The sequence below is a fragment of the Lathamus discolor genome, chromosome 2 (genome assembly GCF_037157495.1).
Source record: "Lathamus discolor isolate bLatDis1 chromosome 2, bLatDis1.hap1, whole genome shotgun sequence".
NCBI lineage: Eukaryota > Metazoa > Chordata > Aves > Psittaciformes > Psittacidae > Lathamus > Lathamus discolor.
The window spans coordinates 51867081-53020513 of NC_088885.1; the positions used below are offsets into that span (position 1 = coordinate 51867081).

The 1153433-nt window shown below is 41.1% G+C and overlaps 5 protein-coding genes and 3 long non-coding RNA genes across 24 annotated transcripts; 2 read left to right on the forward strand and 6 right to left on the reverse strand.

Moving 5' to 3' along the window:
• Positions 1–24026: 24026 nt before the first annotated feature.
• On the reverse strand, positions 24027–26032 carry HTR5A (5-hydroxytryptamine receptor 5A). Its single transcript, XM_065669260.1, has 2 exons — positions 25295–26032; positions 24027–24359 (listed from the first exon to the last, which is right to left on the reverse strand). Exons 1-2 carry the CDS (start codon positions 26030–26032, stop codon positions 24027–24029), a joined length of 1071 nt encoding a protein of 356 aa, XP_065525332.1.
• A 17621-nt stretch (positions 26033–43653) lies between these two features.
• On the reverse strand, positions 43654–46189 carry LOC136008064 (uncharacterized). Of its 2 annotated transcripts, XR_010609966.1 has the most exons (3): positions 45894–45914; positions 45729–45795; positions 43654–43778 (listed from the first exon to the last, which is right to left on the reverse strand). It is a non-coding gene; the product is annotated as an uncharacterized LOC136008064 (long non-coding RNA). The 2 variants fall into 2 exon arrangements; XR_010609965.1 differs by having other exon boundaries at positions 45729–46189.
• A 1327-nt stretch (positions 46190–47516) lies between these two features.
• PAXIP1 (PAX interacting protein 1) lies at positions 47517–84595 on the forward strand. The gene is given in 22 exon segments (XM_065666813.1): positions 47517–47877; positions 47880–48002; positions 53282–53416; positions 55412–55455; positions 62019–62082; positions 63029–63142; positions 66754–67398; positions 70253–70985; positions 71785–71879; positions 72828–72923; positions 73141–73278; positions 74618–74739; positions 75286–75470; positions 75607–75650; positions 78250–78317; positions 78700–78802; positions 79674–79842; positions 81299–81399; positions 82410–82544; positions 82628–82703; positions 83270–83329; positions 83805–84595. Coding segments are annotated over 22 exon segments (3393 nt in total). The 5' UTR covers positions 47517–47751; the 3' UTR covers positions 83822–84595.
• A 35283-nt stretch (positions 84596–119878) lies between these two features.
• On the reverse strand, positions 119879–630469 carry DPP6 (dipeptidyl peptidase like 6). Of its 10 annotated transcripts, none has more exons than XM_065666817.1 (26): positions 629920–630469; positions 300742–300856; positions 292721–292819; positions 267646–267740; positions 264956–265030; positions 242041–242093; positions 225543–225624; positions 206868–206988; positions 179813–179967; positions 179105–179202; positions 173976–174099; positions 173082–173120; positions 163735–163842; positions 163071–163162; positions 161463–161510; positions 159200–159318; positions 137018–137065; positions 133065–133163; positions 130696–130765; positions 128523–128717; positions 127482–127536; positions 126473–126578; positions 125551–125609; positions 123773–123845; positions 123600–123673; positions 119879–122100 (listed from the first exon to the last, which is right to left on the reverse strand). In XM_065666817.1, the coding sequence occupies exons 1-26, from the start codon at positions 629968–629970 to the stop codon at positions 121954–121956; spliced, it is 2400 nt and encodes a 799-aa protein (XP_065522889.1). In that variant the 5' UTR covers positions 629971–630469; the 3' UTR covers positions 119879–121953. The 10 variants fall into 10 exon arrangements, with proteins under 10 accessions (XP_065522889.1, XP_065522887.1, XP_065522888.1 ...); XM_065666815.1 differs by lacking the exon at positions 629920–630469 and adding an exon at positions 540049–540496; XM_065666816.1 differs by lacking the exon at positions 629920–630469 and adding an exon at positions 381426–381870.
• A 327046-nt stretch (positions 630470–957515) lies between these two features.
• LOC136008067 (uncharacterized) lies at positions 957516–959902 on the reverse strand. The gene is made up of 2 exons (XR_010609969.1): positions 959845–959902; positions 957516–958204 (listed from the first exon to the last, which is right to left on the reverse strand). It is a non-coding gene; the product is annotated as an uncharacterized LOC136008067 (long non-coding RNA).
• A 35577-nt stretch (positions 959903–995479) lies between these two features.
• LOC136008066 (uncharacterized) lies at positions 995480–998598 on the reverse strand. 2 transcript variants are annotated; one of them, XR_010609968.1, is made up of 3 exons: positions 998522–998598; positions 995978–996175; positions 995480–995877 (listed from the first exon to the last, which is right to left on the reverse strand). It is a non-coding gene; the product is annotated as an uncharacterized LOC136008066 (long non-coding RNA). The 2 variants fall into 2 exon arrangements; XR_010609967.1 differs by lacking the exon at positions 998522–998598 and adding an exon at positions 997802–997905.
• A 54838-nt stretch (positions 998599–1053436) lies between these two features.
• Positions 1053437–1079122, reverse strand: ACTR3B (actin related protein 3B). Of its 4 annotated transcripts, none has more exons than XM_065666826.1 (12): positions 1078943–1079122; positions 1070875–1070930; positions 1068990–1069114; positions 1067636–1067746; positions 1067158–1067253; positions 1066899–1067006; positions 1065474–1065617; positions 1064709–1064882; positions 1062166–1062258; positions 1055499–1055624; positions 1054976–1055059; positions 1053437–1054382 (listed from the first exon to the last, which is right to left on the reverse strand). In XM_065666826.1, the coding sequence occupies exons 1-12, from the start codon at positions 1078984–1078986 to the stop codon at positions 1054200–1054202; spliced, it is 1344 nt and encodes a 447-aa protein (XP_065522898.1). In that variant the 5' UTR covers positions 1078987–1079122; the 3' UTR covers positions 1053437–1054199. The 4 variants fall into 4 exon arrangements, with proteins under 4 accessions (XP_065522898.1, XP_065522901.1, XP_065522900.1 ...); XM_065666829.1 differs by lacking the exon at positions 1078943–1079122 and adding an exon at positions 1078287–1078307; XM_065666828.1 differs by lacking the exon at positions 1078943–1079122 and adding an exon at positions 1071032–1071168.
• A 22946-nt stretch (positions 1079123–1102068) lies between these two features.
• XRCC2 (X-ray repair cross complementing 2) lies at positions 1102069–1113487 on the forward strand. Of its 3 annotated transcripts, XM_065666837.1 has the most exons (4): positions 1102069–1102202; positions 1106706–1106787; positions 1112499–1112728; positions 1112823–1112910. In XM_065666837.1, exons 1-4 carry the CDS (start codon positions 1102164–1102166, stop codon positions 1112847–1112849), a joined length of 378 nt encoding a protein of 125 aa, XP_065522909.1. In that variant the 5' UTR covers positions 1102069–1102163; the 3' UTR covers positions 1112850–1112910. The 3 variants fall into 3 exon arrangements, with proteins under 3 accessions (XP_065522909.1, XP_065522907.1, XP_065522908.1); XM_065666835.1 differs by having other exon boundaries at positions 1112499–1113487; XM_065666836.1 differs by lacking the exon at positions 1102069–1102202 and adding an exon at positions 1103079–1103250 and having other exon boundaries at positions 1112499–1113487.
• Positions 1113488–1153433: the final 39946 nt, after the last annotated feature.

The following is a 1153433-nucleotide window of genomic DNA, read 5'->3' on the forward strand; positions in this document are numbered from 1 at the left end:
TCAGAGGCAAAAATTTTCCTCCTCTATGAGCCAGAGTCTTGGCAATGCAGCTGGGCCAGTTGGTGCAATCGATGGAGATGTGACATTTGCAGCAGTTCTGTGTAGCTGGAGAAGACTTCGTGTCAGAAATGACCTACGGCAATCTGAAGTCAGGTCAGGCTTCCTACAGCTACTCCGTTCCTATTCAGACAACCTGGATCTCACAGAGTTTAGAGGAAATACAGAAAAAGGAGCTTCTTTCCATTTTCTTATTCTGACTTCTGTTAGAAAGCAAATGGTTAGTAGAGCTTGAGCTCCCTGTACAGCTGCGTTATTATGCGTGAGGAAATAAGTGATCCTCAGCTGGCCCATGACATTACTGGATGCTTAGAAAAAGTCATAAATCCAGGCTGAATTACCAGGGAAAATTATGGAAAAAATAAGGGAAGCAGTTCAGTTAACTGCAGACACAGTGGAAAAAAATGGCAACAAAAAAGGCTACCGCAAACATAACATTACCCAGGATAAATTAGTTGAAAATTGTAATTACCCCTCCATGCTATGAAACAGGGACACTAAACTGAAGAAGCTAATGTTAGAAGTAGAAGTATCACTTCTCTATGTTTGGTTTTCATCTCAGCGTGTTAACAACAACAGTAACAACAGGAATTGGCTTTTTCCATAATCATATGTGTGATGGGAATAGTGTGCTGGATCCCAGGTGAGCCATCTCTGAGATGAGATGAGTTGTCAGTGAACGAGATGGGATGTGGAGGTTAGTGAATGGATCCAGTAGTGTCCACAGCTGAGGTGAAGTGAGACCAGCACCCCAAAATAGATGTAGATGGTGCTGGGGGAGCCCAAGTGAGGAGCCTGGCTCTGCTGAATGGCTGAGCAAGTCTTTGGGGAGGACTTAATTCAGACAGATATGGGGAGACCTGAGAGATGCCTGCCTGTTTGTGCATTTGCATTTTGAGGTATGGCCTCACTGGCTTGCAGGGAAGAAGTTTCCTGCAGAAGAAGCTGCACCAGCCTGAAGCTGCACTCTGTGGAAGGGAAGATGTGTTTGAATCGGTCCATACACAAGGCAGGTCAGAGCTTTCTGCACTGGCTGAATGCCCATGGCAAACAGCAGCTGGAAGAGCAGAGACTGTGAGCCCTGAACCTTGGCATGCAGATGAAATCAAGCTGTTGGGAGAAGAAATGGGATGAGAAAGAAGCTGAGCTCCCAATGTTACCATGAAGTGCCATCCAGAACTTGTTAAAAATCCTCAGTAGATGGTCCAAGAAGCGTTTTGATGGGGAACTGGAAGATGCTCTGCTACTCTACTGCAGATACAATTTTTTTCAATACATGTTGTACCACGCTGGTTCAAGCCAAAAAACGATACTGGGGAGAAACAGATGGCAGCAAACAAAATTAAGTCACTTTTAAGATTCTTATCCATTAGCACAGGCATATGGCTCCCTGGAGACTTCATCAGGTTCAGGTTTGTTCTTTCTGTATTAGATTTTAAATATTGCAAATACAAGCGAATCCATCAGATGGGGGGAAATCTGCCTTCCGAGCAGAACAATACATGCAGCACCTTGAAATGATGGCTTTCAGCCTGTGCATTGTTCCTGGCACATTTAGGAAGCTCATGGAGAAAGCATTACACAGCATGCCTATTGAATTTCAAGCAAATATAAAGCACCTAAATCCCTCTCAATTTATTCACTGAAAATACCTCCTACCTTTTCTGCATACTGAACCCACTACAAAATCTAGTTACACAAATGCTAGTCAGAAGTAACTGGATTTGCCTGTTGGATGCTTTGATGTGCAGGATTTGAATGCTTTGGAGGGTACTGAATAAGTGTCTCAACATGCAAAAGAAGCATAGATACACCTCACAGAATAAATTGAGAGGCAATGCAAATAGAAATTCTGGTAGAGAGATAACAGTGACACCAGGAGAGTCACAGATACAACGGGCAAAATCCAAATGTGTTCCCAGAAGTGGAGATCTGAGCTTAAGGGGCTGCTATTTTCTAAATTAGCACTGTCTGCTTAGTTTAATAAATGAGACTCTTATTCCCTTGGTTGATTTCAGCTCCAGTGAGCATTTTTCCAACCTTCTCCATTCATACATTGTGTCCGTAATTCTTGAAAGGCTGTGTCGTCTTTGAGTGGGCTTGATTCTTGCTGCTGGAGGCATGCAAAAGTTCACAGTTGATAGCATCCTCCACCTCTTCGTTGGCTACGAGCTTTAAATTTGGCTTTCTGAAATGAAATTTTGCTTCTTTTCAATCCTTCTCTTGTCTGAAAACAGTTGAATTTGGAATCCCAAGGTTCAGACAAACATCCATCCGCACATCACCATACGCATGCATGCATATGGCTGTTTCATATTATTTACAGATATCAATAATATGGGAGTGCTTTCTAGACAGCATGGTGTTCTTGCCATGAACAGCTCGTACACCAGTTGGGCAACGTTGTGTGGAAGCAGTAATGGGCATTACCATATATCTTGTTCTGAGGCTTATGTACTTTGCACGGCTTTCAAGACAGCCCTCCTCTTAAAACAGGATTCGGGGAATGAATATATATTAAAGGAGCCATTCAGAAGAGCCAAGTTAAATGCTGCGATGGGTTTTCACACCGGTGGGATTATTCTGAGGCAGCACATATGACAGGTTTAAAAAGCATTATTTAAAATGTACTTAGTTAAAATTATGGATATTCAGTGCTATGTAACAACCTCCAGCAAATTTGATCCAAGTTTGGTTTTTTTCTAAAAGCTTTTCATTTAATAGGCAGAGCTTGTCTCAGTGTCTTCAATAGCATTTTAAAGTGCCTCCACAGTGTGAAAAAAGTGGATACAGGATACGAAAACCCACACATTCCTTACTACAGAGGATTTCAGCCCTTTTCTGTTGTAAGACAGCTGCTACTATGAGCAGTTCTGGGCAAGAAATTCCAGCCCTGAAGCCAGCAGGGGGATATGAGGACAAGTTGAATGAAATGCGTAGAGTGATCTCACTTTGTGGTATTTATCCAACCTCTCCAAAATGTTTCATGAGGAAAAACAGAACTTCTTAAAGGGGTTGCCACAGATGTACTGTGGGCTATGTCATGTGCCTGGGAGAGATCACAGAGCCATAGATGGGTTGGAAAGGACTTTACAATCATCTAGTTCCAACCCCCAGCAGAACAGGTTGCTCAAGGATCTGTCCAGCCTGGCCTTGAACATTGCCAGGGATGGAGCATTCACCGCTTCTCTGGGCAGCCCATTCCAGTGCCTTACTACTCTCACAGTAAAGAACTTCTTTGTTATATCTAGCCTGAACTTTCCCTGTTTAAGTTTAAACTCATTACTACTTGTGCTATCGCTACAGTCACTAATGAAGGGATGGTCTCAGGCAGCCTCCTCCTGCAATGATACAACTCTCTCATTCACCAAGCAGGTTAGAAGAGTGTAAGCAATATGTACCTTTCTATGTTGTAAATTTGTAAACATGAAAAGAGCTGAGACACCAAGAAACAAAGCACGACAGAAAACTGATAGTGCCACTTAAGTATCTGCACGCTTCACCAGCCTCGGGCTTGTGTACAAACGACTGCACATGGACTGAAAATATATGTGCAAGCCAGTATGAAAGCTCAGAACTGCAGGTGTGTGCAGATTTCATAGCTATTAGAGCCAGGCAATAAGCACATAGGTCCACAATCTTGGTCTGAAAAGCTAAACTGGCCACTCTTTTGTCTTCTTCCTGCTGGCGTAGTAAGAGCTGTTCTATTCTCTGGTTTCCACTAGAGAAACACCCTGCAGAGCAGGAGGCAAGGCTGTCTCGCACATCTTCTGCAGACGTGGGAACTGAACCCCACTGGCCTTGGTCGTGTTTGTGACAGACAAGCACATGTCGTGCAGCCTCGTGTGAAATCAGCCCTTTCACACAGCCAGCGCAGGAGCTAGCTTCCCTTCTGGGAGGGAAGTGAGGGGAACACGCTGCTGCCTTGAGCTGGGAAAGGAGCTCAGCCAATGTGCTATAAATTGCTTCGTGCTGTTCATACTCTGCACATTTCTCATGGTGAAAGGAGACATAATAAACCTGTTTAAAAAAAGATGAGTGTTTAGGAGAATAGGAAGTGGGAATTGCTTCTCTCCCTTCTCAGACGACAAATTTGATTGTTGATGTGAGAAAGTCTGTTTTGTAAAAGCAGAGTGCAGCTGAGGAGCATTAAACAACTTGAAAGGCAACAGATTTCTCTGGAGGGCCTTTTCTACCTGTGCTGGCATTGAGATTTGGACTGACAACCCCAGCACTCTGCTCTGGTTTGGCCTGCTTGGTCATGTTTGTATTAAAAATTATTTGTTTACCCATTTTTTATTTTTTTTTTAATATTTTTTACATGAACCTGATAAAATCACAGTTCATTTTATGGCCCCAGAATTGCTGGTGTGTGATGTTGGGAACTGTTATGAAAATCTCAGGCACAGCTACAGGTTGGGCACAGAAGAGATTCAGAGCAGCCCTGCAGAGAAGGACTTGGGGGTGCTGGTCAATGAGAAAATGAACATGGGCCGGCAGTGTGTGCTCGCAGCCCAGAAAGCCAACTGTATCCTGGGCTGCATCAAAAGAAGCGTGACCAGCAGGTCGAAGGAGGTGATCCTGCCCCTCTACTCTGCTCTTGTGAGACCTCACCTGGAGTATTGTGTGCAGTTCTGGTGTCCTCAACATAAAAAGGACATGGAACTGTTGGAACAAGTCCAGAGGAGGGCCACGAGGATGATCAGGGGACTGGAGCACCTCCCGTATGAAGACAGGCTGAGGAAGTTGGGGCTGTTCAGCCTGGAGAAGAGAAGGCTGCGTGGGGACCTCATAGCAGCCTTCCAGTATCTGAAGGGGGCCTATAGGAATGCTGGGGATGGACTCTTCATCAGGGACTGTAGTGACAGGACAAGGGGTAACGGGTTAAAACTTAAACAGGGGAAGTTTAGATTGGATATAAGGAGGAAGTTCTTTCCTGTGAGGGTGGTGAAGCACTGGAATAGGTTGCCCAAGGAAGCTGTGAATGCTCCATCTGTGGAGGTGTTCAAGGCCAGGTTGGACAGAGCCTTGGGTGACATGGTTTAGTGTGAGGTGTCCGTGCCCGTGGCAGGACGGTTGGAGTTAGATGATCTTAAGATCCTTTCCAACCCTGACTGTTCTATGATTTTATGATTCTAAAAGGCAAAGCAGTAAGGTGGGAGCAGCCGGGTGCTGATCTCAGTATGTTTTTCAAGGAGAAGGGAGTCCCATTCCCAGGAGGACTTGTAAGGCAGCAGGCTGGTGAAAACAGAACATGTGCACTGTTTTGCCAGTGCGTCAGTGCTAAAGACAGCACCAAGGACATGAGGCTCACTGCCTTGGGCTACACCTCTATGGACAAGCTCCGCCCAGCCCTGGGCGCAGTCTGAAGCAGCAGAGGAAACCAGTCCATGTCCTGGCTTGGGTTGAAAAGCCAAGACACATGTCCAAGAGAGGAGCTGTCTCACCCAGCAGGGCCAATCTGTAGACATGTTTGATAAAGAGAATGTTAGTGCATCAAGTCCTTCAGAAGTGAAGAGAAAAGGGAAGTGGAACAGAAAAGGGAAGAGGAAGAATAACTCCAGTTTGAATAGACTTGCAATGATCATCCAGCCTGACCATTTCAGGGCTGACCAATTGCTGGAGCATTTTCCAAATGCCTCCTAAACACTGACAGGCTTGGGGCATCAACCACCTTTCTAGGAAGACAGTTCCAGGGTTTGACCATCTTGGTTAAGTAATGCTTCCTAATGTCCAGTCTACTGTTCCTCTCAGTATCCACAGCAAAAGGTCATACATTTCACACAAGCATAAGTTAAAAACTGATGACCCATCATTGGCACTCTGCCACTTTGTCTTCTGCAGACCTTTTATTCTGGAGACAACCAGCCCTAATTAATGAACTTGCATAACTGCAAGGATGCTGGTTTCTTCACAAGGACCTGAAGGTAGCCTTGCCATTTAACTAAAACATTTCAGTTGTGGTCAGAAAGGTCAGGTGAAAAAAGTCAAAAATGGAGCTTTTGAAATGTTCCTTGCCTCTAATATTGTTACCAAATGCTACTAGTTCCCTAGATGAGAATGCTGGGGTGCTGGTCTCTACCTCAGAGCCAGTCTGCACATGACCCCAGCTGTCTTTCGGTAGTCCAGACTGACTTTCTGTCTAAGGGGACTTGCTTGAGCATTTCATTAAATGAGTTGGTGTTTTAATTTCAGTCTGATCAGCAACATTCTATACCTCAAATTGTTGCTTATTGCTGTTACTTTTAAACGATGATATTTGAGAAAGAAGAAACTTTTATCACTCTGACTTCAAGGAAGAGTCAACTGAAATATACTCCAAAATATCTTTTTGGCATGTGTTATGGTTTAAACTCATTCAGCCATAAATCAGCCAAGCAGTCTCTCGCTCACTCCCCACCTTTTCTTACCCCCACTCCCGGAGGGATGGGAAGGAGAATCGAAAGAATGTAACTCCCATGGGCTGAGATGAGGACAGCCCAGTAACTAAGGTATAACACAAATCACTGCTGCTACTACCAATAATAATAATGATAAGGGAAATAACAAGGGAAGAGAATACAATACCACCCGCCGAACGATAATACCCTGCCCAACTGAGCACCGACCGATACCTATTCCAACCCCGCAGTGATCTAGCCCTTCCGGGTAACTGCCCTTAGTTCTACATCCTGAGCATGACGTGCTGTGGTATGGAATACCTCTTTGGTCAGTTTGGGTCAGGTGTCCTGTCTCTGCTTCCTCCCGGCTTCCGCTCCTCCCTGGCAGAGCATGAGACTCACAAAGTCCTTGGTCAGAGTAAACATTACTGAGCAGTAACTAAAAACATCGGTGTTATCAGTGCTGTTCCCAGGCTGAAAGTCAAAACCACAGCACTGCACCAGCTACTAAGAAGGAGAAAAAATGACTGCTACTGCTGAACTCAGGACACCATGTAATTATTCTGAAATACATTTTGGAATCAGAGTGCATAGCAAAATGCAGATGCATTCACTTGGAGGCAAAAATAATTGTAAGCATATTCAGAATGATAGTGTAGACAGGCTTGATGGATCTCCTAAAGGGAAAAAGCTCTTCTTGCTGAACAGGAAAGTGGATATGGAAACACAGATTAAAGCAACTCCTTGCTTAGCTGAAGAAAGCCATTCTTTTGCAGAGATAATGTACAAATAAGAGACTTCTCAATATTTGACATCTCTGTATTCATTGCTGTTTCTTAGGCATCAGCTGAGAGCCACAGTAATCACTTTATGTCTGCAGTATAGGGAAAAAATGCAATTGAAAATGCCAAGAAATTATGTTCTAGATGCTTTATTATTTTTAAAGGTAATTAGAAGTCTGTACCTGAACCTGTTTATGTGTGATAATGACCTTAGTGAATGCTGCTGAGCATTTCCAGACAGACCTATAAATCTGTAAAGTTCATGCTTCTTCAGGGAAGGTTTGGGAACACGGCGCACATTCATCTTGACTTTATTTCTCATTTAAACAAAAATACCTATTTCAGATCAAGATAATCTCTTGCTCTCACATAAAGATCTGAACACAACTTCTGGTTCCTTTTACAGTGTATGTAACGTTATAGAATGGAAGAACTTATCTAAAATGCTGATGAATAAGAGGTATTTATAATTTTATCTGTTTTCTAACTGGGTAACACCCTCTGACAGTCTAAACCAGCTGCCTAGACTCCCCATGTAGATAAAATGATGGACACCAGCCGGGTCTGCAGGCATGTACCCAGTGACCAGGCAGGTCCAGCACCACACCAGTAATGTGAGGGTCAGTGGTGGAAGATAATCATGGTTGGAGATGAAGCTGCAAATCCCATGACCCTGATGTGGCCACTGGCCAGGGAAAACCTGGACAGTGTCCATGTGCAAAGACTCGCCTCATGGATGGGTCTGCCCACACAAACTCATGTGTTCTGGTGCTTTCCAGATCTGTATCTACTGCTAAGGCCACTTCTGCTGCTCCATCAGGACATCAGCTGTTCCAAAGAATAGTGGAAGAAACTGTTCCTTTCTTCAACATTTTTTTTCCCCTCTCTCTTATTAGTTTTATCTTTAGTGCGCCTCTGAATGTATTTTATTCCTTCATAGACAGAGAAGACCCCACAACAGTGGAGCTCCAGGAGCATCTCAGATACATCTCCTTGATCGTGGATTCATTCCAGGTATCAGAAAGTCATTAAGGGGAAAAAGGTGGTTCTGTTACCTCCGTGGATAGTTTCTCTATTTGTGTTTTTTGTAAATCACCTATTAGCAGTGAGCTAGCACTTCAGTTTTCATCTGTATCCCAGGCTGTAGCTGACTCTTTCACAGCACTTCGGCTTAACACAACCCGACAGGCGTCCTTTCGGGTGATTTGTGGGAACTGCAGCCAAGGCTTAGTGATTAATTGTTCTAAACAGAGAGTGAGCTATAAACAAGTTTTCTTGGCTCCTGCTCGGCAATGAGCATTCCTGAATTTTTGAGTTAGGTATTTTCATTTTTTTTTTTTTTTTTTTTTGTAATTTTCTTAACCACAGCTAAATTTTGGCATCAATCTGAATTCTGATGTTTGGATTTAGATTGGTATCACCTCTGTAGCTTTCATACAAAGATGCTACAGTTTGTGCACCACTGAGGGTTTGCTCTGGGCCTTGAAGCTATGTTTTGGGAGCAGGCAAGATCCTGGCAGTCTTCAGGTCTTCAATATTCCCTCTCTCTGTAACAACCCCAGGCACTGCCCAAATCTAAACATCGGTGTAATGCAGGTTTCTCCTCCTACCATTGACATGTCCCAGGGCACTGGTTCACCCTGGGATGTCTCACTGCAGTTATCTCAGGCATATCATCGACCGTTTGGATCAAGCGAGTGGTTTATTGTGGGGTTTTTGGATTAGCAGGAGTCCAAGGCTGCATTAATTTTAATGTGAGCATCTCTCAGATGCAGTCTTCAGGGCAGTCATTTTTAAACATGAGGAAGAGTGAATATCAAAGCCACTAGTACCTGGAGGAACTAAAGTCAGAACTCAAGCAGAAGCTGGAGAAATAATCCAGCTCTCTGAGTGACTGTTTGGATCATCCCACAAGATCCCCTCTTCTAATTTCTATAGGTTTCCACCCTGTGTTTCCTTCCCCAGCCTCAGCCCTTCTGCCTCTCTTGGTCTAAATTTCTTTGCAAAAGCAGTTATTTCTTCCAAGTAAGGGTAAACTGCTTGGTTAGCTATTCCCACAGTTAACTACCTGGAAAAATCTGGTTTCTTCATATGTGCTTGAGTTTCACTTCAATCCCTGTTGAGGAGGATCCCTATTATCAGAGTCTCTGTGTCAGAGAGGAAACAGGAGGATGTAAAGGAGGCAGTGGTAGAAACTCTGACCTGTGGTTTGCTACAGGAAAGTGATGGCAAGAGCCCCATGAAGCTCCACAGTGGTCTTCAGGGACATTGTAATGAGAGAAAGCAACAGTTTTTTTTCCTCTACCAACCTCGTATCTTGACATGTAAAACAGCTTCCAAATCACAGGACAGCAGTGAACTGGATGTTCAAACCCAGATCTTCTGGCTTGCATGCAATGATGGGTGACACAAAATGGAGAGCAATACAGCTATTTGAGAAGACAGGGAGTGTGTTGCTCCATGGTACTACACTTAACCATTACTTGCTGGGATGAAAATGAGAGTTAAGTGATTCCATTTAGTATAATTCTAGGAGACATAAATGGCAAAACGCACAACAACAGAACACGTACTGCAGCGTCTCCATACCAAGCTCGTTTCCCACTGAAACCAAGCATCAGGCTAGGACAGCAACATGGATAAATTCAGCACTGAACACTGAGCTCAGATCCTTAACTAAAACCACTGCAAACTCTCTTAACCTCTCAAAATCTTCTAAGAAAATCTCTTCTTGTGAGCCCACTAAGCTACGGTGATTTGCTTTTCGGTTCAGCCTGAAGGTTATGTAGAGCAGGTCCTTGCACGAGAAATGCCCATAGCTGCTTTACTTGCTACATGCTGCCCTGGTCTGACCAGCCACACAGGGCTGTTTTCTTATCCCAGCACTTTTTCAGTTGGACTTAGAGAATGGCAGGAGAGGCTAAAACACAGCGAGTACCAGGAGAGGAGTTCCCACCTTGCCCTTTGTGGAAACCTGAACTGCAAATGCAAAGAGTGCTTTGCTCTCCACTGCTACCAGTCCAGCACCACTCACTGAAAACTGCACTGAAAACTCCTCCTTTGAGCCTTTTTTCAGCTTGTACCTCCCATAAACCCTTCTGGCATCTGCAGAAGGGAAGCAGCAAGAAGCCCTAGCTGGGATGACAGCCCTTTTGAGGGAAGGATTTTACAGCAGGCAGTAAAAGAGTAAAGGAGATGGTGCATGTGCGTAGATCAAAGGAAAGATCCTTTGCCATTGCCTACTGCATACTTTTGGCTTCTAACTGCAATACTTCGGATTTTCAAAAACCAGGAAAGAACCACATATGGTGTATTTAATCTAGTCAATAGCAGTCATATTTTGAAGCACCATTCCTACCCATGAGCAGGATGCATCCATGTCTCAATTCTTGAGCAGATAGATACTCAAAAATCGAGCTGGTAAATCCAACATTCATTTCCACTAACTATTGAAGGTCAAAAAAGCATAAGCTCTGGCATCTTCAGCATAAGTGCTTTTGACATGAAACTGTGGGTTGGAAGGTCAGCCTGCTGGTTTGTTTCCAGGTTAAAAATACATGTAACATTTGCAGTTACCAGTCGTAAGGCTTTTTGTATTTACTGTAATACTCAACTGCAAAAGAGTGATTTTCAGTTGAGACCACAGGAGCTATCATTTGAAACAGCATCAATATTTTTGCCTTTGGACATTCACAGCCAGTAGCCAAAGAACTGGTGTATCACCTTTTAAAAAACATATATTTCCCCATTGCCTGGTGATGTAGCTGTAATAAATCTCTTCTTCTCTATGGATTTTATAACTGACTCCAAAGAGGTATTTGACTCGCAGGGTCTTGCTCTAAAGAAGAAAGTCCTGTTGTACTCCCTCCCATCCCACCAACATAATTAATGCCTGAGCTATTCTCAAAATGACATTTTATATCATCTAAGTCTCATCTTGGATGAAGAGATGCTTCTATTTCCCAGATCCTGTTAACAGATCTGCAAAGTGCTTTCTCATGCCTGAGATGTGCTGGGTTATCACCAAGTGACACCCCCTGTTCATACACCTGAGCTCCACCTTATCGCAAAGTCCATTCTAAGTGTCTCAAGCAGAAGCAACAAGAACAGCAAAGGGCTGCCAACGACTCTTCCTGACTGATTGGATTAATCTTCATTTCCAAGAGCCAGTACTGAAGTGCCACAAGATCCAAGCAAATGCTGGCAAAGATGCCACACAGCTGCCAGGCACATGGGGCTGTTTCTTGGCAGTGCACAGGGGTGGCTGCCTGTTTCTGAGCTCCACAAAGCATGCAGAGGAAGAAGAGTCTGCATTCAGAGCAACCCGAAGGCAAAGTGGCAGCTTGTCATCTTCCAGAAAGATGAGCCTTAAGGCAGAAATTGCAGGGATGCATGGCAACATCAGACCCAGCCGAATGTTACTGTTTGTCACCTCCACCTTTCTGGCTTTTTAGTCCTCAAACCACTGGCTTTTCCCACAAATGCCAGTCAAATGAATGATTGGTTCAAGCTGTGGGCAAAATCCCTCACTCTTCGTTAGATTCCCCATGGTGAGTTTGACATACACATAATACACCCACACACCACCAAAGACTTTCATGCGACTCACACTATGTTTTCCCTGACTGAAGAAAAGGAGGATAAAAAAGGGATGTTTTCTACTTTAAATACTTGTGAGACATGTAGCTACAAGAATTCTCCAGATGATCCCCACAGGCAGTAACAAAAAGGAGACAATATTTTTTTTCTCTATTAAAAAAAATAGCTTTCATTAATTCCTAGCATACCGTAAGCCAGAGCATAGGCTATATCCCTGCTTCCCACATGCAATCAGACTTTGGAATAATACACTGGTTTTAATTGCAATTCAGGATCTGAAGAGATAAAGCTAACATATTGCAGTCTAAATGGCTGCAAGTTTTTCTGTCCTATTAGTTTCAAGCTAAAGACCTTGCAAAATAACCGCAAACCTCACTCAGGTCATTTTAATAGGTTTAGACTAACAGTCAGTTCTAGCTCTGAATTCTTGAGCCACCAAAAGTAAGGAGTGAATTACACAGGGGATGGAGAAACCAGCTTTGCAAATGCAGCATTTTTTCTAAAACCAGTTTCTAAGCCCAGAATAGAATTTGAAACATCCATAGTCCAAGATGGGTCTGGTTTCAGCCAGCGGCTGAAACAGGGGTATGATGAATACTTGGACCTGCTCAAGGTCAAGTACTCATCTGTAACTGGAGAGCCTAAGACTCAAAACACCAGTCAAAATATTTTCCTAGAATGCAACCATGCACAGAAGCAAAAAGGATTAAATGACAGAGGTTTATAAGGGTGAAGGATAGCTGCGGGTAGCACAAGCTTCAGTAGTGGCTGCTGTTTTATTTAGTAGTATTTATCACTGGTTTATTTTAGAAGTATTTATTACTACTATGGTGCTTCCATGGCACTGCAGTAGTAATGTATATTGCCACCTGCGACGACTTGGAAACATGGCAAAAAGTGAAGACAAGTTTCTTTAGGCTGGCTGGAGTCTTGGGGGCCTCAGAGAAAGCAAAGAAGCTTGGCAAACAGACAGCACAACAGCAAGCATGATGCAGCAGTAAAAATTGGTTTTCACAGCCCAGATGCCCTAGGCCCAAAGGACCAAAACTGGCCCTCCATGTAACTCCTTTTTTTATGTGTGAGAGGATACACAAAAGAGGGAAAAGGGGAAAAAAATCTCTGCCAGGCTTTTATATCTATCCAGTCATCAGAAAGGAAAAAAGTAAACTGTTTTTCTGTACTTCTCCTGGCTTTAAATTAATTTGTACCTAAAGAAAGATTAATCTCACCTAGCTAGAAAAACCTTCAAGTTTAATGTTTGAATGTGAGCTAGTCTCTGTAGGCTTTTTTTATACTCAGTGGAAAAATGTGTAATTTTAAATATACCTCACTTTTTCCGAATGGGAGTTAGGCATCAAGATGCTCCATAAAATACCACTCGGTGATGAAAATGTTCACCAACTCTAACTGGACTTCAAGTAAGGCCTTTACCACTGTCTCCCATATAATCCTCATTGAGAAGCTGTTGATGCACAGGCTGGATGAGCAGACAAAAGGCGGATTGAAAACTGGCTGAATAGCTGGATGCAGAGAGTGGTGATCAGTGGTGCGAAGTCTAATTAGAGGTCACTGACCAGTGTTGTACCCAGGAGTCAACACTTGGTCCAGACCTGTTTAATGTCTTCATTGAGGATCTGGATGATGGGGCAGGGTGTAGACTCAGCAAGTCTGCAGATGACACCACACAGAGGGGTGGCTGACACACCAGCAGGTTGCACTGCCATCCAGAGGGACCTCAAGAGGCTGAAGAAATGGGTCAACAGGAACCTCATGAAGTCCTACAAGAAGTGCAAAGACCTACACCTGGGAAGGAACAACCCTGTCCTGGCGGACAATGAACACCACAATGAACATGAGCCAGCAATGCACCCTTGCAGCAATGAGGGGGAATGCTCTCGTGGGCTGTTTTAGACAAAGCATTGACAGCAGGCTGAGGGAGGTGATCCTTCCCCTCTGCTGAGCACTGGTGAGGCAAGGGTAGGTAACTGGAACGGTGCAAAGAGGAAGGAGCCAGACTCTTTCCATGGGTGCCCAGGAAACACTTTTTTACTGTAAGGGTGCCTGAGCACTGGGACAGTTTGCCCAAGCAGGTTGTGGAGTCTCCATCCCTGGAGATACCCAAAAGCCACCTGGACACAGTGCCGGGCAACTGGCCCTGGGTGGCCCTGTTTGAGCAGGGGTTGGACCAGAAGACCTCCAGAGGTCCTTGCCAACTTCCTGTGAACTCCTGGTCTTATTTCTAAGCTCTGTCTGTAACAGCCTCTGTCTACAGCATCAACCCTTCCTGCATAACGATTAATAAAATCGCATTCAATCTTCAGCAATCAGAGCGATTTCCAAAACATTTTGCTAATCTCCTCCAGAAAGAGTTCTGGAAATGTTTTTTTCTCATCAAACCACATATAATTGATGCAATAAAAAAATTCAACAAGCTAACAGAATTTTGCTTGCTGAAAATCCGTTTACCTTTAATTTGCCTTTCCTTTCATCCTGGATCAGAGAGAGGCTTTAGTAATTAAGGTTTTGTTGAGAGAGCTTTTCATCCTTCATACATTCGCACAGTCTTTCTAGTCAAGAGAAAAACAACCAAACTCCAGCTAAAATGGTTGATGCAGTGTGAAAAAGAAGCATGCTTGTGTTCGTATGTGTGTGTGTATGTTTTGAAGGAAAATTATGCATCTGTGTTGACATTTTCCAGTTGCATGTGGGCTGATCATTCTGCCCAAGGAGAACATATTTTCCTGGGTATATTTAGGTACTTGGTGCCATTTGCTTGGCGGGAGCACTCAGAGCAATGGATCTGCGTAACTGATGTGTGTGTATGTTCACACATCTCCTATGCTGCTCTGCTCAGAAGGCAAAAAGAGGATTCCGTACTTGCTGTCTCTTTAATGCCTTCTAAGGACATTTGTGCATAAAAAAGTTGTATCCTGGCCCCATATAATAAATCAGCTGTTCTTCAGAAACAATATCACTCTACAATCTGTGTAATTCTGGTTTTCTTGTCTACTCAGTGCTGCGGGATGTTCATATAACACCTGGGGCAGCAAGGCTTGAGTCAGTTCAGAGCTGCCCCTTCCCTGATGCTGTGCAGACATCCCAAAGCCCATGGCTCCAAGCAACGTGCGTCATTTGGGACTCCAGTCAGCAAGAGCCAGTCAGGGCTTCTTTGCTTTTGCATGGAAGTCTTACAGGGTGTAAAGCTGGATAGAGCCTGGAAGGAGCTGGATAAAGGAAACATACAGTGCTAATCCTACTCTGAGGCATCTCAAAATTCAGAGCGCTTGAAGGGGAAGAGGAAGGATGGTGGATTTGATCTGGTTCAGAGGGCTATTATAACAGCTGTAGAGGGTAAGCGAGAAAGATGTTTTCCACTTACAAAGGGCTATACAAAGCTGAGCATCCAAGTGCTAAACAACATGTACACGCTGCTTATTTTGCACAATATTGAGACATCTTGTAAAGCTAGACTATACTCGCTCAGCAGCAGAGAGTGCACTTTTCCTTTCCTTCCACTGTCTGCACTAAGCTTTGGGTTAGCTGGGTTATTTAGGTGCTTCATTACTGTTCAAATGAAAAATAAAAATCTAAGCATCTCACCATCTTGGAGGACCACATCTGGGAACAGTAACAGGGATATTGCTCCTTTCGCCCCTGCACAGCAGCCGGCAGAAGGAAATGAAAAATAAGCAGTCTCTTTCTGGCCTGTACTGCCATGCTCGAGCGGATAAGCTCACACTCAGCCCTTGACCTCACGTCTTGCCAAACAGACTCTTACCCTGCCACAGAGGAGCAGAAAGGTGAGCAGGCCAGATGGTGCTTTTGACCTCATCTCCTTCCCTGCAAGCCAGCAGAGTCATCGTGCTGTCTGCCTGCTGCCAAAACCCGCAGTGGTGGAGCCGGGCAGAGCGTGCTGTCTATCGCCTGCAGCTCCTGCTGCCCCGCTCCTGCAGGGCTGAGCTGAGCTGCGGAGCACGCAGGGAGCCAGCCGCTCTCTCCTCTCCCTTCTGCCATGCCCCCAGAACCACTTCTTTGTTTTGCAGTAAGCTCCAGGCTGCGTGCTGGTCCACATCATCATGTACAAGCTGGGGTAAAAGCACAATGCTCTTCATCTTATCACAGAATAGTTAGGGTTGGAAAGGACCTCAAGATCATCAAGTTCCAACCCCCCTGCCATGGGCAGGGACACCTCACACTGAACCATCTCACCCAAGGCTCTGTCCAACCCGGCCTTGAACACCTCCATGGATGGAGCAATCACAGCCTCCTGGGCAACCCATTCCAGTGCCTCACCACCCTCACAGTAAAGAACTCCTCCCTTATATCCAATCTAAACTTCCCCTGTTTAAGTTTTAACCCGTTACCCCTTGTCCTGTCACTGCAGTCCCTAATGAACAGTCCCTCCCCAGCATCCCTATAGGCCCCCTTCAGATACTGGAAGGCTGCTATGAGGTCTCCACGCAGTCTTCTCTTCTCCACACTGAACAGCCCCAACTTGCTCAGCCTGTCTTCACACGGGAGGTGCTCCAGTCCCCTGATCATCCTCGTGGCCCTCCTCTGGACTTGTTCCAACAGTTCCATGTCCTTTTTATGTTGAGGACACCAGAACTGTACACAGTACTCGAAGTGAGGTCTCACAAGAGCAGAGTAGAGGGGCAGGATCACCTCCTTCAACGTGTTATTAGTGGCACTGATGCTGGGTGTCTGTGATGGATGGGGTCCTGCTGTGTGTCAAGCTCCTCTGTAAGAAATCGTGTCCTAAAGGAGACTAATGCATCTCCAATTTATAGCACTGGAGAGGGTGAAACAATTCCCTCTTTCCCGAAAAAAAATCCCCCTCTGTGAGGATCATGCCCACTTTATGGTTTTGAAGTGTTTAGAGCCTATTACGAACACGCATTTCATAGGGAAACTGGTGCAACCCACCAGCTTTTATTACCCCATTTGATCTAAGCCATGGCTCATTTGGTTTATGGAGTTATTATCTTCACTACGAGCCCTTGAGTGGAGGAGCAGCCTTGACTCATGGATCACCACTACGGCAGCATGTAGGGAAACAGTCTCCACCAAGCCATAGGAGATCCCTTCTTGGGCATTTCCAGAAGCAAGAAGGGATGCAGGAGAAGCGGTGTGGTGTGACAGCTGATTCTCTGAGGGATGAGGAACACCAGGGTGAAAGCCAGCCCAGCTTCTCCGCACCCAGATGAATTATGCAGTCTACCCCACCTGTGGACAGGAGCCTGTGTGGCTGGAGGTGTTGCTTTGCATCAAAGCTGGGGAAACCAAGGCATATCCCCTGGCAGGACAGTCACATACCGATAATTCTGGAATCAACCGGGAAGATGCTGTGGTGTGCACACAGTGGACGAGTACATGCTGTCTTGTGTACATGTGTGAGTAAAAGTGGTGGAGAAGCTGATCAGAGGAGCAACAGCAGATTTGCTGTCAAACAGATTTCCTTTAGAACTTATTTGATGCGTTCTGTACGCAAATATTGCCCGCTTCTGGGGTTTCAGAAAGAATTTAAAGGTTCTATGCTACTTACAGTCTTCTCCAGGTGGCTTAAATGCTCATTTTAATAAGAAACAGCCCTGATACTCATTTTGGTTGGCAACTATTAACAGCTTATAAAGTAGCCCTAGGGTTTTAGTCGGGGTAATGGGCTCTGAAATCCCAGGTAAAGCTGAGATCTGTGCTACAAAACTGCGGGGAGCAGAGGAGCGTAGCTGAGTGTTGCATTACCTTGCCTTGGCACCTACCTGCCTCCTTTTAAGAAGCCTTGGAAAGCTTAATTACTTAATTCCACAGGTTTGCAGCTTCTTTTCCCATTCAGATTCCAGATAGTGAGTAGCCCCTTGTGCCATCAAGTGTACTTGCACTTTGCATCTGCTGCGCTCCTCCTGTCTGTTTAATATTCACCCCGGCACCATGGCGTGTGGGTGGAAGGTCCAAGACGCGCTCGGGAGCATCCTCCATTAATGCACCTGGAAACGCTGGCACCAGGTCAGCAGCTGAGCAGAGAAAAGGCATCACAGACCTGCAGCTCCCAGGCAATTGTGCGAGAGGCTCCATATGCTCCGGTGCCCACTGAAAGAGCTGGGTTTGGCATTCCATCAAAGTTATTTCCACCCCCTCCTTGAAAGCAGATCTCCATTTAAACTGCGCAACTATGTGACCCTGTAAAGTCTGCTGACAGGAGCACAGGTAGCCTGTGGGGTGGTATATCAGGCTGTTAGCAGATCTAGACCTAGAGGGCTGCAAGGTGATCACAGTAATTTTCACCATGGTCTATGTGCCACAGGCTTTTTTGGCTTGAAAACAGCCGTGTTTGGTCCAGCTGTGCCAGGCCAGGGAGGTGTTGCACAGGCAGCAGCCTGACCGTCGTGTGAATGGCTTTCTAATATCCAGAGCTCCAACATGGCACCCCTGGAGAGTGGTAGAAAGGAGGGATATGTGATGGATAGTAGCAAATTGAGCCAGACCAGGCATGGTTTAAGCTTTGGGGCTTCCCAGCCAGGTGTCTTGTGAAGAGCCAGGTAATTCAAACATTAAACCACGGTAGCTCAGGGAAGAGAAAGCAGCTACTGGGATTTTGTGGCACCTCAATGGTTGGTTTGGCAGCTTGACCCCAGAAACAAGGGCTTTTTGTCCAACAAGTGAAGGTGTCAGTTTTGAAAGGTTGCCCTCCTTTGTACCATCAGACAAAGGTGGTGGGACCTGTGTGTAACCTGTGCATCACCATGACTCAGTGAAAGGCACAAGGAAGAAACACTGACCTCAGCTTGCAGCCCTGAACTGACGAAAAAGGCAACATTTCAAGCTAATGCTTGAACAAACTCAGGCACCTGGCCAGAAGTAGGTAGTTTTGAATGATGCAGAGATTTCCACCCTCTGCAGCTAGCAGCGGGAAGGGCACTGAACTGGGCAGGGTGCATACCTAAGCCATGCAGGAAATGCATCCTCTCCCATAGGGGCGGTGAGGGCTGGGACTTTTTCCCTGTGATTAGGGATGCAGTGGGTTAGGGAAATATTTTCCCCTCCCTTTTGCATTTCTGCAGAGATGACCAGACCCACGGCAGGGGCAGCCTGGTCAGGTTTGGTCTCAGCAGAAGCAGGGAGGGCAGCTAGGGAGCAGGATTAGGGACTGATTTGTCAGGAGCAGCTCCAGCAAAAGTCTGAGGCAAGCACATATTCTCCTGTTTTCTCTTTCCCCATCCTAGTCACTGCCAGACAGCAGTGATTAGGCAGTGCCTGCTCCATCAACCAACCCCTAGGGCTGCATCCAGCCCTGCTTGGTCCCATCCACTGAACTGGCAGCAGAGGTTTGGCATTGCAGAAGCTGTTGTTCCCACCACTAAAACTGTTCGTTATACAGAGGAACAACAGCAATGCACTGGGGAACCCAGAGAAAGAGCCCATCTGTCTTCCTTTTTAGGATGATTAGGGAAAGTATTTGACTTGGCCAGCATGGGAAATTACATGGCTGAGAGAATTGCAATGCTGGGGCTGACTGCCTGGCAGTGGTGGGGAGCGGGGAACAGTGAAAAGGCAACAAACTGAAATCGCAGCTTCTCCTCCAGTGACCAGAATAAAATCCATAGCTGGACACAGCCTGTGCACAGGTAAGAAATAAGTCTGTTTGTCCCCAGAATGCTGAACAGTCCCTTGTGTTTGGCTCCTGAGGCACCCTGACACAGCCATGCCTCCCCGCCTGCAACAAGGGTCCCATCTCACTGCCCTTAGGTGCATGCCTTTCCCTCACACTGGGATAAAATACCCCTAGCCAGTTTGCGTCCTTTTTTCTCTGTACAAGAGACTGCGTTTGCTGTATTTACACCTCTTCCAGCCCATGAGTCATTAGCAAATATTGGACAGTTTGAACCTCATATTGGTTTTTTCCTCACTTTTTCATGGAACTGTTGAGTGTTGTCAAGTCAGATTCATTAGCGAGGAGTGAATACTTTATATCACCATCAGCAATGAACCATGTGCTGCAATCAAAGAAAGACATCAACGTGATTTATTTTACTTATATTTATTTCCTGTAATTTTTTGTTCATTGAGTCCTTTATCAGCTGTTCCACATTTTTGCCAAGGATCAATTTCAAGCTGTAAATCAGTAGCAGTATTAGCCTTATGAGTACTTGGCTCTCCAAATTCGCCCTTTTAAAATACTGGCACAACTTCAGCTCTCTTCCAGTTTTCTGCTACTTCCTCAGTACTTCAGTGTTACTGAAAATAATGGTGATTTAAAGATCTCTTTGGCCACCTCTTCAATTTGATGAGTACGCTGGCAGCTTTGTGATGTTCAGCCAGCATGTATCGCAGTGGGGATGCAGATTTTGCCACGCATGTTTTACCCCACTGTTCCCACATGGAGCATTAATGACGCCTGTGTCCCAGTTTGCTGCTGAACCGATGCAGGTAAAAGGAGGGCTCCAGGAGTGAAATGGTGACAAGCCCCTCGCAAACAAATCAGCTCAAATTACTACATTGCAAAACTCACTTTGACACTTTGTCAGTCGTAGCTCACTGCAGCAACCGCTGGAACTAACAGTCATTAATTACCTTTGTCAGGTGAAATGTCTCTAACTGCCTGCAACTTTACTTGCAGGAAACTCCCACTTCCTGCTGCCGCTGCCAGGTTAAAGCCAACTGCACTGATTTTGAGGAAATATCCAGGAATATCAACAGCAGGGGATGGCCCTGTCTGTGCAGGATCGGTACTTGTCCTGAAGTCCTGCTTTGAGAAGAAAGGTCAACAGGATGTGGAGGGAAGAGGAAGGTGGTCTGCCAACCTGTCATCTAATCCAAGGGCATTCTTTTGTGACCTTTTCTTCTCCCTAAAAGATAAAGGAAACACAGGAGCAGACTGCCTGGAGAGCTGGTGCTCCTTGAACCTTGACGATATGCTTTCAGCACTGCAAGGAGACATTCAGCAGACAGCATTCAGAATGTGCCGTCATTGCCCTAGCTATCGAGCTCCCATACAGATGTTCATTGAACTGTCAGGGCATTGAGAGTAAAATAAATTAATTGTAAGTGGAAGAAGGTTAGTTGAGTCTTTTCTGGAAGTATTACATAGCCATTAAATTGCATAGGAAACTCAATAATAATGGGCAATAATGTTCTTCTGAGGAATTAAATCGAAGTCCAATTTATAATGCTGCTTGGCATTCAAACCAGAGTGTTCCACCTTCCTGGTACATGATAAACATTTACTAATTAATCCTCACAAAGCCTTGGTGAGGCAGATCTCTTCACACCACTGATTCTGTTTTATAAATGGGAACAAGAAGGTACAAGATACATCCTTTGAAGCTGGGGCTGTGTACATCTTCAAAGATGATTTGGGTCTCTGGGAGCCCACTTAGCATCTGTGTTTGAATACTGAAAGGTTTGTAATAAGGCTTGGAGCCAGGATCAGAAGTCAAGGTTTCTTTGTGCCCCTTCACTGTGCTCGGACCATCACGGCATATTTCAGTACCACTCTTTCGCACAATGTCCAGAACACTAATACTTTCCCTGCATGGTCATATTACATTGCAGGAATGGTGCTTAGAAGAAAAGCCAATGGTCTTGAGCCTCAAGTAAGAGCTGTAGGAATTGGCCCATATAATAGCTGCTGATTATGTCAAAATTGAAAAACAAACAAACCAACCCAAAATTTACGACCAACTGGAAGCTGTTATTTGCAGAAGATGAATATGGATTGTATGGGGTGTGGACTGTCAGATAAACGTGGATGTAATTTACACCAGGATGATGGACTATCCATGACAATAGACACGTTAGAATTTCCCAGTGTTATTTGAAAATTGTCTCTTGTCTCCCTTTCACTGTTTAAGGCATAGCATGAAGAAACACAGCGTGTAACGAAAGAGAGCTTCATCCCAGCACTGAGCCGCTGCGAAAGTGGGGATCTTTCCCATCAATTCCCATTTAATTTTTGTCTCCTTACACAGGACACCGATTTGAGTTTGCAGCTGATTCCACAGCCTGTGTGAGGATCCCACACAACACAGACAGAAAATCTGCAGTACTCACAAAGAGCAAATGAAAACGGGGATGGACACAGCTGAGACTGACACAGGGTTGTATAGCCATGATGTTATGAGTGAAAATGGTGAGCTAAAGTCCAGCTTCACAGTTAATACATGCTTTAGTATTAGTGTTGCTGTGATGGCGTAACAAGTAGTGTCTTACTTTCAGACACCACCAAGCTTAGCTCAGGGTCTGGCTTGGACAAGGAAGCATTTTTCTCAACTCTTTTTTTGACACAAGACAAGTGGTAAGTTCCTGAAAAGAACAACTCTGTATTGGCAATGGACTGTTCACAGAAAGCAAACCTTTATATCCCCAGTAAAAAAAAAGAAGCCGCTCTAGAGTTTATTACAATTTTTGGTACGTCAGAGATGTCACTAATAAGGCTTTAAAATATGTAACAAAGAAATCTCTACCAATTGGTCCATGGTTAGCGCAGGTCAGAGACTCTTTCAGGGGAGTTAGAAGATTGCTCCCATCCCACCCTTCTTCTCCTTGAATTAACATTAAAACTATACTTTGACAAGACAAGACAAGCTAGATAAAATTCTGACTTATTTGAAATCACTGAGAATTTGTCCATTGCTTTCATTGAGGGCAGGATTTTACCCAATATTTCAAACAGCCTTTTATCAAATAGTGTTGAAAAAGATCTCAGGGGCCACCCTATTTCTCCTCTTGCCACAAGGCAGGATCAGAATCTACGTCAGTCCTGATGAGTGCTCCTGAAAGAGGCTCAACACTTGATAGCACCTTGAGATCTGCTTCCATTTTCACCTGTCCTGAGATATGAAAAGAAAAAGGGCTTTCATTACCAACTCTACCAGGACTTTTGACTGGTTTAAAGGACTGCTGACAATTTTAACATCTGATGTCTCGCAATCTGCTAAGGATAGGAACTAATCCTACCCTCCCCAGGGAGTTTTTCCCATTATTTATTGACATTTTTCTCTTTTATCTCTTCTTCTTAAGATATCTGACACAAAATCATGTCATTCCGATTCCCGTCTCATGTTTTTCTCCACCATTTCAATTCTGGTCTGATTTCAGTGGCTTCCCCATAGAACTGACAGCTAAAACTAATGCTTTTTGTTATCTGAAGGCCTGTCAGTCTTCCAGCAGTGCAGCATAGAGTGCATAATTCTAATTCTAAGAGTGAAACTGCAACTACTATAATTATGTTGGCAACATGGAAAGGCAGGGAGGCAACAGAGCAATAGCGACCACTCAGAACTGGAGCTTTTGGTTTCAAGAAGACCTGTATCGCACTCAGAAATAGTAAAACAGAGCTCCTCATTGACAGGCAATTGGAAATATACTCCCCGCATCCTCTGCAATTACAGGAAACCTGCCCCACTCAAAATACGTTTATGGTTTAAAATGGGATGCAACAGACACAAAGATTAACATTTACGGCTGGTATTTCTGAACGTAAAGGTCTGAGGCAGATGCTTACATGTAGCAGTCAGAGAACGAGAGGTGGATTTCCCATGCATTCTCTCTCGTTCCAGGGTACACCATGCATTAAGCATCCACAATAAATAATTTAAAAGACCCCAACTTGCTACACAGAATCCAGTAGCAAAATGCACAATTCGCTGTTGATAGAGCATGTGGGAAAAGCCTTTGTACTTAGAGTCTGCTCTTAACCATTACTGAGGGTTTTATTCCCCCCCCCAAACACTTAACAATCTCTAAAAGACAGTCTTTTCATCCAACCCATAAAATATCTAGTTTTATAGATAATCACAAAATCTCCTGACATTAAAGGGTCCCAGCTTTGCACATGGGACAAAGTAGTTAATGCTGTGAGGGACCGGCAGCAGCCAAATCAGAGTTTCAAATACTACTCCTTGCCAGCAAACTCCTCTGCACGGTTACTGTCACCAAACAGAACGTCATTAGGAAAGGGCACTGGAGGCAGAATGCCATGCTGCTGGCCAGAGAAACTCTACATGCTGTTTGCAGTTAAAATAGCAGCTCACTTAGAGGGGGGGATGGAGAGTCTGTGTAGGAACCAGGACTGTTGCTGGGATGTATGACCCATGGGGATGCATCTATAGCATCACCTCAGTATCTGTGGCTTTGATCTTCCTCAAGAATTTGATAGGATTCATTGAGAGTTGAAATGATCTTCCTGGGACAGCAGGAAAGCTTTTTCTGCTCAGTGCTGCCTAAAGAATAGGTTCCTGAAGGCATTGTTGTAGTTTTTGTTGAAAGCAGTATAGATGAGTGGATTAAAAAAGGAATTTGAATAGCCTAGCCATAGAAAAATACTCTTCCAAATGGGTGGGATGTCACAAGAGCAGAGGGGGTTGATGAGCTCCGTGATGAAGAAGGGGATCCAGCAGAGCACAAAGACCCCAATAAGGATGCCCACCATGAGGGCAGCTTTCTTTTCCTTCTGCTCTCTCCACGTGTCTCCATCCGTCTGGAACGTCACGGTGGCATGACGGACAGTGAAGACCATCTGCGGCTGCTGGGTAGCTTCTTTTACCTGCCAAACACAAACACAAGTTACACCATATGTGCTCCAGTCAGCTGATCCCCCACAGCAGGTACACAACCAAGCGGCGCAGGTGATGGCCAGAGCTCGCTGGGAAACACAGGCCATCTACGTCATGCTCTAATTGAGGGGAAAGTGGCTTGTATGACCCTCTTCTGGGTAATGGAGGCTATTTTTAGGTGAGGCTAGAAGCTGAAGAGCCTAGTGATGTATGGGCACATAGAATTGCTTACATGGCATTGCAATAAGATTATTTCCCCATTTACAATCTGATCGGTAGAACAGGCACACACCCACACGCCATGCACAAGTCTCCTTGCTTTCTCTGAACCCATTAAGAGTCCTTGGGAGGAAAGGCAAGAAAATGAGCACACATTTCCTCCTTCTCCCCAAGAAGTCTTTGCAGTGCGCAGTCACCGTGCTTGGGATGAACTGACACGATGCAGCCACGATTAGGAAGGATGTACAAGGACATTCTGCACATGTGTCTTCTGCACGGGTAAATTCAGAGCCTCCCCACAGCCACAGCTGCTTGCCAGGGGATCATCCCCCGTGGAGACAGGATCCCAGGACACCCCCACACAGTTCCCCATGGGAGGAAGGCTGACCCCTCACTCCCGCTCCTGAGCACTGATTCAGCATTCCACACGGGGACGGCTGTGAGTCACTGCACACCCACGTGGAGCTCAGGCTCGCAATATGGCCCAAAGTTGCTTTAGCTACACCTTGCTGGGGACTTGGAAGGAGTCAGAAAACTGGGCTTGCAAGCTTTGCAGTCAACTTTCCCTTGAAAGCCTCCAGGATTCACAGGGCTTTGGTGGGATGCTGTTCACTTGCACACTTTAGCACCAAGTTTCCCCCTCCACTGCAAGGGCTTGTCTGATACCAGTACTTGACTAGAGCAAAAAGCAATCAAGCTGACTTACCTCCAGGCCTTCTCGTGTAATGGGGGTGATGGAGTTGTTCTTCCGAGACCCAATTCGAAACTTGGCGGCCTTGTAGATCTTCCAGTACACAAAAAGCACTACACAGAGGGGCAGGTAGAAGGCGCCAAAGGTGGAGAAGATGGTGTAGGAAGGCTCCTGGCTGACCTGGCACTCCTCATTGTTCTCCGAGTAAGTCTCTCCCCAGCCAAAGAGCAGTGGGGCCAAGGAGATGAAGGCAGAAAGTGCCCAGGTGAGGGCAATCATGATATTGGAGATGCGGCGCCGGGTGCGGAGTGTGTACTCCAGATGGCGGGTGATGGACCAGTAGCGGTCAAGGGCGATGGCCGTGACATTCCAGATGCTGGCGGTGCAGCACAGCACGTCGAAGGAAATCCACACCTGGCAGAGCAACCGGCCCAGCCGCCACCGCCGCCCCGACAACTCATGCACCAAGCTGAGGGGCATGACCAAGGCTGCCACCATCACGTCGGAGATGGCCATGGAGGCCACCAGGTTGTGGGGCACCCGGTGGAAAGTGCGCACCCGGAGAATGGTGGCCAGGACCAGCCCGTTCCAGAGGAACGTGGCCACCACCAGCATGGCCAACAGGGTGAGGACCAACACGCTGAAGACAGAGAGATGCGCCCGGTCCCCGGCCGGACCGGCGGAGTTCCCGCTCCGGTTGCCGGTGTCCGGCGTCGTATCGGCAAAGCAGCTGAGGTTGAGAGGGCGCTCCATGCTGGGGCTCCGGGGCGCGCAAGGGAAGGGAAGGGAAAGGGGAGGGTCACCCTACCGCGGGCGCGGAGGGTCCCCGTGCGCCCCGAGCGGCGCCGGGCGCGGCGGCTGGTGGCTGCCCGCCGCCGGGGTCTTCATCCCTGGGAGGGAGCGCCCTGCGTCAGCCGCCGGCTGACAGCACCCCCGGCCCGCCCCGGCGCGCCGGCCCCGGCGGCGGGAGGCGGTGGCTCCGCGGGCGCGGCTCGGTGCGCGGCTCCGGGGCGGCGCGGGGCGGCGCTGGCGGCGGCCGCGGCGGCGGAGCCCGCGCGGAGGAGCGGCTGCCCCTGCGGAGGAGTCGGCTGCGCCGGGGCGGGCAGGTGAGTCCCCCCGCCGTGCGCGGGTGCTGAGCGAGCAGCCTCTCGGTGCGGGTCGTGCTTAGTCATGTCAGTGCGCGGGGCGTCCCTTAGGAGCCAGCGCGGGGCGAAGCAGAACCGGCAGCCACTGCCCGCACCGTGCGGGGCGCAGCCCCGGCTTTGTCTGCGCCGCTGCTCCCCCGGGTGGCTTCCCTCCATGGGGAGTATTCCGCGTCAAGGCGCAGAAAGTTAGAATCCCTGCTCTTCGGGAGATGTGCTGGGGAGGTGACACGGGAATTGTGCATCTCCCATGTCGGCTGGAGCCTGTGCCCAGCAAAGCCGTCAGTAATCGCGGTTATTATGTGCAGGGGGGATGTGGCAAGGGATCATTTCTTTGAGAACTTCTGCTCCGGCATTTCCTGACTTGTTAGCAATTGGCGGGTCTTCTATTAGAAATAATCTATCTCTTGGCTGTTGTTACTAATTGTTAAATTAACGACATTAACAGCTAATGAAACGTTGGAGCAGTTCACTTGGGTTTTACCACTATGCTTGTGATGAGAAGTGCAATTCTCGGCCTCTTAGCAGAAGGCAGGATTTAAACCCACAGAGCAGGTTTCCCTGGGCACCAGCTCCATACAGCCAGGGCTAGCCTGCGAGCCTCTGACGGTGTGCAGGCAGAGCTGTGCCGGTGCTGGCACACTGCTTCTCCGGGTGATGCCGGGATAATGGGTCCCGAGAGCTTTTGGGTCGAAGCTGACCCATGATGTGAGAAGCCGATAGGCACTAACACGAGTCTCACAGTCTGCATCTTCGGGGGGGGGAGAAGGAAAGAAAGGCATCAGTGTTAGGAATCAGTGACTATGACGCTGGTGAACTGCACTTTGAGAGAGTTGGGGGAGTAGACTCAAATGAAGGAGATGTTTGGGGAGTACCTGATGCACACTGCGCTCGTGGTATACAGAGGGTAAAACCACTTGATGTCTCTTCTGAATCTCTCTGGGCTTTTTAATGAAAAACAGTGTAATAACAATAACAAGGGCTAAAGAAACAAGATGTTTTCTAGTGCGGCTACTTGTTTCTCCCTGCTATTAAGTGAAACACAAGGCAGTAGATCCAGGACAGCTCCAGGACCTTGTTTTGGTGGGGTGGGAATTTCCCTGTATGGACTCATGCTGTGCTGTGCTATTCATCCTGAGAGATAGAGAACAGGACCTGGCCTATTGTAGTTACCAGAACAGATGTAGCCTTAGAGACAGTAATATAATTCTGGAAAGATACTGCCATATTTTGGGGGGAGAGATGTTTATTTTATCTTTTATGAACATGAATACCGACAATTTTGGAATGGTTTGGGTTTTTCACTTACAACTCAAAGACAAAAATGGGGTTTGTAGGCTTTCATAAAGCCTTCTGATTTACAATTCCTGGTTTGCAAGGTGCCAAACACCCTTGACTGTCATTCAGTTGATCAAAACACTTAGCAACTGCTAGAACTGAGAGCTTTTTGTTGCGTGGGCCCTTCCCAGAAAAGCCTATGGAGGCCAGAATTAACAGAATCAGCCACAAATTATGGAATATGTGCTCCTGAAAAGAGATGATTATTTTGTGCTTCAGGAACAAATAGACAAAAATTAGATTTAAAGGGAAATTGAGATAAAATGCATTAAACCTGAAGAAGTAAAACTAGTTTATGTTCTAATGAAAACTTATTGATAATTTCATTATTTTACTTACTGGACTTTAAAAAAATATATATTTTTTAACAGATTCTGGAGTTGAATGGGTTGGTTGAGTATTAATTTGAAATTGAAAATGTAGGCCAATGCATATATATATATATGGCATATATGGAAATGCAATGGTCTGCACCTGGGACAGAAGAACCCTATATACAGTACAGGCTGGTGACTGACTGGAATGACAGCATTTTTCAGAAGAGGACCTGGGTGGCTTCTTGGACAAGAATTTGCAGTTTGCAATGTGCCATTGCACATTCTAGAGCATCCTGGCCTATATAAGCAGGACTGCAGCCCTCAGGCTGAGGGATGTAACTATTTCCTTCTATTCAACAAGCCTTGGAATTTTGTGTCCAGTTTGGGGTTTCTCGGTAGGAGACACTGACACACTGGGGGAATTCCAGTGGAAGGTCATCAAGATGATGAGTGAACTGGTGTATGATGTATAAAAAGGAGAACTAAGTTTATCAATTTTAGAAAAAGAAGGTTAAGGGGAAAATCTCACTGCTCTCCCCAGCTACCTCAGGGGAGGGTGTAGAGAGTGTGGAGGCAAACTTTTCTTAAAGGTGTACAGCGACAGGACAGGGTGTAACAGCTTTAAACTGAAAGAAGGCACATTTAGATCAGATATTAGAAAGAAGTTCTTTCCTGTGAGGGTGGTGAGGCACTGGCACAGGTTGCCTAGAGAGGCTGTGGCTGCCCCATCCCTGGCAGTGTTCAAGGCCAGGTTGGACAGGGCTTTGAGCAACCTGGTCTAGTGGAAGGTGTCCCTACCCACGGCAGGAGGGCTGGAACTGGACGATTTTAAGGACCTTTCCCACCCAAACCATTCTATGTTTCTATGACAAGATGCAATGAACAAAAAACACAACATCAGATATCCCAATTAGAAATTAGGAAATAAATATTCACCTGGAGAGTGGTCGAACACTGAAATGGGTGTAAAGGCAACATGAAATCTCCATCCTTGGTGATGTTCAAATTCAACTGGACAGAACTGTGAGTGACCTAACTTTGTGATCTAACTTTGGAGTTGGCCCTTCTTTAACAGGGGTTGGACTAGGTGATCTCCAGAGGTCCGTTCTGGTCTAGATCACTCCTATATTCTGGCCTAGATTCTGATTCTGCAGTCTTCAAGCACATTGGCTGAATGCACCAGGTTCTGGAGGTGACTGAATGTTGTTATTTTTAAGGACAAAATGCTGTTTATTTTGCACAGATTTGTAAACCCATTGATTTCCCCAGAACTTTGGATATTTATAAAATGAGTGGAAAGCTGGGATCTGTAGCAAGTGGATAATGGTTGTGGAATGATCACATCTATGAAAATCTCTGAAGAAAGGATCTGCACTACAAAGTCAGGGTTATCTCACATCCTCACTGTTCCTACATCAGCGAGGATGTGACAGGACCTCCCAGATTTAGCAGGGTTCTCTCCAGTAGAGACTGCTTGCTACAAAATCTCATTTACTGGAGGTACTTTCCAATTCAAAATATGTAGCTGGTGGTTGGAGGTCAGGAGGGAATTCCTAACATTATCAGTGCCACTGCCTACATGCACATCCAAGCAGTATCTGCTCTTGCGGACAGGGTGAATGGACTTATATTGTGTGTTTGCATGCAGATATTTTGAACCTCTGTACTTAGAACTGGAAGAAAAGGCAGAGGAGATGGCTCAGGAGGTGCTTTTGCTGGGCATAATGAATGAATGAATGAGAGAGAATTTCAGTCTCAGGGTAGGTGGAGCTGCTAGGCTAAACAAGGATTAAGGGAACTCATATATTCACTGTATATATACACCAAGGCTGGAAGCTCTGCTCAGTTGCCAGCCAGACTGCTCAGTAAATGTGCATCCAATGTGTCAAAGCAATTTCTAAAACTCAGGTAATCATCGCTTAGATTTCATTTAACATTCATCAGCTCCAGCTCACACTTACTACATCCAGGCATGCTTTATGAACACATTTGCAGACAGCCTTCTCCTCTCCTGTAACAACAAAACAATCAAACACAGTCAAAATGCACAGACCATGAGGTTGTTCTCACACCCTCAGAGCCTATCCACACTTCTGATCTCACTCTAGTCTCCCAAGCCCAAGACCTTCAGAGATGGCCAGTATCAGCACTGTGATGGACTCTCATGATAGCCTGTCTCTGGCTCAAGTGTCCTGTGGTGTTAGGACTGTAGTTTTGGGAGCAGAGAGGGGGAATGCTGAACCAGAGCTCTTCATGGACAGAAACAGCTTATATGGAACTCATCTCTGCCTAATTCATCCCACAAAAGCTGTCTCAGGTGCAGGGTAGCAGCTCTAGTTGCGAGGAAGACTGAGTGATTCCCTCCCTCTCCAGCGGTCTGGGAGAGCATGCATTTGGGACATCAAGGTTCAAAGCATCACAGCTCAGCTACAGGCTTGAATCGTGATGCCTTGTATCTCACATAAGCATTTTAACAGTGAAGCAGCTGGCTATTCTGGGTAGCTATCTCTCAGGCCTCTTATGCTGAAGCTGGTTAATAATCATGTATTTACTGGAGCATGGACTTACCTGAGGTTTTCTAATATCCCACTGCATCTGAAGGATGGAGACAGCCTTTCTCTCCCAGTAACATGTAATTACTTACTGCAAAGTGGAGCAATTCCTAGCGACCAAGAGGCAGAGATTAATCCTGCCCTGTGTTAGTAGGACACTCAGCAGGATTGTGGGAGTACATCAGAGTGGGAGCAAAGAGGACCTGAGTGTCCCACATCCCCAGAGTGCCCCAGTGACTGACCTGTTTGCCAAACTGGGTTCTCTTGCTGCAGGTGCTTATGAGGAGCTTGGAAAAGTCTTCCTGTCTTGGGGCAGAAATTAAAACAATGACTCAAAATGCTGCTGGCTTTTTATTTGTAAGGCAGGAAAACTATTCCTCACCCAGCCTCTAACAGCAGGTCCCATTCGGTTTAGGCCATGCAAGCTTTCCTTTAGGAATTGTCACCAGTTGTATGACTTCAGTGACATAACTGAAGTGTTAATTCTGCAATAGGAACAAAGCAGAGCAAGGACAAAAGCTGTTCAACATGTTCAAGCCTTTCTGAATATCCACTTTCCTAGAGCACAGTCCTCTCTTACGTAAACTCCGTGATGTCTCAGTTCTCGTATCACAACCTATTACGCAGCCAGCCTAAAGGGAGGATGGACTCTGGTACCTTGCATTAATGGTGTATGTCTCATTGAATGGACTGCCAGGAGTGTTTATCTGTCTTCTGCCCAACATGAGCTAATTCCTGCTGGAATTAAACCTTTCATTCTTGCACAGCCAAAACCATGTCCATGGTCAAAGAACCAGAGGGCACGTAACTTAATAAAGCCTTAGGGCAACTCCCACATCATTCACTGCTGCAGTTAAAGCTGCACTCTGTGTACATAAAAAATGTAAATAATTTTATTGCATCTTTTGTACCTTAAGGGACAACATAAATCATCTGTGTAATTTCAGGAGAGCCAGCAGAGCTATGCTAAGGTGTCATATTGGCTTTTAGTCAAAGGTGCTTTACAGTGAGTAGTTATGGCAGTAAGGCAATAACTAGGAGCCTGCCTCAGGGGTGCTGCCCTCATAAGGCATCCACAGTTTTCATTTATTACTCTGGTGATAGAAAATACTTAACACATATATACACCAGCACCTGTGATCTTTGCTGTGGTCAGTCCCTGAGAAGTAAGCCTTTCTCTGAACTCTGATGGGCTTGGTCTCTGCAGGTTGCTTACAAACCACAATAGAAAATCATCCATATTTCTGAAGGAAAAAAGCTTAAAGATACCAAAATACATTATGCTTCTGGGAGTACGTGGTATTGTGCAGTTCTGTGAATCATCTAGAATAGCAGGCCTATAGAAAAATAAGAAGAAATTGTGTGTGGGAAGATGAGGTAGCTAACTTAATACATGAGCTTTGGCAATCAAAGCTGCCAATGCAAACTATCAAGACTCTGCCAAGGAGACAGATGGCACAATGACAGCAAATGGATGGGTCTCTAAAACTCAATTACCATTTCAGTTCAGACCCTTTTTCCGTATGCCAAGTTGTGGAAGAGATTTGTTTATCTTGAGCTTTATGCATTTTGGCAGATGATTTGCATAGGTGTGAAGCTATAGCGAAGGCTGTGATCATGTTAGGCTGAACATGGGTTTTTCTGTTGTGTGGTGTTTTCCAGGTTACCTTTCTGCTTCCTTGCAGATTGTAGGTTTCTCAACTTTTATTTACATAAAATCACCCATAGTATGGAAATGTTATTTCAGGACTCCAGAGGCAAAACATTTGAAGATCCATTTACCATAACAAGAACAGAAATCACTCTGAACAGTTTTCTGGGCCAGCAGTTCTTTAACCGTCTTTCTTGCACCTCCTTCCATCTTCGCTCTGTTCCCTTCGGCTCCTTGGCAGTGTGTTCCCATTTCCATTCCTCCCTTGGTTGGAGCATCTTATTCCCAAACCTTCATTGACATTCAAGACCAGTTTTGTTATTGCAACTGACTGGCAATATGTGCAAAGCTGAGGCCACCAATGTCCGTTATACAGGGATGTCCTTCCTTTTATTCCACTCCAGCAATCTGATTTCTTCATAGGCCTTTGGTTGCTGCCTTCCTCCCTGAAGATTTCTGAACAGCCACAGCCACATCCTTGCCTGCCACAGGAAGCACTGGCACAGCTGTACAGCTTTCTCAGCTTGGGTATTGCTGATGAGTGTCTCAGATTCATATTCACATGCTGTTTCCTTCCAGCGGTGGAGCATTTTCCTCCCCCTGCTTATCTGGTGTATGTGTATGTTTCCATGCTCCTGCCTGCCCAGTTCACGCAGATCAGCAGAACTGCTGTTAAATTGAGGAAAAATTGCCAGTATTTTCAAGCCGTGCAACATGGCAGGTCATTAGTGAAAATGGGAAAGCTGTGGAATTTTACTTATTTATATTTCATACTCTGTTGCTGTTTAAGAGGGTGAGAGGCTCATTCGAATGCAAGGAATTATTTACAAGTCTAAGAAATTACAAGAAAAAGTCAAATGGTAGGACATGACCACACATTTTCTTTCTGCAACTGAGTCTGCTCCCATGCCTGCACAAGAAAAGTGTTTGCAGACGTCTCCTGCAGCTGACAAAAAGCTTGCCTCTTGATCACCGTCAAGACGGCAAATTTCTCCAGCTATTTGAACAGAGACAGCTGTTTTTAAAGCATCCCAAACATCATTTCTCTCCTAGAACCTGGCAGTATGATGTTACGAGTATTTTAGTTTGGTTTCTTCTACCGCAGCAGGCACCCGATCAAGCAGTGTCTTCTTGCTACTGCTATAAAATTCTCTGAGCCCATGGGATGAAAGCGGTTGTATAAATGTGTCTAAATGTCTCTCTGTTTTTCACAAGGATTTTTATTAGTAGCATCATTAGTTTTGACAGCCAGTATTCACTACTTTGACAGCAAAATGCTGCCAGACCTTTGTTAATTATCTAGCTATGCATTTTATTATAAAATAGCTGATTTTTTTGTCTGTCTGCTGGTCTGTGAGTCAGGGTTGGTAGGCTGCAACTCAGAGGTGGTGGCCCAATGGTCTGTGACCTGCAGCAGCTCAGCTCCCACACTGGGGAAATCATGTGTGACAGTGGGAATATGCTTGTGCAGGAGCTAGTGGTGGGAAACTTATCCAGCAAGAGCAGCTGAGGCCAGGATCTCTGAATTACTGCAGGGTACAGCTGTGTGCCCACCCTGCTTTGTCCTGCAGTGAAGGCACCAGGCTTAGAGGGAGCTGGTAGAATCTGCCACTAGTGAGTTTCTACCTTCTTTTTGGAGCCTTCCCTTCCACCTTCCTAAATGTGCCTCCAGGTAGATGCAGTGTATCATGTAGTTCTTGTCCCTGTGGAGATTTTAGTATGTGCCCTGAAAGGCAAGGGACCTGCCTGGTGTTGTTAAGCTGGTGGCCCCTGCAGGTTCCTTGTCACAGAATCATGGCATGGTTTGGGTTGGAATGGACCGTAAAGCTCATCCAGTTACAACCCCGCTGCCACAGGCAGGGACACCTTCCTCTAGACTAGATTGCTCCAAGCCCCATCCAACCTGGCCTTGAACACTGCCAGAGATGAGGCAGCCACAGCTTCTCTGGGTAACCTGTGCTAGTGCTTCACCACCATCACAGTAAGGAATTTCTTTCTAATATCTGATCTAAATCTCCGCTCTGTCAGTTTAAAGCCATTTCCCCTTGTCCTATCACTACTTGCTCTTATAAAAAGACCCTTTTTGTTTGCATTTTTCTTTTTGTGGTTCCTTTTTCTATCTTCTCTGTGGAGACCTTCTACTTTCAAGTTTCTACTGTATGACAGTGGCCTTGAACTCAGCTGCTAAAGGAACCAAAAACGTGACTTCCCTATCAGAAGTTCAGCATAGATTTAATAAAATTCTTTCATTCTGATACCACTGAATTATTCAGGATCTCATATGAACATACTTCATGGGATGTCTTTATTAAAGAAAGTCGACCACCTGTACATCAGATGGTTCATGTATTACTGTAAAAGCTGAGTCTCATTTTGGAAAGAAAAGGAATCACAACCTTTTCTAAAAGGACTCCGCATCTGACCTGATACATCTTCAGAGCTTTCTGGACAGACTGTCAGTGTACTTCCTCCTCCACACATTTCAACCATCTTCACTGCTTGCAAATGCCTCTCCTTTCTTCTCTGCTTTATTGATCACTAGTATAGTTAACTTGGTCAGCTTTTAAAGCATCACCACTAGCAACTGACTTGGCAGTTGGATTATAAATAAAATTTTGTAAATGCAACCAATAATTCAACAGAAAAATATAAAAAAATCCCACATTTAACATCTTCATGTTTTAAAGCCTTTCATCCAGCATTCACACAACATCTCCTGCCTGTTTGCTTTGACTCCTAGCACTATTCTCAGTCTTGCAGAGCTGCCCCCAAACACATCTACTCCCCATCCCTTCTGTTTTGGTTACACTCCAGCCAGTCTGGCTTCTGGTGCTTTGTCCTCCTGCCATCATCCATTCTGCAGCGCAGCCACACCTCAATGGAGTCTGTAAGTGGAGTCCAGGCTTGATATGTTGTGAGGAAGATGCACAGTGACAAATGGTCTCTGCCACAGTGCATGTTCTCCATTAAAAGGAGATTTTCTTGCAGCTTTTCTATTTTGATGGCAGCTGTGACTGCAAGGAATCATAAATTCTGATGTCCTTGCCCCACATAATCCCTCCTGCCCAGTGAGAAGCATGCCCCATTAAACACTGCCTTACAGCCTCAGATTAATGGCAAGTGTTACAAAAGAGCACCATGGGTCATGGAGAACCACAGGAGGTTCATTAGGGTGCATCTTGCAAACAATTACTGCTAAAGACCCAGCTAGATTATTTTACACAGGTGAGGTTTAGCGCAAGGGCTTGGGTTGTAAGGAGTTAGCCATCGATATGCCTAGCATTTCTTATAAAAATGTATCGGAGCTCCTTTCTGTAAGCATCAGTGAAATAGGTGAAGAAATAGATTTTCTTAAGCAATCTATGGTTCTGGGAGCATCTCTTCTATTCATTTCAAGGAGGATTATTATTTTAAAATGTAGTCTTTTTTTTTAATATAAAACTGAAATGTCTAAACCACAGATATCTAAACCCTCTGGACTGCTCAGTAAATCTCAGAAAGACATCCCTCTCTGAATCAAGCTTTCCTTCCTTTATATGAATAATAAGACTCCTATAGTAGCTTTTTACCCTCTATCCTTCAGAGTGAAGAGAGACATGGGTGAGCTTTTGCTGTACAAAAACAAGACAAACCAGTCTCTAAGGTATGTTCAGTAAGCAATCAAGTCAGCCTATTATGAGAAATTACCCTCTGCAAATTGAGATATAGTAAATGATGACATATATGCTTCTGTTCTTGTCAGCTTAATGTAAAGAGGGTTAGGTTAGATTCATCTCCCTGCATAGGTCTCTTCCTTCCCTTGCCCGGAGCCAGAACAGGAGCATGCACACAAAACCATTGAGGGTACGTAACCTTTTGATATTTGCCAACTGGATTATTTATGAGTGTGTGAGTTGACTCCCAGCATGTAGGAGAGCCATGTGGCAGCCAGGCTCTTCTGGGGAGTGTGGATCTTCACGTATCCCAAGACGGACCTAAATATTTGCATTGGTTAGATCCCAGTTTGATGCTTTTATCATTTAATCATTACGAGCACTGTATGAATCATAAATTATGATCATGTACATGTAAAGCATAAAATGTGTAGAGCACTACAATTCAATAGTGTATGTGTTAGCCATGGGAATGTGCCCAGTAGGTCATTTTTCACACGGATTTATTTCAGGAACACATCCTCATTCACAGCTGTGTTTAATTACAAGTATGTGCTTTAGTCCTATCAAAATGGGTAGGGTTTGAGGATATGCTTAAAGCTGAGAATGTGATTTTGGAGCATCCCCAACTCAGAGAAAAAGCTTCGGGAAATTGTCACAAAACATAGGAGGCAAAAAGCTCAGACTGTAAAGAAATGTAACTATGGAAATGTCCCTTCCCTTTTCAGAAAAAAGAATAGAAATGTAGCCAGTTCTCTAAGTATGACTGCAAGCAACACTAAAGAAATACATTTAGAATGAGTTAAATCAATTGATGGCTATCCAGCCACAGAGAAAAATAATGTAATTGTGACTGTGAACAGCAAAATGGTTCTGCCTAATAGTTAAACATCAGTAAGCGCCACTGTGTCTAATAAAATGCAGATCTCATTATCTGTTTGTTATGTGCATCACGAGATAACTGTTCAAGTTGAAAAGTATAAAAATTTGATTTAATTCACTGACATTTTGGGTACAAGAGGGTCAGATTGGTCTTGTAACAAACAACAGCTTGGGGCATTTGGAAAGGAGTGTAATTGAAGATAAGGCTTTAGCTAGATGAGTGCAAAATGTAATAGAGTTCAAGGATACATTAAACAAATGTATCCCAGCCTTCACACTGTAATCACCTACGTGTGCCATAAGGCAAACAGCAAATGTAATTGACTCCCTGAAGGAAGATCATTACAGCTTTGGTGTTTGCTGCCTCGTGCCATGATTCCTTCTATTTGCAACTCTGAGAATTCAGACTTGGCAAGTCCTGGGTCCCTGAGGCTGCTCTAATTTATATAGGGAACTCAGCAAGGTCTGAATAAACCCAGAGAAGTTTTCAGTGGCTTCTCAGAAGGTTAAACCTGTATCTGTGACACCACAGTGTCATAGATCAAAAATGACGAACACTGACATGAATATGGCAGAAGCCTCAGTGGTGAAGGAGTAGGACAGTCCTTTAGGGAGGAGGATGGTCCTTTAAGCATGTAGGAGAGTTACCAAGTTCAGGCTGTAGTATGCCAAAATAAAAAGAAACAGCTTCTTCATAGCATGCTCTATTGGAGAGGTTCAATGTGATCACATTCTCTTGTGTGTGGTATGGCAGTTGTCCCTTATCCCCAATCCCCGTGCAGTTTCAACCACACCTGACCAGGCTGTAGAGGTGTCAGGGATATGGTAGGGGTAAAAGAGCTTACTAGACACTGAAGGAGCCATACTGTGAACTTAAACTTTATCTGGCCTCAGCCAGTTCACAGAGGAGTTACACCTTGACACATAAATTGATCATAAGCTTTCCTGATTCAGAGAACTATTTGTTCATTTCTGAAGAGATTCAGCATATCACAGAGCCTATCTTTCAAGTAACCAAAACATTTAGGGATTTACAGAGCCTTTACTTCCCCAAAAGCCTCCTGGAAGCAAAAAAACAGAGAGTCAGAGCCACAACTGGCCTGAGAGTATAAGCTGTATGCCTGCGTTCATTGTGAGCTTAGCTCTACTGAGAGAAGTCTTGACAGTAAGACCTATTTCTTTGAATCCCAGATTTTGGTCAGTACTGAGTAGTTGAGATCATTAAAACAGACTTACTTTACATACAAAATCAATAGTTCTACCTTTTGTCTTTTTTGCATTGAAGGTTTGCAGACAATTAGGGACTGAACTAACAAATGTGTTACTTCATAATGTTTTCTGCTTGGCATACTAAAGAGGCAGAGAGTTCTAGATATCAATCTCTAATTAATTAAGCTGGCTCCAAGGCCATGTTAAAATTATTGATCAACTAAGTACAGCAGTGGATTCTTCATCCCTCAGTGTCTTCAGATCAAGATTCAATATATTTCAGGAAGTTTCACTTTGATTAATCAGTCAGTCAAGATACTCCGCTCAGAGCAAAAGTATTTTGGATGAAGCTTAAGGACAAACTATAAGAAAGGCTGGCCAGAAGATGGTTTATTCTGTCCTCAAGGCTGTTACCAGAATGCCGTCAGGACATATTTTCAAGAATGTTGGTGTATATTGTTTCATTCGAAAATATATGAGAAATAGATACCAGGCTCCTGCCACAGAATAAGAGTAGTAGTCCAACCCAGCAACAAGAACTACTTGTCTGTATAGTACAGTAATATACACATGGAAGTACTGGGAGCCTCCCAAAGCTGCAAACACAATGTGTGACAAATGCAATTAGCTCCTCTATTTGTACCATATCATAGGCAGGTAAGTATGTTTACCTTTGTGTCTACATGTAAGGACGTGCAGGTCCATGTCTTTCTGCTACCCTGAAAATGCTGCTCTAAACTTCAGCATTTGGGAAGGTCATAAAGCGGAAATGTGCTCCCAGGCTGGGGCTGTTTTATAGAGAAGAACAATGGAGTGATCAATTCCGCTCCCTGCGCTCCATGTGGAAGGTTCATCTAACTGACCTCGGGCCTTGCACTCTGCAAGTTGGAGGAACTGCTTCAAAGATGATGGACTTGCTGTGAATTTATATCAGCTAGGGAAAGTTTCCCAGCAGAAATATTTGCACTGGTCTTAGCATTAAGATCCCTTGGCTACTTATGAACTTCTCTGGCGGCACAGGCAGCCAGACAGGCTTGCATAGCTGCTGCTCTCCATCTCCCACTCCATAAACCCTGAGTCACTGCCCACACTGAGCCAGCACCAGGTTAACTGAGTCAGGAAAATGACCTGTGGAAAATGCAACCATTTTTAATAGGCTGCTCTCAGAAAGATCAACATGGGTCGCTCCCCAGACACCAAGACTTTTGTGTGAGCGTAATGCTGAAAAAAAGTGTAGAGGCAGAAATGAGTGACCAGAACCAGGGGAGGTTTTAAGTGGTTTAAGTCAACTCAAGTGAGATTGCAGGCTAGAGGATCTAAGCTAGCAGTGGACAACTGTTCCCATTTCAGCAGCATGGAGCTCTACTTTATGCTGCTTCAGGCCTTGCATAAATCTAGGTTCAAGGAACTAGACCAGATAATTAGCTTTCAGTAAGTTTGGCTCCATGTTAGTCAGATAAGAGTCACAGCCTGTTTGAGAGGAGCCACAGAAGTATGGCAAACCCCACCAACCACCCAACCAACCAGGCTGCTATAGAAAGGAGGGAGGAAACGTGCTCCTGTTAGCAGCAGTGAGCCAGCAGAATAGTACAGCTGTGATGTGATTCAGCATCTTCAGGCAAGTGTCTTCTGCCTGTTCCTCCTTCTGGATAAGTAAAACAAACATTTAACTTTCTGGACCACATATAGAAAGAAAGTGATGTAATGTAAAGGTTTTACCACCTCAAATTTAGCCATAAGCGAACAATGAAGATCTTCTCAGACAAGTACCCAGTCTCACTCTTCATACTCTTCCATAACATGCTCTGGAATGCCACCAGTTTCAGTTTCCTTTTTCTGCATTTATGCATTAATAATATACAAATAAATACAAAGGTTAGTGTCCTTTGAATCACATACTAAAGAATTGACACAAATAAAGCCACCTGAACATGTTCCTGTGTAACCTGCTCTGGGTGGCCCTGACCTGGCAGAGGGGCTGGACTAGGTGATCTCCAGAGGTCCCTTCCAACCCTAACAATTCTGTGATTCTCTGGAGTTTGTTCCTTTCTAGGAAAGCTCATTTGAGTAACTCCAAGTTTCACGAACTTTTTTTTCCAGGCCTGCATAAATGAAAAGCCAGGTTTAAAGGAAAAATTTCATTCTCCACTGTTTAGCTGATACTAATTTACCCAAATGGAAAGCCTGTCAATGAAATAAATCTTGACAAGCTACAAAGAAGGGCTATAAGGGTAATTACCCAACCATGTTTTGCAAGCATTTTTTCTTAACCTTGGAAAATATTCAGAAACTGTCAGGTACATTAGTAGGAGGAGAAGCAAAGACTTCTCCTGAGATGCAAAGAATGGATCCTATACATTACAGTATCACATTTTGTTTATGGCAAATTATTTTGTTTTGCCTATAGCACTTGTGAGGTGCAATGCAATCAGGTCCAGAACTGATAAAGAAAGTATGTTATATAATGTTATATATAAATATTGATATATATATGAAATATGTATGTATCTAGAAAATTTTATATAGAGAGCATTATTGGTAGTATGGGGGAAAACTAAAGAAAGAATCAGCTTCATTTACAGCGCAGAAGATTTAGATCAGATATTAGGGAAGCCTTTCTAACCATAAGGAATTTTTAAAACCCCAGAACAAGGTATCAGGAGGTTGTGTAGATGTTATCACTGGAAGTTTTAAAGGAGTGGGATTAACTAGAGGTTCCTCCTGCTCTCCCCCATCCATGCTGGCACCTCCTTTCAGTTGCATGGGTGGAGACTCTGCAGTTTTGACAAGTCTGCATAATTAATTCCTTTATTAGCTAAAAACTACTGTGCAGCCCTCCCAGTAGGCTTACTTCAAGCAAGCTCTGTAATGACGTGGTGCTATCCTACACTTGATGGAGAAGATCTTGGAGCAGGAGTGGCTTTAGACAAGTGTAACTAGTACAGTTAACACTGTACCATCCTGCTAGCTATATTTTGATAAAGGAATATCCAGCTGCAGCTTAGGGATCTTTTTTTATCCTTGCAATGTGGCACACAGCATTTCATTCACCTTTCCCTGTGGACTAATATACCAAATGCATTCTTCAGCAGGTAATAGAAAGGGCTGTATCTCCTCCTTTAATGCTATGATAAAAAATGCCCTTATATTAGATGTGCTAATGAGAGCATTCTCCTCCCCTGCTGATTTCTGCACAGTTATAGTAAAGGTACACCTTGTTACTTGGCATTTGCTAAACATTTCGTAACTGCTATCTTAAAAAAGAAAAATGTCAAGCAAATGAGAATGCATTCTCTGTGCAGTTCTGGAACTGGAAGAGAATCGAAAATGAAACTGTCAGTTCCAAGAGAACTTTTAGGATTCAGTGTTACAGTACAGATAAAAAGAAAGCTTTTAATTATAAATCATATTTACCATTGCAAGTAGTCCCACTGAAAGAGTAGGAATGTGTAGACAGTTCAAGCCAAAGCAGAGCCCTTTATGTACCTATCTTGCATATTTTGGTTCACATTATAAAGCCAGATTCTTACTCATGTTGAGAAATCTGTACAGTGACAATGCAGGAAGCATGCCTTCTGGGACTGCTCAACAACTTTCCAGACATATTGAAACTAACATTGGCTTTCTGTACAAAACTGCATACTTTGTGAAGATATATTTATTGGAATAGTAACATCTAGAGAGCCAGCTGCTACCAAACGAGCATGTATTATTAACAAAGGACTCGGAAAGCCTTCTGCTCACTGGAGTAAAACAAATACACAATTTAATCTAAGCTCTGAATTTAATTAACTGCAAGAAAAAAAACAAACTGTTGTTTTTTCACAAGCAATTATGCCTAAATATGATATTGGAGGTGCATATGAATTTTTCATATAATCACTTGTGCACACAAATAAGGCATTTATGTAAGCAAAGACTAATTGCACAAATCTTGTCAACTCAGTGGGCTTTCACTATGTGCAAGCAATGCCTGCTGCAAAACAGAAATCACTTTACAGCTTTCCTGTAACATAGTCATAAACTATGTACAGAGCTCTCATAGTTAAGACAGATACTGTGCTTGGTGTGTTTAGAGTACAGATAATGTGCTGTTCAGATCACTATGGATTTGGTGATGTGCACAACTTCTGTTCACTCTATTCACTAGAAGTAAGCCCAGAAATAAACTTGTATTAAGGTGTAACTGATCTCGAGAGTGGTTGCTCCTGTGCAATTATACTGTTGGGGCTGTATCAGCGCAGAAACTGTATTAAGAGTCCAATCTTGGGTAGATTAAGATTCTGCCATGGCTTAGCTTCTACAGGAGTGAAGTTCCTTTGAACCACTCTCATCCCTGTGGGATCAGACCTACCAACAGCCTCCTGGCTCTCCCTGTGGCTGGACAGCATGTAAGTCCACTAGTGAGAATATATGTACATATATATATATGTATATTTATATGTGTGTGTATATATTTATATGCATATATATATATATAGTAGCTTCTCTCAGACACTCAGTCTGCCCAGTAGCTGGCCTCTCGATCCCAGACTCCCCAGCTGTTGGCATCTGGACATACAATCTGCAAAGCTACAGCCCTATTCCAGTTGGTTGTACAGAGTGTCAGACATGTGCAAATAGCCATGACTTCTCAGGTCCCCCCTGTGCTCTTGCCCCTTGAGATACACACCCAGAGCACTTCACCTATTCACAGCCAGGTCCAGCTTGACCTGGGGCTGCTGACTCTGCTGGGACAGACCTGGGAGGGGCCCGGACAAGGTGGTGGTACCTTAGTTTGGATTCCCACCTGCCAGTATGCCCCTTTGCTTCTCTGGCTTGTGCAGGTGCGCTTTCGATGGGCCAGTGGTCCCTAGGATGGGCATGGGAGCAGCCTGGCAGGGTACTTTATTTGGGCTCCCCCTCCTGCCATTGTCCCTCTGAGCTTGTGCAGATGAGCTTTACCAGGAAAGATGGAGAGGACATGTAATGATAGGACAAGAGGCAATGGCTTTAAACTAAGAGAGGGTACATTCAGATTAGGTATTAGGAAGAAGTTCTTCACTGTAAGGGTGAGGAAGCACTGGCACAGACTGCCTAGAGAGGCTGTGGCTGCCCCATCCCTGGCAGTGTTCAAGGCCAGGTTGGACTGGACTTGGAGCAACCCGGTCTAGTGGAAGACATCCTTGTCAGGGCGATGACATCCATGGCAGGGGGGTTGGAACTAGATGACCTTAAGGGTGCCTGCCAACTCAAACCATTCTATGACAGATACAGGTGAGCACTGCACGTTGTTCTCCACCTTGCTATGTCTAAGCAGTGGAGCCAGCCCACTGATTTGATTCCTAGGTCTTTGTGCCAACCTGTGAGCAGAGCCCAGAATTTATTCCTGGGATATTTTTCTTCTCCAATAAGATACTTTTTCAATCCATTTTTCTGTTCTTATGTGTGAGCAGAGCCCAGAATTTATTCCTGGGATATTTTTCTTCTTCAGTAAGATACTTTTTCAATCTATTTTTCTGTTCTTATGTTTTGTAAACTAGATCATGTACACAATACAAAAATTGGAGCTATTCATTTTTGTTAGAAATAGTCTAATTACTAGAATTTAAATAACTTCCTGACAGGTGACTCATGAAATACATAAGGAAGGACTTGAAAAATATGTTCATTAATTTAATTCAACTGCTTATTTAGAAGATAATTAACTGGAATAATTTGCGATTCATGTGAGTAGTCTTTCCTCCTGGGAGTGGTCATCTTGAAGGCAACAAAACTGCAGATAAAAGAAAGAAGCTTCTGCATGAGAAGATTTACTATCACTGCTCGTAATACAACAGCCACTCTATGTGACCAAAAATCCAATACTGAGACTTACAAAATTACTTCGTAGGAACACTAAAAGTGTTGGGTGTTCAAGATTCTACCAGGCAAGTTTTCTGTAAACTTGTTGCTGTGCATCGTTTCATGGCACATACAGAAACACTTTTGCTTGGGTTGTGCCTAACAGCTGGTTACCTACCTGACAGCTACTCAAGCTCAGGCAAGCTTTCCAAGTACTCCTTTCACCAAGCACAGCTACGGGGTTCTGTCCAGGAGCTGCTTTCAGGGTTCACTCCCTTGGTGGAAGGATGTAATGGCCTTATTCTTCCCATTTTTATCAAAAGCTCTGTGGTTAAATAACACAGAGGATGTAGGCATCCAGCAGCCTTGTGCCTCAGTGAAGTTGCTTTCACTCCATTCAGGATGAGAAGGACAGACCCAAATGTCCATATCCCACATCCCAGGTCAGGGCTCCAACAACTTTATCATTGCTTTCCAGGACTGAATTTATAAAACCAGTTTCTTTCGGTAAAGCTATTTTAGTTAATTTTTAGCCTCTCTTATTTTCCCCATTGTACTCCACTTCCATACTGTGAATAAACTTCAGTCTTGGATTTTTGTCATAATCCGTCAAAAAGAACAATTTTGGTTAAGGCTAACACCTTATTAATGGGTAGATTTTCTGTGGAAACTGCTTTTGCAATAGATTTCAGTGATTTAATGCAGTAATCTGCCCTTGTGCTGCTAATATATTGCAGAGAATGTTCAAATTCTTGGGATTTAAAATACCAAATTTATCTCATATTGTTCTGTTTTGACTAGATGAAGAAAAGATCAAAAGAGACCCCACCTGATACTGCAACAGCACAATTTCAGATGAAGGCTTGGGAAGGGGCATTATTATTAAAAATCCCATGCAGAGTGTGCTGGTCCTTTGTTAGTATTAGCATAGCACCTCATTTCACATACTTGTAATCTTGGAGTCATACAAAGAACTAAAAATACTGTGGCTATGGTAAATCCAAAGGATAGGAAGGCCAGGGGAACTCATTAGAGTAACAAAGAAAATAGGCTGAGGAGGGAAATCGAGAGGACAAATCACTTTGGTTTTCTTTGTGTGGAGTGGGAATATACAATAGCATATGAGATTAGATATAAGGAAAGTAGTCGTATAAGAAGGGGCAATTTAGCAATCACACCGAGAACGAAGATGAAATCGAGTAATGAATGACATCATGAAAAGAATTCAGAGAAAAATGTGGAACAGAAACTGAGAGACAGCGACATTTATGAAAGAAGAGAGATGAGAATTACCAGTGCTGAAAGATGCAGATGATTATAGGGGTGCTGAAGTCCAAAAGGAAAGGAAGCTTACGAAGCAATGGTGTTAATGATATCTGATAGATCGAGAAGAATAAGAAGAAATATCTCTCTGCAGGTGAATGAAAATTTTGGTCAAAGCAGTTCTAATTCAGTGGGAGGAAGTAAAAATGGATCAAAAATGGAGGTGGAAAGAGTGAAAATTATCGAACAAAGAAAGCAAGGGCAGGACCTGGGGGGCTGGACAGTGGCTATAAATGAAGGCAAGGCTCAGAGAAGTGTTTTTCAATGACAGTCCAGGATATACCTGGGACAGAAGAAAGTCACCATAAACAGAGTTATTAGAAAAGACTGAGGTGAGAATATGAATTGTTAGACGAAATGTATAAAGAGATTGAAAAGCAGATGGCTATTTCTACTTTTTTCCCCTGTAGTATGAAAGAAGTTGTAGGACTTATTACCTGGGTTTTCACCTAGAAAGTAAATTGTAACTGGAGGAGCAATACAATACAACCTGCAATCAAAGTGTAAGATCTCTTTCTGGAGTAGGAAAAGAATGGGTGATAGGTTGCGTATTTCTTACCTAGCTGGAAGTAAAAGGGGTTGATGCCCTGTGGAGATCCAGACCAGAAGAAAGACAGGTGAAGCTCCTTCCATGAAAAAGGACAAGAAGGAAATTAGGAATTTGTATAAATTTCACTTCAACTCCCCCCCAAATACTAGATAAATAATAGCATTAAATACTTACTAGGCAGATTAATAGTTTCAGTAATAATTAAAAAGAAAGAAGTCTAATTTTCCATTGGAAAAGTGTGAGCTGCCTTGTAGGTAGGAGGCAAATAGTTAAGTGTTCTGTATTTTTATTTCAGTAAGCCTTTTGGTTCCATTTTGTACCATCACTCTTAAGTATGGGAGAACACTGTCCATGTAGAAGTATTAGGAGGGGTCCAAAACTCATTTGGAAAGCATATCAAGGGGGGAAGATTTATCTGGCCATGTTGATGTTTGAAATACACCAGATGAATCAGGCTCTGACAGTGCTTATTTCTCTGTGTTGACTGTAAAGGTAATTTATGTGAAGTGGTGATTTATGGTTTCTGATCACTTGTCTAAAGTTAGATGAGATACATCCCCCTCTAGGTTTTAACCGTTTACTATCACCATAGAACGATGCTTTAAGTAGACTTTTGAGTGAAAATGTCTAATTTCTTTAGTAGTCAGTATGTTCATTAATGGGTTAGATGCTGGAATACCTATTATGTCTATTGGATTGCACACACTCTCAGCTGGAATGGATAATATGGGTTGGTTTGTTTGCCTTTTTTTTTTTCCCCTTTTTTTTGCGGGGGGGGAAGGATTGAATTTCGGGATGTTCTTAATGAATTGAAAAATGGTTTGAAACTGGGAAGTGCAGAATGTTGTAACATGCGTACAGCATATACAGTCTGGTGAGTTACAGAATGACAGAACGGTTTGGGCTGGAATGGACCTTAAAACTCGTCCAGTTTGAATCCCCTGCCATGGGCAGGGACATCTTCCACTAGACCATAGAATCATAGAACAGTTAGGGTTGGAAAGGACCTCAAGATCATCTAGTTCCAACCCCCGTGCCATGGACAGGGACACCTCACACTAAACCATCCCACACAAGGCTTCATCCAACCTGGCCTTGAACACTGCCAGGGATGGAGCACTCACAACCTCCCTGGGCAACCCATTCCAGTGCCTCACCACCCTAACAGGAAAGAATTTCCTCCTTATATCCAATCTAAACTTCCCCTGTTTAAGTTTGAACCCGTTACCCCTTGTCCTGTCACTACAGTCCCTGACGAAGAGTCCCTCCCCAGCATCCCTATAGACCAGGCTGTGCAAAGCCCATCCAACCTGGCTGTTTCTCTACTTCCAAAAAACAGAGATGAAAGCCTGGAATACTGGAGAAAATGGGGTACCACAGCCCTTTACTCCTCCCCACGTTTATAGTACGAGGCGCGTGGCTCCAGCCTAACGCGGGCCCTCCGACCCACACAAGGCCCGGCTCAGGACCAGGGCTCAGGGCGGACACTGGACCCTGCCACCTGAGAGGGCCGCTGGCGGTCGCTCATTGCTCCCCCCGGCGCCGTGCGGGCCCCTCGGCCCTCCGGGGTGCCCGCCAGCGCGGCGCGGGCGGAGGCGAGGCGGAGCCAGGCCTGGAGCAGCCGCTGCCGAGCGAACCCACCACGGCCGCCGCCGTTCCCCTCCGGGCGGGAACGGCGGGTGGAGCCTACGGGCAGGGGAGGGGCCGGGGCGGCCCTGAGGGGCGGGGATGGCGGGCGGCTCACTCCCTTCCCCCCTTCCCTCGCCTGCTTGCCAATGGGCGGGTCCGGGCATCCCCGCTGCCCGCCTCTGTCGTTTGGGGCGAGTCCATTGCGTTCCGCGCGGGGGGAGTTTCGGACCCGGATGCTGGTTCCCGGTCCGGTTCGGAGAGAGGAGGACGAGCAGGGATAGGCCCGTGGATTAGGAGCGGGCGCTGTCCTGCGGCAGTGCGGGTGTCTGATCGGGCGGGGGGAGCCGCTTTGTCCGGGCGGCTCTCCCCTCCCCCTTACATCCCCTCTGCGTCCCGGCGGGGGATGGTGTGTCCCGCAGCGCGCGCCTTGCTCGCGCGGTTCGGCGGCTCGGTGGCAGGGGGAGGGGACGGGAGACCCGGGCCCCGCCGGTTTCCCACTGTGAGCGCGGGGCTCTCGGGAACGGGGCGCGGGGGGGGGGGGGACCCGCGGTGCTGGCGGCCGGCACCATGTTGGCGGACGAGGAGGAGCTGAAAGTCCCGGAGGATATGTTCAAAGATGTCAAGTTCTTCGTGGTGGGAGACATCGACCCCAAGGTACGGGCTCACCCTGCCCCTCACCCCTTCTTGCTTTTCCTTCCTTGCTCCCCCTCCCGGGGGGGGGGGGCACTGTGGAATCGCCCAGCTCCTCTACACCCCCACCACCCCCAGCTCCCCCCCCCCCTCCCCCCCCGCCTTGGATAGGTCCCCGCGCGGGATCGAGGCTCACGCGCCGTTTCGTAGCGCGCTGCCGGGGCAGGGCCGGGGCATGGGGGTGTGTGCGTCAGGCGGGCGGGCGCCCGGAGGGGTGCTGGGGGGTCAGGGTAGCGGCCGCTGACGGCCCTGCCCGCGGCCAGCGCACCGCCACCCGCCATGCGAGCCAGCGGCCCCGGCGCGCAGGCCCCGCAGCCGCCTCAGCGCAGGAGGGGCGGGCCAAGGGACTTCCTGTTACAGCCCGGCCCGGGCGGCCGCGCGGGACAGCGGCTGTGCCCCGGCGCTCCGCCGCCCCGAGAGCGGGCCGCTCCTCAGGGCCGCGCTCGGCCCCCGCCCTGCAGCCCTCAGCGTCCCGCCCCGCCCCGCCGCTGTCTCCGGATTCAGGACCGGGATGGTGACAGGCCGCCCTCGGCGCGGGGAGGCGTCGCAAGCTTGCTCTGCCCGCCCCACACGCGCGAGCCCGGCCGCGCGGTCCCCCCTCCGCCGCTGTGTGGGCCCCGAAAGCACAGCCCAGGACCCCCTCAGTGCTGTGGTGCCCGCCCCTGGACCTTGCAGAGCCCTTGGGGTGCGCAGAGGTTCTGATGTGGTTACGGTGTCGTGTCCGTGTTTTCCCCGCCCGGATCGGGAGGAGGCAAGGGGCAGAAGGTGCTGACAAATAGCCGTCCTTTCCGCAGTACCCTGGATGTCAAGGCGGGCTTGCTGTGGCCCGGGGCAGCACCCTGGATGATGAAGTTGGCCTTGTAGTTAATAACACCCAGTCACGTTGGGTGAAGGTGGTTAAATAAAAGTTTCTGTGGCATGTCCAATTAGACAAGTGTTTGAAGTGTACTGTAACTAGCTTTAGGACAGCACCTTCATGAAAACAGATTGCGACATACTTCACACTGAAAGTCTTTTCTGCTTTGGTAGCTGCTGAAGTTAAATCTTAGTTCAGCTTCATGTTCCTTTAATCTCATTTCCTGGCATTCACTGAGTCTTGTAGGCCTTTAAGTGAACTTCAGATGTAGGCACTGACCTGTTGAGATGTTTTTTATTCATAGGATTACGTGCTAAAAGAAATGCAGTCTAGGAATATAGTTAAAAAACAGGAAAGAAAAACAGCAGGTTTTAGGCATAACTTTTTTGAGACTGTATTAGGGCTTGGATAACAATAACCGTATTTTAAACCCCCTTTATAATAACAATACTATTATGTGTGTGAAGATAGTGCAAAAAACCAATGGGACTCTTGCATACCATTTATCATATGGCGTCGCAAAAGGCACCTAGTTCTGTGTTGACATTGTAAAACAGTAAGTAGTATTCCCCCATAGAGTGAATAAACAAGCATTCTCTTAAGCTGGTTTCCTTTCTTATATTAAGTTTTAGTCTTCTTAGCAGTTAGTGTCATTATCTTAAGGCCTTGATTTGCTGTTAATGAGGTACACTAAATTATCCTTTATTTGTGGGTGGCTTCTCTGAGTTGCAGGAAGACACCAAGGGTGATTCGAGCGCAGTTGGTAAGGTCAGCCTCTGCGTTGCGCAGAATGGGCTGCACTGCTTCCAAGATCAGGTCATGCTTGAAGTCGTTTGGCCACTTTCTCATCATGAGTGATGCCTGAATTGAGAACTCGTGAGGCTCTGAAGTGCTTCTGTGGCTGGCTTGCCTGATTAAACACTGTGCCCTCCAGTGCGCTGGTTTCTGAGGCGGCTTGCTGGTGTGGCACAGTGTTGCATGGAGGCCAGGACTAGCTCCTGTCTGTGCTGGGTAAGCCCTTGGGAGCAGGAGGCAGTGGATAGGACAGAGCTGAGCCAGAGCAAGAAGGTGCACGGTGCTGAGCTTGGGGGCAGCTCTTGGTGAATGCTGTTGCCCCCCATTCTGTAGGTGCCTTCTGAGGTACCCTGGGAACAACCTAAAAAGAGGAGTGCTTTGTTTTTTGAGGCAGAAAGCAGAAATTCTAAATTGAGCTCTGCAAATAATAGCTTTTAAAACCAGTTCTTATAGTGAGATGTTGTTCCATTACTAATATGAAAAATTGCATATGTATTTGGTGCTTGTTACTTCTTCTTGTATGAATGGTTGCTAGCTTGATTCTGAGAAGTTTCCTCCTTTGCCTTTTGGGGAGGAGCACACTTTGATCAGATTAAATTTCCAAATGGCTTCTTGGAAAAACCAGTTATCTTAATAAATATTAAAGCATTCTTAGCACAAGTGAGCACTGTAATCAAAACAAATCCAAGGGTAAGGAGAAAAAAGAAAAGTAATTTATTCAGGTGAATAACTGTGTACTCACTACCTATTGAAACATATGCAGTATAAACTAGAAGGGAAACAAAAGCCTGGAAGTGTGCCTAGATGTTCCTTGGCAAATGAAGGAGAATTGGGATGCTGGCTCCTAACTTCAAATCCATTCCACTGGGATGTGCACTTCGCTACTCACACCTTACAGGGTGTGATGAGTACATGTCAGCTATTACTTTTTCTTTTTTTAATAAATGCTTTTCCTGCTTTCCCAGAAATTGTAAACCCAAACCATCATGTTCAGGTAGCACCAGTTAAAATCAGTATTTTATACTTAAAAAGTAATGGAATGCAGCATAAAGACTTTGGGCAGGATATCTGGTTAGCTCTTGGTTTATTATTAGTTTTTTCATGCCCATTGTTGTACTTCTTAGCTTTGAACTATTCCTGTCTTTTCTTCCAACACAAATTTTACTGAGAAAGAATAAAGATAAACTTTATATGCACCAAAAAATGAAATTTCATTAAGGGATATAAGCTAATACCAAAAGTGTGGAATTTTTTTACAATGACCATTTTGGGGCTTTTTAGCATTTTATTTTCTAGTTACAGGTATATGGTTGATACTGGTGTAGGTGAAGTTCTTTAATTGGGCCAGTACAACTTTTCAGTCCAGGCACTGCTTAAACTGAAGGAGTCGTGTTCTGAGAGGAGTTTTGAAGTTGACAGGGGCTAGACTGGGAGAAGTCTTTTTCATATCACTTTAAATAATAATATGACATTATTATCTACCATATTTATAGTACTTACCACCTAAATCCAGTGTAACTTTTTGCATAAGCAGACTCTTTGCTTAAACTAATGCAGAATTGTTTTGATGTAAGACACACACACACAAAAAAATCATAATTCTAACTAGCTGTAACTTCTTTCTCACGCTGTGTGATGGATATGGGTGCTCAGTTTTCATTGCATTCACTCCTGTTTTTAGCCTTCTGTTAAATAAACAGTTGAATGGGGCTTGTAACTTGGGCAAAGCTGTGCAAGACAAAGAGCTTCTGTCATGGGGCTGTTCTTAAATATCGACTATTTTCAAAAGTGCTTTATTTTGATTCTGCTTTTCCCATTGGAATTACAGCATCTTGTGTTACCTTATGGTTACCTGGATTTTGTGCAGGAAGGTATCCTGTAGTTTAGGAGGTCGGTGTGTAAAATGGAAACATTCTCTCCTATTCTTGACTGCGTGGTAGCAAGAACAGCAAGCTTGCGATCAATCTTCTTGGTTATTTTGGAGTAGTTCTTTTGTAGTTTGATGTAACACATATTCATCCACTGCAGAAAAAAAAAAGCAGATTCAAAAAAAAAAAAAAAAAAAGAGTTTTAAAGGTAAGTACTTAAGTTAGGAAATGCCAAAATGGTCTCCTCGCTGAGTGGTGAAGTTTTCATCCTTGTTTTTCTGCTTAGCACAGATGCTTTATAATAGCCTGATGCAACTTTTTGAGAGTCTTCTAATTCCTGTTCAGTGTACAGGGTAGGTAGTAATTGCATAAGGACCAACTGCTTAATATTCTGTTTGATGAATGCAGCACCGTGCTCTCTGCTGTTCAGTGTTGCATCCTGTAGCAAAGGGAATGTACCAAGCAGGTTTTGAGGGATAGACATCTATCCCTGGCAGGTTTTGGAGGACAGATGTCATGCCAGTTTGGTCCTCAAGATCATTATGAAGTGAAAATCTCTTTATGAATATTAAAAGAGAAAAGATAATATTAATTGGCATTTTTAACATTTGATTTAAACCGTTTTTCTCTTCCCTCTACCCTCCACCACCTTCTCTGTTACTTTTATTCAAATAAAGATGAGTCCCATTTTGTGGAGTCAGGACTGGATTCATCACACAGATCTCTATAGTTGAGCTGAGAGAAAACTGAGCTCTTAAACCAGCATCTTCTATATGGGCCTAGCAAAACTAGGAGTAAGATGTGCTTTATGAGATGTGAGGTGTTTTGCATTTTCTGAGGACAGAGCAAAGGAGGGAGACATTTCAGTTCCAGCTCTTTAAGTTAGTAGCTTAGGGGGCGCATGTCCTTCTACTTTTTTTTTGTTTTGTACTTTTCTAAATCAGTTAGTCCTCTGTCACTTCTTTCCCAGTATGTCTTTGTTAGAATGTTTTCCTCTCTCAAGGCAGTGCTTATAACTTTTTTGCTTGCAGACCCTTCTCTTACCGTGGGGGTGTTAGACATGATCTTTCCTTGGTTCATCTATCTGGCTGCACTGTTGCAGAGCATCTGGATGGCTTCTTCAAACTTACTCATGTGCTCTGGAATGGTATATTGATTTGATCTAGAAATATTGGAACCAGTGTGTTTGGTAAAGGTGGAATTCTTCACTTAGCTGTTAGATTAATCCCTATGGAAACTGACTGCAGTGTACAGTTAGGATGTCCCCTTTTCTAAGGTGACCATTTGGTTACCTGTTTTAAACTTCAAGCTCTTCTTTTAAAGTAGATTGAAACACTTGCTACAATATGAAAAAAACAAACACTGAGAAGGAAGGTTTTCTTCTCAGTGAGACAAAATTGTTTTGAGGTGTTTTTTGAGAAGTACATGTTTTGAAAAAATTTTGGCATTTTCCATATTTCTGCCCTAGCCTGAATTATTTTTGGAAAGTAAATCTTCAACTTGAATGATTGAATTATGGCAGAGGTTTAAAACACTGTCAGTCAGGTTTTAAATGGGATGCATTTGGCAACTTCAGAAGGAGTGCTAGCCACTTACAGGAGGACAACCAAGAGAGGAGGTCATATTCATTCCTCTCACGTGTTAATGTGTTCTTGCATTAATGTTTTTCTGAAATAAAAGGTGCGAAAAATTGTTGACTTCTCCCTTTTCTCTTTTGGGTTTAGGTTATTCAACTTCTGAAAGCTGGGAAAGCAAAGGAAGTTTCTTACAATGCACTGGCTTCACATATTATTTCAGAAGATGGGGACAATCCAGAAGTTGGAGAATCTCGTGAAGTTTTTGATCTCCCTGTGGTAAAGGTGAATGACTCATCAATGGTACTGTTGAAGTACTGACACGGATATTTCATTGTTACAACAGAAAATGCTCATGTTTGGATGATGACCAAATGAAACGTATCTTTAAAGATTTATTTATTTTTTTTGTTGTTGTTACACGAACATTTCTATCCTGACTGGTAGACTTCTGTTACAATTCTGTTCCCTCCTTTCTCCTGTTGCTCTGTATCAGTGGTTGGGGCTTTTTTTTTGTCTTTTTTTTTTTTTTTTTTCATATTCTTCCTTCAGTGATCTGTGAGATGGTTTCCTATTAGCTGTACTTTGGAAATATTTCTAATAGGAAGGTTCTTACAAGATTCTGGCAATCGAAACCCTCTATTTAGAGTAAGTAGTAGACTGCTGAAGGTTTTTTTTAAACGTATGATTGCAGGGCGCAAAATGATTTTGTTGATTCTGCATATGTGTACTGTGGTATTTTTAAAGACCGGGAATTTGTAGAAAAATAGATTGTTTTTCTCTCAATTTTTCAAGTTTTTTTTTTGTTTGTTTGTTTGTTTTTCCCTGCTTGTACTGGAATTACTGGTATTTTTTTACTGTCTTGGGTTATTTTTCTAGTGGAAGATTCTGGCCTTCATGTTTGAAAATGTGAACTTGTCACTCTGCAAGTAATAAGAAATTACTTGCAGAAAAACCCCCTAGTATTTCACTGCCAGTACCTTTGGGTACATGATTTTGGGTTATTTCTTCCATATGGTTGCAGGTGGCAGTAGAGAGTTTTGGTAGCTCATGTTGTGCAAGTTCACCTGTCAGTGTAAAAATATGAATTAATGCCAAAAAAATAGAAGTAGTTTAGCTAGAGACCTTATGGCTCTAGTGGGTGTGCTGATTAATTTTTTGTTCCTTTTTCTGAAGTGTCATATGGCATAATTGTAATCTTATAAACAAGAAGGCTGCTGTGATTATCAAGTGGAGGAAGGGCATCAGCGTCCTAACAATGCTTTCTGCTTTCTAATGCCATTTACTTTAATAATTTCATTTGATTTATAACTGCTACTAGCTGAACTTTTTAATTTGCCAAACGAGAGCAAGTCTTTCAGTAATGGCACTTAGCTTGACCTGAAAACAATCACAGCATGATTTGTAATCAAGAAGATTAGACTAAGTATTAAGTCAGAGGCAGAGGTAGGTTGTTAGAGAGAATAAGGAAGAGAAAACCTTGAAGGAGTAAAATGGAAAATCTCTTTTTTTTTTTTTTTTTTTCCCCGGAGGATTGAGGAGTTATGAATGAAATGGTTTTAGTCAGTTTTTTTTCTGTATGCCTTCTTCGGAGAGAAAGAGAATAGCAAGAATTCAGACACCATAAACATAGTTACCACAATGTATTTTGGTTTTGTTTATTTTTTGGAGAAAAGTAATCTCATATTGAATGTGATGGCATTTTTTCCTCTTTTTCCCTTATATAATGAATTGGGACCACTGTCCTACATCTCCTCCATTCTGCACCACCTCGCTCTCTCCCTTTGAGCCCTTCTGTCCTAGAATACTGTCAGTTAGGGGCGTGTGTGCTTAGCAGCCGGCATTGCTGTGTGTTCAGAAACTTCTTCCTATGTAAGGTTCTTGACTCCATGTGATGAGTGTAAGATAGGGGGTGTTGTGTGGGTTGTTAGTGGTTGGTTCTTTGTTTTTTGGGTTTTTTTGGGGTTTTTTTGGCCATTATTGTGGGGTTTTTGAGCAGGGAGAACTGAAAAAAGAGGATGAATAAATACTATAAATGGCACAATAGAAGTACAAGACACAAGGGCTCTTGCTCCCATATTGCTGCGTGACCTGTAAGCAATCTTAGAAGTAAATCAGAACAGTTTTTTTTTTTGTAAAGGCCTAAGTACAATGTCTCAAAGACTTTCAAAGCTGGGAGATATTATACTGGAACTAGCTATAGGATGAACTTGGGAGGTAATTCATATTTCATACATGCAGATCAAGGTTTTTAATTATGTCGTGGTTTTTATTTTTCAGCCTTCCTGGGTGATCTTGTCTGTTCGCTGTGGCGCTCTTCTACCGTATCCTTTAAGTCCAAATTTGAATCAACTCTGTAAGGAAACATCCTCCCACCAACTGAAATAGCAAGGGTTGTTATTAGAGAAAGATTGAGTTGCTTTGAGAGATGTGTGCAAAACTGTATGTACATTGGAGAATCTATGCATTTCAGCTGCACTTCTCTGAGTGGTACAGAGCAGTGTCTGGACATTTCAGTTTATCTGCTTGAGCTAATCTGTGACTTTATTGTATAAACAGAGCATGTGCTGTACGTCCAGTTCAAATGAAAATGAACTACTAGGTTTAGTTCATTTTGGGAGTCTTTATCGATGCTGATGCTGTCTCTGTAATGCCAAGCTATGATGACTTGCTATTCCAGTTCTGTTTCTTAAGTGGATGTATTTTATGTGTAACTAGTGACTTGCTGCTAGTGGATGGTAAATGTAACCACTGACTAGTTTTATTGTCTGCTTAAAGCTGCCGTGAACCTCTGCCAGATTCTTAAGACACATTTTTGCTGCAGTTTCCAACTTGCGGTTGGGTGACATTCAAGATTTGTAAGGAATTAACGGTTGGACTTGATGATCTTAAAGGTCTTTTCCAATCTAAGCTATTCTATAAATCTATGAATCTATGTTAAAATAGGGGAGTAAAGACTGTTTCAAGTATGTACAGCTTATGTTTTTGAAATTATGAGATGTGTTTGCCTGCCACGATTGCAGTGTGCTTGAACCTTCTTGTCTTACTTCATTTTCCTGTGCCTCTTGCTATTTTGGATGTTTACTAGGCATTTGCAAGAAAACTGTCATCAAATGCACTCAAAGCATTTTAGCTGGAAGTTGATAATTAACTGTGAGAGAATCCAGGAAAAATGCTAGAGTGCAGCAAGGGGGGACAGATGATAGCTCAGAGCAGAATGGCCTATTCTGCCTTTTGTGGAAGCAGACTTTTAAGTAAGGGATAAATATTCCATAACTCATATCAACAATTCATTGTAAATAACATTTTATAAACTCTGTCAGTATTCCCATTTTTGAGATAGTCTGTCCCAGCCTTTGGTAAACCCTTGTTGTTTGTATTTGGCTTGATCTAGTTCTTAACTTGTTTCTTGTTTGGAGCATTTATTCTTTCATAGGGATGACATACTTTTTCCTCTTCTTGTGGCATACTGCCATTTCTTCTTCCCCTCAATTTTTATATTGGATCATAGGCATGGTGAGAATCATAGAATAGAATGGCTAGAAAAAAATTCATGCATTTTTTTTCTCACTCCATTTGTGATTTTGTATATCAAAAAGCTGAAGAACAGCAGCGTGTTTCAGTACAGGTACGGATGCTGGCTAGGGACTCTTCATTAGGGACGGCAGTGATAGGACAAGGGGTAATGGGTTCAAACTTAAACAGGAAAGTTTAGATTGGATATAAGGAGGAAGTTCTTTACTGTAAGGGTGGTGAGGCCCTGGAATGGGTTGCCCAAGGGAGTTGTGGATGCTTCATGCCTGGCAGTGTTCAAGGCCAGGTTGGACAGAGCCTTGGGTGACATAATTTAGTGGGAGGTGTCCCTGCCTATGGCAGGGGGGGTTGGAACTAGATGATCTTAAGGTCCTTTCCAACCCTAACTAATCTATGATTCTGTATGAGTGGATGATTACAGCAAACAATTTCAGGACTAGGGAGCTATGCTGTCAGGCATGAGATCTCATTTTTGGAATGAGATTAGCAAGTGGTTTTGTCTATAATGGAAAACAAGAGGTGGTAGAGACAAAGACCCAGGTGTTTGTGTTAGGAATTCAGGTATTAATGTGTGTCAGTAATACAGAATTCATGTTTTATGCCCAGTATTTCAAGGTATGTACCTTTGCATCTTGCTGTGTCTCCACTGTTTTAGAAATAGCCTCTATTTTCTCTACTTCCCCAAGAGAATTCAGCTCAGGAAGTGTACTCTAGGAAGAGAAAGCGTCAAATTCGTCAGATAAAATGATAGAGTGAGGTCTTCGCAGCTATTTTGATCATGACAATCAACATGTCAGATAGGAATCGGCAGTGTGAAACACTTGCCCTAGTCATAAATAGCTTTCTGACTGAAGCAGAAGAAAGTTTTCCGTGAATGACCTGGCTTCCAAATGGAAAAAAAATGCACCAAACATTACATGGCAACATCCAAATTAGCAGGGCTACTCTTACGTTAAAAATAATTTGATTATTGTGATGTAATCTGGACTAGTGATTTTTGTCTTTTGCATCTGGAAATGTCCTTTCATCATAAGGGTGGGAATCTACAGTTGCTTATGTCACATGTCTGTAAGCCTTTTCCCTGTTCCTGAGGGCTGGTTTTAGAAATAATAAAATAACTTGGAATTACCTACTTTTTCAGGCTTCAGTCATCTGACATTGCGTTATTAGTGGTGTTCTTTCTTAGGGAGAAGTTGTGTTAGTAGAAAATTGGTTTTCCATCTGAAACCAGGGATTTTTCAAAGGGTGCTCTACAAGCTGATGTAATTACATACCCAGAAGAGAAATCCACAGATAAAACCAATGAGTGATTCAGTCCATAACTAAATTGTAACAATAAGTGTGTGAATGTAGTTCTCAATGGCTATTGCTCAGGAAGTCGTTATTGTGGGTATATAGGAGTGGCCAAGTAAAAAGACGAGGTCTCAATAGTATCATATTCTTGAGTTGCATGGAAGTAGGAAGATTGTACACCTGTCGGCCATAAATATGTCCTTGGACCTTTGCCTTTATTCTTTCTAGCACTTAATGTCCTTAGAACCTGGTGATTTTAGATTTGATTTTGAGCCTTACAGTGCTCACTAAAATAGATTGTAAAGTCTTAACTTTGTTCTGTTTTGCTCTCTTTACGACTTCTAGACCTGTGGCATCCGGCTTTTCAGTGGGGTTTTAGGTACAACTACCATAATGAAAAAAGCTACAGTAGTTGGTAGGAATAGCTATCTGTTTGGGAAGAGGTTTGAGATTCTGCATTTTTGTCTTTATGTTTTAATTTGGAGATGTAATGCTTAGTGTGGTCATTGAATTTCTGAAGAAGCAAGTCCTAGAAACATCTTCTATCAGTTAAATGTGTGGATCTAATAGAAGCCTTAAAGATTTTATTTTGGCTTGCTCATTCCAGTACTTACTTGATGGGCATTTTCCTGTTGGTTGTTAAAGGTGAAGTTTAATGTAGAAAGACTTAACACAATATAAAAGCATAATATTTTTGCCAGTTTATTGTAAAAACATTTTAACATCCCACTGTAAAAATTGTCTTCACCAGGGGAACTTCAGAAGGCAGAGTGATCTCTTCCCTGCCTGCTGATGATCGCAAAATCTGACCTGTACTTGGAGGGAACTAACAGAAAAATTAATAAGGAAGCAGCCTTTGTGAAGAAGGAAAGGCAGTTTCATGTGTGAAAACCTCAGTTATGATGCCATAAAGAGGGCTGGTGATTTTTTTTTTTTTAATTCTTTTGATAGCAGCAAAAGCAAAGACTGAGGAAGGTTTATTTTTTCACAGTCTTTAAGAAGGTCACAGCCCTCCTGAATTTTTTGTTGCTGGGAGGAAAAAGAATGAGTTTTGTTTCATTCCCTCTTATTTATTTTCCAGACTCACGTGGAAGATTATTGTTGCACTGCTCGTAACTATTTTAAGAGGATTTCACTGCTATACTTTGGAGAGTGAAAGCTGTAGTCAGACTGATGTACACCTTAAATACCAAGCTATTGCTCGTTACGTGCTAGGAGCAGATGTTAAGGCAGGGAGTAGACAACTGTACACATTTGAAAGTTCCGTTACTGAATCTCTAGCTTAGGTAAGATACTGAGCAACACAGTGAAATTTAGGATGTTCATCTGACTTGAACTTTTTGATAATGGCAGTAATCTATTCTTATATTTTAAGGTGTTTTGGGTTTTGTCCGCTTGCTGTGTGTTGTCTCTTCTGGGTCTAAAGATATAAATATTGCTGGTGCATCTATCAATAGCACAGGGAAAATAATTTTGTTCTGAAAATCTCAGTGTGTACTGGTAACACAGTGCACATCTAGTTCTGTAGCTGTTTTTTCCAACAAGATGTGCATGTATCATAAACACAAATCGTATGAAAGTGTAGAAAAAGTAGAAGAGACTTCTTACAGAAGTCAGGTGGTCTGTCTGTCTTTCCCAGGTCACTTCTGTCAAACCATTCTCTCTCCTGTGTTACAAGGCCCCTCCCATAGTGGAGATTTCATAGTCTTGCCGGTCAACTTGCAGTGCTTCGCTATTGTGCTAGGGTTTAGCCCCATTACCATGCTACAGTCTAACCCTGTTTTGATTTATCTGAGCCACTTTGAACAGGTAGAACAATCATAGAATAGAATCCTAGAGTTAAGGTTTGAAAAGACCTTTAAGATCTTTGAGTCCAACCATTAACCTAGCACTGACAAGTACACCATTAAGCCATGCCCCTGGGTGTGACATCTACTCATCTTGTAAATATATCTCCAGGGGTGGTGATTCCACCACTTTCCTGGGCAGCCTTTTCCAATGCTTGACAACCCTTTTGATTAAGAAATTTTTCATGATGTCCGATCTAAACCTTCCCTTGGGGAACTTGAGGATGTTTCGTCTTGGCCTATTGCTTGGTACCTGGGAGAAGAGACTGACCCCCACCTCACTGCAGCCTCCTTTCAGGTAGTTGTCGAGAGCTATAAGGTCCCCCCTAAGCCTCCTTTTCTCCAGGCTAAACAACCCCAGTTCCCTCAGCTGCTTCTCTTAAGACTCGTTCTCCAGACCCTTCAACAGCTTCATTGCTCTTTTTGGACACACTCCAGCACCTCAGTGTCTTTCTTGCGGTGAGGGGCCCAGAACTGAACACAGTATTCAAGGTGCAGCCTCACCAGTGCCAAGTACAGGGGGGATGATTGCTGCCCTGTCCCTGCTGGCTACACTGGTGCTGATACAGGCCAGGATGCTGTTGGCCGCCTTGGCTGCCTAGGCGCAAGCTGGCTTATGTTCAGTGGCCGTCAATCAGTACCTCCAGGTCCTTTTCCATAGAGCAGCTTTCTAGCTGCTCTTCTCTGAGTCTGTGGTGTTTCATCGGGTTGTTGTGGCCCAGGTGCAGGATCTGGCAGTCTGCCTTGTTGAACCTCATACTGTTGGCCACAACCCATTGATCCAGACTGTCCAGATCCATCTGTAGAACCTTCCTACCCTTAAGGAGATCAACACTCTTACCCAACGAACCCACTGGGGGTGCGCTCAACACAGATATTGGTAAAGAGATTATTAGAACTCAATTTAATCCTCAATGATTAAATTTGGTGTAAATATTGTCAAACAGCTGTAACCATGGTTGTACATAATCTTGCACGCTAATAATCTAAGCAAGGGCTTCAGTCCCATTTTTTTGAACCACAAGGTTTCTTTTCCTGAAGTATTTCTACAGTCAAGATAGTAACTATTGTCAATGCAGATAAACCCCACAAAATATGTAAATCTCTTAATACTTCTGCTAAGATACTATTTTCTCAGCTGGAACCATTATTTCAGCAGAGCAGTTAATGAGCTAAGCTAGTACGTACTGTTTGTGGTATCATTCCAGTTTGCAAGAAGATACATATTGTAAAGAGGAACTCCAGTGAAAGTGCCAGAAACCAAGACTGAGCAGTTCAGTGCTTAAATCTAAAAATGAAATAAACATCATACCCATTTGTGAGTCCCTTTTTGATAACAGCTTCTCCAAGGAATTTATGGCTGTGTCCTTCCTTCCACTCAGACAGTTTGTTATTTTCTTAATGCATGAGCTTGTCCCTTGCTATGTTACTTGTTCAGTGACTTCTGTCTACTTAATAGTCATCTGTATGCTAGGAAACTGTTTTTACTTTTCCAGTCTTTGAGATAATGCAAAAAGCAGGTTAAAGTCCAAATGATATCTTCAACCAAAACCTATACCATTTGGTTACCAAACTTTGCCATTCCTGAAACCTCTGGCTTCTGCATTGCTTTCTAACCCATTTTCTTCTTTTATTGTCTTTAAGTCTGTGCTTTTATATCTTGTCATCCATCTGATGCTATCTTTTTCATAAGTGTGCAAAAAAGGCACCTGTACTTTCTCACAGGTGTCTGCTATTAGCTTTTGTTTTAGAAAACCACACTTTTCTTGGTCTGTCTTAGTTTATCGAATTTCTTGTGCAGCATTTTACTTGTATGTTGTCTGTTGCTGACAAGCAAAAATTTCTTCGATTCTCCCCTACTTTTAAGCAGGGAAGATAAGCACCTGATAATGAAAGGAAGCTCTTGATAATGACTTGGTTCCAAAAGCTGAGCATTCTGAGATGGGCTGAGGGAGATGTTCTGGGAAAGAGGCAAGTTTATCATGTAACCAAAATCGATCATAATATTAGAGGTATCCTGATCGAGTTTGCACCTCCTTTTTTTTTTTCTTGATGCATAAAACTTGGAAAGAGACAATACACTTTTTAAAGAAAAGTTTTTTGAATGGCCGGATACTTGATATGAGAAGTACCATGCACTCTACTTAACTTCCTTCTAATGTCCCTCAGGAAACTCATTTAAGTTATCTGCATCCTTGACATCTGCTTTCCAGTGTAAGTGGCTTCTCTCCAGAATCGTGTCAGATCTTTTTTGGAGTCACTGCGTGTCTTTCTCAGGTAAGAAGTGAACCATACTTCAGTCTACTCCAGTGTACAGTGTGTGTGAGATGCGGCTCTTTTGAGGAGAGATACCAATTTTTCTGTTGCACTGACTTTTTTCTGTATGTTTGGTGAGTTATCACCTAAGACAGTTTTTCGCTGAAAATGAGGGCATGAACATTTCAAACTGTGAGCATTCAATCAGTATTTATCTTTATTCAGCTGTGTGGTGATTCTAAAACGCAGAGTACACTAGACTATAAACTCTTTGCTCCTATTCTTCTATTTTTGCATTAACAAAATACTTAGTCAACATGTTTTATCTACTTACGCGCTGAAACCTTAACAAGGGTGCCAGTAAATAAAGGGAGAAGGTGAAGCTTCAGTGGCTTTTGTGTATTTGCAGCCAGCTCTACAGATTTGACTGGTGTGTGTGCAGATGGACAGAATCAGTGCCTAAGTTGTGATGGAATATTAGCAAATTATTCCTGTAAGACTAAGTGAATGGTAATGGATTAAAAGCATGTGGCTTTCTTGGCAGGTGAGGGGGACATTGCTGTGACATAAATTGTTCGAATTAAACACTTCATGTGTTTATACAGGGTATTAATTTGGTCTACTTGTTAAAACTCTGTTTAATGGATTTAAACAGGTTGTTTAAGATAAATACTTCTTGTTTGCTTGATCGCTACTTTTTTCTCTTGTGGAAGGTGATATATTAGTTTCTTTACAGGAGTAAAGTATGTTTTTCTCTATGCAGGTTAAAAATGATTGTTTAGTGTGTTCTTGTTTTGTGGTGTTTTCTTGTTTTTTCTCCGTAACTGTCATGCTAATTTGGTGTTTAAAAGTGACAGGTAATACATTAGCCAGACTTGTAAATGGTATGTCATGGATTGTACTAAAATTCTTCAAGCAAAGGCAGCTGGGTGCGCAGAACTAAAAGGCTTATTTACCTTCCTTTTAGGTTTCATCTGAAGATCGAAGTACGCTGTGGGCTTTGATTACTTTTTATGGAGGGAATTGCCAGCTGAGCCTCAATAATAAATGTACTCATTTGATTGTGCCTGAGCCAAAAGGGGTAAGAGTTTATTACATGTGTGATTCTTGCTGTAGCTCTCATTTGCCTTTGAATAATCAAAAATTTTCCATCTGCCTAAAATTAGGTTTCTTAAGACTGTTTGTTAGTTTTGAACAGTTAAATTCAACACAATTATGCATTGCAGATATTCAGTTCATATTTATTTTCTGCATGGCTTTAAGCCTGATTAAATAAAAAGATGGCCAATTTCACATTGGTATTTGTATTTCTGGTTGAACAGAGAATTTTATTCTTTGTCCTGTTTTTCTTAACCTAATTTTGATGTGTTGTAGTTATTAGTAATTATGATTTGTAAATCTGTAGATACAGAATCAGTGAAGAAAAATGAAGGACAGAATCGAAACATCGTATAAAATGCCCTTGCATGTTATGAATAAAGAGAGCAGAAGGAGGAACAGGTGTTTTTGTTGGTGGTTGGTTTGTGTGTTTGGGTTTTTTTCTTGGAGAACTCGAAATCCCTCAATTCACTTCTGAAAGAGATGGTAGAATAAACAGTACACAGCATTTGTGTCCAACTGCTGATAAAGCAGTCATGCTTCAGATCACTTCCATCATAGCATCTATTTCACGTTTGAAGGGACCCTTAGAATTGAGTCCAACTCCTTGTTCCTTGAACTAAACCGTATCACTTAAGAGCATCGTCCAGATGTTCCTTGAGCTCTGACATGCTTGGTGCCATGACCACTTCCCCAGTGAGCCTGTTCCAGTGACCAACCTTTACCTTTTGTCCAACCTGAACTTCCCGTGGTGCAGCCTCATTCCATTTCCTTGCTTCCTGTCACTGGTCACCAGAAAGAGGAGATCAGCGCTCCCTGCTCTGTTGCACCCCTTGAGGAAGGTGTAGACTTCTGTGAAGGCACCACTTAGCCTTCTCTTCCTCAAGCTGAACAAACCAAGTGACCTCAGCTGCTCTTGAGACCTTTCACCATTTTGGTTGTCCTCCTCTGGACGTGCTCTAACAGTTTGATGCCCTTATTAGGTAAATTGAGGCACCCCAAACCACACAGTACTTGAGGTGAGGCTGTCCCAGTGCAGTGCAGAGTGGGACAGTCACCTCCTTCGAGTGGCTAGCTATGCTCTACTTGGTGCACCTTAGGATTTGGTTGTCCTTTTGGCTGTCAGGGCATGCTGTTGATTCATATTCAACTTAACCATCAACCTAGACCTCCAGATCTCTTTCTGCAGGGCTGCTGCTATGCTGCCTCTCCTCCCACTGTTTGTAAAGCCAGAATTACCTGGTCCTAAGTGCAGAATCTGGCACTTGCTCTTGTTAAATTAAATATGGTTGGTGATTGCCCAGTTCTCTATCCAGATCCCTTTAAGACCTCTCTGTCCTCGAGGGGGTCCACAGCTTCTCCTAATTTAGTACCATCATTTGACTTCCTGTTCCCATGCAGGAAGCGAAGTGTTACTGCCTTTATGCAAATGGAGAAACTGGCTAAAGACAGTGTTGAGACTATCAGGATAGCCTCTACCATAATGCTAGTAATGCTTTGGTTATTACAGTTCACCGAAACTTCATGAAGTGTTCAGGTATTTCTCTTCCTGAAGAAGAAATACATTTGTAATTGATTTGGAATGTTTGTTCAGAGACCGAAAGTACTTAAAACAAATGGATGTTCATTTAAAAATGATTCTTTGGATGCTTTTAGTTATTGAGTATATTATTGTCCCTTTTCATATTTTGTAATTAATGTAAACTACCTAATACTAAGATAGAGAAAAATACATGCATGAAAATAAACTTATAAGTGCAAGATGTAGAAAAGTGCTTCAGAATGAAACATGGGCTGGCACTGACTGGGAGAGAAGAAAGTGTGGATACGGGAAATGCTTTTTCTTCCCTGTTTCATTTGATACTGAAAGAACTTTTGCAGTTTTTTGTTTGGGATTTTTTTGTGAGGGGAAGAGGGGGAAGGTTGGTTTTCGGGTTTTAAGTGCATGATCTTTCTTCTGTGGAAGATTTAGAAAGGTGCACTGAACACCAACCTGGTAGTCTCCTGCATCACAACAAAATGTAATGCCTGGACAAAAGATCTTTGCTACAATACAATGTTACACATTTAAGAAGCGTTGCCTTAAACCATAAGCTTTTTAGAGCAGAGGATGTTGTCTTGAGCTTGCCATTCAAGAAACTGAAATAAACACAGTAGCATTTTATATCTGTAGGATAAAATAAGTATCTTGTTTAATTTACGTAATCACTGAATGGGAATGATTTTATAGGATGATTACTTAAAATGCTTGTAAGTCCTGCTACTCCTCCCTGTACTACTACAAGGGAATTTGCAGTAGCTTGTAGTGAGAGCTGTTTGACACTAAGAAAACTTAAATGGTTGCTTAAGCTAGACACAAGGTAATAAAACAACGTTCTCAGTAATTCTCACCACAAAGAATGAAAGGAATGAAAACTTGTATGTGCAGATAAACTTGGTTTCATCAGTAATCTTTTTATTGTGTATGAATGACAGTTTACTTATAGAAATAACTCTAGACAAACAATTTTCTCTGAATGTGCTTGTTGTTAATTTGTATTGTTTGACATGCAAAGAAAATCCCAATTCAATCACTTATTACTCACTTATTAATCAATATTAGATCCTGGAATTAGTTTCAAATCTTCTACAGAAAGTTTTCTTTTTTTTTTCTCCCCCCCCGCCCCGCTCCTCCTATTGATATGTGTGAGAGGTTTCCATCAAAGAGGATGTTTGGATAAATAGAGCACTGGTTCTGTGTCTGTTTCTAAGGAAAGGAAACACAGAAGCTTTACTATTTCTGTGATTCTGTGATTCTGTGATTCTATGTATCTTCAAATGATGAAATGATAAGGAAGGAAGAAGGGATAAAGTTTTCTAATTTGTCAGCATTGTAACCAGGAATGATTTAGCTAGTGTTTGGACAGAAGTGTAACTTCCAAGTTGAGGGAAACATTACAGTTTGCAGCTTCTGAGAAGGTGCATGGGAACTGTCTGACTGGTTTCTGTCTTTTATTCATGCTGAAATGCATTTTTATCAGTTATCACCTTGTAATATTTGTCTGTACTTTATTGTGAAATTCTGATTTTTCCCTAAATGCTTTTTCATGGTGGTGTGTTGGGTTCTTGTGTTTGTTGTTTTGTTGTTTTGTTTTTTCTTACTTTAAGGACTTTTTAGTGGAGAAAACGTAAGTGTAAACTGTATTTAGACTCACCTTAATGTCCATCTAAAATTCAGCTGCATCTTAGTGTTGACTATGATGTTCTTAGCTGCTGAGTTCTGACGGTGTTTTCAGAACTAAATTAAACGAGTTTTGAATCCTTTGGTGATTGGGTTCAAGAACAATTTGAGTAGTGTTTTTTTTTTTTGCAAGTGAAGACTTAACCTGCAGTTGTGTTTTCTGAGTCCTTTATATTGTAAATGAGGAAGGTTTTGTTTTAATCTCTTGTGTCTGCATGCTTATGCCCAGCAGTGTAGTTTTGTCTTGCTGGTTCTCAGATAACTTTCTGTTGTTGGGCAGCCTCTTACGATCTACCTCTCCAGGCTCTAGCCCTACCCTCAAAAAAGTTATTTGGTAATTTTTGTCTTTAAATAATTTTTTTTTTTTCTGCCAGGAAAAATATGAATGCGCTTATAAACGGGAAAGCATAAAAATTGTGACACCAGACTGGGTACTGGATTCTGTAGCTGATAAGACTAAAAAAGAGGAGACTCCTTATCATCCTCGTTTAGTTATATACGAGGAAGAAGAGGAGGAGGAGGAGGAAGAGGAGGAAGAAGCAGAAAATGAAGAACAAGATTCTCAAAATGAAGCTAGTACTGATGAAAAATTATCAAGCCCAGCGTCTTCTCGAGAAGCATCACCGTTGGGTGATCAAGTTTTTTCACCAAAATCTACTACTGCTGATAAGGCAAAAGGGGAATTGATGTTTGATGATTCTTCAGATTCCTCTCCAGAAAAGCAGGAAAGGAATTTGAATTGGACACCAGCTGAAGTCCCTCAGGCATCTGCAGCAAAGCGTAGGTTGCCTCAAGGGAAAGACTCTGGGTTAATTAATTTATGTGCCAATGTCCCGCCAGTGCCAGGTAATATTTTGCCTCCGGATATGAGAGGCAATCTAATGGCTTCGGTACAAGGTGCCCAAAGTTCTGATCGACAGGATATGATGGCAACGTGGAGTCCAGCCGTGCGGACATTAAGGAATATTACTAATAGTGCTGATATTCAGCAGATTAATAGACCATCAAATGTAGCACATGTAAGTGTTGGATTTTTAATTTATAAGATATTGGACTTTTTCTTAGGAACTATCGTATCAAAGAACTTCAGTTTCCTTTTATTGTTCTTTAAGTGTACAAAGGATTAAAAGTTCCTCCTATTACTTAGAAGTTACTGCCAAATCCCTAACCTCCCCGTAACAAGTAACTTAGTTCCTAACAGGTCCACACAAGTAAGAGCACATTTGGAAAAAATGTTGGGAAGAGTAAAGGTGTGTTTAACTGTAGTGTGGTTCAGAGTTTCAGTATTGATTTCCTGGTAAGAGTAAAAAAAATACTCATTAATTTAGAATTATTTGGCTAGTTCAGGAAACTGGATTTCATGCCCTTCAAGCCTTTCATTCAGTGAAAGAAATTATTTGTGCTATAAACACACAAGACTGTAAAATTGTTTTCACAGTAAGTTCAGTTCTATACTGTGTTGTTCTGTTGGGCGTCATTAAGTTGTTATATAGTATAGTCAGGATTATGATGCAGAAGTCCTAATTTACAAGTTCGTATGCCACTCGTACAGTTGAAATAATTGCAGCTTTTGTGTTGAATTTAATTTTAGAAGAAAACAAAAAACAAGTGAGCATGCACTGAAATAACTTGCATCACTGAAATTCTGAGATGTTCATGGGAAGGGAACATAAGAAAAGTAGGTGCTGGTAAATGTCAGACATATCTTTTGCTTAAATAATTGCACTGATGCATTTATTTGGATGTTCATCTGATGGTAAAACTTTCAAAGGTGCCTGAGTATTATAGAAGCTTACAGTGAGTACTTAAATACAAAAAGTGTAGCCACTCAGTAAAGTTGGTTCTTTGTTGCCTGTATGACTTCTGCATATGCAATGGAAATACAGGCTTGATTTTAAAACTGAGTCTTGGATTCCTCTTCTCAGTGCCTTGAATTGCTTAAGGACTGAGACTTCTGGGTGAGGACTGCAGTAAGAACTGCCAATATCCTAGTCAGTTGGCAGTGCTGCTAAGTTGGCTGAACGCCACATCTTCTACAGCCCGGTCACTGTACTCTTTAGTAATGTTCCTGTGGAAGTATTTTTTTGTAAGTAGCATTTATAGATCTATAGGGCAGTTGATAGTATCGTGCTTTGGCTAGACTTTGTTCTCCAAAAGTCTGTTAGACTAGGGACTTGACTATGTTGTTTCAAGGACTCTACTCAAGTAGTGTATCAGGCTGCTGTGTAGGTTGCTGTCTCAGCTCCAGCATGTGGAGAAAAGCTTTGCATCTTAGAATTGTGAATCTGCTTCCTAAAGGGAGGAATGCCAGTTCTATATTTTTCCTTATAACTTCCCTCTGGCTAGGTTAAATTGTACTTTGTATCCTACTTGAGGACCATTCTTGAGTGTATTCTGTGTCTTGGTGCATAATCTTGGAAAGTTAATGTTTAATTTGAACCTCGGATTTTTGCTGAATGGCAAGATCTATAGTAATAAGGCATTTTGCACATACAAAGTTACTTTCTGAATATAACCCCAGGATACTTTTGAAAGTTTTATCCCTTTATCTTGTAATATGTGTCCTGAAGCTTTTGTAATTTTGACTTTTGGGACTCTTTGTGGAGAGCAGTATGATCTTTCCTCATACTCAGCCATGGAAACATTCGATTTGTATATGTTATTTTTAGTTATTGAATGTTTATACTGTGGTGTTGTCAGACATTAGCGGTGGGTTATGCATTGATAATCATGGTTATAAATGTATGCTATACCAACAACATCGAAATTACTTAGATGAAACCTGAGATGTTCGAAGTGTATTATAAATAACACTTGAGCCACCTCTCATGAAGAGCTGATGGGCATCTCAGTGAAAGGATACAGTTAACCGGCTTTGTCTTTTAGTGATGTGCTTTCATTCTTCTCTTTCTCACACACACATCACTGAGATTTACACTGTATGTGATGAAATCGTGTGGATGGAGGAAACAAGCTTTGCAGGATTCACCAAGGCTGATTTCATGTTTAAAAGACTATCAGTGGCAAGTTTAGAGTTCCCTATTGCTCCTTCTAATTTTTAATAGGTAGTTTATATTAAAATACTTTAATGAATATGTAAAACTCATCCTAATCTGTTAGGAGTTTGCCTAGTTTTCCCTTCTCTGATACTTTAAAAACTCACCTGGTAACTTCTGTGTGCTTAGTAGGAAATGATTTTTCTCTTAACAGTGAGTTATCTACAAGTAAAATTAAACTCCAGATTACTTTAGCACTCTTTATAAACTGAAATCTATTATTCTGAAGTATGAGTTGGTTAGTTGTTTTTTGTTTGTTTGGGTATTTTTTTTTTTCTGCAAGAAACTATTAGTGCTCAGCAGATAAATGATTGTATTTTGGATTCAGTTTAAAAATGTAGAGCTAAATACTCCCGAGTTGGTTCAAAAGAAAGGAAGGTTGTATTAAGTTCCTGTGTTTCAAACAGCACTAATTAGTACAGGCATCATTGGCAATTTTTGAGTTAGAGACTATGGAACTAAACCTTAAACTTAGCAGGCTAACAGGGCCCTAAAATGGGTATTACAGTTGACAGGTGATCAATGTAATTATTAATATAGTAATGATACTTATAATGTTGTTGGAGATAAAAATAATACAGGGATGGGTTTTATCTTAAATTTTGCTAAAATGTACATTGTCTTATATTAGGAGCCACATGCAGCTTCAAGCTTTTTTATGTGTTAAGTCCTGTCTTTTCATTTTGCTATTAACAGTTAAAGGTTTTTTTTTTCTTCTAGCTCACAATGTATTTAAGTGTAGGTTTTCTTTTGATAGTTGTATTTTCCCAGTATGAATGACAACAAAAAGGTCACAAAATTAATCTTTGTTTTCTAGATATTACAATCACTTTCAGCACCTACAAAAAGTTTAGAACAGCAAGTAAATCATAGCCAACAGGGACATCCAAATGTGGTGCTGTTTAGTCAAGTGAAACTAACACCAGAGACACATTTATTACAGCAGTCACATCAAGCACAGCAGCAGCAGCAGCAGCAGCAGCACCATCCTCTTTTACACCTTCAACCTCAACAACTTATGCAGCTACAACAGCAGCAGCAGCAACCCCAGATTTCCCAGCAGTCCTTCCAACAGCAACAGCCTCATCAGTTTTCACAGCAGCAACAGCAAGTTCATCAGCAGCACCAGTTCGCTCAGCAGCAGCTTCAGTTTCCACAGCAGCAGTTACACGCGCAACAGCAGCTACACCGTCCTCAGCAGCAGCTCCAATTCCAACAGCAGCATGCTTTGCAACAGCAGCTTCATCAGTTGCAGCAGCAGCAGCTACAGCAGCAACAACTGCAGCAGCTACAGCAACAGAATCTGCAACAACAACAGCTACAACATCATCATCAGCAAATACAGCAGCAGCAGTTGCAGCAGCAGCACTTGCAGCGATTACACCAACAGCATCAGCAACAGCAAATGCAGAACCAGGCAACACAACACTTAACTCAGACATCTCAAGCACTACAGCATCAAGTTGCAGCCCAGCAGCCGCAACACCACCAGCAGCAACAGCAGCAACTGCAACAGCAGCCTCTTTTTGGACACGATCCAGCAGCAGAGAGTTAGTAATCATTGCCATCTGAACCTGGAAAGAAGTGGCTAATGACATGACATAATGTGGGTTAGAATTATCAGGAAATAGCGCTGGGTTGTATGGGGTTGTAAGACTTAGAAGTGCCATTCATGGCTCGGGAGCTGTTCTACTGATTTTTAGGCAGACAGATTTCAATTCTAATTAAGGATAATCCAGTAACCTGAAAAAGCAGGAGAGCATTCTCTTTTCAGATGTTTACTTTATGCCATTAGCATATAAATTACACTAGGAGAACAGTGTTAGACTATGCATACCTATACTGTAAATTCTTAATTTATTTTTTCCGTTTTGGAAGAGGGCAAGGGGGAAGTCTTCCTAACAGCATAACAACTGCAAAGACAGCTTAAATTTTGGAAATACTGGTAAATTAATGAGGATTCAATATCAGAGGTAAAGTAGTCATACCTTTGAATTCTGTCCATCCTAGTAGAACTGAAAGCTTTTTCATTGCTTGACTATTCATAGCTAATCAATATAAAAGTGTAAGTTATGTTTTCCTTTTGGTGCCCCTTCAGCCTCCCTTTCTTCAGGAGAAAGAAACAACCAAGAACAAGAAACAAAGCCAGGGCTGAACTGTGACTTTAGATGTGGCTGTCAGCTTTGAAATTTTGGATCGTGCTTTTTACAAGAAAGATTTAGTTCACAATTAAATGAATGTTATATCCTGGTAATAGGAAAGATTAGTGTAGCAAGTGTGTTTTGAGATTAACTTTTCAGACTTGAAAAGACTTAATTTTTTGTTCTTTCATGTGCCAAACTATTCTAGTTCCAGAAGAGTATTTCCTGCTGGGCTGTGTCTTTGCCATTGCTGATTACCCAGAACAGATGTCTGACAAACAGCTGTTAGCGACCTGGAAACGGGTAAGATTCTGTTGTGTTTTGAAAAAACTATGATAACATAATGTCACAGTAACGAAATTCTAAAATTAATTATTGGAAATATTTCAGCACTACTCTTTAGTCATCCTTTTGTGTAATGCTTGTGTTAGAACCTAAAAGCCATTATTCAACTGCAGCTGACCAGGAAAAGTAGTAAAAGTGCTGTAGATGTGCAGCCTGGTTGCATTAGGTCTTTAGTCAGAACATTAGCTAAAATAGTTACGGTTTTAACTATTTCCCAACTATATGTGTTTTAGTCAGACAGCTGTAGTACAGCAAATGTAATATAGCATTGCTATCTGAAACTTGATTGTATAAAAAGACTCTTTTCTTGCATATAAGCTTGGCATTTAGTAGCCTGTGAGGTATCCACCTGAGTGCATAAGATGGAAGAATAGAGTGTTTCTATTTTTTGCCAACTTCTATTTTTCAGAAAAATCTGATTGTATCCTTTCCTAAATGAGAGGACTTTGATGTTCTTCAGAAACTTCTGATGGATTTTATAGTTGAATTTTCCCTACAATTTTGCATAATCAAGTAAGCTGTTGACATTTTTAACAGCACTTGTATTTATTGCTGAGATAGAATTAAATAGAAAAACTGTTTAATAGTTATACTGCAAAAATAAAAGTGAGAAGGGTTTTTTTTTTATTTGTCTTTTTGTTAATTCTAAAAAAAGTAAACTTTTTGTATCTCAGTGGAAAGGTGCATATTTAATTTTGTTTTCTCCATTTTATTTTATTTTTTATTGTTTTTCAAAAATGTTCTTAAGCTAGATAAGAAACCTTTTTTTGGGGGGTAACTTTTCAGTGGAATACTACTAATGGTGGCAGTGTCCTAAAGAGTAGGCTTTCATTTCAGGCTGTTTGTTTCGTAGGGTAATTTAAAAATTGTTATGTATTAGGTCTTCTGGGCTTGTTCTCTTACCAGATCATTCAAGCACATGGTGGAACAGTGGACCCTACCCTTACGAGTAGATGTACGCATCTTCTTTGTGAAAGCCAAGTCAGTAACATGTATGCTCAGGTAAGCAAACTAGTGATGTGTATTCACGCATGCTTTCATTCTATTACTGTAAACGTAGGGCTTTTCAGTATGCACTTCATGCTTAGGTTGCAAGTACAGAATGAAAGTTTTCTGTGATGTGCTTTTCATGATTTGTTGTTTATTACTGTATAGAAGTTTTAAAGAAAATTTAAGATGTATTTTGGATTTCAAAAGCTGCTTATGTGTATATTCATAGGCTTTAAGAGAAAGGAAGAGATGTATTACAGCACACTGGCTGAACTCAATCTTGAAGAAGAAGAAAATGGTACCACCTCATCGAGCCCTTCATTTTCCAGTGGCATTTCCACCAGGAGGAAAGCCATGCTCTCAACATGTAAGAAGAAGCAGCTTACTTCTAAGGAATGTTCGTTTCATGACATGAGCAGCGTAAAAGTACAGCTAACAAGCACTTACTCAAAACAAAATGTACATTTCTTTTGTCTCAGGAAAAAAGCTTTTGTTAATCTTAAAGTCATGTGTTGATGTGGTACTTACTACTGGGTGGTTCAGAGTGCTTTACAAGGCTTGCTGCGCTCTGAGCGGTGGGAGTAGTAACACCTGTTAATGAGTTTGTGTGTGAAGTACTGTTTTAGAAACTAGGGTGCAAAGATTACAGAAGTTAAACATAGGAAGATGGCAGGAATCCAAGCTGTGTAGCTTTTTATTAACTGTATGTCTAGCAATGTATGCTTCCTTTACCAAAACCCAGTTATTTTGAGGGGATTTTTTGAGGGTTTTTCTGTTTCTGGGTCAGTATCTAGCAAATGTCAAAAAAGGAAGCCCATGCTGTTAATCAGAGAGTAGAGATCACAGGTCAGTAGCTTGTGGAATGAGGAGCACTGAGGAAGCTGAATTTTGTGGGGCTGAAAGATAAAATTGCAGTTGAATCAGGTACCTCTTGAAATACACTGCAGTATAAAACAAGATACCGAAGTATGTCAGTGTGCTAGATGCATACGTACAGGATGACAGACTGGCTACTAGCCTGTTCTAAAAGACATGACAAGAAATACAGGTTTGGTAAAATTAAATCATAACATATGTGAACACAATGGTTAGTAGTAAATGTGATTTGTAAGGTAATAAATGTAGTTTACTATCAATAACAAAATTGCTGTTGCCATTTCCTAAATAAAAGGAACAAATGGCCAAAATGAAAACTTGGCAAGACTAAGGGTAGGAACACAAGAAGTGGAATTACAGTTTGCCACCTATGATCAGCTGGCACAGTTTATTTGGCTTCATGGCAGAGTAAAGCAGAGCAATCAGGAGATATTAAAAGTAGAGTAGGTCAAGTAAGTATAAACATTTCTCTGTCTCCCTGAATATAAAGAGCAGCTGAAAAGAGGCGAGATGTGAGAAGAAAACTAGCTGTGAGTTCTTTTCATAGTAAAAATGTAGTCTTTAAAAATGAGAAAAAGGTGACCAGCAGAATTAAAATGAGTCAGAGCTAGTGCTAGAAACCTGACATTTTTATGTATGAACAAATCCATTTTAATTGTACTTTATGTATCCTACAAGCCATGTTTTAATGAAGTGCCTGTATGTCCTAGTTATGATACCATATATTTCAATTGTAATATAGAAAAATAACAGAAAAATATTTTCAGTAGGAGTGGTTTTTAAATACCATCTATGTTCAGTTACTTGTCACTGTCTCTTTCTGTTTGTAGATAATTTCTGTGACAGGTTTTGTTGACAGCGACAGAGATGACCTCAAACTAATGGCCTATCTAGCAGGTGCCAAATACACCGGCTACCTGTGTCGCAGCAATACAGTTCTCATCTGTAAAGAGTAAGTGGTTTGTCTCCACAGTATTCACGTTCCCAGTAGCCTATTACCAGTTAGTGCTTTTCTTAATGAGAAGTGCTAGTTACATCTCATTATAAGAATGTTAATTTTAATCAATTCTGTGGCTTAATAGCAGAAAAGTTAGTGATGTTGTTTCTTAAACTAGATTACTGCACACTGCTACATGACAAATTTGGTCTTCTGAAGACAGGCAAAAGAAAAGTAATTTCTGATTTCACTATTTTGCAATATTACATCTGTTGCATCATCTACAAATAAAGGGTTTTTTTTTAATAATTCTTTTAAAACATTGGTAAAAATAAGTAAGTTAAATCCATGTCTAACTTCATTCCATTTGGGGCAGAAATTTTCCCTTAATTGAATTGTTTTGGTATGTAGAACAAAGGTATTTTCTCAGAGTATCTACTCTGTGACAGTTAGAACAGATAATAGGCCAACACAGAAATACTGGTATTTTAGGCTTACTATCAGAAATTGCTGTTTTATCTATTTAATTGAATTTTTTTTTCTTCGTCTCTCAACAACAAGGCCCAGTGGCTTGAAGTATGAGAAGGCTAAAGAGTGGAGAATACCATGCGTAAATGCGCAGTGGCTCTGTGACATCCTGCTAGGAAATTTTGAAGCTTTACGGCAGATTCAGCACAGTCGGTATACAGTATTCAGTCTCCAAGATCCGCTTTCTCCTAGTCAACATCTAGTTCTAAACCTTCTGGGTAAGAATTTTGGTCCCGAAATATGTGTTCTGCAGCATTTATGTATGCACCTGTTAAGTCAATAGAAGCATGCGCTATAAATATTTACAAATAACTTTGTAATGGTTTCATTTTTGTTTTGTTCTTTGTTTCCTAGATGCTTGGAGAGTCCCATTAAAGGTATCACCAGAACTTCTAATGGTATGTTGAACTATTGTATGTATTCGGCTGTTCTTACAAGATCACTCTTAAGTGTTTTTAATGTGGGAGCACGTGTATATATGATGTGAGCAGCATGCTAGAGGGACTTGCACAAAATCATACTGAACTTCCTGGCTGTACTTCCTGCTACTCTATGAATGTTTTCTCTGTTTAATTTTGAGAAATCTTTCGCAGGAACTGTGCCATGATATACAAAATCAAGTTACTTTTGAGGCATCTTGGTCTAGTGCTTTGCTCTTCAGTTTTTACATCAGACCTTTAGAAAGGGCATAGTATTTTTTGAGTCACTACCCAGCACTATCTGAAAATCAGGCCACTAAGGGTTTTTAAGTCAGAATACCTAAAATGAGTTAAGAATTTTATTGGAATATTCACCGAATTTTAAATAGGATAGATAATGAAAGTTAAGGGTGGAACCTAATATATCTTTTAATCTTTAAATAGGATATCTTTATATCATCTCTTAGAAATAGTATAAGAACTAAAATCATGGGCATATATACCATATATTTTATGCTTTAAAAATATATTATGCTTTAAAAAGTGTAGTTGGTAACCCTGAAAGTAACAGCAATGTAAATGAACAATGAAGAATGTACCTTAAAAAGATATAAAACATTGAATTCTTGACGTGTAGTGTATTCTATGAAACATGCAAAACATTAGACCAGGTGTAAGAACTGAGGTGGAAACTGCAGCTTATCTCCTGAACTGTTTCCATGTTTTGAATATGTAGAAAACTGTTTCAGTTTTTGTATTTTAAATTCACTTCCCACTTCAGATTTATACTTGATAACCGTTTTCACAGTATCTATCTTGATGAAGGTAAACCCCAGTTTGAGCTAGCAAGCTTTCAGTTCATTTGTACAACAGGTGACTATCAGATAATGTTTTATATTGCACAGAAACATTTTGCCATACCTCTTGTTTTCTGGATCATTTAGTCATTTTGTATACTCTTCAGAAAAGAGGAGCTTAGTAACTGTTGTAACTTAATTTGTACTAATACTTTAAATGGTGTCAGGGCACTATTTGTTGTTTTCATACCTTTCAGCTTTAGAAATAGCCACTACTGTATCCCTAGCGATAAGTTTGAAACATTCTTCTTCTTCTAGACCCCTGTGGAGTTGTTTTCTGGGCCCTTAGGAAATTAATTTTTAGGAAATCAGTCTTTTAAAAATGTATATATTTTCTTAAGAATGATGCATTCTACTAGTGGCAAAAGACATCCTCAAGGAGGTCCAGTATGCACTGTTGATCTTTAAAACAGCTTTAACTAACTTAGTTTTGGGTTTGTTACCACCACGCTTTGCTTCCACACTGCAGTTGATCACATCTTAAAATTGGTCTTTTGCCTTCTGTGTGTGACTCAGACCAAGTAGTGATGCGTATTTTGTCTTACGTAGCAAATAGAATTTAGGGGTCAGAAGCCGTTTCTGTATTTACTGTATGGAGACCCTTCTTGCCCATGTGAAGTGAGAATCTTGTAATTTAGATTGAAAGAGATTTCTGGAGGTAATCTCATAATCTCGTCCACCTCCCCTCAGGATGCTCATGCATGAAGAATATGATTTGTTAATAGAAAATGCTGGGCATGTGGAAGTGTCAGATATTCTGCCTTTGCAGTAGGCATTTCTGTTTGTCTTGGGATTTAAAGTATGGGTTCCTCTTCTGATGACAGATGTCTTTCAAACACAGTTGATGCTTCTACCTTTTGCATTTTCATAGTCAAAATGTCTATCAAAAAGTGAGCATGTGTGCTTTTCTTACTAGTGATTTTCTGGCATAAAAATGCACATCCTGAGAGTAGGGAACAAACCTCTGTGGCCTGTTCCTCCCAAAGGACTGTCCTCACAGCAAGGCTAGAATAATGCTGCCTGTCTTCCTGGTCATGTGCCTTCAGCATTCCTCATTAAATTTCAGGTGTAAATTTGAAGGTTAAAAAGGAGTAGAAGTCACACACTGCTGCAGCCGACAGCTGTGATTACAAGTTACTCAGGCCAAGGACAGCCTAAAAGTTACATTTCTCTATTCCTGAGCAAATGCTGTAGTGGCTCACCTAGTACTGGAGAGGTGTGAATGTCTGTCCATGAGTGCCTGAGCATCCTCTGGAGCTTCCCTTTATGTGACTAGGGAACTTCAGTGTGTAAAATGCATGTGTCACTATTCTCTGTTGATTCTTAAGCACCAGGAAGAATATTGTAGTCTTAATGTGTTTAACAAATGGGCAGTTTTTTTCAATCTTTTTCTCATTTATTTATTTAGATTTTCTTTTGATGAATATCAGCTTTATTTAAAGGAAAAAAAGGTCCTACAGTATTTCATTTTGTATAAACTTAAGTGGTTACATGACTGTGGAGAAGCTCTGGTTAATGCTCAGCTTTGCTCTTGAGTCAGTTGTATAAGCAATAGGTGTACCTGTTGCTTACAGTATGCGTTCAGTAGTATGTGTCTTTCATTTGTTTTTAAGTTTCTTTAATAAAGTCTCAGAATATCAGTGTATAGTTTTCCTCTTTCAGAGCAGAAGTTGTTTTCCCTGCTGAATTCAAATACAAATGTGTAGATGGTCTAATTTCAGGGTGTGAGGTTGCCTTTGAAACCAAAGCAAAATGAATCCAGTCTTCAGCCATCTTCCAAAAGAGCAAGGTAAGAATAGCAAGCCATTGATGCCAGTAGTCTTTGATTGACTTTTCCACAGAAGTGTCAGCTGGCCACCAGTCTGCTCCCATCCTGTGTCCTGCTAATTGAAATAACCATTAATGGTTGTTTGCACATTGCTGGCTACTCAACTGGTAGTAATAAAACAATACTGAGTTAAGTAGTAAGAGAATTGGAAGAGAACGAAAGCAGGAGAATGTTTTGTTCTCAGCGTAGTAAGTTTTTCTTCAGAAGAAGATTGATCCTGCCTAATTCTTACTCATCGGAGCATTTCCACTGGTAAAAGTTGCAGGGGTGTGCTTGTGTAGTTTTAAAGTAATACAGTTTTGGGCTCAGACTTCACATTTTGCTGTATTTATGTATTTTGTAGGATTGAAGACTTGCCACCACCTACTAAAAAACTCACCCCAGAACTGACACCAATGGTGCTTTTCACAGGATTTGAACCTATGCAAGTTCAACAGTACATTAAGGTGACTTTCATGATTATGTCTTGCGAAATACATTGAAACATTTGAAACATCTGATAACTTTTTTTCTTGATGTTCAGTTGTCTTGATTAAGTAGCATATACTTGATTAGTGTGTAGCTAGTGGATAAAACCCCATACTTACAGGGGCTGAAGTTAGAGTGTAGATTTATGTGAAGTGAATTTTGTTTGGTAACTGTTCTGCTTTAGTTAACGACTTTACACTTCTACACTAGTTGTTTTTTCTTCCCATTTAATTGTTTTAAAGCAAGAAAGCCCCTTCCCCATTTGTTTTTGAATCAGCAAGCTTCATAAGCAAATTTAGGTGAGAACAGTAGTGATGGTTGTACTGCATAAACCCCAAGATTCTTCTAGTTGTAGTTGTTATCTAATTCTAAATACTTCACAGAAAGCTGATGACAAGACTTAACGGCAGATGTGAGATAATAGGCTCCCATGGAGGTTTTGTTCTGTTCCCTAATAAAGCTGTCTCAAAACTCTTAAGTAATTTGTAACATCCTTTTAACACTATAAAAATCTAATAATTTCTTGAACCTTAATAATTACTAAATATTCTTTCCAAAAGAACATTTAATTTATGTATTTTTTCACATCTTGGCTGAGGTTAGCTGTTTTTTTACTTTCACTCTTGCCAGGTAAAATTTATGTCTGGAAATACTGGTTTTTCAGTGCTATAAACTCTGCCAAAATTAATCACCTTTTAGTAAAAAAATTACTGTAATACAGAAATATCCTCTATTTACTGTTTTGTTAGGAGCTTAGTTTTATTTGATGGCATGATTCTTCTTTTTTTTTTTTACCCTGCAATTTTAAGGGACTGTTCCATTCTGATTTGTTTCTTGTACAACTTTTAGAAGCTGTATATCCTTGGAGGTGAAGTAGCAGAATCTGCCCAGAAATGTACCCATCTAATTGCAAGTAAAGTGACCCGAACTGTCAAATTCCTGACAGCAATTTCTGTAGTCAAGCACATAGTAACTCCAGAGTGGTTAGAAGAGTGTTTCAAATGCCAGAAGTTTGTTGGTAAGTTAAACCAGTAATAATTCTTATACTAAACTTAAGATTCACTGGCAAGCGTATTTAAATATACTTCGTTATTTTGACTTCTGATTTCAGTGTTTCTTGCCAGTTCTCTTAAAATGTTTAGTTTTTGAAAGTAAAGACTGTAATTCTATAGCAAGTCTGACTATCATAATTCACAACTTTGGAAGAGCTATGTATGGTTTTGTAAAAAAATTTTTAGTAAAGTTCTCTTTCAGTGAGCATTTTGTTTCATTCAGTTTTAATTTGATTTAGTACAGGCTTTTTTTCCCTTAAATGAAGTAGAAACATCCTTTATAAGTTTGTTTTAGAGGGATTAAGTAGTTGGGTGTTGTTAAGCATTGTATTTCTTCCTTGTATAGCCATTTGTGGATTTTACCCGTGGTTGCATTAGTTTTAAGACTTCTTAAAAGCCAATGATTTGGTTTATGATTGTTTTATGCTTTTTACTTGTTTTCTTGCAAAATGTTATATATATAACATGCTGCCTAACCATCATCATGAAGGCTTAAATCTATGGATGATTAACCAATAAACCAGCAAACATTTTTTTTAAATCTCGAGAAGGCAACTTACTTGGTTCAGCATTAGTGAACTGAGAAATCAATCCATTTGGAAGCTATTAGAAGATAAAGAAAGTCTGGAGGTTTAAAAGGACGACTGTTTTGGTGTATTATTTGAAGTTCTGTACTTGCTGACTACTGAAGTTTAGTCTATTTTTAGCTAATGGGCTGCCTTCACTTCTGTACTTAGTACAATGATGGAATACATGGCAGTTGTTTATGAAAAATGTCCTACTGGTTTTCTTTGTCTTAAGGTATTAACACATCTCTTGTAGGTTGTAAGAATTATCCTTGGGAAGACCAAATTGTTCTCCATATAAATTTTTTGTGTTCTTTAAACTTAGATGTTTTGAATTAAATCTGATTCAGAAATACATTTGACTTAGCTTTTTGTGGAAAGGTAAAGTTAAGACTGAAACTCCATCCTTAATGAAAAGTGAAAAATCAGCTGGGTATCAGGACAAGAGAAACATAAAATTTTCTCTGTTACTGCTGTGTGAAGAGTTTAAGGCACCTTCTGGGCTCCCATAGTTTGTCACAATGATTTGAACTTAAATGTAATTGTTTTGCTCCTTTGCTTGTAGAGAGTCAACCAATAAAATTTAGCAAGCTACTCCAGTAAGTTAGAAAAAGAACAGTGGTTATTGCTAGGTTTACAAGTGTAAAATGCGCACACAGTTTTTTTCTCCCAGGTAATTGTGGGTCACAGTTGTAAGAAACCTAATAAAATGAGATACTATAATCATGTTAAAATCAATAGGTGTTTACCATTTGGAGTCCTACTGCCACCAGCATTTTCTGATCAGATGATGTCCTGGGTTACGCGGATGTTTTTGTCTTTTGTGTGTTTTACATCATCAGTCTTTCTTTTTCAGATGAGCAGAACTTTGTGCTCAGAGATGCTGAAGCTGAGGTGCTTTTCTGCTTTAGTTTAGAGGAGTCTCTAAAGAGAGCACAAGTAGCTCCACTGTTCAAGGTATGCAGTTTAAAAAGGCATTTAGGTAGTTGGAGCTTTTCAACGTAATTTTTTCAGCATGGGGGCCGCAGGTTTTGTAGCTGAGGACAGTAAAACGGACTATCATATAACATAAAGCATTGATTATAAATTCCATTTTTGACTTTAAGCCTCTTTCCTGCCTGAGCATTGTTGGGATGGATCTAAGCTTCAAGTGACTGGATCTTGTAAAAAAACAAGCTCAGCATATGCTCAATGCGCATTATTTGTTCCCTTACAAAATTGAGAGCATTGCTCTGTTACTTGTAAAAAGCCACTTATGGAGGGGACTTATTTGGGGATTTTTGTTTCTTTTTTAGGTTACGCTAACCCATAAAAATATGAATCTTAGAGTGATTTGCACTTCAGGTTCAGGGAGGTCTAGTCTCATTTGCCTTGAAGACTTCACTTTCCACCAGGCTGTTTGCTAGAAAGCTGCAAGATGGCTTTCATGTCTCAATTACACTGCAGTGCAGAGAGGTGTCTGAAGATCCAAGCTGCTAGAGATTCTTCAGCCTAACTGAATTTGAGACTGTTTATGGAGGCAAACCACCTAAAAAGGGGCATTTAAATCTAAATACTACATTTCACTCAGTTTTGCAGTTCACATAGCAGAGGGTTTTTTTTATTCCCAGCTGGTAAACAGAGATAATCTACTTTGTGATATGATCACCTGTATCAGTCTAGTAGTAGCATAATTTTTGTCAGGAAGTAACAAATTGGCTGGAAGTTCTTGAAACATCAGTTACTTTACAAGTGTTGAAAGAGGCACATCTAAGCTGTTCAAACTGTGGGGTTTCCCCTCCAGGAAAAACATCAGTGGTAGTAAGGACAACTCATCAGCTGATGAATTTGTTACCATAAGCTGTGATACCTAACATCAGCTTACAAAGTCGGCTCCATGATTGTGTAAGAGAAAAGTCACATGATAATAAAACAATGTGTTGCAGATATCAGTTAACAAGATTCTTATTCTTTCTTTTCTTTTTTAGGGAAAATATTTTTATATTACACCTGGAATTTGTCCCAGCCTTTCCACCATGAAAGCTATTGTGGAATGCGCAGGAGGAAAAGTGTTATCTAAACAACCTTCTTTTCGAAAACTCATGGAGCATAAGCAGAATAAAGTGTGTATAGTGTTGCTTTCTAAAATTTACTGTTAAGATTTTACTGTGTTATTCTGAGCTTACAATTAGTTTATTTTGTTTAGAGTTTGCCAGAGATAATCTTGATTTCCTGTGAAAATGACCTTCATTTATGTCGAGAATATTTCGCGAGAGCCATAGGTATGTATATGCTCATAGGTATGTATAAGGATTTGATATATATAATCTCAAATTCAGTGTAATTTGAACAGTGTTGCTGTTATTTTGTTTTTATTATTATTACTACTTCACAAGTACAGACAACTTTTGAAGCTTTCAGATAGTAGTAGAATACGTGGTCTATCCTGCAAAACATGGAGAAACCTGAGCCAGCTGTCTGCTAGGTATTTCTAATCAAGGTGTTTTACAGCCAAGTCACCATAAATCTCTGGAAGGGTAGGCTTGAACTTGAGGCTTCAGTCCTGGGTGAGACAAGATTACTGGGTAATCGAGTTAGTTAAAGATCTAAGGTTTTTCCACTTTAGTTATTTTAGCCTGTGTATAGAACCCCAGGACATGGTGTGCACTGGGAAGTCTAATATTCATGGCATGCAGTGTGTGATGGCCCTGGTACTGGCAGGCAGTACTATCTTATGCATTTGTCTGAGGGGGGGAAAGGTACAGAGTGGCCTCCCTGACACGTGTGCAGAATGAGGAAAAATGTCTTTGTAGGTTGTAAACTGTGTGCATGTTTTCCATATTTCCAGATGTCCACAATGCAGAGTTTGTCCTTACTGGAGTACTTACTCAAACACTGGATTATGAATCATATCCTTTTTCTGTAAAGTCTGTCTTCTGCTTAGGGAAGTCTGGTAGTTAAGTTTTTCTTAAGTAGGAACTAATGATTTACAGATTTTCAGCATGTGTAATGTTTCCTTGATAGGAGGGTAGATTAACATGCAGAAACCTAGCTTAAATTCAAAATGGAATTACTTTTTGATAGGAAATGCTTCAGTGGAGGTGGGAGGCAGGCTTCTCAGAAAATATAGTAGTAGAATTGTAAGCAACAGGAAAAAAAATTGACATTAAGGAAAGCATTTGTCACAAGTTCCATGCAGATGAGGAAAACAGGTTTTTACTGAAGATTATAAACCCTGTTTGATAACTGTAGTGGAGGGACCAGTGTCTTTATGCATGCTTTTAACACGTCTGTTCCATGTCTTTATGCATGCTTTTTTTTTTTTTCCATATAAGTTCTATTTTGCAGTCATTTCTTAAAGTTGTTCTTTCTTAACAAACCTACATATAAATTTACTTGATGGATAGTGAAATGCCTTACTGCTTCGGAATGCTTGGAGCATTAGATCTAGCTGTTCAGCCATTGTACAAAGCAACTAAAACTTCCTGTGGATGCTGTTTTCCAGCTGTTTTCCTAGGGATGATGAGCAGTTTAAAGCAGGAAAGCAAAAATAAACTGCATCTTTTTTAGGATGTGTAATTTTATTATGCTGAAACATAATTTACTATGTTTTGTATTATACTGCCATTTTAAGAAAGCCCACTTTAGGTATCATGAGCCCGTTTTTAAACATTTTAAGGTAAATGATGGTACTTCAGCCAAGAGTGTAATTTGGATGTACAAATAAAAGGGCTTGCTATCTATTAAATTATGGTTGTTGAAGATGAAAATGTTTTGTACTTTATTTTTATTTCTTATACTCTATTTTCTTTTATATTGATATTTTGCCCACATTTTAAATAAATGTACTTTTAAATGTTTTACTCTCTATTTTAGTGGTGGTTCATTTTTTTGAATACTGTGCAACAATGGCACTCTGGTAAGAGTAAATTACTCAAATCTTTTTCCAAGCAATGTAAAATTATTTTAAGCTTATTTTACCAGGTATGTTTTAATATATGAAATCCCAGTGCTTTAAAGGGGAATCATTGTAAATGTATACATGTGTTTTTACTGAAACAAAGAAACAGCTTGAAGGAAGGAAAAACTATAACCCTGCATATTATGCTGTTGTGATAACTTTTGTTTGTGTAGTGAGTTTTCCTAAATAAATACTAAAAACCAGTCTCCTGAATCCATGTACAGTTGTATTTCCTAATACACATGCAGTTCTAATAATCTGACTTTACCATTTCTATCAGTTTAGGTTCTAGCAGGTGAAAAAGTTATCCTGAAAGTATTTATTCTATCAACAAGCTGTTGAACTCTTGTGGGATGCAGATATTCACTTGTCTGTATGGCATCAAGCATATTATAGCAGCTTGTGAACCATTCACAGAACTATTCAAAATGCAAGATAAAAAATACTTTAAACAATAGCTTATTTTTTTCCAGGCATTTTGTATTTTATGCAGAACCATTTTACAGGAAAGCTTTTACAAATACAGTAGCATTAAACCAAGGTAAGCTTTTATTTTTAGCTTATATAAAGGTTTCTACCAAGAGATTAGTGATTTCAAATCTCTGTTTTGTGCTATGGGTTAAAATGTCAATCCACCAGATATTTGACCACTATTTCTGTTGCCATTCTTCCCATGCCTCAGTTCAGTGAAGTGCTTAAACGAATGACAAACTAATTCGAGCTGTGAGAACACAGTGGTAGTAAATTTCGAAGACGAGTGAAGTCCCATGGAGGTCAGTTCAGTGACTGTTGCCTGTTACTGCTGCCTCTGGGTTCTTCAGCTATCCCAAGTTACTCCCATATTTTGCACTGTAAGCAATAAGGGACTATGTGATGCTAAACAGAATGGTAAAATACCTGTCAGTGTTAACTGTTGGCAAGGTGACAAAATGTAGTAAATGAGAATATTATGCTTTGGGTCAAGATGGTTTTAAGTGAATTGGAGGTTAAAAAGGTATGGTACAGGGTGGGAGAAAATGCTAATTTTCCCCAAATGCCATTTACTTGTAATGAGTTGTTACATGCTTTTTCTTAGTGCAATGTTCAGCTCTCCATAAGAACAGCTTCCTGTTCGTTATGAGATAGATTAAGAAAAAGTCTAACACGGAGACCTGAGATTGGAGGTCAATGACATGATTTAATACTTTAACTTTTAAAATTAGTAAAACTAAAAAAATGAGCAGTTGCAGTGGGAGTTAATTGTGGTCTGAGCAAATTACTTAAATTGTTTAGAAGTACAGACCTGGCAAGTCTGGTCTCCCTTTACTGTCAGTGGAGGGAGAGAGTATCTGTAAAACCTGACTTAGTTAAAGACCCCTGCAGAGAGTGGATCTCTCAACAGTTTAGCAAACTAGTTTAGTTATCTCTGTCTTCTAGTACACAGAAAATGAGATGAATCCCACCCTAAAGAACTTCAGTAATACATTCCATAAATACTATTTGTTTAATGGAGCAAAGTACACTTTTCCCCCCACACCTTCAAATACACTTCAGAACGTGTAATACTGAAATTACCTAATTCCATGTTAATTTCTGTATGGCTTGAGATTTTCTTCATTATACTAGTTACCAGGTTGCAAGACATTTTTGGATGACTTTTCCTTTAAAACAAATACCAGCTGTTGTGGCTTTTGGACTTCTGAAATGTTGTAGTATACAAAACTTCTTAACTTGAATAAATACTTTCTACCTGTCATGCATTCATCACATCTGAATGCCTTACAAACGGTGAATTGCCATATCGCATGTAAATCCTGGTTTCAGAAAGAGATTCACACATGTAGTCAGCACTGTGTAACAGTGCATGAAACCCGAACACAAGGCATGTGAATTTGCAGGGCTGGGTTCTAGATGCTAACAAGACCTGCTGAAACAGCTTTCTGCAAAATGAAGCTTGGCATTGAGGCTGGAGAGGCAAGGAGGAACTGGGTTTGAATGTCTCAGTGTTTTCTACCTCAGCAGCATACATAGTAAGACTCAATAATGCATTTATGCCTCAGTAAGTGTTCTCAATGTTTTTTAGGATTAACTTCTTACATGTTTTCAACAGTGAAGCAGTGCTGAGGATATATAATACCTTTGCCAGAACTACCAGAGTTGAGAGATGTGTGAATGCACTAGCATGTGAAAGGTGGATCTCCTAATGAAAACTCTCCAAAATGCTGTCAGATACTGCATAGAGAAGCTCGAAGAAAACTGAATGCAATCATGAAACAAATGAACCCTGTGGGAAACATGAATGGTAATGCATCTGTTTCATCATCAGTGGAGACAGTGTGTTTATTTAGCCAACATACAAGTATGACTGATTTGATTAACCTTTCAATTAGAGTAAAAAACAGAACCTGCCAAGAAATAGTCTTTCAAGAACCACAGGAGCTGTCCAGAGCCAACTGGCTTGCACAGATGTTACTGTGTGTATGATTAGTGATAGAGAAAGGGTTTGATGAAGTGTTCTGATACTAGGTTGCTGAACATGCTTTTTCTTTAGTAGAAGATTATAATACTGCAGTGTCAATTTGATCCTGTCCTCAGGAAAAAATAGGTACCTTTCATGTTGTTGTTTACTTGTTTGTGGAAGTATTAGATAAATACTATAAGCTTGTGTACTTTGTAAAAGATCTGTCCTGATGTAGCAGTTAAATACAGAACATTCCACCACGTAGGGATCTGCTGGATGTCAGGAAAACATAGTCTCTACTCATTACCCTGCAGCTTTCTTTGCCATGAGTTACAAAGTAGAATTGTAGAAAGGAATTGTGGAAGTATGGCTGGAAAAGAATTCTGGAGTTCAGTCAAGTTTTCAGCATCTTTAAGGATGGATGTACCACAGTCTCTGTGGGCATCCTCTCTCTTGTGTTTTGCTACTCTCAAAGTAATAAAGCATCCTCATATCTGATCAGAATGTCCATTGTTCCACAAGTGGCTGTTGACACTCATTCCATCCCCATGCAGCTCCAAGCCAAGTCTGGCTCTTACTTTCTTTATACTCTCCTAGTAAGCCTTCTGTTCTAAAGGCTGAGCACATGCAGTTCTTAGCCTCTCTTGTGCATTGCACACTTACAACCCATAATCCCCTTGATGGTCTTCTGCTGGCCATCGTCTTACTGTGTGCGGGAGCCCAAAACTGGAAAGAGAAAAAGGTACTTGCTGCCTTGGCCTTTTCCACGTCTTTCATCGCAAGGTCCCTTGCCACATTCAGCAGCAAACTTTCCTTTCTCTTTTCCTTTCCTTTTTGATGCTGTTGTGTTTATGGAAGCTTTTTATGCTGCCTTTCACATTTCTTGCTAGGTATCAACTCAGGCTGAACTACTGAATGAAAAAATCAACTGCACAGTTCAGGATGTGTAAAACATCTGAGTGGAGCAGATAAACGGTGAAAAAGATGTGTTTAGGAAGGCTGTGCAACTTGAATCTTTATGCAGCTCTACTATTAAAAATTCATCACACGTTCTCTAAGCATGGTTTAGTTTGTCCTCCCTCAAGGCAAAAGGGTAGTTGAGAAGACAGCTCTGTTGATGTTCATGTGTATTATGATTAAATATTGTGATGCCTTGCAGGGTGCTACGAAGGTACGTAGACTGATTTTTGTTAAGTTAGCATTACACTTTTTATGGATGGAAATAAATATGGGTATAAACTTGTACTGGGAGTGGTGAAGTAGGGAGTAAAACCCAGGTTTGCTAAATTTAAAGTTCGCATTTCAACAGCTTGTCAAAGCTCATTCACTTCTGCCTGTCCTATGCTGCTTGCAAGAGCAAAGAAGTACCAAAGCAGTGGAGCCAAGGAAGGGCAACAGGAGCAAGAATGCACACAAATGAGACAAGGAAAGAGAGGCTGACCCTCAGTGAATGACCTTTCACAAATGACTCCAGGGTTTAATAGGGGTAAGTTTTACTAGAATTTCTATGTAGTAGCAGTAATAAAAATGTTAATAAGGAAGCTGCAGATGTGTTTCACTTTACCTTCAGGGCTGTGAGATGAAGAGAGACTATCTCCAAAATGATCTTGTTTGCTAAAATTCATTCTGCAGGAAGCCCTGTAGGCTACAGGCGATTCCTTGTTGCTTGCTTTGTCTCCAGAATGTCTGCTAGTGTTTAAGTAAAAACACTTTCTAGGTTTATTTCTCCTAATTGTGTGAGTCTGGTTACTGCTGTGGCATGTATGGAACGTGACCAGCAGTTCTGACATGAGCAGTATCTACCAATCCCATTTCATTCTGATACTAATGATGTCATTATCATGAGCTTGCTGCGCATCCAAGTTGTTTGGAAGAGGAAGTGTGATCGGCGTAACAGTCGTTTAATGTGGAGCAAGTTCTGCGAGCACCGGGCAAGTAGCTTAGGAAAGTGATGCCATTTTCCTTGAAAAGCAACCCAGTGTCTTTGAAACACAACAGGCCCCTCTCAAGGGAAAGGCATGCTTGAGAAGCTTCATCACTGGGATACAGGAGTTTTCCCTGGAGGAAACCAAGCAGCAAGTGCCTGCCTGAGCCCTTGGGGGATGCTCAGAGCTCTGCTAAGGGAATTTTAACCTGCAGAGTACATACACAGACAATTAGGAAGAGTGAGTGATTGGAAAAATACTGCCAACCTTACCAATAGGGTACATTTCTCTGATCCTCAAGCAGTGTTTTGTCAGAGGAAGACCAGGCTGTGGCTGCCAAGGACAAAACATGGTAGTCAGGGGCACCCTAGATCAGACATAGCTTTGAATGGGTCTGCCTAGGACATTTCCTCATAACATGCTACACAAAAAAAAAAAAAAAAACCACAAAACCAAACATATTCTAAGCTCAAGAGTCCAAATTTTATTAGCATGTGAACTAAAAGACTTTAAAATGCAGCAGCTACACCAAAGAGAAAGGAGATGAAACAGATTTTCTCCCTGCTCTCTGTGGCTTCATAGATCTGATCTTCAATTTCAGATCAGGCTGTTGGGGTTGTGGGAAATTGTATGCACTGTCCTTTCTGGTGGGCAGGAGGTTTCTGTGTCCAGATACTGTAAATACCTTACTAAGCAATGATTCCTCCTATTTTCATGGCGAAGTTAGTTTGTCTTCCTAAGAGGAGCCCTCTGATGAAAAATATGTATTTCAAACCTGCTCAGAATTTTGCGTGTTCTGTTAAAGCAATAAAATATTTTCAAAGGATAAAAGCAGGGGAGAGAAGAGTGCAATTTTTTTCAGGTGGCAGTGGTGGGTTCCAGCCTAGCATGGAGAGAGGCAGACTGGAGCCCTTGGGCCAGCTTGAAGAAAGATCTGAACTGCAGATGAGGCCAGAGGGGTCAAAAAGTTGGGAGCCCTGGCTGGGCTGTGCACTTCAGTGCCATGACAGATGTGCGGTAAACCAGCTTTCATTCTGTCTGCAGTGAAGTCTTCCTCTCTCACTTGGGTAAAGGGCATTTATAGAGCCCTTCTGTGGTAACTCACTCGAGTGTCCAAACTTGAATCTTGCTGTAAGCACAGAGGTACTGCAGGTGAGTGCATTTTTGTGCTCTTAAGCCCAGCTGGAGGGGAGCCTGTAGGAGAGACCCTGCAGACATAACTGAGGTGTCCTAGGAGAAGAGAGGAATCAAAACACAGACATACTCTCTTTTAACATCCCTTAGGTGAGAGGCTTTGTGGTTACAGCTCATATCACCTAAGGGAAGAAGAACTCAAGAGGAGCTGTGGTCCAAAGCTCTTTGACAGAATTTCAAACACAGCAAACCCATCTTTCCTATTTCTAATTGTACCTGGACTGAGTCAGAACAAGACTCCCATCTGCCTGGCAATACCAGCATCTTTCCTTCTCATTCAGTGTGTTGGTCAGTCCAGTGATTCTTCTTGTTTCATGCTGCTTTTTCCCCCAGCTCTTACTTTCCCCCTTCTGTCCAGAGAAGGCTGCAATGGCCATGTATTTAACTTTCCAGACTCCCTAGCCCTTGTTGGGCTGAAGGCTACTTTACCTGGCTTCCCAAATCCCACCATCTTTCTGACAGAGCACCCAATACAGTATGTAAATTATTCAGGATATTAAAAATGCTATTGAGGGCACTAAAGGTAATCTGTTTTGTGTCCTCAGTCTCTAAACTGAGCAGGGTGCTGTCTGTAGCATGAGCAGCAGCTCTCATTTCCGCCTGTGCTCTCCAAACTGTCTGTTCCTCACATGGCATGGCTCCCGTGAGGAAACCAAGCAGTTTGCTCACTAGCAAGCTCCCCCAAGTTTCTTTGCAATGAACGTCCCAACATGTCTATATTTATAGAACCTTTCTCTCTCGATCAGTGGTGACTGATACGGCTTCATTTCCTCTCTTACCATCCCAAGATGTTTTTTATTGCAAACTGCATTTCTACTTCCTGTCTGTGGAGCAGACAATATAATAAAGTCTAGTTATTAAAAGAAGTATCTTTCTTGATCTTGGAGACAGAAATTAAGTATCAGAAAACGGAGTTTGTAAACTGCTCTGATTTGCTTTGCTGTAAGGTAGCAAAATACCCAAAATGCAAATTGATCAAATGCCAGTTCCATAAAATATCCATTCGTTTACATTTGTGGTGAAATGCCAATATTAACAAAGCCTTTTAAGTGCTGTTACAGCTGTGAGAACCCAGAAATAATAGAATAAGCTTTACAAGGAGACCAAATATCTCTTTCTAGAAGATCTGATAGGGATGATCAAAGTGTGCACCTGAAGGAAGGCTTTTGTGATTGAAAACTGCTCTGTTCTATCTGGTGATATCTGATTAAGTGAAAGACATCATTCCTCCCAAAACACTCCCCTACTTCAGCGAGCTGGATCCCTGGGAGCATCAGTCATTCGTGAGCAATATGATGACAAGAGAAGCAAACCTGTCAATGGCCTGGAGCTGTGGTGCTGGTGCTTTTCTCTGCAGATCATTTCAAATGATAAATATTTACATAACCATTAAAAAACCTATTTTCACGTGGAGGTGAGACTCAGGGACTTTCTAAGAACCAAGAAAGGTATAAGAGCTACGTGAAATATCGAGCTTGATAGCTGGGTCCGCAATACCAGGCAAGAGTGGAAACCACGTTTGTGCCTCTGAGCAATGCAGGAAAATGTACCCCAGCTCCAAAATGGTGTGTGCAGGGGATTTTGTGAGGGTAGGAGCTTCTGGGAGCTGACAAATTAGTAAACTATTCCATATAAATTGAAGTATATTGCAAGCGACTGTCAACTTTGATGAAAGTAACTTGAGACTTTCTGACTAGGTAGCAGAGTGAATCGCTAAAGTATCAAATAATAAAGTAATTGGAAAGAAACAAAACAAAGCAGAAACAAAACATTTTATACCACTGAAATCAAATGTGCTCAATGTGGGGAAACCGAAATGGGAATTCACGTTCCCAGTTTTGCAGCAGCATCACTTCCTAGCTGCTGAAACGCTGCAGAAGTCTTACGGTTTATCCAAACTCCGAACAAGTAAGGAGAGAAACTTCTCAAATACCACACTAGGCATAACTGCTTAATTTACCAGCTACTTCTTGTAACACCTCTTGCAAAACTGTTAGCACATCGTGCAGCACCTCAGGGGAGTTCAGTCATTTATTCAGGTGATATAACTGGTGTTGGTAATTGTTTAACTTTCAGTTACAGAGACCTCTAGAAATGCATCACCTACCCTCTACATACAAGCTGCAAAGAGCCATGCTAGATCTTACTGAGTGAAGGTAAAAGTTCTGTCTTAAGCATCCTTTGCATTACTGGGCTAAGGAAAAAGGAGGGGCAGAATTATAAGAGGACGTGTGTCTTTCAGAGGACTGTCAGGGAAATTACAGCTTTGATCACACCATCCATCACAGTGTGAGAAATACAAAGGCAGAAACTGAGCTCTTTTTCTGTCTACAAAGAATTTAATTCTGCTGCTTTCCCTCTGAAAAACACCCACAGGAAAACCCAACTTGGACTGGGTTATATGTCACAGTGGAAAAGACATGACTCCTGAGATTCTGTCCTTATCAATCTCAGAAATGACAAAGGAGGTTGAAGGAGCTGTTGCATTCAGTGCTGGTTTGCTTTGCTTCTTCCTGCAGAAAGTCTGGCTTGCTTTGCTGTGGTGAATGTGGCTCTCTGGGATTTTAGCAAAGCAATATCCCCTTTTGTGTCGTTGAAAGACAATTGAACGTGTTTGCCAAAACTGAATTGCTCTCCCTGGGTTTTGTCCTTTAGCTGCTGAATCCACAAGTAAATTCAGTCCCCAGAGGGTGAAAACACGTGGTTAACATGAAGCATGGAAGCAGCTGTACTGACTTCTCTTGCTGTTATCACCAAACTTAAACCTACACAGAAAGCACTGAAGCTGGGGTTAACCAAGTACCAGATGGACAGCCCACTGATGAGCCACAATTGTCCCACCCTTCTGCACTAACACAACTCACTCGTCCCCATTCATCCATTGTGGCAATTTTCTTCCAAAATGTGTGTTTTGTGGCTGCAAACACACAGAAACACACCTTTGGTTTCACTGCTGATTTCCTCTCGCAATTCCATGTCGGCTGGTTTGCAGTGAATCCCAATTTTAACATGATGGAAACTCAGTAACTCAGCAGCATTACAGAAGAATAATCTCTGCCTCACTTCTTCCACCTATAAAATGCACAGAACATGCAACTTGTTTTAATACAACAGTGAATCTGTGTGACAGTGCTAGTTATTACGTCTACATAGAAGAAAATACCGATAGTCTTAAGTGTGGCCTGTTGCCATCTACTGTTCATTAACTCCTTATTGAGTGTTTGTCATGTGTCCTCTTCTAGACTGTAGGTCAAGACACATTCCTGGTGTCTGAAAAGTTCTGTCCTGTCACCCATCACACACCAATTAGGCATCTTTGAGTGATAAATTACAAGTTAACACGTGTGGCAGAGGCTTCTGTCATAAATATTACTTGCAGCTCCTCAACATACTGTTCTTCCCACACAAGCGGGTACTGCCCAGCCCTTTTAAAAGCAGGCGACAATAGACGGGTGACACAGAGTGTCACTGAGTTCAGGTTACAGGCACACCAGCATGCTGCTTTCTCAGCAAAACTGACTGCAGTTTCAGGGTCCTGTGATTTCTAAAAGGAAAAAGAGGATTACTTGTGCTCTGTAGTCATGGCAAGGGCAAGGATGCTCCCTTCTGGAAGGAGGAAGGGGATGCGGCACGTCTGTCTGCCGTCTGCCACCAGCGTCCCACCTCTCATCTTCATCTCTGACTTGCTGCTCCTCATGCGGAAGAATGGCCAAACACCCAGCGTCAGAGGAAGCAATGAACACAAGGGTTTGTCTTTAGGACAGCATGGAAAAATTGGTTGGAAGAACCGGATTGTGCAACAGAGTCTTGCTGTGGCGCAGCGGCAATGAGCCTGCCAATGCTGATTTATTTTGTTTGTTCATCTTGGGCTCTGCAGCCTGGCAGAACACTATGTTCCTGATGTTTGCCTCTTGCTTCTCGTTTAGAGTAAATCAAAAGCTGGCGAGAAGCAAGCCCTTACAGACAGCTTTATTAATGGAGATTTATTGTTTATATATCCACCATCAAAACAACTTTAAGTGTGTGATGTTTTCTGGACACAAGTGTTCCTCTTGTAAGAATGTATTTATTTACATCTAATGCTAATGAGAATAAGACATTTATCTAACATTTTCTACTGTATACTTAACGGGCTGGTGAGACATTTGTATGCTGAGTCTCCCAAACACACATCTCTCATGTTTGAGTCACCCACCTTATAGTTCTTGAGCACAAAGCCATGACCTTAGTGATAGACAGTCACTCTAAAGTTCCTCTAGACACTCCTGTCCTCTCTGTTGATCTGCAGCACCATGCAGAAGAGGTTCTCTGTTCAAGTACCATCTGAAATCACGTGGTTCACTTGAGTGATGTGAACACCGGCACTCACCCCAGAGGGCTGAGGACAGAGGTTGATCTGAGATTTATGAGATTTAAAACATATTTGCCACCTAATTTTGAGGAGTTTAAACTTTAAGCAAAGAGTTGTGGTCAATGGCTCAATGTCCGGCTGGAGACCAGTAATGAGTGGTGTCCCTCAGGGGCCGGTGTTGGGACTGGTCTTGTTCAGTATTTTTGTCGCTGACATGGGCAGTGGGATTGAGTGTGCCCTCAGCAAGTTTGCCGATGATACCAAGCTGTGTGGTCCGGTTGATACGCTGGAGGGAAGGGATGCCATCCAGAGGGACCTTGACACGCTTGTGAGGTGGGCTGATGCCAGCCTTATGAAGTTCAACCACGACAAGTGCAAGGTCCTACACCTGGGTCGGAGCAATCCCAGGCACAGCTACAGGTGGGGCACAGAAGAGATTCAGAGCAGCCCTGCAGAGAAGGACTTGGGGGTGCTGGTAGATGAGAAAATGAACATGAGCCGGCTTCGGTGTGCGCTCGCAGCCCAGAAAGCAACCGTATCCTGGGCTGCATCAAAAGGAGCGTGACCAGCAGGTCGAAGGAGGTGATCCTGCCCCTCTACTCTGCTCTTGTGAGACCTCACCTGCAGTATTGTGTGCAGTTCTGGTGTCCTCAACATAAAAAGGACATGGAACTGTTGGAACAAGTCCAGAGGAGGGCCACGAGGATGATCAGGGGACTGGAGCACCTCCTGTATGAAGACAGGCTGAGGAAGTTGGGGCTGTTCAGCGTGGAGAAGAGAAGGCTGCGTGGGGACCTCATAGCAGCCTTCCAGTATCTGAAGGGGGCCTATAGGGATGCTGGGGAGGGACTCTTTGTCAGGGACTGTAGTGACAGGACAAGGGGTAACGGGTTAAAACTTAAACAGAGGAAGTTTAGATTGGATATAAGTGGGAAGTTCTTTACTGTGAGGGTGGTGATGCACTGGAATCGGTTGCCCAGGGAAGCTGTGAATGCTCCATCCCTGGCAGTGTTCACGGTCAGGTTGGACAGAGCCTTGGGTGGGATGGTTTAGTGTGAGGTGTCCCTGCCCATGGCAGGCGGGTTGGAACTAGATGATCTTGAGGTCCTTTCCTACCCTAATTATTCTATGGTTCTGTACTTCTATATTTTCAATCTTTTCCCATTAGCCACAGGGTTAGAAATGTGCTTTTAAGTAGGGAATTGGAGAACAACTCTGCAGGGTGACTCTCAATCCATTCATCCCCCAGCCTGTATTGATAGTGGGGATTTCCCCTATCCAGGAGCAGGGCCTTGCACTTGGTGACTCCAAGAGCTGGACCTGTAGTTGACAGCAGAAGTGCCACCCAATGAACAGTGATGCCAGCTCTTGCAGTCTTAGTATCTACTTGGTGTGCCAGTCCAAAAGGAAAGCTTAGAAGACCTGTCCGACTGTGCTGAGCTGTCACTGCTGGGTGGTGTGCTCTTCATAACACAGAGAAAACAAGACTCATGATCATAATCAAGTTCTTCAAAAACCCTGTTGTATCCTGTGTATGAAATGCCTAATCAAATAGTGTTTACTGCTTGGTGCTAGACTGCTAATTTGCTTTGATTTAGAATTTAAAAGGATAATTGTAGATGTGTGCGTCTGCATAGGTTGCTGTGAAAAGGCTTTCCTCTCCCTTTAATAAGCATCCCATTAATATGGACTGTGTTAATTTGACTTTTCTTTTTCAATACAATTAATTTTAGTCTCTCTGTTAGAGGGAGAGATTGAGACCGGGAGCACCGTGTGCTCACACTGGAGGCACAATGTGAGAGATGGGGCTGCTCCTCAGCTCCTCTCACAAGATCGGTGGGATCCCCTTGGCCTAGGAAACCCCCCCTGAGAAAAGCAGGGACAGATACTCGCGCTGTACAGCTCTGCTCTTAATATTCTTAGCAGCAGTTTAACAAAGCCACGTAAACATATTTAGCCCTATTTTAACATTAATAAAAGCGGAATGAGCTGAAAGATGCAGGTAAACCTGGTATCAAACATAACACAGAAAATGTTCCTGTTTACCATAACACTTTTCTTTGGCCTTAATTCATACTGTCATACAATCCCAGGGGTGAATCCCTGCTTCCATCTGCTTGTGCCCTGATGCTGCTTGTTGTTGACCCTTCGCAGCCCAATGCTGCCCAATGCCTGGAGAAGAGCTCATCTGCTGTGTTTTACTGTTTGTTTTACTTGAGCATGACTCCACAGATGACCTTGCTTCGACCTGCACCCAGCCAAGGCACTAGCATCTACCCAGTAGATACCTACCTGGTTCTGAGTCCAATTAATCAGATCAGGTTTTAAAGGTGAGGAAGTCAAGATAATATGAGATCATGTGTCTGATGTGGGGAGACTTCACTCAAGGCTGGCTGGCCTGACCCCTTAGTAGCCATGCTTGTAAGAAAACAATAACTATAGATATGAAAGTGCAACAAAGATGATAACTCGATGGCTGCTCTTGGCAGCTCCTTATTCACCACTCATAAATTAACACCAAAGGTCATGTCAGATGGGCTTGTGCAGCAGTGCTGGGGTGGGATTGCACCAGCCACGTGTTGTTGCAGTAACTCAGAGTGGAGCTCAGCTGATGCTGCTTCTGTGTGCATTTAGAGCAAGGGGGCTGTTGTAAAGGACAACCCTGGATTTTGCTGTAACCTTTCTCTGTCCTCTCCTTCCCCTGCCAGTGTGGATCCTCAGTTGCCCACACAGGCAGCAGCACTGCTGTCATCTTCTCGCATGGGCTTAATCACATGCAGAAGCATGCATTAAAATTCAGAGATGTTCTTCCTTCTGATCTTCTTGCAAAGAGACAAGAATCAGTTTTTCTTGTCTCCAGGGGTGGAAGCTTTCTCTAGAGATAGTTCTTGTCTTTTGTTTTCCACTCATGGAAACAGTGGTGATTAACTCTCCTGAAGTGGCTCAAAATGACTACCTGTTCTCAAATACTGCTTTTTAAAAACGACCTACCAAACAAAAACACACAACCTCCCCCAAGCCCTAGGGCATTCCAGAGAAATCTCATCATCCCAACATGGTATCTCAAGTCTAGTGATCATGGGCATAAACCAGGATGGTGAATTCCAGCTCCTCTGCTGGAACACCAGAAAGAGAGTCCTTCAGGCTGTTTGCTGTGACACCAGGCTCCTTCTGATCCTTGCTTCACATCTTTCCTCTGTGGGTTTAGTTTTAGACATGGATTTAACAATCTGAATTGTGGGGTGAAAGGCTTTTAGAGGTCAGACTGCGATGCAACTGCTCCATTTTTAGCTATTGCCTCTCTCTGTAAATGACATTTTATCCAAGCTGGTCTTGTAGTTTCATTTGATACAAAAGTGGTGTTGCCTGAGGAGATGGGTGCCTTGTGCCTGGTGGTTGTGCTGCCCTTGTCCCATGAGCTGCAGAGAGCAGCCTGGGCACCGGGAGGCAACCTGGGGCTTTCACATGGGCAGGCTGCGGTTGCCAAACCTGGGGACAAGGACACAGGGAGCGGTGTCCCGGGTAGGTTCAGTGGGTGGGAAGGCAGCTGTAGGTGGCTGGGTAGATTTTGGGGTGCGACGTTTTTCTTTCATCTGCTTTTCTGTTCAGCTGGGAACATCGAAAAACACCAAAAGCACTATTTACAGCATCTCCCCTCTTCAGGCGATGGCTCTGAGCTCAGCCCCTATTAGGCAGATGTATTGTTTGACACCAGTGAAATACGTGCGGATACAACTAAGTTCTCTGAGCCTGGAAAAGAAACACTGGAAAACTCATCTCTCCATTTACAGGGACCACACATTCAAAGAGACAAAGGGACAAAGCACAGTGGCTTTGCCCTGAAGCACTCACCTGCTACACCATATCCATCATGCGGGCAGAGCTGATGTTGCCAGGAAGAGCTCACCTTTCCACGCATTGCCCTTTACCACAGCCTGATGCCAATGCAGAGGTAAGATCATGTGCGGCCAGCAAGGGATGTCCCAGGTCACCAAGCAGCAGAACTTGTTCACCATCAATATGGATTAAGGCAGGAGCTGAGAGACTCTTCTGCAATGTGTTCAATCCCCGAGTTACAGCAATATTTCCCCCTTGAAACTCTCTTTCTCATGTTCACAGGAAAAGCAATATTTCCTAAGCACTTACAACAGAGAGTTGTTTCCCTCTGTGTGTACATTTTGCACAGGAGGTACAGCATGTGAACCACATTTCCCTTATGAAAAGAGGACATTTCACATACATTACTTCAGAAACCTATTGCTGCACCTCTGGGAATCTGGAATACTACATCTAATAATACACCTTAATTAAAAGAAATAGTGCTCCTGATTATGCCTTGTCACACAGTTCGTACCCTACAATTTGCTAGTGCGATGCAGCTATGATAAAAACAATAAAACCATAGTCATATGTAATTATACCCATGCAAATGTACTGCTGCAGTGCTTAAGAGGTTGCTCTTAGTGTTTTATGAAGATGCTGCAGGTCACATTAAGGTTTCCTGAAACTATGTTTTCCTAACTCTGAACAGTTCTGCTTCAAGAAACAGTTTTGTAACTGCAGGGATGTTGGGAGCCACAAGGACAGAGTCTCCTAACAAAGCATAACCATGAAACGAATACGGGAGAGGAGAGAAGAAAATGAATGTAAAGGGAGTTGTGATTTATAGCCTATGTCATAAATAAGGCTTACTCTGACAAGATCAACTTTCACAAGAATGAGCATCTTTGAAGTGACAAGGAGGGTATCTTTCCAGGGGCACTGGAAATGGGCGGCACTTGAATCTTCAGAAACTTGTAGATTCATCCTGTTTATGCGCGTCTCTGCAGAGCACCACTTCGCATCTGGAGTCCCGAAGTGAGCCCCCTACCTGTACCCCTGAGGCACAGCAACATCCGAATCACTGCAATCGTTCACTTTTATTTGCTTTTTAGAGACAGATTTGGTTCCTTAAAACTGTCTGAATCCAGGCCCACCGGCCTTATTTCTATGCAACTTCATTGAAAAGCTCATTGTACTCATTCAAACTTGTGGAACGACAGGGGAAATTAGAGACCACCCTTCTCCCCGCTCCCAATCCTCAAAGTTGTGTTATAATATTTAGTAAATTTTGGGGTAAAACTCAGCTGCTACTTCTAGGATGGAATGTGGTTAACATGCACGGAATCTACACTGCAATAGTTCCCCAGGCAACCCTGTGACCTTGGCATATGCTAAGAGAAACTTAACCAAGAGTGGAGAGGAGTGAAGACACCATGGCCAGCCTCTGTTATACTCCCTGCAGGAGCAGGACTGTGGAGATACCATGTACTGATAAACCACCAAGCAGCTGACCAACAAGGACTGTAAAGTGAGAGAATTTCACACCAAAATAAGTATGACTAGAGCCAGTCACGCTCCATGGGTGTTTAGCTAAAGCTCCATAGGCATATAGTTGAGCTTCATAATCACATATAGTTAAAATTCCGTAAGTATTCAGTTAAGAAATTGAATCCTGTATTACTATGAAAGAGCCTGAACAGACGTGAGAGCCTCTTGCATCACCCTCTCCAATGAACCAGATCCCTAAGCCGCTGTGCGTGGCTGGTGCCAGAAATAACGACTGGGTTTAGAAAAAGGGGTAAAGCCCCAAACTCCGTCTGTTTGCCGGCCCTGGACCTGCTGCGGGTGATGGGGACTTCGCAGCCGGGACCGCGGCCGCAGCCGCTCAGCGCGGGCTCTGCCGCCACCTGCCGTCCGCAGCGCGCAGGTACAGCTCGGGGCACGGCGCTCCTGTGAAAGCGGCACCGTTATCGCTCCCTCCCGGCAGATGTGCCACAGCTGCCGGAGGTTCATTTCCAAGGGAGAGCTGAGGGGTGGCAACCTGGGTGCGGGACTGCCCACCATTGCCCATCTACCCTGAAAGAAAGGGCGCCTCGTCCTAGCTTTGCTCACCCAAAGGAACGTAGACAGTGTGACGTGTTTCTCCATCAGGAAACACAAAAGCCCAGGCCACTTTTCAGGCTGCAAACAAAAGAGTCCTGCTGGCACCTCCACCAGCTGGTGCTGTTTTCAGTTACAACTTTGATCGGGTGGCATTCCGAGAAGTAGCTGTGTTTTGGGTGAGTTCAGTCCCTGCTGAACTGCTGAGCCTTCAACGCAGACAGCTGAGCTGCCTTCTGAGAGCTGCTGGCACAGCTGCTGTCTTTGATGCGAGTGTGGAGCTGGAGCCAGGGGACCCAATCCTATCCCTATCACTGCTGCACAGCCCCTGCTCAACCCTCAGCTGAGACTTCTCACCTGCCTGTGTCTCTCTGCAGGTTTTCCCTGCGGTTACACAGGGCTCCCAGCGCTTCCTGCAGAGGGCTGGTGTGAGACTCACTTCATTAATGGGCACGCAGCTCCTTGAGGAAAGTGCGATATATTGTAATTACAAAGTGCAGACAGTGTTGACAGGCTGAGTCACTTCTGCTGTCCTCACATAGCTCCCCTCCAGCAGCTCTGCAGCATCCCGAGGTTAGAAACCTTTTTCAAATGCTGACACCAACCTTCATGCCAGGATGCTGAGTACCACATGAGCTGTGATGGTGAATTTGAACCTTTTATGCTAAGCCTGAGCTTTACCTAGCTCTGCTGACCAAGAGATAGCAGCCCTTCCGGCTCTACAAGGCCCCAGATGTTGGAAAAGGGAGTTTATGAACCAAACCAGCAATATCAGTCCTACACTAACGTGAAATTGTGTCCATGACTTTTATTTACTTGTGTGACTCTTCCCTTCCGATGTAAAACTAGAGTTGTGGTACTTAGCCAGGTAAAAGCTGACCTCATCTCTCTGCTCACTCCACAAGAAAGAAATGGTTTCTAGAGCAGCAGAGCAAACACCACCTGCTTTCCAGGGACTTTCTCGTGTGCAACTTCACAGATATGCAGTAAATGTCACTGTCTCAGTGAGGACACTCAAGGCTATCATTCCATGCAAGTGCCTGTCTTCACACAGCTCGTAGACTGATATCTCCTGTAACACTGAGCAGTGGGTTAAGGAGTTGTCAGGGGAGGACAGACAATAACCTCAGTACATGTGCCTGCAAAGAACCATCGCGTAAGCCTTAGCTAAAAATGTGAGTAACCCTGCATCCCAGTGTCCCTGTTTTCCTCATGTGGTATCTTCCAGTTCTTCTTTTTCACCCTTCATTGAATAGGCAAATTTTCTGACTCTGTGGCTGAGCTGCTCCTTAACCTGTTTGTCTGACTGTTGGCCAGGTGGAGGCAGTTATAGGGCAGCCAGTGAGTTGTAAATAAAAACCTCTGTGCTTAAAGCCTTTCTTTCCAATCTAATGATATGCTTCTCAGGCATTTGTAACATAAATCAAAGGAAATCTGAAAATTAAGGATTACTCTTGGTATGGAGGCTCATCCCCAGAATGGGAGGGGAGGAGGGACACTGGCTGTCTCACCGGACCATGCTTGTGGAAGGTGAAGAGCTTCCTGCTGTAATCCTTGCCTCAGCTCAAGCACTCCAGCCTAGTTTGCAGTTTGCCCGCATCGAGATGTCACACACCTCGAGGTCAGTGGCTTTGTGGAGACATTCAGGGCTACGCCACTGGTAAGATCTTCATTCTCACTCTGCTTTTTCCAGCTCTCGTGAGCATCCTCCCCGCCTGCCCTGTGGATGCTGCAGCAGAAACGAAGGTCGGAGCTCGGCTGCCCGCGTCCTTTGGGCACAGCCGAAGGTGAAGTCTGGGGGACGGCTGACCCGGGGGCCTTCTCTGTGTCGTGTTTCCCAGCTCTGGTGTCGCAGGAGTCCTGGCGCTCCCGGAGGTGTCCCTTTGCAGCAGACTTCCACTAGATGGGGCGATGTCTGAGCCGCAGAGAGCCCGGGTGAAGGCGTCGTGTGGTTTTAAACCAACTGCAGGGAAACAGCCTCGGAACGCGATAGATTTCATCTGTCCCTAAGACTTCGATACAAAAGGTACGTTTCCCAGCCGGGATACTTGAGGAAGCCCCTATTTCCCTGTGGGGAAACGCAGCTTTCCTCCTACAACCTGGAATGAAGTGACCCTCTGACAGCCCCCACTGTGGGAGCATCAGGCAGTGGCACTGGTGACCCTGTGTCACAAAACAGTGACATCCTCGTATCAAGTCCCTGGATCTGCTCACTCTCCTCAGACACTCCTCTCTGGGGTTGCCCCTTCTCTACCCCTTCTGGTCCCCCATCCTGGTGCACCACTCTTGTGACCACCTTCACAGCAACACAGTGCCTCCCCGAGTCCAGCTGGGCTTTTGGCAGCTAGATGTTGGTGAGAGCTTCTTGCCACCAGCTGGAAGCTTTCTCTTCAGCTTGAGGGTCTGAGTTCACCCAAGTTGCATCATGCGCTAATTTCACCTGGTTGTACCTGGCCCACACACAGAGCAGGGTTCAGACAGGAAAGCCTGGACATCAGGTGTCCAAGTGCTGCTTCTGCTTGATACCATACCAGTTCTGGAGAGGGTGATTGCACCCACATCTCCCTCCTGCATGGCACCTGGCCACATTCAAGGCATTTACCTGGATGTGAGAGAACAGACATACTCCCCAGGCTGCTGCTTGGGGACCAGGCACATTCTCCCTTCCCTGGCTTTACTTCCACCAAATGCACACATCGCCAGAGTGCAATGCCCACATGCAGCTCTGGTCTGCATGCCCCCATGCTGCACATCAGGGTGCCAGGCTGGGTCTGTGCTAGGGTCCATCTCCCTCAGCAGCCCTTCTGGGGTGGCCAATGCCACCAGAGCTCTGGAGGAGAATGCCCTGTGCTGGAGGCAATCTGAGAGAGCCTGCACCCATGTCTCCTCACTCTGCTTTTGGCTGCATATTGGCTTGTGCTCTGAAACCCTGACACGTCCATGCGCAGAGGCATCCTGCCATGGGTGCCTATGTTTCGAGAGCTGCAGTGTCGGGTGCTCATGCAAGGCAGTGTGCATCTCAGAAGAGGTCAGTTGCAGAGATGCAGACACAGGGCTGCAGAATCCCAGGCCATCAGGAGGACACGTGGCTTGAATGGTGATGCTTTGATTTGACAGCAACCCTTCGCTTCTTAGAGGTGTATTGTGAAAGAAGATAGGGAGGGAGTGACAAATGGGTGACCAAAGATGGAACAAATGGATTAGAGATGCAGACCAGCAGTGTGTCCGAGCTGGCTTTACTGCCAGGTTTCACTGGCAACACTCCCCCTGTCTCTTTGAGGCACTGCAATTCTGAATAACGGCGTGTTTTGTAAGGCTGAAGGCTGTATGTGTCTGATGTTGCAGACAACTCTCTCCTCTTTGTAAACAGCAGCGGTCAAAGATAAATCCATCTGTGCAGCAAAGAGGGTGAAAGCTGCAGGTAGCCTTAGCCCACATACTGAATAAGGAATAGGAAGAGTCTGGGCAGCCTCAGGCAACGTATTTCAGAGCTGACAAGCTGGAAGACTTGGCTTCCTTCAAACATACCTGGTCTCCCCAGTGAGTAATGATAATAGGATCCAAGCAGGGAATCAGACATCAAGACAGGCTGAAGGTTACGGCATGCTATTCAGATGAGCCGGGCCCTGGAGAGGCGGCCGCTTGCTAAAGCCGCACAACTTTCGTCAAGTGCGTTTTGAAAACTTTAACTGACCTTGAAGGGCTGGGATTAAAGGAACATTGATCTGTGGGAAATGGAGACCATTCCTCTCGCTCGGCTGTGCTTCAGCTAATCACTGGAGCAGTGCTTTGATTCATGGACCTTTCAGTCTGTTGGCCTTTCGGCTCCTGTTCCAAAGACCTCTTATGGTTTTTATGGGTGGGAGTTGTTTCACCCACCAGGAAAACAGTAGATTCAGGGTGATTATTCAGCAACTATTAGATAATACAGAACTGGTCATTTTGGCATTAGACAAGCACTGTTTTTAGACAGTGGATACAGACAGATGTACAAACATGCCGGGGAAACTGGGATGACCCTTCCTGTGGTTCATTGTGGGGTCTATTTCGGTGTCTGTTTTGGAGGTACGCCCTCTGAACCCTGATGTGATGATCCCTTCCTACAAGATGTCTACCTTTTTCGGCGGAGGTGTGTGGTGGGATCAGCATTTCCAGAGTGCCTGAGCTTTTCTATTGGGTTGCAGATGCAGCTGAACTTTGCTGAATGTTTTACCTTGAATCCTAAATATAGAGAGATGAAAGCCATTGGCAAGTAGTATTCTAATACAGCTTTACTGTCCTTATCAACACTCCTAACTAATGAATCTCCAGCCACGAAACAGTCCTGCTTGGTTACCCGTGAGCCAGCAGAGATTTGATTTGACTTCTGTGCTCCAGTTCACATGAGATGGGGCTGTCAGATGAGAAAAGCATTTTTCTCAGTTCACAAAAAGAACATGCCTGTTCTGCAGCCACTGAAAAGCCACAAATGTGAGCCCCCCCCCCCCCCCCCCCCAGCATGTCATGGGTAGAGAGTGGCCTTTTATCTGGGGGCTGCACATGATGGTGCTTGTGCCGCATAGGGATCATTCAGAGCTGAGCCTCAGCCGCACGTGCATCAGACCCCTTGGGTATATTCTGCTTTGTTGTGGTGGGCATAGTGCAAAATAAAACTGTCTTGCTCTACCCCTGTGGCGTTTTTCTCAGTGCTGGTGGGAAGGGTTTTGGGTAATGTGAGCACAGTGAAATACCCGTTGCAGCTCAGTTAATGTATGCTAAGTAAGAAATTTAATTAGCTGGTAGTCAGTCTGCAGGCTAATTTCATTAGTTCGATGTGCACCATTACCTCTCCTTTCATTTATGTGAGAATTATAAATTTCACTTGGATGTGTGTTTTTTCTTCCTTTTCTATTTACAGATTGTCCTCCCTGCTTCCTTTCACTGCCATCCATCCCCCGCTTGCTAATGATACCTTAAAATGAGCCTCGAGTTGTCCTATATCATAGTATAGGTAGGTTAGGATAGGATAGGATAGGATAGGATAGGATAGGATAGGATAGGATAGGATAGGATGGAGTGGAATGGAATAGGAATGTGGTAGCCCAGCCTCATTAAAACCTGTCTTCTTCGTGTGCATTGTACTTTGCACTTTTCAGGGGCAAGTGGGTGCAGACAATGTCTATGCTCCTTGACAGGGGCTGAAGAAGTCCTGCCTTCTTCTTCTTCCCATTGCTGCTGGCTGAAACTTCCCTGGGCAGAGGATGCTTGTGGTTGTCATGTGGCTGCTCTCTCTGTACAATGACATTTCTCACTAACTATATTCATAGACCACTTCCATGCATCCATCCATCCATCCATCCACCCATCCACCCATCCCATTTCTTCCTCCCTCCTCTCTGCTCCTTAAAACTCTGCCATCTTCTTACTCATTCCAGCTACTATGAGTCCCTTTTTTATTTTGCCAATCAGGTGCTGCTGCTGAGGCTCATTTCTGGCCTATATGCTGCCTCACCTGAAGTGGAGTAGGCTGAGACCTCTCATTCAAAGAGCAGAGTCAAATTGATAGGTGATGGTTCACCTCTCTCTAAAACTCAGGGTCTGCTCTTCGAAGGCTTTTTCAAAAGCCATTCATGTGCTGTTAGTTTGAGATTGTATTTGCAATAATTTCTTTCGGAAGCTTCTCTGTTGTGCTGTCTGTGCTGGAAATTAATTATTGAGGCAGCTTATTTACAAACAGTGCTTACTTTTCATCTAGCACCTCCAATGAGATGTGAATAGCAATATTTTTTGTTGCTGTCACAGAGAGGTAGATATATCCGTGTTAGGCGCCTGGGTTTTGGGCCCCCAAGTCCATACTGTTCTCTACTCTTCTTCACTGTTTGCACACAAGTACAGTGGAAATTCTATCAGTAACTGTTATGTGCCTTTTGCACTTCTTTTCCTACCCAGCCTCAGAAGATACCGAGCAGCTGAAAACTTCTGAAAGATTCGATGACCTTCAGTAGGTTTTGGGTTGAGCCCTGAAGCCCATTATGGACTGCAACACCGCAGCCTGTTTTAAATGAGGTCCTGCTAATGCATGGTGGGTAACTCTTTTTACCCCGAGTCCTCCCAGCTCACCTCAAGTAGTGCAACTGATAGTGCTGGCTTTCAACGTAGAGCAGAGGGCTTTGCCCTTGCCATGCTCTGTTTGCCTGCCTGTGACACAGAGGCAATGGGAGCCCCAAGCCTCCTAGGGAGCCCTTCAAAGCACTGCAGTGCTCCCCATGTCCTCTCAGCCAAAGCCAGGCTGCTCACAGAGGTGGACGAGGACCATCTGGGAAAGAAGCCCTCACCATATGAAGTCCTTCAGGTCCATCTCTGCTGCAGATATGTGTTTGGCTTCTGGGGCTTGCTTTGAAATCTGCTCCAGTGACATATGCCCACAGGGAGGAGCCAGTTCACCTGTGGGATGGGGCTTGCCTTCGTTCATGTGTGACATCAGGGTTTAGTGTCTGCGAAGCGGCAGGGGTTTCAAACCCACACTGGCAATGTTTAAATAGACAAACAATGGGATTGGTGCTTCCCTGTCTTAGTAGATCTGGAAAAGGCCCCATCCAGTGCCTGCTGAAACTGCCACGTTTCCTCAGTGACCTGGGCTGTGGTCCAGGCTGCAAGTGAGTGTGCTGGGGTTATCCAGCAGCTACAGCGATCTGCAGAGCCATAGCATGAGGGAGGTGCTGACATGTTAGCCTAACTGATTAGCACCATCCATCAATGCCTGATTAAGATGAGCAGAAATGTTTTTTCTTCCTCTGCAGCAGAAGAGCTCTCTTCTGCAGAAAGTACTTCTCTTAATTATCACTCTGTAAACCCTCAGTGAGACAGAGCATCAGTATCATAGCTTAATTCCTCTCTGCTGTAGCAACCTTCTCATTTCATAAGTGCATAAGGCAGGATAATTCATGTGGGTTTAGGTGCTTTGTTGTTTTTTTCCCCATTTCATTTGTGTCAGAAGTGTCCTTTATTCAATAGTGGAATTACAGAAGATGTAGACAATAAGATGCCTATTCTTACAGCAATTAGAGGCAGTGCCATACTGTAATCTTTGTGGGGTGGGATAGCTCAGGCAGAGACTGCAGATCCAGTGTTCACAGCTGGCTTGTTTCTATTATGAGCTCATCTGAGCTCCCTCACTCAAAGTCTGGGTAAAACCCTCACTTGACTGATGTCAGTAACAAAACTTTCATTTGCTTCAATAAGGTTGAAATTTCATCCGTTTCTTCTTTTTTATTGTCATCACATGTTTAATTTGAATGGATAAAGTTAGTTTCTGAAGTGTTTCCAGCACTGGTATCTCAACTGCTTAAAGCAGTGTATCAGTGAGCATACAAGAAAGTGTAACTTCATTGCAAACTTGATTATGGCAAGGAATCCCGTAGGAAACTTAGACAAGGCTGACACTCATATATAGCAAGAACAGTAAAAGGGCATACAGTGAATAGCAGGGAGTGTCTGATGTTGTATGGTGACAGCTCACTGAGTGCATTTCCATTCACCTCTTAGTCCAGATCAGGAACATGCTTTGGAAATGATAATCTTTCCTGCTTCCCCTTACCACATTGGTCCTCCTGGGAGGGGTCTTGGGACACGTGTGAAATGTTCCATTTGCAAATATAACATTAAATCCTTGTGGCGTTGCAAAGACCCAGCTTATGTAGCCAACTACTGTCCCAGTGTGGCAGACTGAGGTTTGTTCCAAGCGAGGGTTCACCTTGAAGCTCTTGTGTGGATGAGCAAATTAACAACCTGGAAAAAGCAAAGGCCACAAAGGCCTCTGTGACCAGTTCTATTCAATCCTAGTAAGAACGCAGTTTGGTCAGCCATGTATGAGGCATGAGAGACTCAAAAACTGCAGGCAGACAAAGCACATTTTATCCCCCAAAAGAAGAACAGGCTGTTGCAGCCTGATAGCAAACACAGCTCCCCAGGGAGATGCCCAGAGTCAGGGCTGTGCTCTCAACAGTGGTTCTGGCTTACCACAATATCAAAATGTTAAGGTTGCAAAAAGCCGTTTAATGGCCCCAAAGCCCAAATAATGTGTAATTGGTATCCTCCGTAGGTTTTTGATTGATGATTTGGATGAGCAAATTCAACCACCCAGGAAATCCTTCCTTATATTCACAGGGGCAACTATTCATTCTTGTATGCCTTGCCCAAGACAACTTATAGCCCACACAGCTCAGAGTCTCATCTGTCTACTTCCTTCTCTTCTCTCCATCTTCATGCTCCTGCATCATTGCTATCTGAAAAATGCCCAAAGGAAAAACCTAGGAGAATTTTCCTGTCCTCTCTTCTTCTTCGCCCTCATTTCTAGACATGGTAACTTTTTAACACTTAATTGTTCTGATTGCTTAATTATCTGTCTCACAAAATCATGATTCAGAGCTGTAAAATGCACTTTAGCTGTTGGATGAACATTGCATTCATTGCTCTCATAGAAACCAAGATGAAGTTATTTTGCTTGGAGAAGAGATGGCCCAAAGTCAGAGCACCAGCTCCTGCTTCAAATAAGGCTGGGTTTGCTGTGGTTTCTGTCCCTATGGAGATGTCCCCAAGACTTCATGGGCCATATCACTGTGTTCCACCTCTGCAGGCTAGTGAGCAAGTGGTCAAGTCCTGGGGAAACATGTGGCGGGTGGGTTTGTTTTACTGTGTTTTCCATGTCTCTTTCAAGAAGATCATTACTTATAGGTTAAATAAGTTACAGCACGAATACACCAACACTCTGCTGCATGGCTTCTATTTGTGGAAACCATTCGTAAATAAACCTTGCAGCTGGGAGTGCTCAGCATGACCAACGTGACTGATGACTGCACTTGGAAAAAGGGCAACAGCCAAATGTACAAAATGTGAGAAAATGCAAAGCTGGCCCCTGAGTGACAGAGGATTTGAAATTCCAGGAGGGATTTCCCAGGCAGTGTCTATGCCTTAAAGCAGGCCAGTGTCCCATGTAAATGGAATGCTGGAGTGCTGACCTGCCTATTCATCAGGGCGTGCGCAAGAAACTTTTTGCTTTAACAGCAGCACTTTCTTGTTGTGTAGGCACGTGCTGGATTATCTCTTGCACACCCTAAATGCCTTCCCCTTCTTGAGGAGAACCAGGCATATTCGCATCCAGGAACACGAGAGATCTGCTCTTGATGCTGATACTGCTCCTCCCTTTCTGTATCAGCCCCATGCAATGAGCTCACTTGATATGCACACAGCCAAAGCTGGATTAGGAGCTGGACCTCTTGCTGCCACATCTGAAGTGCCTGATTATGAAAATGAGATCCTCAGATGGTCCTAAATGTGAGTCGGCTTCAGAAAATTTAATTTTTATTGCTTTTTTAATTTTATTCATGAGAAAGAAGGAAGAAGGCAGAGCTGGAGGGAAAGCCAGACAGCGTAACTGGGGAGCTGTGCCTCTTGGGGACCACTGACATGGATCAGAGTGGATGTGACAGTCCATCTTTCAACCATGCACTCTGAGGTAGAAAGCATGGCACACTGTGCTCATCCAGTTTCAAGGAGGAAGGGAAGGGCCTGCAGTACTGTTGCTAGAGGCTTTGGGGTCATGTGGGGCTGATCTGCATTGCTCCCTGGGTATTGCAAACATGGAGCACACAGCTCCACGGTATTAGATTCTTCAGAGACGTACCAAGGGGCCCTTTTCAGAGCCACTTTGTTTCTGATGCTGTACAAAACACTTCCCCTAGATGCACATGCCATGCTAGGAGAAAATGCCACTTCCCAAAAGACTTGGGGAACACTTATACCAGGAAAAAAACCTTCAAACCAACAAAATATTAAATGGCTCCACTGCATTGTAAATGATTTGTTAGCATAGTAAGGGTGACAAAATCTTTCTGAAGTTGGTGTCTGAGCAGCACTTATATTTCAATTATCCCCATGTTGCATTGCTGTGCATGAGATTATGAGCTAACGCGTTTTTCATGTCTTCTTCAGCACAGGTTTAAGAGCAACATTCATCTCTGTTTGCGTCAATTCTTTGGTCAACTGAGCGGCAAAGGTGATGCTTGCTGCCCTCGTGCCGGAGACTCCACTAACAAGGCTGAGTGATTTATTCATTAAGGGCAGGGAAATCAGGAGCGTTATTCAAGAGGCCCTGGTGGGAAATTTGCATGAAAATCTCATGCTGTTCACTTGCAGGAGCCCTTCCTGGCAGCGGGTGCCCTTCCCTGCGGTGCTGTCCTAGCGCTTACTGCAGGAAATGGCTCTGCTCTGCTTCCACAAACACTTTAGTAGAAATACAGCATGCAAATAACATGCGGAAGGATTTATTTCCCAAAAGCCATGGGACCAGGAAGCTCTTGTCTATTTAAAAACCAAAAAGCTGGACTTTGGAGACTTGGGAAGTGTCTTGACAGCTCTGGCCAGGTTGAAACACCAGGAGCTTGCTCTGGCCCCATTAAAGATCAAAATCCCACATTCGTATAAACTTTGGAGATGCAGGAAAGCAGCTTCCTAGCTCTGAAGCAAAAGAGTGGACCAAGCTGGGCTAGCGGGTCTCTAGTGTCTGAACATAAAAATGAATTTGAGTTTAAAGTGTAAAGTTTGGCTTTAGATTCTCAAATGGGATTTGCTGAAGGTCTGGTCATGCTTGAGTTTTATCTGCCTTTGTCTTGCCTGCTCGACTAAATGTATTACAGACATTGGCCAGGCTAAATCCCTTTCCTGGGGTACACTAGCACCTATACCAGGTAGTATTCTTTGCTTTGTTTAATGAATTTGCCGATGACACCAAGCTGTGTGGTTCAGTTGATACGCTGGAGGGAAGGGATGCCATCCAGAGGGACCTTGACACGCTTGTGAGGTGGGCTGATGCCAACCTCATGAAGTTTAACCATGCCAAGTGCACGGTCCTACACCTGGGTCGGAGCAATGCAAGGCACAGCTACAGGTTGGGCACAGAAGAGATTCAGAGCAGCCCTGCGGAGAAAGACTTGGGGGTGCTGGTCTATGAGAAAATGAACATGAGCTGGCTTTGGTGTGCGCTCGCAGCCCAGAAAGCCAACCGTATCCTGGGCTGCATCAAAAGGAGCGTGACCAACAGGTCGAAGGAGGTGATCCTGCCCCTCTACTCTGCTATTGTGAGACCTCACTTGGAGTATTGTGTGCAGTTCTGGTGTCCTCAACATAAAAAGGACATGGAACTGCTGGAACAAGTCCAGGGGAGGGCCACGAGGATTCTTTCCTGTGAGGGTGGTGAGGCACTGGGATTTGTTGCCCAGGGAGGTTGTGAGTGCTCCATCCCTGGCGGTGTTCAAGGTCAGGTTGGACAGAACCTTGGGTGAGATGGTTTAGTGTGAGGTGTCCCTGCCCATGGCAGGGGGGTTGGAACTAGATGATCTTAAGGTCCTTTCCAACCCTAACTATACTGTGATTCTATGATTCTAATGATATTTGGACCTCAGACCCATGCATGCATCCAGTCTTTATGCTGCTCTGTGCTGAACTGAGACTATGATGGTTACTGATGTCTTGGACTTTCCTTTCCCCCCCCACTCATCCCATTTCCAAAGGTCCCTTTCCATATCTCAGACACTGTGCTCAGGGTGCTCCATGCTTTCTTCTGTCCTTTCTTTCATGGGGGCAGAGCCAGGTCTGGCTGTCCCTTACCTGAGGTTCACACACTGCATCTTGTACTAAAGAAAAGTCCCCACAGCGTCCAGTGGGCAAGACCTGTTTTCCTTTTCCTTATGTTTTTCCCATCAAGCTTTCCATATGACTTCTCTGCTGTCTCATATAGTTCAGCTTAGTATTTTCTCTCTAAAGAGAATCTCAACATCACCTCCTTCTGGATGCCTGTTCTCCTGAAGCTTGCAAGTACCTAAGTATCCTGGAGATTCTCCTTTTCCTGTAGCAAATGACCATTGGGTATATACCTTTTTATGGGGGAGCACTGGCAGATGCCATCTGCTCCTTCAAGCATCTTATTTCCCTGTTCCCAGCTCTTTGCAGGAGAATGGCACAGGAGAAATGTTAGAACTAAACTGAGGCTTTGGGTTTTTTTCCAATGGACAAAATGTACTGACCCATAATACACAACTAGCAAATGAGCACAAGGACATTGTCATTGAATCAGTTCAACCTGGCTTTTATGAGAGGGGATGCGATGTATGAGCCCCAGTGGAAAGGGGAGCTGCAGCATGAACATGGACATGGATGATGTGCATAGGACCTGATGACTGTACATTAGCCACTGTGCCATCTGGTAATTGCAACCCTGACCTCAATGCACCAAGCAGCCGATCACAGTCTCTAGGCTTGTCTTTGGCACTCAAATGTCTTTGGGAGAGGGAGGGGTCTTCAGGAGGAAAAGCCCAGGATGGCTTCAGATGGCGATTCCTTGCTGGAGATGTGACTTGAACTGCTGGGATTCATCCTTTAAGCAAGTCTGACTTGTGTCCTACACAGAGGGTGAATTTAGGAGTGCAGGCTTTAGGGATTGTTAATTTAATGATCATTTCAGCAGTCCCTCGGAGTGAGATGCTAGAGCAAAGACCCCTCCAAGGGCTGTAGGATATCGTACATAACCTCTCAGTTCCGCCACTGAGCTGCCTGCATCCCTCCCTGTGTGGGGCTCAAGGCTTTGGGCTGTTTTTGAGGGCAAGGCAATTTTTCCTCTTGTTCTTGTGACTCCCAGTGCTCCCTGTGCCAGCTGCCCTGGGGGCCCGGTTGGGAACTGAAACTCCTGAGTAATTGATACCTTCTATAATTGCACCTTCGAAGCAGTTGACTGGCTCCTGCGACAAGCTCCTGAATAATTGAAGCAATATTTGCAGGTTTTGCACTGAAGTACTAACAGCTGTGGTATGTTTTGATATTTATGAAGCCCAATAAATAATGGATTAGTCAGTGCAGTGAGCCCAGCATGATGCTTATTACTGCTGGAGTGCCGGAGCTGATGGTGTGCTATTCATCCTCTTTTACTTCCATTGTGTGGCTGAGTATGACTGGTGTCTATTACTGGACTTAATAGAGCTTGCTCACAGGTTTAAGTTGCAGTCCTCGAGAGCCAACAGTGTGTTTTAATTTGTTCTTCACTCCACAGATTATAGAAAGACATGCTGGGACTATATTTCAGGGTCACGGTGCATTGTATTGGCTCACAGATGTGGGGATGATTGTTTCTGTGGTAATGGAGATGGGTACTAGCAGAAGTATCAGCAAGTCGGCATTAAACTGGAAGTTATACAAGATTCAATCTTCTTTGCAAGCTGGTCTGTGGGTGAATATTGTATGTCTTCTTTAGGATGCCTCATTCACCGCACAAACTTGTCTACATAACCGAGGCAGTGTTTGTAAGATTAAACTCTTCACCCTGCTTTCTATAATCTGGGCAAATTGTGTTTTGTGGATGAAAATATTTTCACTTTGCAGATAATCCAAACGTATTCCAGATTTCTCCCCATCGGCACAAGCTGCCCGCTGGGAAGGGATAAAACAGGAGGAAATAACTGTTCAGATCAGCAGATGGCATCCTACCACTCAAAAGCTTCCCTGGTGCTGTAAAAGTGTAGTAAATATATATTAGCAAGTGGCTGTGCTCTGCTTATAGCTGCAGTAAACACTTTGGTGGAAAGCCGAGGGGTTTGTTCATTTCTTAAAAGTCATTTCTTTACAAATCTAATACTTGCTTTGTCTGATTTCTCTCTTTCCTTGGGTGAAAAGAGGTGTTTATAGCTCATCTGCTCACCCAGATCCACTTGGTCTACACAGTTTATGCAGCGTGTGCCATCCCAAAATGAGCATCTGGAGCTGGCTGGATAAATTGTGCCCTAAAGTGCCTATTAGTCTTCTGCAAAAAAAAGTTACAAAGAAAGCCTGGATTGCATGTCTCAGCTGTGGAGATGCTCAATATAAACATCAAATTTCACTCCATGAAACCAGCTGACGCTTGTCCAATAAAAATGTAGCACTGTAACTTGGAAGCAACTCGATGCAAAAGTTCCCAGAACAGGCAACCCAAAGGCTCTGCAGGCAAAGGGAGCCTTTCCATCCAATGAAATGCTTTGGATAGGGATTTATTCCTCTTCTATACTTCCTTTTCTGAAGGTGCTGAGTGAATGAAGGATATTTTGTCTTTAAAATCCTGATGTAGGAAAAGGCAGTGCTTTTCCAGCTATTATTTGTTGGGCCATAAGATCTTTACTGAGAAAGTTTGGGCTGAGTTTCTGGCTGCCGTTGCCACGTTGCATGATAAATTGTTTACAGCCTGCCACTAGAGCAAATGAGAGAAGTTTCTCCCATCCCAATTTCCTTGTAAATTATATAATTATTAGAGTCATCTCTAATAAAATAACAGCAAAACCAGGAGTCTTCTGGATCACAAGGAAATCCTATGCAGTTAATGAGGTTTCAATTTCATGTTTCCAAGGCTTCTACCTACAAAAATGCCTCTTCAAGAAGAACTGCTGCCCACCGTGAGGAGTCGATAAGGATGAAAAGTGTTGATGTAGCACAGGCTCTGGTTTCCACTCGGAGTTGGGATGTTGTTTGCTCCTTCCCCTGCAGAACCACCACCACCACCAGCAGCTGACAAACACCTTGCTGCCAGCTTTGGTATTGGCAGCCCAGGAGTGGTGATTCCGTTCATGCTATTGCGCTAGTCTCTCTGGCTTTCAGCACAATTCTTTGCACTGCTGACGTGCTTACTGTTCCTATTGCCACTGCTGATTTCCTCAGTGATCACTTACTTTCATGAACACAAGATGCAGGATAAAATTGCAGGCATGGCTGGCAGCTTTTGGGTGAGAATGTGTCCCTTTCTGTCCCCTCCCAGCACTCAGCATCATCATGGGTTCAGTGCTTCTTGCCCATGGCAGCTCCGAGGGTGAAGGCCTTGATGAGCAGCTCAGAGCCGCTGCCTCGGGGGAACAACCAAGAGCCAGACCTTAGCCATTTTCAACTCGCTTTGCCTTCTAGACTCTGAAGATTTCCCACTGAGGCCTGCAAGCTAGTTGATTTAAGCTTACTGGTGTTAGGCATGCTTTTCTCATCTGCTGTTCGTGGACCTATCTTAGTGCACAAGTTGAAAACATCTGGGGTGGAGGGTCTCTGTGTTTTTCATGGGCAGAAGCCTAACCATTTCAGGGGATGGACTGCTTCTCAGGATGGGCTCTCCCATCTCTGAGCTCTCCTTTGTCTTTCCCCCTTCCTCTGGAGCACATTTTAATACATGGTAAACTTTTCGGTGCATTCCAGACTCACGTGATGGCTACATTGCTTTGATGAAGAAACAGCCAAGTACAGGTAAACCAGCATCCTGAATGTCTTCCCGCCTGTGCATCCAAATGTGAATTTACCCGGAACAAGAGTCAGACAGAAACTGTGGCGCAGGACCGGGTTCCTGAGCCTGCTCGTTCTTTTCCCTTGGTGTTGCAGAGCAGAACATGGAGCAAAGGACCTGCCTCATTCAGGTTTTGCTCTGGGCTTGGTTTTCCAGCTGAAGTATTTACCCTACTTTGAGGTGCTCCCAGATGAGGTGGTGGGGAGCAGGTACTCAGGAGCATGTGCAGGCTGGCTACCAATACTCACTACAAAACACACGTCAGTTTGAGTTACTGGAAATGCTCAGCACAAACTACGTTCAGAACATTGGCAACAGCTGGTGCAAAGACAGTGTAAGGCCTGGATACCTTTTCCAACAAGGATGAGAGCATTCACAACAGCTCAAAGAGTTGTTTGTTGCTTTAAAATGACCCAAAAGCTACATTTATAATGAAGGAAGGAAAAAAAAAAACCCCAAACCAGCCTTGAGGGAACCTTGCTATACCACAGGAATACGGGAGCATGATTTCCTTTTGCCCTTTCCTGAGGCCTCATTCCTCATTTGCTTTTTATTCTTTTTCTCTCTCTATCATGGCAATGGACATTTTGATTAAAGCCGCTGTCCCAGTGAGGAGGCAGAATGTAGCTTCATGTAATATGAGGCTTTTAATGAGCGTCTTGAAGTGAAAAAAACATCCTTTTTATAAAATCCATTTCTGAATCTTCCCCTTCACAGCTGCCGGCAACACAACTGTTGTAGCAGAAATTGCTGCTTACAAAGAACATTGCTGATTGTGGCCAAATAATTGCGGCACTGGGAGGGTGGTCTTGCATTTGGCCATGGGATGGGGAGAAGCCAGATCCCCCATCCTGGGCCAGATGAGGTACAGAAGACCTGTTCCCAGCTGCCTTGCACCAGTGTAAGAGTTGCTGCAGGGGTAGTTTCTCCTCTCCCATGGGTCCCTGTTCCTTGAGGTGTCCCTGCTTTCCTTATGTCCGCTTTGGAGATGATCAGCCAGGGTGACCCCAGCTGAGGGTACTCAGAAAAGGGGTGTCCTTCGCCTGTCATTTCTTGAGCTGCAGTGGAAATGTGAGATGGTGTTTTCAGGTTTTCAATCACAAAACACGCTGCAGACAGCATTTGGCTTTCGGGGCTTGTTTTGGAAATGAAATCTCTATTTCTGATATAAACACCTGAGTCACACATGAGGAGGCTTTAATAAAAGACACAGGGTCACACCACTGTCATGACATTGAGACAGTTAAAGATGTACCTCTGTTAACACTTAGCAGAGATGATGGTAGCTGGTCCCAGAGAGAAGGATCATTGTTTACCGAATTCTCCTGCCATGGAGACTAAATGTGTCTTCCTTTCCTCTTGGCTCTGGAGTAGAGTTAGGAGGAGGATGCCAAAGAGGAGAGAACCCTTGTTTCCATATACATACTTCCATGGCAAGGGGAGTGGAATTAGATGATCTTAAGGTCCTTTCCAACCCTAACTATACTGTGATTCTATGATTCTATGCTTGCTCAGTGGTGAGCTCCTGGCACTAGCTGCAGGCAATGGGTGATTTCCTGCTCAGGGCTGTATCAATCTGATGGATTCTTCCTACGGCAGAGGCATGAGCCCCCCAGGGTTTTAGTGTTCCGTCTGTCTGCAGCAGCTGCAGTGGGCAGCAGGAGGGAACTGTGAGACCCTTCACAACTGTGTGTCCCTTCACAATGGCACAAGCTAGTTGGCTACAGGCTTTTTTATGCTCCTCTTGTCATTTGTTAAAACCTGACTATTACAACACAGTCTCTTATCCTTCCCAAACACTTCTCCTTCTCCTATCCCCCCTTCACTTTGTGAGCTGCCTGGTTCTGCACCCACCACAGGTCTGGAAAGGCTGAGGTTGAAAGCTGGATGGAGGTCTGGCTGGCCAGTGGGAGTCAGTAGAACCAGACTAATATGTCTTCATAGCAGGTGGCCTGGTGCAATAGGGGGGACAAATAATTAATCTTTGGGGATCTTATCTTCCTTATTCCCTCACAGCAAAAGAATAAGCACCAAGCAAAGGGTTCAGATCAAGCATGAATTAGTTATTGAAATAGTTTATTTTGCTTATGGCTTATTGGGAGCACTCAGCAAGATGCTTTTATACATCTCTTCCTGGTTTCCAAGGGGTGGCTGGGTTTGCTTTCAGACTGTAACCATGCTGAATGGGGAGAAGACAGAAAGATGAAGTGGGAAGAGGAAACAGATCTTGGGAAGTGCTCTTTGCTCTGAGCCTCCAGCCTCGAGCTGAAGTTGGGAGAGCAAAATAGAAATAAGCAAAGAGCTGGCAATGATTAAGGAACTGGTAACTGGAGCTTTTTCTGTCACCTGTTCCTTTTTTTCCTTTTCATTTGCAAATGAAAAGCAGGTAGGAAGTCCAGGGAAAAATGAGCACCGAAGGGATCCTCACCCCAGCCCTCTCCAAGATATGTCTGGCAGCTTCACTGCAGCCCCAGGAAGTACTGCAGGGCAGATATGTCCTACCACCTGACATGCAAAGTTAAAGCATCCACTGCCTTACCACTTCCACCCTGAGTGAGCAATGAAGTGACAACATGAGCATGATTAGCAAAAACAAAAGCATCTCTCCAGGTACCAGCACCAGCCTAATTCCTTTGGTCTTCCTCACGAAACACCCATTTCTCCCCATTTCTAACATCACTATCTACTGGTTTTCCCATGGGAAAGGTGTCATTGACATCCCATATATCCTTTCTACGTCACTCATTTGTTTTCCTCCCTACGCTTCAGGGATGCAGCATTTGTTTGGCCTGAGCTTGTCGGCAGAGCTTGGATTGGTTTATATGCTCCATGTCCAAACCCATAGACAGTTACAAACATGGCTGGCTGCCTGGCTTTGTTAATTAGCTGCCTCTGTGGTTTCCTTCTGAATTAGTAGGCCACTGTTCATTAGTTCTCTTCTGCTTTGGGATGCCACGGTTGAACATTATGGCATCCAGAAACGCCAGTGAGTTGAGAGTATAAGCTTGATTTGTTTGGAGAATAAAAAAAATATTAGTTACATTTAGGTGATTAAGCAAAATAACAGCAAAGCTATTTAGTACTAGTGCAATCTGCCTGCCCTGTAGCAGTGCTCAAGCCTCTGTGTTTCCTGATTCGCTGGCAACAAAGATCAGAGTAAGTGTCTACAATAGTTTCTTGGTTTTGCTGTGAAACATTATATTCTCTTTCTATGAATCTGGTTCAAATTGGTGTCAGCTATGGGGACATCACCGTGGCCACTGACAAGGTGCAGGAGGTCAGCACGTGTCACTGGAAATCATCCTTGTCACACTTGTACCTCCAAGTACAAGGAATCACAGCCTTGATGCGTGACTTCTTAGTCTTTTAGGGTTAAAAGGCCTTTCATGTCTATTAGGCCCAGAGACATGGATGTTTGTGCAGCCTTAAACCTTTCCTGATGATACTACTTGAGATGAAGAGGACAGTGTATTGTAGGGTATAGTCATAGCCAGGATTTCTAATTTGAGCAAAAATCTCAATTTTCCCAGGAAATCTATTAAATTAAAGGATTTCCTTTCCAAGTGTAATGAAGGTGTAGGAACATCCAGCTGATCTTGCAGACCACAAGGTGCCATTGCAGGGAACAGATGGGGATGGCCCTAACTTGTGCCCCAGCTGTTTCAGTCTGGGATAGTCACTCCTGTCCCCACAGCCAGTGGAGCGGAATGGCCATGTGGTAAAGGTGCTGCTCGTTTGAGGAAGGTCTCTGAGTTTGGCCCTGGCAGATGTATGTCTCTCCTCTTGCCTTGAAGAGGAAAAAAATATCCAGATTCAGGTGGGATGACTCCCTCCTCTTGCTTGCCTTTTTCCTGATGGAGATTCATCTGCAGAAAAATCTGCTATTGTAGATTCAGGGTGTTTTAGTGCTTGCTTCCCACTTCATAACCCACAAACAGCTTTGGGGAAAAGGGACAATGGATGAAATGGCAAAAATCCCCTTGGTCAAACTAGCTGATGCCCGCAGGAAGCCTGTGTGCCAAATCAGCAAGCAGAAAGGGAGAAAAGGTGCAATTTTACCAAAGAGTAGGGGGTGATAGCGGTCTTCTCCTGAACTGCTACTTTGGGATTGAACCCACTTCATGATACTCCATGTTTTCCCCAGAAGCGGTCACCATTTACCATGGTGACACCATTTACCAAGGTTACAGGCAGACTAAATGGCGATGTACATTTATTTAAGAAGACCTGTTTCCACTTTTCTGAACTGCACCCTGGAGTTTGGGCTCAGTTCAACAGGAACAGCGCTTCCAGCAACTTGATGCTTATTTAAGCACTTAGCACTAAATAACAGCAGTAGCAACCAGGGTGGTAAAATAATGTTTTATTCCATGAATGAACAAACACTACCATGCCACATCCTAAAGTTCTTTCTACAAAAGATTTTGGACAGAGCAGATTTTTACATTTCTCAGGTCAAGTTCATTTCAGGCTTTTAAGCCTGTTCAGTGTAGCAAAATCTGGACACGCAGCATTCTTATTGTCTATTTGGCATTTTGCCAGATAAAGCAAATTTATACCGTAGTTCTTGTTCACACGATGTCGATGCACTGTAAAGTAAAGAAGATAATCAAACCCAAACTAGGTCATTTCTGTGGCTTATCAATATATTTTTCATGATGGTCAAAGTACAACCAACATTCAAAGCTTAAAATAAAGATAATAAAAAAGACACACTAAAGAACACAATGGAAACATCATCATTGCTGTCAGGATGGGAGTTTACCCACAGTACTATGTAAAAAGTAGAAACCGGCATTGATATCAAGCTGTCAAAACAAGAAAAGGAATTACATGAATTGTTATATTTCCAAGCTAGTACTTCTAAAGAGTCCTGATCAGCAAAGAAGTGTTACCGCATGCAGGCTGAAACAAGACTAATATTGGATTTGGGACCTGACAAAGAACTGACTTACATTCCTTTATATACAACAAAATGAAATATACAGTATTAATACTGGCTGTACATTTGGTCAGAATATTTTACAAGGAGCAACACTAGTCGAAATTGTTGTGATGCAGCATGTGGAAGTGAATGAAGGTTGAATGTTTTCACAAGCAGTTTTAAAATTTGCTTTGCACTGCTATAATGGAGTGTTAGATATTTTAAAGGAAAATGCTTTTTTTTCTTATTATTTTTATTTTTATGCTTGACAAAACTAGTGTGAATGGAAGCGATAATTAAACATGTTCGGAATATGCTAAACATTGACCTGGAATAAAACAAAGCCATTGACAGTATATGCAATAAATCTCTGCACACTGGTTCTGTTTAAACAGCTTTTATGAGATGATCTGTGAAGTATCTGGTATAAATTCCTGCTACTATAGCCTCATCTAGCTGTTCCCCAACAGGTTGCCAACCAATTGTTCCAACACTAATAGAAGAAAAAGAGTAATCATGACCATTGCCTATTTTTCTATAGTACAATAAAAATATCTCACTGGTAAGCTGATCTAGCTTATTTATGTGCATATTTTCCAAGGCTGCCAAAGAAAATACTCAATCTTGCAGGCAAAGGCTATGCTGAGAATGAAAGCGAGATTTCCTTTGCTTTATTCTAATAGAGTTTTTAATGTCTGGGTATCTCCACCCCCTATTGCCTCCTTAGACCCCTCAGGTCTAAAGTTACTTGGTTAATTCAGTGTAAGTTTTTTTCCCCATATAGAACAAGCTGAGAAACTAATAGGGTAAGCATGACACTGAACGACAACAGAACTAAAGCAATATGAAATTCAGAAATGATTACAGGAAGGTAAAGATGAGTGTAACTGTAATGATATTTCATACAATTGAATTTGTATGTCCTGTAGCAATGACAAACCCTCTGAATAAGTTAAAGAGCAGGCGAGTATGAATCAGTATCTTTTAAAATAATTGTGCTATAATCTTTTCCATGTATCATGTTAGATTTGTTTTCTGACACAATGTGATACTAATTGTAGTAACCTTAATGTGGATGATCGATTTCACTGCTACTGCTTGATTCCTTGAATGCAAAGAGACATTAAGTCTTCCAGTCCTCAAAGCGGTTTCTTGGGGTGTTCCTTCAAGTTCAGTGTCTTACCACTTACACACTAGAACTCACCTTGTGGCAAACATCAAAAAAAGAGAAAAAAAAAATAAAGAAAAACAAAAAAACCCCAAATAAATAAAAAGGTGATGTTGGTTGTGATGGTTTAATTTCAGACAGCAGTTTCTGCTGAGTTCACCATGCTTAATGTTCTTCCATTTAGGAAGGAGTTGCTGTCAAGTAAAGCAGATGAGCTGCTTTCAGTTTTTTTAAATACATGCTAACAACGTAACATCTCTTTCTTCAGGAAAATGATCCAATTGCATATTGTTAAAGAGATCTGCCTTGTGCTTAGCACGGACAAGTAGGGTTAATCGTCATCCTCCTCCTCTTTCAGTGGGGCTAGTGGGAGTTTGTCCTGAACTTGGAAACATGCCACAAAGAAGTTGACAATGGAGTTGTACAAATGCTGCTCCAATGCTGCATTGCTAAAGTAATGGCTTTCATCAGGGTAAATCTGCAAAGAAACAGGCAAATACACACCATTAGGAGCTTAGACTCTCAGGACTGACCACCCATCTCTGCAGCTTGAGCTGTCCTGCAGACACACTGCCTCTCCTCAGCACCATGTTTTCCTGGAGATGCACATGAGGTCCAGAGTAATTCAGGCACCATGGAGCTCTGGGCGTAGACTTGAATCTTCTTTCAAAAGCAAATTTTGGGGGGGAGTATTTTCCACTTAATTCCCCTCTGAACAAGTTCAGGCTAAGCAGAACCAGACCATACTTGCAACTAACAGTGCTTGGTCCTTGTGAAAACTGAAAAAAACCCAGTGCAAATCTTCGGAGAGAAATGGTGTTTGGTTTTACTGACTAAAATGAGGGCTTTAAAGAAAAAAATGTCATTAAGTAAAAAACTGAAATAAACTTGCCGAAGAAGTAATTAAATAGAAAAAATGTGGGAAGCTGAAATAGTTTAAACACAACTTTCTACATAAATGGAACAGGTAACTTCTGCACATAAGGAAAGAATGTGAGAGAATCATAATGGGTTGTCTAGATTACTGAACATTGAAAAAATTAGTTTCTAGGGCTGGATGCTTGTAAGCAGGACTGAGGTGTCTCACTGCTGCTCTAAGTACCTAAATCCCAGATGTAGATCCCTCAGCTCTTCATTCAATCTTCAACTATCCTTTGATGTCTGTCAAGCCCATCAGTGCCTTCAAGCTCCAATGCACTGATGCTTCTTCACTGGGAAATGTGCAGAAGCATCTCAGCCATTGTAGCACTGACCAAATTTGTGCTGGGTTCATTGCATAGTTCTCGTGTCTGTGCTCCATCCTATCTGCCCTTGTAGCATGATGGAATGAGCATATCCATCACATGAAGCTCTCCAGAAATGCAGCCAGAGGGAGCTGGTATTCAGTAAATCAAGCGTTAGTAGGACCTGGGCACTGCAACACAACCATCTGTACTGTGAAACTGTAGCATGGTCCCTGCCATGGATTGAGCCTGGGCTAACTGCAATGTCCTGGCTGTAGCTTGGGAGGTAGCAGAGGGTAGGGACCATATCCCCATGCCTGGTGGATGGGCTCATTCTGGAAGCTTTAATGGCTTGGACATGGGCCATTCAGCAAAACAGAGATGTAATTTGGTGGAAGGAGAGGCTTTCTAGACCAGAGTATGGCATTTGCAGCGGGATGTCAGATTTAAGTGACATTTCTGTGCTGAACTTTTCTGGTTAATTTAATTTAAATTCTTGTTTTCCTGCAATTCATACTCAATTTGGCCTGTTGTTCCCAAAGAAAGTCAACAGACATCAATTCCTTAGAGATATGTCTCTCAAAACCAAATCAAATAAGCATGTGAGTGTATCAGAACACATTATACGCTGGCCCTACTTCTACTGCCAGGCTGAGTTCGCAAGTGGCTTTTCAAAGCTTGCTTTCTAACAGCAGTTCAAGTTCAAACTAGGAAATAACTGTTCAAATATGAAAAAAAGAAACACATACTGTACCTGCAAGCTGTAATTAGCCTTTGCCGTAATAAGGTGTGTGATAAGGTCCGCAGTATGCTGAAAATGGATTTTTTCTGTAAAAACAGATTAAAATCATTAAAGGGGAAAATTTAATTAAGAAAAATCAAAGCTATCCTAAGCACGTAATGAGCTCAAATGACAGGCTAACTTACCATCAGCAGTGGCATGAATGATCAAAAATGTCTGCTCCTTCAGTAATGAGACTCTGTGTGCCAATTTGTTGATCTGCAAAGGTAAAGGTTGCGATAAGATTAAAAGTCTTGCTAGAAATTATCAATTTATACGAAGAAAATAGAAGTACTTAATTCCGCTTGATACTTCATCACAAGGATAACAAGCAGAGAGCAGCACAGCACATTCTCTTGGCTACTTGAGTCAATTTAGAGGTAAAATAACCCCCCACCCTGTCTTTCCAGTCTCAGTCTCAGAAGCAGAAAGAGGTCAGAGACCCTCATCTGTTCTGATAATAGTCCTTCACTAAAAGCCTGAACTGCAGAACACATGGAAAAAGTCAAAGTGAATTTCCAGCGAATACAAAACACTGCTGAAAAGCATGCTCAGGTGTCTGTGCCTAAGAGCTCTTCAGAGAGCTGGAGTAACTTTGGTATGGTTTGAAAGCCAACCACAATGAGCTTTGAGGGGCTGGGGGAAGACATGATGCTAAATTCAAGTGTCCATTGCTGTAGGGGTTAATTAATGAGTTCTCTCATCCTCAGATTGCTGGCTGCAACGCTTAAGCCTTTTGATGGTGCATAAATGTGTCTTGCACTCTGTTCTCCCTCTGTATGGCTCCTTCCTTTCTGCTGCCTCTGATGTAACCTACCATAATACAGATTTTTTCGGAGTCTACATCAGGTCTTGAATTATATGACCTCCATAATGTCTGGTCCACAGGTTAGGAGTGGTTCTTCTCCTGAGTAATTCATGGTTCAACTATGGCGTGTAGGAGAGGTGTATCAGTTACAGACTTGCCTGGAACAGTGTTATGCTCTCTGGAGAGCTCAGGTGCTGTTCCTAGCAGTTTATCCCAAATCAACCAAGAGTACCACTGTTTGCTTAGGCCAATTTTTCAATGCACAAAGAGCATGTGACAATTCAAGGCTCTAATTTCTGGGATATTTTCCTTTGCTTTCACCTCTATTGACCTGTCTTCAAATTTCTAGAAGGACAAAAAGAGTTTGCAATGATCATGAGTGCAACATTTGAGAGACAATTAACTCAGTGTTTAGAGAACCAGGATAAAGCTTTCACTGCAGGGCCACAGGGTGCTACCTGCCTTCTCTGTAAGAAAACAGTTTCAAACCTTTGTTGACTTCATGTCTTCTAGCTGAAGACAAAGCTTTGTATATAACAAATTTTGTTTGTGTGACTATTCTTTATTAGGTTTTTCCCCCAAGTAACTGAAGCACATGAACCAACTGATCCCATCACACATACCAAACAATATCTTTTTGATTGGTACACTGTCTCCTTTTCCATGCCCTGATCAATTCTGGCACAGAGTTCTGCCTACCTGAAATATCTCATCTATTCTTACTTTGAAAAGGCCAAGAGAAACAGAGCTTCACTTGACTTCGGGTCAAAAATTATGTCTTGAGGAGAATCAAAGTGTCAAGACTATTGGGATGAACTTTAAAGGAGGTTGTGACGTTGCGTCTACTTGGGCATACCTGGGTCACTCAGCCGCAATCTGTAAAACTGGAATAATCGTATTTACCCAATTTAGAAAGGCAGGCATGAAGACCAATCAATTAGCCCCATATACATTTGTTACTATAAAGACAAAAAAAAAGGCTGGAGGACACCCTCAGGATTTGACTAGCAAGCACCTCTTTCATATCCTTGCTCCTTCCCCAAAAGTGAACATATGGAGGAGGAGTTAGAACCCAATTCACATTTTATGTCGCAAATGCAGTGTCCATGCAGTTACCTCATATGCTCTGTTATCAATCCCATGCAAGCCCAAGTATCTTTCAGAGAAGGCTGAAGCTTGAAAAGAAAAAATGAAAATGTCTCTTTCAGTCATAAGTGAGTACACTGGCGTTTCCGAGTCAAATACTGCAAATGCTAAAATAGACCTTATTTTCTAGCCTTGACTTAATTACAGAGGACGTATTTCTAAAAGTTCTTGAAAATCTGCTAAGGATATGTATGATACCACAGTCTTTCATTGTCACCACTGTATTTATGGTTTCTAATAACTCACAGAAGAACTTTCTTTTCCTTTCCTTAATGCAACTGAGATACAAGAGAAAAAGCACTATCATGTTGCATCCCTTTCTCCTTTCACATGGGGCCATCGCCATCAACAGCTGACTGCATGTTCCTGCTGGTCTCAGGGATAACTGTACAGGACCTGAAGGCCAGCTTAACACCATTGACTTTCATGGCAGTCCCCTCATTTTCACTGGCGCTAAGTACAAACAGAACTGGTGTCCCTGAGAGAAAGGACCACCATGTGCAGTAGAGTATTGTCGCTGGAGAGAGGATGGTGCAGGCAGAAGGGACCACAGGTTGCATGGCTGTATGGCTCAGGCAAGAATGAAGCACGTTCAAGGCAGCCATGGAGGTTGGTGGCAGAGGCTGGAGGGGTTTAAAGCCAATTCTCCTCTGTTTAAAAGGACTGAGTAATAAAAGCAATTGGATTACTCTGACTACCATGTCTGGTCCCACTGGTGCCAGCAAAATTGTTCTTGAGGGAGAAAAAGGGGTTTATGGCTAGTCCTAAGAAGACACACAATACAAAACAGGTGGGATCTTTGGGAAGCAAGAGAAGATAACTGGGAAAACGTAGGGCATAAACATCATGTGTGGTCACCACGAGGGTCTGTGCACTCTGAGATGTGGATTACCATATAGTTTGAAGTCTGTCAGCGGGGAGAGGGCAGCTCCACAGGCAAACACCTGGTTCTCTTCACCAGCTGGAAGCATGTAAGTGCTCAGGTAGCCACCGTAATCCTGGAACAGAAAGGGGACAGTGGCATCAGTGGTCCTGTTTGGGTACAGAAACCCAGCAGCTGAGACTTTGCTCTCAAAAACACAAAACAAGGGACATCTCCCTGGCTTTAGCAGATGTGGCTGAAGATAAGCTCTGTATCCATTCTACTCTCCAGAAGGCAGGAGGGTTGTGTGCCCAAGAGCTTACCTCTTTTCATCCCACTTTATGTCTGTAGGTCTAATCAGATATGACACCTTTCCAAAATATTACCCCAGTCTTTATTTAAAATGGACATCACAATTTCAGTGTCTGCTGTCAGCCTGTTAACAATTCCCTGCAGAGATGCTGCGTATGCGTATGTATATGCTGTATGCATACACCTCTGCTGTACAGAGGTGCTGTAGGTATGTAGAGGTACTTGCTCTAAGCCTGTATCTCCCACAATAAACAATTACTACTCACAATTCCATTCTCATTTCAAACCACGGGTACTTTGAAATTGCTGTTTCTCAGCCAAGCACACACTGTAGTGCAAATCAGCCTCGGAAATCAATATTGTTGTTGTACATTTGTTCAACACAAGCTAGATCTACCCACATTGCCACAGGCCTTAAGGGACAAGATGAAAATGAAATTAAAGTGTGCAAGGGGAAAAAATAATTTATCTGACAGCATTTTTCTGACAAATAGTCACTGTCTGCATTTGGAAATTAATTAAAAAGAAGTAATTGACTAATACATTGGTAAAATGAAAGCTTTCATCTTTAACATCTCTATCATGACTGATAGAAGCAGTCCAACTCAAAAATAAGTAATAATAAAAAAACCCACCAACAACATATTCAATAAATCAGGATTTAGCTCAGCTGCTTATCCAGATCAGCCAACTAAAAAAGCACAGAGGAACAAAGGGAAAACATTACCTTCCCAAACACACCGACTCTCAATTTATCAATGTAATGCTCCTTCAGCATTGTCCTAGAATATGAGAGAGGAAAACAATAGATAAAATGTATTTTCCACTTAGATACAACAAACACAGTGTGATTTTTATCAGCTGGAATTGGGGGTGGCAGCAGAAAAATCAGAATCACTGAATGGTTTGTGTTGGAAGAGACCTTAAAGCTCATCCACTTCCAACCCCCTGCCATGGGCAGGGACACCTTCCCCTAGACCAGGTTGCTCCAAGCCCCATCCAACCTGGCCTTGAACACTGCCAGGGATGGGGCAGTCACAGCTTTTCTGGGCAACCTGTGCCAGGGCCTCACCTTCTCCGGGCGACCTGTGCCAGTGCATCACCGCCCTCACAGTAAAGAACTTCTTACTTATGCCTATTCTAAATCTCCCCTCTCTCAGTTGTGGATCAAGCCATTACCCCTTGATCCAGACTAAATTCACACTGCTTTCATGTGAGCCTCTTATTTAATCTTGCAACCTGTTGCAACCAAGCAATGGCAACAAATAACCTGCACTGCCTCATAAAGTCATAATAAAGCCGATGCTATTGAACTACTCTAATACGTTTCTTAGTGTGATTATGTGGAGAATAAATCTAACAATATTACAGGATTTGATGTTTAGGGTTATGCATTTTTTTTTCTGCTTTAGAAAGTTTAAGAGTTTAAAGATGGATTTTTTCCAACTACCAGGACAGCAAAAAATTAATGTAGGAGCTGAAATCCAAGCTTGCTTGTTTGTAGCTGCATGACTGTACAGAGCTAAAAATAAATAGGTTTTGAACACATGATACAGATAAGTCTGCTGTAGTTTAGCCCTGTTTAAGGCTTATTTCTCTCCCTCTGCACTGGCTAGCATGGGCTCTATCTCACGTGCCGTCACTTGGTCACAGCTGTATGACCACACTGTCCTTCCCTCCCACACACCATTAAGGCAACGAGGACTAATGACAATCTTGTGTTAATTATCATTAATGAATTAATTTCTTCAATAACAGTGTCATTCACCGGACAGCTTCCAACTGATCCTTCTCTTCCAAAAAGCCCAGCCTCCTCTTAACCTCATGCAATAGCTTAGTGCCTTGGAAGCCACTCCCGCGGCCGTCAAACTTCAGCACGATGGCGTTGTGAGAGCTGACCATGACACTTTCCCACGTCACCTCAAATCTCTCTGTTACGATCTGGCTGCCTGGTGTCCCATCCCTGAAACAGAAATAGGCATCAAGCAAAGGCAACAGCAACAAGCATGGGACAAACACCCTCCCAGGGCCGTGGGCTTGCCATGGTAATGGGACCGGCAGCTCCTGCATGCATCATAAGGCAGGGCATGTTTCAGAAAGTGAACACCAGTCTCTGCAGTGATGCTGTGCAGAAGGCTGGTTGTGTGGCTTGGGCTTTGAGTCTGGGATGGAAGCTACCGGTTGGTTTCTGCCTCCCTCTTGCCACAGCAATTATCACTGCGCTAAGCTGGGCTTTGAGGAAAGCACAGCAAGCACATCACTGACTGGGCAAGATTCTCCTGTGAATCCTGAGGCAGCAACAAGAGGTCAGTTGAGTTTTCCCTTTCTACAGCTGCTCTAATCTGTACTTATTTTCTACATTCCCCAAAGATGGCACTTTTCTGGTGGAGGGATTTCTTGAGAGGAGCCTGGCTTTGGGGTGCACTGGCACTGCCAAAATATGTTGGATAAAGCTTGCAGGCATCAGTCATCCTTTACTTTACTGGCACGCGCTGGGGTTCCATTCACTGCCCCTATCAACTCGTTTAGACCTTCCCATTGGGTTCTCAAGAGCAGCCATAGATGGAGCTGTCAATCACTTCTGTCACCACTGCTTCACTAGTATACAGAGGGAAAGAGCACTTTGAAAGTGATAAAACTGACAACTTAAAAATGCCAACATTGGCCCCCAAATTTGTGGGTGAAAGGAAGGAGCAGGCAAGACTCCCTCTTCACCCTTTTGTTTGGAGTCAAATACTGCACAGGGGAACTGTCTTGAGAAACATTGACCCCACTTCAGCCAGACAGCTGGGAAAAGTCAAGATATGATAATGATGATTAATATTTAGGGCTGGTATTAGTGTAGAGCATCCCACTGGTGCTTCCATTTACTTCTTGTCCTTTCTGGGGTTCTTGGAGACATCAGGCAACTCACTGCAGGATTTTAATGTGCATGTGGCTTCAGTCATTTGCATTTATTCAAGTGAGACTGAGGCACATCCAGCTTCAGAGGCAGCCTAATCAAGTGTTGTTAGCTTGATGAGTACCAATCTTCCTCAAGCACTTGTATAATGAAGTATATTTTCTCTGCAGTAATTTTGTGATGTAAAGACATGCTTATTGCAGTGTTTTTGTCCTTCATGGAAGGATGTGCAGGATGGCGTTCAGGCCTTCATCAGGCATTCATCACTCCTGCATGAGGCTTCTCTCTTGTGGGGTGTTCCCTAGCAAGAAGCAAGCAACGCAGTGCGATGCGCAAGGGCTAAACAGGCTCTTTAAGGTCAGTGACTTCCCTCCCCCAGTTTCTTTGCAAATTGCCAGAAAAACTCAGTAATGTGTATTATTACTCCTAAGTGTTGCATAAAGTAATACCCATCTGCTATGTCTGCTAGGAGAAAATACTACCTACTGAATATAAATGCTAACATGGAGATCTTCAAAGGTTTCTAGCTCTCTCTTTACTGTCACTTCAGAGTACACTAGCATTTACATGGGAATGATTGCTGTGCAAAGGCGTCTAAACTTGAAGCTGCAGTAAGGCTGACTGCATCCCACTGTAGGACTACCTGTTGAACGCTGGGTGAGTGCCCTAAGCACTGGGATAGAAAGTCAACATCTGACTTTTATTCCTTCCCCTCTTGTTTCTGCCCCGCAGAATTACTGAACTGCAAGTTGAATGCATGGAACAATTTTACAGAATCCTACAAGGCACTCAGAGGATTTCACTAGGGCACTCTCCTGGGACCCAAAACCTTTGGCTCAAACACAGGAGAGAAAGGACCTACATCTAGCCTCTCCCAGCTTTGAGGTGAGATGGGGATAGGGACCAATATGTTAGACTTGGTGCTAAAGCCGAGTGGCACTCCTTGTACAAAACATATTCTAAAAGGTTTTAATCATGGCCAAGGTTTCCATGCTACCCTCATATTAAAAACAGAAAGAAAGAACAAGTGAGAACTTACACAACCAAAAGCAAGGGGTAGTGCGCGGTGTCCGAAAAGGTGGCGGGCTTTAAAATCTGCATTGGCAATTCTAGGGAAAAAACCCACAACCCACAATTAACAACATGCTTCAGTGTGGGAGCACTGACATAACTAATAGATTTTTTCTGGTGGTTTTGCCACTTATGAGCAGGAACAAAACAGCATTTCATCAGAGGCACTGGTAAATAACACCTTAGAAACACATATGTTGTCAAAGAAAAGACTCATATTATGATAGTTGAGGTGACAAGAAATGTAAATCGGGAGTACAGCATGAGCTGTTCAGTCATGCATCACTTTTGCAGCATTCAATTAACATCTGGCAATAGCTATAATTTTCCTTTTTGGCAGCTGGAAGAGTGACACAGTCAGAAATCAATATTTCAGGGCAGAAGAGGAGGGGGAAAATCGGTGACGAAGATGATAATTTAAAAGCCAATTAAGTATGGTGGCTGGGGGAGAGAATGCGATTATTTTGCTATAATAGTATGAAGACAGATGGAGAAACATGTATTTTAATCCTAACTTCCAAAGGGCTTCCTTTTGCTGTGAAACAGGAGGTAACTGTTCTGAAGCCCACGTTGTTATACTGGTACTGAACCAGTGTGAGAGATGTGCTCACCAAAGCTGCATTTAACTGTTTCCTATGGCTTCATATCCATAGCCAAAAATGCTGCCATACAAATGCTTTATGTATTAATGCAATCACGTTTATTTTTAAAATGTTAACTACAATCCAGATCAGCAAAGGCCCAGCAATTAAATCGGTATTAGGAGCATTTTCAGTAGATTAATACACAGATTAACTGCTTGGTTTAAGTGCTTTGCTTTGCAATTATTGTCTGACACTCTGCCTAATTAGTTATTCCATCTGAATGCTAATAGCTGCAAATTGGATCAATGGCCCAGGGACAGCCAAAAAGGCCATCGCTTGACTTTAAATACAACTATGCACTATGTGTGGTGTTCCCAAGGCTGTTAAGCCCAAAGCTTTCAAAACACAGAGAGGGCACAGAAGAACAGCTACATGGCCAGCTTGTATTTGCTACACACACATATAAATTTTTGGTTAAATGAGCAAAATGGCATTTAAGTGACACCTGCTATTAAGAAATTTAGCATCAAGATGAGTTATTCCTAATAAGCTGCTATTGTCACTATGAGTTGACTCACAGGGGGATAGATGTGACCTTTATGACAGGCTCTTTCCCTGTCTTTTCCTGCCCATAAGGCCTGGAAGCACAGGTCTGTTCTTGTTATTTTATGTACTGGGTTATGTTCCTAATGCCCATGTGGCAAGCGGAACATTTTAAGGCCATTATTATCCTTTTCAAATGGCAAGTGTCTCTCAGCCTTTGCTTTACACTTTATAACACCTGGTAATGGTTGAAATTAGTAACCTGCCATCCATCACACCTCACTGCTCCCGCTTCACTACATCCAATCTTAGATGTACCCTCATTTCTGTCATGGGAAATATTATGGGTCATACTTCAACGCAGAGTCTCTGGGTTTTTTTGACAGTTGCACCATACATGCAAACTGAATTTTTGGGGAGCACAACTCTGAGTATGTGGATTTTCCACATATAGGTAAGACATCTACATACAGCTAGAGGAGACGCTTTTTAGTTTGCTTCAGGTACAACTGGAGAGACAGTCAGAAAATGCTTTGGCTATTTGCTTCTAGGCTTTTCTCTCTCTCTTTGACATATAGGTAAGTGGGGAATGATTATACAAGTGGCACAAATAATGCGACAGCTGCAGATATAAACTGCTCCAAGATTTCTGCCTTCTCTACTCCAGGTGAAATCTCTTTTAGCTTTTCTCCTAATGCTGTGTTGTGTTTTTTCAACCCCCCAATGATATAGCTTTGTTAGAGAATCCTGAATGACTCTGATGGGCAGCTGTTGGCGAGTCACATTCATTCACTGCCGTTCAATATCGTATACTGAAAGGCAGTCACAGCTGTAGCCAGCCACCTACAGTATCCCTCTTCAAACCAATAATAATATGCCAGCCCAGGTAGGGAAAATACCCTGAACAAAGGGGGAACTTCACAGTGTCATCTCCCAGAGTGGCTTTTTGTACAAAGAAAATTCTAAAAGGAAATAAAAACACCAGCCCAACCCTAGCATTTTGCTTTTCTTCAGATGCATTCACATTAAATCCTGTCTCTGTAATAACCCCCTTATGTAGCACTTCCTAAGAGAGTGCTTTGCAAACTGAGTGAGTTTATTGAAAGCCAAAGTAATTTTTCTTCCTGCCAGTCTAGCCAAGATGACTGTATCATTTCACAGCAATAGCAGTGAAAAAGAAGAAGAAAGAGAGAGGAAAACGGTTACTTACTGTAGTCGTCTATCTTGATTTCCATGTACTCTACCTTAGGCATCTGCCTGTCATTTACAGCCAGCTGCACATTTTCATTTACCTCCAGCTCAAAAATTTCTGAAAGAAGGATAAGATCACAAAAACTATTGGCATTGTTTGTGAAAAGGCATTTTAACATTTTATAGTCACCTTAATATTTGTCACACAGCTTTCCTTTTGAAAGAATTTCCTTCTAGTCCTCACAGATGTCTAATTCAGTCTTTGGAGTCTTTGGAGCCCCTTTTAGGTTCTGCATTGGCAGAAAGCTATATCCCTGAAATCTGACATTCAGCTGATTTACAGCAGATGGGAATGTGACCTTCTTTGTTGAGACAGTACTATGGGTCCCACTTGGACATTTAACTGCCATGCAAAGCTAGATATCCTCAAGTCTGTGCCCGAGTTTTGCACACAACAACTGGGAAAAGGGAGGAAACTATGGAGGGCTTCAGGACAAGGCCGCGTTGCTACACAAGAGAAAATCCACACGAAGGAACACCACGGAGAGAGAAGAGTGGACAAAGGCCATACATACAAACCTGCAATATCAGACTTTGGAGCAATCAGGCTGGGTTTGAAGGAGGCCATTATCTCTGCCATTTGAACCCAAGGAAGGTTTGAGGTTTTGTACTAAATTCTGTGTTTCATTGTCTGTAACATTTTGAGACATACTGATAAAAAGATGGGTAACCCAGGCTCCTCAGATCATACTTACGGTACCTGATTATCATGCGCTCGTTGCCCATCTCTGCTGAATAGGCAGGCACAGCACAAAAACATGCCCTTTCCAGTTAATACATTTCACAGACCTTTCAGCAATACGGTATTGGTTCAATGACTATTCACTCTGCTTCTGAAAAGCCAGGCTCATCTCTATTGAAACCACAACCCCCACAAAAGTGCCAAATCAACAGCCTATTAAATTTAGTTAAATATTAAGATTCTCATTTAATTACGGCACACACAAGTAGCTTTATCAGCAGAAAGGGGCTTGCCACGTAGGGGAATTTAGTCAAGCCATTTTATTTGTTCATATAATTGCATTCACAGAAAGCCAGGAAGACTGTGGAGAAAATAAAAAAGATTGGCATATCTCCTAAAGGACTTTCTTTTCTGCGTTAGGACCACAGGGAGCTTGAGTCTGTGGTGTACAAATGGTCATTGCTTAATTAAATGTAAGCACGCTATAATATTCCCAGCAACTCACTATTATCAGATTATTACAGCATACAGAGGCAAACTCCCTTTGTAGAGCAATGGGCTCATATTAAATGAGCAAATTCAGTAACATGCAACTGTCAGTTGCCCTTTATTCAAAAGCGAAAGAATGAAAGGGGGGAAAAAAGGAAGCACAGGAAATGCTAATTGTATGCCAAAAATCATGAATTTCAGTAGGGGATGTGTTCTGTGCATGACTAGATTGAGTTCTCTATGTAATAAATGCTATGCATGTATATCTATCAAAATAGAACTGGTCTTGGTGTGGTTTATGTTCCTTTTTCAAGCTCTTCATTTGCTGTTTCTGTCTTACAGTAACTCTCATTTTATTCACCTAAAAGTATTCTACAAAACTATACAGGAGGCTATAAAACGGCCCATGAGGGCTCTATGCTGTACATGCTGTTATAGCCAACCAGCCGTCTCCATGTCTATGGTAAAATTAAGGTATTGTGTTTAAGGGGGAAAAAAAGAAAGTGACTTTGGAGCTGCAGGTCAGAGCTAAGAAACTCTCTTGGTCCTGTGGGAGTGGATCCCACAGGATCCCTCTGTGGGATGAAGAGCCTTGTGGGCATCACCAGGGCTGCTCTGGAGGTGTGCTTGGTGAGGGCACCGCCAAGGCCAGGTCTCTGCTGGGAGGACGAGCAGGTCATACACCACTGTGCAGAGACTGAATGGTCAGTGATTCAGAACAACTGAAAACCCTGCGCTTTGCTGTCAGTATTACTTAAAGAAGTGATTCTCGTATTCTTTTTTAGATCAGAATAGCTACAATGCCAACTTTTGCATATTTATAGCAGAAGTAGTTTCATGAGGGACCAGACCAGCACATGTGTCCTGGGTTGAGCAGCAGCAGTGGTTTGTGGTTGGGTTTAAACCACGACAACATGGAGCTATACACCAATCTCACTACTGCCAGCAAAAGTAACCTTGGCTCTGCAGCAAGAGCCTTCCTCTGGACAGCAAAATCACTCAGCTCCATCATGGAACTTTTATTTGGAAATTTTAGACCTGTGAGGAAACACAGTTGTGAAGAAATTAAATATTTATTTCATGGCCACCATCATAAGCAAGATGATCACAGATGGCCTAAGCCATGGGTCAGGTCACGTTGTGCTGCTTTGCTTGGCAGCAAAGATGTCAAAGGACAGTCGTGTAGGAGTATAATGCTGTAACCTAACTTGTCCCAGGTTGCTGCTAAATTTTATGCATGTCTCCCTCCACAAAGGAACATTTTAATTGGAAAGAAGTATAGAAAAGATGGAAAGATAAATTAGACACAATACACAATGCACAATACAACTCTAACAATATTGGATACTGTTGATGCTAGATGAACACTCCTGAGCATTTGTATTCTAATGGCAAAGGATACAAAATGACACAAATCTAATTTTAAATTTGATTAAAAAAAAACCTAACCCATAATCAGAATTTGGGCTTTAATTCTGCATATCCTGCTTACAAGCAAACTTTTCTAGGCTGGGTAAGGGCTTGAAATGCAAGTTGCCAACAGAAACTGAGAAAACAGGGTACACCCAGGAACTGTATGATGTGAGAGGGAGTTGTGCTTTTTTCTTATGTGTTCTGGTGCTGCAGGAGTCTTTCCTTTGACGTTTCCCACCTTTAGTGGGAAATGAAGCAGCTCAGCATTTCACAGAAATCCTTTATTTTAAGAGCCAAATTCCATGCTTTGCTCTGCTCCTTTGCAGAGGCAACAGCAGCAAGTTGTTGTAAATCCAGTTAAGTGAAACTGATACCTGCCATAAACTGATACCAATGTACAAAGCAGCTAGAACAAAAGTGTTGCTTATCATTTGAATCACAGCAGTGCCTGGAGTCCCTAACGGCAGGTTAGGGCTGGGCTAAACTCTGCATTAAAATGAAAGATAAGGGCTTCCCACTAAAATGATGGGAGCACATGAATCTTGATATCACGTGAGACTCAGTGCCACACTCTAATATGAAGTCTCCAGAGACTCATGAAAATCTTGGTTTAAGACCCCTGTATAGAAGGGACGGAGAATGGCTGTCTATCTGAGGCTCCCTGCCATGCTGACTTGGGATAAAAAATTGATCTTTTTGGATAGCCTGTACTGCTATAGGTGTGAAGAAGGAACCCCGGAAACTTCATGGCTCTCTAGACTCTAAAGGGAGTCTGGTAATGGCTACAGCCAGTGTCAAAGATTTTGAGGGATGAAACCTGTATGTTTGGAATAATTCCAGCTTCACACTGATGTAGATGTGAATCATCAGCATCAAAAAGCCTTACCAAACAGTAAGTGCTACAATCCCCATGAACAGATCAGGAAACCAGAAAGAGGTACAACTTGTGGGACTCACTCCTCTGTGTTACCTCTCTCAACCTGGCAATCCATACCAAAGTGATTTTATTAAAACCATAGACTAAACTCAGTATTTCCTATTTTTGACTGGGACGTAAGCCACAATTTGTGGAAGACTAACAAGAAGTGCTTATTCTTTTGAGAAAGCTGATAACAAACATTATCAAACCACTGGGTTTGTACCCCAAAGAGCAAGCTGTTGCGATGTCAGGACAACAGATCTGCAACTGCCTTTGATATTCAGAAGCCTTTCATTTAGGCATAGTCTGGGCTCCCTGCTAGTGTAAGTTTACCAAAGAGCAGCTATATCTCACTGAACCGCCTGGCTACTTTTCCCTGAGGAATGGCAAAGCTGAAGCCCATCCTTACTCTGTGCATCGGCTGTGCTGTGAACAGTCACCATCGGTACACGGGGACCTTGAAAAGAAGAAGAAAAGAACTCGGTTAAATTTCTGTTGAGGCACACACAGATACACGTGAACCTGGTTTTGACTTTCATAGAGCTGAAGACTCTTGAGACTTGTTTTCCATGCAAGAGTAATCTAAAAAGCAAATCACCCTGGTATTATAAAAAGTCTATGAATAAATGACAGTACTGTAGACTTGAAGACATATGAGATTTCAAAGCCCTTTCCCAACAGACCACTAAATGCATCTTTCCCTAATTTGTAAACATTATAATTAGCACAAACACAATTAAATCACTTGCTTTAAAAATTATTCTAATGACACTCTAACATCACAGCAAAGCCTTTGCATTTTGTATGCTTTGGATAGCTGTTGGTGTTTTGCAAATGTTTTGGGTTTTGTGTAAGGTTTTGTTGTTTGGTTTTGTCTTTTTTTTAATTAATTAACATCAGTTTGTCTCTAAAATGCTGTCTTAAAATGCAGCATTTGGGTATTGAAATCAGTCTGCATTATACAAAGAGGATTATCATTATTATGCAATGTGCATGAGTGAACCACAGAACGCGTTGCCATAAGATACTAAGGTGTTTAGGATGCTACGGTCTTTACCACAGGATGCTATAGTCTTCAGCACAGCATGCTGTAGGATGATATAGCCCTTAGCGCAGTGGTGTGGATTCAACTTCTTATTCAGAAAGTCACCAAGTGACTGATTGATAGAAACACAGGATGGTACACGAGATTAGGTTCATTTTGTAGTTATCAGCTTCTTTCTTTCTGTTTTTCAATTATAATTTTCCGATTTGGAGACAGGACGCTGGGCCAAGATGAGCTTCAGTCTGATCCATTACAGCCACTCGCATGTTATTACCATACCTGTTTGTAGTTTTTCCAATGAATTTGACAATACTGCTCAGGAAGGTGGAAGAAGGACTGAAGTGATGAAATGGTTAATTCTTAGCCTCAAAGATAGTGGTATCTTACTTTTCTTCCCTTTCCCCATAATCCAATGTGGTGCAACAGCAGCAAGCATGAGCAGCTGAGGAAAGATCATCTGCATGACCAACTAAGCTTCTAACAGCAGGGCCAGAGCCCTCCCATGCTGTGTGTGGGTAAAGACCATAGAGCATAGAATCATAGACTTACAGAATTGTTTAGGTTGAAAAAGACCCTCAAGATCACCCATAAACTTAACACTGCCTAGTCCACCACTAAACCGTGTCCCTAAGAGCCACATCTGCACATCTTTTAGATACCTCCAGGGATCGTGACCCAACCACTTCCCTGGGCAGCCTGTTCCAATGCTTGACAACCCTTTTGGTGAAGAAATTTTTCCTAATACCTAATCTAGATCTCCTTTTGTGCAACTTGAGGCCATTTGCTCTCATTCTATTGCTTGTTACTTGGGAAAAGAGACTGACACCCACCTCCTTACAACCTCCTTTCAGGCAGCTCTAGAGAGCAATAAGGTCTTCTCTGAGCCTCCTTTTCTGCAGGTTAAACAAACTCAGTTCCCTCAGCCACTCCTCACAGGACTTGTGCTTCAGACCCTTCACCAGCTTCACTGCCTTTCCCTGGACCTGCTCCCGCACCTCAGTGTCTTTCCTGTAGTGAGTGACCCAAACCTGAACACAGTATTTGAGGTGCAGCCTCACCAGTCTTCATGGCAGGACATCTCTTGTATATACTGTATTTCCAGTTCAAACTTACCATGTTATGCGAGTGTGCAGCTGGTGTGGATAGCAAAGTTTGGAACTGTCTGTACAGAAGACCCATGGAGGGAAAGTTATTAGAAACCATGATTCCTACTTTCTTGGGCTCTAACAATCTGCTGTCATGCTGCTAGCAATTGTAATTGACAGTGGGCACACAAATGGCCACAAAAACGGGTTGCTGTGAGCTATCCATACTGGTTCAGTAACAGAAGTAAGTTCTTGAGAGCAAGAAATCTTTAGGGTCATATGATTGTGTCAGTGGTTTCCCTGAGCTGCCATCCTATCACATACAATGCAGAGTGTTTAATGTAGACCCTACCTATACAGGGAAGAGGAAGAAGAAGGTTTTATTTATAATTAAGCCTGACTTTTGTTTCCTAGTAATTGAGAATTTGTTTCACTAACAATCTGATTCCTTTGTTTGCACCATTTTCTTAGAATGCAGCTAAGTGGATATATGATGCACAGAGGAAAACCACGTTTTACTCACCAGGATTTGACTGAATTTACCTTTCCACTACCAATATACATTGATATGCAGACTGTATTTATTTATAAATCTTCCCTGTTTTTTCCCTTTAGTTCCAGAAGCCAGTCTGCTGGAAATCCAACAAACCTAATAAACACGAGCATGATAAAATCATCACTGAAAATAAAAGGAATCCTCCCAAATGACTTCAATCAGAGCCAGAGAAGTCCTATAATTAAACAAAAATGTCTAAAAAAAAAAGAAAGGGATGCAATGCATATAATCCTTTCATTTTCTAATTTATTTTGCCTTTCTGTGTTGGCACTGGAAAACCTGTGAGAAACTACTAAATAAAGAAAAAAGCAAGTATATAGTTCAGAAAATTCCACGTATTATACATTGTGTTTCTTTAGTCTCTTACCACCTCACTGTCACCTCGCCAAATCAGCATTTTAAAGTGAAGTCCCATACAAAAATATTCAGTTTGAGGTTATGTCAAATAAAAATATGTAAAAATGTGTATCAGCATCCTTAAAAAGGTACAGTTTTGTGTTGCTCAGGTTTTATTTTCAACAAATGAAGAAAAATAGTAAAGACAGAAATCTACAGAACAGAATCATCAGGTTTGTGAGAAAGATTACTCTTTATATTAAATATTCTCAATGATGACACCCAGTTAAACAATGCATTTCACTTGTGAGCAGGCTGAAAGTCTGCATTAAGAAGAAAAGTCACTTTTTTAGGAACAACATAAATTGCTTATTTCAATACCATTTTTTAAAGTAAAACAACCTGGTTACATGCCAGACTATGGCTTTTAATACACACACATCAAAAGTCCTTCAACACTCAGAAGTTCAGTGTCTAACGCCTGACAGGGATAGAAAGAAAGTCTTGAAATTAGGAAGTGTATATTCATTAGCTGCCTTCCATACTTTATTTTTAAGCCTGTAACGGTGTGACAGTCCCATTACACATGCCATCTGGTAAATGCCATCCACTGTCATTTGCGGATCTGAGAGTGAAACCTAATTTGTTCAATGAACTGCTGGGAGCTGACAGAAGCAGAGTGAGGACATCCTCTGCTCTGTGTCTCCTCCCTCCAGAGCCCTTCCAAACAGGCTTTGATTGGGACTCCTGAGCCCTGGAACATTCTGCTGCTTCTGTTCTTTAATCAGTGCTGATGAGGGCCTGTGACTATCCATCCCCCTTGGAAACTTTGCAGATACCCTGCCTCTTGCTTACAGAGGTCCTGAGTACATATGAGCATCAGGTCAGGCTGGATGTAAGCATTTGCTTGTGGTCCTTGCACAATAAAACAACAAAAGGCTCCACTTTAAGAAAGTAAAGTAGATACCGAGCTGCTTTGTCCCTGATCAGAGAATCACAGAATCACAGAATAGTTAGGCTTGGAAAGGACCTCAAGATCATCTAGTTCCAACCCCCCTGCCATGGGCAGGGACACCTCACACTAAACCATCTCACCCAAGGCTCTGTCCAACCTGGCCTTGAACACTGCCAGGGATGGAGTATTCACAACTTCCTTGGGCAACCCATTCCAGTGCCTCACCACCTTCACAGGAAATAATTTCTTCCTTATATCCAATCTAAACTTCCCCTGTTTAAGTTTGAACCCATTACCCCATGTCCTGTCGCTACAGTCCCTAATGAAGAGTCCCTCCCCAGCATCCCTATAGGCCCCCTTCAGATACTGGAAGGCTGCTATGAGGTCCCCACGCAGCCTTCTCTTCTCCAGGCTGAACAGCCCCAACTTCCTCAGCCTATCTTCACACGGGAGGTGCTCCAGTCCCCTGATCATCCTTGTGGCCCTCCTCTGGACTTGTTCCAACAGTTCCATGTCCTTTTTATGTTGAGGACACCAGAACTGCACACAATACTCCAGGTGAGGTCTCACAAGAGCAGAGTAGAGGGGCAGGATCACCTCCTTCACCCTGCTGGTCACGCTCCTTTTGATGCAGCCCAGGATACGGTTGGCTTTCTGGGCTGCGAGCGCACACTGAAGCCAGCTCATGTTCATTTTCTCATCGACCAGCACCCCCAAGTCCTTCTCTGCAGGGCCGCTCTGAATCTCTTCTGTGCCCCACCTGTAGCTGTGCCTGGGATTGCACCGACCCAGGTGTAGGACCTTGCACTTGGCATGGTTGAACTTCATCAGGTTGGCATCAGCCCACCTCACAAGCGTGTCAAGGTCCCTCTGGATGGCATCCCTTCCCTCCAGCGTATCAACCAGACCACACAGCTTGGTGTCATCAGCAAACTTGCTGAGGGCGCACTCAACCCCACTGTCCGTGTCAGTGACAAAGATGTTGAACAAGACCTGTCTCAACACCAGTCCCTGAGGGACACCACTTGTTACTGGTCTCCAGCTGGAGAGTGAGCCACTGACCACAACTCTGATGTGAAAAGGTAAGAGACCCAGCACATACCCTGCTAGCCTGGGTGACTGTTCACAAAATCAGGCAGGCCACAGTCCCGCGCGATGAAGGGATGCTGCTGCTGTTGGATTTCTTCCCTCTACCCCAGCTGCAGAGGGGTAGTTGCATGCAGCACTGTGACACACCCTTAGCTGTGGGACCTGGCACTGCCGCTCCTTGCCACCTTCCCAAAACTATTTTGGATGCTGGTTGGCACCATATGGGCTCTGTAAGCCCTTTATCCCTCTCTGCATCCCTCTGGTAGGAGCAGGACAGGATGCGCTGAAGTGCTATCAGTTGGAACTGCTTCACTTGCCTTGCAGGCTCCACTTCCCTCTCCTTAGGTGCAGCATGGAACCAACTCACTCCAGTAACTTCACAGCAGTTTTAATGGTGCTGCTTTACTTCCAGCTTAAGAGAAAGGAGCAAAACTACTGACAGGAGAACTTCCTTGTGTATAGACATACTCCACACTTTCCTAGATACAAGCATCTTTAATAATGCTGCCTAAATCTCTAGTTACAGGAATGAGATTTTCAACTAAAAAATATAGCTAAAAGTACGGCTTTATCATAAGGACTCTGACTTTAAAAACATCACTGTCATTATGCACGCTAGAAGTAAATTAAGCCATATCACTATAATGAAATGGGCAAATTTGTCATGGAGAAGTACTACCCACTGTGATATGAAAGTGCACAGAAACTCAGTGCCATAGTATTTTGACAAGAAAAAGCATTGGCCATGGCTTGTCTTTAATTTTTTAAGCAGCTTTCATTATTATTTCCAAGAGGATTCTGCTTAAACACTACCAGAAAGAAGCAACTCCAGATATTTTGGTGGTAAGGTGTAGCTTTCCAGAATAAAAACGGAAAATCACACAAGTTTGAATAAAATATTTACCAGACATTTCTTTGCAATACTTTTAAGAGAATATTCTTCAATATTCCTGATGTCTGCATGATCTAAACAGCATAGAGAATTATATCAGTTGCAACTTTAAACTGAAAATAATGTTTCTAAAATGAATTCAAAGTAAAATTTTGAAAAAGGTCATAAGTATTGAAAAAAATAAAGAAAAAAAGAGGAATTGTCTTATTTTTCTCATCCATATTCTCAAAGGCTTCAATGTGGCAGATAATTTCAGACCAGAAGCTAAATTCACAGTGTGTAAACAATGAAAATTCAAATACTCTCCGCCAGTGCCACCAGCATATCTCTTCAGCACTGATGAATGATTTAAAAGAGCAGCTGCAAGCAATGGGAGCTGAGAGGGTCTGGCTCTGCCCAAGTGAGATAATTGGCAACAGCCATCTCTGTGTACAGATTTCAGATCTCTTTATTTGCTAATCCATGAATTATTTATACGTGCTGCATAAAGTTCATGTGTTGGGGTGATATTATCAGCCTAATAAATAAAGACATGGGGAGTTCTGTGAACCACCTCTTACGATTAAAATATTTTCCCATTTATAGTGTTTCCCAGTCTATGCTACAGACAGATGTTCGTGCCATTTGCTTCGGCAACCTTGTTGACACAAACATCAAACAGATTTGTGCTGCTATTCACCCTCCCCAAGGCATTTAATTTTTTAATCTAATCTTTACTTCCTCAAATGTAACTTGTCTTGCAAAATCACAGAATCACAGAATGGTTTGGCTAGGAAAGGACCTTAATTAAGATCATCTAGTTCCAACTCCCCTGCCATGGGCAGAGACGCCTCACACTAGACCATTCTCTCTCTTTGCTTTCACTCAGGGTTAAAAAACCACTTTTGTTGAGATGTTTTAAACTAGAGGTCTTTAACCGTGCCACTGGCAAGTCTTTGCCTACCTTAGCATATAAGAATCATTCACCATTTTGCCATCATTGGCCTTTTAGGTAAACTAGCAATAAGTCTAACTCTCAGGAAAGGGGAAAAAACATTTAACAGTTAAACCACTACACTGGAATACAGAGCCCTCAGGAATGGTAGGAAATAAAAGGGAAAATAAACAATACTGTCCTGTTCTCAGGCAATACGTAGCAGTGCACACACCACACCGATGGTACTGCTTGTTTCTGCCTTGTCTGATACTAGTAATAAATTTCATGCTTACTTTATGGACAGCATAAATAAATCTAGTTGTTCTGAGGCAGCTTCAGATAGCAGAGTCTAGAGGGCAAATGAGCAAGAGATTTGTCCTTAATTATGCTACACAAAATAGGTCTGATGCATTTTTCAAAAGGTTGCTTGAGTGAATTAGCATGATCAGGACTTCAGTCCATTGTATGGGATTTTAAGAGGCACCTACAGCAAAGAGTGGTGCTGGAAGCTGGGCTGACACTGACAGGCTATCCTATGGTCACTGAACCACAGAAGGACATGGGACCTCCAGGTCTGACAAGACCATCTCTTGCTTCTTCAGGTAGTTGTGTATCATAACAGTATTGACAAACACCCTGTAAGTATAACTCTGTTTTTGCTAATTCCTACTCGTGTCTTGCTTTTCTGTTAGGAGCTGCCTTGAAGCTACACTGGCTGTCGCTCAATTTGCACCTTTTAGGCTTTGTTTCAACAAGCTGCTTTCTGTTAATCATGAGTATTCCCATTATAGCTAGAGCAGTCATGTGTCCCCAAAGCTCTCATCTAGTAGGATGAACTAGACTATTTTAGCTCTTTTTTTGTAAGATAAGATTCCTTTTCATCTTATTCTTTAATATACGGCCGTTTTACATTTAGTTCCTCCTTCCTAAACAGAAACGAGCAGGACTCTACCCATGCTTCAGGAGGTGTCTTAACTGGTTCTTATGCAATGAAACTGCTGCTTGTCCAGTTCCATCCTAAAAGTGTGCCTTTTCCATGACCACAGCTGGCAGGCATTTTTCAGACATCCAGGGATCAGCACTGCATGGCCAGGCACCCATCTGGTCTTCTGAGGCATTTGTAACTCTTGAGCTTCAAGCAAACAAGACAAATTCTTGCCCTGAGTCACCACGTGACTAATTTTGGTCTTTGTACTATTAACCTCTCCCACTCCAGTCCTGCAAGATGGCTTGCTTCTCCAGTATTTCTCTCTGCCTTATGATGATGCTTATCAGCTCTGTGGCCTTAACAAATTCCATTAGCCGCATCCAGCTTTGGGTTCCCAGGCTGCTGGGGAGCAATCTAAGTAAGGTCCTTCCCAAGGCCAGCTCTTAATGACCCCTGCTGCTGATCTCCAATTAGCCTTATATTTCTCTTTATCATAATCTACTGCCTTCTTTCATTTAGCTGCTACTTAACCTTCCCTTACAATTCTTTCACTAATCCCCATCCTCTCCCTCTTAATTAATATCCTCCAATGTGGTATCACATCAAGTGGGCTGAGTGAAAGCATTTCCTTCTTTTCATGAGGTTTTGGCTAAGGTTTTCAAAAGCCATAATGCAGTAATGCATGTGGATGGTTCCAAAGAGGAACACAGAAAACCTACAACCTTCAAGAAATGTTCGTAGTGCACATTCACCCACTAGAGTGACAAGATCAGCAGTGAAAAGGAGGTAGGTTAAGAGAATTTGCTTGCAGAGTTCCCAAACCTGATCATGCACCATGACTGTGTACTTGGAGACACAAGTCCCAGAGGTAGGAGGGGACCACTCCACCTTATGTGGGGATAACTGACTTACCAAAAGGCTGATGTATTTTGTTCTAGCATGCTGCTTCAGATGTATGGTTGGAAGAACAAATCTGAACAGAGAACTCACCATACCCAATTCTCTTTCTTTCTCCAATTTCTGTTCTATTTTCTGATATTTCTAATTGAAGCCCCCCTTATTTTAATCGCTTTTAACCCAATTTCAATCCAGACTGTCTGCAAACTTTGAAAAGAGATGAAAGCAAAAGCTTAACATTTGTCCCCATCTTTTAAATATAAGTTTCTTATTGGATGAATATATGCTAATCCTAAGGAAATACCATATATGGAGGAACACACATGACATTTTCCGTATTCTTTCGCTATTTTGGAAAGTGTTTGGGTAACTTCAGATGACCAAGGAAGCTGTGCAGACTCCATCCTTGGAAGCTTCAAAGATGACTAGTCCTGAGCAACCTTGTCTGACTTCTTCTCTGACACTCCTTAGAGCAGGAGGTTGCACTACAGACATCCTAAGGCTCCTTCCAACCTGAATTCTCCTATGATTCTCTGATTTTATGATTAAAAAGTATCATAAATGACAGTGATGTCATGATGGGGAGACTATGTAGCCAAGTTCTGGTAGAGCTTTGGAAGGGGAGGAAAAGCGTTGCAGTCCCTGTTACTCCTTCCAGCTTCTCCAGTAAACATACTGCCGGTATATTCAAGGGAAAATGATATTTCTTTGTAATCACAACATGAAAGAAAATGCACTCTTCTCAGTGCCATTCACAACTCATTAACACTGACAGAATAAAACCCCACTGCATATTGTGAGTTTATTCCATTAAAAGCGCATTATAGAATCATAGAATAGTTACGGTTGGAAAGGACCTTAAGATCATCTAGTTCCAACCCCCCTGCCATGGGCAGGGACACCTCACACTAAACCATCCCACCCAAGGCTTCATCCAACCTGGCCCTGAACACTGCCAGGGATGGAGCATTCACAGCTTCCCTGAGCAACCGATTCCAGTGCCTCAGCACCCTTCCAGTAAAGAACTTCCTCCTTATATCCAATCTAAACTTCGCCTGTTTAAGTTTTAACCCGTTACCCCTTGTCCTGTCACTACAGTCCCTAATGAATGGTCCACCCCCCGCACACCTATAGCCCCCCTTCAGGTACTGGAAGCCTGTTATGAGGTCTCCATGCAGCCTTTTCTTCTCCAGGCTGAACAGCCCCAAATAATTCTTTTATAACAAACGAATGATATCATAGCTAGTTAAGTGATAACTGGTGACGGATATTAACTTAAAACCAGAAACAAACAAACAACAAAAAACCCAGAACAACTACCAAATGTAAATTACATTGCTTCACATTGTCTAGTCATTAAGCTGTTTTCCTCTCATGAGTTCTCAGGTTTTAATATATCCTTAATGTACTGACTGCATTAATAAGGGACTAAACAAGTATCATGCAAAGAGAAAACAAAGGCCACCAATAAACCTTACAGCTGGTCCAGCTGGCAAACAAGGTGAAAGAAGCAGTTTTCCTTAGAGGAAGCTCTAAATCTTGCAGGATGGTAACATCTGTACTGTCCACAGCAGAATAATGAGTTCAACCAAGGTCACTCATATAGCTGGAAATAACACACATGCACCCTAGTCTCAACATGCAGGAGGCCACTGCCTGATTTGTGAAGCTTCATTATCTGAAGCATCGGAGGAAGCCTGTTGTCATGGTCATTTGTCTGCTACGAGTGGAGCTCAGATAAAATTTTATATGTACAGAATGACCAAATGACAAGAACTCTGGCTGCAAGCAGATGATATATCATTTTCCTCTGGGCAATGTCAGACAGCTCATATTTAGAAGCAAGAGTCAAAATGAAAATGGGATCAAAACATGTAAAAAGAAGGAATGTAGTGCTTTACAGAATGAAGTCATTTTCAAGGGGATAGCAGTTTCACTTTCATTCCACAATCTTTTTTTTTTTTTTTCATGCACTGGAAATTACAGGTGTTTACTATTAATTTTATTATTAAATATTTATGCATATTTTTCCCCATTTATACATGTCAGTATTTACGGGTACTTTACACTGCATTAAAGCTGTATAACAATACAGTAAAATTTTTTATAACACGAATGGCCTACTAAAAGGAAGATAAAATGTGGCTGGAACATCCACAAAAGCCACCATTTTAATTAATTTCAGACTACTTTAATAACTATCTTGTTAACAGCTGATACTAAAGAAGTTATCTTTCAAATTCCAAACTACTAATAGCATCCTCTTTCTTCCTGGAGAAAAAGGTTTTGTCATACATTCTCGTTGTGCAAAAGGGATTTTTCATCCCAGCCTGCTATTTTGAAGTGAGAGAGTGAGAATGAGAGAATGATGAGCACTCCCCATCCTGCCTTTGCCCGTGGGATTTCTGACCCATGAACTGCGCACAAAGGAGTTGAAATGCAAGAGCCAACCTCGGCTGTTAAGTAAGAAAGGGAGTCAAGTGAATACAAATGTGAATTATATAGTAATTATAATATAAATAGGACCCAGAGATTAAGTCTGTGCATGCTTTCAAACAGCAGAAACTAATTTAAGCTTCATAAGCCTCAGGAAAAGTTCCAAAAGGTCACAATTTGCCTGGAAGCACTAATTACAGCCTCCCCCTACTGGGTATACAAAAACCCAAGCGTTGCCATAATCATCCTTGTATAGGAAACCATTCTGGTCACAACAGATAACAGCCACCCAGTGACCTAATATGTGAGCAACCACTGGGAATGCCTTCCAGGCATAAGCAGAGCTGCTGTGCTCATTTAGCATGCATTTAGCATGCGGCTGGGTAGGAGCCTGCACACTGTTGGGTCACGCCTGGTTCTTGGAGGCTGTTACCACGTTGCAAGACATTTAGCTGCACTTCATTATCTCCATGTTTCCTACACATCTTGGATTTTGTTACCCAGATATTTCGGCTAGGATGTGTAGCTTATCCAGTAGCACAAGGATAGCACATTCTTGTGGACTGCCTGTCCTCCTCTACCCAGAAATACAACATTATGTTCAGACCCCCACAGCACGGTGTCAAACGCTTGCTTTCCACCCCTTGATGTAGACCCCAGATTCAGGCCAAGGATAGCTCAGATGGTTCAGAGAATCTGAACCCCCATGAGCTGCACATAAGGCAATAAATATCAAACCTTTCTGCTGAAGCATATTATAAACACTTGCTGTGATAAAAAATTACATAAATCTAGGCCACCAGATGAAAACTGTAATTTATTTTTTGATAATAGAGAATATAGATACCACTCTACTCCAGGCTGCAGTCATCAGATGGCCCATAACATCCTCCCAAATCATCACTCTGTGGTTCTCTAAAAACTTTAAGCTAGTACTGTCCACTTCCATCTCCACCTTGGCCACTTGGTCCCACCCCAGCATTTCCCACTCTCTTGCATGACCAGGAATGTTTGTATAACCATCCAGCAAAACACCAGAACAGCTTCTAGAACTGATCACAGCAGAAGAAGGAAGTTATAGTTAATTTTCTTTCAGTTCAGTTCCTGTACCCAGCTCAGGGTAAGCCTATTCACAGCACAGGTAGCAGACTGCTGAAAGAGCCCTCAAGCTGGACAGAGGATGGACACTCCTTCAACGGCAGCACTGACTTTGTTTTCTAGTCCTTGTAGACATACAGTGCTGTGCTCCTCCAAGGTGTGCCGATGAAAAATCCAGTAAGGTGCTTTATAGGGAGTTACTGCATTTCACAGCAAGGTAAGGCAAGGTAAGGCAAGGTAAGGACAGCAGGTAGAAAACACCTTTCCCTGAGCCTCCTTCTTCTGCTCAGTCTCCTGGGAGCTACTGCTTATAGTGCCTGCAGTAAGAAAAGTATTTAAAGTTGGTCCTCAGCCTTGGCTGAGGTCTTCAGAGATACTGATATGGCTGCACTGAGGTGTGGAAGTAGCTGGTGCATATCCCATTAGTAAAATCCAGGAAGTAACCACACACATTTGTGTAAACCAGGGCATGCCTATTGTGCTTCTCTATCCATAGGCTTGGTTAATAGAACTTGGCTAATGGAACTCCTTTTCAGTGCTAGTAGTTGTTTCAGCATTTAATGGAGCCTCTTCAGGCTACTTCAATGACATCATTTATTATGAACCTTGCCAAAGGCTAACTGAATTGCTCAGTTCTGTCCCTTTCAGCGGGAGCAACTGCACTTAGGCAGCATTTACCTGAATTTCAGTAAGAACTGCATCACTAAGATGCTTTGCCATTACCAGGATTAACAGATGATTAAGGGAGTGGAACATCTCCCTTATGAGGAGAGGCTGAGGGAGCTGGGTCTCTTTAGCTTGGAGAAGAGGAGACTGAGGGGTGACCTCATCAATGTTTACAAATATGTGAAGGGTAGGTGTCAGGATGATGGAGCTAGGCTTTTTTCAGTGATATCCAGTGATAGGACAAGGGGCAATGGGTGTAAACTGGAACATAGGAAGTTCCACGTTAACATCAGGAAGAACTTCTTTACTGTAAGAGTGACAGAGCACTGGAACAGGCTGCCCAGGGGGGTTGTGGAGTCTCCTACACTGGAGATATTCAAGGCCCGCCTGGACAAGTTCCTGTGTGATGTACTGTAGGTTACCCTGCTCTTGCAGGGGGGTTGGACTAGATGATCTTTTTAGGTCCCTTCCAACCCTTGGGATTCTGTGATTCTGTGATTTATGATTTTATTAGTTGACAAGTTGACACTAAACTCACATGCTTCAGATGTATTGCCAGGCAGCAGGCATTCTACATAACTAAGTTTAAGTAAGGATTAAATGTAGGTATTTCCCCTCTGTGCATTTAAGGTTTGTTTCAGGCCCTGGAGTAAGATACTTTTACCCACACCAGCAAGCTTTCCCCAGATGTCTGCCAGAGATGCCCCAAACCATGTGGAGGGGTCACCTGGAGAAGTAAAATAGGAATTTCAGCTTCTTGTCTCTCAAAGGCAAGAAAACAACTTTCTACCGTTTTAACCTGGGTGTTATTGGCAGAAAACACTCCTAATGAAACACTGTAGTGCTTGCCAAGCACTTTTTTCCCTGTTTAAATCCTTCTTAGATGATCAATACTTCCATATCACTCACAGGGAGCAAATTTCTCACACACATACACATCGAAGGACCCTCCAAAGCAAAAAAGCTGTGGGATGACCTTCCCCCTCGCAGCTGCATTGTGTCTCCTGACACACAGTGCTGTAAAACCATGTAATACATAATGATGTGCTTCTAGCCAAAATGGGTTATTATGTTTTTCATAACTGTTTTAGTGCTTCTATAACTGAAAATTCAATCCCTCATTCAAGAGATTGTTGCCTATCTCTAAAGGCACTGCAGTGGCACGGGAGGCTGGTCTTGCTGGAGTCCCATCCTGCAACATGCCAAGGGGCTCTTCTGCTGCTCTGGGTTCCTCCAGCTCCCGCTGCGGCTGGTGGGAGTTAAGAGCATTCAGCACCTGGGAGGACTGGCCCTGTGCTTATTAAGGCCTGTGATGTAATTACAGACTAGTTATTGAATTGCTATTGAGACGAAACATCACGCGGTGCTGTGAGCTAACAGCAAACGTGTACAGCCATGGCTTGTTAACTCTTCACTCCGGAGTAATTTAATCATTTCACATGCTGCTTTTGTTACAGGAGTGCTCTCTTGCATACTAATAGTTGGGTTTCTGCTAGGAAGGTTTCTCTGCAGTGAACAGATTGAAGATTCACTGAATCTTTCAAAACCACTCTGGTAATTTACCCATCTATGCCCCTTATTGTCACTGTATATCTGAGCATTGCAGTCAGTAATGGACTTATTTTCGTAACACCTCTAGAAAGCTGGAATTACAAGATACGCTTGAGCCCTCTAAAAGAGCTTGAGGCAGAGAAAAGAATCAAACCCATGTGTCTTAAGTTGCATTTTGCAGCTAGTTAGGATTTCTTGGACCACTGTTACTAAATGTGTCTTTGAATTCTCCATGTCTAGATACAGGCCAACAAATTAAAACAAGTATTATAAACCCCACCTATTTGTAAAGTATATGTATGATAGGTGTCCACATTCAACTCAGGATTTAGAGAATCTAACAATATTATATAAGTAACACGATTATTTTGTTACAGAAATAGAAAAAGGAAAGAAATTCACCTACTTCTTGCCAATATATTTGCCTAAATACTGAGTTGTTTTATAGTCCGTAAGTATCCAGTGAAGAGCTAAGATGTATACTTTCATTACTGCTTGTACTGATGTTTACCTGAGCATAACAGCTACTAAGAACAATCTGGTGCCAGGAATGCTAGTGAGGAGACTGTGATATGCAAGATGTCTATGTAATATGTAAGGTAATACATAAGCAATGTATTCAGGTTTTGTGGACAAAACGTTGCTTTATGAACTTGTACTTGCTGAAGGGCAGACACCCTAAAATTGACTTATGGCTCATGGCATTTGCTTCTCCATAGTTAATATTAAACCCCCGTCTCCAGATTTCCGATTGCTTTCCAGGGACGGTAGGTCTGGCTCAAATGGCACAGGTTAAAAGGTCTGATTAAATGAAGGAACAGAGAAAGATGTATAAAGAGGTTCATTATTCTCCTGCCTGAAGGCAAGAACCGACCTCTTATTGCAGGAGCTGAGCAGACATGTCCCTGATGGGTACATTATTGCAAAAATCCTGAAGAGGGTAATTAAGCACCATCCACCGATGGAGACAGGTTACAGAGCTAGACACATTTCTGTCCTATTCCAGTAGCCAATGGTGCTTTTCCTTGGAGGGCTGTCTTGCAATATGAGGAGAAAAATGGGGGTCTTGGTACTTGACTCAAGATGTGGCCACAGGCGAACCACTAATTCTCACTCTACTACTGCTCCCCACTTGCTGAGAGCATGAGAATGACCATCTGGGGAAAGGTTGCAAAGGGCTTTACGCATCTTTCCATAACTCAAATGAAACACTGCAGTATTTATTTTGCCAGCAATAAAATTGCTACTTCCTCTTCCCTGTATCCTGCTAAATCTCATAAAGAATTATCCTGAGATATTAAAAAACATTAAGCTCTTCCTGTTCAAAGAGACACAGATATACAAATTGCTGCCAATAATGGCTTTGTGATGATCCCACGGCCACCTCATATTAATGGAGAAACTGAAGCAAAATGTGATTTGACCCTCGTGGTGAAAGACAAATGTCATGATCTTCTTTACTGAGGCAGAAAGGATTCAGACACTTTTATTCAGAACATAAGCTCATAGAAGCCCCTGTTTCTTTTGTGGTGAATATTACAGACAAAAATTTCTCATAAGTGATATGCTAGAACTAGTACGTTTTTGTGAAGATAAGTGTTGATTAAAGCTCATTCCTCTGGGACTTTATGGGATTTTCAGGGAAAAAAGTTCCCCAAACTCAGCATTAAAGAAAGTGCAGATTAAACTTCAGTAAGAAGACAGGCAAAATAAAATGTTACTTTGTTACAGTGAAATTCATCCAAAAATCCAAGCACTTTACTGGTTTTAATTTAGCTTGTCTTTGGAGACCATTCAAGCCTACCCAAATCAGCTGGTAATCCCATGAGAGAATAATACTAGGAGATTTTCTCAAAAAAGACAGAGTCTTTATGCAATAATAGCACCTAAATATAGCCACAGTGCTAGAAATAATGCCAAGAATTTTAAGTTTAATCATATTTTTAAAGAAAAATCCATGGGTTTTATGTCCCTGAGCTCATCTATACCAATGGTGATGGTGCTGGATGCTGCCCTTTCAAAGGATGTTCCCACCCACCCAGCTCTTGGCTGAGCTTATCCCAAACTGTGCAGCACTATGCAGCATACAAGGCAGCATTAATGACCCAGTTTTCCCATTTTTCCAACCACCTCCAGCTTCCTTTAAATGTTCTTTTGCACAGGAGTGCTGGCTAGTGGTTTTTAGCAAAAAGACCTTGCCACATTATTAGAAGAAAGCAGGAGAGGTGCTAGTTAGGAATCACTGACTGGGTTTAGAAAGACTGCAGTGACAAAGGACATGAGCTCTGTTTTGAATCCTGGTTCCAACAAACATAAATGATGAGCTGATGCATTCTCCTAAAGCAGCCCTCATTATAAATTAGTGATTTCACACAACATCTTTTGTAGCTTAGACTCATGCACACTAAGAATTTCTGTATATGGGGCGTTTTTCAGAAGTGTAACCATACACTTCAGACTTGTATCATCTGTGCGGGCAGGAGCTTGTGCTGTGACCACATCAGAGGACATAAAAATCTAGATAGGTAAAAGGATTGCAAACCGTGGGTTTAGACCTCTCCATACTACAAGGCTGAACCTTGTTAAATCATGTTCTGGACTCTATGGTGTTAAAATGCGATTAAAAGTGAGGTAAAGACAACCTGCCACAAAAAAGAGGCAGATGATTTGATAAAATTTGGTAGTGACAGTCTTTTCTGAGTCCAGCAAAAATCTGGAAAGTAAAAGAAATGTACTTTACAATGCTCAGATTAAACACAATAAGTGGAAGCAGCAAGTAATGCTTCTCAGTGTTCCGGCGTCCAGATGGTGTTTCCATATTCCACCAAGAGGGAGGAAAGAAGATACTTAAATTCTCAAGAAACACTTTGAGGAGCTGATAAGTTTCAAGCTAAATGCTGCCTCTATAAAGAATAAACTTGCAGCACTTGTCTTTAAAACCCATAAATACACAGACAGAATGTGTTGCATGCACAATGGTATGAGGAACTTGACTCAGATTATCAGTAATTTGGTTCTGTTTCTTCTTCAGTAGCATCAATCACTTTCAAAGGACATCTTTAAATCGCAAAGTTTTCCTACTGTGTCCTTTTGCACCACTTGTTCTCTGTTTACGGGACTGACCAGGACTTTATCTGGCAGCACCTAACGCTATAAATCCTGTTTTTAAAGATTTCCCAGGCATCATTCAGTGCTGAAGGGCCAGTAGCATAGCTACAGAGCTGTTGTTATTGCAGCTGGCTCAGAGGACATACCTGGGGAAAAGCAGATGTATACCCAGATAAATCCCTTTCCTGTTGGTTCCTTAGGTATTTTATCAAACACAGCTCAGTTACAACTTATTATTTTGCTCTATATCTACAAAATTGCCATCTAGGAAAGGCAGAAATGACTTCATTCCTGTTACCTGTGATTACTGATCTACAGAATCTAGGCAAGGCTACTAATAACCACAGTGCTAAGAGAGGACATCCAAATCAGGTGATAATACTGCCTCATTTTTATTAGAAGAGTCTGTTTTGATTTCTCTAAAGAAAGAGACATCTTTAAAGTCATTTGACCTGCTCAATACTGACAGTAAAGACTATTGGTCAGCTACAAACACAGGTTCCAGCAGAGATAATCTTCAAAGAGCTAGGATAAACTGTAGCAATCTTATGGTATTTTGATCAAAACAATCTTACTGTTTCTGGAGAAGAAGGAAGGACTTGAGACCTACAGAAAAAGATAGTGTTCCCAGTTCTGTTACACTGGTGTCTCTTCTCAAATTGAAAGCTGATTTTTCTCAAATTGGTCAATGAATGGATAATATACAGTCCAGAGGCAAAGGCACTTCTCTATCACCAGTCACCATGCAAGCATGAAGCAATAGTTTTCTCTTAGTCCTCATTACAGTCTTCTCTCATCTGTGTAACTACCAATTTTCTTTGTGCCATACCTAAAAAATGATTAGTCCCTTCCTGATAATGCATGATTATGGGGAACTTTAATTAGCAGGCTGGTAGGAATTCCATGAACAACACTCCCCCTTATAATTTTCATCATGTATTAAATGGCATTAATTGCATTAATGTATGCAGGTGCCAGAGGTCTTCCTTTCTATTCCTCTTGTCTGAGCTAGAAAGCATTAACCCTTTGTGAGGAACCATATACCTCTGCAAGTCAAGGTCATTTTACAGCTGAGGTCAGTTGATGGAGGCTGAACAACTAATGTAAAGGATGCTATGATGCCACTGTCTGTAATAGCAAGGACTTGAACTGTGGGATCCAGAAAATCTTTGCCAGTTCTGAACAACTTCACTGAGTTTTTATGAGAGTGAAGGCTTTATGTTCAAACCTGCCACGTGGAGTGTCAGAGTACACATTAGCCTGCAACAGAAATGGTTGCATATCCTCTCTTCTCCCACGAACAACCTCATTAGGACTCAAGTTTTGATAGCGCTGGCAGGTTACACTTGGGATTGAGGGAAGGAGTCACTGAAGACAATGAGCATCTGTTTAAAATGGAAATACTAAAGCACTACACAGCTCACCATAGTGGTAGTTGTTGATTAGGCTTCATCCTTCTGAGGAGAAGGAGCCATCACCTAAAAATGGTCCTCAGTGCTTTACTGGCTTGGTGTCACTAAGCCTTGCACTGTGCATGTCTGAGCCCCACTAAAGAATCAGGAATAAATTGCTTTCCACAGCCAAAACTTGTATTTTCTTACCCTGTTCTCCATACAATTGATTTTTACATCCTATTTGAGATGAGAAAATCCCAACCTAAATTAAATTTATTTACAAAGTAGCAAAACCTTTCCATCCAGATCTTCTTTCTGTTTTTCTTACAGAGAATCACTGGCAGTTTCTGTGCTGGTTTATGAGAAGAGGCAGAAGTGTAAGCCCATATTTTATGATGAAAATGACAATAGGAGTGACCTTGCTCTAGCACATATTGCTTTTTCAACAGTGTCTAGAGGAGATAATCTAACAGTAGTCTGCAAGGCATCATGTTTCCTTAGATCCTGCAACAATAATTCAATCATGAGCATATAAAATTAGATGAAAAATAAGGTAACTAGCCTTCTGGGACTGAGTGGTTGCAATAAATATTGCCTCCTGACATAAGAATTACATTGTCCTCTTGAAAGAGAGGTTACCTTTTATTATATCATAGTTCTCCTATTTCAGTCTGTGCCAGGTAGCGCTGCTGTTAAGCATAGTCTGCAGGACAGCGAAAAATCCTGTAAGATAATTACATGCTGCCCCTAAGGTATCAAAGCAGTGAGTAGAAAACTTCCAAATTTAAACCTTTGTGATTTATTTTCTTTAACTAAAGATATATTTTTTCCCTTTTCATTGCCTTTCATTAAAGTATCACAGAGTACTTTATAAGCATCAGTTGCTTAATCAAATCTTACTAACCTTGCCATCCATTGCTGAGCCACAGTTGTGTCTGTGTTTCTAAACTCAGTGAAGTTTGCAACTGAAGGTCACAAGCTAGTTAGCAAAGAGGGATAGAGTGAAATTGAGGTGTGGTGAAAATTACTGTCTAAGTGTCATGGTCTGACACAAAGTCGTATGGAAGTCATGCTACAAACACACTTCTGTAGGCAGTCACAGAGTACACAGCAAGACCTGGTGCTTTTATACAATGCAGATAGAGAAGAAAGTACCAAACACCAGCAGGTAGTCTGCCACTCTCTGGTCATTAACATCTACTCCAACTATGATTTGGTGGGGGAAGCAGATGTTGGAACTCTTGGCATCAGCCCTTGGGTAACAGATGTTTGTAAGTAAATACTTGTCTGCTCTGGTGGGCTGCTGCTGCTCTACCTGCTTGATCAGCTGCAGGGCAAGGAGGACTCCTTGGTGTGCCCTCATTCAAGTAACTTTTCCATCTATTTGTTATATGTGTATATGAATAAATAGGATTTCCTGCTTATCAAAAAGATGCTAGAGTATGACTGCTTATAAGCAATAAAATAATACCCTGGGAAAGGGAGGCAAGGCCAAGCTCTAGCTAAGCACCTGTGGAGCTGTGGAAAAAGAAGTCTCCTATTAGTGGAACCAAGTGATTCTCCATCAAACCACAACAGCTGTACTCTGGCTGTATGCCCAGAGTCTGACAGGACGGGTACTTTTATCCAGAGGTCTGCACTTCAGCCAGAACAGATGTTTCCACTGACCTCAACCTCATCAGGTACACCAGGAACCAAAGAGAGCTGCCTCTGCTGTAAATGTACCAAAGCAGATACCTGAAGCTAGACACATTCTACTCAAAAAATGCTAAAAAGAAATACTCCTGTAAACTGCCTGCAAGCAAAAATGTTGAAAATCTCATTTTCAGTTATGTAAATAAGGAATAACTCCACCAAATGTAATGGACTGGTATTTTTATAAAATCATTGAAAATGGAAATCCTAGCAAGATCTCTCTATTTGCTCATGGATATGTATTTTGCAAAGGTATCAATGGAGGCACTGACATAAGCTCCATAGTTGAAGCTGGACTGTATTTGTGCTACACTGAGATTACAGCTTGAGAATTTAGTCCTGTATAATGAAAATTCAGACAGAGATACATTCAGCAAAACCAGATCTGTAAACAGATCTAACTTTAATGACCTTATAATGGAGGTCTTGTTTACAACAGCTAAAAATCTGGCCCACAGCTTGTTATGCAAAATCATTATCTAGTGTACTTGTATTAATGTACACACTAACAAAAACTCACTAATCTCTTCAGGTATCACTGCAGGTTTTTGTGACTAAGATACAATGCAATCCAAATACATCACTCCTAACTGCTGATAAGACTGTAGAAATTTTAATCTTGTTATTCACAATGCTTCTAATCACCTTGGTGCAAAGAAAAGGATACTGTCTCTAGTAGCTACTAACACCTTTTCTTCATATGAAAACAAGAAGAAAAATATACAGGGTTTTTCTTTCAAAGAGAAAAAAACTTCATAAGCATAATAACATTTACAACAAAACAATGTTTATTGGGAAATGACACTTCTCTGCATATGTCTGCCATAACTATAGATTCAGAGATACATAGGTAGTCCATTAAGTTAATTAGTCCATTTTACAGTTAACGCTACCTCTCTGTATTGTATTGCCAGATATTTTTTAGAATATCTATAAATGCACCCCAGATACCATTCATCTTCTTGGGACAGAACATGTCTTTACAAATTTCCATGTCCAGATGTTTTGCTTAGTATTGTGTTAATCATTCTCCTTTTCCAAACTACTTTGATTATCCTAGTTATATCATATTTTACCATTTCAAATACTTCCTTATCCTTCTGTTCATCACAAAAAGTTACTGGCACCAATGAATACTTGCCAGTCAGAGAAGAGGCAGTCCAGACATTCCAAACAGACCACTGATGTTCAGTGAGACACTACTTAGTTGCTTAATGACAGTGTACACTCTTTGTCACACACATTTGTTTTCTACTGAGCTGTTGAAAATAAGGCAATTTGTGCTTGCTTGATGCTTTGCAATACTTGTTTTAGCGGGCAGGCAGGCATTTGGGCAGCTTCAATCGCAGTGAACAACTGATGTTTACGTACTGTGTGTGCAATTTAGGATAATTAAATGGAACTAAATTACATAGGATTAAATGCTACGGAGTTCTTAATTTAGTTTTAATAGCTGGAGAAAGCTGATTTTTGTGACTTTTTTGAATGTTCTCTATTCTTAAGCTTTTGGATACTATAAGGCATTTCAACACAGAAAACCTCTGTTGGATCTGTAGATTACACCATGTTAAGGCAAATTTATGATGGAAGAGCAGTGAAAAACTAGATATTCTGCACTTGCATTGTACATTAGTTAGCTTTCTGCAAAATGGCATGATCTTGGCAAACTTTTTGTTATAACTTTGTATGCCCCTACTCACAGTACTGGTACGAATTGATGCATTGGGACCTCAGTCCCAGCCACACACAGTTAATCCCTGCTTTCTGTCTTCTCTCTCACAAACTTTCTGATGTTTTATGTTGTCTAGATTTTACTGGTACTTTAAATTAAGGATGCGTGGCCAGTCTTTCAAAGCTGCCCACAGGTACACAGGATATCTGAGATATCAATGCTGACTCTAAATTCTGCCCTTAGACACAATGCAATAACAAAACCCAACATACCTTCACATGTCAGTAGGAAGTATTCCAGGTTGCGACTGAAGGATGCACTGAAATAAGTACAGTTTTCAATCAGGTCACAAGACAGACACCGCCTGTTGAAGTTCCCATTTGTGCTTGCACTGAAAAAGTTAATACAAGTCCATGAAGGGCACTGAGCAAATGTTATCTGGAAGTAACATTACTTAAACCTCCCTGTCATTAGAATAAGAACATAAATACAATGCATCCAGCATTAGCAAGAGACTAAGCATTTCCATTTGGTTGAGTTTAAATCGCAGTAATGGCTCTTTTTTTAAATTTTGCCTGAATGGAGAATATATAACAGGATACTGATGTCTTTTTTTTTTTTTTTTTTTTGGCAAGGTCAGGTGGCTATGAAGGAAGTTATAGTTTTTAAAAGAAAATAGTGGTTGAAATTCTACAGGAGGAAGTCACAGTTTGGTGAACGAAGGCATGAAACAATGCAGCAGTATTTCTACACCTACTTACATTATAACAGACAACAAAGAGCTGCAATTGCTTTCTTTAAGTTTCTTACTGGTTGTCACACTGGTCTGATTTACCAGCAGCTGCCTCAGAGGCCAGAGCCCTTTTTTTGGATCTAATTAGTTGCCCTTATAATGTCAGGTGGAAAGGAAAGATTACACTTTAGGACTCATTTTTTAAGAAGGTAATGTGGCGTGTCCATATGCTCAGAAGTGTTTTATAAGAATCTACTATGTATCGAAGAATGAATTACAGATTATTAGTGAATATTACTAAATAGCATTTCACATTGTCATAGCATTTTGAAACTTCAAAATGCTTCAAAAGTATCAACTAATGGATCTTTTCAGCATGACTGTAAAGCAGATGAGTGTTTTTTTGCTAACATTTCAAGGTAGAAGGAGATGAGGCTGAGCACATTGTTTAGGGCCACAAAGACTGACCTGAGTAGTTCTTGGATTCTTGTTTAAGCTCAGATCATGATTTAAATACAATTTGAAGCTACTAAATGAGACACAAAAAGGGGAAAAAAACCGCAAACAGATCTTCATCTGATATAAGCTGTCAGAGCTCCAGTGGTGCTCTGTCAATGTCCATATGCCGAGGTTGCTGCTGAGCTGACACCCTTGGGCTGGGATAAGAGACAGTTGAACTACCCAGCACAGGAAATCAAATACCTGAAGTGAGGCCAAGATCACTGTGTAATCAAAGTAAGGTCAAGGACACTGACATTTTGGGCATCCCTTTCCCTGTTGCCTATGTGGGGAGGTGACGTTAATGAGCACCAGGGTGATCTGCATGCCAAGATGGGCGAGGGGTTGGAAGCACTTTGACTCATGGAAGCAGCTCTTGAGCGACTGTGTCTGGACATAGCTTTGAAAATGGGATTTTCTTATTTGAATAGAAACGAATGGTCAATATAATTTATTTTTTTTCTTAAGAAAATAAGCACCAAGCTGAGCTACTCTCAAAAAAACATGGAATCAAACAGACACAGAGGTCTCAAAAGGAAAAATTATTCAACTACAGGTGATTTAGTTCATTCTAGTTTCCTTCCCACTGAGGAAAAAAGGGATGACATCATGTTAGAGAAGGAAAACGTACTGACTGTCCCTTAACAACTGAGGCTATCACCAACTCTGCCCTTTGATGAAGATGCTGCCATAACAGCAGGGTGATTGAGAAGAAAAACAGGACAATTGGAATAATGATTCCAAAATGAACATTTAAAAGTTTGGGCTTCCTCCTTTTGTAATCTGCTCCCACAATACTTCCCTATAGCTACACTACCAACAGCTTACTATAAACCTATGTTTTAACCATCATACAGTTAGTGAGGATGCTAAAGGGATTGTGAAAAACATTTGCAAACATAACGTTATTATTTCTTTTCAAGATCATGAAGATGCGAAGTGCGATCAAATTTCTGTGAAAACTGCTATCCGAAAGTATAGAACCAGTTTCTACCATTAGTTTATGTAATTCTGAATTCTTTCAAGTGTTAAGCAGTTCTGTTGGAAAGTTTTGTGACAGTTTATCAATCTTGGTACCAATTTAAAATTTGCATTAAAATGAAAAATTGCTAAAAGTAAAACTTTTCCAAATGTCAAGCATTTTGTTCACTATTGTTATGCCATTCTGCCTCTTCCAGTGACACATTGCAAGATCTTGCAATGCCACTAAAGACAAATATGTAAGAATCTGTTTCTATTGGAATTGCTTATGTAAAATTGAAAACCATGGGACATTCTGTATGTGAAGTTAGTAAAGCCCATACCTGTATAAGTGTCGCCTCCTCGGCAAATCTTCTGTGCTGTGGAAATAACTGGGGAGAAAAAAAATCCAAAAGGCAAGTGCATAATTAAAAAGGTATTTTACAAGTATCTTATACAACATGTTCCTTTAAATCACCATTTTCCTCATCTTGTAAAGGCAAAGAAAGTTTAAGCTGAATTAGAAAAAACACAGACGGGGACACAGAGGCTCAAGCAAGGACGTCGTAGGCTGCACTGCAGTTAAAACAAGCATGGGAATTTTGGGGTCATAGGCAGCAGATCAAAAAGGATCAAGTGATTAAGTGAAAGGCCTTCACATTATTACCTCAAGATTTCTGGCTAAGAATTTCCTTTAAATACCTTTCCTTTTTTTTCTCTAGAACCAGTATTTACTTCTCTGACCACTTTTTACTCTTTGTCCAGAGAGACAGCTAACTGTAGTCTGATGCAAAAACCATGGAAAGGTCTTCTTTGAAAAAGGGAGTTGGACTTTCAGGTAAGACAGAGTACGAAGTTGAAGAATTATTTACTGCCCTTGGTTTGTGCTGAGACTGTGGTGAACTGCTTTTCTGGCTAAACAGCAAATGCCCTATTGTGTGGTGAGAGCTTCTCAAAGTAATGGAGAGGTGCTTCTGGAGGTGGCCAACTCAGGTTGGTGTGGAGGATCCAGACTGATCCCCAGATGCATTTCATGTGAGTGATGACAGACCACAGGAGCAAATGTAGCATCCATGGGTAGAATAAAATGTCAGTACATTTAGCCTGGCTGATGAGTTGCGCTTGTTTAGATGTACATCTTGATTCCACAAACTGTATGTGGCATTTCCTGCTCGACTGGCCAGTTAAAATGCAAATAAGACTTTGGTGCTTGTTTGCCATATAGCTCTGCCATGCGCTAAAGACCCTTATATTGTACTGAAGTTATTGGCAATTGAGGGCGTTCAAAAACCCTGAAGAAACATTGTGCTTTTAGTGATAATTTAAAGTTTATAATATTCCAGAGACTTTTTACTCAGCTGCTCAGTGACGTCAAGAAACCGAGAGGTGGGAGCCTTGTATCCACCTGAAACTTTGCCTGGAAAGGAATTTGCATGGTATTAGATTCCAGAAAGCCTTTCAAATATTTTCTTATGTAAGTTCTTGAAATGTATTTTTAAAAGAAAACATTTACAGAAGGTATTTTACAAGCATAAAGGGCAACTGTGAAGAAGGGTTGGGTTTTTTTGTATTCTACATAAATACTTCTTTCCTAATCCATTGATATTTTTGCAGGTCAATAAAAGATTCTTTCTAAAACTATCTAGGTGGTCAATGAAAACAGACTTCTTTCCTTCAGAGGCTGACACCAGAAGTTTCAGCAGGAGAAATCATTCATCTACACAAATGTATTTAAGTCACAGAACGAGAGGTTTGAACTATACAGAGACAATCAAAATAAGACAAAATATATGTAATGGTACAAGAGGTTAAGACAATGTGGGGACAGCTTCTCATGCTCTCTTACCGCCATCTCCTTATGCTCATACATTTCAGATGCATGCACAGCACCATTGTAACAAACCAGGGCTAAACAATGGAAGACTTGATTTGTCAGGCCAAAGTTTACTTACATTTTATGCCTCTTTTCATCATATGCCAGTATCTTTGTCACATCCCAATCGCCAGATGTAATAGCCTGTAAGTTGTCGCTGCTACTATTTGGCTGCCAGAAAGAGAAGAGAATTAGATTTCTTTGTTCTTGAAAGAAGATATCTGAGTAAAGCTTCTCTTCTGGAGAAGGATGCTCTTTTGACTCCATTGCCTATTAAGCATAAACCATGCATCTGCAATTTCCACCCCTCCCGCTGCTATTTCTGTGTATCTGCAGAAGTAATAGAGTCAGAATCATCTTAACTACAACTCCACTGAAAATAATGGGATGAATTTAGCACAGAACAGCTTCAGACCCCTTCCTGAAATTCAGTGTGCCAAAAGCCTTCTGATTAATCAATTATGGCAGTGCAGGAATTTACTTATTTATGTACAAGTGAAGAGGCATTATAAAAACAAAACAAAGCATTTATATTGTTTGGAAAGAGACAGTTGATTGACCTTTTTCATCTACCTAGCTCATTTGGAAATTCTTGTTATCATATGCCCAAAAAAGCATCACTGAAGGTTCTCTTTTATGCCCCAAACCCGCATTCTACATTTCCACCAGTACAAGCACAACTACTACTTTTTACTGCTTTTTGCTTTTGGTGAGACCCAAAGCAGTGACAGCACGTGAGTCACCTGTGATGATGACATGGCGATGTGGTAGAACTTCCCTCGTCCTCCCTGGGGAATGGCTCGGACAAAGAAAAACTTCCGACCATCCTTGGAAAAAATCGGCTCTTCATTCTGTAAACAGCAAATTAAGCGATGTATCACTATTAATTTATTCTATTTAGAATTGCTCAGCACTGCCAAACCCTGTGAAATTCATTCACAGTGAAATAGAGAGTGTTCTTTAACAGCAACCTGAGGCAAGCAAAAAGCCCAGTGGAAACTGGAGAAAGTTCTGAAGATTATTGCTTCTTGCTCTTGGGAAAGCAGACACTTTTCAGCTGTGGGAAGACAGGGAGACAGACAGCACGGATTGTTCCTTGGCTATAAAGTCAGCTCCCATTTGCAAAGCAAAAACTACACATATACAGCTGACTGCTCAGAGTAGTTTGAGTAAAGCCTTTAGAAATGGTATGAACCTTGCTGGCACAAGTGTGACAAACCCTGTTTACTTGTCTGGAAGAACCGATCTCTTCCTGATCCTGAGGAAACACAGCTAACAGCATCTAACCGCTGTGTTTCTCTATTCTGTTATTTATTTCACGAAATTATTTACAAAGTGGAGGACATCTTGCAAGACTGCCTTTGACACAGAGCTCCCAGCTGAACTGATGATTGACTTTTATTGGGTGCCTAGAACTTTCAACCAGAGAGAGAAGAGATTTAGCAGAAGGAAAGCAAACATCACATATGGCATGCAAACATTTCCTGGAAAGGTCTTTGTCTTCTTTTTGCACAGAAACCCTGAGGCACATGGGAAGTCTTTACTATAAGAGATGGTTGAACATTAGATTACAAAGGAAAGCAGACGGATGGTCCATATGGTGTGACACAGTAGCACTGTACCAAGGGAACTCCTCTACTCTGAATTTTGAATAGCTGTTTGAGCTCAACCTCTGCTGAAACTGTTGTGTGATATCAGCCTTTTCTGGGGACTGGCTGAGCCCTGACATCTCTGGTCCAGCTTTGTGGATCCGTCTTCTTCAAGGGCAGTCAACAAGGAAACTGTTGTTCAGCCTTTTCCGGCTCTTCCTTTGGTTCAGTGTTAGTCAAACACCCTGCTTTCTGGTTGGCACGCATCAAGATACCACAATGAACCAGCAAGAACTTGATTGTATGGGGAGACTTATGGCTAATGCAAACTTCTGCAGCAAAGAAATAAACATTTTTATTTGTTATAAGCTAATGTATCACTCTAACTCTATGTTCCTGTGTTCCCAGTTCTTCCTGATTGTTTTCCACTATTTATCAGATTTATCCACACTGCGGTAGAATCCTAGAATCACAAAATGTTTTGGGTTGGAAGGAACCTTGAAGATCATCTAGTTCCAACCCCACTGCCATGGACAGGGACACGTTCAACTAGACCAGATCGCTCAAAGCCCCACCTAACACAGATGTGAATACTTCCAGGGAGGGGGCATCCACAACTTCTCTGGGCACCCTGCGTGTGTCTCACCACCCTCACAGTAAAGAACATCTTCCTAATATCTAATCTAGATAGACCCTATGTAAGGTTAAAGCCATTCCCCCTTGCCATTTCCCTACATGCGCTTGTAAAAAGTCCCTCTCCGGATTTCTTGCAGGCCCCCTTTAAGCACTGGAAGCTGCTCTAAGGTCTCCCTGGAGCCTTTTCTTCAGGCTGACCAAGCCCACCTCTCTCAGTCTGTCTTATAGGAGAGGTGCTCCAGCCCTCGAAGCATCTTTGTGGTCTCATTTGAACCTTCTTCAATTGATCCATCTCCTTCTGTTGGGAGCCTCAGAGCTGAATGCAGTGCATCAGGTCGAGTCTCATGAGAGTAGAGAGAATCCCCTCCCTCAGCCTGCTGGCCATGCTCTTTTGATGCAGCCCAACATATGGTTGTCTTTCTGGGCAGCAAGCATGCACTGCCAGCTCATGTTGAGTGTATCATCAATCAACACATCCTTATCCTCAGGGCTGTTCTCAATCCATTTGTCACCCAACCTGTAGCTGTGCTTGGGATTGCCCCAACCCAGGTGCAGGACCTTGCACTTGGCTTCGGCCTTGTTGAATTTCAACAAGTTTACATGGTCCCACCTCTCAAGCATGTCAAGGTCCCTCTGTATGGCATCCCTTTCCTTTAGCTTGTCAGCCATACCACGCAGCTTGATGTCATTGGCAAACTTGCTGAAGGTACACTCAACCAGTGTTGCTGACATAGATGTTAAACCAGTGTTCAAATTGTTTTCCCTCTTACTTTCCTGGCTTTGGTTTCAAGTATATTTAAATCCATTCATGGCTTGTTGCAGCTGCATGAAATGATGGTTTCATTTCGTTCTGACATTGTTCTGGAACCTGAAACATGAAACTCTATATTGTTTCCAAATATCTTTCATTACAGGAGAAACCCCATTGAAAAACAACTGTGATAACTTGGGAGAACCTTCTGTTCGACAGGTTTTCCTTTACTGAGGTAAATAGCAATGAGTTCAGTTGACATTTCTATATCTGTGCCTACTGCATTATATATTCCAGCAATACATCTCTGCCAGCAAGAGCAGGCATTATGCAGATTAGTTTGAGCTTCATTCGGAGTTACAGGGGAAGGAGGTACATGGCATGGATGACAGATGTGAAGCTTTAGCACTCGGTTGATGTTATGAGACAGCCTGTTTGCATATTCCTGTTGCTGGAAAGACAATTCACTAATAAGCCCAGAACTTGGTTTAGGATCTTGACAGAGATGGTGACTTATCCTGTATGGCAAACGGTGGGGACGCTAGGCTTTTGGAACAGGATTTTATACCATAGGGAGTTACACTGGGCATGTAATTAAAATATTCTGCATGTGTTATAAACAGTTTGAGCCTTTGGTTAGCTATTGACTGAATCCTACAACACCGGAACAGAAGAGCTCTCCTTGAAAATAACAGATCACTTTAATGCTGGTACAAGAAAATACTTTTCCTGTGCAGCAGGTAGGGAATTTTTGGAAGCTTTTGCCACAGGAGGCATATGGAAGCAGCTGTATCAGAAAGTACAAAAAGAGGTTGAACAAACTCATGATTCATTAACAGATGCTAAAGGGAATAGACATGGATATAGTCTCAAATGTCTGTAATAATTTTATTGTAGATGGAGGTGAAATATGAGAGGACTGGACTATGGAAAGCAGCCAGCTCACACACTGTCCCTAAATACCATCGGCTGCTGTGTCTGCTAAAGATAGGGATGGAGCAGAGGAAGCAGAGGGGAGACTCGTTGGGGCACATCTGAAGTCTTTATGGCTCTTCTTGTCTTCTTGCTCAGCTAGATCTCTCTATTCAGACAAATGAATTCTACACAGACATTCAAGACCAGTTACCAGAAATCCTTTGCTTTGTGCAGATGAAGGACAAAGCTGTTCTCATGTCAGCTGCATGCAGCAATAACTCAGTGCTCTTTGACTCAAGTATAAGGAAGAAAAAAAAGTAAGGTAGCTCTTGTATGATTGATTCCACAGCAGCTTAAATTGAGCTTAAATCTGACTAAGTAAGTGTGACTAAGTGTCCCATTTGCCTTTCTGAGTCCTGTGTGAACAGACCGTGGCTGAGTTCAGAAAGCAGATCTATCCAGAGCTGCTCACTTGTGATAGGCTATTGTCCCCAAGGTGGAGGAGGAAGGATGTTTGGAGCTGAGGACTACCCAGTTGTCCTCAGAGCTGAAAGAATAATCACTGTACAAAGGATGAGACTGTAGCTGGAGAAGAAATTGGTGGAACTAACCAACCTGCATCACTATCAGTAAAAGAAAGAGGGAGTAACTCCATCTTCAGGAGCCTGTTTATCACTGTGTATCAAAATGATGCCACCAAAAACTTCAGCTTTGGTGAAAGAGAAAAGGGATGGAAGGCTGCTAGAGGGCACTGTGACTCTTGGAGGGACTGGCGCTGGAGTTGAGAGCTGTGCCACGCAGGTCAGCGCAAATGGTCAGGAGAAGAAGAAACCAACGAGGGCCTCAGAAGCTTATCCCAAATTTGGCAGAATAAGTATGAATGAGAGGACAATCCTAAATGCAGTCTGAACTTCTGTAGATCTTAAAGAGGGTCATGAAGTCCTGGAGTAAGGAATAACTATTTTTTTTTAAAAGGTGGAGTGTATTCAGTTGTGTTTGGAGAGGGATCACTGAGCCTCACCACATCTGCAGCCACCTGAGGAAGATTCCTCTGGTGGAAGAAGGAATGATAAGGTGCATGCAGGATGGTGGGCAGTACACAAGTGTCTCTGACTTCGAGAATGTGCATGATCAAACGTGCAGTGGCACAAACATTAGAAAGAGAAATTACCTACTTTACGGTCAGTGGGAGTGTGTAAAAGCCATGTCGACCCATAAGTACAGCACCTCCTAAACCACCCACGTTAACATGGGTAAACACTCATCCTATTACAGCACTGTGGGTTGCAGCTTCAGACTGGTCTGTCTGTGCTGTCATGGTTTAACATGCTGTCTGCCTCCTTCTCCTCTAGATTACACTGCTTCACACCCTTTTGGCTGGACTCCATGTATTTCCTCACAGAAATCAGTGGGAAAGCAGATTCTTTGAAATTTTGTTTTACTATTGACTAACAATTATAATTCCACGAGAATTACAGTCTTCTGGTTCATCCTCAAGTTTTAAAAAGAGAATGAATTAACTTGAATAACCCAATCCTAAAGATCCCAGAACCAATAATTTTGTTCTGTAGGTATTTTATTCTTTCAGGGAAGTGTCCCAGTACTTGAAGTGTCACAGTGCCATAGCTCTGAAGAACAGGTAGGTGGGACATGAATGCTTTTAACTCTGCATTTTGGTAAACACTTTTGTTGAAATCCAAGAAAGTGTTAAAAATACGTATTGGCTTTACTGTGACGATGAAGTCATCTCCTCTTCTAGGCACAGGGGAAAGATCTCCTTACATTCCCTACCACCCTCAGCCCCTGGGGCAACGCTGAGCATTCCTGTCCTGATGCTCATCTGTGGCTGGGTGCACCACGCCAATGGCCATCTCTGAATCCAGGGCACCTGCACCAAAATACACGGTCATCATCTGGAGAGAAGCCCATGTCTCTGGATTTCATTCTCCTCCACTGGATCAAATCAGAACTCTTCATTTATGCACCAAAGCTTCTTTAGCCAGAAGCTGCTTTATTAGCTCTGGCAAATTAATTTGGATATTTGAATTATGGGGCTGTGGGTCCAATTTCCATTGCATCCTTTGTCTTTTGGGCAACATTAGGTCAGTTATGGGGTTGTTATATGACCAAAGGGCTTTACAGGATGAAAATGTCAGTCTTGTTTGTAAGGTTCTCTAAACTCTGTTTTTATCTTAAAAGTCTCATTACATACCATCTATTATCTACATGTAAGAATCATTACTGAGTCATCGTGCTGTCAGGATTAAGGCAAGGGAGTTGAGTTGTAAAAGAAAAATGGTGTGAGGTTTTCAACATCTCAACCTTCTGACAGAGCAGAAGTCTTTAGTTTCAGACTGACATGATCCGAAACACTAGGGAAATAGGAGAAAAAAACTGAAAGAAAAATACAACCCAAAGGAATTGTTATCAGAGTTGGCCAGCCAGCCCATGCAGACAGTTTTGGAGGTTATATGTCTCTAAACAATTTCATGGTAATGTCCTCATCCTGCCAATGTCAATGTCAAAGCCTACAGCTTTTGCTGGAGTTAGAATTACATCCTGCTTTATAATTAACTTTGTTCAGGCCACATTCACAATTAAATAATAAACCAACTAAATGCCAGTAAAGTTTATCTTCAGCAGGTGCTCAGAAATTGTCTTTTTTCTCCCTCGCTGACTCACTGTCTGTATGTGGCCATCACTGGCACTCTTGGAAAATGGCTTCTTCATAAAAAAATGGAACAAAATTGTTTACAGCTACAATTACTGTTTCCAAGAATTTATTTATATATTTAAGCAAAAGTACGAGTGAAGTTCAGTCTGCCTCTTGTGCTCGGAAGCGCAGAAGAAAGTACATAAATAAAAGCAGTAAAATCTTTCAAAATCCCCAGGCAGTTTTGGTGAACATGTGCCTGTTCTTTCTTGAGCAAAATCTTTGGAAACGCTGGCCCTATCATCTGACAAGGACTGACAGATACTTTCTAGCAAAACCTGCATACATACTATATATTTCTCATTGCATTTTGAGTCATTTATCCTATTTTTCAGCTACGCAGACAGTGACAGCAGTATTTCTATTTGCCTGTGTTGGAGAGAGGCTCTCAGAAGATTTTGGACTTGAACAAAATTCATTCGCTAACTTAAGCCCAGAAGGGAACATGAGATCATTTTCTATGACCTTCCATACACAGACTATTAAATGTCACTGAGTTACCAAACTACAACAACAACATTCAAATTCATGGGTCATAGGCCCTATCTTAGAACTCCCAGTATTTCAGACAGCTGTAAAAAGTCAATCTTGTCATTCTTGGAGACTACTTTATAACCCTGGTGAGTAACTATTGATACTGATGTTTTTCTCTCCTCACCTCCTGTTCCCCGCCTACTGTGAAGTTTGCCCCTATTCCAGGAAGGCCAGATGCACATCAATTCCCAAGAAAAAAAGCAAAACTCCTGTATACTTTTCAAACCAGTTGTATGGGGTACTTTGAAGAAATACTTTAAAGAATGAGGCAAGCAGTTAGATTCCTTGGTCCTACTGATTTGAAATCGGGGTACTTCTCAAAAGGAAGTCTGGTCAATGAGGCATACAGAATAAGCTGGTTAAACAAGCAGTTACCCATCATACTAGCTGTCTACAGGGCATCTGGCTCATATGCGAATGCCTATACTAAAATGTCTTAACCAAGGAGTCTTCATCCTGGTCTGAGTCACACTCCTGAGCTCTTTCAGTAGCTGCCTAATGTGTAATTCATCTTCTCCTTAAAGAGGTTAGGGGACTCACACTAGCATTGAACATTTTCACATCATTCTCATAATCAGATGCATGCACATGCCCAGGAAAATAACTTTCCAGTTTTCTAGACTAATGTGACATAGAGTTAAAGGTAACTGCAGAAAATACAATTATCTTAGCAATCACATATTCAGTCAAAACTAGAATTTAAAGTAATTTTGTTGTCAGAAATACAGGTGAAAGAGCTCTACAATTAGAATCATAGAATCATAGAATAGTTAAGGTTGGAAAGGACCTCAAGATCATCTAGTTCCAACCCTCCTACCATAGGCAGGGACACCTCACACTAAACCATATCACCCAAGGCTTCATACAACCTGGCCTTGAACACTGCCAGGGATGGAGCACTCACAACCTCCCTGGGCAACCCATTCCAGTGCCTCACCACCCTAACAGGAAAGAATTTCCTCCTTATATCCAATCTAAACTTCCCCTGTTTAAGTTTTAACCCATTACCCCTTGTCCTGCCACTACAGTCCCTGACGAAGAGTTCCTTCCCAGCATCCCTATAGGCCCCCTTCAGGTATTCTTACAAAAGCTTTTGAAGAGTACCATCAAATGTCTCCAAAGTCCATAGCAAATGTTATCTTAGTTTAGTACTGAGATGTCTGACTCATTTGGCTGTAACGAACATCCTTCTCTAAACTCAAACTCGGTACATGCTGTTGGGAGACGCAGGAAAACAAACCGTATTTCCCTGGAGCAGGCCTGTTAAGGACTGGCAGATCATTTACTACAGTTATTCAGGACAAAGCACCACCTTTCAGTGACTGTCCATGTATTAGGCAAATGACCAAAGAATCACAGCAGTGTAGAAACACAGGTTCCAGTATACTGCAGTAATGGAGGCCTCAGTAAATAGTGGTGAAAAGATTGAAACTATCCTTGAGTTTATAAAATAAATGAAGCCTGTGAAGTTTGGTTGTTTGGGTTTTTTTTTAAGATACAAAATATGGGCATTTTTTCTTGACTTCACTTGTCTTTTAAGCTTTTGTTTTCTATGCAAGCCAACACTATCCTGCAGCACTTTTACTCTATTCCTCAGTATAACAATAAAAGAGTATTTGAAATTCTTGGAGCACAAAATCTATTTCCTCTGTAAAATCAATTTTTATCTGGATCAGACACAGCCCACTGCTGCAGGACAGCCACTGGAGCAGAGGGGATCATTGTTCTTGTTGTGAACTGATGTACCGCAATTTCTACCGGTTCTTGGATCTTCTGAACAAGCTGTGACAAAAATGCGAAATGCTTTAAATCTGGACTTGGAAAAATATAGTACAAGATCTTTATCTGACAAGCTGCTCCCTGTCTGGCATTCACATATCCCATGAAAAACAGTCCAGAGTCCAGTGTTGCGGCTGGATTGGTAGCAGCAGCTTCTCTCTCAAGAACAGCTCAATCAAATCTGAGGTCCCTTCACAGATTGACTTCTGGGGAAGAGTTATAAATGATCTTCCAGAGATTTACATGCTTGAGAACTATGTGGTTTATATAGGCATATGTTGGAAAAAAAATCCAAACCGACATACAAACAATAAAATGAACCTTTTTCACACACACACACACAAAAGATAAATCCCATAAATCAAAACTTCTTGCGGTTTTAAATTTTCTATATATATATATTTTTTTTTAGCATCTATTTTCATCTTTGTTTTATTTCATTTGGGGAATGGCAGCACATAGACATACAAAGTAATAGCATTATGTACTAAGTTACAGTGTCAGAAGAATTGCATGGCACAGTTGTCTGGTAAAACAGGATATTAAACTCCATCAGGCTTTTTCTCCCCATTCCATGCTCAACATCAGCTTTGCTGTTTTATCTGCTCCACTGACAATTTAATTTCATTTTTTACCTTTTTACATCTGCAAATAGCTGCAGAGTAACACAGAGAAAAATGTCAAATTTCGCTTAAGTGATTTGAAAGTCCTATCTGCATGATTTTGGCTGTGAATGGACATATGCTGTCTTAATAAAATGACCTTTAATTTTCTGTTTTCAATAGTGGACTGCTTTCCTGCCTAGAAGATCAGAGAAGAAACACCAAGAAACACTGTTAAAATCATTAATATCAAAGCAGGGTATGAAGGACTAACTCTGAGGTTGATGAGTCTTACAGAGATACTGTCAGTGGGTGAGTTTGCACCAGTGTCAGCTTTTTCATCTCTTTTAAATCCAAGTAAATTGCAGGCTAAGTACCATGGGCTCTATCAGGGCAGATGGCATCTTTAACAAGAACTTGTTAATTATTGAGAAATTCTTTTCTATAACACAGATCGTGCCACCTCTGAAGTATCTTTCTCAGGTCTGGAAACCAGATTTTATCTTTGGGGAAAAAACAATGAAACAGAAAACTACCAAAACCTTGAACACAAAGAGAAGATCATTATTACCTGTCTGTGCAGCCAGCCTTCACTTTCATCTTCATGTTTCTAAAACAGAAAAAGATCATTAATACCATACTTCTCATGTATTACATTTTGCTTGTCAGTGCAGGAAGCAGTTGGATTGAGTCTGAAAAGTTGTTTAGAAATACAAAGAAACTGTTTAAGTATGTGCTTCAGGAGTGTAATCCAATGGCTGCTCTCTTTGTCTCTCCTCCCTCATGAATAAGCATTTTCATTCAAGAAAGCATTTTACTCAGACAGACAAAACACATAAATCCACAAGGTAAATTATACCCCAAAGAAATAAAGAAATAAAGAAAGGTTGAAAAGAAAGTTGTTAAGAAAAGACACTGCATGATGCTCTATGCACAGTATTGCATCCTTTTTTCAATGGATGGATATATAAGGACAATTTTCTTCTGTGGAAACACCTATGCCAGTTTAAAAGATGGTATCTGGTAATACTTACACAGGTTATAGGAATATACCATTTACATTAGTGTGTTTATAGAAGGGATTATTTAACTATAATTAAAATGCAGGTAGATAAGCATGAGCCATTTTTAATGCCATTAGATATATATAATCCTATTAAACTTGAATGATGCAAAGATATTCAGGATACAAACTGTTGATGTGTGTGTGTGCTCGTGCATGCATACAGTTATTTCATGACAAGTAATCACTCTTACACATATACACGCTGTTCCTGGCTATGTAGAAGATGCAAGAAGAACACCACCACAAAAGTAAACATTGCAGACACTGTTTATATTCTGTGTCTGCCTAAATAGATCTATGACAGGTGACTTGTTGCCAGGTAAAATAACTGAAAGTACTTTCATCTTGCACAGGTTATGATAACCGACGGCAAGTGACCATTTGGCTCATCTCTCCTACCTTCGTGCAGACTCCCGTGGTGGCATCGCATAGCGTAAGGATAGACACGTTCTGGGCCCTGTTTAGCCAGTTTACTGCCACCTTTGTGCTGGTTGCCCATTTCACCATGGTTATGTAGTAGTCCCTGCAAACACAGGCATACATAAATCACGGTAGTGACATCCTAATGAATTGAAACATGGCAGAGCAGACAGAGGCTGCTGCAGGCAAATGGTCCAGGAGCAATCACTAATTATTAAGAATGCTGCATCTTGATGTCTCTAGGCTGCCTTACGTATGGATTTCAAGCCTTAAAAATGACATTTTTAGGGCTGTGCAGGTGTTTTATCTGCCACTTCAGAAAGTCATTTTCAAAGAAGAGACAAATGCAGAGATAAAGAACCTTTCAAGCTATTCCGTCTTCCAAGAAGGATTGAAATGCCTGGAGCTACAAATTTATGCACAGGTGGAAAAGAAATTGCAAACAATTTCCATTCTGAGCACACTAACTGACTGACTCAGACCCATCACTGCCAGGGTTGGATTCTTTATGCTTATGAAGAGTTAATGGCCTCTAAATATGCCTACTACACACCAAAATATCCATGAGTGTTACATTGAAAAGAAAATAGCAAGAAGGATATAGTTTAGAGAAACACAGGGTTTCTGTAAAGCAGCTACGTCTGTTGCCATAAAGACGTCAGCAGAGATATGACAGTTTGCATCGGCAAACCCAATATCCCACACCCCCTGTACCATCCTCTACTGCTGGACATATTCAGGTTGTGATAATACTTAGAATAAATCACCAGTGTGGGCTGCACAGTCCTGTAATCAATATCTTTAGGAAAAGTCCTATACTTTAGTATATATTTATTTACATTGCTCACTGTGCTGTAGTGAGCAATGGAACCACTTAGGCTGAGCTGCAAAATACAGAATCACAAGTAAGCACGTGGATGGTCACCTCTTTAGAGACAGTATGTAGAGGTACTTGCAGATGTCCACCTCTGCAGCAATTCAGGGCTTCACCAATTTATCTGTAAGGTAAAACTCTGGCTGAGCTGACAAAGCTGCTGATGTTATAAGATACTGCTGGGCTATGTGGGCCAAAGACATCCTTAAATTATAATATGACTTTTCACAGCATACAGTCTATAAAAAATTTATTAGTTCATTTGTTTGCTATAAAATATGCATAAGGAATTGTTGCTCTCATTGGAATTAATGTGGTGTGTCACTGGAGAGTACTTTATGTTCTGGCAAGCACTCCTACATATACTGAAGAGAAAGGGCAAAAGAAACAAAGACCCATTTGTCTAGCAAAATAATAAGTTGGAAATTGATTTTGTAGTTTTCAGTAGTATTTAGTGCCTGAGTTTGGCTGGGGAAAAATAACAAAGGACCTCAATGATTGCATCCACTGCACTGGAAGGAAGGATACTTCCAGGTGAGACAACAGCAATCTGAATTTTTCATCCTGAAATAAAACTATAATTTTACTCTTTATCAGTAACAACATAGGCCCTAAGAGGAAAAAAAGCAACAAAGCAAAATTAAACTGCATAACCGTCTCTTCTTTCTCTCCAAAATTAACTGAGCAGATTCAGACACCCCAGAAAAGGAGTGCGAACTTAGTACATATTGTGGCTTGGAGCACTTTTTCTGTAAATCCAATTTAAAGTTTGAAGGACATAGATTCAGTTTTTACATCCCTCTCGCTGTTTGAGCACAGGAGCCACAGTTCTTTCTCAGGAACTTTTAATTATTATTTTAGGTCAAACATGAAGTTCCCTACCACCCCAGAGATGGGCATGAAGTCTCAATTTCTCTCTGAAGACTCTCCCAGCCATCAATCCCATGGATACCCTAGCCAGCAGACACCTGCAGATACTTTCATAGTTATTATTCTAGTCTCACACTAGTGTGGAATCTTCAATTCACTTTATACCTCTTCTGTAGGACAAACAGGTTTTATGTTTCCTATTTTGCAGAATAGAATAAGACAATAAGGTGTGATTGATCTCAGTTAATTTTAAACAGCTCTGCCAGCTGCACTGGTTGAGCAGCCAGTGGTGAGAAATGGGGAACCAGTGCATTTCCCAAGCCCTCTTCACCTGTCCTGTCCTAGATTTGATATGGAGCTGATGTAAGGAGAACCAATTTCTTCCCATAGAGCAAAATCTAGACCTGCAGGCACCTGACCACATAGACATCCATATCAAAGCGGATTACACCCTCCGAAAGGAAAGGCATAACTCGTCTGAGATCCTTCAGGAAGGGTGCAGTTATGTTGAGCTGTGCAATCTACTTCCTCATTCCAGTAAAGACGTTGCAGGTTATTTTTCAGCACCATTATTTAAACCCTAATTTCACTTGGCTGCTTCCTGGAGGTATGAACCTAAATTATGAGGCATGAATTTGCAATATGGATACTTGAAGTATGACAACAGTAATAAAGCCATAAACACCACAAAGAACAGACTGATATATTACATGGCAAAGTGACAGGCAGCAGTCCAGCCTGCGGTCCCTGGGATACTGCTGGCTTCTGCTTGTGGTCCAGACTCATGTTGTCTGAGTTCCTCCATTATTAATCTGTTCATGACCTATGCAAGGACCAATGCTGATATCTGCATTCAGGGGAGATAACCTTTTCTTTTAATTTTCCACGTGGGATGCAAATATGATGTGAGATGTAAGTTGGATCATGGTCCAATTCTGAGAACCTGCTGATATAACTTTTGGAGTGCAATGGTTTGCACAGAAATAAAAAATGCCTGACAGGCATTAAATGTTCTAACACATCTCCTCCCCTTTCCCTCCCCCTCCAGAAATGTCAACCTCTTCCCTTCGCTTTCTTTTCCTCACAATAAAGCATGGCATTAAGAAAATGTGGCAAAAATGATGAGAAACAAAGATTTTTAAAAGGAAAAAATCACAATTGTACATTTTGCTCCAAAATATGTTTTCTCATTATCAACTTTGCTTTTTTTATTTTTTATTTTTTACTGAAAAATATTCCAACCCTGTGGAAAATTTCTGACTTCCTTTAATTCTTACAAAAGAAAAAAAAAAAAAGACAAGACCCTGGCGTATCTCCACTTTATTCTCAGCTTTATTAACTGTACTGAACCACTTTGCTCTAGATGAAAAGAACACCAAGGAGTACGGCTCTGTCCATGTATCATCTGCGTGAATAGATTGAGCACACTGAAGTGTTTCAGACAGGACTACTCTGCTTGAAGATCCTTATCACCAGCTTCCCTTGCTTCTTTGAAACTCCCTTCTGTAACTAACTGTACAGTATATCCCTCTTGTCTATTTTAATGAAATGTTATCACACTAATCCTCTCATTTCAGAAAACATATGCATAATGAAAATGCACCCCTATTGCTCTAGCAGCACTACTTCTATCATGCCCTAGGGATGGCAATTGCCATGGTTTTGATGAAATATACGGAGACTAATTAATGATGATATATTTCACATAATTTTACAATATTGATTGCAACTAAATAAATTACAGCCACCCATAACCATATAGAACAAATTTATTAACAACACTTGGATCCTACAGTCTGAAGTTATTACTGTAATTAAAATGTTTCTGAGTCTCTCTGTTTACAGAGTAAGCTAGCAACAGAAAAATGATATTGTCCAGGAGCTGCAGTTCCAATACTGTGATTGGGATGCTGTGATGATGAATTGCTGCCTGCTGTATACAGATCTGATGTTGAATTTTTGAAAGGCAAGTGCATTCATGCCCATTTGGTTTGGTCACAGGTCATATATCTTTTGTTGCATAAATGGATTTGGCATATTTTAGAGTTACTCAGTGAAAATATGTTCTGAGGCTGACACTAGCTTTCCCAGCAAAGAAAGGCAGCTCCCACCATAATGATCCCACCAGTCCAGTACCCTCTCATCAGATGGCTAAATAGCCTGTCCACACACCTTCTATATTTATCATGCGTAATGAAGATCACCCCTGCACCCTCCCCTGCCCTGTGTCATTAGCTCTGTGCTGCACCTCTATCTTTATTGGCAGGGAAATTACAGATCCTGCAATCCAATTTAGTATTTAGTAAAAAAAGGTTAGCACGCATGTTGGTTGGACACTCCTACATGAACAAGTGATGCGCTTGGGAATGATTATCTTTCATTGTTCATTAAACAGGAGAAGTTCAGATTAGAGATAAGGAAGAAGTTCTTTACTGTGAGGGTGGTGAGGCACTGGAACAGGTGTCCCAGAGAAGTGGTAAATGCTCCATTCCTGGCAGTGTTCAAGGCCAGGCTGGACAGAGCCTTGGGTGACATGGTCTAATGTGAAGCATCCCTGCTTATGGCAGGGGTGTTGGAACTAGATGATCTTAATTCCTTTTCCAACCCAAACCTTTCTATGATTCTACGATCTAAAGTTGCTTCTATCCTGAACAAGGTAAATGTAGCTTAACATAAACATAAATGCAAGCCACAATATAACATAAACACACACAATGTAAACACCAGCGTAGCTCAAGCTTTCACCACATGCTGAAGTCCAAGCCAAACTTTTAATCTCTTGCTGAATGCAGACTTAAGCACTTACGTAATTAGAAATGGCTAAGTAGTTGGCTGAATTGCAGACCAACTTCTAACATATACTTGCTCTAAACCCAGCAAAAATCTTTCCTTTTTATTTTCAATGAAGGCTGGGCTATGTATTTGTAGAATGTTCACCTGGTTTCATTCCCATGTGAAGCAGTGAGATCACATTGCTGTGTTGCAGGGCTGCCCTGTTTCTGCCTCTACGGTCTTTCATACAGGCTGAAAACAATATCCCTACTACAATGCATGTGATTACACATGAAATTAATGTGGTTTTATGGATTCAGAGACATTCTCTAAATTCTCTAAGTTCTCTAAAAATAACCCTATTCTGAAGTCAGTCTGGGTCACGGCGATTTCAACTAAAAAACTAATAATGTTCTAAAAACACATGCAAAAAGGAAAATAATTTGAAAAATTTGAAACAGATGTACACAAAATAAAATTCTTTCATAGTGGCAGGTAAAAGTACTGTAAAGTGATCTCGAAAAGAGTCAGAGTCTGATTTAAAACCACAAGAGAACTGAGGTCCGGCATCCTGGGGTGAGAAAACACCTACCTCATTCTCTGATCATCTGGGGGAGTCATTTCCAGGTCATGGGTAGGTCCGTTCAGACCAATCACATGCAAAGAAATAGTCGGATTTTCCATTCCAACCTGGGGATTTTAAAATAAGAATAAATTATCACATCTTGCATGACACTGAATGGTTTTGATTTATTATACCTCCATGGATTACAAAACGATTCCATTGTATGGAGTTACACACTGGATGGCTGTAGCTGTTCACAGGGAAACTGCAACTGCAGTGATGTAGTGGCATGGAGGTGAGGAAAGGCTGGCAGGCACAACCAAGGGGTAATTTTACTCAGGACACCTTTAGTCCTTTACCTTGGTAAAAAATACCACGGTGACTGGAAATACCTCTATTTTAATGTATCTTTTCATAAAAGGTTGTTTAACAGGGTGATGGTAAATACAATAAAATACTGATTCATTTTGTGTTGCAGGAAAGGGCACCCCTTAGTGAATAATTTGTTACTTTTCACAAAACCTGCATGTACATAGATACCTCTCCTATTAAATTATGGTTCAATTTGGAGCAACATGTGAGGTCCTGGGTAACCATTACATAAAGCAAGACACCCAGAAGAAATGATTGCAGCACAGCACTCTCCTATACTGTCTTATAATAAAGAATTACAACAGTAACAGCAGTAGTGTGTCAATACTGGGAGAGAGAACTATTTGTTTTATTTTCCCTTACCTTTGGATAATGATACGTTTTAACAGTAGGGTAAAGGTTGCCAGTGTATACCGGGATCTCCATAGTGGGGACTCTGGAGGCATTAATTGTTGCATATGCTAACCTAGTGCCATCGGGAGACCACCAGTGAGCAATGTGAGTCTTTAAGATCTCCTCTAATTAAGAAAAAAAAAGAAAGGAAAGAACAGGAAAAAAGGCTATTAGATGTAAATTACTAATTAGTAATAAATGAAACTGTAGATATGGAAATCCCAGTCTCATCACAGCACGGGGAGGATGCCACAGGAATATCAATTAAAAACATTCATTAAATTACTCCACGTACACAAATGAACACAATTGATAACAATTATTCTGAATATATAGGTTATTAAGCATAATTACCTTATTCAAGAAACATCATATTATTCATATTAGTGCACACGTTCATGACAGCATAAAAGGCCCTGCTACTCTTACAGTGCATCCTGTACATAGGAATATGTATCATATCACACAGAACATATATCTATGCATGTGCCGGCAGTGCTTGGGTTCCTACTTGTCTGATGGCAACATAACCAAGGCTCCCCCGGTGCCAATGGAGAGCTGTAATGACTGAGGTTTAGTTTGCCTTCATAAGGAGTTCACAAAGTCATACTAGGAACACACCAACAGTTTATAGTCAGATAAAAATGCTTCCGCTACAATTTAAATCTTCCTAAGCTCTGTTGCCAGTTGGGAATAAACAAAAATAGCAATTTTCTGTAACTTATGTAATGCTGGAACTTGGAAACAATTTACAAGATATTAGGCTTTAGAGTCTGTGGCTTGCATATCATCTTGACTTCTATCCCTATTTCATTTTTAAAATCCCTTTCGCAAACAAATTTTCCACAAATAGCCAGCATCAGAGACTTGATTCTTTTTGCCACTTAATTTTGGGATAACAGATATTTTTGTGATTGGAATAATGCAGTTGTTATTGAAAAGGTACTCAGACAGATATGAATACAAACATGTCAGAGTTGAAGGATGTAAGGAGAAAACAAGATTGCCATCATAAGAAATCACTCTGTAGACTATGAGAACCTAATTCTCATCAAACACAAATTCAAAGGACTTCTAATTTCTAAAACTATTTCCGTATCATTTAATATCCTTCCTTGTGAAGATGACTTCAGCTTATAGATACCCAGAAAAGCTCTAACGTTCACTCTTTGTCCCAAGTGTCTCCAGTTACTGACATTTGGAAGACACTAACGTGGCTTTTTAAACCTCCCATTTTTCAAAAGGCAATAATGTAATGCATTTTCATTAAGAGGCTTAATATCACATGAGTCATTCCTATTTAAACCATAGCAGAAGGGCTTGCACATACTGTACAGACTGATGGGCAGGAAGTCAGGTCCCATTACTTTAATGTGAGAATAAGAATTAAAGAGGCTGCAGAGTGTTTCTAAGCCTTTGCCATGAAACCTTGCTACACAAGTCCAAGGAGCTCCAATATCTGCTATTATTACTGGTCATTGGAAAAATGAGGATTTTCAGACTTCAGACCCCCCATGTTTAGACATCACCTTAGGGTGACCCCTCAATCAAACCAGGACATTGCTCTGGCCTGAAGAGTAGAAACTCACCAAAGACTGTTTTATTTCTTAAAAAAAATCTTGGATGAGCAATCCTTGGAAAACAGGCAATTATATCCATCACAGAGAAAATGAACAACTTGGTTAATCCAGGCTTGAATATGGTTTGAGATAAAACTTAAGGTACCATTAGAAAGGGTACAAGGGAAAATCATCCTAAATAGCTATGCTTTCTACAAATAAAAAATTAATGAATCAATACTGAATGGCAACATGTAAGTAAGGTTTTGGAAGACATCTAGGAAGTTGCAATTATTACACGGGAAAGCATGTCTGGCAAATTCGCCTTGCTGTGTTTTTGGACCTGCTGTACGTACATCTGAAAGATGCTGCTTTTGACTTGTAGATCGGTTGCTCATTGAAGAGATAATTAAAAGCATAAAGGAAAAGGAGTAAAAATGGATGGCAGATGAATCCTTGACATTTTAACTTTAATTAGGAACGACTTTATTCAGCAAACATTTTCTCCAGGATCTCAGATTAATGAAGCAGTTCTGTTGAAGGTCACATGCCAAGAAAGGTTTTAGAGCAGGTTTTGTAGTCCTCTGTTAATGAGATTTAATTGTGTGAACCTTTGCCTTGAAACAAAGCCAGGACCTTACCACTATTAGAGAAATGAGTTAGCTTTAGCAAACCAGAGAGCATTCTTATGAAGTACAAAATGCATTAGTACCAGAAAGTTTCAGCTGAAATTACAACATTATTTGCAGACAAACTGTTCTTGGGGACACTTTAGTCCTTGCACTTTCATTCACCACATACTCAGAAAATCAGTTGTACTCAATAATCCTCTGTCTTTCTGAAGTTAGTTCAGATCCTACCTCTCGTATATGAGAAACCAGGTTCTCCTTAAAGACCAGCCCCCCAGTCCACATACACCTCATGACCACCTCGCTAAGAGTGTAAAGCAATAATTGATGACAACTTTAGCTCTTTTCCTCAAAGCTTGCAGTTGCTGGGTGTTACATGATGTAGGGATGCTGTGGCTGAGCTGCAGAGATTCTTCTCAGTTAGTTGCTGGTGAATTTGTGCTCCTTTCTCCACACATTTGCTTGCCAGCCACCACACTGGGGCACACAAATCCTAGAAATAGTGAGGATGAAGTGTGCAGTTCTTTAACTAAAAAAGGACTTCTTAGACTTGGTGGCTGCATTAAAGCAGTGTCTGAAGCAAATCAGTGCTTATTCCACATTACTCTTGCAGGGGGGTTGGACTAGATGATCTTTTGAGGTCCCTTCCAACCCTTGGGATTCTGTGATTCTGTGATTCTGTGATTACCACATATAATATCAACCCTCTGAAATAGCTGGATGACCTTGTTTATAAGCAGTGTCTCTTTGGTGGAGACATGGTGGCCAGATGGCAATCCAGTGAAATTCTCATATTCAAGGAGTGTTACAGGATGTACATTTTAATCCCCCTTCTAGCTGAATATGATGTAATTAACTGATCATTTCAAAGCTGTGTGGAACAAAGAATTGTCTAAGCTGACAGACCCTCAGGAGGAATATTTGAAGTCCTAGGTCAGAGTATATTCAGTGACATGAAGCAGAAAAGAAGTCCCTTGCTGCAGTTCTCAGCTTCCAAGTAACAAGATGTGATGAGTTTGAGTTTGGATGTAGCATTTGGCCCTGATACCGTAAGGGCAATACCTGAATGGACACAGTGGATGGACATTTTTATTGTGCGTTTATCCAAAAGTAGCCCAGTACATGTATAAAAAGAAAGGAATCATTTGCTTGTTGCAAGCTTTGAGTTAACGCCAGCAGTACTTGCAAGAGCAATGCAATAGTAGACTTGTATCTTACATTAGGTAAGACACTTCCTAAGGAATCACCCAAAATAGGGCTGCAAGGGATTTCAAAAATTATCTGGCTTCTTCCTCCATGGGCAATATCCACTCCAATCCTGTAAAGAATCTTCACAAGTGGATTTTGCTATTCCTTTTGATACTGGTATAGCACCTTTGGCAGAGGTTTGGCCACAGAACTCAAACAGTTTCTATTTTCTACCTGAGTACTGAACAGTCCCACTGAAGTGCATCTAGACCTCTGCCTTCTTTTACAGAATCAATGCAGGGAAAAGCATCAGGGCTTCATCTTTTGCAACCTCAGTGGCAACCAGCAGATTCCTGTCATAAGGACCATGTTTGGAAATCTAAACACATGGCTTTAATGTTATGACCCATAATCTGCCATTGTGGTTTTTCTCCAGACATTTCCACAACAAATCCACTGCCCACGCTTGCACAGAGTTCTAGATTGGCAGAGCTCCTCTTTGTTAATGGGCGCATCTAAATGCAATAGCCACAGGTGTTTCTTCATACATTTCTAAAAGTCTAACTAGCTCTGCAGCCTTTGTCCATCCTCAGATATATCTGTGAATTATGACATTCTGCTGAAGGTGGCAAAGTTCTGTCTTAGGGAAAGGATGAAGCCTTCACCAATGACTGGATGGGAAATCCATCGGGAGCTTAAAGGTTTATTACAATTTTGGTATCTTAGAGTTTTCTTCCAGTTTTTGAAGCTGCCACAAATAACTTCTAATTTTCAAGTGTGAATTAACAGAAACAGAGGCTTGCACAAGAAGACAAACATGCTCGGACAGTCCTCTGACAGGTACCATTGCAACCCCTTTCTTGTTTTTCTGTCATCACAATCACCAGAGGCATATAGCTGTATTAGTGTATAATCTGCTTGCTGAGGCTGTGCATACTACAAGCATCAATATCCCAGTTCCCATGTACAATGAAAACAGCTGAAGAAACCACCCTGATCAGCCACTTTCCTTTGGCTGCCCACATACTTCTGCTCTGCACAAGACAGGATCCTGTCACTCCACAGCCATCTTCCAGATGTGCCTGTGCCCATGTGTCCACATTGCTACCCCTCATTATGAGCACAGTGGAAGCCATACCAACACAGCTCTGCTGGTCATGGCACATAAAGCCCTCCTATAGGAGTGAGCAAGTCAGTGAAAGGCTGTTCCTAAGAGCTTTTCAATCTTTAACTGCTAACATGTTCCAATAAGAAGGCCCAGGAAATATATTACAATGAATGCAAAGAAACTGACCTTTTCTCTTCCCCAAAAAAATTACTCACTTTGTACTGCAGTCAAACAAGAGATCTTCTGGAAAGCTGAATGGTGTGTTTACCCTTGGTGAAGCCTGTTGTGTTATACTGATGCATGGCAGTTAACAACTGCAATGTTATTGACTTCAAAAAAGTAACTTACATTTATAACAGTGGAGGAGATTGGAGACTGAGCAGGAAGTGTTTTTTAACTGCATCTAGAAAAGTAGAGGCTTTCTGCATCTTAAAAGGTCAAAATAAGGGTGCAATGGGTAGAGGTACCTAACAGGCTACAGCTATTAAATCAATCAATTTCTTTTATACAATAAAAATTCTTTTCTTGTTCAGGACATTTCATTTTCTTCTTCAGTTGGAAATCAAAAGGGTATTATGAGTATTGTGCTCACAGAGGACAAAGACAGATAATAAACGGTTCGATTCTCCCTTGAGTAGATACAGAGATGCGCACACACACACAAACATATCTAGTTTTCTGTCAACAGACCCATTGATTTCTGAGTATTTCAATTTTTACACAAAGTATTATGCAAGACTTTGTCTGTCAGAGGGAACTTCCCCATCTATGTTAATTATTGCAGATGTGGTAAAGTGCAGCAATTCCAGGAAGCATAATCAATGGTTTTGTTTGTGCAATGTAGTGTTGCTGGTGTCATCATTAAGGATTTGGTGTGCTGAAGACATTTTGCTGCTTTATTAAAACTGTTAATAAAAAGGAATTTTAAACAAAATGAAATTAAAGCCTAACATAAAGGCCATGGCTTACACTAGGAAAGAAAGCTCAAAAGAATTTGTCAGTAGAAAGCATCAAAAGAACATGAGAGGAAGAGAGATCAGAGAACAGAAAGGGGGTCTAGGAAAGGAGAAAACAAAGACTTCTGAGACAGCAAAACCCCCAGGGTTCTCATAAAAACATCAAATAAATACAAATGCTTATTTGACAGCTGCCATCTGTTTTAAAATCAATTACTAGATCATCTCAAAGCACCAACCACACGTCCAAATTGATTACTATTGTATAGTTTGAAAGCAAGTATTTTTACCCAGTTATGGAAAATTCACTGCTCATATTGGCCTTCACTGACGTGTGTTTCAGGGAAGGCTTTAGAAGGCCACTGTGCCATCTTTCATACACACGCAAGCAAATTCTTAAAAAGTTGCTGTAGTGTAGTTCTATACCAACTTCCATTAAGTTATTGTAATAGGTATAAAATGGGTGTAAAAGTAGCTATGCGTATGCAAATAGTATAAAACTGCTTTATATTACTATACCCAATCTATATTTTCCTGTGTTGACATTATTTTATGCTGATGTCAGCAACAGCCCTGAAGCATTATTGATTTCAGTGCAATTATTCCTCTTTCACAGTTGTTTAATTGAGGCAGGTGGAAAACCCCATAATTTTGCAGGGGCACTGAACAGTTCAACAACCTTCTGTAGAAAAAGAAATTGTCTCACAGTCCCTGTATGCAGTCAACAAACATTCTCAAGGTGCTTGGGCCATGGTCCAAGAGATCCTCAAGAAAACCTGAGCTGCAATGCTCACCCCACTGACCCTTTATTCCTACTCAAAATACAGTCTCATCCAGCACTGACAGGCAACAAGCTCATGAAGGATAAAATATTACTCGCCTTCATGGTGGTTTTGAGGACTTGCTTTAGAAAGCACGCTTTAAACATCAAACCCTTGATCCAAGAAACTCACCGCCTGATGGCAGCAGCATTATGCAGGCATGGAGCTGAACAGACACAAGCAAGGGGCTCCCATGTGTTTGGCAGTTGGAGGAATGCAGCAGCCCCTCATCTCAGGGAAAGGAGCCCAGCCAGCTCCCTGAGGAGATGATCTGTGTCTTCTCAAGCACAGGGAAGGTGTAGGCTGCAAGTGCCATTAATTTCCCCTTAGTCATGTGATTTAATTGCTCGAGCACGTTTTCCACTCACTCAGTCTTGCAACCCCTTGTTCCTGCAGAACACTGTATTGAGACAGTGAGTGAGGGTCTGGCAAGAGCTTTCTGCCCTGCTGTGCCCAGATGCCGAGGACCTGGAGAGAAGCTCGTTTCAGTAGGGTGGTTCATGCTGGATGCTGAGGACAACCCTATGGGACTCTTCATGTGTTCTGCATGGTCAACAAGGTGTGTCTTGCCTCCACATCTCTTATGTGGGCCCCACAGCTGCTGCATGGCCTGAGCCAAGCCCAAGCTTGGCAAACAGGCAAAGCCCACAAAATCTGAAGGCAAATGGGCCATGGTCCACCTTTACTTCTGAGAGATGAAGGTGGTTCTGTGTAACACCACCACGAGCTGCTGCGCTCCAACACAAGATAGTCACTTCTGTATGCTCTCTAATACCTGGCAAGGGAACTTAAGGGAATGACACAGCAATGAAGAGCAAACAGCACCCAGCAGAGCCAGAGTGTGAACATTGGAGGCAGCTCTGCCTGATACCATGGCCAAATCCTGATCACTCCAGCCTGGGGTCCTTATCCACAATCCTAACTACTTACTAATGCTAGTGGGGTAGGGTTTTTGGTTGTTTTTCCTTTTGGTTGGTTTGTTTGTTTTCTTTTTCCCTAGTTGGTCGGTTGTTTTCTTTTTCCCTGGTCCATTGATTCTCCTGATTTGTTGTGTTCTGAACACTAAAGGATCATGTAGTTATATGAGTCAGGGCATTGGGGTGTTGATTACAAGGTTATTGACAAGTAGCTGCCAGACCTTCTTTGCTGTCTGAGTGCTTGGGGGCTTCAAAATACTGGTTGTATTGATTACAGGCCTGATTCCCTCCTCAGGTATATCTCTGCAGCTCCTACCAGAATACATGCAGGAGGCCAGGCTCAGTAATAACTAAGAAATCACTATTGTTTAAATTCTTCCTTATTAATACGAACAGATTTGTTGAAAAAACAAAAACCAAACAACCAAACCTAACAAAACGGATGTGCATAAGTGTGTGTTGTCAACTGAGAAGTACAGGTGGATTCTCACAATTAAGAATTCAGCTATTTGGAAATAGCCAGAGATGCTGCAGGCTCCTCCAGGCCGTCTTCACATCTCACCACACCCAGCACACTCAGCTGTACAAACCTCATCTGGGATGCAAAAAACCATGGAGAGGAGCTGTCCCTTGGATCTCTCCTGTGTCTCCCATGGGCTTTCCAGCTCCCCAGGAGGTCTGTGACTCCCTCCAGAGCAGCCATGGCAGGTAGGCAGGGTTACCAGATGCCAGACAAAATGCCAAACTATCCTGAGGTCACATCAGTATTTCAGGGTCTTGTTTGCAATAAACACTGTTCTCTTTGGGCAAACATGGCAGAACACCTCCATACCCCCCTTCTGTTCTCTTCAGAAGTTTCCTTTTCTGTGCTTCTGGCTTTTTCTGCCCTGTGAACCACCCTTAGCAGTCCTTAGATTTTTGCTTTCAGAAGCATTAATGATTAACACTCAGAACAGCTCCTAACAATTGGCAGGTTTCTTCTTTTGGTGGTGTGAGTCTGTCTCAGCAATAATAAAAAACTCTTGGACCATTCTGGCGAGACGAGCATGTAGACATTTCATCAGCACAGGCAAGTCTGTGATCTGTCAGGATGTCCAGATATAATAATGAAAATAGGACTGAATTATGAAAGTAGAAATATTACTTAGAGATCAGATCATCACATATTCCTGTTTCTCACTCACTCCAAAGAGCAAACATATCTAGAAAACCCATCCACAGCAGCACACTGCTGTATGCCATGAAGGCATAAATAAGAATATATTTTTCGATCACCTGGCATAAACATAAACCCACAGCCTGTCGTCAGCTCTCCATGAAAGCCTGTTAGTTAGAGGCACTAAATCTGTAGAAGCTTTGCCTGGCAAAAGTCTTCTGAGTCATTTGCACTGCAGCTCATTGCTGTGGGTAAATGTTCATTGCAAGGTCTTATCATACCCTTTCAGTTGATAAGGACCTAGACAAGGCAAAATTCATGTTGCCCAACTGACTGGATGCAGTAGGGTTTCCTATAGGCAAATCCTAATTATTTTTTTTTTAATCTCTTTTTTTTGTTTGTTTCCTTTCTCTTTTTCTTCCACCCCCACCCCCGCTGCTTAACAGGTTGCTATGGCTGGAAATACAATTTGCTTATCTGTGCAATGCAGTGAGACAAATCAAGGCTTTCATTATGTGCTGCATATTACTCTATTCAAACCTGTTCAAGTAGCTTCCACTTCACCTTTCCCTTAAATTAAAAGTTACAGGTTCTTCCCAACTCATCTATGGGGTTTATGATAGGAGGAAGATGGACAGCTAAGGTTGACACTGGGGATCCATTTCAATAGCTACAGACATATCAAGAAAGTTAGTGATCACAAACCCCTCTGAATTTGACTATCAAAAATTCATTAGACGATTGCAATAGTTCAAGAACATAAGTGCCCAAAAGCAATCTCTTTTAATGTTTCATAAAGAAATATGAGAGATAAGAAGACTGAACAGCCTGACATCGCTATTAAAGAACTTGATTCTTCAACCCAATGGACTTTTATCAGCACTTGCACAAGCTGTCATTTATGTGAATCACTTGCATGATTTATTCACCCTGAGCAGACCTACTAGTCACCTAGCAGGAGTGCTAATAAATGTCAGTTAATATTGCAAAATACAGTCCTGCTCTATAAAATGGGAACCGTAGCACATTGGCTGAATTAAGTTTAGTTCTAAATTTCTTACCCAGTTTAAACTGCTACAGTCATTGAACAGCTATTAAAAACCCACTCAGAGTTTATATTGCCCTACTATGACAATATTCACACAGGTTTCAACCTGCACAGTGATTCAGGATCTGGGTAACAAAGAGATTTAGCTCAGTAATGACTCAGAGAATGAATTTGATTTTACAGTACTGAATAATCAGAGATCAATAGAGTTATCCAGGAATAATAAAAAAAGAGAGCAGGATAAAACCAGGATTCAAATTAGCTTATAGTAATGTTTCAGAAAAAAACACTCTTATTAAATAACAAAACCATTTATTATTAATGAAGCTAATGACATGTAATGAGGTTATACCACTGATGGATTAAGTGTGGTTTGACTGTGTTTATCAGAATGGTGGCACTTGCATGTTGAACAGAAATTATGTTTTTCCTAGGTGCAAGTCTCAGGTAAGTACAGAAAGGCAAACATACCTGCAGTACAGTTCACCTATCAAAATATCTTTCAACTCTACCCCCAGGAAATTCTTATTTTCAATATTTTTGAGCTGTGAACTATTACTGCATAGTAATTCTAAATCTACTGGCAAAATCTCACATAGTCACCCTCTTTGGACCTTTTGGAATTACCAGGGAGCTGCAGACCTTGGTCTAAACCCCACTAATGCCCTGAAGATTCTCAGAGATGCTCTGGGTACAGGTGATGTCTTTAGCTGCAATATGACAAAAGGGAAAGCCACGTAGTACCCTGCACCTAGGGCAAGGGCACCAAATCTGTGTAATTCTCATTGACATACACAGCCCAGAAACTCCCGTAAGTAAGTGAGATGATAGTAAATAAAATACCATGTTTTACATATGCAGAATGCCCAGCAGAGAAATGCTGGCAAAGTATAAATTGATTTGCAGCAAACAACATTTCTGACACTAATACTTAGAAGCCCTTTATACTAATGGAATAAACACATGCCCAGACAAATACAGAAAATTACAAAACACCTTTAGGGGGTAGAAACACAGCTACTGCGAGTGTTTCTATTCACATTTGTATGAAGACTTCCAAGGGCACTTCTGGAGTGAGCAAGGTGGTGTCGCCCATCTCTTGCTTCCAAGATGGTATCTGCTACTCAGTGCGTTGCCCAGTGAAGATCTGGTCCATGACACACTTCTCATGACAGGCATTACCCCCACGTATGTCTATATTAGCTATTTCTATTTTTCAATTTATGACTATTCTAATTTCCTTGGAGAGTCCAAAGTTTGTATGTCTAACAACTACTGGCTTTACTTTAAAGCGACAAGAATTAGACTCTTCTAATGAGAGTCTTAATTGCATAGTGAATTAGATACCAGATGAGGGTAACTATTCATACTAGCAGTAGAATTCCAGAGATTTAGATTCTTTTTTTTTTTATTTTGTTGCATTGATTGGGGTTTTCTATTCCCTGCTGCATCTTGTTTTTCATAGTTGTACATTGATCCCATTATTTTCAACATTTTAATTTCAGCTGACAAAATCCCCATCCATAAACCACCACATAAAAATTGCAGAAAAAAAATACCAAAATGCATAGAAATGTACACATAAACACACACACACACAGAGCCATGTAATAACAGCAAAAAGAAATTGTCTGTATAATTGGATCTAAAACTGGTAGGAATAAACTTATTAAAAATGAATATCATAGGCAATTAAGAATTTTAAGGAAAAAACCCACCCTGATTAATTAACTGCAAATTATAAGAATTACTTTGAATTGCATTGTACAGAACAGTATCAAATTACTAATTATCCTTGCCCACTTTGTTCAAAGATCATGAATGTGCATTTTAATTTACACTGAAGTAAGCTAAATATACTGAGAACCAGCATGCAGAATTCTGCAGAAATCACTGGGGATGAGGGGAAACTCCCCCATTACCATATAAATGACATGCACAGGGTTATAAATGACACACACTAGATCCAGCTCGTATTGTTCCTTCAGATGTAGCAGGCAAATACCGGAAATTAAAATAAAGCTTATAACCTACCAGATAATAAACGTAACCAATACCCCACAAATCCCCATCTACCAAAGATAATTTTGTCTCCTGTTTTCTGCTGATTAAGGGTGACTTTGAAAAAAAATACCCTTCCCTTTCCCCTCTTCATCTGTCGCATTTATTGGCAGGATGGAGATGGCTCCATTTTTATCTACCTAACAGCTTACAATATCTAGCATAGACTAATTTTCATTTCCAAGGCCCTCACAGCCTGCTCTACCCTTAAACACTTCCTATTTAGTAAAAAGGACAATTCCTACATAAAGAAAGACTCATTATTGCAGCTCCTTTTTCCACCAGTATATTTTCTCCATGACGTCCATGATGTTAGGAGCACTGCTGTGCTGAGATCAAGGCTGACCAGCAGCTCATTATTCCCTGAAGCAGTCTGGGGGCTGGGTCCGGTTCTGGGGGTGTTTGTGTAGCACTAGGAACAGCCAGGCCAGCAACTTTCTAAATCATGTTATTCCTGAAGTATTTGGCATGGGATACACTCAGAGATGACAATTTTAACACATATTGCCCTTTATTTCTAAGGCTTCCTTGGATGCCCTTTGTCTTTCCATGGTAACTTTCCTCCTGGAAAACACAGCAGCTCGGGGCTGGCTAAACATCCCTTCACACCGATGATGCATGGATGAGGCAGTCCCTGATGTGGGTACTGTGCCCTGCTCCTGTGTGTGGGAACATTCATCTGAGAGGGTGGATGTGATTTACTCTTCAGGCTTCTTCAGAGTGTTATTTCATTGTCATTCACTCCAGCCCCTGAAGATTGTGTGCTACAGTCTGCAGCTATAAATCCCAATTACATTGTTGGCACGTTAGGTGTGAGGTTTCCTCTCCATCAGGCTTAGCGGATTCCACCAGTACGTGAAAATGCTCAAACCATGGTTACATCAGGATTACACAGATTTTTATTAGCTTTCAGTGTGAACAGCATTTCTTTAAGGAGTGTTAACAGGATATCTGGTTTCTGTTTCACAGATCCATGCTCACAAACTAAAAAAGCAACCGGTGATATACTGCTATAAACATCAGCACCTAGTTGACTAATAGTCTGTAAATTATCTTTCTGTGCCTTGTGTACTCAGAGTGCTGGCTTACTGCAGGTTTAAGTCCAAAACTATAACTGGTATAAATTATATATCCAGTGACACATACCAAACAAGTATCCAGTTTTTGTTTTTCAATGTAATATAAAGAAATGTAACAGTGTTATGCCTGGCCACTTTTGTGTTTGAAAGAGCCAAATCCACTTCTTTCATACCGGTGAATGCACTACATGATTCATTATTTTCTACTTAAAACAAAAAGTAGACATCTATTCTGCAAAAACTGCAACTATTTTATGCTTTCTTTCCTTTTTTCAAGTGGTCAGCAGAGTGCACAGTGTTTCCGCTAATCTAAACTACAAACTTAAAATGAAGTCAAGTCAGCCAGGAGAAGTGACTCTTCATCTTCAAGTGATTTTAGCTGCTGCATTGAAGACAAAGGGTTAGTTTCACCTCTAAATCATATTTCAGCTGTGCTTTCAAATGCATACTGTCTCCTAGAAGAGAACTGGACAAACATGGGGCAGTGCTGGTCAGGGACAGCCTCTAGATGTCCTAGGAATGCTATTTTGCCAAAGACAAATGCTTTGTGATGTGCCATTTACCACTAAGCATTTGGTGGACTTGCATTTGTAGTTTCTACACAGGCCAAGCAAATAATTCATGCAGGTGAACATCAGTTCTGGGAGGGGAACAGAAAGGTTGGCTGCTTTAATTGTAATATGCTTAGTCAGGGACAGTGCTTGGCCTTGGAGCAACATGGCTCCATCCATCAGGTTGCCACTTTCCTCCTCTCCTAGAGAAAGGAGCTGGCCCTTTTGAAGACATGATGGAATGAAGGAAAACATACCTCTTGGCTTCTCCACTCATTTTGCAACTTCCCTTCAGGGTGAGGTGCCGTTCAGCAGTGCTGTGCTGTGTAATCTGCTCATTAAAGATAACCTTGGGCCTCAGTAATGAGTAGATCATGTACCGTAACACTTCCAAATGGCAGCTCGCACTAGAAAAGAATTGCTGTTACGTCTGCATTTCTGTCTTACTACTCCCACCTCCCATCTGGCACTGCATGCTCTCTGCTAATGGAGCCAAACCAACCCCAACATAGTTACCATTTCTCCTTTTTGGGGTTATTATTCTCTCTTGCATCATTTTAAATCTCACAAAAGCACTGAAACATTTCTAATGCATGCCAGGCTTTCCTGGTTGCGTATTTGCCAGGTCAGCATCCAGTTCAAATTCTTCTCACTAGCAAGGTCAAAACCATGCCCAAAATTCATAGGTAGGTTTTTAAACAAGAGCTGCCCCATCACAGCCTTGTGGTATTCTTACTCAAACAACATAGTATTTTGACACAATTCAGCATTCCCAAGAAAGGGGTTCTTAGAAGAATCCCGAGTTCCTGAGTGGGCAGAGCTGGACTTTTTGTGTCAATCTGTTGTCACAAGCCGTACAAGCAGGCAGATGCCAACTTCTTCCACTGTTGCTCTGGGTCTGGTGTTTACCAGTGGTGCCCATGAGCCAGAGCAGCAGCTCCACTCTCAAACCTGGCTAAAACAGGGAAATTCCCAGATCTACTCCTGTTCCACAGTGCCAGGCAATAACCACATTAACTCCCTGAATCTTCTCCTAACACTCCAATCCCACCATTTTTTTTTTATCCTCAAGAGCTGATGAGACCACCATAGTTATATCAGATGCCAAATATTAAAGAAAAGAGATGAGAAGTAGGAAAGGCTTCTACAATACCTATGTTTGGCTGGAAAATGATTTCTACAGTGTATCATGGCACATTATACAATCTGGGCATGACGGGCTAAATCACAGGGCTTTTAGACCATTATCAAGAGCCTCCAACATACAGACCTTCGGGCAACACACAGGGTCTTGAGGGGAGAACGGCAGAGAGGAGGGAGAGAGAAAAAACAAGATGACTTTAAAGCCCCGCAGTTCATCCTTTCCCCTCTCATGTACTGCAACTTTGTGCTGTGCCTCGGAGGGGCAGCACAGCCTCAGTTATCGCACGTCAAATGGCTAAGCTACTGGGGAAACAGCTCTTGCCTCCTATCCGGTTCTCACTGTTTCGAGCCTGCTGGTGATACTCCAGGATAACACATAACAGTCTCTGGGTTAGTATGGGTCAGTTCAATAATCAAGCGAAGTTTAATTTTTAAAATGAGATATTGAATCTTTTAAATCATCTCTGTGCCTATAGTCTGAGGCAGGGACTGGAAAATCAAAACAAATACAATAGATACAATGATCTCCAGATAATTCCCATCAAGGAAGATTTATTTTGATGTCTGTTTTCAGACTGTTGCCTTCAATTTTAAAAGCACAATAGCATGAAAACATAATGTTTTGCTTTTAGGAGCTGTTTTTCTTTGGTTCTATTTCTTGCCAGTTTCTCAAACCTTTAATCTAGCTGTCTTGAAAGCCTCCTTTAAAGAATTGCTTTTGATCTAGTCTTATGCAGTAGCAACCAATGCTGATTTTTTTTTTGCTGCTATTGTTGTTAAATCAAATACAAGACAATGACTCAACTCTGAGGAAAAGCAAAACTAATGTAGGAGGCAAATGCTTGTGAGTCATATGTGTAAAAAGGGAAGGACTGAAGAGATTTGCTCCTATTTTCTAAGATTTGCAAATCAGGTAAGAGTCCATCAGCCCCTTCACCATGCAGAACAGAAGTAATAGCGTGGCACAGCTGGGGCAGCATTAACAGCAGACGTTTGCCTTCTGCTTGTAAGGTACCTCAGGGATTGGAAAGGCTTCCGCTCTTGTTGAAATCCCTTGGGACCCGTGCAGCCTTCCTGCACAGTGACTCACATAGATGTATCTCTCCAGTTGTGCATTCATCGTGCCCTGTGACCAAACCTGAAGGGGGTGTAATATCATAATAATATCAAAATAACTCTGCCAAGGGTCTGTGCTGGTGGTGACCCCAGGAACATTTTGAGAACAGCCAGATCTAGGTTTTTGTGTGGTGCTCTGTACCTAGGGGCCAAGGTGAGATTCTCACCTTAGTTTTGTGTCCTAATTTCTCTCATCTAAAACCAGGTCAGTAATTGTGTCTCAGTTTGTCTGTTTCTAAAAAGATGGTAATAATTCCTGTTCTACTAGGACATGATGTGAAGGTTTATTAACTGATGGTTGCAAAAGGCATTAAGATCAAAGCAGAATAATTGCCTTGGTGAAGGTCATAATTAGACGTGTATCAAGAGATACAGCTGACTGTCATCTGTGATGCTTATTTAATCTCATTCTTGCATTTTAGCTACAAGTGTGTGGGTGCTAAGGAGGAGAGCTGTTCTTACAAAGGCGACCACTGTATTTAGCATGGAGTTTAAACACTTTGCTACACTGGCACCCAAACAACCCCGTGAAAATAATGTTATACACATTAGAGACAAAAGAAAGGCTCACACTACAGTCAAGACAAGAAGCAGACTTTGCAGTGGAGCAGGATGGACCTCTCCAATAGGGAAAGCAAGGGAAGACATCAGCAATCCATGGTCTTGGAGGAGAGGCTCACCTGGCTCTCCTTGTCTGCGGGTCAGCTCAGGGGCGAGCCTTAATCTGATCAAAAAGGGGATTATGAAAAGCTCATCTGACTCAGGCTGTGAAATCATGCTCTTGAATCCTAATAATTTCTACACCAACCAGTTGTCATGTCATGAGGAATTATGATCTAAAGGCAGGGTGGGGAAAGAACAAGCTGACACACTTTCGTGAATCCCAAATCCTGCTGTAGGCAGAACTGGAAGACTTCTCGCTTGAAAAATAATTATGTTTCCACATAGTATGCTCTAAAAAGTCCTTTGGGGAACACTAAGACTCATATTTCTAAACGTAATAGAACTGGAAAGTATCCCATGATTATCAGAAGAATTTGAGAAAATCAAAATTAACACTGAAACTTCGGAGATGATATCAAGAAGACAAGCATCAGAATGATGGATTTTTGTACTCATAAAAGCTTATAAATGACCTCATTTTAAAAAGAGAACTTAAAAAAAAAAAAAATCTTTTCTCCACTCCACTCACTTTTCTACTGCATATTTTATGTATCAGGGTTTTGAATTAAAATTCAAGTAACACCCTCCCCCCAAACACACCACCAAAGAACCAGCCGTACACACTAATCAAAAGGAAAATTGGATTTCATCTCTCGCTGCTTATTCCTCATCAGGATGCTATTTGCATACTATATTTTTTCCAGCAAATCATGCAGATTTCTTACTGTTTGCAGCAATCCCATCGAATCCTGACAGTGAGTAGCTGCTCCTAGTCCTCCATAGTCTTACCACATGGGGGCAATGTAACTTCCACCTTCCAGCTAAGGAGGTGAGTTGCCTCTGATTTCCTCCTTCATTACTTCTTACTCTAATTATTATGTTTGCAGGTGGCAATTACAGTCTTCTGAGTTTCTGCTTTCCATTTCCTCTATAAATTTAATAGAGTATTGTTGGGTTTATTTTTCAAATAAACTCTGCAACATTTCCAAGGATATTAAACCCTGTTCTATAGTAGTTTTTCTTTCGGCTAATGCAATATTGCATGTTTCTCTGATCTCTAATGAAGTTTTAAGGTCCACTCTGGAATTATTCCTTTTTGCCAACAAGCATTCTTATGCCCTTCAGTATTAACTCTTTCCCTCCAAGTACTTCTCTCCTTTAGACTATGTTGCTTTTGTTGCCTCCCTGGAATTGCAGGGGGGAAAGGAAGTGGAATCTTGAATGATTTAAAACCATCTTAAAAAGAATACACAAAACACACAGGATTATGCACATAACAACAACAACAGTGAAAAATAGTAAAAGATTCAGCCTTGAAAGGAATTACAGGTTCATAAGAAAAAGTGACTCTTGAGAGAGCTCAGGCCTTTGTAAACCACACTAAGGAGTACACTCAGCTGCAAAACCATCTAGGAGACCTAGCTACATCACAGGAAATTCTATAAATAAAAGCACAGGGCACTTGACAGTTTGTTTCGGTACGATGCTTCCTCTCTCATTAATATCTGAAAAATCCTTTAAAAGTGAAAAGAGATTCCTTCAAAATCCACAACTAAGGGATTTGACAATAAGAAGCATTTTAAATAATTACAAACAAATTACAGTATTTAGGCCTTAGCAGCGTTTTGTGTTGCCATACTCTTTGACGTGACTAAAACCAATTGACCAATTTTCCACTGCAGAGTGACACGCAAGAACTTTTATGGTCTTAAATGGTCTTCTTATGACTGGAGAACAGGACACAAAATATTTTCAGTCATTATTCCAAAAAAAACCAAAAAAAGCAAAACCCCCAAAGTAGTCTAATCATAATTTTCTGGTATGAAAATAACAGCTTGTCAAGCTGGTAGCACAAGCTGGCTGAAAGTGTGATCATTCAGGACCAAGATGATACAGGTAAACACAGAAAGGGCTAACTACCCTTTAGAAGAAAAGAACTGGGAAGAACTGCAGCAAATCCAGCTCTACATGACCCAGCTGTGCCATAGAAATATTTTTCCAAGCAGGAAATTCAGTTTGCAATGGAAAGAGGGGAAAGCAGATAAAGAGGCTGGGGAAAACAAGCAGCTGGCGCTGTTCTTGCCGGAGGCTGCAGACCTGAGCAGACATAGAAACATTGGTTTATTCCTCAGTCTTATCTCCGGTGCAGAAGTTATGGTCTGGCTCTGCCTTGGTGGGCAATGAAATGTAGCTTGTGATGCATCACTCCACTCCATATTTGCCATGGAATTGAAGAAAACATATACTGGTTACAGCATTGTTCAGTCCTTGCAGTTCTCAGCCCGCATCCCAGGAGACCAAAATGTGATTAACAGTTTCTGCCATCCACCTGGATGTGGTTCCTTCTGTCTGTCCCATCCTGGCTGCACCACAGGTTTCAACTTCTGCAACCTGTCTTGCTGCCAACACATTGCATTTGCAAGCACCTGGTGTCCCCAGCAGCACACACCACAGCCAATGCATTCCTGGCTACTTGTATATTACTACTTACCCCTCTGAAAGTTTTAAGATCATCTTTAGAATATGCCATTTTCTTACACTTTTCTACTTACTGCTAACTCTGTGGCATAGTTTCCCCTGTAGACCTGTACCCATTGAAGACTGGAAAACAGCTGGTGCAGAAGCTGCACCATATGGTAGTTACTTATAGGGAAGATAAACTAATTGAGTGTTAAGGGTGATACAATCCCTGGATGCTTTATCTTTTAGAAACTGACAGCATGTCAATGTGATCACTTTAAAGATCTGTTCTAATTCTTCAGTTCTCCTGATGCAGAGCAAAATCCAGGTAGAGTCACCTCCATGTCCTGGTTGGTATCAACACCATAGTCACCACTGGGCTTCTATGACCCAGTCTGAAAAAGAGCTTGTACTGTAACATGCATGGCTTTCATGTATCAAAGGTCTGAGGTCCAGTGGAGAGCAGGTAACTCGAATCACTGGTATGAAAAACTCATTTTGTTTTCCCAGTACCAGGATCTGAGCACACTGTTTCTCATGCCTCATGCAATGTCAAGCACATGCAGCACAGTTCGGAATATTGAAGGTTGTTTTTTCATGTACAAAGGTTTAACCTCCTGCCTGTTCTCCTGGAGGAAACAGTGGACTCCAGCTCTTCAGGGGCATCCCTCATCCCCAGCCAGCCCTTGGCAGCAATTCACCCTTTGTGTTTCACAGGTCATTACCTCCTCTGCTCCTCCAGCCAAAGACCCTCTCTGACCTCTGACTGTTTCCAGCTGGTATTAGATTTGGAGCTGTAGTATTTGACTATTTTTTGTTTAGGTATTTTTTTTCCCCATTAGGAGAGCTGACATTCATGAATGAGCTGACTTCTGTCATGATTTCTGATATTCTTTTGATTTCCCTACTACTATACAATGGATAGCCTAACTCTCTAGTGAGAATCACGTATCTCAGCAGAATTTGCACCCCTTTCATGTAGCTTTCACTCGTTCTAATTCAGACACAGTACATTCATTGTCGCTTTTTTATTTCTTACGGCAGATACTCTTTATTCAGGCCAAGGAGCAGTGAGACAAAGAGGCTAGCTACAGCCTGGAAGACTTTTACGTGTGTCACAGACCCCAAGCTCAATTCCACTGACACAGAAAGGATGGATTTTTGTTTTATCTGCAGTGAAACTGATCACCTAAATGTATTCTCTGTGTTTTAGAATATCAAACCACAGGTTTGATTTCATGGAGGAAAAACAGCTCTCAAATTGGAGTGCATTTGCAAATGCTTTTTAATATTGACACTCTTTTTTTCTCGGAATAACATCAGTTTAAGATATTTCCTTCGCAGCCCTGATAGTGGGCATAAAGCAAGACCCTCGCATTCAGCACCATGGTGCAGATCCAGAGCACCACTATTAGCTTCCATGGAGTTATTTCAGACTTCAGCTAAACATGGCATAGGTCAAAATCTATGCAATATTTAAAGTGCTAATATACTAATTAGTTATTAAAAATACCAGCATAATCAGAAAATGGGGACACAGATTTCTGACAGAATATTTTACCCAAGGCTACTGTAATGAATTTGGTGCAGAGAAATAGAACTCATGTACAAGCAGAAAACCATAATAGCTCTGTTATGCAACTTCAAATATGCCACTTTTTTAAATACTTCATTTAGTGATACGATATCTATTTTCAGATACCTACCATGGCTTCAGGGCAAACACAAACAAGTTCACTTTCTGGATACCTCTTGACTTAAGAGTACTGGCAGCTGCTGGCTGACCAGTGAGATCAGGATGGACACTGGCTTCCTTCCACGGCCCCAAGGAGACCACTGACCACAGTAAATAGTATCATGTTTTCCTTCCAAATGCCTGAATGATGGTGATCCAAAAATTAGAGGATGACAGGTGTTGGGTTTGGCTTGCAGCCCCCTTCCAAACAACCTTCTCCAGAAAGAGAAGGTTAAAGACTGGGCTAGAGCTGGCAAGGTTTATCACGGTGCGGTGCCGCATTTTGAAGCCAGTCCAGATAACAGTGCATTTTAAAGTTCTCAGGAGCTTGCTGATTTCTAGGCAGGCATTCATAATGTACATTGTAAATGGTTCAATTTTCCCTGACCTTAGCCAACTGAGAAGGGCCAGCAGCCTGTTTCTGGTGATGCAATCCATAATGCAGGCTGCCTTATGACAGAGGAACCCTGACCAAAGCAAGGTGAGGGAACTTCTACCAAGTCTTTTATGACATGATCTGGTGAAATTTAAGGCTCTTGTCTTCTGCTTTCACATAAATAAGGCAAAACAATGTTGCATCTAGTTCACCATCCTTGCAACAAAATTATGTACAGTGGAAATTATGTACAGTGGAAATTATGTACAGTGGAAGTTCCCACTTCAAAGCATGGCTGAGGCCAAGAGCTGCTCTTCATTCTTACTTTGGCTGCAACTGAAATGGCCAGATTTTATGCACATTTGATATAAATGAGGAGGCAAATAAAGATGCATCAAAAAATAGTCACCTGTATTTTCAACAAGCAGCTAAATAATGGCTAAATGGAAATTGTATGGCCCCGAGTGCTGCACAATAGCTGCATGTACTGAATGGGCAATATTGAATGATGTCCAATATGGGAAACAAAGGAAAACTTTCTATTTTTATATGGTGACAATGTCACTGAAGCACCACATGGGCTTTGCTACCTCACCTAAACCAGAGGAGAAATAAGGGAACAAATTCTACACTGCTTCCACAACATCCCTGAATAACATCAGCACGTACTTGAGGACAAACTAGTGATTTTTAGTCTTGGGGTGCATCTGATGTTGTTTCCCAGTTCCAAGTGTTTCCCTTGGCTCCATTTACCCCATAGCAGATGTGTAGAACTGCACATTCACCTGTGTCCATGAAATATCTTCTTTGTGTCTAAAAATACTGAAGTTCTTAAAAACAAATTAAAATCTGTATTCACTGTCCCAGTGACTCTTCACATATCTTGTCAAAAAGGCTTCATTTGTAGTCCCATCAGGGCTGTCCCCTTTTAAAGTCTCAGCCCTGGCTTTAGCATTCTTTTGGCAAGAGATTCATTTATCTGGAGTATCTTAAAAAATTTCATGATGTCTCAGTCTAATCCCTCATATAATCCTCCCCTACCAGGTCTTGGAGCTACTAATTACTGGGAAAGGCTAGCCTTACACTGTGAAATATTAGGATATCTCATCTCCTTCTCTGGTAACAGAACAGGAATTTTAGGATTTACTTGTTTTCAGCCTCGTTATGAATGTCTCTTTTCAAATTTGGGTATAATGCAATCACCAAAGTTCCTGTTTCTAAGAATTAAGTTCAGCATTCTCATATTATACCATGATAAATGATGCATACAGACAAATTAGGCAAGGCACTACTCCGGCAGACTTATCTAGCATTTTCCCAGTATTAATACCACTTCCAGAGTCCCAGGATTAATACTTCTAAACTTAAGAAATATACCTACTTCGCTTGCTTCAAATACTATAAGCATCAAAGATACTGCTCAAAATAATTGCTACTTGATTTGGCAGCTGCTACCAGGCACAGTACTTCTGAGACCAGCCATACGCACTCTAAATATACCCTCTGATTTTTGTGAGATGCTGATTAAATTATGGAAAAGATTTTTCTTTATTACTGTGTTCTCCTTCCTCTCTTTATAAAGCCTAGAAAAGGAACAGGAACACTATTAGCATGAATCAGCCCTTAGCTTTGGACGTGTAGTTCCCATAAGCTCAGAATGAGAGTTTCGGGAAAACGTATGTGAGGGGGAATCTGGAGCCTTTACTAGATCTTGCAGCAAAAAATTCTGCAGTTTCATTGTCTTAATGATGATGACATCGTGGCCTCTCCCACCAGGTGTCACTGCGAAGTCACATAAGAGGATCTATTAGTGATAACATAAGGCACAGGCAGAATGAAGATGCGTAAGGCATACGAATCATCACTGAAAAAAGTCTTTTCTCACTGCTCCTCTTGCTCCCTAGCCAAAAATAAAGCACAGCAACACCGCTGTACATAAAGTTCAACAGAGCAGAATATCAATTTTAAATGATGGATGCATACAGCTCATATTGCATTAGAGTTTTCAAAGTGCGCCATGTGAGCTAGGGCTGGTGCTTAGCTGCCAATGTGATTCTCTCTGACATGAGCATGAGAAGATGTCCAGATGAGACATTACAACCACAGTGCCAGGACTAAGTCTGGAATGGGAATGCTCACTTTGAGATGATCTTTAAAGACTTACAGGAGAAGCCCTTCTCACTGCTCCGGTAGTGACATGAGATGAAGAAGCAACTCACATACAACTCTTCCTTTTGCAACCGAAGTCCCTAAAACCGCAAAATATGTCCTGCAGACCAAGCTGCAAAATAGCTTCTAAGAGACTATTACATCTGAGGACACATGTGGAAAACCACAAGGAAAACCCTCAGCTTCCCACTCTATGGATGGGATAGGCCTATCTATAGGTGAAAATCCTTCCTTCCCCTCCCACCCATGACAGGAGCACACACCAAAGTGCCCTATGCCACATCCACATGGTTTCCAAGTGTGCAATTAGCAGCAGAAAATAACTCCAGAAGCTGTTCACCTTTATCTGTGAACACAGACTTGCCCAAAGGAGGTCACGCTGGGACTTTATAAGAGTGCAGCCCAGAAAAGGTCCCTGTCCTGTTCAGCAAAGCCAAGTAAAGGGACCCAGAATTACCCTTCTGGGGTGTCCCTGGTGTAGCAGCAGCATGCCAGCACAGAGGGATATCCTCCTGCCCCATTCCCCAGGATTCAGCATCACACAGTCCCAAACTCAGTGGGCTTCCAAACTGCAACACGGGGACACCATAACCTTATCTTTGTTACTAAGCAGGATCACACAGTTGACCTCTGGCAGGGCACCTTGTCACCCTTTCTCACAACACCTGAGCACTCTCCAAGTGGCTGGTAGCACATGAAGATATTTTAACTACACCATGACAGAAAAACATTTCTTTTGAAGAGTGCTCTAACAAATTGTTCAAATGAAATGAATTTTATCTGCACTTTACTTTTAAAAACGTACATTACTTTTGTTAAAGTCCTATATATGTAATGTACATATGCATGCTCTTATCCTAGTGCTTTGGAAGCATAAAGTACTTTGTGCTATAACACCACTTGTTTTAAAATTATCTTTAAGACTCATTGCTATAACGTATTCTCAAACCAATAGCAATCACATAGCAAACTGAAATATAAAACATTCTTTGCTAGTGCTATGCATTTAAATGCTTAGCTGGTTTCAGCTGCAAAACTTTAAACTCTCTTTTATAGGATATCACTCCATTTTAGTATAAGCATCTATCAGGCACAGCTCCGAAAATGTTAAGTCAGACTATGAAAACATTGTCAGTACTTATTTTAGTAATAAACCCCATGTTTAATCTATGCTTCCATGTTACAGTAATCTATGTATCAACCTATAACCTTCCAGCTAAAGGCACTAAGTAGATTAAGCTCTGATTGATTTGCAATGTTTTTCACTATATTATCAAAAGTCTACAGATCAGCATAAATACCTTGAAGAATTTTTTCCCCTTTGGCAGATTTACAAAAGCAGAGCTTAACTTGAATTGAAATGAGCTTCTGCATTTTTCCAGGGCAAAAAGCCTGTCAAATCTCCTCTAGATCTGCTCTACTTCCGGACTTAGTAAAAACCTGTGATTAATAGTACAGTACATCTATTCTGTCGTGACAAAAAGCACGACAGAAGAAAAGTGATTCCCTCCGGGTCCACCATTCATACGAAGTGTCAGGAGTTACCCCAAACAGTGGCACTGCTGGGACTGCCATCTGCATAATGTGCTGTGGAAACAGCTCTCAGAAAAGGCTGGGGGGGGGATTTTGGTGGATGTGCTCTTGCTGGTTATGGTAAAAGACCTTAAAAAATTGCTTCCTCAATTCAAAACACCAAATTGTTTTCTGTGGGGTTTTATGTGGCGCGTTTAAGTGAAGCAAGAAGCAGGTTGTGAGCTGTCACAGTAACCCAGCAGGCGCTGTGGGGAGGGCTCAGCTGCCACTGCTGGAGGTGGTGAACTTCAGCAACAAAAAGAGCATGTGAGGGAAGAGGAGTGCACTGAACTCTCTGTGATCCTGTCTCAGTGTTTCTCACAGCTCTTTTGCAGACTATCTGCTGGAGATGGCTGCACAGATGGAACGAGATTTCTACATATGCTCAGTATCCATCCCGGTAGCTCGCTAACGTGGCAACAGTGCAAACAAACATCGGTCTGGGCATCCCACCCAGCTCCATTAGGGAGATGGGAAAAACACATCTACAAATGCCTGTGGTAATGGGGGAAGAGGGAAAATAGCCCTGAGGTAGTAAATTTCAATCTTTGCCCAGATTTCAAGCAACTCTGGTCTGGTAAATTTGGATTTAAAATGTTCCGTTTATCCCACTGAAGAGGAGGCATCCATGAAAAGGAGAAAATTTGGAAAAAGAAAGGTGCCAGTAACTGTGTTGGCAGAGCACCCCAGCTACTGCTATGGTAAAACTTCAGCCTCATTGACAATGATGCCTGAACTCCCATGGCCTCTGCTAGGGAGGTGTCATCCATCTCCCAGTGGTGGGAGAAATTCCAGTTTCTTCTGGGATCCTGCTCTATCCATCCACGCATGCAGAGACCTGACATTTGAACATTGCAGATCCATCTGATCCCATGGTGCCACAGCTTGTTCAAGCATCTGCCATGAGTCTTCAGTCCTGACTCTGGTCCTAGGTTTACCTCCATCAGAACTGCACAAGTTGACATGGTGCAAGAGAAGCAGCTTGGATCACACAGTCTAGCTCTATTTGATCATACATTCATTCCTTTTCCCAGTACATTAACATAAAGTTATCAAGAAAGTTCATTATAGAGGACAAACCTGAAAGTCAATGTCAGCCAAGAAATTGCCTGAGCAATCCCGTAATTGAATAAAAGTATGTGTCAGCAAAACAAGTGTCATCACAGGCTTGCTGGCATGCTTGGATTTCACTGGCTTGACAAACGCCTCTCAGCATGGAGCCGTGTGCAAGGCTCTACAAGAAGACCTCCTGTACTGAATGATGTTTATCAGCAAAATACAGATACTAATATGCACATTTGACCTACAGAGTCAAACAGCCCTGCCCACAACTTTAGCAATGCAATCGATAAATAATGAAAAGTAAAAGAAAACAAGCATCTTGTAACTTCTTAGCCACTCCTCTGGTTACTTCTGTGCTTCACAGAGGACATTTACCTGCAAATATTCTGTGGTACAGTGTAAACACATTTAAATATCAAAAGTAATCTAAGCCACTATCAGATTTTTCTGCTGCTGTGTTTGGTGAGTTTGTACAATGATTTATGGGACCAGCTTATCTTGGAGTGGCAAGAAAAACAATTTCATTTCATTCTTTCATTTTTGAGTCCAACAGCCCCAGCTTAGCTGTGATACAGAGTAACTTAAGCAGTGATTAATATTTCTACACCAACTAATGGTGAACAGCATTTTGCAAACTATTCTGTTCCATTAAGCCTCGAGGAAACTGGGAGCAGCCCATAGGACACAGTTAATGGATGTATCTGGACACTTCTTTCTACAGAGATCAGAAAAGTTTTGGACAGTTCTGGCACCTGCAGGAGAAAGTGTGACTTTAGAGAGAAACTGTGACAGGAAAGAGACAGTGACAGGTCCCAAAACCAGGATCCTTGTGAAAAGGAGCTGCTGGCAGCATTAGCCAGCAACAGAGAGAGGCATGCCTGTTGTGCGCATGTTATGTAATTATATAAACATATTTATATATACATATATATAAACTTTAATTCTGATAAAATAATAGCTTAAAAGCCTGTAACATCCCCAAAAGAACTGGGGATTGAAGAACTGGGGATTGACAAGATCCTTTCCTAAAATAGTGAGCAGGTGAGATTGTTTTGCAAGCAACTGCTCACAGACACCTAAATGGCCATTTGCCAGCTGAAAGGACCAAAGTAAAGCAGTGCTCCAGTGGTGACCCTCTACTCCAACAGGCCAATTTTCAATAGAAAGAAGCCAATTACTGTGAGGACCTGTCTGCTTTTAGAAAATTTTTAGGTAGCAAGATCTGGGCAGCTTCCAGAGCTCACCTGGTGCTCTGGAAAACAACTGATCGTGTAAAATTGTTTCCCCTCTCTTCCTTTAAAATAAAACCCCTTTCCCTGCCCAGTTCTGTCCTTTTCTGTGATTTGAAATCATGGCACGTCTATGAGTGATTGCAGGTGCCATTAAATAATGAAGCAGCTCTGTTCATTAAAGCCTGGTGATTTATTACCTTTGGACTAAAGGAAAGAAAAAACAGCCTGAAAACAGAATTCTTACATCATTTCACATTATTTCCAGTCCAGCACTTCAGACAACTGTTAGAATAGCAGATTTTCAGCTCTGTGGTCCACCGGTCACCAGAAATGTAATTCCGAAGGTCTAATTCCAGCCAGTTCTGTAAATCTAGAGTGTGACTTAAACTCATAACTAGCTGCTGCCCTAAATGTCATGTCCTACCTTCGTACAGCCAGTCGCTGAGCCCATTGAAAATAACACCTTCCTTTCCTGTGGAGACCACTCGGATGGCTTGTTTCCCCACATGGGCACAGTAATAGATGTTATTCTCAAAGATAAATATCTGATTTGAAGGGAAAAAGAAAAAAAGAACAACATTAAGCAGCGGCCCCATTATAAAACCTTGCATTTCGCTTTTACAATAATTGGCAGTACAAAATCACATATCACAGTTTTATAGCATCTTTTGTCAAAAAAGGATTTCTACAGCTTGCTTCCAATGCCTAATCTATCTATTAGCTAATAGAAAAATGCTAATTCACAACCAACTGAAGCCCTGGTCCTTTGATACAAGCCTTACTTTTCTCACTCCTGTCTTCATTTCAGAAACTGAGCAGTTCAGTTAGAGGGCATGAAATGAAGAATGCCGTGGCTTGAGATTTTGAAAAAGTGGTCTGGGACACAGTAGCAGTTTTCAGAACTGATGTTGATGCTATGCCATGACTGATTTGGCTACTGGAAATGGCTCCTTGCTTGTTTCCAGCTCCTTCTGCTTCCTTAAAACACGGCTGTGTGGATTCCAGTTTTTAATGCAGATCCAACAGGACAACATGTGCATTGAATAGGGGGCAGCCTACGTGGCTGTTGCATGCTAGCCAACAAAGCACGAGGTTGATGTTTTGGCTGGGGAGCAAGTGCACATGCTACAAGGACCCAAAGGGGTGTGCTAGACCTCCCGTGCTGCCCCAGTCCCCAGGTTACCCTCCTATGGGAACCAGGGTGAATGGAACAAAGTCACCCATGCGGTCTCACCTCCCTGCCAGCATGGATGCAGCTGCCATAACCTCCAGCCTGTCTTTGGAGATCTCTCTCCTTCTGTTGCAAAAATCTAGTGGATTCAGGTTGATGAAAGATTGCATGATCAAAATGTCATGGGACCTTGCAGCTCCTCAGGAGGACAAGGCAGACCCACACAGAGGATCACCATCAGATACCTAAGTCTGCCTCTGCAAACGTGCTCACACACCTGGTGCTGTCTGTGGAAAAGCAATTCCGTCTTTGAGAAGAATTTATAAACATAAAATTCTTATCAATCATAAAAAAATCAGTTCAAGTTTGCCAGGAAAGGTGCCTAAGATAAGACTCCCAAATAAGCCTCCTTTTTAAAAAAACTTACGTGAGTCATTAGATCCCCCTGTGACCGGCTACCAGCTGGATCTAACTCCATTCACTACTACTCTTTGGGCTTGGCTACCCAGACAGAATTTTTACCCAACAAAGTGTACGTTTGTCTAAGCTGTGAGTAGCCAGTTTCCCAGGGAGAATGCTGTGGGAAATGGTGTCACAGGCTTTACTAAAGTGTAGGTAAACAACATCCACAGCTTTTCCCGCATCCATTAAGCAGGTCACTTTGTCATAGAAGGAGATCAGGTTTGTCAACCAGGACTCGCCTTTCATAAGCCCATGCTGACTGGGCCTGATCACCTGGTTTTCCAGTACATGCTGCGTGATGGCACTCAAGATGATCTGATCCATAACCACCCCCAGCTCTGAGGTCAGACTAGTGCCCTGGGTCCTCCTGGCCCTTCTTGTAGATAGGCATCACATTTGCTAACTTCCAGTTAACTGTGACCTCTCCAGCAAGCCAGGACTGCTGATAAACAATTGAAAGTGGCTCAGTGAATGCTTCCGTCAGCTCCCTCCGTAACCTTGGGTGGCTCACATCCAGGAACAAGACTTGTGTATGACTGCTATGGGGGCTTCATTCTGCTCCCTATCCCTGCCTTTAAAATATTTTTAAACTTCATTCAGATTGCAGACATGTACTGAACAGGGTATAAGAAAGCCATTTAGACTGAAAGACAAACTGTTAATGTAATTTAGAAGACATTTACAGATGGGTTTTTATACACCTGACGATACTGGAATAATTGTTAGGTATCTTAACCACAATAGTAGAATGCAATTTCTCATGTTATACTCATGAAAAGACAGAATTGGGAACAATATTTGCTTTCAGCTTTTGTTCTATGTGTTTCACCTAAAGATGAGCTGGAAAGATTCCAGAAGAAAGTATAGATCCTAATTTAATTTCAGCAGCAGTTACAGCGAGTTTGCCTAAAGGTAAAAAGTATGAGTGAAACTGTAGCTTGCTTTTATTCCTTTTAAACTGAGAAAAGCTGCATCCAATTAGTACTTTTTGAAAGTAAAAAAATGTTGTGGAAAATACTACATTCCCTTTTCTACCTTGATTTTTAATAAGCAGAAGAGCCAGATGAGGGATGCTAAGTAATGAATTTTATGTGTTAGCTAGTCTGCATACAGGAGGGTTGCTTAAATGTACATAAATACCAGGAAGACTAATCAGAATAAGGTACTTTGCAAATAAATCCAAATCTCTGTGCCCAAGAGCTATGTGAGTTGGGGGCACTTGGGTGGGGGCTCTTCTACAACAGGCACGCAGTCGAATTATTCAAGCGATACAGCCCTTCCCTTGCCCAGATTCTCCCAGCAAATGAAGGTTTTACAATATTTTGCACTATATTAAATCTTAACTGAATTTACAAGAAAAATAAAGAAGGTGTATTGAGAACCTGTTCCTGCCCTTTGCTCTGTAAAGCATTGTAATGTTTTCTGTCATCACTGTTTTGTCTTTCAAAGCTTCGTGGCACTAATCAGGCTGCATGAGGTATCCAGTAGCTGCAATGGAAAAATAATATAGTGCTCTGACTTCAAACTGTCTCCGATATCATTCAGAGCCAAGCTGCAGCACCTCACAGAGAATATAAAATTATCCTCCTAACTACAGTGCCTTGTACCCTAAAAATGTCAACCATAATCAAGATAAAAGATAACTGAAGCAGCCCAAGGAAGATTTCTGTGTAATGTATCTTATAAATTAGAAAAAAGCTTTTGAACTTCCGTTATTCATCAAAACGAAATGTCTTTGGATTACCTCATATTCTGGGTTAGAAATTTATTAGACAGTATTACAAAATACCTATATAATACTTTTTTACTCTTTTGGTTCTGTGATATCAAAGCAGTGCTTTGTATCAAATGATCATAACCCTCTCTGCTAATAAGAGGATAAGAAATGTTAGTAAAGAAAAACAAACAAAAAAATGTATGGATATCACTTACACATTATTTTATACTTGCTTTACGTAACACTTTTAAAGTAATCTAGAATGGCAACAGAATGGGTCAAGCTCAGTTTTATGCCTCTCTGTACAGGAGACAAAGACCAGACCCAAATTTTCTGGTGTCTGCCTATTTGAGCAAGAATTTGCCCCCAACATTCTTGCAATATATATGACTTATCGTGGACAGCACATGAAGTCCAACACTGCGCACAACTAATGGTATGGACAGTAAACCTGTGCTGTGTCAGGAAGATATCCCCATGTTGAATACTATGTTTATCTGCATCATGACAGCCCAGAGGAAAGAGAAGATATTCTGAAAGAATAAGAATGGAAACATCCATACTTTGACTGAGGAAACTGAAATCACTAACTGCATAGAATAAACAAGGAAGACAAAATAATGGAAAGGATGTGGAAAAAAGGAAAAGAAGGCTTTCTATTTCTCCAAAACAACAGGGAAAGCAATGAAACCTAGAAGAAAGTGATTTACAAGTGGATAAAAACAGTTTTCCAGATGAAATTGGAAGTAATGCATGGAACTGCTGCCTACTGCATGTAACAGAAGACAAGAACTTGATTCTCTTCCTGCTGGGTATTAGAATAGAAGCTCAAAAGATGAAGTACTTAACAAAGACAACTGGAACATCCAGGAGGGTTAAGATACAGGTGGTCCGGAGGTTTTGTTTTGGATTTGTTTGTTTTAATGCATTCGCTTAAGCCCAGAGTAATAAAAATCATTGGGAATTTGGTGTTCACTTTATGTAGCTCAGGATGTCACCTAAACCTTTCAGCATAAGGTATAACCTCATTAGCCTCTGGTATCAATACACCGCGAACCCATGTAAGCTGGGAAGAAATCTCTGCCTATTTGCCACTTGTATTACTACTGACTACGTCAAACTATTTGACATCCTTGTGTGACACAACTAATATTAGAAGAAAAATACTAGACTGATTGGGCCACAAACCTGAGACAGTAGGAGATCAAAGATTAAGTATTCATCCAGTAAGATAAATTTACACAGTAAGGTAAATGTTCAAACTAATGACAAAATAAAATTTAATCCACTTAAACCATAGAAGAGCCTTAAGAACACTGACTGACTTAAGGAGGAGTCATTTAAAATGTTTTTTGTAACTGCTTAAGGGCTTCTGAAGTAATGTTCTCTACCAAAGTGAACCACAGTGGTATTAAGTAATTATGCTGCAGTAATTAAAATACTGGTACTTTTCAAATGGATTAATTTATGCATCTTTTCAGGAATCTAATGAAAATAATCTCTTTAAGACCACTGCAAAAGTCACAGTGACCAACTATTCTGGGCAGATTAATACTACACCTCCCTCCTTTAATGGTTGTTCAACCCAACTTCCTTCCAGCCAAAGAGGTGAGTGAAGATCCTGTTTCTTCACAGACCAAGAGAAAATAAAATCATATGAATTAATCTGCATTTTTACTGCTTCTATTTATTTTCCAACTGTAGAGTGGCAGTCTAAGTTTATGTTCTCTTTACCCCATCATCTCTAACATGTATAGCTTGTCAACTGAACGAGCGACATCACTCAAATTTATCATCTCCAAGCATAAAGTTGATGCCTGGATGCTTATTACTTTAAATTATTAGCATGTTGTAGAAGTGTGAATGTTTCCCTCACATTAGAAGGCAGCTCTCCACCCTGCGAGGCCAGCCCACAGGATTTAACTGTGAGAGAGTAGTCAATATGGAAAGGTTGGCCACTTAATGTGGACAGATTGGTCAAGAAGAACTGGCCTTCATGTATAGACAAGCACGAAGTCTTGCCTTGATGCTGTTTTAAATTCCAAATCAGTCCAAACTTCCTTCAAGACTGAAAAAAACAGCCACAAAATGGAAAGGCTCGGTGAGCACAAGGATATAAATACAAATCAACATGCTACTCTCTCCTCATCCAACATAATGTAATTCATTGTTTTCTGTTTAAAAATATTAAAGCCTTCTTTTATTTTTTTCTCCCCATGTAGAAATCTGCTCTTTTACTGGCAAACCAGTTTACCTGAGGGCATATTCTGCAGAATAAATAACAGATTCATTTTATAATTCCATGCATCTCCCAAAAATGCTTGTACTTATTTTGCAGAATCAGTAAAAAATATCTGTGTAAAGGTAATTATCCATGGACTTTACTGCTGTAAAGTAAACGCACAGAAAAGGCACTTCCTACCCCAACAGCATATCATTTTAATAGAGAAGTACTTTTGTTCATATTCTACATGTGAAAAAATAAGAGACAGGGACACCAAAGATGACTTAGTTGCCCAAATGTAGGCATTTAGAGCCACTTTAAGCCCCTTCATGCATCTAAAATACCTAGCAGATATGACAGAGGACATATGGGAAACCTCTGCTCTCACAGAGTAGCATCTAGAGACCACATACTTTTAACACTATTTAGCTGAGGTACTCTAGGAACCTATGTTTAAACAGGCAAATCCTACTTTTTTTAAATGTTGCACAGGAAGACTGGCAAAACCACGAGTCCAGCTTGGGTAGCTTGAGCTCTATTCCAATCCATCAACCATAAAATCACTCTTACTGTAATTATTTTACATCAGGTAGACTATTATAAGCTTGTGAAGACTGTGAGAGAAGAGATCCAAAATGTGCATTGTCCTGCCATGAAGTGCGTGTCGGTAACTGTCTGTTTATTGGGAAAGTGATGGTCAGCTTCAACATGATACACTTGAACTCATACTTTCTTTTTCAGAGAAAGACCTATGGCTACTACAAAATGCCTTTTACTGAGTAATAAAAGTTCTTGTATGTATCTTGCTCTGTACATCTGCCGTTGTACATTGCCAACATTGGTGGGATTCAATACTGTGCAGGACTTCATGACCTTTTGTAGATGGCATGATCCAGGTCTGCCTTATACAGATGCCAAGTAGAGCCACCAGAGAGATGCTGGTACCAATGAAGACATAAAGGAGAATAAAATCTGCCTCACTTCAGGGATTATTCTCCAGCAGCTTTTATGGTGTGCTGGGTGCTCCCAAGTCCAAACAAAGTCAATCAATGCAATTTTTATAAGTTAGATATCTACCACTTCGACTGAGTACAAACGGCCAACATCAGATGCCATCATCCACTCAAGCTGTGGACCATTAGCTCTGAGAGTAATGACAGCACAAACATGAATTTAAATTAGACTATCAGTAGATTAATATGGGAATAAAAAACAACAACAAAAAAACAAACAAAAAAACCCCCCAAAACCCAAAAGCACAGTAAAAAGATGAAATCAGTCAGGGAGAAGAGACCATCCTCCCTCCCAGTACTACTGATAAGCCAGACTCTGTCTTCCTTGTACACATGCTTTAAAGTCTCTGAAAGCCCTCTCCTGCTGCTGCAGGGTGGCACAGACTCAAAGAAGGGCTGTAGCATATGTTTAATGACTATTGCCTCAATGTTGTTGCTCATAGTCCTAACCACATGCAGGTCCTTGGGCTCTTCTACCTAAACCCCAATCACATCAAATCTCTTAATCAACAGCCACCCATTTCACCACATAAGTCTTAGCAATACATGGGAGCAAATTCAGTAATAATTTTAGGTAAATCCAGCCATCTCTAAAGTTAGGCAGTCCTTGAACAGTATGAACAGCATAGAACCACATCATTTTGTTATATAATTGGGGAATCAACTGCCTGAAATAAATCTATGTGCAATTTAAGGTTCCTACCTACTGTCAATTACCCATTCAATCAAGAGTGCGTGTGAACTTTTGTGTTGAGTTACATGGCAACTTTTTGGTAGCAGCAAGCAAAAGAGGAATGAAAGAGTGGCTTCTGTGAGAAAACACCAGGAACTGACCCCATCTCAGACACAGTCAGCTCTAGACAGCTCCAAGACAGATTCACTGCTGGTCAATGCTGAGCCCATCAGTGACTTTGGCAGTGCCTCTGTGACAATATATTTATAAAAGGGTAAAAACACTTTGCAGCATATGTGAGAGAGGAGTGAGAAAATGTGAGAGGAACAGCTCTACAGACACCAAGGTAAATATGGAAGGAAGGGAGGAGGTGTTCTAGGCACAGGAGCAGAGATTCCCCTGCAGCCCTTGGTGCAGACCATGGTGAGGCAGGCTGTGCCCCGGAGTCCATAGGGGTCCATGGTGGAGCAGATACCCACTTGCACCAAGGGGATGCCCAAAGGAGGCTGTGACCCCATAATAAGCCCGCGCTGGAGCAGGCTTCTGGCAGGACGGGTAGTCCCATGGAGAGAGAAGCCTGCGCTGGAGCAGGTTTGGTGGCAGGAGCTGTGAGCCCTAAGGGGACCACTCTGGAGCAGCCTGTTCCTGAAGGACTGCACCCCGTGGAAGGGACCCATGCTGGAGCAGTTTATGAAGGATTGTCTCTCATGGGAGGGACCCCGTGCTGGAGCAGGGCAAGTGTGAAATGGAAGTAGCAGCAGAGATGAAGCATTATAAGCTGACTGCAGTCTCCACTCCCAGTTCCACAGTGCCACTTGCAGAGAAGAGGCAGAGAAATGGAGGGTGAAGTTGAGCCTGAGAAGAAGGGAACGTAAGAGAAATGAAAGGCGTTTTCAGTTTTATTTCCCATTATCTCAAACTGTTGCAATTTATTGGCAATAAATGAAATTAATCTCCCCAAGCTGAGCCTGTTTGGCCCATGAAGGTCATTCCTAAAAGGTCCTGCATAGTATTTTCTCACTCAATCCCACTGAGGAAGCAGTGTGACAGAGTAACTTGGTGGGCATCTGGTACCAATCAAGGTCAACCCACCACGACAGTCCCACAGTTTAACTAAGCACGTAGCATGTTTTTCAAACTTTTTAGTATAAGATACTTCCTTAAAATCTCTTAACTTCTGTGCTTTTTTTGGGGGGAAGGGGGCGGGGGGGGGGGTGGGGGGAGATGTCAGTGGTAGGAATGGTTTGTGCTGAACTGTGCATTAACTAGCTACATATTTATATGATTTTACATATCACATTGGCCTGAAAGCCTCAGTAAAATACACAGATTTAACTTCCCAATATGTCCAGGAAGTGAAAAAGCATTACATCTTTATTTACATGCAAAGTAACAGGTTGAGGTCTGTAACAGAGTCACAGCACATAACTGGGGGTTGAAAATGTCAAATCACAAACGCAGATAGTTTTGAGCTTGATCAAGCTCTCCCTGGAAATGCACTCACAGAAAGACCTGTCCGTTCTTCCCTCCATTTCTAGTGCTCTCCAATTCCATCCAAGTATTTTGGAGCTAGCCCTGCTCAAGCCAGGTTTGTTTTATCACTGACATATGAAACCTGGAAGCTGGGGACCATGAAAATGAAAAACTGCAAAGAAAGGAAGATATCCTGCTGTTCTACCCAAGTTAAAACTTGCCTGTATTACACAGAATCGGCATGCCCATCCTTGCCCATGCAGCATTTCAAAACAGAATGATAATTGTGTTTTCATTTTGGGATATGAAGGAAATCTGATGAGCACAGTACTGGAAAAGGTTTTGTCATTTTCCAGTTATCATACATCAACTGTGGCAGAAAAATGTGTGATGTATTCAAAATCAGTTCTAAAGCTTGTTGATGATTGGCTATGCATTATTTTATGAATATTCTGCCGATTTCTTCTTTAAACCTCGTAAAATACAAACGTTGATGTTCAAATAGCTTCCATTAATGCATTGTCATGAGTGTAGATCTTAATGCATATGACATGATTACACCAGCTCTTATCAATTCTTCAAAAGGGTGATAAAACCATAAACTGATCAACAGTGAGTTTACATAATGAGAGCTATTATTTTAATTAGGCATTTTCTTGCCATTTAAATATAGCTTGATAGCAGGAGAGAAACAAGGCATAGGACAAAAAGCAAAAAAAATATTTTCATTCTCTCCATCAGAGAGTGTTTGCAATTTAGGAAGGTGACAGATAAGAGATATGATGGAGAAGTGAGATAAAGAATTTTTGAATCAACTTCTTTTTCTTTACAAAACCAAAATGTCATTATTAAACGCAGTGATGAACCAATTAAATTCCTCCACACAGTCAACACATTGGAGAGAATCACATCTTGATAAATTATTGTCAGAAAAGGCTACAGATTCAGGTTTTTATACCAGGATTTATCTTTGCTTTAATTCAAAGTAAGAAGCTAACTCCTGACCAAGCCAAGGATTTAGAAGACACGGCAAATAGATAAAGCTTACTTTAACTCAGCTTTCCCCTCCCCACAGATGGGCAATGGTGACATTTAGACCAAAGTGAGGCCTATACCAGTTTTAAAATGATTCTGTGGGAAGGCTTTCAGGACAGAGAAGCTGAAAACACACCAGGGGGCCACTAAAACTGGTAGTACAGATTAATGCACATAAGAAGAGTGCTGATCCATAAACACATCAAAACCAGTATTTATGTCTTCTCTTTGGAGAGTGAAGGCTTGTTTGCATCTGATATCAGTAGTGTAAGACATTAACTGCATGGAAATCAATGCTATGAAAGGAAATGTAATTGATTCTGCAAAGGAAAACTGTCAGAGTTACTGTAAAAAAAATGAAAAATCTGCTGCCTTCATTGGCTTCAATTACATATCCAGGAAGGGTTTTGCAGAAGAGTCACCATGTGTAAGTTGTGTAAATATCCTGATTTGAGCACTGTATCTTGGAAATTGCTAATATCCTATGTAAAATACATATTTAAGAGCTTAATTTTTCTTTCATTGCACATGATCAACTAAGAGACTAAGTCAGAGAGAATGGAAAGGCATTCTCCATGTCTTCAAATAAAGAAGTACTTGCCATTTCTATGAACAGTGTCTAAGCCCCATTTAAGAGCTCCTGAGAGAGGATGTGGCTCTCCAGCTCTGGGGTGGGATTCTCTCTGGGGCTGGGGGACATGATCACCTTGTCTGTAGGGGGTGGAGTAAGTGAAGGAACAGTGGGAGAAAGTCAGAAGACTGCAACATCAGAGGTGTCAAAAAGGATGCTGGAGGATCTGAGAGACCCCACAAGAAAGAAGGAGCAGGCAGAACCTGAGTTGATACGGCTAGCAAATGGAGACTCCTGTGAAGGCTAGAAGCTGGTGACTTCAATCACCATGAGGAAGAGTCCCCAGCTCAGGAGAAGCTGAACACACCAGTCCATGGGGTAAAGCTTTCATACTTTTCCAGGGAAACTGTCATAGCTTGGTGAAAAATACACATCTTCTGCAATTGGTATTATTCAGTTACTAAGCATTTTCTAGAAAGCCTATATATTGCAATACCCTGTTAGTAACAGTAAAGTTTTTTCTAAGATCATCATTCTTACTAAATCACATTCGTGGTGTATCTACAGTATTCAGTAAAGTCTGGAGACCTTTTCTTCTAGGAATATTAGAGCTCCTTTTTGAAAGCAGAAGATTTTGTACGATCCTGTGGTTTTTAAGGTCTTTAGAGACAATCCAAAAGTGGCAAAATCAATATTCTAAAGTATCATATAATGGGCTATAGGAGTAAGGACTGAATTCTATGATCTGGAGATACATTCCCAAACTTTTTTCCTTTTGAATTCATCACAGAAGAGGTTTGTGGGTTTTTTTGTATTCTCCCAGCTAAGGTCCTTAAGAGCATTAATATTCTTCTCAGGTTTCTACAAGCTTCTTTACATTTTTGACATTGCATCATTACAAACACTGTACATTTCCATTTGTATTCTGTGAGCAGGCTAGTCCACAACATGTACGCATTCTAATCACACCTAGAATCTGCCAGAGTGCAGCCAAATAAGCAATTATTATGATTCTGGAGATTTAAAAATACATGTTTCAAGAAAAACAGATTGTCCTATTTTCTGCTTTTCGGGGAAGAAAAAAGGTTTATTTCACCTCAACAAAGAGAGCCATGTCTGCTTGGATTTCCTTGCCCTGGATTCTAATGGGGTTATTTTAATTTATAACTGCCTTGTTATATTAAAGAATGTATCAGTAAATGTACCATTTAGTATGAACTCTGATTCTGCTTTTAAGTTCCGCTTGATGGATTATCTTGTATTCTGTAACCTAATATTGCTGATGGTTATGTAGGGCATCACTATAAATTAGATTATTTAACGTGAGATGATACAGCATTTCATTTTAAATATTTTATCATGTTATAGAATGAATATCTGGCTAAGGAAAGCATAGATATTACTTGTCAGCATAAAGAAACTGGGATTCAGGGTTCCTTCAGGTACACATCTGACCTTGGAAAGTGAGCTAGAGAATGTAATATTCCTCTTTAATACAGTGCTTAGTAATAGAAATGATAAACATCTCTTCCAGCAGCTGAAGAGTAGACCTAACAGAACTGTTCCTGAAGCTTTCTCCTGGCTCTGATGAATGGCAGTTTTTGGGGAAGGAGAGACCACCACAACACAGGTGAGCTACTCCACAGTCCCTTAGATTGCGCTGCTTAGTCTTGATTGTGGCACCCTAACATTTTTCGCTTGATTTTACTCTCACCAATGAATGTTGCTATATAAAGTAAAATGCAACTATTTCCAGGGCGCAAAACAGCAGTTTTCTGAGAACAACACTTTTCAGAAGTATTTATTTCAATGGACATCATCTACCAACCATGGTTTTGTAAAATGACAGAAACCCTTATGCACAGACCTAAAGTAGATATCTAGCTGTTAGAACTCTGAAATGAAAAATGCCTTTAACAAAAGAGACATGTTCAATATCCACAAAGCACAATTGAAATTAAAGATACATAAACACTTTAGATCTCTGTAACTTAAGACAATTTTCAGTGGAACTGACTCTATGCTAGAGTTGCACTGTTAGGAATTTTGCACTACTATTACACAGAGGAAGCTATGGCAGTGTCTCACCTCCAGGGGTGATGCCGTAAACACTATATAGTCCTATGTCTCGTATTTGGATGTAAGAGCTGTAACTTCTTTTCTGATTTATTGGTAAAACTTCCCTGGCAAAGAACCAATTTCATTTTTTTTCCACTGAAACCTTTCATGCCCACAAAAAGAGCAACATCTTATTTACAATAAAATCACTTGTATCTTCTTTCAGTAACATTTATTGTAGCATCTTCTATTGCCCTAAATATCTTGCTCTTTTGCCACTGATGAAAATGCAGTACCAAGAATGCTGAGATGGGAAGGGACACAACCATTCTCAGCAGAGCACATAACACCGACTGTGCCAAAGCTTCCCTTTGGTATATGAGGAATGAATACATCAAGCCCACTGATGTCAAAGGAAATTACAATGATGTGCAAAAATAAAAATAGGACACTATTGCCACTGTAATCAGAGATCAAAGAGCAGAGTGCTCAAAGGAAAATAGGAAAATAAACACTTTTGCAATGGAATTTTTTTTATAAAGGGTGGGGGGTGTGTGTGAGGTTACGGGGAGTGAGAGGAAGGAGAACCCCCAACCAGAGTAACTTGTCTAAGTATTCAGTATATGTGTAATGCATTTTACTGGGATTTCACTAAAAACCCAACAAAACCCAAACAAAAAGCCCAAACCAATCCAAACCATATTCTGACACCAGATAAGGGGAAGAAGAAGGGGAGACAGCACATCATTATTCTGAAACTTGTTTTTCCAGAATGCAGGGACCATATAAAAAGATATCAGAATATCCCTCGCCATGCTTAAATAGGGCTTATGTAAACATTAGGAAGTGGAGGGAGGGAATGGGGGAGGGCTTTTCTTCCTTGCAACTAGCAAGATAACCAAGCCAGAATAATTACACACAGCTAAGTATTGATACAGGTGTCACTGCAAAAAGAGATGGTGAGAGAACAGCAGCTTGAAAATAATGATGCAAAAATCTATGAAATAATGGTGCACAAATAGACATACAGCAATTATACACACGGCAGTTCAAAAGCCCTGCTGGAATAGGAACAACAGCGGATGGTTTCATACCTCCTGTGGAAATGGTTCTCCTCACTTGGTATCTGCAGCCCTTCTACTTGGAACTAAGCTGGCATGACAGACACAAATTCAGGCAAGGAAAAACATGCTAATTAGAGGAGTTACTCCAGTTTAGTTCCAGGTGTCATCCCTTCACCAGCTTTTTTGCATCTAGGTATCCTATTTGGAAAGACACTGTGCTACAGTATTAAAACAAATTGATAACAGCAAATGAGATGGATAGGTTCAGGCCTGGTGCAGCAGGATCTATCACTCAAATGTTTTAATATTTCTCTTACTTGTATTACACTTTTAAAATGGCAATACATATGACAATAAGTGTTTACCAGTATTAGCATTCACTGTCTGAGGACATCTGCAAACCCCCAACATGGCAGGGGCTGAAAAACTTGCTCCTCCTTTTTTTTCCCTGGCATTTGCATTTCACTGAAATAGAGATTTCTTAATGCAACTTCTGCACCTGCTGTGAAACATATCTCCTATTACTTTAGAACCAATTATGCACTCAATTGCTGCACAATCTACAAGAATAAAAGTTCCTGCTCCAAAAAAGTTCACACTGGAAAAGGTTTATTGACTGTGAATGCTGGAGAAACCAATTTTAACCATTCTGTGGGGTTGCAGTAAGTTCAAGGGCATACAAAACTTCCAGCAACTGTAATCCCCTTCCTGTATTTTTTTGATACTTTAAAGAAACAGTGAAAACAGTAAAGAACTGACTGGCCAGGAGAACCTAAAAAAAAAAAAACCCTTTCTTTTTGTTGAAGAATAAATACTATGATCTATGAGAGAGGTTTCCTTGAATTATAACTGCTGCCGCCAAAGTTGCGCAGAACTGCTTCCCCCAGCATCTGATGTGTCACCGTTATCATTAGTATCTGTCAGGGCTGCTATAGATTCTGATTTAAGAAAATGAAAAGGAAAATAGCAGCACGGCATTAGTTCTCCTGCTTTTGAAATTGGAGTTTAACAGCTCCTGTGAAATGTACTTCAGTGCTGTCAACACAGGCGAATATTGACTGCACATTATTACAGCGGGCCTACTGCTTGCTCCTTCCTTTGGACAATAGGTCCCTATTGTCACATGCGTGTACCTACCTGGCTTGTATTTCCTTAAAGCAAATATTTTGAACCTGAATGTGCTTATTTTGGGATGACTTAGATTATAGCCTTCTGAAATCTTAAGGTTCTTTGTATTCCTTTAGCATCTTAACCACAAATATCCACTAGATGGTCTCTTGCTCCTGAAGCAGTCCTTGACTTTAGCCATGCTGCCAAGCAAATCAGCAAAGAGCCGTCTTCACATCATCATGCTGTATTTTTTCTTGTTTTTGTTTTTGTGGGGTTTTTGTTTGCGTTCAATAAATAAATTGAGGGATCCAAGCCTGTCAGTCACACGGGTTTCATGAAAACTGAGTTCATGGTCAGTGACTACTGAGCCTTGCATAGATATTACTGGGGGAAATGCACCACAGAAACCTTGAGCCCTCTGCATGTGGGCAGAACCTCCCTCTAAAAGATGTAACATGATGAAACTGATAAAATATTCCAGTAAGATCAATTAGCAGAAGCTTTTTATTTGTAGCAGAATGGAAATTTTGAAAGTGGGTAGCTGTTGAGTCATAGATCCGAAAAAGAGAAGAAATCTAAGGAGTGAAGATTTTAACAAGGGATAAACACAGAGAGAACATGGCAAAGGTACAGCCTATGACTTTTTTGCAGTCCTACGATGTCATCCACATCCCCATATTTCTAGAAAGCATCACACAAACTGAAGATAATACAGCCTATTCACTGAAAACCATCAAGGCCAGTGGGCTGATATTAAGGGGGACTTGGGCTGCTGGGTGCACTATGAATATGGTAGACTGTGTTTATAGACATTTTGCATAGTCATTTGCTCCCACAAATAGTGAATATATCACACTGCTATTCCAATTTAACAATATTTTTCATTTGTTCTACAAAGGCATAAATGACGGCTTATGTAGGGCAAGTGAGAGGAGTGACCCCTTTAATAATAGCCACATTTGGGAATTCTGTTTCCTCTTGCACTGAAGTTAGTGGCTTTCTTTCTATTGACTCAGGAGCTTATATTGTGAAAGGCCCAATTCTTCTAACAGCTTTGGAAGCCTTAATTGGTTAAGACTTTGGCTGAGCTCTGAGAAAGGCTGAAACATTTTTCCAAGGTGCCAGAAGCAACGGTTTTTTTGCATTCTGATCTTCTGACACAGATTTTCTCAGATCCAATATCTGCCATTATTTATACAGTCTTTTGGCATGTGTGGCATTCTACAGGCTACTAAGAAGTCAAGAACCATGCTCTGAGGAGTTCATCATCTAAAAATTGGCATATAATTTAATGAGTAAGGACAAAAGAAAACAAGATAAATAGAAAATTGCTCCTGGGAAAGTTCCAGTGTTTATTTTTAATCGCAAAGAATGCAGATCATTCGGGCTGTTTCTGTTTCAGCTTTGTTTCTTCTTTTTTGAATGATTAGACTTGCAAGAGAGAAAGGGGTCATACACAGCCACCAAAAGTTCCCCTAGGAAGGATGAAATAGAAGCTACAAAGGGAATAATAAATTTCAGAACCAAACCCTCTTACTCTCCTGCCCTACCTCTCCTTTGTGTTGCCAAGGAACAAACCAGGAGATTTTAAGGGGAAAGCTTTTTATTCCCTGAAAATTGGGGTATCTTCAAGGTGATGCAAAACCCAGTCACCCACCCTTTGCTCCCACCTTTCCTGAGAGATGCAGCATGAAGCCAGGTTGCAGACTGTGCACAGAAGGGTGCTGCTCTGAGCAGCACTGGGGCTGGAACACACTCAGGTATCTTAGCACAGTTGTAGGACCACCCTCAAATACTCTACCATGTGTTTGGTCCTGTAACTACCCAGAACCAGGGGAGCTGACAGGTACTTCTCAGTTACTACTTTTCATCTCACTTCACATTTTTTCTCTCCTTCTCCTTCAACACAGCCCAGCCTACATTTAGCAAATACATTCACATGATCAAGTTTAAATAGACTGATTTTTCTCTGCCTTTGCGCTTGATGTTGTCCCCACAGAAGGAGACACGACTTTCAATGGCAATTCTATTCTGAGTAACTCAGTCCTGAAATACAGAACAGTGAGCATTGTATGTGTTCTCTATCAATCACATTTATAACACTTGTAGATGTTTTAAAAAAACCCAACATTTTCCGTTACCCCGGCAATTCTCTGCTGATCATTAGCTATAAATAGATTATATTGATGCATATAAAAGCCTGCTTATTTTATAAATAACTGCTATAATTTTATTTCAAGGTAAATGACTGGCAAGGAAAATAGCAAAGAGGAACATTTGTTAGAGATATGCAAGATAATGCTTAAACTACCAGTGACGCTCTCCTCACCCACCCTGATTCCAGATGCAAGAGCAGGGAACATAGCTGAATTAAAGGCCAACAGATTTACATATTTGGAAGCCAACCCACCCCTTATTTCTCATCACCCCCCACCCCCACCCCACCCCCCCATCCCAGAAACAAAAGAACAACATCCACTGTTGCAAGATAATTCCAAGATTTACATGAAATTCAGTAGTAACAGGAATATTTGAAGGTACTTAAAAAAAATCTGCCATGTGACCCAAAGAAGGGACATGTGCTAAACTTGAGGCCTTAGGGAATTCTTAGGGAATTAAGCTTTCAATGTATGTTTCTTAATAAAAATTAGTGGCTAATGATATAAATTATTTCAGCATTAAAGGATAAAGCTGGGAGTACAGAAGACTTTTATTCTGGGCTGTATATACTGCCCTGTTGTATGTATAATTTATCCATTTTGAAATGAATATTTTTCCTTTCTGTATAGTTATGTTACTTTGGTAGAGAAGGCAATGGACAAAGTAAACTGGTCATCTTGACTTTGGTAGGAAAACAAAGTTAAACCTTATTTCCAAAGTGGAAGTTAAGAACACCCATTCAGCTTGGTAAAACTAACATGAATGTGGATCGATAACATTCTGTGAAGGCACGCAAGTTCACAGCAAAACTACACCGAAGACAGGAAGATTCACTTGTGAAACAGAGGAAATCACTGATTCAACTCAATATTAGCTTTCAGTTAGTAGATGTAGCTTTTGCTGTATAGTGTGAAGCTCATTTCATTAGACTTAAAATAGAACGAGCTAGTGAACACTAAATAAAAAATTGCTGGTCTGCTTTTGATTTCTTTGCCAGGTCCTAGAGGTATTCTCCAGTTTTAATCATAATGGGTTATCAATTGATTGTACATTGTCATCAGTTGGCAAGAAGCCTGATGATGAGGTCCCATTGGTCTTCACCAATAAATATAAGAGTTTGGTCATGATTAGACCCTAATCTCTGTGAATAGGAGCAAACTCTCAGCAGTAATGTGCTGGGCAGCAGACTAAGGAATTTGAAATGGCACATGATAGAGGATGAAAGTGGGGCATGTTTATGTGTGCAATGAAAAAAATGAGCTTCTCAGAAGTCATTTTGCATAGACGTAAAGGCTGCTGCATCTTGATTCCTATCAGGTTTGAGGCCAATGACTCTGTCAAACTTGATTTTCCCGATGGAGCAGAGGAGACACTTTCCTGTTCCTGTATCTGTTATGTTTCTCCCCCGCCTGATTTGCAGACTGGCAATTACAATGTCTCCTATTGCTGTTTTCTAAACCACAAAATTTGAAAACAATCTAGTTAAGGACACAGACAAAAAATCCCCAAGAGAGGACTGGGGACAGGAGACATATGCCAGATTTTCTCAGATAATGAGCTTTTATAGCTCATTTCTTGGTATAAAAATTCCATACCAAAAACGAAGTTGTCACTTTTTCTTTTCTTGTTACAGTAAAAAGAGAGTGTTTGGAATATTTGATTTGCACCAGGAAATGAAGCCAGGGGATCTGGCCAGGAAATATGTGCTTTAAAACCTGGCCACATCCATGATGGCAGTGGCTGAGGGACAAAACACTGGGGATTTCAGGATTTTTGCAGTATGCAAGGCCCCATAAAACACAATGAACTTCTGACAAGTGGTTGTATTATTAAAAAAAAAAAACCAAAAAAACCCAAAAAAAACAAAACCCCCCAAAAAACAACCAGAAAACTCTGAAAATTTTCAGAATACACGTCTGTCTATTTTGCAAACAACTACAGGGCAAATTCAGGGCAAATCCATTCTACACAGATACATGCTCCAAACAGGGAAGCTAATATTAACATATCCCTAGTGCCAAGTTTGCAAGTCTGAAAACACCCTTGTGAAGCAATGATATGCTAACTAAATCACACTGCCTATTATGTCTATAATCTGTCCTGTGTCCAACACTGGGAGAAGCAGGTGCATCCTCTCAAAGAGCTTTCATAAAGTGCTCTTTCTGTGCATTTTTAGACACAATTACTTTTCAGTAAATGTATATATTTGGGAATTTTATAAATAAATCACATGATAAAACAATCCCCATAGCAAAACTAACCACACAGGTTTCAAAAAAACTAGTCAATAAGGAATTATTCTTTCTGTACTTCCAAACAACAGCAGCATGGTCTCTAAATTCATTTGCACACTTATTCTTTCTCTTACCAGCTGTTGCCCTTTTGGACCCCAACCAGCATACTGAAGCTTTGCATTGCTGACCTCAGGGGGATACAAATTCTGGGGATCCCTGCAAAAAGAGAAAAGTAAGATTTCAGCTTCAGAAATGTCCTTAGTTCAGCTGGTGCAACCCTGTTTTGGAAATCCACCATGACCTCGTGAGGTGTCTTTCAGCTGAAATAATTTAATATTTAGTGCCAGATTTCAGTAGACTTTTTTTACCGTAAGGTAAGCACTATACCGCTTGCAAGCATTGGTAAGATCAAGTACTGAAATGACAATTTCTGTTTCTTTTATGAAGTTTAACATATTAGTTCCACTGCTGACTTGCCTAAGCCTCAAGAATTAGTCAAGGGATGGCAAACAAAGTATTTGTATTTATCAACACTTATGATGTCCATAAAGGATAAACAATAATTATATTTTTGAATCATATTGCTACAAGAAAAATAAATTTCATCTTCTTCACCCCATAGCTTTTCTGCCTAATAATTTTCCTTTGAACATGATAGCAGAAAAGTTTAGCAACGTTATAACAACTGATACGTAGCCTGGCTTCGAAGGGAAAAGCTCCCATTAGTACCAAATACCTAATTATTTTTTAGAAAATAAAATCTAAATGCTTTTCTTGTTCTTTCATCCATTACCTTCATTTTGTAGCAGAACATCAATGAGACATAGCAAATGCAATATAGAAAAAGGAGGGTTTTTTTGGTAAATGTCAAAGCAGCATAATACCATTTTATCACAGCATAGACAGCGTTGCCTTGACTGTATTTATACTCAGCACAAATAACAGCATTATATATTCTGAAGTCACATTGCTGCCACTCTGTATATAGTAATATTCTACAAACAAGAACGGCAATAAAGCCTGGATACAGTATTCCTCATTAGCAGATCTCAAACTGCTTTAAAAAGGGTATTACTATCAGTGGTCTACAGATAGGAATAACAAGTCAATTTTAGGCCATCACCACCTAAAAACAGCAAAAAGAAATAAAGCCTTTCTTGCCTTTAAGAAAAAGTCCTTATCTTCTTGTACACAGTTTATTTCTTCATTAAAGGCAATGTTTTCCAGACCATATTTTCAAAACAGAACAAAACTGAATGTAATGATTAGACACTAAGTGAATTCTCTTTATTGCCTCTTTTGTGAGCTGGTGCTGTACCACTGTTACACTCCAGCTCTGCCCTTTCAGGCAAGAACTCCCTTGGCTGCACATTCCCACTGCATTGCTGTAGTTTCCCTCTTCCATAACTCCTGCAGCTAGTATAGCAACTTCTGCTCTCCTGCTGGAAGATGTGTATCAGTGGTTATAAATGATAGTCCACAATGTCTGCAAGGCCCCTGGGAAGAGGTCCACAGAGCCGATTCAATTGCTCAAGATGACAAGTTTGATATAGATGGGATCCACTAGGAATGTGGAGGAGGAAGAGTGGTTTGTTGACACACTGACCCTTCAAGTCTCAGTGTAATGCAGGGTGCCCACATAGCCTTTGGCTCTATAGCTGAAGTCTCATCCACAACTGTTGCTGGCAGAATAAAATTTTATCCTTTCTTCTCATGGTTTTCAACCAGAAGGTGTCATTGTAAGGTATGGATGAGAGAACACATAATTCTCATACTGAACTCCCGCTAACAGCAGCTACAAAATTCCCATTCCAGGAAGAAGAATAAACATACATACGACTTCTTCTGGATCTTTTCATACTTGTATGCATTATCTACTTAAGTTTCAAGTCGGCTATTTCAGTTAAGACTCATTCTCTTTGGTTAGCTATCTTGATTATCTTAACAGAGAGTAACTGCTGAGTATAGAGGAAGAGAAAAAATAAGGAATCAAATAAAAACTTCTTATGGAAGAAAAAAAAAAAATTCTTCACTATTTGCCAGACAATCTAGCTCTTGTGTTTATTTTTTTTTTTTTCACCCACGGTGAGGAGAGGAGCAAGTTATTACAGATAAAGGGGGAAATATCATTCCTAAATAGATTATACAAACTGTAAGAAGTCAAACCTGTAACACTTCAGCTGAAGTTAAGGGACAGATATACCAATTACAGCCAATAACTCAGACAAGAGCCCAGAAAAGTCCTGTCAGTTCTGCTCATTGCATCACCTTTTAGAAGAGGAAAACTCTAACACTGTGAGAAACGATGCATAAACCAGCTTTGGAAGCTGATAAGGCAGAAGCAAAAGCACTCCATGCGACCTACCCGCAAAGAGCTCTGCTACAGACAGAAAGGCAAATCCCATCTTCTCTTTTTTTTTGGTATCATTGACCAAAACCAGAACTGCATCTCTTGAGTTCCCTTGTAAGTTCTTCAGAATGGCTGGAAAACTTCCTTCCGTAGCAAAATCTTGTTTGCTTGCCTTAACGCCTTTTGATATATACGTGGATAAAAGGGCTGAATGATGGAATTGCATGTTGCCTGGAGGTGCCTGATTTACAAACCTAGTTACTGTAAACCACCTCTACATTCAGCACATAACAGCATGCATGTCCAAGTTGCGATGTAGGGCACTGAAGATGGGTGCTAGCCAGGCATCCATCCTAATGCTAAGAGTTATTCTTTTCTACCACAGTCTGTGAAAGCAGTCTAAGATTGTAGTTTCCCCCCACAAACATTCCTAAGAGATGGACATTTTCCTCTTGGTAGATTTTGGCTTGTTCCTCATCTCTTCTGAAGAGAATGGTCTTCCCCAGTGTTGCAGCATCCACTCCCTCACCTGCAGTAAACATCATCATCATTTGCAAGGGGATTAAGACATCCCTCCTTGCCAAGCCTGATCTAGCAGGCTTCAGAGAAACTGCAGGAATGATCTGGAAATGGGCTGTGCTAGCAGTGCCAAGGGAGACTAGTTTACCTCTGAACCTCACCATGAAAGACCAGATACCCACACACTTACTTGGGTCACATTAGGTGCATAGACTGCAGTGGAATACACATGGAATCCCTCCCAGGCATTCCCCAAAGTGAAAATCACTTAAGAGATTCAGACCAAATGACTACCTACATGGCAGGAGCACTTGCCCATTTTCCAGCCACTGCATAAACGGGTTCTCATGCAGGTCAGCTCCTTCTGTGAGGCATGTTATTGTTGATAAGCTACAGTCTTCCTTAGCTATATCCTTGTTTTCCCTCTAAACAGCCTGCTTAAAATTTCCCTGCATTTTTGTCTTGAATCAATCAATATTATGGGTCATCTCAGCCTCTCCAAAGAGCCAGTGCTCCTCACAGACCCTCATAATTAGGGCTTGTTCGGATCTGAACCTTCCCCTTGTGAGCTCATTTGTGTAGGATGCTGGCTTGGAAATGGGCTATTCTGAAAGTAGTCTGTATATCTCCTGTTAGTGGTTTGGATAAAGAATAAGGTTTATTGCACCCTCACACTGTTTTCATAATTTCCTTATGAAAAAGAACCTTAATCTTCATTTCCCACCAAAGAAATGGCAAAGCCTTATTATTTTCTTTTTCATCTCTTAGAATGAGTGATTCTAAAGCTCGGGAAAGAAGCGAATAATAATAATGTTATTTTAGGCCAGACAGAAGATGAAGCAAGTGCTGTATAAACTCCTCCTTGTTCAGACGACATTGTCTGCACCATAGACTATTAAACTGCTCCAGACATGGGCATGATTTCAGCACAATGTTCAAAAAACATCACTAACGTAGCAAATTGTAGTAAATTTGCTCATTTAGACAAAACTTTCTGCCAAAAATTCACCCTTCAAAAATTCAGAATAAGGAAAACTCCTGAGTGTAATTAGTGTGCTGTCTGCCAAATAATTTTTGCTTGTAATTAAGCTTAGAACATATATATAGAATAAAAGAAACTAATCAATCATATCAGGTTGCCTGGTTTTGACCTTAAAGAATACTACGATTAATGAGGAACTAATTTTAAAGAGATTGTATTGCTTTTGGTGAAATTTTTACATCCATGTGCTCCATTTTCTGACAGTTTCTCCTACTCTAAAGAAGACCAATTCCCCTCAGAGACCTCATGGCACAGTCTCCCGATGAGCACAAACAAGACAAACTGTTCTATATAAAGTTCTTCAAAACCATCTTAAAAACAATAGACATTTTCCACTGTAATTGAGAGAGAGGCTCCTTTTACTTCAAGAAAAAATGTTTTACAATGACTGAAAAAGTCTGAAACTGAAAAAAGCAGTTAAAGTCAGGAGTATGTTGTAGGCTGTTCTTCTAGGGTCTGATTTAATAACTTATTTTAACTTTAAATACAGAACAGTAGAATTTGTACAGAAATTCTTTGCACATGCTGCCAATGTGAGTAAAAATGCAACAGTTTGCACCAAAGGCTGTTCTATGCATGTCCATCCTCTAAATAAATAACTAAAACTATGTACATGAGCTGGTGTGAGTTCTCAAGAACAACTTTGGAACTCCTTGCTTAACTGTGCCATCATTTTGGAAAATATAGGAAATACATTAAGATTTCAATACAATATGTAAATAAGTTAAAGAAATACAATTTAAAAAAGGTGTGGGGAAGGCAGAAATATCCCCTCTTGTTATTTGCATCAAGCCAGTACTGAATATTTTGAAAGACAGCAGCCCTAAGTACATCAGCTTACAGTACTTTAAGGATTTTTCATGGTTAACTGTAAAAATCTATCTATCTATCTATCTATCTATCTATCTATCTATCTATCTATCTATCTATCTATCTCTATCTATCTATCTGTCTATCTATCTATCTATCTAGTCTGTTTTAGTACCAGAACATCTACTTCTAATAGCATAAAATCAGACAGCAGCTTAGACAGATTTCTTCTTCCTTAGAAAGAAGGAAAGAAAAATGAGATATAAACCACAATTAGAGAGGAAACCTAGAAAGGTTATAAAAACCTGGAAACTTCATAATATTTAAGAGGCTGGATGCATTATGAAAAAAAAGTGCACTTTTAGAGATAAAAAGAAATAAATAAAGAAAAAAAAAGCATGCAAAACATGTGTTCATAAAGGTATGAAGAACCATAGATAAGGACTCAGAGAAAGAGGGAAAGATTTCCAAGAAATAAGAATGCCATCTTTTGGGAAGCAAAAAGGCATTGTTAAACAATTAAATGACTTGTTTACCTCAGTATTCACCAAGGAGAAGAGCAGACAGGTGCCATTAAGAAAATTGCTTCCCAGGAGATACTCAGCCCTGCAGAGACTTGCAGTGAGATAGAATAAAATATAATACAAATGGGAATCAAAGACTTGGCAGAACAGAAAATCGAGAAAGCAGACTGTCAGAAGATGCAACTAAAAGAATCCTCCTGGAATTGTAATAAAAGTACTTAAATAGATGGGGAAGGCTCTCCCATTCATCTAGGCTCATCTGCTATTCACTGTTTAATGCACATCTGCACGCATACACATATTCTCCTTACAGCACTTTTCACAGAACAAAAGTAGAAGGAGGTAATGAAAGCAATTTGAATTTATTAATTAGAACTACAGATACACATCAGATCATTCAGCTGTTCTTAAAAACTGCTGAGCTCACCAACCATCTTGTCCAAGATGAATTAATTCTATGAATGTAGAACATAAAAGATAAAAAGCAAGAGAATCTAAAACATTTCTTTGTAATTTGGCAATCCAGTCAGATTCAAGCCAACAATGTGAGCTCAGAGGTCTTTTTGATTCTAGTCTACCTGTGCCTGTAAAGCATCCATCAACATAATATTTGGTACTGGGCTTGCAAAATCGTGCACAATACTAATGCTACTTTAAAATTAATCACTTGCCAGAAAAGAAGCTACCAAATTCTGTTAGGGATTATGTGAAAAGATGGCACAGGCTTGCCTTTCCAGAGAAGATTTACAAAAAAGTGATTTTTAGAATGCATCAGAGACTGGTGTATAGCTAGGTGTCATGGTAATGCAGGCTGGAGGACTGAGGGCCATTGATCCAAATCTCTAGGTTTCCCTGAGTAAGCAAACAGTGGAAATGGTCCTTAGAAACTAGTAGCATTACTTTAAAAATGATGACATTATCATGTTTCTCATGTGACCCCTCTAAATCATAGATGACAGAGTGAATTTTTATTACATTTTTTAAAAGAACTTTTGTTCCTGGAGTCATATTTTGTCCCCTAAAGAGACAATGAGAGGTGATAGCATTCAGGTGATAAACACACTGCTTAAAAGTAATTTTCTTTCACTCATGTAATTTTCTCTTACTCTATAGAAAGTTTCTCAGCCAGCTCTGATCTCAGAGCTGCACAAGGCATAAAGAAAGGCACTGGATTTTATCAGGATTTCAACTCTATTTATCTATAACAAAGGCATGGAAAAATGAAAATCTAAATATTTTAATGCTGTCAAGGCTACTCAGAATTACAGCTAGCCAAAGATTCAAAACATTGGTAAAAAAAAAAAAAAAACGACAGGTTGAGGACAAGCAAGCCAGTAAGCACTGAGATGTTTAAGGACAAACTCAAAGATCTCAACAATGATGAGCACAGAATGAATGTGCACGGTCCTTCAGAACAACTCTATGAGTCTCCAGGAAAGGATGTTTGTGATGAAACCTTAGCATTTCCTATCCATCTGACCTTGTCTGACTTCCAAACCATGATAAAAATATAGCACCACGATGTGATGCCTGCACTGAGCAATATGGGTTTATTAGCACATAAAATGAGATACAGCTGTGATCTACTACTACTGGAGCCAGCGGAAGTGCCTTGTTACAATATGACTTCACTGGATGCTGGGTAACACTTTGAATTAGGCCAAGAGATTGATTCTTGGGTTTGTGCTCTAGACTCATCTAACAGTTTGTGTTACTGGGTTTCAGACAAAACCAGAACGACTCAGTATTCTCCACATCTTTTAAGAGTCTTTGAGCAAATCTTTTTTCTTCTCATATCAACAGGATAAGGAGATCTTGGAGTTTTGTGCATAGGTTCTCAGGAATATTGAAACACACTATTCTTCTAAACAGCCTCTCCCCATACAGCCCAGGTCGTCATCAGTTAAACTAAACAAGTCATATACTTAATAGAGCCATTATTTCAGTTTTTTATCAGCAGTGATATGATCACTTTCAAGCAATACCAGAACTAGCCTGATTTCAGATAAATTTCAAAAGTGGACTGTAAAATACTCTCCTCATTTAAGGGGCCAAAATACCACTCTAGCCCTACAGTTCTGCCTCATAAGGGGGCCTATAAGGATGCTAGGGAGGGACTCTTAATCTGGAACTGTAATGATAGGACAAGGGGTAACGGGTTCGAACTTAAAGAGGAAGTTTAGATTGGATATAAGGAAGAAGTTCTTTACTGTAAGGGTGGTGAGGCACTGGAATGGGTTGCCCAGGGAAGTTGTGAATGCTCCATCCCTGGCGGTGTTCAAGGCCAGGCTGAACAGAGCCTTGTGTGGGATGGTTTAGTGTGAGGTGTCCCTGCCCATGGCAGGGGGGTTGGAACTAGATGATCTTAAGGCCCTTTCCAACCCTAACTATTCTATGATTCTATGATAACAGACATGTATAAACCTTATACGTACAAGAGAAATGCTCCCGTTTGAAGTGGGGTGTAACTTTTGCCTTCACAACTCTACATACGAAAGGTCCTTTCATTCCTCTATCTCCTTCGCATGTGTGACATGGAAAACAAGCTTCTCTATTCCTGTCTTTTCTCCTTAAATTCATAATGGAGCATTCAATAAATGGAGGGTTAGGGTAACGCGTGAAGAGACATCAGGGCTGGTGTGACACAGTCTGGGTGATCAGACTGGGATTTTATCACCTTTGCCATAAAGAGACTTTCTCAGTGGTTATGGTATCAAGGAAAACCCTGGATGTATCATCCTTTCTTCATCCAATGGTCTTTTCTTGCATTTCCTGAATTTCACCATTTCCCCGTATGTTCTGAACTCCCTTACGGGGCAGGATGCCTATTTTAAACCCCATGGCACTGAGGAAATGTCCATAATCTTGCAGGTTTTGGTCTTCAAAACTGGCTTTTTCCCAGGTTCCCACATGCAGTAACACGCAGCGCACATTCTTTGTGCTGTGTAATCAAACAATACCGCACTGAGAGTTTAAGTAGGCTGAAAGAGTTTAACACCCAACCATGGCAACAAATAATCAAGGCCCACACTGCAGGGTGTTTCCACAGCCCGACAGCAGCAGAGCAAAAGCAGCCCCCCTGGGGAAATGCATGTTTCTTGTTCCTAATTTAGTGGACCCCCTCCGAGAACCTTGAACATTAGGACAAAAACACAAACAAAGAAGTCCCAGTCCCCACTATGAAAATCCACACACAGAACAATTTTATTTCTGGCAAGGTGATGCATAGAAACAGCAATTGCAGGGGCTGTGGTTAGTTGCCTGTTCAGTGGTCTGCACCATCAATTTACACATTCTCTTTCATCCACCTTTTTTCCCTTTCCTGGCAAGACTCTATGTACTAGTTCAACATTGCTGAGTATAAATACAAAAGAAAATCCACACCAACATGCCATATTTTGGTGGCAGTTAGCTCTGGGATGTGTATGTACCCTGAGGTATGCTTTGGAGGCTGACCACAGCCTGGGAACTGGAGGAGATTCATTTGCACTGAGACGCACAAACATTTCCAAATCCAGGTAAGCTGCTCACCAATGAAGTACGTTTTATTCGATAATATAATTTAATAGGAGCCCTGCCTCCATTTCAGGTTGCCCCCTCAGACTAACACTAAGGAAGAGTTTGCTTCAAACCCTTTTTTTTCTTCCTGATGAGCCGTATGCTCTTGACCTTTTCTGTAACATAAAGAGGTTGGTTGCTGGTCTTTTCCCTGAGAAAATGCTAACATCTGCATCTAACTATTAATTACCAAGATCTTTTTTGGTTCTTTTAGTCTCAGCAGTCATTGCTCTAATCCTTAATATCAAGTCCTCCCATCAGGGGACTATTCGTTGTTATTATCGCTATACATGGTTTCTAAGGTGTCCACCCACATCACAACTGATTCTGGAAGAGAGAAGCGTGTGGTAAGAATTGCTTTGCCTACACAGGAAAGGAACATTTACATGAAAACTGCTATACAGTGACCAACATGGGCAAGCAAATGGCAAATCCCCTGGGGAAATGGTATGTTGTTGAGCTGCTAAAGTGGATTTCCTCCCACCAGCACAGCCAAGAGTCCTGCCTGAACTGCCTTCTGAGGCTGAGCTGCTTTCAACCTGCCGCTGCTTGGAAGTGAGTGATGCTCAAATAACAGCTTTGCTTAATAAAATGCTGGCTCACTCTTTTTAAAGAGGTACAAAATGTATTCCTAAGCAATAAGCTGGTATGTGATTTAATCACTGTTCCAGTGATTTAAAGAGTGTTTAATTCAGATGATTATAAAAAGCAAAAAGTCCAACAGCTCCATCAGGGCTTGAGCCAAATGCCAGTAAACTCAACTGAAAGATCCCTATCCATTTCTGAGGATTTAAGGTCAGGCTCCACCATCAAGCTGTCAAGTTTAACTATTTTGATGGTCATATTTTTGTTGTCAAAATACAACTGAAACAGCATGTTACATTATCAGGATGGTGTTATTTCTAGTCTGCCATAAAAGCCACGACACTGCAAATCAGAGGTGTCTTAATTAACTATATTAAGCTATCTCAAAAAGACAATAAAAACTATGGAATGATAATGGCTAGAGGGAGGAGAGAAAAGTAGCAGCAACAGATTCTTTACAAACTGTAGAATGAATATTTCTACTTTAAAAAAATTCACATTGTTATTTGGTTTTACATATCTTTTTTATAAGGGTTTATTTCAATCTCCTTAAAGCATTGTGGAAGGAAAATATTCAGCTCCTTTAAGTAAAATTTAATTAGCTGAAAACAGACTATTAAATACAGTACTTTTTCCTCTTAAGATAAAATGTGGGCTCTAATACAAGTTTATAAACGTTAAAAAGTTTAACTGTACAGCACTCTCTGCAATAATTATCACACATCACTTCTGTCAGGTAAGCAATGTTTCTCTCCTTGCTTTGCAGATGGGGACACTGAGGCACAAGAAATTTCTTTAATGCTATAGAAAAGGTGCATAACAGGCCAGAACAAAATACAGTAGAACAGCCTTGGTCAAATGGACAGATGTCTGCAGCCAAGCCAGTTCCCTGAAGTTTAACCATGATTTTAAACAATGAAACATTTTCCTATCACTATGAACACGGAAATTTGAGCATTTGGAAGGAAAACCTTGTCTTTCAAAATACTTTATGATAGGGTATGCACAAATCTGATTAAGATTTATTTAATTAACTTTACCTCTTTCCTGACAGTAGCTTGTACAGGAACATCAGTGAGAGCTCTGGAGAGAGATCTACAGACATCACTTTGAAAATCTACCCACAGTGAAGCACAGGTTCAGTTCCTCCTCCTGTTATCACTTCTGTGGCTCTCCAATGCATATTTTGCACTCACTCTACTCATGGGACTTCTCCTGAAGTCACTGGGAGTTCAGTGTGGGGGATGTGTGCAGTATTTTACAGATCCTCAGCAGTGTAGGCAGGAAGAGCTGACCTCAGCTCTGCAATTGGTTCTGCGATCTACTCACCATGTTCCTCTGATTACATTTGGTAAGAAATATGGATTCTGCTTAGGCATAAGTGTGTACAATTCCCTCACTCCCATACACAAAATCAGTGACGAATGGGAATAACCTTTTCACTGATCCCTATATTTAGAACCTCCCATTGACATGCCCCAGCTGGATGTGCTAACACCATGCTGAGAGCTTATACATGGGGGTTTGCACTAATCCCTGCCACCTAGCTCTGCTTAGAGGGATACAGTTAATGCAGGACTGGATGAGTACTAGGAGGCCTGAGGAAATATGTGTTCTATGCTGGGCTTTAATTTGAGGAATCCATACACGACACAGAACTGTGAAAAAGTGTAAAATTTCTTCTGGCCACAGCAAAAAGTTAAGGGCTCCTTAGCTACTCATCCAAAAGTAGCTCTTGCTTAGGACCTGCAGTGCCACATCAAACTAGTGGTCCAGAAGCACACACTGGTGTGAAATGACTTTAATACTGCTGAGGATTAGGGGAACGCTATGGTCAGCCATGGCCTGAGCATAAAGCCCCTGAACTATTCAGTGAAGGTTGCGAATGACCAAGATGATCCATATTAGACTCAGTAGCAGCAACATTATTAAAACCCATAAAAGAATAAAATGATTTTTGGTGGCTGGATTTCATAAGTAGGTCGTTGCCTATATTGTATTGCTAAATTTTTATTTTCCAAAGCTAAGAAAAATAATATTAGGAAATAACTGTATATGTTATTTGTGTTCCACCTTTTCCCAGCCTCTTGCATAAGAGCTCCCTGTTTCACACCCAGACCTGCAGATGCTACCGTAGCACCTATAAATTACAACTAGCTGGCAATTACCATGTGGCAAGTGCAACTGTGGGGTTATGAGAGGAGGACTGCAAAAATATTTATAATGCAGACAGCTGTAAGCAGTTACCGGCAGATATATCTGAGCACCGTTCAGAGGAAAGCAGATGGGGCAGTATCAAGGATACCAGGGAACATGAGCAGCAAGCACAGAGACTTGTTCCACTAGATGGCAGCCGGCGCCAGCGTCTCAGTTTTGGGTGAACAGCAGAATAAAAATGGGTGTCGGGCAGGAAAGCTGAACTGAACATAACCTCCCTACACACCTCAGCCCAGGAAAATGAGAACTGCGGATTCTAGCTGGCTCCCCTGTGAAAACTGAAAACCACAGGTCATTGAAAACAGAAGGTAAATGCGGCAAAACCAGTAGGGGTTTCTACCCTGAGTTTCCAAGATGCTGTGAGGAGGCTGGAGTAACAAAAAAAGATATATTAAACCTGCGGAGTAAATATCTCTGCAGGGATATTTACTCTTTCTTCTACCTCGGGTTTATCTTTATTTTTAAATAAGAGCCTTTGAGTCTATGTCATTGGTTTATATTAGTTGTCCTATAGAGAGCCAAATTGTGCTGCTGCTTTTTATTGGGGAATTAACTTCCGTAACAGCTTTCATGGAAAAAATGTTGCAGTCCCGCACTCCGCATGAAATTCCATTTCTGAACTTACACGCTAAGGATGTGCCCAAATTGACTTGTCAAACTTATGGGAAGCTTAGAATAAAATCTGGAAAACGTTGGTATTAGCCCCTTTTGACTTCAGACACAGCCTGAATCTGGAGAGTCTGCAGAACACAGCAAAAATAATTAGAAATTTCTCTTTAAAAAGCAATTTATGCTGGCAAATTAATGTCACTTTATTTAAAAGTGATGCCACAGATTAGATTAATTGGCTTCCTTATTAGTTAGCCTCAGCAGGGGTGTAGCAAGGGCATGAGTGGGTATGAAGTGTAAACTGTCTGCCCTTCCTGATGAGGCAGATTGCAGCTGAAGATGGGGAACAGCATAGACAGAGCATAGGGAAAGCCGCGCTGTCACAGCCTGGTTCCAGGAGCGTCTAATGAGCAGGAGGGATATTGTGGAGGGTACCAAGTATGTTCAGCAGCAGTCACTACCTCAGCTGTTCATTCAGAGATATGCTAACATGCCACTGGCGCACACCAACAGGGCATAAAGCTGGCGCCTACTTGCAGAAGAGGACTAACACATGAAAAGATTTTGTAGAAATGGTAAAGGGGTTGCTGTGCCAAAAGCTTTTGCCACTCATGTTACAATCAGGTAGAGGTCAAGGGTGCTGCCTAAAGGTTGCAAATTTTGTTGTGATGTTTGACGTCAAACTGAACTGAACCTTGTGCTGTGTTGGTGCACCTGGTCCTGTTCTCAACAATCTTCATCCACACAAATCCATCAGAGCAATATTCCTGTGTTAAACACGAAATACGTGCTGAAGAGATTACCGGTTCATCCAACAGAGGCTCTACTTTCAGTTGATGTATTTCATCACCTGTTATGTTCACCTACCCATGTTCCAGGGAAATGGCAATGTGCCACCCCTTCCACTACTTACACACACAATGATCACCTGAAAGATCAATGCAATTATTGCTCTGCAATATGGTTTTCAATGCCTGTAAAAGCACTTACAGCCTGTACCATACCTGTACCAACACTGAAAGTGCAATCCTTCCAACTCTCCTCCAGCCTGTGGTTGCCTGAGCCATCACTACATCAAGCTGTAGGGACACTGATGCCTGAAACACCTGTGCAACTTCTGGCACCCTCTCTTTCCAAATCTTCCTCTTATACTGGATATTTCTTCTCTGACACATCCAACCCTCCAACTGCCTGCACCACTACTCGACCAACATGGAGACCAAGCTGAAACACAGCTGAGTGTGCAATGTAGTTGAAGGAGAGGGGACAAGCTGGTTGTTAGGGATAAAGAAAGATCATGCCGTAGTAGCATACTGCCTGGACCACTGTATTGTTAATTTTTAGCAGTTTTAATACTACTATGCATGATACTTCTATTTTTTCCACCTTTATTTTGTCTAGAATAGAACTGTGTTGTCAGTCAAATGCTTTTGTTCTTAGCCAGGTTTATTGCAGATACAAAGCTTATGTGCTCATGCTGTGAGTTCATCCTGTTGCTCAACACCATTTCAGCCCACAGGCTAATTTCAGATATATTGCCAGAAAGACGGAGTTTTCAAAACCTAAATAAATCCAGTCAGTTCCTGGAGGAAAAAAAAAAAAAAAAAAAAGAAAAAAAAGAAAAAAACCAAAGACCCCATTGAGGCAGGGAAGGAAAGAGACTGAAGCAGTCTGGGGCGTGTCACACTGGGACACCAGATTTGACATGGACGATGGTGAGAATCCTCCTAATTCCCATATTTCAACTGTACATGGAAACAACTTAACCTTGAACTCATGATTTTTTGTGGTGAGTCAAACAAGACACAAGCTGTAGGGAAGCAAGCTTCACAAGCTCCTGGGCTGATAGATTTTAAAACATATATGTCTCTCTATTACAGTTTTTTTTTAGACGAAGTACTGTTTCTCTGTTGTTAGATAGAAGCCAAAGAGAGTTATTTCAGCTTTGCTGTTTGGTTTTTGGGTTCTTTTTTTTTCTTTTTTTTTTTTATTCCCTCTGGGTTTTTTTTTTTTTTTTTTGGTTGTCTGGTTTTGGATTTGGTTATTTTTTTGGTGTGTGTGGGTGTGTGGCACAAATCGTAGAATCATAGAATCATAGAATAGTTAGGGTTGGAAAGGACCTCAAGATCATCTAGTTCCAACCCCCCTGCCATGGGCAGGGAAACCTCAAACTAAACCATCCCACACAAACTAAACCATCCCACACCAGGCTTCATCCAACCTGGCCTTGAACACTCCCAGGGATGGAGCACTCACAACCTCCCTGGGCAACCAATTCCAGTGCCTCACCACCCTAGCAGGAAAGAATTTCCTCCTTATATCCAATCTAAACCTCCCCTGTTTAAGTTTGAACCCGTTACCCCTTGTCCTGTCACTACAGTCCCTGACGAAGAGTCCCTCCCCAGCATCCCTATAGGCCCCCTTCAGGTACTGGAAGGCTGCTATAAGGTCTCCACACAGCCTTCTCTTCTCCAGGCTGAACAGCCCCAACTTCCTCAGCCTGTCTTCATATGGGAGGTGCTCCAATCCCCTGATCATCCTTGTGGCCCTCCTCTGGACTTGTTCCAGCAGTTCCATGTCCTTTTTATGTTGAGGACACCAGAACTGCACACAATACTGCAGGTGAGGTCTCACAAGAGCAGAGTAGAGGGGCAGGATCAGCTCCTTCGACCTGCTGGTCACGCCCCTTTTGATGCGGCCCAGGATACGGTTGGCTTTCTGGGCTGCGAGCGCACACTGAAGCCGGCTCATGTTCATTTTCTCATCTACCAGCACCCCCAAGTCATTCTCCACAGGGCCGCTCTGAATCTCTTCTCTGCCCAATCTGTAGCTGTGAGGAACACCTGAATGTAACTAGTATATTCATGGTGAAAAAGTACTGAGAGATGTTTTTGTGTCTTGCTATTGAATCTGTACTTCTCTATTGTTAAACCAACTAATTACCATGCCAAGGAAACTGGATTGGATGTAGGTGTTGCAACGTCTGACTAACATCATTCTAGGGTCAAACAGTGAGGTCCCCTGAGGATCACCCAGTGGAAGGCTGCTGATCCACTGTACACACGTATAGTGGGAGCTGCCTGCAAAAAGCAGTGGGAAACAGCATACAGGCATGGCCAAGCTCCTGCCTTCTCTCAGGGGTAGGCACCAGGCCTATGGATGCAGAAATTAACAGGACTTTAGGACCTGCTCTACTGCTTTCCTAAATCAGAGACACAATAGTTTAATATAGTAGTGAGTGGGAGAGAGTGGATGTAAACTGAGAGGGAAGGTTCAGAAAGGATATAAGGAGATATTTTCTCCCCATGAGGACAGTCAGGCAGTGGGACTGGTTGCCCAGCAGTGCAGTCCCCATCAAAATCAAGCTGGATAAAGCTTTGAATAATCTGCTTTGAGCAGGAGGTTGGAACTTGGAAGAGCTTTTCCAGCCTGAGTTACTTGGTGATCCTATGATCACCCTGTGTATAAACCAAGCAGATGTTGCTTTTAATTTTGCAGGTTTTGTCAGTTACTGCAAGAATCCAAAACATCTACTACCTGTTTAGCCGTAAGGTATAGAAATGAGCTGCAGGGTGATAGAGTTGGAGCCACAGGTAACCTGAAGCGCCACAAAGCTGAGAAAGGGGAACTTAAAAAACTGCAATTAATCAAAGCTAAAGGAGGATCCCCTCAAGCTAACTGATGCCTGTGTTAAACACTGAGCCCACCTCAGGACCTCCAGTGAATGGGGCCTAAATGAAAACGCATTGCATGATGCAAGTTTATTACTTGTAATGATACATAACCTTCTACAGTACATGCTTTAGGTAAAGTGATATGTTTTCATTAAGTTTAGAAATGCTGTGCAAAGCCTGCGTGCCATTCCGATTTGTCTGCACTTACCTCACACTCTCTGAAAAGGTAAACTACAAACCTGAAGGCTCGTAGCTTCAGTAAAATTGTGAGTGCATGTATCTAAGCAGCATCGGGAACCTGGGAACAGACTACTGGTCTATCTGCCTTCAGATGGGATGCAAGAGAACTTGTATCAAGGGAATATGCCAAGAGACACAAATGAAGGGCAATGCCTCAATTCTGACCAAGTATAAGTGACTAAACAACCCTGGATAGGTTCTCAGACAGTGCTCTGGTGAGGGGCCAACTGCAGCGCTCAGCCAGATGTCAACACACCTATATTCTAGCCGAAAACTTGAAAACTGGAATATGAAATTTGTATGGTCTGATCCTCTGGGGAAGCGGAGTACTTCTGTTTCCAGACTATGTCATCTTTTGTACGACACACAGCTGAGTGGATGCTGCAGCTGAATGCCAGACCATTGCAAACGGCTGTCACAGAAAACCATTTGTCACAATACACATTATTTTGCAGAATTTTTACTGGATGAGTTTTAAAATGTAGACATTGAAAAATCACTTACCCATGAGGTATTTTGCTGAGGACATAATATGCCGTATATGAATGTTGATACACCTGCAAAATGAAATTAAAAAAACAAAACATGAGATTAGTAATTGTCACCTGTGTTAATAAGGCTCTTTTTCTGCAAAAACAGTCTAGCATTTGGCTAGGGAGCTCTTATAAACACTTCAAATTCAGTAGTAGAAAGGAACAATACATTAATTCACCTAGTGCTGTTGTGTGTTCTTTTAATCTTGTACTGTATTACAGTGTTTGGCAAATCGTATACATCCAGATGCTCTGTGTAGTTACCATGACTACCAGGTCTTTGATTAAACTGGGGGCACATGGTCTCTGCAAGGGCTAAATATAGAACAATCATTAATGAGGACACCTTGGCCAGCTGGAGACATTCTCCATCATTATAACAAGACACAACAGGAGTAGAATATATATATATTTTTTGTTGTTGTTGTTGTTGCTTTATACCCACACAAAGAAAACAGGGAATGATGCTGGGTGATCTCAGAGAGGGTTGTAGGACTCTTGTCAGTCAGCAAACAAAACCTCATTGACTTAGGGGGTAAAGCTGATCTCACATTTCTTTGATTGACATTCTAAGATGCATCTTCATACCAATTTACACTCTAGGCCTTGGGGAAGAGCTTGGCAGCAGTTCATTTCAGAACGGAGAGTTTATTACTTATTTTCTAAGTAGAACATAATAATACCAGAGTTAAGGTCAAGAGTTGGTGACTTTCTGTTCATGACACACAATTGCTAACAGCGATCTGTTGTTGCCCAAGTTGAGCAGCACTGAGCAACACAAGTGAGAGCACTAGTGTGAAAGGTCAAATATGAATGACTTTATACACATTTGTAGAGTCACTCACTTTTGCAATTCTGTCTTCTTACTGTATGCTACTAAATAAAAAGTGTCATAACAATCATTTCATTTGACTTCCACTTAACTCTTTCAGCCACTTGCTCTGCAATAGCTCTCATAATGCATCCTGTCCCAGAGGAAGAAGGAGGAGCTTCTTGAACACTTGCTTCACCAATCAAGCTTGTATGATCAAAATTATTTTTCCTGGGTACCTCTGGTTTTGCACAATTATTTTCTTTTAACTTATAAGAAATTATGAGATGTCCTGGACAGTGCTGCTACCTCAGCAGTGGCCATCCCAAGCATGTTGTTAGCATCACAGACAAGTAAGCGTGACTTACTACCTGTCTCTCTTAAGGGTAAGCCTGCATAGTGGTGTCTGTAGCAGGCTTACGTATTTTGAGCACTCTGTAGAGAGACAGGAAAACACAAGGCACATCATTGTAGATGTAGATATTAAACCAAACTTCTCTGTTATAATTTGAATCTGAACATTAAATCCTTAAACTGCTACATAAACCCCATGAAAAAAAAAAAGGCTATCACCAGAGCAGAGAGGTCAAAGCATTGGATTTCTGCCTATGAAATACAGAGATTGATGCTAGATTGATGTGACTTCCTTCTTCCTCTGTGCAATTCACTCCCTTCATTACAAGGACATCATCAGGTTATAACCTGAAATCTTATCTCCTTTTAGGCATTCAGATACTTAAAGATCCCTCCAGTAGTGTATTGGTATCAGGGAAGGTCTAGGAACACAAATGAACTCACTGCACACTAGTGTTTATCATAGTACAGGTGTCCTTTTTAGATGCACCTTTTTCAGATAATGTCAAATTACCATTGTCTCATCTATATCCAATCAGACCAAAGAGCTCTTTAATCTTGTAATGCTGATATAGGAGACTTGGCTGATGTATCTTGCTTAGATTCTATTCCAGCTTTGGTGAAGTTCTAAACCTGCTAAAATTCCTTACAGAAAATGCACCGGAAGACTAAATTTGTCTATAGAGCTGAAAAACCTACTTATACATTGCCATTAAATATTGAGCAACTTTTGTCTTCAAATACCCTGGCAGTAGAATGTAGAAAATGATGTGACATACAAATTGTGATCAGAGGCAAGGACTGCGGTTCAAGGTAATAAGCCATGCTCTGTTATCAACTATCAGAGGCAGAAGCCAGCCCCCAGAATGAGTACGAGCAGATGCCTTCAGGGGAAAAAAAGAGAAGTGTGGCAGGCTGGACGGAGAAGAAACAGCCACGGAAGGTTTGAGCAGGACATCTGTGACGTCCCTGCTTGAAAGTACAGAGTCCCATATGGACTAGCCATGCTAGACTTTAGAGCTGTCTTAAAGCCATTAATGGAGACTGAGGTAAAACATTGTCTTTGCCAAGACAGTTCAGCAGTGGGGAAAACAAAAGTTACAGTGCTTTCGAAGAACTTCTTTATTTTCTGAACACCATTTTTCATCCTCTTGGGTCTTTGGCCAGACTCTAAAATATCTCACATCAGCTGTGCCTGTAGCATATAGCCTTCAAACGCTTGCAGCTGGCAGAGTTCGTTCACAGCAGCAATCCTTTCTCAAATGAATCTTTAAAGTCAGTAGGTTTGCTTGTGTAAACAACTACATGTATGATCAAAGATTTCAGGATCAGACATTTATTATTATTATAGTTCTTAAGGGCAAGAGCACATGCAGCTCAAAAGTCCTTCTAATCCCTATTTTAAACCTGTTTGGAAAACACACCGTGATCAACCCTCCCAAGCAGACAGGAATCCAAGAGAAATATCACTTAATGTCTTTTTGGGAAATTAGATGGCTGCTTTCCTCTCACATATGCAACAAAAATGAAGTTATTTTAACTTTTTGAGATGATGATGATGCTGATGCTGTCTGCTTTATATCTCAACTAAAATTTCTGCTGGGGTCTAACTTAATTAGGCCATTCACTTATGAGGAAAACCCCACACCAGGGAAAAGTGAAGGAATGATATGAGCACTCATTTGAAACTTATAGCTAAGCTTCAGACACTGGACAGTGCTTAAAAGTCAGTATTCATTTCATCTAACCTCCAATGTTTCTGATGCTTAGTTAACAAAAATAACTGTATTAATTCTCCATGTTCTCCTCTATCCAAGGGGTGTGGCAAAAGCCATTGCACTGATTTGATGCACTTAGCCCTGATTTTTGGCTGGATCCCAGAAGCACACAGCTCCTGTCAGCAGAGAAGCATATCTGAAAGTAGCAGATATTTTGGCAGCTCTTGTGCTCTGTAGACCCTGTATGCCAAGACATACAACAAAAGTTAGTACACACTTGGGACTGCTCTGAAGGGTTCTAGGTATTACCAGAATTGGGTCATAAAAGCTCCCATGCCAGCTGTGACCAATGAATGCTGTAAAAGTCATTATACTAAATCCACCATGTCAGAAACAGTCTCCCACTGTGCTTCTCATGCCAGGTTACAGCACAGATCTTGCTTACTTTCAATCTACATTATCTTCTGCAACATGTGTGTGTTTACACTGGAATCGTAAAGGGTTTAAGAGACAGATGTATCTGTTTCCACTGAAGTCTTTGAAAGACAATTATCTTTCCAAAATTCAGAAAAATACAGGACTGATTATATATGACAACACTGTTCTGAAGCCACTGACTTCTTTTTATGTAATCAACAAAAGAAACCTGGACCTGACCAGATGACAGCGGAAATGCAAACACTGCAGCATGTATAGCAGAAGAAAAGAGCATCTGCCTTTCCCTGCCTCTAGATTCCAAAATAAAAAGTAAACTCTGGTTCCTGCAATTTACAGAAACAAAACAAAGAGGCAATGTTTGTGCCACATTGCTGCAGAGCAAAGTACGGTGTGGACAGCAGAGCAGCATCTCCTTGAAAGCGCTTGCTTCATCTCCAAGGATACAGGTCCTAGTTCAGCAGGGCTTACTTAAATAGAAAATATATGTTATTTAAGAATAAAATGGATTTGGACTAATTTATTCATTGTGACTATTCAAATACTTTAATTTTGAATGCATTGCTCTTGTTTTTGCCCCAAAGCAGCCGCGTAAATACTTAGAATCATTGAATAGTTAGGGTTGAAAAGGACCTTAAGATCATCAAGTTCCAACCCCTCTGCCATGGACAGGGATACCTCACACTAAACCATGTCACCCAAGGCTCTGTCCAGCCTGGCCTTGAACACCCCCAGGGATGAAGCATTCACAGCTTCCTTGGGCAACCCGTTCCAGTGCCTCACCACCCTAACAGGAAAGAATTTCTTCCTTATATCGAATCTAAATTTCGCGTGTTTAACCCATTACCCCCTGTCCTATCACTACAGTCCCTAATGAAGAGTCCCTCCCCAGCATCCTTATAGGCCCCCTACTTGACACAAGTCCAAAAAGACAAATGGAACCCTGGTTACCTCCCTACATTTCACCTGATTTGTCACACAGACACAAGCTGAATGTGCGAAGCTTTCACCCTCATTAACTTAATGTTAAAAGTTTGAAACTGTCACCGCTATTTTCCATTTGGCACTGCCTGTGCAACTCAAGGGATTAGGAAACGGGTTTAGATGTAAATGAAGGACTTTTTAGAAGGAGATTGTGAAATGTGTTTTCAGCATATTTTGGCTGGTATGAAAGACTGCACTACCCACTGAGGATTTTTCACTAGCAACAGGAAAAAAGGAAGAGTTTAGTTTACACTTCCATCTTCTGTGCTGGTCTCTGTCACATGTGGGCTGATACCATGCTAGGACCAGCAGTAACCAGCATTTAATTGAAAGACTTTCTTTTATGTTTGTATGACATGGTGCTGAATCAATACAAACAAGAGGCACATCCAGACTTTCTTTTAAGAAGGTTTACAAGCAAAGAAGAGTGAAAAGACCCTTAGAAGAAAACTCCCCAAATCAGCCAAATCCTCTCATCTTCTAACAGGCTGTTCTATTAAAACAGATCATTTAGGGTCCTACCATTCAGCATATTAAACAGTTCATGAACTTAGAGTTAAACCCAGGTGGACTGGCTGCCATGATATCATGATTATTATTTACTTGATAAACACAGGAATAAACCATCCATTTTCTAAATGACTCCACCTAATCCTTCACGCAGTAGTGTTATTTACATTAAAAAATTGTCTAGAAAATTCCAAAAAAATCCCATAAAATTTAGAGTTTGGAAGAGAAGAGGTACAGGGCAGAGTAAGCACAGGCACAAGCTGTGTTATAAAGCAGTTTGCAAGGCTTAATACAAAATCTGTACTATTTAGCGTCTTCTTTTTCAGGAATCACACGTTTCATCCTAAAAGTCATACCAGTACCCCCAAATTAAAATGAACCCTCTAAATAGTTATCAGAAATAAAACTACAATGGTTGGCTAAGTCTGAAAATAGCACAAATATATTTAAATGTAATTAATCATAAAGTACTCAGTAGTTACCTGGGTGAAAGGAATCACTTTTTATTTTGGAACAATAAAGTATAACTCCAAATAATACATCCCCTCAGGATTCTTAGCAGACCCAAACTGTCTTTACTGTCTTACTGCATGTTCTAAAAAATACATGTAAAAATACAGCACAAGCGGCTGGTGGAACATGAACTGCCAGATCCATTAAAAGGGTTTCCCACAGAGAATTTCTAAAAAGACATTTGCTGGAAGTAAATTAGTATCCTGTTTTCCTGCTTGTGCTATGAGCAGACAAATCCCCAGATGCACATATGAATGTCAAACCGGTTGAATAATCCCAAATATTTGAAATAATTACATATTCCACCTTTCAAAATGGTCCTAGCACCCTTAAACAGTAACTCATGCTGTGATACAAACTATGCAGGTAAAAGATGATTTTCCATTTGGCCTTTAATAGCCGTGATATTTAACCAAACTCTGAAGTTGACAAATTAAGAGGGAAAAGAGAACAAAGTAGAATGCAGGAAGGCTGCTGCTCTGCATTGGCAAACAGCTCATGTATTTGGTACCCTGCTATCTAATGATGACATGAAAGAGAGTGAAAATCAGGTTCAGAGTGAAAATCATAAAAGCAAACTCTTCCTTCTCCCATGCACAGCAAAGGATGACCCAAGTCACTATCACAATGTCATATTGATTCTTCTATTGGTCAGTCACCAGCAAGCAAATATAGTGTTATCTTCACAGGGTAACTATGTCATTTGTACAAATCTTTCAGTAGGTAAAAAAAAATAAATAAAAAAATAATTGTCTGACCAAAAGTATCATAGAACCATAAAATAGCATGGGTTGGAAGAGACCTTCAAAGGTCATCTAGTCCAACCCACATATCTCACTGCCATACTTCTGTATGGTATTCTGTGGAGAATTAAAGCATTTCACTGTACCTGTTTGCAGAACTTTCTGTATTTTTTATGAAAGTCAACTAAAGTAGTTTAGTAGACTAAATTTTTACTTAATGAGACAACATCATTTGCCTTGATCAAAATTCTTTATAATAGCATCGGTTTCATTGGGGCCATACAGCCTGGAAACTGAACTAAGGGTCCATAACTTGAACCCTTCTGTTCTGTTGAGAAGAAATCCTTCTTTTCCCATTGTGTGTTACACTGGCACTCTGAAGGGATGGAAAATCCATTCCTGTAACTGACCACCAAGTTCTTGGCAATATTTTGTTCAATTTCTCATCCTTCATTCTCCCATGTATTTGTGATTTGGAGCACAATGGGTTATCTCTGGCTGAGGTATGGTTTGTGGGCAGTTAGGTAGTGGCCTTTTCATTGTTTTCTGTCATTGGAGACAGACTGGTCAGTGGTATTCTCCCCAGCCCAACTATTTTATCAAAGTATTACCACCATTTTATTGCTAATGGGGACTCCATATAACCAGCCTGGAATTAGGTTTTCTCAAAAAACATATGCTATCTATTCCTTTTGTATCAGTGTAATAAAATAACAAATAAAAAAGCAAACAAACCAAAACCCCACACCAAAATCCATATTGGCATTTTGTACCCTACATTCAGTGAAGCTCAATTGCTTGCAAGAAGTAAATGAATCAATAAAGCCATACAATTTGAGGTGTTTTCAACACTCTCACCTTTCAAATTCATTGTGATACTGACCTAGTTTGTTTTCTTCTGAGACAGTAAATTCTTCTTTGTCTCTATGTTGAATTATCCCTTTATACTTTATCACTTCCCAAGTAATACAGTCTCATGCTGTGTGCCAGCCTTTTTCTATAGCCCTCCAAGGAATACTGCCTATTTCTCTTTGTCCCTCTAATAGATCAGGAAAACCATAATAAATTCTACCAATGAGCATTTCCTGTGCATTGGTTCAGCTGGCAGCCAAATAACCCACAGCTGTTACAGAATACCTGATTTGGGATGCTCTCACCCACTGCACTGTATTCAGCTCATCAGGCACATGTGTAATGTGGTCACAGCCACAGAAGGTGCACACTGAGAGTGCTGTGCCACTTCAGAACAGTCAGGAAAAGACAGAGATGGGGGGGAAAAGGACCTTGAGCAGGAAAAGAGGTAAGAAGAAGGGGTCTCTGTATCAATCGACATGCAGAGCATTTGGCAACTTGTTGCCTTTGCTGTAATTGTCTCTGTATTTCAGAGGAACTAACCTAAATTAATATTTTGGCAAAAGGAACAACCTATATACACAGGGAAGGCATGTATTAGAGTTGACTTATGGGAGGAAACCATTTTTCTTGGAAAGAGGAGGGGACAATCCCCTCCTGTGAAATGGGTGAAATGACACAGCCAACACTAAGCGGTCAGTGTCTCAGAGAGACCCAATGGGTCAGCACCTCAGCTCAGCCACACAGGTGTGAATAAGGAGCTGCCCCACTGCTACCCAATGTCATAGGAAATCAAGGATCAGTGGTTAGGTAGCTCCAGAACCAGGAACAAATTTTAGCAATCAATTTGGAAGAACAGAATAAAATGCTATGTACAAGGGATGAAATGTAGAAGAATGCAAAAGGCAGTATCAGGAAAAGTCTTTGCATGGTTCTGTTTTCCAAATCTTTAAACAAATCAAGCTCTAGGACTGAAAATTAAATCATTGCAATAGGAACCTGAAGGAGCCTTCCTCTATAAGCTTGTCCTTGGTACATAGAGGACAATCAGAACAGCTCTTCCCTCACGTGGCGCTGTGAATGTCCTGTGACCCACACTGGAGAGGCTTCTTCGGGCCAGCAACAACCTCACATCAAGATGACATCAGGAAGGGACAGCACATTCATGCCTTGGGGACTTGCATTTAGAAGCATTTGTAACTCAGGCTCAAGCTGATTGTAATAGGGTCATGGCTGCAGGCAACACACACAGTTAATATGTAAATCTCTCCCACAAACATACAGTGGGAGTGCTGGATTAGAAGCTGATTTTCCAGCCACCAAACCAAAGGTCTCTGAACCAGCAAAGCCAAGGGGTTACTCCTTTGCAAACAGCAAGAAGGCAGAGGTGCTGAATGCCTTCTTTGCCTCTGTCTTTACTCCTGCAGACTCTCCCCGAGGGCCCCGGATCTCTATAGCCCCAGAAGGAGTCAGGACAAAGGAGGAGTTTGCTTTGGTAGATGAGGATTGGGTTAGGGATCAGCTATGCAAACTGGACATCTGTAAATCGATGGGTCCGGATGGAATGCACCCATGGGTGCTGAGGGAGCTGGCGGAGGTCATTGCTAGGCCACTTTCCATCATCTTTGGTAAGTCGTGGGAAATGGGCGAGGTGCCTGAGGATTGGCGGATGGCAAAGGTCACACCAATCTATAAGAAGGGCAAGAAGGAGGACCCGGGTAATTATAGACCGGTCAGCCTTACCTCCATCCCTGGAAAGATGATGGAACAACTTATTCTTGACTCCATCACTAGGCATATCAAGGATGAGGGGGTCATTAAGAACAGCCAACATGGTTTTATGAGGGGGAAGTCATGTATGACCAACCTTATAGCCTTCTATGAGGAAGTGACTAGGTGGAGGGATGATGGTAGAGCGGTAGATGTAGTTTTTCTTGATTTCAGTAAGGCATTTGATACTGTCTCCCACAGCATCCTCATAGATAAGTTAAGGAAGTGTGGGCTTGATGATCAAGTAGTGAGGTGGATCGAGAACTGGCTGAAAGGAAGAAGACAGAGAGTTGTGGTCAATGGCGCAGAATCTAGCTGGAGGTCTGTGACTAGTGGAGTTCCTCAGGGGTCGGTGCTGGGACCGGTGCTGTTTAATATTTTCATCAATGACCTGGATGAGGGAACTGAGTGCACCCTCAGCAAGTTTGCTGATGACACAAAACTGGGAGGAGTGGCTGACACACCAGAGGACTGTGCTGCCATTCAGCGAGACCTGGACAGGCTGGAGAGTTGGGCGGGGAGAAACTTGATGAAATTTAACAAGGGCAAGTGTAGAGTCTTGCATCTGGGGAAGAACAACCCCATGTACCAGTACAGGTTGGGGGGTGACCTGCTGGAAAGTAGTGAAGGGGAAAGGGACCTGGGGGTCCTGGTGGATAGGAGGATGACCATGAGCCAGCAATGTGCTCTTGTGGCCAAGAAGGCAAATGGCATCTTAGGGTGCATTAGAAAGGGAGTGGTTAGTAGGTCAAGAGAGGTTCTCCTCCCCCTCTACTCAGCCTTGGTGAGGCCGCATCTGGAATATTGCGTCCAGTTCTGGGCCCCTCTGTTCAAGAAGGACAGGGAATTGCTTGAAGGAGTCCAGCGCAGAGCCACAAAGATGATTAAGGGAGTGGAACATCTCCCTTATGAGGAGAGGCTGAGGGAGCTGGGTCTCTTTAGCTTGGAGAAGAGGAGACTGAGGGGTGACCTCATCAATGTTTACAAATATGTGAAGGGTAGGTGTCAGGATGATGGAGCTAGGCTTTTTTCAGTGATATCCAGTGATAGGACAAGGGGCAATGGGTGTAAACTGGAACATAGGAAGTTCCACGTTAACATCAGGAAGAACTTCTTTACTGTAAGAGTGACAGAGCACTGGAACAGGTTGCCCAGGGGGGTTGTGGAGTCTCCTACACTGGAGATATTCAAGGCCCGCCTGGACAAGTTCCTGTGTGATGTACTGTAGGTTACCCTGCTCTTGCAGGGGGGTTGGACTAGATGATCTTTTTAGGTCCCTTCCAACCCTTGGGATTCTGTGATTCTGTGATTCTGTGATTGTCTCTAGTTTACAAGATAACCATAAATAAAGGGTGACAGCAACATTCACAACAGTAATGGTGGGACTGAAGTTTTGTAAGATAATGCTGTAACTTCGTGTTCCACAAACTGATTATCTACCTCAGTTGTTTCATGATAATAATTCTTTATTAAAAGATTTGTTTCCAAATTACACGTTTGAGAGCCTTACACTGCTGACGATGCTGAAAGGGAATTTAAAGGCCAGCTTTAGGATTTATGACTTTGTGACATGGTGGAGGCAAAGTGGATGCTCTTATTATTACAAATGTAGCTCCAGAAGCAACTTAGGGCTACAGGTATTAACACACAGCTCATGTGCCAGATCTCACCCCTAGGAGACCGTTAATCCAATCTGCCAACTGCTGCTGCACCCTCATACAGCTCTGCCCTGCCAAGCAATTACAAAAGCCTCTTTTTGTTCCCGAGCCACCTGTCCCACACAGCGCTCCACTGGCACCATTAAGTGCTTGCAGTCACTGGCTTAAAGGATGACTGCTACATTTTTAATTGGGAAATAAAATGGCAGCTACAAAGCACTCACTAGGATTTTTGCAGCAGCCTTTGTGGACTTGCTGTTGCTCAGGTTATTGGGAAGCATTTATAATCAAGTTACTAAGAATTACAAGTCAGTGTCATTAATAATGAGCTCATTTTGTTGTTGATCTTGTTTTAAAACTTTTATCGGTATTCACATCACAAGATGTAAACCCCCAGGTTCCTGACCCACTCTGCAGCAGGCATAGTGCAAGACGGGATGGAAATTCTCCAAGTGCTGCACTTGCCTGTTTTATAGTCCTGTTCAGAAACTGGGGAATGAGAATTAAATTATCTAGTACACAGTTAATGTTGTGATTCTAACATACCAAACAATATATCAAAGGAAAAGAAGTAAAAGATAAACATTATTACCTAATAAGAGTACAAAAGTAGCGTAGGGCCAAATAATATTTTTAGGCGACAACAATTAGCCCAAACCCAGGAAACACAGAAAACCTTCAAGTCCATTCACATGCATACATACACCCCCACCGCGCCCCCCCAACTATGGTTCTCTCATAATATCTGTGGTCATAATAATATCTGTATTATGTCAGACCAAAAGTCCACTTATTCTCTATCCTGGTTCAGACAGTATTGTAGAATCACAGAATGGTTAGAGTTGGAAGGGACCTTAAAGATCATCCAATTCCAACCTCCCACCATGGGCAGGGACACCTTCCACTAGACCAGGTTGCTCAAAGACCCATCCAACCTCACCTTGAATACTCCAAGGCAGCCACAGCTTCTCTGAACTGTCTGTTCCACTGCCTCGCCACCCTCGTGGTAAATAATTTCTTCCTAATATCTAATCTAAATCTCCCCTCTTTAAGTTTAAACCCCCCTGTCATATCCCGACATGCCCTTGTATGAAGTCCTCCTCCAGATTTCTTGTAGGCCCCTTTACATACTGGAAGACTGTTATAAGGTCTCCCCTGAGCCTCCTTTTTTGGGAACAATCCCAACTCTCTCAGCCATAACCCAAAGCTGCTTCAGAAAAAAGACTAGAGTTAGCTTATTTATAGTCATCCTTCCCCAGAATACTTTTGCAGGTTCTCACAGCTTGGAGCCACTCACTTTGTAGCTGTTTATTTTGAGGGATGTCCCTGCCATTGACCTCCCCAGTCGTTCTTTACTGGCATTTACCCTGTTTTGCACCTACAACCTCATGTAGCCACACCCTCTTGACCCACTATGGCACCAAAAGCCTGTTTGGGGTATGATTCTTCTGAACAGTCTTTGGTGTCTATTTTGGCCTTAGATTTACACCCTGGAGTACACTGCTTATAAAGGCAGCCCTGGGTAGCTGATGGAGATAGGGAGTTTACATTGTTCACATCTACATTGACTTGACTCACCTTCACTGGAGTTACAAGCCTGAGTACTGAAGGACGGCATGAGAAATCAATGCTTAATTATGCTTTGAATGAAGCATTAGATAATGACTTCTTTAAATGAAAAAAAAAATTAAAAAAAATCTTGAGCTGAACAGACTGAACGTGGAAAGATTCTAAAAACTTCCTTTTTATGAAGTTTACAATGCAAATAGTGCAGCTTTGTAGCAATTATGTGAGAACCTAGCCATGAAAATGGGCTGAATGCTTAGTACATCTAATTAATTTATTCACTTTTAAATAATTCACTTTAGCGGCAGAAATTAGCAACTACAGAACCACAGCATGTGTTCTTTCTATTAAAATTCACTCTTAGCATATAAAAATTGCTTTTTTTACTATAGCAGTTGAAAAGGTGAATGCTACAAAGAAGGTAGTCCTGTCATTGAAATATTTTACGATGGTCATAAGATCAGGGCACTCTTTGAAGACTCGGAGAAAGGAATACAAGACAAGAAAGATGGGACCTTCAAAAAGCATTAGAGAGCAGCAGTTTAAGAGCACTGAAGTGGATATGAAAGGAGAATGAAAGTATTCAGATACATGCCAGCAACTTAGTAAAAAATGCTCTCTCTGTTCAGTGAAAGATTTATTTTCCAGTTCCATATGAGATCAGAAGATTCTGAGCTGTATCTCAATGTACACGTAGATCTAATTCACTGGAAGTAGCATTTCTATTTTCTGCCATAAGGAAAAATAAATGGAAATGATATAAGAGACAGTGGGACATTTTGTGTGTCATCTTTGTGATGTTGTGGACACCTTCCAAGGGGGAAGTGGACTGTGGTGATGATGGACATATCTTCAGAAAGTGGGAAGAGAGCAAACAGACAGGAAGAAGCACATAACAGGTTCTTTGCCCGCTCAACAACCTTTTACAGCACCAAAATCAACAGCATCACTGTACAGGTACGCTTCCACGTAGGACTCATGCTTTTAAAGACCTGACTAAAGCCCCATGATTCTTTTCTCTTTTCAAGAAAAAGCTTTTTATGGGCAAAGAATAGAAGAGAATAGAAAATTCCATTTTCAAATCTGGGTCATTAGCTGCCCAAGAAGGAACATTAATTGTTGGTTTTAATATAGCCCTGATAAAAACAGAGTTCTGCAGGCAGTTAAGAAGATAAAAGGCATTTGTTCAGGATAAACAGAGCCACATACTCCTTGGATTTAGGCACATAACTCAGCTAAAGAGAATATTTGCATCAGATCATTTGCATTTCTGAGCATAGGAATTTCACTGGGGTGCTCTGAATAGTAACATAGTAACATCTCATTTTGGAGAAGATGGCACTAAATATATCTATTTTTTTTTCCTATTTCAGTGATTAAAAATAAATAAATGAGACTGAAAACCAGAAGAATTAGATTATAAACTCCTGGAGTCTGGGACTGCTTCCTATGTTCCTGCATAGACACCAGAATTAAATTCTTTCTGATCTTACTTTCTAATGCCTATTAAATAACAGTTCTTTTCCCATTTGGCATCCTAGTCTTATGGTATTTCTTTCCTTAACATTCTAAAACAACTATCTGTACTTATCACAATACACATTTTGGATAAAAAACCAAAATGGGATTTTTTTTTTTTTTTTTTTTTAAATTTAAATATTAAAAATTTAAGAAGCAAAATTATGCTAAAGACAGGAATTCACCTTTAATGTAATTCTGAAGCCTCTGTATGTTCCAAGGGCACTAGTTCTTTATTAAGTTTTGGGGTTTCTTTCCCCGATAGTTACATTTATTTCATTCCTCTTAATGCAAAGAAAGTTCCCCTGTTTCACTATATGGATTCCCATATGAGTGCAAAGAAGAAAACTGCAGTGATTTTACTGTGGACTCTCTGATTTTGACTATCCAGGAGACCTTTGCAATGATATTACCTATGCTTTATTAAAAAATAAATTGCAGGTTATTTTTAAGATATTTTGTGAATTTTGTTAGAACATTCATCTCTACCAGTCTGTCAGTTCAAGTTAGCTCATCTGTACACTCAGAAAAGGAAGTAGAATGAAAAACCTAATCTTATCTGTGCAAAGATAAATTGGTTATTTTTGTATCACAGTGTTTTGCCTTCAGTCTTTTTATTTTCCCTTCTCTGTTTGATGAAAATCTCATTTGCTAAAGAAAACATTTACAGAGGAAGACTGCTGATAGCTGATGCCGATACATAATACACCTATGTACTCTTGCATGACAGGTTAATTATTTCTGACTTTTGATATTACTCTGGTCTTCCCTGGAACTGGATTTGCTTTTCAGTTTACTGATGTATATCTGTGCCTGTGAATAAATGTAGGATACAATTTGTTGACCTCTGCTACATGAGAAAGACTGTCCAACTTAGCTTGAAATATTATTTTGCACTCAGTCATGTCTGTGCAGTTTGAGTTGAAGTCTCCCAGCTCAAATCAGGATGCTTAAAGTTTAGTCCTAACTCAATTTATCTACATTATTAGAAGAACAGAAAGAGTTTAATCCTTTGTTTTTAAGAGAAAATAGTTAAAGCTCAGGGGTGGCACAGCAGCTGAAGTCAGCATACTCATTTTTTACTGCTCTCCGTTTCATGCGGTTTTGTTGCAAGAATCACACTAAACAACACTCCCTGGAATGGAGACTCAGTAAGAAATTGAGATTTGGTGTAGTTTTATTAAAACCATTGCTAACGCATGAGGGAGCATGCACTAGCAAAACTGGAATGTGGGGATGCAGCAAGACCAGTTGGGTGGAGCTTCACTTTCCAGTTCAGTCAAAGACATCATATCGTGTTTTATGAATGCATCCAGATCATCATTTCAGAAGCACAAACTTCCTGCTGAATACATCCCCCAGTAACAGGGAGCAACAGAGCTTAAAAATTGGGATCCCAAAGTGGTTTTATTTTACGTTTCCACCAGGAAAGAACTGCAGGCCACAAGTAACCATAGTGACTCCATCAGTTCCTTCAGAGTTGAGATGATCCCACTCCTAGTGTACCTGCTAAGGACATGATCCTGGGGTGAGCACGCTTGCCTTGCCTTTTGTGGTTTAAGCCCAGAGCCATGAAGCCATTCACTCACTCTCCCCCCCACCTTCCTCCCCCTGCTCCTGGAGGGATGCGGAGGAGAATCGAAAGAATGTAACTCCCACGGGATGAGATAAGAACAGTCCAGTAACTAAGGTGTAACACAAACCACTGCTGCTAACACCAATGATAATAATGATAAGGGAAAGAACAAGGGAAGAGAATACAACCACCGCCAACCGATACCCAGCCCGACCTGAGCAGTGATCTCTCCCTTCTGGGTAACTGCCCCCAGTTTATATACTGGGCATGACGTGCTGTGGTATGGAATACCTCTTTGGTCAGTTTGGGTCAGGTGTCCTGTCTCTGCTTCCTCCCGGCTTCCCCTCCTCCCTGGCAGAGCATGAGACTCACAAAGTCCTTGGTCAGAGTAAACATTACTGAGCAGCAACTAAAACCATCGGTGTTATCAGTGCTGTTCCCAGGCTGAAAGTCAAAACCACAGCACTGCACCAGCTACTGAGAAGGAGAAAAACTACTGCTACTGCTGAACCCAGGACACTTGCCTCTAAAGGGTGCAAACATATTTTCCATGGGTAATAGGCACAAGAAGGCTCCACCTTCCCATTCCTCTTTGCTGAGATTCAGTGCCTATTATTTCCCCTTATTAAGACTGGAAAATAAAGGAAAAGTATGCAGACTTGGGATATGTCATTTCACTTGACTTTCTTTCTTTATTTTTTATTTTTTTTTTTACTATGACAGACACTTTATTTGAACCAGAAACCCCCTGCCTCATGGCCCAAGGAATTTAGCTACCAAAATGTCATTGCAATTCATGCATTTGAGTGCTTAAACCCACTCTAACGCCTTGTTTAAGCTGGAAATTTTTCTGTAATTAAACTGAGCTGTGCCAAAGCAGAAGAATGCTGCTAAGAGCAAAGAGCCATTCAGGCTACATAAAAGAACACATTTTCTGCTAGAAGTTTATAGAAATTTGAAATGAACCATGAGGGTTCTCCAAAACAAATAAAATAAAGAATAGGTTTAACCTCATTTCTTTCCCTGTGTTAGTCCAAAATCAGTCCTGAAAGTTACCAATACGAAATTAGTTTCCATAGTTCCTCCTTCAAAAGACAGCTCTGGGATTAAACTTGTCACTAACTATTGCTCCACCATCCTGTGCCTGTGTCCAGAAACTTCTATTCTAAACAGACAATGTGACAGAAATTGGACAGAGTGATGACTGCTGAGCAGTCAGAACAAACATTCCCACCACCTGCTAACAGGTTTACTCGATTAAAATGGGTATCCCCAATCCCATAGCAAGAATTTTTAATTTTGTAAGCATGCGCAGCAGAAAAGCTTTGGCACTGACAGGGCTCTGCTACCAAAGGCACAACTGAGGACACCTGAGAAAATAGTGTTTGCACAACGCTGTAATAGAGTTTTGAAAACCCATAAGTCCCTCAAGAGTTGTGTGGCAAACTTTCCTCTCTCTCTGTGCCGTTGCAGATATCAAATATTAATTGGGCTGAACCAATTCCTGATACCAACACGTCAGAAAACCTCAGCATATTGGTATGTCTGACAAGGATATTGTTACTTCTGCCTGAAATGAGATTAATCAGTAGGAAAATGTCCCAGTTGCTCAGACTGCATTTATTAGCACCTCTGGATTATTTAATGCAAGGTGACCACAAAGTGCTGATGTCCTGGGTGAGATGCCCACCGCCAGGTCTGACAGAAGAGCAAAGGGAAATGTAGAAATGGTTTTGGATCAACCTACTCTGATGCCTTTGAAAATCCTCCTTTGTCTGTCTTGCTGTTCAGCCTGCACTGAAAACAGCAGATTAGGGAATTTAGTCACCATGGTTTTGAGATTAGAAAATATAGGCAGTCTTTCGCAAAGGGTATTTTAAGTAGACCAGATTCATAATTAAAAAGCCCTGCAACACTCTCCTTTTAAAATAAATGATTGTCTCTAAATTTTGTGAAATTATAGCTGCTGCTTCACCTTCAAATCCAAAGCAAACTATCACTCACAAATTAACCCCCCACTATGTTCTCAGTACTTTCTTGTTAATACAATACGACTGGACACACAAGTCTTAGCTTTTGTTATGTAAATGTAGCTGGAGCACTTCTGTTCTCCTTATCACTACAAATAGGATAAGAAGCACATTATTAAACAAGATATTTACTCTACTGATCCTGGCTGTTGAAATAATATGACTGAAAACAGAGACAAGAATACGTAAGAAGAAGGAGAAAGAAGGAAGCCCCCACTTTCATTCCTGGAGCTCCAAAGTAACCTCACTAAAACCCCACACAGACACTCATAAAAAAGGCTGCCATTTTCAGAAGTTGTAAGCATTTCACTGAAATAATAAAAATCAGCTGAACTATATTAGTAATACTTATTGTATGGAAAGCAACTGAAGATGTAGTTTTCATAAAAAAGACTCCAAATTTAGCAAATCATTAGATTTGACGAGTGACCGGTCTATGTGGTTCTACTATTGCATTAGCAATTTGACTTCTGCTCATAACAGAAGCACTGAACAACTCCTCCAACGAACAGACAAAAGATAAGATAGTTTGCTTGAAGACTGCCTATCTTTTCTATATACATAGGGATGTAATAACAGAAAAGTATTTTTAACTCCATATATAAATACTATGGAGTTAAAATATAAACTCCAGTATAAACTCCACATATAAATACTATGGAGTTAAAATATAAACTCCAGTATAAACTCCACAGTATTGGGACTGAGTTTTTTTTCTTCTTTTTATGTAGGAAGTGAAACTATGGTTATTTGCCCTAATAACAGGTAACTAATTCTCATAAGTAAACAAATTTACAGTGGTTTAGGCTTGAAAATGATGGGAAAATAGTTTTAGCCACTAGCCTTTGATAATAGTCAACTATGCTCGTATTGCGCAGCTTTACAATAGAGGAGTCCTGGTTTATGAACAGCAAAGATTCAAAACTGCATTCATATGATAAAAAGGATCTGAAAGTTATAAACATAAGCTTTTTCCTTCAAGCGCTCCACTCAGAAATTCTACTGATTTACAACAAACACCAAAAAGTAAACAAATCACTACACCAGCTAGCATTATCTTATGCTCTAACTGTGTTCACTTTACAGAGTGTAATCACTACACATTTTTATTGTTCCTGAACAACGCTGGCTAGGAACGAAAAAAAAGTAAATTTGAAATATATTTATTGCCACAGTAAGAAAACAAGTTTATGCAAACCCATATCTACCACTGGCAAATCCATTTCAATTAAGTAATAAATATCATAGCTACAAGATATTACTGATGATAGCTATGACAGTGTCTAATTTCCAGAGGCATATTTATCATAATAGTTCTCAACTCAAAAGGATGCTATGAGGGTTCATTAATATTTATAGCCATTAGTGTTTTGGAAAATAATGAGCATTATAGTATTTTAATTTTTATGCAACTAATTAAAGCAGGATGAGATTGTAATTGGAGTCATAAGCACAAACCCTGTTAATTCCACATATCAAATGGACTTGGACAAATAGTAAAAAAAAGTAACAGCAACAATAATAATATGCTGCTTTCTATAAATAATGCTTTTTCACTTCTTTCATCTTCTAAATACAAAGTCCAGTGTTTGGGCTATGTCTCTCCAAAGTCTCTTTGGTCCCAGCACTCCCATGAGATCTACAGCAACATGCAGGGAGAAAAGAAATACAGAACTCACCACACAAACTAATCCAAGTGAAAAAACCAACCCAAACTTAGCCTATTCTAATTATAATGATGATTAATTCTTTGCAGCTTTCAGCATTATAAAAGTGCATTCTTTTAGCTGCTAAAAAAGGTAATAGCATCTTTTGTATCAGCTATAAAAGTATCCAAGCCCTAATTGTTGTTCAGAAGACTTAGCAGTTTGGTCTGCATTAATCAGCCAGAATTTCCTGTGTGTAATTGCTCTTAACTAGCTCAAACATAGTAATGGACTGGTAAATTGGAAATGAAGAACAAATAGCTTTAAGAAAATTCTTAGCCACTTTATTTCCTCTCTTGCATTACTACAGTTATTCATAATAAAGGCAATTAAATATTCTCTATTTAATGTCTCACCACATCACTCGAGAAAATAACTTTTCTTCTCATTTACATTCCTCTATTTCTTTTATCACCATTACACAAACTCCACTGGTTAACTCTGACTATGACAGAGAGCTATGCAAGCTGACAAGGCTGGTTACTCATCATTACTCTTACACCATCATTCTCCCAGTCACAGCAATGCTACTGACTTCAAGAGGTGGTTTGTCACTTGGCTGTTTAGGAGTTCCTTTCTGGAACTATAGAGACCCATAAAAGGGATTCCAGCCCAAACACCATAGAGATTTCTGTGTCCCCCCAGGGACATGGAGCTGCCCCAACAATTTGAGTGGAGCCATGTCCTGGGCAAAAGTGGCTTTGACCTGACACCAGCAGAGAGACTTGACCCTCTGCAACCTGTCTGCTGAGATGCCGCAGATAAATTTCCATGTGCCTGTGTGTTTTGGGGTTATTGAACTCTATAGCCAGAGCCCCACTTGTTTTGTTCACTTGTTTTGTGAAGGATGATTTGAAATCAAAGTTTTTCTATGGTTGTATTTATTCCCCAATGCTTTTCCAAAACTTCACCTTGTGGTTTCAGCCCCAGGTTGGACGTTTCTTTAATGTAAAGAAATAAAACCCAAACAAACAACAAAAAAATTGCAAGAGTATTTTAAAGACAAAGAAGCCTGTCGCCTTCCCTATGACCTTTCCAGAAAAAGAACAAATCTCTGTGTTCGAGGTTAGAAAAGCTCCCTATTAGCACAAGGCTTACCTAGAATATTGCTGCCTGAAAGATTAAACTTCTGTAAATACAAGCACTGCAAAAAAGCATTTGCAATGAAATCTGACAGCCCAACTACCCACAATGTACCCATGCCAGTCTCACAACAGCCTGCCAAGCTTGCTGGAAGAAATATGTTTTAAGGAACATGCTTTAATTCAGCATCCTCTAAGATGATGAAGTGATACAACAGGAAAACACACATCAGTTGCCTCAATATCTTTGCGAAAGAGGTGCCTGCCAGTTCAGGGCCATGCTATTCCAATGTGGATGTCAGTGCCATTACCCAGACGAACGCTGAGCAGAGTTGTTTCTGTGCAAATAAAGAAAAATAGACTTGGATGGAACCATTACTGGCAGGAAAAGATTTTGTGACATTAAGAAACAAAATGGTATTTCACTTCATTGGAGTGACACATTATACTTTTCTATTTTGATGTTTATTTCTAGCTGGTATTAAAAATAGGGGCTGAATCTATTAATAGTAGAATTCACATAAATGATTAATTCATATTATGTATATTAAGATACTGTACACATATATAAATGCAGCACAATGGTATTGTGTAAAAAAATTGATGAAAACATCTATAGTCACAATTAAAAGGCAGCACATCACACTTTCAAAAGGAAAAAAATAAAGCAACACTTTCTGACACTTGTAAGTACACAGTAATTTCAAGAAGTCTCCTTTCTGGAAGTATTTGTAGACTTAAACTTTAAACAAATGTCTTTTGCCAATACATGACCTGAAATTTCCTTTTGACTTTGCAACAAGGGCAAATTGCCCAAGGCTTTGCTAATCAATTTCTTGTGTTGCAGAAAACAGCAGAATCTGAATTTTGTCCAAGAATACAGTTTGAAATGCAGAAAATGTGGAAAGCTAACGAACATGCAATTATTTGTAGCCACAGTCTGCATACCAAGTGAGAAGAAACCTGAATTAGTAATTTAACAGTTATCGCAACTTTAATACACAGAGCCACCCATCATGGCTTAAGGATGCAATATTCAGGAAGGAATTTTTACTACCCCTCTATTAGTATGTTTCCCATTAAAAAATATCTTTGTATTCTTCATAAGCATGGATCTTAAAGGAAAAAGGAGGGCGGGTTGTTCTGTGTTTTGTTCTGTTTTGTTTCAGAAGACTACTTCAGAAACTCATGCTATCATAAACTCATATACGAATACTTGCACAATTTGCAGTGGTCTCTTATACTGAATATATTTCACACCCTGAAATCTTCCCAAAGGTCATGTTTTCAGCTTGCCACCCTGATTTTCCTTACTGGAAGAGGATGTGGGGTGAGGAAGCAAGCACCTGGCTGTGTGCTGCTCTCTCTTCTTCAGCCAGGCACTTAAAGCACCACAAATCAGAGTTTTGCTCATACCTCAAATCCAGAGACCTGGAAACGCTGAAATACAGAGAGGAGGATGCAGACAGAACATGTCCAGCCTAACCTTTCTATCCCCATCCGCCTTCCTCCTCCTTTACTGCCTATATCAAACAGTCCTCTGCAGGCTGAACACAGAGTCTGGGCTACAAAAGCCTGCGTAACTTTGCATCTTGCAGATCTTCCGAGTATGCAGTCCTTTCAGTAGATAAAGGTTGAGAATAAAGAGTGAATTTCTTAGTAATGCTTTTAAGGAATGACTTTTTTTCCCCTCTTATTATATTTTTTGTCATTATGGACATTTTTATCTCATTCTTAGAGGAACTGAGGAACCCTTTCCGCTCAGGGCTCTTCCAGCTTGCACAATGCATCTGAGCAGAGTTAGCAAAGGGCATTCACAGCCAAAGGCCAATCTCCACTAAAAGAACTAAATTTTACAAAACACCTCTGGCACACAAGGCAGGGGGGCTTTCAGGCAAAGATTTTGCTTGCTTAAGGGCCATTAGGCTGTCAACCCCGTGTTTAGATTTAATGTAATGCTTCCACATCCATCTCCGTTCAGAGCTCTGCTAAGCTTCGGGTAAGTGAAGTCACACCAGCAATGTTTTCCCAGGAAGAAGTTATTATGAGTTATCCCTAAAGTTTCTGAAACAGTTTTATTTGAACTTTTTCCAACACCAGGCATGGTTCTCCTGACTTTTATAGCACTGTGAGTGAGGAATAACTCCAAAGATGACAGCAGAGAAATCAGATGAGCAACAGAGCCACAACCTCTACAGCCTAAAAGACCAACAAATTTCCTTTGTTAGCAGCTGAAACTTGATTTATTTTATGGAAGAAAAATTACTGTTACTAGTGAATGAATTATTTTCTTTTTGAGGAAGTGGTGCAATTCTAGATTATGGAACCAATATATATAGGGCTTATAGTTTATCCAAGTAGTACAACATAGCTATCATTCAAACATTTCAGGTTTTATACCGGCAGAATTTAAAAAGAAAATAAAAATTCTTCATGCCAAAGAACTGCTTCCCATGTATTTGATTCTTTAGTCATCATTCAAAAATGTGTCATTACATTTTTCTCTTTTGAACTTTGGTAGAAAATTAGCCCTAATTTAAAACTTAGTCGTAACCCAATGGTGATTTCTTACAAATGATTTATACTTACACCTCTGAAGAAATGGATTTATAATGAAAGTGATAGCTCAACCCTAACTGCAGCACTGGGCATGGTGACACTATAATTAATGTATTGTTTCAGTTCTGGGAATGGTGACAGTTGCTTTTTGTTCTGGGGAAGAAATTTATAGTGTGACTAAAAAGGCACCATGGAAAAAAATATCACAGAAGAGAAACAGAACTCCTTCTAGCAAAGACATGCATTTACAATCCCCCTCCCAGACTGGCAATGACAGTGTTTCCTCTGCGGTGTAATTTATACCATTCTCCTCTACTAGATGGCAGTATGACATGCTCTCAGAATATCTAAGTGAGGGTTTTTTGTTACTTTGTTACGCAGGAAACAATTAATTTAAAATATCATCTTACTAGCACAGAAATGGAAGGAAGAAAAATAAAAAACCAACCACCAAAAACTTGTCCGTGGATGTGTATATTGAAATCAAATCTATTTACTTACTGGTTCAACATTAAAAGCAAAAAGTGCATACTCCCGGTCAGGCGATACTTCATATCGAATAGCCTTTAAAGAGACCTAGAAAATAAATCAAACATTGAAACAAGTATTCTTTTCAATGACATTTAGAACTAATTGTTATGACATCTTTCTAACAATGAAGAATACTGCAGGACCAGGAAAAATTACGCATCCTATCTCTTTTCAAACCTAGAAATGTAGTGTGGACACTTACATGCTTCCCTAACAGAAAGAATAACTGCACTGCTGTGACTCTGAGCAAGCAGCTATCACCAAAAAAAAAACCCCAGAATTTTCCTTACAAACTTAGTGCACCATGGCTGCTGAGGTAGCTGTGGGCAGCAGGTAGTATTAATTCCCTCTCATCACCTGCAGCCACTGACTAAAGTGAAGGAGATAACAGTAAACACCTGCTGGAGCAAATCAATATAAAGAAACACCACTACCTCTCCTGGTTAACACAATAGTAGGAAAATTATCCTATTTTCCCCAGTTAAAAAATTCTTTGGGATGCTGTGGTGATAGAGCTTTCCAGGTGCACCCTGACTTGGGCTCTGCCAAAAGCTGAGCTTCAAGGCTTGCTGACAAGAAAAGATGCCAAAATATCTCAGACTTGTCAGGACTTGCCTTTTCTCTGTTCCACTTATCATTTTATAGTGCAGGCATTTCTCCTTTCTGGTGTGTTTCAGCATAATACATTACTGGCATACATGACATCAAGGTCAGAGAGAGATACCACTAACATGCCCCTCATACACTGTTCTTTAAATCTCACCTTCTCACCTAACACATTAGATGCAAATCCTTGGGAGATTCCCATTGAGCAAAATGGAAGGGGGAATTTGGGCTGCAGCATCCCGCTGGGAGAGAGCTCCCCAAGGCCAGTGGGGGTGAAGGCAGTGCATGAAGAACCCATGAGACAGCCAGAGGCAGAGAGGGCTGATTATAGAATTACAGAATGCTTTGGGTTGGAAGGGACCTTTAAAGGTCACCTAGTCCAACCCCTCAGCAATGAGCAAGTACATCTTCCAACTAGATCAGGTTGCTCAGAGCCCTGTCCAGCCTGACCTTGAATGTTTCCAGGTATAGGGCATCTATCTTTTGGGCAACCTAATGGGCAGATGGGCCAGCATGGATCAGAAGGAGGAGTACCAGGGGAGAGCCAGCAGTGTCATCATGAAGACAGATTTTATTTATTGTTATAATACAGCAAAAGTAAAACATGCCAAGGCAGCAAAAGTTTTTCTGACCCAGTGCTGGGAAGAAAGAGGACAAAGACAATGTGCCTGGATGAGATGTAACAGCAGCTCTTGTATCAGAACTTTGTGTATAAACGTGGAGGTGATATTTTGCAGATTTATTTACTGAGAAGGCAGAGGAGCAAGGGTAGAATAGGCAGTAGAGTGGCCATGCCATGAAAAATAGGATTATCTTGTAACACTGCACTTTTCTTACAAAAATTAAAACCCAGGGAAATAAACAGAGGACAAATGGAAGCAGTTTTACTTCAACAGACTTTGACATTAAAGGAAGCTAGCCCATTCCTTGACCCTTTGCAGAAAGAAAGGGGTTACATTCTAGTAAAAGAGGATTGCTTATATGGCGTAGGTTGAAGGTTAAATGGCAATATGTGAAGTTTAAAGTTGGGTCCAGCAGTAATAATCCAGTGATAAATTCTTTGTCTCATTAAAAAGAATTAATACTGTTCTTGAGATTTGTATGAGTCATATACAGAAAAATAAAATCAACCTGGAATGTAGTTTTATAGTTTTCTTGTGGATCTACTTTTAGTTTTTAAAGCTGTTTTCTGCAAATCTTGGGTTATTAAGATAAATCTCTGTTAGCCATCCTCTACCTTTGTAGTTTTACAAAGATACAGTACAACAAAACCATCCCAAGTTAATCAAACCCTTAGAGAGGTGCTGCAGAAGTGACATTTTTTACCACAATGACATGATTCATGTCTCATTGTCAAAACACACATAATTTACTTTGGAAGTTAACTTCTTGGTGGAAATATTAAAAACACTCTGACATTTGATGTACTAACTTCTGCCAAAATGCTGGCTTCATCTACTACAAAAAACAATGCTAAAAAACACTTTCATCATTATAAATAATTCTCTGTATCAGCTGTGAATTCATTTTATTTTCATTCATTTTAATAGCCAACTACTAACTTCTTTTCCCAGTAATTTCTTAGGGTTGCTGTCACATGCAACTCCAGTTCCATTCATCAAGCCTACTCATTAACAACACTGAAATTACATTTCAACTATTAGGCAAGAAAAATCAGCAAACGCACAAATTAAAAAATAAGCATTTGCATGAAGGAATGTGGAGAATGCTACCAACACACAGTATATTATACCAATTGTCTTTTCTATTAAGCATGCAAAGATGAGAATTATGCATCTTTCAATTATATATTGTATGCAAGACTAACTTCAAATATCTATATGATACTTTCCTGTAGTATGAAAGAAACTGAGTTTGCAGAATAATAACAAAAGCTGGAGTTCAATTTCACATTATCATTGTGTAGCCCATAGCATTACCAGTGTATTGCTTCTTGACAATACATGAAGTTGAACCCCAAGTCATTTTCTGCTTTACTGATCCAACTGCAAAAGAACTGTGAAATTCTGCTACTTATTATGGAGAATACTTACAATTTTTTTGTTTTCTATTAATATTGTTGAATTGTTAGTTTCGACATTCCTCAGAATCACTGTGCCATTCTGGTTTCTATAAATGAATTCATTATCTACAAGGAAGAAAAGAGAAGAACATTAAGGAAATTTGGAATTGTCTGTTTGTGTAGAAGCCAACTATGGACTTGAACCAAAAGTACTGCAGAGAACTTCCCTCTAAAGAACACATTTTTTTAACACAGCCATTGGTGTGATGTCAAAATGGCTTCCAGGCTAGTCACTAAATAACATGGTTAGTGTTTGTCAAATGTTTATTCTGCCTCACTTTCCCAGAGCTGAATGCAAGAGTGTGACTTTTTCTGAAAGTACATACACAGCTTGCTATATTATTAGTGTAGAAAAAAAGAAGGTTGAAAAACATTCCTAATGCTTAAAGGTTTTCAAGATCCTCAGTCTCTGCAGGAGTTTAATAATCCAGATGCCTGGAAAGTCCCTGAAAGGTAAAGGCAAATCCCCGTCTAACAAAGCAGATTCTGGAACCTTATATTGTGCAGATCTTCCAACTCCGCCATTTGTCCTACAAACTTATACCAGAAGGAGATGCATGTAAGAAATTGCCACTTCCACATGGAACAAGACAAAGAAGCTTGTTCCTATTGCACTTTGGGACTACTACAGCACTCAGGACATCTGGACAAGGACAAGAATTCCTTCCAGTGCCTGCTGCACAGGCAGGAGACAGTCTCCAGCTCTCAAAGTTCAAAGCTTACTTGACAGAAAGGCTGGTGTAGACATATGAAAGAAACTCCAAATGAGGGTTGGATAGCAGGTCAAAGGTTCAGGATGAAAAAAACATGACAATAATAAAGGACTGTCATCTTGTCAGATGTCATAAACTGAAGTTCAAGTCTGATCAGTACTTACACGTGCTGCCCCACAGATAAAACATAAGACGTAAATCCCGAGCATGCTACAAGAGTAGGGTTGCTAGTTTTTTGCAACCTGGCTAAAAGAAGATTGAGAACTGATGAATCCCACCGAACTTCTGCCTCCAGTTTTAGTTAAGGAAACAATTCCTCATTGCCTGCCCTCACTGGGTTTACCCCAGGGGTGGCTATCACAGTGCATCCCACAAGTGCTAGGGACACACGAATGGTTAAACATTATCCATGGGTTGTGATGGGATAAGTCAAAGGTGAGTTTAAATCCCGCAGGATACAAGCACAGACCCAACTTATTGTAACCACATATGTGTGCACTGCCCAGCTCGGAGTAACCTGCTGAAGACATGACCAGGTCCAGAGTCCCAGTCTTTCAAAACTTTGGTGTACAGACCTAGCATACTCCTTCCTTATCTGTGTTTCAGACTTATTTCTAAGCTGGTGATGACAAATTCTCTTCACAGTCATTAACCACCTTTGAAAAGTGCTCTGAAAGTGCAGATGAAAAGCTTCAACACTCTACTTACTACTATCAATAAAAACAGTCATCTCCTACGTATCACAGTTTTACATGTAAGTGTAGGAAGAAAATATCTTTCCTGAGATTGGGATGAATCACATTCTGCGAGACCAAATGGTTCCTGCAACACAGATGATCCTCTCCAAACAGCATGATTTTAGAGACTTCAGATTCTCAGTGTCCAAATCACAGTAGCAGCCATTCAGGCTCATGGGCAAATTTCTGAAAGCATCTCTTTATTTCAATTATGGAATAAATTTTATTAATACCTTGGATCATCAGTAAAAACATAAATTAGATAATTTGACACCAGAATAATGAAGAGAGCTCCTGTTGCGATTTGACAGTATTAAAATTTTGTAATTAGCTCTGGAGTGTTGTCCAAGAGCATGGCAGTTTCATGCCTGATGATATTCTGGACCTTAAAATATTGCTTCATACAATTTATGGCTGAACAAGCTAAGATTCTTAAACCTGGGAAAGAACCAATTGAACAGAACTAGAGCAGAAATCAAAACAGTCATAGGCAGCATAAAGAAGACAAATAATGAACTCTTGTTCCTTGCCTTTTCCAAAACAAACATTGGAGGCATTAAATTACACCAGCCAGTGACAGATCCAACACAAATAAAAGGGATTATTTCTTCATGCATAAAGTAAACAGTCTGTGGAAGTCACAGTCACAGAGTAGAGACAGTGCCAGGTCCACCTATGGGTCCAAACAAGAATTAGAACAATGGAAGAAAAATCCATCGAAGACTATGGGTGTCGAGGCGAGACACTTTTCAGAAAGCCCCTGAACCTGTGATTCTGAGGGACTCAAAGTATATCCTGAATCATCATCTTGAGAAATTCACCTGCTTTTTAAATTCTTCTGTAAGCATTTGCTCTTGTCCTGACCCAGACACCAGAAGAGATGATGCAAATGATCTCTGAGGTCTGATCCAGCAGCAACTTATATACAACTTTTAACTTCCAGCTTCCAGATCCTTAAAAATGCCTCTATGCTAACAATTTAGGAAGTTGTCGTGGTTTAAGCCCAGCCGGTAATTCAGTACCATGCAGTCTCTCTCTCTCACTCCCCCCGCTTCCTCCCCCCCGGCTCCCAGAGGGATGGGGAGGAGAATCGAAAGAATGTAACTCCCACAGGTTGAGATAAGAACAGCCCAGTAACTAAGGTGTAACACAAACCACTACTGCTACCACCAATGATAATAATGAGAAGGGAAATAACAAGGGAAGAGAATACAACCGCTCACCACCCGACAACCGATACCCAGCCCGACTGAGCGGTGATCTCACCCTTCCAGGTAACTGCCCCCAGTTTATATACTGGGCATGACGTGCTGTGGTATGGAATACCTCTTTGGTCAGTTTGGGTCAGGTGCCCTGCCTCTGCTTCCTCCCGGCTTCCCCTCCTCCCTGGCAGAGCATGAGACTCACAAAGTCCTTGGTCAGAGTAAACATTACTGAGTAGCAACTAAAAACATCGGTGTTATCAGTGCTGTTCCCAGGCTGAAAGTCAAAACCACAGCACTGCACCAGCTACTAAGAAGGAGAAAAACTCCTGCTACTGCTGAACCCAGGACAGAAGTGATACAATAAGAGGCACTAATGCTTCCTGCACACCTTGCCTTTATATCCTTATACCATTAAGGATGAAGCATCATCCGTATGCCACTAAGGATGAAGTTATATGCGGAAAGTCTATAGTCCAAATTTTAATTCTGAGGTACTCCAGCAGTAACTGGAATAACTAAACTGAGACAAAGAGTGTCATGCAATTATGAGACATTTTGAAAAAGATTAATGCTTTAATTGTCACCCTATGTCGACAGCACAGAATGTTTTCTAACTGCATACTAAGTTCAGACAGAAAACTCATGTTTTAATATGGCCATCTAAGCATCTAGATAATTGTAAGCCTCTTAGGATATTTCATAATTGCAGAAAAAACTAGCAATGAAAAGTTCAGTACACAGGTAAGTACCCTATTAATCTAATGAGTCTGCGGGGCTGCTAATACTTGGTAGCTGTTTCTTGAGTATTGCATGAACTGATGGAAGTTACATTACTGCCCATAATGACATCGCTACTAAAATTTTATTGGTCCCTATGCTCTAAAAACCCTAACATTTTAACAAACTGTGAAACTTCAAGATGATTACATAAAAGTTGCTCCACACTTGGAAGTAGGAGATGAAAGAATTTCCATTATTTGTTAAAGTGTAACAAGTTTAAAATCAGGTGCAAATCTGCTGCATGTACTTCTGGTACAAATAAGGAAGAATAAATGAAGCAGTGCTGATTTGTTAGGGCTGTAAATCTTGCTATTATATTCAATACAAGCCATCAACACAGCATCTGAATTAATGAACAGAAAATTGGTCTGCTTAAGAGAAGAACAAATTGATCTGCATTATATTCCAAGCAAAACACTATGAGGTTTAGCTGGTCTGTATGTCATATTATCTTAGTCCTCAAAAGAATCGATGAATAATATTCCCGGATTTCTGTTTGAAACATGTGATTCGTTCCAGTGCAAGATCATTTATTTAAATGGGACAAACCTCAATCAAAGACAAAAAGCAATGCAGTAACCTCTGTCTGTAATGAATTCTATCCAGCGAGCTGATGAGAATTTGCAGCCTGATTTATAGTTGTCACCACAGCTGATAAAGGTCATCACTGCATCTCATTTTTTATACCTGCCTTTCTTTGGGGCTGGTTTTCAGTGTCAATGATGCTGAAAATTGTAACTTTCAGGCATAAAGCCATGTATTCCATTTCTTTAACAGCAGAGTTCACTTGACCAACTTCTTGCCACTCTTTCAACTTCCAGGAAATTGTGTGGTTGGTAGGATATATTATGTGTCTGTGAGTGTAGACACAGGTATGTAGTCAGGCTTACGGGTGTGACTGATTCAAGAAAGTACTGATTATTAGAAATAATGGTACAGAGTCAGCATAGAGGAATGGGGGAACTTTGGCAGAAAGTCTTAAAAGCCTGCTAAGTAGAACAGGTGAAATGAGAAAAGCTAAGACCAAAGATATATCTGCAGTGTCAGAGCTTCCCAGCTTCTCTGTACACATCTGTATCAAATTCAGTCAGGAATACACACGCAGAGCAAAAAGGTCTAGCGACAGGGAGCTCATGTTCCTTGCACTAGCTCTTGTCCCTTCCTCAACAGGAACAGCACACACGTGAGTTTGCTTAGCCTGGCAGCTCTGCTCACTGGCCTCTTGTTCAGGATGGAACAAGACAAAATGATGGGATTCTTTCTTAACAGAATAATGCTCTCAAAAATATTTTTAGTGAAACTGTAATTTGTTACCAGTTTAGCAAGTGACAAATGAAAAGCATTAAGAAAAAAAAAGTTACGAAATTCTGATGCAGCGAGTCAGCAGTAAGAGTCAGCAAAAGGCAGAAGGTAGTATCAGGACTGTTAGGACAGCTTCAGTTGCTTAGAGCCACAGACTTAGAGGAAAAGGCAACTTCTCAAGTCCTGCAGTTTCAGATGAACAGACATGAAAGATAATTGAATGAGTCTCAGTCTGATGAAAGTCAGCGTTAAGGGAATTATCATTCTCAATCCCTAAGATTAAGGAAGATTGGTGAATAAAAGGAAATTTAAGTCCTGAAGTTGTTCTGAACCATTTCAGATAAATGAGTCTCCAGATACCAGCAGGACTATCAAGTCTGGCAAAGAAATTATGCTGTGTCAAGAGAGCAGACGGCAGCACACCCGGCGGGAACAAGCCTGCATCGCTCCCTGGGGCCTGAGGTCACGTTGCACTGGTCCACATATGCTGCTGGGTTGGAGCTCTGTACTGGCACGGCGAATGTCACGGGGCCACCGAGGGACGACTGGCACTCTTTCTCATCCCTGCTCCTGTAGGAAGGTCTTTGCTAGACGTGACCTCTGGCACACCCCACAGCAGCTAGCAGGTACCTTGCATCTAATGGGCTTTACAGTGGTGTCAGAAATCCTGAAGGAGTCCTCTGAGCTTTGCAAGAAGTGAAAACACCACATCCTATTCAACCCAAGGAAGCCAATTATTGCAGCTGAAAACAAGCCAAGAGCCTGATGCTACTACCAGCTCTCTTCCAAAAACTGAAAAGCTGTTGTGAGCTTTTTAATGACCCAGAGCAGTCAGGTCTTCGGAATTTTACTTTACCTCTGAAGCACAAGCCTTCCACCAGCCCTGCAGCACTGCCCACCACGATGCACGGCAGCACTCAGCAGTCAGCTGGGCTGACCCCCGCTTTGCTGACGTGATGGCAATGCCTGAACCAGCCAAGGGTTTCTTGGAGTCCTCCCAGGCAGGTATCGATCAGACACAACTGGTTAGCACTTACCATCTAACAAGATAACAGGCAGGAAGGTTGCAACAGTAGGACAGATGTTTTTTTCAGACAGAATTGGTATTTTCAGACTGGCAACAGCATGCACTGCAGTTGTATTCATTTGGAAAAATACATGAGGAAGAGGCAGTGGAATTAGAATTAAAAAAATAATTTTCTTCTTGTTTAGCATACTAACAAGTTTTTTGAAGGGCCAGGTGAGCCCCAGCACAGCAGATGGAGACCAGAGGTGGGGAAAGGGCTGCGGTGGACTTGGACATGCCACAGCCCTCACTCCCAGCACACACACACCAGGGCGAAAGAGGAGAGTCCAGCTGGACAAAGCAAACTTAGACTACCCACAGCTGACCTGAAGCACATGGGGTGAAGCAGTCATACTGGCTAGTAGTGATTACCCACATTTGCAGGACTGGGGAAAGCTGCCAGTTTATGCTGAAATAGTCTGTCTTTATGGGAACGGCATCATGACCAAACCAGGTACCAGGGCAGGCTGTGGGCTGGGCAGTGGGGAGTGTTCGCTGCTTTGACTATCGGCATCCACACCCGCAAGCCAGTCCACGTGCAGCAGAGCTGAGGAGAGCAGACATCAGCACCAGGTACAGCACTGGATCAGTACAGTCATCCCCATAGCTCACAGGAGCATCCCACACAGAAAGTAGACTGGGGTGACTTAGGATTTCCTGCAAAAAAATATTGCTTTCTAAGGGACACAGGGAAGGGAATAGGACAAGCTGGGGTTAACAGGCTACAGTGTATGGGGCCAAGACCTTAAAAAACCTCTTAATCCTGCCAGATGCAGCAGAAGCATGGGTCGGTTATCTTCAGAGAATGATTCTGGAAGAAAAAAGCTGAGGTTTTGGGAAATAATGGAAGCAGAGAGGAAAATGACACAACAAGGTAAATTCACAGAGGAAATAAAAACTGCCAGAAAAAAAGCCAGAAAACATCAGCAAGAAGCACCAAACAAGAGGAAGAAGGCGAAGCCTGATATGAAGAGGGAAAAGGATGAATACAGATACTCTTAGGGAAATACTTATTTCACTTTGCTTTCATGTATTTAGTAGGCCTGCAGGATTATTGACCCACTCAGAACAATATCTGCTAAACAGGAGTCATGTAGGTGAGCGCCCCCCCCAGGATCTGCACTCCCTGGGGCAGGTGTGGTTTACTCCTCAGAATAGCACGGGGAATCGATGTTCGACAAACACTAGGATCATGCGTGCTCGCTCATTGCTGTAAAACTGAACCACATAGAACATAATGCAAAACAAAAGCACGATCAGTACCCGGTGGAAGCCTATTCATGTGTCCAGACAGATGCAATCCCAAATTCAGGTGGAAGACTGTTGTGATGATGCATTTAATGCTATGATCTGTTGTTCTTTCGAGACATACTGCAGTGCATCTATTTGATATTTATAGCACGTACCCATAAGCAACTGAATCTGAAATTCCCTCCCCAAAACAGAAGCCAAGCTTGTTTTGATACTAAGATGCTTTCCAGAGAGAAAATGCAGAGAAGGTTTCTCGTCCCCTGTCCCCTGGTGCTGCAGTTGGCTCTAGGGTAACAGAGAGAGAAGGAAGCAAGGATCACAAGTAGTGAACAGAATTTACAGACTCACAGGTTTACCTCACCCTCAGTGAGAGCTGGTCCCTGAGTAACTTGGCACTTGTAACTCTCCACAGCCCCCAGCTCCCACCCTGCCTTTTGTCTTCAATCCACCTGCCCCCACCAGCAACTCATTTTTCTTTAGCCTCGCTACTCTGCAGTGCAGAAGTAAGAGTCTGTTATACTTTGTGATGGTTATGCAAGGGAGCAACAGGGGACAGAGAACAGCTTGCCTTTAACAACTTCGCTACAGCCTTAAATTCCAGGAGACAACTGAAATCCCATTTTTATCTTTCTGGCATTATGGGTCATTATCCTTTTACTGTTTCCAGCTTTTCTTTTTTCTTTTTTTTTTTTCACATGAGAGGCTGAAAGGAGAACTGCTTTAGATAGGTGATTTACTGCAATTTAGCTAAATGCTGTATAACACATTGCATTGGTATTTAAAGTAAGAGCAACGTGATAGAATGTGCTTTATTATGCAAGAAGTGGTTTTAATTGCTCATCATCTCAATGCAGTTGCACTTGGTGCATCAATATACCGCTTTTACAATAGTAACAGTAATAGCTCAGGAAAATTCCCATATCAATATGCAGGTTTTTAAATTAACATGTCAGACGCTCGAAGGAGGCCAAGTTCTGGGAAAACTTAAAACTATAAAAATAAGTAATGCCAGTCTGCTTCTCTTTTTTGTTTAATCCCAAAACTTTCAAGATCCAAACTCAAAAAAACCCACCTTATTCAATCACATTGAGAGAAAACCTCGGCACCTGAAATCCAGGCAGAGCACACCTTTGAAATTTCAGTCCCAAATCTGAAACCAGGTACAATTCTGCTTCTGCTTCTCATTTGTAAGACTGAACTCCACTTCAAAGACCCCTAATCTGGGAACTCTATAGGCTCAGATCATGGCTTAGTGGCATAGGCATGAAAAGCTAAGGACCGCGTGAGAAAGAGGGAACTTGTTTCAACTTCAAACAGCTCCTCTTGACTGCTTCTACCTGCTTTTATAACACATGAGGAAGGAGGGTGAGGGGAAAGAGGGACACTACAATTAGGAAAAAAATGAATGAGAGATCCTCCGGAGTAAATCCATTTTGACTCTTTCCAGGGCAAATCATCCCAATCGCAAAATTGCTGTGAAATCCTAACAACAACAGTAAAAATATACACCTTGTCACTTGCTGCTCTCAGTTTATCTCCCTGTAATGAATGACAGCAACACGGGGACTTTCAGCACACTGAACTGACTTTGCTGCGTTTCAGAGTTGAGAAAACTTCCTCAAAAATTCTCTGCCATCCGTTTTCCCTGCTCAGTTGTGCTCATGCCATGTGCTCTTCAAACCCTAGACGTTACAGCAGGAAAACTGCAGAAAACCCCTAGGTTACCCAAGTCCAGACAGCTAGAGATACACTCATGCCTTGGATCCCCGGCCACAAACTTCCTACATTCAGCACAATTGCCAAAAGCAGTTAAACCACAAACAACTAATTTCCCAGGAAATGATCCCTTGATGCCTTTATCCACACCCCACATATTTTTCATGGTCTCATCATGTGTCAAAACAAAGTGTGGACAGCAGGTAGCATATATCAGCTAATCCCAGCTCCGCAATGTGGCTGGAGTGGGTGACGCAGCCCCAAACACACAGTGGCACAGATTTTACTGCGAGTACAAAAAAAAACCCCTCCAGGGCTTTTGCCATAGTTTTTGCAAGCTCATGTGAGAGCGTAAGCTACCATTCCTGCTTGGTTGTCCCCACCTTGCCTGCTCCATGCAGGTACTCTTGCTCCAAGCACTCCCTGCTTGCCACAGCCCAGTGCAGCATGGCTCTGCCTCATTTAGTCTGGCTTCATGCAGGTGAGGGCATAACCCAAGGTGTTACAGGCAAATGTAATAATCCATTTGACAATGAGAAAAAAAGGAATCCACGAATAAATTTTCATGAATGTGACCCCACAGCTTGCTTTCTTGATTCCTCTGTGCATTTCCTTGCCTACTTCTCTTTGCCACCAACCAAATTACACTTTTTAGCGGCCATGACAGGGAGAATGAACATATAAAAGGGCTTATTTTCTTTTTCATTATTATTATCGTGGGTGGAGTAGTGAAATGTCAGCAGGGACTGAATGAGATCTTTGTATATTAACAAGAAAATTTGCTGTGCATACAGCTCTGGATAAAATTTCAATTATCTTGGTGTGATTTATTGCATGAGCCCTTTTATGCTACCCTATCATTTCAGACAGGGTAGATCTGTCTGGTGAAGTATGACTGTGTTGAAGTTTAGCTGTAAAAGAAGTCTGGCAGAGCCATGCCCATCACCCTGACTTCAGGTATGTGAAAATTAAGGCAGGTCAGACATGAAATCCAACATTCTGCACGTTTTGGTTACTAGTCCATGTTTACTTGGTTTGGACTGGACACAAGAGGGCACCATATTACACAGCCGATGGAAACACTTTCAACACCACCAATAAATAATTGGACACAATGATAAGCAATGGACCAGGCAAGGCATGGCGCCTGAAGGAGAATGGAGGCTTCCCGCACCCAACCACAAGGAAACTGCTGTTGGAAGAACAGTTCGCAACTATACATACAATCCCATTGCTTTTAAACTAAGTGATAAGGGAATGAAAAACTTTGTGTCAACTAAGTAAATAGCTTTCCCTTAACATCTGAAATCAGTTTGAACAGAGTGACTGGGCCAGCTCCTGCAGGGACCCCTATGCTAAACCCAAGAAATTGTTCCTGAATTTCTTATATCACTTATTTGTGTCCCTATTCCTGTCTCCACTAAGGAACCAACACCATTTACAGCCTTGTTTGATGTCAGTCTTGAGTCAGTTGCGGTTTGCTGGTAAAAGGTCAAACATGCTTATGCAGGTGCTGAAGTGAAGAAGCCAAGAAGAACAGCTGGCTTAAGCACAATGGATAAAAATTGGTTATGCCAAAAGAATGCCTGGTCCTTTCCTGAATCCTGGTCAACATTTTGTCCAAAAATATCTTCTTAATGGGTTCTCTATGGGTTAAAAGCTTTCAGCAGGTGGCATTAAAATCAAAGAACTAAAAATCAAATTCAGTGAACATGACTTCTTCATAATTTTCTTTATTTTCTATCCTTACATAATTTCTTTGTTACTCAGGGCAACTCTTCTTTTTATTATGCATTTCCATGCTTCTGTCATGGTCTTTGTCCTCTTCTGCACCATGTGTATTCCCATTAGAATCTGTTTTGGATAGAGCAACCCAAACTCACTGTAGCGATCAAGGTGATAATGTCCCTCAAAGTGGATAAACCCATGCTACTCTCAGTATTGTTCTCCTCTGAATGTAGTCCAATATTGTTTCCCCTAGAAAATGTTGATTGCAACAGAAAATTGATTAAATATTCTCAGTTTCGTGCCCTGGAGAAGGAAAGCAAACATAAAATATGCAATTCTAATAAACTCTTTCATGTTTTTCATACTCATACTATTCTGGCTTGATAATTTAGCCATATTAGCCATTCCGTGCCCATTAGGAAAAAAATAAGGCGTATTACAACCATTGGCATATAATTCTACTTATAAAAATATCTTTGTTTGTGAGGCATTAAAAATAGAGAAGAAATAAAGAATAAACGTTAAAGGTTAATTTGTTTTAAGGCCATATCTTATTCATGCTACCAAGATAGCTGTCAGCTAAATGCTTCAAGGTAAAAGGTGACAGTAAATTCTCACAAATGCTGCCCTTGAGATTAAACCTGGAATTAAACCCTGGAAGAAGTAAAGCAGAGAACACACAGAACAAATATATATATATATATATGTATACTTATATAAATGTGCAAATCATGCTATTTTTAAAAAAGGCTTTATGACATTTTTTTATGTCACAATTCACAGAACACACTCCCACTGGGAAGGTGAATAAGGAAGTAAAAGATACCTCTAAATTATTAATAAGGGTCCTGGCTTATGCATATGTCTTCCAAGAAGCATGTCTTGTAAAATGAGTCAGTTCATCAACCAACACAATAATAAACAGCAGTAAAAACAGCTTAACACGGCACAGAGTATGTGCATTAACCCCATTATGGGGCAGATGGGCCAGCTCTAGACCTTGTTGGCTCTGCTCTCTGTTGATGCTGCCAGACGGCTGAGAAAGCAGAGCCAGCTGCAGGAGCAGGTTTGGGGCATGGGCTCTTGTCTACTAGGAAACAGGAAAACTGACTGCTGAGCAGAGAACAAGTGTTTATTAGGGCGACAGTAAATTACACTATTGGAAAACTTGCTGGACACTCGATCCAAGCAGAATTGATGGATGATGAATGTTTGCCCCGTTTTGCTGGTTCTTCTCAGCCTGTCTGAAGGTACCACAGTATTCAGATATTACTACACTGCATGTATGGCAAGGACAAAGCTTTCAAGGAGCACCTGGACTGTCTTATTCTGCATAAACAACCACATTGAACGTAACTGCAATGAGCCCAGAGTCTCTTTGAACTGCTACATTTACCACCCCTGCAATGTACAGCTGATTTTTACAAGGTCCAATGCATGCCAACATAACCATCATTTATCCAGTAGATCCAAAATTTTGCCCTTTATGGAGAAATTGTTTCTGAGCTGAAACATTTTTTTCCCTCTTCTTGGCTTGAGCATTGAAATTTCCAACTGCCTTTTTACTAGACTTTATTATGTTTTCTCCATCCATGCCATTGTAATCTGCTTTCCTTGGAAAGTGAAAATTCTTTGAAGCCAGTTATCCAGACTGAATGATAACAAATCTTAAGAATTAACAAATCAGGTATAAGACTTCAAAAGAATCTGATATCTTTAAAATGCATTTTCTAATGAAATTAGACATTGGATTCTTTTCGTTAACCTTTCAAATATGTTTACACTTTGAATGCCTATGTAGATATAATTTTAATAATGTTTTTGAGTACTAAAAGTTTTAAGATTCATTTTCTTTCTGAATCAAAGTAAACATTTTTGTAAGTCATTTGTCCCTAGAAGCTGGGACTTTAAGTCAAGTAGCAAAATGAAAATTTGGCATTATACCCAGCTGTCAGCATTGTGAAGGCAAACACCATGCCTAGGTGTACACATACCTGGTGGTTACATGTTCAGATCTCTCTCTCCAATCAAATGTTCTAGTGAGTTGTTTCTCACTCTCCTTTTCCTTGTGTTTTGTTTTCCTTCTTTCATCTCTTCATACTTGTGTTCTTACCTTCCTAAGCATGAGACTAGAAGTGGATTCTAAGAGGTGTTACACTCTGATAATAAGGGATTATTTCTCAGCATTTCTGTCTCAGGATCACTTACAGGACCACCTTACTTTCTGTCAGGGATTATTTCTCGTTACTTGCAATGGAGAGAGATGTCCACAAAGTAATCAGATTTAAAACACAGGAGTATGTATATAGACCCAGCCCTGGTTTCACACAAAGCTGGGCAAGTCCTGCTGGGGACATCTATCCCATGATTTTATGGCATCGTGATCACCCAATATGGTATAATATGGTACCAGGACATACAGATTTTAACTCTAACAGAATGACTTTTGGGGTGAGGGCCAAACAAATTATATTACATGCATGCATTTGCCTTACAGTGCATGGAACTCAAATAAGTTGAACACACTTGAAACGCCAACCCCAATACTTCTATGTAATCCTTGTACGTAGCTCTCATCCTCTCTAAAATTATATATTAGAAATGACAAGGATGGTTCTAGGTTCTGATCCAAGGCCCATCAAGCAAATAAGAGCAAGATTCCAAGTAAACAAAAAGAAGTTTCTTACGTGACTGATCTTAGGCCAGTGAAACTAGTTGACAAAGGACGTGGGGGATGCAAGAGGGTCTGGAGAACATCTGGCAAATGACTTGGAGGAGAAAAACATTTTGGGTTATGAAACAGAACAACTACAACAGGATTTGGTAATTCGCTGACCTAAAAAGTGTGTGATGTTTGCTGCCCTCTCACTCATCCTTGTGCACACATATTGACTGTCATGGAAACAGAATTTTGGGTGGGGCAAACCTTTGGTCTCTTCTGTTCTTAACTGAATTTTCAATGACATAAGATTTGTATATCTACATTTTAAAATATAATTATATTTCCTTGATCACTGATAATTATCTCATTCTAAATTTCTTTTAATGAATTATATAAGTCTGGTACTATTTCGTGTAAGAAAACAAAAAATAATACTGCTTCTTATATGTTTAGCAGCTTAATACAGTCAGAAGATCCACCCTCATGAGGGACTTCCTTTCTTAGATACGTAAATCTTTGCCTGAAAAATCTTCAGCTATAAATAGCTGAGATAAAGTTTAATTACCAGAAATACAGTATTTCCTGTCTCCATATGATGGCATTTTCATATCTCAGCATATATATATTTAATGTTCATTAAAAGGAACAAGTGAAAGAATACATACCAATCTAATTAATCCTTGCTAAGCACTCCATGTTCAACAAGTGTCCAAGAGCAGTGGAGCAAGGTCAGGGAAAGCTACTGACTTAGGAAAATGTGCTCTGCACTAAGTAGAAATCTCCAAGAAGGAAGCAAAGTTGTACAGGGCAGTGTGAAAAATGGAAAATTGCCTTGGTTAAAAAAAAAAGAAGGAAAGTTGCCTTCTACAGAACAGAGGGCACCTAAAGGTAGACTGTATAGAAAGACATAAACCTTGCTGGAAACCACTATTGAAGGTACCAGCAGGACATAGTAATCAGGATCAGCTGCTTAACAAGAGGCCCAAACACTCTGAGGAGCTCTCCCCTCTCCATTATCCCTTTACAATCCTGCCTTGAATGTGCTTCTTGCCCAGCATATCCTGCAATTATGCACTTCATTTCTCCCTTTGTTTTTCCCTAGGTGCCCATCTCCTAGGTGATCCTTTCCCAAAATGTTTCCACCCTTATACCTGCCCAAATGTCAGGCAAACCTTCAGAAAATTCATGCAAACCCTCATTCATGATCTCCCTTACCTACAGTTTGAAACTTGAGTTCCCCACCTATCTACCCAGATTCTCTTAGCAGTGCTGGACCTAAATGAAATATACTCCTTACTCTTTCCCAAAGCAACCCTTCTCATGATGAGACACTGCCAGCCTCCTAGGCAAGAGAGAGGACCGTCATGTTCTGCAGTCAGCTTGCTCCATCACCTAGAAGTACAGACTTCCTTATTTATCTCCCTCCTCTTTCCTGTGTTGCCTTCTTTTGAAGAGGCAAAAGAAACAAAACAAAATAAAACAAACCCACCACTAATTTATTTTAATAGAAATTCAACCATCCAGCCTGCAAGTATGACCATTCTTTAAAAAGTTTATTGAAGACAATTTTTGACACAGCAGTCCTCCTTCCCCCCGGGGCTGGGGACAACTGGGAGCTCACCATTACCCGCTTGGCAGGTGTCAATTTAGAATCATATCTATCAATGTCACACTGTACATCTTGTTCATTTGGATATTTAACTAACACCCGCTGAGACAACACATAATCCCTTTCCCAGTTAAACCCCTGTGAAACCAGTGCCTTTCTTTTGGCTCTGAGAACAGCAAGTTTTGACTTCAAACCACTCTGAACCACATGAAAAAAACTGAACCTTTTTTAACTGGATTCAAACTGTTAAGCACGTAGGCAGAACTGCCGTGTGCGTTTCTCTTCCTCCAGAAGCAGAAACACTGCTGATGTGAGCCGCATCTTCAAAAGTCCCCCACGGATGCAGCCACTCCCTGTAGCAGCGTGTCGTTTCCTTCCTATTTCCATTCCTGCTGTTCTCCTGGTTTTTTTAATCAAAAAGTTCCCCTCTGTGAACTGGGTGCAGCCACAGTAGTCTGCCTGGCTGGCAGTGTAAAAGGACCCAGCACTGAATTTAGCAGCTTTGCCTTAACCACCAGCAACACACAGCACAGAAACGCTGTTTTTTGCACCAGGTGTGACATAAAAGCGTGAAGATGGGAAGGAGAGAAAAGAGGGCAGCTTCAATCTAATTCCCATGGATTTTTACGTCCAATCTGCAAACAAATATTACACACAAAGGAGCCCAAGTGGTCCTAGTTTTCAAACACCTGTTCAAATTATTCCCCAAAGCTGCTCCTCACTAGCAGACATGGTCACGGCAGGAGACACCGCCTCGCTTCTCAGTTAATTGAGAGAAAAGCACTAATTTTAGTGGAGCTGGGCTTGAAAGGGAAATGGGGAATCTGTTTCAGCTAATGGCTGCAAAAAGAATAGGAAATTAGCTTGCTGGTCCAACATGTGAGAGTGTGACCATCATGTTGCCTGCTGGGGAGATGCCTATTTTTTCTGCTTCGTTTAAAAAAAATCAGTGGGAACAGAATTAGGTGGTTATGGGGAGCAGGTGTTAATAGAATCCAGACAAGAAGGAAAAGTGAATACAAGGACATCTCCCTCCTCTTCAAGCCATCTTCTGTTTGCCAATTGCTCCCTTTGATACTACCCTTCCAACTGAATGTATTTTCCAGCTCTTCATCTTGGGCCATAAAGCCATTTCTCAAGCAACATGACTGTACTGACTTCCAAGCTCACTTTCACCCTTTGCACAACTCCAGCTCCTGCTTCTCCCTGTACACCCCCAGGATCTTCCCTGCTTGCCTGGGCTCCTCCCCTGAGTGACTGTGCAGCCTATCCTCCCTGTCCAGCATCACTCTGCCAAGGCCTTCCTCTTCACTCATTCCCTTTCATCTCACTCATCCCAGGTGATCTTCATGCCAATGGCCCTGTCCCTGGGCCACACTCTTTGCTCAACCTGGCAAGATGCAGAGACATAGAGCAAATATAAAGCTAGCACATTGAACATTTGAGGTGAATTTTTACTGCCTGTGAGTATTTAGATGTTCAGTACCTAAAGCCCAATTCTGGTACCTCAAGAGGACATTGACTTGGAGGCTCAACAGCAGTCAGTGACACACTAGGGAATGGTTAGAATTTGGTAGGCTTTAGAAAAATTAGGTTAGCTATGGAGGCTACCAAATATAAGGATAAGCACATATGAGAACCTTGATCTCTTCATTAAACTACTCAAGAAACCCACAAACAACCCTCCCCCATTTGACCATTACAGCATTACTTCTACTTTTCTAGGGTGCATGATTTTTCACAAACAGGTCTTTCTCCAGTACATTTCTCCCTCTAAATTCAGAAGACACTGTACATGCCAAAAGATGATTTTTCCCATGTAACATCAGTGCATGTGCCCCCAGCAGCACCCCAGCACTGCAGAGAAGCTGGGCACTGAGGCACTGGTGAAGCCACGGTATAGAGCTTCTCCTCAGCTTGCTCTGCAGACTATTAATTTTTAAAAGAGCCAAATTGATTTCTCATTTCATTCTCTCAAGCTGTAATGAACAAAATAGCTATATGGCAGAAGTAGTCTCTTCCACAGCCTATTACAGTATCTTAAAAAGCCATTAATTCCTGGGTTTCCTGTCTTTAGTGAATAGGTTACTGTCACCACTAAACTTAGGCAATTGCCCAGCAGCTGAAAGGCAGAAGTAGGGCAACTTTTTTGCAGTGCTCTCAGAGCACAGATCCACCGAAATCCCTAAATAAGATGATCCCGGATAGGGTCCAAAATGAAAATTATGGTTCAAATGGAATAATATATGCCTTTCTTCTTTTTCACTGTAGCAGTTGCGACAGAGCATTTCTTACCTCTTCTGCTTTGGCGACATAGGACGTCACTTTATGAAGGCATTTAAATTAAAAAGAGTAATCAAACATCTCTAAAGTACATGGACACTTCCACTGATACCAACACTACCTAAAAGCTCAGTGTGTGACCACTTTACTAACATTGATATCCTCATGAATCACAACAGAGAGCTCAGCAAACAATTGGTTTGTGCTGAGCTTCAGGTAATTTGCTGTGTGTCTCAGAAAATATTTCCAGAACATTTGAAAGGCCAGGGCACTCACAGAAAAATTGCTGCCATGAGGTAGGATATGAAGTCTAGCACACCAGAACTGAGAATGGGACACATTTTCTTTAAGCCATTAAGACCAGTAAGTGCATTCATTTAAAACTTTTTAACACATATATAAACCACATTAAAATTAGTTAACTAGTATCACTGTTTAACTAGGTGGGCAACAAAGCAAATATCCCAACAGAGTAACACAATTTTCTTTATGCCTTCACCAGAGTTAGACTTACAAAACGTGTGAGCAGTTTCTAGCTTACATCCATTTAACATAAGGCAGGTGCTGGGGCAAGTGTGTAGGCCTCATCTGGCAGCACCTGGGTTCAAGGGTACCAGCAAGGAGGTGTAGATCCTTCCTAAACACAGACCCCAAACATGCATGAGACTGCAACTATGCTGCCCAAGGGAGACCTTACAACAGCCATCCAATACCTAAAGGGAGTTTGCAAGAAATCTGGAGAGGGGCTTTTACAAGGGCATGTAGAGATAGGACAAGGGGGAATGGCTTTAAATTGACAGAAGGTAGATCTAGATTAGACATTATGAAGCAATCTTTACTATGAGAGTGGTGAGACAGGTTGCCCAGAGAAGTTGTGGCCGCCCCATCCCTGGCAGTGTTCATGCCAGGTTGGATGGGCAACCTGGTCTCCTTTGAGCAACCTGGTCTCATGGAAAGTGTCCCTGCCCATGGCAGGGGGGGTGGAATCAGATGATCTCTAAGGTCCCTTCCAACTCTAACCATTCTATGATTCTATGAAGACAGCTTTGTTCTGCCACTGACAAGCAGAAAGATGAGTCTTTCTTCCAAAGTTGGCAAATGAAGTTGCTAAGCCACTGTCCATCATATTTGAAAAATCATGGCAGTCAGGCGAAGTGCCCGATGACTGGAAAAAGGGAAATATAACCCCCATTTTCAAGAAGGGGAAAATGGAAGACCTGGGGAATTACAGACCAGTCAGTCTCACCTCTGTGCCTGGCAAAATCTTGGAGCACATTCTCCTAGAAGGCATGCTAAGGCACATGAAGAACAACAAGGTGCTTGGTGCTTGGTGACAGCCAGCATGGCTTCACTAAGGGAAAATCCTCTGCCCGACCAACTTGGTGGCCTTCTATGACGGGGCTACGGAACTGACGGGCAGGGGTAGAGCAGTTGATGTCATCTACCTGGACTTGTGCAAAGCATTCAACACTGTCCCACACGACATCCTTGTCTCTAAATTGGAGAGATATCAATTTGATGGATGGACCACTCGGTGGATAAAGAACTGGCTGGGTGGCCGCACACAAAGAGTTGTGGTCAATGGCTCAATGTCCGGCTGGAGACCAGTAACAAGTGGTGTCCTTCAGGGATCGGTGTTGGGACCGGTCTTGTTCAACATCTTCGTCGCTGACATGGACAGTGGGATTGAGTGCGCCCTCAGCAAGTTTGCCAATGACACCAAGCTGTGTGGTCCGGTTGATACGCTGGAGGGAAGGGATGCCATCCAGAGGGACCTTGACACGCTTGTGAGGTGGGCTGATGCCAACCTTATGAAGTTCAACCATGCCAAGTGCAAGGTCCTACACCTGGGTCGGAGCAATCCCAGGCACAGCTACAGGTGGGGCAGAGAAGAGATTCAGAGCAGCCCTGCAGAGAAGGACTTGGGGGTGCTGGTCGATGAGAAAATGAACATGAACCAGCTTCAGTGTGCGCTCGCAGCCCAGAAAGCCAACTGTATCCTGGGCTGCATCAAAAGGAGTGTGACCAGCAGGTCGAAGGAGGTGATCCTGCCCCTCTACTCTGCTCTTGGGAGACCTCACCTGCAGTATTGTGTGCAGTTCTGGTGTCCTCAACATAAAAAGGACATGGAACTGTTGGAACAAGTCCAGAGGAGGACCACAAGGATGATCAGGGGACTGGAGCACCTCCATATAAAGATTGGCTGAGAAAGTTGGGGCTGTTCAGCCTGGAGAAGGCTGCGTGGGGACCTCATAGCAGCCTTCCAGTACCTGAAGGGGGCCTATTGGAATGCTGGGGAGGGACTCTTCATTAGAGACTGCAGTGACAGGACAAGAGGTAACGGGTTCAAACTTAAACAGGGGAAGTATAGATTGACTATAAGGAAGAAATTCTTTACTGTAAGGGTGGTGAGGCACTGGAATCGGTTGCCCGGGGAAGGTGTGATTGCTCCATCCCTGGGGGTGCTCACAGCCAGGTTGGACAGAGCCTTGGGTGGGATGGTTTAGTGTGAGGTGTCCCTGCCCATGGCAGGGGGGTTGGAATTAGATGATCTTAAGGTCCTTTCCAACCCTGACTATTTTATGATTCTATGATTCCATGCCGACAACCCAGCCTTGCCAAGGGAAAGGCTCTGCTGCCTTACAATTTGGGTGATCGCTAAGAAGCAGTCAATCTTTTGGCCTGTGGATGAGTAGCCCAGAGAAGACTGCATTCCAGCTAACTTGTGTTTTAGCTCTTTAGCAGGGCAATTTCAGTCTGAAGGGATGCCAAAGCAGTACCTTAATGCAAATCTTTTTCACAATATAAAATATTAGCACTTACAAAGTTCTTAATATGTATGCAAAGCAAAATATAAATAATTCATTTATTCCACACACATCTGCATCATTTGAAATGCATCAATGGTTTTATCAATACAGTGGAATGGATTTACAGTGCACAGAATAGACTTGGGGACATTTGGGCTATCCAAGTATTGTTGATCTGAGCATTATTACTATAGGTAAACTGAAATAAATTCCTTCAGTTATTACCTGATTATTTTTTTCAGCATGGTAAATAAAACTTATTAGTTCTAGGTCATTAAATTTAATATTAGACTTTTAAAGAGCCTAGAGATTCTATGATGTTATTAGTACAACATGCAACAAAACATATGTGCTTCAGTAATAAAGATAAAAGAATTACTCTATTATATTTAGCTATTAGTTACTAGTGCATTTTTCAGAACGAGTTTTGAGATAAAAGCTGAGCTGCCATTCTCAGATGTGAGGTAGGCACATGGTGGTTCTGGCTCTCACTGAATGACAGGATTCCAAGTAACTGAGCCATTTCTAAACATGCCATTCAGGGCCTTTTGCTAATTTACCCACTGTTCCTTTTCAAATAAGAATAAATACAATTTTGCCAGTGTTTCAGGTGAAGCGAGTGTGCAGAGACCTCAGAGAAAAGGGCTTGATTTTCACATTTTTTTAAGTCAACTTCCTAAGACCCTGAATGTGTCCTTTGGTGTCCTGCACCTCAGTGCTCCTCACTGCTTGAATACATTGTGCTCTTTATTTCAACCTTTATTATTCTCATGTGGCTACAACCTCTCTGCAAGGACTGTCTCGCTGTGACTGGGCAGTGTCTAGCACAAAGATTCACTCCTGGTTGGAGCTTCCAGTCACTAACATACAGCCAGAAATCCTGGCAACAGCCACTGCTATATACACTCTGTCATGCAAGATGCTAACAGCAAGGCTGGAAACACATCCTTCAGGAAGTAAGTAATGACGGCACGTTGCATCCAATCAATTGCAATAACCACAGGCAGTATATTAAAGGCTGCTATTATGTTTTTCTAATAACAATGGCAGCCAAGTACTTTTGATGTGGGAAAAATGTATTTGCCATTAAGTACAAAGACAGAAGATAAGCGTAAGTCTCTGAAAGTGATATGATTCACTCCCTACTGCTTTCTTTGAGACTGGCCTCAATGCTGCCTCCCCGAGAAAAAGGAGGAGTATCAAATTCACAGCTGATAGGAATCACTGCAGCTCCATAGAGCCACAAATACAGCATTCATAACCTGGCCAGCTTCTCAGGCCAGATCCGCGATTACATGACTACAATGACTACAAATTACTGTCTTCAGGAGAAGTCAGGTGACTGAGCTGCTCTTCAGCAGGAAATGCTGGCACCTTTCCTTATCCCATTTTTTACCCACCATTACAGGAACACTTTCTTCATCCCATGGAGCTTTTCAGAAACACAAGATAAAATCCTGTGTGGGATGAATTACAGGAAAAGTCTGGTAATTGTGAAGCCTAATTACAAAGTAATGTGGAGCTTGAGAGCAGAACTGCTAAGTAGTTAAGAGACTGAACTAATGAGTGGGCCATCTGTCATCCACGAGAAGGCTAACGAAAGGCCAGCACAAGACAATCCTGACACTGTATGAAGGCAGAAATACAAATGAAGAAATGTCCAAATAACACATTCAAGATGCACAGTATGAAATAAGCTGCTAATGGGAGCTCGTATGCATGCTTAGCATATGGACAACATAATTATACCTGTACAGCAAAGGCAAGTTCACAATAGAGGATGGTAATAGAATGGTGCGGGGTTCAATGCATCAAGGGATGAGCAGAAGAGCAAAGAAGAAGGTAGGGGATGGATGGGGCTGGAACAGAGACATGGCTCAGATTCTTTGCACTTGGATTACAGAACACGGAAATGCCATTTGATCGCTAGCACAATCTCAAACTTCCTGTGTTTTACTGCTTTCTACCTACTATACCTTATATACTATACTATTATACTATGTTGTCCTGAAAAGTGAAACATTCACGAGAAATCCAGTGTTTACTTACACTATGGAACAAATCTTAGTGATAACAGTTCCTGGCAGTGGAATTAGAAATAAACTCTTGACAAGTCTGTTCTGGTCTATGAATGCATTGCTCCCCTCCAAAGTGTTCTTAACTGAGTCAATAACAACAATTGGACAGTAGAAGACAACAGCTAATTAAACAAAAAATTCTTTTGTCTCATTAAACCTCTAGAAAAAAGTTAAAATTGGAATTTGAAAATTGACATCACAGAAATTGTAAGAGGTTCAAAGTTCCATCTTTCACATATCTCTCACTTTGTGCAAATAAATTTAATTGGCATTCCAATAGAAAAGATGCGAACATATCCGAAAACCAGCCACAAACTGTGATTGAAGGCTTAAAGCCTGTAATATTTGCACTGAAATTGTAGTTACTTCAGTTTTGAGACAGGTTTTAGCTTTTCTTATTTTTTTCTTTTTTTTTTTCTTTTCTCCCTAGCTCTTGTAAAGTCAATGGAATGACAAAATCACATGAAATTTATCAGAAATACGTTATTTTTTTCACTTGCCCACTAAGAATCAAGAAAACACTTAAACACCAGGTCATCCTATCAATTTCAACGAGATTTCAGCATATATTTAAGTGCCACCCAGAATAGTAAATTTAATTTTTGATTATTTTTTTTTTAAATTTCAACACTTCATTCAAGTCAAAGGAAAGACCTTGCTCCTTCAGAAGGTTTGAATCAGCCCCTTGCTAACTGGGAAGAAAATGGGTATTATACTGACTGAACTATTTTGGGAGCAAATGCCTCAGGTGATTCTAATATTCCTAAACGTGTAGCATGCCTCATCTTTGCTGAGGCCACCAAACTTCCATTTTCTGCAATAATGAAGAGGAAGAGGAAGGAAACAAAGCTTTGAAGAGCCCGGATGACTGAATTTTGCAAATCTCTGAATGACCATGATATTTTACTATTTATTTAGCAGCAGCAGAAGGGGAAGAAGGATACAAAACAGCTACCTACAATTTAACAATTATGCAGATTCTCCACAAAACATCAACTTTCTCCACAAAACATCTCTTTGTGAGCTGACATGAAATTTTAAACATGCCATTTTTGAATATGTAATTTTTCTGCTAAGGCATTCTAGCACTCTTGTTATACCAAGTTTTATTAGTTTGGCTTTGGCATTCCTAAAATTGAGAATAAGAGACCAATAGCAATGTGCACTTGAGAATCAGGCTACTGGTCTTTTGTCTTGCTTATCAGGATTATCAGGACCTTAATCAGGATTTCACCACTTAGACAGCTAGAGAAAGCTGTGGAAAGCAACTATAATGCAGAAAAGTAATTGATGCTATAAAATGGCTTTGAGTCCTTGGATGAATGACATTGCAGATTAGTGTCTTGCCCTTACATGTGAAGTCACCCTTGGGTAAATGTAAGAATATCTATTGACTTCATAAAATTTCTCTTGACATATTAAAATCATGATCAGTGGTATTAGTAGCACAGCAACAGAACAAGTCCTTCTAAAATATCTGTGCATGTTTGCACAATACTGCTTAGTGATTTTGTCCTTTACAGGAACAATAATTTAGTCATTTTAGATCAAGCAAGACTTACATTAAATGCTAGGATCAGTAAGAGTACATGGGAGGATGGAGATGGATATTAAAACATTCAAGACTGGAGTCTTGGTTTATATGGCACCAGTATGTAACCATAATTGGAAAACCAATGGAAATACTGTTTTTTCAAAAACTGCAGTTTTGTGGAAAATGTGCCTTACATCCATGTAAAACTATACTCATCAGAGAGTGATATTATACCTAGCTCTATGGCAATACTTCATTCTCTGTTCCTGCAAAAGTTTAATTCATTATCACTCCCTTGTACTTAAGCAAAGAAAGAAAATAGCACTAAAAGTCTTAATAAAACACTTCTTCCTTCATAAGGGACATTAGAGATATCAGTGCTAAAAAAAAAGGGATGCTAGACAAATAATTCTGAATTGCAATGCAGGTAACATATTTCCATTATCCTCAGACCCAGATGCTGGTTATGGGGATCACCATTCCTCCAGAGAATGCAGCCTGAAAAAGAGCTCCCACCCATTGGCAGATGTGTTTGTGAAGGTGCATGCCATCTGCAATTGCTTTCCCCTGAAGTTTACTTGGTGGGAGAAGTTGGAGACAGCTGTACTGAGGGCAGCTGGGGAATGTATTAATTCAGCACTACCCTTTAACACTCTTTTCATTACACATATTAAAATTGTTCCCAATGGGCATAACAGACAAGGAAAACCAAACACAAAGATTGATTTTACCCAGTTCCCCATGAAATTCAGAAGAAAAACTAATCACTTCAGCGATAATAGGAGTTGGACTGGAACCTACATGAACAGCATACCACAAATCATTTTTTTCTTGCCAAAGCTTGTTCTGACTGCAACTATTTCCAGCAAGAGCTGGAATCTACATCCCTCAAAACAGCTCTACTCCGGCAAATACTACATGCATTAATTCAAGCATTATTTGGTTTTCCCCTGACTAGAAAATGCAAGGCAGTGGAGGATAAAAAGCACCCATGGCTTGTGTACAAGCACCAGCCCAGCTGCTGCTACACCACTATTTGCCTGTTGCTTAGCAATGCTTCACCTCTCTGCCAGAAAAAAAAATGCTTTGATGAAGGAATATAAGCCTGAAGCTTATGGTTTATGGTAAAATAATGACTGCTAGTGCTCCAACCACTTCTTCCAATCACGTGCTTCCAATCACCTACTGAATGCTGGATGCTTTTGGGACAAAAGGTGTAGTTTTCAGTGCCGAGCTATGAGCCCACTAGGAGAGCCTTAAATAAAAAATTAAAATAACAGTGCAGAGGTGTTTGCACATTTATCAGCAGGAAAGCTGGAATAGAAATTTGAGGATTGAATTTTGGGGCATGGTTCTGGGCAACTCTAGCTGCTCTTGCTTAAGCATGGAGCTGGACAAGATAATCTCCTGAGGTCCCTTCCGATGCCAACCATTCTTTGAGTCTGTAATTTCGGAAGCAAAATAAAGAACAGTAAGAATAAATAAGGAAATAAAAAAAAAAAAAAAAAAAGAGGTTCCCAGAGAGCGAGGAAGCAAAGCAAAGACACTGTGACATGTTCATTCCTCACTCACCAGTTACCCATTTAGCCTCCGGGTCATGAATTTTGAAATCATCACTGAAGAGATCTTCCACTGTTATCTTCTTCTTCTGAGACAAGCTATTATCTTCAACTGTAAAACATTCAAAACCAAACTGCCATTACTTCAAATTTGAAATGTATCTGAAAGTACAACAACTGTGAATAGAGCCATGTCATATCTCATTTAAAAACGGTCCACATTAAGCTTTCTGTCACGCATAAGCCACTTCCAATTGTCAGTTTTGTAAAAGGACCATCTAGTGGTTCACAACAGAAACATCCTGGTTATTTATGCCTTGACTCAGCAACTACAAAACCACCAAGATATGGTCCAAATCACATATTTTCAGGCATAATCTGATAAAAATAATTTAAAAGTCATGAAAACACACCTGCAAATGTCATAGTGCTATATAACATTGACTATACTTCGGAATTAAAACTACTTCACACTAAGACTATACTGAAATCATTAGCTAAATTTTTAAAAACTAATTAAAAGTTACTAAATTTTTATAGCTTATATTTTTATTTCCTTGAAAACTGTCATGCAGAACCACAGTTGGAAAGCTATTTAGCCTTATAAGGGCTCATACAGATTACTTCAGGAATTCACAGATTTTCCATGGGAATCAGACACTTAGCTGCAGAAATATCTTTGAAAAATCTATGAGGCAGAACCCTAAATCCTTAGGTGCTGCATAGCTGGCCTATGCTAATTTCCATTTCTAGTGAAAGGATATACAGTTTCCTTTGCAAACAGGGGAATCTGGACAGCTTTTACATTAAACAGCCAGATTGCCAGTTTAAGATGCTGTATGATCAACTTGTAATAAGTGTCCTTCATTCAGTTCATTCTCCCTAACTCTTCACTTTCCCCACAAAGAAATATTCCCTGTACGTCTTCCTCCACTGTCCTTCGTACAGTCCTCTCCACCTTTCTCATGATGTAGTCAGAGGTTGCCAACAAATTTATGATGCAAAGCACAATCTGAAGAAAACATGCAACTGATTTCTTTCTGCATATCTATTATTGTTACAAGGAAATCTGTCCCATCTAGGATGTCACCAAGACTAAATATGCATGAATCAGGCTGAATGACACCAAGGCACAACTTTAGCCACTTGAAGTTTGTCACAGCTAGCATCTTCTAATTTCTATCAGCACCTCTCCACTATGTAAGTTTTCATAAACACAACGCAGAGGCTCTTGGAACTGTGACTGAAGTGTTTACGTTGAATCAATGGATTCTTGGGCCTTAGAGATGAAGAGTAAACGTATTACATCACAGAACTCTATAGAGGGTAATTAGTTAATATAAAAAAATGGATTTTAGTTTTCTCAAAGCTGCAATTTTTAGAGAAAAATTAAACCCCAAAGTTTTCATTAACATATTCCTTCTTCTCTTTTTTCCACCAACAGTAATTTTTTCCTTTTTGTTACGACAAGCAGTCACCTTTTATGAATGATTTCCATTCAACGTTCAAACTTTTGGTAAAAAAATATTTTCATTGAAAGCTTTCAGTCAGCATTAAACAAATTGCTCTTTAAAGGAACACGTAAGGCTATATTCTGAGTATTTCACAGCAGGGATGTGTGCTTCAGCATCTCTCCTCACTACAGCATCCTCATGCCTGAAGTTTGTTAGTATCATGCAGCCTTAGCTATCTTTAAAATTGTTTAGTACAAAACTCCTTGCACTGAACACGCTTGCGATTAGAAACTGTGGAATCAGATTCTCTGAAGTCATTTATTACACAAAAAAAAGTCTTCTTTAAACCACTAAATTGAAGCCCCTGAGCTCACTGAAAATTACCTCTGAACAGTGTTCTGTTCCACTAAAAGGTGTTTCAATACATTATCATTTTTACTATATTAAATTATATTCTTCAATTCTATATCTTTTTCCAAGCCTGGATGAGGTTTCAATCACACTTCTCAACGTGGCTTCCAAATACCAAGACACATTAATACAAGTCCTCACCCAAATCCCTCTGTGTGACAGCATTATGCCAAGTTCTTCTGCATAATTTTGTTTATTAAAATGGAAAATATAGTGCAGAGGAACTCCAGAAAACTGTTCCAGGTAGCTCCCACCATGGCTCAAGGCTCCAGCACTGGATACCTGGGGAGATCAGGCAGTGCGGAGCATGAGGTTGGAGTCCACATACAGCCTCTGAGCTGGAGATCTGCAAAGGGGCAGGATGGGAAGCCCTTCTCATTCCTCCTTTTTGTGCTGGACGGAGAGAGCCAGTCTGGGAGCTGCATCACCTCTATACCCTCAAAGCACTTAAAATGCTTTGCAAGAGAAAGCAGGAAGAGGTAGAGGCAGCAACTGAAGCATGCACACCCAGGACACTCGCTAAGGCATGTTGTTGAGACCCCCTCTTTGTCTCCTTCAGTGGGCTGTAGTTGTTGCTATAGGTCCTATAATGAACCATGGAAAGCATTAATCAGCCACAGATCTGGGGAGAAAACAAACAACTAAATAGACAGTTGAACAATGATTTCTTAGTAAAGCATTCAGATTTACTGACCTCTCATCTAACTCACAGGTAAGTCAGAGCACTCATTATGAATGCCCACTCTATTCCCTTGGTCCCAATGGAGACATGTGGAGGAAGAAGTGCAATCTTAGGATCTCAGATAATCCAGTCTGAGCAGCAGCCTCTGAGCGTGCCTTAGAGGATCTCAGCCAGCTGGTGGACACAGGCTGTGTCCACACTCAACTGCAGAGACCTTGGGAACCTCCTTGGATTTATGGAAGGAGAGGATCAAGCATGTGCCACCAACTTTTTGTGGTCGTTTCCTGCCCCTAGAAGACTGATGGCAGTTGCCACCCAGGGCCTGACAGTACAGCAGCATGGCAGCAGTGCATGTGTCTCAAGGACTTGTGATTTGAGTGCCAAGTCAGAAACCCACCATTCAATCAGCAAAGTTACATGCTGAGAAAACCAAATGAAAATCGTGTCTCTTTTATATTTGACTCAAAGTTAAAGGCATGATGAGAACCCTGTGTTGGTTAGACCTTGTAGGTTCATCTGTCTGCATCTCATCCATGAAGTCAGTGCCCCCAAAAGGATATGGGCTGGACTGATAAAACCTTGTTCACCAGAACATAAACAGAACAAAGATCCTCCAGAAATCCAGAAAACTCAGTCAGAAAAGGGCTATGAGCTGACCTCCCTGCCTGTTTTGCCTGCGTAGTACCAATCCTTTTTTTCGAGCTTCCTCTCAACTCTAGCAATGCTCAAAGGCTGCTTGGTGGGTCAGAAGGTTTCTGTTACCTTTGGGTTGCCATCCCTCTTTCCATCACCCTTGGGGCTCAACTATAGGTCAGTGTCAGATGCTTTTCTCAGATATGTCTCAGATTATTGTGCATTGTAAGCATGTGGGTGAATATGTGTCCATGTATGTCCACCTCTGAGTGGCCAGCACGTCAAGAGCTCCCTTCTTATGTCAGCATACCTGCTTTTCTCCCTGGCAGACCTAAATCCTCTTTTCCTCCCCGATGACCTCTCTGTACCCGAAAGACAGTGGGCAGGCTTTCTCCGTTCTGTAAAATCCCAGCTATTTCAAATGGCATATAATAGACATTCATGTATAACACATGTGAACAAACAAACTACACTCCTGCACAGCTGGTCATAGAATATTTTCTTGCTCTTCCTGACTAGCAAAAGTCAGATTTGAAAAGAAAAAACTTGATGCATATCTCCAAAAAGCTTTAAATATCAGGAACTGACGTGCAAAAGGTCCTTGCTTGCCTCCATTTCCAAACAGAGGGGACTAGAAAGCAGCCTCTTCCTAAGCAAAATGTCTAATGGAATTTGGGGAAGGCGTGTTTTATCAAAATTTCTGTAGGACTGGGTCCTCTCTTCAGCTTTGATATGTGTGTGTGTGCGTGCAAGTGCACACATGCATCTCTATGAGGTTTTGCATGTCTTTATATAAATAAACAACACTGCTAGGATGGGACCCATACAGGTGCCATATGCTGCAACAAGTGAGCAAATGCCAGCTTGGAGCGGCTCAGTCCCACGCTTTCATTGTTTGTATAAATAGCTCTATATTTCCAAAGGTGGGTGGAATGGCAGGACTCACACAAAATGGGAGAACCTCAGAATAAGCAATTGTGTGCACACAGTGTACTACAGTGTAATTAAATGCAAACTTGCACCAGTTAGTGCTTCTTTTGAGAGTTTTGTTCTAGAATACCAAAGGATATACAAATCATAGAAATGCTGAAATTTTATTAGGATTTTTATAAGACCTAAGCATTAGCTAGCAATAAGGCACTGCTACCGTAATTACACTGTCTGCTGAATGCAAAGAGCACTGTTCCCAGTTTCTAAGCTAATCTTAAAGCAGGGTGAGTGACCTGCCTCTGAGAAACCCAGACCAGCAGAGATTTCAGCCTTTCTGCAGCTGAATCGAGAATTAAAACTTTCTTTAAAGGTTTGGGCTGATTTGCAAAAGACTCTTGAAGAGATATATAAATCCCCTTTTCCTCAATGATTAAATACCTTAATCATTATCTGCTCTTTCAAGTAAACCTTCCCCATTCCGCACCTTACCACTTGCTCTTGGCTTTGCAGAAAACTAACCAGGAGACTACCCTCAGTTTTCACAGTAATGGGAAATACCACCATCATGACGCAAGTTATGGGTCCACTTTTCTTTGTCCAAACAGGGACTACAAGACTGCATGCTGCACCCTATCCCATGTGTGTCCCAGATTACTCTCTGCAGACATTGTATGATGTTCAGCACCGGGTTTAGAGAACCTCTGCATTGCATACCTTGATACTGCGCTGCAAAAGAGGCTTTCAAGCCAACAGCAAAATACTTGGAGAAGCATAGTTTCCTGGCCAGGAAGAGCACCAAAATAGGCAGGAACAAGTAAGGAATGCAGAGGTAACATGCAGAAGGTTGCTTTTACCAGTATGACTGTGTCAGGCTGGACTCCATTATTATCATCAGAGGGAAGACTTAAAAACATTTGAAGTATTCTCAAGCATTGTGCTCTGCCCATGCCAGGCTGAATCACTCCACCTGAAACATTTCACAGGGTCTCAAATGTGAAAGTGGGCTTTTTTCTTTTGTTTTGTTTTTCTGATGTCACTCTACACTTGGCAGCAGCTCCCCATGAAGCAGCTCCCCATGCACAAAACTGCTTTGCTTCCTTCCTTTGCTGTCCTCCTGTCCCTTCCTTGCCTCTTGTTCAAATATCCATCACTTATTTTTCAGTTTGGCTAACAAAGCACATACATTTCTTCTTCCAGTGAACTATTTTATGGCAGGGAAATGCAGACTCTGCTTCTCCTTCTGGATAGGCTTCTTCATCCTCCCCAATCCTACCTTGTTAGAATGTGCTGTCCCCAGTCAAGATTAGCAGTGTAATATTTTTTACATTTGTCAAACCAGCTTCTATGTCTCACTTAGCACTGGCCAGTGGGAAATGCCTGTGAATGAGCCTCCTGTCACCCTCTGCCATAGTCTGTCCTTGTAACAAGTTCCACGGCCAGTGGCCCAAAGAAGACTGAACTCAGCTGCTGCCAAACCACAGCAGTAACCTAAGATATCTATTTTATCCTTGGCAGAGTCTCACAATGAAGCAGTCTGGACCTATAATAAAAACAGAAGCAGTACTGAGTTCAGAGTTTTTATATTTGCATGTGGTGGACAGTTCTGAAGCACCAGCAGGGGAAAAAACAACCCAAATCTGGTTGACCAGCAAATTGGGTAATTAGAAATCTCAAAAAATATGAATGGAAATTTTACCATAGGAAATGACTGCATATTCCTAACTTTTAAGCACAGAGACTCTCTCAACGGTGCTATCTGGAGTTGTTGCAAAGTACATAGTAGTAACTATGTTATTTATGTATATACACGTGTGTGCATACATATCACAAACAGATAACATCCTTGTGTATGCATATATAAACACACAAATACACTTGTGACTTATTTATAATTGAACGTAGGCATTTCACATTCCTACTTCATATAATGTTAAATACAAGGTTACTATAATAACCCATATTTACTCATGTTTTCCTAAATTACAGAACATTAGCTACAGGTCTCAATGCTGGGCACACCTTTTCTGTTTAGGTGCTTACCAGGACAACAGAACTGTAGTGTCTGTAGTCATAATAGTCATTACTGGATTTTATATGTGATTTTCTTTATGGAGAATTGCGACTAGGGTGCATGAGAAGTCCTAAATGACTGTATGATATAGTTGAACCCAGAATTGAAACAAGAAGTGTTAAATCCTCACCAGATATCATTCTGACCATCACTATAAACAGATTTCAGCTGTATTTAGTACTATACAGGTATGTTTATGCTTCTCCCCATGTATCTATCTATACGGAATCCTGCTCTTTGATGGAGACTGCACAGTCTCATCTATGAAGTCTGAGCCAGTGACAGCTTCTTGAAGCTCACAGGTTTAGAAATCTAAGCTTTGGTGTGAAGTTTTGAAAAGTCTGGGGCTACACTTCAGTAAAACAGAAAGCAACATTTCCATAACTAATGGATAAGGGATGATATTTCTCACTGCAAGTAAGTGGCGCCTGATGTGAGTAAAGCCCATGGACCATACTCCAAAACATCTCAGAGACAGATGAAGTGCACTGTCCAAATGTGTTAAATCTGAAGCCTAGCAAAAGCAATTTCAAAAATGACCCTTAATTAAGTTTAACCTTAATTAATTTCATTGTGTAATTATTCTGGCATGACCATGTGCTACTTACATTTACACTAAAAACTTCAGGATAGTATGATATAAACTGAACATGGCATTACAACATGTAATCAAAGAATAATGTAGCAATTATTCCACTCATTTTCAAATTAACTCAGTGCAGTCCTGTATTTCTTGATTTATCATTATCTCCAGTATTAGCAGTATGTGGGGTAAGAACTGTGTCAGGGAAGATGGCCCAGATCTGCTGAACTGCATGTCAGTTTATAAAGTATGAGCTAGAAATTTCTGCACACAGCTTCCATCTCATTTTTCCGCTTCACCATCCTGTGCTCTTCCATTTCCTAAGGTTTCACGTCTCCCTTTTTTCCATCCTCCTCCTCAGCAGTGTGCTCTCTGTCCTGCTGTCCCCTAATTGCATGCACTCATCCGAGAAGTAGCCCCTTTTCTTCTCTAAGTCCCTCTGCAGGCATCCTTCTGCCTTCTCCTGTGTTTTGTAGCTCCTCACCATTTCTGATACTGAATACTCTTTTCTGTCTTGTCTCTCCACTGTTTGTCTTTTTGTATTCTGTTCACAGTCTTCTTAGAGCCATGAAAGAGCATTATTTCTACTCTGTAAGTAGTCATGGAAATTTACAGGGCTGTATAAATACATAATAATCAATAATCACAATAATACCACATTAGAATTCAAGCCTACAACCTCAGCAGCTACTGTAAGAGAAGTAATTTACAGAGGTTATGTGCAAAGAACTATGTTGAAACTTGGTAAAGGGATAAATTTAAAGAATCCCTTATTGGGAAGTTACTAATTATTTACTGTGATTAAGGGCTATCTGCCACATAGTTTTCTGGAATTGTTTTGTAAACCTGAAACATGATGGTCTGATCTAAGAATCGCTCCAGCTGAACAGGATGGGATTTAGGTGCCTAAGCATAGGAGATGCCACCCAGCTGGCGGCTGTTGCTCCATGTGGGCATGAACTTCAGGAAGTCCTATGTCCTAACTGATTGCCCTATGTAGATGTCTTTCATACCCTGCACATCTAAAATGACACTGCCCATCTACATTTAGGCAGCCAAGTTTCACACTTGTACCTTCAGCTCCTCAGCCTTCACCTTTGAATTGAAATGCAAAACTCAAAACCAATCTACCTTAGAATAGCCTGGAACTCAGCATCACATCAAGATAAAGCACAGGAAGGATGATTCCTTTGATGTCGACTTTGCAGTCAGTTTGCAAACACTTTACAGAGGAAAAGCAGAATGGAAGTGAGTTAAAGGTTATAAATACCTGGTGTCAGGAGAATAACAGAGGTGACAATCAGGGAGCAGATAACGAGAATAACAAGTAAGGCAATTGCAATTCCTTTCCAGTTTCTTTGAGGAGGATTACTCCCCACCAGCTCCTAGAAACATCAAAGGAAAGTGAACATTTAGAAAAGGCACTTAGACAAGGAAACAAACAGCAGAATCCAAACAGCAACCTATGTCTGCAGAAGAACACCATGCGCCATGGGTGAAACCCGTAAGCCAAATACAATTCATGTTATTATAACACATTTTGGAATTAATTGAATCCATCCCAAGTGATTTTATGCCGTGAATAAATGCAATGCACTCATAGGATGCTTGGTAGTGAACCCCATTGCCTCCTTGCATATGGGCACCAGCTGCTCACACCAGCACTCATCCAAAGTCATTTATCAAAAGCCCATTTCCTAGCAACCCTCATTAGATCTGGGAATAAAGAGTTTTACAGTAACTTTCAAGAGACTGGTATAATAAGATGCCAGAGAAGAATATAGGAAGATAAATAATTCACAGGGTCATGTATGGACATAAAAATCAATAAGAATATCCCCATGGTGAACTTTTCTGCTTTCCCAGAAAACATCGCATCTCCTCAGGTCACTTTACGTGCATTTCTAGGCTGGTAGATCTAAGCACATGAAGACAGGCTTCACGTCTAGCATATACATTAAATTTAATCACATCCTTAAAACTTTAGAATAAAAGCTCCATCACTAGTCACTTATTAGCTTTGATTGCACTGTGGTTATACCATATGCTCTGTCTACGATGCATATAGCACTCTTGCTCTCAAGACTGAGGCTTTTTTGAAGTGCTGTTTGCATTCACAAGATCTTAAAAAAATTATTGCACTTTATCCTTTTCATGCGTTTTTGCTGGATTCCCTTTAGCACTGCACATTAGAGTGTGATTTCATGCACACATTGAAGCATCCCCAGGAACTGTATGAAATACTAGTGCACTCCACTTCCTTGGAAGGCTGAATTCACTCAAAGGATCTGGCCTCACAGCCAGAACAACTCCGGATGCTCCTCCTCCTCGTTGACCTCATCAATTTAGAATTTTTGCCTCACCTCCTTTACTATGAGCAATGGTGGGTCTAAGTCAGACATGCTGACATTCTTCTTCTTTCTTTTTCTCATGAAAATTAAAAGCTTTATAATAGCCTAAGATCTGTAACTCAGAGAGTTTGTTTCACCTACTGTAACTTTCTTTTTTATACAGAGTAATATGACTTTTCCATTACAAATGCTACAAACTTGCAACAGAAAGCCAGGTTTGAGGCATTAAACATCTGAGGTAGCATCTGTATTTCATTATTTATTCTAGTTCTGGAAAAGACACAGTGGTTCTCTTCCTTCTGGCAAAGAGAGTCAGCATCACCTCCCCTCTTTGCCTTCCCATCATTTGTACTTGGTTTTCTGTTTAAAATGAAAACCAATTAGAAGGAATAAATTTATAGTTTATTATTCTTACGGGAGAAAAATATGAAAAGTAGGTCAGGTGCCTTGAGAAATGCAATTTTACCAATAAGCAAACAGAAAGAATATAAATATTTGCATTTTTATAACATCTTTACCCTAAGCATGAATACAAATCTTAACTTAGTCTTCTAACACCTTTTTTAGGAAACTGCTACAGTCTCCACTTTTCAGGTGATGCAAATAGGCTCAAAAGAGAGCCTGCGACATTCCCAGGGTCACACACAAACTGTGAAATAAAGTCAGGAAAAAAAATCGAAGGCTTCTTAGTAAGTGGCAGAAATATTCTTCCTTTCACAGCAGGGTGCAGTGGGACCTAGTGGGGTGACAGGAAAACTGAGGAGAAACCACAGTGCCAACCACTCAGCCATGCTCTAAGTGTGTCTAAGGACAGAGGTAAGACACAGACAGCCTTACAGGACTGATGGCAACAGTGATATTCCTGAAAATAACCTAACAAACCTCTCTCTTCCGAACGGTCAGAAGTTAAAAAAAAATAAAGAAAGAAAATAGTTCACAGACTTGAATTTGATCTATAAACCCAGATGTAGTTCAAAAGCTTAATAAAACCTTGCATTAAGTGAGGTTTCCCCATCTATGAGTCCCAGTGTGATGGAAATCCACACATACGCTTAAGCTTTCAGGATATCAATACTTCTACTGAATCCATTATCACATCATAATCCCATTAATTCTTCAAGCATCCAATCAATATTTGAGCAAAATCACAACAAAAGAAGGCTGGGAATTTCTAGTGTATCATAAACCAAATGCTGGGGTTTAATACACTGCAAGGAAGCAGAAAGGAATGTTTTCAATTGAATTTTAAAACTCCATAAGGAAATTTTTCCTGATAAGAAGCAAGAAGAGATAAATGACATCTCTAAGGAAGGTAAACAGCTTTATTCAGCACAGGTTTGGAGAGCAGCTTTTTTGTTCTTCTCAGTCATTTGAAGTTTCTTTTGATGGAATAATTTACAGTAAAACTGCTGCACACACATCATACCATATGCATGATAGCACCACTGCCTTAGATCTTTCCTGTCTGGATTTCTGTTAATTCCAGAGAGACATTGCTGTGTCACTGTGACATGTTTTTACTTCCAGTAGACTACAGCCTCACCACCAGTCCAGGATACCCTGTGCCCTTGGCAGCAAACTCCAACCAACCAACATGAGTTCCCACAAACAGACATCAGCTTCCTAGCCCAATTGCTCAGGAAGGCCTCTGTGCTTGTGACTGAAGCCAGGAAGGTGTTTAATTAAGCCCTAGAGAGGTAGCGATTCAAGCACATAAATAATGTTCTTGAAGTGGCACCTCAAAAGGTTTGTTTCCAATGCACAGAACAGCACTATAATTTGACCATTCCCAAAAGATCCCAGCTTGCAGATATAAACACAGAGATCGAAACCAACCAGCAAGCAGATACCCTTCATGAACTATGGCTGCTTTGGTTGGAAATAAACCAAGCATGCACAACTTCTGCTCTGATGAAATGATTCTGCCAAAAACAACATAAAAGGAAACATTAAACCAAAGTCACTCATCAGTAGGAGTCACCTACTCTCTGCTTCTCACAAAGAACAAACACAAGCCTGAATGACCTCTGCAAGCAGGCTAAAGCCTTGTTTTTTCAGCTTGGTTTTTCTCCTTTTTTCCTTTGCTGTTTGTTTTCCATGCCCTTATTTCTCTTACATAAAACCTTATTTGGTTTTGGATTAGGAAAGTAAAACAGATGTTACTATAGGTTTTAACATAAGCACACTTCATTGATGCTGCATACTAAAAACTGTGAATGATATCAGTTTCATCTTAATATATGACTGAAAAATAACACTATCCTCCTGTGAAGTTGGCTTTAAAGCCACAAATCCAGACATCTACAGTATTTTAAGACTCTAAAATACAGATCTGTGATGACATATTTTCCTGCCTGTGAAAGAATCACTGTACTGACATGTTATGGATGAAGGCTGGATGTTCTCCAATCCAAGATGCTGTCAACAAAATTATTTCTGGCATGTTTATTTGAAACCTGCCAAAAATCTGCCAGCATAGTGGCCGTATTACAGTAACATAATAGCTTCTTAAACCAAAAACTCATCAAGCACAACTTCTGTTTGGTTTTTTGTTTGTAGTTGTTTGGGCTTTTTTTAATAGCCATGTCTATATTGCCAAATGAGAGCATACAGACATCACTGGTTGAGTATTGGTATTATTTATTGGTATTTACTTCTGGAGAAGAGAAGGCTGTGTGGAGACCTCATAGCAACCTTCCAGTACCTGAAGGGGGCCTATAGGGATGCTGGGGAGGGACTCTTCGTAAGGGACTGTAGCGACAGGACAAGGGGTAACGGGTTCAAACTTAAACAGGGGAGGTTTAGATTGGATATAAGGAGGAAATTCTTTCCTGTTAGGGTGGTGAGGCACTGGAATGGGTTGCCCAGGGAGGTTGTGAGTGCTCCATCCCTGGGAGTGTTCAAGGCCAGGTTGGATGAAGCCTTGGGTGGGATGGTTTAGTGTGAGGTGTCCCTGCCCATGGCAGGGGGATTGGAACTAGATGATCTTGAGGTCCCTTCCAACACTTTCTATTCTATTCTATTCTATTCCATTCTATTCTATTCTATTCTAGCTATGCATCTTGGACCAAAATCTCTGAAGATTAGTGGACAACGTGGTGGGTGTCTTAGTCTTTTTCAACTTGAAGTTGCCACTTCTGTGCAACACCAACAAAACCTAAGCGTGTTACAGAGGAATATATACAATCCAGATACATGTGCTGTATGTGAGCACCTTGCTGAAACAGGTGACACTGGGCCGTGGCTGCAGACAGGAGACTGAGCTCTGGTCTCAGCTATACCAGTGTAAATCAGAAAGAAGAGGAAAAGAAAACAAAAAAACAGAAAAAGAAATTAATGGCATGAAACAAAAGCAGGTGAAAGATATTTTATTAGCTTCACAGGTGGCAGGATGGGGTTTGTAGGAATGGGTTTGTGTGGTCTCTGTACTTGTCATTCTTGCAAACTCTGCTTCTTGGAGGTTTTTTATTTGTTTCTAAATTTTAACTAAATAACCTGAAATGCCACACTAACAAACAAATAAATGAAAAATCTTCTAGCAAACTTGTCAACACACAATTGATAAAATTTGTATTCTACTGTCAAATCCTAGTACCTTGTTCTGAATTAACACTTCTGTTTGATGGCGTAACAGGGAGTGCAACGCCAGCTCACCCAATTTCAGAACATGGCACAGAATAGTAACTTTCCCGAGGACTTAAGGTGCAGGAATACTGCTGCCACTGGCAAAACCTCCTGTGAAATTCAGTGGACAAATAATCTTGCTGTTAAGTAATTCTCCATAATAAAAAATGTCTGCAGATTATAACTGCTAAACAGTACAACAAATGAGATAAAGAGCAGCTAACCCATATGGCTAGATTATTAATCTTGTGCTGCAAAAAAAGAAATGTTAATTGCAATGATAATGGCAGTAAACTAGATGCATTGCAGTGGTTCCAGCAGGAGGTTCACTGAGACCTCTGATTATACAGCTGATCAATAGTATCTTACTGTCATTGCACTCTGCCTGTCTGGATCTTCTGATGCTCTCCTGCCTTAAATTTAGGATGGAGGTTCTTCGTGGGTGGGAATCATTTTTGGTATCCTGCTTGGCACAGTGGAAACCTCAATCACTAAGAACTTATGCCATATCATAATATGGACACACAATAATAAGCACATAACTGCATCTTTCTCATCTCTGAATTCAAGCTGAGTTACTTTTGTTTGGGGCCTTTTTATGCATTTTCCTTCCTTTTGTTCTCCTCCCCACTTGCCTCCCTCCCCCCCTTGCTGCTGCAGACACCCTGAGCTGTGCTCCAGCTGAAACGTGATGCTGAATAGCAATCAGTTTGCAGACAGACTCAGAGATGGAGCCTACAGCAAACTCAGTTGCTCAGATGCTAAAGGTGACACTTTAGAGTGAGAGGAATAAAAACTTGTTTTGTTTTTACAAATGAGGTATGGTGTGTGTATGTGGCTTTCCTGCCAAACCCCAACAGAAAGACTCAGAGGGATAAAATCATCTTCCCTGTTGCAGTGATGAAAGACAACTACATTATGTTTTTCTTCATCTTCTGTTGATAATAAATGCTTTTACTAATAAGGAGCAATGACTTAGTAACAGTTAACATCTTTGTTTTCTAATCCTCAGCACCATGAGAAAAATCTTTTACCCTACATGCAGCACAACGCACTACCCTGCCCTGCTCTTTCATGAATGCCCTAAAGCCACTGCTTTTCAGCCCTGTAGCTCCATCTCCTCTCACAGTTTTCTGCAAAGTGCACATATGAAAGTGCTTTGAGGTTCGGCATTAATGGAGTGTTTGAAAGTGAGTGAGAAAAAGGCTGTATCAGTAACACTCATCTCTCTGTAAAAATAAACCTTGCATGTTTTATGCTTTGACATAAGAGCTTTCAGTCTTACATGTTTCCATTGTAAAGCCAATAGGAGAAAGTGAATGCCATCTGCATCTTACACCTAAGTGTTAGCTTTAACAGATGATGGGTCTTCCACAGTTTTAGAGCAGAAGGCACCAGATCCCCAGCTAGCATTGACTGACACAGATCATTTGCTGCACTGGAGCAAAGCCAGTCAGTGTCATCTACAAACGAAATGCAGTGCTACTTCTACATTAAAAAAAAAAAAATCTGTAAAAAGATCTAAATACAGTAGTATCTGGAATTCCTAGCTGTCATGTATTGCAGAAATGGGTATTTAATAGCTTCCCATCATTTTTACGAGCATTATGATGAAACAGTTTTGGATTACCTCCAGACCTAGTAGCACTAAAAGATTAATTTAGCATCTCTATATTTTGAACTGGCATTTCAAGTGACTTTTGCACCCAAGTATAGTAGCCACACTGCAACATCCTTCTACCCTCTTAAAGCGCATAAATAAACAGTGTTGCCTTTTGAAGCATTCCCAAATTATTCCTAGGGCTTAGGGAGAGAGTGACTACATGGAATTTCCAAAATAAATTAGAAGTTGGGAATGTGGACTCTGAAACCCTACCAGGAGCCTGTTCTCTAGGTCTCAGAAATTCAAGCTGTGAACACCAGCTGGACCTGTTGCATGAAGAATGGCTCCAGCCAAGAGCATGGCCATCTTCTGACTCATGGCCACGAGAATGGAGATGGCAATATTGTATGTGTGTATTACACACAACACATGTGATTAGAGCTACTTTTAGCCAAGAACTATGATGGTCTGGATTTAATGCCATCTTATTAAGTTTCTTCAGTTTCCCACCGTCAGTTTGGTTCAATCATCTGCTGTAACCTAGATGTTTTTTACAGCACCTGGTGCGTGGGACTGTGAATCCTCACAGGGGCCCTTAGCTTCTACTGTAATTCAAGTTATAATTAAAGATCCATTCCCAATAGTGACAGAGCCCATAAAATCAACAGCATATCTTTGATTTTATTTCAGTGTTTGATATAAGTGCACACATTTATCCACTAAAACAGTAGCAAATCATCTCCTAGGATGAAATATCTGCCACAGCACCGGTAAAATTTGGTTTGACGCTTAGGATTTTATTCCATAAGAGTCTCGATGTTCACCAAATCTGTGAAAAGCCTTGGCAAGCCCAAATGCCACAGCTCATATCACTGACCCCAGGACCCATTTACGTTGCAGCACTGCTTAGCTCCAGTTTTCCCACTGTAATGCTCTGACAGCCTGGCTCCCCCCAAACTGAGCCACAATGCATACATAAGCCTTGAAATGGTTCATACCCTTGACAAAAACAGCTGCAAAAGGTGATATTGCCAAGGCACGCCAGGATGAGACCTCTCTACTCTATTTCTTGATGAATTATGATCTCATGAAATGGCAAAAGAAGCTTCTCCGCAAGATTTGAGAAGTTGGCAAAACCACCTCCCGGTTTTGTTGTCTCCCCTAATTCCAGCGAAATGCCATTCTGCTTATGTTTGCAAAAAGGCAATTACAATTTTCAGTGGAACTGTATTTCAGACAAAAAAAAAAAAAAAAAAGAAAATTTCTTTCAATTTATGACTCAGAACACCAAGAAATAATTTATGATTAGGGAAGTAGTGAGGTATTTAATCTCCCTGGGTAGAAAGACAGCATTAGAAGTTCTGTAAAATATGATATTTTACGAACTCCCAGGCTTTTTTTTTTTTTTTTCTGTAATCTAGTTTGTAAATAATTTGTTTATAAATGGTACAGGAAGGAAAACACGAGGTGAAAAGAATTTAATTCCTGAATAATTTGTTTCAGAACAACGTGAGAAAGAGCTGTGAAGACAGCTGAGTTTTGAGGTCACCACGCTGCAGAGACAGTGAGAAGAGGAATACAAAAATCATGTGTACAGCAGGGGGGAAGAAAACAGGTTTATCAGTTTCATTTTGTGCTCTCCTGAGGTGTCTTTCAAACTCAGGATGCAGAAATTGCACTGCGTGCTAAGAAAGTAAAAACTACCTTGTCAGGTTACTTGCAAAGACATCTGTGGTACAGTAATTATTATATAAACTCATGTGTGAATTAAAGCAGCTGTGGGCTAGAGGAGGGTTGCTCCCCTGTCGGTCGACGTATGTAATTCTCATTAACATGGGGCAAAGTTTCATGTATATACGGGGAAATAGAAAACCAGAAAAAAAGAGAATAGAACCCTCAGTACAACCTACCATGCCAACCACCATCTATCATTACTATCTGAAATACATCGGCTGCTTTTTGTTCAAAATATGTCTCTCTCAACATCCCTTCTTATAGGATGATGGTGGATTGGGGTTTTCAGGTGAGGTTCTTGGCTGGTGTTAGGGCTGCAAGGCAACAGCTCCTGAAGGTCCTATGGCCATGGAAGCAGTACGGCAAATCAGGTCAGAGACAGGATGGATCCCAAAGTCCTGGAGTCACACAGGGAGGTGAGGGACATGGACAGACCAAGGGGAAAGAGGACAGATAGAATAGGATGACACTGCAGGGAGGATGAGGCTGCAGTGACAATTCAGAGCTTTTGGGGGGAGAAAAAATTTGATCAGAGCCTGTAATAATGGGATTTCAAAAGTTACCTGAACCTCCATGCTGAGACATGACATAAAACGCTTTTATATACTGAACAAACTAAAACGCCCAAATTAACAAGCATGTGATGATGAAATCTATTTTGTATGCTAACTAAAACACTCCCTGAATTTAGGAAAGAACTGGTAAAAAATCACATATTTCTGTCCTCCGTGGGACTCGAGTGATGTGTGTTTTACATAAAAGCTCAGTTCAGAAGGAAAAAAAAGAAAGCTAAATGAGTCAATAGGGTCTCACAAGAGAGAAAAGTTCCTCTGTTTCATGACAGAATCTGCTCGTATTAAGCGCAATAACAACATTTTCAGTAGCATGCCTGATTCCTTTAATTTTTTCCATATATCATAATTAATCAGATTATGGTGCTGCTCTTCTCAAGCATGTGAGTATCCTATTAAAGTCAAAGTATTGTGTAGGAGGTATGCAAAAACCAAGCTCCAGAGTTATTCTTGAAGTTAAAATTCACAGATTATTTTTATGCATCTTTTACACAACTTTTATTTCAAACACCAGTCATTTACTGTTTAAAAAAAACCAAACAAAACACAAATTTGATGTATGGATGTTTCAAAGACAGCACAATTGCATTATTCATCACTGTAGAAATACTTATATTAAGATGCTACTTATAAGTTTACTTTTAAGAGAATCTTAATTTTCTGTTGTTTCTAGGATCAAGTCATATTTGATGTGTGAGTCTCTAATGCCGTTTCCATCTGCAGTATGCAGTCAAGATTTTAGTGAAAACTATAGAAGGAATATTCTTCTCTGATACAAAGTTTAAGAATGTTAAGAAATGTTAAAACAGTGATTTTAAATTAAGACATTAGCAGTTCTTGGAATAGGATACAGTATGAAAACTCTCTCCCAGCTAAGTCCCCTTCTCCCCAGGCTCTACAGCCCAGATCTTTTTGCTTTGTATCATCTCCCCTTCTTTCCATCTCCTAAACCTTTAATTCCCGGTTTCATAAGGATATACAAACCAGTAAGTAAAGCAAAGCAAAGGGCAATTGTCCCAAGGGCAATTAGCAGAGCACACCTCTCAACCACCACAGCCAAACCCTCACACACCAAAACAGTCCCTGGCCCACTCTCAACCCCAGACTTTGCTGCATCCTGCTAGTAATGGGCCAAAACCATGCCTGGGAGCATGCTAACAAACCACACCAGTGATCATCTATGCTTGGTCTCCTGCACCACTCCAGGTTACTTCACTCTATAAATGGAGCTGTAAACTCCTTCTGAATCGCAAGTCCTAAACCTAAGCTACAGACACAACTCACCCCTCCCATACAGAAATTCTTACTCTTAAGGAACATAATTTGCTTGAGCTTGTACTGTTACTCACGCAGAAGTAAGGAGCAAGAGACACAACAGCGAAAGGATGGCTGTCTTTTCCTTTTTTATGTTAACTATTTCTTTCTGGCTAGCAGCAACGTGTGAGCATTGCTTGGATGATGAGGCAGCGCGCAGAGTCCACAGGCTGTGAGATGGTCCTCAAAATAGCTGGGAGATATTTCAGTTTTCCTAGCAGGATTTGCTCAGGCTTTTCCCAGATATTCTTGACCCAGAAACCACTTCATGGATACCCTAATTTGATGTTCATGAAGTTGTTTGGGTTTTTTTAAAGTCTAATTCCCCCAGGCCATTGTCCAGCTTTAGCTTAAGAAAACTGCAGTTAGAAGAATTACAGCTCTTCGAAGGGTACTCAGGCTCTTTGATGACATGCCAGTGGGCTGGCTCAGCCCAGAGTGCTGCTGTCAGGCAAAGTGACTCCAAAGTCTCCAAAGGTTTACGAGTCTTATGCTTGGTCTGTTTTAATTGATTTCTACTTTTACTAGGGTTCTCACAGCACATTACAAAGTCATTTATTTTCATTTTCAGAATTTTCTGGGTGCCAGTAACCACAACCAACAAACAGCAAGTCACTTTTCCTCAGGAAAGCAAGATGCCAACTTTCTTTCCCATACTGAGCTGTGTTAACTGTAGCGCAGCTCTGCAGGAACATGACTCCTTGTATCGAAAGAACACTTCTCTTAGTTATTTTTTTGTTTGAAAGAAATACCCTTAATTCAATGCAATCCTGGGACTTAGCCAGTGAATTATAGAATGGATCTGAGGCATCCATGTTCCAACTAAAAATGAAAAATTGGGGTTTTTTTCTCCTAAAAGATCTATTTCACAAGGGTCACAGACACCCAGCAGCAAAGCCACTGCATTATCATGATCATTCTTAATCTCCCTGCATAATTCATGTTAGCATCTTAACATCACTGACAAGAGCACCTCTCCTCCTGAATCATGCTGCTGGTTTATCTGTCTGGATTCAAGATGTAAAGTTTCCACCCTAATCAAAAGTATTCCTTTAATTTTGTGATTCTCTCACTTCTGGCATCAAAAGTAAGTGTGGGTTAGAAAGGTCTCCTTTGTATTTGAAACTGAAATTGAATGTAGCAATATCATATTGATTTCAACATGCTGTAGGATTTGAAAAGAGACAAATCACCCAAGCAGACAGAGTGATTTGTGTGTGGCAGTTTCATTCCATCCCGTGAAAAAATGCTCCTGAGATGAGAAGTAGAGAGGCAAGTGCCCAAGAAAGGACTTTTTTCTCCACACTCACCAGCCTATTATTCTCTCAAGAGGCAGGGTTTGGCTTCTGAAATTAAGGGACAGAGAGCCATGTCCACATTTCCCTACAGTGCTCAACAGAGCTTCAGATCAACTCCTGATCTAAACACACCTAAAAAGGCTATCTGTCATCACCTCTCTATCCATATCACTAACTTTGCAAGACTCAAAGCCATCCTATATTCATGTGATGCTGCAACAAACATCCCAGTACAGACATCCCTACCAAGTACCCCAGATAGCTTTGTCATGCAATGCTGCAAATACCGTGCACAGGTCAGTGTCCTCGGACACACTCAGATCCTTGATTCCCTGTGGCTTCAGGGAACTCAGCTGACCAGCAGTCAAGGCATAGGAACACTCCTGAGGACAGGGGCCTTGGTGACTCCCTTTTCCATATCTAAATTCAAAGATAAAACTCTTCCATTACTAATAAAAGAGTTCAGAAGTGATCAGACATATAGCAGTGAGAGAAGGCAAATGATGGTTAGGATACTGGTATTTTTAAAGAGAGAGACGAGCATTAGCACAGCCACGATTTAATTTGTCATGTGAAAAATCTGTCCAGAGCAGAACGGGAATTCTACCAATTAATATACTCTACAGATGTGTCTTTCCAAGAAGCTGCGTTACAGGGATCATTTTTCTTTGACACACATCATAAGGGAATGAAAAGGTTAATGTAGCGCATGTGAGTGCATTTTTAAAAATCAATTTAAGGAAATTTTCTCTGCTGTAAATTAGGCTTTGGCACCAGGGAAAACCATCAAACTCAAGTTAACAAAAGGAACAAAAGAGTTTAATTTAAAACTACATTATGATTGCATTGCTTATTGGTGCACACAAAAATCAGCAACATACATTTCATTTTTACCTTCTTTGATTACAAAAAGGCTATCATGAGCGAAAGACGATGTTGAATCATAATTTGAAGCAGGACCCTCACTCCTACCAGCCTGCAAAGTTTAACATTTTCCATAATGCAATAGAAAGTCATTTTGGTTAGAAATCCCATTTGTCAGCTCTCCTCATGTTCACCAGATAGCAACCCCTCTATCTCAAATCACACATGCTTCTGTATACTGTGTACTTCTGTCTTCTGCAGTGTTTGGCTTCTGAGCTGCATATGTCTCACTCAACCAGACCTTACATTGGCTTAACTGCAGCTGAAGGCACAAAGAAATCTAAGGTCAAAACGATGAAGCTGTTTGACTCATGATATCTGTATAAAAGATCCGAACCAGTTTTCAGATTTTCATTAATTTTAACTGGCAGAAGAGTGAACCTCAGCTGAAATCCTGATTTTTCAAGAGCTCTAAAATGGTTCCCTTAACTTCACGGCATTGCTACAGGCTCTTTACTTCCCATTATCTGACTTGCACACTGTTGACTCCTCTCCCCTTCACAGAGACTCTATATAGGCTTTCTTCTTTACCTGGAGAGAAGAGGACACCCAGCACTACAGTGACATTCACACTCAAAGCCACAATAAGCACTTGTCCTCGGGGTGACAGAGCTCTACACAGTGTTTCCCAAAATTATCACCAGCCATAGCCCTTGTGCTTTTCTCAAGTGACATTTGCTGTCACCAAACTCAAGAATTGAAAGGTGGTGTCAAGGACAGCAAGATTTTATGACATGTTCTGTGTCAACGAAGTGAAGAAAGAACACGACACAACTGATCTGTGCTCATACATCGGCCGATGCGCTGCCAAAAGATACCAGCAGCACAATGAAGAGATAGACAAGTTGTATGAGCTACTCCAGATAAATCAGCTGTGTTATTTTCCTTCCACTTAATCAACATAAATATCTGCATTATTCCCCTCTTGTATTCAGCAGGTTTTCATCTGATCCATCACTGAAACCTCCCTCTATGGACAGAAGATAATTTTCAACGTAAAGAATCTCTTATTTAATGATGACAGATGAATCCTCAACCACTGTGAAATTCTGCATTGAGGAACAGAAGGCCAAGGCTGTTCTGCTCTTGGCATTTTTTGCTCCTGCAGTGTCCCACACACTGCTGACTAGGCCACACATTGCCCTGCCTGTCCCTCCACAGTATGGTGCAGTTTTGTACCTCTTTCCAGAAATTCTTCATCTGTTAGTAAATAATGTCAAGCCTATATGATTATATATAACTATACTAATTAATGTCTGACAAGGCTGCTATAGACCATGCATTCCTTCCACTTACAGGGAGCTTGAGCTATTAATGAAGAGAATGTCAAGTGTTAGTCTGGCTTGCCAGGATAAAATATAGTGTCGAAGCCACCTGAGCATTGAAAACAAACCGACAAGCCACGTTACTCAAGTATTTGCAGTAATTTTTTTCACATTTGTTTGGACAAGGGAAATGAGGGGAGCAGGATTAAAAAAAAAAAAAAAAAACAAAAACCAACAACCATAAAAACAACCAAAAAACAATTAGACAGATTCATTTACTGCATTATATTGCTACAGCAGAGATGTATAGATGCATAAATACACACACACACACATGCACACACCTTTATTCTTTCAGCTTCTTGGCATGGGAAAGCAGTAACTCGCTTTCTACACATGCACCTACTTGGCTCTGTCTGAGAAGGCAGTACTTTTTTACCCATTAGTTTTCATCTCCTTTGAAACGTGGAACAAGCTGTCCTTTTGTAAGTTGAGCAGAGCTGGACCTTGGCTCCTCTTAAGAAACAGTTCACAAGTTAATAGCTGCAGCCCCTTTCCTGGTGGGTAGGACTAAGTGACAGTGGTGAACTGCAGCAGAGGTTCATTGTTTCAGCTAATCCCCTGCCCATATGGTGAGGGACTATGACTGTAGTGAATAATTAATGAAAAATGTGTCTGATCAAGAGTTCAAAAGAATCAGAGGAACTGCAGAATTAAAAAGATAGTGGGTTTCTTTTTTTATTATTATTTATTATCTTTTTTTTTCTTTTCTTTTTTTCCTATGGGCTTCTTCGGGCCCACAGGGAAAAGGAGACCCTTAAATCTGAAAGCACACCCCATTGCCATGTGGGCTCCTGAGAGCATAGTGGTTGCTGGTGTGATGTATCTGCCCCATGTGTCCAGTAGCTCACTAGGGCACCTTGAGCTGTGCCATATCTGTGCTGTACCAGTGCTACAATACCTGCCTGAGAAGCTGGGATAAATGCTGGGGGAGTCAGCCTGGGCTAAACTTCAGGCTTTTGCAGACACATGCTCTTGGGACTGCAGTGTGCTAATTTAAAGCTAGGACTTGTGACAGTGACTGCAAAGCAGACATGCTCTCATTTACTTTTCAGTAGGAAGAGGATGGAGGAGGAAAAAAAAAAAAATGTTTTATGACCTCTCCTTGTTAACAAGAAATATGTTAAGGCTGTGCTTTAGTGTCCAACACTTTTTTGCAGTCTTGAAATAGAAAAGAAAAAGCATTGCTTTTCTTGCACATAGCATTTTGCCTTCACAAAATATCACTATTGTAGCCTTATAATGTAAAATGAAAAAGTTACAGTATTTTCAGGAAATCTCACAGCAAACTAATGGGGCTTTACAAACCTTGGATTGTTCTATTTTCATTTTCTTGGTATGAATTTAACAAAGAAAATCGGAATCTAGTTCATTCTCTTACATAACCCTCTGTGACAGTATCTCATTCCTACTTTTCCCTTAATTTCCATTTTGTTTAATAGTTTCATCACTATTTATTTGTGATTTTGATATTTTTCCCCTTCCTGAGAGGAAAACTCTCCTGGGTAATAGGACAAAGAGCTGGAATCTGTCTGGTTCTGTTGCGCTTTTGTGAAAAATACAGTAACCAACAAACTCCCTTGCAGGGAGTAAGTTCAGTTTTTCTTTTTTTCCCAGGGGTCTGGTAACACAATTTGAGTGATGCCAAGAGTCCAAATGCAAGCTCCACGTGAGGAGGTACTCTCAGTGCGAGTTATGCAGTTGCACAGCACATCCCCTTTGCAGGCTGGAGACATGAAGTGCAAAATAATCAATCTTCCAAGGTCCTCACAAGCCCCTCTATGGCAGGCTGTACCATGAAGTCAGTTTCTAGAACAACAAAAAATGTCTGGCACAGATAGAAAAGACAGCTAGAAGTTTGCATCAAATTTCTTTGTGAAATTACAGGAGGTACTTAACCTTTGTCCTATAACTTTTCATGGGAAATGAGAACATTTGCCATCCAGGCAGGAAATCATTATCCCAACGGGAATGAAAGATGTTTTGATATAATCCTGATCCTTTGACAAAAAGAATTCTGAAGCCAAATGCCCTCGAAACACAAGCCTATGAAAAGTCCATGCTTGGATTCATGCTGAGCCAAGAGCCTCCTATATTCTATACCATCCACACTTTATATACCTCTTAATTACAACTCAACTAATCTTTCACTTACATTAAGCCCTATATAAAACATTTAAATTCATAAACCAGCAAATGAATCTGTTGCAGAAAAAATAGATGGAAAAGCCCAAATGAGAGAAATGGCTGAAAAAAGGTTAATTTGTATAGACTTTTTTCATGCTTTTACTAGTTCAATTTTCTGATACTGAACTATTCTTTTTCCACAGCACTCAGTCACTTTATGGTAGAAATGTCAAATCATGCATGGTGGGAGTCCACAGTACAGATTCAGTTTTTGATCCAGTAATTTGTTAACCTCACTTTGTAGTGATGCCAAAGTTATAAATACCTCACTGAGTAGTGATGGAAACCCCTAATCTGCATCCTCCTACCCCCTCACTGGTTTGTAGCTTTTGTTGCCACTGTCTTCCCTATAAGTTTTCTTTTTCATAGTGTGAGGAGATGGGAAACCCCAACTTTAAGAACACACTTTTGTGGGGAAAATTGAGACTTTACTAGGTCATCTATTCAAGTTATTTGGGTAATTACATCAAAAGCAGGGCTAGGTTGGTAAAAACCATTTAGATTCCTGACTTCACTCAGTTTCACTGTAGGCAAGGCTCCCAAACATCTATAGAATTCAATGCCCCAGTCAGTAAGAACCTCCCTATTTGAGACAGCACCCTTTAAGAGCCAAATTCCTATTGGTTTCCCGCTCACATGCAGTAAAAGAGAATCACCTGCAAGAGTTTTGAGCCAGGGGAGTAGCTCTTGAAGGCTAGCCTAATATACAAGAGGGTTGCTGGCCAGGGCATGGAGCAAGGGTGTGGGTTGCTTGTTCCCAGAAGCCAGAACTCCCTGTGGCACACAAGCCTTCCTGCTCTGCTCCTTCATGCCAGTGATACCTCCTCTGAAGCTGTGGCCAATTAACAAAACACATACTCCTGCGCTGCAGCTGGTCTTGCGTCCATGCTCACAGGCAGCACATCTGCGGTATGAACAACAAGGTAGGGAGGTAAGGACATCATTTCAAGAAAGAGGAGCAGGCAGTTACAGCTAATCAACTGTCTTCATTGCCTTGTCAGGATGGGAGCATTTAAACTCGGCTTGAAGAATACCATCAGGAGTGCTACTTGTTTTCTGCTTTTCTGCACAGGTAGATGTAATCTCCGTATATTTTATTAGCTCCTGTTACGCTGAAGGAATGGACACAACATACAGCTCTGGCTTACCACTTTTATTATCAATTATTAAAACATTTGTTGCAGAGGGAGCAACAATACTGTTTCACTGTGCTGCTGCTGGGAGGATTGGAGCACTCACAGCAAACTGCCTGCACACTGTTCACAGTCTGATTCGGCAAAGACCACTGCAATAGGTGGAAAAGGGTTCAGCAAGAGGTGGGGATGCTTGGCCTGAATGATAATGGGGTTGCACTTGGAATCAGCCTCCAGAAATATGCTTCCCATGTCCAACAGGGATGACATTCACCTTAGCCTAGGTAGAATTTGTCATCCTCTGGGTACCACTGAAGCTCGGAGTTCGGATGGATGGTGTGTGGTGTTTGGGAATGAGGTGCACAGTTCTGAACAGCGAGTGCTGTTTGCATGTAGGCCACCTTTTTTATTGATTTATTTGTTTTAAGGAAAATGTGGCAATTGGGCAAAGGAAAAGAAACTAGGTAATTTAAAAAGAACAAAATCCAAAGCATGACTCTATTTTAGTTTTGCTTGTCTATCAATGCCTTATTAAGTAACTGCAGTGTGCCTTGGAGTATTGTTGATTTCTTCATCTAAATATAATTCAACACTGTATATCTGTATATTTCGGACAGCTCCTAAAATCAGTAACTGCATATAAGACTTCACTAAATATTTTTTGAGACAAGTTAAGAAATGCTGCTCTTGTTTAATACATTATACTGCACTATGGCTTTTCTGCTTCCTTTCTCATAAGGTGCTTCCTCCATCCACAGGAAAAATAGTGTAAGGAAAGTGCAAAGGTTTCCTTCGGTTCACATGCCCATAGGCTCAGCTGTAGACGAACTGAGGAAAGCATTTAATGGGATGCCTTTCTGTAGTAGGGAAACCACATAAACTTGTGCTCAAGACCCATGGACTTCAGATGGATGCAGATATGAGTGCTTAGGCTCTTCCTACATCTTTTGGTAAATATCATAAACACTTGCTCTGCAGAGAAAGACCCAAGATACAATCTAGGTGGCTGTAACAGGCATACCTTTCCCTGGCAGGATGATGCCTTCTTTGTGCACAAACCCTTGCATCACCTTCCTGCAGCACCCATCCCCCTGTGAACAGTGTGGAGGGCTGCGCCCAGCTCGTGGGTGTCTGTCTCTTAAGTGGATCTGGCCCTTAATCAGGAAGGAGAATTATATATGGTTTTTCACATTCTAATGGCTCAAGAATATAGATTATATTTGACACAACATATTAAAAACCTCATAAAACTTCATCAACATGGCAGTATATATCCTGTGTTTTCCTGCTTTTTAATCATTTTAATAAATCTCATAAAAATGATGCTGCAATGTAGCCATTACAAGAGAAAATTATCAGGAGTGTAAAAATAAGGGAAGCAGCCTGCTACAACACACCTCAGAAGACAAAACATGACAAGGTGTTTACGAGGTTGGGACAGAAAACAGAAACTCCTATTAAGTTTTGGTATGATTGATACTGTAGATTTAACCACTCCATCACAAAAGGCAAACCAACAAAACAGTGGTATGTTTCCTTGTCTTTCTTTAGCTTGTATCTCAAGAGTGCTTATAAATACTTAAACAGCTATATCAGAATTCATCAGTTTTCAGAGAAAAATTAAACCTCAACATTGATATCTATGATATAATGACCTACAAATCAGTGCATAATTAATCTTGATACTAACTGCATACCCTTGTGGTTTATGATTTATTATGGGTTATTCATCTAACTTCTATGGGTATTACTTCATGTGCGTACAATCTAATAACCACTGATGCAAGTAGCAGGTCCTACTTTATAATTAAGACATTAACATTTTTTGAAAAAAATACTTTTATATCAATTGATGATACTCTATTTTGACTTCTCTAATGGACTTATCAAAATTAAAAATTATACCTGAAATATAGGTTATATACATATATAGTATTTACACTTCCGTCTTCATCCTGATTGCCTTTTTCATAACGTTTCATACTGTATTTTTGTTATTTCAAAACAATCATAGAATCATATAAGGGTTAGGGTTGGAAAGGACCTTAAGATCATCTAGTTCCAGCCCCCTGCCAACTGTGCAGCTGTGTCTGGGATTGCCCTGACCCAAGCATAGGGCCTTGTACTTCGTTATATTGAACTTCACTGGCCCACCTCTCAATCATGTCAAGATCCCTTTGGATCCCATCCCTTCCTTGAAGTGTATCAACCATCCCACACAGCTTAGTGCTATCGGCAAACTTCCTGAGGGTGCACTCAATCCCACTGTCCATGTTGTTGACAAAGATATTATACAGCTATAGTTTCACATACCTACAGCTTTCTTATATGTATGCTTATTCAGTGAGGATAACATCCTCTTTTGTTTCTTCTGTTTAGACTGGGAGGGGTTTAAGCATTTCAAGAGGAAGCTAATTCAATTTAACTAACAAAGTTCTTGTGGACGATGTAACATGTAGGATACAACAATTAGTTTTATTTTGGTTTGTAGCTCTAAATTGTCTTTCTTCCTACATGAACTCCAGCTACTGCAAGACAAGTGGTTACATACTCATCAAAGCAGCTATCAGAGATACAGACCCTGTGATTGCCAGACGGGTCCTTACTTGTCTTTGAGGAATATGTCCAGATAGAGATAAAAGGGAAAGCCAGCACACATCAAATAACCATTCCTTCAGCAGCCAAGAAACATAAAGAGGAACAGAAAGTAATGACCAGAATTGACCACAATAGAAACATAACCATTCAAAAAGAAAATTTCCTATACTAACACCACTTCTTTACTCCTCTTTCAGATAATATTCCTCCTCAGTCTAATAATTCATAGACTCTAAATTCAGCCAGCCTCTCAGTGAGGTAATGGGATGATTACATAAATTGGCAATTACCAGAAAAAATGCTGCAGCTTCTAAAGATGACAGCTATGTTTAGGTTGGCACTGCAGGGGGAGGGTGATATGCAGGCAATAGACATACTCATATACCCACAATAAATATAAGATAATTTACCAGCAGTGATTATCATTCTAATAACCAGATTTTCAAATTCTCAGCAGTCTTGACAATGGACACTAAAAGTTCCATCAAAACTATGACCTCCCTGTGTAAGAAATTGTCCTAACACTATGTGTAAAGAGCTTAATTAAAAGAGGCAGTGTTGACTCTAAAGCTTCTGTTAAGCAAATCACTGTTGACAACCTGAAATGTTTTAATGTCATCAGCATACCTCTGAGGCAAGCCAGCAGCTGAAAGCCATGACGTTCTCTGAAATTCTTAAAGTGTTTCTCCCAACCTTGTTCATAAGAAAGTGCTTTCAGAATCTCCCTCTTCCTCTACATATTGACACAATGTCAGAAAGTTGTTGATCTGAATCAAATTCACATGAACAAATATATATTTCAAGAGCTCTGTCTTCTGCTGCTGAATCCTATACCAAGACAATGCCTTTCAGCAGATTCACACCTAAAATTGCAGTATTCTGGACACAGTAAAAAGCAACTATGTTCACCATATGTTTGCTGGTTAAAATAAGATTCTTGCATAGATGTGACGGCTATCTCCTTTGAAATAGGCAACGAGCTACCATATGGATGCAGAAGTTACCAGCAGTCAGTACACCACTAACGTCCAAGCAGGTGGTACTCCCTGCCTTAGCAAGAGACACACCCTGCTCCCCAACTCAGCAGCATGGGTTTACACAGAGAAATCAGGCTCTGTGCCCCAAAGTTACTCTTTCAGGTGAAAGCCTACTAGCTTTCCAAATTGCTGTAAAGTCATAAGCCAGATCCATGCTAAGATAACAGCTGTTCGCATATGACGCCCTTAGAAAGCAGCTTGCTATGCTGTCACAGCGAGTAACAGCAAACTGCTTTAGTTTGGTCTTCCATAAGTATTCTCAGCTATGGAAAGATCTAATCCTGTTTGTAAAATTCAATTAGGCTCTGAAAAAAAAAATAATTAGTCATTAAAGTTTTATATAAACAGATCTAAGCCAAGAACAAAGCTGCACCACTACTCCAGTAAATTTCAGGACTAAAGAAAATCAATATCCTGTGTCATATTGCTGTAAAATATTATCTGCAGTATAGCTTGTTTTCTCATTTCGCATGAAATTAAAATTTAAGTACAGTTTTCAGTGACTGCTATTATGACATAAACATTAAATAAAAAAAGAGTAAGAAATATTCACCTTCCACACAAGCATGTTTCTTTTTAAATAGGTGGCCAACTAATGCCCTGAGTTTTTGGAGTGGCTCAGGAGGCAGAAGCCTGGGTTTGAATAGCCACCCAAAGGAGAGGCAGCGTGGGCAGCACCTGCTTTTTATTAGACATCTAACACAGCAGTGCAATGACAATTTTCCTTTGCAGTAAACCAAAAATTAGTCATGCTATTTTTTCACTTGCTATCTTTGCTTTCACTGGTTTTTTTCACTTTCAGGGATACCTAAGGGGTGGGGTGGGGCAGGGAGGAAGTTTTGGGACAAAGAGACAGCATTAGAATTTGCAAATGTTTCTCTGACTGGTGGTATCTTACAAACCTCAAGTGTAGAAATGGCACAACTGTGTTTCCTCTCTCTTCTAAAGCAGATTCTTGTAAGCCTGAACATTAATAAATGGTATTTTTATCCCACTGTGTCTACAAGGTGATTTTTCAAATTCCTGTTGGTTTAATAAAGAACTTAGGTGTTCAGCACTTGAAAAAACACTGCTGTGTAGATAGACACCTTCAGACAGATTTAGGCGTTTAACCTGAAGAGTCAACATTTGCAGTTCTCCAGCAGCATTACTTAGGCTTTCAGGGCAAACTTCTATACTGTTAAACGTGCTGCATGTTGTGCTAACCTGCATCCTTGCCTTGCCCCTAAGTATGTGCATACACTAAGTAGTTAAACATGGCCTGGCTCAGGCAGTGGAACTCAGTTGTCCACATGATAGCAACTCCTTGGCGTGGCTTTGACCACACCATTTGTTTGGTTGTTTTTTTGTAAAAACAAGTAAATCCCAGAGGAATGTTTTGAGTTCAGCCCAGGAGCATCACGTGGCCAACTCAATCTGCAAGAGCGCTTAACAGTGTGGAGGTGTCAGACCGTATCCTTCCTCACCAAACAGGCTATTACAACATTTAGTTTATTGGTATAGATGTGAAGTTTCTGCAAACTCAGGAACAAATCCTTAATGAGCCAGGAAGAAAGGCAGAGGCTCTTTTATATTTGTATTCTGTTGAATGCTTGCTGTCCTCTCTTACATTTCTGGGATGCATGCTTTTCCAGAATCAATGTGAACTTTATTCCAAGAACAATCTGATAAATTCCTAAAGAACTGACAAGAAAATCTTGGAGGAAAGAAGAAAAGCAAGCCTTTCTCTTCTCAAATATTTAATAGGTGGAACCTGTAAAGAATTGTTGAAGATCTGCCAACATTTCCAATGATTTTCAAAGTCACACCATTTTCACTTGCTCTGGAACTGCCGATATTAGCAAGCATGCCCTTCTAAATAATTCATTGGCATTTCTACATAAATTAGATACTTAAAGGTGAAGATGCCATGAACCTCGTGGAGGCTGAGTGCTCACTACATGGACTACAATCCAGACAGATTTCCAAACTGCCTTAACCCCCAGCAGGCTCACTGCTTGGAAATAGTTCAAGGACTCCAGAGACTGCATTATGCTATTGAAATGTCACTTGTAGTAAAAACACATTCTACACAAAAATAAATCACCATCAGATAAGGTATAAACCTCAGATAGTACAAATTGATCATTTAAGTCACATCTTAGTTACTGCTCACAAAAATAAGCAATATAAAAATATGTTTATTTCAGCTAAGGACAATGTATTATAAAAGACAGGGAAGCTTACAAGGCAGGGCCATCAGCTAAAATACAGGTCTATGTAAAGTTTGAATTCTTCAGTAACACATTTTAGTCCTGCCTATCAGTTTTAAAGTCATTATGCTCTTGTTTTTTTCCTACAACCTATATAATAGTAGATGACTGATTTGCAGAATTTGGCCACTGAAAAATGTTATGTTCTTTTTTTACCCTGTATCTACTATACTTAAAAAAACTCCTTGACAGCTAAGAAGAAAACAATCTGAAGAAGATAAAAGATATTTTGAGAAGAAAGTTGAGGAGAAAACTGTGAACAAAACTCACTGCAGTAGCAAGGAGCAGATCAAAATCTTAAATCTGAAAATTTTGTTTTGAGATGAAAGAGAAAAAAAACCCCAACAACCAAAACTCAAACGCAGCTCCCATTCTGCCTAGAGAATCACCGTAGCCAAGGCTGTGTGGCTATTGTTTGGATGGATCTATTGTTTGGATGGTTCCCTGAGATACATTGGTATAAGGGGTTGAGAAAAGCCAGTGATGAATTGTAAAGGGGAGAGAAAGATTATAAAAGCACAATTTTTACCAGAAACCATGAGAGTAGATGTGGTAAAGTTGCTACCTGAGACAGAAGAAAACAAGATGGAACATAAACAAAAATGGAAATAAGCAGGACAACCAGCACCCATATCTCAAGGGATTAATTAACAAAGAGTAAAACAAAATATCAGGAGCACAAAAGACTGATGAAATCAACACTAATGGCCTAAAATTTATGCAAAGGCTGAGTTACTGCAGCTGAAGGGGGAAGACATCAGAGATAACAAGTGACTGTCAGTAAAGATTGTATTATCTCCCAGGTCTCTGGGTGACTAACCACAGCTCACCAAGAGATGGGAAAGGAGTGCTCAGCCCTCTGCGCATGAACGCGGTTGCAAGTGCAAGAATTCCTGTTTGAATATAAATTGTGATTTGTATTTATTCAATGGGCTGATGTTCTCATAATGGGGAGTTTATGGGAAAGAACACAAAGGAAGGTGCCAGCATAGTTAACTTTTCAGCTATTAGACAAAAAACTATTTGCAAGTGTTTCTTTGATCTAATTCACAGCACGAACTCAGACTATGTGGGGGGCCCAAACAAAATGAAGAAACTAAATGGATGATGACCAATTAAACTAGGGAAATTTCAAGCATAAACAGAATTAGTCTTGAGAATGGATTAAAAATGTTTCATTGAATCTTAGGCAGTTACTAACAAAAAAAGGGAGATTAGACATTTGTGTACTTGCTGTAAACTATGAGTTTAGCCTGGCTCTGTGTGCTTTTCAGGATTTGTTTTTGACAAATCAGCTCTTAGGAGATCCAGATAATGGTTTTCAAGCCAAACAGAAAATAAGTTATAGAATCATCTTCCTTGTGAGAAAAGATGCGGCAAATTAGTTAATGAGAATTCAGTCACCATACTGATTTAAAACATGCCTGACTTCCTACCTTGAACATTGCTACCTGTTCAAGATGAGACACCCAGAGGAAATAGAATTCTGCTCTCACATTTACACAACACCATTACTTTATTTTAATGACTAACACGCCCTGTTTAATAAAGCCCTGGCATCAACTTTATTACATCCTGTACTGCTAATGATTTGGTAGTCACCTAATGCATTAATCTTGATTCATGGCTCATTTGAAATATTTATCTAGTACAAAATGCTTAAGTGAAGGTCAGTTGCATGTAAATCTTCAAAGATAAATTGCAAGTTTTGTCTTGCCGCTGGCTCTAACTACCCACAACCAGCTACAGACCAAGACCCACTGAGTGCTGGAAATCCTTACTCTGCATCCACCCCCCACACATTAGAAATGTCTGAGGCCCTGATCTCAAGCCACTAAAATTCCCTGGAGGAAGAGCATCATTTGTGGATGACCAGGAATGAACCTCAAAAGGCCTTTCCATCTTTCAGTGGATGAAGCAGAAGCCCCTCTATTACTAGGATATTAACAAATATAAAGTGAGAAATAAGGAGTTGATATAGGTAAGTTTAGAACTGCTGATTCAGAACCACATCAAAAGATATATGGAACCAGCTGAAAAGCACAGAATGACACTTACAATATCCATAGGTACCAGTGACCCTGGCAGACAGGTAGGAGACCAGCTTATGAGATGGTCCAGCAACTGTGGGGCAGCAAAATGAGCCATATGGCAACAAACATAAGATTTTATTGCTGAAGGAAGAACTTTATTTTCAATGCATTTTATATTTATAAAGGAACATATACAAATGTTTTCATCTGGTTTCATCATAACTCCTCCGACAGTGAAAGTACGTACTGGTCCTAGGAAATGCAAGTCATAGGACATAATGGGATCTAGAGTATAGGCATAGGAACGAAATCACTAAAAAAGCTAGATATGCCTTTCTCTAAGTGTAAGAGGAGTACATTGAATCCCAGCCACAACTGATTCTGCAAGGTTATTCCCAAGCCACACAAAGCAAGGTAAAAAATACAATGCCACAGGCTGTGAAGCCCATAATCAGCTTTTTTGCCACTTTTCCTTTTTGTACCTCAAAGCACCTAGGAAATGTCAGTATTGTTTCCAACAGCACTCACTTCATGTGCTACTTCTGCATGTGGCATGGGATTTTCTACTGGAGCACTTCAGCATGGGTTGTTGGCTGCAAGATGTTGTTGAGGCTGAAAGTTAGCTGTAAAAGCTGTGGTTGGTAAGGACGAAAAATACACAGATATCTTCTTCTCTACACTTTGTTCACTTTGCAGCTGTTTTTGCTCCCTGTGCACTGTCTGGTGACATGAATCACGGAACAGAAGGAACAGTTTAATCAGTAAAGTGTTTAATTGCTAAAAATTATTCCACAACTGTAAACTCACAGCCAAGAGACAACACTGTCACTGAAGATGCATTATGAGGGAGAAAGAAAGAGGTTTGAGTGTCATTAGCAAAACAATAATAAAATAACCCATAAAAATTGAAAATATGATCCAGTGAGAGCATATAAACATAAAACAGTGTGGTCCCCAAGATGGAATCATTTATCATTACAGATAATTCCATATAATGTGGTTTAAAATAGCAGGCTATATTTGTATTTTAAGGTGTGCAGACATATTTATTACATGCAGCCAGTTTACTCAGATTGCTTCACGAATTCAACGAAAAATGCAGTTTCCATCAAAATGAATTGCATTAAGCGGTTGCTGAACATTGAAAAGATCAGAGACTATCGCTCTAAAGCAAAAGAACTATATGGAAACACATGTGAGACCATGAATTTCTAAATATTAGAGAGTGTGTCATATAGCAATGATTAAAATTAATCTGTTGCAGTTCTGATCCTTTATATGCAATGCTTCCTTCAATACTTACTCACTTTGCTATGAAGATGTATGTAAAGAGCCCAGCAAAATAGTCTGCCTCAGCACTTCTGTTACAATTAAATGCAGTCACATGCTGGCACAAGTAATGACCACCATCTGCTCAAATCCATGGCTAGTCTGTCCTTCACCACAAATCACAAATCTCCACATGTCCAGCAAAATACCCACTGCCAGCTGATTCTCCAAAGCACCGTATGAATAATCTGAATATGCAACATGTTTGTTACAGATGAGTGCTAATGTATACAGCCTCAAAAAATGCTGGCCCCATTTTGGATGCTTTGATACTAATAACATTAAATGCGCAAAAGAAAATACACTAAATGACCTGGGTTGCAAAGTCAGGTCTCAGGAATTAGAAAAAGCCAAGACTTATGTTGTCTCTTCAGGCTGCAAGCATTTGGATGCAACATCATACTCTTGTTATAGAGTATTCTTGCCTAACTGTATCACCTAATTTATTTCACAAAGTTTATTTCACACTGTGGGTATGCTCAATTGCAACTATTTCACTGTTTTCACTCCATTTGTACATCTCACTTTTTTACTACTCACCACGCAAGTATCATTACATTGAAGATTTAACTCCTTTGAAAGTTCCCCATTAGCGTGTCTCCACCCTTAGACAAGGACTGAGCACTTGCGAAGGCTGAACCGCTCACGTGGTGGATCTGCAAGCTCATGTTCTGCCTACAGAACAAAGCTCAGCACTTCAGCATTGCTTCAAGCTCTCATTCCTGCCTGGATGGACTGGGCATGGCTGTGTCAGACAGTGTCACATCCCAGCCCGCTAATAAAAATCTGGACACCACCTTTTCTGAGACTTGCACCATGGAGATCTTCATTGTTCCAAATGAAAAGGAAATAAATGGAGCACATTCTTGATTCACTTCATTTTGAAGATAAAGTTTGTACAGTCATACCTGTATATGATCAGGTATTATGCATGATCCCTTCTAGGTCTCCCAATGACTAACTAAGCATCACACAATGTATATTCCCTGTGAGATGACACATTGTCACATCTGTGGCAATGACATCATCATTACTGAAAATATTAGGAGCTATGTTCTGCCTGACATAAGTAAATTCAAGCTAATGAAATAAATACCTAGTTCCAAATGATAGTATCATCCATCTAGACTTTCTGATAGTCCTGAAAGACAGATGGTCTAGCAAATGGCTGTATTCATCATATGGATACATATTAACTCCTAAGACATGTTAAAGCAGCAATATTTGCAGCAATGTCAACCTGCAGGTGTGAAAGGGGCCTTCTGTAAAATAAATCCGTAAAATTTCAGAGGATCCTTCTTTCAGAGATTCTTCACTATCAAGAACTAGTTTAACAATAGATCGAAACTACTAACTGATTTCCCACTAGTAGTAATGAGTATGTCAAGCGCAGGCTCCATGATTCTTACTTTGAAAGAACTCTTTTAGACAGTCGGAGATTTGCCTTGTTCCCCAAACTGTGCGTCTGGTGTTCCTGGGAGAGCACTGACTGTCTTGAGACAAAAAAATTGCAGAGGGGCAGCTAATGGGAGCAGTAAGGCCAGTTCCCAGGCCTCTCTCCAGCCCTACTATCAACTCATAAATGTATGCACGTGCTGCAATGTGTACGTATACGAATATGTTTGGGAGACACATCGTATTGCCTTACAGTGCAATGATAGACTTCACTGGTGCATAGTCTTACAAATAGCAAGGTTTTGTGTATTGTATACAAGTACAAAACATGATTCTTGACATTCTCAAAGTGTTATCTGAATTTATCACCTAACAACTCTTACAACAAATAATCCCAATTAGTTCTCAAAATAGGAACTCTGTACCATACTCATTTTAAAGGAAAGCAGTTTCTGAAAGCACATACTGTCTCTGAAAGAAATAAAAAACCAACAAAGTTAATCCTTACATGATTTATTATCCCTTTCATCTCGCGCAACAATTCAATCGCTCTTTGTGTTATCGTCTGATCCTGTAGACCTTTCTCTTCTAAGCTGCCCTGTTTTTAGTGAAGGGAGGAAGGGATGCAGGATTAGGTCCTGACTTCCAACCAATATTGTCTTCAAAGCAAAATACTGCATTCTGGCTGCTCCAAATTGCCATAATAGTAGGTGGCATAGAGAAAAGGAATATTTCTTTTGTAAATAAGGTTAAGGTATGGTGCTTCAGTTTTTCATTTGAAGAGAGCAGAGAACTTCCTTCTCCCAGTCCTACTGGATTCAGAAAGTCACCCAACAGAGCATGCAAAGATGGGATACAGAGTATCTGTGGAAAGATCCATACGGTACATGCAGATGGGATTAATCTACTCATTCCCTAGATGCAACTGCAGTTTCACAGAAATGCTCCTAAAACCACATTTATTTGGCAGTAAATAAGATGACTAATTGCAAAGGATAGCTGCACATAAATCCTAGGCTGAATTTTTTTGCATACTTCTAGTTGTCATATAAAAGAAAATGACATACTCTCTCAACTCATTTTTCCTAATTAAACACAAAATATGACATTATTCCTACTACTCTTATTGGAGGAAATTTAAGTTATTTCAGTTTAACTATCAAATGCAGCATATGGTTCCCTGATTACTGGTATAGTGCACAGCAGAAGTCCTGGGCAGATGATTTCAGAAGAGGATATGACCGTGCCTCCTACTGAGACCCAGTCAATCCAGACTTGCAAACTGTTCTGTATAGGGTTCTGTGAAGGTGATGTGGCCCTAAAACAATGACTACAGGATGTAACATCAAAAAAACCCATAACCCTACAACAGCAGTACAGTGCAAGACATGTTCTGGATCTACACTGGGAATTTATTGTTGTTGCCTTTACCTACCTAAGAGCTCTGTCATTCTGCCCACATAATGGGAAGCAAAATATGTGGGTTTATTAATTGCTTAACATCTACCAAACATTACAACATTTCCCAAGTGGAAAAACACATGCTAAGAGGAAAAAAGAACAGGCCCTTTCATCCCCCTCTCCCCACCCCCTCCCCCCAGAACCCTATCATTTAAAGTGCAACATTTCTCAGCACTGGACATAAAAGATACCCAGTAAGAACTGAACACCGTCACTTGCCCTGACTGTGAGCCTTTCTTTATGCATAAGAATTTTGAAGTCTAATGAGTATGCACAGAGCATTCCCACTGATTCACCACCACAGAGAAGAGATTTGGCTGGGATTTCATCCAGAAAACAGCTAAGAAAATATCAAAATACAGGTATGGGAGAAGCTTTGCTGTGCTCCAGGATTTTACCTCCCCTTTGTAACAGAGTGATCTCATGTGACTGCAGCTATTTTTCTTGCCTTGCTGCATGTAAACCATCTTTTAAACTGCACTTTTCATTAGGAAGCCCTCCCAGACCCAAGGAAAATATACCTCAAGCCGGGGCTCCTCCTTGCAAACCTCATACACTGAACTCCTCTGCTCTGCACAGGAGACTGGAACATTTGGATACCATGGCCAAAAAGACAGAGGAGCACCATTCTCCACTTTCTTTTTGAGCATTGCCAACCCTTCAGTAATCAAAGATCATGAGTCAGACTCATGCATACAGCAAATTATGAAATTACTTTAATATTTTCAAACACAAAACCTAAAATGTATAATTAGCTTTCTGCATTTGATTGTTCCAACACATTCATTTCAAGAGCTTTTTTGTTCTCTTGTTTAATTGCTTTAAGCTGAGGTCTGCATGTAGCCACTTGCCTCCTGGAGTAGGGACATCAAGTCAAATGTCAAATATTGTGAGAACTGTGATAAAAACCACGGCTTACAACCCAGATAAACTTCCCTGTCCACTTCTAATTTACCAAAGGAAGCCAAGTAAGCCCAGATCTGCTGCTCTTCAAATCTCACTTGAAACTTGTGAAGATGTCTATATAATGCCCTTGACAGTGGGAGAGAAGGCTGCAGTATTTGTAGCAACTGTGTGTGGTTGGGATTTTAATTAGATGGGTCAGGAACACAAGCAACAGGGAACAGACCACAGAATGCTGAGAATACAATCTTTTGCTGTTTTTCCATCTTCATGAATACATCTCAGCCTAGCAATGCACTGGGCCATTGACTCATCAATGCCAAAGACAAAATTTAGGATCATAAGATCTACATACTGAGCACAGTTACATTGACAGTCCTGAGATGCTGGCTATCCTTGGAAATCTTAAAGCCAAAACCAGTCTCTTCACCTCAGAGATACCAATCTCCTTTCATTTGCTGCTGCTTAAGGAGTGTCAGCAATGATAGGACTGCAGGACACAAACCTTAGATGTTATTTAAATACATCAATTTAGAGGGAAACATCAGCAAGATGCAGCAACAATATGAGCAGTTCTATCAGCCGGAAACATTTTATATCTCAACCTTGAACTTTCTAGAGAAATATTCAGACTCCAACAAACAGCAAACTGCTGTATATCTTCATAATCTTGATGTGTGAATTTTATCACTGACATACTACCGTACTCCTGGCTTTTATTGTAGTCTGATTCCCGTTAAAGGTGTCCAGTTGGCCTTGTTGAGGTATAATGCAATAAAATCACCTTTTTCTGTTTATTTCTTTTGCAGTGAGTGAGGGACCCAAAAGCATTCTCCTGGTGGGAAGCTAAAAGCTAGACCTTACACTTGTTTCAGCACTGTAAATCTATTGCAATACCACTGATTTCAGTGACATATTATGTGATTACATCTAGAGAAAGCTATAGTTGGTGGTGCAAACCCTTCTTCACATACAGCTGGAAACTAGGAAAGTGTTTTGAGAAAATACAGCTGTACATTTGCCCCTTGTTATACTCTTGTGCAGCTATCTGCTACTGACCATTGTCTGAGACAAGGCACTAGACTAGATGGATCCTCTGTCTGCCCTCCTAACATCTTTTTATGTGTTTTTTTTGTAAAGCATTATCTCCAAAAGTGCACCTAGCCTACTCGTTTAGCCTATAGAGTCATGCTTCAGAATCCATTTCTTTAATTACATACAATATTTGGATCCTCTTGTTTAAGGGGAGATTGTAAATAATTCATTGTTTAATACATCTCAAAAATCACCTGGTATTGAACAAACCGTTTAAACTAACTTGGTTAATTTGGAATCGATAATATAATTAATTGTCAACTTCATCTGTCTTTTGAAGCAGTGGAACAAAATAGCTTGTATCAGTTCAGCACCGTAAGTCTGTATGAAACACTGGAGTTGTATTCCTGCTTCCCCCTGCTAAGTAAGATTAATCAGCAGATGGGTTCCTTGGTTTTAGGAATGCTTTCTAAAAGCAACTAATGACAAAAGAAAAAAAAAGTTTCGCAACTTCACAATCTGATCTAGTGTCTGATTTGATTTTTAAATTGTTAGGCTGAGCTGTACTACTTCATGTAAGTCATAAGGACTTGTCCTCCCTGTGTGACTGTGACATTCAGAAGTACTCTTGGGCTCACTTTGCTTGAAAGAGGCTCAAGGTACAGAGACTAACAGGAAAAAAATCACAGTCCCATTGGCTCCAATGAAGGAAGAGTTCAACTTGCCAGACTCCTCCAGTGCCAGCCGGTACAGTACCCAGGTATCCACAACCACCAGACATAGCCTCCCTCACCCTTATGGAGGAAAAAATAACCCTCTTGAATTTATAATACAGTGCATATTTCACACACCAGCAAAGGCAGCAAGCCTACCAAAAAAGCAGGTCATCACCAACATTATCACTCTCTTGACTGCTAATGACCCAAAAGCGAAGGATCATCAGAAATTATGCTCACACTTAGTTTTCCTAATCACTGGTCAACCAGACACAGGACCAGAGGGAATAGCCATGGATGAGAGTTCCCAAACAGCCCACACTGCAAAAAGATGAACTGCTACAGAAGTTACTTCCTTCTCCTGCAGTGGAGAGCTACTCTTCAGACTTTCAATTTCCTGTAATGTCCAGTCCAAACATGCTACAGTTCATTATTATTTAAAACCATTTCTAAAAATGCATTTCTTTTATCTATCTTTCTCTTAGCAGCATGGCTTTCCTATCCCACAGGACCTGTGCTGTAGAATGGAAATCAGGACAGTCTGGAAAATTTTGTTTTCTACTTCTACCCTGAGAGCAGTTTTGGGGGGTCCAGTGCTCAGCCAGGAACACTGGTGCCTTGGTTTGGTGTGATGCCAGGCAACACTGTAAATGAAGATCAGTGGGAAGTAAAGGGGCCAGAAAGCCATAAATAAAATAGTTAGAAAATGTATGCCTCCATGGAGATATCAGAATGATTTAATGATTTAAAACTTCCTTTGCAGAGTCTTCCGATTCCCATGACTCTTATTTAGTTTAATAAAAGCTGCAAGCATGCAGATTTATTCACTAGTATTGGCAGACTCCTGATATTTCCTTAATGCTTCTTTTTAGGAAAAAAAAAAAAAAAAAAAAAAGAAGGCATTTATGGCGCAGGGAAAGTTTGTTAACATGATTTGAATGACCCCTTAGAGATTCAGAAAACTGAAAGGTAATACAAGACAACATAACAGTTTAGATTTCCTGATTTCTAAGACAATCATTAACTCCTTGAGAACTTAAATCATGATTTATATACCCCTGAGGCCAAAACCTCTGGGACAATTAAAAGCCCTTTGCAGTTTTAGCTGACCAGCACAGTAAACAAGTATTGGTATCGCAAGGCAACTACTAGTGAAGACTGCTCTGGTAGTTGGGATTTCTTTGATGGGGAAAAAAAAATATAAAAAAGAAACCTTGCATGCAACAGGATCGGTTTCCAGTAGTATTACTGCAATCTACTGGTGGGCTGAATGTGGCCCAAGGGTTGATGTTCAACCCATCTCTCTTTATGAGGCATTTCTCTGATCCCTGCTCTGGTAACTGATCCAGCAGCTGGACTTCTCATGAACCCTCTGGAAATTGCAATGCACTGTACATAAGCACAAGTAGGACTAGTGAAAACCAAGTGTGCATCTCAATGACTTGCAGATTTTGGAGGCTTCGTCCTTACCACTGTGCTGTTGGCAAAGTCACACTCCCCTAATGCAAAAGACCAGCAGCAGAAGTGACAACATCAGAACAGATCCCTGATTAATACAGTTTGCCTCGTTGCCCTTTACTGTATCTCTAGTGACAGCAGCCAAATGCAGGGCTGGCTTTGTGAGCAGCTCTGAACCCAGACTGCATGAAAAAACAGATCCCCCTTCCCCTGAAATTTCTACTTGTATGACTCAAACACTCTGTGATCATTTCCATCCTCCCATAGCAGATGCCCCTATAACACATTTGTTCTTTCAGGTTTACTGATTAAAATAGCTCAAAGAAGGGTCTATGTGACTTGGCTTCTAATAATTTATTTTAAAAAGACAGAAAAACAAACCCCTCCATACTTTGTTGACTTGCCTCATTGGATAACCCAGCTGAATTTAACACCACGCTAATTTGTCGCAATACTGAAAAACACAGAGCACACTTGTTGTAACAGTGTTAAAAAAGAAGACGACAAGAACCCAAGCTCTTCTCTGATAATCGCTAGGAATCTTGTGACCTTTTTACAACTGAGATCTCCAGAGAAATTCCCTCACCCAGTTTAAAATTTTAAGATGAGCTGCAGCAGGCAGCAAAAGTAGTCCTCAAATGCTGTTCTTCCCATGCCAGCCCTGCTAACTTCAAAGAAGATGCACAGGAAATGGAGAACAATTAAGCCCGGTTTTCAAAACACGCCATCTCAATACAGAGCATCACTGCTAAACTTTGTCCAGTAGCTAACCTGTAATCCCAGTTATAGAAAATTTGAGAGAATTATGAGAAACACCATGGGGACAGAACGGCATCCCAAATATCGCATTTGATTATTAACCTTTCTGAGGACAAAAGGGACCTAGTTCAAAGCTGAAAACAGCTAAAAGATTAGCTAAGAGTCCTCTCTAAGCAATATTTTTAATTAAGTTTGTACTCCAGTGGGAATGCCAAGTACAGGTAAGCCTGAATATATGTAAGAAGTTATGCTATAATAGTCATTTGGTATCTGAAAAATGTGTATGCTCAAAGTGCAAAAAACAGAACTTTGTTCCTTTCTAATGTATAACCATGCAAACCTCCCTGGGGTCATTTTTGGACATCAGGTCCTTCTTTGCTTTTTGACTCAGGTATGACATTTTCATCATGCCAGATTCCTCTCTTTGGCCTTTTTGTGTGTTGGTAAAATACAAGGGCTTGTTAGCTCTTCTGATGCAACTAACTCAGCATTTGGATCCCCAAGAGCAACTATAATATAACTGGGCAGAGAAGCAGCATATGCCATGTCTTGTGCAACAAAAGCATCCAGCAACTTGTATAAGGTAACATAACATTTATCCTCCCAGTTAAAAGGGCAGAGTACATTAACAGTCATGTATTTATATGCTTCAGGTTCCCAGGTTCGTCTGGCGGGGGAAAAAATTGCGGCAGTAAGTCCATTTGAAGAAATATTTCTAACTTTGGAGCTAGTCAAAAGTTTTGAAACAAGAGTGTTGAGCCTGATACGATCTAGTCACTGAAAGCAACACTTCTGCTGGGAATGTGCCAATTTTGATGAAATCTGTGGAAAAGTTGTCTTACGCTTACATTGGTCTGAACATAAGAGAGACCATAGCAATAACAATAGAGATAAAATACAACTGAGGGATCAAGAGCAACAACTCAGAAGTAGGTCAGAAAAATTTACCAGTTTCAGAGCTGAGAGCTGAATTTGGCCACTCATGTCCCAGGTGAGTGTGGTTTTTCTCCACACGGCCAATCTGTTTTTCTAGTCCAATTAATATTTTATTGTTTATGCAGCTGCAACAAGAAAGACTGAGAGAAATCCAGCCCACAACAGCTAACTGCTAATGGTTAGTACATTCCTTGGGGAGGAGGGAGAATGGCAAATTCCCTCATTTCTCTGCAGTTCTTAACCAAGAACTTACTCAGTTCTTGGGGTTTCACCCACAAAAAAAAAAAAAAACCAAACACCCCAAACCCCCCACCCCAACCAACCAAACAAAACAGGAAAAAAGAGCATATCTTAAGAAACAAAACCCACAGAACCACAAACAAACAAGTCCCTCAAACAAACCACAAACCTGAGCATTTTCTTAGACAGAAATATTTCTCCCACAAATAACCACAAATAAAAAGGGTAGTGCAGCTTTAGCCCCACTATGGACTCTTCAAGTCAGTGAGACTTTTGTAGGAAAAGCTACAGTTTTTCCCTCCCTTCGAAGACATCTCACAGCAGGCTTTGCACCAGCAGCACACCCAGACCTCTGGTGAGTTTGGCAAGACACACCTTTCTCTCCAAAGACTGCAACCCAAGGTTAGCAGAAGTGATCAGATTGGTCAAAGACTATACAATCTTAACAAAAGAAATAAACATAAAGGCTGAATAAACAAAAAAGTTTGATACAGAGTAAAAATCCTGTGATGAGGTCTAGTTTACTTGAGCCTTTTATGTAGGTCACTCCTACCCTATCCCCTTCGAGATGGGGCAGCTCTTTTCACCTCATCTTACCTGCCCTTCTGATATCCCCCACAAGGTCACTGGTATTGCCTGCGTCTTCTCAGCCTGGCTGAACCTCTTCTGAAGAGTGTCAGAGGTGCGCATCAAAGCAGATGGCTCTGTGTTGTCTGATATCCGTCAAAACATCAATCAGGATGTGTGATACCACCAGCTAACACAGTCCTGCTTCTCTCCCTCCCGTCCTCCTTCCCATTCTTGGTTATTTTTTATTAGCAAATTAAAAACTCAGTATGTGCCCTGATGAAATCACTACAGTAGCTAGCCAACACATGCATGCATTACTTATCACAAATGTTTCTCCTGCCATTCTCATCCACAAGTGAACCATAAGCCAAAACAGCCCAACTGTGGATAATATATGTTTTTCAGAAGCTGTTCAATACACTGAAGTTACCAAGGGATCTGTGGGGGTTGGATGATTCCCACAGCTACCACAGTGCTAAATACCAGCTGCCCATTGCTAAGACAGCCGTTTCAGCAATGGGACACCTTCAAATGAAGTAGCCAGTGATATTTCTGCAAGAAACATGAGCTATGTGGGGAGAATTGACACTGCAGAAACTAGATACTGATCATTGCAGAGTCTACATCTGCACCATGTAATGAAAAAATGGTTTATCTTCTGGCACTGCAATAGTCAGTGTACAACACCAGCATTTATTGACCTATCCATTGTGACACAATTAATGGCAATTTGGTTCCAGCAAAAAGGCATGTGATTGACCCTACTTCATTAGTCTGGAGATTATTTTACAAACTGAGAGCAAAGCAGTATGATTTAACAGATGAACTACAACAGCCAATTCATTTAATCTTATTTCAACTCTGACAAACCCAGTTACTTTTCAGAGACAATATATTAATGAAACAGCCTCTATACAAGTATTGGTACAAGATTAAAGAAAGTAAGTGTCTTTTCTCTGGATTTGTATTTCAAAGATCTCCACGTGCTTAACTTGATTGATTCAAGCACTAGGTATATGACACCACACATTCATAACACAAGACAAAAGAATTCAGACAGCAGATAGCTGACTCTGCAATAAATTCTTTTTCTAAACTAGAACATAAGCTTATGAAGCTGTAGCTGCAACAATATGGAGGTCTGCAGGAAACCATTGCTAATGACAGGCAGCCTAAATACCTTTCAATTATAGGCTGTGGTGGAAAAACAAATAAGCCAATTTTTCCTAGTCTCCTGCACTTTTGTGTGGTGCAGGCACAGATAAACCCTTGTGTGACCTCAGCGAAACACTGAGACTACAGAGCAGCCTTGACATTGATTTGAATGGGCCAGAGCTCCAGTTTAAAGGGCAGGAGCAAACCAGACCTACAGCCAGCCAAAACTTGAGAGGCAGAACATTATATTCATAGAATCATAGAATAGTTAGGGTTGGAAGGGACCTCAAGATCATCTAGTTCCAACCCCCCTGCCATAGGCAGGGACACCTCACACTAAACCATCCCACCCAAGGCTTCATCCAACCTGGCCTTGAACACCGCCAGGGATGGAGCACTCACAACCTCCCTGGGCAACCCATTCCAGTGCCTCACCACCCTAACAGGAAAGAATTTCCTCCTTATATCCAATCTAAACTTCGCCTGTTTAAGTTTTAAGCCGTTACCCCTTGTCCTGTCACTACAGTCCCTGACAAAGAGACCCTCCCCAGCATCCCTGTAGGCCCCCTTCAATAGCAGTAACAGCAGAAAAGGTTTCTGACAGAACACTTGCTTAATAGAAAGTTGATTTTTTTAACTTGTGATGTTTCCAAAATGAGTCTGCTCTTGCCTGTTTTCAAAGGTATACTAGACACAAACCAAGACAGACAATAAATTTTTATTTGGTTCAGAGCTATTTTTTTCCCAGCCCCTGGGGAAGAACCATTTTTTGGTTTTGCTTTAGAACTGCTGTAGAAAGAAAAAAAAAAAGAGATCATTTGCACAAGACTGTGGTGGTCTTCCCATATCCTCCAGATGCACCAGGACAGCATGGGGAAAGAAAAGAGCATGCAGCCCACAGTGGAAGAAAAAAGCACTAATTACGTTTGGTATTTTCAAAACACCAAAAGGACATTAGGCAACTAACGAAGTTGCCTAATTCCCTTAGGCAAAGTGATAATCCTAGCTAGACCAGAAGAGTGAGACAGTACACCAAAAAACCTGCAGTCCCTTCCTGGTCTGGCTCTGAGCTGAGATAGCTCAGCATCTCCACAGAAAGGCAGAGCTGTTTTGCACCCATTGAGAATATGGCCCAATATTATTAACATCAGTTAAAAATGTTCCACTTTTAACATTATCCGTGTATTCTAACGGAAAAGAAAATCTAACTCACACAACGTCGTTTATATACAGTACCCTGGTGATACAAAATCCACTATCGGACATGATCTGCATTAGGAAAACTATAATTCACCCCGACTTGTCATTGATCACACTTCCCTTAGAGACTTAAAACAGCTGAGAGGAACAGTTTATGCTGAATAGACTTTCAGAAACCTCCAGCATTGAAAACCAGCATCAGTCCTTTCAGGGCTCTAGCTCCTGCGGGGAGTGGGAGGAGGAAGAGAACTGGTTGGCACAGACTGAAGCATGCTGTTGCTGCAAGGGCCACTTGCTTTCACCTATCCTCCCTTTAGCATTTGTGAAGATGCATGTATTTCTGCCTTCAGCATTCATTCAACAGATCTTGCTGGGTTGTCTTGCTATGCCGTTTATTTTCTAACGGATGGCTCAAGCACATGACTTACCTCAGGTTATTTGAGTCAAACTAGCAGGCAAATTAGAAGTCTAGAGAAATTAGGAGCAAAAAGACACTTGGAAAGGAGCACTGAAAGCTACGCAAACTTGTCTCAGACCCTCCTCACACCTCCTTCTTCTGTTGCAAAAGCCAGGGGGAGATTGTTCTACTCTTTTCTTACAAAGCTGAGGGATTTAATCTTACCTGGCTTCATGCCTCAAAAGTATATAAAGCTTGCTCAGGGCCTGTTGTTTTCTGTAGCTTCCATTTTACACTCCTGTCATACATCTTTCTTACCCACTTGCTCCAGGTGTTTTGTTGGGGAAGGGGTAGGGGTGTTGTGTTGTCTTTTTTTTTTTTTTTTATTTTATTTTACAAATTATTTTGATTCTTTTTCTTTTGAAGATAATTTGTTTGCTGGAGAGAAGTTTAGCCTGTGTCCATCAATTCAGCAGTTAAGCCTTCTTTTGTTTTCTTCTTGTGAATTTTAAAGATGTAGATTGGATAGTCTTGAATCAATGATGTTATCAGTATTGGTTTTTATTCTAATGCAAGCAGTAGCCCATTGCTGATTTCCAGCACAGAATCTCCAGTCATTTCGATACAGTTCGGCTTTAATAGACTGAATCATTGGCTGCTTTTGTCTCTTACATAAAAGAAGAATCAGCCTCAGTAATCAGAGCTAAATCTCAATACTAGGAGGAAAAAAATCCCACTCTACTTCCCAGTGCCAAAACCCCCACATGCCGACTGCATAAAGAGAGCACTGTTAAAATCCCTTTAGCCAATGCCTAATTACCAAAGATCTTTTAATCTGGTGAGATATTTTACCAGCACTTTGATAATTATAATCAGAAGAAAGACATACTTCACCCTATTAGATTTCCATGGAATTGTCCATAAATTATCCATAGTGAAATACACCTGGCAGTTTCAGTTATTTCTCATTTTGTACCTTCTACCATATGAAAATATTCAGGTACAGATTCTCCTATGAGACAACAGACATTTTTTCATTTCATCCTACTAAACTCCCTTTTCTGATTATTTTAAGATGTTAAAAACCAGCAGGTTTTTCTTCCTGTAAAATCTACCCTTCCCATATTCACTTTTTACCCATAAATGACAGTTTTGCTGCATTTCAATTACATTGGCATTACAAGACACACTGATATGACAGACAAATGAGCCTGCTTGTGTGTATCACGCTGGTGAAAAATATTCTGTAGCAGAGAAAGATTCATGACCTTATCTCTCAAATACTTTTCCAGGTATCATTCTACTGCATGACACGCAAGTTCAGCAACAGGGCATGCTGCAACAGCGCAGCACTGGAAAGAAAGTACCATCTGTTCATTGGGATGGCTGGTTTTTAATGAAGGCTTGTGTTCTCTGAAACTTGGGATACTCACTTCTGAAATCATTGCTACATACAGCACTCAGGGAAAGAAGAGAAAGGAAAGCCTCCTGTTTCAAAAATAATTGTTACAGTTCCCCATGTAAGTCAAAGGGACAATGTTAGGACTTCCTACTAGAAGTGAAAAGGACTTCCTACTAGAAGTGAAAAGGACTTCCTACAAGAAGTGACTTGCAGTCATTCCTGCAAGTCAAGTTATTGCTATTCATGAATCATAGAATGGTTTTCGGAAGGGAGCCTGAATATCACCTAATTCCACCCACCCTGCCACAGGCAGGGACACCTTCCACTAGACCAGGTTGCGTAAAACCCCGTCCAACCTGGCCTCGAAATGAAGATGCTCTAAGTTCTGCTCTCATCCTGGGTCATTTTTAAGTGTTAACACATTCAGTTGTCGTAACAGGAGACTTAGTTGAAATTCAGGCTACAAAGAAGCAAGGCCAGGCATGAATGACTGCAACAAGGCAGTGGTCTAGCTCAGGACGGTGGCACAATGGACAGGCAGTTTGCCTCCATCTTTCCTCGACTCAGGTCTGCCAGAATTAGCTCTTCTGAGAAAATCAGTATTTATTACTTCAGGACATAACAGTTGCTTGCCACATGAACTCACCTGGAAGACTGGAGGGTTTGAAGACAAAAAGATTAAAAGCTCTTGCAACACCAAGCAAGAAAAAGGTGTTATGCAAGTAATGGATTTTTTATGCTTTGTCATGGTTTCAGGTTTCTAAATAATTCTGGCTGAAAGAAGTTTGGACCTGCTACACAAATTTCACTGTATTTACAAGAGTAATCAGTGACAAACAATTCCTAGTAGTTGAAACTTGCCAAAGTAGTAAGATACTATTGTATGACTCCAGTCCTATTTATAGGGAATCTAGCTTGTACTAGCAGTACTGGGACAAGCATGGGAGCATTGATTCACATATTTGTCTTTATGGATTTCTAGAAACTGAGTTGCTCTGCAGGCATGAAATATAAGCACACTCCCTGCCCTTTAAATAGGCAAAACCACCTGTAAACTTTTCTGTTGAGCTGAACTGCCGAAGGAAGCATCAGTATTTCAGCCCCTCAGAATTATGCCAAATATTATCTATATAGCAGATAAAGCAGAGATGCAATTCTACAACTTTCTGTAAGGAAGCGTTAGGGAAGAGTAGACAAAAAAGTTTCTTTGGTACCTAATGACCAAAACCATTTGGGCTTCCATCTGCTGAATATGAGCAACTGACCCAACAGTTCCTGAACAATACAACCAAATGGGTGAATTTTAAAAGTGATCAAAAGAAAATGTTGCAGAGAAATACAGCTGGGAAAAAAATCATCCTTTAAAGAATGCTGAGTTAACTTCCTGTTCCCCACAATAAAATGAATGAGAGATGCCTTCTCATCCCAAAATGAGAACAAATACTGTGGCCTGAAATTCTGCCACAAAGGATACGTTACAACACCCTTGCAATGTTTTGTACATGCCAGACAGGTTCCCAGTGCATCATTATTTCTATTGCAAAAGGCTCTAGTCAAAACTGCTTTCACAGTTTCAGACATTGCAACTGATGCATGACCCCAGCTTAAAGACAAGTAGAGCTTTATTTGAACTGCATGAAAAGACTGAATATGGAAAAGAAATGAAAAAAAATAACAACGGTAACAGGAATAGAATAACAAAGTCCCACAGATGCACAGCCTGACCATCTTCAAATTCAGTTTCAATTTTATTACAGAATCCAGTAGTCAAGTAATTTGTTTGTAAGCTAGTATCCATTCTTTTTGGCTAAGTTAACATTAATGGACAAAAAATCTTAAGGCATTAGCTATGTACATGCTCAGACACCTAGTTAGGATTAAGCCCTGAACATGGAAATGTCCTCTCATGTCGAGACTGACTGGGCAGCTCAGCCTTCATAGTCATGATCTCTGGCACCTCTGGTGAAACGTTCCCCAGTGTGATAAACAGCATAGTTGATTCAGACACATGAAGTTTTCTTGAGGATATTGGTCTAGTTAAGAACTAGACAAACCACTGAATAGTCATCAGGTGAACCTCTGGTCACTGTGGATTGACCAGTTAAATTTACAACAGTGGAATATAGATTAGTACAGGCCACAGAAATTACCAAACTATTTTTGTTGTGCTTTTCTGGTATATACTGCCTATTTGTATATTTCTGAGTGAATTTTGCTCTCTATAACAAATGATTAGACCTTAAAAATTATTAGATAGCATGGAAATAATAAAGGCCATCATCAAGCTTAAAATACATAAATGTTTTATGAATTTCTCTGTACAGGAACAAATTCTGTTCCACTTTGATTTATGAGGCACACGTTTTCAAAGAGTCATACACAGACAGTGCAATAGCTTGTGTCATGAGATCATTTAGTAATTGACCATTAATACTATAATCTTTGGGCACATTAGGACAGTGTTAAGGGCCTAATTCGGAACTGCATTTATTTGGATATCTTGATGCAAACTTTTACAGTTTTCTTATTTAACTTTGTATAAGCAGATCATGATGGTACATATCTTCTAGGAGAACATCCATTCACCCTTATTCCAACAATACATAGAGACAAGGGAACACATCCAGGGAGTTGCTTTGATATCCTTCCAGTACCTATTTGAATGACAAAACCCACCTCGATCTTTGTTCCCTTGTTCTCAGGGGAGAGCAATTTCAAGAGAGAGCTGCCAGTAGCCTTGTTGTAAACATTTAAATATCATGTTTTATCCATGAAAAACTGGCAAGATTTGAAGATCTGAATATCTTTTATAGAGCAACTGATAGTTCTGACTGAAATAGAGGCAGTAAACTTCAATATTAGTACAAAGTAGGACACACTGTTCTGAGCTTCATTTAGTTATGTTAATTAGCTAAACGACTTGAGAGAAGAGTGTCAGGAAGGGTAACCAAGGGAAGAGGTGATAAGGCTCATTTCCTTATCAGTTGGACAGAAAGCGTAACAGAAAGAGCTTATCAGGAAGGAAGGCTTAGAAAAAAGATAGCAATTCAAAATAAAAAAGAATCTGTTTTGTCTGTATTTCTAATATCCCACAAAGTTATGTATTTTATCACAAATCAACATCCTCAAAGATATTTTGTACATCTCCCTTGAGAACCAGGCCCAGCAAGTCAGTGATAAAGTAGTTGTTCACAAGAAATATTCTTCTATGAGTACTGGCTTTTCTGTCTTTTTGCAATTATCAGTGCAGAAGTATTTTGGTGCAAAGTCACTGTTTCACTCAAAGAACTCCAGGAGGATATTGGGTACATCAGAGAAAGTACATCACACTCTAAGGTTTTCAGTGTAGAGCTCACTGGTGATTTGGTTGTCAAGAACACTTTTTTGTGGTGGCTTTGGAGATATTTTGGCAGCTTTTGTATTTATTGTTACACATAACCTGATTCTACAAAGCTTCTGATAATCAGTTGGGTGAGGTTTGGGAGAGCTGTTAAAAAAGGGATAGAAAGAAGAGGATAAGCATATGTTACTTTTTCAATGCAGGAAGTAATCATGGAGTGATTTTCTGTATCCTGTATGGGGTAGTAGCATAAAACCCCTAGACATTTTCTAGCAGTGTGCTCAAGTGTGCTGTTCAGGTGGTTTCTTCAAAGAGGTAATTATTTCCATAGGAAAGTATCTTGCTGCACGAAAAGTTGTACTGAGATGGCTGAGATGGGCTATGTGCACTTTCCTCTCAGTGCAGATGCAGCAAAGTCTAAGTACATTATGAGCATGGGGTGTGTTTTGAATAATAGCCTGTTGTGTAGCAGTAAGAGTGTAGGCTTGATGAGTTTTCTATGAAGAATACTTTATAGATTGTTCTTTTTTCTGTTGAACATGACACCTACAAAGTTTTCCTGATATAGGAATATTCTTAGGGAAATTTGATGGAAGACAAGGTAGTTAAAGAATTTGTGCTGAAAAGACAGAGAAAAGACTTACTACCTGTCATACTGGAGAATTACATGTCCTGCTCTTTTCAATCACATCAGTAAGTGGGTATATACTTGTCTGCTATCCGTACTGAAAATTCACTCTGGATGTCCAGCTGTGATTTTATGTTGCTTTACAAAACCCTAGCAGCTATTAAAGTATATTTGCTCTGGGGATTTCATTATGTGAATATTTCAAAATCCATTTGTCAATGAATAGCAGAATCGCCAGTCGTTTCTTGGAGGTCAATTCACACTGAATGTTTGTTGCCTTCCTACTGACAGCTGAATGACAAACCAGTGCAAGCAGAACCATTTGAAGTAATAGGAAACGAACCTATTTCTATGCTAATATGTTTGAAACACTGTGTTTCTCTGACAGTATCACAATGTTGGAGTTTATAAAATGTCTACACAATATTTATTTGCTTGCTGTGCTAATAAACAAAGATTCATTATTCTAATTTTGTCCTTCATTCTGTGTAACCTTTGCGGAAAGAAATAAGAGCTCATAAATAACAGTAGTGATAAATTAGCACAGAGAACTAGACATATTTACATGGACACAGACTTCATATTGAAACACTAATTACTGCAGGCAAATTTAGTTTTCCCTTTAATCAGATTTTACAGGTAATTAGCAGTCAACTATGATTAATTACAATTCATTTTGTGTTACTGTCATCTTTTGGTCACAGAAAGTTTACACAGTATTTTATTTGCCAGATGCAAAAGCTAACACTTACATAGACATATCAAGGTTACACTAACATGTTTTCAGTTCACCACACACCTCTTACTTGTCTTAGAAATAGGCTTTTGCATGAGATACCTGTTGGGGCTCCAAAGAGGCATACCAGATATCCAGCAAGCCATTTAAAACTCCCATAAAGCTGCAAGATGTTCCACCCAACCAGACTTCTGCTTTTCCTGCTGTAGTCAAAAGGGTTATCAGACCTGTTCAGTACATTCAGTGCGAGACTGCACTTCTGTATCCCACCCCATGCTTCCAGGCAGTCAGATTTATGCAGTTCTGCAGCCTCTCTGACACTCCTTCCTCCCGCTGCTAATAAGTCCTTCACCTGTTGACAAGCCATACTGCACTGTGAGGACAGGATCTGCCAAATGTTCAGAGAAGCTCAGATAGCTGGAGTTCTCTCCAGTTGTATCTTGGTAATACAGTGCTTCCAGTCAAGCAACCCCATGCACGCAAAATATCTCACACCATGGAGATAAAGGATGTGCCCCAGGCAGCCCTGGGGATATTGCCTGGGAACTGCCTTCATGAGGCTGGGGATCTTATAGAGACATCAGAATAACAAACAAGCCTGTAGATTTATGGCAAAATTTGGATCTCGGAAAGATTATGGAAAACTCAAAGTATAACTGCTTAGCAAAAATGTAAGGTAATACCTTGACAAGGCTACAACTTCTGACATGGAACCAGGATACACCATGCTAAGATGCACTTGCCTTGTTTCATACTTAGAGAAGTCTATAATTTTGGTCTGCTTTCCTCTCTCCTATCACAATCCATCTGCTGTCACTACTCAGAAGTCTCATACAGGAGCCTCCCTGCCTGAAGGGCTAGTGCTCCCTGGCTGAATCAACCTGATTCACCAAGGCTCACTGTCAAGTTAATAGAGCTACCAGTTTCCATCTCCTCCCAGGCCACTTTGCAGAGATGTATGAAGTCCCTGTCTTTCTTCATGCCCTACCACATCAAATAATCGAGTTCACATTACGGATGTTATTCTATACAGAACCAAAGCACCTCCTGACCTGTCACCATTCAGGAATGAGAAAATGGAGAGCAAAGGAAATGAGATTTTAGGCCTCATCACGTACAGTCAGCAATCAGAGCTGCTACTGAAACCAGAAAGTACAGAAAATCACATCTTCTGAAAACCTGTTCAGAAAGTGAGCTGTAAAGGTCAGATACAAAGCTCATAGGAGGCTCATGGGCTCCAGCATCTCAGAAGGCATCAGGGCTTAACTCTAAATATCCTACTTCCTGGGAGCAGGAGGTTTGAAAACAGTATTTGGGGTATACTTCACCTGAGGTGTAGAACCGAGATAAAAGTCTATCAAATAAAAGACAGAAGCTGAAAGACAGAAATCATCAATAAACAGTTCCCAGGAGAGCCATGCTGCCTCTGTGCAAATGCAAAGGGTAGCTCTGAGCAAAACTCACTGGTAAGACAATTCTGTGAGGGGGCTGATCCCTCTGTGGAGCACCAGTGGCCCAGTTTCTCACAGGCTATATCACATGCAGATCCCAGCACATAGTGTTTCTTTTTTGGTTTCCCTTAAGACTTTGTAGGCATGGTAAACTCTAACATGTGGGTGACACCAAGACTTTGTGAATCTGGGGACACAGACGTCATAGTCAGATGGACAAGGTAGGGGCAGAGAAATGTGGAACTGATCTCTACTGTCACATGCAACTTGTGCTGATGTTAGGTGAGAAAACACTCTTGGATGGGTTTCAATATTCCTCTCCAAACCAAAAAAGGCTTAAATGTCATAGCCTGATCTCAAACAAAAACGAACAGAAAATGTTGTGGGAAGTCACACAGACATTTTCCTTTTTGGTTTTCCTATTGTCTTCTTCTCATCCACTTCAACAAAACAAAAAGAAGAAACAACCAGAAATACATGAACAAAAATGAAGTGGATATAAATTTTACCATGATTGTTCAATGTGTCTCACTGTGGAGCACACTGAAACTGCTTAGCCTGAATGAGGAAATAAATCTGATTGAGAGGTGAACAACTGGGAGTATTTCATCAAACTCACTTGAGGCAGGAAAGCAGAAACACGCATAAGGAGTGCTCAGGAAAGCAGAAACACACATAAGGTGTGCCTCTGCGAAGCTTCCAGCTGCAGTTACAAAAATCACAAAGTGCATTGTATATGTGTAAGAACAGTTTGAAGAATTGCAGGGTTTCCCTTACAACAGCATGGAGAACTGTTTTACGTAATATCAACTCCCCTCTGATCAAGTGAAAATTCTATTGTGAACATCTGCCCCAGATACAAACCACTCATATGCCTGTAGACCGTCAGAGCAGCAGGATGCTTATTAAGTCTATGAAGCCTTTCTTATGGCAGGGCGATACGGCCTTTGAGTTGACCATGCAACTGTGATAATGCAATTCTAGAGTCATGACACAACTGAAAAACAAAACCCGCTGGCACCCTGTTTTTGACTTCTCAGGATGAATCATTCGGCAGTGAAATAATTTAACAATGCCCTGCACTCATAAAACCTGTTTTCATCCAGTAATTTCAAAACACTTTACAATACTTGGCAAAGCTTAACCTACATTACCCCTGTGAACTAAAAGCTACTCTACAGAGATTCTTTTAGAGGAAAAAGTGAAAGAAGGTCCAGTGTGAATAAATGACATTACCAAGGCTACTCTAGAAATCAGTGATAAAATTGGAAACATGAGCACTGACAGTCCAATTTCCATCCACTAATCTTGGCAGAGTACTTCTTTTTCTGCAGCTGTGCTGTAGAGGTGATCACAATGACTGACTGTAGCAGTCATATCTCCTAGTAGAAACAATTGTATTAAAATTAATAAAATTTATAAAAATAATTTAATTAATGAAAATTAATTCTGCCTGCACATCAATTCCATCTTTGCTTTTTCTTAATCAGAGCCTGCAAGCTCTTTTGCTTACAGATCATACATCTAGAGAACTAGAGACAGAATATCAGCATCACTTTCTGGCACCAGAGCAGCTGTCCAGTTCCACACTGGCCTCTGCAAAAACCATCTGACTGTGAGGTCTGCAATTGTCCCAGCACTATTCTACCACGTGAGGTGGTGTGGTCCCAAAAGGCTATATCAGGCATGCTCAGCTGCTGTGAGCTCTATGTCCACTGCTGTCTAAAACTGGTCTTCTTTCAGTAAAATAGTAAAGGAATCCTTTCCAGCACTTCTGTGCTCCACACTACTATTAAATTGGAGAATGATAGCTTTAGCAAGTTCTTAATATCTGCTTAATATTAGGAGGATATTTTTCCTGTCCCCTTCATCATACTTCATGGTGATCCATGCAGTCATACAGAAGTGAACCAGATGACGCAGAAAAGCTAAACCTACCACCCCTACTCAAGAAAGCTGACCTGTGGAGGCAAATACAGAAGGAACTGTTGCCCTTGTTCCTGCACAGTTCTCTCTTGAGGACATGGACGGACCTGACATAATGCTTTTAATGCTCCCAGTTATTCAGTTCCTTGGATCCTACTCTGCAGGGTTCAAGGGACTGCCCTTGTTGCTGTAGAGCAGTAATTACACTACCACAATGTGGTTTCAAAGAAATAAGTTTTTAGCTGATGTCGCTGCATGTGTGAAACTGAAGCAATGACTTTGGCAAAATGAAAACGGGGCTTATGATCATATCTGTGTGTTTGCACAGCATCTTGCACCAGTTCTGCCCAGGGCCTTTGGGCACCACTGCAGCATTAATATCAATGCTCCCTACAGACAGAAAGTTCATTAAACTCAGTCAGGAAGCGAAGTGAATTCAATAGACAATGGAAAGACCAAAAGACCAATTAAGTGAGGCCTTATACATCATTCATGGAGGCTTCCACCAGATTTCAGTATAGAAGTCCTGCTTCAACAAGCTAAGCAAATAATTTATCAAAAGGAAAGGAAAAGTGAGAAAACTTTCCGTACTTATATATGCTGAAGTATTTAAAAGTATTGCTGCAGTTTATGCAATACTTCAAATGCTAAGTAAAGATCCAGAACCTAATTTACATCAAACAAGTTCTTAATACATACTATATAAACTAAAATCAGCATGAATTTATATCAAATGAGTTATAGCTGTCTCCACAAAGAAATCTTTAATTCTTTTCCCTTTCAATATTCCTCCATAAGTACTGCTCTCTAAATTATTTTTTCGCTAAAATCTCTGAGGCTGTGGTTTAGATTTCTCTGAACAGCATGTTGGAGCATGCCAGCACTAGCATGTATCTGTTCTACCGGGCTTCTTATCTTCCATCCAATCCACAGTATCAATACTCTCCATTGCCGCACCCCGTTTTCTTCCTCTGACTTAACTTGTATTCTTCTGATGCAATATTCTCATCCTTTCCCAGTATCTCCTTATGGCAGAAATGCCTTCAGCAGTAAAAATACATCAGACACTTCTCCCTAATTCTGAATCACTATGAAATACCACATTAAGCTCTATATTTAGAATATGTTGCAAATATAATGGGATTTGAAATATATTTCAACAACCAACTCATGTCATAAATCAATATGAGCAATGAGTCAGGAGTCTGCAAATACATAACTAGAAGCAAAATCCAGATCCTTCATGTAAACTCCTACATAGTAGGAGAGCAAGTTAGCTATCTGAAGTAACTTCAGACATCTAATTTTGAACTATACTTTCAGATTTTGAGGGGTAGGATCCTCTGACTTTACAGGAACAAGCATTTAATAAGATATGACTCATTAGATAATACCTTAGCTCACGGTCTCCCAAACTATGGCACCTGGCAGAGTGTCCTCAATTAATAGGTTTTGGGCCAGTTTCACAACACACCAGTGGGCGGTTCACAAAACAGCCCCCCAGAAGGTAACATGGATTCCCACATGGGCAAACAAGAACACAAATAAACCAGAAAAGTATCAACAACAAATGAAAATTCAAAGTTTACCCTAAACTTTATTTTCTTATGCAATTATGTACAAGAAGATTTGGGATTCTTTTTTTTTTTAGAGTAAATAGTCTTTGAACAGGAAAGGGGGAAGACGCTGACCCATGGAAATACACACAGCATTCATAGAAGCAGATGCTGTCATGATGCTGGTGTATCTTGGTTGTTCTTTGTTAGCCTGCATTTTAAAAAAAACCCAACATAATTTAAGAGAACCCATCAAGAGCTTGATTCCCTATAATGTTGCAAGTTTCCAACATATTAAGAGATAGTTAGAAATCCTACAGTGCTTTCTTAAGGATACTATTCTCTGCAAGTAACTGCTTTAGATGCTGCTTTCATGTAGTATAATCTTTCATGGAGACAGAACATGACCATGGTACAACTTTTCTCCTACAATGTAGTTCACATTATGAGAAGTCTTCATATAACCCCTCTTGGTTCAATGTCTGTAAGTAGTACCAGTACAACTTTCAGCAATCATGAATGAAAATATCAGGCTGAAATTTCTTCAGCAACAATACACAGCAGGAAACTATGCAGCATGACTGAAAGTGATTAATAAGATTTCCTTGAAATAGGGCAATGACAACACTCTCCTAGCACTTTCAAACCCTAGTCAAGTAAAATCAAACTGAACTAAACAACAAAGTGAACGTTAGATACTATACTGAGGACCAGAATGATGCTCTAGCTGAATGGGTATCCTATTTCCAAGCATTACTAAAACTTTTAACCTTGGAAAGATGCATATGTGCTTCACAGATAACTATGAAAAACCCAAAACAAGTGAACTCTTTGATAAAAGCACATTTCAGTACAGAGAGCTATGCCTTAGAGAGCAAACAGGGTCAGATAAGCAGAAATCATGGCCCTGTATGGGCTAGTTTAAAACTCCCAAATTACATGAATACTTCAAATAATTTAGTAGCATTATTTACTTCAATAAAAAGTAGGTACTGCAGGCTCACCAAAGGAATATTTCAGTATATTTAGTTTCTTAGGCCATTTCCTTCATTTCAGTTCTGATTTTATGATGAGAGGTAAGAACTAATCTCAGGTCAGAGATGTGTGCTTATTAATCTGCTTTCTGGGAAGGGAGGTTATGTCTATTTATCTTTGTGTATTAAGGTTAACTGTACTGTCATTTAAGGTTATGAGGTGTCCCCTCGTTTGCTCTTGGTAAACTGAGATAAAATGTCATCCTTCATAATGCTGATTTGCCTGATCAAGAAATAATTCAGCAACTGATAATGACACCAAGAAAGATTTACTAAGAGATGACACAGGACAAGACAGTCATAGCTATTCTTCAGAAGGGAAGACAAAAACGCTAGCAGTTCAAACAGAGAGCATCACCACTGAGAAAAAAGTCTTATCTAAAATGTGTGGGGGGGAAAGAAATAATCAACTAAATTCTGCAAATTATCATTCTGACATATACCTAATCACAACCCTAATCAACTACTGCCAGCTCAGTGAATGCCCTGAGCACAGCACCTGCTGCCTCAGAGAAAGAAACCCATGCCACCATAGCAAGAACTTCCCTCTTGAATCAAAATATAAAATTCCCTTGTAAAGGGGCCTTACACCTGGTCAAACCTATTAAACAACTGGTAAATAAATAGCAGAGTATTTAAAATGGATGTCCCTAGCATACAGCAAAATACTGAGAACAAGTTTAAATAATAATCTACATTAATAAAAACCTATGCAGGAAAAAATCTGGTGCATAATACATAGGAAATTAGAACTGATATTTCTATAACGCTGCCTGTAAAACGTATACATAAATTTATATACATGTACAAACATACATAGACACATACATGATCCTGAACCTTTCACACACCAAGACATTTTAATTTTACTTCCCCCCCAAAAAACCTCAAAATGGTTGCTTCCTATTCCGTTATACTTTCTCATCCTCTACTTGACAAAAGTTCTTCTGTTGCATGGTGGCTGTGATAAATAGGCAGCCTATGAAAGCAGTATGCTTTATACAGCTACATGAATTACAATGTCTTTCTATGACTACCTTCAATTTTCAGTAAAGGAAGATTCTGGTATAGAACAAATATCCTGGACCCCCTTTCAATAAAATAAGAAACAGAACAATTGACTTTCTGTAGTTCTTCAAAACAAGAAATCAAGAATTCCAGATGTTTCAAACAGTTTTTAAAAATGCAGACAATACAAGTCTAGGTGTATTTATGCATAAAATAAATGGCCTTTTATTCTAATTTTACATGACCATTTAAAATAAGGTCTGTTTTTCTGCAGTAGATTGTTTTGCTTGGGCTGCAGACAGCAAACTTGAAACTTTGTACCCAAGAACTCAGGCCATGATATCCCAATAGTGATGCAGGATTTAAAGCCCCACTACTGAGTACTTTATGGTTCTTTCTTCATCATTTCAAACAGGGAGTACAGTAAAAGAAAACAAAATGTGTTTTCATGGATACTTCTAAAATTGGGTGAATATTGACAGACAAATTCTCAGCTGAATGTCATTGTTTGCTTTGTCAGTATTATATGATTTTTTTTAATTAAAAGATACCTCCTGTACACTTAATGGATCTGCTTTTATGAGTCAGGTGTGCAAGATTTGCCCATAAATGTGACACAACTGGTAATATAAAGGCTTGAGAAAGAAGTAACTGCAATAACAACTTATACTTTATTCATTACAAATACATAATTAATATGTTTATGCAACCAGAAATGGAAAGAAGTGCAAAAGATATGGGTGAAAAGGGGGGCACAGGGCAGCTTAGTATTTAAGAAATGCATTGGCCTCAAACTTAAATCATGTATATGTGTAACACATCTTAAAAAATTAAGCTTTGTGGTGACACATTTATCTGGTCCTAAAGCAGCTGGAAGTTCTTTGTCTCAACTGCATTTGGAAGAAATCAGAAGCACTGCCATGCATACAGAATCATAACATGCATCCTTACTCCACCACACTTGTTTTCTTGGCGATACCAGCTCGTCAAGAGAACATATTTGTTATGGAAAAAATTCTGTCTTTAACTGGAATTATTCTACACCTGATATTAGTCTTTTTTTGTGCTTGCATTTAGCTCCTTGTAGTTACCGGCTTTCTTTTTCCCCTCAGTCCCTCCTACTTCTGCTTATCTCTTCAGTATGAGTTGTATTCCAGAAAACAGCCCTTTGAGGGCCATGACTGTTGCTTACTGGGTTTTTTTTATTCATGCCTAGCCCAATACAGCTTAAATTATTCCTGGCCTTCAGGTGGTATTTCAGTAATGCATGTTAATATACAATAATAAAACATCTGTGTGGTATGGGAGTATCCTGGATGCTTTACAGAAAGGAACAGAAATACAGATCCTCCCTGAACTGCACGTGACTTCAAATTCCAGTTTTGCAGCCTCATCTCCATGAGTACATCCTGAGGGTATACATAAATCATAGAGGAGAATTAGTGCCATTTATAATAGTTTTTGCTCAGAGGTATATTTTCCTGCCTGCAGAATCCCAGTGAAGACTACATGGTGCTGTGTGGGCACAAACATCCAGTCTGAGAGCAGCCAGCTACAGGAAAAAGGTACTGGGGCCATGAACTCTCCTCATGAGTGATTATCGACTTGCTGGCTCTGGGCATCAAGGAAGTCCTGAATTTTCAGGGGCAGAGGGAATGACACACAGACTTCTGCACACTCATTGGAAGGCTAATGTTAGTCTACCTCATTTTGGCCAGAAACCTTGGACACAGGTTGCAACTTGATTGTGTGGGTGATACAAACAATGCTGGCATTAAACCAAAACTGTATGTATTAAGAGGAAAAAAACAACAACAACAAAAAAACACAACTAAAGGAGGAGAGGAGGGGAGGGGAGGGGAGGGGAGGGGAGGGGAGGGGAGAGGAGAGGAGAGGAGCTGAATCACAGAGTGTTGAAAAGCTCAAGATGGGGAAAAAAAATACCCAATGAAAACCAACAACAACAGCAAAAAACCACACATGCACACACAAAATAACCCCCCAAAATACCCAACACTCCCCTCCCCCCAGCTCAGGAAGTCCAGTGTACCTCTGTTACAAGAATGTAGGAAGATGAGCAGGTAGACGGAGAATAAACAATGAAAAATACGGAAATTCAGGAAAGGTAAATATTACAGCTATAAATCTCAAGTGGCTATATTCTGTGTGCGGATTCTTGATTTGTCAAGCCCTAAAATTGGTTCCCTATTCAGACCTTCACAGTAAAGAAAGCCTTACTTATGCTAATGTAACATTATCCAACATACAGAAAATGCACATACATGTAACTCCAGCTGGAAGGCATTAATCTGTCTGGAGATCTTCAAGCAAATTACAGTCTTTCAGGTGGAGATTTACAAAGCTGTTGAGTCTGTACTACATGAGTTTTCTCTCTGATGTATCTGAGACAGAAAAACTATCAGCTTCACACTTCATTTGTGGTGACATATATTATCCTTTTGGGAATTACCACAGCCACCCAGGATTTAGAGACTACTTCCCAAGCTGCAATACTCCTGTCACTTAGCACTATGAAATCTGAATTTCTTTGCTTGATGAAAACTTGTGGGACAAGTGCTAAAACATAAAGGAATCCTGAGAACTGCAGCCAAACCTAACAACTTCAAATACTTTTTTGCTCAGAACCTCAAAAGTCACCTCCTAGACACTCCCAAAATTAACTTAAAATTTGCCCATGTACAGTTTATGAATTCTGGTTATCTTGTTTCCCTGAAACTTAGTGTTGCTGAAAAAAGAGTATCAAATCTCTTCTAATCCACACAAAAAGGGCTATAGAATTTTATATCTGTGATATGCACAGAGTTACAGCGCAAGTCAGAAAACTGGCTATGGAAAAGGAAACTACTCCATGTACTGATCACCCAGCCAGCAGGTCAGCTAGACCATGCAACTGCAGAGTTCATCCTCCATCCTTTTGCCCACGTGGAGGTATTAATTCAAGTTTCTTTATTCCTATGCAGCCACTAATTTTCATATTGGACTTAACACTTTTGAGATCACCGCCTGCTCTGCCACATTTGGCTGAAACCAATTGCTGGATTCCACAGTTATTGACAGAGATGGACAGTAAGGTGAAGGCACAGACAAAAAGCATGGCTGCATGTATATTCCCAACTCAATCTTAGGAGTGTTTTTTCAAATAAGAGGTTTTGGTGTCAATATGCAAAGACTTTGTCGTACCACTATGTATAGTTTTAGGTATGAACTAACCTCACAAATAACTTTATTCCATTTTTTTGTCACATTCCAAGCTCCCTATATGATGAGTGTTTTACTTTTTCTCATTTCTCCGCAGCCACTACCACTTTCTGTATCTCCTGCTGAATTCCTGAATAAAAAGTAGTTCCTGAATTTGGGGTTTTGAAATTACAATAGATTTACTGTTATGATCCCCTCTGGTTGAATACTGCCTTATTCTAGTTTCAATGTAAGCAAATAAAACATTTCTTCTATATGAATTACAGCTAGTAGTTACATAATCTTCTAGCAATTATTGTTGTTCTTTGCTGAGATATACAAAACAATTTATCCTATCAATCTTGCAAATGTAAAAAGGCTGCTTTCCAGAGGACTGCATAAATAGCACATACTTTTAACTTAGTTTATAATAATTTAGTCTATTCTGCCTACAGCTTCTTAAACCAATAGCTCTCAGGTTCTGTGTTTATTAATGAGCAATGTTTAGCTCATGATAAATACAGAAGATAAAATCCCTTCTGCATGCTAGAAACTTGAATACAGAAGGTAATACTAGTTGTAATTCTCTCAGGAAGACAAGAAGTGTTCTGTAAATGCTAAGAAGCCTTCTTTCATTTCAATTGAAGTTGAAATAATGTCTGTATATATTTTGTAAAACCATTTCTTTTTAAGTCATTCTTAAATATATGTATCATTATTATCTGAGATGAGGTATACTGAACTTGATATGAAACTATAGTTATGGGACATAAAAAACACTACAGGAAAGACAACTCATGTAAGATATTTTTTAAAAGTATTAGTTGAAACAGTCTCCTAAGAAACTAAATGCTGCTGAATTACTGTGGATCTGCATGGAAGGCAAATAATGTCAGCTGTTGGAGAGCACTGCAGGAAACCAGAAACAAGTGAAAGATCACTTAAAAATGAATAGAACTGAAATGCTAACAGTAGGATTTTGTTCCTTAATTACAAATGTCATGTACTATTTTAGATGTCATGGGGCATCCTGTTTGGTTTCTCTCTGCCCCTCCAGAAAGGTGCTGGTCTGAAGTTCTCTGTATATATCAGATGTCAAGGCTATGCAAGAGTCTTGGACAACTAAGGGCATGAAAATGGCATAAGGCAGTTACACTTCAGAAAATTAAAACCCATTCCTAATGCTAAGAAAAAACCTATCACCATATCTGAAATCATTTGCAGACACAATGAATAACTGTGATGTAATGGCTGCTTATGTGCAATATCATTTTGGCCTAACCTCAAGCTCTGCCTTACGGTCAAATCATAAACATGTCTGACGTAAATACTATCTTACACCAGGACCATGTTCCAGCTCTTAGAAATAATAAAGGCTTTAGTAATTACCACAGAATTTTGTCTTCAGTCTAGTTCCTACTAGAACAGTCTCACATAAATTTCTATTGATGTGTGTTTGTAGGCTCATTCCAATAACTCTCTGTGTAGAAAAGAATTGATTTTCAGGCAATCTAAATATACTGCAGGTCTATTAAACAGATCATATGATTTAATAATTACTCTGATGACTAATGATATCACCACTTATAGTCAGCAATTTCTCAGCATTATTGTTGCCTTGGTACAGTAGGGATGTTTAGAGGAATGCAAGTTTAACGCTTGAGGATGTTTTCAGTTCCATTGGCCAAAGGGGTTGAAGTGAGTAATGACTGTTTTATATAATGTCAAATAGAATACCTTTATCAGAAACAGAGCATTTCTTCCAACACAGCACTTCAAAGAACATGCTCAAGTCACTGCAAGATTGTTCCTAAAGGAACTTCAAACACACTATTGTTAATTCAAGCAAATTCATGCTGCATGTAACAATACCTTCTATGCGATAGTGTTGAGCTTAAAATATCTATCAGGGTTCATTCAGTGCTGAGCAATCATTTTTCTGTTTACAGGTCTCAAATAAATACATTAAATACCACACCTTTTCTAATAGTAGTAATAAAACTGGACAGAAATAGCTCATTGAAATGCAGCGAACTATTCGTAACACAAAAAGTTGCAAAATATCATTATAATAAAAGGCAGCCATAAAGCATAGCTAAAAGTCTCTTATCAAGAGACATCAATAATGTCTTTGATGTATGTAAGCTAAAAGTGGGACTCTTTAAGAAGTATTTTCTTAGAACTGCACAGGGAAAGGCTCTTAATATGCACACAAGAGAAAATGCTTCCAAGGCACTCATTCCAGCACATTTGCCAATAGAGAAAAATATACAGTAACTGCAGACATGCAAATTGCAGACACCAACAGTTTAGTTCCTTTTTCTCAGGGGTAGATATTGCCCTAGTGGGCAGAAAGAGGATGTCTCATCCAAATTCACTATCAAAGAGCTGTTTGAGGAAACCACATGAAGGCAATGCAGTTACCAACAGACCTGACAGAAATAGATGCAGTAGTAGTAAATGTGGAATTTAAGATTTATTGAATAGCTCCTATATTTCAGGCATACTCCAAGCACAACTGAGTCCAGAATTCTTTGCTAGAATACATTTGTAAGCAGATTGCAGACATTTTCCCACATAAATAGGACTATCATCCTGAGGTCAAGAGAGGAGCACAGAGGGATGAATGCATGGGATAATATTAAATCAGATCTGTGCTGAAAGAAGGTTCAGAGAGATAGTAAAAAACACCTGATTTCGACTAGCTCTGCACTGACAAATTCCAGAATCCTTCCCTTTTATTGCTTACAGTATTTCTCAGATGACATGTCTTTGAATAATTTGGATATCAGATGAAAAACAATCTAGCCTGTGGCTAGATTCTGGAAAAAATATGTCATCTAGAGCAGATTGCTAAGAAATAGAATTTTGCTGAAATATCATAGATCTGCAAGAGTTCATGGAAGATAAATAACATGAGCTTTTAGCAAGCATTGTAAGTTCCTGGGAAAGAAACCAAGAGTCACAAAAGAAATCAATATAACTGAAAGGATAACGGTGTTTCAAGTAGGAGGGCTTAGTGCCTCCAAATATCAGTTGCCTTATAGGTACTTTTTAAATAATACTAGCATTTCAGGAAGCCTGATGTGCAGTGACTGGTTACCCTACATTCTCTTCCTATTTATAAATAGTAATCTTAGTTCCCAGAATTAAAAATTGGTTTTGGTTTTTAAATGGTTTAGTTAGAAATGTTTTCTGTCATGATCTGGAGAATGGCACAACTGGAATGTTTAAACCAATTGCTATAGATATGGCAGACCATATCTTGCTCACTTTAACAAAATAATCTCAGTGATGGACCCATTGCAATGGCTCAGGCAGATGAACAGGTACTCTGTAAGGAGTGGGATGGTCTAGGTCCTTCAATGGGCCAATCTGGAGAAATGGAACAGCTCAAGAGCTCCATAAACTTTCTACCACCTGATGAAATTTACTTCCCATAAGCTTCTCCCAAGAGTCATCCTGCCACAGTAATGAAGAATGCTGTTCCTATTCAGCTGAGGAATAGCTTCTCCATCCAGACCTAGAAAAACAACTGAAGTTTTGGAGGAAATGGAATATGAAAACACATTAGTCATTAACTTCACTATTAAATGGAGCTTTATAGGGCACACCATAATTCACTTTCCGGTGAAATCTCATTTTCATATTTTTACTTTATCTTCTAGAAATTTACTGGGATCAAAGTTTTTACTCTCTTTCTTGCTAAATTAGCTACCTTGGAACAAGGAACTATTTTTTTTCCTTCAGAGGAACATACAGCAATCTCACAGATGCCCACAAAAAATATAGATATGCACTAGGACATGGAGTTTGGTCTCAGTCTTTCAGCAATATAATCTTGCTCCTCCTAAGAATAAATCTTGAAGTGTAGTAGATAGATGAGTGAGATTCCAAGCTACAAAATAACAGAGACTTCTAGAGTTTACTCATGTCTTACAGATGGGCTTACATGAGTGCACACCATGTGAAAACCCCACTGTCCTTAAGAACATATTTAACACATAATATTAGAGATTTAGTAATATATTCCTGTTGTGTAAAAGAATGAAACCTTGTTATTCTTAAGACTAATTTATATCTAACATTTAAAATCTCATCATCATACAGACTGCTACTATCTCATTAGGGCTGTTGTTAAGAGGTTTTTTTGTTCAGTAATAATAAACACAATAAAAAATGAAACAATAAAGAAATGTGATTTAAAACAAATTTAACATTACACTTCAGCACTCATAAAACAGAAAGAAATGAGATACTAGGAGAGAAGGAATAATGAAACCACTTTGTTTGAATTCCCCTCTGAATTGTGTCGCCAGAACCACTGCAGGCAACAAGCAATATAGTTTCTCTTCTGTGCCACCATCCAGCTGGGCTTGTAAACTGCAGGTTGAACTTCCCTCGTGAATATAACAATGAGAGAAGGGGTTCCAGTTGCAAGTGCACTTTTGCTCATTTTCAGTGTCCCACTGGAGAAAACACTGATTTTTAAAAAGTTACACACTTTTGGGATGAACACGTTATTCGTGTCTATTCATTGATCCTAAGCATTCTAATGTGCTCAATGTATAACCCTGTACTTTAGGATCCTGGTCAAATCCTAGGAAGAAAGTGCCCTTTCTATTGTCTTCCTATGCTTTTCTGTTTCACTATTTGTGCTCATTATCAACATGATCTCGTACTTTACACTTAGATTTTAATTTCTTTGGAAATAGAGACCATCATAATGGCCAGAACTATTAGGTATTATTACAATATGAATAACTACTTGATGATCTAAAAGCTAGGAGTTAAACTTGGTGGCTAAGAGAGAATAAAGGGCATTGAAAAGTCAACTGAATTAGAAAAATTAGACAAAAAATTAGAAAATGGTTTCCCAGAAAAGCTAGTATCTTCATCTAGTCTAGCCACCCCTACATGCGGTCATTTCCAAAACTGAATTCAGAATGATAAACCCTGTTTAGCACAGTAAAGAAACAGTCCTCCACGGTGTGCATCTCAGTTTGTACCTGGCTATTTCTGTGCTACTGACAGTTTATTATTGCTATTTCATATCACAACTCACCATGGTAGGTGGAACCCATTAAACAATGGAGAAAAGATAGTGTGCTAGAACAGTGGGCTTCCACAGGGGAGAGAGCTGACAGAGGTTTTCCAAAGCACTCCTTTAGTCTGTGAAAGTGGCCAGCTTCCTGGAGTTAAGATAGGTATTTCAATTCAATTGCTAGCTCTCTTGAATTCTAACTATGACGAATACTTGTATTTACTTCTGCAACTTCTAAGGAAATAATGTTTTCCCTGTGAGGTCTCATAAATTGTAGCAGTTAAAATGTTTCTTCTTTACCACTAAGAAAATGTGCAGGATCAGGGAGTCTATGCCAAAGGTATGGTAGAAAATTATGCTGGGAGTGGGAGGAATGTACTGTAGCATTGACTTCAGTACACTCTTCTTTCCAAAGTCAAATAAAGACATGGTAGGTGCACAGAGTAAAGCTGTGATGAAAAAAATTCTCTTTTGAAGGTGAAAACAATTGCTGCTAACAGAAGATACTGTATGTATATAAGGGATCAAAAAAGTCTTAAAAGGGTGCAGAAAAAAGAAAAGGCAAAATCTCAGACTGTATCTGCATGGGAGAAGAGAAATAAATTAACACTGCTAAAATTACAATTCTGACCCAACAGCTCTGGATGATTTTGCTAGTGACTCTGCTGAAGATTTTGAGCCTGAATTGAAGGAAGTCTCTCCTCTTCTTCAGTGAGAGTAAAACAAGTTCTGCTCCCTGAAGACCAGATTCTGCCTCCTCTGTGTGTAAAGCAGGAAAAAGAAAAAAATCCATTTGTCAATTTATACTGCCAAATCTTCACAGCAGTGTTTGATAAGAACCTGACACAATAGGAGTTTAATCTCTGATGCTTGCTGTAATATAAATAAATGCTAAAACTTGACTCTGAGTCATTTAAATATGCCTCCGTATGTCAGATAAAAACCTCTATAGGTTACCTCAAGGTTTCTGATATTCAGAATCACGTCAATGAAATTCTGAATTCAAGGTTAATAAGACCAATCGTGCATACTCATGCTATACACTAGCAAACAACAACAAACACTGCCAATACCTAATTTTAACATCTCACATACAAGGTTGCTCTAAATAAAGCAAGCTAACAGCCCTTAGGAAATACAAGAACTTCACTGGGTTCAAGCATTAAGTAATGCATTTTTTTCCCAGTGTATTTTTCAGACAATTTGCAACATAAATCACAGTTTGTGACTTGCAAGTACTCACCACTGGCCTAACTCTGCTCCCACTAAAGTCATCCATAAATTCTTTTTATCTTTTTCAGCAACAGAGACAGGACAGAGCCAACTGCTTTTGAAAATCTCACCTCTATTCAACAATAACAGACAAAATCTGCCTTAAGGTTAAGGTTCACAGGTTCACACACTGGCAGTAAATTGGGAAATGTCAGATTTAAGCCTCAAGGTCCACAAGCTCTAATTCAGCCCCTTGCGCATATGTATTGTCCTACAGTCTGATTGCATATGCTCCACACTTCCAACTGCCTCAGACATTCCACCAAGTGGCTGGTGCTCACACATAATGAGGCCTCTTCAATATTTCATTTGATCCTCACCGTTGTGTGTGCAGCCTTATTTGCAGCACACAATCCTAACCTGCTTTAAAGGCAGATTTATCAATTTTCTCATAGCAGTTTCTATGGAGCTCATCACTACAATATGTGAGTGCTTCAAATATTCACCACTTTCTTTCCACAGCACCTCTACATGGCAAAGAGAATATATTATCCCATTGCTCAGACAGGGAGCTGAGTCAGAGAATGATTAAGGTCAAACATTTTGCTAATTTAGGGTGTTCAGTTTCAGACACCTGAGATCAGTTTTTTTTCTGAGTAATTATCATAACTTTATATAGTTAAGCATAGCTCCTATCTAGTTCAATTGTAGCCAGAAATGTCTAGCACTTCTGAAAGTCAGAAAAAACCAAACCCCAAACCTGATTTAGAATCCAGAGTCTTACTGAGCAACTAAATCCAGCTGAGCACTGGGAAAGAAACAGGACAAATGGGAACTATGAAACCTGTGAAAAATTTGGCTAAGGGGATCATTCAGGTTCACATAGAAACTACAGCACAAGGGTGTGAGAGGGCTCAGTAGCATTTAACCTCCTCAGCCACTAGACCATCTTTCTCAGTGCCTACACCCTGTCTGGTACCTTCAACAACTAAACCCAAAATCCTAGATAGTAAAGTCATCGGTATTATACTCCAAAAATCACCTTTACTATCAAAGACTGCTTTTCTGAAAGCCCTTAAATTAGACATTTGCATCTTTTTTCAAGCTTCCTAACATTTGGCTCAAATCTTATTTGATTGTTTCTTTGGATAGGAGAAGTTGGTTTCGGTTGGGTAGGTATGTCCATTTATGTGTGCATGTTTGTACGTATTTCTTGCTAATACATGGATGTAATGAAAATACAACAAATATTTTGGGTGGTTTTCCATATTATGAAACTTTAAAAAGAAGTCAAAGTTAGTCAAACAATCAAAAGCATATGGATTAGATACGGTTAAAATCTAACTATTAAGTCAAGAAATAGAGGCAAAGGTTTACCTTACTTAATTGGAAAATATTTCTTGAAAACAGCATTTACTGCAGTCAAGCAAGCACTAGAATCTTTTTCTTTTGCAAAATGAGGGACTGTGAGGCCAGTTCCATGCCATTTATTCTGCTAGAGCCACAAGGATGGGGAAAGCCCACTTGGAGTATTTCAGGACAGACACAGTCTATAGTTTCAGATGCAGAACTGCCAGAAAGAAACAGTGTGATGATGATTTATTCTACTACTGATTTTCCTTCTTCCCCACACATATATTTTTAACACACTACTACATCTGTTTTCAAGGGAAGGCTCCTTTTCCTCCAGCCTCCACACTTTCTCTTGTCCCTCCTTGTCCTCGTTAGTTGTAGCTTACTGAAAATGCAGTTGCTTTACCATCCTATGAAAGCCAGAAAGAGAAATTGCAAGGGTTTTCCTGAAAACCTCATCATATTTCTTTCTCTCAGGCCAGTGACCCGTGGCCACAGAACTATCTGTCTAGTAGGACAGCTAAAAGCAGCACTGTTCACACGTCGCTCATGTCGTTCCTATTTGCCCCCTAAGGAATGACATACATTCTGCCCCTCAAGGGAAGCAAACACATTTGCAGGTTATAAAATACGCCTGTCACTGCTGGGTGAGGACAGAAGATACTGAATTTTCTAGGAGAAAAGCAAGTTTGGTGGTGGAAGCATTGAAGGCTTGGGAGGCAAGGGTTAAGTGCTGGGTCTAAGACAGCTGGATCATCTCTTTGTGCCTCTATCCTCTCTCTCTAAAAGGAAAAGCGCAAATTAAAGGTAAGTGTGCAGCCTGTAATAGTTAGGAAGACTAACCAAAAAATGCTCTGTTCAAGCTTCATAAGCTGTGCTAGCATCCCTATCACTGAGGTTAAATTCATTAGCAGTTGTGAGGCACTCAGATACAAGAGGAGGTTTCATCAGTGCATCCGATAGGCAGTTCTGGGGCTCATTTTCTCCTGTCTGCAAAGCAGTCACCCACAGCACCTGGATTTTTTTACACAAACCAGCAGATATAATGAAATTCTTTTTCCTTCAGGAACAAATAACAAACCACTTCAAATTTAAAAACATCTGCAGGGGAAGGGCACTATTCTTTACCCTAGAAATGAGACATTTTTTCAGAAGGGGTCAGCTTTTTCTTTCCCAAGTCAGTTATTACTTTGGCCAGCAGAAATCAGTGGAAACTGGAAAGCACTGCCTCTCAAAGGGGTGAGATACTGCTCAACATCTTTCTGGAAACATCTTGGCCTTAAGACAGTGTTTTCTTGCTCTCAGGTTCAGAGCTAATGGGTGCTGGCAGGCATAAGGATTCATTTGCTGATTTTCATGGTGGGGTTGCATGTCTATGTATCTGTGTGTGTATGCATGAACATATATAATCATAGTGTGCACAAGTACTCCTGATGGAGTATTAATATCCACCCTTACTTGTTAGAGTCCAGGAGGATTTTGTTTAAAAGGCTGTCAAATCCCTAGAAGTGTCCATAAAAAGCCAAAGACCCAAGGGTGTCTGATGTTATTTAAAAGAACTGAAACCTGAGTAATTGAATGAATGAATAAATGAATGAATAAATCATTGTTAACTTGTCAAAATGCTTAAGCAATGTAGGACGTTTGCATCTTGCAACAAACAGCCTGAAGCCAATGCTGACCCGAAGTGATAGTCCTCACAGCAGCAAACAACATTACACATCACCGGCTCACAGGCTGAAACACAGGAGCAATTTAGCCCTGGGCAAGTCACTTCATTCTCGCATTAAGCTTCCCTTTCTGCCAAGTGTGGGTAATACAGTTTACCTACATCACTGAGATGTCAGAATGAATACTTTTAAAAGCAGTTTGTAGACATAAAGCACCAAGAATGTGTTAGGTATTATCACTACATGTGGAAAGCACCATTTTAGCAGTACACACCTTTCTGTAAGTAGGCCATATTTAAACAACATAATCCCATAATTACATTTCATTATCATTAATAGTATAAATAGTTATTTTAGAGCATCTCCTGTCCTGAGGTCTCTCAGAGTCTGTTATATTTCAATTAGAAAAGAAAACAAACTATATTCTATCATTAAAATGCCAATTCAGTTCCATTGCTACCTCTTGGATGAAAAGATAAAACTCAAGAGGCTTATCTAACGCCTTAAAATCTGAAAAAATGCTACCTTTTCCTTCTTAATACTCACCAACAGATCACCCTCAACTTTGCAGAATTAAACACCATAATTTGACTACACAGAGGTTCAAATGTGTTTGCTTCAAGTGTGCTACCATTTTAGTTGTTTTCAAAAGAAAAGAGAGGAGAAAATATATGGCTTCTAGCAGTAGAAAGCTTTAAAAACCCATCCTTTTTAATGTGCAAGAAAAGTGAGCCTTCAAAGCCTGTGCATAAGCACCCACATAATTGGCTGGATTTTCAAGAGCATTGAGCTTTCAGTGGTCCCCAGTGAGACCAACAATAGCTTTCGGATGCTTAACAATTTATCACGACTCAACAGTTTCTCCCCCGGGCATTATATACCAACTATGTGGAATACAGAAGGAAAAAAACATTTGAGACTGTCATTTTGGGTTGGACTTGGACACCTAACTCTATTAGGCTCCCCTAAAACACCGCCAAGTATCTTCACATGTTTTATTCCTGGATCTTAAAGCAAAAAAATCCCCACAGACTTAATTTAAATAAACACTGCACGCTAGGTAACAAATGTAAAAGCTGTATCATGCTGGTAAGGGTTACATAAAGTAATGATTAATTACTCCTTTTCCCCATTCAGGCTTTACTTGCCTGTCAATAAAAGACAGTAGATGAGTGCCTGGCCAAAATATGCATTATTTCCAGCTCTCTAATGTCACTGAAAAGCAGGCAGCAGTTCAATTTGCCAGCAATAATTCACTGTGCAGAATCAAAATTCTGCAAGCAACCTCTCCTCATCTGTTACTTTCAACATCTCCCACAACTATTTGATTTTCTTCCTGGCTTTTCATGTTAACTGGTCATCTCCTGCCGAATCCAAGCACTCTAAATAAGACTGTGCAGCTTGTTCAGTCATTATAGCAGTGTTTCATGCATGCAGAGTGCGTCTCACAACAAACAGGATCGCGTCTTTCAGTGGCATCAGTAAAACTCAGGAGGATATTTGTCTCAAATGCTCTCCCCCAAAAATCAGGAACTAGCCCAGCTTTTTAAAAGTTGAATATGTGGCCAAAGTTTGAAGCATTACCCAAGTGAGACTAAATGGTTAAGCAGGCTTTGGAATCTGCTGCTGAAAACGGATGGGAGCCTTCAGTGCCACCCTCAGCCATCTGCCTCTGCTGCGGTGTCAGAGAACACTGCAACTGAGGCACCGGGAGGATGAATGCCTCAGCCAGGCAGCAGGAAGCGACTGCCTCCCATCTCCCAACCCCTTTACAAACCACCTCCTAGGCGGGAAGGCCTGAATCAAAGAGACTAGCAACAGCAGCAGCTAATTCTGCAAAAATATTTCTTCCCTTAAATCCATAATTCCCGCAGGCACAAGTGGATTTTTCCTTGTCTTCTCTCGCTCACTGGAATTTCACAAAGCAGACAGCAAAGATTTCATTGGTCTGTTTGCTTAAGCTAATAGCCTGGCTTAATACAAGTGGGTTTTTTTGTATCTTCTTCTCCCTCCCAGGACATGAAAGCAAAAGGAACACGTATTGATAGTTAACATTTGCAAAGACAATCAGCACACATGAACAATTGAATGCCACTGCTTTTTTTCAGATTCAGGTCTTCATTTTTGCACTCTGCCAACACAGTCAGTCTTGAAGAATCCCTTAACTGGAGCTGATCTGTTCTTGAGTTAATTGTATTATGCACATTGACAAAGAATATAAAATATCCTGTTCAACAGTTTTTTGGCTTTGGGCCATGGACTGATTTTCATTTGGTAATTGAAGGCTTATATGATGGAAAGAAACTCTGTGGAAACTGTCAAGACAATGAAAAGCAATGAAGTATAAACATCCGAGTGTCACCTAAACTCAGTCTCCTTAGAGCAACTGTCATCTCTTGTTTTATCAGCAGTTTCAGCAATAAAAATAAATAAAAGTTATGCATTACACCTGACAAGCAGCCAACCACACGTAAAAGTACAAACAGTATTTGGTGAATAGCTTTGCAACAAGTTAATACCTTTTTCCTCACAAAAACAGTTTCTCTTTGACTGACACCAAACATTTACTCGAGAAATGGGCCAAAGAAAGACAAAACATAGGTTCAGTGGATACTGAAAGCTGTGTTTCTTGTAATCCATATGCATTCGTGACCAAAGATACAAGATTCTGGATAGAACAGAAGGAAACATAATCAGGAACAAGGTTTAAAAAATGTATAGCACTGTCTCCCTACATAGTCACTCCCCAGAGAAAGAGCACGCTCATGGAGCTTTGTTACAATCTCTCAATAACTGCTTTCCCAAACCTCTGCCACATCTATTCCTGTTCTCCGCAGGATTACGCACAGCCTTGTGTGTTACAGTAGACTGTGCTGCAGCAACTTAGCTGAAGAAAGAATTGATTCTTGCCTAAACTTTTTCATAGAGGTCAAGGAAAATGACAAAGAAGCTATTTGGGAAACAAAAGCAAAGAGAAATAAGCTCTAGCTTCAGTAAGAGGACTGGAAGTAGCATGAGCACTGAGCATCCCACTAGGATTCATTTAGGCTTATATTTTTAGCCTCAAGTACATGCATTATTTCTCATGTGTATTTTACATGGCCTGTTGAGCTCAATTACTCCATATCTTTGTGTACATAAAACAGTATTTCCAAAACGTTTTATTACAGAAGTAGCAACCAGCCTAGCCCTCTTTTCTTTCCTAGAGCAAGATGGGGAAGAGCTTTCTGACATAAATGGGGTGGTGGTGGTACGATTAAGTCCAGTATTATCACAAATTCAGGCAAAAAGTTTCAGTTTTCAGGTATTTTAAACCCTCAAGAATAAAACCAGAAGCTTATTGTACATTTTGGCAGCAGAAACAATTTTTAGAACAACGAGAATTTTTTTGTTTGGTAATTCTCCATCCCATCAAGTCTCTATTTCAATATTTTTTTGTTGTTGTTTTCCATTTTAATGTAATTGCACATAAATTTTTAGGTTAAACTAGGTTTATGGTCCAAAACTGTTCAACATGGAATCACAGAATCATAGAATGGTTTGGTTGGAAAGGACCTTAAAGCTCATTCAGTTCCAACCCCCCTGCAATGAGCAGGGACACCTTCTGCTAGATCAGATTGCTTAAAGCCCCCTCACACCTGGCTGTGAACACTTCGGGGCAACCTGCTCCAGTGTCTAACCACCCTCACAGTAAAGGATCCTTATACCTAATCTAAATCCACCCACCTGCAGTTTAAAGCCATTTGCCCCTTGCTGTGTTATTAAATGCCCCTGTAAAAAGCCCCTCTTCAGATTCCTTGTCAGCCCTTTTAGGTACTGTAAGGCTGCTCTAAGGGCTCCCTGGAACCTTCTCTTCTCCAGGCCGAAGTCTCTCAGCCTGTCTTCAATAGGCCAAAGTCTGCCCTCCTTAAATCCAAAGTATTGAGCTTTGCTGAGCGTCCTCCTTGCTGCCCTAAGGATCCACCATGTCATGGTCATTGCAGCCAAGGCAGCCCTTGAACTTCACATTCCATGCCAGCCCTTCCTTGTTGGTGAAACAAGGTCCAGCATAGCACCTCTTCACATTGGCTCCTCAATCCCTTGGAGAAGGAAGTTATTATCAATCCATTTCACAAACCTCCTGAATTGCTTATCCCCTGCTGTGATGTCCCTCCAACAGATACTGGGGTGGTTGAAGTCTCCCATGAGGACTAGGCCTTGTGAATGTGAGGCTGCTCCTATCTCTCTGTAGAGGGTCTCATCCACTCAATCTTCCTAGTCAGGTAGCCCGTAGTAGACCCTCACTATAAGGTTGCCTATCCCCGCCCTCCCTTTAATCCTGACCCATAAACTCTTGGTTGGTTCCTTATCTATTCCCAGATGGAGCTCCATGGAGATGTGGAAGATCTTCTCAAAATATTTTGAGTTAGATGATTTAGTGGTAATACGCTCACATGAATGAACTGCATTTTACAGGAAAAAAAACCAGCCAAACAAACCAAAAAACCAAACAACCCAGTGCATCATAGCTTTAAACAGTCTCTAATTTACAGCAGGGTGAACACTGAAGACTTAAAATCTGGGCTTAGCCTGTGACAGTGGCTGTGTGCTCTTGATCACTGTAGTCTTTCTGGAATTCACACCAGGATACTGAAGAGCAAAAAAAATTGCTCTCTTTTCACATGACACAGAAAATGACTATTTATTTACTGACCCATCCAGATGCTAAGAGCATTATAACTGACTGGAGCAGTTCTAAAATTTATAGAAACTTACAGGCATTTACAGGAACCTACAGGAATTTAAAGGAAGAACAATATCTAGCATGAAGATTTGGCAGTGGACCTACTTGGACCTTCCACCTCAAGGTCAGATGGAGACCAGCATGAACAGTATTTCCTCACCAGAAAGAAGATGGGAGCCAAGAGGTGCTAAAATAAATCTTTTGAAACAAATGACGAGGGAACCAGGCCTGCAACCTTATTCCAGCATGTAAACATGGCCTGATTTATATTGTGGTCCTAATCCTGAAGTTCATTCTCAGAGTTCCACCAAAGTTCACACATCAAGGACCTAAGAGAAATCTTACTTGCAAAAGAAGCATTGCTTGCCATTATGACAGAATAGTACAAGACAGAGATCGACTTGTAGTATTAGCCTTTTCCATCATAAAAGCTGTATGAATACAGAATGGCCAGCTGAAATAACACTGTAAATTACATGTTTGTTGCATATTTGTTACAAGTTTGTTACAGATTTAAAGCCTTGGTTTTCTACATAAGGGTTTTCAGGTTAGTGAGAGATACTATAGGGGCCAGCTCAAGGCTTGACGAAGTCAACAGATTTATTCTTAATTTGGCCACTCGCTCCAAATATCTCTTCATCGTATTTCAGACATATGCACTTTCTAGATTTCCTTAAAGTTCTCTGTTTTATACAGGGATACTCTGTCAACATTCAGCCCAGTATCAATGTTGAATTTGCTAACACACTTGAGTACAAGATGCCTAGTAGATAACAGCAGAGTCTCCTAATCTCCCTGAAGGGTAGTGGAAAGCCCAGTTTTTAAACAAGGAACAAAACAAAATGAAGACGTCACCTATTTACTTACCTTACCTTTACTTACTTTACTAACCTTAAAAATGTTATGGGCATGAAGGTAACATTTCTTAAGTAGATGAGTAGTAACTGAAGTCAGCTACTTTTTTGAACAAGGGAGCAAAGAAAGTCAAAACATTTCCTCGAATATATACATTTTATTAATGGACAAACATTATTTGCCAAGTACTTTCCAGGGCTATTTCAATCAGTTTCTCTTCATATTTTTCTGTCCCATACATTCACAACTGCTTTTTGTTTTGTCTGGCTGTTTTAGCTTGGGTTGTTGGAATAAAACTTCTAATTATAGAATGACTTTCAACAGCAAAGTCAAGCATCAATATAATCCATTTAAAACTATGTATTATACCTTATGGGAAAAAGACCATGGAAAAGAATTTTATTTAATGCAACTGAAGCCTCTAATGATTAAGCTTACAAAGATTAATTTCAAATACTCATTAGATTCAATGCATCATCATTCTCAGCAACATTTGTAAATTAACTTTTACATCAAAGATATTGGGACATGAACATTATAAAAACTAAGGCTGCTATTATTATTAGATTCTACCAAATTGTGAAGTGCCAGGGCTTCTTAAGCATAAGAAACAAAGTTTAGCTACAAATTTCCTGCTACAAAGACTAGTCATGCTTATTATACTCAGTGCAATGGCATCTACAGAGTATGAAATAACAATAAAAAAGAAAAAGTTCCTTTATCTTTCCTCACCTTCAGCAATTCCTCCTTTTTATCTAGTACCATAGTATCTCAGAAAAATAAAAACCCTGAAGTTTTTGTTTACTCCATCCTTCAAGGTATGTATCATCTGCTTTGCTGTAGACTGTTTCGTACAATTAAACCCCCATGACTTCATGGCTCTCTCTCATTTTCATACAGGTTAAGTTGCAATATGTTTTCCCTGTCCATCCTTGAGTTTCTCTCTACCAGTAGCCACAAAATGCTGCCTATGTATTTGAAAATAACCTGTTTGCTCCTGGCCATGGAAACAGAAAGATAAAAATGCAAGGCTGCAATATACTTAAGGATGGTTACAATTTAATGTACCATTCATTAATTCCTACAACCACATTACCACTAAGTATCAGGCCCTTTAAACCCTACACAAAAAGAGTTGAAAGGTTGGTCACAGTGGGTGATTAAGCTAAATTAAAGACCCAAAATGCATTTCACGTAATATGCTACTGCATACATTCACCCCTAGTCAATTACATGTTTATTATGGTATCTCTGACAAGCAAAATTAACAATAAATTAATATCTAAGTTGTGATTTCACTTTTGTCAGTAATATACTACAACTAAACTTTAAATATCTGCATGGAACTATTCAGCTACACACATAAGTGAAGGTAATGGAGTCAAAAACTGCAGACTAATTGCTTTAGATGAAGGCTTATTATCTCTCCAATTTCAAGCTCAGCAACAGTTAAGCAGTAATACAAACTACTTTAGTCAAAACTTTGTGAATCCCTATATAAAATTTACTTTAATTTTTATCTCTTTTAGTTTTTACAATTAAACAATAATAGCAACAGACATTTGTTTTAAGGCTGACAAAGGTAAGGATGCAAGCTGGTTAAAAAACCCCCAACCAACCAACACTTCAGCCTTCAGGTTTGCTTGGTTTTACTATTTCAGTGAAACTCTTCTTCCCCTTTCTAATGTGCTTTTGCATGATAATTTCATATGTAAGCTCAGTTTAACTCTTCTTAAGTGCATCAGCCTGTTTCATCCTCATTCACCATGAAACATACTCAGGGCTTAATTCCTCACTCAGCTTAGACTTGTATGTTCACATCTGCAAAAGCGGGTGCAGCAAGGGCTCAAGGCTTCCCCACACAGGGATGGTAGCAGTATGTGTATGCCCACCAAAGAGCTGTAAGGGACACAGCAAGTCTGAGGCAGCAGTAGAGAGACAATGCCTAGATATTCCTGCCACTTTGGTGATTCATCAGGATCCCACCAGCTAACTCTCTCTGTCCCAGCACATTCTAACTAACCTCGCCTATCCTCTGCCCATGATCATCTGCAATTTGACTTTTTTTTTTTTTTAAGGCAGTCATGGAGACAGGGAAATGCCTTCTAAGAGCATTCCTCACTCTCAGTGATGCAGGGAGATTCCCTTACCTTTTTGCCAGCCTCTCCCACCAAGGCTGCCGAGCCCATATGCACAGCCACGATGCCAGTGCTAGAGGGCTACTTAACCAGACAAGATCCTGAAAGAAGTCCCTGTTATGCCCCAGCATAACAGTTATGTTGTCCAGAACACTGGGACGAACCCCACTCTGAGAAATTATGATCTAGCTGCACTTTTCACCTGCAGTTTCTGTGACAAAATACTATCTCATAATAATAATAGCCATACATCGCTTGCCAGTTACCAAACATCACGTGCATCATGCGTACATCACACAGGTTGTCTCCCCAAAAAAAGCTTTATTTCAGCAGCAGAATGGCACAGGCAATCAGGGCACACTCAGGGATGGGTAATGCAAGGGAGAACAAGAGAAGCAGAGCCCTTTCCCTGGGCAAGAAAAGGACCTTAACCCTTTTCTTCCTATTGTTCTTCTGGGAATCTTCTCCTCTGGCAAAGACAGCTGCTGCTTTTTCCCCAGTGCAACCCCCACCCCCACCCCCCCCATGACAGAACAGAAGGCAATGTCTTTGCTAATGCATTATTTAAGTACTTATTTTGAAGGCGGGGTATTTCTGAAGAGACACAGGGTATCTGAGTGCTGGCAAAAATACAGCTATCTTCTCTGCTTTACCCAAAGCAGGCAATAAACAGTAGCGTGTTACAGGATGGAGATACTCAGACAAATCACTGCCCAAGCCCACAACATGAATGCCCAGCAAAGGCAAGAGAAAAGCCAGTGCTCTGAACTCCCTCTGCCACACAAGGCTTGCAGCTAGTCCTCACCTTGCACCTTATTACTGTGTTGGTGACACCACATCACCCACAAACTGCATGGGGAACAGCTGCTGTCCCGCACTGTGAGCCCTCAGGAAGGCTGCAAGGCCTGCTGAGATCTTTCACTGAATGCCTTCCTGGTAATGACAAGCATCATTGCTCTCTCTGTACAAGTTGACTGTGGTAAAGGGGACCATTACCCTAACCACAACCCTGTTCAACATGGCCACAGCTGATTTCCCTTCTTCCCCTGCCTTGTTGCTCCTGTTGCCACCTCTGTCTGAGACAAGAGTGTTGCCATGTGCTCCCTTCTTTCTTATTAACCAGCTGCCTACTTGGCAGCCTCTTCCCCTACAAGCATTTTCCACCACCAAATCTGATCTTGCCTCTGCTGCAACTCCCATAATTCCTCCAGATACCTAACAGTAACTCTCTAGCCCACTCATCTTCTCTCTCATTCTCCTTGATCTGTGGAGGTTTTTCACCAATAGCAGTGGGAAGTAGCTATGTCCTCTCCACTTCCATCACGCTTCTCCACAACTTTTGGCAATGCTTTCTTTCTACAAGTACCAGGCTCTATGCTTCAGCCTTGGCTCATAGCCCCATCTTGACTTTCAGGAAGATGATCTCCATCAACCTCCTGGGCTTCAAACTTCAGCATCTGGCTTCCACTTCTGAAAGGTTTTGTTTTTACCCTTGACCACACATTTCACTGGCTCATCATCTCCCTATTTACTTCTCCATTTCATCTCTGTGGCTACTAATTACACCACAGTATTCCTGCTGAAATAAATAAATAAATAAGTACTTCTTGGAAAAGGTCTCTTTGCCTTATGCAGCCGAGAGATGAAAGAACAATCTCTCTTTTACCTCAAACTATAAAATTGCTTCAAGTTCCCAAAATCTTAGAATAAGATACAATCCCAAAATTCTCTGCATTATCTCTCTCTCACTTGCAAGTTTGCTTATAACTATCTGAAGTCCTGCCAGGATTTACCTCTATCTTGATCTTTTCCTGCTGAAATTCGTATTCATCTCTAAGTCTTCAGAAAGTTTTAACTTTCAGTTTTTCTCCTATGCCTCTTTACCTACATTCTCTAAACATCAAGGAGCACATCTCTCTGATATCTCAGGCACTCGTGCAGCCTGAGTTACTACACTATCTTTGAACTTCATATTTCATTTACTTATCCTCAGGAGACCCCCACGTCTGGGTTGGGTTTTTTTTCCAACTTAAGGCAACAATGGACTATCTTGGCAGAAGAGCAGCTGCTGACTGCCACCAAGGATCTAAGTCTGACACTCTTGCTTAAAGCCACAACAGAAGTCTGTAGACCTAAGTTTCATGTTCCAACACTGAACCACCATATAAAGCCACCTGATAATCCCACCCAAACATTTCTATTAAGACAGAAATTTATATTAACTTACATTTCCCTGTTTAATCACCTTCATTGATTTCAAATTTAGGTACATCTCCAAATTCCTGTTTAACAAAGCTTTTGAACACTTGCTCAATGCACTTCTGCAGCTGGTTCTTCTCCACATCTGCAGTAGTCCTTTAGTGAAGAAGTGCGCTTAGCTTTCCTTTTCTGCTGCTGCCGGCACTCCCCTTTCTCTGAATCTATTTCACTTACTTAAATCCCACTTAAGAATCAGAGAAGGCAGGATGGAAGGACAAAAGAAAGAGTGAAAGGAAGGAAGAAAGAAGGGGCAAACCAAAAAACAGTCCTGAATGCAAATCATACAGAATAAACTGCATAAATAATAGATATTACAGTACTCTACAAGTTTTAAAAGTGCTACCTTCTCTCATATCATTCAATTTGACCATGATTCACCACAACTCAATGCATGATAAAGATGGCAAAGAGGCAGCATTAGAGGCTTAAGAACTGAAAGCAGGTAAAACCACTGCTCATGAAAGCATAGCACTGCTAATGGTACACAACTGGAATGAAGCATCAGATGCCCTTAAGATAAGAGTTAAAAAAACAAATTTATTTTTTCTTCTTGTGGAGTTCAAGCACACTCTCATGAACCCTAGATATCTGGTTAACTTCAGAGACAAATTATTCTGTGTTGATCCAACAGCAAAAGAAAGACTTAATGAGAAAGGCTGCAACACGAGTTACCTTTGACAGGAATGGAGAGCAGCAGTCAACCAACAGTTGTCCCAAGGACAAGTGGCAGAGCACGCCCCATTTGATCTGTCAAGGTATGCCCATAGTGTAAAGCATACATGATTTCAAGCAGCATCTTAAGGAAGCATACCAACCCTTACAAGCTGTGTGCTTAGAGGATCACCAACCATAACATGGTCTTGACACATATGAAAGTTTCTAGAAGCACTTCCATTCCAGTACTGAACAACAAGAAAGCTTTTCTACAGCCTTCTCCTTCTAAGACTCCAGTTTTATGCCAAAAATGCTTCCTTCCATCTCTGTCTCTCCCTCCCCATTGCTTAGCTGCCTGCATTCCTCATGGTGAATTAAAAGCTTGAGAAGACTGCTAGTTTGATGCAATTTCATGTTCTTGAATATGGTGTTCTCAGGAGCACTGTTACGGAAATTTAATCTCTTGAGAAATAGATCAGATGCCATTAACAGAATGAAACACAAATGTTCTCTATGACTTCCTGGAGAAAGCCTGCGTTGGGTCTACAAGATATGTAATTTACAGAGTTGTTATCAAGAAAAAAAAAAGTATTGTCTCATATAAACAATGTTATTTTTAGAAAATTATGCACTTACACAACTAACACTAGACAGTTCCATTAAAACTAAAACCCCGCTTTGCTTCCTATGCAGGTTAGAGTCAGGTTTCTTTTCTTTCCCTTCTCTTTGGCAGACACCTTCCAAAAGTGAATGTTGCCCCCTGAATTCTGCAGAGCTGTAATAACTAGAGCCAGAATACTGCAGCAAGGCAGTGAGAGTGAGGGATTCTCACAAGCAGGGACTCACCTTTGGGATACAACTGTTTTCAACACCAGCCAAGAACATAGGAGCTGTGCAATCACAAGTCACTGAGATATTATGCTAAATTAGCTCATCTCCTGGGAGACCCACTCCTATCTGTTCAGCAGCTCCAGGCCAAGCTCATTTCAGGCCACTGGGTACTGGGTACTGCAGAGGTATGTTATGGTGCTCTTCAATTTCTCTGCGTGGATTTCATGCCACTGGGGTGCTGCAGTGGGGATTGACTGTGCCAGCTAGTGGCACCATAAATCAGGGCTTTCTTATAACAAATTCACAGCTCAGTCGGCTTCCTAACATAAAGTTACATTGCATAATCTCAAACCTTGCCAAGAAAACATAGAGGATTTAGTCGTGGCTTTTTGTGGTCTAGCATATACCAGGGGAAGGTACTGACAAAAAAGCAACATACTTTCCCTACTCCAACAGATAAAATTCACAGCTTACAATATGTGCCTGAACCTGCTGTACACTACAGCCTATTTACAACGTGAAGAGATCCTGCACTCTTTGGAGCCAATTTGAATTGCTTACATGATGTAAGGAGGCTTTAGTGTCACAGAGAAACAGGATTGTTGCAGTCTGTCAGGTAAAGCATGTTGAACTAACCAAGACACCTGGCACCCAAGGATGATGATTTTCTGGACAGCACTTAGGTGAGCGAAGCAGATCTGGAATGATTTTAAGTCACAACTCATAGGAAAAGGAAAATAAAAACCAGAACACTTAAGAATATCTTCAGATACAGGAACATAACTCACATGAAGTTACACTTACTTAACGGCATCCCCCACTCCCTGTTAACAACATGGGCATCCAGTACTTTTGTTCAATTCAGAACTGCACTACTGACTAAATTTCTCAGTTCTACCCATCTACTGTGCTCTAACTCACATTTTTTAGTTGCCTCAGAGCATACAAACTGTCTTCTTTCTGGATAAAGCTAAATGAGAAGATGCTTTTCAACCACTAATGGACATTCAAACCAGCCCAGAACTAGCTCAAAATATCCCCTGTCCAAAATGTGTATGTGGGACCTCAATACCATCTCTCTCCCTCTCATGGGGTGGGTCCACACTACAGGGACCACACTACTTCCTAATGTAAGCACACCCACATTTTTTAGTTTAATCTGCTCTGTGAATGAAGTAACAGCATAAGACTTAGCTCACCATGGCTGAGGATTCACAATGTCTTGAAGGAAGACAGCAGGGCACATAGGGATTGACACCCTTTGCCACAGGAATCCCCAAATTACCTGATTACAACTATGTAGGGGAAATCCCTGCATGATGTACCTAAAGTGCAGGTATTTTTTCTTATTTGCATAAGTGTGCTCAAAATAGGGCACATTTCAGCATAGTATATTAGATACTCCAACTATACTCACTCTTCAAGATACTACAGACTATTTCTGTGAAGTACAGAGTGGCAGGGGAACATTAGAAGCATGAAATATTACTCTTTTCATCATTTTATTCTTGAGTCTGACTAGATTTTCCAAGTTAAATGTCTTCTCTCTCCACTTGAAGGCACCTATTATTTGGAACTCCACTTGTTCTGTAAAATTCAAAATTGATTACCTTAATGACAGCTAATAGGCATAACTGTTCTATTGATCTGACTCCACTCCTCCATGTAGTCCACTTCAATAAAAGGCAACACTCAAGCTGGCTCCTTACTTAATTTTTGGTCTTTTATATGGAGCTGCATGCAAACAATCATTAACAACCTTGTCTAGGATATGTACAGGGTAGAGCAAGATCTCACTCCCTCTGACAGCTTTTCTCTATACAGCAAAAGAAACAGGAACAATCATTTATTCTGACTGTTCAAGTACCTAATTGACCAATCAACCCTTTAAATATGTTTTATAAAAGGAGGTCTTTGAGAATCTGTGATCATGCTATCCTTGATATGCTGACTCATTTTTTAAAATACTCTCATTTTAGCACATTATGCCTCTTACCACATCTTCATAAAAACCCAGCCTCCTTATTTTTTATGTATGACTGTAGAGCTAGTTACATTCCCAAAGGCCATTAAAAGTAACAAGAACCGGGCTAAACTATGATAACAAATTTACCAGCTTATGTTGAAATATAAAAATCTTCAGGAAATATGAATTACTAAAGCACATTGACATAGTACTTGACCTGTTGTTGCTATTTTCTTCTCCTTTCTCAAAGGAAATGTGGTTTTAATGATGTATTCACACATCCAGTGAACAATCCCCAAGACAGAGAACAAGATTCACTAGTCCTCTTGAGCCAGCGCCCAAGTCTATTAGTGTCTGCAGGCTTTTCTACGAACTTCTGAGCATTGGGTCTAGCAGAAAGCCAACTGCAATCATTGTATGCTGCACGGTATGCAACTTCAACCATTTGAACAAGAGACCATAGCTGTGTCAGAAGCACCTAAGCATACAGAGACTAACACGCTCAACTTACATCTTGATCAAGCAATCACAACTTGATGGTAAGAGACAGTGTTACATATCACTTACTTACACTTTCTGTACATGATGCCCAAAAGGCTTAAAGTTCAGACTCATGAAAGAGATAAGCAAGGAGATAAATGATTAAAATTCTGAATAGTTTAACTGGCATGGAGGTGAGCAACATTGTTTATCAGAAAGAAACTATATAAAAACATTTCTAATTAAAAAAAGGAAAGAAAGGGATGCTTACTGCATGGCTTCAAGTAGGTAAGGCGCTGCATTGCTTATCTGCACATTCCAATCATTTCCTAATTATTATAATTTTTGTAAATCTTGAGAACATGCCTTCATTTGCATATAGACACATGGGTCTGAATTAGACTTTTTCATTTATGCCTGCAAAGCTTCTGCAGATGTTTTCAAACTTTCCACACCCTGGTCCTGCAGTGCCTTTTTGTGCCCAGCTTCTGTTTGGGTTAGCATGGTAGGACACAGCATAGACTTAAGCCAAGTGTGTCACTTGCCTGCCTTTGGATCCAGGGAATGTCACAGCAAGGAATACAGAAAAGGGACAGTCACAATCTCTTACGACAGCAGCAGCTGCTTCTGAAAAAGTCGGTCCTCTACAGACAGACCAGCACTTTGCCTTCAGTTTTCTCCCAGCTACAATTTTCAGTTTCTTGATCAGTTTTAGGCAAGCAAAAAAACCTCAGCAATTCTTGGTGTTCACAAGCCTGAAAATAGAATTTCTTCTGGAAATGGAAATTGGATAAAATTTGGATTTTTCAGTTATGAACTGGTTTAAGTAAAATGAGAGGTTAGATTTGTGTTTGGTGTTGGAAGATAAAAGTACAATCAAAACAATGGACACAGATTGGATTCAACCCCCCACTGTCAAACCATTTTACTAATCATGTATTGTGAAAACAACAACAAAAAATGGAAGTGAGCAAAGGTGCTTACAGACTCTAACATTAATATTCATCAATATCATTGATATTTATATATGCTTGATATTTCTATTTCATGCTCACACTAGGGCAGAGCTGAGAGAGCATGTACTTTCAGAATATTTAAGCGTACCATATGCATATAATTGCAACTCAATCAGTTGTAGAATAAATTCAATCAAGACTCTGCATAACACTAAGACCCATTCTAGGCATTTTATATTTCATATGGGAAGAGACAGATAGCAAAGACATAGCATGGAAGTAGCAAAATCATGGCATGCCAGTAGCAAAATGGCATTACGCAGGTAGCACTACCTGAAAGAAAAACATTGCTCCTTCTTAAAACACAACTGACTTACACTTCTTGACTTACAAAACCCAGCAGTTTTGCACAGCTTTACGAAGGAGGAGGGGACAGCCCCACAGCTCTCTTTGTTCAGAAAAGGCACTTATGCACCCCTGCCTCCCAGGAACACAGCTAGGCTAATTTTAATCTGCAGCAAACTGTGACAAACATACATATGCCAACAAAAATGGACAGGGAAGCAGAGAATCCCGACAGATGTGAGGTTAAATGAAGGCACAGTTTCTTTACCCTTAGTATCAAAGTTGTTTTCTTCTTGGTTTCACTGAACCATTGAGCCTGTTTTGGCCATTAGTAAAATGTCACCCTGAAAATGCAGATTATAAGATGCTATTTGTGGTGCCTGGTGTCTTCCCTTGCTCTTCCCTTCCCCAATTCCCTAAAATAAAGCACCAAATTAAAAAAAAAAAAAAAAAAAAGGAAAAAAGAGAAAGAAAAAAAAAGAAAAACAACATGCGAGGCTCTCAGCTCATCGAGCCAGGAAGAACTATTTTAAGAATTAATTTGTGCCCTGAGAGATCTGTTTAAATTATCCTCCTGTGCTGTCCTAACTGAAGATTAAAGCAGCGAACTTCCAATGTCTTAACGAGACGATGAAAATTGAAGAACTGGAGCGTACAGGCTTCCCCATGGTCCCCCTAGGCACGGGGCTGAAGCCGGGGAGGGGAAGCTGGTGCCAAGGAGGATGGAGCTGCTGGTCTGCCGGTGTGCCAGGAGCCCACAAACCTTTGCCATCCTCAGCTGGAGCTCGGCGATCACAACCAGGCTTTCCCTTATGCCACCACTTTTTAACTGTGCTATTCCTTTACCAGTGAGGATATGTCCCCTTTTTCTGCCACCCGCTGCTTTTTTTGACAGGGAAAGTTTTGACTTCATTTTGTCCTGGTAAGTGCAGTCATACAGGAATACCCTCTAAAAACTGGGCATGACAGGCAAAATTAAGTCTTTAACTTTCTACCTTTACAGAAACACATAAAGCACCTACCAAGTGAAATAAATGAATCAAGTTCAGACACGGTGTGAGCACTGCAATTTCCCCCAGAGTCAGTGGGAGTTATACCTACTTACAGCTGCTTCCCCCACCCCCCATCACTGCTTGTACACGCACAGCCTGAGCACACGCTGTACTCTGAAGTGTCCCTCCAACACAATGCCAGACAAAAAAACCTCCAAAAAACCCTGAAAGTGCATGACAAAGTAAGATGCTGAAACCCACTTTTGCAGTTTTACGTCCATCTGCACAGGGGCTGTTAAAAACCTTTACCCCCTTCCTCTAGCGAGAAGGGCCCTCTGTCCCAACATCCTGCTCCTTCCCCCTTGCACATAAGGAACAAGTTACAGAACAAACCTCTATTGCCTTCAGCAAGAGGTACAGGCTGTTAAAAATAGCACAATTTCAGCTTCCCCCCAGCCTCCACACACACCGAGACAGCAGACCTTGAACCCAGCTACACAGTACTTTCCTCCTGCCACTGACTGGTGACTCAGTTGACAATTTTAGGAATGCACACCAAGAAGATTAATATATACATATTAATAATAATCATACACGAAACACAGAACTATACAATGCAAATCTGTATTTGTTTGAAATTGAGGAAAATAAGCATTACCTGATCTTGTTGTTGGGCTTGTTTCCCTGATGCATTTTGCTCCTTGGCTGTAGTCATGCTCACCTATTTGTGCCCACTGCAGTGGCAAACAAGATTTTACAGTGTGTGTGCGTGTGTAAGCTTGTCTGTGTGTGTTCAGACATACATGCACACACACACACACAAAGACTAAAGGGATAAGGATGAGTAACTAGTCCATCACTTAATCACCAGCTGAGAAATTTCCCACCCCCACAAAAAAGAAATAAATAAAAATGCAATGTAAAAAAGCACTAGTCTAGCTGTCTTCCCCCTTGAGCCTCTAAAATAAAAGCAGAAGCAGGAGCAGAGAGAAGGATGCTGTGGGGGCTTCTTCAATTAGCAACAGCCTCTGCAATCGTCACAGAAACAATGATAACTGCTTGGCAACCAGCAACTGGCAGCTCGGAGCCGGGAGGCAGCGATGTGGTCCTCGCTCCCCACCTCCACGGCAGCAGCCCGCGCGTTGCGCATGCACCGGCCGCCTCGTAGCACAATGTGCTGCTCGCTGGCAATGTGCAGAGCTGAGCTCGGCAGTCGGCTCCCCTCCCGCAGCAAGGGGAAAGGGGCCGCAGGCAGCCGGCGCTCAAGAATTAAATCCCACGTTCCCTGTGATGCTGGCAATGGGAGTCCCGCAGTCAGTTTCCAGCTTCTCCCAACTTGCACAGGTTTCAGTGCCCTGGCAGTCCCCGGCTATGAAGCAAAGCTGTGCCAAGGGCAGCCTCTGCCCCGCTGCCAGGGCAGTTTCGAAGGATGCAGCATGGACTTTCAGGGAAGCAGGTTCCCACTGATGGGACACGGAGAGCATCAACCCTCGCGGAGGAGCTGCTTGCCTCACTGCCAAAGGGTGGCGCATTCATCAGGGTAAAACATGTGTCCAGCTTCCCCCAGCCCTCTCCATGTCCCTGATGTGACGCAGGCCACTTTGCATTTCTGATATCCTGGCTGCCTCCTGCCTGCTTGCAGCTGCCATGTAGGTCACATTGCCGGGTGACACACCAGCAGCGCTGCCTGCTCCCCTCCACGCTGCCATAGCTAGCTTCCTGTCATAATGGAGGTATCTCCAACGTGGTGGAGCTCTCAAAGAAGCCTCCCTAGCCCACTCACCCACCTTGCTGCCAGCATGGGGTGACATGAGGTGTGCTGAGCACGAGGCATAAAGCAAGTACTAGTCTCCAGTAAGACTGATTTGGAGAAAACTCCAGGAACAAACTTGCCAACAAAGTTTTCAAGCTGACAAGCAGGTATTCCTTATTGCGGCCCCGGGAGACACGGGGGATAGCTCCTCCTAACGTGTATCTCCCCGTTGCTACACAAGCCGTCCTTATATAGTCCCTGGGCTTACATACATTACATCATTTTCCAGAAAGTTCCCCGCATGCGTACAGAATTGTGGTGGTGGTCTCTGAGGGGCGTTTACTTCTTCCAACAATCTTCATCACTTCTGGCAGCCTTTGGAGCATGCACAGTAGATACTCATACCAGTTTAATTGGTTTGTTAGCACAGGAGACATAATAATCCTCCTATCCTCCTCCTTATCAGTTAGTTTAACTGTCGCCCTTCCTGGACACCTGCTATTCCCAGATACTCCTTACCCCTGTGTCCTGCTCTTCTAGACTGTTTTTCTTAAAACTGTGTCAACTATAACAATGTATCTTGTACAAGAATGCTCAGTGTGTTCTCTAGCTGCATTCTGTTTTTTTTTCTATGTATCATGCACTTTAGTAATTTTCCATTGCTACTGTTACAAAGCCGTCAAACTTAACATTATTTAAAACTGATTCTAAAGGTTTATATATTCCATTTTGTGATTTTGTGTCCCCCTTGTCTCAAATCTCGGGGGATCTTAGTTGGACAAAACTTAGAGCAACATGAAGTTTGTTCAGTTATTTGCTTGAGACTGGTGCAAGTCATAGCCCATCTCAATATCAGGCAACATGAAACTCCCATGTTGCTGCTTTCCGAGTCCTCACCTCTTTCCAAGAACCCAGAGATTGAGCCCAGAGCTTGCCTCTGTGCTGTCACACTGTACAAAGCTAAATATTTTTTCACTCACGTGATAGAATCATAGAATAGTTAAGGCTGGAAAGGACCTTAAGATCATCTAGTTCCAACCCCCCCACCATGGGCAGGGATACATCACACTAGACCATATCAACCCAAGTCTCTGTCCAACCTGGCTTTGAACACCCCCAGGGATGAAGCATTCACAACTTCCTTGGGCAACCCATTCCAGTGCCTCACCAGCCTTACAGTAAAAAACTTCCTCCTTATATCCAATCTGGGATCTCTGCTGAGTCTGCAGGTAACTAGGTAAGGAAAGGGAACATGAGAGTATTTATCTGACAAGGAAGTGATTATGCCCCATTTGATCCTCAGTTTTACAGCACAGATTTATTATACAAGGTCACATTCACTAGGAACACAACTCCGCTATATGCAATGTGTCCTTACACCTGGGATAAATTTGATCCTTGTTTCAGGAACAGATCAACGGCAGGACAAGTTTTCCTAGAGGGTATCTACTAGCCACCAGTCAGACCTCCTAAACATTTAATAGAATCATAGAATGGTTTGGGCTGGAAAGGACCTTAAAGTTCATCCAGTTCCAGCCCTGCTGCCATGGGCTGGGACACCTTCCACTAGACTGGGTTTCTCAAAGCCCCGTCCAACCTGGCCTTGAACACGGCCAGGGATGGGGTCCTGTGTGTCCCTGTGGGGAGAAGACACAGCTTTTCTGGGCAGCCTGTTCTGCATTTTCACCATTACATATCACATCGGTTTATAGAAACAGCAACATAAAAGATCTCCAACACAGAATTTTGCTGGTAGGAAAACTGGACAACCTTGCCTGGTCCCAAGAGCCAGGATCCTGGCAACAGCTCATTAAAAAAAGTGAACAGCACCTTTCTAACAAGAAGCAATAATTTACAGTTAAATCTAACAGCCTGTGTCAACCTCTTGCTGGGTTATATTATGACACGGTCCTAGCTTACACTGCATTTTCATCTCTTCAGTCCTAATAGTTTTAGTCACAATATTTTGTATATATTTATAGAGAGGTTATTATTGCTTATACATTTTTCCCAGCCATCAGAACAGAATTGCTGTCAAGGTCTTCTAGAAGTGGATCAGTCTGAATTTTCCAATGGACTTGGTGTATTTTTCTACCTGTAGTGGGTAGGAATGAAGGCTTGCCTTACTCCACACTTTAGCTAATTTTCTTTCCAAAAGGAATTCAGAGGGAAAAAAACAAAACTGTATTGGTTGTGGTTTGGTTTTTGGTTCTGATTTTTTTTTTTCTGTTGTTGTTTGGTTGGTTTGTTTTTGCTTCCTTATAATATATCCTGTGAATTTCTGCAAAACGGATCCATTTCAAAACATAGACCATTCACTGTGTCCCTGACCACTCAGTACTTACACTGGTAATCACTGAACTTAACTGCTCTGCTGCTGACAATAACTATATTTGTACCTATCTATTTACCCTTGCCTACCCTACCTATGTGAATTCAATTCTTCCACAGTTAACCATTAAAGACACACTGTTTTCACTAGTTTTCTTGAAATGGCCACTCCTCCTTACAAGGTAGATTTTTTCCACCAAGCTTGTTGTTGGATGCATAAGAAGTTAATTGTGTTAATTAGTCCAGCAGTTAGTTGTCCAAATACTTATGGCTTAGCCTTATTACATAAGTTCATTACAATGCTGACTGTTCTTGCTTTACCTCCCAGTGTTTTGGTGCAGCTACCCCAGTGTTATTGAAATGCCTTGATCTCTGCTTGGAGGTGCCTCTCCATCACCCTTGACCTGTGCAGGGGTTTCATCCTCTCAGATGGCCAGGAGGTGCTGCTCATTGACAGAAGGATGTGGAAGTCATGTCCTCCAGCTCTCTGCCTCCATCCTTCCTCAATAAAAGGGGTTCAGCCATTCAGAAATACTCGTTATTAACAGACATAGAAGAATCTGCTCGCGTTTTAGCAGGGCTGAGGCCATCCATCCTGACCTCTGTGCTATGTTAGGGTACCAACTTTATTGCTTGGCTGAGTCACCACTCATGAAAAATTAATACACCTCTATCACAGGACAAGAGTCAGTATCTCGCTCATATAGAGCAGCTGCTCAGGCAGAAGGATTTATACAGACAGCCCCATTTAGGGGATTGCAGGAGGCACTGGCAAACAAGGACCCTGGGAATATAACTTTCCCACCCCACACCATCCCACGTGATCACAGGAACACAGGCAGCACATAGTTCCTTCCTGCCAGGTTTGAAGATGCATCAGGCTGCTCATCACCTACCACACATCACTTGCAACAGGTTTGTCTTCACTGGCTGCCTGGGCTGCGTAAAGAAGCTATCTCCAGGCTCCATCCCTGCCACACAATCTGCATTCCCATCATGAGTATCTTTCATTAATCCATGTAGTCCACATCATGCCACCACTGGGACAGCTCAGGAGCATTGCTATGAGCACAGACAGCTCTCCCTGCTAACCAAGATCCATGTTCAAAATGCTAACCTACAGCCACATGAATGGGATCCCCACACTTGACAGCAATTAGCTCCTCTGCCACGAGGCAGGACAGCCAGTCATTTTCCTCCTATCAGGAGAGGAACCAGTGACAGGTGAAAGGAAGTCTTCCCAGCTTCTCAACTCATCTTCACCCAGAGTGCTTGTTTCAACAATATTGTGCAGTGCTGCAGTAAGACAGATAATTTTTAATTACCTTGTAACAAATTAGTCACACATGTCCTACAGCTTTTCCCGTTAAAAGGGAAGTGCTTCATTCTCCTGAGACTGGCAGGAACAGGACTGTGGTCTGCGATCATTCTCAAAACACTCTTTGGAGTTCTCAGGGACAAGCTCCACCACCACCACAAAGCTCCCTCATGCTCAAAGATTGTTGCAAATCTTTTACATTGCAAATAGAAAATAATGCAATGGCTCTGCAAGACAAAGTGGACTAAAACCTTAAAAACTCATTGCTATAAAGACCTATGAACTGTTAGGAGCTAAAGCACAATAACTATTGTTTATGACCATGCATTACAGCAACACATGGTAGGGGAAAAAAAGTAGTTTGTTCTTACTCCCAAGCACTTTTAAGCAGATCAATTTACTAAGACTATCCTTGATTCTGCCCTTCCACATAGGCAAGAGTCTTTACTGTCTGTGAATGCTGAGCAGCTGCCTCATGGGAAGCAGCAATGGGATCTCAGGAGTCAGTGTAGAGCATTCCCATCACCTCTATGTTATAAAGGCCAGATCCAACAGCAGTCTATGCTCACAGGGAACCCTCCAGCTGCACACATCTGTTCAAGGGAGTATAGACTACGCAAGGGCAGTAATAAGCCTGTAGCAGCAGCAGGTATAGTTATTGGATGCAGAACCCTTCTGCTCCTTTGAAACCTGGTGTTCTGGCTGTACCACACTGAGCTATTTATTCCCTCTTCATTACCACATCAAGGAAGTTGAAGCCAGTGGGCAAAGTGAGTAAAAATGAATTCCACTTGATTAACTATACCTTTGAACAAGTCTGTTAATGTTCTCCCCTCTCCAGATAAAGACCAGATCCCATGGAGAGCTATGTATCTGAAATTCTTAGTGGATCTAAACCATTAGAACCCGGGGTGCGGTAATGTGCTACCTTTAGCAGAACACACCACATGATCTGCTTTTGTACAGTCAGTCTCTTGGAGCTTCACACTCGCTACCAGCTCCCAGTGGTTTAACTGGTTTGCTGTCAGCTCAGAGAGGACACATGACCCGGGAAAGCACTTACTCTGGCAAGTTATGATAATGGAAAAAACCTGTTCACAGGTAGTTTACAAAGGGTAAGTCCTAAGGGCTGCATTTGGTTTTTTTTGGATGCAATGTCATGCAGGTAGTAAATGTTGGTAAGATAACTCAGCCTGCCAGCCCAGACATTCACTAGAAGAAAGGGGAGGTGAGCCTGTAAAAACATTGTAGCCATGGATTTTAGCATTCAGTCATTTGAAAGGTGACTGAGGAAGCTTGGATCAAAACAGGATGCAAGGGGAACAGTGCTCAGTATGTATTGGTGCTGCTTTTCAGGAGGGGAAACAGGAGGGTGGGGGCACAAGTCTGATAGCTCCTGCAGCAGCTGCCTGAGAAGAAGGTCTACCTTCTACAACTACATACTCCCAAAAAGGTAAATCCATTTAATCTCCAAGTCTGATTCAAAACATCTGCAGCTGCCCTACTGCCCCACTTTTCCGGCTTCCTTAGAAAATTTCAAAGAAGAACAAGAAGGGTCTGTACAAAGCAGGATGTATGTCTGCAGGACCATCATCACAGTCCTGCAGATGTGCCAAGGCATGCTGGTGACAATTCACTCTCCTCAGTTCCAATGCCAAGACCTCATCCACACAAAAAGCAGTGGCATGGCTCCTCTTCAGTCTGGACTTCTGTAGCCCAGTCAGAGGGATCTGTGCTCCTCCACTGCAGATCCTTCTGAAGGTCAAGTGCTGCTCACGTAGGGGATGCCAGAGCAGGACAGGCAGCTGTGAGACCATAAGGTCTGAACGGTTAGGAATTCTCTTTACAGGAGTTTATGTTTTTAGATGCTGGAAAAGCAGCCAGTCATCCTGGCTGCTCATTCTCAAGATTTCTGTTCTGTGCTCAGCTGAATAAGCTTTGGAGAGGGAGAACTTAATTTTTCTTTTGTTCTGAAAACACAATTTGTGCCCTGCCCCTCTCCAAGAATGTGAGAACAGTTAACATCACATTAGTGTACGGCAATGCACCCAGTCAGAATTGGGAATACTTAGGTGGTAGATCAACTGACATCAGCTTTACTCCTACAAAGGCGGCAGAGTATCAGTACTGCTTACACCCTATCCCCAGCACTGCTTTTCAACCTTGTTCCATACTAGAAGACAATAAAAACACTAAATCTTGTTCCAAATTAATCCCTAAATTTAGCAAGACTTCTCAGCTTGTCAAAGGGTATCCCAAAATAATCTTATTACCAAGGGGGGAAAAGCTTTGGCCTTTAAGGATATGGATTAGTTAACCTTGCATCAACACTGCTAATATTGCCTCTCTCTGGTTGTCTCCAACATGTTTGTTCTGCTACAGATTAGTCATGGGGGAGTCTATGTCCAGACAAATTTTCAGAGGATTTAGTGAGGACCTCTGTAGCTTGGGGATCCACTCAAATGATTTTCCAGATTTCAAAGGTTCTGTGAGCATGCTAGAGGCAATAATAGATGAATATAATTGTGGATAAAAATATATCACATTTCCATTGCCAAGATCATTAAGAAAGCAATTTGGTGTGGTATTTTCATTTAACAGATCAAATCCAGTTTATTTACTCAATGCCTTTAATTAGGTATTTGCATGAATGTCTGTTCCTACAGGGGATACACTTCAAAACATTCCTCCAAGCTTGAGAACTCCTGCTATCTGAAACAAGCAGGTATGTGCAGCAGAGGACACAGAGACAACAGGCATTGCAAGAATGACTTGTGGCTCTGTATAACAGTGCTATGGTGTTGCTATCATTTGTGCACTACAAAAGCCTTACTAAGTTGCTTTTTTGAAAGCTTTGAGTATGAGAAGAGGGTTTTAAGTGATTAAGATAGTTTCATTTGAAACACTGTATTCTGTTGCTTCCTATTTCTCGCTGCTGCTCCAAGTTCCAGGACTGGGATGCAAGCTGTGAAAAAGTCTGCTCACACATGCGCAGTGAGGGCTATTTTGCATAGCACTTTCCTGCCTAAACTGGAGCATGACTCTGGGGAACACAGCAGGTACTTGTGCCCTTCTCACTTCTGGATTGTATATCCACTTTGGTTTGCTTATCCTAAAGATCAAGCATGTGTACTGTCAGAATTTCCCATTTAAGTGGATTATATTTTTTCAAAAACATTACTTTTGATTGATGGTGGGGTTAATTTTTTGAGTCAGCATATATACTTTAATACATCTTTCCAGCCTCAAAGGCACATGATTAGCAATGCCACAACTGTTTGACACTGCGTTATCCCTGCAAGGAATACAGACTGTACCGCTGGCTTTCTTCTTCCCCTCTGCCTGTTCCTGCTGGTGTGACCTTGGCAGCTGTAACGCAACAGATGCCTCTTTCTCGCTTGTTTATCTGTGCGTGAGAGACTTCTGAGGCCCCAACTTCAGTGCCAGCTGTGAATCGTCTCCAGATTTTTTTTTCAAAATTTGCCTCCTCACAGTCTGGCTTGGTATTTCTGCTCCATGCGATCTTAGAGATCAATCTTCACACACATTCTCCCCCCCCCCCCCCCATTATCATTTCTGAGCAGCAGCTGAATTCCTTCCTCATTGACTCAACACGAGCTCTTTTTGACTGCTGTTTTAGGAGTGGAAGGATTTATTTCTTTCCTCCCTACTTGTTTTCCTCTTTATTTAAACATAAGTTTTACAGAATAGCCTCAATATAGATTTTGTAACTCAAAATAGCCAGGTCAGAAAATGTAAGAGACCACCAGCAATGGGAAGAGATAACAAAATACACTCCTCAAATCAGTGTCAAACAGAGAATCCCCATCTTCACAACAGCTGCAAAGATATTAGGCTATTTAGCAGCCTACTGCTTGGAAAAGGGAGAGCCTCATTTTCATTTTTAGCTGCAACAGTGATTTATTGGATGAATAAATGATCTGCATATAAGATGATGACTGGTTTAAATGTAAACGTTGTGAAAGGCTTCTTATGTAAGCACATACCATTGCCTGAGAGATCCTTGTACATAAAAGCCACAGCTGGAGCAAGTGGCTTTTTAAGCATTTGTTTTATGAAGTACACTTTTCTTTGCAATGGTTGTTATCTTTCATTAACTTTTATATCAGCTTTATAAAAAAAACCCAACCAACCAAAAACTTGAACTTACAACATGATCCGTACGCTTTCAATAGTGAGGTTATGCAAAATATGTGACACTGGTAAATAGATGCATGTAATATACTTTCATCTTAAAGATGTCACATCTGATTGGAAGTTATACTACCACAACGGATGAGGTCGGCACAAGTGATGCAGGCATAAGGACCAAATGTCCTCAGTTACGGAATGCAAAACCCTGCAGATGGCTGCATTGGATCCCCTAGGCTGTGCTCAGTGGAGAGCATCTGCTTAGGACTACTACCACCTGTAGCAAAGGGTGCAACAACTGGACCCTGATGAGCAGTGGCCCATTGAACACCATGGTAGCCTCGTGATAACTTCTCACAAACATTCCCAAATAACACCCAGAAGGGCAAAGGTGTCAGCTCTGCACCGGCACTAGTATCTTCACTGAAGTTTACTGCCTTCCCAAAATGCTTACTGAAGTTGGATTGCTGGTGGTGGTCACTGCCCCCAGCTACTGGTGGGGGTTGTGATGGCTGCAAGTGTTTGTACACTAGCATGCTTTTTCTCAACTAAATCACTTGGGATGAAATCTGTTATGGTAAACATAGGTTGCTACATTCCTACTAGCTGTAGATAAGTTTTTCTACTAGCCCAAAATAGTCTTTTCAAGAGTCTGAATAATGAAAACACTGCAGACACTTGTCTTCTCTAAAAGAGTCACATAGCCCCTTCCTATCTGCTTCGCATCTTTATTTTTGGAGAAGGCAAACCCACAATATATTCAGATTTGAAGGCATAAAGAAGAGGCAGGAAACAACACTTGGGCATAGCCCTAATTCACTGGGCGGGTGAAACAAATGGTGCACAGTTTTTTGTCGCTTCACTCACTTTCCCCTGCTGTGCCTCAGTACCCGCCCTGCATTCATCTTTCCAGATTGCATGTCTGGCACAGTACATGCAGTAAAGCAAAGGACAGCTGAAACTTGTTACCGGTATTCTGAATGCCCTCTAGTGGAAATGCTATTTATGGAAAATGGGCCAAATGGAAAAGCCTCCCCAGAACCCTTAACAGAGATGTAAAGGTCTGTCTTTATTAAAACAGAGAAAGAAGGGGACGAATAGCACTGACTTATTACTAGTACAACCTCAATAACCTGCTTACCTTGTGAAGAAGAAAACAAAAACCATAACGACACCTTGCTCTAATTTTAAAAAAGAAATGACCAGCAGTTTTGGTATGCCACTTGGAGCACGTTTGAGTGGTTTCGTTTTCAGCAGATGAGAGGTGCGTTTGGGGAGTGTGTTAGCACTATGTCTTTGTTTTAAGTGCCTCTATGGGGTACTCTTCAATTCTGAGAATACTACACCAAATCAGAGTCCCAACTCACTCAAAATCAGATGACATAGCAAAGAAAGTGGAAATCTCACTTCATGATGAGCAAACACATATGGTAAACTACATAGCTTCCTTAATTCAAACTTAAATAGCATAAGAAATTCGAGTAGTGTAGCAGCAAGGTCCTGTTCCCACCCATTTATTCGATCTGCTTATAAAACAAGAGAATTGACACAGAAGGGATACCTAAAATCTGTATATCCTATACGTCTTACTGAAACATGGAGAACACTGGGGCTCTATGTACATCATAAGACCTCTAAAAAGGGAGAAGACATCCTTTACTTAGCACTGATAATCACAGAATCATAAAGTAGTTTGTGTTGGAAGGGACCTTCAAAAGTCATCTAATCCAACCCCCCCCCGAAATAAGCAGGGACATCTTGAGCTAGATTAGGTTGTCCAAAACCACATCCATGTTCTTTAATTACAGAGACATAGCAGGTATTCAGCAATGCCACTTCAGGCACTTGGGCACAGCTGGAGCAAGGGCAGATTACACAGCACCTGATATGCCAAAAGAAGAGGAGATGTGAAAGCCCTCACATCTCTACTTGAAATTACAAGACTGCTTTAATTTTGCCCCCACCTGTCCCTACTGGAAGCAAGAACAAGGCTTTAAAAGTCTGCGACTGATGGCAGCACAAGAGTAGCAGCAGCAGAGGTGGGATGTCCAAAATGTACAGGGAGCATAAAAGTCTTTTGCTGCGGTTCAAGACTACTCCCTGTGTCTTCCCATCTGGAATGTTTGTTCCTTTGATGTCTAACAGCCAGACAGAGGAAGGGTGAAGCAGTAATTGTAAGTAGCAGTGATTTGGTACATGTAATTGCTCTGGATGTCTAAATGCTGCTGCAGGGTCCCAGGAGTACTGACCAGCATTCATTAAGTGGCTGAGGACCTTAACACACAGAGACTCAGTACGCCATTCAGATTGCCCCACTACAGTTTGCAAAGCTTCACTGGTTTTTGTGAATATAAACACAATATGTTACAGCCTTCCTAAAACATTACACAAATGCTTACTATGATGTACTTAATCATGCCTTCCCACACACAACCCAAATCAACAAACGCATCCTTTCTATAACAAGAGGGTTTGTCTCCGATAACACAGTTTTCACCATATTATTGTTTGATATGGTATCTGTGACCTTTCCATTTTACCATATTCTGAAGACAGTGAAGAAATAATGAGGCAAACATTTCAAAATAGCCTACAGCTGAATAAATAAGCACATCCCTGAATTATTCCATGAGAAAAAAAAAATAAAATAAAAAAAAAAAAAATCTGTGATTTCCTTTAGTTTAGAAAATAGCACAAGGATGGGAATTCAAGATATCTGGAGACTAACAGAAAGTTCCATAACATTGCTATGCAACTCCAACGCATCCTATGAGCTGAAAAAAAAAAGCTATGCAAAGATGCATACTTTTCCCCTCAAACATATATATCCCCCAGGAAACCATTCAAGTATTAAATTTGAGCTTGAGTGTGATAAAGTGTACCAGACAGAACCATCTGCTTGTCAAAAATAACTAATGCATATCTTATTCATATACCTCTCAAATTGCATGTAATCGCATATGCGTAATATGGCTGTCATACATACAAAAAAAATCGTATCACATGTACATCACAGACAGAAGTGGCATGTGATTGCCTACATATGCTGTAGTACAACAACATCCACAAAAAGACAAAAGCTGAGCCCACTCCTACTTCCAGTTGTCAGCCAAGCCTTCTGTTATCCCAACCTATGGTCTAGTTACAAGAAGGGATGCAGAAGGACTTACAATACCTCGCCTAAATGTCAGCAGTAGGAGACAATAGCAGATCAATACCAGGTGCTTGGATCAGGCTTTGCTGTCTACAAGGTGTTCTGAAAGGCCCTGGGTTATTGCCCAGTTCTACCTGGGAAATATCTATAACTGCAATGTGTTGCATTTGGAAAGCTTATGCTTTGACTTCTGCTGGTGTGGGAAGTAGCTGCAGAGCGGGACATTTAGAGGCTTAAGCTGCAAAAGCCTGGAAAAGTAGAAATAGAAGTTGGCTAGCAGAAAAAAAAAATAAAATCAATTCTGTGCCTTACAAAGCAATCCAGAGCACTGAATAGTTGGTTAACAAGTTTTCACTCTGTGTTGTAGCTTGGTGACATCAGAACAAGCAACAGCTACTCTGAAAGGATTAGTACGAGGAGAAAGCACAACAGATTGATGGGAAAAATATAAACATTCATGCTTGCCAGTAAATCTGAGCTCAGCATGAAAGGAAAACTAATGTACTAAACTTTAACAGACAGGATTCTTCAGCAGGACTTCAGCTGATCACTTTGCCCCTTCCAGGAGTCAAAAAAAATCAAAGTAAATGGGCAAATTCTAACCAACAGATGAGGCTTTTAATTATGTCCAGAAATGAAGTCAAGAGACAAGCTTTCCAAAATAGATTAATCTATTTTTAACGTTTTTCCCCTTCATAGATGCCAGAGACAGGCTACATGTAATTAAAAATTACAAAAATAGCAGAGAACAGTCAGTTCTAGTCTTGAAAGGATGCTTTCCTTTGGTATTTCATGCGAAGTGATTTAACTTCAGATAGTACTGGCAGCAAAACCACATGCACCTGATTCAAAAGTTCATCTTATCAGTTAAGTACTAGCTGTGTGTTGGTTTACCTATGTGGCAGTGGTAGAATGCAAACTAATATTAATTTATAGTCCATCCAGCGTTAAATTTTAATGCTTTCTTATTGACTAGTCCATTAGGATGGCATGAATTATAATAAAAATGTACTCTTTTGTATATTATTGCTAAATAAACTCATCAGTATCATTTTCTTTGGTACAAATATATTCCTTGGTAACACAGAGGATTCAGGCCATTCCCCTAGAGAAACCTTTTTTAAAGATTTAAATGTCTCCCCAGTAAGAGTATGGGAAGTTAACAGAGGTTAACACAAACACAGATGGTAGAATTAATCCTTATGATACACGTAGACCTCTGCTGAAAGAGCCCACATTGTGTTATAGAGCATGATACCAGATCACCTCTTTACTTTGAGCTCCCTTCCATGAGGAAAAAGGGGTAGTTAATTTACCTGGGACAAATCCTTTTTTTTTCTGTAAGACAGAAACTTCAGTATGTTCATCAGATCTTGCACTGTAAATGAGGTTTAATTTCTATAATCAAAGATATTTGATTGCTTTAAAAGACTGATAGAGCTTCCATCCTGGTAAAATCCTATGCATCTTCTCTCAGGCACTAATGCTCCTTGACATTACTCTGGCTCTGTGAAGTGGCTATAAGTGCCTGTAAGTGCAATGCACATCAATTTTAAAGCCTCCTTCCAGAGTCAGAGAAGTGCAATGCAGGCACAGTATAAATGAAAATCCATTTTTGTCTGATGAAGGCAGAACCAAAAAGCATCTATTCATAAAATAGTCCTGTAGTATTGTTGAATGGAATCAATATAGTCAACATATTAGAAATCTGTTGTAATGAAATTAAATGAAAAAAAAATTTTTTTTTTTTTACTTTTTTTTATTTATTTATTATTTATTTAGTTAGTTATTTATTTTTTTTTTAATTATTTGTATTACAGCCCAGGGTTCCCTGTGCTTTGGCCTAGAGATGTTTCCAACAGAACAACAGACCCTGCTGAAGATAACTTACAGTCACAAGAGGAATAATTTGCCTGGAATCTGCCCAGCAAGCTGCTGTCTCTTCCTAAAGAGACCATTTTTACTATCAGTGAGTTTCTCTGTCCACACAGGACAGACATTTCCTTTTTCAGCACTCACTTCTGAGGCACCCAGTTAAAAGACTCTGTGTGTGCAGCATTGCATCTCTCCCCATCCTTTTATAGACTGTTTCAAAGTACCCTTCCTAGACACAAAAAAGCTTGAATGGTTCACATAATCATTCAATAGCTTCTGTTGATGTTATATCTCCATTAGGGTTGAGCGAGGACTTAAAAGATGCAATTCCCTGCACAGGTTTTCAGCCTCTGTTAGTCCTCCATTAGCAGTTGAAGCACCCTTCACTGAACGTGTGTTTCTACTTGCAGTACTGAGCTTGGACACTGAGACCACAGCCTTGCTAGGGGCAAGGACCTGGGCTTTACCCTAGAGCTCAGCATTATAGAGATGTACAGCTCTGTGTTAAGTACCAGGAAGTAATTCCAAGAACACGGCTTTTTGCCTTTCCTAGAATGCACTTCTAAAAAGTCATTCATGAATAAGACTCCTGATTCATACATAGTGGGACACGATGGGTATTTACAGTCCAGAATCCATTACAGTACATATTGCACTGTTTACACTCATCTGCCATAGCTCAAGTACTATTACTATGGCTGTCCCATTTAATGTAGTCTAGGAATGCTCTTCAAGCCAGTATCAATTATATTTGCAAATAAACTAATGCTTTGGGTTAAACAAAGGGAAAACATTCTTCCTCTGAGAAATTTAATACTTTGTATCTGCATCTATTCCAAGTAAATCTTGTGTTTTATTCAATTAACTACCACAGAAGACTACAATGATCCAGAAAACATTACATGAAAACATCAATGCTACAATAATGACATTGGATGAGCCATGAACTATTACCAATAACATAATCATGATGCATCAACCTTAATAAGAACTTCAAAATAGTCCTTTAATTTCACAGTAATTATTTAATGTTATTTTCAACTCATCTCCTTTTCCACTGACATTTGCATAAAGCTGTCTCTAATTTAAAGGCTGATTTTTTGTGACACACGGCATGTAAACTACCAGGTAGCATGAATCTTCTAGAATAATATGTGTTCTCATCCTCTTCAACATTACTGTTTGCAAGGCTAGATCCTGCAGACATGTCAAGCCAAGCACTGGGTACCAAACCCATTTTCTGGTTTTCAACCCTACAAGCCCCCAGTGATGGTCTGGATTTGCCAGTCTAAGCCTTACTAATCTCAGGAAAGGTTTCAAATGCAATGTCTTTGACTCCTTTCCCTTCTGTACTAAAAAAAAGAACCAAAACAAAACCTAAATAAAGCCCAGACTCAGAGGTTTAAAGATGAGATACAGGGAAAAAGAATTTCCAACCTAATCCATTGTGCCATCACAGGTATTTGATGTAACAAGAAATTTTTGCAATATAGTGTCACATAGTGGGTGCGACTCGATCAGATGTATCGTTCCAGCCTCAGTATGATGGTTTCAAAGGCAATACTATTTCTCATTACATGCACAGCACAGCTCTTAAAATGCCACTTTTCTCATACAAATCAGGGTCTTTCCAGCAGCTGTCTTTATAATTATGTTTATTATCAGCATCAATTTCCATTTCACCATTCACCTCAGAGGAACAGCAGATGCCTTTCAACATTTAAAAGGCAAACTGACAATAACTGCTTTACCCACTATGGAGACACAGTCATTGCTGGGGTAAAGTGAGGCAGCTTTTCCCAAATTACAGTAACCCCTAATGGCAAGTTAGTCAGCAACTAGGGAGTAACACTGACCAATTTTTTCCAAGATTTCCTTCAGCTTCTATTCAGGGTTGAAATACATTTGCACAGAGGGAATGTATGTATAAATATATACATAAATACATATAAGCATAAACATATTTATGATGGATAGTGTGCAGAAGCATGCTTGGAGAGATTACTAGAAGCAACTATATCTTCAGGAAAAGAATGATTTATTGAGATTTCTTTAAACTCCTCACTCAGTGAGGCGTGTGAGAAACCCAAACTCCATTAAAAAGAAGAAAACAATCAATTTCTGGTCTTCCTGAAGAAAGGGAAAACCTTGACTTCATTAACACAGAAAGTGCAAAACCCAGAAGAGAGATAAAGAGGCCCAAAAATACATTCCTTTTTAAAATATCAATATTCTTCATTTTAAATGCCAATAATATTTTTCTTTTCTTTTTAGTATGGATTATTACTTCTCAAGCATTCAGGTCTGATAGTGCAGCAGCTCATCTACCCAAATGTTTAGCAAACTTGACAATACTTAACTCTAGTATCTTCAAAGACTGAGAAAGCACAGGAACGTCATCATTTCATGCATCAGATCTGTTTAAGAACAGATACAAAGTATCGCTCACAAGCCATAACAGAAACAATATTGTCCCAGCAATAAAGCCATGGAACAGAAAAATCACAGAAATATTATCCATTTTCAAGTTTCATGAAAAAAACAATCAAAAGTGAACAAGATTTTGGTCATGCTGCTTTCACTGGAGAAACTCTAAAGGAAAAATAACAGCTTAACACAGAGTAATGAAATTAAACATTTTATCCTCAGCTTGAAGAAGGCTGCCTAGCCAAAACTGAAATTAAGCTAGCTTTCAATATGTAAAATTTAAAAGCTTTTTCTGGTTTTCTAGTTACTTTTGCTACTGTTATCTGTGATGCAGAAATGCTAAGTTGAATGACTGCGTGAATCTGTCAAATATCGTAATAAAATTGGATACAGAAACTTTACAGGTAAGGCTATTTCTGAATGAAGGATATCTTTGCATGAGCAGGCAAGATAAAAACCAAAAAACACATTACACTGGATCAAACCAATGATCAGTTTAATTGAGCTCATAGTATGACAGCCAGAGTCAGCCAAAGTGCAAAAAGACTTTCACAAACCTGCACAAATTTTCTATTGTTGAGACATCAATATTCCTTCAGAAAGCATTTTTTATACAATTCTAATCTTTATGCTTACGATTGTGAATGCCTTTTGATCATGTAAACAGAGAAGCACAGAGAAGACCTGACTAGAAAGTACAAGTGGATAAATCAATTGTGTAAAAAGCATAATTAATTCTAGGAAGAGCAAAAACCAGGAAGGATGCTGTACTTTCGGCTTAGCCTTTATCTTCATCCCTAAGACTTAAAATGTGACTTAAGTCATGGAGTTTGATCATCCCTCCTAAAGCATGCAACTGCTATTCATTACAGCAGCAGTATTCTTAATTTTGGTACAATTTTCGTATTCTCCCCAAACCTGGAAGAATTTTTCTCTTGCACCTCCTTGTGGCAACAAGCTCTGTGTGTGAAAATAATGTCCCTGTATTCAATTTGAACTCAAACATCAGAAATTACAGGTTTTCCAAAAGTTAGTAAGCTTTTGATTTCCAGGGAAGTGGTGGAATCACTGTCCCTGGAAGTGCTCAAAACCTGTGTAGATGAGGACCTCAGTGATATAGTTTAGTGGTGCTCTTGGCAGTCCTGTGGTAATGGTTGGACTTGATGATCTTAAAGGTCTTTTCCAACCTAGCTGATTGTGTTATTCTTCAGATTATGCCTTGCAGCAGAACTTCAAGTGATACAGGGAAATATCTGGCGGAAGTGGTAAGAAGGGAAACTATTTAACAGGAGTCTGGGTGGGAAATCCTATTGCTCTGTTTTATGCTACTGTGGTTTCTTCCTCCCTGTACCTTGTTGAGTATCTTTTCAGCAATGACCATGGGCATTTGTCTATCTGCATATGAAGAAGAGGAAAAGATGTCCTGATAATCTGTTTAGTCCCATCCCCTCCTTTCATCCTCTTTGTAAGAGGAAAGGGCTCCAAACTTCCAGGTGCCTTGGCTCTGTGCACCACACACATCCCTTACCTCTTCTCATACCGTAAGGTTATTTTGCACATCCCCAATCGGAAACACACTTCTTATTGCCTGGCTGCTGAATGACTGATTATTTCTCTTTGTTCAATAGCCTACTGTCTCTTCCTACAGGAGACCATTCATTTCTGCCAAACTCCTTCAGGCCTCAGCACATTTCAAACACTCACCCAAATTCCCCCATCTCAGGACCTTCTCATCACCTAACCATGCCACAGGTCCATTTACTGCATCTCACTTCTGCAACCACACCCCGTGCCTCAGGCTTCCTCATGATGTTCTCTTTGCGGTTTCCTTTCCAAAACTAAGTAACACCAATATTTTAAATTTTTCCTATGCATTAGATTTACTCAAGCCTCAAAACATACTCATCAGCCATCTCTGAGCCCAGCCCTGCATGCAGTGTTCCCAATGAAGCTACAGTGCTTACTTATATAATTATATTAATATAATCACATTATAATTACCCTCTGCATTATCCTCCATCCCATGTTTTTTAATGCATTTTAACATCTTGTTTGCATTTTGTTAATTCCTTTTTTTCTGAATCCTGCTAAGCTCCTGGCTTCAGTGATGTATTGTGGTGATGTAGCTCCAGAGGTGCACTGTAATCCAAGCAATTACTGTTGTCCGTTATCAACTAATTTCCATTGTCCATAGAAAAACCTCAAGGTCACACTATCCCACTGTAGCTTTGGTCTGATCACCCAAAAGAATATGGCACTAATAATTCCTATTTAAATGCTACAACAGATGAATAGCAAACACATTAACAGTAGTTCAGCTATGAAGATTATGCTAGAGGCGGAGATTATCACAGTGCCAGATCCCTGAAGGTGCTGAGTACTCACAACTCCAATTTGCATTCCTTCCGGGGCCAGTACAAGAGGGCTAGTTCTAGCATGGTAGAATGCAACACAGAATTGCAGTGGAGTGCGTGGAGTACATGGAGTGCATGAAAACTGCCTTCCCTTCACACCATAGTGTCATGGTCTGACTATAGTTCCACCTGCTTTGAATAAAAATCTCACCTGCTAGAAACCTGCTACAGCTTTGTCTGTCTGCAAAAGAACACAGAACTCCCTGAGAAAGAAATGAACGTCACCAAAAAGGGAAGGGGGTGGAGGGAAGGGTGCAAAAAAGGTGGTCCCTCCAGTCCAAGTCTACCACCTGAGGACATGGCAGGGTCGATGTAACACTGACGTCTAGAAGCAGAGTCTACAAGGAGACAAGCAGACCATCACACCTGGGAAAGGGATGGACAGCTGCCCATTGCCGTTGTTTCCTGGGGCTCCTGTCTCCAAAGAAGTGTGGGAATCCTCCCTGGGGAAGAAGCCCAACGCAGAGAGAAATGTTGGCACTATCATACTGCATTCTGCATCTTCTGTTAAATATGCCCTGACATCACATTCAGCTGTGCTTGAAACAGTCCAGTTTGTCATGATTAATACATATGAGGCCAATCATCACCCCTGACAGAGCTGAGCTCTTTCAGGTATGGAACTGTGCCTGAAGGGCAGCCTCTGCCAACAGCAAACATAAGATTTTTACACAGGCTAAAGGCTATCATGCACAGCCTTGAATGGCTTGTCATGGTTCTGCCCCCTACTAATCTTGAACCGTAGCACAAGGACAAGTTTTCCCCTTTTTCCCCTACAATATTGTAAGTCTAATGCTCAAAACATTGCAAATGTTGCACAAAGATGTGAGTGCACATAATGCTGACAGACAGTGCAGAATGCACATTTGCTTTCCAGCTCTCTGTTATCCTTCTGCAATGCTAGTGAAACTATTTGTTCTTCCTGAGCTAATTTTTAATCATTTTCAGGAGATAATGTGCATTTATTAAGCAGATCAATATTTTGTATGCTATGCTTTCAGGAAAGTCAGATGAATTATAGACTGCTTGACATTTGTCTTCTGGTGCAATAACATGTTTCAGAAACTCAAGAAAATTTATAAGCCAAGAACTCCCTTTTCCTGAGTCCAAGCAAACAACCCTCTATCATGTGCTTGCAGAAGTGAAACATATTTCTCCCTTATCAGTTATATTCTTACCAAAGAATTGCATTGACACTGGATTTTTTTCACGAGCATTCCTTATATATAGCAACCGCATTAGCCCCTCTGGCAATCCTCTTGAACCACCCCATCCTTGGATATGGATCAAAAAATAGTTGCCAAAGCTTTCAATTCCACTTGCGGCTACAGTCTCAGTTCTAGGATGTAACTCATCTGGACCCAGTCCCTTGTCAACTTTTAACAGCTCTAATTGCCTAACTATCTGCTCTGGCATAATCATAAAACCTTTTAGCATTTCATATTGCCCCCAGGAAAATGTATTCTAGTCTCTGCAACGACCTTCAGCTTTTTCCCTTAATACTAATGGCAAAGAACTCATGGAAGCTCTTTGTAATGACGACTGCATCTGTCACTCCCTACTCATGGCTCTTAAAGCCCCTGTTGACCTCTGCATTGTCACATTGTTTCTGTGATGTTTTAAAGATGTTGCTGCTGTTTATCTGTAACCCAGTTACTATCTAACTGGCCCAGAGTAATTTTTGGATGCCTTTTTCTTTGTGCAGTTTTTTATTATTATTATTTTTAACTTTTTTTCATAGCAATGATGTGACAAGACTGACAGCTGCACTGAACAAAGGGCTTCATTTATTTTTTTTAAAGGAAAGCCATAATTAAACATTCTGTCACTCTATTTGTACACGTGCATGCACACATTCATTTGGGAATTCGTTTTGGATGTGTTCTAGTTTAGATATGTAATTTTCTTAATTCAAACCTCTAGCACATTGGGATGCTCACAAGGGGAAGAGAGGAAATAATCTGAAATAAAAACCTGTCAGTCTTTACATCCAAATCTTTGAGTTTCTGATGTTTCTGATCCTTGCATTCATCTCTGTTTGCAGAAGGGGCTGAACGGCTGAAACACTGGAGGGAACATGTACTCAGCAAAGACTCTTAGGGCCAGACTCTCATTTACATTATGCTTCCTCCTGTGCTACACTTGTCAGAATAATGTGAGGGGGTGTTAAAATAAATTAAAATAAGAATGAGGATGTCACCCCTTATCCTTTATGCCATCTTTCCCAGCAATTCAGCTTTTCCCTACTGTTTTTTTCTTCATATACTACACAGACTTTTCTAAGCACCAGGCTAAACTATCCATCACACACGATCAGCTCAAATGCTTTATTGCTGGTGCCAGTTTTCCCATTCTTCAATGCATTTTCTCATACATTTTCCCTTTTGCCATAATGTTACCTCTGCCATAATGCTTCCTCTACTGAAAAAGAGGCTGCTCTGTCCCTTGGGCTAACCAGCCAATCCAAGTTAATTTAATCTAGTCTCACTAACCAGTTCCCTCTTCATCTTCACTACTGTTTTTTGTGTCTATTCAAACACCTTGGTAGTAGAGCACATAGACCGGTAGTTGTCAAATAGAGAGGAGAGATTCCCATGTTCCATATACGTGTGACCTGAAAAGTCCAAACAGACATTCAGCTTTTTGGAAGCAATACCGAATGGTAAACATAACTCTATTTCCCTCATGAAAAACTTTCAACTAAGCCAGGTTTTTTTAACCACATTCCCTTCCTCCACTTCACCCAAAAGCATTAATTTGTGTTATGCAGAGATGAAATCAACTTCATTATCTGTGAGTGTTTATCATTTCTATGTCCCTTTGTAGTCTTTGTCTTTTCTGCCTATTACTCCCAGTTCCTCCCTATATGGCATCACACACAAATTCATTAACAGGCTGTTTACTCCCTCTTCAGGATCATTAAATGAAGATGCTAAATGAGACCTGACCTAACACAGACAGCTGCAATAAGAATTTCCTTGTAAATTGGGTCTTTGTCATTTATCAAAAACTTTGTACTAATTTTCAGTTCACTCAAAGCTGTTTACACTGAGGCACCTTCTACAAGTTTTCAAATTTAGACTTGGCCCATTATTTTAGCCAGACAGAAGTCAGTAAAAAAATGCCTGCAACACAAACCCAAGAGTTCTTCAAGACATTAAACTGATCTCTGCAGACTCTCCCTCCAAGTTGGTAAGAAAAGCTGAACACATCTATTCCTCATAGATAATATATATATAGATGTGCATGAGAGATTCGTATCTATATACATGAGAGATGATATAGATGTGCCTATATAGAGTCATCAACAGAACGAAACAGAACTGGTGATCCTCAGTTGTCTCCAGAGTTGGAGAAGCCATGTATAGGGTACTCTCAGCCCCGGGCTGTTGAAGGACACAAATCAATTGGAAAGAGTCCAGAAGACACTCACAGATCTCCAAAAATACATCATAACTGAGGAGAAACTTAAAAGAATTCAGATGGTTTAATTTAGAGAGACAGAGGCTGAGGAGATGTAACATCTCTCAGGAAAAGTGTGGGTATAATTAAACTTGCCTTCAGACAAAAGGGTGAACTAGATGACCTTTAGAGATCCTTTCCATTCCTATTTTCTCTGATACTTTGATTGTGTAGGTCGCCTGCCCAAACTTCTCTTACAGACAGCAGCCATCACAGCCCTGAGCAGGCCCTGCAGCCCTAAGCTTCTCATTTTAGACTCAAAATGTATCTACTGCTGCTCCAGGGTTGCATCTCCTCTTGGATCCCTTGGATGAGGCAGCAGATGCTCTGTCTCCTGCCAAATCTGGATTTCAAGGGCAGGAAATTCAGCAAGTGCCATAATAAGGGCAAGTGCTGGAACTGCTGCACCTCAGGATGCCAGGGCTAAGGCGGAAGTCACACTGGGCATCAGAGAGCATCTCAAACCTGGATGTTTCACTGAGACACCCACACCAGGGAAGGGAGACACCCAACAGCCAGCAAATCCCTTCTGGAAAGGTAGATCTTGGTGGCACACTAAGGACAGGGAAGTTGCTTGCAGCATTGCTCTCTGTTACATGATTCTGTCAGCTCTTTGCCAAATGAGGATATTTCTCAAGTCCTGCTGCATTTATGTTATTGGCTTTTTTTATGCTTCTAACCATCTTCTTGGCCTCTCTAATGGAGAGGTGTCATGGTACTCACCACAACTTATTACCAGAGATCACTTGCCTCAAAGCACCTCCCTGTAGTCTTTATTTCTGCTAATACTTAAAGACAAACATTTTCCCTCTTTTCTTCTCCTTAACAAACAAGGCAATGCATCATTCTCTACTCATCCCTCCTTAGCTATCACACTAGGTACTAGTCCCTACAAACCCTCCCTAGCTACTGAAAGCATTCTGATGAAGGAATGTTTACCTTCCTACATCTATCTCCACCTCCAAAGCAGCTGCTTCTTACGCTCTTTTGGATTTGTGAATTCGTACAATCTATTTACAGATATAAAATACTTTAACTGTAGTAAGTCTGACATGTTTTCTTTCATAGTCATGCTGCTTAATTAATCTGAAAAGTGCCCATCTCTCTTTCCTTGGAGCAAGGCTTCTGCTCTTGTTTGTGCTCCCCGCTGAACTCACCACCTCTTCCCCTGCTTTCCTGGAGATATTAATTGCTCCTTTTTCTCATGTATTGTCTGAGGTATTTTCTCAGCCTTGTCTGTATGGGCTGCATACAGCTGGGAAAAAACTTCTCATACTTAGAAACAACTGTCATCATGGCAGTTTGGAAGGAGGGATATTTGGCTTTAATCAGACACTTTGAGTAACTTCATGAGTCTCTCCTGTTTGATCACTGAAAGGGAAAAAACTACCTGTGTTTGCTTTAGAAATATCTGTTTGAGACCTAGCTGTATAATCAAGCCCAGAGAGGAGATGCAGCTCTTGGAGAAACAAGCACACAATCTTCAATTACAGAGATTCATGTAAACATTTCCTTCCATTTTCTCTGCTCATTTACCTACAAAACATGCTCTCACCCCATCCCCTTTGGCTCCTTGCAGCAATGCTCCTGCCCTGGTTCTCTGTAGAACCTCATCCCCACAGTGTCCCCAGGCCAGGCAGGTCACCCCACATTTCTAAGGAAAAAGGGAGACTATTGCCCCTTCACCTTTCTCCACAACAACTTGGCTCCTGCTTACCCGGACAGCTCAGCACTGTCTCCTCCTTCTTCACCTGGGAAGGCAGACAGCCTTCCTGGTAAGGCACCAGGGGAGTTGAATTCACTGTCAAAATACATTCCCTACAAACACCCTGCTGGCTGATAAAGACTTTATCGCTCCCCTCCACCAACAAAAGACAGAGGAGAGAAGCACATATCCGAAAGCTGGCTGTGCCAAGCCTCAAATGATGCAATGTTTTCTGTTTTCTCCTTCCTCATCTGCAGCCAGGCATTACTGGCCCTGAGAGCTAGTGAGGTATCAGTAAAGGAGGTTAGATTAGCAATTAGCACCTATGAGCAGCAACACACATATAGGAAAATATTTGCACTAAATAATTATAGACATTAGGTAATACATACAGGAGTCCTTTGTGCCAATTTTGCCAGAGAGCAAGAAGGCAAAGAAAATATTCCCTTATGCTTGGGGAAGGGGGGAATCATCCCTCTTTTTTTTTTTTTTTTTTTCCCCACAAAGCAATATGTAAAATAATGTCCATTACTATTCTAATCCATTTTTTCTGTTCTGGAGAAGCAGGTACCCTGGACCCTGCCAGTCTGTGGTGCTTCCCATTCACCACGATGATAAGGTCCATGGACAGCAGGATGACTTACCACAACTCACAGGTGAGACTCTGCCTGTCTGGGCTTCCCATGGCCTTGAAAGCTGCTGATCAGTCCCTGCCAGAGCTTCACATAATGTTTAAAAGCTAACCAGGACTCACATTTGGTATCCAAAGGAAACTCTAGAAAGGGTTCACATTTGGTATTCAAAGGTACTGCTAGAACCACTTTGGAGACTCTGACAAGTACCCTTATCACATACTATATTTACATATATATATATACACACACACGTGAGATTTTCTGTAGTGGTTGGTTGATTTCTACTACCAACTGCTTGTAAATCTATATACAACAGCCTCTTTAAGCAGCTGAATGTGTCAGCTGCATATATTTCTGCTGCATCCATGGCTGCAGCCTGGCTGTCCTCTAAACCAGGTATTACTTTAATGAAATGCTAATACTCAGAAGCAGCTGAGCAATCAGGCAGCAAAAACAAGCAATGAGTTAGAGAATGGATTATCCAGATTCCAGCATCCAGAAAACTATCTGCTACATTTATTTTTTCCCCCAGTAAAAAATACTGCATTTAGTAAATCTCTTTAATTTACAGGAAATGAAATAGAAAAAGGAACTAACCACAACCTTGAACACAGTCAGGCAACATCTTAGACGAAATAAATTTGCAGACAGTGAGAAATGAAGAACGGGATTATAATGGATTATTTCAGTACAAGTTTTTGATGTTTTGTGTAAACGTTTTTGGTTTGTTGGGTTTTTTTCTAAGAGAGACGCTTAATGAAAACTGCTGAAAATCTATACAATGCAGTACTTATGAGCACCATGTGCTGCCTCAAAGTTGTGAGTGTGAAATTTCATGCAGCAGCAAGAAAACTACTAACAGAAGAAAGAGTATTAAAGTATTTCTGTTCTAACACTTTAACACTACAAATCCTATGTGCAATCTTATAGCAGGCATAAAACTCATGTAATGTACAACTCAAACAAAAGTTTGTGGAGCAGGAAAAAACTGCTGGCATATTATTCAAATGTTAATCACATCCAAAAGAGTACTACAGGCATAAGTATTCAACCCTGTAAATCATGGAAAATCACTCAGAATATTTCATTACCCCTTACATCTGTCCATCATCTTTGTCCTTAACCACCCATGAGCATCAGAGTTTTGCACTGAAAAATACATCTACATCCAGAAATGCAAATGGAGAAGGAAACCCCCACAAGTTTTTACTACCTCCTCCTCACCAGCAACCTGCCAGGAAAAATCTCTTTCTGAATCCAGCAGCTCAACACATTGAAACCTTTCCAGGTTCATGATAACCTCAACCTCATCCTGTCATTTTGGCCTCTCCAGAGAGTCTGTTTAGAGATAAAGATGAGCTACATACTGCATCTGTTCTTTTCCAGGGCAGACTAAATGAAAATCTAAAACAAAATCAAGGTGATACAAAAGGTACAAAGCCTTTAAAAACCCTAAGACTTCTGTTGAATATGTAAAATAGTGGAAAAGGTAGTACTTTCTTTGTAATCTCAGCTCGAGTGCTCCTCATTTAAAATCTCATCAGCGTAATCATCTCTCTCTTAAAGACAGAAAACTAGTGCCCAATTATGACTTATGGTCACTAGAAGCCATTATCTTTGCTTAGTTGTGACTACAGTGGTCACCATATAAATTGCATAGACTAACTGGGTTACCATTATATTAGCTGTCACAGCTAATAATACAAATACTGTTTCAGGTCCTAATGATACCTCTTGCTGCAGATTCTAGGAAAGTACTTGTCTTATTAGGTGGTAAGAGTTGTTTCTTGGGTTTGGTTTCTATATAAAAACCTAAACACATGAATAGAGCAAAGAAAAATGTTATTTATAATCCTAAATATCATACCATTCCCCAAAGTGACAAGATCAATATTGCAGCTTGGCGCTTGCTACTGTAACAGATGGTGCTATTAAAATACTGAACGTATCTTTTCTGCAGGAAAAAAAATCATAAGTGAGGACATTATACATTGTCCTCATCCAATTTGCATTTTAGGTTACTAAAAAATGGTAAAAAAAAGTAGGAAACACTTACATGCTCTTCTTTCAAATATAACAAAACACTAAAAAAGGACTATTATATCCTTTTTTTGGAACAGAGAAGTGAGAGATGCTTGCAGAAGTCTAAAGACTGTCAAAAAAGAGTTTTCATTATGTTCCCAACTGTATTTTGCATCAATTTCACCATGGCACTTTCATTTTAATGAAAGTCTGTACAAGAGCAGATGAGGTTAGGAAGATCACTGATGTCTTTGTGAGCAGCTCCATTCGGTCTGCTGGGAGCCTTTTGCAAAACACACCTGAGAACAGCCGAGTAAGAGTCAGTTGTTTCCTGGTTCCTCAGATGTTTTAAATGAAGATTAGTTTAGACACTTACTCTGGGTCAGCACTCAGGGAGCTCATTGTACTGCTGAAGATCCTCCCAGCTGAAATCCTTTAGGCTGAAAGCCATTTGCAAGTGCTTTGGCAATTGAGATTACTCATTGATAGAAAGTTCCCCATTTTTATTCCTACCTATTAAGATTTCCAATTTGTTTTAATTACCTCCCTAATCCCCATCTCCAGTGTTTAATTCTCCGTTGTGAATTTCTGAGTTGCAACAATTGGCTTTGCTCCAGTTATTTATTTATCTGCTCATTTAGATACTCAGAAGAAGAGGAGGTATTGGATGGTGAATCAGTATTTTTTTGTATTAGTCACAGCTTTGCAGAAGATTTTTCATGTAAACCTAGACCTGACATTTCCTTTCGCATACCCTTTTTAAAATGGCAACTTTTCTCAAGCAAGTTCTGTTAATTATATTCTTTTCATTTCCAAGGAATTCTGGGCATTGAGGTGATTCAGAAATACTTTTTTTCTTGGGTTGTTTTTTTTTCTTTTTTTCATAATAAGAATTGGCTGGAAAAGTAAGATATTCCCAGTAGGAGAAAACCCAATCTTCCTATAGAAAAACGTTTCTATTTTTCAAGAACCTTCTAAATGACAAGTCTTCAAAGTAAAGCAGGGCAAACTCAAGGCAGAACCTTCAACATTTGCATTAGCAGGTAAAGGTATTTCTTCTTGCCTGCTGCTGGATCCCAGATACAACAACCCTTGCTTTGTAGCCCCATCTACACGGCCTGATTTCTACTGCTATTACTGTGGGGCAGAGCCCCCATGCCTTATGCTGATAAGAGGGCTTTTCCTGTTGATGGAGTTACACCACCCCTGAGCACTGTACACCAGGCCCAAGTTACACACACTGCCTACACATGAAGAGTGTTGCATTAGCCATATACACTTCTATCAGTAAAATGAAACAACTTCTGTATTTTGACAAGGCCACAACCTTGATGTTGAATTTCTATTACGTCAAACAAAAAATACGAGAACACCTCTCACGTCAGCCGCCTGTGTGTGGTGGGAAGGTAAGTGTCTTGACCAAAGGGGAGCCTGTTGGATGACAAAGCCAACACAACTGGACAATTTAATTTATTACTTACAGGACACGTGCCAGCTACTTTTAAGTTCCTCTCCACAGTCAGTCCACTCATTCAAATGCTGGTTTCTTTAAAAAAAAGGGGGATTTCTGTGGGTTTCAGAGCTCCTTCAGTAGTGCTGGACAGGGTTGGGTAATGACACAGAAGTTTAGGGATGGCCATTGCTGGTGGTTTTCCTGGTTTCTTCACAAAAGGAACTAGATGGAGAAGATGTTTCTAAGGCTTGGAAACTGGACAGTGAATACTGGCAATAGGAGGTCTTTTCATGTGAGAGATGAACTTTAGTCTCCGGACTAGCAAAGGAAAAGGGGTTAGCCCTAATGAGTGCAGGTTTTTTTAGGAAAATGTAATCTAAAGGACACTTCTAATATAGCAGAAGTTAAGAAATAATAAAATCTTGCAATCATGAAATATAAAGTTCAGTATAAAGCATATAGTCATTATAAGACCACACTGAAGCTGCGGAATATATCATGTCAGAATCAGGAACTCTGTTCAAAAATTGGGGTACATCATGAAAGAAAGGTGAACTTCTGCATAACACAGGATACAAATTGGTGCTGGCCTATAAGAACTAATTCTGTCTAATGCAAAGGGCATAAATCTGACTTGGTTTTAGCATGCCTTCCAGCTGATGCTCGACCCAGGCTGCAAACCTGCTGTAGAAGAGCACAGTGCTGTACTCTAGTTGCTCCAGTGGCAGGATAAACTGCCAACTGTTGTGCTTTACAGAGAGTTAAAACAGCTGTAGCTAAATAAAATAAAAAATAAAATAAAATAAATAAAAGGAACATCCCCCCTCCCCACCATAATTGCATTGTCTCCATTTGTTAAGGACATGAGAGGATAGAAGAATGGTGGTTAATGGTTACCTTAAACAGACACCAGAGAACTTTCTGAAGATGGAGCCTATGAAGAAGTCGTGATTTGCACCCCAGGCAAAAAAAAAAAAAAAAAAAAAAGAAAAGAAAAAGAAAAGCATGCTGTTGGTAATGAAAATAAACAATATCTGAGAAACTGATAGAAAAGCCTTGGTAAATTGGGGAAAGGAAGCCAAAAGGTGCTTTGGAAGAATCAGGTCAGATGATTACTCTTACAAGGAGCAGAACTATATATTTATAGGGATCAGACAATAGCATTTTAGATATTGTCAGGCAGGGCTAAGAAAGGATAGCCTGACAAGAACAAATCCAAGAAACCTGATAGAAGATGTTAACCCTGGTGCTACTAAATACAGTGTAGTCGATCTTGATGTCTAAATCCTGGAACAAATTAGATGTCAATTTAAAATCAGGAACTGCTCGATGTCTATAAATTTCCATTTTTGCTGAACTGAGAAAAAGAAGAAAGAGCAAGCTGAGATTTTTAACGCTAACAAAAAAAAATGTAGAATGAGAATAAATGAAATCAGAAAAGGGAAAATTAGGAAATTACACGAATTCCAGTCTTATACAAGCACTGACTCTGTAATTAGAGGTGACTGAGTCAACAAGTCGAATCAGTCACATTTTAAACAGATTAATCTTTAAGTTAGATTCTGCTAGAAACAGAGGAAATAGTGCTCTTTATACAAGCCTTTCTTGTGTCTAGGTAAATAGGGGAAAACAAACCAGCCCTAGAGCAGACTGGTAGGGAATATCAGAGCCCTCCACCCATTACCCAGGACAGAGAGCCCTGCAGTACTTGGTAATTCTCCTTCAAGCTGTTTAAAGGCACAGACTTCAGATGGGCAGTTCTTCATCTGCACAATGACTGCTTTTGTTTACTAACTCAAAAGTCCCCTAGGAAGTCCAGCAGGGTGTTCTTTACCTACTGCCATGTTGATTTAAGACTCTTTTTGTTATTCTCTTAAATTTTCCCTTTTCCTTTTAGGGAGTTTCTAAATATCCAAGGAAGTCACAGTAATTATTTAATGTCCTTTTATTTTTTTCTTTTTTCCCTACGCAGACAGCCTTGGAAAAAAAGCCCTCCAAATCTGTGTGCAGTTCAACAAAGCCCAACTTGTAAGAATCCAGGAAAGTCCACAAAAATAAAACAAGCAAAACTACCAGAAACTCCTCTCCTTTCCCCAAATACAATACCAGCAGGATGGATAGGTCAGGCCAGGAAAACACTCAGGCAAAGAGAGGCAAGTAATAGTTATGCACACATGTACAGCTTCACTTTCTGGGTCTACTGTAAACTTCCTACTAAAGACGGGTTGGTAGTGAGGTGAAGATAAATGAACCAAGATCATGAAGGTGCGGAGCAACCCAGTTCCTGGTATACCAGCAGTGGGAAGCCCACAGGAAAGTTTGTTAGTAGCACCACTGCAGTGTAAAAGGGGCAATCAAAAGAAGGAGAACGTAAATGATTCAGTCTGACAGCAGAGAAACTAAATGGATTTCTTTTCATTTCTCTTTCACTTCAGAAGGTGAAGGGGAAATATCCATCCCAAGGTGACACTTTATAGGTAATGAAGCTGAGGCGCTTGCAATGGCAGATGTATTGAGAAAAGAGGTGAAAGAACAGTTCAATAAATTAAAATGCAATAAATCATTCAGGCTGGTTGGTATCACTCCAAGAATACAGAAGAAATGAAGGTGAGTGACTAACATAAACGTGTATTTTAGTACCAAGCCATTTGAAACACAGCTTCAAAGTGGGAGGGGGTGGCCAAAGCAATAGCTGTTTATTAAAAAGGATGCTAGAGGGTGAGTGAGGGTGAGAAGCTACGCATTACCCAGTCTTGCCTCAGTAACAGGGGAGGGCAGAGGGGACACTGAATGAGAAAGAAAAGGATGGCAAAAAGCAATTCAGTGCTTATTAAAGAACAGGCAGATATGACCAAACCTACAAACCACTGCAATATTTGTCAAAGCAACTGAGCCAAATAAGAGGAGAAAGGAAAGCTGGGGTCAAGCCACTAAGCATGTTACTTTCTCAAAATAGATGTAACAAAAAAACTGAAGAATAACAGTGGATTTCCAAAAAAGACCTTCCAAACAGACTGTCCTCAGGGTGACATTTGAGTAATAACCCAGGATGGAGAGGAGTAGACTTCTTTCACACTTTAGGAAAACAAGCATAATACTGAATGCGCATTTATTCTGGCATACTGCAGTATCCTGCAGGATGACAGCAAAGAGTCCTAAAGTCCAAGGGCTGCTCCAGCTCCTGGGCATGGGCTTCATCTGACTAAAGGAAGATATCCACACCTGTGCTCTCCATATGATCTGTAGCTTTCTGGTCAACAGCTATCTGCCAGCATATCCCATAGGAAGGCCAAGCGAACCCGGGTACGAAATCACACACTTGAAGTGACATTTTCTCTTCTAGGACTAATGAAGAGAGTCTGGAGTGACTAGATCAAATATAAACCCAGATATGAATTTTTCTGGCATTTATACTTCAGAGATACCTCTTACAGCCTGATATTGCCTTTAAGGCACCATTTTCAACCCTCCACCACAGCAAATGTGTATCAAGCCTGTATAGAACATGCCAACATTACAGAGCTGATTCACAGCAAAACAGGGTCCTGCCTACAACACATTAGCTGCTCTGTAGTATTGAGAGATGTCAAGTAAAGATTACAGACTAGTTGTTTTGAAGGCACGCCATACCTGAAATACAAATCAAATCTCCTCGAGCTCCTCAAAGCAGGATCAGTTCTTAATTGCAAAGGTTTACCCTTCTCAACTCCTGTGGAAGAGCAACAAGCAGGGGAGGAGGACTGAAAACACCAGACAGCTGGAGTGCTTTCCTGGAGAGCTATTATCTGCTCAGCCAGGGATGAAGCTCCAGGGGGGACACCAAAACCTTCTAACCTACTTTTCTCTCCAGTCAGACATTAAAATGCAGCAGCTGTTTCCCCATGGAAGGCAGTCCTGTGAACACAGCTGGATTTTCACTCCACAGATGAATCCTACTGAGGCCACAGTCTTCCATGGATGGGGAAGAGAATGGATTCTCTCACAAAGGCAGGCCTAGCTCAGGAGCTATGAAGCCTCAAGGAAAGCTGACTGACAGGTTATGTGCATGTTATTTACTGGCAGTTAAAAAGAATAAAATATTAAAAAACCTAACAAAATGTTTTATTTGGCTTATTATTTCTTTCTCATGAAAGATCACCTTTTTCTCACTCAATACTCTTAGGATGGACACAATCCTATCAAAAGAACAGATACTGCAGTAATCTTATTAAACAAAATTAGGTTATTTTACCTGACATGGGTTTGGAGTTGGCAGAGGAAAGCCCACAACCCCAGTGACAAGCCCAGGCACTGTATCTTCCTGAAGACCACAAGCCATGTTCTGTACTATAAAACCCCAAAGTTGATAGTAAATTCACAATGTCTATCTCGGATCTTGCTGGAGTTTCAGAGACATCTAAATTTACCAGTCTCTTCCCCCTCAATTCTCCTTCTCTAAATTTAGGATAAAGACAAACTAAGAAGCGAATAAGATTTTTTTAGAGACAAATGCTTACATAGCTCCTCTCTGAAGTTTCTGAGAAAACAATCCCTGCACTCCCTTGGTTTCTGCCTGTCAGATCTGTTAGGTCAGGTAAACAGTTTGAAGGGGTTAAGTCAAAACTCACAAATCAATTTAAATGGTAATCCAAGACCCACTTAACTTTAGGGGTGGGTGAAGTTTGCCACTTGCTGTGCTGCTCTTAGCAATTTCAGTCCATCGCTGCAGGAACCCAAGCCTAGACCCAGGGAACCACTGAGATCAAATACTCAGCTCAGACTCCAGCATAAACACCTCTCAGCTCTTTTAGTCCTCTAACTCCAGTCCCAAAAATCTCTGTGTTGAGCAGACCCCAGAAGCAGCAGGAATGTGACAGATTTTCATGAGGGCTCACTACAGTATGTTGTGAACTTAGAAACACCAGCATAACCTGATAAAACATACCCTTCCACACTTAGGAAGGAAAAGAGCTACCTTAGGATCCTGAGATCTCAAAAAGGATCACCTGGGGCAGACCTGCCTGGTCCTCTTCACAGCTGTACTAGTTACAGAATTTAATTATATATCATTTAATTGTATCATCCCCAGAGCAGACTGGGGTTGAGGAAGTTTAGGTGATAGTTTCTCTTATTCAATGTAGCTGAGAGCATGCACTTTGCTAATCATAGAATCATAGAATAGTTAGGGTTGTAAAGGAACTTAAGATCATCAAGTTTCAACCACCCTGCCATGGGCAGGGACACCACATGCCATGTCACTGTCCAACCTGGCCTTGAACACTGCCAGGGATGGAGCACTCACAACTTCCTTGGGCAACCCACTCCAGTGCCTCACCACCCTTACAGTAAAGAACTTCCCACTTACATCCAATCTAAACTTCCTCTGTTTAAGTTTGAACCCGTTACCTCTTGTCCTGTCACTACAGTCCCTGATGAAGAGACCCTCCCCAGCATCCCTATAGGCCCGCTTCAGGTACTGGAAGGCTGCTATTAGGTCCCCATGCAGCCTTCTCTTCTCCAGGCTGAACAGCCCCAACTTCCTCAGCCTGTCTTCATACAGGAGGTGCTCCAGTCCCCTGATCATCCTCATGGCCCTCCTCTGGACTTGTTCCAACAGTTCCATGTCCTTTTTATGTTGAGGACACCAGAACTGTACCCAATCTCCAAGTGAGGTCTCACAAGAGCAGAGTAGAGGGGCAGGATCACCTACTTTGACCTGCTGGTCACACTCCTTTTGATGCAGCCCATGATACGGCTGGCTTTCTGGGCTGCCGCCGGCTCATGTTCATTTTCTCATTGACCAGCACCCCCAAGTCCTTCTCTGCAGGGCTGCTCTGAATCTCTTCTCTTCCCCACCTGTAGCTGTGCCTGGGATTGCTCCGACCCAGGTGTAGGACCTTGCACTTGTCATGGTTAAACTTCATGAGGTTGGCATCAGCCCACCTCACAAGCGTGTTAAGGTCCCTCTGGATGGCATCCCTTCCCTCCAGCGTATCAACCGAACCACACAGCTTGGTGTCATTGGCAAACTTGCTGAGGGCGCACTCAATCCCACTGTCCATGTCACCGACAAAGATGTTGAACTATGCATTGTTGAACTAATGGAGGAGACTACTGGCTGTTTGCTTTGCACCTGTGCAGTTCTCTAGCTGTCTCCCACACAATTATTATGGGGCCTATTTGAAACCTTCAGGTCTTGAGAATTTATGTGTAGGCACCAAGGACCAGGGGGATACATTTTAGAGAATTCTCAACACTTCTAAACTCTGAGCAAGCCTGACTCACAGGTATTCTCACAGGTATTTCTTCTTAATCCAATACATTTATCACACAAACATATACAGAAACCCAAAAATATGCAAAACCTTAGATTGCTTGACATTTGGAATTGAACTCCGTTCTACCTGTGCCAGAGGGAGTTTAGTCATACCGAGCATTGTATAAGGTGAGTATATTTATAGGCAAACCTGTACAATTGTAATATGGCTAGATCTTTCTTTTTGTTCTATCCTTTTTTTTTTCTTTTTTTACTGTGTGCACATTTCTAGGCACACCTTTTCAGACATTGAAAAGATTACAATACTTCAACACTTGACATTTCTTTATCATCTTTCTTGCAAAGGTTCCAAGCAATCTAAGACAACAAGTATGTCTCATAGCACCACAATAAACTCAATACAATTATTTCCATTTCAGCCACTCAGGAAGATAACAAGTATCCTGCCTAAAATGAAGTAACAGCAGAACCTGGAATAGAAGTTTGGAGCTCTGGCTCTGGACACTGATCTAACTATTGTATATTCTGGTTTCTGCATGGATTCAATAAACTTTGCAGAAAGTCTGGTTATCCAGAGAAAGCAGGCCCCAGTGGATAGGGTGCTGAGCTTAGGAGACAAAAGTTCATTCCTGGTCTTCCACAATTATTCTGAGCAAGCCACAGTCTCTGGCTCTCTTTCCTGAATAATAACATTAATGGTACTGCCTTATTGAGCAAATGCATTGTTGGAATTAACCCGTTGCTTTAATTGCTGCATTGCTGCAGATTATTAAGTACTGTTGAACACCTGCATGCCAGAATGAAGTTAAAATTAGCCTTTGCTTTAGCTGACTTTATCTCGATTTATCAGCTACCACTTCTTGAAGCTTTTCCTCTGCAATGCTTTTTCCTCAGCCCTCTGCACTTATGCTTAAGTGAAATGATTGTATCCCACCAGCCCTTTTGAGCAGGATAATTGGCAATTACTTATTTTTGACATATGCAGGAAATCTAGTAAAGCATAATTCAAATTCTGTTACCAGCTATGAACTTTTTCTGCAGAACAGTGCATTACAATGTTCATCTCCACTGCCAATATCCCTGGCAGTTTTAATTCAAATCTCAGAAGTATTATGTGGAGCACATTGTTTCTTATCTTTAAGTTCCATGCTAGAGAAATTCTTTTGTTGTGTAACCTTGAATCTTTTTCCTACACTTTTTGAAACTCCTTCAACACTTGACTGGTTAAAAAGAAAACAGAACTGATTTTATCCTACTTCTCTTTGTTTTCATGGCTGAAGCTTTCTGTATAAAGTGTACTAATTACCTCTTGCTCTTATTATAAACAAATATATCTAGCCATGCAAACTGCCAAACATCAGCTAATCTTACTAAGACACTTTTTAATGAGAGTAGAACAAAACTGCCCACAGATATGCCTGGTGGAAATCTACCTAGAAACCAGAGTAATAGGCTCATTATAAAAAGATTACACATTTGATATGCTGCTTCCTCGGTGGGCACAACATGTGAGTGGAGATTATCTGTGTGCATTTAGAAAAAATAACTTTGCCACTGGTAAATTATACCTTAGGCCACTGAATACAGCGGGTATACAGCACATCACTGTATTTTAGCTGCATCCAAACCTTGATGGATTATCCCAAATATCAAATCATGCAGTGGCTGAAGAAAAAGTCATTAGTGGGTGTTTTACTTTCGTAACTCAAAGTTGCTGAAAGTAACAAGTTGGTTTGGAGACTGTGAAACAGAGAGAACCCTAGCTAAATTTTTACAATTAGGGCTTGTTTTCAGTTAATGGAAGTGTTCTTAGTTTTGTTTCTTTCTGAAGAAATTAAGAGAATAATTTGAAAAGAAAATATTAGAAGTTAATTGAAGAGTTTTTAATATTTCTATTATTTGTTCAAGTCCCAGTTTTAATAAAGTCTATGCCAATCTAAATAATATTTCTAGGGAGAAGTTGGTGCATGGACCCAGAAAACTATTCCACCCAACTCCAGCTGAAGACAAATAAGTGACACTAAGTAAAAAAACGTTTATCCTCTGTGTAATGTCTAAAGAGAGATCCTTACTCGTCAGAAATATCAGGGCAACTTTTAGAAGTACATGCAGCACAAGATAACATATAATCTATTTTAAAATAAAGTACCACATTCCTAACATTAGTGTTTATTGGGAATTTCTGTACAATTTAATTATGTCGTGTGTGAAGTTATTGATCTGGTAGTTTAAACACTTTTTAAAAAATTCACTCAGCTATAAACTATTGGATTTTTTAATGATGTCATTCTTATAGCTTACCATTATCAGTGCAATAAAAGAGAAGCCATTTCTAATTAGATTTTCTTAATATGATACTGTTCATTATGGATTGATTTTCTCCTTCCCTCATCTATTTCTAAATAAGTTAGGTGAAGTTTCGTTTCTGTGAAAGTAGAGGTTAATTTTCACTGCAAAGAAGCAGAGGTATTGTACAAAAGGTTTATGAAAACCTCCTTAGGTGACTTTGTAAAATCACCTCAATGTTAAGTTTCAGTACCATTAGCATTCAAGCCCCAAGCTTTAGCTTTAATAGATGTTGAAAGATTTGCAATATTAGACTGTCGTGGTTTAAACCCAACCACAAACCTCGTCCACTCACTTCCCCCCCTTCTTGCCCTCCCCCTGCTTCTGGAGGGACGGAGAGGAGAATCAAAAAGAATGCAACTCCCACGTGTTGAGATAAGAACAGTTTAGTAACTAAGGTATAACACAAATCACTACTGCTACCACCAGTAATAATGGTGCTAAAGGAAATAACAAGAGGAAAGAATACAACACCTCAATACCAGCCGACCAATAATTCACCCCACTCCCCCCAGCCAAGCACCGACCGATACCTCCTCCAACCCTGCAGACCCTCTACCCCCCTTCCAGGTCACTCCAAGTTACATCCTGGGCATGACGTGCTGTGGTATGGAATACCTCTTTGGCTAACTTGGGTCAGGTGTCCTGTCTCTGCTTCCTCCCGGCCTCCCCTCCTCCCTGGCAGAGCATGAGGCTCAGAAAGTCCTTGGCCAGACCAAACATTCGAGCAGCAACTGAAAACATCGGCGTTATCACCACTGTTCCAAGGCCAAAAGATCAAAACACAGCACTGTACTAGCTCCTAAGAAGGAGAAAAATGACTGCTGCTGCTCAACCCAGGACATAGACAAACTTGTGAAGAGTCTGAAACTTTTTTCTTTAATGAACATAGATTGCACTACAGCAAAGCACTGCTGTTCAGCAGTGGTGCTCTTGCAATGAAGTGATTCATAAATTAATGACACTACTACCAAAGTGATTTGCAATAGGGATTTTAGTGCTGGTAAGTACAGGGAAATGAAGGACTTTTCATAGAATCATAGAATATTTTGGTTTGGAAGGGACCTTAAAGCTCAATCAGTTCCAACCCCCCTGCCATGGACAGGGATACCTTCCACGAGACTTAAAATCCCACCCAACCTGGCCTTGAACACTGCCAGGGATGGGGCAGCCACGGCTTCCCTGGGCAACCTGTGCCAGTGCCTCAGTGTCCTCACAGTAAAACATTTCTTCCTAACACCTAATCTAAATCTACCTTCTTCCAGTTTAAAGTCATTTCCCCTTGTTCTATTCCTACCTGCCCTTGTAAAAATCACTCTCCATCTTTCTTTGCAAGCCCCTTTAGGTACTGAAAGGCTACTATAAGGTCTTCCCAGAGCCTTCTCCAGGCTGTACAAGCTCAGCTCTCTCAGCCTGTCTTTAAAGAAGTGCTCCAGCCCTCTGATCATCTTCATGGCCCTCCTCTGGACTCTCTTCATCAGGTCCCTGTCCTTTTACATCACAGCCCCAGAGCTGAACACAGTACTGAAGGCAGGCTGTCATGAAAGAAGAAGGAGAGAATCTCCTCCCTTGACCTGATGGTCACACATCTTTTGACGCTGCCCAGGATGTGGTTGGCTTTCTGGGCTGCGAGCAACCTGGTCATGTTGAGATTTTGTTTGTCTATCATGCACCCCAGGTCCTTCTTCTCAGGGATGCTCTTAATCGATTTCCCACTTGTCTATCAGCACCCCAAGTCCTTCTTCTCAGGGCTGCTCTCAATCCATTCTCCTCTCAGCCTGTATTTGTAGGATCTTTGCAAGGTCATGTTTGGAAGACAAGGCACTGTGTGCACCCTGCCTCTGCATACTCGCCACCCCTCTCAGACATTCACAACTTGATCTGGGAACAGACAAATACCAAGAGAGGTAAGGAATACATCTGGTCTTAATTTTCAGATTTCAATGTAATTTTCCAAGTTTCATGTGCTCAGCAAGTTCCAGTTGCTCACCTCCCACTGGCTTTGGGTACAAAAAGGTCTAAATGTCATGTACAGTTTGAGATGTGACAGCCAAAAAGCATGTGAACTCTAAAGACTAAAGCACAGGAATAAAGTTGACAGTTCATACATCCAACTGGTGCAAACAGCACACTTTCAAAAGCAACTGGACTGAACCAACTTCCCTTATGCTATTTAAATCAACGACTAAATGATTCAAAAATCAGATCCAAGGCAAAATATGAAAAGTTTTCATTCAGATAAATGCTCTTGAACAAAAATGCAGAGACATGCACAAAAATTTAAACAAAACCCAAGGTAAATTCTGCAATGATTACAGACCAAAGTCAGTTTACTAAACACAGTGACATGTGCACAGGCCATCCCTTTACCATTACGCAGCTGGTAAGTACCTTCTTTTGCCTTGTCAACTCTTCTGTACCTCTAAATCAACAACACTACGATTTCCTTTATTTAGCTTGCTGAAACTGAATTAGCTCCTTAAAATCCACCTATATCCTGGCTTTTTAGAAAACTGTAGTGAAAGCCTTTGTAAAGGGTTTCATTACCAATTTCCCTCTCTGCATAGGAGCCTCTGTCCTGCTGTCACATTGCACCTGTATCACATGTTATAGGAACTGGTAACAGGACAGGAGCTGATACATCACAGAGATGTCTATTCACCAGTCTATAGCAAAGCGAAAGTCTTAAAAGTTCAGATTGATGCTGGATCTTCCTACTATTTATTTAAACCTGATGATAATTTTAAAATATTCTTTTTGCATATCATGAACTCAGAGCTTTGCAGAGAACCATGCCTTCAGGTAGACTTCAGTGAAAACATGGGAGTTATTCGACACATGATACAGCAGAAACAATCCCACTTCTAAAATCACAGGGAAAAGAAACAGAAAGATTAAAGAAGGGGAACAAGTTTCATACCATCACATTGGCATCACAGATTGATCAATCCCATTTAGCTGAGTCAATTTGCTGGAGCCCTCTGGCCTGCCTTGTGTTATTCAAAGAACAATGGAAGAGAGGTATTGACTAAACTGCAGCATTTGCTGCTGTGCAAACACATCCTGGTGACATCCTGGTGTGCACAGAAATTTGGAAGGGTTAAATGTAAAGATAGCAACCCCAGGCAGTTGCTAGGAGATGGTGTCCTGCCTTGACACCATGCATCAGGCAGGCTGTTCCAACAGTACAATAGTCCTATGAGTCAACCAGTTGTATGTGCCTTCACTCAGTATAGAGAAAACAGTTCTCACCTGAAGGTGAAGTACTCCCCAGCCTTTTTATGCATTTTCTTGGATTAATTATAGTTTTAAAATGAATTATTTAGTGTGATTTCCCTCACACCTCAGTAAATTCTACAAAACCCAGCAAAGTTGTGGAGATCATCTTTACTTAGACAAAAAGAGCAGTACGGAAGCAGTGCTCATGGCAGTCTGGAGGACAACTACTCTGAGCACGAGTGAGTGTTGTATCGAACCAACTGGCAGAATTTCTGGTCCAAAGATCTTGAAGTCAAGAAGAACAAAGGGATGCCAGGCAATAGCAGGAAGCCATAAAAAATGAATGACATATGGATTATTATAGTAGTGCCTGCACAGTGTAAAGCAAGCCAACCTTTGAGAAAGACATCAGCGTAAGCAAGGTTGTGGCTGGGCAGAAAATGGGAGGATGTGTTAAGCCAGTGGGTTAGTCCTGTTAATTTTGAAATATTTGTCACCATTTTAAAATAAAGTCACAGTGAATGGCTGCATGTTGTACTCTTACTGACAGGAAAATTTACTCCTATGAGGAAACACTGATGGAAGAGCTTAAAGAAAGCAAATTTTAGGGTATTTATGACTGCTTATGCTAAGAGAGGAAGCATAGTCTTGTCTTTAAGGAATACATGGCAAATCTGGATGTTTTGTCTCACTCTTGCTCTAACATATTTGACAAATCACTTCTCCTTGCGGTTCTGTTGTGCATCTGTAAAGCAAGGATATTGATGTTTCTTTTCACATTCTTGTCTGATCTTTTTCGATTATAAATTCCACAGGGCCACCACATTTCTTTATCATTAATGTAGTATGCCAGCACTTTAGAAGCATTAATGGATTATACTTTCACTTAACCTCTCACGCTAAACACTAATAATAATCTCCATTTTGGAGATAGAGAGTTAAAACAAAGCTCAAATTAACTGATGTACCCAAGGTCACACAAGAAGACTGAAGCTGAGCCATGGCACTGACCCCAAGTTTTGACCTATGCTTCTACGGAAAAATCATAGAAAACAGGTGCAGAAGAGCCTGCAAGAGGTTGTTTTTCTACCTGTCTTTCCAAAGCCCTAAGTAACTCCTCATAGGCCATTCCTGAAAAATGTTCATCCAGGATGCCCTGAAACACCTTCACTATAGGGATCCTGCAGTACTGAAAGCTGATCCTATACCCCCTTCCCTTAACATTACCACTATTTCTTAATGTCTAATGTCAATTGCACATTACTGAAGCCTGTAATTTCTTGTCATAATAAAAAGCAAACCTATGACTTATAACATATTTTTCCAACACTTTTAATTGAGGCCTTCTTACAATGTTATTTCTCATGAGAAGACATATTGCACAACGATGTAAATGAAATTCTACAGCAACTCATTAATTTCTACTGCTGTAACCTGTGTATCTTCCCTGTCATCCTTTTATCCGTGCAACTCCAAGAGGTGTTGAGTCTGGCTCTTCCCCAGGCTGGACAAAACCATCTTCCTTAGTGTCTCCTCACACAGCCCCTTCCCCAGACCTTGGCCATCTTGGTGGCCGCCTCTTGACTCACTCCAGGTTATTAATGTCTTCTTTTTTCCAGGGATCCCCAAACTGGACACAGTACCCAAGATGAGATCTCACAAGTGACGGACAGAGGAGGACCAGGTATAATTTTAGTACCAAATGACTGTCATAAAAAAAATCTGGTTTGATTGATGGAAGATTGGCCACTTTACCTATTTATCAGACTACCCACAGTAACAAGGCAACTTATTTTGTGACATGACTAGAGGTGCTCTGAAGTCCAAGATGGAAAACCATATGTAATTCTGTCAAGGAGAAGAGAATATGGAGCTCAAGAGGTGTCTCCCATGAAGGATTTACAGTGCTAACTACAAGTACATATTTTAGTTTTCACTTCAAAGCATAAAAATGTGCTCCTCCCCCCCCCCCCCCCCCAAAAAAAAAGAAAGAAATCAGATTGGCACAGATTTTTCTCTAGCTTATCTTTTTAAATAGTATTAAGCAAATATGGTATCAGACTAGTTTTGCTGATAAATGTTTAACGGTTTTGGCTCATGATTACACCTTCAATACCAGATCAGGTCAATAGGATTAGACCCATTATGTCTCTCACATCTCTGTTCTGCACAGCTCAACTTCAATAAAACATATTTAAAGGATATTTACCTGTCTCTGAAAGGTGGTGTGAGGATAAATTCAGCAGTATTTCCACAGTACACTGAAAATATATCTGAAATTTCCAAAGCCACCTAGTGGATTTTGATGTACCATTCCCATTAACGTCAGTGGGAAGTGTATATCTCAGAAATTTCAGCTGTAAAGCACTCCAATACACGAAGAATAATAATGAACACAAAATTTAAGTAGGGAACGTAAGAAGATATACCTAAATCTGTATTCCACATAGACATTTTATTAATATTTTTACATCCTTATATGAACTTTAGGAAACTAAATCAGTAAAATGTGAATTTTTTTCCTAATTACCCTGTTAAAAACTAATCAAATTATTTTTGGAGATCAAATCTTATGATTGCCTCATTAATATTCTCTCTTCTCCTCAGGATGAACAATACTCACACTAACTTCATGTTTATACTAAATTAGGTGATGCTAGAACCTCTTGTGCAAATTGGCCTAATCTCCTTAATAATTATTCTATACACAACATTTGGGAGATTCTGCAATTTACATCTTGACAGGGAAGAACTGAAGATACCAGGTTTGCTCATTTTGAAAAGGTTTTATGTTTAAAAGAAATTGAAGAGTTGAAATCCACTTTCTGAAACTTTTGGCTTCTGTAAACTGTTTTCCCAACAAGGAAAGCAAAGAACAAAGCAGCAGCAAATTAAAACCAAACAAACCAATCAACCAACCAAACCCCGCCCAACTAACCAACCAAAACAAATCCATGTTGGTTTCAGAGTGGATAAGTGTGTGGTACACTAAAAGAAACAATGAGCAGCCTCTGCTGATGGATTTAAAGGGAGAAGCACACAGTGCTCTTACTTAAGGGAGCGAAACGAATGTCTAGGAAATTGCTTTCCTTGACATGTATCGCTTACTGGACCTGACTTTTCAGACATCCACAGCTCTCTCTATCATTTGTCCTTTTATCCTCATTCCACAGTTGACCTACATGAAATTTTCCTTCTGAAAGTGAACGGTTTCAGTTGATTCTACAAAGTCTCTCCTTTCAGGTGAGCCTATTTAATCAAGCCAACTATCAAGCCAAGCAAAATCTAAACCAGAAGATCTCCAAAGTGTTCAATGCTCCATTTCATGTCCTGTTCCATGAAAAATGACTTTCAAACCTATTATGTGATTCGGATTAGTCCACAGCAGTCAGTTCCATGAGAAGATGGCACCTAACAGAGTGTGACAGGGTAAATGAAATTTTCTATCAAACTTATGCCTTTGCAGCAGGTACGCTGACATCCTAACACCCCAAGACGAGCTTAATGAACTTCCTGCTTCTCTTGTTACATTCTGAGCTATAATATGCTCTAGCAGGACCAAAAGGGAACAGAAGGGGTAAAGCTCCTCAAAGAGGCACCATACTGACCCTTCTCCATTAGGAACACGTTAAATCTTCATTAAGACTGACACTGTGATTATATTTTACATATCTCTGGTACCGAACTAAATTCTTTCCTACAGGTCCTCTGAAGTATCTTAGTATCTCCACACTTCTCAGCCCAAGGAAGCTGTGCAACATATGAGCCTGCAGCTTTTGTCATATAACCTCATCTCCATGAACATCAGACTGCAAGTGATGTGAATGGTGAATTCTCATCTACCAGTATTTCATCCTAAATCTTCCCCAGTGTGAAAAGACCACCTGAGTCACAAGGCAATGGAGAAACGGATTCCTAAAGTAGTGTTTAAGCAGTAATTCTTATTAGTATATTCTTCTGTGCTTGGAAATATTTTGTAGACTAATAAGCATAAAGATTAAGTAACATAGAAACAAAGTTCCTGTTATATTAAGGATTAATTGAATAATTACATGTTTTAATAAGTGCTTATATCTTAATTCAAAAAGTTTATGAAGATCTGGATCCCCTCCAAAGTTGCTCATCCATCCACCCTCTTAACTCAAGAGAGCTTAATAAATACACTCTGATGAGTTTTAACCAATAGTTCTCCTGGAAATTCAGAAAAGCTCTGAAATTCTGAGATAAAAATGGAACAATCTTAAGCCAAAACAAAACACCATTTTTCTAACTTTCTCAAAGGTAGAAATTCTCTCTTGCAATTTTTTCTGGTAAGTATAGCTCCCCTGAATGACTATGCTCAAATGACTATCAACTAAGTTATCAGAAGCAATAAAAACCCATGACAAAAGGAAAGATAATACAGCGGGGACGGAGAATATTTTCAGCACATTACTGAGAAACCATTAGCAAATAAAAAAAAAATAAAGGAAGATTGTTTTCAAGTAATAACTCTTAATCTAATTCATGAAATGTTCATACACTTAACTACTGAAAAGCTTAATTCACAGCTGAGAATAACCAGGGATCTTTGTGAATAGTATAACAGTATTAATAGGATCCTTTTGGTTTATGTCAGAATGGGAGGTATGTGAACCCCTGCAAGAGGAATGGAAAAGTGTAACAAACAAATATGAACCGTGCCAATGGAATGGTCTGTATAACCTGGAAAAATGTGCACTCGAAATCTTCTTTGGCATTTAGTTTTATTTCAGATTGCTCCTTTTTTCAAAAACTAAGGAAAAGCAGCTCTGAGTTAATTAAGATAGGCTAGTTTGAATCCAGATGCTAAAAATGTTCATTAACAGTAGTTAACCTTTTATTTATGCAAACCTGAGGCCACACTCAGCTTAGGCTGGAGAATTCACAAAAATGCTTATAGAGTGCTGAGAATGAATTAATAGTGTTGTACAACTGGGTTAGTGCATAATGTTTCACTTGTTTTCTTCTCTTTAGTCCCTTTTCTGAAATATTACATATTGATCATTGCCAGAGGCAAGATACAAATCCAGTAGATGAACACCTTTCTAACAAACCAGATACTAAGAGGAACTCAGGCTGGACTTGGAACATAGAATAGTGCCAGGCTCAAGATGAACATTACCAAGCAGAACTGCAAAAGGTGACTGTTTCTCCCTGCAATTCAGTTACTACATATGCAACAGGACATCCATCTTCTCCAGTTTGTCTCAACAATGGAATAAAGGTAGCATAAAATGCTAGCACTAAAAGGTGCTCAAGTGGCTGTGAGGAAATGTGTCTTACATATGACAGAGAAGGACCCAAACATCTATGGAAATGCCTGAGATTCTAGGTTAGAGTTATAATTTCCACATAAAGGATAATATCATTAATTTATAAGATGGCTCCTCCTCCTATCTGTGTTAATTCAGGTGTTTTTCTGTCTGGCACTTGCCTTCTAGAGTTACCGTTTCTTTTGCTGTCTCTGAGCTGAAATACAATTTCAGTGAAAAATCTCCTTGGCTTACCTGAGGGATACATATCTGCCACATCAGCCACACTTTGGTAACGGGAACTTTCACTAAGATGGATGATGCTGTGGTCCCAAAGTGCTCGAAACCACAAGGGTCCACTTTATACATCTGGGGCAGAGTTAGCACTGTCAAGTCTATAGGAAGGCTGCAGTAGCGTTTAAGTCAACAGATCCTTTGAATGTTGACCTTTGAGGGGAAAGAAACATGCAGTCTAGCTGTGGAAACCCAGAGTTACAGAGCAATCCTACATGAAGATGGCCAGTAGAGAGGAGATATAAATCTTAATAAAGACTTCGAGAGACTGCAGAAGTCTATAAAGAATACTGTACTCATGAAAAACTACCATGAACAATGCTAACTTGTCAAAAATTGTTTCCAAGACAGCATGAACAACCCAAAGCAAATGGGTTTGCCCTGCCTAACAACCATGGTGCTGATGTCTCTGAGGAGACCCAACAGTGCAAAGTACCCCAGAGCATGAGTCAATACTGTGAACTCAGTTACTACTTGATGATAAGCACCTGAACCTCCACACTGTGTTAAAGCTGCTTGCTAATTATTACCATAGCAATCCTTGGTTGGGGAAAGATGTGAAGGAGCTGCTACCTCAGAGGATCTGGCAGTAGCCAGCTGTTGTGCCACCTTCCCATCACACAGGACTCTGTGTTTACAGGGTTCTCCTAAAATCACCTTGGCTCATTCATGCTGTGAACAATGTCAGGAAAGCAACGGGCAGGTTCTTCCCTGCAGAAGCCACCTTTTGTGTTCCTAACAGACTGCAGTAAAATGAAGCTCTGGTCCACTTAGCAGCCTCAAGACACTGTATTGACCAAATTAAGTATGTTTCCAGGAAAGATTCCCTATTTTGCAGTGGAAAACTTTCATGGATGCTGCCTTGGGAATGTTTTCATCCACAAGAAGCCTTGTCAAAAGAAGTAAAAAGTATTCATAGTCCTTTAGTTCTTGTATCTTTTGGGGGAAAAACTAAGGAAGTTGTTCTCCCTTTTTTTCTTTGTGAAAGGGTAAGTTAGGTCATCAGTTTAGCTAGAGATCAACATTCACAAACAAGTACTCAAGATTATTATCAGTTATTTTATTTGGATGATAACTATAAATTCTGTTTGTTCATATTACAAATTTAAGAAGCCCCAAATGGACTCTGGGTGTTATATTGAATCTTCGAGATTAGATATTTAGGTTTTCGCTGCTTTAACAAATTGGTCAGCAATGCCATTTCTACACCAACGTATGCGGTAATAGTTCAGTAGCAGTGTATTTTTGATGAGTTAAGTGGCAGATTCACAGTATCAATTATCTTTAGATTTGTGAAGTATAACAGAGGAAAAATGAAGCACGCTGTACTAGCTCTTAATGCAGAACTACAGAATATATAATTTAGCATTTACTTTACTGGCAGCATTACCTATATAATGTGTTAGTGCACAAAATAGCCTATCAAATGCATTAGCAAACAAAAGCTATATAAAGTCTCCTAGAACCAAAAGACAACTTATGAATAATTCAAATTACCATGCATTAGGAGTCATTCAGATAAAACACAAAGTGCACTTAACTTGTCCCAAAGAAAACTTTAAATTATCTGAATAATTGTATATAATATCAACATAATATTTCAGTTACTTTGAAGGATAAAGTTGCCTTCTTGGATGACTTTGAAGACAATTTGCAAGCTTGCTCAATTTATGCTGACAGTAATTGCTGTACAGCTGCCTGATTTAGGCAGAGGCGAAAAAGCAGGATGCACTGTGCAAGTTACAACTACAGAAGAAAAGCTGCCAGGCTACCTTGTGTGGTACACTTTGTACTCAGTGACAGGACTAGTGCCAGCTGTTCAATTACCTGTCCAGAACAGACACTGGTTTACTGGTAGCTGTACTCAGAAAAAAAAAAATATAAAAATTACTTTGGACTCACATAGTATTTATTATTAAAGTAAGCACAAAGTAAGATTGAGATGGAAGATTTGGGGAGTATCCCAAAATCATGATTACAGAAGAAATTTTATGTTTCATGCCCAGAAATATAAAAGTTATCAAGGAAGTTATGGAGTTCTGTGATTCTAAACAATTTGTCGAGTCATGTCTTCACCTTCACAAACACAAAAAGTTGCATGCATTCACAGAATTAGATGTACACATTCAATTTTAGAGGTGGTTTTCGCTCCCACACTGAAACCCATCCTTGCATTAGATCAGCAGTCACAATTCATACCATTGTTTCTGTGGCTTTCAAATTTTGCCAAGAAACCTTCAAGCAAAAGCTGTGCTGCAACAGTTAACAACTGACTAGTGACAGACATATCAGGTCATCAATGTAAATGGAGGGCAAGGGGGTGGACAACTGTGGTTACATGTTTACAATGAAGGTCACACAGCCTAAAGTATATATTAAGTTCCCTTATTTATGCTTTTTGTAGTTATTAACTCCTAGAGAAAGTGTGAAGAATGACCCCAAGATGTAAAAAGGGGCAGAATTTTGGCATTTATGCTCAGCTGATAAGTACTCAGCATACAGCAAAGACTGAGGACTCTGGTATAGGCATACATCCTCCCAGACAACACAGGACCACAAAGCATTAACATGCCTTTAGGTAATACTTTCTTCAGGAAATATTGCCATTATCCTCAACTTATTCTCTTCCTAAGGACTGCAGCTGACTTATTACTGCAAAATAATTTAAGAACAATTAAAGCATTTCTCATTGCTTGTCATTTGACTGAGAGCAAGTTTCTTGACAGAGTAATGAGCAAAGGCATACGCTAATCACCCATTAACTGGCGGGGTGCTTAAACATCACTTCATCTTGCTCTAGAAAAGGTTGTACGCTGCTTAATTTAGTGACATTGGTTTACAGGTTGGCTCACAGTTTGAAGGCTGCTCAAAACAGTATCCAGATCTCTACTGAGCTGAATCTCGTATGATACGGAGTACACTTTCTTTTGACTGCAAAGCTGAGACATTTATGCCTCCTCTTCCAGCCTGTGGTCCTTTGGGAGTGGTATTTGTGACCTAGATCAGATGTAACAAGCCACAAGACTAAGAAACCACATACAGAAGTTCACACAAATGATTTTCACACTAAATATTTGAGTAATATTTGCTATAGGCAACAACCAAGCCTGGGTTCTTTTAATGATATAATTTTGTTGTGCTTTACTGAGTAGAGCACAACATGAACTGATGCTGCCCCATCTGCCCTCAGAAGCAGCAGATTCATAATTTAGGGAAGCAGCTCTGTTACTAGCAAAGCCTGAAAATCTAAGTACAGGAAAGAAGAGCTTTGCATGACCTTTCTTCATGTGACCCCCAGATAACAGAAGACAAAAGAGCAAGAAACTAGTCCTTTGTGCCCTCTCCAACTTTACCTCACACTGCAGTCAGACAAGTTTTGCTCTACATTTTTCTTTGTCATTATCTTCCACCCTCTGCAGAGAATCTGCCGCAGAGGATCCTGATCAGTTTCTAAGCTGATACCTAAATCCCCTCTCACTGCTTTTGTTCTGACTGTGAATGCCAACTCTGCTGAGACCCTGCAAAGCATCATCATGTCCTCAAAAGCACTGGAAATTGGATTCACAGAACTCTTCACTGGCTGCTTATTTTTAATCTGATTTTTTTAAACCCTGTTGTCTACGTAAACAAATCTGGTGTGACTACGCTGTATGTGTGCCTTATGTGTGCTTATTTTTGGGCTTGTGGCTACTCAACAAAATTTGGCAAAGAAGTAAAGTTCAACAAATATATTAAAGGTCCCAGAAGTTTTGTGGAAACAGGCAGCCTCATTGGGAAGACAGATGAGAATTACAGAACAATATGATAGATGATGAACACAATCATGTTAGCAGGCACTGGAGAATCTACCCCAAGGACCATCCACAGCAGTCAGGATTCAGAAAATTCACTAACTACAAAACTAAGGCTTTTAAATAAAGGAAACTCGTTTTCACAAGATTGCTCAGATGCACAAAACTTTGCTGGGAAGATCTGTAATCCTCTGTTGCAAATAAAATATGCACTTAACCTTTACAGAAGACATTTCGCTTGCCTTTACTGTTTGTTTGTCAGTGAATCAGACTTTTGGGTTGCAGATCAATTTCACAAATTACATAACTGCAGAGTAATTTCTTGGTACTTACTAGAGAGTGCGCAAAGCAAGAAACAGCTGAAGTGACTCTCAAAGATTTTAGTGAAATAGCCAAGAGTTTGGAGTTTTTTGTTAAAGTGCGGGATTTGGAAGGGTGGTGTAAGACTCTAGATGTGCAAAGGTAAAGCCACATCCTGTTACAGGATATCAGTTAATAGCAACATGCTTTTAAACCCTTGGGAAGTCTAGGACCTTTCTAGTGAGTATTTCTAGATAACTGGTAAGGACAGGTAAGGATGGGTAGGTACGAATGTCACAGGCAATCCTAACAGAAAACTATGCTGAATCCTAGAGGGTCTATCTTTTTAAGAGCTACACTTTCTGCTAGTCCTGCTATTATTGACTTGGTACACACAGGCTGAGGTTAATTTACACCTCTCTGTCAGTGACCCTCATGGAAATTACTTTGGGGCAGACGCTGTATTCTGTTTGTACCCCAAACTATTATGGAAATTCCTTCAGCCGCTGAGCCCTGAAACTCTTAATTTCTTTCATGTTTGTACAGAAAAAGTAGCCCTTCTGCAAATAGTCATTTGGCAGAGGAATTACAGGATCCCTTGAGATTATCATAACATTTTAGTCACCCAACAAGACAAAATGAGATCATTAGGCAAGTCAAATTTTGCTTTGAGGCAGAGATTATTCAAGGGTGTTTCACTGTCATTGATTTATGCACAAATCCAATCCTAATCACTGCTGTGTCTGAACACTTCTCCCTCCTTAGTGGATATTATCTTCCTAGCATGCTTCTGTAGTGTGGAAATGTTATTATATGTGGGTTTGTTTTGGGTTTTTTTTAATAGGGATAATCAATTAGCAAGGTAAAGCAAATACTTGTCAAAGTATCTGAGACTAAGGAAAGAACTGAGCCTGGATCTCCAGTAACGTCTTGTCCATGGGACTGTCCTTCTCATTCATTTCTCATGGAGCCTTAGGTTTTGGCATGGAGGACACTGCATGTTAACATACCCTAACAGGAGGGTAGAAGAGGCACAGTTTTTATCAGACAGCTGTAAACTGTCTCAGATAGCCCCCCCTGCAGCCTCAGAGTAAATGTCCGATGTAATAATATCCCTGACAATATTGTAAAGATTTGCAAAGGGACCTACAGCCCATTGGTCTGGGAAAATGGTCTGAGATTACAAGACTATGCAAGAAGGTAGTGATTGCAATACAAGCTTAAACCAAATACTTTGAGAGTAGGCTCAAAACCAGCAACGACCTGCTTTTCCTGATTAAGTTTTGCAACAGCAAGACCTGACAGAGCTGCAGTTCTTAAGGCAGCTGTCAGGAAAATGAAGCCTCAGTACAGATTTCAGTGAGGCTGTAGCTGAAGCAGGAGTTTTAAAATATTTATAGGACATTCACAAATTATAGGACATTCAACCAATCACACTGTCAAACTCTCAGCCACCACAGTGTGCCTTCTATTTGCTATCTACACAGCAGTTGCTTTATGGTAACAGTTGAAGCATGAGGGTACAGTTAAAAAAGAAGAAAAAAAATAATAATAAAGGGTTATTTTCTCCCTGCAGAAAAAAACCCCATACATCTACCACAAGTGCTTAACAGTGCCTTTACCCAAGTGTTATTTTACTGTCTGCTTAGGCATCACACAGACTGAGCAGCTTGCCACTATCCTTTCATCTTGATTAAACTTTTCTGAAATCTGGCTTGTGACTGCAATGGGGAATAGCCAATAAAGACTGAAACAAATGCCAATCACAATGCTGGGCTTGCATGTCCATGGGAAATGTATCCCTAGATTTCAAACACAGTCCTGATGCTTTGGAATAGGACTCTTGAAACTGACTTGTGCCTATCAAGGTGGGAATAAGAAGGTGATGGTCCCTTGGCCAAAGGGCTTTCAGGGGCCCAACAATATTGCAAGGAGTTTTGCAAAACCAGAACAAAAGGGTTTCTCTCCCTTCAGGTAAAAACAGAGGAAACTTTACACCTGGGTCAACTTCTATTTCCAATTAAGTTCCCTATGAATTTTGCCACACTCATGCAACCCAGACAGCACCACTCAGACATCCAATCTTTGCTCATTGCAAGACTTTCATTCCCAGGTTATGAAGTTTTTTATCCTCCTACCCTGTGTCAGTGCACCAGCAAAGCTGATCCAGTTCTGTGGCCCTTTACATTGTCAGGGTGGCCTTGTGACATTGCATTTGATAGACAGCTCCATACTGCTATGGCATTAGCTGTATACTGACATCAGGGCTGGAGAAAAACACAGTGTAAAGAAAGACCAGCATACAGCAATAGCTTGTATTATATAGTCGTACTGATCGACGCAGGTGGGTATCCTTTATAGGGCAGGTGGTTTTCACACTTCAATCATTCCCTCACAACGTGCAGATTTCCACTTCAAAGATTTGGCAGTGTTGAAAAGAGGTTTTTCAACCTACATGCAGTTCATTTAAGTTAAGAGAGGTTCATCTTCCCTAGATTTGTACTGCTGTAATGGCTTCACTGCTGCAGTATTCAGAGCTCCCTTTAAACACCTTTTGGTGATGCAATATAGCTCTTCTTGAGAATGACTATTGTATGCACACACCCACTGCCATGTGTAATGTGACTATGGCATACATGGAGTTTGCATGTCTTGAGTGTACAAGTAAGAATATTTATGTATATGTCTAAAAACAGAACACAAAGATTTAGGGCATCTGCTTCTGAATTCTTTTGAACCACAGTTGATACCAAGAACTCCACATCTATGTTAAACTGCTATTCTGCTTTTAAGTATGTAATTTCTTTGTTTTTTTCTACTTCTTTCCCCTATATTGAGGTTGTGAGGATAGGATAAATTTTTGCCACTGGCACTGGGCTTGCGAATGAGGGGATTTTGGTTTTGTGAAAAGCTTTTTTGCATGAAGCATGCCTTAGCGAGGGCTCAGCTGAGTCCCAGAAAGACTCGTGGTTCAGCTCTTTTCCACAGCAGGGAAGCCAGAGGAGGGATTACAGTTGGTAAGTAAATAATGGACTTTGATACTGTGTAGAGCCATGTAAGAAACTTATCTGAGCATGCCAGGAGCCTCCCATGAACCACTTTACAGATGTGGCAAGAAGAGACCTGTGAGACTTGATTCAAAGAAAACCTATCTGCTAGGTAGGAGATGAATCCTTAGATGACTGACCTAAATCCCGAGTAATGTTGAAGAATGGCAAAGAGAAAACAGTGCTAAATGCAGTCCTATAATTTAATCTTAAATCTTTCTGTAGTCCTATATGTATTACTTAGCAAAAGATAATACCAGGAACATTAATATCCAGAAAAATGTAACAACACATGAAGGAGATTAGCAGAGACAAGTAATAACTGCAGGTTTCATCTGCTCTGTTTAGCTACACTAATAGAAAATAAAGATTTCTAGAAAGCATTAGAAGTAAAAAGATTCAAAAGTAGTGGCCTGGAGCTTTCTATAGCAGAAGTCTGAAAGCCAGCTGAGTTCCAAATCAGTGAATAAATATATTCATTACGTTACAGAGAGTAAAATAACTTCATATTAGCAGTATGGATATTTGTTTACCATGCTTATATGAAGATAATTTAATAATACTATATTTAGTCGCCTAACAGAAATTAAGCTCACTTCATACAAGTTATAGGATAATAAAAGGCAGATTGGTTTCATACCAAGATGGTGTTCCTTGGCAGTGAACCTGTTTTATATTAGCAGATGGCCTGAAACCTCTCCTGAATCTTAATGTATGCCTCTGAACTGAGGTAAGTCAGGGAAGATTTTCTCCCTAATTAGGTTACCTGTCGGTTAATGTTCTTTTTTTGGGGGTTGATTTTAACAAATTCTCTTATTTTTTACATTTATTTTCTTATCACTTCCTGTCCACATAATCACACATTCACATATTCTGTGCGACTGCAATCATAAATCTGTCACATCATCTCTCTATCACCTTTTACTAAGCCTGTAAAATTCTAAGTCAAATTATTTATATTTAGTAAATTTGTATTTGTAAAAGAGCTCCATTTCTTTGAAAAATGTTTTTCCTTTGAATCTCGTGATTCCAAACTCACATCTAGAGTCTGTATATCTAAATTGCATACTAATGTGTTATCTTGAATGGTGTATGTACTTTGATAATGCAAAACACTATTAGGTTTGGAAAACTTTCCCCAGGTAATGCATCTGTTTGCTTCCATTATGGCACATCTCCCCATCAGGTGAAACGCTACCCCAGACTATTCTCAGTGCTGGACGTCTGGGGAGTGACACACTTCAGCCTTCAGGAGCTACAATGCCAGCTCCCAGCTGCATGATGAGGTTGCAGGAGGCCTGCACTGGTACCGGTAATGGCCAGGCCATGGAGAATGGCAATGCTCTGAGTCGTGCAAGCCTGGGGAAGCATTACGGCCCATGGGCTTGGCCCATCTCCCCCATCTGCCCAGTGCATATTCAGCTGGGAGAGCTTCATCCAGACTGCAAGACAGACATGCTCTTGCAAAACCTTTGGAGAAATCACTAACACTAGACTGCAGGGTGTCTGTTTAAAAGGAAACAGACATCAAAGTTGGAGTAGAGGAAAAAGCTACTACTTTACATTTTGCCGCTAGTTCCTGAGGGCTGGTGTGTAAAGATACAGTTTTCTAATCTAGAAAACTAATGCTAGGCTTCAAAGCTTATTTGTAGACGCTCACAAGTAAGCTGCTTTTGAAAGGTCCTGAGTAACTCCAGCACATACAGCAGTGGATATCCACATCATGCCTCTAACTCTGGAAGAGACTTCACGTCCTTACGAGGAGCCTAGCCTGTAAAATGAGGGTACCGATGCTTGCCCACCTCAAAGGGCTGCTCAAAAATTAAGTACTGCTTTTGCTGTCCTGGGAAATTTCTAAATATTGTGGAAGGGATGAGGAATAAATTTTCCTATAAGTAGTCTAACAGATTGTTTTCTCTGCACCCATATCAACCACACTGCACAGACACTGTTTCTGCTAGAACAACATTAGCACTTCTCAAGTAAAGCACTGCTGGTGCAAAAAGGAAATAAGAAACTTTTCTCTTTTCCCCTAACAGCATCAAGCGAAAATATGATACAGTCTGCAAAGCAATTAGATGCGGTACCACCATAGCCTCATGAAGGCTGGAATTCATTGCAGCAGTTGCTGTTTATCCTCACCGCATAGCACAAAACCTAGAAATTACATCTCTGAGATGTTTACCCTCTGCAGATCTTGCCAAATTCAAAGACCATTGTACCCTGGGAATTAGTGACAGAAAACAACCCCGGCCATTAGATCACTCAGATCACCTCCTTACTCATGCAAGACTGTTCTCCTAAATCAATATTTTAGTGTTTCCTCTAGGTCAGTTGAAAATTTTCATATAATGGCAAAGGGATTTAGCTGCATCCCCTGGGAACTATTCCATAGCTGAAGAGATGTTAGAGGCAGAAAGCTTTGCTTTATATTCAGCATACATTATTCCATTTAAAATTTCACTCCTTAAATGTAAATTAAACTCCAGCTTGTTATGACAAATATTTTCTCATTTTCCTCATGTTTACATCTTTCATAAATATGTAGACTGTTATAAACTCATCTCCACATTACTCTTCATTAAATCAAAGCATTTTATACATATTTTAATGTTCTTTCATACAGTAATTGTTCAAATCCTTTGATCATTTCCTCTCACTGTGTGTAATCCTATGAAAGAGCACTGAAGGAGATAAATTCACAGCAAAAAGCCAGACAAACAGGGGTAAATATGATTTCTGGGTTTGACATGGTAGGAAGAGAGGCCAAAGGAATCTCTTCAAGATACTCTTGGAAACACTTTTATCACAAATCAGGAGGTAGAGTCTTCTTTACATTATCCTGGTACACACCAGGTGGACATGAGGAGAGACTGAGGAAGGAAAATGGGCACAGGTTAACACATGTCTGAAGGGTACCAGCAGCAGCACACCCAGCTGGCATCCTTGTGAAGGAGAGCACCCTGGGCACAAGGCTGCCCCCAGACCTGCTGCACCCTGCAGCAAGGAACAAACTCCTCAGGGGGACTCCCACACGTCCCTGTGTGCTCACTGGTGGAAAGCAGCAGCAGACTCACCATCAGGAGCAGTCCCAGTGGTGAAAGAAAGAGCCTGAGTGTTTTTAATAACTAAGTGCATAGAGCTCACTCTCTCTGCAAAACCTCCATGAGCTGTGTCTGGCTACTCAGACATGGTCCTTGGAACAGACCAGTGGTGTTAAGAGTGCTTATAAGCAGAAACAATAAAAATACTATCAGTTTATGTAGAGGCATGATTAGAAATAGAGGTGAGGTATGCATACAGGAGGAGGACTTACCACAGAAGCTAATAGCTGGCCTGAGCAGTGGGCTAAGTCTTGCCAAAAGGATCTTGACCCCTGCTTTTTGGGTAAGTCTGTCAGCTGGGCATAACTTCTGCCGGAGTTGAACTTGATATTCAGATACCAGAGTCTAATTTGTTTATCACCCATAGGAGTTCCATGCACAGGACAGCTAGAGCAAACTGTACTGACTTTGAACCTAGAGAGCAACATAGGTGTGCTTAATGGATGCCTTGCATACAACCCTATTGCAAAAATCAAGTCTGTAACCTGCAGTGGTCAAAATTAATGTTCATACATAACTAGCACGCAAACTCGGAGACAATCATCAAACCTTAGGGGGATGGGCTGAGAAAGCAGAGGCTTCTGCCGTACTTAATATCTACAGTTTTCATATATGAGCTTTTGTAGTATAAGATGAATAAACCAATTAGTTATAAACCAACAAATGCTAGTTCATATTTAAAAGGCAAAAAGCTGTTCAAAAAGAATCCATAAATAATTTATGAGTCACCACAAATCATAGGATTTGTGGGGAGTCATACATGTGTCTTTCAAAAATATCTCAGCTTCATATTTTTATTTTATTGCTTTTAAAATAAACTGAATTTATTCAAAGTATATACTATTGCTGCTTCATCTTCTGAGCAAACAAATGATTCTGGCAGAGCTGAAAGGGAACACATAGAATGATTACCATTGGAAAGGACCTTAAGATCACCTAGTTCTAACATGACTGAAGCTGAGAGCAGGAAGTGTCTGTGTCACATCTTTTTACAGTACCCTTATAAAGAGCAAAGTGCCAAAATACTTCAGTCCACCCTAGTGTGGCTTTTAGATGCAGCTATCAGTCTTGATATGCTCCAGAAGGGAGCACCAAAACAAAGACAGTGTCCTTCTGCGACAAGACTTATTGCCCTATCAATTACTATACATAGCCTGAAACTGTAGCAGATGTTGAGGAGAGTAATATCCCATCTACTTACTGTCAATCAAGTTACTATTTCAGAGATACCTCGTTCTCAGGAACTGCTCCACAGAAGCAATAAAAGCAGCAAAATTCAGGAAGCAGCCACAAACCTGTTTCATTCATGTGGTCCAGCAAGGGCTTGCTCCAGGCTTTATGGGGAGCAACTACACAACAAGGCAAGAAATGCTCACTAGAAATCCTTCCCACACTCTGTGCAGATCAGATGCCAAGTTCAAACATCATAAAATCTATCACACTATTGACTTTCCAGCTAGGAGTCTGGACATATTCCCAAAGGGCCCACCAAGTCAACTCTAAAGCCTCCCTGCTTGCAAAAGTCCAAAGTCTAGATGTGAATCTTGGGGCAAATCTGCATACCCTCTTCTGAGTCACTGCACATCTTTATTATCTGAGAACATTTGTGTGACACAGCTTTACTACACTTAATGCAGCCCAGCTACTCTAATGCATTAACACAATAGAAATGCTCAAGACAAATGGGTACTTTGAATGATTGAGAGCTTTCAGTAACAAAGATGGCTTTCCCAGATGCTTGAGACTCACAGTCAACATTAAGAAAGACCTTTTTTTTTCCCCCTTCTTAGTCTCTGAGGCTGACAGAACTAGACCACATGCTCTCAAATGTACCCTAGCAGGTCTCTATACACCCCCCTGGTTATATATGCCTTCTTGGGCTTTCTAGCAATACAAGGGGGCTTGCTGGCATCACTCACCTCCAGATGTTGCCTTTTCATTTGTGCAGAAAATGGAAAGGGCATTTTCTTTCACCGGTGAGTAAGAATGACAAAATTATGTCTGACCTCAGAAGGGTGCAAGAGACCCACTTCTTCACTCTTGTAAGTGTTAGACGAGAACAAAGTCAACAGACAAATACTTTTTCCCCGTACCACATTGTCTGACACATGAGTTATTTGGAAACCAACAGTAATAAAAGGAAATAATCATGGGAGAAAATGGCCATAAATAAAACAATGGTATGTCTGAAGCAAGGACAAAAGAGATGAGGGCATTGCTCCAGTAGCGAGATGGAAAGAAAAATTCTTTTGTTTATTAACCTGTGGTAAAACTGTCCAGACTTCACCGAGAGTAAGGAGCTAACTGCATTCCTGACCAGTTCTCCATCTTAGGATGTCTTCAGCCTGGGTCAAAGACCACTCTGATTTTCAGCATATGATATTAGGTGTGAGCAAAAGCTGGTCATCCTGCCTGAAGACATAAACTGATAACTGCACACAATAAACCATCTTGTCGCAGAGCACCTAGTAAAACACTTAAAAGCAAAGGGATTAAGTCTTTAGAGTTCAGTAAACTTGCGTTTACATAAACAATTTTTTATGAACTGAAAGACTTGCCATTTTGTTTACCGCCATCAGAGATCACTACTTTTAGATGGCTTTTACACTCACCAAACTTGTGTAATTACGCAAGCTTCTGCATTTGCAGAGGCATTCTGAGCTATTAGCACTATTTTTCTAATATGTGCAACATTTTGCTAGAAGGACACCATACCATTAATTATATACCTTCTCTAAATGCAGCAATTATCTACCAAGCAGATATGTGCTGTTGCTGGGCAAAGGAGAAATCATCATTACCATCTAAGGGGACAGGGTGAACAGGAGTCCCAGTACAAACACAACAGTTCCTTTAAAATAAGCCAACAAAAAGCAATAATAAATTATTATAACTAGGCTTTCACTGACTGTGTTACTTGCCATTAAATTCTGCACATTAGTTTGCAAGAGCATAATCTATAAAATCATCAGATTAAATATTCAATTTAGCACAAGGCACATGCAAGATTAACCAGCAGCGGTTTTCCTTGGGTGCCAGCTTGGTCCAGGCTCACAGACTTCCATGCTTACATAAACTGTTCCTTGTATCAAAGATGCCTGAGGCCTTAGGTAATAAACACTTGCCCTCTACTTGGAGGAGGCAAACTGTAACTGAGCTGCGTAAGAAAGCATCTGTAAGAAAAGCATTTTTCAATAGAAGTGCCAGCAAAGGCGAAAGGGCTGCTCCCTGCTCAGCATTTTGTATTGGAGAGGGGACTAATGGCACTGGCTGTGGCACCAACAAGCTCTGTCACAACACAGCCTGGCTCCCATGGTCCCACTAGACCCCAAAGCCTCTCACCTCTTTGGGTGATGGGGAGGTAGAATGTGCCAGAGATCTACCTTCGTGCTGGGACCATGGGGCAGGGCTGAGCAGGATGACTCATCTGTCTTGACAGGCCCTCAAAGGACCACAAAACTGCCAGTCAAGAGACACTGGCAGTCTGTTCTCAGGCAGAGAAACCACTGAATCCTACTAGCGAGGAAGTGATCTGTAGTACTGGAAATGTGTGAGATGGAAGCTTACGTTTCTCATTAGCGTTTTGTCATTCCTTTAAAAACGGGCAACTAAAAGTCCATATTTTTTTCATGAAAAGCTATTTTTGGCGAATGTAAATACATTTCAACTTCTCCCGCATTAACACTTTTGGTGAAAAAAAAACATTTGTAGCTTTTCCCCCTTTCTCAAGGGAAGGAAAAGGCAATTTAGGAACTTAAATTAAGAGGACTAGACTCAAGCTCCTATATCTGATAGTGGCATATGGACCCTTTATTTTAATAAACCCCAAGACTCTACCAAGAAGATCATTGTGGCTATATAAAATGAATCAATTGCCAAGTACCGGTTCCCCACCCTTCCTTTATTAGTGCTAAGAAACCCAGTCCATGGGAGCCAAACATGCTGATGCAGCCCATGTGGACCCTTTCAGAAAGAGCTAAAGGAGACTGACCTGTGGTGGTAAGAGGTCCCTCCACCCTGGAGGTAAATAATGCAAAAATCAGAGAAGCTGCTCGTGTTGTCCCTGAATAAGAGAGCTCGATTCCACTGCTGTCCTTCCCCTTTCCCCTCTCTTTAGAATTTAAAAATAAACTAAATCAATTATGAATATGTTGCATCTCATTTAAATAAGAGCAGAATATTTGGAGCTCTCTAGCTATGCAAGCAATGTAGCTAAGCCCCTGTGCCACATGGCTTGTTAAATTAGATGCAGTCACCCAGAAGACCCTCAGCATCTAATTCTTGACCTATCAAAACTGATGGAGGTCTGCCAATGGCTTCAAGCAGGCCAGGATTTTACTCCAGAAACCTCAGAACTCATCATTCACAGTGAAAATGCTGACTAGAAATGATAAAGGAGATTTTGTACAGCATGCTGTCATTGCTAACAGACATTAGCACAGCATTAGTGAGACCGGTTTCTGAATAGATGTTAGCATGTTTTACTGTGAAGTGAGGATCACAGGTGAAAAGCAATTAAAAAACAAATAAAAATGAATACTTTAAACAAAAGTTTTAAAACATGCACATTTTTATTTCCTTGCTGAATTTTGCATTCCAGCTTTACTGCAGTGTGGTATTTTGAGAACATTATTTCTTCTGTAAAATGTTGTTTAAAATGTTTCCCCTGCGGTAAAGAGGTTCTGATGTCTTCCCCAGTATGACTGTAACTCAGACTGAAACAAAGTTAATAAACAGGCAGCTTCTCCTATATTTACAGACAAAATAACCTCCACATGAAAGGAACTTGCTACCACAGCCAAAAGGTTGGGAAGGGCCCTTTCCCCTCCAGAAGGTCCTCTTGGCAGTTTATTGCCAGGGTCAACCATCTCACAGGTGAGGGAGCGGAATACACAGCCCACCAGAAGGCCACCCTTCAGTTCCTGATCTTTATAACTGTGTCTTACCTACATTATAACCAATCCTATACAAACCCCTCATATTGCCAGGATAGTGAACACCTACCTGCACTCATTTTTTAACAACCCAATTACTTAACTTTGTCTGACAGTGCAGTAAACATTTAATTTTATGTGCAGTCTCCACAGAAACTAAAATAACCATTGTCAGGAGTGAAATTACTAACGTGAATAAGGGTTTGCAGGATCAGTGCATTATGTTTCAATACTTGGTTTTAGCCATAGGGGTTTGCAAAATTCAAATGGAAAGCAGAAACAGCATTTTAAAACAGCATGTGCAATTTCACTTAGTCTACATTTTAATCTAAAGTTGCAATAAGATATATTTGTAGATTGCTTTACAAAGCACATTAAAAAAATTAAATCAAGCAATTTAAAGCCTGGTCACTGAGATTTGTAAGCATGTGTAAATTCTCTAATCCAGTTTACATTTAACAGCTTTACCATCCTTGGGAGTCCCTTACTAACCTTGGGGAATGGCAATCACAGACCTAACACATGTGTACTGAATTAAGTAGTTCCCATTTTGGACCAATACACTAGATATTAAAAGTTAAGTATAATTAGAAACATTATAAGAGTTATGAAAGGAGCAATACATAGCAATATCTCTAATCTACTTTTCTACTAATTTATAGTTTCACTAATTTCACACTTGTTTCATTAGGTTTACAACACAAAGAACAAGCCCTGAATGACTAAGACCAGTTCAGGCAAACCTGTCGTTGCAGGGAAGACCTTTGCAGCACTAACTGCCATGCTCAAGAACATTAAAATGTCTTCCATTATTATTTTAAATCAATGCAGCTTGTTTTCAGCCATCAGCAGCAGCAAACTGCATCACACACAGTGAAGCAGTGCCAAGTGGCCTCCCCAAGATAAGCATTTGGACTTTTTCAGTTTCATAAGCAGAAAGCAGTAAGTGACTGATTCACATTTACATGCAATTGGTTGATGTTTAGTAGCTTTCCTGGTTCACTGTCTGAGTACTTTCCACACAAGTCCTTTCGGCATGGCCAAGTCCTGGGCCAGGGCACAAACTGTGGGTCTGGAGGGGAGAATGATGGAGCCTCCTGACTCAGCCATGGAAAGTGCTTGAAATTAGGGGACTTGAAGAGGACACAGCCAAATCCTTCCCCAAACAAGGGGAATACAAGCCACATAAGTCACTGTTGTTCCTTACCTGAAGACTGAGGGACTGGAGTTGGTCCCCGCAGAAGCTGTGGTGTAGTGAGCTTGCTGCATCCAAATCCCTCTTTCCTCCTCCTTTTCCTCCTCCTTTTCCCCACCAGCTGATCATCAAAGGTGAGGAGAGGATGAAGCAAAGGGAGGAGCACAAAACCAGAAATCCTGACCCCTCTGTCTCCCTGTGGCAGCACAGTAAGCAGTTTCCCCAACCCACCTCCCACCCCTGTACCTCTGATTCAAGAAGTCTCTCAGACCTGCCAGCACTAACCAGATCAGCATCGGGCAGGTCACCGGTGCTCATGCGATGGGAAGGCTGCTCCAGCTCCGCCCGTGCAGGCACCCATGGGTGCTGCAGGCTCATTCTCTGCTGTTGTAATGCAGGAGGTGCTCAGCTAGGGGCCAGAGGCTGTCCAAGTCCTTCCGCGCCTGACTGTGTTGAGGGTCTTCTGAAGACTTCTAGATACCTCCTCCCTCTTTCCCACTTTTCTCCCAGTTGTCCTTTTCCCATTAGTGCTCACTGCAGAGGATGAGAGGCACCCTTGAAAATGGAAGGCAGGGGTGTGTGGGCTGCTAATTGATGTACTTTTGCACCCATTAGTCTCCTCTTAAAAGCTACTACAGGGAGGGGCAGAAAAGAAGTCATTGAGACATTTCCTGAGATAACATGCTTCCTTTCCTAAATCTGTCTTTGCTTGTTCAGATCTGCAGCGATCAGCTTATACCATGTGCATATGCTTTCTCAGGCAGAACAGGCAGAGCCCCTGCAGGTTGCAATGACTCAGCACAACCCAGAAGTACCTGTCCTGCACACTGTAAGATAAAAATGGCATTCTCTGAAAAGGTTTAAGCTACACCATATTGCTGCCTGAGGGTCATGTTATGGAAAACAAACAGAATCTATCAGGCCACACTAGCTGGAATTTGCACTCAAACCCTATTGCCTCAGCAATGAAACTGCAGGTCACTGCCACTTGAGGGAGGGTGAAAGACTTTATATCTCAAAATCAGGATTACAAGACTGGATATACATTCTGTCAACAGGTTTAAGAATTTCAACCTACCTGCTTTTGGGTCTGGGTGGTGAGGCTATAACTATAATTCTTTTAAATTATAATGTATTTCAAAAGCACTTAAATAAGACATTCTTTTTACATCCCAGTCTCAGCCCCTATGCATACTAGCACAAGCCACCTAAAGTAATATTTATCGAGATATGCTTTTAAGAAGCAACAAGAAAGAGAAATAGGTCCAGAGTCAGTGCTTTTATACCAATTTACAGCCTAAAATACACAAATTATGAAGTAGGAAAGTACAGCTTCTTGACGGAATCAGTGACAACTGCAGGAGCTGTTCCTGAAGAGAACAAATTGCTTCAGCCCACCACCATAAGCACTTCCCAGAGCAAATTACAGGGTTTTTTTCAAAAACGCATATTTACTCCAGATATCTCTTCAAATACTTGTCATGAAAGACCATAACTGGGTTTTATAGCTGTCATAGTCTATCAGGTCAAAAACCCATTTAAAAAAATGGAACTTAAATACTTATAGGTATGATGGATCACAATGGCATGTACTATTGAGTAAATAATGTGTGCTGTAAACATTTTCTAAATAAAGGTTTACACAAGAGACTTGGTGGCTTTGAAGTAGCCATTACTTACTTTCATAACACTTTTCATGTTTCCATGACGATTGCTTTACTTCTTTATTGCTAACAAAACCCGGCACAGTGCTCCTTCCAAGCTTGGTACAAGTTCTCTCTGCATCATTAACAGCCATTACTAATGAGCTCTTGAGACAGCCCAGCATGTAAGTTAAATATTATAACCTTCAGTCCTCAGGATAGCCCAGCATGCCCATTAAATATTGTAATCTGTAATCTTCTTTACAATGACTGTAGGGGGATTTTTTTTTTAAGCAAAGGTACTCAGAATTGAGTACAGAAAGATTGATTGCTTATTGTTGCTGCTGGTTTTGACCCTATAATTAATTTTCCTGTGGTTTTTTTTTTCTGTTAAGTTTGGCTTTCTTCACTTAATTAGCTGAGTTGGCTGTATCTTCAGGAGTGTTTAGGTACCAGCCACTTCACCAGCAGGAGTGGATAGTTGCTGAACACTTTGGAAGATTTAACCGTCAGTGATATATGCCAACACTTTGGAGATCCACATGAATTACAGGCCAGATCAAGAACTAATTGAAAACTAAGAGAACCTTCCCATGGATATTAGAAACTGACGGAGAAACAAGTGAAGTTTCCCTGTGTTTTGCTGAAGGACATTCTATTTGGTATGAAAAATGACTGATACTTTTCAAGCAATGCTATCTTTGAGTGTATATAATATTTCAAAAATATCTTGAAAGCTTCATATTTTAATAAACAGTTCCTACATCCAATTTTTATTAATATGTTTTTAAAAGAGGACTAGATAATTAGCCGTATGAGTCAGGAATAAATCATTATAGCTCCAATGGTTTCAATTTATACTGCTTGTGAGAAAGGCTCTCTTACCTTTCTGGAATCACAGAGTGAATTCATCATCCCCAAATAATTAAGGATTTAATTTAATTATCTGTTAATCTCTTCATTTTATGACTGGATTCTGAAGGATGGCAAGAACTATGGAGAGTTATTGCAAGGGATGTTAATGATAAGTACAGTGTAAATCATGATTTTGATATATCCATAAATACTGAGCAAGTTAATGCCGAGAGTTAAGTGGAGAAAGGGAGTGTGCGCCATATCATAGACATATAATATCCTGCATAAATACATTATGGCTTATTAAAAATGCACACTCTGCACAATAAAAGGTCTACCCCTTTTGTTTTAATTCCAACCATAAAAGCCCTCTTCAAGATTTTGACATTCTTCTATCCAGAATAGTTTGAAGTAAGAAAAAAGAAACGGTAACATTTAAAACTGACATTTGCTTCTGCAGAAATTTAATTTTGAGCTATATTACCCTGAAATATCAGGTACCACAATGATGGAATAGGGACAAATGCTTTAGGGAGAAGAGCAGAAAATGCATCAGTTAAAGGATGCTTAATAGCCTGCAGTTCAATAGCTTTTACAAATAGGAGGTAAAGGACAAAGTGTTCAGCTGCACAACAACATACACAGCTATATGCAAGTAAAACATTTCCATCCAAGAAGGACATTTTGCCTCTTCAAACTAAACCACTCCCTGAGCCCATTTAAGAACCATGCTTTGACTATGGTAATTATCTCATGTCACTTAATATGATGTAGTATCTACTTATGCTTAATGGATATGTTTTAATTTCTAAGGAAACTGTGCCTGTTTGCACAAATGAAACTTCTACGATGATTAAAATATAATTTTCACTCAGGCAATAACACTTTTCAGCAAACAAAACCATAAATAGAGACGTTACTTCTATTTAAAGAAAGACTTAAAAATGTGGAAATCCTCTGCTATTCAATGAATGTCCTGACTATGAATTGCTGTATATTATGGAAATCAACCATTTGTCATAATTGCTGGAATCTCAAATCAAAGCTACTTTTAAGTACTCAAGTTGAGAAGCAAGTCAACAGATTTTCAGATCAGGGAAAATACACCTTATTTCACTAATAATTCGAGACATTTTATGTAACTTAAATTAACTGATATCAGACCCCCATCTTCTGAAAGCATCCGAACAAATTTATTTAATGACTTTAAAATTACTTTTAAAATTACAACTGTTCATGTCATATTTAACAATGAGAAAAACTGACCCCAAACTTCTCAAGTAAACCTATAAAAGCTTATGAGACATCAGAGAGATGTCTATTTCACTTGTTGCACCCAATTAACTTCACGTTTGGTAAAGAATTATCTGTTCAATTTCTATCTGGTCTTATTTCCAACCTATAGGACATATAATTGTTTACAAAGTCAATTTGCCCTAATATTATTTATTTGATTTTACTATCATGCTAGATTCCAGTGCCACATGGGCTTTAAGTACGTTCCATATAGTTCAGCTCTACAATGTATTTCAGCTCTAAAATACAGCCTGAGGAGAAAAAAGGGTTTTTTTGGTAATGTTTTTTTTATATTCATCCATCCTTGAATGGCATTTTTAAAGGCCACCTAGGAAATCAGTTTAGCTTAGTTTCCTCAAGGGGTTTTACTCCATAAATGCTGTTGTTGTTGTTTCAAATTCTCTGGAACTTTTCTCAAAAGTCAGATTAACCTGAATGCTCAATGTCTCCGGAAATTTGCAAAGGTGCAAGTGATCTGCAAGACAGGAAATACACACTCAAACCCTGCAATGAAAAGTCTGATCAAATAACGTGCATGCAGAAGGACAGCTTGACTGCAAACATCAAAATTATCTGCTTGTCATTTATTTGCTACCATTGCAATCTTTCTAATAGACTAATGCATATTTTTCACTCACCCTCCATAATTTTTTTAATCTCTTCACTCTGGACAATTTGGATTTGTTCATCTCTGATGTCTGCAGGTCAAACACGTATCCTATATGGCTGTAAATATTTCTACAACCAGGCAGGTGCCTTAAAACAGTGGAGTGATATTCTTGAAAACAGAGGCACTCCCTGGCTTTTAATGCTGCTTCCAATAACCACAGAGTTCACAGCTCAGCATAAAGTAACCAATAGCTGAACATGACATTAAAAAAAATCCCACAACAAATCCTTCTTTGAGATCATAGAGGGAGAAGTCTTGATCCATCCAATTCTTGATTTAGGTCAGTGAAAAAAAAAGTAGATGCTATTATGCTATTATGTCAGCCATCCAACTTTAAGAAGACTTGTGAGCTGACAGTTGTGGCATTTTAAAGCACTGTCATGATGAGTCTTTACAAAGGGATTGCTTTAATCCTATATGAAAAAAAAATTAAAGCTACTTACGATGTATGGAAATCGCATGATATTACAAAAATATCTGGAAGGTGCTGCAATGGAGTGATGCTGAGAAATACCTCATAGAGTGTTTTCTGCTCCATTTTTGTGGTTTCCTAAGGAGTTAAGGTTTATATGGTGGTGGAAGTGTGCATACCTGTCATTCCCCCCAAATGATTCTTAACCTTTCTTCTCTTTTTAAACAAAAAAATAAAAATCTCATAAAACAGAAGTCTCAAAGATGCCAATATTTAAGTTTCCTGAAAATCAATGAATGACACAGGAAATTTTACTGATTCTTATTCAAAGGTAAAGGAGGCAGTGAAAGAATCTATCCAGGAGGGAGACTCCATGGAAAGTCACAAATTTTGACCACTGTTCATGTTATACAGCTCTCAGGTCGTTATAGGAGAGAAGAGCCATTTGATTTTATTGTTCACTCACCTAGGCTTCGTATGTTCCCTTTTACAATTCCATGAAACGGAAAAGAAAGCATAAAATGTGTGAAATATTCTCTCTGGTAAAACACAAAAAACCCCACCATATTTCAAGTCCACTTCTGGAAAGAGAAAATAAGTTTGTTTGACAAACACTGATTTATTATGGGCAGCTACAACTTCAAAGCTACCTCCTGTGCTGTACAAAGAGCCATCCCTACAGATGTGACTATGTAGACGACACCTGTTTAAAGTGTCAGCTCTAATTGAAAGCCTGGTATTGTAACAACCCAGGTGTCTGGAAGGAAGTCATTCAACAGAGATTCATAAAAGGGTTTTGCTTCTAAAATCTGGTATATAGACTGGCTCTCTCCACAAGAAAAAAGGGGTAACCACCACTTTCTCATGTGAATGATACAAGTTTCTTTGCCACATTGTTTTAGATCTTTATCTTGGTGTGATAGCATCGCAGAAACCTTCTCTTCCCATCTCAAAACACTGCAGTGTGTACCCAATCAGGTTACACTGCATAGAAGACCACATTTGACATTACTGGTCAATACTGATGTAGCCCTTATGAAACCTTCTCTCTTCTGCAAGGGAAGTCTAGACAGAAGTGCTGTGGGTCTGAAGCTGCAAGATTTTGCCTGTGCAATGTGCCACTGCTTACACAATATAGCGGAACCCTTATTGGGATATATACTGAGCAGTAATGCAGGACTTGACTCAAACTTTCTAATGGTCATGATATGTTCCACTAAATGCAAACTTCCATTTCAAACGTGGATACCAAGTTTAGTTGACACCAAGAGCTGTTAAGTACTATTTTCAGAAGAAAATGATAGACTAGTCCTACGGGTCTATCTGATTGTTTTATTCTCACGTTTGATGTCGAAGTCCTAATATTTTTCAACTAGGTGCATTCCCATTTATTTTAATGACAGTCAAATCTGACATTTGTTTAATAAAGAATGAAAGTGACTCATGTCTTGCTTTTATGTAAAAGGACTAGCTATACCTTATTAGACTTTCTGTAAGCACTTCACCCCCCTTTAGTAATCAGCTTCTCAATTACCTAACAACAATATTCCAAACTTTAAATTTTCACACTTGTCTGTCATTCTGACAATGCATTCTTAATCTGCCTGCCATTGAAAAGACAGATAAAAATATTTCAAATTTATTAGTGTTTATTGCTAGATTAGTTTATGATCAGTTAGATGTACAAGAATGTCTAGAAACTCTTCTTGATGTTATGCTGGGTTAGCACTGAGGCACCAAGCACTTGCAGTTGAGTTACATGAAGACAAGTGCTGTTATGGGAGCAAAAGCACTAACTGTAGGTGCACTTAGAATCATAGAATAGTTAGGGTTGGAAAGGACCTCAAGATCATCTAGTTCCAACCCCCCTGCCATGGGCAGGGACACCTCACACTAAACCATGCCACCCAAGACTTTGTCCAACCTGGCCTTGAACACTGGCAGGGATGGAGCACTCACAACCTCCCTGGGAAACACATTCCAGTGCCTCACCACCCTCACAGGAAATAATTTCTTTCTTAGATCCAATCTAAGCTTTCCCTGTGTAAGTTTGAACGCATTACCCCTTGTCCTGTCACTACAGTCCCTGATGAAGAGTACCTCCCCAGCATCCCTATAGGCCCCTTTCAGATACTGGAAGGCTGCTATGAGGTCTCCACGCAGCCTTCTCTTCTCCAGGCTGAACAGCCCCAGCTTTCTCAGCCTATCTTCACACGGGAGGTGTTCCAGTCCCCTGATCATCCTCGTGGCCCTCCTCCAGACTTGTTCCAACAGTTCCATGTCCTTTTTATGTTGAGGACACCAGAACTGCACACAATACTCCAGGTGAGGTCTCACAAGAGCAGAGTAGCGGGGCAGAATAACCTTCTGTGACCTGTTGGTCACACTCCTTTTGATGCAGACCAGGATACGGTTGGCTTTCTGGGCTGCGAGCGCACACTGCCGGCTCATGTTCATTTTCTCATCGACAAGCACCCCCAAGTCCTTCTCCGCAGTTGTATGACTTCTGCATGTAACTGTGGCTCTGAACAAGGCTGACAGTTTTATGCTAACACGAGCCTGCTAGCATGAGCTGGGCCAGTATCTTAGTGCTATTTCCCTCTTTCCTATCTGTTTATGCACCACCAGACACATAGTGCTGAAGGTGCATTTTCCTAGACTCCAGTGATACTCAAAGCAAAATTAAGTCATTCCTTGAAATGGTTCCTCTAAGCAGCAGAAGAATCTGCTTTATACTTCTTTGCCCTCAAAAGATGGACATGAGCTTCTGGCTTTAGGTACTGTAATAAATGAAATTGTTCAGGACATTCCTTTCGCTTGGCATATCGGGGTTTACAAATAACGCTGTAGGTCCAGGCCAACGTCAAGCCATACGTAACTCAACCTTGTGGCTTTCTTCTTTGTGGTTTGAAAGTTATGGTTAGAAGCCATAGAAAAAAGAAATTCTGAATTTAACCCTCTTCAGAATCATTCAAAACGCTTTCATCAGTTTAAGGGCTTTTGACATTGTAATGTGCCGAAAAGTGGCTTCCAGCACATTTTTATCATGGTAAAATCCTAATTTTTAAATGGACTGGTGTAGTTCATTCACTATACTCATTACACTGACAGGCACACTTCATGAAAATAACTTCTCCCTAGATTTAAGAAGTCTGAAGCCCACAGATGTCAAAGCACTGGCATTTCCAAAGTATTGCTAATGAGGTGAAGGAGCTGGAGGTCAGAGTTGAGCCCAGCTATTAACAACCAAACCACTCTCTCATGTCTCCCAACTCCTTTCCATAAACTCTGACCTCAAAACAAACCTCCTCTGAGCCAGTGTCAGGTGTCTGTCTAGCTCCTGTCCTTTCCTCACTGAACCACAGAACTTCTGTTACATAACCAGCACTTTGTAAAAACCAGAATCAGCTGAAGAAAAGGAAGAAAAGGAGTCAAACATAGGTACACAAAAGCTATATTCGTGTTTTGTAAACAAAGCAATGGAACATTTTGGACATGAAAACTATCAATTTCTCCTCAAATTTTTACAGATCATACTTTAAAATTAATTTAATCCATTTGGTTGCCGTGGTGGGTTATGCGTTAACATCATGTTAACATCGTGCCATTCAGCAATAACTGCTGCTGTGGGGTTTGCTGCTTTGCTTCAGTAAGGTGAGATGCTCAGCTTTTACCCAGTAATTTAGTTAAACATAATGGATGTAATCATCCTAGAGTATTTACTGCAAGCTCAAAATCTCACCTGAGCTGCATTTACTGACAGCAATAGTGCTATGTGTGTTCCTGTAAGTATAATCAGCCTACTATAGCAGCTCTCAAATTAACATAAGAGGAAGAAGAATCTGATTGTACTAATCGATCACAGGATTATAAACCACCAGGGTGGAAGGTGGTGAAAAAAAATCTGCATTGCAAGGAGCTATTACTCTCAGTCTTTACTATTATTTCCTACTAATATTTTAGCAGGAAATCACAGAGTACTGCTGACACCTCATTTGGGTAGTGGGCACAATTTTAGTCATTCATATTCACAAGAAATGAAGCAAAACTGGAACAGACACAAATAATGGCTGGCAGATGATTGAAGCAATGGAGAACCTGTCAAGTTAGAGAAACCACAGGAGCCTAATTAAAGTAAGGCTATGAGGGGATATGACTGCTATCTATAAATATACTGGGGAAGGAAGCAGAAATGGGGAAGAAGAGCTATTTAAATCCAAAGTCACAGGACAGGTATCACAGAGACACAGGACAGATGTATAAACAAGAAATCACAAATGTAAGCTAAAAATCAGAAGATTGTTTGTGGCTAACTCTAGAGTACCTTCCTAGTAAGAACAGAAAGGAAAAAAAATGTTAGAATCATAGAGTAGTTAGGGTTGGAAAGGACCTTAAGATCATCAAGTTCCAACCCCCCTGCCATGGGCAGGGACACCTCACACTAAACCATTCCACCTAAGCCTTTGTCCAACCTGGCTTTGAACACCGCCAGGAATGGAGCATTCACAGCTTCCTTGGACAACACACTCCAGTGCCTCACCACCCTAACAGGAAAGAATTTCCTCCTTATATCCAATCTAAACTTCCCCTGTTTAAGTTTTAACCCATTACCTCTTGTCCTATTACTACAGTCCCTGACAAAGAGTCCCCCCCCAGCATCCCTATAGGCCCCCTTCAGGTACTGGAAGGCTGCTTTGAGGTCTCCACGCAGCCTTCTCTTCTCCAGGCTGAACAGCCCCAACTTTCTCAGCCTGTCTTCATACGGGAGGTGCTCCAGTCCCCTGATCATCCTCGTGGCCCTCCTCTGGACTTGTTCCAGCAGTTCCATGTCCTTTTTATGTTGAGGACTCCAGAACTGCACACAATACTGCAAGTGAGGTCTCACAAGAGCAGAGTAGAGGGGCAGGATCACCTCCTTTGACCTGCTGGTCATGCTCCTTTTGATGCAGCCCAGGATATGGGTATATGATTCTATGATCCAATTTAGTGGAACAGGCTGGAAAAGTGCCTGCAGTATGAGGGAAGCAAACTACCCTGAAAAGCTACTAGCAATTTCCTACTCCTCACAGAGGTCTTGTGACAGAATTAGGCCATGCTGGACCTGCTGCTCAGCTGCACTGTGAGCACCAGCTGTGACCCTCTTTTGCTGGTGAGCATACACTGCCCCATGATACGGTCCTAGGACTGCGCTAACTTTCACCATCTATCTATGTAAGCCCATGGGTCTATATGTCACCAAAGTATTACCTGCTCATCAGGTCATGATCTGATCTTACCCCTGCACTGGGGATCAGTCACAACAGCCAAGTTCAAATTCAGAGTTGACCAATTTCAGTAACATAGCAAAGGACAGCATAGATGAAGCCTTATTTCCACCAGAATTAGACATCTCCTTATGGCAAATTACATTCACATGATGTGTTAACATTGCAAATCACATCTGAGTTTGAACTTTTGCTTTTTTAAAGCTAATTCAGCTCATATTTCAGCTGGTTGATTCCCAAGCTGAAGAAGGCACAAAGCTCTGTTGGTTCAGAGATGTGACAACCCTCAAAGCTTGCCCATTATCAAGTCCAAATGTGTAATCCCTAGCATAGGGTTTATCATTATATGAACTCTCTCACTTAACAGCCTTCATCAGCATTTAGATACTTTCCTGGATTCCAGGCTGCTACTTAGTTGTTTTAACATACCCATTATTATTAATAGGAGGAATTTGATTGAACGTGATCTCTCTGACAGTTAACAGAACCAATATCTGCACAAGTCCATAGTGACACCTAAGGAAGGAGATACAGAATGTTATGACAAGCAAAGAAAACAAACACCACAAAGAAAAGCTACAGAGAGGAAAAGACAGCAACCTGCAGTCATGTTTGCTCATTAAGTTCTCAGGACTGAGAGCAGGAGAATCATACACTGACTCCCGTCAAAGCTCACGAACTGACTCTGAAAATGGATATGGTACCTAAAGCCACAACCCAACCCAATGAAGAGCAAAAGTGAGAAGACAAACCCATGGAGAAAAGCAGACACACACACACAAAAAGGTATTGCTACAAAAAGAGCAGTACCTGCCAGAAGTAAAAGGAGGGGAACTGAAACACCCAACTCACCATCTCATTTCTTGAAGACCTTATAATGGCTGAGGCTTGGAAATGTCTTAGTGCACTTGTGCACTGTGATGAAAATGGGTGCAAACACCCAAAGCTACTGTGTCAGGTAGATGCTGTGCTCAGCTCTGCCCACAGACAGTTGTGGCGCATGGTCAGAACCCTGGAGAGAAAAATTCTAACCTAGAATAAACCTAGACCTTTCCCCTACCTCTCCATCCTGAGCTGATTGTTGCTGTCCCCCAAAATAACAGCAGCTTTTGGCCAAACCCCAGAAAACTGAAATGCTCCATTCTTTCCTTGCCGCCAAGACTGGTTGCACTCAGTTTGCCACTGACAGCACTGATTCTGCTGCATGCTTAGAATCAGGACTTTGCATGGCAACTTTTGCCTGTTTATAGCACTGAGGTAAGGCACCCCCAAACCATATTTTCCTGCTGACTGCCACTATTGGGAGACTAATGAACAAGACGCCCATTGCCTACCCCACATCACCTGCCCTTGTCAGATGGTGCCCATGTGAGGTGTAAAGATGACTGAACGTGGACATCTGTTCCCTTCAAGAACATTAACAGGCAAAACCAGGAGATACTTTTAACGATGCTACTCCCTAAAATGCGAACCACGCTACAGTGTGCAGCCCCCCAGGTTGTGCCAGTGCAACTGCTTGTGGGTTCACACTGTCAGGTGGATCAGAAAAGTCATCTTTTTTACCACATTATTTTCAAGGTAGTCAGTTCACTGTTCAGCACATTGATCTGGCTCGCAGCATGGCTATGCAAGCAGTTACATTGGCAAGCTGAGGACAAGCAGCTACCTTTGCAGGTGTTACCTTCCAGCCCCTCATGCTGGGAGCTGCAGTGAACTTCTGAACCTGCACCCTGCTCCTTGGGAACACCAGCCCTCGCGGGGTAAAAGTCAGCCCTTTGCAAGCAAAAAGCACTAGGAACAAGGCACAGTACAGCAGTGTGAAACAGTACAGTTAGCAGGAGGAAATAATGTATATTTAACAGTCTCTACCATTTGTATTTGTAACTCGAATACTTCAGCTACATTCACGCACTGAACTAGACAAATAGGAATGGGAAAAAAAAAAGTCCTTCCTCATATATGAGCGTGCACACTTGCAGGCATGGAGCTTTTGCAAAACATAGCACCTATTGCTTAGTTATTCAAAACCACACTCAGTGGCTGATTTCCAGTCTGCAGGAGATGTGGGAGAGAAGCTTTGAAAGCAGCATGTGCTCTGGGTGAAACAAAATAATCTGAGACACCCTGCCATCACCCCTGTCTGTCACAAAATGCCCCCTTTATTATAGATTTTATACTTTTTGCAAGCAATGTCTTCATCAAACTCAGCTACACAGATTGTAGGGTTCCAGTATGAGGCATTTAACAGGGTCTCCTTCCCTGCATTGCGTATGTTCTGCATCTCAGCACGTATAAAAGCTATTGAACACAGAGAAGAAAAAGCAACAAGATTCTCAGATCTCCCCCAGTATGTTTACAACATGGTATCCAAGATACCCAATGCCTTCATGAAATTCAGTCCTAAGAGGCAAAACCTTCTTGCTCATATTTAAGGTAAATACAGTTGGTAATTAATATCTTTTTCATTTTGTTTTCTAAATCAACCACCTAAAAACTTTCATTTTCAATTGTGTGGCAGTTCTAAAGCAACAGCTTCTCCTCATTTGCATGACGGGGTTCACTAGGGAAGAAGTTCCAGCTCCTTCACCAGCAGCACCAGCATTATGTGACATGCTGTTACATTCAAGAGCCCAATGTTTTGAACTTCTGGATTGCAGAAAGGGCTGGGAGCAGCAACAGAGACTGAGGACTGTGGGGGCTACTGACCACTTTAAGAGACATCTGGTTGAACTCCTCTTCTTACTTGGGAGCAAAATAGCTCAGAAAGTAAGTAGGAGAAAGAAGTGGATAGACAGAAGCACAAAAGAAAGTGCAAACCTCAACTGCGCTGGCAGCATATTAAGAGGCCAAATTTATCACAAATTGTCAAATACGCATTGGCAAAAGATCTGGGGTCCATGGGAAGATGCACGTTTCTGAGAGATCAGATCACTCCAATCAGCCCAGCTTTCCATGTACCCTGCAGCAGAGGCTGCCCAGATGAGCAATGACTCAGGACAAGCAGCTGTTCTCCACCGAGTTTCTGTAGCTTGACCAAGCTCAGAAAGCAGGGCACTATATACCTGTTCTACATACAATGAAATAAAGTGAATTACATTGCACCAGATTGCAAGAAAGTCCTGATGTTCTGAAATAAAATGAAAGAAATATACCTTTCAAAGTAGAAGTGTAGGGTTAAGCCATTCCTGTCAGATATTTGTCAACCCTAGTACAGAAACTTCCATTGATAGAGACCTGACAACCTTTGCAGGCAATCTATCCCAGTCTCTACAGCTAGAATAGTATTTTTTCAAGCTCGTTATTCTATGCCATGTCTACACAAGACCTAGGGATAGTTTTTCTCCCTCCACAATTACTCTTTAGATAAATAAAAACTGTCGCTGTGTGTCCTTGTCAGGGAAGGCATTAAACAATGTCTGGTTTTACACTTTAGAAATTAATTTTCCATCCGTGGTGTAACATTCATTCTCAGAACTCACAGTATGTTCCTTTATAGAGGCAGGTTCAGTTTCTCTCCCTTATCAGGTACAGATAAAGATTTCTACCTAGTGTTTAACGGTGTGTTGCTCTTTGTGGGAGTGTGTTTATTCTTTCTATTCTATTTGTTGCTCTGTAACATTGATTCATGATACAGCACTGTGCCTTGCAGTTTTCTACTTTTGTTTATACATCCTGTGCAGACCCAGGTTGTTAAGAATGGTAATGGGTTTCCAGCCTTGGTATTATTTTCATTCGAGTTGCTCAGCCTCCTAAAGTCAGCCAGTCCCCAGCCACAGGGGACAACATAATTAAAAAATTAAAGGTCAATGAAATAGACTTAAATAAAATACACAGCAAGGTAGTTTCTACTCATAAGAATATAATCTGTACTTTAGAAAACCAAATATTGGATTATAAACAACATGAAATATAAAGAAATTAGGACAAACACAGACATGGTGACTTTGAAAGATACCAGGCACTGAGAAGGCAGGTAACTCTCTGTATATCTAGAGGTCGTACAACCATCCCCTCAGGGTTTTTCCACCTCCTTTAAAGGACAAATTCTATAAGGGAAATAGAAGCCAAATCACTGTCTCTGTCCAGACAGATTTTTCATCTGAAGTCTCCACCAAGGTGAACAATTAATGTTAATCTAGAGGGCATTTTGTGTGATCAACCATTAGCAACGCAATCAACCCATTCATGGCCATCTAGTGCTAACACATTTTGTTCATTATGAAGACGGATCATTTTGAGCTGCTAGTTAAAAGTTAAAAGCTCCTTATCCCACTCCCATAATCATCTAGACTCTGTTAGATGTAATTACTGCCAGGCAATAAGGGAGACTAAGGAAAGGGGCAGACTGAAATATGTCCCCAAGTGCCTGAACTGTTTTGTGTCTTAATTCTTTAAACCCCTTATTATTCTAAAAATATTAGCTTAGCCACCAAAGGTGGGACTCATTTGGCAAAACACAGACGTCTGCCCTGTAGAGGTCTACATCTGAGCTAGCCATCCTTGGCTCCTTTTGCAGATGATGGAGCTCAAGCCAGTGGAGTCACTGTCTCCTAAATCAGACATCGACACCAGGTCAGAAGAGTCATGACCTGGAAGTGCTGGTATCACTCTTTTGATTATAAAGGTAGCCTGGGATGATTAGATCAGATGGAAAAGTCTTAGCTTGATTAAAATGAATTCTGCCCTGTGAATCTCCTGAGCAAATTTTCACCTCTCATAAAATCCACTGTGTTGCAATCCTTGCAAATGTTTTGCACTTACAGAAAAGGATTTGTGTGTGCATCTGGATGCATGTGTGCATGTGAGGTCAGAATGAATGATAAACGTGCACAGGGCTGGATATAGCAGATACTGATATCCCACAGGGAAGTGCATTTCTTTGCTCTATTTACTAGAAAAGCAGAATTGCTGGCAGGCTCCTTCTGCCACTAGATTTCCTAGCAGCTGCCCAACCACCATGTTAGTGGTTGGTTAGGGCACTTAGAGCACTCTCTAAATGTTTAATATTTTATTCCTCCCTTGAAGCATCTGGTGTAAGTCACTTCTGGAAACAGAACACTGGACCAGATGGACCATTAGTCTGTGACATTCTGATCTGGTAATTCCTATGTTAATTTTTACAACAATTTAGATGGGCATTGGCCACAGAGCCCAATCTGAGTCAATTTTATTATAGGAAAAGGATGCCTTTTGCCCTGTTCCTTTCCTATTTAGAAGCATATATGGTTTTGTTGGGTGTTTATTTTTTTTTTTAGTAGAGATTTTCACAGCACAGTACCTGGAAAGAAGAAAGGGGCACTGCAGACTTCAGGAGTCAAGACCTAGGCTCCCATTACTACTTCAGACACACAGTGAAAAGGGAAATATTTTTCACAGTTCTTATCTGCAGATTTGGCAGACGTCTTTTAAACTTTTTACGAGCTTAAGTACTGCATGATATGTGCCAGTAAATGCAGTGTTTAGCAGTATTACTGTCAGCATTGTACAAATGCCTGAAGGTTCTCTTATGAGTTGTGTTGGCTGGTACTTAGAGTGACAGAAAAAAGAAGGACTATATTACAACATGCAATAAGGATACAGTTTTAAAAATTCCCGGCAATCCTGAGCATATCAGAGTCCAAGAGGTCCAGCATAAGCAAACATAAAGGGAACTGATTTCTGAATATCAGACTCTTTTCCAGACTACATTTAAGCTTAAAGGCATCCAAAACTATCAGGCATCGTTGAAATGCCACTCTGCAATACAGAGTCCGCTCTAAACTGCGGAAACCCAGTCAGAAGGTTAGGCTGTGCCCCCACTTAAGGACAGTTTGATTGATCAAGGTCAGCTATGTATTATACTGACAATTTTATATCTACATAATTTTCTCTAATTAAACCTCCAGCTTCTATCTAGGTACTTCTCCTTTATGTTGTTTTTGCTTACACATCCTTATGATGCCATGCTGTGAAAAATTATATGGGTCATATAATTTAATTTTGTCATTGCTCTGTTCTTGCTTTAACATCTTAATTCTAAACAACATAGAACAAAATACGAACAAAGAAAAATGTCACAACCAAAGTAGTGTAGTTAGATGTGAGTCCTTGCAGGCATTTTAGAGATTATCAGGGTAACAAATTATTACTTCCTCTAAATATCTGGATCTGGCTAAAGAAACTAATCACATAAAACTGAATCATTAGCCTTTGGCAAACTGCCTCAGTTTCTGTTAGAACAGGCTGGTACAAGTTGAGAAATTGAATGAGGTTTTTTGGTTTGTGGTTTGTTTTTGTTTCTAAATAACATAGGAAAGTAGATATTTTTTCCCTGTTAATTTTTATGAAATGAATAAGGCCTGAAAGCACCCAATAGAAATAGATCTGTTGTTTGCCAGCTGAGTTTATGAAATATTCCTTGATGCTGTATGGCCTTTAAAATATATACTATGATTGCACTCAGAGGTTAATAAGAAATTTCATGTAATTTTTTTTGGCTGGGTTTTGTTTCCTTAAGTGACAGTGATAAAATGTCAAAGTGGTAACTTTGCCAATGAGTTTCACAGGGCTGCACCAGCAATGACATATTTGTCACTGATTAAACAGAGTTTGCTGCATGAACTTTCTCTGGGATGGGTTTGTACCAATAAGGCATCCCACTAAGTAGAGAGGACACAATGCTGCATCACTACCAGAGATCAGACATGCAGCCATCCTTCCCATGTGATGCTGCAGAGGTGCAGCAAAGCACTCTGGAACAACCAGAGTCAAATGCTACCCTTGTATGTGACACCCAGAGCCCAGAGAAGCCAAGCTTTAGTGGCAAGAGCGTGCTGCCATTTCCGTACACCTTATGAAAGAGAGGCTCATTACTCAGAGAGCTCAGACAGAGCATATTATCTTGCTGAAATGCCTCTTTTCCAGCTCACCCCTCACATCTGTGTGGCCTCTCTTCCAGAACAAGCATTTCACAGAATTGTTTCTCTGTTTCACAATAAAAACCAGTTGGACTGAACCCAGTCATGTGAGAGTGCATCTGCATAGGAAGTCCTGAGCAGTGGAATGGCATCCAAGAGACTGTTTATCTCAGAAATGTTACTTGGAGAATGTTTCTGTGTTACCTGAATAGCCAAGTGTCTGATTTACACTGAAGTGAGTATTTTGCTGTGTTGTTTTTTTTTTTTACATAAAAAATTAAATCATGATAAAGGCCTGAACAAAATACAGCCTCATACAGTAGGTTCACAGACTCTATAGCCAGACCCTAAATCAGCTGATCCACCTGTTCCAATGGAGGTGCCTGGGGATGGGAACTTCCATTGAAAGAGCACACAAGCACAGAGCCTGTATTTGGCAAAGGGAAACGTTCATATGGAGGGATGTGGAAAATTCAGTTCCAGGACTTCTGCGAAATATGGCACAAAATTCTGGTTATGTCATCACACCACCCCATACCTCCCCAGAGCCACCTGTGGAGCAGCAGCAAATTGCAAGTGCATAGGGAAGGACAGCCGGCGCAGCAGCATGGGGCTACCATGCCCAAGGGCAGGATTTAACTTGCCAGGAGTGCTGCTCCTTCGGCCATAAATGTTCAGGCTGGGATGTGCTGGGTACCCTCTGGAGGCACAGGACACTGTATGGCTGCCTTTTTCTGGGCCTTCCCACAGAGGTGGGAGGGAGAGGAGGCTGAGAGAGAAGGAATTTATAAGAAGGGACAGTAAGGCAAGCCTGGTGCTCAAAGATACGGGATAAGAAAGATCCTCTTAGAGCACATCTGAGGAGACTGAAGGCCAGAGAAGAAAGAAAGAGAGAATCTCAAGAAAACAGTGATAAAGCAGCCTGGTGAGAAGGATATGAATAAGTGAAGGTTACGGGAGGGGGAGGTTGCTGAAGGGTGAAGAGAGGTGCCAAGAGGAAAGATACCCCATCCTGACAAAGTGAGGACAGACAGAAGAAATGCTGCTATCTGGGACAGAGTAGCTCCCAAAATAGAACATAATCTTCTCCCCTATTTACAGTAGGAAATGGCAATTCCTATCTATAGACATGTTTTAACAACTTCCACATTTTTTCCCTTTTTTCCCCTTGCTGCCTCCATCAAAACCTTCAACTGTTTGAAGTCACATTAAGCAAGTTTAAGACTACGCTAATATTCATGTAGAAAAAATCCTCATAGCATGCCTTTACCTGCATACTGGAGCCAACATTTTTGCGGGATGAAAACTTTCTCCTCTGAACTGAAGTGCTTATGAAGGTCATCGAAGTGCAAGGAGAAATCCATTAGTTAGAGAGGCCTATTTTGGAAGAGTTCTGGCTGTTTTGCTAAGACAGATGATTTTTCTGAACTGATTTCTGAAAGGAATAAGCCTTTGAAAAAAATCATTAATTCCATCCTGAGTACAATGAACAATAAGGAGAATAAAGAAAAGGCAACATCCTGCTGAGTTCTCTGAAAAGATATAGATTCAATTTTTCTTAAAAGATAATATCAGAAACATTACTTTTACTACTTTTGTTGATTTTTACAAGTGTCAAAAGATGGATGCAATCTATTCAGTATGTAAGCGGGATGATTAAAACATCTTCTTGTTAGATCTCTTGGCTAGTTTGTTTCTTTGAAACAAACTGTCATATTTTCCCTTCTTTTAATTTTACTCAACGTGTTATATTACAACAGTGCTGCTGGAATTTAGTGAGCTAGTACAAGATTTTGGGAGCCTCTTGTGTGTCTAACAGAGAGAAAGTTGAAGTGGTCTCACCACTCCAGGCAACTTTCAGTGAGAAAGAGGGTCCTAAGTTTTATCACTGGAAACTATAGCCCACAGTGCTCTCCTCCTGTAAGTGATGAATTTGGGAATGGCTCAAAAAACCATGGGACACCTATGCTCTATATAAATCCCAAATTTATACTGCATACAAACCTCTGGACAAGCAAATATATGCTCAGGTTGCATTCAATTAAGTTCTGCAGCCCAGTAGGAGAAAGTGGACATGTGTTTCTACCTGTAAAAATTCCAACTCACGTGATACCTGGAGTTAACATCAGATAGCAGTGTTAGCCAGAAAGCTGAGTGACTCTAGAAGGGCTCAACACCAGAGATATGCAGACAGAAAAGATATAGACGTATTCCTCATAGCAATGTGGTCTTACAAAGTCTGGAGATGGTGCTGCGATCTCCCAGGCTCGGTTCAGTGCAGTGGCAGGAAGCAAGGCAAAGTCTAGATCTGAAAAACGGTGAGTCAGGAGAATTTCTAGGTCTCGCTGTACCCATTAGAACCCAATGAGGATCCCCTTAGCAGCCACCACAGCTGAAGTGTGTTTCCCATCCACTGAGAAGGAAACAAAAGGTTTGTCTCTAAAATATGCTGATGAATAAAATAACCTATCTTGAAAATATGGACAGTCAGGAGGAAAAAAAAAAAAAAAAGCATATTTCTTCAGCAGCATTGTGCTAATATAACACTTTCAGTAAAATTAAAAGAAGGGAAAATATGACAGGGCAGCAAATCTTGATAAGCTGATATTAATGACCCTGCCTCTTGTAATGATCAGAGAGGGAACTATCTAGAACAGGCGACTTATTAAGTCTTTAAGTATAAGCAATATCTCCTTGTGAGAGTGAGAGGTTCAATTAAATAATCTGAATTAGTTTTGAAAGTTTGGCCAAGGTAGCTTATTTAAGGGAGAGTGTCTCTGAAATGAGCCTCCGTTGGTGGAATGTGCTTGGTTATAAGGTAGCAAATTCCATCAAAACTATAGTATTATCAGTAATGTCATTTTCTCAATTTGGGAGGACAGGGTATAGGGGGACAGTGGTGAGATTAGCTGAGAAATCACTGGGTCTGTCAGAACAGTCAAGCTTCTAAAAATAAGCTCAATGTTTTATTCATATTGGTAAATTACTAGATTTCAAGTCCCTTCCCAGTGTTCAGCTTCCAGCAAGGCTGGGATTTGCCTTCTGCTATACAGATGACCCTTGTCTTCGCTTATTCACACATGCCTCAGAAAGAAAGCAGTGAGAAGGTAGCACTGAGGGGAAACTAAGGCACAGGTGACTGCAGAGGAGTGACAGCAGAGGATGCAGAATAACCATTCAGGGTACTTTCTACACTGACTCTCTGAGCATACTTACTTATTCTAATAACAGCTAATATTTTCAAAGTTTGTTGATTTATTCTTTCTTTCTCTCTTTCTTTTTTTTTTCTTCCTGAGGTTCAGATATTAATTTCCTGTGTATAATTGATGCATGAGTCAGGTAGATTTAGTAAGTGATTTTTTTAATCTAGTTTTTGAGGTATATACATACATTCCATGTCAACCTTTGTACACACACCCAGGAGTCCTGTAGTGTCAGTCACTTATGTATTTTACCTGACCACTCATTAAAGCCAAATGCTATAAACTTTGGGAACAATAACAGCTCATTGCATATTGCTGATGTTTCTTTAAGTTTTGATATGAGTAAAGAGTGTGACAGCTCATGACACATGCCAGGCTATCATCTACTGGTTACACAAATATTAGTGACAGTTCCCTGTGTTTATTTTCCTCTTCTGTAGGTAGTTTTTATAAAGCCTTTCTCATATTGTTCACCAGGTCTGGACAGGCAAAAGACACTAGGGGGTCTGTTTCTATTTTGTCTGATTTTGTGCTTCTAAACTACCACCTTTTTGCCCTACGAATTTCTTCCATTGTCATTAGGATGCTATGAAATTAGTGGCAGCAGGGAGTCTCTTTGAGTTTGCAGTTTCAAAGAACATCAACTCTACTGTGCTCATGATTTGCCTTTTTTGTGTTAATAATTGCACAAATGCTGTATGGATTTGATGAAACAATGCACATTCTCATATTTTCCTCAATATCAGAGAAGCAGTCATATGAATCGATAAAAACTATTCCATTTTGATATGGGTTTAACTCTTGGAAAAGAGTGAAAGCAGTGAAGAAGAAAGGGTTAATAAAACCACTGTAGAGAAGCATGAAAGAAATCCAGCCAGGAGAAATGAGATGGAAGTAACCCCTCATCTAAACTCATCAGAAGCAAAAATGTTTCCATGGTATGAATAAGCAGTATTTCAGGCTGTAGAATAACCTTCCAGTCTGTTTCACACAAAACAACAGTTGAAGATACCTACAGCAGAACCGGACAAGACATTGCACAGCAGGGAATACACAAACCAGATAAGCTAAGAGTTATTTTCCAGTTCCAATTCTTGATGGTTTTGGCAGAGGAAAAGAACAATTGTTTCAGTAAATACTATAGATCTTTCTACAATGCCAAGCAGTAATGCCGCAATCACTAAAGGTCATGACTGTAATTAAACAGCATTATTTATTTTATTGCCAGTGCCACATTTTCCATTAAGTTAGATGCTAACCCAGCTGAGCTAACAGCCACCTTTAACTCTAATTAAAAATATATATATATATTTCAGAAACTTCATAGCTGGACATTTTAGCCTCTTTTGCTCATGCAATGCTTGGAATTTGCATCTTGTCACACAAATATAGCAATACATAATACCTAACATTTCCTGCAGTCTCAAGGTTAAAACTAATTTCCAGTGCTTGCCTTGTATTTATAGTCAGTTGGGATAGGGCCAATTAGTAAACTTTACTGAATTACTTTTTCAACTGCTACTATTGTTCTGGGTCTCGATTTCCAACTCTGTACCTTTTTTTGCTATTTGTTTCTGTAAGGATTACTTGCAGTCATACATGGAATTCTGCCCTAGTGCTGCAAAGGTAACTTCCGGATATGAAATTCATATCCTCAGTTTACCATTAAAGGCTGATGGAGAGCAAAATTATTAAAAACTCCCTGTGCAGAAAAGCCTCAGCTAGTATCAAAAATGCTAAAAAAATTAGTGGAATGGATAGAACCCATGAGTCCTACCATGTGTGATATATAAACCATGTAGCTCCTCACCGCCAAGGTGCCCGCTGCTCTGCTCAAGCCCAGCAGTAGGGCTTCTAAGGAGGCTGTCAGAGGACTGCTCCTGCTCTACATTTTGGACATTGGAGTTTAACTCATATCCTCCTTGCGAAGTTAGTCCTGAGCTATTTACAAGTGGAACTGATCCAAAGAGAGGATCAAATACCTGCTCTGAACAAGCAGTTTCTCACTCAGTTTAAGAGCCAGCAATCTGTGAGTTGAGAGAGCACAGAGATTTCCTACAGACACTAGAGATCAAACTCTTCCCAGAATCAACAGTCCTGAGCCAACCTGTTAGACCCAGCATGGCCCTGTGGTCTTTTCCCAGAAATACAACTTATAACTCTCCTCACAGTCATGCAATTCAAAATGTTTTCTAAATGGTCTCCAGCCATAGTGTATTGTAGATTTATCATCTCCATGTGTTAAAAACCATAATTCAGCACAGCCAGAGATGTTGAAACCCTGAATTCTGAGGGACTTGGCTGCAGGGACAGAAAGTCAGCACAGATCATAGAAGAAGAGAGCCAGAAATGTCAAAGACTATGAGATCAGGAGAGAGATGAGCTGGAGAAAGCACAGAACCATGCTCGGGCAGTGCAGCCTCGCAGTCAGACAGAACTGCAGATGGAGAGTCCTGGGTTACAGCTCTCTGACGCAGCCCCTCAGGCTGATCTTAGACAATTATTTTATGAAAAAAAAGGAAAAATCCTATAGGGCTATGGGTTTGCTGTGCATAAGGCACTGTGACACTCCTTAGTTAAGCAGCACCCTGGATGCTGAATTCAGACTACCCGGTAGCTGTAAGCTATACTCCTTCTTGACCATACAGAGTATTATTGCTAACTTTCTACCACTACAAAGCCAGCAGCATTACTTAGCTTTCAGTTACGTAAGTAAAGCAAGTATTATGACCATTATTCTAAGCTATAGAAAAGCCTTCCCTATTTCAAATGTTTATCTCAGCTAAACTGAACGCTTTGATGTCTTTGAATCCCTATTTCTCAGAAAAACTCTGCAGACCTTCAAAGACATCCATTGACTCAGGAAAGGGGAGAAAATGATAGATCTGAGTCCCCTCTCTGTTTTTCAACGTTCACCCTGTGCAACAAATTTAAACAAATTGAGGGATCCAGAACAGCCTGAGTTCAAGTTTTGCAACTTGAAATTCCAAAGCATCACCCTTTTATCTCCTATCTGCATTTCAAATTGTATTTACCAAGTACTTCAATTTTTGCTTTATAACAGGTTATTAATCTGACACAGGATTTTGCAATACTTATGCATTCAAATTCCTGCATAGTTTAGCAGATACATTGACCTTGCTATTATCCTTCCTTTAGGAGATTTATACAGCATTCCTTCTTTGGAAAGATCATTAATTAGCATTCCAATAGAAAAAATGAAATTGCCTGCCATCTCCTATGTAAATGCTTCCCCATCTGTTCCTTTCTCATTTTCCCTGCACACACTCTACCAAAGGTAGCTTTAGTTTTTATACTGCTCATAGAAAATAGTACATTCTTTGTTGTGCCATTTAAATCTGTTAAATTGTGTTGCATTGTGAAATGTGGCTCTATTAAAGTAATATATGGTTTCATGAAGTCTCTCAGAATCTGAGCCAAGTCCCAGCAAACGTGGTGGCTGTCCTTAATACCTATGGATTCAGCTTAAAGCATAAAGAATCAGGATTTGACTTCTTTTTCATCTTAGACTACTACCAGTTAAAGAAAAAAATATCCGTGGTTATTAATTAATAACAACTTATAGGAGAATGCCAGTAAGTCCAGTGAAGTCTATTAGTAGTTTCTACATGGCACTGTAACACCCTTCACAGCTTTTTGTTCTGCTGTGTTTCCCATAGACTTTTTCTCAGTCAAAGCAGCATCTACATGTAAGATTTTTGTTAGAATGTTTAGAACTGATTTTCAAAGGGACTACTGTTACTCAAAGTAAACATTTCACAAAAGGTGGCAACTTTTTCCTTGAATTACCAAACAGTTCAGCAGTAAATGATTTAAGGGGAATTCAAATAGTTGTACTTGGCAGTACTGCTAAGGAGCCAACGGAGATTAGTTCAGTTGCCTCCCATCCCAGATGTTTTGAACTATATCCTGATGTACAACAGCAACAATGTCTCATGGCCTTGGCTTTTCAAGCAGAGAGGGCATCAGAAATGCTGGAAGACCTCGTCATTCAGTTTGGAGTAGTAGGTGGATCTGAGGTGGATCCCTTGATAGTCCTCACTCACCACATCTTGGTGCAGGCTAGGAAGTGGGTCTAGCACAGTGAATAGATTACTTTTGGATGAAACCAAACTAGCAGATCACCTCCAGATGTGCACATAATGTGTTCCAATCATTAAGAAGAGCACAGAGGTGCAAGCCAATGGACTGTGAAATCCTCCAACATGTACCGAGCACTCATTCCCCAACATTATGCTCCCTATGAGCTCATGCAACACTCAGAAGAGGTTCTTGCACAATGTAAAGGGACAAATGTGTCTGTCCCCATTTGTAATTGCTGACCTCCAACAGCCCTAATAGTGCTCTGCAGGACCATCACAAATCTGGAAGGCCTGATGATACTCTGTTTCAGCTACTGACAGGAGAGATGGATCATTTATGAATCATTCTCCTTAGAGAAGGGAGGAGAAGGGACCAGAACAAAAGCTGTTGCCTCACTGGGGAGGGAAACAGAAGGCAGAGCTGCCTTGTGCAGAGTGTGCCCCTCTGTCCCACAGAGCATAGGAGTCATCTGGCTCTGCCTCCCTACTACTTTGCAACCCTCACACACCCAAGGTGGAGCAGCTAGCAGAGATCATCTTCCCCCTCCTCTGTGCTCTCTCCTCTCTGCCATTTCCAAGTCAATCTCTGCATCAACTGTTTGTTAGCCCCATGCTGCCTCATGAATCAGCTGCTTTTCAGATGCATTTTTCCCTTGCAAAAACTGAGACCCCAGTCCGAGGTCTCCTCTGGACTGTTGGAAGAGTTGAAGGCACACCCCAAGGCACATACAATGCCAAAAAGGACACAAGGAGTTGTATTTGGAGTAACCATGCTTGCCCAAAGGGGAGACTGAATGTCTTTAAGGGGTGTGAGTGCATATTTGTGAGTGTGTTTATGTGGTGCTAAAGAGATGACAGAGGGACTGAGTCAACATGGCATGTGGTATATAGTACTGTCATCTATAGGAAACATGATAGTGCACTACCCCCAAGAGTGCTAGGCTGAGAGGCAAGCAGGACAGAAGCAAAAGTGTGGTAGGACAGCTTTTCTCCAGACAGCTTCAAGTCACACACACGGTGGAGATATTTGGTCTAGGATATCAGGTTAACTCTAACTTGAATTGACAGAATTCTGAAATGTGTATAGTGGAGGATCCTACACATCACCTGCTTTGCTCTACTGATATGCTCCTACTCTGCTGCATCACCTGCTGATTACTTTTAGCTGTCATTTTTCCAGGAAGCTACACTCTCTGTGGAGAATGAGGCACCTGAATGACATGAAACACGGTGGTGTCATTTCTAAAACAAAATTATTTTGACTGGTTTTCAAACAGAATTTCATATTTGGGTGTCCCTCAAAAAGCAGGGGCATGAAAGAGAGGGGGCCAACCTAAAGACGGCAATACGCATTACATTTAAAAGGAATGATTTTCAACTAGAATATTATCATAAATGTTTCTAATTTGGGAGTGCAAGATTTTGTTGACTACCTGATTGCTCGTCACTTCCCACCTGGTAACTGAAATCTTTCATGATCACCTCAGCATGTGTCACAGAAAAGCCTTTCTTTGAAGTGTGGTTGTGTGCTGTATTGTTGCTTTACATTTCTTCTTTATTTCAGGTTGAAAATAGTTTCCTGCTCACTTATGTTCAACAAAGTTTTGTACCACATTTGCAATGAATTTTCTGGATATGGAATTTTAAAAAGTAATTAGCCAAATATATTACCAAGTTGTCTTACTCATAAATATCAAATAGTATCATAAAAGAAGCATATGCTGTTGTGCTTCTCCAACTGGGTGCCAGATGGCAATACTAAGATTCAGACAGACTCAGTGAGTTGAGAATACACCTCTCAAATAACTTTTTCTTTGCAGTAGGAAACACAATATACAGAAAAGTCAACATTTTTCATGGAATACTTCTGCTCACATGTTTTAGTTTTTCCTATCTGCACTACTGAAATACAGTGCTTTGGTTTATCAAAATGAATGCAAACATCTTCACCTAGGTTAACTACACCCTGGCCTTTCCTCATCCTGAGCTGCTGGAATTCTCTGTCATAGTTCTGATGCCCCGTTTTCATTATAGACCTGGATCTCAGGTGTCAGAGTCTTGGCTATGGTTGATATGAGCATAACACCCACCTAGCACAACACCCATGCATTTGTCTTCTATGCATGGAGAACGTGCCTGGGAGGCAGGATGGAGCACATGGCTTCTGAACAGCATGTTCAATAACAGATTTGAATGAAGTCAATGCACCCATCACAATAACTTGAATGAAGTCAATGCACCCACCATAATAACTTAAGCATCTGAAACAAAACTAGTTTAAGGACACTGAGATATTTCCCTTCAGCCAAACAAAATGTCTTGCATGTCAAGTTAGAGATATCAGAGATCCTGATTTTCCAATCAGGTATATAAGACCCCCAAGAGAAATGGAAGGCTCTCCTGTGTTCCTACCTCCAGATAAGACAGGATGTCTTTCTGGATGACACATTGAAGAAATTGCAGTGTTTGACTCAGAAACAGATGAAATAAAAAATAAACAATAACACATGATGCCATGGTCTTTTGTGAATTTAATCCTGTGAAAAATAGGAACCTGAAAAGCACAACACACACAAAATAAGAACAATAAACCATTAAATGCAAATAACCTGAGAATGAAACACAATGTTTTTTTTTGTAATGAGGTTTACAATGTAATTGAGCCTATTCCAGGATGATAAGCTGCAGACACAGTGACAAGACTTCCAACCTTTGATCATAAACCTGCCACCTCCTGGCCAGCCAGCTTACCTTGTCTGGTACCTGGCTCATTAGGCTACTTACTAGCATACTACCCAAACACAGATTTAAATTCTTAAAATTACTGGGCAAAGCAACGGATTGGGATTGTTTTGTCATTACAGTGCAGCATGATCCCTTCAACATCCAATGATTTCGAGTTTCTTGTCATTCTGAAGACTGCTGCAGAGTTTGTGCACTGCTGTTTGCCTTTCCCTGTGCAATCTCTGCCTCCTCCTGCACATAGCATTTCCCTAAAATTTTAAGACCTCATTCACGTTCATTTCTAACTTCTTGCAAGCCTATGGTTACTAGACAGAAGAGGGGAGCTCTGTCAGCTCCATACACAGACAATGTCACACCAGGTTTCTCCTCAATGTTACCAAGAAAGGTGCTTTCTGCTGCTATTCATTGTCATTTTCAGCACCTTACTTAGAAGCTTAGAACTTTGCTTGAGTGCTTAACCACTTCCATTTTCTTTTCTCCCCTCCACAGACACAATGGGTTTTTTCCAATATAAAGGACCAGCACAGAGTCTTTGTGAATTCAAAAACATTTTAAAAAAGGGCCTTACATTTCAACTTCACTCCTTCTCGCCAAAGGCAACACTGAAAACTTCAAGGAAGGAGTTCCTACTTAAGTCCTTAAGAATAACTTTCGTTTAATGTTACCTCCCATTTCTCCCTATCAAAGCAAAGAAGAAAAGGTTTTCATTTTGCAGTGAACAACTGTTTTTGTAATAGGCTTATCACAGAATGAGTCTGCATTTCTGGTATAGTTCTGCAGTTAGAGAACAGTGCAAGCCTGACCTCCCCAGCCCTCAGAGCTGGCTGCAGCCATGACACACCACTGTGCATCTACACCATGCAACATGGTTCTGAACATTCATTCTGCATGCATAAGTGCAAACTTATTGGGACACTGCTCTTTAACCTACCCATATAAATCTCCACTTCACTTTTCACCCCCAAATAAATGAGCCTTCAGTAGCTCTGGACCCTGGAATCCTCTGTAAATTAAAGCAGCCTACTTCCAACAGCTTCCTCTCAACAAATAAAACAAATAGAGACAGTTACTGAAGTTTCTGTATTCTCATGTAAGTAGAAACTGATTAGTCTGATGTGCCAGAGAACAGGGAACATCAAGTAATCTCAGATGGTGTCAACAGACTTTTCAGAACATCTCTAGAATCACAGCAGTGGCAACCATGACTCATCATGTCTCACTGGTAGCCCATCCATTCAGCTCTCATGAGATACCACAGTAGCCCTGGAGGGAGAGATCAGATTGGTACCCCTGCTGCATCAGGATAAGGATGCTATATGGTGTTTTGTGCCATCTGTTCTTACAGGTTTTTCTCCGAGTGTCTCATGAAGATATAGCAAAGCATCCAAAGATACTGGAGTGGTACACTGTCACCTTTCCTTTATAACTACACAGTGTTTTTGCAGAAGTTAGGAGTAAAACTGAGTTCTCCTGAATATTTTTGATACATATACAAATAGCATTGTGTAATATGTATCATATTTTATATGATACTTATAGTTCTCTTTTTTTTCTCCTATCAAGCGTTTGCATTTGGAGCTGAAGGCTGTTTTTCCAGTAGCACAGCAAAGCAACAATCTACCTTTCAGCTGAATGTGGATTCCGAACATACATACAAGAAAGCAAAGGCCTTTCAGACTGACACCAAAACTGCATAACACGAGACCTGAAAACTTCCCTTGACTTAACGCATACTCTCCACATAAGACAACATCCTTCAACAAACTCATGTGGCTGGCTTGACCACAGAGGACATATTATCATCTCTGATTCATCCATTACAGCAAAAAGGTGAAGATACTGAAAAGATTACATTCTTCACAGAGAGCAGAGGAGTGATTTGCATCTCTCTCCTTAAATTCTCCATGGCATCTGCTAGTACATCATCTCTGTTTTAATTTAACAGACTGGGGATGTTGCTGTAGTGCTCAAGACCCAAAAGTCATAGACGAGAAAGGACACTGCGAGAGACACTTCAGGAGCATTTGAAAAATCCAGCATTCGATGAGAAAATGAACATGAGCCAGCAGTGTGCGCCCACAGCCCAGAAAGCCAACTGTATCCTGGGCTGCATCAAAAAGAGCGTGACCAGCAGGTCGAAGGAGGTGATCCTGCCCCTCTACTCTGCTCTCCTGAGACCTCACCTGGAGTATTGTGCACAGTTCTGGTGTCCTCAACATAAAAAGGACATGGAACTGTTGGAACAAGTCCAGAGGAGGGCCACGAGGATGATCAGGGGACTGGAGCACCTCCTGTATGAAGATAGGCTGAGAAAGTTGGGGCTGTTCAGCCTGGAGAAGAGAAGGCTGCATGGAGACCTCATAGCAGCCTTCCAGTATCTGAAGGGGGCCTATAGGGATGCTGGGGAGGGACTCTTCGTCAGGGACTGTAGTGACAGGGCAAGGGGTAATGGTTCAAACTTAAACAGGGGAGGTTTAGATTGGATATAAAGAGGAAGTTCTTTCCTGTAAGGGTGGTGAGGCACTGGAATGTGTTTCCCAGGGAGGTTGTGAATACTCCATCCCTGGGGGTGTTCAAGGCCAGGTTGGATGAAGCCTTGGGTGGGATGGTTTAGTGTGAGGTGTCCCTGCCCCATGGCAGGGGGGTTGGACCTAAATGATCTTAAGGTCCTTTCAAACCCTAACTATTTTATGATTCTATGATTGTGCAGTGGGGATGTCAGGCATGGTCAGTCCTGCAAACAACTGGGAGGCATGCAGGGAAAATGCCACAAGGGAAAGGCAGGTTCCCCTCCCCAGTCCCCTCAGTACCAGGTTCCATTGGGTCCAGACCCCAGGGGCACCAACAGCCTCTCAAAAACCTCATCCTGCCTCCAAGTGTTTGGCTGGTCTTGCTCCAGGCCAGCTGGGATGCAGTGCAACTGTAACCTGGTTTTCAGGCTGCTGGGCCTGTGTGAGATGAGCCGGCAAAAGCCTCCATTGGGGGCTGAGCCCTTTGCTCAGCTGCTGCCTGTGTTTCAGCCCTACCCTGCGTCCTTGCCTGGGTGCTGCTACATCTGAGCCAAGTCCCTCATTGGTGCTGATCAGCTGATTTGAATTCTGGCTCAACTGTGGACCTATCTTGTCCTACAGACTTCCCTGGAGACCTGGACCAGCTCTGCACACCTTGCTCCTTGCTCTGTCCTGCCTTATCAGCCCCATTAGCTCCCCAGCTCCTGGTTGACCTTCACTTGCTGAGAAGACCCACTTTGGCTCCTCCCCAACATATACTCTAACAGGATCCTACAGCCACTCCCTGTTTAAAACAAGGGATGCAACACCTCAGGATCAGTTCGGATATTATCTATCAAGGTACAAAAGTAGATTCTGCACCTCAAAAGTGCATTCCTAGAATTCCCAAGCACCTAGAAATTCAAACAAACGTTTACATAAATACCACATACTAGCGTGACATAAAACCACTTACATTTGTTTCCTGCCTTCAAAACTGCCTCAGAAGCTCTAAAAATTCAAATGCCCACCTCACATTCAAAGAAAACAATCCCACAGGTTTAAATATTGTAGTTTAACTGAACATTTTGCTTTATTTCCCCTTTCAAAAGAAACAACAGATACCAGAGGAAGGAGCATGCCAGTGTCACATCACAAAACCTCCTTTTGCCTGCATTTCAAGGACAACTAGAAACAGCTTGGTCCCTTGCTGACCTCAGTACTTAAAGGCTGAAGAGAACAATCACAGCCCTGAAAGCAGACCAAACAGCTGAACAACAAGGAACCTAGAAAATATAAAGTCAAACTCTTTTTCATAATGGTCACACACAAATCGATAGTCTTTGATACTCACAGGGATTCTTAAATTCACTTAAGCATCTTGGCCATTAGATTTCAAGTTCCCTGAGTTGGAAATACTGAAAAAAAGCGTTCAGCATCAGAGTCCTCTGAGTTTCTGAAATTCTTACATCTCGTTCACTTCATTGCAGGGCTGCAATGAATTTGGGATGAGGGGGCTCAGTATAACCATCAGTATCATAGAAAAAGCTGAACTGAACTGAGTTCAGAACATGTTGTATTTTCACTTGAGTCAACAGAGCCTACAAAAAAACCAGAAACAGCAGTGCAAATCTAGTAGGGTCTTGCATCATCTACTGTACCCTTCAGATGTTCCAGGGCAAAGACTTTTCTTGTTCTTCAAATTTTTTAATATGCAAAGGTGTTATTATTTATCAGACTGGTAGTTCTATGAACAAGCTACTCACCCCAAAAAATGCACTTACTTACAGAAAAGATAATTAATGATCCTTATAATTTTGCCCACAGCCCTTTCTGAAATCAGAGCCTTGTGGACTTGTTGTCATGTAAATATCTACCAGGAGGCATTGCTTGCCATTAAGTACTACTATTAAAAAAAGAAAAATAAATCCATGAAGAGGACTAGAGAAGAGCAAAGGGACATGGAATAAAATTACTTCCCAAGGATAGCTGCAGAACAAATGCCTCCTGCAACCCACACCTTTATCTTTACCGCATCCTTTCTTTGCACCCTATGTAAATACATATTCTGGAATTTGAGCAGTTCTTTCATTATAACATCATTATCAGTAACTGTTGAGAAGCCCAGAGCACAATCTGTTCCTGCTGAACTTTCCTTAATTGTCACTAGATGTAGTCTTAATGAACTGCCTAAATGTGTCAGTAAAAATGAGAGAAAGGACTGTGGTTCAATGAGGTTAAACTTAAATTAAAATCTGGGCTTTTACAAAAGAACTGAGAAAGACAAAAGGTTCATTCTTTTCTTGTTTTACATTTTTTAATTAAGCATGGCTTGAAAAGCATCTTGCACTACCTTTGAATTTCTCATTCACTTATTCTTCAGGCAGAACTGAGATCTCAAGAGAGACAGTGGAAAGTCCAAGACACAGCAGAAAGCCAGTTATCACTTGCCAGTTCAACTTAAGGAGTTTCCTCTCTCACCAAAAGCCCCCAAGCCTCTCAGTGAAAAGTATGAGAGGCAACCATAAGGATGTGGAGCACAGAACAATGGGACGGCAATGACCACTTGCTTGTAAAAGAGAAAAAATAAAAAAAAAAAAAAAAAAAGGAAAGGATGAAGAAACAGGGTTTCTGAGGAACAGCAGAACTGTGATTAACAGAGGCTAAGAGATCCAGAAGTGTTAAGTCATGCTGTGGGGTTAGTAATTCTCAATCATCTGTAGACATTTCTATAGCTACAAAAGTAGATCCTAACCAGGTTAAAGTACCCACTGTGACAAAAGGAAGCATTGCTCAAAACAGGAATTGTGGGTGACGAATGGAAATAGTTAACGAAATGAATCCAGGCGTTATCGCCATGGCCCAGCTTAAGCCTTGGGAATGGTAAAGAAAATACCAGGTGCTGTTGCCATGGACAGGCTCAAGCCTTGGGAACCCTGAAAAAACCACCAGGTGTTAACGCCTGCTCGGGCCTAAGCCTTGGGAACTGTGAAGAGAACTATGAAGAGTAAAGATCGGTTAGCAAAACAAAGCAGGAGGTTTGCAAGATAAAGCAGGATGGGCATCTCAAAGACAGACCAAACAGTGTGAATATTTGTAACCCTTAGTAGTGTTGCTAAATCGGGATGATAAGGGAGCAAAAGAGTGGAAAGCTAGGGCTTAGCACTTAGAAGACTACAAAAGGGATGCGAGGGGACCAATCAAAGAATGCGTGATCGTCTGTAAAGGAAGTAGAATTATATAAATATGCACTTGACACACAATAAGGGTCTTATGCTGGATTCACATTGGATAAGGCATAGTCCGTTTCTTCCCTCAAGGAATAGCTTATTTTCTCTCTTACACCTGTTACTTTCACTGGAGTCTAATCAGTATTTAATACTCTACCAAACGGGGCAGGAATAAGGCTTTTCTATCTCATATCCCTAGGCAGAGTTGTGATCAGTGACATTTTGAGGTTGCTGTCACATTTATTTCATTAACTTAAAATAGCACTGCATCTCTCATTTGGGAGTGCTGTGCCTAGCTGCAAGGGCTGTGAAGAAAACCTGAAAAAAGTGAGCTAAGCAAAGGCACTGAATTCCTACTCAATGTATAGACAGCTGTGAGACAACAGAGGAGTGGGGGGAAGAGCAATATCTGTTCTAGTCTCTTCAGATTCTCAGTCATGAACTTTAAATAAACTCTGAACTGGGAGGATTACTTCATTAACTGCTTCCCTTTTGATGATTTTTACATGCAAACAACAAGTACAATCATCATACAGTACCCAAATCTCTCACAGGCATGTTTTGGACCAAATGCCTTATTTATTTTCTGTTAAAACTTGCCACTTCCACTATGACAACCTCCACAAGGCATACGCAGAGTCTCATGCAATGCTATAACCAAATAACATAAAGTGCATTACACAGCATTTACAGTGGGACTGGGCTCACAGACTACTGCCCAAGTGTGGTCACGCAAGCCATGTCTCTGAGTTCCCACTACAGACCACTGAGATATAGTCAATGCAGTTAATGGAGTTTCGAGCACAGTTCAATTGATGAGACATAGATTTCTATCTTAGGGTGATCTGAATTCTTCTGACTCCCGTAGCTTAATCAACAACCTCCACTATCATGGGAACTTAGTGGGCTGGCTCACTAGTTCGGATCCCACCCTTAGGATTTGTTTCGATTGCCTTCAACAAACCATGAGGTACAAGAAGAGTTCAAGCTGTCTCTTGTGAAGGGGTTGCTTTTCTGAAGATGCCTTTTTCTATTTCCTTACATTGTTTAAATATCCTGTAATATTCCAGGTGTGCTAATATCAAACTTACATGTTTGCTCTTTCATTAACAAAACCCAACAAAGCTTTTTCAGCACTCTTGGAGCTGCAGCCAAATGTTCTCTGCGTGGAGTAAAACCAAAACTTTTGCCTTCAAATTTTCAGTGTAGCTTCTCTGTGAAGGACAAGTGGGAGAACAAGGGCTAAACAAGAACATTCACTGACCAAGGCACCAAAAAAGGTGTGTCATAGTACTATTTTGTGTTGCCCTGGCTTTGTATTCGTATAGTGGGTTGTACTGCTTGCCTTCTGGGTAGCAGCTGCATTGTTTTCTTCGTACAAGTTGAAGAATTATTATTTACTATACAAAGAGCTATGTAAGTGACCCTCAAACTATAATCTGAAACATGTAAGTGGTCTGACAGGTAATGCTATATGGTTCACCATAAAATCTCTGTCAGATTAAAGTTGTTGATAGGGATCTGTTAAGGAAGTATGGTTTGTCAGTGACCCCTAACTTTGGAAACTACTGCTTTTTCTTAATCCTTACAGAAAAGTAAACAAAATAAACCTCCTTGATATGTTTGCCCTGTAACTGAGGAAGAGAACTGGGCTTTCTTACAGATCTGGGTTTCAATAAATACTGTTCTACACCAAGAAAGTGATGGGTAACATGGTAACCTCAGTGGTCAAGGAAAATTCATGGAATAAAATCTCACTGATTGTACACCTTAAAATAGACAGGTTCATCAAAAGGCCTATTGAAAGACTGTCAGGAAAGATCATATCTACCCACAGAATAGGGAGTTTATTCTGAATTTAATTTTTTACATGATTCAGATGTGGTTGTTCTTGAAACATCTGTGTATAAAACACATTTTATCTGGTCGAAATGACATTGCTGCTCTGTCTCTCTGCTTTGTCTGGAGATGTTCCCAAGAAATGTCACTAAATCACTTGCAATGAGACACGGTCACATAAATTCCAGTGTCCTGAAGCTTATCCTTTACGTATGTAGTTATTAATGACTCCTGAAAGAAACAGCATAGTCAGTGCCTATGTTTTTGAAAAATAGGCATCTTTGATACTGTATCCCATTGTTTTAATTGAGCTTGTTACTTCAGAAAAAAAATTACCTTCAGTACCTCCCACTAGGCCTCAGAATCAGGGGTTATTTTAAAAGCCACTTATTCTTGTCTTGCCTCAGAACAAATGACTTGGTGCCTTCATCTGCTGGCTTAATCGAGGGGATCAAGTTCACAAAAGGAAAGTCACATTTCCTTTTCCAGTAGCACGGGGAGAAAAGTCAGCTTCTGGAAGGAATGAAAGAAAATGTACATTTCCCAGCCAATGGATTGATTTATGTTTACAGTCCTGCTGTCAATGGCTGCTGCCTGTATGTGATTATCTTCTCCTGAGCTGTGCCTTTTTTCTTCTGTGGGACTTCCAGGAGAAAAAACCATCACCTGGGTGTAAGCAGGCAGCAAACTTGCACCATTTGTAACTGGGAGAGTCCAGAATAACTTCAGTGTTTTCTGCATTATTCCACTGCATTAGGAATATGGAAGTTGTTGGTATCTCATAAATCAGTGTCTGTATACAGGAATGTCACAAAAACATGCACCACCTCTAGCAGTGCAAAGAGCATAGCTCACTTTTAGGTTTATTTCAGAGTCATCACTTTGAAAAATAAACTAGAAGAAGGTGCACCAAAATAAAAATAATAATAAAAAAAAAAATCAGAACACAGCCATCACTTTGGGAGTAACACTTTTCTATATCCTAAGAAACAAGCCCATCAAGAGCCCATCAAGAAGAAAGGCGTCACTCGAAAGTAGATGAAAGTACGACAAATAACTTTGACTTTCTCAGAAATGTTTATCCTCAGTAAAGTGGCAGAACTGTCACTAAAATATTTTATAAAACTAATATTTCCATTCAATTTAATTATATGCCTACCATCATTGAGAGAAGTCACTGCCTAGTTCCAGATGGTATCTGAAATGTATTGGGTTTTTTATATTAGAAAGAGTGATTGTTAAACTATACTGATTTTTAATGAGCCTCTCAGATACATAAAATACTTTAAAAGTAATATTGATAGCAATGTTGTCAGTTTCTATAAAGAAAAGCCCAATTCACATGAGAAAAGAATAAAGCCAAGGGTCTACCAGCCTAAAAACTGACTCAAAATATTTGCATTTTAAATACAAATAAAATGCTTAATAGGGGATTATTTTTTCCCCTACAGGTTCAATTGAGGTGGTAACTCCTTAGAGTAAGCAACTGAAATAACAGCTACTTCCCTGCAACCAGTGCACTGATGAATCGTGATTTCAGAAGCCCTTTCTGGCCTTCAAGGTGACTGTGCACAGTCAGGCTGGTTGAGGACCAGACTGAGGACCACCATCTGTAGCACAACTAGGACAAGCTGATTCCCAGGTCTTCAACCACAAGGAAATATTCTCTGGTCTACCAAACTAAGCGCTCTAATGATGTTTAGTTAGGACCATATGGGAAGTTACTGTGAAAACTGAGTATTTTGTATCTGGAAAAAACCTGTCACACTCTGGGGAGCTATAAAGTAACACTGAAATTGAGGCAAGACCAATCTGTTTCTTTGTTTCCTTTCTTCTCCATGAACAGGGAGCTGTTGTACTACTAATACCATGCTGTTCTTGATGTCCTGGCAATGTCACTTGTGCTGCTGCACCTTTTCTGAAGTGGGCACCAGAGTGCCTCTTCACTCTTAAGACGAACAGGCTGTAGGAGGTGGCCACCTCACTCACTAGTGAGGGCAGAAATCACTAGTGACCTGGAATACCAGAGGTGGAAAAGACTCCATGGCTGATGAAGAGTTTAAGTGGGGAAAAACTTAGCTTTTTCCATCGCCTTAACCCTGATGTGATGGGGAAGCTGTTCCCAGAGCCACAGCTTCCCTGTAGCTCCCTAAATGGGGCATCTGACACAGACAGGACAAATGTCCAGAGTCACATGTGGGTACAGTGGGGTGGAAACAAGGGCAAAAATCCCACAACTCCTCTGTGACATCTGCGCCTGGTGATTAGGTACTGTCACCAGATGGTGGTAGGATACTAGGGGTGGGATTCAACTTGCAGATTACAGTACCTAAAGGACCTATATTAGCTTGAAAATTATCTTTAATTCTCTAGGCATAATTGACTGTATTGGCTAGATCTGCATAGCATCTGTAACGGCAGTTTAGACAGTCACGCAGACCCTAATATTTAAGTGGCTTAATCTCTGAATTTAAGCCACCTCCAGCACCTTATAACACCACCAAATGGCTGACATTTACATGGCATGGAGTGGCTGTTCAGAGCAGGCAGCCAGGAAGGCTCCAATGATCAGAGAACTACACTATTTCCCTTTTTTGGTTAAAAACATGTAAGAAAATAGAGAAGAGGCCCATTTAAAATACCTCTTTATAAAAAGACATTGTGTTTTTTGTGCATCGACATCATCGCATGGAAAGGATACATGATCATATTTAGCCCAATTACAAACCGGAATTATATGTTTAGCATTTCTTTTTCTAAAACATAAGCACTTAGACCACAGCAAAGGAGATATACTGGGAGAGCAAAACCAAGGAATTAAAATACAGGTGCAGTGTGTCTTAAAATCCCTATCTTTACTGGAAGTCATTGGGTGTCAGGGGAAAATTTGCTGACCTCTGCATGCAGAAATTCAGATGGGATAGTCCTTTCTGACCTTAACATCTATAAATGTGATTATATTCACGCTGAATCATACGGTCAGCTACAGCACAAACAGGCCAAAAGTTGACATACTGTTGGGACTCAGAAAGTCTGTTTACTTTGATGTTATTTCTCTTACATGTATTTGGATCTAAGGTGTTTCCTCTTATCTGCAAAAAACTCTCCATTTACTTCCAGGACAACCTACATCTTGAAGCTTGCAAAATGGATTTGATGCTTACGTACCATTTTTGATGGAAAATCTCTTGTCCCACTTTTCAGACATTCTTACAGAAATGTAAAAAGAATTCAGAGAATGCCTTAAGTCAACAGGATTAAGGACTGTCAAGTACATTGCTTAGAAGGTATAAGTCCTATCTACGTGCTAAGGATTTTATTGTACTTTCATGAGAATATTTCCACTGGCAGTTAGGGATGTTTCTAGGGTTTAGCTTTTTTCTCTTTAAGACAGCTAGAGAGGTAAAATAACTGCCAGTTGGGATAATAAATTGAACCCCTGCCTCCCCAGCTTTCTACTGTCAGTTTAATTGAATTTGTTGCATAATGTTTAATCTGACATCCTTTACGCTTAATGCTGTATTATCGGTGTGTACAAGTGCTGATGACTTGACCATGCATCATGCTGCTCCCTGGGGAGGCCACCATAGTGCAGGGAGATCTGTGACATGGAGAAGCTGGAAGGAAAGATGGCAAGGTGAAGCAGGGCATAAACTTGGCTTTGAGGGATAGATGAATCAAAGGAAGCAGCGGATATTAGGGGAGCAGAAGAGTGTGTCAGGTGCAGAAAAAGACTAAGCACTCAGAAAACTGGGCAGCACTGGAGAAGCAGGAAGAAAATAGGGAAAGTTAGAGGAGACACAGAAGTTAAAAGCAGCAACAAGCTGATAAACAAAAAGTCTGACAGACACAATCCTGGCTTTAATGAATCCCATGTGTTTGGGATTCCCATCCCATCCCATGAATGTGTTTGGGTGTGGTACAAACATACAAGGCAAATGATTCAGCCCCTGTCCTAATGAAACGACAATCTGCATTTAATTCAGACACTTATGTATGAGTGTAGGAAGTACTTTCTGCAGTTTAGGACTCTACAGCCTAATAAGTGAGTAGGGAACCAGGACTCAGAGTGGTGTCTGCTGGAAAGAGACACATAAGACTAATCCTGGTACACCTCAACAGATAAAAAGAAAGACAGAAAGAAAAAATCAGAAAGGAAAAAAAAAAACCAACAGATCTCAGAAAAAAAAAAAATCCATTAGAACATTTTCAATATAAATCATTATAAAAAAAAAAAATCTGTGTCAATTTCCAGAGAAAAAAAAAAAACAAAACAGGATTTCAGAAAATATTTAGGAAAATTGTAGTGAAATACAAAGTTTTCTTTTCCCCCACTCTCTTCCCTAATCTTTCCCGTTTCTTCTGCTTTCCCTTTTTCTTTCCAGTTCCTACTAGCCTGATAGAGCTTTCAGAGAATTCCCTCTTCGACTCTGAAAAAGTTCATAAAGTAGTACTAGTTTGTGAAAGAATAGTGAAAAAAAAGTCAAAATTATAAATCTCCACTGTATGTTGCAGACATATGAAAACAGCTGGGGGAAGGAGGAGCTAAGGTAGTTTTCTGACCTGGCAGTGCTTATGTCCAAATCACTGCAACACAGTCAGCAGCAGAATGTAAGATCTCAGAGTCAAACTCTCCAGGGCAGGGACCATCTGTCTGCTTTGTGTTTGTACAGAACCAAGGCTGGTGGGGTGTTTGTTAAAATTAGAAAATAACATTGGCTTTGGAGCTGAAGGGAATTTAGAGACTGTACTTTCAGAATATAGTTAGGTAAACAATGACTTTGACTGCTTTATTAAGTTAGCCTGTCCATGAACTAATGGTTCTGGCAGCCAAGAATTTTCTGTTCTGGAAATATCTGCATTTAACCAAAGGACATGCCATTTACTGGGACTTTAACGCTCTATAATAATACAACCCAAAGCACAATAGTGCTATTGTCTGTTCTAATTCTAATTAAACTCCCACTGCCTAAGTGCCTTGCTTGACCATGAACAAATTTCATCATTCTCAACTGTTACTATCAGAGATGGAGAGAACTAGAAGAAAAACATCAAAGAAACACAATCTGACATCTATGAACCAAAGAAGAAAAACTAAAGGGTTGTATAGTCTGAGATGCTTTTATCTAGCCATCAGCTGCTGTGATGAGCTCACTCAGAGCATTTACACAGAACTGGGCCTGAAGGTTTTGTTTCTTAAACATCCCCTTCACTAAAGACAGAGTCAGTACAGTTCCCATTTGTGCCCTGTGGCATAAGGGACATGCTCAAAGGAAGAGGAAGGGAAGGAAAAAATCTCCCACTGTCCCACTCTGAATTAAAGACCTAGTGCTCTTCCTTAGTGTGCAACTGTCAGAAATGTTGTAATGTTTATCTCATTTTCCTCCCATAGAGACTGATGCTGACCACTTCATGCATTCAAAGACACTAAAAATGACTGGTACTATCTTAGACTTGGAATATAATTAAAATGTCCAAATAAAGGAGAATTCATCCTGTTGTAAAGGGCCAACTTTGATGTTGTTTTGAATATGATCAAGTATCTTCAGGGCTTTGGAAGTTACGAAGTGGAAAACATATAAACCAACAATGTAACATGGATTATAAACACACAAGGGTGAATTTGTCTCACCACAATTCTTGGAATATACAGTATAACTATGCTGAAAGATACAGAGTTCTCACATTAAACTACTTTTTAAAAATAGATTCACAGTTTTAAGGACAAGAAAGTCTAACAGAAAGGGCCAGCTAATCCAAATGGAGTAAATCCTCTCCGGTAGAGAGGTCAACTTACGACAAATGAACTTTGGCCATACAACAAAAAGGGTGTACTGCAGAGCTCTGGATGTCATGATGCAAGACAGCGGAGCTGCCTAGGTGAAGCAGATACAGATGCTGAAAAGTCCAGTATTCATAAAATCTGTCAGACAACCAGGTATGGAACAAGAGGGTTCTCTTTTTCCAGGTAGGGAACAAGAGAATCAAGCAGCTGTACAGGCACAGCCCAAGTTCCTCTGGCACACACACAAAAAAACACTTTACACTTCAAATGAGCTGTCTGCACAGGGCAAAATCAGGTGATCATTTTTTGCTTCCAAGACACATTTGTTCTTCCAAGACACATTTGTTCTTCCTTTACAGATATTCCAAGCATGCTGTTAGGGGAAAGCTGGTAAGTCAGACTTTTTGTCAGTGGGACCAGAGGTTCATGCATTCTGATTCACATTCTTTGTTCCTTTCTAAGTTGAAGTAGACAAAATAATAAGCCATCAGCAATTGCAGGCTTAAACCAGCACATTATCATGCTTTCGATGTAATTATTTCATCAGATGGAGGGAGACCAACTAAACTGATAGGTGTGTAGTGCATGAAGATGAGCCTATCAAACAGTGTTTCAATCACATTTTACCCACAGAAGTGCCTGCTCTATGAATTTTAGAAGCTTTTATGAATGCCTGTTTCTCTGAAGTGGAACCTGCTGTGGTTTGTTGTGGTTTTCCCGGTTGTTTTCTTCTTCCAGGAATTCTTTATTCTTGCTGGAATAAGACTACACCAAGATTTTAATGAAAAAATATTTTCTTATTATTAAGCTATGAGCCATAAAGTATCCATTTTAGTTTTAGTTACATTTAATTTTTTAATTCAACTCACACTTTGAATGAAAACATCAAAAGTCAGAACCAAGCATTTACGTACTTCTGTACCTTGGCCATTAACTGTTAGGCAAAAATGGTCTAAGAATGTCCTCTACAACAAGTGTGACAAACTTTTAAGTAACAAAAGAGATTACAAACAGAAAAAAAGTACTACCTCCCTATTTTAGAGTAGGCATAAACTATATACATCTTGCCCAAATCACAGTCAGAATTCTGTGTTGGAAGTAAAAAATTTTGAGCCAAGTCCACGCAAAAGAAAGCACTCTTCCTCCTTTACCTTTTCTTAAGCATTCTCCACTTTTTTTCTACTGAAAGGTATGAGGTGCAACAGTCAAACCCAAATAGAAATAAATACGTCACTGTGACTAAAGTGCTTCCAATCTGATGGATGTATTTTTCTGACTAGTTGCAGGTGGGGGAAAATGCCAATGCCTGCATTTATTTTGATCAATAGCACTGAAAAACCTTACAAAACCCTTCTGTAATCTGAGGATGTCCTTGAATGAAAAAAATATGATAAAAATCACTTCCTTCTGTGAAGAAACCATGAAATAATGCTATTATTTGTTCAACCAAAGGAGATTGCAACCTCTGTATCTCAGAGTCCATTTTGGATATTTCAGACCATTTTCGTGGTAATGTGACAAGCAAAATTTGTGTTTAAATACATGTTAGGCTCAAAAGTTCTATTTATTATTGTTATTGCTAATAATAACAGCAACATCAAAAATAAAAGTTTCAGAGCTTTGGGGGTTTGGTGGGGTTTTGTTTGCTTGTTTGTGGTTTTTTTGTTGTTTAGGTTTTTGTTTGTTTGTTTTTTAAGACATCAGAATTTAAAAGCTTAACTGCATGCATTGAACACAACCAAACATCTTTCTTTTAGATACCAAAACATAAATATTAAACCATGGATAGCATTCAGACAACTTAAAGCACAAGCTTAACAGAATTAAGCATAAGCTTAAATACTGTGGGTTCTGAAGGGATGGAAGCCCATTTTCAGACATAAGTAATTTCCTTAACTGGGCTAATGATTACAAATGCATGTTACAATTTCATGACGTACCAAGCTCAAACTATGTTTGGGAAGGGCACATCTGCCTGAGTTTCAGTGTATTTGATTTCATAAATACCAGCTTCACTTGATGCATGAGGAATATATTCAGCAGGCTGAGAACTTCATCTGATCAATGATGAGCAAGCAGTTAATCAGTAAATCAATCAACGATACTAACACAAGCTCCTTCTATAATGAGGCTTTACGGAGATTTCTGTTTAGTGATTTATATCTCAATATCAAATTGTGACAAAAGTATGGAGTTCAAATCCAGACTTTAATGCATAAAGAACCAAGAGTGTTTCACATAGTGATGCTTAAGTTTAGAAGAAATGATTGAGTGCATGACCCAAATCCATAGAGGCTTGCTGCTTTCAGTGCTCTGAATCATTTGTCCTTCAAGGGTATTAGATTTTATTTGTTAAAGTTTACTAGCAAGAGAATGAAAAGACCTAATTTATTTCCACATTTTCAAGCTCATATTTAACTTTTCAGAACAGCATACAATTTCTGAAATGGAATGCATTTCAATTTCCAACAGAATTTGCACCAGACAAAGCTCTATGCTCCATTACTCATTTGTTTCCTCATAAACAGGAATGTTAAAAAAGGGACATTCTGTAAATGGAATTAGTTTTCTTTTTTAAAAAAGAAAAGAAACTACTAATATATAATCGCCTCATTTTCTCAAAGTTTAATCAATATCATAGCTTGCAGCTAGGACTAAAAGAAGGATTTTATTTTATTTTTTTTCATTTACTGATCAAATTAAATATTTTTGATCCAAAACAATACTGAACTCACCACGGTCTAGTGATGCACCTTTCCCAGAAAACCTCTCTCTATAAGACATCTGTAAGATGCAAAAGATATTTACCTCTGATAATTATTAATGGTACATTACCCACCAAGAGCATAAATGTACTATAAAGCTTTTGAGATTTTGCCCCATACCTTCCTTGTAATATATAGCAGAAAAAAAGAAGAAAGAATTCTGTCCCTGTGCAAGGTTAGCTCTTTAATGTCACTGAAATATTGCCATTTCAGCAGGCAAAGTCTGCAAGTGCCGATCATTCTCCAACACCCTTCACATGTCCTACTATGAAGGACAGTTAACTTCTGCCAGGAACTAGGAAAAAAGACCTGTAATTTCTCAGCACAGTACATCCCTAGCATCTCCAGGCTTGACAAACATGGGTGCTCAGATTGGGCACCTATTTTGAGCACTTCAGGCATAGCTGTTGTGACTTACTGCTATTTATAAGTTTCAAAACACCTGCATTTATTTTCACTGCTCTCTTTGGTAAAGTTTTTGTCTTCATAGGAGGTACCAGAACTATGACCACTGATATCAGTAGGACCAGGATTTCACTGACCATCTTTGTCAATACACAATTCTGTTCATGAACATTCCCCCTAATGCTCACATGCAAATGGCACTGAACAGTGCTAATTATCATCTAGAAACTTGGTGGGAAAACCAGCCTTGTTAAATTATTTCAAGTCAAGTTTAGTGTTGGGCGTAATATTTTGCATTATGTTATAGTAGTACATATAAAGATTACATGCAATATAATATGCTGCTTTTTTTTAATCTATCATTATACAGTCACTGATCATAAGGAATCAACAGCTGTAGGTTTGCTATACATTGAATCTGAGACACTGAACGAAAATAGCCAGCACAGAGTAAGGAAGAACCTGACCTGCAAGGATGTACCTGATGAATTGCAATCTTGCCCTAGATCAGAGGGTGGGCAAAGAGTGAGTCACAGAAAACAGAAGCTGCCTTGGTCAACGACTTGTCCTTACATCACAGGCCTGAATTCCTGAGTGGTGGATAGTGAAAATGATTACTAAACTTCTCTAGGGCTATCAAATAATATCACCAGTTTGGGCATAATATCCTCAATCAGACTACTTCTACTATCAATCACTTCAAGCCTGTTCCAATGCTTAATTATTCTTAGAATCATAAAGTTTTTTCTTGCTAATAAACTTAAATCTTTCTTACTAAACATTAAATCCATTCACTTTTACCCCTTTTCCGACTCACTGCTCTCCATTTTCTAAGCAGCTCTTCTGCAATGAAGGTGCCTTGAAATCCTTCCATTTTAAATCAAACTCAGCATTCCAAGTGTTATTTAATTTTTTAAATCTTGTAATTCTTCTTGTTTTCCCCTGGATTCTCCTGTATTTGTGGATATAATTCTTAAAGTATGGCTTAAAGCACAAAAAGAATATATAGCAGAACTATTTCCCACATCCTGCTCATGCTTACTCCTATTAACACATCCCCTTATGAAATTCTCTTACATCTTTACAACAGCATCAACAATGTCTATCTAGTTTATAATCCACTCTAAGAGCAGGTCCCTATGTGCAGTGCTACTGTCCAGTGAAATATTCCCTATTTTATATCCTTCAGTCTTGTGTTTAGTGTTTATTTAACCTCATTTTAATGATTTTGGGCTATTTGGTAAGCATATCCATGTCATCCTGTATTCTAAACCTGTATTTTGAAGTGTCTATAACCCACCCCAGCCTGGCATCAACAAGAAATGTTAGAAAGTTAGATTATTCTCCATCATCCAAGTCACTGGAAATACTGACAGAAACAAGGCCCAGCACTAGATGCCTGGGTAAATTTCAGTGAAATGCTCTCCCAGGTAAACAGCAAACCATCAGTAGGTTACCCTACTGCTTTTCAAGTAGCTCTACACCCAATTAAATGATTGTATCCTCATGCATTTTCTTCTATACCGCTTGCAAAATGTCACTTGGAATGGTGTCGAAAGCCTTACTAAATTCATAACATATAACAACCACTACTTACTTTTTATCCACTTAGCAGGTCTTACCTTTTTACAGGAATGACACAATTTATACTTGACAAATCCACATGGTCTATTTTTATCTCCTTATTATGCTTTATAGGCTTATTAATGGATAGATCCATTCTCCTCTGGACTACAGGAGTCAGGTTGACTAGTCAGCCATACTCTCAGCCTTCTTTTCCCTCCTTATGTTCATTCCCCAAGTACTCACAGGCAATTTCAATAAGGCACTCCTGAATTAGATGTGTTTGACTTACCTACTCAATTTGCAGCCTTTTCTCCTCCCCTGTTTTCACCTGGTTACCTATCTCCTTGTTGAAATTAATCACTTTAATTACAGGATCACAAATTTCTTTCAGAACAATGAAACAAAGCACAATAAAAATTTCAGCCTTTTCTCAGTCATCTTGTTTTCTTTTCTTTGCACATAAGTACTTGCCTTTCACTGTCATTTGCCCTGTACGCATCCTGATATATTTAGACTACCTTTTCTTCTTATCTTTTAGGTGACTTGCCTGCTGGAAGTTATTCTGTGCCTCAGCTCAGTTTCCAATCTTCCAAAATTCTTACGTTACTCCTTCATGTCTGGCTTTCTAAGTTGCCTTTTGAAACAGACAACTGTTTCAGCCTCTGAGAGCTGTACCTTATGTAATTTGTTGCCTACACTAGAAAATATCAGAAAAAACACTTCACAGTTTCCCCCACAGCATGTTGCTAGCAGTCTGCTTGGCTGCATGAAGACCTATGATCACAGAAATGCCCCATCTGTGAACCTGCCCTACCAGACCACACACATCCACTGCAAAGAAGACTCAACTCATTTAAAAATCTGGTCCAAAATGTGCGTGTTTTTTCTTTTTCCCAGTGTTCCTACTTGTGCAATCGCCAAGTCTTTTTTAAGACAAAATCCATGATGAGCCAAAGCCACAAGGAAAGCACTAAACGAGCTATCATTTGTGGCTTTCACATGCCATTCTTTATTTCAATAATGCAATTTAAAATTATAGCGGTGAACACATATAAATGTCAAGTAGAATAGCATTTAGTGGAGAAATAAAACAGAAACAGGCAATCTAATTGTTAGGCTATGCACTGAAGTCCTGTCCTACCTTTTTTCTGTTCAAGTTCTACAGCTGTTGCAAAAGGCTGTCTGTCAATACGGTCGTGTATTATTGTCAACCTATTTGTCCTTTCGATCAAACTGACAGCAATTTAGCCTGATTGCTATGGAGCTGGAGTAATTTGGGCCCTGCTATCCCAGCTGCATTTCCATGGCTTACTGCAGCACACCTGCAGAAGGACTGCAGTCCAATGGTTGAAGTGCTACAAAATACCGTATTTTGACCATATTTATGTCTGAAGGGGAACAGCTAAATTACAAGAGAATTGGCACTGAACACTAATGGAAAGTTGGGATGTTACCTGATACAAAAAGATGACTGCTGCTACTTCAAATGCAAAGAAATCATTCTGACCACCGAACATGGTGGTGTCTTTTATTATATCACACCCATAGACCGCAACCAAAATCCCCAGCCTGAAAAAGAAATTAAAATTCAAAGCTCCCTCCAAGTGTGTATGTACTTCACTGCACCTGCACATATCCATCAGAGCCAGACTCAGAAAGTGTTTAATTACAATGCAAAATCCTGTGCTTGTGTGCTATTTCCCGCCCTTTGGTATCAGAGCATTAGCACGAAGAACTATTGTGAATCAGTGCCTAATTTACCACCCACTGCTTAATGTAAGCCGTTGACTAGGATTGATTTCAAGGGTATTTGCTTTTTAGCTGGGTTCTCAACCAACCTGTTGTGGTCAGTCAAGGGCACTGGCATTTTGCAGGGGGAAGGGCATCTCCTCCCTTTGAAACTGTCTCTGTGTTCCATTAGTTTCAAACAATAAGCAAAATTAACCACATAACCTGGACCTCCATTCACCAGAAGGGAGATGGAAGCCTATTCATTGAGAAGTCAGGGGAGCAGCACAAATTGTTCCCAGAGATCACAAACATCAACTGGGTTCCCAGGAATAACTCACTGACTGATAATTCATCACTAACATAAAATGCTTTGTTTTCAATAATCAACCTTGCCCTGCACAGAATGAAAGATGAACCTGAAAATGGCTCAAGGGAACAATTTGTAAAACCTGTGAACACCAAAACTTAGCTTATTCCACTTATCAGTATCACTGCAAGAAACAACTGACTTCAGTGCTCTTCACCTTGTTCAGCCAATTCCCCTATCACTATACTTTTAAGATTACTATTTCTTCACGAGGTTTTACTCTGCCCAGTAATAAATCCCTGAACACAGAAGGTAGAGGGAGAAACAGTTCAAGGAGAAAACAACAAAGTTTGATTTTCCAAGCTAGTCCTAGGTAACAGGTTAAAAAGAGAAGAGGGGGACCTGTAATTCTTTGATATGGTGCCAATTGTTAAAGAAAATTCAGCTGACCAGAGTTCATTTCCCATGCAAAGCTACCCTCCCCTGAGGCTGCAGGCAATTGGGCTATGAAGCCCTGAGCATGAAATAACAATAACAGCATCTCTGGGGATTTCAACCCATTTGATCACTTTAATAGAAAAAGTGATGTGACACCTGTTTGTAATCACAGGGGTTTCCTTATGTAAGTCAAGTCACTTACTGTCATAGAAGAGGCATGACTCCACACACCAAGCCAGTATGTGTGTCACGCTGGGGTTGTTACTACTTAGTAAGGGCCCAGGCATTTGAGATGCTGCATCTCTGACTCTCAATATACCCCCTTAAATTAAATAATGAATAATAAAACCTCAGCACTTCTCGAGAGAAACCTTCTGATGGACAAACACGTACTATACATTGTCTGCTCCCAGTACCTAAGACCTGGGCACAGATCTAAGAGGGAGCAGCTGGAACCCAGCTCAGTATTAAAACTGATTTATTTGCAATGCTAGTCCATTGAGCTCCACATCCTTTGCAACTTCTCAAATGGCAACTGGCTTCTAGGAGGCTAGAAGAGAGACAAGCTTGGGCTTGGAAGAAATGAAAATTATCAAGTAACAAGGCCTTGCTTAAAACTGAAATTACTCCAGAAACAGCTGTTCAAGAGAAGCTATTCAAAATAACTCACCATGTGCACAGTCTTACACACACAAAGCGTCTTAAGGAGAGGTTCTTGGACCCATTTTTAAAGTGAACACCACCACCTAACTCTATAATAAACAGACGAAAAAACCCTCACTGATTTCAACCCATCTCTTTCTTAAAAAAAAAAAATAAATCCATAAACTGAACTTAGGCTATGCCCCGAAGCCCAGCAGAAGTCAATGCCACAATGTGCTAGGCCCACATTTAAATAAAATTAGACTTACCAGCTACTGTATGTTATTAAAAACTCAGAGCTCCTGCACTGAAAACAAAAGCATGCCTATGTCTTGCCAGGAGCCTGACAGATTCCCACTGTTTTCATACGTGAGTGATCAGCTGTAGGATGAGCTGCTTTAGCTTAATCTACCTGAGAAGCAGAGGGTAGGAAAGCCAAAAGAGAGGCCCACTGCTGTGATGAGACCACAGAGATCCAGGAAAAGAACTCCTGCCATGGGCCATTAATATCTGAACACCTTCTCTTCCATGCCAGCATGCCTATCCAGATTACACTGACAAGAGCTTGCTTGTGTATCATATTCATGTAAGGCTGTCTGCACCTTGTAGCTGACAGGAAACTAAACTGCTTTTGCCATTTCTTCATTTCATTTTTCAGCAATTTTCCACCAGTGTATGTGGGAATTTAAAAGAGTGACAAACTCATTTTGGGTTTGTGCTGCAAATGTGATCAGCTGGGGTTTTGTTCACATATCACTACTGTCTAAATAGATTTGCCAGACACTCAAACCCAGCCAGCACTGGATGGAGCTTGGGTGAGCGATGCACCTTCCAACTGACCTGATAAACTAGCACTCTTTAACTGACACGTTTTGTCTAATTTGCAGAAACTGCTATACAGTTTCTAGGAATCCTAAATTCTGGCTTTCTGGAGTCTTCAGTTCTACAGGTACCTGACTTCACATTTGGATTCTTCATTAAACGCCACATTTCTCTAAAACGAAATATACCATGATTACACATGGATAACTGTAAGGGGGTGAAAAAATTCAAGTCTGGTTTCCATAACAGGATACAGGAAACACATATATACAGCAGGCACTTTTCTTCAGTCCTGTATTTCCCCTTTTGAATAGTGAGCTTCACAAGGAGAAGACTCCTTCCCAGTACATTTTTGGAAAGCATGAATAATATGGATCAAAATTCATAAAGAGGTTATCTCTAAATATTTCTACATTTCATGTTAGTTTTCCTGCCTGCTACAGACAGATAACTGTCTATCTGTTTTTTTACAGCTCTTTCATCCTTCCTCTCTCCCACTGGCTTGGTCCCTACCTGCATTTCTATCATGTCTATATTTCTTTATTGCTTTGATCCTTCAGATGTAACCTTTAAAACCAAGCTCTTAGTATTCCTTACCATCTTAGAGCCACACAGAAAACAGCAGAAGCAGCAGTAGTTTCAACAGAGCTATTTGGAATTTTTTAAACTTTTTTTTTGTTTGTTTTCTGAGAAAATTCTAATACTTGTTGCCCCACACTTCACCTATTGACTTATAACCTCCAGTGACATCTGCTCAGGGGAAGGCTTAGGAATAAATGTCTGGCTTAAGGAGAATGAAAAACCTGGTGGCAAAGACAATCCCCCAGGTCAAGGCTGGTCAGATAGCTAGCTATCTGATTGGTAACCTTATTTTCCATGGTGGGAACTTCATTGCTCAGTCTGATTGGATGACCCAACCATGATCAAACAAGAAGGTTTACAACACAAGGCAACTTCCTACACCTGGGTCGGAGCAATCCCAGGCACAGCTACAGATTGGGCAGAGAAGAGATTCAGAGTGGCCCTGTGGAGAATGACCTGGGGGTGCTGGTCGATAAGAAAATGAACATGGGCCGGCAGTGTGTGCTCACAGCCCAGAAATCCAACCATATCCTGGGCTGCATCAAAAGGAGCGTGACCAGCAGGTCGAAAGAGGTGATCCTGCCCCTCTACTCTGCTCTTGTGAGACCTCACCTGGAGTATTGTGTGCAGTTCTGGTGTCCTCAACATAAAAAGGACATGGAACTGTTGGAACAAGTCCAGAGGAGGGCCATGAGGATGATCAGGGGACTGGAGCACCTCCCGTATGAAGACAGGCTGAGGAAGTTGGGGCTTTTCAGCCTGGAGAAGAGAAGGCTGCGTGGAGACCTCATAGCAGCCTTCCAGTATCTGAAGGGGGCCTATAGGGATGCTGGGGAGGGTCTCTTCATCAGGGACTGCAGTGACAGGACAAGGGGTAATGGGTTAAAACTTAAACAGGGGAAGTTTAGACTGGATATAAGGAGGAAATTCTTTCCTGTAAGGGTGGTGAGGCACTGGAATGGGTTACCCAGGGAGGTTGTAAGCGCTCCATCCCTGGCAGTGTTCAAGGCCAGGTTGGATGAAGCCTTGGGTGGGATGGTTTAGTGTGAGGTGGCCCTGCCCATGGCAGGGGGGGTGGAACTAAATGATCTTGAGGTCCTTTCCAACCCTAACTATTCTATGATTCTAGAGTTTAAGACATAGACAACCATGCAACTGTAAGATGAGTTCAAGGTAATGCATTCTCCAGAAGGCTTCACCTTGTACCTGCTCAAGGGTAATGCAATAAACATTGAGCATTTAATGGAGAACATGACATGGATGAGCTGAGGGTCCCTGTGAACAGGCCTTGGGTCTGACTGTAACACACAATCTAGTATGTCCTATCATTTAAGGCAGTTATTTGGCTCCGGATCTCTTCTATTTGACTGTCTCACTGTTTGCAATGTATTTATTCTCTCTGTGGTGAAAGGAACTGATATTTACCCTTTAAAGGGTGGAAACCAAGGCACTGAGAAACCATGTGCATTGACCAACTGTCTAAAACACAGAAACTGAGCACAAGGACTAATCTTATAACAGACTTAACTAGTAGCTGCCTAACCTCTGAGGGGTACCTCTATTCCTTCTCACAAAGAAGAAGCATTTGAGCTATAAGCCCCTCCTTTCAGGATGGAGTCCTGAGCAAACCATTCCTTTGAGGCTTGGCACTTGTTCCCTTTCCTTTTCCATCTCAGTGGGATGCCCTTCCAACACGCACCCTAGAAAAGCCTTTAATGTGCACAATTGTTGGAAAGGAAGCAGAAATCTCAAAGACATGCAAGGGAGTAATGATTTTATGTAGCTTTGATTTATTGACTAGTTGATGTTATGTACGTATGGTTATTTAATGCCACTGGCTGGCTGAGCAAACTTGTTACCTAATTCAGAGTGCTTAATGCTGCTGAATGGTCATTATGTTGCTGTAGGCTTAATTACCTGGTGGGTGGTCTATAGGTTTTAATATAGGTGGAAGCTTTTATGAGTTTTACGAAGAAAATGTTTTATTATTCACCTTCTTTTTTTTTTTTTTTTTTGCATACTGTCTCAGTATGGGCTATAAAACATGTCAGAACATCTGTGTGTCATTGTCTTTTTTGTCTATAGCAATTTTATTTTCTTACACTATTCATAAATATTCCATCCAAAGCCCTAGCCAGTCATACTTAAAAAAAATGGGGGTTTGAATGCATTTATGTCATCAGAGCCTTTCACATTAATATTTAGTTGGTATCTTTCAAGATTTGCAGTGAGCTGATTTGATGATGGAGTATCAGTTTAGCCAGCAGACACTGCTCCAGATGGGTCTTAGGGCAAATTCCGTACAAGTGAGGTGATGAGCTTCATGATTTGACATCCCCCTTTGATTTCTGATTTTCATGTTTTTTAAGTGTGGAACTTAAACCTGTAAAATTTCCACAATGACCCATGTCCCTGTGACATTTAAGGGACAGTCACTCAGACTGCAGGTGTTTTGTGATTTATGTCAGAACAAATGGAGCTATTCAATTTATCCTACATCCAGGACGTTTTTACATAAATCCTGAACTAATCTCCTCTATGTCAGAAATTAAACCCAGAATTACCTATCTGGAGAACATCTGCCTTTTCAGCAGTGGAAACCAGCTACTTGGAAGAAATCTTTTAGTTGCTAAGGTATGTGGAAGGTCCTAGGAAACAGCTCAAGGAATCTTTCTTCCTCAGAAAGGCAGATACAAATATGTCTAATGCAGCGTCCCTGCAGATAATGACCATGTTTCTCAGGAACATCACAAGCTGACTCACAGCCCTGATGATGGTAAGATCACACTGTTAAGGTAAGAGATGTTCTAAGATTCAGCTGCATCTCCCCAAGGGAGAGCAGAAAGCAAAGGGACCATCTCCATCTTCCCTGAGGCTGGCCTTTGGGGGATAGCAGGGATGACCAGGACATGCACACCAGAGGCACAGCCATAAGATGTGAGAAGCCCAGTTTCTCCAAGAAATTAATCTCTTCACAAGCATCTCTGGGCTAGTTCCACACCATTCCTCATTGCAGGACTTTGCTTCAGTGGGTCTCAGTTCAATGTGTGGCTCCTAACTGGCTAAGTGAGCACTAAAATCTCATTAAAAGATTTGAGAAAATATTGGTCCTTTTTATAGTGTCACTTCATTTGTTATTATGAATCATTTAGGTTTACATATTTATCACTAGCGCATTCAATAGCAATTACTTTGCTACTGTAGACATTTTCTATTACCTGTTTCTCAGTGTGAGCCACTCTTAACAGCACAAAAGGTGTCAATGAATCTGAGTTCTGACCCATAGGAGGCTTCTTGAAAAGCACTGAAGTGGTTAATTTATACAACTCTGGTAAGAATCAAAGTGCTTTACAACAAGAACATCATATAAACTGTCCTAAATGTAGGTATTCAATTGAGTCTTGCAAATTCTACTTGCCTACTCAGCTGGGACAAGTAATTATTTTTGATGGACGAGTAAAATGTCATTAGTGTTTCCATCCTGCTAAAACTGGAAGATTAGTCTTTGTGGCTAAGCTGATAAATTTCTATGACAGTTTTGCAAGGCTGAATGAATTAAAAGATGTGGCTGTGCTTTTAGAACTAAACACAAAGCCTGTCCTGATAGGCACAGGCACAGCCAAAACCCTTACTCAAACAGGGAGCCTCTTCTATAGGCAGTGGCTGCGAATCCTATGGAAACACTGACACCTATCAAGCTCAAGGTCTTGCTTGGTCTCCGCTGTTTAATAAGGAACAGTCATTGTCTGAAACGCTATAGAAGCATCTAATAGCTGAATAACATACCATGAGTACATACACCAGACAGTATTGTTGTGTATCTAAAACTCCTATTTACCTCATTCCCGTATGAATCTTGATCACATGAATCACACCTCCTTCAGTGGCCCCGGCATTATATATTCTCTCCTGAAATACCTCTCAAATCATTTGTACTCTTTTCCTCAGTTCAGCACTAACGGCTCCAGGCACCCAATACCCAAGTGAATGCCTGCACATAGTGGATACAGAGTACAGCCAGGCCATGAGCTGTAGAGTCTATGCAAGGCTGATGGAGGACACAAAGCTTTTCCTCAGAAGAACAGGCAGGAGAGGTCACTGGCAAGGAGCTGACTGTAGGAGAAAGATTTGAAGATTGCATTAGTCTTCACGGCTCTTTAAGAAAAAATCTTTTCAAAGGAAACCTTTGGCTTGAGAAATAGTAATAAGCATCAGTTCCTAGGATTACTCTGACACTTGAAAAGGAAGGGGTGTCGGAGCAGGAACAGCATGAAATAGCTGGGAGAACTGACATTAAGTGTCTGAATTTGATTACTGTGGTTGTATGTGCCTTCACTGAGACCCATCTGCCCACAGCCTACCTCCACGCAGAAGTCTGCTTTGAGCTTCCGACATTTCCACCAGCACTCACATGCATGGAAGAAAGCTTTGAATCAATTACATGGTCACATCTGTGCCTTGTGCCTCAGAGGTCACATTGCAATCCCTCGCTAAAGCAAAGGTGTACACTGGTAAAGGTTGTTTGCACAGCAAGGTGAGAAGGGAATTCACAACTTTCACCCCATATCGGCTTTCTAGCCCCTCCTGCTGACATATCTATGTCAACAGTTCCACGTGCCTTCTGTAAGGATTCACTACATCTTCTGCTCATGGAAAGGTCAGCTACGTACATGACAAAAAGGTCTTGCTGCATTTTAAACTGCTACTTATGCTAGATGAGTCTTCGAGGAGACCTTTGTTATGAAGTCCTTATAGAAAAAATGTACTCTAAAATGCCAGAAAAAAACAACATTCTTTCACGCACTCTGTGTTTCTCTATTTGTCTTTGTTAATAAGGACTCAGGAAATTACTGCCAGATTTCTCATACCCTGATTAACAAGTGGATGTTGTGACATTGTTTAATTGCTGAATCAACTCAGTCTGAGAGTAACTGGAGACCAAGAAGAACAAAACCAAATGCAATATATTTACCAGATGCACAGAAAAATAGCAAGAAAATCTGCCTACCAAAAAAACCTGATCAGGATACATGAGAAAAAAGTAGATGTTAACTAGATTTTTTTTAAACCATTTTTACTGACTTTACTAGATAGGGTAGAGTGCATGTCAGGAAAAGATTCTTTGGAAAGTATTTAAAACATAATTGTAAAACATTTCATTCGGGAGAAAAACCAGAAATTTTTAGCAGCTCCAACTCCTGTCTACAGAAAAAAGAAAAAAGGAAAAGGAAAAGGAAAATGAAGGAAAGAAAAAGGTATCCCCTGGCCACTAATAACATGCTCTCTTCCCTATCTCTAGCCTTACTCCTGTACACTTACAAGTGTGAACAGCTCCAGGCTTTGAAAATACATGTACTCTTCCACTTTCATTGCCTTTCCTAAAACCATTAACTTTCATATTCCTTTCACCTTGTGAATTCTCAAAACAGCCACTCACACATCTCTTCTTTGACTTACCAAAGTAAAAACTCATTCAACCATACCCGACCTGGGGAATTTGTCAGCTGGTGGAAGGCTAAAACTGAAGACATTCGCAGAACATAAAAACACAGCAATATTTTACCTGACACCTTTTTCATCAATCTATGCAAATATATACATTGCTCTTTGGGTTTTGTTTTTTTATCTATTTTATATGCAACCATACACAGGAAACCATCACAGTGGCATTAACAGCATGAAGAGATGTAAGCTAATAAATGTGGTAGATCAGGATTATTCTGACAAGATTCTGGGTAACAAGTATATAACAACACCTTGTTAATCACCAAAACACATTCCCTTACAGACACCTCCCTTACAGACGACACAGCTTAGACTGGCTTGTGGGCAGCATAACCAGCTTTGACAAAGCACTGAGAAAAGCAATCATTAGTTTCCTAGAACAGCATGTCCAATTTTCAAACCACTGACAAACTATCTCTATAGAGTGATATAGTATAATCTCCTACAGTCTAGTGGTAAAACAGCAAGAATCATAAGAACCCAAAAATGCCAGTTTATTTTAATGATTTATTACATAATTTGTAACCAAATTATTATTCTCCTGAGCAAAATGACTGCATTTCTGATCATGCTGCCAGGAAGAAAATTAATACTATCAACTAACTAAATCAAACCAACAGGTTAGAGACCATGTGAAAAGGGAATGTAACATGCCATCTTCCCTCCTAGTGACATCACCATGAATGTACCCAGAAGCTTCAGTGGAACTAGTATTAATGCCAGTAACTGGCTCTAATAAGTAAAGACAAAAGAGCCAAAGTCACAGATGTAAGCAGGATAGGAAAGGAATGACACTGAGATTTGCTCAAGTGACTGTCAAGTGTCTTGAGACCAAACCCTCATGGATGACTGAATGGTGAAACAGCTGACAGGAGCCCAATGTAAATACATGTAAAGCACATGCAGCACACAGGAGAAACAATCCTAAAATTTACATAGACAGTAATGGGATTTGAGCAATTAGCACTCAGGGAGGAGAGCTTGGCTTATAATAAACAGGCCTATGAAAATGTCAGCTTAGTGATCAGGAGCAGTAAAGGATGCAAATCAATGCTGAGAACTATTAGGAAAGAAATATTGAACAAAACAAAACCAAAAAAATCATACCACTGTATAAATCTACAGGACCCTCATCCTCAAGTCAGTGTCAGCTCCCATGCAGCTCACTGCCCCTAAAAGTATATAGTAGAAATGGACAACATGCAAACAAGGGCAAGAGTGATGAGCAAAGTCAGAAACTGGCTTCCACATGAGGAAAAGCTACATAAATTCAGACTCTTCAGCCTAGAATGAGGTATGAAGACAGGGGTCCAAATAAGGAGGTGTGGAATGGAAAAGGTGACCTGGGAATGTTTGTTTATTCTATCTTCCAATAGAATAATCACACAACATCACATAAAATGGCCTAAAAGGTTGTAGAAATTAAAAAAAGTATTGGAAAAATTCATAGAAGAAAAATTCATTCAGGATTACTAAATGCACAGAGAGCTCTCCTCAAGAAATTGCTGAAGGCTACAAGGATGTCCTTGAAAACATCTAAGAGTATGTTTCTAAATCTGGAAAATGCATGAATTTCAAGTTGTTCAGTTGCCTAAACAATCAAACCAGAAAAGACCGCGTTGGTTTTACAGTATCCTTTTTAAAATTTCATAGTTATTCAGCAACAGAACAGGCAAAAGACTGTGATCATCATTTCCAGAGGATCTACACGCTGAAATGTGATCTGCACTCAAACAGCAAAGAAAAATACACAGGAGACAAGGCCAATCTGCAAACAGTCTGAGAATAGATGAAAGGGCCAAGTTAATTGGATACATTTACTTAATTGCTCATTGATCCAGCTCTAGCGATACCATACTACAGCACGCTCTATTTCCTCTCACTTTATTGTGGAAACTCAAACAGTCTCATGTACTTTCTTGATTATCCAGGAACTAAGTTGTTGGTAAGGCTGGCTTTTTCCTTCAGGAAAAAAAAAAAAAAAGAAAAAGTTTGATAGCTACATTCTAACGGCTTTAGCCTTTTTCACGCTCTATAACAGAGTTTCAGAATGTAACAGCAACAGATAATCCAGAAGAACTCCATCAAAGTGATCAAAACATGCATGACATATCAGTGTGCTTTTTAAAATGTCAGTCTGCTCTGTTAAATCATGCTTAAGCTGTAACAATCTTCCTTCTCAGCAGAAAGCCTTAAGAGTTGTTCATGTTTTGCATTATAACCTTGGTAAATATCACCAGACTTAGAAATCCAAAAATATCGAGCTGCCAGCAGCACCATCATTTACTTCTTTTGGTTTAAGGATTTTGCTAGATGTTGCCTCACCGGAAAAATCCTTTGCCTACTGCACAAGAGCTATAGATCTTCACCTAGAATTGGCTGGGCAGATGACAACTCTCAAGCCTTGATTTTGTTTACTGAAGCCTGTGGGGAAAACATTTTCTGTTTAGTTCTTCCTCTGCTAGCCAAGAAGTAAAACAGAACCTTTTCCAGCAAAGTAATCATAGGAGCTATCCCCAAAGCTTTCTCCAACTCACTTTTTTATTCAGGTGTCCCCCACCTCACACACAAAGAAACACCCTTTCAGCCAAAATCTGGAAAAGCTCTAGAATAGCGATCATCTCTGGAAGCAAATGTCTCAGTAGGTAATTTTGTGGTGGAGATGGTCTGTTATTTGATGATAAAGGATGGTGTCAAACAATCACCTGTATCATTCCAGGAGCCAAAATTCTTCCAAAAGGGCCTTTCATAAATTCATATTTTGTAAGCTGTTTACCTGTGGGAGTTATAGGGATACACTTAACCCAAAGGAGAGCAACAGCAGCACTTTTCTGTGACACTTGTGACATCTAAGGATGCTAAGCACTGCAGCCAACTCCATGGGACCTTATCAGTAGCATGCCCATAGGTCTTGTTTCTGCACATCTCTTCAATGCCACCACAAAACTCCTCCAAAGCACACAACAAAAATCTCTTTTTTTTTTTTCCATATGTCCTGGGTTCAGCAGTAGCAGTCATTTTTCTCCTTCTTAGTAGCTAGTGCGGTGCTGTGTTTTGATCTTTTGGCCTGGGAACAGTACTGATAACACCCATGGTTTTAGTTGCTGCTCAAATGTTTGGCCTGGCCAAGGACTTTCTGAGCCTCATGCTCTGTCAGGGAGGAGGGGAAGCTTGGAGGAAGCAGAGATCTGACCCAAACTAACGAAAAAGGTATTCCATACCACAGCACGTCATGCCCAGGGTGTAACAGGGAGTTACCCCGGAAGGGCTGGGGGACTGCAGGGTTGGACGAGGTATCAGTCGGTGCTCGGCTGGGGGGAGTGGGGCGAGTTATTGGTCAGCTGGTGTTGAGGTGTTGTATTCTTTCCTCTTGTTATTTCCTTTATCATTATTATTATTGGTGGTAGCAGTAGTGATTTGTGTTATACCTTAGTTACTAAACTGCTCTTATCTCAACCCATGGGAGTTGCATGCTTTTCAATTCTCCTCTCCATCCCTCAAGGAGCAGGGGGAGGGCAAGAAGGGGGGGGGGGAGTGAGTGAATGAGTTTTGTGGTTGGGTTTAAACCATGACACCATAGCACAAAGCATGTACTTTCCATAGCAATAAAATCTACTGAAAGACACTGCTGAAGAAAGCCCAGGAGAATTTCCAATCCCTTCCAGCATAGCTTCCCAGCTACCACTTACAGATGTTTGTCTTCTCTGCCCTGAACTGTTGTCGTCACAAAAAAGAACTCCATAATCTTTCCTAAGGGCATGCATTATTAGAAAGTTTCTGCTAAAATCTAACCAAAATCTCATTATTGCAAATTAAGATTTCCCAGAAGAAACCCTTATTATAAAAAAAAAAAAAGTCTTTGCACAGCTAAGACTGTTAAAATTGTTTCTTTCAGTTTTCTCTTTTTTTCAACTAAACAAATGCAGTTAGTTTTTCAAACTTCTGTAATGTTTCTCAACCCTTCAGAGTTCATCTGGACTCCTTCCAGCTACCCTAATTTTCCTCCAAGCATCAGGCCCAGTACTCAGTTTCAGACTTCTCTAGTATCAAATAGAGCTGAATAACTACTTCCCATAACTTAAATACAACATATCCATCAATATACACTAGAACGAGCATTACCACTTCTGCAACTGCACACATTTTGGATCTATATTTAACTTGTCATCCACTATATACATAAGGCACAAACCCCCTTTTCTGCAGAGAGGTGCTTTGCCAATTATTCCCCATTTTTAACTTCTGTCATATGACTTTCTAACTACATACTTACCATTGTTTTTTATTGACTTCTAGCTTATTGATTTTACACTATCATTCAAATTTATCATGATCATCTAAAATTCTGTGCCTGCCCTCTTTGAGAGTGCTTGCAATTACAAATTTTGCAGTTTCTTATTCCATTATACCAAATGCTTACAGAACAAACACATACTCTCACCTCCTCATATTAAAATAACAGCCTTTGTAAAAAAGAGCACAAGCATGTGGAAGTCTATAATAAGATACAATCATTGCAAGTAAGGTATTTCCATTAAAAGAAACACAAAAAGAATTCTGCAGTTCAGAATGTGACGAATTCAAGGCCACTCTTCCCCAGAACCTCCTTTCGGGAGTACTTGTAAAAGAAGTGGCTGAAGGTAACCCTTTGCAGGGGTCCTACAGTGCCTTTTACATGCTGACACACCACTCCTAAGGGAAACAGGCAATTAAACAGGGCATAAATTTCATATTGACACTAACATTAAGCTAGAGTCCTGCTCTGCTTGGCAGCCAAACATTTGCATCAATGCAGAAGAAAATGAGCTATCCAGCACAAGAGAATTGCCCACACAGACTGAATTATAAGCTTACATCTAAATCATTCAAATCTGCTTAAAGAAATGGTAGCCTATTACTAATATGCCTACTTCATTATTTAACACAGAAATATAACTCCTCACTCTTCGCACAGATACTGTCAGCTATCCATAAAGAAAAATTGCCAAGCTCTATGTACGTTCACTTGCCAAATTAGTTTAGAAACAATGGGCTTTCACTTCAAAGAGGAGTCAGGAAGTGACTTTGCAAAACATTAATCTTCCACTTCAAAATATTACCATCAGATGAATGTCCTGAACCTTTCTTCTGAAGCTACTGAACAGGCTCAAATTCTTCTTCAACTTCTTTAACAGAGATGCAGATCTCGTCGTGTTCAAAACACCATTTCAGGCATGAAGTGAACATAATCTAACCATTTAAGGCCCGCTTATGTAGCTTGCAGTCTCATAGGATCTGGGAGAATCATGAAGTATTTATCCTCACCACATGCCCAGGAGGTAAGGAATGCTATTATCCCCCTTTCACAGTCAAGGACTGGAAGCCCAATAGAGGAATAACTGCCAATCTATGTAACAAAGCTCATAACAGCGAGTCCCTAGGTTGCTGCATCCCGAGTCTGCGCAGGTGCCAGATAAGAAATGTATTTTTGAGTGAACTATCGAACACAACGTCCTGCTTTGGCAACCAGGCCTTGTGCCACTATAGCATGCACCAGCAATATGGGATCCAGTAACTCCCATTCACTATACAGATTTCTCCTGCACTTGCAGGTTTATTAGTCCGCGAAGGATATTGTGTGATCTCAGCTATTATTTCCTGCATGCTACCTCTGAATTAGGATCACTGGATAAGTGCAGTAGGTTCTCATACTGCTAATACAGCAGATGTTTTTTAGGAGGTATTCAAACACCAGCAAAACTCAGTCCACATTCAGGTGATAGCTCCTATCAAAATATGTCCATCAGCCAGCTCAAACAACTAACATTTATTTAACATTATTTTCCACCTTGAAAATCTCAGTTTGTACTGTTACATCTCAGATCAATGCTAACGCACAACCTGCAAACTCTGTAGCATCAGCATGGTGGGAAGAGAAGTATAACAAGTAAATTCTGCAGTCGTCATTTCACCCAACGATAAAAACCTCCTCACAACAAGTTTTGCCTAAAGGACCTGCAGCACTAGCAAGTCACCTCCTGCACTGCATCCTTTGGTCATACTCTATGGCATCAACCAGTTTCAAATTTCTTGCCCGCGCAACAATCACAATAAATCATTTTGTCCAAGGGTACCACTTGCCCAGAAATACAACAATCTAGGGCACGGGAGGAGCAAGAGGATTAGCAGAGGTGTAAGTAGCTAAAGAGTAGCCAACATGCAGAAAATAAAAAGGTATCACATAGGAAGACACTGAGTCAATATAAGGCAGAAGGAGTAAATCTGATTCTGGTATAACCTGTACTGCAACAACGTCCTCAGTTATCCGGCTCCAATACAATGTGAAATAGAAAATTCGGAGAAGCACCAGTGATGTCGACAGACCCATCTGAACAGGGATCAGTAAAGCACCCGTTGCATCCAGGCCTGCACAAGAAACCTCTAGCCCTCTCCTCTCCTTCCCTGTTCCCACCAGACTTCAGAGTTTGGCATCATTCCTGCTGAATTCCCTCCTCCTTGGAAGAGAGAGCTCTGCTTACAACAACACCCGATCCAGTGAGCAAAACACAGAGGTTTCTGGTCACCCAGAAAGATGTTGGGGTTTAATTTTCTGGCAAACATTAGGGCATCCTCATCCAGCATGAGCAGCTTCAGACACACCTGATGTGTCTCCAAGAGATTCCATTATCCCTGCTCCTTCACAGGTAGCAAGAGCTTGTAGGCTGGTTGGAGCCTAAGTCTGTTGGCTTTAAATATTGCCACCTGTCACGACATGCTCAAGGCACTGAGCACCCCCCCAGCCCGCCTACCTGTTCCACTGGAGCTGCCTCCTCTACAAAGAAGTCTTCCATTGCTGCAGCTGCTCACGTCTGTGCGAGGATCCGGGGCGAGGGGCGGGGATGGGGGTGGAGGGGAATCCTGGAAACTGGCACAACCTAGATACACAGACTGGCAGAGCAACCAACGTTTAAAAAAATCTTAATTAATTACACAGAACCCAGCAAAATCCTGAACCACTGAGCTGACTCCCAGGGTGGTTTTTCTTTTTTTTAAGCGCTCGTTACTTCGATGAGGCAGAAGGTACTTTCAGAGGCTTTTTGCTCCCTGCACAGAAGTAAGCAACGATGGCAGCCATCCTTTGAAGAAGACACACCACCAGCAGCTAGCGACACGCCTTGGCATGAAGCTAAAGCATGACCAGAAGGTGCTTTCTATCAGTAGCAGTACCTCAAAGGAGACAGTTATTTAACCACTGCAGTGCTACAGTGATGTTTAGAAGAGGTTTTGGGAGCACGAATGTCCCTTTGGAGCAATGGAAGATGGGAACAGCAAGATGGAGGAAATTCCTACCAGGACAACAGCTCAGGCACTGCCTTGTCTTCATCTTGAAAAACACAGCGGGCTGCACCCAGGTGGCTGGGATACATCCCCTTGGCATTAGTGGCAAAATTCCCTACTGATTTATATGGGTCAGGGTCAACCTGCAGACATGGACTGGAACAAACTCTCTGGTGAACTTGCAGTACTAGCTAGAGGTTTTCATAATTCACGAGGAAAGTATTTAAAATAATCTGAACAGCTGCAAAAAGCTGCAGAGGATTCCTGAAGTAATAAAAATATGTTCCCCAAAGAGCATGGAATTGGAAAAAAAATAATTAATTGAAAAGTAAGTGATGTGGGATGAAGAGTCATATAACCAATGAAGGAGAAATGCACTTCAGATCTTCACGGAAACAAAATTAGTTGGAATCTTTTTCAGCTTTTCACATCACAGCTTTCTTCCTAGCAATCATATAAGATCTTTTTTTCTGATGAAGTAGAGAAAATAGACTTCCAAAGTTCAAGAAACTCCAGTGAACTCTGTAGAAAAATAAAATTACTCGGAAACTTGTTTTTAGAACTACTACAGTACAATCAGACACCAAAGAAGAACCCTATTGAGTTCATTACTAATGAAATGACCTTAAAAATCTACATTTCGTTAAATGTGGTATGCACTAAAATGCCACAGGAGAAACAATATGCTATTTTATTTAGTAATATCAAAAGCTGTCATTTTCTGCAGCAACCTGAGGCTACAGAAAAGCATATTCCCATGAATAATTAGCATTTGGCATTAAGAAGTATTTTATCAAGAAAGCTGACATAGCTCTAAGTAGCATAACTAGAAACGTTGGATAGTATTAATGAAAGGTTAAGGTGACTGTTGTTCTTACCTATGAATTCACCTTTGTGGAGTTAAAACCAGAACCTTTTAATCATTGCTAATTTTGTTTTAATATTAATGAAACTAAAACCATATGAAAAGTTCTGTAGAAGGAAGAGGAAAACAGATGGAAAATATCAGCAAGAAAAAACATTACTCGCAACATTCTGACTTGAAAATGGCACTTTTCCCTGTAAATAAATAGCCCAGTTCAGGAAATTACATAAGAAATTTCTTAATTTTAACGATATAGGCCTTCTGGCATCACACTTGATGTCTCAGAATCTAACCTGCTCTCTAAATTTTAAAGGACAGATTTTTTCTCACAGACATTACTTCCCTCACCCTTTAAATACGACCCATTTTTTTGTTGTCGCATGTGACTTTCTTGAAATAGATGGGTTTTGTGTTCTTTCACATCACCAACAGATCCCAGCTATCAATCTTTAGTATTGACACAAAGATCAGTATAAGGTAATCAGAAAACTTTGCCATTCCATCATTCATTCTTATGGGCAATTTACACAAGGTTTGAGATGGTGGATCAAGAATCAGCCCTTGCAGGACTGATAACTACATTTGCTCTGCAATGATTCTCCATATATAATTACACTATGATACAGTCATTGGCTAGTTGACGGTCTAACCAGGCTGCACATGTTCTCCATCCCTGGTGGTGTTCAAGGCCGGGTTGGACAGAGCCTTGGGTGACATGGTCTAGTGTGAGGTATCCCTGTCCACAGCAGGAAGGTTGGAACTTGATGATCTTAAGGTTCTTTCCAACCCTAACGATTCCATGATTCTGTGTTGAACTAGTGCACTTGCAGTTTCTTGAGAGCCATGTTGGGCTGTGGTGCAGAGCCAAGAAACCCTAAGATGTTACATCCAATACCCAACAAACACTGTTCTTGCGGAAAGAAAAGGTTATGCCTGATGAGACTCGATCTTTAGGATGTCACTCTTTTTCCTTACCAAAAGTCTAGAAACTATCTTCTGATTTATTATAATGATTACTACTAATTTTTAATTTGCTTGCATACTGATTTAATATTTTTATAGTTATAATCCTTTCCCTCTTTGCATTTCATGGAATCATAGAATCAGGACACTTAGGGCTGAAAAGGACCTTAAGATCATCAAGTTCCAACCCCCCTGCCATGGGTAGGGACACCTCACACTAAACCATGTCACCCAAGGCTCTGTCCAACCTGGCCTTGAACACTGCCAGGGATGGAGCATTCACAACTTCCTTGGGCAACACATTCCAGTGCCTCACCACCCTTACAATAAAGAATTTCCTCCTTATACCCAATCTAAACTTCCCCCGTTTAAGCTTGAACCATTACCCCTTGTCCTGTCACTACAGTCCCTAATGAATAGCCCATCCCCAGCATCCTTATAGCCCCCTTCAGATACTGGAAGGCTGCTATGAGGTCTCCACGCAGCCTTCTCTTCTCCAGGCTGAACAGCCCCAGCTTTCTCAGCCTGTCTTCATACAGGAGGTGCTCCAGTCCCCTGATCATCCTCGTAGCTCTCCTCTGGACTTGTTCCAACAGTTCCATGTCCTTTTTATGTTGAGGACACCAGAACTGCACACAATACGCCAAGTGAGGTCTCACAAGAGCAGAGTAGAGGGGCAGGATCACCTCCTTCGACCTGCTGGTCATGCTCCTTTTGATGCAGCCCAGGATACGGTTGGCTTTCTGGGCTGCGAGCGCACGCTGAAGCCAGCTCATGTTCATTTTCTCATCGACCAACACCCCCAAGTCCTTCTCTGCAGGGCTGCTCTGAATCTTTTCTCGGCCCAACCTGTAGCTGTGCCTGGGATTGCTCCAACCCAGGTGTAGGACCTTGCACTTGTCATGGTTGAACTTCATAAGGCTGGCATCAGCCCACCTCACAAACTTGTCAAGATCCCTCTGGATGGCATTCCTTCCCTGCAGCATATCAACCGGACCACACAGCTTGGTGTCATCGGCAAACTTGCTGAGGGCACACACAATCCCACTGTCCATGTCAGCGACAAAGATGTTGAACAAGACCGGTCCCAACACCGATCCCTGAGGGACACCACTCGTTACTGGTCTCCAGCTGGACATTGAGCCATTGACCACAACTCTTCGTGTGCGGCCACCCAGACAGTTCTTTATCCACCAAGTGATCCACCTATCAAATTGATGTCTCTCCAATTTAGAGAGAAGGATGTCATGTGGGACAGTGTCGAACACTTTGCACAAGTCCAGGTAGATGACATCAACTGCTCTACCTGTCCATCAGTTTTGTATCCCCATCATAGAAGGCCACCAAATTGGTCAGGCAGGATTTCCCCTTAGTGAAGCCATGTTGGCTGTAAGATCTCCTCTTACTTTTCCTCTGAAACAGATAGGTTAGAAAACAAGAACAGTATTTTTCTTTCTATACTATGGGGTCAGGTCACTTAGAAGACTATTCCTGAATTAAACGCACAGTGAAGGGATGCTCTTGTCAAAATCAGGGTGTCAGAAACTTTACTGAGCTTCAATTCCCTGAAGTTCATGGCCTTCAGCAGTTGTTGCAGATTCTGGATTCAAACTGACATGCAAAAATCACAGCAAACCTCTCTCAAAGTTGTTTGGACTTTCTTTTTTGAGATTCTGTAATCTTTATTTGATTTCTCTGTGAAACTATAAAGGAATCCAGCCTTGCTTGAAGAAATCACAACCCTGAGGAACCTAACCTTCATTTTAAGAACTTGTAGCCGGGAGAGTTTGACTTTCCCTTAGCCTTTCTGCACAGGTCAAATGATGAGGAACATGCGTGTATCACACATTGTCAAAGACATTGACGTGCATTCAAGAAGTAACAGTAGTAGTCTCCCAACCATACTAGGCCCAGGAGAACAACACACAGGGATAGGAGAACAGGCTGATAGCTTGAAATACTCTTGGCTTTGTTCAAGATAAATTACGGACAGGAAAGAACCATAATCTCTTCCTGTCCTCTTTTCAGCAATATTTCTCACTTCATTCCTTTTTCCAAGTATTTGGATGAAAGTTATAACAATTACTTTCTCTGACAAAAAATTCCTCTTTACTAATCTTTGCATTGTAAACAGAGAGTTTAGGATGGAGGAATACTTTTAAAAATCCAGATAGCACAGCTCAGTTTTATTCCTTCTTTGATACTATTCTTTTTTATGTTGCTATGGTATGTGTGCGCCATGTGAAAGTGAGGTTGCTATGGAAACTACTCATTATTTTTCAATAGTAGGCTAGCTACTTAATAAAAATCCTACATCTTTTTAATCCCTGGAGAGTCCTAATTTATCCTGTACACAGACTTTCCTTCTTGACAGTTCCTTTAATATTCACTGCACTGCAGTGCACATGAATCTGAACTTGTCTAACAAATCCACAACTTATTTCCAAAATCAACTTTCTGGCAAAGTTTGGTTCTAAAAAATCTATTTTTTTAGCTCAGTCGTTGCCTGCTTATAATTCTCTGGCAGGTAGTAGGTACGAATAGCAGACCTGAGAGCAGACCTCTGCAAAAGTCTCACTGCTTACAGAGCCAGACATGGAAAAAAAGTAAATAACCTTTATCTATCATAAATGGTAATTGCTGCAGGAAGGACGGATGGACATGGTCAGAAGTGTTAGCCTGGAATTTGGGGTTAATTCCTTTCGGTGCCATAGGTTTCCCCAGCTAGTGCAGGCAACACTCAGTCTCTTCCTCCCTCAATTCACCACCTACTAAATGGTATTTGGAGCCCTACTGAGACAGATTAAATTTGCCAGTGATCACCTCAGCCATTAAGGTAACAAGATACATCAGCACAGTCAGTGGGTGGGATCCTGGGACTTTCCAGAACTCCAGACTGTCACCATGTGGTACAACTTGCTCCTCTGCTTAGGCATGATACTGTCTTTCCTCTTTTTTTTTATTCTTTTTGTCTTAAAGAAGCAAATGAAGAAACAATTGATGATGAACCAATTAACTCCTTCCTACCCAAAGCCATCTATATTATTAGGTTAAGTGAGAGAGCGTTTGTTGGCTGAGGATCTCATTTTTATCAACAGCTGGTGCCTAAAAAAGGATCCTCAAAAGGAGCAGCCTCTCCCAGACAAGATATTCATTCCCCCCTGAGGATGTGACTATTCCAAAATGTTCATTCCCCTCCAAGGATCTGACTATTCCCACATTTCTTACTATTTATTTGAAGCAGAGCAGTGGCATCTCAAGTAACATAAGAACAAGAAATAAAAACTAGAAGAGACACCGTAGCTAATTCCCCCATCCCTTCTGCAATTAGACATGTCTGAAACATTGCTAGCACTTCCTTAGATTATTACAAAATTCAACTGCTTCAGAAAATGACAAAATTCATCTAATAATATATACTGAAGAGCAACAGGAACTCCAGAGCTTAATGAAAGCAGAATTAGACTAAACCAAAAATAAACTCTCAAGTATTTCAGAGATTTCAAACAACATTTTCACGGTTGTCACTGTGACTCCTTTTTTTTGCCAGTGACATTTTCTTCTAAATAACCTTGCACGCATTTCATATATGTGCAAACACATGTAAACCTGATCAAAATTCAGTCACAGATAAGAGCAGCTAAAGGAAAACTTTTAAAGCTAGCAGGTCCAGACCTAAGTCTTTCTATGTATAGTCAGCTTTTCCTTCCAGGATTTTTAAAAGGAATCAGTTTTCTTATTCACTGCACATGAGTCCTTGCACTGTGCCATTTATTCTAATCTTAACAAAGGGAAAACATTGGGGATTTAGTTCACCAAGCTTTCCTACTAGCACACTGCTCACAGATATTACATACCAATATCAGGTAACACAAATAGCTCAGTAATTTGCCACATGCAGTCTGAAAGGCTCAAATCCTCAATGTCTTCATCACCAATTCAGGTAAAAGACATACTTAATATTCACCCCAGCCTTTTTGTCTGGTACTTATTGCTATGCCAGGACAAGAAAATCCAGAATTTATTACTCTTCGCTGTAACTGAAATTCCTTTCTGCAGGGATTTTTGGCTTTTTCCTGACCTCAGCTCAGAAAAAAAATGCCTGTTATTCTTTCTGTATTACAGTTTGACTTTGTTGAACTCTGCCATTTCTTTAACATTTCCCAAAAAGAGAATACGGTCAGCAATTATTTTCAAAACTACATTTATGAAAACACAGTCCCTGAACCTATAACACTCATAAATGTATCTTAAATCACTTAACTGAAGAAAAGAGTGAGTGGTATGCTGCTGGTGGAAACCCAAAATGATTTTCTTTCTATTTCAGCAGATTAAAGCAAGAAAGCCAAAGCTGAAACTGAAAACAGCTGAATTAAGTGGGGAGAGAAAAGGGAGTGGTGGTAGTATTGATGCACTGACATCTTCAAAATTCTTTCTCTGTAGCTCTTTCCTGAGCTTTATTTCTCTTAGTAGAAAGAATTTCTACTCGGCAAACTCTGCCCTCTGCTGACTAAATGCCATTAGTGCCATACATATATGCACATTCGGGTTTTTTGCCTGTTTACTCATTGACTGCAATGAAAAGTGCAAGCAAAAATCCATTCAGTGATGTGCTTTGGGTTTTATTTATTCCCTTTTAAGGTCTACATAAAAATATTTTGTATACTTCTATTTCAGATAAATGTTCATGTTACCTTACTCTAAGGACCACTGTGCATTATGTATATAAAGAGTTTGTGTCATATTGACCCCCCTTCTTTTTTATTAAAACAAGCACGCTTTCCTGATTGATCACACAGAACCACGGAATTATTGTCCAATTTCATCCTTCTGCCACTGAAAGAGCAAACAGCTCAGTCAGTTACACTGCTATAGAGAACATCCTTCAGCATGTATCTGACCCCACACCTGCAAAGGTGAGATACACATTCCACACACGGGGCATCCATTGTTACTTTGAAGTCACCACAACACCAGGCAATAATGGCAAAAAAAATTATGAAGACAATAAGTGATTGGCATAATCAGGGTTCTAGAATTATCACATCTGTATAGTCAGAAATTGAAGCTTTTCATAGACAATGGGAAAATTGTGATATCCAGCTATGGACATGATCTTTGGCAAAACCATTTTTTTAGACTTCATCTTCAACAGCTATATTTAAATACATTTGCTAGACTGGTTTTCCAAACTGTCACCAGGTTAGCACAAAAATATGCTTCTATCTTAACTATATACACAACACATGCCTCCCTTCCATTGTATAAAAACTTATATGGTTGTAGCATGTATACCTTTATGATTGCTATAAACCAAAATCCCAGCAGTCATCAAAATCAAAATAGCACTTGAGGGGCAGAGATCAGCAGGTCACTGGAATTTTAGAACAGTGGCCAGCATCTACTGATGCGCTGGCAACACGGCTGAGAGCTGCCAGGTGCACACAATGCATTTCTCTTTCAAAACTGAGGAGTTACCAGAATTTTCAGTGAGGCTTTTTTTTTTTTTTCCCCTGCAGATTGCTAGGAAGCAGCAAGGGCTGGCACAAAGCTTGTCATGCTGAGACACATCTGGACAGGCAGGTAGAAAGGTGAGGGAGAGGCCCATAAATCACAATTTCTCCCTTGCCCAATGGCTCTATGCCAGAACCTCAGTTCCAGGCTGGAAGCTGCACAGTGGAGGAAGAGTTGGGTGCCAAGCTACAGAGGAGTCTTCAACACAGGCTCCAGATGATCCACAGAGCACTTAGGTGGGCTGGACAATAGCTGAAAGAGTGGAAACAGCTGGGAAAACTGGCAAACTGCCATTCTATTGCTCTCATTACTGCAGGACCCATTTGCCCCATGGTGCTAACACTGTAGCTACAAAGATGGCATGAGAAGGTATTAAGCTCGCACCACAGCTAAAAGACGTCTCACTTTCTCCATCCTCTACCAGCGACACAAACATCTGTGGGGCCACATGGTGACATGCAGTGGGGAAGCTAGAAACAGAGCCAGCAAAGGGATGAAAGCCAAGTTTTACCATGCCCCAAAACTCACTCTCCGCTGCCAGCAGTGGAGCTGGCAGCTAACTCTATTCATTTTGGTATTCATCATGGACATGAGAGACCCCAAAAATGAAAAAGACTCTTAATCCTCATGCAGTGGATGGGCGAAGGAGAGAAAAGCATTATTGTTCAGCAGTGAAAGCTGCTTGATTGCTCCTCAGGCCTATCTTTCAAGTCAGCAAGGCTGTTACTCTGCCCTCAGAGGATTCACCAGGAAAGTGAGACATCTGCAGAGACCCAGCTCCATGGTGTGAGTCCTCCTGCTGCTGCTCCAGGGATGTCCCCTCCCACACAGCCTCAGGCAAGGAGTGTGCCACATGCAAGAGCACAGCCATCTCGCTAATGCATGACATGAAGGCAAAGTGAGCATGCAAAAACAAATAAAGCAGTAAGAACAACAGAGCTCAAAGCGCAATCAAGAGAACAATTATCAGCCCAAAAGGAAAGACATTTTATGCCCTGCTACTTTCTCTCAGTCACGGGGCTACTGCTAATTAGAACAGATACAGTTTTCAGGCAGAGTGTGATTTTCAAGTTGATGGTGTCCTTAAAAATCTCTCCTGGCTTTCATTGCTATTCACGGCACAGCAGTTTGCTCTCACTTACCCTGACTCAGCAAAGGCAGCATGTGCAAGCTGACTTCCAGCAGCTGCACACAGAGGGTCAGGCAGGTCTCTGGGGGTGATGCATGCTTAAGGCAGATGTGGGCACAGACTCAAAAGCAGTCAATGTGACACTGAAGCTCAAATCTGCTATGTAGCTGAAGAGGTGTCATCAGTTAACAGGTGCCAGAGAACTAGCACATGTGGGGCACAACTAGCACTTGGAGCAGTGGGAGAAGGCAGAGCACCCTAAATGGCCATCTAAAGTAGCCAGTACTAAAAGCTTGGGCAAATGAGTCCAGCATAGTTTTCTACAGATCTCGCAGCAGAAGGATAAATGATCTTACTAGCCAGGAAGATGGGCTCTGTCACTGTCTAATGCCTTAAGGATGATGAAGTACCAGGAGGCAACTCAAAAAACAATAGTCTTCCAAAATCTCTTTATATGTGGCATGTCTCCTAGGAATTAGACCTGAAATTGCACAGCAGAAGGGCCAAACCAACTAATGTAGGCAGTAGCTTAGGCCCTGAATTTGCAGAGTACACACCACATGGTTTCATCAGCTCATGTAATCCACTACTGCGGATGCAGCGCCAATGTGAAGGAGTGTTTCTGCTGCTGCAATGATCGTCAAATTGCTAGTTTACTGAAGACATGCTAAATGGCTTGGAAATACAAAGAACATTTCTTTACTGCTGACAATGCTGAGCCCTGTTCTTAATACTAAGAAAGTAGTACTAAGTACTGGAAAAGGAGGGAGAAAAAAGAATAGACAGTTTACTTCTAATTGTCTTTCCTCCAATTCTGTCACTTGCTTTACATTCTTGGTTTTGTCTTATCTGCTCCTGCCATAAATTTCTGGCTTGTAAGGCCTTTTACCTGTACATCAGCACCCAGGGGATGCAAGGCATACACAGCACCTACCTTCTGTCACAGAGTTTCCAGAGGGCACAACCAGAGGGTTTGAGGGAACACTGTGATCTTCATTTTTGGTGACACATCCTGTTCATGCTATTTTAATTGTGCTTTAGTGGCTTACAGCCAAGGCAAGGAGTGAATTTCGGGGCAGAAGGTAGACAGCTTTTTACTTTCATTCCAGTCTCTGATACTGGACACAGCTTCAAATCACCATATAGCTTGAAAAACACATTACAATGCACAAGCATGCTAGCCTGGTGACAAAGCCACTGGGATGAAAATCAATGTCACACATCTATCCACGTCTCCTTTTTCTGTGCATTGCCCCTCTTTCTGCTTGCCTTTCCTTTCTTTTCTCTTCCTCTCCTTTCCTGGAAATTTGGAGAACTTCTATAGCAATTTGAAACTCATGCGAATTTTACACAATTCTCACTCGGGAGCTAAATATCAAAGTCAAGCCTATGTCACACTGCAGGAGAGACTGGCGCTTTCTTTCTCTCCTCCAGCACAAACTCGCAGCAAGAGAGCATGAAAGGAAGCAAAGCTGGCCTCACACACACCTTCTTGGGAAACGGCACCTTAATTTCACAGTAATTTCATCTGCCCTCCCCATGTCGTGTATTTCAAACGTACTGCTAATACAATCCAAAGACTTCCAGAATATCCAGACCTTTGCTGCTCACCCTCACCTGGGGAAACCAGCTTAGTTCTTCACCTCGCTGGTGAAAAATAATACAATTCTCACTTAGAATAGTTTGGCACATTTAGTGTGTTGTGCCCATGGATTAATCTGACTGGACACAAGGTCAGCCTCTATCAGTCTCAGTTTCTCTCACTTTGCTAGGCAGTAATTTAGACTGCAGAGGGGAGAACTGCTCCTTGCAGAGACAGAACATAAGGGAAACTATTCCACTGTGTCCCAAAAAAAGGATTATCCCACCGATGTCTCTAAAAGTAACGGGATAACGGCTGACAAGGTCGTATACAGAAACACAGAATTGATGGCTTCACTGCAGGGGTAGGGCAAGCAGTGAAGGGGGATGTCAGGGCTCAGGTGTGCAAGAACAGCAATGCTACTGTTATTTTCTCCTCTTCTTACAAAGACCTCTTTGTTTCTTTCTTTTCCCTTCCAAACAGCAGACAGCTAAACTGCAAAGCTCTGCCCTAGGATGTTGTGTATACCAGAAATTCATACGTGTTTGTATGAAATATCTAGTGACACAGCCTTGGGCACAGAAACATCCTCAGCCACAGGCTGCTGGAAGGACGTGGGGGGAGATATGCACCATTCTAATATCCTTTCTCTAGGCAACCACTATTGACAATTGTCAAAGAGATGAAAAAAAAAAAAAAAAGCTATTTTGACCTTTGCTGTGATCCAGTGTGCACTCTGCTATGTTTTAATACTGGAATTTACTTGGTGTTTTCAGCTTTCTTTTAGAACCCCAATGCCTGAAACCATAGAAGCAAAACACAGAAGACCTTAAGGAGACTTAGAATTGCTTAATCTCCTGATTACCTTCAGCAAATCTCAAACTGTGGAGGCTCGAGTTTAAAGCTGCCAGAAATAAGCAGTACTGATGCTGCACATCTTCCATTTCAGTACTGCCCTGTTCTATTTCTCCATGATAGTGCATTGCTCAACTCATAAAGATGCTTTCTCCCGCTGCCCTGTGCCAGGAAGAACCTGAGACGTACCAGCAATAGAGGAGTTAGGCTATACATTGCTCTGGAAGCTTCTCTCTGCCTACATGTTTGCAATATGTATAATAGCAAGGCACTTTCATGTCCTGCCTCGTTACACACTACCTGGTCTTGTGATTCAACAGGGATCATTATGTTGGTCTTCCCAGTGTCTCCATATCCTGTGTACCTTCCTGGCAGCAGAAAAGTAAAGGGAGCAGAAAAGTGAAGATTTGACAAAGCTCAGCCATACTTGATGCTCACTCCCTGGAGGGAAAGCAAGCTGTGCAGGACTGTTCCAGATGGCAAAACTCACACAGCTGAAGCTGCAGAACAAGCCCTGCTGACCTGCTACCACCAACTGATCAATGCTGAGTCCAGTTCCTCTTTGGGGATTTCCACTGCCTTAGCTCCTTAAAAGGGAGGAGCTCACTACTCTGTACACTGATCTGGAAAGTGGCAGTTGAAGGGAATGGCAGAGTAATGCCAAATCACAGATAATGTGTAATCCTATTAATGGTGTCTAAATACAGCAGCTATAAACTTCACTGAAACCACTGTCTCCTGTGGTCCTGACAGGATGGTAATTCAAAATGCCTAGAGTGAGAGATTAAAGCACACATGGACAGCTGGTTTGTCTTAAACTGAGATCCACAGCTTAAATCCCAGAGTCATGCTCAACCCCTGTGGCTGTCCATGAGCCACTTATATTCTATGGTCCATAGCCCATCCTGAATCAGCACACTCAGCTCTCAGAGGCATGCAGCAGGGTTTGTTCTGTGAACTGAGGACTCATTGAGATTCTAGTTACGAAACAGGATACTTCAGAGATGTCCATAATTTGAATAATTTAAAGTCAAACTGGACAAACACTAGAATTTATTATGGAGAAAAGCCTGCTCTTGAAGGATAGGACATAACCTCCTTGGTCTATTGGTCTATCCTTTCTCCTCATCAGTTCAATAGTGTTAAGAACTTAACTCTAGAAAACATTTTGCCCAGTGGAGTAACATTAGAGCCATCCCGCAAAGCGTCTGTTTAATAAGCAGACCTAAGCACACCAGGAAAAACAGGACACCAGTGCTGAAGACCTGCAGATGTATCTGGTTTATCACCAGTTCTCTGCAAATCACCTTCTATAGGCACTATGAATTTCAATTTAACCACACACAAAGTTATCCAGGTTAGTTTACCGTCTATCTTCATACCCTCTCAAGAGAAAGGAGAAATTAATCTCTCCCTCTGCATCAGTAGCAGCTCCTGTCCAATTTTATTCTGCACATATTCCCAGCCTTTTCTCTTCATCCTTTTGCCACCATTATTATACTTTTGCTTCTGCTAATTCTCTCAATATGCTGTTGTGTTTCTTCATACACCTATAGCACATTACAGGCAAGAAAACTCAATGTTCTACTCCTAACTGATACTTCTACCCCTTTTTCTTTCTTTTATCCTGGAATTTCATTTGGGGTCTACACAAAGAAGCCATGAATCCATCATTTTGGTACCCAAGGTGCAGGATTCTAGTCCAGCTCCACAGAGATACTTAAATGTCACAGCCCTTCAAAGCTCAGTGCTTTCACATAACCAGACTCTAATGTTTAAGCAAGTTATTCTTAATTTGTAACATTTTTTATCATATCGTAAGAGTAGTAGATTCTAAACCCTTGTTTTCTGTTAAAACTAGGACAGACACTACTGAAAGTGAGCTTCTTTATTCAAAGTTCAGTAATATAATACTACAGAATTTCCACTCTGGTCAGTCCCATAGACACTAAACAGGCCATCTGCTCACTCCTAAGTGGTATGAATTAATTCGAATTTCATGACAAGAGATATGGATCAGGAAGAAATAAATTAAGAAGGACACTATATCTTCATACCCCATGGTAGGAGACTGTAGACTGCTCACCCTTTGTTCTAGCAAGTTCAGGTCCTTGGAGCAGTTAAGTCCCAGCAGTGAGTTCAGCAAGGTCGGCCATGCAAACACAATCTTTTTGTCTCTGGCAGCCATAAGGAGCCCACAGTGAGGTTTGTGCTGCCAGGACTAAACTCCTAATGGCACCCAGTCAAAATAGCCTTTCATCAGACATGGCTACACTTAGGAGAATTGCATTTCTACCTCCACAGTTACAGTAATTCTATTCCAGACCTTTGCAGAAGAAAGTCAAGATTTTATTTTCTGACATTAAATGTCAAAGGTAGGAAAAGAAGTGAAAAAAGAAAGTGACATTAGCACAGACTCACATTTATCAAGCCCTAGTTTCTTCCCCTACCATATATTTTGAACGATAGAAAGTTTTTCAGTCTCCCAGCAGAGATCAATGCTTGAAATCCGAAGCCAGACAAATTCAGATGAAAAATGAGGCACACAGTTAAGAGCAAAGTCATTAACAACTACACGGCTTAAACAGTTTGACGGATTCCCTATCACCTGGCCATGCTCAGATCAGACTGGTTATATTTCTCTGATTACACTCTATCTCAAACAGCTCCCCAGTTCAAAACAGGCATAATTCATGGAAGCTCATGACCTGTGGAAGGAAGGTGATGGTCAGACAACTTCAGAACAATTCAACCTCATGTAGCACTTTGCAGTTTTGAAGATGCCTTTCAGCCACAAGCACCAATACTCCACACATTGCTGGGCCTTGGCTGGACAGGTGAGACACAGCTCTGGTTCAACTAACATCTACCACACAGCCCTGGTAGCAGCAGTTCCCCTTACTTCATAAGCAAAGGAAGTGCAACATTCCCTTAGCAAGCACCTTCCTATTGTTTTCATTAAGCTAAAAGAGATGGATGGATGGAAATATCCCATGGACCACATCTGACCTGTGAACTACCAGAAGGGCTACCACAGCCTAGATGATTGCAATGAATTTAACTTTCTAGTAGACAAACACATCTGTATTAAGTGCACCATTCCTTAACTTATTATAGTCCAGCCTAAACTGATAAGAGGAATTGCCAGCCCAGTAAAGTACCTTTACAAGTTTTGGGTGAAGGAGAAATCTTGCAGATGTAATCAGCACAGGAGTTACCCGACATTTGTTATGGGATGGTGTAGAAAGAATAAGCTGGTTATTTGCAGAGGAGATGAGAGACTCTACCAGTCTCAGGGAAAATGAGAAATACAGTTCCCAAATTAGTGGCATATTAAAGCGATACTTCATCAATAGGAAGCATGGAATGAGATGAACAGGACAGGGATACTGATTCTTTGTGCATTAAAAGTTCAACTGAAGATCACAAGATTAGTCACAGATTTGAAGCAGCACAGCAGAGAGCTCTCACACATGCTGATCAGTCCATCACCATATTATCATAGTGCCACTCACAATCAAGACTCCACTGGTCAAGGCACAAACAGGCTGTCTCCAAAGGATGGATTGCAAATGGGCAAGCTACAAGAAGCAATATAACTATCAGCTGACAGATGATTTGCAATAACTTCATTTGTGCATACCCTTAGCCTATGGCAAATATAAGCTCATTTGGATTAGGATAGCCTTTACAGGGCACTTAGTGCCTGAGAACTGCACTTAACAGTTCACGTGCCTGAACTCTGATTTTTTCTTTACCAAGTAGGTGCAAGTTCATTACATACATCAAGTTAATTGCAGACATCAAGCTGCCCTTGTTTCAATATGCCTACATTCAATATGCCAGCACTTTTCCAGCAATGCTCTTTCCAACACAAGAGCTCAGGGTGTTTAGGGAATACTGAATATGGTCTGGTGCTCTCAGAGCTACAAGTACTTTGCTGGTTCAGTATCTACTCCCAAAATCATGGTTCTGAAGTAGCAGAATCTTGTGACCTGAAAATCGGATAAACTGAACATACTTAGCAAAACTGAATAGAATTACCTTATTTCTACAGCTAGTTCAAAATTATTCCTTTTACCATAGGACATACCACCAAATACTGCTGTATCTGATCTTAAATTCATAATTCATTGTTCCTGAACACAAAGTACTAAATATTTACAGGTCACAAATAGACATTGAACTTTCTTGCCAGAAAGACTTCTTATTGGTCTCAGGAATCTCACACTTACTAAGCTTTCCTCCAAAGAGAAGGTCTTTAAACTTGTTTTCTTTTTCATGGCCAACTCTATGCAAATCTTCTTCCCAAAAGACATTTATGTCCTCAGGGCACACACAGGAATAATTTTGTCTGCATTCATTCATAAACCTGCATTTGTTTCTTTTAATTTTCCTCCTCAAATAGACTTCTTTGAGCCACTCAAGACACGGGAAAAATTCTGTTTTCTAGGTATATGAAGTTTCTCCAGCCTCAGAGATTTGGAAGCAGATCTTTTGTCATATAAAGCAATAAAAAAAAAGAAGGAAAAAAAAATACTCTGGTGCTACAACTCTCTCTCAGCAGGAGAACTACTGTTTTCCATTAAGCAATAATGAACATTTCTTCCTATTGACTTCTCCAGGAACTGTTCAAAAACCCTAAGGATGCTCTGTTTTATTAAAAGTAGGAAAATCCTCTAGGTATGTTACATCAGCTCTGAAGTTCTGCCTGAATGTAACTCAGACGTGATATCCCACAGAGCAGGAAGATGAATGGGAGACAGATTTCAACTAGTCTTTCTTAGGAATAAAACCACTGAAGACACAAAAGATAAATGTCTCTTGAAATGCTTCAGTAGAAACAAACTTGGTGCAGTAACGATTAGAATATAAAATTCCAGAATAACATGCATGAGAACAAGAAGTATCATGAAAAAATAGTTGTACTTTTATGTATTTGTGGACAGTCCTTCTTTCAGCTTTGTTGTTTTTGTTCTGCTGCTTGATGTCCAGAATTTCCTAGGGGTTTATCCCAGGCTAAAGATTTTGGAAATATGTTGGAGGAGGATATTGTCATTCTTTTCAATGTGAGTTGATCCACTTTGCATGGAATACTTAAATTATTATGTAGGTCAGAGAACAATAACAATTCTCTACCATGGTGAAACTTGATACCTAGGTTTAAAACTTTGCTCCTGGGAATGTTTAATTATTTCTGCAAATTGATATTGTTTCTGTAAGGCAGAGCCATAAAATCCTGTGGAAACTTTCTGAAGATGATTTCACCCATCCAAAAAGATTGCTAACAACTCCTTCCTCTTTTTTAATTTAGCCTAAATTAAATATTTATTGCCAAAACTGCCTATAAAGTCAGAACAATCTTGCCAGTTTTATGAAAACTGAAATTACAGAGTTTTGGGAAAAAAATAACAAAAACAAAAAATTACAATTCATTTCGAAAACAGCTCAGCTAAATTTACCTAATCACCCCGGCACAAGCCACACACATCCTCTCTGTGCCAGGAACTGTATGAGTACCAATAGAAAGGTAAGTTTTACCGAAAATAATTTCTTGTTAAAGCATGGTATAAAAGATAGACAGATGCATACGAAAGGGGAACAGATAGTGGAAATGTGTCAGAGACAGTTGATCTAATTTTCTAATCAGATTGTTACCAAATTTCCTAATAGAAATTACCAAAATACATTCTTTGTTATCAGAAAATAATTCAGGATTCACAGAATACTACATACTTGCAGTGTCCTGACAGCTATGAAACTACAGAGAAAAGATGGACATATTTCCCCACAATAGGTCATTCTTAGTGAGGATGAGAACAAAACTGCTCTCAGTTACTCCGTTAACTCAAAAGTCTGCGGTCACACTCTCCCACTGATGAATCATTGGGGACTCCATTTGCTGTCATGTAATGTCATCTCTTGTTTTCCTGCTTGCTTCTTTAAGATGAGCTTTCTTCTGAAGACTCAGTGGTTTGAGGACATAAAAGAGACAGGGTTTGTAGGAGAAAGTGCCATTAAGTCAACTGATGTAAGAGGAAAGGCTTCAAATCTGAAGGGCTTATGCACTTGAAAGTTTGTCTACCCACAAGACCAATTACCCTAATAGAAGATATTACTTTTCCTTACAAGTCTTGCTTTAAAACTAAGTACAGCATAATATCTGGGGTTTATATAGAACTGATATAGCCTAATGTAACCTTAATTTAGCTTTGTCTGTAAGCACACTGGGTTTTCCACTACAAAAGCCATTGCCTCATGAAGGAATTAGTGGGGCCCATGATGGCATACATGGCTGAAAAACACCCAATCATGCAGTAAATGAAGTATTGAGCTGGAAAGAATGAAGAACAACAGTTTCATGACTAAGCAAGTGGGCTGACATCCTGAAGACACAGATGATTTCCCTATCTCTCATACAACCAGATTCTGTGATGCTGGGCGAAACATACAAGCTGAATTCCGCCGAGCACTACAGTGTTACTTACTTCACAAACATCCACCTCTGGGACTTCTGATACTACTTGTAAAAATACTGAGGGTCAGCATTGTTCCTGAGGTCACAAATTCCCATTAAAACAGTCCCCACATCAAGATATTCTAGATTCATTTAGATTGTTCCTCAATTCACTATCTGTGGAACGGGAATAAACCCCTCCTCATGCTCAGCAGCCATCTTGTGAAAATAAATGCACTAAGTTTTGAGACACATTCAAATACTGCGGCAGTAAATGCTAGAGAAGATCCGATTAAACAGTATCTGAAGGGAGTGCAGATTAACGCCTATGGCCATACACTAAACAGTAGGGAGGGGAATCAAATGTTGAAGAGTTTTTCATTAAACTACTGTGAGCATGGAAGAGAGTCCTGTGCAAAAAAACCCCAACACAATCTCATGCAATCATTTAATTAAAGACTAATATAAGGCACACATGGAAAGCAGAGTAATGAATACAAGAAAAAGTTGAATGAAGGGATCACTGGCAACTTTAAGTCCAGCACTGTCTATATTTTCTGAGTGCCTGTTGTGGTGATCATTTCTCTGATGTATATCTTGAGGTCCTTTCCAACCCTAACTATTCTATGATTCTATGATTCTCTTACCATTCAGAGATACCTAAAAAATCCCCAACAACTGCTAGCAGTGACAGAAAGTTTACAGCTGTATGAGTAATCAGCAGATAAATTAGTTCTGACTAATCTGAATGAGCAGTAGCTGAAAGCTGGCACTGCCTCAGCACAACCCAATGCTGGCAGTACCCTCAGCTCTTCCATGAGAGTACCACATTAGTCCATGCACATATCGCCTTGGTGTGAGGGAAGCGCATCCCTTGGGCAGACATGGCCCTGGGGAGGTACTGATTTAGATCAACTGTGTGGTGGCATGTGAAGTTCCAGCTCAAATAACCATGAAAATTCTGAGTCTTCAACATACATTAGCACTTTCAAGCAGTATAAGCTGTACCGCTTGATCTTTGCTGTCTTGAGAAGTATTAAAAGAGGCAGGAGTTTTAGTGCTTCATAGTTTGGACATTTTGTTGAGTGAATCATTTCTATCACAATGCCTTTTAGCCCAGGGCTTAGAAAAACCACGAAGAATAGAAAGCACAAGGAAGATTACAGGATATAACAAGAATGCTTCATCTTACTATCAGTGTAGAAACGGTATCAGATGGCCTTTATTGCATAACCAAAACCTTCTGGAAAATCTGCCCAATACCACACAGGGATTTAAAAGCTTCTGAAAAATTAAATGGCATGCAGGAACAGAAGCCAGCTTCCTAACTCCCAGTCATGTGCTACAGCCACAGTGTTTGCTGACTTACTGCTCACGTGCAGCATGCTTTCCCCCTGCTGCTAGGACGAGATAACTGGAGATTGCTTTGGCAATTCCCACCACACCAACATATCTGCTGTCCTGTGCATCCAAAACACTTCTTCACACTTATGGGAAGCTGTCATCTGCATTCCCTGCCTCTAATTGCATTGATACAGCATCACCACCTCTCCCTCAATACACATTTCCGGAAGCTCTACTTTTGCTGTTCCCCTCCTGCATTGTCCAAAAAGGGAGGGGGCCCTTCTCCTCTGTTGATGTTGGAGTAACTGCTAAGAAATTTGCTGCCTTAAAGTAGTCTTGCCATATTATGTATCTTCACACACATGCCTCTCATTGCTTTATTTGAAGTAGCTACATTAGCTTTAAACAAGTCTATGCCAAAGGTCAAATCTTCAAAAGTGCTCAGGGCCAGACGCAATAAAGGATACAGCTGCTTACAAACCAGACACTGGTTAACTACATTATCAACATTTGGAGCCCACTGTAAGCTTGAAAAATCAGCATTAGAGGTACTGAGGGAAAGAAGCTAACAGGAATTGCCTACCACGTGTGGTACCCCTGATGGGGCATTTTGTACACTCATTATCTGCTGAAGAGCAGAGCCCTACACCTTAGAGCTCTTCCCAGTACAGCAGAGCATTGCTCACTTTCCCTCAGTTTCCTTTCCAATTCACATGCCTTTCCTGTCTTCAAAAAGGTCAAGAGAGAGGAAAGCCCTTCTAGGTTTGCTGGAACAGCCAAGAGCTCATCCTGGGAGATCGGGTTTGGAACAAGGAGGAGAACCAAACCCAGACTTCTCACCGGGTGAATGCCACAGCTGCTAAAGCATCACATAGCAAGAGGGCAGCTTCACCTCCTCCAGGCAGAGTTTCTAAAATAACTGGCATTTTATAATGGACTCAAACTTTCCAATGCATGTTAAACCCACTCCAAACCCACATAATGCAATGAGCACTTGAAGGGCACCAGGTGCACTCCTAGATTAAGTGAATTCTAGCTCGGCCTGTTTCTGATTCACAGAGAGACTTTAATGGATTTGGGTGCTTACAGACAGCACAGTAACACAGACAGTACTGCTCTTGTGGCCTAGGGATCATTTATATTAAAGAAGAGAAATATCTAGTAAGGGTGTTCAAACTCTGAGTTAATTTTCTTGATCATTTGGATGTACTGAGCTACTAAATTCTCTTTAGAAACCCCAATCTGCAACTCGTATAATCCAGAAATAATTTGCATTAAGATTACATTATAGTGGCCCTATAACACAAAACAAGCTGGCTGATATTATTCCAGTAACTTTGCAGCCACATCTTTGTTACAGAGACAGGCAAAGGTCTGAAAAGGGCCCTGGGACTCTGTAGAAACACTATAGCAAAGCACTTCAGTGAAAAAAACCCATACAATTCTACAAAAATAATGAAAAAAGAACTACTCTGATTTAAATTTGCCCACACAGACCATTTGTAACTTAAATGCCTATAGATGCTTCTGCCCTTGTAGTGACAGACCTCTTAATATCTAGCTTCTTGAAATGTAAAAATGTTTGGCCTACAGGGGAGGTAGGGAGAAATCTTTAGTGAAATATCATATAGCTGATACACTTGACACAGTATGTTTAAAATGCAGCAAACCAGGGACTTTAGAATAGACTTGACTGAACAATCTTAAAAATATGTGCAAAGGGTGAATTCAACACTGTGTAACTCATTTTACTACCTTTTTTTTTTTTTTCTTTTAACAAATACTGAGTGTAATAACCTTAATAACCTTTCCCCCTTTCCCCTTCAGGAGATTCTTTGAAAAGATGTTTAGCCTGCATAATTAAAACTGAAGCTCCTGTTACCTAGCTGGAGGTAGAGACCTCTTCACTGGCTGCATTCAAAATTTCAATAGATTTAGTTGTAAAAGGGGACCTTATCTTTTCTCTGCTTCCAAGGGCAGGTATGTAATCCCATAAAAATAGAGTTACTTAGATCTATCTTAAAGCTAGATATTACTTTTATCTTTGCCCATTCTTCCTGGAAGACTCTTCCAATACGCCAATGCTCAAGATCTTAGAAATCTTATAATTCCCAGCCTAAACCAATTTATGGTCAGATTACAGCCATCTATTCATATTCCAACAATATCCTTCATCTTAAAAAAACTCTACCGTCTCTGGAGAAGGGCCCATTGACCTGAATAAATGAAAAAAGTGATTATTGAAGCTGAGCAAGAAAAATGCCGGGAATGCCTGTGTTTGTCAATGAAACTTTCTGCTAGATAAATATCCTGAGGATGGGCAGATTCTCCATTTCCACCATTACCAGCAAAGGGGAGAGACCAAGTCATACAAAAGTCTAATTTCCTGCTTTCATAACAGGTAAGACCCATTAAGTATGAAAAGCCTCCTTGTCTCTTAGCAAGCACACGAATTTACACTCAGAATCTCTGAAAAGTACGTCACTGTGAAGCCAAATACAGATTTTGGCGCTCTACCTTGCTGGAGTGTTTTGAGCTCCAGGGAAGAAAAGAGAAGTAAGCACTAACTTTGACAGATATTTATTCTAAGTTTTCATCAGAAAGTTTAGCAATAACCACAGACAAACAACAAACCATTTGACTTAAAGCAGCCACCAGATTTCTTCACCCAATCTTAGATTTTTTTTGCATCCAAACTGAGGTTATAAGGCTCCATTTCCAGACATCTGGTTGCCTACTCAACCCTTAACAAGCCTCTGCCTGGCATTCATGAAAATAAATGAAACAGAAAATAAAATAGAAATAGTCACACTGCCTTGTGTGTTTGGAAAGTCAGAGCCACCAAATGGGAGAGAGAGGTAGAGGGAAGGCAGTCCCTAATGCCCAAAATGTATTTTGCAAGGAGTTGATCAATCATTCTTCTTTCGTTTGTAGAAATGCCTTGAACAGAACAGAATGGTCCTGGAATGGTTCATCACTTACAAATATTAGATGAAAGTGGATTCAGTTTTTGTTTTGATACAACATGCTGGCGGAAGAGTTTTCTAGATGAGATACAGGCAGTATGCATAAAACAAATCTACTTTCTGCTTTCTGGTGCTCTCCAAGGCACTGAGTTGAAAAACACAGGAGTGGGCTGCTGCCAAAATCAGCCACACAGATCTCACCACTGCTAGAGATATTGATCCTTGTACAATTCACCTACATGGCATTGTGGCAAACTGGAAAAATCTCTGTCACACACATGCACTATCATTTGTTCTTTAAGTTACTTTAAGCATAAAGCCTTGCATTTGATTAGTCTTCCCCTCAATTAATATCTACCTCAGCAATCTGTCATTCAAACAATGCTCACCAAATACTTCATAAGGGCACCAAAGCCTTTTGATTGTCTCACAGAGCCTTGCTAATAATATACATTTGGAGTGCTTTTAATCATTTTATGAAGTTAGGAAATCCTCATCTATTGAACTCCAGTGGACCACAGAGTTTTATGGCTTGTCACCAGTCGAGATCAGGTGGAAGGAATGCAGAATGGTGCTTTCAAATTAAATTACAGTTTTTCAGCTTGGACTGGTACAATCTGTCTTTAGCAAAAGAGGAGCCTTTTATGGAACTTTTTGAGCAAATTCAATTCTTCGATTCACACTGCTGCTCCCTACATTTTATACTAAATTGCACAGTTAAAAAGCTGACTATGGCATTCTCATGTATCTTTCTAGCTCAACAGCATTGTGCTGTCTGCCAAAAGCCCACTTCCAAAAGATCTTCAGCTTAGGACAGACAGGAAGAAACAGTGAAGGAACATGGTTGTAATTTGAGGGATTTCACACGCAGATTTAGACCGGGATCAAACTGGCTTTAACCTTGCTCTTCACCTTCTCTCTCTGGTGCCACGAGGCACTTCTTTCTAGCTCATCCAAAGAGAAAGCCACTACAGAGCTGTGCAGTCGCTATGAGCATCCTTGTATCTTTGAGACAGAGTATTCCCTCGTGACCTGATACGAGACAAAACAGATGACTCTTCTCCCTTTCCTCTAATATGAAGCTAGCCCAATGCCTAGAAAAGAACAGCTTGTTGAGGAGCATGAAATTTGCTGACTGAACTGTAAAAACAAAAGAGAAAAATACCCACAAAAGTAAATACTTTTGGCCATGTTTACACGTTCTGAATTTACATCCCGGGAGTGTGCTAAGTGACCTTCCCTGAACATTCACAGGAACAGAATTTCAACCCACATTGAGCTTAAATGCTCACAGACAGTGAATATTTGAGTGATGCTTTCTGAAAGCTTTCTTACCAGAAGCCTGATCCAAGCCCATGTCACAAACTCCATCCTTGCAAACCTGCATTGATAGACCTGGACAAGAGCCTCCCAGAATGACTGAATGCAAGAATAAAGGAATATAGAAAATATGCTTTTAAGTTACAGATCTCCTAGCTGAGCAGCCTTGTAAAGGGCCAAGAAATATAAAGACTCAGCCTGAAAAGCCACGTAACTGTAATCATGTCAACACAGAATAGGAATACAAGTGATAGCATGGGAAACTCTCAGCTCCCATTTGTAAATGAAGGCCTGATGATATAAGATTCTCCTTGAGATCTCTTCAAACCCATGCATGAAACCACATGCTGCTGTACAACTCTGTAACACAAACACTGTTAATCTAGGCTGAAGTTACACACAAAAGGGATATATAGTGCTGTAAATGGAAATGGAAAGGGACAGTGTTTTGTAAGTGCCAAAATATACCTTGAATTTTTACCCACAACGGAAATGTTTCATAAGGATAATTCTTTTTTTCCTGAGACTGCAGCTGTAGTACTACATAACTGGTCACTAATTAAGTATTTATAGAATATCTTCTTAAAAACATTACAGAAGAGTAGAGGATAACAGCTATACAAAACCAGCTTTTTGGTCAGGTACTTTATAAAGATCTGAAATACTTGAAGCATTTTAAAGAGAAAATGCACTGGTAAAATTATCATAGAACCAAAATATGGGAGAAATTACTCCCAACCTCTCCCTTCTGGGGACATCAGAACACTTCAACAGAGGTGGGGTAAAGATGGGAAAGACATTTCAGGAAAACATACAAGACAAAAAGTCCTATTCTCCCAGATTAAAGAGAACCTGCCCTCCTGTCCAGAGTTAAGAAGGCTTAGTAGGGGGAAATGGCAAATGTAGAATATTCTGTCTCAGCCACAAGAAATATTTTGCCTTACAGCATAAAGTATTTTAGAAGCAAAATTTATTGGCTTCCAGTATCAGAGCTGGCTTCCAGTTCTGCGCATCACAGCTTTCCTCTCTTCATTCCCTTCACTGTCCGTTGTTGCATCCTCTTGCCGTTTTTTCTTGGTTTTGCAGTCTGCCTCATTCTTTCCCCAAGTGGCAAATTAAACAGAGGACACTGCTTGAAAATTCACAGCTAGCCTCTTAATCAGTGCATCAAAGCTGTATCTTCTTTTGGGCTAAAAAGTTGCCTCATAAAGGTTTTAGCACACCAGAATAGCACACCAGAAGCCAGAATAGCCAGAATAGCCCAGAAGCCAGAATAGCCCAGCCATCACACATACAAGACACAGAGTTTTTGAAAACAGGAAAAAAATAAACCGTAAAGACATCAACCACAAATTACTCCATTCTGCCTATCTTCCTTTCCACATTTGCTTCCTTTGCTCTTTCTCAGTGGCCTTTCCTACTTTCCCAAGTACATGACTTTTAACCCAGACAACCCTTCCATCTATCAGGAGTCTGACGTGTATGTTTAAACTCCCCGAGGAATAACCTTATCACTTTACCACATTAGCTCACATTTTCATCTCTGACAACTTGTGGCATGTTTTGCCTCAACCAACAACCACTTTCTTTCCTATGACACGCAGCACTTTAGCAGCCAAAGCACAACAGTCTGATAACTGTTCATCCAGCGTCATGTATCTTCTTATTATCTGCTACATTATCCTTATCTAATTGCATGCACTTTGGCTCAATCTGACATTTTCAGAAGTACAGATGCTTATTAGCTTTTCTCAGCTAAAAGAAAAAATGTGCGTTATAGTGATTATTGGCTGCTGGCATGGCCCGTGAAACACTGCAGTGAGAAAGACCTTTAGCCCACCATAAACAAGCACAATCAGCCCTGTTTTGATTACTAGCAATGCTCCCACAAATGTTGCCACTGTCAGAATTAATGACCACACTGCTAATTATTAATAATCTCATGTTTCTATGGGTTATATTTAGCCAAAAGCTTTGGGACAAAAGCAAAACTTATTTAATTCTGCACAACCACAGTGAAGCCACAAATGAAATCATGACTCTGATTCCCTTGTGGTGTCCAAAAATGCAGTCCAGCCCCAGAGGGATAACTAACTACCTGAAGGTCATGCAGCAGGTCAGTGGCAGATGCAGGAATGGCAAGACTCCCCTACCGGTCATTCCAATGCTCTATTACAGGTCCATGCCACCTCAAACAGAAAGTAGAGAAGTGTGCCCAGGAATCAGTGAGAATTACCCACTCCTTGAAGAAGCCTCTTCCAAGCACACCAACCTCAAACATAGAGAGGCAGGTACAACAGATTGGGTTACTGTGATCCTAAACCTTGGCTACTTCACTCTTTATTAACTACTTTTGTTTGCCATAAATCACTGTACACATTTTGGCAAGTGGTGTTTATGCTGCAGTTCACAATAGAACAAAAAAGCTGCCTTAACAGCACACATTTTATTAGAGACACCATTGTAGAGCACTAAGATACCTTCAGCATTTTCTCCAGGTGCCTCTTCTTGTATTTGGGATTACAAACAACCAAATTTAAAAAAAATAAATAAATAAGGTTAATATAGATCAGAGAGAAGAACTGTATCGAGTGCTTACATTCAGTATGTCTAGCAGGAAGAACAGCACAAGTGGAAATTTTTGGTTCACTATAAATTGTTCATGTCTTTATGGCAACATGGTTGTTGATTCCTACAGCTTTCCTGTCAACAATGCAATAGATGTTTGGTCTTGGAAATATTACCTTTCTTTTTTGGCACCTAAAAGAAATGAGAAAAGAAAAACCAAAGACAAACCATATTTCATATAGATTATGCAGAAACATGACAAGGGATTTAGCAATAAATGACAAACAAATAAAGATAGGATTCTACAGTCACATGAAACATAATCCCATGAGCAATCTGCACAAATCTCAGAGCTGTGTATGCAATAAACTTATCTTGAGACAATCAATCTCTTATGCAAGAGGTCAAGCACTATTTAAAGCAGATCCCAACATCCTCTTTCCTCTCTGCTCAAGGCTCCTTGTGCTCCTCTGGAGCACAAGATAACCTAACCTGACTGTCCTGAGGAGAGGAGGCAGGGGAGACAGGCAGCAGCTGAAACTTGCGTTTCATAATGCCAGAGGGCATGTCACTGTGAAGCGGATGGAGAGGAGCCATCTGAGTTTTCTGCTGGGAGATCCATCTTTAGGCGCCAGGGAGGAGAGAGATAAGGTTGCCAGCAGCCACCTGTTAGATAGTGAGGAAGAACTGACTCATGGCTTCCTGGCAGTGCAAACAAAACTGAGTTCTTCTCCCATGAGGTAGGGCTGGGGAAATGAAGCGAGGAAGAGCTGAGCTGTGCTTGCAGTCTCTATTGCTCGTCAGGTACTGGGAGGTCTGGGGAGCAAATAGGAAGAGCCATTCATTCCAGAGCCACCTCCCAAAACACCCTATATGCCAGCAATAGCAGCACCTGCCACTAGATTTCTTTTCTATGACCCTGGCTCAAGCATAAACTTTTGGTTTGCTACTGCCAGCAGTTCACACTTTTCCTTCTGCCAAAGGCTGCCCATATAAATCTAAATTGTCTTTAGCCCACCTTAGAAAGAGACTATGCAGAACACTTGTGTTCTTCACAGACAGAAACTCTATATGCCTGGGCTCTGTAAACCACTGCTTATACCCTTGAGAAAGGACAACAGGCAGTACCAAGTCTCCTGCTGCTGCCCAGATGATGGACATTATTCTCCCTCCACCTCTGCCAGAATGGGAGGAAAGCAGCAGGAACAGGGATCCCATGTAAATTGCAGCTAGCTCTGCTCACCAAGTGTCTTCAGATCTACAGCTTGGAGACTGCAGTAACATCTCTAATTACTCAGTCTCCATGGGTTTCACTTCTCCTCTGACCAAAATACCACAGTTACTTTCTATAGAGAGCTGAAGCTCATTTTAATGGAAAATAAGGAACAAATACATACTTTTGTCATAAACACTTTAAAATTAATGACTGTGGTATAACTAGAACTGAGGTTATCAGGCATTTCCCACTGCTGCTTTTCCATTTCATGTAGCTTTCTATGTCCAAGATAGCAAGCCTGGGGAGAAATTTGCATTTGCTTTTGAGGTCTGCCTCGAGTGAAGTCTACTTGAAATACTGGAGCAGATGCTACTGACAAACACAGTAAAGAAAAAGAAATACAGTGACACACCAGAAATATTAGATAATGAAAGTATTACTATACTCCTATATTTCCTTTTAGGCGCTTTAAATCTCCCTTCTCTCAAAGCAAGCTCCAAACCATTAAACAGCTAGTTGAAAACATCAGACATTTGAAATGTCACATGAAAACTGTCACTGATGAGTGCTAGATACAGCAGACTTAAATGTGCTGTACGTCACAATTAGTTTGCACCTGTAAGAATATCCTTGGTGATAACAGGAATAATTTTTAGTCTTAAAGTCCCTGTGGTCCAGAACCAGGAACTGCAGTAGTTCACAGGGCTGAGCCACAGCAATCCAGCACTGCCACAGAGCTGAGATGCAATGTCTACTAGACAATGTGTAAACTCAGCCCCTAATTTTCCACCTGCAAAGTGAAGAAAATAAATGCAGTTTTAAAAGGCACAGAGACAGCTGCTTGTGGAAGACTACATAATAAAAGAGCTCTCCTAAATAAGCACTTTGTTTGGACAAAAAATAATTTACACTATGCAAGTGATAAGCAATCAAAAATATTCTTAATGAAAATCTGATGAGATTTCATCAGCAGAGATTCACAATATTGACCTTTTCCACATTATCTCACACGCTCCATTAGCTTTTCTTAAACTTACTGCTTGCAATGAGGATGAGTATTAGACACCTCTCTTCCTCTCTCTCTGGCTCCACATTAGAAGTTCCCTGAGGCTTAAAACTGCATTGATCTTTCTATAATCTTTGGGAAGACTTTCATGTGCTATTTTAACAAAACAAAGTATGAAAGATCTCTAAATTAAAGTGCTTAGAAGCTGAGAAGTAACTAAAACTCCAGCTGAATGTGGGAAATAAAGGTTCCCAAACATTATACAGGTGGAAAAGTTGTTAAAGGCTTGTGTTTCCACTACACAAAACCCACAGACTATTCACACTTCAAAACACCTTACTGGACTGTAACACTACACTTCTCTCTGTTCCCTTCTACACTGTTCTGTCCTGCAAAACATATGTGTGCCCAATGCCCATGTCTTACTCTCATTTTTAGTCACATACTGGCAGTAAAGACACAGTAAATCTCTTCATATAAACTAATGTACAGCCTCAAAATATGTTTTAACTCAGTTAACTCACCCACACTGAATCTCATCATTACCAAACACCCGCAATTTAATGAATACAGATAACATTTTCAAAGGCACATAAATAAGAACCTGATAAAAAATGTGTATTGATGCACTTAACTAGGAAATAGATTCCAATACATATTTCTGGATTTGACCACAAATTTATTTTCAAAATCCCTGAATTTACCAACCTAAATTTTCTATGTGTACTTTTGAAAAATTTACACTGTATCACAATCCATTATGAATGCAAGAGTCTTTTGGGAAAAGAATGGGGTTTTTATTTTCCCTTGGAAGAAAAGAGAAATAAGGAATATAACCCTCGTGTAGGTATGAGTACGTAAACAAGTGTTGGTTGGTGCTTTACTATAAAAGCAGTGAAATGCCAAGAGCTCTACAGGAGTAGAGTAATCAAGACACGCTGCCACCCCTTGGTTACAGGATGGAAATGCACGTACATCACGGCAAGGAGCTGGGGATCGCTCAGCAGCTCATGCAAAAATCCCAGTAAAGTCAACTTGCAGTTAATGAACTTTCATGGGAGATTTTTCTGGACCATCACAAGCATAAATATATTAGCCCAAATTAATGCATTGGGTTTTATCTCAAGGGGCAAAATCTTCTGACTCCCAAAGCTGTGATGGACACCCTATGAACTGTCTTCTTTCTAGCCTTTACTGAAACAAAAATATACAGAGGAACATAGAGCAGCACACATTCGTAAGGTTTTTTACTTATCCTCTGTGATTTTGAAAGCCCCTTGAAAACCAGCTCAAGTTGCTCGGACCCTGGGTTCAGTGTCTTCTGCACTTGAGCTACTACCTACTAACTCAAGAGAAATAACATAAACTGAGTACTCTACATGAGGCATCCAAACTTATTGCACAGTTCACTACTATTGGAGAGATGATTCAGACTCTTCACATGGTTATTCCTGAATACTTAAAAATACAGTCTCTCTGGCAAATTTTTTTTAGTGCATACATCATCATCATGGCTAGTAAAGATTGCAGAAACAGAGCCTGATTTTAAACTGGCAGCAAATATCATAAGGTGGTTTAATTCTAAATATAGCTATAAAGCAAAGTATAAAAAATACATCACCTCCAGATCAGTGTCCATTATTCAGTAATCATAAAATATGACAGGCTTCCATACAATTAAACCCCATGACTGCTACAAGGTTTATAATTATTTCTTTTGAAGGAGGTAAGCTGTAATTTTTATTAATTTCAAGAGGTGACCTTGCAGAATGTCAGCAGAGCCTAACTTTCTCCACCAAAAGAACTAGTCCCAGCTTTCTATATCTTAATGGCTATAGGATAACTGAGTTCAGCATCCAAGAACTCACCAAGAAGAGACAGAAGAGGAGATTCTTTCAGACTTAAACAGTAGTTTCTGCCAATAAGCACAGCAGTTCAGATCTGTAGATAGACTTCTGGTTACAATCCAAATTACTCTATCTTACTGTAATGTTATGATTCCTGCAGTCCTACAAATCCTTCTATACAATCCAACCACTCATCTCTTTGGGAACAGATCACGCTATATCTGAAATGCCTGTTGTCTGCAGCTCAAGCTTCAACCCTTCTGAAACACTGTCCTTGACATATTTCTAGGAGGCAATACCTCTTCCCATTAGACAAATAATGAACTGAAAATTAACACTTTCAATTACATGCAACAGCAAGTCTGACATATCAAATTACGATTTTTTACACTAATGGCTTTGATTCTTGCTTTCTCAGACTCACTCCATTAACAAATAATATTTGATATACTTAATCCTTAATTTATTCAAGCAGGAAACACAGTTTTTCTGAAGCATTTCAAAATTATCGCTATTTATATCTGAATGAAAAATTTCTCAAAATGTAAATCAGTCTTAACAATCGCTTGTAAAACTAGAACAGTATAATGTATTGCCAAATGCAGTTTCAAGCAATGCAGGAAAGCAGGAAATATTCAGAATTCAGTTACAGAAAAAATATTCACAGTAATTAAAGCTTTGGACTTTGGGTCTGGCCATTTTAGTATGTTTAAGTCTCCTATTAAAGCCAATAGGATTTTTGGCTAAGCAATGAACCTGTAAGAAAGCAGCATATGGCTTTTGATATAGAAAAGCTTTATGATGTTTTAGTGCAGGGTTCAATAGTTTTAACACATACAAAATTTAATTTAAAAAGGAGTTCTGTGATCATCATTTTATAGTCAGTGCCTCATAAAACAGATCAATATCTGTGTTACAGAAAAGTGCTGAATTTCTTATGCACCTGATTAATGCATTGTTATCATCCCAGTAATTAAAAGGAATGGGGTTATACACAATCAGCATGATACATCTTACTCAGCACCTCCTGGCAGTTGCCTGCAAAAATTAAACTCATTAATCACCGTGATGCCAAAGAAGAAAAAGCTTGGGAAACATAAAAAATCTCAACTCAACATCTTGGAGAAAAACCCTTCCACAGTACAATCTGAAAAGCATTAACCTCACCTCTCTAAACAGAGAACTAAGTTACTAAAATTCTTTATAACCTGCTATACCACCACATTAGATTTTACTAAGAGTCTTAACAGATATTTTCTCATATCTAGATTTATTTAGTGAAAAGATAATCCGATAACAAAGCAAAAATGTCATCAGAACTTAGTTTATAACTGTTGCAACAATTAACTTCAGTATCAATACTGCTAGAGTCAATTGGGAATGGTTTTCTTCGGTCATTTATACAGGACCTAGATTCCTCATTACTCCTCCCATAAATAACACGATTGTCTCATCAGATTAATAGTTAACATGAAAAATTTGCAATATCAAACCCAGGTTTTGTTCATAAGCTAGATCTACTATATATATTTTCTCATACACCAACCATGATTTGAGACAGTATAAAAATGCATTAAAATGCTAAAGAATGTTGTGACTTCTGTTTTGCTATGTTTTCATATTACAAAAACAATGTTCTCAAGTCCATCTTGATGGTAGCTGTAAAGCAAGATTATCATACTAAATTACAATTATCATACTAAATCACAATTGTCTTTATTTTAAATTTTGTTTATTACAAAGTTACTGCTTCCTCTTTGACTTCTTATAGATTTCATCTAGTAATTTTCCACCAGTAGTACTTTCAGTAGGCAAAATGCTTACTAACAATACTGTGACCTTCAAAGACAAGATCATGTCTTTCCCTCTGTTTGGTACTGCATTGAGGTCTGTACTGTTGCTTAAAAAATACAGTACTGAATGCAGCACACATTTCAATAGGGCAAGTCATCATCAGTAACCTATTAAAAAACTCAAATGTCTCCTGATTATTAGTCACATTACAAAGTTAGGAACAGAGCATTCTCATTCTCAGGTTTGTTTTGGTAATTCCAAGTGTGGAGAGGCACATAGAAACTTTGTTTCTATGTGTTTAAGCTCTGGATTTTCCTGCTAGATTAATGTTTATGGATGAAAGACAGTGTGAATGCCCTACTATAATATGTGTGTAAAACACAAAACAGAAGTCTAACCACTTTAGAAAGGGGTTTCCAATGCCATCTCGTTAAGACCTTCCCCATGATAAGCAACAGCACATGCTCTTGGCACCCTGCACAGACAAACAACCCTCCTCCTCTCATGGTCTTGGCTCATGGTCCTTCTCTCATGGTCCTGGCCCGCTGCCTGCCTCGTTTTTCCCTTTGCCTTGGAGATTTCATGCTCGGGGCTGTATTTGCTCATTCTGGCCTGCTGCTGCCAGGCTCAGGAAAGAAACCACATCTTCCCACTGCTATCTCTCCACAGCCAAGCGCAAGAGGCCGCCGCCAGTTCATCAGGGCGCCTGGCCAGGCTGGTTCAGCACCGCGGAAAGCTCCTCCCGCACTGGGACAGGGCAGTTCAGCGCCGCGGAGAGCCCCATCTGCCAGACCGGGTGTATTTAGCACCGCGGACAGTTCCGTCAGTCCCGCCCCACTCTGGCCCGTGCCAGCCTCCTCCGTGTTCCCAGCAGGCCGGACCCCTTCCTCTTCTTCCCCCAATCTATGCTTTAAAGGCCATTTCCACTGTCTTCGCCAGGACTTTACCCTTCCTACCTTTCCGACCTTCTACCAGAGACCCCCTCAGCGCACGCTGCCCTGTCTCTGTCAGACAGGAGCACCCTTGAACTGCCCCACCCAGCCCACTCCACTTTCTTAGACACGTTGCCCACTTAAAAAGTAACTCACACCAAGCGTTCACGTGCGTTTAGAAGCCACCCAATTCCCTTTTTTTAACCACATTTTTGAACTTGATTTCAGGAAACACCTGGGCAGGCACCTTTCCCTCTACACATAGCACCACCCAACAATGCTCTCCATCTACACACAAACCCTGACAACAGAAAAAGAAAAAGAAAAAAAGAAAAGAAAACAAAATCATGAACTCTCCTTTTAAGTAGTTCAGTATTATTCTTCTTAACATTATTTTGGATCCTGTCAGTACAAATCACTCGCACATGCTAAGCTGAGTCTTTCGCTTCCGGGCTCAGCGCTTCTGGTGATCAGAGAAGCGGCTCCAGACATCTGCCGTCTCCAAGTACAGGAAAGCGAAATTAAAACAGTCAAATAATGAGAGAAACGTGTCCGAGCCCAGCCCCGGCGGCGGCGCTCCGTTGGCGCATAGCGACACCTAGAGCCAGCACGACGCCGGGAAGGGGCCCGTCTCCCCGGTCACGGGTGGGTGCGGGCGCCCGGGCACGGGGACGGAAACGGGTCCCCTCCGGCAGGGCCAAGGAGCGGCAGAGACAAAACTGTTGCCAGTGAGCGGGTCACGGGGAAGAGTTAATTTGGAGTCCAGACACCGCCGGTCCCCGGGAGCCGCCGGCGTGGCAGCCACCTCGGGCAGGTTAAGGTCGATTTGCATCATCGCTAGATAAAGTGCACTTGCTCTACGGGCCGCGAAGGTCTTAAGGAAGGGATGGGAAAAAGGGCGGGGAATTAAAAGAGAGCCCGGGGAAGTTTCCCTGCGAAAACAACTCTCCCCGAGTGGGGCAGCCCTGCTTTCTCGCCATTCCTGGGAGGGTTCTCGGAGCCGGAGCTGAGCCCAGTCACGAAGCTAACGCGTCCCACCCTGGCAGGAACTGCTTCTAACAGCCCAAAATATGAATCTCATCTGCAGCCATTTGCTTTCCCTTGTGTGTGCTTCCAGAGAGGCAAAACACACTCAAATCCCTTTGCAAACCTAATACTACCCCAAGATGGGGAGCCACCTGGTCCCATAAACCGCTGGCCCTTCTTTGACTCTGCACTTTCCAAATCCCTTCTTTCCGCCCTCCTCCTGAACAAACTAAGCCACATCGACCCAAGCTAGTTTAACCCCATCGGGCCCAGCAGCGAGTCCCAGTCTGGCAAATCACCCGTTACTAAGGCGATATGCAGATGCACCCTCTGAAGTCGCAGGTCTCTGAGGCAGCGAGGGAGCGGAAGGTGTGTGGCCGAAGTTTGCGCCTTCTCCGCCGGGGCTCCCCCGGGGGGGCCGGGGAGGGAAAAAAGAGGGAGAGGCCCCGAAACGGCTGCTCGGGGGTTAAAAAGTTTCCCCGCTGCCGGGGTGGGGGAAGGCTGACGGGAAAGCGAGAAGGGAGGGACGAGGTGAAGCCTTCTGCCCCGGGGGAGTGTTGAAGGGTAAAACATGGAATAACAATTAAAAATAAAAAGGGGGGCGGGGGTTTGTCGCCTCGCTTGGAGGGAAACCGCTGGAGCTCGCACTTGCTGTTTCCAAGCGCTCTGACCCGGTGCCCTCAGCCCCGCTCCGCGGTAGCGGAGAGCCGCGCAAGAAACCAGGAGACAGGGAAAGGTGCCCGGGCAGCGCGGGCTCCGTCCCGTACTCTCCCTGGCTAGTACTTCGGGGGAAAAAATTGGAGCACAAAGACCCGCTGGGAAGAGCGGACTGACCGCAAGAAATCGCTGCCAGCCTGGAGGGGCACCCGGGGGGACGGGGAAACGACACCCACAACCCAACCCAACGCGAAGGACACCGGCGCTTACATCCTCCTCCTCGCAGTCACTTCGCGACTGGTACTGGAAGCGGGGCCGGCTGCTTTCCTGTTGCAATGGACGCGAGGTCTTGCCGGCAGCGCCGTCCTCCTCGCTGCTCTGGGCGCCGAGGAGGTGACTCGCTTCGGGGGGAACGGGGAAAGAGCGGGAGGTGTTGATCTTCCCGCTGAACCGCTGGTACAGTGAAGCCATGAAGTCAATCCGCGGGAAACGAGGGGGAGGGAGGGAAAGAGAGAAGCTTTTCCCTGTTTCCCTCTCTTTCTCCTTTTTTTTTTTTTTCCTCTCCCCCTCCTCTCTTCTTTTTTGGCTACAGCATGCTATACGCGGGTGAGGATCAGTCCCACATCAGTGGAAGGGAGAGCGAGGGATCTTGTTCTCCGGTCCTCTGCACCGGCACCCACAGAGAAGCGGGGGGGATCGAGAGAGCAGAGAGGGGGGAGTGACGAGAGGGAGAGAAGATAGATTGATAAATAAATAATAAAATGCAACCGAGCCGTAACACCACAGGCCCGGGAATGCTGCACCATCCAGTGTTGGGAAGGGAAAAAAAAAAAAAAAAAAAAAAAGGAAAAAAAAAAAAAAAGGAAAAAAGGAAAAAAAAAAAAAAAAAGGAAGAGAAAAAAAAGAACCAAAACACTCTACGAAGACGTACCCCCGATAATGGCGCCTGAGTGGATCAGCATTAAATGTGCTTTGGGGGTGTGCGTGTGTGTTTGCAAAAGCAGGGAGAGAGAGAAAAAAAAGGGGGGCTGGCTCAGGCGCTGGCTGTCAGCGGCTCCCCAGGCAGAGGTGGCGGAGCAGTCGCCTCCGAGGTCGCATACCAACAGTGTGCACAAGCGAGAGGCAGAGTGACAGAGTGTGTGAGACGGAGTGGAAGAGGCTGGGAAGCCTCATTCAAAGCACGTTGCTCTTCAGGGGAGGGGAGGGCTCTTCTACAATCATCTCCTTTTCGGCACCTTCTTTTTCTTCTTCTATTTTTTTTTTTTTTTCCCCCGGGGAAACAACTTAAAAAAAAAAAAAATAGCAACAGACACCTGATCGCCAGCCGGGAGAGAGAAAAAGAGGTGGGGAAGGGAAAGGCGAGGCGGGGAGGAGGGAGGCGGGACCGGCAGCTGGAGGGTGGCAGGGAGGCCGGTGTGCCCGAGCGGCTCGGCCTCGGGGAAAGGGCAAGGGGAGGGAGGGCGAAGCCTCTCGGTAAGCCCTGCTCTGCCCTGCCCCAGCCGGCCGCCGGCACAACTCCGCCCGGAGAAGGCAAACGCCCGGTCCCGTCCCCCAACCCCGTCCCTCTCCTTCCCCCGCCTTCCCACGGCTGGGGAGAGGCGGTGGGAAGGGAGCATGTTGCGGGTTTTTGGAAGTGGTTGTTGTCGTCGCTTTTTAGAAGAATCCGGTAAATTGTGTCTCTTACTATTTTTGTATTAATTCATTTTTGCTGCATTAAAACGTGCTTCAGCGCCCCTCAGTGGAAATCCGCCCGAAGTGGCAACCGGCAGCACCGGCCGGGGATAAACAACCGCGGTCCCGGCTCTGGGGGGAAGGCGGCCGGGCCGGATCAGGATCGGGGTCGGGACCTCGCCCGGGGAGCAGCGGCTGCTGCCGCGGCCCTTTGCGCAGCCCTGGAGCGGCCTTTGCCCGGGGCCAGCTGCTACACCGGCTCGGCAGGGGGAGCCGCGGCCGCTCGTTAACGCTCCCGGAGGGAAAAAGGGGCATGTGCTCAGGCAGCACCGGGGAGCTGGCAGCGGGGTCCAGTACGGATGCACCAGGTCCAAGGGTGACGGTTCCTGTTGCTCCAACATCAAGCTCCGGGGTTTCCATAGCAACAGATGCTTAGGATTAAAGGGAAGTGGGAGAGTTGCTGTCCCCTCCTCTCCTCCCCGAAATCATCCTCCTCTTTGACCTCTAAGTTTGCCAGAGCTTTGGGGATTACAACACAGGAAGCATAAACCAGAGTTCGCACATTCCCACTGACAGACTTACTGCTGACGAGCTCACAAACTTGATTATACTTCAGCAAGTGGATTTGATGGGCTGAGATTTCAACAACTGCCTGATCAAAAATCCCTTTACATCTGAATAACTTCATTCTCTGCTTTTTATTTGTATCATCAAAGTCAGGGATGAAAAGGGAAAACTTATCAAGAGAGAAAACAAAACCACCCTGCCTCCTTCCTGGAGGAACTTGAAAGAAGGAATCATTTTGATCTTCACAACTGAGATCCTGACATTTAATTAAAAAACAAGATGAGCACACAATGCTCTGAAGTGAAGGTCTAGCTTCTAAGTTATGGCAATACACAGCATAACAGACAACTTTCCAGAGTCACTTGGAACCCTCATAAGTTACGTTTTGGACACAAATCAACTACACACTACCAAAAATCTGGACAGTTAGCTCATCTGAATTCCACCTTAACCTGCATTAAGAGTGACTTCGTAACTATTTGGAATTGGTGACAACTAGCACTGAAGAATAAAATAAACAAGAGAATCAAAGGAAATAATACATTTTTAAATTCTGAGGAAAACTAGGACACAAAGGAATAATCAAAGAAAGCCACAAAATGGCAAGATGAAACCACAGGCAGAAAAAGTCACCAAAGATTAAATGTCCAAAATAAAAAGTCTCAAAGAAAGTACATGTCATGGTTTAAACCGAGCCACACAGCTCATTCACTCACTCCCCCCCCTTTTTCTCCCTCTTTCTTTCCTTCACTGCACCCCACCCCACCCCCACCCCCCAACTCCTGGAGGGATGGGGAGGAGAATTGAGAGAATGTAACTCCTATGGGTTGAGATAAGAACAGTCCAGTAACTAAAGTATAACATAAACCACTACTGCTACCACCAATGATAATAATGATAAGAGAAAATAACAAGGGAAGAGAATACAATACCACTGCTGAACGAGTTTGATCCCCACCCCCCGAAGACAGCCCGTACCTTTCTGGGTAACTCCCAGCTACCTCCCTGGGCATGACGTGCTGTGGTGTGGAATACCTCTTTGGCTAGTTTGGGACAGGTGCCCTGTCTCTGCTTCCTCCCGGTCTCCCCTCCTCCCTGGCAGAGCATGAGACTCACAAAGTCCTTGGTCAGAGTAAACATTACTGAGCAGCAACTAAAAACATCGGTGTTATCAGCGCTGTTCCCAGGCTGAAAGTCAAAACACAGCGCTGCACCAGCTACTAAGGAGAAAAACTGACTGCTACTGCTGAACCCAGGACAGTACAGAAAAAAGAAAATATTATACCTCACAGCTCAGTTATAAACTCAAAGGGTCACTGAGGACCATGGCAGTCTCATATACATTCAGTTTGTGGTTATAATTCTTAAGGACCAAGATTTCACATAATCAAATTTATATAGTCACGCACACACCTATTGTGCATGTATGTGTATACACAATTAATGGAAAAATTGTATTAAGTGGACATAAAATTGCAATGTCAAATACTTCAAAAGCTTGAAAGTACTTGAAAAACAACCAGCAAAATGGGCCTCATCCACCAAGAAATCCTGATCATGCAGTTTTGGGCTGTGATTCATTTGCCCTGAAATAAATAATTACAGCTATTTAAAGGCCTTGCCGATTCCAGCTCTCTACTCCGTGACAGACCAGGGACAGCAGAAGCAAAGTCCTGTCATATCATATTGCGGTGGGTGGAGGAAGGTGGTTTAAACTTGCTGGGAGCCACAAGACACAGTTCTACGGTGATGCTACAGTGAGAGTGACCTTGCGTAGAAGGGCTGAGCCAGAGGCAGAAATATCTTGAATAAGCCCCAGCAATAAGATGCACCAGATTGCTGGTGATGCCTTTATTGAAAGCAGGATTTTTCTGAGTCAGAGGGACCCAGATGATTTCATTAGAGACTCTGGAGAGCACTTCAGTCTGCCTGTGCACAAGTTATCTCAGGATGTAGCTTGTCCCTCACAAGCATGTGTTATGGTGTGCCTGTCCTCCTCACAGAGAGGGACACAAGCCAGCACCCCTGAGTCACAGCCCAGTGCTGGAAGTCTTCTATGCTCTGTTTGCAATTCCATGGGTAATTTGCTGTTCACCTGTACGTGACTTAGAGCCCAGAGTCCTCTGCAATGCCCCGGTTATATGACCAGATACTGTCATACAGTGTGCATACCAACTGGGCATGGAAAAGAGGATAGAGCCAAAAAAAGAAACAGGAACCGTTGAGACATGATAGCAAAATGGCAATAAACACCATATCAGTAACCAGGGCTCCACTATAACAGAAGACCTTTTCAACCTCTAGCAAGATTTGAGTAGAAGAAAACAACTTGCATCATGAAATATGTTTAAAGAGGCAAAATATTTCAGAAGTACAAATGTAAATCTTGTCTCTAAACACACATCTCATATGTAAGAAAGATCCTTTCCCTAAACCCTGCAAACAGATCCCAAGATAAAAATCAAGGCATTTCAAAACAGTGTCCTCAAGCATCTCTTAGTTGTATATTTAATTCAGTAACCAGAGTTTTACAGGAAGGTTTGACTCCTAACTAGTGACATTTCAATCAGAATGAAGTGTGTTAGCTTAAGCTATTTTCCCTGCAGCAGCAAAGTAGGTTTTACTGACATTTTTAAAGCATGCAGATAAAAAATGACACGTTTTTTCACTTTGTATAAACAAACAGCAACCCCACATTTCATCACTATTAATGTAACACTATCAAAAACAAGTCAAACCCAAGACCTACTGCCTTTAAAACTATATATAACAGATTTCTTTTTGGACAATCTTTCTCAGAATAACACTGGCAAAGAAACAATCCAGCAATATTTCATTTAGATTTCTTTTTTTGTAAAACATTACTTCTGTCTGTCAGGAAATCCAAGCACTGTTATTCATGTTCCACTCTTCTGTTCTGACTAAGCAATTTATGTTTGCTTAAACTTTGAACTTGTCATCTAAATAATACAGAGCTTGTTGCAGACAGAGCTAAACATGTTTTTAGTTTTCCTGTGGTGAGAGTTATAAGCAGCTGATTAGTGATTTTTTTTAACAAGAAATACTTTTTAAATAGTTCAAGTGCACTTTTTATTATTGAAAATATTGTATTTTCCTTTTCCAATGAACTTTTAAAGGAACTTTATAATTTCCTGATTATCTTTTCATATCATTCAATGACAAATTAATATTTGCTCTTAAATGACTGCATTTATTAGTATAATCCCTCTTGGTTTTTTATAACAGCAGCTCTCCAGGCACTACAGGAACAAAGTTACACTGTTCTAACACCTATTACTATTGTTAGCCATGATAAAAACATCCAACCCATGAATCTCTAATGGCCCCAGGCTTATGCCAGCTATACATCTGCTGTCTAGTGTCATCTAAAAACCCAATCAAACCAAACCAGAGAAGAAATTATCTTTCCTATGTCAAACGCACTAATTCAGCAGTCCCCAAGGATGTACTTGATTGTTCGTTTTGATCTAATGTGCGTGCTGGGGGGAGCAAACCACTGTGTTAAGGTAAGTGACACTAGGAACGCTGAAGACTGAGGGGTATTGTATACTGTGGCATTAGTATGCTTTCATATGCCAGCATTTGTGCTAGTAACATTTCAGAGCAAATTCTGTAGAAATACAGCATTGGACAGTGAGTGAGCTTGGGACATAGAGAGGCATGTTTCTCTCTAGAATCACAGATATTATTAACAAGTCTTTCAGGCCTTACCAAAAACCTCAAAACGAAACCAAACCCCTCAAAATCAAACAAGCTATCAAACAAGCTAGCTTTCCTGGCTGTAATAACAGAAACATTGGGAAAATTAGGTTTCTGGGCATTGCAAGAATAATTCAATCTTCCAGAACTGGCTGAATGAAAGCTTTTTGTGAGGAAAAGAAAGCACAGATACTCAAGTACTTGGAACAGTAGGCAAAGGTAGCTTTATAGCATACAATATTTTCGGGAAAAAAGAATACCAAAGTAGGCTGGAAGAAAAGGCTCTTCAGAGGAAGAGATGGACCTAGAGAGAGCAGTGAAGAAAGGAGAAAAAAGCACACAGAAGAGGCAGGGACACAGTGAAGTACCAGGTGGGTTGAGAGAGAAAGGAGACAAAAGCAAGTGAGGTCAAAGAGACAGAGAAGAAATGGACCAAAACTGGCAGAGATGGAAAGCACCAACATGCCTGGAGAGTAGAGAGGTAGGCTGGAGTGGTACAAGGTTAATTGGAGCCACACAGAAGGAGGATTTTCAAAGCCAGGGAGACAAGCTGCTTCAGAGGGTGCTTCTGACACCTGATGGATAAATATTTGCTCAGTGGTCAGTAGACAGGTGATTTTACCCACCAAGAGTCTTGATACATACCAGGGCCCAATTAAATGAAATCAAGAACACATAGCTGAGTATCAGCAAGTACTTCTTGGTAGTGTGAGCAGGACTGTTTCCAAAGGAAATGGGTGAAAGTCCTAATGCTGAGGACATTTATAAATAGCTTGTATTAGGCACTAGAAAATGTGCTGTAAGGCATAATCTTGCCAACTGGCAAGAGGATAAACCACATGACCAAGGAGGTCTTTCCCATATGATTTTTTACATTTTGCAACTGGTGCTGGGGTGGTGAAAAGCAGGGAAAAAACAAAACCCTCAGAAGAGAGGACTCAGGAAAAACGGTTGTGCAAGTTTGCTGCTAGAACAAGTAACAGCAAAGCCTAAATAAAAAAGGTACAGATGCACATGTGTTTGTAGAGCTCTACACCACATTAGGGTCCTGGCCTACCACTGGATCTAGTACTGACATACATGCAAATAGGAATTTGTGCTGAAGACTGTCTTTCTTGCTTTAATTAATGTTCTGTCTTTGGAAGCTTTATTTGAGAGAAGTTAGGATGAGATCCCAGGTCCATGTCTTCAAGAGAAGCCAGGAAGTTAAGCATTAAAGTTACGGATAAATACATTTTTCTTAGGATGCCAAGAGCCATTGGCAGCCATGCAAGACTTGGCTAATGTTGCTGAACTGGTCTCCACTATGCATATTCTTCTCTACTTTGGAACTTGCCAGTATGTGATACTTGAGTCAGATATGCCATGACAACAATCAGTTTGCCTGATTAATATTATCTCTCAAGGGGGTTTTCCGTTAAAAAGGCAAATAAATTCTTCAGAAAGGCAAAGTAGGCTGTGGCAGGTCTATCAGGAAAGTAACCATCTTGCCAAAGTACCTACTGGCACTTCAGTCAGCTACTTCAGATGGACTATTGAAGCAAGAGAATATTCTCAGCATTGTGTGTGAAAGGGATGCACAAGATTCCTGCTCCATCTTAAATGCCTGAGCCACATCTGCACAAACTTAATTGCCCATGTTGGGAGAAGCTGATGGGATTCCTCTCTAATTCAGCATTATAAAACTGGTAGCACACAGAAGCAGCATACCTTGGAGAAATTCTTCAAGGAGAAATTCTTGCCAAAAAGAACTTGTGCATGCAGAATCTTCGAGAAACAGAAGGGATTTAACCAGTCAGCATTTCAAAAGCATGACACAGATTTCCAACAGAGTAGACAAGGCAAAATACTTTGATTTAAAGACTTCTTTACAATACAGAGATTTTCTTTAAACAAATCTGTGACTCCTCGGACTAGCTGTCTTCTAAATTCAGAGCTTGCTTGTTGCTTGGAAGAGAACTAAATCTAGATTTAATAAAAGAACCAGGGGATGTAATGGCACAATTTTAGGTTTTGGTACCCCACAGGTGAAGGAAACCCCTAGAGATAAATATGAATATGCAGAGAGAAAAGCATATATAAGGAGATGGACATCTCAAAAAGGCTAGCTACCATTAGTGAGCTCTACTCCTTTGCCCTCACCCTGGCCCTGCCAGACATACATTTCTTCCTCCAATTTGGCACAGCTTCAGCATGTTTAAATATTTCTCTCTTGCAGCCTTTCACAAAGAAATGAGCAATGATGGAGGTTTGTAAAAAAAAAAAACCTGTGAGAGAGCATGTTGGATATTCTCTAGGAATAACAGGGAATCTTAAAGGCTACAGGTACAATTCAGTCCAGTTTCTGTCTCCCATCAGGACTACAGACAGGTGAGGAGCTGTCTTCTCGGGGCCATTTTTCACGTACAGGGCTGCCGTTGTAGGTACTTCAGAAGTTTTCAGACTGAACAGAAAAGCATTTAATGAGTTCCAACATTCTGGAGTGAAGTGGGCTATAAGCAGGGACTTTGTGGAGCACAGTTACAGATTAGCTGTCTGAAGTTCCCTGAAATCACCTAAAAGTAAATAATTCCTTTTTGTATTTGCCACTAATTGAATTGGTAGATGCTTGTGCTTCTTCACTATTAGTGCTGGTGCATGTTCTTTCCTACCCATTTATCTTCATAAACTGATTAGGAAAAAAGCTTACCAATTCACTCATAGTTTTCTAAGAATAAATTACCCTATTTGTCCGTTTCACCTGCCTTAGTAACATGACGCCTAAAACAACTGAGCCTCTTGGAAGCTATTTTAAAGATTTGTTAGTGCTTTCCATCAACTGCCATTATGTAACAGCAAATATTCACGATTATAAATGGCTGTCCAAACAGTGTACTCATTTTCTGAAAGTGGGAGACACAAGGACAAGAATGGAACACTGATAGGAGATTCATAAATTATGTCCTTTCTGATTTAAGCAGAGGTTTATGAGCACAGTTATTTAGGATCAACAAACAAGCCAACCAAAGAGAGATATTCACTTTAAATACATCTTCTAATGTGCTTTGTTTTAACTCATCGACTATGTGCTTCCTTTTAACCTTACCACACTCTTTTAAAGTATGTCAAGCAGAGGTACTAAGTTCAGCTTTGCAAAGGTATTTAGCAACGTGAGGTACTGGAGTACACATTGGAATTATCATAATCAGATCAGTGATGGCGTAATCAATATGAGCTGCTGCTTTGGAAAATTCCAGTGGATATTCATATGCATTTTAATGTATTCACTGTATGTACCTAAATTTAGGGGCATTTGATTTCTAGTTGCTAGTTAAGCTGATATATATATATTATTGGCTTGCTAAATAGCTTTAAAAAATAAACAAACCCAAAGGTTTGTGAAATAAGACATGCATATTTCTAATCCCTTCTGACTTAGAGGTAGATATATATGTATATTTATTTGCCAAGGAATCATAAAAGCATACCAAATGAACCAAACTAAAGAAACTGTGAAAACTAACTTTAGGGATGTTCAATAATTTCACTGCAAAGTTAAAAGCAATCTAGGATTCTGCTAAGCAAGAAAATACAAGCATCATCATCATGATCATGAATACAACTATGACAAAGGCAATCCTGTGAAATTTTGACTGCAAATCAATAATTTCAAACCTCTGAAAGAAGTCTGATTTTCTCTTCCAGAGAAAAATTATTAATTCCCTCCATGTTATGCAAGCACACAGCAGTACTCAGATCCTCTTGTTCCTCTCCACAAAGCAGGCAAGCAGCAACTAGGCAGCTAAAAATGTCACAACAGGGCTCTGAGAACTAACCTTTGAGCCCATCACAGCTTCTGCAATGACACCAACAAGACTTCAGCGCACAGCCATAGCTGCATTTTGTAAAAGCACCAACATTGAAAGCAATTGTTGAAAAGATGAAGCCACCATGACTTAAGGCAGTAAAAATTTCTGATGAAACACTACTTGCTACACTAGCTGAAGCCCCCCACCAGGAGCACTATCAGCAATGAGCAGACAGAAATAGCACCACCATTTATCTGGAATTTAAGATTCTTGATAATCATTGAATTGTTTCTCAACACTACCACTTCAACGATTTCATATAAATAACCACACTAAAACCTTCTTCAATTTCACGAGAATGAGCAAAGTTTACCATTTTTCTGTGGGAATTGTTTATTCTAGCCATTATTCACCAATTTAAATATGTCTTTGCCTATCCAGTAACTCAGTAAACCAGAATTCACTACTGATTCTGGGGATTATAAACTTCTTGGAAATATCCTTTACTGAGAAAAGCGCATCCACATTCAAAGGAACATATCCCTGCATTGGTATTGCTTAGTATTTTTGGAAGTGGACGACACCTCAAAACCAATTAGCATGGCCTAGTTGTGTCATCTAGAAACATAGAGGTTCTTCAAGATAAAGCTCATGCAGTACTGACATTTGCAGCACGTTATGACAAATGCAGGAAACAGTTTGTCTGAAGTGGCAACATTTGTTGGATAACAAAGATGACATTGCCAGAAAATGGGACAGTCACCCCAAAGAGGGGCAAAACTACGTTTTGGCTAGAATTTTAGATGTCACATTGGACTTGCCAAAAATATAATTACCTGGGAATTTTCCCAGGCATCTGCCAGAAGCATCTGCCTCTTCTTGAGCTTTCTTTGTATTAAAGAATTTGAAAGAAAGTATTGCAACCTGGCTTGTATCAGAAATAGTGTGGCCAGCAGGACTATGACAGTAATCATCCCCCTGTACTCAGCATTGGTGAGGCTGCACCTCAAATACCATGTTCAGTTTTGGCCCCTCACCACAAAAAAAGACATTAAGGTGCTGAAGCATGTCCAAAGAAGGGCAACGAAGCTGGTGAAGGGCCTACAGTACAAGTCTTATGAGGAACAGCTGAGGAAATGGAGTTGTTCAGCCCAGAGAGAAGGAGGCTCAGGGGAGACCTTATTGCTGTCTACAACTACCTGAAAGGAGATTGTGAGGGTTGATCTCTTCTCCTAGGTTGTCTTGACAGGACAAGAGGAAATGGCCTCGAGTTGCACAAGGGGAGGTTTAGATTACAGAATCACAGAATCACAGAATCCCAAGGGTTGGAAGGGACCTAAAAAGATCATCTAGTCCAACCCCCCTGCAAGAGCAGGGTAACCTACAGTACATCACACAGGAACTTGTCCAGGCGGGCCTTGAATATCTCCAGTGTAGGAGACTCCACAACCCCCCTGGGCAACCTGTTCCAGTGCTCTGTCACTCTTACAGTAAAGAAGTTCTTCCTGATGTTAACGTGGAACTTCCTATGTTCCAGTTTACACCCATTGCCCCTTGTCCTATCACTGGATATCACTGAAAAAAGCCTAGCTCCATCATCCTGACACCTACCCTTCACATATTTGTAAACATTGATGAGGTCACCCCTCAGTCTCCTCTTTTGCAAGCTAAAGAGACCCAGCTCCCTCAGCCTCTCCTCATAAGGGAGATGTTCCACTCCCTTAATCATCTTTGTGGCTCTGCGCTGGACTCCTTCAAGCAATTCCCTGTCCTTCTTGAACAGAGGGGCCCAGAACTGGACGCAATATTCCAGATGCGGCCTCACCAAGGCTGAGTAGAGGGGGAGGAGAACCTCTCTTGACCTACTAACCACTCCCTTTCTAATGCACCCTAAGATGCCATTTGCCTTCTTGGCCACAAGAGCACATTGCTGGCTCATGGTCATCCTCCTATCCACCAGGACCCCCAGGTCCCTTTCCCCTTCACTACTTTCCAGCAGGTCAACCCCCAACCTGTACTGGTACATGGGGTTGTTCTTCCCCAGATGCAAGACTCTACACTTGCCCTTGTTAAATTTCATCAAGTTTCTCCCCGCCCAACTCTCCAGCCTGTCCGGGTCTCGCTGAATGGCAGCACAGTCCTCTGGTGTGTCAGCCACTCCTCCCAGTTTTGTGTCATCAGCAAACTTGCTGATGGTGCACTCAGTTCCCTCATCCAGGTCATTGATGAAAATATTAAACAGCACCGGTCCCAGCACCGACCCCTGGGGAACTCCACTAGTCACAGACCTCCAGCTAGATTCTGCGCCATTGACCACAACTCTCTGCCTTCTTCCTTTCAACCAGTTCTCGATCCACCTCACTACTTGATCGTCAAGCCCACACTTCCTTAGCTTATCTATGAGGATGCTGTGGGAGACAGTATCAAATGCCTTACTGAAATCAAGAAAAACTACATCTACCGCTCTACCATCATCCCTCCACCTAGTCACTTCCTCATAGAAGGCTATAAGGTTGGTCATACATGACTTCCCCCTCATAAAACCATGTTGGCTGTTCTTAATGACCCCCTCATCCTTGATATGCCTAGTGATGGAGTCAAGAATAAGTTGTTCCATCATCTTTCCAGGGATGGAGGTAAGGCTGACCGGTCTATAATTACCCGGGTCCTCCTTCTTGCCCTTCTTATAGATTGGTGTGACCTTTGCCATCCGCCAATCCTCAGGCACCTCGCCCGTTTCCCACGACTTACCAAAGATGATGGAGAGTGGCCTAGCAATGACCTCCGCCAGCTCCCTCAGCACCCGTGGGTGCATTCCATCCGGACCCATCGATTTACAGATGTCCAGTTTGCATAGCTGATCCCTAACCCAATCCTCATCTACCAAAGCAAACTCCTCCTTTGTCCTGACTCCTTCTGGAGCTATAGATATCCGGGGCCCTTGGGGAGAGTCTGCAGGAGTAAAGACAGAGGCAAAGAAGGCATTCAGCACCTCTGCCTTCTTTATATCCTCTGTCTCCAGGGTACCCACTTCGTTCAGCAGTGGGCCTATATTGCCTCTTGTTTTAGTTTTATTTGCTATGTATTTGAAGAAGCCCTTTCTATTGTCTTTAACCCGACTAGCAAGATTGAGTTCCAAGGAGGCCTTAGCTGTCCTAATTGCCTCCCTACATCCTCTAACAACTGTCCTATATTCCTCCCAAGCGGCCAGCCCCTCCTTCCATAATCCATAGATTCTCCTTTTCCACTTGAGTTTGCCCAGCAGCTCCTTGTTTAACCACGCCGGTCTCCTAGATCCCTTACTTGACTTCCTACTCATTGGGACGCTCCGATCCTGAGCTTGGAAGAAGCGGTCCTTGAATGCTAACCAACTATCTTGAGCCCCTTTACCGCCTAGTACACTTTCCCATGAGACTTCCCTTAGCAGTTGACTGAAGAGGCCAAAGTTGGCCCTTCGGATTAGGAAAAATTTCTTCACTGAAAGTGTTATCAAGCAAAGGTCTTTCCCAAACTAAATGATTCTATGATTCTACAAAAAAATGAAAGAAAACACTTGCAAGGGGCTGAGGGACAAGGAGCCCTTTGGAATTTGCTAGTCTCTTACATCTTAAATAGTGTTAATATCAGAACACTCACCAAGGCCTATTTCTAAATACACTGCCAATGATTTCATCTCTGGCCTGCTTTTTCCAGTGAGTTCTAGAGAAGCACTGCTTAATCTGTAACATACCTATGTGTTCAGTTTATGATCCAGGGCTGAGGGGCTCCCTGTTCTCGACACTAACTCTTGGCTGGAATTCTCATGATGAACTTGAGCTCCCCTCTTCACCACAGGCAATTCTCTAGCTAGGCCACCTAGTTTAAAAGAAGGCAGAAGCTGCACGTCCTGCCACCTTGCAAGCCCCACATGTGCCCCAAAATGTTTTAAAGTAGGTTTGTGGGTCAGCTGCAGTGTGGGCTGCTGGCATATCCCAGCTTAGCACTGCAGCCATGGTGGGAAAGGTATGATTGTACCTTTCTGCTTATTTTAGGAGCAGCCTAAGGCAAGTTTACAAAGTAATCTCTCTCTTTGTGTTACCAGTAGTGCCTTTCTATAGAAAAAAATAAAATTAAAAAGATACTGATAAGTTCACAGTGTGATTTCTAAGCTGACAGCAGGCCTTTAAGGTGAGAGCACAGACATTATATTAAATATGCTCCATCATGTAATTTTTTGTCTATTATCTAGTTCATATTAGAAAATAGTTGTCATTTCTTTATCAGATCCATTTGGAATCTCTACTGTTGGATCCTGCCCTCTACTGACATGCTTCTCTTGTGAACACAATGAAGTCTGTCATATACAAGACAACCTAGATGGCACACTTTAAATCAGATGAGTCTTTTATGGAAAGAAATAAAAAAGAATTATGTGAGGACAAAGCCCCACATGGTAGTGATTTCTATTTCCTATGCCAAATAACTGGGAGAGAGGGGGAAAATAAAATCAAATTTTCTTAATTATAAATTAATTAATAAGAATAATCTGAAGATAATTGCAAAGAGTACAACTTTATAAATAAGAGTCTGGATCACCTTCTACCCTTCAGAGATAAAACTGTTTTATTTATAGTGCTTGTCAAGCCTGTTTTCTGAGTTTGATACAGAAAACACGCAGACCTGGTAGAAATGGTAGTGGTAAACAAGCAGTTGTGCTGTTCTGCTAACCTGCAGCATTAGCACACAAGGCACAAAGAAGTGCTAGTGGCAAGGGAGCACTTCCACAGCACAAAGCAGTGCTAGTGGCAAGGGAGCACTTCCACTCCTTCCAGTCTCTGCCCTCTGCCCAGTACAGGCTATTATAAGTGACAAGAGAGTAAGCATTTTGATATCTGTTTTCACTTAAGGCCCTTAAAGTGGAGACAGCGTCCATTATGACTTACAGTAAACTTCTGAAATAAAACTCCTTGTCTGTCTTTTACAGATGAGACCAGTGAAGCTAAGTGATTTGCTCATGCAGGTCTATACTGGGGGCAGAAGAGTGCACAGACTTCATCCTATGGTCATTCTTACTACAGGGTAATGATTCTCTTTATGTCAAGTATGGGGAAAGCTCACCAGAATTGGAAGGAGGCGGAGCATCAGGAAAGATATCACTTGCTAATTTTGGAAGCAATGGGCCTCAAACCAGGGCTATTCATCTGGTCTGGTACACAGCTGCCTGCTTAAAATAGGCAGCTAAGAGAGAAAAAAAGCTAAAGTCAGAGAACCACACCAAGGAGATGCTAAAACGCCCCTGAGAAACAGAATTCTTCCTAAGTCATTATCAAAGATGTCACTGGTGTGTGTGAGTTCAGGCAATTGTGTTTCTTACGCTACAGTCCTACATTTGCAACTGTAGTCCTGAGAAAAACCCTAACATGCAGGTTTCCCTTTCTGTAGGGTTCTCAAGTTGTTTATTCTAGCCCAGCTGACAGAAATGTCAGAGTTACTGCGGGCACAGAGAATGCTTTATGCCCTCCATAAAATCGTTTGACAATCCAAGGAAAACTTTCCTGAGTCTGTTGTTCAGATTTCAATGTGATTAACTGTATTCAGTGGAAGCTTTACTTGTGTAAGGACTGCAGGGTCTGACAATATCTGAGCAGGTCAGCCCAAAACATTAAAATGATTGATAACCCTAGAAATAAACATTTGAAAGAAAACCTTGTAAATACAGATCAGCATCACCACTTGAGGGTGCTGCAGTAGTTCTTAAATATTAACTTAAAGATGTGCTACCAGGCAGGTACTGTACACAGAGCTAACACAGCAATAATTCACCTAATTACTTTCATGGAGGCACTCGGAGCATTTGGAGATAAATTCACACGAAAACAAGCTGAACATATCTTCTTCTGAAATACAGGTTTAAATCCTAAAACCTTCCTAGCTAACTAAGGTGATAAAATTCTCCTTAAAAAGAGGTGGAAAAAGGAAAAAATCAGTAGAACAAACGAGGACCCTCAATTACACAAGCACATGCATTTTGAAGTTCAAAAAATTCATTACAAGTATAAATTCTCGGCTCTGCACACACATTTACTCTGACTGTAGTACAAGCAAATGTTTTCCAAGGCATATCAAATTGATTTTGCTATAAACTATTACAGGATTATAGTCCATTTGAATAGTCTTCACTACAGGAAACACACAGAACTAGTCTCTGTGGGAAATATATTGAACAGTCAGTGAAACACAAAGCAATACCAAAATATAATAGAAAACTGTTCAAAAAAGCCACAGCAATCTAAATGGAAAACCTGAGTCAAACATTATCTAGGATTCTCCAATTTTGTAAAGCTTCCCTTTTAACATAACAAACATTATTTGCTCACGAGGATATAAAAACATGAAATAAAGAATAGACAATAATGAAGTTAAAAGAAACTTTGAAATCACTATATATGTAAAAGCATAGTGACTGCACATAAAATGAGCTCTCATTTGGAAAACATGTTCAATTCCATTTCTTTTATCTGACTCGTATCAGACATTCAAGAGAGCTGGTCAGGTACTATTTGATGATACTCATGGAAAACGCTGATCCATGAAAGCTAAAAGTCCAATGGAAAAAGGCCTGATTTGTAAAATAATTCCCAACTCAAAGACATTGGTGGAGGGACATTTTTTGCTTAAGGTCAGAAGAAATAAATGGACCACTTCCAGACTGAAAATAACACTTTTTTTTTTTTTTTTCCCCAGAACTGAAGTGATTTTGAAATCCCAATGAAGAAGGCAGGGGGGAGGTCTGAAATAAAAACAAATCATTTCAGTTGACTCAAACTGATTTTATTCTTTGGCTTGCCACAATGCAGACATTTCCAAGACTGTTTACCCATCCTAATTCTGAGCAACAAAGTTTTGAAGCCTTGAAACCCAAGCCCTTCTCAGCTCTAACCTCTTTGCTGGGTGCTGAGTAGAACACGGTAGGTTGAAAGGCTTTCTAAAACTATTGAAAGAGATGATGACCAGCTGGACCTTCATCTTGAATTCAAAGCACTGCAGTCAGCTAGAGTATTGCCCTGGCACAAGGGTGAATCTAATCTATGAACAGGTAAGTATTAGGAATAGTCCTATGCAATGAGAGGTAGAGTCTCACCTTCCTTCCATGTTCTCTCCCTTAGGTGACTGTTCAACAACACACTGCTGCTGATGCTGACACCACCCATGATCCACAACATGCATTTCCCTGGACTGTGCAACTGATTGGAACCAATCCAATTTTAAAAGACTGATTTAACACAGTATGTATGCACAGCTCATAAAATGCTTGCAATGATAAAGGGAAAGCAATGTGATGGAGTGACAGGGTGACTGTATCAAGAAGTTTTCAAGAGCCAGAAATTCATTCTGCAAATGATACAATTACCTACACACTACTTCTTTGCTCTTAGCCCTCTAACAGGCTGGAGTCATTTAGCCCCTATATTAAAATATTCAGCATCAGAAAGAGCAAAAGCTACTGTAGATACTTTACAGAGACAAGAGTAATGCTTGAGCATATGTAGCAAGACATTGTTTTATTAGGGCATCTGAAATTAGAGCCAATGTATCAATCATAGAATCACAGAATCATAGAATAATTAGGGTTGGAAAGGACCTTAAGATCATGTAGTTCCAAGCCCCCTGCCATGGGCAGGGACACCTCACACTAAACCATCTCAGCCTTCTCTTCTCCAGGCTGAAAAGCCCCAACTTTCTCAGTCTATCTTCATACAGGAGGTGCTCCAGTCCCCTGATCATCCTCGTGGCTCTCCTCTGGACTGGTTTCAACAGTTCCATGTCCTTTTTATGTTGAGGACACCAGAACTGCACACAGTACTCCAGGTGAGGTCTCACAAGAGCAGAGTAGAGGGGCAGGATCACCTCCTTCGACCTGCTGGTCACGCTCCTTTTGATGCAGCCCAGGATACGGTTGGCTTTCTGGGCTGCGAGCGCACACTGAAGCCGGCTCATGTTCATTTTCTCATTGATCAACACCCCCAAGTCCTCTGCAGGTCTGCTCTGAATCTCTTCTTTGCCCAACCTGTAGCTGTGCCTGGAATTGCTCCGACCCAGGTGTAGGACCGTGCACTTGTCATGGTTGAACTTCATAAGGTTGGTATCAGCCCACCTCACAAGCGTGTCAAGGTCCCTCTGGATGGCATCCCTTCCCTCCAGCGTATCAACCGGACCACACAGCTTGGTGTCATCAGCAAACTTGCTGAGGGCGCACTCAATCCCACTGCCCATGTCAGCGACGAAGATGTTGAACAAGATCGGTCCCAACACCGATCCCTGAGGGACACCACTCGTTACTGGTCTCCAGGCGGACATTGAGCCATTGACCACAACTCTCTGTGTGCGGCCACCCAGCCAGTTCTTTATCCACCAAGTGGTCCATCCGTCAAATTGATGTTTCTCCAATTTGGAGAGAAGGATGTCGTGTGGGACAGTGTCAAACGCTTTGCACAAGTCCAGGTAGATGACATCAACTGCTTTACCCTTATCCATCAATTCTGTAGCCCCACCATAGAAGGCCACCAAATTGGTCAGGCAGGATTTCCCCTTAGTGAAGCCATGTTGGCTGTCACCAAGCACCTTGTTGTTTTTCATGTGCCTTAGCATGCTGTCCAGGAGAATGTGCTCCAAGATTTTGCCAGGCACAGAGGGGAGACTGACTGGTCTGTAGTTCCCTGCATCATCCATTTTCCCCTTCTTGAAAATGGGGGTTATATTTCCTTTGTTCTAGTCTTCAGGAACTTCACCTGACTGCCATGATTTTTCAAATATGATGGACAATATTCCCTTTCTATATAAAAAGTGTGTAGAAATAGGCAGATAACCTTGACATTATGTGGGGTTTTGTACAGCCTATTCATTTCTGCCTTGCATTGTTCAACTAGTTATTTTTAATTTTTTTTTACTTTGCAGACAGTGCCCTGATTATTCGTCTGAGAATGGTAACCTTTTAGATACTTTTATAAATGCCTTTACACATAATTAACATTAGCACACCTTCCTATACCAAGGTCACAAGTACCAGATGAACCTTTCCAATGAGCAAAAATAAAAGATATGTATAGTTTTTACAAGTTAGAGAACTGCTGTGAGGACCTTTTTAAAAGATAAAAAATAGCAGACGAAGATAGAATACCTTCTTGGCCTCATTTAAAACATGAGTCCATCTCACACAGGTGTATGTGGAGCTCCAGCTTGGCCTACACGTACAGAAAGAGTCAGCAAACAGACCGCAGCCAAGTGATTTGGCTGTCAGATGCACAGACAGGAGCTCCTGATTACTGGCTTACATCTTTACTATATGGGAAATTACGCCTCCAGCAAATTGATGCATTTACCTCCTACTAACTTCAGTCAGACCAGGATTAAATTTTGGGCAAAATGCTCCGATTCTGTTTAAATTATCCCAGGAATAAAATACATACATAATAATCTCCACCTAACCCAGAGGGGGCTGTGAAGATTAATGGTAGGAAAGCATCTGAATGCCAAGGACAGACATTTGTCCTAGTTATGTCTACATATGAAAAATGATCAGACTCATTCGTCTCTCAGAAAATGGTCACAGTTACTTTAAAATACATATTCAAGCTAATAGTTGTGAACTCAAAGACCAGAATAGTTGAAATTATTAACAAGTAACATGTAACACTGTAAATGTATTTCACTGGGAAAAGGTCAGCATTAGAGATATGAGACAGCCTTTTACATTAGAGTAACACACTGCCTTCTCTTCATCGGTCATATGTTTCCGTAACTCTGTGCTTTCTTTCAGTCATCTTATTTAGCAAAAAGAACTTACGTTTTGTGGAAAACAGCACTACAGAAAAGGCATATCTATTAACTCTGCTATTGCAAAATCTTTCGTGTTAGTGTTAGTAGCATTAAGAGTGAATTTTTTCAATAAATCATTTTCTTATTTATTGCACACTCTTACCTTATATTTCATTCAGTTTAATTATATCAGTAACATGCTGGGTAACATTTCTAATTTTCCTTGTGTAAATAACTGGTATCATAGCAAATGCCTGTAAGCACTCATTACAGATGAGGAATGCTTGTCACTCATTAAACCACTGTGGTTTGCTATGCACAAATGGTTTTAAAATATTCAAAACTTTGGGCTAAAATATGCCATTCAAAACAGCATGTCTTTGCTTTGTGTCAATGTACACAGGAGAGAGTGACAGCTGTGTAAACACTGAATTAACAGCATACAGCAAAACACCCTGAACTTCTCCATAGAAGCATTTCAAAACATCTGCCCTCCTACAGGCAGGTCTTGAGCACTGCTTTTTGTGCAGAGCAGGGTCAGGATCTACCATGCTTTTATTCTACTTCTCTGCAGAGCACCTATAAAGAAGACAACAAAGTGATTTCATTATTCCTGCTCCATATTCTCCCTTCGTCGCTCCACTAGACGAGCAGGAATGCAGTTACTGTTGAAATAATTAGTACAGGCAATTAAGAGACTCTTAATGTTTCACTCAAACACAAATAGCAAAAGATAAATAATTCCTCCCTTAAGATCAAAACCAGAACAATAATTAACAGCTGGAGGGGAGGGGCAGCAAGAAGCTAGAACACACTCCAGAACTGCAATCTGCTACCCAATTTCTGCAGGAAAATGTGTGTGTGTTTGCGCATTATATCCTTTACTCAATCATCTATCCTGCATCAGCAAAATACGTGCAAAGTTCTCCACCAAGTTCAGTGATAGCAGGATTGTACCTGATTTGAGAAATACTCATCCCTACAAATGATGAATGGTGATCCTAATAACATGATCATGTGCTCCAGTCCTGCAAGAACTTTTGTTCAGTCTGCACAGAAATGTTTGCAAGTTCAGGACTACAGCTTTACATTTTGGTGGTAACACTCCAGACAAGGACCTCACAAACCAGCACCCTCGCATTTTACTCTGTGAACAGCTACAATCCTTCTTTACTCCTTGCTTTTTCCAGCTCTATCATTCTCATTCCTGTTAAGGATAAAACTTGACTACTCAATACTTAGTAACTTCTTTTGCTCCTCAGGAGAGTGAAAAACACACAAAGCAGAATTAAGATTTATCAATAACCTTGTGTTTTAATTCAGTGCTCCTAGAAAAAGCATCTGAAACTAACTCATCCTTCCTTTCACGCTACCCCAGGTAGTGCCTTACCTCTACCTTCCTTCTCTTTAGAGGACATCTTCCTGTGCTCTGGAGGGATTTTCCCCATGCTCCTCTTCCCTAGGACACACACAGCTCTCCCCAGGCTTGTCACTACAAAAGGCTCTTTGCTTCCTAAGCCAAATCACCAGGTGTACTTCTTTATGGCATGAACATACCCTTCTAAACACTCACAGGCAGGCAGGCAGTTTAGAGTCCGTACAACTCTTGCTCCGTCCTAGCTTACCTACAGAGAGGGAAGGTTATCTATTCCACTGGGACAAGCCACCACTATGGTTCCTTACTCTTAAAAGGGGGTGTTCTATGCTAGAATATCCTTTTCAAAACCACTGCATTCCAAGGTTGAACTTTTCAGGCATTTTGAGGATTCAGTTGCCTGGTTCCTATTGAGTTTATGGAAGTAACACCTCCTATTTAAGCATGAGTGCTTATTTATGTTCTGCTTTGAGACATGTCTTTCTAAGCTTCTGTTTGGGTCTGTCAGAGAAAACTGTTTGCTGGACAAAGAGCTATACACTGATGATGCTGTGTGTAAAGAAAACATTGCCCATCATAGTCTGCCATTTACATATCCCTTCCACAGCTCTGCCAAGCTTCAGAGCATAACAGCGGAAGATACATGTATTTCACTCTTACACACAGCTGGGTCTTTAGGCATCAGATAAGCAGGTTACCTAGCTAACACATAGCATACAACACACCCCACTTGCTTCCTTCATGTAAAAAACACCATGTGGTCTTGCTTCCAGACTGCCTCTCCATGCAGGATGGCCAGAGAGCTCTGCAATTGAGGGCAGCATAGCACAGGAAGGCAGGAGTACAGAAGTATTGTTTCTATGCTACCTCCTTGTTTCTAGGATTACTGGTGAGCTGACAAAGTATGGAATGATTTACATTGATTTCTTAAAACTCATCAAACCAAATCAGTGAGATGCTTTCTGTCTGCAGCACTGAGCAAAGGGGAGTTTTGGAGGAAAAGGCAATTTATGAAGAATAGAATGGAAATACTCATGTGCTATGACAACTTGTTTATTTAGATTTAAAATGATTAACAAATTTGCCTCTTCATGGGTCTCAGGGCCCTAACATCATTAACTACTCAACACTTCAACAGCTTTAAAGTAATCAGTTTTACAGAAACCCTGTCAGCCAGCCACTTTCACAGCTATCACTTGCTTCAGTGCAGGAGGAAGAAAACCACAGTGCTCTCTGCCTTTTGCAACATATTCTTTAAATATGAGCTATTTCAGATCTGTGATTAGAAACACAGATGTCTCTCAGACTCTCCAGAGTCCTGGAGAACTTCTGCTAATTGCCTTAACTTTTAACAAGCATACAGATCAGGCACCCTTCTAATCTCAGCTTGATGATGCAAGCATGAGCCTCATGCTGGACAAGGTCCAGGCACAATAGATCTAACTGGCATCTTATGCACCACCCATGACCTAAAAACGGTCAATGGAGATTCTGGGCTGGCACACCAAGCAGAATGTTTCCCTCAGAAGGAAGATGAGTGCATCTCCATAGGTGGCCTGTGACAGTGCAACAATAATCTGGCCATGGATGACCAGGCATGAACCAGACAGATGATAAGAAAGGTCAGCAGGCATTGCCCAAAGGGGATCAGGTGCAATTCCTTCTTTCTAAGGCACAGATAATACCTGCTTCCTCATGTTACCTGCAAAATCTCCATGTATCTGTAGATGAAGTTCAGGCAACTTACCTTCATTCATCCACACCTAGACGTGACTGGAGAGAGAAGCTAACTTCCAGCACTCCAGATTCCCATTTGAAAATGCCAGTGCTTATATGTACATAGGCAGTGGTATACACACGTATATACACAAAGCACTGCCATGGCAAAGTTTGAAACCTGAGTGCAAACAGGAGACATGCAGTGCTTCCAAAGTCTTGACAGTCTGAAGCTGGAACCCAGGCTTGATCCAAACAGTCTTTTCACAGTCTTAAGACATTAGGCCTCTATGTAGTGAAAGAAGAATTGAATTCTCCCAAGACTGGCAAATCAAACCCTGATAGGTACTGGCTAGGGGAGTAGACCATTTATGAGACACTATGTTCATTCCTGGTATTATTTATATGTGAGGAACCAGGTTTCTTGTTTATTTGTACAGAAAGTACAGCCACAGCATGCTGTTTAAATGGGCAATCTTTTGATATTTTAGTATGCTTTTCTATTTATACACTAGGGCAATACTTCACTCTCCTCCTGCTCTCTGAATTTTACCGGTGATGCCCTTGTCTGTACACATCTTTCATGGCTCTGGCACAGATGAGTACTACAGACATTTCAAAGCACCACCAGTCATCTCACTAGTGTACTACAATGCAGTAAAATATATGGCATATTGCAACTACAAAATACATTTTAATCTTTCCAAAACCTGCTTCCTGTTGATGACCCATAAAGGGGAGAAGTTCAGAATACTAGTTCATTACTTAGCTTCCCTGCCCAAGCTCCTACATTACAAGCTGAGAAATGCTATGAGTCTGAATGAACCAACCATCTGCTATAACCAAATTTTTTCCTACTATTTGAAAGGCAAATACGCACAGGAAAAGCAATAACCTTCTATATATGTCAAAAGGGCAGAAGAATCCTTAAGTTCAGTGGCCTATTCATATAATATTAATGCCATGAACTTGTATTAAGAGGGCACTATTCTTTTCCAGATGGAATTACACAGCTTTCTTTTTAGCAAGCAATGCAAAAAACTAATGGAGCACAAAAAGGGTTGCATGAAAGCAATTTCTGATACCACTCACTTTGCCCATTTCCTTACTGCAGATTTCCTTCCTATTTCCTACTCTCTTAGAGCAAAAACTTTTGCTTTCTTAGATTAGCACAATGACTTAATGCAGACATTTTACATCCACCATCACCATGATTAATGGAAATAGATTTGTCCGTACCGCTTAATGTTAAACAGCTGAGGTCAGGTTATATGCTAATTTAAACTTCAGACAATCCCACTGGCGTCAATGGGATCATGTATGGAGCAAAATGTTGCTTCAGTTGCACTTCTGTCTCCTGAAGCTTTCCACTGTAACTTAACATGCGTCTTTGATGATGTTCTAATGGGTACATAGCAATGAGAGTCATTCACAGCAGATGGTATTTTGCACTGATGCTCACAGACTGCAGTACTTGGGTTTGCCAGACATATAACAAACAACTGGCCTAAAAGCACACAATAAAAGCAGGGGATAAAAACCAGACATGTATTGGTTTTGGAGCAACAAAACTAGAGGAGCACACTTTTCTATCAAGACACAGCTAAAGGTTAGATTCTCTAGTGTCTAATGAAGAATCAGCTATTTGTCCTGCAGGTGAGGCACTTCATAACAGCTCTTACTTTAAAAGGCCTCTAGTGCTTGATAAGACTAAAAATTACACTGCAGTCTCCCTTCAAGGGTCTCTGAATTGGGTCTTTTCTTATCAGACTACCTATTTTCAAGGAAAATTGTGGCAATATAGACTTCTACCCTCACAGAGCTTTGCCAGAGTTAGTTATAAAATTACTGAAATAGGGAAAAAAAGACAGAAACACACAAGCATGACTGTGAATACCTCACCCCCTTTGGAAACTGGAGGAGAAAAACCCCAAAAAACAACTAAACAAACAAACAAAAAAACACCAACAAACCCAAACCAAACAGACATGAGAAAGCATTAAAAAAGTATACTTACTATCTACAGCTGGGGTTTTCAGTCAGTGGAATTAAGCATGCTTAAAACTTAGAAGGTCTGAAATCACCTTCTGGAAAGGGTATCCTCCTCACCACTGACTAGAGGGAGCCCCTAAAGTACCCGAACTGAGTGTCTAGAATAAATATCCCTTAAGTTGGCAGCAAAGCAGTCCTTTCCATGAAGCCACGAAGTTTCCTTTGAAGTGTGACAGTTAAGTTTTAATGCTCTCTGGATATTAGTCTATGAGCAGCCCCACAAGCATATGGTGAAGCTCATTCTGAAGGACTACCAGAGAAAAAAGTAATTCGATCATTTGTTGTGGCTGCCCCATCCCTGGAAGTGTTCAAGGCCAGGTTAGACAGGGCTTTGAGCAACCTGGTCTTGGTTGTCCCATGGCAGGGTGTTGGAACTGGATGATCTTTAAGGTCCTTTAAGGTTCCTTTAAGGAACTGGATGATCTTTAAGGTCCTTTCCAACCCAAACCATTCTATGATTCTGTGATTTATGCTGAAGCACAGATGGCACAAAACCAAGGAGTGGCAAGATCTTCAAGCTACAGAGCTTTTTGAGACTGTTCAGGCATAGATATGATACATCCTCTGGGATATTTGTGAATATTAAGATGTGGTGTCATGTAAGCAAAAGAAAGAAGTTGGCCAGAATAACTGCTTCTTTCATCAGTTCAATGTGCACAAAACAAACTGCATCACATGTACATGGCCATCCTGTCATCTCCATTCCTGCACCTGTCACTACTGCAATGCCATTTGGGAACATATCTTCAACTTTATTTCTGCTAATGCTCCATCCCAAGCTCAGCTGCACTCACTGGGGTTCTGTTCTGACATCAGCAGGATAACTGGTAAGCAAGGACTGCATGCATCTCCTGAAATGTCTTGGCAATCTTGTCAAATAACTGAACACAACTAGGGAAATATCAAGAGATGAGGAGTTAGAATTAGTGAAAGAAAAAGGAGATTTATTATTTATATTCCAGCAGCATGTAGAAGAAACCCCAACTGTGATCCGCGTTGCAGTGTGCTAGATAACATATCAACATACAGTGGAAGCCAATTTTGGCTCTGAAGAGCCTACAGTCTTCAGAGGCAAGGCAGACAGAAAGTGAGAAAAGAAACAAAGAGTACTAAGATACACACAGCAAAACAGTCATGAAGCTAAGAATAAAACTGTCTCCCTCCAAACACCAAAGCTTCTTGGTCCAGTCTGTCATACTGTTTGCTAATCAAAACAGATTGACATCTGGAAGGCATTCACTTTCCACAGGAATAGGATTTCTGCAAGTTAACCTATAGGAGCCCCAAGCAGAAAGCAAGCTGAATCACACCTCCAGAAACCTAAATGATCAGTTTATTCTACTATAATTCTTTATGAATCCACACTAGGTTATTGTTCCTTTGTCCTTTACTTCTCTTTTACCATCTCTTTTTTTTCTTTCCCCCTAAGTAGGTCACCTCATCTCCTGAAGTATGAAGCCATAAGACTATGAAAGCATAAAGGAGATTTATTCCTCTCTGTGTGCATGATCTTCTCCACTGAAAGAAGTATGGGAATGACTACAAAGTTCATCATCGACTTCCAAGAATAGACAAATGCCTTAGTTATGCTCCTATGGCATATCTGAAACACAGACAGGATGAAACCTATAGTGAAGAGAGAAGAACTCTTGCCATTAAGATATCCACTAAAACATTTGGTCATGGTCCAAAGGTGGTAAAAGGTCAGAGACTAATTTCATTTGAGAATTTTAATTTGCTAGACTTAACATAAGGCCATTCATGTTTGGGGCTTTTTTTTACATGTCTCAGACCTTTCTCTGCTTCTAGATACACATTTATATTAAAATTATGAATTACAAGGATCATGATAGACTGCCCTTTGCTAACCCCTTAAAGGGCTCTCAGTTACAATGATTCTTCACATGTGATCCTTAATTACATTTTGATAAGTTGTTCTTGAGAATATAAAATCTGCAACAAGCCAAGCTGACAGAAATTTAGACCCTGCACATGCTTAAAATACAAAGTCTTTGCAGAATAAAATCAAGCACTTCCCCCGCCCCCAGTACTCTTCTTTTTCTTTCTTTTTTTTTTTTTTTTTGGTACAAATTTCTTTTTGTACTAATTCCAGAGGTCTCAGTTCACACCACCAAAAAATTATGTTATTTACAACAGATGCTTACTCTCAGGAAGTTTCTCCACATGAGACAAGGCAAGATTGAAGAAACCCACAGAGCAAAGTGGGGTTGTTTGCATTCAGCCTGTCCGTAGCGAAGGAAAATAGCTTATGGCTACTTATTAAGAGGTGGATGCTGATGATACAGTTCCAGGATTATTTATGAACATACTGGACAGCACACACATGCTCACACATGCAGATGAACACAGAGTGTTCAACAGAATCAGGAAGTACCTTGATTCACAAGTGGCCATTTAAAGAAATATACTCTAGTGCTTACATTTCAGTCTTATGAAAAAAGCTTCTGACAATAGACTAAGAATGTATGTCCTTCAGAAATTAGTTGTGTAACTCCATATTCCAAACTTTTGTAAAACAAGCAGACTCTTCTTGGTATATATAAGAAATAAAATCATGTGGAAAATATCCTTAGAAAGTTAAAGCAGAAAAGAACAATAATCCGTAGAATTTGTATCTTTTAAGGTGCTCCTAACTCAAATTTTCACTTACATTAAAAGTCCACTAGCTTCCATAAGGATCAACAATTTCTGGATCCAATACCTTTCCTAGGAATGAACTGCAAATCCATGGACTCTACCATCACCAGAAATACAATCTACGTTCCTCTGCATCTATCCACTCTCTCAGGTGGATACCTTTTTCAACTAAAAGCAGCCTTGCTTGCCGGGCATTTTTTATCAACGCTTCCCTACTTCTGACAAAACAGAGAACTAAACAGTGAAAGTAAGAAAGCTATAATATTCAAATAAATCAATGAAGCTTACAAGATGAATTAGGCATCTAGCTGTGCTGAGATCTGATTCCAATGAAATCAAGGCAACTATACTAGTGTAGGGTCAGCTGACCTGGAGTTTTCATCAGATCCACAGAAAACCTTAAACTCTTAAAAACGCTTGTTAATAATGCGAGATGACACAGTTATGCAATTATCTGGCCCATTAGTTTTCCAGTTTACAACCACTAGCAAGTGGCTTTCCCACACTCTGAAAGTTATTCTGAAAAACAGTATGTACAATAAAGAAGTTGGTAACACAGCACTGATACCAGAAACTCTTCTCAAGTCCTTACTTCGACTATATCCAGGACTAGGATACAGGTCTCTTGTCAGGGTTAGGAGAATAAGTTAATATCCTGTCTCAGGGTATGCAAGACCTGCTAATACCTCCAGTAACTCAGTTCAGGTTCCTCATGTGTCTAGAGTCTTTGAGGACACATCGTTTGAAGAACCAGTTTTTTCACACTATTTAGTTGTTGCAGTATGCTCCAGGAAAACTGTGAGCTGAATCACTGGCAAAGAAAGGGCACACTGAACATCTACTAAATTTTGAGACTTCATTTGACCTACAAGAGCAGTGAGCTTAATAGTGCTCCATCCATTAGTATTACTGGCCAAGGCTGCTCAATAACGGCTTTACGATGAAAGCATAACAGCCACAGCAGTCATAATTCTTAGTGTTCTTGTGGACAATGACTAAATCAATACCAAGTACCAGCCTCAGAGTTTCCAGATAGCAATACGGTAAGTCTTCCTTCTTCATATAACTTCACTAACAGCATGTAATAAACCATTTAGCAGGCACAAAATTCCTGCATTTGAATACAATAGAACAACCTTTCCCCTTCTAGATTGTCCTCGTTGTAGAAACAGAACAGACGGACCAGTGTAAAGTATACTGCCTGGACATACATTCATGTCTATGCATTTGCTCCTGCACAGCAAAACTTCTTTTTTGGTGGTATTTAAATGAATGCACAGTTACACAGCTCCAATGCACCACAGTTGCCCATTTTCAACCTGCATTCTCAGTTATGGCTGCAAGGTCACACAAGAAAACCCAACAATGACAGAGGAGGATCTCCAGCCAACAGTGTGTCAGACTATCCCTAGAAACCAAGTATGGTTTCCAAGTAAGCTCCCTTTATAAGTAATAACCAGTTCAGGTTAGGAGTCATTTGAACTATTTCAGCATCTAGTTCATACAGAGATGAACTCTGCACAAGCCTTAGTAACTACACTCACTAGATCCCCAGGAATTGCAGTAGGAAACTGGGATGACCAGTTAAGATGCAATGTGTTTACCATGCATATGGCTACATTTAGTCAAGAATCTCGATTCAATCATCAATTAATCCTGCCCCATGTCTGTCAGTCTACTAAGTGAATCATAACCCTGTCCTCTTATAAAAATAGTGTGAAGAAAAAAATGTATTAAAGATTTTTATATGTGGCTATTACGGCAGTGTGGCCACAGAAGGACAAGGCAAAGCTGAGACTGAGTAGCCCTCAATAACCATACGTTCTGACACCTTTTTTGGGGGAGAATTTAGGTAAATAAGGGGAGCTTTCCAGCCTTAGGACAGAGCAAAGGAGACACCACAGCTGTTAAACAAGGGTGTATACTCGAGGTCTAACCTGAATTGAATCTAGCCAGCACTCTCTGTGTAACATTTCTATGCGTATTAAATAATCTTCAAATATGCCAAAAACAAAATAAACCAAATATGGTTTCTTAATTGCATGCATAATCACTTCTGTAGTATAAATGTAAGTACCATAAATAAAGACACTGCACACACAAAAATATGAACAAACATCCATTTTAAATGCCTGCAAAACTGCAAGCTACCTAGGATGCTTGACTTCAGTTCCACATCTGACATGAGAGCAGAAATACCTTTGATTTTCGGCCATTAACTCACTTTTGAAACCGGGATGCACAGACCAGTCGACTTGAGGGTGTGAAAACTGCAAGGATGCTTAAAGAACACCTGTGAGTTTACGTATGTGTGAAGTTAATCACCAGTGAATGCAAAAGCAAAAACAAACAGAGCTGACCGCAGCCACAAAGATGACGGGGAGGATAGGGTAATACCACAATCAGCTTCTTTCACAGAAGATTGCTGTTTTCTAGTTCAATCCACATTCGGAGGGAATGAAGAACGGTGGCTATGTAACAGTCCCAAAACTGCTCCATGTGTATGCAAACATCAGTGTACCAATGTACTTAAAAGCCCACTAGCAGACCACTAAAAAAACATGGCAGTGTCTGCCACACTCAGAATCAAGTGCATGGAGAAGCCAATGTTAAATCTATAGAGGTATTCAGATGTGGAGTCTCTTGCCTGTCAGATCTGGGAATGTCCGCATGCATCACAACCCAGTGAAAGAAAAGAACCATGAAACCAGGCTGCTGTTGGAAAGCATGCATCCTACAGGGTCACAGCACAGAGGAGAAACCACAAATACTTCACATGCAAGATGCACAAGCCAAGGGACTTGAGAGTGCAAGGTGGAAGCCAAATGTGTGATCTTATACTAGATGTGCAAGACTTGTCAGGCCTGCCTACAGCCTTACAAAAACACTCTCAAGCCAGTACTCAGCCAGCTGGTTTGTATTTTCATGGTAATTCCTAGAGGCAGAAAACAGAATTTGCCCACAAACTGCATTCATATTCTCCTCATGTAAATTTTATTTTTCAGCATAGCTATGCTGGGTTTAATTTCACCTTGATTTCTTTGGAGGGTAAAAGTGTTACAAAAAAAATACATTTCTTCTGCTTTGCCTTCAGCCTGCGAATGACAGCAACATTCTCCCTGTGAAGAAACTGGTAATGCTGCAGTGATTTTTATCACTAGCACTTATATCTCCTGGATATTAATAGATGTTTGGAAAATGCTGTAGTATCTCATGATTTATAAAATATAACTGGGTATAATTCTGCAAAAGGATGAATACCTTTATATCAGGAGCTGAGCAGATTGCTTGTCTTACTCTGCAGTTTATGTTAATGGACCACTAAGTTTTGTCTTGGAAAGGTGATGTTAACATCACAGACAGGACAGATCTACAGTCTTATGCAATCAGCATCTACTTTGTCATGACAAGCATATAGATGTGCTCCTCCTAGCCACTGCAAAGCCTACATATGTGAGTGCATCACCTGTAACATATATCTCTCCAGCTCATTACAGTGCACAGGCATGTCTTATTTTGGAATAAGCTGACCAGTTGTATTAGTCAATACCCAAGTATCAAAATTCAGACAGATTTTAAACAAGAGAAATAATTTTTAACAATACAATAAGGACATGAAACTACATTTAAGTGAAAATAATGAAGTACATTGGCTTGAGAATTTCCAGATAGATGGAAGTTCTGAGGGAGAGGAACTTGTATTAAAATGAATCTTAAACTCAGCACAATACAAGAACATCATGCTTTTGGGAAGTGCAAATACTGTGCTGTGACCAGTAAAGGAGAGAAAAGATTTTAATACATTTCCAGTAAAATTTTCCTTTGACTCTGAACTCAGGGTTCTATGCCATTTTGTAACACAAAATGTAGATCAGTTTGGAGACAGCATGAAGTAAAACAAGAAGAAACACTTTACACAGAAGGAAAAGTAACTGAGAAGGGTTAAAAAAAAAAAAAAAAGCCCAACAGCTTTATAAGAACCGCTCATAAAGGAAGTAGCAAAAATTGCCATTTCTGTGGTGGGCAGAACAGACAAGTTAGGAGAATAAGAGAGGCAAAACCTTTCTAAGGACAGAAAATCCTAAGGATCCTGTAGCATCACCCAGGAAGATTTTAAAGCCTGCCCCATTATAATTTTCAAAAAGTTGAACAGACATATTCCAAGAGTAACTAGGGCAGAGCTGATCTTGGCTTGCCACAAAATATTGCCTTTTAGCCCTATATCTCTTTTTGGTTGCTGTTGTTGTCTGTGGGGGGTGAGCTTTTCTTTCTTGTTTGTTATTCCTATGGATGAACAGGCTAGAATATCCACAGTCTGGCTTTCAGGTCCTCATGGAGACTGCAGGGCTTAAATGTACATGGAAAAAATAATTCTATTCTATGGAAACCAGACACATTTGAAATTACAGAATTCCACAAAAAACGTGCAGAGCCTGCAAATCATCAAGTGTCAGAGTAGATATTTTTCAGATGATTTTCATTATACTACACATCTCTTACTTGATTATACCCTGATTCCATTCTCACTTTAGCAATCATCACTCCTGCTGACTTCAATAGCATTAATTCCTCCTGTTTTTTATAATATACTAAATAAGAATAGACACAGCCTGAAAGGAGTAAAATGGATTTGGGATTACAAGATCTTAATGTTTGAGGCTTTTTTGTTTGTTTGGTTTGGTTTCTCTTTTAATTTACTACTGTTCTCCAGGTTTCATTTATGCCTATAAATTGTCCCTTTGATGGCAGTGGCATGAATGTATTTGCTTAAGACACTGCTAGCCTTCCGTAAGCACAGAGAGACACATGAACCCCTGCAGAACCCTGCAGCTGGGACTAGATTGATCTGTAACTCAATCCAGCAGTTCTTAAACACAGGCAACATGAAAAGCTCCTCAGCAAGCTGTTGAATGCAGCAGTCTGTTTAAAAACAACAGAAGTGACTGAGTATATTCATCTCATTGTAAGAAAACGCTCACAGAATAAGACAAGCCTCCTCAAAAGACTAGGGTTTGCATTTAGTTGCTGTGATTGCATCCCCTGGTGATTTGCACTTCTGAGATCATGAATGCAGCAGCACGAAGTAAGGAATACTGAGAATCTGGGGCTCTTTTTAGACCTCAGCCTAACCTTTAGACAAAAGTTTTAATGATCTTCAGTATTTCACACACAGGCTGGATCTGAGGAAACTCTCACACAAGAATTATCCCAACAGTAAGTCTAACAATCTATATGTTAGAATGAACTGAAAATACTCTGAAACCACATTCTACTAACTATTCTAAAATTACATTCAATATTAAAATACAACAGATCCCCAGCAGTGCCACCTCATTGCTCAAGTGGGCATATTCCACACAAATTTCATTTTTGCAGACATAAAGCTTCTTCAGCTTCACAATGGTAAACTGGAACTTGTAAGATTTGAACACAAAACTCATGAACGAGAACTTGCCTCTATATATCTGGGAGAATTTTCTGAAGAAGTCTATGCCCAAAACAGGAGCATGCCTAGTCAATATCTGGAATACTGGACTGCCAAAGACAGCATTGCGGAGATATCCTTCCCAAAGACCCTCCGAAAGTAAATAGTCCTGACATCCAAGAAGATACTCCACCTCTTAATGCTGCAGGAAAATCACAGTATATAACTTTCATTTTGTTTTTCTCTAAATCCAGTTGTCTTTTAAAGAAACAATACAGTAAAGCATCTAATTCTTAATTGAGTGGAAGTTAGGTTAGGTCTCCTTCCAAAATACTGCTTCAACCTGGAAGATACGGATATTTGACACTGGCAAACTATGCTTTTAGGGATCCGGGACATATCAATTATATGTCATCACCCTTTTCTGGTTGCTAAACTTTTTCACAGAGGCTGAACCTAAGGAAATCCACTGTGCTGATAATCACCAAGATTTTCTTCTGTTGCAAGTATAAATAGATAAGGTAGAAGTGTTTTTCAGGTGGAAAAGAGTTTCATTACTTTCACAGCAAAGGAATTCTGCCTGCCTAGCCACACCTCTAACACCTTTCTTGTAAGAAGTCATTATGGCTTTTATAAAGGAGAATTTCTGATTTCTGCACACAATATAAGCAGAAAATCCTGGAATCCTAGATAAGAAGTAAAAAGGAAGTGCCTAAAATGGAAGTAAGCCCGTAAACCATTTGGCAACGAATCTCAGCTCTGGAGTTGGGGTTAACTAAGGACACCATGAACACTTCTGTGGATCATCAATCAAGATGAGCACTCCATAGGAAATACTTTGCTTCCCCTGCCTATGAAAGAGCTCCTGCTGTTCCTCACACAGTGCACCGTTGATGGGAAGGCATTTCAAGAGAGAACTGTTCCCCTGATTGTTCAGACTGTCAACAGCTGAGAGGATCTCTAACAACTTAGTCGCAGAAGAAATTTTGAGCACTGTCTCAAATCCATGACAATTGTCCAGGCCGGGGGTCATATCCTCTGGCAATTAGTAGAATAAATTAGTTTGTTAATCACCTTGGAGGAACAAGGACCTAATCAATGGGGAGGTGTTGCCCATGCATGACTAAAGATATTCACATAATCACATAGCTAGAATGACCTGTTTTTGAATGGCATATCCTACCTGAAATAGCCTGGAGCAAGAGAAGTGCTGCTGACAAATAGTAGTTGAGCAAAGCTGTTTGGGTATGCAGGAACAGTATGCTGCCTTAAGCAGTATAAGTGGATCTATGTGTACACAAAATTACATCTTTGAAACTATTTCAAAGTTGGAATTGCAAGAAGCTATTCAGAAAATAATGTAAAAAACAGGTCTAGTGGCATCGATCAGAAGTTTATAACCCTTCCACTTTTGGAAAAACTGCACATAACTGAAATTGGAAGAGCAAAGCAGATTTCTCCTTCCTCATGAGATGCTTTGAACCACTGGCATAGACCAGAATTCTGTCACATATTGGTGCCGAGAAAAATGGTCAGAAAGCCTTCCATTCTTACATAAGGTAACAGGCAATATACTTTGCAAGTAAAGCCTATCAGACAACTAGCACAGAAGCTCTACCAGGTCCTCTGTGGACTTGTGTGGCATAGAAGTTCTGATTAGGTTATCATAAGCATCCCTTTTTGGCCAGAATATCTATTATTCTTTCTATCATCTGAACAAGCACATCATCAGAGAGAATTTATCAAACTGTCAACATTAGAGAAATTCTGATTACTATTCAATCAATACTCTGAACATTAAAATAAATCCCTAAGGGTTCCAATGTGTTTCTAATGTATCAGTAACAGACTGTAGTATTTGCCGAACCCAGGGAAAGTATTAAGTCTATTTTGCTTAATCAAACAAGAGTCCTCTGACTTCCTGGTAAGCGTCTTTGGCCCAACTGATTTTACCTAACAGTTGCACTTGAAAATCTTACTGCTTTTATTAATAAATCCAGGGAAAAAACTCTAGTATGTATCAAGAGGACCAACCTCCCTTAACCTCCTCATACACAGGAGTAGATTTTTCAATAGTGTTTCAAAGGACAAGAAAGTCTGTTTTGAAAACAAATTAGTAGACATCACAGCTGGCAAGACACCAGCTCTCCCTGAGGCATTCATGTTATGAGCTAATTTGATGAAATATTTTAATCTTCATCTCAGTTTTATTCTTAGAGATCCTAAATGTACACATTCATCTATAAGGAGCCTTACTGTAGACAAACATCTTAGACAATCTCTTCTGATTCAACCCATCACATCAGGCTTGGAAATGAAATGAGGATGAGGCATTGCGTAGTGCTGTCTTTTTGGCCAAAGCACCCTTTCAGAAAAGAGTCAGGAGAGAAGAGTCATCTACTGAAAAGCAAACATAGGCCAGTGGAAAGAGGAGAAGCTAGAGCTTCCTCTCCTTCTCATCAGTGTACAGGGAGCAATAAAAATCAGGCATCTAGTCACAGTCTGACAACCTACACCCAGCACACATCATTAGTGCAGCATCTCCTAGTCCTCTCCTAGTCTAATACAAGCAGTAGCCACCAGCCCGAGTAGCTCTTCACCTGCAGAAGGTCAAAGGCCAACATGCACAGGGTTTCAGTAGACAGCAAGCACTACTTTAAAACCAGCCATTAAACTAACCTTGGTTTACAAAATACCTCATTGCTCTAGATCCCTTTGAATTACCTGCAGAGGAAGAAAAAAAAACAAAGAAATCCACAAATTCTCCTGACTGTCTTGCCCAAAACTATGTAACCTCAGACATGTGTGATGAGGGCATCATGGGCTTTTAATTCTGAATTGGTATCTGTAGCTCCTCAGCCACACTGTGCATCAGAGTGGAAAATGCCTTACACTCAGATGACTTCTCAGTCAGCATGGTTAACTCTCTCACTGATGTTTACATTGGAGAAAAATGCTATGCAAAACAATTAGAGCATTTAAAATGGTTTAATACACACCAGTTTTCCAACTCACAATATCAAAGAGGCTTTTTTTTCCTTTTTTTTTTTTTTTTGAGATTTTTCAACAGAAAACAAGATGACTGGAAAATGGACTGTATTGGGTCTGCATGGCAAGGTTTGGAGGGGGGGGAGAGGGCTACAGGGGTGGTTTCTGTGAGAAGCTGCCAGAAACTTCCCCTATATCCCACAGAGACAACGTCAGACAGCTCCAAGACAGACCCACTGCCGAGGCCATCAGTGGTGGTGGTAGCACCTTTGGGATAACATAGCTAAGAAAGGGGAAATAACTGCACAACTACAGCCAGAGAGAGGAGTGAGAATATGCGAGGGAAACAGCTCTGCAGACACCCATGTCAGTGAAGAAGGAGGGGAAGAGGTGCTCCAGGTGCCGGAGCCGAGATTCCCCTGCAACCTGTGGTGCAGACCATGGTGAGGCAGGCTGTCGCCCTGCAGCCTGTAGAGGTCCACAGTGGAACAAATACCCACCTGCAGCCCATGGAGGGCCCCGCACCAGAGTAGGACGATGCCCAAAAGAGGATGTGACCCCATGGGAAGCTGACACTGGAGCAGGCACTTGGAAGGACCTGTGGCACCATGGAGAGAGAAATGCCCACACTGGAGCAGGTCTGGTGGCTGGACTTGTGAAGGTAGAGAGACAACTGGTATAAAATTAAGCCTGAGAAGAAAGTAGAGGTGGGGGAAAGGTTTTTTTTTTTTTAAAGATTTAGCTTGTATTTCTCATTATCCTAGTCTAATTTGATTGGTAATAAACTAATTTCATTTTCCTCAATTTGAGTCTGTTTTGCCCATGTTCATAACTGCTGAGTGATCTCTCCCTGTCCTTATCTCAATCTACGAGTCTTTTATAGTATTTTCTCTCCCCTGTCTTGCTTAGCAGTGGGAGTGATTGAGCAGCTTTGGTGCATACCTGGCACCCAGCCAGGGTCAACCCACCACATGGACACACGAAGAATCAAGCTTTCTTCCTGCCCCACATGAGTACATCTATGTATTTTCATTGATTGTTCTGAAGTCTATTCTGACCACTGGAAATTTGTACACGTAAGAAAAGCCAATGTCCTGGAAAGGTCTTATTAGCTCTTTTTGGGTCTAGAAGACAAACAAAGGTGATAGAGGACATGAGAAGACTTCTTCTACACCTAAGTAAGTCTTCCAAAATTTATGGAGGCATTCTTTTAAGATGTGTATATTTATGGGTTGGTTTGTTGGGGTTTTTTTTGTTTTTTCTTTAATGATGGACTACAAAACACAGGGGTTTGGCCCAATCTCACAGAGACATCAGCCTTAAGGTGACGTGGGAGCCAAACCAGGAATATCTCCTTAAAATTCTACTTCTTCTGAGCAATAGCAATTCGTATGAGAGATACAGCCAACAACAACAACACACAGCTGCCGCATTTGAAGCCAGGTACAGTGTCAGAAAATAGTCGAGTATTTCCTAAAATAAATCTCAGAGCATACGGTATAGCACTAGACTTCTGCGAGGGAAAGCCTGCCAAATCCATTCACACCTAGCAAAGTGTAAGTGAAAAGAAGCAAAGGGTTAGACAATTCCGGTTTTCTAGCCGTACACATTCACTAAAAGACTAATCTTTATCTGCATATATGCACATAAACAAATAATCATGAGAAAAGCCTGTGGTGAGCTACATATTCCAAATTTTAAGATTACTGTATATTGCTATTATTTCTCATATTTTCTAAAGCCATATCACCATCTTTAAAAAAGACTGTAAAATAAAATAGGCACCTTAAAAGCCTAAAGCTAGGAATATAATCCAATCCAGCTATGCCATAGAAGTGTTACTTAAACCTTAGGAAGGTCAGGGCAAGATATTACTTAACACTGTCATAGTACCTGTGGTGTCCCAGTGCCAAATCACAAGTAACAAAGAAATGAGGTCCTGTCAAGGGCTGACTGATCAAGGCTAGATCGTTCCATCTTACATTATAAAGACAGCAGGTTGCTTTTTTAAGAAACAAAAGGAGGAGATGCAGCTCTAAGAAGTCTCCAGGGCACAACAGGTGTAAGGTAATTAGCTGGCTTACTTGGAAAAAATAAGGAAAATCCCTATTGCTAAGAACATGTTTTGGTTCTATATCTCTTGCTTTTTTATTTCTTTACTACACATTTGTTTCATTTTTTTACCATAAAATCTTGTCTACTGATAAAGTAGATTGTCAGCAATCAGATGTTTGCTATGGGGACCCATTATTCAAGTACAGACTGGCAGAATTAAGACAGGGTTTACTACCAACTCAATTGCTCAGTTTCTAATGCCTACTCAAGTTGTCAGGCTGAAAAGGTGCATATTTCTTAGCATATATTAATCTCTGCTACTCTGACAAGCAGTGTCAACCCGGCATTATGACCATCATTCTTGGTTCTTGTTTAAAAAACTAAAAGAGAGAGTTTAGCAAAAGGCCAGACCTATACTATTTATTACAATCAGATTAAATGCTTTGTGAAAGTCAGACACAGAGTAGATTTCAAAGCCTTAAGAAAATAACTGTTTATCCACTGTAAGGGTTCTTTAGACTCTCTGTAGTCAATCTCCTAGATAAAACAGTAAGTGAAGTCTCACTAACTTCTGAAGTGTGAAGACAACACTGACAGCCTGAGCAGTGGGATTAAGAAGTGCACTGTGTTCGGGGTCAGCCTGCCACTGGCATCTGGTAGCAAGCTGTAAATGTCTTACGCATAACTTATTTTATTAAAAGTAAAAACTAGATTTAGTAATGAAAATCCATTTTCATTAAAGTTTTTAATAGAGCTTGTTTCGTTAAAATTCCTGTTGCAACAAAAATTGAGCAAGTGTTTGTTCTTGCCCTCTATTTACAAGCAAAGCTACAAAGTAAAGAATTCTAAACCTCACATTTCCTTGCTAAGACAATAGCTCAGTAATACAGCAAACCTGGCTGTACAGCTCACAGCACCAGATCAAAAATCTTCTAGCTATATGACACAAAACATAGTCCAGTGGAAACACATTCTGCTCATCTGAACTCATTCCAGAAGTATGGATAAGTTGAGGTTGTACCAACAGGCTTTTAGTGAGATCAGGTACAGTTTTGTCTTCCACGTCATACCTGAAAGCCAGCATGCACGCTACTGAAGTTGACAGGAATGTGGGCATGTGCCAAAACCCAGATTAGATCCAGTTCATCTTGCTGGGTGATCCGGTAGTGCATAGATGAACACAGATTATTTTGAAGCCATAGTTTCTGTCTTATCTGGGAAACACAGGTTCCTGGGTTCAGCTGTAACAGTTATTTTTCTCCTTCTTAGTATCTGGTGCAGATAGGCCTGTCTCTTCCCACAGATCTATACTGCCCTCAAGCTTTATCATACTTTGAAAAGCTTCAACAGCAACAGTACAAGACAAGTCTGGACCACAACACAGCACAGAATAGTGAAATTAGCTTTGTTTACAGTGCTTCAGCAGCTCTCGGCAATTCAGCAATTCTAATACAAGCTCAGAAATACAAATCGGAAGAGGTAAGGCAGAAATAACGTTCACCTTGTCATTTCAGAGGCTGTCAAATGGCGGAGCTCTTGGTAAGTTTTCTAAGGTGCTAAGGGTCTAAAAAACTATAAGGCTGCAAAACAACTGTTTTTGGTTTACCTGCAAAAAATCTTGGGAATCTGATTTTTCAGTGACTCCAAAAACCTGTTTTTCTTTGCACACACAAACATCAAAAGAATGATGAGTTTCGCAACTAAAAAATCATAATGCCTGTTGGAATTACATACAAAAATTACTCATAGGTATGGCTGGATGCAGTCTAATAGCAGGGCTCTTCTGGAAGGCAGGCCCAAGAGAACGTCTCCATCACAAGGACACCAGCGAGTCTTGGCTTAGACCACTTCTGTTCAATTTTACAAGATGTTCTGAAAGTGCATGAAATATAACAGAGTTCGCTGGGGTTAAATACACACTTGAACTGACCTTTCCACAATCTGAATTAGATCAGAATGTTATCAGTCACACTTCAAACATTTCTACCTTGTCAAGGATGTATAACACTAACTCCTGGTTGGCTATGCTCATTTTTTTGAGGGCAAATAAAGCACTAAAAAAACCCCAACCCCATAAACAAGCTATTTAATAACTCCGTCATCAGCAGAAGACATGCAAACACCCACTATACAACAGTCACATTTAGAACAATGTGTTGTAATAGAAATGTCCTTAACTTGACACAATGTATTAGCATTGTGGTTTTTTTTCCTACAGTATTTTCACAAGCAGGAGTCCAAGGAGGGTTTGTAGTTCTTTTCTCTGTTTTAACGAGGTCTGATGTCTGAAACAACATAAAATGCAACTTCTGCACTACTTGGGCCTTGACAGTTAGAATCATAGAATCATAGAATAGTTAGGGTTGGAAAGGACCTCAAGATCATCTAGTTCCAACCCCCCTGCCATGGGCAGGGACACCTCACTCTAAACCATGCCACCCAAGGCTCTGTCCAACCTGGCTGTGAGCACCCCCAGGGATGGAGCATTCACAACCTCCCTGGGAAACCAATTCCAGTGCCTCACCACCCTAACAGGGAAGAATTTCCTCCTTATATCCAATCTAAACTTCCCCTGTTTAAGTTTTAACCCATTACCCCTTGTCCTGTCACTACAGTCCCTGACGAAGAGTCCCTCCCCAGCATCCCTATAGGCCCCCTTCAGATACTGGAAGGCTGCTATGAGGTTCCCACGCAGCCTTCTCTTCTCCAGGCTGAACAGCCCCAACTTTCTCAGCCTGTCTTCATACAGGAGGTGCTCCAGTCCCCTGATCATCCTCGTGGCCCTCCTCTGGACTTGTTCCAACAGTTCCATGTCCTTTTTATGTTGAGGACACCAGAACTGCACACAATACTCCACGTGAGGTCTCACAAGAGCAGAGTAGAGGGGCAGGATCACCTCCTTCGACCTGCTGGTCACACTCCTTTTGATGCAGCCCAGGATACAGTTGGCTTTCTGGGCTGCGAGCGCACACTGAAGCCAGCTCATGTTCATTTTCTCATTGACCAGCACCCCCAAGTCCTTCTCTGCAGGGCTGCTCTGAATCTCTTCTTTGCCCAACCTGTAGCTGTGCCTGGGATTGCTCCGACCCAGGTGCAGGACCGTGCACTTGTCATGGTTGAACTTCATAAGGTTGGCATCAGCCCACCTCACAAGCGTGTCAAGGTCCCTCTGGATGGCATCCCTTCCCTCCAGCGTATCAACCGGACCACACAGCTTGGTGTCATCAGCAAACTTGCTGAGGGCACACTCAACCCCACTGTCCATGACAGCAATGAAGATGTTAAACAAGATCGGTCCCAACACCAATCCCTGAGGGACACCACTCGTTACTGGTCTCCAGGCGGACATTGAGCCATTGACCACAACTCTCTGTGTGCGGCCACCCAGCCAGTTCTTTATCCACCAAGTGGTCCATCTGTCAAATTGGTATCTCTCCAATTTAGAGAGAAGGATGTTGTGTGGGACAGTGTCAAACACTTTGCACAAGTCCAGGTAGATGACATCAACTGCTTTACCCTTATCCATCAGTTCTGTAGCCCCATCATAGAAGGCCACCAAATTTGTCAGGCAGGATTTCCCCTTAGTGAAGCCATGCTGGCTGTCAGGAAGCACCTTGTTGTTTTTCATGTGCCTTAGCATGCCTTCCAGGAGAATGTGCTCCAAGATTTTGCCAGGCACAGAGGCGAGACTGACTGGTCTGTAATTTCCTGGGTCTTCCATTTTCCCCTTCTTGAAAATGGGGGTTATATTTCCCTTTTTACAGTTAACTAAAACTAAAATTGATCCTCAGTCCTGTATTGAGCTGGATGTTGGAACAAGCACCACACCACAGTAACACAAGCAGACAGCCTGGTACCCCACCCACCATGAAATACTTTGAAGTATTATTCCTTATAATATTCATAGCTTTTAAAATTAGCTTCAATTGAGAATGCACTTTAAGAGGTTAAAGACAAACATCAGATGGCATCTGACAGCCAGGGAGGCATGGGAGAAAAACCACGCCTCTTAAAGATGGTCCCAAAATACAATTAGATCTCTCAATATTTTCAGCATCTCCATGGAAGCTCATACCTGGGCAAAAGAACCCATTTCACTGTATGAATTTTCCTGTACCTGTGGTCATCCTAGCAGAGAATAATATTGCTGTACCCACTTCTGTTCTAAAGCACCTGGATTAGAACTTCATACAGCATTTGAATGGCACCAGACAAAGTCATAATTCTGGTGTGTGAATGGTGCTCATAGGTACGACTCAACCTGAATTAGGTGTTTTTTTTAAGCTTGGGGAACATTTCCTTGTAAATAAGGGAAAATATAGATAAACTACCACCTTCTGCCTAACTGGACTTCTTAAAATTCTGCTAATGCTGTGCCATATGTCTGGAACAGTTTGTAATAACCTGGAATTAACAAGAGGATATTTGAGGATCTATTACCTTTTTGGTAACACCTGCTGCAGTTAAGTTTTAGAACTCTACTGAAGATTTATTATGTTTCGATAAAAGTGTGTTTTTCATATGGGAATTTTCATACTGGAGAAAAACTTAAAAAAAAAAAGTAAAACAGTGTTTTCTTGCCTCTGTGTGTGCATACTTGTATATTGTTTACACTTCACTCTATCCAATTCATCAAGTCATTATTATTCATTATATTTCCAAGCAGCACCCAGAGGCGTCACTGAATTCATGGTAAAAACATACACTAAAAAGTCAGCACTTCAAATTTTGAACAGGTATGAATTAAAATTCCAGTGCTGGACTTCCCAAAATAATGCAACCAGCCTGAAAATAATGAGGTCTAAAAATTACTTATTTATTCACAGTGCTTTTATTTGCCATTCACTTTTTAAATAACTAAGATTTCTATTTGCAAGTTCATCATGGACAGAAACTGCCTGTAACTGAATATTAGATTTTCCAATAAACACGTGACTGCAGGACTGACTGTAAGATGGGAGTAAGCTCACTATAGTATGTCAAGCAACACTGACAAACTCTCAAAAACATAAAAAATGGTAATACAAAGGCTATTAATGCCCTAATGTACATGAAAGTACAACAGGCAATTACAAAAAAAGATAGAGTAACATAAGGTCGTAACAAGACCATAGTATAAATGGAAAAGACATTTGTGTTTTAATAAGTATTAATTACTTCTCAACCCAGAATGTATACATCTATGCAATCCCCCTCCCACCACGACTTAAGTAGCTTAGTCTAGGGGTTTTGCAACCTATTAATATAAAATGCTAGTAAGAACACAGAACTTCTTTCATGTCCCAATAAATTTAATCAAAGCGGAGGTCTGCTGGAAGACTATGTAAGTCAGTCTGACCAAACTGGCAGGGGTAGGGCACATTCAGTGATGGAGCGTTCATTTCCTCAGTATTATGCTCTGACCTTTCAATTACATTTCTTCTTGCTGCTAATGCTTGTACATGCATGTATACAGATAATAGAGAAACGAGAGTGACACCCTACAGAGTTTCTTAGTGGTTGGTAACAATGGATGTTTCTCCCTTGTCATAAGGGCAAGGGACTGATGTCTAAGCATGGGGAGGAAGCATGTACTTTAATGCCAAGCTGAGCTGCCACTTGAAAAGTACAGTCTAAATACAGCTGGTCTTGTGAGGGTCCTTCCTAAGTCTGGTTACAGGACAATCCCCCAGAAGGAGGAAGTCCCACTAATTCCAAATAATACCTATGTCAAAAGTATTCATTGGATTTCAGGATCCCAGAGGAAGAAGTCAGACATGAGCTCAGTGCAGCTATAAGAGAACTTCCCAGGGGTTCCTAAAAAGCAAAAGGAGGGACAGGTTCTGTTGCTCCCCAGGTGTATCACCTGCTCAGTTTCTAGCTTATGGTATGGTACTGAGCCTGGACTGTCTTTCAAAAATGTGAGACAAAGTAACAAATCTAGCAATTGCAGAAAAGTGAAGCATTTCCGTATGTTACTCTATACCTTTCAATGCCCTTTACAAAGCAGGTTTGTTCTATTTTAACAAGTAGCAAGAGACACAGAAAGCCTCCAGGGTCTGCCCAAGGACAGAGACATCAATGCCAATGCAGACAAATCAAAGCACCTCACTGGATGTTATTTGCTGTGTTTATAAAATGCTGAATTTGTTATTTCTCTCCAATTTCTATTTGCAACAGACTAATGTGACAAAGATCTGATTAAGGATGCTTAGTTGGATCATGTGTGGAGAGAGTGCTTTTTAGATATATGTTGTGGATAAAGGTTAAACAAAGGGGAATTTACAAAGCCACTGAGAGAAGTAATTTTCTTTTGCACACATTTCTCCTGTATTCATTTTTCTCCTGTATAAAACTCCTCTTGCAGCTGAGGCACTGATTTGTCCAAGTGTTTTTATTACTGCAAAAATAGCAAGGTAAACTGAGAATTTCCCTGGCCTAAGGGATATTTACATTTATTTAGTTTTTGATCTGACAGACACAGTTTATCACCTGGCTCTTTACGACAGGTATGCTGCTTAAAAATACAATGAAACAAGACACCCAATGTCAGTTTGAAGGACTCAGACCTATAACCAATGAAACAGTTTAATTCAAAATACATAAACAGGCCTAGAAGCAAGAGTGAAACCCCAAGACTCCCCTATTTAAAGATAAGCGCTTCCTTTAGTTGGCCAGTGGGTCCTGTGGTGTCCCATAAATCCCACACAGCATGCAAGCTAGCATTTTAAAATATAAAGGGAAAATGCTCTTCTCATCCAGGAAGGGACATACAGACTTAAGCCCACTCAGGCAGAGGAAGGGTCTCATGCTTTATAAAGGTGAAAACTCTAATGACACGGTCCTACAGAAATATAAACTATCCCTCCTCTGTATTCCTCAACCATTCTATCTGAAGCAGCCACTGTAAGTAGGTTTTTTTCAGTAAGATTTGAGGAATGCCTGGCAAGTACACAGTGGCAGCACCTACTAAAACAGCCTTGCTGGGAGCTGGACACTTCCTCTTGACATGGCACAGGCAGAAGGCTGTTCCACTTTGGAAAACAGAGACAAACCTCAGCATATGAAAAGAGGCTGTGTGGGCATTTGGCAGACTAAGTTGAAAAAGTAAGATATTAAAGTTTGCAGGAATACTGAGTTTTAGGCTGTACCTTAGCTAAGGTTCCCAGAACTGTAATTCCAGATTTACATGCCTAAATTTTTGACAGCTTCAACTTTAATCAGCTGAATCCTGTCTTTGGATTAAGCTCTCATTCCCTACAATCAAAATGTCTGCACCACAACTTTACCCACAGTCTGTGCCAAAAATAAGATTGATGTGGACTTAGAAGAACCAGAGGTCCAGATTACTATAAAATTATTACTCCAGCCATGTGTGAAAAGAAAGCAATAAAGATATGAAAACTTGTGAGATGGCCAAGAGCAAAAGATTAGAAAGATGAATATCCCTAAAACACAGACATGTAATGGTAGATAACAATATTAAAGAATTAGTTTTCACTGCAAAAAAATTAATAACATTTTCCATTGCTTCATATATTGTTGAATCATTTATCTACCACATTGGCTAAACACCATGAAAGCAGAAGAGAATAAAACAGATTTCAGAAATAGTTTGGTGAATATATAAGGCAATCAATGTTTTCACATGGTTTTCATATTGCATGCAGTAGTTCTGCAAGTATTTCTCTAGAAAAAAGTTCAGTTTTAAAAAAGGAAATTCTTATGACCTATAAATTGATACAAAAAACAGAAGTGTAGCAAAGAACAGGGTAGGCATGGCAGATCATTCACTAGAAACTAAGGCAGGCAAATAAGGATTCAGATTTCTTCTTGGCAACTGGATGAAAGTCATTTTCTACACAAAACCTTTGCACAAACACGGAGACAGTGAAAGAAAGAACAATTTGTGTTAACAGCTAACTATTAGGAATAAAGATGAGAACTTTTACAATGTAATTGTGGAAAAAAATGAAAGGCCTATGAGACAAACTTGCCAGGAATAATGCCTCAAATCCAGTAACAGCTAATCAAACCGTTTAGTAAGTACTCACATTCAAGGGAAAAAAAAGAAAAAAAAAAGAAAGTGGGATGGAAGGAAGCCTGGAGAGAAATAACTTTCTTCATATAGAGAGAACCAAGAAATAGAACAGAGTGGCTGGTCATTGCTGACCAAGCATTGCTGAATAACATAATGCTGAGGGGTCATGACTTGTAGTAAGTAGGACCTCTCTGTAATCAGCATGTAACTGAAAGCAGAGATTCACAGTCAGAGAAACGTAGGGGACATTTGATTCCATCTTATAGGAGAGAGGCTTGAATTGCATCTGACCTTAGAGAAATGGTTGCAAACAACAAAGGTAATTGATCTGACAGGGAAAAGGTTAAAGCAGTAACATTCAGAACAAGTACTGAAGCCCAAGGTAAAAAGAAAGCAAGCAGCAGAACCAATACACAGGCATTCAGGTTGAGGGCACATGGAGGGGGTTGGGGGATGGAAAAGTCCAAAGAAAGACAGGCATGACACACGTGCTGGAAATCAGTAACTTTTAACTTTTAAAAGCACAGCCATTCAGAGCAGAAAGAAGGCAATGTATGCAGTGATTGAAGAGGTAGAAATTTCCAATTAAACAGAGCTATACAATCTGACTTCAACAAATCCATGGGCTATCAATGTGTACGCACTGTAGGAAAGAACTGCCAACAATTCAATCACCATGTTGGCAGCTATGCTATTAGGTCAATGACCAATTCTGTTCCAGCAGGACTGAATAGCCAGCTGCAATGTTATCCCTACAACACTGACAAGGCAGTAACTGCAGACCATAACACTTGTGAGCAAGAGCTGACAACAGACAATAAAGCCATGCTGAGGCCAATGGGCAAATGCAAGATGTTGATAAGAGGTCCAGAAAACCAAGAGTGAGTACTGCATAAAGCTCCCAGTAGCTGACATGCAGGAGAATCATCCACTGCTGGGAAACACAATCTATGCGTTTAATCACAGAGCAACATTAGGAAATCTTACGGTGACACAGGAGGGAGAACTGTCACAAGAGGCTTTATGCTGCATTGTATTACAATCAAAACACAAATGTTTTGAGATAAGGGACTAAAACATGGCAAGCTAGAGCTAGAAACAACCATCCCGTATAGCCCAGAAGTCTATTGAAATTAAGAATTCATGGGAGTCACTGAAAAATATCATAGAATTAAGAGCATTTTTGCACCCGCTGATATGACCACAAAGCTGACAATCAATGGGAAAAAATCCTTTATGAATACTGAGGACTGTCTTTGACCTGAATCCACTTCCTACAGCACTGAATGGGGAAGCATCTGCTCACAGGTTGCTGCTTCGGTTTCTCTAAGCTGGAAGATCTGGAGATGTTCAAGCACAGCCTGTTGAAACAAAAGCAGTGTTTGCATACGTAGCACATCTGTTGTGTTGAATTCAGATGGAGCACTAAAGCAGACGCAGCAGGAATGTGGTGAAACATATAAGCATTGTGGAGCCAGTTCTTCCCATTTATCCATGGAGGAAGGCAGAAGCAGCAGCAGAGAAAACCGAGAGAGTAAACAGCAGAGGCAAAGGGAAAACATGGGACTCCCTACTCAAGAATGTTGAAACACTACAATTGTCTCTTTCCAGAGGACAGAGACTCAGCATTCTGCTTGGTCTCTTCAGAACAGACAATTGCAGCCTAGTAGAAAAATGACCATGAAGCCAAGAAAGCAGCTAAAGGAAGTCCAAACCAGGGAGGCATTCCGATGAAGCAAAGAAGCTAAGAACCTAAAGCTATCGCAGACAGAGGATCTGGGCTGCTTCCAGCTGTGAAACAGCCATATAAAGTAAACAAGCTAAACTGCAGTAGTAAACACATAGTACTAAACAGCTATGTTTAGTAGTGGGAAGTGGAGAAACCAGTGGAGAAAAGGAGAAGCAGGGAAAGCGGTAACTATGGAGTGGTTACAGCGGTAACTGTGGTGGAAAGAAAGTGGAGAAGGTAACTATGGAGTAAATGCAGAAAAATGAACTAAAAGGGGGGATCAAGGCAAGCAAAGAGAGACTTCTGCTTGCTTTATATTGAAGAGGTAGAACTCAACCTAGGATTACTACAGTGCCAGCCAACAACAAAGTCCTACAAGATCAACAATAATGGGAAATGAGTGGTCAGGGTTTATCAGAGCACAAGGCGTAGGCGATCCAAAGGGTTTGTTATTAACAGCCACATCCAAAAATGTGCTACAAATTGGTAACCATGTGTCCTGCATGCTGCTATGCAAGATACAAGAACTACACAGGACACTGCATGGGACTTGCAGGGTGGTGAGCAGGTAGCAACAGGAAAACTTCAGCAAAGCAGCAGAAAAGAGATCATGTACGGACTGAGTATCAACCAAAATTGTCACACCAGTGTAAAAAAGTTCCATTAACCTATGGCAGTTTTACTTTCAGGAATCCCAAGTCCTCTCAGTTTATTTCCCAGCATGTGAAATGATTTACACTCAGGCACAATGTGAATCACAACAACTCTGTAGTGGCAGAGGGTTATTCCTCCTTGCCCAGGCTGTTAATGACTGCCTCAAAGCACAAAGCATTGGAGAGGCAGGCTGGAAATGATATTAAGTGATCAGCCAAACATATTAAATGCTATGGTGATCCAATTGCACTGAATTAGCATATTTTGATAGACATGTACATTAATAAATATGAATATATATCCTTAATATTTGAAATTCTATCAATTCATTTTGCATGCATGGGTTTTCCAGAAATCTGAATGTATCACCAAGGTTCAGATGGCAAGTCTCTTAAGGCTTCATACCTGTGTGCTCAGCTCCCAGGCAAGAGCTGGTATTTTCGGCAATATTACTAAAACCTTTATTTTTTTTTCTTCCAAATACAACTTCAAGTATGACACCACATCCACAATAAGTTTTTCCTGCCTAGAATGAAATTACTTGCCATCTCTTCATATCTCCTGGAAATGGTGAGTTTAAACACCTTTTCCCCTGCAGCTTTTCTGCCCTGAAACCACTTTGTGTACATTACTTTCTCTTTGTGCTTCTACACACCCACCAAACTCCCTCAGGGAGCCGTGACTGGAGGTTTTCCACTCCTGCTGCTGCCAAATGTCAGTAATATCCACAGACCTATTTTGTGCTCACAGCTACTCTCCTAAAAACATAGCTGGGCACACTTCTGCTGCATCATCCTCTGCTCCATCTGTTTATTTTGTTCACCTTTTGCCTCTTGCTGTCCACCAGGAACATCCTGTACAACCTGTGTCTACCACACCTGGCTGCATTCCATGAGTGAAGCCCACAGGTGCTCCTGGAGTATAAACAATCACATGAACCATCAATTCTCAGTTCTCACCAGGACACATTATTCTGCTCTTGCCTGCAGCTCTTAATTTGCTTCTCCCTTTGCCATTACTTATGATTAAAAGCCCCGAGTCTGTTATTTAACTCCATGAAGCATGCAGCTTGTATGAGATGGTGTACAATGCAAGCTGAATCTTTCGACTTGAAACACTTCATTATATTAAAAAGAAAAAAAAGCCTTATGATTAATCTTGATTTCAAGCCACAAAATGAAACAGTTTAAAGCCATCTTATTTCTCACAGTAGGAAACAGAATACACCAACAAAACAAATTAAACATTATAATAAACCCAATTATTACCTTCTATTAGCCAAGTGCTTAAGGGATGAAAAACACCAGCATTTTAACCTAAGTGAAACATTACTGAGCCATTATCCTGCAAAATGGTTTCCCCTCCTACTTTTGGCTTAATCCTTAAAAAGGATTTGCCTTTCTCTTAAGGCATTCAGGTAATCAATCTTATAGATGTGCATGTGATAAACTGAATTTTAGGACTAACTTACAGTTCAGTGGTCTTCACATCTCTCATGGACTAGCATCAGCAAGAAATATGAGGGATGCTGCATAACAGTTCCTCCCTTAATAATAAAAACCCCCATGCACATTTACTAATTGCACTAACCCAAAACCTGGCAGCAGCATCAGAAGGGTGAAGGGGAGGGACATCCAAGAGGATCCATCAAGCAAATAACTAACGAGCCAACCTCACTTTGCCCAGTTTGGCACTGTGCACGGCTCCAGCCCACCGTATGGAAATAAATCTGTCTTCTCCTCTTCCCCAGGGTTCATAGAAGCCTTTTTTCCTCCTCAGAGACAGGCATGGCCCCGCATGCTGCTAGCAAGGTGAGTGGCCCTGGGGTGCTTCAGCCCAACACCTGCTTCCCACCACACTGCAGCTGCGACAGGCATCAGCCCTTCCACCTCAGCACTTGGTGGGGGAGAAATACAATTTCCATAGTAATTTGTTCATTGCTGAAACAGTGAAAACGCATTGTGAAGATTAATTTATCCCTCCATTTAAAGGCTGTATTTAAAAGTGGCTCCAGTTGGCACAATTCATCCCTTTCCCACACCTTGTCTGAGGTGAGGTGCCTCCTCACAACCAAGCCAAGCGGCCTCAGCTGTCCCAGGCAGTGAGATAGAGCCAGAGGAGAACAAATGTCTCCATATAACAAAGTCCTGGGAGGTTTTTCTCCAAAGAGGGCAAACGAGAGGGAAGCTCATGATGCTCTGCCCCATGAGCAGATAGGGAGGCTCACGTCTGGGGGTGCAAGGGCAGGACACCTACCAGCTTGCTGACAGGGGTGCAGGCCAAGGAGAAGGAGGTGATGGCCACCTTCTGCTGAGCTGCAATCATCACCAACATCGTGGCAAAGCTAGTGGGAGGAGGAATCTCCCTTCCCAGTCAGGTCAAGGCTCACCCTGCTCCAGTCCCCTTCTCCAGCTGAAGGCTTTGATTGATCTTGACCCTGGTGACCTGGAGTCTTCTCAAAAGTCTTCTCATCAGCTTCCTATCACTTTCCTCTGGGTTTAATCAATAACCAAAATAAAAATCACCATTTCCCCTGTTCACAGAAACAAGGGTCTTCCTTTCTTGGGCCATGGGTAGCAGAGGGAAGGGCTGGTCCAGTCACAGCCAGACCAAGGCATGGCTGCCTCAAGCCCTCACCCCAACCAGTACAGCAACAGCTCTCAGCTCTTTTATTTCTACTCTCCATTCTTCAAGACCACCCATCTTCCACAAGCCTGAAGTGGTTTACCATTTGATTGTGATAACTAACCAACAATATTTATGCTGGTGCCAAGCCTACAGTAAATTACAGCAGCTTCCAGGAAAATAGCCCCTTTTGCTCAGCAGAGTATGCCGGTTTATTTATGTCACACATACACCTGAATATTGAACTCTGTATTTAAATGGGACAACAAATCAATACTACATAGGGAATGTGTGTGAGGAGGGGAAACCCAAAGTTTTGAGTTTTGCTCCCAAAACAGAAATTTGGAGGAGCAGCAGGAAAAGATGCTCTTGAGACCAAATAAAATCCATCTGAACACAATACCCATAATTCTTATCTCAGGAAAACAATTACTATTACATACCAAATTAATTCTTGCAATGTGTTAAAATTAATAAAATAGAAGGGGAGAGATTGGTACAGATGATTTTTTATCAAATTTGAATTTACTTGCCCGATTTCAGAATAAAGTTGATTTAAGCTGCTCCATTTCCCAAGGTCTAATATTACCTGTTGGAATTTGCAGTAAATTGATAGCAATTGTTTACTGAAGGTTAGGATTATACAACTAGTTTATGCATAACCAAGAGACACAGAAGAATTTAAAAGACCAATGATGTATGAGATCACATTTCACTTTTGAATAGCAAACAAGTTGGTTTGAAATATTCATAGAATCATCATAGAATGCTTTGGGTTGGAAGAGACTTAAAGGATCATCTAGTTCCAACCCCCTGTCATAGGCAGGGACACCTCACACTAGACCATGTCACCCAAGGCTCTGTCCAACCTGGCCCTGAACACCGCCAGAGATGGAGCATTCACAACTTCCCTGGGCAACCCATTCCAGTGCCTCACCACCCTTACAGTAAAGAACTTCTTCCTAATATCTAATCTAAACTTCCCCTGTTTAAGTTTTAACCTGTTACCACTACAGTCCCTAATGAAGAGTCTCTTCCCAGCATCCTTATAGGCCACCTTCACTAGACCAGGTTGCTCAAAGGCCTGTCCAACTTGGCCTTGAACACCGCCAGGGATGGGGCAGCCACAACTTCTCTGGGCAACCTGTGCCACTGCCTCACCACCCTCACAGCAAAGAATTTCTTCCTAATATCTAATCTAAATCCACTCTCCATTTAAAGTCTTTCCCCCTTGTCCTGTCCCTATATGCCCTTGTAAAAAGTCCCTCTCCAGATTTCCTGTCAGCCCCTTTAAGCACTGGAAGCTGCTCTAAGTTCCCCCCAGAGCCTTCTCTTCTCCAGGCTGAACAAGCCCAGCCCTCTCAGCCTGTCTTCCTAGGAGAGGTGTTACAGCCCTCTAATCTTCTTCATGGCCTCTGGACTCACTCAAGCAGGTCCATATCCCCCTTAAACGGGGGGCCCCAGAGATGAATGTAGTACTGCAGGTGGGTTCTCACAAGAGCGGAGTAGGGGGGAAGAATTCCCTTCCTTCATCTTGTGGGTCACGCTCCTTTTAATGCAGCCCAGCATACAGTTGGCTTTCTGGGCTGCAAGTGCACACTGCTGGCTCATGTCAAGCTTCTTGTCAATCAACACCCTCAAGTAATTCTACTCAGAGCTGCTCTCAATCCAATCGGTGAATGCTATACAATAAAATAAGGATTTAACTGTTGCAAAGCAATAGAAATCACTATGGGAAATAGCAGTCCTTGGCTAGATCCTGGAGCAAATTGTGACAACAGTAGGATTCTTTGCATGAAGGAACAGAATAGTATCAGACCCCTTTATTTGTGTGCTGTATAGTAAATCATATCATGAGCATCAGCATTCTGAAAATTTTCACAACTGATTACACAATACTGCTCTTGTATTTTTTATGACAGACAGGTGATGGTGGTGATATCCAAATTAAAGGCCATCTCCCCAAAGCATAAAAAAAATGCACATATCCTCTACAGACTCTTAAGATGTTAAATCACAGTGTTACAGACAAGAACAAGCAAAAGTAAAGTGAACAAGAAAAAGTACACCCAAAGTGAGATGAGAGACCTGATATTACAAATGTTTTTAAAAGAAAACAAAAAGACAACTTCATAACAAGAAAGCATTTTTCTTTCATTTTCCTTATATTCGTTCTTCATCCAACATTTAAAGTGACCATGAGATTTTACTTAAATTATGTGAATCACATCATTAATGATAAGAAGAATCATGCCTTGGGAGTTCAGGAAGTACATTTAGTCATTTCAGCATCTTAAGTTTCTCCCCCCTCAACCTGCAAAAGTAACTGATTGGATACAAGTTTTTTAAAACCATTAAAGAGCACCCTCTGAATAAAGCTCATCCTTTTAAGCTTCCCATTGAGATGAGTCTTTTAACTTTCAGGAATCACCAATTATGAACTCATAACCTTATTAAAAGCACCAGTTTGTGGCTATTACGATTTCCTCCTACTCTAGGCAGGTAAAATTGAATCTAAAATTGAGGTTAGACCAGCCACCTTTGAAAAGAACCAGAAGTTCTGATGAACTCAAGACAGGTAATCTCTAGCTTGCTAAGGCAGACACAAACAGTGTCCAGCCTGCTCCACTGCTGCCCTGAAATGTTTTCCACTGACTTTAATAGGAACAGGAAGGGTCATGATGAATAGAACCTGAATTGTATGAATCCCTTTTCTTTTTTTTTTTTTGGCTAGTAACTGATCTAGAGAAGTGGAAAGCATGGAGGTGAAGGTTTAAGGCAAAAAGTTAACTGTTGTATCTTCATGATGAAATAAACAGAAAACATTAATTTTGTTTTCATTAAACACATCACCTGTGTGCTTTGGAGAAATTAAGTATGTGTAGTTTAACTACAAAGCAAAATACTATTTTGAGAGAAAAAAAAAATCATTTGGAAAATGCTGAAGCAAAGCACTTTGACTTAAATGTCTTTCTTTCCCCTTTCTAAAGTTCAAAGTGATTTGCCAAACTCAGAGGAAATTTATGCACAACTTCTGGCTGACCTGAAAATACACCATTGTATAAGCTCACCATTTGAACAATTTTATCCCATCTAAAATGCAACATAGTACATAGCATGATATGAAGTGTAAAAGCCCTTCAGCCTTCATGTCACACCAAATGCACATGGCAGCTTATTGCTCACAGGACACCGGAGCTGTAAGAACCTTTCAAGAACATACTTATATAGGATACACTAAGCATCAAGAACACTCACCTCCACTGAACCTGGATTCCACACCTCTGAAGAAGCATCACTGATCAACAGCAAACATTCACACCAGGGCCAAGAGGATGCTTTTATGCAGGCATTTACTGCCAAAATGTGTTAAAAATATTTCCATTGAGTAGATTTCTGTGTTTTGTACTAAGGCCATGTATCAGTAAAGGAGCTCTCAGAATAAACATTTGACACTGGCATATTAATTCTCCATGAATAAGTTATCTCAAATTTATGGCCCTGGCATCACATGTGAGAATAGGTATCCACGCAGTGTCAACAGGCTCATCAGAATTGTCTTGACAGTTTAACATCTTTTGTCAAACTTTGTACCTCTGCTCTTAGCCCTCTTTCTCTGAAGTCAGCAGGAAATTCACATAATGAATGCAAACATTTTGCTTTGCTGAGGATATTTCTGACATTTTTTTTATTCCTACTTGCTTTCATTTATAATTGCTGCTGCTGTTTTGCTTTTATAACACAATTTTCCTACTTGGAATTGGTTTGTCCCAATTACAAAACAGTACGAAGTTGGGTAATGTGTGTATTTTTTCCATAATCAATATTTAATTATTTTTTGCCTCAGATATTTCCCTTCTGCTGAAAGTCAAGAAATGAAGCCTGTAAAACCTCTATTAAATAGAACTTTTTTTTTTCTTTCTAAAAGTCATTACAAATAGGTTCCCCACCCACAGTCCACACCAAAGAACTCTCTCTCTGGAACAGACTATCAAGGCACTGTGATCTTGTGCCCCCTGGCACTTAATCTACACATGGATGTCATCCCATTTCTATCTAGGAAGAGCTGAGTGATACAAGGGATTTAAGAAAGTAACCTCACCGAAATGTCTGTTCCACACTTCCTGATATTTTTTTTGCTAGTAGTTACAATATACAGTAGCAGATACACTCTATACTGCTGAGAACAGTGGAAGCATAAAGCTTAGCATGGAGCTTCTCAGGCCTTACTCAAAGGAGGTCCTGGATATACTTTTCATAAGTTAAGCATATGCATTATTTTACTGGCTACAGTTTATTGATTTTCTTATCTGCTTTTAGGAGCCTTTCTTTTACCAAGCACATGATTTATGTCTTCTGACACCACTCTTGATCTTTGCCATAGATTATTTATTTAGGCTAATAATAAGGTACCAATGTGTACCAGGAACAACCATTTCTGTAACATCCACTGCTTTTTCTCTGTCATACTATTCTGGTCTGCTTTCCCTTAAAGACACTTAAAAGTGAGGAAGTGTAGCTTATTGTTCATGCTATAGAGGGGTTTCCACCAAAAGAACTCAAAATGCCCAATTTATTCCTGCTGTGTCATTTGTTAGTCAGTGCAATTTACAATAAGTTTATTATTTTACAGTGATAAGTGTAAGTTTCTATCAGGCTGCAGCCTCTCATCTTGTTAATCAATGCAATGCATGCGGACTCTTCACAGGGGTCAACCATTATCAGGAAGTAGGTTATTATCCATCAGCAAAGTTTCAGCTCTTGATTACTGACCTAATTATTCCATACACCACATGTAACTCAAAGAGACAGGATGACATTGTAAAACTGTTGAGTTCTACAAGTTCAAACCATTTTTGTTGTAATACCCCAGGCATGGTAGACCAGTGTGTCTGTGTGCTAATAAGCATCACACTCTGGTACAAAAACCTTTTCACTATTTTACCCTTTTGGCTATGTCTGATGATCTGCTTACATCAGAAAGCAAATAAATGAGCATTTCTTTATAATAAGTTCTAACCCAAGGGTATGTAGTTTCCCACCTAGCCTAAGAAAATTCATGGAGTCACGAGTCACAACCATTTTTTCATTGGCAAAATTATTTTATAGCTACAAAGATAAAACCAAGACAATCACAATTTGGCCAATATGTACTAATTAAAAAAAATCACCAATAAAAATGAAGAATCACTCTTTGTGCAGCCTCCTCAGCACAGACATTATTTAAGCATGCTCTCGGAATAAAATACAGATGTAGAAGTAATTTATATATTCAGTTACAATCCCTTGTAATTACCACCTAGTGCTCATCCAAACCCCAAACTCCATAATTAACAATATATTTACATGTATATAATCCCTGAATTCACGTAGAGAAATAACACAGTTTTTAATAAGATATTTTAAAGCAGTAGTGTAAGACCGTGTTAATAAAATTTTTGCTTTCTTGATATACTCATCTAAAAGATACCCTTCGTAATAGCAAAGAGGTCTATCAGCTAGAGATCCATTTCATTAAGACTAAATATGTGACTACTGCATTTTTTTTCAGGTATTCTTTCTCATACAGAAATGCTGAAATCCAACCCCAGAACAACACTTCAGAAAATGCATCTGTACAGAGTAGCACTGAACATCTCTTCTATATCATATACTCCAGAGAATAGAAAAGCCTTCCACTAGATGCCTATCAGAAACTGCTTTTAACAGCGAGGTGAGATGCAAGTAGTGGTATTATCCGCTTGTTCCCTGGGTTGCAATAGGCACCAAGAATGAAAGCTCACATCAGTTAAGGTTCACCTCACATTTCAGAGATTTAAAGTGATACTTGCAGCTTTCTGTATTGCTAAGGAATCCATCATTTCAAAACAGTATCACCAAATAAGGCAGATCCTTTGTGGTGACAGTCACTGGCATGAAACAGCTTTGCATTAAGCCAGCAGAGAATCCCTGGTTAATTAAATACAGCCCTAATTGTTAGCATTTAGAATTTTTAACACAGCCATACCCTATAAGGTCTCACCAAGCTCATGATTTCATTGATATTTTATAGAAAGGAATGAGAAACTGCCCCTTCTTCCAGAATGGAGTTTTCTTATGCACAGCTGTATGTGGGCCAGTATCGATATGGATTTTATTATCTGCATTGATGTGAAGTCCTGAGGCAATAAATACTACTGCTACTGACTTGTCTAATAACCCGCATTTTTATTTCTCTGCCACTGAGTGGGAACAGGGATATAGAAGTTAACGATTATGTCTTGGTTTTTTTTTTCCCTGAAGTGATGAGTTAAATTGGGGTGGACTAATGAACCTTTTCAGGGCTGGTGACTAAATGTCACACTTAAGACCATCTCCTTCCAGTGCATGAGCTTATTATTCAGAGCTCACAGCAATAAGTGCTGCTACCCATGCAGGGGTATGGGGCAGTATGTGGCTGTTGGGAATCACATGCTGCCCTAGAATGAAGCAAATGTGGCAGTTCGGGAATTATCCTCCAAGTCACTGGGAATCAGCCTTAGTATTCTTAGTATTTCTTGTTTTGCTACCTCATCCTAGAATCAGCTCTGACTCTGCTGCACGTTCTGTGGCACATGTTTTCAGCAGGACTGCAGAAGGCGTTATGTCAATCTGAATTAAAAAAGAATGCTGTAATTTTTGATTGGGATACCTCAGTGATTGCCTTGATTTCACTTAACGCCTACAGGTCTGTTTTCCAACACCCTTATTTTGTCTGCTATCCCTATAAAGAGGATGCTACCCATTGAATTAAATAGAACTAACAATGTCAACATTATCAACACCTTTACATTCCATAAAATCCCTGCAACAACTACTCAAAGCTGAAATGATAGAAATAACTGCTGTAGTGAACAAGACGCAAACCCCTGCTTTACCAGTAAGCCAGGAATAAAGCTACTTGATATTTTCTTACTATTATCAGATGAGGAGGTGGATCAGACAAAGAGACAGTTACGCAACATCCAGTAAAGACAACTTCTCTCTCTTCTGAACCAGAAACTGAGCAGAGGATGGTTCATCCAGTGTACAGCCCTCCCAGTGTCTCCTTTCCAGCAAAGAGTACCATGAAAAGCTGCAGTCTTCCAGACACCCCAGAAAATAGAAACAATTGTGGAAGCAACTACAGGAGGAGCCTTTGACTGTTCACAGAGACACTTGCAGTGTTGCCTGGACTTCCTTCACTGTGTACTAATATGCCATGTGCTTAAACTCTCTTCACCTCTGCCTCTCACATCTGCCCCCAAACTTTAACTCACACCTGCTCCATTGCTTTGCTTTTAGCAGAGTCCCAGAGGAACAAGCAGAATCACTGTAAAATGTCCCAGAAGTTTTTATGAAAGTGCATATAAGACTGCCTTGATGCTTGTATGATGTCTAAAATGGGGGCTCCTGACCTATTCCCCCCAAATCTATCTCACACAAACCACACATTTCCAGGGTGAGAGCTGCCTATTCTCTGTCTGTAGTGTCTAAGATACCAGGGCTCTTTCTTTGGTTACTTGGTAATAAATGCAACTTTATTACTTGCTAACAAATGAAACTGATAATAATAAAGTTCTTCCCCAGAGACAACATATCTGTTACATCTACTAGGGAAAAAAGAACAACCTCATTTTAATATACTTGTATATGGAAAGACCTCCTTAATCAGCATGCAGCTTAAATGAGGTACTTGCTTAGCAGCAACTCCCACACAGGAACTGATTTTCAGCAAATTGTTTGAGATGGCCCTCCACTCTGGATAACTTTCAAAATGATTACTCCATCATGCCCGAGGCTGAGAAGCAGGACATTACAGGTACTAACAGGTACCTGTGTCCTCTAGATGACAAGCTGTGACATTCAGATCAATTTTTACACTGCATCACATCTCACAGCTGCATTTTGGCTTCAAAGCCAACTCATTTCAGTATTCAGCTACATAGGGAAATTAACTGCTGTGCCTATAAAGCAGAAAAAAAACAACCCATGGCTACAGATAAATTAATATTGTTCCAGTGCATACACTCTAATCTGGAATAAAATCATTCTGAAATAATATTTATTCTGAAATTAAGACCTATGTAGCAAAGAAGTATAATTAATCTTTTATATTTATATTACTTTTCATTTGCAGAAAATGAAAGTTCCTGCAACATTGATTATTACCCTGCATGGCTACAGTAACTAATTAACCACTGACGCATGTGTCAGCACTCACCCTGAGTGGTTCCAAGGTAGCCACACTGCTCGCTAAATTGGCAGCTCCCTCTTTTTTTGCCTTCCTCTGTTGAACACCGTTTGTCTCAGAAATAGGCAGGGAATTGAGAAAAGGCACAGGTAGTGCACACACAGCTTATCCAGGCTGTTGCCACACTGCACTACTCTGCACCATACATACCATGTGGGCTACTGTGAACTGAGCCAGTTCTGTCTATATTACCACTGCTAATTTTGCCTTACAAGCACAGCTAGTAGTTCATTTATCAAGTACAGTTAAAAGAAAAACCAACAGAAAAAAAAAATCATATTTAAACCCAGAAGTAAACCCCTCTCTGCCTTCATTAAGCCCTGTTTAAGCTCATCTTAACATACCAACACTAAATGGAGAGGTTCTTTCTCCAGCCTCTTTGCTGCATGCTCCTTGTTGGACCAGATGTCATGCTGTGGCTCAGTGAATCAGATCAGCTCATTCAACCAGCCAGACCCAGAAAAAGGAAATAAGATTCAGTTTCAGCTGTATCAGCGATCTGATCTCACTGGACATGAGCGCTACTGCTGAGCAAGGAAAGGAAAAGTCCCATGCAGCCATGGGAGCACAGAGGGGGAGCATGGGAGGTAGTTTTAGACTGACTTAAGACTGCAAAACTCCGTGCCGAGAGCAGCCATTCAAACCGATCCTCAGGAATTAGGAATGTCACATGTGGGATGGAGGAAGAAAGAAGTGACAGGGCAGGAAAGTACTTGGATGTGCCATAAATGGCAAATGCAGCTGACCACTTCACTCAGTCGCTACCACAACTGCACTAATCCTCCCACCAGTGCCAAACACTGAATCAAAACTTCGAGCAGAGATCTGAAACAAAGATAGTCAAGTTCTTCCACAGGGAGTGTGAACCTCTTAAAGAGTATGAAAATGGTAATTGATGATTACATGTGGAAAGGATAATTGATAAAACAGCACCCTGTAGGGACCTCCTGATGAAGATACACCCTGAGGTTCATGCAGTGACCAGCTGTATCACATTTTCACCTATGGGCCTTGAAAACTGGCAAGCTGAAAAGAAAGACAGGAGAACCATTCCCAGTGGTTCATCCCCAATGATACTTGTCAGATATCTATTTACCACATTTTTTTTTCAGCCTTCCTCCACAAAAGATTTCAATAGGCCTTGACTAAGTGCTCACTATCCATAACTGAAAACTAAGATACTGCAACAAATCACTCCAGATAATAAAATACTAAGAATCTTTTTTAATTTTTTTCTTTGAATTTTGAATAAAAATCAATCTTTTATGATCAAATGTTGATACTATAGACTTCTGAGCTGCCCATCCTCAGCTTCCTTGATAGTCAACAGCCTGTGAGGCAGGATTCCCATCTTCCTAATGTAGGGATTTGAAACAGGTCAGGGGAATTGTGCCCTAAACATGTGAATTTCTTTCCACTAACTACAAAGGAAGCCCAGAATAACTACCAGAAATAGAGACATTCACACTGTAAATGACTTGCTGGTATACATCTTGCTCAGATCAACTTTTTGTGACTTAGTTTCCCTGATGAATAACTGGAATGAAGTTATTTATTCTCCTTTGAGAATCTAGTTAAAATGATTTCTTGAAATCTAAACAGAATTCCTTACAGAAATTATCTAAATGGTTTTCATAAATCAGTAGTCTGGTGACCTTTTGCCCACAGCACATTTCAAAGTTGTTTCTAACATGTAATCAGCATACTGTAAGAACAAAGTAACTCCTCTTAGAAAGGAAAAAACTTCAAAAAGACATCTGAATTGCTGAAATCACAGAGGGAAGTGTGATGACCTTCTAGTCACTTCTGATGTAAAAAGAAAAAAATAGGTTTATGTTTCTCCCCAAAACTCTGCAGCTTTTAATGAACAATAATACCAGATTTGAGGAATCTAGTTCATAAAAAATAAGGAAATAAGTTGTCATTCACCCTAGTGAGGAAAGGCCTTTATTCGACAGAGAGTGTCGTACTCCCAGGAGACTTGTGCCAGAGACCCCCAGGAATCTTTCTCTAATTTAAATTTGAGATGACAACCTATTAGAATGATTAAGGTCTGGAGCATCTCTCCTGTGAGGAAAGGCTAAAGGAGCTGGGCCTGTTAAGTCTAGAGAAGCAAAGACTTGGGGGTGTGGTGGGGGAGCTGATGAACATATATTAGTATCTGAATGGAGGATGTCAAGAGGGTAGGGTTAGACTCTTCTGATTTGTGATAGGCAATAGGATGAGAGGGAATAGGCATAAACTAAAACAGAAAGTTCCACCTGAACAGGAGGATGAACTTCTTCACCGTGGGTGTTACTGAGCACTGTAATAGGTTGCCCAGAGAGCTTGTGTCTCCTTCCCTGGAGATATTATACAGACATCTGGACACAATCCTGAGCAATGTGCTTTAGGTGACTCTGCTTGGGCAGTGAGGCTGGACTAGACCTCCAGTGGTAGCTTCAGGCCTCAACCATTCTGTAGTTCTATGATTTCTGCCCACACTCCGAGCAGAATCACCTGCTTCATGTTGAAATCAGCCACTGTCTCTCTGTGCTCCTCCGTCTTCCAGCACTCAAAACATGACAGGAGTAACTGCATTTGACATCTCTAAGCACTTCCACCCAAGGGATATCTGAACAAGTTGATTAAAATGGTCTAGGACTTCAGCACAAAATTTTATTATTTAATAAAATAATTATTTAAAATTATTTAACCAGCCCCCCAAAAGGAACAAAACACATAGAGCAGAATAGGAAAGTAGCAAAAAATTCTTGTCTTACACTTTTTCTCTTTGTTTAGCCTTTTTTCTAAGCTCCCCTTAGTTTAGCTAACTACTTCCAGCTTGAAGCAGCAGACTGTACTGCTTCCAACATGCCCTCTCTACATCATTTTTGTTAATTTGTTAGCCCTTTTCACTGTCGCAGAGTCTCTTACCATATTGAAACAACAACTAGGACAAGAGGACCATGGCACCAATTTCTAAATACCACAATGACAGTGTGGCTATGGAATAGCACTGGCCACACAGAACATTACCGCAGAATTGTGAGTAAGGTTTACATCTATCCTGTAGCAACTCTGCAGCAACTTGTCTTTGTAAACATGCTCTGTGTTTTCTCCATAATTGCCCATTCTCAGCACTGTCTACACAGCCATGGTATGCCAGGACTTGGCCCGAGAAATTAGTCCTTCAGGGTTTTAGAACTGATTATTTTTCTAGGTGTCTCCTTTATATCAAACGTCATTCACAAGTTACCCCACATGATTTATAATTTCAGTAAGTTATGAAACAATAATACTAATATTTCCAGTTAGAACTGACGTCTTCAAAGCTAGTGCTGCTTCACTGGAATTTATTATGCTGGAACAATCACATCCTTATCCTCCCCTCTTTTTTCCTGGATAAGGCTGCAAGCTCTTCAGAGGACCTAGATTACAGCACTGAATAAAGCCTAAACTATAAACAAAGCCCTTGAGCCCAAAGAAAAACAAAAGCTCCGATAGTCCTAAAGCCACAATAAGAGAACACCACTTAACCTTTAGTTTTGACTACACCTGAGATATTCCATCACCTCTGGGCCATTACATCTTTAGACTTGCTCTCAGCAGGGTTACTCAGGATTGTGGATAAGGCACTAGTGCCAACTGATTGTTCATCATCTGTCACCGAAGGAGTGGGACACTTTTAGATTTCCCAGTGGAGGCTAGGCCCTTAAGGCTGCTTTATACCTTATCAGGAAGGAAGGGAAGAAAAAAAGGAAAAAGCACTTTGCTTTGACATCAACCTTCAGTGATACAGCAGTCCCCAGCAGGAGGCACAACCTTGTAAAACAGATTGTACTGTAAAAAAAAGTTCAACTATCACCTGAAAATGCTGAAAATTAGACATTAATTCTGCATTAGAGAAATTATTTATTTCTTTAGCATAGTTATGTACATCGACCTTAAATTAATCTCATCAGTCAGTTGGCTGAGAAATTAAATTCTCATTTTGAAATACTGAAATGGCTTCATTTTGAGATGTCTGTAATGGACTGAAGAGAATAAAGAGACATATATACACACTTAGCATTCAATATTTAAACTTATTTGGGGAAGAGAAAGTTACACTCAATATTTCCCATTTATGAAAGTGGATCTTGGTACTAACATGCTGGTCTGAGCAATTATTACTAATTTTGCTAATACTCACAAGTTGGTTTTTTTTCCTTCCTTTCAAAAATTCTTTTCCAAACTTTAGATTTATCAAAAATCATGCAAGTTTAAAAAATAAGGAAAAGGTATTTTCAACAAATTAAGACAGGGCACAGGGAATATTTAATCAAGCACTGTATTAATGAAAGACACTTTAAAAAAATCATTTACAGCCAGATGACTACTTTCAAACAGGTAGATTTCTTACTAAACCTGAATTTGCTGAGGTCTCATCTGCCTTCAGAGTGATGACTTTCCATTTCCTTGTGATTTTTTTTGCTGACACCATAGTTATTTTGGAGACTGATTTTAGCTACCTGTTGGACTGTAAGTCTTAAATTATGGGTTTTCTGGAGGCAGTTACCATGGTCTTATTCTGCTCTGAGCTCCACGGCAGTCCTGGTCTGTAACTTAGGCCTCACAGGCACTAAAATCATAGATGGTCATTCATAATTAAAGGCAATGATCACGTCCCACATCTCACAACATCTTTACTTTAGCCATTCAGCCACAGGTCTCCCAGCAGAGTACAACACACTAGGCAGCTCTTAAGGACTCTGCAGCCTCTGGCACCTTGTGCTGTACGGTGAACCATATCTTTCACTACCACTCTGGAGAACAGGGACTCAAGATCTATTCCTGTAGCACTGGGGAGAGATTTGACAAAACAGACCAAGGAATTCTTGTCAGCAGCCATTAAGGTTATAATGATTCACAAGAACTGGGCTGGGGGAGGGTGAGAAATTAGTTTTTACCATCCAGTCCCGTAGCTTTTCCCAGACAACAATTAGACCCAGGTTTGCTCTTATTTTAACAGAAGTAATGTGAGGTTTTGGGGATAAATCAGTTAAGGACAGATTAATTCTCCATCCACAAAGAACCCTTTCCTGATCTTCATCTTTAAACATCTTAGGGTGCCTCTCCTTGTTCCTACTCCTCTCTCATGGAAAAAGCTTCACTCAAACAGAAACTGGCAACATCTAAATTTACTCCAACGTTACTTCCTTTCCATCAAAACTAGTCCTGAATGTGAAAAGCTTGGTGAAAATTTATAATGTTGAATAACGCTGAAATGCCTGCTTTATCTTCCATCCTCAATGTTTCGATCTTTTACTCGTCACTCTCTGAAAATGAAGTGTATTTTTGAAGCACTGTGAATGGGTGAATGTGTATATCAGCCTGGCATTTTCCTTTTGATGATGTGGCAGCAGGAAGAAGGTTATGGCAGCCAGTGTTGAGTTGGGACATCTGAGAGCCTTACTTAGGTCTGTGTCCCATTGTACAAGATGCTCTACAAACCACTGACAAACTAGTAAACAACTGCCAATATGAACAAATACTCACTCGGACTCTTTGGGAACACTTAGCACTAGTCAAGCAATGGAATATCGCTGTACATCTGTATTTCATCTCCTCCCAGATGCAGATTACTGAAACTTGGCAGAAAAAAATCTTTTTAGGCTGTCGGTGCAGATTCATGAAGGGATCATACGACACAGTGGTCTACCATGTGCTCGTAAGATATGGCATTTTCTTTGCTTAGAAGCAAATTAACCATTTCTTAAATTTGAAAGACGATCATCTGGTTTTGTTTTTCTAAATACACACAACTAAAAAAAAACCAGCTTGCTGTAACAAAACCAGCTAGCTTGTTTTGACCAAACCTTCCACTTCACAGAGCTCTGACATTGCTTTCCTGTGAAATAATTTTCCTTTGCTGAAAAAGGATTTGGATCCTAGCATGGAAGCCAAATCGGTGCATCACAGTGATAAGACCTAACAGCAGTGAATAAGCCTCTACAGTGATCTCATAAACCTATCCTGTGGGCAAACTCTGCTCTACTTTCAGAAGTCTGTTGTAGCACTACTGAATGTAGGAATTTGGAAACAAACCACAAGACTGTGCCCTTATTTGCATATTAATCCCTACAATGCTTTTCCATGTCACAGCTATTTCACAGCTTGCAGATATTAGTGTCAACTCTGACTTCAGAAAGAAAGTTCAAGACCTTTGCTTAAGTGTGCACTGGACTTTTTCTAACATGCAAAGAATGGCAGTAGTTCTTTCCCCACATCTAACTTCTTTGGCAACACACTTTGAAGAAATGACAGAAAAATTGCACTAGTTGCAGATCTCCAACAAATGGCACCAAATTGTGTCATGAATAAATAAAACAAATCCAAAGCACCTTTCTCTGATCAATGCACAAATAATGCTGAAAGCTCAAAAGCACAAACAAAATCACATTTGTTATAACCTTCTGGTTACAGGTAAAAAGAAAGAATTGTTTGATGCATAACATACTGGAGGAGCCCAAACTCTTTGACTTTTCTTCACTGGAGAACTCTTCTTCTCTCAGACTAATTATGCAATAACTATGGGAGCAGTGACAGGGTGCTGTGCTTCCTTATCCTCTTTCTTTTAATTCTTATTTGCTCTAATAAACCAGGGTTGGCTACCTTGGGTGTCCTGGCCTCCCACTCACAGTAGCAGCTCCATAATCTTAGGTGAGGATGATGCTATGCCTTAATAACCTCAGAGGGCAGTATGCTTCTGTTTCCAAGTCCCAAGGGTCTCATTAGAGGATCTGCTAAATCAGGGTTGTATAGTCTGTCATTAACTGCAGAATTTAATTAGTCTAAGTTTGCACTGATTTGCATTTAAGAAAGATTGAAGCTTGCTGCGTTGTTGCTGTTATCATGCTGTGTTTATCTTTTCCTCTCTTTTCTAAGGACTTTTATTTCAGTACATGAAAGTCAGGGGAAAAAAACATTTCTGGAGCAAAGCCACTCCTGAAGATGCATAGTCATACTGGGGACTTAGACAAATACTTACTAGTAACAGAACAGACTTAGCAGCAATACTGGAATATACCTACCCTACATATCAGAACAGCCAACATTAGCACAGTATCATCAAAAGAAATTATGAGAAGGACAACACGATGGAGCTCTTGCATTGAGACTCTGAATACACCCATGGGACATTCATTTGCAAGCTGCGTATTTAAAAAATACAAAGTCAACGTACCCACAATGTCATTGAGAAAAAGCCCACTGACATCAACAAGAGCACTGATAAGCCTGACGATTTTAGTAATCACATCTGTGATGCTGAACTGCTGATCAAGCTTTTTCCTGTTTTTTTACCTACATCACCCTGAATGAAGACTTGATAAAAAACAGCCCAGATTGTTCTCTTACTGTTGGAGTTACAGTGGTCTTGCCTACAGTATTAATATCATTTATATTCTGACTACTGGCAAAAAGAAATTATTTCCTTCAGAGTTCTTGCAGTGTCACTGGAGAACAGGAACTCTGCTGCTGTAGCAGAATGCTTCATTTCCCATCTTGCAGGGTCTCTACCATGACAAGTTCCTACTTCAGTTCTTTGTACAACACCACAGATCTGAGAAGCCCTGAAAAGCTTTTTCTATTCTCATTCTAAACACAGCCAAACATAATCACTCAGTGGCAAAGGAAAAGACTGCAGCTGGTAAGGAAATTAAATTTACTCCAGATCTTCCAGTAATGCATTATAGGATAAATGATGGAGAGATAACAATCAAGACATGCATAAAAATGTTTCAGAGAGCACTTTAAAAGTTTAGGGCTTTATCTAGAAGAGCAAAAACCCATCTACTGGCCATGCCTTTTTTTTTTTTCTTGTGGATGAATTAATAAGACAATGCCTTAACAGAACAAATAAAAAGTTTATTCTCTAGTATTCATTTATCACACAGCTCTCTTGAATCCCAGTAAATGCTAGATCTTTTGCTAATTTCTCTTTTTTTTTTTTTTTGTGTAAAAATGGAAGATGTAATTCCAAAGATCAAGACTTCCAAGACAGCTCATCGATTTTCCTCCAGTGCAACCCACCGCTTACTAGGCCTTATTTCCCAAAACCACAGAGATCCTTCATTAAGGATCTTTAAAATGTCTTCTTGAACACTACAAAAACAAAAGCTTCCTACAAAAAATCACCCCTATAATTCTTGCTTTCACACCATTTGGATTAAAAAATTGTATATTAGAAAAGTACTGTAATTAGAACATAAAAAATGCATATTAGAACATAAAAAGAATCATGCCTCACTTTTTTATTTTTACCTGATGAAAAGCATATTCAAAGAATTTCTCAACTTCGGTTGAGCAATTAAAAAGCTCAATCGAAAATGCAGAAAATCCAAATTACTTCACTGCTTTTCTAGCCAAATTCGTACTCAAAAACATTTTGATGTTTTCTATTAACTGAATATTAGATTTACTGGAAAAATTGACAGAAATTCTAATGTATGAATGATTTGTGGAAATTTTTTCACCCTCTCTAAAATTGCTTTCAAGCACATGGAATGCATTGCTAAACACTATACAGAAATGGTCCTGTTTAGCCTATTAGATTTCAACTTACATCAGATAAAAATGAATTTGTGAAGTATTTATACACACAAAGAAGCATAACATTAACTGCACTGTGGAGATGTTATCACTTACAGCCACTGAGTGCCTCAACTGCAAATTAGAGGACAATTAATTTAAAATAGTCCTGTACTAAACCATAGACTAGTTAAAGGAAAAAGCTCTAATAGTTCCCATGATAGAATCTTCTTTATAAGAAGGACACAGATGTTACATCAATTTACTTAACAATGAAGTATTGGAGCAGGTTGTAGGTAGGGTTTACCTTACACAATACAAGGGCTTAAGTAAGATTTAGAGGCACATCTCACCAATCAGCCCAAATTTGTCTCAGCCCCACCCTGAGTTCCTGTCTTACCTCTATCTCTACTGCCTTGATTCCTGCCTCTTGGCATGCATAACTGAAGTCAGCTCCTCTTTCACAGGGTTACAAGCAATCAAAAATTATGTGGTGCATGCTTTGAACACAAGCAGGTGTGTCAAAGCCACAATCCCTGATGCTGGAAAAGGGGGAGGATGGGTCTAGCGTGGCTCCAAACACTCGCTGCATCACCACTGTGTAAGACCTGTGCTTCGTGGCCTGCAAATGCTCACCCACGTGAGCATCTCTGTACATGACACTCTCCAGTGTGTTCCAAGAACGAAACACAGACGCAAGTTGCTTGTGTACTCAAGCATTTACAGATTCAACACCTTGGCTTTTGCCTCAGCCTCAGATGAGGAAAATTATGTCTGGTCAGAGCCAAACTCTTTCAACTGCATATTCAACTTTTCACTAAGCAAATTGCTTCTTACGGAAGAATTTTTTTTATGTATATTGCATTTCTCTTTTCTAAAATTTTCTTTATATGCTTGCGTAGAAACTCTCTGCAAGTTTGCAATTACAATCAAGAGAACTTTTTACTTGGAAAGAATTTTATCCCTTTCTAGCTCTTAGGAAAATGCACTTGGTTTTGTGATTTTTCTTTTCTCCTCATTTACTGAGATACCAAAGTTTATTTTAGGTTATTAATTTTAGGCTATTTAAAGTTTTTCAGCATATTCAAATATATTCGCAACTTAGTCTACACACTTGTAAAAAAGCATGCATGTATCAGTAGTGAATAATAGATATATATTAAAAACCAAAACCTTCCTTCTTGAAGCATACTTCAGGTTCCCTAAAGCCCCACTGAAGATCACACATATCTTGGGTAACTGTGCGCTTTGCAGCTGCTTTGTAGTATTTGGCAGGGTTGTTAGGGCCACAAACAAGAAGTTTTCTGTGCTATTTCAATGACACTTGAGGAGAAACAGTGATATCAGAAATTTTCAACTGCCTACATAAACTCATACAGTTATTCATTTAGTTGTTTTTAACCTTTAAATATGTTCTTTTTAATTTCAAAATGTTATTTTTAGTTTTAAAACTCAAAGGAGGATTCGTGGTGGAGGAATTCTAAAGAATGGCAAAAATATGTGAATTTCATAGCAATTATAAGGTACTGCATGATTTCCCATAGCCTTCCCCAGTGATTCCTTCTGTATCATTATTTCCCCAGGAAATATTAATCTGCGACTGCAATAAAGTATATCAACACTTTTGCATTACTTCATGACAATGTTGCTATTAACGTTTTGCACCTCCTAATGATAAAGACAGACTTCCTGTAATAAAAGCTACACATATAAAAATGTAACTAAATTAAAACTGCTGGAAAACACACCACTCTTTTCCCAAGAAACTAAAAAATTATTTTAAAATAGCCTTAATAAATTACAAGCAACTTTAATTAAAAAAGGGGTTATAGCCCAATGCTCCCACTGCCAGTAATAAAGCTTTAATCAGTAAGCTAGCTCCTGCAAACAAGTCCGTGTACATCCAGAACTCAAGTTTGCAGAATTACTCTATCATCCAGACTGATATTAATTCTGAAGAAAAATCAGGACCTCTGAATTATTAAGGAAGACTGTCATTGAAGTTTTCATTGAACATCCGTATCCTGAAGCCATATAAATGTCACAAAAAGCCACGACACTTTGGCTCTGATTCAGCAGAATTCTTAAACACTCAATCAAACCACATCTGTATTTAAAGCCAAGCAAGTGCATGGTGTTACCTCCTGAACCAGGCCTCACATTCCAACTTCGCATTATGAATTTGTCATTATCATGTTTCTAAGCAGAACCTAGGGTCATAAATTCCACAGGAAAATGCTTATATACCTCCACAGAACCTGCTTTGTCTATATAGAGTGAAAAGTACTATAAATTAAATGAGGATGCGAATTTATAGTCTATTTGCTGTTCCACGTCAATTCCCCAGGTGAACCCATGGTGCCCTTGCTCATTGTAACTTTAAACACTTCCAAAGTATACGGTTTAACAGCAAACAGAGGTTTTCTTGATAAGGACTAAAGATCTGTTTACACTGAGATTCTTGGGAAGATACATGCAAATTTACTTTGTAGATAAGTGAGTTATGCCACGTTAAATATCTGAGAGGATAGTCCCATATGGAATTAAAATGGCTTTAATTTAATTTATCTTAATCCACTTCATGAATAAAATAAATAAAATTAAATGAAGGCTACTTTAATTGTGAATGAGAGTTGAGTGTGGCTTAAATATACAATTTGCAACTATTTAGTTAATTCAGATGAACATTGCTGAGGACCCCCAAGTAGATGAGCTCTGACAGCGGCCATACAGAAATAAGAAGGGGCAGGTGGTCTTGTATAAATGTTCCCCCTCATCTCCAACACGCTGATATGGGAGAATAGCAGTGCTGAGTTTTCAGAGTGGCTCTGATATGGCTAATTGTGGCCATATTTTAAGAAGATGCCATTCTTGTGGTACCTCTGGAGCAAATCTCTTTACTGTTCTTTACACACAGGATTCTGTGTTCAGTTTTGGTCCCTGCTATACAAAAATGATGTGGACAGGCTGGAAAGGGTCCACAGAAGAGCCACAAAGATGATCAAAGGACTGGAATGCCTGCTGTGTAAGGAAAGGCTGAGAGAACCGGGTTTATTCAGCCTTGAGAAAAGAAGGCTCAAGGGAGACCTTATCACCACATTCCAGTATTTCTAGGATGGGTGCAAAGAAGATGGAGACTCCCTTTTCACAAGGAATCACATGGAAAAGATGAGGAGTCATGGGTACATGTTACTTCCAGGGGGATTCCTACTGGACACAAGAGGAAAATTTTTCACAGTGTGAACAATCAGCCACTTGAATCATCTCGCCACAGAAGTGGTGGAATAACCAGTGCTGGGTGCTTTTAAGATTCGGCTGTATGGAGGGAGGGGACATCTAGTCTAGGTCATACTTTGCCAAGAAAGGTTGGACCAGATTATCCTTGAGGTTCCTTCCAACCTGGTATTCTAAGGCATGCATTCTTCCACTGTGCTAAGCAGAATACTCAGCCCTCGCGCCCACTCCGGCCCACTGGCGCGGCAGCTTTCAGCACCACGGACAGCCGCCCTTCCACCCACAGCCTCACCAGCTGCTCCCTCTTTCATGATTTTTAGCTTTGCAAAGCGCCCGTCCAAAGAAGTGCCCTTGAATGGAGATACAGAAGGCAAAGTAACGAAATACTGGTTATTCTGAAAGTGCAGTGTTCAGGCTGGGCTTTTCCAGGCCATTTGGAGGATTATTCTATTTCCTGAGAACCAGGAATTCAAATCTCATCAAGGCTTCCGGAAAAAAACCTAAATAAGCAGCGATTTTTACCCTTTAAAAAGAATGCTCATAACATCATTCAAAACTCACTTAAGTAACTAGTTGATTCTGTGCTTACAAATGACGAGGCCCAAGGGGAAGAGCAGTTGAAATACAGACTTGGTTTTCTTCCTCACTTGTGTTACTAAAGCTTGCTGAGGAATTCTGGCAACATTCTGACTGGATCTGGAAGTACCTTCCTGGTGTGCCCAGCTGTGAGTTAAATCTACTTGGAATTAGGTAGCTCTGCTTTAATTTCTAAAGGCATTGTGTGGGCATGCATGGGGAATACAAACACCACCTCTCAATAAAAAACAGTGAGCAAACCTGCTTTTGTACAGGAGCAGAGTGCTGACATCTTGATGTATGTGTTGAGCTAGACTTAAAATGGAAAAGAAGAGCAGCAAAATAGCACACAGAACCCATGCTTTTCTGTAGTGTCTGTCATCCAAGGATCTCCAAACGCTTTAAAAGTTGCTCTTACAGGAAGCAGTACAATAGTCCCATGTGACAGGCATGCACTAAGCTGCCCACTTTACAAATAGGTAAATACAGATACAACAAAGTCCATTAGAGTTTGCTGAAATAGAGATTTTTTTTTTTTTTTTTTTTTTTTTTGCATCACAGCAGACTCATCAGGGCAAATCTCTGGCACAAATATGTTAAAAAGGAGCAGCATACCTTATTCTTCAAGACAGGATCATACTGCATTATCAACAAGCTGCATACTGAACTGGGGGACCACATTCACTCTGTGTTGCTCCATAATACCCTCGTCTCAAAGGCAGCCAAGACAGATACCCCTTCCATGCTTGTCTGACAGGCAAGCAGTGAGCTTTTATAGATGTGAAAAGGAAAATGGACTTAGTGAAGTCAGCTCACTGTTGCATTCTATGTATGAATACATAGAAAATGAAGACGAAGACATGCTAAGAAGAAAAAGAAATTTAATACAAAACCCTAAATTACTTTCTGCTCCCTTTGCTGCTTTATAAAATGGGGACCCAATATTCAATTTGTTCAGGTTTGCAAGTCTATAACAGTAGCACTTACAGCAGCTGTTTTGGCACCAGTATTAACACTTCACCTTTACACAGATTTGAAAGACCAATACAGTATGATTTTCCACTAGAGACAGTAATTAAACAAACAACAACAGCAAAAAAAACAGAAACCACCACCCACCCAAATCCTTAAATGAAGTAATTCTTTGATATAATCTGCCCAATGACTGCTTGAAGTTTAATTGCTTTAACTTTTAGCAATGAGTAATAGCCACCTATACAACAATCTGATTAGAGAGCATAGATTCCATTTGTTATAATTAAAAATCTTGTTCAATGTCTTTTGCTTCATTGGTCATTTAGTTAGAAAATGCAGAGTAATTTATGGAAGTGATAATTAGGGTCATTTATAGGATCACTCCTTCCTACTCACAGCACCACAAGTCTCTGCTGTGCAGAGCTAGGGCAGTCCACGTAGAAAGGAAACAAAAGCATCCTTTGCAACAAAAACATCCTTTAGTCTATTTGGGTCAGTTTGCTGATAGCCATGAATTTTTGTTATTACAAAAAAAGAAGACTGTAGGTAATGGAAAGAATAAAATGTCCATATGCACTGCAGCTTTGAGATGAAGCATTGGTTTTGCTTTTAAAAAGACACATCACTTCATTCTCAATAGCAGCTGGCACCCAAACTCTGTGACAGCTTTTGTGTACAGAAATATGCAGCTACCTCACCAGCAGCTAAATTCTGTGCTTTGGATTCAGTATTTATCAATTACATTAAAAAAAAAAAAAAAAACCCAAACATATAGAAGTGTTCCTTGCCACACTGCTGAGTGGAAAAAGTAGTAGGAGAAAGGAACACTGCAGTGCAACACAGAAATTCTCCCCTGGTGGAATTCAAAGACTGTCCACCTCTCCTGTACATCACACCAAAACAGACAGAAATACACCATAACACTGGAAAGGTACAGAGAGGTGAACCATGAGGAGAGCATGACTATCATCCCACAGTACACCTACAATCACAGAAAAGCCCTGAAGAAAGGAGAGGGTGGAAGCTACATCTTCTGTGGTGGGGATAAAATCAACCAAGTTAGGACTGCAGTTAAAAACTTTGTTACTGATGCTTTCACAGATTCATTGTAGACAATGATCCAGAAGCATGCTGTCCGTGCAGGGAATAACAACACTGCAAGAACTAAAACACTATTTAAAAAGTAATCCTTTGCAAATCGGCTCCAAATAACTCACTTAGAGGTGTTTTATAAAAACCTACTTTATGAAAATATAGCAAACCACCAGGCCAGCTTTTGCGCATAACTCTTTTCTGAGTCAGCTGGCACCATTCTTGTAGATAGCTGCCAGCAACCAACCTTGGACACTAGGATCTCTCACCACAAACTCACACCCCTGAGAATACAGCCCATATTCTACCAGCCACACAAACCTGCTATGGAATAAGGAATATCTTAAGTGACAGCACTTCTCTCTGAGCTATTTGTCTAAAGCCAACACAACATGCCAGGAAATTTAGCAAAGCAAACAGGGATGAAATAAACTGTACCTAGAACAAATGAACAGAGGTGGGACTGTGATCAAGAGCAAGTTTAAATGCAGTTCAGGTGCAACAGCAGCTCTGGTGTATCTATACAAGCAGGTCTGGGATGATATTAGACTAGTCATGGGAATGTGGTGCTCAGAGCAGCTGCCTGACCCAGATTCACTGTCAGTGGCTGACTACTTTAAAACAGGATGAAGAGTGTCTTTATGTGCTGTGGTTTCATCCTGGGCACCATTTCCTTCTTTGTGCTCCTTTTGAAAGACATAACTGCATATGATATGCATGGACAACCAAGACTTAAATGGGTGGCACTGAAACAAGAGTGAATACCCAGTGTGAGACGTGGATGCCATATTCAGCCAGGCATGTCTGAAAGTTTTGTCCATTTGGAGATCTTAAGAGCGGTCATGCAATCCACGGTGTATATCAAGGAGTTCAGGGATGCCTTCTATACTTACCAGTGCACTCTCAGTAATGAGTGACTTTGAAAGTACATTTTTACAGGAATATTCATGGCTGCAAAGGAGCTATTGCATTCTTCTCATAAAAGCTGTAATGACTCCTCTGGAATAATCTCAGATCCAATGGGACATCAAGACAAAGGAAGCTACACACGCCTATTACAGATCTCAAACAGCAGATGTTTGTCTATCTGATGAACACAGAGAAATAAGATGCTCCTCAGTATGTCTCCATCCTTTAGACAGTTTAGACCCAGTTCTGCTCACTTATCTATATAAACAACATGAACAGAGTCAATTCATGATTGAAATACCACGCTGGATATTATAGAAGCTGTGCATGGCATTGTGGTCTTGCATAAGCAAAGGATGAATTAAGCACTGACTAATAGCTTGTGTCTAAATATGCTTTCCTCAGTCAGTTCAATTTACAAAGCATTTTTAATGGTATTGATTGTAGATGGATGGGAAAATTATGTGCTAAAAGGCAAAACCAAGGTGAGGAAAGGAAATTAAATCTCCACATAGCAGAAAAATTATTTCAGTATTTGTTTTTCTTTGCAAGCAAGATGAAAACAAGGACTGTTGAAACTTCCCAGTAAACAAATTTTCAGTTCCCATCAATAAAAATGTCTCATTTTATTAAAAGCAAAATAATTAATTTTCCACATATTATTTGTATAACATAAAAGAAAACTACCACCAAGGATTATATTTCAAAGTTTTTTTTCCAAACGTCAGACTTTAACAGAGTACTTTAATTCCTCTTTTTTTAAGCAAAGCATTATCAAAACCATTATATCCTTACATGAGGTTAATGGCATGAACACAGAAAGAAATATTTGATCTGAACATTTTATACTGGATTCCACTGTCAGTCTGGATTTTCTCATTGACTGGAATATTATCAATTTATTAACACACAGGATACTGCCTGATTCAGTAAAAAAAAAAAAAATAAATTGCTGTGCATCATCTGTGACAAATATTGCTTAGATTCATAATGCAACCGTGATTCAGACACAAATACGGACATGAATAGAAGACATTATTCTCACTTTTCTTTGTAATTTAGAATAAACCTGTTCCACAAGTATAGCTCAACTGCTATTGTACAGATTTACATGTTCCTACCATCTCTCACTAAACACCGTATCTTCAATAGATTAATGACATTAGTATCACTTACTATAATGCTAATTATAGACAAGTACATGAACTTAGCATAGTAAGACACAGTTTATGTACTAAACAAATACAGGTGGATAGTATGGGAGCTTAAAATACCAGAGTCAAAACACACCAGGAAAGATAATGGAAGAAATTATTATCCCTATTTATAAATGGGGAACAGAGATAAAGACAAGTGAGAAACTCCACACAGAGTGCAGCTACTGCAGGAGGAGGTAGTAGAGCTGCCCTGCACTGACACAGCTATCCTGTGCATGGCAGCAGTGTGAGATATGTCTAAGGTCACACAGGATATAAGTATCATATTCCCTCTAAATTCAAATTTGTTGCATGCCAATCCAAGTATATTCACTGCAGGACAGTGTTTCTCCTCAGAAACTATATGAAATGTCAAAACCTGCATGAGGGAGATAAGCTGAGGATACCACAATGGTCACTGCTCGGCATGGGTTCCTGTAAGCATTACACTTATTGGCATTTTAATATGGGTTTTGGTTTAAATTTTATTTCTATGACTAGTTCAGATGCAATGCCCACTGGTTAAATATCACACACCCTCAATCATGTGCAAAGGCCCTAAGTTTTCCATTTTAACAAATCATAGTTGTTTTAAATGACCTGAAGCCTCCAGTAGCCATGAAACCTTTAAAGCCATTTGACTCCATGCAGCTCCAGCAGGCAAATGAAGTGGCAACAGTGAAATCTTACCACACTTTAATCAAAATGGACATGAAGGGCAACATATACTATAAGAAGAAAACCTTGTAGACTATGGGACTCATGCGACACATTCATATAAAAGATTTACTATCTAGATTAACATGCTGAATTTTGATCAGACATTTTGCATTTCATTACCATAGGCTAGTCCTTCCTCTCATTTACAGTCAAATATCTAGACTTGCTTTTCTCCCTATGGCAGGACACATTTGCATTAACAGCTTCTTAAGTTGTTCTATATCATAGCAATGTGGCATAGGGTTTTCAGTCAGATTGCATGACACATACTTACACTCTGACTTAGCATACATAGGACTGCATCAGCATTCTTTTGTTTCTTACCCCAGTCTGTCTTTGTTATAGCTGAGAACTGTTAGCGCTTTTCTTCTCATCATAAAGTTGTTTCTCTACAGAATCATCAGTATCATTTTTGCCTCTCCTCACATCTTCAGCAGACATTTCTGCTGCTTGCAAACAAAATGTATAACAAACAATTCCACCACCATAGCACTTTTGCTAACATCAATTTGCTCTGCCTCACACTCTCCCATCCTCTTATGGACAGATGCATGCTCTCTGTCATTTTACTGATGCCGCAGAATCTTGAATGGACCTTCCTGCTGATGGTGCTTTGTCTCACCTTGTATCACAAAGCAGCTCCCTGCATCTTATCTTCACCCTTGCTGATTTTATTCTCATGACTTACAGCATTTACAACTAGCTTTTTAAAACTAATGCTCTACTTACCCACAGAAAGGATACAACTTGGTTAATCTCCCTTTAGAAGGACTTCTAAGAATGGAAAAGTAGTAAAGCTGATATGTGAGTCAATTAATAAAGAACAGGAATATAATTAATGTTTGCCTATACATGTTTCTGGAAAATAGGTCTTGTCAAACAAACCTGATTTCATTTCTTGATGAAATTACAGATTTAATTGATAAAGGTAATGGTGCAGGTGTACTAGACTTAGACACTTGTAAACACACATGCCTTCATTATTTGAACTCATTCCATCAGTGGACTCTGACAGCTCACAGCCTCCTGCTGCCATCTTTTCCAGTCACATCTTTCACTGGCACGATTGCCATAAAATGGTTGGGAAGGTCAGGACATGTGACTTTCCCCCATTCTCATCTCATGTGTGACCTCCCGTAACATACAGACCCTTGCTGCTAGCATACAATGAATGAAAGAAATCAATTCCTGAGTATGAGTGAAATTATTGCAACAAGCCTCAGTGCAAGACATTATAGAAGAAGATAGCATTTATTTACAAAATCTGAATATGCTGGTTTTATCCACTCACACTCACTCTCTCAGAGTTCAGTCATCACACTGTCACATGCACCAAGACACATGTGTTCAAGTGGTCTGGCTGACATGAGCTGCATGTGCTACAGTGGACAATGAATACCAGCTACTATGTTCTTGCATCAACACTTGTTTTTTCTTGACTGATGATGACAAGCTAGTTTTTGGCAGGTCTTTTATACCTTTTATGAGCCAGCAGTTGAGAACGGGTGGTACTTTGCTTCAGAATCTTGCCTACTTAGGCATTCTTAAGTATTAACAAGGTCGCAGCTCTTTACCTGGCTTTGCTTGCATGGAGTATGCCTGAAAAAATACACAGCTATCTTGCTATAGTGTCTCTCCTTGTTGGCCTAAAAGGAGAAGGAAGTGTGCAAGTGTGCATGATGTGCTAGTTTCTTGTAGCCTTTTACTGTCCTTAGAGAGCAAGGACTTCTGCTGGAGATGCCTGTACTGTGACGTTTATCAGAGCCCAGGCCTCCTGGGCTTGACAGCTCAGCACATTTTTCAGTTTTACTGCTGCAAACAATGCTCTTTATTATCAGTACATGACATTCTTTTCACACGTATTTTGTTATTTTTTTCAGTGTTTACAGAAACACATTTGCATCTGTATTTCATTCATACCAATCTTAGTTTTTCTGTTAAAAGTCTCTACATGTTTAGTTACATGAGAGAAAAAGCAGCTTACTATGAGAATCTCCAACAGAAGAAAGCACAAGATACTGAATATAACAGAGTAGATGTGCCGGTGGGACACATTTACAAGGCACAACAGAAATAACTGAATTCACTTCTTAGACAGTAAATGTGTTTACTGGGATCAGCCTGTGTGTGATCCAATAGATTCTATTAGCCTCAAGCACAATTTCTCCTGTGTACACCAATGAGAAAGACACTATGCTATGATTACTTTAGATGGCCGGGAACTAGACCCTGTATCCTCCAATTCAACACTTCCTATGAGCTGCAAGTTCTTGATATGCCTGTGCACGAATTCACAAGCTGCAGCATTCTTCCACATATAGATTCTACCTGGAGACTGCACGTGTCCTAAATTAGTATTTAGCTCACTCTTTACTTCACTCCAGGAACCAGGACAAGAGCGCCTGTGCTTCTTACACAGCAATTTTACCTCTAAGCTGCTTTGCAAGCAATGCTGCTAGCTCCCTGCAAAAGGCACATTTCACAAAAACAGTCCCCTTCAGGGCCTGCCCCAAAGATGGTGCACACTTACACCTCTCCTCTTTCTGCAACTCTCCTCCAGCTTTGTCTCAGTGAGACTTGCACTCCGAGCCTCAGTGTGCAACACGAAAATGTTTGACCATCACAGAACAAAAGCATCATTCAAGACACACAAGTCTGTGGGGCCAGATGGGATCCACCCACAGATACAGAGCAAGGTGGCAGAAGTGCGCACCAAGCCAACTTTTAATAATTTCTCAGCAGTCTCCTGGCTAACCAGGTTGGTCCCAGTTGACTGGAAGTTAGCAAACATGATGCCCATCTACAAGAAAGGATGGAAAGAGGTTCCACGGAACTATAGGCCTGTCAGCCTGACCTTGGTGCTGGGGGAGGGTCCAAAAGGGCTGTCAAACATTGGAACAGACTGCCAGGGAAAGGGTTGAGTCACCATCCCTGGTGGTATTTAACAGACATGTAGATGTGGCACCCGGGAACATGGTTTAGTGGTGGACTTGGCAGTACTAGGTGAACAGTTGGACTCGATGATTTTAGAAGTATTTTCCAACCTAAACAATTCTATAACTGAATGCTGCCCTTTGATCTGAAAAAAACCTTACATGTTAATTACTTTAATTCCAGTAACAATAAGGCCACTTGGGGATCAGGGTGGTTCCTGCCAAGCGACGTTCAACATGGACTCATCAGTCACATCCAGAAAGTACCTGAGCAGTGTAGTCACAAGCTAGTTCACAGCAATTACTCATGCAGCTGGAGCTCTCTTCAGTACACAAAGATTAGCAAGCAGGCAATGGATGTTAGCAACCATCAATAACTATCAATTTAGGATAGATTCAAACTTGGACTGAAGATAGAAAGATTCCCCATACCCAAATGCAAATTACCAAAAGCCTTCCGGTCTTTTCATTGTTCTGCTTCTCTTTAGTTGTATCTATTCAGAATATGTCTTCTTTAATACAGCAGGAAGCAGAGAGCTGAGGGCAGACCTACAGCCATTTGTCACCCTTCTGTGGATTAGCCCACTTTGTCTCAATGTTTTCTGTGATGTCAATGTTAATATGCAATGCTCCACAAGGACAGAACTCCTGAAAAACTTAAGAGGTTAGGTTAAAAAAAAAATAAACCCAAACAAAACCAACAAACTGAACATGAAAATTAAGTACTAGGGAACTCTCTAGAAGCCAGAGATTCAAGTGTAGAACTGTATAAACAGGCTAAAAAGAACCTTCAGAGCCAAGCCAGCCTCTCCTTGAAAATACTGGAAAGCTAAATTCTGTGCCACTGAATACAGCTAAAATGATCATACTCCTCATCATCTATTTAATCTCTCCCTAAAAGCATGTGTTTTTTTCCTCTCATTTTAACCCATTAAAACACCTGAATGACTAATACTATTTTCACTGCTACGGTTTTGCACCTTGGCAAGCTGCTTTCAGGCATACTGTGGGGTCATTTTCCTTTCTTCCTTTGGTAAATAATATCCCCCTTATTTCTACAATGGCACTCCATCTCATTTCACTTGCTTTAGTGAATAGGTGGATAGACCACCTTTGACTTCATGTAATTTTGCCTTTTCTTGCAAGACTTTGGAGCATCAAACTCTTTTTTTTTTCTTTTCCTGTACTGAGTTAGAATCCTTTTGATTCTCTCTCTTTTTTTTTTTTCCATCTGATTTTATTGTAGATACAGGCATGATGGACTCTGACTAATATTGCAAAGAAACCTATAAGGACATTGTATTTTATGAAAAATAAGTGCAATTTACACTTACAGCCAGCTTCAAATCTTAAACACTCCAAATCACAGTCAGGTGAGGTTTACGGACAAATACATGCATAATTCATGAAAGCACAGCCATTATTGCTAGCTTTATAGAATAAATAGTCCTTGGGAGACACTGTGCATTTGAAGGATGCACCACATTCACGCTAGCAATATGGAGCCAAGTTGATATTTATGGCATACTCACAATCTATTCAATTCTGTTTCCATTTGAACACACTGGTGAAATACAGTGCAATATTCTGTTTCAGTTACCAGCAAAAGATACACAACGTCAAGCAGAGCTCCTGATAGCTGGAGAGCACAGAAGAGCTGATAACTGCACAGGGTTCACTAGAGATCTTGTTATGCCAATCTAATTAACCTGGAAAATGCTCAGCTAGCACCATGCTCTGGGCTTGCACAGATGGAAAACAGGCTGTTCAACTACTGTGTGTGCAAGGCAGACTTCTCGTAACTCCCAGGTCAGCAGAAACATTTAAGCATATGCTTACCATTAATGTTAAACAGGTGCTTAAGTAAGCTGCTGAACAGGGAACATAACAAGAAGCATGCCTCTGGAGTATATGATTTTTGCTTTAACTGTTATTACATAGAGGTTTTATTGATTGATTGCCCTTAGATATTACCTCCAGCTGCCTTTCCTTACCAAGACCTCAGTGCTATTAAAATCTGAATAAGAAAATGGTGACAGACATTCTCTTTTTAGAAAAACAAGGTATATCTGTAAATCCCAAAACACTGGAACAAAAAAGGAGATAAGTAAATGTTATTTTCAAAATTTCTGGAATATTTTCTAGATTGATTCCTACAAGAATGTCCAAATCCAACTGAAATTTTCCTTAACAAAGTTTCTAACAAATCATAAATTTAAATATACATGGTTAATGCAAATGAAATAAAATGCACATAGAATAACAAAATCAACATGGAATATAACATGAACTGCTGTTCCCTGAGAAAAACTCTCAAATGGTGAGATCAGGAAGGGTTCAATCATACTGATATGAACCACAATTAATTTCTAGATTACTGCTGTACAGTATTTCACATATCCTTCATGTGGACCATAGATCCGGTTTTTAATAGAGTCAATAAACTCAGAGCTCATGAATAGTAATACTCTTGCATTACAATCATTCGCTTTACAAACTAGATCTTCATAAAAGGTTCTTTCAGTCCCCTCACAGCCGGATGAGAAGGCATTAATATGAGCATATTTTTCACATCCTGATAATTAGGCACAAGAAAAGAGCAATGCAAGCTTATTTCTAGGTTACTTTGGTTATATCATACAATGCAGAAGAACTACTCAGTATTTACAGAAAATATGACAAGCTATCATTTCTTTTCTTTCTCCCTGCTTTTAATAACTTCAGACCCAAATGATAAACAAATAAAACCATTTCATTTCCAGCATGTCTTCCAGTTTATCATCACTGAAAACAATCATAAGCTAAAATGCTGGCATGCAGCACGCTCTGTGAAACATTTGATGGAGTGGCTGATGGTGTTCTCTGTGGGGGACAACTTATAAAATGAGATGAAGTCAAAACTCCAGAGTACTTTTCTTAACCTGCAGCATCCTCTGGGATAAGCACCTCACTCTGCTTTTCTTCTGCTTGCTTTCTTACCCTGCCCTTCACTTTTCTTTTTCCTGTCAACTCCAGCATACTTTACTGTTTGCTGTCTTTTAAAAAAATACTGGGAATCCTTAGGGACACAGAACATTGTGGGGTTTTCTGCCAGACTCAAGTCTGAAGGTACTTGAGCCTCACAGAAACTTCTTACTCATTGCAGCAGGAGTAGTAAATCCATTAAGTTCAGCAAAAGTTTTGCTTGAGTAAGTGCTGAATAATGACTACAGAAAGAGGCCATCTGATGTGTGACTGGAATTCGTGCCAAGTCTAACTGTCTCTGCACATGCCTGAGTTGACAAAATCTTCTAGGCAGCATTCCCTGTCAAATGGAGGAGAAGGATTTTTCACAGCATTGACCACCCTGCTTAGCATCCAGTGCCTCACTGGGCATGCAACATTCATCACTGCAGCTAACCCCACTGCCTCAAATGGTCAGTTTCCTCATAAATTCTTTGACTGGACATTTGGGCACAACTCAGTGTAACTTCTAAAGTTATTATTCTGTAGTAATTAGGGATTAGATGGTGGAAATACCTCATAGCTGGCAATAACATCAGTAACCATTGAGTTACACCATGAAAGAGGCTTTATCACCAAAAAAAAAAAAATAATAAAAATCCTGTATTGGTTGATAGACATGCACTGAGTTTGCAATTCTCCTGTGCCTTGTAAGTGAACAAATTGGGAACTACCTATTTACAATCGAGGATTGAACTCAGATTCAGATACACATACAATAATTCCGCTCCCTGGTCAAAATACCACAGGTGATTCCACTGCTCCTGTTCCCACCCTTTACTTCTTCAGTGATGAAAAGGGTATCACTGGACTTACAGATCCCACAAGAAAAACTTTGTGCTAGGAAACCACCTGCAAGACACACAGTTCTTCCCAGTGCACAGCATAAGCACAACACGGGTGCTCCAGGGATTCCCGGGACCTTACCGATACCACCACAGATGCAGAAAGCCAGTTTTTACGGAAGCAGTACTTTAACATGACGTTGATAAACCACCTCAAGAGCAACCAGGACACCACAAATGAAAACTTTGCTTGCTTCAACGTCCTCAAAAGGGTAGAAAACCTATAGCATCTAAAGGTGAATGCATGCTACAGCTGGGACACGGTTTATCGCGAGCATTTGGGCTCTAATGTTTTAGATTTATTCTGCAAATTTGATTTATTTTTAATATTTTATTCTCAACTGCAGCCTTTACAAAGCAACTGAACACTAAGGGAACTTGCTAAGTGTGATGCTCCATTGGGAAGAAATGGCAAGCTTCCTAAGTGACATGCTTAGTGGATTACACAAGATTTACAGTACATAAAACAATTTAATAAATGGGCTTTGCTTGTTAATCTCACGTGAGTCAGTGTTCAGTACAATGCTATACAGACAACACACATCCAAACACGCAGACCTAGAGAAATAAATGCATGTATTGTAGTTGTGATGGCATTAAACCATTTAGATTAAGTAATTTCAAAGACAAAAGTACATTATAATGTTCTACGACAGCTCTGTATACATGTAAACCATGGACCAAGCAATTTCTGCAGGAAGATGCCATCTGGCTGGGATGGAAACCATCTCCTAATACAGAAGGAAGAACCAGCCTTCTGCACAAACATGCTAGGACCTGGAAAGATTAAAGCTCCAAATATGCAGCTCATGAACACCCACATCCCACTACAGATGTGATTCACAGACCCTAGATAGACATACAGAACAGTACTTGTCTCACATAATGGCAGAGGCCTAATTAGGCGCTTTAGTGTCATCTGAAATGCTCTGGAATATCTACAGCTATGTTTAAGCAACAGACTCAAGACTCGGCTATCTGCAGGGTGGATGTTTGTAGTTAAGCTAGTACTCCATATATCCTTAAGTCAATTGAGAGAAATTGGCATTTAAGAGTGCAAGTCCTCTGGCCCAAGTTACACATCTACATGAAGATGGGATGAATCATGCTCCAGATTCCACTGCCTAAATTATAAAGGGAGCCCAGGATGACTAATTTAGATGTAGATGCCTACATTGAAGAAGCCAATGTTCAGTCACTAGAATCCTATTGCCATCTTGTTCTAATGAAGACTTCAAGAGTCAGAAAAACTACTACACTCCCACAGAGGCTGCTTCAGTAGCTCATCACCTTCACTGTAGAAAATGGACACTTTATCTTCTACTCCAAACTCCTCTGACTCAAACTTCCAGCTTTGAATCTTGCTCCGCCTTTGTCAGTTACAATAAAGAGCCTGTTGCCACTAAAGGTTTTGTACCAGCCAGAGGTGCTCTTCAGCATGATTCTCTATTGCATCCTCCTTTACACAGTCAGTTAGACCAACACTAAGCAAGTGCAAAACTCTGACAAGAAATGCAACCTCTGAGATACACAGGAGTGACACTTGGTCAAGAGAACATGCTGTGAAGTATCTTCTGGCAGCTGAAAGACTCATTCCACACTGCAGAGAGGAAAACTGTCCCCATCAAATACAGCTTCAGGCCATCAACATCTCCAAAACTTACATTTAAGGTATTTATCTTAAGAAAGAAGTAGCAAATCCAATTATCATTAATGAACAAAAGTAACACCTCAATTATGGATGACTGCAATTCTGCCTTCCTGATTGCACAGACAGCTCTGTGGCTCTTTTTCTTCTCAGGGCTCTAGTGAGTGACAGCTGAGTGGGTGCGTAAAATCATAACAGTCCCTTCAATTTCTCCTCTCTTACTGTTTGGAAAAGCAGTGAAGAGATTCATAAAGAGAGAGGAGGGCATAGACCATCCTGTGAACAGTCAAGACTCAGAGTGGGGAGGGAGAAATGAACACAAAAGTGTTCTTTTTTCCTTGCAAGCAAGAGGAACTAGAGAAGCTGCTGAGTGATATTGGAGAGAGATGCAGGTATGAGGAGCACCATCAGATTCAAGATTTTGAACCTTTCTGGTTGTGAGAATTAAAGTTAGACCACAAGCTCATTTTCATATTGCTAAATAGTGAGCTAGCAATGTGAACTACTGCACATGACTCACATACTTACCGAGACAGCCTGGCCCAATGTATTTTTCATGGGACCTGCAACTTCAGTGGTTCCCTTACAATCCCAATACACCATAGACAGGCTCTGCATTTCTATCCTCTAAGTAAGGATGTATTTAAAGGGACATTCTACATTAACTAGACAACATTGGGATTCTATTAGCTATTTCCTTGTGGAGTAACCTGACATCCCACCTCACACATGCAAAGACTCATTATTTCCATTAACTAGCAACATGGCATTGAAACAGGCCCAGCAGACCTTACAGCCTTTCCACTAGGCCACAATGCAGCAATGCCAGTACCTCCTATGGATTGCACCCCCTACTGCATATATTCTCCTAAGTGGAACGTTTGTTCCCCTTTATGCCTGACACAGAAAGGATACCAGACCGTTACAGTCCTCAAAATACAACTTGCCTCTCACTAAACCAACTTGCCTCTCACTAAACAGCAACAGACACAAAGATTTTCTGCTGCAATTCTTGGTGTAGTTTGGCTATTAAATTTCTGCCTGTCTTTAAACTTCATTTGGAGTCATAATAGCTTACCTGGGAACTGGCACCATAGCTCCCTGCTTTCACTTCTGGAGGTCCCTGTGTTTCAGCCAAGGTAGCAGACAGATAACGAACAGCACACAAAATTTGGCTTCTAAATCAAGTGGAATCTGAGACAGAGGGAAGGATAAAGTAGCAAGGAGTCTACACTGGATCAGAAACTCCACCACTTACTTCAGGGTGTGAGTTTCAAGAAAAATTAATCTCTGCAGAGCTACTTTATATCATGGTAAGACAGCTCCATTCTTGGCTGAGAAGCATCACACCATGTTGTCACTGCAAGCAATAAACCTGCAGGTAAAATAAGGGAAAATCACAGTGGAACATTAATATAATTTATTTGTGGTTTTAATGTGAATTTACTGTTCATGAGAGGAAGCGGGAATACAAAATGGGCAGGAACAAAGCTGGGCTTTCTGTCTGGCTGCACCAGTGTATCTCCGGAAGGAGCAAAGCACTCCAATGATCAAAGAGCAGCTTAGTCTTCATGCCATTTGTACTCTTGAGGTCTCATAAGACCTCAGATGTGCCAGCGAGCTCTTTACGGAATAACACTGGCAATTGGACTTCTTTTTCTTTGTTTTCATACATACATCCAAACTGCAGCTATAAGAGTTGGGATTTAAATGGTCAAACTAAACATCTAAATCTACAGACTCTTCTAAAAGTCCTCTCAATGAACCGGAACTGCCTCTTTTGCCCTGTTCAGAGATTATTCATCAGAGTAAAGCAGGAAAGTGACATATTAATCACAGTTTCTCTTGGTAGTTTCCAAACATTAGAGCAGCTGCCGAGTAGACTGAAATTCAGAGTGAGTTTCACAGCAACATCCTTCTAACAGAGGCAGCTACCTATAGCAGAGTGTTCACTCCTTTCACCAACAACTAAATGTGCCAGAATAACTGCATGCTCATACACAGCACATTAAATTTTGCCTTCAAGACCTCATGCACTCTTACCGACAACTAAATGCGCCAGAATAACAGCATGCTCACACACAGCACATTAAATTTTGCCTTCAAGACCTCATGCACTCTCACTAAATCTATTGTTTCCCCTCACCTGATTGTCTACATCCAAAGATAGCAAATAACTCCTTTTTATCTTTGTTGCAGTAATACCTCTACCAAACTGGGTTCTTACAATTTGCATGGGTGTACACAAGAGAAAAATCTGGCACTACTCTAAAGGTCCTCTTCCAACAGCTCTTTCTGATGTATTTGCTTACAGACCCATTAAAAAAATAAAAGAAAGAAAAAAAGTTCATGTACATGGTAGATCAGTCCCTGCTAAGACACAGGCAAGAGTAGACTAAAACAAGTGTAGTTAATATTGTCCTTGACCTGACAACTAAATGTGTAAGGGAAAAGACAAAAAATATTTTAATGAAATAAATTATATAGCTATACTAAAGTTAGGATCAAATGTAAATGCATTAAATTTATCTCAAAAAGTGATAAACATTGATCTCCACACCCTACTGTTGTATATTAACTTGAAAAAGGCTGGGGAAAACTCACGGTTTATGTCAGCTCTTACTAGAAGAAACCACTGTGTATTAATCACTCCCTACAGCATTTATGTAAAATTAAGAGAAATCCCATTGTAAGAGCTTCATCTACCTCTGCAAGTTACGTTTACCCAACTCAAATGATGAATGGGAAACAAAGCAGTAAAATAAAAATAGGCACCTTTCCAGGTAAATGTTGCTGTTTCAAAAAAGCCAAAACAAAGCCCTGGTGAAATACTGTCAGAGGGAGAAAAACATTTATCTCAGTATCACAAGAAAGGCTCCAGTTCTCCTGGTCTAATTAGGTAATAAAGAAATCACTGGTGTAGTGATTCCATGACCTATCACTGCACTTAAAAGGGTGCACTGTGTGGCCAAGGACCAGCATGCCACTATTATCACTTGTTGTCACATCATTTTAAGAATGAAATAGCTCAATTTAAGAAAGATTTTTAAAGAGAAGAAAAATCAATACATAGTTAGAAGCTTGTCAGGATTCTAACCAACAGCAAAACTGCCAGAAAACAAATAAACAAATAAAAACTGTAATGGACTCTGAATTTTCAATGACTTTTCAAATTCTGTTGGGCAATTAATGCAACGCACACTGCACTGCACCTCCTGGGACTCCACACATCCCAGCCCTGCATTCCCAACAGCTGCCGGATATTGAGAGAGGGCACTGGCAGCATGAGGTTTTGACATGATTCATTCAGGATTCCAATTTTAATTGCAACAAGTGGCAAGTAAAAAATACATATTTTTTTTTTAAACAATAGGTTAGGAAAAGGGCAAAGAACTAGTCTTAACTTGCTAGCATGTCCATTGAAAACATACCTAAGATTTCAGGATTAGGTCCACTATTATCTTGAAGAAACATAAAATCTGGCCAAGTATCTCAAAGCTTAAACATTCACCTGAATTTAATTCTTGCTTAAATAAACTGCAGATTCAGTTACAACCACAGACCAGATTAACACTGAAACCATCTGTGTCTGTTTTAGGTGGCCCATAAAAACACAGACCTTAATGAAAGAAATCATCTGTGCCAATGTAACAGTTTCTTGAAATTGTCTTGAAATTTCATTGACAGTGTTGCAATAATCAGTTCTTCAAAGGAAAACCATGCATTCAGGTCCAGGCAGCCTGCCCTGAGTGATGCTGAGAAATAACTGTGACTTAGCAGCCTAAGTGGATGGATCCTGCTCCCATTTGAATCAGAGGCAAAAACTATTCTCTGGCAGAAGGTTTTGAGTAGTTGTGGACAGCCCTTGCTACATAGATCTGTGTGCAGATCGATCACTCCAGCCTTTGCTCATCTTGCAGAGGTGGGGGATATGTGGATCCATTTTGCCACTCTGAAGCCAAAAATCCCAGCAGAAGCTCCAGCCCTCTGCTGAGTGGCAGTGGGGGAATCCCTGCCCGCTCATTCTTCCCTGACTTAAGAGACCAGCAAGGAAAACGTGCGAGAGGTTTTTATTAATTCTGTGACATTGTGCATGTAAATTAGGTTAATCCTGCACTTTAATCGAACTATGTCATCTCAGGTGGTTAATTATTTTTTCTTATTGATAGAGAACATCCTAATCAAAGACTATAATGGCCTCTAGGATCAGTAGCTTAAGCAAATAATAATTTGAATTTCCCCATGGTAAAAAAGTTCCATCACCAGATATTTCCCAGGCATTTAAAAGGCATAATGAAAGGAGCACAACGCAATCAGACGGGTTGTGCAATCCTGGAAAAATGTTTGCAGAAGTTCCCATTCAGTTCCCTTAGCTGAATTCACAGGTCACATAGCACTGCACCTTCCTCTTAACAGCTACTGCCAGAAAAAGCGTATTACTGGAGTTGAAAAAGGAAGCATTTCCTTAAGAAGCCAGCAAAGCATTTTTACTATGAAACTTAATTAAAGGATGGAGAATACTTTGGCTGCTCCTTGAACACGTCAAGACAAGGCATGGGAGAAACGTACACCACCTCTGCATTAAATATTAGCATTTCACAAGGGAGGTAAAATACACGTTGGAGTGCTCTGCTTCAGAAGAGGGAGGGGACAGGAGACCAACAGGTACCCTTTACAAGCTTCGGGTTATTTGAAATAAGTTGCTTTGAAACCAAAGGGCCCTGAAGCCATAGCGTTTCCGTCCCTCCCTCCCAGCCAGCTTCCCCGGGCCGCGGGCAGTCCCCGGCCGCCGGAGCCGCGTCCCCCCTCCAACCCCGGCGGCCCGGCTGCCCCCGGCGGGCCAAGCCAACAGGCAAAACACACAAACATATCTCCATCAGCACAAGATGGCAACCAGCACTTCTTCCGGGAGAGCATTTTTATCTTCTTTTTCATATTTTTCTTTTTTCCTTAAGGGAGGGGGGAAGGTGATTTACAAACCATCCCGAGTACGGTTTTTAAAATAATGGCATCAAGACAAATGCTTCCACTAGTAACGCCGGAGGAAAGGCAGGGCAGCCCCCACACCCCCCAGCTCACACACACCCCACCGTGGCCATCAACTTGCCGAAGTTGGCCGTGCCGGAGAAGCGCGGCCCGGCGCCCCCCGCCCTGCCCGTGCCCCGGCTCCGGTCGGGAAGTGGGGTACGCCCCGCAGCCGCCTCATCACCGGAGACCCCCGCCGGGAGCGGGGGCAGCCGCTAGGCAAAGCTGCCCCCACGCCCGGCTCAGCCCCAGCCACTGAGGCTCCGCGCGAAAGGGTCCGGCAGCACCGCGTCGAGAGCCCCGCCACTTACAGTCACCGGAGGCGCCCGCAGCAGCCGCTTACCATCATGTTTCCTTGCATTTTAGCCGTTTGAAACATTGCCTTTTCCTTCATTTTCGCCGTGTGTGTGCCTGCGTGTGCTGCTCTCCCAAGAGTTACTTAATCCAGCGGCTGGATCACTTTAGTGAAGAACTGGCGTGCAGTTGCGGTGCCTCTTTTTGGTGTGAAGTGGAGGGGACTGAGAGCAGCAGAAGGGGAGGGAGCCTGCTTTCTCTTTTTTTTTTCTCCCTTCCCCACCCTTTCAGTATATATTTTTCTTTTTGCACCAAAATAACCAATTTTAAAAGGGCAGTAAAAACGAAGCCGCCGCTTCCAGAGGGATGGGATGTAGGAGCAAGTGGGGGCAGTCGCCTCCGTTACCACCCAAGCTCGGCTACTGCCCTGTGGGAGCCTACGGGGCGGGAGGTATCCGCGCACACGCCCCCCGGCCCGGCCATGCCTGGCTGCCGCCCCGGGCCCGGGCGGTACCCCCGAGCCAAGGCCACCGCGGGAGACTGGGTGCAGGAGAGGCGGGGGGAAGAAGGAGGGACAATAAATGAAAAGAGGGAGCTGTCTGTGCCCGGCTCGCTGCTCTCCCGGGGGGGTGCACACGCTTTTTACAAACGGGAACCGGGGAGGGTAGTGGGGAGAGGAGCCGCCTTTCTCGGCATTAACTGTTCACCAGCTAGAGCCGGCGCGGCCCCGCCAAGCCACAGCTGATGCAGAGAGGGTGGGGAATAGACATAACGTGCCGCGGGTAAGCGGGGGAACGCACGCCTCGTTTCCGTAGCTGTGTCCCGGTCCCCCGCCTGCAGACCTCTCCTGCCACCCGTACCGCTGCCCCCCGCCAGCAGGATGCTGCGGGCGCTGTTGGAGGGAGGGGGCGTTTCCGGAGATCTGCCCCAATACCAAGATTTGGGATCCGGGATGAGCCCCTCTGCACACCGCAGAACAAGCAGGCGGTGCCGAAGCTCGTTGCCCCCACCCTCGGGTAAATGCAAAGACACAGCCGCGTCGGGCTGCGGCTAAACCCGGCCGTGGCCTTAGCGCCTTTCCAGCAACGTCCGCACTTCCCCACTGAGGTTTTCCACCGCTGTGAGCTGTAGTCCCTCAGCTGAGCTGCCCCACAGGTGGCTGGAGCAGCTGCTGGAAGATGGTCCTTTCCCGCTGCCCTTGGGAGGACGTGGCCGCTCCTCGGCTTTGTGCAAAGGTTTACACCTCAGCCTGCACGCATGAGAAAAAAATCCTTGCAGAGTTGTCTCTTTTGTCTCTTCTTGATGCACCAGAAGTAACCACAGCCATCTCCAGGATAACTAGGTGCTCATCAATTTCATTTGGCATGAGCAGGGCTGCTTCAGATGATGCCCACTCAAAAGGAGAGAAACTCTGAGAAGTGATTTAATAGCTGAGAAGAAAAAGCAGAAACTCTTGTCCTCCAAGGTTTAACCAAGCCAGCAGCTAGAGCAAAAGCTCTCTCTGTTGTTTGTTTGGGTTTGATTATTTATTTTGTTTTTGGTGGAGGAACTGCAATCCTTTTCTTCCATATGTAGCATCTTGAACACTGGTCCTTCACAGCTTGCAGCATCTTAATTTCATAGGCAATGGCTGTTCACTAGAAATATGACACAGCATGCACAATCCCATCACATTGTTCACACTATATTTGTCTTTAAGCCACCCAGCTGTTGATTTTGATTCTCAAATACAGAATTTCTCACCTAAGACGTTAAGCATGTATCTTGGAAATGACGGTAATGGGGAAGAGAGACCCTGAGACATTTGTGGGAAATGCCAATGGCAGGTGATGCTGGTCACCCCCCACTTGCAGGTCTTGATTATCTTCTCCCTCGTCTTCACTTGGGAACTGCTTACACCTCATACACGGTGCAACCTGAGCAGGAAGCTCTTCATCATCTTCCTCAAGCCTCTTGCTTTCTTTACTTCAATTTTGATGTTTTATCAGGCAGTTCCTGTTGCATCTTAGTATTTTACCTTCAGGTGCTTTAATTATGTATGGACACAAAATATTATCTGCTTCACAGTTAGTAGTCCCATTTGCCTCCTGCATTACTTTATACACCAGTAGAATTATTTGCCATATATTGAAATCTGGCACTAGTCCTTTTTTGCTATTTTTCCCTCAGTGTTGTCATAATGCAGTTACTGAGCTTGTCTGCTTATTTTTATTTAATATTTATATGCTAGTGGCATAAACATAGCAATTGCCTTGATTAAAACAGCTTTGTTTAAAGTTGAGACTACTGGCAAAATGCTTAGTTTCACTTTTGTCAGTATCCAATTGTTCAGATGGGTTCTTTTCATTATTAAATACCAACCAGGGTCCATTTGGCCACATTTGTACATAACTGGATTACTGGTTTTTCCACTTCTGCTGTGAACTATGATACTCCCATCATCATAATCCAGAGATTTTACAAGAAATAGGAAACACAAGTCAGTGCTTTGTAACACTGTGCAAAAAGATGACATTGGTGATGTTAGGGCAAAAAATATCCCATTACGAGAGAGAAATTCTTGTTTACCACTTTCAGTTATCTTTTTTGACTCATTAGGCACTTTGAGAAAAGACATAGTGAATGATTTATCTCTGAGAGTTTTATGACCAGAGTCCACCTTTAGAGGTTTCCAAAAGCTGACTGGACAAAGCCCTGATCAACTTCTTGTGATCTCAGAGCTCATCCTGCTCTGAGCAGGAGGTTGGGCTAAAGACCTCCTGAGGTCTCCTCCAACCTATGTTGTCCTAGGATCCCTAAGATCACAACAATCCACACTGAGTGACCCTATGTTACAGATTAAAACATCTGTTTAAGAAATTACTATTGTGTCAGTTCCTCAGATGACTCCAAAACTGCATCCCTCATATTCCCAAAGACTTCAGGTTCTGCCGATCATGTCTGTGGCTAGGAATTTTTCATGGCCAAACTACTTTTGTTTTGCTGATGGAACAGCTAAGACTGCTCTCAGATCTTAAAGTATGAGACTGCTGCTGATTTGTATCCCCAGATGTGGTCAGGTGATTCCACTGCAAATGTCATAGATTCTATGATTCTAGATACAATGGTTTGGAGGGAACCTTAAAGATCATCTAGTTCCAACCTCCTTGCTCACAGGCAGAGCAAGTTACTAGACCAAGTTGCTCAAAGCCCCATCCAACCTGGCCTTGAACACCTTCCAGGGATGAGGCATCCCTGTCCTTAAGGTTTGGGACATTTAACACAGCTAAAGATGATACTACCACAATACTGCCTTGAGTACATTTACCCCACTGGACTCCTTTTCATCTAGCATTCAAACAAATTTAGAGCTTTTGTTCTTGATGGATCTTCTCTGTATCATTTTAATGGAAATTCACTAGAGCTGCAACAAATTCAGTGAACAAGGACTCAACTTTTTATGAGTAGGAAGTGAAACGGTGAATGCAGAAAGATGATCTGAAAGGTCTTCTATATTTTTGAGGGAACATATTTTTACGTTATTTGAATGATGTGGAAAGATAGCCAATCACCCTGGGACCCAAGGAAGTAGTATGATTTAAGTAGCTAAAAAGCTACTGTATTTAAGGCCAAATATCTGGACCAGGAAAACTCAATAAAACATGAAAATGTTTCTCTATCATGTCAGACTTTTTCTCAGAGGCAAATTGTTACAATTCACGACTTTTGCATTCACTGGTTTATCTCAGTGCACCTCCTTTGTCAGTAATTACTTTTGATACTAACATGGAAAAGTTCAGCCGAGATTCAGCTGCATCTTAATAGCAAGCTCTCAAGTGAAATCCCTGTATAAGGAGGGTTTTTTCTGCAATCTGTCCATTTGTATCCAAGATGCATACTAGGAGGAAAACCCTGAGAACTCAAACAGGGTTTGGTTTATATCTGATCTAGAGACAATCTCTGTATCTCAGGTACTATGACAAAACCAACATGGCATCTTCATCTGCTAACATTTTTATAGGCCATTTTGAAGAAATGTGCTTTCCTCACATCCCTCACAGAATGAGATATATGGAAAAAAAAAAAAACAACAATCTTATAGCTTATATTCTTTGTGGGTTTCAGTAGTCTGAGGCTGACTTCTTTATCTGAAAAGGAGCACAGGCTACAATGCTTACATCCTATTCACAATACTTTACTTAAAGCTATGATGATAAGAGAGTGGGAGAATTTATTTTATCAAATAAAAACCCATTCAATGCATTTGATGTTGGCTCTCCTTCTCACTAGCCAAACAAGCCTGGGAACAGTCCTTCTGAATGGAAAGGAAGAATTAATTTTACACTGTATTGGCTGGCTGCACAGCACAGCCTTTTATTTATTCCATATTTTGAAAGAAAAATATTTTAAGGATGTAAGGCCATAGACAAATACAACAGCTGCTGTACCAGAAGTCAGTTCTAAGAGTATCACGATTTCCCTTCCTCTTCTTAATTTAAGGTTACTTTTTATTCTCCCCAGTAAAAATATTCCTGTTTTCAAAATACATGAAATGCCTTTTACTTCTAGGTCAAGACCTTTTTGTGAGGATCCCATCTTCTTCTGGTCAGCCTAATCCCACAAGCCTGGGCTCAGGCTTCTCTCCAGCCTAATTTCAGGACTGTGCTCTCTCAGATCAGGCCAAGTCATACTACACCTTTGCCCTGAATTCTCCCTATCCATTTTACGTCCCATCAGACGCAGGTCCACAGCATATTGTTTTGTTGTGTGACTCTCATCTTCTTCCCTTCACTATGCCAGTAGGTTGAACTGAGCGTCAGGGGAGTCTGACATGCACTTTCTGTCAAGCCACCAGGAAAGCTAGTGCTTTTCAATAGAAACAATAAGAAGGAACTCAACTCAAATGCTTGAGATCAGAAGATCTTTCAGGCTGGAAGGACCTCAGGAGAGTCAGTTCTGATGTCAGGTTGGTCAGAGCTTTGTCAAGTCATGTCTTGAAATCCTCCAGGAATGGGGACTACACAGCTCCAGCAGGCAACCTGTTCTGACAGTTGACTGTTCGCACATGCAAAAAGATTTTCCTTATCTTCATTTAGTCTGAGCTTGTCTTGTTTCAGCTTATGCCCATTGCTTCTCATCCTGCTGCCATACTTCACTGGGAAGAGCTTGGCTCCATCTTCTTGATAACCTCCCCAAGAAACTGGAAAACGCTGTCAGCTCCCATCCCCAGCCCATCTCTTCTCCAGGCTGAATAGCTCCACCTCCCCCAGACTCACCCCTTACCTGGAAGGGGTAAGTGTTCCAGACCCTGACCACACTTGTGGCTTTCTGCTGAACTTGCTCCAATTTATATCAGCCTTGTAGTGAGGGCCCCAACCGGACCACACATGTGGTCTAACCAGTGTCAAGATAAGGAGATAACTGCTGAGGGAGAGATCATCTGTAGCACTCACTTTGCTATTGATTTACAACATTCAAGAAGAATGGGACTGGTGATGTCCCAGATGAAATGGTTGAGTGTTATCTTGTGCAAGCCTAATGGAAGTCAGAAACAGAGCTTTCATAATAGTAAATATATTTAATAACAGTATTTAATAATACAATACAAAGAAAGAGAGAGCAAACAACTTTTTTTCTTTCTAAGTGGATCAATTTGGAGAATTTCATTACTTAAACCATGCTACATGTCTATTCTGAAAAATCTTCACTCCTGCTATGCTAGATCTTTGCCTGTGTATTTACAACTCCTTGCTCCTTCTAGTCTTGTCTTCTAGAGAAGAAATTGGAGAGAGAAAGTAAATACACTGTTAAATAGATTTTAAAATTACTTCTGAGGATTGCTAATTCTTCAAGAAATTAGAATAATGACAGTGCAGCTGCTGTTAAAAAGTTAATATTTGCTAGCTCTTGCGGCATGAGGGTACTTAAGCCATCTTTGTTAACTCAAATGGGAGAGGAGAGTCTGAAAAAAAGGGAAATTCTGTTATCTCAAAATATCGTTTGTTCTCTCTGTTTTCTGAGGAAAAAAGGAATATGTTAGGAACCACTGAATTTTAGAATTGTTTGTATTAGGCCCATTAATTTTTATTTATTTTTTTAATGCTTAGCTACATTTTGGTGTGTTACTGCTAACATTGTCACTGCATGACAACATTCTCCTCCTCTCCGCATGTTGTCCACATTTCTGTGCAAACATGGCCATATACTTCCCATTTCTGCCAGTGAGACACAGGACTTAGCAACATTACATGCTCAGGAAATTTGCAATGGCACACCTGAAAACTGTTGCCTTTGAGAGGAGACTTACTGATGTGTTCCTGTTACGCCAATAGGAACATATTTTCCCAAAGGCATAGTTGGACAGTTTATTTGTCAGGTACCAATTCCATCCTGGGGGAAACAGTGGGAAGCTCAACACATCTGATTTCCCCTGACATTACCCAGACACTAGATGCCCATACATGAGCTTTGACATTTAGTTCTTAAAAAAAAAAAAAAAAGGAATTTGTTAGATTCATCAGGGATTTGGCTTGAGACACATAACCTCTGGACAGCTACCTGGAACACAGTCAACTCCCCATTATCCTCGAGTGAATTATTCAACTGCAAATATACCATAAGATTGGTACAGGGATCCTCAGCTTGTTTCATGTAGTCTATGATAAACCCAAGAGCATACAGGCTCACATGGGGCACTGCCTTCATGTTGTTATGATGATACCTTAACTAGCCAAGACAGAAACTTCCACTGAGCTCTCAAAAGCAAATCAGATGAGAGGTCTCACACTAAGGTATGTAACACTAATGGATGTGCTGTATTTTTACTTTCCTTGAATGACAGAATGGTTTGGGTTGGAAAGGACATTAAAGATCATCTAGTTCCAAACCCCTGCCATGGGCTGGGACACCTTCCGCTGGACCAGGTTGCTCAAAGCCCCATCCAGCCTGACCTTGAACACTGCCAGGGATAGGGCAGCAACAACTTCTCTGGGCAATCTGTTAAGTGCACACAGTAAAGAATTCTTACTAATTCCTAATCTAAATGTACCTTCTTTCAGTTTAAATCCATTACCCCTTGTCCTATCACTACTTGCTCTTATAATATTTCAAATTCTGGGACTCAGATGAGCCTCTGTCCACACTGAGCATGTAAGGTTTATTCCTAAGACAGGCAGCAGATAACGCCCTTCAGTGCAGCTTGGGTGTGAGACAATGTTGACAGCTGTAGGCTAGGACAAGAGGGCAAAATATGGAGGATTTCTACTAGAATTATAGATCCTCCCTTAAATCTTCTGTTTTGGGAGGGTTTTTTGGAGCTTTTTGGGGTTAGGTTCTTTGTTTTGTTTTGTTTTTTTCCACATGTTGAGCTTCTGAACTCCATTAACACAGGCTAAAAATATACAGAATTAAAATAATTACTTTTCCATGAATGAAATTATTGAAGTTGCTAAAGGATTCAGAGAAGGAGGAAAAGCATTCAGAATATAACTTCTGCAGAATGCTTGGGCATATGAAATATAAATATAAGGGAATGCTAGGAAAATCTGGGCAGACTCATTAGACTTACTGTGGTAACAAGAAAATGCCTAATAGAAAGCATTATGAGACCTTGCTTTTCAGGCAGGTACCACTCCTGGGGTTTCAGAACTAGTATTTCTTTATGATTTAAAACCTACAAATTCTGCAGTAGAAATAACATTCACGTCATAATCTCTTCTAGCAAATGTCCTTACCCTTATATGTACTTTGGATTTCTGGCTGCACCAATTCCAATGCCTAACTGATGGATCACATTTTCTTTTCTAAATTAACAGTACCCTGTGCTACCCAGCTTCTCCCAATAGAAGTGAGTACTGCAGAGTTTTAAAAGACAAACATAAAAATATACAAAAGCATAACTAAAACATAGTATGCTAAAAGCAGCATATGTGCTAAGCTTTTTTCATTAACACTGAATTGAAAATACAGACAGACTTGTGTTAAACATTTGGAAGTTTGTTATGCAACAGATTTTATCCTCCAGAACAATTTTAATTTTACTTCAATACCATTCTGACAGTTACATTTTTTAATGGCTATTATATTGACAAGGCAAAAAGCATCAAAGTCCCTTCACTCAAGTGTTCACTCCTGACAGCGATTCCAGCCAAGCTGGAAAAATATCAAAACCGCAAGTCCTAGAACCAAGAAACTCACATAGTGCCAAGAAAATGCCAAGCGTTAAGAGCCAAGCAAGCTCATCCCAGTAAAATCGACAGAAGTCTCACCATTCAATTGCACAGCTACAGCCAGTGTCTAGCCATAAGCTTTCCTTCAAGGTGCAACACCATGAGTCAAGCTCACTATTGGCATAAAACTGCACATTTTCCACTTTAGCCAAGTAAAAAATCTGGACCCACGAATGAACCTTCTTTTTAATACGTGCCTTGATCATGGCATATTGCTTCAAGGCATTCTGCCTTGGGTATATGTTACTTCACTGCTTCACTATTTCAATGCAGTAGACTTGCAGATAACTTGTTTTGTGAATATCAATGTATTTCTATTTAATTCATGAAATTGTATAGAATCTTTTAGGTAGATAATTTAATGCTTGCCAACTTCCATTAATTTTTAACTAGATTCTCTAGCCTGGAAGACATACTGAAACATTCTAATTTCAGATCAGGTGGGTCTATGTTTTGATTAAAGAGCAAATTTTTTTTCCTTTCATTGTGATACGGATGATTAAATTTCTCTGCTAATTATCTGTATCACCTCAGAACACCCTGTGCCTGACATAAAATATTTCAACAAAATAAGACTACATTTAATTGCATTACTCCTTTTTTATGATGAGAAGTTGATATAAGCCTGTCAATTCACTTTGAGGAGTTCTCTACCTTGAGGGCAATGTCAATGCTTCTTGCTATTGACGTTCCTTCCACATCTGCAGATATTCCTTGCTCTACTTTTCAGTGGTCTTTCAGTGGAATTTCACTAGAGTGAACGACCAAATCTTGCAACATGGGCATTGTAATATACAATTTATTCTTCCTGGGTGTATGCAGTAAGTTAAACCCAAATTCTCAGTTGTTAGGGATTAGGTACCTAAGTCTTTTTGAAGTAGGTATCATAGCTACAAATAACCTGTAGCTTGGTTGGTGTGAACCAGTTGTTAGGATGGTGTTATGGAGTTCATAAAAGTCAAAGAGATTTACTTAATCAGTTGTATAAATAACTTAATTTTCATTATTTGAGTTTATGAAAGTGTGAATTCTCTAGAGCAGGGCCTGGTTTTTATTACATTTATAAAATGCTGGAGCAAACAGGAGCCTGACTTCAATACTACAGAATTTTACAGTAGAATAATTGTTTGGGTTTTTTTTACTGCTAGTAAGATGAGCCCAGACCAAGAGTTTGCCTCTGAATGCCCAAAACATTCAGGAAGAATAGTCAAGGATCTAATTGCTTTTGTCAGGTTTCAGCTCTAAATGAAGGTATTTAGAATGCAAACAATAGAGTACATCATCATTTTGCCTTCAATTAAAAACTCACTGCTGCCTAACATGGGGCCAGCACTTTTCCTAGTGGAAGCAAAAGGAGCTTTGGGAAAGTTGTTATTAATTTTTCTAGATATTAGGTTAGGTTACCATCTTTAGGGTAGAAGAAACAAAGTTTAAACCTGCCTCAGACTTTATTTTCATTAAAAGATATGGTCATAAGCTCTATTTTACTTGGAATTATAAATTAATACATCTTCTCAATTTACCTTCTGAGACATCCTATTGAGTGTAATTTAGATGCAGTCATTTAAATGTGGGGAAACAGCTAAGTAAGGAAAATGGCGTTCACTGCAAGAAATGCCTGGAAAGCAGCAAAGAACAAGCTCTAGAAGTCCCATCAAAAAGAATAAGGATTATGTTATCCTTCACTTACAAAGACACGTAGATCTAAATAAATAAACCAAATCCACTGACTGAAACGGGTTTTAGGAAACTCAGCTACTTGCACTTATTACAGAGAGGTGAGTGGGACCTCTGCACTCCGTTAACTTATGCAGATACTGCGCATTTAAATAAACAGCAGTAACACTATTTTCTTCCATACAGTGATTCAGAGATCAGATTACTGAGGCATTCTACAAACAGATTTGAGAAATAATACCCCTTGCCCAAAACTCTGTAATTACTCCTGAGGAGTAACAGCCCAGGCACTCACCTGGCTCCTGAGTGACCACCCTGCATGGACAATCACCAAAGTTTCAGCTATCCCTTTGGAGCAAAAGACTTTGTGCCTGTAGTCTGTGGGGAAAAGATGACATGCTGCGATCTGATCATTGTGTTGCCATTACAGCTCCTTCGCATGTGGCACAGGGGAGCATAATTTCAAACAGCCTTTTGGGTGCTGCCACCTCTAGCAAGCACATTCCCTGGCTGATCCTGCAATCAAGGGATTTTAAAAATGTGTTTCCCAGAGCAGCAGTGAGCAAGGGATCCTGGCCAAGGCTGTTGGCAGGAGGAGATGTTGAGCTGTGGACCCAGTGGACAAGTGAAGGCTATGCCTGTGATGAAAAGCAGGATGCTTGTCTGGAATGCAGTGCAGAGTCTCTTTGTTTTTTCAGCGGGCATTTATTATCTATTTTGTTTTCTATTTCAGTATTACTTGTTCTATTTCTTTTTTATCTGAGAGAGGAATAGAGTTCAGTGGTTGGCTTGGCAAGAGCATATTACAGGGAGGTTTTTGCATAACAAAATATAATTAGAAAATGTAAATATAACATAACTCCATTACTGCACTGAACAACAAAATAACTACAACACAGGCCACTTTGGCTCTCCAATAATTCATCATCCAAATTATATACCACATCTCCATCAGACAGTCCTTTTCCACGAAATTCATCTTGCCTTGTCATAGCTGAAAAACAAAACCAACTTATTAAATATCAGTACAAGTGAAACAATGAAGCCCAATGTTTGGAATACAGCAAAAGAAAACATTTCGAAATACAGCTGATTAAAACCTTCTCTTACAGACAAGAATATATTTTTATGCTGAAATTTTTAAAGAAGAAATTACTCTGCATGCGTAACTTGGGTTTGAAATGCAGCCATTTTGCATCATGGGTGTTAATATGCCATTAACTCTTTCTACAGGCTTGGATCCCTGGTTAAATGACCTTTGCTTTCAACTACTGTATTCTTTACCAGGTGTACTATACACATGCTAGGTACAGACAATGTGACTTGCACAAGGAATCTTAACTAGAAACAACAAGGACAAGAAAAGCCAAAGTATGGTTACAAGACAGCAAAAATTTCTCCTTTTCCCCCTCCAAACACAATCAAATACACAAACAAAAAGAAAACATGAATATTTGTGGAAATTGTGGCCATGAAATGTTTTATTTCTCAAAACCTGCAAACTGCATCTCAAAATTGTTTAGTTTGAAAAGATTTTATTCAGTATTTATTAAGCCACTAGTTTCCAGAGAACCTGAATTGTGTAAGCATCCAGTAACCGTTGTATCAACAACACTGGATACTTTGGGAGGAAGAACCACCGTGCAGGAAGACCTGGACAGGCTGAAACAGTGGGCTAGCAAGAAGCTATCTCATGAAGTTCCCAAAGGACAAGTTTTCTTTCACCTGGAAAAAATAGCCAAGAGTGCATCACAGTCTGGGATCTACCTGGCTGGAGAGCAGTTCTATGGAAAGGCATCTGGGGGTCCTGGTGGACACAAGCTCAATAAGAGTAAACAGCGTATGCTGCTGCGGCAAAGAAAGCCAGCAGGAGGCTGGGTTACATCAAGGGCATCACCAGCAAAGATGAAGATGCCATCATCCTGCCCAGTGCTTGTTAGGCCACACCTGGAATGCTGTGTTACATTTTGGTCCTACTATGCACTAAAGACTGCTGGGAAAAAAATAAACAAACAAAACCCCAACCCCCAAACAAAGAAACAAACAAAAAAAAAACCACCAAAAAACAAAAAAAAAAAAACACCAAAAACAAAAACCACATAAAACACAAATAAGCTAAAAATATATTTATTTTAAAAGAAAGGCTTTTGTAACCAAAACTTGCATATTTTATATAGGAAAAGCTATTGACTTCTGTGATGCTATCTGCTAGATGTTTTACAAAGTGAACCCGTCTCAGTTATCATTTATAAAATAAAAAAAGAAGAACTGTACAAGTGGAATCACAGATTCCAAGGATGAAATAGTAGCAATTTCAAAATGTAAACAGCACCTTTTAGAAATGAATGCTGTAACAGGACACAGAGATCAAGCACATTGCAGAATCAGGAAAAACGTTACCACAGTAATTCTTCAATGGAAACATATGGAGCAAAAGAATTAGAAGACCCAGAGGCCTAAAGCAGGACATAAGTGGAATTTAGATTTTGGGTCTAAAGCTGAAATCATAAGAATTACTATTCAGCCCTCACACTGATATCGCTTCAGCTGCATTGGCAGTGGGGTTTGTGACCTGTAAAGTTGTCCTGGGCTCATATGTACTCAGGCCTCTAAACACAAATGTCCTGGTTTTGAATAGTCATAGTGCTCCAAAGCCTGCCTGTGTGCTTTGGGCTGCCAGCTAAAAGCATCCAGCAATCACTCTACAGATTTTAGAAGTAATTTTTAGGGTGAATATGGCATTTTCTCAAAATTTTACTAAGGCACAAAATTTGTCTTCCTACGTCTGCTACTGTAGTTAGAAGTGGATTGAGATCCTAACCTTAGGCAGCATGTCACTCACTTCCACACAAATGCTTGCTGTCTCCTTAAAATTGAAGTGTTCAGTGTTTTTACAGAATGCAAAGAAAGTAACTCCTGAACTGAAAACAGGTCTTACAAATCTGAACCAAAGTCAGAGTGGAGCAATTTGCTGTGACTCCAAGTGCTGCATGAGGATGGGCATTATAGTTGTTATGCCTTATTCCCTCTTAAAATCATTGCAGAGTTTTTTTTTATTAATTAAATAAAAAGTAGGCACATTTTGGTACAAGGAATTAATCTGTTCCCTAGTCAGCTGTAACATAAAGCCTGTTAAAGCAGTTGTTCTGATACTATTTCCCTCTTTGTAAGACAATTTGAAATCAAAGGTACTTATGAGATGGGAGTTCAGTATTGTGTTCTCTTTTTCCTGATGTTCCTCAGGCTGCTCTTGCCTGTGCAATAAATACTCCATCTACTCTGTTTTCCGCTGAGTCTGACTTCTGTGTGAATTTATGCATCAATGAAGTGAATAAATTAGATGTGAGCTGAGATGATGGAACATAAGAGAAATTATTTTCTTTCCTTTATAACTCCCACAGATTCATTCTAATGCCACAGCTATTCTTTTTAAAAATATAAATGGAAGACTACCAGTTGAGTTAACACAATAGCTCTGCAATACCTAAAGAACTGTTTCAGAACATAGGTGTTTCTTCTCCTTTAGTGTGCATTACAGAAAAATAGAGTGATTCCAAGTACTCTATGAGAGGCGCTGCACAACCCCACATTGAGCAGTTTCTGTTCGTGATCCAGGTCCTTTTCTCAATTTCCTCATCTACTCCCAAAGCCTTTTATAAATGGCTTATCTCTGAAACTGATCAGCCTATCCTTCAGATTTAAGTTTCCCAAATTATCTTCCATTGCTTGTTTCTATTTTCTCTACCAAAGTAATGTTTTTATTAAAATAACCTGTCTTCTACAGTGCTCAATTGTCAGGACTGAGCTAACAACAAAGATCTGCATGTCTTTAGAAGCCAGGTTTATATCATAACAAAGTGGAAATCTGCTTGCTTCCCCACAGGTTGCATAGTTCTAGCCTTTAACTGTAAAAGGAACTAGAGCGCTGTGACATTTTTATGAATACAGCAGCAATTAAGTAATGGACGTAAGTTTGTAAATCTTATTAATTACTGAGGATCGATACAGCACAAAAGAAAGATGGTTCAATGAAGACTTGTCATGTCTGCTGATATTGCTGCATGGCCTCAGGCAAGACATGGTCTAGTTCTTGAAATGTCTATAAGTGGCCCACTGACTTCAACGGGCTGAATGCCAGGGAGCAGCAAAAGCAGGGCTGCTCCACAAGGGAGAATGAGCCAGGAACCAGGGGTGACACAGAGCAAGCCCCCACTGATAAGACACTATCCCACAGCATCTGAGCGGAACCATGGTGGTAACAGGTCCATCCATGACGTGTAATGGTGGGTCAGGTCCAAGCCTATTCAGCTAGCTCCAGCAGGAGACAGATCTGCAGACCAGCTTCCAACACCATAGGTTTGGGGACCATCCAGGGAGGGCAGGCAGTGCCAGGACAGCAGGAGACAAGACTAGGCTCATGGACATCTACAACATAGTTCAGGCAGGCCCTGGACACAAGCTGAAACAGAGGTCCTGGGCCATGAGCAGAGAATATGGGCAGAGTTCCAAGATGAGGCTGATCAGGGCAGTTTAGGACTGTTTGTGCACTCACAACCAAAGTGCCAAAAAGCCTTTGAGGACCGAGATATTAGCTTCTCTGTGCATCAGTCCGTGGAAAAATTAGAACACTACTATAGCTCTATTCCAGGCTTATCCTTAGAAAACCCATACTGATCTCCAAGATTTGTCCTAGTAATATCACTTAGAGGCCAAAAGTAAAAGTTTTGTACTGTCAAAAAAAGAGCTTGCCTAGCAATAATGCAACCGTCCAGGTCTCAAATGCATACTCTGTTCTTGAATGTTCATTAATGAAAAGGAAAATAAATTACATCAAATGTCAGAATTCGCAGGTCTGCTTGCACCCATCAGACCCACCCAACCCTTCCAGGCACTGAGCAGGGTCCATGCAGCAGGTGGCTACCCTTTGCCTTCCATAACCAGCCTTACTCCTGAAGCTTACAAACCAGAGCTGTATTATCTTCCTTGTGGAGGAGTTCTGTGCCACCTAAAAAGACGTGAAATTTCAAATTTCAGGAAACATAGGATTCAGGACATCAAGGATGGAACCTCCATGAAGTTCTACTTCAGCACAGAGGGGCTAGTTAGGAACAGTAAAAAGTACCCTAAACCCTAAATCACAGACACTCCTTGTCAGAGTAATTCTCTCTGCAGTTACACCTCCTAACCTGAGGAGTTTGAAATGCTTTCTGCTTTCACATTTCGCAGGGCAACCAGAATTTGTCCAGCCTAAGAATGCACAGCGTAAAGTTCCCATCGAGACTGAGACAGTGGCTGGGACCTATTAGACATGAATTACTTGGACAAATGCCAGGCTTTGGTTTCACCTAAGGAGATTCTGAAGTCAAAGGCTGATGAGGTTGACCTGCCCTTGACTTTGAGAGAACCCCCCCTGTTCAGAGCAATTATTGGGCTCTCCACCAGTACAGTGGTCTTCCTTTTCCACCTACCCAGTATTCAAATATCCAAACTTTTTTCTTTTTCTTTTTTTCTTCATTTTAAAAAAAATTTCTTCCCAGACACAAGCAGCTGACTCTCCTCTGCCTGCTTTGTAGTTGTTGCCCCTGAGATGAACTGTAGAGCTATGGGCACATTAATTAATCATACACCTTTCACCACTGATCATTCGTTGTCTACCCAATTTTCCCAGAGACTTGCTTTAACTCTAAAATTGATGGTGAAATAAATAGACAAATAAATCAGCCAGCCAGAAATATCTCCCCTTCTATTACCTGACGCTCTAAGATATGCTGGTTTCCTCCTCACCTCCAAATTTAGTCTTGACCAGTGGGCAGCTCAGATAATATTCAATCTCCATGCCTCTTTCAGGTTACCCATATATAAAACTATCATGACATAAAAGCAGCCTGCTGGCCCTGGAAAACTACAGTGCTATTGGAGAGAGCTTTTTTTCATTTCAGGGCTTTTCACCATAACCTAGCACACCAACATGTGGATACACAACTCCATAGCAAAAATATCTGAGCTTTGTCAGCACAACAGCTCTCAGCACAGCTTTCTGGTTCACACTCCTGCCAGGAGCTCCAAAGATGGCTACAGGGGAGCTGCAAAAGTAGCCCACAAACTGTCATCAGCTGCTTGTAACATGTTACCAGCACTGTCACAGATAGTGACAATAGTTCCCCACTGTGCTGGAAGGTGCTTTTTCAGCACTGGTAAAATCTGGACACAGGTCAGAACAAAGACCTACTGAGCATTGTTCAGTAAGCCATTAATTTTCTTTTTGGAACTAATATATGTTTGACACAGCATTTCTGGTAGTAAACAGAACCTGGCAGACCAAAAAATTATAAGCAAGGACAAAAATTTGAAATGGCATGATGAAGGCAATAAACCTTCATTACAAGCTCATTCAACAGAGAAAAACAACAAATGAGAAATGACATTAAAAATGAGACAAATCTTCAGCCAACACAAGTCAACACAACTCCATTCGGGTCAGAAAACTTACACCGATTTACATTAGAAGAACATCTGGCTTCATATACCTTATGATTCATTACAGCAGGATTAGCTTCCATGGGTATCACCTTACAACTCTGGGATCACTCTTGCAGAGATGATGTCAAAACACCGTCTGTCACAGATATATATATATTTGCAACTGCTACTAAAAGCAAAAGAAAACAACAAATGAGCCTCAAAATCCCAGTACACACTTAGAAATCGAATGCACCATCATTTCATGCCCTGACTGCAAGTAGCTGCATCCACACTAAAAGCGTTCAGTAAATACGTGGCACACAGCCTGACTGGCAGAGAAAAAGCAAGAGCTGCAGCCCCTCAGGGGCTATTCCCTGGCTGTGAATACAGCTTGCTGGAGACCTTAGGCCTTGCTAGAAACAAGCTGCTGGAGGGAAAAGAGCAGATCTGTTGTGCAGATGGCTCCTGTCAATCAGTTGTTAGTTTATTCCTGATGTTCAGAATTATTCCCACTGCAGAAGCTTTTCATCTCAACCTCCCCCACACCCCCCCCCAAAACAACTCTATTCAAAAATAGCATTGTGTAAAGTCCTTTTTAATGGAACAACTCTTGGCAAAATAATTTAGGGAACAATTTACAGAGCAAAGATGACTGACTGGAAAATTGACACAAAAAAGTTATATAGTCTTGAGGATGAAGTGTGTATGTGTTATAGCATGTAATGGAAAACGCCCTTGGGAATAACAAGAACTTAACATCTCTAGCTGGTCATAAAGTCAGTGATGTAATTTTGCTATCCAGTAGAGGGCAAACTTAGTCTATATATTCTCAAAGTGTTCCTAAGACAGTCAACAGCAGATGTTCAGACATGTTTATCTTTCATTTGATAACCTATAAAGATATGCAGCAACCTGCAGCACCAGAACTTATAAGATGAAACAGCATCAATCATACTTAGCATTCAGTGGCTCTTCAGCCAAATCAGTTTTTATTACAAAATCAACAAACTGATAAGGAACAATATACATTTTAAATATTTTCCGTTAAGGTACTGTTTTATTCCATTAATTCTAATATTTGATTAATCACTAATTACACACCAATTTTCTGGAGGTTGCCCACATATATAACAGAGAAATTAAGAACTCGCCTCCCTGCTCTTAATAATACGTATCAGCACACCTGCTTCAAGAAGTTTGTTTTTTCACTTGACTGCTGTCTGAAAATGAAGCATCTGCTTGAAAACTGGGGTTCTGGGTTACATGAAGGAACACAAGCATTATTCAAGAATGTTTTCTTGATGAACCTCTTGCCTCTAGCATAAAGTCACACTATTAGTCATACACAGTGGCCACGATCTTCACAGCAATATGTTATATGGTCCTGGCCAGATCAATTGAATAGACCATTTTTTGTTTCTAAACAGTTTTCACATGTGTCTCCTGGTCCTCTCACAGAAATAATGACTCACAGGCAACATACAGAGGTGCAACAAGTTCAAATCCAGCTCAGACAACTCTCTATAGGATTAGCGGCAAAATTAGCACCCCATGGTGGTGCTTATTCTTGTTGGAAACCCAAGGAGAGACTGATGAAAGACACCTCTACCCCAAGCCCTCCACAACAAGCACATCCCCACAGGACAAGGTGTGGAGGCATCATCACCTGCAGTGACTGACGAAAGAAAGGGTTCTGCTTACTCTTTCCATCACCCAATACACTTACCACTATGAGATGTGGAGGTCAACTGACAACTAATAATTCCTTACACTGGAACTTTTCATGATGGTAGAGCCAAAGGAACCAGAGTTACACTGCAATAGGTACCATCCATGTGCAATAATGGCTCCTCAGGGAGGCTGAGCTTGACTTATTCCCAAAGCAGTCCCATGGTTCAAGGGACTGAACTTTCACTTGCAAATCTGCTACCAGCCTGATGGGTAATCGTGGGCAAAAGGTCATTCTCTTAGTCTCCATTACTAAAATAAGGCAACACAACAGCCTGTATAAAAGCGCTTAGATGAAAAGCACCATCATCTCTGAATTCCAGGAAAAACCAGTATTACTGTGATCCATCTTGCTCATTGCAGTCTTCATCTTGCAAAAAAAACCCCAAAAACCTGAGAAACCTGGCTCAGGCCAGCCAAGCATTTATGTGTGTACTTTGATCTATGGTGGCTATTCCCATACTAAAAGTTCAACGTGTTATTAAACCCCCTACTGGACTGGAGCTCTGCAGGACCCAGATTTCTGTTGGGTCTTTAGACGCCATCAATTATATCCTCTCTACGAAGACCCTTAGCTTCTCTAAGACCTTTAAGGAGCCAAAAATGGTATAGACACACATATGTAAAGCACATATATTAATATGCACAAACACACTATTTACACTCAAGCAAATCTCCCTAGAGCTCAGTCAGCGAGGTTGGCATAGGAAAGTCTACCTGAAGAGTTAATTTCTGTAAACAACCCAAGCAGTTGGAGCTGTGATGCTCTTTCAGCAAATCCATCTCATGGTCTGTCCAGTTGATGCCCCTCCTAATCTAAATGAGCCATATCCCATTAATTAAGCCTTCATATCATTGATGTTGCTAGGGACACCAACCTGTCTGTCTGAATTTGCCATCAAATCTATCAGCACCTGAAGAGTTACGTCCTCTTCCTTTCCCAGACCTATCAGCAGCTGCCTTTCCTCATGTCTCCCACAAAACAGTCACTTTCCTCTGAAGATGCCTGGTATAGGCATTAAAAAGAAGAATGGGAGACACAAAAGAGGCACAGAAATGTAAGCAGCGCAAATATTGTGCTGATCTATGTTTCCCTTTTCAGAGAAGGAAAAGGCTGCTGCAGAGCTCAGAATCAGCCCTATTTTCTTTTTTGTCTGAGAAAAAATGTCTAATTAGAAAGTTAACCTCCTAGAAGCAGACATGGCCCCATATCTACCTATCTGCTCTCCATTTTGAAAATGCATAGAATGGAGTCAAAACTCTCCATCCCAGCAGAAATGCTGCAGCAGAGCAGTAAGTAGCTACACACTAACAGCAAGACACTCCAGGTTTCAGTTTTACTCCCACAGTGGTATCTATAACCTCATTCACCATGGGTGAGTTTTCTGAAGAAGAACAGACCTCAAAACCTCGTATTTTTAGACATTTTACATATAGAAATAAAAAGAATTAAGGCTTCGCTTATTTTACTATGTACAGGCAGATTACAAAAGATGTGGCTCTAGGAGAGATGCTGTATTGAGTACTAAGCCACTGGTGAATGCAGGTCACAGGTGGCATCATAAAAATAAAGGACAAAGAAAAGGTTCTGTGCAAGCAGAGAAGCAGATGCCATCAGGCAAACCTCTTCATGGGTCTGCTGAGGATTGTGCCATTCCTGCAAGATGTGGTTGAACATGATCAGTTAATAGCAGAGGCTGTAACACTGGTCAGAAGCTAAAGTCCTCAGAGCCAGAAACTAGATCAGTGGTCATATCCAGTACAGCCAACAGTATGTTTCTCATGACAAAAACTTGAATTCCTTTAGTAATATGAATTCCTAAAGATGCTAGCTATTAAATACTGCTAGTGGCTGGGCATTATGCGATATCAAGGAGACTAATATTTTTGGTTTCATACATGCGCTGAAAAAAATAACCAACCTTAGCTGGGGTTTGAGCAGCTCAGCATAGTGAATCCAAAGTTAGCTATTTTATTTTTTTAAATTGAGTCTGCTTAATCCTTCCCAGACATTCCAGACAACCATCTCAACCCTTTTCTATTTTGCTGTATTATTTTACATACATAAGCAATTTCTGTTGCTGCAAAAAAAATATGCTCAAGGGAGCTAATACTGAGGAATTAGAAACTCATTCTAATATTAGACTGAGTATTAGACTGAGTTAGCAAGGACTCCAATTTAGTAACATCAGAGCACTTCTCAGGGGGTCATGTGGAAGCTCTCCATGAAGACCACAAGCCACATAAGCCACTGCAGATTTCTCTGTTGATCTCGGCTGAAAAGCTTACCTACCCACAGATGTTAACTTGGCTCATCAGTGGTGAAGAGAACTCCCCATCAGGCATCACACATGAAAGAATATCCAACTGCTTCACATCTCCTCTAGACACCATGGTTTCACTGGTGAACCCAAGAACACTGTTTCTTCTAGGGATGTCTCATATACTTCTGATACCAGGTAAGATGAAATGGTCATCACAGTACTAGCTTCTCAAGCTGAAAGTACTATCCTAGAAACTAAGGAAAGTTGAGAACAGAGGAAGGGATGACAGCAACCTCTCCCTTAGTAGCCAAGACACACAGCCCTAACACACCATTTTTACAGTCACTTTTCAAAAGTGACTTTTCCAGCATTAAGGGTCTGGGGATATTTCACTGTCAAAGATCTTAACATTTTAATACATTTATTTCATTTATGTACTTCAGAGACACACATGACAGCATGATGCTTTCCAAGAAAGCAAGCACAAGATGAATAAGACAGCTATTATAGTGAACTCTGGCTGTGAATTTAATTCTTCTGCTTGACACAGGCACACTTGCTGAAGAGTCTGCGCCAGAGATGCATGTTTAAGCAGGGCACTAAATCAATATTTACCATAATTCTGAAAGATGTCTGAGCACAGCCTGGGAGCCAAGGCAACGCTTGATGCATAACCATCAGTGAAATACAGGGCTCTAAAACTTTCCAGATAACAAACTGATCACAGGGCACTGGATGGGAAAGACAGCTAAATCCACATTATAACATATACATATACCCAGGCTTAGGCAGGGCTGTTCCAGCCTTCCATGCTGTATTCTCAGCTACAAAACTTCTGCTAATAATTAATTTTTTTTTCTTTTTTCTTTTTCTTCTTCTTTTTTTTTTTTTTATTGTTGTTGTTAAATGCACTGTCTGATAGTACCCTTGCTTCTTAGGGACAGTTCTTGATCCATGGTTTCCAAAACCCTCTTGCTGTCCTCCACACACTGAATCATCTGCTGGAGAACAGCATATCTGTAAATGGCAAACCTGTTTTTGGTACTCAGTGACATCTAAATGAACCCTCTGGTGCCAAAGGCTGTTTGAGCAGAACTGATCTGGATCATTCTGCAACAAAATCAAAATCTGGGGAAGTTGAGTTCCCCATGCAGCATAAGAAATATGGAAGGGGCTCACTGCAGGTATCTCGCTGGAAGTAAAAATTCTGAATTTGAAAGGAAAATTGACCATATAAATTTCTTGCCAACACAAAACTAAAGGAATAAAAAGCCCATCACAATACGGGAAAGTTACAAGTTCAAAGCATTTTAATTAAATATTGAATATTAAATATAAATAGATACAATGAATAGCAATATGAACACTGTTTTGACTGACAGTGTGGCAGCTGAAACGAATCAAAACTAAAGTGAAAATGCAGTATTTTGTATATTTAAATGAAACAAAGGTGACAAGATTCATTTACATTCATTCTCCATTTAAAATTGTGTAAAAACCGAAACCAATTTGTTCCTTCAAAATCTGTCTACTTTGATTAACCCGCATTTTCTGATGGTTGTTAAATTTTAAATGTTTCATCATCTCTAATTGAAAGACCTCTTAAAGTCTATAAACTGCTTAAACCAGGAAGTATTTTAGGTGAGAAAGAGAGATGCTACTAGGTATGTGAAATGGTCATTTGATGATGGCATGTGTCAGGAATACGAAGAGAGAAAGGAATAACACATGACTTCAGAAGCTTTTGTGAAATATTGTATATGCCCTCTTACTAGCTTCTACACATTAAATGATCTTCCACACCTGAAGCACCAGATTTTAAGTTGCTTCTAGAGCTCTACTTCACCAGCGAGGCCAATAAATGTCACATTTCTTGGTATAAAGAGAAGAGTGTGTGGAGAGCTTGTGTAACTGAATTAATAAATCTGTATTAATACCTGTTTCACATTTCCCAAAGCACCTCAGCTATGTGCATCTTTTAGGCTCTGACTCTTCAAAGGCTTTCACAATTGCTTAACCTGAAGCAGATGAACATGTATTTGCAAATGTTACATCTATTTTTAAAATACATATATTTTTAAAAAATTAAATAGATACCTGAATCTATGCAGTACTGAAGCATCAGAATATAAATTCCCTGAAACTATTTTCGTATGTGTCTATCTCATACACTGCTGTCAACATCTTTGGTTCTTGCCATAAAACTAACACAGTGTGATAGCTGCAATAATAAATAAAGAGGTTTTCAGGACATGCTTTTGGGAGCATGTGAAAGCATGAAAGAGAACTATGCGCTTGACAAAAGATGAAGGCAGTTTCCAGGCTTGGATTTACTCAAGGGACTTCCATGCCCCATGTGACCCTTTGCTGTCACGCCACATGTCCCTAGCCACATGACATCTTTTTCACAGCTTCTCAGCCCTTTCTGAACAGAGTGAAGTGCTCAGGCCACCAACCTGTGCATCGGCACAGGAGGAAACCTGCGACATTAGCTGTAATGAGACAGCATGCTGCAGACCTATTATATAGCAGCTCCTTCTCATGCATACAATTGCACATGAAGAAGGGGGAGAAAGGGGAAATATCCTTTCCAAGTCTACTGAAGAGATAGTGGGGGAAAGCAACATGTAAACTTTTTAGAGCACAGAAAGGGTTTTGTGTCTTAAATAAGCTCAGAATTTTATAAATGCTACCAAAAATAAGAAATACTGCTATTTCATCAACTGCAGATACACTTTCCCATTTTAATGCAGATTACTTCTTTGAACCTTGAATAGAGATGACTGCTCTTATTATTATATTTGTTACCATAAACAGAGGTGAAACAAATAAGACTAGGTGCTGAAGAGAATGATGATGTTCACACCAACACAGAGCCTGTGCTACAAGAAAAATAAGCTTGTCTTCTTCAGCTTAGTAAAACAACGGCTCAGAGGGGATATGAATGCTCTCTATAAATACATCAAGGAATACAACAAGAGAGGAAGGAGAGCTATTTAAACCGAAGAACAACATTGGCACAAGAACAAATGGATATAAACTGGCCATGAATAAATGCAAGCTGAAAATTAGAAGAACGTTTCAAAGCAGCAGAGAACTGAGCCTCTTCAACAATTTCCCACTGGGAGTAATGGTAGCAAATGACCTAATTTGTTCTAAGGTGGATCAGTTAATTAGTTTATGAAAGGGTTTATCTGACAGACGCTGGGTAGGCAAGGGGCTGGCCTCAGCCCCAGGTATTCTTTACAGTCCCATGTTTCTAAGTAATTCAAGGTGCTAATTCAGTTCTTTATTGAATGTTATATTATGATGGCCTCTAAATCAAAGATTTTTTCCTGTGCGATTCCATTATGTAATGCCACTGGTGTGTATGTTACTTTCCAAATACCAAGAAAAGGCACCTGCATGCAGGAGTTATATTTTAAGACACATGCAATTAGCACAAGCAAAGTGGTGTGGTGCTAAGATGCTGAAGAGTATAAGAAATGGAGGTGAAAGACAAAGGGAAGGCAAGACAAAAGCACCATCCTTGTGAGAGTGCACAGACTCTTTTAAGGAAAGCAAACCATGACATTTTCTTACAACACTTAACATTTCTATTTCGTATTTTTATGCACCAAACACTGACTGCTTCAATGAGATTTAAGCAAAATTGTGAAAGTGATTCATAAATTTCTGAGTTAAGCAGGTGGAGATAAGTGGCACTCTGTAGGACAGGCACTGTTCTTGGTTACCCATTTCTGGCTGTTCATCATTTCCAGCTGCCTGAGAAGGCAACTCTCTTTCTGTCTCCCAATTTGGTGACATCTTTTCTTGGTATCTAGTACCCTGGCTGCACTGGCCTTTGCCTTGTAAGTGCTGATGCCTTAATGGAGGTGCACAGAGAAGAGCACAACTACATCTACTACATGAACTTCCCATCCCAACTCTCAATACTCACTTGGTTTGGGGGGTTTATTTTATTTTACTTTAACGTGTGAAAACATACTTGTGTCATTTGAACAATTACTTTACAAAAATGTTAGGCAGATGAACTGAAATGTCTCATTTTCCAGACTTATTTCCCAATGCAAAGCATTCTATGAGGTAGGTTTGCTAAGAAATCTTGGACAGGACTCTGCTTTTTCACATACTCTGATGTGCCCAACACTGTCCTTCCCTCAGGATGCAGCCTCTCTTTTTTCAGGGTTTGAGCGGAGGAGGTGAGGGTTTCTTTTCTTGTTTTCATCTGTTTGTTTGTTTTTATTGGGGTTGTGATGTTGGTGTTTTCTGGGGTTTTTTTGGTTTTGTTTGTTTTTTGTTTGGTTGTTTTTTTAAGGTAAGTGTCCCTCTAAGAGGGAATTTACAATGCACCTTGTTTGACTTAAGGGACTACCAGAAAGTATTTTTAACAGATGCGGCATTTAAGGGCAGAAGACAATCGCACTTCACAAACAGGGTTATTGTGGAGTGTGGGTGGTCTCTTGTCTAAATGTCATTCTGGTACTTACTTTTTCCTTTGAAAAATTAAATGGCATAATTGAAAACTCCTTGTGATATTTCGGTTTCTGTTTGAAGTTTTTATATCATGGTTTTTGTTTGGGGTTGTGTTGGTTTGTTTTTTGGTTTTGCATTGTTTTTTTTTTTTTACGTGGATCACTTGACAATGAACTGTTGCTGGTTAGATTGTGAAATAGCAGGTTCTTCTCTTAAAGGATACATGTGAAGGATATAATGTCTAATTAACTAAGAAGGCAACCAATGTTTCAAAAGCACCACCGAGCATCCTGCATAGATCACTGGGAGGATGACCCCAACAGTGATCTGTGTCTATTCAGCTATAAGTAGGAAGGCAGTCTGGCGACAAAGACTGAAGCACAGGACATCAAAACTTGTTCTCATTTCCTCTTGTGCCTCTTAGTATCTAGTAATTCGTGACAATCCTGCCAACTTTTCCTCAGGCACTCAACTCCCCAGCATCAAGCTCATACATCAAGCACAACATTTTCTTCTGCATCAATCCACTGCGACACACAATACACACAGCTTATAGAACTGCTTGTTGGGTTACCAGTTTGAATAGTTTTGTCTATGTAAAAGATAAAATAGCCCACTGAACAGTCTCCTGTCTGGACGCCAAGCAGTATAGTTCCATCCATCCACCTGAAATCCCTTGGTCCTCCAAAACAGGGAATATATGCTGACAGCCCACTGGGAAAGGTCTTTAGCCACGGCTATGGCTGGAGCTGTGCCCAAACACTTCTGTGGATAGCAACAGATGAAAACTGCCAGCAACTCTTTTAAAAGACTAATGGTATGGACAACCACAAGCAGCTGTCAGGCCCTGTCTTGGCCCTGTGTAGTTCACTAGCATAGACAGATACACTTAATACATCAGACATCTGAGAGTGAAGTGAGACCTCTCTAGTCATACAGTGCTTTCACAACAGGAAGGAAAAGACTAGCAATGATATATTTATTTCTTTTTTCCCTAGAAAATCCCTCCTAAAACACTATGGGGGAAATTATGATTTTAATCCAAAACCCCCTAAAGACAAGAAAAAGAGACTCACAGGGATTCTGTTAGGCTCTACAGACTCACAGGCTGTAAGAGAATGTAATGTAATGGATTAGAAACTAGTTAAAAATAAACCAGCAAGAATATACAGCACTTTTCAACGTAGTGAGGATAGGAAGAGGTTTCCCCCAAGATCTCTGTTTTTAGATTTTAGGGGTAATATGATCTTAAAAGTGGCAACACTTGCAAGAAAGAAAAACAGCCATTGTCAGGCTAGGAAGCACTGAAAGGAACTGTATTTACATGTTAATGAGGCAAATGGCAGGATGATTAGATCAAATATGGTATTTTGTCAAATGACCATCAGAAATGAGGCAAAATTTGACAAAATTATGCAACTTCGCCTATTTCAAGTTGGGTGCCAAGCTAATGCAGCAAATAAAAATAAGCACATATAAAAAGCATTAACCCTAAAGGACAGATCATCAATTACTGTAAATTGCTCCGAAAGCCAGTAGACCTAAATTAATTTAGGTTACTTAGGCTACAGTGTTGTGACAGTAGTGATGCCAAAAAAATCTGAAAGCAATCATAGATTATTTTGAATGCCTGTAGCATGACAGGGCACTTATAAAACAGGAGTGCTCTACAGAAAGAAGAATTACCAGTAGTCTAACTATGAAAGAAACATACAATACTTGTACATTCAACCCCTGAAAAAAATCCTTAGTAGGGTAGCACTGTATGTAAAAGGTTCTGCAAATAGATGAAGCTCTTGAATCTGCACGGATACAGAACATATGCTATTGGAATATAAAAATACTAATATGGTTCTACTTTCTCACTGTACAGTAAAGACAAGTTATACTGAGCACACAGCTTCTGAAATGGACAAATGAACAACAGACCAAGTTTTCTGAACAGGGCGGCAACTACTTCAACTATACACACAGAAATTGATCAAATGGTAAAAATGCCATAAAGAACAAATCCTTGATGCTGTAGGTGAAGGCATTCTGAAAGAGCTATGTTTAGATAATAACCTGGTTTTCCACTTATTTTCAAGTAACACAGTGACTGGTGCATGAAATGAATGAACCTGAGTTGTTACACTGGAAGCTATCACCCAATTTACAAGTTCAACAATACTGGGAGACAAAAGACAGCAATAGTGAAGATGGAAATTTAGATAAGAACTAGCAAAAACATCAAAAACCAATTACAGAAGTTTCAAGGTCCAACCCAAAGAAAATAAAAGTTATTTTTGATCCAAGTTCCTAGATCATCTTTTACGTTTTGTTTTGGTGTATGACAGTCAGATACTTCCCTAATATAATTCTGCTTACTCACAGGAAAAATTCACAAAATCTATTTCTTGGAACACAGCGGGGAAGGTGATGTCCTGAAATATAATTCAAAGTTAGAGTTTTCTGCTCATAGTACTGAATCTCCCTTTTTGCCAAAAACCTTTATGAAAGAATCTGTGTTTTTGTTTTCTTGGGGGCCATGCGGTAGTCTTTTCTATTCTGTGCCTGCTTCTGAACACTGGACAGGCACTGCACCAGCAGCTATGCCCAGATTCCTGTGTCTGTGTCCAGTCTTTCCATCATCCACTAAGTGGATCACGTCACAGAAGGAGATCAGATTAGTCAAACAGGACCCGCCTTTCATAAGCCCATGCTGACTGGGACTGATCACCTGGTTGTCCGGTACACGCTATGTGATAGCACTCAAGACAATCTGCTCCATAACCTCTCTTAGCTCTGAGGTCAGGCTGACAGGCCTATAGTTTCCAAGATCCTCCTCCTGGCCCTTCTTGTAGATGGGCTTCATGTTTGCTAACCTTCAGTCAACCAGCACTTCCCCAGTTAGCCAGAACTGCTGATACATGATTATAAGTGGCTCAGTGGGCACTTCTGCCAGTTTCCTCAAATACCCTCAGGTGGACCCCATCTGGCCCCATAGACTCCTGTGCGTTCAAGTGGTGTAGCACATCACTGAACCTTTCCCCTTGGATTATGTGGGCTTCATTCTGCTCCCCGTCCCTATCTTCAAGCTCAGGGGGCTGGGTACCCAGAGAACAACTGGTCTTACTATTAAAGACTGAGACAAAAAAAGCATTAAGTACCTAACCCTTTTCATAATCTTTTGTTACTATGTTTTGACATCCACCCAATAAAGCATCCTGAGAAATTCTTTTGTTGATAAGGTATTTATAGAAACATTTTTTATTGTCTTTTACGGCAGCAGCCAGATTAAGTTCTAGTTCAGCTTTGTCCTTTCTAGTTTTCTCCCTGCATAGCTTCACAACAACCTTTACTCCTCCTGAGTTGCCTGTCCTTTCTTCCACAGCTTATAAACTCATGAGTTCCAGCCAAATCTCTCTGTTCAGCCAGGCTGGTTGTCTTCACCGCTGATTCATTTTTTGGCACATGGGCCAGCTTGCCCCTGCTCCTGTAAGATTTCCTTCTTGAATACTGTCCAGCCTTCCTGGACGTTTTTGGTCTTCAGGTCTGTCTCCCAAGGGATTCCATCAATCAGTCTCTTGAACAGGCCAAATTCTGCCCTCTGGAAGTCCAAGGTGGCACTTCTGCTGACCGCTCTCCTTGATTCTCCAATTGAAAACTCTGTAATTTTGTGTTCACCATGTCCGAGATGGCCTCCAACTATCACATCACCCACAGGTCCTTCTCTCTTCACATACTACAGGTCCAGCAGGTACCTTCCCTAGTTGTCTCACTCACCAGCTGTTAGGAAGTTATCTTCCACACAGTCCAGGAACCTCCTAGACTGTTTGCTCTCTGCTGTGTTATATGTCCAGCAGATATCTATTAGAAGTCCCCCATGAGAACAAGGGCTAGCAAATGTGAGACTTCTCCCATCTGCTTATAGAATATTTAATCTGCCTCTTCATGCCAATTGGGTGGTCTATAACAGACTCACACCATGATATCTGCCTTGTTGGCCTTCCCCCTGGCTCCTACCCATAAATATTCAACTCTACAGGCACCATCATCAGCCTTTAGGCAAATTACTGAAGTTTACCCAGTGTCCTTGCAAAACTGAACCTGGCTTGAATAAAGTCCATAGAAAGCAGCATAAACCACAACCTGAAGTCCGTAATTGTAACATTGTGACAGCTAGGATTAAATATGAAGGCTGATGTTGGCATTCATCTCATTTCCTCTGACACCCTAACCTCAGGCAATGCTGGATATTGTCAATAGAGAGAAATGGGCATTTCCAGCAGTTTTAGTCTAAATGTCTCAGCTGGTGATAAGTGGTCCTTTAGAGGCGTCTCTTTCTTCCTGAATATCGTTCCTTCAATGACCAGTTCACCACAGAAATTAACTCTCATGGCCCTCAGTTAGGAGGAATAAATTGCACCCTAAACAAGCAAAGAAATTAGAAAAAAACCAAGGTGCTTGTACTGTTTTATATATTCAGTGTGGGCATTTCCACTAGCCACAAAAAAAAGCTAATCTTCGTTTTAAGCTCGACTAGTTTCACTTGGCTGCTGTAGCATTTCTTAGTTCTGCACCGTATTGGAGCATGACTTAAAATTGGCAATAACAGCAAAATTCTTAATGGACACTGTGGCCTTTTACCAAAATGCCTTTTTGATTCAGGATTTTTTTTTGTTTGGGGTTTTTTTTATTTATTTTTTCTTTTTTTTTTTCAGTGAAGATGGCATCAACCTCCTTTTTCTTTTTGCAGTTATGGGGTGGGTTGCTGGGGAAGCTGCTTGAAAAAGCTTGCCAAGATTTCACAGTGTATGAGATGGCCTTGTTATGTCTTCCTTGAGATAGCCTGGGTCCTACAGGCTATATACACAATACTGCAAAAAATAATACCAAAGGATAATTTTCTCTTAAAATGTCAAAGTTTTCGGGGATCAGGACTGCCAAAAAAAGCATGATTAACTATCTTAATTGCTTTTACACAAATCACCCTTGTTCTTTTTTTCCCCTATCCATGCCGATGCATTCCTGCCATTGTAAACTGATTTAAAAGTCAAGGGATGCGGTACTTTGTATAGAAATTACTTTTTTCTCCCACACACACACACACTATTTACCTGCAGCTGTTGTCACATCAATCCTTCTTCAAAGTTTCAGTATATCCTTCTGTACATTTTTTTTCCTTTCAGCCTGATGTAGTTTTGTGACACCCACTATTTCCTCCATCTCTTGTAATTTTATGCATCTCATTCAGGTCTCTTCACACTCAGTTCTTTCACTCTTAATAGAAATGAATTTTCTTCAAGCTGTCTTTTTAACATGTGTACTGTCAAAGCTTACTCATATTTGTAACGCCAGCGTCTCCTGTCTTCCCCTGGATATTTACATTTCTTCTTCCTCCACAAAACACAGTGTTTCAAAGTAATAAAGTAAGAAACGGAAAGTACGCAATAGCAGGGCTTTCTTGGAGACAAGGATAAAGATGCCCAATTCCAAAGGACAACATGCTGATTCCCAATCACGTTAACAGAGTTCAACGCATTTAATATAGCCCCACGTCAGTATTTTACAGATCGGCTGTGCACAATAGACAGTAATGGCTCTGTAGAAGCTCTTAGGGCTTTTTATGAGAACTCTCAACACGAGAAAGTCTTTTATGCTTTTTGACAAGTTGATCCTTTAAACTACTCTAGTAAAGGGAAGAATGGAACAAGGAAAGCTAAAATTTTAGCTTTTGCTCAGCATGTCCAGATCAGTGCTAATTAAGACAAACTATAAAAAAGACTGCTAGGGGTATCAAATCTAAATGTAATTATGTAAAATGTAACTATTAAAGACAGATCAGAAAGGCTGATGTTGAGTTTTAATGAATTTCCATTTTTTCTCATACTGAGACACCTGAAGACGTATACAGAGCTATCTGAAAAGCATTCACAACAACCCAAATTTAGACCAAACTTGCCTGATTTAGGGTCTTGTTATGACAGACAATCTATTAAAGAGTTGCATAATTATTTGGCTGCTCCATATAGGCAATCAGTGGAGTGAGCAGAGCATTGAGGTGATGTGATTTCAGTAATCCATGTTCCTGAGGAGGCTTACAGCTCCATTCTGAATTAGATGATTTTTTTTCCTGGGCATAAAAGCATAATTCTTTTCAAGGTCAGATAAAGTATGTTGTAATAATAGAGGTGGAAGTACTGAAGGCATTTAGTGTACAATCAAGCCTGCATTATTTCTGGCAAAGATGGCTCCCCAGAGATGGGAAAGTACTTCTTTTTTTTTTTGATGTGTGTCATTGATTGCAATGTGCCATTCAGAGTTGGCAAAATGTTTAGGAAGGAAAACTCAAAACAGCAGACTCTCAACAATTTGCCATGGGCAGAAGACTACATTCTATTGATGTAGTTCAGCCCTCACCATGCTGCACAGCACCCCCCCCCCCCCCCCGCCTTTTTCCTTTCTGCCTGTGAAGAGAAGGGATATATTTTAGTAGATCAATTGATAAAGTTGAAAAAACTGCCATGTTTTTGGATACAAAAAGACCTTCTCCAGGTCTGACACACACCCAGCAATCTTAAAAACAAATGCAAGCTAAGAGCAGCTGTTCAGAATTTAACAAATTATCTGAATCAGACCATCTGAGAGAAAAGGCAGCTTGCACCTGTGAAGCAGAAGGGGATGTTTGGTAGAGGTCAGGGTGATAAGATGGTTTCTCCTATGGGAAATGGAGAGGAAGACAGGTAATTCATCAGTGATGCAACATGGAAGAGTTCCAAGGAAAACAGAAAGTTTCCTGCAGATACAACTTTTACCAAGGTGGTACCTGGGTTCAGCTAGACCCCAAGCTGAAAGGGCAGAGATAAGAGGTGACATCAGGGCTTGCCACTGGAGTTATGCAGAGGGAGGGTGAGACTATGGCACTGTGGAAATCCAGAGAAGGCTGGGGTCTCTGTGGGCAGAGTCATTCATTACAAAATATTTTCCTGGAATGCTGCCACCATCCTTCAGTGGGACAGCAGAACAGCACCGTCAGCTGTGCTGAGTGCTATAGAAGATCCAGAACTGGGAATAAGAATCTGCTCTTTTCCAGAAAAGTGGCAAGGATGCATCCATCACTGCTCCTTTCAGTCTGCTTCCTGGCTTGAAGCCAGACTGGGGGAATTTATAAAGTCAATGTGGCCAAATCCAACTTTTCTTGAAGTATATGGTCAAAACTCTACAGTTCCAGTCACCAAGCACAACTCTCACAAACACTTAAAGTTTATCAAAACCATCCAAACACCAAAATTATAAAGCTGAAAATATAAAGCATATGCTAGTGTAGATTATCAGTGGTTTATAATGTTCAGGGTTTTGGTTTGTTTTTTATTAATCTGCATATGACAATTACACCTGAATTCTACTCCTGGTACAGAGGATGGGATTTTCAAAAGTACCATTGATGTGGCCTGATTCTTGCCAAGGGCAAACTCACTTCAGTTAACTAAAAGTCACTGCCCTGCAAATGTGTCACCTTGAGTTATCATTCTTTCACTGTACCAGGACACAGCATGAGTTAAAAAGCCCTGAGGACTTCTGGGCCCTGATAGACATGCAATTACCCTGGAGATGAATACAACTAAATGCTTTACAAATCCATATATTTTTTCCTGCAGATTGAAGAAAAGGGCAACAGAAATGGCTGAATGGGTGAAAGATGGAGAAGCATCTTTGCACCTGAACTTCTGATGTTCCTCTTCATCCTGGTTTTTAATCTCTCTAATCTGAGCTGTGAATTTCAGGGTCAGTAGTTAGTGAGAAACAACCAAGATAATGGGGGATATGTTTGTTCATGAGTCCACTGGTATTGAAGTGATACTAGGTCTTACTTTGCACCTACACTGAAACTGCTGGGGCTGAAAGAAGCCAGTCATCAGCCAGTCAAGGGTAAATTCGTGGAATACACAGAAACATCCACTGGAAAGGGATGTTTCTATGTATCTCTCCAAGGAAATAATCTATGAATTAAAGCTGCGAGATTTTTCACAGCTTTCTCACTGTCAGATTGTTGTGCTGTCTCTCAAAGACCTTGTTACTGGTGTTTACTTCAAGTTTGTAGCACCTGATCCAAAGGTTTTCTATAACATGGTTTCTAAGCTTATTATAGACAGAATCTCAGGAAACATTTTCAAATCCAAACATTGGATCTGAAACGTTTTCAGATCCAATGCATCTGAGATTTCTTCTGTAAGTTTTTCAGCTGGGAAACATAGCGCTATCACTAGGGTGAAATCTCTCACATGCCCATCTTTCACAAATATGTCCTCTCCTAATACATTTCATATTAAGCAGTAATTTAGTATTAAGCCAGATGTTGCCTGAAACTTGATACAGGTTTCATTTTCCTTTCTTGTTACAGAAATCAGAAAATTCTCCCCATAATCATTTTGCTTGAACCAAGAGGATGAGACAAAACATTCTGGTGCACTGAGAGGCCAAGGTCACACGAAAAACATATATTCCCATGAACAAGAAAGGTAATGGTTGGTCTTTAGAATTTAGTGTGTTCAATTTTAACTGAAATTCAGAAAAATTACTGCAAAACTTCTCTTGTTCCTGACAGTGTGAATGACACCAATTATGAACACTGATAAGCAGTATGAAAAGGGTTGTACCCAGAGACATCCAAAGAGGGGAAACTGGGATAAGTCTGCCTAACCTATTTATAGCCCTCATGTCACATACCCATTTGGTGGTATAGTTCAGTAGCTTTCCTACTACAGCTTTAATATTACATCTTATCTGTTTTATTTCCTTGGGGCTTTTTGCATCCTGTATTTGAATCCATCCAAAGCACTTGCAAGTCAAACAAGTCCCAGTCTGAGTCATGCAGAGTAAGAGAACATAGTCCTAAATTTTACGCTGAAGTTACCTAAGGTTTTTAATCATTCTTCAAAAAAAGCCAAAAAAAAAAGGCAAAGAAAAAAAAAGGCCTAAGGGTATGCCCTACAAATGCCATTCTAAAAGGATACATCTCACTCCTTGAAAACCTGTTCCAAATCAAGAAAACTTTTAAAAGCCTTCCACTTGAGAGATGCAGGTTCCTCGTTTGGAAACTGCTAAAACACCCGGTTCTACTCATATGTTTCACTCTACAGTGTTTTTCACATTTAACATGCATTTTTAAAAGGAATTGGTTTCGTATTTGATTGTGACATTCCCAAGATGATAAAATCATAATAGTTTTGAATGGATCACAAAGAAAAAGGTTATTTCCCATATCTCAACTTTCCAAACACCCTGCATACTCACGTCTCTGCTCAGCACTACTGATAGTCAAATCTGCTGCCCCAACCAATGCTGCTGCTTGTTCTGATGCTGAAATAGGGTCAGGGTCCAGCTCTCACCAGGTAAATGACAACAAGGAGCAAACCCTGAGTTCATCATTAGTTCCCTTAGTTCATCGTATGCCTACAAGAGGATCCTCTCACCACATGGTATTATATCATTAAAGTTGATGAGAAAATGAAATTCAGGTTTAACTCACACAATGACACTTGCTTTCATTACTGCCTTAATGCCTCTGCAGGGCTAGTGCTTGCCAAAATATTGTCACAACTGAGCCTTAGGGTTTGAGCCTATGAACATTAACTATGGCACAGAGAGGTGAGGACTAGGAGAAATACCTTTGAAGCAATTCATGCAAGAAAACTGCTTAAACTGCTCCCACATTAGCACCAGCTGGGTTGCAGCTCAGCACCTGCTGGGTCCTACCTGCGGCTGCCCCCACTGCCTTCGCACTGAGTATGGACTGAGTGATAGCTGTGTTCTAGAAATAGAAACAGAAATAAAGAAATTAAATTAGAATCAGTCCCCTACAGATGGCTCTGTCTCTATAAAGGCCACCGGCTCTCAAATTAACATTTGTTTATATATAAATTTAGAACACCATAATAAATTAACACCCACCGAACAGAAATGAGCTCTTCTGAGTGGTTCTTCTCCTCCCAGTGGATAACAGGAGGGGGAAAATGCTATATTACCCTGAAGGCATTCACAGCAGAAATTCAACAGCAACACAAACAGTGGAAGTATTGTGGATGGAGTAAATGCTTTCCGGGTGCCAGCATTCACTCTGCACAAAAGGCTTGGATAGGGCTGCTAAGTCTGCAAATATCAACTTGGAGTAGACACAGAGTACCTATATCACCCTCCCAAATCTAAAAAAAATATACAGCCAGGTATTAAATCAATAAAGCGCTAGAGCTTAAAGTTTATGCAAAAAATGAAGAAAATAACAGGTCAGGGCTTGGAAGCAGTAATAATAAAGAAGAAAAGCCATGACAAAAATAAGTTTTAGCACACTGATTAGCAAACCAATTTGGAGCTGTTTAAAAGATTAAGGATTTTTACTGTAAGAAAAAATATCCCAAAGCCATTAGTCCAAAATGCAGCTGAAACGAAGGCCGCAAGAAAATGTGTGGTTGCTAGGGGAATATAATGTAAATCAAAAGTGCTACTATAATTGTTGTACACTGTGAGGAAGTGATAAGACCTTTCTGGATATATTATACCTAGTCTTGGTTATCATATTGAGGAAAGCTCCTATGCTTTTTCAAAGAATGCAGTGCAGAGCAAAACAAAGTGAACAGCAAGCCTGCAAAATGAAATTATTAACTACAAAAAAGAGTTTGAACGAGAAACAAAAAGACGAAAGCTGACAGATGTGAGTCTGAATATTGGGCATTTTTCATTAAAAATATAATTAAAAAAATACTCTATTAAGGCCTGTCAGCCCCAAAGTTTGGTTACTTATTAAATACTTGTCCCTTCTTGAAAGCAGTGAAGGGCATAAACAGCTCCTAACCATTCGCGTGTCCACCATCTCTCTGTGGTTACAGTAGATAGTGGGATAGTTTCAAGAATGCTTACACTCCTCTCATGCAAAGGAAGAAAGTGTGAAAGTCCTTATTTGAAAATGTATCTAGGTAAATACCACCCACATCTACAATCACATCTCACAAGTATGGCTCAAACTGCTCATGAGCTGTTTTCATTCCTTTTTCTCTTTTAATTTCTTGCACACATAACCACACTATTGAAAGCATCAAAGGACACTAAGTCTGGACACAGAATTATTTATTTATTTGTTTGTTTGTTTTTATTTTCTGCCCAACTGCTCCTATGGAAACTGCTTTCCTTCTTTCCTCACTTATGCTGTCACTGGAGTCATAAGTGGATGTTAGCCCAGTCTCCGCTCGGTCACCACAAGCCCCACAGGCCTGGGGCTTTGTACAGGGGTCATTTGTCCAAGGAATCCTACTCATCATCGTAACTTATTAGACATTACAAACAACCTGCTCAGTCCAAAAATTAGCAGGACCTGCTAAAAACTACACACTTTCAATTTTACCTGCTGGTCCTAAGGGTACAAGTCACAGGCTGCATTACAAAAGGTCCATAACAGTCACAGCACAGCCAATTCTCACAGCAATAGCTGCTCCTCACCTAAAAAGGGCCCAACCTTTCCTTACAGCAGGAATGCCACAAGCTCAGCGGGAGATGTAGAGACCTGATGCTCCACCATTACATTGTTGCCTCAGGAAGGCAGCATGCTCTAGATGGCAGTTTCTTTGCTAGTAATTTCTTTACTGGGCCACCTTCTGGAAGTCTTAAGCATGATGCCGTACCTTCTTTATTTGTTAGCAACCCATAGCCCTTAAAAAAGCATTATATGGCTGGCTGGAAGAGCAGAGGGAAAGAAAAGAAGGGGGGGGGGAATAGCTCTCTGGGCAATAGAGCTACCAAAGTCTGGTCTTCCATGGCTCTGCGGCTCATGGCTAGATTCTCTGATGTCTAATAAGGTATCAACTTCCCCTGACACTTCCTCCTTAGCTGGAGCATTTCTATTAATCCTCCTCTGTACAGTGCCTCCAGTGTCCTAGTGAGTAAATCCACACTGCAGCTTTTTATATGGTGGAAGTATAAAAAGAGTCTCTCCCCTCTATGAAACCACTGATTTTCATGAAGCTTGTCAAGCCTTTAATCAGGTCTGGTTGACACTGGCCAGCTGAATCAAAAAACTACCAGGGGAGGAGGAGGGGAAGCAACTGTGTGTTCAAACACACATTGTGATCACATAACACCTCATTTTCCCAGGAAACCAGACTATAGATCTTGCTCTCTGTCCATGCCATTGAGCAACCATTTTCACCAGAATGAAATTATTCAGACGATATCACAGAGGCAAGTTCTCAACATGTACACTGTGCTAACTATGCTCAGTCAATGCAGAATCCATCAGCTCCAGGCTCTGAATTAACATGCAGACCAGCAATACAAAAACCCAGTCTTTTTTGTAGTTTCAATTCATCAGTTCAAGCAGGGATGAGCATACTTTATTTTTCTCCCCAGATGGTTGGAAGCTGCCAAGTAATTTATCAGCCTATGTTCTTCTAAAAAAATTATTATGCTTTTTCTTTCCTGGGTGACTTCTACATCCCCTGCTGACTGGTTTAATGGTACTAAGAGTTATGGAATTATATTGTTTTTATTATGTGCCTTTTTTACTTTTAAATTGCATTTTGACACATAGCCTACCCATTCACGGGTCTTCAAAGAAGCTTTGCCCAAATGCCTCCAATATCCAAGTAAGAACGGCCACCTTGAAAAGACACTAAAAAAAAGGAAAGGTGCTTTTGGGATGCCAGTGTTCATTTTGAGTCATTTTGCTGTTCTATAAAGATGCAATGAAATTACTTACTGACTTGTGAAAGTAAGCAAAACGCTTTGGGAGTTTTCCTCTGGATTTTAGTACTAGCCTGGAGCCACATAGAGCTATCATGAAATTGCATGATTTTAAGAAAAGATTATTCTCTTCACTAAGGCTTCACAATGTTGGCATCTTCCTGCCTCTTATGCAACCTGTGGGACCAGTCCCCTGAAAGAAAAGAAGGAAAGGGCCATGCTTCTCTGTGCTAATAAACTAAACAATGTCAAGGACCATTCATAGGTGCTAGTACCAAAGCCTTTAGAAAGATAAACTGTTAACACCGTTGTGAGCATGGTTTTGGCTCTTGCCACCTAGTGCTCTCTAAACAGCTCCTGGGTATAGTTTGGGTATTAATACAGGTGCTGGCCCATTGCTGAAAACCAACTGGCATCCTATTTGGGAGGCTCCAAGCAGTTAGCTGTAGAGATGCAAGCAGTTTATACCAGATGGTTTCAGTGTCTGAGAATTGTCCCAGGCACATTTAATCTACTGTAGTTGAGGCAGCCTGTCACTCTAAGGAAAGAAATGTGCAGGCTGCTCTGCACGGGGACATCATGTACTCTTCTCCCATTGTGTCTCCATAAGGGCCAAGCATTACAGAAGAAATCACACAGAGAAGCAGCAGCAGAGAAGGGAGCACTGAGCCTGGGGATACCAGGGACAATTAATCCAATCCCACTAACAATCCAAAAGCTGTTGTTGGCAGGTTACAGGGTAGCAATTCAGAGAGTGCTCCAATGAGGAGCACAACAGGGAAGGGAACAAGTCATTCCACAATGGCCAACTGTTGGCACCCAGGTTTCATGCCACACCAGGTAATTCAGTCTCTTGTTGACAGAGAACCAATGCACTTGGTCCAGAAATGATCAGAACTCATTTAAGGTGATGGTCGTCATCTTTTCTAACACAGTGAAGACTTGAATCAGGCCCACCAACCTTCCTGGTCCATGCCAGAGCCCACAGTTGCACCAGGGCTGAGAGCAGCACCCATGTTTCTCCAGAGCTCAGCTGAAAACTGTTTTGCACACTCAAGTGGACTTTTCCCTCTGCAGTTCATGGTCAGATGGAGAGAATCCTCTCCTGACACAGAAAACCCTCCTACCACAATTAGCAGTCAGCTGTATAAAACCTCACCTAACAATCTGTTTCAAGCTTATTCTTCAGGGCACAAAGCACACTCACATCCCCCAAAACAGAGATGCCTTGAATGCTCCAAGCAACATCTTCTTACCAATTCTGAGTTCAGCAGCAGCAACAAGACACCACTAAGTTATCCCTGTCATCCACTGGCAAGAGCTCTTAGGATCAAAAACACCCCAGGAAAGCCAGCTGGGACCCTGACTGCCCCCTTCCAGGTTGCAGCTACTGAAGAGTCAGTAATGCCTTAAGCAGTGGTAACTGGGGACCTACAAGCCTTCCTGCACCTTCTGCCCCTGACCTGCAATGAGATAGTGGGCAAAACACTTTGCCTCCCCAATTCCACATTTCATATATTATTTGTTGTTTATTTTGGGGGATGATCAACAGTAGGGATGGTCTCTTAAAGCAGTTTTAAAAGCAACTAGCACTCATCTAATAAAAGGCTCACTGTGATTCAAAAGAAAAGCAATTCTGTGATAGACACTTGTCAAAAGATATTTGATTTTTGCCTCTTTCTCTCCAGTGCCGCTTTTTCCTTTGGTTCATCTCTAATTCTGTTCATTTGCCTCAACCACAGAGGCCAGTAGAAAGAAAGCTTTGGGAAATCTGCTGGTATTATTTAAAGATTTATCCCTGCTGCAACAAAATCCTTTCATGCTTCTGATTGCTAATTACAAGCAAATACTTTGATAGCTGTGGAAATCAGTTAACTATCCTTCCACCTTTCAAGGCGCTACGTCAAACTTGCCACTACCTTTGACTGCATGTCTTAATCCAGTTTGATCACAACCTGGAATGAATAAGCTAAGAATAGGCTCATGCAACTGAGCACATGAAAGTTGAAAACATTTGCTTACTATTTGGGGCTCCATTTCTATTTGAATTAATGAGTGCGGTGCTATAAATATCTAATTTCCATGAATTTCAAATAATGTTGGAAGCACATCTGGGATGTCAGTGTTGGGAAAGAAGCATCTTTGCTTCTTTACTGCAGCAAACCAATGACATTTCCATTTTAAACTGAGGTTCCAGCCAAGTCGCCACAGGAACTGCAACTTCTTCCTGCCAAGACTTGACCCTCCCTGGAGGATTTTTAGCCAGTGACCACCTGTGCTGGGAGAAATGCTACGGTAGCTGGCAAAACCCCACTAACTCTAACCTGCTTAAGTAACTGTTAAAAATACTGTTCACATGAACAAGTAAAAAGGACAGAATTGTGCCACAAAGCCAAATTCAGCTTTCCTGTTTGAAGATACATATATTCAGTGTAAGAAATTATACTTCTGTGATTTAATTTGGTACATGCAATTGAAGGATATGTATTAGGATGCTTATATTTTCTCTGGAATATATTATCTCTCTGAATGTTACTATGAATGCACTGCCTAATACAGTGTTTTTTGTTTATCTGACAGCACATTCAGCCCCTTGATAGTAGGCTTTGCATCTTGAGTTTGAATATGCCTCTGTCACACACCTACAGCTTTCCATCATAGGCGATAAATATATTTATTTAATTTTACTGCTGCAATTGGATTTGGATGCAGAAATGTTAAGTCTCAAACAGTGGTTCTTGTTGCTGTTGTTGATTTTTATTTTTAATGCACAAGCAGACAACTGCCTCTTTCCTCAGTCACAGCAGTTTTAGGATCCATGTGTTCTTCAACAAGACCCGGCAGAAGATTTTTACTGCAACAGATTTCCACCAGGAAAAGCCAGATTGAGAAAACCAGCTCTGTTTATGCAATCACAGCAATTTTGTCAAAAATTTGGAGGAAAGATAAATTCTGATTTTTAATCAGCTCCAGTCTCAGCAGTTGATTCATGCACAGAAAAAGTGCAGAATTGGAACCTCATCCTGTATAGATTTTTACGTATTCTGGCTCCTTGTGTAGAAAACTTGAATGAGCAGGGGAAAAAAAAGCCTGGATCCAATTACACCATTAATCACTTCTGCAGCCTGCTAGTATGAGACTTGAAGTGGCTCTCTCTTGATATTATGAGGAGAAAACAAACCTCTACCTTACTACTGCATTAGATTTATGTGCATGTCAGGCGCATGGGTTGCTTCCACACGTATCGGTGTGCCTCCAGCAAGAGCAGTGCTTCAAGAAGAACTTCAAGACTGGTCAACAGGGCTTTGCCTTCAAATATTTCAAGCAAAACTGTGCCAGCTTAGTCAACACTGAATCACAGGCTAATTCACTGCGTTTTTACCAAGATGCGTGTTCTCTGTTCCTCCATTAGCCACATTAAAGCAAGGACAGCCTGTATTACAGGTTCAGATGCTACAATGCCTGTCTTTATTCTGCAGCTTTCAAACAGGTACTGAAGTTTTTCTATTATGAGTAACATCTGCCTAAATCCATGCATAAAACACACTAGAAACTAGAGAAGCTCCCGTAACAGCTGGCACTGAAGCAGCAGCCTTTAGTTCCCAAAGCACAAATTCTGTTTCTAGAAATAGAGAGGACAGGTTTGGTTAATAGAAGTAGCCCTTGAGATCACCAGACCTGAACCTGTCAGCAGCCCACACTTACTGCAGAGCAGACGAAAAGTTAAGAGGGAGCTGCTAAAAAGAAAAGAAAACAAAAAAACATAAAGAAGAAAAGAATGAAAAAAAAGCTCAGACTCTGCCAATGAAGTAATGTTTCCAGGTCAACAACTCCTCAGCCAGTAACCTGCATAATTAAGCACCACACATCTCTGTAATTAACCTGCAAAACCATGCTAATTAGGAAAGTGAGAAGAAGAGAGAGTATTTGGAACACCAGATATTTATTTTCAAGAAAGGATATACACCAGGACAAATGACAGAGGAGCTCACAACTTTTCTTCAGCAAGATAAGGAGGACAATATCCCTTGATCGCCCACCAGTACCTGAAACAGACCATGCTGGAATCCTGACAGCTCCATGGGTTTCACTAGCCCCTGAAAAACATCAGATAGGGAAACCTAAGAATGTAAAGATTCTTAGATTAAGGAATTCACAGACTCATAGACTGCCAGGTTGGAAGGGACCTTAAGGGTCATCTGGTCCAACATTCCTTGACAAAAGCACACTCTAGACAAGGTGGTCCTGCACCATGTCCAGCTGAATGTTAAAGGTGTCCAGCATTGAGGAACCCACCTCTTCTCTGCGGAGATTATTCCAATGACTGATTGTTCTCATCATGAAAAACTTTCCTCCTGTCCAGTCAGAATCTCCCCGGGTGTAACTTGTGCCCATAGCCCTTCATCTTTTCCATGTGACTCCTTGTAGAAAGGGAGTCTCCATTTTGTTTGTAACCACCCTTTGAATACAGAACATGATGATAAGCTCTCCCCTCAGCCTCCTTTTCTCAACACTGAACAAACCCAGTTCTCTCAGACTTTCCTCACAGGACAGGCTTCCCAGTCCTTGGATCATCTTCGTGGCCCTTCCTGGGACCCTCTCCAGCCTGCCTGCATCATTTGTGTGGAGCAGGGACCAAAACTGAACACAGTATTCCAGGTGTGGCCTCACAAGCACTGCATGGGATAATGGCATCTTCATCTCTGCTAGTGATGCCCCTGAAGTAACCCAGCCTCCTGCTGGCTTTCTTTGCCATAACAGCACACACTGTTCACTCCTACTGGGCTTGTGCAGGGACCCACAGGTCCCTTTGCACGGAGCTGCTCCTCAGTCAGGTTGATCCCAGCCTGTGCTGCCCTCTTGATTGTATTTTTCCCAGGTACAAGACCTTACCCTTGCCCTTGCTAAGCTTTATGAGATTTTTGTTAGCCCAGTCTTACAGCCTATATAGGTCTTCCTACAGGGCGGCTCTCCCTTCCAAAGTGTCCATTTCTCCACTCCATTTGGTATCATCAGCAGTAAACAAGTGTACCTCACCATCAAATCTTTCTGATGCATTTATTATCAAATTTTATTAAATTCATGGTTTATATCAATAACCTGCTTCTCTCTTACAAATGAAGTATATCACTTCATCTGCAAATATGTTAAAGAAGAAAAAAATAATCACATACAACCTTTATGCAAGATTTCTGGGCTGCCTCCATGCAGCATGGAGCAAAATTGCCCTACATCTGTCAATCTGATGATGGAGGGAGCTAAGGTCCTCATCTCAGACTGCAGTAAACAAACTGCTTAGGACGCAGGATCAAATCACTGTGCCCTCAGCCCAGTCTGCTGCAGCCAGAGTATTTCAAGCTCTGCTTGTTAACCACATTTTCAAAGACCGATCTTCAGTTCACATCTCCCGACTTTCTTGTATGAGCTCTACAATGTCAGTTAATTGCCTCTGTCTGAAGTAGCCTCCTTAGCATACAAAAATCTCCTCGTGTCTTGTCTTTTTTCCCCCCCTCCTTCTGCAGTGCACCATGAAAGGAAATTTAAAAGAGAATTACAGAAGTAACTGAAAACCAAGCGGGTTGCAACTTTAACCCTTTTCAGATGGAAAGGGGCAGGATGAAATGGATGTCATCATAAATGTTTTCCTCTTGTGTAAGGGAGCTACTTTTAAAAAATACTCTTTAATTGACCCCCTGGAGATCAGGATCTCCATCACTGGGGTGCTGTGAAGGGCAAACAGCAAAGGGAGCTTGCTAAGCTGGAAATGCATGGATATGCACTGCATGATACACTGTGGCAGGAGGGGGTTGTAATGCTTGGCAGCCACCCAGAGAGTGAGAAGGGCCCTGCTGAGAAAAGCCATGTTGGCTGCAAAAATACAGTGCTGCAATTCCTCTTTGGCTTCAAGGTTTCACACACAAATGTCAAACCAAAGGGGAGGAGAAAGAATAGCTTTCTGCTGGGAATGGCGAGCAAGGGTTAGGTATCCCATGTCTCAATCTAACTCAAACATTTCAGCATCATGACAGTGTTGAGACTCAACTGATCCAACTGGCAGCCAACTGGCTGCTGCAGCAGATTTTGGGATGTGGGCATCTAGTGCCTGCTGGAGCAGCCTTAGAGCCAGCTCTGTTCCCTGTGCTGTCCTGAATTTCCCTTGGGGTATTTGGCTATACCCAAAGATCAAGGTCCAAATATGCTGTAACTATAATACATTTTCTTCTGAAACTCTCCCTCTTAGGCACAGGGCACAGCTATGATCTTAAACTAGCAACCTACTATCACTGGCTATCAACCAATCAATCCACGAATGCAAGACATTGCACAAACACCAATAGTACATAACTGCAGCCCACTTGTTCTGGTTCAGTCAAACATGCTATTCATTCCTAAACAGCATGGTTTTCTTAGTCTGCTATCTTTCTGATCTTTATTTGAAGGAAGAGGCAGGTTTGTAGAAGCACTGTGCCTGGTTAGGCAGCAAGACTCTTTAATAGGGTGTATCACTGCTCTAAAAATCTAAAATTCAGCCACAGGAAGGCAGGAGGATAAAAGTCAACTTACAGAAAATTAAGCATGCCTGTATTCCAAAAACTTTCACTGTCCTTTTTCCTTCATACATACATACATTTCCTGAAGGAAATGGGAAAACAAGGATGTGATAATGAGAAAAAATGCCAAACTTCCATTATCAAAATATTTTAAGGAACAGCAGAGCAATCTAGTTACTAGTACAGCGTGTATGAATCCAAGCAAACAAAAAGCTCAGCATGAATAAGGAGACCTCAGAGCTTCACTCAGGACAGGCATCTCTTCTTCCCCACCCATAAACAGTGTTGGGGAACAGAGGTCCTCTGCGAAAAGGTTTCAAGCAGCATTCAGAAAAAATAAAAACATAGCTTAAAACACCCAGGTCACTATTCAGTCCCCTGCTCTTGTTCTCTGCATGCAGCAAACACGAGAAGAAAGCAAAATCACTGTTGTTCAGGGCTTTGCAAACTGGAGCTAATTAAATGTCATGGAGGAGTTTTGCTCAGCAGAAGCCAAGTGAAGGATTTATGTCTTTTCACATATCATGGGCATGCCGTGCAGAAAGCCATCAGACCAGACCAGACCAGATGAAACAGGAGATCCCAGAAGAAAAACACCCTTTGCAGGACTGCAACCTTACAAATAATAAAAAATGCATAATATTCTGTATATAACCCATGGGATTTCTGGGCATCAGTGCTCCTTACCAGTGTGATATTACAATATTTTACAATATGTAGTAAGAACAGGGAGACAATTCATCATTTTTAGTGTTTAGAGTTCATAGAAAATTTAGTAATGGAGCAAAACACTGGTAAAGTCCCAAACCCTAGATTATATGTACTGTCTTGCAGAGAATTAAGCACTTCAAAATAGGATTTTGCCATTTTACTGCACAGGGACTTGTGAAAACTGGCCTGAAACTTCCAGAAAACACTCAGCAGCAGCCCACAGGGAAAAGCTAGAAAATGGGACATCTTGAATTCTGCACCCTTCCGTCCCTTGGGGCCAAGAGGAGACTCCCACCCTATCCAGGTTCACACTGCCCAGTCTTGCCCTGGACACGTCAGCATTTTTTTCCCCACAGACTCAGGGAAAGCTGATGCCTTTCTTTTAAAGCCATTCTGGGAGAATTTGGGAGCAATAATGGGAGAAACAAAACCTGATTTGTGTTTGAGGCATGCTTTTAACCTCCTCTCCAGTTCAATACCTCAGTAAATTAGGTGGATATTTAGACACGCACCTCTCCCCCCACACACCTTTTTTTTTCTTTTAATCTGAATCCTATCAAACCTGTTAAGCAAGTAAAGAGGAGGGTCACAAAAGTAAAATGATCAGAGAGATGAAACACTTCTATGAGGACAGGCTGAGTGAGCTGAGGTTGTTCAGCCTGGAGAAGGCTCCAGGGAGACCTTTACAATAGCCTTCCAGTACCTAAGGGGCAATATAAGAAAGATGGGGACAAGTTTTTTAGCAGGGTCTGTTGCAATAGTACAAGGAGTAATGATTTAAACTAAAAGATGGTAGATTCAGACTAGACATAAGGAAGAAATTTTTTACAATGAGGGTGATGAAGCACTGGCACAGATTGCCCAGAGAGGCAGATGGTAGATGCCCCATACTTGGAAACATTCAGGGTCAAGCTGGACTGTATCTGAGCAAACTGATCTAGTTGAAGATGTCCCTGCTCATTTCAGGGGGCACTGGACTAGGTAACCATTAAAGGTCCCTTCCATCCCAAACTATCCTGTGATTCTATGATCATAGAGCTTTGAGGACTGATGAAGTCATGTAAGTCATTGGTGATGCACCTCAGTTATTTCCAGAGTTAGTGGCAGTGAAGCTGATGGCACATTTGGACATAGCTTGCAAAATTTCACCTCAATAATGCTGTTAAGCATCCTCCCATTATCACATATGGTCCCCGATTCTGACTACACAAAATTAGTATTTACAAATGCAATCTGTTTATTTAATTTGTAAATAATTCAAAGGCCAAATTTAAATTTACCCAAAACCATGGTCTAAGTGTTTCATTTTCACAAAACTGTTTATACTTCTACTAGTTAAAAGATGGAAGCAAGGGGCTGCGCATGAAACTGTTATTCCTGATGGCTGTGGACACTCCTAAATCAAAATCATCCAGGAGCAGTTTTAAAGGGCTAGAGCATTTGAAGTGTTTAGATGTGTAAGCCTACTGAAATCAATGCAAGATAGGAATCTACATTTCTAGAGTACATAGGCCACCAGCAATAGCCAGTGGTCTGCAGGGGTGCCCCTAGACCACCTAAGTACAAACACCTTCCTTCTGCCAGCCAGAGGAAAAATAACTGAGCAGTTGGTTTATTGGCAGACCACAGTGAAGCCTGGACCCTTTTCTTTTGCTCTTCCACGGACTGCCCAGAGGAACCTGGGAAACTAAGTAAGCTTCAAAATTACATGGCCTGTGTTTTAGGAAAGCACCTGTGGAATGCTCAAAACAGAAAGAAAGAACCAAAAAACATAAAAGAAAAACTCTACAAAGAGTTCACAAATACCACAAATATTTCATGTTTTCATACATAAATGACTAAATGTCTCTCAAAATCTGGTCCCTGCTGTCCTTGTTTCTCAGTTGCACTGTCTGTAAAACTGCACTAATCTAATGTAATCCAATCCAGTCTAACAGCAATCAGTAGTTATCTAAGAAAATCTCATTAGAGGTTTTGAGGAGCTGAAACACTACAGCAATGGAGTCCACAGAAATATTCTAGCTGATGACTGCCTATTCCTTCACCCCTATTCTCCTCTCTCTGAGGCTAATGACTCTAAAACACAGCTTACTAAATTCTGGCAGAGTTTTGAAAATAACTTTCCAATGTGTACACATTTTCCCCTTGGAGTTGATGATTTCCCCGCTGAATTTTAAGTCATTCTGTCATTTAGCCATAGAGTTATTTCTATATAGAAAAATAGATCTTCTTTAAAAAGCACAACTACATAAAAAACCCCACCAAACTCTAAATGTATAAGCCAAAGCTACTTACCAGAAAAAGAGACTTAAACCATGTATGTTTCCCAAAATAGAGCCTTCAAAAAATTTGCTTATCTCAAAGTTCTAAATAATTTAGATTCAATTTCCTAAATATGAAAGAACCAGGGTAGGATGCTAAGACTGTTTCTATAACAAGAGCTGCTAGCAATACTGACACAGCTGATTTTTCTTTACCATCAGCCACATGCTGGATAAAGTTTACTGAGACTATGACAACAGGACTAAGAGAAATGTCACCATGTCAGCATCAAACCCATGTTAAGGGAGTGTAAATGAGCCTTGGCCTTATTTTGAACACTGAAGTAAATACCTCATTGTTAGTTCTTAAAACAGTAAGGGGAGAGGAATCTGCTGTGCCAAAAAATATATGGTATCAGCAGAAAGCAGTGTATTTTTCAACACAAGATCTCATTATTGATTAAATTTATTTAGAGCAACATTTACGAAATAAGGCACAGCCTGAAGTAGTAGCTGACCAGCTAATGTTTGCACCGTGCCTTACAGGGCTCCCAAAAGACCTTGCAGTCAAAGACACCAACACTGATATCATGCTCACTATTACAGGCAAAGCATGATTTAACCTTGCCTGCTTTATCTCCATTTGCCTGCTGCTCAGCACAGTGATTCATAGATCTTCTGCACACTGATACCAGCATTTTTGCAACCCTTCTTCACCCATTTCAAAAGGATTGGCTTGGCTGGGCTAACCTTAAAAAAAATATAAAAAGGAAAAAAGGTATCTTCCAATTCATGTAAGCATCCTTTTTCTCTTGGTCCAGACAACAGGTTGCCTCTCCAAGGATTCATCAAGATTGGAATGCAGGCATCAACCTAAGTCTGCTGTCACAATTACCCTGATCAGAATAACCCATGCTCTTCTGAAACCTGAATTTTAAGAAAATAAAATCAGTCATTTTTCCCCAAGTTCTCACTGCTGTGCCTTGCATTATTAAAGATAAATCAATCTCAGGTATACTGACTACACCCTAGTATTCAGCCATCTGTCCCGACCTATAAGAAATGTCCTGGCTTTTGGGAAATGGCAGGCAAGAATTTAATACCACAATTCTTCCCAGCTTTTCTTACCCACACTGACAACTAGTAACACAGTAGACAAGGCTGACACTACAAGAGGGATGTGAGATTAGGATGCTTACATTTAGATGCTTATACAAGTGCCAGGTGCCTAAACTCCGACAGCAACCTCACACTGAGCTTCATCACTCTCTAGACTCTACTGACTACACCATTGACTACAACGTGAGCTTAGGTATTGTCCATCCAATTCCACTGCCTGAGTAAAGATACCCATCATCACTTGAGATGTGCTGGCATCTCCAAGACATGATGGCAGACACAACCCAAGTCCTATGGGAAATCCATATCCCTGTGGAACAGGAGCAGACAGGACACTTGGCATATTTCACACAGCGTTAGTGCTGTGAAATTCTGCCCCTAGGTTACATGTGAGAAGAAATTAGATACCTAAATATCAGTGCTTTTAAGTTTAATCCTTAAACTGAGTCCTATCTTTCAAGGATCACTTTACACTGATTACCCAGCTAGTGCAGAGAAAGAGTTTTAATCTGAGAACTCAAGTCAACACTTCTGCATCATTTTGGTGGATTTTTTTTACCTCTGCAGCAATGCTGGCTATGAACTTGAGCTTTTTTTTCTTTTCTTTTTTGTTGTATTAAATTAAATTGGAAACCTTGGAAAGTAAATGAAATTTCATGCTAGGAATGCTGCTACAGTGGTGCTTAGCAGTGCTGTTACAGCACTCAAGCACGTAGACAAAATGTGAAGACTCGTTCACATTTATACATCAGAAAGAAGGTGCCTTTTTAGTGATACTCCAGTATAGTCTTCCCACTCATCAAAACAATCTCTTTTTCACCAAATTATGCGGTGCTGACAAGATCATGCATACTGGTTTTCAAACAGCTCATGGGACAGTAGATACCGTTCCTCTAACACAAAGTAAACATACACCTTTGCTTTGATAACACCTACATTTTATCATCTTATTTTAGTTTTGGGGTGCATCTGTGTGCTTCAGCCTCTGCAAAGAACAGAACATTCTATTTCTAAAAAAAGAATGTCTATTCCTCCATTGGATGCAGTCATTGTTCATAGCAACTTCACTAAGAGAGTAATGCTGCTTCTAAGTCTAGGAACAAGAGTGGTAGGACCACATTGCAATTTGCTAGCTTTCTCCTAACTCTTTTCAATTGCTATTTCCAAAGCATGAGAATATAGAAGTGACAGTTTAATTCTATTGAATAAAATATTGATTTTTTTTTTCTTCTGGATTATCTTCATATCAAAATCAAAATCTAACAAATGCTTACAAGGAAGTAAGAGAGGAGCTTTTAAGAAAGAATAAGTCATTTGTGGTAATTCCTCTACAAACTATAATTTAAAGTGCTGGAGTCCTTATTTTTGTACAATCACTAAAATTTTAAGCACCAGGAACCATAGCCCTTCATTACTGGGTTCTTCAATAAACTTTATGCTATACACTGAAAAAGCTTAAGAGCTAATTTTTCCATCAGCACACAAGAGATTCAAGTATGTTCCTTCTGCTGACATTGCTGGAAGTTTGAAGTGGACATCCCTCCCATGCTTAAAACAAAACCAGAATAATCTCCCCCTCTTTTAGCTAGTCCATATCGGCTGTCAATCACACTTTCTCTGGTGAAGAATACATGCTGTAAAATATAATGATGCTACATCAGGAAAGTACCTGAGGAAGGATAACCATTGGAGGTCACTCAGAATATTTTGCTGTCAAAGACGGTTCTAACTGAGGTATTTTTATCATAACACTGCGATAGTGCGCAGCATTGATTACTTTCCATTAAAGTCATAAAAAAGCACTGAAGTTCCCTACTGTTAAAAAAAAAAAAGAGGATAAAAAGGGGGGAAATCGCCCCTAAAACACACTTGAATTGGTGCCATAAATAGAGTTTGATGGTCCATAAACAATTTCTTTCTTCCCTTCATCCTTGGCTAATACGTCTGTTATGATAATACATGGCTAGAAATTCTATGTGCAGTTTCTGAGTGGCAACTTAAAATACCTTTGTAAAAGCCCATACTGCAGCAGCTAAGAGCCATCACCACCCTTTTAGTGGATTGCGTGAAGCCTCAATCCGAATCAGTTCCTTTGGTGTCCCAGAGTTGGAGAAACCAGCCAGGTAGTGTGTGTTTTTATACTATAAATGCCCTCTATGGTCAACAATTCACACAGATTAACAAAAACCACAAGCAAATTTCCCCTACTACTTAAAGTAAGGGAGAACCAGCTGGTTTTATTCACCAGAAGTAAATTAACTTCTTTGTAAAGTGAAATATTCAGTTCCCAGTAAGCGCAGAGCAGGTGTAGGAAGGAGGCAGGAATGAACACTAAATGAGGGAGTGAAAGACACAGGCAAGGTGCAGATACGCTCTGTAATACAGTTGCAGCCTTAGGGAATTTTAGCAATATCAAGATATCAAGTGACTAAAGTTGGAGCAAATCAAAAAATATGGAGGTACAGAGCATGCAGAGAGCAGCAGGGACTGGGAAATTGAAGGATCGTCCTGACCTGCTGTAGAAGAGATCTATAACTATAAAGAGTTGCTAAACTTGGAGTAAGTGACTGAAAAGCTTTGGTGGCCTCTGCTGGCACATTAATTGTGCTATGGGTGGTCAGACAAGAGGACTGGCAGAGAGGCAACACAGCATATCAAGATAAATGTATTACACTGCATGCTTCCATTGGGCCCCAGGTGCAACCCTGATTCATGTTAAGTAGCGTAAAAGAAACCCCATGACAATCAATGGGATCACACACAGAAATCAATGCTAAGCAGCAAGAATATAAAGTGAAGAATAAAATCCTTAGTTTGAGGAATGACCATAAACCAATGAACAAATTTAAAACATAAGTTCTTTGATGTAGGAAGCAGTAATATGTTCTCTGGCTGGAAAGCCTCTTGTTCAATCGAATCCCAGTATGCAACTAGCGTTCCCATGGAGTGCTGCAATAGAAATAACACTTCTGTGAGTCCCTGCTGCTGGTCCTTTCCTGGACCTGTCACTTATGAAAGACTATCTGATCTTCTACTTAGGAGAACAGAGATCAAGCAGTGGCAAAGGCTCTCTGTGAGGTCATTATCCAGCAAATCTGACTTGAATAAAAAACTGCACTAAAAATCTGCAAACACTAGGATGTTTGGATGCTACGGCAAAGTCCAAGAAAAGTCAAAAGCCTAGAAGCATAAATTAATATACCAAGCAAAGAAAAAGGCATATGGTGTACCTGCTGCCCTGAGCAGCAATAAATTACCAGCAGCACACATCTGACTGCCATAATTTCAGCCTCTTCCTAGTATTCCAATTTTAGATGCCATCTGCAAATAAGCAAGCAAGTTAACTTCAAAATGTTCATGTCCTGCCCCTTTTCAATCTGCCAGAAGAACTGAGAGTAGGCTAGTACCTGCCACCTTTGTCACCCCAAGCCTCTCACTGAGGTCAAGCCTTGGCTTTGCTGCAGTGTATTTCATTCTCCCTACCTGAAATCACCACACCTGTGACTGCTGTACACACTCTCCTTTTAAACTATTCAAGGTTTTAGAATTTTAGCAATATTCCTTTAAAGAGCGCTGAAATGCTGACAAGCTCCCCTCTTCTCCACCTGCTCTTGTGCTTGCAACACAACTTTCACTTTTGGGAATACTTCCCTCCAAGGTCATCTTCTGCAGCAAGGCTTGTGGGTCAAGGTTTAGGGACTGTGCAACCTCCTCTCTCTCTCTGTCCTTCCAAAATCTCTTTTTCTTCATTACAAAGGAGGATATGTTCTTAATGACACTAAAGTCTGCCAAATTCTCAGATTTTAAGCACAGTAACAGAAGGCCAACAGTAAGGATAAGAAATCCACTTAGTGGGTTATCAAGTTGTTATCCTCCACCAAAGAGCTCATGCAAGGGAAGTGCTCATCCTTATTTTTACCAAGAGAAAAAACTAAAGCATGGGCAGAATATCTGTCCCAGTTTCGGTGAGGTACAACTACCACTGACTGCTGTAAGCTCCCATTAGATCCTCGAGACCATGCTTATGCTGGGAGGTTAAAAACAGGTTGAAGAACATTTTCTTGATGGCAGCATTGTCTGGCATTGAAAGACAACGTGATAGTGTGAAAATGTAAATCCTAAAGCACTTGGCCAGTATCTCAGCGTAACTCAGGGCTTAATCCAGGATTGGAACATTCCCTTGAGTGCTAGCACAAGTCTTTTAAAGACAAACTTTATTTCTGGCAACATCATGAAATGCAAATCAACTCTACCTATACCTAGGTAAATATGTGGTAAATCAGTGCTAACTGATAATGAAACTGTTTCGTTGACAAACGAATAAACAAAAAAACCCAAACAACAAACCACCCCCAAAACCAACAAACGAAAGTGTTTAAAAATCCCAGCATGTCATTCTGGTTATTTTGTTTTAAAAGCAGCATAAAAATCTCCAGCCTAATGCAAAGATCATAAACATCAAACTCTCTCCAGACTAGACATGAGAAAACTGCATGAAAATAAAGGCATTAAACAAATGAAAGCAAATGTCTTTTCTATATTTACTTAACAGTGTTAATATAGAAATAAGCCAAATGCATTCTAGTGAATAAAAAATTGAGTCTGAAGTTAATCCCTTTATTTTTCTTCTTTTCTACAGCCTAGTCCTTTGTACTCCCATTGACATCATGTCCTCAAGTGATCCTCACAACATTCACAGCATGATATTATATCTATTTTATCAGGAAACACAATAATCAAAATGCTAAAATAAATCTATTAAATGACTTAAGCATTAAAGTGTTTAAATGGCTAAGCCGATTTGATTATCAGCCCATTGGTCTTAGTATTATAAATTAACCACACAATTTTGACAGAGCTTCCAGCTATCTAATGCCTGAAAACATGATTTTGTTTAAGCATTTATTGTGCTAAGGGTTTTTATTTTTATTTTTTGAAATATCAATTAATTGGTTCTGGTCAATAAAAAATGTGTATAAAAAGGTTTACAGTGGAACGACGCTGGCACTCACATATTTGCTGTGTCCTACACCAGTTAAAAAGCCATTGCAGTCTCCAGTTACAGCGCTCAGAGCTCCGGCTGCACTTTTAAAGCACCAACTGTTAGTTAATTTTGTCAGCATAAACACCCAATAAAATTTTATGGTGTGTTTGGCTCTCATTAAAGATGAAAAACAGCAGGAAGAGCAGCACCCACGAATAAACACGGAGCAGGACGGCTCTGGTGTCACCAATCTCATTCAGATTTGGGGCTCACAGCTCCCCATGCTGGAGGGCAGAAATATGGAGAATGAAATCCCACACACCACTGGAAACCCACTGAGCTCCACACAGCCCTACCATAACACTCCTAGCAAACATTTGCTGGGGGAAGAATGGTCCTTCTCCAACCCCTCCCTCATGCACCCCCTAAAACCTTAAAATTACAGCTGTTCTAGGCTAAGCATACCCTTGCTGGTGTGTATTTGCACAAAGCTACAAAGCCCACGGCTCCTTTTGCTCCCTTTCACCCCAAATACCCTACACAAGATGCTCCATCAACAGCAGGACTAGAAGAGCCTGCTCCTCCCCAGGCTGCATCTTGCAGTCAGATTCCCTCCAGTCAGGGAAAGCATGACCCCTACCAGGAGGTTTCTAATCAGGGCATTTGTAAAGTCAGCCTGGCCACCTCCTTTTGTCTTCTCATCCTTCAAAGGGGCATTTGAGCTTTCCACTGAAATTCGTAGTCTTGAACCTGCCACCAACCCTCCTTGCAAAATTTCCTGTTAATGGGAACTTTACAAGACAGCTGACGCTCAGTCCCAAGAAGACCTCAGGGAATCGTGTCTGGAATTAACTGACAAAACCCATCAGGTTTACAGGTAGAATTATAGAGAAAGCAGACTTCACGGTCTGAAATAATACACAACCTGGTCAAGACCTTGTTCCTTCGGCTGTTACTCTTAAAATCCTTAAGGCTGTGTTACTTCAGGTATTAGAAATTTCTAAAATATTCTTTCCATTTACATCAACTGAAGCAAAACTCCTCTCACTAATTCAGCACCTGTACCAGATAATGTCAAATGAAAACTTACATTTTACAAGACAGAGAACATGATAAGAATTAGTTTCAAACACTTCCCTATAAGTTCCCTGGCATTTTTCCATGATTTAGACTTCGCTATTCCTAGTTTTGACAGGTTTTACTTCTGCAGCTGCTTTGTGAAGGATCTCCAACAAAGGACAAGGACGATAGACAATCTATACAAACAGGTAGAGGAGAAAGACTTAAATCAACACCACACAGTTCCATGCCATGTGCAAAACAAAACCTTGTTCTGTAAGGATCCAAACTAACACCTGGTTTCCTAATGGACAGAGGACACAAGTCTACAGTTTGCTCCTCGTTTGCCCACAGCTTTCTCCTGTTGACACCTACACTGGGCAAGAGGTAACATGCTTCATAGAGGGGGATATGCTGGTGGGATGTCAGGAGCACATGCTGATGAGCCAGCAGGCTTTTAAATGGACAATGGCTAATATTACCCTCATTTTCCATGGCCATCAAGCTCAGCTTCACTCTATCATCTCTACCTAGCCTGCAGCTTTCACAGAATTTAAGATCATTATTATGTTAAGCTTGGCAGATTTGCTGGTTTACACTCAGCACCTTACTTCACTGCCTGCCCCTTCTCCTGGCTTTTTGCTTAAACCATCAGCACTCTTAAGGCAAATCGATGTTTATATGGGGCTACAGCATTCAGCAGGACTGGGCATCGATCATGGCTGGGAGTACCCTGCAGTGCTGTATTGGACTACTCTGAAAAGTTCATGTTTTGAGATGGAAGTGTAATTTCCAAGGGACTGCCCTCTAAGCAAGGCTGGATTTTGAAGATAGCTGAGTGATAATGTTTCAAAGCCCTGGCAGCTATGTCAAGTCCTACTTTAATACTTACTTGTGTGGAAGTCAACCTTGCATTCCCACTAGGGTATTAAAATTGGACAATTCAAATATATACTGCTTAGCTGTGCCTATACATGGCAACTTATCACACACAGTAAAATAAAACGTGCAAGTAAAACCAGGCTCATTTCCACTTCAGCAGTAATACAGAGGAGCTACCACAGCATCCTTATCTTCATTTTCTGCATCCAATAGCACTAGAAATTCTGTGGCTCTATTACTGCCATAACTTTAGAGGTATTGAACCTCGCTACAATTAAACCAACATAAATAAGTAGTAATTCAACTGAAACTAGTGCAATTCACACGAGTGGAATAGTTCATGTAAAAGAGAAGAAAATTACATTCATCCAGTGTGGATGCACTAATTTCTTATTAATTGTTGAAAGAATAAGCCAGTATAAAAAAAAAACTTTCTCATACTTTCTTAAAAGGACATTACTTACCTGTTGACCATGTCTATACAAATACTGCACTGTCCCTTTAGATCAGGGCAACTCCCTGCAAAGATTCATTTCTGTAGGAACAACCCACATGAGCAATTTGCTCAGGTTAATTTTGTTCTTTCCAGAACAATGAGAGAGCAACCAAGGGTGCAATCAAAACTCTATTTCCAGTTCAGCTTAATTGAGTGTACTTTACTTTAACAAATACTTCAAATTACTTCATTAAGTTGTTTTCACACCCACTTTCTTACATACCAATATTGCTAATTAGTACAATTGTCTCTCCTTTAAAAGGAAAAAAAAAACCCAAACCCCAACACAACAAGCTGTCGGAATGATTTGCTGTTATCCTTGAGCATTCATTATCGCTGATTAAAAATCAGGTTACAGTTATTCAAATAGATGTCCTAACCTCAACACTTTGATTCAACAAGTTTTTCCTAATGCTTACATACTTAAAGATGAGAGAGGAAGGGTGGTTGCTTAGTATCTTTTATAGCCCAAAACATGTCCTGTAAACCACAGGAATCCATGATGGAAATGCGCACCATTTGTTCAGGTTTAACTCAGTGCTGTTTTACTTTACCATACAGCCTGATTGACTCTCATCACTCCTGATGAACCAGGAAAACACTTGTCTCCTACTCACCCATCAGGATCAGAACTGGGAAGAGGTTAAAGCCTAAAAAATATTTAAATGTCTAATAAAACATCAGTGCAATTTAGGTAATAAAATGACTGCATTGCCTTCAAAACACACACAAGCTATTCAGGTACTCATCAGTGAGGCACTACCAGAACATATAAGCGTATGCCAAAGGACTTGTACTGACATCTCACAGCACAATGGGTCTCAGGGTTAGGTGACTTGATGCAGAAGACAGACACTGACCATTTCCAAGAGTGAGCTCCACAGAAAACCACACATCATAGCCGTTCAAAAATATGGCCAAAGAGAAGTCAAAAGAGATTGAACCAGCCGCAGTGTTGTGCCAACCAGTGTGCACTAATGCGCAACTGAGGCTGGTGTACGATGCTGGGGGTTCGGACTGTTACTCTCCAGATTGTGCATGTCAGCCACTGTTTTGGCTAAATCTGTTTTCATATAAAATAATGAAACTGTGCACCCCACTCTCCCCAGGAGACACTATGGCTTTATGTCTTCCCCACTCCAAAGAACATCCCTGTGCTTTGCACTGGTCCCTCTCCAAAAGAAGAGATAGGAGGCCTCCTGCTGTGGAGCAGCCTGTCTCCTGATGGACATGGCAGTCCCCCAAAGGACAGGAGCTAGTGGGTCTCTGAATCCTCATCACACTTAGGACACCAGATCCATAAATCCTGCTCCATGGGATACCTCCTCGCTCACTGTACCCACATGGAGGATCCCAAATAGAAGTAATTTCTTTCTTTAGGAACACCTCTGATGTTTTCTGTGGATTTTCCTCCCTCAAGATAGATGAAATTGGGAGTTCCAACAAGTAACAAAGTGCCTTCTCGCAGCATCTTCCTTGGTCCTAATCTAAGAACACAAGTCACATTTAAAACACAATTTCTGTGCCTTGCATTGGCTGGCATGGGTCTTTGGACTGCTGAATAAAAGCCAAAAGCCAGGATTTGCAACATGCAGTGCTGAAAAGCCCAAGTCCCCATATGGAGTTAGCCCTCATTAATTCCTTCAAGAAGTCTGTCAAAATGTTACAGCTCGGAAGTGAACCTCAAATTCTTATACCAGAATCTGAATATTTTTCCAATAATATGCACTTCCTTAACTGGAGCCGAAGCCTGCTCCCAGCCCACTCTCAGCGGCTGTAGGGCTCACCACCCCAACCACCTGAACACATCAGAAATGTTCCTATGACAAAGCTTTTCATTACAACATTGGGGTGAATCCTCTTTCCTTCCTCCTACAAATTGTCTTAAGAAAGGCAACAGGATTAGTCACAGGCAGGAAAAAAGAGCATTAGAAGCCATATGCAACACAAACTATGTCTCAAAAATAGTTCTCCAGCTATAAATCACAATCTTTCAATAGCACTCAAGTGGCTTAGAGCTAGATCTTGGCTAAAATCAGATAAAAAGCATTACATAGAAATGTCAAGAAAAAAAATACATGTTTTAGTGGGCATATGTTACTAGAGTTTGGAATTACAATCAAGCTATCTACTTAAGGACTTTAATCATATCCCACCTTTAAAGTGTTACCTTCTTTGCTTATCACAACCATGCAAAGCTTTAAATCTTGCAAAGGAAATTTGAAGTCTAAGTGCCCATTGCCTAGTGAGAGGAAAACTCACAGTGCGGCCAGGAAGAAATGAGTGACCTTGCCCCAGTGAGTTGGCATGTGCAGCTTTTTTGAGTTGACACAATGTGAAGACTTACGGGGTTTTTTGGGGGGGAAACCCAACACACACTAACAAGTTTTTGGTTTTTTCATGAGCAGTGGAAACAACAGCGTTTGATTTACAATGGATTTCTGCACTGCATTATTTGCACAATCTACTCCCATTTGCAAATGCCCCAGCCATCACCCATGTCTGCCTCTTTTCCACCATAAACTTTCAGTTCTGTAAATTCCTGCTATACTCCTCCTTTTCTCCCATTCTCTCACAGTCTTTACACAGCCGCTGACAGGCAAAGGACAGCCCATGATGTTGTTACAGTCATGTGCTGACTGGGTGCCTGGGACAGGGTGAGTAAAGGAGGTATGGGCACATTTCTCCGTTTCTTCCTCTGCTCTGATATTAAATAGTCTTTCTCTATTAAGCTACTAATTTCCACAACACTTGTAGAAAACTGTCATTTGCAACACTTCTGTTTTATGCACTCTCATTTCTGAACTCTGCAAGGTTTCCTTGCAACTGAATCAGTCAGTCATGCGTGGAGCCTTCTGCATTTTAATTAAAAACCTGAAACCATCAATGCAGTCAATCTTCTGACTTGAAAAAAAAATATTTTATTTCCAATAGAAAAAAAAAAAAAAAAAGAACATCCTACAGCATTTGAAAGTAAGATGAAGATGCCTTCAAGACAAATACAAATGTATCAATTATCATGTGCTAAGAATATACACATTTGAGCCCCAGCTCTTCCTTCTGCGTTAAAGTGTCAGGTCATCAGCTTGATACAATAAATTCTTACTGATATGCAATAACCTTAGCTTTCCTACCCAAAACTCAAAAAGAACCAGAAAGTGCAAGGAAAGGAGGCCCAATGTTGAAATTAGAGAAAATATCCACAATGAACCTTCAATTTAAGGCCTCTGAACTACGCAAAGAGCTTACGCATGTGTTCAACTTCAAATATATGATTAGTCATGGAGCTAAGTAAATAATTTCAGGAGAGTCATCTAATCTGTTTGTGTACCTCCACAGCCCTCATCATGTCGCATCTTTTAATATTCACATAGTCTTATGATTAGTGGGTTTAATTCTAAAAAGATCATATGAGAAAAGGAGATATAACTGTATTCACTTTACAGAAGGAGAGGTACAAGATAAATCTGCGTGCCTAAGAGTTTGTAGAAAGAGGTCTCCACTGACCAGACATAAAGTACCCAACCATGTGAACAGAGCACCAGTATCTCGAACAACAACACTACATCAAGTGTAGAAGACGGAACAGGAAGCCAGTATTGAGAGATGAAATAAAAAAGAAGTTACCACAGCACCATAGGTAAACTCTGCATTTCTTTAAGGTGCATCCCATTAGCTAATACAGAATCATGTCTCTTTACAAAGTGCTAGCCTCAAAAAGCCACTTGAAATCTTTGGGTTGCAAAAAAAATATCCACCATAAAACAGAAACATAAACACTGAAAAACACTTCAAAGAGTTGCAGAACAGCATCAACAGAATTGCCTACAAGAGGGCACATACACCTACACACCACTAGTTTATAGTGCAGCCCATCAGTGCTTGCAGACAAGGACCATGTTCATTACTACCGACAAAAGGTTAATGCACATTTGATCTGGACCAGGTGCAAGTACCCAATTCATTTCGGTTGAATTCACTAGAATGCACAATAAGGTGTTTTATCCCAGCTAATTTTTTTAATGCAGGCTATGCAAACACCCCGTGGCAAGAACCAAAGCAGCAGATAAAGGCATACCTGATCCCACGTTACACACCAGCACAAATCCTTACCTTAGAATCATTTTAACCCTTTCTGAAGCAGGACCGCGAGTTCGGACGGTTCCAGCACTTAGGGCTGCGAGGCTGGAGCACCCTGAGTCCAGGGACTCGGTTGGGCACCCCCGAGCCGCAGCCCGAACACGTTGCCCTGGGCGCGGCGGGGCGCAATGCCTGCCCGCCCGGAACTCAGGGCTTCCGAGCCCGGTGGGCCACGGAGAGATGCTCAACTTCGCCAAGTGATGGCAGCTCGGGGGTTCCTGCCCGGGGAGGGGGCACGCTCTCAGCTACAGGTTTAGGGTCTGGAAGCAGTGGAGGTGGGGAGCCAGGCAGCCCCACCTCAAGGCACCCCACTGAGCCGCGGTCCCTCCGCACCCCGCGGCTGGTCTTACCTTGGGCCCCTTGCCGCTGGAGCAGCGGACGTTGTTGGTCACCCCGGCCGTCTGGTTCATGCTGGGGCCGGCGGGCGGGCACGAAAGTTCGGCTCAGTGCGAGGCACCCTGCGCAGCGTCGTCCGCGCACCCGCGGAGCGGCAGGAGGATGGAGAGAGCGGACGGCTACCGCTCGCTGCGGGACTTTGCCCCTGTCCGCCGGGGTCTGCGCGTTGGCAGCGCTCCCGGCTTCCCGGCTTCAAAACAAAACCAGAAACACCCCCCCCACCCCGCCTCGCTCTCCCCCGCCCTCCACAGCAGAGGAGAGGCGAGCCTAGTTCTGCCCGCCCCCCGCCCTCCAGGGCCGCCGCGGCAGCGGGGAACGATGGCTGGGATCCGCGCTGCTCCGCGGGACGCACCGCCCCACGCCGCGCTGGCCACAGAGCCCGGCGCGGCCTCGCCCCCGGCTCTCCCCGGGGAGCCCCCACTTCTCCAGCGGTATTTTGTCGTAATCTCCCCCAGCGTGGGCCGTGGGAAATCGCGTTAGAACCCGCCCAGGTTTCCCCCAGGGTCGGGGTTGACCCGCCGGTGCTGGGGATCCAGCTGTTTCCAGTGAATTAAGTGCTTGGTTGTGCTTTGATTGACAGATGTTTACTTAGTGCCAAGCTGCAGGATTTGGGTCTTACTTTTTTCCATAATTCTTCTTCCAGGTGTGCTGGAGTTCAGGGCTTGCTTGGTTTGTTTTGGTAAAATAAGGGCTGCACAACTGACTCGGCATTGATGGTAAAAAAGTGGTCTTTAATTTTTAAGGTTTTGAGGGGGTTTGTTTGTTTGTTTGCTTAAAACAAACAAACAAAACCTTTGTCATGGGTCATTATCCAGATATTTTCTCCTATCCCTGTTCCCCTGTTCCACCTCTCCACTTCAGCCCAGGAGGCCAGACGCTGTCTCTCTGTTCTTGCAACAAAAACTTTGTGAAATTCAGCTCACAGAGTAGCAAAACCAAGACAAACAGCCCAAAACACTCCCCAAAACACACAAACAAACCTGCACAAACAAACAAAAAAGGCTAAAGAGAAAAGACCACCTTATGCCTGAGTAATAATGTCTAGATAGCCAAGGCTAAGTGCATCCCCACTTCATCTTGTCAAATTGCTGTTTGTTTAATAGATTGTTTCAGGTATGTTTGTCATGTTTCTACAGCATATTTTAAAATTTTAAATAACTAAAATCCTTCTTGGCGTTGTTCCTTTTTCTGGTAAGAAGACCAGAAATGCTCTGGTTGCTCATCATGCACCGGAACCAAGGCTGCTTTGAAGAATCCCAGCTCCTTCATTTCTGAAGGGCACATACCCCATCACATGCTTAAATGGCTGTATCTTCCAGCCCAGTGGCTAAAATGGATTTAGAGAGGCAACTGTGCAGGGAGGTAGCAGAAGAAAGCATAATTAAAAGGTAAACTCAGAGCCAGTGGTCTGCCAGCTCTGGGGCAGGAGAAAGGTCCCAAAACCACAGTGTATTGTCAAACATTCCTCCCTCTCAGTAGGGCACACTGATTTTCAGAGTAGACATATCATAGAATCATAGAATAGCTAGGGTTGGAAAGGACCTCAAGATCATCTAGTTCCAACCCCCCTGCCATGGGCAGGGACACCTCACACTAAACCATCCCACCCAAGGCTCTGTCCAACCTGGCCTTGAACACCCCCAGGGATGGAGCATTCACAACTTCCTTGGGCAACCTATTCCAGTGCCTCACCACCCTAACAGGAAAGAATTTCCTCCTTATATCCAATCTAAACTTCCCCTGTTTAAGTTTTAACCCGTTACCCCTTGTCCTGTCACTACAGTCCCTGATGAAGAGTCCCTCCCCAGCATCCTTGTAGGCCCCCTTCAGGTACTGGAAGGCTGCTATGAGGTCCCCACGCAGCCTTCTCTTCTCCAGGCTGAACAGCCCCAACTTCCTCAGCCTATCTTCATACAGGAGGTGCTCCAGTCCCCTGATCATCCTTGTGGCCCTCCTCTGGACTTGTTCCAACAGTTCCATGTCCTTTTTATGTAAGAGAAACAGGCCCTCAGGGTAGAAACCATCTTTTCAGGGTCAGTCCTTCCTCTCCAAGGAGCTCTCATGTAACGACACACTCTTCTCCCACTGCTTTGCTAAAACAAGGTGTTTAGCTCAGAAATGCTGCCAGTATGTCCCCCTCAGTGATGTGTGTCCCACCAGCCTCTGTGAGGCATGGGTGCTGGCACCCTGGCTGAGCCATCTGGCATGGTCAGCCCCAAATATCACATTAGCACTATTTTCTGGTACAGCCCTCTAATGCCTTTTACTTTTTTGTACTGATTAAGATCTGGAGTTTACAGCTCCAACTGCTGTTCAGTTTTCATATCTTCCCAAGCAAAATGTCTGCTAATAAATGCAATTATAGACTTGGAGTTGCATATCTGATGGGTCCTGGCTGCATTATACTTTCTCAGTATGGTGTGTTGCACTGAGACACGCAGAAGTCCCTGGGGTTATTTGCAGTCGTACAAACACACAACAATTTTTGAAGAAAAAAAAAAAAAACACCAAAAACCCCCAACAAACCAACAACCGAAACACCAAAAAAACCCCAAAACAACAAACATAACCCCACAAGCCCCATACGCCCCCCCCCCCAAAAAAAAGAAATCAGACACCCAAACCCATAAAGGCAAACAAAGCTGCCCAAAGATATTTTAAATCCATGGCAGACCCTTCTGGCCACTACATGGAGCAGGTGAAAAAAATCTGTACTCTGTTCCACCTTTAAAGGCAAATTCTTCATGGAAAAAAAAAAAGGGGGGGGGGAGAATAAAATATATTCTTGCCTACATTCTTTCTCACACAGTGAACTTTTGCATTACACAGATGGATCATGGGACTGTTACCCCGTGCTGTTTTATCACAGTTTTGTCCTGAAGCAAAGCAGGATATGAAAGATACCACTCCAGTACCCTTTCCAAGGAGCAGCCTTCTCTTCATTCTGCAGCCAGCCTATTAAAGCAGGCAGGGAGTCTATTTTCACTATAGGGCACATTTTGTCTTATAGCCTGCCAAGAGTGAGTCAGGGAAAGTCTCCCGCTTCCTCTAATTTTTCCACTTAATGCCTGCCCCACTCATGGGAACCTCTGTTCAACCTGAAATCAAGGCAAATGTTATGGCATTGGACCTCCCTTCTATATAGGAAAGGGCAGCTTCCAACTGGGATAGTGAGGAGAGTTCACAGGAGAAGGCTTTTGCTTTCAAAAATATGAGTAAGCGTGTTGAAGTTTACTAACCCTTGAGAGGGGAATGCTGAATGCATGGTGGAAGTGCAGTCTTTGAAATTTGGGAGGAATTGATTCAATTCCAAACTCTGCCCAGGGCTCTCTACATGATCCTGGGGAAAAAAACATCACCACCTTCCTTTGCCCTTCTGTGCTTCTCCTGCTCTGAGGAAGATCCCATTTCTGCTCATCCACTTACAACTTCCCTAAAGCAGCACATAGCCATGCAGTCCTATAGTCCAGCATAATTTGGCCCTTCTTTCAGTGAGGGCCCCTAAATATTGCAAAAAAGCAAATGTGAAATCATCACAGCCTGTTGTTCTTTAAACTGAAGTATTTTATACACCTAGACAAGAATGGACAATGACACAAACAGCACAAAGTTTTCAACTGCCTGTGAGAAAAGCAATTTATAGATTAGTATTCGTAGACTGTTCAGTGAAGTGCAAAGGCACAACAATATACTGTCATATAAGCTGTAGCACATAAACATCCCTTGGCATTTTACACTTTGAAAAGGATTATACATAAGCTCAGCCGAGAACAGTATTAAAAGGAATCTCAGTCATACTTTTGGGGAATATTTAGTAAGAGAGCTAATCTGTCTTTGGAGCTGAGCTAAAGCTATGCAAAATGGATGCAAGGAAATTCATCCAATCATGACAGAAGATTTAAAAAAAAAAAGGAAAATTTTGAAACCAAAATGGTGTCATAACATTTAATAATGTGTTAAGTGCCTTTTTTCTTTTGAGTTCTTCAAACTCATACTTTATAGATGAACCCTGTAAAATTGAGAGACAATCAAAATAAAGGGCTTTACATATTTATCTTGACTCCAAAAGTTGAGGCTTTAGGAGAAACATCTGGTGTCACAAAACTCAAAGATAAAACAGCAGGACTGCCAATGTTGTTAAAGTCAGTTAGTTTCAAGTTCCAGCTCAGACTTAGATGAGCACCTTTGAAATATCTCCCCATTTTTATAAGTCCTTCTTTGAGCTCTCTGGGGCATGGTATCACATGGTATCCAGCAGCACTTGAACGTGTTCTGTCCCTCCTATTTGGGTCTCTGTAAAGGGGTTTTAAGGTTTTTACAATAATATGGTGAAGACACAACACTTCTGATTTCCTTCACTGATACTTTCAGAAGAAAGCTGGCTGAGCTAGTCTAAAACATTACCACTGTGATTTGTGACATTTTGTACCTAGAAAGGTATGCCCATTCTGTACAGGTCAAAAGCTGTAGCAAGGCGCCACAGAAAGTCTGATGAGAGCTTGCACAAAGGTCAAAGTGTTGCAGAAATTGTCAAGGTTTGCCTTGCTCTCCACCTTGGAAGAGAAATGCGATTAAAATTCTGGTTTAAGGAGAATGTTTAGAAAGATGAGTGGTCAACATTCAGCAAGCATGGAGAAGTTGAGAGCACAGGAGACAAAGAGGATGTGAAAATTGAGACCACAGAGTGCTGAAGAACACAACTCTAAAAATCAATGCAGTGATGGATCAGGAACGAATACAAAAAGCACAGCACGGGAAGGCTATAATTAGGTGATTTAGTCATAGCCAGGAACCTGACTGAGCTTTTTGAATTCACTCAAGTGGACATGGTTAATGCAGAGTTTAGCTTGATCATTACAGTTCTTCTCATGACAGCAGCACAGAGGAGGTTCACAGTGTCTTTTAGTCTCTTTTATGTCAAAATAGGTGAAAACCCACTAGTACACACAAGGGGTCTCTCACACTATAGAGAACTGATACCTGCAGACAAGGCCAAGCACCTGTTCCAGCTGGGCTTCTAGGACCACTGATGTGGACACAGCAAAATGCTGAAATCAGGAATAATCCCAGCAGCACTTGTACCTTTTCTGTCCATGCTGTGCTCTGTGGCTCAGCGGTGAAATTGCAAAGAGCCAGTCTCCACTCCCAGTTTCCTTTCACTGCTACTAGCAGTGGAGGTTAATTAAAGCTAATGCAATGATGGGGAAAATGCCCGTGTAGAGTAACACCGATGTGAACATTAAGCCTCCCCAGAACAGAACAGAGCCATGCCAGGCTTTGTGAACACGCAGGGAAAAAGAGGGGTTTGGAGTTCCCCAAAACCTTGATCATGAACAGCAATGTTTGCTCAGCAGTCTGTAATATATCCCTGCTCTCTGTGACTTAGGGTGAATACCCAAGTTATTCAAAGAGCCCAGCTTGGTCCAGTATCTTCTCCCCAAGAAAGATCAATTTCAGTACTGAAGTGAGTGCATTTAGAGCTAGCTCACAGCATCTCTGCAGTCCCCAACAGCCTTAGCACTGACCAGTGGAAAAACCATTCCTGAAAGAAGTTGATCCAGTGAGAATGAGAAGTGTGCAAGAGCCAAAACACCCTCAATTTTTTGGTATTGTTCTCCTCCTACTGTACTTGATAGCAGCTTTTGCCTTGACCACGTCAATCCTTGTCTTCTCAGTTACATTTTCCAATTCTTCTTTTGTTCCCCCAAGATGTGATAGCAAAAGAGAGCTTAGAAAGCAAGCAACAATTCTACAGATGCTGGATCCCTCAGCTTGACCACAATACTCCCCCTGCCTTTCTCTGCCTGCTTTTCCCACTGTCACAATTCAGGAGGAAGCTCAAGCAATTGCACACAAGCATGGGATCTAGGATCCAAGCTTTGCTTGGCTCAGCTGCTGATCCACTGAGTCCTTTCAACTCCCTGGGTCCTCCACATTTTCTTCCAGCTGCAAGTCAGCTGAGCAGCTGTTCTAAGACTCTTGGAGCACAAACACACCAGATTTGGTAAAGGACTTTAGTGGTAGTTTAACACCCAAGTTAGAAAACAGACAACTGCACTTTTGTACTTTGTAGATTCCACAGGCTCCTAAATTCACTAGGTGTCAGGGATACCCAGAAAGCCCCAGCTGAGGCACTCAGCCTGCATCCCTTGAAAGTTATGAACATGACCAGCATTGAAAAGAGGGTTTATAAGGCTAGAGAGGAGAACATCATCTACAGGCTGATGATAAGGGCTTTTTCTTACTATTTCTGAGGTTTGTGCCTGCTTCTGGAACTGCATTTTACTTTGTTATGCAGCTGCTGGGTAAGCAGCCTGTTGGCCAGATTCGTGAGCACTCCTTGTGAATGTCCTAACTATTAGGAATGTTAAAAGCATGGCATTATTAAGTAATAATTTACTTATCCCATTTAGTCTATGAGATCTCCTTATCAAGGAATGTTATTCATCAGTACAGCTCTAGCTCTCACTTTATTTATACTTAATGGCCTTTCAAAGACATCTCTCCACATTACTTTCAGGCACAAGAATATATATGGGACATTAAATAACATCATGATATATGACATGTTGCAAAAATATTTTATAATTTATATAGATTATAAGCATAGGAAAAGTCATCCAATAAACTGCCATCAAATGTTCTTGAGGCTAGATTAAGGCTACATGAGGCCTTTTAATTTAATAAATCAATGAGAAATAATTTTATTCAAAACTCACCTTTGCAGAAGCAGCTGTTTGAAGCAGGTAAAAGATTGGTATATCTGTATTTAAAATGAAGGGTATCTATCTAGCTAAAGCTCTAGCACTACCTTCACATGGGTGAGAGGTTTTCTGCAGTGATGCCATAATCCTGCCGACCACAAGATGGTGCAGCATTTTGGCCACACAAGAGTTGGGTGACACGTTTGAAGGGCGTCGCTGACCCTTGCGCTGGTCACCACTTGGATGTTTTGACACTTCAGGTCACTTTTGTCAGGTGTCAAACAGCATGCAAAATCCATGCTACTAAAAAAAAAACCCAACAAAACAAACTTTACTAGATACTTCTTTAGAGAAAGTTTCTCTTTAGAGCAAACTGAAGAGAGAATTTTTGCTTATAAAAGGAGGTTTTTGACAGAGAAAAACAGTGTGGGGTCTTTTTTTTTTTTTCAAGATAAAAACAATCATTACAATTTCAAGATCCATAATATGTCAGAAAAAAAGAAAGGAAGAAAATTAGTTGGAAAGACTGTCATAGAGTTGCTCATAGGAGCAGTAGCACAAGTCCATTTCCCTAGACTTGTCAGTTGCTTTTCATCTGTCATGTTGTGAAACCAGTTGTCTTTCAGAGAAGCAGCAGGAATGCAGCATGGGGTCTGCAGTCCCTCTGTGCATCCTGAATGTCAGAGAAGTATAAGGAGACTTGGATCCACCAAATAAGAATTTTTATAAGGAACAATAATGCTTTGAAATCAGAACATTAGAAGTTTTCATCAAAAAATGTTAATGTTTTCTCCAACCGTCTTAAGGAAAAAGATTTTTTTACTTGCTTTGAGGAGGTCAGGAAGTCCTCACTGCCTTTACCAAGTTGAAAACACAGTATTTTTCAGCAGTCAATTTTGATGGAAAATTCCCAAGCAGCCTGAGTTTTCATTTTTGTTCTGTGTGAACTACTTTTTAGCATGAAGGATGTGCAACACAGACACACAGTATCCCCGAGGCAAGCAGAGCATTTGCTTAAATGGAAAAGGAATAGCAAAAAGATGTTTTAAACCAAGATTCTTGAAACCAGATGAGTTATTCTGAATGCTTCAGTTATTGGACAACCAGCCTGAAAGACCTTCCTCATTTTCACAAAGTGCTGAGCCATGAGCTTTCACTCCCTAAAGTCAGGAGCTTTTAAGAAGACTTGCATTAGGCTCCCAAAGAAATCAAATAGCAGCTTCTGAATTCTGAATTGCACTTTTAACTGTTTACGTGGTCACCTTGCAGTGGAAATCAAAGAGGATGAGCACCATGACACACCAGTTTGCAGCAGGTCCCTCCAGTTTACAGTGGTCTATACTACAGCCCCCTTCCCCCCCTCCTCCAGGTAGTCTCAGCTGGTTTGAAGGAACTTTACTCTCCCTTTACCCTCCTCTTCTTTACTTGCATTAGAAAGTCAAATAAAAAACTTTTTCAACCCCAAACTCTAAGCCCATACAATTTGCTGTAAAATTCTCCTATTTGACTACATCAACACAATATTGACACATGTATGTTTGCCCATTTGTTTGAGTCGATGATAAACCCGCTGTTAACTCCACATGAAGACTGCCTGTTGTCTTCCAAGACTTGCTGTTCAAACCTCCAAGTTACAAGCCAAAAAAAAAGGCAATTTGACATTGAAATATTTTTAACTCCAGTATTTTAAAGCCATGGTCAGATGCACAGAAACACAAATAAGCTGGTGAAGGTGACACTAGGAAATAAGAATTGCACAGACGCATTCAATCTGTATTCCCTTTCTGTGGTATCTCTCTTTAGCAGTGGAGGATTCATCAGGCCAGTTTGGTACAGCTGTGGCTGAAGTGATGTTTGCTGGGGTGGAAAATCTACTACTCCTCATTTCAACGCACTGAAATAACCCAATTGAGCAGCCTAAGCCTTGGGCTGGGAGCCCGGGTTAGAATCCTGTTCTCAGCATGGCCACCACAAGCTCCAAAGAAGGCAAAGAGCCTAAAAACTAATGTCTAGAGAACGGTGGAGCATGCATATGAAGCTATGGGGCACTGGAATTACCAAACATAATGTTTGGAGCGATTACCCAGGAATCCACTCTATCTTTAATCTACCATTTCTTAAGCATTTTAATCTTCCAATTCCAGTTTTAGTATCATTGGGTTGGTGTTGTAGTTTAACCCCAGATGGCAACTAAACCCCACACAGCCACTCATTAACACCCTACTCTTCCATAACGGGATCAGGAAGACAGTCAGGAAAAAAAACCTGTAAACTCCATGGTTTGAGATAAGAAAACTTTAATAATTGAAATAAACTATAATAATAATAGTTGTAATTAAAAGGAGGATAACAAAAAGAGAGGAATAAAACCCAATAAACGTAAGTGAGGTACAACACAATTGCCCACCACATGCTGACCAACCCAAGCAGAGATCTGCCCTTCCAGATAACTCCCCACAGTTTATATACCAGGCATGACGTGCTGTGGTACGGAATAGCCCTTTGGCTAGTTTGGGTCAGGTGTCCTGTCTCTGCTTCCTCCTGGCTTCTTGTGCCCCTCCTCAGTGGGAGAGCGTGAGACTGAAAGTTCCTTGATCAGGGTAAGCATTACATAGCAACAACTAAAACATTGGTGTGTTATCAGTATTGTTCTCAGACTAAAGCTGAAACACAGCTCTGCACCAACTGCTAGAAAGAAAATTAACTCTATCCCAGCTGAAACCAGGACATTTAGGCATAATTTACCTTATAATTATCACAAGAGATGCTGTTGAATCCACACTCACAATCTGTAAAACAGCAAGAAAAGTTATTGCTCTTGGCCGAGACTTAAAAAAAACCCAACCCAACAACAAGAAAACCCACAACAAAAACCCAGACACAGGAAGAACTCAGAGATAGAAAAACATGTTAGTAACCATAACTGAAATACTACAGACCTCCCTAATACCAATGTTCTGCTTTGCAAAACAAGTCAATCTGCTGAAAGATGGTGATGACTGCTGCAACCTGATGGACAGAAAAATAAAGTGAATGAGGCACATTAATTATGTACAGAAAGATGAAGCTTCACCGAGTCTTCCGTCTTCAGCAGCAGTGTACCAGAGAGCAGGATTTAGCCATGAATACATGGTTTGTGGCAAGTTTTGCTTATCTCTTGAACAGGGAGGAAGCAGTCAGAAGAGCAGGACTGGTGGCTCTGCTGCTCAAGAAGAGCCTCTAACATAGGACTGCACCTCCTGCTCTGTATTGTGATGCTGAATTTGACCTCAAAGGTAGGCCCTGAAAAGGCAGCTGGAGATGAGCCAAGTTTCACACCAGCCAGATTTTTCTTTTTGTGCTATGTGGTTTGTTTTTAACAAGACCCTCAGTTTCAGAGGTGGCCTCAGAAGAGTTCAAATACAGCTTATGACAGCAAGGTTAGCTGTTAGTCGACTGTTCATCCATTGTGGATCTTATGGTCCCTATTTTCTTACTGAAGCCTGATTTTTAGCTTGCATTAGTTACTGCCTGAACTTAGATTAAATGTGGCTCTGAGCATGTTCTCCACCTCATCCTCAGAGACGGTCCTTCAGCCTCACCTAGCATGACTACCTACCTGGGTCCCCCTCTTCCTCTGCTCTTCAGAAACAATCCCCCTCTCACCCTAGTCCTTCCCACTTGTGAGTAGAAAATTACAGTAGGAATTCCAGCCCAATGAACTTCAGGGAAGGGCCTGATTGTTGTGTCAGGTCTATTCCCCCCAGAAACTTGATGATGCAATCAGCTGTTAGATTGCATGTGGTCAACCCTTCCATCAACACTGTAAGATGGCATCTTCAGGCACCCCTAATTCACTTCAAGTTAATAGGGTCTATAAAGCCTGCTGCCAAGGGCTATCAGACACCTACAAAAGATACTACAGCAGAAAGTACCTTTATGGTGTAAAACCTGAAAACACACATTAGAACATATGCCATTGTCCTGGGTTCAGCAGTAGCAGTCATTTTTCTCCTTCTTAGTAGCTGGTGCAGTGCTGTGGTTTTGACTTTCAGCCTGGGAACAACTCTAAAAACACCGATGTTTTTAGTTACTGCTCAGTAATATTTACTCTGACCAAGGACTTTCTGAGTCTCATGCTCTGCCAGGGAGGAGGGGAAGCCGGGAGGAAGCAGAGACAGGACACCTGACCCAAACTAGCCAAAGAGGTATTCCATACCACAGCACGTCATGCCCGGTATTTAAACTATGGGGAGTTACCCAGAAGGGCAAGATCACTGCTCAGTTGGGCTGGGTATCAGTCAGTGGGTGGTGAGCAGTTGTATTCTCTTCCCTTGTTATTTCCCTTATCATTATTATCATTGGTGGTAGTAGCAGTGATTTGTGTTATACCTTAGTTACTGGACTGCTTTTATCTCAACCCGTGGGAGTTACATTCTTTTGATTCTCCTCCCCATCCCTCTGGGAGCAGGGGGAGCAAGATGAGGGGCGAGTGAGAGAGCAGCTGAGTGGCTCTGAGTTACCAGCTGGGCTTAAACCACAACAGCTATTTACCAGGGCATTTCAGCCACTATGTCTGTTATGGTTTAGCTGGGGTTTATTGCTTGTTTGCTTTGGGTTTGGGATTTTCTGGCTTAGTTTAGTTTAAAACAGGCTTTATTGTCTCTTCAGGGGTAGTTATCTGTGGTATTGCTGCATGGGAACAACTTTTAGTTGCCTGGGAAAACAAGTGAGGTATACCTCAGCAAGTACATTCAGAAGAATTAATAGCCAGCAAGAGAAAACCTTTGAGATGACAGATTCTCCCTGCATCAAGGGCAGCAAATGAAGCAATCATTGCTATTGCAGTTACAAGAAGAATTAATCATGTGTTGCTGTGCAGCTGTAAGTGCTTTTTCTTCTTTTTTTTTTTCCCCTCCTGCATGCTGTTTCTGGTGTCTTTATCAAACCATTTACAAAAATAAGTTCTTTTATGTGGACGCCTAAATAAAAGTGCAAATCATATAGGAGCTTAGAGAAAACTTGACAAGAAGGCTCTTGTTAACTTAAATGGATCAATATTTAACAGCCACTTACTTTAAAATATAGACTCTCTCTAGGCTCTCCCCCAACCTCCATATAAGAGATCAGTGAGGAATAACTTGCCCTATGAAGCTGTCATGGTTTAAAACCAGCCAGCAACTAAGCACCATACAGTTGCTTGCTCACTCCTCCATGGATGGGGGAGAGAATCAGAAGAGTAAAAGTGAGAAAACTCATGGCTGAGATAAAGAAAGCTTAATAGAATAGAAAAGGAAGAAAATAACAATTATAATGATAATAATAATAATAAAAGAATTGGAATATACAAAACAAATTATGAACAATGCAATTGCTCACCACTCACCCGCAGATGCCCAGCCAATTCCCAAACAGCAGCCTCCCCAGATAACTTTCCACCCAGTTTATATACTGAGCATGATGTCACATGGTGTGGAATATCGCTTGGGCCATTTTGGTTCAGCTGTCCCAGCTGTGTCCTCTCCCAGCTTCTTGCACCCCTCCAGCCCACTCACTGGCAGGGCATGAAAAGCTGAAAAGTCCTTCAGTTAGTAGAAACACAACAACAACTAAAACATTGGTGTGTTATAAACGTTATTTTCATACTAAATCCAAAACACAGCATTGTACCAGCTACTAGGAAGAATATTAAGTCTACCTCTGTCAAAATCAGGACAGTATCCGCCCTTTATTCTATACCATTTACATCATGCCCAGGTTCACACTTTCCAATATATCCCAACTAATCACCATCACTTTTCGAGTCTTTTGATCCATACACCAGATATCACTCCCTCAGTCTATGGGCTGTCTCTCTAAGATGTCTACTGAGTTCATTTAGTGACCTGAGGCTCTGTCTGTCATAGTGGTCCTTCAGGGCAGAAGAGATGGTGTGTGGTGGTGGACTTTTGCATGCTGAAGCCATTCTAGTTCTACCACCACTGCACTTGTTCAGTTCTATCATAAAAAGTCTGTAATATTTTTTATATGGCACATAGCCAATCCAAAAAACACTATACCTGCTACTAGGAAGAAAATTAACCCCAGCTGAAACCAGGACAGATGCTTTAGAGCAACTCCAAAGAACTCATCAATAAGACGAAAAAGCTTGTGTTACAAGCAGACACCAGCTATTTCTAATTAACATTATAGGAATGTTGTTCAGTTTTTTTAAACCAAAACCAGCATAGCTTATGTAGTTAAAGAAATATGGCCACTGTTAATTATAGTCTGTCTGGGAAGGGGAAACTAAGGTAATCCTTTCAGTGATGAATTATTTAAAATTAAAAAAAAAACAAAACCAATTGGCTTAAGTGTTAAAGTCAAGCCCCACAAACATTAACCTCGCACTATACATGGATGGTTCTATGATAATACACGTATATTCTTAATCTGACAAATAAATTCAGCCACTGGGGTGCTTTTGGTGACCAGTTACATTTAGAATTAATCAGCATAGGACTGATTGGGAGGTATGTTACTAAGACAGCTGTTACAGATATAAAACTCTTATTTTCTTCATTAAAAGTTAAACAGAAACAGCAGCCAGCATTAGCAATCATTGCAAGTGCACGCTTATTTGTTAAGAACTAGGTTCCAATTGCTGTTTCAAAGCCAGTGGGCCTGGCCTTACATTCTTTTCAGGAAAAGCTTCTGGTTAGGCCATCTGAGAATGTGTCTATGGGATGGTAAGAAAAAGTAAAAGAGGGATCAGGATTTCTATGTATGCTGTGTCCAGTGCAGATGTGATCCAAAGAATATCCAGATGGTGAGAGTACTCAGATGGATCAGTAGTGTGCACAGCTAACCTAAGTTTTATGGTTAAAGACTATCAGGAGCGACTCAGCACGTATGTTTCTTCAGTGTTAAAATGAGCAACTCAACTGCTTTTATTATTTGTTCTAAAATATTGACTGCAATAAATGAAAATACCCATTTGACAATGAAGGCCACAAGAAGTTCTTGAAAACAGAGATCTTAAACTAAACATTAAAAATCACCAAAAGATGGCACTATGAAAAACAAACATACACTGAAACAAAAAAGAGAAGTGAAGCTCACTGAAAAAAAAACAAAACCCAAATCACCAGGTGAATCTACCTCCAGATTGCTGCCCACCTTCTTTTTCTCCCCACAGTTCATTTCAGTCCTTCAATAAAATGTTACATTTCTCCTCTTCCAGGCCATTTAGAAACTTTGTATTTCTCTCATACCAAACAGCACAACAAAGACGTAAATTTTACTAGTGGAAGAGAACATTGGGAAAATCAGGGGAGAGAAACACACAGCCATTAAGGAAATGAACGCCACATTCTTATAAAGGGAGTTTTCTGGTCTCCAAAATAGGGAAAGGCTCAGATGAAGCATTTGTTCCAGCTGGGATATTCCTAACAGCTATCCTGGATTTGGGTTCTCTAAGTATTAGCTGGCTTCATACTGCAACCCTTTCCTTAGTGAGAAATTGCTATAATCTCCATCCCTTCTCTCCCAGGCTATTTACAAGAATCTCATAATAACTCTGAGACTTAATTCTCCATCCAATCTGCTTAAAAAGGGCCAGTTTCTGCAAAAGGTTTTAGGCATGAACAGAGCATATATATTTACATACATATAATTTATATCATTCATATATAATATATAAACAGAGATGTTCACCCAAACATGCACAGTATGATCATATGTATATCTATAGATACAGAAAGCTTGAGTTGAAGGATCAGCCATGTGTCTGCCGGTGTCTATGGCATTTCTTCTCAAGTTGCTGACAGATGACAGATGATGTGGACATAGATTTATTGTGAGTCTTGCAGTACGTGATCCTAATTTCAGCCTATGAAGTTGTTACTGAGCTGCTTGTTCTCTGCTTTCAGTGTCCCAACCCATTTTGACCTTTGGAGGCTAATCAAAGCCTTTATTCTTACTGAGTCTTACCTTCGGAGTTGTGGAGTGGGGAGGAAATTTAAACTGCAGTTCAGTTTTGGCTAGTTTTCAAGTTTCATATTAAAAAAAATATTTTTAATTCAGATTTTAGAGCTAAGCAGTTTTTAGCTGTCATCTGTGACAGCTCCAGTGCCATGTCCAGCATTTCTGTGAACTCAGTAAACTTGACCGAATAGAGAAGAAGCTATCAACTGAACAGAAAGTTCTTTATACTGTAAATGATTATTAGGGCACAGAAAAAGAAAGTTAAACTTATGTAGCAGCCTGATTTATGTCAGTTCATGTAGTCATAAATTATTACTTGAAAAGGCCTCTGAATAGAAAAATAAATAAAAAAATATAGTGGAGGTTACAAGGGTTTCAGCGCTCCTTTCATGTGTCAGCAAAAACTTGAAATTCAACAACGTTCTTGCTGGGCTTACACCCTTTTTAAAAAAAGTTACAAATGCAGCTTGTATATATAAAAGCATTAGCTTTACATTCTCTTTCAGTTTGTTTGATAAGAAGGTAATACCATTTCAGCACAGTGTTGAATTGGCTTGTTCTTTTTATAAGGTCTTGGAAATGGTAGACTAGAATTTTCTCCACTTTAATTCTGTTTTCTTCATGGTTTTGATTTGGTTTTCCCTTCAAATTGATTTTCTCTGGCAGATAGATTTGCTTGGAATCTGATTCTACACAGCTGAGACAACGCTCCAATTACCACTACATCTGTGCTTCTTGCAGTTTTCAGAGTATTTACCCTCCAAAATGCTTTTTTCACCTGTTTGAGAGGGAAACACCCAGCACCGGATCCAAAAAAAGCCTAAACACTCACTGCTGCCCTCACCACCCTGCAGGTAGTGAAAGACAGGACATCTTTAATCTGAATATTAAAAGTCCCAACATGTCTCAAGCAATCTGTGGAGGAAGAGTTGAGAGAACTGCCTGGAGAATATCGATAAGGCTACATTTCTCCATCTGCCTCTCACACCCTGGGCTGATGACTGTCTTGCTGATGCAGATCTGTAATTCACAATCATCAGTTGTTGCGTTCCTTCAAAACCTGGCTTGAATGGTGTGTTTGGTCTCCATCTTTCAGAAATAACCAACTTCTTTAAACACTCCACCAGGATCTGGGGAACCTGAGTTAGCTTTCTTTTATCATAGGTGATTAAAGGTGCATCTCCTACCTTGAAACTAAAGGTGAACCAGGGATATGTATGGAGTTCCTTTTTGCGGAGGAAGGGCTGGGAAGCAGGAAAGTTGCTCTCATTTGCTCTTGTTGCAGCTTCTCCATTGCATTTTTAATAAAGATCCTCCAGATCCAAAAGCATGGCTCAAATGGCTGGTGGTTTAGGCACTTGCAGTAGTTGAAGGGAAGTAGGAGGCTGCTAGGTTGCTCACTATGTTCTATAGAGATTGGATACTGAAGGCTCTAATATGCTTGGAGGTGATGTTGGTGCCTTACGGCTACTGAATTATCCAACATGGGGTATTGTGTGGTACGTAAGCCTTGCCACTACTGCAGTCTTTGCTTTGTAAGGCAGTATTGATCTCTGCTATATTTCTCAAGGAGAAAATAGAGCTCAGGAGTTAAACCTGAATGGAGGAACGTGTTGCATTAAGTGCTTGGAACATGGAGGGAGTGAGATTTAAGAAACACATCTGCCTGTTGCATCTGTTATCATCTGGTGCAGACACCTTCCTACCTGGGCTGCGAACTCTCTTCTGAGGTGCTTGCTTTCCCCAAGCATTCCAGGTGTTACACGGGACAGCAGGATGATGCCAGGCCACTTATAAGTACAAGAACCAAATATTCAAATTCTTCTTGGGCGAAGGAGACTAAAAAGTGGCTCCCACCTCTCAAGACATGCATGGCAAAGGAGGAAATTTGTCCTGGGTTAGCAATCTCCTCACTAGACCTGTGAAAAGGAATCAGTGTAGGAGTCATTAGGCACTTTCCCAAGACAATGATATTGGTGAAAGATACATCAACATAGGGCCACATTTGTTTATTTGTTATTATCAAAAATTACTATAAATATACAGAACCTTATGAGAATAAAGGGGACTCCAGTAATATGTAACCTTAGGACTCACACAAAGATGTGCATGATGACTGTTACAATTATACTTTGTCATAAAAGTTAAGATTTCTTTCTGTCGCCATGCAGCTCTGCATGGTTTAAATTACATTCATGCCCATTACCATTATTATATGTTACAGGTTATTAGTTTGTGTGCTAAAAAAGTAACAGGAAAGAAAGCGGAAAATGCGTTATATTGCAAATCTCTTTCCTGCCACATAAGTTATAAGTTAACATATAATGTATTTTATTCCTAATTAAATTAAGGCAGGTCCTTTTTGCACTGCTTCATTATCCATTCGCCACAAAGAGGCATGGCCCCATCAGTCTTGTGATGAGATGCCACCAAATAAAGTTATTATGGCAAGAAGTAATTTAGGGAGAAGCTATTAGCTGGCTTTCTATAAAAGCAGTTTCTAGTCTTATTAGCTTGCATTATATAGTTGAAATAGAACTTACATAGCAGAAATTGAATTTAGGAAGGCACAGTGAAACATGCATGCTACCCATTTTTCAGCCTAACTGTAGGATGTTAAACTTCCTTTAGAGAGAATGGAGCTTATGGTCCAAGATCTTGAGGTGCACAGTCAGCACCTCAGTTGAAGACAGTGGAAGTAGTCATGCATTTATGACAAAAAGGTTTGTACAAAAGTCCTGCTGATGTCTATTTCTCACCTAAATTTGATAGCAAAAGTCACCAGGCCTGAAAAGAGACCTGCTATCCATGCACATATTGCAAGTGCCTCCACAAGCTGCTCATTTACAAGAACAGCTATAGCCTGTGCATGTGTAAATCTTATCATATGCAAATAGAAGTTTACATGATTTGACTGCACAGTGGTGAGCCTCTGTGTGCATAAATATGCATTAGGGCTAGGCTTCAGATTAGAGAAATCTGATCCTATGAGGTCTTAACTGAGCTCTGCGAAATTAAAAACTTTTGTTACCAGATGTTGCTTTGAAGTATTTTGACTGAAATATTGCCTGTGGGTTTACATGGGAATAAAACAAGAGGAAAACTTGTCCTCTTGGAATGTTCTTACTGGGGGCATTGCTACCATTTCAGCCATATCACAAGGCATTGCTGTATAATTTATTCTTAGAATTTAGAAAGTGCAATGAAATTCCAACAGAGGATTTTATAATGTCCACCCAACATCAACCAGTATTCAGATTTGAAGTCAGTTTATGAAGTAATGACGGGTGACGAGTTAGGACAGAAATATATTTAATCACAGGTGTTTTAACATTAGTATTCACTTACAAGTTATTCAGATAGGGATAAAAAAGAGAAGGGAAAGGGAACATAGGGGGGGAAGGGGACAGGATGGAGAAAGAACATTTTGGAGCTTTTTTGCCTCAATTGGAATTGAGGTGTATTGGTAAAATAAACCCGGTTTCATTCTTGAAGATGAAGCACAGAGCAGACTTGGATTAGAAAACCCAGACTCATGACTTTTTCGTGGGACTTTGCTGGTTAACAACAGCATTGATTGTACTGTGGTTTTGTTCAGTCTTGTTTTCATCTGTGATTTAAAACTGTGTTCCACTGAGGGTCCTACCAGTCTCCTGTATTGCCTACAGCTATAGCCACTTGCAGTCTGTGCTCAGTGGAGTGCCTCAGTATTTCTTACGATAAGTATCAGGCCACTGACTGTAACATCTTTGCGTACTGAAATTCTTACCTTCACCAGGTACATTACCATTATGATTTAGAAAAATGTAGCTTTGGGCTCATAAGACAAGGAACAAGAAAATGTATGCAGCTTTTGGAAATAGCTGGATGAGATGGAGACACCTCTCTGGCTTCTTTCAGAAATGCACCATTTCAATATATTTCATGATCAGTCATATAAGAAGGAACTGTGAGGTATACTTAGTTTTAAGAAGTGTTTATACCCCTGTCTGCTGTCATTAAACTTGTGCTAAAAGGTTTTGACAACAGTTAGGTCCTTTATTTGGAGCCATGCGTGAGTCCATTCTAAAGACTGTTTGGAGAAGAATCGGCTCAGGACATCTGATATCAGCCAACCACACTGGGAGGCAGGAGATAGTATAGAGAAGGGAGAGGACTGCTGAAGACTTTCTAGAATATGAATTACTAGATTCTATAGGATTGGGTTCTATGCACCTACACTGTGGTCACATAACTCGATGCGGTGAGAACTCGGTATGACCATAACACTGCATGGAGAAAGTGTGAGACCAAACAGGATTAAAACCTGATACCTTTAAGGGTCTGTGGTTGTTTTGTGTATACTTTGATTTCTAGATAAACCCCATATTCTTTCTACATGATCTCCCATGACATCAGTAAGCACAAGCTTCTGCAGAAGCTTGCTTGGCTGTGGTGGTGTTGACAGACTATTGCAGCTCTGAGGTTGCTAAAGGACCACGACTCACTATAAAGAGCTTCTGGAACAGTAAAGGAGACATATGGAGAAGGTAGAGAGACTCATCTATGACCTCAGACATCCACAGGAAACTTGAAAGAGTCTCAAGCAATGAAAGTTGTTCTCCAGAAGAGTTGGCAGAACAAAGGAGATGGAATAAAGGAATTCACTGGCTCAAATTACTGTGGCATTGCTCACAGCTCTGGATACTGCTGGTTAAAGCTCATCATGGGCATGTATAAAAGGCAGGTCCATTGCTCATGCAGAAAGTTCCTGAGCACAGGCTGTGCAGGAGAGTGGAAGGTGGTATTGCAGGGAAAGAAGGGGCCAGGACTGAAATTCATCTTGAAATTGCAGCCTCATAAAACTCACCTTCTCCTTTAGATTTGGGATTATGATGGCCAAGGAGCATGGCAGTTTAACAGTCTGGCCCCCAACACTACACTTGAAACCCTTCTCCGACACGTGGGTTTTCAGTGCATGCTGTTTTAGTCTTCAAAATCGCTTTCATAAATTGAAACAGGAAGCAGCCACTGAGGTAGCAGTTCATGTACCTGACTACATAATCAAAAGTAACACAACAGCAGTAAGTCAAAATACTTCATCACAGTGAACCTGTTTCTCCCTAGGAAGCCCTCTGGATGATACTGACCTTGAAGTTGACATTAGATTTACAGCTCAATTCCCTTCAGTAATGATGCTGATTACATCCACGCTAAAAGAGCAGAGTAAGTTCACTTCCTTCCCCTCTGTTGCAAGATTTCACTCACAGCTGTCACAGGGAAATCCTATGACAGGTCCCTGAATTGCTTTAGACATTCGCCAGCTGTAGAGCTCTTTCTAAAGGATAGAAATATCTCCACTGCTCCAGAGCAGCTGACAGCTGAAGAAAGATGGTCAGCTAAATTCTTTATTGTAACTACTCCATATACCAAGATAAGTAGAATGATTAAACTGATTTATAGTGCTTGGATACCCAACTGCTTTTCTCCCCAAAATAAGATCTGCAGAACAGATCCTCAATTGCTTAACGAAAAGAAACAACCATCCTTCTGTCGACAGCGGTATTACTGAAATGTAAGAAGAGGGATCCCAAATTGTCAGCTTAAGGCACATTCACCTTTCACATGTGGCTTGAGTCAAAAATCCTGGGCTCAGACTGACTGAATTTGCTGGAACAGGTATTTAGTATGCCTAGCAGTAGGCAGCTACAGTGGAGTTGTCTGCCTCTGAGTTATACTAAGGGCTCAGTTTCTAGTCAATGCAGATCTCATCTATCCTTTAATGGAGTCTAAACCAGAATAATCTCACTGTAGAATAGAAATCTAAAATTTATCAGATGACTCATCTCTAAAAACGTGTATATCCCCAACTTAGCTAAAACTGCACTTGCAGCTAAGGTTGCCTGAGAACTGAGAAAACCAGGCACATAGTAAACCCACATACATATTAGCAAAATCATCAAGTACCTTGTCCATGCTGTTAGGCAAAATCCCTGCCCTGCTCTAAGCTCTTCCATTAGTTGCCACATTAAGAGTTTGCACGCTTAAATCAAAGGGTCAGCAATCACCAGGTAAGTCATGATGAAGGAAAAGGGCAGGAGGTAGGGTTTTCAGATAGCTTTTGTTTGCTATCACTGAAGTATTTATTCCCAAAGCCTTTTTGACAACCAGGGATAGGGAGGCTGATGGTAATTTTCAATAACATAGTAGCATTTGAATTAAAACTGTAAAGCTCTTGGTTTCTTGATGTTTCAGCAGGCATTAGACCACCAGCAACGCTGGGAACAAGTGCTGCTGGTAAATACACTTGACAGGGAGTATTTGTAATCAACATAGCTCAGCACAACCTTTAAAGTAGCATACCTGAACGAGATTGCCTGAGGCAATCCTGTTCAAGTACATTGATACTGCATATAAATCTGAGGCAAGATCTCTCCTCAAAATGATCCTAAAGAAGCAGTGAGCTTTAGGGGCTAGGTGAGACACTACTCAAGGCAGTTCATGAACAGTAACCAGCTTAGGATTCAGACTGAGGGCTATGATAAAGGTTTAGCATATGCCTTGGGGCTGTGAATGTACCAGCATAGCTGCCATAAATGTATCTTTTAGCTTTTGTAATAAAAGCAGGTCAGGCAGTAATCTTTGGTCCCTGGTCGCTGCAACATAGATTGGGCTTGTGAGTACCCTGCTTGGCGCTAGCTCCTGTTAGAGAAGACCAACATCCACACTACACAGGACTTGGCTCTGGGCTTATTGGAATATGGTTCTGGGGAAGAGAGCAAATAAGGGAGCCATGTGCATGTACTGCCTTGTTCAGGCACTGTCTCTGTGTAATACAGCCCTAAAACCATTCCAAATTTTATGCTGGAGAAAAAGAGTTAGGGAGGCCCACGCAGAGCCAAAGCGTCAGCTAATGACCGAGTGGAGTGGAAAATCAGAGTCCCATTTCTTGCACCCATTCTTTGGACTTCATATTTATCTGTATCTGTGAACTCTAAGAGACTATCGTTAGACTTTCATTTCAACATAGCCGTATAAACCTAATCTGGGAGGTTACTAGATTGTGTAAATTCAGTGATTCACACAGAAATACTAAGTATACGTTTAAGTATCTTGTCTTACTGAATCTTTACGCCTTATTCTCAGAAAAAAAAAGTGGTGCCTGAGACAACACAGCGTATCAATACTAACCCACAGTACTTCTCACATGCTTTGTATTTTAGGAGAGCCAGACAGCTTTCTTTGGGAACAGCAATGCAGCCAGCTATTACCATATGCTGTGTGGGTTCCCTCTTTCCGCTCGTCAAAGGAACTGACAGCCTGGCCTGGCCAGAAAAGCAAAACAGTGTACTTTACACACACTAAAAGACATCTTGAAGGTTTTGTTCAAAGTAAAAAATGAGGTCTTACAGGGGAAAATTCAACAGACAAATGTCAGAATAGCTCAAACCTGAGGCACTGGTGACCCACCTTCCCACTTGAGTCAAAGTACCATTCTCCCTTGGCTTCTTCTCTAACCACAAAGGACCCTTGGCCATTGGGACATTGGGTACTTCAAACAAAGATACATATTTTATCCCTTTTATCTAAGAATCTGCCTTTCACTACTGAAGACATGGCTTTGACTAGCCATTTTCTAATGCAAAATCATCCTTTTTTTCTTGGTATTCTGAGAGGCTGAACATTTCAGTAGCTGACTTGTGCACTATCCTCTTTCCTTCAAAAAAAGTAGTCAGGTCCCACTTACATACTCTTAGATCACCACAGACTTGATCTGTGCAAACATTTGCACAGATAAGTCAGTGGGAGTTGTACATGTGGAGAGCTGAAAGGCTGTACCTGTTAAATATCCCTGTTGCTAATGTGAGGATTACTCTTCTGGGTTTCACATAATGTCTTTGTTACTTTTAACTACATTGTCTGCTCTCCCAGATGCTATTATTCAGTTAAGTACTTAGTTGACATCAAAGGTGTTCTACTGAAATCTATAATGCCAACACTCAACTGAACTCCTGCCCTCCTGAAAAACGCAGGTGTAAGATAATGCATTGCTCAGTGAAGTTGACTCTCAGCTACCTAGGCTATTGGTCAACCATGCCAGAACTTCAGAGTTAGCTCAGCCCAAACTATGCTGTTGGAGGAAGCACATGGAAAAACAGCTGTATTACTTCCAGGGCCAAAAATAAGGCCATTTGTTTTGGGGCTATGCCAAATTGAATTTAAAAACTACTTTGAATTAAAGTCACTCTGTCTAGAGCTGGCATAGGTATCTCTCCTTAATATTGCCTGGACCAAAGTCTGGACCCCCACCTTATGGCTCCACATTCAATCAGCTCAGACTGAGTTGAGATCATTAGTTCAAGCCATGATGGAGCAAGGTAGATGCATCTTCCTATTTCCTGCTAGGAATCATGACTAAGATAACAAACTCTCCACCAGAATCACCTTCAAGGTAACTGTGCAAAACACTGAGGCTATGACTGGTCTCACGACAGCCAGGCTGTCATATGCAGACTGGATAGAGTGCATTGACTCCGATGACCATGGGTAACGAGGCATGGGAGAGAAAGACTCTTTTGGCCGGGTGGTGCCATACAGTCAGGATGTGGGACTGAGTCTGGGAAAGTACTCCTGAATCCCTTGTTACAGGTATACCTTGAGTATCTTTACAGCAGTGAGGGTCTCAAACTGCTGGGTTTGGATCAGAAAGGCCTTTCTGTATTCAGTCTGTGCGTTGTTGGCTTAGTTATGAGGCCAGATTTGAATTGGTCCCATACATTTGCACTGTCCCTTTGCTTTTAAGTGGTTTCTCCAGGAACACAAAGCAGTGCTGTGAGAACCCAGTGCTACACAGCAGCCTGCCTAGGCCTGGGGTCACCAGGAAACAAAACTAATACACTTGAATGACCCCATCCACCCCAGGGTACTGGTGCTACCTGGGATTTACTGTTATCCAGAGTATTCCAACATACCAACAGTGTTGGATTATGGAATGGTGACTGTGATCTCATAGTCACACTCCAGTAAATGAGGTGTAATAGTTAAAACCACACAAATCTCCACTGTTAATTATAAGTATAGGCTGAGTAATAACAAGATGTTTCTTCAGCCTTACACTTAGCAATTCATATAACAGGTATAGCTGCAGTAGGCTACATGGAGTATTAGATATTTGCTTTTTCTGATTAATATATCACCCATTTTACTCCTTCTACCTTCTGGATTAAGCTGTTTAGGAAAATGAATAAATTTTAAAGTGTCAGAATGTAAATTTGCTATGGACTTTTTGCCTACTGAATTTTTCTAAATACATTTTCCTAGAGTTACTTTAGTACAGATGTGCATCACAGAGTGAAGTTCATTGTAAATACAGTGTATTAATTAATTTTCTACCTATTTCAAAAAAGTCTGCAGTAACATATCTTCACCTACAGACCAGAGAACTGAAGTAAATTGGCCTTTTTCAGTCTATGTCAAAATATATGCATAAATTTTATATATGCAAGACACGTGGAAAGGAATAATTTGAGTGACTTCTGTTTTGGACAAAAGGCAAGGTCTAGGAAAACCAGACATCTAATTTTATTACGAAGTTACAGCTGAGCTGCCTGAGGTTTCTCATGCAATTTTGCATCATGAAGCTGCATTAGAATCTGTTTTTCCAGGCAGTTTTCCTACAGCTCCAATGAAGTTGATTTATGACCCATCCACTTCTACATGTTACAGTGACAATATTAGCCAAGCTTCTTCAGTATATATCCACTTTTAGATTTTCTTAGAAAAAAAAAAATTTACTCTATACTCTTAACTGGAGTATAATTTATATTCACGCTTTATTCCCCTTATCATACATAGGTTAGAGGAAGAAGTTAAAGGAATATTTCTTTGGCAGTTTCCTTCACTTGGATCTTAAAGCAGTATTGCTCACTTCTCTTACAGGAAAAAATAAATAAAATAAATCCCTTCTCTTTATCCAGAGTCCTTACTTTCCCCTCTCCCCAAATTAAAGACACTTACCCAAAGCACCCTAAGCTATAAAACTAATGGGCCAACGATCCTGCTGTGCTTAGTAGAACAGTAAGATCTAATGACTCCTGCACCAACTGTAGAAATTATTGGACTCCTAGCACATCTAAATGCTCAAATTAAATAAGATTAATTTAGAAGAAGGTGCGGATGGGGCACAAGACTTCTCATTCACACCTGCAGCAGCTGGTATGTTGATTTGTGTGCTGCCTTCTTCCTGCAGGCACATGGACCCTATCTAACCAGGCAGCACCCCTGTCTGCCTCCTGCCTGGATGTTCTGCTGGGGTAGAGTTTTTCCAAGCTGTAACAGGAAGTATAGACTTCATGGGGGGATAACAGAAGAAAGGGGAAGGGATGCAATCCCTTCTCCTCCTCCCTCCTATGAAGCTGATAATGATGAAGAGGGAGACAGATATATTTCCCTTTTTCCTTCCCATGGGAAATCAATTCCTGGTCTCTGGAATTAGGGACACCTGGGTGTGATGTCACTTGTACGTAGCTCATCCATTCACTGGGACTGATCATGGAGTGAGCACTAGAATTGCAGTTCCAGTTTGGTCAATTCAAAATACAATTAAAGAAGGGAAGTTAAGTGACATGATATAAATGGAAACTGCAGGACACAGAAGTATAATGTCTGTAATCTACATTTTGAAGCAGGCAGAAAAGAGCTGTGGGGACATTCAAAGTATGAAATATTTTACCTAAAGCTGAAGAAAGGAGTTCATTTGTTTCACAGTACGAGCAATGCTTGCCACTGAAGGAATCATATTTTATTATTTTTTTTCCTGCATTGTGTGTTTTCTGCCTTTATATTTGAGAGCTCTGTGTGGTACCTGAAACATCCTACATGGCTTTCAGATGCATTAATTGTGAAGCTGGTGAAAAAAAAATAGACAGTGACAGACAAAAGCAGCAAAAAAGAAAATTGCCAGTGGTTTGCACGGAGAGGGGAGATAACAAGCAATACAAGGAAAGCTGCAGATAGACATACCTTGATGATTTCTTTCTGATTCAGTTGATGCATGATAATTGACAGAGCTCCACTCTCAAGAGTAAGCAGGGGAAAGAGGAAGGAGAGAGAGTGAGATAAAATCAGACAGAGAAGGCTCGGTTGCTATTTATTTCAATAATTTCCATCTGCCAGCATTAAGCTTTTGTATCTTTGTTATTCTAGTGGTGATAGATGGAGAGGTAAGAACATCGAAACCTAAGCTTTATCATCACTTATCTTCCTAACAAAAGACAGGCAAAATAGCAACTTCCTTAATAAGACAGGATGATAATGGATAACGCTGGGATAAGTGGTTTCCAAGGACACCGCCTTCGGGAGGAGGCAGGGTTCGCAGTGCTGGCTTGGCAGACAGTGTTCAGGAGAGCAGCAGCTTTTTCTATGCTCCCTGTGGGTCAGCAGCACTGTACATATTTGCTGGTCCTAGTGGATGGGTGGTCTCACTGGTGCTCAGGAAGCTGATCCCAGTGTGGTTCATGCCTCTGTTTCCCAATGCTGGAAAACAGGCGGCCTGTTTTCCACTCCCAGAGGCCTGAAGACACTGCAGTGTGGGGCAGTCTGTAGAGATTTGTAGCCTTATCCTGCCTGTGTCAAAAGGAGTGAGGTATTTCCACCAGTGGCTGAGCCAACCACTCTAAGACATCTAGGTTAATTATTTTGAATGGAGGGAAGGGTTAAATATGAGCCTACACATCTTCTTGTTGCAAACTCCAGTAATGCTTGAGAAAAAAGGCCAAATGCAATCTATCTTGGGAAATGGAAAAGTCTTGATTCAGCTAGACACTTAAGCAAATATGTATCTTTTTTCAGCAAATGATTCATAAGCAATTGAATTAGGGCCAAGTTTACCTCTTGATATTAGATTGCGATGTATTTTTTTTCCTATTACAAAGTAGTGGAAAAATAGCAAGACAACATTTTTGTTAATAAACATATTAAAGGATTTGAGAAGAGCTCATAGCAATCCTACTTTGGTTTTCCGGTAGAACTAAAAATGCAGAAAATAGTAATGGCTCTCTTTATCTCCTCTAAAGTTGTTTGATTTCTGGAAGATATGCCTTTTCCTTTTAGAAAATTAGAAGATACTTTTTGGGGAATGGACAGAATTCAAAGGGTTGGATAGAAAAATCCTACATTGCCAAAATGCTTCTTATTTCACTGGGGCATCTTGTTAAAGTAGATTGAAATGAAGTGAAGACAAAGTCTTGGCAAAGTTATTTTGACAGCATCACTGACACTTAATGGAGAAGATGGTTCTAATGTTAGAGGATTTATGCTCTTTAGAAGAAGAAAGAAATCATATTGGAAGTTGGCTCAAGTAATCTCAGTTCAAACTGGGATAAAATTCTCTAATACTCATTACTTTTGAGAGTTTTAGCTGAAACCCTGGTTCAGGGTCATGGCATTACCAAGTCAAACACAACTGCACTGAAAACATATTATCCCTCCAAGGTAATTCCCTATTGCCTAAAAATGCAATAGGTTGATGAGTATTACATGAAATGACAATGACCATCTGCCTAATTGCAAATAAATTGTAGGCCTGGTTATACTGTTGGGGTAACTCATGCAACCCTACAGACCTCCGGAAACCAGGTACAAGATCAGCTTTATGACCTCAGAGGACTTTGAATGCTAAATAGATCATTAGACCCATTATTTTGACCTCTTTGGAGTCCCTCACCATCCTGGTTCATGAACAGATATTCTTATTTAGCCCAGAAATTCATGTTTGTTTGTAACATTTATTCTAGAAAGCTGTGCTGACTTTAAAGATAGACAAATGGAAATTCTGTAACTTTTGGGATATTTTTCCAGCAGTCACATCATCACACTAATACAAAACATGTCCTTCTTTCAAATTTGGCTTTGTTTTCACTTCCAGACATTGGTTCTTGTTATCCCTTTCAAAAGCAAGACTTTTCCTGTACATCAGTATTCCCACAGCTACAATTCAAGCTGATTCTAATCTTCTCCATTATCTGGATGGGGAACCTAAGTGTCCTAGTTTAGGACATCTTTCTCTAACACTAAAATTATTTTTGTAGCTTTCATTTGCAACCCTGTCAGGGCCAAACTCAATAGATGGGGTAGTAACTTTCTGATTTGGTGTCTGTCATCATATTTTTTCTTTTTTTTTCATTTTCAGGAAATATGGCTTTAGTGGAGAAAAATTCATGTATTGTCTAATGTGTAACACATCTACTGTACTACAGCACCGGCACATTGATGTCTGTTGAACATATTGCATCTACTGCACAATGTACAAGCTGTACATTTGTTCAGCATTGCCTAGATAGAAACACAAACCTTTGACTATGTGCCAGCTGAAGTCTCTGCTTCTCCATTTAGACTGGAGCCATCTCAGCCTTTTGTAATTCAGGAGACACATAGGCGTCTGCCATTTGTATGTTCATGCTATGGTAGCTTATCTGAAGGACAAATATTACCTCCACCATTGTTTGGCTTTACCTGTTCACATTACCTGCTTGCTGTCTTTAATTAAGTCACAGACCCCACACATGTGTGGACTTTTCATAGTTTAACACCTCTTTTTCACTCTACACACCGCTGCCCACGGGAGGGAAAGGACCCTTGTTGCTATTTCACTTAAGCAGAACCTCTACACTCTGCAATGGATCACCTTCTATCCAGGAGCATTAGGATGGAGCAGAGATTAGGGCATAAACTGCACAGGCAGAGGGGTGAACCACTGAGCAGTTTCATAGGAAAAGTTTCTCTCAGAGATCTCTGAATTCAGTTGACATATTAGTACATTCTGTTAAATTGTGTATATAACCTGTCTAGACTATACAGTCCTTGTAAAGTCACTGTGCCTAGGGAATTAGCTAATCAATCCCTGTCTGAGTGACTGAGTACTGACTAGCAATCTGCCTACAGCATTTACTTCTTTGGCTTTTATTTTCATCTGAAAATGTAGAAAGCTGGCATGCAGCTTAGAGAATGCTTAAATTGTTTAAATACAACATACCCAAATACAGATGAAATGCATGTAATTTATAAAAATATTTTTAAACAGACAGAATGTCACATGTTAGAGAACAAGGTAAAGAAAGCTATTAGAAAAGAAACTAAACACTTTCTAGGTGACTAAGGTGGTGCCCAGAAGAAAAACAATAAAATAATATGTTCTATTGGAATATGTGCGCAAGCAGAATGCGAGCTAAAACTCATGCTGAATAATAACTTAATATTAATTTTGTTTAAATCTTCAAATAATCTTTCCAGATGCATCGTTTGCAAGAATATTGGAGTGTCAAAAGTTGATTAAGGCATAACAAGACCTCTTAGAAAGAATAAGATTTAATAAGACCACTGACCTAGTAAAGTCTAACGAAAGGCATAGACTAGATGGCATTCACCAAAACCTGAAGGCTCTGAAGTGTAAAATGGATGAGCTGCTAGGTAATACCTAGTCTTCTGTTTAAAATTATCTTAATAGCAGAGAAGTATATGGCTATCTGAGGCCAAATATGTTGATTTAAGAGAAGGTTGCAGAAGAATCAGGCAATTTCAGCTTTGGGGAAGAATAACATTCATACTGCATAAACTGGTAGTAGCTGTACTGTAGAACAAAACTAGCAGGCATGTGGATTAAAACAGTGATATAAAAGGAAAAGTCAAGACTTGTAGAAAAAAAGGCTCTGTCAGATGACAGATTTCCTTACATTTCCTAAAGGCTTTTGAGAAACTGTTTTACCAGAAATTCTTAAAGTTAGCTGTTTTCACACAGGAATGAGAAGGTCTTTGCATGGATGAGCAGCTAGCTGAGAAGCAGGAATAAAAGGGCAGGAATGTGTGGGGGTGTCACCAGTGCCATTGTACAGATGGTTTCAGCACATGCGCTTTTCAGATAATACATAGAGGATGTGAGGAAGAGTCCTATCAGCGATGTGGGGAAGTTTGCTGGTATCTTATTATTCATAGTAGTAAAAGCCAAGCTGACTGCAAAGAATTGCAGAAGAATTAAACTATTATGTGACTACGTGATAAAATGGCTGATAAAAAGATGAAATCTAAAACCCAAGTGTGAAGCAAGGCACTTAGTTTAAAAAATGCAAAAAACCATAAAGCAGATGCATAACTTTACATACATGATGATGGGCTCTGAGGTAGTTATTACCACTCAAGAAAAACATCTTGAGGTTAGAAAAGTCACTTTCATACATCTATTAGTTACTTGTTCAATTGACAATTGGAGAAAAAAAGCAGAATAATAGAGAATAGAACAGGAAACATCACTATGCCATATGTGAATCTGTTAAATGATCCCACGTCTGAAGTAATGTTTGTGATTTTAATCCTTCCTCTTGAAAAGGATACAGACAATTGAAGAATGTTCAGGGGAAGTCACAAAGGTGAACAGAGGCAGGAAATTATTTCTATACAAGTGACTAGATTGAGTAGAACCACTGAGCGGAGTTAAAAGTTGTTAATGTCACAGTGGCAAGGTGATAGTTGAACGTAGTCCTCAGAATACTGGAATTAGAGGTCATGAGGAGATAATGTGAGGTGACAGGCTTAAAAAAAAAAAAAGAGTGGGTACTTTTTGCACAGGTTTTGTAAATGATGAAAATTTGCACAGGCTTCATCAACTGTCTGTACAGGTTCAGGGAAGAAAACATTATGAAGTGCTGTTGCACAGAGGTGCCACCTCAGGCAGCTGGAGCAGGCACGACAGGAGGTTGGGAGAGTGCCAACGGGCAGCTGCGTGGCCTGTGAATGCTCTCCTCCCTAGTTGTGTCAGTGCAGCACTCAAGAATGGCATCAAATACATTTTTCTGTAGGCTCTTGGAGAGGAAAAAAGACCGCCTGAGGCACAACTCATTCTTCATACCACGGGGGAAGGTTGTATGGTTACCAGCTCAGAGAGAGAGTTTTGATAAGAAAGCTCAGTAGAAAAGACAACTTGTACATCTCAGAAAAAAACAGAGCAGAGGCTCAGCCCCCTGCCACCTTCTCCTGTGTGGACAAACCCTCATCACAACCTATCATCCTCACTGAGCCCTGGGAGGTGCACACAGTGGAGCTGTCAATGTGGGCTGCTCCCACCCATGGGGACCCCAAGCCCTTTCGAAGGGTAATGCTTCCAGGAGCTTCCAGCCACACCTTCCATCTTGCAGCATCACTGAAGTTCAGCATCTGTTCTGGCATTGCCTGTTGGGGATGTCTGGCCTCCAGGGCCATCCGTTTCTCCCCAGCCACATGAAAGCTGACAGCTTGGTGGGAGCAAGGGTGAAGATGTATGAGCTGCTTCTGGCAACAGTCCTTTGCTCTGGCTAGAAAGTGCCCGGGGGTCTTTAACACTGATGAAAGTCAGGCCCTTTGTATTCAAAATGAGGATGAAGTTGCTGCATGATTAAAATAATCTAATGGCAGGGAGTCCAGCGGGAATTTGAAGCTTCCTCCATAGTTGATTTTCAAATACAAATGCTTTTAAAAGCAGTAACATATCTGTATAATACACAGCTGATTTGCAGCCTAAGTGACAAACATCTTGGGGTTTAAAAAATAATCTCTTCTATTTAATTTGTTCCTGTATCCTTCAGAAAATGTATTCATCACAGCCTGAGAGACCATAACAGCCCCAGTGAAGGATATTCTGGTGCAACAGCCAGTGCAAACAACTGTATTACCGCAGCAAGTCAAATAACGTGAATACAGCGAGGTGCAAAATGACATACCCTGCATTACCATATATATTTACCCAGGCTAGAGCTTGGTGTAAATAATATATGAGGAATGACTCTTTACTGTATCCTAAGGGAGGAACAGTGGTTACTACAGATCATTTTAATAGAACATAGTGTCTAGCAGGCCTTGGAAAATTCCAGCTATAAAACTTCTGCCATAATGTAAAGATGTGCTTGCCTATGACCTAACTTTTACAGATGTTTGGATTACCCATAAAATGCCTTTTGGGCAATATTTATTTACAAATAATTCATCTGAATTTACATGGAAATGCAAAATGCACAGAAAGCTGCTTAACCCCAAAGGTCTCATATCAAAAGCTTTTCCTCAGCCACCATCCTTTTTGGCTTTTGTGTATGGAGGAACAAGGTGACTGTGATGAATCTGGGATGCCAAGAAACATGATAGAGAGGTGGCAGAGAAAGCTGATTGCAGGAATGAGCACACGGGTGTCGGGACTGTAAAGGGAGGAATGGGGTTGGCACCACTTACAGAACAGAAGTGTTCAGAAAAAGACCTATTGAAAACATGGATACAACGATAGTTAGAAGGGAGTTGTTACTGCCAGAGACTATAGGTCACAAGGTGATGAAAAGTACTGAGAAATAACGTCAGAAGAAGACTAAGCATCAGGGATTATGGGGTGGGGGGAACAGAGACCTAGAAACACAACCAACAAAAGTTGTCAGCAAGTGTTCAGGGAGAAGCTGAAGATGAGTGGAGAGCAAGCCAGAAAATGGTGGGGAAATATACACTTGAATTCGTCTTTGTCATCAGCATTCCCAGTAAGCTGAGTGGAGAAGGAAACCAGGGAGGTGATAAAGCTATTAGGGAAGCATGTGAGTACAGCTCTGGTAACACGCTGGGTGCAATGGGTAAGGGCTTGTACAGCCAGCTTAGGTAGTGAAGTGATACAAACACTGTTTTTTCCCTCAGAAGTATTTGAGTACTGAAGGAGTGGCCCACTTCAGGAAAGATAGCTTAAAAAGAAATAAAGGCAGCCAAAACGTCATTTATCAATGGGGAAAAAAGAATGGGAATAAAGAGCAAGTGAGAGACCTCAGAGTCAGAGCGAGAAAAACAAGAGAGAATGAAGGAAGAAAAGACAAGAAGACCATGAAGAAGGAAAGAAGGAGGAGACTGCAGTTAGCCACTGTGTCACGGTTTGCTAGTGGGGGATTCAATCTGGGAGCTGAAGTCATAGCTAATGGAGCAGAGGGGAAATGCTTGCAGGAAATTCTTCCAACGTCACTGAGTCCTTGATGGATGGGTAACCATGGGTAACCATGCACTGGCATAGGTTAATCAAAGCTGGCATGTAAAATGAAGTTTTGGGAAGAGATTGAGCATGTGAGGGGAAAGCAAATGGAAGAGAGGAAGGCACAAAGCCTCAAGGACAGAGAGCAGATTGAAGAGGAGAAGACCTGGTCACTGAGCCAACATATCCTCCTCTACAGAAGAAAAGTGCCTGAAACCACTTGTTACTCATGTTTCATAGAGTGCGGCATGGAAAGCAACTGAGAGGAAGTTATAATCAGCATAGAATCATCATAAAGGATGAAACATCCCCCCCATGATCACATTAGCATCTGAATCACTCAGCTTCTTCATTAGTCTGTGCTGAAAAAAAGAAAGGGGAAAAATGAGGGTTTTTTTGTGGGTTTGCTGGGGGTGTTTTTGTAATAAGAAGCTCTTTTTCTGAACAAGCAAGAAAATCAGCAGCAAGCATCCCAGAAGAGAGTTCCTGCACAGAGCTCATTGCAGGTTAGTTGTACATCATTTTATATTAAATGTTGGACACATTGTTGCCATTTTACATTTCCCAGTGGAATGATGTTTCTACTGTGATTCCTTTCTCCTGATAGCTCTGGTAATGCTCTGGATGTGGTGGGTAGTGGCTTGTAAATTCTGCTTAGGAGAAAAAAAAAAAAAAACCAGAAAAAAAACCAAAACAAAACAAAAAAGAAAAAAACAAAACAAACAAAAAACAAAACACACACACACACCCCACCCCCCCCCCCACCCCCCCCCACCCCCCAAAAAAAAAAAAAGCCAAGGAGAAAAGAGAAAGAAATTGTCTTTAATTTGGTATTGTGGAAAAGCTATTTTTCTTCCACTCTGATGGGTGTTTGCACATGGCTACCAGAACTCATCTGCCTCTGCCCAGACATGGGCAATAACAGGGCCAGGGGATATGGGAGCTCCCTTTCCTTTCCATGAGCAATAATCAGCATATTGAGGTACATCTCTGAGAATAAGGGTTTAGGGAACATGAGGGCATTCACTTGCTCTGGGTCCTCCTGTGGCTGTGAGACTGAAATCATGCTTCCTATTTTCTGTCAGTAGTAAGGTTTCTCACAACAGAAATGTGTCCTCGTTCTCTTTGTGTCGTGTAACAGGAAAAGCCAGTAACAGTTTCTTTTCCATGGGTGGCCCATTAAAATCTGATTACACCATCAGTTTTCAGACATTTGGGACAATATTTTTCATTGCAGGATTGGAGAGATGGAGGGAATCAAGCCTGGAAGAAGCCAGCAGCTTGTCCTGGCCTCCTGCTTCCTGCCTAAGCCTGGAAGAGGGTGTCTGGCCTCATGTGCAATAAAGATATAGCCATGAGCTTGGCAGTTAGAAGCCACCTGTAACGTGAGCAATATCTCCTAGCATGATTTCTGACCTTTTCTTCCTGTATCCATCAATCCTTTGTCACTGAAGGGCAAAACTGACAGCAGCACCTCTGTTTCCCCCAGGGCTGTCATTAGTTGTCCTTTAGGTAGCAAAACCTTGTACACACACATGAAAAGGGGATCAACTGAGAGTACAACTGGTGGGTACCATGCTGAGTTTGAGTATAGGAGACTTTGCTCTGAGTCCTGGTTGCAGTAAGTCACTAGTCTTGTATATCTAGATCCTGACCAAAAGGACAGCTGTAGCACCAGGTAATATGAATAATTTTACAAGAACAAAGAATTTCACAGAATCACAGAATCCCAAGGGTTGGAAGGGACCTCAAAAGATCATCTAGTCCAACTCCCCCCGCAAGAGCAGGGTAACCTACAGTACATCACACAGGAACTTGTCCAGGCGGGCCTTGAATATCTCCAGTGTAGGAGACTCCACAACCCCCCTGGGCAACCTGTTCCAGTGCTCTGTCACTCTTACAGTAAAGAAGTTCTTCCTGATGTTAACGTGGAACCTCCTATGCTCCAGTTTACACCCATTGCCCCTTGTCCTATCACTGGATACCACTGAAAAAAGCCTAGCTCCATCATCCTGACACCTACCCTTCACATATTTGTAAACATTGATGAGGTCACCCCTCAGTCTTCTCTTCTCCAAGCTAAAGAGACCCAGCTCCCTCAGCCTCTCCTCATAAGGGAGATGTTCCACTCCCTTAATCATCTTTGTGGCTCTGCGCTGGACTCCTTCAAGCAATTCCCTGTCCTTCTTGAACCTCTCTTGACCTACTAACCACTCCCTTTCTAATGCACCCTAAGATGCCATTTGCCTTCTTGGCCACAAGAGCACATTGCTGGCTCATGGTCATCCTCCTATCCACCAGGACCCCCAGGTCCCTTTCCCCTTCGCTACTTTCCAGCAGGTCAACCCCCAATCTGTACTGGTACATGGGGTTGTTCTTCCCCAGATGCAAGACTCTACACTTGCCCTTGTTAAATTTCATCAAGTTTCTCCCCGCCCAACTCTCCAGCCTGTCCAGGTCTCGCTGAATGGCAGCACAGTCCTCTGGTGTGTCAGCCACTCCTCCCAGTTTTGTGTCATCAGCAAACTTGCTGAGGGTGCACTCAGTTCCCTCATCCAGGTCATTGATGAAAATATTAAACAGCACCGGTCCCAGCACCGACCCCTGAGGAACTCCACTAGTCACAGACCTCCAGCTAGATTCTGCGCCATTGACCACAACTCTCTGCCTTCTTCCTTTCAACCAGTTCTCGATCCACCTCACTACTTGATCGTCAAGCCCACACTTCCTCAGCTTATCTATGAGGATGCTGTGGGAGACAGTATCAAATGCCTTACTGAAATCAAGAAAAACCACATCTACCGCTCTACCATCATCCCTCCACCTAGTCACTTCCTCATAGAAGGCTATAAGGTTGGTCATACATGACTTCCCCCTCATAAAACCATGTTGGCTGTTCTTAATGACCCCCTCATCCTTGATATGCCTAGTGATGGAGTCAAGAATAAGTTGTTCCATCATCTTTCCAGGGATGGAGGTAAGGCTGACCGGTCTATAATTACCCGGGTCCTCCTTCTTGCCCTTCTTATAGATTGGTGTGACCTTTGCCATCCGCCAATCCTCAGGCACCTCGCCCGTTTCCCACGACTTACCAAAGATGATGGAAAGTGGCCTAGCAATGACCTCCGCCAGCTCCCTCAGCACCCGTGGGTGCATTCCATCCGGACCCATCGATTTACAGATGTCCAGTTTGCATAGCTGATCCCTAACCCAATCCTCATCTACCAAAGCAAACTCCTCCTTTGTCCTGACTCCTTCTGGGGCTATAGAAATCCGGGGCCCTCGGGGAGAGTCTGCAGGAGTAAAGACAGAGGCAAAGAAGGCATTCAGCACCTCTGCCTTCTTTATATCCTCTGTCTCCAGGGTACCCACTTCGTTCAGCAGTGGGCCTATATTGCCTCTTGTGTTAGTTTTATTTGCTATGTATTTGAAGAAGCCCTTTCTATTGTCTTTAACCCGACTAGCAAGATTGAGTTCCAAGGAGGCCTTAGCTGTCCTAATTGCCTCCCTACATCCTCTAACAACTGTCCTATATTCCTCCCAAGCGGCCAGCCCCTCCTTCCATAATCCATAGATTCTCCTTTTCCACTTGAGTTTGCCCAGCAGCTCCTTGTTTAACCACGCCGGTCTCCTAGATCCCTTACTTGACTTCCTACTCATTGGGACGCTCCGATCCTGAGCTTGGAAGAAGCGGTCCTTGAATGCTAACCAACTATCTTGAGCCCCTTTACCGCCTAGTACACTTTCCCATGAGACTTCCCTTAGCAGTTGACTGAAGAGGCCAAAGTTGGCCCTTCGGAAATCCAGAACTGTGGCTTTGCTAGGTATTCTATTCCTCCCACACAGGATCCTAAACTCCACCATCTCATGGTCACTGCAGCCAAGGCTGCCATTGACCGTCACCACTTCGACCAAACCCTCCTTGTTGGCGAGTACTAAATCTAGCAGCGCTGCTCCCCTAGTTGGTACGTCCACCATTTGCCTTAAGAAATTATCATCAATGCACTCGAGGAACCTCCTAGACTGTGAATGACTTGGTGAGGCCGCATCTGGAATATTGCGTCCAGTTCTGGGCCCCTCTGTTCAAGAAGGACAGGGAATTGCTTGAAGGAGTCCAGCGCAGAGCCACAAAGATGATTAAGGGAGTGGAACATCTCCCTTATGAGGAGAGGCTGAGGGAGCTGGGTCTCTTTAGCTTGCAAAAGAGGAGACTGAGGGGTGACCTCATCAATGTTTACAAATATGTGAAGGGTAGGTGTCAGGATGATGGAGCTAGGCTTTTTTCAGTGATATCCAGTGATAGGACAAGGGGCAATGGGTGTAAACTGGAACATAGGAAGTTCCACGTTAACATCAGGAAGAACTTCTTTACTGTAAGAGTGACAGAGCACTGGAACAGGCTGCCCAGGGGGGTTGTGGAGTCTCCTACACTGGAGATATTCAAGGCCCGCCTGGACAAGTTCCTGTGTGATGTACCGTAGGTTACCCTGCTCTTGCAGGGGGGTTGGACTAGATGATCTTTTTAGGTCCCTTCCAACCCTTGGGATTCTGTGATTCTGTGAGGGGCCCAGAACTGGACGCAATATTCCAGATGCGGCCTCACCAAGGCTGAGTAGAGGGGGAGGAGAACCTCTCTTGACCTACTAACCACTCCCTTTCTAATGCACCCTAAGATGCCATTTGCCTTCTTGGCCACAAGAGCACATTGCTGGCTCATGGTCATCCTCCTATCCACCAGGACCCCCAGGTCCCTTTCCCCTTCACTACTTTCCAGCAGGTCAACCCCCAACCTGTACTGGTACATTTCAAAGCATTTAAAACCTGATATTTTATTTATTTACTTATTTATTTTATATTTTACATGAGAATTGAAACAAAACATTTAGGACTAATTCTGCTTTTACAGCAGCCTAAAAAAAGGACTGCTATGGAGAGGAGTTAGAATGGAAAAAAAATCACGGTTTAACTTTCCATATATTCCCCTCCTGTCTGAACTATTTCCGTTAGCCTCTTACTTCTATTTGTATACCATGCTCCCAGGCCTTGCCAACCCTAAGTTTTCACAGCTACTTGTTTTATGCTATTAAATTAAAAGCTGGTCTCCCTGAGGTCAACAGTGACTCCCTCTGCTTTTACAGCTCCCAGCATGATGGGACATAGCCTTGAGTAAAGCTTTAAAGATGCAATATAATGCAAAGTGCCTATCACTAACAGCAATATCACATTTTCAATCCCCTCTTGAGAAATTATTTAGTATGAAAAAAGACAGGAAAAATGTTTTTAAAGCCAGAAGGGACTTTGTAGAATCAACCTGTTAGGCCTCTGCGTAACATGAGTCCAGGGCACAGCTTTCTGTTAATTCATGCTTCAGGTGCAATAGCTGTAGTTGGATTAGAACTATTTTGGTGTGAGGGGATATTCTTTTTGGTCAAAGGTTGCATCTTAGTGCTAGAACATCCACCATATGTCTCAACAAAAATAGGTGTAGCCAAAATCCTTCTGCATCCCAGAAAGGCAGAAGTACAGCAGTTCGGAAAGGACAGCAAAACTGCTCACTAAGTCAACTGGTTGCCAAAGGGTACCTTCACAAGGCTGTGTGCTCATGCACAGGCAGCATTGGGTGATTGTCAATGCAAATTACAATGGTCAGTGAAAAAACAGTCAGTAAAAATTTTTAATACCAATTTTGAGCTCAGTGATAGGTTTGTGTTTGTCATATCATGGCCATCTCGACTTCCTCAGGTGCTGCAGTGGATACTTGTGTGCTTCTCCTGACTTTTGCTGTTCCTGTGTAACAGAGATCACACATTCAGGGCAGGGACAGCAGCACACATAGAATCATAGGATCATAGAATCAGCTAGGTTGGAAAATACCTTTAAAATCATCAAGTCCAACCATTACCACAGGACTGCAAAGATCACCACAAAAGCATATCACTGGCCTAACACTGAGGGACACTATTAGTGACCGGTCACCAACTAGATATAGCACCATTTACTACCACTCTTTGGGCTGGGCCATCTAGCCAGTTTCCAATCCAGTGAAGGATCTACCTATCCAGGCCATGAGAAGTGAATTTCTCCAGGAAGATGCTGTGGGAGACAGTGTCAAATGCTTTACTCAACTCCACATAGACAATGTCCACAGCCTTTCCCTCATCAACCAGGTGGGTCACCTTATCATCAGAGGAGATCAGGTTGGCCAAGTAGGACCTGCTCTTCATGAACCCATGCTGACTGGGGCTGATCCCCTCATTTTCCTGCAAGTGCTTTATGATATCAGTTTGATCATCTGCTCCATGACCATCCCCAGCACTGAGGTCAAGCCTGTAGCTCCCAGGGTCTTCCTTCCAGCCCTTTTTGTAAAGAGCTGTCATGTTGGCCAACCTCCAATCCTCTGGGACCTGCACACTAGACCAGGACTGCTGATAGATGATAGAGAGCGGCTTAGTGAGTTCTTCTGCCTGTTCCTTTAGCATTCTTAGGTGGAATCCATCCAACCTCATAGGCTTGTATGCGTCTAAGTGGAGCTAATGGTCACTAACCATTTCTTCCTGAACTACGGGGACTCCAATCTGCTCCCCATCTCTGACATCCAACTCAAGGGACTGAGTACCCTGGGGATGGCTGGTGTGGCTATTAAAGACTGAGGCAAAGGCAGCATTAAGTACCTCAGCCTTTTCCTCACCCTCAGTAGCTAGGATTCCCCTAATATGCAGTAGAGGATGGAGATTCTCCTTGGCTCTCCTTTTATTGCTAATATATTTGTAAAAGAACCTTTTATTATCTTTTATGACAGTGGCCAGATTTAGTTCCATCTATGCCTTTGCCTTTCTAGCTTTATCTCTACATTACCCAACAATATCCTTGTACTTTCCATGGGGTGACTGTCCCTTCTTCCACAGGTGATAAATTCTCTTTGTTTTCCTGTGTTCCAGCAATATCTCCCTGTTCAGCCATGCTGGTTTCTTCCCTGACAGTTTGATTTTCAGCACATAGGGACTACCTTAAGGATGCCATTCCTGAAGAGTATCCAGCCTTCCTGGACACCTTTGTCCTTCAGTAATGTTTCCCAAGAATTTCTGTACACCAGCGTCCTAAACAGGCTAAGGTCAACACTCTGGAAGTCTAAGGTGAAGGTTTTGCTGGCTTTGTTCCTGTTCCTGACTTCTCTAAGGATTGAAAATTCAGTCATCTCATGATCACTTTGCTGAAGATGGCCTCCAACTATCATAACCAGTTCTCTGCGAACAGCAAATTTAGCCAGGCATCAGCCCTAGATAGCTCACTAACAGCTGGGTTAGGAAGTTATCTTCTACACCCTCCAAGAACCTCCTGGATTGTTTCTTCTCTGCTGTATTGTACGTCCAGCAGACCTGTGCACAGGCATTTCTGTTGCACATTATACATCTTACTGCTATTTCAGGTAAAACTGCATGCTGGCAATTTTTTGACAAGTAAGCAACAAGTAATGAATGGACATAAGCAGAATGAGATTTTTAAATAAAAGCTGGGTGATCCACAGGTCATGCAACTAGTAGGATAAATAACAGATGGGAAAAGATAATCTTGGATTGGAGGCTTAATAGTAAAAATGTAACAGAGTGACTTAAAATGAACTTGCAATATGAAACAGTCTCTCCAGAGCAAGGCTTAGATCCCCCAGAGCCCTGACACAGACCCCCTGTACTCCAGCAAGGATTTAGAGTCAGGAGCTGTAGGAGGAAGCTCTTTCTGAATTATAGCAGAAAATTAAAGAGAAAGAAGACAAAAAATAAGCCTTTTTAATCCTGAGAAAACACCTGTGTCTTCCATTTATAGACATAAATGGTGATATTAATGTTTGAAATAGAGTGACAACCAACCATTAAATCTGCTACAAACAGGAATTAGAATTATCTCAGAGTTACTGAAGTCAGTGGTGATCTAAATAGGCATGAAATGAGGATTTAAATGAACATAGTGTTGCTTTCCTTTTCTTTAGGGCCACGACTGGGATATTCACACCACTGATATGGGAAGCAACCACTGTTTCTGGAAACATGCCACATTTTCAAGCATAGGAAACCTCCTAGGAAAGAGGCTGTTTGTGGCAGGCAAGGAGAAAGCAAAGAAAGAAGCCATAGGCAGTGTGAGTGACAGTTCCCTGGCTTTATTGAAAGCCGTGTGGTTGCTCTGCTGCTTTTTTTCCTTACATTGTATAAAACACACTCCCTGGAGAAAGCAGGATTTACTCAGCTAGCTGAAGGTTCTCTGCTATTCAAGCTACCTAATTACAAATTACGTCACATCAACTCATCTCAACCCCCATGCAGAGGGATTATAGACCATTAGGGAGTCAGATGAGACCACTAAGTCTCAATTCACTTTGAACATTTCACAGACAGCTACTAATCACAGGCACTCTGTTCTGAGCCAGATACGAAACAGGGTCATGTCTAATCTGGTAAAGCAGTGTACCCATTGCCGTTATTCTCTGGGTAAACACAGAATGCATGGGTGAAGGCAGGTGACCTGGGCTTCCTACATGTGCAGCTTGCAGATTTTTTTTTAACTCAGAGTGAGTGTATCATGAGCAGAAACTCTCTGGTAAACAGTGATTTACACTGAGAGTGATTTGCAGGAGTTATAGGTCATTTGTAGGGTGGCGCTGTAAGTCAGATGCTTTGAATTTCATTCATTTAAATTCCCTTTTCAAACTAATGGAGTGAGCATTGCTGCCTGGAAGTTCACTGCTGCAGCCAATAATTCAGTGTTGATTTTGTTTACTTGCTGAAAGTATGAATCTGCTGGCTCCTGGGGATTTGATGCTGAAAAATGGCAGCAACTGATTCTGTGAAAGTTCCCCAGAAAGGCACAAATTCTTGATTATATTGAAGTGGTACCGCCCCAAAAAACCCACAAAGGACCTTTCCTGGATATTACTTACAGGTTTTTGACGTATCCGTAGCTTTTCCTGGAGCCTGCTTTGCTGTCTCACCAACTCTCCCAGGAAATGAGAACAAGCTGAAAAACAAAATTTCATACCCAAGAAACATTCTCAGATTTGAAATTTAATCTGGTACCATGATGAAAACACAAGCTCAGTGTTGCTTGTTTGTGGTTTGCGTTTTTTTCTTCCCTTAACACAGAATAGTTTCAAATAATGTACTTGTCCTTATTGAAATATTTTTCTTTAAGAGATCAAGTAATTTTATTTAATGATCAATTTTTTGCTTTCATTTTGTTATTTTAAATTGTCCATTGTATTACACATTACAATTAATTGGTCAAACTGCCAAGGTGAAGCATTTGAATTCATAGAAAAAAAAGCCACCAAAACATGGTTAAGGTGGTAGTTCTCAAGGAAAGGTGTTTACAAACCAAAGTGGTAGTAAAAGTTTTGTATCATCACCAAATAAGTGATTCTCAAGTGAGCTGCTAGCAAGCTCCAAGATGGCTTTTTCAGGCCAGCTTTGGGTCACGTTTGACATTTTATAAGCAGTATCTGCCAGTATCTGTAGATATAGTGAGATAATTGTAAATAGCAGGTTTCCAAAGGTGCCATCTTTCCTCATGAAATTTGTATGCTGAGAATAAGCACCGTTAGCCAGTGTGGTGCCCAGGTGTGTTACAGTGATGTGACCTTTGCACGACACAGGTCCAGCCTTACTCACTAACTCAATGTGTGAGCAGTAGCTGAGTTAGAAATCTGATTTTCATGTAGTGTCTAAAAAAGCGGCTTATATTCTTCATTAATAATGCAGCCCAGACAATACGCTGGGTGATGGACAGAATAACAGTCGCCCTGATGCTGAGGCAGTGGCGGGTGCATCCCGTGTCTGCATTCCTGATTTCCCTCCTGCAGAAGCCTGTCTAGAGGTACTTTTTCATCACCTTGCTTAGTGGCTGCCCAGACACATGGTGAAAGCTCCATCCTTGAAGACATTCAAAACTTGACTGAACATGGCCTCAAGCAGGTAGATATGAGCCGGCCCTGCCCAGTGACAAGGACTGGAGTGAATAGAGTCCTCATTGCTAGTAGTATTTCTGTGATGAGCAAGATCATTTATGACTCAGTGCAATTTTCTTAGGCATTCCTCCATCCCTGGTGATGTTCAAGGCCAGGTTGGACAGAGCCTTGGGTGGCATGGTTTAGTGGGAGGTGTCACTGCCCATTGCAGGGGGTTGGAACTTGACGATCTTGAGGTCCTTTCCAACCCTAACTATGATTCTATGATTCCTTATATCTGAATACAACCTCCCTGCAGGTAGAAGCCGGACTCCCCTTGGTTTTATCAGTGCAGTTTTACAACCATGAGCAGATTGGAGCAAGGATTACAATAGCAGCATTTTGCAGCTAACCCTGGGGATTCTAAAATCTGTCATGAACCAGGACGAAAGCTTCACAGGTTTCAAAGAGCCATTTACTAACTGTTCCTTTTTTATACCATTGTGGAGATAGGGGATGATGCTGGTGACGCGTGGAGCCAGGCAGATCAAGATCCTTCTCTATTCTGATGGCTTTCCTCCATCTTCTAAAATGAATATAAACAAAGTGGTGATGCACCTTGAGTGACATGAAAGCTGCAACAGAAGACATTTACTGCAAAGGCAAGTGTACTTGGATGTCTGGACACAAATACCCCATCTCTGAGAACTGCAGACACCAGCAGAGCACCAGAGTGCTCTGTTCATCTGCTAGCTAGAGGTATGGAAAATCTGTACTATTTAGAGTTATGGCCTAAGGTGGTATTTTGTGACTACGATTATTGTTTATTATTTCTTCTGACTCTCCTATCTTAACTATTAATAATATTCCTTTCCTTTTTGTCAGTAGAGAAAGAAGAAGCCAAACTGGGTAATATGGTTAAATACTACCCTGGAAGTCATATGTTAAGGAGCAACTCTTGAGGAGTAAAGCAGCTAGATCATCTTCAGGTCTGACCTGACCTGGTATGGGGCCTCTGTGCAGCCTGGCTGGGTATATTTAGATATTAAGGACTTCATTCAATAAGGTATTTAACCATGTGCCTTAATATTATGCCCATAAGTACTCTTTCTGGACCTCAACAGGAGTCCTCATCTCTCTGACCTTGTTCTTGAGCATGTAGCTACATCATAAGGTTCATCTGCATTAAGGACCTTAATTAGAAAAGGACTTCATCTGGAAAGTTCACAGCTGAGCTATGTGCAGCTAAGTGCAGCTAAGTGCAGCTTCTGTGACACACCTTAGCTTTAGATATCTGGATTTGGAGGTCTTGTCCAGAAGGGTGAGATTAATCAGAATAAGCATTCGACAAGACATTTTCTCTCAACATGCTTTGAGAGCTGTAAGTTGAAAAGTTCATGGGCATCCTAGTAGTACGTTGTGTATCACAACCAGGTAGTCTGGAGAGAACAGCACTTTCAGTAACAGGGAGACTCAGCTGGGGAATGGAGACGTAACAGCCTCCTCATGATAACACATGGGCCTTTTAAAAGAAATGTACTCATAAGTAGCGAGGGAGAAAATCAGACCATGATAGAAAACGAAGTTTCTCCTGGGACTGAAAAGTCTGGCTGCTTTCAGAAGGCGGCAGACCCCTCACCAGGCAATGTTGCTTTGTACTGGCTGTGGGTTCGGACAACTCCAGTGTCAAACGCAGGGCCAGTGAATGGACTGAGATTTCCCAGTTATAAGAAGAGTGGCCATGTAATAATTTGTGTTTTCATAAAATGGGGCCAGACAAACTGCAAAAGTGCAGCGCAAAGTGAACATTGACACTGGATAATGAAACCAGGTTTCTGTACAAAGCTACAATAAAATAATTTTACATTTATCATCCCACTTAATTGTAATGGCTCTAAAACTAATGAGCCTTACCTCTAAACTCCATTTAAGACAATAGTTAATTGCTTGATTTAATAAATGTTGGCAGAATGGTGAGTATAACTATGAATGAACGCTCGATTATTACCTAGGCTAGAAAATGAAGATATACAGTATTAATGATATATACAATCTGAAAAGCAATTAGAATCCTGAAGATAGAATAGTCAACTCACTTAAAAACAGGGTAATAAATTAACTTGGTCATAAAACATAAAGCAAAATGAGGTTTCAGTAGCAAGAAAGCTCATAGCCTGGGATTTTAGTTTGATTCATTTCTCATTCCCCTCTTCTCTAGCTGTGACGTGTTCAAAACCTGTCAACACTAGTGTCATGGGAACACAAGAGAGGCAAGCAAAGAGCAATACATTCATGCTGAACAGCTTGTGCTGTACAAGATGGACATATTAAGTGCATTAGAGAGCTCAACTTTACAGCAGCACCAATAAAGGAAAGGGGCACATGGCAGATCTGGAAATTGAGGGTCAGAAATGAAAAGAAGCACGGTTGCTGAAAGAGCCCATGGGATAGCATTGAACAGAATTAATCTTCACTCACGTATGTCCTACACCTCAGAAATACAGTGGTGTATTTCTAAACCCACAAAACTGGTGTGTGGGGATGCAGTTTCTACTCCTACCACCCATCTAAGTCATTATGAACGACTTGCTTTCCCTGGCTATGTTTCTCCTATTGACATTGAAAACCCTCTAGAACAGAGCACATTTCCTTGTAAATAGTGTTTAACAGTAGTTGCTGGGCCTTCAGGACATTTCTGGCATCTGCATGACTGCACAAAGAACAGACACTTCATAGAAGGAAACCTTACCCAGCACGTGCCTTCTGAATATGTCACTGTCATCTGTGCCAGTGAACAATGCTGCCCTTGTGTGGCAGGGGCAGGGCATGGGATGGAGCGCATTTGGATAAAAGTTGTTGCAGGTGACTATATGACTTTTCTCTTACACCTACCTGTATTTTTAATTAGGAGCAATGATACTGATTCAATGTGAGAATGTTTACACAGCTGATCTTTTTCATCAGGCACTGAAGAACAAGTCTAATTTTTATTCAGTTTCTTCATCTTTCAAATCTTTGAGATGTGTAATATTAAGGCTTCACCTCTATTTCTCCCCATTAGGAGAAATTAGATTCTTTCAAAAGCATAACCGCATACTGTAAATGGCCTTTAACTAATACATTGCACAGAAACACTGTACTACCTCTCCTTTTGATTTACAAATTATATATTCCCCAGCAGCCCAGGCAAAGTTCTGTTTGCATTCATTAGTGAAGCTGCTGCTGAACTCAGGACATCTTCTGATCCATTTCCTCTTTCTTTGACAAATCTCTTTTCTTGGCAGTTTGCAGCAGTAAATTTCCATTTTCACAATTGCTTTTTTGGTTTCTTGTTCCATGGCTGATTGTTCTCTGTTTATCTATATTTAATCACATTCACTATTTGATATTACTTCAGAGTCCAATTTCAAAGCCCATTATCATTTGTTGGTCTTTAGCATAATTTACAAACCAGAAAACCTTGGTTTCGGTGTCATTATGCCCAGTATTAATATAAAAAATCACAAAGTTTGCATCCCACAGCTGGCTTCTGCAGAGTCTCTCATGGTCATTAAATTTATTTTTTTAAGAGGTGGTTTCTAGAATTAGCCTGATTTTAAACACCGCACTAATATCTCATGGCTCTATAACTCTGCTTCTTAGATGTTATTTTAATTGGAAACCAAGGAATTGGGTTAAAAGCTTTATGAATATCCTACCCAGCGTAATGATCAGTTTCATTACAGAAGCCTTACGCTGACAGTAAAACTCAACATGTTCTAACAAGTAGTGAAGCAAAACCCCCTTCTCATGAAATCGCGTGGGTTTTCTGAAGCAGAGCATGCATCATATGTTTTGTGTCCTTTAGAAGCAGATCCCTCCTTTAAACCAGTTCCATTCACATGAGATAGAGCATTGACATCAGGTGGCATGAAGCTTTGGGGATTTTGTGCAGGATCAAAGGTGCAGCCTAAGCAGAGCATGAAAATCCTGGTGATGGGTGTTATTGCGGTCTCTTTGTTATTAGCATGGCTGCTCAGTGGAACTGCTTTTCTGAACAAATGTTTGCAAGATGAGACTGTTTCCACTGCTCTTCATTCTCTGTTTTCTGAATCCCATCAGCTAGAGCTTGTGTATTTTGTCTGGAGCTGAATGCTTGCCCGTATTAATCCTTGAAGCAACTCTTACTGAGCCAACTTTAACACCTGTACAGCAAGGTGGGATTTGTGTGCTTTGACTTTTCCATGACTTCTGATTCAGGGGCTCTGTCAAGGTATTACAACTTCTCACTTGATGGAAAACAACCTTCTTTATGCTTCTTGCCTTGTGAACAGGCACACACATACTAAAAGCAAATACCTGCACACATTGTGATCATGGCATGATTACTAAGCTCCTTGTTTAATGACCTTCTTTCAGTTGTTTATAATTTTGCCAAACATCCAGTATACATCCTGAATAAAACTCACCAGCATGTGTCTGCGTCAGGCTGAACATACACAGAAACTCTCAGCAGAGGCACCACGGCTGTTTTGAAAGGAGGATAGATAAAAACATGCTGCACTGCTCATGCCAGGCAATACATAGAATCATATATGGGACTTTCAAAGCTCACCTAGTCCAACCCCCCTGCAATGAGCAGGGACATCTCAAACTAGATCAGGTTGCCCAGAAACACATCCAGCCTGGCCTTGAGTGTCTCCAGGGATGGTGCAACCACCACCTCCCTGGGCAACCTGTGCCAGGGTTTTACCACCCTCACAGTAAAGAATTTCAAACCATCCTTCTAACACTTGAGGCTTTTCCTATCAGCTTTAGTACCCTTCCCTGATCTGAAGCTATAGGAGGAGAGTTACCTTCATACCAAGGGTAACTGTGCCAATCCCTAGCAAATCTGTTGAGCTGAAGTTTTTGGAAATCATCTTTTTTGTGTGTGTGTTTTCTTTTTGTTTGATAGCAAACATCTTCCAGGCTGGAGTTTTCATTTAAGGGTTCTCCAGCCTTTCAACTCTTACTCCCCCTAAACAGCACTTGCATGGAGACAGTGACTAAATTGGTTCTTCTCAGCTCCAGGGCAGACCCAGATGTTCTTGCAACACATTCCAGCTCCCCAGTGTCAGAGGGAGGCCAGGCATGGAAATAAAAGTGTTTCTGTCTCTCTTGTGTATTCCATGGTTTTCTCTTTTTTGCTCCCAGTGCACCTGTAGAAAAAATGTGAGGAGGGGGATTGCTGGGCTAGATAGACAGTCTGGTGAAAGAGGTAATTAAATTAGGTAGAGATAAGGGAAGAAAGTTAGGAAAAATGCTTGGACAAAGAGATGAGCATGAGGAGGTAGAAAAGGAGCGAAGGAAAGGGGAGAAAAAATGAGACCAAGCAGGAGAGAAGGAAAGGGAGGCACACCTGCTGCTCCAAGTTGGGCAGAAAAAGCTCTGATAAGAGGTTCAGACCTTCATCACACTCTCCTGCCACCAATGGAAAAGAGTGAAACCCTCTGGCTAGCTGCGTGCCCTGTTTTTCACAGGACACAGTGACCTACTACTGCTCTCCTTTATTGATCCAAATGACCAAAGCTGACACTTTCCTTCTGCTGTTTTTGGCAGATGAGCTATCTATATGACACTGTGTGCTGAGATTTATCCTGTGTGGTGGGGAGGTTCTGTTTAGGTTTTTAGAAGATGGAGGAACCTTCATGTTGAACAAAACTTTCATTGGAAAATCTTTACAGAGACTGCAAGTCAAGCAGTCAAAAGTTAGGAAATGCAGACTGACAGCGCAGATACCTCATTGCTGTGAACAATTACTTGTGACTCAGAGACATGTAGAAGCCTTAAATCCCTCAATAGTTAGAACTTTGTGTGCCCTTTTAATAAAATATCTAAAATGAAAAAAATCAGTTCTGTCACCAGTTATACCCCATGCTCCTTTCTTTTGTGTGTGCAGATGTTTACAGGACATGGGTCAAGAATGAATTTTAGCCTTTATTATCTTCTTCTAAAGGTGGGATAGAATTTTTTGACATATAGAGCAGTGAGTAAAAGTTGGCCAGCTTTATATGGAGATGGAGGTAAACCTATCAATCTTATCTGCTTTAACATCTTTGAAGATGAAAATTGATTCTTTCATGTAAATAAATCTTTCTTATTGTGCTGGTTTTGGCTGGAATAGAGTTAATTTTCTTCACAGTAGCTAGTATAGGCTCTGTTTTGGATTTGAGCTGAAAACAGTGTTGATACTAGAGGGATGTTTCCATTACTGATGAGCAGTGTTTACACAGAGCCAAGGCCTTTTCTCATCCCATCCCACCAATGAGGAGGCCAGGGGTGCATAAAGAGTTGGGAGGGGGACACAGCTGGGCCAGCTGACCCCAAGTGATCAAAGGGATATTCCATACTGTGTGATAATATGGTCAGCATGTAAAGCTGGGGGAAGAAGGAGGAAGGGGGGATGTTGGGAGTCGTGGTGTTTGTCTTCCCAAGTAAGCATTAGTTATGACAGAGCCCTGCTCTCCTGGGGATGGCAGAACACCTGCCTGCCCATGGGAAGTAGTAAATGAATTCCTTGCTCTGCTTTGCTTGTGAGAGCAGCTTTAGCTTTACCCATTAAATTCTCTTTATCTCACCCCATGTGTTTCCTCATTTTTATGGTTCTCTCCCCCATTCAGCTGCAGTGGGGGAGTGAGCAAGAAGCTGGATGGTGCTTAGTTGCTGGCCAGGATTAAACCATGACACTTATTTCCAGCATTTAAACAAACAGTTCAAAACAAATAGAGGCAATTATTATTTTTTATTAAAGGCACCAGGTTGCCAGTTCTCCATCCTTTGCAACTAAAGGTGATTTATCATGCAAGCAGTCTGAAATACACCTCTGGAGGCTGTGTCCCGCTGCTCATTTTGGACAATAGAAGGAATGAATTCATGAACAGCCATGAGACAGAAACGAAGACTAAGAAAATCAAAAGAAACTCCAGTTTATTCCCTGACTGTTGCAAGATTCCCTCATAACACTGGCAAGTACTACAACCCTCTAGTTTCTCTCTCAACTTCTTCAAAAGACCACTATTAACCAGTACTTGTAGAGCAGTTACTTTAGAAGGTGAGAGCAGAACTGCCTCCTTACTGGGCTCAGTAATTGTTCTGAGTCTACAGCAATTACAGGAAACAGACTGGAAATTTGTGTATTCATTGATGTTTAAAGCAGTGAAGTCTCAGAGCTTTTCTTTCTTTCTTTCTTTTTTTTTTTTTTTTAATGCATTGTACACTTTTCTATCTGACTAGGGCTGTGATTCACCTCACCAAGCTTATGAACCAAGCTAATCACTCTTCATTGCCACTGGTGAGACCATGGGCACTTTCGCGGGCATGGTTTACCACCACTATTCATGATCCCTACCTCAAGCTGCTCAGCTGTTCTCTATCCTCTGTGGCCTCTATCAGGTTGCTCAGATACGGGTGTCTACACTACAGAGGAATTTCAGCCTCATTGCCTGATTTTCAGAAACATCCAACTTGTTTAAATTAAGAGGCCTGTGAAGTAAGGTTGATGAGTCTCCTTTAGAGCAGCTGTGTTAATCCTCTTATAAAACTGAACTCATAGTCTCCAAAGCAGATGTTCTGCCCCCATAGAAGTCAATGAAAGTTTTAGATATGCTGCAGGAAGGTGAGGTTTCAGCCTTTGCTCTTACTGCTCTAACCCTTTCCCATTCATTTTACTAATCCAGGTTCTATTATTTAGCTCTGCTCAGGGAATCTGGGGAGAATCAAAGTCTAGCAAACTGTTTTTCCCCTGTAAAGAGATGGTCACTAGCTACTTAACTTGTGGATGTCCAGAAATTTTATTAAAAGGCTTTCTGATGGTCAGAAGATGGAAAAATTGAAAGATTGAATTTTTTTGTTTAGAAGCTGCAGCTCTCCTAACTTCCACTGGTGTTTTAAATACTTAGAGCTTCTCGAATAAAGGCTGAAGAGCAATTAAAATGCAGTGCCTTGAAGCACTGTAGCCAGAATGTTCTCAAAATTACTTTTGGGGGCAATGACTTCTATTCTTCCTAATTTATATGGATTTTGACTTTTGAAAAAAATTGCACATTTGAGACAACACCCAGTATTTCTTTAGCTTTTTTTGACTGTTTTGTAACCAGTTTTGCGGAAAAGTATTTTTCTATTTTCACTCTGTCTCACCTTTGTTATAGAAATGCTAAAAGACCTCTTGGTCTCACTGCAGATTGTGCAGAGTACTTCAGCTCTTCAGATCTGAATTCTGCAGACTGAGATCTCTATTTTCCTAGTTTATTTCTTGCTCGAGCTCAGGTTCAGTCCCTAAGAACTAAGTTAATTAGTCTTTGATCTTTTCTTCTTCCCACTCAGTCCATTTTCTCTTATTTAAAAAACTAGTTTTCCTTCTGGAGCTGCTGATCTTAGGGGCCTACACAGAATGTGGGCAGACATCCGCATGAGAGACAGGGATAGCAAAAGTACCCTTAAGCCTACAGATCAGGGCTGAGCTGTGATCTTGCCCATCTCCCAAGTGTTGTGATGGTCAGAAATATCTGATCAGAAATTTTTCATCACCCCTACACACACTCTACTTGTTGCACAAGGTATTGACAGTTTCTGAATACCTATGAGTGCCTTCTTAAACCTTGAACTGCTTTTGCAGGTTCTTCTGGAGTCTATATTGAATGTTAGATGTTTTTCCCACAGATGTTCACAGCCAAGCCTCCTGGGGGAAGGATAGTTTCCTTCAACCCAGATATGCAGTGGTGCCTGTCTCTCTGCTCCACACTGGAATTAGGTGCCTAAATGCTCTTGTGTCTCTGGAGCCCTTCCCAGAAGAACACCGGCTAAAGGAAAAGAGATGTAGGGAGCAAAGAGGGATTATTCGGGGTGATGAGCACCTGTGGCAATGAGAAATAGTTGCAAACCGTTTCCAGGCTTGGTGTGAGAACACAGGCAGAACAAGCAGGGCTGGAGACACCTTTGATTCAGCTGCTGATGAAGAAGCTCTTGTAGAGGAAATTCTGGTCAGGCTCAAACATTGGCCCTACTGATGTATGGAGAAATAACCTCTCCCTCCTGAGGCTCATGAGTGATACCTAGTTCTGCTCTTGATTTTTGTGAACCAGAAGGGTTTCTGAGACATGAAACTGAAATTAGGCATGTGCAAGGAGAGATGTATGTAAGCCCTGAATTTATTGTCTGTATTTCATGATTGTTTGACTTCAATCTTAATACCCTCCTTAGAAAGATTCAGAAGATGGAGTGGAGCTGCAGACATGAGATACCACATAACTAATCAGGCTCAGTCAAAACCCTGAAACAAGCAAGCGATATTAGAATGATGCTTCCACACTCCTTCCTGGTTCATTTTTATGAGATTTTTTCCCAAAGAAGGCATGTTGGAATAAAGGCCCATGGTGATATTGCCTGACCTTGAAACTTTCATCACATAGCAACTGAATTAGAATATAGAAAAGAAGAAAAAGCTGTTAATAGGATCTTCAGGGGGAAAACCCGCAAGTCTAAGACAGACATATTGCATTCAATCAGCATAGCCTTTGAGCCAAATTCTGGTGCAAGAAGTTCTGTTAGCTTCAATGGGCTTATTCTCAAAGTGCAGGGGAAAAGTATATAAGCTCAAGTGCATGATGGTTTGCAGCAGTTCACGATATGATACAGGTAATTACAATTGCCCTTGTGCACAGCCACTTACCTGTAATTAATTCATAAAATAATTATTACAAGAGTGCTGCTCTGGTTAGATTTCATGTTGAACTTTAATAGAGAATTCTGCTGCTGCAGAATACTGAGAGCTAAAAATAATCGATATGAAATAAGGGCTACCATAAATACTGGATGGGACTGATTCATCCTACATAAAGGAAAGAATAGGAAATAAAGTAAAAAGAACTGGTTCAACATTGAGGGAAAATTGAACACGAGGTGGTGAAGAACTGTACTGAAGATGCCTTCTCCTTCCCCTCATGTAGGATGAAAGTTCCTCTGTTTGGGCTTTATGTGGTGTATGCTGTCAAATAGTCCAATTTTCAGCTCATAATCTGAATGTTGACTGCTTGCAAATTAAGCATGGAAAAAACTCTTCCACTTTGTTTAAAATAAGAGGCATAAAATCAGAAAGTCCAAGAAAAATCCAGCATCAGCTTTTTGGCTGGATTTATGTGCAGCACCAGGACAGTGAGCCACAGAAAGGGCAGGATTCCATTTTGCCAAGAGCTGGGATAGATTTAAAAGGATTTACAGTATCGACTTTAATAAATATTCTTTCCAATATGTTCATATCACTGCTATCTTGGTTTATTGGACTTTGTTTTCACCGCAGTGACATTGCTTTACCTTGTCCATCTAGTTTGACTTACTTTACTAGTGATGTGTTGTCTATCTCTGTCATTTTGTGTGTATATGTGGAGCTAAGTGAACACAGCAAGATAAAATTGAGGTTTAGCAAATTGCCTTTGAAAGGTGTTTGCATTGTCTGTTCTGGGTTCTTGTGTGTGGACAAAGCTCATGTTCCCATGGCTGCTTTTGGGTATGTGGGCATATCACTCATTAGCCCAAATGTTTTCCTTCTCCTTTCCACTGCCTCTGTCATCTCTCTGTCATGGGGCATGTAAGGAAACTACATTGTGCCATGTGCATATACGTTACATACCGGCCAGAGGTTTGTTGCTGAAGGGCAGTTTTCCAAAGAAATACCTCCTACGGTGTCAGAAGGCAGCCATGCGCCATGTAGGACTTCTTCAATAAAGCCACCACAGCCATCAGACCTCCCTTGTACCAGTGATAGATAGGATATGGCATATCTAGGGTTTGCACACAACATACCTGCTGGTGAGAGCTGGAAAAGGGGTCTCTATCATTATGAAATGAATGAAATATGTCTTTTTATCTTGAAGTTGCAGAATGTCGCAAGACTCTTACACAGCTCTTCAGTCAGGCACTGATTTGGTTAAGTATCTTCCCCTTTTCCTGAGTCATTTTTGAAGACACAAACATCACAGATCTTAGAAGAGATCCTTAAGCAGGATCTAACTTTTTCTCGCTCTCTAGTGTGAAAGCAAGCTGTTCGTTCCTACCCTATTGCTTAATTAATTAAGCAATAGTTAATTGCTTTCAGTAATTAATCTGGAGTAGAACTTTCTTTCTTATCCCATGAGGACTTAGTTTCTTTAACAGTCTTTAATGAGACATTTAAGTTTTTTTGAAACTCCACCTTCCTTCTTTGCACTTGCAAAACCCTATTTATCTTCATGCTCATTGGCTCGTTGCAAATAATCCTAAGAGGTTTGTAAGACATAATTCTTCATTTTTTGTAAAAATCCCATTAATTCTTCAAAATGTATCAGTTTTTCATATCAGGATTTTCTAATCCTTTTTTTTTCATTGTATCTTACACCATTTTTTCTGGTGCAAAGACAGAATCACTAATCTCTGGATCCTTACACCTCTCCTAATGCTTTTTTTAAGAGCAGTAATATATTTGCCACTGAGATGGTATTTATGGCCCTGCATTGCTCATACAAGAAAGCTCAGTTAAACAACACTTAGTGATTCCTCAATTTAATATTTGAGTACTATTTGAATGCTTGAGTTAATATCACCTGGCTTTAACAGTTTGGGCCTGTTCAACCTATTAATTCACTCCTAAATCTACTCTATAGGCACTTCATTTCAGGCCACTTTTTCCAACTCTACAGCTATAAAGCATGGTTTGGGTATAGTAACCTTCCAAATCCGTACTGAATCATGAAGCAAGAATTTAATTTCACTTTTTGGTAAAATAGCTGGTACTTCACTCTCTAGTCAAGGGTAGCTTAAGAGCATAATAAGAGGGAGCAATACTTCAAAGTATTTTCTCAGCTTTTGTTGTCTGTAATAAAATGTTGAAATTAATATCACAAGCCTTTGTAAATAAATCCTTCTAAACCATTAGAAGAAGGCACGACTGAAGGAACAGAACTGCACAAAAATTTCTTAATTATACATGTGTAATCATGGCAAATTGGCTATCTTCTGGAAGAAGTACTGACTTAACTCCCCATAGGTTTGGACCTGCTGCCTCCTACGCCCCTGGGGATATCTTCTGCCTTCAAAGAACTCAATTTCTCTAATCATCCCTAAGCATGGAAGCCTGGAGCTCATTGCCGTCTGTGTATTGTATAGTAAGAGCAACCTGCTGCTGATAGCCTGTATGCAGATAAAACTCTCAGGAAGATGTTTTTTAGCAATTGTTGTTAAAGTGAGAGTGGGTTTGGGGAGCATCAGCTTTCCATAAGTTGTACCCAGGACAACTGCCGTTGTGGTTTTGATGCTGTGATATCCAGACCTTAAAATGACATGCATCTGTGTGTGCAAAATGCAAATCCAGCCTTAAAAGGTGGGTGGGTACCCCTGGGCTGTGCTCCCCCCAGAATGTCTTTGCCTGCAGCATGCTGTGGGACCTGTTGCCAGGTGAAGCCTATAGGAAGCCAGGGCTCTACCCACCCACAGATACATGACCGGAGGCAGGTTGTGTAATGGGAACTAGCCCTCCCAGGCTCCCTCTGGAGCTGGGTGTGTTCATTTGAACACAGCCCGAAGCGAGTCAGATGGCTGATAATTAGTAATTATCAAGGGAGCTCAGGATAAACTACTCCAAAGGGGTCTTCTACCTTGGGTCCCCCCTGCCTGGCTGTGAGTCCTCTGGGAGCAATATGAGCAATTAGGGACCCCAGGGGCTCTTAGGTTTCCTGTCAATATTTTTTCAGCCTGGCTTTCCCCTGTTCTCTGATAGAGCAGGGACTGAGAAAAGATGGAAATGCAGAGGAGAATCTCCCTGAATTTCTCAATTTCCTGCCCTCACTTCCTCTTGCCCTGTGTTGGAGGCTGCCCTAGCTCAACGCTGATACCATATGTCCAAGACTGAGAATAGGAGCAGGTTGTCCCCGGGCAGCTGGCCAGGAGAACAGATGGCCACGGGAAGGCACTAAAGACTGTGAATCAACCTTGCACGTGGAGGGCACAAGTCAAACAAGAACATTTAAAGGTCTGCGCAGCATGCACTCAGCCATTGGTGTTAATGGAGAAGAGATATCATTCAGAAATAGTACTGGAGATAAAGTAATTCTTACTAGTGTCATTCTATGACTCCCAGTCACGGGAGCTGCTCCTTGTATCTGAAAAACTAAATGTGACTCACCCTGTGCTGCTCAGAAAGAAGAGGCTCTCCTGCTCCTGAAATATTAGCCAGTAAGGGAAAGGGCTTTCCTTTGAGCACAGCTATTTATCTGTTGTTTTCTTTTAACAGCAATCAAATCAAACCAGACTAAATCACTCTGAAAAATCCTGGATGTATCAAAGTTCCTTGCATGCTTGATGCTGCTCCAGACACAGAACAGTGCATCCTCCCTTGGAATGAGCAGTCTGAGGCAGGGAAGTACCCTCTGAAATCAAAAAATGTGTACAAGGAGGCCAGCAACACCTCCTGTTAAAATTGCAGATGGCTCATTTCTTACCTAAACAAGAAACAGTGAGTGTTTGGGAAGTGATGAGTAAGTTTTTGCCTGCTTAGCCATGCTTTTGGCCACGCTTTTGGCCATGCTTTTGGCCACCAGGTCAGGAAGTTACTAAAATCTGCTGCAGAGGATATTTTCTTCACAGACAGGATAAATCCCTGACCACTCAGATGAGAAGTGAGTCCTCTTTGCTTAATAAGTTTTGTATGCATGCTTCTTTCAGCTTTGATTAAACTTTCTTTTCAATTCATTGTTTACAGTGGGGAGATCTCTTTAGGTTTCCTTTGAGCAAGGAGAGCTATTTACCATCTAATAGAGGGTTACTATTATCCTAATCCAAACCCTGCACTAGTTGTGTCCTGACTGCTTTAAGGAAACAAAAACCAAATATTTCACCGCATATTTTCTGTTGTTTTCTTGGACTCCTTTTTTGATTCAATATTTTAGCATTTACAAGGGATAAATATTTTTTTAATATGCACACTCAAAGGTAACACTCACCGTAATTAAAGTTGCATAAGAGTTTCCATAATAAAGGCACCTAATTCCTAATTAGAAAGCAACAGATTCTGTTCAGATTCCTTCACTAACGTTGTTCACTGATGAATGATACTCATTTATAGATCTACTGGGAACAGCAGTTTCAAATGGCTGAAGGAAGATGTTTAAAGGGGTGATAAGAATCACTTACAGAGCATTAGAAACTCTGGTGCATAAACACATCATTAACTGTCTGAAGACAATTAGAGTTTTACTGCCAGGCAGGTAGCACACAGGAATGATGAAAGTCCTGGCTGTTACACAGCCTCTCTAGGTACCCTTGCCACCATCCCTTGGAGATGAGCTCCATGGGGGTTCTGAGGTACCTGGTGCTCTGAAGCAGTGGTCAGTGCCTGTACACCACTGCAGGTGTGGGCATTAGCTTCTTAGGGACATATTGCTGTAGTGCTGTTCCATCCATAGTCCTTTCATTATTTTGATATCTGGTGGATAGTTTCCTAGCTGCAAAGCAGTTCAACAGCAGGGATAAACCTCTGGAGGTGCCCACACTTGGTAGCAAGGCTTCTTGTTTCTTGATATTTTATTTTTTTTTATGCAGGAAAGAAAATGCTCCATCGAGGCATTGAGATATTCCCTACGCCTACTCAAAGGGAGGGATAGAAGTGAAATACTTCTCAGCTCCATAAACAGCTCTGAAAAATGGAGTGGCTGGCACAGGCAGGGGCTTCACCACCCAGGTGATGGGTTGAGTTGTCCACAGGACTTCTTTATCACAGTGTACCAAGCAGCTCAGCATCCATACCTGCCTGGGCACTGAGGCAGAAAATCAAAAAGCGAACAAGAAGCAGACCCTTTTTTCCTTCCTGCATAGCCATGCTGCTGTTGATGATGGCTCTGAGCAGCAGCACTTGCATTAGAGCACTGTAGATCTGAAATACCCTGACTCCCATGGACTTTGATGTCTATGCACTGGGTAAGAAGGTTAGAAGCACTAAAGGAGAAGTGCAAAATTAAGTGCCCCTAATTTAAATAGAAGCTGCTCTGGAGATTGCCCCAGGCCATGAAAGAGGCAATGACTGATACTCAGGGATTTCTATTCAATCCATGCCATGTTTTCCTCCTCATTTTGGCTCTCCAAGTAGCACCAGGTGGCTTCAGGCTGCTCAGCCTTGGCCATGGAAACAGGAAAGGAGCAGTGATGGCTTCAGGCTTTGGCCAAAAGCGGCAAACACCTTTTGCAGGATGCTGGCTCTTGCAAGTCCCTCCAAGCTGTGTAACCTTCACAGGACTGTCTAAAGACAGCCAGCCCTTGGCTGTAAAACACCTTTAAAGATCGTCATGCAGGAAGTGTGGACCTAAAGCCCATGGTATATTTGTATTCTGCTAGGAGAAAATAAATCAGGGAATGAATGCAAAGAATCTTTTCACTGGCACTTTTTTTCTTGCCATTTTACAGCCATGTGATATGAAGGAGGGGCACAGGGCTAATGAATTTCGACCTGTTTAGTCATAAAGATTTATACCTGTGTCTTAGAGCTAATATTGACCAATCAAACGGGTTCCCAAATCCTGCCCATTTTATAAAAGTTAATCATATCCTCATGGCAGCCCATGTAAAAATAAATTTTGATTTACAACTGTACTAAAATGATCGGTATTTTATGATGATCATTAACAGTATTTCACACTGGAGAGTTGTTATATTAGAAAACAGTAAAATGGTGTGTATCACATAATGATATTATATTTGGGTACCACACAGAATACGAAAGGCTTATTGAATTTGTGTCTGAAGGGGACATTTGATAAAAATGTGACCATTACAAGTGGGAAAAAAAAATGTATTCTTTTCAGAAGTTTGTTCTGCTAACATGCAGTTGATGCTAGTGTAACCATTCTGACTTTGATGCTATAAGTGCTGTTGGTTCATGTATTGCTTTGGAGCAACAGTGTACAAAGCTGAATATTGAGATGTGATTCCTCTTTGGATTACGGTACTTGCAGAGGATATTGGTGCGAGTAGGCTTAAATGTGATTTTATTCTTGCAGCAGAGGTTGTAAGCATACATAATTGATGGCTTCTTTTAACTTTTTTTTAACTCACCTTGTTTCAAAAATTGTTTCCTGAGCTAGGGTTTAAAGCCAAAGAAGATTAACACTGGAAATACCTCAAGTTGGTTTGTTGACATGGCCTCTGGCTTTATAAGAAAAACACAAGCACACAGTATAATTGTCCCAGAAAACAAATGTGATGCTCATAATTGTGACACCTGAGGGGCCAAAGGGGAGTTGCTTCCTAAAATATACATGTGCATGGATGTGAGCTTGTACAGTGCACAGTCCCTGGATGAGGATATTCAGAGAAGAAATCTGATGGTTCATGGTCCAGCAAAATCATTGCTTAATCAGGCTTCAGAAGCAGCTGTAGATAACTAGACCATTACCATTGCAGAAACCTAATTGACCTTTCATTGCAGTGTATTTGAAATAGTGCATAAAAAGTGCAGGAGAGTGGGATTGAACAAAAGGTTAAGAGGATACTTTGTAGGCAGTGTGATTTTCCTGCCATGTTGTTGTCTTGATAAGTAACCTCTGAAAGCTTCAACATTTTCAACATTTTATGCACAGAAGTAAAGCAGCCAGCTTTTAAGAGGTGGCTACTTATGGAGGTGCCTGAATCAAAGCTAAGTTTTTAGCAGTCTCCTTGCAACTTCTTGTATGCTCACCCTCTGGAAATATCACCTGGGGTGTGTCCATTTTGTACTATTAATTTAGGTGTCTGAAATTTAGTCTGAGCTGATGGCTTCTGTGTGGTTCACCGGAGAAAGGGGAGGAGTGACTGCATCTCAGCTCACTATTTTGTATTACTAGGTATGAGGAGATAGATGCAGTTAAAAGGTGGGAATTTGCCATACAGCTTTCCTTCACTGTTATCATAGGAATTGCATTCACTTCCTGAGCATTTGTAGATGCAGGAATCATGAGTGTGGCCAACAGGTCACAAATAATGTTAATTTTTACTGTATGTGGGCTCCTAGTAACCAGAAGCAACTCAAGAATTCTCCCAGTTCACTGGTTCACTCCTCTCCCCCATTTTAGGTGCAAATGTATAAACACTTCAAAGAAGGCGATTTCTGACTGTAAATCCAAATCAATTTTAGGCCAGAGCCACTAAAATAAGTAAATCTGTGGCAAGTCGTTATCCAGACTAGAGGAAAAAAGTTCAAATAATGAAGAAAACCACAGACATGATGCAAACATTCGAAGTGATTCAGATCTGCTCAGACAGTGACAATTATGCTAATGGATAAACTAGGGTTAAACCTTCCAGTCTTTCAAATGCTGATCTTTAACCTACTTATTTGCCTATCACTCCTGTGTTTCAGGATTTGCTTCATTTCATTCCTTTGAGTTTTGCTTCTTCCAACTTGTGTTCAGAGCCTAAGTAACGCACTTTCATATGTGTTTTCCAACAGCTACTTGTGAAAGAAATGAAACCCAGAAAATCTACTAATTATTTGGATGATCATTTTACAGAGCTGGCATAAAAAGAGGAGATAGACATATGAATGCATTGCTTGTCTTGTTTTAATCATAATTGTTATTGGGTTTGAATTCCTTGGATGGAAGTTAAAAAAAAAGCACTCCTGAATTAATCGTGAAAAGCTTGGAATCCGAGAGAGTTGACAAAGCACTTTAACAGCCTGTTGCTCCCTGAATGGCAGCTGATAATGAGCTCACAAACTTGTGACTTGTGAGAGCTCATCCGTGAAGGGGGAATGTAAAAATTGCTTTTATGACTTTTAAAACACTCATAACTTTATTAATCTCCCTTTTTCACTAGTAAAATAAGTTTAATTGCCCTTCATGGCTGAGGAATTATGTTTCTTCTGAAGTTATTAATTTTTGGTTTCTGTTGGAGGGATTCTTTTCTTTTGCCTTTTCTTGTGCATCTATCAGCTGGTAGCACGGCAATGAAGAGAGGGGAGGAGAATGCTGTCACCAAAGCCCTGGCAATCCATTGATGCTGAATTCTCTGTTTCCACTTGATGGGTTTATATTGTGCCAGTTTTTCCAGTGGCATGAAGGGAGTAAGCTCTCTTGTTCCCTTTGACAGTCAGTGAAGGCTGGGAGCCTCATAAACATTTCACCATAACAAGCTCTATAATTAAAAATAATTATAACAATGAGCATTCAGCAGCAACCAGTCTTCAACATATTTGTGCATGTTTAGTTTAGAAATAGTATCTTGTGACAGAGCCCTTGCTGCACTAGTTTGATGCGCAGAAAATGAGGTCTGACCAACGTGCAGTCATCCTGGAAGGTTTTGGTCCATGATTACACATGTGCATGTCATGTAGTACAGGATTTCCCAGAAATCATGTTGACTGAAGGTCTGCTACACCAGTCTGCTTTGGAAGAGTTTCTCAGAACTCTGCTTCCCAATCTTAAGCCAGACTTTGCGAAATTTAGCTTATACGACTCTTTCTGCTCTTCCTGAAGGTGGTCTTCAGGGAGGGAGAGCAAATATTGGACTAACAACCCTAAACTGAAAACTGTTCTTGTGATTTTTCATTAATAGTGATTTTTTCTCTGTTTTTTATGTAAGCTGACAACATTTGGAACTTCTTATTCTGTTAGAGCCAATATCTTCTAATAAATTAGGCTGTCAATGAGAAGAGATGTGATTTGTCTGCAGAAAGACCTAAGAACTCCATCATGGACCAAAGTACCTTTGTTCTGGTTCCTGGGAAAACATTTGGATGAGGAAGTTGTTGCCATTCCTAAATTTGTGCAAGAGCTCATTGGAGACTTTGGCATCTACAGATAGCATAGTACAACACAAAATAACTCTGAGAAAGATGGAATTCAGAGCTGAAAAGCAGAAATTAAGTGGGAAGCTTTATTGCAGGGTAAGAAAATGAATAGACAGAAGGTGGAGAGCAAAACACTAGAGCAAAGGGAGCATTTATTAAGAACCTGGCAGCCAAAACCGGGCATATTTTATGATTGCAGTGTCACTGTCTCCTGGTTGCTTGGCTCCCTTTCTAGCTAGCCAGCTTGTTTGGTCCCAGAGATTTAATTTAGCATGCACACAGTTTGTGTCATCACTTTCACTTTTTTATTAGTGGTGATGGAAAAGCCCTGCTCTTCTTCTTTTTGCATTTTGGCAAGATTCAGTAATCTCTTCAGCAAATTAACAGGCTGGTCATTGGCTGAACCATCTTTTTTTAAGTGACCCTAGATATTGGAGCAAGATAGATTTCAAGTCATGTATTCAAAGTCATAGATTTCAAGTTCAGTGCAAACTACATTTGTTTTGGCAGCAGCAGTGATCGTGGAGAGGCAGGGAAGTTTTGAGTAACTGGTTATAAGGGCCATGTGTAGCTCTAACATTGTAATCTAGTTACCTTGGCAGAATTTACAATTAAGCAAAGGAGACTTGATGACCAAGGTCTGTCATAGGAATGGGTACAACTTATCAGTTCTTGCAAGCAGCTGTCCCCAGAAGACCAGGCTGGCCCCTAGCTCCCACCAGTTAACAGCGATTCAGAAGTTTTCCTTCCCTATAGTCCTACACGGTAAAGTAGGTTTTATAAAACCAAGGTTTTATAAGATGTGCCCGAGACAGGGGTTTTTTCCTGCTCTCATTCCTGGGAGTATCTTTGGGTGTTGTGACCCCTCTGTTCAGAACCGGGACAATAAGCAAAGCAGCTAATTTAGTACTCACGGATTCAGCCATGATGTCCAAGTACTTCTGTGACTTCTCTTTTACAAATGAGTAGTGTACACTCCATCTTAATTAGCATTACACTTCTGCAGCCTACAGATGAATAAGTCTGCCAAGGTGTTACTTTCAGCTCATGGAGAGAAACAAACATTTTAAAGTTCATGATTGGAAATGTCTTTAGGATGACTTGAAATGCATCTTAATGTCTTGAAAATTCTCTGGCTGAATTTCCAATGGCCACAGGGGGACCCCAGGGTAATTACACAGAAGTCTACATTTTATGTGTCTAAATTCTGTTAGATTAATTCCATAGTAATGATCACAGTGAGTCAATATTCCAGTCAACAAGGAGCCCTCAAATTAAATCTTTTGATTGCCCTTTTGTCCTTCATAATGCATGGTGAAAATTATTTCCTTTTGTTTTAATGTTGTGATTTTAACCTGGAATTTCAGATGAGTCCTGACAGCTGTAACCATGCAATACACTTGTAACTATGTAAACAGCAGTGTTGTTTGCAAGATTAATCAAGAAACTGGGATTTGCTTTAAATTACATTTCTTTCCTTCTTCTTTAGAGTTCTTATTCTGCCCTGTAAGGTGAAATGTGTTAGGTTAACTGCTTTAAGAATGTAAAATGGAGATTTGTGTTTGCAGGATCTATCTAAATAGCATCTCACCCTTGATGTTACAGTCTAATGGGATTTGAATAATGTACTGGTATCTAACCTCTGTAAACAGATTGAATCTAAATTATTTGTATCAAGGATTCAAGGACATCACTTTTGTCCTTGCTGTTATTCCCTCTTGCCCAACTGGTATACAGCTCATGAAGAAGATGTTCCTACTTCTGAGACTGATGCAGAAAGCATTTCCTAGAAGAGGGCACAATATTACAAGCAGAACCCTGAGCGGATGGAGGACAATTTGCAACAGCCAAGCACTGCTACTCTCAAACTCATGATAAATTTTCCTAAATTCTGTACGGCATGTCTGGCTCCTTGATTAGGTAATTTGGTATACTAGAAATTGTCTTTCAGACATGAATGAGTCTCACTTACCTTCCATCACCTAACTGTTGCATCAAAAGTGTGATAAAAACTGATTTATTGACATTTTTGCAAAAGTTAATGCTCCCATGGGGGATAAAAACTTTTGAACAGTGTCTGTTTGCTGCCTGGATAGTAATGGGAGCTTGCATTGAAAGCAGCCTTGCAAGAGCATCTCCATCTGGGTTACATGAGAATCCCCAAAGTGCAGTTATTACATCCAGCTCCTACATGATCACTACAGCAAATGCACGATCCATAGTTATTGTTATCTTAAACTACCCAAACATCTCCTGTCTTAAAGTGCAACAGTACAGAATAACAATAACCTGCCCTTTTCAACCCTTTCTGTATCTGCAAGATAAGTTTCTACTGTCTATTACCTATTTACAATTTGATCAATTTTGCAGTGAGAACTACCAGATTCTTCATCCAGAGTTTTTATCACCATATCAAAATGTACAAATTGGTCTGACACTTAAAAATCGGTTTAGGCACAGTAGGCAACACCTGGAAAGCTACACTGAATAATTAAATGCTTTGGGTGAAAGGTGGCAAGAAGCGAAGTCTGTCCCCTTGTTTTTGGTTGATCCATTGCTTGACCATCAACCACTGTCTCATCTGTGGAGCTGCAGAGTCACCACACAAGGAACTCATAACATAAGTGCATAGCGTATGCACACAGGCACAGCCCTGATTCCCTGCTGCGCCACAGCTATTGTTACAGGACAAATCAAGTGACTTCCATAGCTCTCATTCAAAGGCAGGTGCCTGCCCAGGTCTCCTGAGCAGTGAACAGTCCAAAATATAGCCCACTTGGATCCAAGACACTATTTAGTAGTGCCACTTCTTTACAATGACTAGGTAGTAAAGTTTGCTTCCAGCTTGGGTACTCTGAGTGGATACTAAAGCTAGGTTGAGAAAATCCAGGCTTCAGTTTCATCATTGCCTGTGAATGGTCTCTCCCCATTTAGCACAGCAACTGCCTCAGAAACAAGCACACAGTAGTTATCAATCAGGTACATCATGGTAAGGTATTCTGCCAGCCTGCAAGCTGTTTCTGAATCCCATTCCCATGATGGATAATGACACGATTGAACCAAAACACACCCCGTAATAAAAAGAATTGAAGTCATGGTAGAAATTATGATGTTTAACTAACATTCAGGAACATCGTGAATCAGCCACAAACATTAAATAGTTACACAAAAAAACCCTCACACTCACAGGAGTTTCCAAGCAGGAGTGAAAGATCATCTCTGGGGCAAGATTTCTGGCTGCTTCTGGCAAACACAAGGTCAAAAGATGGCAGATAGTCCATGCAAAGACTGTACGGACTTTTTCACAGCTGACAACATAGAAAGAAAGGCCAGGAAGAAAGTAAGAGGGCAAGTCAATCCTGCAGGTTCATACAGAGTCATGTCACCTCTTCAGATCAAGCAGACCACAGCATCTGATTCTTGACTGCACTGAACAGCTCAAGGTACGTGTCTCCCCTACCCTCTACATAAATCCGGGTTAATGACACATTGTTGTATTGCTGCTTTCTGTGGCCTCCAGACACTGAGCTACAAATTTCAAAACCCAGAGTTTGGGTAGAGGTTGTTAATTTTGCAAAGGCAGTCTGAAAAATCATCGTGACATTCTAGAGTATTGTTTCTTTACCTTATGTGTGTACAGTGATTTATAGAGCACAGAGAGAGCTCAAGACAGAGATACAGACAGAAAACTCTAATCAAGGAGCTATACAAGGAGAAAGAGGCAAAGGATATGTTTACCCCTCACCTTTCTTTCTTTTCTTTACCTGCTACTACTGTTTGCCCTGTCTTTCCTGACTGCTTTACTTCCACATTTCAAGTTTTTGCACATCACTACTAGGCTGGACTGTTCATACTGACAGCTTATTGGCATCATTGGTTCACAGTATTAGAAACTCCCTTAGACCATGAAATTTTAATAAAGTGAAATACATTCATTCTTGTGAAAAAGCAGATGTAGGGAAAATGAATTGATCAGGAATGTCTGATAATCAGTTTGCTCTGGTAAGCACACAAAATAATTATTCATTCAGACCCTACTCTTTAATTTTCCTCCTCTGCTCATGTATCTTATAGAAAATCTATCAGCATTTCCCTGCTTCCGCCAGAAGTAAAATGATATCTTAACAACACAGCTTTCAGATAGGGATTGTTCAAGTATGGTGTAAAAGTATATCATCAAAAGCAATCCCCTCCTGAAAAATGGTCTTCAAAATCTTAAACCAAGCCCACAGAATAAAGATTTGTCAGACTGAGAGCATTCATTGCAATCAGAGGTTTAAAAATATCAGCATAATTCAAACTAAGTAGTGGCTCTTTGAAAAAATATCGTGGTCTCTTTTGTAATGGGTGTTAAAGATTTAATGGTGGCACTAGCAAATGGAGGTCATCAGTGCCTCTGATCCAAACTCTGGTCAGTTTGCTACTGCTTTGGGAATCTCTCGTCATATAACAAACTGGAAACGAGGGGTTAGAAATAGCATGTTTATTACTGACCACAAGTTTATAGCAGTAGCATGTTAATTTTTGAACCTCTGGGTTTATGTCAGAGCTGGTGGTCTTTGTAAGGAATATGGTTCAGTTCACTATCAGGGCAGAAATATCGTCCTGTCCCCAGACACCTTCCACATATGACACAAGTCCACAGAAGGGGCTTATTATGACCAAATGCGGGTGTCTGGAGTCCTGGTGAGAGCATGACATCCATTATAGTCATCGGTGAAATAAGTGCTTTTAGATTGAGTTATCTAAACAAAAGAACTCAGACTAGATGAGTTAAACCCTGCCTGTGCCTGTCTGTCCCCATTGATGGTAAGGGTGACTGTTTCAGATGGAAATTTTCACTCTGAAAACATCCTAAGTTAAACAAGGTGACCCCACCCTAGAGACCTGCCCAAGGGAGATGAATGCAAGTCTCATCAGGTGCGATTCCAGCACAGCAGAGACAGAGGTAATCAGTTCCCTGGTTCACAAGTGGATCCTGAAGACAGTGATAACAGTTAAAAATAAACTCTCTTTGCTGTGCTGCCCTAGAAGATTAAGATATTTCCTGAATGGCCTACAAGAGATGCCCAGGGGGATGCGGGACAATCAGTCTCAAAATTCGTGCTCAGCCAGCACTGCTGGTTCAGGTTCTCCTTGGCTGTAGGTGAAACACCTATCATCACATTCAGCAGTGCCCTTGGGCCAAACTCCTGGAGGGGATACCAACCTCAGAGCTATAGGTGACACCCTCCTCAAAAGCATCTAGGTACCATATTTCTCTTCAGTTGAAAATACACACTACTCTGCATCAGCCATCCAGGGATGTGTGTGGCTCCCAGCTTGCTTTTCTCAACGAGCAATGCAACAATTACTCATATCACACTTTTAGAGTGTTTGCCCTCCAGGAGCATTTCGAAACCATGAAAATAGTTTGAGACACTTTCCACAGCTTTCTCTCTGCACTCTAATAAATTCCTGCTGGGGAGAAGGAAGAGGATGTTTGTGTGTGCTGGGCTGGTTATTCAAGATTGATTGCTCAGTTGAGCCCCATACTGGGAAGCTTTCTTATTTCCCTCTGGCAAATATGAACTTCCTTTGCTTTCCTGTTACTTTCACTAATTCTAGAGGGAAATATTTTGCTGACTACAACAGTATTTTTCATGTTAAATTATTCCACTTGTGTGCAAATCTGGCCCTGTGAGGTGCTCAGTCTTCTCTGCTCTCTCTAGAAATGGATCAGGATGCAGAGAAGATGATGGTTTGCAAAAGGATCATAAGATCTTCCCAGTTCATGCTCACTGCAAACAAAACAAGGGAAATGTAGCATCCAGTTGGCAAACCTGCTAAGCAAATATCAATGCACATAAGAAAAGCAGAGCTGGACTACATAATAGCTGTGATATAGCTGCCAGAGTAATTAGGAACCAAATACATTATTTAACAAGTACTTGATGAGCTTGTAAATGTTGCACATATTGGACCCCGAAAGGAATCTACCATATCACAAGGACACTCTACACTTCAGGTAGCACTGGTGGCTTTAAAAATGTTTTGTCAACTTTCAAGAGTTTTTTTCATAGCTTTCCACCAGAGAGAAAACTCACATTTCTTGTCCTGTAGCATCGCTCTGTCTGCTCTCTAAGTATGGCCAATCTCATCAGACCAGTGGTGTCAAGTTAAAGATGAATGAAAATGTTATGAGGCTGCTAGAACTGGTAGTAAAGCAGAGTAAATAATTTCTCTAATCAAATTTTAATCTTATCATTTCTTGATAAAAAAGAAGAGTCATTCAGGACCTGGGTAGTCTGCTTTACTAGTTATTTTCTTCATGGGAAAATCAACAAGAAATGAACTTTCTAACACAATCATAAACTTGAACTTACACAGAAGGATCTGAATGGGATTTTCAGCTGTTTATTTCCACCTTAAAGTAGCTGAAGTGGAAGTAAGTGGAAGCAAGGCATGGACTTGTTTATGTCCCAGCAGCTTCAAAAAATGTTGCGAATCAAGAGGGAAAATTATATGATACAATTCTTTTTTATTCTCTAAATATTTTTTTTTTTTTTTTTAAATACAGAACTTGAGGGGAAAATAAATGGAAGCCAGGATGAGCAGGGTAAAATAGAATGCCTTGCTGAAAATCTGTCAAGGCAATTTATGGGCTGAAAATTTGTTTTAAATGTTGAGGGGCTTAATAACTTCTGGGCATTTCTTTTTAAGTTTGACTCATGTTTGAAGAAAAAATCAGTTTCACCAGGACAGTATTAGAGGCAAACCAAGTGATCCAGCTTCCTAAAATGTACCCGTTGCCTTTTACTTCACTGATGAACAAATAGGGTTTGCTAAGGATAGAGGACTCTGATGTTCAGACAGAAAAAAGAAATTAATTCCCTCCACATGCACCCCTGGGTGCCACTGAAAAAGAGAGCAAAGTGCTGCCAAGGACTTTTCAGCATTGCTGATTTTGGAAACCTATAGGCAGCAGCTGCAAGCTTCCTAAATTATGTATGGGCGCTACACGAACCACTGGCTTCCCACTTATAGCAGATGAGACCTTCGGAGGTCAACTCTGCTCAGAATCAACATATCATTTCTGAAAGTGTCTGCACAGCTTCATCATAACAACCTGCAAAGGTGGAAATGCTGGTTCCTTCTAGTAGTTCAGTGACCTTAAAAGGTTTTTCCTAATGCTTAAGAGTCTTGTTGCTGCAGTTTAATGCTGTTTCTTTCCCTCCTACCCACAAGGAACAGGGTGAGCAGTTTATCCCTTGTTGCTTATAGTAATTTTTTTGCATCTCTGAAGTCTGTTTCTGCCCCTCACCTCCAGTTAACTCCTCAAATCTTCCCCAGGTGGTCCACATCGTTAATGGAACACTCTGGACTGAATGCTTGAGATGAATCTGTTCTGTTTCTGCAGGGAATGGAAGATCACCCAAGCCACCACCTTTAAGCATCCCAACATGATGCCTAATTCTATGACCCCATCGATGCGTTTGCCACAGCACTTACTCATACCTCCAGATTCTTTTTTGCAGCATTGCTGCCCACCCTAGCACTTTCACCCAGCCTCCATCCAGCTAGAACCTGGCACTTGTCTGTGCTGAGCAACTGCATCTACTATATCTCCAATAACATTCCCCTTGTATCTTGTATAGGAATGGGTCCTAACATATAAAATTGACAAAGACACATGTTGAGTTTTTTAGGATTTTTCTTTGTTTGGTGGTATTATAAGCCAAAATTATGTAAGAAATTTATCAACACCAAAGCAGCATCAATTCCTGAGCACCAGCATTTCCCCCAGGCATTTTCTGTAGTTTAGGAGCATGAGGGTGACTTTGACTCTGCCACAGGTTTACACAAATGAAAGCTGTGGTGGATTAATTTTATGTTAAAGAAAGCAGGATCTGAATGTATTGTTAGTCAGGTTTACAATTAAGGTACCTTTGCACCTAACCTAGAGAAAGGCCTGGGTACATATTATACTGAACTGAAACCACACTTGTGATAGATGTTTCAGTAAAAGCAGTCATCCCACCTGCTTCAGTCCACCTGGAGAAAAGTTTCCTTAGAATTTTAGTCCCTGAAATTTTCCCTAACACATTTCTGTACACACAAATCAGGAGATAATGTGCAGTTATTAATGACACACTGAATACAGAAGTGATTTATAGTCTGATGGACTTTTATTGACTGAAAGAAAACAAGCTTTTTGAAAAAAATAGATAAAATATAATCCTTGTGGAATTATAACAGTAATTCAGGAGGAGTCACTCAGACAGTTTTAATTTCAAAGGTAGCATAAATGAGGTGCCTCAATCCAAGTGTCCATGCCTGTTGGCTGCTTTACTATCAAACCATTTCACATTCCTTAATAGCAGCAGGGACATTTCTGCACTCATATCACATGCCGTGTTCAATGGGAGAAAGGGCAAAACCTTCCCAATTTCAAAGATGCTGCTCACCATGATGTACCAGACTATGCAAATCACCTGAGGGCTTTTCATTTATGATCAGCTGCCACAAGGAGCTCAGTACTCCCCTGATTCATGTACTCATGCTTCAGAAAGATCTTTTGCCTAGCCCTGACTGCAATCCCCATGCTGAGCAGTGTATCTAACACCCCATCAATTTTAAGTTCAAGACACCACCACTCTATGCGAATGGCAAGATTAGACCTTTCGTGGTTTCCTCACTGGTGATACCTAGGGGATCAAGCTACGAATCAGGGTCTCACTGCGGTATATGGTAAGATAGATCTTGTAGCTTAACACAGATATATTGCTTTAAAAGCCTGATATTTCATATGTAGGTGCTGAGACAGTTAAACATGACCTCTTATGCATTAAAACCAGGAATGAAATGTGTTGCTGCAGCAAGCCATCCAGATCGATGCAGAGGTGATTTTATATACATAAATCTTCACACACTTTTTAAAGATTAAGTAAATCAGTTCATATAATTCCTAATAAGGCAGGCAGTATTGTCCTACTAAAGCTCCCATCCAGTTTAAAAATAAAATATTGAAAGAAAAACATTAAAAATTACAAGTGATCCATGCAAATCAAGTCTGAATAATATTTATGCTACAAAAGAGGTTTTGGTGTTATTTTTTCCACACTGATCTAAGTTATTCATTAAGCAAGACAAAAATTGCAGGAAAAGTAGTATCTTTTATTATAGTAACTAACTGATTTGCTTTGAAACAACAGTCAGGTTTCAGGCTCAAAAGCTCTTTGAGGGTCAGTGATAGGTACAGCAAACTTCAAATGTAAATATGAGCTGAGAACAAAGGATGGAATGTAACTAGGTTCTCTTAATCAGTCGATGGGGGATAGGAGAAGAAAAGTTTGGTACCTGTGGCACAGAAGAAAAGATAACACAAAGCAAAAGGTGACATGGCAGTATCTTCTACTGGAAGGAGATATGCAGAAGAAGAGAAAGAAGAGAGTGACAATTCATAGCTCATGGCACATGGGTGGTATTTGCTGGAAAGCAAGTTGGAGTGATGGTGAAAGGGAAGAATTATAACTTGCCACAAATGTTTGCCTCTGTTGATGCTGTTACTTTTTCTTATCATGAATTATGTGTTTTGATTGTCACCTTTGGAAAGTGCATTGTAGCTTTCTCTTGAGGACCAAGTCTGATAGAGAGGAAATTGAGTGTCTGTGTTGCAAAAGTTTGTTGTCTACTAATTATCGGATGGTTTTGCCCTTTTGTTTTGCTTGTGCTAGTTTTTTCTGATTCATAGGAGTAGTTTCATCCATAAAATTTCTATGAGGACATGTAGTGGGTGAAGTATATTACATTTTGGAGGAGCAGGCATAGCATTCAGGGATATTTTTAAGATTTGGGGATATACTGAAAATTTTCATACACATTATTCAAGGAATAATCTAATTCCACTGGGTATATGTTGCTCAGTGTTGTTTTCCTTGTAATGTTGAGTTTAGTGGTGTGTGGTGCAGCTTAATGCTTGGGAAGCAAGTTTCTGAGAAAATATAGAAGTTGAACCATATTTTACTGTCTTTGTTGAAAACAGTTGCTGAGAAAGTAGCATCTTTAGACTGTCGAGGGGGTATTGTTCCTCTTAGAGCAGATGTGGTGGTGTTGAAAGCCCAACAGCCTATTGTAACTTCATTGATATGTTTTTTGGGATAGCTGGGCTTGTGTGGGTGGGTGTGCTGACTTGTACATTTTTATATAGCATACTTTTCTGGCTACTATTTTTATGCTGACCATGGTTTGCTGGACTTCAATACAACTAAAGCAGTGTTCAAGAGATAGGTTGATGGAGAACTGAAGTGTATTAAATTTATCACAGAAACCAATGAGGGAATTCAAGCTTTCAGGCCAGACAATAAAGATGCTATCTGTGTTTCTCAGGTAAAATGCTGATTAAAGCTGGCTTCAAACTATGGTTGTTTTAACCTCTTAAGTATTGAGTGATGAAGTTGTCATAGTGTGAGTCACTTCAGTGCCTACTTCTGTTCATGCAGTCTGGAGGAACTGTGTTGGTGAGGGCTACGAAAAAGACTAACTTGACAATATATCTAGTCCAGCCTGTAGGTTGGCCTTATTCTGACAGGTCCTTGGTGCAGGCTGTAGGCATGCAGGATAGGCTGCACTGCCACTGAGGGTGCAGTAACACTGAACATCCTTCCTGACTAAGATGGTAGCATCTAGTTTAAGCTATACTATCAATCAACTTAACTTATCTTTGGAAGTGAGAGATTGGGCTGGAAGAAGGGTTTGTTTACCTAAAAGTTTCCCTACCTTGCACAGTGATGACAATCAATTCCCAAAACTATTTTACCACTCTCCACAAAACTTGCTTGAATTACATCCTTGGTCCATCAAGCTTCAAAGCTTGCTAAATATTTCTGTGACTTTTCAAAGCAGTGACATCTGCTTCGTCTGCAGCCTGGACCAACATCCCTGAGCCCTGACTGGCCACATAACATGGGAGACAGCTGCTAGGCAGCGGTCTCCTCCCACCAGCCCTGTTCAGCCCCTGCTGATGTTATGTCTCCTCTGATGTTACATCTCCTTTGATCACACTTGAGAACAGTTGTTTCTCCTGCTGCTCACTCTGACTCTCTGCTCAAGTGCCCCTTAGGTCCTGCAGCAACTGCATTGGAGATATATAAGCTGTTAAAAAACAATAACAAGTTAATCTAAAGCTCACTACACATTACTACATGCAAGCCAAAGACACTTGTTGAGTATATCAAGGGGAGTGACAGTTTGGATTTTTGACAACCATGTAATACATTGCAACCAAGTATGCAGTCACCATTCACAGGAGAATTATAGACTGGAGAAAGAAAGGAAAATGGAGCATCTGACAGCAAAATAATTATTCAGATCCAACTATTCAGAGTGCTTAGGCAGACAGCTGTTGGCTCAATGAGAGAGATACAAGGGGCAGGCAGGGAAGGCAAAGAAAGAAGCGGAAAACCAGTCTGGTGGAGGGAATAAGAGAGTAGGTGAGAGGCAGTGCTCAATTATCAGGTTTCTGGGGAAAGGAGGGGGAGATCTGATGTATTTGGGAAATGTGGAAGGATCACGTAGGTGATGCTCTGGTAGGGAGGGAGTGGTGCAGACTTGTGTCTCCTGCCCATCATTAAGGGCAGTACCCACAGGGAGCCCTACATGCAGTGAGCTGGGAGAGCACCAGTTTGCAAACAGGCAGGTCCTTCCATGTACAAATCTCCACAGCTTTGCTGGCTGCCTCTGGTGAGAGCTAAGCTCACCTGCACTGCTTGCCTACAGGCAGGGAAAACCTTCTCATGCCTGAAGTCACCCTCCTATACCAGCCTCATTAGCCTGCAGGGCTCCACAGCAGCTGGTCTGACGCATCCCAGTGGGCATCAAAAGCCCAGTCCTGCTGCCAGCAATGGTGATGTTTCACCCACTGACAGATGTGGGCTCAGAGTCTGTCCTTGAGTGCTGGATTCACTGGTCTTGCTACATGGCCACCAGCACCTGCCAAACCACAGAGAAGACCAACAGGACATGAAGCCAAAGGGCAAAATCAGCTTTCAAAATGTTGTGAGCCCAGCTTTGTAATAACGTTACAGTATCAGAAATCGTTTTAGAAAATAGGAAAAACATAAGTGAATCAAGAATGTGATACTGGAAAGAGTACCACTTGGAAGTAGAGAAACATGCCACAGTTTAAAAAGGCACAGGCAGAAACAGAATAAATCTGCAGAAAAGAATGTATTATAGTAAAGAAGAAACTCGCTGATAATACTATAATTGAAATGAGAGGAAAAAGAAAAGATAGCTGAATCTGGAACAGAACAGCATGCAGGAAAACAGAGAATCTGATTAACACAGTGCTGCAACTTTCCTTTGAAATGGGAAATGAACACACTGAATATTGCAGAAGATACAAGTTATAGAGAGGGAAAAGGAAACACATTTGTAGAGGCTGAATCACAGACAAGAGAAAAACTGGACGAGGGAGGGAAAAAAAGCAAAAATTATAGAGAAGGACAATAGGGTTTTGTGCTGAGTACTAAACGGGAAATTACAGACACGGAATGTGATTCTAGGAAAAATAGCAGCTGTACAACACAATATGGCAATGAAACAATGCTTATGAAAATGAAAAGTCACTTATGAGGAGAAATTGTATCCATGAAAACAACAACGGCAATAAAGGGATTAACAATATGGGAACAACTGAAGATGAAAATATTTGGGCTAGAGAAAGGGTGCTGATGGCACAGAAATCAGTGACAAATCACAAGCATGGCTTTCAAAGTATTGCATCTTGTATGAAAGAGTTACTTGCAGCAGATGTCTTTCCCTGCATCTCTAGGAAGGCACAGATTTTTTTCAAGCTGCTGCTTCTTCTTTATTATTAGTATTGGTATTGGTACTGGTAATAGTATTAGTATTAGTATTAATTAGTATTAGTATTGCTGGCATTGTAGGAGGCTTAATGACCTCAGCCATGGGTCACAGCTCCATCTTTACTATGCACTGTACAAACACTCAGAGCAACTTTATGATATATGGCACTGCAAAAGGAACTTAAACTGACCAGCAGGAGAGGCAACAGTTTGGTAAATTCACAGGTCAGTCAGTGCTGAATTTCTTGGAAGTGCCACTGAAGACAAATACGATCCAGTGTGGCAAATAATGGTTTGGACACTGCACTAATTAGGTCCAAATTTGGCACAATCACAGGACTACTGGGTAAGTTACTTGTTTGGCTTTCTCTTTCACAGATTGACACTCTCTGGTGATCAGAGAACACATTCAAACAATTTCAAAGGATTTGAGATTGCTACTAAACCGAAGTACACCATATCAATTTTGTTATTTAGAGCATGACATTCAATCAACGATATCTGCAAATCAAAGCTGGTATGAAGCCAGGGAAAATGCAGAGCTTTTAAAGTGTTTTATAATGTGAGGTTTAAGGTCTTACCAAAACATCTTCAGAAGATTATATCCAGTTTGCAGACAAGAAGCTAAATCACCCAAGACTGGAAATACCAAATACGTTTTATAACAGAAACATTACAACAGAACTTGGACAAGGATAAAGAAGGGAAGTGAGCAAGACAGTAGTCTGTACTCACAAAATCTTGCAGTGTCACCAGAAAGAAGGCATTAGCTTTCTTTGACAGGGAGTAAAAAATATAGAGGTGGTGTAGAGGACAGATTATGGAAGAAGACCTTAACACTTATAGAGAGCTGTAGTGCTCCTTCAGAATGTATGGGAGAAGCACAGAAGCAAAACCAGCCCTTTTAGGCAGAGCCTAAGTAGATAACCTAGAGGGAGAGAGGTGAAAAGATGAAGGAGCAAAGTTTAATATCCTTTTGTAACTTGGTTCCAAAACTACAAAAGTATATTTTTTAAGTAAACAGTACTTTTGTTCTTACACCTTGAACAGAGCTGCTACTGGGCTAATATAGCACACAAAGCTTCTATTACCCAAAGAATAGCAAATCTCAATATTGGAATGTTATCTCACCAAATATATCCTGTCAATAATTTACCAAAATGCCCAACTCCCCATCTGCTCATATCCAGGCAATACCATGTAAAACCTTCCATGGGAGCTACCATGACTGCTAGTGAGAGGCATGGAGAGACTTGAGGGATGAAGAAATGACTGCAGTGGGCAGTGATAGCCAGAAAGCTTTGTCACACAGAAGCAAGGGAAGGCTCATGCTTAAACTTTGCATGTTCATTGGGATTACAGGTTATATTGAAACTATTGCACTGAGGTCTCACATAGGACCAGTAACAGACAATACATTCAGATGGGAAACTGAGGAACTCCTGAAGCCATTTCTGCTGCAGTCAGCCTTGCATGCCAGAGCTCCATTGCCTAATGTCCAGCGACCAGGCAATAAACTGATTTACAAAATCTCTGTCTACAGCAGGCTGTCTCTCAAATGCTGTCCTCTGTAAAGCATGGAGCACATCTCTGAAGAGCATCAGTAATACTTAGAGGTCAACAGGAGCTGGGAGGATACTCTGCTCCTCACAGACTCAGTCCCCCACTGCAGTCAATCATCCCTTTGACTGGCATGATCCATGTGGCCTCCTGAGCTGTTCCTGGCTATCAGGAAATTGAAGCAATTCAATAAAAATGGAGAACAGGAGTCATGTCATATTGTTCTGTTCACATATTGTGCTTCATGCCATTAAGGATTTTCCTTGACAGCTTCCTTCATGTTGCTGGCTCTTATGCTTCTCATAAATGACTGGGAAAGGTCTTAACTTGTGCTGCTAGACAGTCTTCACTGACAGAAATACAGTAGTCTGCTATTAGTGCTTGAGTACTGCACTTGCTGCACTTCCAGCTCAGACTCTGGCAACTTCCTTCCATCACCCCCACAACTGCAGTAAGGCATCCAGATAAATCACTGTCTTTAGACTTCCAAACAGTGCTCGGCACACAGCACCCAGCCAAAGAAGAGAAAGCAGTCCACATGCTGTGCTTTGGGCATTTCATCAATTAGGAGATTTCCACAAGCACTGAGTGCATTTAATTTCTCTATGTAAATGGCTCGTTCTGGAAAGCTCATACCTTCTGGGGTGTGCAGAGGTGACTGGGAGGACCATCAGCATCAGTGAAAGAAGCATAGCAAATATTCTCAACCGTGAACTCAGAGCCGTTTAGACTTGTTTAATTAGGTTTGCAGCATCTCAAATGCCCTTCCTCCCTAAATAATAAAGAAACTGAAATAGAGTTTTGACCTAATATTGGTTAATATACAGTATTGTTTAGACAAGAGCAATCTTAGTAAAAAAACCCTGTTCTTAGTACAGGTTGAGATTATGATGTTCACAGAAAATTGTGTAAGTCCAAGGCTAATTCTAAGGGAAAAGGTGAAATGTGAAGGAGAACCTTTAAGTGAATAGCAATCCAAGTTAAGCTCATCTTAATGAAAAGGAAGAGATAGCTGTGTACTGCTGCTGGTGCACCAGCGTTTCATCCAATAGCAGAGTTTGATGAATGTGTTTGTTCATTTCTTTATTAGGTTTGCACTCTGACCCAGATTCTCTGTGTCAGCCTGTGGATTTAGCTGACTAAATGAAGACATCTGTAGCTAAGCTGGTTACTGTAGGTTTTCCTTTAAAGTCATTGGAGACCCAGTGAATGGGGATAGAGGTGGGGAAAATCAGTGTATTGAGAGAGACATCCAAAACAGGTCAGGTGGCCTTCTCTCTTAAACTACCTTTTTCTCTCCATTGACACAAAGACCTCCATAGAGGAAGATCTTCCTGATACGTCTGAATGGGGAAAGTTATTTTGATTCCTTTATGATCATACTTAGGTCTTACAAAGCCATTTTACTCATATACCCTCTTTTTGTGGAGTCATCTCAAACCATTAACTAAAATAATAAACAAAGGGGTTATGGTGCTGAAGTTCCTGACAGACTTACATAGGAAATCCATGTCCCTGAGGCATATTAGCGTAGCCTAGGAGTAGCCTGTGGTCTTTAGACCACAAGCAAAGGCTTGAAGATATGGGAGACATAGGGCAACATTTTGCTTTCAGGCCCTTTCCTGCACTTGTGGACTCCTGGCATTGATCTTTGCTTGTCTCATCACTTACCACTCAAGGTCCTGTAGGACAGATGTCATTCCCATACCTGACTTGCCATGGCTCACACTGTGGACACAAATCCACGCTCAGCTGCAGAGTCTGGGGCATGGTGGGTTAAGCACATGTAAACTCATGCAATGTGCATAAATGCTGCTGCATTCAGAAGCTTTAATTTTAACTCCCACCCCTTGTTATTGTAGTAGACTTATTCTGTTTCCAGCTGTCTCCACAAAGGTTTCACTACAGGACTCCTGTAACTCAAGAATTTATTACTTCATAATTTAAGTTAGGGCAACCAGGGGAGTTGTGTCTTTCTGTATCACTTTCACAACAAGGACATGCACTGTCTTGCTGTGTGCTGGATGAAAGCAGTTGTGGAGGTCCTGGCAGATAGTCTTAATCACCACATAACATAGCTCTTCCACATCGCAAGGACAGTACTCATCTCCCCAGTCAAAAGCATGAGAGGAATGATTACAGCATCTGTGCTAACATGGGCTGTGGGAGGCCATAAGCAGCACAGCTATACTGCAGTCACTGCTGATGCCCTTTATGGTTGTATTTTTCTTTTTACTTGGTTCATTTTATACCTCAGTGCACATGATGGTTTTTGCTTTGATTCCAGATTAAACAGAGCCAGATATTGTTTTTGCAGACATTTGTGCACCTTTCCCTCCTAGCCAGCTTTATGCTTCCAGTTGCCAAATTCCAAATTGACAATGAGCCAAGCAGGCCACTTCAAAATCAACCATGGTAGCTTAAAAATAAGTGCGTATTTCTAAGCAATGTACCTAGGGTTGATTTGTTCCTTTACCCATACCTCTGGCTGACATCCCCTAATAGACACTCCAGGTAGCTGCCTGGATTTTATGCCCACGCCTCTGGCTTGCAGGAGGTCATGAGAGTCTGGACACAGCCCTAGAACAAATGTTCCCAGTGCAAAAGCTGGTTTTGACCCAGTGGTCTTTGCCCTGAACCTAATGCTAGGTCTACCAAGCCTTTTTAGCAACTGCTGTGTGCCCTGAAGTACTCTGCAAAGCCATCATTTGTTTTCCACTTTGGGAATGGTGAGACCCACAGGAAATCTAGTTTTCTCTGAAGTGAGGTGTGATTTCTTTACCCAATATTTCATGTACAAACCAGACCTCTCCTTCAAAAGGTCTTCTCCCCTTCACCTTACAATGTTGTCATCTATACATCCAAAAATGGGCAAGCATCCCAAAAGTAATTGTATTACCAAATGTGGATGTTAACATAGGAATTTCTCATGAGGCTTTTGAGATTATTTGACACAGTCCTAATTAGCAAGTGCTGACATATAATTAGAGTAAAAGGCAATTAAATCAAAACTCATCTGTTTCACATAAACTTATTTCCCAATTTTACAGCAGCAGCATATTAGGGCCATAGTGCCCCACATGAGAAGGAAAGGCGAAGTGGCAATTGAGATCACAAATCTGAAAACCAAAGTTTCCGTCTAAGATGATGAAGGAGACCCCAGCAATATGGGGTTAAGGAACTGTAATTGCACTATTTCTAGCATATTCTCCATGAACAAGATGCCTTTGTATTTCTGGTGCGCCAAGCAGAGCATGACAACTGGTTAACAAGGGAAACAGAAATGGAGCTCAAGCCCTGTAGAAGTTTCTATTTTTTGGCATTTGTATCCTGAAATTGTTTATCTGAACATCTGCTTCATTAAGAGATATTGTGATGCTATTCACAACAACAACAAAGAGCTACAGAAAGCACTTTTTTCATCTCTTTTCCCAACCCATGTTCCACACCCCGATTCAAAACTTTTCCACTACAGTTGTATGTCACAGTACTTACCGGTGGCTTTCGTTGTGCTTCCCCACAGACAGTGATACTATTGTGCTTCAATGAGCATCTTGGAAAGCAGACCACTGATTTCTGAGTGTTTCTGAAGTAACAATCTAAGCAATTTTATTGTTATCTCTGCTGTTGTGAGAGACCTCACACTGGGAACAAGGGCATATCTGCAAGTAATCTGCAATTACCCAGATATTGTCAGCACGCTGCTTAGACTCAAGTTGAATTACAGTCATGGTTTTGGAGTCTTGTGCTCCACTGACAAGCAGCTGCATGAGGAAGGCAGAATTTGAAGCTGTCCTTCAAGCAGGATTGGAAGCACTGTTTTTATAACATTTCCTCCTTCTTCAGCTTCTTTACTACTTCATGGGAAATAAAGTTACTAGAAAAACCTGTATTGCACATCCCCTTTTAACAGGAGAGCCCATTAACTTTATGCTGCTTAGTTGTTACTCCATTCATTCTTCTTACTAATCTTATCTACTGCTGATTTTCCCTTTGATTTTCTATTTGATGACCTCCTGCTCTATCCTTATTTAGAGAAGGCTGGCCAATGATTACAGTATTTTTAGGACAATACCAAGGATCCTATGCCTCTACCCTAATAGACTAATAATATTTTAATAGAATAACTAGAACAACCAGAGTGGATTGCAACCAAACTGACCTCCCAAGAAATGAGCATTCTTAAGCAGTTTCTTAGGGAAGTGCCAAAATTACCAAAGAGATGGGTGAACAGGGATGCAGGACCTTGCAGACCCAAGCAAGCATTATCAACATCCAAAAAATCCATTTCCTGCCAAATGTGAACAGCACCTAGAACATCAAGAGCCTGGATTTATGACTGCAGCTTCCTCGTGGTATGGCAGAGCAAGCATTAATCCAGACAGAAATGTAGATTTCAATTAATTTATTCATTCACAGATATTTGCTTATCTTTAAGCAGACATGACTCGCTGGAGTAGGATGAGTGGGTGTTGCATCTTGCAGGCTGTTTTTTAAAAGTAAAGCAAGCCATATCTTTAGCCAGCATGTGTTGGCACTTGTTCCTTTAATAACATTTGGCACAAACACAGTCAGGCACCCTATGCTTTGACACAGCTTGTTCTGAGACCTACTAGTCATCCACAGTCTCCTAGGCCAAAAATTAGATAAGCTGTGTGGATATAGACCCAAAACGTCAAAACAGTGAGCAGCAAGGGTATTGAAGAGCCTCTAACTGACATTAATAAAAACTAGGGAACTGTGTTGCTATACCGTCATGGAGAAATGTTTGGTTCAGGGTTCGGTGATGCCTTAGTGAAGAACAGACATTAAGAAGCATCAGTTACTCCCTCATTCTTCTCTACCTCCCTTTGATATACGCAGAATCCTGGACAGAGGACAAAATTTAGCCAGCTGAATTTAATACCAGCTTTTTATAACATTCAAAGCTAGAATCTTCTCTCATTTACCCTGAAAAACTCCCCTGAAAGTGACAATGCCAGATAGATTGCTGCAGGTGAAAATCTACACTGAAAGAAGACAAATCCCTGGCAAGACTGAAAAAAATGTATCAGAATTATTCACACTCCAATCTTAAATTTCCCAACATGAGTCTTTGGGACCCAAAGCTTTTTACTCACATGATTAATCAAAGGAACTGTTTAAATAATAGGTTTAGGATTTTTGCCTGGATCCTTTCTTCTCAACCTCCACTTTTCATTCTCTGTGTGATGAGCAAATTATAAAAAAGGTATTCAGCGGAACATTGCCCTGCGGAAGAAAAGTCTTCAATTCTGAATCAGTATTCCTGGTTCTTCTATCAATTAACATCCTAATAAACAAAATACTTTTTGCTTAAAGCTGCTCATTAGAGAGCTAAGCTTTCTGGAGGTTTCAATTGGATTTTTTTAAAGGATAGTATTTTCCGTCTCTTCTAATGCTGTTCTTCCAGTTACAGTATTAATGAAACCGTCCAAATTATTTTCCCTTCTATCACTATCTGCATGGTACATGAACAGGAGGGTCAAGTGCAGAGTTTTGGACTCTCATAGTGGCTACGTAGTGTCTTGCAACATCATCATCGACTTCTTGTTTATTCCAATGAGATGCGCTGCTTTAGTGCCCACTCCATCAGAGACAAAGGTGCAGAACACAGAGTAGAGAGCAGAAATAAAGCCAAAGAAAGGACAGTTTGAGGAAGAGCTTCCAAACAGCAGGTCTCCTAATTTATGAAGTATGCTAAGAAGAGTGGCTGAATTTAGATATGGGCAGGATGAGAATGTGCATAGGAAAGACATGTATGCAGGAGTTATAATAAATAATTTCTTCTTCCTTCTGACAGTTTCTCTTTTTCTGGAGCCCTGCTGAACTTCATGGGAAAAGAGGGTAATCTTACCATAATCTTTGTACTGGAACAAGGTCTTCACCCCATGCTTCTCTGCCAACCAGCCTGATCTGGCAAGCACCCCGCGTTGCTCAGCAGGGTCTTTCCTGTTTCAGGACATCCCTTGTCAGATGCAGATGATATGTGAGGTCCTAGTGAGCAGAGAAACCATGGTGCTGTGTTGCAGACAAGGAGGGCAAGGCTTTGGCCTCAGAGAAATTCCCTCTAGCTAGCACCCACATGCATTGCTTCAAATCCTCACCCCAACCATATCACTCTCATACATACTCCAACTGATATGGCCATTTTCAGTGCAGAGCACCTGAACTAGAAAGACAGTTTTACACTTGCACAGGCATCCACATGCTCTGTCCAAGGTCATCAAGCATTAAAGGCGGATCTTTCTCTAAGGAGAACCTCCTTTTCTGGGACCTTGCTGCCTTCACAGTGAATGACACATATCCAGTGCATGCATTCCGGTGATACAGGCGAGTCTGAGCTTTAAAAGCCTGGCAGAGTGAATGTAGGTAAATACTTATGTCCCTAGGCCATTATTTTTCCGAAATTAACTCTATGAGATTAGGCACCTGCATGAAGTCATTGGGTCATTTTTTCTTTTTTTCAGTTCCTTGTGTTCATGTCTGCTCCTGGGCTTTGGCACAAGGAAATCCAGGCACTTCCTTTGCTTCCTGGTTAAGTATTTAGGAGCTCAAGTTGAAAAAAAAATGTTCACCATAGTCTCTTAAATTGATTACTACAATAAGCACTAAACAATGTGAAAGACATCAGCTGGAAGAGAGGAGCAGGTACTTTATGGCTTAAAAGCATCCTCCGGAAGTACTTGAGATATGTGGAAGCCTCTCTTTGTTTCATATTTACAAATGAGAAAACAAAAACAAACACTGAAGTAGGAAAATCTGAGCACTCTATTCATTACCCTCAACACAATGTTGCCCAAAAGACCTCTTGTCAGAAAGACTTTGTTTCTGCTCTTTTTTAACCTTTACCCTCTTTTTTGGATTCTTCTGATGTTAAAAATTAGTTGGCATTTGAACAAGTGGTCTCTCCTGGTGTATGCTTAGTGTAGTCACCGCACTGTGTCACACATTGAAGCTGAGAACTGCCTTCTCAGTTTCAGAGCCATGGCAGTTCTGCAGAGGTCCTGCACTCCAGCCCCATACATAATGGGGAACTTAGGCTAGTGGTAGACTTTGCAAATCTCTCTGCAAAAGAGATTTATACATGGTCATAACCACCTGGTGTTAATGTCATCACTATAAGCTAGCTTCCCCTATCAACAGGCTGCCTGCAACTTGCCCCCTCAAAGACATTTGTTTAGAGAGTTACCAAGGGTTTATTTGCCTTCTCTTCTATCTTGCTGTAGGAAGACAATTGAATAAATGTGAGTGTAGCAGGTTTTGGAGATAAGGTTATATAAAATAGAGAGACAAAAGAGTTTCCAGAAACGTATTTATAAATGTATCTGTATGTATGTAAATGTAAATGTGTTTGTAAATGTATCTGTGAGCAAGATATAGCAGGATTCATCCAAGTAATGTTTAAAAAAGTAATTTTTCTCTATTTAGCTTAAATCTCACAAAGTTATTAATTTCTTGGTTACCTCATAAGGTCGCTCCAGTACCTTCAAGGGAATAGGATAGTCTGTGTTTACCTTTGAGTTTTGTGCTGTTGGAAAACAATAATAATGATGGAAATCTCAAAATTTGATATTGTTGAAAAGGTACTGAACTTAACTAGCATTAATGTTGCTTGGGCAATGCAATGCTTTCGTTCTAAAAATCAAATACTTTTCAGGACCAAATACAAATTTTTTAGCTGGCCCTTGCAGGACTAATTTCTGATCTAAAAATAAATGTATCCAAATATGCCAAAGACGCTGACATGCAATAGAGCAATTACATGCTTCAAATCAGATCTCTGCTGCCCCCAAAAAACTGCTCATGAGAAGAAGGATGCCAGTACCCAACTGCAGTCAGGTTACAGCCATGAAAGAATGGTTTTAACCTAGGACATTGTCGTGGTTTAAGACCAGCGGTAACTCAGAACCACGCAGCTGCTCTCTCACTCCCACTCACCCCCTTCTTCCCCCCCCAACTCCCAGAGGGATGGGGAGGAGAATCAAAAGAATGTAACTCCCACGGGTTGAGTTAGAGAACAATTCAGTAACTAAGGTATAACACAAATCACTGCTGCTACCACCAGTAATAATAATGATAAGGGAAATAACAGGGGAAGGGAACACAACTGCTCACCACCCGCTAACCGATACCCAGCGCAACCTGAGCAGTGATCTAACCCTTCCGGGTAATTGCCCCCAGTTTATATACTGGGCATGACGCACTGTGGCATGGAATACCTCTTTTAGTTTGGTTCAGGTGTCTTGTCTCTGCTTCCTCCTGGCTTCCCCTCCTCCCTGGCAGAGCATGAGACTCACAAAGTCCTTGGTCAGAGTAAACATTATTGAGCAGCAACTAAAAACATCGGCATTATCAGTGCTGTTCCCAGGCTGAAAGTCAAAAGCACAGCACTGCACCAGCTACTAAGAAGGAGAAAAATGACTGCTACTGCTGAACCCAGGAAAGACATTCTGAGCAAAAGCATGAAACTGAGGCAAAGTCCCTGCTATACAGGGAATACTTGGTGTGCATCTTCCACCTGTTACAAGCAAATTACTGCCACACTCTGCTCCATAGGATTCAAATGTGCAGTCTTCAGAAATTAAAATTGTAGGAGTCACACACATAAAAACACCACCAAGTAAGGTACATCTGAAATTTCTAAGCACAACTGTTGGAGCAAGCTGGTGTGCAGAGTACCCTTAGAAATTAGGACATGAAAGTTTTACAACGCTCCCTCCTGTTCACAGCCCTCAAGCTAGAAGAGATGGAAGGATGCAAAGGTACAAGTATGAGCTTTGCTATATACTCACACCAAACTGCTTCAATTTGAACCATCTAGAAATGGGGAAATAGCCACAAGTGGTGGCAGTTGCATCACTGGATCTTACTGACTGTACACACTAACAGCTGTGCTGTGACCGTGTCAGTCCAGGTGGGCTATCTCGACTGATTGTGGTCAACGTAATACTGATGAGACACTGGAACTGTTTTCTAGGCACTTTCAAAGCCTAGATATACCAAATTATTTTGGGTTGGACAAAACAAAGTACTGTATATACTCTGGACAGTCCTGTTATAGTAAGTGGATGAATTAAATGACCCAATAAGTCTTGTCTGTCTCTAATCTCTGTGATTACATGAGATATATGAGAGAGGGGTTTTTAGAACCAATAAGATTCGTAAACTAAATATCTTTCATCCAAGAAAGAAAGACAAAAAATTAAATGCGTGTTAAAAACCAATAGCTGTGTTCAGGAATCAATTAATTCAGAAGACTTTTTATTTTCTTTTTCCAGGCATTTGGGTAAAAGTAGCTTATGAGAAAAAGCTTTAAGGAATGCCTTAGGCAATAGAGAAATACCAAATCACTTTGCTGCTTCACTGACATGTTTAACATAAAAGAAATTTAAACGTGATCATTTTTCAGCTCAACAGTTTTTGAGTTCATAATGAATAAAAATTTGGGTAAAGAAGAAGAAGGAGGAGAAGAAGTAAAAAGAAACACTACATTAAAAAGTACTTCAATCAGTAGCCTTGTGTTCTGATGGAGTAGGCAAGAGCATTCGTAAGGTATATATTTTGCAGCCGATAGCTAGATTTACCATTAATGTCAAGGTGTTTTTGTAAAATCTAAGTTATTCTCAATGGATAAAGATGAACATAAATTATGTCAAAAAGCATTTCCCCCTGCTGGTAATGCTGTCTACATTAGACACCTTGCTATGCTTGCTTCACAAAAACTACATGTTATGTTTGCTGGTGCAGCTTGAATGCTGAATCATACATGTGAGGCACAGCGTATTGCACCTTGCCATGATAAGTAATGTTTAAAAAAGTAATTTTTCTCTGTTTAGCTTAACTCTCACAAAGTTATTAATTTCTTGGTTACCTCACACTGGGCCTCGGCCTAGAGAGGATGGTTCTACCAGTTCTGGTGGTGACAGTGGTAAGGACAGACTCACGCTATGAGGCTCTACCTCTCTCTTCATCCCAGCTCTCCCTTTCTTAGTAAGGACCTAGCCCACCCCATGCCCAGTGTGGAGAGTGGCACAGAAAGCGTTACTTTGACCATGACTGCTGTTGCCCTGAAGATGAAAACTCATTAGAAACGACCTACTGCTTACAGACTTGCGTTACCATCAAATGGCTTGGAAAAGTCTTAAACTAGGCACTGTAACAAATGCCAGCTTAGTCATGATTCATTTCTTCTATTTAACAGTACTGAGCATTATTTTTCTTACAGTGAGGTAATTATATGCATCTGTCATATCTTTGACATTTAAGGTTATAGTCATTTGGTGAAACATTAACTGAAAACTACAGTGATTCAGAGTTGTTGAATTTCTAATGCAGTATTAATCCTCACTCAGCCCTTTAAGCAACGTACACACACACTGACACGTAGGCTCACTCCCCCTGCTTGATTTTTCAAAATCTTTCCTTTGTGCCAGTCATTATTTTAACAGGGCAATCACAGAATGCTTCTGTCTCTTTGCAAAACAGGCGGACAGTTATTCCTCGTCTCCAGCGGACAATGGAGGGATTTCAGAGTTTCCCAGAAAAAAAATATGTACTTTTCAGTCAAGGTGTCTTTCTTTACACTATAGGTGCAATGCGTAAGGAAAGGCCTCATGAAAAGCACCTCTGATGTCTCTTCTTCACTATCAGAGGCTGTATCTGGAGACAAAATAGTTCCCAAATATAAAGTTAAGCTGGGTCTAAGGGCAGCAAAATAGTTCACATGGACTGGGACCCCTGTAACACTCCTGCTGCCAGAGGCATTCCCCTTGGTGATGAAAAAAGTAGTACATATTTAGGCTCCTTTAACTCTGCTGTCATGAAGGTCAAAATTTGGCTCACTGGAGAGGAGAATTAGGCCAGCCGCAACTGCTTCCATAAACACCAGCTTGAGCACTGCCAGGTAAGCATTTTCCACACCCCCATCAGTGTAGGGAGAGCATAATTTTATCTCTTATTTCCCCGTCCTCTGCAATTTGTTATTACCTTCTCTGGAGGTGCCTCATTGGTCCATAAACCACAAGCCACTACCAGTACCACTAAGGTTATTTTCACTGCTTCACTTACAAAACACTTTCTAAAACTCAGTGGTTTATACCCTGCTGTCCATGGAGCCTGGCAAGTGAGAGGACTATTTCTATGGAGTCAGAGAAAGGTAAGTAAGAAAAACAAGCTTATTTTCTCTAGTCTTAAATTTACTACACATGCATCCTCCCCACCAGGGAACAGTTGCAGATAAAAAGTTAGAATATATACATTTGCAGCAAAGAGAACTTCTAGTAGACAGAAGGGAAAAAACCCAACCTTCTACCCATCAAGGATGCATTTAGTTGACTGCACTGAAATATTTCAATCCACCCTATTCCCCCAAGTCTCCCTTCATTGTCAGTGAAGATCCAGGTAAGAGGGTGAGCAGTGTCTGGGGGGGATCACCTCCTCTGGAAACAGGCATCTATAACACGGCTGTCGGTGCCCATTTCTCTTACTGATTGTCAAGGAAGCCCAGGATAATGGTATAGACAGCTAAAGCTATGTAAGATTAAATGCACCTCAAGCAGCTGAGCACAGCAGGTCTCAAGAGGCAGCTCTTCTACCCATAGCAGTGTGTGATCCCCCCCACACCATGCTGAATTAAAGTCAGCAGTCTGAGAAGCGCTACTGCATGCTACTCTCCTGTCCAGTGTGTTCATTACTCATTCTTAGCACCTTTATCTGCACAATGCAGTTGGCACCCGACATAAACAAACAAACAGGCTTGTCTCATTGGAGAACAAAGGGAAAGACAAATACAAAGCTGAATTATCATTCTGTCAACAGGCCTTCTGTATCAGTATCAATATTTTAAACAGCCACCTTGGCTCTGTTACAGAATGTGGGCTGCCTTGTTTTCTCAAAAGAAATGCGACATTTTTCTTTATAATTTTCCAAAAATATTCTGCAGATCCAGATATGCTTACTGTCTGTTTACAATCTGAAAGAAAGAAGTGAACAGCACTTGAAAAAGAAGTTTGATATCCACAGAAATAGTTCTCTGCAGCTCCAGAGGCCATAGACAGGCTATGTTCAAAAGATGGCTGGAGTAAAAAGAGGACTGAGGAGGAGTTTCTAAAGTGTGGAATTTCTGGTGAAGTTATTCTAAAAACCCACATTGCTGTGCAGATATGTGGGCACAGAGAGGATGGCCCAGGGCTATGCTCTTCTCTCACTTTGCATATCACTGCCAATTCAATGCTTCGGGTTAGCTACTAATCGTTACTAATAATGAAGAGCTGAGATGCAAGATTTAACAGATCATGCAAAGTGAGAAGATCTTGCAGCTCTGTCCTCCAGCAGGAGAGACAGACAGTTGATGCACAAAGGGCAGGAATGGCTGAGTTGAGACACAGAGGGACTCATTCTGCTAACTGTTTATTTTTCCCTTAGCTCTTTCTCCTCCTTTAGGAAAAGTACCTCAAATGCAACATGGCTAACTGGATACCTGTTTATTAGTGACATGCCCAAACAACTCCTCTGATCACCTTGGAGGCATGAATGACCTTTGAAAGGCTGTAATGCCCTTCCTTCTTTTCTCTCAGCAAAATTCTGTATCCTCTGGATTCTGATCTAGACCAGCTGGTGGTCAGTGCACAAGTCTTTAGCCAAATGTTCTCCCCTGCTTGGAGGGAACCAGGCTGAAGACAGGAATCGGGTTCTGCAAAAAGACTATACAGCCAGGCAGGGACCCCCACCCTGTTCCAAACCCCACCAACTAGCCAGTCTTGATGCATCACAGTAAATAAATCCTGGGTGCTGGAGGAATACATGGGAGCAATTGTAATTCATCTAATCAACTCACAGCCTACCCTTTGTTCTAGCCAAAGTGAAAATTAAATGTCATCTTGCTCCAAGCGCATCAAAGTATTTTTAAAAGTGGAGAGCACTGATTTAATAATTTAATAAGCAGTATTACAAGCATTAGTCTTTACTGTAATCTGCACACACAGTGGAAGCAACCATGCCCACCTTTTTCTGGTGTCCATTCTCTAAGAAGTGCAAATCCCCCACTGTCTCCCTTTCTCCTAGTGGGAGAAAAGAAGGTGACAAACCTGAGCTGGTGCTGCCAAGGCGAGCAGTCTCTGCTGCCCTAGGACAGGCAGATAAATTCACATTCTGTGGCAGACAGATCTGAGCACTCTTGCTATGAGGACCACTCTTCTACAAGAACACAGCTTGGACAGAGAGAGAAGCAGCGGGGAGCTATGTGCAGCGGTTCACAGGAAGGTAGCAGGCACTGTGTGTTGCAGGACCAGCCCCACTCTGCACAAGGAGGGAGGTAGGCTTAGGAGAGCTGCCCTTAGGGGAAACTGAGCAATTACAGAGGCTGAAAAATGAGGTACAGCCTGCTTCATTCCTTCCATGTTTAGTTCTTTTATACCTGCAATAACAACAAAACTTTGTCGGAAAATGCAGTTTCTGGCACATCTCATGAGTTGGAAGAACACAGCCAGTCATTCACAGTCTAGGAGGTTCCTCGAGTGCATTGATGATAATTTCTTAATGCAAATGGTGGACGTACCAACTAGGAGAGCCGTGCTGCTAGATTTAGTACTCGCCAACAACGAGGGTTTGGTCGAAGTGGTGACGGTCAATGGCAGCCTTGGCTGCAGTGACCATGAGATGGTGGAGTTTAGGATCCTGTGTGGGAGGAATAGAATACCTAGCAAAGCCACAGTTCTGGATTTCCGAAGGGCCAACTTTGGCCTCTTCAGTCAACTGCTAAGGAAAGTCTCATGGGAAAGTGTACTAGGCGGTAAAGGGGCTCATGATAGTTGGTTAGCATTCAAGGACCGCTTCGTCCAAGCTCAGGATCAGAGCGTCCCAATGAGTAGGAAATCAAGTAAGGGATCTAGGAGACCGGCGTGGTTAAACAAGGAGCTGCTGGGCAAACTCAAGTGGAAAAGGAGAATCTATGGATTATGTAAGGAGGGGCTGGCCGCTTGGGAGGAATATAGGACAGTTGTTAGAGGATGTAGGGAGGCAATTAGGACAGCTAAGGCCTCCTTGGAACTCAGTCTTGCTAGTCGGGTTAAAGACAATAGAAAGGGCTTCTTCAAATACATAGCAAATAAAACTAACACAAGAGGTAATATAGGCCCACTGCTGAACGAAGTGGGTGCCCTGGAGACAGAGGATATAAAGAAGGCAGAGGTGCTGAATGCCTTCTTTGCCTCTGTCTTTACTCCTGCAGACTCTCCCCGAGGGCCCCGGATTTCTATAGCCCCAGAAGGAGTCAGGACAAAGGAGGAGTTTGCTTTGGTAGATGAGGATTGGGTTAGGGATCAGCTATGCAAACTGGACATCTGTAAATCGATGGGTCCGGATGGAATGCACCCACGGGTGCTGAGGGAGCTGGCGGAGGTCATTGCTAGGCCACTCTCCATCATCTTTGGTAAGTCGTGGGAAAAGGGCGAGGTGCCTGAGGATTGGCGGATGGCAAAGGTCACACCAATCTATAAGAAGGGCAAGAAGGAGGACCCGGGTAATTATAGACCGGTCAGCCTTACCTCCATCCCTGGAAAGATGATGGAACAACTTGTTCTTGACTCCATCACTAGGCATATCAAGGATGAGGGGGTCATTAAGAACAGCCAACATGGTTTTATGAGGGGGAAGTCATGTATGACCAACCTTATAGCCTTCTATGAGGAAGTGACTAGGTGGAGGGATGATGGTAGAGCGGTAGATGTAGTTTTTCTTGATTTCAGTAAGGCATTTGATACTGTCTCCCACAGCATCCTCATAGATAAGCTAAAGAAGTGTGGGCTTGACGATCAAGTAGTGAGGTGGATCGAGAACTGGTTGAAAGGAAGAAGGCAGAGAGTTGTGGTCAATGGCGCAGAATCTAGCTGGAGGTCTGTGACTAGTGGAGTCCCTCAGGGGTCGGTGCTGGGACCGGTGCTGTTTAATATTTTCATCAGTGACCTGGATGAGGGAACTGAGTGCACCATCAGCAAGTTTGCTGATGACACAAAACTGGGAGGAGTGGCTGACACACCAGAGGACTGTGCTGCCATTCAGCGAGACCTGGACAGGCTGGAGAGTTGGGCGGGGAGAAACTTGATGAAATTTAACAAGGGCAAGTGTAGAGTCTTGCATCTGGGGAAGAACAACCCCATGTACCAGTACAGGTTGGGGGTTGACCTGCTGGAAAGTAGCGAAGGGGAAAGGGACCTGGGGGTCCTGGTGGATAGGAGGATGACCATGAGCCAGCAATGTGCTCTTGCAGCCAAGAAGGCAAATGGCATCTTAGGGTGCATTAGAAAGGGAGTGGTTAGTAGGTCAAGAGAGGTTCTCCTCCCCCTCTACTCAGCCTTGGTGAGGCCGCATCTGGAATATTGCGTCCAGTTCTGGGCCCCTCTGTTCAAGAAGGACAGGGAATTGCTTGAGGGAGTCCAGCGCAGAGCCACAAAGATGATTAAGGGAGTGGAACATCTCCCTTATGAGGAGAGGCTGAGGGAGCTGGGTCTCTTTAGCTTGGAGAAGAGGAGACTGAGGGGTGACCTCATCAATGTTTACAAATATGTAAAGGGTAGGTGTCAGGATGATGGAGCTAGGCTTTTTTCAGTGATATCCAGTGATAGGACAAGGGGCAATGGGTGTAAACTGGAACATAGGAAGTTCCACGTTAACATCAGGAAGAACTTCTTTACTGTAAGAGTGACAGAGCATTGGAACAGGTTGCCCAGGGGGGTTGTGGAGTCTCCTACACTGGAGATATTCAAGGCCCGCCTGGACAAGTTCCTGTGTGATGTACTGTAGGTTACCCTGCTCTTGCGGGGGGTTTGGACTAGATGATCTTTTGAGGTCCCTTCCAACCCTTGGGATTCTGTGATTCTGTGATTCTGTGAATTAACAGTTGTGAGCCACAGCAAGGTATGGGGGGGTATGTACGCAGCAGTGTGACTAGTCCTGATGGCAGATAAAAAGATTCAATGACTTTTTAGGAGCAGACAAGTCTGTCTGTGGCCCACATAGAAGGGAAAGAAAAGTCATAAACAGTATTGCGGAGAGATATGGGAAGTGCCAAAAAAAAGAAGGAGGGGGGGGAAATTCCATCTCTGGTATTCTTGTTTCTGGTTTAACCTGTTCAGAGATTTGCTTATTTGCCTACAGAAGTGAAAGCGGAATCGAAGGTTCCACAAAGAGTCAACCTCTTTCCCATTGGCTTCTTCTCCCATACCTAACATTGAAGCAGGACCTCATCAGAGTAAATGCTTCTTTGTTGCTTATCTCAGACCCCACTGTGAAACTGTCCAAACATCTCTCCTGTCACAGGTCAATGGGACCCTGTGGTACATCATAGCTCTGCTAGCTGACCTCAATATGCAACTGTATTTGTAAATGTATTTGTGAGCAAGATACAGCAGGATTCATCCAGACACAGGATATTGGAACAAAAGGCTGCTGTCTGGTTTCAGCTGTGACTGTTTATCAAACCAGAGATAATAACCATGAAGGCTGAAATTAGCTATGCTCAAATACTTTTGTGATTGAACTCTATTACAATCATACTAGAAGCTGCAATTGTATGCTACTGTATGCTATTCAGGTACAAATCTACTTTTCTATCTCTTTTTCTAGTCCCTTGTGCAGCATACCTGCCCCTCTTTTCTCTCTGGTGTGGGCAAGACTATCCCTAAATGGTTCTTGCCCTATTTAGGCAGAGTTCCTAACTGATGGATATTGTCTTTCTCATTCACTCAGTCTTAAGGCTTTCCTCGCAAGATCTCTAGGAAAATTCTTTAATGATTTTTCTTCCACTTCAGCTACTTCCACTTTATGAGCAAGGACAATGAGTGGACTCTCCCTTTCTAAGTCTGTCTGGAAAAGTCCGTGTTTGGCACTGCAGAGAACAGGGTATAATAAAAGAGAGCCATTCGCAAAGACTCCACTTGTGTCCTCATTTTGAAGACGCAGAGTAATAAACAGTGCTGCATAGTAAAGAGTCTTCATCACTTTTAACTAAAGTTCACAAGAGAACAGCTTCCTGTTGGAAGTGGAAGAAATACAAGGCAAGCCTTCTATGACCTCACCCTTAAACTTTGAGCATTTCATTACAAAATTGCACGAAGATTTCGTGAGAGGGGTTAATGCATTCGGGAAATGACACATGTACCAAAGGTACCAAATGACAAAGGTACCAAACCTTTGAGTTTGCTGGTACTTTTAAATTCTATTTAACTGCGGTGAAAAAGAAAAAAATCCTAGGAAGCCTCAGTATCAGGTGAGTTGCCAGAGCCAAGGGAAATCAGAAAACTTTTAGAACAGCTTTGATAGCACTAAAAGGAACTGAGAAACATCTGCTTAAAAAGGTCTCTCTGCATGTATTGACAATTCAAGTAAGGTAGTGTATTAAGACCATTTAATAACATGTAAGGTTAGTGCAGGTCTTTGCACACATTTGAATTACTGAACAAAAAATAACTGATGTTTAATCCTCAACAGTATCATCTGCAGTTCATGTTGCAGGTGGGAAAAATTACATTGTGATTAAGAGATTTATACATGGTCATAACCACATGGTGTTAATGTCATCACTATAAGCTAGCTTCCTCTATCAACAGGCTGCCTGCAACTTACCCCCTCAAAGACATTTATTTAGAGAGTTACCAAGGGTTTATTTGCCTTCTCTTCTATCTTTCTGTAGGAAGACAATTGAATAAATGTGAGTGTAGCAGGGTTTGGAGATAAGGTTAGATAAAATAGAGAGACAAAAGAGTTTCCAGAAAACTACTCTATAGTAATATATATATAAGATACGCAGAGTTCAATAGGATTTACAATAATCATGGAGAAAGACAGAAAGACTGTGACACAAGGAAATGCTAGGAAAAAATGGCAGCAAGTTTATGTTCTTCCTGACTTGAGCAGTGTAATGGGGAAAAAAAGGACCTTAGAAATAGTCTTGGTTTGATTCCATTACAAATGCCATTTCCTGGGGATACTATGAATAAAAGCTTATATGTCACAGGAGCATATATTTTTTTCACTGCCTTTGTTTTCATAAACCAAAAGAGGATGAACACCCACACCCACACACTACATACTTCCTACATCCAGAGAAGTGGCAAATGCAAGGAGCCTGCTTTTCATTGTATATGACCTTTGCCCGCTTGTAGACTGTTGAACAAAAATGCAGTAAAAAATTCAGATTGCAAAACCAAGTATTTGAAAATTTTGAGATTTCTCAATAAAAGCTGGCTAATTCCTCATCTGTTTTCTGAAAAAGCAGAACTGCTTTAACTAAAAACATTCCATAATCACAGCTTGAAGCTAAATGAACATGGAAAATTCAGATCAAAAAGGTTTTAAAGAGCTGATTAAGGAAAGGAATTTTAAAATGTTTGCAGTCCCAGGTCTGCATAAACAAAAGCCCACGCACTTCTTTTGTCAGATGCCTTCACCAGAGGTGGTTGTGGAAGCTGGTTCCAAAAGCAAGGAAAACATATCCTGGACCTGTTCCAGGTCAAGAATGATCATGCCATGGTTTGGGTGCCATCATTTCTACACAGGTCACGCCTTGGCACACCTCTTCTTGTGGTGTCATAGGATGTTACACCAAGGCTTGGCGTGACTTCTTACTAGTCTGACTACCTGGTAGGTATCCTCAAAGTAACAATTTAATAAGGCTTTGGGCAGTAGTCCATCTTAAACCCCAGAGATTGAAAGCTACTTCAGGCATTGTTTTCTATTCAGCATGACTAAAGAATGCTGAGACTCTGAACACTGCACTTACTTAGAAAAATTATATTATCTACGTGTATCATAATACTGCTAAGCAATCATCATTGTCTGGGATCAGCATCCTGCCATGGTGGGGCTCAGAAGAATATGCTGCCCACCTTCTTAGTGAACCACAAATTGCTTTTCCAGGCCATTCATAACTGCCAGTCTGAAATCTGGGTTTTGTTTGTATAAGTTTTTCAACTTATTTACATATTACTTTGCTAATTTTAAGCCAAATGCATTAGGCTTATTACTGTTTATCGTCTGAGTTTTAAATTTTGAATATGACATTTCCAAGATTTCTCATTAATCATAGAGCCATAAAGGGCTTTGCTTTTAACCAGAGAAAGAGAAGAGCTGCTTATGATCACACAGACCTAAACACTAGGATTTGAAGACAAATCCTGAGTATTTGAAGCTTTGCAAAAAAAATAGCAGCAACAGCTGGTGCTTGATAGAGGTAAAATCTTGCACACTGTTACAGGTAGGATAACACTTGAGACCAGCTGATAAAATGTATGTGCAAAAATAAGCTCTGTAGATGGGCTTATGGTATTGTATAGTTGCCAAATATCCTGCAGTAAATTTATTTTCACCCATGGCACCAAGGCTTATACAGAAACTTCTCACTGAAATGCAAAAAAATGCAATGTACACAACAAAGAAAGAACCTGATTGTCAGTGTAAGTCACATTGTTGCGTTCTTGACTTTAGTATGTTTGCCATAGAGTATACACCATACAGTGCAGTTAGAAACTGCAAATGCATGCCTACGAGTTTATTTGAAAAAAGTCATTACTCAATGTGGAAGAACTGATAGTTTAGTAAGGTGAAAATTCCAACTTAAATAACTTGAGATCAGTTCTTGGTAATGTCATTAGTGAAGTTTTTCCTTGCTTTTCAGTGTAAGAAGCCATTTCTGCCTTCTCTAGTCAATGCAGGTAGTCTCAGAGTGTGGCAAATAAGAATTAACTATCTCATTGCGGTTGGCTAACTCAATACACATTGATCTGTGGGCCCTGTGACCTAAAAAAGGATAAACTATATTAAACTTTGAAATAATGTTAAATAAGGATGGGCTTCATGTCCCAGTAGCACTGTTGTGGTAGAATAGTTAAAACACATTGACTTCAGGAAACCATAAATTATTGACAGTGATACTCCTTTGTCTAGTTTGATCTCGAGCCAAGCTGGCTGGCTTGCTGGTATAGAACTCATCACAGTCATATGAATCCTACCCAGTTCAGACAGAGCTCAGTGGTATAAGCGAAGACATCTCAAGACATTGTGACTGAGACTACTGCCTGGTACTTAAGACGTTTTATCTGTAGCTCTGCAGCAGAGTTCTATGGCATTTTACAAATCCATGCATTTTTTTCCACTGTCTACATGAGAGATAAAGGCTTTGACCACCCCAGCATTCTGTGGCCTTAACGTCTAGGTGAGGATCTACCACAGCATGTTATACTCCCTTCTGGAATACAAATCAAGGTTTCTTTCCCACGGAAATCAAGATGAGGCAGAAGAGGTCAGCGAGCATCTGCATCTTCTCCTGGTCCTCTGTGATGTGATGAAGGCATATATATGGACCTGGAAGCTGAGAAGTTCCCTATTTTTGTTGGACTAGAAATGCCAAATTAAGCATCACAAGCCATCTCCACTGAGCTAACTGAAAATTCCACTCACCCAGTAAAATTATGTGAACCTTGAAGAGAAGGAGAGGAGCCATGCAGATGAGGGCAGCAGAGACGAGGAGGGACTCTGTTTCAGTGGCAGCCTTTGTTTAAGCCAGCTGAGAAAACACATTACACCTTTGTCATCCACATTTCTCACTGATTCAGTCACACAGCTCTTCCCAGGTACCACATTTACCGTCCTGCTGTACAACCAGAATATAATGAAAACACCTACTGACAGTGCTCCTGTTGCAAGTAACCCTGGTGACACCAAGGACAGGATGTGGCCCTTCACTATGACATTGCCTGTGAGGAAATCAGCAAGCACTTGGCTCTGTTCATTTGTTTTGATTTTTGCAGGTGATGTACTCCTTCGCATCTGTTTTTTTGTGATACTTGGATGCTAAGTGATATACTTTAATGTGACACATTCCAGGGAAAAATACCAGTTAATAATGCATTAAAATAGCAATTTTGACTTCAGTAAATATAGATGTAATATTAGGTGCAGTATTTACTGGTGGTATAAGGCATAACTGACTTAGTCTATGTGGTAAAGAACCTTATTTTTTACAGTTAGGTATATTGGGAGTTTCTGAAGGAAGGAGAGCACTGATAATTGCGTAAGAGTTTATTATCAGATATTTTATTACAGTGTGAAAATCAAACCCCAGCTGCACTAAGAACTCCACCAAAGTAGAGTTCTTTGTGCAGCACCCTTCAAGCCTATGAAAATCTACACTTTAGAGGTCCATACGGAGGATCCTAAGTAAAAACTGGTTTAATGAGTGCTGCTCTTTACCTGTGGGTAAACTGGTGTGGATTTTCTGTAAATCAGGTCTTCCTTGTCCAGTGCAGGCCTGACAAAACTTGGAGAGAAGGAAGAAGACCCATCCTCCATGTCCTTTTTCTTCCACATGTCCGTGGGGAGGAGATGTCAGAAAAAATTGCCAGGAGTTAGGAACAATCCTTTTTCTATTTTTTATCTCTTTTTAAAAATTTATGTATTTTTATTTTTTGTGTCCAAACCAGCTAGAATAGTCAGAACAGTTTTATATTGACGTACAATGTTTGGTGTGTGTTCAGAGAAAGTTTATTGGCATTCTTTGTAAAGTTTTAACCACAAGTAAAGAGGATCCGTAAAAAGTGCAGAATAGAAAGAGCTTGTAGAAACAAAATATCTTCACTTCTATACTGTGGCATTTAGGCTCTTACATTATGGCTTCTAGCAACAACAGATGACAGGAATTTAAAAGAAAGTGAAGCATTCACTCTCTTCCAGTCTGCTCTAACCAGTTTTACAAGCTAGATCATCAAACAAGAAAGAAAGCACCATAAGATCAAGGAAACACTCTCTGCCACACTCAAGGACATGTAAATGCAAATGTCAGTAGCACCTGCCACTAATCTCCTGACACACCACAGCTGGAAGTGGTTGCTAAGTGTTATAGTCTGGTAAAAAGAAAAAAAAAAAAAAAAGGAGAGAGAGTTTAATAGAGATTTTTTTATTATTTTTTATTTATTTTTCTAGTGAGATTAAATGAGACCTCTTCACTGGACTTGCATGCTTCTCAAAAATGTTTTCCCCTCTCAGTCCTCTCCACAGGATATTTCCTATCTTTGGTAGAGCAAAGGATGTTCTCCAAAACATCTAATAACAAAGGAAAGAAATCCTTCCAGCTTAAAGAATTCAAGGAGGATTCTTTAATCTGAGTTTCCAAACTCAAAAATTCCCAAGAAGTCCAAGAAATCCAAGTTATTTTTTTCTAAGAAAACCTCCAAAAGTAGAACAGAATTGGACATGGAAGAAGTACACATTCTTTCCTACCCCTCCACAGCAAGATGTGAGCACATCATGGTGACAGCCTCCAGAACATCTGAACATCTTCATATTATATGTTTAGAAACTGACACCTTGTCAAATCATATGCAAATAAATATATGGCCTGAATTTTCACAGTGTGTCTCTTCAAGAAAAGCTTAGATTTGCTCTGCTTATTCCCAGTCTCAGTTTAAGTGACTCAGATGATGCCAAGATCTGTCCCTTGTAGGAACATTTCCCAAAGGTACTTCTACAATGTTAGGAGGATCTTCCTATATGTCAGATGAGGCTGTTCCACTTCCTTACTCATGTGTATAACATTGATTAACTTCAGAAAGTCCTGTCCTTCTCAGGGCCACTGTGGGAGGAGACGCTTTATTGTGGAGGGGAGCCAGGCAATCAGTTGGATCATTCACCCTCCACGAAACACCCAAATTGCAGCTGTGTTGTCTGCTTTTATCTGTGTCATGCAGGTCAGATATTTTAAGATATTTATAGAAAAGTAAGAGAAGTACTTATCAGCATTTTCTAAATCACCTGACACTCACTGAATTGAAAGAAAAATAGTCATCAAGTTGCTTTGCATAACCTTTTCAACACCCAATACACAAAAAATGTTTTTTAATATCCAGCCTTCACATTGTCTTAGACATAGAAAAAAAGTACATATTTTTTCTAAATGAGAAAGGCACAGCTCAGTGGCAAATTATTTCCCCTGCTTCTAAGAAAAGCCAGAGCTTCTTGTTTCTGAACAGCTCTGTAGGTCAGGTGGAGACAAATGAACTGGTGTACAACACTTCTTTTTCAAAACTGGGCTCAGCCTTTTGAGCTTTCCTACCCAAATATGTGAATTCAGGTCAAATCTGGCAAAAGACAAAAAGTGGGAGGAAAAAAATGCAACCCCCAACCCTTTCATTGCCACATTCATGAAATGACTGTTGCAGTTTAGCCCCATCCGGCAACTAAGTACCACGTGAGTATCACTCACTATTCCTTTCCTCTTCATCACTACCACACACACACAGTGGGATGGGGAGGAGAAACAGATAAAAAGGTAAAACTTTTCGGTTGAAATAAGTGCAGTTTGATAATTAAAGTAAGGTATAGTATAACACTCATACTACTACTAATAATAATAATGAAAAGGGAAATAGCAGAGAGATTAAAAAAACTAAAACACCACAACAAAAAACCAAACAACAAACAACAATTGCTCCCTACCCACTGACCAATACCCAGCCCATCCCCAAGTAGCAAAACAGCCCCTTCTGGGTAACTGCCCCCAGTTTATATACTGGGCATGACGTGCTGTGGTATGGAATACCCCTTTGGCTAGTTCGGGTCAGTTGTCCTGTCTCTGCTTCCTCCCAGCTTCTTGTGCCCCTCCTCACTGGCAGAGCATGAGGGACTGAAAAGTCCCTGATCAGGGTTAAGCACTACTGAGCAACAACTAAAACATCAGTGTGTTATCAACATTATTCTCAAACTAAACCCAGCACACAGCACCATACCAGCTACTAGGAAGAAAAATAACTCTATCCATCCCAGCTGAAACCAGGACAGTGACAAATACTGACTTTCTTTTTAGCTGGCTCAGAGAACATTTATCCTCATACTGCAGAACTTCCCAATATCCCACACTGACCAAAGAGATAGAGTGGGAAACGAAAACCCACACAAATAATGTGTTACATCAGTAATGTGCAGAGGAGTGTGGCTACTGCATCCCTGCTTTAGACCTCTCTTCTAGCAGAGGACTTGCTATGTACCTTTTCACCTTTGTTATGTACTTTTTGCCAGGTATCCTAGGAAAGCAACTGCATCCTGTACTACAGGAGAAATCAATCAACTTTCCTACAGGAGAAATCAATCCACTTTCCTACTCTTCAAAAAGCCAAACCTAGGAAAAAAAATCCCTTCTGGACCTCAATGCATAAAAGCCACAATAATAGGAGATATAAAGACTGATGCCGCTAGGAGTACCCAGCTTATCCTTGCTATCACATGTTTCTAACCATAAGCATTCTCTACCCTTTTTCCCTTCTGGCACCCAAACTAGGACTTAAAAATGTGGAGAAAAAATCTTTCCTGGCCCCTGAAATGGCCAGGATGAGAACCAGAGCAAGGGGTTAATATGGCATAAACTTAATATCCACGGACAGCAAGAAAATCAGATTTTCAGCTTGCTTTTCCTAGTAGAGCTCTTGGACCAAAACTACCTCAGTTCCTCTAAATTGTGATGATTAAAAAGTCTTCTGAAAACAAACTGGATGACCTCCTTTGGAGAATTAAATCTTTTGCACTGCTGAAATTGTTAAATAAAAACGTAATTGATTTTCACCAGCCTGATGAGATCTGCCTTTCTCAAGCTTGCCCTAGCCACCACCACTAATGGCCAGTGTGACTGCAAAGGTACCTATCTATCACTAGGTACCTATCTATCACTAGAAAGCAATGTAACATAGTCTATCTTGTCTATCCTCAGTCCCTTGCTCATGTAGACAAGATGAATATTGTTCTGCAACATTATAGCCTTGGAGATGTTTCCCTTGTATGCACCCTGAGGATACCTCACTGGGAAGGGGCCCCACCTTTACACCTACTTCTGCCTTGTATTAAGTTCTTATTCACAAAAAAAAAAAAAAAAAAAAAAAAAAAATCCTGTAAATATGACCCTTGTAAAATAAAACTTACTTTTGTACCACAAAGAAAAATTCCTAAGCAAATATATTTATTAAACCTTGTTTTCTGTGGACTGAAAAAGCATGCATTGCATTATGGTGCTTTAAACAGTGAGGGATTTAAGGACTTGAATAAATGTGCTTAAATCAGGTCTTCGTCTTGTGAAATTCTATTTATTTCATGAAGTCTGATGAATCTTTGGCTTTTCTCTTTTGCAAAGTGAACACTACATATACTTAATGTAATAGTAGGTTAAAAACAAACAACAAAAAAATACCAAAACAAAAGGTTAAATCAAACTTGCAGTGCTGTTCCAGATAAAACAGCTCAAATGTAACATTATGTAGATCAGTCCTGCTGAGATCAGCTTTCAGGTGTTGCAGCGCTGAGCAATGGTATAAAATCCTATCAGCCTGTTTAAGGCTGGGAAGGATGTAAGTGATAAAGAATTCACTTTGGATTCCCATTCAGGGGTTCACGTCACCCCTTTGACTTTGCCAGATCTCCCTCTGACACCACCAAAAGCTCTGGGTATACAAAAAGAAAGGATGTAATCAAATGCATTATGTATTAGTTTTTGGCACTCTTTAAAGATGACTTAGTTTCTCTTGCCAGACATTTTCTAATTATTTTTCTGCTGCTCTAAGAGGTGACTGTTCTGCTTGTCTACACCTTGTTTCCATGCTGCACATGCTTTTGCTTTTAGGCTGATATTTATCACTCTGTGTTTATCCTTAAAAAAGGAATCCATTTCCAGTATTTGTAGTTATTAATTCTTTCATCTCCTTCCCCATGTGTTTCATCCACAGTGCAATGCTGCATGATTTATATTCATTATTGTGCTATTATTTGCCTTAAATACGTTTAGCACTCTTGCATGAATTATTTTTGACAGCTGAACAAAGGCACGATGTTAATCCAAGAAAGCAATCTGCAGAAAGTGCTATTAAACCAAGAGCAGGAGTGTCTGTGCAGTTTACCCTGCCCAATGAGGTACAGTAAAAACTGGGAATCATCTGTCTGCGACTAGCATCGCACTGACAAAGCCAACAGCACTAGGAAGTCATGAACTAAGTTGCTTTGTCTGCTTATCCACCCGTTTGAAACCTTTATAGTATTTATACTTTGGGTTCCTAACAATAAAGGTGAAGTGAGTCAAAATGCCAGGAGTCCTGTTTCAAAAATGAAGAGATGATATTTCTGCTTGTTAGTCAGTAGTCTTGCACCAATGCACTCTCCTGACCACAGAATAAGAAGTTAGTGTGTAGGGCAACATTTGGGCATGACACTGCAACGACACAACCAACATCCTCCTGCTCCTGGCCAAGTTAACCAGGGCTTGTTAGGGAAATATCTGCACATTGCTCAATTTCAGAGTGATTGTGCTGTTAAGCAAGGGTGAGTGTCTATGTGTATGTGTATTCTCTAGCCTCAGATGCCTGGCAATATTCCTCCAGGTGACTTCTGGCTTTCTTTGTTGCAAGGGCACATTGCTGGCTCATGGTAAACTTGCAATCAGAATGCCCCAGGGCCCTTTTGGAAACTGCTTTCTACTAAGTCAGACCCCAGCCTTTACTAGTATGTGCTGTTATTCCCCTCAGGTTCAGAATTTGTCATCCAAGGAAGAATAATCTTTCTCTGATGGAATCTCCTGAAGCATTGACACTGATCAGCTTCGTGAAGGCCCTGTTTGCCCGTTTTTCCAGTCTGTTCAATTCCATCTGAATTGCAGCACAACCATCTGCCATATCAGTGCCTCCTCCTATTTTTTTATCATCTGCAAACTAGCTGAGAGTGTCCTCTGTCCAGACCATTAACAAGGGTGTTATAAAATATTTGTTTCCATTACAGCTCTAGGGTCACACCATGTTACTGGGCTCCAGACAGACTTCATGGCACTGGTTACAACCCTGTGAGCTTAGCAGTTCAGTCAACCCCTCTGTCCACTTTATCTAGTCCCTATTTCATCAGTTTGCCTATCCACTTCTTCCCCAAAATGCAGTGTGCTGCCTCCCATCCACTGCCACCTCTGTGTGGTGGCTTTTTTCTGTACTGAAACAGACACAGAGAATTATATTTTCGAGATAACTTTATCCATTGAATGTGGAAGAACTTTGCGTGATTTACTTAATTTTAACACAGTTTGACTAAGTGAAGTGATTCCCACCTTTAGAGTTCATATTCCAGTTGCTATTATTCCAGTTGTTAATTAGCACAGGCACATAACAAGCCTCTTCCGAATACCTCATGCCACTGCCTTTTTGATACATAGCTCCTTACAAAAGGCAAGCAGGTAGCTAGTGTAGCTTCTTGTTCCTAAAATGTGCAATAACTGGGTGACATTTGTCATGCTGAAGCTGGTAGAAGCTTTGCCACAGTCTGTAGAAGCTTATTTCAGTCTTCTCTGCCTGCCTGCATACCTATCTCAGGAGACAAGGGAAGGGTGTTGGCCACACGAGGTACAGCTGAGTGCTTGATTCACTTAGTTTTAATATGTTCTCAGTTTTTCATGGAAGGGAATTCTTTGGAAACACTAACAGATCCCCACCACTTCTACTAAATTTGCAGCAAACATCCTTTTAAGAGACATGCTCACATGTTTCGGATGCTGGTTATAGGCCATACATACCTCATCCTTGATAACAGACCTACACGGCTTGTTTCAGTCTCAAGTCCCTGATGTACCACTCAATAGGTTTCTGTTCTGGAACTGTAATCTTAAACCCCCAGTTGCTCACAGGGCATGTAATAACATTCAAAAACCTCCATCATGCCAGAAAAGTTATCCTTTCTATTTCAGTGAACACAAAACCTTACTCTCTTTTAAGGTTGCTTAACTTTCAGCTGTTAAAACTGAAGTAGTCACTTACCAAAAGCACTTACATACATCCCAGAAGTAATAAAAAGCTAATGTCTCTTCATTTCTTCATCTTCTGCAAGATGGCCTCAGTTCTAGCGCACTCAGCACTGGGAAGTATGAATAACTCTCAAGTATGGATATAGATAAATACATATATTATTGCTTATTATGGGTAAATGTACATGACAGAAATAGGAGTAACAGAGCTCATTGAGCAAATAGGAAAGGGCCAGGACTTCAGTGCTGCTGAGGAAAAGTCACTCTGATTAAAAGGGCTGGAGGCAGTAGGGCAAGAGCTGCTGATCCTACTCACAGATGGAGAAAGTGTCACCCTGTCAAACATACACCTTTCATAGTTCTGCAAAAGCCCTTGCATCCACGTCCCACATACAAAGCACTACTGTCAACAAATAACGAATTATAGCTCCTCAGTATTGAATCTTTTTCAGAGGTCATTCAGCTTTTTAAGGGTGATCCTATTTTCCCATTCATAATGTTAACAAATAATTGTGTTCAGACAACCATGTGATGTCAAGAAACTATCTGAAGTTTTCAAAGCAGAGACTACAAAATAACCAAGATGCTCACTGCATGCCAGTAGGGTGTTTCTTCTTTCTGGTTTGGGAAGCAGGAAAGGTGGAGTTGGCCATGGATTCATTGTTGTCTGAGAAAAAGGAATGCTGTAGGACAACCAAAGATACTGAGCTCTTCTCTGTGAAGCTACTCAGGAGAAGACAAATACCCTTTTTATCAATGCTAATAGAGAAACATTTATTTTCTTACCATTCTAATGGCACTTGGTCATTCTCCATTATTTCTTCAACAGGCTGCAAGCTGAAAACTTACCCATTACATTCCCATCTTCATGAACTGCCCTTTAGCACTCCTATCTCAGTGCTGTGTCAGTCCTATCTCAGGTTTAATTAGGTCTATAAACAGTCACCTTCACATTGTCTTTACATAGAAGCAACATCACGAGGCTTATCTCATGTGAAGGAGAGTTGTGCTATTTTTTTTTCCATATGAAGGGATCAGCAATTTGAGAACAAGCACAAGTCTGGATCTTCTAACTATGCTCTCAACTGTGACTAGGAGATAGATTACTCTGTCACCAGGAGACATCAGAACATCTGGGGTTATATTAGGTAGTTTCATGAAAAGTGAGAAAACAAAATTAAAAAGAAAAAAAGAAGACTTCTCATACAGAGCAATCTACTGTTTGATTTTGAGACTAAATAAGCATTTAATTTCAGCAATGCCCAAATGTTTTGCAGAGATAAGGTAATAATATCACAACTTATGTGATGCCTGTGCAGTCCAATATGTGATAGAGCAGTCTCAGCAAAGTGAATCTGGACAATATAGGCAGAACAAAGCATTTTCGTTTCATTAAAGAAAAAATTATTTAAAAAAAAACACTTTTGCTTCTCCCCTGTCATATTTTGTGAAGACTGACGCATTCTTACAAGCTTTTCTGTTTAAATAATCATGATTTTTCCTTTTTTCTTTTTTATTTTTTTTTTTTTTTTGAAACCTGAAGTAGCCAAACTTCCAAACTTTTTCACAAGCTCTACTGATGGTTCTTTCTTGTAGATCAGACATTATAAAGTCATCCTTTGAGTAACCGTGTCCCACACAGTGGAAAATAAGGACAGGAGCATGAATTACGCCTATTATTTAATGGAAAAGATCCAGCGAAATGTGAGTAACCCAGGAGCAATATGTTCTCTGGGACCATTCTGCTGAGAAGACAGATTACTGGGTGCTGGAAAAGCTGCAGTTTTTATCTGGCTATAGATGCAGCATTTCAAGAACTGGATAATTACCTAAAGTGGTCAGCTATTGAATTTTTTTATTTCCCATTGGTATGAAAAGTAAGCACATACTCTTTGCCAAGCAGAGCAGTAATCAATAGGTAATGGAGAAGTAATTTGTCTGATGACATCAACTGGATGCCAGTCCTTCAGCACCTCTATTAATAAATGCCATGTATCCATGCCAGAAGACTCGAGATGACATTGAGCTTTGAAGTCATAATATTGACTATGAAATATTTCTAAAATAATGTCTCAATCAATTTATATTGCCAGTTTCCACATGAGACTCTGGATCAGATTTACCTCTCATTTCCATTAGCCGTAGCTCAGAGCAACTCTTCTGGCTAACTCCAGTCTGAAATGAATGCTGATGAAGTCAAGAGTTTGGTTTACTGCATAAATATCAGATGAAAGTTTAATGTTTTTCAAGTTTCTAGTAAACTTCTGTCCTGGGTTCAGCAGTAGCAGTCATTTTTCTCCTTCTTAGTAGCTGGTGCAGTGCTGTGCTTTTGACTTTCAGCCTGCGAACAATGCTGATAACACCAATGTTTTTTGTTGTTGCTCAGTAATGTTTACTCTGACCAAGGACTTTGTGAGTCTCATGCTCTGCCAGGGAGGAGGGGAAGCCAGGAGGAAGCAGAGACAAGACACCTGAGCCAAACTGACCAAAGAGGTATTCCATACCACAGCATGTCACGCCCAGTATATAAACTGGGGGCAATTACCCAGAAGGGTTAGATCATTGCCTGGGTTGAGCTGGGTATTGGTCGGGAGGTGATGACCACCTGTTTTCTCTTCCTTTGTTATTTCCCTTATCATTATTATTATTGGTGGTAGCAGCAGTGGTTTGTGTTATACCTTAGTTACTGGACTGTTCTTATCTCAAACTGTGTGAGTTACACTCTTTTGATTCTCCTCCCCATCCCTCCAGGAGCAGGGGGAGGAAGTGGGGGTAGTGAGCAGGCGGCTGCATGGTTCTGAGTTGCCAGCTGGGCTTAAACCATGACAGGCTCTCAGGGTAAATGAACATCTCTCTGCTGAAGCCACATAGCTCACCCTGGAGATCTACATGTCTAGGTCAATTTTTTCCAGAATGGACTGATCTACTGATAGCTTTTCATTACTTGTAGTTAATTCACTTTTAAAATATATTTCAGAGGTCCAGTTTTCAACCTGGACTCTGTTTTACTCATGCATATCATCAGAGAGCAAAAACCTCTCAAGTCACTGGAAAGAGGAAGGGTAGCACTAAAAAATTAGCAGCCTTGGAAGCAGAGTAGACCTTTCCTTACCTGGTGGACTAAAGAGTCCTGTGATCCTTTCCTGACATCTTCCTTCTCATTCCATCACCCCTCACCTGAAATCTTGGAGGCAAGTTTGACACCATGAATCCTACTTGCAGGAACAGTTGCAGCAGCTGCAAGATCTGTGAACTGCTTTCTCTTTTTCCTGCAGAATAGAGTGAACTTCAACTCGTATCACTGGTATCTTCACTCCAGCCCAACTTTTCCTGTTCCTTCCTCTCAGATTTATTCCACACTCACTGTTTTAGCCCTTTTCTTTGCTGAGACTTCTTCTAAAGCCTCTTGGCTTTCATGAATTCTTTTGGTTGTTCCTAAACACTGTGATCATGTGTGTTGTTATGCTGTTTATTAGTGATATAAAGTTATAAAGTTATAAAGATATAAAGATATAAAGTTATTAAAGTTATAAAGTGCTCTTTGCATTCAGTGATGTAAATTTGCTCTTTCATTAGCACTCAGGGATGTGCAGCTGTGAAATGAACAAATTTATAGACTGTTGACTTTAACAGTTTTGGGATAGGCCTATGATGCTGAAGAAAAAAACAAAGATATTGTCCAATAGCAGCTACTCAATAGTGCAGCCTCAGAAAGCTCTTCTGAAATACATAGACACATTAAAAGAAGCCCTTCATAAAGGACTGAAACTCTTCTCATAGCTCCAGTGGGGACAAGATCAGGGCTGTAAAATTCAGAATGTAGAGATATGGTTGTGTCAAACTGTGTGTGACAGCACCCATTAACAGTCTGTTACACTTCAAAATTTGATGCAATTCAAAGTGAAGTGAGCAGATGTAACACAACATGCTCCCAGCACACTCCCAGAGTCTCTGAGAAGCTCTGCCTCTATTCATTTTTATTTCAAAAGCAATTAGCTAATACAAATTAAGAAAAACAAGAGATAACTGTTAAATTTGGCTTTTAAAAACACATTCTAACATAACTGCCCCTGTGTCAAATTTCAAAAGTATTTGCTAGATGAGATACTAAGTATTAGTAATAGAAATCATGTCTTATAGCTGACATTCAATATGCAGAGTAACATGAGTGTTGGCTAAGCACCTACACTAAAATGTCCTTTCTTTCAGCTTAGTGAAGTTTTACTGCAGTCAGTAAAAGTGGCAAGTATAGGGTAATTTTGAAAATCAGGCTGCTTTTATTTCAAGGATATCTCTGGTGCTGTCAACCCACTGGCTAAAATCCCACCACCAAAGTCCCATGAGAAACAGAAAAAGGCTGGAAATGCTGGCACCTCCTATGTCCCTGGACCAGCCTGCAAGGCATGTTGCTGTTGTCCCCTTCTGCTTGCTTCCTTAAACGGGGAAGCAATAATATTTTTTCCCCTTCAAACACCAAACTGAATGACGAAAGGAGTTTCGGTGGGCGTGAAATGCAGCTTTATGTAAGTGAAACTCCCTGCAAATTCCTATCTAATTTTCAGAGCATTTTTTTTTTTATAGTTAGTAATGAAAAAAAGGGAAGGATTTTAGAAATATTACATTGTTTCCAAGTTTCACAAATAAATTCTTTCCTTTCTAACATGATGAAACATTTCATTTCAACAGCTTTCAAAATAAAGCTCTTGAGTTATCATTTTGAGGGCGCATTTTCCATTATAAAACAGATCTAAATTTGAAGAGCAGAGAAAAAAAACGGAAGGCTTTTACAACCCACCCAAATGAAACTAGACATTTAAAAACAAGTATTATGCCTACAATGTAAATAGATCCCCAGAAAAACAGACTCCATCACAACTGAAGAGGAGGCTGAAGAAAGAGGTCTGTCAAGCCCTACAGCCTTCGTTGTCTATCTGAGGTGATGCCCAAGACAGAGGAGCCATGAGGATGGAGCTAAAGCTGGTTCATCATACATCTCCTTGCCCATCTCCACTTTGTTCCATTAAATCTCTGCCTGCACCCATGATGTTGCCGCACATCAGTCAACACAGCCAGCCATTCTGTACTATTGTGAGTTGCTGTCCTCTCCTGAACAGAAATACAGACCATCCGCAGTGAAACTCAAGGTCTTCTGTAACTATTCCTACTTCTGCTGTGCCTTTGCAGTTTTTAGCATCTTATAATGTTGCAACTTTATCTTACAATGTTGCACTCTTTCAAGCCCAAATCCACAAAAAAATATTGTTCCTGTTGTGGCTGGAATTTAACTGTGGATCATAGCTTACTGTTTTGAGTTCTGACCGTACCTCAAGGTCATTGGTTGGTGACTATTTGTTGGGTATTTAGTCTGGCATGTGGGCCTTACTCCTTGCCTTGTATAGCAACATTACTTAAATAAAAGTAAAGCTGATATCAGAGTTTAGCTGGATGGAAAAAAAAGTAAATTATTTTCTCTATCTGGAAATCCTTGCAGAAGCTGTACTTGGATAGAGAAGGTTTTCCACATGACAGCACAGAAGCTGCACTGCCCAAATACAATAATCAGTTGAAATCTAAGATGCTGTCTATAGTTTTAAAACCTACCTAACTTTTGTAGAGGTCTCACCATTCCCAAGAATGGAAAAAGCATTTCTGAAAATGCTCTTCTGCTTCTTTATTTGCCTTAAAACTTTGACAAGTAATTTAAATGCCTTGTGGAAGCTAAAACAGTATAAGTTTGCGTATTTATAAGATATTATGATAAGACCATCCTAGCCAAATAATCTGAAACCTGGTTCTTCAGGTGACAATAAGACGTCAAGCACTAGTTGTGTAATTTACTATGTGCCATTGCTCCAGAAGCTGACATGACTCACTAGATACTAACACAGAGGAAATTATTTCTTGCTATTAAATAAAGAGATCTAAAAAGAAAACCAAAACCACACACCATGAAGGTATGTTCCTAAGTTTGTTTCAACCATAGACTTGCAAGCTAGTAACCACGGGGTTTTTTCACAATGCCTTTCTCCTTGAAGATGAAGAAATACTGGCATTTCTTTGCTGGGCATGTTCATATATCAAGCTGGAGGCTGGAAAGACACTGATTTTGACAGGTTTTGATCCCACCTAGCCATAGAATATCCTGGCACATCAGCACTTCTCCAGACAGTTGGGTTTGTGCTCACCAGAGCTAAAATATAGACATGGAATTGATTTTCCAGGGAAATGGCAAAATGGATTAAACAATTCACAAACTATTTGGAAGCAATGAGTGTGACTGTTGTTTTTATTGATTCAAAAGTATTCAGATTATAACATGCTGGCAGTGAAATATGAGGGCTGTACAAACAAAGCCTCCATGAGGATGAGAACACACCTATTTATGGCAAATCTCCGTAAGAGCCTTTTTGCCTTCAATGTTACTCGAGATGATGTTTACTGCATTGATTTCTTACACACACATGCACCCCAAAAGCATTTTTGGCAAGTTTTTCTTTTGAAGTTCTTTAAAAAGATGCTTTATGATGATCTTTGAAGAACTACAGGCACCTAAGTACTTCATGCGTTTAATTGCAACTAATGAGAGAAGAACCAGAAAAAATTAGCAAATAAGAGGGATTTTTCACTTAACTCACTTTGAAAACAAATTCTGTATTGACAGATCCTGTGAGAGTATAAATGATAAATGAGGAGCTGTAAATATTTTTTTCTTTAGCTTTGTAGTTTGAGATGTTTGGAATATGAGAGACAAAGCAATATATTCAGTGTTTTAGATGATAGCAACTTTTCCACCAGCTGAATATAACTGAGAGAGTGTGTGATGCTGAAGGCAAGAGAGTAAACAATATGCCACATAGTCTTGTGGTTAATCGGGTCTCAAAATATTTGGTCTCAGCTTTTACACTGGCTCTTTACATGTGACCTTGGACAAAGTACCTAGGATAAAATTTTCCAACACTCAGATGCTCAAAGTCCTTAAATCAGTGGAATGAGAGACCTGAATTCTTTTCAAAATGCACTGTCGTGGTTTAAACAGAGTCAGCCATAAATCACGCAGTCATTCATTCACTCCCCCCCTTCTTGCCCTCCCCCTACACCCGGATGGACGGAGAGGAGTATTGAAAAGAATGCAACTCCCACGGGTTGAGATAGGAACAGTTTAGTAACTAAGGTATAACACAAACCACTGCTGCTACCACCAATAATAATAATGATAAAGGAAATAACAAGGGAAGAGAATACAACACCTCAGCACCAGCCAACCAATAACTCGCCCAAGCCCACCTGACCGAGCACCAATCGATCCAACCCCGCAGTCCTTAGCCCTTCCGGGGTAACTCCCCGTTACATCCTGGGCATGACGTGCTGTGGTATGGAATACCTCTTTGGCTAGTTTGGGTCAGGTGTCCTGTTTCTGCTTCCTCCTGGCTTCCCCTCCTCCCCTCAGAGCATGAGGCTCAGAAAGTCCTTGGTCAGACTAAAACATTTGTGTTATCATCTCTGTTCCCAGGCCAAAAATCAAAAACACAGCATTGCACCAGCCACCAAGGAGGGAAAAAATTACTGCTACTGCTGAACCCAGGACATGCACCAACAAAAGTTAGAGAACATAAGTTCCTAGGTTTAGACAATTTGCAGAAATGTCACAATTAGTCTCCTTGCTCCTACTACTGCCTATAGCTCTATCGCCTGTATCTGTCATATCTACTTGTACTATGAGCTCTCCTCATCACAGCCATTGAACAAAGCCAAGCAAAATGAGGTGACAGTCCTGCTCTATACTTTACTGTATGCATTAACTGTGAAGCAACACAGTTCTGTGAGCACTGAAGTCTCAAGTTCCCTCCTGTCTTGTGTGTGCCTGGCTTGGGCTTAAAGAAAGTACACACCCTGACTCAGAACTTCCTATGGTTAGATACAGAAAAGGTCTCTCTCTCTCCTCCTTTTCCCCTTAGCTTGGCGCCTCTTCAATTTGAGATCTCTGATACTCAATACGAATGAACTTCAGGCTGCAGGCTTTAACTCATATGGTGTATATATAGACTTCATCTTGGTGTCCATTTCCACAAAAACTGTTAGTATTCTATTATTCTTTCTACCTTGTCACTTCTCACTAATTTGCCTGAAGCCTGGCAATGGTTCAAAATTATTCCACACATACACATACTTATGTGCCTTATAATGCCTCAGGAGAGCAATCTCAATAATAATAATTAGAAGTATCCAAAGGAGGAATACTTTCAGAGCAAGGAAAACTGGAAGAAGGAAACAATCAGTCTAATGTAAGTGTTCTGTCATAAACTAATGAAATTGCAAAATAGAAGAACAACACTAGTGAATTGGTGGGCGTCTGATAAATGTGAACTTCCTCTCTGTGACTGGAAGAAAATGCTGTAAGAAAAAACAATCTTCTCATTCTTATTCCATTTGGATGGCTCTAATGATAACGTACATCAAAAATTATGTATATGATCTGAACTATGGATGTTCAGAACTGTAACAGATACAAATTGATTGCATAGGTCAACAGAAAATCTTGATCAAGGAAACAGGTCATACACAGTGCTACCCTGAACAGGAACACTTATGCAGAAGTACCTTATCTTGATACTGAAGAAGACAGCGACAAAACTTCAACGGAAGCAGGACTTAAGAGAAAGCAGAACTGGAGTCAGCATTACACAAGACATCAAATTAATTTTTAACAAACTGTGGATCAATCACGCTCTTAGATTTAAGTTGTTACCAGTGATACACACACTACAACAGTGATTCGGATGTTCCATAACAGTTGTGATGCTCAGAGTTATGATTCCTTTATGACAGGGTTAGTGGTGGACTTGGCAGTCCTGGGTAACTTTTGGACTTGATGATCTTAAAGGTCTTTTCCAATCTAGTTGATTCCAACCTAGTTGATTCTATGAAATCACAAATTCAGTGTGTTTCATAATGGTCAATGTAGAGTCCTTTATGCCATACAGGAGTAACTCCACACTCTTCTGAGAATTACATAAATATCAATTATTCTATCTATAAGCACAGCCACGGAAGTTATTTCTTATCGGTAGGACCACACAACAGTTTCTTAAGTGTATGTGGTGTGAAATGTTCTTTCGCATATTTTTAAATTGAAGTAATAACGTGCCACTGTAATAAAATTCTGGTCCAGGAAAGTGCCTGGTTCTCAGTGATGTGGTCAAACTCAGAGCTGCAGTTAAAACCAGGTTAACAGATGGTCACATTTCAACCTTCATTTTTTGCAATCTATGATGTACATCTGCCCTGCTTCCCAATCTGAGCATGCTGCTGGCAAATAACAAAGAATAATCTCCAGTCTGCCATGAAAATACAACACATTTGCAAAAAAAGAATTCACAGATGATTTTGCTTCCAAGGCCTGGAGTTGCAAGACTCCCATTAAAGCCCTGGAAGCAAAAATCCAAGAAGGTAAAAGAAAGCTCAAGTTTAAAATGCCTATCATCTATGTATCTATTATTGAGACTGTTGGGATGGAAGCTGTCTGTGCGCTCAAGTGGTGGCTATAGGGAGGCTAGGAGCACAGAAGAGAGACGGGTCCTCCAGCACCTGTGCTCATTGGTTTTGTTGCAGAGACTTGCTGTGTGTGATCTGCAGTAAGTGAAGCTAACCACTGATTTTCAATTAACTTTGTTTCTTCACTGACACAGTGAAGGAAAGGAGGAAGAGGGAGCCTGGCAGAGGAATCAATAGAGTAGAAGAGTTCTAGAGAATACAAGAATAGTTTATTTTTTCTGATGGGGACTTTTAGAATTAAGTACTTCCTTATGAATCAATATTTTGCAACACCAGCACTTCCAAACAGAATGTTTATTGTAGAAATTGTGAAAGGGGGAAAAAAAGATCCCTTCTAGATTTCTTGAATCATTTTAAAACACAGACTTGTTTCATTTTGAGGTGTAAGCAACTATTAAGGCATTGACATGTCCCTCATTATAGAAATTCTCTTCTCCACGTAGTCCTGGTTTAAAATTTTCTGCCCCTTCTTCCTCTTCCCTTGCAAATACAAGTGGAAATGTGAACTCAGCTACGGAAAGTTTTTCCTTCTTTCATTGCTGTTCATGATAAAACACAGCAGAAGAAACAAATAAAGGAAAAATGTTTTCTCAAAAAAAAAAAAGTTGAGATACATTTCCCCTTTACACACTTGTGTCAAATCCTTTGCAGCCCTGTCTGACAACCATTCGTGTGGCACCTCAAAGGGAGGAGAATTTGGTGTGAACACTCTTAAATGTTATTTTTTAAGTCAAAGTCTGTTTCTTTTTAAGAAGATGCAAGACACACACACAAAAAAAAAAAATAATCCAGGACATAATGATTATCCACAAGAAAACTGTAAATACTCCACAATGGAAAAAGCCCTAAATATCTCTGTCTCTGAGAGATGTTGATTTTTAAGCTGGTAAAATCCCTGCTACAAAGGTAAGTTTATGTAAGGGCTCAGTTTTGGATGGTGCTGAGCACTGTCACTCTCATCTGAGAAAGCACATAAGCATATGCATAATGCCAAACACATCAGTAATCACACTCCCTGCCTAAGGTTCAGCCCAAAGTAATTCTGAGAGCAGGATCGGGTGCTGAGCATGGAGCAAAGCAAAGTCCCAAGCTACTCTGGGTCTTAATTTCTCTCCAAGTTACTGCTCTGAGATGTACAAAGAAAGGAATACTTTTTTTTCAGGCAGCTATTCCGCCTTTGCAATCTCCTCTTGGAAGTATGAGGAATTTGCATTCCAAAGGAATTCATGTGCTTTAGACTTTACTGTTTGTATCCAAATCCCCCATGATCCTTTCTACATATCTTGGAAGTTTATAATCCAAGGTGTCCTTGTCTGGCAAGGTCTAGAAGAGAAGTCTATAAGAATTTTGGATTTGGAAGGAATCTATGAAAGTTCATCTGGTCCAAACCGTTGAAGGAAGCCTCCTTCAAAGTTATATGTGATCACTTAGGTTTCCCATTCAGGTAGGTGTTGAATATCTTCAAGGACAAACAATGAAAAGTCTGCAACCTTGCTGAGACCCTGCTCCAGTGCTTGCTCTCTTAGAAGCTTAGTCTTCCTTCTGGCCCTGACCACTTTAGGGCCCCACTACTGGATTCTGATCAGCCTTTTAACATCTTTCTTTCACTGGCAGACCTTACCCTAGGGACTGTGGATCAATTTGCACAAGAAATTTATAATCCTTGGAAAAATCATCCTGTAAATCATTTCCTTCCTACAGCCAGCACAAAAGGTGCCCAGGCTAGCACCAAGGCCAGCAGCACTGTGCACTGGTTACACTTACACAACTCCATCTCCCTGTCTGAAGTCTGCTGGTACATCTGAGGGTTAGCTCTTCTGTAGAGCAGAAGGTTTCTCAAATTACTCAACATTTACTGTGCAGTGAGAACAGGCACAGATGGGAGGGTGAGATGCTGCTGTGTACTCGAGGTAAAGGGGTGGCCATGACCTCAGACCCTACTGAACAGGGTTTAGCAACATCATATTTTCCAATGATAGGAGTGAACATAAATGTTTCCCAGGGAGTAACTGTTAAATCTGTGCATACTGCTATTACCACTATCTTCAGTCTAGAAGTTGATGAGTTACTAAAAAAGAGAAGAAAACAATGTATGAAATAGCCTTCAAACACAGCTTCAAAGAATAATTGGACATGCTTTAAACATAAATAGATTCCATCCTAATTAATTCATCATGTTAATTTCTTCAAATGAAAGATACTCAAGAAATGTCTGGATTTACCCTGGGTTTTGTGAAACTGTGACTTGTCTGCCATTTCAGTGTCCCTGAAATATATAGGCTCAAAATAGCTTTGAAACAAATACCGATCAGGTGGTCTGAACCTGGTCAGTACAGCCAGCTGAGCACACACTGTGTGATGTGAACACTTTCGTGATTAATACCAAATTTAGTATATGCTTTTGATTCATTTTGATGTCTGGGTGAAAAATAATTGTACAGTACGGAGGACAGGTCCTGAGGTGGACCCCAAAAGGCCTGATTTGGGGGCCTAGGTTTACAAAAGGCTCCCAGTGTCACCTGAACCAACTCATACATAGCTCCCTTCCAGTGTCCCCATGTAGTCAGTGGAAAGTCTTGATGCCTGCAACACATCTGACTCCCAGAAATTCCTTACATGGGTGTCTATCCATCTACACAGGACTCCTGGAAGCTTCATAACTTTGTCCTTTCCTTGCTCTCTACTTCCTCTATCCTGAGGATGCTCCATGCTTAAGGATTTTGAAACCTCACCTGTCAGGACTTAAGCCAATCTCCTCTGATTAGAGGACCATATAGGGAACAAATCAGTCTGTTTCCTTCCAAGGTCTTCGGCTTCCCTCTGAAGCATTTCCTATGGGCCAGTATCAGAGACAGGGTAATAGACAAGGTGTATTTCAGGTCTGTCTTCAGGTGGCAAGGTTCCTCTATTCCCTGAACTACATGATCTGCCATTTTTCCTAAGATTGGGGGACTTTGGGACATAGAAAATATCTTCTGAGGTTTATAAAATGTTGTGTAAATTTTAGCTGGAAATTTATTCCACTAAGCAATAATGGTAAAGCACTGTGTGTGAAATCAAAGCTTTTAGAGAGAAATGGTTTTATTTTAGAATCTGTATTCTCCTTACAAACCCAAAACTCGTATAATGGTGAGAAATAGAAAAAGTTCCTTGATGGTGAGCCAAAACCTGAGGGTTTATAAAGTCCTTTTTCAGATAAAACTTATATGTCTTACGTTTGGTGACACTTGAGTGGAATGGTTGTTATTATTTATTATTTTTGCAGAACCAAAATGAGTGTTTGCAAAGGAGCAAGAGCAGGACAAATTCTTTAACTAAAAAGAGCATTTGATCCATGAATAGGAGTAACTGTCTACTTTAAGTAATGGCAGACAATTTTTCAACTTTGTTATGTTTGAAATACGTTACTTGTATTGGGTTTGCCTGGCAAAGTTCTGTTAGTTGGAGGGGCTACAGGGGTGGCTCCTGTGAGAAGCTGCCATAAGCTTTCCCCATGTCTGATAGAGCCAATACCAGCTGGCTCCAAGACAGACCCACCACTGGCCAAGGCCGAGCCCATCAATGATTGTGGTAGTGTCTGAACTGCCACCACACTGATAAATATTATTGTCAGAAATGTTTATCAAAATTCAATATCCAGATCTGTGACATGAGGAAGTTGCTTTAGTTGTCAGTCATCGATCCCAAGACTCGTCCAAAACACCTAGAGACAAACAACTTCCTTGACCTTCCTTTCTCTGTCTGCAGAGTGGTTGGGCTTGGTCTTAATCACAGTCAAATAGGAAACGTATTTAAAGGCTCCTTTTGAGTAGCTACCACTTCAGAAATCCTCCTGAAGGAACTTAGAAATACTTGTTGCAAAGCTTCCTTTTAACTCTTTCCTTTTTTGCTAACAGATACCAAGCCACTATTTCTAACCTTGCCCCTCCACTCTGAAGCAGAATAAAACGTGCTATTTTTCTGAGCTTCCACTTTTTGAAGTGGACAGTGCTTTATTTTACAAACGAAGAAAATGAACAGATGATGCACACTGTTCCAGGGCTGAGCTTCAACACAGATATTTTAATCATCATTTGCTGTTGTTTCCACTGCCCCGTTATCCCAGGGCTGTGGTGGTATCATGGTCCTTTATCTCTTGTTGATTTTCCTTGCTGCAGAAGACAACAAACCTGGTGTGCTAATTCAGAAGAGAGCCACAGGTTTACACTGGCAGATTTAAGAAAAAAAAAGATTAGGATGCTACACCAGGTCATGATAAGACTCTTATCTCTATTAATGTCAAAATTATCAAGAGGACTCATTTCATGTATTTTCAAAGCTTCTGTATGAGCTACAAAAAGCTGAAGCTAATCTCATTTGCCTGAAGTACATTCATTAGCAATGCAGAGCCTCATCAGAGCTGTATCACATGTTCTTGTGGTTCCACTAGGATTTGTGGTGAAGGGCTGATCAATAACTACTGAGCTCTTAGGGCTGCCAAACAGAGAGGAAAAAAATACTATATATAATCCCTTAAAGACCTTAATTAGGCAAAACCAAAATTATTCTCTTAATAAGCCAAAAGTATTTAATATCAATCTAGTTGCAACAACTTCTGTCTGAGGATTGGGGATGGCCTATATTAATCTCTAAGTGTATAAAAGCAGGTGATAGCTGATAAGAGAAGCAAAGTAGGCAGCATCTGCCAATGGGTCTGTTTGGCAGTTTCTCTCCTTGTAAGCACTAAGCTGTGGGAATTTTTGTCTTCATTTCCACTGAGCTCAATGTTCAGAAACTCTTGGTGCTCAGAAATTCTAAATGGGGAAATATTTTTGAAAGACTTCTATTGCAAGCAGCCAAGGAAATGCTTTTGAGTGTCTGGAGGCTTTGTGTAGGTCAGAGGGTCTCAACCCCTTCTATGCTTTGAATTCATATCTCCAAAGAGAACAGTTTCAAAACATTCTTTGTCTCATCACTCTTCAGTATATCTGCCTTGCATTTTTCTTTTTCCGTTTGCAGTATAGCTAGAAAGACAGAGAGAAAAAGAGAGAGAATGGGGATTTTTCCCGTGATCTTTGGATCAAGACTTCATAATCTAAGTCCTTAACCTCATTTAAAGATGTTTCTAATTAATCAGATGCCTATATTTGAACAGAATAGACATTATGAACTTAACAAAAACACTTCAGCCTAGAGATGCTGAGAAAAAAGCAAAATACAGACGCATACGCAGAACAGTTAGATCTAACATCTGGCTTGCAGCTTCTGAGTACTTAAAGCTTTTACATTTAAGGCTTTTATTATGCTAGGAAGTAAACCAAAGGGTTGACAGGCTGGTTATGGTGAATGGCAGCAAAAGTCCCATCAGTAGAAAAGGAATTTTGAGAAAACAGAATGCAGATGTAACATGAAGGGAAGAAAGAGGAAAAACCTGTTCCAATACATGTCTGCCCCCCTCATCTTATCCAGAAGTGAGCACTTTACACTGTGTGGTACTGAAAACTTTCGCTTTTCCTTTGGAAATCATGAAGAACACATTCAGTAAGCAGAGACATGATTAACTGCCTGCCATTCCCAAGACAAACCTGATTTATTGCAACTATTTCCCCTCAGATGCCTTCTTCTGACAGGGTTTGGACAGTGTGAACTCTCTCAGTACTGCTGCCTTCTCCTTTTCCCCACCAATGGTTCATTCCCCAACCAGGAAGGAGAGAGGAGGCAGATGCACAGTACTCCACCTTGGGTGTAAAGCATCTGCTCTGCTCTTCCCTTGATGCTGGCAAGAAATAATCATCTAAGCACCTGGCAAGTCTATGCGTATAATTTAATCACAATCTTCCCTGATATTTTCACACTTGTATTATCAACTTTCTAAAATTATGTCAACTATGTACAGATACCACCATTTTCCAACAGCTTTGGTGATCAGTCCCAGATGTTTCACTGGACTACTTTTTCAAGAAACCATGTAGATGAGGTGCCTGTGAGGCATAAAAATGTTAACCTGGTCCAGTTTCCCCACTTTACCACTAAAACAGGGCTCATCCAGAAGCATGGTCTATAGGACACATCTATTGATTAAAGTAGGTATATGTTCACATCTGCAACTTTAGCTTGCACTGTCAGCTACCATGATGGTACAAACAATAGCACTGTCAAAGATCCTCTTACTTAGCCATCTGTGCATACAATAAGGGTACATGTGCCAAGGCAGGATAGGTCTGACTTGCCTTGCATCCCTGCCTGGCTGGCTTTCCAAAGTTAGGACACAATGAATAATAGCTCATTTCAGCTCAAAGTTGCTGAATTTTCTTTGGTAGAGCAGTGCAAATAAGCCACATACAAAGTATAAGATACATAAAAAGTATATACATGAGAAGTATATCTGATTAGGAGATGCAAATTTTTATTATAATTTATAATACTGTTTGTTCAGAAATCATTATTGTGAATAGTAAATAACATTTCAATTTTTATAACTGTCATAAACTGACAGGCTTGAGCCTTGATCTCCATACCACCACTTTTTTCTTTCATTGTATGTTTTCTAAATATTCTGCCAACCTTCCTACGACATTATGAGTGATCTTTCCATCACTCAGAGAAGATGCGCAGTCTGTTGGGTTCATAACTAATACCTTCATTTGGATAGTGCTTGGGTTTATATCCTTACTGTCCAAAAAGATTTGTGTCCACTTATAGCAGCCTGATTTGAACTAGGCTCTGTCACCTTAGAAACCCAACTTGTTACCAAAAGCAACAGCTTTGCTTCCTTTATCTGTATTAGATTTACCTCCTTGAATAAAAATGGTGATCTTACCTATGTTGTTAAAATGTTTCCTATTAGACCCTATCCTACCTAATGGTTTTCACTGGTTCAAAGAATGAGATGCCAGAGAAAGACATCTTCTGCAGGGGTGGCTAAAGAGACACCTCTATATGCAGTAATTGGAAAGATAAACAGCCTGGTAAAGTTATCTACTGGCGAGTCATCTGAAGCTGATACTGTGCAAGCAGCTAATTAACAAAATCAACCACATTTTGTCATGCCTACTGAAAACGATGCCTGGCTTTAGGGCTTTTCAGGGGTTATGACTGAGCCAGCTGGAACTGCTTACATAGAGCAGAGGCTCATGTTAAAAAATGATGATCAGCCTGAATTCACTCTGTGAGCCTCTGTGGCAGGGACGAACAGCATGAGAACAAAAGCAAAACTCTAAAGGAAAGCCTGAAGTACCAAAAGCTGTTGAAACTCCCTAGAAACATAAATGAAATGTGATTTATTGTATCTGAAGCTGGTGCATGGCAGCAAATGAAATGAAAAGGAGGTGAAAGATAGAAAAAATCTCAAAGGAACAGAAAATACAGGTGAAAGTTCCTTACTGCTCCACAATTCCTACTCTACAGAAGTTCTCTTTGCCCTAAAGTTACAGGTAAAAGAAGAGTTAGAAAAGTTTTTTTCACTTAGGGACTGACCTGTTGACTATTTCTCCCAATAGGGTAAGTAAGCCACAAGAAAAAATAGTCTGCATATATGCACAATACCACACTCAAATTGCGGAACTCATTGCTAGGATGTATCGTACAATCCAGAAGAATAAATGGATAAAAAAATAGTCATAAGCCATCTTAAAGTATGGCAGGTCTACTGGAGCTTAGTAAACACAAGTTAGAAGACAAAATCTTTTGTGATTCCCGGGCCCCTTGTTATTTCTTGAGATTTGCTGGGCAAGTGAGGCTTCAGTTTGCTCTCAAGCAACAGCGTTTCCAAGAGCCAAAGCCCACAGCATCTTCCTGGTGTTGGACTGTTGATTGATTGTCCCCATTCCTTTAGATGTGCCTTCTGTCTTTCTTTCTTTGATGCCTTTGATCAAGAGATTTTTTTTGTCTGATATTTTTGGTTCCCAGTGAGTCTGAAGAGGTTTGCTTTCTTATTACTTATGAAACTCTTGGAGCAGCACGAAGAGTGACCACCTGTCCAGGTGCAAATGCACGAAGTGCAGGAGTTCTTTTCAAGAAGCAGGTTGTTAAGCACAGCTCTGCTTCTCTGGCCAATTAATTTCTCAGCTGCTGTTCTTAAGTTTAGTCCACTCCACTTCCGATGACACTGATTTCACGCGAAACGTTATACATTAAACAGACACTTCTGCCTGCAGTCACTTGTGCTGCCCCAATAATCCTGCTTCGACACAAACATGGTATTGTCAGTTTCAGTGCATAAAACTCTTTGTAGTTTTGGACTTTCATTTTCAGGGAGAACAATGAGACGCTGAAAAACACAGGAAGCATTGCAGAAGATAACTGACATTCTGCAGGTGAGCAAAATCATCCATTTTAAACTTGAGTCACGCATGTTAGTAGCCCTGCCCTGTGCTTGGATTTTGCTGTTCCTAACCTGTTGCCTTTACTGCTAAAATCTCAAAGGTAAAATGTAACACATGACTTTGAACCATAATAAAGAATTAAATCAAGGCTCTGATTCACATTTCAGAGTCAGCTTAAGGGCAGTTGAAGTTTAGGCTCTCTGCATCCCTCCTCACAGTGCTATCTAAACTGAGTTTATAGCTACCCCTGAACTACTACAATTCACAGACCCTGGATTAATGTCAGTCACCACCAAGTACAGTTTATGTTAATGCCCTGATAAATCAGCAGACCTGATTTAACTGCCTGAAAACATGGTTACATAGTTTGATAATGCTGTTGGAAGTGCTGGTCCTATCACCCTTCTGCCCTGAGTTGTGTGGTCCCAGGGAGCTGCTCTGAATGGAGTCTCATTTTTTTTGGCTGCAAAAGCACAGCACTGGATCAAGTTCTCTTCCTGTTTTGCCAAAGGCATAGGAGGCTGCTGGGGCTGAAAGCAATACAGACTTTGTCTTAAACCTGCTATTAAACTATATTCTTTACCTGATAGTTTTACAGGCTAACACAAAGAGAGACCAGATCACCCTTTTTTGTCTGAAGAGGCTGTTTTCCTGGGGTGTGTATTTCAGACAAGCTCCAAGGCTGGCGTGTTACAGCTTGTGCATTTTATTGTTAAAAACCTTGAGAAACAGATATTTTTGTGGGGTTTTTTTCTGTTTATTTTATTGTCTATGAAACAATAATCTTCCAGATGAAAATCAAAACCAAATCACTCAGAAAATCCTGTAGAGACTTAATTTTGCTCAGCTTCAAAAGTGCAATAAAAAAAAAAATCACTTTTGCCAGAAAACAAACATCACATATTAAGCCTTTTTATCACCATGTCTAATGTTTTACTATCTGTGAAATCACATTTTCCAGGATGAACTCTTTCAATACACTTCTGAAATATCCTGGTAGTGCTTAGTGACCATTTGAAAGAGGAATTCTGGCCTAGACGCAGACTCAGGCAGAAGTCATCTTTCTGAAGGACAGCACAAGACACTCAGCTCCACCCAGGAGTGTACAGGGACCAGATTAAAAAAAAATGCACATTCTCCATTTCACGACAATTCATCTTCTAAAGGCAGGGATTTGGGGGCTTTGGGGAATGTACATATATTTTCTTCCTCCCTAAAATACATATGAAATATTCAGTATTAATACTGATGGTAGCAGTGACCAGCTGTTGTGTACATCTTTCATCAGTATCAATACCTCTGATTAATCTTGGGGAAAATGAGGTGTGGGGAGGTGATGACACTTCTCCATTGACAGTAAATTGGACACAGTGAAGAAACGAAATTAGATGTCTCCATTAAATATTTCACCCACTGTGGTACATTTCTTTCACCCACGAGGAGTGGTTGCCTACTTTAAAGACAGTTGTGATAGGAAGAGAGGCTATGGCATGCCCAGGTAGCCATGGGAAAACAGAGGAAGAGCAGAAACTAAACATCAGCTCTCTAATGTTGATAATGGTGTGTGCTGGGGATGGAAAGAAGAGAAGAAAACCCCCGTTATGCCAGCATATGCATAAGTGTCTTGGCCTGTTATCTCAGGATCCTGTGCCATATCTTGACACAAAATTCACCCAAAGTGGAAACCTGGAGTTCTTGCTATTTCAGCATTTCCACTGATCCCAGTTTTTCAAGACAAGTACATGGGGACCAGTTGCTCTCCACTACTTGTATTTGAAACATATGCTAAGAACTTCCATGCTTCAGAAGGACCTTTCAATGATTAGAAACTGTCTATTAAATATAAATACAGTGTTTGTACTTTGGCTTGTGGTATTCCTGTCCTGGATCATGGTGGAGGGATGCAGTTTATTATTCTTATTAGATATTATTAACATGGTAGTCGGGAGAAAACATCTAAAATAGTGATACACTGCATGAGGTGCTTTAGTGCCAAGCAGTTAATCAGAGTTCTTGACACAAGGAGCTCACATTGTACATGAAAACTTAAGCCTAATACTTATCCCCTCATTTGCTTTCCCTTTTTTCCTGAAGCAGCCAAGTAATTTCTCCCTATATCTGCACAAACCCAAAATTATGAATTCTCCATCTTCTTTCTATGCTGGGAATGCCATTTGCAGGGATTTGGATCTATTGAATCTATTGAATTCAATGCATTGTGTCTGCATAAGTAATAAAATAATGAAAAATTTCAGAAAAGTTAGTGTTCACATAATAAAAAAAAAGAAAGAAGCATGAGGACTGAATTAACTGTAATCTCACAAGGATACACAACAAAAGTTTAAAACAACCTTGCTCACTGTTCCGATGACTCAAGTAGCAGAGTTATGGCTCTGTGACTATTTGAGGTCCTTGGAACTTGACAGCAGCTGAAGTAAAACCACATTTTCTATTCCCTATTTTCTGTATTAAAAAAACAGGGGCAAGGCCTCCAGATTTGTCTTTTTCAAGGAAAAAAAAAAGGATAAAAATATCAAAACCTCGGATTGTATTGAAGATAGGAGGCAGATGTTGTTACTGAGCTCCCAAAGTGCAATATAACAACATGTACTGCAGCGTGACACCAGATGCAGGTGCTGGACTTCACCTTAATTCTGTGCCATAGGTACATCTGTTAGACCCTGGCCACCAAACCCATAGACCCTTTGTAGCAATGTATTGCAGCAGGAACCGGAGGTCTGCCTCGCAGTCCTGACAAGCCCATCCCACAGAGTCAACAATGTGACTTTCAAAAACTGGAGCTCAAAGTATTTTACTAATAACCAACAGACTGTAAATCAGGAAAAAACATTTCTAGACATTTTAGAAGCAGGTCAGGGTGCAAGCACATGAGCTGTCTGGGGAGCATACGAATCTTTAGCACTGGACATCTTCAAGAACAAGTTTGACAGGGATAACATAGATAAAGGTGGTCCTGCCTTAGGCAGTGGATGTACTGGCTGAGCGTTGGAGGTCCTTTCCAATACTACGGTGCTATGAATTTGAGAAATCAAATGACTCCTCTCAGTGATTCCTCCTGGGAGTTTAGGGCAGACCTTATTACTCAATTTCCTTGCAGGATATTGTAAGTCATACATCTTCCTTTCACTCTGTGAACACTCTAAAACTGCAGAACGCAATTCACAAAGTGCCTTTAATATCAATACTGGTGAGAAACCTTATTCACCATTGTGATGCCATTCCTAATAACAGTTCACTTCTTCTTTGTTCTCCTCGGAAACATCAATTTTCATACTCACATCACAGCTGTTTTATTCCAATTTATCATCAGAGGTGGAGTTTAACTGCAAGAAGCATTAAGTTGTAACAATACAAAAACAAAAAAATCAAACAGAAACATGGCACTGATTAGAAACATGGCACTGATTAGAGGGAAAAGGCAGATATCTGCCTCTCCTCATATGCTCCTTCTAACACGCTTTGCTCTGGTCTTGTCAAATGGAATTCTGCTCAATAACAGTCTTCACATGACCTTGACATGTTTTTTCCACTACTGTTTTTCCCTTAACTCCATGTATTTTTCAATCACTTTTCTGTATCCCATCAGATATAAGTCTTTCCATTTGCCTTTCTGTGTTTTTCAGGGTCTATCCTTGGCTTAGCCATTGCCTACTTCTCATCAGAGAGATGTCATTTCTCCCTCCAGCTGGCCCATTATCTTTCACTGCCCACATGTATTTCCAGACAAGTGCCTTAATTTCCATTCTAATGGCAGAAGCCAGAAGTCACTGAAGTCTTGTCTCCATCTCCACATGTAAACAAAGACAGCTTTTCTTCCAGAAACTGCATGGAACATGAGGCCATTTGGATGCTCTGATCTTCTGAAACATTTATCAACTCAGACTGCTTGAACATGGTCAAGACAATGACAGCAGCATCACAAACCCAACCTCTGCAAGAGTCTTCTTGCCATCGTGACTTCCATGAACGTAACGATGATCAAAATAACCCTTTTCATGCAACAAGCTCAGAAGTAACTGAATCAAAGTACCTCAAAATAGAAAATGCTACTTCAAATAAAGCAGTGAATCAGAAACATCAGGGACTAGTAACTATCTATCTCAAGCACTATAACAATTTATAGAGAAGAGTCAGTTACTGGATGTGGGTTGAAAGGACACAAAACGTTTTCAGAAGAGCTAACTTTCTTTAGCATTTACCCATGGAAAGGTACTGAGCCACATACAAAGGATCAAATTCTGCTCTCTTTAAAGCATGCCAATCCATTGCAACTCTCAGGATCTCTGTAGTTACAGAAGTGAAAAAGAATTAGATGTAGTTAACACATTCAATTTTAGTAAACAGGTGTGTATGCATAGTATTGCAATATGAGACTGATAAACAAGTGGGCAGCAGTAAGAACTACATAAAAATAAGTTTAAAAGAATATTGAAAACCAAGTTTAAAATATCACAGTCTTACATCAGCAGGTTGGTCAAATGGAAACGAATAGGGTACAGACTGTACTAGATAGAAGATATTTTAGCAGCTGAAACATTGGATTAGTATGTGTATTATCTGGCAGATTATGTCTATAACTACTTAACTCCCTAATACATTTGCATGCAGTAGAAGGTTTAAGCAGTCCACTCCAGATTTAAGTAAGTGGACTGGCAATGTGGACTGAATTTAACCTTGCTGTGACTGTAACAAAATCTCCAAAATGCTGTGAGGTTACAGTAGGACTGAATACAGTCTTATGTTAGAGCAGATAATTTTATAATTCCTTCTTACATATAGCTCCTGTTCCCATAAACATGTAACAAGCAATAAAAAATGTGTTTAAGAAATATGAAAACTTCACTTTTTTTTTTTTTTATTAAACAAAGGAAAAACTACTATAAAATTGTCTTTAGTTAGTTTGCAGTGCTTTACTGTTAAAATCCACTTCTAATGGTAGCATCATGGACAGAAATTTAATTTGGTTTTTCTCTGAATTCACACAATGAGGTGGAAGCCTCACTTCAGCAGAAAACTTGCCTTGTTCACAGCAGCTCCCCTTTTGTTTTCCCTATTATTTTTCAGCTTTTTATTGCTGCATATACAGAATCAAAAAGCGGTTTGGGTCCGAAGAGACCTTAAAGATCATCTAGTTCCAATCCCCCCGCCATGGACACAAGCATTTTTCACTAGATCAGATTGTTCAGAGGTCTTGAACAACTTCTCTGGTAACCTATTCCAGTGCCTCACTACCCTTAAAAAAATATCTTCCTTTCATCTAATCTAAATGTACCCTCTTCGGGTTTAAAACCAATGCTCTTAACATTATAAGCTCTTGTAAAATGCCTCTTTGAAGCTTTCTCATATGCTCCCTTTAAGTATTGAAAGACCACAATAAGGTCTGCCTGGAGCCTTCTTTTCTCCAGGCTGAACAACCTTAACTTTTTCAGCATACTTCATAGGAGAAGTGTTCCAGCCCTCTATTAACTTCATCATTCTGCACTGGACCTGCTCTAATAGGTCAATGTGTTCTTGTGCTGGGGGCCCCGGAGGTGGATGAAATATATCAGGTGAGGACCTGACATATATATGTTGTCTAGGGTGCCTCCTTTCTTACTTATTTTAGAATAGCTAGTTTATATCCTTTCTGCAGATCCAATCTTCCCTGGTCAGATAGCTCTGTTACTCTTTTCAAAGAGACATGTTGTAAAACCATTTTCATCAAGAGAGACTGCCAAGCTATCTCCATCCCAAGGCAGGCTTGGGATGCAACCAAACAGGGTTTGGCTGAAAAGTGCCAGGGCCAGTGCACTTTTGCTGCTCTAATTACCTTCTGATGAGCTATTCCAGCAGAAGGCAACCCCCGTGTCCATGGGAGAGAGAGTAGTGAGCCAGCTTCATCCATCCCCTTGTTCCCACCAACATCCTCCAACAACTGTTTTAACTGGTGACTAAACTGCCAGATATATTTTGACTTTTTTGAACACTGCCAAGAATTTACAGCTTTCACAAAACCAAACAGATGTCACACCTGGAAAGCTCAAGCTTTCAGCTCCTTCCAAAAACACAATCCTATTGCCTTGAGCAAGGCTGTGCTGCAGGTACACTAAGAAGGGCTGCAGGGCTGGAAACTGCCTCTGCAAAGATATATAAGCAGCTTGCATTTTCTCTTTTTCCTTCTGTGGTCCCCCTGCTTAACAATCTTTCATTTTAACACACCCTTCCCACAGAGGACCTCTAGTAACAAACACCCTGCAATTAAAAAAAAAATAAAAAAAATAAAAAAGAGGAAGGATTAAACCATCTAATCCCAAGGAAAAAAAAACTAATCTTTATTTTCAGTCCAATTTCCAAAGTGATCTCGAATATGCTATTTTTACCTCAGCACTCTAAATTTTGTTTAGCATTATATTGATTAGGCAGTATTTGATGAAAGGCTCTAGTAAGATGTGGGTTTCTCTTACATCTTTGTCATTGGTTCATCTTTCACTAAAAACCTTGGAGCAGTCTCCTCGTCTTTTATTCCCAGAAAGCCATGAAAAGCTGCTTATTTTCCTCCACAGAAAAAGAGTTATCACTCTGGTGTAGATAAGCCATTTGCAATAAAGTTTTTGGCAGCACAAACTAAGGCAAAATACATTTACCTATATAGGCAGGAGTAACTCAGTATATTTATTTCAGTAATTGCAAATTGTAGCTCAGGAGTTGATTTCCTGTTGTTCAAGTTTTGAATATTCTTGGAAAGGTCTTCACTTAGTGCTCTATGTGATACTTTTCTATACATTTTAAGTCAGCCATTCTACAAAATCCAGGTTGCCCATAAGAAGGATCGATACACCCAAAATGAAGAAAGGGAAATCTTTCTCAAAGGAAATTATTTTTCACCAGGAGCAGTGCATTGTAGAGCCTGACTTCTAAATGTATACTTATGTAATAAGTAGCCCTGTTTTTAGATGCCTCTTTCTTTGTGGCTGAGCATATATTCTTGAGCCAGGTTCAGCTTGACAAATTAGAAGATCCTTCTCAAACACATCATTTCTGAGCATACCTGTGAGACCTGGAGCTTGGAAAACAGAGATACATCAGTAAACTCACCAGCAGCTTGGGAATGGACTTCTCAGCAATGTCTATAGGGCAGAGGACAGTGCCAGGTTGAGCAGGCAGAGGGAGAACACACATTCTTCGCTCTCCAAGGATGCATTTGCTACCCTGCCCACACAGAAGTGCCAGGCTTGGGCCAGACTTTTGCTGTCATGGGAAGGGGATTGGGAAAGGTTACAGCTGGAAACAGCAGGAGAGTCCTAGGGAGCCAGATGGGCAGCTCAGGTTGGAGGTAGACAACACTTCTCCCAGTGGTAGTTGTCACCCTGCATAATCCCACCCTTTCTTTGGGAGCTATCACAATCCTGGTTGCCCGAAGCACCGTGGGCACCACCTTTCCACACTGATGTGTACCATAGTACCCCTTCTCAAGAAAATCTATAAACACCCAGTTGATTCAGTAATATGCTAAAGAAAGTGGCTTTGGCTCATCAAACTGAAGAGGTGATTGTGCAAGAAGTAAAGAGAATTCAGAGACAGAGAGTGGAAAACTGTCGCACTGTAAACACTACTGGCACTAGCATGTGCCTCTGATTAGTTTATGGCAGCTGCTTGTTTTCATCTACAGATGAAAGATGAAAGATAAAGGCTTTCTTGAGCTTTCAGAAGACTGCTTATTCCAAATGGCAAAACAAATGATGTTTTCTTTTTTTTTGGAAGGTGAGAGAAATTACAATATATAGAGTTATGAACTGAAGATGAAAATATTCATTGTTTCGAATAATTAAAGAGCCTGAAACCATGTCTAGAATAAAGACAGACTTCAAGCAGGAAACAATTGTACTCACAATAGTAAGCAAAGGCTGTGATTCTAATTTCAGATATGCAGTCACCTACCACCAGGCAAAGGGAATGGAGGGTGAGAAAGGGGGAAGGAAAAATCAGCTTGCACACATTTTCCCAGTGAATGGTACAAGCTTCAGAGTGATGTGGTTTGAGTTGTAGCTAAACCAAGACAGCGAGGCTAGAAAACACTTAAGGCAGTGGGTTAAGGCATTGTCCTTTGAACACAAATGAGTTCAGTTCAAATCTCATAGCGAACAACTAAGGATTAATTAACTTAGGCTTTGTTGGACAAACTCATCATTTAATTTAATGTAAAGGGCTATAATTACCAGCCTCTGCTCTGGAGAAGATCAGTGAAGGAGCTGAGGGGCTTGTGTGAGACATTTTCAATTTATTTAACCGCTGTTATCTGAGCACGTTGCAATCCAACTGTAATAGACTTCTCTGCCCTCGCAGCATTCCTGTGCAGCAGGGAAACACTCTTGCCTCTGTTTTCCAGCTGGGACCAGAGGATTGAGGTCTAGTCCATCGATGGAGTGGGGCATTGCAGGGTTGAATGTTACCATAAACTTGTCTGCAGGGGTGAAGCCCAGAGTTACCAGCTGGAGCACTCATCAAGAAGAAAGCCTAGGTCTGATCCCTCTGATGGTGTGGGTGTTCATCCTCATACCCCACTGCTCTGCACAGTGTGAGAGGAGAGCCATGTGCCCAGGGTTCCCAAACCCAAAGGCAGGTGTTTCCAGCAGCTCATGACACTGGTCTTTTCACACTGGCTTGGACAGGAGAGGCTGGAAGAAAGCTCCTTTTCCTCCAAAACCCTTACATCACAAAACAATGTGCATAATTTATTATGAAATTAAAAGTCGATCATAGCAGTTGTGCATAAATTGGATGTCTTCCCTTAATTCTGGGTTTCCCTAGCCTGTGTGTGCTTGACTTTGTAATCTTGGCAATGGTTTAAAATAGTTTTCATGCATTTAACATAAATATACGTTGCTATCTTCATGCCACTTATGGTTTATACAACCCCAAAGGACAATTCTTACTATCTATTCTGACTCCAACCATCTGCTGCAACACAGGCCAGAGAATGCCCTCTAATGATTTCTTTATGCACACTCTAAGTTTTAGCTATGATTCCTCTTTCAGAAAGCCATCTTATTGACACCTTACATTTTTTGCACCTTTCCTGGGAACTAACTGCTTTTGAAGCCTGAGTTTCCCAGACTCTGTTATGAGCAGGCTATTAGGCTCAGGAGGTACTTTTCCTGTGTGGGAGATTTGACAGTATCCATTTTTTAATGTGGTGTTGCAGGATGCAGACAGCTCATTTACTAGCTTGAAAATGTGGTGTTCTTCTTAACACTTTGCGGAGGAAAACAATGCGATCAGCTTGTTAAAAAAAGGGAGCTGCAAAATGAAAATATGAAGAAAGCTGCTTGAAAAGATACTCCTAATATAACTCAGAAAACAATCAGATGCTCAGTCATAGCTCTGTCATCTTGTGCTTTTTTATTTAAAATATGATGCCTCTTTACAGCTTTACCTGTGTTGTTTGTCTCTAGCTAAAATTACACGCAGTCAACTTCTTAAAATCATAATGTACGAACTATAAAGCCAAGTACTTGAAAGTGAGGCTGTGTCTGAACATGTCCACTCTATCCTGTCCCTTCATGCACTGCTGTAAACTGATACAGAAAGTATCAGAGACTTAGGGGCCTAAGTATCATTTCAAATAGTGACAACTGAGAACACAGAAAACAGAGAAGCCGAGTCGCCTGAGGGATTTTAGGTGTTGTTTGCTTTTCATCTTTGGAAATCGGACAGTGGCAAACACATCCCCAGGTTCCTTCCTATCTATTTACAGCAAGTAGACTCTGCTATCCTCTTTTTCAGTCCCTGTCTTCCCTCCAGAGGCTGATTCCAGGGAAGACTGATGACAATTTGCTTTGCACATAGCAGAACAATTCCTCAGAGCTTCAGAAAAGCTAGTCAAGAATGAGGGGTTTAGTTTTAATTGCATGAAGTGTATTTATAAGTGAAACCAATGCAGCTGATGTGCCTTTTTTTTTTAAGTGCTGATTCCAAAGTATTAGCACGTACTGTACACGAAAAGTGCCAGGAGTAGAAGGCAAACCAGTGTGAGTACCTAGGAACCACACACGATGTTAGAGGACATTTCCAGAAGAAACCCAAGGATTTAGCAGCATAAATCCTATTGCAACTGAGGTACGTGTTTCTAAACCCCTTAAGTCTGTTTTTAAATCTCCTATTTATATCCTTATGGTCAAAATAAAGTTTATTTTCTGCACCTCTTTTAATCTTTTCTGCTCAGAGCAGTACCACAAATATTTAGTGTGCCAGTATGTTGCTAAATTATTCATGCTTTAAACTCATAAATGGGAAAGACAATCTTCCTGACTTTACACGCTCTCCTGAAGAAATGTATTATTCATCAGTGATTTTATTTTCATACGCAGCTTATTTGTCTGTCAGTGCAAAGCAGAGTTGGAACATAAGGGGAAAACTGACAAAACATTTTAGAGGTATTTAATTTTACCCTATTTCTTTTCATTATTCACAAAAAAACCCAAAACTGTCAGGAGACATACATGAAAATACTTTAGATGGTTTTAATGCTCACAAAATTGAGAGATGTGATTAAACTGGAGCAAAGCACCACTATTTTTTTGTCACTACGGTGACATCTAAGAGCCCTGTAGTGAGGGGCACTCCTCCTCTGCTAGATGCTGTCCACACACCAAATGGATGAGTTGTGCCTGCCCAGTGGAGCTCAGAGCTGACACAAGGTGGGAGACAGGGAAATGAGAAATCAAGGGACAGTCATTTTTGAGAGATGTTAAATTAAATGCAAGTGTCAAATATCGTGGCCTGTCTGTGGTGGGCTCTGGAGGTCTGATAGCAGCTGCAGTCTGCGTGGCATGAAAATTACATGGGATGAATGAGCATGAAAATGATGCTGTATCCCATGCCAGAAGGGCACTGCGATGTTCCATTACCAATCATGTTTTGTTTACAAATAAAGGCCTCTGCTTTATTTACTTTTAGCAAATGACTCCTATGATCTGACCTGAATGAGAAGAGCAAACTGGGACCATCCTCTCAGAAGCATTACCAAAATATTTGATCTATTAATGCTGTCAACAGGGTTAGACATCCTAAGAGTAAAACTGAGTTATTTCTGGGAGAAAAAAAATAAATATAGATATATAAATATATATGTATATATGAAGAAAAGTGTCTTAACTGTTGAAAGATAGATATATACATATCTGAAGAAGTGAAAAGTGTCTAGCTATTGAAAGGAAGAAGAAAAAAGGCAAGGCCAGTATGGACTGGGAGGGGAGCAAAGCCCTAGACAAAATGAGCATTGTGTTTCTTGTTTTCATGAGGAGGAAGATGCAGGATTTCTTGTAAATCCCAGGCAATGAGGAAAATGGAGCACATGTAGAAGAGTACAGTCATATCCCAAGTAAAAGCTAAGTCCAGATGTCTCAGTACACTCAGGGGACTGAAAAATCTTCAACCCTGAAGGCTGAAAAAAAACCCAAAACATAAAATTCAATCCTGATATGAGGAAGTATAAAAAGCTTGTTGGATTGGGAATACTCCCACATGACTGGAAAACAGAACGGCTGGGGGGAGGATGAAAATCATCACTGTGAGCCAAGGACTTTTCAGATGAGATATTTCCAGTAACGGTACAGCAGGACAGGTATTTTTCCACAGGAAAAATCACATCCCTGTCTTCAATACTTCACTGCACAACTCCAGTCACTTGTGATCTGGAACAATGAGCATGGTTTGGAAGGGGTAACCTGGTCCAGTGAAAGATGCACCTGCTCATGTGTGTTGGACTAGAAGATCTTTAAAGATCCCTTTCAACCCAAACAATTCAAAACATCCTATGATTCTATGATTTTCATAGATCTGATAACAAGAGTTTCAGATGTACCATTATAGCATGAAAACTGCATGATTTCTTAGGCATTATTAGAATAGAATAGTTGATGGGTTTGTTACGGGGGTATTAGACATGGTTTTGCAGTAGAACAGAATTCAGAGCAAGATGCCTTAGAAAATGTGAAAGCTTGATGCTTCTGCCTTGTTTATCCTCCTCTGGTGTATGCATGATGTAAGAAAATTTCTTTTTACATTGTGGCTTTTGAGGACAAATCTCCTCTTTCCTTGTGACGTCTTTAAATAAACCCCACAAAGTCAATTTTTGGGGGGAAGGTTAACTAGTTGTTCCAGAGCTCAGTGTGGAAATTATTCAGTTGCACTGGCTTTATTTGAATTAGGAAGTTTCTAGAAATCATCTTCAAAAGTTCCCAAAATGCTGCCCACCAAGTGGCCTCATAAGCCCCAAGTCACTGATTACTGAGGTAGTACCAGCACTAGAAATGGTGTAGATATGTTAGCATCTGAGTTAATATGTCGTGTGGAAATGCCAGATTGCTCAGCTGGACCATAGCCTGAGCAGGTCTGAGGCTGCAGGGCCACAGCTGGCATCTTCCCACAGTTCTGCACTGTACCGTGTGCGGTGCCAGTGGGGGGCCACTGCCGGCTCTCATCTTCTTTGCACTATATTCTATCCTACAGTTTGAAATGCCACAATTTAGGATATTGAGGCACAAAACTGGCAGTGAAATCACTCTTCCAGTTTTGAAAAGGTCCCTAGAATGAAGTACCTGTGTTTCGGGTTGCAAATTCTTGACAACCTAGGCTGTCATTCACCGTTTGCTTGTATTCAGTTTGTTCAGCACATGCTCACGAGGCCCAGTCTCAGTTATGGCTTCTGGGTGTCCAGAAGTCCTCAACACAGTTGGTCAGCACATTTCTGCCACCTTTGCTAATCTTTCACCAGGGGCACAAATGGGTGAGGTTCATTGTGACTTAAGACTTTTCTGTGGTACAGAAAGTCTGAGAAACTTTCCCCCAAAACCTGTCAAATAAGTGAGATCTTATTTTGAGGTGCTTGGACTGAAGGATTTTATTCAGATTAATTTTACAATATTAGCTTCAGAAATAAGCTCCTTGTTCCCAAGATTGGTACCCAGAAACTGTGTTCGTAGTTAGAGATAGAGGGAGTGCTTTGCAGTACCTTTAACAGGTCAGGAGGCACCTGAGGTCCCACTTCTGTCAGTGCCCTTTGCATGATCATTTTAGAAGCATTCACTGGTAATGGAAAAAAAAAATTCTATAAAGAAATCCCAAGTAGAGTGCAAGACCTCTGAAAAAACATAATCCTGATGAAAGACTTTAAAAGATCCTGGCACTGAAAATTAAAACCTTTAAAGACTGAATGGAAGGATTACCCTTCTGGGAAGATAATTGCTAACACAGGTGTTGCCCCAAGGGCACTCCAGCTAGTTTATTTTCAATATTAACCATCTTTCCAAGTGTGTAGAAAATGGTTGTAATTTAGGATTAAGGAGGGTGAACTGGGTGTATCTTTGATGAACATGGATTAGAAATATCCATTCTAGCCAGCAGGCAATGCTTTTCCTATCAGTTCACTCTGGATTTAAGTTTCAAATGCAGGTCTTAGGCAGCAAAGGAGATATATAAAAAAGAAATGGGGTTAATAGATTGTACCCTTAAGTTTTATCCACAAATCAAGAACCGAGCAGACCACCAGGCCTGGAAGAAGAAGTACAAAAAAAAGTTTTATTAGTGTATGTGGCTTTTGCTTGAAAGCCTATATTGGTAACTACGAAAAAATACAGGGAAAACAACGGTTTTACACAAACTTCATGATACTTCATATTCTGAAACAAGGATTGGCCCAGTGGGACAGGGTACTGAAGAAAAACTAGCTTGTATATTTGTCTGTTGCGAGGCAACAATGGCCATTGGGGTATGATACCTCATGTCTTATGGAGAGAAAAATACATATCAAATTTTAAAAAGACAACACTAAAGGTGTAAGCTTTTACCATGCAACGACTGACACTGACAGCTCTCAGTGCTTCAAATGAGAATATATGTAACCACTCACAGAAACAGAGAGAATAAATGCGGACCACTTTTCAACCTCCACCTGCTTTTTACCATTACTCTTCCTTTCTACATCCTCTTCCTTGGGGAATTTGAAGGAGCCCTCTTCATGGAGCCAGTGGTTAGAGCCAGCACAAAACCAGACAGGCAGTGAAGCATTTGAAGCTTTCAAAGAGAACAAGAAAGTTCTACCTAACTCTAGACGCACAAAACAGAGCAGATAAAAATAACACTGAAGTTAAATATGGAAACAGCAAGAGATTTTGCTGACTTAAAAGGCAATATTCAAAAATATTTTTGGCACAGTATATGAATGCAGAATATTAGAAACAGGAGTTTGGGGAAATATGAAAACATACAAAGTTTGATGGTTACCTCACTTTTCAAAAACTGCAGACCTGCTTCCATTAATCAATAAAGCCCTGCAAACATGACATGACCTGTGCATGTGCATGGCTCCATTAGAGCTGTCTGCCCAAGCCTGCCTGTTTGGTTCAAACACTGCAAAGAGTACACTGGACCAGCTTAAACTTGATCATGGCTGAGACAGAAAGTGCTATATGTAGATTTACTAGCAGTAAAATATATTCCCTGCTGCCATTTGAAGGCTACTTTGTCTGCTTCTAGAGATACGTCAGGTTTTGGCTGCTAACAGACCTTCAAGGCAACTTACTGTAACCAGCGTGCCTGGGGAACTCAGTTTCCAGCAGAGATATGGCTCTGCCTGATGTTTTTAATGGTCTAAGATATACAAGGATGACTCAGGGTAGATACACCCTCAGGAACACTGCCAAGAAGCTGGGATCTGCCATGCTGTCTCCCAGGTGGTCAATTTGAGCCTGTATTTGGAAAAACTATTAGAATGATGTTTCCCAACTGTCCTGAGAACCTGTGTTTGTAAAACTTGAACAATCCCAAGCTCTTCTGCTCTTCAGCAATGAAGGGGTGCAGAAACACAATATGTGAAGCCCTGTTCCACCGCAGTGAAAGACTGTGCTCCTAAAGGGAACCAGGTGTAATAAAACCAGTAACAATGTCAGCGTTGCTGGCTTTGGCATCTCCTTTGAGAACTGCCACACTTTCTGCAAACATCCGTTAATTATACATAATGCTTTTAAGACTTAAAAAGCATTGGACACTGCTGCTTCAGATGGATTAGCTGAGTCAAGAAGGTGCTTAATGAGTTTCCTGTATCACACAGCAGCATGGGGATGGTTTCTTGAATAAAACCTGATAATCCCAACTCCCAGACTTTTGCAAAAGCCAATGGATCTTTTCTGTGGTTTGCTAGAAGTTTGCATGAAGATGCCCAAGGTGCACAAGTACGTACACAGCCAGAGCATACAAACAAGAGGAAAACAGCATCACAACCGAGGAGTTTAAATATTCTGCAGTCATCCCTTGCCAACAGGATCAGCACACCTCAGCTACAGTTGTAAGATAGTGTTTGTGTGTTAACTTGCTTCATTGTTGAGCATTTATACCAAAGCCAGCTGTCAGCCTAATTCTTCATGCCCTCAGACTCCGTAAGCACTCTGGTCACATCCCCAGTAAAGATTTTACCTATTAAACGCAAAAGCAATATGAAAAGTTGGGAAGAGAGGAAGGGGAGAAGGGAGGGGAGGGAGGGAAAGTGTTTTTCCTGTCTGCAGGAAGCCAAAGCATTTGTGCTCCTGGAGAGCACAATAATTCAGAAACCTGCAAAGTCATCAGGAAAAACATGCATATGTTCTTTGGACAACTACAAGTGTTAGAACATTTTAGGGGAGGAGCAGAATTGCCCAAGGCTCCCAAGGCAATCTGTCAAGGAGAAGCACTATCAATAATTTATTAAAAGATGAATAGTCAGCAAGACAGTACCTCACGCACGTACCGTACACTTAGTGGGAGTAAAGGCACTGAGGGCACAGCTGTATGCATGGCTGCTTGGGGGAGTAATTTCATTAAAAGCTGTGGCACTGCACTGGCTGAAGCAAAAGAAGAGCTTTAGAAGAGGGTGTTCTGGGTTAGGTGGGAGGGTTTCACACTGCACTGCATGATGTACTCTGGGCAGGAGAGACCCTTTCTCTCTTCTCCCTCATTACTAGCCCATGGTTTGGAGAACAGAGTGCAGCCTTAGAGGAGGTTACTGCACCACCACTTTTCCTGAAAGTGAGAACAAACTGAGATTGGAGTGGCTATATATTGCTTTGTCAATCATAATGAGGGGGTGGGAAAGCTTCACTCCATAGTTTCAGGGCACGTAGTATCAGAGAAAGGTTTGGGTTGGAAGGTACTTTAAAGATCATCTAGTTCCAAATCATCTAGTTCCAAACCCCTGCCATGGGCAGGGACATCTTCCACTAGACTAGGTTGCTCAAAGCCCTGTCCAGCTTGGTTCATTGATATGAAGCTCAACTGCCCTATACAGCAGCTCTACCAAGGGCAGTATTGTCATGTCCATGTTAGAGGATGAAGGAGCCCCAAGCCTTTACAGCTGCAGATTTGGAGGGTCACCTGCACCCCTTTGTGATAGCCCCAAGCTTTATCTCTGCTGTAAGGACATTAACACTTACATGAAGGCAGGGAAGAGTTGCTTCCATTCCCCTCAGCAGCGATCATGGGGCCTGGCATTTTGCTTGTGCTCTAAGTTAAAAGAATGAGAAAAATGTCACTGTTTTAGTCTCTGAAAACGATGATTTGGCATTTTGGTGGAGGTTTGACTTCCTGCTGTGTCACAGATTTGCTATGTACCCTTGGGAGGGGACTGGAAGGGAGGGGAGGAGAGGGGAGGGGAGGAAAGGAGAGGAGAGGAGAGGAGAGGAGAGGAGAGGAGAGGAGAGGAGAGGAGAGGAGAGGAGAGGAGAGGAGAGGAGAGGAGAGGAGAGGAGAGGAGAGGAGAGGAGAGGAGAGGAGAGGAGAGAGGAGAGGAGAGGGAAGGGGAGGAGAAGAGAGGGGAGGGGAGGGGAGGAGAAGAGAGGGGAGGGGAGGGGAGGGGAGGGGAGGGGAGGAGAGGAGAGGAGAGGAGAGGAGAGGAGAGGAGAGGAGAGGAGAGGAGAGGAGAGGAGAGGAGAGGAGAGGAGAGGAGAGGAGAGGAGAGGAGAGGAGAGGAGAGGAGAGGAGAGGAGAGGAGAGGAGAGGAGAGGAGAGGAGAGGAGAGGAGAGGAGAGGGAAGGGGAGGAGAAGAGAGGGGAGGGGAGGAGAAGAGAGGGGAGGGGAGGAGAGGAGAGGGGAGGGGAGGGGAGGGGAGAGGAGAGGAGAGGAGAGGAGAGGAGAGGAGAGGAGAGGAGAGGAGAGGAGAGGAGAGGAGAGGAGAGGAGAGGAGAGGAGAGGAGAGGAGAGGAGAGGAGAGGAGAGGAGAGGAGAGGAGAGGAGAGGAGAGGAGAGGAGAGGAGAGGAGAGGAGAGGGGAGGGCTGGGGTGGGTTGGGGAGGGAAGGGAAGAGAAGAGAAGGGAGGAGAAGGGAGACGAAATGGAGAGGAAAAGGGAAAAGGGAGGGGGAAAAGGGAAGGGAAAAAGGAAAAGGGAGGGGGAAAAGGAAAAGGTAGAGGAAAAGGAAAAAAGGAAAAGGGAAGGGAAAAGGTGAAGTGAGGGGAAAAAGGGGGAGGAAAGGGAGAGGAAAAAGGAAAAGAAAAAGGAAAAGGGAGAGCAAAAAGGTAAAGGAAAGTGAGAGGAGAAAGGAGAAGGGAAAGGGAAAGGGTAAAGCAAGATTTTATCTGGGGCAAAAATAGTCACCAAACCTGAAGAGGCAAAACCACTAGGTCCCCTAGCCTGATGGGGGCACGTAACAGCTGCACCAAGACGGGAAGCTGTTGGTGGCTCACAGAGAGGCTACTCCTGTTTGCTGCCACACCCAGGGTTTTGTGCTGGACATAGTGAAGTGGCACCACAATAAAAATGTATCGATCAATCAGCTTAAATAGCTGTTATCTTTCCTACAACCTACTATTCGAGTACTTGCCAACAGCCAGCAGGGCTGTCTCCTATGAGAAGCGATTTCAATTCTTTGGCATTGGATGGACAAGGGACATACTGCCATAGACAGGGAGACGTGAGAATTTGAGAGGTTGGAGTAGACCAGCATGGCCAAAGATTAAAGTCTGAATGAGTAATGTTGGCTCCTAAATGAATCCCCATGGAGAGAAGGAGGAACTTCACAAAGCACTGAAATGGAGTCAGTGTTGGGGAACACAGAAGGCCAAAGGATCAGATTCCAGGAAAGAAACACAGAAACAACAAGAAGACAGCAAGGACTAAAGGCACTCAAGGTCAGCAGCAGCTAGTTTGGATCAGATCAGATCTATCAGTCCCGGAAGACTCTGAAATTGGACCAGGTCATACAAAGTCACCTAATTTTTCCAAGCATGAAATGGAAATTCTGCGTTTGCATTGCCATGAAATTTGCATTTAGTTTTGTCTGCTTAGGAGGATAGATAGGTGTTCATTACTAAGTTTCAAATGTCATACCCCTTTGGAGATAAACACTGAACAACTCTGTGGGAACTGCAGCTCACAGCTTCCCTCTTTTGTATCAGAATCAAAGTACCTGACCTGTGTAAGTGTTAAGACACTTACTGTACTTGTCCTTTTCAACAGGAATTTAAAACATTTGGTGTTTCCTTAGATCTGATCTGAAACCCCTCTTTGAGCAGAGAACCAAAAGACAGCAGAAATGTTGTTTGATAGTGACCCAGAGGAGTTTACATCCCAGGGAGGAAAGGAAATGCCATAGGCAGGAAGCAACACTATTTCCATCCTCATTTTCCTGAATGCAGAGGGCTGTGTCCCAGTCACATAATTCAGACAAGTGATACTAAATTAATATGTTATTAATCTAGGAATTTGTTATTTGGACACATTGGCTATCTGGTGAGAGGAACAAGCATCTCATAGTTGAAATAGAGATCTGTGTGACCTTCTATTCAGACCCTAGCAGTGAGCTGAATTATTTTAAAGATGCTCTAAGACCAAGATACAAGATAATTCTTTTGTGTCTTTGTTTTGCTTGCGGTCTCCGGCAGATGAGCCAGAAAAAAGATGTAAAAAACTAGCACAAATCAAATACCTCCCTCAGCAAGCTAAAGAAGGCCAATGCAGCAAGTAATTTTCAGATTATGGAAATAGATATGGAAAGACACAGATATGATAAGAGGTTCCACAATGCCAAGCCCTGATTACTGACCAGGAGATGCTCTGTATTCTGCTACTGCAAAGTTCTTTTTCTTGAACATAGAAAGTGGAAAATTCGATAATGTCATCAGTAAGATGGTGAGGAATGGTTGATGGGCATCCTTTAAGGATCTGGGTCTCAGTTTCTATCCTCTAACAGTTCAGTCACCCTGAAATAAATCGTATCACCAGAATGACAATGTAGCTGCAGGTGAACTAGGGCCTTTTGCCTAGACACCAAGTTCAAGACGAAATCAAGCTCATCCCATTGACCAGCAAAGTAACTATGCTGGCAAAATTTTATTGTGTAGAAGCCTAAATGTCAATGAATGGAATTCTTTGTTTCAGAGGTTATATTATTTTTCTTGGGTAGTGATTATTAGTGGCAAAGGAACTCTTTTTAATTTTAAATTTACATTTTCACATTTTTATTGAAATAAATTCAGACCCATGTTCCAAAAAGCCTTTCTAAGTCTTCCAAGACTTTCATACAAATTAATTTTGTTTGTATGAACTTCTCAGGTTGGCAGATCAAAACAAGGACAAAATTCCTAAGTGTTCAATAGCATGGCAGTATTCAAGGCCAGGTTGGATGAAGCCTTGGGTGGGATGGTTTAGTGTGAGGTGTCCCTGCCCATGGGAGGGGGTTGGAACTAGATGATCTTGAGGTCCTTTCCAACCCTAGCTATTCTATGATAAGTAATGATTGTTCATTTCCAGCATCTGCCACCTTCTGTTTCTCAAGTAATGCTCCTCTTTCTAAGTGCTGTCTCCAGATAAGCATCAAGACATATTTACATCCTTCCAAATTGTGATTGTGCCACCACTGCACAGTTTAAGAGAATCACTGGAAATAAGGCTCGGCCTGTTCAGTCTCTTACTGTCTTAAGTACCCTTAATGTCATAGCCTTACAAAATAAAAACTTCTCAGTTGCTATTCCAGCTATGGCACCATCCAAAGATCCCAATTAAGGACCAAGGTAGTGTTAGAGTCTTTACCCAGTGCTTGTCAGGAATCTAGGTTTCACCCAGCTGGTTTTGGCTTCAAGTTAATTTTTGCCCGGCTGAGTGTGCAACCCAGGCCACTAAAAGTTCAGATAGAGTGGTGGCCTTCAAAGTGTTTGGATCCATTGCTGAGTTCAAGAAGCTACATTGTCTCCCCAGATACTTACAGAGCAAATTCAGAGGCAGAGCTCTGGGGAACATGCCTTTGCCATAGCCTGGCTGAGAACTGGGCATTGAATAACAAAATCAGTAGGGCTACAAAAAACAAAGCTCCTGCTTCTGGGATGGGGTTTAGACAGAGCTGGCCGCTCTCCCCTCCACATGTCACAGAAGGGACAGCCCGATTTCCTCCAGGTGATAATCTTTTTAACTAAGAAAATCTTGAGATATGTCTGTAAATATGCTGAGACACTGTATACAGCTGATGTAAATCAAAATCATGAACCTGGCTTTGACCATCTTCAGTAGCTCCCTGTGGAATAAGGAATATGAAGCACGGCTGCTGGAGGGGCTTTGGGGAGGATTTGAATGATAGCCCACTGGTTTCAGCTCACAGAAGGGGAAATCTCAGTGTCTACTTCTGTAAGTGATATTTATACGTTTACTAAAGGCTGAAGTAATTCAAATATTACTTGCTTATAAATATCCAGTACTATGTGGGGAGTTTCTAAGGTAGATTTTTTTTTATTATTATTTTTTTTTACTGAGATGGATGCATCTAAGAAAGCTCTGTTAATAAATTGAGAAAGAATGTAACCTTTAATTTGCAGGTATCTGTCAAGAGTCTATTTGGAACACTATCCCGGTAGATCTCTAAATGAAATCATATCTCTCTTTCATATTACATTATCCAGATATGTGATAACTTTACTCTGTTGAACTGCAGAGATAAATTTAGAATCTAAATTAACACATGGTCTAAGCCAAAGGTTACCAGGATGATTGTGTGGCCAGACCCGACCGTGGTGTAAAGAGGTGGAGACCTGTTGAATTCTAGTCACCAGGGCTGCATTTCTGACCCACAGAGTCACAAAAATTCAGTGAGTTATGGCAGCAATTTGTCTGTAAGCCTCAGCTATTAGGCTAAATACCAGAGGCCTTCTTAGGATTGATGGAGTGTGAAGTCTCTTAGTAATTGTAAAAGAAGTGCTCTTAACCCACAGTTTATTTTTGGTACTTTGCACACTCCCTCTTTGCCACAGCAGACACATGAAACAGAGCATCTCTTAAAACTCCATACCTGCCTTAATGCCTCAATGACTCATGGACTTCTTCCAGTGACACCCAGCTCTTTCAGACATATCCTTGGAGGGCAAGATGCTGAGGGATGTACTTCCAACTGTATGACATGCTTTCAGGGCTGCGGATAAAGTTGTGCAGATTACTCCAAAAGGTATCACATCCAAAACTCAATGTTCACACACTGCCAAAACAGCAAATAAAAACCCTCAGCAGAGGGCAGTGAATAACAGCTCATGTGGAGATTAGTTCCCTACACGCACCCGTGACATCACCCATTCCTCCTCAATGCAGAGGATCTCAGGGCAAGAAGAGTTTCCCCAGATCGCTGCATCTAGACCCTGTGAATGCAGCCAGCTAAATTATGCGCCATCTTCAGAATAGTTTTGTCTTGTATCCTGATCCCATTCAGAAGCTGGTTCAGAGCCTCACTCCTCTGATGGTTAGAAATTTCTAACTGAAGAGTATCCCCAGCTAGCTGTGTGTGTCTGTTCTTTCACGTTCATTAATCTTCTCTTCACTGGTGCTGAGTACCCATCCTGTGTATTTGCTCATCCTTACATATTTGCTGACAGTGATCATACACTTGCTCAACCTTCTTTTTTTTTTTAGGCCATAAGAGTTATACTCTGTGCTCTTTTCATAAAACGCTCTTTCTCTTATCCATTCTACTTTCCTCTCAGCTCATGATTAATCTTACTTGAATGTAGTGGCCAGAATTTTACATTTACATTTTAAATAGAAACTGTTACACTTCCTGATGCCTGAACAACGCCTTACACGGTTGTGCCACAACCACCTATTAGTCTACTGGGTGTACTTCACCCAGTGCAGCTTACCATATTATTTGCCTCTTCATAGCCATGCCACATGCGTCACTCATAGCCATCTTGTGAAGGAAGGTATTTCTCTTTCTTTGACATATGTCTTTCTTTTTTTTATTGCATAATCTTCCAAGGATCCTTGAGAAAGGACATCTGTAACTTCCCTGAGACTGATGTAGCTCCTCTCTGTGTCACTACTAAAGCTTCCTTCTCAGTTATTTTCTTATTCATTACTGTCTAATTCTTGCACTGGCCCTCATGTTTTCTGATTTTATTGATAGTTTCTCATGTGGCACTGACAAGGGAAATCCCTCTATGATATGATAAGATATGACCTCTTTTTCAAAGTAAGGTATCAGGCAGAACAACATCCTTTCCCTTTGATAAACCTATGTTGATTTTTAGTCTGCTTCTTGCTCATCTCCATGGCTTCAATTGTTCCTTTCTTTCACACTGATTCAAAGACATTTGGTGTAGTTACAATGAGATTGTTACTGTTTAGTTGTCTCTGCAACTTTCTCTGTTTTTTTTCTCAATGACAACATTATTGCCCAACAGTCATAGTATACATTTATAGGATTGTCACTGTGAATGCAGTTTCACCCTTCTGACTTTCGGTATTGCAGGACAATGATTCTCCAGTCTCCCCAAGAGGAACACATTAATATCTTTGTGTTCACTATTCCCTCAGATTTAACAATGCTTTTTTTCCATATGTACATTCTCACTGGCCAGCATACCTTTACTTCCACAAACACCCTCATCCACCCTTCTGAAAATTGGCAGTAGGTAGACAATTAGGTTTTTACCTATATATTGTTTATTCTTAAAAGTTATAAAATCTTCTTTCCTTGTTCACCCACTAAGCTTGAGATGAAAGGGGTAGTCTAGTGGTCATCACAGCATACACAAGAGAAGGGAGGATGGCCCAAGAAATGTTAGTGAGGCAAAACTGCATTTAAATGTAATCTTCCCTTGCTGTGAACTGCCCTGTTTTACAGATGAAGGATGATCTGGCAACATAGAATTTCATTACCTTTTCTTCGATATGCCAGCACATTCAATGTTACAGCCCTCCCACCTGTCATCTTTAGTTTATTGTCTGCCATTTCTTTACAGTGCTAAGCGCAGTCTAAATTGAGCTCCCCACAGCAGATATCTGCCATTTTAGAGGTCCAGAGAGTGCTTTGCCTAAAAAGATGTCAGAGTAAGCTATAAGAATGCAATAAAGATGACGGGAGTTCAATTATAATTGCTAACTGGGCTTTGAAAATGGTGTCTTAAGCCAAGATTGTCCAACAAATAGACAAAGGATAGGCTGCAACTGGGAAAGCTTCAACTCCTCTGCTAACTTGGCCTGGTTCTGTGACCTTGGGTCACTGTTTCAGCTCTCTAGACATCCCTTTCCTCTCCTAGCTTTTGTCCCCTTGTCTGCTTAGTTTGCTGGATTTCTGGGGACAGAAGTGGATTTTTCTTTCATCTCTTTTTGGAGCCTGATGCTTCTTATAACACAATAAAAAAATACCAACTCCTCAGATTATACTTCTGTTCATCCCTCCATCCCCACTTGAAAGCTGAGCTATTCCCTTCCTGACCAGAGTGTTGTGACGAGCAGGTGCACCACTTGAGAGTGTGAGCTTTCCTCTTGGCACACAGTGTGTGTGCACATATGGAAGCAGGGCTGTAAAGGAGTAAGGTGGCTGGCTTCTTCACAAGCTGAAACTGGAACTTTATTTGAAGTAAACCTCAGGGGAGCAAGAACATCTTTTCCACTCTTTAAAGGGCTGTGCCTCAAGGTACAGCACTCATTTCTTTCTGCGACATGCCAAAAGCTTTTCAGTAGAGTGTTTTTTTCTCACTCTCACAAGGAATAGGTATTCATATCTTTTTGCTAAATTACTTAAGGCCATTCTGCCTGCTACCAACTTTCCTTGGCTGCTGCTGCCTTCTCCCACATTGTCTGTCTTTGCCAATGAACATCACAACATGCTTCACACGCCCCAGGTGCTGGGAAGGTTCATCTATGCTGCTGTTTCTTAGCCCACGCTTTAGCAGCCATTGGTGCCTTGTAAGATATTAGAAAGTCCTTCACAAAACTGTTACTAGAAATGAAGCTCAAATGCACTTTTGCCTTCCCCCATACATGGAAGTGAGCAAAAACTCAGCATAACAGAAATTAAATAAGAAATCACTGCACACTGGCCTTATTTTTATTTGCTTACATATTAGAAAAGTATTGCAGCCTCAGCTCAGAAGGTGATACCTGAGGGATTTATTTTTTCAGAAGCTTTCATAGTTCTTTGATTGAAAGGGAAGTCAAGATGTTTTGACACGTACCATCCTGCCTGTGCCTGTGCCTTAGCTCTCCACTAGCATATATTCATATCTGACATGTGTATTAGCTCTCCTGCCTTCCCCCTGCAGAGTAAGCCACCTCACCACACTCTTTCCTTAGAAGAAAGTCATGAACAAGTGTGAAGAGACAGATGACCAAGAAAAATAGAAGCAGATCTCCCCAATGGGATGGCTTAAGTCTAGCTCAAAGTCCTCAAATTAACTGAATGCAGAGGACCTCCACAAATTGCTGAATTATGTTGAATGCTCAAAGCAGATAAGGATCAATGCAATGAGCTTAGCACTGGTGAGCTCAGCACTGGTGATAACATGGCATTTTTCACCACTGTTAAAGCACATTTTCGGATACAGCAGGGTGTGAAAATTGCATTTTCAAAGGCAGAAAGCTTCCCTTCTTCCTAGTATTGCTTTTCAATAGATTACTGAGAAGTCACTGGTGTTAAACTTTAAACTTCTGGGACTGATTTCTGACATAGATGTGTGAGATTTGCTTCTTCAGGAGTCGTTAGCAAGGTTTGAACCCCTGACCTGTGGAGCTGAACACAGTTCTACACCTCTCAAACTCAAAGCTGAACTTCACCAGCTGCATTAGACTCTTATCTTCTTAGACAACAGGGATGCATGACGTACACTTTGAAGGCACCTGCAAGTTCTCCTGAAGCCAACTATCTGAGGGCAAGGATTTGGCCTCTCAGTATTTTGTGGATTTCCTTGCTCAGACCAGTCAATTAAAACACACTGACATTTGCTACAATATTCCATTTCCAGCTGTCTTTTAGGGTTTTTCAACAGGCTTTGGTGCCCAGCAGGAGCTATAACTGGAGCAAGTCTCTGACATTTTAAATTCAAGCAGCCGTGACACTTGCTGGAGCAACCTTTCTGAAGTCAGTCATGTAACGCTCTCCTCATCTACCTGTCTGAGTGGGTCTGACTTGAGTGTATGTTTGTGCAGATAGAATAAGTTTCCTTTGGTAAATTATTTACTTCTATTTATTGACGAAGGTTGAACTGAAGATGAAGCCAACATAAAATTTTTCCCATATTCATAGGCCAGAAGAGAGAGAGAAAGTAATTTAAAAGGAGGGAGACATGAACTTTGTGACTTAGACCAACTGCAGTAGGAATATGACAGAAGACAAAGATGTTCTGAGCCCTGAAAGTATCAGTGCAAGCTGTAGAGTACCACCAGAACGCTGCTGGTTTCTACCAGGTCAGCATCACCCACTGATGATTTCAGGTTTCCAGAAGCATTGAAACACTGAACTTGGAGGGTGGGTTGGAAGAACAAAGATAATTGGAAGTAGAAAAACACAACCATGTTTCTGTGCCTGCCTGAATGGTCTGATGGTTCCAAACTAGGTGTACCCCCAGCGAATGCTCTTCAAACAGTAGAAATTAGCCTGTTTAATAGCATACTTCACAAAAGGTCACTGTAGTCCTCTTCAGTGCATTTCAGTGCTCAAGCCATGTATCAACTTGCTTTTACCTTCTTTCATAGCTGATCTGACTCAGAAGGATGCTTTGTTGCCAAGAGGGTTTGCCTTCTGGTTAGAGACTCGTACCTGCAAGCTAAAACTAAGGGACAGGGAGGAACGAGGATACTTTACCTTATGTCCTTTTCCTCCTGATCAACAAGAGCCTTTGCATTTTCTAATTTCATTTTTCTTTCCCAAGACCAGATCATTTTTGCTGGAGAAGATGTGAAACTAAAATCCCCAATCAGTAGCTGAGCAGAGAAAGGAGACACAAACCACTTTATTCCAATGCGTGCTCATGCATGATCTTTTACTTAAAGTGGTATCAGCTATGCAGGGGAGATTGAAAAAGACCCTTCCCGCCCAAGAAGCATAGCATCTTCAGGGCATACAAGAGAGGGACTTGACCACCAAGCTATTTTATCTCTTAAGTTGCTCTGTTCCTCAACCTCCCTTCCTCATATCTCAGGAAAAATGAATAAGTAAACACAAACATTTTGATAGGTATCCCATGTGCATGGGTTTAGTACAAAGAACTCATTGAAGCTTCAACATTTCTCATGACATGAGAAAATGGATTCACACTCACTTTTGGTGACAAAAAACCATTTTCTGCTCTGAGCAGTTTGCATTCAAAGCTACCTCTTAATATCCATCCTTCAGCCAGCTCCTATAATATGTGCCCCTTCAAATGTACTTCTCATGGGTTTCTGAGTAGCTCTTGAAGGCTTATCTACCCCATGAGAATTCAGTTGCTTAAGGTGTTGCTAAGGACCAAAGCTTGCTGATGCCCAAATAAAAGACATTTTATTCAACATGATTGATATACCATTCTTAATTTTTTTAATCATTTGAAGGGCCTGATGGTAAGAGGTAGATAAATTCTCAAACATCAAGGAATTATTAATCTTTTTTCTTATGCAGGAAAATTGATAGATTCTTATAATATAAAACAAGGGTGAGAAAAAAATTATTTTATACAAATGTCTTACTAGTTAAATGCTTGTTTCCCTTTCATAAGACTGAGGAATACAAGTTGATTGGCAGAACGAAAAGAGTTTTTCAAAACTAAGCATTTCTTCCAACATCCTCTTGTCTGTTTTCTCTCACACACAGGAATTGCACACAGACAGCTTTGTGGCAATTTTAATGACTTTTGTTAAGCCACTGAATGAGGGGAGGAAAAGCTCGCCCACAGGGAAAGCTGGCAAGTATAAAAATAACAGAGAGGGCCAGAGAGATTTCACCCAGTTGAAATGTTTCTTTATAAGGCCACTGAACTTTTTCAAACAGTAATCATCTACTGCTTTGAGAGAGAGAAGCGCACCACCACCGCATGGGCAGGGATGCTGCCACGGGAGCAGGTGCATTGTCACAGCTTGTATACTCCAACATACAGATGAACCTCCCTTTTGTGGCTAGCATTCTTGCAAAAATATTATCACATGCTTTCTTAGAGCCTGTTCATATGTGGAGGCTGTTGTCTGGGACAATAAGGTCCTTCTTTGTGCTTTACAAAGTATCTGCCAGCCTCGTGCGGATGGCTTAAATGAGCAAAGATGTCTCAGGTGCCAATAGGTATCCCCTCAGGATCAGCCATAAATTAGAGCAGCCTTACTGCTGCTTCACATTGTGCCTTGAGGATCCACGTGGATGTGGCAGGAATTTGATGTTGCCAATTAGAATCTTTCCCTTAGCCATGTTTATAGCTGCCGTGTGGAAAAGGCAGACACACTGAGCCATGTTTTCCTGAGGAATTTTCCATCAGGGAAGGCACTTCAGTGCTCTCAGAAAAAGGCTACACAAAGAAAGGAGAGGAGAAAAGCTTCAAGCAGTTGAGAAGGTCACCAGCCCCACTGTACTGGATCCACTTTTGCTGGCTGCCACTAGTAACTCTTTTTCTTCTGAGGTTGTATTTCTGTCCTTCATTAAAATTAATTCTTACAGGAGGAGTTACAGCAGGTGAGACAGAAAGACACAAGTTCCGAAGAACGTCTCATACACCTAAGTGCTAAGGCTTGTCTTGCACTGGACTAGCACAAGCCAGAGTGACCCAAGGAGGTCTAACCAAGACAGTGACACACTCCTGTCATATTTGCAGTCTGAAGACACTAAGAGCAAAAGAGAATCAAGGCACTGCTTTCTCGCCTTCCATCAAATGGTTCTGTCTAATTCAGCTGCACAGATACCTTCCAGGCTTTCACCCAGGACATGTTTTCAAACGGGCTGAATACATTAAAACTGTAAATAGTCCCAGCACTCATGTGTGTGCTCCCTTCCCTCTGCAGAGGAACCAGGGTCTACACACAGGGTGGGACTCTGTGGACCACCAGGTAGACAAGAGCTAGATAATGTAGGACAGTTGCACCAAATCTTGTAAACCCACTGTTTGAAGTGAGAGGAAAAGGCTGTACAGGTAATTAGTCCTGAAATGGCATAAACATGGAGAAGCCTGAAGTATAAAGATTTAAATAGAGATTGAGCCTTGCAGAATGAGGCGTGCAAGTAGCAGCAACCAGTGGGAGGACCATTTTCATCAGTGAGGGCTGAACTCATGGAAAAGGATGACCCTTAGCTCTCCATCTGTCTATCTGCAGTGTCTGATGAGTCCTCATTTTCCAATCTCCCAATAAAATTATTATGCAGTTTAAACATTCATTTAAAGTAATTCGCTTCTAGATGATTTCCGAGTGTTAAATTATGCTTGATTACCATTTCCCTCATTCCTTCTATGATTTTAGATGCGGCACAAATTTTATTTGGTTTAGGTAGATGAAAGACAAAAAGAGACATAAATCTTCTAGCAATCCCTTGAAGCTAGCAACCTTTTTGTTCGGAAAAGCAAAACAGATACAGGTGTATTTACCCTTCCTCAAATATGACCAAGTAGCACTTGAAAATTAGATCTCAGCTGTTTCTATTTGTTCTAAATATTTATTTAAGCTTCCAGATAAACATTTGTCAGCATTAAAAATATACTGTATTTCTACTTCATGGCATTAATATAAATTAATGTGTTTAAATTATCTTCAACTTTTTAATGGAGTTAGTTTGTAATAACTGTTTAGGTAGATATGCAACTTCAATAGCAATACTTGTTTGCTACTTCAATTTCACTGAGCACTAAGATAAGAATTTCTGGCATAAAGAAACTTAGGAAATTCTGCCAATGATTTATGAAAAGCCTCATTTAACATTAATAGAGCTACAGGGACCATTTGCCCATGGTCAGTGCTGTGTTCTTAAGTCAGAGTGTAAAAATGTGCCTCAAAATATGCTTTGCAGAGCCACAAGAGTGAAGTGAGAGAAGTCAGCTTTACTGCTCAACCTTAACTGCAAAATGATTGTTGGAGTAACAGAGCCAAAATGCATTTAGCAGTCTCAAGTAGGACAATACAGCACCAAGAGAAATGCAAATGAAATCCTGAAATTCTGACATCCTTGATCCTGGGGATCTCCAGTTCACAGCACATGCCTTGGAAGAGTATAAAAAGGGCTGTAAAAGTGGTAAATAGACAGCAGAAGAGACCCCATGGCCCCACGACAAAAGGTGAAGGAAAGCCCCCACAGCTGAGAGTGCAGGGGTGTGCCAGTCCCGTCCTAAATGACCTAAACCAAAAATCTTCTGAGATCTAGGGAAGGAAATAACATAACTGTGTTGAGCTCATAGGAGAATTCTGTCCTAGAGAATTACAAAAAAGCCATACGCTAACCTGCTAATAAAGTGAAATCATAGAAACACACAAAATACATAGTATATAATAACACTATGACATTTTTGAGTCTTCTTCCGTGTCTATTTTGAATGTGGGCTTGAGAAATTTTTGGAGAAAAGTGTCTAAAAGTCCAAAGCTTTTCCCCCTTTATCTCCTCAATTTAGCCTCCACACTTTCCATTGTCACACTGTCCTATCATTAGATAAGATTTCCAAAGGGAAAGAGTGATCAGAACAGAAAGAAAAAAAGCCCCCAGAAGATCATTTTTAATGGTCTCTGAATTAGCAGGATTCTTGGTTGAGCAAGGTTGAGCCCAAAACCTGAGCAGGAAGACTCAAGGTGATGTCATCTTCAGTGTGTCAAGGCCTGGATGCTGCAAAGGCAGGAGGGCAGTTGTTTGAGAGCACTGAACTGAACATGGAAGATAAGCAAGACGAATTGTTGTCTGCACTAACTTGCACCCATGCTGGGTTGGGGAGAGTTGATTACACACTCCCTGCCATCAAACCACTAGTGGAATCACACCCCCTTGGCTACTTTCATACATACATGCAAATACTTTACAAACTGAATGGTCTAATTGCAATAACCAGCCATGTTGTGAAAACATGAGCATACTCCAACATGACCCACTTGCTGCTTGCCCAGGCTGCCATAGGAAAGGGAACCTCTCCTCTCCCAAACAACAGTCTCCTCCCTCCAGTCTGCCCCATCCAGCAATGCAGAAAGATGCATTCCTAACTTCAAAAAAACACATTTGATTCTAACTTCATCTCAAGGCATTTAGCTATGAGTCTCTCACCAAGTAGCTCAGGGAGACGGCAGAAAGTGATGTTGGTCTTTCTCCTAAGTGCATAGAGGCCAAAGAACTTCTACAGCTCTGTCTATTCTGCCAGTCAGCCAAAACACTCCTTCACAAGCCCAAAGGGCAAAAGAAAGTTTGTGAAGACATCATCCCTAAAAGGGACAAAGAATTTCCTTTGTCTTCCTATGTCCTCAAAAGCCTCTTAACCTCTGAAGCTCCCATTGCTGTAAATGCTTTTCCTCTCAGATTCATTTCAGATCCAGTTTGCTGCCTTTGTCCCTGCTATTTAGTCTGTGCACACCTCTGAAGCCAGATATTATTGAGGTTTTTGTATTTTCTATAGTTAAAAAGGTTGGGAGTGATAAGTCCCATTGCAGTTCTTACAACTGGGTATTCCTCTTACCTCCGCCCTGTGTGGTCTTTTAGCAAATGGAGGGTGCCATTAGAAAGCTTTCTGCCTCATCCCAGTCCTCTGAGCCACACAATGACTGCCATCTCATTGTTTTCCCCTGCATCCCACTCAGAGGTTTGATAGCCCAAAGGCTGAGCTTCAGACAGCAGTTCCTTTTAAAAGCAAGTTACCTTTTTAATGAATACTTATCACTTGTAATTATTCTGCTCACAACTAGATGACAAGCTATTGGATCTAGGGCTGGGTAACAATATTCTGCCTCATTAAAACCTCACTCATATGTTCTAACTGTGTCACAGACACAACCCTTATCTGTTTCTGCCATGAGCTGTAATTTTGCTGCAATCACCAGGCTAAGTTACAGACTACAAAATGTTACCCCCTAGCATTCATTTGACAAAAGAAAACCAGTAAATTCTTTTCAATAGCATTCATAGCTTTCACACTTTCCTGATGTAAACAATTCCAAGGCAACTTTCTTCTGAAAGAATACCACCAGAAGGTTGAGGTGTTGACTCCTGCAACAACCACTGAATAAAGCAGCTGACCATTTCAACGGTGATTTGCACACAAGCAAACCCAGCGAACAAATGCAGAATTAGCTGAACTATTTGTAACCAAGGCTTCTTAAGCTCTTTTTTTAAGGATATAGAATTTAAGCAGCTATATTCTTTATGTATCTGTGTGCGCACAAGAGAAACTGTGTCCTAGCATAATAAAAACTAACTCAGCATAGGAGCAGGAAGTCTCAGAGATGTTTCATGAAAATTGGCTGCCAATGAAAGCTTGTAAAGTATGAAAAGATGCAGCATGAGCACACACTTCATTAGACACTAGACAGCCAACCACAAGATATAACCTGGAGGATAACACTGCATTAACTCCAGTGCACACAGACCAATATGCTGTTAAACGGGAGGCCCGAACACCCAGCATCCCTGCTGCTTTTAACATGAAGTACTTTGCTTCATAACAGGTTGGGAATGATAATTGCACTCAGTGATGTAGCAAATCCTCCCAGGAGCTGAAGTAAGGTGTAACTTTTTAAAGTGTTTATTTCTGAGAACAAGAATTTTAAGTGAAATGCCTGGAATAAGTGAAAAACAGTGTTTGTTGACAGGCAGTCTTTGTGGAATTTTTCAGATCAGTTCCTTGCACAATTCCCACGTTGTCTTTGACATTTGGAAGCCCTTGAGATTTAAGTGTTAATCCTGGCTTATCTGTATCTGCAGGTTTTAATGTCAATATATTTAAAGTTTCATCCTACAGAGCACCTCTGATCTTCTCAGGAGCTTGAAAGCACAACAGAAGGTAAGGATATTTAGTGGAAAAAATAATGATGCTGACACAGAAAATATTAAATAGTTAAATAATGACCTCACTGCCACTAAACTGAGAAAGATAATTAAAACACCTCACCTTTATACAGTTTAAAGGGCAAGTTCCAGTAAAGTAAACCACCAAGCAAGCAGAGCCAGAAATTTATGTGCCACTGTTGCCACAAAGTGCCGAGACTGAAACCATGGTTTGATGCAATTGAAGCCACAAGTAATGGTGTTGCAGTGCTGGTTTCTATTATCCTGCTATAAAACACCACATTCTCAGTGGAGGTGTCACAAAAAAGTGGTTATTTTTTACCCAGATCTTTTGCTTGATTCATCAAATAGCTGGCAGGCATGGCTGAAGAAAGTGTGCTCCAAAGCAGGAGCAGGAGCAAGTTGCCTTTCCGCAGGGGGCTGGGAACTCCTCCAGTTATTATGGTGTCCCACTTTTCTGGGACATTTTTTATGGGTTGATTGAAACATGAAGCAATTTTCAACCCTCATTCTAGGCTAAGGCTGACTCCTGCTTGTTTTCGCTGAGGACCTCTCACCTTCTGACAGATGGTCTCACTGATTCAAGGGCAAGTTTTTAACTCTTCTACACTGTGCAGCTGTGGGACACTGAAAATACCCACCTGGTCCATATACTTGTGAATCAGCAAAAGGGATCTGCACATCTATGAACATTTTTGATGTCCAGGCTTCCATTAGGGTTAAATGTTTACATAATAAAAACAAAGAAAGGTTTCCAGTGAAACACATTCTCCAATTTTTTTTTTTTCATTTCAAAAAGAATAGCAAAATAAAATCACAACATGCATTGTATCTTATATTGTTATTTTCTTAAGCACACTTTCAACCCTATGGAGGAGTCCATTTCCCACTTCCCCGACAGGAAAAGACTATATAAATGTTATAAATTCAAACAATGACACCAAGTAACCGCAGTTATTCTATCTGAAAAAATAATTCAAAATGAAAACTCCAAAGACTAATGACTAGGCTAAACCCAAAGACAAAATTATTTTCTCTCTTCTCAATCCAAGAAGCAACCCAAATGCTCTGTGATGCACAGCAGTATCTGCTAGATATGTGCAGAAAACACTACACATAAGCAAGCTGTTCGGTGAAACATTTGGCTATGACACTGGAGGAAAAAGGCTTACACATGCTAAGCACAATTTCTTTACCTTGCTGACTGCTAGACCAGAAAACCTTACACATGTCTAGGCCAGTTTGAGAAGCTTATATAATGTTTTCAGAAATCATTAGGTTTGTTATAGAACATCAGCAGGAGGAGGATGCTGGTAATTAAACAGGTGATTAGGCAAAATAGTGTTACCAAACAATTTGTCTCTCTTCAGAGAAACCTGAAAAATATTTCCCATTAGTGATAATCTGATTCTGCTGCCATCCTTAGCGTTAAGATGAGTAATAAGTAGAGCAAAGATAAATGTGTGAGTCACTTTATAAAATCAATATGCTATCAATGAATTTTGTATTTATGTTCCTACAGAACATCCAAAGTGTTATCTGCAAGAGTCTTTGAGATTTTAAAGGATAATCAGAAAATGGTTTAGTGACATCATGTCCATTTATCTTATATAGTCACTCCAAAGGAGGTCAATTATGAATCTTGTAGTCTTATAATTGCTTATATCAGTTAATTCTGTCTTCAGACATATCCGAGCAAAACATACAAGAGCACTATCTGCAGAACTGTTCTGCTGTGAGTTGCACAAGCACTGATGGCCTACTGAGAAAAAGGGGTGTAGAGTTTAGATACTGCAAATGCCACAAATGTTAATAAGAGATAAGGTAATGCCCCTGCACAGTTTAGCAAATCAATTTTTTTCAGTCTGGTTTCTAAGCTGGATGATGCCACCTGACCCAGAGCTGTTTAAGTGCGCAGCTTCAGTAGCTGTTTCAGTGGTCAGCCTCGAGTGGTTGACCTGAGCTAATGTAAGCACTGTCAGTCATGGAGCTGCCTACTGTCACTGTGGATGGCCAAGCTGACCCTATCAATCACCCACACAAAACTTTGGTTCATAAGTTGCTAACACTGTACTCTCCTTCCAGCCAGAAACTCTGATCTGGGGAGCTTCATCAGGGTTCACACATGACCAGTAGAATAAGAAAGAAATTGAGCTCACTTTCAGACATCTGAAAAATGGATGGTTTCATCTGATCATTTCACATTGGGCTCACTTTACAGTCAATGCAAAGAAACTGGCAATTCGAGGGTGGGAGCCATACGACCAGTTTCAGACCATAGAATCATAGAATGGTTTGGGTTGGAAGGAACCTTAAAGATCATCAAGTTCCCACTCCCCTGACATGGGCAGGGACACCTCACACTAAAGCAAGTTGCTCAAAGCCCTGTCCAGCCTGGCTTTGCACACATCCAGGGATGGAGCAACCACAGCTTCCCTGGGCAATCTGTTTGAGTGTTTCACCACCCTCATAGTAAAGAACTTCTTTCTTATACCTGATCTAAATCTACCTTCTGTCAGTTTAAAGTCATTGCCCCTTCTCCTGTCACTACATGCTCTTGTAAAAAGTCCCTTTACAGCTTTCTTGTAGGTCTCCTTATACACAGAAGGCGTCTGCTTCAGGAGGAGATGAATTGCACCAGAGAAACCAGTGACTTATACTGACTAAATGCCAACTGATTTAGTCATGGTGGACATATTTAGTGGAGATATTGACTAGCTCATATAGATGTCTGCACTGTAGATATCTAGATGTACTCAGACAAACCTCTGTGTACGGCCATAATTTCCAAAACACAGGTGTACTTGCCAGGCAAAATGCCCTTGGGTACGTGGGACAAGAATCTTGCTGGCAAGACACAAAAGGTACAGAAGAATTGCCTCCTACAGTGGCAGTGTGTGGATGGAAGACTCTTGGACATCCCAACTGCAACAAGTGTGTTTGCAACTGAACTGATCCACACTGTATACATAAAATAAAATTAATGACATTTCCAAATAAGTCAGGTGTCCAAACTATCTTTTGGTGATAGTGGCAGTAGCAACAGCTTAGGGCTGCACACATTCTTTGGGAAAAGGAGTTCGGTCATCTGTGCCCAGCAGTCACATCACGCTGCACGTTATCCTCTGCCAGGCAGAAAGGCCTTCCCAGGAAAACCTCTGCAGTTGTTGCCAACTGCAGGCACTGATGCAGAGCTCCCAGTGCAACTACCACTTTACATAGTTTATCTTGGAAGCTTATTGAGCTCTGCTTCAAGAGCTGACAAGTTACATTACCATTATCAAACTAACTGAAAGGTAGTTTTGTTGATTAAAGCAACCCAGTCTAAATTTATTCACATAAAATGTATAGTAATTTTGTGTTATTTCAGTGCTGGCCTTTGGCTGAAACAGTTCTTTTACCTCACTTGTGTTTTCTCCTATGTTATACTCACAAGTAAGAAGAGTTTCCTGCAATGTCTATGTGCACCTTTTATTCAAAAGACATAAAGGGAGAAAAAAGCATCTCATTTTTCATCCTAGGGAAATTAACAAATAGTCTCCTCATTTGTAATACAGAAATGCTGCTTAACTAACCCTATACATCCCTGTTCAGTTCACAGTTGGAAAGCAACCATTTTAAGGTGCAAAATATTTTTCTTCTCAAATGTTTGTTAGAGAGGATTAAGACTGATCCTTCCTTCCTCTAGTTTGGTACTACACGGATTTACATCTGGTAAATCTGATAGAAGCCTAGAGAGATAGATAGCTTTTGTTCGATGATTCTGTGATTCTGTGATAGCAATTCTTGTCCTCTTCTCTATGCTTTTCTCTACTTTTCTCCACAGTTCCAAATACTAAAATATCAGTCTTGTTGCAAGTAATGCACACAAGAAAGAAGTCACTACAGATTAGAATGAAGCACATTAATATATGAAATGCACTAATGGAGGCTGGAAGAGTAAATAGTTAAAAGATGGTGGAGTAAAAATCAAATCCTTTGAGAATCTATGAAATAAAACAAATTTACATCAGTCTGAAGCTGTGCTCCAGGACTAGACTGAGATCAAAATTTGACCTTACGTTGAGACATAGTTGAACTGTTGGAAGAAAACTGATGCCTGATCAGACAGAGATTGATGCCATATGTATTAATAGATACTCTGCTATTTGACCTTATTGATTTGTTGAAATGAAAAAGTTCTGCAGGGATGTATTAGTTTAGAAGATGTTCCAACAGATCAAAAGTTGCCCACCAGCCAAGATCTGCCTGCCCCATTGGTTTGGAGACCTGCTTTTCTGTTACCTTGTACAAGCTCCTTGGCCATCTGCCAGGGTGTTTATCAAAAAACTTCACTGATTTTCCTGATTCTGGCTCTGAGCAGTCTGCACTTTCATGGCTTATGGGTTGTTGCTGTTGGCTAGGGGAGCAGTCACCCTCAGCCACTCATTACCAGTGATGGCTTTATTCCCTCTGAACAACTGTAATAATGGAATGGGACCACAAAGAGAGAAGACATCAACTTTTCTTATGACAAGTTCTGGCATTTCAAAGGCTCTGAAGAAAATTCTGTATCTTGCACAAAAATCTGAATCTGTCTACATACTTCACACCACAAAAAAGAAAGAGGAGAAATGCATCTGTTTTCCTGTTTTCTCTGTACCTGTGCTAAATTCATTTCAGCACTGTCAATGGAGTGAATTTAGCCTTTTGTAAATATTCATTGACTTTGGAGTGTTATCCAAAAGGAAATTTATGTCAAAACTGAAATCTATGTCAAAACCATGTTGCTGGTTGTTGACAAGTAAGTCCAGATGTATTCGCTTCCTGACATGGCAACAAGCATGAGGCACAGGGACTACTGCAAACCATTTGTATTCTCAGCAGGATGCAGACTGCCATAGATTGAAAGGGATATCATTAGCTTCACAGAATTTTTGAGCATTCAATACAGGTCTTAGAAACTGCACAACTGGCTCGTTCTACTTTTCCATAAATGCATACATTCAGGATAATGTTACATCTGCGTGATAGCAAATGAACTATGACCTTTCACAGTAAATCTAACAGTGGGTCGTAAGTAGCGTGGGCTGAACACGGATCCCTGGGTTGTGAAGTCACTTGTGAACTCCAAGAACATAATCTACCTCTAGTAGGGAGTCTGAGAGTACAGAGACTACAAAATATCTAGTTTGGCTGAGCAAACCATATAGAAGTTTATGAATCTCCATGTGACAGCCATAATGAGTTGTGATTATTTGTACCATTAAACCTTAAGCACACATTCTGTGTAGGATATCTGTCTAAAAGGACAATCTTGTCATTGATTCCAGTGGCATTTGGATCAAGTAATTTATCCATTTGCATAGAAAATATGATGAAACTGTTCAGGTTTTAATGAATGAATAAGTTATAGGTCACTATTGTATGCTGCATCAGTTACTTTGGCAGTGGTGACCAAAGCAAAAACACTAATTCCATTACATGTCAGAATGTGAGCTTCACTTACGAAAGTGATTGTCCTCTGCATAAAGGTACGAATTCCTGGAATTTCTGCTGAGATAGTGTTGATCTATCTGTGATGCAAGAGTTTCAGATATTCATGAAACACACCCAAGTTCCAGCGCCTTAGAATCAGGAAATTGTTGTTATACCAGTCCAAACCAAATACGGAGGGAAAACAGAAAGATTGTACAAGTGTGAGTAGCAAACTGGGCTCACAGAAAGCTCAACAACATCACTGATAACAGTCTTTAAAATATCACACAGCTACATTCTGCATCTGGGAACATCTCCAGGAGACTTAACAGCAGACCTAACAGCAGTGCTACAAAATCCATGAAGTTTTGTGTCACAGCCTGGCACAACTGCTAATGTGTTCATAGGGGAAAATCGAACTGTGTTTTAAACATTAAAAATTAGAGCTTGAAGCAAAAGACTTGGACAACTTGAGCTGGTAAAGCTGATCCAAATTCAAAACACGCTGACATGTGTGGTTTTGGCTGTGGGAAGAGATCAAGGAGCAGACTGAGTGATAGTCCATGTTTCATCTTAACTTTTTTTTCTTTTATGACATCAAGCTACAAGTAGACTTTTAAATATATAAATATCATGTAGGTATGTGGCCTGGTTTTCTGAGGTTCTTAAATGCCTTCTGCTTCCGCTGATTTTGATGGCCATGGATTTCATACAATAATTAGGGCACTTAGTACTTCTTGGCAACTCATGATATAGAAAAAGCAGTACTTCTGGTACCTCACATAGACCCTTTCCAAACAGGAAATTCCTAAGGCCAGGCCTTTTCTGAAGCTTTGTGTATTGGGGGGATGTTTCAAGGTACAGAAAACAGAAATCATCTCTTATTGAAACTACCTAAGCTTCAGTGACACTCGTAAACTTGACCAGATTCAGTCAGAGATTAGTACAAATTCACCCTAAGCTTTCAGTGAATATATCAAAAATTTCTAGTTTGCAGCAAAACCAGGAATTTGTTTCTGCAGTTTTCAGTTTCTGGCTGCAAGTTTCACAACACTTGTTTCCTCTCTCTGATAAATGCCTTTTCAAGTTGTAGGGCTCCCTTTGAAAGCACAAAAGTCGTTCCTCTTTGAAAAATGACTTCTGTGTGAGATAAGTATCCCTATGATCAATTTTTCATGCTGCCCTTTTTCTGTCTTCGTGAGATTCTGATTCTCAAATGATAACCTCCTAGAGTCACTGCACATTTTATTTTAGCTGACCTATCATTAAAAATAACATCCTCATCACAACTCTCCCAGATAAATCATGTTATTTTATGCAAGACATTCTCTTCTTTTTTTCTTTCAGTAAAAATAGTACCAGGGCTTCTTTCACAGAGAACAGCCTGCAATGTTTGCTCTCAAAGAGATAGACATAGCTAGAGCTGGCTCACCAGCAGTCAGGAATTGCAGGCAACTTGTTTCAAATTGTTTAAAAGCAAAGCTGAGTGATTGTCAAGAGAATTTAAACTTGAGACATTCAAGCTCAAACACAGACGTCTATCATTTCTGTAAATGACTCCATCGGCAGGGTGCAGTGTTTGGCTGGTGATGGTCAATAGCTCAGATTAGAGCCAAAGAGCCAGAGACCTATACCCAACTGGTGGAATAAAAACAGTAACAAGAATATTGTGAAATTTCATGCTTTTGTTTTTAATTATAGCTCTTAATTTGACTATGATTAAAATAAGAAGTACTCTCGAAGAGATTGTTGTAGGCAGCTTAGACCCAAAGTTTATAAAACATCTCAGAAAACATCTGCTTCTCTGAAATTTCTGGTGTGATTTCTTGAGGACTGATCCTATAGAAGTCTCTTTTACATAAAATTAGTTAAAACTGGAAAACTAGACATTTTTTGTTTTGGTGCTTTTTTCCAAAAGAAAGTCTTAGAAAGGTAACTAAAGTTAGTTATGAGATTTCATCTTCTTCACCATTACACTCATGCACACAATGGAGGAGGTCTCAACACGGTGATGAACTCTCCCAGAACAGAGAACTCTGGGAATGTCCTCCTTAAGCCACCATTAAGACATGGAACTTAAACCTGCTGCCATGGGTTTCCCATCAAGAAGAGCTCTGCTTATTTAAGTCAGCATATGCTCAAGCTGTCAATAAATCATGTAGATGATTTGTGGGCCATTATTATTGTTACTCCATGGGCTGACAGAATACTGTTAGCCCAGGACCCCTATTTCTATGAGACACAGAGAAAACCCTGGGATGTTTTCCACACGATTTGATAATAATACACAGTCCTTATGCTTGTCCCATTCTTCAAAGTAACAGTCTTTTTTTATATATATATATATATATATATAGCTCATATGGCTTCTTTATGGCACTTTATGTGCAGAGTATATTTAAAATTGCATGGTTTTATTTTGAATTAATAATTCATCTTGTAGTGTGATAGCACCTTTAACCCTTCAAGAGGACTTTACAGAGTAAGTGAACAAAGCCTAGAAACTAGGGATGCTCTAAATGTTTGCATAGAGCCTTGAATCTGTACAAGCTGGACCTGCACTCATGAAGCCCAGTGTAACATTCTTAAAAAGGCATTTTAGACTTAGAGGGAGGCTATTTGCATAGCTCTAAGAGACAAATCCCACCTGGCCTCTTCAACACTGAAGTTCACTGAACTTTCAAAAAGCCTGCAGCACTGGGCTGAATAATCAGACTGTGGAGATCACCCAGAAGACCCCTCTATGATAGGTGAGCATTAGGGCCTTCATTTTATGAACAAGCACAGAGGCACAGCTGAAAACTGTGATCAATATACAGACAGAATGAAAGGGGAAAAAAAAAAAAACCAAAACAAAAAACCCAAACAGTTCAAATACATTATTTGTTACATGTTATTCATTCAGCATCTCTTGGAAGCAAAAAATTCATAGCAAAGTCTGGAAATATTGTGCTTTTCCAATGTTGGTGTGTTTTAGCAGGTTCAGCTCTTCTATTTTTTTCCAATTTGCAGACCTTGAGACATTGCCCACAGAGCCAGGAGCCCCTGCATAGTGAAGTTAGCCTGAGAGTTTGTTCTCTCATAATTACTCCTTCAGGTTCCCTAAGAAGGAAGCACAGATCCTCTTAGACCCCTGCCCTCATCCTCCCACCAGGGGACTCCTGACCACAGATTAAAAATCAGACCACATAGATTTTTCTTTATCTTTCCAGCCCAGACTGCCTGTAGCTATCTCTATGAAGCCCTCCTGTTTTCAGAGCCTGTTCCAAACGCACTGAAAACCAGACAAGAACAAAACAGGCTCTAAAAGTAACATCTTGGAGCCCATAGAGTTCGAATTCTGTACATCAAAATCAGAACTGTTCCATTTATTAATATTTGTTTTCAACATCTATTAACTTTAAACTGCTCCTTTTTTTCTTTTTTTTACTCCCTCTGATGGGCCCTCTGAATGCTGGACTGCAAATATTTTGCTATTATAAGGAATAGACCAGCTTCTACTAACAGGTCTTTGCACAAGGACTGTATCCTAGGGTCTTGCTCATGTCCTGGTCACAGCAATATGTCTCTCAAGTAATAGCAATCCAAATCACAGCTCAGATTGTTTTGCACCTTCATCTGTCAATATGTTTTGAGAAGAGGAAGCAAACTCAGTCTCAAAAACTCTAAAGCAGATCTATGTGGTCAGCGCATGTCATTAACTGGTTGGGGATGATAATTTCTATTTGCTTGTGTTGTTATCCACACTCTTTCTCACATTTCCCACAATATCCCACTGAAGATGAGTGCTAATCCAACAAAGGTATAGGAAGTGGAACCTCCAATGACAACAGTTATTTTCAGGTATTCTTCTGCACATTCTAAAATTGATAGTGATTCTGGAGACCTCCTTCTTTTTTTTGAAAGGGTCTGGTCGTCCCAGATTATTTCTGATAAAGTATCCTCTGGTCAGGGAGGACAGCGACAACTGATCTTGGCCATTGTTGATACAAAATTAGAATGACAAAGAAATAGGTAATCTGATCAAATAAGAGATAAGGAATAGCTGGGAAGCTACAGAGCATGAGGTACTTAATTACAGATGGCTTTTATCTTAATTCAAGTCAAAATTGCACCCTAGACAAATTTGGCTTAATCTGTTCAAGTAAAGCAGCAGCAAGAGGAATAAATCAACATTTAAGAAGCAGAAGTGATGTTTTTATGTTAAATAATCTGATAAAAACAAGGCAACCCTGTTTTCTTGCTCCCTGCATAATTAACATGCTGAATTGTCTCCACAAATAGCACTTGTCAGTGGCTCATAAAAGGCATCAGTTGGCGCCTGCTAATGTCAACTTCTGCTCTAAAGAATGGGATTGAATTAATGCCAGTGTGAGATTCTGGGTTTATTGCTTCTCAGTGGTTTCCAAATGAAATGGACTCAGGAACTGAGTCATTTTCACATGGGGCTACTCCAGCCTCAAACACACTCTCCTGATGGAAACAAAAGAAAAGCAAAAAGCATACAGTGTGTAACTAACGTGGCCACAAACCATTCTGTAGACTTAAATGAAAGCTTTCCACCTCAGTAGAGCCTCCTGCAGGAGTCTCAAACTCCAGAGAGAAAAAAAAAGTCTTCCCACAAGCCAGTACAACATTCTGGAGACCATATAAGTTTACATCAGTCTAGCTGGAGAGTCAAACAAAATATCCAAGAGAAACTGAGCCTTTCAGAAATAACACTGGAAGTTATGGTGGCCCCAGGACTGACACCCGAAGTTATCTGCTAGTCTTTACATAATGCAGCTGCATCCCTACTCACCCTGGATATAGCTAAGCCAGCTATATCCATGTGTGCAGGGGTCCCATCCAAGGAGGTACACATCTGCTCTCTTAAGGAGCAATTTGGGACTGAGGACGAAGGTGCCCTAAGGATCACGGACTGGGTGACCTTCACAATTCAAGAGGCTTCAAAGCCTACCTCTGGGCACATCTTGTGCTCATCAGGGCCTTAGTGACACCCCGTATACTCTTGCTGAGAGTTCATTTGTCATAGCAAAACATCCTAACTGCTAAATGCCTGTAGCACATATGGCCCAGGATAGGTCTGGTTGAATTCTTGGAGCCTGGGGAGGATTGAGGAAGGGTGAGCCAGGAGGCCTGGCTATGGAGTATCATATTTGTTTCATATGCAGGCAAATACAAAAGCTTCCAATCTCTCACTGCCAGCCATTCAGGTAAGCATGTTTAAAATTTTGTGGCTTGTATTCATCCTACTTCCCTTTCCTTTTCTGTTTCTCACCTTTCCTCACCCTTTCCTCCTAGGATATGTCCTAGAGCACCATCTCATCCCATCTCATAGGTAATTTTGTGTGTGAAAGGCTTGAGGTGAAGAAACAGAAATCTTAAATTAATTTTGCAGCAAAGGCAAAAATTCTGCAGCCCTAACTGCTCTCAGAAGCATTTATTTTTTTCAATGCCGTTGGTTTCAATGGCTTTGCACAGGCACAACTTCTTGGAGCCAGAAAAGAGACTGATGATAACACACACAAAGAATCAAATACACAGTTCATTACCTCTTTGCTGTGCAGTTGTCTTGGCTAGAACAGTAATAAAGTGCATTTGTCACCAAAACCAGGCAATCTTCTTGAAATAAATGTAGGAAGCCACAAATCTATGGATAAGAAGGTGTAATTTTTTTAAAAAAAATTCTTTTTAGAAATGCACTCTAAACCACTTTCTGCAGTGGTATACGTTGCAGTTTAAATGATTCATGTACTGGCTTACTTCACAATGTGAAAGTGATGTATTGTCATTTTTAATTTAAATACAGAAAACTCCTGGCAGTGTACTGATGCTGGGTAGGAAGAGAATACAATCAGGATCTTGGGAGCTGTTGCAAAATCACAGCTTCTATAAAATCTATTAGTAGAGGATCACTGAAGGTATTTCCCTGCCACCACCTTAAATGGAGGATTACATGCATGCCATGATTTCAAAAAGGACTTGATTAAAGTATTTAGTATTTAGATATATTCTTTAATTAATCTCTCCAGTATATTTCAGTTACAGATTGTCCTTTTTAGATGGTGTTTTTATGGTAGCCTAAGCCAAATCTTACTTAATTTTGGGTTTGGTTTCTATATGATAAATGACAAAAACAAATAAATGTCTTACAACATTATTGATATTTTGCTGAATATTAATGGGCTAGTAAGATACAATTTACCAAACCTGTCATGATACAGGTATAAAATGCAAATAATTCTAGCAAGCTGTCAGTCAAAGAACTATAATTGTTCACATAAATCGTATTTGAGTCAATAATTTTCCTAAGTCAATAAGAACAGATGTGATTGTAATGGATTAATTAATGTTTGTAAATATATACACATTTTTACAAGGGATGTTTCATGAATAGTACTCTATTTTCAGTTTGTATGTAGCATTCCCTCATATTTACTTAAATATAAGAAACACATTCTACATTCATTAGGTGTTCTGAGCCCAAGGGTCTGATATTTATGAATGTTGTATTTCATGTTTATCTCAGTAGCATACAAGTGTACGTACTGCTCAAGGCTGATGAGATTCTCCAAAGCCTGTAAGCTGCTGCCAAAGTTACTTTATATCACATCTGCGGAGAAGCTCTGTGACAGAAATAATAACCTGCTGTGGGTCAATTATATTCGCGCTACCAACATAACTCTCCTGAATGGATCAATTAGAGCAAATGCTGACAGTGAACCATCCTACAAATGTGGAATGGTTACCTCTTAATGACTTTTTCCCCCCTAAAAATCTGAAGGCTGTGGTAATTTGCAATGCATGCATTAAATGAAACAGAAACAAACTAACAAAAGCATTCCTTGCAATTGCTCAAGGACCAGGTACTTCTCCAGAAGCTATTATAAAAGGTAGTCTCCCTTTGAAAGCTTTCTATCGTGCCTCACTCGAGTGCATGCTTCTGGCTGTGGGTTGGTTCCATTTTCCCAGGCTCATGACCTTGAACATAAACAGTAACTATTGAATTTCTGTCTGCTATTTATAAATGCCAGGTATTTTTTAATCTATAAAGCACAATAGAGAAATTGTACCCTGGTCTTGGACTTCACATACAAAAAAAAAAGGGCAATAATTTAACAAAATTCATGCTAAACCTTCTTAGCTGGTCCTTCTACTTGCCTGTTAAGTCCAGTCAGATCTTTGCCTCCTAGACACCCCTTCCTTTGCTATTCAGAACAGAATGAGATGTATGCAGGAGATGCATTTAGGAGTATTGCAACCCTTTCCTAGGCAGATGATCAGAAGCTACTAGAACCCTTGGTCCTTGTTCTGCTCTACTCTCTCTGCTGCTCATGGCCTTGGATCTCTGTATATGATGATAAACATGTACAAACTGTGGATTATTACATTGGATTTGTGTTGGCAGATTTTTCAGAGGAAGGGCAAAAGCACAGGTCTGAAACAGATGTTCTGGCTGCAGTCTTTGGCTAAACCACAGAAAGCTACAGCTTCTCAACAGCATGACTGCAAAGAAGTCTTTACCACACTTAACATTATATTTTTACCCACAGAATCATTCTCTGAATGTTTTAAGTTGAAATTAGAACAGGAAAAAATAGAAAAAAAATACGACAACTTGAGGTGGCTTCTTGCTTGGAGATTTCACAATAGTTTAACAATAAAGTTACCAACAAGTGAAACTGAGAGTTAGAATGGAAAACGACATAAAACTAAACCTTATGAGGCACTACCTGCCTTGCTCTGCCTCTGCTCCTCATGTCCCTATGCCAAGTGCTTGATTTTGTCATAAGGATCGTAGCTCATAGGATCATAGAATACCAGGCTGGGACTAACCACAGGCTGGTTTTCCTCTTTGAACTGAGCTAGTGTCCCAGGACTGAAAGAATTTAACTCTCTCATCTGTTCCTTTTCTGCCAACTATCAGTGTTGTCAGAGTGAATTTCAAACTAAGACAGAAGCAGAAAAATATTTTTGGTACCTACTTGTTGCAATGAACCTCAAAGATCTGCACGGCTTAATCAAAATAAACAGGGAACTCACAAAGACATTGGCAAATGGAAGTCAGATCCAGTCCAACATATGCAAGAGGAAAGAAATATAAAGGATCTCATTTAGTTGCAACTTGTCATATTTACAAGAATTCAGGCAAAATGTTTTTTAATACACATACTACCACTATTCTCTTTTGCATCCCTTTCTGGAGCAATCATTTACAAAAAAAAATCATTTTGGAAACAATTTCACATTTCCTGTTTTCCATAAGTTTATTTTGTGTGTACTTGTGCTTTCCTGAGTAGAATAGGCAGCAACCTGGTCAACATTTAATGCTTAAGTTGGAGCATGAGCTAAAACAAGAAACTGTGCAAAGTCCAAGAGCTCTGATACACAATATAAAAGTCACCAAATTTGGAGCAGGTAGGTGATATGGACAGAAGAAAGTGGTAAGATTGACCAATTTATCACTATTAAGACTACTGGTCCTACAGATGGCTCCTGTGCTTCAGCTGATCAATGTGGCTGTGACAAGTTCTATGTTGCTCTACTTTCAAGATCAGACCAGGGGGGAGTATCACTACCAGAAAAAAGAAAAATAAAATAAAAAAAAAAAAGGCAGCTTTCTCTCCAAGAAGTATCAGTTCAGTAGGTGATAAACCTGTTTCATCTCCCTTCTGAAGCAAATTACTCCAGGTCTTTGACAACCAGCTGTGAGTTAGTGAGTCAGGCATAATATCAACGTATCAGGCTTTGCATCAGAGGGATATATTCTGGCAAAAGAGGCTTTCAAATAAAATTGAGATGGTTTTCCAAGACATGAGAAAAGAATAAAATCATTTTCCTCTGTCCATAGAGAAGCAATGACCAGAATAAAACAACCAAGATTTCTGGCATTAAAATGCTTTCAAGAAACTGTCTTTGAGCCTGGCTAGTCACAGCCTGCCTTTGTCCTATACAAATTGTTTGGCTTGAGTAGTATAAAGAGTGAAAAATTTATTGATCTTAAAACCTGACACAGTCCTGGCTCTGTTCAGAAATTAGCCTTAAGCTTGGTAGCAAAATGAGAAAAAACGTGAATGAGAAACAAGTCTAGATGTAGGTATATATTTCTTTGTGCAAAAGTCGGGAGGGATGGAAGAAGCAAAACATAGGAGTAGCAAGGAAGAGAAGGAAATCAAAAGAATTAAATAGTCATGCAGAGCCAGATTCTCAGCTGAGATAAATCATTGCCACCCCACTTAAGGTCAATACATCCAGACAATTTTTATGTGTGATATAAGACCCTTTGAGTTCATCTGTGGTAGACCAGTTACACTTAAGCCTATACCAATTATTCTCAAAACTGGCTGTAGGCAGAGAGTATGACACTCACTTCTCAAAAATTGTCTAGTAGACTCATTTTTAAAATAACAACATTTCATCCAGGCTGAAATGGACGGTATGCATTTTGACAAAGGGTGTTAATACCACCTCCAGCCAAAATTTGAAAGAGCAGTCTCCACCATCCCTGACACAAGGCAGTGGAGAAAGGCACCCACTGAAGGCAGGTTCATACTTTTCTCTCCCTCTGTCCAATTGGTTCCTGTGGCTGAAAGGAACATGTGAAATTCCCCCAGACAACTTGCTGCCAACATCCAGGGATGGGGATTGCCTTGCAATTTTGAGGCAGAAAGTACTTTTTGCTCTGCATTTGTACAGCATCTTACAGTCTGGGATACCAGCTTAACCCTCAGAGGGTGTAGGTGCTTCCAGGAGACATACAAAAAGCAATTGAACATCTTTTATCACACTCTGTTGCCAAACTAAAACATCTCTAGAATAACTGAGATGTGGTGGATAGCTTCCATGAGTTGAGTGCTGTAGTGGATGGATGCAGATTTTTTAGAAGGCACACATATGAGGAGAGGATTGCCCTCTGTGTGAAACAGATACATGGAGCTTTTCTAAGTGACTTGATGGGAGGTTAGAGCTTGGGGGTCAGGATCAGAGGAGAAGCCTGTGTGGGTGATATCTGCTTTAACAGGATAAAACCAGGACACACTCCAGGCCTTTATTAATCTGAATGAACACTTCAGTGTTTTTACAGAGCTGTTCTTGGAAATAGAGAAATGTTTTGCGAGAAGCTGCTTGCATGACTGAGCCCAATATTTATTTTGTTGCATTTATGTCATGAGAGCTTTCTAATAGGAAAAGATGTATGTTATAAGTATCTACATAATGGCTTCCCTCCAAAAGGGCCATTACAGTCTGTAAAATAAATAGTACTCATTTAATCTCTTTTGTAAATATACACAGTTTGGAGACAATAATAACACAGAGAAAGTAAATTAAACCACAAAAAAACACTGCATCCAAATGAGTTTATGAAGCCAAGGGAAAAAAAAAACACAAGATAATGGAAGAGTATCTTGTGGTGAAGGTTCCCAGCTCAGCAAACTCTTTAAGCATATGCTTAATGGAAGAAAGGACTGAGCATGGCCCAATGTATGTTGCAAAATCAAGGCTTTAGTTATGTAGAGACACATAATAAAACAAAAACAGGCCGCAGCAACCACTTAGCTGGATATGAGGTGTTCAAACCTCCCAAAGCCATTTGGATAGTCCCCTATTTGATAATCTAACAAACCCCTCAGCTCATCTGATAAGACCCCAAACCAGGAGTCCACAATGACTCAGCTTTCCAGGGAAACAGCTCCTCAAGCAGCAGCCTCCATTCAGCATCAATGTCTTTGTTCTTTCTTCAGTTTATGACTTCATATTTGATGTTGCAAAAGGAGTACTGCTTGGCAATGCTCAATTTACCAATAGAGTCAGGCCACTCCATGCCCATCAAACCTCCTGTCACTTATTCACTCCCCCAATATTACTGTCATCACCATGCTTTGTCAGGAAGGATTTTTAATGCTTTCTTTCAAAGCATTGACGGAAGTATTAAGTAGCAGTCTTAACTCACAATTCACCCACTCAGTAAAGATCCCCAATATACAGGAGTGTTTTGAGTTCTTCCCATTAGCAGTTTTTAATCAATTTAATGTACCCATGTTGATTTTCTATTTTATTTTTTTGGGGGGGAGGGGACTAAAGCAAATGTTTTAGCAAAGCCTGAGTTCATCAAACTGATATTATTTCATTTATCAAAACAGCTTGTAAATCCATTGAGTAAACTTATTCATTTTGGTTTGACAAGATCTATTGCCAATAATCTTAGGTAGATTAACGTTAATTACATGTCTTTTAATACTTTATCAGTCAAATCCCAGACTGAATGTTCCATTATCTTCTCTGGAATCAATGTTATAGTGAAAGAACTGTAATTACCCATAGTCATTCTATTTATCCTTTAAAAACATTGGTGTATTCAGTTTCCTACAGTTTCACGGCCTTGGTAGCCAACAGTTTTAGTGAATCTAAGAGTACCTTGGCCAAATCCTTAAAAATTCTCAGATGCAATTAACCCACCTTTGCTCTTTTACAATCCTTTAACTTTTTGGAGTTACCTTAGGAGTTGCAATGGGAGCACACACTTGTGCTGCAGGGTGAATAGCATTGCTGTAGTATCTACAAGACTCCTCCAGAGAGACTAGGCTTAATTTTAAGGCAGGGAAGAGAAAGACCCCCTTCAGAGTGAGTAGCTGAATACCAGCTATCCCAGCACCCTCTCCATCACAGGCCCCAGGAGCAAGGAAGACCCAGAGGAGTCCAGAACTGCCACTGGTGCCAGCGACTTCCAGGGGAAGAACCTTTCTTGACATGAAATAAATTTGTGTTCACTGATATATAGAGCAATCTATAGCCTGCTCATGAGAAAGGCTATAGATTCTCAAATCTGGGAGAAATTTAGCCTGAAATGGAGCTGACTCAGGACTCTCTGAAATCCAGGCTGCTTAATTCAGGTATTGCTGAAGGATCAGACTCATGAACCCCTGACACTCTTTAGGAGTGATTAGGGAGCAAGTACATTATGATCCCCACTGTGCACAGCTAAGAGGACTAGAATTTTTTATGACATCACTGTGGCACTGTTTACTTACTATATGATTGACATGGTGGGACCAGATGCTGGAGTTTCAGCAGTAATTATGCTGAGAATAAGTTCTTTTCTGCCTTTCTGTGTTAGCACTATAATGTCACCCATACAACTTTCTGTTTGTTCATTTTGAAACAGTCGTCTTGTAAAAATGAGAGCAGTAAAGCAGGATTAATCCCTCATCTCCACTAAATTATGTCCAAACGCTTCAAGAACAAGTTTTCAAAAAGGATTGAAAGCCAAACACTGCCAACACAGGCCAAATATGTTTTATGCGGTTTTAATTACATTACTACTGAATCAGTCATCTACTAAGTTTGTCTCACTGAATTAACCATAAGGTAGTGGGAAAACCACAGGATACATAATAAACGCTAAAAGTGACAGTATGAATTAGCAAATCAAATGGTTTTATTTACACTTCATAATAAAACCTTTTTACTTACGTTTACAAGCAAACCTTTTTGACAGTCTGCTTTGTTATTTACTAAACCTCTTTCATGGACATCCCCTTGTCGTGGAGAAAGAGCTTGCGTGCCCTTGTGAGGTTGGGAGCTATGCTGGTGGCGGCTTATGCTTCCAGCAGGGTCACCCATGCCAGACAGGTCTCAACTGAAGGGTTAGCCAAAGTGTGTTCATGGGCAGGATGGGCTCACTAGCCTTCGGGCAACCACCCTAGGAGAAGGACAACTCTAACTTCAAACCCCAGCAGATGGAGCTCGTATAGCCCTGTAAGGCCATCCATCAAGGAGAAGGACACTCTAACCAAACCTACGACCTGAGGACTTTGCTGTCACCATCCAAGCTCACTAGGCCCTGGCAGATAAATTTCAGGTGTAAAGGGTGGTGCCAGTTCCGCGCACAGTGTGCTTCACCTAAAAAATCCACTGCGCAGGCCGGAAGGTTTTACCCACACTTGCAAAGCCCTGTAGCGACAGGCGAGGGATGAAACGGCAGGTGATAAGGTGCACTGGAAGCTGCAGACGCAACCCTGCATGCAGGCAGTTCAGGACATTGGTTGTTTGAGATTGACCCAGGAGATGACAGTCTTGTTCGGCAGCATCCTGAATGACCAAGCAGTCTCTTTTCAAGGAAAGCACTGCTTGCTCCATATGGAGAGAAGCCTAGAAAAGGTGGTCTAACTGAAGCTCATCTCCCCCTCCACCTGGTTGGCTAGTCGCAGCCAACGAGCATCATCTGTTGCGGTCAATTAAAGACAAAGAGACAAATGCATACACCTGCCTCCAAAGGTGTGTCCAGATTGACACACACATGTTAGAACATCACAACCATGCTTGATACAGTGAACAGTGGGCGTCCTGAACGCCATTCTGTTCTAATTGCCCACGAATTGTCACAACTCAACATCGATATTGCTGCTCTCAATGAAGTTCGCCTTCATGAGGAAGGTAGCCTTAAAGAACATGATGCCAGCTATGCACTCTACTGGTCAAGCAAATCCAAAGCTGAAAGTCATCTTTCTGAGTTGGCTTCATGATTAAAAACTCCATCATCTCTAAACTTGAAAATTTGAGATAGGTCATTCTGATCTACTTATGTCTTCCACTACACAGTAACCAACATGTTGTTCTTTTCAGCATATATGCTCCAACTCTGCAAGCTGACCCTGCAGAAAAAGAAAAATTCTACTTTGACCTGTGTCACCTCACTCAAAAGGCTCCTATAGATGATGAGATCATAATCCTTGGTGACTTCAATACCCAAGTAGGTAAGAACTTTGAAGCCTGGAAAGGAGTACTAGGCAAGTATGGTGTTGGTAGCCGCAATGATAATGGTCACCTCTTGATAGAGTTTTGTGCAAAGCAGCAGCTTACCATCACCAACACTATTTTCCAGCAGAAAGACAGCCAGAAGACAACCTGGGTGCATCCTTGATCTAAACATTGGCACCTTATTGATTATGTCTTAGTGCGCCAGAGAAATATTTGTGATGTCTGTCACACCCAAGTGATGCCTAGTGCAGGATGTCAGACCACCGCCTTGTACGTAGCAAACTTAGCTTCCACTTCAAACCCAAACCTAAGAGGGGTGACATTCCAAGGAAGAGGCTCAATGTTAATAATCATCTCCAAATAGCTGCAGTGAGGGACAACTTTCAGGCTAGCCTTCAAACTAGGCTTGAAGACCATCTTACAGATTCTTCTCCTGAAGCGCTTTGGCAACGTATTAAAAATAGCATCCTGCAGTCCTCCGTAGAATCCATTGTGTTCTCCTTAAAGAAAAACAAAGACTGGTTTGACGATAGCAACCAGGAGGTCCAGGAATTGCTGACAGAGAAGAGATCTGCTCCTCAAGCACACCTCACTTAGCCACTTTGCCGTGTAAGAAGAGCAGCCTTTCGTCTTGCATGTAGCAAACTCCAACAGAAACTTTGAGACACCCAGAACAAGTGGTGGTTCAACCTAGCAGAAAAGGCTCAATTATGTGAAGATTTGGGTGACCACAGAGGATTCTATGAGGCTCTGAAAGCAGTGTATGGACCTACACTTCAGGTTCAAAACCCCTTACTTAGTGCTGATGGCCGAATGCTTCCTATAGATAAAATCTCCATCCTGAATCGTTGATCTGAACATTTTAAAACACTCTTTAGTGTTAGTCGTGTAGTCCAAGGCGAAGGAATCTAGCACGTTTTCCAACATCTGGTGAAAAATGAATTGGATTTAGCCCCTACCTTGGGAGAGACTCTTTAGGCTATAAAGCAGGTGAAAACTGACAAGGCAGCTGGGGTCGACAAAATCCCACCGTGAAATCTGGAAGCACAGAGGCCAAGCACTTCATGCTAAATTTCATGAGCTAGTTGTGCGCTGTTGGGAACAAGGTAAATTACCATCAGATTTTCATGATGCAATCATCATCACTCTGTATAAGAAAAAACGTGTGAAGTCAGACTGCTCAAACTACCAAGGTATAACTCTGCTCTTCATTGCTGGAAAAATTCTTGCAAGAATACTATTGAACAGACTAGTACCCACTATTGCAGAAGAACTTCTACCTGAAAGTCAGTGTGGTTTCAGAGCTAATAGAAGTACCACAGACATGGTATTTGTTCTCAGACAACTGCAAGAAAAGTGTAGAGAACAGAATAAGGGGCTCTACGTAACTTTCGTTGATCTCACCAAAGCTTTTGACACTGTGAGCAGAAAAGGCCTGTGGCTGATCTTCGAACGATTAGGTTGTCCCCCCATGTTCCTCAAAATTATTATTCTGTTACATGAGGATCAGCAAGGTCAAGTCAGATATGGTGATGTGCCCTTCTGAGCCCTTCCCAATAACCGATGGTGTGAAACAAGGTTGAGTTCTTGCACCAACTTTATTCACAGTCTTCATCAGCATGATGCTCCAAAAGGGCCACGGTAGATCTCGACGAACAAAACGGCATTTATATTGAATATTGTACTGACGGTAGCCTATTCAATCTAATGCGACTGAAGGCCCACACTAAGACCCTAAATCATCTTGTCCGTGAACTGCTTTTTGCTGATGATGCCGCCCTTGTTGCCCACACAGAAGCAGCTCTGAAGCGTTTAACATCTTGCTTTGCGGAGTCGGCTGAGCTTTTTTGGGCTGGAAGTCAACTTAAAGAAGACAGTAGTTCTCTACCAACCTGCACCACATTAAGACTATCATCATCCCCACATTACCATTGGTGAGTCAGAGCTTATGTCAGTTCAGCAGTTCAGCTATCTGGGAAGTATTATTTCCTCGGATGCCACGATCAACACAACAGAAAAGCAAAGGCACATAGAGCCTTCGGAAAACTCCATACAAGAGTCTGATGCAATATACACCTGAAGTACAAAGCTTAGTGTCTATAGAGCCATTGTACTGTTTACTCTTTTATATGGGTCTGAATCATGGGTTATCTACTGCCATCACCTGCGACTCCTCGAACGCTTTCATCAGCACTGCCTCCATACAATCCTAAACATCCATTGAACTATGTGTCAAATGTTACTGTCCTTGAACAGGCAGGGGTCAGCAGTATCGAGGCCATAATGCTGAAATTGCAGTTGCACTGAGCAGGGCACGTCTGTAGGATGAAGGATCACCACCTCCCTAAGATCGTGTTTTATGGTGAACTTGCCACCGTTGCCGCAAGAGAAGTGCCCCAAAGAAGAGATATAATGACTCCCTGAAACAATACCTTAGCCTTGACCATATTGACTACCATCAGTGGTCCACCTTGGCCTCCAATCGGGAGACTTGGAGATACACCATACATAATGTCGTTGACTCCTTTGAGAACTCACACGGAGCTAGTCTCGAGGAGAAAAGACAACGTAGAAAGAATCGCGCCCCACCTATCCCACCTAAGGAGACCTTTCACTGTGCTTTTTGCAGCTGGATTTGCCTAGCTCACATTGGCCCTTTTAGTCATCAGCACACTTGTAGTAAGCATGGGTAAAGCCCTTCCCACATCCTCGTTCACGAAGTCAAGCCATGATTTACTAAACACAGACTTGACAAATCCTTAATTCTCTTGGCCTTGCTCAAAAGGCATTTGGTTGCATCCAACTAATTCTTTTCTAAACTTGGAAAGAGGCCTGTATTTGGCACCCAATTAATATACGTGAGGACATACATACAGATAAACCAGCCACTTTGTCAGGGGATGTGGCCTATTCATTTCCACAGTACTCAGCTCATAGATTTTGCCCTCAAGTTGGTTGAAAGACAGTGAGCCTGTCCCTTGCTTCATACAATATACTATAACGTATCTACAATATAGCTTCCCACTATTCCCCAGGCCCCTGCTCCTCACACCCCTTGGTTGCAAGATGCAGGTAAGTGCCAATATACTACCTATATACTCACAATGGTATGTCTGAAGAACTAAATAATTAAAGACACCTCTACCAAAGGCTGAAGAGTGAAGAATTGCATAGCATATCTCTAGCAGAACCCATTTTCTCCCCAAATCCCAAACTTTCCACATTCTTCTGCACCCAGAAGAGAATAAATCAATTCAATGGACTCATTGCCTGTAAGACAAAATGAGAAAAACAATTTTATCTAAAGGTTTCAATGAAGGATGTCGTGTTTTGCTGCTGTTGTCGTTTGCTTTTGTTTCTGGGTTTTGTTGGGATTTTTTATAGTATAAGTCTCAAAGGCTTAGGAAATTCTAAAGTATGAGATGACTTTGCAGTGAAAAATGATGCATTCAGAAAATGTCAAAAGGAGAATGTTTTGCTGCCTTCAAACTCTCTTCTTTGGTTTGCAGGGGGTGACCATGTGTGATAGGGAGAGACAGGGTGGCTTAAAGCACTTTATTTGCTTTGAGCAAAATACTGTTGAAGCTGATAGATTCCTGCTATGATATATATATATATATATATATATATTTGGGTAAAACCATGTTTTCTTCACAGAAAGTAATAATAGGAAATTACAATCAACTCTAGAAGCAGCCCCATCACTCATCTGCTCTGACACTGGTATTAAGGACCCCAAGGCCAAATCCAGGAGTTTTACTGCTTCATAGAGGGATTTGCTTCTGCTTGTGATTGCTGTGAGCCTAACCTCCCTGCAGACAAGGTGCTGAAGAAGGATATGCAACATACACTCAATCCTTTGCATTAAAAAAGTGTTCACACCTTTCTTAATGCAGCATTTTCTAATAAATTACTGAAATAGCCTCCTTCTTGAGCACAGATGCCGAGAGTCCTGCACAACCAACCACTACAACCGTGAGCACAAATCCCAGCCATGTGTGCGATCTCATTTGGTTCGTGGAAATATTTGTACAGCTTATGGAAGCACACAGTAAGTTCCTGAGGCTTCTTAGTAACACTAAATATCTTGCTATTGTTTGTTCGTGGCCTTGGGTAAGAATTACCAAACGGGTGATTGGCTTAACTGTAATGGAAAATGGATATGAAAATAATAGGTAACAGCAATTTGAAGCAAACAATTCAAAGCATCTCCGTTAAAGCATCATCATAAGCATCAGAGGAATGGTTATGAAGTGGTAGCACAGCACTTTCCTTCTTAGCTTTTCCTTTGTGAGAAGGAAATGGATCAGGTAAAAGACAGAAAATCTATATCAGCTTTTTTCTAAATGGCATATTACATCAGAGTAACACCTCCATATCATATTAGCAATTTTATAGCTTTGCCTATTGGATTCACATGAATTTGATATCTGGCTTTGTTCACTCAACACTACTCACTGTGGGCACAAAAGGCTACAGCGTACTTTGTGAATCTGTATGAAGGCAGTCCTTCTACCTTGTTCTCCTTCATGCTCATTCCTTTCAATGGAGTTTTCCAGCACAATGATCTTTGATATTCACCTTACATGCTAGTGATTTTGGTTGTTTCTTCACTAAGGATCAGTTTTCTCAGGTACGGTAAACCTAACCAGGGATCGCTTGTGGTTCCCTGGACCTCTACTGTGGTGGAGACTAGAGAAGGGATCTGGAAGAAGGGATTGAGTGCACAATCAGTAAATTGGCACATGACCCCCCCAGTTGGCTGGGGGGGAGGTTGGTCTGCTGGAGGATAGGAAGGCTCTGCAGAGGGATATGGACAGGCTGGATCAATGGGCTGTTGCCAATGGTATGAGGATCAACAAGGCAAAGTGACAGGTCCTGCACTTGGGTCACAACAACTGTATGCAAACCTAGACTTGGGTAAGAGTGGCTGGAAAGCTGTTCAGTGGAAAAGGACCTGGGGACACTAACTGATGACTGTACATGAGTCAGCTTGTGCCCAAGCAGCCAAGAAGGCCAACAGCATCCTGGCCTGTATCAGAAATAGTGTGGCCACCAGGGCCAGGGCAGTGATCATCCCCCTGTTCTGGGGACTGGTGAGGCCACACCTCAAATACTGTGTGCAGTTCTGGGTCCTCACTACAGGAGAGATGTTGAGCGCAATATCTGGAGCAGGTCCAAAGAAGGGCAATGAATCTGGTAAAGGGTCTGGAGTACAAGTCCTACAAGGAACAGCTGAGGAACTGGGATTGCTTAGTCTGGAAGGCTTGAGGGAGACCTTAATTGCTGTCTTACAACTACCTGAAAGGAGGTTGTAGTGAAAAGGGGTCAGTCTCTTCTCCCAAGTACCAAGTGATAGAACAAGATCAAATGACCTCAAGCTGCACCAGAGAAGGTTTAGACTTGATATTAGGAAAAGCTTTTTCACTGAAAGGGTGATCAGGCATTGGAACAGGCTGCCCAGGGCAATGGTGGAATCACCATCACTGATGTGTTCAAAAAACCTGTCATTGAGGCCCTTAGTGACATGGTTTAGTGGTGATCTTGGCATTCCTGGGGTAACAGTTGGACTTGACGACCTTAAAGGTCTTTTCCAACCTAGGTGATTCTAGGTTGGAATCCTGATGATTCTATGAAGCATCAGGTGTCTAATGTGTGGTCAAAGGTGTTAGCAAGGGATGAGCAGCTCCATTCCTAGGCTCCACTGGAATGAGACATAGTATCCATGCTGGAACATAATGGGAGGAATTGTGGTCTGGGCATGAAGAGAAAAGTTACGTCCTGCAGGGGTTCCGGAATGGTACATCACTTCTGTTGCTCTCCAGCAACCACCATACGCAAAAGGGACAGACCCTGGGGAGCTCCAGATGCAAAAACAGAAATGCTCTCAAATGACTGAGATCAGATTTCAGAAATCAAGGCCCAAAACCAAACCCTTCAAAGCCAAGATTTATTAACACTGAAGAGCAAATCCTGTAGAAAATTGCAATCTGTTCTCAGATACCCTCCCAGTGGCAAAAGGGTCTGGTTTTGGAGTATATCAATCACTACATGTGCATCAAATGGTATTAATAGCAACCAGTGATAGCAAAAGGATGGGTCTACAAAATGCATGGGAAATTCATAGAATCATAGAATAGTTAGGGTTGGAAAGGACCTTCAGATCATCAAGTTCCAACCCCCCTGCCATGGGCAGGGACACCTCACACTAAACCATCCCACCCAAAGCTCTGTCCAACCTGGCCTTAAACACCATCAGGGATGGAGCATACACAACTTCCCTGGGCAACCCATTCCAGTGCTTCACCATCCTTACACTAAAAATCTTCCTCCTTATATCCAATCTAAACTTCCCTTGTTTAAGTTTTAACCCATTACCCCTTGTCCTATCACCACAGTCGCTAATGAAGAGTCCCTCCACAGCACCCCTATAGGCCCCCTTCAGATACTGGAAGGTTGCTGTGAGGTCTCCATGCAGCCTTCTCCAGGCTGAACAGCCCCAACTTTCTCAGCCTATCTTCATACAGGAGGTGCTCCAGTCCCCTGAGCATCCTCGTGGCCCTTCTCTGGACTTGTTCCAACAGTTCCATGTCCTTTTTATGTTGAGGACACCAGAACTGCACACAATACTCCAGGTGAGGTCTCAGGAGAGCACAGTAGAGGGGCAGGATCACCTCCTTCGACCTGCTGGTCACATTCCTTTTGATGCAGCCCAGGATACAGTTGGCTTTCTGGGCTGCAAGCGCACGCTGAAGCTGGCTCATGTTCATTTTCTCATTGATCAACACGCCCAAGTCCTTCTCCGCAGGGCTGCTCTGAATCTCTTCTCTGCCCAATCTGTAGCTGTGCCTGGGATTGCTCCAACCCAGGTGTAGGACCTTGCACTTGTCATGGTTGAACTTCATAAGGTTGGCATCAGCCCACCCCACAAGCCTGTCAAGGTCCCTCTGGGTGGCATCCCTTCCCTCCATCGTACCAACTGAACCACACAGCTTGGTGTCATCAGCAAATTTGCTGAGGGTGTACTCAATCCCACTGTCCATGCCAACAACAAAGATGTTGAACAAGACCGGTCCCAACACCGATCCCTGAGGGACACCACTTGTTACTGGTCTCCAGCTGGACATTGAGCCGTTGATCACAACTCTGCGTGCCGCCATCCAGCCAGTTCTTTATCCACGGAGTGGTCCATCCATCAAATTGATGTCTCTCCAATTTAGAGACAAGGATGTCGTGAGGGACAGTGTTGAACGCTTTGCAACAAGTCCAGGTAGATGACATCAACTGCTCTACCCCTGTCCATCAGTTCCATAGCCCCATCATAGAAGGCCACCAAATTGGTCAGGCAGGATTTCCCCTTAGTGAAGCCATGCTGGCTGTCACCAAGCACCTTGTTGTTTTTCATGTGCCTTAGCATGCCCTCCAGGAGAATGTGCTCCAAGATTTTGCCAGACACAGAGGTGAGACCGACTGTTGTAGAATTCCCCGGGTCATCCATTTTCCCCTTCTTGAAAATGGGGGTTATATTTCCCTTTTTCCAGTCATTAGGAATTTCACCTGACTGCCATGATTTTTCGAATATGATGGCCAGTGGCTTAGCAACTTCATTTGCCAGCTCCTTCAGGACCTGCAGATGGATTTCATCAGGTCCCATGGACCTGTGCACGTCCAAGTTCTTAAGCTGGTCTCGAACCAGATCCTCTCCTACAGTGGGCCCAAGGTCTTCATTCTCACAGTTCCTGCGTCTGCCTTCCAAGACTTGGGTGGTGTGGTTGGAGCATTTGCCAGTGAAGACTGAGGTAAAGAAATCATTAAGGACCTCAGCCTTCTCCAAATCCAGGGTAGCCATTTCTCCTGATAGCTTCCAGAGAGGGCCCACGTTGTCCCTAGTCTGTCTTTTATTCACTATGTACCTATAGAATCCCTTACTGTTATCTTTCACATCCGTAGCCAAGTTTAATTCTAACTGGGCCTTAGCTTTCCTAATCTGGTCCCTAGCTTCCTGAACAACACCCCTGTATTCTTCCCAGGCCGCCTGTCCTTGCTTCCACCTTTTATAAGCTTCTTTTTTCCCTCTAAGTTTCCTCAGCAACTCCTTATCCATCCATGGAGGTCTCCTGGCCCTTCTGCTGCACATCCTTCTAGTTGGGACGCAGCACTCCTGAGCCTTGAATGTCAACCAATAGTCTTGCCTCACCGCCCACCACCTCCCCCCCCCCCCCCCCCCCCCCGCCCTCTAGGGCTATATCCCATGGAACCTTACTAAGCAGGTTCCTGAAGAGGCCAAAGTCTGCTCTTTTGAAGTCCAGGGCAGTGAGCTTGCTGCACGCTCTTTTCACTGTCCTGGGGATCTCGAACTTGACCATCTCATGATCACTACAACCAAGGCTGCCCTGGAGCGTTTCATTTCCAACCAGCCCCTCCCTGTTGGTGAGCACAAGGTCAAGCATGGCACCTCTCCTTGTTGGCTCCTCTATTATTTGCAGAAGGAAGTTGTCTTCCACACAATTGAGGAACCTCCTGGATTGCTTGTGCTGGGCTTCCCCGTCCCTCCAACAGATGTCAGGGTGGTTGAAGTCCCCCATGAGAACAAGGGCCTGTGAGCGTGAGGCTGTTCCTGTCTGTCTATAGAGCACTTCATCCACAGAGTCCTCTTTCATGAGGCAGTCTGTAACAGATCCCCACAATGATGTCCCCCATCGCTGTTCTCCCTTTGACCCTGACCCACAAACTGTTAGCTGATCACCTGTCCCCAGACAGAGTTCCATACATTCCAGCCTATCACTGACATAAATAGCAACTCCCCCTCCTCGTCTGCCAGGCCTGTCTTTTCTAAAGAGTCTGTAACCTTCCATTCCAACACGCCAGTCGTAAGAGCCATCCCACCATGTTTCTGTGATGCCTATTATGTCATACCCCTGTAGACATGCACACATCTCTAATTCCTCTTGTTTGTTCCCCATACTACAGCCGTTTGTATAGAGGCATCTGAGCAGAGCTGCAAATTAAGCTGGTTCATTGGCTGGAGCGACTGAAATATCTCTACATCGCTCAGAGCATTTATTAGAGGTGCTGGCAACAGACTGGGTGTGTTGGGATGGAATGATTCCTGGTCTACCTCACATGTACAGACATCATGGGGCAGTGTTAGTAATTTTTTTCTGGTGCTGTGGGCTTAAAACATATCTGATTCATAGGACCTTGCACATCATTTCACTACGAAAGATTTCAATGCCAAAATGGAGGAGAAACAGGAATGTGAATTCCTTCAAAGCTGTTCCTCATGCAGAGGTTGCTATCAGATTTGTAGCTGGAACATGATGATAGCTGAGCTCCCTCTCCATTTCTCCCCACAAGACTCTCTAAACCTTCACAGTAGGATCTTCACTCTGACTGAAGTACAAACTAATGCAAATTCCCGTCTCTTGAGCAACAGAAGAAGTTCAACTGATTCTGGCAGATACAACGTACCAGCACTGGCCTTGGGGAGACATGCAAAATGCTGTAAAACAGAAATTTACTTTAAAATATACAGACCTGTCCTTTTGCTTGCAAACCATTCTCCTACGAGCAAGCTGTGCTGTATTAGAAACTGTTAAGTCCGTAGCTCCCCATATTACTCCTGATACAGCCACCCACCAAGACCTCCATGGAGTAAAGAGACATAACTGCCCCTGTTCTCTGGTGAAGAAACAGCCATAGAGGTATTAAGAGCAAATGTTCAAAAACGTTGACATAAACAGCCTCTGGTCTTCTTTCTGACTGTAAGTTAGTTTTCTGATGGACTTAGATACTTCTTATAAATATGATACAAAAGAGCTTAAATACTCAGCATGTCTGAGAAACACATAATTGTAAGAGGACTGATGATGTGCTAGCAAAAAGCGAAAGTAATATTTGAATGACAAGTGGAAGAAAATACAATTCCTTGCAGAATCTGATGAACGGCAGTGGCAATGCAAGGGAGAGGATGGGAATAGCCAGCCAGGCCTGGGGTAATGGTAAACTGGCACCACTTATTTTAGCAGGCTGGCTGTGTCACGAAATCACACTCCAGGAAAGTGCCTGTCTGTGGCAGAACAAAAGGTCAGAAGAAGGCTCAGAAAAGTACATGGTGATCACTGTTTTACTGGAGCTCCAGCAAAATTCACAATCTCCATGGAAACGTCTGAATTTTACTAAATCAAAACAATTGGAAGGAAAAAAATGCCTTATTGGTATTTTCAGACTATCTCAATGGAATAGTTAGCCTCATAAACAATTCTGTATTGCTTTCTCTTACATCTGATCTGAGTACTATGCATGTACTAGTAAATAAAATGTCCTCTGACTCTAACTGGCATAAGTCTAGCTAAACTCAACTCTGTTATTCACGTGCAAAACACAGTGGCTTGTCCTTAAAGCCTGATGGCCTCTGACACTCCCTACACACTAGCTGGCCTGGGACAAGTAATATTTACTAGTATTTCATGAGTATAAGAAAGCAAGTTCTAGGTCTTGGGTTTATACTCTAGTTTTTCCAGAATTTTCCCTGCTGAAGCAAGCCTTTAGCTAGCCTTGAAGGACTAGCTAAGAGTGAAGAGAGGGAAACGCCTCACTGAACCAGGTGAAGACCGTCATTCCTTGTGGGTATGCTGCCCATACAGCTGGGTCAGCCTAAGACTCTGTCACCTCACAGTTGTGCACCTCTTTTTTGTGCAAGCACAAAAGTGGTCCTCCCTGGGGCAGGCATGGGTACTTGTGGATTGGTCCAGTTGTAATCAAAACCCTGCTCCCAGGTCCATTGTCAGTAGCTGCAGTCAGTCAGGGTTCATGCTGCAAGTGCATTTTTACCCCTATCATCTTCCACTTGATGTATTTGCTGTCTCACCAGGGTGCAAGACACTTGTTTTATCCCTGTCCAGAGACACCTTTCTTGTACACATGCCACAAAAGCTAGTCTAATCCCCTTCTGACCACACCGATCTCATCTCCATGGTGCCCATTAGTGCTACCTGCTATCCAAATCTCCTCAGCCCCTTTGGAGTCCCGCCTCTCCAACCCAGCTACCTCCCCCAGTTTCCTTGCATCTGAAGGTGATCCACTTTCACCATTTGTCTATTTAACTACACCAAACAACCTCCAGAGATGCAATCTTCAGGCCTAAGATATTATTTCTCATTTACTTGCCATCCTTCAGGAACAAGTCTCACCAGCACACTTCTGCTCGGTGTGTGTGTGCTGATGATATACTAGTATCCACTGAAACTGGTTGTTCCTGAGGTGCCCTTGGGGGTGTCTGGCTCTCCGTCAGATATTCGCAGTTGGATGAGCAACAATTTTCCAGAAGTGAGCGTAGCAAACTGAAGCCACTGATTGCAGGCAGCTACATATGTTGACTTTTCAACCCAAACCTAAAATCTGAAGTACAGTTATTTTATTTTTCAAGGAAGCTGTGCTTCAGTGCTGCCTCTGAAATGCACTATGATAGGTATCTTTCACACAGTCTTATTCCTCAGACTTGCCTGCCAATTTTTTGTTAGAAGGTGATGCCTTAGCACTGTGGGGTTTCCTGCTTGTGTTTCTAGACTGAAACTGCTTTGCTCTGTGTTAACTACTGCCCTTGAAATAGCAAGAGGAAATGTATTCAGAGCAGGGAGAAAAGAAAAGGAGAGTTGGAGCAGAAAAGGTTCAGTTAGGTCTGGCTCACATTCACTTAAGCGTGACTCAACCTTTGTCTTCATGCCCAGTCAGGAGAATCTGTGTTATGATTTATCTCCCCCTGAAGCAGATGTCTCAGCAATCACATACATCATCGTATAAATTGCTCTTTTCTGTTAATTGACCGAAAAAGGAAATAAAGTAAGATAAAATGGTTTCTGTCTCTGGGAGGAAGAACTCAAGCACTCAGACTGATCCCACTCTACCTGCCTAATTTAAACAAGTTTCGCGGTTTCCTTCATAATCGGACACAATCTGTCTGTGGGTGGAATTAGTTCTCCTTAGAAAATGCCAACTGAGAGCCTAACCAGCCTATATCTATACGCTGGACACTCACTGCATATCTGACAAAGATAACACACAACCCTCCATTCATATTCCTGACCTTCCCTATCTCTGTGTAAGGAATATAGAAGCATAAAACACTGGTGGTGATGTAGGTATGGATAACAGTGTGGTATGGGGCATATTAATGTTACCCATAACAGATTGCTGCTAGCAGCTGCCGTGATCTGCACAAGAGGTGATCATGATGCACAGGTTTCCCTGTTCAGAGTACAACCTTTCTAGCCTACATTTATATTAAGACAGCTCCTTATTACATGTCCCAGGGGTGTGTCACCACCAGCATTCAGCAGCAATAAGTTTTCTAACGTATTAGAAGTGTTTGATCAAGTGTTAAGTCAATCTTTCACATGCCTGTTACTATGTCCGCACAAGTCCTTTAATCAGAATGGGATTTTTTTTCCTGTTATCTACCAAGAATAAGAAAGTTGCTTTCATTTTTTTAGCCTGGGGTTTGTTTGGTGGAAATGAACATAAATTGAAACACAAGTTATATGTGAGACCCACCATCTATTCCTAGAATGTCTTTGCTACCCTACTAAGGTGAGGGCTGAAGTTCACCAGGCCTTGTACCATCAGCTGGCACCATCTGCATGACATCTGGAATTGCTTTTCCTATGCTTATATATAGTCAGAAGGTACTGTCATTCCCCATCTCGCAGGCTGTTTTTTTCTTTGCTTACAAGCAGCTTCTTACTCTTGGATGAAGAGCTGAAGGATTTCTTCAGAAGAAGCTCTGATGTTTTTCTGCCTTAAAATAACTAGACTCATAAATAAAGCAGAACTGTGCCCTGGGAATCAGATAACTCTGCTCAGTATGTGATCACAGGAAATAGATGAAGACCTCTGTGGCCTTGGTGATTCTCTCTGTTGAGTAGTTGAAGTGTTCCTGTGCAAATAAGGCTAAGGAGACACCAGGTTCTCCTGTCAGTGATTTTTCTTCCATAAGTTTAAGTGATTCATCTGACCTATCCTGGGTGACTTCTTTATGACAAGGTGAAGTGTGTCTGGATCAATGGTGTGATTCTTCCCAAGATAAAAATGACATCTAAGATAGGTCAGGTGAGTTACTTCCTAAACACACCTATTTCTCTCCCTTAATTTAAAAGGGTGATACCTAAATTGGGTGAAATCAATCTTGGCAGAGAGACAGACCCTAACACAGATAAAGTAGAGTTTGGGAGTTATGCAGCAGTTCAGAGAATGAATGAGGAATAAAATGCAGGTTCTGTTTCTGTCGTATTATTTCTGTTATATTGAACTTATTCTCCTCAGAGCTCGTAAGCAAAACCAGGTATTTGGAGCCTGATATTTGTTTTGAAAGGCCAGTGGAAGGGCAGACACTGAAACTGCCTTTACGCATCATAAAGAAACAATAAAGTGCACAAACTTGTTCTTCTCATTTCAGCTTTGCAATTCACCATAAAAGGGAAAAGCTCCCAATAGTGTACATGGTATCTAGAGTTTGTAAGAGCACTTGTTGCAAGACCTGATGGAATGGTATCATCTTCTCTAACAATCTACGGCAACAAAGAAAAGCTTCATAAAATTGTCTAGGAAAAACAATCAAATCCTAATGAAATTACAAGAGGCTGTAAATAAGACTGCCAGCAACAGCCTTGCTGTCACAGTCCTATGCACTCGTAACAAGAATAGTATTTGGATGGTCTTACTTTTCAAGGCTTTGTTTCCAAATGAAGACCTTGGCAGGTGGGATATGTGCTTTACTGATCTACAACTGATTTAGCATTTGTCATCTGACAGCCCAGGGAAATACAGACAGTATTCTAATGTGTGTTTTACTTGTGTTTCACTGATCTCTGCACTCCCTTAAGTTTCATTGAGTGGCCAAGCCTACAACAAGGGCTGTCAGTGCTGAGAGCTGGTCAGCAGGATAAATAATTAATGATGCACAAGCCACTAGACAAACACATTCAGAAATTATAATGTGTCATTAGGTATCTTTATGGGTTTCTGTTCACTTGAGTTCTTGCCAATACTGTGATACTATTGCCAAACTATATCAATGATGGGGCTTGTCTTTTCCTAAAGGAAAAAGGGGAGTGAGCAACAAATACTTGTGATGCATCACTTTTGTTGTTGTTTTTGGGGCTTGGATTTTATTTTTTTTTTTATTGCATTCAAATAAAAAGAAATATTTTTCAGGTGAAGAATAATGTTTTCCCTAATTTAGCATCTCCTAACTGCATACCTTCCTCTTGCTATAGGTTTTGCTAGGATGGCATAAGCATGTCTTTAGTCTATGATAAGTTTTCATCTTATCTCAGGACATTTAAAGTGAAAGAATAAAAATGCCAGAGGCTCAGCAGACAGCAGTCTGCTTTCATCTCAGCTGTGTACCTGGAACCAGTTTTGTAGCAGTGTTTAATTGCACAGGGTAAGAGCCACTGTGTGATGATTCAATCCCTGCATTCGCAATTTAGAAACATGGTTTCCTTTCCCGCAAAAACTACTCCAGCTCTGTCGTGTAATCCTGCTCATCCTAAAAAGACCTGAAAACTTATCACAGACATCAGTGCATGCAGAATAGGGGACAGATATTTGCAAATTAAATTAGAATATAGAATATCACCTGAAGTCAGGGCAGAATAGGTAAATTTTATATCAGTTCCTCACTCTAAGGCTTCTTCAGAACACTACTGACCCCAGCAAAAAGAAGGAAAAAAAAAAAAAAAAGACAAATTAGAATACATATTTGGGTTATGCTGACATATGCTGAAGATTTCCTGGAGCTGTACCTAAGAAGTGTGAAATAACAGCAAGAAATATGTTAGGTTGTCTGTGCAAAGCCTGCTTGGCCAGGTTTGTTTTTCAGACCTGTGAGGTACCATATGGTTCAAACACACACCCAAAGGCTGTGGCTGGGTTGTAGCTGGAGGAGCTTTTCCTTCTGTGACACTGTTAAGATTGCCTCCTCTCCCACCTTGCAGCCATCCTGCGAGTACAGGATGTCTGTATGAGAGTGGAAAATGGCCCAATGGGAGTGAATTAGGAAGCAGCGTTATCACTTCTGGCAAAGACCAAGCAGTGGCTGTTGTTGAACTAAGAAGCACGGAAGAGGAAATTATTCTCCAAAATTCAGGAACAGTTCCTATTTCTCAAGCTATCCTCCATCCCATTGATGAAGGTTGGCTAATCTCAAGAGCATGAGTTTGAACTTTGTACGCCTGCAGCTTCCCTGACTTGATCCTCTAAAAGGGTGATTGCAATGACTTCAGTGAAACAAGAATTACATTTCTAATGTATCAGGGATTTCAGTTGTCTGCAATAGTTCATTGAAGCAGATGGTGATATGAAAAGCAACCCTTGTTTTGATACTGAGCAATGCACTGGGTCTGATTCAAATATGCACAGTGGAAGCCCTGCATTCTAACAGTGCCTAAAATGTGCTTAGACTCAATACCTTTATAAAAGCAACAAAAATACAGTATAGTAGAGCCAAGCTCCAATAGACAGCTTCAGTAAAAATGAGTAAGGTTGTTAAAAAGTTAAAACAGGCAGCTAAGGGAATTAAAACCTTTTAGGTAGTATGGAGACTACTGAAGGATGCAAAACTGGAAGCACAGCACCAGTGAATACCATCCATTAAGAAAGTTTTGGAAAAGGATAAAAGGAAACCAGTGTGATGACACAGCAAAGAAAAAGGGGTTATTCAAATTAAGAAAGCATCATTTAATAGATTGAAACTGTACCCAAACCAAATAATAATAATAAAAATAATAGCAAAGTATCATAAATACGTTTTAGTAAACACAAAATGAAATAAGGGAGATGAAAAAAAAAGCAACTTCAAGGTTTTCCAGGAACTGAGCACAGAGGCTTGGTGAGCAAAAACAGGGTGGACTGCTGGGATTAATGGACATTTAATCTCACTTTGTATGGCTGTTCTTATGTTCTTACACTCTTGCGCCATCTTGCACTGGCTGTTTCCAAAGGTCCAAGCCTGCATTTTGGTGTTTCTTTAACTTAATAGCACAAAACCGTTGTTTCTTCAAACTAATACTTGATATAAACATTTCTGCACATAACACACCAAAGAAAGGACATGAAATGTCAAAAAGGCTCAAGGGAAGATAAAGTTTTTGGAAGCACTTAGCGCTAGTCTAATTCTGCCCTTTTTAAAGCCAGGCAATCCTCACTGCAACTTTTTAGTTCTCAGCTGGGTAGCAGAGAGCTTATTTGTTCTAAGGGCTTCAGCAGTGCTACAGGGCAGCTCTGCTTGAGTGTGTATATATAGACAAACAACCTCTCCACTCACCCCTGGTATGCAGTACAGCTCTGAAGTAGTTTACTGTTTGGGCATGTTTGATATCCAGGCTTTCAGTCTCCAGGTTGTTTCTGAAGATACTGATTTATCAAATCACAAGACATGGGATCATCATCTGAAAGTACAAACACAAAGGTCTTTTATTTGGCTTTTGAAAAGACAGGACATCTTGTGGTCATCCTCCTCAGAGCTGTGTCTTCTGTAGCTGCTGGCTGTTTCTCACCTCGGCAGCACAGATCTTTCAACAGCACGAAAAGCCAGCTACAGCAAGGAAGGCAGCAATACAAATCATGGAGTAGCCAAGTAAGTAATAAAGACTGCTGTTGTGCAGGGTTACAAACCTGCCCACAAAGCAGCAAACACTGCTGTCTGGGAGAAAAATGAATCCTTATAGTCCTATTTGTTCCCCCCCTTTTAGGAGCCAGTGCACTGGCTTGTGGAAATGTATTACTCAATGCTGAGAAGCAGAAGTCTCTAGAGCACTGGTCTCTGCAATTTTACTTTTCCCCTTAAAATTCATGCTTGCCTCAGATCACAGCTTTCAACAAAAGAACCAAAACCAGTATCCTCTCCTTTTTTTTACTTTTCTCATACAAGAACAGAAATGTTTGAAGCTTCTGATAGTGACCCCACATCTCTTGATTTGACAAATCAATGTGACCAGAAGCAGCAAGTCCAGGCTTGCATATCAGATACAGCAAACCAGACAACTGCACCAGAGATTTACTAGTTATTTCACAGAGAAAGGGCTCCTTTAATTCTTTCTCTAAGTCTCTCAGCCACATGGGTTTTGCAGCCTGATAGTGAAGTGAATGATAATAGGACAGAGTCAGAAACTGCTATTGCCAGTGAATTTCGCATGGCGAGTGCTAACATATCGTAACGATGGGCAGCAGCACCAGTTGCTGAGACTGGTGGACAGACTGATCACCCTGATCTGAATGTAACAAGAGGACATAACTTGTTCATTTGTAATTCAGCATTAATACACTCCATTCTCCTATAGAGCACAGGGAATGCACAGAATAGCAGCCTTCTGTTGTAATTGAGATGCGAGGAGCATCTGCCTTGGAGAAAAATCCTTGGAAGAAGTACTTTTCATGTCGTTTCTGCAGATTCCCTTCAGAATGAAAATCACTTCCTTGGTTTTGTCATAAAAGAAAAATAGGCTTTTTTGTATGGCTTCACAAAAAGAAGGGTTGGGTTGGGTTTGCTTTCCCCTCTGACTCCTGCCCTTTCTCCCTCCCTCCCCCCCCCCCCCTTTATTGATAAAATTGGCTTTATCTCTTTATTTAACCTAGCTCTTCTGAACAATCTCCACCTAGATAGAGACCTCACAAACTCATGAACTGAAACATATCTAAGACACATAAATAGCAAACTAAATTCTGATCCTACCTTGGTCATAGTATGTCTAAACCAACTCCACTGTTTTCAGTAGTGTAACTGCCCTTACCACGCAGCTATTGAAAGAAATGGTAATGCAGGAGATAGTGGGAGAGATCTGCAACTGATAGATTATTCTGCTTCCAAAAACTGGTGATCCATTAGGCTACAACATCCTACATGATATTTCTATCTTTCATTAGCTGCTTCTGCTAAGCAAATTTATTCCAGTTCTATTCTAAACCACTGTGACTTGTCTGATTTCAATAGCACACATTTGCCATTAAGGCCACATAACTGTGCCATAAATTCAAGGACTCCAAGTTTCCACATACAGATGTTTATTAGGAATCATTTAAAGTTTTAGCATTTGGGAGAACTGGAGTCTTACTGGTGAGGAATTTCAGAAATGGATCTGGACCTCAAACACTCAAACACCAACCAGCCGTCAAGTACAGTCAGGCAACATGATGGTGTGACCAGAACATCTGGATGTGGTCCTGGATTCCCTTTGCCTCCCTGCAAGTAGACCTGGACACGTCACATAATTTTTTTCTTTGTAGCAGTGTAACAGGGAAAATAATATTCTCCTTTTAAAGAAGGATCAGATCTGGAGCTGGAAAGCTTACGTTATTTTTCACAGCTGTGTAGCAATTTATGACAAAATCAGCCAATAAATATGACCCTTTCCTCCTGGCATTTCCCTCTTCACATGTGCCAGCCCTTTCTACAGCCATCCACTTTGAATCCAGACTCCTTAACAGTTAATCAATATTTAACCCTGAATCCACTCAATTATTCATTTGAACAACAGCCTCGCATTAGTGTCAATAAAAAGCACCAGAAAAGATGGAGGAAGAAAGAAAGCTGTTTGAAAGCCTCATAAACAATGATGAAGAAAAAGAATGCCAGGGAAAAAGGTGGCTTACCAATAAAGATCATCTTGCAGATCAAAAGCAGAAGTCACAGGAGGCCTACAAGGATGCTGGAGGGACTCTTTATCAGAGACCGTAGCAATAGCACAAGGGGTAAGGTAATGGGTTTAAACATAAACAGGGGAAGTTCAGGTTAAATATAAGGAAGAAGTTCTTTACTGTGAGGGTGGTGAGGCACTGGAACAGGTTGCTCAGAGAACTGGTAAATGCTCCATTCCTGACAGTGTTCAAGGCCAGGCTGGACAGAGCTGTGGGCGACATGGTTTAGTATGAGGTGTTCCTGCTCATGGCAGGGGGGTTGGAACTAGATGATCATAAGGTCCTTTCCAACCCAAACCATTCTGTGATTCTATGTACACCGCATTTTCAATTTTATACTTCCATTGTCTGCAAATTATGCACTGAACCCAGCCAAAGAAATCATACATTCCTAATGGATTTGCACAGGGGTAGCTTGACCCAAAGAACTCCTATTACTAGATGTGATGAACAGGAAGTGGTCTTCAGTCTGACTTCCCTATCCGAGTCTGAATTTGGACTAGATATTTGGCAGAAATTAATAAATTAATATTTTACTTGCAAGATAAATTCACTGAGAAGTCTGTGAAACACCAACCTGAATATTTCTATTTTGCAATCCACCTTCTTTGTCCCTCTACAGTGCTAATAACATGAACATTGTCTACATCACAGCAAGCAGTGCTTATGGGAGCCTCTTGAAGTCGTAACTGTTCACAGAAAAGCATAGTCATGACAAGGAAAAATCACACATATACAATTATACATACACATCTTACTAGCTAACCATCTTTAAAATGCTCTGAGCAGTGGCATTCACAGTGCAAAACACCTTGGGACACCTGCTCCACAATAAGTGCCACAGCTTATAGATATTGCAGGGCCTTTCACCTGTAGACAGTTGCTGCTTTCCCCAAACCTGGCACCGAGTATACCGAGTCCCTGAGACTTGGCTCTTTCTTTTACAGATTCAGAAGTGCTGCCTGTTTCTCTGAAGGGTGTTTCCATCTCCACCCTCAAGATGATGACACGTTTATCTCTAGCAGCACCACTGCAGTTTGTATCCGTAAGAGAGAGGCTAGATTCCCACATCTGGCATCTAATTGTCCCTTCCAACATCTGCAGTTCCTAACTGGATCTGACACCGGTGTACAGCAGAAACACATCCCTCCTTTCAGCACTCTATATCAGAACATTAACAGGTGACAGCTGATGGTCCACACACACCACACTGCATCCTAATGGTGCTGTATATATATGACAGTCTTATTCCATAGCTTTTTTGGTTTCACTTGATATAAGCCCCTGACTTTTTGTGTGATGGAAATTAGTGATACAACATTTAAATCCACACTTCACAGTAGACTGGATGAACTTATGGCCACCAACCTGTTTCCATTCTTAAGCATTACTATATCAGGTGTGTAGTAAAAACAAATTTGGTAAGTGCAAGCACTTATTTAGTTTCAGGGACCTGAGAAAATAGTCTAGAGTTATTATATATTTTCTCCTATCAAGAAAAATATATTTATATTTTTTAACTAAAGGAGACATTACTTTTGTGGGACACCAAGATAGATTCTTTCAGTCGTTTTAACTATTTTACCACAGACAAAAAGACTGCTCATTTGAAGTCAGTAGAAAATATCTTTGTTTTCTCCTTATTGTTTTGTGGTTTTGTTGGGTTTTCGGCTTTTGTTTTTTAATGTTTTTTCTTGCATATTGTAAACATTTTATTCCTGAAAATGTTTCTACACTGTCTCTCCTGGCGCATAGAAACTAGATTTACCACTGAGAGCTCCCTTTTAAAACAAATCAGGACTATATTGTTCCAATCACCATTAGCTAGAAGAATTAATTCTTTTTGTGGGATCACACCTCCAGCAGTAGTTCTGGAAACCAAAATCCAATGGTTACCCGACAGAGCTATTGCTGTAATTAGTAGTAACCCTGCTATTACTCTAATATGTAACTTTTCTAGCTCAATATATAGCTCTCTAGCCTCAATCTGGTTTTGTCAAATGCTCTAGAGGATGTCTGAAGCGACAAAATATAGATGCCATTCAGAGGATGTTTGAGAATACATTTGAGCAATACTGAATTATGGCCAATTTCTCCTAATACTTAAAAAAGTTAAGATATGGTTTTTGCTCCCCTTGTACAAAACTATTACCCTTCTCTGACTTCATTGACATTGCTTTGCTTTCTGCCTTTGCTGCCCAGACCACTAGTCTTCCGTGTTTATCAGCCACAGACAACAGTGTCAGAGCTGCTCTCTCAGTATCTCAGTCACTGCTGTGTAACATCAGCCTTCACACAACATCATGTATGCCAGCTGGAGCTTCTGAGTGTCTCTTGAAACCCAAGGTCCCCTCTAAGACTTAGTCTCAGACCCACAACAGTAGTTCAGTAAATAATACCATCAAAACCAGTGAGTGTTAGATGTTTAATTCCTATCTGGACTATTGCATGCCTTTGAGGACATGGGTCTTGGCCCACACACCAATAGCATTTGGAATAAAGAATATGTCCGTTATAAATGCTTTTAATGAGATCAAGATTAAGGTTGTTTTATAAGGCAAGCTAAACATTATTTGTACCTTTACAAGTCACTAGTCCAAATAAGTCTGGTAAGAAGCTGATCTCTTCTAAAGGCTCTAAGTTTCCAGGGGCAGAATGATTAAATTTTCCAAAATATTTATCATGATTATGTTTTGTTCAGAGATTAGTTGAGCTATCCTCTTGGGATCAATTATGACTTATCCTAAAGCCAGAAGCAAAGAGAGGTTTTTTTGGTAAATCATATTGGAATGAGTACCAGCTGCTCCAAACAATAAAATAGCTCTTTTTAATATTTTAATTAAGTTATTAAAACGTTGCTCTTGGTCATTCTTCAGCATTTTGCACAGAGCACTTGAAGGTCAGTGTGGCTGGCAATTAGAGAATGGGGTATGCAAAGGAGCTCTCGAGGAACAACAAACCAGGTGCAGGAGTTTAATAAGAACATGTGGTTTGTGTAAGATAATATTGTTCTGCATTTTCTGACAAAAAGAGGAAGCAGGTTAGAAGGTGAGAACAGAGCAGCAGAAAATAATCCAAGGACCCAATTCTGATTATCTCATCATTTCCTACCTTTAGCAGCTGTGGAAGCAGCTTTCTCATGTCCTGCTCATGCAAAGAATAAAGCAGAAATTGCTACTAACTTCAGCATGAGCAGGTTGATTTTGGGGTCCTGGTTTCCAAGCTCTTTTTTTATGGACAGCATAACCCACCCCAACTGAATCCATGTTACATAATGATACTCCAGGGTTTGCTTTTATTTTCAAGTCTTTTACTTTCAGAAAAACTTTGCGCATATCTGTATGCATTTGATATCTTCTGCATTTAAAAGATGATTCTGAATATGATTAAAGACAAAAGGAAAAAGCGAGTAGTTCTCCCGCACCTTAAAGTAGTTCTGCCTTGCTTCTCCAGGTTGATAGATCCCTTTCAGTGGTGGTAAGGACTGATTTAGAAATTTCACATACACAGATGTAGACACAGCATGGGTAAATTCACTCTTTGTCACAATTCATAGATCTTTTAGAAGGCAATTCATGAGTATGGACCCTAGCTCATATAGGTAACTCCTACAGCTCAGTCGCATACAGCTGTAAGCCACCAAGGTATGTCTGTGTAGGCTTAGTATCTATTCCTTCCTTCAAGCTGCTGCAAGGGAAGCACAACTGGAGCTAAATACCATTAGACTAGACTCCAAACCCTCTTTTAGCAATCATGCACTACAATGAAGTAGGGTGCTGCAGTAGGTAGCATCACAAACTGGCACCTGCCATATTTAGGTCAAAAAAGCACTACCTTTACAAACCCTGGGTGATGGACCCAGTCCTTACTTCATTTACTTCACCCAGATGGTTTGGAAAAGGCTGACTGAGGGCAATAGAGCAGTGTCATTCAGCAATAATATAATTTGCAACCAGACATGAATTTGGATATCCTCAGAAGTAGGATAAATGCCTCACAAGGCATCTTCACAGAAAAGTGAAAAGCTTCACAACCTGTATTATTCTGGATTCCTTTGCCATCATTCGTTCTCCATAACTGGTTTACAGAACCTGATGATTAGTTAAATTTACAAGAGAAGGGTATTTTAGGGGTAAGTGTATTTTCCATAGTGAATGGTCTACCCGTGATCAGAGAAAGCAGATTCAATTCTCAGGAATTTTCTCTCCCCACTGGAAAAAGTATCTTTGCTTTTTATGCACTGTGACAGATCACCTTTCTGTATCAGTTAAATATTTATTGCAAAGAGAAAGATTTTGATGGGCAATTTCTTTTGTGATACTTCGCACACGAAAAGGATTTATCTGTCAGTTTGTATTGTGAACATCATCATCCAGTCAGTAGTAAAAGGTAAATCAATCGTGTGAACCAAACAGATCAATAAAAGATGGAGCAATTAATTTTGCTCAAGACACTTTACAGGATATCATTTGCCTAACAAGGAACAAACACAATTACATCAATATCTTCTTTGGGTTAGAAAGGCTTGCCATGAGAAATAATTGGAAGTAATAACAAATATCAGATTTCTGAGTTTACAAAGATTAAAGCATTGCGAAGTGTGATCTCTCCTGTGAAAAGATATTACTTCAACAAATGAGGAGTACTGTAAGCAGGAAAGAGGAAAAAAATATAATTTCCATTACCCAAAATTCAAGCCAGATAGCTTGAGAGACAGTGTTTAGAATATATACGATGTATTAATCTTACCAATGGGAGAGAAGCATCATTTAGTATTTACTGAAGTAAGTCTGTTGTCAAAATAATTTCTATCCCTATAGAGCACAGGCCACCACAAAAAAATACTGTCACCTGTCTGCCAGTGGCCCTGGCTGGCCTGGGAAGTCTTCACATCAGAAGGTTTCCTCATGGGAAAAGACTTCTGCTCACAATGTCAGCAGCAGAATCAAGGTCTGTGTAGAGATGGATGCTGTTAAACACAATGTATATCTGCTGTAGGCTGTCTCTGAAGGACACCAGTGGCTCTCAAACTCCTCAAAGCTACTCAGGTGCAGCAACTGATTAAGCATCTGTAAGAATTTATTCAGTCTAATTTTTTAAGTAAAGCTGTATGCCAAACCAACAGCCCCTTCCCCCGGAGCAATACCAAGTTATTTTGTTTCACATGGGTTACACAAGCACATAAGCGTTTGGTCAATTCACAAATCTGCTTGCACTGGGTTTGTACATGACTGCATAAAGGCAAGGCTGCACGTAAGTAGATCCTACTGAATACAAAAATACAACATAAGCTACTAAAAAGGGGTGAATCAAGCTAAGAGGACATTGCCATGAGCCTAGAAGTCCCTCATCTGTTTGGGACAAAGCTGGAATAGAACATCCGACCCCTCTTCACTCTTTTCTTGACCAGCAGCATGCTCTTAGAAAACTTTTGAGGCTTCCACTATCTAAGCAAGGGCTAAAGAAACGCTGGAAAGGCCTGGAAAAGGGGTGAAATTCAGTAAAAGCAGCTGTGTAACTCAGGGGATGGAAAGCTTGAGGGTGTGACTGGTAACCAATTAAATACAGGACTAATGAGCAGGCTGCTCCTCGTCCATCAGAGGAATAATGAAGGTCTTTACATGATACATGGTATTTGTATGAAGGAGGATTAGTAGACTGGGAAAATGTTCAATTACAGTATTTAAAGATACATGTCATGAATTAAATACTTAGAGTTGCTAAATAGTGGAGCTAGTTTGTCTGCTAAGAGTATGGATAAAGTAATTAAGCAATGAAAATAGGCACAACAGATGCTCGATGAGAACCATCAAAGTGATTTTACAATTACTACGTAATATATAAACAACTGGTCAAACATACACAAAAGGGAACTGTATCTTTAATACTTTGAGCTTGGAGTTTTGGGGACACTCAGCAGCATTAAAACTGCATACCTGGAGGCTCTGAATAATGGAATGTGCTAAATCTAGAGCTGCACTGAGCTGCATGACCAGGCAAAGTTATAAGAGTTGGTCTGAAGAAGAAGTAGTGTAGTCACTGCCTGTTGCTGTCAGTACTGTCATTTTGACGGAGTTGCTTCTGATCTGGGTAGGGTAAATGAGAAAAGTAGTTTGCGTGCAGAACAACAGGTACGTCTAGCTCTGGCACTGTGGCTGTGCAGGTAGCTGTACTGGAACACAGAGGGAAAACAAGCAGGATAATAAAGAGTAGCAGAGGGTTGTCATGTGCACTGGAGCATTCCCAGCAGGCTAAAAAGGACTGATGAGTCTCCTGGTGTCTGTCAGTGACTTAGTTTAGAAATGGCTGCACAAACAGGCAAACAGAAAACTTGTTGGGAGGCTGTCAGGGCAAGAGTGCGTAAAGCTGACAGTGACAAATCCAAAGACAACACACAAAAAAGCCCATTAAAGGATCACAAGAAGATGAGAAGGGAAATTAGCCAGGCACCAAAGAGCATCCCGTTGGAATGAAATTTGGTGTTAACAACCGCTACTTATAGTCATCATATGGCCTTAATGAATAATTTGTCTTTGCCAAAGCGTGCTGTCCCTACTGCAAGCCACCATGTTTGATGTCTTTTTAATGGCCCATGTGCTCCATTTGTAACAACCCAATTAACAATCAGGATCTGCTAGCTCTAATCATCATCTACTGTTAATATTGTTTCTGTACTGTCAGGAGTTTCACAGTTTGTTAAACTACATTTTGCACAGCTGAAATTTTCAAATTCAAAGAACTGCTCAACCTGTTAAGCTTCTGAAGGGAAATTAACTGGTAAGAATGAGAAAAATATAGCTACCAAAAAAGCAATGCCACTGAGCTAGTGCAGTAATTCCTCTTTTTAGACCCAATTCTTAGTTGCAAAGAACATATTATGTGCAGAAACCATATAAGCTTATGGACTGATGATCAGCATTCAAAGATATCCCAAAAGGGACAGTACATGTTGATTTATTTGCTGGTATGCTGACAGAGGAGCACACACTACAGGGTCATTGCAGCTGAGCATCCCTTCTTCCATCATACAAGTCAACATGCTGAAAATAACTGAAATCAGGGAAAAATTGCTGTCCCAGACACACAGTGGGCCCAAACATGCACAGCTTTGAATGGACCAAATTAAGAGGATTGATGCTGTTTTGTGAGCCCAATGTTTCTTCTGAGTTAAAGTGCACTGAGCTGTGCAGAGTGTGTCCTTTCACTCCACACCATGCAGGAGTGTACTAAGGTCATGCTCCTCTCTGGCTAGGGGACAATTACAGGATGGACCTAGTGGCATGGATGGAGTAACACACTTCCCTCATAAAAGAGAAGTGCTATATGTTTATTGATATAAAACAGTGATTTAACAAAGTTTGATAATACATGTGACAGTGATTTAACAAGATTCAGTGGTAAGGTGCACTTCCTTATTTACTGCATAGAGGACAGGGTCAGACAAAACTGTCAGGGAGACCTTCACACTGCTATTCGAACTTCTCAAAGAGGAATCTAGGTGCAGCTGGATCCAGATTTAGCCTCCAACTCAGTCAACAGTTTATGTCTAAAGGATTATAGGTGCACAATTAATCCTTTTTACCATTTAGCTAAGATTTCAAAGTTTAGCATGCCATTAATCACTTACCAAGAATCTGTTGCTGCAAGGAATCTCTCAAAATCAAGGAGTAACCTTGAGAGGCATCCCTACTCATAGGGATATCCTGGCATTCAGCCTGCTGCCATACAGGAGAGCTCAACAGACCCTGGGCTGGCCCTATTTATGGAGTAAGATGATTGATCCATAATCATATTTGCATACCAACTACAGAAACTTGGTTTGAGTCAGACCTTGACCAGGACTTGACCAAATAGTGGGGTGATGCACAGTGTTCAGATTCGCCCTTGGTATTGTGTTATCTGTCTCCGCAGAACTGAGTCGGATGCAGTTGTCACATCCATTACCACCAGCACTGACAGTTATCACTTGAGCTGAGTTGGAAAATAAAGGTCAGGTGGAGGGTACACTGCCACACCTATAGAAGGGAGATGATTTCCTGAGGTTATTGTTACTCCGTTACCTCAGTTATTTTGCTTATGTTAACAGTGTCAAAGTGGTTAAAGAGTGGTCTGTAATGTGACACCTGTAGTTTTGATCTTTTTGAAGTGCACTTTGGCTTAACACAATCCTTCACAAATAGTGGAAACACCCAGTTATACAAAGGGAATTTCAGTACGATACAGAGGCCAACACAGAGATAGGAGGGAAAAATATTGATTCGTTTGAGGGGCAAGCTACAAAGTCTGGCTATATATATTCTGTCTGCTGAAATTACATCATATGAGCCAAGCAAACAAAAAAATCCACAAAGCCCAAACACCCAAAAAACCACACTGCAAACTGCAACAGCTGATGAACCCTTTACATAGTTGTAATCACTTTTATGGGGTTCACTGATGCAAAGGACAAAATTATAACCTGATGATGATGTGGACTGACTGCCTATCCACTAACAATGCCTTTTTGGTGTATTTAAAGGTCTACAATACATGGGAAATAAACAATTTTAGAGCATCTTTCACATCACCTCGTTATCTCCTTTGAATACAATCCAGTTCAGGACAGCAGACTCTCAACTGTACCTTGCAATCCTTTTGTATATGTTTAACATTGCTGTTTTCTTAGAAACGATGGAAGCACATAATGTATCACAGAAATTTACAATGGCTAATTTAAACCTATTTTTAGATATGTTATGTTCTTAGTGATGTATAAATATATTAGGATTTTTATAATGTCCAATTATAGATGCTAAAAGAACAGATCAGTCCAAATCAGTTTTCTTTTCATCTTCCTTGTTGATTCATGTATGGTGATTTTCTGCATAAATTGGTAATATATTCCTATACTGTGTAGCAGTTGATAGCTAGCAACCTGGAAAACAACAGACTAACTTTCTATTTTAAAGAATAAATAACTACTTTTTTGCAGCAGGTTATTTTCATTTTTGCATAAACAAAGACAGAAAAAAAAATCAGAAAATCTTTGAGATTCAAAAAGATTGAGACTAGCTTAAACCCAGAAAAAATCTGTGTATGAACAGAAACAAGACTCAGAAGTTATCTCACAGCATTCATATATATTCAAGGGCAATGTAAAAAAACCAAATAAATTGTGTCAGCCGACACTTTTATATATGTAATTAAAGCAACAAGGTCTAAATGGCTGCAAATTATGCATGGGGCTAATGACAAGTGAATGTAGAGCAATGCACAGAGGCAAGTGTAACAAGGCTGCCCCAAATCACCAAGACCTTCCTTCAGCTTCCTGATAAATATAAGTTCTGTAGAGAGCATCTAGGTTTCTGGAAAGCATGTAAAGTTTTCCTAGGATAGCAATGGACAAGATGATTTTTACTAAGACTAGCAAAGTGTGGTCTTAATAACAGAACTAATCTTCCAGGAGACAGAGGAAGAAAGGAGGATGTAGAAAGCGACTGATTAACAGCTGCACTTAGACAAGATCAAACAATCTAATAAAATTAAGTATCTCTGCAAGACCAAAATAAGATCCAGAAAACCAGACCCTATTTGATTTGAGTAATAAAGATGTTGTAGCCAATAAAATTTTATGTGGAAACATAATCCTCTAAACTGATAAAAGCTAATTTCACCCAGAATAGTTAAGCAGTTACCAAATTACACTTCTTTATTTTAACTTTCTTTTAATGTCAGTTGTATTTCAAAGACTCTGTGACATATCTCAGGGTAGAGGTTGAGTCTCATATTGTAAAATGCTGAGCATCCACATCTCACCAGAAATTAAATATGAGCACAAAGAGAATAAAATACATAGATAATTATTACTTCCTTCTGATATTACTGAGAGCCTTTACTGCCATTCAAAGACTTGTACGTGCACCAGCATGTCAGGAAGATATTTCCTGCCCGAAAGATTTAATCATGTAATTGATTAGCTTCTTTTATACTTGGATAGGCAGGTAGAAAGTACTTTACTTTACTGAGTGTAGTGTCTTTACAGGAGGCTTCATAGCCCCCATCTTTATATATGCATAATGTGAGCACTTATATCTGACCTATATGGTCAATGGAAAGAAATAGGCACTTCTAGGAGCTTCATCTGACTCAGATGTCTGCTTTCAGGAGATGAGTCATACCTTAGCGGGGCCTACTTGTCTCCACTGATATTAAGGCTCACTGAGGTCATTAGGTCAAATATAAATGGAATCAGACAGCCTGCCCACCCCTGCTAAGTGCACCAAAATGGTAATGCAAAAAAATAAATTAATGTTGCCCTAAATTATATTTCCTTCCTTTTTATCCTCATTTCCTGTCTAAACCAGCTCCCTAGAGATGCCATGTTGTTACTGGAGAAATTTTTATTAATAGGTTGATTCTCCACAGCATAAACTTGATGCAATTCTCAAAAGGGCAATGCTCATCCACAGATTTGGTGGTAGCCATGTCACAACCTAAGCTACTCTAGGTGCATAGGGAACAAGCAGAAGATGCTACAGAGAAGAGAAATATCCTGTAGCTCAGTGCATCAAAATGGTACACAGTTTGTGCCATGCAAACATGACCTGGGCCTCCAGACAATGTGTTTTCCAGCCTCCTCCTCCAGCCTTCCGTTCTGTACCTCTGCCTCTTCAGACCACATGATGAACAGTGACCCACACTTAGATATGTGATAGGAGAAGAGTAGGAAAGAGTTGTAGGATAGAGACACATCCTCTGATGTGTCTTATGGTAAGGCTTATGGAAACGTGAGGGCCCTCAGGGAGATGGTTTCTGGGTTTGTGCCATGGCCACTCCCTTTTACTCTGGTAGGAGAAAATAGAAGAGACACAAATTTGATAGTTTTCTTAATTACCAACAGCATAATACTGGCCAGGTGATTTCTCTACTGGCAGTGGCAAGCTATGGAAAATTTTAGTTGTGTCAGTATTTCTATGAGTTTGATGCAAAGGAAATTTTGATCCCAGCAGTATGCAACCCACAATCATATGCCGTGTAATGCTCTCAGTTGAGATAGCCTGTCGCCTTTTATATACACACATCAAATGTATGTTAATCTCCACTACAATAAATAATTGTGGCTGAAATAGCTAGTCTGCTGAGAATGTTTACTGATTTATAGTCCATACTTGTCTATCCATTTATACTTGTAGATCCATCTGCTACTGTAGCTGCACAACTGTATTTCCATTTGGGTGGACTCTTTATGGCAATCAACCACAGGATAACATTTTTGCCTGCTTTCCAACAGGAGTAATTTCCACAGGTGGAAATGGAAGTTTTAGCTGTCACAACAATTGTACAGTTATATCAGTGGATGAAAATGGGGAGTTCTGAGGTGTAGGCAGAACTGTATCATGTACAGTTCCTTTTATAGTCTAACTTAGCTGCTCATCAATGAATCGTCATGAGAATATATGCAAATAAGCTGGAGTTATCAAGAAAGAAATACATTAGAAAATCTCCTACTCTGCTGGAAAATTTAACTTGAACACTAGAGGAGAGGACTGAGACTGGCTGTTAAACATAATAGTACTTATGAAACCTACAGCTCAGAAATTGCCTAAACTATTGACTAAAAGAAGCTAAGGGATACATACAGCAGAAAAGCCCTGTATACAGTTTATGCTGGTCTCTTAAATGTTTTGTGAATAACAGTGCCTATCAAACATCAGTCATAGGATGAAGTGCTAGACAAACTTTTAAGTAGTAAACCTAACAGATTCAGGTCAGGTACTTGAAGATGACTAAACACCCTTTTCCTTCCATATAGAACAGTTCTGAAGCTCCAGATTTGTCCTTTTAAGAGCATTGTCTTCTGTCAACAATTTCTGGCAACAGTAATTAAATATTCAGACTCTGGGGCTTATTTCACATGGTGTGGGATTAAAAAGATGGAAAAATCTGTATTATTTGCACAGAGTACTGATTCACTGACAATGGATTTTTGATTAGACTTACTTTACCTTTTGAGAACAAGCCTTTAATGACTGCTGTCACACTCGTTGCATGGGTTTAAGGCCTTCATGGTGAAACTCGGTGCATGGCGAAGCAGTAAATGCGAAGCAGTTCACTGATGGAGCTGCTCAGGTAGGCTCATCTACAGGAGCTGTTCAATTAGATATGAATTAGATATTTAAAGGGTAGAACAAGAAAGACCCAGGAGCTCACAGGTATAGAGGCAGAGAATAAGTATGTGACCTTTCATAGCCACAAGTGGCCCATAAGCCTTCTGCAAGTTGATAGGCATCTTTTAAATAAGAGTTTCATCTCATCTTTAGTGTCTAAGGCATGTAGTGCACATTTTTCTGTGGAGTTTATTTCACTTTCCATTGATTAAAGGGTAAGCTCTGATGTCTTACCTGAAACAGATGGCTTACTTTATATGGCTAAAATCAGTTGAGATGAGTACCCTGCTCCCAATATGTTATTTAGAACTGTGATGAAATCAGCGGCTAAAATACCTGAGAAAAATACTAAGAGGGAGGAAAAGTTAAAAAAAAAAAAAAAACAACAAAAAACACACACAAATATTCATTCCAGTAACAGAGAAAGAAACAGCAGCAAACAAACCTCAAGCAAATATATGCTAATTATAAAGAACTTGTGTAAGAGGAAGTGTCTATCAGAACTAGGATAGCCAAGTTACTCAGAGAAACAGAAGTTTTCTCTGAGTTTTGGAAGTTACTCAGAGAAACAGAAGTTTTCTCTGAGTTTCTCCTCTTTGGAAGGCTTACCCCTGAGAATTCCCATCTCATCTTTTCCTTTCACCCACAAATCTTCTTTATCTATCAGTTTTACCTAAATGGCCCTTCATAAAGCCTTGATTATATTTAAGCTGGATTTCGTCACATATTGTGTTATAACCTTCAGGTAGCTATTCTGTTATATCCAAAACAGTGTTTGCATGGAAAATAGATGTATATAGAGGTAGATATATAGATAGATAGGTATTTAAAGATTACCTCTTCATACTTCTTATACTCTGTCTAATTCTACCTGGTATGAACAGGCTCACACATTTAGATCATGATTCAGAGCTGATTAAACTCAATGAAAAGCTCACACTGACTTCAACAGACATTAGATCATGCTCACAGAGAGGATAATAGACCTTTCAGCAGAGGAAATGAAAGCGTAATAATACGCTGGCTTAGTGTATAATCATGTCTTCATCTAACAGCAAGCTCCAGTGTCTGTAATAGTCCACTGGTTTTGTACAGATAAAAGGCTTATTTTTTTTTGGCTCAGATATTACTCTTGGTATTGAAGGTCATGGATTTAATTTCCACCAATTTTCAGGTCTTACTCTTTTGGTAGTGAAGGTCATGGATTCAATTCCCACCAATAGCCATGTCTGAAGAGAGGCAGATGTATCTGTGTAGGGAGGCAGCTGAGGAACAATGCGAACTCCGGTTTTAGACTCATTTGTCTAAACGAGATAATATCTAATAGAACAATTTAGTTCCTCAATTCTTGAATCATGTATTCTTCCTCTAATCCTCAGCCTCAGAAACTATAAAACCAATTCTTTTTTACTGGCAGCATATGTAACTGGCACATAACTCTAAGCTTTGCTGATAGAGGTAGCTTTTGAGTACTGGCATTTGTGATTCAAAATATATGTAACTCTGGTTATTGCAAAAGCCGTATCGCTACTACTAAACTGAAATATGTCAGCTAATGTTCCCAGACTTTGAAATGTTGCCCATCCTGGTACACTGAGGGCAGATTTGACCAATTTCTCCCAGAACCTTACAAGGTTTCTGAGAACAGCTGGCCATTCCCAGTAGATTACTTTTGAGAGCAAAAGAGCCTGTCAGTATGGACATGGGCTCTTTGGTACTACTTGAACATAGTGTCAGTCCCAGGCAAGATCTAAATCTGTCTCCCAGCATCTTCATCCAGCAACATTCCCAGAGGAAGAGTCCTGTTGCAGAAGTCAGTTGCAAGTGGTATCACTGCATTTTGAAAAGTGGCCAGCTGCACTGGAGTGAAGAATATTGTACTTTCTGGTCCTTTTCCTGCATTATAAAAACTAGCCTGAGGAGATTTTGACCGAAAGCTGCAATGCTAATACAGAAAAACACTAGATAATAAAGATTTATATAAGAACATTTCCATCGACTGTACATATTTTCTACTGACATGTATCTTTGGTCTGTACTGTAGGTAAGATTTGAAAAGAAAAAACAGTATGTTACTGATTCAGCTGTTGATAACATCTTATCAGTGTTGTACAAAAATGACTCACAGAGTAATCATGCAGAGCTTTTCCAGCTCATACCTGAATGAAACATTATTGACTGCAAAATGGAACTATCCGTAGAGAAGAAAGCAATACACATACCCTACAACTGTGAAAATTTCCTCTTTTGTATAGTCTGTCACTAGAATAAACAGAAATAGCAATACCAAAGGACACAAAGTTAATTTCAGGACACGAATATAAACGATATAGAGAAGGCTAACTTCAGCTAATCAGCTTTGTCAGGCTTTCTTCTGTTACAATATACCATGAATATTATCTCGCAGATTCCTTACAGGAAAGACAAATGGGAGTTTGAGAAAAGAAAAGCTCTCTAATGACAGATTCTGACAGCTATGGGTTGCCAGGATCAGTGGGAACATATTCTTAACCATCATCTCCTTCAACCTGCCTTCTTCAAAGTTTCTCTTGTAGCAGTTTCCAAAGCTATAATACGCCACGTATTCCTGCATTCATGCTTTCATTTCTAAGTAGGCTGTTGTAGGAATGCAGATGTTTCCTAGACTTAGCAATAACCTAGTTTTCAAGATGTCTTCTACTAAAATTCCCAAGAAACATGATTGTTATCCCCATCTTCTGGTATTGTCTTCACTCCATTTCGTTGCCTATCAGCAAGACAGATCTTCATATGCAGTGAAGGCCTGTAATGGCAGAAGAAACTTCCTTTCAAAGTATTGCATCCATTTACTCTAGTGTGTAAGTAACATAAAGTAGGTTATAAAATGGAGATAATGTTCAGCCACTGCTATTACTAAGCCAGAGCTTTTCCATTTCAGTTCTCAAGTCATATTCATAATATTACTATTGCAACTATGGCACAACATTATTGCTAATCACAGTATTATAACTATAAATAGGCAAAAAGTCTGATACTGTAATCATTATGTTGATTTAGTTACTACATGAACCTCAACAACTGACTCATACAATGAATCTAGCATTATACCACCTAAGTTCTTCCAGGGCTATGTTATACAGTCTTCCTGCCTCATCTCACAAAGTCTAAGCGGGTGGGATTTTATCTCACTCTAAATATCCACAGAAAAGATATCAACTGCCAAACTAAGACTTCAGTATCTCTTTATGGGCAGCAGGAATAATTGGATGATTCAAGGATGTGATTCATTTAAATTATTTTAGGATGAGAATAACACCCTATGAGTCTCTTGTTTTGACTCTGGTGTCTGTAAAGGAAGGCAAAGGTGTAGACATCTATGCAAATAACTCCTATGCAAAGGATCTCTCTGTGTGAGCTTCTCTGAAAAAATACTGACTTCATTCAGGATGTCAGACAAAATTTGAAACATTTTGGTTTTGAACACTTGAACATTTTGAACATTTGAAACATTCAAGAGACTGAGAATGTCCAGAAGGCTTAACAAACTGTGCACTCCTCATAACTTCTTAACTGTCATTTCATTGCTGCTTAAAATTTTAAATACTCGAAGTGATGTGGCCAATAAAGCTAATAATATATGTCATTCCTCCCTTCAGTAAACAATTCACTGAATGGCAAATCCCAGTGGGCTTGTTTTTGAAGAGTAATATCAAAAGAGCTGATTGAAAAAGAGCACTTGTTTTTTATAAGGTTTGTGATAACTATGAAAAAAACATTCCTTGCAGTGATGAGGCTTTGTTGAAACCACTGTTTAGGGACAGAAATAACTAACCAAGATAAATTGGGAAATGCAAAGGAGAAGAGTGAACAAACACTACATGAATCAAATTCTTTTATCTCATTAGTGAAGTACTGCAGCTTAGAGAAAATCAGCACTTCCAGTCTCTGTTGTGCCAGTTCCAGCAAGGAGACATTAGAATCTTCTGTTAATGCTTCCAGAACTTGTGCACATACCTGAAATGCACTAAACATCCTTGGCTCCCCCAAAGCCAGTCATATCAAAGCATTGATCCTTACACCACCTGAAGGCCAGGAACATTCTTGTTGTTCAGCTTAAGGTACTCTAGAAATCTGTATCTCGGTTGTAGTTTAAACCTGCAGGCCATTGAACATCACATTCGATCATTCCTGTCCCCTGCAGTTGGATAGGAAAGAGAACCAGGGAAAAAAATCAAAATTCATGGGTTGAGATAAAAAGAGTTTAATAGAACAGAAAAGGAAATGAAATAAAAGTAATAATAACATGAATAATGATAATGATAATAAAATATACAAACCAAATTTTGCACAATACAATTGCTCACCACCCACCGACCAATGCCCAGCCAGTTCAGCAGCAGCCACCAGACAGATTTACCCCTAGTTTATATACTAAGCATGATGTCACATTGTATAAACAGTTTGGGTCAACTGTCCTTGGCTGTATCCCCTCCCAGCCTGTTGTGGCCCCCAGCCTCCTTGCTGGTCGGGTGGTGTGTGAAACCGAAAAGTCCATAACATAATGTAAGCGCTGCTCAGCAACAACTAAAACATCAGTGTGTTATCAGCTTTATTCCCAGACTTAAGCCAAAGCACAGCACTGTACTAGCTACTAGGAAGCAAATTAACCCTATCCCAGATGAAACCAGGACAATCTCATAACATCTTTCTTTTTTTCCTTCTGTGACAATAACAGAATGGATTTGTTGATAGGTATTTGTTGGCAGAGAAAGTGTGAAAGCATTCTTAATTGTGCTGAATTATGATTAATTTAATCATTAGCTATTCTGATTAGCCATCATAACCAACAATAAACAAGAAGCACTGTGAACATTTCTCTTTTGCACTCTGAAAACTCAGCTATTCTTCTTCTTCAGACAATGAGGTAAGAAAAGTGATAGAAACAGGATGAACCTTTAAAAAATATTGAGAGCAATACTTTTTCAGCCACTTACTCTGTCACTTGATCCCTTTGTAATATACTTGGAAAACTCCTTTAATGACAAAAACTTACAAAAGACTATTGTAATAAAACAAAGACTAATAAACAGAAGATATGGAACTCAGTGATTACTAAGCAAGAATTTTTAATTAATACTGGCTGAATTATTTATGACAAAAGATTCACTCATATAATTGCAAAGCCTTTCATAAGAACACAGGCAGCAAGTTCACTTATCTATTCTTACATTTTAAAAGCACTTCAGTATATATCCTTCCTATAGCAGACATAAGATCAAACACAGGAAAATCAACAACATAACAAAAACAAGCTGAAGAGTGAGAAGACTGCTTTCAAAACAAAACCAATAAATTGCTGCTTAATTATTCAGTAAAATCATTTAAAACTACAAAAGCAGTGGAACTGTTATTAATGTTTCCATTAACAGGCAGCATGTCTTTGTTCCTATTAGGTTTATTACTGCTAGCAAGCAGCTGTCACTGTCTGAAAGCTACTCCATGCCTCAAATTGTTCTTACAAGAACAGGATCAGATCAGCCTTGGAGAAAAGTCTGAAGAACATGGTCTTAAGCAAAGAGGGGAGACGGTCAACCCAACGGTGTCAAAGGGCCAAGACATCTGTAGTGCTGCTCACTGCACAGGATCTCAGGTACAACAGTCTGATCACTGAAGCCCCAACGGTGGGCTAAAACAGCCTCTTTTGAGCATTCATCATCTGAGCATCCCTGTGACAGTACATACATCATGGCATACAGGAGCTTCCTTGTCTCCATCCCAGGATGACCAGGACAGAGGATATTGACCAGGCACATTATGACAGAGGTTCTCTGTGAAGGCCGTGGGGCTTTATGGCATCTGAAAATTGAAGCAGTGGTTTAAAGCAACAATAAATATCCTGGAAGTTTATTAATTTCCCTTAATATGTTCAATGTGCAGGATGGGGCTTAGCTTGTGTAGTCTGGGAAAGAATGAAATTAATTAGAGCTAGCTAGAGATGTTTCCTGTCTGCTTCCTATCTGTTGAGGTAGGGAGTGGTTCAGACAGTACTTATAATTTAGTCCATCTTGAAAGTAAAGCAACAGCAGCTCAGGAGGAATTTTTTTTGAGTTTGGTTGTAAGCCATGCAGAACAGACTCTTTGTAGTTCAGGAAGAACATGCTGTTCAGATGTGTCTAACAAACATTGGACATAGCATTCAGATCTTTCTGATTATCAGTTCTGAACTGCAGAAAATAGGTGCTGCCAAATTTGTATCACTTCTCTTTTTTCTGCTACAAGCATCAGATATGTAAAGGCATTTGAAGAAGCAGGTCTAGTCTCAAGGAAGCTCTTGTTTTAATTCACTACAGTTCCAAAGCGTCAGATAAAAATTAATTCATGCTTGAACTGATTCAGTCTGATGAGACTCCAAATTCAGTAAATGTTTTAGGATAAAGCCCAAGACAAGGGCTTACCCAAAAACTGGCAGTGGTTGATTTAGTTACCATAGAGTGCAATTAGAATGCAAACATGTTGCAGTGGGGACAGGGGTATTTGATTTATTTTGTTTATGTAATAGAAAGCACTAATGGGTTTTTTTAGAAAGCACCCAAAAGCAGAGCAATGACTCCATCCTTAATGCTTTCTTTTTGTTTTAACTCATCATTTGCAATCTACTTTTTATTTTGCAGCTATTAATCTGTCATCTTTGCAGCTCATCTGCCACCTTGTGGCGCCGTTGCAGACTTTTCTTGGGGGTGAAACGGAAGAACCGGCTCTTTAGCAAAACCTCTGCATCTGCTCTGCTCTTGCCAACCTGGCAAATACAGTGGCCTTCATTATTACCAGCCTGATTAGGCTTTCATTCTACAGTGCGAAAAATTAGAAATCCAAATACTCATCCAGTAAGCCATGTCTGTAAGCTATCAATATATGCTGGTCTGTGAGCCCTGTACATGTGCATATGTGGGAATAGGATCAGTCACATCATATGCATGATGTTCAGAATACATGTATCATATAGTATGACATATATACATATGTACCTTAACAGAATGACAGAAAATAAGGCTGAAAAAAAATCTTGTGAGCTCACCTAGATAATCTTCTGCAAAGCTGGACCAGACCTAACAGATCATTCTTAGCAGGTATATAAGCTTTTCGCAAAAACTTCAAACAACAGAAATTGCCCAGCCTCCTCAATAAACTGTTCAAGTGCTGTCTTGCTACTGAAAAGCTATTCTTCATATTTAAGCTAAACCGCTGGATTTAATCCCATCACGTTCTGTCCAAAGTGGACATTATGAATAGTTTATTCCTTCCTTTCCTATACATGTAAAACATTAATGAATTGATATCAGTTTAAAATGTTTCTCTGACATTAACTGATTCTGATATAGATAAATGGTGGATATTTACATTAGAATTATCTGGGCCTGAATTATTCACAAATAACTAAGGATTTTGAGCATCCAATTTAGTTCTCATTGAAGATGCTTGATTTCTGAAGTGTCTTTTTGCAAAAATAGGTCTCTGAAGAGTGAAAAAACCCTAGAAAACTAGAAACCAGGGTGCCAGAAATAACTAGCTGGTTTTGAAAATCTAAACACAGATACTGAAGAGAATGAATCAACATATTTATCTCACGGTGATAAAAGATTTAACTAAAGAGGGTCCAGGTGCTCGATCTTGCTTTCTTTAGAACTTCCAAAATTACAGTCTGTAGTGTCTCCCCCCCAGAAAATTACCTCTATTTTTTTATATTTTAGCTCAATTTCAAAAACAAGCTGCTATTCCTTCTGCTGCAGTAGAATGTATTTACAGTCGCACTGCACAGTCTACATGTTAATACCATTGTGTGAGCTTTGCAATTACTCCTCAAAGACAGATTATATCTACACATCAATAGGATCCTAGAGAACATGCCAATTTGAGGTGTTCATAAAGAGCAGTCACTTTTACAGCTAATACCATGCCTATTAAAGGTACTTATGGACATTGCTGGTATTAAAGGCCTCCCTCAACCTTATCTGGTTATTTACTGAGATCTGGTTTTATATAAAATGTCACCTGACATAGAGTTTCTGTGTCGGAAAAGGTGAAAGAAAAACGTGCAGCAAATCACATCAGGGAAATGAAATAGTTTAACATTCTTTTCGGTCTTTGCTCTGAAATGTTCCTCCCATCACCAATTCTCTCAAAGTCAGAAATTAAATATACTTGCTGCCTTCTGTGCCTACTGATATTTTTCTCCAGTGCTTTAGTCCACATTGTCTCTTACTCACACACCTAAAGAAAGGCTAACACAAGATTCTCAGTCATCTACAAATATGACAATATTGACTTCAGAGACAGAGACATCTCCTTGCACATAAGGTTTGCAGTCCCTTGCAACAGCTATCTTTTTATCTTTAGGTACAGTTTGAAAATGTTAACCCTTCATTCACACCAGCCTGGGCTCATCCCATGTCAGTACATGGCAACAGTTACGGATCACTTCTAAAGCTTGCTCCGTAACTTTTCTGGCTAAAGCACCGGCCTTATACTTTTAGCCTCAAAATTGACTATAATAGCAAGCAGTTTCATTTGGTCCTGAGCATCTCAAGTGATCAGAAAGCTCTGGCTGCCGTTTACTGACAGAAGATAAAAATTTCAAACTCAGGGCACCACAGAGGGAAATGTCTGATGCTTCTCTTGGAGGGCCACTATAAGTTTTGACCCAGGGGGCAGCAATGGCATTTGCTGAAGGCTACCCTCCTGCTGATTTAATCATGAACTCAGAATGTTGCCCAGGTGCAGAGAAAGGCTGTAGGGTTTAAGATTATTTTGTCTATCTACAGCTGCTGAGTATGAAGAGGTTGAAAAAATACCTGCCAGCCCTGTGGCAAATGCCTTTCATCTCTCCCAGAGCAAAACTGAGTACAAAAATGCAGCTCTTTTTTTTTGTTGAAGCATCATAAACTTGTCAACCTGTCTCCATTGAGGTGACTGATGCCTGGGATTCAAGAATGTTTCCAGTTCCCCACAGATCTGCCCTGCTCACCTAGGGGTCCCCCACAACGCCCAAGTGTTCTCTACAAACAGCCACCAGCATGCATCAGCCCTGACAGTTTGCTAACATTGAGCCTGAGGCTTGTGATATAGAAGACAAATTCCAGCTCCTTTCTCAATACTAAGTATGTGCTGGGAACAGAAAGGGAAATGCGCTTGGTGATGGGTGTTAGGTAAGGGGGCTCAGATGTTGTGGCAGCCATACAGAGGAAGCAGAAGACTGCAGTCATCATCATGCTCAGTCTCTCTGCCAGCCCTGAACCCTACCCTGAACTACTACTTCCACTGGTAGCAAGCAATGCCAGAAAGCCTCTCAGGCAGCATATTGCCCTCAAGAGGGAGGAGAGCACTGCAGACTCCCGCAGACACATTCTCTTTGTTTTCTGATCAAATAGAATCTACATGATGTAATCCTCATCAACAACTAACACACATTTTCCATGAGCTATGAGCTAAAGATTTAATGTAAGTAGGCACTAAGTACAAACTGCACTTCAATGCTTTCTGCTTGAAGTGTGTGAGCTGCAAAATAAAATGCTGTTGATCGCTGCTTTAAAAATAAAAGGGTGCAACAGGTCTAGCTGCTTCTAGGATAGAAATATAATGTTTCATTTCAGTTGAGTTTCCACTTATGAGGTGTGCTACAGCAATCAGCGATCCCCACAACTGTGTAGGTCACTACTGCTTCTGAAATGGAGAACAGCCACCTATTCCATCTGTTTGATGGACAGGACTGTTTGCATTGGGAGCAAACATAAGATGCTCAAGATTATTAAACTCCTTGATGACAGGACTTCACATAGAAGCTACAGGAAGAGCTTTTCTGTAAGAAGCAATGTCCGCCATATTACAAAGGAGACCTGTACACTGGCTCCTTCCAGATCAAGCAATAACATGAGCATGATGCAGAGGCCTCAGAGCAGCCTCTGTCCCAAATACCTTCCAAGCAGTCCAAAAAATAACTCTAATGAGGCATAGATATGGTCTGAGTAGGGAACACAGAAGATATCTTCCTTGTGGCCACTTAAGACAGATTGCAGATGAAGAGTTCAAAAGTAGTGTTATTACACATGAAAAATAGAAGTATAAGTAAGCTGACAAATGACTGCATTCTTATCTAGGATGTCTAAGAAGGAAGAGGCAATAGAAGATTAAATAAGGTCAATAGAGAATCACAGAATCACAGAATCCCAAGGGTTGGAAGGGACCTAAAAAGATCATCTAGTCCAACCCCCCTGCAAGAGCAGGGTAACCTACAGTACATCACACAGGAACTTGTCCAGGCGGGCCTTGAATATCTCCAGTGTAGGAGACTCCACAACCCCCCTGGGCAACCTGTTCCAGTGCTCTGTCACTCTTACAGTAAAGAAGTTCTTCCTGATGTTAACGTGGAACTTCCTATGTTCCAGTTTACACCCATTGCCCCTTGTCCTATCACTGGATATCACTGAAAAAAGCCTAGCTCCATCATCCTGACACCTACCCTTCACATATTTGTAAACATTGATGAGGTCACCCCTCAGTCTCCTCTTTTGCAAGCTAAAGAGACCCAGCTCCCTCAGCCTCTCCTCAAAAGGGAGATGTTCCACTCCCTTAATCATCTTTGTGGCTCTGCGCTGGACTCCTTCAAGCAATTCCCTGTCCTTCTTGAACAGAGGGGCCCAGAACTGGACGCAATATTCCAGATGCGGCCTCACCAAGGCTGAGTAGAGGGGGAGGAGAACCTCTCTTGACCTACTAACCACTCCCTTTCTAATGCACCCTAAGATGCCATTTGCCTTCTTGGCCACAAGAGCACATTGCTGGCTCATGGTCATCCTCCTATCCACCAGGACCCCCAGGTCCCTTTCCCCTTCACTACTTTCCAGCAGGTCAACCCCCAACCTGTACTGGTACATGGGGTTGTTCTTCCCCAGATGCAAGACTCTACACTTGCCCTTGTTAAATTTCATCAAGTTTCTCCCCGCCCAACTCTCCAGCCTGTCCAGGTCTCGCTGAATGGCAGCACAGTCCTCTGGTGTGTCAGCCACTCCTCCCAGTTTTGTGTCATCAGCAAACTTGCTGAGGGTGCACTCAGTTCCCTCATCCAGGTCATTGATGAAAATATTAAACAGCACCGGTCCCAGCACCGACCCCTGAGGAACTCCACTAGTCACAGACCTCCAGCTAGATTCTGCGCCATTGACCACAACTCTCTGCCTTCTTCCTTTCAACCAGTTCTCGATCCACCTCACTACTTGATCGTCAAGCCCACACTTCCTTAGCTTATCTATGAGGATGCTGTGGGAGACAGTATCAAATGCCTTACTGAAATCAAGAAAAACTACATCTACCGCTCTACCATCATCCCTCCACCTAGTCACTTCCTCATAGAAGGCTATAAGGTTGGTCATACATGACTTCCCCCTCATAAAACCATGTTGGCTGTTCTTAATGACCCCCTCATCCTTGATATGCCTAGTGATGGAGTCAAGAATAAGTTGTTCCATCATCTTTCCAGGGATGGAGGTAAGGCTGACCGGTCTATAATTACCCGGGTCCTCCTTCTTGCCCTTCTTATAGATTGGTGTGACCTTTGCCATCCGCCAATCCTCAGGCACCTCGCCCGTTTCCCACGACTTACCAAAGATGATGGAAAGTGGCCTAGCAATGACCTCCGCCAGCTCCCTCAGCACCCGTGGGTGCATTCCATCCGGACCCATCGATTTACAGATGTCCAGTTTGCATAGCTGATCCCTAACCCAATCCTCATCTACCAAAGCAAACTCCTCCTTTGTCCTGACTCCTTCTGGGGCTATAGAAATCCGGGGCCCTCGGGGAGAGTCTGCAGGAGTAAAGACAGAGGCAAAGAAGGCATTCAGCACCTCTGCCTTCTTTATATCCTCTGTCTCCAGGGTACCCACTTCGTTCAGCAGTGGGCCTATATTGCCTCTTGTGTTAGTTTTATTTGCTATGTATTTGAAGAAGCCCTTTCTATTGTCTTTAACCCGACTAGCAAGATTGAGTTCCAAGGAGGCCTTAGCTGTCCTAATTGCCTCCCTACATCCTCTAACAACTGTCCTATATTCCTCCCAAGCGGCCAGCCCCTCCTTCCATAATCCATAGATTCTCCTTTTCCACTTGAGTTTGCCCAGCAGCTCCTTGTTTAACCACGCCGGTCTCCTAGATCCCTTACTTGACTTCCTACTCATTGGGACGCTCCGATCCTGAGCTTGGAAGAAGCGGTCCTTGAATGCTAACCAACTATCTTGAGCCCCTTTACCGCCTAGTACACTTTCCCATGAGACTTCCCTTAGCAGTTGACTGAAGAGGCCAAAGTTGGCCCTTCGGAAATCCAGAACTGTGGCTTTGCTAGGTATTCTATTCCTCTCACACAGGATCCTAAACTCCACCATCTCATGGTCACTGCAGCCAAGGCTGCCATTGACCGTCACCACTTCGACCAAACCCTCCTTGTTGGCGAGTACTAAATCTAGCAGCGCTGCTCCCCTAGTTGGTACGTCCACCATTTGCATTAAGAAATTATCATCAATGCACTCGAGGAACCTCCTAGACTGTGAATGACTGGCTGTGTGAGTCTTCCAGCAAATATCGGGGTAATTAAAGTCCCCCACGACGACTAAGGCATGTAGTCGCGAGGCTACTTCCAGTTGCCTGTAGAAAGCCTCATCAACTCCTTCGTCCTGATCAGGAGGTCTGTAATAGACCCCCACAACTGTATCACCCGTGCCAGTCAGCCCCTTGATTCGTACCCACAGACATTCCACTTGCTCCTCATCCGACCCCGGACAGAACTCAATACATTCTAGTTGCTCTCTCACGTAAAGAGCAACTCCACCACCTCGCTTTGCCGACCTATCTTTCCTAAAAAGGACATAGCCATCCATGACCACATTCCAGTCATGTGAACTGTCCCACCATGTCTCTGTAATCGCCACCAGATCATAACCTTTAGCCCGCACACAGACTTCTAACTCCTCCTGTTTATTCCCCATGCTGCGTGCATTGGTGTACAGGCATTTCAGGGAGCCAGTCATAAAAGATGGACAATATTTACCAGGGCCTTTGGAAGTGGAAGAGAAAGAAGGAAAAATAAACTTTACAAGCTAGACAGCATCCCTGTAGAGCATCTGATGAGATCACAGCTGGGTCCCATGTGCTACTGCTTCTTCAAATTTCTCACATATGTATGTAAGACCATCTGCATACATTATTTTCTATTTCAGAACTAGTCCAAAGAGCTCCCTTGAATAATACATTTTTTATCCATACCAATATTTTAAAACAAAGCAGTTTTGCATTATTTGTTCCAATCTGTCTGCAGTTTAAATTATGCTGCAGCAGAATGTTTCAGCATGAATTGCATTTGAAATATAAAATTGTTTATGCTGCTGTTTTCCCCTTTTCCAATTGAAAACAGCTCAATGTACCGGTTGTAATGGATTTTTAAACACATTTATCATCCAAGAATCTTTCCAAGGAGGAAAAGCCAATAAGCGGAACAAAAACAGACCTTCCTTACAACATTTCCCCATGGATGGCTGTGTACTGTACAAAATACTATGCCAGAAGCTTACACCCTCTAAATACGTTTTCTCTGTATTTGTGAGGAATCAAATTTTCATCTCAAAAAAAAAAAAAAAAAAAGAAAAGAGCAAATTCTTTAAGTACTGAATTATCAGAGCAAGATTTTCTTTGACTCTCAACACAGCCTTCCTCCCTGCCATTCATTATGCAGGAAAACCCAAATAAAACTCTAGAGACTGTGGAGCATCCCCAACAAAGACTTGTTTTTTCCCATAAACAGCTCAAAGATAGTTATTTCCCAAATGAATAGACCCAGAAGTAGTTAAGAAAAATCCCCAAACCCCCAAGTTCAACTTGTTCTGATTTTCATAACGTGACAAACAATGGGAAGTTGTTTGCCTACCTACATAGCACGAACACAGCCTTCTGTTCTTACTCTGAGAGGCACTGAAAGACCGTGTTACACCCATATACATATCTTCTCTGGATGCAAGATTATTGAAGAAAAGACATATTGTTATTGTGGTGATATCTTGCATCTGGGGAAGTTCTTGCAAGCAGGGATTTTATTTTATGACTTTATTTGCCAAGGCAGAAAGAATTGTGAATGGGTTTGGGGTTGTCTGTAGTGAGAGCTTGATTTGATTTTTTGGAACTTCTCCCTACACAATGTTTGCACTGTATAAGTTTTAGTAAGAACTCAGATTAAGAAAATATGCAGATTCCATGCCATAGATACTTCTTTCTGCAGGAATTTATTTCCAAGATTTACCACTGCTTGGGGATAATAAAAAGTATGTATTTGACTTCCCCATTAGCTGCCTTAAAAGAAAAGATTCTTGAATCTGTACTGTCACTAAATACCCAATCCATTAGTAAAATAGACAGATCTATGTGGGTTTTCAGCTCTAAATTACCCATCCAAGGGCACTGTTATGAAAATTTCATTGATCAAGTAGAAGATAAATCTTCACTTCAACTTCAGAATTAGCACTAAAATGTAAACAGCACACCACATCCTAACAAAAAGAATCAATAATTATGAAGAACATAGGTAAAAAAGCAACATCAGATTCAGATATCAAAAAGGCATTTGAGCAGGGTTTTAGCCACACCTAAGAAACAGCTGTAGATGCAGGGAACTGTACAAAACTGAACATGCCAGTTGACCCAGAGATGTAAGTGGCCAGGCTTTTTCACAGTGTTGCATCTCTTGTAGAAATGGCTGTTGTAATAGTTTTATGGACCAGAGGAGAGAAGTAATTTATTCAACAAGTTCACAACGAAGATGGACTTAGTTTGTAGGGAAGACACTGTAGAGCACGATCAATAGATTGTCCTTATTCAAACCTTTTTCTGAACATAGACTCTCTTTCTTGATCTAGGTTGTCAAGGCTCAGGCCAGTAAGCTTGCTTAACATTCAGAATTTCATAGTTTACACAGAGGAATTTCTTTAACGAAGTCATGGTTTGCCATGGAAACATGGAAAACAAGATTAGGAGATGCAGAATCAGAGGGACCTTTGCCATTCTTGACACAAGCTTGTCTACCTTGTCTTCTGTTTAAAAAAAAAAAACAAAAAACAAAAAACAAAAAACCAAAAAAAAACCAGCTGTGATGATCACATAATCTCCCCTTAAAGACAGCCAGTCTTGGTCTAAGAGCACCATGGGAAGACTGATTGCTGAGAGAGAAAAGATTAAAAGATACCTTCTTCAAAAGGACTAACTTTCTTATGACATATTTAATTCAATTAAAAAATAAACATTAATTGAAATAAAATGAAAACCACAAAATGTCTCTGCAGTTGTAACAAAACAAAGAAATGGAAATGAATGGCAACAAGAATGCAGAGGAGGCCAGTTTCCTAAAACCTCTTGTTCTATAATCACAGCTGCATGAAATTTGTAGCCAAAAGCCCAGCGTTTTTCTCAGAAAACAATTTGTATCCTGCTAGGACAGTAAATAATGCTCACTGCTACTTTTGAAAAAGTCTTTAAAGAGAAAGGGAAGAAATTACCTATTTCAGAGACCTCAGCCTGTCAGTTCTGACTGCACAGGGTGTTGTGCTCATTGATGTCTTTGCATCTTTATTGCACCTTTAATGCACATTGAGTTAACGTGGCAGACAAAGCTTAACTTCTCCCTGAATTTGATCTAAAATATCTTTGAGAGTAATGGTGCAAAACACCCTCTCAATCTTTTTCCTCCCATGTATGAGTGGGGGTGCCCATATGCAAGCCAGTGTGGGCATACACTTGTGCATCACTCATGCAAGTGTGTAAACTGTATTTTTTTATACTTGGTTGCTAAAACAGGTTGTTAACATAAATACCTCATTGATTTGTTTATAAATTCAACTGACAATAAAAAACAGACTCTGATAATCTGATGCCTCTTGCTTTCTGGAGTGGCCCCAGGAACTTACTTTGGACCTGATGTTAGCGGAAGCTGAATGTTTAATACTCTGCTTCTTATAAGTATTTATTCCTGATGCATATTTGAAGATCTCACTACCGATTGCGTGCCAGAATTTACACATCACATGGCCAACCTGCCATAAAGCTCCCAGTGAGATTTCCCTGTATTCTAGAGAGTATGGGGTCTGCCAATTGCTGGTCAATGTGTTCCTGTAATAAAATAAAAGGCTGTTTAAAAATCTTAAGAGCTTAAGTTTCTACATGGTGAATATATTAAAAAATATATCTATTCTTGCTTTCACCCTTTTTTATTATTAGTTTGCCATATAATACTATAACTACAAAGCTATTTATGCTCTGTAAAATGCTGCATAGTTCTGACCTCAGAAATTTGTGATAAAATCGGGTGGTGATGCTACTGTTGGTAAGGATGGAGTAAGGCAAAAGGCAAAATCTGTAACAGGTCTCTGCTACTTCTTTTCTCACATCGTACACCAAAGAACAGAACTGCCATCAATATTGTCATTGTTGTAGCCACATAATTAGAAATCTCTGTGATTTGCAGAATTTACACCTCTAACTTGCCTCCAGTTATCATACAAACATTCTAGGTCATTAGTATTGCAAAACATGTCCATAACATTTAAACTGACCTGTGTTTTGTCAGTGCTGGGAAGACATGCCCCTACACAGTTAAGCCTCACTTTTAAGACAACAAAATAATACAAGACAAAATACAGGATAACAGATCAATATATGGAGAGCTTGAGGGTTGCTGACAAAGAAGAAAGGGGCCAGGCAGGAGGATTTTATGTGATTTTAGAAAGTTGGAAGAGAAAATAGATAGGAAGAGGCAGAATAACAGATGTGTAGCACAGGGAAAAGAAACACGGAGAAAGGAAATGTGAGAGGAGTGGAAGAATTTCAGCATGTAAAGAAAATGAGAACAAGTGAGAATGTGGGGAAGAAGAAACTTTGCCTTACAAATAGCTTAAAAAGAAATGGAGCTACCCTAATCCTCACAACCCGAACAGGAAATGCCCAAAACCAGGAATGTTTCCATCCCAATATGTAAACCATGAAACCCATCCCAGCCACCTTCAACCCAATGAGAAAACTGCCCTCTGGTGAGAAATCACCCCCAGATTTGTGACTTACTAATGTAGGTCACCAGTGATGTTTTGCAACTGCATTTTTCCTCCGTCTTCTTCATGATGTCCTAAAATTAGGACTACCATCCCCATTCTTTATAGAGAACATAACCATAATACAGATAAAATGCAAATTTAGCATCATAAGCAAAGAGAATACCTTCACATCAATTTGCTACTATATGGTGCTAGGGAAGCGTTACAACTCTGTCATTCGGCAGAAAAGTGGGATGGTTGTCAGGGGACAGGTTATTTTTGTTATGTTTTCCTGTTACATTATTGTACATAGTGAGTAGTCTCAAACCAATGAAACAGGACTGTAAAATTCTAGGTTAAATACTTCCTTCCTACCAATAAGATACCTTTGTCTGGAGCCAGGCTGATGTTTCCCGAAATACCGCTTAATATGCTCAGCAGTAATGAAAACATCCCTGTGTTATCAACACTGTTTTCAGCAGAAATCCAAAACATAGCCCCATACTAGCTATTGTGACGAAAATTAACTCTATCCCAGCCAAAACCAGCACACACCGTTACCCTGGGCGGCTTCAGTCAACTGACTTCACTGCAGTCTTACACTGAGTCAGACATATCCTACTACTCATGGCTAAATTACATATAGACATGGTATTTGCTAGTCTATGCCTCAAAGATTTCTCTTTCCCACTTACCAGCTTGGGAATGGCAGGGGGAACAAATAAGGTAAAAAATCCACATCACTGTAGGTAGTATGTTTCTTGAAGGAGAATTAAAAATCCATATGAATTATAGAACATAGGAATGAGCTACTATAAATTCATCCGAGGTAGTGTTCAAACCTTAGAAGGTAGCAAGATTATTTCACCCCAAATTCTCATAGTACTTTAATAATTTTTAATGCAAACAACATTTTGTGTCATCACTTTCTTACAAAGTCATCTTCTGGGTTTTGGGATCAAGTCTCATTTACACCAGAAGAGAAGGCTGGGGAAAATGTGATCAGGTAGTACGGAAGAAGGCAAGCCCTACTCTTTAAAAGCTCCCTGCTGGAACAGAAACCACTTAAGCTGGGTTTACTTTCTGTGTTTCCCACTAGTCCCTTGGAACCCAGTCAGGAAAACCTCTGACAGATATATTTTACCTGGAGGAAATCTGAGATGGAAAACTGCATCATCAAGGTAACCTCAGCAGACCAGTACCAATGAGATTTCTCCTGAGTACCGTGTGCATTAAACTACATGTACTAAGGGTTGAAAAGCATTTTAATCTGCAGGTTAACACAAACCAGCTGGCACTTGAAGGCAGAGGATCAGGCACCCATTTATACCAGCCAAGAATCTGTCCCTAAGGTCCAAATTAGGCTTACAGTTTCCCCAACATGGAACAGTAACTATGGATTTTAAAGACACCTATTTTTAGTGCAAAATAGTAACATGAACTGGAATGCTCTGGAATAACTTTAAGGGAATGTTACTCATGTGTTTTTAAATTATATGTATCATGTTGTATTACATGTTATGTTATTCCATTAATATGTTTAAGCTTCTAACATTCATCAGAATTTGAAAAATAACCTATACAAGAAGACTGTAACTAAAGAATAGGTAGCCAAATATGTCTCACCATGCTGGACTGGGCTTGCTCTCACTACTCTGACTTCTGAAAGACCACTTTTGGGCTCCTGGAATAGTTGGTGGGGAGAGGAGCACCACAACAGAACTATTCATCCCGTCTTCAGGTAGCTGTCAGAAGAATCAGTATGAATTTCTCTTGTAGAATAAATGGGATTTTCTACATGGGGTATTTTCCAACACATTAATCACACTGTGATTATATAAAGAGCATGATGGGAATTCATTTCAGCTAATACTAACTCTTTAGCTTGGCTAGTTTTCTAGATTTCCACTATAATTAGAGGCACCCCTTGAGAATAATACACCCCCTTGCTCAGACACTGCTAAGACAGGATGAATTACCTTCTGGGAATGCTGCTCACTCCCTGTCAGCTTCAGTAGGACCATGATTTTGGTGAGAGACTCTGGACATGAATACAGTTCAAACAATATATTTGTGCTTTTATGTGGACTACAAATATAGTTCCGTCTTTCCTGTTACTAGTCGGTCTGAATCCTCCAGTATTTTGCTGGGAATACAGAGTCTCTTGTCAGAGCACCAGTGAACCACTCAAAAGATGAACTGGACACTGACTGAAAAACTCACAGATCAAATGATTGAGCTGGTTGCCAGGTCTGGGGAGAAGCAACACAAACATTCCAATACCTAAAGGGGCCTTCAAGAAAACTGGAGGGGGACTTCTTAGAAGGCATGCAGTGACAGGACAAGGGGGAATGGCTTTAAACTGACAGAGGGGAGATTTAGATGAGATATCAGGAAGTTCTTCCTGTGAGGGTGGTGAGGCCCTGGCACAGGTTGCCCAGAGAAGCTGTGGAACCCCATCTCTGGCAGTGTTCAAGGCCAGGTTGGATGGGGTTTTGAGCAACCTGGTCTAGTTGAAGGTGTCCCTGCCCATGGCAGTGGGGTTGGGACTGGATGATCTTCAAGTCCTCTTTCAATGCACACCATTATATGATTCTATGATTGATCCATGAAATCTAATTACCTTTGAACAAGTACACAGAAGCATACAGTTTTCAAGTACTGCTTTCACACAGAATGATGAATATTACTGCACATTATTTTCTCCTCTCAGAAGAAAAGGTTAAGCATCCATTTGATTGACAGGCATACCAGCCAGAACACTACAGTAATATAGACATATGAGCAGATAGTGTTTAGCAGTGCATTTTAAAGTCATGACTAAAAATGTACACATTAGAAGTGCACTTGAAAGACAGCGAGGTGAGTCAGACATTCAGCAATTACATTGTACTTAAAACGAGTGAGAAGGATGCTGGTGGGAGGTCATGAGAGATCGTTTTGTCAAGCAGTGTTAAACGAAGCATTTGCCTTGTGTCTTCCTTCAGAGCTACTCTGTGAAACACAGCATCTAGTAATTTAAAGGTGGAATGAAGAATAAGGCAGTGAGTTTTCAGAAGAAAAGTCTGGCCATATTCATTTGCTTCCATTTGCAAAATCGTGGACAGGAAAAGATGGAAAATGACTTTGCATGTAAGTCAACACACCTCTGCAGGCTCCAGCTCTCTGTTGAAGGGTGAAGAGAGATTCTGAGGGTCCTGTGCAGGATCTTTGCAAGCAGTGAGTTTTCATTTAATGATGTTTAATTCTGGCATCCACTGACAGGCAGAGTAGCTTGGATGCTGAAGATGTCCCAGTCCCTCCACTGAAAGTGTGATGCTGTTACCAAAATCATGATGTTGCATATATCATAGATACCATGTATTTGGAGTGAGATGTTCAGGACATACAAAGACTGCCTTGCTGTTTCCATCCCCAAAATGTATTTTCTTCAACATTTTCATCTGAGCTCAGCATTTTTCCTGCCTGTCTTTAGTTTTACCATTCCCACGCGACGTGAGAGCAACAGATAGGAATTCTCACTGAATGAGACAAGCATTTGAAAAATGGCTTGATCATACCAATCTCCTGCAACCTTGATGTGAAGTACCGACTGCAGTTCCTATGCAGTTTTGTGTTCTGTTTTGATGATTTCCCTGATCTGGCTGTGGATTTGCTGATCCTGTGCCAAGTATTCTGGGCCTTCCAAAGTTCTTGGTGTTCCCCAAGCTTCTTCTTATGTATGCAGTACAGTTATATTTAATCTTCCTTCATCAAACAGCAGCACACAAGGGCTTGACACTGATTTCCTTGGAACAGAACATATATATAGTGTAGCAATGGCCATTGTCCCAAGAGGCAAGAATCTGAGTGTTACTGATTGTTGTGAGAGAAAGATGTCCAACATGAATGTCATGCTCCAGCACAGCTTAGCATATTTAAACATCACTAACTTTATGCTAAATACAGAGGTTAAAGAGCCCTACAGGTGTTGAGCTGACCCCCTACTTTGTCCTTTGTGACTGTAGTGAAAGTACACATTAGCATTCGCCCTTTAATGGGATTTCAAAAGCCTTTGGAATTCTTTAATAAATTAAAAAAAAAAAAAATCAACAGAAAATAAAGCTGCTCTTTCAATTAATGAGAACAATTACTTCTAATTGTAAAGCTCAGACATTTTTCAAAAGAAGAGATATCATTTTGCTTTAATTGCTAGGTGTGTTGAATAGGCAATTAAAAACACATAAAATTTGGACCCACAGATAACAAGGAGCAAATTTCTGTCCTGAGCAGATTACAGTTGTGAATGTGCCTCTTTTTTCACTTTGAAACCTATAAAGGGGCTCCCTGGGCACATTCCATGGTTCCTCCGTTATTGTCACTGCAGATATGATATCAGCATTTCCATTACAAACGCTGAATGTTCCTGCAGATAGAAGCATGGCATTACTCAGCCCAGGAGAGCTGGGTCTGTATTGTTTTAAAAACATTGTGTTGCTTGGGCTTTGCATTCTGGAGCATGAGCTTCAGCAATTAAACAGTGGTGGGGACTGTGTTGGTTCTGAAGTGCAGATGCTCTAAAAGAAATCATCTCCCTAACAGAAATGTGACCCTTTACTCCATCTCCACCTCCCCCCCAGGGATATATGCTATTAACCTGCTGGAGGGACTAGTTCACAATTCCACAGAATTGGTAGGAAAAAAGGAATTCATGTGATTTCTCACTCTTTTTTCTGTTCTCACTCCTGCAAACACTGAACACACCAGCTTTACTGAGGAACCTGCTACTCCTTGAACTGAAGAAGGCAAGCCCTAGAGATCCATATTCTTTTCTGTTACATAGTATCATCATGGGACAAATTTACATAGGAATCAATTTGTGATGCTATTTCTCTGCAAACCAAGAATGACTTGCGCAAAACACCAGTCACAGTCACTGAATGTACTTTGCAAACCGGGATAGCTTCTGTATTGCAGCCCCATTCTGGTTGTTTGTTTAAATACTGCCTCTTTCCAATACCCTTTCTCAGTTAAGGAAACTGAGGCTCCCTGATGACACTAATAAAGAAATACAAATAGCAATTCCCAGAGATTACTAAAGGTTGAAAGGACTGTAAGTGTAAGATAGCCCGAAGTCCAAAAGTTATGGCTGCCCATCACTCCAGCCTATCATGCTGTAGGGGTAGCAGTGGGGTAAAAAAGTGGAATCCAAGATTTATTCATAACAAGTGCTCACACCAGCATTCAGAACACGTATTTGAAGATCCATACTGCTGTCTCTGAACTTTCCCTAGCATGAAAGCTAATATGCTTTAGAAGATTTTTCAAGTTATTTTTTTGTTCATGCAGCCCAGTGAATTGTAGTCATACCAATAGTTAATAGGGGACATTACTACACATTTGGTTTTCAAAGAAAAAGCAAACCAGCTGGGTTTTTTTTTTTTTTTTTTTGTTAGGTCTATGCTCAGGAAAGCACAAAGTACATATTTCATCTATCATGATTTATCATGCACATAAACTTTTCCATCAAGACATCTTTACTTGAACTGCTTGCATGCCTGGAGTTGATGTGGTTTAACCCCAGCTGGCAGCTAAGCACCATCCATTTGCTCATTCACCCCTTCCCCTTGATGGGATGTGGAGGAGAATCAGAAAAAGGTAAACACCATAGGCTAAGATAAGACAGTTTAATATTTGAAATAAAGATAATAATAGTAGCAATAACAGGAAATAAAGAGAGGAATCAAACCCAAGAAAGACAAGTGACACACAATACAACTGCTCACCACCTGCTGGCTGATGCCCATCCCATCCCTGAGCAGTTATCAGGGGCTCCCAGCTAACTCTCCCAGTTTATGTGCTGGGCTTGATGTGCTGTGGTATGGAATACCCCTTTGGCTAATTCGGATCAGGTGTCCTGTCTCTGCTCCCTCCTGGCTCTTTGTGCCCCTCCTCACTGGCAGACCGTGAGGAAAAGTCCTTGATCAGGGTAAACTTTATACCAATAATCAGAGCAGTTTCTGTACAAATGAGAGTTTTGATAGTAAAAAGCTCTTATTTATTTATTTGTTTGTTTGTTTATATATTTATATTTATAATATATTTATATTTATATTATATTTATATTTAACAGAGAGACCTTAAGTTTGGCTTGCTTAGCTGATGACATTCACAGTGTTGTGTCCTCCTTCTGCTGACGACCACCCTACTTCGCACTCTCTTTACTGGAGGATGTAGTTCATTTTGCACTTCACAGCATCCATCCCAAAAGCTCCCTGGTACTATAAAGAATCAAACCAACAGGTCCTTCTGAGTGCCTAAAGCAAAAATTCATGGCAATGCATCTAACCTGTAGAGACAGTGTGATGACACCTGTGTTACTTCCAGCCCCAGATGTTGATGGTGACTCCAAAAGAAGCTTCCCAGGAAGCGAAGTGTGCCAATACTGCATTGGATATCACCCTGCTGTGTTCGCTGCTGGCTCTGGGTGACTTCAGGATCCATGATACGGCTCCTGAACACTAGATCCTGTGATTTCAGACCTCTGCTTCTAGCAGCTATCTCACAAGAGGCACCTGCTAAATCTCACCCAGAGAAACTCAGAAACTTTATGGAAAGTAGAAATCAAGACTCTGGAGTCTGATCTGATTCACCTGAGAAGCAGAAAGAAGACCCTTCACTTAGTGATGGGCACCTGGGAGAAGACCCTGCCTAATGGGTTGTTAGGGGAAGACTTGATATGCAGAAGGCCGTTATGCACCTTGCTTTTCCACTTGGCTGCTCCAGCTTCCCCAGCCATCAGCCCCAGGACAGTTAAGCATTGCCAAGCTAAGCAAAGAAAGGAAGGAAAATAATAAATGTGAATAACAACTGATATGAATGAGCTGTGTAAATGAGGAGAGGTGATATTACTGAGAAGGCTTCCTAGGGCTCCAGCACATTTGGGTTTTGCATCCCTGATATTTTTCTTTGCTTTGTGTGTACATAGATAGATGCAGCACAGATGAAGAAAAAGAATTGCAGAGCTTTGGACACTGAGCCTATCAGTACAACTGGTCAGGAATTTTCTGTTTATAGGCTTCTGTCCTCTCAGAAGATGAAAGTTCATCAGAAGAGAAGGCATTTGAGGGAGTCACCTCAGTGGACTTGAAACAGAATATTTCTCTGTGCTATCAGAGAAAGGGCAAATGGCGAACCTCTTGTTTTGCACCGTGTTTGCATGTCACATTCAAAAGCATTAGTATAAATAAGGATTTTAAAACACTGAACTTATTTATACATCTGAAAATAGTCCTCCAACATTAAGGTGATGAAAAAATATTTGCCTGGAAAAATTTGATACGTACAATATGAAAATATTCCATGTACAGCAAACTAAGTAGACCAAGTGAATATTTCATACTTGGAGCATGAGATGCATACATATTATGCTACATCAGGGAGTGCTAAGACATATTTATAATTTGAAGGACTTCAGAGACCGAAGCAGCTTCAGTGTGGAAGATGAGATACCAATAAAAAAGGAAAGTAATCTTGAAAAGAGCTGTGTTGTATTCCTGGGAAAGCAAGGCAGCAAAGATAAACTGTGACCATAGATGCATACTTGGTTGTCTGCCTTTATAAATATGTATTAGCTAAAAACAAGTATATCTAGTACATCTGTCTCAACATGTGTGTAAAAACCTAATCAATATGTAGAATAAGAGAGCACGGGTCTGGTCTGGTGAATGCATAGCTGTAATATATGTATATGTTGATAGAAGTCTGGGATGGTAATGAGTGTATGGATACTTCTATAAATATGCACACATGAATTGTTTGCACTGAACTTTGCTCTTACTGGCAATGCTGAAACAGCGGTTTGCCATTGCTCTTCCTGACTGGGTCACTACTAATCAATAGCCTTATAAATCAGAGCTTTTAGGCCACTGCCAGTCCTTTTCCTCATGCAAACACTTGTCAGGATAAATTAATGACCAGTCAGGTCCTTCCCTCGTCTTGCTGTTGCATGGAGTACAGCCTGCATTTATTGTAGTAGCTGTAATTGTTCTCCTCCTCTGATGGTGATGAAGGAAAGAGGACAGCATCATGTCCTGCTTTCTCAGTGGGACTTCTAGGCTTGCTGAGAGGCTTCTAGCCTTGCTCCCAGTTCACTCTCAGGTAACCAGCAGGGCAGATCCCCCTTTGGGAAGAAAAAACTCAGCTGGAGCAGGAGCATGTGAAGAATATGGATGGGAAGCCATGTAGTGCAATCACAGGCACAGACAGTCCAACCATCCAAACTATCATCTTACGGATGAATACAAATATAAAATGCAAGAAACAAAAATAATAACAGAGAACTTTGTCAAAGTGAAGGAAAGTTGCCAGGGAAGTCCCTCACAGATCTGTCCCAGGGTCTGTTCAGCTCAGCATATTCATGAATGGTCTGGAAAAGGGAATAAATAATACAAAAATATTCAGAATACTCAATTCTGTGCTGATTTCAAAGACTCACAAAAGGATCTCACAATGCTGAGTGACAGGGTGATAAGATTGCAGTTGAATTTCAATACTGATGAATACAAAGTAATGCATTTGGGGAAAAAAATAAAACAAAGCATAACGACACAGACAAAATTATAGGTTGTAGGAATTATAAAGAGGGAAGAAAAGGAAAGGAGAGGTCTGTATAGCTAGGAACTATGCAGACAAGAAAAATCACAAATAATTACTCATAATGCCCAAGACCTAAGCAATCTGAAATAAAATGATCAGAAGGAAGCCCCAAACACAACGGAAATTACTTTTTCATACATTTCACAATTAAATTGTGGAACTCATTGCCACAGGAAACTATAGCAACAAAAGTAAAATCTTGTTCATAAAAAAGCCTGAACTCACTGATACAGAAAATGTCATTGCATATTAATGATGGCTCAGAAATTGTCTGGACTCCTGTTTGCCAGGAGCTGATAGGATGTACTGGATAAAGGTAGCTTCATACACAACCTCTTAATCCTCATCCATGTGAATCACTGATTACTTACAGTGACAGGATTAGAGACTATATGTTTTTTGTGCGGCTCAGAAAGCTGGTTCTTACATTTTCAATAACACTATACTTTATGAAATAACCCACTTTTTCTTTTCTTTTTCTTTCTTTTTTTTTGGGTGGTGGGGGGTGTTGGGAGGAGCCACTTATAGAAAGTGCTGTACCTTTCTATCAGAACTAGGTGTGAGAAAAAAATGGAATATACTACTTCTTAAATTACCAGCCTAAAAGAAAATGGATTATTTTACTTGCTTTCCTACTTACTGGGATAATATCTATATCTTAATCAGCATCCCTGCTTCCCCATCTCTCTGACTTTGCCACTGACTTGATTCTTCAAAGCTGTTATCTTGCATAGAAATATAGAGATCATCAGTCATGAACAAACAGTGTCCTGCTTGTCAGTACAGATTCGCAGTGTGGCTTCAACTGTATCAGAAACTCAGTCCAGCCCCAAAATAAACATACTCTTTCATGAGTGGTAAAGTTAAAAAAGACTAGTTTATTGCAGATTTGTGTCCTACATCTTACAAGTCAGGTTTTCTGCCTTTCTGCCTTTTCTACTAGTACTTTCAGCTCCTTCCAGTAGACCTTTTTGGGTCATATATAACATGGCATGTGGGGGCTGACTAGGTGTCTTTTACCCTTCAGGATATACGAGCTTATAAGCATCTCTATCGGTGGGTCTCACCAAGTTTTTCCTTTGGCGTTCTTGTCCTTTATTTACCTAAGTAGGTTTAAAAGATAGGATTAAGATCTTTAATCCTCCACCAGCTTTGAGTGAAAATGGCCAACTGCACCAAAAGCTGCAGGAGGGGAACCAACAGATCAAGAGTTTCCTTACACAACTTTGAATATAAGACAAAAGGGTCATATAAAAAGTATAACATGCTGCTCTTTGGCTATTTGCAGAAATTTTGAAATGTCCACTCCTGGGGATATAGTGATTAAAAGAGAATCCCAATACGTGTTAAAGGAAGCGTGCCCTTTTCCCTGATATCAGTGACAGAAAAACCAACTTCCAGGACATTTTAATTTACAATAACATATTAGGAAATACAAGGGCTTTGCAAGATGTGCCCAAATCTGCAAACATTTTCAGTGTTTTCTGTTTCACCATGAAGAGAGCGAATAGCTTTGCCTCTACAGTACCTGATGAAACAAGAAGAGACAAACACAAACACAGGATGGAAACAAATTGCAGACCCCATCCAATTACACAGTTCAAAATCTTAAATCATACAAACTGCAAGTCAGGCATTTCAGGTCAGTTCAGTTTAGAACAAGAAGAAAAGAAAAAATAGAATTATTTGAAAAAACTCATTTTGTCTGAAAGCAAAACATTGCAAGCCAGGCATGAGCTGTAAGTTCAAACACCTTTGCTAAAAGCCTCTATTCATTTGCAGTTTATTGCATAGCACGAAGCTTCCCACTCTGGTTATATTCTTTTCCAAACGCTTGGAACAGTAAAATATAAGATTAACCATATGCAATATATATTCATTAGGTAAATATTGAGATGCTGAAACAGAGAGATTACTTTACATAAAAATTTCTCATAAAATATGAGTGGGCATCATATTTAATACAAATCACAAACAAGTGGCGAATGATTGCCCTGCACGCAAAAGTAATATAAAATAAACACCTTCATATGCAACAGTTTCACCACTTACCCCCAAAAGCTATTCATATATACAATCCATTTATAACAGTAAACTGGATCTGGGTTTTGCCATTTTACTATTATTATTCCCGCAGGAGGGAGACAATATGAAACTTTATGGCAACTTTTCTTTTACTTAATGCTGCACGTAAATTATTCGCAGCTCACAGGAGCAGAATAAGCAGAGTAAGTCTCATTTTCCTTCCGCACTTTCTTATTATTTATTTCTTTTTATTCCTTCTCCTTTTGAGAAATGTTTTCCATTAGAATATATCCTTTCACATTGAAATATAATCATTATTTGGGAAAAAAAAAAAAGGTCTGTAGGTCAAGATTCACTACTGCCTGTTAAGAGACCAGTCATTGCTATGGAAGGGCAGAAAATTAGCTCTGTTACAGAATCAGTACAACACTGAACCTGATGAAAATAAATTATTTGAGAAACAAGGGCACGGTTTGTTGGAGCAGCACAGAGGTTTACCGTAAAAGACTCTTTCTTTACACAGGTGAACGCCAGGACAAACATGAGGACAGTCAATTCACACAAAGATCCCCAGAGCTGGCAAAGCACTGGAGAAAAGCCGCTGCCTTACTGTGGAGAAGTGTAATGTCTACCCCTCTACCAGTCAGTTCCTGACTCCCAGATTACATCCCTCTATACAAGAGAGCCTTGCCTCCAGCAGTAATGCATGGCACTTCATACATAGCAAGAAGACGCAAGAAAGCCCATCTACCATTGTTCAGCCCTGCTCATCCTGGTTTCAGTCATGATTTTAGTTTTAAAAAATAATCTTCATTATACATTTTAATTTAATGTAGTATTCTTTTAGCCTTAATAGGTATAAGATTATACGTTGTACATAACTTCAAAGGCCTTCAAGAGGCTTAGATTCTTAAAAACTCATTTTTCCTGTGATCAGTCTACCCTGTGTGTTTTTTTACATTAACTTATGGAGAAGACTTGAATGTAACAGCCTCAAGGATTTAGCTCTGCCTTTCTGTTACTAGAGAATTGTTCAGGGTACCTAATGGCTGGGGCTGCAGCTTTTGTTAGAACTATAAATCCAAGCTAACACGGAGTCAGGAGAATAATCAGTGCAAACTTTCATGTGCATCCGCATCAATCCAGATAGTTTCACCATTCATAGGCACATCACAGAGCAGATTCATAGCTAACAAAGTCTCTGGAGGTTCTATGATGATTTACACTAGCTAGCCTATAGTTTCTGAGTTTTGGACTTTTACTTCCCAAGTGGGCAAGAGTCTCTCAAAAGAAAAACAATAGGAAACAGGAAGTAGGATATTAGAAGGGCAGGGAAAGAAGGTGTGTTGGAGCCCTTCTGTCAGAAAAGAGCTCAACACGAGCTCTCAGATCTTCCGTGAGGATACACAAGCTGAACTGCACCAAACTGTAGCTGCTGATCATAAGAGGTTGAGCTCCAAGATTATTTTGCCCTCCTTGCTGTGCTGTCTGTATTCTATTGCTCTATCAACAACCTTTTTCTCCTTTTCTCTGTGCCTTATTATCACGTCCTCCACTCCTAAATCTACAAAAACATGCAATATTCTGAAATGTCATCATCTATCTTGCCCAAAGGATGAAATTTTACCATTTGAATTAAAAGAAGGAAAAATAACATGGTTTATATCTTATCAGGCAGAATTACTACTTTAATCCATCATACTGGCTACAGTGGAAAAATTATGGCCCAGAACCCCTTGAAGACCACTTCATTAGGTTTTAATTACCTATGACACTGCGCTGTGATAAGAGACACAGCATATTCTTGATTTCTACATGAATCATGGTAAGTGAGCTGTTTGGCCCTGATTAATGTAGTACTATAAGACTAATATGAGCGTTATTGGGAGAGAGTATGACAATGTCTTCCCCAAAAGAAGCAAGAGACATGCTTTGTAAGTTAAAATACAGTTTTGCTTCCTCCCCCTTAAAATTTTAGAATCACAGTGCTAGATAATGTATCACCTTTCATGAATTTACACCTATTTGCATTTGTAGCAGACACTTTATACCTAGTTTTCAGGGGAGAAGTGGCTGCATTGCAACAAGATGCTGGAAAGTCAGCTTCAAAATTTCCATACCTGATTTGAATATTCCATAACAATGTTTTTCTTCTTCTGCCTTAGGAACCAAGTACTGCACAATAATGTGTAAAATATGAATATCACAAATGGACAGGCGTGAAAAAATACGCAGAAAGAAAGGGAAAAGAAACTGTGTGCCTCCTTCTAGCCAAGCCAAATGGCACTACCTGCTGTTAACTTGACCTATTACACCAAGATGGTGGGAAATCTGTTGAGGAAGGCAGAAGCAGGACTAAAGAAAAAAAAAAGGAAATACTGCATTCCCCAGCCATATATATGAAAACAAAAGCAAGCTGATGTTATTTTTTATTTCTTCCCCAGGAACCACACTTTTTGACAGTGCTGAGATTAACAGCATCACTCTCAGAATGTGTGGCCAGACACTGCACTCAAAATAACACTTTATGACCGCATTCCCTGGTAGGTCTTGCTAAGCTTCTCCAGGTTTTTGATGCAGAGTGTTATCATGCTGCTGTGGTATTGATTGATCCACTGCAATATGGGAAGGAGGTGCTCACATAGGCTTGAAATCCCATGCTTGGGTTTGCAAATAGTTCCCCTAGGTAAGGTTTATGTTAGTGAGAAATGAAGAAGTGAAGCAGAGCTCACAAGGGTTTTAGAGATGTAATTCCACCTCCTAAATAGTCTGTGTATTTTAAAACTCATGTGTAAAAAAATGCATATATTATTTACATTCGTTGTTCACAAATACTGTGTTACTGGAGGGTCCTCTGTGATTATGTGAGAAGGCTAACCTTCCTACTTTTCTTAACACAGTACCACAATAGATTTTGGGATCATTTTTAATTCATGTCTGAGAGAAAGCTGTAGTAATTCAATTTGATACTACTTCTGGCCAACAGACAGCATGGAGCACCATATGAGCTCAGAGGATAGCACTGTATTTGCTGAAACTACTAGCCCAGGGCAGGTACAAAACTAGATCCAAGAAAGAGGACATAACCAAGTGAAATTTCAAATAGCAATGGAAATGCAGATTGCAGAAGACCGACAATGATGAGGGGTCTGGAGCACCTCCCCTATGAAGGTAGGCTGAGAAAGCTGGGGCTGTTCAGCCTGGAAAAGAGAAGGCTGCATGGAGGCCTCATAGCAGCCTTCCAGTATCTGAAGGGGGGCTATAGGGGTGCTGGGGAGGGACTCTTCATCAGGGACTGTAGTGACAGGACAAGGGGTAACGGGTTAAAACTTAAACAGGGGAAGTTTAGATTGGATATAAGGAGGAAATTCTTTCCTGTTAGGGTGGTGAGGCACTGGAATGGGTTGCCCAGGGAGGTTGTGAATGCTCCATCCCTGGCAGTGTTCAATGCCAGGCTGGAAGAAGCCTTGGGTGGGATGGTTTAGTGTGAGGTGTCACTGCCCATGGCAGTGGGGGGTGGAACTTGATGATCTGAGGGTCCTTTCCAACCCTAACTGTTCTATGATTCTATAAGGATTCTTGTCCTACTGAAGTTGTGAAAAATGACAGCTATGACGCTAGGGCTTATACAACATCAACATTCAAAGACCCTTCGAGTGAACAATACTGCATTTTGATTAAATTGTTTAGGATACTTCAATCACTATTGGTTTTTTCCAGATTATTTTTTTTTTAATTATTATTGTTGCAAATTGATCTATACCCCCAGAGCTTACACTATGATAGTAGCAAACATAAAAGTGCAAGGGCTGTTCATTACAAAATACAAGCAGGACCTAAATTATTTCCCTATATCAGTCATACGTTAGTTTACATTAGTTACTAATTACCAGTAGTTAAACTCCTCCAGCTCATGCAAAGAAGACACAGCAGGAAGTTCCTAAATCTCCTACATAACTTGGCATGTGAAAAGAGCCCTGCTGTAACTCAGCTCTGATCTAGAGCTGGTGGGAAGTACTGCAGTCAGCCACTTTAGCCTCAGAAAATACCAGGACATCAAATTCTGAATGTTTCTATAGATTTCAATAAAACTCCACTAGAAAAAGTGTTTCAGTGAACTATATTCTCCCTTAAACTTTTAGATCTGAACTTTGCTCTGTTCCAAAATGGTTTCACATCAGTTTTTAATGGTGTGTACTTACGTTAAACATGAATGGGATAAAAGATGCTCAAGGTAAAGAAAAATTACATCCTTTTTTTCCAAATTTCCTGCAGATACAGACACATTCTTTGTGGACAAAAAAAAACCCCAAAAAAAAAACAAAAACCAAAAAAAAAAGCCAACAAACCAGACAGAAGTGCAATGAATATGGTTAGCATGTCTATAAGCTAAGTCTAATACATTCTGTCTTTCTGTGTGAAGAGCTGATAAAACTGTTCCCTTGGAGAAGCAGCCTGTAAGGAATGTGATGCAGAACATAAGTGCAAGCTCCATAGAATAATCAATTGCATAAAAGCTTGGAAGCAGGTGGTTATGCAGCTATTCTACAAAAAGGATTTGGAGTTTCTAGGGGATCACAGAGTAAACAGAAGTAAATGTCAAAACTTGCAAAAACAAGGAAAAAAATAAAACAACCAAACAAACAAACAAAAAACCCCCATAAAATAACTCTTGAAATGCAGACAGAACTCCTTTGCAACTCAAAGCTGACTAAAGCGCTATGCTTTTCTTTGAGCATCACAGTTCAAGGACTGCATGGATCAGAGAGAGCAGAGAAAAACAAGAGCTCTAGAAAACCTAACCTATGAGAAAGACTAAAAGCATGGGGTCAGTTCAGTTTGGAAAGGGGAGACAGAGAAAAAAAGAATATCAACAACATAAGGGAGATATAAAAACCAGGCAGAAATTAACTGTTGTTCATGCCTGCTAAAGCTAAGAGAACAAAGAGGCTTAAGCTGCACAAATGGATGCTTAAACACTAGTAAAACTCTTCCAGTGTACAGATACTTAAGAGCTGGAACAGACAGCAGGGAGGAGTGTAGACTGTTGTCATTATGGGTTTCTAAGAATGTGGTATCTAAACTTCATCCTGCACCAGAAAGGAAAATAAAATCATTCCTGGTATCACCTTTAATAAGCACGTACCTATTTTGTCTAGCAGATAGCCATCATCCTTCAGATTCAAAGCAGCAGGGCAAAACACTCTAGCCTTATTCTGCCAGATAAAGGCTTCTGGCCTATTTGTAAAGGCTGCTCTGAAACTGTTATTTAACCTACACATGTGAAATGCTTCAAGATGCTCTAAAACATGAAAATGGGTTTGGAGCAAGGAGGAAAGAAGCTAGGACAAAGACAAATGCGAGCGAGAACAGAAGAGTAGATCAAGTTCTGTTCTTGTGAGTCATGCTGGAAATCTAGGGTAGTTTTCCTTGGGTTCACAAAGGCGCAACTAGCAGCAAAAAATCATCTCTTTTGTTAAACAAACTAGTTAAGGGTGCCATTTGCAACGTTAGCATCTAGCTACTCTTGCCTTATCCAAATCTTTACAGGACAAGTGAAATACCCTGCATATGAGATGTCTCAGTGTCACGTCTCTGTCTCTGGTGAATGTCACAGTCTTTCAGCTACACGATCGGATTGCTGACCTTAGTGGCAAGAATGTTGCTGGGTAGGGCACAGGACTGGAAACAAGATGGGTTTTTTTAACAAAAAGTTCAAGAAGAATCCGAACTGGATTAGGAATTTCTAAATGCACATTTTTCCAGGGCCAAATGAAGAAGATTAGGTCCTTCAAGAAACTGGGGTTTTGTGAGGAGACAACTTGCTCAGTCTGCTATTCATGTGCTTCAGAGTATTTCAGGACAGATAACTTGTGCATTCTTGTTTCTCCTTTTGTAAGCTTCTCATTACATTCTTCATGTTGGCATTGCTACCACCTCAACCCATTTTCCATTTACTTGTACAGTACCATCCAGACCTCCTTCCACTTGATGCCTCCCTGTTCCACCTGCCAGACCCTGCTCCCACATGGGCTTGTTCTACTTAAAGTTCTCTTTCCCTCTTAATTCCTGTGCAAAAATTGTTGGCTTCAGTGACTGGCTACCGAAGTGGAATCTAAGGCCCATAACCAAAAAAATCATCCAGTCTTGAACCTCTGCAGAGTGCTGGCATGTTGTAGATAGCACTAGGAACCCACCTTCAGTACCACCAGCTGACAGCAGCAGAATTGTAACTTATGGGCCATTTCAGGTTTCTTGTCACATGGGGCTCTGCTGGGATTAGTTTCTTGCAGCCTGAGGTTGCTCCTTGCACACCTGACACAGGGATACCCATCAGCCAGCTACCAGCATGCCCAGCACACTCACAACAAAATGTCACCATCAGATTGGGTTTCATGTCACATTCCTCTTTGTCATTCACTCTGTCACTAACAAGCTGCGTGGAAAATGTACTTGCTTTTAATGAAATGAAGAATATGGAGCTATTATTTTACAATATAAGAACATACCTGCACCCATTATTACAGTGTTCATGCAATCGGTTAGGCAGAAATCAGGAGCAGGATGTAAAATACATGCCATTATAAGCATTCCCCATATATTCTGCAGACTAGCAATCATACCTGAATAGGAAATATTTCTGTGCCTGAGAAAGCAGTCATACAGGACTCCACTTGGCATTGTATACTTAACACTGTCCTCATGATGCACTCCTGCCTCATTGCTAACTACTACTGAAAGGAAAATCAAGCGTCAACCTAGGATAGCTGTCTATGGCACATATTTCCCACAGCCTCCCCTTATAGTCAGTAAGGGCAAAATTCACTTTACCTCACTACAGGCTGGATGATCAAGGGAATTTAGAGGTTGGATATGGTTAGAGATTACAACACATGCAGGTGTGCAACCATATATGTGTGTCTACTTTAATGTTCAAATATACTGCTTGTACTGAGAAGGGTCTAACTCGATATTGCAAGAGTTGAGCGAAACTTTCCTTCTCATTGTTCCTTCTGCAGTCAGGTGACACCCAAGGACACAAAAAAGAATGGGAAATCTGAAATACAGAAATTAAACAGAAATTACAACTTTAAGTATGTTTACAAGTTACTAAATTCAATACCATAACAATGTATGCCCAAAGTGACAGAAAAAAATACTGAGTATTATTCTTCTATAGCGGCACTGCCTAACTTTTTGAGATATTGATTTTGCAATTTGAACAGCTTTAAATGTGTATGCTTACAGTTAGAGAGTGACTTCTGCATTTTTTTATAAAAAGAAAAAAAATTAAGTACACCCAGCTATTTATTAGTCTTTTAAAATGTCGAGGTACAAATTTCATAATTGTGTGCAGTTTAAAGTATTTTGGTTTAGCATTTGGCAACAGTTCTGCATCTCTGGATCAGTGTATTTTCTCCTCACAGCTTTTTCTAAGCCAAGACACTCTCTCTTCCTATATTCCCACAGATAAGACTAACACAAGTGTTGAACCCTTCTTTGAACATGAGAAAGGAAGCTGCTACTGGAATATGCTCTCTGAGAATGCTGCAACTTGTGATCCTCATCTTTTTTGCTTTCAAAGGACCCCAGGTCTGTTGTTCTTGAGGTCACATGAATAATCCTTTTGGGGATGGTCTTTACAGGACTTCAGAGATGCAAGGTGTGTGTCTGCCCATAGGGGCTGAGATGATCTGAAGGAAATGTGGGAAGGAGAAATCTGGTTTTGCAGATGGCTATTTTAGTGTCCAAAAAGGCTTCTCCTAGTTTGCTATTGTTCTTTCTTGCCTTAATTTGGCTGAATTTTTAAGTATCTGGTAGGGTGTCTAGATCCAGGAAAAGGTGTTCTGTTGATGTGCTTGTAGAAATTGGGATTGAATAAATAAATTGCCACCTCAAACTAAAAGTGGCTGACATCTTATTGCTTAAATATAACTTTAAGCATTTACTGCAGGTGCAAGTTTTCTTATTTCACACAAAATGAAACATAGAATAAAAAGGAAAAAAAAAAGGAAAAAAGAAAAAACCTTCGTGTTTTTTGGCTAGGGTTACAAGAAGCAATCACTTCATCCCTGAGGGATGCCACTTCTGCAGCACATTGCAAAAACAAAATCCCACCCACACATAAGAAAACAGAACACAGTGTTAGTTAGCGTAATTAGACTTCCACTTCAGTATTTCCACTCTTGGCATTCATCCTTTGCAAGTTTTGCCACATTATTAGAGACATTAGTGGTTGCTAATACACATGGATGTAATTAAGAGAGAGTAAAGAAAGGATTCACGAACAAGCAGAAGAGCTCTGTATTTGGAGAGGCTATAAAAACTGAATCTCTCATTCATTTTTCTATTTAAGCTGTGAAAGGAGGATATAGACTGATCAGTATGAAGGGTCTTGCAGCAAAGCTTGTAGTATAGATATGAGAGTAGATTAAAGGGAAATTTACACTTTGTTTCTTTTTTTATAGCGTTTGTGACTGCTCTTCAAAGTGAGGAATGTTTTCATTTGGATCTGTATAACAATGTTGTTGACGCGGAGGGCATAATTCTACGCACCACTAAAGTAATCAATAACTGCTCTTAGAAATAAGACAGTGCAGGTTTTTTCTTTTTTTTTTATCTCAGCCCAAGAGACCTTGAAGATTTTCAGCCAAAATTCTAATAAAATAATTTAATTTCCTGATAACCTACCTTTAATCTAAAAACAACGTCTGTGTTCCCTTTTTTGGAGAATTTCCATTTGTGTATATTTCCGGCAGAACACTGTAAGAGCCTCCCTGGGAATTACCACATAATGAATAAATGCCAAAGCTGAACTGAGAGTTTACCTCCGAAGCTCTCTCTTCAGGCTTTCCAGGGATACTGACATGATTCTGATTTTACTTGGGGCTCCAGAGGAAACTCTGAATAGAATTAATTTAAGACAAGGAATTCTGCCTTGTGTGCTACCCAGGGGCCTCAGGTTTTTATTGAGGTCACTATGCAGTCATGAATGCATACTGAATATGAACAGCTGTCCAAATGGCTCTGTGATGAAGAATAGCTGCACTTAACTCTGTATTTTCCCTGCTGAAGATGAAGTTTCCCATTTTTCAGTAGGAACCTGGATAGAAAGATGTTTGGAGGACAGCAGAAAAGGATATAAGCCTGAATTCTCCTTTGCTTGTGATTGCAAACAGTTCAAGCACATCTTCCCTGAACACAGCTGAATATAGAATGAGTCCATGTAGCAACTCAAACACATGAAGCAGGCTGACTTATAGAGAGATTCACTGCATGTCGGTTCAGATAGTAAGGTAGGAGCATGGGATGAGCGGTCCAGCTATAGATGTCAATAACTCAACTGCTGAGCATTTTCTCTCCTTCTTTAAGAAGAGCGGGTGCTCAGGAAGATGAACTGATCTTTCCAGAAGCAGTAAATACCCCTTTTCCCAATCCAGTTTTTAAAATAAAGTGCTGACAGGGATTCAGAACTGCTTGAGGGTACCCCTCATAGACACCTTTTTCGAGATGTAAAATTTGCATATCTGGTTATATGACTTTAAAAAGGGAAGGAATAACCTGACAGTGAAATCTAGACATTGTCTACTAATTTTGGAGCTGATAGGGGCACTTAATTCTAACCTTATGAGCAGTCACATTGCGTTCAAAATGTATTAGCCCAGTAAGACTCTGTCTTGACATAATCATACTGAAATATTGTTCTCTATCACAGTTTGAGCAATTGCTGTGAGCTGGTGAATAATTGTAGGCAATTTCAACAGTACAGTCAAACTGACTCATCTCTTGCAAGCAAACATCAGGAGGGAAGAGCAAGTAACATTTACTTACCAAGTAAATGTTGATCCTTGAAAATGCGCAGATCCGAGCACCAGTGGCTTTCATGAAAATAAAAGCATATTTTAAACACAGTTGTGTTGACAGGAGGTCTTTGGTGGCTACCAAGGCACCTTATGTCCCTGCCCTAGATTTTGAGATATTCAACTGCAGTGATCCTATAAGATCTGACCCCATCAGAAGTAAGGGAACATTTGGTATCTGGGCCTTTTCTCTGCAGGGCTGCCTAAGAAAAATCTTCTGGGGCACCAGGACTAACAACTTGATAAGGAGTTAAATACCACATTATTTTGTTTTCTTATCAACAGGAAGCTAAGAGATTTGTAGCATGGCATGGTTTGCTTCCATAGCAGCTAGGAATAACCATGAATAAATCATGGAGATGCTTAGGAGTGTTCATATATTTGAATTAGAACATGTTTCCTAAGCTAATTAAAAAATATTCATCCAAATTATTTAGTCTGGCACATATTCCATATTGGTCATGTCAGCATTAGACATATTTTCCCCCTGAACCTACGCAGTATTGACAGACGAGTTTCAGGTGTATGTATTACCTGTCTAGCAGCCCCTGAATGAAAAAGGGGTAATTCTCTAGAAATGTTTTATCTATGGATTTGTGTGTCTCCCCATATTAGATCTTCATCCTCAGTTCATAATATCTAATTACCCTGCTAGCCTGTACTCGGTTATTTAAAGCCTAGCCCTCACTTATTGTATTTTACAGTTTAACATTAATAAATCAGAGGTTAAGTGGCTCAATATTACAAAAGGAGTCACTAGCTCAGTAATACAAAAGGAGTCAGGATTATGTTGAGCTCCTTAATATTAGTAATGAGGCTTTGAAGAGAGAACAGAGAGCAAAAAATGCCAGCCAGAGCAGGGTACAAAAGAGAAAGTTACTAGTCACAGAGAAGAGCTGCTATCTGAACTGCAGACAGTTCTGAGCAGGTCCTACCATCTGCTGAATGCTTTTCACCTAGAGCCTGATAAAATCAACGGAAGCTTCAAGACTTCAGTGGCTCAGATCAGGGCAATGTTTTATCCAATTAAACCTGAATAATCTTTACTCTAAAATAGATACGATATCATTAGATAACTTATTATTAGACAAATTGTGGTCTAAGTGGGCACAAATGATGCAGGGTTAATTCTTCATTTCTCATCTGTTTTCCCTCCCATTTTGTATGTGTTAAGGATATGGCAGTGTAAGCTTTTAAGGATACAGGGGAAGCAATGTGCATAGGGCAAGATGACTTTATTAGACTAGCTGATATAGTCAGAAAAGCATAAAAGCTTTTGATCATCTGTTACGTGCCTATGGGGTAAATGGGATGCGTGTCATGGTATGAGAGGGGAAGATAAGCTAGAAAGCCAGCAGCTTTGATCTTCCAGATAATATTACAGTAAAATCCCAGTCCTGCTAGCCCTGGTGCTTAATGAAGCGTTCAGAGCTCTTTGTTTTCTTCTTTCTTTCCTTCCTTTTTTTTTTTTGTTTTGTTTTGTTTTGTTTTGTTTTGTTTTGTTTTGTTTTGTTTTGTTTTGTTTTATTTGGGAGAAGCATGTGGGTTTTTTGGTTGGTTGGTTTGTTTTGTCTCTGAGGTTTGGATGTACAGTCAGGTTACTGAGGAATGGCTGCCATGAGTTAGCTGAGCCTTGACAACTTCCACAGCAAATACAGTGTAATGCAAGTTATTTTCATCTCAATAGATGAAGCTTAAGCCTCATTATCTCACACTTACCAGGACTTAGAGTGCTTCAAATACAGTTATTTCTGCTATTCTATTCTTGTCTTTTCAGATACACAGAGTAACGATTTATGCCTCCTGCTATGAACTTAAGCTTAGACTGGTTTCCAACAGCCTTTTCCCTGATTTTTACATGAATTTTACACAAGAAATCACTTTCTACAGTAACTGTAAACTGTATCACCCTTCTCCCAATTTAAGCCACCAAAGCAATTTCCCACTTTTACACAAATGAAAGTTTTACTATTATTGAAATAACAGTACTACTAAAAACTGAGCTGCATTACAAGAATAATGTGAATAATGCTCTCATGGGACAACCCCTTGCCTCCTGCCCGTTGCACTGCATTCAGCTCTGGGACCCCAGCATAAGAAGGGTATGGAACTTCTGGAGTGAGTCCAGCGGAGTCCATGAAGATGATCAAGGGCTGGAGCACCTCTGCTTTGGAGACAGGCTAAAATTGTTGGATTTGTTCAGTCTGGAGATGAGAAGGCTCTGGGGAGACCTTAGAGCAGCTTCCAGTGCCTAAAAGGGGCCTACAAGAAAGCTGGAGAGGGGCTTTTTAAAAGGCAACGTAGTGACAGGACAAGGGGGAGTGGCTTTAAACTGACAGGGGTGAGATTTAGATGAGACATTAGGAAAAAATTCTCCACTATGAGGATGGTAAGACACTGACATAGGCTGCCCAGAGAAGCTGTGGATGCCCCATCCCTGGCAGTGTTCAAGGCCAGGTTGGACTGGGCTTGGAGCAACCTGGCCTAGTGGAAGATGTCCCTGCCTGTGACAAGGAGGTTAGAACCAGATGCTCTTTAAGGCCCTTTCCAACCCAAATCATTCTATGATACTATGAAATCAGGATTTCAGTTCATGCTCCTCTTTTCCCTGAGCTCAGCATAACTGGCCTCTTTATAGAAATCATTCTAAAGACTCACAAATGGTGGGACTTTCACAAAGTTATCTGAAGATCAGGATTTAAGAAGTGAAACATCTATGACTCAAATTATTAACCCAATTATTTTAAAAGCCAAAACATTCCTAACCCTATTGTTCTCAGTACTTATTGTCCAGCATAGGAGCTCACACCTGTATAATAAATGAAATCGTTCCCTGTTAAGTATGAACTCTCTATTTTCAAAACTCAGTAGCTCGTAGGCTTTTAAAATCACCATGCTCCTTCTAAGCCAAACAATCCCAACTGCCCTTATTAGTGTTAGTGTAATTGATTGCAGTATCTTTTTAACTCCCACGCTGAATACAATGTTTTTGCATTCTAACAATAGCCTTTGACTTGGAGTTTGCTTCTGAAGGCATGCAAGCTTTTAGGGAAAGGTGAAGCAAACAGAAGAATAATTCTGAATTCATGGAAAAGCACTGAATCATTTTAAGAAGCTGAGTTCAGTGACACTCAGACTCAATTATCTGTCAAGAGGTGAATCTAAGCCTCCCAAGGTATAGAGCATTTCCACTTTCAAAACAGCAAGACATTATCAGTCTGTATGAAGCTGACAGCAAAAGAAAATAGTTGTTGTGCAGCAGGGAGTAGGATTCAAAGTATTTTGTACAGCTGAGGGCTGATAACTAACTGGGTCGCACCAAGATCAGCACTTAGTAACAGGCAAGAAGAGAGGTGCAAAGAAATTCATTTGCAAGCAAGCAACATTTGTCATAAGGATATTCCTTCCCCCGTGGAGTCTCCATGTTTTCATTGTGAAGCTTGCCTTTGTGTGTAGGATTTTGTGCTGTTATTCTCCAGCCTTCCTTCCCTCTGGCAGAAAAGCATCAAAACAAAATACTTCCTTCACAGAGCTGTTGTTGCCCAGCTCTTCAGCAGAGGTAAAACTACTACAGCCTACTTCAAAAATGCCATCAAAAATCCAAGGAAAACTACTCAGTTCTTTGTGCATCTTAGGAAACCCTCAAGCCTGCAGCCTGCCTGGCATCTCAGCAAGAGGAGAAATGGAGATGCTTACCTGACAGATACCAGTCTGCACAGGAGCAGAACGGATCCAAGAGCCCAAGTCACCCTTAGCTCACAAAAAAAAAAAAAAAAAAAAAAAAAAAAAAAAAGAAAAAGCAGGCTTTTAGCAAATAACCCTCTGGGAGGGCTGTTTAGAAAAAGATTAGCAGGGAAAATCCATTCAAACTTCTTTGGAGATGTTTTGGACTTGCACCCATGGCTGCCCCAAAGCTGGGAACCATGGAGATTGGCCCTTAAGCCATACAGGGACTTACCCTAGGGCTTCTCAAAGCTGTGGCTCAACCTCCTGCATCTCCTCAGCAAATCCTGCAGGAGATGATGACTGGTAACAGAAGCAGGTCATGGCCCTACAGACTTCTGTACCAACACTTGTGTACCCCCAAATTGCTCTGCCCCAATTCCCCAAATCCTCAGTGGCTATTGCAAGCTGCCAGACCCTTGTGATCATATAGATGGAAGTGTATGAAGTGAGATGTACATTTAAGAATAACTGATACCAGGAAAAGATAGGAATTAACCCAAAAACATGATTATTTAGGTGCCTTTTGTCTTCTTATCTGAAACAGAATCCTACCTAAATCACAGCTATGTATGTACAGACATGGTCCGTTATATTTCTTCTTCTATGAAGGGAATGTGGTTCTTCATAAGATGAATGCTATCAGCAATGCCAAGCAATATCCTTGTCGGGAAAATACTGCCTTATTTCTGAGGAAACAAGTTGGCCTTTGACAGAGCAAGACAGTTTTATGTAACCATCGACCAATGTCAACGAGGTTTTTACAATAGTTATCTTCTTTCCAACTCCAATTTCCAAGAACATCACCAGCAGCAATTCCTTATCAATTTATATACAAGCACTGCTGGAATTTCCTTTACATCAGAACACATACCTAATTATTTTTAGTGATCACATTATGTAAAACACTTCAGTGACCAGAACCTAAAATTAACCAGATTTGGGGGAGCCAAAAAACAAAAGACCATCATATCTCATTTAACTGTACTGAACTCAATTTACTTTTATGAGATTCATTTTTTTAAGCTATCATTTTTACCGACTTAATATTAATTTTTTTTAGTTAGGAAATAATTTGCATTGTGAAACTGCCACCATTTTCCTGATGTAAGTGCTGAGAATATTGCTGGAAATGTGCTTCTGGCAGTCTCTTGTAATGAGATTACTCTGTCATCAATGAGTTTGGACTGACTTGGGATGTTGTTTCCAGGGCTGACAAACTGGAGGCAAAAGGCAGTTGGGGTATTATCAGACACATCCTAATCCTTGCACAACACCACACAATATCAACTCCATGACACAAGTCCTCCATGCTGCTTTGAGGACAGCTGTGCTTCCAGTACTCTCTAATCAAGCTGTTTCATCTATGCTGTATCACTACTCGTTTCAGCTGCTCCAGCTCAAGTACAGAAATACAGTGAAGGAAGCACAGATAAAAGTATCCTACTGTTACAATTCATAGATGCGTTCATCAGTAAATAACAGTTAAAAGTCCTCAAGTGGATACAAATATTTATTTGCATCCCAATACCAGACAAGTAGTGAGAGAAAATATAGAAATACAAACAGGTTATTATATTGGAGGAATGAACATGATTCCTGATGTTGTCTAGAGACAGAGTGACAGACTAGAGTCTGTGAGCAGGTGACTGTTACTGTGATTTAGTCCTTCTCTAAGCTTAGAGGTAATGGACCACAACCCAACAAAATCAGCAGAAACTTTTGAACCAGGGTGCTTACATTCACCTCTCAAGCCTTGTGGGCCTGGTCCTGGCTGTAAAATGGGCAGAAGCAGGAAAGAGCCTTCATATCCACACAGGGACAATGCTAAACACTCCATAGATTGCTAAGGCAAAGTGTGGCTTGAGGCTAGTTGTGCCTTTAGAGAGGTAGGGGCAGAGTCCATGGGACAGGCCGTTTGACTCTTGTTTTGTTTGCATTGTGGCTCTCTCCACATGATGGCTGCCCTTGATGCTAATGACATGGGAAGGAAGCAGTACCTCCTTCAGTTATCTGCTACTGCTGCTGCTGATTGTTGGAAATTGTCTCTCATTTAAAACTACTGTTTTCCAGCTCATGCTGAGTTCTTTGTTTGGAGTTGCCCTGTGCTCATGATCAACATCAGTAAACACAAGCATTCTCAGGAAGAAAGAGTGTGTGACAGTTGGGTGGGATGTGGCTCTACTCTTCCCTCACCACTAGGCTTTTCACATCAGGCGCTGAACATCTCAAACTAGTGATGCTTTTTGAGAGATGGGACCTCATGCCCTGAAGTTAATGGAGCCAGCTGTATTACAAAGAAAGAAAAGTCATTAGGCCTGATTTATGACTACCTCTGAAGTACAACCAGTGACAGCAAAAGATTTAGGAAGAAGTGGAGTTGTTTAGGTCTCCAGTACCTCAAGGGGCTGACAAGGCAAGTGAAGAGGAACATTTTGCATGCACATGTAGGGACAGGACAAGGGGGAATGGTTTTAAGCTGACAGAGATGAGATTTAGATTAAACATTAGGAAAAAAAATTTCACTATGACAGTGGTGAGACACTGGAACACGTTATACAGAAGAACTGTGGCTGCCCCAGCTCTGGAAGTGTTCAGGGCCAGACTGGACAGGGCTTTGAGTAACCTGATCTAGGTGAAGGTGGGGTTGGAACCAGATGATCTTTAAGACCCCTTCCAACCCAAACCATTCTATGATTCTATGATTACTTTTCTTTTTCTAGAGGTAGGTAGAAATCCTATTCCAAAAATAACTTAGAAAGATGCTGAAGAAAAGGCATGTATGCACAAAATTAAAAATAGCACTGCAGCCACTGGCAGGGAAACTAATAGTTGTTTCCACATATGCTATAAAACACCGAGGATGACTTAGTCCCTAAGCGGGCTCCCAAATAGTAGAATATCATTAATAAGAATGGGTTTCAGCAATAAGCTGCACAGTAATGTCTTTCGGATTTGAAAAACTTCGTCTTTTTCTGTCTGGATAAAGTTGAATCATCTTTTCTCATTCTCCAAATGAAAATGAATGGAACAGAACAAAAAACACGTAGCTTAAGAGAGGATACAAATTCCTTGTCTAAGGGAAAAATGTAAGCGCATGAGAAATTTGTTGTGCAAATTGGAGATGAGAGTCTCTCTGAGGGGACCAATATGAAAGTTCATAAAAATGCAAAGAGATTTGAGAAGTTTTGCAATAGTTATTTCCATCAGGTGGGAAGAATAAATACATAAAAAGAAAAGTACAACAGGAAAAGTGCAAAAAAGTACAAAAGCACAAAAGAAAAGTGCACATAGAAAGTACTGCAAAAATACCGATAGAAATTCTAAAAGCATACAGAATGTTATTTGTAGGAGCAGAAAGAATGGGAAACTGATATCACAGGGAAAGGGCTGGTAATTATATCAGAACAGGACCAAAGTCAACATAGGTCTCTAGAATTATATCTTATTAATTAAGGTTACTTGAGCATGAGTGACTGGCAGGTGAAGTGGGATTGAATTGTTACATGAACCTCAATAGAATTATTCTCCACTGCAGAAGACTGACAGAAAGTTGACAGGTTCAACTCCATTATGACAGTCATGGACTCAAAAGATAATTGTGACCAAAAGCTTTGCCAGCAAAAAAGAAGTTATATCCTGATCTTTAAAATAAATAAATAAATTATATAAAACACAACTAACAAAAAAAAAAAAAAAAAAAGAAAAAAAAAGAAATCTAAACCTTCCATTCCCTTCCATTCTCTTTGCAGGAGAAGAAAACAGAGTTATAATTTTCATTGCAACATTTCATTGAAATAACAGGGTAAATTAATACTGATAAGAAATAAAATAAAAAAAAGACTGTGATAAAAATACTGTACAGAAACTTTCTGGAACAACATCACATAACCTATGCATAGAGAATATAATCAGGACACGTATCCTTACATGCATTTTAGATCTAGAAAAGTTCCTCTTTGATCTAGAGAAAGCTGACTTCATAAAGAATGAAAAGTATTAGTGAGTGCTGGTTTGAAAACCAGCATTTGTGCTGAAGCCTTTTGAATTCATGACAAGAAGACCTGAACCTCTGATTTCAGGAAACATCCTGAGGAAGCTCTGAGCATCCTTCATCTAGTCCTTAGTGGAAGACAGAAAATACTCAGCTTCAGCTTAGTCTAAAAGAGGAAAGAGAAATCTTTCTATGCCTTTTAATTTTATTAGAGCTGGTAAATTTAGAACATGGAATGTGCTTTTTCCTTTTAAGCAACTCAGCAGAGGGCTGCTGAAGGTTACTATTTCTGCACGTGACATATACCACAATTATCCGTGAATAACTACAGAATACACTAACAGCTTGAAGCTCTATGAAAAGTTGTAACAGGTTTTAGAAAAAGAGAAATAAAGATAACTAACATAGTGTAAACACTAGAGGTGGATTGTTTCTAGGTGCATTATATATATTTAACTCAGTTTATGGTTTAGTCAATGATTTTGAAAGTCCCTTCCAAAAACAGGAGAAAGACATATGGCATTTGGGAACCAATCCAATTTCCATTGCACTCCCTGTTATTTTAAAGAAAAGCGAGTGTTTTCTCAGGGGAGGCGTAAAGCAGCAGAATTAAAATAGTATAGACCAGCTCCTACAGGGCAATGAAGATAAATCTACGCAGGGCCAGCTGCTCCACTCAGAAACCCCAGCGTAAATTCACTTCATTACAAGCCACCAAAATTTCTCCGAATGCTCACTAGTTTAGCAAGGAAGAGAGCCCAATACCAAATACTAAAGTTTTATTTTCCTAAGAGGCAGGGGGAGCTGGGGAGGGCAGGAAGGAGGAATCAACATTAAGAGGTTTTACAACCCACAATGACTTCAAAACTGGTCGGAGGATTGATACAGAAAGAGACACCTGGCAGAGACACACACTTTATTCCTCAACTCTTTGGACATGCAAGAACCATGCCCAACACCAATGCTTATACCAAATGATAGCAATAATGAACCATTGAACCTTCAGAGCTGTAGTATGGGGAAACTGCAAGAAATCCCTAATGTCTCTATGGGAGTTCTCCCAGGAACCAGCAAAACCAGGAGGTGCAGTTGTACTTCCCTCTGACTGCAGAGTCGTCACAGGTGAGGGGAACACCTGGGAATAAACTAGGTAACAAAGAGCAACTCTGCATGGTGCTTCCACAAGAGCACCAATATACTGAAGGTCCCATCAGAGGACAGTGGTGGAAGGAGCCCTTTCTAGTGATGAGAAGTGCTGAGCTGTTTCTCCTAACCTTCAGCATGGGTGACTGTGCCCTCTCCACATGCCCTTGGATCACCAGAGCTGCTAAATGACATTTTAAACAAAACATTAAGACAGAAGGATCTCCAGCTGCTGTGAGGAACTGAGACAGGCTTATTGTGTAAAGTACTGTCCAAAGAGATAATCATTTGAAGCTTACATGCTGCAGGAGCCATGACCTTTTAGCATTCATGCATGAACTACACAGTAATTACCACCCTTCACCTGATCCTACTGGACTTTTGCAGTCTTTTTCTGCAACTCTAAATCAAATGCTTGCCCTCCAGAGTCTCCCAGAATCAAACACAAGCCAAGGAGCCAGGCCCTCATGTTTTGCTGAGGTTGTACAACCGACAGTTTGCAGCTTTCCCAAGAACAGATGAGCAAAACTTTAACATACCTTGCAAGTTCAGTGTAGTTACTTATGTACTTTGCTCTTTCTGCTCCATGTTTCCTGGTGAGTGTGTGGCATGTACAGCAGGAAAGGGGGAGATATTGCCTCTAAACACACCAGGAACAGTGGAATGGCATGAGGCAGTATTTAATCTTTCCCCCTGAATAACTGATGCAGTTGCTTAGCGCTTGTACAAATCTTACCCTTCAGACCAGGTCTTGACTCTGTTTTTATACGACCCTTGGTGCCATTTTGCAGTTTCAGAGAGTTTGGGAACAACAGCAGGTGCAATTCTGCACAAAGGCTGCTTTTCAGTTTAGAAGGGGAAAGATTAGGGGTAAAGCAGGTTGGCAGGGGTCCTTAAACCCGTTCTCCCTGTGCCCAGCAGTGGCTAGATAGGGATAAGGAAACAATCTCTTCTGTTGGCTGTTTAACCAACACAAGGCTGGAATAAAGCCATTAATGGATTACAGGAATCACAGAGGGACTGGTGGATAGAATTGTATGGCATGCCCTTTTCCATTATTTCCTGACTTTAATCCCAACCAAAGGTTTGTTAGCCCAGCTCTCAGGCTCCCCTGATCCATTTCTACATCCTCAGTACATACAGGGCAGTAGGGTGCGACAGTTGTCAACCATGTGAAAGGGAAGATTGGATCCTCAAGCAGTCCATTGCTGTAGTTTGTGAAATACCTTTTGGCCACAGGGAGACCAAGTAAATCTTTCAGTAGGAATGCACTTTTCTTAATTGCCAAAGACTGGCTTTGGGTTGAGTATAGCTAACAGAAGGGAGCAAATAAGTCAGTGTAAGAGAAAGTGAAATGAATGTAGGACAGGCAGATTCAATCTAGTGGAGCTACAGGTTTTTCTAAGTAGAAACTAACCTTCTAAGCATGAATTTTAGTATATGAAACCCATTTAACTTACAGAAGTCCTGCATGCCTAGACAACATCAAGAGAAGAAAATCAGAAAGTCTTGGGGCAAAGGCACAGTCTCAAGTGGGAAAGCACCCAGATACGTGGTCCCTAAGAGAAAATAGCTGATGCCCACTGTGGTTCAATATGGCTGATGGATGAGGTAAGATCCTCAAAATAAATGTGAGCAAATTTCTAGGAAGAGTATAAATGTCTTAAAATCTTTGAAAATTTAAATCTCTCTATCAGATGAACAATTTGACAATATAGGTACTTTCACTACTTTTAGGATGAAGATGTAATCTGCACAGAGGTTATAAACAATGTTTCACTCCTTTATAATTCATCCCTTATCTTTCCTGGGGAAGGACCACTTCAAACTGGCTTTGTTCCTCTAGCAAATGACATGCAGGACAAATTTGCAGCATTTTTATATTTGCAGACATTAGCCTTTAAACTTAGAAGAATGAAAACTTGAAAGGACACACTCTTGAGCACTTTTCCTATAGTTCAATTTGGTTTCCTTCTCTCTTCATAGTTTGCAGCAGCCTCTTAGGAGCTTAAAAATAAACGTTGCTTCATTTTCCTACCATACATGTCTTTTTCCATTTGTCAAACACTAATTCCCTGCACCCCTTGTGTTACTAATTAAGCTTAAAATTAACATGCAAGTAAACAGCTAGAATCTCATTTATGCATCTGCATCATCAGAGATGACAGGAAAAGAAATGTTATGTCAAGTCCCTAATTCTCACAGCATGTCTCTCAGAGCACAGTGATAGTAAAACCAGAGAGCCTTGCTATTCCACGTGGGTAGGATAAGCAACACTAGGTTTTCAAGGCAACCTTCACTGATTCTCAGAAGAAGGGAAGGGAGAAAGTCTTGGCTTGGAAAAATCCACAAAAAGCTACCAAAAATTCCATCTGTTTGTTTCTCCCAAAAATTCACTCCTCTCTGACTGATGTATAAAGAGAAAAATATTTACTACAAGCCAATGGGAACAGCAATTGACAAGCAACCACCTAGGAGCAGCTTGAAGTATAGAAAAAGGAAGAGGTTTTAAAAAAACAGGCAATTGCACCCATGTGTGCAGCACAACTAATGAGCTGCTGTCATATAAGGAACTGAGACTATTTCATGTCCATACAATAGGTTCAAGGGACTGAACTTTCCCCCGCTCCATATGTCATTTTTCTACATGTCAAAAGGTGAGAACTGAGCGCATTTTAGAATAACAAAGTTTGCTCTCACTTTCCACAGGTTTTAAAAATTGGGCAAAACCCCAAGCAGGAAATCAAAGCCAGTGCCATACTGCCTACTTACCTGCAATTCTTTTTTTTTAATACCTAAATATATAAAACTGCAAGTTCTAGTCTGAATGATTTGTATTAGGCATATAGAGAATCCCCTCTGGCAACAAACTCGGGAACCCTTTGAAAACCACATACTTTTGGAGACCAGAGACAAATCCTTTAGATCAGTAGAGTCCATTGCACCCCAAATGATCTGTTTTGAAGTGACAAGGTCAAGGCAATCTCTAAACTTCCTCTGCTTATGTGGAGTACACAGGTGGACATGCTGCCCTCCACCAGCATGACACCTATTTTTAGGCAGGTGAGGCTCATGGGGGATGTTCCAGGGCTTGTGTCACTACTGGTGCCTGAAATACAAAGCACTCAGACAGAAACGAGACCTTGAGGTCCCCTTTCTCCCTTTGATAATTATTTCCTCTTGCTAAATCTAAGACTAGCAGTGATAACGGCTGTGATTACATGCATAAAAGAAGCATACTAATACAATTGAAATGCTAATAGCTCTAGACAACTTGCAAGAAGGTATTTTGTGCCAGTGAGCACTGAAAAAACACAGAGCAACTCTTCTGTCTCAGCCTCCTCACAGGAGAGCACAGGAGCTGTTTCAGCCCTTAGACACTGTTTTCCTCCACACTGCACTAAATGAAGCTCCCTCGCACGAAAGGTACACTACCCACAGTGGGTAATGGTTAGGGAATTAAGGTTGTGATATAATCCCTCTGATTAGAAGTCTACTTTAACACTCAAATATTTGGGATCAATTCCATTGACATTACTGTTACTACCTTCCTCCACTGACATATTCTGATTTCACTGCAACTCATTCACTGAGCAGAGCACTGGGACAGTGTAGTGGCATTTCCGGAAGAAATATTCTTTTACTAACAAAGTGATAGAGGTGTGACCTGTAGTAAGCAACTTTTGTATTCCAAATCTTTCAATGAAGTTATGGCAGCTAACTGGGGAGGGAGAAGCATGAAAAGGCCAAATATTTTAAATGCAAATGTTTTCCCCATTTCGAATTAAAGTCTTGATTGTTTTTCCTAGGTTTTGACATTCATGGTTTCAGCTTTCTCCCAAAGCAAATTTCACAGCAGATTCTTCTCCCTCTCCCTGCAGTAACATCATATGAGAGCAATTATATCAGCTCTTCTCTCCTGTATCACTTGGACACATAATCTCTTGCCTTTATTGAAGATACTCCTGCATCAAGCTGAATAATTAGCGTTTGTCTAAAGCATGTCCCCTCAGTATTTCATGTTATTTCTTAAGTAAATACAGGCTATATAGAAGAGCTCTAAATGTTGTTCTTTCTATGTCAACCCACCAAACCACTTTAGGCTTGTGTCTCCAGCTGATTTATGCCTGTTTTCTGACATGGAGCCATTTCCTTCAGCTCAGATGGTGGCTTAATGCCTGTCTGGCTACCTAAGTGGCAATTCCATCTTTAATTAGAAAGTACTATTTCCACAACTCCACATGTCTAGGAAATGAACTGTTTGTAATATCTCCTCTGTACAGAGCTGATCCGAAAGAGAATTTGGCAAGGGTTCTGCAGTTTCCTGCGGCTGACACCAGAGTCTGGGGCTGGAAAATAGAGTTACTAATGGAGCTGGATGCCTGAAGAGATAAATTCATCTCTCATTCTAACAGATTCAGACTGACAAGGACAGGAAAGTACTATTATCAGCTAGGCAAGACTGGGATTTGAACCTGTTTCTGCCAAAGTGCAAGGTGACATCCTCCGCCCAGACTCCAGAGGTAACACGTACTACGTACATATGCTGTTACATCTCCACTTCTATACAAAGAGCAGAACTTACCATAACAAGTGGCTCAAATACCACCACTTTCATTTCTCCTTTTGGAAACTGAACGCCACTTAAGTACTTACAATTTCTATACCAAGTAGTATATTTTCTAAGGATTACAGTCACCCTGAAGAAGGGGATGAAAGGAACAACAAATGAAGCATCTCTATCACCATTTAATTATGTGTCTTGGTGTCAAACAGCCATTGCGTGACAGTATTCAGTCTGTACTTCAAAGTCCGTAACAGAGTGCAGGTCAGCCAGGTTTGATAGCAGAGATGCTGCTTCTTAAGCAGTCCAGGGGAAGAGGTGGTGCAGGAGCGATAGTAGCATCTGACAGCCTGGCATGGACAGCACCTCCAAAGAAGGTGACACTATGAGAAAGCAGAGCCCTGTCTAAAAGACTGAAAAGGGAAAAGAGCTCAAAATGGGTTTCTGGAGGAAGACTCAGCCTTCTCATCTACTGAAAGCTACAGAAAGTCAAATTGGCCAACTCCGAGAACCAAGGTAAGCTGTGCATTTCTTAAAGTGGAATGAGATGTTTTAGGCAGAATGAAGCAGGACATCGACTTATTGGAGTAAGTCCAAAGGAGGACCACAAAGATGCTCAAAGGGCTGGAGCATCTCTTCTATGGAGACGGGCTGAGAGAGTTGGGATTTTCAGCCTGGAGAAAAGAAGGTCCCTGGAACACATTATTTCATGTTTTCTAAAGAAGTTTTATAAGAAAGATGGAGACAAACATCTTAGCAAGGTCTGATACAATAGGACAAGGGTAATAGCTTTAAACTAAAGGAAGACAGATTTAGACTGGGTATAAGGAAGAATTTTTTTACAATAAGGGTAGTGAAACACTGGCACATGTTTCCCAGAGAGGTTATAGACGCCCCATCACCGGAAACATTCTAGGCCAGGCTGCATGTGGTTCTGGGCAACCTGATCTAGTGGAAGATGTCTCTGCTCATTGCAGAGGGATTGAACTAGATGGCCTTTAAAATTCCTTTCCAACCTGAAGTATTCTATGAATTTCAAGCTATAAATAAGGAGCATGTTTTGAATGAAGAGTGTAAATACTCATAAACGTAGTAAAATGCTGGACTCTCCATCTCAGGAGACAGCTGAACAATAATGGAACAACATGATGAAAGCTGTGTGAAAAAATTGGCTCAAAGCATGAAGGTTGTGCAGGAATTTCTGAGCAAGGCCATTTGCTCCAGGGAAGGATTCAGCAGGCAGTGTGCTGAGATGATAACAATTGCCCCATCTGCCACAGCCAGTGGAAACACAGGAAGTGAGAAGTCACACAATCCCTCACTTGTGAGCACCATGTGTCCCTCACACACAACCTCTTGTTCAACCAATCAAGCAGGCACCTGAGCAACACTGTCTAGAAACAAGATACAGCAAAACACACAGGCCTCTAACCATACTGAAAAGGAAATCATGCTGCTCCTCTAATGGTCTGCAGCAGCGAATTGTCATTCTTCTATATTTACCTGCTAAAATACTTGCCTTGCAAGTATGCAAAAGAAGCAAGTATTGATCTCAGGATTCACTGTGATATATTGTCACAGACTGGGATGCTGCAGTACAATTAAGCCCAGGCGACTGCTAATATTTCCACATACTCATACTCCAAAAGACGACTATCCCCCCACCAAGCACCACAAAAAATATCCATTAAAGTTTGACATTTATAGTGAACTTTATTTTTAGGTAGGATCTAAGTCTAATGATTTTATTACTTTTTCATCCAGTAGAAACAGTCTTTACAATTCAATTAATATACCAGTACAGGACTCACAACTGAACGTTACAGCCTTGCAGGAACACAAAATGCAGCAGAAACAAAAGGAAAACTAATAGAATAATAGAATAGTTAGGGTTGGAAAGGACCTTAAGATCATCAAGTTCCAACCCCCCTGCCATGGGCAGGGACATCTCACACTAAACCATGGTCCATCTATCAAATCTCTCCAATTTAGAGACAAGGATATTGTGCAGGTCAAGCTCTTTACTTGTCCATACTGTGAAGTCTGCTTATGGAGAAAAGTGGCATACCTGTGAAATATAAATGCAGGATGAAACCCCACTACTTTAGTAATTTAAGGAGTCAATAGGCCAAGACTTTGAAACTGTGGAAATGTTATGTGCAGTAGAGGAATTACAGGACACTCCCAGGGCCAGACCCAATAATTACATTTCCGTGCATACTCTACTGTGATTCCCTATGTAGCTTTCCAGGCAGACCATGTTTGCATCCCTGTCCAAGGCAGCTTTTCCTGCCCTGTCCCAACACACCATCCACTATGCAAATTTAGAGGCAGAACTGCGTACACATCTCAAATATATGCATGAAAATGCTTTGTTCCCACTTTGTGTAAACAATATGAGATTGCAATAATATTATATTAGAAAACTTTCTTTTTTTTTCATTTGGACAAAATTACTTTGAACTTGACATGGGCTGTCACTGGCATTCCTCAGGTAATTGGTGTGTTTTCCAAATCACTATGTTACAGAGCAAGGGGTTTAGGGTTGACTTGGGAATAATGATTGTGAAAAATCATTAGTGGGTTTGAAGCCTCTATACCATACAAGACGTGAGGCAACAAGAATATTAAAGCCTTGTCTGATAATGTCTTTAATGCGACATAGCTGGTTGGAAGCTGGTGGTAGCAGAACTACATGTGTGCACATGTGCTTTATAGAAGGGAATTTTGCCACATACCTTGCTCTGGCAGTTTGGGGACTGTCAGCAAAATGCCCCCTGATGTCTGCTACATGGGCACACAAACACACAAGAACTCTGCAATAAGTGCAAACGTGAGAGATTAAAAAAACCCCACAACAATCTTCTGTAAACAGTTTGTCACACATGGAACTCACTGTGTCACAGAGAAAAGTGGCAATTTGAGCTCACCAGGATATGGCTGTGCAGCAGGAAGTTACAAGGTGCTTTACAGACCATTATCTTTAAATTCGGTGTAACAGCTTCTCACCTTGTTAGTACTAACTGGATAAAGAACAGTATGTACTGTTCTTGTATTCTGCAGCATTGTTCTCATAAATGTCTATAGCTTGGTGCCTCTATAGCATGTCACTGTTGAGACTGAACAGTAAAGATTCTGGTGAGGTTTAAAAAGTTCTGGTGGGAACTGACCCAATGTTGTGGTTTAAGCCCAGGCTGTAAGGCAGCCACACAGCCCTCTCACTCACTCCCCCAGTTTCTTCTCCCCCCAGCCCCTGCTCCCGGAGGCACAGGGAGGAGTATCGAAAGAGTGTAGCTCCCGCGGGTTGAGATAAGAACAGCCCAGTAACTAAGGTGTAACACAAATCACTGCTGCTACCACCAATAATAATAATGATAAGGGAAATAACAAGGGAAGAGAATACAACCGCTCACCACCCGTTGATACCCAGCCCGACCGAGCAGTGAACCAGCCCTTCCAGGTAACTCTCAGTTACATCCTGGGCATGATGTGCTGTGGTATGGAATACCTCTTTGGCTAGCTTGGGTCAGGTGTCCTGTCTCTGCTTCCTCCCAGCCTCCCCTCCTCCCTGGCAGAGCATGAGACTCACAAAGTCCTTGGTCAGACTAAACATTACTGGGCAGCAACTAAAAACATCGGTGTTATCAGCGCTGTTCCCAGGCTGAAAGTCGAAACTACAGCACTGCACCACCTACTAAGTAAGAGAAAAAATGACTGCTACTGCTGAACCCAGGACACCCAACTATGTCCAACAGAAGAACTGCTTCAACTTTGTTAAAAGCTTTGTAAACTGGTTCCCAGCACAACCTCGCAGAGAAGCTTTATAATAAAATAATTGTACAGTTAACTAACATCAACTTCTAATAGCATCTACACTGACAAAAGTGAAGCAAGGTCTGGGTTGCTAGTATTGCCAAAATTGTTCTAAAACAGGAGAGTTTTTTGGAGGGACAAGGCCTATAACAGAGATCTTCATCACCAGCTGTTGCTACAATTTCACTCAGTTGCTGGGTAAGCTGTGATTTGTGACCAACAGCTGTGCTGACAAAAGCTTTGCAGGGTATTTGCGTGGCACGTGTAATTTCGCCGCTGTGCTGCCCAAGGGAAAGGAATAAGCTGTGACAACAGAAACTTCTCTTCCCTCATATAAGTTGCCTGAATTTTGCCAGTCAAATACTTATCTATACACTACCTTGGCCAACAACCACAACCCTTCAGGTCTTACTCTTCTTGAAAGTCCACAAGACATTGGCTTTGGATTGTCTATGTAACATCAAAACCAGGCCTGGTCTCTTGTGTTGCTTGTCACTTTTGACAGCATCACTCATATTTTCTAAAGTTTGCCCTAGGTCTACGGTTTTATACAAAGCCGGTGAAAATGAATCACCAGGGAACTGGGGAGCCATACCTACCTCCACAGTTGCAGCATCCAAACTTCTTCCTGAATACAGGGAGGGAGGAATGCTGATAAGCTCTCACACAACTACTCTGCCTGGCTGTTATCAACCAGTTTTAAACCTGTGCTTAATCCTCCCTTGTCCTATATTCCCCTTTGGCATTGTTGTTTCATTTGTTTTCATTAAAAAATTTAGAAATACCACCTGAAAAAATTGCCCACACAAAAGAAAAGCCAGACAATGTCCTGCTGCTCACACTTTGCTGTGTTAATTCCCAGAGCTATATTGCTGGTATAATCAGATTAAAATGTTCAGAAATGGATCATACTAAGGCCAGGAATCATGAATGGTGGATCACACTTTCATTATCATCACAAAAACAGATAAATAGAAATGAAAATGGAAAATAAATTGAATTTAGTATAAGCAGTAAAAACTCTTCCAAAGGATTAGCTGAACACTATTAATGATGCCAGAGAAAGTACTTGACTGTGGATGCTGAGTAATAGCTCTATAATTGCGTTCTTCTTTCCACTTTTTAATTATTATTTATTTTTACTAAAAAAGAAAAGTCCTGAAGACTGGAGTAAAGACTAAGACTCATTCACTGAGATGAAAGAGCTGCCTTCAACAGTACATTGTATGAAACCAAACCTCAGGAAAGCAGCTCTACAGACCACAAGCAAATTACGTCTTTCAGGGAACTGAATTTGAATCAGTGCCATGTTTCATAGCTGGGCCCTGGCACTGAAGCTTTAGGACGTACAAAATGGAAAGAACAGGAAAGAAATAAAATATCACTATATTGTGTTATTGACACTACAGGTTGGAATATAAATACATGAAAATGAAGTAGAAAAACTCAAAGCTGAAGTTGGGAATGTGGAGGCGGGGGTGCCGTTCAGTGAGAAGTTGACAAAAGGAATGATATTTCCACGTCCATTTACATTAAGATTTCTGGCAGATTTTGAAATGCAGCTTTCCTCTTATCCTAATCACAGACTACTGCAGAATAAATCTATGTGACAAAAATTTAAAAAGCCATCTTCTGGCTGGTCAAACTCAGCAGCACAATAATAATTCAACAAAGAAATAACAGCATTTCAGCAACTAACAGTAACTTTGTATTGATTCAAAACTATGTTTAAAACAACATGTAATTATCTTCAGATTTGTCCCTTTCATACACAGATTATATGGCTTATATGTAGATAAACACTAGAAAATGTACTCCAGCCAGGCCTTGCCCTGGCTGAGGAGCGTGCTGGGATCCAGGGTAGAAGCTTTCTGCCATATCCCAGTGAAATCTCTCTTTTGCAGATCACCTGGCAAAGCTGAGCAGCAAGTTCAGCTCAGCTTGTTCTCATGTGCTTTGAACTGTTTAACATCTTCAACAAATCCTGTGCCTAAAAGCTCACAATTTTACGTACTGAGAGCTCCATTAACAAAGGCTGTTAAGTGACACTTTACATTATCCAGTTGCTTGCAGGTGTAAGTTTTTGTCAGAGGTTTCTTATTTGGAGAAGAGTGCACTAAGAGGCATTCATTACATTTCTCTCTTGTTTTTAAATATACTGATTTATTTCCATTAGCTTTTTAAATCCAGAGGCAAATCTTGTATTTTTGCACACATAGATTCATTTGCTATACTTATGAACACCAGGGCAGAAAATTACTTAAATCATTTGCCCGGGTTTGATGCCTGCTCTTAAATAAAGGCAGCTCCTGATTTTATGAGTAGTAGCCATGGCATCAAGATTATTCTCATGCCTGGGCAGCAAACATGATTCATCATGCTTGACTGTAAAACCCTGTGAGAGCTGAATTTTGGTTACCCCTTGAAAGCCTTTCTTAGCTACATGCAATGGTAATGTAACAAGACAAGGCATCCCCAGGTATCCTAAACACAGCCTCCTCCTTCTGCTGAAGTTCACTCATTCTTCTCCAAGCTCATTTTCAAGGAAACATATTGGGCATACATGGAAGTAAGAGACTTTTTGTTTGAGTGAAGATAGACTCTACAAACCACTGCAGTTTTATAATGTTTGTTTTGATACAAAGCATGCAAATAGCATCCTGCTTAGCAAAGAATGACATGCAGATTATTGAATCTCTCCAACGCTTCCCACATTTCTCATGGAATTCATCTACCGTTTATTTATCCAGTGTCTAGAATCAGGAATTCATTTGGAAGTAGAGAGGCCTTCCAGATATTTAATTTTTGTTTAAATATCATTTGAAATTATAAATTATTGTGATTTTTGTATGGTTTTGCACTTCATCATTATTAACTCATTTCATTCAGTAATTAGAAGACAAGTGACTTTTGCAGACCTATAGGCTATGTCCTAGCTGAGAATTTGCCATGCCTTAATCATCCCAAGCAACACTGAACGCTTCTCAGAGACCTCTAGTGAAGGACCATACATCTCCCACACAGCTCTAAATCTCTTCCAAGAAGCCTTTTCCCTTCCGTGAATGTAATTCAAACTTGAATCTTCCTTTTTGTGGGTTAAGCTCACTACTTCTTGTCCACTCCTAGAATACTGCAAAATTCGTGCTCCATATTGTCAGAGACTTGAAGGACTAGATCACATTCTTCAGGGTCTCTACAACTGTTCAGCATTTTCTTTAAACGTGTTACCAATATGTGCATGTAACTCTGCAGTTGAGAGATAAGCGCTGCTAAGATGTGCACGGACTCTAAGTTTCTTGCAAATAAGCATTTGCATATGGATCTCTGAGGCCAACACCGGAGTTTACAAAGGCACAGCACAGTACATCAGGGGTACAAAGATGTCACAAAAAGACAATGCACAAGTTTAGACTTTCCTACGTTTTCTGAAATGTTAATATCTGGAAAAATTTTCCCTCTAGGCTTTCACAAATTCATTTCTCTAAACAATACAATCGAGCACTTAAAAAAATAAAAAAATCCAATCTTTTCAGTTTTTCTGCTACAAGTTTGCAGTTTCTTTACTAGCTTGGGTTGTAAATGTTGAAGAAAACATCCATTTCTGAGGAAATCTGTTCAGAGGCTCCACCATCTGATAAAGTCTGCATCCCCCACATGACTCCATCTAGGACAAGCACTTCTGCTGCAATCACAAAACAGACACGCTGTGTTTCTATTCCCACTCCTTCTAACTCTGCTGGAATAATAAAACAGCCCAGGTTCTCTGCTGGGATCCGGGCTGTCCTTTTCATTTAAGGCTACTCTGGAAACTGCTAATGCACAATGTTTTGCTACCATAATTAGGTTAGTCAGGAGCATGAAATGAAGTCATACTTCTAGCTGACCAAATTAAGCTTGGCAATAAAGTCAGCCTTGTAACTATCTTGACATAGTGCTGAAACTCCTAACTGGGAGATTTGGCAATTCTGTGCTGCCATTTTATTCCTCTGTCTTGCTAGTCAGTGGTTTCTAGAGCTTGAATTTAAATCTCCAGTCTTGCTAGCTGCAAAATGGGTGCTAAGAATTCCTGATTTAGCTTTTTAAGCCCTTCAGTGATTGTTTAACTGTTCATGGCCAATCACCTGTTTTTCTGGTAGATTATGATGCATAAGAAATGCAATTAGGTGCGATTTGTGGTGCAGTTTTACAAAGCCACCTTTGTGATGAGAGAAACACAGGGATGCAATTGGGGAAGAATATGAAATAAAGCAAAAGCAATCAAAAGGGTAAGTCAGACCACAAAGAAAGTAAGTGGCAGTATAATGTATTTGACAAGCAGAAATATCAAAGCTAATAAGGTGCAGCTGTGCAAGGCATAGGAAGCTGTGTTTGATTTTGAATCATTTATAAGAATCCATTCAATTGCTTGTCACCATATTAGCATATTTAAATAGTTTAATCTGGTTTCATCACTGTGATTAAAATTACTGACAAGGTTGGAAAATAATGATGGACAGAATCAAACACAGCAAATAGTAGGACTGTCAATGGGCTTACAGAGGCATTAGGAACAGCAGCAAACCTAACACAACAGCAAAACCAGATCACTAGGGGAAAACTCAGGAGGCGAAATTACAAGAAGTGATTGTGTTTTGAAACCTTCTTTCCTTTTCCACTTTTACTTCACTCTTTGAATTAGATCATAGCTGAAGCTGGTGTCTAAGCAGGTAGAAGATGCATGCATCATGCAAAATGATACACCTTAAGACATACTACTTCTCAAGCAATTCACTCAGAGGTAGCAGCTCTGATGTGTCCTGTACTGTCTGAGATCTGTCAATGGGCAGTTAGTTGGCACATCACTGGTTCTGCCAAAAATAATTGAAGAGACTGACAAGTGTTCAGAAACATCAGGAGCTTGAAAACTCATGAGATCTTTCTGAAAGTATCTTTTGCTTTAAGAACTGAGATTAGCAATGTTTTCTGATCTTCACTTGGAAACCAGGGCAGAGTTTTAATTGGTAACTGAGAAACACTGCAAGTAAAGGCTTTAAGGAAAAGCATTGATGGCTCTTGAAGAAATTGAAAGACCTGGCAGATATCTCTTTTCTGTATGCCCCAAAGTTGCTCAGAAAGACTAATTCAATCCTTAATCAGAACAGTAGCTTCAAACTCGCATCAAGAAACAACCAATGTGATGTTGAAGAGTATTCATAATGTAGAAGTTCCTCTGAATTCCCCAATGTCTGAAAAAGTTTATTTTGAGCCACTGGGTTTCTGAAATCCCTCCTCATCAGAGTTGGAGTCAGAGTTGCAGCTATTTCTGGAATGCAAAAATCACAGACACCTGCAGCACTGCTTTCCTGAAGGACTCCCTTTCCTTCAGGCAACACTGCCGTGGGCAGTGCACACTCATAATGAGAAGACATCTGTCCTAGAGTCACCTCCACATACTCATCTCCATTTCTTATCATTTAAGCACACCAGAACACTGCAGCATCCCCATTCTGAAAACACAAAATCTGCATCTTTAAGCCTCAAAACAACTTTAAAATCCTTCCTTCTTCTAATGTTATACCAACACACAGACAGTGCACTGTGGCATATATGGGAATTGAGCTCATGTACTACATTTCAGGCTAGCATCCAGGAGACCATTCTTCTCTTGTGTAAGGTTTACAAGTCTTCAGAAGCTTGGCAAAATCAGAATCTCTCTATTCTTACCAAGGTGGGTTATGGGGCAAAAACCCCAGGCTTAGATGTTGCCCCACGGTTAATTTGCTCACTCCCGGGGCAAGGATTAAGAGTTGGGAGCATGCGAACTACACCCAGCATCTGTCTCTGTCCTCTCCTGTAGATTGTGGCTTTGTCTGTCTTTATACAAGTAGCTAAGCAGCAGGAAAGCAAGCTAAAGCTCAGTGGGAGGGTAAAAAAAAACAGAGAAACCAACTGATGTGTAATAAGAGACAGAAAAATAAAAACATACAAAAGAGATTCCCCCTTATTCTTGCAGCACTATCTCTCTTTGTATCTTTTTCACCTAAGCTTTTTCCATTGAAAAAGACAGAAGGCAATATGTCACCGAGAGCAGAGATGACAACTGCAAACAGTAGGTGTTTTTACTAGAAATTGCCAACACAAATTTTGATATCTTTCTTCCATGGAGGCCTTCAGGGAAAAAAAATGATGCCTTAGAGGTTCTTTGAAAAGCTGGAATATTGCAATAAAATACAATGCAGTACAAGGCTATATAAAATTTATGGGGCGCCTTTTATGAGAACTTCCCAAGGGGCTTCATATAATAGCTATAAAACAGTAAAACACATCATGGCACAGATTTAATTTTGAAAATGGCAGAATATACATTAATGATTTATCATCATTACTCTTCATTGGAGGCCTACGAACACTAATAAAATGGTTCTATCTAAAGTTGTTTTAGGTGACAGGCATTCGATGTCTAAATACGGTTCATATTTTAGAAAGTTTAATTAGCTGATTAAAACAATACCAAAACAAAACCAAATATGAACTGCTTCAGCCAGGAAGAGTTTCTGAATTATTAGATACTTTCATTCATTCACTATTGCCTCAGATTACTCAAGTCCTTCCCTCCCAAGCTTACAAAGGGACAACTAAGATGAAAGCAGCTTAGAACACTATGCTCATTGAAATATACACCCTTATACCATCTACCCTGTCAAAATGCCTCTCTTGAGGAGAGTATGTAAAGGAGGAGACAAAGAACAGTAAGTCGGAAAAGCAGAGGAACATATATGATCAACAGCATTAGAAATGCCACGGATCCCTTTCACACCTCTCCTCTGGCATAGCTATAACTTACTCCTCCTATGCCCCCATCACCACCTGGACCACCTTACATATTAGAGGTTGACTGTAGATGTACAGTGCAGATCTTTCCCTGCACTCCATGGGTTAATAGGTACAGACACCATTTTCTATTGAATCAAAGTTCAAGTCCTCTGAAATGAGAAGTAGCACCAGAGCTCTAGCAACATGTTTGAACTGCAACTCTGCAAATGAGTTGTTTGAAGAAAGATAAGCCAAGCACGATGCAACACACAATTAATAGGCTGAATAAGTTATGAACTGACCTCAGGGAATAAAAAGTGAAGGAATTGTGTCTGGTTTTCAGCACTTTGATATAGAAAAGAGGTCAAAGCTGGGGGGGGAAAGAAGAATATCAAAGTCAAAGACCAAAGTGGGAACATCAAGTCGGATGGGGCAGTAACAATTAAATGCATTAGTGATTTTGAAAGCTCAGCAACTGTATTTATCTGCTTCTGTACACTTAACACTAAAGTTACCAACATCCAAGGAACCCAGAAGCATGCAGGGGATTGAAATACCAAAAAGCATCCTGGGCAGTCTGCTGGGCTACTTCTTCAGCAATCTGACTGTGAGAGTTTAGGTTGAAGAAATAGAGATTTTGTTTTGTTCTAAACCCCAAGGTCCTTCATCCCACCCTGGAAATGAGCTTGAGGACCAACACAAGCTCTGACTTTGAGGCAGATGTCTAGGGACAAGGAAAGTCATTTGTCATGGACAAAGACCACATTTACAAGTGGTGCATCCAGAGGATCAACAGAAAACCCCAATCCCACATTTGTGAATTTGACCTGATATTAGAGCATCTGGGAAGACTGGCCTGCAGGGATGCCTTCAGCAGAGCATCTGCCTTAGATGACCCAGCTTTACCCGACAGGTAAACAAGTGACAACATTCTCACCAGAACAGCCCCAATACACAGACTGCTGTGGAGGAGAACAAATGTATCACAACAGCCAAGCATACCTATTGGCTTTCAGAAGACCTATAACCCTATCCCTGGCACATGGGAGGCAGAACCGTATGCATGATGTTTTTTTATCCTCAGGAGGGCAGTTCACAGTGATCTTCTGACCCCATCCATGCACTTGTGGCTGCTTCTGCATTGCCTCAGAAAGTGGGCATAAGGGTATATGCTTCCACCCTCTGTCCTCAGCCTCCATATAGTAGAAATGCATCTGTTCTTTTGCCTGGAAATCACTGTAACAGTGAAGTGACCATCTGGGTTCCTCAGCTGTCCCTCCAAACACTCTTTAGATGAAAGCAAGAGATAAAGCCTGGTCTGGTGCAAAGGCAGATCCGGAGTAGTTCTACAGTAAGGCAAACAAACAATCTAGCCAGTCATTCCCTGAACCATCTTAGTATCTGTCCTTATCTCTGGGTGAGGCTGAAGAACATCAAGTCATCCATATTAGTTACATGAAAAAGCTTCTGATCACAAAGCTTTCTTTGTATTTGCTAACAGGAAGGTAAGTTCAAGGCTCACTGTCCTTGTGAATGCCACATGGGACGAGTGTTCTGTGTTGACAAAGGACATACACTGGTCAGGGCTTGAAATACACACATACACATTAACATAGACTGCAGTAGGACTTGTCAGCCAGGATATCACCCACCATGCTTAATAGCTCTCAGTTATCCAAAAAAAAAGCTGTAAATGAACAAAATCTGTATGTTTAAAAAAATGGGTAAACAGAGCCCTACAGTACTGAAATGATAAGCTCAAAGATACAGCATAGGAGAAAGCTCCTTATTGCTTAATCCTCAGCTCTCAAGCAAGCCAAGCGTAAAATCCTTTAATCAAATCTAATAACCTGGGATAATCTTCAAAATAATGACTCCAAGGAATAAAACATTCCTGCATTCATTAAATCCTGTGTTTTTTAAAAAACACTTTAACACTAGTGTTAAAGGAATTCTCACGTTGCATTATGCATAACTTCCCACAAGTAAGAACAAATATTAAAACAACAATAAGAAAATTGATTAGACATTCTGATTGTACTCAAACTACCTGCCTCAATAGACTGCAGCTATTTTTTAAACAGAAGGAAGTAACATGAAAGTGTAACGATATCAAACACTGAAACACCTTGTCCTGAAAAAAATCATCCCAGGTGTCAGAAGTATTCACAACTCATGAGAAAAGGTTTATTTGGAGGGCAAGTCTTGCTTTTGTCTTCTTTTCGTCAGGTTTTTTAGTTGCCAAACAGTCTTTGGGGCCTTTGGGTTCATACACATTAACAAACACACAGCAGCATTCATTTCTAGGAAATTCTGTCTACAAATATTTTGGAGAACTGACAGTACACAAGGCTGAAATGCATTGCCTCATGGACAGTTCTAGTGCCATTGAGCACACCTAACTGTACCTTAACTTGAATGATCTCAGGGTCTAACAAAAGCCATCTAAGCCCCCTCTCCAACTGGTAGGTGACATATGATAGACAACTTAGTCCTACCTCCATCTTTAGCAATTATATTTTGCCTGCATAAGATGCTTTCAGATTTATTCAATTCTGAAGTATAACAAACATTGAAAACAAACAAACAAAATAACCCCAAACAGTCAGAAGCTGGTAAAACATTTCATTTCATATGGTGAAGAGCCATATCTGTATTACAAACAAATTACCATGAAGACGTTTATTTTTCTGCTCACTCATCAATTGTGAAGTGAGAATGTAGTATTTACACATTTTACACTGTTAAACAGCTCTCAATCGAAGGCTTGCATATGAATTTCACTAGTTGTCTGCATAAAGTGAGCAGTCAGCTATTCCATGTGGTATTATCCCTCTTTCCAGTGACTAGGTGTCTGAAATAAAAGATAGGGCAAGAACAAATTATTACTGTCAGCAGTATTCCTATTCTTCCTCATGCTATTCTGTATACAAGCCAGTATGGCATTAGTAACAAGAAGGGTCACTGCCTCCAAATAGTCATGCAAACAAAAATTTCATACACCCACAAAGCAGAAAATTAGGCTGGAAGAAATCCAAGAAGGCCTTAACTGGTCCAGCCATCTTCCTGCCTAAGGCAGGATCCCTACAGACATTCCTGATGAATATTTGTCAAACCTACTCTTAAACCAGATCTAATGGCAGAGTCTCTGCACCTCAACTTGAATTTTCCAAGCTACAGGTCAGGTCTCTTCCTTTTTCTGTTTTGAAAATGCATTTACAGAAGATCCATTTTTAATTAAAATAGAGAAAATAAAGAAAAAAAAAAGGTAAAAATTAATGACAAAATAAAATAGAGAGGATGTTCTCTTCAGCATTCTTTCTGTATCTTGAACCAGACCAATTCTTTCCAGATTTCCTTGTAGGTGATATTTCTAGATGTTCTCAGCTAGAGAACAGGTCATCACTTTCTTGATGGGCAGCACCAAAAAGAGCACAATTCTCCACATAAAGCTATGTAGAAGCAGGAATTATGTCACGTTGTAGACTGTGCTCCTGTTTACATGCCCTGTGACACTAACTCCTTTACAAAAGCTTGCTATCATTCACTTGTGTCTAGGTTGCAGTCCTCTACCACCTCTTCACCCACCTATGAATATCCAGATAGTTTTCTTCTCATTCTGTATTCAGACACTTAGAATCATAGAATCATAGAATAGTTAGGGTTGGAAAGGACCTAAATATCATCTAGTTCCAATCCCCCTGCCATGGGCAGGGACACCTCACACTAAACCATCCCACACAAGGCTTCATCCAACCTGGCCTTGAACACTCCCAGGGATGGAGCGCTCACAACCGCCCTGGGCAACCCATTCCAGTGCCTCACCACCCTAGCAGGAAAGAATTTCCTCCTTATATCCAATCTAAACTTCCCCTGTTTAAGTTTTAACCCGTTACCCCTTGTCCTGTCACTACAGTCCCTGACGAAGAGTCCCTCCCCAGCATCCCTATAGGCCCCCTTCAGATACTGGAAGGCTGCTATGAGGTCCCCACGCAGCCTTCTCTTCTCCAGGCTGAACAGCCCCAACTTCCTCAGCCTGTCTTCATATGGGAGGTGCTCCAGTCCCCGATCATCCTCATGGCCCTCCTCTGGACTTGTTCCAGCAGTTCCGTGTCCTTTTTATGTTGAGGACACCAGAACTGCACACAATACTCCAGGTGAGGTCTCACAAGAGCAGAGTAGAGGGGTGGGATCACCTCCTTCAACCTGTTCTCACATAAATGTAGTTATTCCCTATTACTATTCTCACTTTTCAGATCATATCTCCATCCTGTCAAGATCTGAATTATTGTCTGTATCACACTGATAGGGATTCTTACCTCAGTATCTTTTTCATTACACAGGTCACTAACAAGACAATGGGCACAACCAAGCTCAGAGGAGACCCTTGAATAACTTCACTGACAATACCCTTCATTTCAGCATGAAATGCTTGTGTGCTATGTTGTTGAAAGAACTAATCTGCCACAGTCATTTCCTCTAGACCATACTTACCTAGTGTCCATTCACATTCTTCATCTTCATGGTATCTTACTCATCCCCAGGCACTCTCAGGGGAAAAAAAACACAATAAAACACCACCACCACCACACACCAAAGTGCTTCAGGCTGCTGAAACTGCTTTGGCAAAACACTTCACATGATTGTTTTGGAAACTCCTCCTGCTGTGTTCTTTGCCTGCTCTAGGCAGGCATTTCACTCCTTTAGGCACTGGTATTAATAGTGAGGTTTACCTAATTGCAAGTGAACATCAATACAGAATTCATTGACCACTTTAAGCTTCTCTAAATCTTCTGTCTATTAAGTGTCAATATTTGGACTTCCTATAACTAATGCCCCTTGCTATTTCATCTCACTCTATGTCTTGACCGTTTTGATTATGTCACTGAGAGCTCTTGCAATGCCTTTCTTTTCCTTCTTTATATCCTGACCTAGTTTCTACTTTCTCTATCCTTTCCTCCTGTCTTTGAAGGCTCATAATTTAGCCAAGTTGATCTCTTACTGAGTTCTTATCTCTCCTCCACAAGGAGAGAGTTTTATTAATATTATTCAAGGAACTGCCAGCTTTCTTAAATTCCCTATTTCATCGGGCTTGCCTTCCAGGCAGCACCTACCAATTTTGTGAGTGTTGAAGTCTTCCTGCTTGAAATCCATTGTTACAGTTTTGCGACTTATCTTCCTTCAAGTCCTATGAATCATAAATGCATCATTTCATAACCATTCTCTCCTAACCTGGCCTTTGCCTAGACATTGTCAAACAAACTGTTTCTTCCTATTGGTCAGTATCTAATCAAAGTTCACCCTATTCTAGTTATCTAAATCATCTTTACAAAAGTCCATCAGAAGCACATTCAAAGAACTTGCTAAAAAGAGTATCTCTGAAATACATTTTCTTTGCAACAGATATGTGGATAACCAACAACTTGCATTAAGACTTACGGCTCCTTCTGCTTATTCTTCATCCTGCTTGCATTACAGTGATTGTTATCCAGTCCCTTGACTTTATGAAGAGCAACCCAGCCTGGTTTTTATGTCCAAGCCATCATTGTTTATGCTGCTGCTGGGACTGATTAATTCTAAGTCAAAGATCTTCACTGATCTCCATTTTTACCAATCATCTGGTCAAACATCATTCTTGGGTGAGGAATACAAAGGCCTCTTGGTATGTATCCATGCATTTGCTTCCAAGATACATATTGACACTCCCTGTACACTGACCCCAGACTGATTTCTCTCTCATCCTTGCCTCTTTCCTGCAGCCTTATAACCACTCTGACCTGAAGTACTGAAATGTTCACTGAAGAGAATAAAAGCCCCACAAGCAGGGAATCTGAACAGGTCACTGAAATTGAAAGCTGGATCTGTACACAGTCGACCACAGTAGATTAGTTGACTTAAACAGTTCAGTATAAAGTGTTTCACTGCAGAAGGGAAGATGATTCAGCAGCTGCACAAGGGAAGGACAGACTAGAGGACAACTGAAGAGGGTAAAAAAGATGTTCACAGGAAGAACAGTGCTCAGAGAGTCCCTGGCCCTGGAGATTTTTCAAACTGGAGAGGACAAAACCCTGAAGATGCCAAAGCCTGCTCTACCGAAAGCTGTGGCTGTGATCCTGTTTCTTGCTTTGTTCCCTCCTTTCCTAATCCTGACTTTTACCATCATACAGTCAGTGTCATAAAGGTTTCCACCAGACTTCTCATCCCCAACACTATCTCTTTGCTTGTAAGGATGAGGTTCAGCAAAGCATCTGCTTACTCTTAGACGTCTCAATCACCTGTGTCAAGAAACTGTTATCAGTACCTTCCAGAAGCCTGCTGGATTGACCTGCTGCATGGACTTTTCAGAAGATATCATGGTAGCTTGAGTCCACCATGAGGTCTAGGGCTTGCGGACATGACTCTTCTGCCACTTGTTTGAAGAATATCTAATTTACATTTTTCTTCGACCTGTGAATGCAACGTGTTCTGTGAAAATTCTGTGAAAATTAATACAAAAGCTCAGCAAAGATGGAAACGCATTTACAGATCCATAGCAAGTCTAGAGCAAAGTGCATTACTTATTAAAAAATTGCATTCAGGAGGAGATGAAATGAAGAGGCAAATTTAAGGACCCTTTTCTCTGAAGATGGGGTCATAAAAGACTTTCTTATTAAAAACCAGACAGGTTATAACTATTAAAAAACAAGTTTGTGAGCTCTCCTGGAATGGATTTGACACTACTGGAGTCAAGATATATACAGATATGCATATATCAAGCAACAAAAAGAAACAGTTACACAGAACCCTAGAGAAAGGCCAAGAAGATATATCAATAAGCATCTGTAAGCAAAACTGGGAAGTAAATGCAATAGGCATGTATTTTATAAAAGGTAGAAAGCAGGAAGCAATGCCAGTAATACAGCAACCAGCACAACTGCAGGAAATACCCCTGTTCAGGCAACTGCACAGGCAAACGAAAAAAGGATGCACTGTTGTGCAACGCTTGTGCTAAAGTGTACCAAAAAGACAGTGAGATGTGTAGTTTAAACACAGAAAGGGATTTTTAAGCACCATTCTTAAGAGATTTTGTTAATTAAATAGTACTCCAATAACACACATAGAACAAACAAGGTGAACACAGAGGGAAGAGTAAAGCTAAAGAAAGCAACCAAATTAAGTACATTGGGAGCTGCTACGTTTCACTAAAGTATACCCTACACAGAGTTCAGAATACAAATATGACCAAACATTGTATATCAGTAAAATCACAGCAGTTCAAAAAAGATGTGGAGCCTGTCCCATCTCCTATAGAAACCCAGGAGACATCATTCAGAGGGGAGACAAATCGACAGCTCTGATTTTTCCTTGGTTACCAGTAAAACAATGTTATATCAAAATGTAAAAAAAAAACCTTTTTCATATTACCTAGAGAAGCTGTTGAATCTTCCTCATACAGGAGTTTTAGGAAACAGGCTAGACAAAGGTCATACGTAGATAGCCTGTTTGTACCTACACAACACTATCAAAGGGAGGTGGCCTTCTAGCATATTTACCTTGCACAGTAAACTTCTATTGCAGTAGACACCAATTTCTTCACCTTGGAAGAATCCCATGCTACAGCACAAGACAAACAAAAGAAGAACTTTTTGGCATCTGCAGCAAACACCAACTTTTGACCTGTTGAAAGACATTAAACTCTCTTCATAGAAGCAGTGGGAAGGGCTGAGAACAGTCTTGCCACAAAATCATAGAGCAGGTTGTTTATTAGCCTCTTATGTACCCGCAAGTTTGAGAGCTGCTTGAAGATGTGTACACAAACTGAAATAGATAGTACATTTGTTATATTGACCTAAGCAAGGATCTATGAATAACATTTCCAGGTTTCCTATGGAGCTGCAGTTTCAAAGCAGAAACCAATCAACGAGTACTGGCTGCAAGACCCAGAAGAGAAACTAACAGATATCACCAAAGAGGATTTTGTAAATATAGAAATACTTCATCACAACTGAGGTCCAGCTTGGATGCCATTAGTAATGGCACGAACACTTCTGAAAGCAGCTAGTGATCTGAAACAAGCAGTAAACCTGCATGCAAACGTGATAAAAAGCTTTGCACTGAATCTGCAAGTCTGCAAGATGAACCAGATACAAATCACTCAAGAAGAAACATTGCAAATATTAGAGAATCAGTCTGTATGCATATTTCTGCTATCAAAACACCAACACTGTTGTCTGGGGTGTTTTTCAGGGCTGAACAACCCGGCTCCTACAGGGATGGAAAGGAGCATATCAGAATGAATACCCGAATCAGAAAATCCCAATAATAAGTAAGACAGTTCTCATTTGCCCCCAAATAAATGGAGGCATTAAAGAAACACTGATATGCAAAATCAACTCAGAGATGCTAAAAAAAAAAAAAAGTATTTAAAAAAAAAAAAAGTGTTTCCACACAGTTAAAGAAAAAAAAAAAAAAGGCAATAATTTGGCAAAATGGACAGTGCTAAGCCAAGCTATAATGTTCTAGAAAGAATCATTTCAATCACACCCACTAATGAAAGATGAAAGATGAAGAGAAGACTCTTAAGAGAATCAGGCTGTTGAGAATCCTGAGAATTTGGCAAAATCAAGTGAAAGGGGTAGGCACTTGACAGCACCTGCATTGACAGCTCAGCAGCGTGTTGCCCCAGAGGACTGCAAAACTGCCTTAGTAAGACTGTGCACCCTCCTAGGACACTGAGACACGTTATAGATACATGAAAGCAAATTAAAGGTTCTTTGCTGTGAGGGTGGTGATGCCCTGGCGCAGGTTGCCCAGAGAAGCTGTGGCTGCCCCATCCCTCGCAGTGTCCAATGCAAGGTTGGAACCGGCTTGGAGCAACCTTGTCTAGAGGAAGGTGTCCCTGCCCATGGCAGTAGAGTTGCAACTGAGTGATCTTTAAGGTCCCTTCCAACCCAAACCATTCTGTGATTCTACAATTATATAGTGTCTATGAAATGTCCTTCCTTTAAATTAAATTGTCTTTGATGGTCAAAGGGTACAGTCGAGCAGCATTTTTTCCGGCCGCTTTGAGCATTAGACAGGAATCCTGCTTGCTAAAGAGTTCAAAAATGTTAAAGAATGGTGATTAAAGAGCTATTTGGTAGCAAACTCTGCACAAGCTGTTCCTGTAGTCAAAGTCTCTCTCTCTTCAGTACTCTGTAACAGTTTACATCATTCGTTACTACTGCTGCGATCATAGCCTTGAGACAAGATTCATTTAATCATTTTTGCTTTTGTTGCATCATTCGTCAAGAAAATGAGGAATAAGAATTTCAGCACCTAATATGTGCTGTGAGTTATAGGTCTGTAGCAGGATTATACTTCAGCTTTTCTGATAGTTGTTAGGTATCCATCCTACCTTTCTCTGCATACATCTGCTTGAGAGCAGACTTAAAACCAGCCATCACTTCACTTTTCTGGAGGAATCCTTCACTTCTGGATCTGACCAAGCTGTGACACCTCATAAACAACCAAAAGAAGATAGTAAATCTATTAATAAAACATTCTCCAGCCATTAATCTGTTACCAGGTCAATCCATTTTGAGGAGCTTACTTCTAGCTTCCCTCCAAGAGCCTTAGCATGAATATAGCGCATTTGCAGTGTTACAAGGTCACAGGGCATAAGTACCCTTTGGTTCTTGTGTGTGAATCGGATGGGGGGTGGAGGGGGGGAGACATGCATAAAGACACAAGTGCATAAACATAAATTTATGTGACTGTTTACATTGATTCTTCACATAAAAACGTCTGAAGTATTTGGTGCTTTCATTACCCTAGTCTTCACTGGGAAGGTGTTCTCTCAGTCCTCCTACATCCCTGTGCTCAGGGCAGAGTGAAGGGCAGTGAAGTACTGCTTGTGGCAGATCATCATCTAGTTAGGGCCTACATAAGCCTGTACCAAGGGATATGAGACCAGGCAGGATGCATTCAAGGCAGTTGGCTGATGTCATTAGGAATGTACTCTCTAAGTCTTTGAAAGGTCATGGTGACAGGGGAGGCTCCTGATGACTTGAAAAATTCAAGCATCATATGCATCTCCAAGGACAGCAAAAAAGAGAAGCTTGGGAAATGACAATTCAGCCTCACCCCAGTCCTGAGAAAGTTATGGAGCATATCCTTCTTGAAGCAAGTTCCAGCTGCGTGTAGAACAGGCAGGTGTCTGGGATCAGCTAGCACAGATCTGCCAGCAGATACCATATCTGACAAACCTGATCGCATTCTACAGTAAGAGGACAAGAAAAGAGCAATGGATGTGGATTTAGCAAAAATTTTGGCAAAGTGTGCCATGATACCCTTATAGCCATGTTGGTGACATATGGAGCAGATGGGTTCTGTGAAAGGTGAGCGGATGACTGTCTGAACTGTTAGGCAGATGTAGTATTAGTAAGAGGATAAATGTACAACTGGAGGCCAGCTGCTGATGCTATTACTCAGTCACTGACACTAAGGCCAATAATGTTTAACAGTTACATTAACAACATGGGCAAAAGCATGGACTCCAATCAGCAGTTTCACGCAGATGATACCAAACGGGAGAGAAGTCAATACACTGGAGGGCTACCATTTACTGTTTGAGGGGACTTAACAGACAGGAGAAACAAGCTGGCAGGAATTTCCCAGAGTTCAGCAAATGCAAAGCCCTGTACATGGGAAGGAATAACCTGCACAGTGGCACAGGCGAGAGAACAATCAGCTGGAAAGCAGCTCCACAGATAAGGACCCATGGGTCCTGGTAGGCAAATTGAGCACAAGTGAGCAGTGCACCTCCACAGCAAATAAAAGCAACCAAATACTGGGCAAAGCACAGGCAGCAAGTCAAGGGAAGTGATATTTTTTCCTCACTATTTGGCACTTGTAAGGCAGCATATGGAGTACAGCATCTCACTTGGGGCTCCCAGATACGAGAGGGACACAGGCATACCAGAGTACAGCAGATGGCCACCACAACGCTCCAGGGCCTGAAGCACATAAAGCACTATGAGAGGCTGAAAAAGCTGTGTTGGTTCAGCCTGTTAAAGAGGGAGTATCCAAGGGAGGATGTTCTTACTGTCTTTAACTACCTAATGGGTGAGTTATAAAGAGAAGACATACCAAAACTTTTCTTCAAAGTGAACAGCCATATGACAAGGGATAATAGATTCCAGTTGCCACAAGGAAAATTCTTGTTAGATATAAGTAAAAGCTTATCACCATTAGGGTAGTCAAAGCCTGGAATCAGTGTCCTCAGAGACTGAGGAATCTCCATTCTTAGAAATATTCAGAACCCAACTGGAAAAAGAACTGAGCAACATGACCTAGCACTGAAGCTAGCCCTGCTTTAAGCAGGAGACCAGAGAGGCCTCTTCCAATCTAATTTGATCTATGAGTTTGTGATATAAGATAAAGTTCAACATCACCCCTTACTCTGCCTTTTCCTTCAGCCGTAAAAGGTTATTTGTATTGCCGTCTCAAACACTCAAATGGCCTCTCCTCAGGGAGCCTTCTTCCACACCTTTAAACCTTTTGAAGTATTCTAATGTAGCCTATAATTGCATTCTACCTTTGTATTATGTATGGAAAGTGGCACATTTTTGAATATTAAAAACAAAGTCACTTGCAATGTACATGCTAACAACAGGGAAGCTTGAAGTGGAATTAATGACTGATGAAACTACAATGAATTGAGAAAAGGGTAATGAGCTCCCTGTAGCCTCTACCATGCTGCCTACGTTCCATTATCCGCTAAAATCCCTTTCTTCAAAAGTGTAGATTAAAATAATGTGAACTGAAATTAATGGCAACATCATCTTAATTAACACAATAGTGCAAAGCAGTTTGAAAGTACCTCTGAATGGCAGTGAACAGCAGCCATAGAAGCAAACAGATGTATGGATAGGTGTTCCAGAGAATTCTTTCCTGTAAATAATTTCTTGCATAGACGTTGATTCCAGGAAAGTATTTATTACCCTTCCTTATTCCAAATGTATGTTAATATTTCAAATTAGATGTTCCAAATCATTCACATCAAAAAAAGAGAATAGGCAGATTTCTGGTTTCATCATAAACTTGCAGTCCAGGTTCCAACGGAAATTGTACAAAGCTTTTGAATATATTTGTGCAACTTTATGGCTTTCAGTCAAATTCTCAAGTTCCTGCAGGCCGTCCAACAGCTGCCTCCCACAACAGACAATATCACAGAGGAGAACGAAAAGTGGGGAAGCCTCTATCCTACTCCAAGACACTTCTTGCATACTAAATTGTCTCCCAAATGGTATCAGAGGGAATCTTTGTAAGATTTATTGCCATCCTGCTTCACATTCACCATTTCAGAACAGCAGGATATCTTTGGAGCTCTGCTGGACTGAACAATTGGGTTTAAAACCATTATTGGGGTTCTCGGGGGACAGATATTTACAGAAGAGGAGAGAAGGTTCAATGCTATCAGTATCTTGGAGTCTTTGCTCAGAAAAACGTTGTAGGGTTTTTTTCACTGCTGTAAGTTGGACTGATTTAGATTATTGCTCAGTTCTTGGGCAGGCAGACTTGTACATTAATATCATTTCCATCTCTGGACACAGATTTAAGGATTTTTTTAAGAGATTTTTTTTTTTTTTTTCTCCAAGTAACAAACTCCAGCAAAACTGTTTATATTGGGAACCTGACAGGAGGAGACAGGCTGTGTTAGCTGTACCATCGCACTGTGCTTCTGACTTCAGGGCTCAAAGTGGCTCAGGGCACACGCAGGAGTGACTACAATTTGCTGGTACCTGTCCCTAAAAACACACGCACCTTCAGCAACCACTGTCCCAGCTCACATCCCTGGCAGGAACACACACATTCCAATAAGGTGGTTGCTTCTTCTTCCTCATACCTTTCCTGAGCTGTGCTGGGAAAACCATAGAAGGTATCAAGGATGAATGGTGTAGAAATCACTGGCTATCAGAGTATCTGCTGCCCTGATGCTTCTCTTTAAAGCCTGTTGCAGTAACTGTGGTCCAAGATCTGCTCCTAAGGGTAAACTCACATTTAAGGACTCTGATGTTGCCCACGACCACAGTGTTGCAAGGTGCACAGCACTGTGGTCCTTATTGCAATGCAAGGTCTTTGGTATTTCTTCTCTTGCTTGAGAGCTCTAAGCTGTATTTGAGCTTGTTCACTGAGCAGCCACTGTGAGCTGGATAATGAGGTGCAAAATAAAACTGAATAAATTCTATGGAAATGTGATGACTGTCAGGTCTCCTTCATATTTCCCTCACATTTACAATAAATTCCAGGCTTCTTTAGCTTTCACTAGGCTGCAGTAATCACAAGAGGCCAAAAATTGCTATTCTGATCAAACTCCATTTTTTTCCCTGGCTGGTGCAGCCTCTATGGCAACAAGACACAGGCAGTCTCCTTAAGCTGAAGTTCCATAGCAGCAAAGCAAGGCAAAGGAAAACTTGCAGGGCAAATAAGTGTTTTTCCATGATATCTAGCTGTGTACTGTCTCATTATCAGCAGGTTAGTCCTGTGGGCTATGCACTCTGCATTGAGCCTCTTTTTCCCATGTTTGGATACCTGCTTTAAATGACAGATATGTTGCTTGTGAAACACAAAAGTGATCTGGAGGGTAAAAACAGCCAGAAGGCACCTTAGCAGCAGCTTTTCTCATATCCCATAGCTATGAATTTGCATAGCTTAGGGGATGCTCAGTAGTGCTGGCTCAGCCGCTCACCCAGCTTGCTGTATCAGTGCATGCAAATCATGCCGTATCTTCTCATGGGATGGCATTGGTGATAGCTAGGATGCAGCCTCAGGGGTACTGTGCTGGCAGATATGCTTGCTCTTCTCTTGTTCCAAGCTCACATCCAAGCAACTATAGGTATCTTGTGTATACACAAGGTGTATAGCCCGCTCAAACTCAGGATGCATTCACATTACTATGGGTACACTTTTTTCAGATGCAGACCAAGAGCAAACCAAGTTCATAACCATCTGCAAAAGACTTACTGTATCTGTATTCTGCCTCCTTTTACAAAGGTTAGATCCCTACTTCATATTTCATCCAGCTCCCTTTTAGGGTCCAATTTACCTGACCTATTGGCTAAAAGGAGCACAGGCTGGCTGCGTTCAGCTGCAAATGACTAGATTACAGACCTGTAGAGCTGAACAGGATGAGGTCACCCTTAATAACCATACAGCAAACTGAACCTAGGAAGAATGATATCAAGCCTGCATTAAGTTGTTCTGACACTGAACAGATGGAGCAGACCCTCCGCTGGGCTTATCTGAAGCAATTCTGCTGACTTCTCTGGAGCTGCACTGCAGGGCATCATTACTTTTGTGAACTAAAGGCCTGGCTCTTTGACATGGTTCCATCACAAACAGCATTTCTGGAGTCCACTTTAACTTTAGGTCCAATGAGTGCAACAAAGAACTCAATTAAAATGAAAGAGATTATAATCTATCTTTTTGCTGTTGTTTCCCGTAGACAAAACACTTGCAGATTTATAGCAAACAAGATAAAGTGCAATATGAGTTTTCACATACTACAGCTACTATTGTATGCATCAGCACATGAAATATGACCAAAACTCCATCTTCAAAGCTATCACAAGAAATATTGTTTGTACTGGGGGTGCATAAAGTGCTCTAGCAAGTTATTACATTCATAGTCTATTTTTTCTTTCCTTAAGATTTAACTTCAATTTTTACTCAAAAATCTAGCACCAGAAAAATCACATTTGGGCTTAAAAAAGAAGTAACAATCCAGCTCTTTCACTCATTTCCTCTCAATTTGATAAGTTATACTTGGTACCCAACTCAAGGGATAGTTTCTCCAGAAATGCATAGTCATTACAAAGCTACAGTCTCTTAAAGCAAAGAACCAATATTTTATGAATCATTACAGTAAAATAGAGTTTGGAGTAGACTTTAATATTCCTATTTCTCAGTTGTGTTGCAGCAATCTAGCAGCCTTCATGAAACATCAGCAAATCCCATATCACCCTTAGTACTTGTTGGTCTTTTCCTGGTTTCAGATTAATGTGCCAACAACAAAGCTCCATAATGAGAAACTATATCTGCTTATTGCCCAGAGAGAGGAAGAAATTTGATAGCTCCCTGAACTGTGTTCCTATTACTGAAATCCTTTCTCGAAGTGTGTTATGCTGGAATGCTTCTAAAAAAAGGGAAACCTAATAGGACCAAACCTAGAAGTAAACCCCAGATTATTTCTCTATGGAAAAGTAACCGAGAGTTTACTTGTTTCACCACGGACAGTGTATACCCAGCATAGGCTGAAACAACAGACTCTACTTGCTATGGAGCAGAGGTCACAGAGACTTGTTGATACTCAAGCAACACTGAGAAACAAATGTGTTGAGTCATTACAAGCATATTTTTATTGTTTTATTTAATTTTCCATTCCTGTAGCCCTGAAGCTCACAAAAACTTTTGACAGGGTTGCCTTTGTCATTAGCAGGAATGATACGATATGACAGTGGCAGTTGCAGGAAGTTGTCTTCAGGGTATTGATGCCTCCTGAGCTGGCTTAGACAACTTTGTAGAAGCCTCCTTCACAAGAACACGACACACCCCTAGCAAGAAGATGACTAGCAATTTTCTGAATTGCAGGCTGCAGCTGGATCATTGTGTTTAATAGACAGAAGTGGGGAAATGATGTGAAATTTTCCAATCCCACTTGGTTTTCACATTTTTCATTTATTTAATTTAATTATTAATAAATATTAATAATTTAATTTATTTAATTTTTCATTCAATTTAATCATTTATTGGGGGGGGGGGGGGAATGTTTTAGCTCTGCTGCCTGATAATACCAGAATAAGAACACACAATGAAGTCACAAGGAACATAGATTAGTTCCCTACTAGCTTTCTGCAAATCATCCATGACTGCTATTTAATCAGCTCCTAGGACTTCGTTAGAATGCAATGAAAAGTAGAAAGCAACACCTTTTGGAGACTTTTCTATCCCTAAATATTTGCTTCTTACTTCAAAAACTTCTGTGAAATTTCAGATGAACAGGCAAGAGGAAAGTGTGAAAAGAAAAATGCTACAGTTTTCCTTAAATTACCAGTGAAGCTTAAGAGGCAAAGCAATAGAATTATTAAGCCAAAACCAATTAATATACATCTCCTGTCTATAACTCAGGTGAGCTCTTAACAACACTCTGATGGCTGTGGAACTCTGAAATCTAAAAATAGAAATATCCCATGCGAATACAGGACTGCCCATTCACAAGACCCTGCAGACATCGTGACTGGAGATCACCAAGTTACATTTTTGTTATCATCATCCTCAGAGTGTGGAGAGCAGGAAAAGGTTCACAAAGGATAAAGAAAAATAATTTAAGGTCTGTAAAATCAGCATTGCACATAGAGATTTCAAGACGCTCAATTTAGCTTAATGACGAATTAGTCTATAAATACCTATTCAAAGAAGAGATTCTTCTGGCTTAACAGGATCTTTAGGTTAGAAGACAAAGGCATAAGATGGTCCAATGTCTGAAGTTAAATAAATTCCAGCAAGATATAAAATTAAAATTTTATGCAAGAACAATTAATGACTAATGGGTGCTTACAAATTACTAGAAGGCACCAGCCATCCCTTACAGCCAAAAAAAAACCTTTCTAAAATACATGATTTTGGAAAATAACACTTATTCTGAGAGACTTCATACAACACAGGTTTCAATAAATCCCAACATACTTTTACAGGCACTCCCTTTCTCCATGTTTCTGCAGAGGAAAATAATGCTGTGTTCAGAAAGCGCTACAGAAATTACTTTCAAAGTAGTTTCTCGCATCAGGAAGCATGTCTTTGTGCTTTTCATTTGGCATTTCTACAAGGCAGATAGGCATTAGCCAGCAGCTGGGATTTCAACTAAGGAAGATGATGCCTGCATCAAAAATATTCAAGTCCAACACCCAGCAAGGTGTAGGACTTGAATGTGAATGGGGGCAAATTTAACCCTGTGCAATCACCTAGGTTCATCAGAGAGAGAAAAACTGGGGCATGGAGATGCCAATCCTTTCTATTTTCATGGAGAGAATTCTCAGACGGATAGACATCAGTATTTTATTTCCTGCCTGCACACAATAGCAACCCACTCCTTCCCACTCTCTATCCAAACTCTGCCAAACCTTTTTCCCCATTCAGAACAAGTACCTAAATCAAAATGATCACTCCCCTATGTGCTGCCCAATAACTAGAAAGGCCATATGTGTGCACTACCCACATACACAGAATCTCTTTCAAAAGGCAAGAGTACAAGTGCCTTCCAGTTCCTTAAAAATCTAGATTTGTCTCTAAAAATTTCCAAAAAACAAATTATGTTCTTGCTTTTTACCTCATTTACATACTAAATTGTTCATGCCTTCTAATTGTGTAGGAATATACTTCAAAAATAAATGTCTACAAAAAAGAGTAGGTGTTTTAATATTGCTACAAAGTTCTATTCCCAGTCCTCGCTTAGAATAAAATTGACCTAGTGAATTGTATGTAAAACGAGAATAAACCTTGTTCTCTTCATCTTCTAACATGCCAAGATGGTTTTCAGTGCATGCCCATGGGTGATGGATACTGGCAGTCTATTTGTAATTCAGAGTGTATCTGTTGAATATTACTGACACTTTACACTAAAAGACAAGCAGAGAATTTTGTAGACAATCCTCCATCCATTCCCACAATTAGGAAACTGCCATCAATTTCCAAAAGATTTGGATCACTAGTCCTGTTCCAGCCATTTTTCTAAGATTGATTTGAGACTAAATCACACTGCCTTTGTCTGTCCTCTTTACATCTGAACTGCTAAATCAGTTTCAGTGAGAATTTGGAGAAAGTAAGTGAAGTCTTATATGCAAATTGTCCCTAAAAGTTTTGCGAAAAGAGGTTCCAATACAGACGAGAGAAATCAGTTCAGCATGACTTTAATTATGGAATTAGACATCAGAGAATCCCCCTGAGTGCAGACTGTTACAAATGCAGTTACGAATTCAGGGAAAGTTTCAGTCAGAGCCTGCACTCAATTTGATGGAGACCAATCCAAGCACACAATATAAAGCCACAGGAAGCCAAGATTTCAGTTCCCTCAGTCACAGAGCAAACTTTTTACTTTATTTTTAAACCTGCCCTGATCTCATCTCTGCAGCTCTTCTCAATGCTTGCAGGCTCAGCACTAGCAAGTTAACCCTTACTCACGAGCCAACTTCACCAATATTCAGTTTGCAGGCTAAAACACAAAAATGCTACTCACCAGCAACATGTTGCAGTTTAATGAAATGAGATATTAAGGAAAAGCAGCTTAGACTCTTCCAGAAGCTGCTGATGTCAATGTAAGAAGCACCAGCCAGTTTCAAGAGGCTTTGTTAGAGCCTAGGGGATTTGTTATTAGAGCCTTAGGAAACAAATGAGATTTAAAGAATGATAAGGATTGCAATTAACACACAAGATAACGATTCAGAAAGTGTAGAGTACTGCATGAAAGGTAGAAGGATGCCAGAAGCAAGAGAAAGATAAAAGAGAAAGTTGTGAGGTAGGAGGAGATGCTGGCAGGCTTAGAACAACGTGCAGTCTCTGAATGTGTAGCTGGTGAAAGGAAGACTAGGGAAAATGTGGGCTCCCTTTGGAAGGAAGCAGGATATGGAGAAGGCTGAGGTACTCAATGACTGGTTTGCCTCACTTTTCATCAGCAAGTGCTCCAACCACGCCACCCAAGTCACAGAAGGCAAAGGCAGGCACTGAGAAAACAAAGAACCACCCAACTTAGGAGAAGATCAGGTTTGAAACCATCTAGAGAACCTGAAGGTGCACAAATCCATGGGACCTGATGAGATGCATCCACAGGTCTTGAGTCAGGGCAATCCCAAGCACATATATAGGCTGAGCAGAGACTGAAGTGAGAGCAGGCCTGAGGAGAAAGCTTTCAGGGTGCTGATTGATGAGGTCAGCATGGCTCAGGAGTGCATGCTTGCAGCCCAAAAAGTGAACTCTGTGCTGAGCTGCATCAAAAGGAGTGTGACCAGCAGGTCAAGGAAGGTGATTCTCCCCCTGTACTCCACTCTCATGATACACCACCTAGAGCACTGCATTCAGATCTGTGGTCCCCATCATAAGATGGACATGGACCTGCTCAAGTTCAGAGAAGGCTGTGAAGATGATCAGAGGAATGGAGCACCTCTGCTATTAAGACAGGCTGAGATAACTGAGCTTGCTCGGCCTGGAAAAGAGAAGGCTCCAGCAAGACCTTAGAACCGCTTCCAGTGTCTAAAGGGGCTGACAAGAAAGCTGAAGGGTGACTTTTTACAAGAGCATATAGGGATAGGACAAGGGGTAATAGCTTTAAACTGACACCTTTAGATTAGACATCAGGAAGAAATTCTTTGCTGTGAGGGTGGTGAGGCACTGGCACAGGTTGTCCACAGAAGCTGTGGCTGCCCCATCCCTGGCAATGTTCAAGGCCAGGTTGGACAGGGCTTTAGCAACCTGGTATAATGGAAGGTGCCCCTGCCTGTGGCAAGGGATTGGAACTGGATGAGTTTTAAGGTCCCTTCCAACCCAAACCATTATATGAACAGCAGGCAAATGATGAAGTCAAAACACATCAATTTGAGAAAAGGAGGCAAGACAGTCTGTCAAGGACAGGTACCTAAGGAATATCACATTGAGTATAAGAAATGGTTCAAAACTGTCAAAAAAACTTTGCTTCATTTGGCAAACTCACAACAATCATCAGCTCTTTAGGAAAGGCACAGCAAATCAGGTGAAGTTACTTCGCACAAAGCCATTTTCACCATCATATTTACATACATTCTTGTAGTGCTTTTTCACAACTCAAGTTTAATTTTTCATCTCCTCCAAGACATCGTCTATTGATTTCTTCATTTCAGAATACATTGGCCTCAACTTGAATACAAAGGAGATTAAAATGGCCATTGATTTAGAACAGTGAATTAAAGTCAGTGTTGACACACTTGCAGCTACTCACTGAGAAACAGGATCACAACATTATACACCCAGCTCACCATGAAAGCAAATATACAGAGCTTCTGTGTAAACTGACAGCCAGAAGAAGGATCAGGCAGCCAAAATGTTATGTCCAGTGGAAAATAATAGTTTCTGTGGAATCAGAAGTTTCAGCAGGATCATTTCTATTTCCTAAAGAAAACCATTTAATTTCCACTCATTCCCTGGCTATAAGTAAACTGAAATAAACCATGGAATGATTAATAATATTAACTCATCTTCTGTAACTGTGTATCTTGGTGTGTACTTATCTTTTTGGTCAAACTCTTCTTTCATTTCCTCAAAGTCACATTGACTGTTTCCTTATGTTCTTTAGACACTTTCATTAGGCGAGGTGCTGTTCTTTACTTCACCCTGGTAAATTTGGGATCAGTTCGGCAAAGGCAAGCTGTTGATCTGTTATTTTAAGGGAAGTTATTTCAGATCCATACACGTGTAACTGGAACTGAGGCTTTGCCCACTGATAATAAACAGAAGATACGCATATATTTTTTAAACCTTTAAGGCTGCAGTCAGATACAATACTTTTAAGGTATGCTTTACGTATTTTGACAGAAAGTCACTTGTTTGTACTATTACTCCTTCTTGCTGCATCACAAGATCAGAGTTTAATACACTCATTAATCAAAATGTGGCAAGAGTTTAAGATCAGGCTAGCTGCATTTAATACACAGTGGAGGCAAAGGTCTGAGCATTTTAACTTACTCAGCAAAGTTTGATCAGGAAATATGACGCTGGTTATTTGCTTAGTGTGATGTAACAGGCAACAGCACAAGACACAACACTCGGGAAGTCTTGTGCATGCCTGTGATAAACAAGGTTTCCCAAAAGTTCTTTGCAGTTGTCTAAACAAGTTGTCATATTACAGTGCTCACAAACAAAACCCTTCTTTAACTAAGGGGTTTTACTGGATTGACAAGAGCTCAGTTCCACCCTTCTCATTCAACAAATGAGGATTGGGTTAACACTAGGCTAAACTCAGGGATAACACAGACCTCAAGATCAGGCTTGGATTGCTCAGCCTTTGTTTTCATTGGTCTTATATCCAAAAACCCCAAAGCCAATCTAAAGCAAACACATATAAAACCTTTCAGATTCTATTCAATGGAATAACAAATTGCACACTCAGGAAGAAGAAAATGTGATCAAAAAAACTAAAAATGTCAGACTATACATGAAGTGAAACAATTTGACATGCCCCATTTAGCAGCAGAAGGTGCTAAGATTTGAAGGTGTTAACAGATTTGAAACATCATTGCTGTTATATATTATTTACTGAATTTGTCAATTGAAAACACTGTAGTAACCGTGAATGCTGTCTAAAAATGCTCTTCCACTGTACTAAAAACAGCTGAGGGAAATAATTTTAAGACAATACATCTGCTGACCTGTGTCTTACAAGTTGTTAAAACGCGTGCTCTCTAACCTTAGCTTCAGCTGCTTCCAAGGTAGGGGAACTCCTGCTGCTGCAGAATGGACTTCCCAGACTGCACTCAGCACGATGTCACTTCTGACCTCTGTCACTAATCTTGCCTTCAGAGTTTAGTATCTGACACATTTTTTGTGCAGCAGTCATCCCTGGCAGAACTGCAGGAGGAACCTCAGGGAAAGGAGATCATGGCACAAGCCGGTCACCTTTATTTTCTTTGTGAAGCTGGGTCCTGGTCAGATGCTTCTTCAGATCCAATTTGTCTTTGAAGTCAGCCTGACTTTGAAGTTTGCAAGCAACAGAAACTGTAACATTCAGAAGATTTTTGACAGGATCAGACCCAAGCAAGAATGGCTTTCTCGCCTGTACTTCAAGAAGAGGTTTGCCTTAACAGAACACACATGACCAACTGAATGTCACTGGTAAGTCTATGCGTTAAAAGACATCAGAAGTTACTCACAGGAGAGTTTTATGCTGTGTAGTCGATCTCTGGTTCCATCGAGTCCAAGGGTCCTGTTTAAATACATCACAATTTATACCCTAATTAGGCTATTCATTTATCAAGTGTAACGCCTACTGATTTCAGTATCTTCTAGGAGAAAAAACTTGGAGAGACTAAGTAAAGTAGGAGTGATATTCAAGTTCAGGTAGACATTTGCATCTGTCATTTTCTTTTCCTTAAGTGTGAATCCAGTCATATTAAAATATTATGTTAACACACAAACATATTAGATGCTATTATGAGATAAAAGCTTAAGCATTCTGTAGTCAGGCTACATCTTTGTATTCCAAAGAAAGTTACTATCTAGGAATACCTACATTAGTATTTCACGTTCTATGATAGGATAATGGGATATTTAATATCAAAATAATCTCATTGATCTGAATGTTACAATTTAAGTTTTACTCAGAATAGAAGAAAATGCAGTTGCATTTAATTAATGATCTCTTATATCATAACATTCTATGATCTATAGCTGATCTTTCACTGGTATTACTAGCCATGGGAAACACCCATGGTTTAACCCAGGTTAAAATATAAATGAAAATATAATAGAAAGAATGCTTTATTTCTGTCCTAAGCTTTCTGATTTTCCTCTAAAGGCCAGCATTTTCTCAATGATAAGAGAACTAACAGGAATCCTAAGGAGACCGGAAGAAAGCCCTAATAACTCATCTCAAAATAATTAAAATAGCTCTGCAGCTATTTAATCTTGCCAAATTAAAGAGGGATTCCCCACACACATCTGAAGTATGCTTGGGAAATCTGCTACCAGAACACGTGCAAGGAGATGATAGTTTGTTGTACCTGCTAGCACCATATCCTAAAAAAATATTATCTTTTAGCAGCCACCAAATACATTGGGCAGGGTGAAAACATGCTACAAAGAGGCTCCCATTCTGCAGAAACTTCAATTATCTGCTTTAGTCCCATTGAACTCCATGGGTCTTACACAGGAAATACACTTTTTGAAGCAGAGTGTATTTTCCTCAGTGAGGATGGCCTGTTAAACTCTGAACTAAGTTCTTGCCCTCATATAAGCGTTTCTCATTAGGTACCTGGAGAGCAGTCATTTTTGACCTAAAACTAAGATCAATGTCTTCACTGACATTTTCAAACAATCCACTCTGCTCTCATCCACGTTGTCCCTCTGCCAGTACTGGGAAAATGAATCAACAGGACTAAAGCTGCATGGTTCATCCTTCCCTCTCTAGGAATCAGTAATAAAACACCCGCTAGCTTCAGTGAGACAGAAATAAACCTTCAAAGTCTGGGAGTTTGCACTGAAGTCCAGCAATGCTTAAAAAAAAAGAAAATAAATAAATTAAAAAAAAAAATCAGATAAATGGCTTCATGGTGTTTCTAACGCATTTACAATCTGCCTTACACAAATGGTCTTAGTTTCATAGTGAATCATAGAATAGCAGGCTGTAAGGGACATCAAGAATCATCTGATCATCTGGAACAACCATCTCTAGGCAAAGCATGACCTAACCTAGATGTCTCAGCACTCCATCTAGCCAGATCTTAAAAGAGGCCAATGCTGGGGAATCCATCACTTCCCTGAGGAGATTATTCCAATGGCTGATTTTTCTCATTGTGAAAAATTTTCCTCTTGGCCCCACAATTAACTTGAACCCATCATCCCTGTCTTTTCCATCTGACTCCCTGTAAAAAGAGATTCTCTGTGTTTTTGTAGCCACCCTTTAAAGGTGGCTACAGAGCCACCCTTTTAGGGCTGAAAAAAAATCAAGTTAGACCTGAGGCCACTGAACAATTGACATACGTCTGATAAACACACCAAGATGTTATTCACTTACTTACAGCAATGTAGTTTCTGGTCAGCTCCCAAGAGAGAATTGTCCATGAATTACACACGCAGCATGACAACACAATGTTACTGTCTCTTTTCCTGAAGCTCTTTTTCTACAAAATTGTCCAATTCCATAGAATTGGATAATTCCACACTGAACTGACAACCTAAGCTAAAAAAAATAAGGGGTTAGCTTCTCATTTAATAGTTCTGAAAATGTGATTTATTCCCAAGTAAATACTTCTGCACTCAGCAAGTAAATGTCACAAAACAAAAAGAAAACTCTGGCAGTCACCAATGAACCAGCCTCAGAAAAACTAGTTACTAGGACTTTACATGTCCAAGCAAACACTAAGAATGCTTTTCAAATACAACTATGGCCACTGACATGGTTTAGGTATCCTTCCCTGAACGATAGGTCAGTAGCACTATGGTCATCTTTAATCTTGCAATATATTTAGATTTGCAGTTAAATTTTTGCACTTATTACTTTAAAAAAAGAGGTTCTTAATACATGCGAGGAACTAAAAACATATATTATATTCCTTTAAAAAGTTATATAAGTAACCTAGTATTTTCTTCAGATAAAAGAACATCAGACATATGGCAAGGCACTTGTAAGACACTTGGTAAATACTTCAAATACTATGGTAATTCTCTTCTTCTTTCTTATCTTTATTGAAATGATCTAAACCACTCTTTTTCTCTTCAACATCAGCCTTTTGATTGGTAATACCTGTGCATCACTGCATGCTCAGTTACATTACTAACGCACCTGCATTCACTGTTTTTTCAAAAATGGAGACAGCTGCATTTCACTGTCTTGTAGGCAGCTTTGCATCCAGCTATTATGACCTATCTAAACAAACTCCATTGGCAACCACAGCATAGTTATCATGCCAAGCATCACATTGCTCCTGTCAGAAGCTTGTCTCAATTGCTTGTTAATGGTCTACACACCACACATGCAGGAATAGTGATTAGTGTCCAGTTCACTCCTGTTGGCACTGAAGGGTTGGTAAAGGCATTCACTGACAGTGACTTTGCAAGAGATTTCAGTTTACCAGCTTCCTCTTACCAACAAGATCTATAAAGTTACGCTTACCAAAGTCCTCTGAAAAGTCAAACAGGAAAAACAGTGTTTTCCATGTCACAGTTTCAAAAGAGAATGCTAATTCATTAATGTCAATAAACCATGTCCATATCTCCTACAACTTTGTATCTACCAGGCAGTGATAATCACTGATGAACAGAAGGCAGAGAGCCCAAGACTGCTTGTTTCTTCAGCTCTGACTGTTCTGTATCCATTACCTGATGCAAACAGTATACGCAGAAATCCACTAGAGCATGAGTCCTCAGAAGATGAGTGCAGAAGTTCTTTTGGTGCTCTAAGTTAACTGGAATCAGAGAAGCTCACAAGTAGTCCAGATAGCTTGCACACCACATCTTTCTAACCTGTTTTTACCCCAATTTTTCTAGCTAGGACATGGAAAGGCTTGACTTGTTGATGAGACTAGAGACTGGATTTTGTGTTCTGCAACAGACTGCATCTGTGTTCCTGAAATAAATGTTTGTGTGTAATCCCATTTAATTTCTCAGCATCTTTAATTGATATCTCCTTGTAAATACTGAACATTATACTAATTCTATGACTTTCTGTGTCTTCACGGTGCTCTAGTGATCAGAAACATCCCATTTGGCAAATGTGTTAACACCACTCTCAGTTCCAACCACACTCTATTAGTAGCACAGACCCACAGCCAGCAAATAAGATCATCTGGGGATACATGTGAGCATGCAGATTATTCTTCTTTGCTTGACAGCTTTTCAATCTCTCCTGGTATCTATAAATCAGAAATCCAAGAACATTTCTCTAATACTGTTCTGCAGACACAGTGTTGTGATATTGATTTTTCTTTGTCTACTCTTTCAGTATTAACAGCCAGGTAAAAAGTCAATCGACACAGTCATCCAGCTCAATCTAAAGCAGATACCTACAATTGCCCACCTCTTCAGTCTACTTATGTTGCTGCAAGCTGGAGTAGCAAACACACAAGATTAATGTTTCTTGTAAACACAACATCTTGTTCTAAAACAAATCCTAACTTCTGAAGGCTAAATTCTATAGACCAGTATAGGTACTTCTTTAATTTACTAAGAGAATGATGGTGCCACTGGTTTTAGAAAATCGATATTAATGACCAGAACAAACAGAAGCAAAATCTTCAGTAGAACTTTTTATTCCATCTGCATTTACATATGGCTCATTAAAATAACTTATTAGCACCTCTGTTTTGACTGATGAACTGCTTTTGTTTCTGTCTCAGTAATTTTGAAAGAAAAAAAGATATGATTGACTACAACGTGTTTCAAAGCAAGGAGACCATCTTTTATGCTTTGATGTCATCACTTGCCTTTGAAGCTTCAACTCATCCTCCTGTGAAATCTGGAATTAGGAATCCATTTCTGGAATTAGGAAGGCTCATTTCTCGTGAATGCAACATTATTCTATTGCAGTTTATATACTACTAACGTTAAAAGTATTCTACACTTCTGGGGTATTTTATTCTTGATGTTATATACAGTGATAATAACTACCGGAACAAGGACTTCTGCAGTATTTGTATTGACAGTGGCAGGAATCCTCCCACATGTCTTCTTAGCAAAGTTACTTTCCATTTGTCCATTCTCACCTAACATATTGCACTTACCCAACACTTTACTAGTGCTTTGTCTTTTCAAGTATGCGTTTTATTTCTGAGACATGTACTGCAGCTCGTTGATCAACTTGCAGCCCATCTCAGCGATTTCCTTGAAGGTTCCCTCATTATAATCCTAACTCCCAGGGGACTTTTTTATTACATTCAGAAGTATTTCACCCGGAAACCACTTCAACAGTTATGAGTATTCTGAATTTGTGTTATTTCCTTTTTAACACAGTTTTGGCGGAAGCAGGAGATGGAAATGGCTGTGGATCCAGGAAGCTTAGAAGAATATGCCATTAGATAGCATCCATTGCTGACACTAAGCTGGCATTTAACATTCCTGAAGTAGCAATTCTGACTTATTAGGAAAAGAACTCCTACATCAGTGTTCATATCTTGAGATGACACAAGTATGTAATCTAAAATTATTAATTACATTGTAAGCAGCACAAGTTTACTGATACCTTTCAACAAAGACTGAAAATACCAGATATATAAACAATAAATGACACAGCTTAGGTGATTATCCTGAGAAAACTATTCCTCTGGCAGAGTTATCACATATAAAAAGATGGACTTTAGGGAAGACTGAAGACACTTTATTGCTCAATATCATGTCCACTACTTTTGATGCTAGATAAAGTCATACATTCAGGTAACCCTTTTAAGAACCATGGATCATAAGCTTCACATTGATGAAATTTCAACCACTACTGACATGCAAAAAAGAAGACAACCAACCATTAAGTGATTTATTAGAATAACCGCAGCCTGGCCAGAAGAAAAATATTAGTGCATAAAGATTACCGTATGCACACGCTCTTTTACTTTCCAAAAGTATTTCAACCATAGACTGTCTGCGATGAGTACCAGTCATACTTAGACACAGTGTCTGGAAAGCTATGAGGCAACACAGGGGGAGCACAAGCAGAATAAGTGAACTTGAGCTAAACTCAAATCAGTGGATTATTTCTGTATTTACAGCTGGTTGCATTAGAGCCTTAAAGGGCTTATGACCAATACCAGAGATGTTAACATCCCTTCAGGAAGGCAAGATATAAGCCCCGAAAGAAGGAAAAGCTTTGCATTTTCTTTAGATGAGTGAAGATATGATTTTGCATGGATCACTGAGGAAAGCAATAATAGCCCTAAAGCCTATTGCAGTTTATGCAGACGGAGTTTCTCTCTAGCTCATGGTGGATCATCAGAAGGCAACATGCAAATGGAGCAGATCATAATAAATTTCTATAGCTTTAAAGAGCAAAACTGTTGAAACACTTTGTGGCCAAGAACCCTGGGGAAACCAAAAATGACAAGGTTACAGAAGGGAGAGAAGCGTCTTTAGCATTACCGACAATCACTCATATGGATACCCCAAGAATAACCGCAAAGGTAAGTGTGAATCTTGGAAAATAAAACTTAGAAATAACAGGATGCATCTTGGTAGCCTTGTGCATGGCCAGAAATATGTCAGCTTTTCTTCCATATACCTTATACATATGTACACAACTTTTCCAACGCAAAGAACAGTACATGGAATGGTTGAAAATAGCAAATTTTTTCTCCACAGCAGCTAAACCTGAAAGCATGGTTATACAAAAGTATCTCAAAAACCTGCCTGTTTCCTTGTGCTTCAAAGGGGAAACAATTCATTGCCTGATTATCTGCCAGGCAGCAATGAAACTTCATTTACAATAGTTGCAGATGTAAAAAGGTTACTGCAATCAAATAAATTGCTGGGACTTTGAAAATGCTACCTCATTTGGAGCTGCTAACTTTAATTTTAATATGTCTACATTCAAAGGAAAAGAAGAATAAATATTTGCTTCCAGCCAGGTGCTTCTCCCCCATACTGCGCAACACAGCAGAACACCAGCAGAAAGTCATCCTTTGATCTGGAAGCTGATGTAACGCAAGCCTTCAGTTGTTTGTCATCTGCCAAGGGAATTTCAAAATTATAGGAAAACTGTTTGTCAGCCTCCTTCAGCACAGCAAAACCAGACAAATCCATACAGATAATTACATAGCGTATTGAAAGGACCTTAAATATTTTGCAACAATTGCCACTTTCATTAAGGACAAGGGGAGGCTTACTTTTTCTTCAAGTGGAAAAGATGAAGACAGAAGAAAGACATTTGTGGTGATGAATACTAAATATGTGCTAAAATTGCATCATAAAAATTTCAAGGTGTTGTCTTACAAGCAGAAAAGTTTTACCTGGGATGCACTCAAGTCTATGACATAAACAATTCACTGAAGAGCAAGCTACAACAGCAACAAAAAAAATATTCTTTAGTCAGAATTGTAACTTATCTAAAAACAACTCAGAGCAAAAAAGAAAATATGAAAAATTATTTCCTTCGGTGATATACGTTGGCTCTTGGACACACAGCTTCACAACAAATAAGACAATCTTACCCTGAATGTCATTTTTCCAAGTGGGGAAAAGGGGAAGGGAACCTTAAAAGTCAACGTTATCCCAAGAACTGATGGCCCAAACCTTAATAAAAGGTTGGATCTGAACTTCCTGCGTTAGAAATGCCTTATACCTAGTGACTGTGTGTACACTGTGCATACACTGAGTACACACAAACTTCCAGAACATTCAGCATCAGTTTTCACAACTTCTTTGAAACGTGCAATTTACTACATCCTTTCCTATCTCTGATGCAGCAATGGAAGGAATATTTTTCTCTGTAAACGGATTTGGACAGATGCGGCAGCTTGCTGAATACGTATTCTGCTAAAGCTGAACTCCTATTAAAACTGTGAGTGGAACAGGTATGGATTTTTATGAGCAGGTTTCTGAAAACAAAATGTACTGAAATATATGAAAAATGATAACATGTAGCATTTTCACCAATAAATTCAGGCTTGTGATGACTGACAGTACATTTGAAGGCAGTAGAAATATACATTTGGGACAAAAAATACATGATTCACCAAGGGAAATGCTGAATGCTGTTTTCCTGCAAAATTGTCTTAATAAGGCCTTTTTCTGCACTTTTCCATGTTTCTGTCCTGGCTTGGATCCATTCCCCATGGCCATGATGCAGTGGCGAAACGCCAGTTAGTCCCAAAACTTCTCAGGCTGCATTTCAGAGGACACTTCAGACCAGGCTCCATCCTCCAGTGCTGCACACAGAGCCTGGAGTGCTTCCCAAAGCCTTTGCCACTGGCAACATGACTTTCCTGAGAGAGGATTTCCAAAAGCAAACCTCATTTTTCAGCAAGGCTTTTCAGATAACACCAGTTCCTGTTAAAAGCAAAATCTACCTCTGGTTTTCAATGCAACATTTATGGTTTGCTAGATACACAAATTAACTATCCATGCAACGTTTACTCTTTTTCCTTAATGTGCTGTTGAAAATGAGTAAAATCTTCTACAGTTTAGAAACATTGTAACTAGCCAAGGCATCTCTGAAAAGCCCAGCTTAGAGATAACAAGAGAGCCCCAAAGATTATCTGTTGGTATCCATTTTGTGGGCTTAATTTCATTTTCTTGCCAAAGCCAAAAGCAATCTGTGTGCGGAGCACTTGAAGCAGCAGCAGTTGCTGTGTTACCACTTTCAAACAAATCACATATGTATTGTTTCTATCCTACGGAAATGGTCCTGACTTACAGGAATGGGCACAATTACGTATTCCTTTTTCTATCATTTAAGCCAGGAAGACTGGTCTGTAAGAAAAGTTTAACTATGACAGTGAGCCAGAGAGAACCAAATTTACAGGCAACAGAGCAGCTTTGCCGAAAGATCATTGTAAACTAAACCTGTTTCTGTTGCATTCAAAGCAGCTTGGTAAGCAACTCTCCCAGAAAGCTTCCATGGCTTTGTATGTTTTTTTAAAGATTACAGATTCTTAAAAGACACCAACCCAGAATAACTGTGGCATAAACATCTCAGTATCAGCTCTGGATGCTGGCTTTATTAGCTTCGTGATTATCCTACTCTTCATTATAAATATAACCTCCCCCCCCCCCATTAAATTTTTTATAGAGCTTAGCTTTTGTATATTATCCACATTACTGGAAGATGTCATATTATCTAATTTGGGTCTTATGCTGAAAGATAAACAGCACTTTCAGCTTCTAGTAAATTGTTCTGAAGGTTTTCAGTACTGCCTGGCAGACTCGGACGTAAAGCGTAGCAGAAACAGAACTTCATTTCAATAATGAAGTTCCAATTTTATAGTGTGATGAGATTAAGAAAGCCAGGTAACTTTACAGGCTAAATTATGGGTACGTAAAATTGCAGCGTGCTAAACATTAGGCTACTACTTTATTATTCAATTATGTATTAATATGGAATTAAAAGACATCACGGTGTGATTTTATTGCAAACCACATCTGTTTGCATTTTTTATAACCAGCTACTTAGTCCTTTCATAAAAGATTTCCTTTTTAAGGTCTGAATTACCATGCCAAGAGAAAATCAGTAAGAATTCAACAATCAACAGGGCTGATCAAAAAAGTTTAATAACAGCCTATACTGGAGAATTGTGCTTATTAAAAGTGTTCTCTTAGGATAATTTCATACTTTAAATTAAAAGCTTAAACCAATGTGAATTAAAAAGGGGGGGGGGAGGTCACAAAATCTGCTAAAAAATACAGGCTCTAAAAAGGCTGAGCAGTCTGTAGTGGGAGTTTTGGTGCTGTTTTTTCTGTCCTGGTACTTGGGCCAGAACCCCAGGACCCCTGGCTGGACTGCACATTCCACTGTGGGCTACAGCTTATGAATCCCATACACCTTTGAGGTGCCTCAGCTCAAGACCACAGCTTATTCAGCCCAATCATGAAGAAAGGGATTACAACTGCCTCCAGTCCAATTCCTACATGCCAACACAAAGCATTTTTAAAATCAACTTTATTCCCATTTGCAACCAAAACACAGCAAGGGAGCAGATGGATTTGTCCTAGTTAATGTCAACAGGGCACATGTAAAAAACCTGTTATGTTTAATTCACAATGGTTCTGCCTGCATTAGGGTGTTTTTTAGTTTTGGAGCAACAAGGAGGTTTTGAAGTGAATTCCCAGATGATCCTGATTTCCAATGCATTGGTTTGGTCTGCAGTATAATGTTGGCACAGGTAAAATAAACCTCCTCTAGAGGAAACTGCAACAGAAGCTCTTCCCCAGGTGTTTACCAAATGCACTCCAAATCCCACTCCCAAATGGGACATATGGATCCAAACCAAGGGCTGGTCCTTTGGACAGCTTCAAGCTATATGCAAGGTAGAAATGCTCACTCCAGAAGCCCAGGTTAAATTTTTACATGCCTATATGTAGTAGTACAGATGTATGCAGAAAGAGCCAGTCTCATTGCTCTATGATGCTCATATAAATCTAAGTATCTCCATGGACTCCTTTTATTTGGTGTTAAAACTTGTACAGATGCACTGGCGTAAATGCCACACTGTGAAAATCAGCCTGTTCTCTCTTTGCCGGTGATAACCATCAGGCTGGGTATGAGGCAAAATATACACATAGCAGAGACTGAGGGCCAAAAGGAAACCAATCTGCTCTCTCATCCTAAGGGAGAAGAATGGTGTCACTCCAGGCTTATGCAGTTATTTAAGTGGTTTTTTTCCCCTGGAAGAACCCTATGAGACAAATATCTAATTTTCTTGGAGTTCCCAAAGAGGCAGCAGTCATAAAATCCGTGTTTCAGCATCCTGCACACAGCACAGACAATGTCAAGCAGAACAGATGTCACCAGGCTCTCGCATAGAAACTAGGAAGCAAACAAGTGGCCTGGGTCTTCCCTGCTTGCTCATTCAGCTGGCAGGCACAAGAGGCAAGCATGGTTTACAAACAAAAACCATTTTTCAGTTTCTGAACAGCTCTTAGTAGTACAAACCACTGCAAAACTGAGCCTGCAACTTAACACTACATGATCTTTGTAGCATTGTTTCTGCACATTACCAGCTGAGAAAAGAAATGGCAGGGATATAGCTACATCCGCGAGCTGTGCGTTTACATCAGCCTGAGGCTTTGACTCCTACTCTAGCACCACAAAGCTCATGGCTCACCCACATGCAGCAGCACCCAGCGCCTCTGTCAAGAAACAGATCTCCCTTGTGGGTGGTTCTGTGGAAACACAGAGCAAAGATAATCCTTATGCCAAAGACAAGAAAAAAAGGGGGAGGGAAGGGGGAAAGGAATAAAAATTAAAAGAGAGATATAAAAACCCTGCAGGAAACTGGAGAAAATTCACCAAAGCCAATGAGTAGGTGACTATCTGCCCCCCTCAGCAAGTGTGTAGGACAGTGTGTAAGCTGATGAGCTGATGAGGCAGGAGACACAAGCTGTATCCAGTAAGTCAGGAGGTAAGTCTTGAGAATATGGGAGCTGAGGGAAATTGCATGTTTGCTGGAGGAATATATATCTGGCAGCTAATGTGGGGTGCAGAAGCAGGCAAAAATGTTGAAGTAAAACCAAGGAGACAACTAAAACACAACTAAAAGCTGTAGTGATGTGGTACAGGAGTCCTTTCCAAGTAGTGCACTAAGTGGAAGAGGTGTTGACACTGTGCATAAGGAGGCAGGAATACAAGATACAAATGAAACAACGTGATTCAGAAAGATGAGTCGTGGCTGCTTGTTGTAAACCACAGTCACAACTGTGTTGACTTCTTGGGCCAATCCATGATTTAGTAATTACTTAAACGTTGCATCATTAGTCACAAAGCCTTGGCTGTGAGCATCTCTCTGTACATTTGTGCATGAAGATACTCAGAATGCAACATCATATACAAATCTTCCTGTTTCTCCTATAAAACCCCCATGCACCAGTTCCATTATGCGCATAGCTATAGACTGGCTCTGTGCACAAGCTGTTGCCAGCCTCCGCTATTTGCTTATCGGAGTCAGCAAGGGAAGGGAACAGAACAAGAAGAAGCTCTTTTGTTAATCTTCCCATGAAGAATTCCTACTCTGGATAAACAGCTCCCCCATTATCAGTGTCCTTGTGAGATAAACTACACTGGGATCTGTGCGTGTCAGGAAAAACAAATTGCAATAGCTAAGAATGTGATAACAAATACAATGTCATAGCCTCCCGTTTCAAAAATTAAAGTCTTACAATATTTACCTAGAAGTGATGCACAACATTTCCCTCTGGGCAGTAAACAATAAGAATTAATCAAGTTGTATACAAGGAAAGGGCATGGCATCACCTCTGCTAGCTGTTCTGCTTTCGGTACTTTGCACACCTTTTGCCCATTTCAATTAAGAAGTTTTTATGGCAGCCGAACTATTCCTAAGGTAATAACAGTGACTCAACAAGCAATATTTATCTCTGCATGTGAACGGTAAGCAGAGGACAATGAATACCCAAATTTAGTATTTGGCCAGGCACCAAGGGTATTAGAAAGTGATAGATGCCAAATTAGAAGTGAGAAAGTCAGTGAATTATTGGGTACACCTCTGTCTTTTACACTGCACTTCACACTAAGGTCTACATAGCAGCCTGATAATGAAACCAGAACCAACTGGTGGTTGATAGCAGAGCTGAGCAAAACAACATAAATGAGCTCTCTATTACCTAGCACCACTTGTCAACAGGATGTTTTCAGCCTGAAACTGTTGCAGGAGCATTCCCCAACTCTGCTTTTTTGGTAACAGCAGTGTGAAGATATTGCACATGAGGCAGCAGAGAGTCAGTCATGCAAGCTTAAAATCACGCCTCATAAGCAAGCGTTGGGTTGCACCGTCTGTCTGGGCATTTCAGTGCCAGGCGCACAGTAGCAACTTGAGCCATTCTTTCAGGCTAAATCAAGATGTATTGACAGCTGAGAATTCAGCTAAATATGAAAGGGTCTTATGTCATTCGTTGATTCAATTTGCCTTCTGACAAACGCAGCAGGTAGCTGGTATGTTGGGAAGACAGGGGTCCAAACAATTACTCTCTGGTACCTCTAGATTTGCACAGCAAGACAGCAGTTGATCGCGTTCAACAGCACTTAGGTCCCCTCTCATGGCAAAGATAGGCAAAAGCGTCCTATCTGACTAGCAAGAAGAGGGGAGCAACATCCAAGCACTTGAGGAAGGGCAAATTCAACAGACTACTTGGGACACAGTGAGAGGACTGGAAAGGAACTGGGAATATCTCACGTGGACTGGCTACAACAGAGGGCGTCTCTCTGACAGATGGAGCTATGCTCATTTACACAGACCTTTTGCCTTTGTATGAGTGTATCAGAAAGGACACTGCTGCAAAGGAGACATGGGGACTGAGGGAACAGTGAGATTGTCATCAACCTGCAGCAGAAATCCCTGGGGTGCAAATCTGAACTGCTGGGTGAATGTGGAACACCAGCATCTGCAGAGGTAGGAGCACCCTTCAACACTTTGCCTTTGAAATGTTCTTAGTAACATGACTTAATTTTCATGTCAGATTCTGTTCTAAGGTGTATGTAAGTCACATAGCAGGGAAGAAGTGGTGGAGAGGATCTGTTGCACTCTGCCTCTCATTGTCTGATGGCAAGAAGTGAATAATTCACAACTCTTTAATCCTCATTGCAGTCTATTCCCACAAGTTTTGTGATTCTCTATTAGCTCCTTAACTATCATTAAATTAATAATCCTCCTACTTTGTTTGCAGTATACCCTTCATTAAATTTAGATGCCTGCCATTCATTTTGTGTACTCTTACTGATAGACTTGATACTTCTTAGAACAAAGAGTGTGAGCAGCTTTGTGGGACGAGCAGAGCATGGAGACATCCTGTGTTCTGCCCACACACCTTCATGCAGCTCCCACTCTCTCAAGCAATGCTTGCTCATACTTGGGTCCTAGAAGTCAACAGCAAAGTATGGGAGGTGGCACACAGTAAACAGCATAACCCAAAAACTTTCCATCCTTGTCACAGCTGCTGGGCCTGCTGGAATCTGTAGCAGCTGAGCTGTCAGCTCAAAATCCCTTTCCCTTCCATGAAAGGGCCTTAAGAACACAATCTCTTTGGCTTGCTGTAAATACTCGCTCTATGACAGCGATCCAGGCTCTGTTACTGAGTAGTGAACTACTACTGACTACAGAGGGATTGCAAGGGGACTCTAAAGTTTCATGCAGTCAAAGAAACCTTACCTGCATGCTGCCTGAAGTTACAGAAGACAGCACCAGCTCTGACAAGCAAGGACAAGATGAGACTATTGCCTGCATCTGTGACTACCTTATTGTTTGCCTTGCATAACAAACATCCGATTTAGACAACTACAGCTCTTTGGATTGTAGATTTCCCCCTTCCAAAACCTCTTGAGATTGTTGGGGGGGGGGGGGGGGGTGGAGAGGGGGTCCCCCTGAAAGAAACCCTACTTAAAAATTACATCCCATTTCCTACCTTCCATTTAACAACTGCTTGCTATTTGCTTAACTTCAGGGGACTGTCAAAGATGCTTTGTTTTCTTTTATGCTGCTCTAACATCTGTTCCACCTTTTTCAAGAAACAGTAAGTCCTGACTTAAGGTTACACAACATTTAGTAAAATATATCTCCCTTTTGGACAAGATCGCTCTTTTTGCACTATAAAACTGGATAATTTCCTGGGAAACAAAATTAAGTAAAAACATAAATTACTGTTCTGCTTCTCTCTTAAAGACTATTTTTCTTACTGCTCCCTAGAGTTCCTTGATATAACATTTATTTCAGTTTTGCATGATATTTAGCACTCTCATGAAGAGGAGCAGCCACTTAACGATATTAAAATATTTATGTCAGCAGTATGTTAATAAAAAAAGACAAGCTATTTAACCTCCTTTTATGCAAGCTGGTCCTCCCCATGTGCAAACACACTGCAAGAACAGGGCGAGAGAGGCAAACAGAAAATTAATTTTGTCTAAACAACAGAAGCTAGAATAAATAGAAAAATTCTTTATCTCGAATGCTTGGAAATATAATACATATGAGAGAACTGGAAAATGCTTTGTCTCTTGCAACAAGCTTCTCCCTTCAGCACACAAAGTCACAACCAGAGCCGTGCCATCTGCCCACTCTACAAGCCTCCTGCCATTTTTCCTCACACCAGCTTGCCGCTGGCCAGCTAAGCCAGTCCACCTATGGAAACACCCTCCAGACAGTCACGCATCCTTCTCCTTATCTTTGGTATCTATCTTTGATTGTACATGGGCTTTGGCTAAATGGCAGCTTACAAAGGAGTTTCAAAGGGTCTTTTGACCAGGGTGACCTTTAAACTGTAGACACTCCCTGGAGGGTGGTGTGGGTCTGTGTTGTCCCTTCCCATTGCACAACACATAATATTAAGCAGCTGTGAGGACACTATGGCCCTATAAACTCAACACTTAGGAAGTCTCAGCTTTGCTTGAGGCTGTGCTTCTGCCTTCAGAGGCAAGCAGGCACATCCAAAGATGCTTTTGTCTGTGAATGGACTTCAGGCAGATCTCCTTGGGTTGTGACAGTGTAAAGTCATACCAATGAGCAGCACATGTGGTCAGTCTTGGCTGGAGGTACTTGAAGTAAATCCTAGCAATGCGATATATCCATTTTCAAGATATTATTGGGGGTTTCTTGGGGTATTATGGCTTTTTTCAGTTGGATCCTGCCCTCAAAAAGTAGTCTTTTCTACATTCCCAAAAGCTCTCAACATCAATACCAATATGCAAGGTATTGTTGGTGGTAAACATGAGTGTTTCTAATGTGAAAGTCATTCATAATTCTCATTACAGATCTAGACTTTCAGTACATCTGACCCTGGTATTACATTGTTCATGCATAGAATCCTGAAGTTCAAATCTGCAGAAGCTACCATGCACAGCACTGATCTTCTGAAGGCCCAAGCAAGAAACATGAAGATATGTTCATTGAGTATTCATTGTAGGAACATGAAAAAGAGTATTTGAGTGGATTGTACATGTCAGGAGAGAGGTGCTATGGCAGGTTTGGTGCATTCCAGGTGACCCTTCAGTTCTGACAGCTTAGCAGGTAGGATCCTTCCCTGCACAGTGGAAGACCAGATGAAATATCTCTTCTGCCATATTTAGAGTGGAGCATTGGTTTTGGACCTCTGCTCTCAAAGAAAAATATTCTCACTGAAGGACTTCAGTATGCACAAGACAAACTACTCCCCTCCTCCTCTCATTTCGTGATGACACAGAACCCTATGTAAACCTAATTGCTTGCTACCCATGACAAATACCCATAAATGGGATTCAGGCTGGCCATACCTCTCCTTCCCACAAGCTGTGAAGTACTAACTGGTAGAGGTAGCAAGTTATCCTTCAGATCAACCATTTCCCACTTTTATGGTGTGTGTCCAGAAGTTTTTCTTGTCAAACACCCATTTTCTTGACAAATGCAAACATCTCATGAGTTCTTGCTGCACTTGTATGCTTCTTGCAGACTTGGAGGTGGAGAGGACCTTGCATCCACCATGGACTCCCTGACCACAGGGATATTGATATCGTACAGTCTTTTATTCCCCTGCACTACATAATACAGCACACACTGAGCTCCAGAACCACATGGAAAAACTCAAGCATACACATCAATGCCTTCTCAGTTGCAAAGAAAAACACATTTCTTCCCAACACAGTACATCTTACAAGTCTTTGTTTGGACTTTCTTCAGCAAGGATCACACCAGGTTATAGCCATTAGAGCTGCCCTGCAGAATGACCAAGAGAAGGCAGACAGCAGCAGGGAAGAGAAGTTGTAAGCCCTGTACGTGACTAGGAATGATAAATCAGTAGTTACATCCAGGACTTTTATTTGGAGAATTGACCCACGCAACCTTTGGATCTGAGCTTGCTGCTGTTGGTGTAGTAGTTTTCTAGTCACCCTGAAAATACATAGCAGAAGGCTCAGAAATAATGTCTTTTACTATACCCAAGCTTTAGTGAGCATTCTGTATATCCAGTACTGGACCGCTGTTTAAAACTTTATATAAGGCATTATAACCTCTCCAGGATAAGCAATGAATTTATCTTGAGCCACTGTTTGTCAGCTGACTAATAGCTGAAAATTTACCTTATTATCTTGGGAAGCTCAGCTTCTGCCAGCTGTGCAGGGGCTCCTTGGTTCCACCCAAGTAAGAAGCTATTTCAATGGAAAAATACACTGAAGCTGCTTTCTATCAGATCAGAGACTGCAATCACTAATTCAGTCAGCTCACAAGGACTCAGAGATCCAAATATCTTTCTGCTTTTTCCGTGGGCTTTGATGAAGCTGGCATTCTCATGCTAAATCACAGCTCAGGACCACTGTGCATGTACAGATTTATCAGAAGAAAGTTATTAGACATCTTCAACATAGTGCCAATTATACAGTCCCTGACACATAATTAACTAAGGCCCCAAAGCACTTATGTATGTGCGCTTCACTTCAACACATATCTAGCATGCACACAGGTCCTTTTGTGAGTAGGGAAAACAATGGGAAGTGCAAGAACTGCTATTGGGCCAGCACCCGCCAGGGTCAGACACTTTAATAGTTCGGTAATGACTTATTTTTTCAAAAGTATCTATACTAATCAGAAGCCAAAACCAGTTTCTAGAATGACCTAATCATGAAGCTGTAACTAAGGTGATACAAGGTCAAAAATAAACAAGATCTGGGGAAAACAGTATTCTTTACTGCATGGTATGTAGTTGGATTAAAGGTTCAGACGTTAGGTAGCAGAAATCTCTCTCCAGCTCTGTAAAGCTAAGATTCATCCCGTCTGACCCAAGCTGTCTACAGGTAAGCTATGTTTTAAAGAAGTCAATCCATTCTGCAGTCAATGGAGAACATCTCTAGACACCAGTTCATCCCATTCCAAGAAAGTTAGAATGAATCACTGTTTCTGTGTTGTTGGGAAAGCCCACACAACTAGTTTAGATTAAACACATTGGTTTCATCTGAGTGAATGCATGTGTCCATCCAAGTTACCTGCCTCTCTACATAACTGATTAAGACATTCCTGTTGCAGACTAATATGCCACTAAGTAGACATCTAAACTGGGATGGCTTGTGCTCTAAACATACTGGTTTCTCTCCAGCCTGGCCTACATTGATTATCTTAGCTGCAGAGAGCAAGCTAATCCCATAAACATAGGAGCCTAGCATTGTTTTGGACACTGTGGTTATCTTCTATGGCCACCAGCTGCCATTCCAGAAGGGTGCAGGTCTGGAGTCACTCTCTTAGTACCACTGCATATCAAGGGGACTTTGGGAGTGAAATCACACAAGCCTTACACAACCAACACCCAGCATTACCCAATGCAAACCCCTCCTGGTCTTCTACCTTGTTAATGGTTTGGTGGGGTACAGCAGATCTCCTAATTGCCAAATAAAACAAAAAACAAACACAGGTGGTAGATGCCAGGCAGGTACACAGCTAATGGGCTTTCTTAAGGAGTCTAAGTTCCACTGCTCTCACTTTCAGCTGAGATCAGGCATGTATCACTCATCACTCAATCACAATCAGGCATCATTTCAGAGCAAAGTGGTATATTTTTCCAAAAAGCAAAGAACCTGTGAAAAACGTGTATTGACTTAGAAGATGCTATGCAGCCTGAACTACAGCAGTGTAAGCCTCTCTGTAATCCCTTATGGCTGTGCAGAATGTAATAAAACTACTACAAGGTGCTCTAATTCCATTTACTAATAATCATAAAAGTATGAAATGTGTCCGATGAGCCATTTAGAAGATAGCATTTTCCAAAGATGATTTGTAGTCCAAAGAAAAGCCTTTAATACCATATAAATTAGATTTTATGTACAACAATATTTAAAGCCATTGCAAAGGAGGTGTTTTTGTTGTTTTATAGTCACTGTTCAGTCTTCATTGAATAATTTGTTTGAAGGAAATGCTGGGCTTCCAAGTTCTTCCCAATGAATCACAGAGCAGGAGTAATATCATCATTTGTCACCTTTTATCTGCAGATGCCATTGTGCTCAGCGTAGCTCTACCCAGTTAATCTGCACAGCTTCTGATGAATTGCATTTAGTAGAATACACAAAATTATTGCTTAACTAACATCCTGAGAAGCTCCTCTGGCAAATCAATTCCTACATGCTGCAAACACACAAACGCTTTGCTTTTCCAGAAACAGAGGCCAAGTGTGCTGGAGAAATAAATGGATAAATTAATCAACCATTAATTGATCTGCTGCAGCATTGGGATCAGCTACATTGTGACTGCCATATTTATTTTTTTTACCTTACCATGAGCTTTGGCCATCACTAGGCACTACGGCATCTTGGAGCATATGGCTGGTCTCATTCCAAAGCTTCAGCTGTAGGGTTTTTTCTCACGCATTTGATTTATGTCATCTTTGATCTCGCATTTCCATATAAAGACTCTGTTTAAAGGTAGTATCCTCTGCTCCTATTTCCTCCAGGAGAGGAGTTTCCCACTAGTTCCTGTGAACATTAGACTGTTTGCTATACTGAATCTTTCTGTTACACCAAAATACTGAAGTTGTGTCCACAGTTTTCACTTGGCATGGCCTTGCAGAGCCAAGCAGACACCAAACACTCCTTTGCACCCATGCCAGGCCGACCCCATGTTTGGCTTAATCTCCTCTCTTCCAGCTAACACAAGTATCCAACATTATTTAAGTATTGAGCCACACAAGTCAAGGTTTTCATTTGTCCACCAGAGTAAACAACATTTGAAAATCAAACCATAAGACGCAGTGAAGTAGAAACTCGCTCTCTCCCCCCTTTCTGAGCATCCAGAAAGTTTTCAGCAAACCATTATCTCACTAGCCAGTCTCATAGAAGCAGCAGTTCTGGCTAACGCTGCCAGTGATGTGTGGGGTATATTAAAAGGAGCACAGACTCACACATGCCTCTGCCACCTCCGTTCAACTTTCCCCACCTGCAGCTTGTGCTTGCAAAAAAGAACAAGAGAAGAAAGCTGGAAATCTGGCACTGGGCTGCCATATATTTTTGTTAGAACTTTGTACCAAGACCGATGTTATCATCGGCCTTTGTTCCTTTTATTTCCTCCCCCTCAATGGCACAAAGCAAATGTCTTATCTCCAAATGTTTTTCTTATCCCTCAAAAGGGAGTCTCTAAGGTCAGCTCTAACAGCAGCCAGCAGAGGAGGAAACCTCCAACATGAAGCACTTCTCAATTCAGTGAATTTAGTGAGTTTAGTCACTCCCTAATTTCCAGCAAAGAAGTGCCCAACCTGTAAATACACCTTTCCATTTGAGCTTACTAATGAGAAGCTTCCCATCTGAAGCTGCATACTATGAATTCAGTAGATTACAGAGGATCGTAAATCCACCACAGACCAACAGTGTTGGGATGAAACACAGAAATTTTGTCAACCCTCCCATCCCACCCTCCTGCACCAAAGAAATGTTTGGGAAAGGATTTAAGGACTTAATTTTGCATTTAGAGGAAATACTTAATTTACTTATTTCTTGAATGTAAACTTATATGACATCTAAGAAGTCACCATTTTCCTTTACAGCTTACACATAAATGATGGTGGAAAAATCTCCTTTGTTCAACAAAGGCATTACCAACTCCAGCTTAAGGATTTGCTTCTGCAGTAAAGTTTGATCCCTATGATGCACCACGTAATTCTCAGTTATTTACAATTATTCTTACACATCCCATAGACACTCCTACTCTAGGGTAATAGCCATTTTTCCAGCTTCAGTTGTCAGTTCAACCAGTTTAAGCTGCGTTGAAAAAAAATACTTTCATTATGACAGAGAAAGATCTACAAAGGATTTATATTCTCATGATTATACTTTCATAAGATGCAAGAATCTTAACCACGTTCCTAGAGATCAGCTCTGCTGGGCATTGAATAACCACCGTCCTAAGGAGCATTTGGGTAACACATGACTAAATGCAGGGTGACTAGACAGGCCAGCAGTTCCCCACTGCGCCACCTCAGACACCAAATAAGCATTTACACCATTCAAATCTCCACCTATCACTTTCCCTTCCCCTGTACACACTATGTCCTTTACCCATATATTTTCACCTTCCCATTGCAAGAATGAACTTTCACAAAACCTCACCTGTTCACCGCAGTGCTAGCTGCAGGGAGCTGAAGAGCAGAGCAAGCAGTGCTCCTGGTTTCTCTAGCCACTACTTCATGCACTCTTATGCTTGGAGCAAGACTCTAAATACACCAAGTGCATCCACTTACTCATAAGTTACTCATATTTCACTGCAATCAGGGCAGCTGATTTGGGCCAGTCAAGTGGGACTTGATCATCTAACCTGAGCAAGGCAAACCCATATTCAGGAAATAGCACCCACTCTCACGCCACAAAACTCCTCAATAATACTCAATAATAACAGAAATTATCCACAGGTACTGCTGGCACAGCAAACCAACAGTGATCACCAACCAAGACTTCAGTGAGGGTTTTGGCTCATTGGGCTCTATGCACCATAAACTATAAAAATAGGAAAAGGCAGCAGGGGAAAGATTTCCATCTTTCCCACTTTGGTGTTACCTCTATTGCTGTCAGTACTTGGTCAGGACGGTTTTCACATTCCAAGCAGCAAAATCATAAAAAGAGTTGTAAATCCTGAGTTTCTAACCCACACCTAGCACAATGCTTTTGGAGTGATCCATCTCGCTTTCTAGCCTACTGCCTCAGTATGTCTGACCACTGCATTCACTCTGAGTAGTCGTCTTAGCACACCAGAAATAACATTGCACAGCTTAAACTAAAAGAAACTAATTCTTATTCCAAAATTAGAGTTATCGACATATAACTAGAGCATACCTCTAAAATCTGCCACCATAGGCCATACTTTACATTACAGTTTGGTGTGAACAGCAAAACAGTTAAACCAAGAGATCAAAAGCAGGGCTAGACGACAGCTGCCACTTATGCCAAATGAACAGGAAAGAATTAATGGCTGCAGGTGCTTTTGACTCCTACAGGTGTAAAGCATATGCTAGAAAATTGAGCGAGTTTATACAGTCTGAGGTGAGCTCCTGAAAGTTTGCATTTTACCCAATTTGTTGTGTTATTATTGGTTTAGTTTGACTTCAGTGTATTTCTTCAAGAACAGGCAGTATTTCTCCTCACTGGGCAAAATGCTCTCTGTGGTATAACCTTTAGCCGCCAACAGGCACAAAAGTTTGACTACAAATTTTCAGGACTTTTGTGAAAACACGAAAAAGAAAACCTAGAAAATCCCATGGGAAATTGCCCAGAGGGGAGATTATTCAGCTATTGTTCTTTGCATCCATTCTTTATTCATCAGTCTTGCGAAATTCAAATACCCTACCGAAAGCATAGGCTGCATTTTGAGCTTTAGGCCTTCAGTGAAGCGCTAACAGTGACTGCTGAGGTGCAGTGTATGGTGTGTCACAGTAGACACTGCACCACCACCCAATCACAGCCTGGATTTGTAATTTGGACTTCCAGCACCCAGGTGCAGGAGCAGTTTCACCCAGTCAGGGAAGATAAAAGTAACATGTGAGTGACGAGGACACTCAGAAAGCTGTCATACCATGCACATACCAGTGGAAAACTCAAGGATCACGTCCTCATCCATTAGTTGTTGAAATTTTCTGCCAGAGACAACAATTTCCAAAAGCAAAGGAACAAGGCAAAATGAACCTCAGTTCTTACCAGAATGGAGCCAATAATTCTTGGCTGATTTTTAACCCGGTCAAAATACCTGCTGTTTTGCCTAAGGAAAATAGGGCAGTAGAGGTAGGAAAGTTTTAAAGAGGCTGTTTAATTTATCCCACTTTCTCAAGGCAGAACTGATTAATGTAACTTAAAGATACACATCCTCCCCATCACAAGCAGTGTGAACAAGACAGCATCTCCAAAAGAAGCATGCGATTCTTTCGGCATGAAAAAGATGTCAGACATTTCCCCAGTGGAGTATCACAAACCAGGCTCTGCTTGGCAGCCAGACTCTCATAAAGGAAACTCACACACCTGTGTCCATTCCACCAACTTTGGTCAAATCCCAGGCAGATGTAAGCCCATATGGAACAGACTGCAGGACCAAGATATTGTTTACATGGAAAACCTGTCACTATAAAACAATTCTATCTGCAGCTGTCAGCTAAATCTCATTTGAGAGAACATGTCCTGCCAACAAATGCAGGCTATGTGTTTGTGAAAGGCAGGAGCAGCACATTTTCAGCAGTGCTCCACACTTTTTAATGTGAGCGCTAATGTTTCTAGCATATTACCTTCCAAATGTTGCGGCACGACATGCTTTATGGGAACTAATGAATCACACAGTAAAAACTAATTGCAACTTACGTACTGTTGTGAACTGAGTTTTGCAACATAAAAGCAATCAGCCAGCAATTAAAATGCTAATATGGGGCTGAACCTCATATAACTGTTTGCCAAAATCTAGTGCAATACAGCGCTTCCTGGAGAATTTTGAACAGATGGAATTTAGTTAGTCTGTAGTCATTTCATCAAGCTTATAAACCTTACCATGCTGGAGGAGGGTCCACACCATAATGCATTACATATTTCCAGTATTACAAATGGTGGTAAAAGATCATTATGTATTTTCTTCTTTTGACTGGCTTTTTCTCTTCACACGTAAATGATTGATAAACTCTTAGCAAGTCAGAAAGGAGTGGTAGGCAGCAGTTGGTCTGTCCAAACACAGTCATGTTAAATTCCTTTTCGTTGTAATATAGATGGACTCGCAATGTGGTGGTGGTCATCATCAAACCTACTTGTGTTTTCAATTATAAAAGCTCCTCTTTACAGATTCACTAGTGTGAGATTATGAACTGAATAAATTACATTTTAATTGGGTTCACCTCCCCCACATCCACTTTTTCTTCATTTCATTCCTAATACTGAGACAATTGAAATATATTAATTAATTCAAGTAGGGAATTATTAATTTTCAACATCATCAGCCTTGAAGAAATTACCAGTGGCCCTGGGACAAAGCTCCCAGAAGATGAGAAGCTACTGACTGTTCTCTGTATCCAGTTCTAGCACCAGTCACAGGAGTCTTCATTTTCCCAGAGGACAAGAAATGTCTCAGCAAGGTATAAGCCTGGGAAGTTAGCAAATTATTCTTTAGCAAGCCTCATTCATGCCAGGTTAGCCTTTAAGGTTTTTTGATCATTATTAGCAGCAACACTGGGAAAGCATGAACAAGCTCTACACTGAGGGTGTAACCCCCTTGTACTAAGTTATCTGCCAATAGGAGCCAGGAAAGGAGACCAGAGTAAGCACTGGGAAGTCACTAGTGTGTACATGGTGATGCCAGCCAAAGCCCTATCAGCTCCAAGTTATCCCACACAACACGGAAAGTCAATGATGGGCTCAAGAATGTCCCAGGTCTTGCCAACCTGGATGAAGCTGTCTTTCAGCCACAGGAAAACTTGGGTCTTGGTTCACAGGTCCTTGTACCCACCCAAGCACAAAAACAAGGCTGAGTCACCGCCTGGCCATAGTCAGACAGAGATTATTAATATAGACACATATAGACACAAACACATAGACACAGATAATTGATACAGATATAAAAAATGGACTGAATTCTTTTCTTCTCACTCATCAGTGGCTTTTGTATCTTCTGTAAGGTTTTCTATTTAAAAATAATGCTGTTTTTCTCACTTTCCTTACAGTCCCTTTTCCTGTGCAGTGTCCTCCAGGAGAAACTCTGCATGGAGGACCATATTTCTTGCTTTATTATCTCTTCCTTTCCATATAATTTTATCCTTAACATCTCCAAATGCCTATTACCCTCATCCCCTCCTCTCTCCAGCCTGAGGTCCAGAGCAGTATGCAGGTAATACTCCCAGCTAAAGCCCAGCAGTACAATCCCATGCTCAGCACACGCTTCACCGTCTGCATTCCTCTCCCATGCATCCACTCTAAAAGGAAACAGGACAAAGTACAGCAACAGTGTGAAGGCACAACAGATGCCTAAGAAGTAGAAGATATCCCAAAAGCCAAGAAACACGTAGAAGATATCCCAAAAGCCAAGAAACACCCCTCCACTTGCTCCAAAGGATAGTAGAGCTCCTAAATGAGAAGAGATGGGCTGCCATGCTTCACTGCTTCACGTAGCTCTACCAGCATGTCAGAACAGAAGGTGTCGTTTTGAGCCTACTTTAAATTTATGAAGCAGTAAACCTATTGCTCAGGGTAGCAAAAGGTGAATTGCCATTAAAGGAGTGACCTGACTCAGAAAGAGGTCTGTCAACAGAGGAATTGGAAACTTAAAGCATGACTTCCCAAATTACTGCTCTGAGATTGCTTTGGAAGAAAATTGCCAGGAGGAGTGGGGGGGTGCAACCACATTACAAGTTAAAAGTGTCTTTCATGACAGCAAGGCAGAGCCTTCATTAGCCAGGCTAGGAAAGGAGCAGACTTCACAAAAACCTTAGTATTCATGGGAATCATAGAGATTTGCCTCTATCTGTTCCTCCAGGGAACCCAAAAATTGGCAAGAGTGCTTATGATTCTCTGTCAAAAGAGAAGAGCACTGGTGTTCACCCTCGCAGGCAATGCATCGGTTCAGATACAACCTATCTTTCTCAATGAGGGCTTTGTGTTAAAAAATAAAAGGTGCTCTTCTCTAAGGTCCTCAGTACAGAGGAGAGGAGCAGTACCTTTATTTCACAGCAGTGAGCAGAGACTGTGGCTAATTGAAAAATATACCTCACATCACACACCACCTTGGGTAAACCACCCAATGCCATCGTCACTGCATCGTTCTCCTTCACTTACAGCATGCATGAAAGGAAACAGGCAGTAAAACTCTGAATCTCTCCTTCCAGACACCAAGCTTCCAAGCCTTAACACACTTAACACTCACCAATTTATATGCTGACTGGGTCCTATAGCACCACCACTGCTTTTAAGTAGTTTATTCATGTTGCAGTAGGTGCAGACGCTCCTGTCTGACCCAATTCTTCACTGTTTTATTAGTAACTGCAGCCTCAATTCCCCCTCATAAAGGGTGAATGGCTATAAATAGCTCTAGGCAGTGGAAGCTGGCTGATATTACACACACAATGAAATAACGTTGGTTTGTATCTGCTGAAATTCTGACCCTCATAATGTGTTCCTGTACACATTTATGATAAGCTGTAAGCACACATATTATCTATTTTTTACCAGGCAGCAATAGCCGCAGTGCACCTGCGAAGCATAAATACACTGAATTTAAAAGTAAATAACTTAAAGAAAAGCTGAGATGTAAGCTGGATGTGATAAAAAGTGCTGCCATAATACCTTATAGTATTAAACTCTGACATTCCCCTCTGATGTCTTGAGATAAATATTGCAGTAGGGTTGAGGATCTCATTTCATTGTGCCCTGGGAAGGGATTGGGTTCAGACTACCTGCTCTGGGAGCCGTCAAAATACCCTTGTTCAATGAGCATATAATACTTTATTTTCTTTTAATAAATAGACTGGTTTGGGTTGGAAGGGACGTTAAAGCTCATCCAGTTCCAACCCCCTGACATGGGCAGGGACACCTTCCACTAGACCAGGTGGCTCAAAGCCCCAGCCTACCTGGCTTTTAACACTGCCAGGGATGGGGCAGCCACAGCTTCTCTGGGCAACCTGTGCCAGGGCCTCACCACCCTCACAGGGAAATTTCTTCCTTATGTCTAGTCTCTATCTCCCCTCTGTCAGTTTAAAGCCATTCCCCCTTGTCCTATCCCTTGTAAAAAGTTCCTCTCCAGCTTTCTTGTCAGCCCCTTTAGGCACTGGAAGCTGCTTTAAGGTCTCACCAGAACATTCTCTTCTCCAGGTGGAACAAGCCCAGTTCTCTCAGCCTGTCTTTCATGAAAAGCTTTAAGATAAATGGGAATCTGAGGATACCTGAAGCTCTGCTGTTATATTCTTGTAACTGTGTGCACAACAAAACATCTCAGTGAGCAGTGAAAACAGAAAAGTTCTCTTCTGATTTAAAACTAAATTGTATCCTACACAGAAATAGTATTTTCAAGGAAGGCACAAAAGCAACGAGATAATCAAAACAGCTCTGTATTTTCTAAACTTACACTTTCTTTCGTTTTATTCTCATCTTTCACTCTAATAGCACAGCAGAGTGAAGGGAGGAAGGAAAAAAGACTTTTGCGGTTAGCAAGAGGATTGTGATAGGAGCTTAATGTTCAGGAACGATATGAAGGAGACAAAAGGGTGCAGTCATGTCAAAAAGAAAAAGTACTAAAAAGCACTTTCACTTCTAACATAAGGTCAAGGGAGGAACGTGGCATGCAATCTTTCACTGCTTTGCTAGCGAGAGACTGAGCCTCTGGATCAAGCCCCAAGTAAAAAAATGACTCCATTACAGTCTAACAGCCTGCCCCCTCACAAGCAAATATTCATTTGAGGTGCACTAGCAGCTGGGGAATTCACATATGATTCCAGGAGCCACCCTCCCACACAGGGCAATAGCTTTTATTGTGGGAGAGTGTTCAAAGCCATTATTAGAGACCTCCCCTGAGGTGGGGCTCAGCTGCAGGACATTGGTCCCTGGCTCCCTCGGCACAGCAAAAGACTCAGGCAGGTAGGTTTTATGTACAACATGAGGCCTGTGGTATGCAGGCATCCTCATAGCTACTTCTCGCCACCAACACCGTGAGAAACCAGCACTGCTCTTCAGCCAAATTGGAGGAGTGGAGCTCCTGGGATCAGTGATGAAGGCCAACTTTTAACAGAGAAATGAACTGAAATGTGAATCAGATCATTGTGAGGAGTCAGAAACCTGATTAATGAGTTCAGGACTCACACAGCCTAGACCCAGATGCAGAATTTTTTTGACAACGAGCACTAATGAGGTGAGTAGAAACAACAGCTAGAGAGGCACCAGGGACCTTGCTATAATGGCATCAGTAGATAAAACTTTGCTTCAGGTTACCCACAGAGATGCAAGCACTGACAAGAAACCTGCTGAAAAAGGACAGAGCAGCAGGCATAAACCAGACCCTAATGCAGCCATATGAAGGGGCTTCAGAGCAAGAGGCAAGGAAGGATGGAGAGGAGGAAAATGATCAAACCCAGGCATTTTGAAGGATCTGCTCAGTGAGAAGTAAACCTTCAGGGGCATTTTTGTGTTTTGCTAACTGTCTTTCAAATGATGACCATCCTGACTTCAAATAACAGACCAGAACCCACTCAGAAATAACCATCAGCCATATGAAAATAAAGGTGAAAATTAGAAAGGGGCAAAAGGACAGGATGTTCACTACAAGCAAATCATCAGCCTTTCCAGAGAAGATTAGAAAAACAGAGACAAAGAAACAAAGTACAATGCAGAGAGAGAGAGAAGGAACAAAGGTGTGAGAGAAGATGTGAGAGAATGATGTCCCAGTGTGCAGCTCTCTTCCAGGTTATAGGTGGGCCTGTAAGAAGGAAAAAAGGAGGAAGAGAGTAAAAATAGGTCAGGGAGTGAAGGATATGGGAAACTTAGGCTATCTGAAAGAGACATATCTAAGGATCATGACTTGACAGAAGTGGGATGGGATGGTGGAAGACAATAGGAAGAGGAACGAAAGGAGGAGGTGAGGTAGTACCCAGGCACCAGTGGAACAGCTTTCACCAGAAAAGTGTTATGAAAATTTTATTAAATAGTTTTGTATGGGCATCTGAGGGTTTATCACAGCTGGGCAGTGGGTACGGGACTGCCCATCTGTTTGTCGCAGCTGGGCAGTCCACCATCCATGATCTGGTGGACCCCACAATAGCTGGGAGAAGTCAAGGTGTCCTTGTGCTTGGGAGTAGTCAAGAAAATGAAGTGAGATGGAAAGAACTGAGGTCCCTGTGGAGGGTATTGACTTTGTGCAAAAATAATGGGCAAAGTCAGAGAGGTGAGATTTGATGAGGACAGAGACATCAGGTCAGTGAGATGAAGGCTATAATTGAATACAGAGAGGTGGCAGCAGAGGTAATTAGGGCTCAGTAAGCTGCAAAGGGCACAAATTAAATGAGAATAAAACAGAAGTTAAAGCACAAAGACCGTCAGCGTGCTGGGTTTCTTTGCCAATGGCAATCTGGCTGATGAAGATCAATTAATTGAATTCAAAGAGCTGGGATGAGCCAGGCCTCCTGGGAAAACAGTCTGAGTTGTAAAGAGGTAGAATAGAGCTGGGTTGCAGAGTGAGTACTGGGTGGTACTAAACAAAAGTAATTTGGGCTCGAAAGAAGATAAGAGGGAGCTGCCATGAAAGGAGAAATTAGGAGACAAGTGTTGGCAGAGCAGGGAGGAAACTGCTGAGAGAATTAAAGTTTGAGAAAAGGAGCAGAGAGGAGGAAAACTGAAGGGAGGAAAGGACAAAAAATTGCTGCCAGAAGTGAGAAGAATGAGGAAGACAAATTAATTTGTGGTGCTGCCATGTTGCCAGGTTGGAAAGCTGGGCAGTTGGACACCTTTCCAACTCCAGAACCTCTCCTCTAGTAAGGGGCCAACACACCCTCTTCATGAGGAATCATTCCATTCAACACTGTACGTCACCAGCTTTCCTCTTCCCTTTGCGCTGAAGCCATGAGGTGTGTTAAAACTGCCAGATGAAAGGTACAGTCATCCTTCCTGTTAAACCGTGGAAATTGTCAACTGGAAAGCACCAGTTGTAATTTCCAGATTTCTCTCTTCCCTCTCTACTCATTCCTCCTGGGAATCTGGTCAGAAATTTAGCTGCACTGAGCCTTTTCCCAGCCCTTTCCAGGCACACAATGTTCTCAGAAAACAAGTTGCAGGACTCCTCCATCATCTGGTGTTGGAGAGGTTCTTAGACTGCTTCTGGGGAGGTTGAGGGTGGAATCCCTGCAGGACAAAGTATGGCTTGATCCCAACACAAGCCTGGCTGTGCTTTTTGGTGTTGTGTGAAGACATCAAGCTTTGAGAGGGTTCTACCTCCATCTTCCCCATCAAAACCAGCCAGAGGTCTTTGAAGTCCAAGTTCTGCACTTTGTCAGAGCACAGTCTAGAAGAAGGTAACTTTTAGATAGCTGAAACCTGGGTCTTACAGGTGTAATGAACCAGGATCAAAAATTAGAGGGGTCAAAAACAGGTCTGTCCCCATACTCATATGTTGGGTCTATTTCTCCCAACTGGATCTCAGCCCAGTGACTTTCAGTGATTTCTGGGGCTCCACAGACTCTGCTTCCCTCAAAGTCTGTAGGAAATGTCTCTTTCCTTCCTTCCCTCTGAAGGCATGAATGTGGGTCTACTCCCTGACTCCCTTTAGGTTTTCCTGGCCACCTCCTCTTTCTTCTACAGCCCCGTTGCATGTCTCCCCATCCCTGCACACTGCATCCTCACATTAAGGAGGGTTTCCAGGGGGGTTCCCCAGTTAAGTGCTGGCTGGGAAGGACCAGTTTGTCTCTCTTAGGGTACTCCCTGACCCAAAGCATACTGGCCTGGACAAGGTGATGAGGCTGCTTTTTCCTTGCTGCACAGCTCTCCACACTTTTCCTTCTACACCTAAGAATAACTAAACACAGATTTAATTCCCCAACTTCTTGAGTTCATGTTAGTTGGATTGGTAGCCTAGAAGCACAATACAGTGGTGAGATTTTTCATAGCTCTGACTCAGATAAGATAAAAATGGCCCCAGAGAAAGATAAGCTTCCATGGATATTTACACACTTCCCTGCACCATCTATCCAAAGAGGTGCAGCAAATGGAACTGATGCTAATCCTGCTAAAGACTGGTGGTTGATATAGTCCAAAGGCAGAAGTGAATTTACCAACAGAGCAAAATCTGCCAAAAGTGATGAATAACCTTCCTTTCATTTTATGGTCTTGAGAGGAAACAGTAGGTGTGTTTTCGAACTATCTATGTAAGATTACGAGACGCTTTCCACTGTGGGACTGTAGGTAATGCTGATAAAAAAATAATTTGCCACTTGAACAGTCTATATCCCAGCCAGTGCGCAATAAGGATGGAGATAAGGACAAATGGACCCCTGTCTGCGTTAAATTTTGAGAAAGAGAACATCGACTATTACACATTTACCTTGTCTGCAGACTGCTGCACCTGACCACCTTCATAAAGCACTCTTAGATACGCTGATGGAGAGCTTTATTATCTGCATCCATACCTGATGTTGCTGTTACTATTATTTAATTTTTAGTCAAGTGGGCTGGTCTATAGCATAATACCAACATAGTTATGAACTGTTAATTCATTTTATGAATCCTGGTAACATGAAAATAGTCAATAGAGATTAAGGTTCCACTAAACCAGGAGCTGAACATATGTAGAGCACACAGACCTTACCCAAAGCATTCCCAAAAGCAGGAATTCTTTTCTGTGTATTTTTTTTTTCTTTCTTTTTCTATTTTGCAGGCTGTGAACTCTGTCACAGAAAGGAACAAGCATTTAACTGTTTGTTTAGTGGCTGCAAAGCCTCACAGAATCACAGAATCACAGAATCCCAAGGGTTGGAAGGGACCTAAAAAGATCATCTAGTCCAACCCCCCTGCAAGAGCAGGGTAACCTACAGTACATCACACAGGAACTTGTCCAGGCGGGCCTTGAATATCTCCAGTGTAGGAGACTCCACAACCCCCCTGGGCAACCTGTTCCAGTGCTCTGTCACTCTTACAGTAAAGAAGTTCTTCCTGATGTTAACGTGGAACTTCCTATGTTCCAGTTTACACCCATTGCCCCTTGTCCTATCACTGGATATCACTGAAAAAAGCCTAGCTCCATCATCCTGACACCTACCCTTCACATATTTGTAAACATTGATGAGGTCACCCCTCAGTCTCCTCTTCTCCAAGCTAAAGAGACCCAGCTCCCTCAGCCTCTCCTCATAAGGGAGATGTTCCACTCCCTTAATCATCTTTGTGGCTCTGCGCTGGACTCCTTCAAGCAATTCCCTGTCCTTCTTGAACAGAGGGGCCCAGAACTGGACGCAATATTCCAGATGCGGCCTCACCAAGGCTGAGTAGAGGGGGAGGAGAACCTCTCTTGACCTACTAACCACTCCCTTTCTAATGCACCCTAAGATGCCATTTGCCTTCTTGGCCACAAGAGCACATTGCTGGCTCATGGTCATCCTCCTATCCACCAGGACCCCCAGGTCCCTTTCCCGTTCACTACTTTCCTCTCAGTGAAGATCAGGTAAAACAGAAATCCAAAAGAGAATATGGCTAAAATCTGACCTGAGAAACATGTCAAACCAAACCAGCCATTTCTGCTGTTCATTTGGCTGACAGTGCAGTTAAAACTTTTGACTCAGAAGTTACTGAGTGATGACCAAAATTTGCAGGGCTGGCACTCGCTGCCTGCCCCGAAGAGGTGGAACTTTTCCATGGACTCCCAGGACAGGCTCATCCCCTGTCCTGGGATCCCAAGCTTGACATCACTGGAGAAGAGTTTTGCAATGTTGGCTGCATTTTGTCCACTATACAGTGGAAAAATCTATGGATTGTATCTGGTTTTTCTTCTCAAAAACTGGCTTGGGTTTCCAGTACTACTTTTATTAGACTGGTCCAAGTTATGCAGTCAGTCCAATTCATATTCCCAAAACAAAAGACTGAAGTGCTCTGACTGGAGTCTATATTTTCTGTCTGGTTGATTTTCATTTCACACTTCTTTGTTTTAATTACATTTTAAGATTAAATATGGAGATCGTAGTTAGCTGCACTCAATGGATATTGTACGGATTTAACGGTCAAAGGAAAAGGAAAAGAAGAAAGACAACCAATACCTCATTGTTTGCTGTGGTTCCTATAACATGTGCAAGTCAAGCTGAGTGAGTTTTAATAGAAATCTGGCTTCGTTGTGATTAACGGAAGAATTTGCTGAATGAATTCTTCAGCTCAAAAGAATGGGCATTTAATTTTTTTACATGTATCGAGCCTAAAAAAAAAGCTGATTCTGCAAAGCTTTCTTGACCTCACTGATTGCAACCAATTACAAGATGGATGGCCTGGAATTAAAAGTATCAGTATGATACAGCAGCTGGCCAAGTATGTCTTAGACAGCTCAACAAGGGGATGACAGGGAGGAAGGGAGCATACTATGGATTTTATGATTCCTTTCATTAAGGCAGTAAAAATCCTGCTTGCCTAGACAATATGATCTTTTTTAAAAATTAATAACAAAAACAAAGTTCACACACCCTTGCTTTAATATTTTTTCATTAATTATTAGTTATGTAAAAGCTGTTCTTTTAGAATCATAGAATCATAGGATCATAGAATAGTTAGGGTTGGAAAGGGCCTTAAGATCATCTAGTTCCAACCCCCGTGCCATGGGCAGGGACACCTCACACTAAACCATCCCACCCAAGGCTTCATCCAACCTGGCCTTGAACACCGCCAGGGATGGATTTTTACTTTATTCTCATTCTCAACAGCACTGAGAAATGTTTGCACACAATGTTGAGTATGTCTCAACAATCCCCTAGCTCTCTTTTTGCACCCATCTGATATGGCTTCAAGAGAGATGCTACCCAGAATGGCCAAGTAACACGGCAAACGGTGCTTTCACAGCTGAACTGCTGAGGAGCAGAGTAGCTTGCATGATATGAAATGGCTGGGAGAATTTGTAATGCTATTTGTAATGTTATGTTTCTTGGGTGGGATGGTTTAGTGTGAGGTGTCCCTGCCCATGGCAGGGGGTTAGAACTTTATGATCTTAAGGTCCTTTCCAACCCTAACTATTCTATGATCCTATGATTCCATGTTATATTGCATTCTGCACAGCTCTTATGTTAGAGCTCATACATAATCTTTGCTATGTTTCTACAAGAAAAACAGTATCTGTACCTAGTAGAATGGATTTCAAAGCTCCAGAGGATGACAGGGGTGGTAGTCCTGGGGAAACAATTCCCCGGTGTTCAGATCTTGTCTTGAGGTCCAATGGATGTGATGCTCGTGGTTCAATGGTGAACTCTATGATCTCATCTTTTTAAAAAGAAAGCCCTGTGAAATTCCACACAAAGCAGCCTGTCGCAGAAATGCACCATGATTTAATCTACAACTGCACCTTCACACATTTTTCCGTATATATGTCATTAAATGATTCACAAAGAGGGAGAGATATGGCTGTAATTTCCTAAGTTCTTTACATCTGGAATTGCAATCTTAAAAGTTTCTGACATATCTTTCATGTTAGGAAATAGATATAATAAATCACAGTGTTTTCTTGCTCCGAGCTCTCTTTAGGCATAGAGATATTGAATAGTGGGAGTTAAATAAACTAATCAAACACTTGCAAAGTCTGTCATAATCTAAATCAAGAAGAGGAATAATATCAACAGCTTTTCCTGTCCAAACCTTTGCTGACTCTGAAATCATTTCTCTGACAGTAAACTCATTAGCATTTATTAAGAGCATGAACCCACTTATAACTATCTGGACTTAATCCTCCTCCTAACTAACTGAGCATTAGCACCACTGACCATGAAGGCCAGCAGTCTTGTAAGCATGAGGCACTTCAAGGATGCTGAGAGTTTTCCAAATGAACTGAAATATCAGTAGCTTATGTGATGAGCCCCTCACTGCAAAACCTAATTGAGAGTGTTTAATTAGATGTACCTCATCGGCTTGATGGAGTATATCTCCTTTGACTGTCAAATGAGTAGAGGTTACTAGCTGCGCCATAAACCTGTCCACTTAGCTACATGAACCCAGCCACAGATGTCAAGTGACTTCTGGGTTTCTTTGGAGGTGTCTAATTCCTCTCCCCTTTTCAACTCTAATGCACAATTAGTTGGCAGTATAAAATGGCAACTCTGTGGCTGAAGAGGTAAATGAAATGTCAGGGCAAAATACACAATTATATCATGCTAGAAGAAGAAAATCAAAACCACTTTCTGAGTTTTACAAAGAATATGGTGCACTAAACGGGAAACAAAAGAAAGATTCGTTTTTTTAATCCACCACATTTAGGTTCTCACGCCACCCTTACTCCTCAAAATCTGAACCCTCAAATATATTTAGGTAACTTATATGAACGGAAATTTGGGCTGAAGACCCTTCCAGGTAAAAACTGTGATGTGGCCACTCTGTGGGGCCCTGACAGAGTTGTGATACCTTGCTCTGCGGTGCTTGGAGAAGAGGACATTCTTTACTTTCTAGTCTCTGTACAAAGAAAGTTTCGTATTTGAGGGTGATCATAACTGTTTATTCTCATGCCCACAAGAGTGATGCCCAGAATTCAATAGGCAGTTGTAACCTTCCCCCACAATATTTGTCCTGTACTAGCTCAGTAAATTTGTGCAGAACTATTACTTTAATCAGTTCTACAGTTTTTAGAGACACTCCCCCAGAACACTACTGACCCCCAGTTCACAGTGAGTGACTGGAATAAAGAATGCCACTGCTGAAAGTAGCATTCTACACATCTCAGCCTTAAAAATAGACAAAGAGAAAATGAGATATCTGACATTTTCTCACCACTCAGTAGCAACCATAATGCCAAGGAAACCTGTATATATACTTTAGTACTAAAGGGTTACGTTTCCCAAAATTACCTTCTCTTACTTGCTGCTTCTTCCATCTGAATACTGTTTCCCAGCACTAAACCAAGTAGGAAAGTGCAATTCCACTTTACAAATGGCAAAATGGAAGGACCTAACCCACCTCTGACCCAAAGATCTTTCACAGATGAGGTCTTTCAGAACAGTTATTCCATCAGGTCTAATGAATGGTGTGACTCATAGCTAATGAAGTGATATTTGCATTACAAAATAATAGAGCTCAGTAAATTGAACAAAAAAAAAGCTGGAGTTGGTAAGATAGGCAACAGCTTGACAAAGCCTAAAAGGTCTCATAGTAAAGGCCTTTTTTTTTTTTTTGCTGAAATTACAAGGAAAGCCAGCCAATTTCAAACAAAATCCCCATTTATGTAAAGTTGTCAGCTTTTCCCACTAGAAACATATGTTCCATTATACCAAGCACTCAAAGGGCTCCCAGTGGACGGACATCAGTCTAGCTTTGTACCAGTGTCCACGGTCCTTGATGGATTATTTTAGCCCACCACCTTTAGATCCTCAACAGGGCACACACAAAGGGAAACTTCTTCACCAAACCTCACCTCGCTGCAGTAAGGTGTATAGCACTCAACTGCAGGGAGAAACATTCTCCTGCGGATTCTCTGCTGTGCATTTAAAAACACAAACTGTGCTTAAACAAATGGACTCAAGTTAATTAAATCAATAGCCCAAGCAAATTACTTTTTTTCAAGTTTAAGTTTTATTAAGCGTTATTTTACTGGGAGTCTATTATCAGGATAAAGACTGGGTAAGGTAGTGAGCTAAACACAAGGCACTGAGCCTTCTGGGAATTTCTATTTGCCCAGTATGCTAGTACTAAGCCTATTACCTGATTAAGTGCTTTACACAGTGTCCTCTTCTGGTTTACCTAAACTAATATAAAACAAGATCTCTAATGAGATGCTTTGCACTTAGAGTTTTATTTATACAAGAAGTGGAAAAAGAGAAGAAAACAACCGCACCAGAGTTAGAGCATTCATAGCTGGTTTTATTAAGACTGTGTAGCCAAACAAGTATAGCATGTTAGCTGATCTCAGCAAAGTGACAGTTTTGTCTTTCCTGCTGTCTTGAGTGAGAAGCATAGATTAAACTTATGCTCCTATAGGTCCCTCTCAGGATGGTCACCAACAGCTCTCCAAGGGAGAAAGAGGAGGCCACACTTTCAGATGTGACTGGCAAAGTGAGAAGTTGTAATGGATGGGAACCTATCTGAGAGCTGATTCCCACTCATGACTGAGAGACATAATACAGTATGTTTTTGTCAAAGTGTATTTGGTAAGGTATATAGGTGTACGTTCGTTGTGACTGTCAGAAAGAGGCAGGAAAACATAAGAGTGCAGCTGTTCTATGACCTTCATAGTTGGCCGCACCAGGGCACCTGGCCAATGCTCTCAGCATGGACAGTGAGATCATGAGAAACTGCATGGCCCCAAGAGTAAGCAATCAGAGATTTGGCATAAAGCCAGTTGTTTTTCTAAGGGTGTAAAAGCAGGACCCTCCCGTAGCCAAATTCAAAGCCTCTCCTCTGGGTGGACACACCGTGTAGGGATTTTTCCAGTTACCTGAACCTCCTGACATCAACTGTAACAGGACTTCCCAGCATGAAGTGTGAGCCTGGATGATGAAGATTCGGTGGTAATTGGTGATGTATTTCTTCTTAATCTGTTCTCCCTATGTAGTAATGATATGATGCATTTCTAATTTTCCTCTCTGCTATACACATACATATACCTCTGATTTCCTTTATTGAACATACTATATATAGATTATACCTGATTCATGTTAGTATGCGTTTGCTTTAGTATGCTTATCCACTTTAGTGTGCTTGTTTAATAAACTGTGCATGTTATATGGCTAGTGTGTGGTCATTTTGTTGAGTACCCTGCCTGTCAGAAGAACAGAAGTTCAGACCCCACACTTGTGAGGGAGAGCAGGGCTACCAGATACCAAGACTCTGGATGTCTACAGTAAAGAACTTAATGCTGAATTTAACCATCTTGGTGTCTTTGCATACTTAATGGACATGCTTCATCTGATCCATTCTGGACATCTGCTTCATGGTAAACATTACTGGAGATGAAGAGAGTGTAAGTACAAGAAGATTCATCAAGTGTGCAGGTGGTGCAGCCACTCAGAGACCCAGAGGCCAAAGAAACCAAGAGGCAGGGCCAAGATGCAGCAATACTGAGGCTGACAGAAAAGGAAGACCCATTTCATTCTGTATAGCAGATCAGGCATAACATGCTTACAGGGACTCATGCAACACTGCAAGCATCAAGGAGAGATACATTAATGAATGACTGGCTATCACAGGTCAGACATTCATCATGATTTCCACTATGCTTAAACCCAGTTGACAGGATAGAAGTTGCTGCTTCTTTTGTAGCATTTAGGACATATGTGGATTCCAAGTTCTTGTACTGATCAAATGCAGCTCCTCTCCCCAGCTGAGCAACCTTTAGAATAAAGTAGAGGTTAACCTGAAGAGAGGGATTGAGAATCCATAGCTGTGGAGGACTGGATGGAGAATTAAAGCAGTCAGTACTAGCCCTTCTGCAGGGTATTTGGTAGCCAGGCAAATTTGAGCAGAAAGGATTTCTAGAAGATGGTGAATATTGCCTTTAAAATTACCTACTTATGTTAACTTCTATAAATTTATCAGCCATACATTTCTTCTTAGAAGATAAACCAGGGAAAATAGATTACCTTGACAGATGATAGCCTTCTTGATTTAAAGTAAGGAGTCACACAATTTCTCGCACTTCTCAGTCCTAAATCCCGCTTGAGTGTTTTGGGTTTGTAATCAAGCTGTGTATAGGCAGTAAGCATGCATTTTAGATGTTCTTCAATCTCCAAGCAATCACCTCACAAACAAATATAAAACAGTCACATTAGCACTTAAGAAAGGGACCCAGAAATCCTAACATTCCTCTCGTACAAAATGTCCTAACTCCCCAGGAAATCTCTTTCTGGAATGGGAGGCAGAAGGACAGGTAGCAGTGGAAAGAGGGAGTTTTCTTAAATAATTGTGACAATGAAATAGCTAATTTCTTCCCCAGCTGCACAAAAGTAACTCCACAATGCGGGAAGGAAATTGGTCAGCCACCCAGAGGTACTCGCCCTTCCTTATTTCTTCTCTGTGCTCTTCTGTATTTTCTGAGTGGCAGTCTATGAAATAGCTCATGTAAATACAGTGCAAGCACTTAAATGAAATAGCCTCCAAGTCTAGTTAGTGTCACTCGTGATATGTGGCAGTGAGTTTGGCAGAAACTGAGATCATTAACCAAATTTAACCCGCTACTACAGAATGCCTTTGGGCTCTCAGCTGGCTTTCTGCCTGTCAATAATTAAAATGCAATCTAAGAAATAATGGGAAATTACTGCTTCTGGATGTTTTCCTGATAGCTGGGCACCAGTTCCCCTGTTCTGAGCTGCAGGAACTTCCAGGCAGCTGCTACCTTTGAGAGAGGAAACAGCAAGGCTTGGAAAAAGGGCTGCAGACAGGGAGAGGAGGCACAGCTCCAGAAGACTGGCTTTTTCTTCCTACCCGATGGCCTTCAAAGCTTTCCCTGAGGTTAGGTAACTTTTCATTGGCTAAATGTTTCCTCAGGGACAATGCTTATTTGCAATAGCCCCAACGATCAGTATTTGATTACAGCAGTCAGGTAAGTGGAGGTAAGAACCTCAAGAGCTGCAACTCAAACATAACCTGAGCTACAAGCTATAGGAAAGCAGGGCTTGCATACAGCATAACATTGACTAAGGGGATTTATACTGAGCCTCTGAAGAAATGGGAAGGGACTTTGGTTGACCCCCAGGAGAGACAGGGACTCTATCCCACTGGATGCGATCACAGGAGTGATTTCCCTCCAGGGAGGGTACAAGCTGAGGAGCTTGGGCAGGGGAGGAGGGATTCAAGCAGCAGCCAAGCACGCAGAAAGGGTTGAGTTTAGTCTTCATTAATACACAGACTTACTTGAAGTAAGGATCAGGGAAAGCCCTGGCTCACAACATCCTTCTATTATGTTAAATGACACCTCTTCCTTTTCATCTGTATTTACATTGCTCTCATGTCAGGCTGTCACAGAGACAAACTGTGCACATTCGATGCTTAACTTTTCTTCATAAATCCTGCTGTACAGCCCTTATTATTATCTGCGCTTGAATTCTTTTCACTCTATCAATGTGTCCCAGTTATGATCTGTCCAAGGAGACAGAAAATTCAAGGCACAGCAGCTCAGGCACAGTGGAAGCAATGCCTTCTTGTCCCATGACTCCCTGCCACAACACCCATTCTCTCTCCCCTAACCCTAACTCTCCCTGCTACTCCTTTTGTGCTTGGTCCTTCCACTGAGTCTGAGGTTTGTGACAGGTTTTTCTTCTCGACATTGCCTCTCATCTAATTTTTTTTCTGCCTCATTTTCCAATTGCTTTGGTATATTTGTTTTTGGGAAGGAGGAAGTTCAACCATGACAAGTGCAAGCTCCTACACTTGGGTTGGAGCAATCCCAGGCACGGCTACAGGTTGGGCAAAGAAGAGATTCAGAGCGGCCCTGAGGAGAAGGACTTGGGGGTGCTGGTCAATGAGAAAATGAACATGAGCCGGCTTCAGTGTGCACTTGCATCCCAGAAAGCCAACCGTATCCTGGGCTGCATCAAAAGGAGCATGACCAGCAGGTCAAAGGAGGTGATCCTGCCCCTCTACTCTGCTCTTGTGAGACCTCACCTGCAGTATTGTGTGCAGTTCTGGTGTCCTCAACATAAAAAGGACATGGAACTGTTGGAACAAGTCCAGAGGAGGGCCACAAGGATGATCAGGGGACTGGAGCACCTCCCGTATGAAGACAGGCTGAGGAAGTTGGGGCTGTTCAGCCTGGAAAAGAGAAGGCTGCGTGGAGACCTCATAGCAGCCTTCCAGTATCTGAAGGGGGCCTATGAGGATGCTGGGGAGAGACTCTTTGTCAGGGACTGTAGTGACAGGACAAGGGGTAATGGGTTAAAACTTAAACAAGGGAAGTTTAGATTGGATATAAGGAGGAAGTTCTTTACTGTTAGGGTGGTGAGGCACTGGAATGGGTTGCCCAGGGAGGTTGTGAGTGCTCCATCCCTGGCGGTGTTCAAGGCCAGGTTGGATGAAGCCTTGTGTGGGATGGTTTAGTGTGAGGTGTCCCTGCCTATGGCAGGGGGGTTGGAACTAGATGATCTTGAGGTCCTTTCCAACCCTAACTATTCTATGATTCTATGACTTGTTCGAGCTGTTCCTCTCGTAAGGCACCTTGTCCTGCTGCTGCCGCAGTGCCACTGTCCAACACGGTTTCATTAGGTCTAAGCACGTTAAAATTCTATATTAAACTCCTAGTACAGACTTACTTAATACATGATTAAGGAATTAAAAGGAAACTGCTGCAACAAGCATTTTTCTCCACTAAAGCCTCTATATAGAAAAAATTGATAAGATGTCAAGTTTTTCCTTTAACCGATTTATCTTCCCTGCACAGTTAATAGTAAGATCATCTTGAATAACTAATCCACAGCTCTAAAGCAGAAGCTATCATTTATTTTATCATTTGCATTTAAACAAAATGATATTAGAATTCAGCAGGACATGATACGTAATCTAATAACCTAAGGTAATGCAATTCTAGTCCATGTAGCAATCATTCCCACAAATACTCTGACCATACACGACTAGCACAATTTACAGCAAGCTTTATTGTATTTACTGTTATAATACGACTAGAGTCAGTAATGAAAAGAATACATGCTCTTGGCTTTAAAGAACTGATTAGCCGAATCTCAAACACTCATTGGCAGAAATTTCATTTGCTCTAGTGCATCAGCTTTGTCATATCATCAAGGATTCTGATTTTTACTGAAACAACAATGTGTACCTTTGAAGGCTATTTGAGGGAATTCACTACCAAAGTATACTTATTAGTGAAACATAATCACTGGTAGGTCAAACACAACTATCTTTACTCTTACAGAATATCAAGTCAGGATCTCAATTCCCAGTCAATTCTACCTAGTCTTTAATTGTGTCTAAATCTACCATCGAAAACCTACAGGTCTCGACTTTTCCTACAGAAAGGGCTTTTTATCACCATGACAGGTCTGCCTGGGGATGACTTGCATTATGATCCCAGCCTGATGACAGCACCAGCCTTTTTTATATAAATCTAGAGTATGGCTACTAACTTTAGCACCATGATCTGCTTTTGTGAAGTAAGAGAGTAAACCACAAAAAAAAAAAAAAAACCCAGTATGCATATAAGGAAACCATAGACTGCTAGAGATAAGGAGGTTATATTGTCTGCTCTTTTGATATGCATTTTACCTATGCAAACTTTATTGGTTGTGCTAAATGCAGGCTTGCATGAACTTTTGATCTGACCTTGTATAGTCATTTTAATGTTTCTACGAATTGTTCATTCAGGAAAGTTTATAGTAGAAACTCCTCCATCCCCAACAGACTAATAGTCAGCATAGTTTTCCTCATACAGACATGTTAACAAACCAAAAAAGGTATGAATGGGATTTTTCTTTTCTTTTTTTAAAGCCTTTCTATGCTTAAAGCAGCCATTTACACATGAAGGGATGGAGTTGTTAGGTTTGCTTTCCAGGGACTTTCCTCTAGTGTAGGGCAGCATGAAGTCTGCAAGACACTGGTAATCTTTAGGAGGTTTTCAAGCACCTTCCATAAAATGCTTTTCATCAGAAGACTGTCATTGGCTGAGTGGGTTCTGGGTCAAATATCAGTGTATGTGAAAGGTTTCAATCTTCTGCGTTAGTCGCCAGGAGGGAAAGACATCAAACTCCTCTTTCCCTGGAAAACAAACGCTGCACATACACCTTCTGTAACTGTGTGCTGAAACTCTTTGCCACAATGAGAAAGATTAATGCATCAGTAATACGGTAAGGACTGAAGGCAAGTGGCCTTGGCTGCTCCACGGGGACCCCAAAACAAGCCTGCTACTATACACCCATGCCTGAGCTGGGCATGGTTGAGAAACAAGCTGAGGGAAACAAAAATGACCAATCCCTTCCTTCTTGTGTTGTTGGCCCAAGAAAGCTTCTCTCTAACTCTTACTGTTTGGAAAAGTTACGCCAGCTTAATATGACAGTCTTATAGTGGAACAATTCAAGTACTCTCAATGACAGGTATGTTACCTGTGAATATCGCAGGAGCTGCTACCTACAATGAACAGATGATAGCTGCATCACATGCCTAGCAGCTCTAAAAAAATGGTACCCAGTGCCTACACCAGACCGGCTCAGCTGAGATGTTAACCTGTCAACATAATGTAACCTTTCTCCTTATCACTATTTTGTCAATGAGCTGTTTCAGTGTGGTGGGCTCCATGACAGCCCAAGGGCAATACATTTCACAAGTTAAATATTCACCAGATTTATTCAGCCTTCAGGTTCACATTTTCTACCTCTGAGTTTCTCACTGTCCTCTGTTGTCGAATTACGGAGAGGGACCTACAATCATTTCATGAACAGGGCAGGTTACTGCTGGTCTCATTCTGTAGGCTGGAGAAGCCCCAGAGATGTCTCAAGGTTACCCGGGGGGAATAATGGCACTCAGATATCTGCTGATATTAAAGGAACATCACAGATGTTGCTCCTAAACCTTATCCTCTTCAAATAATAAACTACTTTCTCTCTGCTTTATCGGCTATTTCTTCCAGCCTCAGATTCTTTACCTCAAAGCAATAATTCATCATAAAACTTCCTGGTGAAATTGCATTTGTTCCTGCACTATGCATTTTATTCCTTGTCTATCAAGTGCTCTTTTGGCTACCTGACTTGCTTGACTTGTGTTTTACATCTTTAACTGCTTTGCAATTAATCTTCACTGCAACTATATTCCATCCCTATTGCTTTGTTCTTTTTTTTTTGGTTATACATTTCAATCTCCCCACCAGATCTGTTATTATTTGCTTGTAAAAATGCCTGTCCAATTTCTGATGTGACAATGTAACAGCCTTAATTTTCCAGGTAACTGGGAATACAGCTTCATGCTCAGTCCCATGATCTAGTGAGCATGAAAAGAATCTAAGTCTGCATGTACATATCACCATGATGAAGAGAGCAGAAATGCCAGAGCAAACGATACCTACCCAGGCTCTGGAACAGCACAGCCCTACCTCTGAGTACATTAGTTTTGCTAAGAGGTAGAGATTTTCAGCTTGTGTTTATCACTGTGCCAAGAGCAATGAGTTGCTCTTAGGATCTGAGCTAGTATCTCTGCATGACTCAATAGCCCACATGATAAGTGTCTGCATCAGATAACTCCGCATTTACCTGCTGATGCTTGCACTGAAATCAGCTACAAAGCGTAGACATGACTAAAGGCAGGGTAGATCAAGCAACAGTCTTCTAGTGTAGCTTTGCACTAGGCAGGGATTCAAAGGGCTTAAGAAGACACGGCCATTTTTGACAGCTCAGGCAAAAATGAGGTACAGGAGCTATCAGTCCTCTCATAGACACATGTGGTCCTCTCCCATTGATTGCCACTTACCAGTGTAAGTGAAGGGGGCTGCTATCACACAAACCTGCTCTGTAGAGGTGTTCCAAATGTGGCATTCAACTCTCAGCCCTGGGAAGGTCATGCTGCCTGGGCATGATGACTTCCTTGAACTGGTGAAACTCTTGATAGATGTTTCACACGGCACAGTGTCCACCAGCAGCTTGCCTACTGAAGCTAGATAACAGGTAAGCAACTTTGCAGACAATACGAAACTGGGAGGAGTGGTTGATGCATGAGAAGATTGTGTTGCCAGCCAGAGGGTGCAGCCTTCTCAGCAGCCTAGAGAAATGGGCCAACAGGAACCTCATGCAGTTCAACAAAGGCAAGCACAAAGTCTTGTACCTGGGGAGGAACATCCCCATGCAACAGTGTATGCTGGGGTCTGACTGACTGGAAAGCAGCTTGGAAGAAATGGTCCTGGGGGTCCTGGTGGACACCAAGTTGAACATGAGCCAGTACAATGGCAACGTGTCCTTGTATCTAAGAAGGTTAATAGTATCCTGGGCTGCATTATGAGCATTGCCATCAGGGGATGGCATAATGCTAATTACAGGCAAAACTGGTCTTAAATGTTTCTTGAATAGGTTAGAAACATGCTGGCTCAGTCAGTGACCACTCAGCTCTCCTCCGCGACAACCCTTATGTATACTGCCCTGCAGAAATCCCTCCCCCCGGGTGCTCCCCCTCAAAGCCTAGTGCAGAGCAAGCCAGGGTCGCTCAGTGCACACAGTTTTGCAGACACAAGGCTTCCTAGGACCGGCAGGAAAAGATGTATTTTTGCAGAGAACATGTATTTGCAATTCCTGTCACTGTGAACAAGCCAAAGGTCAGTTCTCACCTCTGCTCATCTCCCCAGCATAACACAGTCTCCCTCCCCAAGACATGACCCAGACAGCTTTCTCCACTTAAGAATGCAGTAGCTGCACTGCAGCTGCCCTTCAGTCATGCATTTCTTAGGTTCATAGATTTGTAAAGCTGGAAGGGAACAATATGATCATTGAGTATGACAGCACCATAACACAGGGCGTAACATTTCACCTGGTAATTCCTGCATAACTTCTGCTTGAACTGAGTAAAGCTTGCCAAGAGAAATCCAGCAGTGTGGAGAATCCACAAAATCATTAAATGTAACGTTACTGGGCTATTGCCTTGTAAAAAAGCTACTTCATGTTGCTACCCTTAATATGTCCAGCTTGAAGTTCCAGGCAAGGGATCTTACTGTGTCTTTACCAGCTGATGTCACCAGCCCTCTGCCTTCAGTAACTTTTTTTCCCAACATAGATGCTTACAGTCTGTAAGAGGTATCTTCATTTCTGAGTAACCTTCCTCTTGTAGGTAAGCTTTTTTTCTAAACTTGAACAATATCAAGTTAGTAGTAATTACTGCACTGTGCCTTTATTCAGCCCCCAGGATCATTTCTGACCAGTGGGCATCCTGTTGCAGCAAACAGCAGTAATATCACTTTCTTCCGTCTACTGTTTTCCCCTGGTTATACACCTGAGGCTCCCTTTAGCCACACCATTATATTGGGCAACTGCTGCACATTGTTTATTGACCATGATCTCCCACTGTCTCCCCATGTCAATGCCTTCCAGGAGGCAGCCCCACATCCTGTAAGTGCTGTGCACATCTCCCCTTCCCAGAAGCATACACTGGCATTTGGTTACATTAAAAGCAGTTCTTATTTAAATCATTACAAAACAATGTACAACTGCCCTTCCCTTACCGTTATTCACCACAGCCAGCTATTGCTCCAAGCTGCAAACCTTGATAGTAATGAACCAATCTTTTCCTTTAGATCATTAATAAATGCATTGTGCTGAGCTACATCTGCTGTATAACTACACACAGAGATCTCCTGGTAAGTCAGCTTTTAAGACATTTTGCATGGTTTAATATGCCATTTACTGTGAGGCTTAATAAATGGTTTAATGATCATTTAATACCACTATACATGATGGCTGTAATACTCTCCCCAGTGTCATTGGCCCCAATTTATGTCATCCCCCAGGACAGATATACCAAGGATTACTTTGGCCTACAGACATTTCAAGAGATACATATCCCTCTCTTTCGGGACGCATGAGTTATGCTGTAAACATCAATACAATTTTAATCTAAAGCCAAAGAGAGCAACAGTACACAGCTACATGTCTATGCCCATACACATCTCTACACACATCTATAAGCACACAGGGCATATGCATTTGCCAGATGTGTGGGTATGCAATCTCCATCCGTGTCTCTGTGCAGATGTATTACACCAACATATCACGAGCAGAGCAGCACTCCGATTAGGACTTGCAGTGATGGATGACCAAAACCTGTCACTTGGACTATGAACAGCTCACAATACTTCAGCAGATGTGTACATGATGTCCTGCGTTACTAGAGGAATGGTCAGTACTGGGACAGGCATATCAGAAGAACATTTAGCAATCTGTACTCTAAATACGTAGTCAGATCTCCAGGCCTGTCTGGCATGATTATACCAACAATTCGTCAATACTTGTTAAAATACCCCATGTTTTCAGGGTGCAGCAGGGTCAAGATCCAAATTCAAAGGTCAAGACACATTCATACATGGTTTCTGAAAAGTCACTCACCTTACAGATGGGGCTGTTCAGTGCTATGACCTCCAATAACCCCTATCAGGCTTTTGCAACTTCTGTCTGAAGTTTGAAAGCCAAAATCAGTCCTTGGCAAGATACAGCTCCATTGGCTGCAATGTGGTGCGATCACCTCAGGTGTCCATCTGAGACCCAACTTTACATTCTGTGGTAACATCCTTCTTGGCAGGGTCAGGTGAATATTTCAAAAGCCCACTGATGGCTTGACGGCATGAGGCCCATGAGTTACAAGCTGAAATTTTTTGACTTTAACAGGGGGGTTCCTCCTAAATAATTTTTATGCTTTGGAAAATCTGCTCTTTCTAGTTGCCTTTTGTTTAACAGCAGGATTCTCTGCTCCTGTAGAGGTTCTGTTCCAGTTGCTGCTGTTACAGTGCTAGTGAATATGGACGGAGGGGGAGAATAAATGGCTGATCTGTTTATTTTGATGACTCCCCTCAACGCATCTGGATAGAAAGATACAGAGAATTATTGTCTGGTTATGTATTCTTTGGCATTAATCTCAGCATCTGAAATGAAATGTTGGGCTATTATGAAGTATGAATGAGCTTCTAATGTGATAAGGAAGGTGAAGATTTGAGCAGTGGCTTGGTTTTCTCGTCGTTCATCTTCAGTGTGCCAGATGGTATGTCACTGGGCTTTTATTGGCTCTTTATCAATTTTATTAGCCATATGATATAATTGATCTTATTTTGTCTGAGAAAAAAATCAATTCAAAAAACTATAACTTACAAGAGCATCTCCCTACCTTAGAGAAAAAGAAGGGTGTAACACATATGAAGTGTTGAAGATCAGAGTGCTTAGAAGGGCTCCAAAAAACAGGCATGCATGGACAGGCATGTCATCAGGAGATGAGGCCACCAGGAGAGGAGGAAGAAGGATGTACTTCATCAGACTGGAGGAGACTGATTGCTCCTGGAGATGCAGCTGAGAACAGGCAACAAGGTACAATAATCCTGCAGAAATAGCAGTGCAACACGTGCACTGCTGTGCGCACTCCATTGTTCAGGTGGGAGGCAGTCTGCCACATGGCCTTTGGAAACATCAATAAGGATTAAAGAAGCATGAACAGGCTGAGGTTTTATGTCAGCAGCATTTCTAGAAGGGCTATTTTTCAGACGAGGAAACACAAGGCGCCTGGAGAAGGCAATTTTGAAGGTCCCAGCCATCCCTAGTGACAGACATCACAGTTGCAGTCTGCAGCTAGGACAGTAGCTTCATCATCCAGCACCTCTGGGCACTACATCTTGTCAGTGTCTACATGGAGATGTCTATATGTGAGCTCCCATTATATCTCATGACCTAGCTCACGAAGTTAGTGAAATCTAGAAAGTATACATCTCACCCTACCTCTATTTATGCAGAACTAAACAGCTCTCTGCATTCTGTTGGCTCCATCAGCTGGATCTGCATGGACTAAAATCAGGCACCTGGCTCATACACGGCCACCTTGCTCTAAGAGTTTAACTGTCTCTAAATGTAGGACAGACTGAGTCCCACCAGTGGTTTCTGAAATCAGGACTAGAATATCTTTTTCCAAAGATAAATCTTTTTTCCATTCCATGCTGGGGTATAGTTGAGGCAAATTTTTACAAAGTAGACATCCTAAATTCTGGGATATAAACACCACTCAGACTGATGGCCATGGCTTTTCTACAGTAGAAAATGGGCACAAACAGGTACCAACACCACTATGCTGCAGCAGCAGTGCCAACCCTAAAGACAACATGGGGATTTATAAACTGCTACATAAACCTCACACAGTGCCAGGAACAAGCAAGTGCTCAGCCATGTGGTTTTATGCCTCACACCCTGCCAGTGCAGTGTCACTGAGCTGGAGGTTTAGGGATAGAGTAGGTTCTTCCACATTCTAAGGGGCAGAGATTTCCAAGTGCTTGTGAGAGCACATATCCTATTCACAGCCATATGCTTCTCCAGCATCCGGGCCTCTATGAAACACCACCTAGGAGCTTCCTGATATGAGTGTTTCACAGTCAAGGTTAAAGCAGGAAATCAAAAATGAGCACTGCTCCTCTCTCCACAGTCCAAACAGAACAGGGAGAGACACAAATAAAAACCCCAGTCAAGAGGAGGGAGGAAATGCTGATGGAAAGAGTGTGAGTGAACATTATGAATCCCATTACACTTCTATCTCACAGAGCAGATTGCTGCAGGCAGGAATTTCTGACGTACAGTCTAACTTGCTGTAAAGCCTTATCACATATAAAATTGCAGTAATTATAATGCTGAGGAATGAGACAATGACAAATGAAAAAGCTTTCAGAAGTAATGTTCACAGCACACTGCCAGCAAAACACACAATCTATTTAATTAGTAAAATGCCATGAGATACTGATCAATTCTCCATTCGGAGAGACTGTGAGTAAATATGCAAGAGTGTTATAATACAATGAGACGGCTACATTAAAGACTGAAATATATGTGGCTGGTGAGATGCAGACACTGCACATTAAAATAAACACATTGTATCATAAATTTAATACACTTGACATCATAATGGGCAATGAAAACTATGTCACCTATGAAAACAGCTGCACATCCTTTACTACCAGCGGCACTAACTGCTGCAGATTTAAGTTAACTTTCCTGGTCACTGGTCTTGCTACTCCGGTAGTGAGAGGCCACCAGAACAAACAGTTGTCTAAGAAGAACCAATGGGTCTTTGTTTGGACAGCAGGAATCCATCATTCATCCATGCCATGGTGTCAGTTCTCTAGTCACTGGTCACTGCTCCATTTTCTTAGCCCTTATCTCCACAGCTCAGTTTAGATAGCAAATTCCACACCCTAAGTCAGATACAGTCTCACCACACTCAGCCCTTCCTAAATGGTCTTCCATCTTCTTCCTCTCATGCTCGGGGACTAACACATGCCTAGATCTGTCCCTGGTGGAGGTGTACCTCTGGTTACTCCACCACATACCACCTGCAGCAGTTTCTTAACACACCAAGTCAGATGTTCCAGGCACTACTTCTTTGGCCACAAAGCCTTTCTAGCATCCCCCAAGCCATCTTCATAGCTAAAAATATTCTTAAAACAGGATTCAGACTTCACAAGAAGCCCTGGGAAGTAGCCTCAGCCATCATGAGTTTCTTGACCCTGCAGAGATGCCAAGGGATAACTTTTATTCTGGGTAAGCTCACCTCCACCAACATGGAAATCCCAAGTGGCTTTGCTGTGCTACATCCAATTGACTGTGGTGGATTCATCAAGGCATTGCTGAGTTTCACTGGGAACAGATGTGTTAGTAGGACGAGTAAGAGATGAGAAGGTCACGATGGTAGACTTTAATGAAGCAGGCACTGTCATCAATTCAGGTCCCTGTGCATATTTTAGACCTTTCTGTTGCATTTTTCACATGTGATGCGGAATATTAAATATTCATGGCACCCCAAGTGGTCCTCAGGTTGTCTACCCAGCAAACCATAGTCTGTTCTATAAGCAGTAACTTTGATTTAACATTGCTAGTGTCTCTTCCTAAATCAGTTTTGATGTCTCCAAGTCCATGCCATCATATCTCTGTTTCTGCAAGTGATGTTATGATTCACAGTGAGCAATCTGGTCCATCAAATAATCTATTCCCTTACCTCAGTAATTATTTTTAATGGCTGATTTATGCTTTTCTGAGTAAAGCAGATTAAAAGCACAGCACAGCATATTTCAGCGTGTGGTACTTATCTACCACTTTTAGGATGTGGATTTGAATTGGTATGTCTTTCTCAATCCCAGGATTGACTGATACATCACAAAATGTCACTTCATTAGGGAACAAACAGAAATAAGCCAACCAGAACAATTTTTATTGATAAAGTAGAGCAGAGAAATATCAGGGTCACTTATCATTTTGAATGTGGGGAACAGGCACTGAAATCTTTATCGGAAAATTCTCTCTGACAGGAATGCACTTAATCTGTGTCAGAGATAACACAGCCACAGTAATATAGTGCTTGATATTTATAATAGCTACAGTAGATAGCCCTATCCAAACATGCTGTTTCAGCACTTCACAAGGCTTAAACTACTTTATGTCAAATGCTTTTGAAGATTTAATTTGTCCCTATTTTTTGTCAGGAAAATCCAGTATTCGAGCTTTTCTTATGTGCATATTGAAAAATCTCAGCCCTAAAATTTGAGCACAAACGGTGCAATGTGCTCTTGATCACAGAGGTTTTGCTAGGAGTCTTGCAGCTTCAGAACCTGCTTCCGCATGATGCGATGGCCTACAGTTTCAACATGGTGGATGTGACTCCTTTAACAGGCAAAATGTTAGCAGAAACGCTCATAACATTGTCTTTAAAGATGACTTATATTTTATGACTTGCTTAAGCCTTTGGAAATGAAAACTGCCTTTGCTATTGCTCCAGAATGATGTATCTCTTATTGCTGTCACAGCAGCAACTCCCCAGGAAAATGCAAGCATGGTCTGTAACATACACATGGGGACCATCCCAGTCTGATGACATCCCCAGTTCCAGGGTGAAGAACTGCCTATGTAAATGAAGCCATGATTTGTGTAGTGTTTTATGCATTGTCTTTCAATTAAATTACAATAGTAAAGTGACCTTATCTTTCAGTCACTGAACTGGAAGGAATCTAAACTAACCTCCACCAACAGATATTCTTCTATACCTGTTGACAAGTACCTCAAACATTGACAGCTCCACATCCCTCTGAGTAAATCTATTCAACATTTCATTACCAAGTTTTTTGTGATGTGAAAATCCCTCATTTCTCATCTTAATCTCCAGGGGTTTGAAAAGCAAGTTATTCTTGGTAGCAGTCCTCTGTGTATTTGAAAACCAGCACTACTCCTCTTCAGTCTTTCCATATTTAGGCTAAGCAACTGTATTGTTCCCAATCTCTCCACATTCTGTTTTCTATTAATTTCCAGTAGGATCTGGCTACAAATGAATGAAGCTATATGTAAGTGACCACTACATATGTATATATGTAAGTGTATATGTGTGTGTATATATATATGTATATATGTAAGTGACCATGTTTAGCTGTATTCATGAAAGCCAGGTGTCTAAGTTCCCAATGTAGTTGACAGTCAGCAGTTTAGAGAATTATCCCATCCATTATAAAGCACATGTCTCCACTGGCCATTTTGCCTACATCTTCATAAGCTATGAGAACTTAGACATCTGCTCCGCTTGCAGATGCTTACACTGTAGCCATAAAGCCTTTAGTATCTAAACAAGATATCAAATAATCCCCATATAATTTTCATTGTTTTCCACTGAAGCAGTGGAGTCAAGCCTCTGGCACAGCTCCAGGACTTCCAGCCTACACCATTTGGCTTACATCTTTCAACAATTGCGTTCTAAAAGTTTTCCCCAAAATTATTGATTTACACATTCTATAGGTGTAATAAGTTATTTACACCACAGACAAACAATTCACAAGACCCCCATCCTGGCAGGAACTTTTCATGAAGGGCTGTATTAATGGCAGATGTCCCAGTTCTGGGAATTTGAAAGAGATTAAATCTGGGGCTGTGGAGCAGTTTCAATGCTTCACCAGCCAGACAACAATTCTAGTGGTACTGGGAATCCCTCCGACCTTTCCACAGAGCCAGATGCATCGTGACATAAGCAGGAGGACCGCACAGCTACATAGCTGTGTCCCTATCAGGTGATGTGGAAATACGCTTCTGCGTCTGGTGCTGATCAAGGTGGACTGTCCCTTTCTTAGCCTGTCACCTGTAAGTCCATGCTCATATGTATGGTCCACAGATGCAGCTGTGGTGAATGTGGCCACAGCCTCTCTTCCCTACAGAGGGGTTTCACATGGGTACTGCTACCCATGCAACCTGAGCAGCCTCTAGACTGCTGCTGTCATTTCTTGTACTACAGAAATGCCAGCCCCTGCACAGACATACAGCGAGAGGCAGTCCCGGGGCAGGCACTTACAGGTAAAACAGACTTGACAACAACAAAAAAGGGGAAAATCCTTTCCAGATCCAGATCCCCGGTCTGGCATGAGATCCATAGGAAAAAGCATTCCTCCTCCATCTGCCCACTCTCTCTCACTTGCTCTGTACACACATCACCCTGTAGACTCGGTGGCCAGTTTACTCACTGGGACCAGCCCCAGCTCCTGGCAGCTGTGCCCGTAATGGGGAGAAGTGAAAGCCAGCACATGTTAACTGCAGCATATTTCTGGAAGATGAGATTGGAAGTGACTCCAACAACAGCTGCCAACTGAAGCATCTTTGGCTGCAGATAAGGAAGAAAATTTTGGTTTTGCCTGTGCTCCCCTACAGACCAAACTGACTGACTGATGCTCCTAAAGAACATCTAGAAAGCAGCTCCTGTGAAAGTCGCCTGAGGCACAGGAAAGGGCAAACCACACCTTGCCTCTTCGGGTTGTTCAGAAGGAAGAGTTCAAATTGTGATTTTGGTTTTCACAACTGAGGTGTAGCATCCTCCCTTCAAACTGGAGGTCCCCGGAAGACAGGGAGGAGAAGGAAGCCCCCATAATCCAAGGGGAAATGGTTAGCAACCTGCTATACCACTTAGATACACAGAAGTGTATGGGACCGGAGGAGATCCACACAAGGGTACTAAGGGAGCTGCTGCAAGTGCTCACTGAGCCACTTTCAATCATTTATCAGCAGTCCTGGCTCACCGGGGAGGTCCCAGTTGACTGGAAGTTACCAAGTGTGATGCCCATCTACAAGAAGAGTCAGAAGGAAGAACAAGGGAACTATAGGCTCCGAGTTGTGCCAGGGAAGGTTGAGGCTGGATATTAGACAGAATTCCCTCGCTGAAAGGGCTGTCAAGCACTGGAACAGGCTGCCCAGGGCAGTGGAGGAGTCACCATCCCTGAAGTATTTAAAAGAAGAGTAGATGTGGCACTCACGGACATGGTTTATTGGTGGACTTGGCAGGGTTAGGTTAACGGTTGGACTTGATGCTCTTAAAGATCTTTTCCAACCAACACAGTTTTACAATTCTGTGATTCTCAGTGCTCTGTGATGCTGGACAGAGGCCGAAACCTAGAGATGGAAAACAATTTCCAGACACTTCCCTTCCTAAAAATAGAAAACTCTGTTTGGGGGACTAAAATTTTGCATGAGTTTGTTTGATTCATTTTGAGAAGTTAAAATGAGGCAGTTTTCAAGGGCTCGGACATATTTTACTTTCATTTTTTAATTATTTATTTTGTTGTGTGTGTTTAAACTAAACACACTTTTCATACTTTGAAATGGAAACATGGAAATGATGTTTTCTCCTGCCCAGAGCAAACTGCTCACTGAGAAAGAAGGCTCATGGCAGTGGTGTAGATAGATAGATAGATAGATACACATTCAGTTCTTCCTGATCCTCTGTGAAATCAAGATCTTGACCTAACTCTCTGCCTATGGAAGTCTTCCCAGTATCACTGGCTTTCTGCACAGATCAACCTGGTTGGGACACGACATGTGGCTGGAGCTGAAAGCGTCATTGATTTCATCTGCACTGAAAACTACTCCATGCTCCGCTTGATTTTAGTGCTGCTTTTGTGCAGGAGTCTTTTAGACCTGATACCCATTATCTCCACACAGAAAAATGTATGCTGCAGCCTTGAATTACAAATGCCAATAGGGCAGTTTTAAGGCATTACATTTTTGGATCAGCTTGCGGTAAAACATGTACAGATACAAATTCATCACACACATCTGAGACATCTCCCTACCGCTCTAGTTCAACAAAGTGGATTTTTTTGGGCAGTCAGGCAGTTTATTTTGTCTCTGGCACGTTGAATTTCGTGCAGGGACTGATATTCAGAAATAAAACAGCGAAAGACTTGACCAGAAAGGAAAAGGGTCACAAGTTGTACTCTTTATACATGTGCAAACATCTAAAAGCCTGCAAGCTGCACAGTAAAGGCAGGAAATAAGGAAGGTTTGGGGGTTAATGACTTTGCCACAGAAATCCTGCGTGTTTTGACGTACGCTCTTGGCTCTTGCTACACCTCAGTTCTTCCACCTGTAAATTGGGAACACCAGCATTGCAGGGCTCACACGACCTTATAGGGCTTATTTCATTGACAGTTGCAAGACGATCTGAGCAGGGAAAGGTGCTAATTTAATCTTCAGAAAGCAGCAAAACCCTTTTACCAAATCCAAACGTGAGAGGAAGCAGAAGCTGTTACAAGAGAAAACCTGCAGAGCCTTCACTAACTTTGAAAGAAAACAGACACAGAATCTTTCACAGATTTCTTTTTTCACAGAATCTATAAAGCCACAACTTCAGCAGAAAAAACTGGGGTCAAACTGCTGAAGTCAATGGGTGTCATCCCACAGACAGCAAAGAGCTTTGGATCAGGCTGTTGAAGAGCAAGCACACGAGTGCATGAACATTCCATGAGCAAATGTGCTCCTCACCAGAAAACACCACCTCCATACAGCTCTACCAACTTCACGTATTACAAGGGAGATTTCTTTTTTAAACAGGTATCGAGTTATTTGCCTTTCCACTGTGGCAGGAATTCATTGCAAAGGGAGCTGAAAAATTCCCCTATCGGGATGACCAAACTTTTCTGGAGATCAGACACAGAAACAAACTTGGTAAAACTCAGTTTCTTATGCAGAAAACCAATTCCAAATCCTTAAATGTGATTTTAAAATGAGTTTGGAAAACAACAGTCATGACAGGTTGGTGATATTAAAATTACTGTATAAGGATAAGAAAAAGCAGGGATGAAGTTGCATATATCTTAGATAAAGAGCTCCCTCTAGCTAACCAAATCGTGTTCAGTAGCACAACTGAACAATTGCCACCATACAGCAACACTGCACATATGCAAGTTGTACCTTACAGGAAGTAGTATAGTGTATAAGCAGTTTGAAAGCCTACTTCTCATCATCCCACAGGTTAGAGGACAGCAATAAATATGAACAAGTAAGCCATTAAGTCTGGCTTCCTGAGATGTCACTTCCGAGGTTATTTCCTTAATGTTAAATCCAATCCAGCTTAAGAGAGTTTTTGCCACTTCTTGTAACTCTCTTGGCATCTTACCAAAAACCCCACAGCTCTCAATATTGTTATGTCCATCTCTGCAATGCAGCTGATGTTTTCTCTATAGATTCACCAGGAAGAGAGGGCTAAACAGAAATTGTTCCGTCACCTCCAAAATGCAGCCGTTTTAAGGAGGTGATGCAGGATCTCTTCAAACACATCTGGCAGCACTAGCCAAAGGATGGCTCTCATTTCTAGGAAGTAAATGTGGAGATTGAGCATTACCCCAGTAACCAACACACTGGAAGCATATTCATTATGATACACAGCTACTTAGTGGCCAGGAGAAAGGGACAAGTGCTCCTCCAGCGAAACAGACTCCTGGGAACCTAACAAGGGCAGAGCCTACACTCACTGCAGCCATCCTAATTAACAACAATCCACATTCCCAATAGGGTTGATTCCACTTGTTTGAAATTCCTCTGAATGCTGATAAACTCAGGGTTGATTCATGGTCTGTGACCAACCTACTGCCCAACCTGCTGCCTCATCCCCAGCAGAAATGGGGCACAGATCTTAATGCATCTGAAGAGCCCCAAACACCCCTTTCCTGAGCCTGCACAGACACACTGGGTCCAAGTTACTGTCTCTGCTTCTGAAATGCCTACATGCCTAGCAGCAACATCCCTGCACTGTGTGTTAGGTAGCAGCAACCATCCCATCCTGCCCTGCTTTCCTCTCCCCATCCTCAGGTATGAAGTAGGTACCAAAAACATACCAAAGAGTGGCTGCAAGGACTGCCGGAGGGGTAGAGGAGGTGGGAGAGGAGATGAAAGCAGCTGATTTTCCAGAGGGCAAAGGAGGTTACATCCATGGAGATGAGGTCACACTTCCTAAATCTAGCACTTGCAAAGGTTGGACTGTGTTGCAAATAAGGAGGACTCATGTCATGCTTTAACCCTCTGCCAAGGACCTCAGCACAGTTTATGAGGAAAATAAAGTACAGCTGCCCTGTATTGCTTTACTGAACAACAGAGAAACTAGTTTCTCAGTCAGCTGCATCTGGCTGGGGGTGATGCCTGAACAGAGAGCTGGGTTTGGATCTCTAGCAGAGCTGGACAGAACTGTGATAAAGACTGGGGAGAGTCCTACATGGCAAGCAGCCAGCTTCTTCCTTCTCCTGCATCACAGAGCACAGGCAGCACCATGTGAGGCCATGATGGGGCATGGTTTGGGGTCTGTAACACCATAAATCTACACCTAGATAGCACCAGGTACTTCAGCCTCTGCCAATTTTCACCCTTTGTTGAGTTTTCCCAAATACAGACACTTTTTCTCAGAAGTCATCATGGTTGTTCTTGATTTATGAGCCATGAAGGAAGAATTGATGAAGAAAGTTAATGGAAGTGGGACTTCGAGTAAAACAAGGTCTTTATGCAGATCTGTTCCTGCCTTCTCCCAGCTCCCACAAGACTCACTTCAGTATTTCTCTTCATTAGGGCAACACCTAACCAAGTAATTAGAGACATGGTAAAACTTTAGCTAATAGCTTTATATAACTTTCCCTGAGAAATAAGTCCTACCTAAAGAGAAGAAAGCCAGGAAGGGGAAAGTTAAATCTATTCGTCACCCAAAGCTGTGTCAAGACACTTATTTTTAGTTAAAGCTCATCCTCTGTATGAATGCACACAGTGCTCAGACTCAGGCTTGCGTGTTTCCTTGCCTCAAAACAAAATCCTAGTTAAATACCTACTCCTAGCCAAGAAGAGCTTTATGTACAGAACAGCAGTTGGACTTCAGAGATTAACTGCAAAGCAGTTTCCTTCATCTAAACTTAATTAATTGGCATCCTTATCAGGTTTTAGAGAATTGCTGAGAAATCACCAGCACTGTACAAAGAAAGTTTCTAGAAGCAGAAAGGTTTAGGATTTCTCTTCTGGTAGAAAAAATAAGGTAAAAATTTGTGTTCCTATATACTCTCTAATAGTCTAATAAACTGCAACTATCTGATTTTCTATTAAGGGCCCAAAAGGCAAAAATTCAAATAGAAATGTCTTCTATCACTATGTGCTGTACATAAAGTAATCTATTGATGCAATAAGAAAGTTAATTGGTTTCATGTTGCTTGGAGTGCACATGGAAGAAAATTAAAAGAACCCAATCGCTATCTCTAATTAGAATTTCTGAGGAACAGCATTGCAGAGATGGACTGTCAGCTTCCTAACGCATTTCCAACTCATGCCAGTCAAATTTATGCACTCCATTTCCAATTAGTACCTTAATTCCCTTTCCATAACTAACAAACTAGTGCTGGCTGCTAGTTTATTTTAATTCACAGAGTCATAGGCATGCTAACACCTACCTACCAATGAGCAGCTGGCCAGCTGGGTAAATCACTCTGTTGCAGTGATGTCCAAACGGTACTACACGGCATATTTCTACTATGAAATTAAACCCATGAACAATCATCACCTAGGAGGTCAGGGTACTTCTGGGTAGAGGAGAAAAGCAGTAGGTGAAAAATAGTAAAACTATTTTGCAAACAATATGGCTATTGGAAAACATAAAACCCCCCAAGAAGGCTTTCATAAATACTCCTGCTTTACTCTTACGGTCATTTGGCACTTTGAGCTCGACTTGATTATCAAATACAGACTCATTTTACTGTATTGAATCTGAACAGGAGGCTGTCAAGTCAAGCACAGCATAAGCTGCACAGAAAGGACAGCTGAAGGATGAGGCAGGGGGGTGTGAAATCTCACCACTGCCAGGCTGTAGTTCACATATGCTTTCCTGCTTGCTTTCAGTCAGATCAAAAACTAAAGTTTCTTCATTATTCCTTGATAAAAAGCTTAAACTATCATTCAGATCATTGCCAACCATATCCTGGGCTGTATCAAAAGAAGCATGACCAGCAGGTTGAGAGAGATGATTCTCTCCAGTACTCCACTTTTGTGAGAATCCCTCCTGCAGTAGTGCATTTAGCTCTCGGGCCCCAATGTAAGAAAGATGTAGAGCTGTTGGAGTGAGTCAAGAGGAGGCCACAAAGAGGGCTGGAGCACCTCTGCTATGGAAACAGGCTGAGAGAGTTGGGCTTGTTCAGCATGGAGAAGAGAAGGCTCCAGGGAGACTTTATTGTGACCTTTCAATACTTAAAGAGACCCTATAAGAATGATGAGGACAGACTTCTCAGCGGGGCCTGCTACAACAGGACAAGGTTAATGGTTTTAAACTAAAAGAGGGTAGATTTAGGCTAGATATAAGAAAGAAATTTTTTACAATGAGGGCGGTGAAGCACTGGCACAGGTTGCCCAGAGAGGGCAGATGCCCAATGCCCGGAAACATTCAGGGTCAGGTTGGACTAGATCTGAGCAACCTGATCTAGTTCAAGAGATCCCTCCTTACCGCAGAGACACTTAAGGAGATGACCTAAGAAGCTCCCTTCTAACCCAAACTATACTACAATTCTATGATCATGTGTCCTCCCCGAGTACCCATCTATGAACATTTTTTAAAAGCAAGAAATCAGAAACTAGAATATACAAACTCACACTTGTGTTCCCGGCACTCTTTCCCTATGCTGGCCAACAAAGCAAAGGAAAAACTCCTGCTGCTACTCAGCAGCCTTCCCAAAGTTAACTTGTTTTATTGAAAGACAGAGGGATTTTCCTAGAAGGGTCAGCACAATTCTGACTCTAACACAGACCATCACACCCTTCCTGGGACAGAAGACCCCTCACCCTGGCCATCTGGATGCTAATGTGGTGTTAGATGAGATTGGTTTGTGGGATGACAAGTAGCACAGGATGAATACATGCACGTAACAACAGAGAGGCTGTTACACACAGCGAGCAGCGTGTTCTGTCTGCGGCAGGTGCAAATGAGAGCAGGAAGAACTAAAACATGCTTTCTACAGAAGCATTGAGCTATTTCCCCCTGCTCCTTCGGCGCTACTCACCCTAATGCTCCCCATCTTGGATTTAGAATTTTGATTTTTTCTAAATATAGTTTTCTACAGAAAACACAAGACACCACCCTGCCACTCTGTTCTAGTGAAGGGCCTTCTTACCAGATTTGTTGTAACCTAAGACATAAATCTTAATTACAGGAGCTAATAGCTATGCGGCCATTTCTGTGGCTGGGAAAAGGAGAGGTAGTGTATGTGATCTGTAGTATTTCTATGCATACAAAGTGTTACTCCACATGTGACCTATATGGGATGCAAATCATAGCTATGTATCAAACACCGAGTTGTATGAAAGCTTCTCTTGGTTGCACTGACCAGAAGATGCTATTTACACCTGGCAGTTTCAGGATCCTCTACAACCATCAGAGAACTGAGACCACTCTCCCCCAGATAACCTGCTAGATACCCTTGGATACTGAATCCCCCTACCCCACCACCTCTCCAAAGCTGTGCTCTTCTAGAGATGACAAAGACAGAAGATGAGGAACAAGCAGCCTTCCCAGACCCAGTTTAAGTGACTGCTGAGTGTTTTACTCTGCATTTGATCTCCAGTGAGACAGCGACCACTGGACAGTGCTAGATGGAATCATTACTGATAGTGAGGGATCCTGCTAAGACTGACAAGAGACACATTTTGACTGTATAAAGGGCACATGAAACCGGCAAAATCTGTCAATCAGATTCCTAATTAACAACACTGCCTGAAAGCTCTCCTCTGCAGATTCTTACTTCTGAAAAGGAGAAAGTAGATCAAATCCAGGCTCTTGGGCTGCCTTCACACTTCCTTCAAGTGTCCCCATTATATTCCAGCAAAGAACACTGAGGTAAATGACAGATTTTGTTAGCATCTTCAGAATCCTTGAAAAGGCTCCCTATTAATACTTGGCCATGTCACTACTCTGAAAAGTATAACTAAGGTATGCTTTCAAAAGAAATTTACAGCATACAGGGATTCGCAATGCAGAGCAGGGAAAGCTGTAGCAGAATTAAGCAGTATGATACATTAAATTGAAATGACCTTGAAAAAATTACTTGGCAATACACCAGGAGTACTTTGCCTACACAAAAATCAGAGTAATGAAGGAATTAGCTGCCCAACAGCTATGACTTCGTACTTCTGTGGTAGGCTAACCACAGTGGTGCAATTTAGTTTTGCTTATACAAATGTTATCTGGAGAGAAAAAGGTCTGCATCAGTTAAAACTTCATGCAATGAACTGGCCAGAAGCTTGGATTTTTTTTGCATTATCAAGTGTAACAGCAGGATTTTGACACTACAAGGATTTAAAATTGACTAGAAAGCAGGAACCAATAGGTTAATGGACACTGTTCAAGACTGTTATGGTGGATGGCAGTTGGGAAATTTTTCATGCAAAGTCAAGAAAAAACAAATCATTTCAACTTCTTACTCAAGTTTGGAACAACAGCAAATAGGTAAAAGTACATCAGCTTTTTAAAAGCATTTGAATTTTTAGAAACTTCCCTAGAAAAAATTACAGAGCAATAAAAATACTTTACCCCTGTTTCCATATGGCATAAATCATAGAATCACAGAATGGTTTGGGTTGGAAGGGACCATAAAGCTCATTCAGTTCCAGCCTCCCTGCCATGGGCAGGGACACCTTCCACTAGATCAGACTGCTCCAAGCCCCATCCAGCCTGGCCTTGGACACTGCCAGGGATGGGGCAGCCACAGCTTCTCTGGTCAACCTGTGCCAGGGCCTCACCACCCTCACAGGAAGCAACTTCTTCCTAATATCTAATCTAAATCTACCTTCTGTCAATTTAAATCCATTCCCCCTTGTCCTGTCACTACATGCTTTCTTCTCCCACACTGCGAGCCTGCACAGCAACTCACGCTCTTCCTTAGGACTACCAGAAGTACTGCAGTAACCATCAGGACAAAACATTATGCTATGATAAACCTAACAATCTCCAAGAGAAGAAAGATACAGAATTTTACCCAGCAGGTCCACATACCTACAGAGTAAAGGCATGCAGAGAAAATAGCCCATGGGCTTTATACTAAATGTCAGCTCAACCCTCCTCCCTGTCCCTCTGTCCCCCACAACACTTTGTGTTCAAAAGTCAACACACTCCAGAGTAATGCAGCCATCTGAGTGAATTAACACTATTTCTGACTCCCTAAGAAAGCTCTTACAGTTATGCATAACATAACAGCTTGACTAACAGAATTGCACTGTGCTCCCAAGCAAGAGGATAAACTGAAGACACCTTCCGCAGTACCACTGAGTGACAGGAGATGCTGTTTGCAACCACTGTTGTTGCTCTTCTGTTTTCAGCCTGGAAAAAACAACGGTTACTCCATCCTGGCTGCTACCAGTGCATGCTTTCTATAAGGTGACTCCTTCCCAAGCAGCCCAAAGCTCCACTTTGCTGCCAGAAACATCTATTGGCAAAGTCCTTCCCAGCCAAGGTGGCAAGAAATGTTGGCCCTTGTGAGTACGTGCTGGTGTCTCACAAACTTTGCTCCAATGTTGCCAACAAATACCTAAATAAATGAACATTATTCAGGAACACTAACCCATGAAATACTGATCTTCTACAACCACTGACAGCCCCCATAGCCATGGTATGCTTTCAAAAGACAGCATTACAGCACATCGGAAATCCACGTGATGGATTTCCAGGTGTCCCAATGAAGGAGACTGTGTTGTCTGAAACAGCATCAACATAGATGTAGCAACATCTGCGCTGCTTGTGCTGCTTCTCAGTCATTCAGAGAACGAGCATGGGCTGAGCTGCCACACTTCCCCTGGTGCATTCACAGGGAAAATTTTCCTCCAGAGAACCTAAGAGCGCCGTGTTGTGCTTGGCACTACCGATCAATGCGGCTGAAAGACCTCTTTTACTGAAACACCCGACACCCTCAGGAAAGCCAGTTTTATTAAGACACTGCGTGGGTAGTCCAGCAAATCACCCATCTGTAAACAATTTAATTAGAAGCCTATCCTCAGAGTAACGTGCTAGTACAGCGGCAGCCCACAGCAAGAGAATATTAATAACCCTGTGTGCAAGCCGGGAAAATGCTCCAGTCTGGGCTCAGAGACGAACTCTGAGCTTCAACTCTGTTTTTACCACTGACACCGATCCTTCGTATGCTCTACAGCAAGTAATTTACTGTCCTTTGCCTGTGCTTCTCCATCATCTCCAAACAGGCCATAGAAATACTTAGGTGACTAAGTGACTCGTTCTCTGTTACTTTTTGATCATACAACTCATGATGTGGCTTGAAGAGCCAGTATAATGGTATAAGCATAGGTAACAGCTCACGCCTTTTTCTTCTTTGGAGTAATTCCTAATAGGTTAACTTACCTTCACCATATGAATCACGTCTTCACGATGAGGAACTTGCGATGCGCCTCAAAATTTAGAGATAGTTGACTTACAGCAGTCTGAAGTCAACGGCAATTGCTGTTGTCCACTACAGAGCGTAAATGGATCAGACAGGCAACGACCTTACAAGAAGCAAATATGGCTGAAACAACGGGACACATGGCAGACATTTTCAGTGCAAGACAAATAGCTGGATACTGTGCAGCTGAATAGCTTGAATGATAGATGGCCACTGTATAATAAAAACCATCATACAGCAGCTGAGAGCAGAGAATGGAAATACAGCTTTATAGCAACAATGAAAACATGACCAAGCTGTAGCTGTCCAAATGCCCTGAATGGCAAGTGTTAAGCTGACCGTAACCAATGCTTCAGACTGGCTACAAGTGATTTCCAAATGGTCCTCCTTCCCCTTGCAGGTTGCTCAGGTTTTAGTCCCCATCTTTTTTCAGTTTGCACGTGTTTAAACTCTAATGCATTGCTTTCCTTCTCCTGCCTGCTTTTCCTCAGAAGCTCTCATTCTTGTTTCGGAAAAGGTTACAGCAATCCCAAATGATACAAAATTAATTCATAAAGCTATTTAGGAGTCTGGTCTTTACCTTCAGTGGCAACAGCTAGAGACCCAGGAACAGGAATTACAGTCCCTGATGAACTAATGACTGCCTTTATGATACTAAAACAGAACCCCAGAATCTGAACTCCCTATTACTGAACTACAAAGCTATAACAAATGCCTTAGTTGACATCTCTAGCACTTGATAAATCCCAATATAGGAAGTCATTGCAGTGCTACTTGTTAGAAGGATGAGATTTTTATAGATCAGTGAAGTTAAGAAGCAAAATAACTTTAAAAGCAGAATCATGAAACACAAAGGACCCAAGAACAGCTACAGTCCAGAAGTAAGATGATTTCAAAAATAAGATCTTTGAACATAAGCAGTACTGTCATAAACAGCAGCAATGTGAAATGAACCTTCTCAGCTCTGACACTGCACATCAACCCAGTGCCTTTGAAAAGACATAACATTCAGACTCACATAAATTACACAGTTAAAATACAGCATCATGACGTACAACTGAATAACGAAGAAAGAACGCATGGAAAGAAAGAACACTCACAGTTTATCTGATTGTGACTGTTACACTCAATTTAGTGCTACTGTCAGCTGAGAATTGGTACATGGATGTCTGAATCTACTCAAATTCAGGGCAACATGAAAACATTCTCAGAAATTTCATTAAGAAATACAGGGTCTTTCCCTGCTTCTAGGAGTAAATCAGCTTTATCAGCATTTCAGAGGGCTTAGTTCTAACTAAGTCCAGTGTTTCTGAAGATGGGTTAGCAAACATCTGGTTCATGTTGGAGACTAGATATACCACCAGAAAATCTGAGCCCAAGCTTGCAACACAGATTTGAGCTTCTGGTAAGAAAACTCTTCTCACCTAAGCTCAGCTGCATATCTTGTTCTAACTTCATGGAAAGAAACAGGCAGTGCCACATTTATCTGACCTATTTTAGACCAAACTGCACACATGGGCACATACTCCTCTCCTTAGATCACAAAAGAAAGCAAACTGATGAGCTCAGATTTAGAAATCGTTGAGACTCAGAAAGTGGAACAGATGAATTCTGTCAAAAAAAAAAAAAAAAAAATAAAAAAGCATCTCTTCTCAGGAATATAACCCCATTTTCACAGCACGCAACTAAGTTATTTGACTACCCACTAAGGAACTGAGACTGTCAAATGGGAGGACTGTTTTCCTCACGAGAACTGACACCTTCAGGAAAAGGAATGGCTGTAAAGCAACATGTTTTTCGTAACACTTCCCCTTCCAGGTGGATTTGCTCACATCTAGCTCTACTTTGCAGCCCTTCACAGAGCTGTCCAGAGAGCTGAAAAACCGTAACAGCATGGTTGACAAGACAAAAGAGAGCTATCTAGAGCAAGAGATGCCAGTGTTGACCAGGCAGGACAAGCTGCCGTATGTTTGCCTTACTGCTCAGCGCCTGCCATTTCCCACAATAATATCAGAGATCATCTGGATTGAGTAAAATTAGCATCTACCGTTAATCATTGCTGCAAAGGTCTGGTAACATGCTGAATGCACTTCTGACAGTAGATAATATTAGCAAAAATGTTAGGTTTATTGGAGTTTTGCCCACAAAACCAAAAAAGCACTGATGAAACTCTTCTGAGAGGACTTCTCAAATGAAATGAAAACTTATGCTCCAAAACCGTACAACAAACAAACAGAGCAAGAGGAAGAAAGTGGTGAGAAATCCTGGAAGTACTTGCCTGTCATCCCAAAGGAAAGGTAAATCCCAGCCAGACTCAATCATTGTGAAAGCACAGTGTAATAGTCATACCTGATTTATGACACTTACATTAGCATCATTTGGAAAAGAACAATTGCAGTTTAGGGATTTGAATGCTTTACTTTCCACGTGAAAAAAAAAAAGAGAAAGAAAAAAATGACAACCTGAAAGAGTGCTTAATCACAAATGTTTTATGGACTAACCTAATCTGGCTGAGAATGCCAAGCAGCCCATTGTGAATCCTCCTCAAGTCACTAAACATGTACTACTCTGGGACAGCCAAAGCTAATGCGGCTCTGCTGAAGGACTGTGCCTTTCCTGTGAGCTAATCAATCCCATTTCAGCTCCCAGGTGTGCTAATCCAGAAATCATCATCATAATTGATGCTACTTGGATATGTTATTGGGAATTTGAGCAGAACCCAGAATGGGGTGAATGAGCAAAACTGAGTATTCTAGTTTATTTTAAACTTGCCTCATTTAAAGAAAGGTGGCTTTTACCTTGATGTCCATGCTCTATGCATGCTCTTGCCTGTTACGTTCATTTTCCAGCTTATGAGTGCTGTGCTTACTACACTTCTGATCATAAAATATAGTAACCAAGCCATTTTCAATGCTTTTGTTTTTTTTCCATTCCAGCCAGCCCTTTGCTTTTTTTGCATGCATTTAAAAAAATGTTAATGCTTAATGCAGGGCATCTCGCTTCCAGAAACTACAGGACTATCCCTCTGAAGGCAACAGAAGCCAAAACCCAATCCTGAAAAGGACAATCTGTGAGCACCAACCCCCAGGACATGGTCAGAAGCTCAGTGGGCTGCTGATCTGCCTGGTGATTTCTAGTAGTGTCTGGAGCAGATAAAAAGTAGCTGCAAAGAGGAAGATCCACTTTTAGATAATTTATTATTCAAGTGTAAAAGCTTAATGTACCTATTTGAGCAATTAAAGTGTGCTCTCTGGAGCGTAATTGCCTTTTTGCTTCTGAAAACACAATTGCTCCATGAATCAATAAGTGCTATGGCCAGGACCCCAACACACATTTAATCACAGGTTGCTTGTTTCTCTATACACACCCAGGAGGAAGAAATAGCTGTAATAATAGACGTCATTAAGGAAAGATTTTGAGAAAATTAGGAACCTCACACAAAATTCACTGGGCTTCTGGGACAAATTTGCTCACAGCTGGAAGCTTAATACGTTCAAGGGTGGCTGATCCTACTCTAATACAATTTTTATAAGACTTTTGCAGTCCTGCTATAAAAGCCTCTGGCCCAAATCATGATTGGAACAAGCAGCCCTTCCCTTGGGAAAGAACTGAGTTGGCCTTGCTGCAACTTACTTAGTGTAATTTCTGGATATTTATATCTATGCAGTCTAACTGATGATAGTACTGATCTGTTGCCCAATTACAGTTAGCCCCAGAAGAGTAAAGGGAAATTCATTTTGGCATTACCCTCAGTTATTAAGACCTTGGACTACTCATGACCCAGTGTCTCTAATGCACAGGACAGATTTAAATTACTATTCTGTGAAAGATTTGCTTTCTTTGATTTTTATTATAAGCATACAGCCAAGCCTATGAAAAAGAAAGCAATGCTTAGCTTTGAAAAAAATGACACCACTAAACTTGTAATCTGCTGGTCTTAACACTTCATTTTTCAGTACTATTCTGCTGCTATGCAAACCATGATAGCTACTGCATCTAGCAGCAAATTTAATTCTGCTTTATAATTTAGTTAACTTTGATCCATTTGGGAACACACAGGTTCAAAAGACTGCAATTTGCCAAACACTGGGAATGGTATTCCCTGTTCTGAAAAATTACTATGCAAAGAAACTATTTCTAGCAGAGTTGCCCCGGAAGCCTTCCCCTTTCAAATGACAAGTGCAATTTTGCCACAGCCGATCTTTTTTGTTAATTTAATCATTGCATCAAAATATCCACATAAGCCTCTTAGGTCCAAGACACAAGAAAATCAGGGCAGAGAGGAACACGGGGAACACCATACAGACAAAAAGAGAAGGAAGAATTTTGACTACAATTTCAAAGCAGCTTCTGCTTGAAGAGAAAGACTTTAGAGCTTTAATGTTCATGCAATGCACACAGCAGGCTAGATCCAGCTGCCAGGCCTTATTTGTGGCAATACTCCAAAACAGACTGTTCAATTTATAGTTCTGTAAAGCCATCCGGAGAAACGTAAAAGTGAAGCTGGGTTCTTTTGCCTTCTCACATGCTCCCACCAGGAGGAAAGATTCTCAAAGACAAATTAGATGCTTGATACCTCAGTAATGCTCTCATTACAGAGATGTAACTCATGCAAAATAGTGAAACATCTAAGGAAAACACACTGTTAACCACGACAAACTGCAAAACCCACCAACCCATACTACAGAAAGAGTATAAGCTGACGTCTACTCTTGCATACATAAAACTTATACATTTAAATATTATTCTGACATTAAGAACTGTGACATTGGCTTTAAAATTATATTTGTTTCAAAACAAACTGGAGAGTCTTCATTTGTCATTGTTATGACAGCCCAAGGTCCACATTTCTTCAGCAACTACAGTAGAAGTATTCTCCTAAAACATAAATCAGATTCATGTGAAAAACAGCATGGCAAAGATCTGAAACCTTAATAAAATAAAATAGCCTGTTTGAAATCTTTGGTATCACTCTGCCACTGAAAATACACAGGTTCAGTTCATGCTCATACATCAAACATCCCCACTGTTCAATCGTAAGCATGATCCATAGTACCATTTTGGCCATGGCCAATCATCACTGAGCCAGTTCATGCCAGAGCACAACTGGAATTAACACAGTCCAGAGAGCAGCCCAAAAAGCAACCTTCATGCGGTCACCTTATTGGCAAAGTCAGAAGAGCTCACTAAGAACAGGCTGTTTCATGCAAGTGGGTCTTGGTGCCAAAAAGAAGTTTTGAGCACAATTAGTTTACAAGCATTGCTATAACCACTCAGAACTGATATGAAGAAGTAAGATGTTGCATTTTCAAGTTAATATTAGGTTTGATAATACCCTTAAAGAGAATCATCCAAGTTCAAGGAAAATTAAGTAGCATTTAGTTTACTTGCAATTTGGCAGAAAGAAGCCTAAGCTTCCCATTTGAGGATTCAAATAACAGTTCAGAACTATTTTGCTATTTCAAAAATGAACCTTAGTTAAATTCTTATCCATTTTAAATAGCATCAACATTAACTTACCTTCATTACAACTAAACAACTGCAGTTCTTTAGAGAAGCATTGACTGCAGAAGTTCTTAAGAGTAAATAATTTAAGATACACAGAAATAAAATGCTTAAATACTACTAGTTGTGTAATATGTAACAATATGTCATGAAGGCTCCCCTCTACATTCCAGAGGGATGAAGAATCCAGAGCATCTAACTGAGGTGTCTCTGGTTTGAGGGAAGAATGCAAAAAAAGAGCAAGTTTAACAGTGCAAAGCTGTCACTGAAGCTTGTCTGTTTCACTTCCTCAATACCCCAATTTAAGGGTCATCTACTCAGGATCCAAGCTACCCTAACTAGTCACCACATAGTAAACTCAGGGTGAGGGAAGGAAACAAGCATAATATAAAAGAAAAACATCTCACTAGACGGTATCCTTTAACATTTCCCATGATAGGTCACTAACTCCTTAAAGCCAGTGAATTGTAAACTGCGTATCTGTGAAATGCATGTTAGAGGAAAAGAGTTTGTAATCCCTCTATTAATCCTTGGCATCAGGGCACACTCGGTATAATTACAGACTGCAGCAGAATAATTCAAAAACTTTATTCCACAGGGCCATAATTATATCCTAGCTGTAATCCTTTAATTGCCAATATCATCTAATGCATTATAGACATACCATATGACTAGATGAACAAACGTACTAAAACATTCTGCAAGCAAGCCACAATAAAAGCAAGAGCACAGCCAGTGATGCAGGCTATTAAGAAAAGAACCACAATTAACAAGCATCAGAATACAAAACCCAGAAACATCAGGACTTCTACTCTCACTTGGCTGCACCAGTAGTTGGTCTTCGAAGAGTACCTGGCTGCATGAACAATTAAGAACTACTGAAAGAAATCTGGCATAAATTGCTACTTATGTCCATCAGCCATCAAGCAAAGGACAGAAATAGATTTCTAGCAATTCCTTGGAAAGACGCTATGAGGACTTAAATGCAGTAGATACTGAACCAGTCCAAAATGGAGTGAAACCATAACAGACCATAGATGTAAGGGCTACTAAGGACTATTCTTCTGGTCATCTCTTATTTGTATTCTCCACACTAACATTGTCAACATTTTATTTTTACCCTGGAAAATAAGAGCCAAGGAAGCTGAAACAGTTTGCTTAAACCTTTTGCTTATCTACAGCCTAAGAGTATACACTGCATATGGGACCATAAACAAAAAGCTTAAAAGGAAACATAATTTGGAGCCTAGCAATTATTCCTAGGTAGGTAATGCAGTGTTCAAGAATCTATGATCCAAGAGTTAATGTATTTTTAACCAATGATTACTACTACAGATGCATAAAAAGTTCAAATGTAGAAAATGGAACTTGGCTGCTCAAGTCCTGGATCCTAGATCCAACTTCTCATATGCTCTAGTTCAAAAGCAGGTGAGACCACTTCAACCTGACGAGCAGTTTCCACAGCAGCTGTCCCTACCAGCAGATCAATACCTTAGAGGCAGGCATCACCTACCATATTAGAAAGCCTGAGCCCTGCCAAGTTAGAGAACTTTGAAGGAGGGTAATGTAACTTCCCCCTCTCCCAAGTGCATCCTGCCTCTGGATCCAAAGTGTCCCCTGAAGTACTCTAATGCTCCAGAGAAAGGACAACAAAAATGCATTAGATAAGAGCAAGGGGGAATGGTTTTAAACTGACAGAAGGTAGATTTAGATTAGGCATTAGGAAGAAGTTTTTCCCCATGAGGGAAGTGAGGCACTGGCACAAATTGCTCAGAGAAGCTGTGGCTGCCCCATCCCTGGCAATGTTCAAGGCAAGGTTGGAAGAAGCTTGGAGCAACCTGGTCTAGTGGAAGGTGTCCCTGCCCATGGCAGGGGGGTTGGAGCTGGATGAGCTTTAAGGTGCTTCCAACCCAAATCATTCTATGATGCCATGGCACAGCTGTGCCTCATATTTCCTAAAGCCTGGTTCTGTCCCTGCTCATTAACTTCAGTCACCTCAAGTCCAGATCAGGGGATCCTTACCACCCAGCTGCCAATTCTGTGTTACTCTGTAGGCCAGGGAGGTTCCTGTGCCTCAGCAGACTATCTTTTTTGTTTTGACTAGATCTTTATTGGAACTGACACAAACCATCTGTCTCCTGCACCAAACTACAAATTACCAGTAGCAACAGAATTACAAGCAAGTTTACATTAAAAATTTATCTTTCATACTCCTGTATCTACCACCTGTCAAAGGCAGTGAACAATCTTCCCTTTGTAAAAGGGGCTGCAACTCTTCTCACTACCCCACAGGGTGCTAGAAAAATAGGACAGCTGAAACTGCTGAAAAACTGCTTGAAATGAATGCTGGGCTCCCAGTTAAACACTGCTCCTTAATTTACTGCTGTACAACAAACACTGTAAACTATCACTTCTTAAAGTGAACATGTGTGTGATTGCACAGGCATCAGAAACACAAGACGTATGGCGGCGATCATCCTCACAAAAGCCCTCTATTATCTGACTTTTCAAATCCACATCTCATTGTTTCCCATGCAGAAAGGTTAATTGTTCTTCCTTGCCCTACTTAGAGGAAGATAAATTGAAAATGAGGAGAAATTCCTTCATGATTTTCCATATACTCATCTCTAACACGAGACGCTGTGTTTGTCAGGGAATATAAAATCTCCAATTTTGGAACAGCTGATGAAACTAAGAAGATTTAATGGGCTCCTGGGACAAGAATCAAAGCAGCACCAAACTTCAAACTAGATATAAGTAAGAAACAATGAGTAATAATATAACCCAGTTATGTTCATCAGCTGAACTCAAAGGAAGTAACACTAGAGAAGTAGGAGAGGTGACAGGGAGCTTAATTATTTACAGGTACTTATGAACCCCATGCCTCTCCCCAATTATGAGACCTAGCATTTATTGCAATGCACTGGTGTAAAACAAACAGTCTCCTTTAAATCCCTAAGGAATTACAAAGTGCTCCATTTTCTTCCCGATTTCACCAGAAAGAAGCTGAAAAGTAATCCAAATGAACTGGATTTAGCTTGACCTCTGCTTCAACAATAGCGGACAGCAGCAGACATTCTCAGGCTGGCTCTGGAGCCTTTCACCTGCCTGGCAGGAGAGCACTGCAAGACAAGAATGCCACTTAAACTGCACTGCATATAGAGTGGACAAAATCTCCTCCTTGAACAGCACAAGTGCTGGTACACAAGACAGCCACTGCCTCCCAGGAACTCTGTGCTGAACACTTTGAGAACACAGAACAGCAGCTGTTTGACACTCAGTGTTCCATGAGCACATCAGAACTGCTGTGCTAGCACACATCTTGCACACGAATAAGCTGCAGTTTACAGGAGTTACTCTCAAACCATTCATAAAAAAAGGTAGAAAGTGTGACCAACACATAACAGGTTAGCAGTTAGATGAAAGCTGCGATGGAACTGCTGGAACAAGTCCAGAGGAGGGCCACAAAGATGATCAGAGGACTGGAGCACCTCCCGTATGAAGACAGGCTGAAGAAGTTGGGGCTGTTCAGCCTGGAGAAGAGAAGGCTGCGTGGAGACCTCATAGCAGCCTTCCAGTACCTGAAGGGGGCCTATAGGGATGCTGGGGAGGGACTCTTTATCAGGGACTGTAGTGACAGGACAAGGGGTAATGGGTTAAAACTTAAACAGGGGAAGTTTAAATTGGATATAAGGAGGAAATTCTTTCCTGTTAGGGTGGTGAGACACTGGAATCGGTTGCCCAGGGAGGTTGTGAGTGCTCCATCCCTGGCAGTGTTCAAGGCCAGGTTGGATGAAGCCTTGTGTGGGATGGTTTAGTGTGACGTGTCCCTGCCCATGGCAGGGGGGTTGGAGCTAGATGATCTTGAGGTCCTTTCCAACCCTAACTATTCTATGATTCTATGATTCTATAACATACAAGCAGGACCACAGAGATCGTTCATTTAAATAACATTAAGGTAAAAAATCCTCAAGTCATTTGGAAGCTAAAGGAGCAAAGCACTTATCTTTCACTACTTTCCATAGGCATAGAGCAGTGAACTGCAGCAGCCTTCTTCCTCATTGAGTATGCCTCCTCAACCACACTGCTTTACTGTTTACCATCAATAGTGCCCAAAGACCAAAATCAGGGTGGGAGATCTTTTTTTCTTCTGCCTTTGAGCCTTTAAGAATCAGAGGCAACATCTGTGCTAGATATGTATTTTTATAGTCAAGTGAATGGAGAAAGCACTGCCAAAGGATGAGTCAACCAATCTGGTTTAGATGCATGTGCTAGGATGAGATGATTTGATCCCAGGATATAAATCTGCTCCCTCTTTGAAGCCCAACTGACCATCATGTTAGACATGAACACTTAAGAATTTCAGTTATGCTGGAGCAGATGAATGCTAAGGTACTGTCTAAGAGGCAGTCCCTTGGAAAAGATCAGGAAAAAGCACACAGAAATGAAGTGACTTGCTCAAAATCAAGTGGGGTGGTCAAGGCTGATGTGGTAGGTAGCAGTAAAGAATGGAAAAGAATTTATAACATAACAGAATCAATAATACCAAAGTCTTTTTCACTGACTTTGGGTCAAGCCCTGATTGTTTACCAAAGAATCAGACATGAAACGGCAAGAACAAAAGTGGCCACAGAAGCAAGATGCGAATACATACTATTCTGCCTCTTTCTCCCATCATATACATTTATAGCTTGCAGAAGAGGAACACGAGAAGTTGAAAAAATTACGCAGACACTCCACTATTTTGTGCTTTAACATGTTGCAAAAATGCTCTGGCTAAAGACCAGCGTGTGAAAATGAGGTAAGTGGCTATTCCTTTGCCACAGTTTGCCTGAGTTTTCATGTACTCTATCTTGACAGCTACCACACAGTGCTTCTTAGTATTACACAATGTGCTTCTCAATTAAACAGGAAGCTGCATTATTTCTGCTCAGTATCCCTGGTGATTTTAAATCAGTTTTTCACTTGTTCCATCTCCAACACTTGTTTGGCACAACAGTAATGTTTTCAGGTGAGAGAGAACCCACTGATCATAAAGAATGAATTATTTACAGAAAGATCAGTACTCCACATCAAGATTTCAGTAGTAATAGTTAATTGGAACTACCACACTGCACATATGCACAATGTTCTTCAGGTTCATAAAAGCCTTAAGTGCTTTTAAATACTACTGAAAAAAAGGAAAAGACTCAGAGGATCAGTTGCAGGAAACAATGCCTTCCACTTTTAGAACAGTGAATCAAGTCGAAGTTAACCGAGGTTAAAACACATCATCTGCTAACTGGTTGGTGGAGGCAAGTAATCCCCTTTTTAATGGGTACATGGTACCCTAAGCCCTCAAAGTCAGAAGCCCCAGTTATAACTACACAGATGAGACTGAACTTCATGCTGCAGTTTAGCTTACCTGTGCTCTGTCCCCATGCAACCCCACCACCGGAGCCATGCTATTGACTTAGATTTTTACAGTGCTTTTCAGCAGAATTTCAAGGCATTTCACAAGCCAAATTAATAACAGTAATGATAAGAAAACAAACGCATCCCTAATGCATTAGGTCTAGAAAGAGCACTCCTCAAGAAATCACACTTTACAGAACTACACTAGTAACTGCTGGTGCGCAAGTGTCTGGAGGTACACTAGACACCTGCCAGCCCTTCTGGCTTTACGTACTGGATTCAATTCCTTCTTCTAAGAGGATTCAAAGCCAACTGACATGCTCCTTCTCAGGTGAGCACCTCAAAACAAGGAGAGGGAAGCATTTTCAACTTGCTGTTTACAGGTCATTGTGGTTATTCATTAACTATTTGTAAGAAATCCGTAAAAAATAACTGAAAAGGCAAGCTTACTTGCCAACAAGCTTGAATTAGCCCAACAGTAGTAAACAAGACATAAGAAAAGGGGCTGTCAACTCATATTTGCATTTGTTCTCTGGCATATCTCATCTTTTTTCCACAGAATCACAGAATCCCAAGGGTTGGAAGGGACCTAAAAAGATCATCTAGTCCAACCCCCCTGCAAGAGCAGGGTAACCTACAGTACATCACACAGGAACTTGTCCAGGCGGGCCTTGAATATCTCCAGTGTAGGAGACTCCACAACCCCCCTGGGCAACCTGTTCCAGTGCTCTGTCACTCTTACAGTAAAGAAGTTCTTCCTGATGTTAACGTGGAACTTCCTATGCTCCAGTTTACACCCATTGCCCCTTGTCCTATCACTGGATATCACTGAAAAAAGCCTAGCTCCATCATCCTGACACCTACCCTTTACATATTTGTAAACATTGATGAGGTCACCCCTCAGTCTCCTCTTCTCCAAGCTAAAGAGACCCAGCTCCCTCAGCCTCTCCTCATAAGGGAGATGTTCCACTCCCTTAATCATCTTTGTGGCTCTGCGCTGGACTCCTTCAAGCAATTCCCTGTCCTTCTTGAACAGAGGGGCCCAGAACTGGACGCAATATTCCAGATGCGGCCTCACCAAGGCTGAGTAGAGGGGGAGGAGAACCTCTCTTGACCTACTAACCACTCCCTTTCTAATGCACCCTAAGATGCCATTTGCCTTCTTGGCCACAAGAGCACATTGCTGGCTCATGGTCATCCTCCTATCCACCAGGACCCCCAGGTCCCTTTCCCCTTCACTACTTTCCAGCAGGTCAACCCCCAACCTGTACTGGTACATGGGGTTGTTCTTCCCCAGATGCAAGACTCTACACTTGCCCTTGTTAAATTTCATCAAGTTTCTCCCCGCCCAACTCTCCAGCCTGTCCAGGTCTCGCTGAATGGCAGCACAGTCCTCTGGTGTGTCAGCCACTCCTCCCAGTTTTGTGTCATCAGCAAACTTGCTGAGGGTGCACTCAGTTCCCTCATCCAGGTCATTGATGAAAATATTAAACAGCACCGGTCCCAGCACCGACCCCTGAGGAACTCCACTAGTCACAGACCTCCAGCTAGATTCTGCGCCATTGACCACAACTCTCTGCCTTCTTCCTTTCAACCAGTTCTCGATCCACCTCACTACTTGATCATCAAGCCCACACTTCCTTAGCATGACTTCTTTTAAACTTACATGGTCTCTAATGCAGTAGGTAGGTCAGCCTTCCAAAAAGTTGAAGAACAGGGAAACTGTGCTTCAGGACATTCAAACATCCTGTATTAGTATTCTTATTATCAATGTTTTTTAACTAAGAGTGACCACAAGTATATTTCCTCATTTGCTTTCAATGTGAGCCTTGCTTACTTTTTGAAAGGTTTTTTTGCCAAAAAATGGGTGCCCATGCCTTATGTCAGAGGTGTTCAGCAAAAATACCACCTCCTGTCAGCCCTTAAGAGATGTCAGTGCCTGGCTAAAACTGGGTGCAAGCCACATGTAAGTATGGCACATCCCCAGCATTCCCTATCCTGTAGCAGCAGGTGAGCATGCCAGTGCTTCAGCCTACTGAACGTGTAAATCATCCTCCAAAGCCCAACTCCAGCCACACTGTGTTCATGGTCCTGGATTCTGATGTACAGGCCAAAAAAACCTATGTAGCTCTGCAGTGGCAAAACTTGAAACAGATTTAAACACAGACAAGCTGATGTAACACTGGAACAAGCTGGAACAGTACACCTTGTATTGGATTACCCACTTCTTTCTTGGAGAGAGGATTGAGCAAAGTATGTTTCAATGCGCTTCTCCTGACAGCTGAGCTTGAATTTCAAAAGTATTTGGAACCAGGCTTGAGTCACAGAGTCCCATTTTGGTTAGTTTCTAATTTATGCTGAACAAATAACTGCATAGTCTCAATACCTCTGTGGCAGCTAAAACCAGATTGTTGCGTCTTGCAGAATTCTTACTGGGCTACACAAACAGATACAAAACCTCTGCTGACAGATCAGACAAATACCAACACAGACATAGTAAGTAGTATTTCCTACTCTATTTAGATTTAAACCGTAGAAGAACAAATACCATGTTCGTAACACAAGGACATGTACCCATAATGGTGTAGTTAAGCCCTGGAACAGGTTGCCCAGATGTTCAGGAACCTCCATTCCCAGTTACTTGTAACTTGACTGGCCCTGAGCAACCAGATCTGCCTTTGATGTGAGCCCTGCACTGAGCAAGAGTCTGGACCAGAAATGTCCAGAGGTCCCTTCCAACTTCAGCATTTTTATGAGTCCATGTATATTGACATATAAAAAGAAAGGTAACCTTGTGAGATAAAATGGAAAAGCATGCAAATCAGGACTACCACAGACGTTCATAAAGATGTTAACGGCTTTTATTTCACTGGTGCAAGGCCCGTGTGTCATCCACCACTCACCAACATCAAAACAAAACAGCATCTTCTATAAAACAGCTTGAGAAAATTCAAAACAAAGTAACAGTGGCTATAATAAACTTCATACAGTATTTTAAATCGCTTAGTTTGTGTCATCCAAACATGAACAAATCAAGTTTCTAGCATACATGGCTTTTTTTCTGTGTTTTCCAAAAAATACCAGCACAACTCCAATACATGCCTCACACCTGGAAATGCGTAACATCACTCCATGACACTGACAGCTGTTCGTGCTTAGAACTAGTCATCAATTCACCCTACCAATATCATAAAATACAAAATGATATGAAAACCCTACATTTACAAAGTACAGTCCCAGTCTTGCAATCTAATCCATCTGGGCAAGTACCTGTATCCACTCCAACTTCCCTGAAGGCAATGTGGTATTCAGTGCTCCATTGCTAAAGATTTGATTGCAAAATCAGGGCACAAGTGGGAAAGGTTTAAAACTTTCCACAAGCAGTAAAACACTGCCTTATTCTTCTAGATTCAGCTTCAGTAGTATTTGCACAACCTCCTAAACCAAGACTTACCTATTTTCAATTACCTCACATTTAAGAAGGAAGGATAGGCTTTAAAGTAGTCAGCAGAGAAATGGCTTTTACTGAAATGACTTGGGGCTGTAAGTTGTGCTTTAGTGCACAGTGGTGATCCAAATGCTTCCAAGAGTTAAGCACATCTTCCTTCAGTATTTACAGTATCTGCTGCCTTCCTCTGCATTACATGAGTTTCTTCGCCAGCAAGATATCAGAGATCTTGTTTCCATTAGACGAGCATTATGACATGACTCCAAAAACAGGATTATGACGACAAATACTAGGGCCGTACTCTTCATAGTCTTTCTTGGTGTGACATACTTGGAAAAACTCTGGCTATGAAAATATAAAACAAATATCCTCAAAAGCATAATAATATATCAAGTAGAAAAACCAACAAATAAACTAATGCCTTAGTATTTTTGTACATTGCGGCTTTATGATGTGGTATCACGTTTTTGAAAGAGTAAAACAAGAAATATTGGGATATAAATATAATCAAGAAAAGCTTAGACAGAAGACTGCTTTTAAACACAGCAATAAGAAATCCCACTTGGGAGACAGGAATTGCTCCCATTTTCATGTATTTGCTTCTCTCTTTTGTTTAAGACCATTGATTTGGGTCCTATACCCCTAAACTCCTAGCTAATCTCTAGTGCTGACTTGAAGAATAAAGGAACTATATCACAACTACCACAAAAAACTACTTCAAAATTACATCAAATTATGATAACCTTACTCAAGTAAAGCTCCCACTTGCCCAGTACAAATTTTACGGAGATGCAAACTGGGTAAAGGAATATGGAACAGTTTAGGCTGTCACAATGAAAAGGTTTAAAACTTAGTACTCAGATCAAATATAGCCAGAAGACAACATGCAAGTAAAATAAAATTTAAAAAAAGAACAACTTTGATAAATACTTACTGTTGAAGCCAGCATGGAACCACCAAACCAAACTGCGTAACGCTGCATATGATGCGTTATCACTTGAACTTCAACTGGTTTGGGCTAAGAAAAACAGTTCATATTTAGCTGGTTTAAATTTTCAGTCAAGATCCTGACAAACTGACATCTGATCCTTGAAGACAGAGGCATCTTCACCCCTCAGTCACCATCTCGCACTTACTACTCAGTCTGCCATATCCCCAAGGAGACCAAGTCATAAAACTCTTTACGATTAGTATGCTGAAGGGCACAACAGTTAAATCCCTCTTGCCTACTTCTAAGATAACGGATCTCCTACAAAGAAAACCAGAACTGCCCTTAGAGGACTGCTCACAGTAGATTTCTGTGAAGACATGTCGTACATTGCAAGGCTACCAACACATTCAACAGCACATACATATACACTAATCATTTGACAACACTGCATTTTCACTAGTGAGATGAAAATTTTGAACTTTCTTTCACTACTCATGTAAATAATGCACTTCAAAAGGCTACTTACTTTTATCCGACCACCACTGAGTTCCTCACTAAGTCGCAATCTCGCATCCACTACTCTTTTCAAATCCCTTTGCAGTCGTCGTCCAAAGTCCCTGAACATCGTGGATCCTCCTGAGAGAACCACATTCTGTGCAGAAATTAAAGACACGTTCTTTAAATGTAACTTCAAGCAAGTTTTCCAAAAGCTGCAGAGGTGACTACTTGGATCTTAACATCATTAGGAAGCTCACAAGCTATACAGAACACCTTAAGCACCGCTCAACTTCCACAGGAGGTCCATGGTCTCCCTACTTTCTTTTTTTCCTCTTTAAAGAACAGTTTTAGGTAGAATATATTGTTACAAACAAGAAGGATTCCATTAAAATAGTGGGCTAGTACCCTACATGTGCATAGCAGCAGAAAAAAAAAAAACACACTACATCTCAAGATATTTCCCAGGGATGCTCACTGTAAGCAGTTTTAGCCCTGATACCAAATAAGGCTCTAACCTCATCATACTACTGCTAGCACCTTCCCAAAAGCTGTAAAGTTATCTAGAACTTATTTTCCTCCTCCCCAGAGTTAAACTTCTAAACACAGCAACCAGCAAGTCCAATGATTCTTCAAAAAGGTACCACACCTCCAAAGTAGACTTCAGTACAGAGAAAGGTACAATTCCTTTTCACTTATCTATACCTGCTTGCCAGGAATTAGTTTTGAGAGCAGAACCAAAACTCTCTTAGCCTGGTTTTAGAACATCCCATCCTTAATTCTGATAATGTTGCAGGGTTATACACTAACAGAGAAGTCATTTCAAAGGTGAAGAGATTCAGAACGGGAACCCTAGAACATTGGTGGCAGCAAAAATGCAACTCATAATCAGAAGAATGAAATTTATATGACAAAACTGCATGTGTGCCCTTGCATACTGCTGCAACTGCAAACCAAAGTGCCAACTAATGCTTACGAAAAGCACTTATGTGCCACAGACACATCCACAAAGGACTCAACTGAGATCAAGAGTTCATTACACACAGGTCAAATTATCTCTCAATACAGTTTCTCTCTCAATAATAGCTTTTGACACTTCAAACCAAGACTTTGCACATAATGAAAGAACCCCTGAACCACTGTTTTCAGCCAGGAAGCCTGCATACAGATCTGGAGTCAAAGATATATATAATAAGCATTCATGCTTGTAGGGCGCAGAAGTTAAGTGCTTGAATTTTGAGCAACAGATAACAAGGAAAAGCTTGTAACTTGCAAAGTGGGAAGAAAGCTGTTTGTTTGAGGGGAAAAAAAAAAATCTCTGCACATCATAAAAAACATTACAGTAGGAAAAATGCATTTCTTCATACCTTTGGATAATCGACAGTATAAAAGAATGCATAACAAGGCAGGTGTACTTAAAAGAAAAGCACACATACCCGTAACTTTACTGAAACATTTTCCAAAGATAGGGAATAGGAAAGGAGCCACACATATAAGCAGGATCCAAAAACCACAGCTACACCTGAAATAAAAAGTAGGAGGGAGATTCTGCCTGCTCCCTCCATACACACAACATTTCTTCCCTCTGCCTCAAAGTGGTCACATACTCCACATGGGAACAGAAAATTGGTAATGGGGAAAAAAAAAAGACAACAGCCAACCTAGAGTGATGAAACGGTAATTAAAAAGATGCCATCAGAAAATATTACCTGGAGATAATGAAGTTGGCAAAGATGATGAAAGCAGTAATTCTATTCAAAGCAAATTAAACTTCAAGTGGATGTCCATAAAGTGGACAATGCTACCACTAAACAGATTTCAGAATACACCTGACAATAATTGTTTGAATATATCCCAGACCAACTCAAGCAACTACAGAGTTCACAGTAATATTTGGGAAGATCCTTTATGATTCCAAGGTTACAAGGTAAGAGGTTACACCCTCCTCAGATTATGATCCTTAAAGTACTTCTACACACTGAAATAAGTAGCAATAACATTGGTCAAGGAGACTAGAAGCACTGGGATAGGCTTGTTGAAAAGGTGAGTCATCTCATTATCCCATACTGGACAAACACGGCCAAGCAGAACTTTGGATATAAGGGACCAGGTGATATCAACCACTGCTGTAAGATGGTTAATTAGGCCGTTACAGTTCTCCTGTTCCCTGCACTGTTTATCAGCACTGGGCCAAATCTGTGCTAATTCCTTAGTAGAGGGATTGCTCAAGAATGGGCTTCAGTCAGTTATCACAACTCAGTAGATCGGTCTTCTGCAAGGAGGTCTTGAAGCTAGGTAATCCATGCTCAGGGTGAAAGCAGAATCCATACACAGTTGCCACCCTTAAACAACGCCACTTACAGAAGACCAAATAAAGGTGGGAAGAGACAGTCAGACAAAACAAAAAAAACAAAACAACAAACACAAAAAAAAAAACACCCTAAAACTCACTAGTGATGCTTGGGTTTTCAGTCTGCCTCAGAATTCTCTGGCCTCACAGAAAAAGACATCAAGGAAGTTAGGATTTCAAGTATGTTTCCACCTGATTCCTTTAAACAAGGCTTCTGATCTTACTCTATTCAAACACAGAGCTGGTTTAACAGCTCTGAGCATACCACAGGTTTCACAGCTAACACCGATTAGCATACCATCTGATGGAAAGAAGCTCCAGCTGATTTTTAGTTTTATAGCTAACCAGCTGAAAAAAGAAGTTGTTTCAAAAGTGTGTTCCCGGAGAGGGACAAGATGTTCCACACACCTGAAGAAGCTAACCACAACAAGTAATGAAAGTAGGCCATTTCCAGAAGGAAGCCGGGGTAAGCACTAGTCATCTCAGAGGGCTGGCAAGAAATTTCTCACTTGTCATCCATACACTTTGTTTCTCATATGAACTCCAGCATATTGAGCTTTTCTCCACACCATTTCTGGTATTATGCCTGTACAGTGTAACGCTGCAGAGATATGACTCTACCTAAAAAAACAATACAGTTACTGTAACAGAAATCTCTACTTATGTAATTTTGATGTAAGCTTTATTTAAAGTTAAATTAGCTTCTGCAGAACTCGGCACTACCAAACACAAGCCACTGAACTCATCTGTGCATCTTTACACTGCATTTTGTAACATGGTATGAGCTCACTCTCAGTTGGACACTTCAGACTCTGCAGCACCAAACTGAGAAGCATCCACTGCTTTTCTGGTAAATACAAACTTCAACAACACATCCCAGTTTCCCTTCCTTCCAAATGATAGTCAAAATTAAAGTCATTTAATGTGACACAACCACACCACCAGAGACATGGAATGACAGCAATGCATAACAGTTAATAAAAGTTGTTATGGGTAAAAACTGGAAGGTTCACAAGCTGAAGCCACGCACTTAATGAGCAAGTGAATCAAGCTATATGCCTCTTAATTTAGCTAAAAGAGGGCAGTATTTGCCAAAATTGTATGGAAACTATACGGAGAAATACATAGCAAACAACAAACATATTACAAAGACGTAAATGTCTTGTGAGAAACATTTTAAATAAGTTTGACTTTTAATGATGAAGAAACAATTTGTTTCTTGAAAAATCACAATTTTCAGTGCTCATTGAACAGTTTGAGTAATAGCAAAAGATTTCAGCATGACTTACGAGCATGCTGTTATGCAGAAATATGCCTGCAGTCAGACACAAAAGTAACCACAAAACACTGTAGATGTATCGAGCCACTATTAAACCAGCTAGTGCAGGTAACGTCATACATTTAATTACATCTTCTCAGTACTCCTGTGCTACGCTAACACTGTTAATCACTTGAGGCTTCCATTTAAAGTAGCAGGAAAAACCTCTCCTTTCCCATGTCTTATCTTCAGAGCTGATATGATGCAGATCTAATGGCCTGGCAGTCTTTCCAGCGTTACCTCACCCACAGAGCCTCCCTGCTCTGTACTTAGTAATTAATAGCAAATGTCATTTTGCTGATGCCCAGACAAACAAAAGTCAGTTGAACCCTGTCCAGTCTTCTGCTTGAAGATTCCTACAATTTCGGAGGGAAAAGGCAAGAATAGGGTTGATACAGCAAAAAAAGCTGTACCCATCACAGGCTGGATTTCTCCCTGCAGCTCACAGATGTCAGTCAGACGCTCCACAGCAGTCTGACAGCGCCATCTACACACCACACAGCGCATGGCAAGATGTTTTTGCATGAAGTATTTATTTACCATTAATCCAAGTTAAAAGTAGTTTTAAAAAACTTCTGAAAGCCCTTTGTCCAACTTTCAAGTTACTGTAACTCTTATTTTACACTATATGCCAAAACTCATGCCCTAACTGATAAATATTAGGACAAGTTCCAGAGTATTTCCAGGCTGAAGAGAGACTTTTAAATAGTAGCTAGTGTTGAAAACATCCAACGCTGGCATCTGTTGCTTCTATACCACGGAGCAGATGCTTCCCACTGATGCAAGCTGGGTGTGCAGTAGTTACGCTGTGTTTAGTGGTATGCTCATAGTAACCTGAAAGCTGCGAAAAGTACCACACTTTTCTGAAGACCAAAGGCCCCATCGTGGCGTTGCTCTCCCCAATTTCTCCGCATTTCTGTGATATCGGAATTAGATAAATATAAGGAAAGGTTGTGGAACAATATTTTGAGAAAAAAAGGAAGCTGAAGAATTCTCAAAAAAATAGAACAAGATGAACTACACATCATTCTTCCCAGAGAATGCCAAGGGTGATGCAAGGCCCCACTATGCCCCACAAAAGCTTGATCACATTTCCAGCTGCACGCAGAATGGGTCATTTTTCAATGGAATTCAACACAGAGGAATGATCAACAAAGCAAGGCCACCAGATTATTTCAGGCATGTGGTAAGATCCAAAATTACCCTTCTTATCATTTCACCTGAGCACTCACTCTAAATTTCATTCTGCTTTCCAAAGATTTGGGTTAAAACAAAAGAGAAAAATCCACCTTTTTTCTTCAATTTTCTGTGCAAGTTCCCCAATTCTAAACCCAGCAGCATTCCTCTTCCATTTCAGCAGAAAGCAGCTCATCCCAAGCAATACAGAACTCTCAACTTTGCGTCTGAGACACAGAATAAGAAGAGAAATCAGTTCTTCCAAGCAATCACATTAAGATGATGTAATCATGGGAATTAAAAGAGTGCACTGCTGGCAACCATTACACAATTAAAAAGCCTTCATCACATGTGAAAGAATGTTTGTGCTTCGCATTGAACAGCTACAGGCTATTCAGCTATCTGGCTGAAGTCAGTCTTACGAAGGTCCTGCTGGTCCACGCATCAACATAAGGTAAGATAACTGGCCTCGTAAGAGAGATGTTGATCAGACTGGAAAACATGGATACCGGCAATAAAGCGAAAAAATGATACCACAGGACATCAAAAGATGGCTTGTAAAAATGCTTCAAAGGCTACATGCCACATACAATCTGCAAGGATACTTGCAGGTATTTTCTGCATAAACACTCAGGAAGTATCCAAATACATCTGATGGAAACCCAGCTTCAAAGCACAGGGCTCTGGCTGGTCACCACACTGATTACGGTGAGGAAAGAGTAACTTAACCTCCATTTTTAAATACCACTTTCTGAAGTCAGTACTAATCCCTGGCTCTACAAAGCAATGCTGATGTTGCTCTATGGTACTCTGGGCTTTCAGGGAAAAAAAAAAAAAAAACAAAAGACCCTAAGCACAGCCAGACACTAAACACACCTAAGCTTGAAGCCATTGAATACATGTACTGCAAAATGCATTCCACAGATGAGCTTAAGTAGTTTAACTTCCTATTTTAATCTGCCCCACAAATTTGTTCTCAAGCACTATTCCTCATTCTAGATGACAGCATATGTTTATTAGACAAGTAAAACAGACTGCAAAGTTTTAATAGTTAGGAATTAACCCGAGATTTGACATAACTGGAACTTAACTCTCACTCTAATAGGTGAGGAAAACTACCACCTTTTACACAAGCAAACATCTCCATACTATTACTTTATGGTGTTATTTCCAAAAGGGCACTGCTGCTGCACAAGCAGAATACAACCAGGAAGCATAGGATCTGCTGCCAATACAGAAAGAGCTTGCCACAGGCTATGACTGTCAGTACCTTCCTTTTAATTTCTGAAAGAATCGGTGACTAAAGTACTCTCTGGCCTACACCCTGGGCAAGCTTAAGCAGGTCTAATTATAGTCCCCTGAAAGACTTTAAGTCTTTGTATACTTTAATACTGGGTCCCATACCTAGCTAAAACAGCAGACAGTGGGCAGATCAAGTCAAGACTGTGAAATAAAAAAATATACGTATTTGAAACCACTGCTTAATAGGAGTGGGAGGGAGTGAGAGGGATGAGACCACGATGCAACCCTTAAAAGAGGCAAAAGCCAAAGACCTTCATGCACAAGAATTCACATTACACATCAGATACAATAACACCCCTCTGCTACAGTTCTCAGGGATAATACTTACCTACCTATCAAGCCCCTGTTACAGATAACCCTTCTTTCAAAAATAAAAAGCCACAAATATCAATTATTCTTCATTCAGAAGTGGCACTTTGTTTAACTTGAACTTTATTTCTATTCAAAGTTCACATCTCTCATAGTGGGAGAAGTGGTAGCTACATACATGTTTCATGGTGATGTTGATATTTAGTCTTCAAATAAGTTAATCGTACAACAGGTAGACTGTACCTTATATAATGGACGCCGGACATCAATGGGACAGTTTTGGATAACTTCATCAACTACATCCGAAATGGATTCCATAAAATCAGGATTAGCAAACTAAGAAGAAATAGAACAGGCATTACATTTTTCATCTAGAAGAATAGAGAAACAAAGAGGCAGAAGTGAGACTGAAAAGAGATTTTCTAATAGCACATTTAAAAGGGGGTGGGTGGGTGGGAATCAAAGTCAGTATTACCCCTGCTCATCACTTATTCTACATTATAACAAATTCACTTTTGTACAAGGGAAATGAGAATTCCTTCTTCTGATGAGAAATTCAGATTATCTTCCTTGGTCATAAATTCACTGTTTACAGTTTCTGCACTATGAACCTACTATTGTATGTGACATGAGTTTGAGCTGTTCTGCAATATTAAACACACTATTACCGCGCAGTGTGGTCTTGTCATTCATTTTAAGTGAAATCAAAAACATCCATGTGCAAATCTGAATGTTCCCCTGTAAAAAAATTTCAAATCTACTAAAATACTTATGTTAAATTCTCACCAAAAATTCAATTTTTTTCCAAAGCATGCAAAATCTCTAACATTCAAAAAAGCACAAATACTTTAAGGTCTTCAGTGGAAATTCCCATCAATGCAAGCACCAATACAGTGTTAAAGTAAGTTTTGCCATTTATAAATACTAGACAGTCAGAGCTGCTAACGCTAGAAAACATTAAGTACTAGTGGCAATTTTCCACTTAAAAAATTACATGAGTTCTACAAAAAAAAAAAAAAACCAAAACCCCCCCCCCCCAAAAAAAGAACAGTTCACAGCCTAAGTTTTGCCCTTTCAGAGATTAAACACTGAGAAATTAAATTAGTTATCAATACATAGTAACATATTAGGTTTTATATACATATATATGGATATATATAAGATTATGTAACTTCAAAAGTTACCCAAAGCTGTAGAAACCATTCCATTCTTACATCCTAAACAAGATGAAGTATCTAACTGGATAAATAACAAAAGCCAAAACACAAGTACACATTGAACTGAAAGACAAATTAGCAAAGAAAGTGGCTTGGAGATCAGAAGCCATAACAATGATGTGAAAAATCCCCAAGAATTTAAGCTAATTTCCATAGTAAGAATTAATCATGCAAGAAACTAAACCATGAAGCTGCATAAATTAAAATAGAAGACAGAAGTAGTGTCACTACACATGGAGAGCTCTCATCCTGAACTACAGCCTGAAAACTTCTCCCAAGCTCTCCATAAAGCTATTGATAAAACAGCAGGGCAAAAGTGGTAAGTAAAAAGGAGATTTATGGCATCCAAAGCAGAGTATAACATGCTCCTAGAATGGGGACAAGAGAACTGACATGTAAAAATGCAGTCTGCTAGCAAATACCATATGGTTGGAGAATAGCAAGTTAAATACCTAATTTTAAAAGCACAGAAATAATTTGGATAATTACAAATGCCAAAGCCTAACTTCAAAAGTATGAAAGCCTTCAGAACAAAATTTTGAAAACTGAAAATAGGAAAAGGTTACAAGACAGCTTTACAAAAGGTAGCTTTTACATGCTAACTTGATACCCTCTGAAGTGAGGAGTTAATGAAGTCCAGCGAGACACTCTCTTTGGATGCAGTATATATCATCTAGTGTGTTTTCCTTGTCTAGAAAGTCAAGTCAGTTTTGGTTTGGTTGGTTTTGTTTTGTTTTGTTTTTCAATACAGAGCCAAGAAACTATCAAGAAATGAAGTAAATAGAAATTAGTCCTTTAACCTTTTCCTAACAGTCTTTGAAGGGACTATGGAAAGGGAATCTATTAAAATGGTGTCTGGCATGGTATTCAATGCCTCTCTGTAAAATCACTTCAGTAAATAAACAGACAAGACAAACTATTTAGCACAGAGGTTTAATGTTGGCACTAGATAAGACAGCTACAAACTGACCACAAAAAGATTAAGGCTGGAATGTAGTCAAAAGGTGACAGAATGAGGTTTTTTAATATTCTTCTGATAGGAGAAGAGTAGACAATGGGAAACTTCACCAGTGTTAACGTGGACCTTGATTAAATTCTTTAATACAGGCTATGGGTGCCTGCAACATACCCATTATTAGAAGTCAGTGTTTAAGACTTAGAATACTATCAATGCAACACTAACATGCAGTGTAGTGCCCAAAAGGATTGGCAACATAATCAAACACATAGTGTAAAGGCACACTGGTGTAAACCTTTGATGAAAGAATGAGGAAAAATACTATGTAAAGTCTGTAAGTTCAAACAATTTCTCCTCAATTTTAGATTACCTTTAAAGAAATAGAATGACATGTTTTAAATGTTACACGGGACATTAGAAAAATAATTATCTACTGTGCTCACGTTCTTCTATGCTTAACTTACCAGCAACTGTACATAGCTTGTAGTTAGGAGACTTACTGATAGCTTAAAGCCACGTGATGGCGCACTGGCACCAAAAATGATAATACCTCCCTCCTCTCTCTTCACTCAAAGTTTCTGTAACTTAACATTGCTAGCCCCTGCTCTTACCTCGGGATGAAAGAAAATTTCAGGTCCAAGGAACCTTTCATAACCGACATCTATAACAAACTTGGTTTTGTTGATTGCATTGATGCCAGTATACTGTTTGATCCATTTTCGAGGATCTCCATCATACTTAGAAAATTCTTTCACTATGTCAGGGCAAATGTAACAGTATTTCTCCTGTTAGGAAATATCATACAATTAATATCACCAAAATAACTATTCCATCATTAAAATCAAGTGTAACACAATCAGAAAACAACATAAGCATTCTTACTGATGGGGCTCTTCAAGAGATGTTCTCACCCAAATGACTACTGAAGACTCAACCCTACAAGACAGTGCACGACCTATTTGTTTCAGTAAGATTACATGCTGACTCATCTAGATTAGTCTCTCAAAATGAAAACACCTCAACCATTACATCTGTGACGATCAAGAAGTTCAGTAGCAAGCTTTCATTGCAAGATCATACCCACACATCCTACTGACATTACATACATTTATTCTTTATTAAAAAGCAAATATTAAGCAAATCTAAAGCTTAAAATGCTGATTTAATCTGCAGAACACTCCGAACAGTCTAGCATGAAAACTTTCTTCCTCTTTCTCCTTCTGCACTTGATTGGATAAACCACCAAAAGCTTGCATAATTACATACACTGCCTACATTTGCATTTTTAAGAGAGCCACTGGCAACTTGTTAAAGACAAAAAAATTAGCTCAAAGAGTTTTATTTATGTATTTATTAAGAGATAAAGAAGGGTGTACCTTTATGGCTTTTGCTGTCTCCAGAGATTGTTCAGGAGGAATTCCCACCTCCCTTTCCCTTAGGAGCTGTTGAATAAAGTATGTAATATCTCTACCTGCAATAGGAATATGTTTGATGCAACTTCCAATTACATAGCCTTCTGCCTACATAGGAGAAGAGGAAAAAAACATTTAGGGAAAAACTTACTGTGTGTCAATAATTAATAACGAAACTAACATTTTTATAATACTTAGTTCCGATTTTTTATTAGAAGTAAGATCTTGAAACTGCAAAATTATTGTAAAAATGTGCAACCCAGAGGAAAGGGGAAATATTATTTTTATTTAGAAGACCTTGATAACCCCATATAAACAGGTACTGGTTATCTAATAGATAACCAGGTGCAAGACAAAAAAATCCTGCACACATAAGAAGGCAATCTGATCAGATGGTTCCTTTTAGGCATGATCCAGAAAGCAAATGTGATATAAATAGAACGCTTGTGTCCTGTTTGTGAGTGAGAATTTAATAGTAAAAGGTATGAAATATATTAAAATTCTCAGATACTAAAAGATAAATTCAGAAGCATCAATGATAAGCACAATAAAAGCAGGAAACCTATTTACCAGTATTTTCTTTTCAGTATGCTTTTACTGAAAACTCTGGTACTGCTGAACCAGTATTATTTCTTCTTTTGCTTTTTTTACACTTTTCAGAGTTTCATTATGGTAAATGCTGGTTTTTCCCCAGCATTTCTCATATGAAAAAAATACTAAGAAGACCAGGTTAATAACAAACTGCAAGATGAAGTTAAAGAGAATAAAATTTTCATTTTTAAAATAACTGATCATTCAAGCATACTATATGCTTCAGAAATACACAAAATGACATCAACAGAACAGATGTCAGTATGCAAAGATGATTTTGTATTTTTAACACCCTAACATAATTAAGCTGTATGAGATCAACTCTCTATATATATCTCTATACGAACATACAATCTTTTAGTTGTTTCCATATAAGCAGAGTTCACTAACTTTTAAATTCAGTAAAATCAAACAAAAAGTACATGTTATAACCTATATTAAACAATGAAAAATGCAGGATGTTTCTTGTCAGACACTGGTGGCATGCAGGAGATCCAAAACCATGATAAGCATTAACATTAAACAGAACTGAGGCATGACAGTAAGACAAGGTTTCACACAGAAAAAGCCTCTAAAAGATGGCCTGAAAAAAATCTTACTGTGACCTTCCCATAGTTTGCAAGCTAAATTAATTGCATAAATAAGTTCACAAAATAAAATACACAGTTTTCAAAACATTCATAAGGCAGGAAAAAAAAAAAATTAGTTTCATTGGACATTTCTAATTTAAATCCATAGTAAACGAAACCTGCACTTGTCCAAACTACTGATCATTTCAGACTGCATCCTGCTACGTACCACAGGGATTACGTGGGTCACTCCATCACCACTGTCGATGACAATTCCAGTCAAAGTGCGTTCTCCAACCTGTCGTGATGTCCAAGAGGCAGCTAAGGCCAACACTGCCTACGTGAGAGAGTTTATATTTAGAAGCATGCAGATTGTGCTAATTTACAATCTCAGAAAACACTGTTTCAAACTTTTTAGACATGCATACAGAAGAATATACATACTGCAGTTATACTGCACTTGAGAAGTACATATTCACTTTGTTCACCTGAACAGCAATGTAAAGTCCTGGTATGTTAAATGATTCAAACATGATTTCTGCGAGATACTCTCTGTTTTCTGGAGTGTTCAGAGGAGGCTCTGTCTGCAAACAAACAAACAAAGTTTTGAAAACCACCTCAACAGAGCGCTAAAGGGTCATGCACCGATTAGCTTGGTAGGGCAATCAAACTCAGTACACTCAAACCAGAAAATTTCAAAAGTAACTCAAACAGTTTAAACAAAGTGATTAAAGCTTTTCAAAACCAAAATCCAACCTGCAGTAGCCTTCATCGCAAAGTGAAAACAATTTAAGCATAATGTAGCTTTGATTATTTTCCTCCTCCCTCTCCTCCCACCCCCCAGGTTGTTGAAGAACTACAAGACATTTACAGAAAAAAAATCCTCCAACAGCACTACTTGTGCTTGGAACATTACTTAGTTCTAGTCACACAAAAATATTTTCTTACCCAGTCTCATTAACTCACCATTAAAAAATAGTGATCCTCAGGTTCAGCTCGTAGGTATTTAAAAATGACCTGCTCCATGAATCTCTCCATGAGGTCCCAGTCTTCAACAATACCATGTCGTATAGGCCACTGAAGCAAGAAAACCTGTCAACACTCTAGACCATACAGAGATAAACCCAGAAACAGCCTGAAAGAAGGCTGTAGTGAGGTGGGCGTCGGTCTCTTCTCCCAGGTAAGAAGTGATAGGACAAGAGGTAACAGCCTCAAGCTGCAGCAGGGGAGGTCCAGGTAGGATATTAGGAAAAATTTCTTCAGGCTGCCCAGGAAAGTGATGGAGTCACCATTCCTGGAAGCGTTCAAAAAACAGGTAGATGAGGCCCTCAGTGATATGCTTTAGTGGTGGTCTTGGCAGTCCTGAGGTAATCGTTGGCCTTGACCTTTTCCAACCTAGCTGATTCTATGATCTTCTGCAAGCATGAAAACGCCTCATTCTCATGGTTGTCTTACCAAATCCTCCATTTTAATTTTAATTTAGAGGCATTATTTGAAGTTATCTCCTGCTCCCAGGTACTTCAAACTGTGATTCTAGCTTGCAGGATTAAAAGCCAGAATCCAGACTCTGTTCCTAATACTGCTATTGCTCTATTGCAGGACTGTGTTTTAATCTCTTCTTGTATAAATTTCACAATTTATAAAGTCAAGAATCATACTTGCCTTCAACATGCCTGCCAATCTATAAAAAGTAATAAAGATCATACAGGCTATATATTTTTTCAACGAGAATCCTGGCAAGGATGATGTTTACATTTTGTTCAATGTTAAGAACACAGTCGACATTTAAGTAATACAGTAGGACATATGAAATATGATTTTTTTCCACAAAATTCATAAGCCGGTAACATTTTCTGAGTACAAGAAGTCTTTTACTAGGGTATGGAAAATACGACTCACAGAAAAGCCACACTGAAGACAGCCCTCCACAGAACAATTGTGACATTCCCTGAAGCAAAGTATCCCAACACATTCCCCAGTTCATATGCCATGCTAAGGGAATACACTTCTAGCAAGAATTAAAATATTCAGTGTTTATGACTGTTTTAATAGCTAGCAATTTTGAAAACTGAACAGCTGCACCGTATCAATAGATATTTACACAAGGATTCCAGCACCAATCACACAGGACAGCAGTACTAAAGCAGATATTAACAAAAAAGGTAAAGCCATGAACCATATCATGCAATTTTTAAGAGCAACAAAAACACTTTACAAAAAAGCAAATGTGTGTTTTAAGTGGCAATCAGGAAATCCTACAACGTTATATAACAAAAATGTGAAACTTTGGAATGACTTCTTAAAAATACCCAGTGCTTACCTTTGTAGCATAGGTAGGTTTATCTATGGCTTCATCTCCTATGAAAAAGTCCAAATCATCAACACCTTTCATTACCCTCCTCTGAGCCTGGTCACCTACTTTGGCTGATTCTCGGATTGCAATACCTTAAAATAAAACCCAAATAAATCAAATTGAAACTAAAACTGCTAAATACCAAGTAATAAATATTTATTTATTTACTTATTGATTCTTTTAAAGAAACAAAAACTGGGATAGAAAGCATAGTTTCCAGAAGAAATTAGGTAAGTGATTCATTGACAAGCCAATATAGAGTTCATTCTCACTGCATCATGCAGGGTTCTGGTCACCCGTCCCTCATTAATGTAAATAATAACTTAGAGAAAATCTTAAAAGCTTATTCTGTTATAGACTGCAGCAGTCACTGAACGTGTGCAAGTGCAGCATTCCAGTAAGCAACATGATTTTCTGAGTTTCAACTCTAGAATTAAGTGAAAGAGCACAGGAGGAGAAGAAAATAAACTACGTACTTCAGAAACAAGTACTGGAGTCATTATCCCAGTTGGTGAGAAGGAAAGGGGGAGGGGAAAAAGCAATCTGCCGCGCTACAGAGAAATCTTTGGAGACACTTATGTTTTCCATTAGTAGGCTGCAACTATCACTGAAATTATTAGATGATGGCTGCTATAAGGAAGAAGATGAGACAGCAAAACACAAATCTGGGGCAAGCTATAAATAAAAATGAAATTAAATACTCTTAAAATATAACCTTATTTATATAAAGGTTTCTTTTAATAGGTCATAATCAGATCTAAATAACATACAGGAGAAAGTAGATAGGTATCCACAAACACGCCAAATACTATCAGCACCAAAAATTACTGACAGGCAAACAATTCTTTTGAAAACACATCGAAATCCCAAGTTTATAGCTTTATAAAGTGAGATTTATAACAAATTCACAGAAAAGTCCTGCTATCCCACTTCTTTAACATAAGACATTTGCATCTTTACCAGTGGTTTGGGCTTGAATCTTTTACAATACTTAATATAGCAAGACTACAACCAGGACTCCAGCTACATTTGGTAAAGACCATGTCCACCTCTATTATTTCCTTTTCTTACCTTCTACAGTGAGTAGCTACAAGGCAGTCTAGATGCATTAATAAGTTGTTAATTGACCAAGCTTACAAAAAGTAAAAGGCAATATTTAACATAAGTGGGGATTACATATTTATGTCTAATGGCATCTGTTGTCTGTGCTACTATTTATAAATATGTATAGCTGAGACAACAATTAAAATCATGAATACCTGAAAGGTAAAACATTTTAAACAAGTTTAATATACAAAAAATTAAGAGTAAATCTGCTCAACAAAAGCATGCTAAATGGGCAAAAACATTTTAATTGGTAAACACGCACCCAAAAAGAACATTTTCTAATAGGAACAACTTTTTTGACTATTAAAGTGTCTACAATCCCAGACAATGTAAATAACGCAGACACCACCTGCACTTCAGTACTTAATTTGATTGGAAACCTTTCCCAGATTATCCAGGCAGTAACCATGGTGTCAGGTAGACAGGAGGTAAATTGCACTCTGTCTACTGAAGAGTCCTGGCAGAAAAATAATAGAGATAAAAAGGAAATTGGACTGGAGTTCTCTTCATCTTTGTCATAGCAACCAAGAGCTGATTTAATGAGCAACAGTCCTAGCTCACTGCAAACAAGGAGTTCTGTTTAGCTACACTCTAGCCAAAGATGCTAATGCAATGAGTATCACTTCCCAGATGGACAAGAGACTATGAAGGCCAAGCTGGGAGTTGGGAAGCATGTCATTTACTCATGAAAGTGGTCACTGATAGTGGTGTATATTAGAATTCAGAAGGACAAAAAATTACTCACATGATGGGATAATGAACTGAGGTTCTGTATTTCCTGCATAGCCAAGTTTTGTATACCTAAAAAAAGAATGAACACAAGGTCATTAGACATACTTAGATGTAAAAATAAGAATAGTTATAATTCACTACACAACGGGAAGGCCAAATACATCACGTACCACGTCTACATTTTCTGGGTTATGCTTTCAAGTGTCATCCTGCTGAGAAGAAAACTCAAAAGTGGTAAATATTTTAGGTGTTATTTATTTTTCAGACACCTTCCGCTTACAAATTTTGGTAGTGTTTCTGCAAAGTCTGAAAACTGAGCTCTTACTTTCTGCATCTTGTTGACCAGCTAAAAGAAAAGAATCAAAGAATCATAGAATAGTTAGGGTTGGAAAGGACCTTAAGATCATCTAGTTCCAACCCCCCTGCCATGGGTAGGGACACCTCACACTAAACCATCTCACCCAAGGCTTCATCCAACCTGGACTTGAACACCACCAGGGATTGAGCATTCACAGCTTCCTTGGGCAACACATTCCAGTGCTTCACCACCCTTATAAGAAAGAATTTCTTCCTTATATCCCATCTAAACTTCCCCTGCTTCAGTTTGAACCCGTTACCCCTTGTCCTGTCACTACAGTCCCTAATGAATAGTCCGTCCCCACCATCCCTATAGGCCCCTTTCAGATACTGGAAGGCTGTTATGAGGTCTCCATGCAGCCTTCTCCTCTCCAGGCTGAACAGCCCCAACTTTCTCAGCGTATCTTCATACAGGAGGTGCTCCAGTCCCCTGATCATCCTCGTGGCCCTCCTCTGGACTTGTTCCAACAGCTCCATGTCCTTTTTATGTTGAGGACCAAGTGAGGTCTCACGAGAGCAAAAAAAGACAAGCAGGCCACATTTTGCCCTTCAGTAATGAAAAAAAAAAAAAAAAAAAGGGGGTTGTTCAGATCTTACCTTTTGGAAAGCTACCATGACCAAAGATGTCAATAGACTTGGCATATTTGGTTAACATTGTCAAATACGGGGGGTGGGGGGAGGGAAGTGTGTCTTAAGTACAAACCACAGCTCAAAACTCTAGTTGCAATCTTGACACAATTCCCCTTCATGCCTTGCAGAAACTACTCACTTTGTCACAGATTTAGTGCATGCGTGTGGTAATATATACATATTACACCAAAGTAAGCGTGCACTGGTAAAATGCTTTAGAAACGGGCAGTGTGAAGCACCTGTCCATCTCTTTCAATATATGTATAGTATCTATTTTAACAAGTAAAGGATCAAAAGAAAAAAGAATCTGGTAAAGTGGGGAAGAAAAAAAGAACAGGAATTTCCACATAAAATCTCAAATCTCTTAAAACATCTCCATGGTGTTACTGGCTGCAAACTAGTTCAGGTCTTTAATAGCTAGAAATAACATCCCACACTATGGAAAACAGCTCTAGTTCCTGGGGGGGGAAAGGGGAGAAGGATGACAGCCCAGCAAATTAATTGAATGGTTGCAGAGACTGAAGATTCAAACAAAAGTACAGTAATAAAATGACTTGAAGGAAATCAGCATTATTCATATCCATTTTTGCATGAAAACTGAAGCTACGATATTCTTAAATGAGACCAATCACTATCTAGGTCCTAAAGTGAATTTAAGGTCTTTGTCTACACCCTACTCTCAGTATTTGCAAACAATATTATGCCATTGCTAAAGCAGAGGGTTGCTTCTTCATCAACAGCTTAAACAGTAAGTTCCCCTTTATGGAGGAACTGATATAAAAACACTCCTTAAGAGTCAAGTTGGCTTAGATACAGGAATTAAATCAAAAGTATATTAGCAGTGACCGTGGAATTTAAATATTATATTTTCAACTTATTTTCAAAGCTACAGCTTCAACAGACTTCAAATAGTAGTTCAAAAAGCCACATTCGCCAAGGCTAAAAAGACAACAACAATGTTCTGAGGACAAGGGTTGGTTTGTAGTATTTTTAATCATCATTATATGGGCACAAGCTTTCAGTCTAATCCAAAATGTTTATGCTTTTTTGGGTTTTTTTTTTGTGGCTCTTAAACATAATCAGGTCATTAGATTAGGCTGATTTGTAGAGAAGGCCATTACTAGCAAGAATTCTTTTTATGATTATTATTGCATGGGTTTTTTTTCACATTTTAGAATGAGGCCTAACTAGGGAATACTGTTAAAGTATAACAAGCAACAACAGGAGTTACACTGGGATTTAAGACACGTAACAGGATACTTTATTTCTCCCTCTGAAGTCAGTTTTGCTCAAACACACAGCAAGGACCAAAGAAACCAGTTTTGAATTCAAGAGACCTAGTTCTAAGACTTTGAAATGGCAACCAGGCATAAGCATCAAGAAAACAGCCCTTCAAGCCCCAGTGACAAAAAGCTAAGTCAACATATCCATACATGTGTATATACCTAAGCATGTAAATATGTATATCTACTTTTTATATTATTCTTGTGTATGCACAAATATATATATAAAATTAAAAGGTTCCTGCAATGTAACCAAACTCATTTCTTAAACTAAAGTCTAGCCAAGAGTTCAGTTTGACATCTTTCCCCCCTCTATGCACCCACTAACTCTAAACTCATACCTACTCACAGTATTAAAAAGACAAAACCCTCTAAAATTCAACATGGGCTATCAATCTGCAACAGTTTTACTTTCCCTCTCAAGCAGGGATCAGATCTCCCTACTAGAGTTACCTGAAGTTACCAAAAGCCTATAGCTCAATATTTTATAGCTTTATTTTTTCACTAGGTGAATTAACCCTGGCTAAAACTACAGGATAAGCTTATTTCTCAGTATCACTGGAAAATAGTTCTCTTCAATGAACATATCGCACAAAGTAACACCTAGGAGGACTGCTTTTGCATCTCATTAATCCATGTAGTTTAATAGCTAGAACTATGAGAATAACCAATTTCTCAGTTCAATGTTGAAGCAAGGAAGTGGAAAAAATGTTGTTAAAGTCTATTTAGATAGACTTTAACAACAAAGACAAGAGATGGACTTGACATGCAGCTGTATTTCAGGTGTTCTGACAAAACTAAATGGAAGAAAAACTCAAACTACTCTCAGAACAACTGAAGAAGAGAAGGAAAAGAGATAATGCAGTTGGGCTGCCCTTTCTTATCCAGTAGCCTGTTCACTGAGGACATGGCAGACTTGGTCCCAGATTTTCCTTCTGCCCAGCAGGACCCAAGCACATTCCACCTTCCAGAGCTAAAACCATGAATACATTCAAGTGTTTGGGTGACCCACTTCCAGTATCTCCTACAGAGATTCTTCCCTTTTATACAAGATATTTAAATATTCATTGACCCAAAAGGCTCTGGACTTAAGAGTTAAAAGAGACTACCTGGTCTCCGGTCCCTTCTCCAATGAATATTTAAGCATCTAATACATGTTTTTCTTTCTCCTGAATTACAGCCTAGCACTCTAATAGTAATGCAACATCTTGCAATCAGTAAATTACAGATACAGCTGTAGGGAATGCATAGATAATCAGTATTACAACTTAATTTCATTAAAAGTAGCAGCTTTATTACCAGTGAGATAGGAACCAACTGGAAACTCTCAGACATAGCATACTGGAGGCTGCATTAAAGATCTGTAGGAAACTGATACAATAGGCTATGGCTATTTCATGCAACGGACTTTGGAAGGACTACAGATTTTTCAAAAATCACTAGAAATTATTTACTGTTGAAACAGAAAGTTTCTAAAAATAGTGTTGTCTCCTATGTACCACTTTTCCCAAGTGATTAGTTAGAACACAAATCAGTTTCACTACCTTTTGCAAAAGGAATGGCTGTCCTAACCCTGTTTTCTTCTGAGGTCCTACCACAGAAAAATAGAAAAATGACCATAAAGATATACAAACGAACCAAACTTGAAAACAGATGCTGTACCCTCAACCACTTTGAGGACCAGAAAAACATACTGAAAAACTCTTATTAAGCAGAAGAGCAATGTAATTTAGGCATTTAAAAATCCCAAACTGGAGCAATTGCTTTATCCATCTCAGAATGTAAGACATCCAATTTTTCTCTGGACAAGTATGCAAAAGACCAATGCCCAGCTGTGAACATATCAGCATTTCCTCAGTTTCTATTGCTTTTTGGTCCAGATCTTGTAAGAAATGTGCCACAAGCACCAAAAAAACCCCAAAAAACCCTCTGAAACATAGATTTGAAGTGACTGAGAACAGCAAAATGCTTTAAGAAAATCTTGAAAACAAACAAAAAGTAACCTCTGCAGAGACAACACTTTCTCTGACAGCTAAGATGCTGAAATAGCTAACAGTTATTACTGCCAGAACCCCTGTGACGCTGTGCTGCCATAAGCAGCCTGGATTATCATTATGATAAATACGCCCGAGGAACTCGCAGCACAAGTTCTTCATAAAACTGTGGAAAGGTACTTTTGAAACACAGGAGAATGAAATGAAAGAATGGAAATAAAGAAAGAAGGGATGAAGGAAGAAATGTCAAATAGAAAAAAAACCTGTCTGCAAAATTTACCCTAAAGCATCAGCAGCCACCGTAAGAATAAAGCGTACATTAGAGCCGTTGCTTTTTTTGGGAGTCTAGCACTTTACAGGACTGAAGCGTGTGATTATGAACAACAGTTAATTAAGTCAGGCTCCTTAGATCCAGAACAGCAATTACAATTCTGCCTATTCACAAGCAGCACATGTAAAAAGCAGAGATAATACTTGGGTAAAGCAACATAACACATTCTGAAGTTCCAGCTACATTTGGCTGTTCCAGACAGCAACATCTACAAACACTTTAAACTTCAAGTTTAAATCCAAGTCCAGCTTACTTATCCCAGAAATCAAGTGTTTACCTCTAAGCTCATCAGTAAAAGATTTTGTCAAAGTAATTTTTCATTACTAAAAGAAAAACAGACTACAGTAAAACACACCCCAAAAAGAAGTACCTACCCTGCAGTGTCTACAGACACACACTAAAAAGGAAAGAGGTATTTTAAGATATCTGTTTCGCACACCCACCTACTAGCATTCTGATGTCCCACAGCTAAATGATAATAAAACTAGTTATATGGTTCATAAAACTAGATATGAAGTTTAAAGCTACCTAAAACAGCAACACAAAAAAAGGCGTGCTAGTCCTAAGAAACTAAAAATAGCATGCCCTTCTCCACAAGACCGATAGCAATGTGTAAACTGATCACGAGGAAAACCTCATGCAAAGAAAACGAAGATGTAGTGCATCAAACTGAAGTAGGACAAGTCATCTGCAAATACTAATGGAAAAAGATGATGGCAAATTATTATCACTTTCTGCAAAATGCGTGAATGCAGAGTGAACAGTTTATAACAAAGTTCAAGCCATCTAACAGAGAAAAGGAATGTTATCCTGCCGTGCTATGACAATGTTTCTCACTGTAAATCTGTACCTATTTTCTACAGTGCCCACTGTTTCTTTTTTTTTTTTTAATTATGAAATTCCAGGATTTTACAGAACCAAGGCCTACAAACAACAGCAAATTAAATCAGGCTCCTTAGGCACTAAACAACAACAGTCTTTCCCACTAATTTCTTAAATCCCCTTACACAAAAAGAAGAAGGATTAGTGCCTGGACAAGGCACCTTATTCAGTACCAGAGATGTAAACAGAAAGATGTATTTTATATACACAACGTTCCACAGTGCATGTCTGCATGTACCTTTTCCTTTCTGCTGTATGCTCTCCCAACTTTTTCATCTGAAAGCCCTTTGATGAATAATTTGAATGAATTGTTTGAAGCTTGTGTATTGTTAGATTCACTCTAACAATAAGAAGGTTTTCAGCCCACACAGAGGAAAATTCCAGAGACTGCGTATTCAATGAGTCAAGCTACTTTTTCTGCCTGCTTTGGTTCAGTCTCTTATTTCTTCTTGAATTCTGCAAGGTAATTTATTCCAAATTCAATAATCTCATTGTTGAAAAGTCATCCATATTTGAGTGCCCCGCAGCAAAGTCAAGCAGAAGTCTTTAAAACTGTCAAGTTAATATCCCTGTAACATCAACAGTTCTGTGGAGAACAGGTATTTAAAGGTCTTCAACAAAGAAACGGAACCCAGGAAACTACCAAGAAGTATGTAATGCACAGACCGAATTACTTGCCAGATGGAACCTGGTCTCTACTCCCAAAGTTTTCAGCTGTGGATGCCAGTATTCCCCACTGAGGGGGCCAGGGCTGATTTCTGACAAGACAGGGTATACAAACAGAAGCAGGACAAAAGACTTCTAAAAGTTTTGCCATAATTTAACACAGACGTATTTCACAATATGAAACATTTTTTAAGAAGGCACTGTGACACCACATCATTGAAAAGTGCTCATAAAAGACTTCACAGTTGCGCGGAGACCTCATAGCAGCCTTCCAGTATCTGAAGGGGGGCTATAGGGATGCTGGGGAGGGACTATTCACTAGGGACTGTAGTGATAGGACAAGGGGTAATGGGTTAAAACTTAAACGGGGGAAGTTTAGATTAGATATAAGGAAGAAGTTCTTTCCTGTTAGGGTGGTGAGGCACTGGAATGGGTTACCCAGGTTATGAATCCTCCATCCCTGGCAGTGTTCAAGGCCAGGTTGGACAAAGCCTTGGGTGACATGGTTTAGTGTGAGATGTCCCTGCCCATGGCAGGGGGGTTGGAACTAGATGATCTTAAGGTCCTTTCCAATCCTAACTATTCTATGATTCTACGCTTTAGGTTTGTTTGGGATTTTTTAAGATGGCTCAGTTTCATAAATTCTAATTCCAAGCATTAAAGAAATTAAAACAGCACTGCATATTCCCTGAAGAGGAAAGGTCTATTACTACAATAAATTAATGCAATCAGTGACATCGAGGCAGAGCCTCGATGTAAAGAGACTCATGGACGAGCATCTTCTCCTCAGAGTTGTCCATAACTGTTGGGCCAAAGGAAAGATGTAAGCAGAAGCAGACTACATATTCAGTATAACCTTCATTACAGCTCCCTCTGACACGTCCCACTTCTAAGACTCAAACCTGGTCTACTGGATAATAAATAGGTCTTCTCTAGCCATAGACAGGTAGGAAAGACCTGTTCCTGAAATGCCTCCCAAGCACAGACTCTTCAATCTAGATTCACTGTAGTCCTCAAACACTTGAGTTACAAAACTTGTTGTTTAGCCTAATGTAGAACATGTCTCACACTGATTTGACAAAGGTTAAGAAGGAATGACCAAGAGAGAGCACTTGTATAAGGCAGCAAGTTCCCATCTCATTGCCAGTTGGAGGTAATGGCTAGAAAGGTTAAAGAAGGCATGAATGCTGTCTAGAAGCACAGCCAGATGCAATGCAGCAAGGCCACTGCAGCCCAGGTGCTGGACATAAAGGGTACCCCTCATCCAGCAAGCATACCTCAGCTGCCTCTGGACCACAGTAAGTGCGAGTGTGTAGCTCCCAGGCAAAGCGAACATGTGTCCCCTCTCTCCAGGCTGTCATTTGAAACAAGTCATCCCCAGTTTTAGCATTTTAATCATGCAATACTTCAAAGTCAGACAACACGAACAAGAATCGCAGAAACATCATAAAACGGTTTGGGTTGGAAGGGGCCTTAAAGCTCATCTAGTTCCACTCCACCTGCCACGGGCAGGAACACCTTCCACTGGAACAGGCTGCTCAAAGCCCTGTCCAACCTAGCTTTGAATTGGAAGAACTGGACCTAAGAGAAGAAAAGGGCACCTAGAAACACGCCATTCCCCAGAGGCGCATGGCCTGCCCGGGGCACAAGGCAGGACTGCCCCGCTCTAAGTTCCTAACAGGGAGGGAGGGCACGGAGGAGATACTCAGTGGAGAGCGGTGCGTAGAAAGAGCCGGGAAGGAGCGAGACCCTCTGCCACAGCGCCACGAAGGGACCAGGACACCTGGCATGAACCCGCACCCGTGGCAGGGGAAGAGACCCGCCCCGGAGGCCCTCACCGGGAGCGAGAGAAGGCGGAGGGGCGCCGGCCCGGCGGAGGCACCCCCACTCCCCATAAAGACGACTGGCAGCGCCGGTCCCCTCCGTCCCCGCACTCACCCAGTGCCTCCGTCTATCACGCAGGGGGGCAGGTAGCTCGCCATGCTGGGGAGCCGGCACTGCGGGCGCTACGCCACCATCCAGGCGGCCGCCGCCGGCTCCCCCGGCCCGGCGCAGCGCGGCCTCACTGCATCAGCAGCGGAGGGGCAGCGGGCACCATGCAGTCGCCTGTCAGCGCCACCCACAGAGCGCATGCGCCACGTGACGCGGCCTCATCAGCCGGCCGCCCCCGCCGCTCGCGTGACGCCATCTTGGGTGAGGGCAGGGAAGGGATGGGGGCTTGTGAGGGTGCTCCAGAGCCCGAGGTCCTGGGCCATGGAAGCGGGTGGGGAAGCTTGTCAGAGGCCGTGTGTGTCATCAGGGCCTTAGCCTTAGCCTTGGGCTGGGCTTGATGCTGTACTTGCTTTCCTGCCATCTGAGGGGTTCTCCATCATGCAGTTCTGTACCTGTCAGCCCCAACATTGGCCAAGGTGGATCGCATCAGCTTAAAAGCTTGTTTCAAGCCGTGTATGACCACAAAGGATACAATGGGGGGGGAAGGGGGAGATACAAGAAAGGGTTCACCATGGTTCACCACCCCCCAGCAAACACTGCAGATGCAGCTTCTCTCCAGAGCAAGACTTGCCTCACAGTTCACGTTTCACTGAAAATGGGGTTTGCCCCAGGAAAAAACACCAACATTGAAGCAGTCAGTTGTAGAAACCCCACAAAGCTGTTTCTCTGGGTGCAGGTGGCCCCGCTACAGCCCACAGATGCGCCGGGTTGGCCATAAACAGGCTCCAGAATACCTCATGTTAGTAAGCTTAAAGCACTCAATAAAAACAGGCAGCAACAAACATCACCTGCAAAGTTGCTGATGCCTAATTTACATACAGGATAATGATGTCTCATACATGACTCAGTCCTGGTCATACTGTGAGTGCGTGGTAATGCCAGAAATAGACCCTCTAGATGCCTGGGCCGAAGCATGAACCACAGGAACAAGTGTGATTCCCATGAGGGTGTAGTTTCCTGTCACCCTCTCCCACTCCACATCACTACACCAGAAACACATGCAGACCAAGGGGTTGCATTAGAGAATTAATGAGGCATATCCTCTGGTCCTCATACGTAGCGTTGGTGTGATGGCTATAGCTGGCGTGTATGCCCCGGAGGGGGTTGTTCAGCCGTTACCACAAACTGAGCACACTTGCTCAACATATTTGTTCACTCTGTTCCCCTCAGAGATTTTGGAAGATACAGAGTGTGGTGGAAAGGAGCCCAATTTGTTTGTTGGAAGGGCTCCCTTATCAGTGGGTTGAAACATCTAACACTCAGGCTCTAATAAGTAGGCTCCAAAACTGGGGATTGAAGCTTGATAAAAAAGTGTGTGCCCCCATCTTCAGGCCAGTCATATCAAAACAACACATGAAAGGCACTGCTTTAGCATCCATCAGATTAAAGAAAGAATGTGATTTGACTTTTCTGGCCAGAATTTCCCTTCTCCCATGCTGTTGCACAATATGGTGTGCTGGGCACAGAGAATATCTGTTCATATGCTATCTGGGCACATCACTGTAAACTTTCTTATAAGTCACTACTTTCCTTTTTTTTTTTTTTTTAAGAATTCGCTAGCTGTTACAGCTGAGAAGAACATCTCATCTAGAAACTGAAGTATTGCCATAGCTCACGTGCAGCCTACAGGTTCTATATAGACATTCACTTTGCAGACAGCTGCAGAGGTTTGAAACATTCGTATCCTGCCCTTCTCTACTCAAGCTGTTTTTCAGGGTCCCTGGGGCATTAATTACTACCCTGGTAGCTCTCCCAGCTGTTTGTGTGAGTGCTCCCTAACCCAGTTCAAGCACAATCTCCTGACATAGTTCAAACAGTTTAAATAAGAGCTGTGCCCTAACTCACTTGATTGTGCCTGAAGTGGGTTAAGAAGTGCTCAAACAAGTTGCTTTGTTAGCAGAAGTGAGGGGAGGAGTAAAGCACAATAACATCTTAAGCTGTTCCAGCTGAATCCAGAAGAAGACATCTGTCTGTAGTCTAAGTAACACAGAGACAATTGCATGGAGAACCTGGAACAAAAATTGTGCCATGAACCTATGATAACATACATCAGCTGATGGTCTTCACAGGGATGAGAAATGTGAAAACATTCATTCTCCCAGTGACATATTAGAAATCAAGTATCCTGGGCTGCATCAAAAGGAGCATGACCAGCAGGTCGAAGGAGGTGATCCGACCCCTCTACTCTGCTCTTGTGAGACCTCACCTGGAGTATTGTGTGCAGTTCTGGTGTCCTCAACATAAAAAGGACATGGAACTGTTGGAACAAGTCCAGAGAAGGGCCACGAGGATGATCAGGGGACTGGAGCACCTCCCGTATGAAGATAGGCTGAGAAAGTTGGGGCTGTTCAGCCTGGAGAAGAGAAGGCTGCATGGGGACCTCATAGCAGCCTTCCAGTATCTGAAGGGGGCCTATAGAGATGCTGGGGAGGGACTCTCCATCAGGGACTGTAGTGATAGGACAAGGGGTAATCGGTTAAAACTTAAACAAGGGAAGTTTAGATTGGATATAAGGAGGAAATTCTTTCCTGTTAGGGTGGTGAGGCACTGGAACGGGTTGCCCAAGGAAGTTGTGAATGCTCCATCCCTGGTGGTGTTCAAGGCCAGGTTGGACAGAGCCTTGGGTGACATGGTTTAGTGTGAGGTGTCCCTGCCCATGGCAAGGGGGTTGGAACTAGATGAACTTAAGGTCCTTTCCAACCCTGACTATTCTATGAGTCTATTTAAATGACAATAATAACTAGTTCCTCAGGTAGAAAAGGAAGGAGGAGACACCTGATCTATAGAGTTTAGGGAATGATAGATTCTTCCAAAATCATCATATGGCATTTGGAGGATATCGTGGTCTCTCCTGCAGAACACAGCCGCTGTTTCTGACTTTTCATGCTTTAAGCCCACAGGGATCATTATGTCCTTCCACTCTCAGGACAATAAAGGCCACAACAGTCAGCTGAGTTTAAGGTATACTGAAAGGGAAGTGGACACCCCAGAAGTGTACGTGGTCTCAGTTTGACTATCTGTAGAGCTTACCATGAGTTACACAACTGAAGCTATGTTGTTTTACATTGGTTTGTCTTTTCACCACAGCATCCAAATACCTTCCAGGAATGCATTAAGTGATGTGGCTAATACCTGCCATTCTTTCATTTCAGTCTCAAAGAGAACTGTGTAGGCAGGAGAGGATTAGGGTTTTACTTTTTATTTTAGGGTTTTATCTTAAAGTGTTGACGCTACTGTATGTTTCCAATAAAGAAGATAAGGAGTAAGAAGGTGGTGGAATTTTGATAACCATTTACTCCCATGAGAATTTATTCAATGATAACAGAGTAGCTCCCAAGAAGCTTTGAAAAAGCAAGCCCGCACTTAGCTTTGAGATGCCAGTATGTGAGAAAGAGTGCTTTTGATGCATTTACACTAGCTTTGTGTTATTAAAATGAACTGCATGTTATGTTATGGGTCATAAATCTTCGAAGCTGATAGTGTCATACTCAGATATATCACACTGCTATTTCAGAGGAGGGGTAATGGAAACCCAGCTTTGGTTACATATATTATCTTCCATGAGGAGTCAGAGTGACTAGATAAAATGCAGGCACTAGCCTAGTGGCAGCTCAGAGTCCAGGGCCACCAGAAAATATTAGCAAGTTAACCAGTTGTGTTTGCATACCCTCAAAGAAATAAGACTATAAAAAAGGGTTTATTTATTTACATAACCTCTCCCCTGCTTGAGATCAGCTTCAGTCAGCTTGTCTCCATTGCTGAGCTGATGTGTAAGAGCACTAGGCTATCTTAATGGTACTGATAAGACCTAAGATCTGTGGAAGGACTGTACTGCTGGCACTAGGTTCACATTGCCCAAAGAACTTACCTGCAGGCCAGATGTTTAAAGGGTTAGTTATAACAGTATGTTCTTCCCTGACTTCTCATTTAGTAGACACCATCAGAGAGGCTTGGAGAACATTTTCCTCCATCTCTGCCTCCTCACAGAGAGGTCATCAGTATCTTGAATCAAGTAACATGAGGGTGAGGGAGCACTATCACACATCCCCTGAAGCTTCTGTTCCGTCCAGCTAGATAGTGTCTGGTCAGCACTCATCCTTTAAACTTTGATTTTTGCCAAGTAGTGGAGAACTGCTACCAGATCATATGCAGTGAAGTACTTTTGAGTGAGATAAACTACACCCTCTGATGTTGTTCATTTAACCAGGCAAAAACAGTGCTTGCGTCTTAGTCACAAATACATGACTGAAGTCTCAACTTGCTTTCTGACTCGATGACCACACAAAAAAACTCAAGTCAGAATCTCAGAAAGTAGCAGCATGAAAGACAGATCTTTAAGCCCTTGATCATCTCAAACATGAGGCTAGTTTAAGGGCAGCTGTCACACAGTCATCATCATACAATCACTAGGAAAGGTCACCAAGAGATGGTGTTCACACACTAGCAGCCGCTGAGTATTGCTCAATCACTGGAAGGTAAATTGCTGGAGAAGCTAAGCTTCCCCCTTGGCACATGAAACAAAGCCAAAAATAAAACAACGCAGCAACACAGTGCAAACTATTCATACAAAGACTTATCTTGTAGAGCACACATTAACCTATTATATAGTCTTTATGTCTACATAGAACTGTACACAGCTATTTCTAAGACCATTCTCCAGCAGGGTACTTCAGTCCAGCTGCAATTTAAAGTGCATAAATAGTCCCACTGAAAACAACAGAATTACCCATGTACCTAAAGTTGTATGTCTTTTAACTAAGTCTGCAAACTGAGGCCTAAACAAACTCATTCCTACTGAACAATTGCCCTTAATATATTGTGGCAGAAAACGACAAGCTGCTTGTGCAAACAGACTAAGAAGTACTTTCTGTCTTTTAAACTATATTGGGGTCATATGTTACAGGGCAAGTTAAAGAGGGTTAACTTGGCTGACGGGAGACAGAGATGTATGTCTTTTGGGGAATAGGTGACTTATTTCTGAGTGTCTTTCCTCATTGTATATCCCACTGTTGTGGGATCCTTTATTTGCTTCATAGATTCATGGGGGAATATTGCTGTGTCTAGCACCTGTCTGTTCAAAGGAGGGCTCTGTCTCACAGGTAAAAATCCTTCTGTGTTTCTCAAGTTTCTAAAACAACTTATGTGTCTGATTTTTCTGTGCTAGGGTTCAACAGAATCAGAATCCAATAATCCTGTTGATATTGTATTACCAGCCATGATATTATCAACTGCTTCCCACCTTCCTCTTTCTAGAAACCACTCTAGATTTACTACCGATGTGTATTTTCTTAAATTTTGCACAGTGACTTCCTACTTCTCTTTCCTGAATGGCCACTGTTAATTTAGATCTACTCAGAAACATTTAAGATTCTATCTATCTAATCTATTTTCTATTTATACCACATTCATCACCATGGTAGCTGAATGCCTCAGGAAGTATCTTTGAGGTAGAGGCTATGCAAAGCTTATTTTAAACCACGCTCATTCTTTGCCTTTAAAATTGAATTTTAACAACTTCATCTTAGCCCAGCTGAGAAGCTACCCTTTTGAGCTTCGCAAGTAAGTCTGAAATTTGAAGCCAGTCCAGCATGACTTGAGACCCAATTTTAGCTGAGAATATCAACTGCAGTAACTCTGACACCTACGTAAACAATCCATTTTTATTGTGATAGTTCTCTTACTCTAAGGTAAATGTTATGATATAGAATGTTCATGATAAATGAAAACAGCAGTTCCTCAAACTCAAGCAAAGCCAGCAGACTTGCAGTAAACTCTCATGCTCACTTTCACCTATGTTAACAGAACAGTCTGCCTTGGAATCTGGTTATTATTAATGATACAGTCAAACTTTACATATATACGTGTATATGTATATATACAATGACAGAACTCCATTACATGGCTTTAAAACAGAACACAAAATTTTGCTCCGTATACTCAATATGCTTTGTGATGTGGCACCATGGATTTTGGCATAGATTACACCTCAAATTTTAAAAATAATCCACCAGAAACTGTGTTTTACATCAGGATTTTATCCCTGCACTTCTGAAGAAATGTAGAAAACAACAGGTCTAGCTGGTATCTAGGGAAGGGCTGGATGGCTCCATTCACCCCTATCCCCCTAAACATTACCAGCAATACACTTATGAATTGTGAATTTAATGAAAAAAATATATATTGAACATGGGAATAGCATAAAGTCAGCTGTATTTGTCAAGTGTTTATATTAATTGGAGTATTTACCTTCAAATTCTGTCTTTGGCTTTTCAGTTTGGTATTCTTAGGAAAAAAGCTTCTATTATCTGACAGCTTCTTTCCTCCCTCCAGCTTACTCACTGGGCAACTTCAACCAAGCTTGTTTCAAGGGTAGGCCGGAAAGATGTGAACATTTCCAGTAACTGTGTAATGAAAATAACCAGTAAGCTTACAGAGGCCAGGATCGCGCTCACAGACAGACTGCAGCATCAGCCCATCTATATTATTAGAGAACACAAATAAACATGCCCGAGGCAACTTCCCAGGTGCTACTATCTAAAAGACTATTTGCTTAATTTGCCCAAAATGGCTGCAGAAAGCCAGCAGAACTGCACAGAATGCAGTAACACAGTGATGACTGTCATCACTGGAGCACGTATGGCCACCCATATCTTTATGTGTTTGGAAAGAGATGCATTACAGCCAGTTCCAAAAATGGCAGTTCAGGCTGTTTAGACATACCAAAAAAGAAACAGATACAAGTTCCTCCAGGGCTCCTCCAGGATGCAAACAATAATCCAGCTCCACACTATATAGAACCACCCCCGCTATGAGAAGCATGTCATTCAAAAGCAACTGCACACATATATGTACATGCAGAACCTCCTTTCCAATGGTTTCCATCCTTAAATAAAATTGCCTGCTGATTGAACTAACCCTCTTTTAGGCTAGCTCAGAAACTGTACAGTGTCTCCCTGTGAATGGAATATTGAATCCTGAATGGAATATTTTCTCCTATTACTCGCTGTGTCTTTAAAATACCATTCAGATACCTTTTATGCAACGTAGCTGTTATCAATATCAAACATGCTCAAATTTCATAGTTTGGTAAGTTTCCCATAACATATTGTTCATCTGTTTGTCACAACGATGCCATATGAAACCTCATCTGAGGCCCACAAGAGTTGATGGTAATACAGAACTGATTTCTTCACACAGACCATGAAGCAAACAAGATCACAATAATCTGATGCGAGATGATCTTGACATCCTGCAGCCCAGCCTACCTCTGCAGATATGTCAGCTAGACTTGTTTGGACAAGCAGTTTGTTGTTTGTTTTCTTTTAAAATACATCAAATGAGTCAACACATCAACAAAGCAGCAGCATATTTTTCCAGTTACTAAATACATTTGTTAACCAGCCAAACCAGAGGTATCAAGAAGCCTCTTTGTGGAGATGAAGTCTTTGGTTGTTTAAGTCACCACAGGCACTGTCACACACAACACAAACATCATTTTGATCTAACCAGGTTTTAAGAAAACAATTACGGTAGCTGAACACAGCTGTCCAAAATCACAGGCATCTGAACTGCATGTGACAGGATCGACCCCAGAGGCACGAAAAGAGGTTTGACCAAGCCTTGCCACAGGAGTAGGTCACTAGCTGGTCTGAAGCACCATTATAAGCAACATGCCATTCCTCATCTCCTAAACCCCTGCTATTTATACCAAATGCCCTTCCAAGTCTGTGTTTAACTTTCTCAAGTAGCAGAGCTGATTTTTAAAAAAGGCTTTTGAGGAAAATTGTGTGAATTTTTCAGGTTGCAACAAGTCGCACACCAGAAGGGTTCTGAGGCTGGTACTGGCATACAGCACTTGGAGGTGGAAACCCAGGCTTCCACGGAGGCCAGGGGCTAATTCTCTTCAGTAACACGAAAATCCTGGCATATTCTTTCTGCCAACAACGAACAAGCTGTTTCCTTTTCCAAGGCCTTCCCACAAAAAGACACAAAAATGCTGGAGCTGGACCTTAGTGCTAACTCAAGCAAGTATACCTTTATTGGGCATTTGCGTATTAAAACTGATCAAGAATCCCCAAAATCTCTAGTTGGACTTAACTTTCTGCAAGTATTTATCCATTTAGCAGTAAAAATGCTGAACATGGTGTGTTGTTTTGACTCTTAAGTTCACAGATCCAACATCCAACAGCTGTTACCTGCTGCAGTGCTCACACTTACAGTAGGTGACCTGCTGTCTGTTGATGTACAGTTTTTCTGCTTCCCTACCTCAAACACCATAAAGGTTTATGCCAACCTCAGCACTTTTAAATTATACAAGCTTAGTCACATCAAAATTTAGTATTTCTCTACATGAGATATCAAAGGAAACCCACCTTCCTACACTAGTATTTTCATCTTCTGCTGTATCGAAAGATTACTTTCTTAAATACTCTTTAATGCTTCTTCCCCCTCAGCTCTTGTATCTCCATTAATACCTCTGCATCCAGCTCCGCTTCTTTTTGGGGGCTAAAATAGATGTCAACTAACAGACAAACTAGGTCTTTTCCATGAAGTACGGAATTTTGCTAATGAATTACAAAATGTGTTGACACTACTCCTGTATAAAGACAACCCTCCATGTTTCAAGTCTCCTGTATCATAGCATCGGCGTCTGTGAAAACAAAGACTTTAAAGTCTGTGGACACCTGGTTTCACACAATACCTTCTCACGTACACCACAAAGCAAGAGGTCTGTTCTGCAACTGGAAAAAAAAAACATTACAATTGCAGCACCTGTAAATATATGTAAACTGTTCTAATCTGTGTATCTCAGCTATGGGTAGCAGTGACGACACAGCATGGAGTGGGCTGTGGGTGATTAACCAAGTGGGTGGCTCTTCCATTAATCTCCTCATCCTGCTTGTTGCCCAAGCAAAGTAGATCAAAGCTGAACTGAATATATTTACCCACTCTACAAGCAGACACCCAACTGAGGCAGGCCACTCCGCTGTTCTGTGAGTCCTTGCATACCAAATTTCCCCTTGCCTCTATTCCCACCCCAAGAAACATTAAGGTTTGTAGCAACTCTTCAGAGCAGCTAAGGAAGAATGATACTTGTATGCCTTTCCTCTGCTGCTTTTGTTTGGTTGTTTGGGGGGTGTTGCATAAAGTCAGCTATAATTACAGTAGCTGAGACTATCACATAGCGAGGTTGAAAGTCAGAAAGACTAGATGCAAGCAATGAGGTTAAGATTCAGTACTAATGATCCCAAAGCCTGACAACAAGAAAATGGATATCACACGCTGACAAAATAAGCAGATGCAATCAAGCAGCAGCAACCTTTACAATAGAGCAAGTTTTTCATCTTATCTATTTATTGCAGACCCAGTATTACTTTTCCACTTAGGCAGGCACTCTAGCTCCCTCAAGAAAGGTATGGAATTGCCATGAAAAAAATAGGAAAGAAAAATGTTTCTTGCTGTTTGAAAAATGTATCTTCTTCACAGCTTTATGGATGAAATATGAGATTCTAATCTAATTCAGGAGCTCAGAGTTACACAGAGTGAGGCAATAGTTTAAAGATTATCCAGCAGTCACAATCTGCCTGGCACACTGCAGGAACACAGCCACTGCATCATCACGTTGTAAACCCTTACTTACTTTCTAATGACAGTCACGGCTCATCTCTGTGCATCATACCCCTGCCCCCAGCCATTCCTGCGGGAATGAGGAAAAAGCTGAACATTTTTGTTTGTTCTATACTGTACTTCTTGAATGCAATTCAGTTGGGGTTTTTGGGTTTTTATAAGAAAAAGTCTGCCTGATTTAATAGCCAGAAGGACAGATCCTCCCTGTCTACATCACCAGCAAATTAGGCAGTTCAGGGGAACTCACTCTCAGATAGTGATTCTGACCATTTACTGCAGTGCCAAATAGCTCACAGAGGAACTAAATGTATACATACACATGTATGTGTGTACTGTTGTCATCATTTTGGAATACAAACTTACCTGAGATCTGAAAAATAAGAAACATATTGAGCCCCTAGGGGCTGCCTCAGAAACTTCTGTGAAGCTTTTGTGCTTCCTGCAAAACTCCCTGAATAAAAAAATCTTAATATATCCAAGTGAACCGTACATGGAGTTCACTACAGAACACAATTGGAGATGACAGTGGAGGTGGTGAGCCATTTGTATCATAACTCAGTGTCTGAAGCATACTCCTAAGATGTTAAAGACCCAGAATTCTCTTTCCCACAGCTCCCACTTCTCTAGCAAGATATTCCAGCCATCCAAATATGAAACATTCAGTCCTGCTCCCAGGCATTTCCTACTGCAGCTGGAGCACTGAGCGGCAAAGAAGACAACATTCAGTGGGCCAGTGAGAAAGTAAGCATGAATCTGACTCCTTACTAATGAGCATCTCCAAAAGGCAAGAATCTGGCTCTTACTTAGGGACTGCTTTTATCTTTCTATTTAAGAGCCCACCTGTCATTACCTACCATCTTAGAGCTTGGTATCCTTGATCTGTACGGGACGGAGACATCCCCTATGCATTCCCAAGTCAGGAACTGGTTTCAGACACATCTTCATCCATCACTTCTCATGGGTTAGCTCAAGAGCTTCTTCCTCAGCCCACAGGCTTCACCATCCCATAGGTTCATTACACAGAATGAGAGGTATTACCTCTGGCACACTGACCTGCTTTCTGAGCTGTCTTTCTTCACTTTTTATTTGGAGGCTCACAGGACATGGGTCAGCTGCTTGGAATCACTGCCTGATGGGCAAGGCTTGGTTTTGAAGCATTATTTCACTTCAGCCCAGTGCTTGAAGCTACTGGGTATATTCAAGTCTTTGATGGCGTTTTCTAAAGTACCTGGGCAACCTCAGATCCTCAGAGTCACTTTCAAATTGACTCATTGAAAATACTCTCTACAGCCTCCAGTTACCTGTTCAGGCCAGGAGGTTAAGTAGGATCAAAAAACAGAAGAGGGAAGATATAGATAGGTACATAGATAGATAGATAGATATGCGCACATAAACATAATGATAATATTTAACACCCCAATAAGAAAGCATAGAAAGATATTTTACAAATTACATAAACCATTAAGTTTCTGAGGACAAATGAGGAACTCCTTGATACAAACCAGGGAGATATTTCTCTTTTGGTAGATGATTCTCTGATGGTCCATTGTTTTATCAGTGCTTCAAACTAAGTGGCAGCTCCTCTGTTTGAAGGTAGTGAGGTTCATATCATTAAGACCTTCACTAGTTAAAAACTGTTATTTTAAACTGAACTATATGGCAAAAAAGAATATAAAAGATCTTGACTATTGCTTGACAGTTTCTTTTGAATTCCCCCTCAGTGCACTTGTGAGCGAGTTATTTTTCTCCGCATCCTCACCCAGCAAACTGTAATAGGGATGTCTTGTCACCTTGCAGGTGGCAGGAAGAAGTCATCACAGAAAGGAAATCTTGTCATAGCCCGATGAGCGTTATTTTCAGAAGCTTTGTCTGCTTAAAGAATCCCTGCGCCCACAGCATTCCTCCTTGTCCCTCCTAAGTTGCTGCAAATAAATTGGATCGGGGAGCTGAGCTGGCTAACCCTCCTCCCCCCTTCTTTTTCAGCCAGGATTTTTTCAGCCAGATTAGCTCCCCCTTTGCACTTCACCACATGCCCAAATGCTTGTGCCAGCATAGCAGAAGGAGGAGTAAGGAAGTGGGAAGGAGTGGCTGGATGTAGGAGGAGGTGAGGGAGCAGAAGGGACAGCTTCAGTGGGTCTAAGACCTGCAGCCAATAAAACTTAACTACCTCGCTGGAATCAAGTACTTCTAGGGTGTCCTTGTGAAGATGGATGTGTTCTCTTCCTGAAACATTTCACTTGATGAATCTTTGTGTGCTAGTGAGCGTGTAATTCACTGTAATGGAGATCTACCACTGTATGTACTTGTTATTTTCCAGCAGGGACATTACTTGCTGACAGACACAGGGTTTCAGGCAACACCACCTTTGGTGTGTTAGCCTTTGGGCCTTTGTATGCCTCCAACTTTGTCCTACGGCACTAAACAGATTCTCACCTATACCAACACTGCAAGCAGGCATCTGCTGCCTGCAGATTTCACACAGCCTACAGCACAATCACAGAACCTGCAAGCGGCTCAGATATATTTAGAATCCCACATTGTCATTACTTTCATCCTGAAAAACAGAGTGGGGAGGAATAAAGAATAGAAGCAGATGATAAACTCACAGCTGGAGAATGTCAGACAGCTCAGCACTGGCTGGGCCTGGTTCTCCTCTTGTTTAACCGAAAGGGAGTGGATGACCCTGAGAAAAAGAAAATCCACATTTATTTATCTTGCTGTGGTCAACACCTGGCTATCCCTGTGAAAACAGTGCTGTGATAATCTGCCAACCTTTGTTTTCTGTGCCAAGTTACCACTGCCACTGAGGACCGAGCATGCCAGTGGGAAAAGACACAAGTCAAAGAACTGCCTGTGAAGAGGGGAGCACACGGCTGCTACCTGGCTTGAAATATCCACAGTCAAAGCTCAGCAGGACAACATGCCATAAGGATGAAAGAGACTGATCATAGGAGGTGATAAAATAACACAAGATAGCAGTGGTACAAGAGTTCATCTAGCCATACAGAGGTCAGTGCATAGTCATATGTAAGCAGAATGCTTGTAATTAATGATTTAAATCACAGTTGTTGGCTAATACACTTGGATTGTGAAATGTGATGTTTTCTCCAAGACAAGATCCCAAGAGGACAATGCTGAAGATGCAGCTAATGTTTGAATGCTACCTCCAAAAGGTTCTTCCACAGTTGTGCAAACATCAGGACTGTTTCCCCTTCCTTCTCCAAGCCCCTTATTTAGGTCTGCATTAAAATGTTAGCAGAGTTGCTTCCAAGGAAGGACCTAACTGACCTATTTGTGCTCCCTTTCACGGCTCCTAAGAATCCTCGTCTATCTAGCTTTGTTACTTCCTCAGAGGTACTCCATTTCTTGAGAATGTGAATACTTGCTCATACAGCCTTCAGGCCATAATAATGGGTAAAATCACCCAGATTATACCTTGTTTTTTACCTACACGCTGCCTTTTAAATTTAACTTGGGGGGTTGGGAATTACACTAGTAAAGGCTTTTGTCTGTCAGGGCTTTGTTTGTCAATGGCAAGAGTGAAAGGGAAATGAAGAGAAAGATCTGGGTATTTTATTTAAAGCTATTTTTATGTAACTGTTAGGTTCACTTTAGAAGGGCAGGCAAACACAACAGTCAGGTGAAGACTCCAGATGACAAGATGAGGAGAGCTGTTATGAATCCCCATAACTCTGTTACTTTCTAAATAATCCATGTTATCCTTAAATTCAGAAAACAACCCACCAATATTAGAGGCCCCTGTATGCAGTTAGAAGCTGTGATGTTATTCTCACAGTCCTAAACATATCAGCCTCAATTTCCCTTTCTTCTTCAAACTAGTTCTGTTCTTTCCTAGACCTCTGCTGTCAGTATTCTTAGTGTCAGTCAAACCAATGGTTCCACTTAAGTGATGCACATATTTTAGATGTTTCCTTGTTTCATTCTCCTCCTACAACTGCATCTCATCCTAAGAAGCAGTGCTTCCAGTTAACATGGACACAAATCAGCTTGTAGGATGCCAGGAGCAGCAGAAAGTTTTGCTGGAAATTGCAGTGGTCTTTCACAAATGCAGACCTTTGCTGATGGCTATAATGTGTCAGAAAGCCTGCTCCTGATGTGTCGGACCCTTGTAGTCATTTTTAATGTTACAGGTAACTTCTGAAATTGCATGTGGACATGGCAAAGTACTCAGAAATCCATGGCCATGGGCTGTGCAGCTTCCACAAGTCTGCTACCACTGACAAAATTTCCACGTTGTCTTAGACTATCTTCTTTGTTATTGACCATCTATTAAACAAATCCAAGCTAGTGCTTGCATGCAGGTCTTTGGGAAGCATTGTAACACATTTCTGGCTGTAGTTGCTTCATTGGGTGAAATCACTCTTGTTGAAACTCTTCTGCTGTCAAGAGGACTTATACAGAAATTATTTTAGCCTACAGAGCTATTGCTCACAATGCTATTGCTTTAATTCCTCACAAATTAAAGGGCAGAAACTGCCCTCTGCCTTGTGTTGGGTCAGACACCAAAAACTTTTTGGATCACCTTTGTTTGGCCTAGAAACAGGGTGTTTTCTTCTGCACACTTAATTTTGTTCTTCAGAATTTCAGGCTTTGTTCTTGAGACCATAAATTTCACAGAGGACAAATTCACCTTTGAGATTGAGCAGTGTTTTGAGGTCTTCCTGTAACTCGCTCTGTAGTCACCTTTGCCAACCTAAATCCAGGTTTCCAGCATGAGATGGTCCTGCCCTCTCATATCTCTTACTTCATGTTGCTATCTCCACATCAGGGAATTGAGCACTGAAAATGAAGGTAGGCTCCTTCCTCCCACCTCCTTCAGCTCCCAGCTGGGTGGCTGGCCTGAGCTCGCTCAGTACACCACCACCACCACAGCCCAAAGGAGGCAGCAAGAACATGCAGCACAGAGAGGGATCATATCTTGCAGGAGCAACTTGAATTTATGTTTGTTTTAAGCAATCGGGCAATTGCAGCCTTAGTCTGCACACTGAAAATCTGAAATTACTCAGATTTGTTTTAATGAAGTGATTAATTTTCAGTTAAGGTTCACTATAACACTATTCGCTGCTGCAGTGCTTGTCAAAGATTACAGCAGTGTAAGAGGTGACTGTGTTTTCGTGATCTGATAAAGTATGTCAGAAAACCCCATTTGAAATAATGTTATCATATACTTTTTTCTCTAGAGACTATCATTATCAAGGTCTCAGTTTGAACCTTTTCTCAAACTTGTAAGAAGTGTCTTTTGCATCATCAGAAAATTCTGCTGCTTATGTGAGTGCACAGATCATACACTTGATGAAAAAGCTTGTGGTTTATATATTCATATATATATATTTTTAGAACTCATTTTCTGCAGATATACTTGAATGTTCACTTACCAATTTGCTGCTTCAGTGGACATTCCTATCAGCAGCTTATTGTGAGGACATTTGCAGAGAATCAAGCACTGAAATAGGTATGAACACAAACAAAGTGAATGCATTTTAAAATCAGAAAAATTATGGTTATCACAAAGTGACTTTTTGCACTAGTGTCAGGATGCACTGAATGTAGGAAATCAAAATACAGCATGATGTTTCCCTGCCACAACAAAGCTATTTTGTGCCACCCTAACCTAATATAATGTTAGATGGCTGTTTTATTTAACAAAAAGTAGAAAGAGGTTTACCATCCTAGGGGAGTGTTGGTATTTCAAAACCAAAAGAGCAAAGTCTTGTACTCTAATCCACCAGTGAGCCAACATGAACATTTTTCAGTGTTTCCTTTCAGCTATGGCCCTTTCTTCATTCAAATATCCTAGTATGATTAACCGTAAGATCTCTCAGAAAAATTGTTTCACAGAACAGTTTTCACATTGAAATTGTTAACCTATGATAACAACCTCTAAAAAACCTTCCACTGAAGTTCTGAAGATTAGAAATCCATCCAGCCCATTATCATTCAATCATGATGAAGACAGTCCACAAGAACTTTTTGTTTCTTACCAGCCTGTATTCTCGAAGATTGCATAACTACTGATCAGTGAACTGCTGACTGACTCAGTTCTGTGTCCTTCCCACAACCATTTTCCACCGTCGTGACAGAAGAACCATGAGCATGGCAGATGAACATGGGTACAGCATGCTCTCTTTGCAACACTCTACATGTGCAACTGCGTATCACTGCAAGTCACCATACATAAAAGAACCTCTAAGGCTGATGTAACATACACCATGGATAGTATAGTTTTTCATAGTACCAGAAGACAGAATGGCTTCTGACAAAGCCACTGCAAAGTTATCTCTGATTCACACCCATAGTCACAGATGTCCAGATGCAAGAAACCTCTAAGCAAAAAAAAAGCAAACAGATCTGGGAAGGCCACAAGCAAATTTGCTTGTGACTCTTCTAGCTGCTGTGTGGAAGCAAAGATTATAGAATCAGAGAAACAAGAATCAGCGCCTGAAGGCCATCTGAACCAACCTCTCATGCAAAGCCAGACTATCACCAACTCTAAATAAAATCAGCCACAGCTTTATTCAGCTGAGTCTTGAAAACCTCCAAGGATTGAGATTCCAAATAATGTCTTCCAGTGCTGTACTGTTCTCCTATTGAAGAAATTTTGCTTCTGTCCAGTATGAATCTCCCAAGATGCAAACTGTGGCCCTCAAGTTTGCCCTCAGCTTCCACTTCTCACAATAAGTTCCCAGTCTATATTGCTGCAAGAAGTTTTTCTGCTCTAGGTACCAAGCTTCACACACCTTACTGAAAGTCTTAAGGTCCAGTCTGCAAGTGTTTCAAGATCCCTCTGGACTGAAGCTCAGTTATTCAGCGTGCTAACCATTTCCGTTAATTTAGCATCATGCACAAGTGTTCTGAGTTTGCATTCTCACTGATCACAATAAAAATGCTGAACAATATCAGCCCCAGTATCAACACTGGGGTACACAGCTATTGAGCATCAGGCACTGCTAGTCATTCTTCAAACCTCATGTCCCAGAGAGTTTTCAGTGACCTAACAGTCTGTTCATCCAAGATACATTTCCTCAGCTTCAAGATAAGAATGCTATGGTGTCAAAAACGATACTGAAGATACATACATCCATCACTCATCTTTTTAGCCAGCCAGTTCACCATAAAAAGCAACCAGGTTGGTCAAGCATGATATACCACTGATAAACAAATCTATCCTCACTCTTCCTTGTCATTACCTTATTTTCATTCGTGTGTTTGTAAATGTATTCCAAAACGATGTGCTCCATGAAGAGCTGACTTGAGCTTTAGTTGCAGTGGCCAGGACAACACCATACAACATCTGAATTTATTCACAGATATCCAGATATTAGTGTATGACTGATGCAAGCAAAACAGTGCAGGTGTAGTCAGGTTAGCTCAGACCCTACAGTTTACCCACAGCAGTACAGACTATAGCTTTACTGACCAAGCTTATGATGGGGCTTGTAGCCATAGTGCAGTAAGACTGCCATAGTAAATCTGTCTTCAGTACCAAAGACAGCCACTCACTGCAGTAAACAGACTCCAGCTCTTTCTAATAGATTTATTTCACAGACATGTAGACTAAGTTGTATATATCTCCAGGGTGAATGCGCTGTCAAGCCCCAGTTTCAAGACAACAATCAAAAATAAAAGAGTCATACCCTGAATAGGGTCTGGAGTGTCATCACTGCGGTGAAAGTGTGGTATAGCTTGAACAAAAGTTTATAGCCTTCTATGAAAACATACATTTTTCTATTACTACCAGGAGCAGATCTGACAGCTGTTATATCTCTTTACTTGTATTTTATGCTTCCTAATTCTAACATATGATGACACTTCACTTCCCAATATCCAATTGACATTCTTTTGATGTATCATTTGGGCTAGTGCGTAAGCACATTGCAAATAGTTTAGTGCTCAATTTAAGGCGGAATATATTCCCAGAATTCCTTTGGCAATCAATTATTTATTACTTACAAGTGTTAAGATCAAAAAGAATAGATGTATATTCCACACTGAGAGGAGGTCCATCGGGATAATGGAAGACAGAAACTTTAATGCTAAATTTGTGTAAAAAGGGTAAAATGGAGATTCCCTACACAGTTAAAAAAAAATCCCCCAAAAAATCCCTGGATTATAGAGTTATTCTTCTTGGGCTTTATCTCATGGCTAGAAACGCACGCTCGAACTGTACCATTAGTTCTTTGTACCACAGGGGCAAATTCAAGTTTGCTTTCACCAAGGAATACCAGTCAGCTTAAACCTGGCACCAGCTATCTGCACACATCTTTTATCAACATACCCATGGTGCCATAGATAGCTAGTTAATTAAAAATACTGATTCATTTCTATTGACAGGCCTAGGATTCATGTTAATATTTTCAGCAAGGTCACACCGCCTGCATGGCTTCTTTGCAAACCCTCGAATGTGTAAAGGTTTGCTTGAGTCAACATTCAAGCGAAGGGGAACTCACAAGAGCGGAATTTAGAAAGATCATTCATATATCACTGAACAGCTCTGCATAATGTGAACATTCTCACAAGCATGTTTGGCTAGGGCAAAATCTGCACTATTCCCATCAGTGGGGTACTAGCAGCAATGGAGGCTCACGAAGTCAAACACAAGAACTCTCCTTCCGTGGGCTACAGGTCAGAGCTGAAGTACTCAAAATGAAACTTCACCTGTACTCACCACTGGCTATGAAGGCGTCTTTACAAATCATGTGCTCTTCTCTGTAAGCCTTTACTTATTTATTTATTTATTGCTAACCTTAAACTGTGCCCCAATCAAGAAAATACCCTTGGCCAAGTCACCAATACAAAATCAGTCCTTATCTGTCTGATTAATGCCTGAGTAAGCAGCATCTGGCAGCTTCGCAATGAGCCAGTGCAGGATTATTCAGACAGGACAGAAGAACCAGCAGGAAAAGAACAACCTGGTAAAAACAAACAAGGAGTAATTCCAAAGCAAGGAGTAATTCCAGCTCAGGAATACAAACTGATAAAAGGCAACCTGCAGAAATAAGAAATCTAGACATCAATACAGGTGAGTGGCTACAGAGATGTAAATCTGCAAGCTGAAATGTAAAGCAGAACATCCAGCAGCCAGCTATGAAACTCAAATCACAGGTGCCGGAACTTAATAATGAGTTGGGCTGTTTTTTTCACGGCTAGCAGTCCACCTGCCAATGGACTGAATTATTTTCTCTTTGTGTTGTTTTTTCCAGGTCATGCAGCAAATCTATCACCTTTTGTGAGGTCAGTGAAATTAAAACACCCTGTAATTTAAGTTATTTCTCAAGTAAACAGATAAATTAAAGTACCATAAAAACTGAGATGTATCTAAAGACAGTGGCAGCTCTCCAGGTAAAAAGAATCAGCCATCTGCTCTAAAACAAAATCTAATAAAACGCAGTGACAGATCACTTCACTCACTGAGAGAAACTTGGAACAGTGGGGCTGAAATCAGCAATGTGAATCTGGAAGAGTCACATAACAGGGAGCTTGCAAATGATCCAGCGGGCAGGTCATCATTTGCTTTGCCACATGTAACATCCAGCATCTACCTCAAGTCTTAATTTTTACTACTGCTACTATTATTTGTAATAATACTATATTAATAAATATTATTTACTATTAATAATCCTTTTTGAGGTCTCCTTACGTCTTTGAGATGGTCTTTAGTTGGTAAACCTTCAGGGGTTTGAGCATTACTACACAAAGGAATAGGTAAGGCAAAACTAGAAAATGAGACCTTTCTATTTTATGTCTTGGAGTGATTCTTCCATTTAATGACTTTTCAGAGAGTCAGTTTGTCACATTTGGAGTGAGGGTATTTGAAAGTCTAGAGGTTAATTAGAAAAACAACAGCTGACTTTACTGAGAGTTTAATTCAACTGTATGAACAGAGACAAACTGTTTTCAACCCAGAAGATCTGTTTGGAGCTGGTTTGTGCTGGAATGTCACCCACACAAATCTTGCAAGGGAACATTAAGTGACAATACGCTCAAAATGATGAAGCTTCTGTTGGAGCAAAATCTCTGTGGCTAGAAAGAAAATGCTTAAAGGAGGAAACATTTATGTTCCAGTTTCTAATTTTGCTATTATTTAATTAAATATAAGAGTCTGTTATATTTTTTTTACAAACATTTTCACACAATCTAAATCTCTTGTCACCACATTGAGTTTCTTCATGTTTTTCCCTTTTGTTTAAGCTCTTACCTCAGGCCTTGTTCCTTGTGTGTTAATTCTTTAGACTGGCTCTGTATTGTAGACCAACTGGCAATTTGAAGTTAGGACTTTGCTTCTTAAAAAGAAATTAAACATTTCTATAAACACTAGATTCAGTTCCCTACAGCCTCAGGGCACCTGGGCTAGTCCTTCATTCCCCAGAACCCAGCCTAGTTTCCTTCATGTTGACCAAAATTAGCAGTGATGAATGTCTGAATGAGCAAATATTAATAATTAAAAAATCAAAAATAATTTTGCTCACGGCTGCAACTCCACTTTACATACCTTCCTCTCTTGTACTGTCATTTTGTCTCCCTATGATGAAGGTCTCAACTATGTGCAGTGAAAAACAGCATCTCAAGGGTAGATGTTCAAAATCAAGATTGGGAAAGAGCAATTTTCTCCACAATACACATTTCGTAAGGAAGGAGATTCACACCCCTAGAGTCTGATCTTTCTGCTGTTACAAAAGTCATTGCTCTTGCTGCTGAATTGCTACATGAACAGTGCCTGTGGCTCCAGGGGCACCCTCAGGCCCCCCACATGCCACACAAAGGAAGACTAATTTTCTGCCTGTAGAAAAGAGTGCTGGGGCATAGAGTCCCTGGATACTATGAGCTACTTATAGCTATACTGCATTAAGGAGGATTCTGCATTAAGATGGTTTCTGCTGTTTAAGAAGGAAGAGTAAGGAGCGGGTAGGATCCTGCACTCCTGGATCACACGCTATCATTCAGAAACACTACAGAGAAATCTGAAAGAACTGAGACAGAATATAAAAAGAGGAAAAAAAATTAAAAAGAAGGGAAAAAACCCAAACACAAACCTAAAAACAGATGGTAAAATCCTGGCTCTGCTGAAGCCAATGGTAAAGAGTTTTCCTGCTTATATATGTTAGTGTTTTTCTCCAAAGGAGCAAGGTAAATGCAGAGGTTTATTTTGGAGATAGAATACCAAACCAAAACAAAAAAATGAATGGGTAAGAAATACATAAAGAACTTCGAGGAAAATGTTACAATATGAAATTTGTTGAGATGCTGGTGATGTTGACTGATGGAAGTGCAGAGGACAGGGTAGTTTAGACAGACAAAGATCTACATAAGGCTGGTTTGGGATTAAAATTTTAAGTGTGCATCATGGCCAAAATCTAGCTTTTGATCTGCAAAGAAGAGAAGTGATAGTACTGACAAACAAATGAAAAGAAAAAAAGCAGCAATGTGAGCCTCTATGAAGGAAGAGTGCTGTCAAAGTATCAGTTTTCTGATTTCATAAGATCAGCCTACACTGTATGGAGCAAGTGGAAGCAAAGGGAACATATGAGAAGCAGTTGTGGCAATCTGCCTGTCAAAGTGACCAGTGTATTAGATTTACACTTTCCTAACTGATATGTACTAAATATGTCAAGCAATTAAATTTCTTTTTTTTTTTTTTTTTTACTGCTCCAGTGAATTCAATGTTTTCACCCTCTCTCTATGGAATCTTTGTTGCTTGATCTCCATTGAACTGTGATGCTTCATCTTGCATTAGACTGTAACACCAGAACTGTGTTCACCCATGCAGTAGAAGAGCTCCCATAGGACCCTCCCGGGATACAGGCAGTGGTAAATGATGTGGTAGGAGTGGGTTTCAGTAAACTGGCATTTACATGTGCTGTGTATTTTATGTCTTCGAATTCAAGTAGCAATCACTTTTTAAAAAAAGAGTGCAGTGGCTTTAATTAGAGGACAACAGCAACAAAGAACCCGTAATTAAAAAAAACCCGTATCGTGTGGTTGATGCAGTGAGTAGTGCCTTTGTCGTAAGTCACAGCGAGTCTACTCTATACTCTCGGGTCAGGTTCAGTCATCAGTCAGCTTCAAGCGCAATCACTTCTAATTAACAAATCTTTTGAACTCATCCAAGGAACATGGTCTGGACCTCTAAGGTAATGTGACAAGTCAGACATGCAGCTCTTAAGGTTTCTTTCCCTTATTGTGACTTCTTCCAGAAGGCACGGTAGATACACCCTTTAATAAAATTAAACCAATAGTACTGTAGTTGCATTTTTATGCCATGTGTCTGTCCATCCCCCCTGCAGCCATTCAAGTCTTTCTCACAAGAGAACGACCCTCCATTTTGTATGTGTATCCATAAACAGAGAAGGAAGACTACTATGGCTGTGCAAAGAAACTATCTCCTTTCTGTACTTTAATGAGCAGTATTAGGACTTGACACTAAAAGGGCTGGTTTGAGCTGGGTTAAATATGGCTGACTTTGTGGAGGCAAGTGGCACCCACCTAAAACCTCCAATTAGGGGCAACAGGAGAGTGGTTTGAAGTTGAGCTGCATATTTTGGGCTGAAAGACAGAAAAGTAAACAAAGCCACAGCCTTTATCTGATCTGTGGTACATTCAGGACCAAGACAGCAAAAACTTTTTATACAAACGCGACTTCTTTGAAGAAACAAAGAACTCCGCCACCAGTTTCCCCCTGCTACGAACGTGCAGTATCACCAATACCCTCACTAAACCCAAAGGGATGGTATCATTACAGCTCTTTGATATGCAGATACACAGGGGTTGCTATTCTTATCCTGGTGGTTTTGCATTTAGCCTGTGGAAAACACAAACAGGTTCTCCCGTGTTCTCCCTGTGCGCATCCCCCTCGCTGCCACAGGTTGCACGACCGCAGTGGACGGGCCATGGTCTGCAGGAGGAGCCAGTCCTGCCGCCGGCCACTGGCGCTCAAAGGACTTAGCAGTCGGTCGGTCGGTCAGTCCCTGCCCTGAGCATCGAGCATCACACGAGCGCAGCACGTTCAAGGTGCGTATTTAAAATGTTCGAGAGCCCTTTTAAGCTAAGCCGTAATTGATAGCTGGCTTTTACAAAGAGCAATTTCGCAGGCGTCAAGAGGTAATTGTGGCCACGCACATGAGCTTCCCTTGACTCACATCTACTGCTGTGTCACGGATGAGCACCCCTGCGGTCACACCGACCGAACTGCCCTCCTCCATTTCATCAGGGAAGGAAAAAACCCACAAACTTATAAAAACAGAGGTCCTTTAAATAAAAGTAAATAACGCTCCGCCCTCCTACAGCGGCCAGTCCCTCAGGGCTCCCGCGCGATGCCACCCCTGCACCGCGACACGAGCCCCAGCCAGGACCCGACCCTGCATCACACGGCCTTCACCCTGCCCGCCCCGAGGCCGAGCCACGCATGCGTAGAGAGCCGCCGAGGCCCACACGGGCTCGCTCGGGGGCGCAGGAAGCCCGCGGCAGCGCGCATGTGCAGTGGCTTCGGTGGCCCTGAAGCGTGCGCTGCCCCCCCCGCCGTGCCATGGGTGACCCGTTCCGGAGGGCGGAGTCGGGCACTCAGGTGAGGCGCTGCCCCCCCCCACCCGCCATCGGTCCTGGGGCTCCCCTCAGCCGCGGGCACCGAGTGCTTGCGGCGGCCATGCCCAGGCGCTCGGCGAGGGCGAGGGGAGGCAAGGGAAGGGGAGGGGAGAGGAGGGGAGGCTCGGCCGCTGCGCGCTTCTCTCCGCCCACCCTGTGGTGGCAGAGCTATGCTCCATCCCCACCCCCGTTGGGGCGGGCAGAGGGAGCGCCCGGGGGCCGCGGTGTGTGAGCGAGGGAAGGAAGGAGGGGGAGCCGCGCCCTCCCGCCTCCGCCGCCCTTCCTCCTCCTCTCCGCAGCCGCGGGGAGCGGGGCCCTGTCAGCAGGCCTGGGGCGGAGGCGGCCGCGGGTGTTGTGCCCCCCCCCCCCCCCCGAAACTCCTCGGCTGTGCCGGTGGGGGCAGCGTGGGGCTCCGGCCAGGTGCTGTGTGCACGGAACCCGGACTGAAACCGTGTTGTGGGCTCCCCTGCCGCGGGGGCATGGGACGGGTATCCGGGTGCTCAGTGGTTTCTTTGTAAATGCCTTCTTCGCGCTCTCTCCCGGGCACTGGAGTGGATGCAGTAAGGGAGAGTCGTGAGGGAAGTTTTTGGTTAAATAAACAGTTTATTTAACCAAAAGCGGTGGAATTGCTTTCTTCGGAGAAAAGGGATTTTAGTTCGGGGTGTTGGTTTTAGTGTTGGGTTTTTTTTCCCTGCTGGATGGCTTATTTGTGACTTGCAGTCACAGGATAAGGATGGTTTGGGTTGGAAGGGACCTTAAAGACCATCCAGTTCCAGGCCCCCTGCCACAGTCACGGACACCTTCCACTAGACCAGGTTGCTCAAAGCCCTGTCCAGCCTGGCAGTCTGCAAGTTAATTGCTTGAAGATGTGTGTTACTGCCTCGGAATATTCAAACTGCGCACATACAGGCATGGAAACGACTGATAACTTATTAAAGCTCCCATGTTTTTTCAGTAAGAAGCCTTTTTGACACCTAAGAAAATGCAGTCACAGCTGTGCTACAGTGAGCACGTGTGCACAAATGATGGATGTGAGTTGTGCTCTGTGTCCAAGTGGGTAAATGCATTTATTGTTTGCATGAGCAGAGCCAACGGGGAGTGTACACGGCAGCACCGGTAGTGGGATAGATGACCAAACCTGAGCAAGGGAGGAATCTATAACTGATGGCTTAAGGAAGGTTAACGTAGGAGTACATTGTCCAGAAAAAAAATGGTAAAAGCCCTTGAAACACAAAGTGCTTAATTTAAAACAATACTTCCTCAAATAGCCTTGTGCGTAAGGTCACGTTTCACTGAGTTACACTAAGACCGCAGTCTTGTACCCTAATTATTGAATATAATTAATTCAACAAATTAGAACTTCTTGCAAAACACCTTTGGTATATCACAGTAAAATAAGTGATAAATGGCTTGCATAAGTCTGCATGCCCATAGTTTACAAAAGCTCAGTCAGAGCAGTTACAGTGGTTGAAAATTAAATTGTGCCTTGTACTTAAGATAGGTTTGCATGTGTAAATAGCCTGTAGGGTAGCTCGCAGCCTCTAGCAGAGCTGGAGTATTTAATTTGAATTTCTTTAACATTTTAATGAGGTAATATTCCTTACATTTATGCATAGCTTCATTGAAACCAATACAGTTTAAGCATGTAATGTGTTAGTGGGACTGTCCATACACATATTTCTTTATTAAAAAGATTAAATTGATAAATTATAAAAGACATAGTTGAAATATTTGAGTCCTGTCAGTCTTGTCATTAATGGAATTTAACCCTGCTGTCGCCTAATTCTTGCTGTGTAGCTAGTTTTCTGTACCTAATTGCACCTATGTGCAGTTTCTTGCTAGCATAATTACACTTCTGAGAACACCTAAGAGCAAAGATCTACCACTAGCAGGTTGCTAAGAGGTGGCATTTTGTATAAAAGAAGGCAAAAAGAGCATTATGAAAGAAGAAACGAGCATCTACGGTTCAATTATAGAATCTGAAGTCTCTAATAATGTGAGTTGAAATTGTTTGGGTGGGTTTTTTCCCCCAAGCACTCCAATTCAAAAGCTTTCTCAGTGCTGCTGTGCTGCTCTGTTCCATATGCTGTCTGTGACAAAGCTTGGGGCACCTCATGTCCACCAGAAAATCACAGAATGATTAGGGTTGGAAAGGCCCTTAAGATCATCTAGTTCCAACTCCCCTGTCATGGGCAGGGACACCTCCGGATTACCCTTTAACTGCTGTAGATTTTTCCCCCTTCTCCTCATTTTCAGGCAAAACACAAGAAGGCAAAATGAAGTGCCTTCCCTGGAGCAGAACAAAGGTGGTGGTTGCCCATTTGGGGAAACTCAATGTGTCCCTCTTTAGTATCAGCAGAGGTGAGGGGTGCTGGTGTAGTACCTTATCTCAGCTTTGCTTCCATCATTTCTGCTGAGGTATGGACAAACCTTTGTCAGATTTGAAGGAAATCTGTTCGCTGTTTCTGCCAGGAACCCCATTGCTCCCAGCATGACACTAATGAGGCAAGTGCCTTTGGAGATTCTGCTTCAGAACTCGGAAGTAAATACAAGTTTGATAAAAACACAGGTGCACCATCACCACTGAATTAGCATAAATTACGTACATGAGCAGTGCTTGGAGTAAGCACCTGTAGTTACTTAAAATGAATATATAAACTCAGCATTTAAATAACCACAGATTCATATTTAAACTATAGTGATTGATCCACCGTGTATTTCCAAAGCTCTAGCAGTGTGCTTAGAGGAGTGACAGTCTGAGAAGACAGGGTTCTCATGATTTCCCAACTACGTAAGATATATTCATTAATGTGCTGATAAACTGGGGAGCATGAGGATGCAGAACTGCGTTTAGACCCTCAACAGCTGTGACTCGCAGCACCCATCATCAGGCCCCTGTGATCGCTGAGCAGTGCTTTCTTTGCTAAAACATTAAGAGCATCAGAAAGCAGCAGTCTGTGGTGGTTTTCCTGTTTCTCCTGACTTCCACTGCTGGCTGGTGGGGGTGAGAGGTTCCCAGCACGTCTCTGTGGTGGTACAGCCTCTCCTTGCCATCTGGATTATCGCTTTGCCCAGGTCCCAGGACACTGCTGGTTCCCAAAATACTCAAGAGCTCACCTTGTGAGGGTTTTCAGCACCACACAAATGCATGAAATGTAGGGGGTGCATCTGCAGATGCAGAGCAAGGTCAACTCAGGTGGTTTTATGGCCCTTCAGTGGACCTGTCAGAAAACTCTCCTGAATGTGTGTGAACAGGCAAACAAAGGCAAGCACACTGACATTTTGGTAATGGAAGGGAATGTTAAAATGTCAGTGAAAATGTCACATTTAGATTCCCATTGTGACCACTTGAAGTAAATTCAGGGCCATTTAATGGAGTTTTATTCTGCTGTTAAAGGCAAACACACACAACTGTTTAAACAACTTGTAAGACAATTCAGAGCAGATGTTGCTCATAAACGTGGCAGGGAGGAAAGCAAGATAAGGCAGTGGTGTGTTTAAAGGTGTGTGCTTACTGCTCCTTTTGTGACTGGCTTTAAGGAGGATGGGATAAAACTGAATGGAATTTGTTTTATTTAAATCTTTAAATGATAACTGGGTGTCTTGTAGAATTAAATATTTGGCACTGGGGTGCGTGCTCTGGCAATGCTCTGAGCAACCTGATAGTTTCCCTTCCCATGTGTGTTAATACATGTAGGGAGTAACAGCTGTAGCACTGGGTAAAATGTGCATTCTTGGTTTACCAACATATGCCAGAACTACAAATAAGTTATGTGAATACCTGTCTACTTCTATGCAAATACCTGTCAATTTAAGAAACTGACCATGAACTTTGGACTAATTTGTTTTACAAGGGGCTTGCTTTACAAATTCAGGCTTGCTTTAGAAAGGTTCTTGTAGAGCCACTGGTGGCTAATTACTTTTCATCATCCTTAATCCATACTCTGTTTGAACAAGTAATGATGATATAATAGGGTTGTAGTCCAGAAGAGACCTGCATAACTTTTCAGATGAAATGTGCATGGCTTTACTTACAAATGCTCAGAGGGACTGACTCAGGAGGCTAATGATGGGTAATGGTTCACCTCGCGAGCAACAGTTTGTTGTGGAGGTGTGGTTATTACCAATTAACTTCTTTCCCTGTATTCTGTTCAAATGGCAACACTGCTGTATACCTGGGGTGATCCCTCCTGCTAGTCTATCTATGCAGCTTTTTCTTTTTAAGCTTTATTCCCCTAATGTATATCCACCTTGTACTGCCATTGAATCTGTGTGCTTATTCTTTGTGAGGATGGAACCTTCTGTTGCTGTAGTCCAGACTATAGGTTTCCATATGTATTTATGAAAACATTTTTTATATCAGACTACTGTTTTGATAGGGTTGTCATGGAAAACTCTTCAGTTCTTAGAATCCTTTACATCTGATTCCCAAGGCCCATGATGAGTTTGAGTTAACAGCATGTCTTTCTTGTCTTTTCTTTAAAAGCTACTTGCACGACTTGAGGGCAGAAGTGCCCTGAAGAATCTTGAACCTTATCTGTTTGCTGAGGAAGGATCTCCTGTTCATGGTAAAAACGTATTTTTATCCCATTTATGGAAGAATGTTGGTGTGAAAGTATGCTCAGAACAGTAGCACAGAGATAAGCATACAAGTAGATCTTCTTGCCCTGGATTCAGAATTTCAATTGTTGATGTAGTTTTATGCAGACTAGATAAAACTAAATAATACAGAGTCACTATTCTGAACATTATTAAGTGGACTTTAAAATCTACTTTTTGGGTATCAAAACACAGGTGTAGGTGAGTAAATACTTACAGGTTGGTCTGTTTCTAGTAGTTTTACAGAAATTTGTTCTAGATTATGTCAATTAACCTTTTTTTCATCAGTGGTCTAAAAAAAAACACCACAAAGTCATAAATTTGGAAAGAACCTGAGGATCAATAACCAGCAAAGAGTTCAGTTCTATGGAGTGGTCTGGATCAGTTAGGAAAAGGGTTCATGAGCAAACACTGTCAATAAAGCCAAGTCATCAAGCTATTCAGTCTTGGCCTGAAAAATACTGATTATACTGAGATGGAACTTTGGAAACAATTCCATTATGAATATAGGTACTAATCAGCTGAATGACTTTGCAGATTATGTTAGCATCAAAATGGCTTATATACACCTTCAGTGAATAAATGAGAATTTCACATTGGAGGAATTGGGCTACCTCCCAGTGACACCAGTACAAGTTTAAGGTAGATTCTTCTAGCAAGAAGTTTTTAAGATCAAGATTGGATGTTTTAATGAAAGAAATTATGGAGCTAAGGAGAAAACATACTTAGTAATTCCTTGATTATTCAGGAAGTCAGAGTTTTTTCAGATTGTGTAAAATTTCATGGATTTCACAATGGAGGAGACTGGAAATCTATAGTAGAAAAGGCGTATGAGTGGCAAACTGTAGGGATTGTGCTGGGAGGCACTGCAGTTGTTGAATGTATGTATGAATGAATTTCATATGAAAAACGTGGCTGCAGTGGTTTTCAACCTACTTGTCTGCAATTGGAAGTTTGGTTTTTTTTTTATGAAGTGTACCACAAGAAGCAAATGTTTGAGACTAAACTGGCCGTGTTCTGGTAGAACAGACTGTCAGAAGCCTTGCCGGGGGGTTAGTAATTGCCTTTGCTGTCACAGCCCACAGTGTTATGTAATTTCATCATCAAATTATCAGCTTTGCTTTTAAAAGCTGTGTAGGTTGTTCATGTCTATCCAAAGACTGTTCCAGAACCTTAGTTCTAACATGGCTGGAGACCTTCTAAATTCATCACTGGTTTCTCTGTGCCAACATGGTCGTTGAGCTTCTGAAGCACTTCTTTTTTCTGCTTTTAACAAATGGCATCAATTATTACCCATATTGGTCATTCTTTTTGGCTGACATTAATGAAGCTGCATAACATTTTAGCCCAGACTTTTAGCTGTGTATACATAAATGGACTTCACCTTTTATTACATTTTTGCTTCGTCTTTTAACACCACAGTATTCATGTGAGTCCATATGCTATTTTGATGTGTGTTCTCATTATTCAGTCTTAAATTCCTGTTGAAGACCTGCCTCTCCATTTGTCATGAACTTGACTTTTAGTAGGTCACTGTGGAATACTGTAATACATTGTCCATGAAAGCCATACTGAACAGCTCTTAATCTAAAATGCTGTGATTAAAGCAGTGCAAAGACCTGAATTATTCTTTTTCCTGATGGTATTTGAAACACAGAGATGAAGTTTCAATAAACTGCCCAAAGGTTACATCATAGTTAAGTGTTCATAACATGTATGTCAGAGTACTATAAAATAGGAACAGCTAATATAGGTAGTGCTGTGATATTCTAGTCACTGCTTCTAATTATGATGGATTTGCATATTGAAGAACACATAGGCATGTTAATTACATATCATTTAAGCTGTTCTGGAATGTAGCAAAAGTGACACAAGCTTTAAATAATCTTCCACTGTTGGCAGTTGTATTTCTCCTGTGCCACTGGTATGAAGTTGTGGGTGTCAGTATAAGGCTCTGATAATTCAGCAATAGTATGACACCCAGAATTAACTTGAAATAAATATTAGGCTTTTCTACTTTACCGACAAATGGTACAAATATTAGTGACAGCATCTGCACAGTATTGTAAATTACTAGTCCAGTAACTTCAAGGTATCTGATGATGTGAAACCTGCAGAGTTACTGCTGCATATTCTAATAGCCTGTTTGTAACTGCAGCATCAGAAAACCAATGTTCGCTAATGTAATGATCACATACAAAACTTAACTCAAAAGAGAACACTGAACTGATGACCAGGACTGAGCGCGGTTTTAGTAAAAAATCCATTAATGTTACATAAATATTTACATTTATGCAACATCATTTAGTTTATCCTGTAGGCCACTGAGCAGCCATGTACTATTGTGCTCTTCAGTTTGTCCTTTGTGGGCCAGTTCAGGCTACTGTGAAGCAAGCAATGTGTAAGGTGGCTCCTTAAAAAGTGCTTCTTGAATGTTCAGTGCTGAATTTCATAGGAAATCATTCTGCTCATCCATCTGGATCTTGTAAATCTTTACTATCTTAAGTGTTTATTAGCCCATTGGTTTGTTTTCACACATTTTGCCAAGCTAATGGAACACACATCTACTGAGAGGTAGTAGGACAACACCAATTCTAAGAGGAAATTTTCCCATTAGCTTGCTTCCACGTTAAAAGTGTCTGTTCCTACTCTGTCTCTCAGACTGTTTTCATCCTGTAACAATATTTTTTTACTAATCTTCCTTTCAAGTTATTTTGACATTAATGGATGATGCCAGTACTGACCTGCTGTGAGGGCGTCAAAGGCTTCTTGGAAATGTTGCTAGCCACACTTCCTCCTCTGCTGTATCATGGGTTGTCCTCTCAGACCCAAAAGGATGAAATTTCCTTGTTATCTTACTCTAACAGCCATGTTGCTAATTTAATGAAACCCTACATTTATAGATGTTGCTATAAATGGCTTCTGTTTTGCACCCATTCTTCTTGTGGGCAGCCTCTTGTGGGCAGCCTCTTTGATAATCATGAAGGCACAGAAATCCCTGGCTCTCTTGAGGTTTTCTTAAAGTCCAAGCTATTACTCCTTTCAGAGTGACTTTAAGTGTTTTGGTCAAACTACAGCCCAGATATGTTTTGTTCAGCAGTGTTGAACAAGCTTTGGAGGGTGCTTAACTGTCTTGCTGTTACAATTTACAAACCACTGCCACAAAAACTCCTAACAAGGATTTTTCATTTAACTTAGTATTTTTACTTGAATAAATCTGTTAGTTGTGCCCATAAAAGCTCATCCAGTGTTATTCTGTAACACACAGACATCCTGACAGAACGTCTTCAAATGGATAAAGTCATAGAATCATAGAATGGTTAGGGTTGGAAAGGACCTTAAGGATCATCTAGTTCCAACACCTTGCCATAGGCAGGGATGCCTCACCCCACACTGTGTCATCCAAGGCTCTGTCCAGCCTGGCCTTGAACACTGCCAGGGATGGAGCGTTTACCATTTCTTTGGGCAACCTCTTCTATTTCACAGGAAAAGCTTTTCTGAATCATTACCAAGCAGTAACTCAGATTGGCCCACTGCTGCTTCTCAGTGGCCATGTGTAGCTGCTGGTTTGTCTTAAGCAAGTCATACTTTGCTGTAAAGGTAGATGAAGCAATCTGCATTGCAGATTGGCCAAGTCAGTCACTGGCTGGCAGAAGTGTTGTGCCAAAGCTAGTGGCAGACAGATGTACTTTGTTCCTGAACAAGAGGTGCCTTATGCAATTGTTCTAAAATATTTCAATAGATGAAATGTGGGGGAATGACCTACCCAGGGCGTTTAAGAGGAGTTCTTCCAAGTTGGTATCTAATCCTAACAGGGCGCGGTTATGTTACTGGCGCGGTCTGGCAGCAGAGCAGCTGCTGGCTGCAAGTGGCTGAATTGGACATTGCGACCTGTGAACAGGAAGAGAAAATGAAGATTTATGTCATAGGAAGTTTAGTTGTTGTTCATCTCGAAAGTGGGGAGAGCCGTTCAGAACAGATAACAGGGTTTGGGAAGCAATCAAGCTTTTTTCTAAATTTCAAGGTATCAGAAGTTCATAAAATGGAATTGCAGTTGTGGAGCACCAGGAATTTCATTATCCATAATGGCAAGCAGTCTGAGTGTCACTGGAATGGACAGAACTGTCACATCAGGTGTAAACTGCTTTCAGCACTTGCAACGGGTGAAGTAAGAGCTTAGTTTCTTCCCCACGACCCTCTGTCTCTCTTCCCAAGGCGTATCTTGACATCGTACGCACTTAAGAACAAGGACATCCTCTGGAAGTTGAGTAGTGACTTGAAAAACCCTGTTAACTCAGGCAGGCAAAAACATGTTTAACTAAAGTTGTAATTAATTCTCTATTCTTGCATCCCCCCTGTGAAAAGCTGTTATGCCATTTGCACTTGCCAAGGCCATAGACATCTCTCACCTTCCTGCAGTTACAGTTGTGTGATTCTCCCTCCTGCATGTCTTCACCCTTCTGCCTGAAATCCCAAATGTCATAAATAAATAATCCAGTTTCCAAAATTAGGAATTTATAAAGAGCATCTAGTAATTCAACTTTTTTTAAGAGTCTTGCTCTGATACAAGACATCAGAAGACATTGAAAAAGACCAGAGTATCTTGCATTCACATCCGACAAAAAACTGCTTTCTTAGTAAAGCATCATGGTTTTTTAATTAGCATTTTAAATGTGAGCTGTATTTTACTGACCCATGTGGAGCAGGTGGTTAGGCTGAGTCCATTTAGGAACAGGGATCCTGTGCTTCAGACAGGAGAACTGTTGCCTGGAGCTGAAGGAATCCAAGCCCCCTGTGCCAAAACCAGCAGTTTGGTATTATGATCACTGCAGAAGAATATAAGTGCTAAATAAATATACTGGTATTCTCTTTACTGGTCACAGATTCCCCTTGATACTTCATGATGTGCACAGATACTGAACAAGCATGTAGTGTACATGAAATGCTGAAGGACAGTCTGTGCTGTAAAAATAAGTGTGCCAACATCATTTGGACCTCTAACATGTCAACTTTTTGTGGTTTGCTTGTCCTCTACTTGTTTATTTATTTCTTAATTTTGTGTGTGTAGGATAAATAGATGGTTTCTCAGCCACTCTTGTGTAGCAGCTTCCTTTTCAGTCTTCATTTACCTGTAATGATACACATGAAATCTAGTTGCCAACCTTTTACCGATACTGGTGTACTAGATGCTATTTGCAGGGGCTTTTCCAACCTTTGTTCCCAGTCAATTTTCTCCACTTCAGAGGCCTTTCTTGAAAATTGGAATTTCTTTTGGTAGACGCTAACCAGGATTTAAACGGTTTTATGAATATTAAACTTTCTGTGCCTTTAAACTGAAAGAGAGGAGATTTAGATGAGATATGATGGAGAAGTTCTTTACTGTGAGAGTGGTGAGGCACTGGAACAGGTGCCCAGAGAAGCTGTGGCATCCCTGGCAGTGTTCAAGGCCAGGTTGGATGGGGCCTTGAGCAATCTGGTCCAGTGGAAGGTGTCCCTGCCTGTGGCAGGAGGTTTGGTACTGGATGAGCTGTAGGGTCCCTTCCAACCCAAACCAGTCTGTGATTCTAAAATGCATTTTCCAATTTCTGGAATAGTGAGTAATAGTTCAGTAAACACTGAAAACTGACTATTGAGTGGTAAGTACTCCTGCCTGATAACCTACTGCTCTGTTTTTGAACAGGAGATGTCGTTGAATTCCATGGACCGGAAGGAACAGGAAAAACAGAAATGCTTTATCACCTGGTAGCCCGCTGCATCATCCCAAAATCAGGAGGAGGTCTGGAAGTGAAAGTCATGTTCATTGATACAGACTACCATTTTGATATGCTTCGTCTAGTTACCATCCTTGAGAACAGACTGGCACAAAGGACAGAAGAAATGATCAAGCAATGCCTGGGAAGGCTCTTTCTGGTGAACTGCAGTAGTAGCACTCAGTTACTCCTCACTCTCTACTCTTTAGAAAACATGTTTTGCACTCACCCCTCTCTCTGCCTTTTGATTTTAGATAGCGTATCAGCTTTTTACTGGATAGATAGAAGCAACGGAGGGGAGAGTCTCACCTTGCAGGAGATGAATCTGAAGAAATGTGCTAACTTCCTTGAAAAGCTTGTGAGCAGGCATCACTTAGCCCTCTTTGCAACAACACAGACGCTTATGCAGAAATCTGCAAATGCTGCAGAAAGCTTTTTCCCTTTAAAACTGACACACGAAACTGATACAGACTATAGACCATATCTTTGTAAATCATGGCAACAAATGGTAACCCACAGGATATTTTTCTCCAAGCAATGTAATTCTGACAACAGCAAAGGTTTCACAGTCACTTCTTGCCACCTCAGAACAAACCATGTAGTAAAACGTTCATTTAGTATTGCAGAATGCGGAGTGCAGTTTTAATTTCAGTTTGGTTTTTAAACGTGTAGCAAATCCTGGCGCTTAATCCTCACTGGGTCTATGTAGTTTTTAGTGCCTTTTAAACTAGGTGGTTGTTGCTGGATGATTAAGAATTTTTGTCACCATTCTGTCACAAGATTTTAATTCAGTGTAGGGCAGGAAATGTTAACCTGTTTGAAGTACTGTATACGTTCAGTCCAAACTAGCAAGGAATGTTGAAATTACTTGTTTGTACTTAATGAATGAAGAGATTAAATCAAGAAAATCATAATCAAAGACATTCTGAACTCCTGGTATCCTTCAGTAATCTAACCTATGTGATATGTGGCCAAATGCACTGACTTCTTTTCTGGGTCTTACTTCTTTATACTCCTCTTCCAAACTACAGAACTAGGAGCCTTGTTGTTCATGGAGGAGACTGCAAAAAGGCGAGTGTTCACTGTTTAGAAATCCTGGTCTAGGTTTATTCCCAGTAGCCTGGGACATATGAAATGCATTCACAACTTTGCCTGAAGAAGAGGATTCATTTTCACAGCCTTTTAAACAGTGGTAACTTTGACCATGTTTCCCCAAGCTCGCAGCCTCTCTGTGTTAGCATGTGCTTGGAGAAGTGAGGATTGCAGGTGTTTTGACCCTTACAGACCTCTGGGTCTGAAGAATTTACAGTGATCATAGAAATGGAGGCCTGATTGCCTTCCGGAGCCATGAAGGAAAACTAAAGACCCATCTCTGGGTACCTGTGAGTTTGTGCTGCATGCAGCAAACAGTTTAGGTTTTGAAAATAATGGCATGTGGGTTATGGGTTGTTCCGGGTGCAGGGGGTTGGTTTTTGTTGGTTTCTTTAGATGTATGCACAGACATCTGTTTGTGTTTTCTTTCTCTTCCCTCCCTCATTTTCTTCCCACTTCTTTCTCTTCTCCCACTCTCTCTAAGAAATCCAGGAATGCCATGCCTCTGGTCTTCACCAATATGGATTTGCCACATGTAGAACATTTGTGTGCAGGATTTGGCATGCAACATGTTGCAATTCTGGCAAAGAAGATTCAGAACTTATGGGAAATGCCCTACAGTTCTGGCAAAGAATAGCATATTATTTATTAACCTAGAGTGCCCTTTGAAAGCTTCAAAGTGCTTTACAAGGAAGAAAATTGCACACAGTACATTATTTAATACAAAAACTTACATTAGCTTACAAATTTAAATTACTCAAACAAGGGGGAAAATATTTCTCACAGCAATATTCGTTCAGTCATGTTGCACAGCTTGTTTCATAGTTTAGATTGAACAGATTGTTAACAAAAATGCATATTAAGAAGAGGTATCTAGCATAGTATCTTTTTGAGGAGGATGCCTAAAATACTCTGTTGTGAGACACCTTTTAATTTCCTAACTTCTGAGGCCAGCTTTTTCAAGCTGAACATACATGTGTGTTCCCAGCTGTGTGTAGCTCGGCTTGCATACGCAGACCTCTGTACGTAGAGCTAGGAGCATGTATCTGTACTGTCATTCACACAGTGTGGCATCTCTGTGATTTGGCTGGATTTCTGCACAGGCAATGATTGTCCCACCTCTGACAGCAGCCAGTACCAAAGGTTTAGGAAGGAGTGTGAGACACATTGGTTTTCAATGGCATGGCCTCCCTGAGGAGGGGGCTCGGGGTGCTCCTAAGCAGAGCTGTGGTCAGACCTGTGTTTGATGGATGTTAATCAGACCTATCTTCCATGAATTCATCCAATCCATTTTTAACTTGCCCTCTTGGGTTCTACCGTGTTTTTTTCACGATGAGTTCAGTTTTATTATTCTTTCTATGGGGAAACTTCCTTTTTTTATTCCACTCTCATTTTAAACCTTCCATCTGAATGCTTCCTCATGCTGTCACTTCTTTTACTGTGACACATGAGCAAAGTTTGCCGTTTCACCATCTCTGCAGAGGTGATAACTTTATAGACTGTCACTTCATTTGTGCTTTCTCTTCCATCAACACCAGTACTTACTTTATTTCAGAACTTCTGTAAGTGCACAAATGCATTAAAAACATACAACTTAACCATTCCTAGATTGGACCCGAGGCAGATGGTTTTACATTAGTAGACACTTCCACTCGGATTAATTATAACGGGCTTACACAAATTTTTTTGTTAAAAAATAGTTGGAAAGATTTAAATAGAACTATAGAACTTTTAAATGTGAAAATAACCAGGCTATATAATTTCTATTACAAAAAAAAAACACCAATCCCCTTTTCTATTGGAGAATTTAGCGCTACTGAGATTAACTGCTTTGTAAAATCGTATTTACTAAAAAATGTGTTTGCAAAAAAAAAAAAAAAAAACAACCCAAAACAATGGAAGTGTTCTGGCATTCCTGTCTGGAAAAAAAGCTTTTATGTTACTCACAATGTAGTTGATATTTTGCACTGTACAATAAAAGAAATGCCTAAATGGAAATGAAGCCAAAGTTGTAATTGATCAAAAAGAGCACCTCAGGAAATTTTTTAATTTCCCAGTTTTATTTTTACTTTGAAAAAAAAAAAAACCCAGATTTATTTTTTTTTCAATTCTCTGGTAATTGCAGTATTCATGCTCTGCACGTTTGCTTTAGCAGCATCGCAAGCCTGGCTTTCAGAGGTGCTGAGTGTCTGCATATCCCTGTACATTTGCAGGAGGGATAGGCAGTGTGCAATCCGGGAGTGCACTGACCTTACTTTCTGCTAAAATTATGCCATTTAGAAAAATGAACCTTGAGGATACAAGTCAAAGAAAGATGCAGTGATAAAGAGCCTGGGAAGCAGCAATTTTGTTCATACCTTAATGAACTGTGGATATTAAAAATGTTTTTTTACCATTTTTTTAAATGGTGAATTATCTTTATTAAAACTATGTAAAAATTGCAGTTAATGGAGAATGCAGTTTCTCCTTGTGAGAACAGGAACAGTATATTAAATGTAGCATTATATGTAGTTTATAGTATTAAATCCATATTCTCCTCTCTCACCTAGACCTAAGTTACCGCTCAGCCTCCAGCCCACTGTCTAACCTGGAGCAACCTGTGCTGCTGCAGCTCAGTCTTCCAGGGAGGAAGCACCTTTTGGGTTAGTAGGTCTGTGCCACTGGAAATCAGCCCTGCAAAAGATAAATGCATGTCATTAGGTATGAGGCTAGAACACATGTATTCCCCAGCTCCCATTTCTCCCGGTATTTCTTAGAAATGAAAATCCTGTCATGTCCATGTCGTTGTTCTGCAGCTCGGTGTTGTATTATTGCGACTCTTATAGGCGTAGGAACTTTTTACATTCCTTAGCGTTTTTGTTTGTTGCTTCATATGCAACATGGATTTAAAGCAGTGAGCTTGAAACAAAGAGGAACTAGTTCGCCCTTTTTTCCTCATCCTTTTTATAATAAGAGAGCTTTTCAGCAAAACAAAATTCAGGTTTTACATTTATTTTCAAATTAAACCAGTATTTCTATGGACACCTGGAAGGAAAATGACATTTTTATACTCAGCACAAAGTTCTTTGTATTCCTAGACCTTTTTATAGAGCAAATAAAATACAAATAATGGTTTGCTTGGTTTAAGTTTGTACTTGCATACAAAAATTCAAGTTTCCTTTTTCTTACATAACTGATTCCAGGCAGTTAATTTTCCATAGAGCTTGGAAATGGCAGAAGATAAAGGTTCTCATCTGGAAACATACCTGCAGTTGTGTTTTTACTGGAGGCTAATGGACAAAGGCAGAAGACAACACTATTTTGATGGCTGCTGGCTGTAAGGCTTAGACCATGTCCTGAAGAGGAACATGACAGTTTAGTTATTTTGTGTGGCTGCTCTAATAATCATCTCTTGAACCTCTTTATCCAAATGTATTTCTGATATGCGGGTATCATAGCAGGGCAGTGGCCAACACCATTTTGCAATCAGCAAACCTTATGCCAGACTTAATACCCATTTCAGGAGAAAGCCATGCCACCAAACTTGAACTTGTATAGGATGTTGCAGTGAATACTCACCTGCATAAAAGCTGCGGATAGTATTCATGTTTCCAACAACTATGCAGCAGCGTGAGACTTGGGCATTTGGTAAAGAAGGGGAAACTGGAAGAACTTGGAAGACCTTGAGGCTTTGGCAGTGGAGAAAATTTCCAGACAGAAAGGAGCATCAGTACCATGCGTCTGCAGGATCTTCAGGGTAGAAAACTCTCATGCCCTGCAGCGGCCTCTGAAATAAAAGGTCTGGCCATCCCTGCGCATAAAAGAAGACAGGAGAATGGCACTGAGCTATGAATAACCTGTGGTATTACAAAAGGACCCTAGAACTGTTCACTAACATGTCTAGCATGGTAATACTTTCAAATATAAAGTTGGCCATAGCTGACCTGCAGGTTCTTCCCACCAAAAGATGAAACTGGTGATGGATAACACTGTGTAGATGCTGTATAGCTTATTTATAATGAAGATATAAAACCCTGCTTCTCTGGACCCAGGAGGAGTTAAATGTAAAAACAGATTTCCTTTTCTTATGTTATTTTCTTTTTTCTCTCCCTTCCAGCTCTAGGCGCCTTCCCAAGAGTCAGCACTTAGCTCCAAGAGCACTCACAGCTTTCTGTGTCAGGCCTGTGCTTTACTGGAATTGGGTAGTTTTCTCCTTTGCTGAGAGTTTATGTGTACACTCTTTCTGATCAGCATAGACTAGGAGACCTGAATACAGAAGACCGAACCCATGTGGCACATCAGTGTAAGCAGGAAATAACTTTGGAGACTTCGTTCTGTATGCAATTGGGAGTAATGCCACATTGGAGTAGATGCTTTTGAAGAAACGTGGCTGTGACTTTCCTTGGGAAAAGGTTGGCAGTCTTCCCTCTGCTTTCCCGCACTGCTTTGCATCCTACCCCAACCAACTGGTTGGTGTACCTGTGTGGGCCACAGTGCTTGAGGATAGCAGTGACAAGATGTCACTGCCTTGCCAAATGCTGGGGAACAGCCATGTTCTGGATCTTGGCACCCTCAACCTGCAGGAGTTGGCACAACTACTATAGTTTTTACTTTAAACCATTTGCCAGGCTTCTTTCTTATACATGAAGCCAGGCCTGTGCTAAAGACCTCCTAGCCCTGGGGGGAGGTAAGAAAGAGAAGAAATCTTGGGGGTTTTGAGTACAGGAAGTACAAGATTTTTAGGCCGCTGCTATAGAAAGGCCAAGCAAGGCCATGAGGTTCCTGGTAATGGCTGACAGACGTCAAGGCCTGAAAGGTGGCTTGGTGAAGGTCAAGGAACAGGCTCCACATCTTCCTTACCAACTGCCCATATTGTGAAGGGATGAATAGGATTTTTGACTTAGAATCTATGTGCATACTTTCATACTTTACTATACTGCTGAGAGAGAAGACCATGCTATGGTGGGTAGTACTGTCTCTGAAGTGACTCTCAAGCCTTTCTCAAACTCCATCACTGACAGTTCTGTCTCCAGCCCAACATCTCCATGGACTCCCAGTGTCCATCTCCATGAACGAACAGCAGTGCTGCAGTGACCAGTGAACATCATCACTTTTGCCTTTACTGGGCATGAGGGACACTGTGTGTGTTGGGCATTGTCATCTGGAGCAGGTCTGAGCCATGCTTTCCGACTTTAACAGTCCTCCGTACCTGACGTGATGCCACTGGTCAGTGAAAATGCAATAGCAAGTCCACACCCTCTGAACGGCCAGACTTCCGACCGCAAACCCATCCTCTGCCCTCAGTCAGCACTTCAGCAGTACCACTGCTGCGCCCCCAGCTGAACCCCAACCTCCTGTGCTGTGTTTTCACTGAAGAATCCTTTTTCACAGAAGTGCCCAACTCCGGGTATTATCCCACAGTTATGTAACAAACCCATGCCATGTCTGGACAATGCAATGAATGGGTTTAGAAAATCAGTGTATGTTAGCGGAGATCTTGTCAAAGCAGGCTGGTTTCTGCTCAGTAAAATCCCAGGCAGTTTTAACAACTCTGAAGCTGCTTTTGACTTGCAAAGCTGCTAATATTTTGCAAGTCAAAAGCAGCTTCAGAGTTGTTAAAAACAGTATTTTTAGGTACAGAAATTACTCTAGCGTGTCCTCAACATTATAAGGTCAGGAGAAGCCTCTCTCTGCTTTGCACAGTGGCAGTTGTGCCATTCCAGCTGCATAGCATCCGGAGGTGTTGCTCTGCTGACTTCCAGCAGTACATCACCTGCTGGGCTTGCCTTATCCCTCCTCAAAAAGCAGCATGGCTCTGCGATTTGGGTTCATGGATGGGGTCATGCCCTCCGGCCAACGTCCTGCCTGCAGCAGGGCAGGTATGATGACGTGTAAGTCTTCAGCAGGTTCTCCACACAGTTAATCTGTGGCTGGCCGCGTCCTGCCTCACTGCTGTGGAAAGCAGTGCAGTGGAGGAATAGCCCGGCTTGTCCTGGGCACCTGAAGCCACCCCTGAAATGATGGAGGTTTCCTCTCCAGGCCCAGAATCCATGGAAGCGCAGCTGGGACAGAGTCTCCAAGGCAGAGCTGTGCCCCAAGTGGGAAGAGGCTCTGAGGTATAAAACTGTGAAAGGTATTTAATAAAAATTGTCTGTTGCCAAGGTGAATACTGTAAGAGCTTAGTAATTTCTCAGCCTGCAAAGCTATCAGCTCACACAGCCAAACCGTCCAGAACCGGGGAGTTAACTACTGCCCAGGCTGAGTAAGGAAGTGAGAGGGGGAAGCGGAGAGAAGAGGGAGGCTGTTTGGGGAGCCTCTCACGGCTTTGCTAAAGCATGGGAAAAAGGAAAGCCATATGGTCAGCAGAAGTTGGCAGGCAAAGGGCTCTGTTTCACTCAAGAGCCTGTGAAAAATGCCCACAACGGAGAGGAATGGCTTAACTGGAAACAGCAAACAGACTCCTAAACGGTCAGGAGGTTGCAGGAGCAGCCAGTGGCCACCATGACGAAGAAAACCTGGCTGGAGAGGACATACCACCGGAGGTGCAGGTCTGCTCCTGCATGTCCGGGTGGGAACAGCTCACTGCCACTCCAGGCTCCTCTCACAGCTCCTTCCAGCCAAAGGTGGGAGAGAGTTCAAGCCATTCTGACAAGCGGAAGGCTGGAGGGAAGCCGCTCTCTCCCCATGGCTGCTGGGCAGTCTTGCCCCATGGTGGGGAGCTTTTGCTTACAATGTCATGAGTGAACTTTCCCTCATCCTTTATGTTAATATCTTAACATTGTGATTCGGCAGCGACGCTAATGCCACTGTTTGCACTTAGATCACCATATATAGCAGTGGTACTTTTCTGACAAGAAAGTCCCATGTTGTGAAGTTGTACAGGTGCTCCTCCTTCCACCCATGATCATTTCACCCATGAAAATGATGCTATTAATAAAATCTATGAATACCCTAAGCAAATGAGACAGACCAGTTGCATAGTCAGTGAAGCTACAGAAGCCAGCAGAGCTTTGAATAGCCCATGCAGTTAAAGGAAAGGGCTCACTGTCTTTAAAATCCATGGATGTATCCAAAATACGATTATTCTGCTATCCTGCTCACACCAAACCTTGCAGGTTGATGCCACACAACGCTTCCCATTGATAGATGCGGCCTGCACAAGCACTCTCAGTGTATTAAGCCCGAAGTCCCTGGCTGAAGATAATTAACCTAAACATCCCTGTCTCTCAGAGCAGACACACAAAAGGATTTGCTAGCACAGCTGTTGATGTGGAAATGTCCTGCGGGACGCCGTAAGCATCCTAACAACTGGCTGAACTTTCTCCTTCGCTCCCACAGGTGTGGTTAACTAGAACAGCAGCCAGTGCTGGCTGGAGGCCGGCCCAGTGCCTGCCGGAGAGTGCCCATGATCAGCTCAGCTTCCCAAAGGCACTGCTGGCTGATAAACACTTGGGAAAGGGACACTTTCCATTAGGCCAGGTTGCTCCAAGCCCCATCCAGCCTGGCCTTGAACACTGCCAGGGATGGGGCAGCCACTGTTCCTTGGGCAACCTGTGCCAGGGCCTCACCACCCTCACAGGAAAGAACTTCTTCCTAATGTCTAACCTTTCAACTCAAAGCCATCCCCGTCTTGTCCTACCCTTACATGCCATGGTAAAACAATCCCTCCCCAGCTTTCTTTTTGGCCCCTGTAGGTATTGGAAGTGAATGTTAATTGGAAATGAATGTTAACGAGTCAAAGCAGCATAACAGAGTGTTGAGATTTCAAAGCAGGCTTTTCTTGCTGTGTGTTTGGGGTTTATTGCAACTACTAATACTTCTTCCAGGAAACAAAATTTCCCAATGCTTCCTATTCTGGTAAGTCATACAGCGTGTGTGGTATCCTACCCACAGGAGATCTAGGAGGCAAAAGGCAAGGAAGGGGTACAGTCTCTGGGTTTATTTTCTGGACTGAAGCCATACTGCAGTTTGGACTGTGCATTACACAGCAATGCTGTTCCACTTACGCACTGATCTGATACATCATGGACAACAGGAGGAGAGGGCACTGGAAGACATTGCAGGTGGAGCTACAGACAGAGGTATTTAAATGAACACAGTGGATATAAAGAGGGCAGAATTCTGCAGCGTCTGAAACCCAAGAGAAAAACTTTGAACTGCTCCTTTTGAATGTGCACTTTTACATATACAGCACGGCTGAGTTAGAGCCTGAAGATGGAAACATGCAGACACAGGACGACGCGGCTCATTTCCTAGGTCTTTTGATCCCACAACCTGTTTTCTCTGGGCGCAAGGTCTAGCTTCTAGGAAAATAAAGGTAACGGAAGTGCTGTTAGGATAAGAAATCACCAAATACCAGTGTAAAAGTTCAAAATGTGCTGGGTTCCCAGTGTTTAGAGCTGATGACTGGCTAATCTCTGCTCTGGAGCATTTCAGTGTCGCTCTTGTCCTGCCATTTATTTGAAGCCAAACCCATTATTTTTGGGAAGCCAATAGGTTTTCAGACTCTCTTCCAAAAAACCATTCAGTACAATTATGGGGTAGGAGGTACTAAAGCTGAAGTTTTAATTCATCAACAGACTAAACCATGTATTTATCTGCCTCTAGGATTCTTGTGAACTACAGCAACACACAGATAGGACTAAAGGCATTTCATCTTGCAAAGCCATCACGATTCAAAACAGAACATTCAAAGGGCATAGGGAAACCTTTCAGCTCTGGCCATGTGTCATGAAAACTGAACGCAAGGTACATTTTCTTACACTGTGGCCTCCTGCCCCAGATTCCTCCCTCTCTGAAGCTGTGAGCAAAAGCTCAGGGCAGTGAATCTCCCCTTGCTGAAAGAAGCCCACCGTAAACCAGAATAAATACAAGTAGATACTGGAGTAAAGGCTTGGAGCCTCATCTCATTTTGGACTTGCCTTGTCTCCTTCTCACTAGTTCATTCGTCTTGACATTCAAAAGCAGATCCTGATAATCCTGGGTAGGGTGATGTTAGATTTTGACAACAAAAGGAAAGAGAGGTCAGAGTGCTTTTGATACAAAGAACCAAACCCCCCAGTCCTATGCCACTGTGTAAAAGCCTTAAGTACTCCTGAATAAGGAGTACTTACATTCTTGGAGTACTTAAGTACTACCTTTTTGTAGAGGCACAGCTGATGGCCTTGTTCAAGTGTCCATTTTTAATGCAGGAAAGGAAACATAGAAGATAGTTTAGAATGCAGCTTGCCAAAACTTCTGCCACCAAACAGCAGAGCTTAAAGGTCTGTTTAAGATGACTTAGCAAACACAAGTCTAAAAGGCTTGGGTATAGTGCAGCTTTGCCAAAACAAGTGGCCACAGAGTAGGTTCTGTAGTGCTGTCGGCTGGGTGACACCACTGCGTATTTGCTGGATGTCTGTGTAGCTAACATTCACAAACAGGCTATGGTAACTCCAGAACCACCTACAGCCTTAAATGCTAATGACAACAGCAGACGGAAAACAAGAAACCTATCAAGAAAAACAGACTTGAAACAATGTGAAGAAATGGATGCAGACAATAAAAATAGAAACATTTCCCCTGTGAATATATATATATATATATATATATAAATAATTAGAGGCTAATAACGATACAAGTCTTGCTAGTGAGAAGCTAAGCTACTCCTTGAATGATTAACTCGTTACTTATCACCAGACTGTGGATATCTTGCCTACAACAGACTGCCTAAGTAATACAGCTCTTTTTCCAGTTCATTTCTATCAGTTCCCTTTGTCAGGCCCCCGTGGCATTGTCGGAGTTTGACTTTGCACAGAAGCCACGGACAGAAACGCATTGCCGAGCGTGCTGATCTGCTGGCACGGCTCAGGTTTGTCAGTGCAATGGCTAGATCTCAGCCATGCACCCCAAGTTCAAGATGCCTCCTGCCAATCCACCACATGCTAAATTCCAGTAAATTGCTTAATCAACATAACGAATGCAAACCCACTCCAGTGTGCACTAGAGGCAGCTGGAAATACCCTCTCGTACATCATCAACAATGCCTGACGTTTAACAATGCAGCTTAGATTTTATCTACTCCTGAGAGCTGCTCTGTGCACACCCCTTGTAAAATTTCCTATTTCATTGTACAGAAGTATTTCTGGTTAACTATTTTGGTAGTCTCATTTGTATTCCCTATTTCTAAAAAGGCTCATGGGTATGTTTAATGCATGACTAGTTCAAGGGGAATCAATGGGAAAAATTATGTCTTTAAAGTTAAGGGTGTTCACACATCTTTATAAAGTCAGACTGGACTTTGCATCTATACCTAAAGCTTTCCTCTGGCTGTGTCTGCCAGAACACACATAACACAACCAGATTTCTAACACCAGTCCATTGTTCCTCCATCTGGAAGCTCGACATCCACCACTGACTTTTACAACCGTCATACATGGCTGTCTTTCTTTTTCCTACTTCTTTCCCAAAAGGCTCAGAACATGGGGCATGAAAACATGACTGTGGTGGGTAGGAAGGCGCGAGCACAGACAGATCCAGTTGATGATGACTGGAGCAGGAAGGTGGGCCGTGCTGGCAGTTCCTGTGGTCCCACACTGTGATTCAGAGGGTTGTGGTAGTGCCCATGGATGGGCTCACAGCACAGAGTGTCCTGTTACCACACTGGGATGACTTGCACCCATTCCCACTTTGTTCGGGATCAAAATCCATGCTCTAGACATCTTCTCTTGCCAATCCCCTATATTCTTCATGGCCCGGTCACCTGTCACATCAAACATCAGTCATCATGTTGATGGCTTAACAGCACACTGATCTTTTGGTATAAGTGTTCCACTCAGAAAAAAACCCCACAGAATACAATAATCTGTGTCACAGGTAAAAAGGTAGCTGCATTTCTCCTATCCCAGTCTCATTTTCTCTATTGCAAGGCTGGGCCAGTCTTAGACTCAACAGAGTAGAGAAGCAAGCTCAGTAGGAAAGCGCAACTGCTGCCTATGTAACATTAAACTACCAAGCAGAAACAGCATTTTTTGCTCGGTGATTGCATTCCCTCCCACTCTCACACAAGCCAAGAGGAGTCTCTTGTGGTTACAGCCAGGGAATGGGAGACAAGCACTGGGCTGCTCTTGGCTCGGCTGGGTTTTTTGTTTGTGTTGGACACATGGTGCCACTCCCCTCATCAGCTCCGACGTCCCAAAAGCAATTTGTTTTCGGTTAAAACCAGAAAAGTCGGTGCTTTCTTACCAGCACACACTCTGGGGAAGGCTGCCCTGCTGACAAAGCAGCTGTCCCATGCCGTCCATGTCCAAGAGCCGTAGGCCCCATGGCTCCCACCCAAATCTCAGGCGCGTCAGAAAAGCATAAACACAAACTTTCCAACCTTTTGCTACTAAGCCAGCTATAGTGCTGGTTTGGCAACTGCAGCACTCCATTCTCAGCTTCATTGGGCCTCATCAGAGCCACGTGGACACAGAGATCAGCTCATGCAGCTCAACTTGCAAGACCGGTGCCTTAATTTGTCATGCTCGTGTAATAAATCAATTTATTTCCTTTAACCAAGGGTTAGTCAGCAAACTCTTACTCATGCATTTCGCATACAGTAAGTTACACTTCCCAGTGGCATTTGTGTGAATGCGGTTCTGACTGTGGCCTTGCCTTCGCTTCAGGAGAAGCAGCAAGGTAAGACTGGTTTTCCTGAGCTATCGATTCTCTTGTGACCCCTCACAAGCAATAAAGACCTCATTTTTCTACCCGTGGTGAAATGGTGCTGGACTGTGGTCTGCACTGTGTCCTGTACTCCATGGCATAGGAGAGGGATGTTGTCCTCCAGATACCTGGCCTGACCTGGATGCAAGCAGCTCACTTGCAGCCCCTCTGCCACCCCCTGGTTCATGTCCCAGGGGCGTATGCAGAGGTTCTTTGTGCCCACGCTTTCCCACTGAGCCACGGGAGATCTCATCAGTGCTTCTGGGCAAACAGGTTGTTGCAAGAGCTATCTTTGGTTATCAGCATCACCAAAGGCACCTCTGCGGCTCCCTCTTCACCCCGCTCAAACTGGTGCACTCAGGTGAGTATGCACGGGGGCTTGGAGCAGGGAAGATGTCAGCGCAAATCCCCTCAGCTCTGCTCCTCCCAGCCTCTGTCTGATGGGTCTGTAAAACCTATGTAAAGGCCCATGTGCTCAGCCTGCCCTGTGCAGCTGTGGAGTAATCTCTCAGAGGAAGTGTCTCCCCATGGATTAATGTCTCTAAGAACTAATTATTGGGTAAGCTGTATAAACAGTCCCTGGAGTGCCTCTTCAGTACTCAGCTTTTGGGCTCAAACCAGGCCGAGCAGGCAAGAAGAGTTTCAAAGGACTGCCTGTCGGAGCAAAGGATGATGTAGGTGACTCAGTGGCTTTATCTCTCACAGCCTAAAAAGACAGAAATGTCCACAGTGGTCATTTGGGGTGAAAATTTATAACTTATTAATTAAAAAAGGGGAAAACCAAAAAAAAAAGCACCATTTCTAGGCCAGATCATAGATTCTGGGCTGCCGTCCAATGTCAGGAAATGTTCCCCTCCCAGCAGGGGATCCAGGCTAAAAGGTTATTTAATACTTTCTGGTTGATTTTGCATTTGGAATAACTGCCTTAAATGATTGGTTTTGGCCTAAGAAACTGTTTGCTTACCTGGCACCTGAACCTCGGTGATAAACTTTAATGTCCTCCTCTGAGTATTTCTGCAGCATGCAATGGAGACTGCGTGCAGTCCCACTAGCTACAAATCCGACCTTTTTTTAAGGAAAAATTCAAAATCAGATGTTGCTCGCTATCTTCCAACAGTCTTCCAACTCCCATCTATCCATCAACACCCAAAAGTTTTAAAAGCCCTGCTTAAGCATATCTCCACTCCACTGATGGAATATCCTTTAATATTTTATAGCTCTGACTCGCACGTCTAAAAGTACTAATTAATCTCGCTAGATAAAAACTGGCACAAAATGGCACAAGTGAGAATAGCTCCATCCTTCCTCCCAGCAACCATGTGCCAGTTCATCTTGGAGCATGCAATGATTTACTGTAATAGTTTTAGGCCCGTAATGGGGCCAATAACTGGCATCTGGAAGCTGCGAGGCTCCTTCCCAATGGATGCCATTCACATATAGTTATTTAATTAACTAACGGCTCCACTAGCATAAGCCAGTGAAGGGTCCATTAAAGCCTCTTCTTTTTTAATATCTTCCAAAGTAAGAACATATGCTGAGCACTGCTTTCCCCTCGGAGAGAGCTTAATGCTGCAACCTGTTTATCTTATGCCTGATTTTCAGATTCCACCTTAACCAGCTGCTTTTCACTCGACTTTGGGCTTCAGCAGAGAGCACACTGCCGAGCGCGCAGCAGGAGCTGCGGGATAGCATTCTACCTGCATGTGCTCATTGCCGCGCGAGGTGCCAAGCCCCTGCAAGGGCTGCCTGGGTGCACGTGAGGCGCTTTCCCTCGCCTGTCCCTCTGCTGAAGCAAACACAAAGTAATAAATAAACCGAGGTGTGGAGCTCATTTGGAACAAGGAAAGCATCAGTGGGAAGGCAAACCCCACCAGACACCGGAGGGAGTTGGTCAGGTTTGCAAAAAGCATTTGAGAGCTTGGTCCCATGTGAAATGTGGAAAAGCCATCAGGAGCCATACAGCCAGCAAAGATGGGTTTGGGCTGGTTACAGTGCCAAAGGATTTTGCTTCCCAAATGATGAGGATTCCTATTCATAAGGTGCAATTAAATGCAAACCATGTTCAAATGGGTGCTGGTCTGCAGCAGGGTGGAGGGCTCATCTGTCAGCCTCACTGCTTCTGCAAGGAGCTGAAGCAGGAGGTAAGGGTCACTTCCCATACCGCTGTCTGGGTGCAAACACTGCAGCAGGCATTATCTAAGGAGCTGCTTCATGAGGATGTAGGAGACATGGACTTGGTGAACCTCTGGCAAGACAAGGATGTCATTTATCAACAACTGTCTAAGGTAAGCACTGCTGACACGGCATGGCACAGCACTAGCTCCGTCATACTGGATCATGATATATAGGACATGTCAAAAGTTACATAATCTCCCATGCAGAATCCTCTTCTCTTCTCTGGCTGTAACGTGTTGAGTCATTCCTCCTCCTCCTGCTTTCCCTCCCACCAGCCCGCACCACAGCCTTCTGCCCTTTATGGTGGCCTGCTGCAAAGCTTTGGAAAAAACCAGTGCCCTGGAGTAGCCATTGCCAAGAGCCCCTCACCTGGTGCCTCACCCCTGTGATCTACCATGGATCATCCAAGGGTTGCCAGGAAACCAGGGCAAGGCCAGCAAGAGCTTGGGTTGATACCCTTGTGTGAGGGATGTCAGGTTTGCTTTGCATAGGTGTTAGGTATGGATGAGTGAAGAGGCACCTTTTTACCTTTGATGTTTTATGGTCTGGCTCAGGTAGAGCCTCAGGCCTGACAAGCCTGAAAAGTTCAGCACCGAGGTCACTTCCAAGTCCATCTGGGCCTCTGAAACTGCTCTTCAGCCTAAAACCCCTAAAGCAAATCAGTCTGTCAGGGCTTCTAGGGCATGGCAGGACCTCCCTAGTAGAGCCTTCCTCCTTATGAAAGGTAATGGTAGTCACTGCTGCTTGCAGACAGAGCAGGGAATGCAGAGGATGTAGTTCCCGCTTTCAGGCAGTGGCTTAATAGCAAAAGCACTCTCCAGAAAGTGGCACATGGGCCAAGTTCCTTCTCCCGTAGGAGGACACTCAGACACACATCTCCCACTTTCCTCAGCAATATCTGACCCTCTGTGACAATGCCCTGTCCTGGGCAGTAGGTAGCAGGGAGACACCGTGTTTGTCATTGCTAGTGTCTGTATGACCAGTTATTTGCACAAACTCCACCAGAAGTCCCTGAAGAAGAGGCCGGAGCTCAGGCTCTCTCCTCTCAGGAGACTGCTGGAACCAACAGAATCATAGAACCAATAGGCCATGGGAGGTCATCTCAGCTAACTTCTCATATCAAGTAGCTAGATACCTAGATGTCTCATACACGCAGCAGAGAAACAGGCATTTCCTGTCCTGAAAGGAGACCGATATCTCTCTTGAGTCCCTTTTCCTCTTCACTGACTGTACGTGGAGCCTGGGGTGACTAACACAGTCTTTGAAGTCCAGTTGTTCAATATCTAAATCAGGGCAGATGAGCTCCCCCTCTTGTCCCTCCACCCCTCTCCTGTCTTCTCTTTCTATCCCAGCAAACCTCTCATGTAGTCACAGCTCTAACAGGAAGGGCTGGAAGCACATGGTTATCCCAGTCCCCTTCAGAACAACCCAGAGTTAGGCGTTACAAGGCTTACCATGGTGCTGTGGGCTCAAACCATCTCCAAAAGCTGTCCTGTGACCCAGAGACCCCGCAGCAGAGTTGGTTCATGAGATATGGCTTCCTTTCTCAGCTTACGCTAATAGACAAGACTGACCGCTTCCTGGTTCTTTGCAACAGATGCTGCAGAACCTATCTTCTGCAAAGACCTGTAAAAAGAGTATTAATTAATACGGTAATTGATACCCCGTGGCTGCTTTGTGCTTTTGTGGAAAGCAAAGCAACTATAAACCCAGCTTAACTAGCTGTTTTGTTTTGCTGATTTTACGTCTTAGTACTCCAATGAATGTACTCTTTAAATGGGATTTAGGCTTAACATTACTCATCTTCAAAATGTTAGAAGTATCCCACAGTAGCCATGACTTCAGGTTGCTTGATTACTGTTCATTTACAGATAAATTATCTCAAGGTGGAATGAAGGTTAGCCCCATATATCAGGAAGTAAAATACCTCTGGCAGATTTTGCAACCAAACTAAAGCCAAGCAGCAGAAAATCCAGAAGCTCTCATAGCTGAAGTTACACTTAAAATCCAAACCAGTTAAGATTAGGAAGTGCATTCTGTAGCAGATAGATTCCCTGCTAGAGTTTATTTGATGAGATTCTACTATAGGTCTCAAGAAAATATTTTGACCAGCTACAGCCATGGATTTTGACCTCTGCAAGTTCTTAGGCAAGTCCAAAGATCCAGTGTGGGACCTTCATGTGCTGCCCTCCTACCCCCGCATCCAGCCTCTAGACCAACCTTCCGTTTCTTCCCTAAATTTGCAAACACCTTAGACTGAACTTCTGAAAACCTTCAGACGTTCTTTGATTCTCTCCTCTGGAAGAAAACCCAGTTCACAGCCCAAGAACTCCCTGGGCTGGAAACGCAATGGTGTGATTTTCTGTTTCCAGTAGTGTTGCTGGAGGATCAGTATCGTTAAAACCATGCAACAGAACTTTCACCGGACATATGCCGTATAATGTATAAACACTCAAAGGATTAACAGCAATCAGGGGATATATCTCTAGCTGTGCACACACAGCAAATCTACAAAGAAGGGATTAGAGATATAGGATACAAACCTGCAAGGGAAAAATACAGGGGAGCGAGAAATGAAATCACAAGAGAAAGGTTATTCCTGCATTTGTAAAATGTTATACAAATCCTTGTGTTACAGGACGGCTCATTTGTGTTGCAGCAATATGTAGAGATCCTGCAATGAGAGATCGGTCACAAGATGCTGGGGTTTGTACATACTGATCATGAAACGAGTATCTATGCCCTGAAGCTGTCAGCCCAAGAGCTATTTCTTGCGAGTGCATCCACACGGCTGTACTGTTGATGTGTGGAAATCCAGTCCCAGGCATTAGCCCAAAACAGTTATTTAAAGAAACGTCTTTATGCTTTCAATGCTCATTATCGAACTAAGACACGGTTATTATGAATTTTAACAAGAGCCATGCACACCCTAGCTACCTTTACTTCCTCACCCTGTTACCTAGCAAGTTTTTCCTAATGTCCAACCTAAATTTTACTAGCTGCAAATGAAGGTGGTTCCTTCTTTCCTTATCCCCCATGGCCATAGGGAAAGATTTATCGCTATCCCCCTTACAATAAACCTTTACATATTGTAAGATTTTTATCGCGTCTCCTCATTAGACTCTGCTGTTCCCAGACTAAACAAACAATCCTTTCAACATTTCCTCCTAGGTTGTTCCTTCTGTGCCTCCGATATTTCTCGTGTCTCTCTGCTGGACTCTCTCCAGTTTGTCTACATTTTCCTTCCAGTGCAGTGCCCCAAACTGGACACTGTATTCCAGCTGAGGCCCCACCGGTGCCAAGTGGAGTAGAATAATTATCTCCTATGTCTTAGGTTGCAGCCGCACATCCTGTTCTGCCTGCAGCTGAGCTGGGTGAAAAGTTTATTTCTTTTCACTCACTCCAGCTGCTTATCACCACCGCTCAGCTGCAGGCTCTCCCCCTCCCAGGTCAACCAGCATAACTGCCGTATAATCGCTCCCTAACACAATCTGGGTAAAGGATCCCGGTTACAGTCAATCATTCAAACAACAGGTCTTTCCTGATCTTCAGTTTAACAGACCCAGGTAGGACTGAGGTATAAGCAGGTATGAAGAAGTGTGAGGTGTCCCTGCCCATGGCAGGGGGGTTGGAACTAGATTTATAGAATAGTTTAGATTGGAAAAGACCTTCAAGATCATCGAGTCCCACCGTTAATTCCTTACAAATCTTGAATGTCGCCCAATCACAAGTAGGAAACCGCAGCAAAAAGGTGTCTTAAGAATCTGGCAGAGGTTCATGGCAGCTTTAAGCAGACAATAAAACTAGTCAGTGGTTACATCTTAAGGTCCTTTCCAACCCTAACTATTCTATGATTCTGTGATTCTATGATTGATTCTATGAAACTGAGACCTGATGTAGGAGGAGATGATGCGCAACAGGGTTATGGGAAGGCTTTCGCTGCTGGAGTAGCTGCAGCCAGAAAGGATATCTGCTGTTGTCCTTATATCCAGCCTTTAGTCCACTGTGCCCCCGATCCCTCCTAGTGCTGCTGCCCAGCAGGGAGGTCCTCTTTTTGCATCTCTCCTCCCAAGTGCAATAGTTTGCACTTAATCGTCAGGCTGATTCTGCAACATTTTTCCCCATTGTCAATGCCATTCTAAATTTGGATTTTGTTATCCCGAGTAAGACCACCCCAAAATACCCAGAAGAGGTATTTTGTAAGCACATTCACTGTTCTCACACCCAAGGTGTTATGAAAAGGACAAAGACAACAGTGAGGTCCGGCTGAAACGCCATCCCTGTGCGATAGCAATACCTTCATAGCCCTCACCTACAGTTTCTCATCCACTTCTGCAGGCACCTTATGGTGACAAGCCTGTTCACAGTACCGCACACAACAGGGTCATAAGGCTTACCGGTGTCACAGTACAGATTTCTGTTGCTTTCTTCCACTTGCTCTGCCTACAGAGAACACTCAGCAGGACACCACATGGGCTTCTCGCACTGGCAGGAAAACTACAACTGAACAGCTTGGAAATACTGTACTGGTAAGACTGGAGATGAGCATTTCTTTCCTTAACCTGTGGCTTCTGCAAAGATGTGATGGTGGTCTGAGCTGGCTGTGGATCAGTCGCTCAAATTCTGTGCTGCTCTGCAGAGCAGTGTGTTTCGTGCTCTGCAGAAATGAAAGCTTTTGGGAAAAACACAACGCTAAGATGCTTTTGTCACAGAAGAGCAGAAGCCGAGGACTAGGGGCACTTCTACACCAGTCAGGACCACCAGACACAGTGAGACCATTCAGGGAAGTAACCCTGAGGGAATGCCTCCCACAGCTGATTTTCCCTTCTGCCGTTGAAACAGAGTTATACTCATTTTCCTTCCTTGCTTTCAGCTCGGGGTGTACCTGCATCCCACCCTTTGCTTATCCATGCATTCTTTCCCTGTCCATCCTCATTCCATGTTTTTTCCGTGTTCTTCTTTCCATCTCCTGCCATTGAAACTTCCCTCCAAGAATTCTGCCCAGCACAGCTGTGGTGATTCTGCTCATGCTGCAAACCCTGTTGATTTTCTCAGGCTCTTTGGAAGTGGAGGGTTAGGTAGTGCGAGCTGATGGCAGGATGAAGTAATAGGAGTAGAGATGAGGTGAAGTTCTTGTTCTGCCTTGAACACAGACTGCCAATCACACCATAATAGATGGTGGTTCTAGGCAGGGAACAGCTTTTCAGCCCACCAAAATTAGACCATTAAATGGAATTTCCTCTATGGGCTAATCAGGATTTGAACCCATTTCTCTGGAGATAAAAGGCACAGCTCAATCTCCTGATCTGCGAGATCATCTGGAATACAAATCAACTTTCGTGTATTCATTTGAAATGTTTTTATGTAAGAGATTTTCTTCTTCTTTTTCATCTGCTTGTTAGTGCCTTGTGCCTAAACTGGAGCTGTGAAGTGACTTTTTCTCACTAGAGGCTAAATAAAGTACTGTACTGTTTTTATAAATGTCCTAAGCTTTGCCAGAAGGCTGGCAATGAAAGAGGCTGGCAGGAGACAGGCACCGTCTCTGTTCTGTATCACGGAAGTAAGCCCAAGGACACTGGCCAGTGCCTCCCATCCGCGGGAATGTGACCAATTAGCGCGCGGGTGATGTCATTGCATGGCAAGAGCACTTCCCTCGCAGCTCTCCCCGCTCTGCCAGCTCCAACCTTCAGTGTATTTTCCTCAGTCTGGTCCATGTACTGTAATAACTAAGTCAACTGGAAAAAATATTGAAGAAAAGACTGAGGAAAAACAGAGTGTAGGGGCAGCTGGAGCCAGCAAAGAAGGCACACTGAGAGTTATAAAGAAGCTTTGTGCACAGCTTCTCTCGACTTCAGGATATTTAGTTCCACAGGAGTTGGAGAAGATGGGTAATAAGCTGGCCTTTATTTTAAGGGATATCCCTTGTAGTGTCAGCTGCATAAAGATCAGTCTTCGGGTATGTGGAAACAGTGCAAACAGTATCTCTCTTTCAGTACCTCCTGCTGCTGACTCCATTGAATGGCCTTGCTCCAGCTAGAGAGGAAAAAAGCCTTCCATCCCAAAACAGCCTTCCATCCCCAAACAGTCATCAGTCTGAAGGAAAAGAGGTGATGAAAAGAGGCTGCGAGTGATGAAGTAATTATTTATAGAAAGATACATGACCACAGCACTCAGGTGCCTGCTTAGGAACAGGGCCGAGTACTGCTAATCCTGAATGTGGGGAATATGTGCCTGTGCTTCCCCCGCTCCAAAGGACGCACTGCGCACCGCCCTGGTGCAGGCGAGGAAACCATGTCTCTTGCCTTCATGCAGGTGAAACCCTGTGCACAGGGTCACGGAGTACAAGCCTGGGCACAGGATGAGGCTGCTCCAAGGGCAAGCCAGGAAGGTGAGGGCCAGTGAGGGACATTGCCAGGCTCAGATGTAGCTGCAAGCATCACCCAGGCAAAGACCCAGGGTAGGGCTGGAGCACAGGCAGCAGCTGAGCAAAGGGATCAGAACCTGTTGGGGTTTCTCCCAGTTCATCTCACACAGCTCCATGCCCAGCAGCCTGCTCCCAGGTTGTAATTGCACTGCATCCGAGCTGGCCTGGATGACCAGAAGCCACTCAGAGGCAGGATGAGGTTAATAGGCTGTTGTTGCCCCAGGGTCTGGATGCACATGATAGAATTGGCCTACAGAGCTGACTACTCCATACAAACTATGAGTCAAGACAGCCAAATGGCTAGGTGCAATTCAGGAGTATCTGCGTATTTGAAAATCATTTTTTATTATTGTGAATCAATACATGCAATGCTGATTATGCATATATATAAATTCAAATTCACTTTGTGTTATTGTGAATCAATACATGTAGTGCTGATTGTATATATATACAAATTCCAACTGGTCTTGTATTCTTGAGAATCAATACATGTATTTTTGATTACACCTATCCAAGTTTTTACATTTTATAGCTGATGGGGGAGAGCCAGACTTTGAGGATGGATAGGAAGAAGCAGCAGTCTTGAAGGCATTGAGCAGAATGTCCCAGGGACCAATGTGTTAAAGTGATCAATAAACAAGTTTCAAATTTTACTTGGAAAGAAATTCAAAATCAAATTGTCTCGAATGTATCACAAGGGAAGGCCACTCAAAGTGTTCTGTTGTGCTAGGCAAGCCAGCAAATGTTCACACTTCCTTTTAACCACAGTCACCTGCACACAGTTAGCGAACATTTTTCTACCCTCATCATTTTGCTCCCACGCCGATGCTTTTCTGTTCTACCTCCATTACAAAACTGGCTTCAAATTCTGTCTCAAGATGTGACAGAGATGAAGAGGACAGATTGCTGATGGGGGCTCTGGCTGACTGGGACATCACTGGTAGCTGGAATGTGCTCAGACTAAGGAAGAACAAAGGAGCCCAACTCTTTCAGATGCAATTGGAAGGTTCCAGGGGACTTATCTCTGCCTTGTGAAACACTTTGCAGATCTTTCAACTGGTAAAACGTAAAGTGACACTAAGTGAAATAAGCTACTTTATAATTCAGCTCTAAGTATCTTCAAGAGCCACACGACTGAATTATAAATCGTTTCATAAAATAGAAGTTCTTCTTGTTCTAGAAGAGTTTGCTTTTTAATGGCTACTTTAGATGTTCAGTTAAATGTATCGTGACCAACGTAATTACCATTTGCCTGTTTCTCAAAATTGTCTAATCAAGCACTAGTGGGCTGAGTAGTTAATATGCACAAATACAGTGATATGAACTCTTTTCTTGTGGATTTCATCTTCCATTTCCACTCACCAGAAACACAAAAAATGTGGAGACAAAGGCTAGCCATAAGAGTATAATAGGTAAAACTAGCCTGGAATAAACACAGGCTCCAAAATCAAAAGTAAGGCTGGGCCTAACCTTACTGAAGGAGGACAGGAGAGTAAATCAAGTGGAGAAAAAAATCAAAACAAGCAGAGTGAACTACTTTTAGAATGGGAGTTTGCTCATGTAACGAAAGGGATTACATCATGTTTGTCTGCAGTAGCGAAGGGCTGAACTCGGTGACCTCAGATATCCCTTCCAGCTTCTCAGGCACACAGATATCATTTCACTGAGCACAAAAGAAACACCTGACCCTGCTTCATTCTGCCACTGAACCAAACAATGCAGACTGTCTGTGGGCAGGAGAAGCAGTTCATGTGTGGACTGCTTTTTAGAAAGGTACTGGGAGTGTTATCCCTGCTCCTCAACCTCTGGATTTAGGCAGAATTTAGGCACTTTAGCTCCAGAGGTGCAAAGGCAGAACTGTCTAATCCTCAAGAGGCTCTTCTGCTCAGCTTGAGAGCCTGGTCGGTGTCCCACCAAACCTCTTCTGCAACCTAGATTTAGGCCAAATCCTTCGCATCACTTGAAGGGCATACTCAGAGGACGCTGGCAAATCCTAACAGAAACACAGCGATGAAGGTGAAATCTCTGCCCATTTTTTTCACAGCCATTTGAACACGCACTCAGGAAGCAGGAGCAGTGCGCTGTGGGCTCTGCTCAGCTTAGTGCCACTCATTGCTTAGAAAAGAGTAAACCTAGCTCAGTTTGGAATCCCTTAGAAGAGGTTCCCCCAGAGCCAAGAGCCCAGGGGACAGCAGTTCCCAGGGGCAGCCCTGAGGCAAGGGCTGGAGCTTTGGGGAGCGAATGCAAATGCAGCATTTAGCACTGGCTACATCGCACCACCACCTCCTTCACCTAGGAAAGCAGACTGGCTTTTTGACTCACTCTATGCATATGAAGCCTAAATGTCTAACCTAAGTGACCTGGCTTGACCCGCTGGAGTCAAGTCACATAGTTTCAGCTGTTGCAATGACTAATGGGGACCTAATGAGGTGGTCTTTGTTCCTGAGCTGGGTTCCTCAACCCAGCTTCCCTGGTATAAGGCGACTGGCAACTAGCAGCACTGTGACTAAATGGATAATAATAGTTTCAGGTTGTGCTGCACAGACTTTTACAAGTATTTTCAAAATTCCACTGAGCTTTACAGCGCATTGCTTTTCCCTGCGGATTGAAGGAACAGCACCCACCAGCCCTATGTACAGCTTATGTCTGTCAACAGTGATAATGCATCATAAATATTGTTCCTCCCTTTGTGGGTGCTGTCTCAATCTCTCCTTCAGAATGCAAGAATCACACTGTGTTGCCCATTCCTTGAAGTAGCTGGTATTTCACAGACTCACAGAATCACAGAACAGTTTGGGTTGGAAAGGACCTTAAGATCCTAACTGTTCTATGATTGTATGATCTTCTAGTTCCAACCCCCCTGCAATGGACAGGGACAACTCCTACTACACCAGGCTGCCCAACACCCTGTCCAACCTGGCCTTGAACGCTGCCAGGGATGGAGCATTCACAACTTCCTCGGGCAGCCTGTTCCAGCACCTCACCATCCTCACAGGAAAGAACTTCTTCCTTATACCTTCTTACCTGAACTTCCCATTTTAGTTTAAACCTACCCATTACCCCTTGTCCTGTCACTACAGTCCCTAATGAAGAGTCCCTCCCCCGCACCCCTATAGCCCCCCTTCAGATACTGGAAGGCTGCTATGAGGTCTCCACGCAGCCTTCTCTTCTCCAGGCTGAACAGCCCCAACTTCCTCAGCCTGTCTTCATACAGGAGGTGCTCCAGTCCCCTGATCATCCTCGTGGCCCTCCTCTGGACTTGTTCCAGCAGTTCCATGTCTTTTTTATGTTGAGGACACCAGAACTGCACACAATACTCCAAGTGAGGTCTCACAAGAGCAGAGTAGAGGGGCAGGATCACTTCCCTCAACCTGCTGGGTCACACTTTTGAGTGCACACTGCCAGCCCATGTTCAGTTTCCCATCAACCAACACCCCCAAGTCCTTCTGTAGCCCTTCTTTGGCATTTTGTATTGCTACTTTTGTATTGCCATTTTGGGAAGAAATGGGTGTTTGGACTGCCCGCAGAAACTCAGCAGGAGCTATCATTCCTGCTGAGTTCCTGCAGGCAATGTGACACAAGCAGGCTCCAGAGCCTCTGTCTCTCTCGCAGAGGCAAGATCCAGCCAACAGCTCCTGCTGCGCATGTGGCTGCACCCCAGCATCCCCCCAACTTCAGCACTCCAGCTGCTAACGCAAGGTGGATTCAGAAGTGCTTGTTTAGGTTTTCTCCTGTTTCTTTTTCCACCCCAAAGTTTATTCTGTCAGCAGAGGCAGGTGCAGACAGATGTGAGCTCACCCAGCCCCTACTCCAAGCCAAGCGAACTTGTGCCAGCCCCTGTCTAGGAGCCACAGAGCTGTATTAGCATGGCTCAGTGCCGAAGCTAATGTGCCTGCTGAGGAGGCATGGGCAGGGGAAGCTTGTGTCTGCACACAGCCTAACAAGCCTGTCCTCAAAGCTGAGAACCAGCTACCTCTCTTGAATAACAGACAAATTCTTCTTAAATATGGATACAGGTATGAAAGCAAAGGACTCTGATGATTTCAGGGAAAGGCCTGTTATCTTTCTTTGAAAGTGCCACAGATCAATCCAGCAGAGACCCTAGGAAGAGTACAGCAAAAGCCAAGACACTAGGGAGCTGGCCACCTCCTTACCTCTGCTCTGGCCCTCCCAGCCCAGATTGCCTATGTTTACCTTCCCTTCGTTGAGGGAAATGGAGCATAATGTGCACTTTCCTAATGTAATTTTGGCCAGCAGCTATTGCTTGAAAGCTTTATGGTGGTCTGACATTAAAAAATTATAAATCTGTTAAAAAAGGTAACACTTTCCTAGAACATAGTCACACATTATAGCCTATTTTGATAGAAGGAGAACTGTACCAGCATCCTTCAGCCCATATGTAGGGATGTCAAAGAAAAGGAATCATTTTCAAAAGCAATTCCTGGCTGCTAATTAAAGGTTTACTATCTGATCCTTTGTATATCAATATGGTGATTCAAGGCTGTTCCCGTTGCAATATGTAAGTGCATTCAGTGTTTCTTTGTGCAATAGCTACTTGGCTTACCATGCTAAGACATAACTTCCAATGTTTGTGACCAGGGGGTAAATGTCCAGCAAAAAAGTCCAGTGTTGGCGTGCCCAGTTTTTCTCTTAAAGATAAGGAGAATTAGCTCTTCATTTGGGCTACTTTCAGATAAAAATTTTCTGAATGAATTTGCATTAGGTAATCAAAGTTCAGCAACCAAACCTAACAAATCTAACCCTATTCCAAAACTCCTATGAGCTTCACACCCCAGAAACATCTCTCTCTCTCTCTTATTTTTGTCTGTTCCCCCTCTCTCTAACCATTATAATCCAAAAGCAGTATTTTATGGAATGGGAATGACAGACATAAATGAAACAGACTTCACGCAGAAGATTATAGGGTTATTTGAAAGGCAGTATGCTACCCTTAGATCTGGCCATGTCTGATAAATATTCAAATTTCATTGATGTTTTGTTATTTGGAGTAGCCTTTCTATTGTAACCTGTCTCCATACAAGCCTGTAGACAGGTTAATGTGAATAAAAGGAAATAACAGAAATCAAGTCCTTGTAAAAAATCGAAAGTAGAAAATTGCAGTTGCTGGATGTTTTCCTTCTACATTCAAATGGGTCAGCATGGAAGAAGGAGCACCTGCAATAGAATCACTCACTGTATCACCGTGATTCCAGAGGTTGCAGCCATCATCTTGTTGCATATCCTTGGGAAAGTCCAAACTGAAAAGATCATACTGTGCTGAGATGCTTGAAAAATTATTTGAGTTGTGGCATGCAACAAACATTTATTCATTAAAGACTTGCAATTGTGACCCAGCCCTTCATCTTGCACAAGATCTATAAAAAAGGCTGAGTGACTATAAATGTGTCCCTTGAAGCAAATTATGGAAGACATTATAGGAAGACTGGTTTCTAGCCAGCTTTTCCAGCTTAATGAATTCCTTTCAAGGATGTGTGAAAGCTCCATTGAGACCAATGGTGAGTATCCATGGACTCCTCCAGGAGGATTTTATAAGGGGTCCTTGACTATTGTATTCTTATTTTTCTTCTCTTTTCAGTGTGCAGTTAGAAAATAATTTGAAATGGTAATGCTACAGTTCAAACACTTTCCACTACAAGCACAGACCTAACCAATCCATGAAGTCAGCAAAAGGCTCTTGGGCAGATTCAGTTTTATCATGGTAAAAATCAGCATGCGAATTATTACAATTTGTGTGCTGCCCATTCTGGAAGAGATAAAAACTTATTTTTATGCCTCTTCCACATTAAACCCCCATTAATTTAATTAATGCACAGATCTGTATTTTCAGTGTGCTCCTACAGACATCAGCTATACATAGATATGGAATGAGAATACTAAGATACGAGGAAGGCCTGGCTCAGATCAAATACCTGTAGGTACCATCTATTTATGATAACTTCTTGCAGCAAAAGGACTTTCATCTACACATTTACTATGTTATCATCAACTGACTTCACACATGTTCTGTTTCTCCATTAACAGAGAGAGAAAGATAATGATCTGTAGTGTTTCTCCAGAGAGAGAGAAACGCTACTCTAGAGAATGGTTTGCTCTTTCAGAAACCATTGCTTCAATCACTCCTGCCCAAGATGTTGATGACTGGAGGAAGTGAGGGATAGAAATTATGAACTATATGGAGAGAACCTACTAAGGGCAATGAATAGGAAAAAGAAGGATGTTTCACCTGGGAAGGAAAAGGCACAGGGCAACAGGGAAAAGTTGGTAAAGAAAGAGAACAGTGTATAATGTGCAGACAGAAAGGATGGGAGATGAATGAACAGATTAAGAAAAGAAAAGGGAATGAAGTTTTAACTGAAAAGTTCATCACAAGATGCTTATTTGTGTGTCTTCCCATCTAGTTGTACTAGAAAATCCTGATATTTGGCTTTTCACTTAAGTACTATAGCAAGTCACAAGACACAGAGTTAACAAAGCATTACATGTGCCAGACTAACTGTATATGCTGCAGGACCTTGTCAGATTAATTCCTGTAACTGATGTTGGTACACCTCTTTGTAAAGTGCTACATAAATGATAATTCTTGTTATTATACAAAGAGATAAGCATATAGCAATAGGTGTTGCCACATGTAGCAGAAATTATACACACATACTAAAATACCTGCCATGATGTGTCACAAATAACCATACAGGTCTACAGGCTGACTTACAAATTGAGTTCCCACCTAACTAGGGGTACTTTTGTTATTATCAGTAAGGCCTAACATATGTTTGTATAGAAAAGACATGCACAGCAGGAGTACCTTGCTACAGTCTATACAGATGGGCAACATGCAAGAACCAGTTTGGAAAGCTGAGCCATAGATTCTAAGCATTTCCCTATTTTATTGTTTTTCAGACTACAGGCAGAGGAAAATTAATTCCCCATGTAATTCCATTGAAATCTAGTACATTAACTGAGGGACTGCATTTATTTAAGCCTGTACCAGTATTTATGAGATTAATTTAGGCCTGGAATGTGTTGGCTGATGGCCCTTTATTGGGAGATGAACTGGACTGCTTTGCTGGGAAGACTCCCCAGCCATTGGGAGTGACACTGGGGAGGAGGAAAGAGAAGAAAAGGGCAGAACAGAGCGTCAAGACCACAATAATTAATGCTTAGTGAGGCAGAAAAGGAGACAGACTCACAGGACGGCAGTTCTAGCATTTTAATTCATATGATGTGGAGTTTCAAAGTCACATCAACGGCTTGAGTGCAGCTTTACCTAAACAGAGCTATACCATGCTTCCTATTATTTAAAAACATCCACGGCAAGCATTAAATTGTCCTGGCAGAGCAACAGACATCCTGCCACAGACGACAGTAGGAGCAGGAATAATACAGGTGGGACAATCTTTTCATCCTTTCGCATTTTAGATTGTAGAAATACACCTGACTTTGGTATCACAGCAGCAGAGGCCTGCATAGCTGAGAATAAGAGAAGGTTCATTTCAGTACAGAGATGATGATTTGGATATATTTGAAAGTAATTAGAGATGATCGAGCTAGAAATAAGCTGGGAAAGACTACAAAGCAAGAGAGGGAGCATGAAAAGAAAGTGCACCTCCTCTTCACAGAAACTAACACAAGAAAGTTGTAGCCTCCTCCAATGTTTTGCAAACCCTGTAAATTAATCTTAAATTTCCTTTTCCAAGTTATTTAGAAGTTCCTAAGGCTGAAGAATGCACCTCTGGCAAGACACAGATTGTTCACAGCACTTTAATATGGAGATAAAAGTCCATAGCCTTAAATAAAGTGGGTCATCATGCACAAAAATGTACGTGCCCTTTGAAACACTCAGCAAAGTGATCAAGATTCAATAATGGTTTCTTCAGCTTTCTACAGGGGAAGCAGTTTAGAAGCAATATGGCAGCCTCATGGAAATTGCAACATGGAAATAACTGCTCAATTCAACATCCAAATTAATAACAGAGTCAGTGTAGGATCAGCTGAGCTTCTTTATTTCAGTTTTAAATACTACTTACTTGAAAATGCTACCAAATTTTAGTTTGTCACATACATTTGTATTTGTGAAACATGACATCCCTATGTATCTGTTGCCTCCTGTAGTAGTTGGGTCTCGGAGACTTCCACCTTTTCTTTGCAATTAGACTGCCACAATTATCTGTAATTCTGTCACCTCTAGAGTGGATTACACAATAATGTAGGGCAAGCAGAAAGGCACCCTTGGGACCACCAGTCTGTGGGCTGCAGAGAAGTTTTGACCCATGTGCCCATACAACACTCAGGCTCCACTCACTTCTTTGGATACCTTTTCAGTTCTAGGTATAATTCATATTTTTAGTGATAGACTGTTAAGTCTCTGATGATTTGGAACCCCATTTAAATGTCGTGCCTCCTTTGACTCTGCATTGTTGATGTTGGGAGCCTGGATTTCCAAAGCCAACAGCTGAGTAATTTTGGTCTGTAAATCAAACCCACACTTGGTACATTTTGGGCTTCTTAAGTCAACCCAAACATTTCCAGTGTTACTGTATTTACATTTTTGTATTTGCTTGGTTGGTTTTCTCCTTTGCTGCTGGATTGGCAGGGGTGGGGCATTCCTAGCTTCTTGCTGGACCCTCACAAAAGGCAGATCACCTTCTCAGACTGGAGGACAGAAAATCCCTGGGTTTACAAATGTGAAGCACAGGTGTGCCAGGGGACTAAGGAGTGCTGCAAGACTTTTTCCTCTTTGTTAGCACAAGCAAGCAGTATGAGCTCTCCAACACGAAGGAGTACGGCTACATATCAGTAACCATACCATCAGTATGGTCCCCTGCAGCCCAGTCAGGCTGGAGCTGCACCCTGAGATGCTACGTAACAAATTAAACAGGAAAATATGCATGTCCAAAAAGAGAATTATCACTGTTGATATAATGACTACTATGCTTCCCTGGAAAATGCAACATAGTGTGGTACTTTGTTCAGGCACTTCTTTTTCCAAGCCGCTATTGCCTGCTCCAAAGGTTCAAGAATTACCGTTTGACCCTCAAAATCATAAGCCTGTCTGTAAAATGATAAATGTGGAGCTCTTTTACTTTGCTTTCTGTTTTCTGAGCCGTTAGGGTGCACCTGGGTCACACTTGCAAGCTTTTCACTCTAACCATTAGGACTAGAAACTTACTTTAAATTAAAGAAAGAGGAAAGCTGAGTTTCTAACCTCATTACACAACTCTAGTAGCTACAGTGTAAGTGAAACATCAAACATCACAAGACTTGCGATAAAATCATGAGTGCTGACAACATCAATTTAGAGTAGGAGGTGGGATAGCAGGGGAAACTCAGGGCAAATGGATTTACTTTTTATCTTAATGTTTTTACAGCCTGACTACTTTTATCTTTAATCAGAAGTTTTCAGTGGCAGTTCTTTCTTCATGTAGCTGTGCATGACATTAAAAGGTCACTTCTGCATTAATACCTGATGCCATTTGCTAACTGCATCTTTCTATGAGAGATAACATGAAAAGGTAGGTGTACTGATGGTACACCTGGTGCTATTACCACAGCAAAGAGATATTATGGAAGTACAGGTTGTAAGTGCATGACTGAAATGGTATTGAGAGGGATTCCAGTTCCCTATCGTGTGTGTGTGAAGAATACAGGATGTTTTCTCGCAGCTGTGATATTTACTGCCTAAGTCAAGAATACTCTATTGAGAATTTACCAGTAAAGATCCACATTCTTTGCTACAAGACATTGCTTGCTGTATCTTTTATGCTTCGGAATTATCTCAGTGAAGAGTAACATGGAAACTTACACATCTGCATATCGGTAAACCTTTCACTAGAATACATTTGCTGTAATTAAGCCAAGTAATTAACAGATCACTATGACTATAAATCAACAGACTGGCCAGATCAAGAATTCAGGTCAGTCTTAAGTAATGCCAAAGTGGCAGCAGTGACAAAATGGTCAGCTGTCCCTCCACTATTAGTTTCCAAACTGTGTTTCTACTGTTTGAAATCCTGCTGTTAGAGGGATTAGAATGTACTACTTAGAATATACTCACTGGTTCATTCAACCACATGCAAAGGGTTGTCGTTGGTAGTTTTCTTGGCCACCCACTGGCTGTCATTGGGCTGATCTGAAAAAGGCCAGGACTGCACAGTGGCCAGTTAGGAGGCAGCTCCAGCACAACAAATACTCTTGCTCTACCATGATAATCCTGCGATTTAAAGCAGGAGTTAAGCCTGGTCCAAATGGCGAGTTCACTTCAGCTGCTTTGCACAACACCAGTGGTACAAGCAGAGCATGCAAGTGAATTTCATGGTGACAAGCCAAAGTTTTTATATGACGTAATGCCGATCTTATATATCTTCCACTCACTAAACAGCCTCCAGTCCCATGTGGGTGGGACTGAGTTCCTTAGTTCACACTCAGGGATGATTATGTTGCTAATTGCAGGGAGAAACACAACCCCTGTGTAAACCGAGAGGAGGTGCTGAGGGTCTGCAATGTGGCCCTTGCCACAGCAGAAGTGATTCAGCCCAGAGCTGTCACAGCAGGAACAGATCTGTTTCTCACACTGCACCACACTCAGTGTGAAGGCAGCAGGGTTGTCCAGGGGCTCTACAAGGTGCATTTTTGCCCACCCCTTCGGCTACAATGTTGCCATTGCTCACACAAAGCTGTAACTCTGTACTCTGAACTAGGATCAGGGCTAGGAAAGAGGATGAAGGCAGAAACTGATGCAGGGGAGCATGTCCTTAAACCTTCCTCCTCCCCTCCCTGTATCAGAAGTGTATACTGAGCAAGGAATTTTCCCCAAAGAAAGGACGTTATGCCAGAATTATGTAAAGAAATCCAAATATTATATTCCCCCCCTATACCCCCCCCATCATTAAACTCAGGAAATTCAAGACAAGTATATATGCACAATCTTGCAGTACCGAAATGCACAACTCAAAAATCCAAATAACTGTAGATTTGTTCTGATGTGATACATAACCATGTGTAACTCACAAGCATGACAGAATTTTGCAGTTTATAGTTGGAATTTAGTAGAAAAACAATTTAAAGGAGAAATTCGTTTTAGAAATGCATTTCAGTGCATTTTTGTTCCATATATTGCTACAGGAACAAGGTTTGACCCTTTCATTCTCATGCAGGTGATTTGGTGTTCCGTCCAATTTGATAGATTGCATCTTTCTATAAAACTCGACTACAGAGGTCAAAGAAGGAAATGCACTGTCATCTCTGCCTGCTTTCTTGGGGGAGCACTGAGGTTAGCCTTCTGGATTGAAAATCTTACCACAGAGACAGAAAACAAGATTGGCTAACCACAGTGACTTGACTCAAAGAATTAGCAACACTGACATAATGTAGGCATTCCTTAAAATCTAAAGTCAGAGTTTTGCCTACTTTTTAAAATAAACAGCAATCCAAAAATCTAGGGCAATAAAACTCCATAGGCAGCTCAGAATTTTATTTCAGCCAACATCAATCTTCCTTCTTTTCAGACAAGCTGAATTATGCTAGAAAATCAGCAATGTTAGATCAGTCAAACCAACTGAATGCAAAAGCTGAGGGAACAGACCAAATTTGTGGATACTGAGATAAAGTAAAACTGCTCATAAAGTTAAATCTTAAACATGAACCCTTAGCAAGAGTATACAGGGATAAGGAAACACTACAGCCTAGAACTTCTGAGAGGCCTCTGGTTAAATATACAGTGAAGTGGGAAATGGACTTGGGTTTCTTTGGACTTCAGAGACTGCAGCTTTTGTAGCCAGAGCTTTAAGGGAGCTAAATCAGGCTTAATACAGGGAGAGCAATAGAGCCACAGAGTGCTAGGACTAACCACCCAGGAGCATACCCAGTTTGATGGATTCTGCAGCTGACACTGCTGGAACGACACTGTTAAGAGGCACACGAGCTAGCTTGTTCAAAGCATCTGCATAAACTAGGGCACTGCAGCATGGGCACTCCTGGGACTCACGCTCACTACCCTTATGGATTTCATTGCAGTGGCAAGATGTGACATCCCTGCCTTTCTAGCGGACAACCCCTTCCTGCAGAGATGGCAGATGCAAACATGTGCTAGTTGCTGAGTCACAGATGTGGGTATTAAACTTCCCTCTTAGTTTAAACTGATTTATGTTAAAGATACCAGACTGAGAGCTGCTGAGCTTCAGGAACAGCATGCGTTTTTTTCTGTTGATCATACTGTAGTTTCAGTCAAAACTGGGTAATAGAAGCTCCAGCAGCTGAGGAACGGTACCCATGGAAATGCTAACCACACTGAAGGGTCCTCTGTCAAACCTGATGAGACTCTAAGAGGCTTACACACTCTTTTCACCAAGGCCCAGGACCTCTTGTCTTACATCAGCCACGTCTCTTAAAAACAGACCCCTAATTTGAAGCTTCTAAACCATATGGGACACGGGTTTCGAATGCTCCGATACAACCTTCCTCAAGCTTGCCACATCTGTAGGAACAGAGTATCTCACTGCTTTGTAGGTGCCCTGGAATAACCTTTAACCAAAGGAAATAGTACAGAAACTGTAACAGAAGAATACAAATGCATATACACACAGCACAATCCAGTGAGAAAATAATTATTTTCCCCTCATAGAATCGTATCATAGTATCACAGAATTCATGGTTTCAGTTGGAAGGGACCTTAAAAATTACCCAGTTCCACACCCACTGCCATGAGCAGGGACACCTTCCACTAGACCGGGTTGATCAAAATCCTGTCCAACCTGGCCTTGGACACTGCCAGGGATGGGGCAGCCACAGCTTCTCTGGGCAACCTGTGCCAGGGTCTCAGCACCCTCACAGGGAAGAACTTCTTCTGTATATATAATTCACTCTCTCGCAGTTTAAAGCCATTCCCCTTTGTCCTGCCACTACATGCCCTTACAGAAAGCCCCTCCCCAGGTTTTTTGTCAGCCCCTTTATGCACTGGAAGCTGCTCTAAGGTCTCCCTGGAGCCCTCTCTTCCGCAGACTGAACAACCCCAGATGCTGATAAGCTGCACTGTTCCATCCAGCAAGCAAGCTATGAACTGTTCATGGCTAGCATCCACCACACCCATACAATGATTTTGATTGAGGTTTTCTCTGGGAGTGCCCAGAGATGAAAAACTGAACTTCCCTTAACACAGAGCTCAAAAGATCTCCTCTGCTCTACTGTTATTCAGCAAGGCATCTGAACTTGTCTGTGGAAAGCAACTGAAAAAGAAGGTAGAAAGCGGATAAGAAGGCCTCAAGGTTACAGCTCCATTCACTTGGGATTTGGTTTCCTTTCACAATATGATACAGTAAAGGTGGAACAGGTCTACTGGACCGCTGAATAGATCTTACTTGAAGAGTAGGAGTAATATCTCCTCACAGCCATCCACAATGAAGAATGTTCCAGTTGTCAAAATAATTCTGTGCTGAACAGCAAAATCCACAGGTGGGAAGCACTCTCTGGGATGCTTAATAACCGCACATACTTAACATCAGCACTATTCTCTCAAACAAACTATTTTTCCGTGGTGCCCTCCTGCCTGTTGGCCAAAGGGATAAGAATCCCGAGTTGTGTCCCAAAAGGCTGGACCCAGACTACCAACTGGTGGGTTGGTTCTTGCCAAGACATTTCTGGAGGAATTATAAAAATCCTTCTTAGAGAAGGAAATTACATGTGGTACTTAGGCAAAACAGGCATTCCATTTATAAATATAATTACTTTTGCTATTCCATCAAGAAAAAGAACTTAGTAGTGCAGGATACAACAGAGAAAATTACTTATGTGTTGACACAATATAAATAGAAAACAGATCTGGCTGCAACTAAGTGGGAAATGAAAAACAGAAAATATGTAACTGAGATTACCAACTGGGGGGATAACTTATGACCACTCTAGTTCATTCTGTCCATGGGAGTATAGCCCCTCATTATGCTTTATGTTTAGATTGTAATTATGTGTGCTTATTTAACAATAAATGCATAATCTTACTTTACATTTATTGGCAAATTGTTTTCTTTTCACTGACGATCTTGAACACTGCAAGACAGGCAGGCACTCTTCTGCAGTGCAAAGCAGAGACCAGGATATGGCTGCACGCAGTTCTTCTGCTTTACTGTGTTATATAGCACAGGCTAGGGAAGACAGGAGTGAGTATACCATTCACACTCACATAACAGTGACTGGATGCAGTATTATTACCTAAGGAATGATTTTGACCATATCTCTTGTGTTCATAAACATGCTCCTTTTACTTGGGCTGCTTGTTTGGGTATGTCCATTAAGGCACATCTTCTGCATTATATTTATGAAGAATATTTTTATCCAGCATCTTCATTCTTAATATTAATGATTTATCACATATGGTGCACTGTATTTTTATAAAGCTGTAAGATACCATGGTGATTAACACCATACGAGAACGTAAATAGAAGGGAACAGGATAACAGAAATGTCCTCCCAGCAGATACAGGGCTTTTATTTGGCTTTAAGGGGAAGCATCTCAGCTGCATGATTTTACTCTGTACATAAAAATTGTAGGAGTTCCATAATAGAAGACTGTACTGCTTAACAGCATTGTAGAGAGAACAAGAAACCTTACGTTTAATTTCTCCCTAGCCTTGATTAGGATTTTCAGATCAGTTATGTAAACAGAGATTGATTATTCTATCTCTTTTGATCATACAGATGTATTACATTGATTTAAGAAGGCAGGAGAGAAAATGTTAAGAACCACAAGTATACCCTTGTGTTTATATATGCACATATGTATTTCCCAATATTTCTGTTACAAAGAGAACGCAGCTTTGAATCGCCTTGCAAATTTGTCCAGTGAACATTGGCGGTCCCCACAAAAAACATATTCACTGAATCAATATGGTAGTGAGAAACTAATCACATTTTACTTACCCGTCCCAAGACTGGGAAAGCCAGGAGACACTGCAATGCTGCTTCAAAGGAATGTGTTACCCCTGGGCGCACTGCAGGCTGCTCATGTGTGCCCACAGTCCTTCTTCTCACCTACCTGGATTAGGGACTGCAACAGGGAGACCATTCCTCCTGCATTACTGGATCAAAAGCAGATATTTTTCTGGAGTGTGGCAGGCCAGCAAAAAATGGGATTGTGTCTGGGCACTGGCATATACAAAGCGGCTAGCTTGGAAGCTGCTGAAAGAAGTCAGTGAAACTCATGGTACAAAAGGGGCTGAACCTGAATTTTGGCTCCTACTGGGCTCCCATGGGAGACAAGCAGAGGGGCTGTGGGGAAGCCAAACTGGCAGCTGAAGGCTGGGCATCCCTGAATGCCGTTTGCTCCTCCCGGCCCAGGCCTGCAGGGAGTGACAGGGGGCTGCAAGGAGCATGGGGAGATGAGCACTAGCGGCTCCCCATGCACCTTCCCCCAGGCAGCACAGCAGAGGTTAAATAAAAACATGCACTGGGGAAAAGGCCTTTTCTGCAAAACTGGTCACTAGCAAAGAAAAACAGGGAGGCCCCCAGGGATGCTCTCCTTGCCTAGGGATGAAATGGGATTACGATGGTAATGTTTGCTGCACTGTAATTAAGGTGGTGTCAGGACTTTCATTAAAAAGTGTGTTTTGTTGAGGGTCTACGGCTTGGAGAAAATTCTTGCTTGAGGCTGAAATATAGCATTGTTCTCAGCCAGAAAACACATGCACACCCTTTATTATATATGTAATTTAGAATCCCAGTGTAGTCTTGACGGTGGAGGCTCTACCATTGTTTCCATATGGGTATGTAGCTAACTGGTTTAAAACATTAGTACATAAGGAAAGGACTGAATTCTGGCTGGACCTCATGTAGGTGACACGTCCCCATTAATTGTCTGCAATCAGCTTCAAAAACCAGAAGCCCAATTCTGCCCTTCTTACTCAGATCCATAGTAGTATTAACTAAAGAGCTCCTAACAGAATTGGCTTCCTCGTGTTTACCTGACTACAACCCAAGGCACCTGCCTCTCCCACAGTGTAACAACTCCATTCAAAGTGAAGCCATCCTGTTTGAGACAGAGATCATCTCCTCACAAAACTGGCAATGTATGACAAGGTTACTTCTACTAATAGTAGATAAATTCCTATTTTCATAGCATCCAAGATCTCATACAAGGAACCAGGACCCCTGTGCACTAGCGCTGTACAAGAACCCAGAATAAGAACATAGTACTACTCAAAAAATGTACGATTTGATGCACACAAATAAATCTTCTCCCCTGTTTCATAGTCGGGTTTGTATTATTTCTATTGAGTAATCTGAGTGCAATGCACCACTCCTGCAAACAGCAAACACTGCTCAGACATTTATTTAACTTTCTGCATGATAAAGTCCTAACTCCACACCAGCCCATTGTCTTTCCCCAGAGGTGCACACAAAGGGACCAGCTACTGCCCTGCGTGCTTGCTACTGGCTGTGTGGTTTTTCCTGCCCTGCATGTATCCGCAGCGCATAGAATTTACAGTGCACAGTATTTAGTGTGTACTGGTTTCAGATACTGATTTGATTTTACCCAAACTATTAGCATTCTACCTTTTCGAATAAAAAAATTCATGGAACCAATAACACGTCATGAAAGATTATATCCTGCTGCCCACCAGCACATATACGCCAAAACTAAAACTCAAGAGTATTAAAGTTTATAAAATTACAGTTTCATAAGGTTGTAAACAAGACAGGAATTCCAACAAATTAGGCAAGTCACAGAGAATGGCGCTGAAGTTCGTAAGTAACTTGGGGATGTTTTATGTGACTTCACATGAATGCTAACAAAAACACAATGTAACAGCTCAGTCCATTGTTTCTCATAAGAACAAATTATATAAATTGCTAGTTTAGGAAGAATGTAAGCATTTCTGCAAATGCTTAAACACAGAACAAACTTTATGCAGGAAGCAGTTGTTTTCAGCAAAACTATTCACACATTTACTTACTTATCTGCCTAATTTAGCATCCCCAGAATCATGGCCTTGGTATGGAATAACTTGATGAATTTCAGTATAGTGCATCAGCTACCGCTTGTCAAAACAGGAAGATTCAAATATAAACAAGTGATGCTTTTATTAAGCGCAAACGTGCAAAATTAACATTCCTGATAGACAATGCTTCTCCACATAGGAAGGTATTATTAATAACAGAGTCAGGCAAATGTAATTCTTCATGTGGACAAACTCATTCCAATAGGAGTACCTTTTAAAATTTAATTTAAATGAATTAAAGAAGTTAATCTGAAAAAAAAAGCCAGAAGAATAAATGAGGCTGCATGAGGGTTATACTATAACCACTAGTTTTAAATTCACACTTTGGCATGCACAAAAAGAACATTTTCCTACGAAGATAAAAGCCTCCACGTGTAGTAACTCGATATACAGACAAGCCCTAGGGGCTTGCATCTTGAGCACTTAACATTTTTGGCCTTCTCTTAATGGATAAAAAAGGTGTGTTTCTCAGTCACATTAGCCCAGTCTAAGTAGCTTAATATGATGAAAAGGCCTCAGGCTTTGGTGAGACTAAGGTGTAAAGGTGTGAGGTTAGCACATAGATCACAGCGTGGGCAACACTGCCTTTAACACATACTTAACTAATCAGGTTAAAGCAGGCAGGGGATGGGGAGCCTGGACTGTATTAGCCCTAGTTCATGCAAACGCTACATTAGTTTGTGTGGGGAGTAGCTGTGACACAATGTACCTCAGAATATTTCAGGGTGGGGCGCAGGTGAGAAAACAAGAACTAGAATGAAATGGGATTTCCTCATGGACTGTGAACTATGCTGCCTCCAAAGAAAGCAGTAAGATGGATTTGAGGGGGCTGGACCTCCTATCTGCCCGTTGCTGTGGAGCACCGGTATTTGCAGTTCTCCAGCTGTCTGGAGATGCTGCTCAGGACTAGAAGAGAGGGCTATTCACCACCATCCACAGTGGCAAGCATCTCACCAAACTGCTGGGAAAGTCACCAGCGCTCAAGGGTATGTCATACCCACTACCCAGGCTGTGCTGTTTCCTAAAGTAAGACAGATCTACAAGATGACAAGTAAGCAAAACTGATGAAAAGAAGAAACAAACATTTCAAGTTTAAAATTAGACTTCCACAATGCATTCATTAGCATATGACAATTAACATATGCTAACTTTTTTTTTAGTCCAGCCAAGTTTAGCACAAATAAAGTGGAAGTCATACATTTGTATGACGTAATCCTGATTTTGCCACTTGATTTAGGCTTTGTCTAGAAATCTTTCAAATTATCTTGGGGTAGCTTTTTATAATACTGAAAAAAAAAAAAAAAAGAAAAAGAAAAAAAGGCCCCAAACCCAGTGATTCAGCTACTTCTGAGCTACTTGGGTGAATATGAGTGCAGATATAAAAAACGACTATGGGCAGTTGATGTGGTTACTACCCTCAGATATCCATTGCACCTTTTCCCTGTTTGCTACTTTTCAACAAGGTTACCCCAATGGGATGTGCACTGGCACCAAAATCTTCCCAGTTTTCAGAAGAAAGCAGACATTTGCTACAGTCAGTTACCAATTTAGCACAGGTTAAGACAAAGTGGTTCAACATACTGACCATTTAAAATGTTAGCATGCTGCTGAGGTGTCTTAAATGAAGCCTTTGTGGTAACTTGGTTAACTTTTCTGCAGTGGAAACACACGCGTGAAGAGAACAAAAAAATAAACTTCTGTTTTATGTAGAGCTGTGAACAATCTGGCAGAGTTCTTAACTAATGTCATAAAACCTCCTGAAGTTCAACAAGGCCAAGAGCAAGGTCCTGCACATGGGTCAGGGCAATCCCAAGCAGAAACACAGGCTGGGAGAGACTGGATAGACAGCAGCCCTGAGGAGAAGGACGTAGGGGTGTCAGCTGACGAGAAGCTCAACATGACCCAGAAATACACGCTTGCAGCCTAGAAAGCCAACCATGTGCTAGCTGTATCAAAAGGAGCATGACCAGCAGGTCAAGGGAGGGGATTTTCCCCCTCTACTCTGTTCTCATGAGACACTGCTGCATTCAGCTCTGGCGACCCCAGCATCAGAAGGATGTAGACCTGTTGGAGTGAGTCCAGAGGAGACCACAAATATGCTGCAAGGGCTGGAGTACCTCTTTTAAGGAGACAGGCTTGTTCGGCTTGGAGAAGAGAAGGCTCTGGGGAGACCTCAGTGCAGCTTCCAGTGTCTAAAGGGGCTGAGAAGAAAGCTGGAGACTAACTTTTGACAAGAACATGTAGTGACTGCAGAAGGGGGATGATTTTAACCTCACAGTACATTTACGTTAGACATTAGGAAGAAGTTCTTTACTGTGAGGGTGGTGAGGCCCTGGCACAGGTTGCCCAGAGAAGCTGTGGCTGCCCCATCCCTGGCAGTGTTCAAGGCTAGGCTGGATGGGCTTCGATCAACTTGGTCTAGCGGAAGGTGTTCCTGCCTGTGGCAGGGGGTTGGAACTAGATGAGCTGTACGGTCCTTTCCAAACCAAACCATTCTGTGATTCTAT

What these genes read in the sequence shown, in the direction of transcription:
- HTR5A (XM_065669260.1), bottom strand. Translation starts at nt 26,032, where the DNA reads ATGGAGCGCCCTCTCAACCTCAGCTGCTTTGCCGATACGACGCCGGAC. An exon ending in TTACACGAGAAGGCCTGGAG is followed by an intron (nt 24,360 to 25,294) that starts GTAAGTCAGCTT and finishes TGTGTTTGGCAG; the next exon opens with GTAAAAGAAGCTACCCAGCA.
- DPP6 (XM_065666815.1), bottom strand. Translation starts at nt 540,249, where the DNA reads ATGGCTTCACTGTACCAGCGGTTCAGCGGGAAGATCAACACCTCCCGC. An exon ending in TAATAGAAAACAAAAAAATT is followed by an intron (nt 265,031 to 267,645) that starts GTAAGTATTCTC and finishes TTTATTTTCTAG; the next exon opens with GTCTCTTTAAAGGCTATTCG. An exon ending in GTCCAAAAGGGCAACAGCTG is followed by an intron (nt 206,989 to 225,542) that starts GTAAGAGAAAGA and finishes CCTTCAAATCAG; the next exon opens with ATATTTATCTTTGAGAATAA.
- ACTR3B (XM_065666826.1), bottom strand. Translation starts at nt 1,078,986, where the DNA reads ATGGCGAGCTACCTGCCCCCCTGCGTGATAGACGGAGGCACTGG. An exon ending in GACTTTACATTGCTGTTCAG is followed by an intron (nt 1,067,007 to 1,067,157) that starts GTGAACAAAGTG and finishes TCTCTCACGTAG; the next exon opens with GCAGTGTTGGCCTTAGCTGC. An exon ending in TCCGGCGTCCATTATATAAG is followed by an intron (nt 1,055,625 to 1,062,165) that starts GTACAGTCTACC and finishes ATTTCTGCACAG; the next exon opens with AATGTGGTTCTCTCAGGAGG.
- XRCC2 (XM_065666835.1), top strand. Translation starts at nt 1,102,164, where the DNA reads ATGGGTGACCCGTTCCGGAGGGCGGAGTCGGGCACTCAG. An exon ending in GGGCGGAGTCGGGCACTCAG is followed by an intron (nt 1,102,203 to 1,106,705) that starts GTGAGGCGCTGC and finishes TTTCTTTAAAAG; the next exon opens with CTACTTGCACGACTTGAGGG. An exon ending in GGAAGGATCTCCTGTTCATG is followed by an intron (nt 1,106,788 to 1,112,498) that starts GTAAAAACGTAT and finishes GTTTTTGAACAG; the next exon opens with GAGATGTCGTTGAATTCCAT.